The sequence below is a fragment of the Typopeltis vanoorti genome, chromosome 5 (assembly GCF_054136105.1).
Source record: "Typopeltis vanoorti isolate ZY-2024b chromosome 5, IOZ_Tvanoo_1.0, whole genome shotgun sequence".
NCBI lineage: Eukaryota > Metazoa > Arthropoda > Arachnida > Uropygi > Thelyphonidae > Typopeltis > Typopeltis vanoorti.
The window spans coordinates 11,428,944-12,450,320 of NC_143553.1; the positions used below are offsets into that span (position 1 = coordinate 11,428,944).

The 1,021,377-nt window shown below is 36.1% G+C and overlaps 1 protein-coding gene and 1 non-coding gene across 3 annotated transcripts; one reads left to right on the top strand and one right to left on the bottom strand.

The window, feature by feature from the left end:
* Positions 1 to 43,941: 43,941 nt before the first annotated feature.
* LOC150106226 (gamma-tubulin complex component 6-like) lies at positions 43,942 to 953,574 on the bottom strand. Of its 2 annotated transcripts, XM_090392252.1 has the most exons (30): positions 953,284 to 953,574; positions 950,185 to 950,368; positions 895,113 to 895,265; positions 840,244 to 840,353; positions 823,914 to 824,002; positions 806,989 to 807,046; positions 770,227 to 770,283; positions 724,376 to 724,512; positions 683,009 to 683,072; positions 643,075 to 643,217; positions 619,483 to 619,690; positions 597,735 to 597,894; positions 570,841 to 570,979; positions 524,623 to 524,689; positions 515,488 to 515,597; positions 481,403 to 481,494; positions 467,097 to 467,236; positions 436,469 to 436,700; positions 410,176 to 410,356; positions 370,896 to 372,079; positions 325,604 to 325,738; positions 295,072 to 295,213; positions 272,782 to 272,923; positions 242,710 to 242,866; positions 242,338 to 242,375; positions 210,733 to 210,865; positions 180,407 to 180,461; positions 159,512 to 159,673; positions 117,139 to 117,338; positions 43,942 to 44,132 (listed from the first exon to the last, which is right to left on the bottom strand). In XM_090392252.1, the coding sequence occupies exons 2-30, from the start codon at positions 950,348 to 950,350 to the stop codon at positions 44,029 to 44,031; spliced, it is 4,758 nt and encodes a 1,585-aa protein (XP_090248378.1). In that variant the 5' UTR covers positions 950,351 to 950,368; positions 953,284 to 953,574; the 3' UTR covers positions 43,942 to 44,028. The 2 variants fall into 2 exon arrangements, with proteins under 2 accessions (XP_090248378.1, XP_090248379.1); XM_090392253.1 differs by lacking the exon at positions 895,113 to 895,265.
* Positions 755,391 to 755,499, top strand: LOC150106227 (U6 spliceosomal RNA). Its single transcript, XR_016548400.1, has one exon. It is a non-coding gene; the product is annotated as a U6 spliceosomal RNA (small nuclear RNA).
* Positions 953,575 to 1,021,377: the final 67,803 nt, after the last annotated feature.

Below are 1,021,377 nucleotides of genomic sequence, written 5' to 3' on the forward strand. Positions count from 1 at the left end.
ATAATTTTACCAAACATTTGTATGCTTGTTGTATTCGGTTCTGCTTTACGTCTGGTGAAAAGTACTGCAGAGCTTTTGTTGGAATTAATTGCGATACGCCACTCGGTGTACCAATCCTCCAATTCATTGACTGCTCTCTGCAGCTTGATTGTGACCAGGTGTGGACGGCGCGATCTGGCTATAATGATTGTGTCATCGGCATATAGAGCGGTGATAGCTGGGGACAGTTTGTGGAGATGTGCCATATATATGGAGAAGAGTAGGAGAGATAGCAGAGAGCATTGAGGGACTCCGATCTGATACCGTTGAGTTTTGTTTTAAATTTTCTGTTATTTAGATATGATTTGATAAGTAGAACTAGTGGTAATGGAATACCAATTTCGTTTAGTTTAAAAATTAGTCCGTGATGCCACACTATCAAATGCCTGAGTGATGTCCAGGAAAACTGCGCCAGAGTGTTCGTGCCATTCATACCCTTGGGTTATATGTTCGATAACTCTATAAATTTGTAGCGTTGTGGAGTGATATTTCCTAAAGCCGAATTGTTCATCTTGAATGACATGGTTGATAACTGCTGTCTCTTGAACCCGTGTGAGAATAGCACTTGCGGCTATTTTACCTATGCATGAATAAAGGCTGATTGGTCTGTGATTTTCAGGAAACTGTGTATTTTTTCCAGGTTTGGGAATTAGGAAAACGTCGGCAATTTTACATCGCTCTGGGAAATAATTTAGCCGGAGGATGGCATTAATGATGGCTACCAGATGCATAACCCCTTTGCGGGAAAGTAACTTGAGTACCTTGTTTGTTGTTCCATCTGGACCAGGAGCCTTTTTGTTATTTAGTTTTTTTCCTTAAAATCTCATATATTTCTGTTGGTGACACGGATTTGTTATTGGATTGGAGTGAGGCATTCTGAGTTATTTTACGCGCTTGGGTGTTTTCTAAACTATCAGCAAATGCTTCAGCTTTTTCCTCGTCGTTGTAGACAACATTAGATTCACCTTGGATTGGAGAAAATGTAAAACGGTTTGAACGGAGTGATTTCATCATTTTCCATATTGATTGATCCTCTGTGTTTAATTGGTGAATTTTGTTATTCCAGAGTTGGTTACGGTGGTCCTTTAGGGCATATCGAACCCGGTCTGTTGTTGCTCTGTTGACTACTTGTTTATCCACTGGGTCCATTGTTCTCTGATATTGTCTTCTTAATCTGTTTTTCTCTTGGATAAGACATTTTATATCCTCTGGGAGTTTATTTGATGGTGCACATTTGGTTATTTTTTTTACCTGTGTTATAGCTGTCAGTAGTTGTTTTTCCAAGAGTTTTCACTGCTTTTGCTATATCTTCGGCAGATGTTATATGCGGTATTAGACCAAGGTTTTCCTGGAAGGCTGAGGGAAGTTATTTCCAATTTATAAATGCGGTGGTGTTTTCCATTAAATCTTGTATGGTGCCTAGTTGTAATATGATGGGGTTATGATCAGAACTTAAGTCGTTGATTGCTTGTATCTGATAGCTGTGCGCTATGTTTTTTAATATAGCTATATCTAGTACATCAGGACATCCGGTTGCTGCGTAATGTGTGGGTTCAGTGGGTACTATTACTGTTTCTATTATATTTCTTGAAGTGGTGTAAGAGTTGAGTATTCTTCCGTTAATATTTGAGTTTCTGCTGTTCCAGACTGAATGTTTGGCATTAAAATCTCTGGCAATAATCACTTTAGTATCACATCTAAGTCAGATTCAAGGAGTTTTTTATTTGGGGGTTGTAGACTGCATATATCGTAATGCTGCTTGTGTTTTCCATATGTATTTCTATTCCTGTAGTTTCCATGTGTTCTGTTTGTGGTTCGGCAACTGAATTATGGTTTATGTTTCTTTTCACAAAGATGGCAGTGCCTCCACCTCTAGCAAAGCATCTGTCTGTACGGTAAGTGTTATAAGCGTTGATTCTGATTTTGTCACTTGGACGAAGATGTGTTTCATTTATGAGGATGATGTCTGCTTGGGTTTCTGCTGCAAACTCCTGCAGCTCCTGTAATTTGATAGATAAACCATTTGCGTTCCATGAAACAATTTGTAACGATTTCGGTTTTCTTTTAGACTTATCCATTAAGAATTTCCATAAAGAGTGATTGTGTGTGCCTTAAGATGATATCCTTGGCTTCCTGAGTTCGGTTGGTTTGTCGGAGTTCAGCAAACATTTCACCTAAGTGGCTTGTTATGTTCAGTAGAATAGGTTTGCTGTGACTGATTAAGTTTTGGGTCTTTTTGGAAGGTTGATCTTGTAACTTCAGCATACGATCTTCCATCCGTTGTGGAGACTATGGTTTGATGGGAGGACGTGTGTCCTTGAAGAGGTTTACTGATTTTGAGTTGTACTTTTGGTTTGGGGAAAATGCTATACAGCCCTTATAGTTTGCAGGGTGTGGTCCTCCGCAGTTTGCACACTTTGCTGGAAGTGTGCGGGGTTTATGGCATTCATTTGATGCATGTTTGCCACCACATTGCACACAACTAAATTCAGCCTTGCAGCATCGTTGTGCATGCCCAATCTTCTGGCATCTATGACACTGGGTTGTAGTTGATTTATGTTTCAATGCCTCAACTTTTATGACTAGATCACAGATGGTTTGGAGATTGTATATATGTTTTTGGTCTTTGCTTATTTCCACCACAATTAAGGGATAGGGTGTTTTATCAGCTCTCCGCTTTCGGCTGACTTTACTTGGGCTAAATCCCTTAAATTGGAGGTCTGCAGTGAGGTCTTCTATTTGAAATGTTTCAGTAATTCCCCTTAATACTACTTTCAAATTTTTCTCACTGTTGAGTGCAAAAGTGTGGTATGGCAGGTTGTTGTTTTCTAGATGTTTGGTTATTTTTCTGTAGTCTGATGACGTTTTAGGCTTTATGCATATCCCTTCGTCTGTGTTTGTGGCTTTCATGAAGGTGATATCTGACGATTTCAATGCAGATGCAACGGACGTCCAGTGCTCCTTTGCCCTTAGGATGACTGGGGATACCCTTTCTTTAAGTTCATTATCTGGTTCTATCTCCACTGTTTTGGGTGTATCTGTAGTAGAGGAGATTTTCCTTTTCTTTTTGACCGTTTGGAATTCTGTGTTGGGTTCCAAAAACTGCGGAGTATTATCTAGCGATGCAACATCCTCTATATTCGTGGAACGTCTTAATTCTGGTTCAGTCAACATACTTCCATCATTTAAATCATCCATCCTATCCTCTGTTACTGTTGTAGGGGTGAGGTATCTAACAGCTTTACTTTCCCTGGCCAGTTGTCGCTCAATAGTTTTCCTAGTCTTAGAAATTCGCTGTAAACTGCTTCGAATATGCTTTCATTTAGGGTTTTGACATGTCTGATAGGAGGTAATAACTCTGTTAGAATAAAGTTTGAGAAATGGTTCCTAGAGCCCAATGTAAATATCCCGTAGATCAAATCGATCTACCAGGATAGGTAGCAAATTTTGCACTTAAAAGTTTTCTGAAAAAAATTACTTACCGAATCTTAACCAAAACTCAAGACATTATTCGTCAAACTAAACGATATTACATTCACTAGGCTTTATAAGACTCAGCTAATCCTAATATTAACTCTTAATCCGCGATAGCTACCTGGAATCAAAATTGAAATCGTCTTATCATAATCACAACACTAACAAGCGAGCCGCCATTTTTCACGCGCCTTGATTTAAAATGCGAGTTGGGTACGTTTAAAAGGCAGAGGGAATAGAGCGTAGCATGCGTCAAAGTATCTTATGTAATAGCTGAAAAAATTGCTAAAAAATCAAACGCTTTCTTGGACAGTAAGTTAGAGAAGAGTGTCTCATCGCTGCTGGGGATATTCTGTGCCCAAATAAAAAGAAGTGTTTAAAAAACCGAGTTTGTCTAGGGTAACTTAGCACGACGTGTCGAAGGACTTGCCAATGACATTGAAGGAACTTTATAAAAACGGTCGTGCGAATATACGTCATATTCACTTGCTTTAGATGAGAGCACAGATGTGAAGGATACAGCACAACTGGCTATCTTTGTCCGTGGTATTGATCAGCAATTCAATGTGACAGAAGAACTGCTAGCGCTTCTACCTATGAAGGGAACGACGAAAGGCACTGATATTCTTGAAGCCGCAAAGAACACGCTCCAGCGTTTCGACCTCAGCTTAACCAACCTTGAGGGTATGGTACCTGATGGTGCCCCTGCTATGGTGGGAGAGAACGACGGATTTTTGCGCTGATGCAGAAAGAACCGGAACTAGAAGGAAAACATTTCGTCCATTACCACTGTTTAATTTCCGGAGAATTTCTGCGCGAAAACTATTGGATTTTAGAATGTCATGAGAGTTGTTGTGACTGTCATCAACATATTAGGGCAAGAGGATTGAATCATCGTCATTTTCAAGAGTTTTTGACCAAAGAGTGCGAAGCGGATCACGGCAATGCGGTTTATTATAGTGATGTGCGTTGGTTGAGCAGAGAGAAGGTTCTTGAAAGAGTATTTAACGTAAGTAGCGAAATACAGCAGTTCATGCAAATAAGGGGAATCCGATTGCAGAATTTAACGATCAGAAGTGGATGACAAACTTTGCCTTTGTGACCGACATCTCGTTGCATATGAACAGTGCCGTAACGAGGGCGTGGCGAAAGAGGCGCCAGCCACAGGCGCAACTAGGTTTAGGGCGCATAACGTAAAAAATTTTAAATATAAAAATAAATAAATAGGTATAAATGTCCGCTATTTTGTATTGTATTTTTGAATTTCGACAATACGCCGCTTTAAACACAAATTCTGCAACACAATTCAACTCATTCTGATGGGGCTAATAGTAAGTATTTAACATATTTCATTTAGTGAAATTTAAATTATTACATTTAAATTTTTCAAATGTTTTGGGTGAGGGGCGCAAGTTAGACACTTGCAACAGGCGCTTCATACCTTCGTTAATGTACTGCATATGAATGACCTAAATACAGGGCTACAATCCAAAGATCAACTGTTGCACACTCCGTTTGATCACATCCAAGTTTTTGTGGCCAAGCTCAAACTTTGAGAGGCACAACTCGCAAAAAAAGACTTAACTCATTTTGATTTTCTCACTGAGTCCAACTGTTCGTCTCTTGATGAATAAGCTATAAAATTAGCCGTGTTGCAAAGTGAGTTCGAAGAGGTATTTTGTGATTTTCGTAACCAACAGTCTCCTTTAGATTTATTTTTAATGCCATTCAGTGTCAATGCTGCCGAAATGCCAGGTTCAGCTGCTTGAACTCCAAAACAACTCTTCTTTGAGAGAAAAATTATTTTATGTGCCCTTGCTCACATTTTACAAAAACTACATTTCTGAGGACACATTCCCTAATCTTCCCCGGCATGCTTTGAAGATGTGCACTTTGTTAGGAAGAACATACTTATGTGGGCAGTTCTTCTCCAGAATGAAGCATTTGAAATCCAAGTCAAGAACTCAGATTACGGACCATCATCTCGAGAATACTATGCCAACATTGATGCCAGCATCAGCAAGCTGATCAATGAAAAACCTTGCCAAGTTGCCCATTGACATAGTAAAAAATGAATGTTTTCTTCATTAACATGTTCATTGCCAATCAAGCGATATCGCGTGGACGTCGCTATCTAAATAAAAAATAAAAAAAAATTTGGCCACCATACGAAATTTCAATTTTCAGCTTGGCAGTGAAAGTGTTAAATTATCTTTTTTCAAGTACTGATTGTATTTACTTACCATTGACTGGACTCCTACCTACGCTCTTAAAGCATGTAAAGTATCAAATGCAGAGCGTTCGTTGTGAATCTGGAAAGCATCTTGCAATCTAAATACTGCAGTATAGTTTAGTGGCCCGCGGGCTCATTGAAATTTTTAATATGGGCCGCACTGTCTGAAAAGTTCTTTGAGGCTATAACTGTAACATTATCAGCTATGCTGTCAGGGTTATGGCTTGGTAAGAATGTTTAGGCGGGATGCCCTAAGCATCGTGCATATTATTCCCAAAAATGGCTTTATGGCAATTGTACAAAGAGGACCGGAAAGTGGACAGCCTTGATTAATATCTCTACTGTATGGTACAGATGTGGTGAGCCTCTTGTTTATTTTCATGTAAAAATGTGCTTTAGCATCTAACATCTCAATGGATTGAATGTTGCCTGAGCCAAAGCCAAAGGCTTTCAGGCAGTTGAATAGGTAGAGATGTTCAATGCGATCAAAAGCTTTTTCTTGGTCTAGTGCTAAAAGACCTATTGTTTTTCAGTTGTTGTTATGACAAGCTATGTATCTGACAAGTATCTGACAAGCTATGCTTATCCGATTCCTGAGGTGTAGGTTTTCATGGATAGTTCGTCCAGAGAGAGAATGGCTCTGGTGCTTATCAATTATTTTGTTCAAAGCGGGTTTAAGTTTGCTGGTAATGGTTTTTGATATTATTTTACAATCTGTGTTTATAATGGAGATGGGTGCCCAGTTTCCTAATTTTGTAGCGTCTCCGTTCTTTGTAATACGCTTAATAACAGATGTTGTTATGTTGAGTGGGAAACAATTGGTATTGACTACGACATATATTCTGTGGAGGATAGATTCAAGCTGTTCCAGAAGGACTGGTAATATTCAGTAGTGAGCCTACCTCTGCCAGATTTATCCTTTGTTAAAGAGGTGCAGGCAGTTGTCAAATCGTTTAGCATGATGGGAAGTTCTGTCTTATTACGCATCGCTGGTGAGAGTCTTTTCAAATGAGAGAATTATATCAGTGGTACCATGGATGTTGTGTTAGCTTGTATAAGTTTTTATAGTACTGCAAGGCATATAAGAGAATTTCATCATGATCTTCTATAATGTTTCCACTATCTGTCGTTATAGCAGAAAGAGTGGTACATTCTTGTTGGGTTTTTCCAGTGTAAAGAAGTACTTTGTGGGAGCGTGTGCAGAATTAATATGACTGCATCATGCTCTTATTAATGCTTCTCTTGCAGAGTGCGGTAGATGTGAGCATATGGTGGCTTTTAGGAATTTATATTCCTGAGTCTGGATTATGTAATTGTTGTTGTTGCAGATTATTTAAGACTGAATGTCTATTCAAGTTCCCTGGTGACTATACATTTGAGTAAATACCCTGATTTTAGCCTTACAGAATGACCACCAATCAGAAATTGTTTGAGAAGTAAGCTTTCATGTAGTAGGCTATTATTAAAGATCTAGTATGCACCTCCTTTGTGTCCAGGGATGCCTACGCTCAGAAGGATGGAATCATGGTTTGATGAATGAGATGGATATGTGACACTTCTTATAACGTGTATTGTGTGCATGGATGCATAGTATCTATTGAGCCGTGTCTGGTATCGGACTCTTGTAGGACCAACTTTGGTCCTCCAGGAGAACACTTTTCATGTGGGTGCAGGTGTCTGAAGAGATCAGTCAGCTGATAGTCATTGATTACATCATGGAGAAGCTGAACTAATGAGAGTAGATGTTCCCGGAATTCATGTCTTTCCATTGCAGAATCCAGAGTGCAGTTGAAATTCCCTGCCAGTATGAGGTGGTCCTCATTGTCTTTGCTGAGGGGTTTATCGATGAAATGTAGTACTTGCACTGCAAATTGTTCGTTTTGCAGTATGTATACATTAATTAGCTGTATCTTCTTTCCATTATGAATTCTAATAAGCATATATATTGCCCACCAAAGACGGGTATCGATGATCCCTAATTTTAGGGTGCTTTTTTGTGGATATCAATATTCCTGCCATACAACTCCTACAGTTGTATGGTAAGACAATGATGCATGGTATATGGCCAGTAATTCCAGTGCTGTTCTGAAATTTTGCTGATGGACTGGAAGTTAGTTTCCTGCAGCATAACTATTTCTCGCCGGTGGTTAAAGATATGCTGGGACAAGCCTTTTTCGCAGTGGTGTGGCACAACATGTAGCGTTTAACGAAAGTATGTTTACTGGGAGTGCTCATTATATCCTGATTTACTGTATGTTTTTGGCGAGTGATCCTCGTTTACTTTAGGGATAATTACACTGCACACGATTCAAGCCCTTTGATCAGGTAGTATATTTCCCTGAAATTGATTGTTTTACTTCCTTTTTTTCCTATTAGAACGATTCTTAGGTCTTCCAGACGAGTAATAAGGCCACTGATGTCGAGGGCGTAGTCTTATTCTATCAGCTGTTTTTGTGATGAGCCTCGAACTTTCTTAAGAAAGCTCTGAGCTTATCATTTGTTAGTGGACCTTCAGTGTGAGGAAAATCTGCATTCCCAGTTTCTTCTTCTTCATCTGAGGACTCAAGAAGCTTGATCTCCTGTCCACCCCCCCCCCCTCTCTCTTTAGGAGATGAGTTGCTGTGAGTTTATTATCTGTCTATTTCCTTTTCTCTAGAATGGCTTTTAGATGATGTAGACATAGGTTCTTCCAAAAGACGAGTTTCACAGCGGTAGTTGTTTTTGTATCCTCAGTGTTTGACTGCAAGTTTTTTACTTGAGATTTTTGTTATTTATTGCGGGTGCCCTGTTTTTTTTTGGGAGGGGGTTCGATGTTTCATGTTTCTGATCCCTTAGGGTTGATAGTATTGTTGGCTGGATTCTCGTTTTTGAGTATATATGGACATATTTTTCATACATGGCCTTCTTCATGGCAGTAGACGCGAGCAGGTAAAGGTGTTTGAGGTATAAAAGGTATAAGGTACTCCGTCTATTTTCGTATTTCTTATATTTGGTATGGTGACATGAAAACAGGAGAAAAAGATATCCTTGAAGTATGGAGTAATTACTTTGAAAAACTGCTAAATGAAACAAGCAGTGATGACAGCACAGTGATAAAAAACACTGACCAGGCATGCAGTCAGGAATACATATCCATACTTGAAGTAGAAAAAGCCATCAAAGGCTTGAAATGTGGAAAGGCAGCTGGAGTAGATGATATTCGACCAGAAATGCTGAAGTATGGTGGTATAAAAGTCTTACAGTGGCTGCACTGCATAGTTCAGAAAGCCTGGGCAGAGGGACGAATTCCCGACGATTGGAGTAGAGCTCTCATAGTACCCATATATAAAAAGGGAAATAAAACTGAATGTGAGAATTACAGAGGTATTTCCCTACTGAATGTTCCTGGAAAGATCTATGCAAGTATACTTGAGAAAGGGTTGAGAAGAATTGTGGAAGAAAAGCTTGGTGAAGAACAAGCTGGATTCAGGCCAAATAGAGGCTGTCAGGATCAGATCTTCACTTTAAGACAAATAGTCGAGAAAGCATGGGAATATAACAAAGAACTGTATTCAAGTTTTGTCGATTTGGAAAAGGCATATGACAAGGTGCCAAGAGAGAAGCTATTCAATACGCTGCAGTTATATGGTGTCATTGGGGCATTATATCAAGCAATACTTAGTCTTTATTTGAGTTGTAAGTCAGCAGTTAGAATTGAAGGAAGTACAGGAAGATGGTTTAATGTTAAATCTGGTGTGAGACAAGGATGTACATTATCCCCTCTGTTATTCATTATCTATATGGATCACATTATGAAGGAATGTGGTATTAAACCTGATATCAAAATTGGAGATGTTAATGTCAGCTCTTTGCTTTATGCGGATGATGTTATACATCTAAATAAATCCGCTACAAGTCTGCAAGATTCTCTGACTAAATTCAATAGCTGTTGTAACAGATATGGTATGAAGGTCAGCAATAAAAAGACAAAGACAATGAAAATAGGCAGAATCATTGAAAATGTCAACTGTGTTGTGAATGGCGAACCTGTGGAACAAGTAAAACATTTGCTACTTAGGCACGATTTTTACTGAAGACGGTAAATTAAATATAGAAATAGACAACAGAATCAGCAAAGCTGGTATGGTGGGAAGTCAACTGAATAAATTCATATGGAATAAGAAAGAAATTACTCGGAACACTAAATTAGCTGTATACAAGATAGTGTTCAAACCAGTTTTAACTTATGGATCTGAGAGCTGGGTCAGAAGTAAAACACTTGACCAAAGACTAGAGACCGCAGATATGAGAGTCCTGAGAAAGATTAGAGGCGTGAACAGATGGCATCAATGGCAATATCATATTAAAAACGAGGATATTAGGAAAGAACTTGACATTGTCAGCATCCAGGAATGCGTTAGCAGAGCTAATCTCAGGTGGTATGGTCACTTAAATAGAATGGGAGAGGAAAGATTAGCAAAACAAGTGTTCTCTGCCAGGTTGGCAGGAAAACGACCCAGAGGAAGACCAAGATATAGGTGGATTTATACGGTACAAAGTGCCTTAGACGATAGAAATATAAGATCTGATAATGTTGGAGTCTTGACAAGTAACAGACTGATTTGGAGGAAAATTGTAGATAGGAAGTTAGTAATGATGTAATTTTTTCATGTAGTACTGTCATATCCTGTACACTCCTTGAGGGTAAATGGCAGGAATTTGATGATGATTGGTATGGAGATGACTGTGTTGTCACCAAAGTGCATTAAAGCATGCCTTGTAAAACTTTTGATGTGGACGAACTCAGAGCTAGTGGACAAGGTTTCGTTCGGATTTTACCTGTCACCGATTTTGACAGTAATCCGCAAAGCATTTGGTGATTTATTTACAGTAGAACATTTGTCACTGTTACTTTCGTGAGTGCTAGGGCGATTGGTGAATATGGCATGCTCCGATGTTTACTGCATTTTCCGACCATGATGCATTATTAAAATATATTTGCAAGATTCCGGCAACACTTGAAATGCAGGTTATATATTTTGGTGGGACATGCTAAGCCGCTGCTGCTAGGTATTTCTCTAATAGGGTAATTTCAACTGCAAAGATGATTACTTTGTTGTCTTGGGAAACGCAGTTGGTAATTTGTACATTTGTACGAGCGGTAGTGGTCCCAACAGTAGGAATTCGTACAGAGGTATTAGCTACAATATTAGCATAAGACAGAGAAGAGAGAGAGAGAGAGAGAGAGAGAGAGAGAGAGAGAGAGAGAGAGAGAGAGAGAGAGCTGTTCTTTGTCCGTTGTTTTCGGAAGGGTTGAGACTGATCTTTCCTTTGACCATATCTGGGACTAAGACTCAGACTCTGCTAACGTCTTTTCCATGGGTGTCGGACTCCTCCGACGTTTGACCAACTCTTGCTGAGCTAAGTGGTGGCTGCTAGGGATGAAATATCAGTGCTGGTTGAAATTTTGCTGGCGATGGCTTCGGGTGAATTCACGGAATGCCTAAGCTATGAGACTATTTCCAGAAACTTGAAGGCAAACCGTTATAGCGATGACAAAGAGAACAAAGAAAAAATTCAAAATAAGTTTGTCTAACTTCGCAATTTTAAAAAACTAATTTTATAAGGCATTGATCAGGTGTTTACGATTATGCCGGTATTTAACGTGAAGATAACTGAAACATAAAACCGCACAATAACCAACTTAAAGCAGCAACGACCTTTGACATGTCCGCTGCCCTCTGCGATATGCAGACAGACAGATAGATAGAACAGAGAGAGAGAGAGAGAGAGAGAGAGAGAGAGGGATATTAAACAAGGTTCACGGCTCACACATTTAACGAAAATTATAAACACCGTTAGCTACATTCAAAATAAGAATCAAAATAATGAGTCATATATCTTGCATATATCAAGCGCCTTCGTAGCGCAATTGGAAGAACGACGGTACGTTACGCCTTTCGATTGGAAAAGGCCTAAGTTCGATTCTCGTCATGAAGGGAGGAATCTTTATATAGACTTTTTCAATCGAAGGTGAGTTACCTGATCTCATACGGAGGTAGCAGGGTTTTTTTTCTCCCGGAAACAACTCGGGTTTTTCATCCCGCATACAGACAAATCGGTCTATCAGCACACACGCAATTTACAGACAAAAAACACTTGTTATGGTGGTGGGCGGTGGATGGCACTGGTGTGGATGATTGGTAATGGAGGATCGGTGTAGCAGTAGTAAAGATGGAGAGCTGTACAATAGGTGTCCTCCCGCGATGAGTCTTCGGACTCCTTGTGGTGTCATGAATAAAATATATTAGCGGTCTCAGTCGATGCATGATATTACAATATCATACTTAACAAATAAAAATGTTATTATTAAGATTTTATAGTGATCACTTCCCAAAACTTGCACATTGGCGAACAGTCTGATCGATTCAGGTTCGGATGATTTCTTAGCGTTTCACACGTTTCAAGGAAGAGACGATCGAATTTCAACTTGTTGGAGTAAAGAAGTTTTATCTGGTTCCAAGGAGCTCTGTGCCTGGTGTATACAGCGTGATAAGCAAGGCCAAACTTGACAGAATCCAAAATGTAATATAGTCATGATGTTCTTCAATTCTAATAGGCAGAACGGTCAGTGTGTCCAAAAGACAGTTTCCAAGCTAGTTTTGAAGGAAGTATATTGGTTGAATTTACGAATAATTCTTGCTATTTGTTCCGAGGTTCCTTTAAGGTAGGGTATTAAACAAAATTTTTCACATCGGAATGTAATCTCGTAGAAGGATGATAATTACTAATTAGTAATAATTTTTGGAATGGTAGTTAAAAAAAAACAATAGAGAGCTAAATTTTTTATTTCATCTTACGTCTCCTTGTCTCTTGTTTACCTAATGTTTCGGAATGGATGATAACAAAAGTCACAAGCTGAGAGCAAAATTGCTACTGGTATCCAGGTGTTAGTTCTTTTGAAGCCTGACGTCTTGAAATGCTTTTGATGATTTACACCTTATGGATTAGGAAAAAAGATAGCGAACAGGCTATTATGAATACCTTATCTGGGAAGAAGTAGAGGAAATTTTATAATTCCATCGATGTGTTTAAATGAGTAGTTTACTCCAGTTTGTTTTGAAATTGGCGTCTCTTAAGATTTCCTTTTCAAGTTATAGAAAACATTAAACATGAAACCGAAAATTTGTAAAGGACAATGTTACATAGCCCGAAGTATATAAGATTGAATATTTCTGTTCGCATTTTTTTCTCACCTTACATATATATGATACTTTATTTCATTTATTATGAACATTACTATATTTTGTTTGTTGTTGTTTAGTGGTAAGGAGGGTATTGTAGAAATAAACTTACTCCTAAGTGAGGAGTAGGATGCTCGACACACTGTGCAACCGACTTCATATCTAAGAACCCTCTATGTAACAATAGAGTGGATGTCCGATGCTATAGAACTTCCATTTATTTTCAGTAAATGTCCAAATATGATTCTACGTGAATAACCTCCGAATTTCATTAAATTGCTAATCTGTATATCATGATTAGTTCCGAGATCTGGTAATTCAATATGAAAAAGTAAATTGTGCCCCCAGTTATTAACCGATGTGGATATTTGAGAAGATTCTACAAGTGAGATGCAACTAGCGTAGCCTTTGGCATAAATATTCTTGGCGAGCTCAAATTTGACACTTGTTCACTCTATGATTGCAAGCAATCGTTTGAAAGTAACACAGGTTTTTTTAGGTTTGTTTGTGGTATATTTTGTATTTCACAGACAGCAGTTCAATAATGGGGGCCATAATTTTAATATTGGGAGACTGAAGCTCACTTGCTTTGCTGGAAGTTATAGGAACTTCCCCGTATATGCAGACTCTCTCAATTTTAAAAGATTCCTTGTATAACAGATTTTCCACGATTTCGGTGATTTCAGTAATAATTATACAGTCGCATTTGAGGAATATCACTATATTTACGGTTTTGATTAATGTAGCCTTGATAGAAAAATGATAGTCATCCAAGTATGTAGACCTTCAGCTTTTTCAGCTTTCGCTGAATTATTTGTTCTACCTAAAGCACTGGATATTTTGTAAAAGTTTTTTTAATTTTTTTTTTATTTAAATTTTTTTTAAAGTGCGATATGAGAGTAGGTTCTTCTTTAGGGGTTCAGCTATGCGATGTTGAGAAAGTGATGTTACTTACACGTTATCCTATTGCTTTGGCAAATATTTCCACTGAAACGAAAATAACCAGAGTCATTGTTTCTAAATATACCAAAGATTTCACTGCCACAGAGAATGGAGGAAGTAGAATTCCTCTTATAGTAAAACACCCGTTATTATTTCGCAGAAGGAATTCCAGGATTCCAGGGCAACTGCAACTAAGTAGCTAGGAGTATGATCGTGTTTCCCTCATTTTTTCCATCTTAACTGGGTTTGATAAAAGAAATTATGCATTTATCACACGAGGAAAGGATGAATTAGAGTGACATCTTTTAATGAAGGGAAACAGATCTTTACTGGTCATGGTTGGTCTTAGAATGTATAAGAGAATGGGTGTTGGTCAATACGGTCAGGTCTATGAAGAGCAATAACTGAGTAATTTTTGGTAATCAATGGCACTGCAACTTTCAAATCCATAAGCAGTAGATATCTACAACCTGTGTATTGAATACGATACTATTGTAGTAGTAGTATAATATTCGATTTTTGCCATACCATTCGTTACTGATTACTTTAAAGTAATCAGTAACGAACCCTGATTACTTTAAAGGATACTTATGATACTTAGGCGAATTTTCACAGATAATAATTTTTTTCAGTAAGTTTGTTTTCCTCTTTAATTTGCCTCGATTGCCTTCCTGCAATAAGTCCTTTCAGGTGTTGCGCAATGATAAAAATAAAATTTTAAAAACAATCACCTAACGCTTTTTATTCTTGATAGGGAGTTAGTAGAGCTCCTTTTTCCCTAACTAACTATTGAACTATTAGTTTAATCTCCCATGCAACAATATTATAATAAAGATCATTCTAAATAGGATTGAGGCCTAAGCCAGCTACAGGAAGGGCAATGAGATAGATCATTGAAAAATATAGAGTTGTGATATCGCGGGAGTTAATGAAAATAATGGGTTTTTCTCGACATACAGGATGATTCAGAAGTCCGTGAAACATTTTAAACATTCACCACTAATAAACCACGCAATAGATGGTGGTAAGTTTTACGCCGAAAGAACGACAAACTCTCCAAGTTTGTTTGAGGAAACGGCCTGTAAGTAGTTGCAATGTTTTACCGCTAGGAGACAATAATTCTAAAGATAGAGTTAAGTAAGGGTGAAAAGTAATTTTGTGTGTATAGACTGAACCACATTTTGTGGTGGCATTTTTGCGGCGTTTCGAGCAGAATTCCAGAAGGAATTATCTGTGTACAATAGTACCAAGTAGCTGTATGAGAAATTCTGGAATGAATGCTGTGCCTCAGATGGAACGTCCAGAAAGAAATTGTGGATCATGCTAGAGAAACCTATGCGTGCAGCCCATGGAAGTGCACTACACGTGCAAGTTTAGAAGTTGATGTCTGGCAAACAACAGTGTGGCAAATTTTCAGTAAGAGACTTAAGGTTAAACCCTTCAAGCTTCAGCTACATCAGGCTTTCAGCGTTAAGGACAAAGAAGTGCATCTTCATTTCTGGAAGGACTTACAAGACAGGCAAAGACGCTCATCTTTAGCGACGAAGCAACTTTTCTTGTGTGCGGGAAAGTGAATCGGCACAATATGCGAATCTGGAGAACCGAAAATCCGAACGCAGTCATTGAACATGTACGATACTCGCCAAAGGTTGAATGTCTTTTTGTACAATTTCGAAGGTGTACGGCTCATTACCAAATTGAAGTGGGAAGGTACCTCAACGAAAATTTGACACGACGTTAGATGGGAAAAGCACGTAAGATGATGACGGATTAATGCGGTGGTGCCCCTGATCAACGAATTTAACCCCATGTGACTTTGTATTGTGGGGATTTGTGAAGGACGCCGTCTTTGTACCCCAATTCCCATCTAATCTCATGGAACTTCATCGCGGCTGTGACTCTAATCGACTGCGACATGTTCACATGAGTGTGGAAAGAAATGGATTATCGGCTCGATGTCTGATGAATCAGCAAAGTTGGAAAAATTGAGCATTTGTGAGTTATGTAAAAAATTCGACAGTATACCTTCATTTTAGTCCAATAAAATATAGTATCTGTTATGTAATTTATTAGTGGTAAATGTTTAAAATATTTTACAGACTTCTGAATAACCCTTTATTATAAGGTTGATAGCTAATTGGTGCAGTGAGCAAGAGCCACAATAAGGATGCCTACATTCCCCTCACCTGTTTAGTGTCTATGATGAGAATATAATGCTGTAGTATTGATGAGAATAAAACAGAGAAATTAGGATAGGTGGTAGATGGATCAGTAATTTGTGGTATGCTGATGATAAAGTATTCCTTGAAAATGATGGAAGAACTAGGATGAATCATTAACTGCTACTAAGGTCAGCCAAAGTAGAAGACTTGAAATTTAACCCTAGCAAGAGAAAGCTCTTGGAGGAAATATTGATAGGGATCCTAAGAAACGAGTGTCTCTTAACAGAGAAGTAATTAAAGCAGTCAGCGAATCTGAGTACATTGGATCCATAGCTAGTGTGAATAATTGCTGTTTAGAGCACATTCGAAGATTATTAATGGCTAGAACTATACCCTCCCCTAAAATTCGCAGTTTCCAGGGCAAGAGAATAAATGGAGACTCACATACCGCATGTCTAAATAAATAATATCAAAAAATCCGATAACGCCTTTTATTCCCGTATAATAAGTAGGCGAAGCCTACTCATTATACAGGAACAAAAGGCGTTTTAACCCTATCTAACATTTGGAGACAGAGTGGATAGGTCAATCTCCACTGGTTGCCAAACAGAGATAACTGACCGAAGGCTAAATGAATCGACATGCAGTGAAGAGACAGCTAACAAGTGCCGCCATCTTCGTGGTCTCTAACCCGAACATATTTTAATGTCTGAGAATAGTGTGGGTTGGATGGTCCATTATCTTAAGTTCACGGGACGATAAACCCGAGTTTCCCTGAGAAAAAAACTATCTTTCCCGCGCCAGAGATCTTGACAAGTATATTTATCATCAGGACAAAAATCGATAACAAATACACGTACACATAATTCCATCATTATACTTTTACTCCATAAAATTTATTTTCTTTTACAATGATGCTGAATATTGTGCGTTCATGTGTTTGTAAAATGCGGTCTTCAAAAGCACGGGGCACCTTCCCCGTGCTTTTGAAGACCTGGGTGCGATTCCCGTCCAAGACGTGAGGGACCTTTTTTTCAGAAAAAGGTCCCTCACGTTTTTTTTTTCTCCCGGAAACGCGAGTTTTTCGACTTCCAGAACAGAGAAATTGGCCCCGTGAACATACGCATCTATAGACACAGGACACACCGGAAGGCATAGGGCTAACCACCTTGTCCTCGAGGCAGTCGTGGTTTCAAATACGAACGTAACAGGCCACTAGGCCTAATATACGTATAAGGAGGAAGATGTTGTTAATTAGCTATGTGTTGTCCTCAAGTTTTTTGATTGCCGGCTGTGTTGTTTAAAGTACATTATTTTTTTTTCTTTTTTTTTTTTTTTCATTCATGAATGCCTTTAAGATCTGTGATAGATACTGAAAAGTTAAAAATATAAAATGAATTGGTAACCGGCCCAATCTGAACGTTAAGCAATTTTCGAATTTGCGTTGATATTAGCAGCGTATAGGGAACTCCCGAATACAAGCGTCAGTATTCTGTGAAGAAGCGACAAACAGTGCGCTTTTCTTTCTTTTTTTTTTTTTTTTTTTTGTGACAATAATACTGTAAGGAAAAGCGCGGTATATTTTGTTTGCGAGAATTCCAGAATAGCCCATCCACAATTATGTCACCGTCATTATCATCATTAAATTCCTGAACATATACTCTCAGGAAGGTATATGTCAGGATCTTATTAACACATGAAAAGTTGCAACATTACTAACTTCCTATGAACAATTTTCCTCCAGAATTAGCGTGTTGTTTTGCTAATCTTTCCTCTCCCGTTCTGTTTAAGTGACCATGCCAAATGAGATTAACTCTGCTAGCACATTCCTGAATACTAACAATGTTAAGTTCTTTCCTGATATCCTCATTTTTAATATGATACTTCAAATGATACCATTTGTTAGCTCCTGAGATCTTTTTTAGAAGTCTTATACATGTGGTTTCCACTCTGTGATCAAAAGTTTTATTTCTAATTCAGCTCTCAGAACAATAAGTTAAAATTAGTTTGAACACAGTGTTATATACAGCTCGTTTAGTAATATGACTAATTTCTCTTTATTCAATATATATTTATTCAGTTTACTTCCTATCAGACCATTTTTGCTAATTATAATATATAATGTTCTGTTCACCCGAAATTGTAGTTTTATGAAAAGCTTTCCTCTTGGTAGCTTGTCTTATGCCTTTTCCAGATCTACAAAACTTAAATATAGATCCTTGATAAATTCCCATGATTTCTCAACTATTTGTCTTAAAGTAAAAACCTCTTCCTGGGAATCTCTGTTTGCCTTGAACCTAACTTGTTATTTTTAAAGTTTCTCTACCACAATTTTTCTTAGCCGTTTCTCAACAATATTTGCACAAATCCTAGCATGGGCACTCAGTAGAGAATTCCTTTGTAATTCTCACATTCAGTTCTATTCCCTTTTTTATAGATTGGTACTATGAGAGCTCTACTCCAATCATCAGGAATATGACCTAACCAGGCCCTCAGAATCATGGAGTGTATCCACTGCAAAATTATACGAGTCCATTCTCCAGCTGCCTTTCCATCTTTCAAGTTTTTGGCGGATTTTTCTACCTAAGCATTGATATGTACTTCTCTTTACATTCCTCTTGAAAACTTTCTTGTAAGGTTCTGTCACTACTTGGTTCACTTAACAGTCCAGACATCTATGATATCCTTATCATAGATGTCTTATCAAAGACAAACTATCGTCTTTGATTCCTTTTACAGTCCCAATTTCTAAGCTTCTTCAATGGTCTCCAGAACATTTTCCAATCTTCCTCATATTTATTTCCATACCCTTACCAAATTCTTCTCACGGCATTTATTTAGCTGCTTTAATACAGAGCTTAGGTCTTTCATTTTTCTCTATATTCTTTTAGGGCATCTGCCGCCGACTTATTTGCTAGGAATCTGGATTCCACCCTCTGAACAGGCCTTCTGAATTATGCAGATTAGTCACTATAAAATATTTTATCATTATAAATATTTTAGCATTTCTAGTTGAATATTATCTTCTCCAGCTGCCTTTGTACAATTCACATTGTGACTGCTAAAGTACATATATATATTCCAGATTGAATTGCTGCTTTCCTACCACCATGCTGTAATGCTCGTCTTATTTATCACGTAGTGCTAAATAAGACGAGCATTACAGCAAAGTAATAATGTCTATATACCCTAAAAATATCTATATCCTATTTTCATGTTCCCTTCATTATTTATAATTTCTTTTACAGTACTCCATTTCTGAGCTTTTTCAAGTCTCCAGAATACTTTGAAATATTCTTGATAATTATTTTCTGTTCTTACCAAAGACTTTCTATGACTTTTGTTAATGCCATCAATTCTGTTTGTCTCTTCAGTCTAGAAAAGCCTTACAGCTCAATAAGGAATCTACTTTTAAGTAAAAACTTGATTTTATTCTTCTGAAAAATTCTGTTTATTCGAGATGTCATGTTCTGCTTGCCAGACTGCTGAGGTTAAAGATACTGGATATAAGATTTAAGTTCTTCACAGTGGGCTGCTACAGATCTGCCAGAGTGTTCAGAGAAAGATAAACTACAGAAGCTGGGGATCTAGTAGCTACATGTAGGTTGGGAGCTTGTTTTTAGCTGAAGAAACTAGGGTAGAAGTCTTCCTTACAGAATGAAAGGATACTGCAACATTGAAACTTTAGCTATACTTTCACAAATCCCTTTAATATATTTATAAGTTTATATTAATATTTCTAAATCCTTTTAATATTGAAGTGAAAAATATAATTCTTATGTTCCGTTTCTTAAACGTGAGCAGTCTAGCCTAGCAGAACACGCCATATCAACTAAACAGATTTTTTTTTGGAAGAAAACTAAACCTCTACATAGAAGCATATTCCATGCAGAGCAGGTATAAAAGATGAAATGTGAGGCCATTCTACACTGACCGATCTTAAACATCTGATGGCTTTTGGTTATTCCAATTATGGGAAATATTACTATATCATTTTTTTTGGATAATTTCTGATTATCGTTGTAATATTGTTAATAATTGGGAATTTACTGATCATCTACAGCAGTACTGATGGTGTAGGCCCTTTTTGAAATTGATTCTTTTATTATAATTTTATTTTGTCTTTCTTTGTTCTTATTGGATAGAGAATGCTTATGATACTTAGGCGAATATTTTACAGCTAATAAATTTATTTTCGTAAGTTTAAGTTTCTGCTTTAATTTTTTTCTCAGCATGTCAGCTTACGTACCTATATGAAACCAGAAAGGCACTCCATACAACGCAGTAGTCCATCTACAACAGGGGGGTCTTCAACCTTTCAGACAGTGCGGACCACATTAACAATTTCAATGAAGCCCGCGGGCCAACAAGCTATACTGCGGTATTTAGAATTGTAAGATGCTTTCCAGATTCACAACGAACGCTGCGCATTTGATACTTTACATAAAATCCTATAAAAATAAACAAACTCAGCTTTAAGAGCGTAGGTAGGTAGAAGTCGGGTTCATGATAAGTAAATACAATCAAATCTTGAAAAAGAAAAAATGTAATGAAGAAAACATTCATTTTTTACAATGTCAATGGGCAACTTGTCAATTTTTTCCTTAACACGTTCATTGCCAACCACGCGATATCGCGTGTTGCGAGTTCTCACCGAGTGGCCGATCACGCGTTATCGCGTAGACGTCGCTAACTAAATAAAAAAATTAAAAAAATTTGGCCACCACACGAAATTCCAATTTTCAGCTTGGCAATGAACGTGTTAACCAGCTTGTCGATGTTGGCATCAATGTTGGAAGTCGCTATGCGCAGAGTATTCTCGAGATGTTGGTCCGTAATCTAAGTTCTTATCTTGGACGTCACATGCTTCATTCTGGAGAACTGCTCACATAACTTTGCCTTTCCTAACAAAGCGTACATCTTCAAAGCATGCTAGTGAAAATTAGGGAATGCATCCTCAGAAATGTAGTCTTTGTAAAATCTAAGCAAGGGCACATAGAATAATTTATCTCTCAAAGAAGAGTTGTTTTGGAGTTCAAGCAGCTCCATTTGTACTGAGCTTGGCATTGAAAATGCCATTCAGTGTCAATAAAGAAATCTAAATAAGACTTGTTGGTTACGAAAATCACTAAACCTCTCATCGAACTCACTTCGCAACACGGCTAATTTTGTAGTGTATTCATCAAGAGACAACCAGTTGGACTCGGTGAAAAGCTGAAAATGACGTCTTTTTTGGCGAGTTGTGCCTCCCAAAGTTTGAGCTTGGCCACAAGAGCTTTGATGTGCTCCAGTTGATCATTGAATTGTAGCCGTGTATTTAGGTCATTCATATGCAACGAGATGTCGGTCACAAAGGCAAAGTCTGTCATCCACTTCGGATTGTTAAATTCCGCAATCGAATTCCCCTTGATTTGCATGAACTGCTATATTTCGCTACTTTAAGTCAAAAACTCTTTTAAGAACCACCCCTCTGCTAACCAACGCACATCACTATACTGTCTGATCACAGAAGCGAGAGCCGTCGTTGGCAGACTGCCAAGAAGAGTCAGTTAATGTTGAAGTGGAGAAAGAAATAAGGCGATGTACGAATTGGTCACCAACACGCGAAATCACGTGCTTTATACATAAAATATACCAACTGTTACACAAGCAAAATAGTTACCACTTTAAACCACAATGCTCATGAAAGAAACATTCATTTTCCTACCTGTGATAATAAACAACTGATTCCACAAGACGGATTGATTACCTTATTATTGGAATGGATTCTCCTACTGTTGACATGCGCAGACGTGTCAAAGGGTCTCGTATCTGTGGGCATCAGTAATAAACCAGGTCGCCCTGGTCCGGTTCGCACTCTTGGAATTGACGATGATTCAATCCACTTGCCCTAATAATGTCGAGGAGTCACAATAACTTTCATGACATTCTCAAATCCAATAGTTTTCGCACACAAATTGCCCTGGTGGACAAATTGCAGTGGTAATGGACGAAATCTTTTCCTTCTAGTTCCGGTTCTTTCCGTAACAGCGCAACAAACCCTTCGTTCTTTTCCACCATAGCAGGGGTACCATCAGTTTCCACACCCTCGAGATTGGTTAAGCTGAGGTCGAAACGATGGAGCGTGTTCTTGGTGGACTGAAGAATATCAGCGCCTTTCTTCGTTCCCTTCATAGGTACGAGTGCTAGCAGTTCTTTTGTCACACTGAATTGTTGATCAATGCCATGGACAAATATAGCAAGTTGTGCTCTATCCTTCAGATCTATGCTCTCATCTAAAGAAAGAGAATATGGCGTAAATTCGGACGACCGTTTTTTTAAAGTTCCTTCAATGTCATTGACATGTCGTGCTAAGTTATCCCAGACAAACTCGATTTTTTAAAAAACTTCCTTATTATTTGGGCACAGAATATCCCCAGCAGCGATGAGACACTCTTTCACAAACTCGACGTCTAAGATATCTTTTGATTTTATAGCAATTATTTCATATGAACACAAGATCCTCTTGTGTTCATGTGAAAATAACGAAGTACCGGTAAGGTATTACATACCTTACCGGTACTTTGAAGCACGCTTCGCTGTCATCCCTCTGCCTTTTAAACGTACCCTGCTCGCATTTTAAATCAATTTGGAGACGGTTCACTTCGTCCACACGAAGCCGCCCTTGAAGGTGATCGAAATTGGACGTATGCTTTGTCTCACAGTGTCGTTTTATATTGTATTCTTTTGATACTGCCACTGACTCACGACAAATTAAACACATTGGCTTATCGTTGATCGGCACAAAAAAGTACAAATTGATCCACTTTATATTAAAAACCAAACAAGAATCACTTGATTTACGCTTTTCACTCGTAGATGCCATAGTGATGGAAGGTAAACCCAAAAAGTGATCCAAAATGGCCGTGTAACGGTTATTATCCACTGAATATGTCTCATACTAATGAAAAAAGTCTGGCAATATAAAACGACAACAGGCTATGGCTGACACGACGAACCTGCGTACGCTCATACACGAATATCACACTCTTCACGACTGACTGACTGTGGATGAGATCCTCTTGTTTTCATATGAAAATAACGAAGTATCGAGTACCTTCAAGATGAACCTGAAGGCACTAGACAGCGCACTCGAACGAACTACTGATTCAGCGATCTACCTGCGACGTTAGTACTAGTATTTAAGTACCGATTGGCACTGGTAGATGGCTGAAGAAGCATGTCTATTTAATATTTATTTTTATAGGATTTTATGTAAAGTATCAAATGCCCAGCGTTACTTGTGAATCTGGAAAGCATCTTACAATTCTAAATACCGCAGTATAGCTTAATGGCTCGCTGGCTTCATTGAAATTATTTTTATTTATTCGCGTTTTAATGTTAAGTAGCTATTTTTTCAAAATGGCCGGCAGGCCACGGTAAAGAGCTCTGCGAGCCATGCGTTGAAGACCCCTGATCTGCACGATATGGCATCTACCTCCACTGCATAAAATCAGAGTATTTTTTTTTAGTGAGCATAAATATCTACAATGTTTAATTCCAATTTCAGTATCGTTTTTAGCAGAAATCTAGACAGTAACTCAAATAAAGGTAAGACATCTACACTACTACCATGATAGTAATTGCAATTTAAAAATACAGTGAGTTAAAAGATATCTGATCACCTTATTTGTGTAATGGAGAGTTGAATGTTTCAAATAACCAGATGTTCGGAGTATAGTGTGCGATGTACAACAAATTGATAATACTGAAAGTAATAGACAGTGTTATGATCGATTTCGAACATTTATGGAAGAAACTAATGATGAAATAAGGGGAAAAACTGAAAATTACGAAAAAGGGAATGCATTTTCAAACTTTTCTTATGTTATTTAGAATTTAATGCTTAGATAAATAACAAAACTGCAAATAATGGACATCAGCGTGACGATGTTTTTGAATATTGGTCGAAGTCTGAACTGCTCCAATACCATTTTCCAACGAAACTCTATCTGTACCTCCCATTGTCATTATCTTTATTAAACTGAACAAATTTGGTTACCAACGCAAACAGAAAAAAATAAGAAGAAAGCAATTTAAAGAAACAAGGGAATGTCCGCTATTCGCGCCTGAAACACAGTTGGAACTAAGATCGGTCGTTTATTCCCACTGAAAAACTGATTAAATGTTTAAAAAATAATCAAATTGTTAAAAATGTAAATAGTCAAGAGAATTTTAGTACTGCTGATATTGTTAAACTGTTTGACTACCTGACAATCTTCCAAAAAACGTTAAGGATGAAAGAGCCCTGTGGAAACAAATGTTTTGGAAACCAAAGACATTTAGAGAGTTTCGTTCTTATAATTTCATAAATCTGAATATTTTTTTTTACTTTAAATATATCTAAAGAGACTAAGTTCAAAAGTCTGCATGCTAATTTTAGAATTTTTCATTAACCCCTTGTACCAGTTAAAAATCAACCGTCGTTTTTCTGCCAATTTTTTGGGCGAGTTTTGGGTGAGGGTGATTTGTTGGATCAAATTCATCATTTGAAAAAAAAAAAAAAATATATATATATATAAATATATATATATATATACTGTATATAGGTCAACAAAAGAATGACCTAGGTTCGATTGTTGTTGCCATCTACAGGAAATTTATATAAGCCTTTCTTCGACCGAGAGCATGTGTAGCTCGTTTGAAGTGGCGTTTGCACTCTACGACGCTTGACCGCACGATGAAAGACTTCGGTTCGGATCTAGTCGCAGACTAGAGAAACATTTTCTAAGCCTTTTGTCCATCGATTCCCGAGGTATTCGATCTCTAGCACGGACAAGCAGTTTTTTCTACTCGGTATACTGAAACTAGGTATTTTCGACCCGTCAACTCAAGAAAATTGGCCCTCGAACCCACACTATTTTCAGATATTAAAAATATTGTGTTAGGGATCATGAGATGGCGGCCCTTGCTAGCCACCTTCTTCACTGCGTACCGATTAATCAGTGATAGCCTTGGGCCAGCTATCTCTGATTGGCTATAAGTGGAGATTGAACTGCCCACTCGGTCTCCAAAAAAGTTAGATAGGGCTAAAACGGCCTCGCCTACTCCTATACGGGAACAAAAAGGCGTTACCTGAATTTTTTCCCCTTTCTTCGACCGCTAATGAGTTAATCGATTTCTGGCTTTTTTTCCAGGAAACTTGGGTTTTCATCCAGTGAACTCAAGAATGAACTGTAGAACCGACACTATAGGAAAAAATAAGTGTTAAGTACTAAGAGATGGTGACGCTTGCCAGTTGTCTCTTCATAGCATGCTGCTTATAACTAGTGTTAGTCATGAGCCAGCTATCAGAGAAGACTGAACATCCTCCTCAATCTCCAAAGGACAGATAGCGGTTAAACGACTTCACCTACCCCTATACGGGAATAATACACATTGGTAATTTTTTGGAGTAAATAAATAAATATATATATATAAATAACAACTGGTTGGAAAGAAGTCAACAGACACCATAGTTTGAGAACAACCAGCCATGGTGTCCACCATAACAAGATGTAGGACCGACTTTCGAAGTTGTGATTGCAGCAATCATATGGGACATACTGCTGCAGTGCATTTAGTGTGAATGAATTTAAGGGAAGGTATGACAGCTGGTTTTCATGATTTATACTCTTCCCCAACGAGTCCTTAACTCCCTGGGGGTCTCAGATAATAATAGTACTTTCCATCTTGTGTATGAGAGGGATTAATGGGAATTTTGGACCATTCTTCCTATGCATGTAATGACATCCTGGACTGTTGTGGGAAAGACGTGACTTAACCCCACTCGGGGCTCCAGTTTACTGAACAGATGTTCAGTAGGGCTGAGATGAGGGCTCTATGGAGGCCAGTCAAGTATGGTGACATTATGTTCACAAACCATGTAGTTACAGGCTTATGACATGGTGTGCACTGTCTTGCTGAAAGAGACAATGGTCAATTCTGTAGGAACGCCACAAAGTAGGAAAATCTGCATTATCGACAATGTTCATATGCCTCGAATTCACTGTGCACAGCACCATGCCAAGAACTAGGGAAAAAAAGTTCATACCATCACTCAGCCACATCCGATTTTTATAGTTGGCGTTATGCACTATGGTAAGAGACGTCCCCGGGCATCTTCCCGACTCACACCTGCCCATCTACTCGGTAGAGGTCGTAGCATGATTCGTCACTCCATTAGACAGCTTTCCAATCTTTCAAGTCCCACTGTACAATCTCTTTGCACCACAGAGGTAGCCACTGAATGTAGGTTCTGGTAATGTGGAGGTTGCATATTATAAACCCATGTCGCAAGTCTCCGTTATGAATGCTTTTGTGCAGATTTTTGTTCCAATCAATGACAGAACTACATTCTACGTGCTGGCTGATGAATGACGTCTTTTACATAATATCCTACATAGCGCCCTATGGTCACGTTTGGTGAGAGTGGTGGGTCATACACTTGTAGTTGACGCCTTGCTCCTAAATCTCAGTATGGTGTTGCTGACTGTTAATCTGAGATGATCCAATTTATTCATAATTTGCCAAAGAGATTGGCCTGCAATATGGCATCCTATCACGTCAATTTCCTTCACAGCCATTTCATCTTGACAGTTGTACTGACTTGGGAGCATCATATTCCTCAGAATATACTGGCTACAACACGTGACTCACCACATGGCGCGATGCACCTTGCCCATGGGTGTGTCCATTGACCTCTTTCCAAGCAATATGTAGGAAGCGTATCATGGTTAATTATTGCTAACATGGGAGTAATCTCCATAAATTACCATGATACACTTTAATTTTCCGAAGTCTTGACCTTTATATGAAGGTAATCATCTGGAGTGTGTGTATGTATGTATGTATACATATAAATATATATACAAACACTATCCACCAATAATTATCTGGACACCCCTATTATTTCAAATTATAGAACATCCAGGTGTGTTAATAACATTAATACTGTCGTACAGATAGTAGGAAGCAGTATTTCATCGTACCAGTTTAATACATAGTATGGCAACACGACGTGAAGTATGATTTCGAGAGAGGTGACATCGTGGACTGTCACACTGGTGGCACGTCTATAAGTGCTATAGCCACTCAAATGGTGCCTCTAAAATCAACGGTTGGCGAAGTGATCAACAAATGAAGACGTTCTGGTATGATTAGTGCAGGAAAACACTTAGCGCGGCTGACGAAAATGACTGAAAGGTATTAAAACGAGTGACACGCAAAAGCTGGCTACAATCGGCACAGACCAAACGTAATGAGTTCCAGAGCTCCAGCAACATCATGGTGAGCACTAATACTGTATGAAAAGAACTTTATTTACTAGGTTTCCACGGAAGAGCAGCAGGACATAAAACGAACATCACAACAATGAAAGAGGCAGCTCGTCGCGTCTCGTGCAAAGAGTGAGTAAACTGGACAACTGACCAGTGCAAAATGGCACTCTAGAGCGATGAATCAAGATTCACCTGTTTCCAGTTTGATGGCAGGCAGCCTGGTGAATGCTTGTTACCACAGTTTGTTATACCCACAGTAAAGTTTGGTGGAGGAAAAGTAACTATGTTGGGGTGCATTAAGCTAGTCTGGAGCCGGACCACTGGCCGTTATCTGTGGTTGTTGAAGGCAGCTCAGTACCTTGATATTCTGGATAATCAGGTGCTACCTACATTGTGTAATTTTTATGAAATGGACCCGTGTTACTGTCGAGATGACAATGACCCATGCCACAAAACTGCAGCTTTTATGAAATGGTATGAAAAGATGGGTGTTAAATAACTGCCATGGCCTGTACAGTCATGATCTCAGCCCCTCTGAACACCTGTAGGATGAATTGGAGCGGAGATTGTGTTCCAGAGCAGCAAGTCCTCGATCTGTCGCTCAGTGCTGCTTTAATGGAGAAATTGAGACAAATGCTACCTAATATATGCCACATATTGGTGGAAAGCTTCCCTCAAAGGGAGCAGATGGTGATCAAAGCCAAAGGTGGACATACCCAATATTAGAGTTCACCTGTTGGTATTAATTGTAAATTGCTAGTGTACAGATAATATTGTTGGATAGTGTAAATATCTATATACTGTCTGGCTTAGTGCCAAAAAGAGTCAATTCATGCTGAAGGGAAGAAAGGAATAAAGCGTTTGATGAATTCGTCACCAACACGCGAAATCATATTTATATGTAATATTTTCCAACTGTTATACAAGCAAAATAGTTACTACTTTAAAAACTAGAATTTTCATAAAAGAAAAACTAATTTTCCGAAGTATAATAATAAAAAACACTCGATTACCCTATTATCGGAATGGATTCGCTTTCTTCTTCTGCCATTTGCAGAATTATCGACGTGGTTGAACAGCGTGTGTGTGTGCATGCATGTTAACAATGATTTGATCAACCAATATTCTGTTGGCCTGACCTCTAGTGAAAAAAAGAAACCTACATCCTATTAATAACATTGTCAGGGAAGAAATTCCTTTTAATAGTTTTAATGCAGGAATACTGGTGAGGTAATTAAGAATTTAACATAAGTGTTTGCCATATTAAAGTTAAGTACTACGGTTCTAATTATAAGTTGTATAGCACTCTTAGAACAAAAATTTCTATGGGTAGAATATATGCCGTTTATATTTTTGAGGTGTTATAGACAATTATTGTTAAGATTCGGAGCACTGGCTGGAATTTCACAGGCCTCTTTAAATGTGCATTAATTCACATTATTGTATACAGTAGCATCCTGTTAGGGTAAGGTATGTTTAATTAGTGATAGTTATCGGCCAGAGATTTCTGATCGGCTACCGGTAGAGATTCAACTGCCTACACACTGTCCGAAAGCTAGATTGGGATAAAAAAAAAAAAAAGGTGTCACCTATTTCCACATGAACGAAGACTTAAGTTCAAGTGAAGTCGCCGAATGGAGAAACTTTTTCTAAGCCTATCTTTAACCAGTTCCCGAGTTAGTCAATCAGTGGCATGGCAAGCGGGTTTTTCTCCCGGAAACTCGGGTTTGTCATCCCCTAAACTCAATAAAATCGACCGTAGGAACCCACATTACGAGTATTTCAGACAGTAACATATCATGATAGGGTTTGGTACCAAGAGATGGCAGCACTTAATTACCCGTCTCTTCATCTGTGGTGCCTATAATCAGTGATAGACATGGGACAGCTATTTCTGATTGGTTACCAGTGAAGACTGAACTGTGCATTGAGTCACCAAAAGTTATATACAGGGTTTAAAGGCCTCGCCTACTCCTTAAAATGAATAGGCGTAATCGCCTTATCTTCATATTACGATTAGGAAATCCAAGGACACTTGGAAGGCTATGGGTGCCTGTCCTTGTTATAGCCACTGATGGATGAAGGAATAAGGGAATAAAAGGTGTTAGAGATCTATTGGTAGAATTCTGTTTATGTTATAGCCCTTTAATGTATGAAATGATTAGTTGAATTGTAATCATTTATTTTTATTAATAGGTGCAATCTAGTGAAACATTTTCTCGCTAGTATTTTTCATGCACTAATTTATACGAAAATATTAGTGATAAGTTTTTGTTTGTGATTAAGTGGTTGTTGATTGGAGCAAATCTTTAAAACATGTTCTCTAATGTGTTAATGAAACTCAAGTTTTTGTGGTGATGGTGGTAGGAGTAAGGTTTTATGTTATGTATATATTGGCTATTATATGTAGGTTTGCGATAAATAGTGAAGGAAAGATTACCCAAAGACATACATGCGAAAAGGTTATCTAGAAATGGAAGTGCGTTCTGATTTTCAATTTTGAATTGTATGAGCTTTTGTTGTTTGTTTAGAAGGCTGAGGAAGATGTCTAAAGAATGTGGGACATGGGGGTAAACACAAAATATCTTCAACTTACCTAAGCAAGTCTTGGGTTTTATTATTATTATTATTATTACAAGCTACACTATGGAGTGCTTACACTCATTGAGGGGAGCCTTAACCATCATGTCAAACACTATGCAACATATTTTCAGTATCTATAATTCTTTTCTTTGAACTCATTCACAGTCATGATACAACAGAACCAGTCATTCGCCACTCTCCAACAGGAAACCTAGTTCTATTACCCTAGGCAACTACACTCTTACTCACTTTCCATGGATGGTCCCTAGACACCACCAGACCTATTCTGAAAAATTTCCTTTGTATTAATCTTGTCAAAACCCATCAGCAATTTGATGTCTTGATCATATTTCCCTACTTCTATCAACCAATTTCTGTAACAAACAAATCTTCAACCTGATCTCGTAAGGTTTATTCCTTAAGAGACCTGCAAACATCTTGGTCACTCGTTTTTGGATCTTTTCCACCTCTTCCCCATCACCAAGAAACCTAAGTGACAGTTCTGCACGCAGTAGTCAAAATGGAATCTTATCAAGGCTCGATAAAGAGGAATAATAACCTGCTTGTCTCTGCTCGTCCAAGCATTCTTCAGTAACCAAATAATCCAATGAGCTACTTTAGTTACTTTTGGTATGTGCCCTATAAACTTCAACTCCCTATCTACCAACACTGCCAAATCTCTGGCTTCGTCAATTGTCTGGATTACAATTCCATCAATGTGGTATACAGCTGGTAATGTTTTCACCCCAAAATCCGTAAACTTACACACTTTCACAATAAACTGACATCCATTCTCCTTTGCCTAGACTGCTAGTCTATCCAAATCATCCTGCAAAAGTTTATCGGTCTCGGTTGACTTTTTCTCTACCCAGTTTTGCATCGACAACAGCTGAACAGTTCCTCCAAGATCCTTTCCTGTATGATTAATATACAAATTACAGTAGCAACTGAAGAACACAGCACTGTGGCACACGACTAGTTGCATGCCTTCTTCTGGACTTATTCCTGAATAAACTACTCTCTGATATTTCCATCAACCAACTCCCTATCCATCTCGCCAACCTATATCCGTCTTCACATGCTGCAGTTTACTGTTGTTGTTGTTGTTGTCTTGTCCTTTGAAGAGTCAGATGTTTCCGTGTGCTCTTTGTACTGCTTTGGCTATGTCTGTGATTTTGTTTGTATAGAGCTGTTGTTCAGGATTAGGATCTATTTCTTGCAAGGCTGCTGTAATTGCTGGACAGGTAAAGATGTGTGGGTGTCAGTTCAGTATTGGGGCAGTTGTTGCAGTTTCTATATGTTCTCGTATCATCTGTATTGATCTTCATTCCTCTATAATGTCCTGTTCGTAGTCTTGCTATCGTGGTGGAGGTCCTTCTGTCAGCATTGATCTCGGGAATTTGATGTTGTATCACTGATTTCAATGGAATTAGTTTAGCTTTTGCTAGTGCATTGGCATCAGCAAGAGTTATCATATGAGTTTCTTGGTTGAGTTCTCTGGCCTCTTTTGCTAATTTATCAGCTGCTTCGTTGTGATCAATGCCTACATGAGCAGGAATCCATTGTAAAATGCAACTTTTACCTAAACACTTTAGATGATTTAAGAGTTTATGGATATCTTGTGTGAGCTTGGTATTGCCATTTTTGATTGCCTCCATAGCTGATCTTGAGTCACTGTAAATTATAATTCCTTCAGATTGTTGAGATGATGATAGATTTAAGTAGGCTTCTAGTGCTTTAATCATTGCGTAGAGTTCGCTGGTAAAATTGGAAGCGATTCTCCCAGATCCAACTTTTATTTAAAGTTTTTCACCTTTCGGGAGTAGAAGGAGAACACCAGCGCCTCCATTAATCATATTGGTGTCTGATGATCCATCGGTATAACAAATAACCTGTTTGGAGGATGAAAGAAGTTGATGGTATTTAGGCCTTTTTCTTTAAGCATTTCTTTTGGTTCTTTTTTTGTACAGAGTTTGGTAAGGTTTAGATTTACGGAGGTATTTGAAGGTAAAGGACTGGAAAATAGAGGTTCTTTGTTTATGTAGACATTTAGCTGATCAAGACCTATTTCTTTCCTGATAGTGTCATCATATTGTAAAGTCGATGATCTGTGAAGTCTGCAAATTTGGTTCCAATGTTCATAAGTTTTTAGGGAGATATGATCACTTTGGTAGCTTCTGATATTATTTATGAATTTTATGGTGGCAAATTTTCGTCAGTCCTCCAGCAGGTCAAGCCCACATTCCTGTTGGGCTCTGATGTTGTTAGTGGATGAGACTGCACCAATGATAATCTTGGATGCCTTTGCTTGTATTTTGTCTAGTTTTTTCTTTACCGATGAGGCCGAAGGTGACCAGATAGGTGCTGCATATTCCATTATTGGCCTTATTAGTGTAGTGTAAGTAGTTTTGAGGATTTTTGGCTTTGGCCCCAATTTGTTCCACAAAGCCTTTTCAGTATATTTAATTTTTTTTAGAGCTCTGTTGGAAGTGTTAGAGATGTGTTGTGCAAAACGTAATTCCTGATCAAGCGTAATACCAAGGTATTTTGGATTTGTGACTTTTTCAATTAGCTTGTTATTGATCATGACTTTGGGATTGTAGGAATGTCTATTTTTCCTGTCTGTACTAAATGTACTTAGTTTTGTTTTGTCTGGGTTGATTTTGAGTTTGAGTTCGTCTGACCATTTTTCTAATCCTCTCATGGATTTGTTTAGAATTTCCTCTGATTCTTTGATTTTAGCACTAGTGTGCCAGATGGCTATATCATCTGCTGTTGTTCAGGATTGAAAGTTTTTTTGTACAGAGTTCTAATCAGTTTACTGATCAGTTTCAGTAAATCTTACTAAATTTCAGTAAATTTCTTAATGAATTTCAGTAAATCTTACTGATCAGAATCAGTTTACTGATTTGTACAGAGTTCTAATCAGTTTACTGATTAGAACTCCATATGGTATCATGTCAAATGCCTTGCAACATCTAGCAGTATCTCTGTAAACCTATTATCTTTATTCAACTCAGCTGTCCCTGAATTATAAAACGTGAGCAATTTATTGAGACATGACATACACTTCACAAAAGCAAGCAGCCTACCATAGAGTATCACATTTCCATCTACCCATTCCTGTAGTTTGATCTTGGCCAACTCCTCCAATACTTGTTGACAATCTATGATATGCTGATAGTTAGGTATTTTGCTACATCAGTCGTGGAGCCTTCTTTATGCAATGGAGTTATTTTCCGCTCTTTACACCCCCTCGGGACTAACCCAGAGCTTAAACGATATGGTCAAGGGTGCTGACAATTCCCTCGCCACTTCACATAAAACACGACCTGGTATACCATCCAATCTCACAAATGTATTCACATTGAAGTTCTGTAATATGTCATGCACCTATATTTCATTTACCTCCATTCCCATATAAAATCTTTGTCTCTCATCACTGTAATATCTCAACTTGGATGATATACTCTTGCAAGGTAGTCACTCTGTAATTCTATTATTTCAACTTATTTGGTTGCCATCCTATCATTGGCATTCATTACAATCATCTGACATGAAACATTCTGTTTTTCTTGCAACATATCGAAAGAACTGTTTGGGATTATCTTTGGCTTGCACTGCTAAATTCCTTTCATAGCCTTCTTTTGCCTTTCTTACAATGCTAGTTATCTTTCTGGCCTGTAATGTGCATTGCTGATCATATTTCTCCTTGAATTCACTCCACAATTTTTTTCTTTCGTAGCTCCAGGTTAAAGATATTCATCCATTAACTCCCACTTGGTTTACTCTCCTGACACTGGGTATGAAGTCTGCCATAATTTCCACTTCCCACGGACTATTGTAAAATCTCTCATGATATGTAACTATATAACTTATCATATTCACTTTTACATATTTTTCTAAGGAACTGCACTTAAAGAAATGTAAATTTTGTCTGTAATAATCTTGTATTTGTAATAAATTAACCATCAGCCTTTGTTAAAACAATGTAGCACATGGCATTACCATGTAACACTGTTAGCTCATGTCTAATTAGTAAGTCAAGTTCTAAGAATTGTGAAGAATTCTAAAAGCCATATATGGCTATTTCAAAAGATGTGCGAAGTATGACGACATCAAGGTCTGATGCCAATACATGACCATATACGAAAGTTTCGAGAGAACACGCGCATGCGTACAATGGAGGTCCGGTCCTATATAATGCAAGAAGTCGAGGACTTTGTCTTAATCACCCAGTATTCTGCTTTTGACAAGGACAGACGTATTATTTTAGACTGAGCCTGAATAGATTGTATACAAGGTTTTTCAGGAATCTTACATTGCACTGCAGCTGACACAGTTTGATTCCTACTGTCTCCTCATCTGCATGAAACATGCAAGAGGTCTAATGGCCAGCAGGTTCCACCCACTATGAGGACAAGTAGTGGATTTAAGGTATTATAGGGAAGTAGGCTTTCAATGTATCAAGTGAGATATCGGCACTCCTTTCCCCATTTAGTAGGACGCTACAAGTCTAAATATTGCTAGTAGACCACCTTGATCTACAGGATTTTTTGCTGGCAGGCCCCTAGCCTGTGGGATTATATATACTGCTCTCAAACAATTTCAGCCAGCAGGAGATCCCCACTCCGATATGGAAAACATCAAGAAGCAGATCCGGATCCTTAATAAGGAGCAGTCCCTAGAGGTACTGAAGCTCATAACGGACAAGCTTGAATCTGACTGGCCGGGTTTTATAAAGCAGTACATTCAAACTAATGACCTGGATGGAGAGGAGATATCACAAGAAGAATTCATTACTGTTGTCACCAAAATCCCCCTGTCAAAACAACTCACAGGGGGAGCATTCTTACAAAAGACATAGAACTACAGAGGACTAGATGTCCCAAGGAACACTGAAAAGGTTCCACCTGTTATATTAAGGGACAAGGACAAATGGACCACTGTCTCATCAGCCCTTAGGGAACAAAAAATCTCATATTCCTGAGCTAAAAACCAAGATAGAGTCAAAATGCAGCCAGCCTGTCACTGACTACAGACAAATGACAAACCTAATGGATAACAAGTCTTCCTTATCACAGATTTGCTTTACCCAGTGAAAAGAATCTCAAGGTGGTACTTCGTCAGGTAACCGAAGATGTCACCTCGGAAGAAATCACTGCTGACCTTATGAGTCAGGGCCTGACCCCAGTCAAAGTGTGCAGGATGCTCAGGTCAGATATACGGCCAATGCCACTGGTGCTAGTAGAGATTGACAAGACACAGAAAAAAGATATATGAACTGACCGCTATCTGTGACCTCAGAATTTCTACTGAGCCGCTAAGGAAAAAGTTGTCAGCTGGGCAGTGCCATAGGTTTGGCCATGCCCAAAAACTTTGCACGGCAAATTTCAGGTGTTCAAAATGCAGCAAAGGCCACCCGACCATCATGTGCAAACCAAGAACCATGCCAGCTAAATGCACAAACTGCGGAGGACCTCACCCTGCCAACTACAAGGTGTGCATTAGACACCCAAAGAACCGTGGGTCAGCAAACACTGCCTTCCAACACTCTACAGTGACGCTCAAGGCAGCCGTACAGGTCGCACCCCGGTTCAAATAATCACCAGTTCGAGAACTCAGGAAAGAAACCAAACTGCAGCAATGACCAAAACTTATGCCGAGGCCGAACGAACAAAGGCTGTTCTATCCCATGAACAAATAAGCTCTAATCTAACATCAGTATTAACTGCCTCACTAGCTACCATGTTACAAGAAATTAGCATGACAAATCCTTTGCCATCCTCCATGAAAAGATTCCTCCAAGGTACCCACTCAATTTTGACAGCCCTCAATGAATAAAAGAAAATTCCAGCCCAACTCTCTCATGATCACTGCAGAAACGCGAATGGATTGAGTAACAAAATTCTGGAATTACAAGTTCACTCAGACAGAATCCTGATATATTAGTAAATGAAACACATCTCAGGCCAGCAAATCACCCCAAATTATGGAACTACATAATGTACAAAACAGACAGACTCACAAGCAGTGGAGGTACAGACATATACATTAAAAATACCAGTATCAGTTAGAAACATTAAATGAACTTTCTTCCAACCACAACCCCATTCTGCTTAAACTTGGTACACAAGAGCAATTCTCTCCTCCACACTCTTTCATATCTTTGGACAAGCTCTCCAGAATTCTCCCAGACCACATTGGCCCAGTCCCTGTTATTCACAATAAAGAGGAGATAGACCTTGTTGTAAACAATCTAACCAGTCAAATCAAAAAAGCAATAAAGTCAGTGACCCAAACTAGTCTTTTACCCTAGTGGTCGGATCCCCGAGGAAATCATGGATCTAATCAGATTGAAAAACAAAGCCAGAAAGAGGTACCATAACACAAGAGCCCCACAAGATAAAACAACTCTGAATAATCAATATAGACAAGTCCGTGAAGCTTTCCAAAAAGATAAAACAACTCTGAATAATCTAAATAGACAAGTCCGTGAAGCTCTCCAAAAACATCGAAACCAAGATTGGGATTCCAAGCTGACGAAGCTCAACCCAGAGGACAACTCCATCTGGAAATTCTTGAGAACCCTCCACACTAAAAGGCAACTTATACCCCCAATTCAGACCAAGAAGGGAATAGCCCATACTGACAAGGAAAAGGCAGAGACTCTGGTAGACAGCCTGGAAACTCAATGTAACCCTCTCATGAAAATGTGAACATCAATCTTATCTACAAGATTCACTGCCGAGTCAAGGAGGCCATAACACAACAAAAGGATGATCCAGAATCTATCACACCTACTTCTCCAGCAGAAGTTATATCATAATCCATTTGAACAACAATAAGGCTCCAGGTCCAGATGGAATCACAAACAAAATAAACTACTCCCCAGAAAAGCCATTGTGCATCTAGTCAATATAATCAATGCTATCCTCAGACTCAAGTATTTTCCTTAACATGGAAGATGGCAGATATCACACCAATCCAAAAGATTGGAAAGAACTCCCAGCTCCCCGAAAGCTACAGATCTATCAATCTTCTGTCCAGCCTGGGAAAGGTTGCAGAAAGAGTCATCCTTACAAAGCTTCAATCAGCAAGGTATAAATTAGGTATAATTCCTAATGAGCAGTTCTGATTCAGAAAAAACCATAGCACCGTACAACAGATACACCAACTGGTCGAATTCATCACCAAAGGCTTCAACTGGAAACTCCACACAGCTGCAGTCTTTATAGATGCTGCGAAGGCTTTCGATAAGGTGTCGCATCAGGGTCTTCTTTACAAGCTCATCACATTCAATATACCAACTAATCTAGTAAAAATAAATGAAACTGGGTCAACCAGATGCAAGATCCTGGCAGGTGTGCCGCAGGGATCACTCCTGCCCCCCTGCTATTTTCTATCTACATAGCTGATATCCCTCAAAACCCAAGTTCAACAATCACTGCATTATATGCAGATGATACTGCATTATTAGCAAGATCTCTCAGCCCCAAACTAGCTATCAGAAGACTCCAAAGCAGCATTCATACATTAGAGAAATGGTTGATGGACTGGAGGATCCAACAAACCCACAGAAGAGTTCAGCCATACTGTTCACTAGAAAGAAGTTTCAGACCAAGGAAGACATACATCTGCTAGGAGTTAAGATTCTATGGCAGATCGAAGTCAAATATCTCGGCGTGATGCTCGACAAAAAACTACAATTCACCAATCATATAAAACACGTAAGCTTGAAGACATCCAAAGTAATCGCACAGCTCTACCCCATGATCAACAGAAGAAGCAAACTGGATACTTGGAACAAACTACTCATATACAGGATGGTAATATGACAATCACTTATGCATCTGCATGGAGCCATACCGCGAATAAAAATATTCAAAAGCTGCAGAGAATACAGAATAAATGTCTGAGAATGAGTTTGGATGTCCCATGGTTTATCAGAAACTCCCAGATTCACAGAGAAGTCAACATTCCCTACATCACATCCCTCTTCCGAACCTGCTGATCAAGCACGCTTCAGACTACAATGAAGCAGAATTCTCAGCTGATCACAGCTAATCTCAATGCCCTTTCAGGGCGAGCTTAAAGCTCAATAATTCTCCATTCAAAGAACTTCCTTTCAGACAAAGGGGAATATGAAAAGCATACATGCTTCACCCATCAAATCAGTATCGTTCTGCATTCTGCTACTTTGTCTTAGGATTTTCACCTTCTCTTAACTGGGTCCGCTGCCGAAGATTCGCAATCGATAATCGAAAGAGAAGCATCGTAGGTTATGCGTCTTCTACCTGAGTCCGATGTCACGTGAGGGTCGGTGTCAACGAATTCGAAAAGAAAGAGCTGCACATTACCGTCATGTTAAGGGTCCTATAGGATTTGTCACAATCGACGACTCGGACAAACAAGAAATTCGGCGGGAAATCAAGAACGACCAGTAGAAGGAAAGAAAGATAAGGAGCACTTACATGTGAACAAAAGATTCATGTAAAAGGCAGTGCTGAACGAGAATAGTTAGTTATATATGTGATAATTCCGAACTGAATGAACATCAAGTGTGTCTGTTTATGGGTACAGTAAGATAATGTAAATTGATATTGAATTAAACCTATTCAAGGTATGCTTTATTGTCAGTTTGTTCATATATGACTGGCAGTTTATTGTATATTGTGAATTAACTTTAAAGAAAGAAAACTGAACTAAGTTTGAATTAGGAAGAATCGAAGATAACAAAGAATTGTGTATATATGTTAATATGAATCAAACTATAAATAAAAAAAAAAAAAATCAGCTAACGCCTTTTTATTCCCGTATATACGGGAGTAGGCGAGGCCATTTAGCCCTATCTAACTTTTGGAGACTGAGTGGGCAGTTCAATCTCCACTGGTACCCAATCAGAGACAGATGGCCCAAGGCTATCACTAATTAAGCGGTACGCAGTGAAGAGAGGCGGCTCAAATGTGCCGCCATCTCATGGTCTCTAACCCTAACACAATATATTTAATGTCTGAAATAATGTGGGTTCTACGGTCGATTTTCTTGAATTACAGGACGAAAAACCCGAGTTTCCGGGAGGAAAAACCTGCTTGCCCGTGCCAGAGATCGACTAACTCGGGAACCGGTCGAAAAAAGGCTTAGAAAAATTTCCTCTAGTCGCCGACTAGACTCGAAACCAAGACTTCCTTCGTGCGGCCTAGTGCGGTGGTGTGCAAACGCCACGTCCACTGAGCTACACAGGCTCTAAACTATAAATATTCCTTTTTAATTTAATTAAATGGTTCGTGAATAACACAGCGGATTGATTCTGTCAACGCACTATCCTGAAAATTTCGAACCTGAATAAGATTAAGTGATCGATATTCAAGCCATGACAAATTAAAGGTAAAAATTTACATAAAGAGGGAATGCTAACAATATCTGCTATGTCTTTAGTTTGGTGCAGTCAAAACAAATAAATTTGTCAGACTGTAGAGTGTGAGAACATAAGATCTAGTAGAAATCTCATGGCCTGCGGTTGGCCTCCTACTCTCTTTGGTTGCACTTCATCAGGTATTATCAATAGCACTCATCACCCTACTCTTATCCCTCTATCCCCTCCCCCGAACACACAATACCCTTCACATTCTATCCCACTAACTATATCATCTTCTGTCAGCCATGTTTCACTAATGCCAATAATGATTGGCTAGGATGCACTAACCAATACCTCAAACTCCTCCCTTGCATGTCCCTGGCATTAGTGTACATAAAGTGCGAAATTCCCTTAGTTCCGCCAATATCCTGGCGGTTTATACAATCCCATATCGGATTATGGTTTGTTGCCAGTGGTACTAAGGCATTTTATGCACATTCTTACACTCAACTGCCTCACTGATATCTGCATAATCTCTCAACAGCTTTTCCCTCTAAAATCTCTAGTCTTCCTGATTTTGCAAATTCACTTTAACTTAATATAAGGGGATAAAAGGCGTTAGCGGATTTATTTATTTTATTTTACTTTAACTAAATTTAATAACACTTTTCCCAGACTGAACACCAAATCCATTCAGATGCAAACCATCCTACTTGAATAAGTCCTTTCGGCCATCAAACTTACTCCACATTATTTCTCCTGCATATCCTATTCATTGAGTCATTCGCTATTTTGTTCCTCCTTCTCAGCTCTACTCTGTCATACCACGGCAACAGACTTGCTATCTTAACTCTTTCTTTTGCTACTTCCAGTAATTCTTTCACGTCTTCTCTCATGTCATACTTTTCTCCTTTCAATTCATTCGTTCCAGCCAATATAATCATCTCTTTCACTTTACCCTTTTGTGCTCATTAGAGCATGGAAGAGTAAAGCCTCACTGACATCATTAATTTTTACACTCAGGAAGCACGATTTTGTCTCTCTCTCGCAAATCACACTTCTTGTGATAGAATAGCTGTACAAGACTCGATCTTTGATTTTTTCCTTCTCTCTTAATCAAGCATTGATTTCTCTTTTCTCACACTTCTCATTGTTTCTGATATCAGCTGATCTACTCGCCAGACGTTTCTGCCTTCGTTGCAGTCCCTTCTTTATCTTGTGTATCAATCCGAGTAACCGAGCTATCTCCCTCACTACTGCCAACTCTTCATTCTTTACATCTGTTACATTATTATTCTTTCGATCAACACTTTTTTCTCTCTGTCAATCTTGGGACTTTTAAGCCTTGTTTCAATCTTACCTGCCAGGACCACGTCAGACATTTTCACTTGTATTATCTGTGTTCTATCTTTTGCTTCAATCTCACAACTGACCTGCACTACTGACACTCACTTTCGTAGCATTTTTGCCACGCTTTCCAACCACTATGGTGGGAAAGCATGCCAAAAACCACTTTCAAACCAAATTCTATTTGCCTTTGGTAATGTATACACAGTGCCAAATTAAGGGATGGGCAGACCAGGCACCAACAGTAGGGCCTTAGAACATGCGCTTCTTCCAAAAATAATTACCAGGCAATGGAAGCATTGTTATACTTTCTTCCACTCTGAAATTTTGTATTTAAATCCGAACATCAGCTGAACACAAGCTTTTTATTATGTATAATGACTCATGTTTATATAAAAGTACTTTCAGAAAGGAGAATATTATTTTCGTTTCTGTAAGTACTTTTCAGTATAATGATACTGCAACATGGCCAACACTGAGTCTGTCAGGGGGAGCAAAATTATCTGGTCCAACGCTGTATGTACATCTCGCAGACATTACACTATACGAAGTCCCTATGGTTGAAGTCTTTAAACAATAATGCCTTGGGGGCCACTGTTTGGCTTTGCATCGGTGCCATGTGCTACGCTAACCAATGCAACTTGCTGTGCAGAAAGTATTTTTTAAAACTAAGTAACAGCTTTCGGAGCTCTCTGAAAACAGGCCTACCACCATATGCCACCTATTGCATAAAATTTAAAGGAATGGAATCTATAGCACATTGCTCAAAAGCTTTCACATAAAAGTTAGGAATTGGCTGGGGAAAAGAATAGTGGCACCATCACGACAGACCTTTTTTTTACAGGCAAACGTATTTTACCACACAAATTAACAAGAACGTATTACATGGACAAAGAGCACAGTTATATTGGACTGGAATCAGCTAACGTCTTTTTATTCCCATATAGGGAGGAGGGGAGGCCGTTTTTTTTTAGCCCTATCTAACATTTGGAGACTGAGCCAGTGGGCAATTTCCACTGGTAGCCAATCAGAGATAGCTGGCCCAAGGCTATCACTAATTAAGCATCCTGAGGCGAAGACACAGCTCAACAAGTGCCACCATCTCGTGGTCCCTAATCCTAACACAATATTTAATGTCTGAAATAGTTTGGGTTCTACGGTCGATTTTGTTGAATTTATGGGAAGAAAAAAACCCGCCTGCCCGTGCCAGAGATCAACTAATTCGGGAACTGGTCGAAAACGGGGTTAGTAAAAGTTCTTCTAGTCAGTGACTAGATTTGTCTATCTAGTTGCTGTCTATCTGTCAGTACTAAACCGTCTGAAGTCTATCTTCGGACGGTTTAGTGCTGAGGAGTGCTTTTTTTTACACCACTTTTACTGTGCTAGAAAGGCTCTCTTGGACTGGAATTTGTTATTTACAGAAGAATGACAGTGATTGGGAAAAGGACACATACATCAAAACCGACTAATGAATCGCTTTTATCATATTATTTTTATCTGAGACTTACATGGGGTCAAGGATTCATCAAATGACGCCATACATCATCCAAACCAGCTGTCATATGATCCCTTAAATCCATTCACACTAATTGCACTCACTACCTCTAAGTGCAAAATATTCCACTCACTCACTCTCCGAGATAAAAACCTAGCTTTTACCTCATTGTTAAACAGAGTGACCAGATCCGAGCACAGAAATCCAGATGCAGTTGATCAAAGCTTTATACAATGAGACCAGCACACCTTTATCTCTCGTGGTCAATGTTCTCCTCAAAATTGCCACAATTCTCTGAAATCTCTTGAAAACCTTCGCAATATGTCCTCAGAACTTCAAATCTCTATCTACAATCACTCCAAGATACCTTGCTTCCTCCACTTCATTATGCATTTCATTGTCTACAATTCTCTGGAAGACTTTAAGTACTTCTAAATACATAATAAATACATAATGCAGCACATGGGTCTGGATGTCAGATTGGTCAACTGGATTCAGGATTGGCTTTCCAATAGGTATCAGAGAGCTGTGTATGGTGGAGCAATATCAAATAGGTAGAAGGTTACAAATGGGGTTCCACAGGGCTCAGTACTGGGACCTATATTGTTTAACCTTTATATCAATGACATTGTCTGTGGATTGCAAGGGGATATTTGGTTGTTTGCGGATGATGCGAAGCTGGGAAGGGTTATTAGTAATAGTGCAGATGTGGTAGCCCTGCAAGAGGATTTGAATAAGCTAGATAGATGGGCAAAATGAATGGGGTTTTCAGTTTAATGCAGCAAAAAGTAAGGTCTTGAGGTTTGGGAAACATCGATGGGATGCTGCATTCTCTATGGTAGGAGTTATACTGGAGGAAGTAGGGGAGAAAGATCTGGGGTTGATGATTGATAGAAACCTGAAATTTAGGGGAAATATTGCAAATGTGGTGAAGGTAACAGAGGATTGCTGCAATTATGAGAAGGACACTGACCTGCAGAGATAAAACAGTTGTCATTCCGTTGTATAAGTCTCTGATCAGACCACACTTAGACTATTGTTCTCAGATTTGGTGCCCAGGATTTGAAGGGGATAAATTAACAGTGGAAAGGATACAAAGACAGATGACAAAGATGATTTCAGGACTGTACAAGGATAGTTATGAGGATCGGCTGAGGGAATGTGGACTGCAGAGTTTAGTGGATAGAAGAAGGAGAGGTGATATGATTGAGACTTTTAAACTGTTGAGAGGTGGTTACAGGGTTGACACTGGGGAGTTCTTTCGCTTGGTTGAACAGCGGGAAGGAGTGATGACAAGAGGCCATCCCTGGACGTTACGAAAGGAAACTGTGAGCAAGAGGGTGAGGAGTGGTTTCTTTGCGTGGAGGGTGGTTGAACCGTGGAATGCATTGCTTGATGGAGTGGTGAGAGCGAGAATGGTCAATGAGTTTAATGAGTGGTATGATAGACTTTGTGTTTCTTGGGGGGGGGGGGAATACCTCCCCTTGATGAATCTTGACAGACTTTATGTTCTTAGGAGAGACCTCCCACGATGAGTCTTTTGGCTCCATGGAGGCCTGAATAATAATAACAATAATGTGTTTCTCTGTTTAGTATGTTTGGAGATATAATCAGGTTTAAAAAACTGTACTGATGTTCTCATATCTTGAATGGAATTCAATCCCAGGTCTTTCCAACCAAAGGTGTCACTATCGCTAAATGCATGGCAAGTAGGCAATAAAAATGAAAACAATTAAAATAAATTCATTGGATTAATTTCAATCAATTTCAAATGATGGATTCAGAATGTAATGTAATAAAAATATTTTAATAGCAATAATCCAAAGAATATAGATTTTTACATCACTGAACATTAAACATTTCTTATTTTAATAATTAGTTATCTTTCAGTACTTGCTGATAAAAGCCATTAAAGTCAAATATCCCTAAAAAGTCTTGCAAGTGTGGCTGGTATTGCTTTGATACTAGTTTCGTCAGCACTATATATACATATGTAAAAAAAAAAAAAGAAAAAAGTCATCTATCTTCAAATATGTTTGTGCATAACAGTCTGAATATCTGAGAATATTTTACATAATAGTTTGAGAAATTTTCAAATCATATATAGCAGACTCTATACATTATATATAACAGCAAAGCAGGAAAAAAAAATTCACTTGTTATTTCAAAATAAAGAAATTTTATTTCAGTGAAGTTTTTAACATTCACTGGAGCACTCATTCCCACATGGGTTATGATATCTCAAGCCTTTTTATATAAATTTAAAAGGACCAAACTACACTAGACAATTCACCCAACTCCACTCACTCCTCAAACACAATTTTTGTCTGTTAAATACATGTAATCTGCAACTTTTTTTTTGTTCTGATTTTTACTCTATTTTTTAGCACACTATATGGAATATGGAAAAGAACTATTTGACTTTGATTGCAAAGACACATCAGATATACAAAATATGGAGGGTGAACCAATCACGTATGAAGAAACAGAGTATGTTATAATTCAAATGAAAACAAGAAAATCACCAGACCCTGATCAGATTCCTATCGATTTGTTGAAGAAATTAAATGAAAACACAAATCGTAAAACATATGCCAACTCAACATCACCAGAGTTCAAGATCATTACTATCAACATAAGAAGCCTGAATGGCAAAGAAATGGAGCGAGCTGAGGAATTGGTTAAGTACCAGTCGACATAATAGGGGCGACTGAAACAAAAAAGACAAAAACTGGTGAGTTCCTTCTGAACAAAAAATACAAAATGTTATATTCAGGAAATGACAATCAAGGAAAAGAAGGAGTAGCCATAGTATTCAACACTAAATATGAGGCTAATCTTCTTGAATGGCAGGTAGTCTCAAGTAGAGTGATGTGGGCAAATATCAGAATGGGGAATTGGGCAATGAGACTTATTTGTGCTTATTTGCCCCACTAGTAAGGTAGAAGTGGAGGAATTTTTTGAAGTTTTAGAGAAAGCAACTGACACAAAGAAGAAGGAATGGTTGGTCCTTGTTGGGATCTAAATAGCAGAGTATGAAATGATTGTCAGACACAAAAATATTTTGGGAAAATTTGGAGAAAAGAGCAAAGCTAATAATAATGGACAATACCTGTTGGATTTCTGCTCAGCACATGGACTGGTTATTACTAACACCATGTTTCAACATAAAAATGTGCACAAATTCACATGGAGAGAAGAGGCAAGGAATAAGAAAAGGCTCATTGGCTATGTTATTATTGATAGTGACGTTTTCTCCCTGGTGCAGGACACCAGAGTGTACAGAAGATTTGAAATTGGAAGTGATCACCATTTAGTCGTGAGCAGAATAAAACTGAATTTCATATTGAAAAGAAGAACACGGAAGAAAGTTTTAAAGAATAAAAGTTGAGCAGATCTTAGATGTGAACTGTAGACTAAAATACACAAACATTATTCAAGAAAAAATGAAAGTTTGAGAACAGGAACCAAACCTTAAAGATTCAAGCCTTAAGAAGAAAACATTGATTGATTCAGTAAGAGAGGCATGTGGTGAGGTTGTCTGCAAAGATAGAAAAATCAGAACTCCATGGTGGACGCAGGAAGTTAAAGAGGCAGTGAAGGAAAAGAAGAAAGCATATCAAAAGTTCCTGGCAAATAAGTCACCTTGTGCTCTTAGAGAATACAGAGATAAATGTAAGAAAGCTAAACACTGTGTAAAACTAGCTAAACAAAAGTTATGGGAAGACTTTGGTAAGAACATAGAAAATAAATATCAAGAAGGTGGCAAGATATTCTGGAGGTCGTTAAAAAAGTTCAGAAATGGAGGAAAGAGTGCTGTGAAAGGAATCAGAGGTGATAAAGATGACATGAAAACTGGAGAAAAAGATATTCTTGAAGTATGAGGTAATTACTTCGAAAAATTGCTGAATGAAACAATCGGTGACAGCACAGTGGTAAAGAACACTCAATAGAGATGCAGTCAGGAATACATATCCATACTTTAAGTAGAAAAAGCCATCAAAGGCCTGAAATGTTGAAAAACAGCAGGAGTAAATGATATTCGATCAGAAATGCTCAAGTGTGGAGGTATAAAAGCCTCACAGTGGCTGCACTCATAAGTTCAGGTCTGGACAGAGGGATGAATTCCAGATGATTGGAGTAGAGCTCTCATAGTACCCATATATAAAAAGGGAGATAAAACTGAATGTGAGAATTACAGAGGTATTTCAAGAACATTTGAAGAATATAGACTAATAAGTTTAATAAGCCATGTTATGAAATTACTATTGAGAATAATTATAGAAAGAATAAAAGGCACTTTGTCAATAGAAATAGAAGACACTTAATCAGGTTTTCAAGACAAAGGTACAAGAGAATAAATTTTCAATTTGAAAACATTATGTGAAAGAAGCTTTGATAACCAGAAAAGCATACATCTGTTTTATTGATTACACCAAAGCATATGATTCAATAAATCACAAGAAATTAATACATATCCTACAAAAAATGGGTTAAAAGGAAAAGATCTATGTATAATTACAAATATATACTGGAATCAAATGACCTCAATAACATACAAAAATGCATATTCTGACAGCTTTGAAATCAAAAAAGGAGTAAGACAAGGATGTGTCTTATCACCCTTACTGTATAATATATATATATATAGTGAACAAATTTTTAAAGATATTGCAGAATTGAAGGGTGTAAAAATCGGGGATAGGAACATTTCAACTTCAGGAATGCAGATGACATAGTCCTTATTGCTGAATTTGAAGATGATCTTCAAAACTCAAGCACAGAAATTTACAACAGAAGCCTGAAGACAAACAATTTGCAACAAACAACAAATAAGATACATACTAAATATGACTTTTAAACAAAAGAAAACTGAATAGGTTCAATTTTTTATATATTTGGAACAATGGTTTACAGACAGAGGAAATTCCCATAAAGAAATTTAAAAAAAAAAAAAATAGAGATAACAAGAAAAGCCTTTATTGATATGAAAACTGTTCTGACATTCAGAGACATCCAACCTTCTTTGATGTCTGCCCCATTTTTCAATATTAGTTTTTGTGGCACCCCCCCCCCCAAATGTTTTGAGGGGGGGGGTCAAACTGAAACATTTCAGTTTTCTGCCAAACCGAAATGTTTTGGTAAGCAAAAATCTACCATTAAAAAAGCTTTGTCTGTAAATGAAAAATCTTACAAAGTTGCATATAAAATAGCTAGGCACAAATAGCCCCACACTATATATTATTTTATTTTCATAGTGTATTTTATGTTTTTGTGTCAATAAATAGTTTTATTAAATACTTTTGTTTCAATAAAGTAGTTTTTCAGTTTTGGCTTTAATTTCCACTATTTTTGAACCCCCAAAGGGGGTGCACCCATAGGTTGAGAAACACTGACATAGACACAAGAAAAAGATTAATAAAGTGCTATATCTGGTCAAGTCTTCTCTACAACAGTGAAACTTGGACTCTAAATAAAGAAGCAGAGAAAAAATTAGAAGCTTTCAAAATGTGGACCATCAGAAGAATGTCTAAAATATCATGAACAGAGCAAATGAAAGACAATGTTTTAAAAAACAAAAATGAATAGCACATTAATGAAAATCCATTCATTTCAGAAATTATGGACTTTACAACCGTGTTATAAATAACTATTTTAATTTCCCGATGTTTTGACCTTCATATTAAGGTCATCAATAATTTGATCCCAAGATCAAATCGTTTTCTTTAGCATACTGTGTGAAATGTAACATTCAGAAATTAATATTAGAAGGGAAACTGGATGGAAAAAGAGGGAGAGGTAGACCCAGGAGAATGTGGTTTGAAAACATTACGGACTGGACTGGCTTGAATAACCATATATGTTCCAGAGCAGCAAAATAAAAAAAACAGTTTCGTGACATGGTTGCTAACCTCCTTCTAGGCGATAACACTTGAAGAAGAAGATTAGCACCTAAGGCTATAATGTACTAGGGTGAAGGTTAAAATGTTAAAAAAAATTAGGATATATATGTATATATATATAAATACTGTATATAAAACATTTCTTTAAATGCATAAACAATAACATTAATATATATATATATATATATATTTAAAATACATTTGTACAGATTTACACCCTATGGAAATATGTATAAATTAATTTTCTGTAAAACTTGAAAAACACAGGATAAATTTGAAGGTTAGAATAAAATCCAGGTCAGAGGATGAGTCTCAATAGACTGCAGCATGATGTTGCTCTTCTAAGTACAATGCCCAGATTTTGATCTGGGCATTGTACTTAGGTGTAGCAAAAGGTGTAGCAAAGGTGCTACACCTTTTGGCAACTCGTATTGCTTCTGCCTTAGTATCACCACTTCTGGGTCTGGCTCCCACTGACGAGACCTCAATGAAGGTCGTAACTGGTCTGGGTAGTGGCCCTTCCCTTAATGCATAGCATTATACATGTCCACAAGGAGATGTGCTTTGCATTATGGGAGATACTAAGACAAGGGGTGATGAGAGCTTGGTCCACCTTTACCATGAGTTGCCTCAGTCCTGAAGATACTTCAGACACAAACTTTGTTTACACTTGGATAAAGGATTAAACTAAATTTATTATAGTCTAACCAAGTGAGAAAAAACTTCCAACATCTTTCTCTAAATCCAGAGTAATTTAATAATAAGGTGGTACACCTTTTGGCAACTCATATAGATAAATATGACTTCTCCATTGCTTCTGCCTTAGTATCACCACTTCTGGGTCTGGCTCCCATTGACGAGACCTCAATAAAGATCCCAGAGAGAATGCTGAATGCTATTCTTAGAAATGTGGGTACTTTTACATCCTACTCGACGTACCTTATGTCGAGTAGGGAATGGTGTCTTTAAGGTTACATTCAGAAAGTTGGCAAATGCTCTCTAGCAATGACTTTGTTAGAGACATGAGGAAGAGGTGTACTCTATATAAACTACACTCTTCCCCAGCACAGCAATTGTCGGGAATCCTTATTGTCTGACCCCTAATGATGGTGGACTGTTGGATTGGGTTGGTGGTCTTGATGGGATGACCCTGGTGATTATACTGATGACAAGTTGTGGGAATGGTGTCCTTAAGGTTACAGAGTAGTCCAGAGCATGCTTGACAGGAGTTAGGATAGGACTACAAGTTAGCTATGTATGTTAGGGTGGACATTCATGTGCTGGGTCAAATTAATATCAGATTAAGGTTGGCATGTCTGGCCAAATCTTGACCTGGCACCAGCAAGATGCCGGGTCAGACTCCATTGCTGCAAAACATATGGCTGATTCTCCTTAGACCACACTATAGTGACAAGATGCATGGCTTTTATATCCATGCTTCACTTGCACTGGGGGCTGAATGCTTTCACGTCAGAATCCCATCCAACCACTACAACAATACTGTTCAGTTCTAGCACATTAAAAGGCAGTGTTAGCTGGAATTGTTTTAGTACTGTTACTATGTGATCACTCTGGCGATGAGGCCACTAGAATGGAAGCATTAAGGTGGCTACTGAGACTATGCAGCAACGTTTTCCTTCACCACACCATTCAGGTGTAATGTGCAGGAACCATTTCACCTGCAGACGATTTAGTACCTAGCTAATTGTCTGGGTGTCATGCTTAGAAATGCAGCCACCATACTAAAAATTTATTGAGACTCATCCTCTGAGTGCATGCTTCACAGGAGTTAGGATAGTTAGGCTCAGTCAGATTGCTGAAAGCTGGCAAGTGTGGTAAAATAATGAAAGCACTCAAATGAAAAATTAAAATTAACATGATTAAAATAAATAATTTCTCTATAAGGATAATTCTCTATGGTTCCTGTGTAGTAGATTTGCAGAGGACTGCCGAAGTATCTGCAGTCTCCTGATCAAATGTGGCTTGGGATCCCACACAAACAAACATTTATATGAAACCTTCTCATTTGATATAGAAGATTTTGAATCTGAGAGGGCACTGAATGTGGGCAGTAGATTTCCTAATGACTATTGAACTTAGGTAATTAATATAAATAATGCACCTTTGGTAGCATTTCAGTTTTATAAAACTTAGTGCAAACATTATAGAAAGCAGCACAGTTGCTACATTGACAGTGGATCAATTAGATGTTATGCTATCTAAGAAGACAGCAGCAGATATTAGAAATTCTGATCTTGAATTATTAATGTAGACCAGTAAAAAATCACCATATTCTACTCTGTGTGTTTTTAAAGAGGGGGTGAAGTTTCTTCAGACTACACATAGAACTGCATGGTGGGTGCAGGATGCAATGTCGAAAGCTGTTTTGATGATGTGTGCAGTGGCATTTACTATGAGGTCCAGAGCTTCTAGTAATTCTGTAATATGCAGGCTGAAGGATATTGTAATAGATAAATAAGTTTTTTCAGTGTGGTCTAAAATACTCATTCATGTAGGATGGTCTGACAGGGATTTTATTTTGATGGTGTATTGTAGAGATATTACTAGTCCAAGCCACAGAGATGGTACATTTGCTGATGGTGGATAGGTCCAATCACTGAGGGAGCACTGTTTCTAGCAGAGGCATAGCACTGTGACCTATAATCTAGTTTATATTGGATAAATGATAAGCAAAACTATTGACAAATAAAGACAGAAAGAAACACTAGTCCATACCGTAAATATTCATTATTAATTTTATCAATGAAGAGTCTCAAGAACTTTGTCTCTATTGCAAATGAGATTATTGTCTTAGTCATAATTATGGTTTAGATATCTTAGTCATAATTATGGTTTAGATATCTTAGTCACAATTACGGTTTAGACTGAACACAAATGGCCTTCTGTGGTACAACCTTATGAAATGGAGTAGTTGGTCTATGGAAGATGGTGATGAATAGTTAACCATTTCAAAATGAATGTCATCCAATTCTGCAGCACTTGTTTCATTGCTGGAGAAAAGCAATTTTCAGTTTTTTTCTTGACTGGCCAGTTGTAGAGTTCCACACAGTGTAAGGATAACAGAACTGATGTTTTTCTGCTTTGCTTTTTAGGACTTTTTTAGAAATTCAAAAGTGTATGAAGAGAATGGTAACATTCTGGTCCCTAAAACTGCTTTTTTTCAATAATTATATATTGTGTTGAAGGATTGAAAGTAAGTTAATGGTATCTGCCTTTCATTTTCCATGTCTTATCCTAGGTTGCTTTAGTGTTGGTTGATCTGGTTATAGATGTAAATTGGATCCAGGGGTTCTTTTAGCTAAGACATCAATTGTCATGCTTGAACATCTGAAAGCAATTAAATTTCATGGGGTGAAGCAAATGTGGAAGATATCCCAAGGTGTAATTTGAACTTTCTTACTGCCATGCATTCTACATTTCACAACAGTTTGGGAAAAGGTGGAAACCGTCTCGGTGTTTTGAGTATTATAGTTGTAGCAGTAGCTTGTATTATACACTTTATAATGTGAATCGATGCTTCGTTGTCAGGAGGACATCTGATAGTTGCAGAATCAAATTCTCACTAAGGGTGAGAATATATTTCAGTCAGCTTGATCTATTTTCTATCATAATATTTATGATGGATTTCTTAGTTGCACATGTAAAAGGGTATATGTTGCAGGAACATGACTGCTTCCATGTATATCATCTGCTATAAGAGAAATAGAGAACAAATTGTTTCCACATCCCTAGTGAACCATTAGCTCCATTGGCAGCTAATGCTTCACTAGGGATGTGGAAGAAGGTGTTACTTTCTGTGTCTAAGAGGAGAGGTTTTTGCTGTGGAGCATTTACTTGACAATGCCCTCTCTCTCTCTGATGATGGTATGTGCATTTCAAAAGGAACTACAGCCATTTAGATCTTCTATAACTGAGGGATGATAGCTGCAACATGTGATCATCAAGGTTGTCCTAGAAATATCAGTACCAGGTGGTAGATATTGCAAAAGATTCTACTAAGAGGCAATGACAATTGCCTTTATGTCAGTGACATAAGGTGAAACAGGATACTCAAGTTTTAAATAAGTCACCTACAGGCAACTAAAACATATTCTGCCTTATGCTTCTGCAGAATGAGCCTTGATATCATTGATGTTTTGACAGAATCCATGACAGCTCCATTGTAGAAATGTTTTATTATTATCGTTTATTATTATTATTATTATTATTCAGGCCTCCATGGAGTCAAAAGACTCATCGTGGGCGGTCTCTCCTAAAAACATAAAGTCTGTCAAGATTCATCAAGGGGAGGTCCCCCCCGCCCTAAGAAACACAAAGTCTATCATACCACTCATTAAACTCATTGACTGTTCTCGCTCTCACCACTCCATCAGGCAATGCATTCCACGGTTCAACCACCCTCCACGCAAAGAAACCACTCCGTACACTCCTGCTCACAGTTTCCTTTTGTAACTTCCGGGGATGGCCTCTTGTCATCACTCCTTCGCGCTGTTCAACCAAGCGAAAGAACTCCCCAGTGTCAACCCTGTAACCGCCTCTCAACAGTTAAAAAGTCTCAATCATATCGCCTCTCCTTCTTCTATTCACCAAACTCTGCAGTCCACATTCCCTCAGCCGATCCTCATAACTATCCTTGTACAGTCCTGAAACCATCTTTGTCATCCGTCTTTGTATCCTTTCCACAGTTAATTTATCCCCTTCAAATCCTGGGGACCAAATCTGAGAACAATAGTCTAAGTGTGGTCTGATCAGAGACTTATACAATGGAATGATAACCCTTTTATCTCTGCAGGTCAGTGTCCTTCTCATAATTGCAGCAATCCTCTGTGTTACCTTTACCACCTTTGCAATATGTCCACTAAATTTCAGGTTTCTATCAATCATCAACCCCAGATCTTTCTCCCCTACTTCCTCCAGTATAACTCCTACCATAGAGAATGCAGCATCCCATCGATGTTTCCCAAACCTCAAGACCTTACATTTTGCTGCATTAAACTGAAAACCCTATTCATTTGCCCATCTATCTAGCTTATTCAAATCCTCATGCAGAGCTACCACATCTGCACTATTACTAATAATCCTTCCCAGCTTCGCATCATCCGCAAACAACTGAATATCCCCTTGCAATCCACTGGCAATGTCATTGATATAAAGGTTAAACAATATAGGTTGTCTGGTAGAGTCATGTAGTTTCCAGTTTTGATTTTGTAAGGTCTTGCTTTTATTAGTTTTGGATATTTTTACTTTTTTGGGAACTGTGAACACCCAGTGAGTGATCATATCTTAATCTCAGGTAAAACATCCAAGATATTGTTAAATTTCATCCAATCCATTAGTAATTTTAATAATTGCAGCAGCTTGTATTATACACTTTGTAATGTGAATCGATGCTTCATTGTCAGGAGGACATCTGATAGTTGCAGAATCAAATTCTCACGAAGGGTGAGAATATATTTCAGTCAGCTTGATCTATTTTCTATCTTGATATTTATGATGGATTTCTAGTTACCTATGTAAAAGGGTATATGTTGCAGGAAAATGACTGGTTCCATGTATGTCATCTGCTATAAGATGGATGGAGAATTTTTGCTGGCCTGGTTGGACAAGTGGTTAGCATATCCGCTCTTCAGCCAAAGGTTGTGGGTTCGATTCCGCCATGGACATGGATGTTTGTGATTGTCTCTGAAAATACCAGTGGTGGTGGTGGTATGCAGTAGATGGCATTAGTGTAGATGATGATAGTTGCAGTTTGTTGTAGTTGGTGGATTGAGTGGTGGAGACAGAGTTGTAGAGTAGGTGACCTTCCTCGATGAGTCCCTTGGACTCCCTGGAGATGTCACGTAATAATAATAATAAATAATATAATAATAATAATAACTGTGGATTCCTGTGTGGATAAAATATCTTTTTTCTTTTTCTTTTTGCCGAGATGTTTCAGAGGTTTTTCATTGTATAGTACATTCATCTGCATAAAGAATTTTTATGCAAATGAATCATTTCTGATTTCAAGAGTGAGACCATATTTGTTATGAAAATACTTTCTAAATGAGAAGTAGACTAAATCACAGCAATCAGTGATGATGTAACTGTGAGAAGGTGGAACAATTATTCATTATACAAATTATGGACACAACCACCATGTTAAAGTATAAACTTAAGTTTAATATAAAACAAAATAATCACTCGACGTTTCGACCTTCACATTAAGGTCATCATCATCTAGAGTATACACATATATACAAAGAAGCAAGCTACACTAAAATTTACATAGTATGCTAAGTTTTTGCCACCCTCTATAATTTTAGAGGGTGGCAAAAACTGGCTGAATTGTATCCCAACCATTCAAAAAAGTGATTTCTTTCTTACTTGTTTTAAAATATATTTTCTTGAATTTAAGGGATGGCAAAAAATAGTGTGTGCCTAGGGGTGGTATATACCTTAACAATGGGTCTGCTGTTGGCACTAGAAGAGTAAGAAGGGATCACTGTGAGGCTCCTAGCTGGCCATCCAGGAATGCCCATCTTGCCAAAGCAAGGGCTAATCTGTGCAACACCACCAGGCTTCCTTTTCCTAGTCATTCATGGATTTCATCACCACACAGGAAATGTGGTGGGTGGGCACTTGATTGCAGTGATGGTGGCCTGGAGAATAGGAAATTTAAAAAAAAGACTCAAGAGAAGTAGAGAAAAAAAGAAAAAAAAAGGAGGGAGAATGAACTAGCAACATCACTAGGAGGTGCACCCATATGGAGAGCTATATCTAGTTTGCCTGTTTCTGGAAAGAAGGCTCTGCTATCATATTAGAATGACTAACACATATTCAAATGATAAGTAAATAATTAATGATTTCTGAAGAAAAGATGAGAACTAAAACCCAAGTATTTTCCAACCAAAGGTATGATATTATATACAGTAACATTCTTATGACTGCATTATTATGGAAGCAAATGTCGAAAATATGAGACAGATTCAAACTCATTTTTGTATTAAATGACATCAAATGTAGGAGATGAACTGAAGTCTAGATGTCCTCAAAGACAGAAGTTTGAGGTCAGGAGCCAAATGCTTTCTCTTAATAAATTTGCTAGTTTATTCCCATTTGAATTCCTATATGAAAATTACAGAGGAATTTTTCTACTAAGTGTTCCAGGTTAGATTTATACAAGAATTCTTGAAAAGCGGTTCAGAAAGATTGTGGAAGAGAAACTTGGAGAAGAACTTAGGTTGATGCTAAATAGTGGTTGTCAAGATCAGATTTTTACTTTAAGACAAACAGTTGAGAAATTATTATTATTATTATTATTATTACGTGTATCTCCGTGGAGTCAGTAGACTCATCATGGGAGACCCAAACTATCAAAACAATATCTATCATACCTCTTCTTCAATTCATTTACAGACAAAGAACTCACAACTGAATCATTCACCACCCTCCAAGCAAAAAATCTCGTTTTAACACCCTTGTTAACCACACTTTTCCTTAATTTCCAGGGATGATCTCTTGTTCTTCCATCACTATCACACAGCTGAAATATTCCCCTGCATCACTCTTATAAAAACCCTTTAATAATTTAAATGTTTCTATAATATACCATCTTCTCTGTCTATCAACCAACCTCTGCAATCCCTAAGCTCTCAATCTATCAATGTAGGGAGCATTTTTTACATCACTCACCAACTTAGTGAGTGATGTAAAATCTCCAGGTTGTGATTTTACATCACAACCTGGAGATTTTACATCACTGATTTTACATTAACCTGGAGATTAACCTCCATGAGGAGGTTGTGGAGAGGGCTCCTCTGAGCCCTCTCCACAACCTCCTCATCTCCAGGTGACCAGACTTGAGCACAGTAATCCAAATGTGGAAGTGTCAACGTCTTATAAAGGGCATTGCCCTAGAAATATCAGTACCAGGTGGTAGATAGATGCAGGCACATTGCAAGAGGAAATAATAACCTCTCTATCTATGGATGTTAGTATGTTCTTCAATAACCAAGTAATCCTATGTGCAATCTTGAACACCTTAGCAATGTGCCCTCTGAACTTCATCTCCCTATCCACCAACACCCCAAGTCTCTAGTCTCATCAATCTCTTGGAGTACCATTCCATCAATGTGGTACACAGCTGGTAATCTTTTAATAGCAAAATGCATAACTTTATACACATTTTCACATTGAACTGACATCCATTACTTTTTGCCAGCTTATTTAAATCATCCTGCAAACTCTCAACATCAGCTTGATTTTTTATTACGCTACCCAACTGAATATCTCCCTTCAAGCCATTTCCTATATCATTTATGTACAAATTAAACAATAATGGCCTGAGGCACACTACTGGTCACCTGCCTCATCATGGACTCTGCTCCTCCATATACTACTTTCTGGTATCTCTCCATGAGCCATTCTCTTATCCATATCACCAGTTTAGTATCCATCCCCATCTGCTCTAATTTGAGCAACAGTATTCCATGGAGGTATCCTGTCAAAAGCCTTTGCAAAATCCAGAAGTACCACTGTGTAGCTATTTCCTTTGTCCAACTCAGATGTCATTCTATTATAAAAAGTTAATAAACTGCTAAGTCGACCTTTAACAAAACCATGTTCGCCCCCTACAGAGTATCATATCCTGATCCATCCATTCTTGAATTTTGTCTTTAACCAACTTTTCCAATACTTTTACCACCACTCCTGAGATGGTGATTAGTCTGTAATTAACAACCACAGTTTTAGAGCCACCTTTATGCAAAGGAACCACTTTTCCTTCCTTCCACTCCCTAGGGACCATACCAGAGATCAAACTTAAGTTAAATAACCAAGTAAGAGGCATTGACAATTGCTTTGCACATTCACGCAACACACGAGCTGATATTTCATCTAAACCTACAGCAGTGTTTGCATTTAAATTTTGCAATATACTAAGTATAGTTCGCCCACCGTTTGTAGATCTCTCCTTGGCATTTTGCCAAGAATAGTCGATTCATGCTGAAGGGGAGAAAGAAATGAAGAATGTACGAATTGGTCGCCAACATGCAAAATCACATGCTTTCTTGCCTGTCGCTGTACTAGTACTAGCTTGATTTTTGTTGTCGCTTTTTTGCATTATTTTTTATTATTAATTTGTATGATGAATCCAGTACAGTCAACAAGTTCTGTTGTTAAACATTTCAGTAGCTCTTGCAAAAGAATACTGAATAATGTGCTGACATTCTGCAAAAAAAGAATTGTCTCCTTGTTCCCCTTTCTCAAGTCATAAAACGTACAAGTGGAATTGCAGGCGTATCCGGGTCGACTGTTAAAAGAATTCGTAGGGAATCAAAAGGTGAATGTAAGCCAAAATTTAAATCTTCTAAAAAAAAAGCGCCAGAGTAAAGAAAACCATTGAAACCGTAGCTTTGAATGATTTTGATGTAGACGTTATAAGAAGTATTCATGAATTTTATGTGGTCGAGAAAAGAGTGCCAACTGTTCCGAAATTGATTCCTGTGCTTAAAGAAAAAATTAATTTTCCTTGGAAAAGAGAAACTTTAAGGAAAATAGTTCATGAAATCAGATTTTGTTTTAAAAAGTCCCAGAATAAATGGAAACTTATCATGGAGCGAAGTGACACTGTTTTATCTAGAACGCAGTATTTGAGAGCAATAAGACGTTTCAGGGAGGAGAAAAGACCGATTGTGTATCTAGATTAAACTTGGATTGATAGTCATTTAACTTATGGAAAATGCTGGCAGTCTAAAGAAGAATGTGGAGTGCTACAACCCGGAAATGCCTCGCGGTGCATAATAATTTTGTGCGCAGGTGGAGAAATGGGTTTTTTACTGAATTCAAACTTACTATACAAAGCCAATTACCATAGGCAAATGAATTCTACGATCTTCAAAAAGTGGGAAGAAGAAAAACTGATTCCAAACCCTCCTAAAAATGCTGTTGTTATAATTGATAATGCTTAATATCACACTATTCGATTAAACAAAGTTCCAAATTGGTCTAATAAGAAGCAAGTTCTTATGGATTAGCTCTCTGCAAATAACATTTCTCATTACCCAGATATGCGAAAAATTGAATTGCTTAATTTGGTCAAAAGAAACTCGCCCACAACTAAACTATTTAAATTTGACATGATGCTCAAATAGCATGGATTTCTAGCTTTGAGGCTACCACCATATCATTGCGATATTAATGCTATTGAGTATGTTTGGGCAGAAGTGAAACGTTTCATTCGCCATCGTAACTGGAGATATTGACATGTCGAAACTTTTTAAGCTTTCAGAACAGGCGATTGAAAGTATTACAGTTCAAAACTGGAGAAAATATTGCTTTCATGTCACCTCATTGGAAAACATGTATTGGGACAGTGACGGAATTATTGAAGAATTATGCGAACCTCTGGTGATCAGTTTAAGTGAAAGTGATGGCGATTCGGACACCGATTCAGATGACTATGAAGATTAAAAAGATTTGATAATGGTATTTTTTTCCAACCTTTTTTTGCATGGGTTTGTTAAAAGAGTCACAACAAGTCATAAATAATTAATTGGTTTAGGACATTAAAGTGTCTCAGTTCTCTCAAATGTAAGTTTAGAATATCTAAGTTCGTTTGAAAAAATTTCTGTTTTTCTGTATAATTATTTTTATTTTATAGAAAACTTTCTTACAAATAAACTTAGTTAAATTTTTGTTTTATGCAATACCTTTTTTCATTTTGTTAATACTCTACGTACATTTTTCCAACTGTTATACAAGCAAAATAGTTACACTTTAAAAACTACAATGATTGTAAAAGAAAAGCTAAATTTTCCGACCTGTAATAATAAACAAACACATCCCAGAAGACAGATTGATTACCCTATTATCAGAATGGATTCTCCTTTTTCTGATATGCGCAGAAGTGTCGAGGGACCTCTAATCGGTGGGCGAACTATACCTCTGATTTATTAACTCAATTCTCACATTAGTTATTGCTACAGGTACAGAGATATCCTCACTTGGGTGATAGACTTTTGAAAAGTGATCACTCAGTAACTCTACTATTGCATCTCAATTGGTCACCTCAATACCATCAGCACCCACTACAGTTATCCTTTCAAAGTCATTCTTCCTTTTACTTGCCACATAGCAGAAGAACTCTTTGGGATTATCCTTGATCTTCTTTGTTAATGTGTTCGCTGCCACGCTCCTCGTGCATAGTTTGTTACTACACACCAAGCACTTTCACTTCTTCAAGGTCAGTACGAGTTGACATACAAGTATATTCGTATCATGTTGGAGGCTTAATGGATTTTTTACAACACTCAACAAGAATTAAAATAGAATTTAATACTTCCTATATTTCGTCCTAGTCACTAGGACATCTACGGGGATTACAAAAACAGTTAATGTAACATTCACACAAATAATAAACAATACTGAGCCCAACCACGTGGGTGACACTAAAGTCCTATCTAGTTGGAGCGCCCTCTAAATATAGGAAGTATTAAATTCTATTTTAATTCTTTTTGAGTGATGTAAAAAATATCCATTAAGCCTCCAACATGATGTTCTCACAGCACTTAAGCCTCTACACACGAAGTATATTCGTAGTTGGCTTGTAAGGCTCATAGTTCGCTGCCATGCTCCTCGGGCATAGTTTGTTACCACACGCCAAGCACTTTCACTTCTTCAAGGTCAGTATGAGTCGACATACCAGTATATTCGTAGCTGGCTTGTGAGGCTCATATACCAACTACGAGTATACTCGTAGTTGGCAGCGAATGTGTTAAGGTCTTCTCATAATCTGATTTAGCTTTTCTTACTATGCTGGTAACCTTCCTAGCTTGAGCCACGTACTGCTCATGGGTGTACTGATCGCCTTTCTCCTTGTAAATTATCCATAACATTTTCTTTTTTTGCAGATCAAGCCTGATACTACTACTCATCCATCTAACGCCTACCTTGTTTGTCTTCCTGACCATGGGAATACATTCTGATACTGCTTACCTCAGATACCTGCTGATTTTATCCCATGCACTACTAACATCTTTCCACTGCAATATGTTCTGCCATGGGATGGCTGTAAGCTCACTCCAAAGCTTGTTATAATTATCTAACCTGTAGTTGCGTATATACCCCTTCTTAAGAGAGAAATCCACAAATTTTGCAACCCCCCAAGTCAACACCACATGATTGCTCTCACCAATTGGAAGTAACGAGGACACCTTACTTATGCATATGTCCTCTGAACCTATGACCAGATCCAACACTCTCACACCACGAGTGCCTTCAGTTATGTGCTGTTTCAAGTAATTATCTCTTAGAAGGTGTATGAATTCCATTTCCTTTCCATGAATTCCAAATCATAGGAATATGACAAGCATCTGTACTTACGTTTTGTAGATCTGGAAAAGCATGAAGATGCCCAGAAAAAAGCTTTTCAAAACACTACAATAATATGGAGTGAAGAGAACATTATACAGAGCAATACATAGCCTATATTTAAGTTGTCAGTCAGCAGTTAGAATTGAAGGAAATACAGAAAGTTGGTTTGATGTAAAATCAAGGGTAAGACAAGAATGAACATTATGAAAGAAAGTAGCATCAAGCTTGATAGTAAAATTGGAGATATCAAACTTAGTTCTTAGCTTTATGCAGACGATGCTGTACTCTGAAACACATCTAGTGCAAGTCTCCAGGATTCACTAACTAAATGGAATAACAGCTGACCAAAACTATGAAAATGGGCAGGAGCATAGAAAATGCTGTATTCTGAAATTCTGAATGGAGATCCTATAGAACAAGTAAAATATTTCAGGTATTTAGGCACAGTTTTTAGGAAGATGGCAGATTAAATTTATAAACAGACTACAGAATAAGCAAAACTGGTATGGCAGGTAGCCAGCTGAATAAATTTATATGGAATAAGAGACTAATTAGCCAAAAGATCAAACTAGCAGTATAGAAGACAGTGTTCAACCAGTTTTAAGTTATGGATCTGAGATTTGGGTTAGAAATAAAGCAGCTGATCAAAGACAGACTACAGATATAAGGGTTCTGAGCAAAATTACAGGGAGTAAACTGATGGCATCAATGGCAGAATTATATTAAAAATGAAGATATTAGAAAGGAATTTGACATTATTAGCATTCAAGAATGTGTAAGTAGAGCTAATCGAAGGTAGTGTGGTCACTTAAATATAACGGGTGAGGAAAGGTTAGCAAAACAGGTGTTTGATGCCAAAAAGGCATGAAAGAGATCCAGAGGAAGACCAAGATCTAGGTGGATTGATTCAGTCAGAAGTGCCTTAGAAGCACGAAATGTTAGATATGACAATATTGGAGTGCTGACAAATAATAGACTGATTTGGAGGCAAATTATAGATAGAAGATTAACAATAATGTAAACTTAATCATGTAGTATTGTCATAGTAACCTGAACATTCATTGAGGGTACATATCAAGAAACTGATGATGGATTTCTCTGTTGAGTTTTTGACCTCTTAGGCTTCAGTTTGATAAGAAAGGAGAAGGCATGAAAGATGAAAGGAAAAAAGCTTAATCATTAAAACAAATTCAGAAAAACTATGGGTCTGAATCACAGAGTTTAACTGATGAAATAAAAGTGATCAGCTGAACTGAAAAAAAAAAAAAAAAAGAATGTATGCATTAGATCTATATAAGAAAAGAGTGTACTTTGCAAATATGTGGAACTGCATTTGAATGAGTTTTGTATGAGATATCCGGAGTTGCTGTTAGAAGGAAGGGTGGGGGGGTGAGAGGGAGAGAGATGAATGTTTCATTCAGAGATCTGAGATAGTAAAAGGAAAGACTAAATAATAGTAGTAGTAGTGGTAATGAATGGACTGAGAAAGATGAGACTGAAAGAATGGATATTCATGATAGGGAAGGGGAGGAAGAGAGGATAGATAAGAGGATACACAGGGAGCATGGACACTGGAAGCAGCAGTGGATATGCAGGGAGAGTGGTCAACTTGTACAGGGAATAAGACAAGTTGCGAGAATTGCTACATTTCTGTCAGTTTATTAACTGCCTGTACTGAATTGGTGCTCCTCTCCCTCAGATCATTCATCAAGAATTCCACACATGAAAGGTGAAAGGAAAAAAGCTTAATCATTAAAACAAATTCAGAAAAACTATGGGTCTGAATCACAGAGTTTAACTGATGAAATAAAAGTGATCAGCTGAACTGAAAAAAAAAAAAAAAAAAAAAAGAATGTATGCATTAGATCTATATAAGAAAAGAGTGTACTTTGCAAATATGTGGAACTGCATTTGAATGAGTTTTGTATGAGATATCCGGAGTTGCTGTTAGAAGGAAGGGGGGGGGGTGAGAGGGAGAGAGATGAATGTTTCATTCAGAGATCTGAGATAGTAAAAGGAAAGACTAAATAATAGTAGTAGTAGTGGTAATGAATGGACTGAGAAAGATGAGACTGAAAGAATGGATATTCATGATAGGGAAGGGGAGGAAGAGAGGATAGATAAGAGGATACACAGGGAGCATGGACACTGGAAGCAGCAGTGGATATGCAGGGAGAGTGGTCAACTTGTACAGGGAATAAGACAAGTTGCGAGAATTGCTACATTTCTGTCAGTTTATTAACTGCCTGTACTGAATTGGTGCTCCTCTCCCTCAGATCATTCATCAAGAATTCCACACATTTTCTTGAGAAAATTAAGAATATTCAAATACAAGAGTTGGATTTGTTAGTCAGCTTTGACATTGTTTCTCTCTTTACCAACATTCCATTATCTGACACTGTTAATTTATTATATGTTGATTATCCTACTGATATTACGAGGAATTTTGAATTTGTTATAGAACCAGGATATTTCAGCTGGAAAAAGATATATAGACAAGTTGAAGGCAGTGGCATGGGTAGCCTTCTATCTCCACTGTTGGCAAACTATTTTTTGAACATCTGGAAGATACCTTGCTCTCATCCATTCATCCCCAACCCTCTCATTGGTTTCATTATGTTGATGATGTCTCTGCTGTTTGGCTTCATTCTGAAAATGAATTTACCACTTTCCTACAACGAATCAATAGCCTTCATCCACACATTCAATTCACCACGGAAAAAGAAAAGGCTGGTAGTTTACCATTCTTGGACATTCTTCTTAGGTGCACAGCCTCCGGTAATTTATCAACCAGTATTAATTGAAAACCTATATTTACTCGCAGATGCTTTCATCAAAAGTCTGCTCATCACACCTCTCAAAAAATTGGTGTTATCAAGTCTTTAATTAATAGAGCACATAATAGGTGCTCCTCTCCCTCAAGCTCACACAAGAAGAACTTCTCACTATCAAAACGTTAATGGAATTTAATAGTTACAACCCTAATCAAATCCAGCAGATAATTGACTCTTATATTCCAACACCTCAGGATTTTTCAAAGAGACTGCAGGGTTTCAATCCCTTATATTTCTGGTATCTCTGAATCAATTGGTAGAATTCTGAAGAAGTATCACCTTATTCCCACATATTTTCCTATCAACAAAATTTCTCATCTGTTGCAATCCAAAAGACAAACTGTCACCTTTATCATCAGCTGGCATTTACCAGATAGCTAGTGGCTGTAATCTGGAATACTTTGGGCAGACAGGCTCGTTCTGCGGGAAAAAAAAAATTAATGAACATCAGTATTATATTGAATACATGTGAAACCTCAAAAGTCTGGTCTGGCACAACATAGTATTGACACTAAACATAGTATCCAGTGGGATGAAGCTTGTCTTCTTCATAGAAGCAGGTTTAAATATGAATGCTGGTTCAAAGAAAGTTGCGAAGCTCTTTTACATCGGGCAAATTTGAATCAGAACGATTGTCTCTCTCTCTCTCTCCCCCAAAAGTTTGGGAGATTCATATTTTATGTAGCCATCAAAAACAGTTTTTAATTGGAAAACCACCTATACCTTGTATTCCTGTTTCTTTGATTTGCTTGTTTCTATGCACTGATGATATACTGTTATTTTCAGTATAAAATATCTCTATTTTCATTTCATTAAAATTAATTACTGTGGTTATCGTGTAATTTGTTGTTTTTAGTGTACTATATGGTTCTAAAAAATGACACTGCCTAATGAGAAGTGAAAGCAGAGTGAGAAACGGACAGCAATGGTAGGCCGGTAGAGATACCATTGCTGTCAACAACAAAGGCAAGCTGATGAATTGTTGAGTTGAAATGCTGATTCTCTTCAACTCAATTCCAAAATATCTGAAACTGCCATAACAACATTCATTATCTATTTCTTCAAGTTTAAACTTTTGTTTGTGTGCGAGGTATATGGGTAATGCTTTGAGTAATGGTTGTCAGTTTAAAGAAGAAAAAAATGTAATCCACATTCTGGATGAAAAGACCTTTTGCTGTATTATATAGGTAGAATGAGAATGCAAAAAACTGATGAGGCTAATTTTAGGATGATGGCAGACAGACATAACTGAACTTTAGAGGGCATTTGAAAAAAGTGAGCAGAAGAGTTCAAAAGATCACTTGTTTATTAAAAAACACCACCAGCAAATATGGATAAGAAAGTTATTATCTCTCTTAAAAAAGAGATAACTTCCTTATCCATATTTTTATCCCTACTTATGAAATCTGATAAACAAACAATTATTATTATTATTACTTGACACTTCCAGGGAGTCCAAAGACTCATCGAGGGAGGGCATCTACTCTACAGCTCTCTACCTCCACCACCTCCAATCCACCAACTACAATGAACCACAACTACACTTCTTCATTCTGTGGTTAGTCTATAAATGCTAAATAGAGAAGTATTTGATAATAAGTTTAGTTTAATCCTTTATCCAAGTGTGAGCAAACAAAGTTTGCACCTGAAAGTATCTTCAGGACTAGGGTAAGGTACAACACCAGGCAACTCGTTGCAAAGGTGGAGAAAGCTCTCATTACTCCTATCTCAGTACCCCCCATAATGCAAAGCACATCTCCTTGCGGATATGTGTGATGCTATGCATTAAGGCAAGAGCCACTACCCATACCGGTTTCGACCTTTATTGAGGTCTCGTCAGTGGGAGCCAGGCCCAGTAGTGGAGATACAAAGGCAGAAGCAATGAGAGGTCAGCCTAACCTATAGGAGTTGCCAAAGGGTGTGCAACCTTATTATTAAATTACTCCGGATTCAGATAAAGATGTTGAGAGTTTATTTTTCACTTGGTTAGACTATAATAAGTTTAGTTTAATCCTTTATCCAAGTGAGAGCAAACAAAGTTTGCACCTGAAAGTATCTTCAGGACTGGGGTAAGGTAGTGCAACACCAGGCAATTCGTTGCAAAGGTGGAGAATTGGAGAACTCATTGCTTCTGCCTTTGTATCTCCACTACTGGGCCTGGCTCCCACTGACGAGACCTCAATAAAGGTCGAAACCGGTATGGGTAGTGGTCCTTGCCTTAATGCATAGCATCACACATATCCGCAAGGAGATGTGCTTTGCATTATGGGAGATACTGAGATAGGAGTAATGAGAGCTTTCTCCACCTTTGCAACGAGTTGCCTGGTGTTGCACTACCTTACCCCAGTCCTGAAGATACTTTCAGGTGCAAACTTCGTTTGCTCACACTTAGATAAAGGATTAAACTAAACTTATTATAGTCTAACCAAGTGAAAAATAAACTCTCAACAGAAGTTTTTGATATTGTCTGTTTTTTCATGATTTGCCTCAGTGCATGCATATGGTCGATTGTACTATATCGTTTTTGGAATCCAACCTACTCTATTGGTTGTATTAAATCCAGAATAGGTGTTATTCTGTTAGCTATTGTTTTTTAAGTATTTTATACAGAACTGATAATAAGCTAATTGGTCTGTAATTTTTGGCTCCTTTATTTATAAATTAATGTTAATATTGCATTATTCCAGATTGTAGGTATCTTCCCTTTATCAATACATAAGTTGATAAGGTTTGTTAGATGTTTTATTAATTCTTCACCAGCAATCTTTATTAACTCAATTTGGATTTCATCTTCTTGAGTTTTTCCATTTTTCATTTGGTATATATAGCTTCATGTACTTCTTTATAGATTATTGGTAGTTCAAAATTGTTTTCAATATTGGAGTTACTTCTATTATATTGAATGGTTTTATCTGATTCATCTTTATAAAGTTCTTTGTAAAATTATTTCAGTCTTTTGATAATTCCTTTCAGATATATTGATACTGTACCATTCTTTTCTTTTATTGCTATTAAGCGTTTGTTTCCAATCGCTATTGTTTGTTTTTTTCCAATCATAATGCTTCTTAGAATTTTCATATTTTTGTTATTTTCTATTATTTGTTTGATTTTTCTAGAGTTATAAGTTCTGATTTCCGTATAGTCTTGCATAATTCTATTTTTTAAGTAGAGTTTTTATCTTGTTTCATATCTCATCATGTTTATGGTTTCATGTGAAAGTTTGTTTTCTTTATTCTTTGCTGATGTACTCTTAAAATTATTTGCAGATGTTACTATAATATCTGTTATTGCTTGATTTAGTTTATCAACATCATCTTCAAAAATGTTTATTTTATCTAATTTTTTATTTATTGTTTTTTGAATTATTATTATTGTTATGTGACACCTCCAAGAAGTCCAAAGACTCATCAAGGGTGGGCACTAATTCTACAACTGTCTCCACCAAATACAACAAACCGCAACTACCATCATCATCCACCACTAGTATTTTCACAGACAATCACAAACTTCCAAGCTCACAGCAGGGTTCGAGCCTGCAGCCTTTCGACTGGAGAGCAGATATGCTAACGTATTAGGGTCAAGTTTTTTGGTTGTTTTTACTCATTTCTTTCTTTCTGATTTGATGGGCTGCCCATGTATTATATATTTCCTGCTGTAGAGGATACAGTCTTTTTCATTTTTGACTTCTCCATGTCCATTTCTTTTTTGACCTTTTTAAAAGATTGTGTTCGTGACAGAGTCTTTTGGCTTCTGCAAATTCTATTGAGATATTTCCACTTTCATTACTCTCTCCTAATCCATGAGTTCTAGTCATTTCAATTTGGGAAGAGTTTTTATCCTATTTTTGCATTAAAGCCTCCCATTATGATCAAAACATGTTTTTTTTTTTTATTACTATATACTGTTTTTTGCATATCCTCATAAACTCATCTTTCTCCTCCTCTGAATAAGATTGTGTTGAGGCATAAACCTGTACTATTTTTAGCTTGTACCTATTGTTCATTTTCAATGCGAGTTCAGTAATTCTGTTCGATACATAATTTATTTCTTCTATATTTTCTTTTAAGTATTTTTTGATGATAAATCATACTCCTCCTATTTTTTTATTTGTTCCATAATGGTAAAACTAGTGGCTGCTTTTAAGTTGTATAAATTCCTCATCCTTCCTTTTTACCATGCATGCCATGATCCCTAATGATAGATGAATACCAGACAAAAACATTGCAAAGACTCTGAGGATATCCAGGGAATGAGTTTGGACCATTATCCACCAACATTTGGACATGCAGAAGCTCTCAGCAAAGTGGGCTCCTAAATGCTTGAATGTTGAACAAAAGAGAGAACATGTGCTGTCATCTCTAGGGATTTTAGGTCATTTTGAGAAATCAAGTGCACATTTTTTAGCATGTATTTTGACTGTTGATGAAACAGTCACTATGACCCAGAGACCAAACAACAGTCAACATCGTGAAGACATAAAGGTTCTCCACTGCCAAAGCAGTTCTGAACCCAAAAGTCAGTAGGGAAAGTTCTTGCCATTGTCTTTTAAGATATGGATCATGTAATCCTTACCAAGTACCTCAAAAAAGGTGAAACTGTTATAGCAGCAGTTTATTCAACAGCTCTGAAGGAATTGAAGGAGGTACTGAAGGAAAAACACCATGGGAAACTAGGCATGTTGCTTTTGCAGTACAATGCACTTGCTCACAGTGCTCAAGAAACCCAACAGACAATACACAACTTGGGCTTTCAATGTCTGCCTCGCTTACTCTATTTAACAGACCTGGCTCCATCTGACTATTTCCTATTCCAAAATTTAAAGAAACACTTGGAAGGAACAAAATTTACCACAGATGATGTCATATCTGCAGCTGTGGATTGGTTTGTGCAACAAGGTAAAGATGTTTTTGCAATCCTCTGAGAAAGACATTTTCTCAGAGTATAGCAAATGATGCAGCAGCATTGTAACAAGTGTTCTACTTCAATTCCTTCATGGTTATTATCACAACTTTTCAGCAAACCCTTATAATTATAATATAGAATTTTAAAGATTTCATTCATCTAAGTCATCAAGACATACCGCAAATAAAATATAACTGTTAAAATGAACATAAAGTGGAAGAGATTAGATCAAAAGCGTCAAGTTCTGAGAGGATCATGCCCTCTAAGGCACCCAAGACATGGTTTACTAGATATGACTGATCACAACTGTGGCAGATCATATAGTTTATTCATCATATAATGAGATGCAGGGACAAGAAGCATTGTACACTGGTGGAACTGAGAGGGAGGGGGGGGGGGGAGACTGGCCTTTAGAAGGAAAGCTGACTTACATGGGATTTGGAAGCAGTGTAGAGATTATATTTCTTTAAAGTTCTAGTTAATTTTTCTGAGACATCCCAGATATAGTGAGCAGTAATAACATTACTATAATCTGTATGTTAAGTGGAATATGCAAAGGAGGAAGGAACAATTTTAACTTTTTTGGCATTGTACCCATTGATGGAATGGAGGAGGAATGAGTAATGTATCTAATGTAGCCATCAAATCGAGAATACATCATCAATGTATTTTAGTCAGATAAAAGATTTATGATTGGTAGTATCAACAGCATGTTTTTCAAAATGTCATCATCATCAAATTCCTGACATGTACCCTCAAGAGGTGTACAGGATATGATAGCACTACATGAAAAATTTACATCATTACTAACTTCCTATCTACAATTTTACTCCAAATCAGTCTGTTACTTGTCAAGACTCCAACATTATCATTATCAGATCTTATATTTTTATCGTCTAAGGCACATTGTACCATATCAATTCACCTATATCTTGGTCTTCTTCTGGGTCGTTTTTCTGCCAACCTGGCAGAGAACACTTGTTTTGCTAATCTTTCCTCTCCCATTCTATTTAAGTGACCATACCACCTGAGATTAGCTCTGCTAACGCATTCCTGGATGCCGACAATGTCAAGTTCTTTCCTAATATCCTCGTTTTTAATATGATATTGCCATTGATGCCATCTGTTCACGCCTCTGATCTTTCTCAGGACTCTCATATCTGCGGTCTCAAGTCTTTGGTCAAGTGTTTTACTTCTGACCCAGCTCTCAGATCCATAAGTTAAAACTGGTTTGAACACTGTCTTGTATAATCTCTAATTTAGTCTTCTGACTAATTTCTCTCTTATTCCATATGAATTTATTCAATTGACTTCCTACCATACCAGCTTTGTTAATTATATTGTCTATTTCCATATTAAATTTACCATCTTCAGTAAAAATCATGCCAAGTAGCTGAAATGTTTTACTTGTTCCACAGGTTCCCTGTTTACAACACAGTTGACATTTTCAACAATTCTACCTAATTTCATTGTCTTTTTAATGCTCACCATCATACCATATCTATTACAACGGTTATTCAATTTAGTCATGGAATCTTGCAAATTTGTACTGGATTTATTTAGAAGTATAACATTTTCCGCATAAAGCAAAGAGCTGACATCAACGTCTCCAATTTTGATATCATGTTTAATACCACTTTCCTTCATAATGTGATCCATATAGATAATGAATAACAGAGGGGGATAATATACATCCTTGTCTCACACCATATTTAACATTAAACCATCTTCCTGTACTTCCTTCAATTCTAACTACTGACTTACAACTCAAATACAGACTAAGTATTGCTTGATATACTGCCCCATTGACACCATATACCTGTAGCGTATTGAATAGATTCTCTCTTGGCACCTTGTCATATGCCTTTTTCAGATCGACAAAACTTAAATACAGATCTTTGTTATATTCCCATGCTTTCTCAACCATTTGTCGTAAAGTGAAGATCTGATCCTGACAGCCTCTATTTGGCTTGAATCCAGCTTGTTCTTCGCCAAGCTTTTCCTCCACAATTCTTCTCAACCGTTTCTCAAGTATACTTGCATAGATTTTGCCAGGAACATTCAGTAGAGAAATACCTCTGTAATTCTCACATTCAGTTTTATTTCCCTTTTTATATATGGGTACTATGAGAGCTCTACTCCAATCATCGGGAATTCATCCCTCTGTCCAGGCTTTCAGAACTATGCAGTGCAGCAACTGTAAGACTTTTATACCACCATACTTCAGCATTTCTGGTTGAATATCATCTACTCCTGCTGCTTTTCCACATTTCAAGCCTTTGATGGCTTTTTCTACTTCAAGTATGGATATATATTCCTGACTGTATGCCTGTTGAGTGTTTTTTTATCACTGTGCTATCATTGCTTGTTTCATTTAGCAATTTTTCAAAGTAATTACTCCATACTTCTTTTTCTCCTGTTTTCATGTCACCTTTATCATCTCTAACTCCTTTTACAGCACTCTTTCCTTCATGCTTTTGTCAAAGTCCTCGCATGACTTTTGTTTAGCTAGTTTTACACAGTGTTTAGCTTTCTTATATTTGTTTCTGCATTCTCGAAGAGAACAAGCTGATTTATTTGCAAGGAACTTTTGATATTCTTTCTTCTTTTCCTTCACTGCCTCTTTAACTTCCTGTGTCCACCATGGAGTTCTGATTTTTCTATCCTTGCAGACAACCTCATCACATGACTCTCTGGCTGAATAAATCAGTGTTTTCTTCAAATCTTGCCACTGAATCTCATCTGTTCTCAAACTCTTTAATTTTTTTTTTCAATAATCTTTGTGTATTTTAGTCTACAGTTCACATCTGAGAGCTGCTCAACTTTTATTCTCTTTAAAACTTTCTTACATGTTATTCTTTTCAATATGAAATTCAATTTAATCCTACTCAAGACTAAATAGTGATTGCCTCCAATTTCAAATCCTGTAAACACCCTGGTGTACTGCACCAGGGAGAAAATATCACTATCAACAATAACATAGTCAATGAGACTTTTCTTTTTCCTTGCCTCTTCTCTCCATGTGAATTTGTGCACATTTTTATGTTGGAACATGGTGTTAGCAATAACCAGTCCATGTCCTGAGCAGAAATCCAACAGGTATTTGCCATTATTATTATTAGCTTTGCTCTTTTCTCCAAATTTTTCTAAAATATTTTTGTATGTCTGACAATCATTTCCTACTCTGCTATTAAATCCCCACAAGTACCAACTTTTCCTTTTTCATTATGTCAGTTGCTTTTTCTAAAGCATCAAAAAATTCCTCCACTTCTACCTTTGTAGAACCTTCTGTGGGACCATAGGCACAAATAATTCTCATTGTCCAATTCCCCATTCTGATATTTGCCCACATCACTCTACTTGAGACTGCTACTATTCAAGAAGATTAGCCTCGTATTTTGTGTTGAATACTATGGCTACCCCTTCTTTTCCTTAATTGTCATTTCCTGAATATAACATTTTGTATTTATTGTTCAGAAAGATCTCACCAGTTTTTGTCTTTTTTTGATTCAGTCACCCCTATTATTTCGGCTAGCTCCATTTCTTTGCCATTCAGGCTGCTTATGTTGATAGTACCGATCTTTAACTCTGGTGATGTTGAGTTGGGGTGTGCTTTCAGATTTGTTTCAGTAGCTGACTTTTCGCTGTTCGCCCTGGTGAAAACAACAGGGGCCTTGTTTAACCGGGCGACGCCCCAGCCAGCATGAAATTTTGTCATGTTGTACCATCATTTTCTATATTGGTTTAAGCCACTAAGAATACAATTTGGTTGGCTAAATCCTAAATTGCCAGCCCATCCTCGTTCATTCAGTATCCAGGTAGATACCCAACAGGGTGCACCACAAGAAGGTGAGGACTGGACATTAGGTCAAAAGCCCTGGTCGGTTCTCCGCATTCCTTTAAAGCCTATATGGAGGTCTCCTCAGTTATATAGCTTTGACCCTTATGCACCCCTTTTTGGTTTTTATGTGGAACATTTTGAAAAAATGTTCCACATAAAAATTAGCCATGGGAGAATAAAACAATGAACTAACAATGAAAAAATGCCTCCCCCCCCACGACAACATTACTGATCTCTTAATGTTATTGGGGAGAGGAGGACATTTTTGAGTGATGGAGAGCTAATGGTATGTAAAGAAGCTATGTCAAAACTAATGATGATATCAGTGCTGCTTAATTCATTTACAGATTAAAGATTTGAAATTGGATATAATCTTATATTATTAGACCAACATATCCTGGAGTTAGCAGGCTCATCATGGGAGGCCCCAAACATGTACCAAAATGCACCTGTCTTTGAACTCATTCACCACTATCAAAGTAAAATATATATAACCCTTGATAGCCTCATTCCTGTTCAATTTCCAGGGAAGTTCTCTAGTTCTCCTCATTAGCCATGTACTTAAAAGTTTCTTCTATATCAATCCTATAATAACCTCTAAATAACTTATGTGTCTCTATCACTTGACCCCCCTCTTTTTTATTAACCGATTTTTGTAATCCACACATCTTCAACCTATCTGCATAAGGAGCACACTGAACAGATCTACCACCATCTTCGATATCTGTCTCTGATTTGTCTCAACCTCTTCTTTATTCTCAAGAAACCTAGGTAACCAGATGTGTGGAGGACAATAATTTAGATGGTGCCATATCCATATCAAGACCTTACAAAGAGATATAATAACCTCATGATCTCTGCTTGTCAGTGTATTCCTCAATAGGCAGGTAACTCTACGACATACCATCTACACTTCCCCAAATTCCTAGCTTTAATGATTTCCTGAAGTACACAGTTTTGTCAATGCAGTACATAGTGTGTAATCTTTTCATGAAAAAATATGTACCTTCATGCTTTTTCCACATCATTAAACTGGCACCTATTATCCTTTGTCCATACTCTCAGACTATTTAAATCATTCTGCAAGCACTCTATACTGACTTGATTAACTATTATACTTGTTATGAATATTACACTATTCATTTCAGCATCTGAATCACTATTCATTTCAGCATTCATTTCTGAAAAAGCTTTTGACAAAATTAGTAGGCAAAAACTGTTTAAAATATTAACCAATTTAAATATACCAAACAACTTTTACAATTCATTCATACAGGAAATAAAATAGCAGTTAAATTAGAACACATCTCAGAATGCACCCTCGATTCTCTGCTTTTCAATGTATATATAAATAAAATTATAGCAATCTGGAAACAGTACAAACCACTTGGTATATAAATAACTCCATAAATGAAGATAGATACACTACTATTTGCAGATGATCAAATAGTATTAGTTACATCAGAGGATAATTTACAAAGATCATTAAATGATATCTCAAAACAATATAATATGAAAATATCTAAAGAAAAAACAAAGATAAAGCATTCAAAGGAGAAAACTCAATAAGAAGTAAAACAGTGATAGATAATAAAATATTAGAACAAGTAAATACTTTCAGATACTTGGGATGTGATTTATCATACAAAGAAGAAAAATACATAGACAATAAATATCAAACTCTGTCAAAGTAAATGGCATAATAAATAATATATTTAAGCCATCCCTAGTACAAAAACACACTAGAATCAGACTATATAATAATAATAATAATAATTATTATTATTATTATTCAGGCCTCCATGGAGTCAAAAGACTCATCGTGGGAGGTCCCCGCCCTAAGAAACACAAAGTCTATCATACCACTCCTTGAACTCATTGACCGTTCTCGCTCTCACCACTCCATCAGGCAATGTATTCCATGGTTCAAGCACCCTCCATGCAAAGAAACTCCTCACAGTTTCCTTTCGTAACTTCCAGGGATGGCCTCTTGTCATCACTCCTTCCTGCTGTTCAACCAAGAGAAAGAACTCCCTAGTGTCAACCCTGTAACCACCTCTCAACAGTTTAAAAGTCTCAATCATATCACCTCTCTTTCTTCTATCCACCAAACTCTGCAGTCCACATTCTCTCAGCCGATCCTCATAACTATCCTTGTACAGTCCTGAAACCATCTTTGTTATCTGCCTTTGTACCCTTTCCACAGTTAATTTATCCCCTTCAAACTCTGGGGACCAAATCTGAGAACAATAGTCCAAGTGTGGTCTGATCAGGGTCTTATACAACGGAATGATAAACTGTTTTATCTCTGCAGGTCAGTGTCATTCTCATTATTGCAGCAATCCTCTGTGTTACTTTCACCACCTTTGCAATATGTCCCCTAAACTTCAGGTTTCTATCAATCATCAACCCCAGATCTCTTGTCTCCCCTACTTCCTCCAGTATAACTCCCACCATAGAGAATGCAGCATCCCATCGATGTTTCCCAAACCTCAAGACCTTACTTTTTGCTGCATTAAACTGAAAACCCCATTCATTTGCCCATCTATCTAGCTTATTCAAATCCTCTTGAAGGGCTGTCACATCTGCACTATTACTAATAATCCTTCCCAGCTTCGCATCATCTGCAGACAACTGAATATCCCCTTGCAATCCACTGACAATGTCATTGATATAAAGGTTAAACAATATAGGTCCCAGTATTGAGCCCTGTGGGACCCCACTTGTAACCCTCTGCTTCCTCGAAACTGCCCCACCATACACAACTCTCTGATACCTATCAGACAGTCAATCCTGAATCCAGTTGACCAATCTGACATCCAGACCCATGTGCTGCAACTTAAATATCAGATAATCATGTGGCACCCTGTCAAATGCCTTTGCTAAGTCTAAGGGCAGTATATGCCTTTCCCTCATCTAATGCTCTTGTAACTTTATCCTAAAAGGCTAGCATACTGCTAAAACAAGAGCACCCCCTTCACAAATCCATGTTGACTCTCACAGATAACATTACCCTCATCTGTCCAATGCTGTAGTTTCACTACTTTCTCCAAGACCTTACTAACTACTGATGACACACAAACTGGTCTATAATTAGACACTTCCAGTCTGCTACCACCCTTATGCAATGGCACTATCTTAGCTTCCTTCCATTCCATGGGCACCTTTCCAGCAGCCAGACTTGCATTGAAAAGTCAGGCCAAAAGCACTGTCAGTTCCCTAGCACATTCTCTCAAAACTCGTGAAATACCATCCAGTCCCACAGCTTTACTGACATCCAGAGTACTCAGTATTTGAAACACACTCTCCTCCCGTACCTCTAAACCTTGAACCTGCCCTATCCCTCTAGCATTAAAACTGACTTATCCAGGATGAAATACTTCAATAAAGTGTTCATTGAACAATTCTACTATGTCCTCTGAATCAGTCACTTTATTCCCATTTTTATCCCACAATATCATTCTTCCACAGTCATTTCTCCTACTACTGGCCACATATCTAAAAAATTCCCTAGGATTTTCTTTGGATCTTAGAGCTAATCTCCTCTCATATTCCAGTTTCGTCTTTCTTGCCATACTAGTCACTCTTCTGGCATGTGTCTTATACTCTTCATGCATCTTCTCTTCTCCTGTCTCCTTATATCTCTTCCACAGCCTCTTTTTTGCATGCAATTCCTGTTTAATATTGTTTGTCATCCACTTTACTCCAAATTGTGTCCTCTTGTTCACTCGTGGTATACAACTTACCATTGCTGCTAACAAATATTCTTTCATAATTTCCCACGCACTAATGATATCCCGGCCTTCCAATTCCTCCCTCCATGAAACTTCCCCAAGTTGACGTCTTAGACCAGTGTTTCTCAAAGTGTGGTACGCGGACCCCTGAGGGTCCGCGAAAGGTCTTCAGGGGGTACGTGGCAATTTTCGGCTATGCATCATTAACGCATGAAATAAAATTTAAGTTTGTGATTGTAAAACGTTCCTATTGTATCACTGAATAAGGTACAGAGACACCTGCAGGCTGTGTAATATGTTTCTCAACAAATAGTGCAATTAGAGACAACTGGGTAAAAACGGAACTAATGAATCGCATGACCCCTTCCACATAAAATGCTGTATAGTAGACAATCAAAACCATATGGTGCACCAGCAACATATGGTTTTGTTTGAGTGAACGTGTTAAAACTAAGAAATATATAGTGAATGTGTTTCAGATATTATATAAGGAATTCGGTTGAAGACAATTAGCATTTCAACTGAACTGTCGGCTTGCTTTTGTCAATTAGCAGCGCGATCTTTTGTTAATACTGCACCAATCATATGGACATCTTCATAGCTGCTTTATCTCTACTGGCCTACCATTGCTGTCTGTTTCGAGTTCTGCTTTCACTAGCCATTTGTTGAAGGACTGTTCGTTAAATATGGTAATTTTTTTTTTAGCTTTCAAATTCTTAAGTATGGATCACTGGTTAAAGACTGCATTTTTAAAATGCGCAAAAGAGAGGAACATAGTAGATACAAGTAGCTGTCAGCAACAAGAAAATGTTGATATTGTATCTGGATCAAGTGAAATTGATAAGTGTGTGTCATCTGACATCTCTAAAGAACCAACTAGGAAGAAGATGAGAAAACTTCGTAAGTACGATATAAATTACTTGAAATGTGGATTTTCATGGACGGGAAACGAAGAGGAACCTATTCCACTATGTGTAATTTGCGGTGAAACTTTAAAAAATGAAAGCATGAAACCATGTAATTTAAATCGCCATTTTGAATCGAAACATAATGAATGCAAGGACAAACCTGTCGAATTTTTTCAAAATAAACTAAAAAATTTAAAAGAATCTTAAAAAGTGATGTCGATCGTGTCAGGAGGTGAAAACATGAAGGCTTTAGAAGCTTCATATCGTGTGTCGCTATTAATAGCAAAAAGTGGTGCAGCGGAAACAATTGGTGAAACTTTGGTCAAGCCTGCAGCAAAAATAATAGCAGAAATTATGATCAGAGATAATGCAAAAAGATCTTTTGATAGGATTTGTCTTTCAAATAGTACCGTTCATCGAAGAATCACTGAAATGGCTGTAAATATAAAACAAACATTGTTATCCGATATACGTAAGAGTCGTTATTATGCGTTGCAGGTAGATGAATCCACCGACATTACAAATTTCAAATCTTCTAGTGCTCGTTAGGTACGAAAAAAAAATCAAAAAATTCATGACGACCTTTTATATTGCCAACCCTTGCGAGAGCATACAACAGGAGAAGAAATATTCAACAGCATAAATACCTTTATGTATCAAAACAAGCTTGATTGGAAAAGTTGTGTTGGAATAAGCATGGACGGAGCAAAATCCCTGGTCGGATCTAAAAAAGGGCTTGTTTCAAGGATTCAAGCTGTTGCACCAAATGCAAAGTCGACACACTGCTGCATACACAGGGAGGCTTTGGCTACACATATGATGTCTACAGACCTAAGAAAAGTTCTTGATGAAGCTGTAAAAATCATAAATTATATTAAAGGCCGTCCTCTAAATGCCAGACTTTTCTCTCAACTTTGCAAAGAAATGGGAAGCAACTATACACAACTTCTTTTCCATACCGATGTTCGTTGGCTTTCTCGTGGAAAAGTTCTTACTCGTTTATTTGAGCTTTGGAATGAACTACAAGTTTTTCTTGATGAAAAGTTTGAATTGAAAAAGTATTTACATAATTGGATAACTGGATAATTGGATCAATTAGCATACCTGGCAGATATATTTACTGTATTAAACAGTCTTAATTTACCTTTACAAGGCAAGGAAATTTCTATATTTCATGTCCAAGATAAAGTGAATGCCATGTTGGCAAAAATGAAGTTATGGCAAAAGCGGGTTGGCAATGGAGAATTTGACGCGTTTCCATTGCTTCATGAATTGCTCGCAAGTTCAAATGAACAAATTGATGATGATGTGAAAATTACTATCATGCAGCATTTAAAAAGCTTACAAATGAATCTAGAAAAGTATTTCCCTGAATTGGACATTAATATTGAGTGGATAAGATACCCTTTCAATAAAAACAAATTTATACCAAAGGGTCTATCACCAACAGAAGAAGAACAACTTTTAGAACTAGCTTCTGATGGTTTCCTAAAAAATAAATACAGTGAGAATACGTTATCATCATTTTGGCTACAAATACAGAATGAATTTCCTGAATTAACAGGAAAAGCTCTAAGGTTCATTTTTCTATTTCCAAGTTCATATCTGTGTGAAGTTGGATTTTCGGCCCTTGTAGATATTAAGACGAAGAAGAGGAATCGCATTAGATGTCGAACTGCATCTGAGATTGAAATTAACAACTATAGAGCCAAATTTTGCTGAAATTTTATCTCACCATAAGCAATTTCACTCCTCTCATTGATGATAAATTATTTCAAGTAAGTAAAACTTTATAGTATCTTTATAAAGTTTGTTCTATTAAAAATAAATCATATTTTTTGTTTACATGAACATATAAATTCAAATAAAATAGATATTTAATTTTTTAATATTTTAAATTTATTAATTTTAATTAATTTATTTGTTTTAATTAATTAATTAGAGGTACTTGGTAATAATGAAAATTTAAGAAGGGGTCTGCGGATATCTGAAGTTTGAGAAACACTGTCTTAGACTATTGTAATCACCTTCCTTATAATTCCACATAAGTTCCAGTCTCTTTGATACTCCTGCATGTTTATTCATTTTCCAAGTCAAAACCATATGGTCACTCTCTCTCCAACTAGTGGGAGAGATGTCATCTCAGTTATTATCAACTCTTCTGATGCTATAACCAAATCCAAAACTCTTGAACCTCTTGTTCCCTCTATTACATGTTGCCTAAGACATTTGTCCCTCAAGAATTCTAGAAATTCCATTCCCTTATTGCTACATGCATCTTCCTCTCCCCAGTTTATACTACTGTAGTTAAAATCTCCCATAACAATCATTCTTCACCCTCTGTACTCCTGGATCTGTAGCAACACCCCACTAAATATCCTGTCTTGCCCACCTCTAACTCACACCATATGCTTTCAAAATCATTAGTGTCACTGTCTTCCAAAGTCTCCACTCTTAGAGGACATAGGTCGTCACTTATCATAAGCAGTCCACCACCACGCTTTCCTTCCTATCCCCGAAAAATGCTGTGCCAAGCGACTTCTATTCCTATTATTATATCCTCTTCTGTCAACCACGTCTCAGTGATCCCAATAATTTTTGGCCAGGCTGATGCTATCTGCACCAACAATTCCTCTCCCTTATTCCAGATACTCCTGGCATCAGTATATAGCATATAAATGCCACTGTTTCTATACCCAGCATTATCCCCCTCTACACTCCACTGGGCTCAGTGTTACCTGATGTAGTCCCCCTTCTCCCAAGTACCAATTCCCACAAGAGGCCACCCCTGCTACCATCCTCCCTGGGACACACTGACTTTTTCAGAACAGCAATCTCTCCAGATGCATACGTCCTTCTTCATTCAAATGTAAGTGGTCTCTTGCATACAATTCCTCTCTGTCCTCAAATGCACTCCAAGCATCCACATATTACAGTCCTCTCTTGTCACACATTCTAGCTATTATGTCATTCAATATTCCCGCTCTTCTGCTCAGTTCGTCATTATCATACCTAGGCAACAACACTATCTTTCCTCTCTGTGTCTTCTTTCGTACCACCTCAAGCAAGAATCTCATATCTCTCGCTGCCCTATTTACACCACCACTCAAGTCATTTGTTCCCACCATCACAATCATCTCATCCACCATTTCACCTCTTTTAACCGTCAAAGCCACCTTTGCTATCGTTCCTCCTGGCAAACACTCCTCACGCATCCTATCTTGAACACGGATCATTGAGTTCCCATACATTATACCTCTTACCATTCCCTCTCTCCTATTGTTTCCATTTTCTTCTCTCCTTTCATTCCCATACCCCTCTCTCATTCACTCTCTCCTGTCGTTTCCATTTTCTCCTCTTCTAGCACTCCCATACCTCTCTCTCATTCCGTCTCTCCTGTTCTAGCACTCCCATGCTTCTTTCTCATTCCGTCTCTCCTACTGTTTCCATTCTCTCCTCTTCTAGCATTCCCATACCTCTCTCTCATTCCATCTCCCCTACTGTTTCCATTCTCTCCTCTTCTAGCATTCCCATACCTCTCTCTCATTCCCTCTCTCCTACTGTTTCCATTTTCCCCTCTTCTAGCACTCCCATACCTCTCTCTCATTCCATTCTCTCCTCTTCTAGCACTGCCACACCTCTCTCTCATTCCATCTCTCCTACTGTTTCCATTCTCTCCTCTTTTATCATTCACAAATTTCTCTCCTCTCCTATCATTTCCAAAACTCTCTCTCTCTCCCCTACTCCGATTTGCCTTGCATTTATCTCTTCCATTCTTCTAATCTCATCTTTCATACTTATCATACTTCTCCCAAGACACCTCCTCTATCTCCCTCTGCATGATCAGGTCAGGTCAGTCACTCCAAATCAAAATTCACTCTCCCAAACAAAACCATCTAAACTTTCACAGTCACTCCCACCTTCTACACTATCAACTATTATTTTCTCATTCACATTTTTTTTTTCATTCTCTCCTATCACACTACTTGTCTTCCTGTATTCATTTCCCGTTCCTGGCCTAATGTCTTGTCAAAACCAACTCTACTATATTGAAGCGAAACATGGACCATAAAAAGGAAAGATGAAAAACAAATTCAAACAGCAGAAATGCAATTTTGCAGAAAAACAGCTGAATATACCAAGTGGGACCATAAAATAAATGAAGAAATTTTACAATCCCTGAATATAAAACCAATCAATTACTACATAAGACAATATAAGAAAAACTGGATAGAATATTTAAATCAAATGGACAACAGCAGACTACCAAAAATATTATATAGATATAAAATAAGTGGCAAAAGAAGAATCGGAAGACCAAGAAAGAGATGGCATGAGACTGGAACAGGCCACCTGGCCTAAAATCCATGTTAGGAAGACGACGACTTGTTATGAATATTACACGATTCATTTCAGCATCATCAGCAAACAACTGATTATTTCCTTCCGACCATTTCCTATATCATTAATGCGCATATTAAATAGCAGTGGCCCATGTACACAACCTCTGTGGCATGAATAAGATGATGTATGGCCAATAAAGGGGAATAATTAAAAATTTAGCTAGTACTTGGTTAATTTGGGTGGAGGGGAACTTAAAGCAATTTTTTTCTTCTTTTTTTTAAAGTAATCCTTTTATACTGTCCCCCCCCCAAGGAATTAGCGGAGAAGTAATTGTAAAGGTATATAAGTAGTGAGATATTTAAGTGAGATCCTCTTAGGCATATCTCTTAGGAATTTAGGCTTTAGGTCTAATGTCTTCCACTTATTTCGTGGTTTGTGTGCACTGTCATAATTTTTATATTCAATCTTCAATGACATCTCTGTCACAGTGACAAAATATTGCCATCATTAAACCTCTGTTATTTTAATTCGTAGTGATGTCTTAATTTCATTAAACCATAACAGGAGCACTAAAGCCTAAATACATTTTCTGTCTGATGGTTTAATGCCTGCTGACATGGCATTAAACAGTCCTCAAATGTGAAGGCATCTGCAAAGGATTTCACTGATGTGGAGTGACCATACTTCTTAGAAGTTTAACACACTTGGGGCACAGAACATCAGTTACATCATCGTTTTAGATTTCTGAGATGCAATCATGCAATCTTGAAAAGAATGCAAAAATTAGTAAATTTTTATTTTTAAGATGATAATTATTACATGGAAATATGCCTAGTAACATGATGTGCTCATATTAAAAAACTGTGATTCAGGCAGGACATCAACAGCAGCAGCATCAACTTACATTTGAAACAGGTAATAATAAAAAAAAAAAAATAGGATCAACAGAATTTTAACATCTGTAATTTAATACACAATCAGTCTGAAAAAACAAGTTCACATGATATTCAACTGACTGACATAAAGTAACCCATTTACTTTAAAGACTGAAAACTGTAGGGAGTGATTTTAAAAATATTTTTAGTAGATGATTTTTTTGTATAATCATATCAGGATAATGAGGCAACAGTCTGACTAAATACAAAAATTTAACTTTTAAAATCAGTAGTTTCTGAATAAAGACTGAAAACTGTAGGGAGTGATTTTAAAAATATTTTTAGTAGATGATTTTTTTGTACAATCATATCAGGATAATGAGCCAACAGTCTGACTAAATACAAAAATTTAACTTTTAAAATCAGTAGTTTCTGAAATGTATAATTTATGCTAATGTTTCATACATGCATGTTGCCATAAACACCTGCCGTATAATGTCAGAAGTAATACAGTACTTGAACAAGTGTTAATTTTTGAACAATAGTGCTTTCTATGAAAAACCAGCTTGAGACATTATAAATGTGGAAAAAAATATAACAATCAAGAAATAATCATCATGAAATTCTTAATATGTAACCTCAGGTTAGGTATTATTAATATTATTATTATGCATGGTATCTACATGGAGTCAAAGAACTCACAGAAGGAGACCCATGTTAATCATTATGCACACAATACTTATTATACCTCTCCTTAAAGTCATTCACAGTTGGGGCACTCACAACTACCTCTGGCGATGCACTCCACTAATTCACCACTTTCCGAGCAAAAAATAAAGTCCACACACCCTTACTAACTGCACTATTGAAAATTTTTTTGTGTTAATCTTATAGAATCCCTCCAGTAGGTTATAAGTTTCTATCAAGTCTCTTCTTATCCACCTGTCAACTAAACTCTGTAACCAGTTCTCTCCTCATGCAGATAATTCCACAGACCTATCATCAGCTTGGTCACTTGACTATGGATCCTCTCAACCACCGCATTATCCCCAAGAAACCTAGGTGACCAAATTCATGCAGTAATCAAGATGCAACCAAATCATAGCCTTATAAAGAGGGATAACAATCTTAACTTGATAGTGTGTTTTGCAACATCCAAGTAATCTATTGAGCTGTTTTGCCAACTTTTGCAGTATGTCCTCTAAACTTGAAACCTACCTCTTGCAATCTACTCAGAATCCTTTTATAAAGCCGTGCTATTCAGCATCACTTCCAGATCCCTAGTCTCATCAATTTCTTGCAATTCAGTAACATCAATATGATAAGAAGCATGTAATCTTTTCATTCCAAAGTGCATTACTTTACATTTTGGAATTTTAAACTGATGACCATTGTCCTTTGCCAACACTGCCAATATATTTAAATCACCCTGTAGGATTTCTTATATACCTCACATGCCTTAATTCTCCCCCAGCCCCCACTTCTGATATCTGCGTGCCTCTCAGCCATTCACTATCCAAGCCACTAGTCTCATATCCATTCCCATTTGCTCCAACTTATGTCATAGTGTAACCATTTCCTTTATCCAATTTCACTGTCGCTTTAACAATAAAATGTGAATAAATTACTAAGGCAAAACCAACCTTTTATAAACCTGTTTTACCCACCATAGTGCATCATACTCCTATTCCCACATACTGAATTTTACCTTTAACCAGCACTTCTGAGATACTAATTGGTCTGTAATTTGCTACTTCTGTCTTAGAGCTACCTTTATGTAATGGAACCATCTTACTCTCTTGGAACCTTGTCAGAGCTGACACTTAGAATAAACAACTTCATCAGAGGTGCTGCCATTTCTCTTGCATGTGGGCCAACATACCAACCAGTCCTACTGTTGTATTCATTACATTTTTCAATACACTTCCAGTTCATCTACTTTAATTCTCACATCAGCCTTGTTACATTGGTAACTTTAATAAGTCTCAAGCTGGATGATTCACTCTTGCAAAGCAAATGTTTAGTATCAATTTCTTCTGTTGCTGTCACAAGTAACAATAAGTGAAGGAATCCATCCATAATCACTCCTTCACTTACTTACTGTATAGTGAAAAAACTCTTTTGGATTTACTGTGGGCTGGTTAGCTAATTTTCTCTAAAAATGTGATTTAGCCTTTCTTACCATACAAGTCTTGCCTGCACTTTGTAGTGCTCATGAGTATGCTAATCACCCCCTCCTTTTTTTTTTTTTTTTAATATTCCCTCCACAATGTTTTCGTTTCTTGCAGCTCTTGTTTTATATCACTACTCAACCACTTACCCCCCCCCCCCTCATGGATTATCCCAAACCCTGAGTAGGCAGTATGATACTGCCTCTATCAAACAATCTCTGACCACTTCCCATGCACTACTGACATTTTTTCCTCGTAGCTTCTTATGTTAAGGTACTGTATCAAATTGTTTTCTAAGTATGTTATAATTACCAGCCTTATAATTCAATATAAACCTTTTCTTGGAGAGAATTTCCTATGTTTATCAATCACCCAGAACCAGGCCACTTTCTTCGACTGGAGGTAGAGCGTCTATCTTGGTTATGGATACATCTTCTCAGAATGGAATCTGTAAAATTTGTACAGTTGCTAAGGGATATTTACCTGAGAAGGTAAATATCCCTTAGCAACTGTACAAATTTTACTCCCATCTTGCCATGTTCCCTTTCCTCTCATAGTTGAAGTCCCCCACCATAACTACTAGTCCTGCACTCATTATGCTAATCTGCCAACACATGGCATCCACATCTTTCTGTGGACCCTGATCTATATCAGCAGCCAACAATATATTCTGTCCTATTGGCCTCTATCTCACAACATATAGCCCAAATGAACCATCTCCCTCAGACCTAAAACCCTTCTTAACTTCTCTTTTTGTTGGTGAAAGTTCTTCAGCTATCACCAGTAATATTTCTCCTACTCTTGTCCTTTTCCCTTTATCCTCTCTGAAAATATAACCTATCGCTGTAACTACATTTTCTGTCAACCAGGTCTCACTGAAGGCAATAATTTTGGAGCAAGTTCAGCTGACAATACCACAACTTCCTCTCCTTTATTTCTGATCCTTCTGACCTTTGTGTACATGCATTTCTACATCCCCTTCTGCCTACACTTATCCCTTATCCTACTCTTATCACCCCCAGATCTCTTAAAATAAGAGATCTGGGGGTGATAGTGGATAAGGATCTGAAATTTAAAGGATACACAGCCAAAATTGTGAAGACAACACAAAGGCTTCTGGGAATGATGCGGAGGACACTGACGTGTAGAAGTAGGAAGATTCTTGTTCTGTTGTATAAGGCTTTGATTAGGCCACACACATGGACTATTGTGCCCAGATTTGGTCATCTGCTTTTCAGAAGGATGAAGAGATGTTGGAAAGGGTCCAAAGGTGATTGACTAAGGTAGTTTCTGACCTCTGGAATGTCAGGTATGAGGCAAGATTGAGAAGATGTAATTTGCAGAGTTTGGTGACAGGAGGAAGAGGGGAGTATGATAGAGACCTGCAAGTTGGTAAGGGTTGTTATAGGATCAATGCTGGAGAAGTGCTACAGAAAATGGTGGGAGAACCAGAGGTCATCCCTGGAAGCTGTATAGAGAGGGTGTGAGTAGGGGAGTGAGGGGCAGGTTTTTTTCGTGCAGAGTTGTGAATGATTGGAATGCCTTGCCTGAGAGTGTGGTGTCTGCAAGGAGTTTGAATGTGTTCAAGGCATGGTATGATGAGCTGTGTATGCGATAAAGGGACCTCCCAGATGAGTCTTTGACTCCATGAGGTCTTGGGGTAATAATAATAATAATAATCTCTGCATAATGTGATTACCAACATATTCAGATTGAAAATCTGCACCCAGCTGTTCATAGTCATTTCTAAACTCATTTGTCACAGGAGTGGCTAGACACATGCTTGATTGCATCCATTTAATATCTCTAGGTTTGCTTATTTGATTTTGCACTTCCAACCTAACACTGGACAATAATTTCTCCAAACATTATTGAGAATATATCAAGAATATATAAATCCTTTTGTCCATCAAATTCAATCCATACATTTGTAAATTGCACATCATTCCGCCTACACAATTTTTTCATTAACATACATGGCTCTTCTTCTTTTCAATTCTGTCTTATCATGCTGAGATAGTATATGTACAATCTTTGCTTCACTTTTCATTTTCACTTCTCTCAACAAATGTTTCATAACCTCTCTCACTGCATATTTCCAATCTTACAAATTATTTGTCTCTGAAAACCAACTGTTTCACTTTCCCTTCTGCAAACTAACAGCTTCACTAACATCATTCAATCCTTCCTGCCCTACATCATTAATTAATATTTGTTACTTCATTCTCTCACTTTTTGTGTGCTTTGCATTTCTTGTACTTGCTCATGAAACATTCCAACACACTCTCTCTCCTTTCTTGCTTTTATGCCACAAACCATCATTCTTGTTAGTGAATACACTGAACACACACTACATCCCTCATATTGAAATAACTGAATGTTGAAGTCTTAGCCTCCATTTTTTCCTTATGCATCAGTGTCACAGAGAACCCTTTTTAAAGAATACCGCATAATCAGATTCATAATTAAACAAGCTCACTCAACTATACAATCAGAAATAAAGAAAATCCCACCAATAATGATTAGTGATATTGCGATTATTTAGTAAAAATAAAGGCTTATCTAACCAACACACGCACAACACTGCTGCTTCTATACGGTATACATGTATACAAGATATTACGATAACACTACATGAAAAATGCACATCATTACTAACATCTTATCAACAATTTTCTTCCAATATTGTCAAATCTTATATTTCAGTTTTCTAATGTGCTGTATCAATCTAACTATATTCTAACTGTATCAATCAACTTGCAACAGCAAACCTGTTTTGCTAAACTTTCCTCTCCCATTCTATTCAAGGTTCCATAACACCTGAGATTATTAGTTCTGTTTACACATTCCTAAATGCTACCAATGTCAAGTTCCTTCATAATATCCACATTTTTTAATATGATTCTGACATTGATGCCATCTGTTTACTGCTCTAATCTTTCTCGGAACTTTCATATCTGTAGTTTCCAGTCTTGATCATGTGTTTTATTTCCAATGCAGCTCTCAGATACATAAATTAAAATTAGTTAGAACATCGTTTTGCATACAGCTAATTTAGTGTTTTGACTAATTTCTTTCTTATTCCGTATAAATTTATTAAATTGATTCCCACCATATCAGCATTGGTGGGAGTTAAATGAATAAATAAATATTTAATTTTCCATATTAGTTTTAGTGCCTAAATAGTTGAAATGTTTTACTAGTTTTGTAGATTCTCCATTAAAGAGGCAGTTGATGTTTTCAATGTTCCTTCCTATTTTCATAGCTGTTGTTTTTTTACTGCTAATTTTCGTACCAAATTTATGACAGCAGTTTTACAATTTAATCTGGAAATCCTGCAGAATTGTATTGGATTTATTTCGAAGTATGACATCATCTGCATAAAGTAAAGAGCTGAGATCAATATCTCTGATTTTGATATCAGGTTAATGTCAGGTTCTTTCATAATGTGATCCATATAGACAGGGCTTGAAAAATTTTGTGCTGGCTCACAAACATAAGTTAGGAAAACATTTCACTTGTCAGATGTTAGCCTGGGCATAATGTAGCCAAGGTTGCCTAAATATATTATAGTCATGTTTTATTCTTGGATCTCCTCGATTTATAAGCTTATGTTGATGCTGTGGCATTTATTCCTGTATAACTACCAGTGTTGAAACAAATGTTAACTACTTATTAACATTTGTTTCAACACTGTAACTATGTATTAATGTATTTATCAGTCTGGAAAGAAAAAAATTATTTTATAAGTGATACAAAACCATTTATTATTATTATTATTTTTAATAATAATGCCATTTTTCAGTACACTTTTTTTCTAGCACTTATATGTCTTGAATCACTTTTATGGAAAAGAGTAAACAATTTCTTGTCTGCTTCATAAGCAAGCATTGAAAACATCCAGTGTCATAAAAACTCTCAATAAAATAAAACCACGAGGTCTGCACAAACCTTTCATTTACCATTCATACATATAATTACATTAGTGCATTTCTGAATTCTGATTGTCTCCGAAACATTGTCAGATGGATACAACCATTGTTCTCACAGAAAATTAAGGTTAGAATCAAATCAATATAATGAAATATTTTGGAAAAATAAATACTTTTTTCTAAAGTGTCCAAGTTTTAATATCCACTATTACCATTATTACCATTCGTATTCTGCATATTTCATCAGAGGGTAAGAAATAAGCTAATTACTGCTATCTGTTGCATATCTAATTTAGGTTGCTGTGTTGTGATTAACTAGTTAATTCATAGTATGACTGAATGCTCTCTGAAGATAAAATGATGACTGTGTATCCTACTCACAGGTCATATTCTATTATGACAAATTCGGTGATAATTGACAAAACAGTTATTTGTAATGATCAGCATTCTCCAATAGATGTAATAAGTAAGATTAACAAAAAAAATAAATAAATAAAAAATACATGCTACAAAATATACAGTAGAATACTTAATGAAAAACTGAAAATATACAGTGAAAAAATATTACTAGAATGTCAAGATGGATTTAGAAAAGGACGCTCTACAATGGATGCAACTTTCTGTTTAAAACTGCTCATAGAAAAAAGAAGAGAATTTAATTTAGAAACTAATCTTTTGTTACGAAAAAGCATTTGACAAAGTAAAAAGATATATACTGTTTGATATATTACAGAGAATAATATACCTAATATTTTACTCCATGCAATACTAAATATATACAAAGATAATGAAATAAAAATAAATGAAAAAATGTCTGAAAAACAATCTATAAACCAAGGAGTAAGACAGGGATGCCCTCTGTCTCCAACACTTTTCAATATTTACATTAATGAAATATTAATACAGTGGAACATCCAGGTATAGAAATTTTCTGGAATAACAAAATAAATACGTTATTATTTGCAGATGATCAGGTAATAATATCAGATGAGGAAGACCATTTGCAAAGAGCAATATATAATTTAAAAGTTATAGTAGAATAGTTCTGAATGAAAATTTCCATAGTTAAAACTAAAACAATAGCATTTTGTGGACAAACTCCAGTTGGAACTAAAATAGTTATTAATAATAAAATAATAGAACAGATAAATACTTTCAGTTATCTTGGATGTGAAATATCATATGAAGGAGAAAAAGACAAAATTAAAAGTTTTAATTTTTTTACAGATTATAGGCCTGATAAATAGAACACTCAATCCAAATATAGTGCAAAAAGAAACACGCTTGAAAATATACAATACTTCAGCAGTGCCCACATTATTATATGGCAATGAAATTTGGGCAATAAATAAACAAGATAAACAAAGAATAAAAACAAGTGAAATGAGATTTATGAGAAGAACTGCAAAATACACATTATCTGACAAAAAAAGGAACGAAGACATTTTAAAAGAACCATAAACAAATACGGATAGAACATGTAAACTGAATGGCAACAACCGATATTATTATTATTATTCAGGCCTCCATGGAGTCAAAAGACTCATCGTGGGAGATCCTTTCTAAGAAACACAAGTCCATCAAGACTCATCGATATCCTAAACAAATACTAAAATATAAGCCAATTGGAAAGAGAAGGCAGGGTAGATCTCAAAAAAGGATATTGGATGGATAATGAGACCGGAACAGACCAATCAGGGCCATATCCATAATTAGCGTTATGATGATGATGAGGGGAAAAAAATATATATTTACGAAGTAAAACATGAAACAGAATCATCATTATATACAAAAAAATTGATGATTAAACCAAAACTCTTCTGATTTTTGATGATTTTTTTTTACTCATTTGCTAAAAATTCTTGCTAATTACTGACAAGTAGACAAGAGCATTTTGAAAGATCTGCATATAGTGAAGATAATGTATACTTTTATCTCACACCTGATTCAACATCTTCTTGTACCTCCTTCAATTCTAACTGCTGACTTACAACTCACATATGACTTAGTGTTGATCAATATAATGTCCCATTTATATCATATAATTGTAGTATTTTGAAAAGCTTTCTTTCCTCTTAGCACCTTGTCATATGTCACTTCCAGATCTACAAAAAGTAAACAGATCCTTCCAAAAAGATAAGATTTGTAAACACATTTCACTTTACACTATTTTGAAATTGTCATAAAAATTACCTGAAGTCATATGTATAGAAATGAAGTCAAAGAAGCCAAGTAACAAGAAAATTAAACATTCACACGGTAGTAAAAATAAAAATAAATAAATTAAATTAAAATAAGAAATAAAAAGGAAATAAAGCAGTGTATTTTGTTGGTGTAATGGCAGAAATGAGAATGAAGCAAATTATAATACATCAGAATGGCTGATCATATATATTATTTAGTATCAGTTCATCATATTATTAACAGATATTTCAATATTCTGTGTATCCTCAGCATTACAAATGTTTGCTATACTGTGTTACACAGCAACATATTCTTCAGAAGGCTGAAATATGAGAAGCATATATAACTGTAGTTTACTCTGTGTGTGTGTGTGTGTGTGACAAGGAGGGAGGGAGAGACAAAACTTTCAGTATGACTATATTTGAAATATTAAACATTTTAAAAATGATGCATTAAAGCTAGAAGGCATGACATCAATACCTTGGCACCCCCACGGCCTTTGAGAGCCATGCTGTGGGTTCCACAATGTTGGGAGAGATAGACAGGATAAGGGGGAAAAAACATAAAAGAGGATGAGTTAATTTTTTTTTTACATAGGCAATGATTAATAGTTGCAACATGTATTTCATAATTCTTATTATTAACTGTTTGGAAAATATATCAATATTTATGCAACTAAGCATTAAGTTAAAACATTAATATAGTTAAAAGAAATAAAGTGATGTTACATGTACCATGCAAAACATACCACACAAATGGCAGAATCATGATCATCCAAGGAAAATGAGGACCAAAGGTTACATACAGGGAAAAACTACACCAAAATCTGAATAAAGTAGATACAAGTGCATTATGATGCTAAAGTGTGATTTTTTGGTTGTGCAGCAGTTCAGTGGTGGGAACAATGATTTTTAAATGCAAGAGATTGAAAATTAAAATTAAATATAAATTACAAGACTTAAAAGAAAGCAAGAAAATATTGTTTTTAAGATGCTTAAAAGCAAATGTGGCCAAATTTTAGAGGATGAATATTACTGTCACTTGTAGAGAGCAAACTGTGAAGGTGGGTTAAGTGTGCAAATGTGCAATCAAGTTCTAAAGAGAGACTTCATAAAACAGAACTCATTCCAGTATAAAAGTTCCAAGAAATTGGATTAATTTTGCAGTACAGAAATCTTTTTGTAGAAGGAAAAGACAGCAAATAAACCTCCACAGACAAACAGATATATGGGTGAAGTGTAGGACAAAATATTGTGTTAGTCCTGGAGGATGCACTGGTATATAACAAAAGAATTTTGCATAAAAAAAAATATCAGTTCAAAGAATTGTTCATAAGTTTAGAGTTTTCAGAAGTGAGTTACTTATGTGATTAATGAATGACACACAAAGAATTTTATTTGTGTTTGCTGTTTATGAAAAATAAAGTTTCCTTTGAATATCAGCATCATGATGACAAGATATGTAAACAAGCAGAGAACACTGTTTCTTGTGTTCCAGTAAGTGAGTAAAAAAAAGGTCATTGTCTCTAGTATTCCAATTCAGGCTGTAGCCTCAATGAACTTATTTTCTCCATTTCCAGTCTTCTTCATTTTATAAACCTTGCCTAGTGCTTCAAGATTCTGCCAAGATTTTACAAACCTTGCCAAGCTTCAAGATCTTCTATAATATTTTTATGTGACTTCCGCCCACAAAAGTTGTAAACCTACAGTACATTAGTATTCTGTGGGAGAGGCTAAGGATTCTTTTTTTCAGATTATACATACATACCATACATATATATATATATCTGTATTCATATTTTATTTAGTCCAGAAATCCTGCTCTATAAGCAAAACATAACTTTTTCAAGCTACTTCAGGCCTCCAATAAGTAGGGCAGTGGTCTCACACCAGGCAATGAAATTCATCTCATACATACAGTACGATCAATGTCTACCAAAACTTCACCATCTTATTTCTTATTTATTAATTCACTTTGGATACTTTTGATAACATTCAGATCTTCAGTCCAGATCAGATTTCTCTGGCAGAGTTTTCCAGAATAAACACACCATATCCATAGCCTCCTCAGCCTATAAACAACAACTAGATGTCTGGAAGTGAGAAATAATATCTTCAATTCCAATGAAGACATTATTTCTCACCTCTACAACTTTTCACACTATACAAAGCCAAATTACTAGCATATCCTTAGAACACTGTTCTCATATCTTAAGTGGTGCATCAAAATATCTCACTAAGCATGCTTGACTAACCAGAAAAGGGTAGTTTCCTAACAGGTGACTGCTTTTTCATAGACTCGCTCCAGTTGCTTTCCCACAGGCCGTTTATTTCTGTCTTGTTTATATATTTTTTCAATAGATAATATTCCAATGAATGGGCCACCATTATTTCTCCACTTTCCTTTATGTGAAGCAGCTGCTGGTTAGCATGCATGCACAATTCAGCTTCACATTTACAGAACCTAACTTCTCTATTATTCTATCCTTTATTCTTTGGAATAGTCTTCTTGAGATCATTTTCCCTAATACTATGATCCCAAATGTTCAAATAAACACATGGACAAGTTCTTTCTTACTCCTCAACCCTTTGGTCACATACAGCACTTGTATTATAGGCTTTGCAACCTGTCATATGTAAACTGATATTACAATTACAAAAATGTTTAGGTTGGGTAGCATGTTACAATAATTCAGCAACGATACAAACAGAAAATTACCTTTCCTGTGTTTAAGAGCTGAGACAATTGTTTTTGGGCTAAAAATTTGCCACTAGGTAAATAAACAACAATTCCAGCAAGACAATGCTAGAATAACTGCTTGGAAAACATTGCAGTTGTTCTAGCAATATTTTTGTGGCACTTTACCTCAAGAAGTACATAATATGTTCTCTCTGAATCTGCCAGATTTCATAACACCTGATAAATGTAGGCATAAAAAATGTAGAACATGTTGAAGTGTCAGTCCCTGGATCCAATACTTTAGAGAACTTTGCATATCACAAACATGCAAAAAATTTATTAAAGAAGAGATAAAAAAATAAAATATTCAAAATCAAATCACATAAAATAAGTATCTTTTCCTTCATGGTTACATGGCAATCAGCATTCATTATTAAAATGATCTAAACAACTATCGTGTTATAGTAAAACTTCAGTTTAATATAAACCAAAATAATCACTCAATGTTTCGACCTTCACATCAAGGTCATCATTTGAAGTATACACATATATACAAATACACAATTCTACATTACAGTCTACATGGCATGCTAAAGTTATATGAATTCAGTCAACTGGTAATACTGACCTGATCTCTGGTGAAAAAAAAAACACCTTACTACATCCAAGCAAGAGTCCTGTTATTATTATTATTATCAATTTGGTGACAAATCTATTTGTAACAAAATAGATAATAATAATAACAACATGACTCTAGCTTTAATGTAGTAAGGTGTTTTTTTTTTTTTTTTTCCACCATAGGTCAAGTCAGTAGTTTTAATAATTGATCAAATTACTGTAACTTTAGCACATCATGTAGACTGTAATGTAGCGTGTTTATTTGTATATATGTGTATACTCCAGATGATGACCTTGATATGAAGTCAAAATTTTGAGTGATTATTTTGGATTATATTAAACTGAAGTTTTATTATAACATGACAGTTGTTTTCATAATTTAAATAATGAAGGACATAAAATGAGTGTTAGGAATGCTTGTAAAATCACCTTATCTATAGAGGAATAACTAGAATTTCTGAATGCATCTAATTCTAAAGCCATGTGCTCACAGGTGCATTATGATATGAATGTTGAAAGTTTTTTCACTTGGTTATACTATAAATTAAAGACACCAAGAAATTATATTCTTGGTTAAATCCTTTATCCAAGTGTAAGTAAACAAAATCTGCACGTGAAGTAACTTCAAGACTGGGCAACTCATATATAGAGGCTAATGCCTTCACACCATTATGGGATACTTGCCTTGATATCCCATAATGCAAAACACATATCATTATGGGAAGGGTGTTTCGACCTTTCGACCTTTATTCAGGTGAAAAAGTAAAGGGGTGCTCATCATAGGCCTAGAGTAGTTAGTATAGAGGTGCAAGAGAGCCTGATAGTATTAAGAGAAAGAAAAGACAGAATAGATAGTATGAGAGAGAGAGAGAGAGAGAGAGAGAAAAAAGGCCTCAGATCTTTTACATCATCATATAGCCAAAGGCTATCAGTTTTTCTTTTTCACCAATCTCATATAGATGAAATGATCAAAAGACCAACTGAAACTAAATTGCAAAGATGACAGATACCCAGGGTTAGCCTTATCTGAGTTAACCAACTTGAGTTGGTCTTCTCTGCCCTGGATTGCTCTCCAGTCACCCCTGTAATTGATGTAACAACTGTAACAAAAACAGACAGAATTTTATCTCCTCCTGGTGAATACTGCATAATGTTGGTGGTCTACACTATTATTATTATTATTATTATTATTATTCCTGATACCTCCAAGGAGTCAGAGGACTCATCGTGGGAGGACATCTTCAACTATCTCTACACCTTACCTCTACTACGAATCAACGCCATCTACCGCCCACCTCCAACACCACAACTAGTAATTTTTGTCTGTAAATTGCGTGTGTTCTGAAGGGCCGATTTGTATGTATGCGGGATGAAAAATATCTATCTAGTCAAAAATTTCATATCTCCTAAAATGCCTCTTTCTAAATACAAAAAATCATCTGACTGAACAATAAAATTTCCACTATACAATATTATAAAGCATTTGGATGTCATATTGCTCATTTTCAAATACATGTTTCTTTCTAACCTTCCATAAATGTCATTTTAATTCATTAATTATAAAAATCAAAATTCTCTTGCCAGTGCTGACTGGTGGTGGGTACTGCAAAAAAAAATAACCTGTTCCGTTTTATAAGTAATGGAATACCCAACACATTACATAATCTGTTCCAAATATGTAGGGCAAGAGGGCAGCTGTAGAATGCATGTTCTACTGTTTCCAATTGGTAACAGATGTCACAGACTGGATCTCCAATGTTAATATACCTCCATTTGATGGTATTGACTAGAAGGCGGCATATACAATTCTCAAAGCAAGATCCCTCTTGTTAGGGTATTCTTGGAACTTCAATAAGTTATGAAACAAAGTATTGTTGTCAGTACCCAACTGCAGACATTCGTGCCAAAAGAGATTAAAGATTTCTTTATACCAATTTTCACTTTTTTTTTTAATGGAAAGAATGTCAACGTCAGAGTGTTGTAGTATTCAGGAACAATCGAAGATTTTGGACTTTTATAATCATTTACAGCTAATGCCTTTTTATTCCCGTATATACAGGTGTAGGCGAGGCCATTTAGCCCTATCTAACTTTTTGGAGACTGAGTGGGCAGTTCAATCTCCACTGGTACCCAATCAGAGACAGATGGCCCAAGGCTATCACTAATTAAGCGGTACGCAGTGAAGAGAGACGGCTCAAATGTGCCGCCATCTCGTGGTCTCTAACCCTAACACAATATATTTAATGTCTGAAATAATGTGGGTTCTACGGTCGATTTTCTTGAGTTTACAGGACGAAAAACCCGAGTTTCCGGGAGGAAAAACCTGCTTGCCCGTGCCAGAGATCGACTAACTCGGGAACCGGTCGAAAAAAGGCTTAGAAAAATTTCCTCTAGTCGCCGACTAGACTCGAAACCAAGACTTCCTTCGTGCGGCCTAGCGCGGTGGTGTGCAAACGGCACATCCACTGAGCTACACAGGCTCTTTTTTTTTTTTTTTTTTTTTATAATCATTTACTCCAAACAGGGGAAGATGATAATCCAGGTAGTACAGCAGAAGGTCTACACATGTGTGATTAGTCTGCAATATTTTATGGAATTTTGAAGCTGTATTGCTTAAAGAGCAGAATTTTAAGACTAGAAGCCCAAATCCCCCATGCTTCTTTGATAGTTGAAGAAATTTCTTTTTAACTTGTTGGTATCGGCTGGACTAAAAATATTGCACACGCTTACAATATGATTGCTTTTCTTCAGCTTCTGTGATGTCTGTAATATTCATTATGTATAACTGAGCAGAAAAGATGATGGTTTTGAGTACTGTGGCTTTAGAAGAAAAGGAAAGTGGCACTATTCTCCAGTCTTCTAAGCTTTCAAGGTTCTAGAACTGGTAATACTGGGTAAGTGGAGAAGGGAATTCCAAGTATAATGAAGGGTTCTCTTTTATGGGTTAGTCCAAAAGGAATGCTTCCAAGATCCCACTTTACAAAAACTTTTAATTTTATCATGTCTGCATTAGTAGTTGATCCACTGATTTTGCTGAATTTTTCCAATCAAAAAAAGATATATAGTTGACCCTTGAACAACACGGGGGTTAGGGATGCCGATACCAAGCATTGCTTGAAAAGCTGCATATAACTTTTGACTCCTCAAAAACCCAACTAGTAATAGCCTACTGTTAACTGGAAGCATTAACGATAACATAAACAGTTAATTGAGACATATTTTATATGTATGTATGCATGTATAGTAATATTCTTAAAATAAAGTAAGCTAGTAAAAAGAAAATGTTATTAAGGAAAATCATATGGAAGTGAAAATACATTTACATTACTGTATTTTTCAATAAAGAAGTTTACATTGTCTGTTTACAGATGAATCGTACGTCTGCTAGTACCTATAATATTGTCTTATATGATACAAAACACAGTAGAAGTTATACGTATTACTACTGCTAGACATCAAAAATGAAAAGATATCATGAAAAAGAATTTATTCATATTTATTTACAGGTATCACGATTCATGCATTGATGAGAAGAAACAGCACTATAATTGCATTATGGTAGCCTAGTGCAATCAATGCGATTTCGTCATGGATTCATTCACTAATGGATGAATTGTTATAATATAAACTTATTTTATTATAATTAATTGAATTGATTTTACTAATTAATAGCAGCTAATTAAACAGAAAGATTACCAAAACAAGCCTTAAAGTACAAGCCATTATGAAAAAGAAAACCAGGACGTCCTCTTAAACGGTTGTTATAATATAAACTTATTTTATTATAATTAATTGAATTGAATTTACTAATTAATAGCAGTTAATTAAACAGAAAGATTACCAAAACAAGCCTTAAAGTACAAGCCATTATGAAAAAGAAAACCAGGACGTCCTCTTAAACGATGACTTTGAAGGCTGGAACAGGCCATGCTAGGTCTAAATCCTTGATACGTATGATGATGATGATGAATAACAGTTAATTTTAGACGGTTCTGATTTAATACTATATCTTTACTTGTGTTTACAAGTAAACACAAGTAAAGATAATCCTCAACTGCGAATGGCACCATGTACAATCTGCAAGTGTTTATGTGCATAGGTTTTGATAAATTTTAACTTTTTATAAGATTTGTGTATGAGGAGGAGGAGGATGAGCTGAGAATGAAGTGGGATGCAGAATACAAGCAGGCTGGAGGAACTGGAGAGAGAGATGGCTGGAGTGTTATGCGATAAGAGGGTGCCAATCAATCTGAAAGGCAAAATCTATAGGACAGTAGTGAGGCCAGCTATGATGTATGCTATGGAAACTGTGACCCTGAGGAAAAATAACATCAGCAGGATGGAGGTAGCAGAGATGAGAATGCTTAGGTGGATGTGCGGTGAGACCAGAAAGGATCATCTGAGAAATGACTATGTGAGGGGAACAGTGAAAGTTACGAACTTAGGAGCGAAGATACAGGAGGCAAGGTTGAGATGGTTTAGTCATGTGATGAGGAGGGAGGACGAATATGTGGGAAGAAGGGTCATTCAGATGGATGTGCAAGGAAGGAGGAAGCGTGGGTGGCCAAAGAAGAGATGGAGGGAGCTGGTAGAAGAGGAGTTGAGGATGAAGAACTTGGATGTGGTGACAGCCCAAGACAGGAGGATGTGGAGGAGACTCATCATTAACAGTGACCCCACTTAAGTGGGAGAAGCTGCAGAAGAAGAAGAAGAAGATAACAGATTTGTGTATATTTTAATGTTAGTAAATAAAAGAGACTAGTATCTACATATATTTTATGCATTAATGACATACCTAACTTTTTCTTAATTTTTTCAATATTTTTAGGCTATGTGGTTCGTCTGCGAGTTTTTTCAAATCGTCGCAAATCTCCAAAAAATTTTCCAGCATATTTATTGAAAAAAATCTGCATATAAGTGGATCCGTGCAGTTCAAACTTACATTGTTCAAGGGTCAACTGTATATAGAATCATTATCCTTCAAAGTGCCCACTACCTCATCAGCATATGCTAATACCTTCTTTTCCTTCATAGTTGAAGGAACTGTTATTCCTTGCACAGCATGTGTATTGTCGACTTCCTCTAAGAAAGGTACAAGAACCAATGCAAAGAGGGCAACCTTGCTTGACTCCTTTTCAAATTTTAACCAGGTCTGACAGAAACCCACTAACTAGGAGTGGGTAGTTGAATTGGCATGGGCTCCTTTCATAAACAGATAGCAGCTTTTTACCTACACACCAATTTGCTGGAGGATGCAGAATAGAAAGAGATACTGGACATTATCAAATGCTTGTAATGTTCCAAGTGTTATAATTTCCACCAGTACTACTGTCATCAAACAGATTTTTGTGGTGTTTTTGAATGGAGTCAAGGATCTTGAGTGATGGGCATGTCTTCACCATCAATGCAGATATGAGTGATAGCCCTTTCTTTGCAGATTTTAGTGAACAGTCTATTCAAGAATGCAGCTGAAAGGCTATCTGCTAAGTGCTACTGTATTTTTTATCTTAAAATTTCTTTCTTCTAATTGTTTCTAATGCTGTACTACATTCTATACCACTGCATGGTTTGTTACGAACCAGCTTCTCTCTTTATACAGGTCTTTCAACTTTATTCTTTTGAGAAAAGTCTGTTACTTTCCCCATTTCATCATATCCTGTTTTACTGCTTGTTTGAATTTTAACTACATATCCCAAATCCAGGTAACATTATTCCAGTTTGAACAGAGGGGCAGGAATTTGGTTGAAAAGATCAATGGAAAAACTGATCTTTACTTGTTCCATGCAGTGAAAACTTAAGTAGAACTGGATGATGATCTGACATGTTGATGTCAAGATGTTTTATCTGAATTATGCTATTTATAAGGGAAGAAGAGATATAAATTTGATCAAGACGGGTACCAATACCTTAATTCATGTACGTGTAAGCCTGGAGATTGGAATTGCAAATCATGCATACGTCTACTAGTTGAGCATTATTGAGACATGTTTTTAACTGTGCATATCCCACTTTTTCCACTCTTAGGGTGTCCTCATATTTTGTCTAATGTGGGATTGTCAATATAATTCCAGTCTCCAGCTGCTATGATGTAGTGGGAACCATATAAATATGGCTCCAATTCCTGGAAGAATTTTCGTCTAACTGTTCCATAGGATGGAGCATAAACATTTATAAACCTTATTACACATCCACAGTATTTCCAGTCTACTGTTAAGATTCTCCCTTCTGCATCCCTTTAGATATTACAGAATGACCCAAGGAGGGGGGGGGGGCAAGAATAAGAACTCCTACTCCATCCCTGTTAAATCTTTCAAAGCTCCAATTTTATCTTTATATCTGCAGAAGTATGTTTCTCAGAGAAACAAAAACCTGATATTATGGTGTAGCATAAGTTTCCACATAGTTTCTTGTTTAATTTGTCTGTGGAATCCTCGTACATTTAATGAGGCAATGCTGTGATTAGTAAAGTGTGTCTGGTAAGTCTAACTAATAAATTTTGGATGAACCTGATGAGGTCTTCAATCTGTGAAGGAGCAATTATGTAGCCTGCTTCTTGTAAACTGTTTTCCAGTTTTTTCCATTATTTCAATTTCATGCCTGTCGTTCTTGATTTGAAAGCTAGTTTCTTTGTTTGTTTTTTTCATGTAGATGATAATTGTACTGAGAAAACCTTGAATTAGTAAACTTTATTATTTTTTTCTTTAATTGTATCTCTCAATTTCCCTTTATTAGCATGAGATAGTTCATCATAGTCCATAAACTCTTCTGAGCCTGAAGAGTTTTCATTTGATGATCCACAACCTTCTCCATCTTTACATTTTTTATTACTTCTTTTAGATGCAGTTCCTTTTTTTTTTAAATTTATCCTTTTTGATGATCTTGTCTGCATATTAAGTTCTTTCTTTAATTTAATTAAGTTCTTACGTTCTTTCAGTTGTCTTACTTGCTTTTCTGTTTCTTCTCCAGTTTCTCCTTGTAGAACAGTTTCATGTTTTTGCATTTCATCTTGTATCTGTTCAGTTGTTTTACTAGGTTCATTATTGGTAATTTCAACTGATGTTCCATCTATATTTCACTGAGAAAGTGGCTCCTGCAGATCTTAAATTTTGGGGCTAATTTCTAGCTGATTTGGTCACACACGTTTTGTGATTTTACCAAGAGTAGTTTGCTGAAAAGTGCCATCTTTACTAGATTGAACTGGAAGATCCAGGAACTCTTCTTTATGCCTCTCTGATACATATACAGTGTTCTTATTAGCTCTACCTGGGCTCCCAGTCTTTCAGCAAATGTTCTGAAAGGACAGGTGTTAACATGGTGTTCATGACTTTCGAATTTCTGACAGGGTTTGAGACACTGATTAGCAATATGTCTGATCTCCATGCAGTTGCAACATTTAGATTTTAGTGATCATATGAACCACAACGCAGGCACTGCCTTTGTACTCCAGGATAGTTTACCATAAATTTGGTATAATCTTCATATCCATTGTGAAGGTGACATCACCAGAAAACCAGTTTGGATCTTCACCTGATAAATCCTTTCGTATGTTACTAATCTTATCCCATTTCGAGAATGTCTGTATAAGAATTTCATTACTGTTCTCTATATATTCCATTGGAAATCTTTCAATTTTTACTGTTTTTACCTGGCTCCCGACCATTACAGGAATAACTGTGCTGCCTTCAAAAGTAAAACCCCTGTAACAGTTTGTCCCTTGTTTATATTTCCCTCCACTGTACAAGGTGAAAGAATAAATCTTATTAGAACCAACTATCTCTTTTCAAGGGTTTTAAAGGTTTTCTGTCCCTCACACAACAGGCAAACTGGTCTGTGAACACACACGGATCTAATCATAAAATACCTACATTATCACTCATTAGGAGGGCTCAACCAGTCCTAAGGGATGGTGGAGGTACAGGGAATCCTATACGAATAAAATAAAATCATTACAAATAACAAATTGATAGCCAATGCTGCTTTCTCTTTCTCTTTCACTCTCTTTCTTTCTATTAAGAAGTACTTGGTTAACAAGGGTATTAGCACTCAATTTTTTGCTTATAGGGTGGTGAATAGGTGGAATGGATTGCCAGAGGTAGTTGCAAGTGCTTCGTCAGTGAATGAGTTTAAGGCCTATATACAATGGCATACTCTGGTCAAATGACATGTTAAGTTCCAGAATACTCTATAGCAAATTTTGTCATATTGTAAACCATTGTTTTTATTTAACTTGTAGATACATGTAATAGTTTAATAACATTTTTAATCAGTCATATGCGGTATTTGCATAAAATGAAAACAAAATATAATAAATAAAAATAAAATAAAAACAAAAATTTAGAATGATTTTCACAATCAAATAAGTTAGAAATGGATAACTGTAATTACAGATAACTATAGTACATAAAAGCTACATTGAAGCACTGAAATATAACAGATATGCAGCAAACAATCATCATAAACAAATCAAATCCACAGAAAATGTGCACTGGTTGATTCATGGCAGTAGTATGTCACTAAAACTTTCTTATGAGCAAACGCAGCATTGTATAAATGGGCACTGGTCATAACTGTAAAATGTCATAAAGCGAAATGTTGCAAAGCAGTCTTACTATATATATTATTATTACTGTACAGGTATCTTCATAGAATCAAAAGACAAGATCAATTTTATTCATACATTAGCCATCATATCTCTCCTTAAACTCATTCACTGATGAAGCACCCACAACCCAGGCTTGCCAAAACCACATCTGGCAATCCATTCCATCCATTCACCACCCTCCAAGCAAAAACCCTAGTCTTAACACCCTTGCTAACCATACTCTTATACAACTTCCACTAGTGACTCCTTGTTGTCATATACTGAAAAAGTATTCAGTGTTAATCCTATAAAATCCTCTTAATAACTTAAATGCTTCTATCATGTCTCCTCTTTTTCATCTATCAGCTAATTTTTAAAGACTACACACTGTCAATCTTTTCTCATAGGGAGCATTCCACAGACCTGCCACAATTTTTGTCACTCACCTCCAGATCCTCTTCAGAACTTCATCAACATGGGGCCTCCATGGCGATGAAGATGCTGGTAGTCAAGATCTGTGTGCAGGAGCCCAGATGTTGTCTTACGAAAGCCTTATATAGGGAAACAATAACCTCTCTATCCCTGCTTGTTAGTGTGTTCTTCAACAACCATGTAATCTGATGTGCTGTTTTGGTTATCTTTGTAATATGCCTTATAAACTTCAACTCCTTGTCCATAATCACTCCCAAGTCCCTGGCCCCCATCAGTTTCTTGCAGTTCAGTTCATCAATATATAGTACACAGCTTCTGATCTCTTCCCAAAGTGCATTACTTTAAACTTGGACACATTAAATCAGCAGCCTTTGCCTATACTGCTAGTCTGTTTAAGTTTTCTTGTGAGATCTCTGCATCACCTTCATTTACCATTACCCTTTCCAGTTTAGCACTGTCAGCAAATAACTAAATATTTCCTGTGAAATTATTTCCTAAATCACTGATATACAAATTAAACAAGAGAGGACCAAGTACTGAGCCCAGTGGTACATCACTGGTCACTTGCCTTCTCTTGGATTCAACTCTTCCATAAACCGCTCTGATATCTGTCCATCAGCCATCCAATCACCAGATTTATATCCATCCCCATTTGCTCCAATTTATGCAATATAGAGCTCAATGTGGAATCTTGTCAAATGCTTTTGTAAAGTCTAGCAATATCACTGAGGAGTCATTTCTCTTATCTGATTTCCATTGTCACTTGATTATAAAAAGTATGCAAATTACTAAGGCAAGGCCTACCCTTCACAAAATTATGTTGTCCCTTATAGAGTATCACATTCCTATCTAACCAGTCCTGAATTATATCTTAAAATGACAGGTGTAAAAATGTTTACACGAATTTCTCCAATACCTTAACCACCAATCGAGGTATGCTGATTGGCCTATAATTTGCTACTTCTGTCTTGGAGCCTCCTATATGTAATGGAACCATTTTGCCATCTTTCCACTCCACTGGCATCTTCCCTTTACTAAGGCATAAATTAAACAGCTTGGTCAGAGGAGCTGATAATTCCCTTGCACATTCTCATAATACACAGGCTGATGTGCCATCTAATCCAATGGCTGTTTTCATATTGAGGTCCTGCAATATTTTAAGCACCTCCATTTCTTCAACACTTATTCTCCTATCAGTCAATGTCACCACCTAGATGGTACACCCCCCCTGCAAAATGTTGACTCAATAGTTCAACTATATGGTTTAATTCTGTTACCTCCCCACCATCAGCACTTTTTAAAGTCATCCTTCCATAGTCATTCTACCTTTTATTTGCCAAATAGTGAAAGAGCTCCTTAAGGTTTCTTTTGGCCTTGTCAGCTAGCTTTCTCTCATAATTAGCTTTGGCCTTCTTTAGAATACTAGTCACCCTTCTTGCCTGTGCCTTATTTTGCTCATGGGCATGCTGATCAGCTTTTTCTTTATAATCCCATCACAACCTTTTCTTTGTGTGTAACTCCAGCTTAATGAAATTCATCCACTTAACTCCTATCTGATTTATCCTTCTGACTCTAGTCATGTTTGTCGTGGATAACTCCAGCAGCATTAAAAAAAAAAAACAATGAGCACTGCCTTGACTTGTGATTTTTGCAACCTGACTTTCTTCAGACAAGGAGATGTTCCATGTCATTTCCTGATCAAACTGAAAACACAAATTTTCATCACCAGTGACAATTCTTTGGAACACATCACAATCCTGAACAACTGCATGGATGAAATTTTGACAACATGCAACCCAGTGCTCTCTTCGTGTGTGCCACAAACCTTGAACAAATCTCTTTCTAAGATTAATCTGGCCATTTTCTTACCGACACCAAATTGTACAGCGAGTAGCCTAGTGGTTATTCACCTGTCATGGGCAACAATTTCCCTAGCTTTTGACACATTTTCATTTGACCGTGCAGAAACTGGATGTCTGCAGTGTAGTTCATCCTCCAGGAACTCCCCTCCCCCTTTAAACCAGCAGAACACCTGAGCATGGCTCAGAGTCATCACTGTAACCTTTTTTTAGGTCTTGGTACACTTCTGTAGTAGTTTTCCTAATTTACAGTAAAATTTTATCACAGCTCTTTGCTCCATTATGCAACTTGTGACATGCTCCACTCACACACTCTTACTTCAATGGTTGCCATACAAAAACTATTTTAGATTTACAGTTGATCCAATATCCTAATTATATTGCAATTTTCTGTTAGGGATATTGTGAAATAAAAGTCAGGGTGCTCTTAATTGTGAAGGAAATCTGAAGCAAGGTCATTTGGTGCTTCATTACAAAGTTAGAAAGTAGACATTAAGATGGTAATTTGTTGAGTATATCTATCTTTTCTCAGACCTGATTAAATGCCATGGGAATGTTAAGAGTAACTCCAAAAGTTTCTCCAAAATATTCATGGTATACATCTAATATTTTGGATGTGTACCATGTGTAACATTTCTCCAATATTTTGGAGAAACTTGTGCAGTTACTCTTAACATTTCCATGACAATCAGGTCTGAAAAAGAGGTATACTCAACAAACTACCATCTTAATACTGCTTTCTAACTTTGCAACTGGGCACCAAGTGTCCTCCCTCCAGGGTTCTGACTATTCTTTCAGCATAGTTTTGAAGCCAATATTGAATTCCATTCCTTCTACCCATTTGACAAATTCTACAGTCAAATATTATATGCAAAGGTTGGTCAATTGGTAGAGCCACTGTAACTAATGGCTTGCAAAAAGTTAAGCAAGTTTGAGTGCAATTAGTAGTTGGAAGGGGAACAATCGTTCGATGCTGTTGCCACACTCTCCCTCGATGAGTATTTGGACTCCTTGAAGGTGTCACATAATAATATTTTCCATAATGCTTTGAAATGTCTTAAACACTGAAACAAAGTCCTATCTTTTTTTTTTTTTTTTTCTTGCAAAGAAGATCTCAATGAATTCATATTCCCTTAATTACAATGATTCCCAAATCCTTAGATAAATCAGATCTTAATTTCTTGGGATGATATTCAGCTGCGGACTTTGTTGCCATAAAGCAATATTCATAGCCTCTTCAGCCTCAAAGTAGTCTAGTGTTCTTTCTTAGCTGCTTTCTTATTTCTTACATGCCAGATGCTAATTCTGCACAATCCTAATTCTTTTAACTTTAAGATACTATTCTCACATTTGGAGTGGTAAATACCAAAATCTACTCAAACATTTTTGATGCTGTCCAGAAGAGGATAATTTAGTTGACTGATATCCTTCTTTCTCAAAGACTCACTCTAAATACTAGTTCAGCCTGTTTCCCTTTTTGACTAGTATTCCAAGGGAGCAATTTTACTGAACTGGCATCCATCATTTCTCAACTTTCCTCTTTGCCGATAAAAAATATTAACAGTAACTGGTCAATCCTTCTCTTTCATTCCAGCTATCTCTATTCGCTGGCTGGTAAGCATTACTCACTAAATTTCCCATAAACTTCATTTGTTCAAAAAGAGCAATAAGTTTCTTCTCTCTTCCTCCCATTCTTTCTCTCTCTTTTAATCCATGTACACAGACAACCACAATTGTGTTACAGCATTTGCAACTGCGTGTGTACATGTGAGATTGAAACAAACCTTTAGAACACAGAAAAACTGACAGGTATCAAGAACGGGAGACTTTTTTTTTGTGGTCGATATCAGACATGATTCCTGATAGTTTCTTGCAAAAAGAGAAAGGCAAACACTGAATGAGAAGAGAACATTTAACAAGGTCATGAACAAAAAAGATTCATCCAGAATGCAAAAAAGTGAAAACAGTGTTTGGAGAAAATCTACACTCAATAGCTTTGGCAAGGAACAAAGGATTACTTGACAGAAGCAAGCTTCTTGCTTTTGATAATTCAAAATCAGTTTCTGGGGGATTGAAAACCTCTTAACAACTGTTTTTGATGAAAATTTCTTGTTTGGAGATTTTGATGAAAACATTGATATGCAAGATTTTTCTAATGGACAGCGTTGGTCTGTATCTTGAAGGCTTAGATAAAGAAAATTACAGTAGAATGGGAGCTAGAGGTCTTTATATATAGAAGAAGTGTTTTAGTAATGCATCCAGTTCAAGATCTGGATAAGAAGACAGAATTAATGTACACAAAGAAATAAAGCACAAAAATCATGACTATTCCATTTATCATTTATAGTACAAGAAAATAGGAGGTTGATATCAGCTATTTGAGTAATCAGTAATAATATGAAAAATCAATCATCACATGGTGATCTGAAATGCCAGAAAATTAACAACATTGGTAGAATCTTTAGAAAGATCAATAAAAAGAAGAAATCAAGAGGATGTTTAGAATGATCAGGATTACATAATTTTCAGGTGGGTATTTGCAAACAATGTATGAAACTGCTGGTGAGAGCAAATGCATCTCCTCTCCCAAATCAATGTAGTTGCCAAAAGAAGTCAGCTGTAGTATGAACTTTGATCTCTCTTAAGAAGATAAGATGGCGTCAATAAAAGAAAAACAAATTGAGAAATCCAACATTTAAAAAAGAAATTCAAAAAAGCTTGAAAATGACATGACATAATTGCAACAACAAATGAATTTGATGAAATGAGGATTTTAGGATGACACATAATGTGTTACTTCAAAACAAAAGAGCCAAAAACATGTAACTGAGCAATCCAGGATGAATGGGACTGAAGAAGTGGAAAGTTGAGTTTCTGTTAGGAAAAGTAGATATCATTTTGTAGACTGAAGATAGAAATGGATATCATTAAAGTTGTTAGAGATTACATATATCTGTCATGCATATTTAGAAGGTTTTAGAGATTTGAAATTTTTTTCCTGCAGGTAATTATTCTTATATAGAAATTGGCTTGGGTTTTTATGGTGGTGGTAAGTATAAAGGGAAAAGAGTTCTTTGATAGGTCACAGATATGGAATTTCATCAAATCTACAAATCACGAGATAAACAACTTCTTTGTGTACATGTGTGTTATTATTTATTCAAGCATCTCTTTATATCAGATCCATGAATTTTGTTTGTTTCAGGCATTATTTTGGGTTTGACAACCCGAAACAGGTGAAGGCTCTTCTTGATATGTAGGAATTCAAAGATAATTTTCTGGATGGACTGTTACAGCTGTTTAGACAGTTGGCTTACAGAGGCTCATTCTATCAATTATTTTCATTCATATTATGTGGGCAATTTACGAGGGTTGTTTGAAAGGTTTGGCAAATTTCCAATAGACGGCAACACAATTTGTTCATTCATACCAGTGTTGGCACGTATCATCTTTTTCATGACCACTGGCAACATTTTAGTCACGTGCAATGCTTAGCTCTCGTTTGGCAAACATTTAAAATTATCTGATATTTGAAATTTTTTTCCTGCAAGTAATTATTCTTATATAGAAATTGGCTTGGGTTTTTATGGTGGTGGTAAGTATAAAGGGAAAAGAGTTCTTTGATAGGTCACAGATATCGAATTTCATCAAACCTACAAATCACGAGAAAAACAACTTCTTTGTGTATGTGTGTGTTATTATTTATTATTATTTGTTATTATTTTTTCTCCATTTAAAATGATCGTTTTTGCATTTTTCATAAAAATGGAGAAAAACGAGTTTCGTGTAGTGATAAAACACTTTTATTTGAAGAAGTGGATGGCTGTGCAGATAAAAGCTGAGTTAGATGCAGTTCATGGGGATTCTGCGGATTAAAGACTAATTATTTTTGGATAAATGAGTTTAAATGTGGTCGTAAGTCCATCGAAGATGAAGTGCGCTCCAGATGTCTGACTGAGGTCACTACGAAGGAAATGACTGACAAAATCCATGGTATCATTATGGAAGATCGTCGAGTGAAAGTGCGTGAGATTGCCGAGATTGTAGGCATCTCAACTGAATGGGTGCATAATATCCTGCACACGAAAAATTGGACGTGAAAAAGCTGTGTTCATGATGGGTGCCGCGATTGTTGACTGTCGATCAAAAACACATGCGGAAAGACATTTCAACACAGTGTTTGGCAATTAATCGCAATTCACAGGAATTTTTGTGTTGTCGATTCGTGACTGTAGACGAACTTGAATCCACCACTACACACCTGAGTCCAAGTAGCAGTCAAAACAGCAGACAATGCTTGGTGAAAGAACACCAAAGAAAGCGAAGACCGTTTTGTCAGCTGGGAAGGTGATGGGCACTCTTTTTTGGGATTCCAAAGGAATTAACATGATAGACTATTTGGGAAAGGGTAAGTCAATAACAGGAGTCTATTATGCATCATTATTGGACTGTTTAAAAGAAGAAATGAAGAAAAAATGGCCAAGACTGGCACACAAAAAAGTGCTCTTTTATCAAGACAATGCATGGTCCAACACATCGGCCATCGCAATGACAAAATTGCACGAATTGAAGTTCAAAATGGTTCCACATCCATTGTATTCTCTGGAATTGGCCCTGTGTGACTTCTTGTTTATAAACTTAAAAATTTGACTTGGTGGGAAAAAATTTTCATCAAATGAGGATGTCATCAAAGCTGTCAATGACTATTTTGCACAATTTGACGAATCCTAATTTTTAGATGGGATGAAAAAATTGGAGACTCGCTGGACCAAATGTGTAGACCTCGATGGAGACTATATTGAGAAATAAAGGTGATTTTTTTTCCAAAAAAATGTGTTTAACTTATTTTTTTTACCAAACTTTTCAAACAGCACTCGTACAAGCAGGATATAGCAATCATTTCCTCTTGCAATACTTCATGTAACAGGATTCTTCTTTGCAGGGGATGGTTCTGTTTTCATAGTTGGTTTTGCTAATTTTTAATTAGTGCTCATGCTTTTTTTGCAAGTTCATCTTCCTGAACAGAAGTTTTTGACTATTTTATCAGTTACTGCATTTGTAAATGGGATTTACAAATATTAGATAAAATTCTTAACATGCTATAGATTTTTAATGATGCTAGATATTCAAAACTCATGACAGATTTCTAGACATTCAATTTGTGAAATTGTCTGCTAGTATCCAGATTTGCAAGTTGCCTGTTTTATTATCATCTGAAATCCATCGAGTCAAAGGATTCATCGTGGGAGGTCTATACTCTCTCTCTCTCATGCCAAAAGATCATCGAACAGTGCATTGAACCCATTCACAGTTTCTGCACTTTCAGGCAATGCATTCCACTCAGCAATCACTCTCCATGCAAAGAACCCGCTCACATCCTCCTTATACAGCTTCTATGGATGGCTTCTAGTTCTACCCTTGCCACCTTCTACTCTATGAAACATCTTCTCTACATCAATCTGGTAGCAACTGCTCACCAACATGTCTCAATGATATCCCCTTCACTTCCACTTCTTCTATTCACAAGGCTCTGTCAAGTTGCATTCCCTCAATCTCTACTTGTATCTGACACTACCTTAGCAATCCTTCTCTGATGCATCTTCATCACCACGAAAACTAGGTGACCAAATCTGTGCACAGTAGTCCATATATAGTCTGATCAAAGCCTTATACACGGGAACCATAACCTCTATGACTATGCATGTCATTGTCCTTCTCATTATTGCTATAATCTGTTGGGACGTTCTTACAATTTTAGCAATGTGATCCCCAGAGTATGTCCAGCATCACTCCCAGATCTGTCATCTCCTTCAACCCCTTCAAAATTTTCATTAATTGTATACTCCGCATCCCAACCTTGCCTACCAAATTTTGAAGCCATGCACTTTGCAACATTAATATTGATAGCTCCAATTATTTGTCCACTGATACAGTCTATTCTGATCCTCCTGCAAGGCCACAATGTCTGCTCTACTTCTCATAGCCCTTCTTAACTGTGCATCATCGGTGAACAGCTGCACATCTCCAATTAAACCGGTCCCAATGTCATTAATGGAAAACTTAAACAATAATGGTCCCAAAACAGATTCCTGCACTCCACTAGTGACCTTCCACTTTTGGAATACTACTCCTCCGTATACAACCTGCTGATTTCTGTCCAAGAGCCTATCAGCTATCTGACTTACTAGTTTGTTATCTCATTCCATCTGCCTATAGTGTAGGGGATGGATAAATAATGGTAGCTTAAAAGGATGAATTAACCTAGTTGCAGTGCCTGAAGCCTTGTTTCCTTGATCCCAATGTGGCTTGAGATCCAACACAGGCAAATATCTCTGCAGTCTCCAGATTCCATGATAAGTCTTGGGACTTCGTAGATGTCTATGCAATAATAATTTCATTTAAGAGATGCTGGTTTCAAAACAGCAGAAGACATCAGTGGTACACCAGTCTTCTCCAAGTCTGCAGAGAAGTTAATGAGTTTGTGTAAATAATGCACCTTTTGTGGAGTTATATAATGTAATGTTAGCTGTATGACATGCAGCTTGGCAGCACAACTGCTACATTCCAATAGGGTCCAATTAGATATTATGCTATCTGGGAAGAAAACAACAATCCACTACAGATTCTGATTTTGAGCCATCTATGTTGACTGGAAGACATTTAGAGTATTCCACTGAGGGTATTTCAAATAGCTGCTGGTAGACAGATGGAGGGCTACAATATTTCCTTATCTTGCACAAAGAGAAACTGCATGATAAAATGCTACGGTGAAGTATGTTTGGAGGAATTTGTGTAATACTGTCTCTGGTGATGTCCACAGCCTGCATTAATTATTTCATGTGCAGCCCAAATGAGTGTGTGGCAGTGCAATGAGTGTTATATGTTTCTTCAACATGAACAAAAACTTATCCATGCAGAATGATGAAGCAGAGATTTTAGTTGCATATTGCAAGGCCAGTTGTCATCAAAAGAGAGCAGTAGTTCGGTTGTGATTCTAACTGCCAGATGGTGAAGAGGATCCAACCACTGAAGCAGAGACTCAAGAACTATAACTGAATCTTGACCAGAGAAGTGTTCAAAAGAAATACAGAAAAGAACATTGGTCTGCATCCAAGGAGCAGAAGACAGGATGTGAAGGATGTTCATTGCTTTCCAGTGCCTATTTCACAGTTGTCATATGTGAGGTAGGAATAGTTGTTTTATCAAATGTGAGTCCCAAGAATGTTACTGCTGTCACAAATGGGATTGATTGTCCTAGTTTTAGCTCTACGTGAGGAACAGAGACTAAATTTGTGGCAAAAGTGCATATAAACAATCTTATTAAATAAAAACTTGATCCATTTGCAAGAAGTTCACAGGTGAAAAGCTGGTCAATGGTTTCTTACAGGTGACAAAATGAAAGGAGTAACAAAACAGGGAGTCATCCACACATAGGGCAATGCTTTGGTGGAAAGAAATAGTTCAGTTCTCGAGTGTTTATAAATAAATTACAACGAAATAGGAAATAACTAATGAGAAACTTTATTTAGCATAGAATTTTTACCCTAGTGTCAGGAATATCTTCAGTATAATTTTCAAATTAAATAACTAGAAGAAGACTGAAAGATTCAACAATGATATAGTTTGACATGGTCTAAAATAAATTAATGTCAAAATGCACAAATTTAAATAAGAGACAAATTATTAATTAATTAATTTTAATAAACAAATGATTGACTATGGAATGTATGGAGAAGAACTATTTCCTATAATGAGAATAATTTAAAACAATAATTTCTGTTCAGATTCGGACAGTGAAGCAACATTTCACAACTCTCTTTACATACAGTAATGTCCCATCTTACGAATAACTTCTCATGAAAAACTTCTGCTGCGGATATCTCAGGATGAGATATCCGCAGCAGAAGTTTTTATTATTATTATTATATCTGATCCACACACAAAAGGCCACAAGACCTATAGCACATTAGTGTTGTGTGTGAACGAGAGGAATAGAAGACAGGAGGAGGAATCTGCTCACATTTTGCTTGAACAGCTGAGGGTTGTAATCTTTGAGGAAGGCAGAGAGGGAGACACTTTCAAAGGACAGAAGTAGATAGAATGAAAGAGGTGTTGGCTAACAGTGGCTCTTATTTTAATGATATTGGAGGAGAGTGGAGAAATAATAGTGGCCAATTCAGCAGAGCACTGTCTGTGAAAGTATCTGTAGAAGAGGCACAAGGCAGAAACTGAATGTCTGTGTGTGTGAGAGAGGGATTATTAATTAGCTGGACTGTGTTCTTCTGAATAGAATCGAGCAATCTTAGAGAGGATTTTGGTGCACCATCCCAAATATGGGAGCAATATTCCATGACTAGGTGGATTCGGGCTTTGTATAGAGTTAGCAGCTGTGAAGTAGTATCTTATGAGAAAAGTACACGAAGTTTGGTAGCTGCAGAAGCTATAGTTGAAATGTGGTTGAGCCAAGAAAGATTAGAGGTGTAGGTCAGTCCAAGAGGAGAAATCTGATTGTGTTTGGATATCTCAGTATTACTGAAGGTAGGGGGGGGGGTGTAAGCTGTTTCTTGCAAGAGATCAGGCAAAACTGAGTTTTAGTGGCACTGAAGTTTACAAGGTTGTCCTTACCCCACTGGGTTATAGCTAGATCTGAGTTCAGGTCCCTGGTCATGGTAGATCTTCAGGATTTTAATACTTGAGCGCTACAAGGTTTGTCGAATGAAAAGGAGGAATGGAATGCACTGTCATTAGCACAGCTATGGATAAGATTGGAAGTCTGTGAGAGTACTAGAGAAAGAGAGTAGGTGAAAGAACAGAGCTCTGGGGTACTCCTGCATTAGTAGGGAGATCTGTGGAGAGGAAACCATCCACCATGACACATAGTAAGTGACCAGTGAGAAAGTTGGCAATCCAGTTGCAGAGTGAGGAAGGCAGACCACAGGATGGCAGTTTGTTGAGTGGGCTCCTGTGTCAAACTTGATCAAATGCCTTTGAAATGTCAAGGGCAACCACGTGAGTTTCTCACATGGTTTCTCAAAAAGATACAGATACTCTTATAGGCATCTGTCTGAGAGTCTGATTGCAATAGCCTATATGTTTGTATTAAGTGAAATTTGTTGGAGAGGAGTATGGTTGTCCACAAGGATTGCCACTCTTTTATGGGAAGGTCCATCCCATATCCTATCCTCACAAATGATGGCTATATTTTGTAATGCTGGATCATCACTGAGCTTCAGGTATGTTTCCTGCAGGCAAAAGCACAAATGTTGTTGGTGTCTTGACAGTATCATCTGGTTTTTGACATGGTTTTTTTTTCATTGGCCTTGAATTTTTTCTGGTTGGAGACTTGTGAATGGCCAGTGTCCATCACTTCTTCTTTCTCAGGAAAAATATCAAGACAACTTCAAATTGGACTCCCTATACGGTACTAGATATATTAATTGTTTTATATCTTCTTTGGTGGGGATGAGGAGTAGAGATATCCATCTTATGAATTAATGGATCAGCAGACACGTTCTTGATTCTCTGGGCACGTTTCATTATTTTTCAATTAGCAATTAATGATTTTTTTTCTCTGATATGCACTGAAGAGACAGAGCATATCATACTGTTCAGGATGTTGTAACTGTGATAGACTGACATTAAAGCCTCTACTGACTTTCGTTACAGTTGCCCTCTCAGCATAAAATGGTTTACAACTAGATGTTACTACTTTTGTGGTATAGTGCCTCTTCTCCTTTGCTATGATACCAAGAAACGTCCATGTGCCAAAGTATACCTAATAAGCAGGTGTTTTCCTATACTACGATCTTGGTGTGTATATACACACACACACACACACACACACAATATGATAAAAATATCTAAAGATATTTATCTCAAGATTTTTATTTATTGGACATCCTTTTCGTCCTGCCACCTTTATCATGCTCAGGAATACTCTGGTTGTTAATCCCCCCCCCCCTTCCCTTAGGATTGGAGCAGTTTGGTATTTTGCACCTTTAATCTTTGTTCTTATGATCTTTACTGCCACACTGGGCACAGATGGCAGCACCATGACAGGCAATTTGAAAATGACCATACTTTGACATTTAGAGCAGCATAAAGAGTTTGGGATGTAAAACCTAATGGGGCAGCTGAGATACCTTGCTTTCACAGATGGCAGTTTAAGCATGTTGAAGGTAAGGATGATATTTCTTGTGGGAACCAAGTGACCATCCCTATGTATGAGGTCTTTCAATTCAGAGAAGATCTCTTCATGAGGAATGTCAAGGAGGTCTCACTTCAGTATCACTCCTTGAGTGTAGTGTTCAAAGTTTCGTGGAGGTGACTGTGATTGGCATATCTCCCAATAGATGTTCATAAAAGACATAATTTGATTGTGTCTGAGCTATTGTTTCTACCCACCATCCTTGCAGATAACCATGCTCCATCTGCCATGTTGGACTGATCATTCCCCTATCTGTTCTGAAGGATGACATTATGTGGGATCTTCATCAGACTTTAAGCACGTCTCCTGCAAGTGGGCCTTGAGATCATTGCTTTTTTCATTATTTACATTTGGTGGATCCATCTGGCATCCAATCTTGTTTTTATCTGTTCTCAATTTTTCTGTTTTAGGAAATTGTGAACAGCCAGTTTCATTCTCATCATCCTCAAGAAAAATATCTAAGATGTCATGAAATTTAACTCTATCAAGGAAAGTGAGCATTTTAATAGTTTTAGATTCTCTGTGGACACTGAGGTATTCATTTTATGTATAAATGGAGCTGGAGGCATATCCCTGATTCTTTGGAGTGTTTGGTCCATTATTTTTTCTTAATACAGGATTCTCACATAGTGGAACCATTTTTGTTCATGTTATCAGGAGTGAGGCCATATTCATTTCTTTCTTTGATTTACTCTAGACAGCTTGAGTAAATTATATCATTCAGGAATGATATCACTGTCAGAGGATGGACCAGTCATGAATGTTAATGTCCCTAAGAAACTTTTTTTTTTTTTTACTGTCACTTACTGTGCATAAGAGAATTTCCTACTAAATTTCACTGTGGTATATAATTTCCCTTGGCCTTGTGATATGGAATCCTTCCACCTTTACCATGCTTAGGAGTATGTTGTTCATCTGTAGAACATTTGGGTGTTTTGCACTTACAGTCTTCATTTTCATGTTTTTTACTGCTACACTGAGTATAGATGGCAGAGCTGTGACCATCAGCCTGAGCATGACATAACAACCACAACATCAAATCCATCACAGACAGTCGTATTTCTGGCATTTGGAGTAGTCTAAAAAATGCAGGGTGTATCATCTGACAGGACAGTAAGGATAGCCTGCTTTCACTGATATTAGAGGTTTAGGAATGTTAAATGGTGATAAGGATGGTATTTCTGAATGGTACCAGGCCACTATCCCTAAGTATGGGAATTCTGCCAACCCTTCTGGATAAAGAATGGTGATGTTTTCCTGATAGGATGCACACCCTTCAAATGCCTAATAAAGAAAGATAGGATATTAGAAGGTGTGCCAGATGTTTTCTTTCTTGCTGTCACTTAATATGGAAAAGGTTTCTAGACTTGGCAATAGCTTTTGATATATTGAGGATGATGATGAAACACTCTTGAGGATTTTTATTATTATTACGTGACATCTCCAGGGAGTCCAATGACTCATCGAGGGAGAGCACCTTCTCTACAATTCTGCCTCCACTACTCAATCCATCAACTGCAACGAACCGCAATTATACCAACACCATCTACCGCCCTCCACCACCACAAGTATTTTCACAGATGCTCACAAACATCCATGCCCATGGCAGGATTCGAATCCGCAGCCTTTTTGGCTGGAGAGAGATGCACCAACCACTCGGTCAATCAGGCCAGCCTATTTACCATCCATGGGGCCACACATGGATACCCACTACCCAGCAAGCAATGACTCTATTTGGAAGTGGAATGCCTCCAGGGCTACTCTAGATGCCATACTGGCACACCACAATACTGCAAGACAATTGATCCTTAGAGGATAACATATTAGTTAATGGATGCTGGACTGGATTATCAAGGACTAACTGCCATGCTGAAGAATGGGGCCAAAGCCATCAATGCAAACACTAGTAACCTCCTTTATGGATGTCCACAGGTTGCACTGTGAGCATATAATATGATTCTCCCACTAGGGAAAAAAAAAACAATAGAAAGAAATGGAAAATGAAAAGGGTCAGTATACCATCACTGGGAGGTAGCTTCTGCCTTGAACAAGGGCCACACACACACACATGGAGGAGTCAATTACTGTAATAGGCCTGGGTATACATAAAAGAAATTATAGATGAAATGAATTGACTAATTAGCACAATGAGCACAGGAAGCATCCTGCTTCCTGTGTTCATTGTGTGTGTGTGTGTGTGTGTGAAAAAATGCATGAGAAAAAGAAAATGGCATTTATACAGCTACCGAGAGTATCAGTAGATTTTCCTATAACTGAGGTAGACACTTCCTGAGATGGGAGAATAGTCATACAATCTTGACCTGGAAAGTAACATGATTATGTTTAAGGAAAGATATGACAGATGTTGTATGGATTAGCATAGATTTTCTGAGATGAGTGTTAGAATAATATCCATAATAATATTTTTGGCCTAGCTTCCAAGCAGAACTCTTTCCAATCAAAATAAATCAAGGAATAGGAAGTACTGACTTGAATACACACCAGAAAATATGAAGATGATAAATAAAAATAATAATATTCAGCATTTTTTAAAACATTTATCTATCTATATATATATATATATCTTAGACAAACTGTAACCTTACCTTTATAGAGAAATGCAGAGTATTTTTTGAAGATTTTATAAGATGCGACTAGTACACAAAAAAATGGATGTTCCAACTGTCCTGTAGCTTCATTCTTCTGCCATGATGACAATATTAATTTAGAATGAAATTTCAGAATAAGGTTAAAGATATCTTGGATTATTTTCATTACAGGCATTGACCTCTTTGAGAGCAGGCACCTGTAAATAATGTATGATTAAAAAAAATGTAACATAATAATAACAGGCACTTATCATTTAAAGAGTAGCTATAGTATTCAACACTAAATACAAGGATAATCTTGAATGTCAGGTAATATTAAATATGGTGATGCTGGCAAATATCAGAATGAAGAATTAGACAATGAGACTAATTTCAGCCTATGGTCCCACATAAAGCTCTTCTAGTGGAGCAATTTTTGACACATAAGAGAAGACAACTGGCACACACAAAAGAAAAACTGGTCTTTGTGAAGATCTAAACAGCAAAGTAGGAAATGATTACTAAACACACAGAAATGTTTTGAGAAAATATAGAGAAAAGAGCTATGCTAATAACAATAAGTACCTGCTGCATTTCTGTCAAGGATGTGGACCAGTAATTATTAGCACCACATTCCAAAATAAAGATGTACATAAATTAACATGGAGAGAAGACACAAGAAATAAGAAAAGCCTCAGTGACTATGTTTTATTCACAGAGATATCTTCATACTCATTCAGAACACAAGAGTATAAAGATAATTTGAAATTGAAAGTAATCACTATTTAGTTTTGAGCAGAATCAAACTGAATATGATATTGAAAAGAAAAGTGTGTAAGAAACTTTGAAAAAGAATAAGAGACACTTTCAGAGGTGAACTGTAGACTCATACACAAATTCAAGAAAAATTTAGAGAGTTTCAATATAGGAATTAAACTTTGGAGATTCAGTGGCAGACCATGAGGAAAACATTGACTGATTCAATCAGAGACATGCAGTGAGGTTTTCCACAAGAATAGAAAAATCAGAACTCCATGGTAGACTCAGCAAGATAAGGAGGCAGTCAAGGAAAATATTAAAGCATATTGGAAGTTTCTGGCAAAACATGGTATCTTATAGAATACAGAGCAAAATGTTAGAAAGTGAAGCAATGTGAACAACTAGATAAACAAAAGTCATGGGAAGACTTCAGTAAGATCAGAAAAGTTTAGAAATGGAGAAAAGGATAATATAAAAGGAATCAGAGATGATTCTAGATATCTGGAGTAATTACCTTGAAAGAATGCTGAATGAAACAAGCAGTGACAGCATAGTGACAGGAAACATTCTCAGGAAATGCAATAAAGAGTAGAGATCTTTGACATAGAAAAAGCCATCAAAACCGTCCCAAGCCAAAGATTAGAGAAGTACCCAAGGTAAACAGTAAAGAAAAAAATGAGTACATATCATGTTACATACAAAAGAAAATTGGTATCTACATATAAATAGAATATACACATACTGGCCACTGAATTAGAAACTTTTAATACCACGTTGGACCTTCTTTTGCCCAAATTACAGCACATATGTGGTTTGGCATTTATTCCACAAGATGTTGGACTGCATATACATCAATCAGGTGTTCACAAGACACTCTTAACTGGTTCCTCTCTACCTCCTCCTCATCAAGAAGAAACCCAGGGGCACAGTAGTCAAGATGGGATCTTAACAAGGCTTGATAAACAGAAACAACAACTTGCTTATCTCTGCCCGTCACAGTATTCTTCAGTAACCAAATGATCTGATGAGCTGATTTAGCCACTTTTGTTGTGTCCCCTAAACTTCAACTCCCTATTCACCAATGCACCCAAATCTCTGGTTTCGTTAACCTCCTGGAGTACAGTTCCACCAATGATATACTGCTGCTAATTTTTTCGCCCCAAAATGCATAACCTAACACTTTGCTACATTAAACTGACATCCATTCTCATTAACGCAGACTGCCAATATATCCAAATCATCCTGCAAAATTTTGACATCATGTGCATTCACTATTGCTCTACCCAACTTTGCATCATCAGCAAATAAATGAACAGTTCCTCTCAGTTCCTTTCCTACAGCCTCTGTCCAAAAAGAAACTGAACTTAGAAATAGAAACTAGTGGTGCCACCTGTTGTATCCTTTTGTTGTTGAAAGCAGCAACCTTCATTAGTGTTGTGTCAACTGTTTGTGACATTTGTTTCATTAGATGCCGAGTTATAGTGCCAAGAGTGACAGTGTAATTTGATGAACAGTCGGAAAATGAGTTTCAAACAGAGTTGCGATTGACTTTTGTGTTAAACTTGGTAAAAGTTTTACCGAAATGCATCAAACGCTTCAAAAAGCATACAATGATGAATGCTTATCCCATACTCAAGTTTACAAGTGGTTTAAGTGATTTCAAAGTGGTCATGAGACACTTGAGGACAACGAAAAGCCGGGCCATCCAAAAACTGGACTGAGTGAAGTTCACATGCAAAAAGTGCATGATTTCATCAAAGAAAACCCGAAATCTTCTGTGAGATTGATTGAAGATGAATTGGGATTCCAAAATCAACTGTGCACAACATTTTGACTGAGAGTTTGGGCCTTCGTAAATTGAATTCGCGATTTGTTCTGCACAAGTTGACCGACAACCAAAAAATGCATCAAATTGAACACTGCAAGGACCTCATTAAAACTGCTCGTAAGGACTCAAATTTCCGTGAAATGATCGTTACTGGTGACGAAACGTGATCTTTTGAGAATGAGCCCGAAACAAAGCACCAAAGTGCTGAGTGGAGACCACCAGAAGAGGGGCATCCAAAAAAAAAAGTCGCTTGGAGAAGTCAAAAGTAAAGACAATGCTGATTTGTTTCTACGATTCAGAGGGCATTATCCACAAAGAATTTGTTCCACCTGGCCAAAAGGTCAATGGTGAGTTTTATCTCAAAGTTTTTAAGTGATTGATGGCGAGAATTCGTCGTGTACGGCATGAATATCATGATGTAGGTAGCTGGTCACTTTTACACATTAATGCACCATCTCATCGTTCGAACATTCTCATCTCATCAGTCAAACCATTCTCTCACTCTGTACTTTTACTTTCATGATCTGTATCACTTTTTAAACTCACTCTGTATGCTATCTGGTGTTACATCACAATTTTCTATCGCATTCTGACTTTCATCCACTACATCAATCTCGCGACATGAGACACACTTCAGATTCTTGCTTTCATGACTTTCAGCAAACTTTCCCACTACTATCACTCTCAAACCAAACTGCAGCCGCTCTCAGCAAAGCATACATTCCACAGACCAAATATCAAAAAGTGGTATATGAGGGATGTGAGTTCGCAAGATTTAAGGGGAATTCGGATTTGCGAAGCCGAAGCTTTGTTGTCTTGGCTTGCTCATCCCCTGAGACACTTCACAAGTGCGGTAGTAGGAGGCCTCCTAGGGGTGATTCCTGGACACCTTTGGGTGACTGACCGGCCTGCTATGCTATTCCTCCCTTCCAGGGTTAAGTTTCCTCGCTTGCAATAACTCATCAGATGAAGGCTCCGACTCTTATAGGACAGAGCCAGGAAACTCGTCGAGTGCGATTCCAGATGTCTGTTTCTTCTTTGGAGGTGATCCTGCCACCCATCTCAGCAGCCTCTTCAGGAAGAAAATTAAAAGAAAGCTCTGCAAGTACTGTCATCAACCCATTTCTTCAAGTTCTCATCATGCTTGTTCCAGTGGTCAAGGAGTTCCAAATCTCAGACACTTTGTGTGTCAGGTCTATGATCGTGCATTCTCCACTGCAATTGGCCTTGGCATGCATCTCACCTCAAAACATCCAGTAGAAGCCAATGCTGTAATAAGAACTGAGCGTGTCAAAACATGCACTGCCGAAGAAGAAAAGATCCTCGCCACTCATGAGATCGAGTTGATGGCTCGAAAGATTAACATCAATGAGGCTTTATTTAGGGTGTTCCCATTAAGATCTTTGGATGCCATCAAATGGAAAGCCAGTAGCAAAGCTTTAGTTCAAGAATTGGCAGCCCATCCGCCACAAGTAGGGACAGGTAATATCTATTTATCTACTATCTCTACCTCTCCATCTTCCAGCCACCATCCTACTGTTGAAGAAGAGGCTTAGATTCTCAGACTGACATCATCTCTAGATGATCATCCTCTTCCAGAATATAACCAACAAATTTTTAAATCTCTCACCCAGACTCACCTTCTGGGAATGGATATCACAGATCAGTTAAATGACTACCTCCATGCTGAATTCTCCGAACACTTGATGCCTTGTCAACATCAACCTACGTCTCATTCTACAATGACTTTGTCAAATAGGAAGCAAAGGAAGAGGGCAATGTGCCAAAACCATCCTTGATGGTGCTTCCCCTCCACCTCTAGCAGACTTACATGATGATTTTGTTAAATTCTGGAGTGCAGTCTTTTCTACTCCACCTCCACACTTTTCTGATGACGACTAATCTACGATATTGAGGTCCATTCCTGCCCTTCAAATATACCAGCCTGTCTCTATCTAGGAGATCAAAGCAGCTCTTCCATCCAATTTCTCTGCCTCCAGACCTGATTGCTTTCCTGTGGCTAGGCTTCAGAAGGTGCCGTTGAAGATTCGTCAAGACTTATTGGACATTCTCCTTTCCAGTAAAGCAATACCACCATACCTACGTGCTTCAAGAACCATCTTCATTCTGAAGAAAAAACTTCAGGCCGTGCATCAGACTTTAGACCCAGCTTGTCCAACCTGTGGCCCGCATGCGGGCAAAGTATGGCTATGAATGTGGCCCAACAAAAAACCGTAAACTTACAAACTTTATGAGATTGCGTCTAAAAATACCATTAATACTACAAATACAATTTTAACATGCTATTAATTTATAAGTGATGAATTTTTGAATTTAACATGTTCTTTAGCAATGAGAGATTCATAAAATCATTCTCAAATTGTATTTATTCAAAATTGCTGCCCATGCGAGTAGTTACTTCTCGAAATAATAAATGGTGCGATAGCGCTCTTGCTTCCTACTTTTACCACACAATAGATGTCTCTCTATGTGCGCCATGGGTACGCTCGTACGGCTTTCAATTGTAAACAGATTCTATTTTTTTTTTTAAATTCCAGCATGGCTTCCACAGCGTTTCCAAAGAAAACCAAACCAAAAAATTATAGAAGAAGGAAGATTGTTCAACAAAAAGTGGACAGATGACTAATTTTTTGTCGAGGCAAATACTAAGACAATCTGCTTAATTTGTAGGGAATTTGTGCCAGTTTTCAAAGACTACAATTTGAAAAGGCATTACATGCTGTGAAATTTAGTGCATATCAAGGAATATGTCGTAAAGACAAAATAGCGGAACCGAATAAAAGTCTATCATCTCAACAAAGTTTTTTTAAAAAATAACAACTGAAACGGATTCTATTGTAAAAGCTAGTTATGTGGTTGCAAACCTGATAGCAAAATCAAAACCGTATGCTGATGGTGAGTTTATTAAGCAATGTATGGAAAGCATGGCAGATATAATTTGCCCTGATAAAAAAGGGAATTTTTCTAAAATCAGTTTGTTTCACCAGACTATAGCCAGGCAAATTGATGAAATAGGAAAATCTATCGAAAAAGGTTTGGAGAGTAGAGCTGCTAATTTTAAATTTTATGCTTTGGCGATAGACGAAAGTACTGATGCTACTAATACAGCTCAATTGGCAATTTTTATTAGAGGTATTGATGACGAATATAATATCACTGAAGAAATGGCTTCTTTAGTGCCATTAAAAGACACAACTAAATCAAGAGATTTATACGAAGCAGTGAAAAATACGTTAAAGCGATTTTCTTTGCCCATTGTGAACATATCTGGTATAGCTACTGATTGTGCCCCAGCAATGATAGGTAAAAGAGATGGACTTGTAAAATTAATAGAAGATGATGCAATTGCCTCCAAAAATTTATGTATGATGAAATATCACTGCATAGTACACCAAGAAAATTTATGCGCAAAAGCTTTAAAGATGGATAACGTCATACAGATTGTCATCAAGGCTGTAAATTTCATAAGGGCCAAGGGATTGAATCAATGCCAATTCCAGGAATTCCTTAAATTTATGGATGCTGACTATGGGACATCATTTAGTTTTCAGAAGTAAGATGGTTAAGTCGAGGTAACACGTTGAAAAGATTTTATGATTTGCGAAATGAAATCAAAAACAAAATTTGTGCCAGAACTTGATGATGAAAACTGGCTCACAGATTTGGCATTCTTAGTAGACTTGACCGCTCATTTAGATGAGTTAAACATGCGTCTTCAAGGTGAAAACCAACTGATCAATACAATGTTTCAAACTATAACAGCGTTCGAAATGAAACTGAAACTATAGCAATCTCAAATTAAGGCAAACAATTGCAGGCGTAGACTTCTGTGGCTAAGTGGTTCAAAAGATATATTTCGGTGATTACACCACATTTTTTATTATTCAGTTATACAAAATACTGAAATAATAGTTCCTGACAAGTTTCGTAAATCGTAGTACTTACATCTTCAGGGAGTAAATAGTAATATTTACTTAAAGTTTAAACAAGAGAATTAATAAATACAAATCATAACCGTCTGACTATTCATAAACTCAATTAACAGAATGCAGATATAAAACGTTAATGACGTTGAACAATACTGGACAATGTCATGTGTTTTTGTTCTCGTTCATACAGTCCGAGCTCAGATTGAGGTAGATTTTTTATTAGAGCTGACCACACTTGATGGAGAATTAAACCTTGATTTTTATTGCATTGGGTTGGGTTTTTCAGCATATTAGCAGCTTCTTTAAATTTTCTTATATAACTGTTGTTTTCTACATATGACATTGTTTTTTGCCAGAATACATCGTGTCCAGTGGAAGTGGTATGGAAAGCAAGACCCGTTTTTTGTTCTCTTTTGTATTGTAAGTCTTTTTGGTGTTCAGCCATGCGTATTTCTCCAGATCTTCCTGTCTGTCCTACGTAGCAAATCCTCCAAGAGCAATGGATTTTGTAGACTCCTGGTTTTTTAAGAGGATGATGAGGTGGTTTTGGTGGATGTAGGAATCTTGAGATTTTTTCCATAGGAAGGAAGGCTACTTTTATGTTGTGTTTGTTCATTAGTCTGGCTAGCTTATCTGTAACATTTTTGATATAAGGAAGCGAGATTGCGTTTTTGTAATCCTGTTTTATTGTGTTGTTAGTTGGAGGCATTTTAAGGATTCTCTTGATGGTTTTTGTTTCATACCCATTCTGTTGGAGGATTTGTGTTAAGTATTTTAGTTCTTCATTACATCTTTATTGTGTGCTGGAGATATCGTATGCTCTGTCTGGAAGAGTTTTAATTAAGCTTATTTTTTGTGAAGGATGGTGGTGTGAGGTTGCATTTAGAAATCTTCCAGTGTTTGTCGGCTTCCTATATACTGAGAAGGAGAGTTTACTTTCTTCATTAATTTCTAATAGAATATCCAGAAAAGGAAGTTTTCTATTTTTTTCTTGTTCTAAAGTGAATTTTATGGTGCTGTGCAAATTGTTGAGATAATCTTTGAAATTGATAAGTTCATCTGTTGTTCCATTGAATATGATGAAAATATCGTCCACATAGCATAGCCATGTTTTTGTTTTTTTATGGTAATTCTTAAGAGCATTGTTTTCAAATTTTTCCATAAATAGGTTTGCTAATACCGGTGATAATGATGAACCCATGGCCAGTCCTTCTTTTTGTTCCCAGATTCTGTCTTGATAGGTGAAAAAAGCATTGTTTATACAATGTTTAAAGAGATTTAAGATGTCCGGAGGGAAGAGGTCTTCTAGAAGATTCAAAATTTCTTGTCTCAGGACGTTTGTAAACAAGATAATAATGTCTAGACTTGCTAAGATGTCTGTTGGACCAATATGCATCTTTCACTTTTTCTATGAAATGTTTACTATTTTTTATGAAGGAAGATGTTTTTCCTATATGTTGTGAAATCATGTTGGTGGGGTATTTTGCCAAGTTGGAAGTCGGTGAATCTCTTCCATCTACTATTGGTCTTAAAGGTATATCTGTCTTATGGATATCTTTGGAACACCATATATTCTTGGTATCAAAGGATGTTTTGATTGTAAGAATTTTTTTAAGTTCTTCCGTCCAGAGAGGCATTTTTTTATTAGATTATTTGTTTTTTTGTGTGTCTGCCAAGTCGGGTCTCTGTCTAAGGGTTTGTATCTTCCAGGAGACTTTTCATTTTATTATCATATTCTGTAGCATTTAAAACGACAGTTGCGTTGCCTTTATCCGCTTTGATTATGACAATATTTTTGTCATCCTTTAACTTTTTAAGGCAAGCATATTCATTGTAAGGTAGGTTCCTACGAGGTAATCTGCTTTTTAATAGTAAAGCTGTACTTTCTATATGGATAAGATCTGCGGTGTTGTCCGGTAGATTTTTAATTCCTTTTTCTATTTGTGCTATGATATCAAATTTTGGTAGGAAACGTGGGGTTAAGGCAAAGTTAAAACCCTTAAGTAAAAGGTTATTCTCCTCTTTTGTTAGGACTCTCGAAGAAAGGTTAATAACTACTTTTGAATGATCTAGTTGTTTTTTATGTATTTCCTTCTTCTGAAGGAGTATGTTGAACTTATGAATAAATGTATGTTTCTTCTGTTCTGAGATCGCTATTGCTTTGTTGAATGTAATACTATCGATGTTGTTCCATAAACAGGATGGAAGAGATGTGGCCAGTTCATTATGAAGAGAAAAAGTGTCATTACTAATTAATGCTAATTCTGCTCTAGTGGCTGTAATTCTTTCTCTTAGAAAAGCTAGTTCTATTTTATGATAAATTCTGGAGGCCTTGTTTGTATGCATGGCTGAACACCAAAAAGACGTACAACAAAAAACGGGTCTTGCTTTCTATACCACTTCCACTGGAAACGATGTACTCTGGTGGCAAAAAAAGACGACGTCTTACATAGAAAACAACAATTATATAAGAAAATTTAAAGAAGCTGCTAATATGCTGAAAAACCCAACCTAATGCAATAAAAATCAAGGTTTAATTCTCCATCAAGTGTGGTCAGCTCTAATAAAATATCTACCTCAATCTGAGCTCGGACCGTATGAACGAGAACAAGAACATGTGACATCGTCCAGTATTGTTTAACGTCAATAACGTTTTGTATCTGCTATTTGAGTTTATGAATAGCCAGACAGTTATGATTTGTATTTATTAATTCTCTTGTTTAAACTTTAAGTTATACTATTTACTCCCTGATGATGTAAATCCTACGATTTACGAAACTTGTCGGGAACTATTATTTCAGTATTATGTATAACTGAATAATAAAAAATGTGGTGTAATCACTGAAATATATCTTTTGAAGGCAAACAATGTTATGCATTTCGACACGTTCACACGGTCCTGTGAACAATGAAAAATATGCAGCCTTGCTTTTCAATTTGATACAGGAATTTGAGAACAGGTTTCAAGATTTCCTGAAAAATCATCAATCTTTAGGTATATTTGCGACTCCATTTTCAGTTGACATAAACATATTACCTGCCAATTTTCAAATGGAATCATAGAGCTACAATCTGACATTCAACTTAAAGAAAAATTTGATCATGTCTCTTTACTGGACTTCTATAAGATATATCTTCCCAGAGAAAAATATCCCTCGCTTCACAATCATGCCTTATTCATGTCATCGCTATCTGGAAGCACCTACATTTGTGAGCAGCTATTTTCAAGGATGAAGCACACGAAGAATAAAACTAGAACCAAAATATCTGATGAGCGCCTTGAGAACTCACTGAGAATTGCAACTACTTCCATCGAACCAAATATCGAAGCATTAGTGTCTCAAAAACAATGTCAAACATCTCACTAATTTCATGTTGCTGTCTTGTCTTTTACTTTTATAATAAAAAATTCATGAATTAATGAAGTTTAAATAATTACTTAAATAATGTTAACTATATATTCTGTTTTTTTGCTCATCAGCTATCGTTAGTGTTAGTGTATTTTATGTGTGGCCCAAAACAACGTAGTCTTCTTCTAATGTGGCCCAGGGAAGCTAAAAGGTTGGACACCCCTGCATTAGACCTATTACCATCTCCCCTGTGATACTTACTCTATCATAAAATCTTAGTTAAACGACATCAGCAACATATACAGCATGATTATAGACAGAGAGCTTTTGTCCCTTTGGATGGCTGTGCCAAGAATATATATCTGCTTTCTTCTCTTCTCTCTGATTCTCTATGTCACCTTAAGCTCTCTATATGGCATCGCTGGACCTCCAAAAGGCTTTTGATAGCGTCTCCCATCCTGCTCTCCTTCGAGCGCCTGTCTATTGCTGAATGTCCAGATCCCTTTCTTTCCTATGTTATAGAACTACACTTGGGTAGCTCCATCACTATCACTACAGGATCCCATGTGACTTCTATTCCCACAGTGCGGATGTTTGCCAGGGTGATCCTCTATCTCCCCTTTTCTTTAACTGCGTCATAGATGAGATTCTTCATTCTCTTCCTAGACATATAGGCTACTCTCTAGGCGCTTTTTCCTTTAATGCTATGGCCTTCGAGGACGATCTTATTCTCGTAGCCTCTACTAAGGTAGACTTGCAGGAACTCCTTGACCAGGCAGTTGACTTTTCTCTATTCGAGGCCTTTTTATTAATGTAGAGAAGTCCTGCTCTTTAGCTCTCATCTCCTCTGGTCGTGACAAGAAGCTTAAGGTCGAGACTATAGAGTTTCCCCTGCACGGGAGACTGTTGCATTCTTTGACCATCCTGGAAGAGTGGAGATACCTCGTATCATGTTCACCACAAAGGGAAGGTCTTCTGTCCCTTCTATCCTAGAAGCTGGAATCGCTTCTTTGAGGAAGGCTCCTCTAAAGCCGCAGCAAAGACTGTTTCTCCTTTCCCATTATCTCCTACCTCGCTTTTACACCACAAGTTGGTGCTTGGTAGGATATATATCTCGGTACTGTCCCGAATGGACAGGGCTATCCATTCAGCCGTGAGATCATGGCTCCGACTGCCACCTGACACTCCTACTGCATACTTCCATGCAAGGATGAAGGATGGCAGGCTCGGGATTCCATCCCTTAGATGGCTGATCCCATGCCTGCAGCTGTCCAGAATCACGAAGTTAGAACTATCTTCTTCCCCTATCTGCAGAGAGGCTTTCTATAGCCCATTAATACAAGAAGACTTTAGGTGGGCTAAAGGCTTGTCCCATTATCAAGGTACCTTAATTGAGTCAGCACCCGCAGAACACAAGAGATGGGCAACTCAGCTGCACTGTTCTGTAGATGGTCCTCCTTTAAAAGAGTCATATTTGGTTCCTCCCCAGAATGATTGAGTAAAGGATGGCGCTAGTCCTCCCTGGGTTCGAGTATATTGACCTTATCAGGACGAGGATCAATGCCCTGCCCACTCAAACTGTAGGGCTGGTTGCCACTACAGTGAGACTCTGTCTAAACAAACACACGTAATAACCACAGTAATAAGTTTTAATAAGTAAATATTTCATCCTAAGTATCTTAGAACATCGTCAGTACAGTTAATGCAAACAATACTAGGAATAACACATACGTTCTTGCTATTCCTAAAGTATAGGAAATTGTCATACAAAATTGTGTAAAATAATTTCTTTATATATGTTATCTTATTTTAATGTAATTTTTTTTATTATTTTTTTTTTCAGTTATATTTTAATTTAATTCTATAACATGCTACTGCACGCATATTTGGATTCCATTGAAATCATGCGCTCTAACTATGTTATTCCTAGTATTGTTTGAATTAACTGTACTGACGATGTCCTAAGATACTTAGGATGAAATATTTACTTATTAAAACTTATTACTGTGGTTATTACGTGTGTTTGTTTAGTCATGAATTCTCCACAGGTTTCATTGTCTTATATAGCCCAATGTTGCTTCCGTACCTATGGGAGTCTGTGTGCAGTGGCATGATGCCGTGGTCTCCATTCTGAACAACCGCTTTAAGAACAAAAGTTGGAAGACCGCAGTGGAATCACATTATAGGACCTCAGCGGGTTTGCGTAAGCCAGACATAGTGATTAAAAGAGATGGTGACATTTGGGTAGTTGATGCCCAGGTGGTGGGAACAGGGGGCTCACTAGCCTATAGCCATAATAATAAGGTAAACTATTATAAAAATGGCCAAATCTAGATAGTAAGATATGGGAGGAGCATGGGGCAACTCTGAGGTTTACCAGTGCCACCATCTCTTTACATGGCATATGGAGAGCAGATAGCTATAAGGACTTAAAACAGCTTGGGCTTACGCAGAAGGGAATAAAAGTTCTTTCATTGAGGGCTCCACAAGGCACACTGGTGGCATGGCATTGCCACCAGAGAATGATTACAATGATAACTAGAACAGGCATTGGGTAAAACACTTGTAAACGCTTAGTCCTATATCGAGTCTGGACGAGATGTCTGGGTAGTACTGCCCATAACCAGTATAAAGATTAATACAGGGGATCCTTGAGTTACGTCGGAGATCCGTTCCTATGGACCGATGTAAGGCGATTTTCGATGCAAGTCGGAATTACCACAGCATAAGTTACTTACCTAACCTAAAACACCCTAAAGTCATACGTATATATCAAGAAACAGACCTAGGCCATAGGAAAATGAAAGGGAGAACATAATTACTGTATAGTACAGAAAAATGACAAAAATGAAACTGTAATAAAAAAACAAACATAAAAATGAGAACAATCCCCAAAATGACAAATGAAACTGTACATTCTGTACAGGTGATTAAAAAAAAACAAAAAACAAAAATGAAAACAATTCCTTCTTTTTATCCTGTGGTTGGCTTGCACACTGGAAGGGGCATTGCAAGGAGGGAGAGACTGACTTAATGGAAGGAGGCTGGAAAGGCAGGACAGGCTGCAGAAGGTGCAGGAGATACTGAAGAAGATGGAGAGGCTGGAAGAGGAACTGAAGAGACAGTTGAGGTACCAGCACCTGCTGCAGGCCTCTCTACCTTCGTGAAAAAACGTACCAGGCTAGCCTGGAATGATACCACCCTCTTCTCCTCGTATATCTCCCTATAACACTGCAGGCAATCCATAACCCCTCGGAAGACCTTTGTGTACCTAGCAGTGTTGGGATCCTCAGCCTCAAACTTGGCCAGCCCATCCTCAATGAGGGCAAAACCTTCTGCCAAGCCCTTGGTGGTGAATCTCCTGGGTTCAGGGGTTCGAACTGTTTCCTTCTCCTCCTCCTCAATCAGCTGCTTTTCTAACTGAATGAGGTCTTCTGCTGACAACTCCTCCCAATGAAACGCCAGAAGCTCTGTGACATCTTTGGCCTCCACTTTCAAATTCATCTGCTTCCCCAGGGCAACAACCTTCTCTGTGACAGCCTCAACTGTCTCCTCATAGCCATGGAAATCATTCACAAACTGGGGACACAGTTTTTTCCACACACCATTCAAATTTGTCTGCTTCACTTCATCCCAAGCATGCTCAATGTTTTGTATTGCATTATAAATGCTATCCGATTTCCAAAAGTCTTTGAGAATTAAGTTCTTGTCTTTTTCAGTGGTCCTGAAAGCCATAGCAAATGTCCTGCGGAGGTAGTAGGCCTTAAAGGAAGCAATAACACCCTGGTCCATAGGCTGCAAAAGGATTGTGGTGTCTGGTGGAAGGTAAATCACCTTAACATTAGGGTGAAAGTCATCCAAGTGCAGGGTGACCAGGGGCATTGTCTAACAATGCCTTAAAGGGCAGACCCTTGGCTGTACAGTACCTCTGAACTTGTGGCACAAAATGGTTGGTAAACCAGTCCTTGAAGATTTGAAGTGTCACCCATGCTTTCTTATTAAACCTCCAGATGACAGGCAGTTGACCCTTCCAAATACCCTTTAGTGCCCTTGGATTTTCAGCCTGATAGACCAATAAGGGCTTCAGTTTTAGGTCGCCAGCAGCATTAGCCCCAAGAAGCAAAGTTAGTCTCTCCTTATCAGCTTTATGGCATGGTGCTGCCTTCTTGTTGGTGATATAGGTACGATTAGACATACGTTTCCAAAATAGGCCTGTCTCGTCCACATTAAACACTTGTTGATCACTGTAGCCCCCCCTCCCTTATTATCTCAGCCAACCCCTCAAGAAACTCACCAGCTGCTTTATCATCACCACTAGCAGCTTCACCTTGCACCTTAAGGTTATGTATATTTCCCTGAGCCTTAAACCGCATAAACCAACCTTTATTAGCATTAAACTCTTCACCTGCACTCATTTTCCCCCTTTCACTTTTCAATGCCTAAAACAATCTTTTCGCCTTTTCTTGAATTAACATGAGGCTAACTGGGATAATACGGCGTTGATGCTGGTCTTCCAGCCAAAGAACAAGAAGCCTTTCCATCTCAATCATGAGCTTACTACGTTTTTTTGTAATCACAGTCTATTTCATGGGCACCAATCCCTTCATGTGTGCGAGGATGCGAACTTTATCCTTGATAATAGTCCCGACTGTGGTACGACTTAAGTTCAATGTGCGGCCGATGTGCGTTGGTGTTTCTTCCTTTTTTGCCCTTTTAATAATGTCTAATTTCACTTCTAATGTAATGGCTTTCCTTTTCTTCGACACACTGCCATTGGAAGAGTCTGCCTTATGTTTGGGAGCCATATTGAAGGGTAAAAAGTCACAAAAAAACACAAACACAAAAGTGAGAGCAGATGTAAACAAAGCACCCGGTACCCAAAGAGTGTATTGCTGGGACCCAAGCGATGCCACCTCTCCCAAACAAATACCGCATAACAGCTTATTCTTCCGCCACGCTCACAAACAACTTCGCCGCGACATTTGATTTTTTCATCATGCTGCTTCAAGTTGAAACGACGCATGTCGAGTATCCCCTGTACAGGGTGTTTCAAAAAGAATGTCCTGATTTGAAAATTGTATATCTCTGCAACCACAAACCACAAATGAATGCGACTTGTACCATGTGAATGGCCTTGGCCCAGAGTTTGATATGGCAACCTAGATGCCACTACTAGCGCTCAATAGCCGCTATGCTTAGTTAAGTTAATTATTTGAAATCGGGTCATTCTTTTTTGAAACACCCTGTAAAACAAAATAAAAATAAAAATAACCAGTGGTGTACCACAAGGATCAGGTGCTTGGTCTACTGTTATTCAATCTGTAAATTAATGATACTGGGAAGGATTTGCCATGCAACATATAGCCATTTGCTGATGATGCACAGATAGGTAATGTAATCAGGAATGCTGCTGATATGCAGTACTTGAAAAATGATTTGAATAGGCTGGAATTGTGGGCATGGGAAAATGTCAGTAAATATAAAGTCATGCACTTTGGCGTGATGAGATATCCATTCGTTATATTATATTGGTGGGATTATGCTAGAAGAAACTGATCAGGCTAGGGTTCTTGGAGTGTTAGTAGATAGCAAGTTGAAATTCAGGGCCCATGTAGCAAAGATTGCAAATAAACCCAAAAGATAATTGTAATGCTGAAATGAATTTTCACATGCAAAGATAAGGATGTCATTTTGCCTCTTTACAAGACCTTGATAAGACCTCACTTGGATTATTGCGCGCTGGTCAAGTCTCCTGGTTTCCGTTGCGATTCTGATACAGTGGAGACAGTGCAAAGAAGAGTGTTAAAAATGATAACCTGGATTGTGGAATACTGATTATGAAGACAGATTGAGAATTTGTAGACTTCAGACACTAGCTAACAGGAGAAAGATGAGTTGATATGCTTGAGACTTACAAACTTCTGAAATGGTCATACAGGATTTTATCATCATCATCATCAAGTCTTTCCATGCTACTGGTGCATAAGGATGCATATAGGATTTCAGTTAATGGAATTTTTCATTTTATGGAGGATGGGGAAAGAACAAGTTGGCATCATTGGAAGATGAGAATGAACGCTGCCAAGCAGGGGAAGGTGAGGACTAGATTTTTCTCTCATAGAGTGGTGTATGATTGGAATGGATTACCATTGGATACCGTGTGTGTATATAGTGTGAATGAATTCAGGAATAAGTATGCTAGCTGGTGAGTGTAGTATGTGGCTTTCCTTGATGAGTCCCTGATTCTCTGGAGGTCTCTCTTAATAATAATAATAACAATAATCCAGCAGTGAATATGCAAGCACAAGATAAAGAGAAATTGGTAAAGATTAATCCACACCTCATACAGTAGAGGAAAGAGTGCAAATGAGATTCACTGCTTTCATGCGCTTTTCTCTAAACTGATGAACGTGTGCAAGAGATTTAAGCTTTCTGTCAAAGATGAGTCCCAAGAACTTGGCTTCTGTTGCTACTGTAATATCAGTTTGTCCCATTCTTAACTCGGGATCTGGGTGAATAATGCATTTTCAACAGAAGCGTATACAGACACTTTTTTCCTGCTGAAAACGTGAACCCATTACTATGAGCCCATGGAGAAACATGATCGACTGCTTGCTGAAGTTGTCTTTCAAGTACCTACATGTTACAAGGTGATAATGAGTTAATTTAGAGAGCAAAGTGTGTCACACTAAAGATGGAGACTTGGGAACATTTACTTCTTGATGACATGGCTAAGAAAGTGCACTTCTCATTTGGACTTGGAAGACCCTGTTAGAAAGTTTCATTAAATATAGGAGGAAAATCTTCTGAGACCTAGGTAATAGAGGTCTTTTAATACATCATATGTGATTGTCTGTGAAAATACTAGTGGTGGTGGTGGGTTTAGTGGTGGAGACAGAGAGCTGTAGAGTAGGTGCCCTCCCTCACTGAGTCTTTGGACTCCCTAGAGGTGTCACATAATAATAATATCTCCAGGCAGCATCATAAGCTTTTTCCATGTCAAAGAACAATGAAACCAGATGTTCTCATTTCAGAAATGCATCCCTAATGTTTCTAAACAGACCAAGTAGTCCAACATTCAATGATGACTACAAAACTCACACTGTGTTTTGTAGAGAAGACTGCTGATTTCTAAACAGAAGAGCAGCCTGGCATTAACCATTTTCTCCAATATCTTGCAAAAACAGTTTGTCTTTTGGGATGGCAACAACAACTGTCTTATGACTCTGGAATACTTCATGGGTAAGTATTCTGTTGTATAGTAAGAGAAGAAAATCCATAGAGGAGGATGGAAGATATTTCCTCATTTTACAATGGATGTCATCAGGACTTACTGTATTTGGAAGTGAGATAGTAAGGGAGTTCCTACATAACGAATGGCTGATTGTATGGCCAGTGTCCACTGGCCACTGTTTTTCTGTTGCTATTTCAATATTAAAAATTCAGGCAGATATAATGCTGTTGCTGAGATTCTAGCAAAATTTTCTATCAAAACATCTGCAACAGCTTTCAGATTAGCAACAATACATCTATTATGGTCAAGGGTAGACAAACAGTGTTTTATATATGCGTTTAATTTTCCAGATTTTATTATTATTATTATCCTGAGATGATACATAATGGAGTCACAGTCTCACCTAGGAGGTTCCTTTTGTCAGACGTAGTTCATCATACTGTGCCTTTAACATTCAAACAAAATGGACACAACACTGTGTGGGATAGTCCATTTTGTTTGAATATAATTTTTGCACTGGTTGATTAATCTATGATGTAAATTGGATCTAAGACCACTTTTGACTCTGACTTTTTACATAGCGTGCTTTGAACTGAGCACATTTAAAGTTATTAGATTTGATGCAGTGGGATATCTATGAAATATATTTCATGCTCTGTCTTGATCCGTTTTGGTTACTTCACACCCAGGGTTCCACCAAGGCTTTGGATACAGTGGAAATGGATGTTGTTTTTGGAATTGTGGCTGTTGCTGCCTGGGCAGTATAATCTGTTACACACTTCACTGATGGGTATTGTGTTAGCATTACATTTTGCACAATGAGAAAAAGGACTTCAGTCAGCATGGCCCATTTTCCATATTAACATTTGTGTAGGAGAATATACAGGGTGTTCGGGATAAATTTGACAGTTTCGTAAGGAAAAAGAAAATCTTCTTTGTATCTATTAAATTTAATGAATTGACAAAAAAACATTACAGGCAGAGTTAATTACAATACTATCAACAAGATTTACTCAAAATAACCACCATTAGCATCGATCACAGCTTCAATTCTGCTTCGGAACCTCGAACAAGCTGATGCTACAGTCTCCCTGGGAAGGGCCGCAAAAACTGTTTTAATTTTATCCATTAACTGGGCTTTTGTATTACTGGAAGTGCGATTGGTGTCTTTTTCAACTGCGCCCCATACAAAATAATCCATGGGGTTAAGGTCTGGGGAGTTTGGAGGCCAAACATTTGGACTGGTGAAGTCGTAGAAATTTTCAGACAACCATTTTTGACTTTTCCCAGAGGTGTGGCAAGGGGCCGAATCCTGCTGCCATACATACGGCCTACCATTGGCTACCCTTGTTATCCAGGGCTTGACTACAGTTAGCAACTCCACGAACAAAGCCCGAATTCCAATGCCAGGGTTCTTCAACACCTGTTCCTGCAGATTTGCGAGGAATTCTGCTGTAAGAACGCAATCAGATCCTCTGCTAGGGATCTTTCTTCTTGCTACATCCTCGTAGTCACCATTGCAAGTCTCTAGTTCATGCCTGATTGTTTTTACTGTACTCAGGGAGCATTGGGCAGCAGTCGTAATATCCTTATTTTGATGGCGGGCACGAATCATCATGATACAAGTTATTCTCTTCCATGATTCAGGTGGGTTCCAGCTATCCATCCTTTCTGACATCTTGTATATGAATGAAGAAGGGTCCAAACTTTTAAATGAAGAGAAGTGTGTGTTAATACATGTAACTTACGGAAAAATATAATTAATTATAAATATGTCAAATTTATCCCGAACACCCTGTACTTCCTATGAAGGCAGTGCAAATAACAGTAAAATAAACGTTTCCATAGATGTTTTCTTTGACATTCCACACAAGCAGTGGAAAAATGTCAGGAGAGCAGATCAGAAGATCCATTGTAGAATATTAGTGGGTAGGTATATATGTCTGCGCGGTTAGCCTAGTGGCTATGGGCATCGCAACCAAATGCCTGGGGAAGGAGTGTCCTAGGTTCGAATCCCGTTGACGACGTGAGGAGCTCAAGGATCTTCCTTGGCCATAGCCAAGTTAGCCGGTCTTGGGCATGGGCAGCAAGGTTTTTCCCCGGTTTATCCTGGGATTTTTCATTCCGCAAGCAGGTAAACCGGTCCCGTGAATACACAGGCTACAGTCATAGGATACCTCCAGGAAAAAGGAGTAACCAACCTATTCCGTAGGATTTCAGTTCCAAATGCCTACACGGTAAAAAGTGTAGGTCAGCGAGTGAGCATAAATTAGGAAGGTATATATGGAAGAAGGTATTAACTCCATTATTAAGGGAGAGGTCATGATGGTTGAGCACTATATTAAGGGATGTTGGCACTATCCCCCAGTGTTGTGTACATCAAAGTCATTCATGAGAAGTACGGGCTGAGGCAGTTGCAATATAAGATTATCAAGCTCCATCTCATTTAACTCATAATCCTAGTTGTAAATATAATAAATATACTGTAATAAGAAATCCTAAGGATAAGCAAATTCATACTGCTTCCAGAGCACTATTAAGCTGGTTATGATGGAAAGGAGAATGAGTGCCCACTAGGAAAGCTACATCACCATGTATAGAACCATCTCTAGTTTTGTCATTATGAACAACAATGAAATTCTTTAAGGTAAGGTCCTCACTGGGATTTAAACATGCTTCCTGCAGATAGAAAGAGAAAAGACTTGTGTTCTGCAGCAAAATCTTGATATGTAAATCTGGCAAACCCCATAATAATTCCATGGTAATACTGTTTTGGCTTTGTAGACTTGTCCAAGTTCTGAGAGGCTGAGGGCTTACCTTTTTCATTCACATAATCAATTGATTTAAAAAAAAATAGAAGGCCAGAGTTCATATCTTCCTATAGAAAAATGACTATCATTCGATGTTTCAAGATCTTTCATAAGTTTAATTTACTTTCAGTTCATATAGAGTATCCATTATTCTGTGTGTGTGTGTGGAGGGGAGGTATATGGTGGTTTATCTTTTAAGTGATATTCTCAACATAATTTTTCTGACAAGTGGCATCTCATCGAGCATGACTAATTTTGGAATTATTTCTGGAGTAAGACCATACGTTGTATGACTGATGCACTCCACAGAGAAGCGCTAATGCCAGTGAAACCTTTATCAAATACACTAATAAAAGGCAATTATATGGATGCTTGGGCAGTACCATGTCTTTTAAGTAATGTAAGCTAAAGCAACTTAAGGATGCTAAAGTTTAGGTATAGTTAAATTTTCATGTGATGGAACAGACATACAAGTTTGTGTTGCCTTTGATATTTTCTCGACTGCCACCTTTTCAGCATAAGAGGATCTCAGGACAGGTGTGGTAATGGCTAACATTTTTTTTGCATCCTGATATGATATATTATGTTCCATTTTCCTTTTTGCTCTTTCAAAAAAAAAATTTTTTTTTTTTTGAAAGAGCAAAAAGCCTTTTTTTGAAAAGGTGACCTCTAGTTGTCTATCTGTTTGTGATGTATTGAAAATTACTTTTGTGTCAAACTTAGAGAACCCTTATCATATCTTATAAGTTTCCATCATGCCCCTCTTCTCTGTCTATTAACTAAACTTTGCAATGCCCACACCTTCAATCTATGCTAATATGAAACTTTCCACAGACAGGCCACTAGCTTGGTCACTTGTCTTTGAATCCTCTCCAAAACTCCCGATCTCTAAGAAACCCAGATAATCAATTTTGTGCATAGTAATAACCTGTGATTCACCCTCCTGTGATGCTAATAATAGCCTCCTGATTTTAACTTGCTAGCATGTTTTTTCAACATCCAAGTAATCAAGACCCACCTTTTACAAAGTCATGCTTCCCATAAGAGTATATTCCCACCCACTAACTGCTGGATTTTATGTTTAACTGACTTTTCCAATACTTTAACCACCACTCCTGAGATATTAATTGATCTGTAATTTGCAATTTCTGTCTTGGAGCCATCTTTATGTAATTAAACAATCTTAACCTCTTTTCCCTCCTTTGGAATCTCAACAGAGCTGAGAATGAAATTAAACAACTTTTGTCATAGGCACTGCTAATACTCTACAACATTCAAGCAGCAGATAGACCAACACTCTGCTTAGTCCCAATGCTGTATTCATGTTGATATTTTTCAATATTCAGAGCACCTCCTGCTCATCTAACTAAATTTTTTCACATAAGTCAATGTCACAATGGCAACTGCAAAATCTCCACCTGGATAATAAAACTTTACAAAGTGATTAGTAAGCAACTCAACCATTTCTTCTACTTCTGTCACCTTCCTACAATAGTTCATACCAGTTCATACTTTTCCTGTTCACTTTTTCTTTCATTCTTTCTCCGTCTGTACCAATCGCTTCTCCAATCATTCAAGCTCATGTTTTGTCCTGTGAGGGACTCCATGTAAGCCTGCTATTTCACTGTTCACTCTCACCTCATCATCCACACTTTCTGCCACTTCTTTCATACTCTCATTCATATTTTGTCCACTGTCATTCACTCCTTCCACATTTTCTATACCACTTTCAATATTCTACCTATTATTAATATTAGTTACTTCATTCTCCTGTTTTTCAAATTGCTCACATTTCTTGCACTCACACAGGAAACATTTCCAGCATATTATCTTTCCCCTTCATACCATACACCATTCCCTCTTGGAAATTAGAACACTGAACACACATTATATCATACGAAATCCCTCATGCTACACTCAGCAAACAAGGAACCACTGACATCATTTTCTTTGTACCCATCAGTACCATACAAAATACTTTGAATAATATCCTATTAAACTTCGTGATCCAACACACACACACACACACACACACACACACTTATACAAACTAAAGTAAGCAAAACACTATCAATAATGATTACGTAAATTACTATCACTGACTTAAAAAAAAGAAAGGCCTTATCTGCAAGACCCACACAAAGCAATGATGCTTCAGTTCAATTTTGTGGATCTAGCAAGAGCATGTGAAAAGGTGCCAAGAAAAAAAATTGTTTGAAATGCTATGGATTTTGTGGTGTAAATGGGACATTATGGTAATGGATTTACAGTGATACTGCTGAATTTGCAAAGACCTTTGACAGGATACCACATAGAATTCTAATCAGTAAGCTGCAGCACATGGCAATCGATATAGGGTTGGTTAGATGGCTAGGAGGGTGGTTGATGGAGAGATATCAGAGAGTAGTTTATTCAGGAGTAGACTCCAAAAGAAGGCCTGTGACCAGTGGTGTGCAGCAGGTTCTGTTCTTGGATCACTGCTATTTAATTTGTTCATTAATGATATAGGAAAGGATCTGAGAGGAGCTGTTCATTTATTTGCCGATGATGCAAAGTTGGGTAGAGCAATAGTAAATACACATAATGTCAAACTTTTTGTAGAATGATTTGGATAGATTGGCAGACTGGGCAAAAGAGAATGGATGTCAGTTTAATGTGGCAAAGTGTAAGGTTATTCATTTTGGGGAGAAAAGATTACTAGCTGTATACCACATTGGTGGAACTATACTCCAGGAAATTGACAAAGCAAGAGACTTGGGGGTATTAGTGGATATGGAGTTAAAGTTTAGGGGGCACATAGCAAAAGTGGCTAAAGCAGCTCATCAGATCACTTGTTTACTGAAGAATACTTCGACGAGCAGAGACAAGCAGGTTATTGTTCCTCTTTATGGAGCCTTGATAAGACCCCATCTTGAATACTGCGTATAGATCTGGGTGCCAAGGTTTCTTGATGATGAGGAGGAGCTGGAGAGGATCCAGAGGCAAGTGACCAAGATGGCAGCTGGTCTATGGAATGAACCTTATGAGAACAGATTGAAGATCTCTGGGTTACAGAAATTGGTTGATAGGTAGAAAAGGGGTGATATGATCGAGACATTCAAATTACTGAGGGGTTTTTACAAGACTAATTCAGTGGAAATTTTTCAGAACAGGTCTGGTGGTGGGAGAATTAGGGGCAATCCATGGAGACTGAGCAAGAGTGTAGTTAGCAAGGGTGTCAGAACTAGGTTTTTTTTTGTTTGGAGAGTAGTGAATGAGTGGAATAAGCTGCCAGAGTTTGTTGTGGGTGTCATGACTGTGAATGAGTTCAAAGCAAAGCATGACAGATACCATGCAAATGTTACATAGTTGTTGACATGATGTTTAAGGCCTCCCTCAATGAGTCTAAGGACTCCTTGGAGTTGCCAGTAATAATAATAATAATAAATATTATATTAACCAATACATAGTCTATATTTGAATGGAACTCAGAAGTTTGAACTCAAAGAGATACAGGATGATGGAAAATCAGGTGTGAGACAAGGGTCCACATTATCTCCACTATCCTTCATTACAGATCACAAAATGAAGGAAAGTGGCTTTAAACCTGATATCAAAATTGGGGATGTTAATCTCAGCTCTTTACTTAATGCACATGAAGTTATAGTCTTAAATAAATCCAGTAGAAGTCTGCAGGTTGTTTATTGATGGTTTATAGGTGCAAGAACAGCCAATGTTGTAATGACCAAATTAAAGGATAATGCAGTATCAAGGTAAAAATAAATAGTAATAAAGATATATATATTAGTAAATAAAATGTTATGTACAAAAAAACATTTTAAACAAAATTAGCTACAGAACAGAATTTATAATCAAATATGTGTGTGTGTGTGTGTGTGTGTGTGTGTGTAAATTAATGATCATCAGTTTCCTGATATGTACCATCAGGTCACTATGACAGCACTACTTGATTAAATTTACATCATTATTAATCTCCTACCAACAATTTTCCTCCAAATTAATATATTACTCAACAGAACTCCATCATTGTCAAATCCATTTCATTCTTCTAAGGCACTTCTGACTGAATCAATCCACCTAGATTTTGGTCTTCCTCTGGGTCTCTGTCCTGCCATCCTGGCATAAAAAACTTTTTTTCTAACCTTTCTTCTCCCATTCTAAGCGAATGGGAGAAGAAAGAAAGTTCTCAGATGATCCATGCTCACACATCTTTGAATGCTAACAATGTCAGGTTCCTGCCTAATATCTTCATTTTTAATTTGATTTTGTCATTGATACCTTAATTTTTCTCAACACTCTCATATCTATGGTCTCTAGTCTTTGACCTAGTGCTTTATTTGTAATCTAGCTCAGTTATACAGCTTTGACCCTTAAGCACCCCATAATCATTATAGTCAAATTCTCAGATGCAATTACTAGATTGAGCACACTTGAACCCTTAGTATATTCCATTACAAGCTGTCTCAGGTAGTTATCGCTTAGTAACTGCATAAAATCCATTTCCTTCCTCCCTTCCATCCTCTCCTCCTTCCAATCAATGTTACAAAAGTTGAAATCCCCCATAATAATTACTTGACCTCCACTCATTGAGTCTATTTGCCATTGCATACCATGTCCATCATCTATTCCATCCCCTAGTCTATAGCAGCACCCAACTGTATATTTTGTTCTGCTGGCCTCAATCTAACACCAGATAGCCTCAAATGTGCTATTTTCACTATCCTGCAGTTGCACTTCTATTCTCTTTGGCTGCAGTTCATCAGCTATCATCAAAAATATATCCTACACGTTTTTTTGAATTGCCTATAGTCTCAGCAATTTCATGCACCTTGACTTGCCAGTCATCCAATAGCATATCATGCACTTGATCAATGATTTCTTGTGTTGTTACACTTTTTGGACGTCCTTCACATGGATCATCTTCAAGACTGGTAAGGCCACGTTTAAACTCGGCAGCCCATTTCTTAATTGTCAAAAATGAAGGAGAGGAGTACCCATAAACTTTTATGAACTTCGAATGAATTTCTTTTGGCGTTAAACCTTCTTTTACAAAGAATTTTATAACCGCACGATACTCAATTTTATCCATTTCAAGGGATACAGACAACATTTTTCATACAGCCTCAGACAGCTGTGTGAAACAAACTACTTGATAAAATGACTTGCAATTTCACATGGATGCTTATGACAGATGTACCAACTTGGAAAAAAATAATCTTGCCAATAGTATTGCCATCTATGGTTGAGGCCAAGAACTTTTCAGACCACCATCGTACATATATATATAATAGACTTAATTCTATATATTAAGTAATTCTCCTTATCTCTCTAAAGAGATCTAATGTTCATATTCTCTGTAGAATTACAATTAGTAAATACTAATACTCTATATGCCAGCCTGGTTGGTCGAGTGGTTATTGTAACCACTCTCCAACCATGAGGCTGGGGATTGAAATCCTATCTAGGGCATGGATCTTTGTGATTGTCTTTCATCTTCATGCATTCATCCTAACAAATATGTATATATTTTCCCAAGATGGTGTTGGTCACCATTGGAGAAGTATATCCAACCCTCCCGCAATGGGAGAGGCATTCGAGTGGGGAAGTTATAGGCTGTTTTCATTCATTCATTCATTCATTCATTCAATACTCTATATATTTATCAAACTTCTTAATACATACAAAGAATAATAACAGAGTCATTCTAGGAAACGAAAGTCATATTGTGTGCTGGAGAGAAGTTTTTTGCTTACTAAGTACCAGAGAAGTCTAGCATTTACCATTTTATCCAATATCTTAACACAAACAACTGGTCAGGTTGATAACTGTTTTCTTGTATTGGATCCTTTAATGGTTTTGAGATAGCAATGACAATTGACTTATGCCAAACATCCAGAAACTCTTTCTCTGTACATGTTGTGTTGTATAGTTAGAGAAGGTGATGGAAGATGTATTGGAATCTTATCATGTATGTCATCAGGCCTTACTGTACTAGGATGAGAGAGAGAGTAGCAGTGATCTTTTATTTCATTTCAGACAAATTATGGAGACTACAATCATGTTAGAAATAATTATTTTAATTTCTCAATGTTTCGACCTTCATATTATTATTATTATTATTATTATGAAGCTGGCCTGGTTGGCCGAGTGGTTAGCGTATCCGCTCTCCAGCCAAAAGGCTGTGGGTTCGAATCCCACCGTGGGCATGGATGTTTGCGATTGTTTGAAAAAAGTGGTGGTGGTGGTGGGCGGTAGATGGTATTGGTGTAGATGATGGTAGTTGCTGTTTGTAGTAGTTGGTGGAATGAGTTGTGGAGACAGAGTTGTAAAATAGGCGCCCTCCCTCGATGAATCTTTGGACTCCTGGAGGTGTCAAGTAATAATAATAATAATAATAATAATAATAATAATATTAAGGTCATCATTGGAGTATACACATATATATACAGAGACAAGCTATATTACATTTCAAATAGTATGCCAAAGAGACAATGATTTGATCAATGGTTATTCTACTGGCCTAAACTCTAGTGGAAAAAAAAAAAAAAATGAAATAAAAAAATAACTACATCATTTTTAATAATTTATTTTTCACTAGAGGTCAGGCCAATAGAATAAACGTTGATCAAATCATTGTCTCTTTGGCATACTGTTTGAAATATAATATAGCTTGTCTCTGTATATATATGTGTGTATACTCCAGATGATGACCTTAATATGAAGGGCAAAACATCAGGAAATTAAAGTAATTATTTCTAACACGGTTATAGTCTCCATAATTTGTCTGAAATGAATGACGATCACTGTGTAACACTAAAGAAAAGTGATCTTTTAGTTCCTCCATAATGAATGTCTGACTGTACTGCTCTAGCCCATTTGTAAAAAAATTTAGCCATTGTTTCTCTTGTTCCTTCGGGAACAAGAGAAACAAAATTCAGGAGTATAAGAAGCTGATGCTAAGATTATAGTTAAATGTTCTGGCAAAATGTCAGCAATGGGTTTGGGTTTAGCAACAACACATCCATTATGATTCAAGGTAGAACAAATGATGGGTTCTATATTCACTTTTCTTTTTTTGGATGTTATCATACAATTTTTGAACTTGTTGCTTGATTAGAGATGAAGAAAATTGGATCCTACACTGCTTTTGACTCTTACATCTAATGTAACATGGTTTGGCCTGAGCACATTTGAAAGCTATGAGATTTGATGTGGTAGGGTATATATGAAATACACTCCACTCTCTGTCTCAATCTCTTTTTTTTTTTGGCCACTTAGTACTCAGGGTTCCACTAAGGTTTTGGATAGAGTGGAAATCAAAATGATGTTTTTGGAATTGCTATTTTTGCTGTCTGTATAATACAATCTGTTCGATATGTGACTGCTTCATTAATGTGTGTTTGGCTGGCTGCTTCAGCATTAAATTTTGCGAGATGGGAAAAGTATTTCGGTAAACTGCTCCATTCTCCACATGGACAGCCATGCATGACTGTCCATGTGGAGAATGCATGTGGAATCATGCTCTCTCTCTCATAACAAGAGAAAGCACAATTCCTGTGAGCACACAATGCAAAGTACAGCAGAATGATCGCTTATATAAGTAAGCCTCCCATAATGCAGAAGTTAGGTTCCATAGAAATGCTGCATTATGGGAGACTCAGATCACACAGAAAAAGTAGGGTTATGTTCAGAAATAATATTTTTTTTAAAATTATATAAACAACAATGACATACCAAACAAAAATATACTTTTATTTAATTCAGGTAATTTAAGAAAACATATATACTATGTTTATATGTTTTAATAAGGGAATACTGTGACCAGACATAAATACAAAATTAATAACGGAAAAATTCACGTAGAAAGATTATTTAATTTTCGGCTGCGTGTCACAGGCATCTAAAGTACATTTTAAGCTAAAATTAAAGCAATAACTGACAATTCCAAAAAGCGGCAACTAAGTAGCTAATGTAAGATAACTAACAATGTCAATAAATTTCCTAACTAAAAAAAAACAAAACAAAAACAAAACAAAATATTATTCTAAACAAAACAAAATTATTCTATATATATAGAATAAAAAGTTAGGAAAGATTAGTTGATTTATAAAGTACTATCTCCCATAAAGGGGATAGATGTAAACCACCGGATCTGTTTAAGTTAGGAGAGTGAAGTAAAGTTTCACATGTTTCTTTATAAAGCCGTTCCATGAGGAACTGACTTTTGTGAAGGAGACTCTTGACTTTTTCCAGTGAACTCTATGTCTAGTGATGAATGGCATGTTCTGCAAGTCCAGACTGTTCAGGTTCAGGGTATTGAATATAAGACAGGTGTTCTTCTAGCCAAATAGAGGTAGATCTTCTTGTTTGTCTGAAATAAGATAATCCACAAGAGCAAGGAATCTGGTAGACACCTGAATAATTAAGATGTGGAAGTTTGTCCTCAGGAGAAGTGAGAAAGGTGGAGATTTTTCTGAACGGTCGAAAGGCAACAAAAATATTCAGTGGTCTTAAAACTTTTGCTATACGTTCACTAATGCCTTGTATATAAGGGATAGGAATGTGCATTTTTTCTTCTGTATTTGAAGAAGACATTAAAATTACTCAAAGCTCTTTTGATGAAGGAATTCTTATATCCATTAGATAGAAAGGAAGAAATAATATATTGCAGTTCTTTCTGTAATAGATCGTCTGAAGAACAAAAGGAGTGGGCCCGATGAACCAGTGTTTTAATAGTTCCTGCCTTTTGACTGGGATGGTGATGAGATTCAGCATGGATATAATGGCCTGTATGAGTCTTCTTTCTATAGACTGAGAAATGTAGGTTAACATCTGGTTGGCGAATAATTAAAATATCTAAAAAGGCTAACTGCTTATTTGCTTCTACTTCTAGGGTAAACTGGATCCTTGGGCGAAGTGCATTCAACTTAGAGAGAAACTGTTCAAGTTCATCAGAAGAGCCATTCCATATAGCAAAAATGTCATTGACATATATGAACCAATGAGTAGGTCTGGGAGAAATGTTGTTCAAAGTGTTCCATAAAGAAGATGGCAATAGCAGGAGAAAGAGGATTGCCCATTGCTGTTCCTTCAATTTGTTGATACAACTTATTTTTAAAGGAAAAATAACTAGAATGTATTACAAAATCAAATATTTTTACGTCTGAAGGAAATTCCTGTTTAAGTAATTCAATGCTTTCAGATAAATGAACATTTGTAAATAAAGAAACAACATCTAAACTGATCATGATATCTGAAAGGTCCAAATGAAGATCTGAAACTTTATTTTTGAAATCCAAAGTATTTTTTATATAAGTATCAGTTCTTCTAGTTGAAGAAGTGAGTAAATTTGATAAAAATTTTGTAAGTGGGACAACCTATACAATCTACAACTGGCCTCAACGGATCGCCTGGTTTATGAACTTTTGGAAGACCATACAATCTAGGTGGACGACCGAAGAAGGTTTTAAGTTTTTTCTTTTGATCTTCATCCCATGTAGATACATTATCTATAAGATAATTAAGTCTTTTCAATTGACTCCTGGTAGGATCCGATGTAAGAGGCCTATAAGTTGAATAGTCACGGAGTGATAGAGACATTTTTCTGTCATATTCCTTCCAGTCTTGAATGACTACAGCCTTCCCTTTGTCAGTTTTCTTAATAATTAAATTATTATTATTATTCAGTGATTTCAGTGCTTTAAATTCAGAGTAAGATAGATTAGGACGAGGAGGCTTGGAATTAAAAAGATTTTTCGCACATTCAAAATGTACCCTGTTGGCTGTTTTTTGGGATAAGGATCAAATACCTCTGTCCATGCTATGAAACAAAAATCCATCAGCGATACCTATTCGGCGCAACGCCAAAATCATGTCCTCTTGATAAAACAAAAAGTTCATTGTCTGTTAGTGGACATCCAGAAACATTGATAACTACTTTATCTGTATCACTAACATTAGTACTGGATCTAGGCAGGCTGACCAGTGATTCAAACTTGCATTTTAACTTATCACGAGAATCATTAAAAACCTTTAGGTAAGAATTCAAAGATATGCGCAATATAGTGTTAAAAGTTTCAGCCATTAAAACAGATTCTAGAGCATTCTTAATGTCCATAATTTCTCTATTTAAGAGGGCTAGAGATTTTTTAGCTTCGTGTAGCTGATAATTTAAAAGAGACTTACTAGTTACTTTTATTTTACAACAGGTAGGAATAACCTGAGCCATCTTACAATGCTTTAGCAAAATTATTCTGTTAATTCTGCCTTCTTTACCAATACATTACCGTATCTAGCACATTGTTTGGAAGTAGACCCTCGGTAAAGTCTTGAAATAAGTTTTAATAAGGGAATACTGTGAGCAGACATATAAATACAAAATTAATAACAGAAAAACTCACGTAAAAAGATTGTCTAATTTTCGCCTGCGTGTCACAGGCATCTTCAGTACATTTTAAGCTAAAATTAAACAATAACTGACAATTCCGAAAAGTGCCACCTAAATTGCTAATGTAAGATAACCAAAAAGTCAATAAATTTCCTAAATAATAAATTTATTATCTGAAAGCATTGAATTACTGCAACAGGAATTTCCTTCAGATATTGTAAAAATATTTGATTATGTAATACATTCTGGTTATTTTTCCTTTAAAAATAAGTTGTATCAACAAATTGAAGGAACAGCAATGGGCAATCCTCTTTCTCCTGCTATCGCCACCTTCTTTATGGAACACTTTGAACAACATTTCTCCCAGACCTACTCATTGGTTCATATATGTCAATCACATTTTTGCTATATGGAATGGCTCTTCTGATGAACTTGAACAGTTTCTCTCTAAGTTGAATGCACTTCGCCCAAGGATCCAGTTTACCCTAGAAGTAGAAGCAAATAAGCAGTTAGCCTTTTTAGATATTTTAATTATTCGCCAACCAGATGTTAACCTACATTTCTCAGTCTATAGAAAGAAGACTCATACAGGCCATTATATCCATGCTGAATCTCATCACCATCCCAGTCAAAAGGCAGGAACTATTAAAACACTGGTTCATCGGGCCCACTCCTTTTGTTCTTCAGACGATCTATTACAGAAAGAACTGCAATATATATTATTTCTTCCTTTCTATCTAATATATATAAGAATTCCTTCATCAAAAGAGCTTTGAGTAGTTTTAATATGTCTTCCTCTTCAAATACAGAAGAAATAACGTACATCCTATCCCTTATGTAGAAGGCATTAGTGAATGTATAGCAAAGTTTTAAGACCACTGAATATTTTTGTTGCCTTTCGACCGTTCAGAAAAATCTCCACCTTTCTCACTTCTCCCAAGGACAAACTTCCGCATCTTAATTATCCAGTTGTCTACCAGATTCCTTGCTCTTGTGGATTATCTTAATTCGGACAAACAGGAAGATCTACCTCTATACGGCTAGAAGAACACCAGTCTTATATTCAATACCTTGAACCTCAACAGTCTGGAATTGCAGAAAATACCATTCATCACTAGACATAGAGTTCATTGGTAAAATACAAGTCATTCACAAAAATCAGTTCCTCATGAAATGGCTTTATAAAGAAACATGTGAAACTTTACTTCACTCTCCTAACTTAAACAGATCCGATGGTTTACATCTATCCCCTTTATGGGAGATAGAACTTTACAAACCAGCTAATGTTTCCTAACTTTTTATTGGATATATAATTTTTTTTTTTTTTTTTAAGTTAGGAAATTTATTGACTTTTTTTTAGTTATCTTATATTAGATACTTAGGTGGTGCTTTTTGGAATTGTCATTTATTATTATTTAATTTTAGATTAAATGTACTGAAGATGCCTGTGACAAGCAGGTGAAAATTAAATAATCTTTTTACGTGAGTTATTCCGTTATTAATTTTGTATTTAATATGTTTATACATAAACATATAAACTATGAAACAAATACACACTATAAAAATAACTTCCTAACTTTCTTGCTAAGTCCAATCCTTCTGCTAATTTCTTCAAACGGAATTTTTTTAACGGATTCATCACAATCAGAATCTTTGGCAGAACTTTCCTTTCCTCGCCATTTGATTCGATGTCATCTATTAATTTTACCAGTTCCTCCTCATTTAAATCTATTTCTCCATCAATTAATTTACTAAGTTTGTTTTCAACCATATCTCAAAATCCCTCTAAGTGGCCATTACTATAAAATTATTTTGGTGGTTGGAAGTTTATTTTGCACTTGGTTAGACTATAATAAATTTAGTTTAATCCTTTATCCAAGTGTAAGCAAATAAAGTTTGCACCTGAAAATATCTTCAGGACTGAGGTAAGGTGGTGAAACACCAGGCAACTCTGAGCAAAGGTGGGCCAAGCTATCATCACTCCTTGTCTCAGTATCTCCCATAATGCAAAGCACATCTCTGTGCAGACATGTATACTGCTATGAATTAAAGGAAGGCCCACTACCCAGACCGGTTTCAACCTTTATTGAGGTCTCGTCAGTGGGAGGCAGACCCAAACGTGGAGCTACTAAAGCAAAAGCAATAGGAGAGGTCATATTTACCTACACAAGTTGCCAACAGGTGTACCACCTTATTATTGAAATACTCTAGATTTAGAGAAAGATGTTGGAAGTTTATTTTGTACTTGGTTAGACTATAATAAATTTAGTTTAATTGTTTATCCAAGTGTAAGCAAACAAAGTTTGCACCTGAAAATATCTTCTGGACTGAGGTAAGGTGGTGCAACACCAGGCAACTCCAAGCAAAGGTGAACCAAGCTCTCATCACTCCTTGTCTCAGTATCTCCCATAATGCAAAGCACATCTCCTTGCAAACATGTATACTGCTATGCATTAAGGGAAGGGCCACTACCCAGACTGGTTTCAACCTTTATTGAGGTCTCGTCAGTGGGAGGCAGACAAGGGGTGATGAGAGCTTGGTCCACCTTTGCTCGGAGTTGCCTGGTGTTGCACAACCTTACCTCAGTCCTGAAGATATTTTCAGGTGCAAACTTTGTTTGCTTACACTTGGATAAATGATTAAACTAAATTTATTATAGTCTAACCAAGTGCAAAATAAACTTCCAATATCTTTCTCTAAATCCAGAGTATTTCAATAATAAGGGGGTACACCTGTTGGCAACTTGTATAGGTAAATATGACCTCTCCTATCTTCTGGCTTAGTATCTCCACATTTGGGTCTGCCTCCCACTGACGAGATCTCAATAAAGGTCGAAACCAGTCTGGGTAGTGGCTGTTCCCTTAATGCATAGCAGTATATATGTCTGCAAGGAGATGTGCTTTGCATTATGGGAGATACTGAGACAAGGAGTGATGAGAGCTTGGTCCACCTTTGCTCGGAGTTGCACCACCTTACCTTAGTCCTGAAGATATTTTCAGGTGCAAACTTTGTTTGCTTACACTTCGATAAAGGATTAAACTAAATCTATTCTACTATACAAATAAATTTTTTACATAAAGAAACGCATTACATATTGTATGTAACTCACCAAAAAATAAAGTGCTCCGCATGAGATTAACACACTTATGATTTTTAATGTGCTTTCTGGCAGAAAACAAAGACAATTTTCAATGAATATTATTTACTTATTTCCTTGTGTTTTCATGTGAATTAAAGAAATCTCATGGCACAAGTATCTCTTAAAGAACAAGTCTCCAAGTAGCGTAGCAGTTGACTGTGATTTTTGAGTTTATGGTAACACAACTGTTGCATACATGCATTCTAAAGGACATTTCCCTAAATATAAATTCGCTGCTTTTAACTACATGTGCCATATGGGCAGACATAAATTTTACGAAGATAAAATTTGATTTCTAAGTAGCGTGGTGAAAAATATATGAAAAGATAAAAGGTTGCTAAAATTTGTAGACCACGTTATATCAAAACCGCACTGAACAAGGGGTACTACAATTTGTAGACTGTATTATATCGAAACCGCGTTGTATAAGTACCGCATTATACGAGGGTTACCTGTGTTTATCTGTTCATTTAGGGAAGTATGGATGGCCAGTGTCCATATCTTCATCTGGAAAAATGTTCAGTATGTCATCTGATGTATCAGGATCATTTAGTAAGCTAAATATGCTTTCAGTGTATACAGAAGCATCAATTTTTTTCTATGATGAGTCTGGTGGTTTATCTTTCAGAAATTTCCTTTGATACCTCTGAAATATTCTGAGATATTCTTCTTTAGCTTTAATGTAGTCCCCCCTTCCTGCCACCATAGGTCAGGCCAGTAATGTTAATGGTTGGCCAAATTAGTGTGACTTTAGTATACTGTATGTGTGTACTCTAAATGGTGACCTTGATATGAAGGTCGAAATGTCAAAAAACTCAAGTTTATCACTCAACTTACACTACAGCTTGTAACATAACTATAAAAAAAAAAAAATCTAAAGCAAACTTTGTAAGGGTGAAATGCACTAAGCTTACCTCTTGCACAGATGACAGTTAAGCCTTCTGGCTACTCACAAAGGTTGTGGGATGCGACTTCTGTCCTTCCATATTATCACCGTTCTCATGCATCCTGATGGTATGGTAACATCTCCTAAAGATAAGGCAGACTTTTTGGCACCAGTCCTCTTCACCCCCCCCCTCTCTAATCAACTGTTGTATAGATGAATAAGGTAAATCTTCTCCAACTATTTTGTGAACTAAGCCTCCTCTGATCTTTCACTAGAAGAATATCAGAAAAATACTCAATAGCCTTGATACTAATCAGTCTCCTGAATCTCATGGTACTCTTCCAATTGTACTAAAAGTTTTTTCCAGAACTAACATAACTCTTGTATTTGCTTCTTCAAACTGTCACACACACATCCAACATCTAACCATCAGCTTGGAAGCAAGCTTTTATCCAGCCAGTTCCAAAAACAAAGAGATAAAAATAACCATCAAACTATCACTACTGGTGGGACTGCAAAACTCAAAAATCACAGTCAACTGCTACACTACTTGGAGACTTGTTCTTTAAGAGATACTTGTGCCATGAGATTTCTTTAATTCACATGAAAACACAAGGAAATAAGTAAATAATATTCATTCAAAGCCATATATTTCAGCCTAAATATTAGGCCATTATCAGTGGCAACAATAATTAATTACAAGGTAGAACATGAACACTGCAGACAATATGGCTTGTCACAGCATGAAATAGATACAGACAACAATATCCTATGGTCTGAAACACGTTTACTTCACTGTCCAAGCTTAAATTGGAATGACTGCCTCTCACTATCTAAGACATGGGAGAGGCTTATTCTAATCACACATCACTAAAGTTTATTTATTTATTTTTTATTAATTTTTTTAATACAGTTAATAATTAATAATATGTTTTCTCAATTATACTATTGAGTTGTTTTATGTATCACAGCATGCAGCTCTTACTGTTTCAAATCAATCCACTGTTCATGTCCTACTTTGTAATTAACTATCACTGCCACTAATGATGGCCTGTAATATTCAGGCTGAAATATATGGCTTTAAATGCTGGCTTGATTGGCCGAGTGGTTAGCGTATCTGCTCTCCAGCCAAAAGGCTGCAGGTTCGAATCCAAGCATGGGCATCGATGTTTGTGACTGTCGGTGAAAATACTAGTGGTGGTGGTAGGTGGTAGATGGCGTTGGTATAGATGATAATGGTAGTTGGAGATCACTGTAGTTGGTGGATTGAGTGGTGGAGACGGAGAGTTGTAGAGTAGGTGCCCTTCCTCAATGAGTCTTTGGACTCCCTGGAGGTATCACGCAATAATAATAATAATAAATAAATATTATTTACTTATTTCCTTGTGTTTTCATATGAATTAAAACTTGGAGACTCACCAATTACTTAATGATCACCAATATGGATTCTGTCATTCTTGCTCTACAGCAGACCCGGCCAACCTCACCCACCTTTAGACATAGGCCGTGAAAAAGTTTGGAGAAATTCAAGTGCTGTTGATATTTCCAAGGCACATGTTCATATCTGGCATGTTGTGTTTTTGTGTTTAATGTCACTAATGTGTGTATGTAAAATTAATATGCATATATAATTTATATAAGATAAACAATGATGCACTGTATTAACATACAGTGTCAACACACAGTATTAATAACACCAACAAACAAAAAAAAATTGAATTAATTCACTAAAACTTCCTAATATTTCACTGGATTTCTAACCAGCATTTTCAGAGTACAAAAAATAAACTGTGACAAGCAGAAGATACTCAAAGCATTGGAAACAATTCAAATGCAACTGAAATAAAAAAATGATTTAACAAGATGCCTTCTCTAGGTCAGATAACTATAAAGTTAACTATTTGGAGAAGTCCAATTATCTGGTCTAAGAATGACTTTCTCCCAGATCTTTGGTAAATTAATGCAACCATATTTGTTATATTAATCATTTCACTCATTGACAAAATGAGGATTCAATTAAAATATGACTGGTGGTTAGTTTGGCATTACAGAATTCCACACAGTCATGCCATCACCTCTCAATAAGAGGTGATGGCATGAGATCATTGACATGCCAAGCAAGAACAACTTCCTCTTCACAGATCCTGTGCAGAGTAGACTGCCACAATTTAATTTCAGGATTAATTCGATAGATCTTATTATCTGTGTGTGTATCTCTCTCTCTCTCTATTCCATAATGTCTACCACTGAGATAAAAGTTTGTGTCTGATAGTCTACAAGTAATCTGTGTATGGAACAGGAAGATAATGGATGCTTGAGAAAAAAGCTGACTAGGGAAACGATTAGAACCAAGGATTTACCTTGATCCATGTAGAGAATCTGAAGATATATTATGCACCTTTGATAGCAATGCAGTCTTATGTGGTTTAATGCTACCACTATACCATACAACTCGGCTTTTAACTTGTTGCATTCTAGTGAGATCGATCTCAGCAAATTATGGGAAGACAGAAGAAGATCCCACTACGTCTTCTGATTTTGAACCATCAGTGTAGGCAGACATAATATCAGAATATTCAATTCTATGAGCCTGAAAGATCTGTTTGCAGACCACATGAGGGATAGAGAATTTGAGTAGCAGGCAAAAGGAAAAGCTACATGGTAGTGCATTTGAATGACATAGTGGAAGTGTATTTCATGGCATCTGTGCTATGTGGTCTAATGCAATATCTAGAGTGTAAGAGAGCTTTTTTATTCACAAACCAAAGGGTTTGTGAATAAAATGGCAGTCTGATGGGCATTGTACAGATTCTCCAACTTCAACAGTTGGCAATGAGGGATGGTCTGGCTGGAATTTTATTTTTGTAGCATATAACAGCAAACAAATGAACTACCATTATCTCTTTGATGTCAACAGCTGTTGGCATCAAAGAGATAATGGTAGTTCATTTGCTTCAATGTACAGGCTAAAGATCAGCGAAGTTGAAAATGCTCCTCCAGCTGCTATTCTTATGGTTTGATGGTGAATAAGGTCTAGCCATTGCAGGGTTAGATCTTATTAACCATCTGGCAGAAGCATAGACTTGTGACTGATAATCAAGTTTTGATCTAATCAGCGCCATGTACAATCGAAGCAAAGAACATCTGTCAGCATCCAAAGAGGTAGACAATACAGTGCAAAGGATGTTTGTTGTTCTCCAGCAGTGAACTTATCTGGCAACTAATGTATAGAGGGAGGCAGGAATGTGAGTTTATAATCAAATATGAGCCCTAAGAACTTGGCCTCTAGTTCAAATGAGATTAAAGTTTGAACTGTCTAAGTTCTGGGACAGGAAGTAGACCACATCTGTGGCAAAAATGCACAAAAACTGGCTTCTGCTGGAAAGATCTCAACCCATTTTCAAGCATCCATTTTTAAAGATGGTCAATGATTTGCTGCAGTTATCTTTCTATGACAGCTTCTCTTACTCTCATATTACATGAATGACAGGAGATAGCAAAGTCATCCACATAAAGGGCATTACAATTGTAGGAAGGTGCTCAGTTATTGAATAACTCTTCCAAAAAGCATGACACGTAAAACTGAAACTTTTGGGACTTCCTCTTCTTTAGTACAGGGATGGGAGAAAGCAGTTCCCACTTGGACATACAAGATTCGGTTGGATAAAAAAGAAGATTCTCTCTGAGACTAAAATTGTGTGGGTCTTTCATTGTTCTGAATCTCCAAAGCAGTGTTGTATGTTTTTTTTTTTTTTTATATCAAAGAAAACTGGTACTAAATGCTCATATTCTAAAAAGCATCGCTAATGGATACTTCCAACCAGACTACAAAATCTTCTTCCTCTTCAGCTGAGTCTTTTCCACTGGTATCTATTGTAGAATGCATCTTTGTCCAGGTTTTTCACCTTCAGATCTTCCTCTACATTATCTTTGATCTTCCTCTTCCTACTTGTATTTCTATTATCATGATACTTCTTCCACCGTATATTTCATTTCGCTTCATTACATCTCCATACCATCATAATCGTGTTTCTTGTATTTTTTGTAATTGCAGTCACCTTTAGAGTACCTCTGATGTGTTCATTCCTCACCTGGTCTTTCCTTGTTACTCCACATAGCCATCGAAGAATAACCATTTCTGTAGTACTGATCTTGCTTTCATTGGACTTCTTCATAGGCAGTGTCTCCAATCTACATAACATTATAGGTCTCACTACCGTTCTGTATTTTTTCCTTTCAATTTCACTGGAACTTTTATATCACAAAATTCCTGAGATTTCTTTCCAATTCTTCCATCCTGCCTGAATTCTGTTATTGATTTCCCTTTCCACTTCACCTTTACTATCTACTATTAACCAGACTACATGATCAGTTGTAGAATATTTGCGGAAGCCAGATTGCATTCTGGAAAAAAAAGGTTGCATCTCTTCAGGAACCATAAAAGATAGAATTAAAAATTTTTTTCAAAATCTTCCAAAGGCAGCTGGTCAGAGCAATTAGACAATAGTTTGCTGGTAATTTTGGATACTTCCTTGGTTTCGGAAATCAATAACAATAGCATTTTACCAGGTATCCAGAAACCTGTCCTCACAGAAATTCCAATCAAAAGATGCAGCAATTGACCCATGTCTGATGGCAACAGATGTTTTACCATCTCATAATCGATGTTATCTAGTCCAACAACAGTTGGACAACATTTAAGCAAAGTAGCTTTCATTTCTTGTTTTCTGCGCAGCCTGTGAAATTCTTCAGTATCATTCAAAGAAAACAAAATTTGCTGTTTTTCTGATTTGCATTTCTGGGAATGAAACTTAGGGGGGGGGGGGTGATAATGATACTACTGCTGTTTCTGCAAATATCTCCACACGTGTGTTGGCAGTTGCTGTTGGGCTGGCAATTGTGCATCTATTATGTTCAGGGATAGAGTTATTGTTGGTGGTGGTGAGGATATACTGGTCTTTTATTTTCCAGATTTTATTCCATATTTCTCTGCTGTCGGTTGATCTTGTTATAGAGGATGTATATCAGATGCAGAATTACTTTTGGCTCACAATGGATGCATCTTGCTCAGGCTCAAGCATGCTTGAAAGCAATTAGGTTTGTTGTTGGGTATCTGTGGAAGATACTCCATGCTTTTTTCTGCGCATCCCTGGCTGCTGAGCAATCAGTATTCCACCATGGCTTAGGGAAATGTAAAAACTGACTATGTTTTAGGAATTGATCATTACTGGATTTCAAGTATGTTTTCTGAAGGTAGATGCATATTGGCATATACTTCTGCAAGAGAGATTTGTATCATCGATGTTTTTTCAGAATCCACAACACTTCCATTGCATGAATGTTTTCATTATTTATTTTTGGTGGTATCATATGGCTTCCTATGTTGAAAAGTTTTGTTTTCATTAGTCTTGGATTTTTTTTTCATTTTTGAGATTGTGGATGGCCAGTGTCCATCATTTCTTCTTCATCAGGAAAAATGTCCAAGATGTTGTCATATTGTACTCGGTCTAGGGTAGCAGAGGTATGCATGCTATCTGCTAATGGGCCATCAATTAGAGAATCCAAAGGCATATCTTGGATCCTCCAAAGTGCATATTCCATTATTTATTTATTTATTTTTTAACAAGAGGGTTTTCATGTAGTGAGACCATTTTTGGCATGTCATCTGCAGGAGAGAGAGAGTCCATATAGATTTCTTCTTTGCTTTGCTCTGAGGAGGGACTGACATGTGCATCAACAATCCTACTGACATTTTCTTTGCAGTTGAATGATCAGCATAAAAGGATTGTTTTACTAGATGGTGCTACTTTTGTAGTATATTACCTTTTGCCTCCTACCATGGGATGCTCTGCTTCATTATTATTTTTTGGATTTCCTTTTCATCCTTCCACTTTTATCATGCTCAGAAGTATGCTGGGTGATCTCCCTGAGAATTAGGGTATTTTGCTGTTTGGCTCTTACAATCCTTGTTCTTATGATCTTTACTTCCACACTGGTACTGATGCAGAGCCATGAGAAGAAGTATATGAATGACAATACTTCTGATATTTAAAGTAGCACAAAGGGTCTGGAGTGTAGAACCTAACTGGGCAGCTGAGATAACCTGCTTTGACAGATGTTAGTGGTTTTGGTGTGTTGAAGGTAAGGATAATGTTGCGGAGACGAGGTGCCCATCCCTATATATAAGGAATTTTCTTATGGCTGTCACTCTTGGTACTTGCGTTCAGAGCAGATCTTCTCATTGTGAACATCAAGAAAGTACGACTCTCATATTATGCCTCTAGTAACGTTTAAAGTTTTGTGGTAGATAACTGTAATTGGTACCCCCCCCCCCAACAGATGTTGCAATTCATTATTCTGAAAGTTATTGTAGTTGCTTCAATAAGGATATCACCTAAATGCAGTATCTTTACAGATTTTGGAGACGCTTCTAACCTTCTTCTGGATAAAGAAGATCGACATTTTCCCAAGTGGATGTTCCCCATAGAAAATCATAAAATCATGGATGATTCTATGGTTTTTGAACCATGATTGGGGTTTATTGAAAGACCCTGATAAACAAGAGGATGAATAATTATTCACTCACATGAGGAGTTTGATTCAGCACTAAAGTTCCCCACCCACCATACGGTCTCACTCTCCAGTGAGCAATGACTGTACTCGGGAGTGGAAAGGCAAGGCCACCACAGCAATCCATGAGTGCTGTCCCCAAACTATGGTTTTTGTCCCTGCACCATTAAAAAACCATAAATCATCATCACTAAACCATGGGAAAGGAGATTTACTGCAACAGCACTGACCCCTGCAAGTCCAGTAGACTGATTCTGACCAGGCCATCCAGGACTGTCTATCTTGCTGAAATAGAAGCCAGGATTCCTCTTTCTGGATGTCCATGGGTTGCACTGCACAGCAAACATGGTGGCAAGGTGTTGGATTCCAGTAATTGTTGCCTCGAAGACAGAATGGTAAAAAAAAAAGACTCAGAAGAAGCAAAGTCAAGAATATGGGGAGAAAAGCATATTAAAAGGATAAGAATGAAAACAGCCAGTACCATCACATCATTTGTGGTCCCCTCCATCACAAACAGGTGTCTCATATGGATGGGCTAACTACCTTATGGTATTCCTTTACTCTTAGTAAGCAGACAGCTAACCTCCTCTCTCATCATTCATTGTGGATCACAGTGGATAGTTTTCTTTCATCAGATTTTTCAATCAATGCTGGAGTATCTCAGGGCTTTGTACTTTCACCTACACTTTTCCTCCTATATGTTAATGATCTTCTCTCTCTCTCTCTGATACCCATCCTATTTGTAAGTTTGCTGATGACAATACTCCATTCCTCTATTTCATTCTCAAAATTTTGGATGCTCAGTTAATTCAGGCCTCAAGATCCTCTATAACTAATGCCTTAAACAACAATCTCCTTGCCATTTTCAAGTGGGATGAGAATAATGTGGTGAGCTTTAATGCCACTAGAATGCAATCCTGTCTCATTTCCACTTCACTCTTCCCTCATTTTTTACAATATTCTACTTGTCAACTATGATCAATTTTTTTCTTCTTTCACATCTAGCCTATCCATGCATCAGGTTCATAATCTCTTCAACCCCAAAAAACCTGGTATTCTAGTAGTCCATGTTCTGAAGAGAAATCCAGGAAGTACTTACTATCATTATTAGGTTTGCTATTTCTATCAAATTATGAGAAAGAATCTGTAAAGAAATGAAAATTAATTTCTCTAAATTCTCCAGCGCAGTTGTCTAAGTGGGTGGCATATGAACTCTCCAACCAACAGGCGGGAGATGAATTTCATCACTTGGTGAGACCAATGCCCTGCTAATTACTGGATGCATGAAGTGAAAAAGTTTCATGTTAGAGCAAGGTTCAAATATTATATAGAAAATAAATTACAATACAAAAAATATATAAATATTAACAAAAAAGAGAGAGAAAAAAAAAAGGCACCTTTTTTGTGGGTAGGAGTTACAAAAAAGAAACAATAGTAATAAATAAAAATATTGATGCCAATCAAATAATTTCTCTTACCTAAAGCAAGCTGTCTTAATGTACTGAGCATGTGCTTCTCTTAGATCATCTAAACTTTTTACTTTTTGCTTTAAAACAATCTGAAAGTCCTGCCATGTAACTTGCAGAACTTGACTTGAAATGTATGATTGCATAACTCGAGTAAAATGCTGCATCTCATGTCTACATAAAATGATATTATAAATTCAAAGTGAAATAAATAAATTTATTTGTAGCAAAGTATAGATCGATAAACAAAATCATGAAAACAAAATGCATATCATATTTTGTGACCACTTATATGTTGTGAGTGGTCACAAGCAGTATTGATTATAATTAAGTAAAGGGAAGGAAGAAATGGAATACAAGAGTAGCACAATATAATTAGTAAAAGTCTAATGAAGTGAGATAATTTTTTAAATATATAAAATTTTACAAAAAAAAAAAAGATAAATTCAAAATTGACATTTTATGTTGGTGTCTTATATACTTCGCCCAAATGAAACGATTAAACACAGAGGTACCTGTACTTAAATATGTTAGATGACAGAGCTAGCAAACTGTTAGTGGACAAATCAGTTTGAATGCAATAGTTTTCTTCTAATAACTGAACTTAAGCAAACTCGAGCCTGTTTATTACTTGAAAGAGTAACCGATTGAGAATACTGGGTTCTGCTGACAAGCAATTTTTTTGCACTATCCATTTAGCATGGTTGAGCCAATGGATAGTATCTCTACTCTCCAATCAATAAGTTGTGGGTTCAAATATGTGACCTTTTATGAATATCTTCAGGTGGCAGATAAATATCATCATCTGATGCAAGATAACCAGCTGTCAGCTGTGCAATGATTGTCTAGATATAAGAAAATGTAATAATCAAAAAGCAAATTATCTAGGGAATATAGGAATGGAACAGAATTTTCCAGACATAGCTGAAGAGATTGATGTGGGTCACATTCTGTGAGGTTTCATACATTATTCTGAAGAAGCACAATGTTGTTGTTATGTGCATTCCAGTCATTTTCGACTCTTGGTAATCCTGTAAACAAAGGTGCTCCATCCCACTTGGTCTCTTGTCCTTTCTCTCAGTAATTGTAAGTTCAAGTTAGCAAGTTCTTTTATGTTGTCCATCCAACTCTTTTGTGGTGTTCCTCTTCTCATTTTCTCAATCTTCCTCAACATAACTGCCTTTTTCAATGATTCATCAGCTTGCATAATATGTCCAAAGTACATTAATTTCTGTTTAGCAATCATCGCCTCCAAGGAGCATTCTGTCTTTACATTCTCTAAAACCTTCATATTGGTCATTCTTGCAGTGTTCATGGGATTCTTAATAATTTTCTCCACACCCATAATTCAAAAGAATCAATTCGCTTTCTGTCTTTCTTCTTAATAATCTAGCTTTCACATCGATACATCACAACTGGAAATACCATTGCTTTGATAATTCTAACTTATGTGGCTTTACTCACACCTCTATCTTTCATGATTTTTGCCAGGTTTAACATTGCCCCCCCCCCCCCATGACCATCCTTCTTTTAACTTCATCTTCACATTTACCGTTATTTCTGATTCTGGATCCCAGTAAATCATAACTTTAATGATTTCTATTTATCCCCCTCTATTAGAAATTCATTTAAATTGCCAGAAGCCATCGCTTTTGTTTTGCTGATGTTTAAATTAAGTCCAGCCCAGTTTTATTTTTTTCTGTCTTAACTAACCAAATCAACCACTCCAGATCATCCTTAGTTAGTGCTATGAGGGTTGTATCATCTGCATATCTTAAATTATTTATTTTTCTGCCACCAATCTTAATTCCAGCTGATTCTTTGTCTAAATCAGCCATTTTCATAATATATTTACTATAAATCACTTAAATATTAAAAAGGTAGGGCAACGGTACACAACCCTGCCACACCCCTTTTTCCACTTGAACACTGTCTCTTTCTCCAAAGACTGTTTTTACTGAAGCTTCTTGGTTGTGATACAGCTCTCTTATCAAGAGAATTATATGTTCAGGTATTCCAATTGATTTGATTATAATCCACAGTCTGTTGTGATTCACGCAATCAAAAGCTTTCTTATAATCAATAAAAGAGATGATTACTTTCTTCTGAAATTCTCTTGTTCTTTCCATAATCCAGCTCATGTTTGCTATTTGGTCTCTAGTTTCTCTATCTTTCCTAAAGCCTGCCTGTTCTTGTAAAATTTCTCTCAATTTGCATATGGCTCCAACAGCATTACTTTATTTGCATGTGAAATTAAAGTGATGGGTCTGTGATTCTCACAATCTCTGGGATTTGATTTTTTGGAAATGGGATGAATACTGATGTTTTCCAATCACTAGGCCAGTACATTTTCTTCCAAACTTTTTGACAAATTTCAGTCAATATATTCACTACTTTATCCCCACAGCTGCTCTCAATAATTTCACTGACACACCATCACTCGAGGAGCTTTTCCTTTTGATAGCTGTTTCATTGCTGATCACTTCGCATTTTATTATCATGGGTTCCTCAACAAATTCTCTCCTTTCAAATTCTTCAATATTATTATTTTTTTAATCTTTTTTTTCCACTGCTTCTTCTTCGATTAGGCATTTTCCCGAATTACTTTTTACAACACTTAATCTAGGGATAAACTTCCCTGTAAAATCATTTTTCTAAACACTTTCTTTTAAGGTTACACGGTGATCAGCATTCATATTTACGAATTTAGGGACACAAAACACACGTGTTGAAATAATTATTTTACTAATTATTAATAAAATAACACTTGACGTTTCGACCCCTGTATTGAGGTCATCATCAGAAAGATACACGTGTATAGGGAACCATTTGGTATCGGACCACAACACCAACCAAATGGTAAACTACAACCCCACGAAACATATCAAAAAGAAAACAACTGAATTAATTAAATCCATTAACACATGGCCAGAAGAAACAACAAAAAAAGTAATACCTCATTATGCCCACACGCCCAGAATTTATGGCCTGCCAAAAATACACAAAGCAGACACACCACTACGTCCAGTTGCTGAAGGAATCGACAGCCCAAATAACCACCTAGCCAAAAAAATTAGCAGCCACACTCAAGGCATTGGTAGGTCAGTCCCCTTCCTACATAAAAAATACACATTTCATAAACAAAATTAAAAATATTACCCTCAACGACCAAGATTTATTAGTCAGCTTTGACGTAACTTCCCTTTTCACCAATGTCCCGATCAATGATACTATCTTGCTCCTACAGAACATATTTCCACACGGCATCATGGCCCTCTTTGCCCACGTACTCAGTTCCGGATATTTTGTGTGGCAAAACAATTTTTACAATTCAAAAAGAGGGTACAGCCATGCGCTCACCTTCCTCCCCAATATCTAACTTTTATATGGAAGACTTTGAGCAACGAGTTCTAGAGTCAGCATGCCTAAAGCCCAAACTTTAGCTCAGATACATTGACAATATTTTCACCATTTGGCCCCATGGCCGCGAAGCACTAAATATATTCCTTAGATACCTTAACAAACAGCACAAACGTATCCAATTCACCATCAAAATAGAAAAACAACTCTCTTCCGTTCCTAGACACACTCGTCACAGGTCTTCCCTCAGGCTGTCTCTCATTCTCAGTCTACCACAAACCTACACACCCAGGCCAATACATACACAAAATTTCGTATCACCACCAAACACAAAAACTAGATGTCATAAGCACCCTTAAACACAGAGCTCAAACTATTTGTTCAAATGAACAAGCTCTAAACCAGGAATACAAGATCATCAACCATACATTTATAAAAAATGGATACAGTAAAAAAACTATTCACAAGATCCTCCACAGAGATACTAGCAAAAACAAAAAAGACTACAAGAATGCTATTGCCATACCTTATGATAGAGGCATTTCCGAAAAAATAGACAGAACACTACACAAATACAACATCAAAACCACCTTTAAACTCCCGACAAAATTAAGACACCTACTCAGTGCTTCCAAAGATCCTCTTCCATACCTAGCCCACCCAAGGGTATACAAAATGCAATGCACATGTAACCTACCATACATGGGGGAAACATGGCGAACCATCCCAATTAGGAAGGATGAACACAAACGACACATTAAAAACCTCCATTTTGGAAAAACCGGCCATTCTGACCATGCACTCCAAGCATACTACAGAATTGATTGGAAAAATACCAAGTCCCTACACTGCACCAAAACCTGGTTCGAGAGGAATTTAAAGAAGCATGTGAAATGCTCAAACATAATCCAAATCTGAACAAAAATGATGGCCTAACCATTCCAAGAATGTGGAGGACACATTTGCAACTATTATAGCAACCAGAACATGCCAAAGAAAAATCCCACTACAAGAAGACTTGGTGAAGTGTTCCCCCACCCCCCCCCCCAACATTCAACAGCAACTTGGACTGTACAAATCCAGAAGAATCTTAGTACATGAGGACTTTAGCAGAGTTAATTGTAGTTTTTTATTTATTTTATTTAAATTTTTTAAAATTAATTTTTATTTATTTATTTTATTTTATTTAATTATCACTTGAGGTCAGGCTAAGAAACAGATTAATTAACAACGTAGATTTAATTTACCTTTATAGAGTGCAAGAGAATGTAGCTTGGTTCCCTATACACATATATCCTTCTGATGATGACCTTAATACAGGGGTCGAAACGTCAGGTGTTATTTTATTAATAATTAGTAAAATAATCATTTCAACACGTGTGTTTTGTGTCCTTAAATTTGTAAATATGAATTTTTCTAAACAGATCTCTTGTTCTACCCATAATATTGCTTTCTTCAATTTCCTTTCATCTTTTGTTTAGATGTTTTTCTTTATCTTTCCTAGCCTATCTTTGGAAATCTGCAATCACTTCTCTAACCCTTTCTTTTTCTCTGAAGTTTCATTTTTCTTCTTTCCTCTGCTATTTGAATAGCTTCTTCTGACAACTATTTACAATCTTTCTTTCTTGTTGCTTTATTTAGTTTTCTTTGCTGCTTCTATGACTGTACAATTTGTTTACTCCCATAGTTCTTCTAATGCTCTTCCTGTTTTCTCCAAACTTTTTAATTTCTTTCTGATGTCTACTTTAAGAAACACAATACCTTTGCAATAAACCAATGCAGGATGTTTGGGAGATTGCAATGGGAAACTGGAGCAGCAGCTGTACTGAGAAGACATCACATTATGAATGTTTGGCCAAACACTTGACCTACATAACAGATAACAGCAGTGATATTCTAAACATTTTGGGAAAAGTTGTTTAAAAAAAATGGCAAAAAGGAGCAAGCTAGTAATAAGGGTAACTAACAAACTGCTGGATTTCTGTTCAGGAACTTGACTGCTCATTAATAATACCACGTAGATAAGTTCCATGAGAAAATGCAAGAAATAAGAAAAGTCTCAGTAACCACATTACTCTGATAGTGAAATTTTTACACTGCTAAGGATATAAGAATATTATTATTATGATTCAAGACTTCAATGGAGTCACAAGACTCATTGTGGGAGGCCTACATGACAAAACAGTATCATGTGCTCTCGCCACCTTATCAGGCATTGCTTTCTACAGTTAAATCACCCTTCATCTAAACAAACCACTCCTTACCTCTATTCCTCATGATCTATTTTTGTAAATTCAAGGCATGTCTCAAGTCTTACAACAGTTTAAATGTCTCAATCATATCATCTCTTCTGCTTCTATCTACCAAACTTTGTAGTCTATATTCTCTCAGTTTAGCCTCATAACTAACATTGTGCAGTCCTGATATCATTTTTGTTAGGTGCCTTTACACTCTTTTTAAGGTTAATTTATCTCCTACAAATCCTGGAGAACAAATTTGAGCACAATATCCAGGAATGGTCTGATCAGGGCTTTATACAATAGCATGACAGCTCTTTTCTCTCTGCTGGCCAGCATCCTTCTCAGTATTGCAGCAATCCTCTGAGTTACGTTCGCCACCTTTGCAATATGTTACCTGAATTTCAGGTTTCTATCAAACATCGCCCCGAGATCCCTTGCCTCCCCCAACTCCTCCAGTACAGTTACTCCACAATAGTATGCACAGCCTCCACTGACACATTCCAAACTTTAAGACTTTTACATAAAGGCTTGAAATGTGGAAAGGCAGGCAGGATTAGATGATATTCAAACAGAAATGCTGAAGAATGGTGGTATAAAAGTCTTACAGTTGCTGCATTGCATAGTTCAGAAAGCCTGGACAGAGGGACGAATTCCCGATGATTGGAGTAGAGCTCTCATAGTACCCATATATAAAAAGGGAAATAAAACTGAATGTGAGAATTACAGAGGTATTTCTCTACTGAATGTTCCTGGCAAGATCTATGCAAGTATACTTGAGAAACGGTTGAGAAGAATTGTGGAAGAAAAGCTGGGCGAAGAACAAGCTGGATTCAGGCCAAATAGAGGCTGTCAGGATCAGATCTTCACTTTATGACAAGTTGAGAAAGCATGGGAATATAACAAAGATCTGTATTTAAGTTTTGTCGATCTGGAAAAGGCATATGACAAGGTGCCAAGAGAGAGAAGCTATTCAATACGCTACAGTTATATGGTGTCAATGGGACATTATATCAATCAATATTTAGTCTTTATTTGAGCTGTAAGGCAGCAGATAGAATTGAAGGAAGTACAGGAAGATGGTTTAATGTTAAATCTGGGGTGAGACAAGGATGTACATTATCCCCTCTGTTATTCATTATCTATATGGATCACATTATGAAGGAAAGTGGTATTAAACATGATATCAGAATTGGAGATGTTAATGTCAGCTCTTTGCTTTATGTGGACGATGTTATACTTCTAAATAAATCCGCTACAAGTTTGCAAGATTCCCTGACTAAATTGAATAACTGTTGTAATAGATATGGTATGAAGGTCAGCAGTAAAAAGACAATGAAAACAGGCAGAATCATTGAAAATGTCAACTGTGTTGTGAACGGGGAACCTGTGAAACAAGTAAAACATTTCAGCTACTTAGGCATGATTTTTAGTGAAGATGGTAAATTAAATATAGAAATAGACAACAGAATCAACAAAGCTGGTATGGTGTGAAGTCAACTGAATACATTCATATGGAATAAGAGAGAAATTAGTCGGAACACTAAATTAGCTGTATAGAAGACAGTGTTCAAACCAGTTTTAACTTATGGATCTCAAAGCTGGGTCAGAAGTAAAACACTTGATCAAAGACTAGAGACCGCAGATATGAGAGTCCTGAAAAAGAATTAGAGGCGTGAACATGTGGCATCAATGGCAATATCATATTAAAAACGAGGATATTAGGAAAGAACTTGACATTGTCGGCATCCAGGAATGCGTTAGCAGAGCTAATCTCAGATGGTATGGTCACTTAAACAGAATGGGCGAGGAAAGATTAGCAAAACAAGTGTTCTTGTTTTGCTAATCTTTCCTTTGCTAATGTTTTGCAGGAAAACGACCCAGAGGAAGAGCAAGATATAGATCGATTGACACTGTACAAAGTGCCTTAGACGATAGAAAGATCTGATAATGTTTGAGTCTTGACAAGTAACAGACTGATTTGGAGGAAAATTGTAGATAGGAAGTTAGTAATTATTATTATTATTATTATTCAGGCCTCCATGGAGTCAAAAGACTCATCGTGGGAGGTCCTTCCTAAGAAACACAAAGTCTATCATACCACTCCTTGAACTCACTGACCGTTCTCGCTCAAACCACTACATTAGGCAATGCATTCTATGGTTCAACCACCCTCCATGGAAAGAAACCACTCCTCACCCTCTTGCTCACAGTTTCCTTTTGTAACTTCCAGGGATGGCCTCTTTTCATCCCTCCTTCCCGCTGTTCAACCAAGCGAAAGAACTCCCCAGTATCAACCCTTTAACCACTTCTCAACAGTTTAAAATGATGTAAATTTTTCATGTAGTACTATCATATCCTGTACACCCCTTGAGGGTACATGTCAGGAATTTGATGACGATGATGACATTTAGCTGAATAACACTGATATCCCATATATTTTCTCATCTGTCCAGTTTATTCAAATCCTCTTGAAGGGCAACCACATCTTTTTTTTTTTTTTTTTTATGTTGGGCCCATACACGAGAGGTTGATTGATCAACCTATAGTTTATTAGTACAGTATATGGGTAGTGGGTTGAGAAAGGAGAAACTTGTTTACATTTGATTTAAAAGCCTGTATTCCTATTGTATTCCTTGGAAAATACATCAGGGAGAAGACTTAATATTGAGTGGGAGAATTACTGATGTTATTTCATATGAACATTTATTATGGAAATATTTAGAGAATACACATAATGCAGAAACTAAACGGCTATGCGAAAGTGGGAGGAGTGAGTTGGGAAGAGATGGATCATTTATCAATCTAATTGCTCTTCTCTGTATTGACTCAAGCATTTTGAGGGAGCTTTTAGGGGGCCCACGGCAAATGTGAGAGCAGTATTCAATAACTGGGCAGATTTGTGATTTGTATAAGGTTAACAGCTGTTTAGAGGTGAAGTAACATCTTGAGCATAAGAGAAATCCTAGTTTTTTGGAAGTTGAGGATGCAATGGTTGTGATGTGTTTATGTTAGGAGAGGCCTAATGTTAAGGTAATTCCAAAAAGACAGTCTCATCTTTTCTGGAAATTTGAGTGTTATTAAAAATAATACTGGGTGAAAATGAGACTTTTTTGTGAGAAATAAGACATAACTGGGTTTTACTAGCATTGAAGTCGACGAGGTTATCTGAATTGGAGGAAATCTTGGAGATCAGAATTGAGGGCATTGGTGGTTGATGTTCTGTAGGTTGAAGTGAGTTGTATAGAGTAATGTTTGTCAAATGAAAGGGAGGAGTGCAATCTGCTGTCATCTGCAAAACTGTGTATCAGGTTGAAGGTCAATGAAGTAAGTCATTGATATACAGAAGGAAGAGGGTTGGTGAGAGAACAGAACCTTGTGGAACCCTGTTATTAGTCGCATAGTGAGAGGATAAGGAACTGTCTACCATCACACACACACAGTGTGCGTCCAGACAGAAATATGGCAATCCAACTGCAGAAGTCCTGAGACAGTTCAAACAATAGGAGTTCGCTTAGTATGCCTTTGTGCCAGACCTGGTCAAAAGTTTTAGAGATATCAAGTGCAACTTGATATCTTGAGATTTGCCATTGTCAGTTATGCATGCATTGGAGGCAAAGTGTGAAGCCAAGAGATTAGCTTTTTCTGTGGGTGATGATGCAATAGAGCCATCTAGGTATGATAGAGGTGGGAATAGTGTTGAGCAAAAGTCACGACAATACTTTAGCAAGAGACCAAAAGGCATGGCTGCCAGTTTCCTGTTTTTTGCCCATTCAAATTCTGTTTTGTAAGCATAGCATCAATTGTTTTCTTGCATTGATTTTGGGCTTTAGTATAAGCACTGAATGAGCCAGTTGTGGTATTCTTGATTTTTCATTTGTACTGCCTTGGCACATATTTTGGAGAACCAGGGCTTAGTTAGGAGATGGCAGTTCAGAGAAGTGTGGGGAATGCATGTTTCCATGCCAACAAGGATTACTTTGGTGATATATTCGGTGCATATGTTTGGATTGGAAGACTGGAAACAACAGTCCAAAATCTGTGCTATTACTAATAACTCTTCCCAGCTTCACATTATCTACAAACAACTGAATATCCCCCCTGTAATCCACTGACAATGTCATTGATATAAAGATTAAACAACTACTGCTTTCCCCACTTTTGCATAATCAGCAAACAACTGAATATCCCCTCTTAAATTTTCCCTTATGTCATTGATATACAAATTAAAGAGGTGGGCCCTAGTACCAAACTCTGAGGTACTCCACTAGTCACCATCATTCTCTTAGACTCCACTCCACCATATACTACTCTCTAGTGTCTGTCTGTCAACAACAAAGAGTACCTCGGGGTTCGCTAATAGGGCCACTACTCTTTCTATATATCAATGACATAGGGAAAGATTTAAGAGGGATATTCAGTTGTTTCCTGATGATGCAAAAAGCCATGGATAATGATTGTCAATTTAATGTTGCAAAATGTAAGGTTATGCACTTTGGGTTGAAAAGTTGCATATGGTGTATCATATGATGGTATTGATTTGCAGGAAATTGATAAGGCTAGAGACTTGGGGATAATAATGGTGGAGAAAGAGTTAAAGTTCAGAGGGCATATCGTAAAAGTTGATAAAATAGCTCAACAAATTACTTGGATGTTGAAAAATATGCTAACATGTAAAGATAAGGAAGTTATTATCCTTCTTTATAAGGTTATAATTCAGCCACATCTTGACTACTGTGCACAGATTTGGTTACCTGGGTTTCTTGGGGACCAGGAGGTGGTCGAAAAGATTCAGAGATGAGTGAATCAACACAACTCTGAGTGACCAAGATGGTGACAGGTCTGTGGAATACTCCCTACGAGGATAGGTTGAAGGTTTCTGGGTTACAAAGTTTAGTTGATAGGTTGAAAAGAGAGGACATGATAGAAACTTTTAAGATATTAAAGGTGTTTTATAAAATTGATGCAAGTGACATTTTTTAATATATGACAAATAGTCAGAGAACAAGGGGCCATCCATAGAAGTTGTGTAAGAGTATGGTTAGTCGGGGTGTGCGGACCTGAATTTTTGCACGGAGAGTGGTGAGTGAGTGGAATGAATTGCCAGAATTGGTTGTGAGTTCCCTGATGGTGAATGAATTCAAGGAGAGGTATGACAGGATTTGTGTGTATGATGATTGATTTGGGTCTTCCGCAACATGTCTACGGACTCCATGGAGATGCCGTAAATAATAATAATACAGGTTCCAATACTGAGCCCTGTGGGACCCCACTTGTAGCCTTCTACTTCCGTGATACTCCTTCCTCATACACAACTCTCTGATATCCATCAGAAAGCCCAATCCAATTCACTAACCTGACTTCTAAACACATAAATATCAGCTTATCATGTGCCATCCTGTGAAAAGCTTTTGTAAAATCCAAAAAGGCAGAATATGACTTTTCCTCATCTATCACTCTTGTTACTTTATTATAAAAGGCAATCAGATTACTAAAACAAGAGCGTTCCATAACAAAATCATGCTGACTCTCACAGATAACTACTGATGAAATACAAACTGGTCTAAGTTCGGCACCTCCATTCTATTACCACACTAATACAATGGCACTATCTTATCCTCCTTCCACTCCTTGGGCAACTTTCCCATGACCAGACTCTCATTGAGAAGCCAGGTCAATGGAGCTGTCAGTTCTTTAGCGCATTTTCTCAAAGCTCATGGCAAAATCCCATCCAGAGTATTCAGTATTTGAAACACTCTCTCTCATTGTAATTGTAAACCTGGAACCCCATCCCTCTAGTTAAACCTACTTCTCCAGAATGAAATACCCCAATAAAGTGTTCATTGAACAATTTCACTATGTACATCAGTCACTCTACTCCCATTTTTATCCAACAACCTCATTCTTTTTCCATAATCATTCCACCTTCTTCTGGCCACATAATGAAGGAATTCCTTAGGATTTTCTCTGGATCTCATGGCCAATCTCTTCTCATGTTCCAGTTTTGCTTTCCTTACCATACTAGTCACTCTCCTGGACTGAGTCATATTCTTCATGCATCTGCTCTCCACTTCTCTCCTTATATCTCTTCCATAACCTCTTTATCACCTGCAGTTCTTGTTTGATACTGTTTGTCATCTGCTTTATTGCGGATTTATTAATACACCATATTGCGTTCTATTTTCACTTGTGGTATACAACTTACCATTGATGCTAGAGGAGTGTGTGTGCATATATATATATATATATATATATATATATAGAGGAGTCTGAAACAGAATTGACCACTATTTAGTTTTGAACATGAGAAAAACAAATATCATATTAGCATATATATATATATATATATATATATATATATATATATATATATATATAAGAAAGTTTTAAAATGGATCAGCGTTGAGCAGTGTTCAGAGATGAACTCTCGACTTGAACATACAAATATTATCATAATTATCAAATTCCTGATATGTACCCTCAAGGGGAAGAAGAGTGTACAGGATATTATAATAGTGCTATATGATAAATTTACATGATTACTGACTTCCAATTAACAATTTTCATCTGAATGAGTCTGTTATCTGTCAGGCCTACAACAGTGTCAGATCTGATATTTCAGCATTTCTAAAGAACTTGTAACTTCATTACAATGTGACTTCAAATGCCTGCTTTACTATGCTTTCCTCTCTCATTCTGTTTAACTGATGACCTGAGATTAGCTCTGCACATGCATTTCTGATTACTAACATTAAGTTACTTCTTAACATCTTCATATTTAATATGATTCTGCCATTATTGATGTCATCTGTGATTTTTTTTGATGAACTATATTACTTCTAACCCATATCTCAGATGCATTAGTTAAAATCAGTCTGAATATCATCTTGTATACAGTTACTTTAGTTAAGTGTTTTCACTAATTTCTCTCTTACTACGTATAAATTTATTCATTAGACTTGTGACCATACAATCTTTGCTAATTTTATTGTCCATTTCCATATTTAATTTGCTTTTTCATGATTTATTTAGTGTATGGCATAATAAAGACACATGACATCAAAATATATATAAATACATATTTGTGCAGACAATAAAAATGAGACAAGTATTGCACATATGCAAATATCAGGTAAAAAAAAGTCACTAAAATTTTAAGTCTAGTTCAGATAGCCAATTAAGAGCTGAAGGATCTTTCTCAAAAAAGTCTCTCGGGTCACCAGGGTAGGCTCTTATGCTGCAGTCCTCCACAATGTGCCAGGTGGTTTGGTTTATGGCTCCACAGTTGCATTTGGGTGTAGGTGGTGATCTTCCTCACTTGTGTAAGCTGTCTGTGCAGATACCATTACTGTGCATATCCTATTTACGCTTTTCCATAGATGATGTGGAAGCTCAATCCCTTTCGGATTTTGTTGGGAAGGATATACTTGTTCAAGTCTGGTGGCAGTTTTTCTTTGCAAGTTTCTAGCCATTTTGAATTAACATTGAAATTTCTATTTACACCACCTAGAACATTGTGGAGGACTGCAGCATAAGAGCCTACCCTGGTGACCTGAGAGACTTTTTTGAGGCAGATCCTTCAGCTCTTGATTGGCTATCTGAACTAGACTTAAAATTTTAGTAACTTTTTTACCCGATATTTGTATATGTGCATTACTTGTCTAATTTTTATTGTCTGCACAAATATGTATTTATTCTGATGTCATGTGTCTTTATTATGCCATACACTAAATAAATAATGAAAATGGACAATAAAATTAGCAAAGATTATAGGGTCACAAGTCTAATGAATAAATTTATTCATTATGCATTATGCAGTAAGAGAGAAATTAGTGAAAACACTTAACTAAAGTAGTGGAGGCCTTCAGGTTTTAAGGCGATTCATATTTATATATGGGAGGTCTTCATGTATTGGCGACAGGGGATTGTTGTTTATTTTTTTGTACTCTTTTACTAGAGCATCTTGTCTGCGCAGGTTCGGTGGTGCAATATTGCTCAAAGTTGGAAGCCAGTAGAGGGGATTGGATTTGACACAACATGTTATTGTCCTCATCGTTGCATTTATTTGCGTGTCGATGTTCTTGATATGAGGAATGTTTAATAGTACTGGTGAACAATATTCTGCTGCAGAGTAGACAAAGGTCAATGTGAAGTATCGCAGTGCAATAGCAGAAGAACCACATGTAGAACCATAGAGTTTTTGTATGATGTTATTACAGGTTCTGATCTTTAAAGAGATTCTCCATTCTCTTTTAAAAGATAATGTTCTATCCAAGGTAACACCCAGATATTTAGGGAAATCTTGGTGCTGCAGCATTGTGTTGTTAAAGGTGACCTGAAGTTTCCTATTTGCCAATTTGGTGTTTAGGTGAAAAGAACTAACCTTGGTCTTATTGAGGTTTGGTGTTTGTCTCCATTTATGAAAGTATTCCACAATGGTTCTAAGATCATTTGTGAGAATATCTTCAGTTACTTCGATGCTCTTGTGTTGGATGGCGAGGGCTATATCATCAGCATAAGCAATTTTTTTTGACCCAGTTGGCGGTAGATCAGATGTATATAAGTTGAATAAGATTGGTGCTAATACTGAGCCCAGTGGGAGCACATTGTTCAGCTTTCTCAGTTTGCTCATTTTGTTTCCCAGTACAACATGGAAGAACCTGTCAGAAAGCATGTTACCAATAAGTCGTTGATGGATTGGCATGGTATCAGCTTGTATAGCATCCCCTCTTTCCATACTGTGTCGTATGCAGCAGTAAGGTCAACAGAGGTTTTAAACATCTGTGAAAGCCTGCTTCGATATGGGTAGTAAGGCTTAATACTTGGTCCGTACAATTACGTTGAGTCATAAAGCCTTGTAACGTATACTTCTTTTATACAAGGAGTTTCCAAAAAGTAAGGTAACATGTTTTTTTTTTCTTAATAATGGTAAAAGGGAATGAGATAAAACAGGGTGGACAGATAGATAAGTTAATAATATTCAAAGACTGCCATTGCAGTGTGGTGCTACTGTTATCTCACAGCTGATTCCACTCACAAGGTGGTGAGTGCAATCAGCTGTCCTTGAAGTTATTCATTTATTGCAAGCAAAAGGGGGCTTCACGAAGTGACATTCACTGTGAACTGGTTGCTCTGTATGGTGAAAATGTAATGTCAAAGATGCAGGTGTGTTTTTTGTGCAATGAATTCAAAGTGAGCTGTAGTGAAGATCGACATCAGGCAAGCAGGCCTTCATCGAGCAAGACAGAAGAAGATAACATTTTGCACGTTAAGGGCATCGTTCTTGAAGACTGTGAGTGAAATTGCTTTGAAATTGAACAAGTAATTGAACGTGAGTAAGTCCACTGTTTACGAAATTGTTCACAATATCCTTGGCTTTCAAAAGGTGTGCTCCTGCTGGATATGTGAGTTCATCACTTTACTCCAGAAAGCAAACAAGACTCCATGAACTCACAGGAGATTGTGGAAACATCCACAATCTCCTGTGAGCAAAAAATTAAAAACTGTTCCCACTGTCCAAGAAGTCATGGCCACAGTGTTATGGGATCAACAAGATATTCTGTTGGTGAACTTCTTGTCGAAGGGAGGAACAATGAATGCAGAGCTTTACTGTGCAACGTTGGACAAACTGAAAGCCAACATTTGATGCAAACAACCAGGACTCCTGATATGTGGCATGATTCTGGTGCATGACAGAAAGTGCTACTCCACACACCACTTGTGAGTGGTGGTACTGTGATAGTTGGAAAACTCTGGCACATCTCCCCTACAGCCCAGACTTAATGCCTTTGGACTTCCATTTGTTCAGCCTCCCCCACTCAAGAAATATCTTTCCAGAAGGTATACTACTGATGACGAAGTCCATCAGATGGTCTGATGTTGGTTACTGAGTGTGAGCATGGACTTCTTTGGTACTAATATTGATAAACTGATCAAGCGTTAGTACAAGGTATCAATAAATTTGGAGACTCTGTGGAGAAGTAGTGCCGTTCACTTATTTCTTGGTTTTTAATTTCAACTTCCTATTATTAAACATCCTCAAAAAAAAAGTGTTGCCTTACTTTTCAGAAACCGCTTGTATATGACAACTATGAGATAAATTGAAGTTGGCAGTCAGCATGTTAATGCTGCAAATTGTAGGGATGAGACAAAGGATTTGGGGATAATGGTGGACAAATGGTTGAAGTTCAGATAGCATATTGCAAAAGTTGGTAAAATAGTTCAAAGGATTACTTGGGCTTTGAAAAGCACACTAACAAGCATAGATAGGGAGGCTGTTATCCCTCTTTATAAGTTATGATTTGGCTGCATCTTGACTATTGCACAGATTTAGTTACCGGGATTTCTTTGGAATCAGGAGGTGGTAGCAAGCATCCACAGACAAGCAACAAAGCTGGTGACAGGTCTCTGTAATGTTTCTTATAAGGTTGAAGGTATGTGGGCAGCAAAGCTTAGATGACAGGTGGAAAACAGGGGACATGATAAAAAGTTATAAGTTATTAAAGGGGTTCTAAAAGATTGACACAAAAGAAAATTTTCAATACATGATGAATTGAGAGAGAACTAGAGGTTACTCGTGGAAGTTGTGTAAGAGTGTGGTTAGTAAGGATGTAAACCAGATTTTTTACTTGGAGAGTGATGAATCAGATGACCCATAATGAGTCATCTGCCTCCATGGAGATAAGATACTCTAATAATAATAATAATAATAATAATGAAATTAGCAATTGGTGGATATTTTTTTTTCCCATTTTATATCTGGGATATACAGTCCAACTTGGTTATAATGAGCACCATGGGACTGACAAACGTTCTTTGTTATAATAACCATTACTCATCAGTGATGAATTATATCTACCTTCTATTTTTTAAAATTCTCAATAATGTAATAAAAATATTAAAAAAACAAACAAAAGTTTTAGAGAGAAAAAAAATACAAAAAAAAAAAAAAGATATTATTTGTATGCTATACCTGTATTGTATAAACTATGATACACTTAACATTAAACAGAATTTATCTGTCCATAAATTTAAAACACTGAATTAGAAACTTTTATTTAATACCATTTTGGACATCCTTTAGCCCGAATTATAGCACATATGCAGTTTGACATGGATTCCACAAGGTGTTAGGTTGCATCCACATCATACCAGACATTCACCAGACACTCTTTTAACTGGCTCAAATTTGATGAAAGAGGACTTTCATCCTGAATCTGTTTTTCTAATGTCTCCTATACATTCTCACTGGAGTTCAGATCTGGGCTCAGTAGTGGCCAGGGAAGATGGTGGAAGTCACTGTCTTGCTTGTTGAAACAATTGTGATAATTTCTTGCACAACAGACAGTAGCACCGTTGTCCATGAAACAACAATGATCACCTGCTGAATAAAAAAAAAATCAACATTGAAGGATATACTTGAATAGCAACAATGTTCAGATACTTCTTGGAGGACACTCAACATTCCAATAGAACATGCCCCACAACATGAATACTTCATCAAGCCGAGTTCCTTGCTTCATAGGTCTCCTGCAAAACTCTCTGCCTGTTGTTGGTACAGAACAAAGTGTAGCATGACTAGTCCAACCATGACTTTTTTCCAGTCATGTTTCTGTATAGACATGCGACTGCCAATATCAATCCTCTTCAGTTCACTGTCTATAGTTTGGTGAGATATGGGTTGGGAACAGCTTTTATTATATGCTTTGGTCAACTGTTGCACACAGGAAGTTCTGCTTGTCCATACAAACCTTCTCAGATGAAGGCAATCTCATTCCTGACAGACTGTCTTAGGATCACAGTTACACTTCTTAGATAGGCAATGTGGATTAATTTTCCACTGATTAAACACCTGGTATATCTCACCTTTTGAGAAATCAGTCAGCTTTGCTGATTTCAAAATTGTGGCTACAGACAGACAGACAACCACAATAAGCCCTTTTCAAATTCTGAAAGATCCTTTGTTTTTTCCATTGTAATCAACACTAGTGATGATTACTGACTAGCAGCATTCTTAAATAATGCCTAGAACAAATGGTGATGCATATGACCAAGTATTTTACATATACACTGTGCAAGAAACATCTACCTACATCTGCATAAAGGTTTCTAATCAATAGCTGATATGTGTAATTAATAAATATGATTTCAATTAGTCTTTTGATTTATGGATCTTAAAGTTGTCATTATTGGATCTGCAGATTGAGATTCTCCTCTAAATTTTGCATAAATGATGCTATGTCGGTTTTTAAATCAATCCAACCAACCATTGCTACATACAAAATCATCATGTCTAATTGTTTAGAAAATTTTTTTACTTGAGCCTGCAAGATCAGACCACCTATTGAGAAACCCAGCACTTCTTTGTGTAGTGAACCATTGAAGCAATGATTCATCAAAGTTTGTATGCTCACGCTTTCCAAATTTCTTTTTTTTTTTTTTGTTTTGGTTATGCTGTTTTCCAGCACTGATATGTAAACATCTTTATTCTTCCACATTGTTAATACTGTTGAAGAAAACCTTTTACATCCTCCAACACACTACTGGCATCCAGTAGTGTGTGTGTTGCACTGGTATGATAATGCAGAGTGCAGGAGAAGAGCAGTGATGACGAATGAGATGATAGTGAGAATGTACAGGAAAAGGGATCTGGAGTATGTGGATGCGTGGAATACATTTGAGGACAGAAGGGTGCAGGCATTTGGAGAGACTGTTGTTTTCTGGGCAAGTGAGTGCGTCAGGAGAGGGAAATTAGAAATGCACAGGTGGAATGTTGCAGGGATGGTAGAAGTGAGAGAGTATACACTATATTACAGTGCTATATGGAATATGAGGGGAGTAATAATGGCTATAAGAATGCTGACAATACACTGGTTTTTCTGTATACAAATGATAGGAGGATTAGAAATAAAGGGAATGAGCTTATGGCATTGATTGACTCAGTCTCTCCAAAGGTTGTTGGCATTAGTGAAACTCAATTAACTGAGGAAGATGTTCTAACAAGGATAGAAATTGCTGAGTATAGCATATTTTGGCAGGATCACGAAGGTAATCATGGCTGTGGAGAATCTCAGTGGAAATAACACTAATGACTTTGAGAGTATATGGTGTGAGATGGATGTTTATAGGACAAGATATTTAGTGGGATGTTGCTACAGACCAGAAAATTCAGATGGTGATGAGCAGGAAATGTTTAGACAGAATTAATTTGGCAAGTGCAAAGCGAATGATCATTATGGAGGACTTCAACTATAGTGATATAAACTGGACAGAGGAAACAGCATGCAGTAATAAGGGAACTGAAATTTTGTATTTTTTTGAGGGACAACTACCTTAGGCAGCAAGGATCGAGCAAGAGTTTTGGATTTGGCCACAGCATCAGAGGATCTGATTGTGATTGAGATGTCATTCTTGCTACCTGTTAGAGTGCCCATGTAGTCCTGACTTGGAGGATGAAAAGGCATGGGAATTATTCAAACAGAAAGGAAGTTATGTGTTATAGGAATTATAAGGGAGGTGACTGATAGACTTAGAAACCACTTCCAGCAGTGCAATGGATGAAAGAATTTAAAGGAAGAGAGGTCGTTAGTGCATGAGAGATACTTAAGAAAAAATTTTTACAGCAATGACAGATTGTATACTTTGAGTGAAGAAGATAAAGGAATTTGGAGTCAAATGGAACAGTGGATGAAAGTAAGGCACATACTGGCATTTTTAAAAATTTTTCCAATGCATTTGACAGGATGTCACATGACAAGTTGATTTTTAAGTTGCATCATGTAGGTCTGGATATCAGAGAGTTGTATATGGGAAAGCAATATCTGGGAGTAGGAAAGTTAGAAGTGGAGTTCCACAGGGTTCAGTCCTGAGACCATTGCTGTTTATTCTTTATGTCAGTAATATTGTCACAGGACTACAGGGAGCTGTTCAGTTGTTTGCAGATGATGTAAAGCTTTGGAGGGTTATAAGCAATAGTGCTAATGTTTTGGTTCTTCAGGAGGTTCGAATAAGTTAGGGTGTGTAAAGGCAGGGAGGGGGTTTTCGGTTTAATGCAACTAAATGTAAAGGTTTAAAATTTGGGATCCACAGATGGGATGCTTCATACTCACTTGGCAGAGTTATACTGGAAGAAGTGCAGGAAGCAAGGAATCTTGGGGTGATTGTGGATAGAAATTTAAAGTTCTGAGAACATATTTCTGGTTGTCAAGACATCTCAGAGAAGTGTGGCAATGTTGAGGTAAACATTGACCATGAGAGATACAAGTGTGCTGGGCCCATTGTATAAAGCTTTGATCAGCCCACATCTGGATACTCAGATCTGGTCACTATGATTTGTAGGGGATGAAATAACTTTGGAGAGGGTACAGAGACAGATAACAAAAATGATGTCAAAACTGTACAAAATTGATTATGAAGATAAAATGAGGGCATGCAGAGTTTGGTGGATAGAATGCAAAGGAAGGGGATATGATCGAGACATTTAAGCTGTTGAAGGGTTATTATCATATTAACACTGAGGAGATTTTTCATATGGTAGAACAAGCAAAAGGAGCAAGGACAACTTCCATCCCTGGAAGTTACAAAAGGAGGTGGTGAGTAAACGGATAAGAAGTAAGTTTTCTGCATGGAGAGTGGTAGGAGAATGGAATGTGTTGTCTGAGAGGGTGGTGAAAGTGCAGACTGTGAATGATTTTAAAGAGTGGTATAATAGACTTTGTGTTTACTAGTATTGACTCCCCATGATGAGTCTTGTGACTCCAGAGGGGTCAGGAAAATAATAACAAATAGGGTCATTACAAATCTGGATGCTATTTTTAGTGTTAGCATAGCAACAAAGCACTATTTTCATTTAAACAAGTATGGCTGTGTTAATTTATCCCAAATCTGGGAGGTTGTTATTCTAAGATCATCTTCAAAATAGCCATAGATTACTTGTCATATCCTAGGGCCACTTGCCAGGACTTCAGGTCTCAATTTTTCCATTACAATTTTATATTTTTTTCACTAGTCATCTGACTATATTGTCTTATTTTTAACAAGTGTTTTTACATTCCAAAGGTATAATGTTTCAAATCTGACCAAATATGTGCAGCTTAATAAATAACATGGTGTTGTCTTTATACAGTGTTATGAATTAGTGCCATCAAAAATAGCATGCTATTTTTGGGAAATGATGAAAGCAATAGTGAATCAATGCCTTAATTTATTATCACAAATATATTTCAATATACATAAAGCATTAAAGATTAAAGTAATAGTGAATCAATTATCACAAATATATTTCAATATGCATAAAGCACTCACAACTTACCTATACAGCTGAAGCTGTCTGTACTGAAGATTGTTATTCAGATGATGGAATCTAGCTGTGAATATTATTATTATTATTATCATTATTATTATATGAGCAAAAAAAATCTGAAACACTACATAACATTAATAAGGAATTACTTCAACATCACATATCGAAACAACAGAGACACATATCGTATAACATGACCTACAACAACTCTCTACATCCCTACACCCTTCAACAACTCATACAGTTCTTTTGTGAGATCACATCAGATACCCACGCTACTCAACAACCTACCAAGAAATTTAAAACACATTGATAACTACAGAACATTAAAACACAAACTCTGGAAAAAATACCAACAAAGTTAATATACCATTAACACTAACATACACATCACAAATCACCAGCATTCAATGCCTACATCCCATCCATAAACAGTAACAACAACATAAATAGTGAAGGCTAGTCCCACTCTCTTCATAAAAGCTAACCAAGCTTCGAAGTAGGTGGGATTAATCCGCCTCATTCTTCTACACGCAATCCTCATAATCAAAGACTGCAGATTATGAAACAAAACAGTCAGTAAGGTGTATAACAATAATGAAGATACTGATAACATTATTCAGATAAGCTCTGCAAAAGCTTCGAAGAAGTCACCCAAAGAAACAAGTAAATATTATAAACAATTTAATAAAAAAACGAATCATTGTAAATATGAATGTGAAAAAAGATGTAAAACACATTGTTAACATCATCATTTATGCAATTTAAATAAGATATTTTCCTAGCATTCTGTACTGAATATATGTATGAAATTTATCTGAGACATTATCACATTATTATTATCCATTATTCAAAAATTCCGTGCAATCTTCATTGTTAATATTAGAAGAACACGTGCTGTAAATACAGATGTAAAAAAGTATTATTATCAAAATTTAATTCAAATGCAATGTAGAAAAAAAAAAATCACAAGTTGGAATGTCACTAAAGGTGACTATTGTAATTGTGTAAACATTTCAGAAATCATGTAGAAAGTATTTTACCTTGGGTATAATAAATGTTAAAGATACCAAGCTATTTTAAACCCGGTTTTAGTCCATTTCTCAAGTAAAGCAAACAGACAAACAAGTCGAGTTTGCGCCTGCAAGGTGCAAACTCGACTTGTTTGTCTGTTAGCTTTACTTGGGAAATGGAGTAAAACCAGGTTTAAAATAGCTTGGTATCGTTAACATTTTAGAAATCACCATATTTACTCTAAAAATATTTAATTATAAAAAAAATCTTTTTATTTATTGTAAATACATTAGTGGAATTGCAAAAAAAAAAAAAAAAACTGCTCCATTATTATAATTTATATTATTATTATTATTACCACCTCAAGACCTCATGGAATCAAAGACTCATCTGGGAGGTCCTTTTATCACACACACAGCTCATCATACCGTGTTTTAAACACATTCAAACTCTTTGCAGACACCACATTCTCAGGCAAGGCATTCCAATCATTCACAACTCTACACGAAAAAAACCTACCTCTCACTCCCCTACTCACACCCTCTTTATACGGGTACATGACAACTGGGCGACAGTGAATGGGCGATGGACAACTGGGTGACAGAATAAAAGATCAAATATGCAATTCTATTCTGTTCATCTATTACCAGGTAAATTTAAATAATTTTTTTTTTGATAAATGAGTTAAAAGAACGGTATAAACATAAAATTTGAAAAATCGCACTTATAATTAAGTTTATTTTTATTGTGCAGTATTACGAATTGTATAGAAGTTATATTGAAATTTCCCATACAAAAAAATGAGTAAGCTTGTTAATAAATATTTATATTATATATTTTCATTTATATCGTATATCAAAATTTGTAGGATCGTTTAAGAAAGAGATGGTTAAAAAGAGTGATCGGAAAATGATTTCAAAATGAAAAGGTATAATTGCACAGTATTAAAAATAAAGAAAAAAATATAGTTTTTTTTAAATTCATTTATTAATATTATTTTGTAATTAACAAACATATTTACAAATGTTACATATATACAATAAAACAAAAAAGTATATGCAATTCAAGACAATTTTTTTGAATTTATTAATTCATATTATAGTTATATGCAATACCACGTAAATATTCTATTATATTTTCCCTATCGTATTTAATAACTTTTTTCAAAATTCTTTGGTCAACTTCATTGTAATGTCTATGTTTGTGGTCATGTTGAAAACCTGCTACCGCTCTTTCATAATCAACACCATATGTTTTTTGAATTTTTTGTAGTCCATTTATAAAAATCCATAAATTTGGATGACTTGTGCTGCTGCCAAAGCTCAATTGCAGTTTTCGATGACAGGCTTCTGCAAAATTATTTGTCCTATCGCTTCCATTTATTGTTCTTTGGTACACAGACCAAACGTTTGAGAGAAAAATCGGTGGAGCCCTGGTTCTGTTATTCCTTAGACGACCTATGTATGTGTCTGTAAACCATTCTAAAATTGGTTCAAATTCATTGGATAAACGATTCTCAAGTTCAGAAATAGCGTAAATAATATCTTGTTCTGGAACGAAAGCAAGCAAAGTGATCATTTTTGAATTTAAGGCGAATTGCGCATCAGAATTATATCTGGTTAAAAGACTGCATGAAGCTAAATGCTTACAAAGATTTTGGCATGAATTGGCTTGATGAATGGCAATTTCAAAATCAACATTTATATTTTTGGGATCTAGTAATGGCCACATTTCATGTAGCATATAAAATAATTTTGTGTATGTTTCAAGAGTCTTATTAGGTAATAAATAATATAAAACAGGGAAAACAGGACCTCCATCCTATCTGGCCAAAATAACAAAAATTTGAGCAAAAAGAGGGGAAGAAAGTAAAAATGTGCCATCCATAAATAATTCATTCCTGCTTTGGCTCCACACTGCATGGCTTTCACGACCAAAAATTAATATTCTCATGAGGTCGACCTGTTCTATTCCAGAATCAGTCAATAAAAAACGTTCAAATTGTGATGGACTGAATTCATAATTTAAGTATTCTTCAGGAATAATTATTGTTTCCCTAGAATCAGGATTAATTGGGGATTTTTAATTTTTTAATCATCTTCTTTGAATATTTCTGCACAGACTGCTATGATTTGGAAGCATTCCTACTACCGCAGAAGAAACATTTTGTAGAACTTGAGTTCTGATTTGTGATGGGTTGCTCATTGTCGTATCCGCTAATTTTATAGAAATTAGTGATCCATCACTGACACTTGTCCAGATTCTACCTTTGCATCCTTTGTTTTTATTTTCACATCGTCAAAATTGAATTGAACCTTTCTTATCAATCTTGTCTTTAACATAAAGATACTCATTCCAAGCATATTTTTCCTTGTCTCTTTGACTTAATATTCTTGAATTATCCATTTCTGAAGAATAGAAACAAGAAATATAAATAAAAAAATAAAATTAAAAAAAAAGTTTTCACTATTGATATAATTAAGACTTTTTTCAGTACTATTTGAAAAATAGTACTGAAAAAATTCATATCAATAGTGAAATATTTCTATACTTCTATATAATTGTACTTTGTTTCATTTGAGAGATAATCAAGAGTTTGAAATTTATTACTGTTTATTAGAAGTCAAAATATCTTGCGAATGCGTATTAAACTAAATAACCTTACACAAAACGCCCAAATAACTTGTTCTTTGCACGTGGTAACTGTAACATTGACACAAATATCGGAAATGATGTAATAAACAAACAAAGAACAAGTCTTACTGTTTAACAGAAGTCAAAATATCTTGCAAATAAGTATTAAACTAAATAACCGCACACAAAACGCCCAAATGATAAATGGCCAAACAAGACACCTCACGAAGTGAAGCTCAGAAATACTTCATCAGACAATAAAAATAAACTTAATTATAAGCAAGATTTTTCAAATTTTATGCATATTTCATCTTTTATTCCGTCGCCCACTTGGCCATCGCCCAGTTGACCCTGTCCCCTTTATACAGTTTCCAGGAATGACCTCTGGTTCTCCCCTGATCTCCCACTATTCTCTGTAAAACTTCTCCAGCATTGATCCTATAACAACCCCTTACCAACTTGTAGGTCTCTATCATATCATATCATATTGTTGGATCCAACTTCTTCTAAATCTTTACCTTGGATCCGACATGTTAATCACTATGATGTTCTTAAACAACTGATAAGTTGTAAGTTGATTTCTAATACAAATATAGAGAAAATTTATATTTTAAGACTGCGCCACTCTATATCTGAATTAGTTCAAGAACTGAAGAAAAACCAGCTCACAACTATTTCTCCTTTTAGGTGTTAATATTGTATATACTGGCCGAGTATATTTAACTAACTTATTTTACCCGCTTTGGTTTGAATATTTTATGAATGGTGCAGTAAACGAGATTCAGGCAAAATACAACTTCAGATAAACAAAAACAAACATTTAATTTTAAAATCACAAATTTTACACTTAGGATCAAATCACTAATTAAGTTATTATAAACACTTCAGCCTTTCTGATAATACTGTCATACAAACTCAGACAATGGTAAACTTGTTATCTCTAATACAGTCTTCTCACAGTTCTTTAAGTTCCAAATACAATAAAATCGCAGTAATATCACTTTACAAGCAAACACTTTTAAATTTACACTTCAGCTAATCTTCACAATAGTTACTGTTAACATAAGGAAATTCTAGGATGAAACTCACGCACTTCTCTGTATAGGAATATTAAAGGTTGGAATAATCTTACCGATAATCTTCTATCTTCATCAACTTATACACAAATACTTTTTATAACCGTAAACACTTTTAACAATAATCGGCACTCGTTAAAATAAATCTTCAAAGCATTAACTGAATTAATTCACATTCACTATACACATAAACAAACGTTCTTGCATGAAGTACTACTGATCACTCATGAATTAAGGCAATACACAATAATTCCTTATCTTGAAGTTTTATATGCACAGTTGTTTACTCTTCCGGCATTCAATTAATTCTTTAGACACTACAATTCTAAGCACAGTTAACAGTAAACTTCAATTTTTACAGCCTACTATTTTCTAGTTACTTGATGCTTTATTTCAAGATTCTGTGTGTCCTTGACAGGTCGGCCCTGAAATTATATCTCAATTCAAGTATCGCTAGTCTAATTAGTAGTCACTCAGCTGTCTTCCGTAGCTATAATTGTTATTCTACAACTTATTAGCTAACTGCCTCTTGACTAGCAGACTTTATTTAGCTGCCAGAGTGACTTGCCAACTCGCTATTATCGCACTGTGATTCCCGAATGCTCCGATTCCAACCTAATGCTAATCCTCTCCTTTCTCTCTCTAATCTATCTCTTAATTAATTAATAATTTCAGCGTTCATCGCTTATATATCTGTTCTTCCTGCCTAAATTATTCTCGTGATTTCTTTCTAAAACTCTTTTCAATAAACCTCACGTGGTGTTCCAAAACGTGCTCGCTTACTTACATGCATCTCCATGACAACAAAACAAAACATAATAAAATTGAGGTATTGCATAACGCTAAACTTCTACAAATAGGAATAAATAAAGAATATTTACATTTCAATTAATGCGCAGTTAAATTATCAAATATAAATTCTATATTAACATAGAAATAAGCTAAATAGCTTGATAATATTTTAACACACAGTTTTTCTACTATTAATACATATATTCTTGATTAAATAATTAAATATTAGATAAAATTAAAGGTAGTTATATGAATATTAAATTATAAACAAGTGATTTACATTAAATAATATTTACAAATGTAGCCTTTGCCATGGTAGATTAAGTTGGATTCTGAGGAGAGTATTACTAATTTAAATTTCTCTTTATTCAAAATCCCACACTATAACAACTCCTTACGAACTTGTAGGTCTCTATCATATCTCCCCTCTTCCTCCTGTCCACCAGACTCTGCAAAGTACATCATCTTTCCTCATACTAGACATTCCAGAGGTCAGAAACTACCTTAGTCAGTCTCCTTTGGACCTTTTCCAACATCTCTTCATCCTTCTGAAACCCAGTGACCAAATCTGGGAACAATAGTCCATGTGTGGCCTAATCGAAGTCTTATACAACGGAACAAGAATCTCCCTACTTCTACACGTCAGTGTCCTCCGCATCATTCCGAGAAGCCTTTGTGTTGTCTTCCCTAAATTTTAGATTCTTATCCACCATCACCCCCAGATCTCTTATTTCCTCTACCTCCAACAACATATTCTCACCAAGCATAAATTCTGCATCCCATCTTTGTTTTCCAAATTTTAAAACTTTACATTTTGCAACAATGAATTCACATCCCCATTTCCATGCCCAATCACTCAATCTATTCAATTCTTCCTGTAAGGCCACAACATCTTCACTACACTTCATGGTTCATCCCTACTTTGCATCATCTGCAAACAACTGAATATCTCCATCCAAGTCTTCACCTATATCATTAATATACAAGTTAAACAGTAATGGACCTAAAACAGACCCCTGAGGCACTCCACTAGTGACTTTCTTTTCCTGGATATCGCTCCCCCATACAACTTGTTGATACCTATCAGATAGCCAGTCTCCAATCCAAGCACCAATCTAATATCCAACCCCATCTGCTCTAGTTTGACTGTCAACCTATCATGAGGTACTCTATCAAAAGCCTTTGTGAAATCTAAGTATATTTATTATTATTATTATTATTATTATTGTTCCGGGAAACTCCAAGGAGTCGACAGACTCATCGAGGGAGACCCTAACATCATATCTGGAATAACTATTCAGCATTCACACAGTATCTATCATATCTTGCCTTGAACTCATTCATGGTCGTAGCACCCACAACAGACTCTGGAAGCTTATTCCACTCATTCACCACTCTCCAAGTAAAAAACCTAGCTCTAACACCCTTGTCAACCATGCTCTTGCCCAGCTTCCATGCATGGCCCCTAGTCCTCCCACCACCAGTCATATTTTCAAAAATATCTTCTGGATCAATCTTATAAAAACCCTTCAGTAATTTGAATGTCTCAATCATAACACCCCTCCTTCGCCTATCGTCCAATTTCTGCAACCCACAAATCCTCAACCTATTCTCATAAGGTACATTCCACACCTGCTATCATCTTGGTCACTCGTCTCTGGATCCTCTCCACTTTCTCCCCATCACGAAGAAACTCTGGTGCCTATAACTGGGCACAGAAGTCCAGATGGGGTCTTATCAAGGCTCGATACAGAGGAACAACAACTTGTCTCTGCATGTTAAAGTATTTTTCATAAGTCAAGTGACTTGGTGAGCTGTTTTAGTCACTTTTGCAATGTGCCCCCTAAACTTCAACTCCCTATCCACCAGCACTCCCAAATCCCTGGCCTCATCAATCTCCTGGAGTATGGTTCCACCAATATGATATACTGCTGCTGTTCTTTTCACCCAAAAGTGCATAACCTTACACTTTGCCACATTAAACTGACATCCATTTTTTCCTAGCCCAGTCCTCCAAACTATCCAAATCAACCTGTAAAATTTTGACATCCTGTGCACTCACAATTGCTCTACCCAACTTTGCATCATCAGCAAACAAGTGAACACTTCCTCTCAAATCCTTTCCAATATCATTGATGAACAAATTGAAAAGCAGTGGTCCAAGAACAGAGCCCTGCGGCACTCCAGTTGTCACAAGCCGTCTTTTTTTGACTCCACTCCTGAATAAACCCCTCTCTGGTATCTGTCCTTCAACCACCCTCCTATCCATCTTACCAACCCTATATCTATCCCCATCTGCTGCAGTTTACTGATTAGGGTTCCATGTGGTATCCTGTCAAAGGCCTTGGCAAGGTCCAGTAGTATCACTGTAAACCCATTACCCCTATCCAGTTCAGCCGTCACTGTGTTATAAAACATGAGCAAGTTACTGAGGCATGATCTACCCTTCACAAAACCATGTTGTCCCCCATACAATATCCAATTTTCATCTATCCAATCCTATATTCTTTTCTTGACTAATTTCTCTAAGACCTTGACAATGATTCCTGATATGCTAATCGGTCGGTAATTTACAACAGCAGTCTTGGAACCACCTTTATGCAGTGGAACTATTTTTCCCTCCTTCCACCCACTCGGGATAAACCCAGACCCGAGACTCAAATTAAACAAAATGGTCAAGGGTACTGACAATTCTTTAGCTGCTTCTCGTACTACACGAGCTGGTATACCATCCAATCCCACAGATGTATTGACATTGAGTTTATGCAATAGACTACTCACCTCCACTTCATTCACCACAATTCCCGTATAATCTACTGGTTTATTCGTTTCTGCAATGTCACCACCTGGATGATATATTCTTGCAAAGTGCTCACTCAGCAACTCAGCTATCTCAACTGATTCAGTTACTTCCTACCATCGGCAGTCTTTAAAATCATTCTGCCATGTACATTTTTCCCTTTACTTGCTACATATCTAAAAAAACTGTTTAGGATTCTCTTTAGCCTGCATGGCCAATGTTCTTTCGTAATCCTTTTTTGCTTTTCTTACCACACTCGTCACCCTTCTGGCCTGCGCTTTATACCGTTCATGTGCCTGCCGGTCACCTTTCTCCTTAAATTCCCTCCATAGTTGTTTCTTTTTTTGCAGCTCAAGCTTGATGGTGTTATTCATCCATTTAACCCCTACTTGATTTATTATTCGTACTCTAGGTATACAGTCAGGCATTGCTTCATGCAAGCACTTCTTAACTACCTCCCATGCACTATCAACTTCTAGTCCTTGCAGTTGTACATGCCATGGCACTGAGCCAATCAAACTCCTAAGCTTGTCATACTTTCCAGCCCAATAATTCCACATGTACCCTGTCTTAATTGAAAATTCTACACCTTTAGCCACCTCCCAAGTCAAGACCCTGTGATCACTCTCACCGATTGGTGGCAATGTGGTCATATTTGTTACAGCCAAATCCTCAGATGTAATTACTAGGTCAAGCACTCTCTGACCCCTAGTATTTTCCATTACATGCTGTCGCAGATAGTTATCCCTTAATAACCGCATAAAATCCAATTCCTTCCTCCCGTGTGTCCTCTCCTCACTCCAATCAATGGTGACCATAGTTGAAATCTCCCATAATAATCACCCTCTTTCCACTCATTTCTTCTATTTGCTTGTGCATACTGTCACCACCATCTTTTCCATCACCTGGTCTATAGCAGCACCCAATTGTATATTTAGTTCTGCTGGCCACAATCTCACACCAAATGGCCTCAAATGTGCTCTTTTCTCTATCCTGCAATTCAACTTCTATTCTCCTTGGCTGTAGCTCATCAGCTATCATCAACAATACTCCTCCCCCCATTTTATTCTCTCTGTCATTCCTGAACACACTATACCCATCACATTCAATTCCACTAGCTATATCATCTACAGTCAGCCATGTTTCACTAATACCAATAACCTGTGGTCTGGAAGTGCAAACCATGGCCAAAAACTCTTCCTTCTTGTTCCTAATACACCTAGTATTAGTGTACATGAATTTAAGACCCCCATTAGCCCCAACCCTACCTTGATGCCTTATATTAACTATCCCACTCTGGTTTGTTGTCCTTATTTACTCTAGCATATTATATTTATTCTTACATTCAACTGCCTCCCTAAGGACTGTATATCTACTCCCCCCCACTAACAAATCTAGTTTCCCTGAATTTGCACATCCACTACATTCAGCAACACTTTCTCAAGTCTTCTTACACCATAACCATTCAAATGCAAGCCATCCATCTTATATAGATCCTTTCGCCCATTAAACTCACTCCACACATCCACAAATTCCACACCACTCATCATACATAACCCACGCATAAAGTCATTCGCAATTATGGCCCTCATTTTAAACATTTCACTGTCATACCGTGGCAAAAGACTAATCATCCTAACTCTCTCACTCTTTTCTTTTGCTACCTCAAACAATTCATTCAGGTCTTCTATCATTTCCATTTTATCTCCTTTCAAATCATTCGTACCTGCCACAACAATCATTTCTTTCACCCTTTCCTTTTGCTCTCTAATAGACTCAGTTATATCCTTTATGGTCGCACCAGGTTGGTACGATTTTGTCAAATCCTCTACTAACACACCTCGTACTAACGAGTCTCCACACAGCACTCTATCCTTCATTTTGTTCATGTTCACATTCATACGCCTATTTTTCCTGTCATACCTTTTATTATTGGTTGGTTCATTCAGCTTCTCTAGCTGCTGTTTTGCCCTTTTTATCGCACCATTCAACAACGCGATCTCACTCAATGCATCTATCTCATCTTTTTTATTCTCTGAGAAACCATTAATACTATCATTCACACTTTCTACATTCACACTCTCATAATTCTAATGTACAACCTTGCCGTTTCTTGTCATATCGCTATTTTCTTCATTCTGAAGTTTGACAAAAATATCACACTCACGATCCGAAATACCCTTCAATTCCTCATTCTCCCTACATTTTCTACACACATTCAATCCTTTATTATCATCTATCCACACTCCAACAGCACTCCGCAAAGCGTACATTTCACAGCTAGTACACTGACTCATTTCTTTTATACTACCGTTCTTTGCTAAAGACGGCGAACCATCATTACTTGTCGCCATTTTCCTTCATACAGGTGCCATAATTATTGCAACGTATTTTATCAAATAATAAGTTATAATACACCAAAAACACACAAATAGACGCACTAAAATACGCAAGGCAAACAAAACTACGCAATATTAAGTAATTTTATCAACGATAACTGAAAATAGTACTTATCTTATCAGGAGCTTGCACGAACACTACACACTACGATATAACTTCGAACCTTACTGTGTATCCTTTTCCTCTGTCCAAGGAAGCAGTCACTTTATTGTAATAAGTAAGTAGATTACTAAAACACGACCTCCCTTTACCAAATCCATGCTGTCTATCAAAGATAATACCATTGCTATCAACCCAACCGAAGTTCTCACAAGCTTCTCCAACAACTTAACCACAACATCTGACACACAGATAGGCCTATAGTTTGATGACTGAGTTCGATCACCTCCTTTATGAAGTGGCACAATCTTGCCCTCCTTCCACTCCTTAGGAACTTGACCAAATGCAAGACTCATATTAAAAAAATATGTCAAGGCAGGTGTCAACTCCCTGGCACGTTCTTTCAGAATACATGGTGATATATTATCAAGTCCAACAGCTTTATTAACATCTAGTTTACTCAACTCTCCATACACCTCTTGCTCACCTACAGTCAGTCTCTCCTCCCCATCATCAACTGCTCTCAATCCCTCCATGAAGTCACATTCACAAGATTGAAAGATATTTATGAATGTGACTTAAGTATCTCCACCATACATTCTGCATCAGCTGTCTTTATACCATTTGCTCCAATCAATGTCATCCTTCAATAATTATTCTTTCTTTTGCTGGCTACATAACAAAAGAATTCCTTAGGATTCTTTTTGGCTTCATTAGCCAACTGCTGTTCATACCTCTCTTTAGCTATCCTCACCCTCCTTGCTTGGTCTTTGCAGACCAAGCAAGGAGGGTGAGGATAGTTAAAGAGAGGTATGAACTTCTGTATGAGCATCTTCCTGTACTTTCAATTCTAACTGCTGACTTACAACTCAAATAAAGACTAAGTATTGCTTGATATAATGCCCCATTGACACCATATAACTGTAGTGTATTGAATAGCTTCTCTCTTGGCACCTTGTCATATGCCTCTTCCAGATCGACAAAACTTAAATATAGATCTTTGTTATATTCCCATGCTTTCTCGACTATTTGTCATAAAGTGAAGATCTGATCCTGACAGCCTCTATTTGGCCTGAATCCAACTTGTTCTTCCACAATTCTTCTCAACCGTTTCTCAAGTATACTTGCATAGATCTTGCCTGGAACACTCAGTAGGGAAATACCTCTGTAATTCTCACATTCAGTTTTATTTCCCTTTTTATATATGGGTACTATGAGAGCTCTACTCCAATCATAGGGAATTCATCCCTCTGTCCAGGCATTCTGAACTATGCAGTGCAGCCACTGTAAGACTTTTATACCACCATACTTCAGCATTTCTGGTCGAACATCATCTACTCCTGCTGACCTTTACTCATTTCAAGCCTCTGATGGCTTTTTCTACTTCAAGTATGGATATGTATTCCTGACTGCATGCCTGGTCAGTGTTATTTACCACTGTGCTGTCTTTACTGCTTGTTTCATTTAGCAGTTTTTCAAAGTAATTACTCCATACTTCAAGGATATCTTTTTCTCCCGTTTTCATGTCACCTTTGTCATCTCTAACTCCTTTTGCAGCACTCTTTCCTCCATTCCTAAGCTTCTTCAACAACGTCCAGAATATTTCGCCACCTTCTTGAATTATTTGAAAATAAAATCCATTTTTCTATTTTTGCCTTGAGAAAATTTTTCAATAACCTTTTCATTAAAATTTGTAATTTATGAAATCATGTTTTATTTCACCTTTATTGAGGTGTAAAGTAAAGGGGGTACTCATCATAGGCCTAGAGTAGTTGGTATAGGGGTGCAAGAAACCTGATAGTATGAGAGATAGAGAAAAGGCCTCAGCTCTTTTATATCATCACATAGCAAAAGGCTATCAGTTTTTCTTTTCACCAATAGGTGAACGACAAAAAGATCAATTAAAACTAAAGCGCAAAGATTATGAATACCCATGTCATTAGCTTTATCTGAATTAACCACCTTCAGTTGGCTTTCTCTGCGTGGGATTGCTCTGTAGTCATCCCTGCAATTGACCATGAGACCACATTGAACTAAGAGGATGGAACAATTTAAAAACACCTCAGAAAAAATAGACAGAATTTTATCTCTTCCTGATGAATATTGCATAATGTGGGTGTTCTACACAACCTCGTCATCGTATGTTACGCTTTCGTGCAGGCCTACACATTTTACCGCGTAAGCTTCCGTAACCAATAATCCCATGGAATAGGTTGGTTGCTCCTTATTCCCCTATACGACCTACACAAAAAAAAATTGATATCTCCTGGAATGCTTCTTTATAAATGCAAAAATTGTCTGACTGAATAATAATATTTCCACAATACAATATTATAAAACATTTGGATGTCATATTGCTGGTTTTCAAATCCATTTTCTTTCTAACTTTCCACAGAATTTTTATTCATTAATTATAAAAATAAAAATTCTCTTCCCACTGCTGACAGATAGTGGGTATTGCAAAAAAAAATAACCTGTTCTTTGTAAGTAATGGAAAGCCCAACACATTACATAATCTGTTCCAAATATGCAAGTCAAGAGGGCAGCTGTAATGCATGTTCTACCATTTCCAATCGGTAACAGATGTCATGGATTGGATCTGCGATGTTAAAGTATCCCCATTTGATGGTATTGACTGGAAGGCAACCATATGCAATTCAATAAGCAAGATCCCTCCTGTTAGAGTATCTTGAAACTTCAATAAGTAATGACAACAACACTTTGTTTCATAAAGAAATCTTTAATCTCTTTTGCTGCGAACTTCCACAGTTCGCAGCAAAAGAGATTAAAGATTTCTTTATACCAAAGCAAAGGAAAAATCTCAGCTTTTGGACCTTTATAATCATTTACTACAAATAGGGGCAGATGAAAACCCAGGTAGTACAGGAGAAGGTCTGCACATGTGTGACTAGTCTGAAATATTTTATGGATTTTTGAAGCTGTATTGCTTAAATAGCAGAATTTTAAGACTGGAAGTTTAAATCCTGTATGCTTCTTAGATAGTTGAAGAAATTTCTTTTTAACTTCTTGGTATTGGCTGGATCAATTTTCATGACTGGAGAGCAATCCGAGGAAGAGAAAGCCAACTCACAATGTGGTTAACTCAGATAAGGCTAAAGACATGTGTATCAGTCATCTTTGCGCATTCATTTCACCTGACCAAAAAAAATTGCACAGGCTTGCTATATAATTGCTTTTCTTCAACTTCTGTGATTTATGTATAACTGAACAGGGAAGATTATGGTTTTCAGATTATGGTAATATGGCTTTAAAAGAAAAGAGGCTCTATTTTCCTTCTAAGGTTTCAAAGTTCTTGAACTGGTAATACTGGATAAGTGGAGATGGGAATTCCAAATATAATGAAAGGTTCTATTGTAGGGGTTAGTACAAAAGGAATGCCTCCAAGATCCCACTTTCCCCAAACTTTTATTGAAGTCTCATCAGTGGGAGCCAGACCCAGAAGTGATACCAAGGTTGAAGTAATTGAGAAGTCATATTTCCATATACAAGTAGACCAAAGATGTTACACTTTATTACAAAAAAAAAAAAATATATACTCTGGATTAGAGATAGATGTTGAAATTTTTTTTTTACTTGGTTATACTACAAATTAAAGATGCCAAGAAATTATAATCTTGGTTTCATCCTTTATCCAAGTGTAAGCAAACAAAGTTCACAAGCAAACTTTGTTTACTCTAAGCAGCACACTTGGATAAACGATGAACTCAAGAATATAATTTCTTGGAGTCTTTAATTTATACTCGAGACCTTAGTGCTAAAACAGCAGAAGTCCTTCTCCCCATATACAAGTAAAAAAAATAGTGTATCACCATATTATTAAAATACTCTGGATGAAAGGTTCCTACAAGTTGCCCTACTATGGATTGACAGAAAAATCAGCTAATATCTGCATGGAAGAACACAAAAAATACATCTGCAATCATGATCAATCAGGCCTTGTGTGGGCCATGTTTTAGATATTATTATTATTATTATTCAGGCCTCCATGGAGTCAAAAGACTCATTGTGGGAGGTCCTTCCTAAGAACATAAAGTCTGTCAAGACTCATTGAGGGGAGGTCCCCCCCTAAGAAACACAAAGTCTATCATACCACTCCTTAAACTCATTTACCGTTCTCGCTCTCACCACTCCATATGGCTCATAGAATCAACTGGAAAAAGACTATCATGCTCGAGTACAGTAAATTTAGTAGAGAAAGACTATTTTTGGAATTTGCAGCTGCTCTGAGAAATCAGTCTAATTTGAATAAATATGGTTGCATTAAACTTCCCAAAATATGAGAAGCACTAATACTTTGAGTTACCAGTTTACATCCTAGGCTGCAACAGGTGGTCATAGAGAGTGCCCCACCTAGTTAGGATTCTAGTCTTTTGTTTACATGGTTGATTTAGTTTTGTGTTGCCTTTATGATTGTGTGTTATAAGTCTCATATTTTACTTCCTGACTATGCCTTTCAAAATAATGGAAGAATTAAATATCATTTTTAATCCTTTCTCAGTGCTGTTTAATTCCACTAAGCCTGTAACATGAATGTATCATATTACAGTATTGTCTGCATATAGGGCCATTGTGGTGCAGCTGTGCATGGGGCATCAGCCAAATGCATAGCAAAATGTAGAACTGATAACAGAGAGACCTGGGGCTGCCTGCTATAATTTTGCTTTTGGTGAGGTAGAATTTGGTAAGTTTAGCCAGTTCTAGTGGGAATTTGGCTACTGGGTTTGAAAAGACCCATTGTGCCATATTTTGTTGAATGATTTGGCAACAATCAGAAAGATAGTTACTGTGTGCTGCTTCAAGTTGTACCCTATGCTGATGTTTTTCCATCACTCCAAGAACTTGTTTGGTGGAGTGGTTCTCAAAGAATCCAAATTGCTCATCACAGATTCAGATTTAATTCTTCGGTGAAATGAGGGAGATAGCAATGGTTATACCAAATGCTATACAGGATGAAGCATGAGCTACAGTAAATGCAGAAACTTCTGGCAAGTTGTTCAGCTAAGAACAGAAAGAAAAAAAGAGGTACAAGAAAAAATAAAGGAATGCTTGACTAAGAGAAAGAAAAGGTATGGAGAGAATCTTGTACAGTGATTCTATTATAAGTGATATGCTTGATGAGAGAGAGAGAGAGAATGATGAAATTATGCTTCCCAGGTGCAATGATTAACAATGTTAAGAAGGATATTAGAATGCAAAAGGGTAAAATGAAACAGTTTTTTGGGTTGGAATAAATGATTTGAAAGGATGTATGGAATAAGGGAGGACATGAAAGAGTTATTGAAAGTAGCAAAAGAAAAGAGTGAGAGAGAGATAAGATAGTGAGTCCGATGCCTTGGCATGACAGAGTTGAGTTGATGACAGTGAATGAGTCGATGTGTAGATATGTGTAGAGAATGTCTGATGGACAAAAGGACTTATACAAAGGTTGATGGTTTATATTTGAAGAGTTTTGGTATTCAGAGGATGAAAAAAGTTGCTGAATGAAATGAGATTGTAGTAGCAAATTCAAGGAACTAGAGTTTTTTTTTTTTTTTTCTGGGGAAGAGGGATGGGAACTGTTGAGCAAGTACAGAGATACCAGCAAGGTTGATGAGTGAAAAAATGCCAAAGTTAGTACTGCTGGTAAAAAACTAGAATGGGATAGTTAGTATAAAGTGCAAGAACTGGGTGGGCATAACATGCTTTTGTGTTTTGTTGACTTTCAGAAAGCATTCAACGGTATAGATCAGAAAGTGGCAGGGATTGTAATACAGAGCTGCTGTGAGAAATTGTGGAGTAATTTGGACAAGAGGGAAGAGACCCAACATCTCTGAGCATTTTTATCATGCTTTTGAAAGGAACAATGGTTGTTATGAAGGAGAATATAAGGGAATTTCAATTCAAGGTACAAAATTCAATAGTTTACAATTTACAGATGATGTTATCATTATTCATCACTGAAGAACAGTGTTGAAGTTAGGTAATGAAGGAAAGAAATATGGGTTGATAATGAATACAGAAAAAACTAAAACAATGATATTCAGAGAGAGAAGAGGATGAAAAAGCAAATAAAGGTCAATGGACATGAGCTGGAAGATGTTAGAAACTTCATGAACTTAGGGTGCAACATGATATGTGATTCAATTTCAAAAGATAGATAAGATCTCAGATAACAAAAAGATGGATAAGATATAGAAAAGTAAATCACTAAGCATTGTCATAAAACTGAGGCTGCTGGCAACATGCATATTAAGAAGTGGTCATGAGATACATGTTCTTTTAAAAGAACATATTTATTATGTACGTATGTATCAGAAAGAAAGGGTTTTGAGTCACCTGACAGTGGATGAAGAGAAATGGAAATAAAGGAGGAAAAGTGCACTGGACCCATGGGGCACTGATGATGACGAATGTTAGGAGTTTGTGTGATCTTTATTACACATATATCAAAGGGATGAATGGTAATCTAATAGCTATCATAAACTTTCCAAGATGGAAAAAAATGTTGGTCCACACAGGATGGTTAGGCAAGGGTTTTATTTTTAGGGCCTAGTTAAGTGGCAACTGCTTCCATCAAAGTGAGTAGGTTCATTTGCTATATAAGCTTCTACACACGGGCTATAAAAGCCTGAAATGGATGGTGTGGGAATTGCACCAGAAGTTATTCATATTCTATGCATATATTTGTGGTCTATAATCAAGTTTATATATATATATATATATATATATATATTTTTTTTTTTTAATGATTCCATACATAAGTGGTTGGTCAACCTATATTAGCATAGTCGATGAGCAAGAAGGAACCTGTTTACATGCAAAGAGCTGTGGATTGTAATTCCTTGGGAAATACCTATGATGGGAATTCCTACAAGTGCTGCTCTAGAGGGCAGCACTTGTAGGAATGATCGAAATCTGTGAGTTTGGAGTTGGATTGTGAAGGAGCATTGAATATCTGATGCACACACTTTTTCCTCCCTTTCTTTTTTTTTTTTTTTTTTTTTTTTTTTTTGAGAGGGGGAGATAAGACAGAACTATGTGTTGCTAGGATTGAAAGCAACAAGTTAATCTGAATCCCATGTATTTAATAGAAGATAGAGTAATTACTGATGCTAACTGAGATGAACAGTGGCTGCAGAAATATTTGTAAATGATGCAGACAGAAAAAACTGAATGCCTGTGTGAAAGTGTAGTGACTGGTGTGAGATGGATCAATTATCAACATAACTGCTCTCTTTTGTATTGAGTCAAGTATTTTATAGGAGATCTTAGGGTGCACATCCCAATTCTGAGAATAGTATTCAATGGATAGGTGAATTTGTGATTTGCCAAGTTCGACTGCATACAAATTGGAAGAGAAGCAAGAAGCCATGAGGTTGGGTTTTTCTATAGGTGATTATGTAATAAAGTTATCCAAGCATAACAGGTGTGGGAATCAATATTGGACTGAACTTATGACTGCTAACTACTGCAAGAGACTAGAAAGTATAACTGCCATTTGGACAGGATGCAAGTTTCCTGTTTTTTTGCTCTTTTAAAACTTGCTTTGGAAGTATTGATAATTTCTTGCAGCTGTTCTGGGCTTTGGTTTGAGGAATAAAAGAACATGCAGTTTTGAATGAGCAATTTGTGCAACCCAAGCACACCACCTGGAAAATCGAGGAATAGATAAGGGCTGGAAATTAAGAGTCGAATAGGGAACAAATGTTTCCATATAAACAGGAATTACTTGGTGACACTTTCAGTACAAATGTTGGGTCAGAAGGATGGAAACTTTACTCCAGCCCAAAGAAGAGGGCATATAAGTTATGAAGATCATCATCCCACTTGGCATTCTTATAACTGTCATACACCATGTAGATGAGAGCGACTTTGTGCATGTTAGTATGTGGGTAAGACATCAGAACTACGCTGTGGTTGGTCAGAATTTCACGGAAGACAATGCTCACAGAATATTTAAAGGATCAGAAGTAAGGAAGAGATTCAAGAGTTTGGAGAGTGGTTAGGGTTATCTGATATCAAGATAAATGTGTGGACAATTTGTGCAAGATCACTGGTGATAAGAAATGTCTCAACATCTCTACCTACATTATCTGTTTGGAAGAAGAAAGCCTGTCATGAACATAAAATCCCCAAGAAAGACCACAATATTAAGAAATTTGGCCTTTTAAGGAAAAGAAACAAAAAACATACAAAAAACAATGTTTGGTGACATCAGGAGAGTGATACCATGCAGATGAGATAGAGAAAGCAAATGAATGTGACAGATTGTATATTGGATATTCTATGGCACATTGTCGATCAAACCGAACATATGCACAGATGCTACCTCTGAGACAAAATGAATCAGAGTGCAAAATTGGGAAAGGAGAGATGGGTAGTATTTGAAAAAAATAAAGCAATTTCGGGCTTCTGATAGGAAAACTACGAGTTTTGCAGACTGGAAATGGTAATGAACATTGACGAGGCTGGAAGTCAGACCATGTATATTTTTAAATGGATTTGAAAGGATCTGCGAGGTTTGTTGTTGAGTACAGGCTGTACACATTCTTATGCAGTGTCAGAGTTCTCGTTTTCATGGTGGCTATTAGTAGCACTTGATTTTTTAACAGTGTTTTACAGTCAATGGTCTATGCATCATTTTGAAAGTTTTCTTTCAGCTGATGACATATTCAACGCTTGTTCTTACTAGACAAATGTAAGGTCTGGATGGGCTTGTACATGTGATAGAGATGGAGTGCCTTCAAACTTACTATTCACAGCCATTATGAATTTGGATCTACTCATCAGCATATTACAGGTTTCATTTACCAGACAGGAGAATTTTTGTTCCCATTTTTTCAGAAGTTCATGGGTCTAAACTGATGGCACTTGATAATTTTTCTAGGGTGAAAATTACATTTTTAGTAAGCTTGATGGTCTCATCTAGTGTTTCTACATTCCAGACATTTTGGAACCTTCGGGAATCAAGAACGGGAAATCGTATTTCCTGAGAATTCCCGAAATAATCTTTTTTATTTAATTTTCGTTGATCATCTGTAATAATGGCTATAACAGTAAATGTCAATAAACAGAAAAGCCGTAGAAAAGGTGGGGCAACTGGGGTTTGTGGTCCCGGTGCAGTCTTTCAGAGGTTTCGAGACACTCCAATATGTAAAAGGTCAAAGCAGAAAATGAGTAAATGAAATTCCTAAATGGAGGTCGGGAATTTCATGACTAGTGCATCTCTTGCCCTGAGTGCTAAACAGGGGGTCACTATGGTATCATTTTGGCTAGGTTTCTGTTATATTTCAGGTTTTTCTCAAAATAAAAACAATGTAATTAATGCAAACTTTATTTAACCAAACTTTATAGTATACAGTGAGTTTTTACATATATCACACAATGTATTAACATTCGCAATCTCATTTAAATATTTTATTTATTAAATTAAACATTAATAGAAAACAAATGCAAATATTATTCGTTTGAAAATTAAAAAATACTTCAAATAGTTTTTATTTGTCATTTTTTAAATGAAACTTTAAGAAACATTTTATTTTATTTTATTTCCTTTAAAAGCATTTAGCTCATTGAAGAATTCTGTTTTTCTTAATTACTAAACTGGAACTTAAAACTTCCTTCACTTGTGAGAATATTAGCTTCTCTATTGCTTAAGGCTTCAACTGCTAATCTTACAGGTTGTAAGCAATTCAACATACCTCTCAATATTTCATAATACTCTTCTTTCGATAAGTGATCGAGTTTCAGCTCTCGTAAAACAGTCTTAATCGGATTTATGATCTTTAAAAATCTCTCTCTATCATTCTCTCCAGTGTGTTCCAGCGTGTTTTACAGTCCAAAATGACTTCTAGTTCCCTCTTTTCACTGGAGAATATTTCAATATTTTCATAATTCTTCATACACTGCTAATTGCCGAAGATAGATCATCTCACAAATCATACTGATCAGCTTGGGACACACCATCTAACTCAGAATCACTGTTATGATCTTTATCGTATTCAGAATCTGTATTGAATTCACTATCACTGCTATAAGTCACTGATGCTTCACCTTTCAACTTTTTAATATAAAATACTTTTGTTACAGCTAGATGTAGCGCATGGGTGTAGCAGTACTGTTGAATAATCGGTGATAATTTTCCGAATTTTTCCATAACAGCTGCACCGTCACTTGCAATTACAACCGCATCACTTTCAAGTTTCAACTGAAAGTTTTCGAATCTTTCCTGAAGCAAGGATAACACTTTTTTATGCAGGACAGTTCCCATGTATTCTTATTAAACCAAGGTTCATAGAGGTCTCACTGCAGTATACGTCAACATTCATGTATCTGCGATTCTTGCAACTGGTCCACTCATCTATTGAAATACTTAGTTTTTTATTAGCACATTTGAATACTTCCAATTTCTGGATGTACAGTTGTTTCACTTTACTATAATAATTATGTATTAGTGTCATAACTGAAGATGGACTTCTTGGCAACTGCATTCCTTTGCTTGTGAAACTTTCCGTAATAAACTCACTTTTTGTAATTGTATTGACTGATATTCCATCCAAGGCTGCTTAAGGTTTCTTGTAAATCCTGTCCCTTGACATAATGAAAAGTTGTCGTTTGTCTCATAGAAGATGAAGGTATTGGCTCATCATTATTCAATTCAGACTATTTTTTCCTTTTCATTCCATGAATGTATACTAGGTGCCTATGTTGACCACTGGTTGATGATGCTTTGCAAAGTTTTGGAGCATATCTGGCAACGAGCTGATTTGTTATCTTTATCTTTTCTAAAATATTCACAACATTCTTTATACTCTTTACTCATTGTGATAGCAATCTATAAAAAAATATTAAAATATGATTTATGATTTAATAAAAAATATTTATTAAAAATTTTCCCGATTTCCCGACCAAATTTTCTCGGGATTGGGGAACGGGAAAACGAAAAAAATTCTTCCTGAGATCGTACGGGAAGGAATTCCCATCCGGAAACCCTAGTCTCATCCTTTAGCATCATGTGTTTCTGGGAAGATGAGGATGAGTGCATTACATGTTTTAATTTTTTGCCTCCATCAAATCATGAACTATCCATACAAATGCAGCAACAAAGGTTGCTGTTGTTTTCACTAGTAGGTGCATTATGAGCTGCTGATCAGGAATCACAATGAGTTTTTCTGTTATTTTGCTAGTGAAAGTTACATCAAGAGAGATAAGGTGCTGTTCCAGACTATCAATGCATGTTCCAAGGTTTAAAAATCATTAATGGCAGGGAGGCATAGAGGAGAAAAGAATGGCTGGTTGAGATCAGTCAGAAGCAGATGAATCAGTACACTGATTCATCAATCTTTGACAACCTAGTGTCCAGAGTAACAGAAATTAAACCACTTTATTTCTTTTTCTTTTCTTCTATTCAACATAAAGAGCATTACATTTTTTCATGAATTTGTTCTGTTACTGAATTTACTTTTTTTTTTTTTTGAAATGCTCAGAGTATGTATGGATTTTTCTGGAATTCTTTAGATGCTTTAGGCCTATTACTATATTTTCATCTGGTGTGAGATTTGCAGGAAATTACTTTTAAATGAGAGAACACAAATTCAATGCAATATATTATGGTACAGATGATAAGGAACATCATCCAACACTCCAGGCTGTCGAGGAGAGATGGTATGAAGGCCGTTTCGTACTTTCTTGCATTTTTCTCTTACACCTCTGAATCAAAAAATTAGAATAATCAAAGAAAATGCATTGAATGATTTGCAATTCTAATTTATTGCATAGAAAATAATTATTATCAAATATGAATTAGCATTATCTAAATCTACACATCTTGTAGATTATATAACTATTTAAACACATAAAATGTAATATAAATTATAAGAAAAGTGTTATTTGAAAACATTTACAAAATTAGAATAGCTTTTAACATGGTTCAAAATATTAGAATATTCCAAATTTTTCCAATTGGTTTTGAAGAGAGCATAGAAATAGTATATATTTCAGTAGCTGCAGGAATGACTCGTGTGAGGACTCATTTATGCATGAATTTCAGTTAATCATTTGCTAAACATGGGTGAAACGAGTGATATATTGGAAGCTAAGAAGTTTCTTATGGTGTCTCTACACAAAAATGGCCAAACTCAACAGTTTATAGCTAAGGAATTGAAATGTTCTCAAGCAAGTGTGAGTAGATTATTGAGACAGTATTCTAATAACTAGAGTTTTCAAAATAATTGTTCCAATAGCAGTCACAAGGTAATAACTACATCAAACGATGAGAGGAGATTGAAGAATATCGTGAAGAAAACTGCTTCTGAAGTGTAAGGTATTTTCACAGGAGATGGAAAGAACTAGGTTTGATGTGTCAAAATCTATGACATTGAGAAAACTTCACAAATCGAGTTTTAAATCATGTGTGCCCAAGACGAAGTAGTTTATGACTTCCAAGCCAAAGGCAACTAGAGTGAAATGGTGTAAGCAAAGATTGTTGGGGATCAAGAGGACTGGAAAAAGGTACTTTTTAGCGATGAAAGTATGTTTTGTATGTCCCATGGTCATCAAGGGATACGTGTTTGGAATTCTAAGCAAGAAGCATTTGATAAAAATGCATGAATCTTCATTGAAATTTGCAACCTCTGTCATGGTATGGGCTTCTATGACTGCAGAGGGTCCAGTAGGCTGTGTATTGTGTACCAAGAAATTCTTGCGCACTTTATGTTACTGGCATCGGAAGATTTATGTGATGGCGATTTCCTTTTTCAGCAAGATTCAGCTTCTTGTCACACTTCCAAGATCACTACTAGATGGCTCAAAGAAAGACAAATCAATGTAATTCCTTGGCCAACAAACTCATGAGATTTAAACCCATTGAGAATTGTGGAGAATTAAGTTATGATGAAACGTCTTCAAGAAGTTGCCCCAAGAGACAACAATGAACTTGTTTCTAGTCTGCAGACCATATGGGCATGTTTTGATAAAGAGACATATACTGTGAATTGCTAGTAAATAACATGCCCAACAATTTATGAATGGTCATAAAAACTAAGGTTGGGATGCAACAAAGTATTAATTATCATGATGTTTCCCCTCTGACTGTAATTTTTGTGCATTTATTTTCACATTATTCCATTATTTTTAACCACGTTAAAAATTATTCTCATTTTGTGAATGTTTTCAAATAGCAGTTTTCTTATAATTTATATTAAATTTGTATGTGTTTATATGGTTATATAATCTACAAAATACATAGGTATAGATAATGCTAATTCATATTTGGTAATAATTATTTGCTATGCAATAAATTAGAATTGCAAATCATTCTGGTCAAAGAAGTAATCTATCTTCTGGTCAGCTCTCTGCTTTCAGAAAGTTATGGAAAGATAAAAGTGTTGTAATTACCACAGCGGATAAGGGTAACACCACAGTCATCCTTAAAGCCATGGAATTTAATCGAAAAATTGATATTATTCTCCGAGATTGCACTACCTACATCCCATTAGATCATGATACCACAAAAACGCAAGTTAAAAAAAAAAAAACTTACTTAAAAAAGTATCTTCCTGGAACTGGATGTCAATAATAAAAAAAAAAAAAAAACCTTCCGATTCTCGTCTCACCCAGATATATGGTTCACCTCAAATCCACAAACCTACCCCCCCCCCCCCCAAGACCTATAGTAGATACCACTGATGTTCCATGCTACAAATTCTCAAAACAGCTGGCAACCCCCCCCCCCCCCCCCACCACCACCACCGGACTTACCACATCCTATATAAAAAGTCCAACCATTTTAAAACCTTGATTGAAAATCTAACTTTAAATATTACAGATATACTGGTAAGCTTTGGCATCACACCTCACTGTTTACCAATATACTGTTAAATGACACCTTAAGATGCTTAATAAAATAAGTTTTTCTGAGATCTCTTTTCCTTTGCCATCAATTCTAGTTATTTATCTTGTAAGAACAAAATTTACAAACATATAGCAGGAACCGCCATGGTTCTCCCCATCTCACCCCTCTTGCCAATTTTTACATGGTACATTTTAATAATGATAATATTGATAGACTCAGTTCCTCTCAAACCTTCTATCTGGCTAAGATACGTAGATGATATGTTTTCTATTTGACTTCATGGCCCAGACACATTAGACTCCTTCCTCAGTCACCTCAATAGTCTACATCCAAGAATCCAGTACAGTTTACCCTTCCTAGACACCTTAGTAACATACCTTCTTAACAATATGGCATCATTAAAATTCTAACCAATAGAGCCTATAACTTTTGTTCCAGTGCAACCTCTATTTCAATTGAACTCAACCATATAAACAACACCTTCCTATCCAATGGCTACAGTGATTACAGAATTTAAAAAAAAAAAAAAATCAATTCCTCCCCCCATTCTTCGGTCATCACATCAGAAGGATTTCAGAAATGCCATCACCATCCCCAACATCCATGGCACATTGAAAAAATAGCCAGGTCTTTAATAAAAGTTACAACCTCTATGCAGCTTTTAAGCTCCACTGAAAACTTGCTACTCTTATCTATTCCCTCCTCTTTCAGTGCCTGGAGCATATAAAGTACCTTGTTCCTGCAAGTTGGCTTACTTTGGACAGACTAGTAGATCAGCCACTATCTGTTTAGAAGTACACAAATCATACATCTGCAATCACAACTATACAACTATGGTTAATCGGGCCTTGCAGACCATGTATTGGACACAACCCCCCAGGACCTTCTGGAAGAAAATCACCATGTCCCACCATAGTAACTTTAAGAAGGAAAGACTGTTTTTATAATCTACAGTGGCATTCAGAAATCAACCCAATTTAAACAAATATGGGGACATAAAACTTCCCAAAATTTGGGAAACAATAATTGTTAGAGGTTTCAGTTTACATCCTAGACCACCTACAAATGCCCAGAGAGGGCACACCATCTAGATAGGACTAGCGCCACCCATGTGTTTCATTAAGTATTGTGTTGTCTTTGTGTGTGTGTGTGTGTGTTACAAGCGTTATTTGTGCTCCCTCAAGATGCTTCCGAGAATGAGAAGAAATACTGGAAGCATTAATGTTAAAATTTTTTTTTAACATTAACATTAATTTTAATGAAGTCAATGAAGTCTGGGGAAAAGAAAGAAGTCACAGGGTGCTAAATCAGGTGAATACGGCGAGTGATCCAACACACAAACTTGGTTTTTGCTCAAAAACTGTCTCGCAATGTTCGAACAATGAGATGGTGCATTATCGTGCAAAAGTGACCAGCTGCCTGCATCACGATCATGCTGTATGCAATGAATTCTCTCTATCAACCACTTCAAAACTTTGAGATAAAACTCACCATTGACTGTCTGGCCAGGTGGAATGAATTCTTTGTGGATAATACCCTTGGAATCATAGAAACAAATCAGCATTGTTTTTACTTTTGACTTCTCCAAGCACCTTTTTTTTCCGGATGCCCCTCTTCTGGTGGTCTCCACTCAGCACTCTGGCGCTTTGTTTCGGGCTCATACTTAAAACACCAGTAACGATCGTTTCAAGGAAGTGTGAGTCCTTACGAGCGGTTTTAATGAGGTCCTTTCAGTGTTCAATTCGATACATTTTTTGGTCATCAGTCAACTTGTGGTGGAACAAATCGCGAATTCAATTTACGAAGGCCCAACTCTCAGTCAAAATGTTGTGCACAGTTGATTTTGGAATCCCTAATTCATCTTCAATCTCACAGACGATTTTGGGTTTTCTTTGATGAAATCATGCACTTTTTGGATGTTAACTTCATTGAGTCCAGTTTTTGGATGGCCTGGCTTTTTGTCATCCTCAAGTGGCTCACGACCACTTTGAAATCACTTAAACCACTCGTAAACTTGAGTACAGGATAAGCATTCATTACTGCATGCTTTTTGAAGCCTTTGATGCGTTTCAGTAAAACTTTTACCAAGTTTAACACAAAAGTCAATTGCAGCTCCCTATTTGAAACTCATTTTCCGAGTGTTCGTCAAAATACACTGTTATTACTCTTGGCACTATAACTCAGCTTCTAATGAAACAAATGTCACAAACAGTTGACACAACACTAATGAAGGTTGCCGCTTTCGACAACAAAAAGATACAACAGGTAGCGCCACTAGTTTCTTCTATTTTCTAAAAGTTTGGTTTCTTTTTTGGACAGAGGGTGTACAAGGAAAAAGGTGATCAGTAAGTTCACAAGCACTATAAAGCTCAGACAAGAAATGGAAAATCAGATTATGAGAAGAAATTAGCTGAGCAAGCCAAAGGAATCCCAATGAGTTTTTTTTTCTATGTAGCAAGTAAAAGGAAGAACAACCATGGAAGGATAACTTCAATGAGTGTCGATGGTAGGAAGGTGACAGAAGCAAACAAAATAGTTTTAACACTTTATAAGGTGTTTGTTTACAATACAACTGAGGATAATGCTGTGATAAAAACCAATGTGGGAACAGAGTTCAACGAAATGAAAGAACTACGGATTTGCAGAATAGCCATGCAAACATGGATGGGATTATATCAGTTGCTTTAGTATCATTTTTATTCTAGGTGTTTATCAGAACGTTTCAGCCTTCTCTCGTATATCCAATCAGTTGACATATTATGAGAACATGCAGAGGAATTAGTATTGTCACTGGCTAGGCCGTTAACTTAAGCCTCAGCTCTAGTTATATAGTCAGCTCAGCTGTAGTAATAAATTATAGACCAATCAGTAATTCAAGAGTAATGTTAAAATTATTGGAAAAGTTGGTCCAAGAGAGAATTCAGGAATAGGTGGATAAGCATATGATACTCTATGGAGAACAGCATGGCATTGTGAAGGGTAGTTCATACCTCAGCAATTCACTAACTTTTTTTTTTATAATAGAATGACGACTGAGTTGGATAAAGGGAATAGCTATATGTTCATGCTGCTAATGGATTTTGTACCAGTGTTTGAGAGGGTACTGCATGGATCTGTTGCATAAATTAGAACAAATAAGGATAGATATGAAACTGTTGATATGGATAAGAGGGTGGCTGATGGACAGATGCTGAAGAGTAGTATATGGAGAAGAATCCAGGATAAAGCAGGTGACTAGAAGTGTGCTGGCAGCCATCAAGCACCATCTATCTTGTCAAAGCAGAGGCCAAAGTAATGTGAGACTACCAGGATCACACTTTCCAGATGTCCATGGGTCACCCTGCATAGCAAACACAGCAGCAAGGCATTTGATAACAGAGATGGTGGTCTGGAAGATGGGATGGTATAAAAAAAAAAACTCAGAAAAATTATAGTGAATAATATAGGAATAAAGCATAGAAAAAGAATAAGGACAAATAGGTCCAATACCATCAATGACTTTCTCCCCACCACTACATATCACTTTTGGGATGGCATGCGCAAATGTGGAGTAAGCAGCAGTGGTGTATCTGCCAAACCACTTCACTGTACTACTGAATGGCAGAGGTTCATGATTTCCACTATCTAGTATGCCTTAAAGTTTTACTTCTTAAGGTAAAACTGCAAGAAAGAAGAGAATTACATAATTCTGGGTGTTCGAATAATTCTGTAACTCCTTCTTTCTCAAAATCAAAATTGGACCTCCAATTTCTAAATATTTCAAATGCAGATGCTCAGATCAGGCCTCCAGCAGCCAACAAGGCAATGTTTTACTGGACAACTAAGTTTATCTAAAACCTAGAATTAACTAACATTTCTTCACTAGGAATGATATGCATGAAAGGTGGGATTGGCAAATTACAGGATGCCTATATGCTTCAAATCACTAGCCCATTACTCCACTGTTTATAAAGCACTAATCAATATTTCATAATTCCTGCATTGTTTAAAAAGCATGTTTTTCAAGCAATAACTTATTTTTAGCTTCGATAAAGAGCCAAGAAAGCTAATTTATTTTTAGCTTGCATTTACCTTTGATGATTTACTTTATGTTCCTATTCTTTTATGATAGGGATGTTTAACAGAATTCACAGATGGTTTATTTGAAATTATTCTAAAACTCTTTTTAAGAAGAAATTCTGATGTTTATTTTTCGTTTTCAGGTGTTTAATTTGCTTCATATAATTGCAACTGATGTAAAATACAATTCTAGTGCCTCTTCAAAAATAGGCCTTTCCTTGAATCCAAATCAAGTTTTCTAGGATTAAATATTTTCTCAAAACTCATGTTGTCAGTACCGTCAATTCAAAATTTGCACACTGTGGAAACAAATATACCCAGCCATGAGAATGAGCTAGTTAAAGACAATATTTTCTGAAAAAAATCTCCATGCAAAGGTTGTCTTTCATCTCAGATATGCAAAAGATAAAGAACATTTTTGACATTTTTTGTAATGTCATTTAAAGAGAGATTAGTTTACATTAAAAAAAAAATTTTTTTAAAATTAACTTTAAAAAATTTATATCAATACATACTGCACATTCACATGCCACAGTTGGCTACTATGTCTGTATATTGTGAAGTATACATTGTAGCAGTATTTATCTTAACTAAAGAGGCTCTAGACATATATTTGAAGTATGTTAAATCGTTCAAATTGTGTCCCATATAGTTTGTATTTAAGTACGCTATACTTATTGTTTTCAGTGAAAGGTAAGTCATATGCAGTCAGAAGGTATTTTCCTACCAAAAAAACTAGGATTTTTCATCATGCAATAGGAAACCTGACTAAGAGCACTTGTGTATGCAAATATATTTCACAATATATTTATATACAAAATTATACATTTAAGCATAAGATCACCTTAAACTAAAAAAAAAAAAAAAAAGTTACAAAAGCCTGGAATTTTGTCATTCATATCATTTTCATTTAGTACATTGAGTTGATCTAATATAAGTGTTATTGTCAATAGTATTTTTTCCCCTTCAAATGCATTCCTAGATGCTGTCAATTGAGTGTGAGAAAAATACAGCGTGATTCAAAAAGACAGACTCCATTTTGTAAGTCTATAGAACTAGTGACAAATATGATGTAAAGTATATTTGATTATACTCACAATAAAGTTTATAGATGTTCAATGTGTCCCCTCACTCTACTGGTTGACTTGCTTGGGCTATGCTCAAAAGTCTGTTGAATTCGTCTCACGTTCTCCTCCAATACACGTGGTCTGCCCGAGCTTTTTCCCTTACACAGACAACCTGTTTACTCAAATTGATAATTCCAAAGACAAATGCTTTTCCTTGTTGAAGGTTTAATGTTTAAACAATGACAAAACGCACACTACAGCAGTCGCTGACTTGGTTTTAATGAGTTCAAGAACGCAAAAAATTTGTGCTGCATAGTAGCCATTTTGTTCACAACTGATGCTGCTGCATGGCTGTGCACTAAGCAATCACTCAGGCAGTAGTATTTCAAACTTTAGGACCTCCTCTTTCAAATGTTATGTATATCATTCACATATGATGTATAGTTCAGGAAATATAGCCGTACAAAATTGAGTCCATCTTTTTGAATCACCCTGTACTACTATATCAGTTGTAATACTAAATGCAAAACAATGTCACTTACCTATTCTTTTCAGATGAAACCATATGTCTGTAAGAGACCATAATGCTCTCTTTACTTGCAATAAGAGCTCCAGCACTTTGTTGTAAAATTCCATGTTATGTTTGGTTATTACAATATTATAAGGCCATTCAACCTATGGAAACAAAATAAACAACATACTCAGCAAAATTCAAATTGCCATTTACTGCCAGTAGTATTTTTGTATGTTAAGTGCATGTATCTGTGGCTGATTTATCAATGAGTTTTGAACCTTCCACAGAAAATTTCTTTTATAATTTATTGTTTTATATGTGCATATCAAATCTACACATGAATGGTCACAAAACCTATAGTACTTCAGCATTGTGCGTGAGCAAAAGTACACGGAGAAAGAATGAATCTGGACACATTTCTTGACAGGCTGAAGGTTGTTTTTGGGGAAGATGAAGTGATGAAAGCCGTTACCAAAGATTAGAGATATATGAAATGAAAGAAGAGGAAGAGAAGTTGGTTTGGTAAGTTTGAAACTGGACAGCACATGGATGTTGACTGAGAGCTAACTGCTTATGTTCTTACAAAAAAGTGGAGAAATCGTGGCAACAAGTTCAGCAGAAATTTGCTGGAATCATGGCCGAGAAATTAAAACTAAGACTATGAGGCCAGGATATTATCTCTATATGTGTTGCATGTTCTGAGTGGTTTGCTTGTTTTTCAGGATGAAAATCCCTTAAGTTTTTGTGGATTCTTAATAGGATTTTATTATTATTATTATTATTATTCCTGATACCTCCAAGGAGTCCGAAGACTCATCGCGGGAGGACATCTACAACTGTCTCTACACCTAACCGCTACTACGAATCATCTCCATCAACGCCATCTACCGCCCACCTCCAACACCACCACAACTAGTAATTTTTGTCTGTAAATTGCGTGTGTTCTGAAGGGCCGATTTGTATGTATGCGGGATGAAAAACCCGAGTTTCCGGGAGAAAAAACCCTGCTACCTCCGTATGAGATCGGCTAACTCACCTTCGAATTGAAATCGACCAGATAAAGATTCCTCCCGTCGCAACGAGAATCGAACTTAGGCCTATTCCAATCGAAGGGCGCAATGTACCGTCGTTCTTCCAATTGCGCTGCGGAGGCGCTGTATTCGGAGGATTTGAATTCCAAGTTTTTCCAAATGACAGGCATTACAAAGGCTACAGAAGAATTTCTGAAAATCTGTATTGCATCATCTGCGTATGCCCAAATACACAAAGTTCTCTTATACAGCTTATAACTGTTCAAAGTTTTTTTTTTGTTTGTTTGTTTTATTCATTTGCAATAATTAAATATTATAATGTTTCCATGAAAGAATTTGATAAATCTGAATACATCCATCAGTGGCTTTAACAGGCACTTAAGCACCCATAGCCTTCCAAGTACCCTTGATTTCTTAACCATAATACGAGGATAAGGTTGTTACCCATATGCCTCCAAGTATTATTTTCTGTAAATTGCTTGTATTCCACTGGTCATTTGCCTGTCCTGAGGTGAAAAACTCAAGTTTCCAGGAGAGAAAAAAAAACCCTATGCCTCTGTATGAGACCGGCTAACTCACCTTTAGTAGAAAGAGACCAGATCAAGGTTCTTCACATCATGGACGGGAATCAAAACCAGGAAGCCCTTTCTGATCAAAGGGCTTTGTCTATACTGACTGAGCTACGGAGGCTCTGATAAATCTGAATACTGCTCCTAAATGCAAAATGATTTCACTGTTTTTTTTTTTTTTAGCCAGTGCAGAACTTATTATTATAAGGTTGATTTGTTATGCAAATAAAACTGACTGATTGAAAACAAAACTGAACCACATGGATACGTATCTGGTATACATTTGAAATTTAAAATTTTATAAAATTCCACCTATAGAGAGCCAAGTTATTAAAGTATATAATTTTGACACAGTCCCTTTTTGTATGCTTGTAAATGACTGCAAAATGAAAACTAATACAATCCACAAGGTATGCAAGATGGCCTTGTGGGCCATCTCAGGATGGTAGCATGCAAGAAAATACAAGTAATGGTAGGCAGTAGATGCATTTAATTGATGCAAGAGTCGAAAGCTTATACAGCCAGAGACTGGATGACTCGTAAGTAGAAATGGTAAGGTTTGAAACAATCAAGTGAAAGACTAGTAGAATAAAGATATCTCTTCATTCTACTGGTTCAAATAATTCTTGAGTGGCACTGTATGGGGTAAGTCTATTATTAGAGATGAAATAAATAAGAAGGTGAACAAAGTTTCTTTTCCAGGAGGGAGGATGAACAGATTCATTGAGGGTTTGGATGTAAAGAGTATACAAGCAGTGGTATTGCTCATGGGAACAAATGATTGAGAAAGAGATACTGGGATAGAAAGAGAATGTAAGGCTGGATAGTAGAAGGTTACTGAGATGAGTGAAAGATAATAGTGCTGAGGCAAACTAATCAATCATCACTACCATATCTAAATATGATAGTGATGAGTGACCACTAAGCCTGTTAAAACATAAGAAACAGCTGTCTGACATCCTTTTACAGTCCAACTTCAAGCTCACTAAACCTGCTTCTCTTCTATAATCTGGGAAAACCTTTCTCATGAAATGTTCCCTCTCCTGTAAATTATTTAAATTTTGCTGTCTACATATGACAGTAAAATGCAATAGGTTCTGCAACTGCTTGTGTGTTATGAAACAAGAGCTATAGAAATGAAAGTGCAGGATGCATTTGAATGGATTTGGTGTTAGTCATCAAGAAAGGCTCTTATTAAGAGGAAGCATAATGAAAGATTTGAAGGTAAATGAGGAAATATCAACAAACAGGAAAGAAAGAAAGATGGGTGACAATGAAAGGTGGTTGTGAGTAGATGGAAAAGAGGAGTGATAAATACTAGCAGTTAGCGAGAGAAAACCATGGGGAGTGACAAATTAGAAAAGAGAAATAGCATGTAAGATAGGGAATGGAAAGTGTCTGGGTATATAAAAAAATACAGCATGGACACTGGAAGCAGTACTGAACAAGTAAATAGTTTCATTTTATTTTTATCCCAGCAACCAGAGACCAAACAAAGAACATTTTTGTCAAGCCACTGCCCTTGCTTGTTGGAGACCTGAAATGGCTTGAAAATGTTCCATGTTTGGTCTCAAGAAAAGAGTTTGTGAGGTATGTGAAAATAAACAAATCAAAATAAATAAATAAAATCAGCTAAGTCCTTTTTTTTGCATAGAGAGTAGGTGAGACCATTTCAGCCTTATCTAACTTTTTGGAGACTGAGTGGGCAGTTCAATCTCCACTGGTAGCCAATCAGAGATAGCTGACCCAACACTATCAGTAATTTAATTGGCACGCAGCAAAGAGACGGCTAACAAGTGCCCGATCTCGTGGTACCTTACCTCAACACAATATTTTTAATGTCTGAAAACAGCGTGGGTTCGATGGTCAATTTTCTTGAGTTTATAGGATAAAAAACCCGCTTGCCCATGCCAGAGATCGACTAACTCGAGAACTGGTCAAAAAAAGGCTTAGAAAATATTCGTCTAGTCAGCAACTAGTTTTGAACTCAAGTCTTTCTTCGTGTGGCCAAGCACCTTTGAGTGCAAACACCACTTCCACTGAATTACACAGGTTCTTAACTATATATATATATATATATATATATTATAAAATTCTTAGCCTACCCAACTTACTAATGTACAATTTGTTTATAGTCTTACATAGATGATAGCATGGAAATGCGGCATGATATAAGCATACTGAGAATTTGAACTGAGAAAGGAATGATTTGATGATACCATATGGCTGAACATCCCAATAATAAAGATACATTTCAGCTATCATAGATGAATGTAGTGACTGTCAGAAGTGTGAATGTGATCCCACAGCCCAACTGTCAAAAAGAGCCTGAAAAATGACCAACAGTAATTATTAAATCCTATTACAAGACTGTTGTAACAGTTTCTCCTACAGTGACCTCCTGTATATGGAGGTTACTGCAGGATCGACTAAGCTATCAGTTTTAAGGATCATTATTCCCAAGGGAAAGTTATTTACCGGAATGTATTGTTCTCATACAGAAGTTTGGCAGTGTTCTTTGGTGGTGAGAGATCTCTGTTAACCTCTATTTCACAACAAATTGCTTCAAACCTGCATTACTCGTATTACTATCACATTTGAGATTTCTACTTTGGTTTGATTTAATTCATGGAGAGGACCAGTCATAGACCTAAAGTAACTTACTGTGTTTATTTACAAATGCCAGGAGCATCAGAAATAAGGGAAATGGTTTCGTTGATTGAGTTTACTCACCCAAAAATTGTAGAAATAAGCAAAACATGGTTGGATAAGGATGTTACCTTTGAAAGAAATAGAAAAGGAAGAGTATGATGTTCTCTGTGTGGATAGAACAAGATGTGAGGAGGGGTGCTGTTGATGATAGAAGGCATATTATGTCTTTGCAAAGTTGAGATGCAAAATGTAAATAGTGGCAATGGTTTTGAGTGAGTATGATGTGAGGTGGAGGTTGACATGAAGAGATATTTAGTTGGATGCTGTTATAGGCAGGGAATGTGGAGGGTGGTGATGAAGAAATGTATAAGAAACTTGGGTTAGTGAACAAGAAAAGGGTGATTATTATGGGTGTTTTTAATTAGAAAGGAAAGATTGGAATGAAGAGATAGCATTTGGGAATAAGGAAAATGAATTTACTGAGTTTTGAGAGACAACTATGCTAGGCAGTATGTGAAGGAGGGCACACAAGGATTGAGAGTTTTAGATCTGATCATTCCATCGGAGGATGTGATTGTCGTTTCGCACTTCTCTCCAGTTGGAGTGATCTTGAAGTAATCCCCTGGATTGTGACTAGTCATAGGAAGACTTCTGTGAAGAAAGGATATACGTGGAATTAAAAGGTTGGTGATTATGAAAAGCTTCGAAGACAGCTTGGAGTGATAGCATGGAATGTGGTGTTAAGTGGGAGGGAGATAAATGCTGCATGGGAACTGACCAAAAGATATTTAACAACATCGACATGTGAATGCATTCTGAGGTCAAAAGACTGAATAAAGTAGATATCAAATGGATGAATAAATAGATTAAGCGCAAAATTTGGATGAAGAGGATACTGTGGAGGCAGGACAGATGAATAATGGTAGCAATCACTTGAATGAAGAGTATAAAGAGGAGGCCAGCCAGGAAGGCGACTCAGTTGGTAAGAACAGCAAAAGTACAATATGAGCAAAAATTAGCAAATCAGGAGAAGAAAAACCCTATAGTTTTTCACATATGTGGCAAGCAGAAGGAAAAATTATTATGATAAGATGATGTTAATGGTAGAATGGGAACTGCTGCAGAAGACATCATTGAGGTATTCAGTGAACAATTTATAAGGGTGTTTCATCCTTATCAGGGTGAAATCATGAAAAACTCAAGTGTAGAGGGCAGCTTAATTGTGTAGATGAGGAAATAAATAAACTTGATGTCAATAAGATGATAGGATTTGATGACATATTACCATGTGTCATAAGGGAATGTTCTAGGGAATTGGCAGTAGCATCGGCAAGCCTGTTTAATAATTATAGGTCAATCAGGAGGTTGAGAGCTTACCTTAGTCAGGTTTATATTTATCAACTGATTTTGGGAAGTATAGATGGCCAGTGTCCAATTCTTACTCTGGAAGAATATTCAATACATCATCTGATGTATCAGGATCAGTTAGCAAGTTTAATTAAGTTTCAGTGGATACTGAAGTATCGATTTTTTCTGTGGGGGGTGCCTGGTGGTTTATCTTTAAGTGATAGCCTTGGAATAATTTTTTTTTTGAAAAGTGGATTCTCATTGAAAGGAACCACTTTTGAAGTTTTTTCCTGGAGTGAGACTACGGGTCCTGCAATTGATGTGCTCAACACCGAAGCATTTGATCATAAAGTTCAGGTGTGGTGAAATTATCAGATGGTGGAATAGACATATGTTTGAGATGCTGTTGACATTTTGTTAGCTGCCACCTTCTCGGCACAACATGATTGTGCTTCTTCAAGAAATGCATGCTGAAAACGAAGACGACCTTAATAGAAGAGGAAAAATAACTGGTTACACTCTGATTGGTGCTACATACCACCGGAATTATGGCATTGCAACATATATCAAGGATGATATAGAAAATGCTTCAGTCCTGACAACGAGATCTGATAACGATACCCATCTTGTGAGTGTGAAAATTCACAATATAACAATAGTCAATGTCTATAAACCTCCTTTAACATCATGGTCTATAGATGTGATACCTACTTATCAACATCCAACAGTATGGATTGGTGATTTTAATAGCCATCATGAAGAATGGAAGTACCATGATAACAACGACTGCAGTACTACCCTCGTTCAATGGGCAGAAATAAATAATATACACCTTGCATTTGATGCCAAGGATAGAAACACCTTTAGATCATCAGCATGGCAAACATGGTTTACGGACTTATGTTTTGTTTCAATAAACACAGAAGGGCAACCATTACCAGCAAGACGATATGTACTTTCTAACTTCCCACACAGTAAACATCGACCGGTGTTACTGGAAATTGGTATGACACTACCTATAGCAAGATCCTTTCCACAACCACATTGGAATTTTAAAAACGCAAATTGGAGAAATTTTGCAAACGAATTGGATAAATGTGTTCGTTGGATACCTGCTAGAGTTGTGGAGTACAAGAGATTTGTAGGAGCAATCATATCAACTGCGAAAAAATATATCCCTAGAGGTTACAGAAAAGATTATGTCCCCAAATGGAATGAAGAGTGTGAACATCTCTACAGAGAGTCCCTGAAAAGTGAAGATCCTGAAATAGCAGATGAATTACTACATAGCCTGAACTCATCTCAAAAAACAAAATGGATTGATACGTTTGAAAACCCTGCCTTCAAATGATCAAGTAGAAAAGCTTGGAATCTTCTCCAACAACTAATCTACCTAAAAGAAAAAGCATAATTATCTTCCCTGAGAAAATGGCTAATCAAATCATTAATATGTCAAGGGCACCTAGGGACCGTGAACATAACAAGAAAGTTAAGAAAGAACTTAGAGTTTTAAAAACAAATGCCCCTGCTTTCTAACAATATGTCTCAATCTTCACTATAGATGAAGTAAAAGCCGTCATAAAAGATATCAAAGCAGGTAAGGCCCCAGGCTTTGACGGTGTCTATCCTGAATTTCTGATTAATAGCGGGTCAAACACTATAAAATGGCTCTGTGAATTCTTTTCTGATATATTATTGACTGGCCGACTACCTAGCCAGTTTAAGAAGTCAAAAATAGTTAAACCTGGAAAACCATTCCAGGAGGCAAAAAGTTACAGACCTATTGCTTTATTGAGTTACACCAATAAAATGTTAGAATGCCTTCTGTACAACAGATTGTCCATACCAATTATGCAGCATGTCCCGATTGAACAAGCTGGTTTTAGAGAAAAACATGGTTGCTGTGATCAAGTGCTCACTTTAACATCATACATAGAAGCTGGATTTCAGAAGCAAGAAAAAACATCAGCTGTCTTCTTGGACCTAACAGCAGCCTATGATACAGTATGGCGTGAAGGTCTTATATACAAATTTCTTAGCATTGTCCCATGTAAATGGACTGCACACTTAATTTCCCCCATGCTCACTGAACGTTTCTTTCAAGTTATATTAGGAAATAAAATGTCCTGACAACGAACACTTAATAATGGTCTTCCACAAGGGTCAGTATTGTCATCCTTACTTTATAACCTATACACATGACTTGCCTGCTACCATCTCACGCAGGTTCTGTTATGCTGATGACACCGTAATTGCCATTCGACACAAAAACATGAGTCAGGCTGAAGACGTACTTACAAAAGATCTGAAAACAATAGGTGAATATTACAAAAAATGGAGGCCCCAGCTGAATCCAGACAAAACAGACGTATCAAGCTTTCACCTTAATAATCACATGGCAGATATAACTGTACCTGTCTTCTTTGAAGGATGTTTACTATGACACAATAAGTTTCCAAAGTACTTGGGCGTGACCTTGGACCGCACGCTCTCTTACAAGCAACACCTAACAAACGTTTCTGCTAAGTAAGAACCTGTAACAACAAAATACAAAAACTAATAGGCATGACATGGAGAGCAACAGCTGAAATCTGCAGATTATAGCTCTTGGTCTAGTTCTCTCTGTTGCCGAATATTGCTCGCCAGTGTGGCTAAATAGCACACATGTTAAACTTGTTGATAGCCAACTAAATAATACAACGAGACTGATTTCTGGCACAATTAAATCAACGCCCACACACTGGCTTCCAGCTCTTAGCAACATTGTTCCACTGAATCTACACAGGACTAAGGTGCTTTTACAGGAGTATAAGAAAATCTTGGAGAACACAGCCCTACCAATACATTTAGATCTCCCAGACTTAAGTGTACGACGATTGAGATCAAGACATCCACCACTACAATTAGCCCAACTACTACTACAATCTAACTTTGACCTGAAGCAAAAAGTGGCAAGAACAGTGGGAGAGCCAGACAGATGACATCACAAAATTTTCTTTCAAAGAATTACAAGTAAGTTTTGATGCTTGCTCACATCTCCCACAAAAATCCTGGACTCAGCTTAATAGAATACGAACTGGTCATGGTGTATGTGCGGACATGCTTTTTAAATGGGGTAAACAACCATCCTTGCATTTTGATTGTGGAGCTCAAAGACAAACTGTGGCCCATATTGTGACTCAGTGTTATCTGAGAGCATATTCAGGAGACAAATTGGACTTTTAAAGTGCTACACCCGAAGCTATAACTATCTGACCAATATGGATGTAACCATTTAATTTTATTGGTTTTTAAAATGACTTTTGACTTTTAATTTTATATGTTTTTAAAGTGACCGTGTATTGTACTACACATTTCGTTATTCAGGCCATATGAATAAATAAATAAATACTGATTTTCATATCAAATTTATTAAAGTGGTTATAATCAGGCAATCCTTCAGATGTATGTTGGATTTATTTTGAAGCATAACATCATCTGCATAAAGTAAAAAGCTGAGATTAACATCTCCAGTAGACAAATGACCAAACCACAAGAGGAGAGATAATAAGAAAAATCTCTGTAAACAATCAAGGACTCAGAAAAATGGAAACTATTTTATCTGATTCCCACACCCATCATAAATGGATCATCTCTGATCTGCAAAATAATAACTACAATGAATGACTACTTCATGTTTTCGCAGAAGAACACTGTGCTTCAGAAACACCTGAAGAAGTCAAAAGAGCCTCCGTAGCTCAATTAGTGTAGACGAAGTCCTTTGGTCAGAAAGACTTGGGTTCGATTCCTGTCAATGACATGAGAAACCTTTATCTGGTCTCTTTTGACAAAAGGTGAGTTAGCCAGTCTCACAAGGAGGTAGAGGGTTTTTTCTTCCAGAAACTCGGGTGTTTTGTCCCTCAAAACGGACAAACCAGCCAGTAGAACATAGGTAACTTACAGACAAGAATACTTAGAGGCATAGGTGGAACCACCTTATCCTCGTATTACAGTTGGGAAGTCCAAGGATACTTCGAAGGCCATGAGTGCTTAAGTGCTTGTTAAAAGCCACTGATGGATGGATGATGGAAGAAATCAAAAACAGCCTTTAAAAGTTGCAAAACCAGAAAGGCTTTGGGCTTAATGGACTGCAAATAGATTTCTGCCATACAACTGGAATTTCTACTCTCAGTCCAGGTCACACTCTTCCACAACTTATTAAAAGAGAGAAACATTCCAAAGCAGTTTCATGAGAGTTACACCATACTCAGCTATAAACAAGACAGAGGTCGAACAAGCATACCATGTTGTATATTCATAACCCTGACTAACATACTTATAAAATCTTCATGAAGATCATTAATGCCAGAATAAAACATGACTTAAATGACCTCATCCAAAGCTTGAAAATTTATGGAGTTCCAGAGAGAATGACCAAATCTGATTTATTCTTATCAGAGGTATAATATACCTTGTTAATCAGTTACAGCTTCCATGCACACACCTGTACATCAACCTAAGCAAAGCCTATGCTTAATGGAATCTTGTTTAATCACATCCCAGTGCACATAGGAGTCAAATGAGTACGTTCTCTCAGATCCTCCTTTTTATACTCACAGCAGGACCTTTAATACAAAACATCCAAAAATGTTCTGCCATCAGAGAATTAATGTTGCTCTAGAGTCACAGCAGGTAAAAACCTTTATCTATGCTGAAAATATTATTTTAACCTTAAGCGATCCAAATTCCATCTACTGCTTCTTCAATCTAGCAGAAGAATTTAGCAATGTTGGTGGCTTGTATTGTCAATCCTAAAAAAGCTGAATTCAGGACTGGCATATGCGACCCTACATATATGCTGCTTGGACTGACACTCACTCTGGAAGCCCTCCCCCACTCCCATTACAATTTTAAGGATACTGAATACCCATTACAGAAAAAGATGAGTTTTAGGCATTTTTAACTATTCGAGAAGTAGTACTATATAAAAGAATTCTAAACTATTTCTGAAACTTCTGGAGATAGAAATAGACCAGGATAGCCCATTACTACCCACAACTCAAGGTGCTTTTGTCTTGCCAATGTTTAAGGTGAAAAACCTTCTCAACACATTCCAAGTCATCTGCAAAGCAATAGCATCCATTTGCATATTAATTAAATATTTCATTAGTAGACCAAAAAAAAACAAAAACAAATAAAAGGTTAATGATAAATAAACTGTTTTTTATTTATTTATTTGGGTTGACAGGAATTAAGAACTGCATATAAAATTAAAAGAAATAAACTAGTTTCACAACAGATTACTTGTGGATTCTTCAGGGTAATATATATAAATGTATGGCTGGCAAGAAACACTCCAATATAAATAATAATAATAATAAAGCATGTGGAGACAATGAATGATGGAATGAGTCATTAGTTTTACAGAACTATTTATAGACAATTAGCTGAAAAGTTGAATTCCGGTATTGAAGATAACTGATAAAATATTTACGAATGTCACTTAAGATCGGTCATTTTTCCATAGTTTGCTCAACAATCAAGGACTGATTATAAGTAATATTTGGAAATCTTTTATTACATTTTTTCATATGCTAAAATTCAATATTTCAGCTAATCATCTAAAAAGACTCACCATATTTTGATCAAATCTGTTAGCAATTTTGATAACAGATTTCATTTTCAAATTAACGTGTTAAATGAATATAAATTTATAATAATACTATCATCGTCATCATCAAATTCCTGACATGTAACCTCAAGGGGTGTATAGGATATGATAGTACTACATGAAAAATTTACATCATTACTAACTTCCTATCTACAATTTTCCTCCAAATCAGTCTGTTACTTGTCAAGACTCCAACATTATCAGATCTTATATTTCTATCGTCTAAGGCACTTTGTACAGTATCAATCCACCTATATCTTGGTCTTCCTCTGGGTCCTTTTCCTGCCAACCTGGCAGAGAACACTAGTTTTGCTAATCTTTCTTCGCCCATTCTGTTTAAGTGACCATACCACCTGAGATTAGCTCTGTTAATACATTCCTGGATGCTGACAATGTCAAGTTCTTTCCTAATATCCTCGTTTTTAATATGATATTGCCATTGATGCCACATGTTCACGCCATTAATCTTTCTCAGGACTCTCATATCTGCAGTCTCTAGTCTTTGGTCAAGTGTTTTACTTCTGACCCAGCTCTCAGATCCTTAAGTTAAAACTGGTTTGAACACTGTCTTGTATACAGCTAATTTAGTGTTCCGACTAATTTCTCTCTTATTCCATATGAATTTATTCAATTGACGTCCTATCATACCAGCTTTGTTGATTCTGTTGTCTATTTCCATATTTAATTTACCATCTTCACTAAAAATTGTGCCTAAGTATCTGGAATGTTTTATTTGTTCCACAAGTTCCCCTTTCAAAACACAGTTGACATTTTCGACAATTCTACCTATTTTCGTTGTCTTTGTCTTTCTAATTCTGATTTTCATACCGAATTTTATTACAAAAGTTATTATAAATTTAGTCAGAGAATCTTGCAGATTTGTAGCTGATTTATTTATAAGTAACATCGTCCACATAAAGCAAAGAGGTGACATTAACATCTCCAATTTTGATATCATGTTTAATACCACTTTCCTTCATAATCTGATCCATATAGATAATGAATAACAGAGGGGATAATGTACATCCTTGTCTCACACCAGATTTAACATTAAACCATCTTCCTGTACTTCCTTTAATTCTAACTGCTGTCTTACAACTCAAATAAAGACTGTATTGCTTGATATAATGCCCCATTGACACCACATAACTGTAGCATATTGAATAGCTTCTGTCTTGGCACCTTGTCATATGCCTTTTCCAAATCGACAAAACTTAAATACAGATCTTTGTTATATTCCCATGCTTTCTCGACTATTTGTCGTAAAGTGAAGATCTGATCCTGACAGCCTCTATTTGGCCTGAATCCAGCTTTTCTTCCACAATTCTTCTCAACCGTTTCTCAAGTATACTTGCATAGATCTTGCCAGGAACACTCAGTAGGGAAATACCTCTGTAAATCTCAGATTCAGTTTTATTTCCCTTTTTATATATGGGTACTATGAGAGCTCTACTCCAATCATCGGGAATTCGTCCCTCTGTCCAGGCTTTCTGAAGTATGCAGTGCAGCCACTGTAAAACTCTTATACTACTATACTTCAGCATTTCTGGTCGAATATCATCTACTCCTGCTGCCTTTCCACATTTCAAGTGGGTTTTTCTACTTCAAGTATGGATATGTATTCCTGACTGCATGTCTGGTCAGTGTTTTTTATCACTGTGCTGTCATCACTGCTTGTTTCATTTAGCAGTTTTCCAAAGTAATTACGTCCATATTTCAAGGATATCTTTTTCTCCTGTTTTCATGTCACCTTTATCATCTCTAACTCCTTTTACAGCACTCTTTCCTCCATTCCTAAGCTTCTTCAACAACATTTTGCCTCCAGAATATTTTGCCACCTTCTTGATATTTATTTTCTATATTCTTGCCAAAGTCCTCCCATGACTTTTGTTTAGCTAGAGAATACAGAGACAAATGTTTATTCTTGCATTTGTCTCTGTATTCTCTAAGAGCACAAGGTGACTTATTTGCCAGGAACTTTTGATATGCTTTCTTCTTTTCCTTCACTGCCTCTTTAACTTCCTGTGTCCACCATGGAGTTCTCATTTTTCTATCCCTGTAGACAACTTCACCAAATGCCTCTCTGGCTGAATCAATCAGGGCTTTCTTCATGGCTGGCCATTGAATCTCCAAGGTTTGATTCATGTTATCAAACTCTTTCATTTTTTCTTCAATAATCTTTGTGTATTTTAGTCTACAGTTCACATCTGAGAGCTGCTCAACTTTTATTCACTTTAAAACTTTCTTACATGTTATTCTTTTCAATATGAAATTCAATTTTATCTTGCTCAAGACTAAATAGTGATCACTTCCAATTTCAAATCCTCTGTACACTAGTATCCTGCACCAGGGAGAAATCATCACTATCCACAATAACATAATCAATGAGACTTTTCTTATTCCTTGCCTCTTCTCTCCATGTGAATTTGTGCACAATTTTATGTTGGAACATGGTGTTAGTAATAACCAGTCCATGTGCTGAGCAAAAATCCAACAGGTATTTGCCATTATTATTAGCTTTGCTCTTTTCTCCAAATTTTCCCAAAATATTTTTGTATGTCTCACAATCATTTCCTACTCTGCTATTTAGATCCCTAACAAGGACTAACTTTTCCTTTTTCATTGTGTCAGTTGCTTTTTCTAAAGCATCAAAAAATTCCTCCAATTCTACCTTCTGTGGGACCACAAATAAGTCTCATTGTCCAGTTCCCCATTCTCATTTGCCCACATCACTCTTCTTGATACTGCTTTCCATTCAAGAAGATTAGCCTCGTATTTAGTGTTGAATACTATGGCTACCTCTTCTTTTCCTTGATTGTCATTGCCTGAATATAACATTTTGTATTTATTGCTCAGAAAGATCTCAATAGTTTTTGTCTTTTTTGTTTCAGTCACCCCTGTTATGCCAATCTGGTTCCTCAGCTAGCTCCAATTCTTTGCCACTCAGGCTTCTTATGTTGATAGTACCAATCTTTAACTCTGGTGATGTTGAGTTGGGGTGTGTTTTCGAATTTGTTCCAGTAGCTGACTTTTCATTGTTCGCCCTTGTTCCCTGGCAAAAACAACGGGGGTCTTGTTTAAAAAAGGCGACGCCCCAGCCAGCATGAAATTTTGTCATGTTGTACCATCATTTTTTATTTGGTTTAACCAATAAGAATATAATTTGGTCGGCTAAATCCCAAACTGCCAGCCCATCCTTGTTCGTTCAGTATCAAAGTAGATACCCAAAAGGGTGCACTATAAGCAAACAGAAGGTGAGGATTGGACATTAGGTAAGAAGCTCTGGTCGGTTCTACGTATTCCTTTAAAGGCTATGTGGAGGTCTACTCCCACTTATACAGCTTTGACCCTTCAGCACCCCATAACACTATTAGTACTATTATACTATACATAATACTATTAGTCTACCATTAACAAGATTAAGATTTTCTCTCTGAATTTTTGTGTGTTTGTAGATAGCTTAGTTTATTTATAAGAAAGTAAAAGATCTCCTGCAAAGATGGTTGAGGTTAAATAGGGAAAAAGATAATGACAACACGATGATTTTCAAACTGATAATATGGTTTGGAAGAGGCCGATGATGTGTTTATCTTGAACCATTGAATGTCTCAACAGAAGTTAAAACTAGTATGCACAGTGATCCTTTTTATAATACATAGCATTATACATGTCCAAGAGGATGTTTCCTGTCCACTTTGGCATGCTGATATTAAGTCAACAGCTTCTATGTACAGGTATCCTAGTCACGTCAGATACAAACTTTGTTTGCTTATGGATGGGTAAAGGATTAAAAAAACATTTTTTTGTCTAGTATAACAGGTATACAGTCAGGAATACATATCCATACTTGAAGTAGAAAAAGCCATCAAAGGCTTGAAATGTGGAAAGGCGGCAGGAGTAGATGATATTAGACCAGAAATGCTGAAGTATGGTGGTATAAAAGTCTTATAGTGGCTGCACTGCATAGTTCAGAAAGCCTGAACAGAGGGACGAATTCCTGATGATTGGAGTAGAGCTCTCATAGTACCCATATAAAAAGGGAAACAGAGCTGAATGTGAGAAGTACAGAGGTATTTCCCTACTGAGTGTTCCTGCCAAGATTTATGCAAGTATACTTGAGAAATGGTTGAGAAGAATTGTGGAATAAAAGGCATACGACAAGGTGCCAAGAGAGAAGCTATTCAATACGCTACAGTTTTATGGTGTCAAAACCCAGCCATGCTTAGTGAAAACTTGACATGCCAGTCCCAAGCCCGGATAAATGGAGAAGGTTGAGCACAGTGCTAGCAACCCAGTCTCAGAAAAAAATCTTTGCTTTGCAAACTGAAACCTTCCAAAATGTGATACTGGATGAAGAAAATAGAACACGAACTGCCATGAACATGAGGCACCTCTGTGAAAGCCCTTCTGGGAAAGCAGAGGTGCAGAAGAAAGGGACAGACACCTTACCAAAAGACAAGCTTAGACTGGGATGTTGGAATGTTAGAACCATGTTCGAAACTGGGAAGACATACCAAGTCTCGAGAGTTCTAGAAAAATACAGACTAGAAATAATGGGATTAAGCGAAATGAGATGGATAGGAAATGGAAAAATCAAATTAAACTCTGGTCACTACTTAATCTACTCTGGGAACCAAAATATGAATGACCACACAAAGGGAGTTGCACTAATGATGAAAAAGAAAGCTCATGATGCACTAATGGAGTAGAACCCAATATCCGAAAGAATACTAAATGTTAGATTTAAAGCCGACAAGCAGAACATCACAATAACTGCTATACATGCACCAACAAATGATGCGATCCAGGAAGAAAAGGATAATTTTTATAACATGCTACAGAGAAGTATAGAAACAACAAATAAAAAAGGTATGCAACTTATAATTGGAGACTTTAATGCTAAGGTTGGAAATGATAATACTAATAAAGAAACTGTTATGGGAAAGTATGCAGAAGGAGAAATAAATGAATATGGAGAGTTACTTATAGACTTTTGTATGTTCAATCAGCTTGTAATAGGAGGGAGTCTCTTCCAACATAAAAAAATACACAAGTGGACATGGATAGCACTAGACAGGAAGAGAAAGAACCAAATAGACCATGTACTTATATCAAGGAATTGTAGGAAATCACTCCTGGATGTCAGAGTTAAAAGAATAGCCGAGGCATATTCAGATCACTTTCTCCTAACAGCTACATGAAAGTAAAAATATTTAAAAATAAACAAACAGTGCACAATAGGAAGAGGTTTAGAATTGAAAAACTGAAAAACAAAGAGATTAGAAATAAATTTATAACAACGCTACAGGATAAATGGGATAAACTCGAAAAAAGAGAAGGAGATAACATAGAGGGAAAATGGACTAAGATTAAAGACATACTAATGAGCACATCAGAAAAGATATTGGGATTTTGAACTAATACAGACAAGGATTGGATATCAGAAAACACCAAATTAAAATTAGAGGAGAGAGAGAGAGATAGAATAAAAGAGAAACTGTTACAGATTGGCAAAAATGTTGAACAAGAACAAGCAGAAAGATATAGAGCAATTAACAAAGAAATAAAAAGAAGTGCAAGAAATGATAAAAGAAAATACATAGAGAATCTAGCACAAGAGGCAGAGGATGCTGCATATATAAATGATACGAGAAAGTTGTATGATATTACAAGGAAATTAAGTTGAAAAAGAAACAAATGGATAGTTCTTATATACAATAAAGAAGGAAAACTATTATTAAATGAAAAAGAATAGATAAATAGATGGGTGGAATTCTTCTCAGAGAAATTTCAAGAAATGACTGATGGTGACCAGAGCTTAGAATTAAATGAACAAAATGCATCATTAGATATAAGTTACTTATAGACTTTTGTATGTTTTTTTGTAATTTCTATTTTTGTAAACAAAAATAGAAATTACAAAAGCAATAACTTAGATCAAAACAGGTAAAGCACTGAGCAGATAACATACCAGGCGATATACTAAAAGCAAATCCAAAACTTATAGCAGAGATATTATATCCCTTACTAAATGAGATATGACAGAAAGAAGAGTGGCTTAAGGAATGGAATACTGGAATAATGGATTACTGGTTAAATTACCCAAAAAAGGGAAATTATCTGAATGCAAAAATTGGAGAGGTATAACATTGCTGAGGGTTATAAGTAAAATACTAGTAAGGATAATACTAGAAAGAATCAAAATAGAAAACCAACTAAGACCAGAACAGGCAGGATTTAGAGCCAATAGATGATGCACTGACCATGTTGCTATTTTACGAATTATCATAGAACAATCACTGGAATGGCAGGCAAGCTTATATTTAAATTTTATCGATTTTGAACAAGCTTTCGACAGAATAAACAGATCTTCCTATGGAAATTACTTAGAAATTATGGACTCCCGGAAAAAATAATAAGAATAATTAAAAAAATGTATGAAGATTTTGAAATTAAAGTAATACATGGAAATACCCTCTCAAAGCCATTTAAAACAAAGATAGGAATAAGGCAAGGTTGTATACTCTCCCCTACTATGTTTTTAATTGTCGTAGACTGGGTGATGAGAAAAGTATCTCATGAAAATACAGGACTACAATGGTTACTTCAAAACCAACTCCACGATCTAGATTTTGCAGATGATATCTGCTTACTTTCACAGAAGCACCAACATATAGAACAAAAAACAATAACACTTGTAGAAACAGCCAAAAAAAGTTGGTCTTAGGATAAATAAAAATAAAACAATCTTGATGAAAATAAATGCAAAACAAAATAAACAAATAACACTACAAGAAATACCGCTTCAATGGTATCAATAAAAGGAGGAACTACTGAAGATACAAATACAAGGAAAGAGCTGGCTTATTCAACTTTCAACCAATTTAGAAATATTTAGAAAAACAAGAATTTGTCTATAAAAACTAAAATGAGAATATTTAACTCAAATGTAAAGGCAATATTAATGTATGGATCAGAAACTTGGATGTTAAACAAAAAGATGGTTAACAGTCTTCCTAAACAACTGTTTAAGAATGATACTGGGAATATATTATATTGGCTAAAACAAATATGAAACGAAGAACTATGGCAGAGAACAAACCAGAAATCCATGTTGCAACAGAAACATGAAAGCAAATGGAGATGGTTGGGGCATGTGCTGAGGAAAGAAGATAAAATAATAGTAAAATAGGCTCTAGATTCGAAACCACAAGGTAAAAGAAGATGAGGAAGGCCAAGAGAAACATGGAAAAGAACAATACTGAAAGAAATAACAAATATTAATAAAAACTGGAACCAAATAAAAGCAGAAGCAAAAAACAGAGTCTGGTAGAAAATGGTGGCGGAAGACCTATGCTCCCAGGTGGAGTGAAGAGGATTAAGTAAAGTAATATGCTGTCAATGGGGCAGTATATCAAGCAATATACTGCCCCATTGAGTACCCCATCTTCATTTGAGTTGTAAGTCAGCAGTTAGAATTGAAGGAATTACAGGAAGATGGTTTAATGTTAAATCTGCTGTGAGACAAGGATGTACATTATCCCCTCTGTTATTCATTATCTATATGGATTACATTATGAAGGAAAGTGGTATTAAACACGATATCAAAATTGGAGATGTTAATGTCAGCTCTTTGCTTTTTGCAGACAATGTTATACTTCTAAATAAATCCGCTACAAGTCTGAAAGATTCCCTGACTAAACTGAATAACTGTTGTAATAGATATGGTATGAAGGTCAGCAATAAAAAGACAAAGATAATGAAAATAGGCAGAATCTTTGAAAATATCAACTGCATTGCGAACGGAGAACCTGTGGAACAAGTAAAACATTTCAGCTACTTAGGCACAATTTTTAGTGAAGATGGTAAATTAAATGTCTATTTCCATATTTAATTTACCATCTTCATGATAGGAAGTCAACTGAATAAATTCATATGGAATAAGAGAGAAATTAGTCAGAACACTAAATTAGCTGTATACAAGACAGTGTTCAAACCAGTTTTAACTTATGGATCTGAGAGCCGGGTCAGAAGTAAAACACTTGACCAAAGACTAGAGACCGCAGATATGAGCGTTCTGAGAAAGATTAGAGGCGTGGACAGATGGCATTAATGGCAATATCATATTAAAAATGAGGATATTAGGAAAGAACTTGACATTGTCAGCATCCAGGAATGCGTTAGCAGAGCTAATCTCAGGTGGTATGGTCACTTAAATAGAATGGGTGAGGAAAGATTAGCAAAACAAGTGTTTTCTGTCAGGTTGGCAGGAAAATGACCCAGAGGAAGACCAAGATATAGATCGATTGACACTGTACAAAGTGTCTTAGACGATAGAAATATAAGATCTGATAATGTTGGAGTCTTGACAAGTAACAGACTGATTTGGAGGAAAATTATAGATAGGAAGTTAGTAATGACATAAATTTTTCATGTAGTACTATCATATCCTGTACACCCCTTGAGGTGTACAGGATATGATACATGGCAGGAATTTGATGATGAGTATAATTTACTTTGTTGCAAAAAAGTGTAAACTTTTTTGCAACTACTGCTGTAATTGTTGTTGCTCTTTATTGAGAATTTTTTCAACTATCTTCTTAATTATATGCCTTAATTATGTGTCTAAGTAACTTGCTCATGTTTTATAACACAGTGACAGCTGAGTTGAATAAAGGTAATGGGTTTACAGTGATACTGTTGGACTTCATAAAGGCTTTTGACAGGAGAGTGGAGGGAATTCTAATTAATTAATTGCAGCACATGGGGGACGGGTAGATAAGAGAGTGGTTGATGAAGAGATAGCAGACTCTAGTTTATTCAGGAGTAGAGTCCAGTAAAAGGCCAGTGATTAGTGGCATGCCACTGGGCTCTGTTCTTGGGCTACTAATATTTAACTCGTACATTAACAATATAGGAAAGGTCCTGAGAGGAACTATTCATTTTTTTTTTTTTTTTTTTCTGATGACACAAAACTGTGAGAACAATAGTTAATAAAGATAATATTAAATTTTTGTAGCATGATTTGGACAGACTGGCAATATGGGCAAAGGAAAATGGATATCAGTTTAATGTGGCAAAGTGTAAGGTTATGCATCTTGGGGTGAGTGAAAAGATTACCAGTTGTGTACCACATTGATGGAACTGTACTCCAGGAAATTGATGAAGTCAGTAATTTGGGGATGGGTGTTAGTGGATAAGGAGTTAAAGTTAGAGGGCATACTGCAAAAGTATCTAAAGGCACTTCATTGGATTACTTCATCACTGAAGAATCCCCATATGAGCAGAGAGACAAGGTTATTATACCTCTTTATACAGCCTTGGTAAGACCTCATCTTGACTACTGTGCATAGATCTAATCACCCGGGTTTCTTGGAAATGAGGTGGAGAAAATCCAGAGGCAAGTGAACAAGATGGTAGAAGGTCTGGTGGTAGAACTAGGGGTCATTCTTGTAAACTGAGTAAGAGTGAAGTTGGCAGGGGTCTCAGGACTAGATTTTTTGTTTGGAGAGTCGTGACTGAATGGAATAGGTTACCAGTCTGTAGTGTGTGCCATGACTGTGAATGAGTTCAAAGCAAAGTATAATAGATACCACACAATTGTCAGGTGATGTTTAGGACCTACCTTGATGAGTCTAAGGACTCCATAGAGTTGCCTATAATAATAACATATCTGTTATGATTATTATTGACTAGATTGAATTTAATAAATTCTGTTTTGTGAGGTTTCTCATTGGAGCAATTGTTACTGCTCTTTTTAAAGGTGATGATCGTTCTAGTTTCTGTGTTAGCTGGTGATAGAAGTGTATGCAAATATCTTACCCAGGGTGTGTGTGTTGGTTTGAGATACATACTAATTCACAGAATTTTCAATGGAAGGCAATTAGAAGTATATTCAGGAATGGTAAGAGTTTTATCTATTTCAATCATAAATGTTTTGCATTTGTGTTGATAGTTTAAATGGCCATGGAAAGAGTTACAGTCTTGATTGTTGTAAGGCCATATTATGAATATGTCAACTATGTACTGAAGCCAGACCTTTTATTTTAAACAACAAGTCTATCTGTTGAAGATAGAAGTTACTTTGCTAAATAAAGTAGTCTGAACAAAGCACATTGGCGAAGAGGCTATAAGACTGGGTAGAAATTTGTTCCGCTATGGGAGACTGTATTGCTGGCTGGGATTTATAGAGACCAAAAATGTCAATCCTGACTAAGATATCTTGGCTATCAAGAAGAACACTCTCATTAATTTTCCCTATAAAGTATCTGAGTATTTATAATGTAGGAATGAGAGACTTAACAATTTCTTGAGTGCTGCTGCTAACCTTTTGGTCAGATAATAAGTAGGGCTATCAGTACTTCCCACTGCTGTTCTAAGTGATATTTCTGTTGACTTTTTGATGGGAAATATTATAACTTTTTTTTTTTTTTTTTTTTTCAATACTTCATATGGTCTTTTTTGGAATAGGATGGATATGAGATTGCTTCCATGAAATGGAATAAGCACCAGATATGTATAATATCTGGAATGTTGATGGATTCTCACCAGAGTTAATTAAGTATTTGAGTACTTGGGATCCATTATTAATGTGAAGAACTGCTGTTCAGAAGAAGTCAGTAGAATATTAGGAATGGCTAAAACAACAATCAGAGACTTGTCTAAAATCTGACAGGATGGATCTCCCTCCATGGAAACAAAGTTGATGATTTTGGATGCAGTTGTTTTTCCAACAGCGACTTATGGATGTGAGATTTGGAACCTAAAGAAGTCAGATAAGAAAAGAATAGCTGCTTGTAAAATGTGGTGTTACAGAAGGCTGTTGAGGATATCATATATTAAAAGGCATACAAAGGGGTGTTAGAAAAGATCAGTAGAACTTCAATGCTCCTCAAGGATTGACAGAAGAAAGTTAAAATATTTTGAACACATTGAAAAGATGGAAGGAGGACTTCTCAGAACAGTAATAGAAGGTAAAGTTCCTGGAAAAAAACGGAAGGGGTAGACCATCAATTTTTTAATTTTATTTTATTCATATGGAGTTTCCTCCCTTTTCTTCCCTGTCCCTATTGAGGCAAGTTGAGCCCCCTCATGGGGGATTAAGTATTTATGGCTGTAGATCCGTGTGTTCACGGGGGTGGTTTGCCTGCTTGCAGGATGAAAAACCCCAGATAAACTGGGAGAAAAAACCCTGCTGTCCACACCCAAGACTGGCTAACTCGGCTATGGCTGAGGAAGATCCTTAAGCTCCTCACGGCAGCGAAGAAAATCAAACCCAGGACACTCCTTCCCCAGGCATATAGTTGCGAAGCGCAAAGCCACCAGGCTAACCACACGGACAGACCGTCAATGAGATGGATGGATGGAGTGATTGATCTTCAGAGAGTTAAAGCCTACAGAAAAGCACAGCAAGACTACATGGCGAGGCCTGGTGTGGCACATCAACGAACATCAGAGTGACATCTGTGGATGTCAAGTGAACATATGAATGAATGGATGCATAATAAATTATAGAGACGATGCAGGACAGGTATTAGCTCTGGATCACAGTATTTGAGAATAATTGGGGAGATACCATCAGGATCAGAAGACTTTTTTAGTATCCAAGTTATTTAGTAGTTTTCTGATGACTTTCTGTCGAAAAACTATAGGAGGCATGTGGTGCTTACTCTCATACCAGTGAGAATAATTTCTGTGACTTGTTCACAGGAAGTGTTAGGGTCAGGTGGGTGGAAGCAATAGTCAGACCAATTAAACGAGGAGTAGAAACCCTGTAGGCCCAATTGGCTCTTTTGTAGTGCCAGAGGATTTGAGTTCAGGAATGGTTGGAGGAAGGGCATTCTGTGAGAGAGAACACTTGTACAATATTGTGGTCTGAGTTAGAGAGGAGAAGTGACTTCTATGGTGTATCTGGAGGGAGAACTGGTCAAAAAGAGATCCGGAGAGTAAAAATGGTTATCAGGGATTCGAGTGGATAGATGTACAATTGTTTTAGGTCATTACTTATAGACTTCTGCTTCCCATTGCGTTTGGTCAGTGGTGTTGGAATAGAGAAGCCAGTTAGAATTCTGAACATTGAGGTCACCGAGATGACCTTGCTATTTGGATAGCTAGATTGCAGGTGGTCAAGTTTCATGGAAAGGAATGCAAAGATATCTGAGTGGTTGTTAATGTTTGGAGACTGGAAAATGCAACAAATGAAAATTACTAAATGGGGGAAAAGAAACCTTGAGCCAGAGAAGATCAAAAGCAGGAGATTTTAAATGAGCCATTCTCTGGCAGGCTATGTCAGATTTGACAAAGGCACAGAAGGTGTACAGTAGTAAATGTAGCTGTGATCTGGGTTTTTGTCAGAAATAGGATGTCTAGTCTGGAAGAATGCAAGTGATGGTAGATGTCATTTATGTTTTAGTAAATGACACAGATGTCAGTAAAGTGGATATGAAAATGAGTTTTTAGTGAAGAAATTCTGACATAGTTTTTATGTTGGGGCTGGTTGCAATATGATTTTTTTGATGGGATTAGTTTATGAAGGGATTTGCTTTTGTCAATGTTACTGTTTGTGAGAGTCTTCATAAGTTTGATTAGACAGATGGAAGGATATAGTGAGGACATGCAGTGAGAGAAGATAGCCACTTAGACATGACATCCATACAGTGAGAATCCAGTCTTCATGCCATGACAGTGCTCCCCACATACCATTAATCAGATTCCCTCTCCACCCATCACCTGACAGAGTATGTGGTAGTAGAATTCTGCACCACTTGATAAGGAAGCCTCCTGACTTGTTGGATTGTTTGGGCCCATGTACTAACTGGTGGCTGGCCTGTGGTACCAACATTTTAATTTATTTACCCTTGAAATGGAGGAGTTTATGGATCTCTAAGTATGTTTGTCATCGCCTTGAAGGGCATCACTCACACTGCACGGAGAACAGAAGGGGTAGGAGAAAACTGGAACCCATGCTCTAGAGACCAAACATAGCAATTGCCACTTTAGACCTGCAATAAGTTGAGCAGTGGTATTTTGCTGGTCAAAAAGAGAGACCCAAAATATTTGGAGAGTGAAGAGGGCTATCAGGGATTCAAATAGGTAGATGTACAATTTGTGTTAGTTCATATTACCTATAGCAAGGACTTCTGCTTCCTGTCTAGTTAGTATTTCCTCCAACTAGGAAGATATCCCCTTTGTAGTGAGAATACTCACTAGTTTTGTCAGAGGCTCTTTTGTGGAAACAGGCGATGCCAAGGGAAGGAGGGGCTGACTTGACAGGGAGAGACTGTAATCGCACATCACTGCCCATTAGTATTAAAATTCTTTAATAAATGTACCTACAGGCTTGCCAACATTTATGACATCTAACAAACATTTCATAAAAAGAGTGATAATTAGCCTTTGCAGAGTGTACTTTTCCTTTGTCTCAGAACCATATAAACATGTTTCTTACACAAGAGTTCAGCTCTGGGGTGAGCTGAACTTTTGTCCAGAATGAAAATAATTCAATGGTCTTCTGATAGGGCTACAGATGCAGTATGTTTGGGCTTCAGGCACAAAAAACAAACCATGCTAACATAGTCTTAGTGATAATCTAGCAATTTAATTTGCACAGTATGTTACGAAGTAAATTTTAATGCTTTTCAAGGCTCTTTGAAGCCATTCTTCACTAGAGACACACTCATGTTCTTATATAAGTTCTTCGCAAAATAAGTTAGCTTGTTCTATGCTAAATACACTCGTTCATGCTCAATATGCTTACCATTTATCCTAGTTTATTTTAAGATTTACTTGCTTCTTGGAATCTCTGAAAAGAATTTCGGTATTTTGTCCCTGTGTTTTTTATATAAGTTGGTCTGGTTGGCCGAATGGTTAGCGTATCTGCTCTCCAGCGAAAAGGCTGTGGGTTTGAATCCAGCGGTGGGCATGGATGTTTGCAATTGTCTGTGAAAATACTAGTGGTGGTAGTCGCGGTTGGTGGAGATGGAGAGTTTAGAGCAGGTGCCTTCCCTCAATGAGTCTTTGGACTCCTTGGAGTGTTACATAATAATATCATAATTAATTGAAGAACCAATATCATACAGTTTCTGCAAAAAAAACCCCATCACGATCAGTTGTTTTCATAATTCTGTCTTATCTTGTATTGATATGCACATGTGCTTACTTTCAGCACCACTATCACCACTGTGAACTGGCCCTAGCTAGCATTAAATGAAAGCAAGATAAACCAAGAGTCACTCAAAATGAAAGGATCCACCACCTTCAAAAGTAATTAACATGTTCGCTGCCAACTATGAGTATACTCATAGTTGGTATATGAGCCTCACAAGCCCACTACGAATATACTCGTATGTCGATTACCGACCTCTACGAGATTACTCGGACTGGCCTTGAAGAAGTGAAAGTGCTTGGCCTGCGGTAACAAACTATGCCCAAGGAGCATGGCAGTGAACGTGTTAAGACTGTGTGTAACCACACACAATGCCATCTGTAGTGGACCAGTGAACTAGTCAGGTGGTTGCTGGAATTTCAAGTGTACTCTCATAACAACCATTCTAACATAATCTTGGTGATAATCTAGCAATTTTAATATGTATGGTATGTTACGGAGTAAAATTTAATGCTTTTCTGGATTAAAGGAGGTACCAGGCCAAATGCGGGAAAAAAACTGGTGGTACACTACTAGTTTCCAGTGTTATACATTATCATATGGAAAAACACTATAATGCTCCATCACAGCAAGTTTGAATGCGAAATTTTTATTATTTTATTTTTATATATTTTAAACCTGCAATTGTCCTTAAAATCGCCCTAATCTAAATAAATATGGATGCGTTATACTATCCCCCACTAAAGGGGAAACATTAATTCTCAGAGATTCCATATTATAACCAAGGTCTCTGACAGGCACCCTACCAAGGTAGGACTCTATTCTTTTGTCTACAGAATTTCAGTTAGTTTTGCATTGCCTTTGTGTATGTGTGTTGCAATTTTTTACAGCACTCCATACAGATGAAACTCTGGTAGAATTAAACATTAGTTTTAACTCTTTTTCAGTGCTGTTTTATTCCATTAAACCTCAATCATTAGTGCTAACCAACAAATTATTTTTACTTCAATTTTGCACATAGATGATATAAAGACTTCTTGTAAAAAAAAAAAAAAAAGCTCTAAATACAGATGTATAAAGATTATATATAATATATAAAGACAGAGAAATGGACAATGAAACTGATTTGTGCCTAAAGTCAAGGTTCTACAGAAGAATCTCCTAAAAAAGAAGTGGAGAAATTTTACAAGTCACTAGAGTGGACAGCTGAAATAAAGAAGATGAAAAAAGTAATTGTTATTGGAGATTTAAACAGTAGAGTAGGAAGTGAATCACACCACCAAGCATATAGAAATATTTTGGGAAAATTTGCTGGATTTCTACTCAGGGTACAGACTAGTCATTACTAACACCATGTTCCAACATAAAGATGTGCACAAGTTCACTGGAAATAAGAAACACCTCATTGACTATGTTTATAGGTGATACTGATATCTTCATGCCGGTTCAGGATTCAATAATGTACAGAGAATTTGAAACCCAAAGTGACCTTCACATATTTTTAAGTAGGATAAAAATGAGCATCACATTGAAAAGAACGTTATGTAAAAAAAATTTTAAAAAGGAATTAAAGTTGAGTAGATTTTAAAAGTAAATTGTAGACTCAACTATACAAATGTTTTTGAAGAAAGAATGAAACAGTTCGAAAATAAGAACCAAACCTTTTAGTCTCCGTGGCAACTCTGAAGAAAACTTTAAATGATTCAGCTAGGAAGGTATGTGGTGGTGAAGTTGTCTGCAAGGATAGAAAAATAAGAACACCATGGTGGACACAATAAGTTAAAGAAGCAGTTTTCTGAAAAAGAAGAAAGCACACTGAAAGTTCCTAGCAAATAAGTCAACATATGCTCTAAAAGATGCAGAGAAAAATATAAAAGAGCTAAGCTATGTGTGTGAAAGTAGATAAGAAAGTCATGGGAAGACTTTGGTAAGAATATAGAAAGTAAATATTAGGAAGGGGGTAAAATATTTCAAGGCTATTAAAAAAAGCTTATAAATGAAGGAAAGAGTACTGTAAAAGGAACCAAAAGACTATTAAATAGAACAAGTGGTGACAGAACCTTAGTAGAAAATTTTCATGAGAAGTGAAAACAGGAGTAATCAATATTTGAGGTCGAAAACCCCATCAAAAACTTGAAATGTGGAAAGGCAGTTGGAGATGATATATGACCAGAAATGCTCAAATGTGGAAATATAAAAGTTTTGCAGTGGCTACACTGCATAATTCAGAGGATCTGGAAATTGCATATAAGATGCCAGGGGATATCTTGTTCAAAACACTACAGGTAGATGAGGTAAATGGAATGTTATTCAGGTACATAGTCTATATTTAAAGTAAGTCAGCAGTTAGAATTGAAGGGAATACAGGAAGATGGTTTAATGTAAAATCAGGTATGGGAACAAGGATGCACATTATCTCCACTCTTATTCATCATCTACATGAAAGAAATGAAAGAAAGTGGCAGTGAACCTGATATTAGAATTGGAGAATCAAACTCAGCTCTTTGCTTGATGCAGATCATACTGTACTCCAAAACACATCCATTGCAAGTCTTCAGGATTCTCTAATTAAATTGAATAACAGCTGTAACAATTTTGGCATGAAAATTAGCAATAAAAAAACAAACTATGAAAATATGTAGGAACACAGAAAATTTCAGCTGCATTCTATATTGGAGAGACTATAGAACAAATAAATATTTCAGCTATTTAGGCACAGTTTTTAGTGAGAATTGCAAGTTAAATGTGGAAAAAGACAACAGAATAAACAAAGCTGGTGTTATGGGGAGCCAGATGAATAAATTTATATGAATAAGAGAGAAATTAGACAAAAATACTAAACTAGCAGTATATATGACAATGTTTAAACTAGTTTTTAGTTATGGATCTGAGAATTGGGTTAGAAATAAAACCCTTGATCAAAGATTAGAGACCACAGATATGAGAGATCTTAGAAACATCAGGGATCCAAAGAGATGGCATCCATGACAGAATCATATTAAAAATGAAGACATTAGGAATGAAGTTGATATTGTTTGCATTCTTCAGGAATGCGTGAGCAGGTGACATGATCACCTGCATCAAACAAGTGTTTGTTGCCAAGATGGCAGAAAAGAGACCCAGTGGAAGGCTAAGATCTAGGTGGATCAATTCAATCCAGAAGTGCCTTAGAAGCATCAAATGTTACACGTGACAATATTAGAGTGCTGATAAGATGAGGACTACTAATTTGGAGGAAAATTGTTGACAGGAGACTGCTGATATGTAAACTTAATCATGTAGTGCTGTCATAGTAGCTTGAATATCCTTTCAGGATACATATCAGGAAAATGATGATTATCAGTGATTAATTATTTTTAATTATAATTAATGATATTACATTTTAAGTCCATTGATTATATAAAATAATGATCTACTGTTATTTGCAAAATTTTATGGTTAGGCACTAATGAAAGTCATGCATTTCATGTCTAAACAAATATCTTAAAAACTAAGTGTCCTAAAATTAGATCTTTTCACACACACATACAGAGAGAGAGAGTTTTAGTTTCACACATACTGTATATTTCAAATCCTTCCTATCTTGAAAAAAGTACAATGTACTGAGCAGAAGAGGAATCTGGAGTGTTCAACTCATAACGAACCCATGTTACTAAACATGTTTTTTTTTCCCTAATATTCATGGGTGGTATTAAAATAATGGCTACAATAACAGTGAGATTGGCCCACTGCACAAGTTTTGTGACTCCATAGAGAATTGCCACAGCTACTAATACATAACTAACATAAACAGGCAGCAATTGGTTTACGCTGCAGTTCTATTCCTGAAAAAACGGGCGTAAACTAAATTGGCGTAAAACGAACCCAATTTTAATAAGAGGCACAGTTATGTTCTGCGCAGTCAAAAAATGTGCACATGAAGTATGTGTAACATTACTATATTTAAAGCTTTGATAATACATACGTATATATTTGTTAAAATAAAATTATTAATAACGAAAACAAAACAAAATTATATACAAAAAACATGAACCTTCGAAAAGATATTACATATTTCTATGTTGAAGTTCCTGGTTTCGAATCACCTGCATTTTTTTAAAAAAAAGTATCTGGTGTTAACTGCCTAGATTTTCTTTTTCTTTCTTTAAGGAGTCAGTGTAAGGTCGAAAAGATGCAATTACACTCCTTTTTACATCTGCACTCCGTTCCCAATCCTGGTCCATTTCGCAGAGTTCATCAGTCAATGTCTCTATGCTTGCAAGGAACGCTGTAAATCAGCCGTTTTCATATCTCTCAGAGGACCTTCTTTGTTTTCTTTCTCCTCCTTTGGATGTTGACTTAATTGTTTGGTTAATTCTTTTAAGTCTTCATTGGAAAGCGGTTTATCATGGCTCTCTAAGACTTCTGTCACATCTGCAGCTGTAATATTGTACAATCCCACCTCTCGCGCAAGCTCGGTAACATCTTCAATAACATTCTCCTCTTGCTCTAATTCCTCAAAGTCGCGCATAAATGCTGGAAGAAGTTTTCGCCATGCTCCTTTTAAACACTTGGCTGACACGTCGTTCCAACTGCCTTGATGTTGTTAATGCCCTTCAAAATATCGAATGACAGCCAATACCTTTAATAGTTTTTCCTGAAGTGTCCAAGACTCTTACCATTTCCATAAATGTTATACAGAGGTAATAGGCTTTGAAGATTGATATAATCCCCTGATCCATCGGTTGTAAAGCAATGTTGTGTTTGGGGGCATGTAAACAACATTGACATCCAATGGTGTCTTACTTCAGCAAGGTTTTGAGGATGCCCAGGGACATTATCCAAGAGAAGCAATTCCTTGGCTGACAAATCATTTTCTTTACAGAAGCGAAGCACGGTAGGACAAAAATAATTTGTACCAATCTATAAAAACGTCTTGTGTAACCCAAGCTTTCTTGTTCCATTTCCAATAGACTGGCAGCATGGCTTTTAGACCCTTGAAGGTGCGTGGTGTCTGTGAATGGTACACCAACATTGGTTTAAGCTTCAAAGTTCTGGAGACATTTGCACCTAACAAAAACCTAAGTCTATCTTTTGCAGCTTTAAAACCTAGAGCGGAACGTTCTTTACAGGAAATGAAGGTGCGTGATAGCAATTGTTTCCAGTAGAGCACAGCCTCATCAACATTAAAAATGAGATCAGGAGGATAAGTTCCTTGTTCTACACAGTCTTGAAATTCTTTAGGAAAAGCAGCTGCTGCCACAACATCTGCACTTGCCGCCTCACCACATAATTTGCACTGTGGCACTTACTTCAAGACCTAAATCTCACGAACCAACCTTTGCTTCTTAAAAATAATTCCTCACCTCCATCTGTCTTTTTAAGATCCTGAAAAATTGTTTTTGCTTTCTCAGTTATAACAGCCTGCATCAGAGGAATGTTATTCTGATTCAAGTCATCCACCCATAATGATAATAATTTTTCCATTTTTTCATGAAGTTTACCCCTGCAGCCGTAGATTGTTGCACAGACTGTTTTATTCTATCTGCATTTTTCATAATTGTAGTAACAGTCAATGGAAGTAAGTTCATACTTCTACAGACATTAGTACATGTCTGCCCATCTTCCATTCTTCGAATCACCTCCATCTTCGTTTCAAGTGTGATTGATTTCCACGCCTTCTAACACCAAATTCTGCCAATTTTTCTGCACTTCTATTATCAGACATGGTATGTAATTACATACTTTATCAATTTAAATATGTATGTAAGTAAAAAAAGTTAAATAGAATAATTAGGTAGATTCAACATTAAAACTAGGTTTGATACCTATACGTTATAGTAGCTCGGTAAACACTCAAACACTAGAGTGCCTGCTAGCATCGTTTCTCAGTCAACCAGACTACAGTAAGAAAGCAAGTGCAGGCAACCGGCGTTATTATGAATCGCCATAAATTGAACCGGCGTAAACCGAGGGCTGACTGTACTCTAATTTATTGTCATATGAAATAAAATGAGTTAACTTGAAAAGTTAAAAAACTTACAAGGTTTTTGAAGCACAGTTGTCTTCAAATAGGTTCTCATGAGAAGCTCCACTCAACATACTTGATAGTCATTTCTCTCTCCCCCCACTACTGTATTTCACATATACAGAGACCAATCACACAAATTGTTAGCTTGTAGACTAGTCAAGGCCATTGGTTTTATACTTTTTATTTCTGCACAATACATTTTTATAGTATGCACTTACATTCTGTAAAATAGAAATAACCACTCTGAACTGGTTACTGAATACAGCTTACCCTATAATTTAATGCCAAGCAATTTAAGACAGCTGCCACTAGAATAATAAAAAGAGAAAAAAATAGTTATCAAATAATAATAATAATGATATAAAATTTGATATATTTAATCCTAATTATTACAAATATTCAGAAAATTTAGCCTTTTTTTTAACCTCTGTCTCTGTATGAGACAGAGTAACAGGATTTCACTGAAGGCTTGCATAACTTCAGTGAAAAAAAACCCTAATAAAGCATCATCATTTCTTTTTAGTTCTTTAGTTCAACGAAATTTGAACTAAAATCTTTTCAATCAGCATCACTAACTGAGTTACAGATGTGTGTAAATGCTAATAAACTAAATAAAATTTTAATTTCATTTCAAAAACTAACCATTATGAGGAAATGCTACTGGAAGACACTTTACCACAAAACTTAGGTTGTCTGCTAAAATGTTATCACCATATAAGGAAGAGGCCAGAGCTTCACTGAGAATGGAATTCAGAGTTTGGGAATTAAGCAATTCTGAAGGATGGTGGCACTGAGAAACCTGAAATAACAAGTTATATAATAATAAGAAAATGAAATGTGATTAAAACTGAAGTTCCTAATGCAATAAAATTTTAAAAAGTGAATATACAGTTTTCTATTCAGATATCTAAGAAGATATCTGAATAGAAAGAATATGTATTCACTTAATAAAAATAGAACATTGTATATGTAGTTTCTGACCTCTGGAATATCGAGTATGAGGAAAGATTGAGAAGATGTAATTTGCAGAGTCTGGTGGACAGGAGGAAGAGGGGAGATATGATAGAAACCTACAAGTTAGTAAGGGGTTGTTATAGGATCAATGCTGGAGAAGTTTTACAGAGAATAGTGGGAGATCAGGGGAGAGCCAGAGGTCATCCCTGGAAACTGTATAAAGAGGGTGTGAGTAGGGGAGTGAGAAGCAGGTTTTTTTCGTGCAGAGTTGTGAATGACTGGAATGCCTTGCCTGAGAATGTGGTGTCTGCAAAGAGTTTGAATGTGTTTAAAACACGGTATAATGAGCTGTGTGTGTGATAAAAGGCCCTCCCAGATGAGTCTTTGACTCCATGAGGTCTTGGGGTTGTAATAATAATAATAACTCTAGTTATATGTAAACAGATTTACAACAATTTTAAGTTAAATAGAGTACATAAACTTCATATGACTAGCATTGCACATATCTCATGTGGTTCAGTAACAGGAAAGTTTACTTTAGTCTCTTAGTGTGCATTCTAGCACAAGATTTTGCTAATTATAATTTTTTACATAAGCAAGTACTTCATCACATGAAACTAGTATTATTTGCATAAAACAATCTATTGAAGTACATTTGATGCAAAAAATGCAACTATCCACACTGTAAATGACCTAATCTTGACTTATAATGCAGTTTGAAAACTACCAAATTGCTTTGTTGAGTGAATCATAACTCTGATTGCTCACCAACTAACAGGTTGTGCTCAAATCTCACTATGGCATGGATATTTATGAATGCGGAATGAATTGCTGTGTAAGACTAATAAAACATGGCTTAAAAAAAGTACATTTGGTCTCTACAGCAGGATTTCCAGATTATCTAACCCTTAGCCTACCTATGGCACTAATATGGGACACATTTACAGCCTTTATTTAATGGGTGAGATTTACATTAAAATAAAGAGAAGACAATCTTGCTGAAGCTGCATATTTGAACTGATCTCTTCTGTCAACTAGCAATAATGTTAAAAACTGAGGTTCTTACCAAACAATCCATTATACAGGGTGTCCCAAAATTCACATAAGAAGTAATTTTGATAGAAAACACAGGTTTTTAATTAAAAATTGTAATTTCTTATTGATTCATAAAGTATACAGTATAGGGTTATGCATGGAATAGCATATCGGGTAAATGGCCTCCACGGCTTTGCTGGCACATACGCACTCTTTTGTCGAAATTTTCCATGACCGTTTTGCATAAATGTGGTTGAATTTCGTTGATACAGCGCTCAATTTCCTCCTTCAAGGCATGAGTGGTTGTGGGCTTGTTGGCATAAACCTTAGACTTCAAAAAACCCCAAAGAAAAAAGTCCAACGGCGTTAAGTCACATGATCTGGGCGGCCAATTCTGATCACCAAAACGGGAAATTACACGACCAGGAAATGACTCATGCAGTAATTGAACTGTTTCTCTGGCTGTATGGCATGTGGCACCGTATTGTTGAAACCACATGTTGTCCACATCCATATCTTGCAATTTAGGCACAAAAAACTGGATTATCATGTCGCAATAGCGAGCACCATTAACTGTTATTGCCTTACCAGCCGCATTTTCGAAGAAGAATGGACCAATGATGCCTCCAGCCAAAAATATGCACCAAACAGTGACACGTTGTGGATGCATTTGTTTCTCAACAATCACTCGTGGATTTTCTGAACCCCAAATGCGACAATTTTGTCGATTAACGAAGCCATCAAGATGAAAATGAGCCTCTTCGCTGAAGATGATTTTGTTCAAAAAATAAGCATCCACCTGTTGCTGTTCCATAATCCATTCAACGAACTCTTTTCGCTGTGTGTGGTCATTTTTAATAACCCTGAACTGTCAGCTATCACGCTGTCTTTTTTTCTCGTTGGCAACACTTTACCGCACAAATGGCACTAAATTTAAATCTTGCGTGAATTTTGGGACACCCTGTATATATATATATATATATATGTGTGTGTGTGTGTGTGTGTGTGTGTATGTAAAATTAACTATTTTTTCCTGATTCCTTCTGATGGGATATCCCACCAGAATTTGTCTTACATTGCAAGAACAACTGAACTGCACAATTTTCTCCATTTTATACAGCTCCTTTATAACAGATCCAATTATATAACGGACTTGTGATGCTCATTTAAATATCTTTGTATCTTAACTAGAAACATTTGAGCAGTAGTTTGTTTGAAATGTTTCTATACTTCCATAGGCTCAACTTTTCAATGATAAATATGTGATTCAATTAACTTGAACATTGTTTACTTAGGAAATTTACAAATTTAATTTTTTCTGCCAGATTAACAATTACACAATTTTATTAGATTCAGGATTTCCATGATGGAACCATGTTCTCAGTCTTGTTTTTTCCATGACTATAGGTCACCAAGCTGCCACCTTTCTTTATCCTTTCTCTACCCTATCTATTCTCAGCATTGTACATATGCTAAAAAATAGAGCCTCTCTCATTACGACAGATGATAAAGACTTCCAAGATGAACTTGGCCGGATATCAAATGACCTTACAAAGAATGGTTATCCTAAGAAATTGATCCACAAGATACTTTTCTCTGACCCCCAACAAAGACAACCTGAAGATATATATTATAATTCTACCATTGGGATTCCGTTTATGGGGACAATTTCTAATAAGATTGCCAGACTCCTCAAGCCACATAGTATACGAGTAGCTCTTAAACCTGCACAGACCATTCGCCAATTTTTACAATCTCCAAAAGACAGTCATCCATTTTTTAAATATGTCAGAGTTTACAACATACCCTGCTCGTGCGGCTTGAATTATATTGGCCAGACTTCAAGAAGTTTTGAAATCAGGAAGAAGGAGCACATAGGAGACGTCAATAATAATAGAGAAGACAAATCGGAGTTAGCCTTTCATTTTGCTAGGACTAATCACATTATAGAATGGGATAAAAGCTCAATGCCCTACTTAGAGGAGGAATTTCCGCTCCCAAATTATAAAACAAGCCACAACAGTTCTCCGCTCAGAACAAAACCTTAATAAAAACCAAGGACTGATTCTCCCCGAGATCTGGAAGACCCTTATTAGATCTTTCAACATGCCAGAACTGAATTCTGCCACCAACTACAAATCGTTCCTACACAACAACTAGCAGATCATACACGCACTATGCGTGTGATGTATGCGTTCTTCTGCTTTTATAAAAAATACAATTGTATTTGGTTTATTTTATGGTTTTAGTGTTAACAGTTTTTAGCATTTAAGTGTTCTTACTATTTTTATACATCTTTTACCCTGATGAAGCCAGCAGCCACAGTTGGTGAAACTAGTTGGTATAACTATGTTTTAAAATAAATTTGACCAAAAAAAACCCAAATAGTATTCGGTGATTTATTCTCCCGAATTATAAAAGAAGCCATATAATTCTCCGCTCAGAACAAAACCTTAATAGAAACCAAGGACTGATTCTGCCCGCAATTTCGTTTGGTTGAACAGTGGGAAGGAGTCATGACAAGGGACCATCCCTGGAAGTTACAAAAGGAAACTGTGAGAAAGAGGGTGAGGAGTGGTTTCTTTGCATGGAGGGTGGTTGAACCATGGAATGCATTGCCTGATGGAGTGGTGAGAGCAAGAATGGTCAATGAGTTTAAGGAGTGGTATGATAGACTTTGTGTTTCCTAGGAGGGACCTCAATATATGAGTCTTGACTTGTGTTTCTTAGAAAAGACCTCCTGCGATGAGACTTTTGACTCCATGGAGGCCTGAATAATAATAATAATGCCAGAACTGAATTTTGCCGCCAACTACAAATCCTATAGTTCGTGTGGTCAAAAATAACAGTATTACCATCATAAAGAAGGGCACTGTAAAACAACACCTCAGAAACTGATATATGCCACATAGAATGTGTTTACTACTTGAGACTTGGTCACAGCTATGTAAACAAGAGAACATACTGCTAGTGTTGAAGATGGGTAAATGAACAGTTATGTTGACAACTGATTGAGATTGGTTTGAGGATACATTGTGGTTGGTCGGTGAATTTAACACTGGTAAAATTGGTGAATTTTGTCTGTTTCATTGTGTTGTTTTCCTTAGAAAATTAGTGTTTTATAGTATATCAGTGCAGTTTAGTATTTCATAACATACTTTTATTAAAATATTTCAACAATAAGTATAAGTTTAAAATGGCATGAAAAACACACAGGAAAAGTAAAGCTAAAAAGAGCACTGTAGGCGAGAACAAGAAGGCTAGTCCTGCTAACGAGGTTATTGGAATTGTGAAGAAGGTTAATGAAAATGAATTAACCTCCAAAATAGCAAAATTAAAGCCGATCATCAGAGAGATGACATAGGAATTACAAAAAGTCAAGAGGTTTTTAAATGAGCAAATGGAGAAAATGAAAATTAAGCAGCAAAATAAGAAACAACAAAACACGGAAACAGGTAAGTCAGGAAGTAATGGAAATCAGGTAAGCGATGTTGTCAGTAAAAAGAAAGAAGTTATTGGTATGGTAACTCTATAATAAAACATGCTATTGATGAGTGAGTTATAACTTTGAGTTTTCCTGGAGCGAAAATTAAGAATATAAAGGAAACAATTCAAAAACAGAAAAGAAAAGTAAATGAAATCGTAACTGTAGTAGGTACTAATGATTTATACAAATACAATCTACCCTTAAACTCACTCCACACATTCAAAAACTTACATCAATTCCTTCTAAACAGCCTACGCATCGAATTGTTTGACATCATAGCCCTTCTTCTTAATTCATTGTTATCATATTGAAGTAAAATACTGATGATTTTCACTTTCTCACTCTTGCCTCTTCCAACATCCCTTTCATGTCCTCTCTCATACTGGACTTATCACTAGTTAAGTCATTAGTACCTACTACAGTTACAATTTCATTTACTTTTCTTTTCTGTTTTTATGCTTGTATGAGACCTAACACAGAGAGTTAGGGAAACTAAATTAAAAAGGGAAGAATGGTGAGAATGTGAGCGTAAGAACGACAATGTTATATAACTGTGTTAAAGATGGGAATGGGCTTTGTTGTGGAAATGTTGACGAGGAGAGAACGATTTCAACTATGTCTTCATCCAATTCGGACCCACCAAACATGTGCAAAGATGTCCACATGTATAAGGCAGTAGAGAGGAATAGAGAGCTGCAAGATGTCAAACTTGGTCATAGAGACTAAACACAAGAGTATACAAAAGAACATGTAGGTAGATTATTATGTTTGCATACGAATGCTAGGATTATCAGAAACAAAGGGGTAGGGCTTGTTGCCTTAGTCAATATGTTGGTACTTCGTATTATTATTTTTATTACGGGCAGCTCCAAGGAGTCCTTAGATTCATCGAGGGAGGAACAAAATCATGTCAAGAACAACTATTCAACATTCACACAGTATCTATCATACTTCACCTTGAACTCATTTACAGTCATGGCACCCACAACAGACTCTGGCAGCTTATTCCACTCATTTACCACTCTCCAAGTAAAAACCTAGCTCTAACACCCTTGCTAACCACACTCTTACCAAGCTTCCATGGATGGCCCCTAGTCCTCCAACTACCAGTCCTATTTTCAAAAATATCTTCTGAATTAATCTTATAGAAACAATTCAGTAATTTGAATGTCTCAATCATATCACCCCATTTCCACCTATCAACCAATTTCTGCACCCCACAAATCTTCAACCTGTTCTCATAAGGTTCATTCCGTAGTCCTGCTATCATCTTGGTCACTCGTCTCTGGATCCTCTCCACCTCCTCCCAATCGAGAAAAAACCCTGGTGCCCATAACTGGGCACAGTAGTCCAGATGGGGTCTTATCAAGGCTCGATACAGAGGACCAACAACTTGTTTGTGTCTGCATGTTAAAGTATTTTTCAGAAGAAAAGTGATTTGATGAGCTGATTTAGTCACTTTTGCAATGTGCCTCCTAAACTTCAATTCCCTATCCACCAACACTCCCAAATCCCTGGCCTCATCAATCTCCTGAAGTACGGTTCCACCAATGCGATATACTGCTGCTATTCTTTTCACCCCAAAGTGCATAACCTTACACTTTGCCACATTAAATTGACATCCATTTTTTCCTAGCCCAGTCCTCCAAACTATCCAAATCATCCTGTAAAATTTTGACATCCTGTGCACTCACAATTGCTCTACCCAACTTTGCATCATCAGCAAACAAGTGAACACTTCCTCTCAAATCCTTTCCAATATCATTAATGAACAAATTGAAAAGCAGTGGTCCAAGAACAGAGCCCTGCGGCACACCACTAGTCACAAGCCGTCTTTTAGACTCCACTCCTGCATAAACCACTCTCTGGTATCTCTCCTTCAACCACCCTCCTATCCATCTCACCAACCCTATATCTATCCCCATCTGCTCCAGTATACTGATTAGCAATCCATGTGGTATCCTGTCAAAGGCCTTGGCAAGGTCCAGTAGTATCACTGTAAACCCATTACCCCTATCCAGTTCAGCCGTCATTGTGTTATAAAATGTGAGCAAGTTACTGAGGCATGATCTACCCTTCACAAAACCATGTCGTCCCCCATACAATATCCAATTTACATCTATCCAATCCTGTATTCTTTTCTTGACTAATTTCTCTAAGACCTTGAAAATGATTCCTGATATGCTAATCGGTCGGTAATTTACAACAGCAATCTTGGAACCACCTTTATGCAGTGGAACTATTTTCCCCTCTTTCCACCTCCTCGGGACTAACCCAGACCCGAGACTCAAATTAAACAAAATGGTCAAGGGTACTGACAATTCTTTAGCTGCTTCTCGTACGACACGAGCTGGTATACCATTCAATCCTATGGATGTATTGACATTGAGGTTATGCAATAGACTACTCACCTCCACTTCATTCACCACAATTCCCATATAATCTACTGGTTTATTCGTTTCTGCAATGTCACCACCTGGATGATACATACTTGCAAAGTGCTCACTCAGTAACTCAACTATATCAACTGATTCAGTTACCTCCCTACCATTGGCATTCTTTAAAATCATTCTGCCATGTACATTTTTCCTTTTACTTGCTACATATCTGAAAAACTGTTTAGGATTCTCTTTAGCCTGCATGGCCAATGTTCTTTCGTAATCCTTTTTTGCTTTTCTTACCACACTCGTCACCCTTCTGGCCTGCGCTTTATACCGTTCATGTGCCTGCCGGTCACCCTTCTCCTTAAATTCCCCCCATAGTTGTTTCTTTTTTTGTAGCTCAAGCTTAATGGTGTTATTCATCCATTTAACCCCTACTTGATTTATTATTCGGACTCTAGGTATACCATCAGCCATTGCTTCATGCAAACACTTCTTAACTGCCTTCCATGCACTATCAACTTCTAGTCCTTGCAGTTGTACATGTCATGGCACTGAACCAATCAAACTCCTAAGCTTGTCATACTTTCCAGCCTGATAATTCCACATGTACCCTGTCTTAATTGAAAATTCCACACCTTTAGCCACCTCCCAAGTCAAGACCCTATGATCACTCTCACCAATTGGTGGCAATGTGGTCATTTGTTACAGCCAAATCCTCAGATGTAATTACTAGGTCAAGCAGTCTCTGACCTCTAGTATTTTCCGTTACATGCTGTCACAGATAGTTATCCCTTAATAACCACATAAAATCCAATTCCTTCCTCCCGTGTGTCCTCTCCTCACTCCAATCAATGCGACCATAGTTGAAATCTCCCATAATAATTACCCTCCTTCCACTCATTTCTTCTATTTGCTTGTGCATACTGTCGCCACCATCTTTTTCATCACCTGGTCTATAGCAGCACCCAATTGTATATTTAGTTCTGCTAGCCACAATCTCACACCAAATGGCCTCAAATGTGCTCTTTTCTCTATCCTGCAATTCAACTTCTATTCTTCTTGGCTGTAGCTCATCAGCTATCATCAACAATACTCCCCCCCCCCCATTTTATTCTCCCTGTCATTCCTGAACACACTATACCCATCACCTTCAATCCCACTAGCTATATGATCTATCATCTACAGTCAGCCATGATTCACTAATACCAATAACCTGTGGAATGGAAGTGCCAACCATGCCCAAAAACTCTTCCTTTTTGTTCCTAATACTCCTAGCATTAGTGTACATGAATTTAAGACCCCCTTTAGCCCCAACCCTACCTTGATGCCTTATATTAACTATCCCACTCTGATTTGTTGTCCTTATTCGCTCGGGCATATTATATTCATTCATACACTCAACTGCCTCCCTAAGGACTGTATATCTACCCCCCCCCCCCTAATAAATCTAGTTTCCCTGAATTAGCACATCCATTACATTCAGCAACACTTTCTCAAGTCTCCTTACACCGTAACCATTCAAATGCAAGCCATCCATCTTATATAGATCCTTTCCCCCATCGAACTCACTCCACACATCCACAAATTCCACAGCACTCGTCATAAATAACCCACGCATAAAGTCATTCGCAATTATGGCCCTCCTATTAAACATTTCACTGTCATACCGTGGCAACAGACTAATCATTCTAACTCACTCACTCTTTTCTTTTGCTACCTCAAACAATTCATTCAGATCTTCTATCATTTCCATTTTGTCTCCTTTCAAATCATTCGTACCTGCCACAACAATCTTTTCTTTCACCCTTTCCGTTTGCTCTCTAATAGACTCAGTTACATCCTTTATGGTCGCACCAGGTTGGTATGATTTTGTCAAATCCTCTACTAACACACCTCGTACTAACAAGTCTCCATACAGCACTCTATCCTTCATTTTGTTCATGTTCACACTCATACGCCTATTTTTCCTGTCATACTTTTTATTATTGGCTGGTTCATTCAGTCTACTTTTGCTCATACGCTCTAGCTGCTGTTTTGCCCTTTCTATCGCACCATTCAACAACGCAATCACATTCATTGCATCTATCTCATCTTTTTTATTCTCTGTAAAACCATTAATACTATCAATCACACTTTCTACATTCACACTCTCAGAATTCTCTGGTACAACCTCGCCGTTTCTTGTCATATCCCTATTTTCTTCATTCTGAAGTTTGACAAAAATATCACACTCACGATCCGAAATACACTTCAATTCCTCATTCTCGCTACATTTTCTACACACATTCACTCATTTATTATCATCTAACCACACTTTGACCACACTCCACAAAGCATACATTTCGCAGATAGTACACTGAATCATCTAGTTTACATTACCGTTCTTGAAAGAAGATGGCGAACCATCATTACTGGTTGCCATTTTCCTTCGTACTGGAGCCATACCTACTAGTAACGTATTTTATCAAATTATAATTTATAAACACCAAAAAACACACAAACAGACGCACTAAGATATGCAAGGCAAACAAAACTATGCAATATTAAAGTAAATTTATCAACGATAACTAAAAATAACGCTTATCTTATCAGGAGCTTTCACGAACATTACACACTACGAATCCCTCTAGCGGCGACTTCCCGACATAGATTATGTTATAAAACACTTTAGTACACTAACTACACTAATAAAACTACAATAATATACTAAAATTAAACAATTAAATCTAACAAAATATTAATAAATCAACAAAAATCACAAATCTTTCAGGAGCTCTCCGACAGTATGTCCTTTCACCAGCTAGCCTCGACACCAGTCCTCCAACTAATTTCTCTCTTATTGCATATGAATTTATTCAATTGACTTCATACCATACCAGCTTTGTTGATTCTGCTGTCTATTTCCATATTTAATTTAACATCTTCAGTAAAAATCGGAAGTAAGTAGCTGAAATGTTTTACTTCTTTCACAGGTTCCCCATTCACAACACAGTTGACATTTTCAACAATTCTACCTATTTTCATTGTCTCTGTCTTTTTAATGTTGACCTTCATACCATATCAATTACAACAGTTATTCAATTTAGTCAGGGGATCTTGCAAATTGTAGCGGATTTATTGAGAAATATAACATTGTCCACATAAAGCAAAGAGCTGACATTAACATCTCCAATTCTGATATCATGTTTAATACCACTTTCCTTCATAATGTGATCCATATAGATAATGAATAACAGAGGGGATAATGTACATCCTTGTCTCACAGCAGATTTAACATTAAACCATCTTCCTGTACTTCCTTCAATTCTAACTGCTGACTTACAACTCAAATAAAGACTAAGTATTGCATGATATAATGCCCCATTGACACCATATAATTGTAGCATATTGAATAGCTTCTCTCTTGGCACTTTGTCATATGCCTTTTCCAGATCGACAAAACTTAAATACAGATCTTTGTTATATTCCCATGCTTTCTCAACCATTTGTCGTAAAGTGAAAATCTGATCCTGACAGCCTCTATTTGGCCTGAATCCAGCTTATTCTTCACCAAGCTTTTGTTCCACAATTCTTCTCAACCGTTTCTCAAGTTTACTTGCATAGATCTTGCCAGGAACACTCAGTAGGGAAATACCTCTGTAATTCTCACATTCAGTTTTATTTCCCTTTTTATATATGTACTATGAGAGCTCTACTCCAATCATCGGGAATTCGTCCCTCTGTCCAGGATTTCTGAACTATGCAGTGCAGCAACTGTAAGACTTTTATACCACCATACTTCAACATTTCTGGTTGAATACTACTGGTATCATCTACTCCTGCTGCCTTTCCACATTTCAAGCCTTTAATGGTTTTTTCTACTTCTACTATGGATATGTATTCCTGCCTGTATGCCTGTTGAGTGTTTTTTTATCACTGTGCTCTCACTGCTTGTTTCATTTAGCAATTTTTCAAAGTAATTACTCCATACTTCAAGGATATCTTTTTCTCCTGTTTTCATGTCACCTTTATCATCTCTAACTCCTTTTACAGCACTCTTTCCTCCATTTCTAAGCTTCTTCAACAACCTCCGAATATCTTACCACCTTCTTGATATTTATTTTCTATGTTCTTACCAAAGTCCTCCCATGACTTTTGTTTAGCTAGTTTTACACAGTGCTTTCTTACATTTGTCTCTGTATTCTCGAAGAGCACAAGGTGACTTATTTGCCAGGAACTTTTGATTTGCTTTCTTCTTTTCTTTCGCTGCCTCTTTAACTTCCTGTGTCCACCATGGAGTTCTGATTTTTCAATCCTTGCAGACAACCTCTCCTTATGCCTCTCTGGTTGAATCAATCAGAGTTTTCTTCAAGGCTTGCCATTTAATCTCCAAGGTTTGGTTCCTGTTCTCAAACTCTTTCATTTTTTCTTCAACAATCTTTGTGTATTTTAGTCTACAGTTCACATCTGAGAGCTGCTCAACTTTTATTCGCTTTAAAACTGTCTTAAATGTTATTCTTTTCAATATTATCCAGGTCAAGACTAAATAGTGATCGCTCCGAATTTCAAATCCTCTGTACACTAGTATCCTGCACCAGGGAGAAATCATCACTATCCACAATAACAAAATCAATGAGACTTTTCTTATTCCTTGCCTCTTCTCTCCATGTGATTTGTGCACATTTTTATGTTGAAACATGGTGTTAGTAATAACCAGTCCATATCCTGAGCAGAAATGAGTCGCTTGGAGAGACTGCTGCTGGAAGGTAGAGAAGTGAATAGAGAGAATGAATCAGATCAAGAGGGGAGTGATGTGGAAGAGCAGGAGAGTAAGACAGGAGAGATTGAAGGAGTGGAAATGAATGTGGAAGTGAGTGGTATGAGTATAGAAAATGAGAGAATGGGTGTGCAAGAGGAGCAGGGAAACGGCGAGGCTCAGGGTGGACAGGGATACACAGCGTGAGAAAGGTGGATGCTCCAAGAGGAGGTGAGAGAATGTGTAGGCAGGAAAGTAATGGGATGATCAGGGATCAAAAGGAAACAGATGGAATTGCAAAGGGTTCTAAAATGAAGAAGCAGAAAGGGAAATGGCCCCAGTCCAGCATGGAGAGACCACATCGAGTGAGTGGTATCAGTGGAACTAGCTGTAGATCCAGAAATGAGTTGTTGTGTTTGTATACCAATGCTAGAAGTATAATAAACAAGGCGGATGAAATGGTTGCACTAATTGCGTCTGTGCACCCAGAGATTGTCGGAATAAGTGAGACATGGTTAGATGAGGATGACATCTGACAGGAATAGAGATGGAAAGGTATGATGTGTTTCGTGAGGATAGAAGGGGTAAAAAGGGAGGGGGAGTGCTATTGATGATAGAGAAAGAGTTATGTCCATACAAGGTAGAGATGCAAGAGGGAAATGGGGCCAGTGGTTTTGAGGCAGTATGGTGTGAGATAGAGGTGAATAGAATCAAATACTTGGTGGGATGTTGTTATAGACCTGGTAATGGTAATGTGGATGGTGGTGATAGTGAAATGTATAGTCAAATAAGCCAAGCAAATAAGAAAAGGGTGATCATTATGGGTGATTTTAATTATGGCAATATAGACTGGAATGAAGAGATAGCAACTGGAAGTAAAGAAAATGAGTTTCTTGAGTTTTTGAGGGATAACTACCTCAGACAGTATGTAACAGAGGGCACAAGAGGATTAAGGGTCTTGGATTTGGTCATCTCATCGGAGGATGTAATTATCAACGAGGTATCAAATCATCCACCAATTGGTGAAAGTGACCATGAGGTGATTACTTGGGTGGTTGCCAGCAGTGCAAGGACCCCAGTGAAAAAAGGGTATATGAGGAACTACAAGGGGGGGGGGGGATTATGAAGAGCTCAGGAGACAGCTTGCAGGTGTAGCATGGAATGAGGAGTTAGCTGGAAAAGAGATCAATGCAGCTTGGGGGATTTTAAAAAAATATTTAGTGGATGCAATGTCTAAATGTATACCACGGGTGAGAAGGTTAAATAAGTTAGGTGTGAGATGGATGAATAAAGAGATTAAGCATGCAATACAGAGAAAAAGGGCATTGTGGAGGCAGCATAAGAGAAGTGGAAGTAACCAATTTCATGAGTTCTACAAAGACCAGGCAAGGAGAGTGACTTGGTTGGTGAGAGTAGCTAAAGAGAGGTATGAATAGCAGTTAGCTAATGATGCTAAAAAGAATCCTAGGGAGTTCTTTCGATATGTAGCCAGCAAAAGAAAGAATGATTATGGAAGGATGACATTGATTGGAGGAAATGGTATAAAGACAGCTGTTGCAGAATGTGTGGTGGAGATACTTAATGAACAGTTCATAAAGATCTTTCAATCTTGTGAATGTGACTTCATGGAGAGATTAAGAGCAGTTGATGACGGGGAGGAGAGACTGACTGTAAGTGAGGAAGAGGTGTTTGGGGAGTTGAGTAAACTAGATGTAAATAAGGCTGTGGGACTTGATAATATATCACCGCGTATTCTGAAGGAATGTGCCAGAGAGTTGACACCTGCCTTGACATATTTTTTTAATACGAGTCTTGCACTTGGTCAAATCCCTAAAGAGTGGAAGGAGGGCAAGATTGTGCCACTTCATAAAGGAGGTGATCGAACTCAAGCATCAAACTATAGGCCTATCTGTGTGTCAGGTGTTGTGGTTAAGTTGTTGGAGAAGCTTGTGAGAACTAGGATCCAGAGTTGGGTTGACAACAATGGTATAATCTTTGATGGACAGCATGGATTTGCTAAAGGGAGGTCGTGTTTTAGTAATCTACTTACTTATTACAATAAAGTGACTGCTTCCTTGGACAGAGGAGAAGGATACACAGTAATATATTTGGATTTTGCAAAAGCTTTTGATAGAGTACCTCATGATAAGTTGACAGTCAAACTAGAGCAGATGGGGTTGGATATTAGATTAGTGCATTGGATTGGAGACTGGCTATCTGATAGGTATCAACAAGTTGTGTATGGGGGTGCAATATCCAGGAAAAGGAAAGTTACTAGTGGAGTGCCTCAGGGATCTGTTTTAGGGCCATTACTATTTAACTTGTATATTAATGATATTGGCAAAGATTTGGATGGAGATATTCAGTTGTTTGCAGATGATGCAAAGTTGGGACGAACCATAAAGAGTAGTGAAGATGTTGTGGTCTTGCAAGAAGACTTGAATAAATTGAGTGATTGGGCAAGCAAATGGGGATATGAATTCAATGCTGCAAAATGTAAGGTTTTAAAATTTGGAAAACAAAGATGGGATGCAGAATTTATGCTTGGTGAGAATATATTGTTGGAAGTAGAGGAAATAAGAGATCTGGGGGTGATAGTGGATAAGGATCTAAAATTTAGGGGACACATCGCCAAAATTGTGAAGACAACACAAAGACTTCTGGGAATGATGCGGAGGAGACTGACATGTAGAAGTAGGGAGATACTTGTTCCATTGTATAAGGCTTTGATTAGGCCACACATGGACTATTGTGCCCAGATTTGGTCACCTGGTTTTCAGAAGGATGAAGAGATGTTGGAAAGGGTCCAAAGGCGACTGACTAAGGTAGTTTCTGACCTCTGGAATGTCGAGTATGAGGAAAGATTGAAAAGATGTAATTTGCAGAGTCTAGTTGGGAGAAGGAAGAGGGGAGATATGATAGAGACCTACAAGTTGGTAAGGGGTTGTTATAGGATCAATGGTGGAGAAGTTCTACAGAGAATAGTGGGAGATCAGGGGAGAACCAGAGGTCATGCCTGGAAATTGTATAAAGAGGGTGTGAGTAGGGGAGTGAGAAGCAGGTTTTTTTCGTGCAGAGTTGTGAATGATTGGAATGCCTTGCCTGAGAGTGTGGTGTCTGCAAGGAGTTTGAATGTGTTTAAGACCCGGTATGATGAGATGTGTGTGAGATAAAAGGACCTCCTAGATGAGTCTTTGACTCCATGAGGTCTTGTTTGATAATAATAATAATAACTATTTGCCATTATTATTAGCTTTGCTCTTTTCTTCAAATTTTCCCAAAATATTTTTGTATGTCTGACAATCATTTCCTACTCAGCTATTTAGACCCCTAACATGACCAACTTTTCCTTTTTCATTGTGTCAGTTGCTTTTTCTAAAGCATCAAAAAATGCTTCCACTTATACCTTAGTAGAATCTTCTGTGGAACCATAGGCACAAATAAGTCTTATTGTTCAATTCTCCATTCTCATATTTGCCCAGATTACTGTACTTGAGACTGACTGCTATTCAAGAAGATTAGCCTTGTATTTTGTGTTGAATACTATGGCTACTCTTTCTTTTCCTTGATTTTCATTTCCTGAATATAACATTTTGTATTTATTGCTCAGAAAGATCTCACCAGTTTTTGTCTTTTCTGTTCAGTCACCCCTATTATGTTGATCTGGTACTTATCTAATTCTTCAGCTAGCTCCATTTCTTTGCCATTCTTTTCCACAAAATGATTAGTAGTAGTACCATGGTTAGAGTGTGTTTTTTTTTCATTTTAAATTAAATAGGAAATATTCTATTTTGTCCAGCTTGCAGGTTTTTGCCACGGGTGAGCAGGCAGTCATTTCTGTCAAGCCCTGATCATGATTACTTAGCAGAACTTGAAATATGCAAACAATCAGAGAGTGAGATTCAGATAGTGTCTTTCAGTTGACATATTTCCAGGAAGAGACTATTTAAATCTACCTGAATGGTGTAAGCGAGTTCGATTCTGGCTAGTGTCAATGGCATGGCAAATGAGGCAAGATATATCAGATTTCTAAGTATCTAAGTATTTGATGCAATTTTGACATTCTTGAATTCTAATTTTAGCAAAATATATACTATACAAAGAAAGGTATGGTAATTGATCTTTGGTGAATGGCAGAAAAGAGGACCATTTCTGAATAGCCTGAAAATAGTGTGTAGATTAAGTTTTTGAAGAATCGGTGCTATTCATTTTGGCATTTTTTAAAGGAGAGTTTATGGAAAACTATTTAAACACGTGATTGTAGTGAATAAAAAAAAATAAAAACATTAAATATCATTAAGATTGCTAGTTATCAAGGATTCTTTGAATGAAGGTTCAGTCATATCCATTAGCAACTACATTGATTTTTATTCTTCTGCTTAGTTCTTTTAACAAAAGGTAGTTGGCAATGAGCCTGCCTGCTAGTGAGCTGCTCGAGTCCACACCATTCATGAAGGAGTGCTGCAATTGCGAGGACAAGGTGCAATGCATAACATTACATTTTTGAAAGGACTATGTGAATGAGTGATGGAACTGAATGTGGCACTGGACAACATGAGACAGGGTCAGGAGGGAGTTGGGGTATTGTGGTGGCCTCGTTGGCATTCGACAAATATTTCCTCCATGATCTCCATTATGTTTTTGGGTAGTGTCTGTTGGTCTGCACAGCAATTCACATTGCTATGTTTGGTGCAAGCACTGGGCGAGCGTCTTCTGGTGTTCTATTTCGAATTAACGAGTTTGATGACCAAGCGCCAAGATTTTGATGAAGTTGAAGCCAATTCTTGTGCAGTTCATCTGCACAGGATGGAGATGAGGTGAAACGCTCCTCAGTATGAGGTCAGAATGATACTGGTACCTGCAGTGTAGCATACCGTTGGAGACGGAGCACTGCGATTGCAAAGCAGTCAAAACCAAGCAAACCATGGTGCCGCAGCATTGCATTCATTCATCTGAGTGCTACCAGGTTGTGCAGAAAGAATGATGTAGAGTTTGTAGACCTGTGGAATGGCTTGAGTGTGATAGGTGAAAGATCTGTGCAATACTGATGAACCACACTTAAATGCATTTGGAGTTATAGTAGGTGTAAAGAGAGTTTTGTTCACTGCAAGTGTGGAAGCACAAAGTCAGAAATTGGAATGAAGGAATAAAATGAGAAGTTGGTTTGACATCTATACACGGTTCAATTCCAAATATATCAAGCCAATTTCTCATTTTCTTCCTTCATTCCAACTTCCTCTATTCTTTGGAACAGCCTTTCCCATCCCATTCTTCCCATTGTGTATAACCCTAAGCTTAGCATATTTTTACGGCTGCTCATATATTTTCACGATTTGGGAAGACAAAGGAATGGTAGCAGCCAGTTCAGTGGCCCATGAAAGTAACTATAAAACAGAATGCCTATAAGAAAGTGAATGGAGGGAGTGTTCACTGACATGGGATTCCTGCAGGTTCTACAGAGTACAATTCCCCTGATTGTTTACAGATGGAAAGAAAGAGAAGCATGTTGAACGGGTTTACAATTAGATTGTAGACCGGATATGGTGCAGCTGTTACTGTGTTATGATAAGCTAACGGAGAAATTCAGGAATGATGAATGCTGCAGTTCTGTGAAAAAGTGTCCCCTATCTGTTGGGGGAGAAGGAGCAGAAACAGGTGGTCTGTAAGTTACTTGTTAATATAAATCTCTGAGTGTGAGAGAGATGTCATTTTCTTTTTTTATAATAAAAATTCCACCTACTAATGGTTATAAATCTATAGTATTTTAATATTTAAAGAAGGGATATTAAATACCTGTTCAAGTGACAGCTTATGAGAGTGCAATTTTAGGTATCAGAGTAGCGTTGCTCCATGTTTAGTACTACTTAGATGAATGGGCTTTGTGCAGAATCCTGTATATTCATCTTCCATTTATTTGTGCATTTGATTAAGGCTTCACTAATCTAACAGTGGAACCTCCATAGCTCAGTTAGTATAGACAAGCCCTTGGATTAGAAAGACCAGTATTTGAATCCTGTTGGTGACAAGAAGAACCTTTATCAAGTGTTTTTAATCAAATGGTGAGTTAGCTAGTTTTGTATGGAGATGGACAGTTTTTTTCTCCCAGAGACTTGGGTTTTTTGTCTCTCAAAATAGGCAAACCAGCTCCTATGAACACATATATCTATTGATATAGGATACTAAGTGGGAGATGGAAGAGATTAGAGGGTCACCATTTATTTTTCCACTGCACATTATGGATCCATAACATTCAACCTCCTGGATGGAGATGACACTTGAAAATACAGGAAACCAACGCATATTGGTAAATATATTAATGCTGCTTCTCATCATCGTCCATGGCAGAAATATGGTGTGATTAAAACCTTAGTTAACTGTGCACATTATCTATGTTCTACTGATTCTCTTTTAAATAATGAACTGTCATTTATCAAAACTACTTTCATCACTAATGGTTATAATACAAAAATAATTAATAATTATAGCCTTCAGCATATACTAATGATTTTCATCATCCATATATACTGAAGGCTATAATTATTATACTAGCTAACATACTCATGACTTTCATCATGAGTATATTAGCTAGAAATGATAACAGAATTAATTATAAGGGCTATGATAACAAGCAATTCAATGTGCAGGCTGTGTAGAAAGATTATTTGAAATATTATTGCACTTGAATGCAATTAGTATCAGGGGTCTGTAGAAATTATTTATTAAAGAGATAAATAATATGGAGAAAAACTATATTATAATGGGAGGAATGGTAAGAATCAGTGTGTAAGAGTGATTAAGTTATGAAACTATATTAATGATACAAATATGCTTAATAATGGTAACGATTATAATAAAAATATGACTGTGTGTTTCTTCGATTTGAACTCATTAAGTGTATGTAGTTTATATAAGTGAAGCATTAGATATGAAATATTAAAGTTCTCCAAATAGGCCATACATACTACAGAGTAGAGTATTAAAAAAAGCATGGAAGTAACTTATGTCTGTGCACAAATGGGAATATCTAGATTGCATATTATATGGCTTCAGATAACTGGCATAGTGAGATCTAGCTCTCAGAAGGAGAAGTACTAGCCAATACTGAGTGTAAAGAGTATAGTACACTATTTTTAGGAAGGATAGACAAGATAGGAGAAGAGGAAGTGTGTTGCTGATGACACTGGATGATTTGAGTGCAGTTAGGGTAGAAAGCAATGAATACAATATTAGTAACAGTTTTCCCTGTAATGAGTTTGAAGTGTGGTGGAGTGTTGCTATAGATCTAGTGGATTGGTTGCTAGATGAAATGCACTGCCAAATAAACCTACTAGATGAGTAATCAGCATGGATGATTTTAATCATCCAAACATCAATTTGGAAGCAATGAAATTTCACAAAAAGAATGAAGCCATATTTATTGAACTATTACATGAAAACCTCCTTAAGAAGGTTTGCATGTGATAGAAGGAACTCATGGTCAGAAAGTATCGAACTTAATTACAGTATCAGAGGAGGTTTCAGTAAAAGAAGACTTTTCTGCCTCTGGTTGAGGACAGTTAGTCCCTTTTTGGGATGGTGCACAGCAGTAAATTGTACCAGCATATTTATTAACAGTGACACATGATACGGATGTGGTATCATTTTAATTTTCAATTTTCCTGCTCGCAATGGATGCATGCCTGCACCTATTGTTTTACAAAAAAAGCATGGTGAGTGATTATGGTGTACTAACCTGAAAATTGTGACCAGCAGAAGAGAATATTAGGTTCGGTCACATGATATTGGTTTGCTAGATGAGAAGGATATAGGTCAGTGGTGTTCAACCCGTTGAACATGATCGACAGGTCGATCTCGGAGCGATTTTTGGTCAATCTCTTGTTTATTCCTCCTTAATTACAAATTTAATTAAAACTGAAAACATAATATTTTATTTATATTATTTTGAATTATTTTTTAATTGTCTTTAAGTGTATTGCTATTGTTTATTTATTTTTTGTTAAAATTGGCAAATCAGTAATTTCCTTATAAGTCCGGGTAAATGAATTAATTTGGATCAGTGGAAGTCAAACAGCGAGCAGAGTGAATACAATTATAAGCAAAGCACATCGTATGCATTTCGTTTATAATTGTGTTACTAGTAACTACATCACACACTTACCATTACCCACTGTTAGAATTTCAGTTGCTCTAAATTTATCGTTGGATTTACCATTATTTTGTTCGTTAGTTGATAAGTTGTAAACATTTTTTATTTTAATAAAATATTTAAAAGTTATTATTTTTTAATTTGAGGATAATCATGAGTGTATCAAAGAAATCGAAGACGTATCATTTTCACAAGGAATGGATTATTTCTTTACAATCTTCTTCTGCTTCTTTACAAATCAAACAACAACACTTTCCATTTACAATGGTAAATGGAAAGTGTTGTTGTTTGATTTGTAGCAATTTGTAGCATCTATAGCAATTCCAAAAAAAAGTAATATTGAGAGACATTTTTGATCACTACATGCAAAATATGATGAAATTTTCCCCAAAATTCTGAAATACGTGAATCAAAAATTATAAATTTAAAGGCAGCAACAAAATATGATTTCAAAAGTAATAAATAAACCAATATCAGTCACTATTGCATCTTTGAAAGCGTGTCATATATTAGCAAAAGCAAAAAATCCTTTTACTGATAATAAAGAATCATTTCTTGCAGCAGCAGAATCTTTATTTTCTGATTTTAAAAATAAAAATTAAATCATTTGGAATATTAAAGATTTACAACTTTCCAGAACAACGGTTATGAGAAGAGTTGAAATTTTAAGTGCCGATTTGAATACTCAATTAATGTCAGACATTCACCAGTGTGTTGCGTTTTCATTACAATTTGATGAATCAAACGACTTCACTGATACTGCTCAGTTAATGGTATTTCAAGATTATTCAAGTAACGAAGAACTTTGAAATTTGTACCATTATTGGGAAGGACTAGGGGAGAAGACATTTTTTCAGCATTTGATGAATTACAAACTTCCGCTTTTTAAACTTGCGTCTATTACTACTGATAGTTCTCCTGCAATGATAGGTAATAAATCAGGCTTCATTTCATTATGTAAAAACGATGACAAATATCCAGATATTTTAACGTAACACTGTATTATCCACCAACAAGTACTGTGTAGTAAAAGATTAAACACAAAAGATGTTTTGGATATTACATTTAAAATTGTAAATTCTGTTTCTTAGATGATGATAGGGAACTTCTGTTGTACAATAATGTTTGCTGGCTCAGCAAAGTCAACTTTTAGAAAGATTTCTTGTATTAATTAATGATATAAAAATTTTTCTTGATGAAAAGGGAGATATTTATCCACAATTGAGTGATAAAAGATGGTTGTTACACTTATTTTTAGTAGATTTCTGTGCAAAATTAAGCAATTTAAATTTAGAGTTACAAGGTAGAGATAAAAATTTAATTGACATGTTAAGTTCAATGAAAAGTTTCCAACAATACTTACTTTTATTAAAGAAATATATAAATGACTGTGAATTTAGACATCTCCCATATTTATTAAAATTTTTTGAACAAAATCAAGAAATGCTTCACTGTGATTTAAAAGAATTTATTTGTGAAATAGAATTAGTTGAGGAAGAAATAAATTCAGGATTTAAAGATTTTAATAAAACTGAAATGATTGTATCTTTTATCAATAATCCATTTCAAGAAAACTTGAACATCACAGAAATTTCAAATAAAATTAGTGGGTTGTTTGATATAAACCAAGCTGAGGTAGAACTTGAGATAATAAACATTCAGAATAGTTTGCATTTAAAATCAATAAACAATGAAGTCATTTGGAAGTATACACATGAAAAAATTTCCAATATTAACTGATATTGTGCGAAAAATTCTGTTGTGTTTCGGATCGACATACTTGCCAGATTCCGCTTTTTCAAATATGAACATCATAAAAAATAAATTAAGAAACCAAATTACAAATGATCACTTGGATGATTGTCTGCGATTGGCCACTTCTTCATATCAACTTGACTATGAAAATATTGCGAGGTCCAAACAATGCCAAGTTTCACATTAACTTTTTCTTTAAATCAAAAAACAACAGATTGATTACAAACTCACAAGTTACAGGAAATGCAACTTGTGAGTTTGTAATCAATCTGTTGTTTTTTCTAACTTTGGTTTTCCAAAATAGAGAAATAAATATTTTATTCCAATATATTTGTTTTATTTGTTGTATTAAAATAATTAAACGTGATAAATAAATTTTTAAATACAAAGTTTTTAGGTTGGGAGAGTGGGCACATTTAACTGCAAGTTGTGCATAATCAGATATCAGGTTGGGGGGAACGTGATCTATATAAGAGAGTAGATCGCCGAATAACTTAGTATAGAAAAGTAGCTTGCATAGTTAAAAAGGTTGAACACCACTGATATTAGGTAGTGAATGGGAATTACTTAAAATATACATGAATGTTGGAATATGTCCTTAGAGTTTGAATAATAAACAGGATGGCAATGAAATGGATGTACAACCTTATTAAGCAAGCGATTCTTATGAAAAATGATGTTGGGGAAGGAATGCATTGTGCATGAGGATGATATCAGTTATAGAAATTATAAGATGGCCAGAACAGTTAAAATTATTGTACAGAAAGCTAAGTATAAATATGAAAATAAACTAGTGCTCTGCAAGCTAAACACAAACTAAAAGAAATTCTATCATTAGGTTACAAGTAAAAGAAAGAATGAATGTGAAAGAATAACTCTCCTCAATACAGATAGTATGTGGGTGGCAGATGCAGAAGGGTTTGTTCACTAATCAGTGCCCATTTTGCTAAAAGCTATTGGCTTGGTGGGTCCAGCATTGACACCTTGACACTGGAGAAAGAAACTCAGATGTATGAGCAGGTGGTACAACAGCTGTTGCATAAACTGAATATGAATTTGACAATAGTGATGATGGGATATCCGTCGACACTAAAAGAGTGTTCAGCTGAACTGGCTGTATAATTTAAGTCTCAGCACAGGGAGGATTCCACAGGAATGGAAAGAATGCATGATAAACCCCTTGCATAAAAGTGGTGCAAAGACTGATGTGTCTAACTATCAACCTATCAGTATCTCTGGAGTGGTGGTGAAGATTTTGGTGGTAAGAGATCATATTCAGAAATGTGTTGACAGAGAACCCATATTTTGCGATGAACAGCATGGGTTTACTAAGGGAAGGTCATGTTTGAGTAACTTGCTGACATTTTATAATAATATCAAGGATGACTTAGAAAAGGAGCATGGATACACCATGACAGTTTGGGATTTTCTAAAGCTATTGACAGGATTCAGCATGGAAGTTGGGGGATATGGAAATGGATTATAAACTAGCACTTTAGATAAGAGAATGCCTGTGTGACAGATATCAAAAAGTGATGTATGAGGGATATGAGTCTGTAAAATTTAAAGTGACCAGTGGTTCTTCAGGAATCAGTCCTTAGACTGATTAGTCCAGCAATTTATTATTTACATTAATGACATTGGAAATGATTTAACAGGTGACAAACAGCTATTTGCTGATGATACAAAGATAGACAGGTAATCAGGAATGCAACTGGGATGGAGTATTTTGCAGAATGATTTGAATAAGCTAGAATTGTGGGCATGTGAAAATAGCTATCAGTTCATGGTTAGTAAATGTAAAGTTATTACATAATATATAGTTATATAGCTATATATTACATATATAGGCATATTAAAATAAAAGAAACTAGCTACATTATGGATTTTGGAGTTGTAGTAGATAGGAAGTTGAAGATCAGGAACCATATAATAAAGAATGGGAATCGACTAAGAGGATAACTGCAATGCTGAAATGAACACTAACATGCAAGAATAAGGAAGTGATTTTTTTTCTTCTTACAAGGCTTTGATATGACCTAATCTGGACTATTGTGCACATAATTGGTCTCCTGGTTTCTTTCCGAGGTGATGCACATACAGGGGAAAGGATGCAGGGTTAAAGATGATATCACGAATGTTGAATGTAGTTTATGAGGGGAGACTGAGATTTGGACTGCTGACCCACTAACAAACAGGAGAAAAAGGGTAATATGATAAAGACCCTAAACTTTTGAAAGGGTGTCTTACAAGATACCAGTAGATGGAATTTTTCATTTTATGGAAAGCAGGGAGAGGACTTCTCATCTTCTTTCTTCCCTCCAAGGAAGTTGAGAATGAATGCAGTGAGGAATGGGGGTGAGAGCTAGATTTTCTTCCATAGAGTGCTACATGACTGGAATGTCTTGCCTCTAGAGGACTGTGAGTGCAGATAGTGTGAATGAATTCAGGAGAAAGTATGACATGGTGCGAGTGATAAGTGACCTTCAATGATCCCTGGAGGTCTCATGTGATAATAATAATATGACTGAGACATTTAAGTTGATGAGAGATATTTACTGGATGGACATTGGAACCATTTTGAAATGGCATAGAAGAAGGAATGTGTAGTACTTAAAAGTTATGCGAGAGAATGGTGAATAAGATGGCGAGATGCAACTTTATTATATGGAGAGTGACAAGTGCATGGAAGTATTGCCTGAGAGGGTGGTATGAGTGCAGACAGAGCAAATGAGTTTAAGGAATGATATGCAAACTTTGTCTGAAGCAGATCTCCCATGATAAGTTTCACAATTCCATGGAGGTCCTGAATAATAACACTTCCAAGTCGAACATGTCGCCATTCCTTATGCCAGCCTGGTTGGCTGGGTAATTAATGTACCCAGTCTTCAACCAATGGGACTGCAAGTTTGAATCCTGCCATGGGCATGGATATTTGTGAATGTCTTAGATGAGGGATGAATTTCATTACCTGGTGTAAGACTACTGCTCTGCTTATAGGAGAGCAGAAGTGGCTTGGTAAAAATTCCATATGTGTTCACTAGAGCAGGGTTTCTGTATTACACAAAAAATAAATTAATCATAACTTATTTTAACAGTATTAACAACACCAAATGAACTATTTTATAAAAAAAGATGTTTATTAACTTGCTTATATTTTGCTGGTTTTCAAACCAGCATCTTCAGAGCACAAAGCAGTTATAATGTTATAGTTTACATGTGACAATAAGTTAGTGAAACAATTCAAATTATTTTCAATTCAATTAATATACTGTTATATAGCTGTAATACTATTTTTGTCACAACATTAGCAAGCACCAAAATAGGACTTTAAATCTTTTGCTAATTACAATGTTTCACTTACTCATTGTCGCATGTACACTATAACATGCTGCTTTGTGCCCTGAAGATGCTGGTTTGAAATCCAGCGAAATATAGGTCAGTTAATAAAAATCTCTTTTTTTTTTAATAAAATAGTTCATTTGGTGTTATTAATACTGTTTAAATAAGTTATATAAGAACAGATGGAAGTAGAAGAGCAAATGGGATTAAGAAATAGCAGAAGCACAATAGATGCAATTTTTAAATTAAACAGATTAGCAGATCTTATGAGAGACAAAAATAAAAAACACTACTGCTGTTTTATCAACCTCAAACAAGCTTTAGACTCAATTAACAGAAGCAAACTCATTAATATTCTAGAAAACAGAGGGATTGACAAATACCTATTAAATTGTATCAAGAATTATTATTCAGAAACACAAGCAATAGTGAATTACAAAAACATAGAAACAGATCAAATAGCATTTAAAAAAGGAGTTATGCAAGGCTGTCCATTGTCACCATATTTATTCAACTTGTACATAAAAGAAGTAACAGATGTGTGAAAGCATAACTGTAAATGGAAGAAATATAACACATTTAAAGTATGCTGATGCATAGTTATCACTACAGCCAGCCAAGAAAAATTAGAAAATATCCTGACCAAGCTGCATCAAACAAGTAACAAATATGATATGAAAATCAATTTTAGTAAAACAAAACTAATGGTAAAAGGAAGAAAAAAGGAAGCAATCCAAATGAAAATAGGAAACAATAATATAGAACAAGTAAAGCAGTTCAATTACCTAGGATCAATGATCACTGAAGATCTAGACTATTTCGAAACCATCAAACACAGAACCAATAATGAATGGATAACAATTTAAAGACTACAAGAAATATGGAACAATAAAAGATTAAGCAAAGAACTAAAATTAAAGATATATAAAACAATGATAATTCCCACAGTACTGTATGGCTCAGAATGCTGGATCTTAAGGAAAAAAGAATCGGATAAACTCAATGCTTTTGAAATGAAATGTCTAAGAAAAATCAACTGAACAAACTGGACAGAAAGAAGAAGTCAGAGAACTTAACTTTAAAGACAATAATTATAGCACTGAAAAAGAGTCAACTAAGCTGGTTTGGACATGTTTCTAGAATGAACTCAGAAAGAATACCAAACATATTATTAAATGGTAGAATTGAAGGACAGCCCAGCAGAGGAAGACCAAGAATGAAATGAATTGACAACATTAAAGAAAGCACCACTTAAACTCCATAATAGAACTTCATAAAAAGCAGACAGAAAGAAATGGCAAAAATTCATCTTTAAGGAACTCAACCCACCATGAGCGGAAGAGAAGAAGAAATAAGTTATGAATAATGTTCGTTGCCTGTCTTGTCTATTACATTAAATTAATTAATATTAAAAATAATCTTAGTCCTCCATTGGCACTAATGTACCACAAGTTTATAACCTTTTGTGGATGTGAGTCATATAAAAAATTTGCATATTTTTATGCAAAATATGACTTATACATCTGGATGTCACCAAGACATAAGGTAAGGAGATGCAATCTTCATATCTGACTCTGAAGGTTTTTTTTTAAATGAATATACTTTTTTTTATAATACTTAAATAATATATAACAATAAATAACTGAACTCTGTTATTAAAAAAACTTCTTTGACTTTTCTGTTAATTGAAAAACTAAATGAACGAAAACGCGTAATTCTTTAGGCAAAATTTATCATCTTTGATTATTCTTTAATGACAGTTTAAATAGTATCTGATTCCATTTATTGAAATAAATGATTTTATCATTAGTCAGTTTGTAGTTTATTTGTATTTAACATTCAACCTGGCCTGCTGAGCAGATTTGAATTACACCAAGATATGAATATAGCTTGTAAAGTATCATGATTGCCTCTCTAGGAAAATCATTTCTGATTTTCTAATGAATGGTATATTATCCAGTAATGTAGAAAGATTTTTCACTTAGTTACAAAGTAAATTATCCTGATAAGAAATTATATTCTTGTTTAATCCTTTATTTGAGTGTAAACAAACAAAGCATACACACAGAGTACCTTGATCACTAGTATGCTTGTATATAAAGACTGTTGACTTCACATCAATTGCTTCAGTTGAGCTTTTGTTCATATACTTCAGGCGCAAACTTTGCTTACACTTGGATAAAGGATTAAACCAAATATATAATTGGTAGCATAGCCAAGTGAAAAAAACTTCCATCAGAAAACAATGTTTTAAAAACTTTTTTTTGGGAAATAATTTTAAAGGAACTGTTTGAAGAGAATATTGAATTCATTTTTCTCTTTAGTCACAACATCTATTATGATACATAAACCTCTGCTTTTTATGGTAGCAATCATTATTATTACTATTACCATCAGATCTGCATGGAGTCTAAAAGAGATCATGGAGTTCCACATGCCCACACAAAAACATCATCGATCCACAACTTAAATGAGTTTAAAGTTTCCACATTCACCACAGTTTCAGGCAATGCACCCTCTCATACAACTACTAAGGATGACTTCTTGTTTCACCCTTCTCTCTTCCTACTCTATGAAAAATCTCCTCACCAACTTATGTTTTGATCATAATGCTCTGCAAACTGCATTCTTGAATCTATCTTCATATCTCACATTCCAAAGATCCAATACCAACTTAGTAAATTTCCTCTAAATCCATCTCTCTAAGATATCCTCATCACCCCCCCCCAAAAATCAGGTGACTAGATCTGCACACAGTGGTCCATATGCAGCCTGATTGATGCTTTATACCAGAGAACTATAACTGTTTGATTTTATATAATAAGGTCTCAGTCCTCTTCAACACTGTCATAATCTGTTGTGATGTTCTCATAATTTTAGCAGTGCTACCCCTAAAATTTATCTTTGACTACCACTCCAGAGCTCTTATCATCATCTCCTTCAAAATTTTTCCATTAACTGTGTACTCTGCATTCCATTTTTGCCTACCAAATTTTTCAAGACATGACACTTTTCAAAATTAAACTGGCAGCTCCACTCACACAGTCTATTCACATCCTCCTGTCAAGCCACAACATTTGTTCTACTCCTGATAGTTCTTCCCAACTCTGCATCATCTGCAATAACTTCGTATCTTGGCCCAATATCATAAAAGGTAAACAATAACGAACCCAAAACCAGTTCCAGTTTTCCAATTTAGTTATTATCTTATCTGGCAACAATCTATCAAAGGCCACTGAAAAATGCAAGTATAGCAATGTATAAGCATTTGCCTTATCCGTAACCTTCCTTAAAAAACCTATGCTGACCATCAGAAAGAATATTGCTATTATTATGTAACACCTCCAGGGAGTCCAAAGACTCATCGAGGGAGAGAACCCACTCAGCCATCTCACTCCACCAACTGCAACTACCTTCATCATTTACTCCAACGATCTACTGCAGACCACCACCACTAGTATTTTCACAGACAATCACAAACATCCATGCCAATGGCAGGATTCGAACCCGCAGCCTTTTTTTTGGCTGGAGATCGGATATGCTAACCACTCGGACAACCAGGCCGGCAACCCAATTTTATTATATTACATTATTATTATATTATTTAATATATATTATTATATTATATATATATAATAAATAATAATAATAATAAATATAATAAAACAGGATTACAACATCTGTTGAAAAGATTACTGGAATCCTGTATCAATTATGGAATGAAAATTAACATAAGAAAAACAAAAGTAATGAAAATATCAAGGAAAGAGACAAAAATGTATATCAGAATAAATGGGGAAAAAATGAATCAAAAAGACATTTAAATATATAGGAAGTGTGATTAGCAGTGATGGAAGATGTAAAAGTGACATAAAAGCAAGAATAGTGATGGGAAGAGCTGCCTTTAATAGAAAATGGAATTTATTCAGAAATAAAATAGACAGAAACCTAAAGAAAATACTAATAAAATGTTATGTGTGGAGTGTTATCCTCTATGCAGCTGAAACTTGAACATTGAAGAAAGAAAAAATTAAGATTTTGGAAATTTATGAGATGTGGATTTGGAGAAAGATGGACAAAATCAAATGGACAGATAAAATAACTAATGAAGAGGTCTTACAAAGAGTAGTAAAAGAAGAAAGAAGTCTATTAAATAAGATAAAAAAGAAGAAAGGGAAACTGGATCAGACATATGAGAGAAAATGGAATCATCGGAGATGCCATTGAAGGAAAAATAAATGAAAGGAAACTGTCAATGTACACCGATGTGGTGACGAATTAGAGAGAAGAATTTTAGAGTCTAAGGAGATAGTTATTAACCCCGTCCATATTAATAACAACCTAAGCTACAGCCTACCAGACTCTCCCATCTCCACCATTCAATATTGGCATTCTCGAGACCTTATACATGTGCATGTGCATAATGATACAGTCAGAATTCATTCTTTTATTTAAACTCTAGCCTTTATTCTTTTCAGTGTTAGATACGTTACTCTGTGTTTTTAAAAACCAATTCCTTTAGATTGGTTACTGGTATTTATATGTTTATCTCACACCCAATGAAGTCTTGGTTTAGACGAAACTAGTAGTGTAATTAAAGTTTTTTTATTTAAACCTCGGTTTTAGTCATTAAAATTTTTTTAAATATGTATATATTATTATTATTATTATCAACCCAATTCTAATTCCGAGTCTTCAATAATCACTCCCACTGTTTTTTTTTCAATACAACGAAAGGGTTTAATAACAAAAATTGATTAAAAATAACATATTTGTAACTTTGTTTAATAAATATGCACTTTTAATATTTCAGTGGTATTAATCATCAACTTTTTTTTGCATTTAAGCTAAAATAAAAACAACACACAAACATTACCTTCTCAAAGAGTAAATGACTCAGTGTTTGCCCAAATTCTCCATCTTGAAAAAAGAAGAAATTTCGTAGCATTGTAAAATGATCATTAATGTTTAAGTCTAAGAGAAAGTAATCCACAACACACTTATTGACCAAAGATGTTCTATAAAAGTAGACAAAAAAAATAAATAAGTAAATAAAAATAAGAAATATGAATAAAGTTGTAAAAGAATTTTACATTAGAATGCATTTGTAATTGAGAATGTGTGTAAATTAAAAAAAAAAAATACAGAGTATGTACCAGAAATATTCTTATTCTTTGCTGATGTATTAATTAAAAATAATTAATATACCTAAAACTATGTCATATAACACAATATAAATCCCAATAAATAAATATCTAGGGGAATTTATTTCAATTTTTATTTTTATATTTATGGTAACTGTATATATGAGAGGCTGTTCAGTCTTTACCATACTAGTGTGTGAAAGGGCAGAAAGCTGAAGAGAAAGAAGATGCTTGTTAAAACTGAACCAGTACCCCTTCAGATGTGACACTTTAGGATATACATAAGAGGGAAGACAATTTTTTCAGAAGATGGCAGCAGAATGAATGAAGAGAAGTTTGGTTTGGAGGTTTGGAGTTGAACAGTTTCTACACATGTTTTAGTACACTTATGCTAGGCTATGTCATTTGAATGTTATTGAATAGGAGAGTACTTCCTTCATCACTTCTGAAGTAGATGAGCTCATTTTTGAAAATTTATCAACATTTGCAGGACACCAATTTAGTTTTTTTAAGGTAGCATGCTTATAAAAAAGAGTTCCTGAACTATCTCGGAGATGTACTTTCATAAAAACTGTCAACTTGACAATTACTTTGTCAGGTTGACAAGGTAGGAAATATGCCAATAAATGGAATGATGCAAAGATTTAATGAAGAAACAATAATGGAAAAACATTGATACAATTCTGTGCAAAAATTAAGTTAAAAATAAAGAATACATTTTATCAGTATAAAAAAAACAGCATCAAATATCTTTTGGAAACACAAGAGAGCAGGAATCAATAATAGATCATATTATATGTAACAACATAATACATCCATCAGAAATAGAAGATGTTAGAGTGCCAGCATCAGCAGAAATTGGAAGTGATCATAATCTGTTAATATGTAAACTAAGACTTTACAAGAAATGAGTGAAAATAAAATCAAAAGAAAACCAACACAATACCGAAATAAAATTTAAAGTGGAATTATTAAAAGAAGAAAGTATAAAAACATTATACTATAATAGATTAAAGCAAAAGTTTCAAGATAACCCATTAAGAAGCGAACAACATGTATAAGTGGTAATTAGTAAACGGAATTAACAACGCATATAAAGTATATTAATTAAAGGTAACTTTAATAAATAACTTCTATATTTCAGCAACGTCACGTTGCCATCTTCAAAGAAACCCTAGAGCTCATCCAAGCCAAGTTTCCTCCCGATATCTTAGCCCTATTTCAGTTCACAATGAACTCAGGCTATTTTTTAGCAAGGAAAGTTCTACAAACAGATAGAGGGGACAGACATGGGTTCACCACTTTCCCCACCCTTGGCCAATTTCTTTATGGAGACTTTTGAAGAGAAAGCCTTAAACTCTGCCCCACAAAAACCCACTATTTGGCTTCGTTACGTGGATGATGTGTTCGCTATTTGGCCATATGGCTCAGACTCACTCCACTCCTTCCTAACACACTTAAACAACCAACACCCCAGAGTCCAGTTCACCTTAGAAAAAGAGGAAAACAATACCCTCCCCTTCCTAGACACTTTAATCACCTGCCAGCTTGATGGATCTTTGGTTTTCTCTGTTTACAGAAAATCCACCCATACTGGCAGATACATTCACCAGCAATTCCCCCCCCCCCCCCCCAATCACAACAATATGGGGTTATAAAAACACTATATAACAGGGCAAAATTAATCTGCTCAGATGACAAGGCCCTAACTACTGAACTAAACCACATCCACAACACTTTCCTAGCCAATGGCTATAACCCCAAAAAAATCCAAAAAATACTCAAACCAGTAAACCACAACCCCCCCCCCCCCCCTCCACAATAAAGATTACACCAAATCTATCACCATCCCCTACATCCAGGGCACCTCTGAGAAAATAACCAATATCCTCAGAAAATATGACCTTACTTCTTGTTACAGACCATATAAAAGTTGGCATCCCTTATCCGCTCTACCAAAGACCAACCACTTCCCCTAGACTTACCTGGTGTATACCAGGTCCCTTGCAGCTGCAAATTGTCCTACTTTGGCCAAACAGGCAGAACAACAAATATCAAGACTACATCCGGTTTCACCAGTACAGCCGCTCTGGGCTGGCAGACCATGCCTTAGATATCCACCATAGAATTCGTTGGAAGAAAACAAAAATAATACACCACAGCAAGTTTAAATACGAAAGATTATTCAAGGAATCTTCAGCAGCTCTAAAAATAGTTCCTAACCTCAACAAATTTGGGTGCATGAAACTACCCCAAATTTGGGAGACTTACATTTTGAGAACTTCAGCCCAACTGCCAAGCCAACCAAATTAGCTCACCAGAGGGCACCATTAGGACTTTAGGAACAATATTAGTTTCTTGCTTTCTTCCTCATTTGCTTTTGTTAGCGCCTGCGTGTACATACCATATCTTTATGTTCCTGAAGATGGCAACGTGACGTTGCCGAAATATAGAAGTTATTTATTAAAGTTACCTTTAATTAATATACTTTATATGCGTTGTTAATTCCGTAAACTAATTACCAGTTATGTATGACCAACATATAAGCCTTGCTACTAGAACATGCATAAGATAACTGGAAAATTTTTAAAACAAATTTAATTGAAATAGCAACAGAAGTATTAGGGGTAAAAAAAAAAAGAACAACAAAATCAAGAAGATGGACTCCATGGTTTAATGAAGAAATTAAAATATTAACAAAAGAAAAGAAAGAAAAAATATCAAAAATATCTACAAATGAAAACAAAATATAACTGGAACAAATATAAAGAAATAAGAAATAAAGTTAATCAAAAGAAAATAGAAAGCAAAAATCAATTTTGGGAATCACATACAAAAGAACTTGAACATGATTTCTATGGTATACAGAAACAAATGTGGAGATTTATTAATACACAAAAGAAGGAAGAAGCAGAATATATCCCAATATTAAAAGTAGAAATAGAGGAATTAGAAAATTATTTTAAAACCCTTTATAACCAAACAGTTGAAACAAAAGCAGAACTAGGTAAACAAAAAATCAAGAAGAAAAAATAAATACAACAGAAAAACAAAAATTGAAACAACAGAAATTGAAAATGCAATTAAAAAATTTAAAAATAGAAAATCACCAGGTCTAGATAAATTCAATACTGAATTATTAAAGAATGGTAAAGAAATTATAATTCAGAGTTTAAATATATTATACAACCAAATAATAAATACAAAAAAGATACCAGTTAATGGAAGAAAAGTATAACAATGCCAATATTTTAAAAAGGAGATAAAAAAAAAAAAACAGAAAATTATAGAGGGATAAATTTATTAAATACCTCATTAAAAGTACTAACAAGAATCCTAAATAATAAAATAATAAAGGAAATTAATCTATTAGATGAACAACAAGGTTTCAGAGAAGATAGATAAAGGAGAGATGCAATATTCATAATCAGAAAATTGATAGAGAAAAAAATAGAATACAATAAGAAAATCTATTATTTATATGCTTTATAGACCAGGAAAAAGCATTTGACAGTATATTAATTCAAGATGTAATAGTAATATGCCTGCGCGGTTAGCCTAGTGGCTGTGCGCTTTGCAACCATATGCCTGGAAAAGGAGTGTACTAGGTTTGATTTCCGTTGGAGACATGAGGAGCTTAAGGATCTTCCTCAGCCATAGTCAAGTTAGCCAGTTTTGGGCATGGACAGTAGGGTTTTCACTCCCAGTTTATACTGGGGTTTTTCATCCCACAAAGCAGGAAACTGGCCTTGAGAACTCAACACTATGGACATAGGATACACCCGGGTGTAGGGCTGACCTTATCCTGTGAATGGTTTGAGGTCCGATAATTAATAAATTATTATTATTATTTGACACCTCCAGGGAGTCCAAAGACTCATCGAGGGAGGGCACCTGTCTCCACCACTCAATCCTCTAACTGACCACTACCACACCAATGCCATCTACTACCGACCACCACCACTAGTATTTCCACAGACAATCACAAACATCCATGCCCACGGCAGGATTCGAACCCACAGTCTTCTGGCTAGAGAGCGGATTTGCTAACCACTCGGCCAACCAGGCTGAGTCTTAATAAATCCTCGACACCGCAAGGTAAAAGGAAGATGAGATGACATGAGATAGAAATATTGCAGAGAAGAAAAGTAGCAGAAAACATAATATAAATAATTAAAGAAATATATGATAATAATAGCTGTATAATAAAAACACAAGGAAATATAAGTAAAGAGATACAAATTACTAATGGCATTAGACAAGGAGACAGTCCAACAATATTCAATATAACAATGGATGAAATAATACATAAAGTTAATAAAAAAATGGGAATTGTGATGAATGATGTGGAGGTGAATAGTCTATTACAGAACCTTAATGTGAATACATCTGTGGGATTGGATGGTATACCGGCATGGGTCTCGCGTAAAGCGGCTAAGGAATTATCAGTGCCCTTGATCATGTTGTTTAATCTAAGTCTCGGGTCTGGTTTAGTCCTGAAGGTGTGGAAAGAGGGGAAAATAGTTTCACTGCATAAAGGAGGATCCAAAAATACAGTTGCAAATTACCGACCAATCAGCATATCAGGAGTTGTTGTCAAGGTCTGTCTTAGAGAAAGTAGTCAAGGGAAAAATACAGGAATGGATTGATGAAAATGAGATACTGTACGGGAGACAGCATGTTTATTGTATGTATAATATATATATATATATATATATATATATATAAAGACCAGCATATTACTACTACTATCACTAGTAATATCGCTGGTATTACTAATGATATTAATATGCTGGTATTACTACCAGCCCTTCTAAATTCTTCAACATAGAGAAGTTTAGTTCGTGAATGAATAACGATTAAATTATAATATGTATGTTGATGAATTAGAACAATAATGCTCACTTGTATGCCGATGGCAAAAATGAGACTGGAATCGAATACGTGTAAGTATAAGTAAATAAGCAACTGCGCACGTGTTGCCATCTCGCTCCTGCTGCGCCGGCCGAGCGGGAACCACAGACATCTGTTTATTGGTAAATACATCATTTTGGCCTACTTGATTGGCTTCCGTAACTATTTTCACCTTGCTCCATCTTACAGGTCTTATTCATGTCACTGTTCATACGATTCACTCTTAATTGCGTTGTCATTCAGGATGGAGGTAATCCAAGTTAACCGAATTAAATATTACTGGTACAACGATGTCTTATATTTTTCTATCGACCCCTAATCATCCCCTCAGCCCGAATCGACCCCTAAAAATGTTATATCGACCCTTGGGAGTCGATATCGACCACTTTGGCAACCACTGATTTAATGTGGCAAAATGTAAGGTTATGCATTTTGGGGTGAAAAGATTAGCAGCAGTATACCACATTGGTGGAACTGTTACTTCAGGAGATTGATGAGGCCAGGGACTTGGGAGTGTTGGTGGGTAGGGAGATGAAGTTTAGGGGGCACATTGCAAAAAGTAGCTAAATCAGCTCATCAACTCACTTGGTTGTTGAAAAATACCTTGACGAGCAGAGACAAGCAAGTTATTGTACCTCTGTACCAAGCCTTGATAAGACCTCACCTTGACTACTGTGCCCAGATTTGATCACCTAGATTCCTTCTTGATGGGGAGGAGGTTGAGTGGATCCAGAGGCGAGTCACCAAGATGATAGCGGGTCTATGGAATGAACCATATGAGAACAGGTTGAAGATTTGTGGGTTGCAGAAATTGGTTGATAGGCGGAAGAGGGGAGATATGATTGAGACATTCAAATTGCTAAAAAGTTTCTACAGGATTAATTCAGAGGATATTTTTGAGATCAGGACTGGTGGTGGGAGAACTAGGGTACACCTATGGAAGCTGGGCAAGAGTGTGGTTAGCAGGGGTGTTAGAGCTGGGTTCTTTACTTTTAGAGTGGTAAATGAGTGGAATAAGTTGCCAGAGACTGTTGTGGGTGCCATGACAGTGAGTGAGTTCAAGGCAAGGTATGATAGATACTGTGAGAATGTCGTATAGTTGTGTGGACATGATGTTTAGGGCCTCCCTCGAGGAGTCTAAGGACTCCCTGGAGTCATCCGTAATAATAATAATAACATACAAAATACAGGAGTGAAAATAAAACTCAGCTACAAATATTACTACATACACATTTAATAAAGCAGCCAAACTGTATAATACGAAGATATCAAAAACTAAAACAAAATGTATGACAATATCACAAGAACCACAAAGATGCAAATTAGAATTGGGAGGTACTATTATTGAACAAATAACGAATTACAACTATTTAGGTATACAACTGAACTGGGAAGGAAGGCCATATCTAGAAGTCAGAGAACAAGTTGCAAAAGCTGCAAGAATATCAGGATACTTGAACAATAATTAAATCATAATAGGCTTGGAAATATATACGCGTTTACACAAGAATAATGTTTAATTTGCCAAATATTTCGGTCTGAATATTACAGACCATTTTCAGTGGCTACATAGGAATACTTTTAAAAAACAAGGTGGAATACGAACAATTGATCATTCACACATAGAACGAGTCACGTGATGTCATCTCACTCACAGCATCTATCTCATCTTTTTATTTTCTGTTAAACCATTAATTTGTTCTGTATTAATACCATCATTCACACTTTCTACATTCACGCCCTCACAGTTCTCTGGTACAACCTCGCCATTTCTTGTCATATCACTATTTTCTTCATTCTGAAGTTTGACAAAAATATCACACTCACGACCTGAAATACACTTTAATTCCTCATTTTCTACACACATTCGCTCCTTTATTATCATCTAACCATACACCAACCGCACTCTGCAAAGCATACATTTTGCAGATAGTACACTGAATAATCTCCTTTATATTACAGTTATTTGAATAAAGATGGCAAACCATTATTACTAGCCACCATTTTCCTTCTTATGGGAGCCAAAACCGTCAACTGCCTCTTCATGTTTTATTTTTATTTTTTCTTCGAGTTCTTTATCATCATCGTCGTCTTCTTATTCATTCTGCAGCATCATATTTATAATTTCAGCTTCTGATTCGATTTCGAATTCACTTTTGGTTCTACCTGTAATCCATTCCGTAACATCTGTTTGTGAAATTTTGACATCTGGATTTATATTTCAATTAAATTATGCACGTTTTTAATTTCCTCTTTTTGTGTATCACTGTAGTTATCTTGGTAAATTCTAGAAGGCGACGTTTTTACCATGATGCTCGAATTGCTTCAGGTTCTAGGGCTTCCCAAGCAAATGTGAACACACAAATCAAAATAGGCTTACACTATAACCGTACAATCGACAGTATGAAAAAAAAAAATACTGCACTTTAATAATAATAAAATAAATAATAATAGTTAAAACAATAATTATTAAATAAAAATAATAGTACATATTTTTAATAAGTAATAAATAAAACTTTTTTTCTTTCAAACCACAGTTCGGATTAGCGAGATACCACTGTATATAAAAAGCACGTTCCTTGTTACAACAGAAATTTTTCTTCTGGCAACACTGCATCTGGCCAATGTAATATATGTGTTTAGGAGACATCATGCCATGTTGAACTAGAAACAATTTGGTTGCTAAGGCGTTGTCAAGTGGCTAAACAGATATTATCTGTCAGTTGTCTATTATCCGCTTTAACCTTATTTTTTGACATGTGTTTTTGCTTTGTTTAAGTCGATTTAAGTAGTTATTTAATTTAATTTATTTCAATAGTTCTATTTTAAGTGTAAGATTTTCATTTATTAATCATATTTTAGTTTTATTAGTTCGATAATTTTATTAATATATTTTCTCCTTGCTCGATTAATTTTTGATGGTCAATAAAATAATTAAATACTGCCTTCATCCTGAGGACATGTCTTAGAGCTGTACTTTAAAAAAAACTTAAATTCAATCACTGTCTTTTTTACTCTTTAGATGACATCACCTAGAAAAAGAATATACCAGGAAGAGTTCCTTAATTATGGGTTTACACAAATAGAAGACAAAGGAATAATGAAACCACAGTATGTTGTCTGTTTGAAAGTACTGACTGCAGAATCTTTCAAAAAGAGTCAATTGAAGAAACACTTGGATAATTTGCACTTACATTTGTCTTCCAAACCACAGGAATACTTTGTAAATTTGGAAATGTCTGTCAAAAGACAAAGACTGGAAAGCAACTTGAGAGGTACATTCGATCAACGTTCCAGATCAAAGGCTAGCTTTGAAGTGGCCTGGTTGATTGCCCGAAACAAGAAACCATATACTATTGGTGAGGAATTGGTTAAACCAGCAGCTTTGAAAATGGCAGAGAATATGTGTGGTCAGAAAGAAGCCATGAAACTAAATTCAGTGCCCTTGTTTGAAAAAGTTGTGAAAGAAAGAATTTCTATTTTAGCAGAAAATGTGAGGGAACAAGTTATTTCTTGAATAAAAGAGAGTAAATGGTTTGCTATTCAGCTTGATGAGACTACAGATGTCAGTAGTAATTCGCAGCTGATGGTGTATGTTCGCTACAAAGGCTTACATGCAATTGAAGAGGAATTGTTTTGTTCTCCTCTCGAGTTGCGATCTCATGGAATTGATGTCTTCAATAAAGTTAATGAATACTTTAATAACATTAATTTAAAGTGGGAAGATTGCATGTTGATGGAGCTCCAGCTATGTTGGGTCATGTAAGTGGTTTTTCGGCTTTGGCGAGAGAGAGTAATCCAAAAATTGAAGTTAACCACTGTATGACTATTGCCAGGCACTGCTTGTGAAACATTTGGAACCTGCACTGGAAGCCACCATGCATGATGTTATCAAGGTTGTCAAAGGACATGCACTAAACACGCGACTCTTTCGTGAATTGTGTAAAGATGGTGAGGCTGAATATACAGACCTACTTTATCATATAGAAGTGAGGTGGCTCTCAAAACTGAACTTGAAATTTTTACGGTTGATCAAGAACATTTTCTCGCAGATAAGTTTACAAACTCCTCGTGAGTTGCACATCTTCCATATTTAGCTGATATTTTTGAGTATGTGAATGCATTGAACAAAGAATTGCAAGGAAAAAACATCAATATAATTTCAGCCAGAGAAAAGATTTCAGCATTTGGATCAAAGCTCTAATATTGGAGACAGAAAGCAGAACAAAACAAGATAGCTGCCTTTTCAAAGTTAGCTTTGTTTTTGGAAGATTATGAAAATATTACTTTTGACGACATCAAGGATACAGTTATAAGGCATCTTATAACTGTATCCTTGATGTCAGAGAACCACTCAAAGAGCAGTTCTTTGATTACTTTCCAGATCTTGATTCATATACTGTCAGTTGGGTTGTAAATCTCTTTAAATGTGAAATTGCTGATGTACCAGAAGACCCTCAAGGGTTGGCAGAGGCACTTCTTGATCTTCGATCCAATAATGAAGCACGTACTGAATTTGAAAACAAAGCAGATCCGTCATATTTTTGGATGTCAATAGCTGCAAAGGCTTTCAAAATTGCACATGAGGAGGCAGTCAAAAAGTTGCTGCCTTTTGCAACAACCTACCTTTGTGAACAAGGATTTTCCACTCTAATGAACATGAAAACAAAGCAGAGAAATCGACTGGACCCCGGAGACAGTATCCAAATTGCTCTGACATCAAAATGCCCCAATTATGATGTTATTGTATCAAAAATGAAACAACATCATTTCTCTAAAACCTGAAGTGAAAAAGTTTTCAAAGAAATCCTTTTGTTTCATAATGAGGATATTAATTTATTTTATACTTTTTATATTTATAATTGTATTCTCCGTATAAATAGATTCAATAAACCTTTTGAATTTAAATAATCTGATTTTCTCTTTCAAATCAAGGGGGAACGTCGGCGTAAATAAATATATTTTGGGGTAATAGGTAAAAAAGTTCCACGATCCCTGTCTTAGAGTAAAGACGAAAACCAGAATTTATAAAGTAGTAATCAGGCCTATTATGACATATAATGCAGAAACAAGACCAGACACTAGGAAAACAAGGCAAATGTTAAACATAGGTGAAATGAATATATTAAGAAAAATAGTAAATAAAACTAGATTAGATAATATAAAAAATACAGATATAAGAAAACAGTGTGAAATACAAGCAATAAACAATTGGGTAGCAACTCGAAGAATAAAATGGATTGAACACATGGAAAGAAGAAGTGAAGATAGAATAATAAAAGAAGTCTATAGTTCGAAACCAAAGAATAAGAGAAGAACAGGAAGACCTAGAAAAAGATACTATTAAAGAAGATGAAGTCTTGGTCGCAACAGATACTACATCTAATGCATGAAGAATGTTGACAAGTAATTATCAAGTATGCAAGCTTGGCTGTCAACCAAATCCAGCAAAGCTGCAGTCGTGGCAACCACTGTGGGCAATATCTTAATCAATTTCAGCAAAGCCAACCCCCACCCAGGACTCCACAAAAGTTTGTGAGACACACATACAGAATCCTTACTGCACTAGTCAATGGTTAACAAGCACAGAAGGCAAAAAACTCTCTACAGATTGACTGTGTTCTGGAATGCCAAGGGACTAGGATATAAAATATAAAATGTGGGAACTACAAGAATTTGTAACACACTATAGTGCTGAAGTAATCCTTGTAAACGAAATGTACTTTCAACAGCATTGGGTGTATCATTATGGTATACACCCAATGCTATGGTATCATTGAGTTCTCGTCAGTGGGAGTTAGACCCAGATGTAAAATACTCAAGTTGAAGTGATGTAGAAGTCATTCTTTCCCATACAAGTTGCCAAAAGTAATTCAGTAATTCTTGGTACCTTTTAAAATGTGACACCTTTTGGCAACTCGTATGGGAAATATGCAGTTATATTAGTATTACCCTCTGCATCACTTCAACCTGAGTATTTTATATCTGGGTCTGGCTCCCACTCACGGGACCCCAACAAAGGTCAAAACCGGTCTGGGTAGTGACCCCTTCCCATAATGCATAGTATCATACATATCCACAAGGAGATGTGTTTTGCATTATGGAGAATACTAAGGAAAGTGATCAGAACTTACTTCGCCTTTGCCACGAGTTGTCCCTGTCCTGAAAGGTTGCTTACGCTTGGATCTGCCGAAACTTTTATAGTTTCTATATTCAGCACAAAACTCTTGTAGTTTCTATATATTCGACTTTGAAATAATGTTGGATACAATATCCACTTAAGTCAGTAAAGAATTAAATCTCAATCATAATAAGCAATCTTGAGTTTGTTTTTGGATTGTCTGTAGTTTGCTAACAATTGAATCTGCTGTGTGACCCAATGCCAGTGAGCCATACATCAGGACTGGCCTGATCATCATCATCTTGTTATAATAACAGTTCGAGTTCCGTGCTTAGATGGCTACGATGATTCAGTAATGGATGTAGTTGCCTTATTGCCCTATTTGTTTTTGAGTAGACATGATCGATGCGGGTTGTAAAGTAAAGCCCTTTATCTAGTTGTACTCGTAAGTATTTGGCTACTGGTTGCCATGGAATGGGGATGCCAAGCATGACGACTTTGCCCTCCGGAAGACATCTTCTTGTGAATAGCACTGAAGTGCTCTTGTCTGTATTAGCATCAATTCACCATTTTTCTAACCAGTGTTCTAGTAGTACTGAGACTGTGTTTTGCAATTTATTGGTTGCCAATCTAGGTTGCAAGGAGAAGACCATTATTGCAGTATCATCTACATCATGATAAAAGTTTAACGGAGTGATACAGCACTAGAAAAGGATTTAAACTAGTATTTAATGCTTCCGATATATCATCTCGGTTACAGAGACATCTTCAGGGAGTACAAAATGAGACTTGTAACACACACACACACACACACACACACACACACACACACACACACACACACACACACACACACACACACACACACACACACACACACACAAAGCAAACTGAAACATGCAGATGAAAGACTAGAGTCCTAACTAGGTGGGTCACCCTCTATAGACACCTATCGGTGGCCTAGGATGTAAACTGGGATCTCGAAGTATTGGTGTTTCCCATTTTTTGGGAAGTTTTATGCAATCATATTTACTTATATTAGGCTGATTTTTAAGTGCAGCAGCAGATTCTAAAAACAGTTTTTTTTTTCTTCTATATTTACTGTGATGGAGCATGATGATCTTTTTCCATTTGATTCTGTGAGCTGTATCCAAAGCATGGTCTGCAAGGCCAGCGGTAAAGAAAATGCTTCTTTACTTCTTCAGCAGAAACAGTTCATTATCCTGAAAACCATTTTTCTCTTACAAAAAAATTTTAAAATAACTATAGATTTCCTATTCATAGCAAGCAATAAGAAAGTTCAGATTGAACAGTAAAATCCTCAATTTTGAACACTGTTTAGTGTTCCTCCTTTACATGCCTCCTAGAAAAAGTACATAAAAACATTACTTTCTTTCTGATTCAAGATTCACATTTTTTTTCCCTCTTTCTACACCAAGGATTTCCAAGGAAAATAAATGAGCACTTAAAATTCTACCTGTTGTATATCTATTTTCCAAAACAGGCATTAATTCACCTGTTCTATTGGAACACTTAATATTTTATACGCATTTCTCTTTCTATATGACAAATTCATTTATCAAGTTCCAAATTTTCTTTAATTTCTTACACAACTGTTATTTCAATTACCTTTGTAATATAACACTTAAAAAATCATTTAAACTTCTTTCTTTCTTAGACTGATACTAGTGGAACTTTCCCCAAAACTTGTTCCAAAAATTCTTCCATATCTCCACATATCTGTATTTCTCTATCATGCTCTTTATCCTCTCTCCACAGCTGTTTACTAGTTATTGTATTCTTTTCACCCACACATGCTCTAGTGCACATAATACTTCCAGTTTCTGTTCAGTCATGAAGACAAGCCAATATCTTCATGGCACTGTGCTTGAAAGAGTAAAATCTTACACTTTCAGTGAGCTAAATAACTCATTTTTAACTTATGTTTTCAATTTCCAGTGTCCAATGCCCTTGCTCTCTGCACATCAACTAATGGGCACAAAGGAAGAAGGCCAAGAAAACAGTTTTGCAAAGAATAAGAATAATGAACCAACTGATATTTATCAGTTGTCACATAACAAAGCACCTGGCTAACCTTCATTTAAGATACTTTTATCTCCATGAGTCCTTATATGTATATAAATTTCCCTATCCATACTTAAATAAACTCTGATGATAATGATCAATGACACAGTTTATTTGTGGTAAGCATTTCACCCTTGTTGTAGAATTTAAGACTGTACTTCTTGAGTTTTTCTGTTGCAAGGCCTAGGCGTTGTATCATGCATGAATCAATCTGCTTGTGGAGAGGAAAAACCTAATATCACATCTTATCGAATAAGGCCATTCAATCTTAAATTTATGAAATGCTAAAATAATAGCCATCCTTCAGGGATGAACAGCAGCAAAAGATCCTTTCCAACAAACCATCACACCTCTCTCATCAAACTTCACACTTCAGGGATGATGCACTTGGGCATAATCTTTTTCCTTAGGCATTTGCTACACCACCCATACTTGCCTTTCCAATCAGAAAATGATGTAGCATGATTCACTCCATATCATCAACTTAGAATGCACTATGGAACAGTCACAGTGTAGACTTGCCATTGATTTCCACAGCTGATGTGCAGCTTCCCTTTAATAGGAAAAGAAACTGTGCAGGTCTTTATAGAGTTTCTTACTGGTAACTTGAACTCTGTGGCCTAGTGTAGAAAAGATAAAGTCACAGTAGATCATAGTTCCCCATTGGACTGCTGAGATTTCCATACCATTCTTTTGTACTTTGGTGCTGGTTTCCAACATCATCTTGTGAATTTCTTGAGTGAGATTGTATCCTTACATTTCTATAAGAAAATGTTACCCCCAGCTGATGTTTGTTAATATAGTCTATTACTTCATCCTTTGAGGACACCCTTTTCAAACCATGCAGATCAGCATTCCTAAAAGTACTCGCTATTGTAAATATCAGTGTTTCAGTTGAAAGCAGTCTAGCACAATATCATGATATTTATTTCAACACAGTGTATATATGGAAAAATGTGTGACATAAAAAAAAAAAAAAGACAGTGAACATATTCCAATAAAACAACTTTCAAGTAAGAAAAGTGAACCACATGCTTAAAAGGGGTGCATGGGTCTAAATGTGGTTTTAATTTGAAAGCCAAATTTATATCTTGCCATTTAAAATTTCAAATGTTTCACACTCTCTCAATGATTTCATCCTACACTTTGCTGATTCTGGAGTATAATGTATCCAATATTCCTGCAACCTTGGTATTCACAGCTGAACTACAACTGTCAAATTACAGGAATAAAGACTGCATTTATTATTATTATTATTATTATTATTACCACGGGCTACTCCAGGAGTCCTTAGACTCATCGAGGGAGGCCCTAAACATCATGTTCACACAGCTGTTCAACATTCTCACAGTATCTATCATACCTTGCCTTGAACTCGCTCACTGTCATAGCACCCACAACAGACTCTGGCAGCTTATTCCACTCATTTACCACTCTAAAAGTAAAGAACCCAGCTCTAACACCCCTGCTAACCACGCTCTTGCCCAGCTTCCATGGGTGTCCCCTAGTTCTCCCACCACCAGTCCTGATCTCAAAAATATCATCTGAATTAATCCTATAGAATCCTTTTAGCAATTTGAATGTCTCAATCATATCTCCCCTTTTTCGCCTATCAACTAGTTTCTGCAACCCACAAATCTTCAACCTGTTCTCATATGGTTCATTCCATAGACCTGCTATAGTGTATATATGGAAAAATGTGTGACATAAAAAAAAAAAAAAAACAGTGAACATTCTCCAGCTATGAACATATTCCAATAAAACAACTTTCAAGTAAGAAAAGTGAACCACATGCTTAAAAGGGGTGCATGGGTCTAAATGTGGTTTTAATTTGAAAGCCAAATTTATATCTTGCATTTTATATCAAATTTATATCAAATTTATATAAAACAACATATCAGAAATACTGATGAGACCTTCCTAACTAACTACAGAATATCTGGATCAGTACAAACAATTTTGCATTATCAAATACAGTCAACTCTCACAAAAGCAAGCATATATAAATCACTAAAATAGTCTATCATAATAGATTGTTTATTACTGGGAATTTTCTTAAATAACATTGTGCCTCTGGGACTTTTGAAGAGATTTTGGTTATAGAGAGTGAGTTTATTATAATGTGCTTGCTATAGTGAGCAATGTATGTACCAATTTGAAATTAATAAAAATATGCAGTCAAAGATATCAGGAATCAGCTAAAGAAATGACTGCATAAAATTTAGTCAGCACTTTAATGATTTGTTAAACTCTTAGGAATCTCATTCCATTAGAGCTCCTCAATTCAATGACATTTCTTCAAACTGTTTGCTCATCTGTCTGAAATTTCCAAATATCTGCAAGTGCTGCTTTTTCAGTATATCTTTGTCAGGACCACACAGTCACTCCTAACAAACAAAGAAATACAGGGGTGATTAGTAGCTAATTCATTATTACCTCATGTTATTATTATTATTGTATGGGCTCATTTATAGAGTCCTAAGACTCATTGTGGGATACCCAAACTATCCACAATATCTGATATACCTCTGCTTGAACCCACTAACATACAAAGTGCTCACAAATGACTCTGGCAATCTCTCACACCCCCCTACTAATCCCAATTTTTATCAACTTCCAGAGATGACTTCTTGTTCTACCCCCTCTAGCCAAGTGCTAAAACATTTCCCCCTACATCAATTATATAAACCCTTAAAGTAATCTAAATGGTTCTACATATCCCTTCCTTTTGCATATCGACCAACTTCTGCAATCAACACATCCCCAATATTGTCAAAGAGCACATTCCACAAAACATTTACCATCTTGCCTCTGAATCATCTTCTCTGCTTCTGCATCCCTAAGAAACGTAGGAGACCAGACCTGAGCACAGTAATCTAGATGAGGATGTATCAAAGCCTGATAAAGATGAAAATAACAACTTCCTTATCTCTGCTTGTTAGCGTGTTCTTCAATAGCCTAGTAATTTTATGAGCTACCCTGGTGCCCTTAGTGATATGCCTTCTAAATTCAAACTCTACCACCACCCACAAACTTCTAGCTTCATCTATTTCCCAGAGTATAATTCCATCAACGAGGTATGCAGCTTGTAGTCAATTTATCCCAATATGCATATCACTACATTAAACTGACATCCATTATCTTTTACCCACACTGACAGCCTACAGCCTATTTAAATTAATCTGCAAGCTTGCCACGTCACCTTGATTAACTATTACTCTACCCAGTTTTGCATCATCAGAAAACAATTGAATATTGCCTTTCAGATTATTTCCTATATCATTTATGTACAAATTGAAAAGTAATGGTCTCACCTGAATTCTGCTCCTTCTTATACAACTTTTTGGTATCTGTCCATCAGCCACCCTCTTACATACATAACCAGTGTCATATCCATCCCCATTATTTCTATGAGGGTTGTTTGAAAAGTTTGGTAAATTTCCAATAGATGGTGACACAATTCATTCATTCATACCAGCGTTGGCACGTATCATCTTTTTCATGACCCCTGGCAAAATTTTATCCACGTGCGACACATAGTTCTCGTTTCATTTTTAATTTGGCAAACATTAAAAATGGAGAAAAACGAGTTTCATGCAGTGATAAAACACTTTTATTTGACGAAGTGGACAGCCATGCAGATCAAAGCCGAGTTAGATGAAGTTCATGGGGACTCTGAACCAGCATTAAAGATTATTTATTTTTAGATAAATGAGTTTAAATATGATTGTAAGTCCATCGAAGATGAAGCTCGCTCCAGATGCTCGCCTGAGGTCACTATGAAGGAAATTATTGACAAAATCCATAGTATCGTTATGGAAGATCATCGAGTGAAAGTGTGTGAGATTGCTGAGATTGTAGGCATCTCCACTGAATGGGTGTATAATATCCTGCATGAAAAAAGTTGTGTGCACGATGGGTGCCATGATTGTTGACTGTCGATCAAAAATGCATGCAAAAAGACATTTCAACTCAGTGTCGCGATGTTTAATCGCAATTTGTAGGATTTTCTTCATTGATTTGTGACTGTAGATGAAACTTGGATCCACCACTACACACCTGAGTCAAAGCAGTAGTCAAAACAGTGAACAATGCCCAGTGAAAGAGCACCAAAAAGAGCAAAGACTATTTTGTCAGCTGGGAAGGTGATGGAAAATGTTTTTTGGGATTCCCAAGGAATTATCATGTTAGACCATTTGGAAAAGGGTAAGACAATAACAGGAGTCTATTATGCATCATTGTTGGACCATTTCAAAAGAAGAACTGAAGAAAAAAATGGCCAAGATTGGCACACAAAAAAGTGCCCTTTCATCAAGACAAAACGCCGTCTCACACATCGGCCGCTGCAATGGCAAAATTGCATTAACTGAGGTTTGAACTGGTTCCACATTATTATTATTTAGGCCTCCATGGAATCAAAAGACACATTGCGGGAGGTCCTTCCAAAGAAACACAAAGTCTATCAAGACAAATCGTGGGCGGTCCCTCCTAGGAAACACAAAGTCTATCATACCACTCCTTAAACTCATTGACCGTTCTCACTCTCACCACTCTATCAGGCAATGCATTCCATTGTTCAACCACCCTCCATGCAAAGAAACCACTCTGCAACCTCTTGCTCACAGTTTCCTTTCATAACTTCCAGGGATGGCCCCTTGTCCCCACTCCTTCCAACTGTTCAACCAAACAAAAGAACTCCCCAGTGTCAACCCTGTAACCACCTCTGAACAGTTTAAAAGTCTCAATCATATCACCTCTCCTTCTTCTATCCACCAAACTCTGCAGTCCACATTTCCTCGGCCGATCCTCATAATTAGCATTGTACAGTCCTGAAACTATTTTTGTTATCTTCCTTTGTACCCTTTCCACAGTTAATTTATCTCCTTCAAATCCTGGGGACCAAATCTGAGAACAATAGTCGAAGTGTGGTCTGATCAGTCTTATACAACGGAATGATAACTCTTATCTCTGCAGGTCAGTGTCCTTCTCATTATTGCAGCAATCCTCTGTGTTACCTTCACCACCTTTGCAATGTCCCCTAAATTTCAGGTTTCTATCAATCATCATTAACCCCAGATTGCTTGTCTCCCCTACTTCCTCCAGTATAGCTCCTCCCGCAGAGCATGCAGCCGTATTCTCCGGATTTGGCCCTATGCGACTTCTTCTTGTTCCCAAACTTAAAAATTTGGGTCGGTGGGAAAAAATTTTCTTTGAACGAGGATGTCATCAAGGCTGTCAATGACTAATTTGCACAATTTGACAAATCCTACTTTTTAGATAGGATGAAAAAATTAAAAACTCGGTGGACCAAATGTGAAGACCTCGATGGAGATTATGTTGAGAAATAAAGGGTGATTTTTTCCAAAAAAATGTGTTTGACTTATTTTTTTACGAAACTTCAAACAACCCTCATAATTTGTGTAATAGAGTGTGATATCAGAATTGCAAAATCCAGCAGAATCATGATGCAGCTATTTTCTTCATCCAACTCAGCTGTCACTCATTATACAAAAGTTAGTAAATTACTAAGGCATGAATAACCCTTCACAGAGCCCTGTTGTCCCTCATAGAGTATCATATTCTTATTCACCCATTCTTGTTTATCAACTCTCTTTTTTAACCAATTTTTCCAGTACTTATACCACCACTCCTGAGATGCTGACTGGTCTATCATTTGCTACTGCAGTCTAAGAACTTTCTTTATACAAAGGAATTATTTTGTCCCCTTTCCACTTCCTCAGAACTCTACCAGAGCTGAGACTTAAATTACTAGTTCCCTTACATATTTTCATAAAACACGAGATGATATCCCATCTAATCCCGCATTCAGTTTAAGACTGAGATTCTGTAATATCTTAAGAACCTCCATAAATTAAAGATACCAAGAAATTATATACTTGGTTTAATCCTTTTTCCAAATGTAAGCAAACAAAATTTGCACCTGAAATATAATCAGGACTAGGGCAACTTGTATATAGAAGCTAATGACTTCACATCACTTGCCTTAGTATCCCATTATGCAAAGCACATATCCTTATGGGTATGTGCTTTGCATATAATTTTTTCCAAAATTCTTAATACACTAACTGCCCGATCTTAGCTCAAAACCTACTCACTTTGATTCACCACACTCTTTGATTACACAAGTAAATCAAATCCTGTCGGCTGTGCCACTGTAATGTTACGGTGACTTATGTTTATTAGCTTTTAATTTTACTGTGTTTACCTATATTTGATCTCACTAAATCTCCAATTACTTCTTTGTCTGCTGCGCCTTTGTAAAGTTACTTTATTTGTTATATACCCTTTACCTATCTACCTTACTTAATCATTTATCTCTCTTAAGTCTCATTAATTCCTTACTCATACAAATCTTATTATTTCTCTAACTGTTGGCTGCCATAAGCGTATTGAATGATAGTGCACCGTACTGTAAACAAAGACACTGCCTCAGGCCAGAGCCAATCCCTTTGTTATATTTTTGGTATTAATCCCATTTCAAATTTTGGAAAAATTTAATTGTTAACGGTGCATCATCCAAAATTATTAGACTAGAGAAGCTTCGTTGTCTGGGAGAAAACACTCAGAATGGCACAATATTCATACAATTACTATTCCAAATTTCATCAAAAACTTATGTGTCTTAATTTTACTGCAGTCGTGGCTATCCCCAAAAATCTTGATTCGCACAGGTTCTACTTTATGAGTGGTGCATTGAGAACATAGATCATGCAAGTTATTAGGTTGACAAGAAAGGATTTATTCAAAAAAAAAATTACGGTACAATTACTGATAATTAGTTAACTAAACAAATTCAATCATGCAGGTGGGTGTAACTTGGGCATTCTTAATTCTTCTCAACATGAAGCAAAATCTATTACTAAACAAATTATGAATTCCCTCTAACTGCTTAACATTCTTGGGTAATCATTTACCAAATCTTTAGTCTTGGGAACTATTTGACTATAACAAAACTATATATTCAATCGCAACTTTTTACAAGTCCTCATATACAGAGCTACAACATTCTACTTGTGGATCAGATTCTAAAGTCCTATTATACTTCAAAAGTCCAATAATTTATCAGTTCCTATCTTCGTTACAATCTAACATTTCTGTATACACAAAAGATTGAAAGTTCTTACATTACTGGGGCATTAGGATCTCTCTGGCTTTCTCCTTTGATGATATGTTATATTCTTGCGGTTCGTTATTAAGTTGTTTCTTCCTTCGGTTTACTGCTTTCAGAAAAGACTGGCTAGCGAATATGTTTATGATTCACTTCCTTCGATGCAGGCGAAGCTGGTCTGGGGATCAGTCCACGTGGTTCCGCATTTCATCTCGGTCTATGCTGATTTTACCACTGTGCCGAGGCCAATGCTTTCTCTGAATCTTTATCTAACTCCATAGCTACCAATGGACATCGTCCTTCTCAACCGCACTCGAACTTCCTTCTCTGGGAACAAGATGAAAAAATCCCCAAGTTGGCGTTGCCGAGCTCTATATATTCACTGCTGTGATATTCTCCCTACTACGTCATTTTTTACCAGGCACCTAATTCTTCTGCACTCCATGCTGTTGCTCCTCCTTGCGTGTCCATAGGAAACTCCCTTACGCCTTTTTAGACTTTGCGTACATGACTGCCTCCGGACATGTTCTTAATCCGCTTATCTCTTCTGTAACTTTGATCTAAACTTTCGCATACTAATTTTTCACCTATTTTCAACCTCAGTTATATTTAGAAAGACACTTAATATTATAATGCATAAGAAGAATTTTAAATCCTGGACTTGATCGTTATTTTACAATCAATTTCACCTTTACCAATATACAAGTATTTCTCCAAGAATTTTGATACTTGCTAAATCTGAATGAAATGTAGTACAATAAATTTATCCTTCATTCAAGATTTAACACTACCATACACCATACATATTTTAAACCATTAATTACCATTATTAATTCTGCAGAGAAGTAAGGTTCAAGTTGAAACATCCAATTTATTCTCTTTACCAAAGGAATTCTTTCTTTTATAGAGACTAAACTAATGTTGCACTGTCTGAAGCCATCCTTCCATATACACAGTAATTCAATTCACAAAAATGATTCAAGTTAAACCAATTCAAATATAATCTCGTTCTCCTGGATCACTATCTTCTCCTAAAAACTCTCCTAATCATCCATACTGACTACAGGCTCATGCTGGAACTAGCTATCAGACACATCACTTCTTCTTTCACTACGCATTATTCCCGCTTCCCATCAGACACATCACTATTATTACTCAACTCTATCATGTGAGAAAATTACTTGCAAATTTTCCAATTACACTATTTTCTTTACTTGATCTAACAATCTTATGATATATATGGATATTCTTTTCACTGTCTTCCAAAGTTACTGCTGTTTATATATTTATTTTGCAATTTTCATCTTGCATATACTGTCCATTAATCCATTCTTTAGTTTTCACTTACACCAACAACTCACTTTTACAGTTACTTAATGCATCCCTATCTCAGCTCATTCTTTGATGTCATCAACTTGATTTTAAATTCTTGCATGATGCATTCATTTTCATTTCATCTTACTTCATATCAATATGCAAATTAACGCTTGTACCCTCCTCTTTGTAGTTATTCTTACTAGTACGTGTCTCTTATTTTTAATGCTCACTTTCTTTACTAGCTTTCTTATTGATTCTTTTATCTAGGTTCAGAAAGGTGAATTCATACTGACACATGACATTGAATAAATTTACTGTGATGCTATGTATTTAAAAGTAAATTCAATTTCACTAAAAAAATTCACAAGTTCATGACTCCATGTATCAATAACTGTCCATAAATAGCAAAACCAGCAGAACAAACATGCCAAGGAATTTATGTATATAAATACTTACTGAGCCTCCAATGGGGGTAGAAGAGATCTATTCATTAATGTTGGTAGCGGAACATATGAACAACTGGAAATGTCGTCCATGCGATTGTCAATGGAGCAAGAGTGTGGTATATTATTTGTTAAATCAGACAATGGTAGTTCACCTACAAGGGAAAAAAAAAAAAAAAAAAAAATATATATATATATATATATATATATGTAAATATATCCTTAAACATGCCAAAAACTGACTCGATTCTAATAATATGAATATGCAACACATACAGTTTTGTCAGTCATGCCTGTAATGGACAGGTGATGCACAACCCCACTTTCCTATGGTATGACTTGTTTCCATAAATGGACTCTGGCGAAACTAGAAGGTATTTCTGCTATAAAGGGATACCTTCCTAGTTGGAGGACATGCCAACTAAACTAAGTAGGTGATAGAACAACTTCGCTGCCCTATGAAATAGCACTATCTGATTTACTGGAGGCCTGAAGCATATGGAATGTTTGGTCTACAAGCAAGGATTCTGGGTTCTATTTCCCCCTCTCCTCCATGCAATGAGAATGATACTGTTCAAGATCATGCCAAACATGCTTAGAGCACCATAAACTTCTCCAGTTTAAGGGTGTGTCAGTTAAACAGTGGGCTAGAGGTCAGCTGCCAGTTAGTGCTTGAGCTAGAATCTCTCAGTAATGAGTCAGGAGTCTACTTGCTCAACTGACACACAATCCTGCTGCCACATTCTCTACGTTGTCAGGCACTACAAAGGTGTCAATTGGGACGACTCCAGAATTTTTAGTCCTCCTTTCCTTGGTCTGACTACTGCTTCCACTCATCTTACCCTAACACCTTCTTCAAATGAGTCAAGGAAATTATCCTCACTGGTATGAAGGCATCATCCCTCATTCTACCTAATATCCTTGTTCACTTTCCAATCCCTGATTCAACAGAAAGTGTATCAATGCATTCAAAGAAAAAATTCAGCTTATTTCACATTACTTGCATCAAGAACTCCAGCTTCATATTCCACCTATATCAAAGAATTAACAAATGCAACACAGTCATCAGCAGATCCACATCAGATTTTATAAAGGTCAAAAGCAGAAAACTTGCCTCCTGTCAAAATGGAAGCCATGCCTTCTGTTCCATAGCTACTGGAAGCACCTTATGCCTCCTATAGTTTTTCAACAAAAAAGACATCAGAAAAGTACTAGGGCACTAAAAAGTCTTTTGTCCTGATGGCATCTCTCCAATTGTTCTTAAACATTGTGCTCCAGAGCTAACAACTATCTTACTCTTGTTGAGAGGCTTATACGCTGGTTAGACATAATAACTAATATTTAAAGAATTGACAGCGTATACTGGAAATATAGATTAAATAAACTTTAATATACACTTTCCGATATTTCGGCGAACGTTACGTTGCCATCTTCTTGGGAACTTACTAAAAGGACACGTGCACACAAGTACTAATACAACAAATGAGACTGAGGCTAGGACGCTAGCGTTTTCCTAAAGTCCTGATGGTGCCCCCTGGCGGGCTATATTGGTAGTTCTTGGCCTTTGGGCTGACGTTCTTTTGATAAAAGTTTCCCAAATTTGGGGCAGTTTCATGCATCCAAATTTGTTGAGGTTTGGCATGTTCCTAAGGGCCGAGGCTGATTCCATGAATAGTCTTTCATACTTGAACTTGCTGCGGTGTATTACTGTGGCTTTCTTCCATCTTATTCTGTGGCGAGTATCCAGAGCGTGGTCTGCAAGCCCAGAGTGGCTGTACTGGTGGAATCGGATGTAATCCTTGTGTTCTGAGATTCTGATATTTGCTGTCCTGCCTGTTTGGCCAAAGTAGGACAGTTTACAGCTGCAAGGGACCTGGTATACACCAGGTAGGTCTAGGGGAAGTGGTTGGTCTTTGGTAGAGCGGATAAGGGATGCCAGTTTTCTATGTGGTCTGTAACAAGTGGTCAAGTCATGTTTTTTTAAGATTTTATTGATTTTTTCTGAGGTGCCTCTGATGTAGGGAATAGTGATGGATTTAGAGTAATCTTTTTTGTGAGGGGGAGGGGTTGGTGGGTTGTGGATAACTGGGTTAAGTATTTTTTGGATTTTTTGGAGGGGGTAGCCGTTGGCTGAGAAAGTGTCACGGATATGATTTAGTTCAGAGGTTAGGGCTTGATCATTAGAACAGATTATTTTTGCCCTGTTGAATAATGTTTTAATAACTCCATATTGTTGTGAGGGGGGGTGGTGGGATTGTTGGTGAATGTATCTGCCTGTATGGGTGGGTTTTCTATAAACTGAGAAAACCAAGGTTCCATCAGGTTGGCGGGTGACTAGTGTGTCTAGGAAGGGGAGGTTATTGTTTTCCTCTTTTTCCAGGGTGAATTTGATTCTAGGGTGTTGGTTGTTCAAGTGTATTAGGAAGGAGAGGAGTGAATCCGGGCCATGTGGCCAAATAGCGAAAACATCATCAACATAGCGAAGCCATATGGTAGGTTTTTGTGGGGCTGAGTTTAAGGCTTTCTCTTCAAACACCTCCATGAAAAAGTTGGCCAAGGGTGGGGAAAGTGGTGAACCCATGGCTGTCCCCTCTATCTGTTTGTAGAATTTTTCCTGCCAAACGAAATAGCCTGAGTTCATTGTAAACTGAAATAGGGCTGAGATATCGGGAGGAAATTTAGCTTGGATTAGCTCTAAGGTTTCTTTGAGAGGGACATTCGTGAATAGGGAGGAGACATCAAAACTGACCATTATGTCATTGTGTTGGAGTGTAAGGTTTTCTATACTGGCTTTGAAGTGGGCTGAGTTTTTTATGTGAGATGGTGTATTTACCGGCCGAGGAATTAATGATTCAAATTGAACGCGGGATCCGCCAACTTCCAACCCACATCGCCAACGACATTAGATTGGATGTAGCCTGTGTTCTCAATAAAGCAAAACCTCCAAAATCCAACATATCCATTAGTGAATACAAGGCACTACAAGAATTGAAGAGAAACAAAAAAATAGTGATCACCAAAGCGGATAAGGGGAACGCCACTGTGGTACTCAATCTTAAAGACTACACAGGTAAGCTCAAGGCTTTATTATTAGATCGCTCCACTTACCTCCCCATTGATTACAATCCCACCAGCTCACAAATTAGAAAACTCCATAGGCTCCTTAAGAAGGTCACTTCTTGGCCTGTGGAGATTACCAACAGACTAAAACCCTATAACTCTAGACCCCCCCGCATATATGGGCTCCCAAAAATACACAAAGAAAATGTGCCATTACGTCCCATAGTGGATGGCATTGATTCCCCCACTTACAAACTAGCCAAGCATTTAGCCAAAGCGCTCTCACACTATACTGGCAATACACCATCTCACATAAAAAACTCAGCCCACTTCAAAGCCAGTATAGAAAACCTTACACTCCAACACAATGACATAATGGTCAGTTTTGATGTCTCCTCCCTATTCACGAATGTCCCTCTCAAAGAAACCTTAGAGCTAATCCAAGCTAAATTTCCTCCCGATATCTCAGCCCTATTTCAGTTTACAATGAACTCAGGCTATTTCGTTTGGCAGGAAAAATTCTACAAACAGATAGAGGGGACAGCCATGGGTTCACCACTTTCCCCACCCTTGGCCAACTTTTTCATGGAGGTGTTTGAAGAGAAAGCCTTAAACTCAGCCCCACAAAAACCTACCATATGGCTTCGCTATGTTGATGATGTTTTCGCTATTTGGCCACATGGCCCGGATTCACTCCTCTCCTTCCTAATACACTTGAACAACCAACACCCTAGAATCAAATTCACCCTGGAAAAAGAGGAAAACAATAACCTCCCCTTCCTAGACACACTAGTCACCCGCCAACCTGATGGAACCTTGGTTTTCTCAGTTTATAGAAAACCCACCCATACAGGCAGATACATTCACCAACAATCCCACCACCCCCCTCACAACAATATGGAGTTATTAAAACATTATTCAACAGGGCAAAAATAATCTGTTCTAATGATCAAGCCCTAACCTCTGAACTAAATCACATCCGTGACACTTTCTCAGCCAACGGCTACCCCCTCCAAAAAATCCAAAAAATACTTAACCCAGATATCCACAACCCACCACCCCCTCCCCCTCACAAAAAAGATTACTCTAAATCCATCACTATTCCCTACATCAGAGGCACCTCAGAAAAAATCAATAAAATCTTAAAAAAACATGACTTGACCACTTGTTACAGACCACATAGAAAACTGGCATCCCTTATCCGCTCTACCAAAGACCAACCACTTCCCCTAGACCTACCTGGTGTATACCAGGTCCCTTGCAGCTGTAAACTGTCCTACTTTGGCCAAACAGGCAGGACAGCAAATATCAGAATCTCAGAACACAAGGATTACATCCGATTCCACCAGTACAGCCACTCTGGGCTTGCAGACCACGCTCTGGATACTCGCCACAGAATAAGATGGAAGAAAGCCACAGTAATACACCGCAGCAAGTTCAAGTATGAAAGACTATTCATGGAATCAGCCTCGGCCCTTAGGAACATGCCAAACCTCAACAAATTTGGATGCATGAAACTGCCCCAAATTTGGGAAACTTTTATCAAAAGAACGTCAGCCCAAAGGCCAAGAACTACCAATATAGCCAGCCAGGGGGCACCATCAGGACTTTAGGAAAACGCTAGCGTCCTAGCCTCAGTCTCATTTGTTGTATTAGTACTTGTGTGCACGTGTCCTTTTAGTAAGTTCCCAAGAAGATGGCAACGTAACGTTCGCCGAAATATCGGAAAGTGTATATTAAAGTTTATTTAATCTATATTTCCAGTATACGCTGTCAATTCCTTAAATATTAGTTATTATAACTATCTTACATTGTTTCTACCATCTATTATACATAGCTAGAACTTATCTCAATGCATGTAAGCAATCGCATATCAAGCCTATTATGAAAAAAAGGGAGATAGAAGTCTAATGTCAAACTACCGACAAAGTGGCAATTACTTCTGTCATCTCCAAATTAATGGATAAAGTTATCAATAGCCAACTTTTCCAGTACTTAGAGGCACACCAATTAATCAGAGATCACCACTATGGATTCTGCCATTCAAAATCCACAGCTGACCTCTTAGTTCCACAACTGGACATGGTCGATGTTGAGGTTTTGAGAAACATGTTGCCCTTAACACTTCAAGAACTTTTACCCATGTCTGGCACCGAGGAATGCTAAAAAAATTGCCAGTCTTGATCCCTTTGTCATCAACTGTAATTGGGTGGCTAGCTTTCTCTTTGGTCATGATAGATCTCTCCCTATCTATTTGATATTCACCACCTCAAGGTTCTGTCTTATCACATACTTTCTCTTGTACATAAATTACTTACAATCACCACTAATCCTATCCATAGCATTGCAGATGACAGTATTCTCCATTCATTCCTACTCATTGACAAACCATGCAGTACTCTGAGATTCCAAGCTACAAGATAATCCACAACTAGTGCCGTAAATATTGATCTATATACTATCCATGGCACGAGAACAATCTTGTCATGTTCAATGCCACCAAAGCAGTCTTACCTTTTCTCTTAAAAGAGATCTCTGTTCACCTACCTTTACCCTCAATAATACACAGATCACAAGATCAGATCTCTCTGCTTGGACTAACCTTTACCTCCAGCCTCTCATGGCATAAACACATCAAATCAATAGCTTCTTCAGCATACAAAAAAAACTAGGTATTCTCTTTGTTCAAGATGCTATTTTAACATGCAACCAACTCCTAACCATATACAAATCTCAAATCTGCCAATGCTTACGTACACCACCCCAAAAGGGTGATGTGCGTAAAACTTCCTTTAAAATCCTTGATGCTGTCCAGAGGCATGCAATTTGGTTCATAGATGATCCTTCTCTTATATATTCACTTTAACTTCTATCTCACAGACACAATGTTTCAACACTGTATCTATTCTATGGGTACTTCAGTGGTCATCACTCCAATGAACTCTCATTTTTCCTCTTTCTGTTGCACATGTTAGTACAAGAGAAGCAGCTGCCTGTCATCCCTTTCCTATGCAACAGTAAACATACTGAGCTTGCTTCTACTCTTCTTCTTCTTCTTTTATTCCACCCACCTCTATCCCCCTGGAACAGTTTTCCTCATGAAGTGTTTTCAAACAGCTACAACCAGCAACTCTTGTTGCTGGTTCCAGCTATTTGTTCTTTGAGCTCCTGTATATTGGATCAATATAAAAAAGTCATGTGGAAGAATATAATAAATTTTTCATGGTAATTTTTCATTACCATGAAAACTTTATTATATTCATAATTTTTTTTGTTACCTGCGAATATCTATCTATGGGGTGCTTAAGGGTCAAAGCTATATAACAGAGGGAACCTCCACTTAGCATTTAAAAAGGAATGCAGAGACCCAACCACGGCTTCTAATCTAATCATCAATCCTCACCTTCTCGTGGTTCACCCTGTTAGGTATCTATCTGGATACTGAACAAACGAGGATGGGCTTGCAAATTAGGATTTAGCCGACCAAACTGTATTCTTATTGGCTTAAGTCAAAACATAAAACAATGGTACAACATGACAGAATTTCATGCTGGCTGAGGAGTCGCCCAGTTAAACAAGGGCACTGTTGTTTTCGCCAGGGAACCAGGGCAACAGCAAAAAGTCAGCTACTGGAACAAATCCTAAAACCTACCCCAACTCAGCATCACCCGAGTTCAAGATCGGTACTATCAACATAAGAAACCTGAATGGCAAAGAAATGGAGCTAGCTGAGGAATCGGATAAGTACCAGATCGACATAATAGGGGTAACTGAAACAAAAAGGGCAAAAACCGGTGAAATATTACTGAGCAATAAATATTTCAGAATGGGGAACTGGACAATGAAACTTATTTGTGCCTATGGTCCCACAGAAGGTTCTACTAAGGTAGAAGGGGAAAAATGTTTTGAGACTTTAGAGAAAGCAAATGACACAATGAAAAAGGAAAAGTTGGTCCTTGTTGGGGATCTAAATAGCAGAGTAAGAAATGATTGTCAGACATACAAAAATCATTTGGGAAAATTTGGAGAAAAGAGCAAAGCTAATAATAATGGCAAATATCTGTTGGATTTTTGCTAGGACATGGACTGGAATGTTATTACTAACACAATGTACCAACATAAAAATGTGCAAAAATTCACATGGAGAGAAGAAGCAAGGAATAAGAAAAGTCTCATTAACTATGTTATTGTTGATATTGATGTTTTCTCCCTGGTGCAGGACACCAGAGTGTACAAAGGATTTGAAATTGGAAGGGATCACTATTTAGTCTTGAGCAGGATAAAATTGAATTTCATTTTGAAAAGAAAAATATGTAAGAAAGTTTTAAAGCGAATAAAAGTTGAGTAGCTCTCAGATGTGAACTGTAGACTAAAATACACAAAGATTATTGAAGAAAAAATGAAAGAGTTTGAGAACAGGAACTAAATCTTGGAGATTCAGTGGTAAGCCTTGAAGAAAACCCTGATTGATTCAGCCAGAGAGAAATGTGGTGAGGTTATCTGCAAGGATAGAAAAATCAGAACTCCATGGTGGACATAGGAAGTTAAAGAGGTACTGAAGGAAAAGAAGAAAGCATATCAATCTCACAGACACAAGTTCCTGGCAAATAAGTCAGCTTGTGCTCTTAGCGAATACAGAGACAAATGTAAGAAAGCTAAACACTGTGTAAAACTAGTCATGGGAAGACTTTGGTAAGAACACAGAAAATAAATATCAAGAAGATGGCAAGATATTCTGGAGGTTGTTGAAGAAGCTCAGAAATGGAGGAAAGAGTGCTATAAAAGGAATTAAGGATGATAAAAATGAAATAAAACTGGAGAAAAAGATATCTTTGAAGTATGAAGTAGTGATAGCAAAGTGGTAAAAAAAATACTCAACAGGCATACAGTCAGGAACACCTATCCATACTTGAAGTAGAAAAAGCCATCAAAAGCCTGAAATGTGGAAAGGCAGCAGGAGTAGATGATATTTGACAAAAAATGTTCAGATATGTAAGTATAAAAGTCATGCATAGTTCAGAAGGCCTGAACAGAGGGACGAATTCCAGATGACTGGAGTAAAGCTCTCTTAGTACCCATATATAGAAAGGGAAATAAAACTGAATGTGAGAATCACAGAGGTATTTCTCTACTGAGTGTTCCCGGTAAGATTTATGTAAGTATACTTGAGAAACGGTTGAGAAGAATTGTGAAAGAAAAGTTTGGTGAAGGACAAGCTGGATTCAGGCTAAATAGAGGCTGTCAGGATCAGATCTTCACTTTACGACAAGTTGAGAAAGCATGGGAATATAACAAAGATCTGTATTTAAGTTTTGTCGATCTGGAAAAGGCATATGACAAGGTGCCAAGAGAGAAGCTATTCAATACGCTACAGTTATATGGTGTCAATGGGATATTATATTAAGCAATACTTAGTCTTTATTTGATTTGTGAGTCAGCAGTTAGAATTGAAGAAGTACAGGAAGATGGTTTAATGTTAAATCTGGTGTGAGACAAGGATGTACATTATCCCCTCTGTTATTCATTATCTATATGGATCACATTATGAAGAAAAGTGGAATTAAACCTGATATCAAAATTGGAAATGTTAATGTCAGCTCTTTGCTTTATGTGGATGATGTTATACTTCTAAATAAATGCTAGAAGTCTTCAAGATTCTCTGACTAAAGTGAATAACTATTGTAATAGATATGGTACGAAGATCAGCAATAAAAAGACAAAGACAATGAAAACAGGCAGAAGCACTGAAAATATCAAATGCATTGTGAATGGAGAACCTATAGAACAAGTGAAACATTCCAGCTACTTAGGCATGGTTTTTAGTGAAGATGGTAAATTAAATATGGAAATAGACAACAGAATCAACAAAGATGGTACCGTAGGAAGTCAACTGAATAAATTTATATGGAATAAGAGAGAAATTATCCAAAACACAAAATTAGCTATATACAAGACAGTGTTCAAACCAATTTTAACTTATGCATCTGAGAGCTGGGTCAGAAGTAAAACACTTGACAAAAGACTAGAGACTGCAGATATGAGAGTCCTGAGAAAGATTAGGGGCATGAACAGATGGAATCAATGGGGAATGGGCGAAAACTCAGAAGGGGGAGGAACACCCCTTCGAATTTTCAAAATTTGAGTCCTCAGAATTCAAGGTGAACCGGCCTAACAGTCTGGAACTCGGAGGGGTTGGGCGCCAGAGGCACGGGGGGGGACCCTTTTGAGTCTTCAAAATTCAAGTCATCTGAATTCAAGGACAACCAGCCTACCAGTCTGGAACTTGGGAGGTTGGGTGCTGTATGCACCGGGGGGGGGGGGTCTTTTGAGTCTTCAAAATCCGAGTCATCAGGATTTAAGGAGAACTGGCCTACCAGTTCGGAACTCGTGGGGGGGGGAACCCCCTAGTACACTATAATATGTTTACTCTTCTCTTGGAAAATCTGCATATAACCTGATCCACATTCCTTTTATATAAATTGATCTATTGCAAGTCAATAACAGCCTTATACCCTAAGTCACTAACATGGTAGACAAAATGACCTCTGGGATTTCTATACCACTTTTTTCATGGTCTGATTAATGTTTCCACTCTTCTGATTCTAGCACCTTCTCTGATGAAATAATTGAACAATCCTTAGTGCAATTCAGGTCTTCATTCTCCGCTTCACTGAAAATCCTTGACACATACTCAAGTCATGGTTCTCTAAAAAATATGATTTTGCAGTCTATGATAAATATACTACACATACACAATGGATTAAATCAAAAATTCCAGCTTCACACTCAGACTACATAACAAAACAGTGTAATGAAATCAATAAATCCAAAGTAGACTTTGTAAGGCCAAAATGCAAAAAAGCTTGCCTCCAACTTCAGTGGCAACTGAACAGTGCCATCAGGATGCAAATGTTCAGCTGCCACTGAAGTTGGAGGTAATATCACTCAAAGAAAAAGCAGACCTCTTGGCATCAATCTTTTCTCTCAACTCTTGAAGAGATGACAAAGGCAAATCATCTCCCACTATACCACATACTCCTTTTAGATTCTTTGCCATAAGATCAGAAAAATCTTTAGTAGTCTTGATACTAATGTCTCTTTTTATTTATTATTCAGAATTAAAACTTACCCTATAAAGAATATATAAGCTGGCATGGAAGCAAGACTTAATATAACCTTTCCCTAAAAAGGGAAGATAAAAAAATCAGCCATCAAACTATCATTCCAATGATCTCACTGCATCAATCTACGAATAGATGGAAGTTATCAATAACCAGTGATTACTAGTATGGATTCCATTCTACAGAAGACCACTTTGCAAACTTTACACAACTCTGGACACTTCATGTGAAAAGTTTGAAGAAACTCATATGGTAGCTCTTAATATTTCCAAAGCATTAGATCATGTGCCACATCAAGACAGACCTGATTACAAAGCTACCATCTTATGGTTGGTCTCTCTCTCTTTCTATTGTCCTCAGTGAATGGATTGCTAGCTTCTCCCCCCTCATCAAATTTCTTTATCAATACTGGAGCACCAAAGAGTTCTGTGCTCTTACTTGTTCTTTTCCTCTCATACATAAATTATCATCTCCTTTTCTCTCTCTAAACTCAAATCCTATTCTGAGTTGCTTTTCATTCGAGAAACCTTGTAGCACTCACAATTAAAGAATTTTCCATAACCAATATCTTAAACACTGATCTCCTCATCATTCTTAAATGAGATGTAGATAATCTAATGAATTTCAATGCCATCAAAACAACACAATTCTGTCCTATTTCCTGGAAGAAAGATCTTATCTCACTAGAAGTAAGAAGCTCAGAGAAAAAAACCTTCAATGCTCTGTCCCCATTATCCCTTAATCTATAGCCTCATCAATTTTTTGTACTCCAGTTCCATCTATGTGATACACAGCCTGTAGTTGGTCTCTAAGTAAATAATCTTAAACTTCGAACCAGCATCCTGATTCTTTGCCTAAACTGCCGATCTAATCAGATCATCTGGTAGGATCTCAATATCATCTTTCTTAACTATTGCTTGCCCCCTGTTTAGCATCATTGCAAAGAACTGTTTAACCCACCCTTCCAAATCATTCCCAATACCATTAATATTCAAAGTGAACAGCAGTGGCTCAAGTACAGAGCCCTCTGCATGGCTCACCAATTCTTTATCTTTTATTCAACTCTTTCATATACTACCCTTCGGTGTCTGTAAATCAGCCACTCTGTTATATATGCCAGAAGCTTCATGTCCATTCCCATTTGCTTTAACTTGTGTAACAAAATTCCATGTGGTGTCCTATCAAATGTGTCTTCTAAATCCAGTAATATTACAGTGTAGCCATTTCCTTATCTAACTCAGCTGGGACTTTATTGCAAAAAATGAGTAAATTGCTAAAACAAGATCTCACCACAAAGCAGTGCTGTTTCCCCCATAGAGTATTACATTTCTGTCCATTTCTGAATGGATGAATTTGGCTAAACTTTGAATTTCATTTTACACTGGCTAACTACATAATTCAGAAAGCTTGGAAAGAGATTAATACAGATGAGAACTCTTCTGCTACAAGAAGAGTGGGGGGGGGGGAAACAAATGATATAACTACAAGAAAGAACATACTAGTAGCAGAGTTATGAAGGTAACTTATGTTAAATTCTAACGTAAGAATTTTCCAGCCCCCCCCCCCCCCCCCGCCCCTTATATTAGATGACTAGTTAAGACCTATCATCTAAATTAACAAAAGGGAAAAGAAGGCAGAATGCCAGAATTATAGAGGTATTTCCTTACTTTGCATTCCAATAAAAATACAGACATGTTTTATGAAAATTTGAACAAAACAGCATATCACAATGGAAATTAGGTGATCAAACATAAGCACAACAATCTTGTATGGTCTAAACAATACCTAGCTCAGTTAAACAACCACCTTATTTTTACACAGCAAACTGCTGCCAGCGTGCTCCTTAATACAGCACTATCGTATACCTTTCACAACACTTCAAACATGTCCTCTGAAATTCATGCCACTGTTAACCTGGTCAACTGCCACTCCAGATTCCAAATTTTGTTCACCTCATGAATCTGAGTTTTACCAATTCCAAAGTGTAACACCAACACCTGGGCATTTATTAACAATAAAACTGCAACCACACTCATTTGTCTGAGATAAAAGTCTTTTTTAGTGTCTCTGAAGAGAATTAACATGAGCATCACTCCTTGTAACTCTCCCCAGGTGTACATTCATCATCAGCATACAATTGAAGATCTCCTGTTGCTCCAAATAAAATATCATTCACAAATAAGTTAAGCAGCATGGCCCAAGAACAGAATCCTGTGATACACCACTGGTTATCTTTCTTTTCTGGACATTGCTAAACCATATACAATTTTCTAATGTCGTTCAGAGTACAATCTCTCATCAAACTTATCTTCCCCAATTTGTAACCAGAAAGTTTCAAAATGCCTTTGTGAAACACAAGAATATCATCATATATGAATCTCCTTTGTCCAATCCATTCATCACTTTATCATAAAATACATTGCTAAAGCAAGACCTGTACTTCAGAAATTCATGCTGAACCTCATTAAGAATCCTCTATCTTACTTCTAAGGCTTGTGTGAATGGGGAATATGTCAAACATTTAAGTCAGGTATAAATTCCACATGCAGGCTTTGTTGACCAATTATTTTATTGAGTTTAAACCTCTACTACTTTCATGTGCATCGTGGTACAATTCATGAGAATCAAACATTTTGGTATTCTTTTTCATTATCAACATTACTTCTCTTCAGATCAACTACTAACACTTTATAAATTTCAATGCTGCTCTAATATCTGGGGTGGTGCCTCAATGCTAGATTGTATCTAAAAGAGAGCTATTCACTTAAGAGATGAACTTTTTTTCAATGACTCCTTCTAATTGCTTTCCCAATGAATTCAGTGAGTTCCAGAACTAACTGAATCAACTTCTCTACCTTCAAAAATCTCATCTTCTCATCCTCTGTTCTTGGAAGAGTATTCCCCATACCATTTTCTCCAATGTGTAAAACAAAGAAAACACAATAACGATTCCATTCTTTTCTAATTACTAACACACACAGCACTTTAGTGTTACAAGCCTTCAGACCTCTGGTGTGTGTGTGGGGGGGGATTGCTATATATATATATATATATAACTTGGTAGCATATTGATAATTTTCAAGTATCACTCATTTCAAGAATTACAGATAATCAAATTTAATGAAAATTTATCACTAAACAAATCATTTGCACCTACTGCTACAGTTCTCTCTTTTGCCTGTTTCCCCTACATCCTCTTAGGCAGTGTTACACATCTTTAAATTTAGCATCTGGATAACATGCTTTCAAAATCTACCAATTACATCACCAACTGCTAAATCTCCTTCAATCATAATGTCTTTCTTTTTCCTATCTTTTTCTTTTCACCACCCTAAACTATTTTTATTTATTCAATTCATACTTCATTCTCTCTACTGTTTTCTTCCATTTTCATCATGATCATCATCTGAACAGATAATGATGAACATATCGTCATCTGTTCACTGGACATCCACAGATGCCATATGGTCACTCAGATTCTTAGTGATGTGCTACAGCAGTTCTGTTGTATGCCTTTTTTGGAGGCTTCTACTTTCTGCAGATCAGTCACTTTACACACACCATCCATCCATCTCATTGACAGTCTACCCCTTCTTCTTTTTCCAGAAACTTTACCTTCTATTATTGTTCTGAGAAGTCCTCCTTCCACCCTTTCAATGTGTCCAAAATATTTTAACTTTCTTCTGTCAATATCCTTAAGGAGACTTAAATTTCTACTCATTTTTCTAACACCCATTCATTTGTATGCCTTTCAGTATATGATATCCTCAACAGCCTTCTGTAACACCACATCTTGAAAGCAGCTATCCTTTTCTTATCTGACTTTTTTACGTTCCAAGTCTCACATTCATAAGTTGCTGCTGGAAAAACAACTGCATCGAAAATCCTCAACTTTGTTCCTATGGAGATAGATCCATCCTTTCAGATTTTAGACAAGTCTCTGACTGTTATTTTTAGCCATTCCTAATCTTCTTCTAATGTCTTCTGAACAGCAATTCTTCACATTATTAATGATGAATCAGGTACTCAAACTTACTGACTTCCTCCATTCTTTCTCCATTAAGGTACACTTGTTTCTCAAGAGCTTCCCTGTCTGAATTTCCTTTTAGAACCATAATCTTTGTCTTGCTAGGATTGAGCCAAAGTCCTATATTATTACTGATCTCATTAATATATCATATAAACACCTATTATACCCCCACCCAATTATGTTTATTATTTCAATAGAGATATTAATAAACCTACAAAATACATGTATCATTAAATTACATGCTGCTGATAACTCAATGGTAATAATTTTAATCTTATTAGCAGAAGATGCACCCATTTAGCATTTTCCCCTTTTATATATACAAATTTTGTCTTTTTTCAAGATCTTTGAAGCATTTTTTCTAAGTTCTATTCACATAAAGTATAATAAGTACAATGACAATTAATCCATTCAGTTATGGAGGAGGAGGGAGGGGAATAATCGATGTTGGGATTGGGGAGTGAGCAACTGAATAACTCACAAAACTGAATGCAATTAACAAATGCTGGAATGATTGTTTTTCAGAATTTTTCAAATTACTACGTACTAATTATGTAGTGTATGAATTTCTACTTGCCATCTGGTATGAAACTATATCTGCCTACAGGAGACTTTACGATACTTTAAAATGTTTTATGTTTGGCCCTAGAACAGGTTTCCAGATTATCTTCATTCACCAAGAATACTTAATTGTGCAAGAGGTTCCCTACACCTCATAGCTGAGATGCACATAAAATATTCACAAAAACATAACAAAATATATATATTTTTAATACTTTTAATGTGAATTTTATTTTTGGATATCGATTACTTATACAAAGAGAATTCAATAGTTATTTTAAATAGTACTGACTATTACATCAAGATCACCTCCATGTTATCAGACTCTTCTGCATATTTGGAAATGGACCATGATCCTACTTAAAAATGAATGATCTAATCTCCAGTTCTTTTGAATTTACAGAAGACTTTAAGCAAAACTGAAATCCAGAAACCTGATCACTCAGAGATTATAAGGCATGCATAAAGTTCATAAGACAGACATCCCTCTATGTTTAATAGTTGATGGCAGAAGCTCTTCAACATATCTTCTCTCTAAATACTTATTTAACCTCCTCAAGTCTCATATCAAGCATACAGATTTGAACTTAAAAAACTTAAGCATTTTGGAGATAAACTTTCAAACAAATTTCTCCACCAGGTATATCAGCCAGTTTGGATGTAGTTTCATTATTTATCAACATCTCTGTTGAAGAATCGATAGACATACTTGAAAACTTATTTCCTCCAGACATCACACATCTCTTCCAAATTTGCCTAAAATCTTCATATTTCGCTTGGAGAGGAAAGTTTTACTATCAAATATATGGTCTTGCAATGGGTTCAACTCTAACGCCTCTGATTGCAACTTATACATGGAAAAATTTGAAGAATCAGCTATATCTCAGGCAACCTTAAAATACATGTATGGTGGGGATATGTGAATCACATCTTATAAACACATCCACAAAGAACTGGAAGATTTTGTATATTTTATGAATAATCAACATCCAAAAATAAAGCTAAAAACTAAATAAGTTAAAATACTAATGTAAAATTTTAATTAATACTGAGGAATAATTTAAAAGAAACACATAGTTGTATATTTTAGGAAAGTGAGGATGACCAAAATATTTCAAGCCAAAATTCATTGTACTTAGAACATGTGGTAAGGGAATGATGTTGATAATAATACATAAATCAGACCAGTAAATAAGGAAAACTGAGTATATATTTTGAAAGGAAAGTTTTGTAAACTAAATTAAAAATAAAAAGACCAAAAACTAGTCAAATATACATTATTATGTATATTTGACTTTACAATTAATATATATTACAATTAATATATATTAATTGTAAATATCAGCTCTGGAAGATCAGCAGCATGATGGTAGTGATTGGTGTTTTGGGAGAATTGTTGTCAGATGATAAACAGTACAAAGCTGACTATGATCTGCTGAAAGGTTAACATCATATTAAGAGGAGTATGGTTGGTATGAGAGTAATTGTTTGTTTAATTGCCAAGATGGTGAAATTAGTCAGGATCTTTTAGTGTTCATAGTGTCTTGAATCCTGTACCCATTTCCTGTAACTATGAATATATAACTGAGGGTAATAATAAAAAGATAGGATGCTAAAGAGTCTCCCTGTAGTGGAAATAGGAATTCTTTCAGTCATCTCTCCGTTAACCATTATTCTTGATTGATAATTCTGGTACAGTTCTAATATTGCTTTGATTATTTTCAAGGATATGGCATAATAAATGAAAATTTTGAGTATCACTGGTCTTTTGATTGAATTGAAGGCTTTTAATAAATCTATGAAATTTAAGATTAAGGGAAGATTTTTATCTCTCGTTCCTTCTAGCAACCCTCTTAGGCAGTGGATGTGTTCAACAGTGCTTCTGTTTTTCTAGAAACCTGCTTGATTTAGTTTAGAAACATCCTGTTATAGATTTTCAGTGTGGTAGGAAGTAATGTGATTCCATGTAATTTTTTAGGTTGTAGAGATGGCCAAAGATTTGGTAGGACAATCCAACATAAGTAATGTCTGTTTTGCTGATAATAATGCACGGATGGATTAACATTCAGACTACCCAAAACCACTTAGAAAATCTATGTAAAAATGTTGCGCTGATTGGATTGGCAGTCAACAGCAGCAAAACTAAAGCCCTAAAGAACTGAAGAGTAGGAAATATTACGTTAAATTACCATGATCTTGAAGAAGAAAATGCTTTTCAGTTCCTACATTAATAATCTAACAGAGAAGAAAAGAAAGCACAAAACACTTTAGTTCCATAAAAGTCTAATATCTGGAAATCAAATCTCATCACCACAAATACCAAAATTCTTCTGGACCAAACCACTAGTCACGACATACTCACATATGGTGCCAAAACATGGAGCATCACTACTCAATGGGCAGTTAATATCATCAGTAGCTTTGGGACATCATGCCTTCGAACAATGCTAGAATATACATTGCAAGATCACATTCCAAATACTTTTTTAAATAACGAAACCTGTGGTGCGATCATAATTAAAAGAAACACACGTATTAACCACAGTGAAAATTATTTAATTGTAAATATTTCATCCTAAGTATCTTAGGACATCATCAGTACAGTAGTTTAAAACAATAATAGGAATAACATACAGTTAGGGTGCATGATTACAATAGAATCTCATTAAACGTGCGTAACGTGTTACAGAAAAAAAAAAGAAAAAGAAAAAAAAATTATTTAACACAATTTTGTATGACAATTTCCCATACTTTAGAAATAGTAAGAACGTCATTGCAGTTTAAGTTTGGTCTGTGTAGTAGGGCTTCAGAACTTTCTTTGTATAAACGTTCATGTTTATATAAAGATCTATGTAAAAGTTTAGACTTTTCCCAATGGATCCTATGGTTTGGATTTTCAATTCCGTGTTGAGAGAGGCCAGATTTCTGCGATTTAAAAAGACGAATGTGGTCTTGATGTTCCAAGATGTGTTTCTGATCCAAAGTAAGACAATTTGCATGAGCATGGAATTTCATAAACGCCAGGCAACATCAAAGGTGAGAGTTTGTCCTTAGGAGAAGGTAACAAGTTGTAAATTTGGTTGATAAGTTTGTAAGTAGTGGCAAAATTGTATTTCTTCATAATTTTAGAAAGACGTTCGGAGATGCCTTTGACATAAGGTATGGAACCGTTGGACTGCTAATACAGTCTACGACGGGTCTAAGTGGAACATTAGTTTTGTGTAGCTTAGGTAAGGCATAAATTCTAGGAGGTCTTGCATGGTATGTCTTAAGTTTTTTGATTGTTTCTTCATCTAATGAGGAAGTTTCATTAAGTAGCTTATTTAATTTTCTAAGTTGACGTTTTGTAGGATCATAAGCAAATTCATTTTTCGGTCATATGAGTTTGTATCAAGAACCACAGTGGTATTTCCTTTATCAGCTCTGGTAATGATTATGTTTTTATTACATTTTAAGGAAATAATAGCTTTCAATTCTGATGGTGGGATATTTAATTCTGGAGGTTTGGCATTGTAGATCACTTTAGCTACTTCAAATCGAAGTCTGTTGGCTTCAATACTGGAGAGATGGTTGATGTTTCTTTCTATATTATGTATGAAGTCTAAATATGGGAAACATTTTGGTGAAATCGCAAATTTATGGCCTCTTGCTAGAACATTTAATTCATCTTTTGTTAGTGGACGGTTAGATAAATTTACCACCCATTTTTCCGTTGGTAATTTGTTAATGATCTTTTTTGATCGATTTAATAGATTAAGGTATTTAATATGTAGAGCACTACTGCTTTTATCAAAGCTTTTTTTCCTGAATTCTTTGAGACAGTTATAATTAATTGTAGCAATTCTTGATTTAATGTATTTGACAAGTCTGTTTCTAGTTCTGTAATATTTAAATTGTTTGTTGCTAATTCATGCTTAGAAACTCGTAACTGTTTGAGTAGTAAGGAATGAGTTGCTTTTGGATAGATTTTATGGGCACCTGGAGATTTGATGGCTTCCTTCAGTTTTGCAAAGGTTGGAATAAGATTATCGTATCTACACTTTTTTAAAAAAGAGATTCTAGCTCATAGCTTACCCTGTTTTAATTGCAGTTTTCCTAGTAAGTTTGTCTTCTGAGCTGTCATTTCCCCGTGAAGGAATAAAACTTTTTTAAATAACAAAACCTGTGGTGCGATCATAATTAAAAGAAACAGACATGTGGTGAGATATTTAATTCTGAAGGTTTGGCATTGTAGATCACTTTAGCTACTTCAAATCGAAGTTTGTTGGCTTCAATGCTGGAGAGATGGTTGCCGTTTCTTTCTATATTATATATGAAGTCTAAATATGGGAAACATTTTGGTGAAATCGCAAATTTATGGCCTTTTATGGTATAAATTTGAAAAATAAGAAAAATCATTTTCTTCTTCAAGATCATGGTAATTTAACGTAATATTTCCTTCTCTTCAGTTCTTTAGGACTTTAGTTTTGCTGCTGTTGACTGCCAATCCAATCAGCGCAGCGATGGAGCCATCTTCTTTTCTTTAAAGGAGATACCCTGTGGAAATTCTTTTTCTGATGTAAAGATGATGAAGAAGGTTAATTTTATCTAGAAACAGTTGTAATTCATGTTCGGGATGAAATTTGGAATTGAAAATCCAAACCATAGGATCCATTGGGAAAAGTCTAAACTTTTACATAGATCTTTATATAAACATGAACGTTTATACAAAGAAAGTTCTGAAGCCCTACTACACAGACCAAACTTAAACCGCAACGATGTTCTTACTATTCCTAAAGTATGGAAAATGTGTCATACAAAATTGTGTTAAATAATTAATTTTTTTTTTTTTCTGTAACACGTTACGCATGTTTAATGAGATTCTATTGTAACCATGCGCCCTAACTGTATGTTATTCCTATTATTGTTTTAAACTACTGTACTGATGATGTCCTAAGATACATAGGATGAAATATTTACAATTAAATAATTTTCACTGTGGTTAATACATGTGTTTCTTTTAATTCCAAATACTGTCATTCTTGAAGAAAGAAAGTAAAGACCCCTAAGAGAAACAATTAAAAAAAAGTCAAATGAGTTGACTGGGACACCAACTTAGACGTCTACCTTCATCTGTCTTCAGCTCTGAACACAGATGTTCTTGCTCTCTACAGGCTTATTAATTGACACAGAGGAAGAACAAGAAAACAGTTTTGGCAATACATAAGCAAACTTCTTTTTGAAGATGAGGCTCATCTGACAGTTACCATTTGGTACAAAACAGAGCAACTTGGCTCACTTTCATCCAATTTATTTCCATGAGTTTTTATTATGTGAATATATCTGTATATATTTCCCTATTCATCTATGATGATAAGCATCTTGATTAGTTCTTATTGATAGAGTTTTGGAACAATGTAATTTACTTTCATTATCTTGGAAATCAATGATGGTAATTTTATCAATTACAGGGATGTGTTTAAATTGTATTGAGTGAAATGATATTTCAGTGGTGCGATTTTTGTTGATATTATTAGTGGGTTTTTGTTTGTGTTTCTTTTTAGTGGTGGAATGTAAGTATTCTGGTATTGGGATATTACAATCCTGATAATGTTCCATTAAGTGAGACATAAACAATGAATAGTGACACCAACATAGTAGATATTGCATCCTGATTGCTACTATCTTATAAACCACATTGTCACATAGTAAAACATTGGTCTGAGATATTGTGAGTTTACATTTCAGCAAGTTTTACAAGACTGCTTGTAGTGAAAGCAATTATGTAATTTGAATATGTATTTAATGTCTTTGTAAATTTATGGATATATGGTAATTTTGGAATATTGTAGGATCTGGATAAGCTGCTTTGGAAAGAAGGCATATGATTTTTGACTATTACCATTCTTGTACTGCATGTTCTGAGCACAATCAAGTGTACCTAAAATATTTTTCTTCTAAAACTATATAACAAAGTGTGTCTATCAAATTATTCTTCAGTATTAATTAAAAAATCATATTAGTTTTTAGATATAGCCTCTAGTTGGAGAGGAGATAAGAAATAGCTGAAAATCTATTAAGTTCTGCTATTTTTATATTAATTTATTTTCATTATCTGGTCACTAGAATAAGATTTCCAGATTTTTGATGGAAGCTTTTTCACTTGGCTATGCTACCAATTATATATTTGGTTTAATCCTTTATCCAAGTGTAAGCAAACAAAGGTTGTGCCTGAAGTATTTTCAGGACTGGGGCAACTCGTGGTAAAGGTGGAATAAATTCTGATCACATGCCTTAGTATCTCCCATAATGCAAAGCAGATGGGAGATACTAAGGATGGATGTATAATGTATGGATACAAGTATGGATGTATAATGCTATGCATTAAGGGAAGGGCCACTACCCAGACTGGTTTCGACCTTTATTGAGGTCTTATCAGTGGGAGCTAGACCCAGAGATGGTGATACTAATGTGGAAGTAATGCAGAAGTCATATCACCATATACCAGTTGCCAAAAGGTGTCAACACCTTATTATTAAAATTCTCTCGATTAGAGATAGTTGATGGAAGTTTTTTCACTTGATTTTTTCACTCAATAAAGATCAAAACCGGTCTGGGTAGTGGCTCCTCCCTTAATGCATAGCATTATACATGTCCGCAAGGAGATGTGCTTTGCATTATGGGAGATACTAAGGCAAGTGATCAGAACTTATTCCACCTCTACCACTAGTTGCCCCAGTCCTGAAAATACTTCAGTTGCAAACTTTGTTTGCCTACACTCGGATAAAAGATTAAACCAAATATATATTTCCTGATTTTCTTTGTCCACCAGCAGGACTTCGTGTACAATAGGCTTCCTATGTTTTGTAATGCACATGATATATATATATATATATATATATATATATATATATATATATATATATTAAAAAAGAAGCAATGAAATAATTGATATTAAGCCTCTCAAATAATCATTAAAAGTGCCAAATAACAGACAATGAAGCAACTGATTTAAACATGTCAATTTGGAGTGGATATAAGTTCATTCTCATGTAATGCACTTTATCAGCAAATGGCAATAATATAGATGCTTCAAATGATAACATACCATTTAATTTAACATCTGGTATTGTAAAGTTAGTAATAGGGCTTGATCGAGAGAGAAAGGAAAAATCAAGGAGCGAGTGTTATGTGACAATTCAATCATAAAAGGTGTGCTCAATGAGAGTTTGACAAAATCATGCTTTCCTGGTGCGAAAATTAATGATGTTAGTGAGGCTATTCGAGCATAAAATGGTATGGTTAAAGAAATGATCGTAGTGGCTGGAATGAATGATTTAAAAGAAAAAAGTATGGATGATAGAGGACATGAAAGGTGAGAGAGTTAAGATAGCGAGTCTGTTGCTACAGTATGACAAAGTAGAGCTAAGAAAGAGGGCCATAATAGCGAATGACTTGATGTATAGGTTATGCAGGAGTGGCAACGAGTTTGTGGATGTGTGGAGTGAGTTTGACAGGTGAAAGGACTTATACAAGAAGGATCGTTTGCATCTGAATGGATTTGGTGTTTGGAGATTGGAAAAGTGTGTTGAATGAAGTGAAAGTGGATGTGTAGAATCAGGAAAACTAGAGCTTTTGGGGAAGGAGAGTAAGCTGTTGAGTGGATATACAGATGTCAGTGAGGCAATTGAGTGTAAGAATGTGTATAATATGCCTAAGTTAGTACCACTGGTAATAAACCAGAATGAGATAGATAGTTTAAAGCATCAGGATAGGAGAGGGTCTCAGAAGCTTTTGCACTTTATGTACACTAATGTCAGGAGCATTAGTGTACATAAAGTGCAAAAGCCTCTGACGTTAGTGTACATAAAGTACACCTAATTATCCTGACATTAGTGTACATAAAGTGCAAAAGCCTCTGAGACCCTCTCCTATGTACACTAATGTCAGGAGCATTATGAAAAAGCAGAAGGAATTTTTGGCACGGGTTGGCTCATCCCAGCCAAAGGTTACTGGCATTAGTAAGACATGATGATATAGTTAGTGCGATAGAATGTGAAGGGTATATAATGTGTTCAGGGAGGATTGAGAGAAAAGAATGGGGAAGGAGTGTTATTGATGATAGGCGATGAGCTGCAATCAAAGGGAGTAGAAGTTCAACTGCAGGACAGTGAAAATAGAATTTTGAGGCTATTTTACTCTCCTGACTCTCCTAGAGCAGGAGAGTAAATCCAGTGGGAGTTAAATGGATGAATAACACCATCAAAGCTGGAGGTGCAAAAAAAGAAACAAATGTGGAGCGAATTTAAGGAGAAAGGTGACTTGCAGACACATGAACAGTACAAGGCACAGACCAGAAGGATAACTAGTGTGGTTGGTAAGAAAGGCAAAAGCAGATTATGAAAGGAAGTTACCAATGCAGACTAAAGAAAATCCCAAATAGTTCTTTCAATATGCCGCAAGTAAAAGAAAGAATGCATATGGCAGAATGATTTTAAGGAATGCCGATGGTAGGGGGGGTAACTGAATCAGTTGAAATAGTAGAATTACTAAACACTTTGCGAGAGTATATCGTCCAAACAGTGATATTGCAGGAATGATGGAACCGACTGCTTATATGGGAATTGAATGAAATGGAGGTAAATAGCATATTATAGAAGCTTAATGTGAATACCAGCTCAAGTCTTACGTGAAGCAACAAAGGAATTGTCAGTGCCCTTGACCATACAGTTTAATTTAAGTCTCAGCTCTGGGTTAGTCCCGTGCAAATTACCAACCAATCAGCATATCAGGAGTCATTGTCAAGGTACTGGAGAAATTATTCAAGAGCAAAATACAGGAATGGATAGATGGAAATGTGATACTGTATGGGTGGGGGGGGGGACAGCATGGATTTGTGAAGGGTAGATCATGCCTCAGTAACTTCACTAACACTAACCTCAGTGAAGGCTGAACTGGATAAGGGTAATGGGTTTACAGTGATACTACTAGACTTTGCTAAGGCTCTTGACAGGATACCATATAGAATTCTAATCAGTAAACTACAGCACATGGCGATGGATATAGGGTTGATTATAGATGGATAGGAAGGTGGTTGATGAAGAGATATCAGAGAGTAGTTTTTTGCAAGCTAAAGAGAATCCCAAACAGTTCTTTTGATATGCTGAAAGTAAAAGAAAAAATGTATAGGGCAGAATGATTTTAAGGAATGTCAATGGTAAGAAGGTAACTGAATCAGCTGAAATAGTAGAATTACTACATGAATACTTTGCAAGAGTATATCATGCAGGTGGTGATATTGCAGGAATGAGGGAACCAATGGCTTATTCAGGAACTAAGGTATATGAAATGGAGGTGAATAGCATATTACAGAACCTTAATGTGAATACATCTGTGGGATTGGATGGTATTTTAAGTGAAGCGGCAAAGGAATTGTACCCTGGACCACATTGTGTATTCTAAGCCTCAACTCTGGGTTAGTCCCACGGGAGGTGGAAAGAGGGGAAAATAGTTCCATTGCATAAAGGAAGCTCATATTGGAGAAGTTGGTCAAGAGCAAAATACAGAGATGGATAGATGGAAATGGGATACTATATGGGGGCAGTATGGTTTTCTGAAGGGTAGATCACGCCTCAGTAACTTGCTCACATTTTATAAAACAGTGACAGCTTAGTTGGATAAAGGTAATGGATTTACAGTGATACTGCTGGACAAAAGGTTGTTCCTGTCAACAAAAGGTTGTTGACAGGATACTATATGGAATTCTAATCAGTAAACTGCAACATATGGGGATACAGGGTTGGAAAGAAGGATAGGAGGAATTCTAATCAGTAAACTGCAACATATGGGGATACAGGGTTGGAAAGAAGGATAGGAGGATGGTTGATGGAGAGATATCAGAGAGTAGTTTATTCGGGAGAAGAATCCAAAAGAAGGCTGTGACTAGTGGAGTGCTGCAGAGTTCTGTTCTTGGACCAATGCTATTTAATTTGTTCATTAACAATATAGAAAAGGATCTGAGAGAAACTGCTCAGTTATTTGCCAATGATGCAAAGTTGGAAAGAGCAATAGTTAACACACAATGTCAAATTTTGCAGGAGGATGATTTGGAGAGATTGGCAGAGACTGGGTAAAGGAGAATGGAAGTCAGTTTAATGTAGCAAAGTGTAAGGTTATGCATTTTGGGGTGAAAAGATTATCAGTGATATACCACAGTGGTGGAAATGTACTCCAGGAAATTGACTAAGCCAGACTCTTGGGAGTGTTAGTGAATAGGGAGCAGGGGCAAATTCTCCATGCTTGCTGCACAAGCTCATTACTTGAGAAAGAAGTAATAATTATTTGTTAATAAATGCATGCTTTATGCGCATTCCATTTAGGCTTTTATTTTTATAGACTTAAGCTTGCACGGCAATAATCGAGCTTTGCATTGTGTATCAAAGGCCGATGCTTGCTCGGTTGTGGAAGCTTCCAGGTCCTCACTTCAGCACTGTGATTTCATGTGCTCGCATAGCCATTTCCGCTCCCTTCACATCGTCTTAAACATAGGCCATAAGCAGTAAAAGTAGCTCTAGCCAGTGAGCTTCAGCTAACCTTTAAAAGTGTGCCTGTTGCTTGGGAAAATTAAGTTACAACCAACTGTTTATGATGATGTTATTGACCAGTTCATAAAGAAGAACCGTAGGGTAGAATTTGTATTCAAGTAGCTAAATTGAAAAAGATAGAATATTTTGTAAAATAAATGTTGTATTTGTATGAGTAAATGTACATAAATTTCTAAATATGTAGTTTTAAATGGTCAGTAGTTCATTATTTCGCTAATCAGACTTCAATCACACCTCTTGCTCCCTGAATAATAACAAGAGCAAGCTTGAATTTCAAAATCAGCATTCGCTCCTGATAGGGAGTTAAAGTTTGGAGGTGGGGCACATAGCAAAAGTGGATAAAGCAACCAGATCATTTGGTTACTGTTACCAAGTGAGTGACCAAGATGGTATCAGGTATATGGAATGAACAATATGAGTAGAGGTTGAAGATTTCTGTTTACTGAAACTGGTTGATAGGGGGAAAAGGGGTGATATGATGGAGACATTCAAATTACTGAGGTGTTTTTACAAGATTAATTCAGAGGAAATATTTCAGAAGAGGCATGGTGGAGTGAGAACTAGGGGCCATCCATCAAAACTGAGTAAAAGTGTAGTTAGCAAGGGTGTTAGAACTAGGTCTTTTGCTTGGAGAGTGGTGAATAAGTGTAATAGGTTGCCAGAGTCTGTTATGGGTGCCATGACTGGAGTTCAAAGTATGATAGATACTGTGCAAATGCTGAATAGTTTTTGACATGATGTTTAGGTCCACCCTCGATGAGTCTAAGGACTGCTTGGAGTTATAATTATAATAATAATAAGGAGATTAGCATCTGATGGCTCAAATGGTGTAGTGAATGACAGACAAACTACCTTTACAAGGTGATTACTGATTGTTTTTTTTTTTTATTTTATGAATGTACATGCCTGTTCAATCACTAGAATTCTAGTTTCCTAATACAAGGAAGAAAAAACAGGGTTCACCCTTTCTTTTCTCCTAATGTGAATATTAATTTTGCATAATACTGTTAATCTTCACTGCTCTTAATAAACAGGTCTTTATATTGAACACTTCATAAGACAGAAAGAAGAATTTAGACCTCAGTTGCTTTTTTTTAACAAAGATAGTAGGATTTAATCCCATTAAGATCTTAGATTTGTACTTTACTGGTCACAGCGGTTAGTAAAATATATATTTTATTTAATAATAAAAATCTTTCTATTTTGCAAAAAAAAAAAAAAAAAAAAAAAAAAAAAAAAAAAAAAAAAAAAAACCATAATGAATCATCATTATCAAATTCCTGTCATGTACCCTCAAGGTACATGAAAAATTTACATCATTACTAACTTCCTATCTACAATTTTCCTCCAAATCAGTCTGTTACTTGTCAAGACTCCAACATTATCAGATCTTACATTTCTATTCTCTAAGACACTTTTCACCGTATCAACTCATCTATATCTTGGTCTCCCTCTGTGTCGTTTTCCTGCCAACCTGGCAGAACACCTGTTTTGCTCATCTTTCCTCGCCCATTCTGTTTAAATGACCATACCATCTGAGATTAGCTCTGCTAATGCATTCCTGGATGCTGACAATGTCAAGTTCTTTCCTAATATCCTCATTTTTAATATGATATTGCCATTGATGCCATCTGTTCATGCCCCTAATCTTTCTCAGGACTCTCATATCTGCAGTCTCTAGTCTTTGGTTAAGTGTTTTACTTCTGACCCAGCTCTCAGATCCATAAGTTAAAACTGGTTTGAACACTGTCTTGTATACAGCTAATTTAGTGTTTTGACTAATTTATTCCATATGAATTTAGTCAACTGCTTTCCTACCATACCAGCTTTGTCGATTCTGTTGTCTATTTCCATATTTAATTTACCATCTTCACTAAAAATCATGCATAATTAACTGAAATGTTTTACTTGTTCCACAGGTTCTCCATTCACAACACAGTTGACATTTTTAATGATTCTGCCTATTTTCATTGTCTTGTTATTGCTGACCTTCATACCATATCTATTACAACAGTTATTCAATTTAGTCAGGGAATTTTGCAGACTTGTAGCAGCTTTATTTAGAAGTATAACATCGTCCACATAAAGCAAAGACATCAGCATCTCCAATTTTGATATCAGCTTTAATACAACTTTCCTTCATAATGTGATCCATATAGATAATGAATAACAGAGAGGATAATGTACATCCTTGTCTCACACCAGATTTAACATTAAACTATCTTCCTGTACTTCCTTCAATTCTAACTGCTGACTCACAACTCAAATAAAGACTAAGTACTTCTTGATATAATGCCCCATTGACACCATATAACTGTAGCGTGTTGAATAGCTTCTCTCTTGGCACCTTGTCATACGTCTTTTCCAGATCTACAAAACTTAAAGATCTTTGTTATATTCCCATAATTTCTCAACTATTCTGTTCTCAAACTCATTCATTTTTTTCTTCAATAATCTTTGTGTATTTTAGTCTACAGTTCACATCTGAATGCTACTCAAATTTCATCCACTTTACAACTTTCTTACATATTTTTCTTTTCAAAATGAAATTCAATTTTATCCTGCTCAAGACTGAATAGTGATGACTTCCAATTTCAAATCCTCTGTACACTCTGGTGTCCTGCACCAGGGAGAAAACATCACTAACGACAATAACATAGTTAATGAGACTTTTCTTATTCCTTGCCTCTTCTCTCATGAAACTAAAACATGAAAATGTGAATTTGTACACATTTTCATGTTGGAACATTGTGTTATTAACAACATGCCAGTCCATGTCCTAGCAGAAATCCAACAGGTATTTGCCATTATTATTAGTTTTGTTCTTTTCTCCAAATTTTCCCAAAATATTTTTGTATGTCTCACAATCATTTCCTACTCTGCTATTTAGATCCCCAACAAAGACCAACCTTTCCTTTTTCATTGTGTCAGTTGCTTTTTCTAAAGCCCCCAAAAATTCCTCCAATTCTACCTTAGTAGAACCTTCTGTGAGACCATAGGCACAAATAAGTCTCATTGTCCAGTTCTTCATTCTCATATTTGTCCCATCACTCTACTTAAGAAAAAAAACAGTGAAATGATTATTATTTAATTTCTCCACTGAAATTATCTAACTTTATTTTGTCTTATGGAAGAAATGTTTTGTTTGTTAAACCATTTCAGAGAAGAATCTGTTAGGAATAAGTAGAGAATAAATATAAAATATCTGTTTATTAAGAGATAATACTTGTGCCATGAGAGACTTCTTCAATTAACACAAAAAAACGCAAGGGATAAGTAATGCTATTTACTTAAGGCCATATATATTTCAGCCAGAATATCACAGGCCATCATTGGTGCCCACAACAGTTAATTATAAGGGAGAACACGAACAATGGACTGATTTGAAAAAGTAAGAGCCACATGACAGACTGGTGTTCTTGTATTCTCTTTTCTACAGTGTCCAGTTGTCCAAAGTTAGAAAGATGATAATCACAAGGAACTTAGTAGATACCATGGACAGTTCTATGGTTTATCCAGGATACACAAGAAAGACATTCCTCTTCATCCAATTGTCGCCTGCAAAGATTCACCTACTTATCAAATAGCCAAATTTTTTAGCATGCCTATTGAAAGCCCAGATTGTCAACTCCTGGTTGCTTATAAAAAATTATTTTCCGATTTTCTAGATAAAATAAAAAATGTTTCTCTACAACCTTTGATATAGAATCTCTCTCTCTTCACAAATATTCTTCTTGAGGATATAATACATCTCCTTTCAGAAGCATTTCTACAGCATATAGTGAAACTATTAAACTCAGTTATCACTCTGGATATTTTATCTGTCAGAATAATTTTTACAGTCAAGTTGAAGGAACTGCAATAAGAAGTCCACTCTTTCCCCACACTTGCTAACTTTTATTTAGAAGACAGCCTTTTCTTGTCCACACACCCTCAGCCTTCATTTTTGGTTCTTTGTATAGATGATGTTTTTGCTATCTGGCCCCATAATGAAGACACATTATCTACTTTTTTTAACTAATATAAACAATCTATATCCATGAATTAAATTTACTATGGCAATGGAAAAAGACAACAAATTGTCCTTTTTAGATATTCTACTACTCTGCTCACCATCAAGTGAATTTATTAAAAGCCTACTTTCACTGGATACTACATTCAATGTGATCAGCTCACTATCCTCACAAAAAACTGGAACTATAAAACTTTATTTCAATGTGCTCATATTATTTGTTTTACACCTCAACTATTACAGCAGGAACTCTTAAGCATCAAACAATATATGAAACTCAATGGCGTCTCAGAAAGGACTATGCAACAGCTTTTTAATTCCCATAATCCTAGCTCAAATAATGAAGATACAGTATAGAGTTCCAATTCCTTACATTTCTGGCATCTCAGAACAAATTTCAAGTATTCTTAAGAAATACAATTTAGTGGCTACTTTCTTCCTATCAAAACATTAACTGCATTCTATCTTCAAAAGATAAATGGTCTCCTCTAGCTCTCCCTGGTGTCTACCAAGTTCCTTGCATTGTCATCATTCTTACTTTGGACAAACAGAACCCTCTAAGAAAGGAGGATACAAGAACACCAATTTTAAATTAGTAACAGTAAATGAGAAAAATCTGGCTTGGCACAGAATAGATACAGACCAAAACATCCTATGGTTGAAAACATGCTTACTTCAATTGATGTCAGTATAAATTTGAATGCTTGTTTAAAGAAAGCATTGAGCCCTTACTTCATGGTATGAACTTAAATTGGAATGACTGCTTTTCTCTATCTAAGTTATGGGAAAGTCTTATTTTAATCAGACATCAATATATTTTTTTTAAACAGCTACTGAATTATCAACATTGCAACCTCAGTTATATCACTGCATTGTTTTATGTATAACATCACATTACTTATTTTTTTAAATCAATCTATAGTCCACATTCGACTTTGTAATTAACCATTGTCACTGCTAACGATTGCCTGTAATATTCAGTCTGAAATATATGGACTTAAATAAATAGTATTACTTGTCCCTTGTGTTTTTTCTTGTTGTATAAAATACCTGAAAGGCTATGGCTATAAAATCTAATTTGTTAGATGCAAATGGTTAAATGGTTACCCCAAATTCATCCCTACTTTATAATCAGCTAATTGGAAAATTAATATAAAAGAGCAACAAACCAAACTTACCTAAATTATAATAAGTTTTCTTAAAATAGCATGCACAAGAAGAAGACAGTAAAGCAATGTCCTTTAGTATGATATCTTCCAATTTTTTATGTAAATTTCTGACTTCTTTCTTTTCCTGTTCTTCATCCGAATGGTCTAGTTCAAGAAAACACATGACACATTGTTAATCTTAAACAATAAACTGCTATGTATTACATGATTATTTATGAAAATAAGTCTGTTGACTGTTATTGCTTAACATATTATATTGTAGTTTATAATTTGCCGGCCTGGTTGGCCGAGTGGTTAGCATATCTGCTCTCCAGCCAAAAGGCTGTGGGTTTAAATCCTGCAGTCGGCATGGATATTTGTGATTGTCTGTGAAAATACCAGTGGTGATGGTAGGCATTAGATGGTGTAGATGATGATGATAGTTGTAGTTCGTTGTAGATGGTGGATTGAGTAGTGGAAACAGAAAGTTGTAGAGTAGGTGCCCTCTCTCTCAACGAGTCCCTTGGATTCCCTAGAGGTGTCACGTAATAATAATAATATTGGCAATCAATACTCAAGAGGGGTATATATATTTAGGGCATTACTGGTGAGTATAGAAGGCAAATAAGGTAGAATAAAAGAGGTGGAAAATTTGGTACATACCTTTTTTGATTCTACGATGTCTTCCACTTCCATGATCTCGCTGAAGGTTGTTTACAAATGGGGGGAAGAGGGAGGAAGCGTGGGGGTGTGTTTAGACGTGGGAAAATAAGTTTGGATAACCCTGGTTAATATTAATAATATATATATAAATGTATACATATATTATTTTGAATTAGGGTGCATTTTTGTGGGGGGAGGAGGAAGGGTAAATTTATGTGGCAACTGGGGCAGGGTTGAGTATTGATAGCCAATGTATTTAAATAAGGGACGCTCCTAAACAAAAACAGGCTATAATAGCCGTAATTATAATAATAGTGTTTAAGAGGAGTAACATGGGAATTTTTTCCAAAGACTATACTTAATAATAATAATAATTTCAGAAATGTTAATGCAATAAAGCATTAGTCTATCTTCATGGGCTAAGTCAGCAGAATATTATTTGCCTCTTGTTTCATATTGAATTATCAGAAATTCAAATTTGTTACACCTTGTTCCTTCTGCACATTGTATCTAGCTAGTATTGTGAGCAAATTGAAAGACTACTGCGTTCGATCTTCCTAATCTCAACACTTGCCCACAAGCCATTATTCAAATTATTTTACTCTGATCAGCACGAGTATCTTACATTCCTTACTCGCTGCATTATGAAATGTTCCAATTTTTATACTGCAAGTATTATGTGGCAGTTCACAATAAAACTGAACAGCACAACAGCTTTAAAGCAAATTTCTTATGAAAAGAAAGTCTGGGACTGGCCCAGTGGTTAGAGAATCTGCATTCCAACCAACAGGCTACAGGTCTGAATTGCAGAGTAAGCATGGATTTGTGGTCTTTTAAAGGTGGGAGAAAAAATTCATTGCCTGTTGTGACCACCACCTCACTTATTGGAGGCCTGAAGTTGCATGAAAAACTTCGATGTTTGGTCTCTGGAGCAGAGTATCTGGGTTATGTAAAAAATACATTGAAAAAGCATACAAAATTCACAAAAATTTTTAAAAATACTTAGCCCAACCATGGTAAAATGCACTACAGGTTTGCATCTAATCTTTCATGATGGGAAGCTATATAAAAAATAATTCATCATCAAATTCCTGCCATGTACCCTCAAGGGGTGGTGTACAGGATATGATAGTACTACATGAGAAATTTACATCATTACTAACTTCCTATCTACAATTTTCCTCCAAATCAGTCTGTTACTTGTCAAGACTCCAACATTATTAGATCTTATATTTTTATCGTCTAAGGCACTTTGTACCGTATCAATCCACCCATATCTTGGTCTTCCTCTGGGTCGTTTTGCTGCCAACCTGGCAGAGAACACTTGTTTTGCTAATCTTTCTTTGCCCATTCTGTTTAAGTGACCATACCACCTGAGATGAGCTCTGCTAAGGAATTCCTGGATGGATGTTGATAATGTCAAGTTCTTTCCTAATATCCTCGTTTTTAATATGATATTGCCATTGATGCCACTTCACACCTCTAATCTTTCTCAGGGCTCTCATATCTGCGGTCTAGTCTTTGGTCAAGTGTTTTACTTCTGATCCAGCTCTCAGATCCATAAGTTAAAACTGGTTGAGCACTGTCTCGTATACAGCTAATTTCTCTCTTATTCCATATGAATTTATTCAATTGACTTCCCACCATACCAGCTTTGCTAATTCTGTTGTCTATTTCTATATTTAATTTACCATTTTCACTAAAAATCGTGCCTGAGTAGCTGAAATGTTTTACTTGTTCCACAGGTTCTGCGTTCACAACGTAGTTGACATTTTCAACGATTCTGCCTATTTTAATTGTCTTTGTCTTTTTAATGCTGACCTGCATACCATATCTATTACAACAGTTATTCAATTTAGTCAGAGAATTCAGTTATTCAATTTAGTCTGCAAGATTCTCTGCTACAAGTCTGCAAGGACTTGTAGCAGAGAATCTTGCAGACTAAATTGAATAACTGAATTACAACAGTTATTTAATTTAGTCAGAGAATCTTGCAGACTTGTAGCGGATTTAATTAGAAGTATAACATCATCCGCATAAAGCAAAGAGCTGACATTAACATCTCCAATTTTGTTATCATGTTTAATACCACTTTCCTTCATAATGTGATCCATATAGATAATGAATAACAGAGGGGATAATGTACATCCTTGTCTCACACCAGATTTAACATTAAACCATCTTCCTGTACTTTCAATTCTAACTGCTGACTTACAACTCAAATAAAGACTAAGTATTGCTTGATATAATGCCCCATTGACACCATATAACTGTAGCATATTGAATAGCTTCTCTCTTGGCACCTTGTCATATGCTTTTTCCAAATTGACAAATCTTAAATACAGATCTCTGTTATATTCCCATGCTTTCTCGACTATTTGTCGTAAAGTGAAGATCTGATCCTGACATCCTCTATTTGGCCTGAAACCAGCTTGTTTTTCACCAAGCTTTTCTTCCACAATTCTTCTCAACCGTTTCTCAGGTATACTTGCATAGATCTTGCCAGGAACACTCAGTAGGAAAATACCTCTGTAATTCTCACATTCAGTTTTATTTCCCTTTTTATATATGGGTACTATGAGAGCTCTACTCCAATCATCGGGAATTCGTCCCTCTGTCCAGGCTTTCTGAACTATGCAGTGCGGCCAATGTAAGATTCTTATACCACCATACTTCAGCATTTCTGGTCGAATATCATCTACTTCTGCTGCCTTTCCACATTTCAAGCCCTTGATGGCTTTTTCTACTTCAAGATACGTTCACCAGTAATCCCCCCCCCCCCCCCCACAACAATATGGGGTTATAAAGACACTATATAACAGGGCAAAATTAATCTGCTCAGATGATAAGGCCCTAACTACTGAACTAAATCACATCCACAACACTTTCTTACCCAATGCTTATAACCCCAAAAAATACTCAAACCAGTAAACCACAACCCCCCTCCCCCTCCCCCACAATAAAGATTACACCAAATCTATCACCATCCCCTACATCCAGGGCACCTCTGAGAAAATAACCAATATCCTCAGAAAATATGACCTTCTTGTTACAGACCATATAAAAGTTGGCATCCCTTATCCGCTCTACCAAAGACCAACCACTTCCCCTAGACTTACCTGGTGTATACCAGGTCCCTTGCAGCTGCAAATTGTCCTACTTTGGCCAAACAGGCAGAACAACAAATATCAAGACTACATCCGGTTTCACCAGTACAGCCGCTCTGGGCTGGCAGACCATGCCTTAGATACCCACCATAGAATTCGTTGGAAGAAAACAAAAATAATACACCACAGCAAGTTTAAATATGAAAGATTATTCAAGGAATCTTCAGCAGCTCTAAAAATCGTTCCTAACCTCAACAAATTTGGGTGCATGAAACTACCCCAAATTTGGGAGACTTACATTTTGAGAACTTCAGCCCAACTGCCAAGTCAACCAAATTAGCCCACCAGAGGGCACCATTAGGACTTTAGGAACAATATTAGTTTCTTGCTTTCTTCCTCATTTGCTTTTGTTAGTGCCTGCGTGCACATACCATATCTTTATGTTCCTGAAGATGGCAACGTGACGTTGCCGAAATATAGAAGTTATTTATTAAAGTTACCTTTAATTAAAATACTTTATATGTGTTGTTAATTCCGTAAACTAATTACCAGTTAATATATTTCCAATATTTTGGCAACGTCACGTTGCAATCTTCAAAGGAACTTACAATAAAGACATGTGCATGCAGGCACTAAACACAGTAAATGAGGAACGAAGCAAGGAAGCTATGGTTTTCCTAAAAGTCCTGCTGGTGCCCCCTAGCGAGCTCTGTAGGTATTCTTGGCCGTTGGGCTGAAGGTCTCCTAATATAAGCCTCCCAAATTTGGGGCAGTCTCATGGAACCAAATTTGTTGAGGTTTGGCATGTTTCTTAGGGCTGAGGCTGATTCCATGAATAGTCTTTCAAATTTAAACTTGCTACGGTGTACTATTGTGGAATACACGTCACAGAATACGGTGTATTCCACCGTATTCTGTGGCATGTATCCAGAGCATGGTCTGCAAGACCAGAATGGCTGTACTGGTGAAACCGGATGTAGTCCTTGTGTTCTGAAATTCTGATATTCGTTATCCTGCCTGTTTGGCCAAAGTAGGACAACTTACAGCTGCAAGGGACCTGGTATATACCAGGTAGGTCTACAGGGAGTGGTTGGTCTTTAGTGAAGTGGATAAGGGATGCCAATTTTTTTATTTTATATGGTCTGTAACAAGAGGTCAAGTCATGTTTTTTTAGGATTTTTGTAATATTTTCTGAGGTGCCTCGGATGTAGGGAATGGTGATGGATTTAGAGTAATCCTTGTTGTGAGGGGGAAGGGGTTGTGGTTTACTGGTTTCAATATTTTTTGGATTTTTTTTGGGGGGTTAGCCATTGAGAAAGTGTTGAGGATGTGATTTAGTTCATTGGTTAAGGCATTGTTATTTGAACAGATTAGTTTAGCCCTGTTGTATAGTGTCTTAACAACTCCATATTTTTGTGAGGGGGGATGGTGGGATTGTTGGTGAATGTATCTGTCTGTATGGGTGGGTTAATTATAAAATGAGAAAACCAAGGTTCCAGCAGGTGACTAGTGTGTCTAGGAAAGGGAGACTATTGTTTTCCTCTTTTTCCAGGGAACTTAATTCTGGGGTGTTGGTTGTTTAAGTGCGTTAAGAAGGAGAGGAGTGTATCAGAGCCACATGGCCAAATAGCGAACACATCATCAACGTAGCGAAGCTATATGGTTGGTTTTTGTGGGGCAGAGTTTAAGACTTTCTCTTCAAAGGTCTCCATAAAGAAATTGGCCAGGGGTGGGGAGAGTGGTGAACCCATGGCTGTCCCCTCTATTTGTTTGTAGAATTTTCCCTGCCAAACAAAAGAGCCTGAGTTCATTGTGAACTGAAATAGGACTGAGATATCAGGAGGAAATTTAGCTTGGATTAGTTCTAAGGTTTCCTTGAGTTGGACATTTGTGAATAAGGAGGAGATGTCAAAACTGACCATTATGTCAATATGTTGGAGTGTAAGGTTTTCTATAAGGTTTTGACCTTATTAAATAATATCTCAGGATGAGATATAGATGTAGAAAGTTTTTTAACTTGGGAATATTATGTATTAAAGATACCAAGTAATTTTATATAAACTTGGTTTTAATCCTATTTCCCAAGTAAGCAAACAGACAAGTCAGTCAAGTTTGCACCTACACGTGGTGCAAGTCTGAGGCAACTCGTGGTACGTAGTGCCAGTCTGAGGCAACTTGTGGAGTAAGCTCCGATCACTTTCCTTAGAATTTTCCCCTAATGCAAAGCACATCCCCTTGCGGAGATGTATGATGCTCTGCATTAAAGGCAAGGGTCACTACCCAGACCGGTTTCGACCTTTATTGAGGTCTTAAGTCTGGCTCCCACTGACTGATGAGAAATTCAAATTTTTGACAACTTTTTCTACCTCAAGTATTGATATGTACTCCTCTCGAAAACTTTCCAGTACAGTTCTGTCACCACTTGGTTTGTTTAACAGTCATTCAAAGTAATTACTCCAGACATCTAAGATAACCTTATCTTCAGTTTTCATGACACATTTATTATTTTTGATTCCTTTTATAATACTGTTTCCTCCATTTCTAAGCTTCTTCAATAGTCTCCCCAGTTTTTTGCCACCTTCCTGATATTTTTTTTTCTATATTCTTACCAAAGTCTTCCGATGACTTTTGTTTAGCTATTTTTACACACAGCTTAGTTCTGTTTCATTTTTCTCCGTATTCTTTTAGGCATCTGCAGATTTCTTTGCTAGGAACTTTCGGAATGCTTTCTTCTTGTGTGCACCATGGTGTTATTTTTCTATACTTGCAGACAACTTCACAACATATCTCCCTGGCTGAATCAAAAAAGCTGCTCAACTTAAATTATTTTTAACACTTTTTTACAAGCTGTTCCTTTTTAATGTTATATCCATTGTTATCCTGCTTAGTACTAAGAAATGATCACTTCTAATTTCAAATCATCTATACACTCTTGTATCTTGAACCAGCATGATATCACTATCAACAACAACATAATCAATGAGGCTTTTCTCATTCTTGTCTCTTCTCTCCATGTGAACTTGTGCACATCTTTATGTTGAAACATGGTCTTAGTGATGACTAGTCCATGTCCTGAGCAGATGTCCAGTAAATACTTACCATTATTAGCTTTGAATTTTTCTCCAAATTTTCCAAAATATTTCTATATGTCTGATGGGATTAATTTCCTATTCTGCTGGTCAAATCTCCAACAAGGACAATTTTCCATTTCCTCTACGTCAGCTGTCTGTTCTAATGAGTCAACATATTCCTCTGCTTCTTCCTTAGAAGAACTTTCTGTGGGATTATAGGCACAAGTAAGTTTCATTTTCCATTTACCCAGTGGTGGGATTCAAATAATTTAACAACCGGTTCGCTGCCCTAATGACCGTTTTAAGTATAAAAAAATTATATACCGAAAGGTAGTTTATTATTTCATACAGTTAATACTTAAATAAGAACAATAAAAGAGGTACACAAAACTAGATTATGTTATAAGAGTTTTAAAATATTAATGAAAAAAATATTAAATAATGCCTGACAAAAAACAATAAAACTGTTATTTAAGATATTTCCATATTGCTTCTTGATTGGTGTCCTCGCTTGCAATTTTCTTCGCTTTTATCCGAGCATCATCGGCTGTGTGATTTATCTTTAACCATCTTTTCACTGTAGGAGTAGGATCCCATTCCTTTCAAGGTGGGCCGATTAGACTAATAGTCATTGTGTTCGATATATTAAAAACAGTTAGGCGACTTCTCTTCTCTGAACATATTATGTTATCTTTGAAAAACCCTTTCTGCTTCTGCTGAACTTACAGCAATTGTTTTGACAATATTTTTAGCTCTTTGAACATTTTCAGGAATTGCATAATCATTAAAATCCATAATCCATGAAATCTCAATAATCATTAATATTAATTTGGTAATTAAAAATGAATTAAATACGAGCAATTGTTCTTCAGCTGCTTTCCATGGAACTAGTACTTCTTCAATATTTAAGTAATCTGGCTCCAAAAAATTGAGAAATTGTAATTTATTCCTATCTTGAAATTGGCTACAACTTACTTTTAAATGTTCACAATCCATTACACCTTTTCAAATTCGTTACAATGTTTTCTAAAAGTCGTTCCTGAGGAAGCCTGAAAAATCGATGATTTTCTACAAATTTTATATTTCTGAAGGTTTCTGAAGTAATTAATTCACCAACTTTTTTTTCGTATGGACCCTTTTCCTTTCCGAGCATTTGAAATGCTTTAATAGATCTTATCACGAGTTTTTCAGCCTTTATTACATCTATATTTCTTGCTTGCAGTGTGTTTGAAAGAAGAGAAATTTCGTTTAAAATATCAATCTTCAATGCCAAATCAGTTATAAAATATATATTTTCAAGAAGGGCAGCCATACCTAAGTACTTTTTATTTGAATAAAAATAGTGATGTAGCGCTGGATAAGCACCCCCACACAGCTAGGGCTGACCTTAAACTACAGGCAGCCCATCTTGGTCCCAAAACTCTACCAATCTTTATAATTTCAATTCCAAGTTGTTCGGATATTTTGGAAAGTTCAATTTGGTTCTTATTGGATTGATGAAAAATAGTATATATCTTATCAATAAATATTTTAAAATGATTTTGCTTTATTTCCTTTATCGAATCATCTAAAACAAAATGGAGGTGATGGTTTAAACAGTGCCATATTATTACGTTTGGAAACTCTTTTGCAATCTTAGTACTCACTCCAGATTTTCTCCCAAGAATAACACCTGCACCATCGGAGCAAAATCATATTCAATTTTTTTTCTAGGTAGTTCTTAGTAAGACCAACATTATTTAAACTTTCCATAACTGAAGAACATATTGTCTCTGCATCTTGTTTTTCCAATTCAACTAGTTCGATGAAAATTGTTGGTGATGTAACTGAATCAAACCAGTTGTCATACTTTTAAGAAAAGTATGACAACTGGTTTGCAGGATATCGTTGAAGCTCCATCAATAATCAAACATATTTTCAGATTATTTTCAATAATTTCATTAAATATTTCTTTTTTAATTTCCTTTGCAATGAAATCAACTACTTTCATAACAGTTTTACGAGAATGTAATCCTATTCCCATATCTAATCCATTTTTAATTTGCACTTCTATCTCATCTTCTATGTCTGAAAACGGTTTACATCTTTTTGCCAGGCTGTAAACTGTATTAAATACTTTACAAGTAGTACTTAAATATTTTTCATTCATCGTATCTATTACTTTTGTTATTTAATCCTGCTCACATTGTTTTAAGTTCTCTTTACAAATGTTATGAACTTTTGATGAAAAATGTTCTTTCATTTTTTTCCTTAGAGAAGCTTGTTGTATCTCTTTATTTTTCCCTGATGAATTTGAAAACATTTTCATTCTTTTGACACATGAATACTTTTCTCTTTTATAAAGTCATATTTTGCACAATACTCGCAACCTAACTTTTTGTTTAGAAATTACCAGTCTGTCATATTTTTCTTTAAAATTGTGATATTGTTGCACTTTTCAGCATTCAGGAAGATTATTTTCAATTTTGGAGTTGTTGTCATTTTTTATTTCAATAATTGACGTGCTGCTTTCTTCAAGTTGGAGTGGTTGTGCTTGTGACTGTTTTGTACCATCCAAGGCCAATTCTGATACAATAGATTCTGATTTTGGTTTCTTATTGAAAAAATCTGTCAAACTTTGTTGCCTTTTCACCTTTTAAGGCTACTGCAAAAAAATTAAAAATTGTTTTATTTTAATATATTATAGAGCAGGAGCAGAGATGTGCTTATATATTTGAATATTTTTACTGTTTCTGTTCACGTGTGGTCATATCACAAACTTTTATAAACAAAGCACTGTTATCTGTGAGGTGTTAGCATGGATTTATTAAGAGACAATCTTGATTTAGTAATATGACTAGTTTTTATAATAAAATAACAAGAGCAGAGCAGCTAATGAGGAAAAGGCATATGATGCCTTTTCTTTCTTTCTTTTTTTTTTTTTTTTTACAAAGGCATTAGACAAGGTGCTCTTTGCTATACAAAGATGTGTTATATTACTAAATAAATCCATTGTAAGTCTTCAGTATTTATAGAAGATAATTGGTGTAAAAAATTTACATAACAATCAGCCATAACACAGACAAAAACTATGAAAACATACAGAAATAAAACATCCACTGCATTCTGAAAATCAAACTTGAAGAATAAGTAAAATCAGTTGTTTAGGGATAATTTTTAGTGAAGAGGGCAAATCAAATAGCGAAATAATCGTGACCTTGTGAAGGGTTGGTCATGTCTTAGTAATCTACTAACGTTTTATAATAGAGTGATAACTGAGTTGGATAAAGGGAATGGTTATATAATGATACTGCAATTTTGCAAAAGATAATTAGGTGGCTGATGGACATATACCAAAAGTAGCATATGGAGACCAGAATCCAGGAGAAGGCATGTGGCTAGTGGTGTGCTGCAGGGCTCTTCACCCAGACCACTGCTATTTATTTTGTACATAAATGAAATAGGAAATAACGTGAAGAGAGATATTCAGTTGTTTACTGATGATGTAAAGTTGGGTAGATTAACAGTATCAAGATGAAGTACAGAGCTTGTAGGATGATTTGAATAGGCTGACAGTTATGGGCAAAACACAATGCATGTCAATTTAATGTGGAAAAGTGAAAGAAAAAAAAAAAATTAAGCTGTGTATCACATTGAGGGAACTGTACTCCAGGAAATTGATGAAACCAAGAATTGGGGAGATAGTAGTAGTAGATAGATATCTGAAGTTTAGAGGACATATTGCTAATTGTGTGGGGGGGTGGGGGTTGTGGAATGCTCCCTATGAGGCTAGATCGAGGGTTTATGAATTACAAAAGTTGGTTGATAGGCAGAAAAGGAGATACATTTAAGTTGCTTGAAGGCTTTTATAGGCATGATGTAGGGGAAATGCTTCAGCACTTGGCTAGATGGGGCAGAACAAGAGGTCATCCCCGGAAGTTAGGTAAGAGTGTGGTTAGCAAAGGCCTACTAGATTTTTCACTTGGAGAGTAGAGAATGAATGGCGTAGGTTGCCTGATTCAGCTGTGAGTGCTTTGTCTGATGATGGTTTCAAGGAGAAGTATGAAAATATTGTGTTCATAGTTTGGACCTCCAACAATGAGTCTTAGGACTCCATGGAGGTGCCTGTACAACAACAACAACAATAATAATAATCCAAAGAATAGAAAAAGGTGGTGTGGTTAGAGTATTAACTGAATAAATTTACAAAGAATAACAGAGAAATTAAACAAAACACGAAACTCAGTATACAAGGCAGAGTTCAAATCAATTTTAATTTATGGATCTGAAAGCTGGGTTAGGAATAAAACAACTGATCAAAGACTAGAAATCACAAATGTTAGAGTTCCGAGAAAAAACAGGAGAGTGACCAGCTACTATCAATGGCAGAAGCATATGTAAAATGCAGATGTTAAGAATGAACTTAACATTAACAGCATTCAGGAATGTCCCAGAAGAGCTAATCTAAGGTAATAATATCACTTAAAATGGAATGGGAGAAGAAAAGGCTAGCAAAACAGTTTGATGCTAGAATGGCAGGAAGACACCTTGAGGAAAATCAAGATTTAGGGTGACTGCAGCAGTTAGAAGTGCTATTGTAAATTGAAATATAAGACCAGACAATAATGAGTCTTCAGAGATAGCAGACTAATTTGGAGGAAAATCACTGATAGAAAGCTAGCAAAATCTCCCTCCATAGAGTCAGCAGAATCATCGTGTGGGGCTCACTCAAACAACAACATATTTATCATATTTAACTGTAAAGTCCTTAACACTCCCTACATTCACAACATATTCTGGTAATGCATTCCATTCACCCATAATTCTCCATGTAAAAAATCTACTCCTCGCACTCCTCTTCAACACACTCTTACATAACTTCCAGGGATGGCCTATGGTTCTTCCCGTTTTGATCTTCTACTCTTTTTATAATCCCCTCTGGATCAATCCAATAAAATTCCCTCACAAACTTAAATGCTTCTATCATATCACCTCTTTTCTTTAAATCTGCTAAACTCTGTAATTTACATTTAATCCTTCCCCCTCTCTATTTCCATAGCCAACATTCCAGAGATCTGATATTATTTTTGTCATTCATGTTTAGACCTTCTACAATGTTTCCACAATACAATGAAAACTGGATGACAAAATCTGAGCACAATAGTCCAAGTGTGGTCTGACTAGTGCTTTATACAGTAGCATAACCACCTTCTAAACTTGGGACTGCTATCAAGATGAACTCATGTTTGTGAAGGTTACTCGTTGAGATAAATTTTTGACTTTTTACTTGTGGTTTTTGATGTGTTTATATATGATAACTATTGTAGAGGTTGTGTGCTCGTAGTGTATTTCAGTTTTCATTCTAAGGTATTTTTGGAAAAAGAGCGAGTGTACTGTTTGCCATGGGAAGCAAGATGGTAGTTGCTTTGTTTCTATCTGATATGTACTTCGATTTTAGTCTTTTTTTGGGGGGGGGGGGGTGCAGTGCACTGTATAAATCTGTTAGATTATGTGAATAAGATATGAGTTTTTAAAGTACATGGAAGAGAGTGTGAGTGTATGAAGTGCAACTTGAATGCAGAGATGATGTGTGGTACTTTATCAGTGACTGAGGGTTAATGAGGTGAGAATGCAAGTGCTCATCTAGCTAAAATGAGAAGAGGGTGAGTAGTAAGAAGGTTATTTGAAAGTAAGTGAATGAAGTCATCAATAGCAGTATGAATAATATAAGTGATGTAGATGAAGCAAAGGTGGGATAGAATGAGGTGGAATGGTAACAAAGTTGGTATGAAGTATTTGTACATGAGTCAGAAATGAAGTGAGAAGGTTAAAGAATTAATTAAGGTAGGTGCAGAGTGGGATAGAGCATTTAGAGGAGAGTGACTGGTTGCCGATGTAAGCTATCAGGAATGGTGTGAGATAAATGATAAAGATGCAGAGATAGTCTCAATGGGAGCAAAGTCAAAGGTCTTGTAAAAGCTAGTAAAACCCAGTTCTGTCTTATTTCTCACAAAAAAGAACCATTTTCCCCCAGCATTGTTTTCAATAACACTCAAATTCACAGACAAGACGAAATTTCTCTTCTCAGAATTACCTTGACATCAAGCCTCTCCTGGCATAAACACATCACAACCATTGCATCCTCAGTTTCCAAAAAACTAGGTTTTTTTCTTTCGCTCAAGACGCTACTTCACCTCTAAACAGCTGTTAACACTATACAAGTAACAAATCCGCCCAGCTCTCGAATACTGCTGTCACATCTGGAGTGGGGCTCCAAAGAGTTCCCTCAAAATGCTTGATTCAATACAGAGGAGAGCAATTAGACTAATAAATGACCCATCCCTCACCAACTCGCTCCCCCCACTTTCACATAGACGCTTAGTCTCTGCAATCTGTATACTCTATAAATACTTTCATGAGAAAGGTTCATCTGAAACAGCATCAATAATTCCCCCACCCTGTACTAAGTCCATTGGAACATGTGCAGCTGCCACCCAACATCCTTTTACAGTACACCTCGAAACCCACAGAACAAGTTTCTTCTCCTCCTCATTCATCCCTGCTACTGCAGTACTGTGGAACAGTCTTCCCCCTGATGTATTTCCCAAGGAATACAATATACAGGCATTCAAATCAAATGTAAACAGGTTTCTCCTTTCACAACCAATCACCCATATATGGTACTAACATACTATAGGTTGACCAGCCAACCTCCTGTATATGGGCCCATAATAATAATAATAAAAAAAATGACGGAGTGAAGAACTGTGGGAAGGAAAGGAACAAAAAGGGTAAGCTTCTATGCTTATACAAGAGTGTAAGGGGTATTATGTGTAAAGGGAAACGATTTAGTGTTGTTGATTGGAAACAAATAAAAAGGAAAATGTCAGTGGAAGAAGAATGAAAGATGAATAATGGTGATGGAAAGTTGGAAATAAGTAGTGTTGTGAAAACAGAGAAGGCATTGAGGGTCTGGGGGATGGGACAAAAGGAAGAGTGACTGAGGCCATGGAGAGGCTATGAAAACAAAACGGCTGTGCTGATAGGAACAAATGATTTGTGAAGATATGTGAATGAAGTAGTAATGGATTTAAGAGGTGCTGCGAGAGGCAGAATTGTGAGCGTGTTGCTAAGGTAATGGTAGAAGCTGAGAAAGAGATTATGAATGGCATGACAGCTAGAATGTGGGGGAAGAGAGTAAAAGTGTCCTTGAGTATAAAGATATTATTATTATCATGTGACAACTCAAAGCAGTTAAAGGACTCATTGCGGAAGAGCATTCTACTTCGCTCCACAGCACAAAATGAATATCTCACTGTCTCCCCTATTACTTAATTCTTCCACTACTCATAACTACTTTGATGAACAGCATGGATTTGCAAAAGGGAGGTCATGTTTTAGTAATCTGCTTACATATTACAATAAGGTGACTGCTTCCATGGATAGAGGAGAAGGATAATACATAGTAATATATAATACTTAGATTTTGCAAAGACTTTTAATAGATTACCGTATGATAAGTTGATAGTCAAACTGGAGTGGATGGGGTTGGATATCAGGTTGGTGCATTGGATTGGAGACTGGCTATCTGATAGGTATCAACAAGTTGTGTATGGGGGAGCGATATCCAGGAAAGGCAGTGTGTGCATCAGGGGTCTGTTTTTGGACCATTACTGTTTAACTTGTATATTAATGATATTGGCGAAGATTTAGATGGAGATATTCAGCTGTTTGCAGATGATGCAAAGTTGGGGACGAACCATGAAGAGTAGAGAGGATGTTGTGGCCTTACAAAAAAGACTTGAATAAATTGAACGATTGGGAATGGGGATATGAGTTCAATGTTGCAAAATGTAAGGTTTTAAAATTTGGAAAACAAAAATGGGATGCAGAATTTATGCTTGGTGAGGATATATTGTTGGAGGTGGAGAAATAAGAGAACTGGGGGTGATAGTGGATAAGGATCTGAAATTTAGGGGACACATAGCCAAAATTGTGAAGACAACACAAAGGCCTCTGGGAATGATGCGGAAGACACTGACTTGTAGAAGTAGGGAGATTCTTGTTCCATTGTATAAGGCTTTGATTAGGCCACACATAGACTATCGTGCCCAGATTTGGTCACCTGGTTTTCAGAAGGATGAAGAGATGTTGGAGAGGGTCCAGAGGTGACTGACTAAGATAGTTTCTGACCTCAGGAATGTCGAGTATGAGGAAAGATTGAGAAGATGCAACTTGCAGAGTCTGATGGACAGGAGGAAGAGGGGAGATATGATAGAGACCTACAAGTTATTAAGGGGAGATTGCTAAGGGGAGGACACTGACTTGTAGAAGTAGGGAGATTCTTGTTCCATTGGACAGGAGGATGAGGGGAGATATGATAGAGACCTACAAGTTATTAAGGGGTTGTTATAGGATCAATGCTGGAGAGGTTCTACAGAAAATAGTGGGAGATTGGGGGAGAACCAGAGATCATCCCTGGAAGCTGTATAAGGAGGGTGAGTAGGGGAGTGAGAAGCAGGTTTTTTTCATGCAGAGTTGTGAATGATTGGAATGCCTTGCCTGAGAGTGTGGTGTCTGCAGAGAATTTGAGTGTATTTAAAGCAAGGTATGATGTGCTGTGTGTTTGATAAAAGAACATCCTAGATGAGTCTTTGATTCCCTGGGTTCTTGAGTAATAATAATAATAATATACCATCTACTACCCATGACCACTACACCAACAACATTTTTTGTCTGTACACTGCTGTGTTCTGATGGCCGATTTTCCTGTATTTGGAGATGCAGGATTGATTTGAATGTAGGAGAGATCTGTTTTAGAGATGGTTTGGATTTAAGTGGGAATGACAGATAAAGTTGGGTAGAAATTGTTGTTGAGAGAAGAAGAGTGCATGTCTTGGCAGAGAAACAAAAATGAGAGAGTATGGCTGCGGAAGTAAGCTATCAGGAATGGTGTGAAGTATATGATAAAGGAATGAAAGATAGAGATGTAGAAAGAGTCTCAATGGGAGCAAAGTCAAAGGTCTTGTAAAATGATGGAGTCAGGAATTGTGGGAAGGAAGGAACAAAAAGGGCAACCTTCTATGCTTATACAACAATGCAAGGAGTATTATGTATACAGAGAGAAGAGTTAGTGTTGTTGATAAATGTTATCAGTATGCAAATCATTGATGTTAGCGAGATGTGGCTGTCAAAGGATGATGTACTGAGAGGAACAGAATATGATGGTTATAGCATTTCTTTTAACAGAAGAAAAAGGATAAAAGAGAAGATGGGGGTCAGAAGAGACTCAGCCAGTTCCATATGAAACCAGGAAGAAGTAGTGATAATGACTCTGAGGTCATTGAGTGTGAGACTGAGATAACTAGGTATTTTAGATATTAAGTGGGTATTGCTACAGACCAGGAAATGTAGAGGGAGATGATTTTGAAATAGTTGTATTAGTGCTGCACAGTATAAACAACACCAAGAAGGATTTATTTTTTACTTCTTGGTCTTTATTATACCATGAAGTGCTAATATGAATAATCAACAACATGTACGCCTTTCAATACATATACAAATTCTGAATTGTTCAGAAGATGAGACTGCTGAGTGACATGAAGTTGATGATAAAGGGCAACTTTAATTATGAAGGCACTGATTGGAAGCAGGAAACAATATATGTGGACAAGGAGAACAAATTCCTTGAGCTTTAGGAATACATACCTTATGCAAAATGTGAGACATAAGTGTTCGATTTAATAAGATCTCATACAGTGAAGACAGATGTTCACAATGATGACACTAACTGGTGAGAGTGACCAGGTAGTTTTGACTTGGACAAGGCAGGTGCAAGCATCACTTAATAAAGAGATGTACGAGACTGATGAACTAAGTAAACAAATTAGTTAGCTGACATGGCTTAATCAACTGAAGGGTGGAGGGGAGGGGGGGGAGAGAGAGAAAAATCATTAGTGTGGGGGACTTGGTTTGAAACCAGTTATTCATGACAGCATCAGATTTTATTTGTAAGGCTAGAATGATAAATGAAATTGCACTTAAATGGATGAATCAAGGAATAAGCCTCGGGCTAGGAAGGTGATAAGTGTAATGAGAATGGAGAAATTTGCATATGAAAGGGTGAAGGAGCAAAACAAAATCCTAGCAAATTCTTCAGTAGTATAGCTAAGAGACAGAGGGGTGAATATCGAAGACTGCCTTTAGTTGCTAAGATTGCCACATGAGTCACACTGCTGAAGTTATAGTGGAAATGTTTAATGTATTTCAAATTGAGAGGCTGAATAACAGTTTTGAAAGTAGAGGAAATACCAGCAAGTTTAAGAATGAGGTCTTAGAAATTAAGCTTGCTTTATGTTAAAGCTATAGGAACTGGATAAGATAAAACCATGCATGTTAAGGGAATATCCAAAAGATACAGCAATTTACTTGACTTGACTGTTCAACAAAAGTCCAGAAGAGTGAAAAATATTGCCACTGCATTTCGAAGATGATGATACACTGTGAAATGGGCCTTGTCTAATGGATCAAGATTTCTCACACAAGACACAACTGCTCTCTACGTAAACCTTGGATACAGCTACTTTTATGTTGTGAGAACATGCAGCCTTGTCATACTTGGTGCAGCAGGATGATAATTGTCCCTGGCTTAATTATGACAAGTTACTTTTGCTTCATATTTTTTAAAAAAAGGAAAGACTTAGAAAGCAGGTTGTGCCTTTTATGTAATGAACTTTTATATGTTAAGATTTTCATCATTGGTTTCTGGAAATCGCGATTGTACTTTTCACTTACCAGTTTTCATGTAGCCATAAGCATAAATAAATAAACTGCATTTGGAAGAATTCAAGTCAGTGCTGTCTAACTATAGGCCAAGTGAATATCAGATATAATGATGATGATGCTGTAAGAGTGATTTGGTACAGAACACAAAATTTTGATTGGTTGGAACAGGACTTTTACAAGAAGGGAGCAGGGGTTTGTGGGGTGGATCATATCTCAGTAACCTGTTGGAAGTTTTTTCACATGGTTATACTATAAACTAAAGATAACGAGAAATTATACACTTGGTTTATTCCTTTATCCAAGTCTAAGAAAAACAAGTTTGTGCCTTAACTCTTTTCAGGATTGGCACAACTCGCATAAAGAAGCTGATGACTTTACATCACTTGCCTTAGTATCCCATAATGCAAAGCACATATCCTTGCAGACATGTATAATGCTATGCATTATGGTAAGGGCCACTACCCAAACCAGTTTCAACCTTTATTGAGGTCTCATCAGTGGTACCAGACCCAAAGGTGATACTAGGGTTGAAGTAGTGCAGAAGTCATACTTTCATATACAAGTTTCCAAAAGGTGTCACACCTTATTATTAAAATGTTCTGGATTAGAGAAAGTTGTTGGAAGTTTTTTCACTTGGTTATTCTATAAATTAAAGAGACCAAGAGGCAAGTGATACTAAGCCACTAAATGAGTGATGGTAAAGATACCAAGGCAAGTGTTATGAAAAAACTTACAACTTTCTCTAATCCATTCATCAGCTTCTTTCTATGAGTTTCCCAAGTCCTGAAAATAGTTCGGACACAAACTTTTTTGCTTACACTTGGATAAAGGATTAAACCAAGTATATAATTTCTTGGTATCTTTAATCTTGGCTATTGAAGAAAACATTAACAAGTAGAGATGTGGGCATATCATGGCCATTATAAGGTCTTGATATGCCAACATCTGGATTACTGTGCTCAAGTCTGGTCCTCTGAGTTTCTTGGAGATGAGGAAGCGGTGGAGAGGATTCAGAGGTGAGTGGCCTGTGGAATGTTCCCTATGAAGAAAGATTGAGGGTATGCGGATTGCAGAAGTTGCTTGACAGGAGAAAAAGAAGGGATATTATAGAAACATTTAAGTTGCTTAAAGGGTTTTATAGGATAGATGCAGGGGAAATGTTTCAGTACTTGGCTAGAAGGACCAGAACAAGGGGTCATCATGGAAGTTAAATAAAGGTGTGGTGAGAGGACTAGATTTTTTGCTTCGAGAGTGGTAAATGAGTGGAATGGGTTGCCAGAGTCAGTTGCGAGTGTTCTGTCTGTTAATGGGTTCAAGGAGAGGTATGATAGATTGGGTCTCTAGCGATCAGTTTTCGGATTCCACGGAGGTACACGTATAATAATAATTATTATACGTGTACCTCTTTAATAATAAAATATTAAAGCTATTTTAAAATATTAAAATAGCTTTAATATTTTACCAAAGCACTTCTGAATATTTTACAAAATTATTCCTAAACTATTTTGGTTAAGAATTTAGTGGTGCAAGGACAGCTGGGGTCATACTACACCAATGCTGGTCACAGCTATATATACAGTAATAATTACTTAATAGATGAATAAAGAAACCACATAAAATATGTATAGAAATGAGTCTATAAAAAAGTGTATAGAAATGCGAAAAATAAATGCACGTGTAAAGAAGTTCAAAAAACAGAGACCTTTTATCTGTTTTTTTTATAAACTTCTTTACAGTTTACAACCAGGAATTAAAACTTATATATATATATATATATATATATATATATATACACAGTAAAACCCCTTTTCTACACTTTCCAGGAGACTAATGGAAAAAAAAAGTGCAAATAGCAGGAAATGGAAAAAACATTAAAAAAAGGCCACAAGATGACTTACTGCTAGTATGTGACTCTACATACTAGATTACAAAATTTAATAACTGAAAATAAATGAATTTACAATTACTTACATTTATCTGTTTAAAAAAAATCTTTAATTGTTGATTGTTTTTGCTTTTTCTGCACTCTTATAAGTTCCACCTGTCTCTCCACAGTGTATAAGGCATTAGGTGCCTCATCGTCTCCTGATGCACTTCAAATATACTGCCTGAAAAATGAGAGAGAGATAGCTTCCACTGCTTTTTTACTAGTAGGGATGGTAGGTTCTTGATCACAGTCTTCTTCAACCACTTCTTCTTCTTCATCTTCACCAAGGTGGTTGGAAAGGATGTCGTCTACACTTGGTACCATTGATGTGATCACACCAGCATCAATATCAACATAGTCTTGAAATGAAGAACACTCATCCATCACATACCAGTTGTTGGACTCTGACATTTCTTCTTCTTCCTCCTGTAGTTGTTCCTCCTCTTCCACAAATGTAGCTCCTGCCTGCTGGAAACAGTTTGATATGGTTCAGGAGTAACATGCAACCATGCTTTGGCCACATAATGCATGGTCTCAAGGATTGATATATGGTCATTTGTTTTGCGTCCATACCATAATCATGCATAAACACAGCTTTTCCACAAGCATTTTTCTATATTTCCATTTAAATGCATGGATGATACTCAGATCTAATGATTGAAGCTCACTTGTACAATTAGGGGGGAAAGAACGCTAATCTAATGTTTCTGAGCTGCCGGACATTTGCCTAGTAGTAGTAGTAATACTACTATTATAGCAATAGTAGTATTTTGCTATAATTTGTCCCCATTTTAGCATCCAGAGCATGCATGGTGGATGTAAAGATGCTGCTTGTCATCCATGCTGTGCTATTGGCATCATACTTAGTAGGCAGATTTTTCATGTTCTTAAAACACCTTGGCTTTTTAAATTTACCAATTACCAGTGGAGATAATTTTTCTGATCCATCAGCATTGACTATGAGCAAAACGGTTACCCTCTGCTTGCTGAGTTTTTCACCGTGATGCTTCTCTCCTTTAACACACAATGTTTTACTTTGCAGAATGTTATAAATTAGGCAAGTTTCATCAACACTGAAAATATTTTTTTGGTTCGTAGTCCTGAATAATAGCTTTAATTCATGTTTCCACTGGTTTACAGTTTCCCCTGCAACACTGTTACTTTCTCTACACACTTGATTATACACAATATTGTGACGAGTCTTGAAACAATCAATCCATCCATTTGACGCAGTAAAACTTTAATTCCCAACCTCACAGCAAATTCAAGGGCTTTCGCTCGGAGTATAGTACCATCGAATAGAATACCCGACACTCTCGTAGAAACAAACCACTCCACCACAAGTTTATCCAATCCATCATATGTCAATGTGCGGATATATTTTCATTTTTTTTTTTGACATAGCTCTAGATTGCTTTGCATTGAGTTCAATGCTTGACCTGTTTTTTTTTTTTTACTATCTTTATATTTTGCTAATTGCACACGTGTTCCAGCATGCCAATCTATGCGTTGCAGAATTGTCATCATTTCTTCTACCAAAATACATTTTCTGTCTTTTTTCTCCATGCTACTAACATGGATCATCCACCATCACAACTTGAAAGCAACTATCACATGCTAAATTACGTAGCAGAAATTCTGCAATATGCTACATATTTCTGAATTGTGACTACGAACACCAACACTGGAAGCTAGCGAAGATATTTCACGAACTGTGGTTTATTCACTGATATCTAATATTCACGAGTAACAACTGTTACTTGGTAGAAGTGTGAATGTGATTTCACAATTTGTTGTTCTTGTTCACGATTCACAATACAGCACTGTGAATGTGAAATCACATCACAACACGTTATGAGTGCCACGAGCTACTGACAGTTTAAAATTACTGATATGAAAACTTCATGGTATGAATTCGTACTGTGACTGAAAAATCATGGTATCGCTCATCACATCACTGCTGCAAGTGGCAGAAAGGAAACTACAGCCAAAAGCAACACCATCTGGGAACAGAAATGGGCAGATTTCCGTATAACTTGATTTGAATGAGAAGAAATTGCTTCGAAAATCAGTGTTGCCACCCAAGAAAAATCCGCAAATCACAGGAAATAATGTCCTCATCAAGTTGTTAATGGTGGAGAAACCAATACATCGTAAGAATAGGCTTTAAGATGGGACCAACGGAAAAAGATGTAAATTGCGGGAACGTAATAATGGGGTTTTACTGTATATACAATAACTGCATTTTAGAATAAAAGTAGTATAATACAATATGTGTGTGATCTATACACAGTGATAAATACTGATGTTTTGTAAATATTTAAAAATGAAAGAAACACTTAATGAAGTTGATAAAATCTGCCTAAGTATATAAGGCTCAGAGGGATTAAGAATATGACTGAAACTGTAAGTACATCCATTGACAAAATGAGGGCAATCAATTAAAATATGAATTATGGTTAGTCTGGTAGTGAAGAATGTGTAAAATGACTATGACTTATGTGGAGCCAAGTAAGACGGCCATGATCTCAGGCTGGATTTGGTGACTTATTCTCAGATAATTGTCAATGAAATCAAAATTCTGCCTTATGATCTGACTGTAACTGGTGGAGGGGGAAGGCAGTTGGTGATAGCTTGAGAAAGAGAAACGCGCTCATCTAACTGAAGCCTTGTTTCCCTTAATTCACTTGGAAACCAACAGAACTGCACGCCCAAATGTAACTTCTATAACTGAGGAAGGACAATTTGGATGCAAAAGAGCCCAGAATGTTTCTAACATTTATGACTTCTTATTGCTTTTAGAGCGCTTTGTGAATGTGTGTATAATGCACCTATGGTAGATTTGCAATCAAATCTAGTTTAAGACAAACTCAATTGCATACACTTCTGCAGTGAAACTGTTACATTTTAATGGGATCTGAGCAGATATTATGTGGTCTGAGAAGATAGTAGAAGATCAAACTAGACTATCTGATTTTGAACCATCTGTGTAACCGGGCACAAAATCAGAGTATTCCTTTCGATGGGATTGAAAGAGTGGCTAGTCAACAACAGGAGGAGTGAAGCATTTGGTTAGCCTGCAGAAAGAAAAGCTATGTGGTGGGATTAAGAATATGTGTGTGTGATGGCATCTGTGCAATATTATCTACCTTAAGACTAAGAGCTTCTAAGATTGCTTTTGTTTGCAATCAGAAGGTTTTATGGCAGTTGTGATGAGCATTGTACAGATGAGCTGGAATTTTATTTTCATAGTATATAACAGAGATAAACGATAACAGCTCAATGTTAAAGCAAGAAGAGTGGTTCATTCACCAAGGGATTGGTAATGTTCATAATGCTTCAATTGCAATTCTTATGGCTTGAAGATGGATGCAGTCTGACCATCACAGCATGCTCTCTCTGGAAGAAGCATAGACTTGGAACCCATGATAGAGCTATGATCAAATCATTGCATAGTACAAGCAGAGCAAAGAACATCTACCAGCATCACAAGAGGTGGAGGATAGGGTGTAAAAGACATTCATGAGTTTATGGCACAGTCGGCCTGGTTAGCTGAGTGGTTAGTGTCAATTCCCACCATATGAATGAATGGATGTTTGTGACTGTCTTTAGGTAACATGTATTTCATTGCTCAATGTGAGACTACTGCCCCACTTATTTGAGGCATGAATTGGCTTAAAAAAGTTACATGTTCTTGAGCAGGGTTTCAAGGCTGTAAAAAATAAATTAAAAATACAAAATATATATTGATAAAATACTGCAAAAAAATTAAAAAAAAAAACTTAGCTCATTCATGGTACAAAATGTACTATACATTTGCAAATAACCTTTTGCTGGTGGAAGCAACATAAAAAAAAAACAAAAAATACTCGTATTGTTCTTGAGGGTGGAAACTAAGTTTCTTGTCAAATATTAGTCTCCTAGAACTTGGCTTGTGTGCAACTACTATTAAAGTATATATCAGTCTGAGTTCTGGATTGGGATGAACACCATATATATGTGGCAAACATGCACACAAAATTGTCTTCTGTTGGGAAAATTTGAATCCATTTGCAAGCACCTGTTTCGAAACATGGTTAATAACTTCCTGCAGCTATCTTTTCTATGACCCTCATATTACATGAATGACAGAAGATGGTCAAAGTCATACACATGGAGGGCATTATTTATAGTCGAAGGAAGATGTTTGGTTATTAAGTTTACACTGACTGCAAAAACTGTGAACATTGTGAGGGATTCTTCCATCTCTCTCTGGTATAAGGTTGGGAGAGAATGGTTTTTGCTCAAACTTGGAAGTTGCATATAAAGTTGATAAAAAGAGGAAGGTTCCCTTTGCTTGGAGTATCGAAAGACCCCCAAATCTCCAAGAAGTGTTGTTGTATGATTTTCCCCATATCTGTATGCTAGAGACTGCTTACATTTGAATGACAAAGGATGAAGGCATCTGGAAAGATTGTTTTCTGAACAAGTCAGTGTTAATGCAGGGAAACTAGAATTCCCAGGGTGGATGGTAGCAGGGATGGCCTCTTGTGGGAATGGGTGCTTGGGGGAAGGGGGACGATGTCAGGAAACATTGAGCCCAGGGGGGGGTCGAGAGGGGACAATGATAGGTATAGAAGCAGTGACATTTTTATACTCTATACTAATGCCAGGAGTATCCAAATTACAGGAAATGAATTGGTGGTGCTGATAGCATCAACCTGGCCAAAGATTATTTGGATCTCTGAGACGTGGTTGAAGGAGGATGATATAATAACTGGAATTGAAGTGGCAGGGTACAGCATTTTCAGCAGGATAGGAAAGGAAAACATAGTGGTGGAGTACTCCTTATGACAAGTGATGACTTATGTCCTCTTAGAGTAGAGGCTTTGGAAGGCAGTGACACAAATGGTTTTGAAAGCATATGGTGTGAGGTAGAAGTGGCAAACATAGGATATTTATTGGGGTGTTGCTATAAACCAGGAAGCACAGAGGGTGGGGACCAGGAGATGTTTAGGCAGTTGAGGTTGGCAAGTGCAAGAAGAATGATTGTTATGGGAGATTTTAACTACAGCAGTATAAGTTGGGAAGAGGAAAATGCAAGTAGTAAGAAGGGGATAGAATTTCTGGAATTCTTGAAGGACAAATGTCTCCGGCAGCATGTGATGGAGGGAACAAGAGGTTCAAGAGTTTTGGATTTGGTCATAGCATCAGCAGAGCTGATAATAAGTGAGATGACATCTCTCCCACCAGTTGGAGAGAGTGACAATGTGGTTTTGACTTGGGAAGGTGTATCAAAGAAAAGGGAACATATGTGGAATTATAAGGTGGGTGATTATAGTAGTCTTAGGTATCAACTAGGGGCAGTTCCATGGAGGGCAGAATTGAAAGGCCAGGATATCAATTAGTGCTTGGGAAATTGTGAAAGAATATTTGTTAGCAGCAATAGTAAGCTGTATTCCACAGGTGAAGAAGCAGACATAATTTGGTGTAAAGTGGATGACAAAAGATATCAAACAGGAACTGTAGTTGAAAAAGAGATTATGGAAGATATACAAGGAGAGGGGTGGAGGACAGATACATGAAGAATATAAGAGCAAGGCCAGGAGAGTGACCAGAATGGTGAGGAAGGCAAAAATGGAATATGAGAAGAGATTGGCACTAAGATCCAAAGAAAATCCAAAGGAATTTTTTAGCTATGCGACCAGTAGACGGAGAAACAATTGTGGAAGAATGACATTGCGGGATAAAAATGGGAATAGAGTGACTGATGCAGAGGACATAGTGGAGTTGTTCAATGAGCACTTTATTGGAGTATTTCATCCTGGAGGAGGTTTTAATACTAGAGGGATAGGGCAGGATCAGGGTTTAGAGGCGCAAGAGGAGAGTGTGTTCCAAATACTGAGTACTCTGGATACCAATAAAGCTGTTGGACTGGATGGTATTTCACCATGGGTTTTGAGAGAATGTGCTAAAGAACTGACAGCTCCGGTGACCTGGCTTTTATTGAAAAGCCAGGTCACCAGAGCCAAGTACCCAGGTAATGGAAGGAAGGTAAGATAGTGCCACTACATAATGGCGGTAGCAGAATGGAAGTGTCTAATTATAGGGCTGTTTGGGTGTCATCAGTAGCTGTTAAGGTCTTGGAGAAATTAGTGAAGGACTATATACAGCATTGGGTAGATGAGGGTAATGCTATCTGTGAGAATCAACATGGATTTGTTAAGGGACACTCTTGCTTTAGTAATATGATTGTCTTTTATAATAAAGTGACAAGAGCAGTTGATGAGGGAAAGGCATATACTGCCATTTTTTTGGATTTTGCAAAGGCGTTTGACAGGGTGCCACATGATAAGCTGATATTTAAGTTGCAGCACATGGGTTTAAATGTCGGGTTAGTCAAATGGATACAGAATTGGCTGACTGATAGGTAACAGAGAGTTGTGTATGATGGGGCAATATCAAGGAAGCAGAAGGTTACAAGTGGGGTTCCAGAGGGTTCAGTACTGGGACCTGTATTGTTCAACCTTTATACCAATGACATTGATTGTCATTGGTATAAAGGTTGAACAATACAGGACAATTGTCAGTAGATTGCAAGGGGACATCCAGTTGTTTGCGGATGATGTCAAGTTGGGAAGGGTTATCAGATTAAGTGCAGATGTGGCAGCCCTGCAAAAGGATTTGAATAAACTAGACAGATGGGCAAATAAATGGGGTTATAGGTTCGACGCAGCAAAATGTAGTCTTAAGGTTTGGGATCCATCGATGGGAGGAGCTGTACTGGAGGAGGTAGGGGAGACAAGAGATCTGGGGGTGACGATTGACAGAAAACTTAAATTCAGGGAGCATATTGCAAAGGTGGTGAGGGTAACTCAGAGGACTGCTGCAATACTGAGAGGGATGCTGACCTGCATAGATAAAAGAGTTATCATTCCGTTGTATAAGGCCCTGATCAGACCACACCTAGACTATTGTTCTCAGATTTGGTCCCAGGATTTGAAGGCGATAAATTGAATGTGGAAAGGGTACAGAGGCAATAACAAAGATGGATTCAGGAGTGTACAATATGAGTTATGAGGATCGACTGAGGGAATGTGGACTGCAGAGTTTGATGGATAGAAGAAGGAGAGGTGATATGATCAAGCCTTAAACTGTTGAGAGGCAGTTGCAGGGTAGACACTGGAGAGTTCCTTCACTTGGTGGAACGGCAGGAAAGAGTGATGACAAGGGGTCATCCCTGGAAATTACGAAAGGAGGCTGCATGCAAGAGGGTGAGGATTGGTTTTTTTGGGTGGAGGATGATCGAACCTTGTAATGCATTGCCTGAGAGAGTGGTTGGAATGGAAACGGTCAATGGGTTCAAGGAGTGGTATGATAAACTTTGTATTTCCTAAAAACGACCTCCCACGATGAGTCTTTTGACTCCATGGAGACCTGGATAATAATAATAATAATAGAAAATCAATACAAAGTACTTCATGTTTTAGCAAGGTGTATTGAATGGATCTATCCAATCTAGATGATCAGTTGTTCAATGATATTTGCAGAAGCCAGATTGTGTTCTAGAAAAAAAATTCCAGAAACCATAAAAGAAATGATTTGGTGAGAGCAATCAGTCGATAGTTTACTGATTCTGTATCCTTTCCTGGTTTAGTAAAGGCAATAATAATTGCTTTTTTACCAGGTATCCAGAAACGCATTCTCATAGAAAATTTCTGTTAAATAGGTACAGTAGTTGATCCTTGGCGACAGATGACTGATTAGCTCATAATGAATGTTATCTGGTTAGCAGTTGGACAACATTTAAGCAAATCAGTTTCCATGCAGTATCTTGTGAATGGCCTGTTGTAGTATTTGTTGTTTTTCTGCTCGATGTTTTTGGGTAAGTAACTCCAGTGGACAAGGTGTTGATGTTTTGGCAAAAACCTCCAAGACTGTTGGCAATTGCTGTTAGGATGGCAATTGTATGTCCATAACATTCAAGGATGGAAAATGGGTGGATGATTTATCTGCCCTTCATTTGCAGATTTTATCCCAGCCTTCTTTGCAGTTGGATGTTCTTGTTATAGAAGATATGTACAGGTACATCTTGATTAGTGCAGATAATGAATCCCATGAAGTGGTTGTGTAATCTTCCTTGTTTTGTCTCTTATTCTTATTTTTTGTAGGCTTTGAGTTTCAAGAGATGACTGAAACCATTTGTTACATTCTACTATATCTTATTTGGTCGTCATGCATTGCATCTGGACATGACGACGTCACACTTCCCACATCTTTCGAAATTCCCATATACGGACATGCTTTAACACCGTTACATGATGACATCACACTTCATGCATCACATACATTTTTAACAAAGTTTTGCAATCAAATTATTACATACATATATGTATTATTACTTATAGTAATAATACATACAATGACAATTCTTTACAAATTTTTCTTTATAAAAAACTTGTAAAATGAACATGATAAATTATTTATCGTGAGATTTTACAGTTGCATTATTTGCATTCACACTAATCGAACTTATAAAGAGATGTAAAATATGGTAATTGATTCCAGCAAAGTAAAGGACAAAAAGATATACTTATAATATAAATTTATTGTTAATAAAGTTGCAGAGTAGTTATAGAGAGCAAAATAAAAACAAAAAAATTCTAAATATCATTCCTGAAGGTAAGCTTACAGTGACAAAAACATCTTTCTTGTCTTTTGAAATGTTTTAGCAGCATTGACTGAACTGTTTTTTTTTTTTTTTTCTTTCTTAGAAATGTAAGTTCTGGAAGGTATCCTTTCCAGAAAAAACCAGTTTAATTGAGATCAGATATTTGTTCATTAGTGTATCCACCATCTTCGATTATTATTATTTTTAAACATAAGATATTTAGAAGCTGCGTCCTCATTTGCACTGGCTGCCTCACTTGTAATTTTAACATTATGTAGCTGAACTCAATTTTTAAATCGATCAAACCAACACTCGCATTAAACATTTCTTCTTTTTTCTTTACTTTTTTTCTTTGGTTCTGTTAAACATATTTAAAGCTTTGTTTGAATGGCAGATCTGTTAAGTGGAATTTTTTTTATTTTTTTTTTTATTGCAATCCCAAATCCATACAATTAAAAGAAGCTCAATTTCTATCATTGTAACACAACTATTCCATGTGGATATTTGCAAACCATAAAAAAGTTGATGCAAACTTTATATCTTTTTCTTTTATTTCCCATGCATGTTTTAAAATATATTCCCTACTACAGATTCAGCCATTTTGATATCTGTTCCTATTTTAGAGTTGCTATGATCACATCAAGTTTTTGCTCTAACGTAATAACAAGACTTCTTTTTTGAACTCTTAGGGTTTTTATCTGAATGAATCTTCCATTTTTCCAATTTTTTAAGGATACTTCTTGAAAACAATTAAAACAAATCAGAAAAACTAATGTGCAATCTGAAGTACCAGCATCTGAAACCCTAATGATAACCTAAACTGCTAGCCTCGCATTAAACACAACCTGGCATCATTGCACAATTTGCAATGATGCCAGATTGAATATAGAATTATTTATTATTATTATTATTATAATTATTATTTGACACCTCCGGGGAGTCCAAAGACTCATCGAGAGAGAGTGTGTCAACAGCATCAAACGATTGGTCCCCTTCCAACTAATAACCGTGCTCAAACTTACTTAACTGAGCCATTAGTAGTAGAGGCTCTACCAATCGAACAACCTTTAACTCGCATTAATCATGATCTAGTTGTACTGGATTTGGAATTCCTTTTGGCCCTGATAATAGATGTGTCGTGATCAGGCTTGGAAATGTTTGAGAGCAATTGAGGTTTGTTTTTGTGGGTTATCTGTGGCAAATATTCCAAGCTTTCTTGGCTGCTGTGCAACTAGCATTCTACTATGTTTTCCATAAACTATTTCCATAAATAGTTTATGGAAAAGTGGAAACCATATTTTAGGAATTGTGGCAGCTTGTGTAATGCACTCTGTCAGGGGATTCACTGCATCTCAAATAGAAGAACTGATTATTGCAGAGTCAAATTTTTCTAAGCAAGAGAAAATGCGCCAATTGGCATGCTCGATTTTCCACCGTGATATAGTATATGGCTGCCCAAACAGAAACTTATTTGATGATCATTTCCCAAAAAATGATCACTCCCAAATAAGTTGTCATCAGTTTCACACTTAAACAGTGGGAAGATGTCCACCTTTGGCATGCTTGTGAGCACAATGAGTAATCTCCTTCACAGTTATGGCATTTTGTTCTTATGGTGTGTAATCCTTCCCTCTGTTCAAACAGAGGGAAGGATTACTGATGTAAAGCATATGCTCCATAACTCTTTTTCTAATGGTAGTTACACCACAGATTGTTGTCTGTTTAAATTTGCCATTAAAAGTGATGGGGATGGTAACTGCAATATGATGCCATCAAGGTCATCATGAGAACTATCAGCAGCAAGAGGTAAGTAGATACAGTACATTGTTATGAGATCCGACTTTCAGCAGATGCCAACTGCTTCTACATTTGTAATACATGAGACTTCTGGAAGGAGGCATGGTTACCAATAAGGATGACAATGTTTCCATGGGGAGGGCCATTCCCCCTGTTCTCTCCTTACAAATGATGCCAACATTTCGTAATGTCAAATTGTCACTGGACTTCAGATATGTGTCATTAAGGTAAAAGCATACTGGTTTATACTTCTACAAGAGAGTCATGATGTCATCAATGTTTCAGTAACATCCATGATGATTCCATTGTACAAATGTTTCCTTATTTATTTCTGGTAGTGTCATCTGGCTTCAATATTAGGATTTGTTTTCATTGGCCTTGGATTTTTTTTTTTTTGGAGAATTGTGGACAACCAGTATCCACTTCTTCCTCAAGAAAAATATCAAGATGTGGTCTTGATATTTTTCTTGAGGAAATTAGACTTCCTCTGAATTTATTTATTTTTCTTTTGTGTGTGTATGTGTGTGTGTGTGGAGGGAAGAGATCCATCGAAACTATTGATGGGTCTGGAGCATATCTTTAATCCTCTGTGGTGCACGTTCCATTATATTTTTTTCTAGTGGATTCTCATGTGATGGGATCATTTTTGAGATGAGTCAGCACACATCAATTTGTCTTTTTGATGTGATCTAAAAAGACAGCAAGCAAATCATAGAATTCAGGGATGTTATGACTGTGAGATGACATATGCATTAAGGTCTCTACTGACACGTTATAGCTGCCTTCTCAATGTAAGAGAATTTACCACCAGATACTTTTGGAGTATACTGCCTCTTTGCCTCCTGATAAGAAATGCTTTGCTTAGTTTTTATTTTTTGCATCCCCTTTTCATATGCCGACCTTTAGCATGCTTGTGAGCGCAATGAGTAGTAATCTCCCTCACAGATATGGCATTTTGTTCTTATGGTCTCTGATCTCACGATCTTTATTGAAACACTGAGCACAGATGGTGGAGCCATCAAAGGCAGGTTGAGAATGACCACACTTCTGACACTGAAAGCAGTGGAAAGGGTCCTAACTGGGTAGTTAAGATATTCTGTTTTCAGAGATGTTGGTTGTTTAGGTGTGTTAAAAGGGTGATACAGCTTTTGGGAATCAGGTTACATCCCTAGATATGAGGACTCTCCTTATAGCTGTTGTTCCTTGGTCTTTCAATTCTAAACAGATCTCTTCATCTGAAACACTGAGGAGGACCCACTCCAATATTATTTCTCAAGAACAGTTAAACATTTCATGGGGATAACTGTGATTAACAATCCTCTGATAAATGTTGCATGAAGGATTTGCTCTGGTTGAGTTACTGTTTCTATAATAAAGTCACCTGAATGGAGTTTCTGGACTGATTGTGGAAATCTGTCAACCTTCCAAACCCTTCTGGGTGAAGAAGGGTAACATTGCTAAAAGGGCATTTGTCAGCTGAAGGCAATATTAAGAATGCTGGTTTCTTTATTGTTGTGTGTGTGTGTGTGTGATGTTTTTGTTTCTTCATTTTTCTTTCTTGATGTTATAATGGTTTCCAGCAGGGGTGTGGAATCGGTACATAAAACCTTTGACTCAAAGTTTAGTAGCAATTTCTCCATTTAAGCCTAAAAAAAAGGATAGAGGTACATTATTCTTCACTACCATTTTAATGATGTGGTTTTTTAAAACTTTTCTGGCATCACTGTTATGATAACTTTGTCAGAATCTTAGTAGTTGTGTTTGGCCTCCAGTAGATTTCTGATTTTTCTTTAGCCCCAAAGTAGAGGGAATATTTTTATTGTTGTCTCTCTCATTCACAGTTTCTAACACTTTAGGATGAAAACGCTGCTATCTTTTTTAATTTGATGCTCTTGTAAGTGTTTTTTTATCAGAACCACAAAAACTGCTAATTTTTGCATCGCATACTTTTTCACAATCACCATTTTCTATAATCCATTGACACACAATATATTTCCCATCTGTTATTACTGTAAAGTGTTCAAAAACAGAGGACTCCGTTGACACTTTTTTTTTTGTCATTGTGAATTTTTTCATGGGATACCACTTTCACTAATATAATATATAAATTATCATAAAATATGCTCTATTTTGAAATTTGCGAAAAACTTGAAGTTAAAATATATACTGAAAATATAACATGAAAAAAAATAGGTCAATCAAATTATTATCTCAGTCTGAGTTGGTACATTTTTACTGACTCTGACTGCACTGCTCTGGTTTCCACACGATTGGAGTTAGAGGAAGGACTCAGTAAACTAGAGGATGAAAACTTATTCATACTCATAAACAGAATTCATCAGCACCAGAGCTACTTGGGCGACACACAGATACCTACTCTGAAGAATACTGTTTAATTTGGCTTCCTGCTGATTAATCAATTTCCACACAATCATATCACGTTATGATATTTGGATGATTTCCATATGATATTGAATCTTCTAAAAGTGTATTTGCTTTTGGTAAATTTTTAACAAACAGTGATCTTCAAAATCAGTTCTTATCTCTCAGATGTATAAATTATGAATTATTAGTCACTTTTATTCATTATTTTTTCTGGCATCAAGTGTATGAAATCGAATCTTGGGGGGGGGAGATTGACAGTGGACTGAAGTTTCGAGGACATACTGCCAGTGTTGCTTGCAGACTTTTTATCATAGTTAGTATACTAAGTATACTTCTTATACTCAGTATACTAAGTATAAGTATACAGTGGTATCTCGCTAATCCAAACCTCTTTAGTCTGAACCCTCCAGTAATCTGAACCGCGGATTGAAAGAAAATTTTTTTTATTTATGACGTATTATTATTTAGTGTACTATTTTTTTTAATAATTATTATTTTAACTATTATTATTTATTTTATTATTATTACAGTACAGTATAACTACGGTGATACACAAAAAGAGGAAATTAAAAATGTGCATAATTTGGTTAAAAATATAAATCCAGATATTGAAATTTCTCAAACAGATATTATGGAATGGATTAAAGGTAGCTAATCAGAGTCGGCAATTAGAGGCAGATGTATTGGGAATAGGATTCAGAGGACCGGATGTTACAGCGAGCCCACACCAGAGGAGAAAATTGGGAATGACAAGAGAACAGCCGATGTAAATACCCAAAGCAGTTTCACTTGGAAGTCCTTTTGCAGTGGAAGGTCAAACTTTTGCGGGAACTATTTGAGTTCCGCAAGTTGCAGTACACAACCCGCCAATTCCTGACAAGATACTGCTGGTGCAAGACACTCCTGAAGGAAGCCTAAGATCCGAGACGAAAGAAAGACCATAAAGACTTTAGTGCAAGACTTTTGATTGAATGTGCAATACAGAGCCTCTGTAAGTTTGTTCTATTTTTTGTACATTTCCTTTTATAATCTAGGAGATATACAGGGATAACCTTAAAGAAACAGACAGTTTAAACACTTTATAAATTGAACTTTGTTTGTTACATCATAAAGTATTTAGTACTGTTTTATAGAAAAGTCCTCAAGTTTATTACCTCCGCTTTTCATTTGTCTTCGTGACGTCAGCATCATGTGAGTACCCGTGATGTACGTCGAGTAGTATGGCCGCTAGCCAGGTGGAGAAGGCTTTCTGCATGATTGAATTTGTAAAATCAAATTCTGTTACTGTCGTGCAGTGTTGTTTTACAACACGGTATGGTAAAGAACCACCCACAAGGCAGTCAATCTACGATTTGAGCAAAAAATTTAAGGAAACTGGTTGTCTGTGCAAGGGGAAAAGTCCTGGTAAAGTCCATCTATATCTGAGGAAACAGTGACTCGTGTTTGTGTGACTTACATGTGCAGCCCGAAGAAGTCAACAACATGTGCAAGTTTAGAACTTCAAGTTCCACAAAAAACTGTGTGGAATATCTTGCGTAAACGTTTACGAATGTTCCCTTACTGGTTGCAATTATTGCAGAACCTCAGTGAAAACGACAAAATCCTCCATCACTGATTCTGTATGGACATGCAGCAACAGAGTGATGATTTTTTGACTGGCTAATTTTCGGTGATGAATCAACTTTCCACATTAGTGGTACAGTGGACAACGTTTGTATAGGGGGAACTGAAACCCTAGAGCAGTAGTGGAGCATGTGACGGATTCACCCAAAGTGAACATTTTTTGCACTGTATCCCGTAAAAAGGCGTATGGACCATTCTTTTTCCAGGAAAAAACAGTGCATGGAATAACTTACCTAGACATGTTACATGAGTGGCTGATGCCTCAACTACAAGACAATGACAATTTCATATTTGTCCAAGATGGCGCTCTGCCGCACCTTGAAGTTAGAAATTACCTGGACGAAAATTTGTCTCACCATTGGATTGGACGTTCAACCACCCAGAACATGGCTCTTACATGTTGGCCACCAAGAAGTCTGGATTTAGCACCCTGTGACTACTTCTTATGGGGGTACATAAAGGACAGAGTTTTTGTTCCTCCCCTCCGTACAAGTGTGGACGATTTTAAACAACGCATCACAGTAGCTGCTGCGACTGTTGACATGGACATGCTGAGAAGTGTTTGGGAGCTATCACATTGGACTATTTGTTGTGTTACAAAAGGGTCACACATAGAACACTTGTAACTTACCCATGTAAACTTCAGGATATACTCTTCAAACCATTTATTTCAGCCATGCTATTAAAACTCTTCTTTCTGTAAAACTTTGAAAGTGTCTATTTCTTTTAGGCTAACCCTGTATTATAGATGGACTGATAAGAATTAGTTTAATAGTAATAAGAAGTGTCCATAAGAGAGTCATTTGGAATGGTAATGATTGGCATAAGAATTGTGAAATAACTTGGCATAGCTAGCTAACCTCTTAATGAGTAAATCAGAGTTTTCAATAATTTGATTTAATAAGCAGAGAAGTAATTGAGCAATTGTATTGTACAATTAATTAGTATTGAAAAGTGAAAGTATAATGGATAGGCTGAGAGAGTAACCTCTCTATAGTTTAATTAATGTACTTTGATATTAATGTAAATAAATGTGTTTTATTTATATGTCAATAGAGTGCTGACTGATTCTTTAAATTACAATGCACTGTTCTAAATAAACCAGACTTCTGAGCGGGAAATAACTGAGGCATATCAAGCATAGTTTAAGTACTTGAGAAACCACGACTGTTTACATAAACTTTATTGAATGAATTTATGCCAGTGAGAGAGAGAGATCTACGGATGCATTACTGAATCATATGCCGAAATATAAATACTGGTGGAGCAGTCTTAACAAATAAATTTTCCAGTGTTCATAGGCATATGATTGGTAAATGCGAAAGGTGGATAAACATAGTACACAACAGAATAACTAAGATAGTAAAATAACGCATTACACATATATCGTTGCAACTGCTTGTTTCATTTAGCAATTTTTCAAAGTAATTACTCCATACTTCAAGGATATCTTTTTCTCCCATTTTCATGTCGCCTTTATCATTTCTAACTCCTTTTACAGTACTCTTTCCTCGATTTCAAAGCTTCTTCAACATCCTCCAGAATATTTTGCCACCTTCTTAATATTTATTTTCTATTTTGTTTAGCTAGTTTTACACATTCTTTAGCTTTCTTAGATTTGTCTCTGTAATCTCTAAGAGCACAAGCTGACTGATTTGCCAGGAACTTTTGATATGCTTTCTTCTTTTCCTTCTCTGACTCTTTAACTTTCTGTGTCCAACATGGAGTTCTGATTTTTCTATCCTTGTAGACAACCTCACCACATGTCTCTCTTGCTGACTCAATCAGGGTTTTCTTCAAGGCTTGCCACTGAATCTCCAAAGTTAGGTTCCTGTTCTCAAACTCTCATTTTATCTTCAATAATTTTTGTGTATTTTAGTCTACAGTTCACATCTGATAGCTGCTCAACTTTTATTCACTTTAAAACTTTCTGACATGTTATTCTTTTCAATACGAAATGCAATTTTATCCTGCTCAAGACTAAATAGTGATTGCTTCCAATTTCAAATCCTCTGTACACTCTGGTGTCCTGCACCAGGGATAAAACATCACTATCAACAATAACATAGTCAATTTGACTTATCTTATTTCTTGCCACTTCTCTCCATATGAATTTGTGCACATTTTTATGTTGGAACATGGTTAGTAATAACCAATCCATGTCCTGAGCAGAAATCCAACAGGTATTTGCCATTATTATTAGCTTTGCTCTTTTCTCCAAATTTTCCTAAAATATTTTTGTATGTCTGACAATCATTTCCTACTCTGCTAGTTAGATCCTCAACAAGGACCAACTTTTTTTTTTCATTGTGTCAGTTGCTTTCTGTAAAGCCTCAAAAAATTCCTCCACTTCTACCTTATTAGAACCTTCTGTGGGACCATAGGCACAAATAAGTCTCATTGTCCAGTTTCCCATTCTGATATTTGCCCACATCACTCTACTTGAGACTGCCTGCCATTCAAGAAGATTAGCCTCGTATTTAGTGTTGATTACTATGGCTACTGCTTCTTTTCCTTGATTGTCATTGTCTGAGTATAACATTTTGAATTTATTGCTCAGAAAGATCTCACCAGTTTTTGTCTTTTATGTTTCAGTCACCCCTATTATGTCGATCTGGTACTAATCTAATTTCTCAGCTGGCTGAATTTCTTTGCCATTCAGGCTTCTTATGTTGATAGTACTGATCTTGAACTTTGTTGATGTTGAGTTGGGGTGTATTTTAAGATTTGTTCCAGTAGCTAATTTTTCGCTGTTCACTCTGGTTCATTGGGGAAAACAACGGGGGCCTTGTTTAACGGTCAGCATGAAATTTTGTCATGTTGTACCATCATTTTGTATTTTTGTTTAAGCCAATAAGAATACAATTTGGTCACTAAATCCCAAATTGCCAGCCCATCCTCGTTCATTCAGTATACAGCTAGATACCAACAGGGTGCACCAGAAGAAGGTGAGGATTGGACATTAGGTCAGAAGCCCTGGTTGGTTCTCCGCATTCCTTTAAAGGCTATGTGGAGGTCTCCTCTCAGTTATACAGCTTTGACACTTAAGCACCCCTTGTATGTTTAAATTACTATTCCTTTACAGCTGAAAATTTTCATTCTAAAAAATTGCATGCATCCATTTCTCTATTCATCCTTCTCATTAACTAATTTACAATTTTGGTACTCAATTCACTGAAGTGATTACTCTTGTCTTTTTTTTTCACTTCTTTAATAATTCTTTTTCCTTTTGTTTGCATTTCTTACTTATCACCTTGTTAATCACTCATACTCACAAAAAAAACTTTTTTTTTTTCATTTATCCTCTTTGCATTGTAATGGCAGCACTGACATCTTTATCTTTGTAAAAAAGACACAGTTTCATCAAAATGGAATCACTTTATGATATTGGCTAGAAAAATAACTGCTATTTTTGTAATACTGGATGTATTTTACATATCTTTTAAATTTAACAATTATTGAATTTTTTTTTTATTACATAAAAAAAAAAGGAAAAATTGAGCCTGTTTCATATTCAAAAAAATAATTAAACGATTGTTTATAACCAACTTTTCTAGTAGTGCCTGTGTTTGGTGACCACACTGCAACTATTTGATTGAAACATTTATCAGGAAAGCTAAGAAAGGCTTATCTTCAAAATTTTATTATTTCGAGGAGTTGAAAATTGACAGCATAATAAATCATATAAAGTCACAATTTGTTTCGAAAATAGAGGAACCGTATTTTTTTCTTCATAACAAGCGGTCACTTTACTTTCATTTTCATTGCAATGTTGCTTGTAGTACCAAGCAGATGAGTGCTTGTGCCACGATATATATTTTTGAATGGGAAGATTGATAATGAAGAGAGTAAACAGTTATTGATTAAAAATAGAATATAGTCTAGAAGAAGCAGGAATTTTAGAGAAATATGGCGAAAAAAAAGGATGTTTATAAGTCAGAAAGGAGGGTAACTTACAGTTTTCCAATCTTGGAAATTAAAAGAATATTGAAAAACCTGGAGACCAAACCTGGTTTTGGTACTGATAGTATTCCATCACACTTGCTCCTGAATTAACTTCTTTATCCACTCTACACTACAGGTATCCCTCGATTAACGTGGTTAATTAATTCCTTGATTAAAATCGTGTTAATCAAATCTAATAATCAATGGTAAAAATTACAATTCGTCCATGATCAATTACTGTATTAATAATTAGTTTTATATGCTACTCTTTTAGGAAAGATAAAAAATGAATGCAAAGTAAATGTTTAATAAATACTTGTACCTACATTATTTACTGCAATTTTTTTATCAAAAGAAGTTATCAAGAGTCGTTTGAACAGTTTTAGTTTTTTTCTTATCGGCATAAATTCTACGATAAGAAGCAAAATGACTCCCCAGATCTCAGCAAACAAGCAATAAAGCATAAAGAAAAAACACTGCAAATATTTCATTTGCAGTGTTTTGTGCAGAGACTGGAAAAGGTGTTGCTGAATAAAGTGAAAATGGACGTGCAGAACCAGGGAAACTAGAACTACCAAGGAGGGGGGGGGGGGGGTGGAGTGGATATGCAGACACCAGTGAGACAGTTGAGTGTAAGAATTTATATAATGTACCCAAGCCAGTACTAAGGACAAGAAATCGGAATGGGATAGTTAGAATAATGCATCAAGATAGGGGTGGGACAAAGGGATCTCTGCATTTCATATATACTAATGCCAGGAGTATTAGGAACAAGAAGGAAGAATTTTTGGCCTTGATTGGCTCTTCCTGGCCACAGGTTATTGGCATTAGTGAAACATGGCTGACGGAAGATGGTATAGTTAGTGGGATAGAATGTGTAGATTATAGTGTATTTAGGAGTGACAGAGAGAATAAAATGGGGAGAGGAGTGTTATTGATGATAGCTGATGAAATGCAGCCAAGGAGAATTGAAGTTGTATCGCAGGATAGTGAAAAGAGCTCATTTGAGGCTATTTTGGTGTGAGATTGAGACTGGCAGAACAAAATATACAGTTGGGTGCTGCTATAGACCAGGTGATGGAATAGATGGTGGAGATAGTATGCATAAACAAATTGATGAAATGAGTGGAAGGAGGGTAATTATTATGGGGGATTTCAACTATGGTAACGTTGATTGGAAGGAGGAGAGGACACATGGGAGGAAGGAAATGGATTTTATTCAATTATTAAGGGATAACTATCTGAGACAGCATGTAACTGAAAATACTAGGGGCGTGAGAGTGCTTGACCTGGTAATAGCATCTGAGAATTTGGCTGTAATGAATATGACCATGTTGCCACCTATTGGTGAGAGTGATCATAAGGTGATCATAAAGAGTGACCTTTAGTCACCTGGGAGATGGCTAAAGGCGTGGAATTTTTGATTAAGACAGGGTATATGTGGAATTACCGTGCTGGCAAGTATGACAAGCTTAGGAGATTGCTTGGATCAGTGCCATGGCATGTACAACTGTAAGGGCATGGGAAGTGGTCAAGGAGAATTTACAGGAGGTTATGGCTGATTGAATACCTAGGGTCCGAATAGTAAAACAAGTAGGGGTTAAATGGATGAATAACACCATTAAGCTTGAGCTGCAAAAAAAGAAACAACTCTGGAGGGAATTTAAAGAAAGAGGTGACCTGCAGGCACACGAACGGTATAAAGTGCCGGCCAGAGGGTAACGAGTGTGGTAAAAAAAGCAAAAGCGGATTATGAAAGGAAACTAGCCATGCAAGCTAAAGAGAATCCCAAACAGTTCTTTCAATATGCTGCAAGCAAAAAAAAAAAAAAAACTGTACATGGCAAAATGATTTTAAGGAATGATGATGGTAAGGAGGTCACTGAATCAGTCGATATAGTGGAATTACTGAGTGAGCACTTTGCAAGAGTATATCATCCGGGTGGTGACATTGAAAAAATGAAGGAACCATTAGTTTATATGGGAATTGATGAATGAATTGGGGGTGAATAGTCTATTAGAACCTTAATGTGAATACATTTGTGGGATTGGATGGTATACTGGCACGGGTCTTATGTGAAGCAGCTAAAGAATTATCAGTGCCCTTGACCATGTTGTTTAATCTGAGTCTCAAGTCTGGTTTAGTCCTGAAGGTGTGGAAAGAGGGGAAAATAGTTCCACTGCATAAAGGATGATCCAAGACTACTGTTGCAAATTACCAACCGATAAGCATATCAGGATCGTTGTCAAGGTCTTGGAGAAAGTAGTCAAGGGAAAAATATAGGAATGGATTGATGAAAATGAAATACTGTATAGGGGACAACATGGCTTTGTGACGGGTAGATCATGCCTCAGTAACTTGCTAAAGTTTTATAACACAGTGACGACTGAAATGGATAAGGGTAATGGGTTTACAGTGATATTGCTGGACCTGGCTAAGGCATTTGACAGGATATCACATGGAATTCTAATCCGTAAACTACAACATATGGGAATGGATATAGGTTTGGTGAGATGGATAGGTGGGTGGTTGATGGAGAGATATCAGAGAATAGTTTATTCAGGAGTAGAGTCCAAATGACGGCCTGTTACTAGTGGTGTGCCGCAGGATTCTGTTCTTGGACCACTGCTGTTTAATTTGTTCATTAACGATATAGGGAAAGATCTAAGAGGAATAGTTCATTTGTTCGCTAATGATGCAAAGTTGGGTAGGGCAATAGTGAATGCAGAAAATGTCAAAATCTTGCAGGACGACTTGAATAGATTGGAGTTCTGGGCTAAGGAGAATGGATGTCAATTTAATGTGACAAAATGTAAGGTTACGCATTTTGGGGTGAAAAGATTAGCAGCAGCATACCACATTGGTGGAACTGTACTCCAGGAGATTGATGAGGCCAGGGACTTGAGAGTGTTGGTGGATATGGAGATGAAGTTTAGGGGGCACATTGCAAAAGTAGCTACTCATGAACTCATTTGGTTGTTGAAAAATACTTTGACGAGCAGAGACAAGCAAGTTATTGTACCTTTGTATTGTGCCTTAATAAGACCTGATCTCGACTACAGTGCCCAGATTTGGTCACCTAGGTTTCTTCTTGATGGGGAGGAGGTGGAGAGGATCCAGAGGCGAGTGACCAAGATGATAGCAGGTCTATGGAATGGATCTTATCAGAACAGGTTGAAGATTTGTGGGTTGCAGAAATTGGTTGATAGGCAGAAAAGGGGAGATATGATTGAGACATTCAAATTGCTAAAGGGTTTCTATAGGATTAATTCAGAGGATATTTTTGAGATCAGGACTGGTGGTGGGAGAACTAGGGGACACCTACGGAAGCTGGGCAAGAGTGTGGTTAGAAAGGGTTAGCTGGGTTCTTTACTTTTAGAGTGGTAAATGAGTGGAATAAGCTGCCAGAGTCAGTTGTGGGTGCTATGACAGTGAGTGAGTGAGTTCGAGGGAAGGTATACTGTGAGAATATCGTATAGTTGTGTGGACATGATGTTTGGGCCTCCCTCGATGAGCCTAAGGACTCCCTGGAGTCACCAATAATAATAATAAATACATGATGGTGCCAATTAAGTGGATATTGAATCCAACATTATTTCATAGCCAAATATAGAAACTACAAGAGTTTCGTGCCTAATATATAGAAACTAAAAGTTTTGGCAGATGCAAGCATAAGCAACCTTATGGGCAACTCGTAGTAAAAGTGGAGTAAGCTCCAAATCACTTTCCTTAGTATTTTCCATAATGTAAAGCACATGTCCTAGAGGACATGTATGATAAATAAGCGTTTGGTTCTCTATTTCAGTAATACATGATGATTTATTTATTTTCGGTTACAATCTAGAAATTATTGAACAAAGAATTAAAAAAAAAACCATACTACACTGACATCGAAGGTCGCGGTATCTCTCAGATACAATTTACTGTCAAATATCACAAACCAAACTGACAGCAAAAAACAGTGCGGAATATCAATCGTAACATATGAATGCACAGCTACTCACGACCTCCAAGCTATACACTGAATTGTGTAAGAATATTTATATTAAACATTTTGCATGCATCTGTCAGATCAGCTGCGAGCTCCACAGTGTTAAAGGCATGTTAATCAAAATTCTTGCCGCGTATATCAAGGGATTGCCGCAATTAATTTCGCCGCGTTAAGCAAGGGATACCTGTATATTATATTCTGCTCATATCCACTCTATAGCATGGATGCAAGTCAATATACAGTCAATTCCAAAACAAGTGAGTATCGACTATCAAACTATTGTCCTATTATTCTCACCTCAGTACTGTCTCAAATAATGGAGGTTATGAACATTCAACTTCTTTGAAACCTGGAGAACTGACAACTAATCATTGACTCTGAACATGGATGCTGCAAATCAAAATTCACAGCAGATTCCCTTACCTACATCACCCACCTGTGCAAACTTGCAATGGAAAGTTTTAAGAAACCGGTATTATTGCAAGTGACATTTTCAGGGCATTTGATAAAGTTTGCCACTGAGGACTTCTCAGCAAACTGCCATTCTCTCTCTTCAGATGGCTAACTAGTTTTCTCAGTTCATTTGCATGTAAATAGAGGGTGGTTCTCTTTAGATGATCTTACTCATACATGTGTTCATTGTGGTATTGTTGTTTTATTTGCTCTCTTCCTTATATATATATATAAATAAACTGCACTCACTGACCTCACCTTATCCATAGTTTTGATGATGATAGTACTCTCCACTTATATGACAAACCTTGCAGTACTCCAGCATCTCAAGCATCAAGATTATCAACAATAAGTGTCCTCAGTACCACCCTCTCCACACCATTTCTTAATGGGGCAACAACTACCTGATCATTTTCAATGCTTCCAAACACACTTTTGTCTTCTTCTAAAAATACACCTTAGTTGTTATTCCCTTACCTTACATAATGCTCAATTTAACAGTCAAGACCAGATTTCTCTTCTCAGACTGACTTATCACATCAATTTTCCTGACACAATCATATCACTTCTATAGCATCACTGTCACTTTTTGCCTGTCTAGCTACTTTTTCTGTACAAATCCAATCTGCCTGACCTTGGAGAGTATATACAGCAACACATGATAAGAGTAGGTTCTGTGCACAAGCCTTCAGGACAATTGGAGGAATGCCATCAGGGCCAGTAGACTTTTTCTGTGCGTGTCTAATTTAGACAATTTTCTGATCTCTTTCTGGTAAAAGGATATACGGGGCATTGTGGACATCTGGAATGGTTGGGAGGTATTTACGAAGGTCAGTTATGCATGCATTGAAAGCAAAGTGTGAATGAAGCAAGGAGAATGGCTTTTTCTGTGGGTGATGAAGCAATGTAGCCATCTGAGTATGATAGGGGTTGGAATAGTGTCGGGCAAAAGTTGCAACCAATTGCTTTGGCAAGAGACCAAAAGGGTTCGCTGCCATTTGGATAGGCTGTGAGTTTCCTGCTTTCTGCTCTTTCAAATTGTTTTGTAAGCAATGGTAGTTTTCTTGCAGTAATTTCGGACTTGAGTATAAACACGAAGGGAAGATTGGAGTTCTTGATGTAAACCATTGTGGTATGTTTGATTTTTTTTTTTTGTACATCCTCGGCACATCTTTGGAGAACCAGGAGTTAGGGGACGGCAGTTCAGAGTAGTGTGGGGAATGTATGTTTCCATGCCAGTAAGGATAAGTTTGGTGATACACTCAGTGCATATGTTTAGGTTGGAAGGCCAGAAACAATAGTCCAGCCATGGGAATGAGGCACAGAAGTCACGGAGGCTGTACCACTTGGCACTGTTATAATTCCAAACTATTCTTGTATGGGAGTGACTGCGTAAACATTGTTGCATAGGAAGGAGACTAGCACTTGATTGTGGTCAGAATTCCGTATCTACCTACCTAGGGTCACTACATTCACCATGTATTTGGAAGTATCACTGTGAGGAAGAGATCTAGGGTGTTAGGGGCATCTGGTATTTTAGTTGACATATGAACAATTTGTGTAAGGTCATTAGCGATGGCAAATGTTTCAGAATCTCTGCTTGCTAGATCTGTACAACTGGAGAAGGAAAATCCAGTTGGCGTTGTGGACATTAAAATCTCCTAAGAGGAGGATTTCACTGTTAGGGAAGTGGACTGGTGAAAATCAAGCTCAGAGTGGTTGGTGGCATTAGGGGTGCAACAGAGACAGCAAATGGATTTGACCGAGTGAAGGGAGATTTTCAACCAAAGAAGGTCAAAGTTGGGTGATATGCCCAGATGCCACCCTCAGATCAAAAGGAGTTAAAGATTTGTAGTTTGAAAAGTTGAGATGCATAGAGCTGGGGAAGATGAAATTTGAGTTTCTATCAAGAAGAGTTCGGTAGAATGCAGATGGTAGTGGAAACTACCAAAGTTGAGGTCATGGATGTCAGTGAAGTGGATATACAGGATTCTGTAGGGCAAATATATTTCACTGCATGAGTCTTGCATGTTTCCTATGCAGTGCTTGCATAGTGGTCTCCATGGTAGCTACTAGTGGTGTCACTTGATTTCTGCAGCAATTTTCCTTTTTTGTAGTCAATTTCTCCATTTTGATGTTTTTCAAGTTGTTTTGAAAGTTGATGTCCTTGTTCTCTCTGGTCGAAAGTGAGATCAGGTTGAGCACGTATGTATGAGAGGGGGGTCAAGTGAGCCCTATAGCTCAGCCAGTATAGACGAAGACCTTTGGTCAGAAAGACAAGAGTTACTTCCTGTCAGTGATGTGAGGAACCTTTATCTGGTCTCTTTTGACTAAAAAGTGAGTTAGCCGGTCTCACACGGAGGTGGTGGTGGGGGGGGGGGGGGGTTCTTCACCCGGAAACTCGGGTTTTTCATCTCCCAGAACAGGCAAACCGGCCTTGTGAACACACATGGGTTACAATCATGAATAGGTCCCAGCCATATGCCGGTGCCAAGTCTGGATAAAAGTGGGGGTTGGGGAAAGCAATGGTGAACTACCCTGTAAAAAATCTCACCAGGAATACTTTGTGGGCAACAATGCCTACAAAGTCATCTATGGTCGGAAATGACTGAAAAAGGGAAAACCAGGAAGAAGGGGGGGCAAGTACCTTTGAACCTGTTGCTTGTCGGTATGTCACAAGTCACTCTGTTTGTAATTCTGCCATTTATGTATATGTGTGAGCACAAATATAATACATTGAATTTATACTCCTTTCATTTGATACCTATTTCTGTTTTCCCAACAATAACACAGATTATATGATCACAATAGACAGTAAATTAAAAATAATATACTAATAAATAGACAGGAAAATTAAAGTTTGTTTTACTTTACAAACACACACACACACACACACACACACACACACACACACACACAAATAAACAAACAAAAATAAAATCTTACCAAATTTGGATTCATCCATCTGCTTATATATCAGTTTCTGGATGCTGGAATCTGAAGAATGACCATGTGCATTTCTTCCTCTGAATTTTAGTACTGTATTTGATATATTGTCCCTAAGAGCATTTTTCCAGTTCTCACTATTTTTCTGCACATATTTCCTGCTTTCACTACATTTCTTGCATTTCTGAGCACTCTCCTCAAGCATTACTTCTTCTAATTCTAAATTTAGAGAACAATGTTGTGATACACCTACAGTTGTTTCTAAGTTTGTATCACCTAAAACAATGTTCTCATCTAAGATACACTTATTTATGTCTTTGCATTTGGTTTCAATAATATCATTCAATTCTAATGTGTAATTACCATCTTTATGCGATGAAATTTCGACTGCTATTTCATCTTTATTATTAAAACTGGATTTTAAATTTAAATCCTGCAAGTGCATTTTAGCTCCACACACTCCATGGTATTCTACAGAATCAGAGATGTAATCGTAAGTATTACAGTCAGATTTCATATCTTGAGGTTCTTCACATATTGTTTGTAGCAAGAAACATGTATCTTTCATATTAATTTTATCTTCTTTCCAAATTTCTTTGCAAGTTTTTTCTTGCATTTCACTTGATAAATTGTTATCATCTAAACTTCTAGAATTATTTGCATTGTGTAGTTCAGAATTTTGGAGTTCGGATTTATACTTATTTTTCCTCATTGTACTAGACTGTGATGATGATATCTGATGATTTTTATCACTTTTTAAATGGACTTTATGTTCGATTTCTCTTGAACTTCTATCAAGATAATTAAAAGAAATATTCTCAAGAGGCAACTCAGATGATATAGAAGTCTTTCCTTCAGCTGTATTTACACTACTTATTTCAAAGGAAGGTGCACGCTTATCATTTTTTATATTAACAGAAAATACTTCCTCTGACTCCACAGGTAATTCACATAAATCTGAAACATTGGAATTCTCAACTTTCACAATACCCTTGCCCCGCACAGACTTCATAACAGCAGCCTTTTGTTCATAATGACTCTGTGATTTACTATTATTTGTTTCATTTTCCCAGAATTTCATTCTAGCCAAGTTATGTTTATATCTTTCCATACGCCACTCAGTTTTCATTCTGCGAACTTCAATATCTGCAATTTGTTTTTCAAATTTGTTTTCAATTTCTTTCCTGAAATAATATTAAAAAAATATAATGATTTTTTAAAACAATAGTACTCTGCTAATACTAACAAAAATAAATCAGTAAAACGTGAATAGCTCAAATGTCAAGATTTGGATTAATGCAATTTAGGCATATAACAATCATTAATTTTATGATCGCCTCTGAGCAACACATTATTCATATGAAATGAAATTTTCCAAAAATATATGCATGATTCAAGTAGGATACAGCAAAAGTAACATAACAAATAAAAACTAAGTACACAGATAAAAAGAAGTGATTCACAGTAGTAAACATAACAGGAATTTACGGAATATTATTCAGTGCAGTGTATGCAAAATGTATGCATTGAGAAATTTAAAGAACATGTGGAAGGAAATTGAAACTGGAGAGAGAATATGTATTAAGTGTTTTAAAAGTGAGTGTCTGTTAGGTGACTGGAATGCAACAAATACTGACAATAAGATGGAAAATGATATTAATAATGTTGAACATGCGACTGTGAAAATAGAGGAGAATGAAATGGATATCAATCGAGAAATAGTGAGCTTAAATGCTATCCTTCATAGGACAAAGCGTGAAATTGAAAAACTGCAGAAGTGGCAAGAGTTAAGCAGGGCTGAAGAAAGAAAGAAGCAGGTGATCCGAAACAATAATAAATACTGACAAACAAATAAGAAAAACAAGTTAAGGAGAAAATTATGTATGGCGATTCAGTAATCGGGGGGGGGGGGGGGGGGCACTTAAGGAAAGTATGACAAAATTGTGTTTCCTGGGAGCAAAAATTCATGATATTAGCCAAGTCATCTGGGCGCAAAAAGGTAAGTTGAAGGAAATGATTGTCTCGGTTGGTACCAATGATATGAGAGGTGAGAAGTATTCTATGAGGGAGGATGTAAACAAGTTGTTAGAAGAGGCAAAACTGACGAGTGAAGGCTGTAAGTCTTCTACCATGCTATGATAGAGGTGAACCGAGGAGGAGGAGGGAATTGATAGTCAATGAGTCTATATGTAGATTGTGCAAAAGGAATGATGTAGAATTTGTGGAATCAGTGGTCTCTGTTTGAGGGAAAGAAGGAGAAGGATTTGTACAATGCTGATGGACTGCATCTGAATGGTTTTAGGTGTTAGGTGTCTGGAGAGAGTTGTTCACTGAGCATGCTGACGTGCAAATTCAGGTAAACTTATGCAATTAGGGTGGAAGCAAGTAAGTTTGTGTGAAGGCACCCATGAAGCAAGTGAGTGTTAGATGTAACCTTTAAGGAATATGGAGAACTAACCAAACACATATGATGGTATAAAATAATAACATGTCATGCCAACTGTGATGCTGCCTGATTAAATAAGATTCAAAGTTGACAAAGGGCAAATAGTGAAAAGTCAGCTAATGGAACACTCAACATTAACAGAAATAAAGAAAGGCACAATCAGTGTAAGAAGTGGCACTGGAAAAGAAGTGGATTAGCAAAAGAATTAAAGAAGTATAATGTTAACATAATTAGTGTTACCAGGATGAAGAATACTAACATGGTGATATTCTGCTAAAAACAGCAGATCTCCTCACCTATGTCACTCACCACTGTGAACATACACGATGGAAAAGTTTGGAAAAAAAAAACTGTGCTGTTACATTTGATAATTCCAAGGCATCTATCTGATAAGGTTTTACACTAAGGACAGATCCTTTGAAACTGGATTGCTAGCTTTTGTTCATTCATTTCTTCACATTTTGTTGCACCTGTTAATAGAAAAGCAGCAGCTGCCCTGCAATCATTTATTGTACATCTGCAAACATACTGAACCTGCTTTTCTTCTTCCTCATTTATTCCATTCACTTCCATCCTCTGGAACAGCTTATAACAAGTATTTCCAATCAGCTGCAACTCTTAAAAAAAAAAAAAAAAAAAGTCAATAAACTTCTGACTTTGCCCACACCCCAGACACAGAAGTCATGTGCTTATAGGTCCTTCAACCTATTGTGTATGGGATCAATATAAAAAAAAAAAAAAAAAAAAAAAATCAGTATATGTAATGATGAAGGGTTTTCTTTCTTCAGATTGCCTTACTAATGCAGGTGTTTTTCAGGTTACAGCTATTTTCTTCCTCTTCCTTTTATACATAAACAACCTTCTTTCACAGGTCTCAAACCCTATGCAAAGTTTTGATGCTGATAGCACTTTCTACTCATCCTCTTCATATGACAAACTTTGTAGTGCTTCAGCATCTCATGAATCAAGATCATTTGCAATAAATACCCTAAATACTGATCAACAGATGGAATAGAAACTTAGTCACCTTCAATTCTTACAAAACACAGTTCTATCTTAAATAATATTAGACTAATATAGGAAATTTACATAAAAAAATAAAAAAATTAATGTGTTATCCTGATTAAACTTTCCCAATTTTTTTATATAGATATACAGTCATTACGATTCAAGTTAAGACGTTGAAGTAAGGCCTCCACACTTTCTTTAAATAAATGTTCAAATTTGTAGCGACATCTGCATAGGAGGAGAGTCTTGGACCAAAGGATGTTGTGGCTTGTTTCTAATCCATGTTGAGCTAATCCAGATTATTCGGGTTTGTTGTGTTGAATTGATGATTGATGCTCTTGAATTCTTTTTTCTATAGAACGTCAGGTTTTTCCAAAGTAGGAAAGATTACAGTCACAAGGAACTTGATACACCAGGTAGAGATAAGGTTGAGCGTTTATCTTTAGATGAAGGAAAATGGGTGGATAATTTGTTAATAGGTGTATAAGTGGCTGTTAAATCATATTTCTTCAGAATTCTTGAAATTGATTCTGAAATCCCGGAAATGTAAGGAATTGGAACTCAACGTATTGAATCTTTGCTGTTCTGTGTTGGATGGTAAGAATCAAAAAGATGTTGTGTACTCTTTTCAGAGAAGCCATTTAGTTTCATGTGATGTTTGATAGTTGAAAGTTCTTTCTGTAATAAATGAGAAGTTGAACAGTTAGTTTTGGCTTGTCGGATTAAACTTTTATGATTCCTGTTTTTTTGACAAGGATGATGAGCAGATTCTTTGAGAATATAATGACCTGTGAAAGTTGATTTTCTGTAAACTGTTGTTGTAAGAATACCTGAAGGTGAACGGATGAGAAGGACGCCAAAAAATGATAATAATAATAAAAATAATAATTATCATTTTTAGACATCCTTCTCATCCGTTCACCTTCAGGTATTCTTACAACAACAGTTTACAGAAAACCAACTTTCACAGGTTGTTATATTCTCAAAGAATCTGCTCATCATACTTGTCAAAAAACAGGAATCATAAAATGTTTAATCCGACGAGACAAAACTAATTGTTCAACTTCTCATTTATTACAGAAAGAACTTTCGACTATCAAACATCACATGAAACTAAATGGCCTCTCCGAAAAGAGTACACAACATCTTTTTGATTCTTACAATCCAACACAGAACAGCAGAGATTCAATACGTCGAGTTCCGATTCCTTACATTTCCGGGATTTCAGAATCAATTTCAAGAATTCTGAAGAAATATGATTTAACAGCCACTTATACACCTATTAACAAATTATCCACCCATTTTCCTTCATCTAAAGATAAACGCTTAACCTTATCTCTACCTGGTGTGTATCAAGTTCCTTGTGACTGTAATCTTTCCTACTTTGGAAAAACCTGACGTTCTGTAGAAAACAGAATTCGAGAGCATCAATCATCAATTCAACACAACAAACCCGAGAAATCTGGATTAGCTCAACATGGATTAGAAACAAGCCACAACATCCTTTGGTCCAAGACTCTCCTCCTACACAGATGTCGCTACAAATTTGAACATTTATTTAAAGAAAGTGTGGATAACACATTAAAATTTATTTTTTATTTTTTATGTAAATTTCCTATATTAGTCTAATGTTATTTAAGATTATTACGTGAATTTCTGAATTAATATCTTTAATTATGACTTTAAAAATGTTTACTCTTCTAATACTTTGCGAAATGACAACACACGGCTCGTTCTGTGTGTGAATGATCAATTGTTCATATTCCACCTTGTTTTTTTAAAACTATTCCTATGTAGCCATTGAAGATGGTCTGTAATATTCAAACCGAGATATTTGGCAAATGAAATATTATTCTTGTGTAAATGTGTATATATTTTATAATCATTATGTCACAGGTATCGTTAAAGAATCACAGTTCTATCTTTTTTATTGCAAAAAACATCTCGGTCTTTAATTTTCATAATTCTCAATTTAACAGTGAAGACCAGATCCTCCTTGTTGGAATGACTCGTACTCTTATCCTTTCTTGACACTAATACATCACTTCTATAGTAACATTATCATACAAAAACTCACCATTCACTTTTGTATTTCATTTTATTATATACATAAAAGGCAAAAGGGACTATATCAAACAGATGTAGTGTAATAGTGGGGTGAGGAATACAGTAACCTGTAAATATTCTTCTTGAACTGGTGAAGATTGTAGTCCTTTGGAAATGCTTCATGAGCGAGACTCTTACACAGAATTGAGGTGGAAGGAATGAAAGATGACTGGGAGTAGTAGGTGGCGAGTATGCAGCTTGACTATAAAAAGATACTGAGCAGCTGTAGTACGAGTTAATGTTCTAGAAATATGAGGCATAATAGCACAATGTGCAGTAGCTTGGTCAGTTTCTGTAGAACAATGGCCATGGAAATATCTGTAGAAGAGACACAATACAGAAACTGATCTTCTATTGGAAAGTGGCTGAAGATAGTCTGTAAATGAAGATCCATTATTTATCAACCAGACAACTCTTTGGATCTAGATTGTGAAATCCATACTAATCATCACTAATTAGATATCAGTTCTCAAGATGTTGAAGAAGCTGATTGTTGATAACCTTTTCCATTACTTTAGACAAAACTGATGTAAGAGAAATAGGCTGTTAACCTGATAGTAAACATTTATCTCCTTTTTTGGGGGGGAACCAGTTGTATATGAGTTTTCTTTCATGTTGAAGGATGGATGTCAGCTAAGTACAGTTTAGTGAATAGAGAAAAGAGAACAAATGTTAGTTCAAGAGCATATCTCCTGAGCACAATGGATGGAATTCCATCAGGATTGGCTGACTTTGTAGTATCCAAGTTATTCAAGAGTCTGCTGATGTCTTTTTGGCAAAGGTTAAAGGAATCATGAGACGCGATGTTCTAGGCAAGAAATGAGGTAATTTGCCATGGTCATCTATGTAAAAGTTGGAAAAGAAGAATGAAGATACGACATCAGCTTTGTCTTTAGGTGATGTTACAATGCTACTGTTAGGGTGAGATAGAGGAGGAAGCATAGATTGACAAAAGTTGCATCCGACAGTTTTCGGGTGGTGGAACAACTACTGGTGACACAAGCAATGAATTTTTTACATTTATCCTTGTTGAATTTGCCCTTTTAATGGTGGTTTTACAAGTGTTGTGGCAACTGTGTAGTCTGTGAGTGAAGCTGTGTTTTGGTCTCAAGCAACTTGTGAAAGGCTGTTTGCTTTTCTTGGATAGCCCTAGCACACTCCACGGAGTGTCATGGTTTAGATACGGTTGGGGAATTTGAACAGTGAGAGTTTGGAATTGAAATGAATTTCAATTTCAGTTTCCATTCCAGTACAGAGTATTTTTGTAACAACATCACAAGAGGTATCTGGATCCGAATAATGAAACCAGCAGTCTGACTGCTGTTTTCATTCTTTTACTCCTCTTTCATTCTAAAGAGGAGTAAAAGTCATGCAAGTCCTCCCACTTGGCAATGCTATAATCACAGAGTATGTGAGGTTGTGAATGGCTGACGGAAGGACTTTACACCAGAGATGAAACTTAGATAAGATTGTGGTGTGAATTGTCAAGAGGAGCATATCACTTGAACAGAGTATATGGAAGGAGAACTAGTTAAGAAAAGATCTAAAGTGTTGGATGAGTGAAGAGGACTGTCCAGAATTCATGTTGGGGAAAAATACCCAGAGGAAGATCAAGATATAGGTGGACCGATATGGTAAAAAGTGCCTTAGAAGACAGAAATATAAAATTTGACAATGTTGGAGTCTTAAGAGGTAACAGATTGATTCAGAGAAAATTTGTAGATAGGAAGTAAGTAATGATGTAAATTTTTCATGTAGTACTATCATATCCTGTACCCCCCCCCCCCTAGAGGGTACATGTCAGGAATTTGATGAAGAAGATGATAAAAAAGAGCTTTAATGATAGGAAGTCTTTAATGATTTTCAAAACTGGGAGAACGGTAGAGTCTGCCAATGAACAAAACAAAATGTGGAAAAGAAATTTTAAGCCAAAGGAAGTGAAAAAGTTGAGATTCTAGGTTAGACATCCTTTAATTTACTGTTGATGCCATGGTTGTTGGTGAAATGAATATGTCAGTTTTTTTTTGTATGATTTTTAAGCTTATTTTATTTTACTTTTTTTTTTTTAATTTTAGAGGAAGGTTTATTTTTTCGTTGAACTGCAGAAATTCCATACCTATTTAGACTTAGTTTTGTGTTTAATGTTACAAAAATTGAAGAGAAAAAGGGAAAGGAAACATACAAAAGGCAAAAATAGACTCTTAAACATATCACCGATAGAGAGAGTATCCAGTTTCCTATGACATCGTCTCGACAGTGTCCCCTGCGTACCATTACATGGACTCTCTCCAGGCATGAGAGAGAGTCCATTGAGCAGGAAGCTTCCTAAAAGATGCATTGCCACCTGGTTTGGTCCCATACAATAACTGGTGGCCAGGCTGCGGAATTGCTTTACTGCCTCGAAGATGGAGGAGGAACTGGACGTCTGCAGTATATTTGTCATGACCTTAAAGGGTATCACTCACACTGCATGCTGAAGGTTGGAGGGAACCAAACATGGCAGTATTTATCGGGCGATGAATGTCATTCACCACCTAGGAATAGTTGATATTTACTCCAACTAGGGAGGTTTCCCCTTTACAGCAGGAATACTTATTGTTGCCAGAGCCCTTCAGTAAAAACATGCCACGCCATGAGAAGGTAGAGATGACTTGACAAGGAGAGACTGTATAGATGCTGTATATTTTCACTCAAGACATTTTTAATGTTCTGGTTACTTTTCTGGTGCAAATCACGAATTTCCTCAACATTGGAATAGTGTTCTCAATGGAGTGGTGCAGCTAAAACATCTCTAAAAAGTCTTGTTGTTCAGAAGAGAGCAATTTGGTGGACTGAAACTCTCTTTTAATAGTCTCTCCTGCACTCTCATAGATAGTTAGTTTCTGCATTGTGCACATTCTACAGATATTTCCATAGATGGTGTTCAGCAGAATTGGCACTCATCTTGCCTTTTATTTCTGCTAACCTACAACAACCACAGAACATTCTTTTAGAGTTGACAACCAGAATTGTTGAACTTGATGCTACCATTTATTTCATTCCATGTACCTCAGTTCTGTTTGACAGTCTTCCCAATGAAGTATTCTATAAAGACTACAACTGCCAGATCTCTAAAAAGAATATCATAATATTACTATGCCCTTGAGCCCTGTTCACATATGGCATTTACTTGCTTTGGCCTCACTCACACACACTCTCTCTCTCTCTCTCTCTCACACACACACATGTGGAAATGGACAAAAAAAAACAATAGCAGTATCATAGGAAGTTAGCTAAATAAGTTTATATGGAATAAGAAAGAAATTAACCAGAACACTAAATTAGCAGTATTCAACACAATGAGTAAACTAATTTTAAGTTATCGGTGGGAAAATTCTTTTAGAAATAGTACAGCATATCAAAGATTTGAAACCAATGATATGAGAGTTGTAAAAAAAAGTATTAGAGAGTGAGCAGATGCCATGAATTGCATGTGATATGAAAAATGAAGATATTAGGATAGATCTAGATATTGTGAGTAGAGCTAATATAAAGCGGTATGATCACATAAACAGAATGGGGAAAGAGTAAAGATTAACAAAAACAAGTGTTTGATGCCAGAATAGCAAGGAAAAAAATCCAGATAGAAATCTACCAAAGATCTAGGTAGGTAGATTGATCCAGTTAGAAGTGCTTTAAATATGAAATATATAAGTCTAAACTATAAGTCTATAACATTGTAGACTTGACAAATAACAGACTAAACTGAAAGGAAACTGTTCACAGGATAATTAACCCTTTATTTTATACCTTCTGATTGTATATATCAGGAATTTTAATTATGATGATGAACTGAGCACCAACAACTTGTCCAAGCAGAGAGACCAACAATCAAGTACTAGTGGAAACAATTCAAAATTGTAATGGGATATTAGAAAAATAACTAATGTTCTGCAATTAATTCTGTAATCAAACAAAGTTTATAGCTGGTAAGTTGAAGTTGGTTCTAAAATGATTGAGAAATATTTGATAAATTAAAACAACCAAACTGATGAGGTTTTTCAGTGCAGTTGTCAAAGAGTTCTCTCTGACATCTAGTGAAATCTACACATTCTTTCATGTAAGTGTTGTATGAGAAGCATCCAAAGCATGATTTTCAAGTGCTGATTTGTTAAAATCATGATAGTATATGTATTTATTATGATCTCCAAGGATGATGCTAATAGATTTTCCATGCTGTTTTAAGGCCAATTGTAAACAGAGAGCACACTTTATACATTTTTGGATCATAAAAGTTGAGATTAGGTTATATTTACAGGAAACAGGAATAATTTTGATTTATCTGGTGTGCCTGAAGGAGAAAAGAGGCACATATATTTTATCTATTTTACAAAAGTTGTAGATATTGACTAAAACTGTGTGGCAAAAAGTAGTTGAGTTCTATTGCAAGAGATTAATGGTAATACTAAAGCAAAAATACTGGTGATACATGAGTAAAATTTAATGGTACCTAAACAATTAAAGCAGCAAATGCTCTATTATGAAGTCTGACATTTTAAATTTGGAACTGTGATCTGTCCTTTAGAACATTTTAGCAGCTATAGCAAGTGAAGAACATTATAAAATAAATAAATAAATCATCCAAAAACACATATCAACAACAACCACATTATGATGAAATTATTATTACTCTACTTAACAGAAGAAGCCACAACACCATCATTCAAGGTCATAACTTTCATAAGTTTTCTATTACACTTAGACAAGTTCGTAAATTAGGATTAAAGATGAATATAAGGTGGGATTATAATGGTGGTAGTGAACGTATTTATTATTTCTCCAAGAAAATGTTAACAGATTTTCCAGGCTGTTTCTAGACCAACTCTAAGCAGAGAGCACTTTATACATATCTTGATCATAAAAGTTGGAGCTAACCCTTTGATGAATGGATGACAATTACTAGTTTGATATGAATATAGTGTACAGATTATATTTTTGAAAAATTATGGAAACAACTATTGTGTTATAGAGTAAAACTTTAGTTTAATATAAACCAAAATCAACACTCGACATTTCGACCTTCATATCAAGGTCATCCTCTGGAGCATACACAATATATATACAGAGAAACAAACTGCACTACAATCTACATGGTTTGCTAAAGTTACTGACCAACTGTTACTACAATTATTGGCCTGACCTCTGGTGAAAAAAAAAAAAAAACTTTTAGGAAACTTGAAGAAACTATTCCAATTCCATACCAATTGGTTGATATTTATATGTATAATCACATTTTTTATTATTATTATTTAAAAAAAAAAAAAAAAAATATATATACAGGGTGTTCGGGATAAATTTGACATATTTATAATTAATTATATTTTTCCGTAAGTTACATGTATTAACACACACTTCTCTTCATTTAAAAGTTTGGACCCTTCTTCATTCATATACAAGATGTCAGAAAGGATGGATAGCTGGAACCCACCTGAATCATGGAAGAGAATAACTTGTATCATGATGATTCGTGCCCGCCATCAAAATAAGGATATTACGACTGCTGCCCAATGCTCCCTGAATACAGTAAAAACAATCAGGCATGAACTAGAGACTTGCAATGGTGACTACGAGGATGTAGCAAGAAGAAAGATCCCTAGCAGACGATCTGATTGCGTTCGTACAGCAGAATTCCTCGCAAATCTGCAGGAACAGGTGTTGAAGAACCCTGGCATTGGAATTCGGGCTTTGTTCGTGGAGTTGCTAACTGTAGTCAAGCCCTGGATAACAAGGGTAGCCAATGGTAGGCCGTATGTATGGCAGCAGAATTCGGCCCCTTGCCACACCTCTGGGAAAAGTCAAAAATGGTTGTCTGAAAATTTCTACGACTTCACCAGTCCAAATGTTTGGCCTCCAAACTCCCCAGACCTTAACCCCATGGATTATTTTGTATGGGGCGCAGTTGAAAAAGACACCAATCGCACTTCCAGTAATACAAAAGCCCAGTTAATGGATAAAATTAAAACAGTTTTTGCGGCCCTTCCCAGGGAGACTGTAGCATCAGCTTGTTCGAGGTTCCGAAGCAGAATTGAAGCTGTGATCGATGCTAATGGTGGTTATTTTGAGTAAATCTTGTTGATAGTATTGTAATTAACTCTGCCTGTAATGTTTTTTTGTCAATTCATTAAATTTAATAGATACAAAGAAGATTTTCTTTTTCCTTACGAAACTGTCAAATTTATCCCGAGCACCCTGTATATATATATATATATATATATACTAGGGGGCTCTGCCTCCCCTGGCACCCTCTTCGCCCCCAAGTTCAGGGCTGGTAACCCGGAGACAAAAAAAATGTGACAAAAAACGTTTCAAATTTTGGCTTATCTTTTTATATGTATAGAGTATATATATATATATAAACTTGTTGCTCTCCAGCCCAACTCTTAGTTTTGTAACCTAATAGATAATAATAATAAGACTAGCTTTGATGTAGTAAAGGTTTTTTTTTTTAAATTTTTTTTTTCACCAGAGGTCAGGCCAATAATTGTAGTAACGATTGGTCAGTAACTTTAGCAAACCATGTAGATTGTAATGCAGCTTGTTTCTCCGTATATATTGTGTATGCTCCAGAGGATGACCTTGATATGGAGGTCGAAACGTCGAGTGTTGATTTTGGTTTATATTAAACTAAAGTTATACTCTATAACACAGTAGTTGTCTCCATAATTTTTCAAAATGTATTCTGATCACCATGTAAGCATGAAAGAAAGTGTACAGATTATATTTATTTAGCACTTCGGCTATCTTTTTTGATTATGCTATATACAGGAGACAGGAAAAATTATGATTTATCTGACATGCCTGTCTGATTGGCAGAGAGCTTAGCATAACTGCTCTCCAACCAACAAGTTGTGGGATCGAATCCTGCAGTGGGCATGGATGTTTATGATTGTCTTTAGGCACGAGATGAATTTCATTGCCTACTGTGAGACCACTGCCTCACTTATTGGAGGCCTGAAAAAGTTCCACGTATGGTCTCTAGAGCAGGGTTTTCAGAATGTGCAAGAAAATAGATTACAAATACAAAATAAATAAATAAAAATAAATTAATAAAATAAAAATATATATATATCTACACACACATAGAAAATTGATAAAATAAAAAAATCCTTAGCCCACTCACAGTACCAAATGCTATTATAGGTATGCCTTTTGTGGGTGAATAAACTGCCAACAATATTTTCTGGAAGTAGTGACCAACATCAAAAACAAATCCAAACTCCACAAAAAAAAAAGAAATAAATTATATATATATATATTTATTTATTTATATTTTTTTTTCAAAAGGGGGGGCTGTGCATAGGCGGGCACAGCCACCCTTTTGAAGACTAGACACTCAGGGTATCCCCTTAGTGTCGAGTCTTCAAAATTTGAGTCATCAGAATTAAAGGAGAACCGGCATACCAGTCCGGAACACAGGGGGTTGGGTGCTGCAGGCATTAGGGAGCAGAGCCCCCTAGTATGTATACATATACATATATATATATACAGGTAGTCCTCGACTTACGACGGAGACGTTGGTACGGAATACCGTCGTAAGTCGATTCTGATGTAAGTTGAGGACTTTTTAATTCTTGATTTGTTTGATTTCTGTTATATTTTCATAAATTAGGTTTCTATTTAACTTAAAATGGTTAAAATATATAAACTTACATAAACATTTATAAATTATTTATTAGCACATATACATATAACACAAATACAAAATTAAAAAAGAAAAAAATACATAAGCACATATCAAAACTGGCGCACTTACTTTAATTTGAAATTCCTTTAAATATTAGTTAACATAAACATAAACAAAAAACTTATTAACGGTGTCTTTAATTAAACAGGTGAGTAACTGTCACTCATTTGGACAGTACGGTTATTTTTCCCGATCGGAAGTAGTTTTTTAATCAGAAAATTGGTTAATGTTGTCTGTTGGGTTTTTGTTTTCTTTTCTTCTTCATATATTTCCCGATAACATCTGACTGCTTCTCGAATTTGCTTTTCGACTTTGGAGAAGCGATAGTGTCTTGATCCATATTTTTGAGTAGCTGAAGTCTTCGATTTAGTTTGGAAAATACTTCAGCTAATCCTTTTACAATAAATTTTTTAACGATCTCCCTTCTTCATCTTCCTCATTATTCCTTTCTTCTTCTACGACTCTTTCATTTTGGAAAATCAAGTCTTGATCGGTCAGTTCACCTTCTTCATGATCTGCTAATTCTTTTATATCGGTAAAATTGATTTCTAGATCCAGTTTTCTTGCATTTTCAACGATTTCTGCAACAATTTGTTTTAACATACTATGCTCATTGTACTCTTCGAATGTCTTCTGCAGTAGTAACTTCTTCCAAATTCCTCGCATACATTGTTCCGATACTTCCTTCCATGAAGTTCCAATGTTCTGGATACATTGGTTAATATCGTAATTTTTCCAAAAATTGAATAATGTTATAGCATCATTGTCCATTGCTGTTATTGCTTGAGAAAATGTAGTTTTCAGATATATCTTGAATAATATGTCTTGAATGTAGTAATCGAACCTTGATCCACAGGTTGAATCACAGCCGATGTGAAGAGGTATCCTGGAGCATTGTCAAGCAGCAATAGAATTTTAAAAGGCACATACTTTTACAATAAAACAATTTAAGAACCAGATTTTGAATAAAATAATTGTCATCCAAGCCTTAGGATTACTCCTGTAGTAAACCAGCAATGTATTCTTCTCAATGTTTTTCAAACCTCTGGGGTTTTGTGAATGGCAAACAAGAAATGGTTTTAATTTTAAACCTGAGGCATTTTATCCAAGAAGAAGCATAATCCTATCTTTAAATGCCTTAAAACCAGGCACCGATGTAGCTTCTCTGTGAACGTAAGTTCGTTCTGGCATTCTTCTCGAGAACAGTCCGGTTTCATCTACATTAAAACTCTGCTCTAGTAAATAGCCTTCATCTTTTATCATCTCTTTCAGATTTTTCTTGAAAATTTCGGCAGTTTCAAAATCAGAACTAGCAGCTTCTCCCGTTATTCGTATGTAATGTAAGTTAAATTGGCTTTTGAATCGATAGCGTTAAATGTATGCTCGCCGTATTTATCTTCTTGCTGTTTCCTAAAATTGTCAAATACCGTGATGCATATACAAAAGCAATGTGATATATGTATGTATATGCTGGTGGCAAAGTTATATTAGAGAATTTTTAATAATAATTTTGGCCGTCGTAAGTGGAGGACTACCTGTATATATATTCTACTAAAAAAAAAACAGCTTTTAAAAAGTTATACAGATAAAAATATCAAAAGTTAAATAAGGGTGATGCTGTAGTCATAAAAAATCAAATGGAATAGAATAGAAAAATGCATAAGTTTCTAAAAGATCATTCTACTTACTGCAATATAAGATCCTAGTAATATACAAAAGTAAAATATCATTACTAAGCTGAAACCTTATCATTTTAAGCCACCCTGAATTTAAGGAGTCCCTAAAATTAAAAAGCCCAGTATCCCATGTCTCTCCACATGTAACCTCCACAACTTCATAAAAAAGTTCTATTCATTTCAAAATTTATATTAAAAACCAAATCTTTAATAATTCAGACATGATTTGCTTTGATATTCCATTAATGGGGATGTCCCAGACATATTTGAATTATTGAAATTTATCAAATGTGCAGGTTGTTTTAAAAAGCAAGGAAAAATATACAAATCGGATAGAATGTAATGGGTTCCCCAATCTTTCCCTTGTAGTAAATTTCTGCATAGAACACTTAGAGAACTCAACATAGCTACAAGAAAACCTGTAGACTATTTGATTCCCAGATATATTAATATGCATTTTTAGTACATCTAAACAGCCAACATTCTAAATATACTTCACAACGGAAAAATAAAAGTATTTCAAATGGGTCGTTACGTGATTCTATTTAAACACACACAAAAAAGTGTACTATTATTCAGGGTAAACAATACAGTATTCTTAAAACATGAGCTCATAAGGCTACAGTTATCTGATCTAATAAATAACACAACTCTTGTCACAGATATCTTTGCTATACAGTTTTAAGAAATGTACATCATTATACAATATTACTATTATTATTATTATTATCATCTAATAAGACCTGATAGAGCCACAGACTCATCTAGGAGGTACCTTTTGTCATAAACACAGCTCATCATACTGTTCTTAAACCCATTCTCTGCAGACATCAAGCTAATCAGGCTATGCATTCCAGTCATTCAAAACTCATCAAATTCCTGATATGACATCCCAAGGGGATGTCCAGGTAACTATGACAGCACTACATGACTAAGTTTACATAATTATTAATTTCTTATCAACAATTTTCGACCAAATCAATCTATAACTTGTGATCATTCTAATATTGTCATATCTAACATTTCCTGCTTCTAAGGCAGTTCTGACTGAATCAATTCACTTAGACCTTGGTCTTCCTCTGAGTCTCTTTCCTGCCATCTTTGAATTAAACACTTGTTTTAGTAATATTTCTTCACCCATTCTATTTAACTGGCAATACCACTTTAGATTAGCTCTGCTGACACTTTCTTGAATGCTAATAATGTCAAGTTTCATTCTAATATCGTCATTTTTAATATGATTCTGCCATTGATGTCATCTGTTCACTCCCCTAATTTTTTTCAGAACCCTGATATCTGTGGTCTCTAGTCTTTGATCAAGTTCTTATTTCTAACTCACCTTTCAGATTCACAACTTAAAAATTGTTTTAAACACTGCGTTGTATACTGCTGGTTTGTTGTTTTGGCTAACTTCCTTCTTATTCCATAAAAATTTATTCAGCTAGCTACTCACCATACCAGGTTTGCTAATTTTGTTGTCTATTTCCAGATTTACCCTACCATCTTCACTAAAAACGATACCTAAACAGCCGAAATATTTTACTTGCTCTATAGGATCTCCATTAATAATGATCTAAAGTTTCTATGCTCCTGCCTATTTACATAGTTTTGGTCTTTTTGTGGCTGATTTTCATGCAAAATTTGTTACATCTGTTATTCAATTTAGTTAGAGAATCCTGGAGACAAACCAGATGTGTTTAGAAGTACAACATTATCTGCATAAAACAAAGAGCTAAATTTGACATATCCAATTCTAATATCAGGATTGAATGATGTAATCCATATAGATGATGAATAAGCGTACACAGCGTGAGAAAGGTGGATGCTCCGAGAGGAGGTGGAGCATGTGTAGATAGGAAAGAAATGGGATGACCTGGGATCAAGAGCAAAGAGTTGGAATTGAAAAGGGTTTTAAAAAGAAAGGGAAATGGCCCCAGTCGAGCATTGAGAGATCACATCGAGAGAGTGGTACCAGTGGAACTAGCTGTAGATCCAGAAATGAGCTGTTGTGTTTATATACAATGCTAGAAGTATAAGAAACAAGGCAGATGAAATGGTTATATTAATTGGGTCTGTTCAGCCAAAGATTGTCGGAATAAGTGAGACATGGTTGGAAGAACACGACATGCTGACAGGAATAGAGATGTAAGGGTATGATGTGTTTTGTGAGGATAGAAGGGCTAAAAAGGGAGGGGGGGAGTGCTATTCATGATAGAGAAAGAGTTATGTCCATACAAAGTAGAGATGCAAGAAGGAAATAGTGCCAGTGGTTTTGAGGCAGTATGGTGTGAGATAGAGGTGAATGGAATCAAATACTTGGCTGGATGTTGTTATAGATCAGGTAATGTGGATGGTGGTCATAATGAAATGTATAATTAAATTATTCAAGCAAATAAGAAAAGGATGATCATTATGGGCGATTTTAATTATGGCAATATAGACTGGAATGATGAGATAGCAACTGGAAGTAAAGAAAATGAGTTTCTTGAGTTTTTGAGGGATAACCATCACAGACAGTATGTAACAGAGGGCACAAGAGGATTCAGGGTCTTGGATTTGGTCATCTCATCAGAGGATGTAATTATAAATGAGGTGTCAAATCAACCACCAATTGGTGAGAGTGACCATGAGGTGATTATCTGGGTGGTTGCCAGCAGTGTGAGGACCTCTGTGAGAAAAGGATATATGTGGAACTACAAGGGAGGCGATTATGAAGAGCTCAGGAGACAGCTTGCAGGTGTAGCATGGAATGAGGAGTTAGCTGGAAAAGAGATCAATGCAGCTTGGGGGATTTTCAAAAACTATCTAGTAGATGCAATGTCTAAATGTATTTCAAGGGTGAGAAGGTTAAATAAGGTAGGTGTGAGATGGATGAATAAAGAGATTAAGCATGCGATACAGAGAAAGAGGGCATTGTGGAGGTAGCATAAGAGAAGTGGAAATAACCAATTCCATGAGGTCTACAAAGACCAGGCATGGAGGGTAACTTGGTTGGTGAGGGTAGCTAAAGAGAGGTATGAACAGCAGTTAGCTAATGAAGCCAAAAACAATCCTAAGGAGTTCTTTTGATATGTAGCCGCCAGCAAAAGAAAGAATGATTATGGAAGGATGACACTGATAGTAAAAAATGGTATAAAGACAGCTGTTGCAGAATGTGTGGTGGAGATACTTAATGAGCAATTCATAGAGGTCTTTCAATCTTGTGAATGTGACTTCATGGAGAGATTGAGAGCAGTAGATGATGGGGAAGAGAGACTGACTCCAAGTGAGCAAGAAGTGTATAGAAAGTTGAGTAAACTAGATGTTGATAAAACTGTGGGACTTGGTAATATATCACCATGTATTCTGAAGGAATTTGCCAGGGAGTTGACTCTTGTCTTGACATATTTTTTTAATACGAGTCTTGCACTCGGTCAAGTCCCTAAGGAGTGGAAGGAGGGCAAGATTGTGCCACTTCATAAAGGAACTGATCGAACTCAAGCTTCAAACTATAGGCCTCACTGTTGGAGAAGCTTGTGAGAACTAGGATCCAGAGTTGGGTTGACAACAATGGTATTATCTTTGATGGGCAGCATGGATTTGCTAAAGGGAGGTCATGTTTTAGAAATCTACTTATTACAATAAAGTGACTGCTTCCTTGGACAGAGGAGAAGGATACACAGTAATATATTTGGATTTTGCAAAAGCTTTTGATAGAGTACCTCATGATAAGTTGACAGTCAAACTAGAGCAGATGGGGTTGGATATTAGATTAGTGCATTGGATTGGAGACTGGCTATCTGATAGGTATCAACAAGTTGTGTATGTGGGTGCGATATCCAGGAAAAGGAAAGTCACTAGTGGAGTGCCTCAGGGGTCTGTTTTAGAGCCATTACTATTTAACTTGTATTATTATTATTATTATTATTGTTCCGGGAAACTCCAAGGAGTCGACAGACTCATCGAGGGAGGCCCTAACATCATGTCAAGAACAACTATTCAACATTCACACAGTATCTATCATACCTTGCCTTGAACTCATTCACGGTCGTAGCACCCACAACAGACTCTGGAAGCTTATTCCACTCATTTACCACTCTCCAAGTAAAGAACCTAGCTCTAACACCCTTGTCAACCACGCTCTTGCCCAGCTTCCATGCATGGCCCCTAGTCCTCCCACCACCAGTCATATTTTCAAAAATATCTTCTGGATCTATCTTATAAAAACCCTTCAGTAATTTGAATGTCTCAATCATATCACCCCTCCTTCGCCTATCGTCCAATTTCTGCAACCCACAAATCTTCAACCTATTCTCATAAGGTTCATTCCACAGACCTGCTATCATCTTGGTCACTCGTCTCTGGACCCTCTCCATTTCCTCCCCATCACGAAGAAACCCTGGTGCCCATAGCTGGGCACAGAAGTCCAGATGGGGTCTTATCAAGGCTCGATACAGAGGAACAACAACTTGTTCGTCTCTGCATGTTAAAGTATTTTTCAGAAGCCAAGTGATTTGGTGAGCTGTTTTAGTTACTTTTGCAATGTGCCCCCTAAACTTCAACTCCCTATCCACCAACACTCCCAAATCCCTGGCCTAATCAATCTCCTGGAGTATGGTTCCACCAATGCGATATACTGCTGCTATTCTTTTCACCCCAAAGTGCATAACCTTACACTTTGCCACATTAAATTGACATCCATTTTTCCTAGCCCAGTCCTCCAAACTATCCAAATCATCATGTAAAATTTTGACATCCTGTGCACTCACAATTGCTCTACCCAACTTTGCATCATCAGCAAACAAGTGAACATTTCCTCTCAGATCCTTTCCAATATCATTGATGAACAAATTGAAAAGCAGTGGTCCAAGAACAGAGCCCTGCGGCACTCCACTAGTCACAAGACGTCTTTTAGACTCCACTCCTGAATAAACCACTCTTTGATATCTCTCCTTCAACCACCGTCCTATCCATCTCACCAACCCTATATCTATACCCATCTGCTCCAGTTTACTGATTAGGGTTCCATGTGGTATCCTATCAAAGGCCTTGGCAAGGTCCAGTAGTATCACTGTAAACCCATTACCCGTATCCAGTTCAGCCATCACTGTGTTATAAAAGGTGAGCAAGTTACTGAGGCATGATCTACCCTTCACAAAACCATGTTGTACCCCATACAATATCCCATTTTCATCTATCCAATCCTGTATTCTTTTCTTGACTAATTTCTCTAAGACCTTGACAATGATTCCTGATATGCTAATCGGTCGGTAATTTACAACAGCAGTCTTGGAACCACCTTTATGCAGTGGAACTATTTTCCCCTCTTTCCACCCGCTCGAGACTAACCCAGACCCGAGACTCAAATTAAACAAATTGGTCAAGGGTACTGACAATTCTTTAGCTGCTTCTCGTACAACACGAGCTGGTATACCATCCAATCCCACAGATGTATTGACATTGAGGTTATGCAATAGACTACTCACCTCCACTTCATTAACCACAATTCCCGTATAATCTACTGGTTTATTCGTTTCTGCAATGTCACCACCTGGATGATATACTTTTGCAAAGTGCTCACTCAGTAACTCAACTATCTCAACTGATTCAGTTACCTCCCTACCATCGGCATTCTTTAAAATCAATCTGCCATGTACATTTTTCCTTTTACTTGCTACATATCTAAAAAACTGTTTAGGATTCTCTTTAGCCTGCATGGCCAATGTTCTTTCGTAATCCTTTTTTGCTTTTCTTACCACACTCGTCACCCTTCTGGCCTGCGCTTTATACCGTTCATGTGCCTGCCGGTCACCCTTCTCCTTAAATTCCCTCCATAGTTGTTTCTTTTTTTGCAGCTCGAGCTTAATGGTGTTATTCATCCATTTAACCCCTACTTGATTTATTATTCAGACTCTAGGTATACAGTCAGCCATTGCTTCATGCAAGCACTTCTTAACTACCTACCATGCACTATCAACTTCTAGTCCTTGCAGTTGTACATGCCATGGCACTGAACCAATTAAACTCCTAAGCTTGTCATACTTTCCAGCCCTATAATTCCACATGTACCCTGTCTTAATTGAAAATTCTACACCTTTAGCCACCTCCCAAGTTAAGACCCTATGATCACTCTCACCGATTGGTGGCAATGTGGTCATATTTGTTACAGCCAAATCCTCAAATGTAATTACTAGGTCAAGCACTCTCTGACCCCTAGTATTTTTCATTACATGCTGTCGCAGATAGTTATCCCTTAATAACCGCATAAAATTCAGTTCCTTCCTCCCGTGTGTCCTCTCCTCACTCCAATCAATGCGACCATAGTTGAAATCTCCCATAATAATCACTCTCCTTCCACCCATTTCTTCTATTTGCTTGTGCATACTGTCACCACCATCTTTTCCATCACCTGGTCTATAGCAGCACCCAATTGTATATTTAGTTCTGCTAGCCACAATCTCACACCAAATGGCCTCAAATGTGCTCTTTTCTCTATCCTGCAATTCAACTTCTATTCTCCTTGGCTGTAGCTCATCAGCTATCATCAACAATACTCCTCCCCCCATTTTATTCTCTCTGTCATTCCTGAACACACTATACCCATCACATTCAATCCCACTAGTTATATCATCTACAGTCAGCCATGTTTCACTAATACCTATAACCTGTGGTCTGGAAGTGCCAACCATGGCCAAAAACTCTTCCTTCTTGTTCCTAATACTCCTAGTATTAGTGTACATGAATTTAAGACCCCCATTAGCCCCAACCCTACCTTGATGCCTTATATTAACTATCCCACTCTGATTTGTTGTCCTTATTTGCTCGGGCATATTATATTCATTCTTACATTCAACTGCCTCCCTAAGGACTGTATATCTACTCCCCCCCCCCCCTTAATAAATCTAGTTTCCCTGAATTTGCACATCCACTACATTCAGCAACACTTTCTCAAGTCTTCTTATACCGTAACCATTCAAATGCAAGCCATCCATCTTATATAGATCCTTTCGCCCATCAAACTCACTCCACACATCCACAAATTACACACCACTCGTCATACATAACCCACGCATAAAGTCATTCGCAATTATGGCCCTCCTTTTAAACATTTCACTGTCATACCGTGGCAACAGACTAATCATTCTAACTCTCTCACTCTTTTCTTTTGCTACCTCAAACAATTCATTCAGGTCTTCTATCATTTCCATTTTATCTCCTTTCAAATCATTCGTACCTGCCACAACAATCATTTCTTTCACCCTTTCCTTTTGCTCTCTAATAGACTCAGTTACGTCCTTTATGGTCGCACCAGGTTGGTACGATTTTGTCAAATCCTCTACTAACACACCTCGTACTAACGAGTCTCCATACAGCACTCTATCCTTCATTTTGTTCATGTTCACATTCATACGTCTATTTTTCCTGTCATACCTTTTATTATTGGTTGGTTCATTCAGTCTACTTTTGTTCATGCACTCTAGCTGCTGTTTTGCTCTTTCTATCGCACTATTCAACAACTCGATCTCACTCAATGCATCTATCTCATCTTTTTTATTCTCTGAGAAACCATTTATACTATCATTCACACTTTCTACATTCACATTCTCACAATTTTCATGTACAACTTTGCCGTTTCTTGTCATATCCCTATCTCCTTCATTCTGAAGGTTGACAAAAATATCACACTCACAATCCGAAATACACTTCAATTCCTCAATCTCCCTACATTTTCTACACACATACAATCCTTTATTATCATCTAACCACACTCCGACCGCACTCCGCAAAGCGTACATTTCACAGCTAGTACACTGACTCATTTCTTTTATGCTACCGTTCTTTGATAACGATGGCGAACCATCATTACTGGCCGCCATTTTCCTTCGCACAGGTGCCATACTTATTTGCAACGTGTTTTGTCAAATTATACGTTATAACACACCAAAAACGGACGCACTAAAATACGCAAGGCAAACAAAACAAAACTACACAATATTAAGTAATTTGTATCGATAACTGAAAATGATACTTATCTTATCTGGAGCTTGCACGAACACTACACATTACGAATTCATCTAGCGGCGACTTCCCGACATAGATTATGTTATAAAACACTTTAGTAACACTAACCACGCTAATAAAGCTCCAATAATATACCAAAATTACACACTTAAGTCCATTAAATTGAATCCAAAACATCAATAAATCAACAAAAAACAGAAATCTCTCAGGAGCTCTCCGATAGCATGTCCGTTCACCAGCTAGCCTCGACACCAATCAATGATGATATTGGCAAAGATTTGGATGGAGATATTCAGTTGTTTGCAGATGATGCAAAGTTGGGATGAACCATAAAGAGTAGTGAAGATGTTGTGGCCTTGCAAGAAGACTTGAATAAATTGAGTGATTGGGCATGGAAATGGGGATGTGAGTTCAAGTTAAGGCGAATTATATGTAGTAGCTCAGATGTTATCGCCTTACAAGAAAACTTGAATGGACTAAGTGAATAGGTTTGGGAGTGGAATATGGCAGTTCAGTATTGCAAAATGTAAGGTTTTAAAATTTGGAAAACAAAGATAGGATGCAGAATTTATGCTTGGTGAGAATATATTGTTGGAGGTAGAGGAAATAAGAGATCTGGGGGTGATAATGGATAAGGATCAAAAATTTAGTGGACACATCGCCAAAATTGTGAAGACAACACAAAGGCTTCTGGGAATGATGCAGAGGACACTGATGTGTAGGAGTAGGGAGATTCTTGTTCTGTTGTATAAGTCTTTGATTAGGCCACACGTGGACTATTGTGTCCAGATTTGGTCACCTGGTTTTCAAAAGGATAAAGAGATGCTGGAAAGGGTCCAAAGGCGATTGACTAATGTAGTTTCTGACCTCTGGAGTGTCGAGTATGAGGAAAGATTGAGAAGATATAATTTGCATAGTCTGGTGGAGAAGAGGAAGAGGGGAGATATGATAGAGACCTACAAGTTGGTAAGGGGTTGTTATAGAATCAATGCTGGAGAAGTTCTACAGAAAATATTGGGAGATCAGGGAAGAACCAGAGGTCATCCCTGGAAACTGTATAAAGAGGATGTGGGAGACAGGTTTTTTTTGTGCAGAGTTGTAAATGATTGGAATGCCTTGCCTGAGAGTGTGGTGTCTGCAAGGAGTTTGAATGTGTTCAAGGCACAGTATGATGAGCTGTGTGTGTGATAAAAGGACCTCCCAGTTGAGGTCTTGGGGTAGGAATAATAAGAGTGGAGATAACGTGCATCCTTGTCTTATGCATGATTTTACATGAAACCATCTTATTTCCTTCAATTCTAACTGCTGACTGACAACTTAAATATATACTATGCAGCAATCCTTCGAGTAATGTGCTCTTTAAAATGGGCTTATTAATTGAAAATGCACTAGTCATATATAATAACCTACGGGAAAAAGTATAATTTGTTCCTCAAGTTTCTCTTTCGATCCTTAATTTTCTTTCTTTTTTTTTTTTTATTATAAAAGGATTAGGGTATGTCTCTGGGCCTAGTTAAAGGAAAACCATGAAGCTGAAAGACAATAAAACATTTAGAATATGACTTTATTATTCTACTTCTTAACAAAGAATTGAGCTAATATAGTTTGGCAGGCACTCTGTTTCTTTGTCTTCATACAACTGACCGTATAGAAATTTCACTGCTTCTCTCTTCATCAGGGTCAGCCTCTGAGCAATGCTGCTTGAAAACTTTGATTGCATGAAAACTTATTCAAATTGTTCCTGTGAAATCTCTTTTGGTTGACTGTCAGGGGTTAATTTTTTTTCATATTTTTCATATTTTCCCACTGATTTTAATTAACTCTTGGACGTTATCATTGACAATCTCATAAAAACCCAGTTCACTCCTGATGTTGGCAATTTCCTCAACAACATTTTCCATTTCATTTGAAAAGCCTCTAAAATCATTTGCACAATGCAGAAGAATGTGCTTCCAAACAGCTCACATATTGCTAGCAATAATTTCATTCCAAGATTGCTGAATATTTGATATCTTTAATTTCTAGTATAACCAAGTGAAAAAACTTCCCACAACCTTTCTCTAATCCGGAGTAATTTAATAATAAGATGTGACACCTTTTGGAAACTGATATATGCATTACTTCAACCTTAGTATCACTTCTGGGTCTGGCGCTCCCACCGAAGAGACCTCAATAAAGGTCGAAACCGCTCTGGGTAGTTACCCTTACCATAATGCGCAGCATTATACATGTCTGCAAGGAGATGTGCTTTGCATTACAAGATACTAAGGCAAATGATGTCAAGTCATACCACGAGTTGCCCCAGTCCTGAAAATACTTCAGGTGCAAACTTTGTTTGCTGACACTTGGATAAAGGATTAAACCAAGTATATAATTTATTGGTATCTTTAATTTATAATACTTTGATTTCAAGTGGTATACACACATGATGAACTTGAAGGAGCCTTACCTTTCTCTTTATATTCAGTAACTTTTCTTAAAATTATTCTTATAGTTGATTCACCTATTTTGTGTTCTTGTCCTATCTTTGCTCTGTGCATTTGCCTTGTTCATTTTTTTTTATTATTTCAAGTTTTTCTACCAATGAGATTACTTTTTGAATCTTTTTCACACTTCCAATTTTTTGCCCACTAATTCTTTTACTCATGATTGAAGGTTGGGAAAATACTTTAAAATTAAAAAGTAAGGAAAACAATTGCAAAGGAGGCATGAGATATGATTAGAAAAATGCTATGTAATTAGCAGGCGACATAAATTTTGGCAGTAAATTTGGAACACAGTGTGCATGGAAATAGTGTAGTACTGCATATGCCATTAAAAAATAGCGTTATGAAATGTTTTAAATCAGCAACTAAATTATTTCATCCTGGTGAGTGATTTTTTAAAAATAGTTAGCCATAAAAAATGTATAGATAGGAAACTTTTTTAAATCTGTAATATTTATTTTTAAGATGTATATAGGTGCACTAATCGAATTTTAGAGGTGCATTAATTGCATTTGGGTATAGAAAAAAAAGATGCACTATTTGAAAACGCACTAATCAGAGATGCATTAATCGAGGGATTGCTATATGTTGCTCTTTGTAATATGCCATTCACCCCCATATAATTGTGGTGTTTTTGAGAAGTTTTTCTTGGAGAACTTTGTCATATGCCTTTTCCAGATCTACAAAACTTAAGTACAGATCCTTGTCATATTCCCATGATTTCTCAACTATTTATCATAAAGTGAAAATCTGATCTTAACAATCTCTGTTCAGCATGAACCCAGCTAGTTCTTCTCCAAGTTTCTCTTCCACAATCATTCTCAACCTCTTTTCAAGTATATCCTCGAATAAATATTACCTGGAACATTTAGTAGAAAAATTATTCTGTAATTCACTCATTCAGTTTTATTCCCTTTTTTTTATAGATGGGTATTATGAGAGTTCTACTCCAATCAGTGGGAATTTGACCTTCTGACCAGATTCAGGTCAAATACCTCCACCTCCTCTTTGCATTCCTTTTGAAAATTTTCTAGTATGGTTCTGTCACTGCTTGTTTCATTTAACAGAATCTCCTTATTTCTTCAAGTCGGTGTCCTCTACATCACTGCCAGAATTCATTGTGTTCTCCTCACAATTTTGGCAAGATGTCCTCTAAATTTTAGATCCTTATCCACCATCACCCCTAGATCTCTTATTTCTTCTTTCTATTGTTGGACATTATTTCATATAATGTCCAACAATATATCCTCATCCAGAGTAAATTCTACATCCATTTTCTGTTTTCAAATTTTAAAACCTTACATTTTGCAATACTGAACTGCCATATCCCACTCCCAAGCCTATTCACTCAGTCCATTCAAGTTTTCTTGTAAGGCGATAACATCTGAGCTACTACATATAATTCGCCCTAACTTTGCATAAACTGCAAATAACTGTATATCCCCATTCAAATCTTCCCAAATATTATCAGCATACAGGTTAACACAGCTATGGCCCTAAAATAGACCATCTGAGGCACACCACTAATGACTTTCCTCTTCTGGAATATTGCTTCCCTCATACACAACTTGATAATACCTATCAGACAGTTAATATCCAATCCAATACATTAGTTTAATATCTACTCTCCAACTCAACCCAATACTGGATCCTGATTCTCACCAGCATTTCCAACATTTTAACCACAACATCTGATACAGAGAATGTATCAGGTGTTGTATGAATCTTGAATCTACAATTTGATGCTTCAATTCTATCACCTCCTATACGAAGCAGTGTCCCTTTGTGTATAATCGTGCTTTCCTTCCACTCCTTTGAAACATGATCAATGTAAGACTCATATTATACAAATATGTCAAAGCAGATGTCAACTCTCTGGGACATTCCTTCAAAATAAGAAGCTATATATCATCAAGTCACACAGCTAATTAATATCAAGTTGTTTAAATCCTCATTATATCTCCTTCTCACTCACAGTCAGTCGCTCCTCACATTCACAAGGATGAAAGATCTTTATGAACTGCTCCTTAAATATCTCAACTACATCATCTACAGCTGTGGCATCATCAGCTAACTGCTGCTGACATTGAACTTTTGTTACCCTTACTTAGTCACCCTCCTTGCCTGTTCCTTGTATTCGTCATGGAATTGATTATTACCACTTCTCTTATGGAGCCTCCATAATGTCTTTTTTCTCAGTATTGCATGCTTAATCTCTACATTCATCAATTTCACACCTCCGTTATTTAACCTTGTGACCTTTGGAATACTTCAGACATTACGTCTACTAGACAGTTCTTGAATATCACCTAAGCAGCACTGATTTCCTTTCTACCCAAATCCTTATTCCATGCTACAGCTGCAAGCTGTCTCCTGAGCTTCTCATAATCACCAAACTCGTAGTTATCCATTTTTCATTTTAGAAATTATGGACTTTACAACCACGTTATAAAAATCTATTTTAATTTTCCGACGTTTTGGCTTCATATTAAGGTCATCATCTGGAGTATATACAAATATACAAGGACAAGCTGAGTTACATTTCACAAAGTATATTAAAGAGACAATGATTTGATCAACGGTTATTCTACTGGCATGACCTCTACTGAAAATATCATATATATATTTAAAAAAAATAAAAAATCAAATAATATAAAAAATAAAAATAAAAAATCAAATAAAATTAAAAAAAGTAATTAATTATTTAGAAACTACATCAAAGCTATATTCTATTTAAGATAACATCAGAGAAACATTCATTCATACAGTAACAATAGTTTTCTTAGAGTAAACATGATGTCCTAATTTAACATGACAATTGTTATATTAGATTTAAGATTCTGGATTATCTACAGTCCTGTTTATAGTTGACTCTTAGGGAGAAAGGTTCCATGAGTAGAATATGTGTCTTCCATATGCTTGGGATTTTTAGACCATCATTATTGTTAAGATTAGAGTGGTTGATAAGAATCTCAAAAGCTTCCTTAACACGTTCACTGCCAACTATGAGTATACTTGTAGTTGATATATGAGCCTCACAAGCCAACTATGAATATACTCGTAGGTCGATTACCGACCTCCTATGCCAAGCACGAGTTAACTCGTACTATAAGCACCTTAATTTGGACCCTTGGCTTGTGAGTAAAGCAGAGAGCATGTCTAGGAGCTTGGTAGCAGGGAAATAATTTCAGAAAAAGTATAGTATATTATATGAGCCTCACAAGCCAGCTACGAATATACTCGTTTGTCAATTACAGACCTCCTATCCCAAGCACAAGTTAACCCGTAGTATAACCCGTAATTTGTAAATCAAATTACGAATGGTACACTTTAAAACAATTTTCCACGCACAATGGTGGTTTTTCCTGGCACACAGGACAATAATAACGTGTTTCCTGTCGTTGTTTGTTTCGTGTACATACTCAGTATTGCTTTGTCAGGTGATTCTTTTTTTCTGTAGGTGGTAAAATTTCCAAATAATGTAGATCCCAAATCCTGCTGATATTCTGTGATGTTGTAAACTCATCCATTCCAACAAAAACTGAGATAAATTTATCTCTAAATTTTAATGCAGTCATACCATTTCCAGTAACTATAATATAAAATTTATGTGCATTTCGAATGTATATATCAAAAATGCGTAATGCCAATTTCTTTGGGCATCTAATTGTCTTTCGTAATGCGGAATAGTATGATCAAATCATACAATGCTTTCTTACTAGAAAGCATTTGATCAGAAAGATCGATGCCTGACATACCCAAATTATAGTCCCTAAAAATATTTGGTTTTAACTAAATTTTCCCATTCAGATTTTTCGCTTCAAACATTTCAAATTTGTGCATATTTGAAATGGAAAGAACTTCCTTCTTATCCTTCCATTTGCTGACTAAAACAGGACCTGTTCTTTGCCAGACAAATTCCCCCTTCTTTAGTTTCTTCTGTATAACATCTGGTGGATTGTTTTTCCTATTATTTCGCAGTGTTCCACACACATAAGTTTTTCTGTCAGTAAGAGATTCAGTCAGAGCTACAGAATTATAAAAATTGTTCCATATGCAATACATAACCTCGGTCTAAATATTCTTCCATCAAGTGAAATACAATATCACATGCGTGACCCATTTTCGCTAAAGAGGATTCAGATTTACCTGTATAAATTTTTATTTTTATCACCAATCCATTCGATTTGCATAGTTCATAGAATTTCAAGCCATATTTATGTTTTTTGTTTTTTATGTATTGCCGAAACGACTGTCTACCATGCCACAACACCATTGACTCATCAATACATAAGTTTCTCTTTGGTGTGTAGCTTTGCATTACACTATTAACATGATCTAGGACTGGTCTTAGTTTTTGGGCAATTTATCGTTAGATGCTTGGGAATTATCTGTGAAATGCAAATAATGCAATTACATTGGAAATCTATTTTGGCCCGTTTTATAGCGCCAAAATGGAAAATTGCAAAGATGATTTGTACTCCAATAATGCTCAACAGATGGTAAATTACAAGGACCCATGTCTGTTGCTTTCCAGTATGAAATTCTTTGACTTCTTTTGATCTGTGCATATTTAGATAATCCAGAATCTTAAATCTAATATAATAATGGTCATGTTAAATTAGGACATCATTGTTACTGTAAGAAAACTATTGTTACTGTATGAAAGAATGTTTCTCTGATGTTATCTTAAATAGAATATAGCTTTGCTCAATATTTTGAAAAGCATATAAATTCGTTTGTTCAACTAAAATTGTGAGAAAATCTTCAGAAAAAAAAAAGTTCAACCAACTTTTCGATACTGAAATTTACTGTGTACATTTTAAACCCATAGTTTCAACAAAGTGAAATTGTGAGGAGCCTTGTTCTGAATTTTCCCAATTAGTAAATGTTGATGCATTTGGCTGGATGCAAACTTCATCTTCAGAATTTTCTTCATCATCTGAGTCACCGCTAGAGTTGTCTGTATGATTATAATCATCTTCGAAATCGGAACCAAATAATTCTTTCCATTCATCATCGCTCACATTAGCATAAATTTCTAATTCTTCATCAGTAAGCTTTCTTTTACTGGCCATGGCGTAACTGAAGATTTTTAGAGACTAGATGCAATAAACCTTACTGCACTGAATGCTGAACTGAAGTTACACAGTCTTCAGCGCATGTAATAGATAGGTGGGGTGATACGAGATTACTCGTACTGACCTCGAAGAAGTGAAAGTGCTTGGCGTGCGGTAACATACTATGCCCGAGGAGAGTGGCAGTGAACGTGTTAAATTTATGTTTTCAAGTCATAGAACTGACTTGAAAAGCACCAGTTGCTTACATCACACAAAAACATGGTATGAACGTAAATTTAAGAAAGCCTGTGAGATTCTTATCAACCACCCTAATCTTAACAATAATGATGGTCTAAAAATCCCAAGTATATGGAAGACACATATTCTACCCACGGAATCTTTCTCCCTGAGAGTTAACTATAAACAGGACTGTAGATAATCCAGAATCTTAAATCTAATATAATAATGGTCATGTTAAATTAGGACATCATTGTTACTGTAAGAAAACTATTGTTACTGTATGAAAGACTGTTTCTCTGATGTTATCTTAAATAGAATATAGCTTTGATGTAGTTTCTAAATAATTAATTACTGAAAAAGAGAGCCAAAAGGCTTCACTTCTGCTATGCAAAAGCATTCAAATTAAGTGGATATTGAATCCAACATTATTTCAAAGCCGAATAGAGAAACTACAAGAGTTTCAGGCCGAATATAGAATAGAAACTATAAAAGTTTCGGCAGATCCAAGCGTAAGCAAACCTTTCATGACAGGGGCAACTCATAGTAAAGATGGAGTAAGCTCCAATCACTATCCTTAGTATGGCCCATAATGTAAAACACATCTCCTAGCGGATATGTATGATGTTATATGTTATAGGGGGGGGGGTCACTACCCAGACCGGTTTCGACCTTTTTTGAGGTCTCGTCAGTGAAGCCAGACCAAGAATACTCAGGTTGCAGTGATGTAGAACTTATGCTTTACCATACGAGTTGCTAAAAAAGGTGTCACATCACAAAAGACACCGAGAATTACTGAAAAAGAGAGCCAAAAGGCTTCACTTCAGCGATGCAAAATTATACAAATTAAGTGGATATTGAATCCAACACATTATTTCAAAGCCGAATGGAGAAACTACAAGAGTTTCTATATTGTAGAGAATCTATTTTGCCGTAATTAATTAATTTTTTAATTTTATTTACATTTTTTATCATTTTTAAATATATATATATTATATTTTCAGTAAAGGTCATGCCAGTAGAATAACCGTTGATCAAATCATTGTCTCTTTAGCATACTTTGTGAAATGTAACTCAGCTTGTCCTTTTATATACTCCAGACGATGACCTTAATATGAAGGTCGAAACGTCGGGAAATTAAAATAGTTTTTTATAACACGGTTTGAAGTCCATAATTTCTAAAATGAATGCTGATCACCGTGTAACACTACAAAAAAGGAGACTTGTAGTTACACATATACCCTTTACTCATGGAAGTTATCACATGGTTGGCAACCACCCAGGTAATCACTTTAGAGTCACTCTCACCAACTGGAGAGAGAGAGAGAGAGAGCAAGATTTAACATCTCATTTATAATAACATCCTCTGATGAGATAAACAAATCCAAGACCCTCAATCCTCCTGTGCCCTTTATTACATACTGCCTGAGGGGTTATTCCTCAGAAACTCATTTTCTTTATTTCTGGTTGCTTTCTCATCATCCCAATCTATATTGCTATAATTAAAATCACCCATAATGATTTTCCCATTTGCTTATACATTTTTCCTGATCACTATTCTCCACACTACCAAGTTTGTAATAACATCCAAAGAAGTATTTCATTCTATTCACCTCTATCTCACACCATGTTGTAAAACATGAGGAATATTGTAGCCAGAAGGGGTAATTGTGGAACTACAAGGCAGGTAATTATGTGATGCTTAGGAGGAAGCTTAAATTTGTACCATGGTATAAAACACTGCAGGTTAAGGATGTTAGTAGTACATGTGATATAGTTAAGGGTCATCTAGAGGAAATAGTATTAAATTGTACACCTAGGGTAAGGAGGATTAACAAGATAGGAGTTAGATGAATGAGTAATATCATTAAGCATGAGCTGAAAAAGAAGAAAATGCTGTGGAGGGTATATAAAGAGAAAGGTGACCAACCAACTCATGAACAGTACAAGGCTCAGGCAAGAAAGCTGATTAGCATGGCAAGGAAGGCAAAATAAGATTATGAGAAGAATCTAGCCGAGGAGACCAAAGGAAATCCCAAAGAATTCTTACGCTATGTGGCAAGTAAGAAGAGAATGACTATGGAAGATTAACCTTAATGAGTGATTATGATCACAAGAAGACAGAAGCAGATAAAATAGTTGTGTTACTGCTTTAACTTATGTGACAGACACAAATGTGGGAACAGAGGTGGATGAATTGGAGGTTTTCAGGATATTGCAGAATCTCAATGTAAATATAGCTGTGGGATTAGATGGGATATTGATAATGTGGAAGGGAACTGGGAATGCCTTTGACTAAGCTGCTTAATTTAAGTCTCGGCTCTGGTAGAGTTCCAATGTAGTGGAAAGAGGGCAAAATTATTCCTTTGATTAAGGGAACTTCTAAGATTGAAGTAGCAAATTATAGACCAGTCAGTATCTCAGGAATAGTGGTAAAAGTACTAGGAAAATTTATAAAAAAAGAAAATTCAAAATGCATAGATAGAAATGTGATACTGTATGAGGGTCAACATGGCTTTGTGAATGGTTGGTCATGCCTTAGTAATTTATTAACTTTTTATAATAGAGTAACAGCTGAGTTGGATAAAGGAAATGGCTACAAGATGATTTTGCAAAGGCATTTGACAGAATACCACATCGAACTCTGTTACACAAATTAGAACAAATGGGGATGGGTATGACACTGGTTAAGTAGATAAGAGAGTGGCTGCAGGACAGATATCAAAAAGTGGTATATGGAGGGGCAGAATCGAGGTGAAAACAAGTGACTAATAGTGTGGCAAACGATTCAGTGCTGGGACCATTGCTGTTTAATTTGTATATAAACGATACAGAAAATAACCTGAAAGGAAATATTCAGTTGTTTGCTGATGATACAAAATTAGGTAGAGTAATAATTAATCAAGGTGATGTGGAGATCTTGCAAGAAGATTTAAATAAGCTGCCAGTATGAGCAAAAGTTAATGGGTGTCAATTTAATGTAGAGAAATGTCAAGTTATGTGTTTTGGGATAATTAGATTACAAGTTATGTACAACATTGATGGAATTGTTCTCCAGGAAATAGATGAAAGTAGAGATTTAGTGGCAGTGGTAAACAGAGAATTAAAGTTTAGAGGACATATTGTTAAGGTAGCCCATAATAATAGTTGGCTATTGAAGAACACATTAACAAGTAGAGATAACGAAGTTGTTATTCTTCTTCATAAGGCCTTAATAATGCACACATCTGGATAACTGTGCTCAAGTCTGTCTCCAGGGGAGACAGACTTGAGCACAGTTATCCAGATGTGGATTTTTTCAGAATGAGGAAGCAGTGGAGAGGATTCAGAGGTGAGTGACCAAGATGGTGAGTGGTCTGTATAATGTTCCCTATGAGGCTAGATTGAAGGTGTGTGTGGATTGCAGAAGTTGCTTGATAGGAGAAAATGAGGGGATATGATAGAAACATTTGTTGCTTAAATGGTTTTATAGGATAGATGCAAGGGAAATGTTTCAGCACTTGGTTAGAGGGATCAGAACAAGGGGTCATCCTTGGAAGTTAAATAAAGGTGCAATTAGTAGGGGTGAGAGGACTAGATTTTTTGCTTGGAGAGTGGTAAATGAGTGGAATGGGTTGTGAGAGTCAGTTAATGGGTTAAAGGAGAGGTATGATAGATTGTGTGGATAGATTGGATCTCCTGCGATGAGTCTTCGAACTCCATGGAGGTGCCTGTATTATAATAAGATTAATAATAATAATAAAACCATTACCACTATTTTCTCCTTGCATCTCTGCATTGTATGTACATAACTCTTTTTCCATTATCAATAGCACTCCAACTCCCTTTTTATTCTTTCTATCTTCACTAAATACATCATATCCTTCTATCTCTATTCCAGTCATGATGTCATCCTCATCCAACCATGTCTCCCTTATTCCAACAATTTTTGGGTGAACAAACTCAATCAATACAACAATTTCATTTCCCTTGTTTCTGATACTTCCAGCATTTGTATACAAGCATAACAGCTCATTCCTGGATCTATAACAAGTTTCTCTGATACCACTTATTAGATGTGAGTTGTCCATACTCCATCCATTTCTTTTTCTCCTTACTCATCCCAGAACCTTCTTCAAATCCAACTGATTTCCCTACATCCAGGTTATTCCCTTTTTGTCTACAAATGCATTCACATCCTCTTAGAGCATCAACCTTTCTCATGTGTTCCCCTGTCCAACTGAGTCATCCAATTTCCCTGTTTGTCTTGCACACTTATTCTCTCATTGTCTACACTCATGCTACCCACTTCTTCATTCATAAGCACCACTTCAATCTCTCTTTCCTTACTACCCTGCTCTTTCACATTGCTTGTTTCTTGCTTACTCTCACTTACACACACTCTTAACATTTGCATAATTTCCAACTGCTGTGTCAATTATGCCACCATATTTCCTCATATTTAAACTACTAAACTCATAATAAATTTAGTTTAATCCTTTATCCAAGTGTGAGTAAACAAAGTTTGCGCCTGAAGGTATCTTCAGGACTGGGGTAAGGTGGTACAACACCGGGCAACTCGTTGTAAAGGTGGAGCAAGCTAACATCACTCCTATCTCAGTATCTCCCATAATACAAAACACATCTCCTTGCGGATATGTATAATGTTATGCATTAAGGGAAGGGCCACTACCCAGACTAGTTTCAACCTTTATTGAGGTCTCTTCAGTGGGAGCCAGGCCCAAGTGGAGATACCAAACAGTGTGCCACCTTTTTATTAAATTACTCTGGATTTAGAGAAAGATGTTGAAAGTTTATTTTTCACTTGGTTAGACTATAATAAATTTAGTTTAATCCTTTATCCAAGTGTGAGCAAACAAAGTTTGCGCCTGAAGGTATCTTCAGGACTGGGGTAAGGTGGTACAACACCAGGCAACTTGTTGCAAAGGTGGAGCAAGCTAACATCACTCCTATCTCAGTATCTCCCATAATGCAAAACACATCTCCTTGCGGATATGTATAATGTTATGCATTAAGGGAAGGGCCACTACCCAGACTAGTTTCGACCTTTATTGAGGTCTCTTCAAACGGTGTGCCACCTTTTGGCAACGCCTATAGGTAGAGATGACCTTGTTAATGCTTCTGCTTGGTATCTCCACTTGGGCCTGGCTCCTATTGAAAAGACCTCAATAAAGGTTGAAACTAGTCTGGGTAGTGGCCCTTTCCTTAATGCATAACATTATACATATCCGCAAGGAGATGTGTTTTGCATTATGGGAGATACTGAGATAGGAATGATGTTAGCTTGCTCCACCTTTGCAACGCGTTGTCTGGTGTTGTACCACCTTACCTCAGTCCTGAAGATACTTTCAGGCGCAAACTTTGTTTGCTCACACTTGGATAAAGGATTAAACTAAATTTATTATAGTCTAACCAAGTGAAAAATAAACTTTCTACTAAACTCATATTTAACAAGCCTCATGGTCCATGTGAATATAGCATTTCTTCCATCATCTGGTTCTTTTCTCTTATTCAGGCTCTGTACATAAATATCTGTGACATCTTCCCACACATACATGCTCATTTACAACACATACCATTTATGAAAAAAACACATCATTTACTTTACTTGTCTTCCTTGCAGACCTATACAATGATTTGCCTTTTACTGCCATTGTGTATCAGTGTGCTAACAAAAATAATGAATTTATCATAATATCACCTACAAAATTTATTCAAACACCACATTCACACTCAAATATCTCACATCAATACTTAAAGGCAATATGAGAAAAAGTCAGAAGGTAAGTTACAAACAAAAGCAAAACAAATGAAATGGAAGTGGATGGTTTTCAGTGTGCATTACTAGGTAGTAGCACAGTTTAGATGAGGACAGTACATGTAACATGCATCCATGCACATATTTTGTAGCTGTTTTCAGCAGTCTAAATTAACTTCACTCAAGGAGTGTACAAATGTCAGTGATCCAAAAGAAATACATAACAGCAGCAGCAGCATTTCTTGTGGGTTACAAGACTTCTTGCAAAGGGTATTCATATAGAAATATGTATCATTTTTATTGCAGGAAGCATTTGTCATGTGCAGTAATTCACAGCTGGGTCCAAAAATTTTTGCAGGGATGCATGACATTTCAAGACGAAGACCAATTTTGTTAACCTGTTGAGAGTGCATCAAACACCACTATGAGATGGGTGGAATAGATCACCTGAGATGACAGGTAGATAATGATAGACAGTGTAGTGAGTACAACAGGTTATTTTCATGGTCTAACCTACAGGATAATGCATGATCATTTAAACTTTTGGAAAGTGTGAGTGTGTGCATGATAGGTGCCCAGAGAACTGAGCCCTCAGCACAAAATGTACTGACTGGGTCTAGCCTTGTAACTTTTCTTCTGCATAGCAGAAGAAAAGTTACAAGGGATACATCATGTTATAGGGGATAAATCATTGGTTCATCACTACTATCCTGAATCCAAAGCATGTTTCAATGCAATGGAAACATCCCTCTTCATTAGCAAGCAATAAGGTCAGAGTAATTAGGGAAATAACTCTCATTAGGGAAAGCTTATGGTCTTTTGGGATTCTTAGGGAGTACTACCGGCCCATTTTCAGAAGCATGGTGTAAATGCTAATGCCATATTGTACTGTGAAATTTTATTGACACTTTGGGATGTAATTCACACAAAGCGTCCAAGGCCTACTGACAAGAAGAATACTGCTCCTGCATAGCAATGCAAGACCTCATTCAGCTACAAGAACCCTGAAGAAGATTCGAGAAGTTTAGTAGGAACCCCTTCAACATCCATCTTACAGCCCCAACTGACTTTCACCTGTTTTTGACATGGTGAAGAAGCATTCTGGTAGCAAACATTTTGCTGATAATCAGCAGGTTGAAAATGAAGTGTAGAGTTGGATGAGACAACAAAAACAAAATAATTCCATACTTCTGGTTTTGAAGGATTGATAAAACAATGGGACAAGTGCATAAATGTTGAAAAGTATTATGCAGAGAAATAAATGCTTTTCAGAGATCAATATGGACAGTAGTGACCAAGAAATGTATAAGCAAATTACCAAAAATAAATAAAAAAACGATGATCATTATGGGTGATTTTAAACATTAGTATCGATTGGGATAGCAACCGGAAGTAAAGGAAACGAATTTCTCAAGTTTATGATGGATAACTACTTCAGAGTATGTAACAGAGGGCACACAAGGATTGGATTTGATCATCTCATCAGGGGATGTCATTATAAATGAGATGTCAAATACCCTCCAGTTGGTGAGAGTGACCATGTTACCTGAGTAGTTGCTAGCCATGTGAGGACTTTTGCGAGAAGAGAGTATACGTGGAACTACAAGGATGATAATTATGAGAGGCTCAGGAGACAGTTTGCATCTGTATCATAGACTGAGGAGTTGAGTGAAAAGGAGATCAATGCTGCTTGGGAGATATTACAGAACTGTCTAGTAGAAGCAATTTCTAAATATATTCCAAGGGTCACCAGGGTAATAAGATAGGTGTGAAATGGATGAATGAAGAGATTAAGTATGTGATACAGAGGAAAAAGGCATATTGGAAGCAACACAAAATGACTGGTAATAATCAGTTTCATGAGAAGTATAAAGAACAGGTAAGGAAAGCAAAAGTGCAGTATAAGTAGTAATTAAGAATAAAAAAATTAAGGGGTGACGGTTGATAAGGATTTAAAATTTATAGGACACATTGTCAAAACTGTGAGGACAGCAGAACAAATTCTGTCAATGATGCAGAGGACACTGATTTGTAGTAGTAAGAAAGAGATTCTGGTTCCATTGTATAAAGTATTGATTAGGACACATATGGACTACCATGCACAAATTTGGTCACCTGGTTTTCAAAAGAATTAAGAGATACTGGAAAGTGCCCAGAGGCAATTGACTAAGGTAGTTTCTGGTCTCTAGAATGCTAAGGATGAAGAAAGGTTGAGAAGATGGAATCTGCAGAGTTTAGTGGATAAGAAGAAGAGGACTGGTATGAAAAATGTACAAGTTGGTAAGGAGTTGTTACAGAATTAACATTGAAGAGGTTTTTCATACAATGGTTAGAAATGGGGGAGAACAAGAGGTGATCCCTAGATGCTATATAAGGAAGATGCAAGCAAGGGACTTAGGAGCAGGTTTCTTGCAAGGAGAGTTGTACCTGATTGGAATGCCTTACCTGAAAGTGTGGTATCTGCAGAGAATTTGAATATATTTAAGGTATAGTATGATGAGTTGTGTGTTTGACAAAGGAATCTCCCCAATGGGGCTTTGACTCCATGGAGGTCTTGGGATAATGATAATAATAATGATAATAATAAAATAATACGAATAATTATGTTCTATATAATCATGCCCACAATTTTTCTTCTAAACAAACATCTATGTATCTCCAATTGTATAACAAACTTCAGTAAAATAAATAATAATAATAATAATGAAATTATAAAATAAATCTGCAAAATGTATTCTTTTCAATGTTCACAGATTTATATTAAATGAGATATTATTACCTTATACTTTCTTTAATCTCCAAATTTTTGAATTCTTCATGAAGTATTTTTGCATTTTCAGCATGCTGCTGCTCTTTTTGTTTCTTACGACGTATTTCATTTTCTTCTATTTGTGCTTTCAAATCTTGTAAATGTTGCTTTTTTTGAGTCTCAAATTCTTTTTTAACATCATGGCTTATTTCTAACAACAGAAAGAAAATCTCTAAATATAACAGAAAAAGATAGCATAAAAACAGGTAAGCTATTTATTTGATATCACTGTAATTATTATGTACTGAAAATTAATTATTTATATTTAAAAAACAACAGGGGATAACATTTCTGTACCATCTTTCACTCAACTTGCTCTCCTCTTGTTCTCTCTCTCTCTCTCGAAGCTACTGCAATGACCATTTGTGTCTCTCAATTGAAAGACAGTAATATCTTGAGTTGCTTTCATATCGTTATGCGTAATCACACCATACTGTTATGGTGTGTTCACTCTGGCAAAGAAATCAGTAGAAAGAAGGCTGCGATTGAGAATATATGGCACTTCTTTCTATGTTTCACTATTAAGGTATGTCACGCTATCTACTGAGACTCGTTCTCTGACCCTTAAGAGAAGATGAAATGAGGTTGCTTGAATTTGAAGTCAGTTGCTATAAATATTTCCAAAAAATATCACGCACGTATCATATTAAAAATGCAAATAGAGGTAAAGAATTAGTTCTTTTTCTAATAACAACTTCTTTGGCTTGGACACATGAGTGATCTAAATGACTCCCAACACAGGCACTTGAGAAAGTTATTCCAGGAACTTGCAAAAGAGGAAGCCCTGTAAAAAATTGAATAGACAACATAAAAAAAATGAACGAAAACTTAATTTACAAAGCTAAAAGAAAAGTGTAAATCAAGAACTAATTGAAGGTTTTTGTTGTTGTTTTTTCCAAAAACTATCCTCCTGGTAATTGCCCCATTATGGATTATGGGAAGAGGAATAAGAAGATGAAAAAGATCTTCTGGTAGAATTTTTATTACTTTTATGTTTCATTTTTAGTATTGATTTAGGGACTTTTTTTTTTTCCTGTACTATTACTATAATTATTTGTGTTGCTTTTCATGCTTGGTAATGGACAGAAGATTGCTGCAATGCAGTATGAAAAATCTGTAAACATTTTCACATAATATGAGCACTCATCTCCTTATCATATAGGCCTCAAAAATACTCATTCATATGGGCACAAAATGGTTGAATACCTTCTTAACCACTTCTACAGTATATGTAGAAGTGGTTAAGAAGCTCTCATTCAGCTGATCTGATCTCATATCACCTCTTGCACTGGCGATTTCTCAAACACAGGGTTTATTGGATCATTCAACAAGTTCTGAAAGACAGCACGTGTGCAACATCTGTCGTGACCAGCTGCATTCTGCTCGATGGTCACGAATGTGCTACCCTTCCCAGTATGCTGCATTCATAGCATACTGGGAAGGGTAGCACATTGAACAGTACAGTCTGTGAATTCATCATCGAAGTGAATAAAAATGTGTTATATACACTTGTGTTGCTTATCTTCTTCTTACACACACAGAAAAATTACTACATCTACATTTGGTACATTATAGTGCTCTTGGTGCTGAATTTTGGAACTACTTCCTTTTTCTCAGATGTCACTTCTGCCTGATGCATAATGTATTCCTTCAAAGTTTTGAAGCATTTAGGTTACTGGATGATGCTCCACATGACCTTAAACAGGAAAACTTTCATTTTGATCACCCTGTACATAACTTTACACTTAATAATATTAAACTGGTAGCCATTATCATTTGCCCACTATTCCATCCTGTTTAAGTCATTCTGTCAGTGCTGCACATCATTTGCATCTCTGATTACCTCGCTTATTTTTGCATTATAAGCAAACAATTGAACAACAATGGCCAGATTCCTGGGAAAACCATTGGTCAAGATAAATCTGGAAGACTTACATACAATCCATATATTACTACTACTCTCTCAACCTGTCTGTTAGCTACCCTCTTATCTAAGGCAGTAGTTCATACTACAATCCTATATCACCTGATTTATGCAACAGCCTTTCATGTGGTATTCTGGCAGATACTTTAGCAACAGTTCAACATATTAGCTTATGCATTCCATTTATCTAACTCAGCATAAGTTTATTATAAAATATGAGCAAATTACTTAGGCATGACTTCCCTTAAAGAAACCCAAGCTGTTCCTTGCAGAATAATTAACCTGGCTTTTCAATGAAAGTCTGGCTGCAGGAAAGGTGCCCAGGGAATGGAATGAAGGTAAGATAGTGCCATTGCATAAGGGTGGTAACAGACTGGAAGTGTCTAATTATAGGCCAGTTTGTGTGTCATCAGTAGTTGGTAAGATCTTGGAGAAAGTAGTGAGGGACCGCATACAGCATTGGGCAGATGAGGGTAATGTTATCTGTGAGAGTCAACATGGATTTGTGAAGGGGTGCTCTTGTTTTAGCAATATGCTAGCCTTTTATAATAAAGTTACAAGAACATTAGATGAGGGAAAGGCATATACTGCAATTTTCTTAGACTTAATGAAGGCATTTGACAGGGTGCCACATGATAAGCTGATATTTAAGTTGCGGCACATGGGTCTGGATGTCAGATTGGTCAACTGGATTATTCAGGATTGGCTGTCTGATAGGTATCAGAGAGTTGTGTATGGTGGAGCAGTTTCAAGGAGGCAGAGGGTTACAAGTGGGGTCCCACAGGGGTCAGTACTAGGACCTATATTGTTTAACCTTTATATCAATGACATTGCCAGTGGATTGCAAGGGGATATTCAGTTGTTTGTGGATGATGCAAAGCTGGGAAGGATTATTAGTAATAGTGCAGATGTGGTAGCCCTGCAAGAGGATTTGAATAAGCTAGATAGATGGGCAAATGAATGGGAGTATCAGTTTAATGCAGTAAAATGTAAGGTCTTGAGGTTTGGGAAACATCGATGGGATGCTGCATACTCTATGGAAGGAGTTACACTGGAGGAGAAAGTAGGGGAGACAAAAGATCTGGGATTGATGATTGATAGAAACCTGAAATTTAGGGGACATATTGCAAAGGTGGTGAAGATAACACAGAGGATTGTTGCAATTATGAGAAGGACACTGACTGCAGAGATAAAACAGTTATCATTCCGTTGTATAAGTCTCTGAACAGACCACACTTAGACTATTGTTCTCAGATTTGGTCCCCAGGATTTGAAGGGGATAAATTAACTGTGGAAAGGGTACAGAGACGGATGACAAAGATGGTTTCAGGACTGTACAATTTTGGTTATGAGGATCGGCTGAGGGAATGTGGACTGCAGAGTTTGGTGGATAGAAGAAGAAGGAGAAGTGATATGATTGAGACTTTTAAACTGTTGAGAGGTGGTTACAGGGTTGACACTGGGGAGTTCTTTCGCTTGGTTGAACAGCGGGAGGGAGTGATGACAAGAGGCCATCCCTGAAAGTTACGAAAGGAAACTGTTAAGTGCTACAAGGTACTTTTAAACACCAGGGATTATGAAGATAAAATTAGCAACTTACTATCAGATACATCCGTTTACCGTGTCCTAGTCACATATCCAACATTAAAGAATCACAATGATACCAACGATTTATTGCGTCGCATGGTGAACTGGTCTACAGATTTAAAACGAAGACTGAAGTCTATGCATCCACTAAAACCAAGACTATATGGCGCTCCAAAAGTACACAAAGATGGAATACCATTATGCATTATTGTAGGCGGTATCAACTTGCCCATCTATCTGTTATCTAAATACCTTGCAAGTCTCCTCAAACAACACATCCATAATTTGGATGCTTACATTTGAAATTTCCAACATTTTGTTGAGAAATTGAACAACATCTCCATCTCCAATACGGACCTACTCGCAAACCTGGATGTTACATCTCTATTCACTAACATTCCTGTGGAAGAAGTTATCAACATTTTAGGAAGTTTATTTCTGCAAGATATCACTTCCCTGTTCCGTCATTGTTTAACATCAAATTTTTTCTTATGGAATAAAACCATATATTAGCAACTGACTGGCCTTGCAATGGGTAGCCCTCTCTCACCATCTTGTGCTGATCTTTTTAATCAACAAGATCTCCAAGATGAATAATCACTGATATCGAACAACCTCACCATGAATGGCTGCCCTCGGAGACTCGTCCACAAGATACTTTTCTCTGACCCCCCCACAAAGGCAACGAGACGACACACAGTATATTTCTACAATCGTCATTCCATACATGGGAACAGTTTCTAATAAGGTTGCAAGATTCCTCAAATCCCATAGAATAAGAGTGACTTTTAAACCTACAGAAACGATTAGGAAGCTCTTAAGATCTCCAAAAGATAGCCATCCTTTCTTCAAATATGATGGAGTTTACAACATACCCTGCTCGTGCGGTTTAAATTACATCGGCCAGACTTCAAGATGCCTTGCGATTAGACAAAGGGAGCACATTGGAGACGTTGATATCAATAGAGAAGAAAAATCGGGTATATCCTTTCATTTCTCAAGAACTAACCATATCATAGACTGGGATAAAAGCTCCATTCCTTACATAGACGAGGATTTTCGCTCCCGAATACTTTAAAGAAGCCACAACAGTTGCCTGGCAGAAATACACCTATTGGAATATAGCTACCTGAAATGTGAAAAGTATCCACTACAAAATCATAGAACTGAACCAAGCATTAGGAGAAAGAAATGTAAAAATAGCAGTAATTACAGAATCTAAAATGAAAAAAAAAAAAAAAAAAAAAAGGCAGAGAAGAACAGACGAAACTGAAAATTACATCTATATATATAGTGGGGTAAAAGCAGAAGAGAGAGCTAAATCTGGTGTAATGATCTATTTACATAAATCTCTTAGAAACAATATAATCCATTACAACTTTTGGAGGGATAGAATAATAGAAATGAGAATTAAAACAGATAGAGGCTATATGATAGTAATTGGAACTTATGGACCTGAAGAAGGAAAAAAGGAGGACTCAGAAAACTTTTACACACAACTGCAGAACATTTTAAATAAGACTAATTCTAAGGATCACATCTTGGTAATAGGTGATCCAAATGCAAGAATTCGCAGTAAACCATATAATCCAAACATAGGACCTATAGGAGAACTTAACTGTAATAGGAATGGAAATAGATTATTGAATAGAATGGAAATATTGCTTATAGTAAGAGATTTTACTATAAGCAATAACCTTAAAATAATGAACACTTCTTCAAACATAAAGACAGATACAGCTGAGTAGCAAGAGACACGAGAAGTATTATTGATTACATAATCAGCAATATCAAAATGTCAGAAATGATAATAGATACAAGCGTATGCAGACAATCTAAAATGGAATGAGATCATTAACTCTTAATTACAAAAATAAAATGGGAATCAAGATGGAAAACAACAAAAAAGTATAAAGAAATAGAAATTTTGAATCCTTCAAAGTTGGAGTTCTAGACTACAATAGCATTAAAGATTTGTATCAAAAAAATAATAAAGAATTGGATGATAAATATAAAAGAAAATCAGAACATAGAAGAATGGGCAAACCTAAAAATCAAAATGAAAGAAAGCTGCAAAAGAAAGTTTAGGAACAATGAAAAAGTGGAAACGAAAAAGAGGCCTTAGGGACTGGGATGAAGAAATTAAATGCATTATTGAAGAAAAGGAAAAAAGCATATAAAAACTGCCCAACCTGAAGACAATAGAATCAAAAATCAAACACAGTAGAAAAAGAGCAACAGCAAAAGCAGCTAGCAGGAGAATAAAGAGAAATAGATGGGACAATTTTGTAAAAAAATTAGAGAGACTGTATGCTTAAAAGACCAAAAAGCACATATAAAATCCTTAAAGAGTGAAATAATGAAACTAGAGAAAAAGCAGATATTAATAATTAAAATGGAAACATGGCAAAATTACTACCAAGATCTGTGGTATGATTAAAACATTCAAAATAAAAAATCACCCTTTGCAAACAACTCGAACGACTTGGAAAACATCACTCTAGAACAGCGATTTTCAACCAGTGTGCCGCGGCACATTGGTGTGCTGTGAGAGGTGTTCAGGTGTACCACAAGATTTATGAAAAAAAATTAATTGAAAGAAATAATGTCGAATTTGCACATTTATTTGTTAGTATCTGGTCTTCCGTCTTCTTGTATGTGTAAATTAATCAAAATTATGTCTATTTTTTGCCAGATCATCAAAAAAATTAAAAGAATATATTTTTAGTGTGCCGCAGAATTTTAATAATTAGTCTAGGTGTGCCGTATTATGGAAAAGGTTGCAAATCACTGCTCTAGAATAATTAACAGAAACATTAACCCAAAGCAAAACAGGAAAAGCTCCAGGAAAAGACAATATCAACTTGGAACTTAGCAAATATGCAGGACTTGAATTCTCACTCAGGTTACTAAACTTGTATAATATGATTTGGAAAGAAGGAAAATGCCCTCAAGATTGGACAAAAGCAATAGTTATCCCCATCTACAAAAAGGACACAAATATAACTGAGACAATTATCGTGGCATCAGCTTACTTAGTACCTGTTATAAAGTATATGCAAAAATTTTAGTATATAAACATAAACGTATAGTAGACCCAAAATTAATAGAAGAACAAAATGGATTCAGAAAAGGCAGGTCTTGCAGACTCTGCATTTTCATTAAAATTAAAATTACTAATTGAAAAACACACAGAAACGAACATAGAAACACACAGCTTTTATAGATTACACCAAAGCATTTGATAAAATTATCAAAGAAAAACTATGGGAAATCCTGGAAGAATATGAAATACCAAACCAACTCTTTAGAACCTTATTTAACCTCCCTACTGGCCAAGGTGGATGAAAGAGTGAGACTAAATTGCACTTCTAATCCATGTTATTCAGTAAGTGTTACAGAATCGTATTCAGATTTAGCTTGAAGGCTATAGATGCCCCGGCCAGTTGGGGGATTAATATATATCAAGATAATAAAATATGCTTGGGGGAGACCACACTCCTACTAGGCGCATCCCCAGGGTGGCGGAAACCCAAATGGGTTGCTCTGAATAAAGAATAAAGAGCCGTGGACCAAAAGATGTAGCAGAGGCATGGCAAGCTGGCTACATTATTATGCCAGTAACTTTCATGAGCAGGGGAAAGTCTACAAACCGAGATAGTGCTAATGCGTACAGGACAGCCGACGCGCCTACTCGAAGACCACATAGATTAGGTGAGAAATCAGCAATGTGGTCAGCCAAGGACGTGAAACATGTAGCCACCATCAACATAAGATCACTATACTGACCTAAAAAACTGCAATTAGTCCAGGAAAATTTAAAAAGACTGAAATGGAGTATTTTAGGTTCATCAGAGACACATTGGTGCGGAGATGGATTCATGGATTTACCAGAAGGAAGACTATACTTCTCAGGAAGAAGAGATAACATACACAGAGAAGGAGTTGCATTATTAATTGCAAAGAAACTTACACACTCAGTAATTGAAATAAACCCAGTGTCTCCTAGAATAATCACAGCCAAACTTCAAGCAAAAGAAAAAGGTCAAACAATTAAAATAATCCAAATATATGCACCAGACAGTAACCATTCAGAGGAATTCTATGAACAACTACAACAGGAAATAGATAATCCCAAAAATAGAGAACTCATGATAGTGATGGAAAATTTTAATGCTAAAATAGGACAGTTCACAGCAGACAAAAAAGATGTGATGGGGAAATTTAGATACAGAGAGCTTAACAACAGAGGAGAACAATTACCCCACTTCTGTAAAGCAAACGATCAAATGATTACAAACACATTGTTCTATCAATGCCCTAATAATGAATATACATGGACATCCCCAAATGGTAATATAAAGAACTGCATAGACTATATCATTATAAACAAACAATGGAAAAGATCAATAAATAATGTATGAACATTAAGAAGTTTTGATTTCGACACTGACCACGAAATATTAACAGCCAATGTGAAGATAAAATTCAACAGGAAAAACAATATCAGAAAAGAAGAAAACATCAACCTATCAAAACTAAAAGATAGCTCAAGCAGAAGTCGATTTTTAGAACAGATGTGCTTGAAATTAAAACCCTCCATCTTCCAGAACAGCAGAAAATACTGGGAAGAAGGAAAAGAAACAGTGTTATAAATTTTATCAATTACAAAAGACACTCTAGGTACCAAACCCAAAATAAACAAACAGTGGAGAACCCAAGAAATCCTAGCTACAAGAGAAAAAAAAAAGAGAAGCCAAGATACTTGTAAACCAACAAGAAGAGAATAGAGAAAAATACAGAGCACTAAAAAATAAAGTTGATAATATATGCAAAAAAGCGAAAGAAAAATGGTTAGAAGAAAAAGCTAAGAAATGCCAAGAAGCATACCAACAAAACAACCTAAAAGTCTTCCATGATACTGTAAGAGAAATTACAAAGGAATTCTCAGCAAAAGCAGTAACAATGATAAACAACAAGATGAACTGAAACCGGGAATATTGAATATATAAGAAAAATCTGGTCATTTTAAGACTATCTTCCACCAAGAAAACAAAACTACAATGCCAACAATAGAAGAAAATTATTAACAACCCAAAAATTTTACAAGAAGTTAGATATGCAATAAAACAGATGAAAAACAATAAAGCACCAGGCATTGATACTATCGCTACTGAACTGTGGTTATATGGAGGCAGCATATCAATAGAATATTTAACAACCCTATTCAATAAAATACTACAAACAGGAGAGATCCCAGATGACTGGAAAACTGGAAAGATCATCCCGATATACAAGAAAGGAGAAAAAAAGAGACTGCAGAAATTACAGACCAATCAATTTACTCTCCCACACCTATAAAATATTCGTAAGAATTATACAAAATAGATTAAAAAACACATATGAAGAAATGATAGGCATAGAACAGGCTGGTTTCCGAGGAAACTATTCAATAATAGACCAAATTTTCACATTACACCAACTAGCACAGAGTTCAGTTGAGAAGACCATAAAGAACTATATTGTTGTTTTGTGGAAAAATTTGTGGAAAAATATTTTACTAGAAAAAGCAATAGACAAATATATAATACAGTTTCTGATAAAATATAACTCTAAGACAAATGCAATAATTAAAAAGGACACATTCACAACAGAACCCATAGAGATCCAAAAAGGAGTAATGCAAGGATGCCCATTATCCCCATGCCTATTCAACATATATCTCGAAGAAGTTGTAAAGAAGCCAATAGACAATGAGCCTGGAATCAATGTCAATGGTTAAAACATAAATAATACCAAATATGCATATGATCTCGTCCTTCTTGCAAGAACCCCAAACGAACTACAAAAGTTGATCAACAAGCTAAACGAAACCTGTAAAACATATGACATGACAATAAATATACAAAAGACAAAAGTGATGAAAATAGGGAGGAACAGAACTACCATCTCAGCCACCCTAAATGGAGAACAATTAGAACAAGTAGACAACTTCATATACCTTGGATCAACACTAACAGAAACAATAGATGAACTCAAAACAATCAAACACAGAATAGCGATAGGATGGACCACCATGGGAAAATTACAGAAAATCTGGAAAACAAACAAGATATCTAAGCAAGCCAAAATCAAATTATATGAAGCAATAATTATACCAACAGTCATCTATGGAGCAGAAGCGTAGACTGTTAAAAAAAGAGAGGAGAAAAAACTGCTGGCATTTGAAATGAAACGCTTAAGAAAAATAAATAGAACAAGTTGGATAGAAAAGAAAACAAACATCACAGTCAGACAAGAATTATTGAATAAAAAGACAATAATAGAAAAAATTAGAAAACGACAACTGAGATGGTTTGGCCACACTGTATGCATACAGACTTCCTAACGTCCTAATCAATACTTTTCCAACTGAAAAAAGAAGACCCGGATGACCAAGAATTACCTGGCTGAAATTAATAAAGAACATCTCGGGATGCAGAACATATAAGGAACTTTGTCGAACAGCAAGGAATAGAGAAGACTGGAAGATCCTGTTCAAGAGAAGAAGAGAATAAAATATGTGTGAAGTAAAATAATTTAACATCAAGCTAGAAACCAATAAATAGAGGAGTACATCAGGGTTGCCCTCTCTCACAGGTTTTATTTAATGTATACATAGATAAAATCATAAAAGAATAGAAGGTAACTAATGAGGGAGGATTCAAGTTAACTGTAACAACAGATTAGCTACTCTACTTTTTGCTGATGACCAAATAATCCTTGGAAACAATGAAGATGAACTACAAAAATCATTATGCAGTCTAAATAATCTAATAAAAACATATGGTATGGAAATATCAACAGACAAAACAAAAATCATGGCCTTCAAATGTGATAATCCAATAAAAAAGCAAAACAGTAATAAACAACAAAATAATAGATCAAGTAAATACATTCAAATATTTAGGATGCACAATGTCATGAAAATGAAGCTGATATAGAATCGAAGCTATCAAACTTTTTAAAAGTAACAGGCATTATAAATAAAATTTTTAAACCCAATTATGTACAAAAGCACATTCAAATAAGAATGTACAATAAAGAAAGCAGATGAAAGAAGAATTGAATCATCCTAAATGAAAAGCAGCGAAATCAGAAATAAACGTGATTTATAAACTCCCTTTATGAAACAGTTATTTGCTATAAAGAAAAATGGAAAGAACATTGAGAATGAATAGAAGCAGAATACCTAAACAAACTCTAAATTACTACCCAACTTGGCCTATATATAAGCCTGGAAAGGAAGAAGATGAGAGAAAAAAAATGAAAAAAATACCTTTTTTGCAGCTGGTCATGAAGAAAGAAATTATTCAACAAAGAAAAGTACTAAACTTATACATGCACGTGATGAAATCACATCATGCTGATGGACTCTGGCTCTTAAATGTTTATATATGATACAGGTTGAATATTTTTACACTCTCAATATTTCTGTTTTTATTGGATGGATGTCAGTGGCACTACTTATGTAATATAATCAGCACATCAAAATGTATAGGGATAGTACAAGAACTTTTTTGTACAAAATCTGAATCAGCTTAGCAGAAATTGCAGAATAACTTGCTTGTATGTTTATGAATGTTTTTACGTAACAGACGAATTTTACCAGTAGAACATATGCCCAATATGGGTTACTAAACCCAGAGTTTGCTACACAGGGTCAACTCTCACTAATGCAAAATCAATGGGACTGCAGAGATTGTTTGTTACAGTTAGCAGTTCATCATTATCAAATTCCTGATATGTGAAATTAAGGGATATACTGGATAACAGGATAGTACTAGGATAACTAAGGAAATACAACTTTAATACCACCTTTAAACCTCTTGCCAATTTAAAGAGCTTATTCAACTCCTTTAAGGATCCACTTCCTCCACTAGCCCATCCTGGAATATATCGTATTCAGTGTACTTGTAATTTGACTTTATATAGGTGAAACCGGATGCACTATTCCTATTCGAAAAAAGGAACATAAATGACATTAATTTACTTTTTAAAAGCAAATTAACTCCATATAATTTATCTAGTACTGAAGCCCATGTGCTGTTTCCATTGAGACAAAAGGGCAATATATCTATTTCGAAAGCAGATAAAGGAAAAGCTGTAGTGGTAATGGATAAGGCTGACTATGAGAGGGAGATAGACTGCTTTTTACAGGATACCTCCACCTATCAAGAAATTAATTATAATCCTACAAAAACACAAAATAAACAATTAAATAAGCTGCTTGATGAAGCTGTTAGTTGGGATGAAAATACTTTGGACAAGCGCACACTCATTTTGGAAGAACTTGTTTATATGGCCTCCCAAAATTTCATAAAGAAGATTATCCAGGAAGACCCATCGTGAATTGTATTGACTCTCCCACCTATAGAAGTGCTAAATTTCGGTCACATTTATTAACTGCCAACACTGGACAATCCAGATCATTCATCAAGAATTCCACACATTTTCTTGACAAAATCAAGGATATTCAAATACAAGAGTCGAATTTGTTAGTCAGCTTTTGACATTGTTTCTCTCTTTACCACATTCCATTATTGACACTGTTAATTTACTATATGATGATTATTCTCCTGATATTGCAAAGATCTTTAAGAGGTATTCACATTTTGCTCTACATGTACCCTCGATGTTAATTTGGCAAATTCAGACAACAGGTCCAATATTTCTGGTCATCTTGCCCTTAAGAGCAGACAACAGGTCCAATATTTCTGGTCATCTTGCCTTTAAGAGAGCTAATTCATGTGTTTGAGTTCATGTGTGCAATAACCAGGAGATTGAAAAGATAGTCTCGTTGCCAAGTCGCTCTAGCTCTTTCACGTTATCCAGAGTGCACCACAAGGAGGTGAGCTAGAATTGCATTCCCCACACACCCTGGTGTAACACTTCAACAGGGGACTTCTATGAATTAGTGGACCCAACGTAGAGCCTTCGGGCTTTGACCTACATCGGAAAACTTGGTCTACCCTTAACAGATTCTGCACTAATCATGGCAGATGTACAGACCAACTTTACAAATGGGGCATGATTGCCTCACTCAGGCATGACTGTGGATCACCCCACCAGACAATTAGTCATACTACAGCAGAATGTGCCCAATGTGTACACAATGAAAACTTGTCAGACTTATCCACAGTACACCAAGTGCAGTCGATTGGATAATCAACTTAGACATACAGTTGTAGTCTATTTTTGACTGTCTCTTTTATGACTATATTATGTATTATTATGTTATATATGTATATTAAGTATTATGTTTATATATACTAAAGATTATTGTAATGTAACTTTCCATGTGTGAGCCATACACTAAATAAATAAATTGCAAAGATTTTTTAATTTGTTATAGAATCAGGATATTTCAGCTGGGTAGCCCATGGGTAGCACTCTATCTCCACCTTTGGCATACTAATTTTTGAACCATCTGGAAGATACCTTGTTCTCATCCATCCATCCCCAACCCTCTCATTAGTTTCGTTATGTTGATGTTTTTGCTGTTTGGACTCATTCTGAAAATGAACTTACCACTTTCCTACAACAGACCAATAGCCTTCATCCATGCATTCAATTCACATGGAAAATGAAAAGTCTGGTAGTTTACCATTCTCAGACATCCTTCTTATGTGCACAATCTCTGGTAATTTATCAACCAGTGTTTATCTAAAACCTACCTTTACTGGCAGATACATTCATCAAAAGTCTGCTCATCACACCTCTCAAAAAATTGATGTTATCAAGTTTTTAGTTAATAGAGCACATAATGTGTGCTCCTCTCCCTGAAGCTTAGAACAAGAACTTCTCACTATCAAAACATCAATGGAATTTAATGGTTACTACTATAATCAAATCCAGCAGATAATTGACCTCAGGATTTCTAGCATCTCTGAACTGATTGGTAAAATGTTGAAGAAGTATCATCTCATTCCCACATATTTTCCTATCAACAAAATTTCTCATCTGTCTCCATCTACAAAAGACAAACTGCCACCTCTATCATTAGCTGGTGCTTACCAGATACTTTGTGAATGTAATCTAACATACTTTGGGCAGACAGGCCATTCTGCAGAAAAAATAATTAATGAACATGAATATTATATTGAATACATGAGGTTTTTTAAATAGTTCCATTTTCTTAATTCAATGTGGTCTTATAGTCAATTGCAGGGATGACTGCAAAGCAATGCCAGGAAAAATAAGAGAAGGCCAACTCAAGGCAGTTAACCCAGATGGGACTAACCACCTAGGTATCGGTGATCTTTATGCTTCAGTTTCAATTGGTCTTTTGGTTGTTCATCTATATGAGAGTGGTGAAAAAGGAAAACTGATAGCCTTTGGCTATATGATGATATAAAAGAGCTGAGGCCTTTTCTCTCTCTCTCTCATGCTATATATCTGTCTTTCTTTCACCTAATACTATCAGGCTCTCTTGCACCCCGATACTAACTACTCTAGGCCTATAATGAACAACCCTTTACTTTTTCACCTCAATAAAGGTTGAAACCGGTCTAGACAGTGGCCCTTCCCATAATGCATAATGACTACTAGCGCGTCATTGGCTAAGAACGGGGAGTCCCTATTCAAGTTTCATAATATCTTATCCGAGTAATCGGTTAACGATGTTTATCAGTATTGAGTTGACATGTTGAGATATTTTGTGTTCAGTTTGATATTATCCCGTAGATTTTAGTGATGGAAAAAAACAGGCGACATTCATATACTTCAAGTTACAAATTGCAGGTTGTAAAATATGTGGAAGAACACGGGAATAGGGAAGCTGGAAGACATTTTGGACCTCCGCCTACAGAAAAAGTTTTTTTTAGGTTTTTTCCAGAAAATTGTATTAAATTTCTTGGGTGCTTCATATACACTGGAAAATATGGTATGCATTGCATTATGGGATACTAAGGCAATTGATATGAAGTCATTTGACAACTGGGCCACTAGTATAAAGGATGAAATCAAGAGTATAATTTCTTGGCATCTTTAATTTATAGTATAACTAAGTGAAAAAACTTTCAACAGATATCAAATAGATTTCTTTTTCTTCTAAAGCAATAGTACTTAAAACTATCATCTTCTCTGCGCTCAGCTGTACATAAATATTATAGACATTACAGAAACTAAGAAAAACAATTATATAGTAAACTAAGTTGGTCAGCCACTACCAGGAATTTAAAAAAAGAGTTTCTTAACTATAAAAGAAGCATGGAGGCTTCCAGTATTAAAATCTGCTACTTAAGCAATACAGCCTCTTCATAAATTATTGCAGACTACTGTAATTACAGATGTGCAGACTTCTTCTGTACTATGGTTTTTATCTCTTCACTATTGGAAATGATTACTGTAGTACAGAAGAAAGTCTGCACATCTGTAATTACAGTAGTCTGGAATAATTTATGAATATTTGAATATTCTGTCCTTGAATATTCTAAATTCACAACAGTCAACCTTGATATAATAAACCATTTCTATAGTTCCTAGGGTTTTCACCATTCAGCACATCCTATAACATATTTGAACTATATTTAGAATGGGTCACTTATGGATCAAAAGATATGGATAACTGAAAGAAAACTTTCACATATCATGTAAGAAATGCACAAAATTGACCACAACTTCCTTCTGATTCAATGCCCAATCCTCATCTTCTTATAGTGTGTTTTTGGTATCCATGAATTCTGAATTAATGAGAATAGGTTGGCAATTTGGAACTTTCAAATGCCAGATTTAATGGCATTGCAAATCCACAAATATGGTGGTATAATATGATGAAATCTTATGCCAGCTGAGACATCACCCTATTAAACAAAGTCCATTTTTTATGGTCAGAAACGAGTATAACCAGTGAAAGTCAGTTTCTAAAACAATCTTAAAATTCAAAAGAACTACAACAACACAACATGAACATAAACAGTAAAATGTGAAGTTAGCTGAAGATATGGCATTTAAAAGTGGTGTGAAGGTTTAATTTATTTACGCTTTAATACTTTTACATTTTAAACAAACAAAGAGCAAAAAGTGGTATACGGTAGGTGTGAATCTGCCAGATTTAAGGTTACCAGTGGTGTACCCCTCCCAGGATTCAGTCCTTGGGCTAGTGTTGTCCATACATTAATGACATTAGTAAGGGTCTAACAGGAGATGTGCAATTGTTTGCTGATGATGTGATGATAGGCTGAACAATCAGGGGATGCTATTTGTATCCAGCACCTACAGAATGATTTGAATAGGCTGGAAATTTCGGCAAACAAAAATGGCTGTCAGTTTAATATTAGTAAGTGTAAAGTTATACACTTTGGCATGATGAGATTTCCAATGGCATATTAGTGAGGTAGTGTTACAAAAAACTGATAAGGCTAGAGATCTTAGTGGAATGGTGGATGGGAATTTGGAATTCACAGTCACATAGCAAAAATTGCAAATACAACTCAGAGGATAATTGGGATGTTAAAGTGAACTTGATGTGTAAGGATAAGGAAGTCATTTTGTCTCTTTAATAAGATCTTGATAAGATCGCATCTGGACTACTGTGGGCAGATTTCAACTCTTGGGTTCTAAGGGATTAAAAAAGCTGTGGAAAGGATGCAAATAAGAGTTACAAAGGTTATATCAAGATTATGGAATTCAGATTATGATGAAAGATTTTAAATATGTGGACTAAAGACTATGATTAACAGGAGAAAGAGCAGAGATGTGATAGAAATCTACAAACTTCTGAATGGTTGTCATAGAATATCATCTGATGAAACTTTGTTATATGGAAGGTGGGAAAGAATATGGGGGTATCCATATGGTTAAGTTTATTTGCAGTTAAGAAATGGGAAAGAGTTACATATTTCTCTCACAGAGCAGTAAGTGAGTGGAATAGTTTGCCCTTAGAGGTAGATGAGGGCATCTAGTATAAATGAATTTAAGGAAAGGTATGAGAGCTGGTTTGGATGATGTATAGCCTTCCTTGATTAGTCCTTGACTCCCTGAAGGTCTAAGATAGAAAATGATAATCACACCTCAACTCAATATCACCATAGTTCAAGATCAGTACCAACAATATAAGAAACCCGAATGGCAAAGAAATGGAGCTAGTTAAGGAATTGGATAAGTACCAGATCGACATAATAGCGGTGACTGAAACAAAAAAGACAAAAACTGATGAGATCTTTCTGAGCAATAAATACAAAATGTTATACTCAGGCAATGACAATCACAGAAAAGAAGGAGTAGCCATAGTATTCAACATTAAATACAAGACTAATCTTCTTGAATGACAGCAGATATCAAGTAGAGTGATGTGGACAAATATCAGAATGGGGAACAGGAAAATGAGACTTATTTGTGACTATGGTCCAACAAAAGGTTCTACTAAGGTAGAAGTGGAGGAATTTTTTGATGCTTTAGAAAAATCAACTGACACAATGAAAAAAGAAAGTTGGTCCTTGTTGAAGATCTAAACAACAGAGTAGGAAATGATTGTAAGACATACAAAAATGTTTTGGGAAAATTTGGTGAAAAGAGCAAAGCTAATAATAATGGCAAATACCTGTTAAATTTCTGCTCAGGACATGGTTTGGTTATTACTAACACCATGTTCCAACATAAAAATGTGCACAAATTCATATGGAGAGAAGAGGCAAGAAATAAGAAAAGTCAAATAGACTATGTTATTGTTGATAGTGATGTTTTATCCCTGGTGCAGGACACCAGAGTGTACAGAGGATTTGAAATTGGAAGCAATCACTATTTAGTCTTGAGCAGGATAAAATTGAATTTCATATTGAAAAGAATAACACATAAGAAAGTTTTCAAACGAATAAAAGTTGAGCAGCTCTCAGATGAACTGTAGACTAAAATACACAAAGATTATTGAACAAAGAATGAAAAAGTTTCAGAACAGGAACCAAACCTTGGAGATTCAGTGGCAAGCCTTGAAGAAAACCCTGATTGATTCAGACAGAAAAGCATGTGGTGAGGTTGTTTGCAAGGATAGAAAAATCCTGTGTCCACCATGGACACATGGTGGACACAGGAAGTTAAAGAGGCAGTGAAGGAAAAGAAGAAAGCACATCAAACGTTCCTGGCAAATAAGTCAGCTAAACTCTGTGTAAAACCAGCTAAACAAAAGTCATGAGAGGACTTTAGTAAGCAAATAGAGAATAAATATCAAGAAGGTGACAAGATATTCTGGAGGTTGTTGAAGAAGCTTAGAATGGAGGAGAGAGTGCTGTAAAAGGAATTAGAGATGATAGAGGTGATGAAAAAGTGGAGAAAAAGATATCCTTGAAGTAATTACTTCAAAAAATTGCTATATGAAACAAGCAGTGGCAACACAGTGGTAAAAAACACTGACCAGGCATGCAATCAGGAATACATATCCATACTTGAAGTAGAAAAGGCCATCAAAAGCCTGAAATGTGGAAAGGAAGAAGGAGTAGATGATATTCGACCAGAAATGCTGAAGTATGGAGGTATAAAAGTCTTCCAGTTGCTGCAGTGAACAGTTCAGAAAGCCCGAACAGAGGGACGAATTCCAGAAGCCTGGAGTAGAGCTCTCTTAGTATCCATATATAAAAAGAGAAATAAAACTGAATGTGAGCATTACAGAGGTATTTCTCTACTGAGTGTTTCTGGTAAGATTTATGCAAGTATACTTGAGAAATGGTCGAGAAGGATTGTGGAAGAGAAGCTCGGTGAAGAACCAGCTGGATTCAGGTAAAATAGAGGCTGTCAAGATCAGATTTTCACTTTACGACAGATAGTTGAGAAGTCATGGGAATATAATAAAGATCTGTATTAAAGTTTTGTAGATCTGGAAAAGGCATATGACAAGGTGCCAAGAGAGAAGGTATTCAAAAAGCTATAGTTATAAGGTATCAATGGGATATTATATTAAGCAATCCTTACTTAGTCTTTAACTGAGTTGTAAATCAGCAATTAGAATTGAAGCACAGGGAGATAGTTTAATTTTAAATCTTGCATCTGATAAGGATGTACATTATCCCCTCTGTTATTCATTATTTATATGGATCACATTATGAAAAAAATTGGTATTAAACCTGATATCAAAATTGGAAATGTTAATATCAGCTCTTTGCTTTATGTGGATGATGTTATACTTCTAAATAAATGCTACAAGTCTGCAAGATTCCCTGACTAAATTGAATAACTGTTGTAACAGATATGGTATGAAGGTCAGCAATAACAAGACAAAAACAATGAAAATAAGCAGAAACATTGAAAATATCAAACTGTATTGTGAATGGAGAACCTATAGAACAAGGAAAACATTTCAGCTACTTAGGCACGATTTTTAGTGAAGATAGTAAATTAAATATGGAAATAGACAACAGAATCAACAAAGGCTGGTATGGTAGGAAGTCAACTGAATATATTTATATGGAATAAGAGAGAAATTAGAGAAAACACTAAATTAGCTGTATACAAGACAGTGTTCAAACCAATTTTAACTTATGGATCCGAAAGCTGGGTTAGAATAAGACACTTGACCAAACACCAGAGAACACAGATATGGAAGTCCTGAGAAAGATTAGGGGCATGAACAGATTGCATCCATGGCAATATCATATTAAAAATGAGTATATTAGAAAATAACTTGATATTGTTAGCATCCAGTAATGTGTTAGCAGAGCTAATCTCAGGTGATCACTTAAACAGAATGTGAGAGGAAAGATTAGCAAAACAGGTGTTCTCTGCCAGGTTGGCAGAAAAAACCCACAGGAAGACCAAGATATAGGTGGATTGATACGATATAATGTGCCTTAGAAGATAGAAATATAAGATCTGATATTGTTAGAGTCTTGACAGGTAACAGATTGATTTGGAGGAAAATTGTAGATAGGAAGTTAGTAATGATGTAAATTTTTCATGTAGTACTATCACATCCTGTGCACCCCTTGAGGGTACATGTCAGGAATTTGATGCTGATATCTTTCCTGAGTACTCCAGTTATAAACGATAGGAATGGGTTTTATTATATTCTTCTATGTTGGGGAAGCATAATATATATTGGTTGCTTGGGAATTATAACCATTAGCTAAAAATGTATGAATGTAAAGTCAGCAAAAAATTACTGTATACTGCCATACTTGGCACTTTGTATTAAAGTTTTAAAAATAAGGATCAAAGCTGTATAACTGGGAGAAGACCTCCACATTGCCTTTAAAGGAATGCGGAGAACCGACCAGGGCTTCTGACCCAATGTCTAATCCTCTCCTTCTCGTGGTGCACCCTGTTGGGTATCTACCTGGATACCGAACGAATGAGAATGGGCTGGCAGTTTGGGATTTAGCCGACCAAATTATATTCTTATTGGTTAAATCAATATAGAAAATGATGGTACAACATGAGAAAATTTCAGGCCAGCTGGGGCATCGCCCGGTTAAACAAGTCCCCGTTGTTTTCACCAGGGAACCAGGGCGAACAGCGAAAAGTCAGGTACTGGAACAAATCTGAAAGCACACACCAACTCAACATCACCAGAGTTAAAGATCGGTACTATCAAAATAAGAAGCCTGAATGGCAAAGAAATGGAGCTAGCTGAAGAATTAGATAAGTACCAGATCGACATTATAGGGGAGGTGAAAAAACAAAAAAGACAAAAAATGGTGAGAACTTTCTGTGCAATAAATACAAACTGTTATATTCAGGAAATGACAATCAAGGAAAAGAAGGAGTAGCCATAGTATTTAACACAAAATACAAGGCTAATCTTCTTGAATGACAGGAGATATCAAGCGGAGTGATGTGGACAAATATCAGAATGGGGAATTGGACAATCAGACTTAATTTTTGCCTATGGTCCCATAGAAGGTTCTACTAAGGTAGTAGTGGAGGACTTTTTTGATGCTTTAGAAAAAGCAAATGACACAATGAAAAAAGAAAGTTGGTCCTTGTAGGGGATCTAAATAGCAGAGTAGGAAATGATTGTCAGACATACAAAAATATTTTAGGAAAATTTGGAGAAAAGAGCAAAGCTAATAATAATGGCAAATACCTGTTGGATTTCTGTTCAGGACATGGATTGGTTATTACTAACACCATGTTCCAACATAAAAATGTGCACAAATTCATATGGAGAGAAGATGCAAGAAATAAGAAAAGTCAAATCGACTATGTTATTGTTGATAGTGATGTTTTATCCCTGGTGCAGGACACCAGAGTGTATAGAGGATTTGAAATTGGAAGCAATCACTATTTAGTCTTGAGCAAGATAAAATTGAATTTCATATTGAAAAGAATAACACGTAAGAAAGTTTTAAAGCGAATAAAAGTTGAGCAGCTCTCAGATGTGAACTATAGACTAAAATACACAAAGATTATTGAACAAAAAATGAAAGAGTTTGAGAACAGGAACCAAACCTTGGAGATTCAGTGGCAAGCCTTGAAGAAAACCCTGATTGATTCAGCCAGAGAGGCATGTGGTGAGGTTGTTTGCAAGGATAGAAAAATCAGAACTCCATGGTGGACACGGGAAGTTATAGAGGCAGTGAAGGAAAAGAAGAAAGCACATCAAACGTCCCTGGCATATAAGTCAGCTTTTGCTCTTAGAGAATACAGAGACAAATGTAAGAAAGCGAAAGACTGTGTAAAACTAGCTATACAAAAGTCATGGGAGGACTTTGAGAAGAACATAGAAAATAAATATCAAGAAGTGGTAAGATATTCTGGAGGTTGTTGTAGAAGTTTAGAAATGGAGGAAAGAGTGCTGTAAAAGGTTTTTGAAGAAATTTAAAAATGGAGGAAAGAGTGCTGTAAGAGGAGTCAGAGATGATAAAGGTGACATGAAAACAGGAGAAAAAGATATCCTTGAAGTATGGAGTAATTACTTCGAAAAATTGCTAAATGAAACAAGCAGTGATAGCACAGTTGTAAAAAACACTCAACAGGCATACAGTCAGGAATACATATCCATACTTGAAATAGAAAAAGCCATCAAAGGCTTGAAATGTGGAAAGGCAGCAGGAGTAGATGATATTCGACCAGAAATGCTGAAGTATGGTGGTATAAAAGTCTTACAGTGGCTGCACTGCATAGTTCAGAAAGCCTGGAGAGAGGGACGAATTCCCGATTATTGGAGTAGAGCTCTAATAGTACCCATATATAAAAAGGGAAATAAAACTGAATGTGAGAATTACAGAGGTATTTTATTTCTCTACGGAGTGAGATTTTATTCCTGATAAGATCTATGCAAGTATACTTGAGAAACAGTTGAGAAGAATTGTGGAAGGAAAACTTGGTGAAGAACACGCAGGATTCAGGCCAAATAGAGACTGTCTGGATCAGATCTTCACTTTACGACAAATAGTTGAGAAATCATGGGAATATAACAAAGATCTGTATTTAAGTTTTGTGGATGTGAAAAAGGCATATGACAAGGTGCCAAGAGAGAAACTATTCAATACGCTAGAGTTATGTGGTGTCAATGGGGCATTATATCAAGCAATGCTTAGTCTTTATTTGAGTTGTAAGTCAGCAGTTAGGATTGAAGAAAGTACAGGAAGATGGTTTAATGTTAAATCTGGTGTGAGACAAGGAAGTAACATTATCCCCTCTGTTATTCATTATCTATATGAATCACATTATGAAGAAAAGTGGAATTAAACCTGATATCAAAATTGGAAATGTTAATGTCAGTTGTATTAAAGTGGTATTAAACATGTTAATGCTAGCTCTTTGCTTTATGCGGACAATGTTATACTTCTAAATAAATCAGCTACAAGTCTGCAAGATTCCTTGACTAAATTGAATAACTGTTGTAATAGATATGATATGAAAGTCAGCATTAAAAAGACAAAGACAATGAAAATAGGTACAATTGTTGAAAATGTAACTGTGTTGTGAACTTCGAACCAGTGGAACAAGAAAACATTCCAGATACTTAGGCACAATTTTTAGTGAAGATGGTAAATTAAATATGGAAATAGACAACAGAATCAACAAAGCTGGTATGATAGGACGTCAATTGAATAAATTCATATGGAATAACAGAGAAATTAGTCAGAACACTAAATTAACTGTATACAAGACAGTGTTCAAACCAGTTTTAACTTATGGATCTGAGAGCTGGGTCAGAAGTAAAACACTTGACCAAAGACTAGAGACCACAGATATGAAAGTCCTGAGAAAGATTAGAAGCGTAAACAGATGGCATCAATGGCAATATCATATTAAAAACGAGGATATTAGGAAAGAACTTGACATTGTCAGCATCCAGGAATGCGTTTGCAGAGCTAATCTCAGGTGGTATGGTCACTTAACAGAATGGGAGAGGAAAGATTAGCAAAACATATGTTCTCTGCCAGGTTGGCAGGAAAACGACCCAGAGGAAGACCAAGATATAGGTGGATTGATACGGTACAAAGTGCCTTAGACGATAGAAATATAAGATCTGATAATGTTGGAGTCTTGACAAGTAATAACAGACTGATTTGAAGGAAAATTGTAGATAGGAAGTTAGTAATGATGTAAATTTTTCATGTAGTACTATCATATCCTGTAAACTCCTTGAGGGTACATGTCAGGAATTTGATGATGATAATGATGATATTGCTGGTCTAGGTAATCACTGCTCACATAGATATCTACTAGTAATGTGTGTATTTCTTACAAACACAAAATAACTATCAATCATTAGGCAGCAACGAGGGGAAATTGGGATTTTTTTTTTACATAGAGAAGTACACTTTTGGATGCTGGCAGTTTAGAATATATTTAATGTTGAAAGATTTTTTCACTTTGTTACACCTAAATTATGGATGCCAATAAATTATATTCTTGTTTTAATGCTTTACCCCAGTGTAAAGAAACAATGTTTGTATATGAAGTATATTCATAACTGGGTAAATTGTATATAGAGTCTAATGACTTCACATCAGTTGCCTTAGTAAAGCAGATATTATTTTCTAACACTTGGATAAAGGATTAAACCAGAATATAATTTCTTGGTATCTTTAATTTATAGTGTAACCAAATCAAAAAAGCCTTCAACATCTATCTCTAATTCACACCATTTTAATAATAAGGTGTGTCACCTTTTAACTACTTGTATATGTGAAATATATGAATTCTTCATCATTTCCTTAGTATTTCTGAAAAGGAATACCCTTGGAGGGTAATGGATGGCAATGCTGTAACCAATGAAGTTCTAACTGAGGCTCAGCTATTGCTGTTACCCTCCTGCCATGATCAGAGCTTTAATAGCTCAATAACACCTTATCCCTACACAGTCCTCTACAGATAATGGGGAAGATGAAAAGCATTCTTATTTCGTCCCTTTAAGCCAGTCCTTATAAGGACTATAAGGACTTAGTATCTCTTCTGGGTTTGGTTCCCACTGATGACATTTGATGATGTTCGTCTTTATGTGTGATGCCTGCTTCCTGGAAAGTAGAGAGGCTCTGCACAGTGGTGGGTATTTGCCTGTCATTGAGTGGAGCCATCATTGACCTTCCTATCTTGGAGTCATCCAGGCTGGGAGTGATGAGTTTGGTGGTGATCCTTTGGGATCACTCAATTGAGATTTAGTTATCTTGTAGATCACTCAGAGTTTTTAGAGAGGTATTCGTGCTAATATGCATCAATAAAGGTCAAAACCAGTCTGGGTGGTCCTTTCTATAATGTATCAAAATTATACGCATCTGTAAAGATGTGTGCATTGCATTATGGGATACTATGGCAATTGTTGTGAAGTCACTGGCCTCTATATACAAGTAGCATATTCATGAAGATACTTCACGCCCAAACTTTGCTTGTTTACACTTGGAAAAAGGATTAAACCATGAATATAATTTCTTGGCACCTTTAATTTATGTATCTAATGCATCTGGGTAATGAGAGCATGCATACACCCATAAACATTAATGTTGTACTAAGGCAAGTGATGTGAAGTCATTAGCCTCTAAAAACGAGTTGCCCAGTCCCAAAGTTACTTCAGGCACAAACTTTGTTTGCTTGCACTTGGATAAAGGATTAAACCAAGAATAAAATTTCTTGGCATCTTTAATGTATTAATGCAGCACAGCAAAATTAGAGATAAATTTGTAGTTTTAGTGACTTCATTAAGGGTTTTGGTTTTTATGTATTTGATGTAAAAATGAACTAATTTTAAGACCATATTCAATCAGTCATCCATGCCATTTTTATCTCTAGTCCTGGAGGAAACTTACTAAGAAGATGCTTATTTGAATCAGGCAAAATATTAACAGATTTCATCAGCTGTCTTAACAAATTAAATTTATTATAGCATTGTGAGTTAATTTCATTAAAAAATAATGAGCATCACAACCAATTACCTAACTTTCTACATACTTACAGATAATAGCCTTATGTAAGTATTTTTCTCTCCCCCAGGTCAGTCTACTGCTGGATGACAGTTTGTCCAAATTTTCTTCATTCCTTTCTCTTTTCAGCTTTCCTCATCCAGCAACCTTAACAACTTGATCTTGCCATCTCTTTCTTTGGTCAAACACTTTATCTAATGTCATCTACAGATCTAAATTCTGTTAATAATTCAGGCTATCTTGCATCCTTATATCTTACAATGTGTCCAGCCCATCTCCATTTGGAATGCATGATACATTTGATGTCATGTACACTTGTTCTTTATCTTATCAAAGGAGAATACTGTTCTATTTGTCATGCTAAACATATTCCTTCCATTCATCTCTCTTTGAATAAATAAACTATATCTTCTGGTAAATTACTGTCTTGTATAATGAGAGGAAATCTTCCAACCAATGTTTGTAAGGCATAGTGATTGAAAGTATTCCTCTACAAATGAACTGGAATATTACCTATGAAGATATCATTTATATTCCCAAAAGCAATCTAATCTAGTTTATCTTTCTTTTCAGAAAGATAAACTTTTCCTTTTCTTTTCCCAGAAAACATATGAATCTGTTTTCTGTTCATTTGCTTGTTCGTACGAATGTATATATATATGTGTGTGTGTGTGTGTGTGTGTGTATTGACATTCAATTTGTCATTCATCATTACTTTTTGATTGGTTTAAATTTATCTTCAACTCAATTTTACTAGATGCTTAAGTTACTTTTCTTAATTTTATTTCTAGATCTTCTGCCAAAAGAACTATATCATGAGAAAAAAAGAGATAAGTCAAAATATTTTCAATAATTTTAAGTCCTATGTTTTTCCAGGAATTCAATTCATAAAATACTTTCTCCAGAGTAAGGCAGATGCAAAGTAAATAGTTTTGGTAATATTGTATTGTATTCCCTTGTCTTATTTTTCTAATCAACAATTTTTTTTCACTGTTGTTATGCAGTTCAATCACAGAGGCTGCATGATTTTATGTTTCTATTTACTTTGCATCTACGTTACTTCTGTTTACTTTACAATTTTTATGTGCATTTCTTCAATACGTTATTATACCTGTGATTCTATGATGGCCTGTTTTTATGAGATCAAATACTTTTTCAATACATTAATAATATCAAATTTTATTGCAAATAAATTTGATCTTTATCAAAACCAATCTAATGAACTGAAAGTATTTACAGAACAATGGCATCTTATAACTGATGTGATTTTTAGGGAGAGCTATAATTCAACAATGTAAACTATTTATTGAGAAGATTTTAGAAATTATTACTGTACATACATTCAATGCAAAAAGAAGAACAATATCATTTGTGCACAAAATTCAGTTAAGGAATTCAAAAGCATTGTACTTACTTTGCATTTTTGCTAAAACTTCTTTTCTGTCTAAGATATCTTGAATATATGACGTGTGACACTTTTCTAAATTTTGAATTTTTCTATCTTCCATCGATTTTTTCTCTATAACTGCTAATTCAGCCATAGTTTCCATGTAATTTTTGCTTTCTTCTTTTATAGATGCCACCACATCATCTGAGAAACTTAACACTAAGGGAGGATGTTTCCGTTTGCCACAACACAAATAGTGCTTAAAAAAATAAATAAAAAAAAAGATTAAACAAAAAAAAAATTAACAACAGTTTTATAAAAAAAAAAGAATTTATTTTTTATGAACATAAAAAATATTTAAATATTATAGGAAAATGAATTTAAACAAAAGCTTGCATAATACCATTATAGAACCAATGCTTTCAACAGAATAAATCTCAAACATGTAAAAGCAACTGGTAGTGGTAGTATTAAGTAATGTTATTATTTAATTATAACCATGTGCATGAATGGATAATTTCTTTAAGGCCTTTAAGGAAAATCAGTAAGTAATGAAAAATATAAATGCACAGGCACAGCTAAATTACTTAATTTCTGTTAGCCTTTATAAAACAATGGAACAAATTTAAGTCACTCTCAACTTTTGAAAATTGCATGTGCTAAATCTCAGAATAATCTGATTGGTCTATGTAACTCTGACTACACTTTCATGCAAGTAATGATCGAATATTATCACAGTATTATCTTTGTATGGCTTATTCAGTCAGGCTCATAGAATTTAATACAGCCTCACACCATGCAGCCTATCAAGTCAGTTCACTGAAACCATCTAGCTACAAAGTGACAGAAGCAGGAGATGAGGGATAATGTTTATGCCCTTACCCAATAGGTGAATCAAAGCCAATGTGGTATTAGTTAACATACAATTCTGAGTAAACAGCAGATTGTCATCACCCTACTTAATGAAGATCTGAATAGTGAACAAAAGTATGTTGGAACTCAGGAGTCTGGGTATCTTTTTCATAATTTTCTTGTATCAGAAAACTTGGCAGATTAGAGAGGAGCATTAAAATTAATCTTGAACAGGAATCAGCAATTAATTAGATATTTAGTTAACAGACTGGATTGATTCTTAACCCATAATTAAGTATACATAAGCAGGGTTCCCAGAAATACATCTATTGGATAGAAGAAAAGTTTACTTGCCAGATTGTCATCACCCTACTTAATGAAGATCTGAATAGTGACAAAAGTATGTTGGAACTCAGGAGTCTGGGAATCTTTTTCATAATTTTCTTGTATCAGAAAACTTGGGAGATTAGAGAGGAGTATTAAAATTAATCTTGAACACGAATCAGCAATTAATTACATATTTAGTTAACAAACTGGATTGATTCTTAACCTGTAATTAAGTATACATAAGCAGGGTTCCCAGAAATACAACTTACATCTACTGGACAGAAGAAAAGTTTACTTGCCAAAGATATCAAGTCTACTTTATATAAATATTGTTGTAGGTGATGTTATGTTAAAAAAAAAATATATATATATATATATATATATATATATATATATATTATGTTGATAAAACCAAGTAATACAATCTTTAATTCTCATTATACATTACACATAATTATACAGAAACAATCTTTCCTTTAAGGTGGGTTTAAAATGCATGGCACGACACAACACAGCTCCTGTATTTTCTTAGATTTATAGTTCGTAATGAAGGATCAATTTATATAAATTATCCATGAATAATAATTTAACATAAAGACAAATAATAAAATTCACAAAATCAAGAAAGTAGATAGCACTGGAAGCCACTGTGATGCCAGACTCACTTTTCTCAATGCACTCAGTCACATGATCCAGTCTTCAATTTGTCTTTGCAAGATAATATTTTTTTAAATAACAGAATTATATGTTATTTTATATGTTATATAAATTTTTGATGCATTTAATTATACTAAGCTAATTCATGTTGTGTGCTGCAATAAAAAGGTTAGGACAATACCATATTACAAGAGCGCACCTATTTAAGGAATAAAGATGTTCAAAGAATAACATATATAGATGTCTTTCAGGGCTTAATTAGTTTGTGTCAATTTTAATTTTTGTTTATAATTATTGGTTTATTTATTTTATTGATGAAATTATATTGTAAGAAAAGTACAATTAATTTTTTTAAAAAGAATAGAATATTATGTATGTCATGATTGTGTATATATGTGTAAGTTTAATATTGAACTAAATGAATGCATTGATTTTCAATTTATTTATTGGAAATGATTAACTGCAATTTAATTCAAATGCATATATGATGTGAAAAATTTGGATATTTTCTCAGACACTAGATTTATAGTACATGAGATTTATGGTTTTCAAGTAAAGCACCATAATTATAACACGTAATGGAAGCTCACCTTTATTGCTTCCTGAATGAAATGAAAACTATGAGTGTCTTGCATCCATGGAGTGAAAAGAACCCTGTAATGTTGTTGTGAGAGAAATGAGGAGATTTTTGGAACGCGAAAGTGGATATTTATGAAGGTTTTCAAGTAGAAAGAAAAATGTTCTAAAAGTTATCAATTGTTATGTAACAATGACAACCGAACAACTGTTGTGGGAGGGGAGGATGAGTTACTGCAGGTTGAGTTTTTTTAGCTAATACGAAAAAACAAAGTTTTTCATATAGAAAGAAAAACAAAGTTCTAAACCTTAATTGGCAACTAATTTGCCAATTCTTTAAAAGAGAAAGTTGTAGTATTCAAATTAAGGATTTCAGATTATGATTATTATTGATATTACTTCCCTGTTTAGTAATGCACACTAAAAGGAATTTGTGATCTTAATAAATCTTCCTCCTCAACAATTCTGAATAATTCAACTTCATTGTTTGTGGTGTTTATGTTTATATGGAGTGTAAAATTATTCAACTCAATGGTAATGAAATGAATTTCTGCCTTTTCTCCTTTAGACAATTTCTTTATTTAGATACTAAAAAAAAATTTAGAGACAAACCATCCCTGCAACATTCCACAGGTGGAATGTTGCAGGGATGGCATACCTCTAAATATTTTTAAATAAGGATAGTGGCTTGAGAAATGAGGGGCGTACACTATATTACAGAGCCAGGTGGAGTATGAGTAATAGCGCTATAAGAAGGCTGGCAACACACTGATTTTTCTGTATACAAATGCTAGGAGCATTAAGAATAAAGGGAATTAGTTTGTGGCATTGATTGACCGAGTCTTGCCAAAAGTTGATAGCATCAGTGAAACTTTGTTAACTAAGGAGGATGTTCTAACAGGGATAGAAATCAAAGGGTATAACATCTTTCTACAGGATTGGGAAGGTAAATGTAGTGGTGGAGTATTATTCATGATAAGAGTTGAATTGTGTGCTCTCTGGGCAGAGAATCTCAGTGGGAATAACACTAATAGCTTTGAGAGTATATGGTATGAGATGGATGTCTATAGGACAAGATATTTAGTTGGATGTTGGTACAGACAAGGGAATATAGATGGTGATGAGCAGGAAATGTTTAGGCAAATTAGCTTAGCATGTGCAAAGTGAGGGACGTACTTTCACTTTAACGTAAATGATAAGGGAATTGAATTTATGGAGGGACAACTATCTTAGGCAGCACGTAGTAGAGGGAACATGAGGATTCAGAGGATCTGATTATGTTTGAGATGACATACTTGTCCCCTGTTGGTGAGAATGACCATGAAGTCTTGACTTGGAGGATGAATAGGCATGGGAATGTATCAAAACAGAATGGAAGTTATGTGTTATGCAGAATTATAAGACAGGTGACTCATAGACTTAAAAATCAGCTTGCAGCATTTGGGGGGGAGATGATGTTAGGTAATTCTTAGAAAAGAAATTTCATCTTGTCAAGAGATTTGAGTACTGACAATGTAATACTCATGGAATTTTTTTGTGTGTGGAAAAAAAATGCAAAGCTGTGTTTGATAGCACTAAAATTGACAATATTATCTATTAAGGGTACTGGAGGTTGATGCACTGTATGGTGATTTGTGTAGTGCAATCTTTGTCAAATGAGGAGGAGTAAAGTGTCCTGCCATCAGTGAAATTGTTTATTGGACTTGTGAACAATGACAGCAGGAAGTTAATATACAGAAGTAAGATGGAGGGCGAGAGAACAGAATCTAGTGGAGCGTCTAGTTTAATGTGCAACCTAGTTGTACATTAAACTACAACACAAGTGTTAATCAACACCCAAGGATACATATCAGATTAGGGATAACACGGAAGCAAATAGCATGGTGCATTGGTCAGATTAATGACTCAACTTGCATACCTCATTTGTCATGACTCAGCCCTTATCCCAACTTGCATTAAAATCAAGTCCAAGTGTGACTCTTCAAAAGCAACTCAATATCTACCATTGTACAAGCTTCACTCTTTTGAGGAAGCAAATCAACACATGTAATAACCATGTCATTACATGTGGTGTTGACAAGCATTACAGGAGCTGTGCTACATGCTGAAAACCAAGCTTGTGACTTCTTTCAAATGTCTCCAAAGCTTCAGACTAAAAAGAATTTTAAAAAGTGAAGGCATGCAAAATACAAAAATTCAACTATCTCACCAATAAAATAAAGAATTCTCATTTGTGAACAGATTGTGATTAACCTATCATCCATTCGATTCAAGAAAGAAGCTATAAGTGCCCTCAGAATTGGCCAAATAAATAATAGCAAAACTAGAGGGGGGGGCATCTTCTAAAGCCACCCCTCCTATACTGCCAATAATATTCTGCTACATGCAGTCAATATTCAAAAACTAGCAAAGCCTCTGAAAAGGAATCTATATCATGACATAGATTACCACAATGAAAAAGCTACACCATTACCAGGATATCATTGTCAACAGTGAGGATAAGGATAATGCTGTGGTATACAATCATTTTGAGCATGATCGAAAAATGTCAATTTTACTCAAAGATCAATCTACTTCCTGCTTAACTGATGCTGATCATACACAAACACAAAAAAGCACTCCAAAAATTATTAGACCAAGTTATAGCTTTACTTCCTGAAACAATTCAAAAAACTAAACTTTATAAACTCAGGGATCCCCACATTTATAGACTACCAAAAATACAAAAACATAACCTTGAGACTCATAGTGAACAGTTTTGGTTTCCCTATATATAAAGTGACCAAACACTTAATACAAGGACTCTCTCTCATTACAGGCCACACTACCTCCCACATTAAAAACTCGGTGCACTTCAAATCTTACACTGACATCATGATCAGTTTTGAAATAGTCCACCTATTCATGAATGTACCTTTAAAAGAAACCTCAGAACTAATTCAGACACTCTCCCCCCCCAATTAGTAGCCTTATTCAGTTTTACTATAAACTGAATCTATTTTAAGTGGCAAGGAAAATTCTGCAGTTAGATCGAAGGTCCAATCATTGGCTCCCCCCCCCCCAAAAAATCTTTATATATGCATTGTTTTGAAAACACGCCCATAAATTTGGTACCTCACAAACCGACAATATGGTTATGCTATAAGGACAATGCATTTCTCCATTTGGCCACAGGATTTGGATACATTGGAAATGTTTATAACACACCCCAATAGCCAACCTCCAAGGAACAATTTCACCATAGAAAAGGAAAACAATAATTACTGCACACTTCCTTGGCACTTTGCTAATCTGACTATTCAACAGATTCTTATCCATTTTTGTCTACAGAAAACCTATCTGCATTTGAAAGTATATACATCAACTATCACATCACCACTCCTCCCAGCAATATGCTGTTATCAAAACCTTAGCTATTTGAGCTAAAACCATTTGCTTAGACCCTACCAGTCTATCCACAAAAAGCAATCACATCCACAACACTGTTTTTAGCCAATGGCTTTCCCCTTCAAAAAATATATTCCCCCAAAACCCAGAACACAAAAAAAGTCAATTGCTATTCATTACAGTTGGGACAACTCAGAAAAAAATCTCATGAATTTAAAAAAAAAAACTATGACATATGAACTGTCTTCAAGTTATACCAGAAATTAAGTACCCTTCTCCACTCATGAAAAGATCTTCATCATCTAGGCCATCAGTTCCCAACCGGTGGTACGCGTAACCCCGAGGGTACATGCTGGGCCATTCAGGGGTACATAAAAAATAATCAGTAATGGCAGAAAAACAAGTCAAGCAAACAATTTTACATTAAGATAGGCACTGAACAAAAGTGTCAGTATTTAAAAGCAGCTATTTTAAAAAGGAGTACACAAGTGGAGAAAGATTGGGAACCACTGATCTAGACCATCATGGGGAAGGGGGGAAAGGGCATCCCATACTCCTGCAAGCATTCCCATTTTGAACAAACAGCAAGAACCGTCAATATCCATATGGAATTTAAAAATAAACTAAAAAAAAAATGCACTGAATATGAATCATCGGATCCAATAGAAAAAACATTTTTTCACCTACAATTTTTATACAAGAACAGATAAAAATTGTAGACATTATTTCTACAATCTGCAACAACATTACAGAATTCACTATCTGAACAAATTCAGATGTTTTATTTTACCTAAAATATGGGACACTGTTTACTAAAATAAAGAGCCAAAAGGCTTCATTTCAGCAATGCAAAATTATATTATTCAAGTGGATATTAAATCCAGCATTATTTCAAAGCTGAATACAGAAACTATGAAAGTTTCGTATGAAATTTGACTAGAGAGCTTATGGGATAGCACTCACCAGCATTTAAGTTCTGCCCTAACGTAGGGCATGTTTTCTGTACACCTTATAGAAAACATAATAGCTTGCCCAAGCGACCATACATTCACCTTCTATTGGTCCATTTTGATAAGGTTTCACTGGCCTGATGGCTGTTTGAAACTGGTTACTGTTATTTTGAAACCTTCAGTAAGTTTCCATCACCACACTCATAGAGGGCACCAGCCATAGCAGTAGAATCCTGCTATTTATATCTGTGTGTTTTTACCTGCCTATTAGTCAGGTAGCCCACATGCATGTGCTTAATTTTATTCCCTATATTAATGAAGATGCTTTGGTAACCAAGGCAAAATATTGGCACAGTAATTTATTAGTTAAATAAATTTAGTTAGTAATTATTATCTCCAGGCATGTTTCTCCAATAAACTTTGACATGACTGATAATTAATGTCTGAGATCCATACCAGATGTTTTTGTTATCTGGCCACACACCTTTAAACACCTTTCAAAACCACCTGAAATTTAATCAAGAAAGTAAATTGAATACATACAATTTACTACTGAAGTTGAAAACCAAAGCTCCCTAAAACTCACTTCCATTTCTGAATATACTTGTTACAGCTTCCCTTATGCAGTTTATCATTCACTGTCTATTGCAAGCGCATGTGGGCTTGTGGTAGAGAGTGAAGGATAGACCAAAGGATTTCACAACATGGGCTCTTACTGCAACCATTTACAAATAATTTGTAGTCATTACCACCCAGAACAACCTCAATTTGCTCTAATGAACAAGCTCTTCAACATGAATTGCAAAATGTTAACTATGCATTTATAAACAATGGCTATTGCAAAAATACCATCAATAAAACTCTTCAGTGGTGCTCAATGGTCAAAACTGTATAACTGAGAAGAGGCTTCCACATAGCCTTTAAAGGAATGCACAGAACCAGCGAGAGATTCTGACCTAATGTCAAATCCTCACCTTCTCATGGTGGACCCTGTTATGTATCTGCCTGGATACTGAACGAATGAGGTTCGGCTGACAATTTGAGATTTAGATGACCAAATTGTATTCTTATTAGCTTAAGCCACAGTGTAAAATGATGGTGCAACGTAAAAATTTCATGCCTGGCTGGGAGTGCCAAGGTTAACAATGCCCCTGTTGTTTTTACCAGGGAACCAGGGCAAACACAGAAAAGTCAGCTACTGTAACAAATCCTGAAACACATCCCAATTCAACATCACCATAATTCAAGATCAGTACTATCAATATAAGAAGCTTGAATGGCAAAGAAATGGAACTAGCAGACGAACTGGATAAGTACCAGATCGACATAATATGGGTGACCGAAACAAAAAAGACAAAAAATGGTGAGATCTTTTTAAGCAATAAATACGAATTATTATATTCAGGAAATACTGATTCACCAAGAGACGCATGTGGTGAGGTTGTCTGCAAAGATAGAAAAATCAGAAATCCACGGTGGACACAGGAAGTTAAAGAGGCAGTGAAGGAAAACAAGAAAGCATATCAAAAGTTCCTGGCAAGTAAGTCAGCTTGTGCTGTTAAGAGAATGCAGAGACAAAGGTAATAAAGCTAAGCACCGAGTAAAACTAGCTAAACAAAAGTCTTGGGAAGACTTTGATAAGAGCATAGAAAATAAATATTAGGAAGGTAGCAAGAAATTCTGGAGGCTGTTGAAAAAGCTCAGAAATTGAGGAAAGAGTGCTATAAAAGGAATTAGAAATTATACAGGAGGCATGATGGAGAAAACGATATTTGATGTATGGAGTATCACTTTGAAAAAAGGCTAAATGTGTATATTCCAGATGATGACCTTGATATGAAGGTCAAAACATTGAGATTGAATAATTATTTTAGTTTATATTAAACTGAAGTTATTACTGTAACATGGTACTTATCTCTATAATTTTATTATAATGAAAGTAGATTACTTGTTGATAGGTTATACCAAAATCCATGCTGGCAGTCATTTATTAGCTGGGTGCCTTCAAGAGAGCACAGGAGTTGATGGACTCTGATGCTCAATGGTAGGCTGCCATGCTTCTTAGGAATGGGGTTGAACATAGACTAATTTGCAGGATGTACAGTAGATATCAGTGAAATAAGACTATATAAAAATGCAACATAGAATTGAAATCAACTTTGGAGTGCAGACATTCAGGTCAATCAGAGAAATGACTTCAAGATCAGGAAATGTTTTTGCTATGTAATTTGGACAAGATTTGTCTGATCACTTTATAGGAGAAGGTCAGAGAGGATGTTACGTACAACCAAGATCAACAATGTGTGAATTTGAAGAAAGTAATATGAAGCTAGAAGATTGATTTTTTTCCTTTGGGTAATGATGCAATAGAGCCATCTAAATACAAGAAGGCAGAAGAGTGTAGAACAAAAGTTATGGAAAAAAGGCTTGACTGCCATTCAGACATTATGAAAGTTTCCTACTTATTGTTCTTTCAAAATCAGTTTTGGATACATTGACAGTTTTCTTGAAGTTGTTTTGGGATTTTGAATAAGTAGTAAAGGAAAATTCATTTGTTGATGATCAGGTTCTAATTGAAGATAACAAAGATTCACCACAGTGAGTATCCTTTTCATTAAAGGAAATAGCAAAAACATACAATATGGAAATAACCACTTCTAAAACCAAAGTCATGGCATTTAAATGCAGAGACCTACTTAGAAGCAAAATTTGCACCAACGATGATGTTAGAACAGGTTAATACATTCAAATATTTGAATGTATAAGCTACCACTAATCTTATGAAAGAAAGAAAGACATGCAACATAAAATAACTAATTATATAGGAATAACAAAAACTATTAATCAGATGTTCAATCCAAATTTAATAAGCAAGAAAACAAGAATAAAAATCCATAACTCAATGGCAAGACCTATCCTAACATATGATTCAGAAGCCTAGACCATAACTCAAGCAGATAGGGAAAGATTGATAAGCTTTGAAATGAGATTCATGCACAAAACAGTTGGATATAATAGACCAGACTTCAAAAGAAATAGTGATATCTTAAAGGAACTTGAGGTCATATCTGTTTTAGACTACATCAGTCTTTAGAGAGAGAGAGGTGGAAACAACATACAGAAAGAATGAGTGAAAAAAGACTGCCTCAGAGAGAAACAGAGGTTTGACCTCAAGGGAGAAGGAATAGAGGACAGTCTTTGAAAAGGTGAGGAGTGAGAGTCCGTGCAGTTAGCCTAGTGGCTTTGCACTTCGCAACCATATGCCTGGGGAAGAAGTGTCCTATGTTCGATTCCCGTCGGAGACATGAGGAGCTGAAGGATCTTCCTCAGCCATAGCCAAGTTAGCCGGTCTTGGGCACGGGCAGTAGGGTTTTTTCCCACCAGTTTATCTGGCGTTTTTCATCCTGCAAGCAGGCAAACCAGCCCCGTGAACACAAAGGGATACAGCCAAGAATACCTTGAGGCATAGGAGTGACCATTCTATCCTCGTATTTCGGTTACGAAATCCAAGCATGCTTGGAAGGTTGTGGGCCTTAAAGGCGTGTTAAAGCCATTGGGATAGATAGATAGTCTTTATAGAGAGAGAGATGGAAATAACATACAGAAAGAATGAGTGAAGGAAGACTCCTCAGAGAGAGATATCAACCTCAAGGGAGAAGGAATAGAGGACGGCCTTTGAAATGATGAGAAGAGACCATAACCCACTTCCCAATAATAGGCCTAACAGCCTATTATTGAGAAGGAAGAAGAAGAGGAGTAAAGCAAAATGGAGTTCTTGATGAAAGCCAGTTGCAGTATGCTCAATTATACACTTGCAGTGCCTTGGTACACCTCTGAGAGATGACAGTTTAGAGTGGAATTGGAAATATGTGATGAAATGTGGGATGAAAATCTTTCTGCCTTACTTGGTCGAAGTTATTTGCTGTCTGTATCACTCTCCTTAATGGCACCAACCATTCTGAATCCTTCAAATTTCTCTCCTTAAATGTTGATTTTCTCTAGTTTAACTTTTCTACTGTGGGAATTATCATTGTTTTATATATCTTTAATTTCAGTTCTTTGGTTAATCTTTTATTGCTCCATATTTTTTTTTTTTAGTATGCCCATTGTTATCCATCCATTATTGATTCTGTGTTTGATGGTTTCAAAATAGTCTAGAGCTTCAGTGATCATTGATCCTAGGTACTTGATACCTAGGATCAATGATTCTAGGTATCAAGTATATTGTTTGATGCAGCTTGGTCAGAATATTTTCTAATTTTTCTTGGCTGTCTATAGTGATAACTATGTAATCAGGCTACTTTAAATGTGTTATATTTATTCCATTTACAGTTATGCCTTCACACATCTGTAGTCCATCTACTACTTCTTTTAGGTACAGGTTGAATAAATATGGTGACAATGGACAGTCTTGCATAACTTCTTTTTTAAATGCTATTTGATCTGTTTCTATATTTTTGTAATTCACTATTGCTTGTGTTTCTGAATAGTAATTCTTGATACAATTTAATAGGTATTTGTCAAACCCTCTGTTTTCTAGAATTTTAATGAGTTTGCTTCTGTTAATTGAGTCTAAAGCTTGTTTGAGGTTGATAAAACAGCAGTAGTGTTTTTATTCTTGTCTCTCATAAGATCTGCTAATCTGTTTAATCTGAAAATTGCATCTATTGTGCTTCTGCTTTTTCTAAATCCCATTTGCTCTTCTTCTTCTTCCATCTTTTCTTATATAACTTATTTAAACAGTATTAATAACGCCAAATGAACTATTAAAAAAAAAAAAGGTGTTTATTAACTGTCCTATATTTCGCTGGATTTCAAACCACACCTTCAAAGCACAAAGCAGCATGTTATAGTGTACATGTGACAATGAGTAAGTGAAACAATTCAAATTTAATTAACAAAAGATTTAAAGTCCTATTTTGGTACCCATTAATGTTGTGACAAAAGAAATATTACAGCTATATAAGAGTATTTGAATTGAATTGAAAATAATTTGAACTGTTTCACTAACTTATTGTTGCTTTGCTGCTATTTGATCTGTTTCTATGTTTTTGCAATTCATATTGCTTGTGTTTCTGAATAGTAATTCTTGATAGAAATAAATAGGTATTTGTCGAACCCTGTTTTCCAGAATTTTAATGAGTTTGCTTCTGTTTGTTCAGTCAAAAGCTTGTTTGAAGTTGATAAAACAGAGTAGAGTTTGTTTTTTTTTCTCTCATAAGATCTGCTAATCTGTTTAATGTGAAAATTGCATCTATTGTGCTTCTGCTATTTCTAAATCCCATTTGCACTTCTTCCATCTTTTCTTTATATTATCGGTTCTAGGTTGCATGTAAGAGTGAAAATTCACACAGATACCACCCATGAGCTGAAAGGAATTAAAGGGCGTGTAACTGGGAAAGCTGAGATGACTAGGGTCTGAGGAAGTTGAAATTTGAGTTTTGCCTTGAAAAAGTTTGCAAACTAGAGATGGAAGTGAATACTGCTGAGCTTGGAAATGAGATCACATCTATTTGTGAAGTGGATTGGTAAGGCTATTATATGAGGTTTGTTGTTGACTGCAGAGGCCACACTTATTTCTTATGCAGTGATTGTATTCTAGTGGTGATTATTACTAAAGCTTGATTTCTGCAGTAGCATTCCTTTTTTTATAGTCAATAATTAATGGCACACCACAACTTTGGTATTTTCCTGCAAGTTGTTCCTGCTCACTAAGGGTAAGCTTGGGCTGGACTTGTATGCATGATTAGGTAGAAGAACCTGTGAGTCTGTCATCCAGTACTGCTATTAAATCTGATGTGCTCATCAGTGTGTCTCAGATTGCTTTTATAAGAAAGGAGAAAATTGTTCTATCTTTTCTTTTGTTCCTGGGATCCAAATCAGTGGCATCTGATGATTTTTATGGGGTCAAAATTACATTTTCCAGCTAGTTTAATGATGTCATAGTTTAGCATGCACTACATCATTCTCTGTGCAAAATTTAGAACAATGGCACCAAAATTTTTTATTTTTGCCAATGATTGTGTCACATGCTGTTGAAACAATGAGATTAAAGAGATTGTTGGTGTTATCTGTGAAGGGTGCATTTATTTTTAAGCATTGATCATAAAGGATTTCAAGCTTAGCTTCAATTGATTTAATTTTTATTATTATAATAATAATTATTATTACATGAGACAATCAATAGTCTTCGGAATCATTTTTAATCTTGCTAAATACCATACTAACTTTCACTCAATTTTCGCACAGATGACTCCAAGTTCTTCCTCGATTAGACCTACACTAAAAATTTTTCTCTGTATTAATCCTATGAAAACTTAATTTGTTTATTCTCTAACATATCACCCTCTTCCATCATCAAGCAATTTTCAGCATATCTTCAAAAGAAGCATTCCATTTACTTGCCACAATACTGATGACTCATGTCTAGATCCACTTGACTTCTTCTGCAGAATAGTCCAGATGGAGTTTTATCAAGACCTATAAAGAGGTATAACTATATAGGATTAAGGTTATCTAAAATATTTAGCCAGTTCTGCAATATATACTCTCTGATCAATTCCTTGTCTATCAATACCATCAAATCCCTAGGTTCATCAATTTTCTGGAGTACAGTTCTCTTTCCACAATGCATGCCACATAACTGACAGCCATTCCTCCTTAGCTCATACTGTCAGTCTCTTTAAATCATTCTGCAATTTTCTACATCATCGTTATTATCTACAGTTCTACCCAATTTTGTATCATCAGCAAACAACTGAATGTTTTCTCCTCAGATCATTTTCTACATAATTAGTATACACAGAGAATAGTAGTGGCTAAAATACAGAGCTCTGGGACATACCACTAGTCACATGCTTTTGCTTGGACTCTAATCTTTAATGAACTACTGTCTAATATCTCTCCATCAGCCTCCCCTCCCTCTTATTCACATTACCAACTTCACATCCATCTCTGCCGTTTTTTTACAATTTATGAAACAACATTTCATGTGGAATCTTGTCAAATAGTTTTGTAAAGTTCGACGGTATCACCAAGTGGCCATCACCTTTATCCACATCAGCTGTCACTTTATTATAAAAAATGAGTAAGTTACTGAGGCATGACCTACTTTTCACATATTATTCCAATCATATCCATCCATTCCTGGATTTTCCCCTTAAGCAACTTCTTTAGTAATCTGATCACCACTCTCGAGATGCTGACTGGTTGATAATTTGCTATCTTAGTCTTGGAGACACTTTTTTTTGCAATGGATCTATTTTTCCCTCTTTCCCTCAAGACTCATCCAGAGCTGACACTTAAACAATTTTGTCAATCTTAATTTGAATATCCAATATTCACATCAAGGTTCTGTAATATCCTATGCACCTCCAGTTCATCTAACTCTATTTTTGTATCGGTCCTTACTTCACAAAGCTGGCATTAATCAAAAATTATTGTACTGTAATCAATCTTGTTTTTACTTGCTTTGGCAGCTAATTTCCTCTTGTACTCTGATTTTACCTTCCTTATCATACTAGTCACATTTCTAGAGTGAGAGATACCACTCAGATGCCTGCTAATCTTTAAATTCATTACACAAACTTATCTGTTTTTTATTGTTGCTCCTGCTTAATAATGCTAATCATCCACTTAACCCCCACTTGATTTAACTTCATGACTCTAGGTATACAAGTCTGTAATTACTTCTCTCAAGCATTACCTTTTACCATGAACTATAAACATATAATCTTTGCAGTTTTTCATGGCATGGCACTGCTCCAAGTAGTCTCCTGAGTTTGTAATTACTAGCTCTGTAATACCACATATACCCCTTCTTAACTGAATATTGCACACATATCACTACCTCCAAAAGTCAAGACTGCATTGATCACTCTCACCGATTGTGGTCTTGGTTACAGGCAAGTCATCTGATACAATTACTAGATCTAGCACTCTCAATTCCCTCTCATGCCTTTCATAACACGTAGCCTCAGGTAATTATTCCTTAGTACAGAAAAATTTATAGGAGAAAGTCTCATCATTGATGAGGAAGTACTCTAGGCTGTCAATGAGCTTACCCAAGTTCAGGAGATGTTTTACTGAAGGGAGGTATATACAACACACAGAAGAAAAGCTGTGTGAGGTTGATAAAAAATTTCTGTGCCGATTTGTCAATGTTTGTATAGCAAGAATGTGATGAGTAACATAAATCACATAAAACTTTTGTTTTGTGTCAGAGATATACAGTCTGCCATAACAGTGTGACATGAAGAGCTCTGTCATCTTTGTTGCTACTACCATCTTTGCTTCATGCAAAGATAGCAGCAACAGTTCTCTCACTTAACTATCAGTCTTATTTGGCTGATAGGGCTTGTAGTAAAGTGAGTTTTTAACTGATTATTAATGGATTACGCAGAAGTATTCAGTCCCTCTAGATCTGCTGCTGTGATTTTGTACTCTAGGCTGTCAATGAGCTTACCCAAGTTCAGGAGATGTTTTACTGAAGGGAGGTATATACAACACACAGAAGAAAAGCTGTGTGAGGTTGATAAAAAATTTATGTGCCGATTTGTCAATGTTTGTATAGCAAGAATGTGATGAGTAACATAAATCACATAAAACTTTTGTTTTGTGTCAGAGATATACAGTCTGCCATAACAGTGTGACATGAAGAGCTCTGTCATCTTTGTTGCTACTACCATCTTTGCTTCATGCAAAGATAGCAGCAACAGTTCTCTCACTTAACTATCAGTCTTATTTGGCTGATAGGGCTTGTAGTAAAGTGAGTTTTTAACTGATTATTAATGGATTACGCAGAAGTATTCAGTCCCTCTAGATCTGCTGCTGTGATTTTGCTTGGCAGAAATTTTGGAAGAAAACATTTCTTATCATAAATTATTATACAAGTTTAGTGCAACTTATTCAAAAGTGCCAATTCTTGGAACAGTCAAGATCAACAGCGAAATGAATATGCTGCTCTTGTCCTTCTATATGATACTCAACTCTCAAAGATCTTCAATTACACTTTTATTAGGATAGGGTGCTGTCTATATACTATGGTCCAATGCATTATCATACTGAATATCAACCAGGTCATTTCCACCAGAGCATAGATAAGAGAATTGCTCAGTATATATTATTATAATATATTTGGCATTCATTTTTCCAGCCTCTATAACAAGAACAAGATGTTACAGTGTGGTAATTTCTCCTTATCAAATCATAAGAGGAATTCCCACAATGTAACAAAGCATTTAACAAATGAAGCAATGAAATCTGATAAATAACTTTCTTTGTCAGCTGTTACACCCAAACATGCTCATCTGATAAGCGTGGATCAAAAATGTTTTTTTGTCACTTCCTGGGGAATGACAAGAGCACTTCATGATAAACTCTGAATCACACAAGGGAAACTTAAGCATGATTTGGCTGGTATTTAGCATGTATAAAGCAGTCCTTCCATGAAAAAAAAAGTCTACAGAGTTCAATATGTAATGCTCTGGTATCAACTACAGCGATAGATGCTATGAACTCCTGGCTGACAGAAACCACTCATGCTGAATGAGAAATTACCAATCCATTTTAACCACCTTACCTGCCATTATGGATCAAATATGCATCCTCATACGCTTCGTATCCATCATATATTTCAATGTAATATCAATGGTATTACAATTTTAACATGCACTTCACACATATGATAATCCTTTCTTTTAGGGTTACACGGTGATCAGTATATATTATTATAATATATTTGGCATTCATTTTTCCAGCCTCTATAACAAGAACAAGATGTTACAGTGTGGTAATTTCTCCTTATCAAATCATAAGAGGAATTCCCACAATGTAACAAAGCATTTAACAAATGAAGCAATGAAATCTGATAAATAACTTTCTTTGTCAGCTGTTACACCCAAACATGCTCATCTGATAAGCGTGGATCAAAAATGTTTTTTTGTCACTTCCTGGGGAATGACAAGAGCACTTCATGATAAACTCTGAATCACACAAGGGAAACTTAAGCATGATTTGGCTGGTATTTAGCATGTATAAAGCAGTCCTTCCATGAAAAAAAAAGTCTACAGAGTTCAATATGTAATGCTCTGGTATCAACTACAGCGATAGATGCTATGAACTCCTGGCTGACAGAAACCACTCATGCTGAATGAGAAATTACCAATCCATTTTAACCACCTTACCTGCCATTATGGATCAAATATGCATCCTCATACGCTTCGTATCCATCATATATTTCAATGTAATATCAATGGTATTACAATTTTAATATGCACTTCACACATATGATAATCCTTTCTTTTAGGGTTACACGGTGATCAGCATTCATTTTAAAAATTTTATGGAATTTACAGACATTTTTATGGAAGTTTGTTTATAGAATAAACAAACAACACAAACGCATACAGTTCACAATTGAAATTGAAAAACACAACACACTTCCGTTTCTAGATACACTTGTCACATGTCTTCCCTCGGGCAATCTTTCCTTCACTGTTTACCAAAAACCGACACATACGGGACAACATATACACATAAACTCCTACCACCACCCAACACAAAAACTAGGTGTCATCAACACGCTAAAAAACAGAGCTCAGACGATTTGTTCCAGTGAACAGGCACTGAAAAACGAATTTAAAATTATCAGTAATAACTTACAAAAAAATGGATACAGGCAAAACACTATAAACAAAATTCTCTACAAAACCACAATAAAAAACAAAGACAAACCAGACTACAGTAAAACTATAACCATTCCCTACATTAAAAGAATATCAGACAAAATAAATAGAGTACTACAAAAGTACAACCTCAAAGCCACCTTTAAACCTCCTGCAAAATTAAAAAACTTACTCAACTCATCCAAAGACCCACTCTCTCCACTAGCTCACCCTGGAGTATAACGGATTTATTGTACTTGTAACATACCATATATAGGAGAAACAGGACGCACTATTCCTATTAGACAAAAAGAACATAAACGACCCATTAAATATAATAATTATGGTGAAGCTGGCCTTTCTGATCATGCCCTGAATACCTTACACAGAATTGACTGTAAAACCATCAGCTGTCTACATCACACTAGAACATGGTATGAATGGAAATTCAAGGAAGCCTGTGAGATTATCAGCAACCACCCCAATCTGAACAACAATGATGGTTAAAAAATCCCAAACATATGGAAGGTATATATTCGACCTTCCTCACCAAGAACAACTATAAACAGGACTGTAGAAAATCCAGTATTGTAAATCAAAAATAAGAATTGTAATACTAAAAATAGGACAGCAATTGTTTCTGAAAGAAAACCATCTAAAAGAATGTTTATTCCTGTCATTGTAAAAATAGAATTTAGCTTGATGTAAAAATTTATTTTTTATTTTATTTTATTTTTTATTTTTTTATATATATATTTTTTTCCACCAGAGGTCACACCAGAAGAATAACATGTGATCAAATCATTGTTTCTCTAGCTTACAGTTAATGATGTAATTCAGCTTGTCCTGTATATTTATGTATGCTCCAGATGATGATCTTGATGTGAAGATCGAAACGTCGGAATAATAAAAAAAAGTTTTTTTAACACGGTTGTAAATTCCATAAAAACTTTTAAAATGCACACATATGGTAACCTTGACGTCTATAGACGTCTTGGCCAGTAGTGTGGTTAATGCTGCATGATTCCTTTCTGTCAGTTTATGTGGTCTGCTTAATAATTTCCTTTGGTTTCTATCTTTAATAACATCAGCCATATTGCCTATTTGGTCTTAGATTCTCTACATGCACTAAGTTGCATAAACTTACTGATAAGTAATTATTATTATTACTATTATAAACAGACCTCCATGTGAGAGTCGGATCTCCCGATGAGTGTTAACTCCAGATGGAGTTAACACTCATCGGGAGGTCCGACTCTCACATGCACAGTTCATCATACCTCAACTTAAATGTTCACTGCCCCTGAACTCACCACACACTCTCAGGCAATGCATTCCAGTCACCCACCTCTCCATGCATAAAATCTACTCGTCACCCCCCCCCCCCCATACAGTTTCCAGGAATAGCCTCACATTCTCTCCCGTCCCTGGATATTCTATGAAAAATCTCACCAAGTTAACATGATAATTACCCCTTACCAACTTATATGTCTCAATCACGTCTCTCCTTTTCCTTCTATACATTAGGCTCTGTAATTTGCATTCTCTCAATCTGACCTCATATTACACATTCCAGAGAGCAGAAACCAACTTAGTCAATCATCTCTGGACCCTCTCCAACATCAAATCATCCTTTTGACCTAGCAACTAAATCTGTGCACAGTAAGCCACATGCAGCCTGATCAAAGTCTGATACAATGGAATCAAAACAAACTCACTTCTACATGTCAGTGTTCTCCACATCATTCTCATAATCTAGAGAAGTCCTCACAATTTTAGCAAATTATCTACAAAATTTCAAGTCTCTATTCACCACAACCCCCAATTCCTTCATCTCATCTGTAATCACGTTCTGTAACTGTAATCACAGCGCAAAGAGTGCCATGATTACAGTTACAGAACAAATTCCCTCCAGATATCACGGCGCTCTTTGTGCATGTATAACGTTCTGGTTATTTTGTATGGCAAAACACTTTCTACCTACAAAAAGAAGGCACAGCCATGGGCTCGCCATTATCCCTCCCCCCCAACTTTTATATGGAACATTTTGAGCAACATGCTTTAGATTCCTCTCCTTTAAAACCCAAAGTCTGGCTTAGATACATTGAAGATGTTTTTGCGATCTGGTCCCATGGCCACCAGACACTAGACACATTCCTTCGCAACCTAAACAAACAACACAAATGCATACAGTTCACAATTGAGATTGAAAAACAGAACACACTTCCGTTTCTAGATACACTTGTCACACGTCTTCCTTCTGGCAATCTTTCCTTCACTGTTTACTGGAAAATGACACACTGGCCAATATATATACATAAACTCCGCCACCCAACACAAAAACTAGGTGTCATTAATACTCTAAAAACAGGGCTCTGAAGATCTGCTCCAGTGAACATGCACTGAAAGACGAATTTAAAGTAATCAGCAATACTTTAAAAAAAAAAAAAAATGGTCACAGCCAAAACACTATTAACAAAATCCTCTACAAGACCTCAATAAAAAACCAAGACAAACCAGACTACAATAAAACTATAACCATTCCTTACATTAAAGGGAATTCAGATAAAATAAACAGAATACTACAAACATACAACCTCAAAGCTGCCTTTAAACCTCCTTAAAAATTAAAATGCTTACACAACTCATCCAAAGACCCACTCCCTTCGCTGGCCCACCCTGGAGTATACTGTATTTACTGCACCTGTAACATACCATTTATAGGAGAAACAGGATGCACAATTCCTATCAGACAAAAAGAGCATAAACGACACATTAAATATAATAATTATGGTGAAGCTGGCCTTTCTGATCATGTCCTGCCTTATATAGAATTGACTGGGAAAAGTACTAGTTGTCTACATCACACCAAAACATGGTATGAACACAAATTTAAGGAAGCCTGTGAGATTATTATCAACCACCTCCAATCTGAACAATAATGATGGTCTAAAAATCCCAAACATATGGAAGGCACATATTCGACCCAAACTTCCTCTCTAAGAGTAACTATAAACAGGAGTGTAGATAATCCAGGATTCTAAATCAAAAATAACAATTGTAATGCTAAAAATAGGACATCATTGTTACTGAAAGAAAACTATTTATTAGAAAGAATATTTATTCATTTTATAATAAATAGAATTTAGTTGATGTAGTTTCTAAATAATTTACTTTTTTTTCCCCACTAGAGGTCATGCCTGTAGAATAACCTGTGATCAAATAATTGTTTCTCTAGCTTACTGTATGTAATGTAACTCAGCTTGTCCTGCATATTTGTATATGCTCCAGATGATGATCTTAATATGAAGATCGAAACGTCGGGAAATTAAAAGTTTTTTAAAACATGGTTGTAAAGTCAATAATTTATAAAATGAATGCTGATCACTGTGCAACACTAAAAGAAAGGAAAGTACCTAGGATTTCTTTTGACATCATTTGCTAACTGCTGCTCATATTGCACTTTTGCTACCCTTACTGAGTCACCTTCCTTGCTTGTTCTTTGTACTCTTCATAAAACTGATTATCTCCACTCATCTTGTGCTGCCAGCACAATGCCCTTTTCTTCCAGATTGCATGCTTCACCTCTTCAGTTATCCATTTTATACCTACCTTATTTAATCTCCTGACATTTTGAATACTCTCAGTCGTTGTCTCTGCCAGATAATTCCTGAGTAGAGATCAAGCAGTGCTGATTTCCATACTATGCAACATCTTATTCCATTATATTGCTGCAAGTTGCCTCCTGAGTTTGCCAAAATCACCTGCCACGTAGTTTCACACGTAACTCTTTCTCACAAAAGTCCTGATATGGCTGGCCACTACCCAAGTGATCACTTTATGGTCACTCTCACCAACTGGAGGATGATGTGATATTTCATTTACAATGATATCTTTTGATGAGATAATCAAATCCAAGACCCTTGATTCACGTGTGGTCTCTGCTACGTACTGCTTAAGGAAGTTATCCCTTAAAAACTCAAAAAATTTATTCTCTTTGGTTCCCAATGCTGTCTCTTCATTCTAGTCTATAATTGATTGACAATTTTATTAGCCAGACCAATTTGTCTAAATATTTCCTCCTCACTGCCTTCCACATACCAGATCTACGAAACATTTCATCCTCCACTTCATACCATCGTTCTTCAAAACCACCTGTCAGTATTTTCTCCTGTCATCGCTATCCTAGAGGGGAACAACTCCTCTGCCATCACCAATAGCACTCCTCCTCCCTATTTGCTTTGTCTTCGCAAAAAACTACATATTTCTCACTTATCCCACATGTCTCACTTATACCAACAATTTTGGGGCAAATGAACTCTATCAATGCTACAATTTCATTCCCCTTGTTTCGAATACTTCTAGCATTTGTACACATACAAACTAGCTCATTTTTGTTTCTATAACAAGTTCCACTACCCCCACTTCTCAGACAACTAATCTACACTCTCCGCTATTCATTTGTGTTTATCAGTGATGATAAATAGGAATGGATAGGGGACTAAATATCACCCAAACATCCTTGACTGTCTTAATCCTTTCTTGCACACTCACACATCTACTCATCATCATCATCTGAAACCATCATCTACACTATTCCTGCAGTGTCTCCCTGTCCACTGTGTTCCTTCTCTCTTATTCTCTCCACAGAGTCCACTAACCTCTCCATTCATAAACTTGCCTACCTTACTCTCCTGCTCTTCCCCAACACCTCTTGCTTTCTCAGGTCTTATGTTCACTTCAGTCATTCTCTCCAAATGACTTACACCAAATCTATTCAAATGTAGCCCATCTCTTTTACAGATCTCTATCTGCCCGTCTAACTCATCCCACACATTCACAAAATAAACATACCATCAGGGTAGCATGCTAACTACCTTACCTGCCATTATCTTTCACTCTCCTTAACAGCCTTATGACATCCCTCCTAACATTCTTCTTGTTACCAGTCAGATCATTCGTGCCGACTACCAACTCTTTTTCTCTCGTACTCTTCTTATCGAATGTTTCAACCACCTCGCTCAATCTAGCACCCAGAAAATAGATTTTGTGCACCTCTTCATTCGCCACACCTCTTATCACTAATCTCCATACGTTGCCACTCTCAAATCATTTGATGTTTCTTTTAAATCTTTCAACCCATTCTTTCTTACATTCCCATGAAATCCGTTATTTTCCTCAGTTCATTCCTCATAATCTCTTGCCTCATCTTTGCCAACTCAGCTTTTATATCTTGAATTAGTTTTTCAGTGCCATTTACGCAAACTTTCACTACCTTGCATGTCCACTGTCTTACAGCTCAGTACTGCTAATTCGCCATCTACTCTCATACCGCTTACCACCACTAACCTGCAGTCATCTATGCATGCTGTCTTACTAATCAACACCGCTAACTCATCGCCACTTTCCCCCCCATTGTCATACTATTACCGCTCAAGAACTCAGCCATATCAACTCTGCTTACTCTCTCGTAGCTATATCCACAATCTATTACCCACTACCGCTTATATTCAACAATATCTCATAATACCTAAGTATGCTGCACTTCTTACATGCCCAAACTCGCTTATCTCTCTTATTTTTTCCTCTTGACATAAATATATTTATGCATACATATCACATTCACGGCATCTCACCATTTTCAAAAATTCATGCCACCTGCATTTGTCTTTCTCTACATCTTATGTTTCACCGCCATTTCACTCATGCTCAAAGCTGCACACAAGAAACACAAAAAATATAATAAATACAGAATAATATGGGAGTCTATATGATAACATAATAATGGAAGTGTAAAAGTTTAATTCCAAACATCCTGTTTCTGGTTACCACATAGGTATAGGAGGTCAGTACAACAATATGTAAGTCAGTATAACAATAATTATACTGACTTTTCGCAGGATCATTTCTTGTTAACACGGAAGTGTCAAATCCGAGTACTTCTATTATATTATTATATTACATCTATTATATTATCTACAGACTGGTCCCTCTTCTTCTTTCGGTGTCCTTACTTTTTTATCTTACTATTTCCTACCAATGCTATTAGAATATTGGCATACTGCATTTATGACCTCCCAACAATTGCCACTGTTATACCTTGATTGGCAATACTTAGTACACATTGTTTAAAAATGATGACACAATCCCATATGTTAAAATTGCTTAAAAAACAGCAGGAACCCTTCCCAAGAAAATATCTAATATTATCAAAATATTCAAGAATCAAATTCTCTCTGTTTCTCAACCAGGGGTATGCTTAATTGAGTGCCCTCATGCTTTAGCATATATACAAACACCTGATGGTCTATAAGATTCATGCATAATAATAAATTAAGACTATCAAATCATGCATTGTATGCAAACCACAGGAACAAAATAGTTTTTCATACAACTAAATATTGGTACCAAAGAAGGCTAAGTAGCAGAAATCAAAACACATCACCACATCAGTAAAAGAGTTGGTGAAATTATTTAGAAAACAGGCATCATACCATGGCAAAACAAATAAAAGATTTGTAAATTCATCAATCTCAGAAAGAATCTAACAACTAAGACTAGTTGTAGATACGAGGGTAGTCTGAAAAGATCTCAGCCTAAGAATGAAAAAACGAATTCATAATTTCAAAATTATTTTTATTTTTCAGCATAATCTCCCTTAAGCCTAATACATTTATTCCAGTGATGCTCCAGGGCCATTATCCCATCCCTGTAGTGGTTCTCAGTAATCTGCAAAATACTCCTCTATAGCTGCAATCACCAGCGAGGAAGAGTTTTAGTTTTTGGAAGACATAGAAGTCAGAGGGAACCAAATCTGGGGAACAGGGTGGATGTTCCAACAATTCATAGTGCAGATCCCTTAATTTTCCCATTGCCAAAACACTTTTGTGGGCCGGTGCATTGTCCTTATGAAAGATGATTTTTTTCTTCTGCAAAACTGGGTCTTTTCTCATGAATTTTTTCATCTAGTCTGGTTAGAAGATCGGGATAATATTCCCCGGTTATTGTTTTACTCTTTTCAAGATAATTAATAAACAAAATGACTTTAGCATCCCAAAACACTGATGCCATGACCATTCCTGCTGATGGAACTGACTTTGTCTTCTTTGGTGCTGAACAACCGGCTTCTATCCACTGTTTTGACTGCTGTTTGGATTCTGGTGTGTAATGGTGAATCCAAGTCTCATCCATAGTAATAAATCAATGCACAAAATCAGTTTTATTCTTGTTAAAATGCTCCAAGCACACTGTTCAGAGATTTTCATGCAAGTGCATTTTTGATCTGCTGTGCACGCACGGCAGCCATCTTGCACCAAGCTTTTTCATATACAATTTTTCATGCAAAATATATCCTACACGTTCTTTTGAAATGCCTATAGTCTCAGCAATTTCACGCACTTTGACTCGCCGGTCATCCAATACCATATCATGCACTTGATCAATGATTTCTGGTGTTGTTAAATGTTTTGGACATCCTTCACATGGATCATCTCCAAGGCAGGTACGGCCACATTTAAACTAAACTCGGCAGCCCATTTCTTAATTGTTGAAAAAGGAAGGAGAAGAGTGTCCATAATCTTTTATGAACTTCGAATGAATTCCTTTTGCCGTTAACCCTTCTTTTACAAAGAATAACCGCACGATACCCAATTTTATCCATTTCAAGGGATATATACAGGGTGTTCGGGATAAATTTGACATATTTATAATTAATTATATTTTTCCGTAAGTTACATGTATTAACACACACTTCTCTTCATTTAAAAGTTTGGACCCTTCTTCATTCATATACAAGATGTCAGAAAGGATGGATAGCTGGAACCCACCTGAATCATGGAAGAGAATAACTTGTATCATGATGATTCGTGCCCGCCATCAAAATAAGGATATTACGACTGCTGCCCAATGCTCCCTGAATACAGTAAAAACAATCATTTAAAAACAAAAATTATTTGCTTTTATTGAAAAACTAAAAATTTGGATATGTAGATTTGAAAATGGCAATTTTGCAAACTTTCCCTTGCTTGATGAAATTGTTCTGGAAAACGAAAACAACACAATTTTACCTAAAATTGTAATACATTTGCAATAATTAATTGATTCATTATGTTGAATTTTTTCTTGACAATTATTCATAAGACTATTACACTTTTTTTATATATAATCTTTGTCAAGTAGCTTTATTTTATCCTCCTACATGTTTCGCCAATTTTTCTATTGGCATCCTCAGGGAATAAAAACTAGTAAGCTAAAATGAAGGTTACAGACTAGGTTATAACTGATGGTTCTAATTCATACAAAAAATTGGTATTGTGCGTGACAATGTGCGTGTCTCGTTAACGTGATTTATTCGTTATAGCTCATGACGTAATTTTATGAAGGTTAATTTCTTTGATGTTTAATGATCTGATAAAAGTTTTCAAAATTTCTGGTAAAATTAGACCTTGATTCTTGTTTAGGTTTTCAGTTTTACGGGCGACTGTAGCTGCTTCTTTAAAGGTTCTTGAATGGTAGTTATCTTCTATGTATGGCATAAGGCTTTTATCCCACTCAATATATATAAAAAAAGTGTAATAGTCTTAATTGATTCTTTTCATGGATATTTTTCCACAGGAGATATTGGCAAAGAGACGAAGTGGATACTGAATCCATTTCTTTTTGATCTTAATTCTATAAAAAATGGTAATTTAATAAAAGACCTGTGCACATATTCAAATGGAATTTGAAAAATTGGATTTAGAACAATTCTGGTGTATTCAGTTAGAACCATTTCCACAACTGGTGAAGGCAGCATTGCAGAGACTTCTACCATTTGCTGCCACCCATCTTTTGATAAATGAGATTTTCATTACTTGTGCACATAAAAACAAAAACCCAAAATCGCTTAAATGCAAGTGATGATATGTGCATAGCCCTTTCGAAAGAGGAACCTCACTTTCAAAACATTATGAAAAAGCAACAACAAACTAAAAATTGATATGTTATTTTGATTTTATGTTGATACATATATGATTATTTCAATAAATTTTCTTTTCTACGAAATAAAAAACACATTTTTCAAGGGGGGGGGATGTAAATTGAAGTTCACTGGAATGCGGGCCAGTAAAAAGGTTAAGAACCACTGCTCTAAGAGTTACAAGCTGACTTACTTGCCAGGAGCTATTGATATGCTTTCTTCTTTTCCTCCACTGCCTGTTTAACTTCCTGTGTCCACCATGGAGTTCTGATTTTTCTATCCTAGCAGACAGCTTCACAAAATGCCTCCCTGGCTGAATAAATTATTTGTTGAGGGCTTTTCATGTTTTTCTACAGTTTTAGTATTTCAGTATTCTAGTATTTTAGTCTACAGTTCACATCTGAGAACTGCTCATCTTTTATTTGCTTTAAAACTTTCTTACATGTTCTTCTTTTCAGTATAAATTCAATTTTATCCTGCTCAACACTAAATGTTGATCACTTCCAATTTCAAATCCTCTGTACACTCTAGTGTCCTGCATGAGAAAACACCACTATCAACAATAACATAGTCAATGAGACTTTTCTTCTTCCTTGCTTCTTCTCTCCATGTGAATTTGTGCACATTTTTATGTTGGAACATTGTGTTATTAATAACCAGTCCATGTTCTGAGCAGAAATCCAATGAGTATTAGCTATTATTGTTAGCTTTGCTCTTCTCTCCAAATTTTCCCAAAATATTTCTGTTTGTCTGACAATTGTTCCCTACTCTACTATTTAGATCTCTAACAATGACCAACTTTTCCTTTTTCATTTTGTCAGCTGCTTTCTCTAGAACCTCAAAAAATTCCTCCACTTCTACCTTAGTAGAACTTTTTGTGGGACCACATGCAAAAATAATTCTCATTGTCCAGTTCCTCAATTCTGATATTTTCCCACATACTTACTCTACTTGAAATTGCCTGCTATTCAAGTAGAGTAGCCTTATTTAGTGTTGAATACTATAGCTTCTCCTTTTCCCTGATTGTTATTGCCTTTTTTTTTCGAAATATTCAAGATATCAATCATATCCGATGACACCTGCTGTATTCCATCACAATCTCAGTGCAAAATGAAAAGTTAACTTTGCCTCCTGTTTCAGAAGGAACAAACTGTACTGAAAATAAGAAAATATCATCAAAAAAAAAACAAAAAAACTTTCACGAATAGAACTTCATGAACAACAACTATTAAGCAGCTTAGAAAAAACACTGTGTGAAGACTTCCTCAAGTCAGAACTTCATTTATGAAAAGGGTATAATCTCTAATTGTGAGGCTAAAATAATTTAAGGATATGCAATAAATGTCACCTTTAAGCGAAACAGGAAATAAGCCTCTTCATCTCTAAAAGACATCTAGAAAGCATACAGAATATCTATTTTGAAAAAGCAGACGTTAAAAACATGTGCATCGAGAGAACAAAATGATCATGCTACACAATAATTTGAAAGTCTTAATTAAAGTTGCATACCAACATAGTCTATTGAAAACATTATTATTATAACCTTGTGAGGAGTCAGAGGACTCATCACAAGAGAGCCTACACTGCGCTAACCATTATTCGCACAACATCTATCATACTTCTCCTTAAACTGATTCACAGATGAAGTACTCACAACCATCTCTGGAAACACATTCTATATTCATCACCTTTCAACCGAAAAATCTAGTCCTAGCAACCCTTGTTAACCACATTCTTACACAATTTCCAGGGATAACCCCTTGTTCTCTCCCTTCCTGTACTGTACAGAAAAAAGTTATCAGTATCAAAACTCCTTTAATAGCTAATATGCTTTTATCACATCTCCTCTCCTATACCAATCAGCTAGTTTTTGGAACCCACAGCCTTCAATCTTTTCTCACAGGAAACATTCCACAGACCTGCAACAGTCTTTGTCACTCGCCTCTGTATCCTCTCCACCACTTCTTCATCACAAAGGAATCTAAGTGACCAGATCTGTGTGCAATAGTTCATATGTGACCTTATTAATGCCTTATAAAGTGGAATAACTTCCCTATTACAGCTTTTCCACATGTTCTTCAACAACCATGTAATTTGATGTGCTGTTTTGGCTGCCTTTGTAATAGGCCCTCTAAACTAAGTTCTGTCTCCACAATAACTCCAAGTCTCTAGCCTCGTCAACGTCTTGCAGTTCAATTCTCATAATATAGTACCCAGCATGTGATCTCATCCTCCTAAAGTGCATCACCTTACACTAAGCCACGTTAAACTGACAGCCATTTACCTTTGCCCATACCACCAGCATATTTAAGTCATCCTGCAAGATATCTACATAACCTTCAATGACTATCGTTCTTCCCAATTTTGCATCAATAGCAAACAAGGGATATTTCCTGTCAAATTATTTCCAATATCATTAATGTACAAATGAAATAACATAGGTCCAAGTACTGAGCCCCAAGGTACACTACTAGTCACCTGCCATCTCCTCCACAATCACCAGAATTGGATCCATTCCCATTTGCTCCAACTTATGCAAACAGAGTTCCATTTGGAATCCTGTCAAATTGCTCTGCAAACTCCAGCAGTATAAGTATCATATTTATGTTCACCCAGTCCTGAATTGTGATTTTTATCAATTTCTCCAAAACTTTAACCACTGTTCCTGATATACTGATTAGTCTATAATTTGCCATGGGGCTTCTCTTATGCAGTGGAATTATTATTTCCTCTTTCCACTCTATTGGAATTTTTTCAGAAGTGAGGCTTAAATTAAGCAGCTTGGTCAGAGAAGGTGCAAATTCTCTTGCACATTCTTCTAATGTATAGGCCAAAATTCCATCTAGCCCTATGTCAACGTTAGCATAAAGGTTGTTCTGTAATATACTAAGCACCTCTATTTCTTCTGTCTCTAGCTTCTCATCAGTCAGTGACATATTCGGTATTGCAATATCACAACCAAGATAGTATGGTGCACTTTGCAAAATGATCAGTAACTCAATTATTTGATTTGCTTCTGTTACTTCACTTATATCAACACTTTTTAAAGTCATCCTTCCACAGATATTCCTTCTTTTGCTTGCTACATAGTGCAAGAATTCCTTAGGATTTCTTTTGGACTTCAGCTAGCTTCTGCTCATGATCAGTTTTGGCCTTCTTTATCATACAGGTCACTCCCCCCCCCCCCACTCCCTGCCCATACCTTGTGCTGCTCATGGGTATGCTGATCACCTTTTTCTTTATACATTCTCCACAACCTTTATTTTATCTGCAACTCCTGCTTAATAATACTCTTCATCCAGATTACTTCTACTTGATTTCTCCTCCTAACTCTGGGTATACAGTCTGATACTGCTTTCCTTAAAAACCCTTTGACAATCTCCCATGCACTATCGACATATCTTTCCCCCTTCCAATTTTCATGCCATAGCACTGCTGAAAGCTGACTTCTCAGCTTGTCATAACCACCAAACTGGTAACTCCACATATACTCCCCCTTCTTAACAAAAATTCAGCACCTCTTACAATCTCCCAGGTGTAGACCACATGATCACTTTCCCCGAGTGGAGACAGCAGTGTGACTAAATTGCTTATTGGTAGGTTCTCTGATGTCATGACCAAATCCAATGCTCTTGAACCTCTCGTCCTTTCCATTATATGATGACTCAGGTAATTATGTCTTAACAACTGTAAAACATCCATTTTTTTCCTTCCTTCCTTATGACCATTCCTTCTCCTAATCTATGTTCTCAGAGTGAAAATCCCCCATAATAATTACTCGATCTTCACTCATCATGCACATTTTCCAATGCACACCATCAACATTCTCCCTTATACTCCCCCGGATTATAGCAGCAATCAATTACATAATTCATCCTGTTGATCTCTATCTCACACCAAATAGCCAAAAATTATATGAGGCTCATGCAAGTGATATGCCAAATCACACTATAGCAGACTTATAGGAACCATATGAATGGTTTGTTATAATAAAAGGTTCGTTACAGTAAATTTCTTTTAAAATAACTTCGTACCCGTAGAGCTTCGATTAGAACTTTTTCAGTACTTTGTCATATTAAGCATGTTTGTTATAATGAGAATCAACTGTATTTAACATAAGAAAAGTGTGGCTTTTATTACAACAGTTTGAAAAACACTGATACAAAATCAGAAAAAAAAATATACTGGTGTGTTGTTTTTTTGTTATACAGTATATACTTTTATGAGACACTGTCTTTTTAATATTGGAAGGATTATGAATATATATATATGTAAAAGCAACTTACTTTGGGACAACATAGCTTTAAAAGATTAAGAGATTTGCCACATAAAAAAATTGCTGATGCCATGTTACTCAAAAATGGGGGTACAAATTTGTTAATTCCTTCTGCTATTAAAGTGTATCCATGAGACCAATAACTTTCATCTATTAAAAGACAAAAAATTTACTGTAAATTAGTCTACAAATGTACAAAATATTTGTCATCAAATTACATGATTACTGGAACATTATTATAGTTTTCTAGCATTTGTAACAAAGATTAAATTTTCTTTATTTTGATTTTGATAATATTATGGAGATTACTATTGTGTCAAGAGTAATAACTTTAATTTTAAGACATTTTGACATTTATATTAAAGTTACCTGGGTATACACACACACACATACAGAGAAATAAATGCTAGTTTCTTAGATAGATGATAACTGGGCTATTGATACCTTCAACTATCAGCTAACGTGGTACGTTACATTTGTGTATCTTAGAAAAACTGTAAATTCTTGGGGAGTGAGTGCATATAGTCAGGAAGTAGCTTTTTAATCGTGTCTAAGTGACTGACATAGATACGAGATTCTTATACAAGAGATACTATTTTTTTTTGTTCAATCCAATCAGTTAGGTTACATTTGACAAGTTCATAAGTATTGTTGTTAAAGGCTAATTGATTCAATTTTGAAGGTCAGTTTGTTTGGTTTAACATAACAGTAGAATTTCCTTTATTAGCTTTAGTAATCACAATAATCTGATTGGTTTTTAATGAATTCATAACTGTTAATTCTATTTTGTTAAGGCTGCTAGTCATTGCTTTCATATCAGATGCTCAAGAAAGTTGAAGCCTTTACTAAGTAGTAAGGATTATCACTGTACAGGGTGTCATGACAGGTTAATGACATGACTGTTCAATGAAGGCAGGCAGTTGCTCCTGTCATTACTTAAATGGGGCTAGTTGCAACAGTCATCACTTGTTTGTAGTTGGCTGCTCCTATTTTGACTTGTATGTGATTAGCTGCTAATATCGTTTCTTTGTGCTTGGCAGTTCTTAACGCCATTCACTGATGAAGATGAGATATTTAAATTGCTTGAATTTATACATCATCATCATAGTGAAATTCCTCACATGAACCCTCAAGGAGTGTACAGGATATTAGGATAGTACTATCCTGTACACCCCTTGAGGTGTATAGGATAGTACTACATGAAGAACTTACATTAATTTCTAAATGAAGAACTTACATCATTACTAACTGCCTATTAACAATTTCCCTCCAAATCAATCTGTTATCTGTCAAGACTCATACATTATCAGACCTTATATTTCTATCTTCAAAGGCACTTTTTACTGTATCAATCCAGCTATATTTTGACCTTCCTCTGGCAGAGAACATTTGTTTTGTTAATCTTTCCTCTCCCATTCTGTGACCATACCACCTGAGAATAAAACTACTAACACATTCCTGGATGTTAACAATATCAAGTTCTTTCCTAATATCCTCGTCTTTAATACGATATTCCCATTATTGCCATCGGTTCATGCCCCCTAATCTTTCTCAGGACTCTCATATCTGTGGTCTCTAGTCTTTGGTGAAATGTATTATTCCTAATCGAGATCTCAGACACATAAGTTAAAATAGGTTTGAAAACTGTCTTGTATACAGCTAATTTAGTGTTTTGACTAATTTGTCTCTTATTCCATATAAATTTATTCTGTTAACTTCCTACCATATCAGTTTTGTTGATTCTGTTGTCTATTTCCAGATTTAATTTACCATCTTCGCTAAAAATTGTGCCTAAGTAGCTGAAATGTTTTAATTGTTCTAATTAAAACATTTCTCCATTCACGATGCAGTTAATATTTTCAATATGTTTTTGCCTATTTTGATTGTCTTTGTCTTATCTGATTTTCATACCAAATTTAATACAACAGTTATTCAATTTAGTCAGGAATCTTGCAGACTTGTACCATATTTATTTAGGATAACATCATCCGCATAAAGTAAAGAGCTGACATTAACATCTCCAATTTTGATATTCATTATCTATATATGACACATATAGATAATGAATAACAGAGGGGATAATGTACATCCTTGTCTGATCAGACTTAACATCAAACCAACTTCCTGTACTTCCATCAATTGTAACAACTGACTTACAACTCAAATAAAGACTAAGTATTGCTTGATATAATTCTCCATTGACAATATAACTGTAGCATTTTGAATACCTTTTCTCTTGGCACTTTGTCATATGCCTTTTGTAGGTCTACAAAACTTAAATACAGATTTTTTTGTTATATATTCCCATATTTCTCAACTATTTGTCGTAAAGTGAAAATCTGATTCTGAAAGCCAGTATTTGCCCTGAATCAAGCTTGTTCCTCACCAAGCTTCCCTTTCACAATCCTTCTCAACCATTTATCAAATATATTTGCATAAATCTTACCAGGAACATTCAGTAGGGAAATACCTCTGTAATTCTCACATACAGTTTTATTTCCCTTTTTATATATTGGTAATATGAGAGCTCTACTCCAAACATCTGGATTTCGTCCCTCTGTCCAGAGCTTCTGAATTGTGCACTGCAGCAACTGTAAGACTTTTTATACCTCCATACTTCAGCATTTCTGGTCGAATATCATCTACTCCTGCTGCCTTTCCACATTCAGGTTTTTGATGGCTTTTTCTACTTCAAGTGTGGATAAGTATTCCTCATTGCATGCATGTGGAGCGTTTTTACCACTGTGCTGCCACTGCTTGTTTCATTTAGCAATTTTCTGAATTATTTACTCCATACATCAAGAATATCTCTTTTCTCCAGTTTTCATGTTACCTTTATCATTTCTAATTCCTTTTACAGCACTCTTTCCTCAATTCCTTAGCTTTTTCAGTAGCCTCCAGAATATTTTGCCACCTTACTGATATTCATTTTCTATGTTTTTACCAAAGTTTTCCATGACTTTTGTTTAGAAAGTTTTACACAGTGTTTAGCTTTCTTATGTTTGTCTCTGCATTCTCTAAGAGCACAAGCTGACTTATTTGTCAGGAACTTTTGATATGCTTTATTCTTTTCCTTCACTGCCTCTTTATCTTCCTGTGTCCACGATGGAGTTCTGATTTTTCTATTCTTGCAGACAACCTCACCACATGCCTCTCTGGTTTAATCAATCAATGTTTTCTTCAAGGCTTTTCACTGAATCTGCAAGGTTTGGTTCCTGTTCTCAAACTCTTTAATTTTTTCTTGAATAATGTTTGTGCATTTTAGTCTACATTCACATCTGAGAGCTGCTCAACTTTCATTCATTTTAAAACCTTCTTACAAGTTATTCTTTTCAACATGAAATTTAATTTATCCTGCTCAAGTCGGAAATGCTGATGTTAGATCCTGAATAAAGGAATCTTGCAAAGAAATCATTCATTCAAAATCTAACATACTAAACTACACAGACAAAGAGAAATACCTGCACATCAGCTGACATTAAAGTGAAACCTCTTCACATATGTATAAAATTGCATTGATTTATGTACCATGTAATTTAATCTATTGTGATTATTCTAAGATCGAATTAGAAAATGTTTTAAAAGATTAAAATATAGTACAAAATATTTGTCATCAAATTACATGATTACTGGAACATTATTATAGTTTTCTAGCATTTGTAACAAAGATTAAATTTTCTTTATTTTGATTTTGATAATATTATGGAGATTACTATTGTGTCAAGAGTAATAACTTTAATTTTAAGACATTTTGACATTTATATTAAAGTTACCTGGGTATACACACACACACATACAGAGAAATAAATGCTAGTTTCTTAGATAGATGATAGCCTCACTTTAGCTGAATAGAGTGATTGTGAGTCACCAGACAGAGATTAAATAACAATTCTCAGAAGGTATACTACTACACGTGTCCAGCGTAACGCCGGCTGCAGTAGCTTACACAGAACGTATGTCGACGCGAATTCCGTTAATACCAGAGCATAACAGCAAAGGGGAGAGCATGGGTTGAACCTCAAGGGGAGAAAGGGTAAGTCGTGTGCAAAGGGGACTGAAAAAAAAGAGGGCACTCGAACGAAAAATATAAGGGGACGAGCGCCGTATCGCAGCTCTCTCTTGTCTATTCGTGTTTCCCGGTTCCTGGTTCGGAAGTTAGCCAGTGGTTCGAGTAAGGGGGGATGAAGCATCTGTGCTAAGATGTAGGACAGCGAGGTTTCCCGAGAATGGAGTAGGATTCTATGCAGAGCTGAAGGTAAAATTTCCAGCCCTAGCAGAACCGAGACGTCACTGAAAAGTCCCATCGAAAGGAATAGAGATGTTTCCTGAGATGCAAAGATTCGAGTCCGTGTTCGGCAGAAATTATGAAAATAGCATAACCCCTATGTTGGCGTAAGGACAGCCAATAAACAAGAGGTAACCAGATGTACAAGTGGTGCTGAAAGATGCAGGAAAAAGTTCGGTAAAGTAAAATTACTCTATTTTGTGTTTAGAAATCCCTAGAAGAGAGAAGATTATATGCAAATGTAAATTATGAACATTATCCTAAAGAACTTTGTGGACAGACTCTAATTAGATAGTTAACCTCCTTCTGGGAATAAGAAGAATTGTTTGGAAGAAGTCTTTTGTGTTGTATGTGATTGAGTTAACTTAATGAGATTAGGATTTGGATTTTAGTAACTGAGTAACATTAGAATGTTTGTTTATAATATCTTATGAATAGCTTCCAGAAGGGAATTTTAGCTTAACATCATATCATTTGCAATCTATTCCAATATTCAATCACTGTGTCTTACTATGTTTAATAATCTTTGATTTAATTTAGAGTATGTTAAATCTCTTAACTCGAGTTTCCTTATTTAGTATCGAGTCAAATTGAATGTAGGAATTTTTAGTGTATTTTGTTTTGATATTCCAATAAACATGTCATATTTACCTAAACCTGAGTCATGCCTGATTCCGATTTACCACTTATAAAAATAAAACCACTTTTGATGGAAAGGAATTAGAAAGTGTATATAATTATAGATTTAGGTCACGACTGCAGTCTGAATCTATATGGTGTGTTAAAACAAGATATTGTGTAAAAACGCCTAAGAATCTAGTATTGTCTTCCTGAGCAAGGATCTTTTCTGCTATAGGATACTGGCTGGCGCAGCATAATATAAATTTGCCAGTATTCAAAAAGGAAACAATCCTAGATGTAAGTATATTAGGCCCGATAACTGAAGAAGTAAATGAGCGATTGAAAGATAGAATAGGAAGATATAAATCAGTAAAATATAGAGAAGGCAACGACGTAACAATGCCGCAGCTGACAGGATGTGATTAGGGACCCTAAAAGTTAAGGTTAATAGGGAATAATCACTATAAGTTGTTCTTGGATTTGTATAAGGCAGTTAGGCATTTGTTGGAATAACAGAGAGTGTGAAAAAGGGTAAATTATTAAGCTTGTAAGATGAATGCAGGTATGTCTCAACCATCAAGCTCAGATTTAGATGATTCTGAATTCTTTAGGACGATAAATTTTCAACAGGTTTTTCCTCAGTTTTCAGGGAGGAATCTGATGACATTCTGGCGTTTTTTGAGTGCATAGAGGAACTAAGAAGAATTGGTAGATGGAGTGAGTTATAATTGATAATTCTGCTCCACAGCAAGCTTATTGGGAAGGCAAAGACTTACTCTTACTCCTCGGCTGTCTTAAAAGAAACTCAAGATTACTATAAATTTAAATAGGTCCTACATTCCTTACTTTAGAAAACTGGGATATTAGGACCTCTTTAAATTTATAGTAATCTTGAGTTTCTTTTAAGACAGGTGAGGAGTAAAAGTAAGTCTTTGCCTTTCCAATAAGCTTGCTGCAGCAGAATTAGCAATTGTAACTCACTCCATCTACCAATTCTTCTAAGTTCCTCTCTGTACTCAAAAAAGCCAGAACGTCATCAGATTCCCCCCCCCCCCCCCCCCGAAAAACTGAGGAAAAACCTGTTGAGGATTTATCATCCTAAAGAATTCAGAGTCATCTAAATCTGAACTCGATGACTGAGACATAACTGCATTCATCTTATAAACTTAATAATTTACCCTTTTTCACACTCTCTGTTATTCCAACAAATGCCTGACTACCTTATACGAATCCAAGACCAACTTATAGTGATTATTCCCTATTAACCTTAAATTTTAGGGTCCCAATTCACATCCTGTCGGCTGCACCAAAGTTACATCATTGCTTTCTCTATGTTATACTGATTTATATCTTCCTATTCTATCTTTCAATCGCTCATTTACTTCTTCAGATATCAGGCCTAATATACTTACATCTAGGATTGTTTCCTTTTTGAATACTGGCAAATTTATATTATGCTGCACAAGCCAGTATCCTATAGCAGAAAAGATCCATGCTCAGGGAGACAATACTAGATTCTGAGGGGTTCTTACACAATATCTTACTTTAACACGGCCATATAGATTCAGACTGCAGTCGTGACCTAAATCTATAATTATATACACTTTCTAATTCCTTCCCACCAAAGGAGGTTCTATTTTTATAAGTGGTAGTTTGGAATTGTAATCAGACATGACTCAGGTTTAGATAAATATGACATATTTATTGGAATATCAAAACAAAATACACTTAAAAAATTCATACATTCAATTTTTGCTCAATACTAAATAAGGAAAATCGAGTTAAGAAATCATTCGTTCAGAATCTAACATACTACTAAACTACACAGACAAAGAGAAATACCTGCACATCAGCTGAGATTAAAGTGAAACCTCTTCACATATGTATAAAATTGAATTGATTTATGTACCATGTAATTTAATCTATTGTGATTATTCTAAGATCGACATCATATTCTAAGCTTAACATCATATCATTTGCAATCTATCCCAATTTTCAGTTACTGTGTTTTACGATGTTTTATAACCTTGATTTAATCTAGAGTATTTAATTATACTTACCTGAGTTTAACGTGTGTTTGGCAGGAGTTATTGGTCCTCCCTAGGACATCTCGCCCACACGTTCAGATTTTAGGAACTTTCTAGAGAGGTACAAGTTCTCTTGCAACTTCTCTAGAAATGAGATAATCCTAATGGTAAATAAACGGTTTAGTAAAAGGAATGAAAAATATAAAGGTAGAAATAGAAATGAGAGACCTCGTGAAGAAGGAATGCACAGAAAAGGGAATGTCATGCCAACTGATAGAGTTAATGAAGTGTCTCAAGATAACCAGATTGATTCTGAATTAGCTTCAACTTCATAAGTGAACAGTCAATCTGAAACTTACCAAATATCAAGCATAAAATTAGCAAATGACCAAGGTATTACAGAAGAAAATTTAGCAGAGGATTGTCCGAGAACAATCGGAGTAAACTACATGGAGATAATTAAGAGATCTAGAAGCTCCTATAACAGACCGAGATGGAACAAGTACAGAAAACATGAAGTTAGTATACAACCTCAGCGGCAGTTTGATTATGCCAACTTCCTCTGTTTTCTTTTTATGCTTAGAAAAGCTATAAGTGGTTTATTGTGTTGAAATTTAGCAATTGCTACAAAGGGTGCACACTTACTGATTGTGCAAGCTTTATGAATAAAAATAATGGAGAATTAAGTAGGTCCAAATTGTTAAAAGCACCGAATATACATAATGGGAATGGGCAAACTCAGTCATTTCATGAGGAAACAATAGTCACCTGAGCCGAGATATGCACTGAGACCCAAAAAGAATGGAAGGTTCATCCCCAGAGGATTGAGATAAAAGCAAAAAGAGTTTTCCTAGAAAATGAGAAAAACTTTTTTATAAAAAGGGGGGGTGGCCTTTGTTAGATCCGGAATGAAGGAATCTTGCAAAGAAATCATTCATTCAAAATCTAACATACTAAACTATACAGACAAAGAGAAATACCTGCACATCAGCTGACATTAAAGTGAAACCTCTTCACATATGTATAAAATTGCATTGATTTATGTACCATGTAATTTAATCTATTGTGATTATTCTAACATTGAATTAGAGAATGTTTTAAAAGACGAATTTGTTAATATTAATTTACGCCTCACTTTAGCTGAATAGAGTGATTGTGAGTCACCAGACAGAGATTAAATAACAATTCTTAGAAGGTATACTACTACACGTGCCCAGCGTAACGTATGTCGACGCGAATTCCGTGAATACAAGAGCATAACAGCAAAGGGGAGAGCATCGTTTGACCCAAAGGGGAGAAAGGATAAGTTGTGTGCAAAGGGGACTGAAAAAAAAGAAGCCACTCGAACAAAAAATATAAGGGGACGAGCGCCGTATCGCAGCTCTCTCTTGTCTATTCGTGTTTCCTGGTTCGGAAGTTAGCCGGTGGTTCGAGTAAGGGGGGATGAAGCGTCTGTGCTAAGATGTAGGACAGCGAGGTTTCCTGAGAATAGAGTAGGATTCTACGCAGAGCTGAAGGTAAAATTTCCAGCCCTGGCAGAATCGAGACGTCGCTGAAAAGTCCTATCGAAAGGAATAGAGATGTTTCCTGAGATGCAAAGATTCAAGTCCGTGTTTGGCAGAAATTATGAAGATAGAGTAACCCCTATGTTGGTGTAAGGACAGCCAATAAACAAGAGGTAACCAGATGTACACATAGTGCTGAAAGACGCGGAAAAAAATTCGGTAAAGTAAAATTACTCTATTTTGTGTTTAGAATTCCTTAGAAGAGAGAAGATTATATGTGAATGTAAATTATGAAAATTATCCTAAAGAACTTTGTGGACCGACTCTAGTTAGATAGTTAACCTCCTTCTGGGAATAAGAAGAATTGTTTGGAAGAGGTCTTTTGTGTTGCATGTGATTGAGTTAACTTAACGAGATTAGGATTTTAGTAACTGAGTAACATTAGAATGTTTGTTTATAATATCTTATGAATAGCTTCCAGAAGGGAATTTCAGCTTAACATCATATCATATGCAATCTATCCCAATATTCAATCACTGTGTTTTACGATGTTTTATAACCTTTGATTTAATTTAGAGTATGTTAATCTCTTAACTCGAGTTTCCTTATTTAATATCGAGTCAAATTGAATGTAGGAATTTTTAGTGTATTTTGTTTTGATATTCCAATAAACATGTCATAGTTACCTAAACCTGAGTCATGCCTGATTCTGATTTACCACTTATAAAAATAGAACCTATTTTGGTGGGAAGGAATTAGAAGGTGTATATAATTATAGATTTAGGTCACGACTGCAGTCTGAATCTATACGGCCGTGTTAAAGTAAGATATTGTGTAAGAACACCTCAGAATCTAGTATTGTCTCCCTGAGCATGGATCTTTTCTGCTATAGGTTACTGGCTGGCACAGCATAATATAAATTTGCCAGTATGCGAAGAGGAAACAATCCTAGATGTAAGCATATTAGGCCCGATATCTGACAAAGTAAGTAAAATAGCAACTGAAAGATAGAATATGAATATATAAATCAGTAAAATATAGCAAAAGCAATGACATAACACTGATCACTTCCAGTATGCGAAGAGGAAACAATCCTAGATGTAAGCATATTAGGCCCGATATCTGACGAAGTAAGTAAAATAGTGATTGAAAGATAGAATAGGAAGATATAAATCAGTAAAATATAGCAAAAGCAATGACATAACACTGATCACTTCCAGTATGCGAAGAGGAAACAATCCTAGATGTAAGCATATTAGGCCTGATATCTGACGAAGTAAGTAAAATAGCGATTGAAAGATAGAATAGGAAGATATAAATCAGTAAAATATAGCAAAAGCAATGACATAACACTGATCACTTCCAACTTCAAATCCTCTGCACACTCTAGTGTCCTGTGCTAGCGAGAAAACATCACTATCAACAATAACATAGTCAATGAGACGCCTTCTTATTCCTTGCCTCTTCTCTCCCTGTGAATTTATGCACATTTTTGTGTTTGAACATTGCATTAGTAACAACCAATTCATGTGCTGAGCAGAAACCCAACCATTTGCCATTATTATTAGCTTTTCTCTTTTCTCATTTTCCCAAAATATTTCTATATGTCTGACAATGATTTTCTACTCTGCCATTTACATCGCCAAGAAGGATCAGCTTTTCTTTTTTTTCATTGTGTCATTTGCTTTCGCTAAAGCCTAAAAAAATTCTTCCATTTGTACTTTAGTAGATCCTTTTTTTGGGATTTTTTAGAGTGATATTGCCTGCCATTCACAAAGATTAGCTTCGTATTTAGTGCTGAATACATAGCTGCTCCTTCTTTTCCAAGGTTTTTATTGTCTGAATATAACATTTTGTATTTATTGCTTGGAAAGAACTTACTAGGTTTTGTGTTTTTTACTATGCTCCTTATGTTGATGGTACTGATCTTGAGCTCATGTGATGTTGAGTTAGGGCATGTTTCAAGATTTGTTTCAATTTGTCCATTGGCTATTTAAATCTTGCTGCTGTTTCAACCTGAGCAATGTGTTTGGCTGAGGTGTAATTCTCTCAAGAACATATGCTCAGGAGAGGAATGCCAGCTCTACCCTGAATGCTACACTGAAACCACAATAAGCATTGGGCCTTGACACTGGACAATGGGGTGGGAGACTTACTGCAACACCACCGACTCTTGCAGGCAAGCCCACTAGCCAGTTGTTCCTTGCAAGGACTGCCTGCCTTGCTGAAAAGAGATCAACATAGTGAAAGAATACCAGTATCCCCCCTTTCTAAATGGCCATGGATCACACCACACAGCAAACATGGTGGCATGGTGTTTGATCCCAGTGATGGTGGTCTGGAAGACAGGACAGCATAAAAGATTCGGTAGAAGTAGAATTTAAAGAAAAATGGGTGAGAATGAAAAGGGCTAGTACCATCACAGAGAGGTCCTCCTCCACCATGTGTAACTTCAATGACTTAACAAATTTTAATAGTAATTCTAAATACCATTTCTTTTACTCATAAAATATGGTGCAATATACTGAAAAAAAAAAAATCATAAATTTTGTTAATAAAAATGAAATTATAACAGGGAAAAGAAAATTTTTAATTTCACTGAATACTCTTAATCATAACACTATGAATAGAGTAATGACGGAAATGAGTGGACTTAAACATAAACACTTACCTGACATGGAAGTCTTATAACTGTTTACAGCAAATATGTGTTGAAATTGTTAAGAGTTGAATTTTTGATTGCTAGAATTTCTATTCCATTTGTGAGAATTATGATCACTGTAACAAAGAAGTTACAATGTAAACTTTCAACAAACATCAAGGAGTTTACGATATTCCATGTTCTTGTGGGCTTAATTACATAGGACAAATATCGAGAAGTTTAGAAATAAGACAAGAGGAGCATATTGGAGACATTAATAACAACAGAGAAGAGAGATCAGGTCTGGCATTCCATTACTTCTGCACTCACCACAACACTGAGTGGGACAAGAGCTCTATGCCATACATAGAAGACAACTTCAGCACCCGCAACATCAAAGAGGCTACAATGGTAATCCACTCACAAGGCACTCTGAACAAAAATCAAGGAATGATTTTGTTTGACATTTTGAAGTCACTTATCAGATCTTTAAACACATAAGACTTTAATTTTTCTGCAAACCATTGGGCACACCTACTGAACAATGACTGACCATGTGCCAGTTTCCATTCTCCACGTGTTTCTGTTTACTTGTATTTTTGTGTAACGGTTCCTACACATTCAGTGTTTTTAGTTATGTAATGATTAATATTTAACGCTTGTTATATATTTGTGTGTTCATCCTAACCCAGATGAAGCCACTAGCTTAAGTGGCGAAACTAGTAGGTTTTGTTAAATAATTATTACAACCTATAAACCCAGTATTAGTTATTTTTTATACATATCTAAAACACTTTCTTGATAATACAGTCCATTGAACTACATACCAAGTTTAACACTGCAGAATTTAGATATGTAAGTTATAACTTCTGAGTCATTAATTAAAAAATATTTGAAATTATGTTAAAATTGCCGTTCTGAATGTTTAATTATACTTAAATCATTCTACATTAGAGTGTAAGAGAATTGTAATAATTATAATTATTAATAATATTATTTTTTAATAAAACATGTAAACTATATATAATATAGTATCTCTTAAACGACAATATATAATATATATTTTATTTTTTTAGTAATGCATATATGCTTAAAAAGTTATAAACAATTCTGATGAAATAAAGCTGAATAGCTGTGCAGTATGTGTGCGTGATACATACACATACTGCACAGCTACATATACAGAGTAAACAAAATTAAAGTATTCCTTTAAGGCATTATGAAGCAACACACAGTGATCTAAATGCTGTGAAATTTTTTAGGAATACAAAATCGACACAAGCATAAATTACACATTTTTGTTCATTTCCATTATGCATTCACGGGTTGTACTGTTCAATCTGCTGCTATTCCCAGCATTCTATAAACTGCATCCTTTGTACAGCGAGTTCAATGGCAGAATGCAGCTGGTCAGAACAGATATTGCACACATGCTGTGTGAAATATCTGTGAAATTATGTCTTTCAGTACTGGCAAGTTATCAGGATGATTCCAATAAATCCTGTCTTTGAGAAATCCCAAGAGCCAGAAGTCACAGGGGGGGGGGGGGTCAAGATCAGGTCAACGAAGAGGCCATGCAGTGGGAAACACATTGCTGATCACTCTAGCTTCCATGAAATATTCTCAAAAAACCTCCTATACTGATCAACCGATGTGTGGAGGGGCACTATCCTGCAAGAAAATGACTGAATCCATGCAGAGACACTGCTTTAGCTGTGGCCCAACAACATTGTTTATCATATCGTGATAATCGGCAGTAACTGAGCAGATCACAGGAACTGACTGATGAATGTCCTCAAAGAAAGATTGGCCCAATGATAAATGAAGACTTAAACCCACATCAGACAATAACTGTGGGTGAATGCGAAGGAATTTGTTGGATTGCATGTGGGTTTTGCATAGTCAACCATTTCTTCAAAAAACTAAACATTGATTACAGAGTATATGGAGATAGTGGACCTTGTCGACATTTATTCAGGCAAAAGAGTTCACCAATTGTTTAGATAATGCAGGTTCACGAGCAAGGCATGCTGGGGCAAGGTTAGTGCCATCACTATGGATGGTATTAACAACCAGAATGAACAGAAAAATCCTGTATCCATCATTTTAAACGCTCGTGGCACCTTCCGAGGCGTGTTATATGCAAATTGCATCCATTACTTGTTCCCAATGCCCCTGGCAGTGAATTTTGGAACTAATTTCCCCCCATCCTCCCTCTTAGATATTTGTTCTCCATGACACATGACACATTCCAGCAAAGGTTTGCTACAGGTGTATCACTGGATGGCACTCCACAAGCCCTTAAACAGGGATACTTTAATTATGATCACCCTGTATATATATATAAATAACTTAAGAAAATAATGTCCTGGTTTATGAAAATAATGTCGGCCACACTAGTATAGACTGATCAATATTTGAATTATTTTGCCAAATCTTTCTAATAAAAATGCATTGACTATTGAGTAAAATTAAAATATGAACTATACTAACATCATATACATAATTCATACCTCAGTTCATATTTCATTAAATTCTATCTAGCAGAGCAGAGATACTTGAATAACATGATTCAAGGATCAAAATTTTCTGTATGAATTCCATATGCCATATTACCTAAAATTTGTTTAGCCAGTGCCATGGAAGAAGTTGTGCACAGATGAGTGGATGGATGGATGGATGAACAAAAAACTTACAGCTGCTAAGCATTTCATGTTTCATTGGTAGGATCATCATTAATTATTTATTTTTTAAATACAGAGTAATAAGAAGGAATTATGAATAATATCAAAAAATATTATGAAAAATGTAAAGTATGTGCATACCCTGTAAATGGGAACTGATCTATCCTGAACATAGAAACAATGATTTTATATTATTTCGCTTCATTCTTATTTTCACATAATTCACAAAATATGCTACATTTGTTCCCTTGTTTAACAAAAATGCACCCTTCAAATACAGTGGACACTGTCAATAATAATATGCACACACAAACATATACAAGAATGTGGATATATGTTTTCTTCATAACTTAAAAGATAATGTTCAGCATTGTCATGAAAAAACCTCATCTTAAATTTTGATCAATTATTAAGTACTCTATGGATCATTCAAAACAAAACAAAAAAAAAGGATAATGGGAAAAAAAGTGGGAAAAAAAGGTAAAATTTTAATATTTTTCTTTTATCAAATGTTCAAAGAGTTCTACCAAGAGTTCCACCAAGGTCATCTTACCTTTAGCAGAAAGATAAGTGCAATTAACTTGTACATAAAACTCATTGTATAAGTCATTACACACCCCTTCAAACACCCACTCTTTAAGGAACCTGAAATAAACATAAAAATAATTTGATAACAAAACTTTCTAGAATAAATAATTTTATATTAAAACAATTATTTAGCAGTTCTTACAAATTTATTTCTTTAGTTGTATATTTAGTATTATTATTATTATTGTTATTATTATTGTTCCGGGAAACTCCAAGGAGTCGACAGACTCATCGAGGGAGGCCCTAACATCATGTCAAGAACAACTATTCAACATTCACACAGTATCTATCATACCTTGCCTTGAACTCATTCACAGTCGTAGCACCCACAACAGACTCTGGAAGCTTATTCCACTCATTTACCACTCTCCAAGTAAAGAACCTAGCTCTAACACCCTTGTCAACCATGCTCTTGCCCAGCTTCCATGCATGGCCCCTAGTCCTCCCACCACCAGTCATATTTTCAAAAATATCTTCTGGATCAATCTTATAAAAACCCTTCAGTAATTTGAATGTCTCAATCATATCACCCCTCCTTCACCTATCGTCCAATTTCTGCAACCCACAAATCTTCAACCTATTCTCATAAGGTTCATTCCACAGACCTGCTATCATCTTGGTCACTCGTCTCTGGACCCTCTCCACTTCCTCCCCATCACGAAGAAACCCTGGTGCCCATAGCTGGGCACAGAAGTCCAGATGGGGTCTTATCAAGGCTCGATACAGAGGAACAACAACTTGTTCGTCTCTGCATGTTAAAGTATTTTTCAGAACCCAAGTGATTTGGTGAGCTGTTTTAATTACTTTTGCAATGTGCCCCCTAAACTTTAACTCCCTATCCACCAACACTCCCAAATCCCTGGCCTCATCAATCTCCTGGAGTATGATTCCACCAATGCGATATACTGCTGCTATTCTTTTCACCCCAAAGTGCATAACCTTACACTTTGGCACATTAAATTCACATCCATTTTTCCTAGCCCAGTCCTCCAAACTATCCAAATCATCCTGTAAAATTTTGACATCTTGTGCACTCACAATTGCTCTACCCAACTTTGCATCATCAGCAAACAAGTGAACACTTCCTCTCAGATTCTTTCCAATATCATTGATGAACAAATTGAAAAGCAGTCGTCCAAGAACAGAGCCCTGTGGCACTCCACTAGTCACAAGACGTCTTTTAGACTCCACTCCTGAATAAACCACTCTTTGATATCTCTCCTTCAACCACCCTCTTATCCATCTCACCAACTCTATATCTATACCCATCTGCTCCAGTTTACTGATTAGGGTTCCATGTGGTATCCTATCAAAGGCCTTGGCAAGGTCCAGTAGTATCACTGTAAACCCATTACCCCTATCCAGTTCAGCCGTCACTGTGTTATAAAACGTGAGCAAGTTACTGAGGCATGATCTACCCTTCACAAAACCATGTTGTCCCTCATACAATATCCCATTTTCATCTATCCAATCCTGTATTCTTTTCTTGACTAATTTCTCTAAGACCTTGATAATGATTCCTGATATGCTAATCGGTCGGTAATTTACAACAGCAGTCTTGGAACCACCTTTATGCAGTGGAACTATTTTCCCCTCTTTCCACCCGCTCGAGACTAACCCAGACCCGAGACTCAAATTAAACAAAATGGTCAAGGGTATTGACAATTCTTTAGCTGCTTCTCGTACAACACGAGCTGGTATACCATCCAATCCCACAGATGTATTGACATTGAGGTTATGCAATAGACTACTCACCTCCACTTCATTAACCACAATTCCCGTATAATCTACTGGTTTATTCGTTTCTGCAATGTCACCACCTGGATGATATACTTTTGCAAAGTGCTCACTCAGTAACTCAACTATCTCAACTGATTCAGTTACCTCCCTACCATCAGCATTCTTTAAAATCAATCTGCCATGTACATTTTTCCTTTTACTTGCTACATATCTAAAAAACTGTTTAGGATTCTCTTTAGCCTGCATGGCCAATGTTCTTTCGTAATCCTTTTTTGCTTTTCTTACCACACTCGTCACCCTTCTGGCCTGCGCTTTATACCGTTCATGTGCCTGCCAGTCACCCTTCTCCTTAAATTCCCTCCATAGTTGTTTCTTTTTTTGCAACTTAATGGTGTCAAGCTTAATGGTGTTATTCATCCATTTAACCCCTACTTGATTTATTATTCGGACTCTAGGTATACAGTCAGCCATTGCTTCATGCAAGCACTTCTTAACTACCTCCCATGCACCATCAACTTCTAGTCCTTGCAGTTGTACATGCCATGGCACTGAACCAATCAAACTCCTAAGCATGTCATACTTTCCAGCCCGATAATTCCACATGTACCCTGTCTTAATTGAAAATTCTACACCTTTAGCCACCTCCCAAGTTAAGACCCTATGATCACTCTCACCGATTGGTGGCAATGTGGTCATATTTGTTACAGCCAAATCCTCAGATGTAATTACTAGGTCAAGCACTCTCTGACCCCTAGTATTTTCCATTACATGCTGTCGCAGATAGTTATCCCTTAATAACCGCATAAAATCCAGTTCCTTCCTCCCGTGTGTCCTCTCCTCACTCCAATCAATGCGACCATAATATATATGCTAATATGTTCATAAAGATTACCACCATCACCACTCTTCAAGTGCCTTTGCCAACAAGGGTTATTTTCTGGTTTTGTCTTATTTCGCAAATCTACCAATTCAAGATGATATAGTTATCATGCCTCCGTAGTGCAATTGGAAGAATGACAGTACATTGCGCCCTTCGATTGGAATAGGCCTAAGTTCAATTCTCGTCTTGACGGGAGGAATCTTTATGCGGACTTTTTCAATTGAAGGTGAGTTAGCCAATCTCATACGGAGGCAACAGGGTTTTTTCTCCCGGAAACTCGGGTTTTTCATCCTGCATACAGAAAAATCGGCTGTTCAGAACACACGCAATTTACAGACAAAAAAATACTAGTTGTGGTGGTGGGTGGTAGATGGCGTTGATTGGTAGTAGTGGTGGAGATAGTTGTATAGTTGGTGTCCTCTTGCGATGAATCTTCGGACTCCTTGGGGGTGTCACAAATAATAATAATAATAATATTTCAGGATACCTGTTATATTTGACCAGCTCTCTTCAAAGTATACATTCCCATAACTCCCCTTTAAATAAGTCAGAAAGATCACTGCATTGTTGATCCTGTAAAGGCTAACACCCACATTCATTTTAGTTCATCAAGGATGGCATGGTTGCTTAAAGAAATTAGAGAGGGAGAAGTTAGTGAAACATACTTTGAAACCAGGTCATAGGTAAAGGAATGAGGAAGACTAAGATTTAAGCGGATTGATGCAGTTATTATTTCTTTAAAACAGCGTTTCCCAGATTCTTCCTACGGCGGAATACTTCCCAACTTCTGAAATTTTCACGGAACACCTTGGTTATTGTGTCATGTATTAATAATTACTTATGGAATAATCATAAGGAGTATTAGTACAGTTATGTAAGTTATGTATATGGTGTGACATGTTGGCAAATATAAAATTACATTTAAATAAGTTATCAATCACTGGACTAATGAAATTTTGAAGCATAGTGTCGTTTCCTCAGGCCAACATCATTAAATTAATTTGTACTGATTTTCATTGACATATCCCATTCCGATCACCAAAAATTTATATTATTATTATAGGTACTTACGAGTGAATGCAGACTTTTTCTCCTGTGTGCTAGTAGTTTTCCCTCTCCTTTTGTAGATCTTGGAGATCGCTTTGTAGGCTGGAGGTGGATGAATCACTATCTGTTGCATCACAAACACCTTGTCTAAGAGATTTCTTAACACCAAAATTAAACAAAGTCTCTTGTCTCTTATTCATATTAAAATTTAAATCTGTAGATCTATTACTTTTAAAAAATCATGGCACTATGGTTTCGAAACAAGCACTTTCACTCATTCAAACATATATCTACTTCATGCCTTTTTACATTTCAGGCTTCTGATAGCTTTTTCTACTTACTGATATGTACTCCTATCTGCATTCCTCTTGAATATTTTCTACTACTGTTCTGTCACTGCTTGTTTTATTTAACACCCTTTGAAAGTATCTACTCCAGACATCTAACATATCCTTATCTTCAATTTTCATATTACTTTTATCATTTTTTTTTCATTCATAGCATCTTTTGTCCATTTCTAAACTTTTTCAATAGCCTCCAAAACAGTTTGGCATCTTCCTATTATATATCTGAGATATATTATATATATTTCATGTTTTCTTGCTGAAGTATTCCCATGAATTTTGTTGTTAATTTTAATATAGTTTAGATGCCTCAGATGTTTCTTTCCATTCTTCTAGGGAATCTAATGACTTATTTGCTAGGAACTTTCAGTATGCTTTGTTCTTTTACAAGACTGCTTCTTTAATTTCTCATATCTACTATGGCATTCTTATTTTTCTATCCTTGCAGACAACTTTACCAGATGCTTCCCTAGCTGAATCAATCAATGTTTTCATCTGAGTTTCCACACTGAAACTCCGAGGTTTAGTTTCTTGTTTTTGAATTGTTTCATTTTTGCTTCAATAATATTTATATACTTATGTCTACACTTTACTATAAAACCTGCTTAACTTGACTTCCTTTTACAACTTTCTTACATATGCCAGCAAAGGTTGGTCGACTGGTAGAGCCTCTGCTACTAATGGCTCATGAAAAAAGTTAAGCAAGTTTGAGCACGGTTAGTAGTTTAAAGGGGTTTAATCGTTCGATGCTGTTGGCACACTCTCCCTTGAAGAGTCCTTGGACTCCCTGGAGGTGTCACATAATACTACTACTACTACTAATAATAATAATAATGGTTCTTTTCAATGTGAAATTCATTTTTATTCCACTTAAAACTAAGTGATGATCACTCCCAATTGCAAATCCTCTATATAGTCTGCTATCCTGAAGATATATAATAATAACATAATCAAGGAAGCTTTTCTTATTTCTTGTGTGTTCTCTCCATGTGAACTTGTGCACATCCCTATGTTGGAACATAATGTTCAATAAGTAATCCATATTCTGAGCAGAAATCCAGCAGGTACTTACCAGTATTATTAGCCTTGCTCTTTTCTCCAAAATTTTTTTTTCAAAACTTTTCTATATGGCAGGTGGGATTCATTACCTACTCTGCTGTTTAGATATATAACAAGGGCCACTTTTTCCTTTTCTTTATGCACGCTGCTTGCTCCAATGACTCAAATATTTCCTTTCCTTTAGTGTTACACAGTGATCAGCATTCATTTTACACAAATTATGGACTCTATAACCATGTTATAAATAATTATTTTAATTTCCTGATGTTTTGACCTTCAGTATGAAGATCATCATCTGGAGTACACACACACACATATATATATATACAGAAACAAGCTACATTACATTTCACATAATATGCTGAAGAGACAATGATTTGATCAACGGTTATTCTACTGGCCTGACCTCTAGTGAAAATAAAAATATAAATTTTTTAAAAAAACAATAAATAAATGAAATAAAATAAATTTTAACTACATTAAAGCTATATTCTATTTAAGACAACATCAGAGAAACATTCTTTCATATAGATAGTTTTGTTACAGTAAACGTGATGTCCTAATTTAACATGATAATTGTTATCTTAGATTTAAGGATCCTGGATTACTTATGGTCTTATTTATAATTAACTCTTAGGGAGAAAGGTTAAGTGGGGATAGAATATGTGCTTTCCATATGCTTGGGATTATTAGACCATCATTATTGTTAAGATTAGGGTCATTGATAAGAATCTCACAGGCTCCTTAAATTTACGTTCATACCATGTTTCGGTGTGATGTAAACAGGTGCTTTTCCAGTCAATTCTATGTAAGGTGTTCAAAGGCATGATCAGAAATACCAGCTTGACCATAGTTATTATATTTAATGTGTTGTTTGTGTTCCTTTTTACTGATAGGAATTGTGCATCCTGTTTACTTTTCTTGAGCAGTGTTGCCAAAATAAGCCATTCTATACTTATTCAGTGGGTTCTAACCTGTTTGTGTCGTCTTTGGGTCAGTAATGCCAATCATATTCGTGTGGCACTTTTCTTGTACAAGTTAGATTTCCTTTTGGTTAATATTCTTTTCGCAAATATAGTTCCTATCTTCAACAATTCTTCTAATATTAAGTTTGTACTTCTAGATATTGAGTTGGACTCTGTTCAATAAAATCTTGAGAGACTGATTCAATCCTCACCAAATTGATGATGGATCGGAAGTATACCAAATTATATCAAATAAGTGTGCTAAAAATTCATGGGATTATTAAACTGATGGAGGAAGGGGGGGGGGAGAAGAAAAGGATAGCAGTTTCTACATATGGAAAGAGTTAGGTGTTGTTGATTATTAATAATGCTTAATGGTATAAACAACATCAAGAGAGAGAAAAAAAATACATTTAATAAACTTACAAATATTTCACTGGGTTTCTACCAGCATTATCAGAGCACAAAGCACTGAACTAAGTAATTGTGGAAATCAATTCAAATTTTAACCAAAAACAGAGCTAAAGTCCTTATACGGTGCCTTCTATGGGATGGATAACCATTAGGCTAATTTAGAGAAGTTTTGTTGAGCTAGTGCTTCGTGGTTGATGCTGATTCTAAAATAGTCTCTCAGAGTTATAATGATTTTTATAACTCTGATATGTAATACAGACATTTTCCTCAATCAGTATCCAGAGCACGGTTTGCCAATCTAGATTTGCTGGACAGATGATTACTGATGTAATTCTCATGTTCTTCAAGGGAGATGTTAACTGATATACCAGTCTATCCAAAATTAGGTGCAGGGAACTTTATACATTCTGGAAAGTTCAAGAGGATGCAGTTCAATTTTAAGAGAATGTATGACAGTAGCTTTCTGAATGAAATGTTTGAAAGTGACGTGGAAATCATATTTGAAGAACACTTTGCTATTTTTTTTTCGATGTATTCTTAACATATGTGATGGCAATGGTTTCGCTGTGATCCTGTGTGTAGGAGGGATGGGAGATGCATGCAGTATTTTATCTATATGGGCTGTCATTGGCTAAAAAGGCCTGCGAACTCATCAAGGGCTGTGTTATTAGAACAAATATCACTGGCTTAGTGAGTATATTTTGAGGATGCCATTACTGATGACAAGGGTGGTGGTGTGACTTTTTATGTAAATACCTTCTTTATGAGTGGGTTTTACTGTAAATGGAAAAGGATGAGCTATTATGAAGTCGTGTCACTAGTGTATCTAGAAAGGAGATACAATTGTTACTTTCTTTTTCTATGATGAAGTTTATTTTAGGATGTCAACTGTTGGAAGGTTTAAGCTGTTTGGTAATTTCTTTGGGCCAAGCTGCAACTGTTTTTAAATAATTTATACACTTTTTTCCTTTTGGGATTTTGTAGAATCCTAATCTATAATCTGAACAGTCGATGAGTCTTTAAGATGATTATTTTTTTTTTTGAAGTAATCTAATTAGTTTATAATTACAGTTACATTTCCTTTTTCTGCTTTGTTACAATAATATGTTTATTGCTATAGTTTTAAGTTTATTCTACTACTGATATTTCTTTAGGTGGAATGTTAATCTTGGGAGGTTAGTCTTTCATTAGAATACTACATACATCTATATACTACCTAAATTCACATCATTATTAGCCACTGTGGGTGAAAGCTCATAGATAATTCTTCCACCTCCTTCAAGATTTTGCCACTAATTGTATACTTTGCATATCTGCAGATTGCTAAAGAATGAACCCCCCCCCTAACAAACCCATGCTGACCATAAAGAATACTGCTATTATCAACTCATTTCTGAATCCTAGTTCTAACAATCTTTCTAACACACCTTAACAACGATTCCAGACACAAATTGGCTTATAATTTGTAGTTGCAGTCCTATAATCTCTCCACTTCCCACTTGTGAAGGGAAAGAATTTTCTCCATCTTCCACTCCATTTGAAAGATCAATGTTAAATAGGTGTGACAAAGGTGCTGTTAATTCCATAGAACATTCCTTCAAGACACGTGGTGATATATTGTCAAGTCTTGCTGCCTCATTATCATCAAGTTTCCTTCATTCCTTGTATCATTAATCCCCTCCTCCAACAAACCCTCTACACTCCAATTTCTCTTATAACCTTCATGAGGATGAAATACCCTGATAAACTGCTCGCTGAATGCTTCAACTATATACTCCGCATCAGTTACTGATCTGCCATTCTTTCTTCTACTCGCTTATTTTATTACCAAAGTTCACATTATTCTGTCAACAAAGTGCCTTCTTCTTCTTCCGAAAAGTGGAGGAAGTAGGGGAGACAAGAGATCTGGGGTTGATGACTGATAGAAACCTGAAATTTAGGGGATATGTTGCAAAGGTAGTGAAGGTAACACAGAGGATTGCTGCAAAAATGAGAAGGACACTGACCTGCAGAGATAAAATGGTTATCATTCCAATGAATAAGACTCTGATCAGACCACACTTAGACTACTGTTCTCAGATCTGGACCCCATGATTTGAAGGGGATAAATTAGATGGTTTCAGGACTGTACAATGTTAGTTATGAAGATTGGCTGAGGGAGTGTGGACTGCAGAGTTTGGTGGATAGAAGGAGAGGTTATATAACTGAGACTTTTAAAATGTTGAGAGGTGATTACAGGGTTGACACTGGGAGTTCTTTTGCTTGGTTGAACAGCTGGAAGGAGTCATGACAAGGGGCCATCCCTGGAAATTATGAAAGGAAACTTTGAGAAAGAGGGTGAGGAGTGGTTTCTTTGCATGGAGGGTGGTTGAACCATGCAATGCATTGCCTGATAGAGTGGTGAGAGAGCGAGAATGGTCAATGCAAGGAGTGGTATGATAGACTGTGTTTCCTAGGAGGGACCTCCCTCAATGAGTCTTTTGACTCCATGGAGGCCTGAATAATAATAATAATAATAATAATAATAATAATAACAGTCCTACCTTATTTAGCCTTTTCACCTTTGGAATGCACTCAGACATTGCTGCTGTTAAATAGCTCTTGATTAATGCCCAAGCAGTATCTCTCTCTCTCCCCCCTTTTCACTCAACTGCTCTTTCCATACTATAGCTCGCAGATGTTCCCTAAGCTTTTCATAATCACTTGCTTTTTAGTTCTTTACACATCCCTTCGTCACAAAAGTTATACCATGACTGGATACAACCCAAGTGAAGCCATCATTGTCACTCTCACCAACTGGGAGAAGATTAGATGCTACATTCACAATCACATCCTTTGATGATATAACCAGATTTAAGAGTGTTGAAAGTTCTTCAACTTGGTTATACTTTAAATTAAAGATGTCAAGAAATTATGTTTCGTCCTTTATCCAAATGCAAGCAAACAAAGTTTCCAAATAAAGTCACTTCGTGACTGGGCTACTTGTATACAGACGCTAATGAATTCACATCAAATTGCTTTAATATCCCATAATGCAATGCACATACATTATCGACACGTATGATGCTATGCATTATGAGAACGACCACTACCCAGACTGGTTTCGACCTTCATTGAGATTTCATCAGTGGGCACCAGACCCAGAAGCAATACCAAGGTTGAAGTAATGCAGAAGTTATATTTTATATTTCCATATACATATTTCTGGGTCTGGCTCTCACCGATGAGGCCTCAATAAAAATCGAAACCATTCTGGGCAGTGGTCCTTCCCATAATGCATAGCACTGCAAATGTCCGTAGGGATATGTCGTTGCTTTACGGGATACTAAGGCAACTGATGTGAAGTCATTAGCCTCTATATACAAGTAGCCCAGTTGTGAAGTGACTTCGTGTACTTCCTTATACGAGTTGCCCCAGTCCTGAAAATACTTCAGGCCAAACTTTGTTTGCTTACACTTGGATAAAGGATGAAACCAAGAATATAATTTCTTGGCATCTTTAATTTACAGATCTAAGACTCCTAACCCTAATTGTGCCCTCTGTTACATATTGTCTAAGTTGTTGTCCCTTAAGAACTCTGAGAAATTCAATGCCATTACTCCCTGATGCTATCTCTTAAACCGATCAATACTACCGTAATGGAAATTGCCCATAATGATATTGCTCTTCACTTGCTCACAAAGCCAATTCAAGTTGTCTATACATTTTTTCTCTCCACCTTTTCCCCCCTTGTATCTCATCCTTGTGTGTGGGCATTATTTCTCCACTATCATCAGGAGCACCCCCTTTTCACTTCTTGCCATTCCTATCCTCATGAAAAAAAAAAAATCATACCTTTCCATTTGTATTGCTGTAAAGATATCATTCTTATCCATCTAATTAGAAGAAACACACGTATAAACCACAGTGAAAATTATTTAATTGTAAATATTTCGTGTGTAAATATTATACGTGTGTTTCTTCTAATTATGAACGCACCACAGGTTTCGTTATTTAAAAAAAAAATTATCCATCTAGGTTTCACTTATTCCAACTGTTTTTGGGGAAATAAACCCAACCTATACAATAATTTTATCTTCTTTATTTCTGATACTCCTGGCATTCATAAATAAGCATAACAGTTAATTTCTTGGTTTATAAGCAATAATCCCAAACAAGGACACTCCTTACCTATGATTTCTCCACACTTGCTCCTGTTTGTTCATCCTTTCCCTTTGTCCCATATATTCTCCCAGACGCAACTGCAGGTCATTTCATTCATATGCTGATCATCCACATTCATCAATGCTTTCAGAATCTATTCTCCTTACACCATATCTCCCTGACCCACCCAACATCTCTGTTCAACTTGATTCCTGTTCTCACATTCTCATCTACATTCACATTGCTCTCATGCAGTCCATTCTGTTGTTCATTCACATCATTACACTTTCTTCCAGCAGTAGCCTTTCCAGATGGCTCACTCCAAAAAAATTCAGATGCAATTCATCACTTTTATACAGTTCCATTCGTCCCTCAAACTCATCCCATACATTCACAAAACTGCACTCTTTTTCTTCAGATAATTCTGCTAACATTTGATTTAAGATAGTGGTTCTCCACCACAACTCATCATTGTCATAACGAGGAAACAGAAACTACTCTTCCTATGATGCTGTTGTCTTTGTCTTTCACTTTTATCAATAATCTCCTATATCCATCCTCACATTCTCCCTATGCCCAACTAAATCATTCATTCCAACCATAACCACTAACTCCCTCACACACTTACTTCACATATCTAGCATCAAATCATCCTGTTCGTCCTCATTCCTGGAAAAAAAAACCTGTGCATCCTCTCATCCACTAGACCTTGGGTCATATACTACTTCTTTTGCTTCATTATCTTTCATTTTATACTTTTGCACTCTTCCATTAGTATCCACTAGATGTCTAATTTCATTTTGTCTAGGTCTCATCTCATTTCTCATCATATCATTCTGAAATTCTTGCATTCCAGCAATCATTCCATCAGCCAGATTTTCTTTCATTCTATCTACTAGAGAAGATGAGGTGTTGAACACTATTCATAACTTATTTTAACAGTATTAACAACACCAAATGAACTATTTTATAAAATAGTTCATTTAGTGTTCATGCTCTCCTATGAATGAACTCCATCCTCTAGTATATCCTGGAATGTATGAAGTTCCTTGTGACTGTGACTTGGCCTACTATGGTTGACAGGAAGATAAATTAACACCCACATTGGAGAACATAAAAAATACATTTGATACCATTACTATGAAAAGTCAGGACTGGCAGACCATGGTTGGACAACCCTTCATGCAGGATAAGATGGAAGAAAACCAATGTCCTATTTAGAAGTGATTACTATTATTATTATTACGGGTATCTCCATGGAGTCAGTAGACTCATTGTGGGAGACCCAAACTACCAAAACAATATCTATCATATCTCTTCTTGAATTCATTTACAGATGAAGAACTCACAACTGAGTCAGGCAATGCATTCCACTCATTCACCACCCTCCAGGTGAAAAACCTCGTTCTCACACCCTTGTTAACCACACTTTTCCTTAATTTCCAGGGATGACCTCTTGTTCTTTCATCACTATTACACAGCTGAAACATTTCCCCTGCATCAATCTTATAAAACTCTTTTAGTAATTTAAATGTTTCTATCATATCCCCTCTTCTCCGCCTATCAACCAACCTCTGCAATCCACAAACTCTCAATCTATCAATGTAGGGAGCATTTTTTACATCACTCACCAACTTGGTCACTCTTCTCTGAACCCTCTCCACAGCCTCCTCATCTCCAAGGAATCCAGGTGACCAGACCTGAGCACAGTAATCCAAATGTGGAAGTATCAATGCCTTATAAAAGGGAATAATAACCTCTTTATCTCTGGACGTTAGTGTGTTCCTCAATAACCAAGTAATCCTATGTGCAATCTTGGACACCTTAGCAATGTGTCTCCTGAACTTCATCTCCCTATCCACCAACAATCTTAAGTCCCTAGACTCATCATCTCTTGGAGTACTTCCATCAATGTAGTAATCTTCTAATCCCAAAATGCATAACTTTACATTTTCCCACATTCAACTGACATCCATTACCTTTTGCTTGTTTTGCTAGCTTATTTAAATCATCCTGTAAACTCTCAACATCGGCTTAATTTTTTATTGTGCTACCCAACTTTGCATCATCAGCAAACAACTGAATATCTCCCTTTAAGCCATTTCCTATATCATTTATGTACAAATTAAACAATAACAGCCCAAGCACAGAGCCCTGAGGCACACCACTGGTCACCTGCCTCATCCTGGACTTCGCTCCTCCATATACTACTTTCTGGTATCTCTCCATGAGCCATTCTCTTATCCATATCACCAGTTTAGTATCCATCCCCATCTGCTCTAATTTGAGCAAGAGTATTCCATGGGGGTATCCTGTCAAAAGCCTTAGCAAATTCCAGAAGTACCAACTGTGTAGCCATTTCCTTTGTCCAACTCAGATGTCATTCTATTATAAAAACTTAATAAATTGCTAAAGAAGGATTGACCTTTAACAAAACTATGTTGGCCCCTATAGAGTATCATATCCTGATCCACCCATTCTTGAATTTTGTCATTAACCAACTTTTCCAATACTTTTAACCACCACGCCCGAGATGGTGATTGGTCTGTAATTAACTACTACAGTTTTAGAGCCACCTTTATGCAAACTAACTATTTTGCCTTCCTTCCACTCCCTAGGGACTATACCAGAGTTCAAAGTTAAGTTAAATAACCAAGTAAGAGGCATTGACAATTCCTTTGTACATTCAAGCAACACCCGAACTGATATTCCATTTAAACCTACAGCAGTGTTTGCTTGTAAATTTTGCAATATACTAAGTACCTCTGATTTCTCAACTTCAATTCTCACATTAGTTATTGTTACAGGTACAGAGATATCCTCACTTGGATGATAGACTTTTGAAAAGTGATCACTCAGTAACTCTACTATTAGTCACTACACCTGAATTTGTTACCTCAATACCATCAGCAACAACTAAAGTCATCCTTCCGAAGTCATTCTTCCTTTTACTTGCCACATAGCGGAAGAACTCTTTGGAATTATCCTTGATCTCTTTCGCTAAGGTCTTCTCATAATCTGATTTAGCTTTTCTTACTATGCTGGTAACCTTCCTAGCTTGAGCCTTGTACTGCTCATGGGTGTACTGATCACCTTTCTCCTTGTAAATTCTCCATAACATTTTTTTTTTGCAGATCAAGCTTGATACTACTCATCCATCAAAAGCCTACCTTGGTTATCTTTCTGACCATGGGGACACATTCTGATATTGCCTTCCTCAGATACCTGCTGATTTTATCCCATGCACTGCTAACATCTTTCCCCCTGCAATATGTTCTGCCATGGGACAGCTGTAAGCTCACTCCAAAGCTTGTTATAATTGCCTAATAGTTCCGTATATACTCCTTCTAAAGAGAGAAATCCACAAATTTTGCAACCTCCCAAGTCAATACCACATGATGACTCTCACCAATTGGAGGTAACGAGGACTTATGCATATATCCTCTGAACCAATGACCAGGTCCAACACTCGCACATCACGTGTCGCTTCAGTTATGCACTGTTTCAAGTAATTATCTCGTAGATGTATGAATTCCATTTCCTGTTTGCCATGTGATATTTCCTCCTTCCAATTGATATCACCATAATTAAAATCCCCAATAATAATCACTAACCCTGCACTCATTGCACTAATTTGCTGATGCATGAATTCAACATCAACCCCCGTACCCCCTGGCCTATAGCAGCAACCAATTGTATATTTGGTTGCGTTGGTCACTATTTCACACCAGACCCCCTCAAATGAACTATCATTCACATGTCTACCATCTTGATATACTACTTTATTTGGCTGCAACTCATCAACAGTACTCTCCCCCCCATTCTATCTTCTCTATTCTCCCTGAAAAATACTGTACCCATCACACTCAATTCCAGTAACCACCTCTGCTGACAGCCAAGTTTCACTAATGCCTACAACTTTTGGTGAGATTGCACTGACTAATGCCAAAATTTCTTCCCTCTTATTTCGAATGCTTCTTGCATTAGTATACAAAAATTGCAGATTCCCTTTAGTTCCTGTACCAGCTTTCGAACTGATATACATGTCACTAATTTCAGTAGTCCCATGCCGATTTTTATCCACTCTATTCTGCAATTTATTCCATGAATAAGGATTAACAAATATACAATCACTGCTTAAGTTTCTCCCTCTTACACCCAACCTTTTCAATTTTAGTTTCCCTGCCCAATTACTTGTTCAGAAAACAGTAACTTCTTCAATAGCTTATGACCTTCCATGTTCAGATGCAACCCATCTCTTGTATACAGCTGTCTTTTTGCGTTCAAACACACTCCAGATCAACAAATTCCAGACCTCTTTTTTGCACATTCTTGCAATCATATCATTCATTATCATCGCTTGTCTACTTAACTCATAATTGTCAAAACGAGGCAGCACACACACACACACACACAATCCTCCCTTTGACACTTTTCTTCTTCACGATATCTAACAATGTTCTTAAATATTTTTCTACCCGTTTATGCTACTGCTCAAGTCATTTGTACCCACTATAGCTATCATCTTTTCTGCATCATGCCCTCTTTTTATTGCTAAAACCACTCTCTCTCTACTGTTCCACCATCCAAGCACTCCTCCAGCATTCTGCTCTCCATACCCTTAATCACAGAATCACCATATATTGTACCACTCATAACTTCATTCAAGTCCAAACAAGCATCACTCACAGCCTCATTTTCTATGCTATTTATCATGACTTTATCAGTTTCAATTACGCAATGCTCTTTTACTTACTCCCTCACTCTCATGACATCTAATTTCTTTTAGACCTCTTGTGCATTCATTCTGTTGACTCCCAATCACTCCCATACTATTTATTACTTCATCAAACACTCTCCCATACTTAATCCTGTTCTAGTTACTTCAGCTAAAGTAATCTCCATGGTCCTAATTTCTCTATTCAACACATTTAACTCAGTTTTAATTTCCAAAACCTCCTTACTGAGCAATTCCAATTCCTCTTGCAGAAGATGAAGGTCACTTTTCATTTTCACGAACTCCTGTCGAAGTTCTTCTGCTACGGTCCCGATGTCTGCTTCCATTTCGAACTACTCCAGCCTATCCGAACACTTCTCACATACGTTGATGTTTTCATTCTTCTCATTTAGCCAAACAGACCACAGATCCTTCACATTCTTCGGCGCATACATATAGCAGTTTCCGTAACACATCCATTGCAAAAAATCCAATACAGACCCAGACTTTCATATAAAAGTCCTCTGAGCCGCTGATGTACTTCTCTTGTGAGATGCCATCTTTAAACGCTGAATTAGTGAAACAAACAGCAGCAAAAACACAATATATACGACAGAGTTTGAAACAATAACACCACTGAAGGACACTTATATCCAATCAAAGAACTGCAGCACAATTTGAGGCAAAAAGCCACACTATTGTTACACCTGATATCCTGAGAATATAACATTCTCAGTTATCATGGTGTAACATGAAAAATAAATAACATAAATTAAAAAACCCTGCATAAAAAGAATGATTTAATTAATAAAATATTCTTGCATCCAGTATAAATTGAGTGAAATGTAAAGGTCTATTGTTTAGTTAAGATAACAAAAGAAAAGAATGTATTAAGATGTATTATGACTAAACAAGGAATTTGTATTAAATAAGTAGCTAACTAAGAATTAATATAGTAATGCGATTAAGAATGAAAGAGTTAAGTACATAAGTGGAAAAGAATGAGTCATGGAATACGCTATGTGAGAGGCTACAGATTAAGCATTAAGTAGAATTCTGAGAAAGGTATTTGAAAGGGGTTAAGATAGAGAAATAAACGCTAACAAGAGAAATAACGGAATATCGCTTAGGGCCTATACCCGGATAGAAACTTTGTTACGAGATGCCGATCAAAATGACGTATGGCGGCCAAATGCTACCCAATTGGTAGACAGACGGAAAACTAGTAGGAGGTGGGAAAAGGAAGTAAGAAAGAGCGCCGTTAGGGAAGCAGCTATAAAATGGTTGGTAACCCCCCCCCCCTCGTGGCTTTTTTCAAGGAGTAGGCTCTTGTGGGTTTAGGAGAAGACGTTTAGATAGTCAAGGAGGCTTTAGGCCTTTCTGCCTTTTGGCAGAGGAGAAGAAACGTTTGGATAGTCACGGTGGTTTTAGTTTGGTTTTCTAGTGGATTTCACGGTGTTCCTGAGTGGAGAGATATGGCTTATATCCTCATGCCACAACAAGGAATCGAAGGTGAGCGGGAAAGCTATTCCGGTATTCCTATGTAGAAAGCGAAATATACCATGGAGTCATAGGAAACTGTGAAGATGTCGATGTCCTCGTTTCGGACAGTACAGCCGACCGCGCAGATGTTTATATAGCACTGAATTGCAAGAAGATATGCAAGCAAGTTCGTTCAGTAGAAGGTAAAGGCCCGTAAGTGAAGCTATAGAAAGGTATTGTGAAATTTGTCTTATGTTAACTAGAAGTTGTTTGTGATAGGTACCATTGTCATAATACGGAACTATTAAAGTAATTAGGAAGAAATGATAATAGGACTTTAGAATTTGATAGAGAGTGTTAAAAATAAGTTAGCTAGAGTTGATAATTTGTGAATAATTAATTGTCCTAAGAATCTTGAGTGCCTACTATATTGTAAAAGGAAAGTTAATGACATAGTTGTGTGTTAATGAAATGGTTTTGTTAATGTTGAGTTTGATTAGTGTGAATTGAGTAATCAAGTAGCCTGAGGAATTTGAATGCCTAGTGTGATGTGTAGAGAATCGGAATTGTCATAAGTATGTGCTAGAGTAGTTAATGATTTTGTTAGTGTACTTGAAGTTGAATAATCTAATAGTGTGTGGTAATCTAATTTGTCCATGTTAAGTGAATTCATGTTTTTGTATGAAATTTTTTGGCGGCATGATCGTAGTAACTTTTGTCGAATCATAGCCCAACTACTTGTATTAACACGTTCGCTGCCACGTAACTTTGGCATGGTCTGTTCCCCTACGCCGAGCAGTTTTACTTCTTCAAGGTCAGTACGATAATCTCGTTACCAGAGGTAAACGACCTACGAGTATACTCGTAGTTGGCTTGTAAAGAGCATATACGGTCTATGAGAATACACAGTTTTGAAGCTAGCCCCACAAGCCAAGCATTTTCACTTCTTCAAGGTCACTACAATAATCTCGTTCCCGGCGGTAAGCGTCCTACGAGTATACTCGTAGCTGGCTTGTGAAGCAGGTTTACCCACTACGAGTATACTCGTAGTTGGCAGCGAACGTCTTAAGCTAATTTTAGTGTGTAAGTAATTTAGTTGAGTATTTTGATATGTACCATGTTTAGAGAAATAATAAACCTTTTGTTTAATGATAAAAAAGTTGTCTGATATCGCTAATCCAATGCACCGCTTAGAAACATTCGAGCCTAATCATGCGGGGAATTAATGTTAAGAAACGGGAAGTTTAAGGAATTAATGTTGAGTAACAAGAAATAGTGTCACGACTGCAATAGTTACACTTTCAGATATTTGAGTTCTTTTTCTCTGTTTATGTGTAAAATATCCTAAACTAAATATCCCAAAGGGCACAGTTAAAATACAAATACTAGGGATACTACGGGGAACAATAGCTCAGATATTAGTAGAAACTTTAGTGATGTTTTGAAAGTAGAAGTTAGGAGAATATAGACGAAGGCAGTTTGTAAGAAAAACAAACAAAAATCGTAAGATAGGGACGTAACACTATACTTTAATTGAAAAACACGTTTTCTAACATAACTCAACATGACCACCACGTTACCCTCCTCAAGAATTCTCCTAACCTGAACAAGTATGCATTAATTTGCCAGAAATTTGGGAGACTGTTATCTTAAGATCAACTTAATCCTACACAGCATTAATACTTCTTTTTTTTTTTTACAATGTTAGAGGGTGCCAAAATACTTTAGATCTTTTGTCTGTTACAATCTTAATTGTTTCACTTACTAATTGTCATGTGTAAACTAAAACATGCTATTTTGAGTGAAATATAAGCCAGTTAATAAACATCTTTTTTTAATAAAAGTTCATTTGGTGTTGTTTCTTCTATTCTTGCAGTCAGACTAGCTTTTGCTCTGTCAATAAGGTTCACTTCTCTTTACACATGTGTGCTTGCTTTTGCTTTCTCAGTTCATTTCCATATTCACAATCCCATTCTCTGTATTAATATTTTCACACTCACTCTTCTGGTTATGATTCTTAGTTTTACATCAATCACTGCCTTTTGCCTGATATTCTTCACTTCCCATTCCCAAATTTCATTCAACTCATAGTGCATTAAAATAGCACACTTTCTGCAGGTCTTCCTCTCCCATTTCTGTTGTTTAATCTCTCAAAAAACACATCTTCCACATTTGCCAATGCATACATATTACATTACCAACAGTGAACCACCTCACAAAATCTACACTGCTTATGTAGAAATTAAACAGTATTGGACCTAGCATTGAACTTTGTAACACACCACTAGTCACTTGCTTTTACCTGGATTCTGCTCCTCCATATATCACTTTTTGATATCTATCCAGCAGTCACCCTCTTATCCACACAACTAGTGTCATATCCGTCCAATAATTTGCATAACAGAATTCCATGTGATATTCTGTCAAATGCCTTTGCAAAATCCAGCAGGCACTGTGTAGCCATTTCCTTTATCCAACTCAGCTGTCGCTGTATTATGAAAAAATTAGAAAATTACTAAGGCATGACTAACCCTTCACTAAGCCAGGTTGCCCTTCATAGAACATCACATGCTTATCCATCCATTCTCGAATTCTCTTTTTGATCAATTTTTCCAGTACTTTGTTTCACCACTCCTGAAATTCTCATTGGTCTATAGTTAGCTACTGCAGTCTTAGAACCTCCCTTATGTCAAGGAATTATTTTGCTCTCTTTCCACTCTCTTGGAACTTTACTAGAACCAAGACTTAAAGAGTTTAGTTGGTGGCATTGCTAGTTCTCTTGCACATACCCACAAACACAAGCCGATATCCTACAGCTGTATTATACTAAGATTCTGCAATATCTTTAACCTCTAATTCATTCACCTCTGTCACAGCATTAATCTCACTTGGATGATATACCCTCGCAAAGTAGTCACTCAGTAACACAACTATTTTATCTGTTTCTGTCACCTTGTGACCATCAGCACTTATTAAGGTTATTCTTCCATAGTCGTTCTACCTCTTACTTGCTACATAATGAAAGTAACTCTTTGAGATTGTCTTTGGCCTAACTAGCTAGTTTCTTCTTGTAATCTGATTTTGCCTTCCTTACCATGCTGATCACCTTTTTTGCTTGGCACCTGTACTGTTCATCAGTTTGCTGGTCACCTTTCTCCTTATATACCATCCACAGTATTTTCTTCTTTTGTAGCTCATGCTTCATGATATTACTTATCCATCTATCTCCTGACTGATTAACCCTCCTTACCTTAGGTACATAATTTAATATTGCTTCCTCTAAATGACCCTTAACTATCTCCCATGCACTACTAACATCCTTCCTTTGCAGTGTTTTATGTCATGGCAGAGATTTAAGCTTCCTCCTAAGTTTTATATAAATTAAAGATACCAATAAATTATATACTTGGTTTAATTCTTTATCCAAGTGTGAACAAACAAAGTTTGTGTCTGAAGTATTTTCAGAACTGGGGCAACTCGTATAAAGAAGCTAATGACTTCACATCACTTGCTTTAGAATCCCATAATGCAAAGCACATATCTTTGTGGACATGTATAATGCTATACATTATGGGAAGGGTCACTACCCAGACCAGTTTCGACCTTTATTGAGGTATGATAAGTGGGAGCCAGACCCAGAGGTGATAGTAAGGTTGAAGTAATGCAGAAGTCATATTTTCATATACAAGTAGCCAAAAGGTGGCACACCTTATTATTAAAATACTCTGTAGATAGAAATACAATTTTATTAATACAGACCAGTATTTTACAATAAAAACATTTATCCAAACCTACCAGTTTCGCCAACAAACTGTCTGGCTTTTTCAAGGCATTACAGAGATATGAAAGTTAGTAAATGCAAATTAAAAGGAACATAAAAAACGTTGTAAACCAAACTAGTATCTATGGTTACACGTTTCACGTGACAGAGATGACTTATTGTTCTTATTCATTATCACACATGCGTGTTTGTTGTAGACTTGTAATGTGATTACTGGCTAGCTGTAGTTCAGATTGATTGAGAGAGAGGATCAAGTTTTTCCATGAACTGTTTAGAATTACACCCTGATTTTGGTTTCTGCCGGTTATTAGTACTGTTGTGGCTTCCTTAAATACACGATGCCTGTAGTCGTCATCGAGATATGGCATGGAGCTGTTTTGCCAATCTACTGTGTGGTTAGACGTGCAGAAATGATGTGCTAAGCCAGAAGAGATGCTTCTGTTGTAGTTTACATCACCAACATGTTCTTTTTGTCTAATTTCTAAACTTCGTGAAGTTTGTCTGATGTAGGCAAGACCACAGGAGCAGGGAATGTAATATACTCCTGGATATTTGTAGAATGGAACTTTATCTTTCGGAGATCCTAAAACTTGTCTGATGTTGGTTTGAAGACCACTCTGATGTTGTGGGCTCTTAGTATTCTTGCTATTTGATAAGAAATTGACTTGATGAAAGGTATCACTACAGTAGAAATGTGCTGACGGTGGGATTCTTCTTGTCTGGGGTTGTCATTGTACAGATATTTTTTGATGATGTTTTGAAGATATCCATTTTGTGATAATGTGTTGGCTATTAGTGAGAGTTCATTCTGTGTATCCTCCTCTTCTGATATAAACTTTATGGCTCTATGTTTCAACATGTGGATAATGCTCAGTTTGTGTGACTTGTGATGGTTTGAAGTATAGTGAAGATATCTTCCAATATCTGTGGGCTTTCTGTAAATGGATAATTTGACACTGTTAGGTTGTTTTTTTATCAAGATATCTAAAAAATGCAGTTGGTTGTTGTTTTCTACTTCCAGAGTGAATTTTATCTTGCTATGTATTGAGTTGATTTTATCCACAAACGATTTTAGATTGTCTAAGCTGTCTTGCCATATGAATATATCATCCACATATCTCCACCATGTAGATGGTCTCGGAGAGATTGCAGAGAGAATTTCTTTTTCAAGTTTTTCCATGAAAAGGTCTGCACAAGATGGTGATAGTGGCTTCTCATTGCTAGGCCTTCTAATTGTTGGTATATGGTGTTGTTAACCTTGAAGAAATTAGATTGACGGCAGTGTCTAAACATCTGTGTGATGTCTAGAGGAAAGAGGAACAATAGCAACAACATGAGAGTTAGACATTTGAGTTTAATAGTTTTCTTTTCTCCCACCTCCCCATATGTCACATTCAGCAACACAAGCATGATTTCTCTTTTTTCCTTCCCCTCTCACTGTTCGCTAACTTCCTCTTCCCCCCTGATCCCATACTCACAGAATTCGACTGGCATTAACCAATGAAAATATATTCTTCGCAATTCAAACACGTGCGTTATAAGATCATTACAACAATGAAAAGTGAAATTTTTTTTTTTCATATTTGTCGTACATGTGTTAAATTAGTGGTTTTACATTGAGTTCATCTATGATAATAAAGTAGTGATATCGTAAAATGTCCTAAATAGAGTGAAACAGAAGCAAATAAAAATGTCGTACTTTTTTTTTTCAGATTTAGTACCTTTTTCCTGCATAAGCTGGTACAAAATATTTTTGCTGGGTGGGCACCCTGCCTATCATATATGTTTGTGTCTGGATAGAGATGTCAATAGTAGATTTTTTCTTGATCAGAATTTTTATTTTGAATTCATTTATATTTAATGTGTCTGGATGGAAATGTCAATAGTAAAAATATTTATTTCTCAGAGTTTTTCTTTTTAATTAATTTATATGATTTATAAAGCTGTATTAAAGAAAGGATGTCTGAAACGATTCAGTATCAACTCGAAAACGATGAGGATTGAGAGAGAGGATCAACTTGATCCTCTCTCTCAATCAATCTGAACTACAGCTAGCCAGTAGTTCTTGTAATATAATCACATTACAAGTCTACAACAAACACGTATGCTTGATAATGAATAAGAACAATAAGTCATCTCTGTCATGCGAAACGTGTAACCATAGATACTAGTTTGGTTTACAACGTTTTTTATGTTCCTTTTAATTTGCATTTACTAACTTTCATATCTCCTTAATGCCTTCAAAAAGCCAGACAGTTTGCTGGCGAAACTGGTAGGTTTGAATAAATGTTTTTATTGTAAAATACTGGTCTATATTAATAAAATTGTATTTCTATTATAAAACGACCAAAAATGTATAATTTAAATTTACTCTGTAGATAGTTGGAAGTTTTTCCACTTGGTTATATAATAAATTAAAGATACCAAGAAATTATATACTTGGTTTACTCCTTTATCTAAGTGTAAGCAAACAAAGTTTGCCCCTGGAGTATTTTCAGGACTGGAGCAACTCGTATATAGAAGCTAATGACTTCACATCACTTGCCTTAGCAACATCCTTCCAACATCCTCCTAAGCTTGTCAAAATTAATATAGTTTCATATACCATATATATCCTTTCTTGACAGAATATTTCTCATATTTTACAATCTCCTAAGTCAAGACTGCATTCTCACTTTTGCCAACCAGAGGAAATGCAGCCACCCTGGTTATGAATAACTCTTCTGATCCTATGACAAGGTTAAATACTCTTGCACTTCGATGTTTTTTCCCATTAAAGGTTCTAGCATAATAAATTTAGTTTAATCCTTTATCCAAGTGTAAGCATGAGTTTATTATCCTAAAAATATGATGTGTGTGTGGGGATCAAATGATTAATAAATTTTGTAAAGAAATGATATTGCATATCGTCAAAAGAAAAACACTGCCTAATTACATAACCACCTAGCAATTTCTAGGCAACCTTAGGAGTATTAAGGATTCCACTGTTAAAGAAAGAATAGCTAGAGTAATAATCTGCACAATTATAAAGACAAAGAAACATGGGTCAAGATGCCAACTGATAATTATTACAATCTGATCAGAGGATATACAGTATCCTGTGACTGGGTTGTAATAAATATAATATCCTGAAAAGAAATTATTAATACTATGCATCATAAATTTCTCAATGAAGCATGGAAAAAATCCATTTGGGATTTGTGAACATGGTTTGCTTACATGTTAACATTTGTGATCAAAGAATTTATGTAAGCAGTGCAGAGAAAAACTGCATTCACATATCATCTCTTGTAATTACAAGGACAGTGATTAGCATACATTCGAATAATAACTGTTGCTTTGAAAGTTGCTTGAAGTGCATAAATTCAACTTGAAAGCAGGGTTTTAATGATTTGTTTCTCAGCTAATTTCAGTGAGGTTTACTCGCAAATGTTTATTTACCGTTTGAGAAGTGAAATACACCTTCCTCTAAATATTCCGCACATTCAAAAATAACAAGATTATTTATTACAAAGTTAAAAGAATAGATGGTCCTTACTTATTTTATAAGAATGAACATTTCTGTAATGACCAGATGCCAACTGAATTATTAAATATTAAACTGATGGAACCATATGCAAGGGGAAAATACCAACATATTTACCAAAAAAAAAAAGAGATATAAATGATGGCAATAATTTTAAAGAGTTCATTCTCGCAACTCTAATTTGGCAAAGCAAAACTAGTGGGAGAACTAAACATTTTTTGAAATATGAAAATAAATTAATACAAATGATAAAACGATAAATGAATACAAATAATAAAAATAATAATATAGATATGAATAATACCTATAATATATACATATATATATATATTGATCTCATATTGATTTTAAATATTTAGAACTAATAACTCACCTAAAGATTTTGTGCAATGTATCTAAATTGCCAGTCTGATTGTCTTCCTAAGAGACTTTAAAGTCCGTAACACAACCTGGCTCCTGTTGTCTAACTTCATAGATCAAGCCAGAAGGGAAGCTGAATCATCTGCCATCAGTCTTGAGCTATCTCAAGCAGTTAATCTATCAGCTAGAATACCAAATAACCATCATCATTCTTCCAACAATCTGGACCTTTTCTTAACTCCCTTTATTTCCAAATACACTGTTGGATGTCTGCTCACATTCCATTTTCTACAGATTATTCTCCTTCAGCCAATTATGGCAGTATATAATGGTGCCACCAAGGATGACATCCACAATTTTTATGCCTCTATTCTAATGTTATATTATTTTTCTTGCTCTCCTGATCCAAATGTCTTCACTGAATTAATAACTGAAATAATCCTCAGTGGAATGACAGCACTCCACTGCCAAATCCAGATCTTTATTCAAGTCCTGATTCTCTAAAAAATGTGATGATGCAGTCCAGGATAACAATTCAGCATATGTTCAATGGTTTAAATCAAAAATTAACTTCCAGTTCAACTTACACAACAGCCCAAAACATGTCCAAAAAGTTTTTAACAATTACAAAGTAGAATTCATAAGAATGAAATTGAACAAATTCCCTTCCTAGTCAACTTGCAGACAAGCCTTCTGGTCCGTAATTTATTCTATTGGACATAACTTCTCTCTCTCTCTCTTTCCTTGTTTCTACATCTCTCACATTCCAATGATACCATGGTAACTTCTTCCAAGGATAAGGTAGACTTCTTGGCATTAGTCTTTTCTTCCAATTCGGGGCTACAGGACGAAGGCAAGTTACCTCCTGCCCTACCATAAATTGCTGGTTGCATGCCTTTTCTGATCTTTTGCCAGAAGGGCGTTGGAAAAATTCTGATTAACCCTGAAATAATCCTCAGTGGAATGATAGCACTCCACTGCCAAATCCAGATCTTTATTCAAGTCCTGATTCTCTAAAAAATGTGATGATGCAGTCCAGGATAACAATTCAGCATATGTTCAATGGTTTAAATCAAAAATTAAGCCTCTAGCTATGCTTAAAACTTGGGCTTGAAAACTGATATCTATCTTAGATCATCTATACTAGCTATCATATCCACTTGGTAAAAGTAAGCCCATATCCATCATGTGCCTAAGAGAGAGAGAACATTCAGTCATCAAATTATCATCCATTTCTCATTTGTGAATATTCTCAAAACTGATGGAGAAGACAACAAATATGGATTCTGCCATTCTCGTTTTACGGAATAACTCTACTAACTTTACATACCTTTGCATATAGAGCATAGAAAGATTTGGAGAAACCCACATAGTGGCTCTTGATATTTCAAAGGAATTGTATTCTATCATCAAGGTCTTCTGAACAAGCTCCCACCCCATGATCTCCCTCCTGCACTTCATGACTTCCATTCTGGATGCTCACTGCATGAGACTTCTGTGCTTTTCCTCCTTCAATGACCTTCTCTATCTCTCTCTCTATAACATCAAATTGTATTCATAGTTTGCTGATGAAGTAGTCTCCTTAACTCTTTTCCATTTGATAGACTCTGTACTCAAATAATTGCAGCCTCCAGAGTTTCTCCAAATTAATTGACTAATTATTAAGTACCTAGGTAGGTTTTTATGATTAATAACATAGTTTATGTTGCCATTTCCTAAAAAATTAGAAGTATTCTCAAGTAGGCTGAAGACATCTTAATGAATTTCAATGTTATTAAAACTAAATCTTGTCTTATTACCCACAAGACAGATTCTAATTCACTCATACTTACTTTTGATAATGTTCCGTAACCTTTCAAGATTAGTATCCCCTTTCTTCAGCTGATTGTCATCTTCAGCTTATCCTGACACAAACATCTTAAATCAACAGACTGGTCAGTCTCTAAAAACTTAATTTTTGTTCAAAACATACCTTCTCTCCTGTTCAACTCCTTAACACTTTAAAAGTCTCAGATCTGACCAACACGAGAATGTCAGATTTAGGGTGTTTTCATCTTTCTGAGAATTCTTGATGGCATACAGAAGACAGTGAACTGTTTAACAGGTGACCTTCTCTCTCATACACAGACTCCCTTCAGTCATTTTCCCATAGGTGCTCTGCTTCTGCATTATGCCACTTCTGTAGTACTTTCATGGCATCACTCTAATGAACTTGCCACTACCATTCCTCCACTTTCTTCATTAGAGTAATTTCATAAAAAAAAAATGTTGGGGATCGTACTCATTCAAAAAAACATTATGAGGAAGATTGTTCCAAGAACAGGAGTGGATGGAATAAAGGATAATTATGGGAAGTTTGTTTGATATGTTTGGAGTTGCAAACATATCAAACAAACTTCCCATAATTATCCTTTATTCCATCCACCCTGCTCTTTGGAACAATCTTCCCCATAATGTTTTTTTGAATGAGTACGATCCCCCAACATTTTTTTACGCAACATATTAACAGATTATTTCTTTCTCCTTAATCACCTTCCCAGAAATTGTGGTAAATGTTTCATACATAAACAGTATATATATAAATTCCCTGGAAACTGGGAGGATAGCTCATCAACAGTGCAATCTTCCAGAAGATATATGTAATGATAAAAAAAAAAAAATAGTAATAAATTCTTTTTCCTAATCATTCAGAATTTGATGGGAAATTCATCATCCAGCATACACCAGTGAATCATATATTACAGATGCAAAGACACAACAGAAAAATCTCATTTTTGATTAAAAAAAAAAGTGTTTATAATAGTTTTGCACAGCTCACTGGAAAAACGTCCTCACTGAGAGAAAGGCACTATCTGATGCGATTAGTATTTCAAATAAAACCACATTTCTCATACTGTCATTGCATAGGCTGTGACAAGATAAGTAAATTTTATATTTAATGTATGGTGATATTATCAAGTTTGTGGATATTGAATGTTACTGTGATATATTTGAGTGAGGAATACAGTGTTTGGTTAAATTTCTAAGATGGTATTACATTAATAAATTTAGTTTAATCCTTTATCCAAGTGTAAGCAAACAAAGTTTGCACCTGCAAATATCTTCAGGACAGGGGTAAGGTAGTGCAACACCAGGCAACTCCTAGCAAAGGTGGACCAAGCTCTCATTACTCCTTGTCTCAGTATCTCCCATAATGTAAAGCACATCTCCTTGCGGACATGTATACTGTATGCACTAAGGGAAGGGCGACTACCCAGACTGGTTTCAACCTTTATTGAGGTCTCGTCAGTGAGAGGCAGACCCAAACATGGAGATACTAAGGCAGAAGCAAAAGGAGAGGTCATATTTACCTACAGGAGTTGCCAAGTGTAAGCAAACTTTGTTTGCTTACACTTGGATAAAGGATTAAACTAAATTTATTTTATACTCTAACCAAGTGAAAAATAAACTTCCAACATCTTTCTCTAAATCCAGAGTAATTCAATAATAAGGTGGTACACCTGTTGGCAACTCCTATAGGTAAATATGACCTCTCCTATTGCTTCTGCCTTAGTATCTCCATGTTTGGGTCTGCCTTCCACTGATGAGACCTCAATAAAGGTTGAAACCGGTCTGGGTATTGGCCCTTCCCTTAATGCATAGCAGTATACATGTCCACAAGGATATGTGCTTTACATTATGGGATATACTGAGACAAGGAGTAATGAGAGCTTGGTACACCTTTGCTAGGAGTTGCACTACCTTACCCCAGTCCTGAAGATATTTCCAGGTCCAAACTCTGTTTGCTTACACTTGGATAAAGGATTAAACTAAATTTATTATATAGTCTAACCAAGTGAAAAATAAACTTCCAATGTATTACATTAAATTCATTGTTTCCTGTTAGTGCATTAATATAACATGACAGTGAAAGGAGGATGGTTGTGTAAGTTAGCATGAAAGGTATGTAAAGTGAATAGTGTGGATTTTTCAATAATGGTACAGTGAAATGAATGTAGTATGTATGAAATGAAAGCTGTTGTGGATGTTTATGTGGTCAGGCTGAGTAAGAGAAAGGAGTGATTGTGGGTATGTAGGAAGTGCAATATTGTGATGAACTACGAGGCTTGTTTAAATATAAGTAAGGATAATGGCATCATAACTGAAACGGTAGTTGAGTAAGATTGTGCAAATGTTTTCCAACATTTGCAAAATCTTTCAGCATCAACATTAAAATGTTGATGTTGAAAAACCGAGTGCAATTAATGGTAAGATAGTGAGGGGTTGGTGGCAAACAAGCTTATGTGACTTATGATAAGATAGTGAGAGTGAAAGAAAAAACAAAACAATATTTGAAAGGGGTGTTTAAGGGTCAAAGCTGTATAACTGAGAGGAGACCTCCACATAGCTTTTAAAGGAATGCGGAGAACCGACCAGGGCTTCTGACCTAATGGATACTTGGATACTGAACGAACGAAGAAAAGCTTGGTGAAGAACAAGCTGGATTCAGGTCAAATAGAGGCTGTCAGGATCAGATCTTCACTTTACAACAAATAGTCGAGAAAGCATGGGAATATAATAATGATCTGTATTTAAGTTTTGTCGATTTCGAAAAGACATATGACAAGGTGCCAAGAGAGAAGCTATTCAATATGCTACAGTTATATGGTGTCACTGGGGCATTATATCAAGCAATACTTAGTCTTTATTTGAGTTGTAAGTCAGCAGTTAGAATTGAAGGAAGTACAGGAAGATGGTTTAATGTTAAATCTGGTGTCAAACAAGGATGTACATTATCCCCTCTGTTATTCGTTATCTATATGGATCACATTATGAAGGAAAGTGGTATTAAACATGATATCAGAATTGGAGATGTTAATGTCAGCTCTTTGCTTTATGCGGAAGATGTTATACTTCTAAATAAATCTGCTACAAGTCTGCAAGATTCTCTGACTAAATTGAATAACTGTTGTAATAGATATGGTATGAAGGTCAGCAATAAAAAGACAAAGACAATGAAAATAGGCAGAATCATTGAAAATGTGAACTGTGTTGTGAATGGAGAACCTGTGGAACAAGTAAAACATTTCAGCTACTTAGGCACGATTTTTACTGAAGATGGTAAATTAAATATAGAAATAGACAACAGAATCAGCAAAGCTGGTATGGTGGGAAGTCAATTGAATAAATTCATATGGAATAAGAGAGAAATTAGTCGGAACACTAAATTAGCTGTATACAAGACAGTGTTCAAACCAGTTTTAACTTATAGATCTGAGAGCTGTGTCAGAAGTAAAACACTTGACCAAAGACTAGAGACCACAGATATGAGAGTCCTGAGAAAGATCATAGGCATGAACAGATGGCATCAATGGCAATATCATATTAAAAACGAGGATATTAGGAAAGAACTTGACATTGTCAGCATCCAGGAATGCGTTAGCAGAGCTAATCTCAGGTGGTATGGTCACTTAAACAGACAGAATGGGTGAAGAAAGATTAGCAAAACAAGTGTTCTCTGCCAGGTTGGCAGCAAAACGACCCAGAGGAAGACCAAGATATAGGTAGATTGATACGGTACAAAGTGCCTTAGATGATAGAAATATAAGATCTGATAATGTTTGAGTCTTGACAAGTAACAGACTGATTTGGAGGAAAATTGTAGATAGGAAGTTGGTAATGATGTAATTCTTTTCATATAGTACTATCATATCCTGTACACCCCTTAAGGGTAAATGGCAGGAATTTGATGATGATATTTGAAACCTGAGTTGGTGAAGATAAGGCAAGAGACGAAGTGGATATACAGAGTGAAATGAAGAGAACTGTAGATATATATATATAGAAGAGTGAAGAAAATGGAAATGAATGATGTTAGTAAGAAAAAATGACAAAAGACTCATGATTTGCATTGTATGAGTATTCAATTATTAGAGGTATGTTAAACAAAAAGATGCATACAGTTTGTTTTCCAGGAGATAAAATGAATAGAGTGATTGAGGGGTTAGATATGAGGAGTAGGTAAGCAAAAGAGTTGGTGGTAGTAGTAGGAACCATTGACTGGGAACAAGGAGAATGTAAGACTGGATATAAGGAGGTTGTTGAGAATGATTACAGATAATAGTGTGACAGGAAATGTACTCAGGTCGTTGCCCAGGTGTGACATTGATGAGATAAGGCAGAGAGCAAGGATTATAAATAATATGCTAGTGAAAATGTGTGAACAAAAAGGAGTGCAGTTAGTTAATGTGTGGAATGAGTTTGAAAAATGAAATGAACTGCATAAGAGTGATGGACATTTTAATGGTTTTGGTACAAGTGATTTGGAGAGGCTGCTGCTGGAAGAGAGAGTAATGACTGCAGGGAATGAATTTGAGCAAGTAAGAAGTGATGTGAAAGGATGGGAGAGTAAGGAAAAAGAGACTGAAGTGGTGCTTATGAATGGAGCAGCGAGTAGCATGAGTGTAGAGAATGAGAGAACAGGTGTGCAAGACAAACAGGGATATGGGAAGACTCAGGATGGACAGGGAACATAGCAGAAGAAAGGTTGATGTGAAAGAAGAAGTGAATGAGCATGTATAGACAAAAAAGCAAGGAGATAACCTGGATGACATTGCAAAACAGTTGGATTTGCCAATCCAACCATTTTGCAATGATGTTTGTCATCAACAAGCAAAGATATAGAGCTTATTATCTCTCTTTATATGGCGATAATTCAGCCACATGCTGACACCTGTGCACAGATTTGATCACCTGCATTTCTGGGGATCAGGAGGTGGTCGAGAGGATTCAGAAACGAGTAACCAAGCTGGTAACAGGTCTGTGGAATGTTCCCTATGAGGACAATCTGACGGTGTGTGAGTTGCACAGTTTAGCTGACAGGTGAAGGAGACGGGACATGATAGAAACTTATGTTATTAGAGGGATACTATAAGACTAACACAGAAAAAATTTCTGAAAACATGGGCAGTAGGTGGAAAACAAGGGGATCAACTGGGAAGCTGTCTAAGAGTGTGGTTAGTACAAGTGTGCATACTAGGTTCTTTTCTTGGAGAGCGTTGAATGACTGGTTGGATTACCAGCGGCGGTTGTGTACAGCCCAACAGTGAATAGGTTTAAGGAGATGTATGATAGGTATTGTGTTCATGGATAGAGCGGATCTCCCCGTGATGAGTCTTTTGACTACATGGAGTGCCCACATAAATAATAATGATTTTAAGTCTATTTTTTATATCTTAGCCATTCTTCTAATCATCATCATCAAATTCCTGACATGTACATCAAGGTGTGAACAGGATATGAGAACCACATGAAAAACTTACATCACCACTAGCTTCCTGTCTACAATTTTTCTCCAAATCAATCTGTTATCTGTAAACTCCAACATTATCATATCTTATATTTCTATCTTCTAAGGCACTTTTTACTGCATCAATCCAACTATATCTTGGCCTTCCTATGGGTCTTTTCCCTCCCAACCTGGCACAGAACACCTGCTTTGCGATTCTTTCCTCTCCCATTCTGTTTAAAGTGACCATACTGTCCGAGATTAGCTCTGCTAACACATTCCTGGATGCTAACAATGTCAAGTTCTTTCCTAATATCCTCATTTTTAATATGATATTGCCATTGATGCCATCTGTTCAGGCGCCTAATCTTTCTCAGGACTCTCATATCTGTGGTCTCTGGAGTTTGGTCAAGTGTCTTATTTCTAACCGAGCTCTTAGATCCATAAGTTAAAATTGGTTTCAACACTGTCTTGTATACAGATAATTTAGTGTTTTGACTGATCTCTCTCTTATTCCATATAATTTTATTCAGTTGACTTTCTACCATACAGCTTTATTGATTCTGTTGTCTATTTCTTTATATTTAATTTACCATCTTCACTAAAAATCGTGCCTAAGCAGGTGAAATGTTTTACTTGTTCCACAGGTTCTCCGTTCACAAAGCAGTTGACATTTTCAACGATTCTGCCTATTTTCATTGTCTTTGTCTTTTTATTGCTGACCTTCATACCATATCTATTACAACAGTTATTAGATTTAGTCAGGGAATCTTGCAGACTTGTAGCAGATTTATTGATAAGTATAACATCATCTGCTAAAGTAAAGAGCAGAGATTAATATCTCCAATTTTCATATCAGGTTTAATCCTGCTTTCTTTCATAATGTGATCCATATAGATAATGAATAACAGAGGGGATAACGTACATCACTGTCTGACATCATATTTAACATTAAACAACCTTTCTGTACTTCCTTCAATTCTAACTGCTGACTTACGACTTAAAATGAAGACTAAGTATTGATTGATAAATTCCCCATTGACACCATACAACTATAGCGTTTTGAATAGCTTTTCTGTCGGCTCCTTGTCATATGCCTTTTCCAGATCTACAAAACTTAAATACAGATCTTTGTTGTTTTTCCACAATTTTTTGAACTATTTGTTGTAAAGTGAAAATTTGATCCTGAAAGCCTCTAAGTGGCCTGAATCCAGCTTGTTCTGCACCAAGCTTCCCTTCCACAATCCTTCTCAACAATTCCTGATGTACACTTGCATAAATCTTACCAGGAACATTCAGCAAGGAAATACCACTGTAATTCCCACATGCAGGTTTATTTTTTTTTTTATATATATATATGGGTACTATGAGAGCTCTACTCCAATCATATGGAATTCGTCCCCTCTGTCCAGACCTTCTGAGGTCTGGACAGAGAGGACGAATTCCATATGATTGAAGTATGAGGTATAAGAGCCTTGCAGCCACTGCAAGGCTTTTATACCTCATACTTGAGCATTTCTAGTCATATATCATCTACTCCAGCTGCCTTTCCACACTTCAGGGTTTTGATGGCTTTTTGTACTTCAAACATGGATATGTATTCCTGCTTGTATGCCTGTTGAGGGTTTTTTACCATTGTGCTGTTAATGATTGTTTCATTTAGCAATTTTTTGAAGCAATTATTTCAAGGATATCTTTTTCTCCAGTTCTCATGTCACCTTTATCATCTCTAATTCCTTTTACAGCACTCTTTCCTCCGTTTCTGAGCTTTTTCAACAACCTCCAGAATATCTTGCCACCTTCTTGATATTTATTTTCTATGTTCTTACCAAAGTCTTCCCATCACTTTTGTTTAGCTAGTTTTACACAGTTTTAGCTTTCTTACATTTGTCTCTGTATTCTCAAAGTGCACAAGCTGACTTATTTGTCAGGAACTTTTGATATGCTTTCTTCTTTTCCTTCACTGCCTCTTTAACTTCCTGTGTCCATCATGGAGTTCTGATTTTTCTATCCTTGCAGACAACCTCACCACATGCCTCTCTGGCTGAATCCATCAATGTTTTCTTCAGGATTTGCTACAGAACCTCCAAGGTTTGTTCATTCTAATCTTTACTGCAATAATTAAAATCACCCATAACAATTATCCTTCCTTGAATACTATAGCTACTCCTCCTTTTCCTAATTTTCAATTTCTATTCATAATCATTGCCCCCCCCCCCTCCATTTTCTATATTTATGATCAACCTATTATCAACCTATTATAAGAAACTAATAAAACTGAATTATCATTAAAAAAACGGTATGGAATTCTTATTAAACAATTACCTGAGATAAGGTAATGTAGCAGCTTTAAGCAGAAAAATTAATATAAGATAATTTTCTTGTCCCCAATGATCAACAGCACACTGGTACAAATATGACAGCAACTCAACACCCTAAGAACAAAAAAGGTTGTTAATATAATATTTATATTTTTTCACTTATGTTTATAATTTCATTTATAATGTTTCAATCACAAAGAGACATCAATCAAAACCCTTAACAACAGACCACCACTACAATTAACACATTAATTTCTAATACCTTCAATCTCATAAATATGTGTGTTGAATTAATTTACTATAAAAATAGAAACACTCAACAAAGTTTTGGAAACATTACAGAAATATATTTCCATTAATACTGACTGATATGATCTTTACTAACTGTACACCCACAGATGCGAGACCCTTCGACACTTGTGCATATGTCAGAAGAAGGAGAATCCATTCTGATAATAGCGTAATCAATCTGTCTTGTGGGATGAGTTGTTTATTATTACACATCAGAAAATTAACTTTTCTTTTATGAACATTTTAGTTCATAAAGTGGTAACTATTTTGCTTATATAACAGTTGGAAAATTTTACGTATATAAAGCATGTGATTTCACATGTTGGTGACCAATTTATACATCCTTTATTTCTTTTTCCCCTTCAGCATGAATTAACTATTCTTGGCAATCTACCAGACCAGTTCTATGATCTGTGGGCAGACAATACTTATCTTACTTGCTTCATGCATGGCACAAAAGGCCAAGTTCGGTGTCTTCCAAAGACCACTGCCTTGAGCCACCAGTTCAGAATCTCTCTCCAATTCTCCCAGCCAGCCATTCTTCTTTTCTGTCATTCTCTGCAAAGTTAATTTAGGCCTTCTTTTCCTTTTTTCTTCTGGTATCTATGTCAAAGCCACTTTAGGAATCACTTTGCTGTCCATTCTCATTATGTGTCCACTCCATTTCCACCAGCACTTTTTTATTTCATAAGTGATACTTTTGCTCGGTCAATTTATATAGGCCATTGTTTGTTAATATGATGAAGCCAAAATATTTTAAATATTTTATTCGAGAGCTATTTATTTTAGCTTGCTTCTTTGGTCTTTGGCTTTTTGATCTTATGAATCTGTTTTCATGTCTCTGATCCATATATATATATAATCATACACCCTTAACATTGCTACTGAAGATCTTTATTTTAGTTTTATTGTGATATTTGGATGATTTCCATAATTAGTTTTCTGAAAACAGTATTAGCTTTTGTCAATCTTGACATTATATCCCAGTCAGTTACACCTTCAATATCTATATTTGCTCCCAAGTTTGTAAAATTCTTAACTTCTGAACTTAATATATGCTCTTTACATAACAACTCAATAAAATGAAGTTATTACTTAATAAAATTTTGACGCAATGCAAAATTGCATTATGTCACATTTCTAAGTAAAACGTTTATTTGCATTTCTCATAATTCCTTGTAAAAATATCACTGATCACTAAATATTCAGACAAAGTAAAACAACTGAATGCAGACATGAATGTTGTTCTTTTCTTCTTGAATAATGAACAGCTGATTTACTTCTATGGAAATCCTAACCTAATCTGTATTTTATGAAGAAAGTATTTCTCTGCATGGGAAAAAAAATCCTTTTGCCCATAGCTTACTTATTTCTTAACAGATTGAAATTTTCAAACATATCTCTTCTTTACAAGTAATAACATGCAAAAACTGTTGTTACCTCTATTTAAGAACAATATCAGTGAAGTATACCTCTCAATTTATTCACTTATGAACAGTGCTGTTAAGTCATTTCAAAGTATTTTTAATTCGGATTAGTTCAAAGGAACCTAGGTACAATAAATGTTAATCAAAAAGAAACACTGATTCTTCTTCTCTGTCTAGTCAGAGAAGAATTAATTAATGTATCTGAATTTATTCTGTATGCAATGCCATATCTAAGGGTGACAGTATATAGAGAGTTGAATGTTAAGGACTGCATCAGGATAAGTGTGTTCAGATATGGTCACCAGAGTCCTTGGGGATGAAAAGGCAGTTTAAAAGATCCAGCAGAGGGTAAGCAATAGTCAGAATTGTCAGGAACAGGAGAAGAGATATAATAGAATCATATAAATTTGTAATAGGAATTACAGGTCAGCAGGTGAGATGAATTCATGGGTGAAGTAATCCCTGAAACATCAGTATATCAGTGTGGTTATGAAACATGTGAGGTCTACTTCATCTCATGGCATGTTAAGAATGTGTTCCAGGTACAATATAAGAAAATCCTTCGCTTTACATGATTAATGTATCCAATGAAAATGCAATAATCGAATATAATACATAATGAAAAAAAATTGTAACTTATCTGTGGGCTTTCGAAATCTTTACCACTTTTTTTTTTAAATACATTTGCCATTACCATTTTTACTGCCAATATAACTATAAAGGATAACAAAATGTCTTTGAAAATTTAGGAAAGACATAGGAATGAATTAGAAGCATAAAAATAGAAGATGATTGATGTTATACAAATTTCTGTCTATGTCCAACTATATATATATATATATATATATATTTTTTTTTTTTATGGCAAGGAAACAAAAGAAGCAATTACACATCCTAGATATTTCAAATACAGGTGTCTCCTTCCCATTAATCTAATCAGGTACAGCATTATATATTTCTTAATTAATATTAATCTAAGAATCTAACAGCATCTTATGCTCTAATTGTGTTATCACAATAAGGTTATAGTCAATGGGACGGACCATGTAAGGGTGTATCTTAATATAACACTGTTATAGTTATTCATATTTGAACTTAAATTGGAGATAGATGAAATTTTAATTTCAGAACATTTAAAATAGCCATTTTTCTAATCTCTGAACAGCTATACTTCCATAACTGCCAGTCTGGTTGGCCGAGTGGTGAGCATATTTACTCTCCAGCCAAATGGCTGCAGGTTTGAATCCTGACATAGATATGGATATTTTGATTGTCTATGAAAATACTAGTGGTGGTGGGCAGTAGATGGCATTGGTGTAGATGATGCAGTTCGCTATAGTTGGTAGATTGAGTGGTGGAGATGGAGAGTTGTAGAGTAGGCACCCTCCCTCGATGAGTCTTTGGACTCCCTGGAAGTGTCACATAATAATAACTGTTTAACTATCAAATTCAAATTCACAAAAAGTAGGACAGAATAACATGGGCAAGTGTTACATAGAATAGAAAATAATGAAGAAGATATAAGATAATGAAGATAATACAGAAGATGATGAAAGTGACAAAAATGTTTTGAAAGATACTATGAGAGCGTAGAAATGGAAAAAAAAGTAACCCAGAAGAAATCGAAATCATAAAGAGGATATACAATTCCGCAATATTTTGGGTGTCTGAAGCAAGTGGTGGGTGGTATTCTGATTGAGGTTCCTCAATCAGAAACCTCAAGTACTTAAACAGCTTTCTTTAACCAGAAGTTGAGACCAATTGCTTGACTAGAGACCAGAATGCATGGCTGCCACTTGGACAGAATGCAAGTTTCTTGCTTTTACATTACGAAAAATTACCGTGTTAGAGTAAAACTTTAGTTTAATATAAACCAAAATATATACACTCAACGTTTCGACCTTCACATTAAGATCATCTTCTGGAGTATATGTATAAATACAAAGAAACAAACTGCACTACTATCTACATGGCATGCTGAAGTTACTGATCAACTATTTACCTGACATCTGGTGACATCTTGTCTGGTATTCTGGTAGGCATGTGTAATATTTGTATAAGGTCATTGGTGATGCAAATGACTCAGCCTCTCTACATGCTTGATCTCTAGAACTGGATTAGGAGTGACAGAAAATTGAAACTGGAGATAGGGTATGTGTTAAGTGTTGCAAAAGTGTATGTTAGGTGACAAGAACACAGCAAATACTGACAGAAAGATGGACAATGATGTCATTAATATCAAACATGCGGCGGTGGAAACAGAGAAGAACAAAATGAATATTAATAAAGAAACAGCATGCTTTAATATTATCATTCACAGGACAAAGGATGAAACTGAAAACTGGCAAGATTTAAGCAGGGCTGAAAATAGAAAGCAAGTGATCCGAAGGAATAATAAAGACCAAACAAACAAACAAGAAAAACAAGTTAAGGAGAAAATTATGTATGAAGACGCGATGATCACAGGAGTGCGTAACAAAAGTATGACAAAATCGTGTTTCACAGGTGCAAAAATTCACAATATTGGCCATGCTAACCGGATGCAAAAAGGAAATGATTGTCTTTGGTTGCTACAAATGATTTGAGAGGCAAGAATAGAAGTATTCTATGAGGGAGGATGTAAAAGAGTTGTCAGAAGAGACAAAACTGAAGAGCAAGAAGGTGAAGATTGTAAGTCTCATACCATACTATGATACAAGTGAACTGAGGAGGAGGGCATTGATAGCCAATAAGTCTATAAGTAGAGCATACAAAAGGAATGATGTAGAATTTGTGGATCTGTGGTCTCTGATTGAGGGAAAGGAGGATTGTACAATGCTGATGGACTGCATCTAAATGGTTTTGGTGTTAGGTGTCTGGATAGTGTTCACTGAGCATACAAAAATGCAAATTCAGGGAAACTTAAGCAATTGGGGTGATTTTTGTGAAGGTACCCATGAAGTGAGTGTGAGAATGATCAAGTGAGGAATCTAGTCTCTCAAGCAAAAATATGGAATAGGGTGGTCAATTGAAAAAGTAAAGGTGGGTGGGGGACTAAAGGGATGCTGCAGTTTCTATAAAATAATGCCAGAGGTATCAGGAACAATAGGAAAGAGTTTTTGGCATTGGTTAGTACAACCTTTCCAATTACAGACATCAGTGAGACTTGGCTAGCAGCAAATGATGTAGTTACAGGGATCAAATATGAAGGGTTTAGTGTTTTCAGGGAAGTCAGAAAAGAATGGATGGGGGGGGGGGGGTGTACTGCTGATGATAGCAGATGAATTCAACCAAGAAGAATAGAAGGCAGGCGGGAGGACGGCTGATCATTTGAAGCAAATTGGTGTGAGATTAAGGCCAGTAAAACAAAATATACTGTTGGTTGTTGATATAGGCCATGGAGATCTGGAAGACATGCATCACCAAATTAGTACAATCAGTACAAGTCAAGTGATTATTATGTGGGACTTCAACTATGGAGATATAGATTGGAAAGAAGAAAAATCGCATGGCAGGAAGGATATAGAATATATTCACCTGCTGAGAGATAATTACTTAAGGCAGCATGTGAAGAAGGGGATTAGGATCAGGAGAGTATTGGAATTAGTCATAAAATGAGAAGAGCTATCCATTCTCAAGGTGACAACATTGCCTCGAATTGGTGAAAGTGACCACGTGGTCTTAACTTGGGAGATTGTAAAACATGAGGAATATCCAAACATGAGAAATCCCAAAGAGTTCTTTCATTATGTAGCAAGTAAAAGGAAAAATAACTATGGAAGATCAACCTTAATAACTGATGATGGTCACGAGGAGAGAAGTGGATAAAATAATTGAGCCACTGAGTGACCGCTTTGCAAGGATATACATCATCCTAGTGAGGTTACTGCATTAACCTATTTGACATGCACTAATGTGGGAACAGAAGTGGATGAAATGGAGATTCTCAGGGTATTGCAGAATCTCAATGTAATAAAGCTGTGGGATTAGTTGGATATCAGCTAGGGTTTTGCAAGAATGTGCAAGGGAACTGGTAGTGCCTTTGACTAAGCTCTTTAATTTAAGTCTAAGCTCTGGTATAGAGTTCAAAGGGAGTGGAAAGATAGCAAAATAATTCCTTTGCATAAAGAATGTTCTAAGACTGCAGTAGCAAATTATAGACCAGTCAGTAACTCAGGCATAGTGGTAAAAGTACTAGGAAAATTTATAAAAAAGAGAATTCAAAATGCATAGATAGAAATGTGAGACTGTATGAGGGTCAACATGGCTTTGTGAATGGTTGGTCATGCCTTAGTAATTTATTAACATTTTATAATAGAGTAACAGCTGAGTTGGATAAAGAAAATGGCTACACAATGATTTTGCTGGATTTTGCAAAGGCATTTGACAGAATACCACATGGAACTCTGTTACACAAATTAGAACAAATGGGGATGGGTATGACACTGGTTAAGTGGATAAGAGGGTGGCTGCTGTTCAGATATCAAAAAATGGCATATGGAGGGGTAGAATCGAGGCAAAAACAGGTGACTAGTGGTGTGCCACACAGTTCAGTGCTGGGACCATTGCTGTTTATTTTGTACATACATGATATAGGAAATAACCTGAAAAGAAGAATTCAGTTGTTTGCCAATGATGCGATATTAAGTAGAGTAATAGTTAATCAAGACAATGTGGAAAGCTTGCAGGATGATTTTAATAGGCTGTCAGTATAGGCAGTAATCAGTGTCAGTTTAATGCCAAGAAATGTCAAGTTATGCATTTTGGGATAGACAGATTACAAGCCATGTATCACATTGATGACACTGTACTCCAGAAATAAATGACGCTAGAGATTTAGGAGTGATGGTAGACAGACAGTTAAAGTTTCAAGGACATATTGCTAAGGTAGCCCATAATATTACTTAGCTATTGAAGAATAGAGTAACAAATAGAGATAAGTGGTTTATTCCTCTTTATAAGGCCTTGGTATGCCCACATCTAGATTACTGTGATCAGGTTTTTTGGGGATGAGGAAGCAGTGAAGAGGATTCAGAGGCAAGTGACCAAGTGAGTTGCCTGTGGAATGAAACTCAGCTTTGTTGTCATCTTTGCTTCATGCTGCAGGCATATCTATATGTAGTGCACTAGCTCTTGCTTTGGATGATGTTAAGATAGAATTCCTTTTGTTGAAAAGTATTTACTTACAGGTGGTTTTGAGTTTTTCAGTTCCTTTATATATATATTGTTGTACTGTCATTTGTGATTGAAAATTGGATAAAAATCACTTTGAATAAGGTAAAATTAGACAGCACAAAATCTTACCAACACAATCCAGAGCATCACACAGCGGCTTCGATACAGCTGGTCAAATGAAAGAACAAAGTACTTACGCATCTCTCTCAGAGACAACCAATTCAAATACCTACTAGACCAGACATAGCTGCATCAAATATGTACTAGGCAATCAGAATAATATGTGAACAACTTCTTCACTCAGTGGCTGACTGAGTGAAAACATCAGTCAGTGTCAGACTCTCAACCATATGGCTGAGAGTCTGACAAATGGCATCAACCAGATGGCACTCTTTCAAAGTAATGACATACCCCCCCCCCTTCCACCAGAAGAATACTCCCATCTCTAACCCACTCCTCAAACTACCTTTATTCTACCGAGATGTTCAGCACTACTGGAAAGGTAGAGAAGCTCATCATCAGCTCAAGCAGCTGTGTTCATCTCTGTTTTCAAACAGAACATCATAATAGATTTAGTTTAATCCTTTATCCCAGTGAGAGCAAACAAAGTTTGCGCCTGAAAATATCTTCAGGACTAAATATAGTGTTGTACTATCTTATCCAGTAAGTAGTGCAACACCAAGGCAACTTGTGGCAAAGGTGGAGCAAGCTACCAGGCACTTCTAACCCAGTATCTCCCATAATGCAAAACACATTTCCTATGTGGATATGTATACTGTTATGCATTAAAGGGATTGGCCATCTACCCAGACTAGTTTCGACCTTTATTGAGGTCTCTTCAGTGGGAGCCAAGCCCAGAGCTGGAGATACCAGGCAGAAGCAGTAGCAAGTCATCTGTGCCTATGGGAGTTGCCAAAAGGTTTATCACCTTTTTTAAAAATTACTCTGGATTTAGAGAAAGATGTTGAAAATTTATTTATCACTAGGTTAGACTATAATAGATTTAGTTTAATCCTTTATCCCAGTGAGAGCAAACAAAGTTTGCGCCTGAAAATATCTTCAGGACTAAATATAGTGTTGTACTATCTTATCCAGTAAGTAGTGCAACACCAAGGCAACTTGTGGCAAAGGTGGAGCAAGCTACCAGGCACTTCTAACCCAGTATCTCCCATAATGCAAAACACATTTCCTATGTGGATATGTATACTGTTATGCATTAAAGGGATTGGCCATCTACCCAGACTAGTTTCGACCTTTATTGAGGTCTCTTCAGTGGGAGCCAAGCCCAGAGCTGGAGATACCAGGCAGAAGCAGTAGCAAGTCATCTGTGCCTATGGGAGTTGCCAAAAGGTTTATCACCTTTTTTAAAAATTACTCTGGATTTAGAGAAAGATGTTGAAAATTTATTTATCACTAGGTTAGACTATAATAGATTTAGTTTAATCCTTTATCCCAGTGAGAGCAAACAAAGTTTGCGCCTGAAAATATCTTCAGGACTAAATATAGTGTTGTACTATCTTATCCAGTAAGTAGTGCAACACCAAGGCAACTTGTGGCAAAGGTGGAGCAAGCTACCAGGCACTTCTAACCCAGTATCTCCCATAATGCAAAACACATTTCCTATGTGGATATGTATACTGTTATGCATTAAAGGGATTGGCCATCTACCCAGACTAGTTTCGACCTTTATTGAGGTCTCTTCAGTGGGAGCCAAGCCCAGAGCTGGAGATACCAGGCAGAAGCAGTAGCAAGTCATCTGTGCCTATGGGAGTTGCCAAAAGGTTTATCACCTTTTTTAAAAATTACTCTGGATTTAGAGAAAGATGTTGAAAATTTATTTATCACTAGGTTAGACTATAATAGATTTATATAGTTTTATTTATTCTAATATAGTTAGACTATAATAGAACATCATAAGTCAAGAACTGGCCAAACCTTTCTGTTTTCTGGCATTGTGCAGGAATAAGAACCACAGAAGCCCTTCTAACCCAGAAAACCTGAAGTGTAAAAACATTCAACAGCCTGCTGATGAAAATCCTAAAAATAAAATGATAACACAGACAAGTCAAACAGCCATTATAAAAGACTTTGCACATATCATGGCACTTCAAGAAATCCAAATTACCACTGAAACTCCCATCAATCCACATATTAGTCGTATCAACTGAATCCTCTGTAGCAGTACAACACCAACTTCGAAGACAGATAGATGAATTAGCTAATTATATATATATTCTGTAATTCTTTAATATTTACAAAATTCTAACCTTGGGAATACCACCACTTGAGGTTATATGGTCTTTAATGGAACACTTGCACAGCTGCGTAAGGAACCTAAAATTAAATTAAAATACAAGATGAGAAACAAAATAATGTAATATAAATCAGTGAATTATAAAAAAATATCTTTAATAAATAAAACTGGCAATATGAAAGCCAAACTAAATAACATTTGATATAATTTACAATCAATGTTCTAAGCAGTATAGGCATGTTGCCATGCAGTTACTAAAATGCTTCTAAACACGCTGAATTGTTGTGGTGCAGATGCCAGCAGACTAAGTCATTTGGGTTCTCTGTTTTTACAAAAAAACTTTTACAGTGCTACAATATCAGGCCATGTAAATAGTTTTCCACACAGAGCAGCAGCAGGTCTGCATAGCAGTAAAAACAAACAAACAAAAAAAAAATTAGAGGAAGTGTTGCTTATAATACAGTAATTTCTTGCTCCAAAGGATGGCATGACAAAAGCAAAAGATACCACAGAGTAAATTATGATAAGCAAAATACATGGTGTATATTAATGAAGCTGATCAGCATATATAATGAATTATTTTGTTTCCTGTTTCATCTCAGTGGGGAAGCAGAGTTAGAGAGTAGTATAATTAGTATATATCAGGGGTGGGCAAACTGCAGCTAGCAAAGCTATCTGTGCAATTTAATTAATACTGGTTTTCACTGCCATTTTTTCTCAATTTTTATATTAGTAATCTAGAGTATGTACCAATATTAGAATATTTTATTTCATAAATGCTTTAAAGATAAGTAAAAAACATATTTTGAAACTTGACATTTTTAGCTTTTAAATGGTACCAGCCAAAAGGGTTGTTAATGTGGATTTTATTATCGTATTTAGTTAGTAAAAAGTGTTTTGACATTTTATGGCCTGTGTCGCTCCAGCCAAAATTAGTTCCAAAAGTGAATACTATGATCGCTGCATTACCCACCAGCTCTGTTGCCTGGACTTTGCTTCATCACCCTTCATGCAGTACACACAAGTTACGTGCTTGTGGTGGTAGCGGAACATAACTAGTGAATTTTAGTGTAGATAAGTACTTTTCTGATTAATAAATAATTAAGATTGATTTGAAAGTTATAAAACCCTTGTTTAAAATGACTGAACAACAGAAGAGTATAAATTGGAAATACAAACAAGAAATGAGAATGTTTAACCAACAAAGTGAGGACAATTTTAACTGAAACAATACGAAGGAAACTTGGAAACACTTTATAATGATTTTGAGAATAGGTTTGAGAAACTAAAAAAGTTAAGGCCATGTTTTGAATTTCTTGCGAATCATTTTTTGATTGATGTCATCAGTGATGGATGTCCTGTTGTTGCATCTTTTACCGCAAATGTTGATTTAATAGAGACAGAGTTTATTGAGCAGTAGGAAGATGTGGGTTTGAAGCTAGTACATAAAAGCTCATCTGTAAATGACTTTTGGAAACAAATCCCAGAAGCAAAGTATTCCAATCTTCAGAAAATTGGCTTCCAACTACTCTATGTTTTGGGGACAACTTACTGCTGTCAATCTCTCTTCTCTGTAATGAAATTTGTCAAGTCAAAACATACTATCCTCACTAACAGCCACCTCATTGAGCATCTTAAAACAGCTTTGACATCCTACCAGCCAGATTTTAAACTATTAACTGCACAAATGAAGAATCAAACAAAGCCTACAACGTGTAGAAAATAAACATATTCTTTTTTGGCGAGAGTCAAACTAGTATATAGGTGTATTTTTTATTATTTATAAATACAATTTTAAAATAATATTTTCTGCGGCTCTTGAACATTCAAAAATGTATTATATGCAGCTCTTATTACCAAAGAACTTGCCCACCCCTGGTATATATCAAATAAATTACTTCTGCTATTACAGAGGAATTTTCCCATTCTTGATATGATTACAGTAAGCATGCTTACATTCGTGAGTGTGCTTACTGTGAATTCTGTGTGTTTGTGTTGCTTGTTTAGGTTTACCTAAAGAAACAACACAAATAATTCACAATTGAGATTGAAAAGCAGAACAGACTTCCATTTTTAGATACATTTGTCACACATCTTCCTTCTGGCAGTCTCTTCTTCACTGTTTATCGGAAACCAACACATACTGGCCAATATATACACATAAACTTCTATCACCACCCAACACAAAAACTAGGGGGCATTAAAACACTAAAAAACAGGACTTTGAAGATTAGTTCCAATAAACAAGCACTTAAAGATGAATTAAAAGTTATCAGCAATACCTTCCTAAAAACAATTACAGCCAAAATACTATACAAGACCTCACTTAAAAACAAAAATAAACTAGAATACAGTAAAACCCCGACGTTACACGGTAGGTGGGACCAACAAAAAGTGCATAAGTCGAATTTGCATAACATGGGGTATAATTTTGCATGTAATTTATATATACAAACATACAATTGGGACCAAAGGTTTACAAAAACACCTATATTTTTTAAAAAATATAATCATAATTTTAGGTTTTCGTACATAAAAAAAAGAAAGTTATTTCGATGTCGATAGTTTCATAAAATCTAATAGATTCATTTGAAGGCATAATGTCTTTTTCTTGTCACGCAAAATTTCTTCATAGCAAGCTAATGATTTTTTTATTCCTTGCCTTGTGGCTACAATTCGTTCCTCGTTAGAATCTATGTCCTCCAAAATCTGTAAACCTTTCTTTTATGATTGTTCTTACTGTGGATTCCTGTAGATCGAACTTCTTTGCTAGCTCACAAATTTTTATTCTGCCTTCAAAATCCTTAATAATGTTGAGTTTTGTTTCCAAAGTCAATGTTTTTCATTTCTTGTTAGTGGTAGAAGAATCGGACTTGCTTCTTTTGGATGACATTATTTTTTATGTGATAAAATTTTTATCAAGAACCTAACATTAAACAATCGCAAGGTTTGTAGACTAAAAATCGTGTATGAATGGAGACTGCGCGAAACACGTCAGTACTTGTTCACAGCATGTGCGACACTGGCGAATGTGGTTGGCACCTGAAAGATACGACTAGTGGTTAGGCGTGAACCGGGACGGGAATACGTATATATAAAAAACTGCGTAACTCCGGATTCGCGTAAGTCGGGGTATGACTGTACAATAAAACTGTAACCATTCCATACATTAAAGATATATCAGACAAAATAAACAGAATACTACAGAAATGCGAGCTTTAAACCTCCTGCAAAATTAAAGCACTCACTCAACGCATCCAAGGATCCATTCTCTCCGCTGGCCCACCCTGGAGTATACTATATTCATTGCACCTGTAATTTGCCCTATAAAGGGGAAACAGGATACACAATTCCTATCAGAAAAAAGGAACATAAATGACACATTAAATATAATAACTATGGTCAAGCTGGTCTTTCTGATCATGTTCTGAACACTTTACATAGAACTGACTGGAAAAGTGCCTGTTGTTTACATCACATCAAAACATGGTATGAAAGTAAATTTAAGGATTGTGAGATTCTTATTAACCACCCTAATATTAACAATAATGATTTTCTTAAAATCCTGAGAATATGGAAGGCACATATTCTACCCACTTAACCTTTCTCCCTAAGACTTAATTATAAATAGGACCATAGGCAATCCAGTATCTTATATCTAATATAATAATTATCATGTTAAATTACATCATCATTTTTACTGTAACAAAACATCTATATGAAAGAACGTTTCTCTGATGTTGTCTTAATAGAATATAGCTTTGATGTAGTTATTTCATTTTATTTCATTTATTTATTGTAATTTTATTTTAATTTAACTAGAGGACAGGCCAGTAAAATAACCGTTGATCAAATCATTGTCTCTTCAGCATACTGTGTGAAATGTAATTTAGCTTGTCTCTGTATATACGTGCGCATATGCCAGATGATGACTTTAATATAAAGGTCAAAACGTCAGGAAATTAAAATAATTATTTATAACACAGTTGTAGAGTCCATAATTTGTGTAAAATGAATGGCTTTCAGGAATGCAGAGAACTGGAGCTTCTGACCTAATGTCCAATCCTCACTTTCATGTAGTTCACCCTGTTAGTAGGTATCTAGTGGGTACTGAATGAATGAGAATGTGCTGGCAACCTGGGACTTACCCAACCTAACTGTATTTTCAATTGGCTTAAACCACAAATGCATTTGTGGTTTAATCCAATAGAAAGTATCACATATGAGAATACAACATGATGAGATTTCATGTGAGCTGCAGCACTACCTGCTTAAACAAGGCTCCCACTGTTTTTGTAAGGGAACCAGGGTGAACAGTGAAAAGTCATCTACTGGAATAAGCTCCATCTCAACAACTAGAAGAAGAAGAATAAACCCAACATTAAAAGAAATGAAAATAGAAACCATCAATGTAAGGAGTATTAATGGAGTATTAACTTGCAGAAGAACTGGAAAAGTACCACGTGGACATAATTGGCATTACTGAGACAAAGAAGAACAAGTGAGATCTTACTGAATAATAAGTACAGGACATTATTTTCAGGCAATAATGATCAAGTAAAGGAAGGTGTAATGATTGCAATCAACAACAAACATGAAGATAAACTTATTGATTAGAAGAAAGTTTTAAGTAAAGTTATGTGGGCAGTCTTCGAAATGGAGAAACGACAATGAAATTTATTTGTGCTATGATCTCACAAAATGTTCTTCTAAGAAAGAAGTGGAGGAATTTTTTGAGTCAATAAAACAGGCAGCTGCCATAACGAAAATGGAAAAGTTGGTCCTTGTTGGAGATCTGAACAAAAGCGTAGGAAATGATGCCCAAATAGGAACATTTTGGGAAAATTTGGAGAAAAGGGCAAAGCTAATAATAATGGTAAGCGTTTACTCAACTTCTGATCAGCACATGGACTAGCCATTACTAACACCATGTTTCTACATAAAGATATGCAGAAGTTCTCATGGAGAGGACACAAATATAAGAAAAATAACAAAAATAAGAAAAACCTCATTGACTACATCATGATAGTGATATCTTCATGCTCGTTCAGGATAGAAGAGCATATAGAGGATTTGAAATTGGAAGTGACTATTACTTAGTACTAAGCAAGATACAAATGGTTATCACATTGAAAAGAACACTATGTAAGAAAGTTTTAAAAGAATAAAGTTCAGCAGCTTTTAGAAGTAAATTTTAGACTAGACTATAAACACTATTGTAGAAAAAATGAAATAAACTGAACACAAGAACCAAACCTTGAAGTCTCAGTGGCAAACTCAGAGGACATGGATTGATTCAGTTATGCAGGTTGTCTAGTTGTGCAGTTGTCTGCAAGGATAGAAAAATAAGAACACGGTGATGGACACAAGGATATCCTAGTCTGGAGTAATTATTGCCAGCAAAGATTGGTCAATTGGTAGAGTCTCTGCTACTAATGGCTCGCAAAACAGTTCAGCAAGTTTGAGCGTGGTTAGTAGTTGGAAGGGGAAATCGTTCGATGCTGTCGGCACACTCTCCCTCGACGAGTCTTTGGACTCCCTGGAGGTGTTTAATAATAATAATAATAATTACTCTGAAAGACTGTTAAATGAAATATGCAGTGACAGAACCATACTAGAAAATTTTCAGAAGGAATGCAAAGAGGAGCAGATCAATACTTGAGGTAGAAAAAGCCATCAAAAACTTAAAATGTGGAAAGGCAGTTGGAGTATATAATATTATACCAGAAATGCTCAAGTAGGAGATATAAAAGTTCTGCAGTGGCTAACTGCATAATTCAGAGGGAATGGTCAGAAGGTTGAATTCCCAATGATTGGAGTAGAGCTCTCATAGTACCCATCTATAAAAAAAGGGAATAAAACTGAATGTGAGAATTACAGAAGAATCTCTGTCCTTAAGTGCCCAGGTAAGATATAGGCAAGCATACTTGAAAAGAGGTTGAGAAAGACTATGGAAGAGAAACTGCAGAAGAACAAAATGGGTTCTTGCCAAATAGATGGTTGTCAAGATCAGATTTTCACTTTAAGACAAATAGTTGAGAAACTGTGGGAATATGACAAGGATCTATACTTAAATTTTGTAGATCTAGAAAAGTGCCCAGAGAAAAACTTTCAAAATTTAACTGAAAAGCCTTTCGGTTATATGGGGTGAGTAACATTATACAGATCAATACATGCGATGGTGATCTCAAAAGTTCTCAGCCTAACAATGAAAAAATGAATTTATAATTTCAAAATTTATTTTTATTTTTCAACATATTCTCCTTAAGACATCCATTTATTCCAATGATGCTCCAGGGCCATTATCCCATTCCTGTAGTGGTTCTGAGTAAGATCTGCAAAATACCCCTCTACAGCTGTAATCACTTCTTGATTCGAAGAAAAACACTGACCAGCGAGGAAGAGTTTTAGTTAACACACTTTGACTCGCTGGTCATCCAATACCATATCGTACACTTGATCAATGATTTCAGGTGTTGTTACACGTTTTGGACATCCTTCATGCGGATCATCTTCAAGGCTGCTACGACCACGTTTAAACTTGGCAGCCCATTTCTTATTTGTCAAAAACAAAGGAAAAGCGTGCCCATAAACTTTTATGAACTTCAAATGAATTTCTTTTGATGTTAAACCTTCTTTTACAAAGGATTTTATAACTGCACGAAATTAATTTTTCCATTTCAAGGGATATACACACACAACACTTTTGCTTCAGACAGCTGTATAAAACAAATTACTTGATAGAATGACTTGCAATTTGACATGGATGCTTATGACAGATGTAGCAACTTAGAAAAAAAAAAATCTTGCCGATAGTGTTGTCATCTATGGTTGAGGCCAAGAACTTTTCAGACCACCCTCATAGTCTATATTTAAGTTCTCAGTGAGCAGTTAGAATTAATACAAGAAGATGGTTTGATGTAAAATCAAGGGTAAGACAAGGATGCACATTATCTCCACTCTTATTCATCATCTATATGGATCAGAAGTTTTAAAAGAGGTATACTGTGAGTAGACATATTGATACAAAATTAATAGCGGAAAACTGACGTACAAAGATTATTTAATAGTATAATTTTCGCCTGTGTCAAAATGCCTGTGACACACAGGCGAAAATTATACTATTAAATAATCTTTGTACGTGAATTTTCCGTTATTAATTTTGTATCGATATGGATCATATTATGAAAGAAAGTAGCATCTAGCCTGATATTATAATTGGAGATGTGAAACTTAGTTCTTAGCTTTAAGTAGATGATGCTATACTCTTAAACACATCTAGTGCAAGTCTCCAGGATTTACTAACTAAATTGAATAACAGCTGTAACAAATTTAGCATGAAAATCAGCAATAAAAAGACCAAAACAATGAAAATAAGGAAGGAGCAGAGAAAACTTCACCTGCATTCTGCATGGAGATCCTATAGAACAAGTAAAATATTTCAGCTATTTAGACACAGTTTTTAGTGAAGATGGCAGATTAAATCTGGAAATAGACAGCAGAATAAGAAAAGATAGTATGGTGGGTAGCCAGCTGAATAAATTTATCAGGAATAAGAGAGAAATTAGCCAAAACACCAAACTATCAGTATACAAGACAGTGTTTAAACCAGTTTTAAGTTATGGATCTGAGAGTTGGGTTAGAAATAAAGCACTTGATAAAAGACTAGAGACCACAGATATTAGGGTTTTGAGAAATTTTAGGAGTGAACAGATGACATCAATGGCAGAATCGTATTAAAAATGAAGATATTAGAAAAGAACTTGACATTATTAGTATTCAAGAATGTGTCAATAGAGCTAATCTAAGGTGGTCTGGTTAAATAGAATGGGTGAAGAAAGGTTAGCAAAACAGGTGTTTAATTCAAAGATGGCAGGAAAGAGACTCAGAGGAAGATCAAGATCTAGCATATCTAACATTTTGTGTTAGATATGCAGCATGAAATGTTAGATATGGCAATATTGGAGTACCAGCAGTATTACTCACAAGAAATAGATTTATTTGGAGGAAAATTGTTTAAAGGAGATTAATAATAATGTAAACTGAACACCCCTTGAGGGTACATATTAGGAAGTTGATGATGTTAAAAGCACACTACATTTACATATACCATTCTATTATTTTTATTACCCTTAAAATATTCACACAATGTCATAATGACACAGGAGGGAATATGTTCAGCAACTGAAGAACATTCAATATGACATAGAAACAACAAAACCTCAAAAGCAATGAAAACAGTTTGAAAGAATAGGTTCTACATTTGTAAAATGAATTGGAAGTCACAATTTATTAGTCCATGCAATTAAATATGAGTTGTATCTTGAAAGTGCATAAGTGCCAATAACCTATTGGCACCAGTGGCATTAATATTAAGCCAATGGCAATCAATGTGTTAAATTTATATGGAATAAGAGAGAAATCAGCCATCTCCCCGCACAAAACTAGCAGTATTCAGATTTTAACTCATGGATATGACAGTTCAGTTAGAATAAATCACTGATCAATGATTAGAGACCACAGGAGTGAATAGATGACATCCATGACAATCATATTAAAGATAAGAAGCAATATTACACTGTTAGCATTCAAGGAATGTTTGAGCAGAGTTAATCTCAGTTGATATGGTTATGGTCACTTAAACAGATTGGGGGAAGAGATATTTCATGCAGGGGGGAAGACTTTGTAAAAGACCACAACAAAACCCCAAAAGAAATTTTATGTCAGAGCGCATAAAAACAGAATCAACCAAGAAGCTTCTAAAAGAAATGAATACAGAATTAGCTGTCATTCCTGGAGTCCTTACAAGTCAATTACAACCCTTGGATGGATCTATTAATAAACCATTCAAAACTTTTATGCGGGAAGAGTGAAACAAATGGATGGCAAAGCCAAATCACGATGTTACAGCAACAGGACGTATGAAACGGCCAACAATTTCAGATGGATTGATGCAGTAAGAAGTATTCTAATAGACTGAAATACAAGACTAACAATAGTGGAATACTGACAAGTAAACTTATTTGGAAGAAATTTTTTGATATGAAGCATGTAATAATATCAGCTGAATTATGTAATACCATTCTTACTAGCCTGTAGATACACTCTTGAGAATATACATCAGAAATGTCAAGATGATGAAAACATATATACCGTATTTTTCGGACCATAAGAGAGACCTTTTTACATAGAAAAATCGACTTAAAATTGGGGTGCGTCTTATGGTCCGAAGGTAACATTAAAATACGAATCTTTACACTATACTGAAGCTGTTAACAAAGTTCAATTACTGGCGCAATATGTTAATAAAATTAGTAAGTACGCCACTGAAGGTAGGTACCTAAGTTATCTCGCTGCATGTAGGTGAATCACCGATTTAGAGCGTCAATAGTCATTAGTGTGTGAACATATGCTCTTTTGTAAGGTACATTTGAATTATTTTTTATAAGTCGTTAAAATTTTTATCTTAAAATTAGAAAAAATGAGTGAAAAACACTTTCATATAAATTGAGTTATAAATTAAATGTGATAAATTATGAAAAACAATATGGAAACAGAGCAGCAGAAAGACATATTGGTCCACCACCAACAGAAAAAATGGTTCGTGAGTGGAGAAAACAAGCGGAACAATTAAAACTGCTATGTAAACACAAGAAAACATTCCATTCGCACTTAGAAAATTGGCCAGAAGTAGAAGTACAAATGAAAAATTGGCTAATAAATCATCGAAACATGGGAATATCTGTTTCTACGAAAATGATAATTTTTGAAGTGAAACAATGGGCAACTGCTAATGGAATTTTAGATTTTACCGGATCACCGTCTTGGTGCTTTAGATTTATGAAAAGACATAGGTTATGCATGCATACAAAGCCACTTTAGCCCAAAAAATGCCGGCTGACTTTGAAGCTAAAATTATAGAATTCCATAGATTTGTCATATCAACGAGAAGAAAATTTAACTTTGAGCTTAATCAAATTGCGAACATGGATGAAGTGCCTCTAACTTTTGATGTTCCTTCAAATCGGACAGTAGATTCAAAAGGCACCAAATCAATAGAGATCAAAACAACAGGTCACGAAAAAAAACTCACTACACTGTAGTTTTAGCTTGGTGCGCAGACGGAACAAAACTACCCCTCCCCTCCCCCATTTTAATCTTCAAGAGAAAGATGTTACCCAGAGATGAAATTCCTCATGGCATTATTATTCACATTCAAGATAAAGGCTGGATGGATGAAACAGGGATGAAATTATGAATACAAAAGACATGGGCAAAATGTCCAGGTGCGTTGTTCAAAAAGCCTGTGATGTTAGTGTGTATGTGTGTGCGTCAGAGTGCATAAAAACAGAATCAACCAAGACGCTTCTAAAAGAAATGAATACAGAATTAGCTGTCATTCCTGGAGACCTTACAAGTCAATTACAACCCTTGGATGGATCTATTAATAAACCATTCAAAACTTTTATGCGGGAAGAGTGAAACAAATGGACGGCAAAACCAAATCACGATGTTACAGCAAGAGGACGTATGAAATGGCCAACAATTTCAGAAGTATGTACCTGGGTGAAAAATTCATGGGAAGCTGTGAAAGAAGAGAAGATTATAGTCATTTAAGAAATGCTGGATAAGTAACGCGATGGATGGTACCGAAGACGACACAGTATTCTTCGGTACCATCCATTGTTGTCGAGAACTATTGTTCAGACGAGAGTAATACAAACGGTGACATTAACGAGACAAGTGATAGTACCGAGAGTGAAGATGAACTGAATATTGCTAATACAACTGATTGTAACAATAAATAAAAATTAAGTAAGAATTTATAAATATCTTTATATAATAAAATATTTTTTTCTAAAAATCGTCTCATAAATTTGGGGTGCGTCTTATTGTCCGAAAAATACGGTAATATAATATACCAAGCAATATACTCAGGGCTCCCACTGGCTACCAAGCACATCCCCTAGGTGACGGATGGGGAGAAACCCTGACTACCATCCGTTGGATAAAAGGACAGCTCTGAATATATTGAATAAAGAGATGTGGACCAGTGGTTTTGGGACTGGCGATCCCATGTGAAAATATTGCCATTCACCAACCTGCAGTGGGCTAGTGTGGTGAATTTATGGCCTAATCTTCCAAGATGAATCAAACAGAAATAAAATGGCCCTCATTCCCCGGAGGCCAAATTGCTACTGCCTATGGCAGCAGGCAGTTAAACATGAAGGCAGAGGGTGCTAAGAATCCCTGGGTAACCAGATCATGCTGCCATTGGAAAATAAACCTTGGTACTTTAAACTGTAGGACTCTGAGCAGTGAAGCACAGCTAACTGAAGAGCTAAAGCAACTAAAATTGGACATTCTCAGACTGTGTGAAGTTAGACATAATGGTGAAGAAATTCTTCAATTAAAAAACAGAGACATACTGTACTATAGAGGCCAAGATAAGGAAAGAATCTGTAGAATTGGATTCAGGATTAACAAAAAATTGAAGAACAACATAATAGAATTTCACAGTATATCAGATCAAATAGCAAGCATTGTTGTTCAAATCTCAAAAAGATACACTCTTAAGATCATCCAAGTCTATGCACCAACAATAAGTCATATTGATGAAGAAATTGAAGCCTTCTATCATGTATCCCAACTTTACAATGAAGGAAAACATCATTTCAGAATTTAATGGGAGACTCCAATGCTACAATTGGTATACAACAATCAGATGAAAGCTCAATGGGAAATTTTGGATATGGCATGAGAGATGATACAGGAGCAAGGTTAACAGAATTTGCAGAAGAAGAAATCCTGTACAACATGAATTCTTTTTTCAAGAATAAAACACATAGGAAGTGGACACAGAAAAGTCTGAATGGCAAAACTAGTGAAAATGACTTTATCCTCAGCAATAAGGAAAACATCTTTCAAGACTGCTCTGTTATAAACACCTTCAACACTGGAAGTAACCATCGTTACTTTTAATGTTGAAGGCTACAATGATTCTGCTACATAAAAAAAAAAAAAAAAAAAAAAGGTGAGGTAGAATACTTGGCGAACTACCGACCCATCAGTCTATTATCAGTGGTTTACAAAGTGTTTACAAAAGTCTTAGCCTCATAGACTTTGTACAACTCTGGACCTAGCAGAACCAAAAGAAGGCAGGCTTTCGAAGTGGCTTTAGTGCAATGGACCATATTCAAGTAGCACAACAGATTATTAAACAGTGTGTAATGAATATCAGTTACCATTAATGTCTTGGTTTTATTGATTATGAGAAAGCCTTATGAAACCAACAAGTGGAAGAGCCAGATGCCAGGACCATCAAATCAGCATACAACAATGACATAGTAGCAATTCATTTCAATGGAAACATCTCTACTGTGGAAATACAGAGATATATAAGACTTGTTGACACAATATCTCCGAAATTATTCACAGTGTGCCTAGAAGAAATATTCAAACTTCTTGATTGGGAAAAGAAAGGTCTGAAGATAAATGGAAGATATTTAAGCCATTTATGCTTTGCAGATGCAATAGTTATCTTTACTTCAACTGCATATGCATTACAGACTCATATCCAAGAACTCCAAATTGCTAGCAAAAAACTGGATTAAAGATAAACCTAAAGAAGACCCAATTTATGTTCAATAGCTATGTCCAACCAGACATACTAAAAATCAATAATGATGAAATAAGAACTGATGGACTAAAAAGAAAATATTAATCTTTAGAGGTACCTGTGGCATAGTATATTTAATAATAAAACACATAAAAACCACAGTAATAACTTTTAATTAATAAATGTACAAATATTTCGTACTGAAATTAACAGTACATCTTCAGTGTCATACATACAGGTAAAAGAATGGAATACAAAGTAAAGAACAGTCGGTGGATCACCAATTAACATAGTTACTGAATGCTAGGAGATTAATTACTAAATATTATTAATTAATCCTTTAAAGACAATTAATTTTTATTGATGGTTGCATAAAATAAAAGTCTTCCAGATTTTTGAGATTTCGATTTAGATTCGGCCGATGTAAAATAGCTTCACAACTTTCTTTAAAAAGGCGTTCATATTTGAACCTGCATCTATAGAGGAGAAGAACTTTATCCCACTGGATATTATCAGTAGTGTCAATGCTGTGTTGTGTTAGACCAGACTTATGAGGTTTCATGTATTCAATATAATATTGATGTTCCTTAATTCTTTTTTCCACAGAATGGCCTGTTTGTCCAAAATAAGACACACTGCATTCACATGGTATTTGGTAAACACCCGCCAAAGATAGAGGTGACAGTTTATCTTTTGTAGAAGGCAATAAATAAGAAATTTTGTTGATAGGAATATACGTGGGAATCAGACAATACTTCTTCATAATTCTGCCTATTGGTTCTGAGATGCCTGGAATGTAAGGGATTGTAACTCTGAGGTATTGGATCATAGGACTCAATTATTTGCTGGATTTGATTGGGGTTGTAACCATGCTGAAGAAAAACTCTCCACATTTCTACAACAGATAAATAGCCTTCACCCATGTATTCAATTCGCCATCGAAAAAGAAAATTCTGGTATTTTACCATTCTTGGATATCCTCCTTACAGGTACATATTCTGGCTTTGTCTACAAGTGTCTATCGAAAACCTACATTCACTGGCAGATACATTCAGCAAAAGTCTGCTCATCATACATCTCAAAAAGTTGGCATTATCAAATCCTTAATTAATAGAGCACATAAAGTGTGCTCCTCTCCAGTAATCTTACAACAAGAATATTTTACATCGGCCGAATCTAAATCGAAATGACTGTCTCACTCTCTCAAAAATCTGGAAGACTTTTATTTTATGCAACCATCAATAAAAATATATTATCCTTAAAGGATTAATTAATAATATTTAGTAATTAATCTCCTAGCATGTGGCAACTATACGAGTATACCCGTAGTTGGTATATGAGCCTCACAAGCTAACTACGAATATCCTCGTATGTCGACTATCAACCTCCTATGCCAAGCACAAGTTAATCCGTAGTATAAGCACCTTAATTTGGAGCCTTGACTTGTGAGTAAAGCATAGAGCATGTCTGGGGGCTTGATAAAAGGAAAATAATTTCAGCAAAAGTATAGTATATTATATATGAGCCTCACAAGCCAACTACGATTATACTCGTATGTCGATTACCGACCTCCTATGCCAAGCACAAGTTAACCCGTAATTTATAAAACAATTAATATTGTTTTAATTGTTTTACAATTTTTGTTTTACTTTAAAACAATTAAAATTATTAAAATTTTACTTTAAAACAATTTTACACACACAATGGTGGTTTTTCCTGGCACACAGGACAATAATAACGTGTTTCCCATTGTTTATTTATTTTTATTTAATTTATGCGCTACGAAGTTACTCGTAGTTGCCGTATAAAACAAAATTCTGTCTGATAAGCTGGCTACGAGATTACTCGTACTGAACTTGAAGAAGTGAAAGTGCTTGGCGTGCGGAAACAAACTATGCCCAAAGAGCATGGGAGCGAACGTGTTAATAGAAGTCTGGAGGAGGATAGAATACCTAAAGACTTAGTTAGATCTATTTTAATTCCTATTCCCAAGACTACAGAAATGATGGATAGCAATATGCACAGAGGATTGGCTTGATTAGCCATATTGCAAAAGTCCTAATCAATATAACATATAGAAGAATGGAACAGATGATAGAGAGAGAATTAAATGAATCACAATTTGGTTTCAGGAGAAACAGGAAAACTAGGGAAGCTATTACAACACTACGGATATTGGGAGAAAGAATGAATGAGTGCAATAAAGATTTATATCTATGCTTTGTGGATTACGAAAAGGCCTTTGATAATAATCACTTAATTTTATTTTGCATAAAATAGGAATAGATGAAAAAATTATCAGACTGTTGTTCAGAATATATAAAACTCAAGAAGCTAGGGTTAGATTTGAAGGAGAGGATACTGAATAGATCCCATAAGAAAGGGTGTGAGCCAAGGGTGTGGGGTGTCCCCACTCCTTTTTAATGTCTATTGTGAATGGATGATGAGGGAGCCCTTGGAAGATACGAAGGATGGAATAAAGTTAAATGGACATCTGATAAATAATATAAGATATGCAGATGATATTGTACTTATGAGTGAAATAGAGGGAGTTTGCAAAGAATTTTGAATAGACTAAACAGGGTTGGAAATGAGAGATATAAAATGATATAAAATATACATTCAAAAGACAAAAGTGATGAAGAAATTGTTGAAGAAAATGAAGTGATCAAGGAAAGGAAATGATGGAATGGAAATCATTTTGAACTGACAAAGAATAGAGAATGTAAAAAGTTTTGAATACCTTGGGAGTTGGATAACAGATGACAATAAATCTAATTATGAAATTAAGAACAGAATTAAAAAAGCAAAAAAGCATTTTCCCAAATATATCACATGTTAGGAAACAGAAATCTGAACAAACAGTTAAAAGTAATAATCCTCCAGACAATGATCTGGAGCATGGGTATATATGGATGTGAGTCCTGGACAATCACTAAGGAGATGAGTGACCGACTGAATACGTTTGAAATGTGGTGCTTGAGAAAAATGGATCTTATCAGCTGACCTGAAAGAGTGAGCAATGAAGAGGTTCTTAAAAGGTTGAATAATGAAACGAGACTATATGGCTAGTATCTAAAGAAGAAAAATAGCATTTGCAGGACATTTGATGAGGGGGGGGGGTTCTTCTGAAGAGCTCCCCAGAATTGTATTAGAGGGGATGGTGGAGGGAAGGAAAGGAAGACCCCCCCCCAAATGCAATGCAAAGACAACATCAAAGATTTGACGGGCAAGAGTCAGAGATACATGGAAGCAGACTGTTCATCAGCTGCAAACCTCTTAATAGAGGAGGACACAGGATTAGATTAGAATGAGGAGTGATGACAAGAGGCCATCCCTGGAAGTTACGAAAGGAAACTGTGAGCAAGAGGGTGAGGAGTGGTTTCTTTGCATGGAGGGTGGTTGAACCATGGAATGCACTGCCTGATGGAGTGGTGGGAGCGAGAACGATCAATGAGTTTAAGGAGTGGTATGATAGACTTTGTTTCTTGGGGGGGGGGGGGGCTCCCCTCGATGAGTCTTGATAGACTTTGTGCTTCTTAGGAAGGACCTCCCGCGATGAGTCTTTTGACTCCATGAAGGCCTAAATAATAATAATAATAAATTAAACAAGTAGATCATTACATATACTTAGGACAACAAATATCATGAACTTAAAAGATGCATGATGCTTGGGTGGAAAGCATCTGGAAAATTCAAAAGCCAACTAATATTATGCCTGAAGAGAAAGGTTTTTAACCAATGTATTCTCCCTATACTGACATATGGCTGTGAAACATGGACACTAAATGCCAAGGAAATTCAAAAATTAAGAATAATGCAACTGAATATGGAAAGAAGTGTGCTTAGTATCACAAGACTGGATCACAAAAGGAATATGTAAATTGATACAATAATAAATATAGTTTAATCTTTTATCCAAGTGTAAGCAAACAAAGTTTGCACCTGAAAATATCTTCAGGACTGATTTAAGGTGGTACATCCCTTGGCAACTTGTAGCAAAGGTGGACCAAGCTCTCATCACTCCTTGTCATAGCGCAGAGCAGTATACGTGTCCGCAAGGAGATGTGCTTTGCATTATGGGAGATACTAAGACAAGGAGTGATGAGATCTTGGTCCACCTTTGCTACAAGTTGCCAAGGGATGTACCACCTTACCTCAGTCTTAAAGATATTTTCAGGTGCAAACTTTATTTGCTTACACTTAGATAAAGGATTAAACTAAATTTATCATAGTCTAACCAAGTGCAAAATAAACTTAAAACATGTAAATGGATACCTTTCTAATGGAGAAATGCCAACTAGGCCTATTTGGTGGTAGATAACTTTCATTGCCTGGTAGAGCTCCAAAAACATATTTACTGACCTGAAGTGGTTGATATCATATTTGGTCTCAGAAACAGGGGTGGAAGTTTCTATGCCCAGTTCCTTTTCCATACATTATGAGTAATACCATTTATGCACATGCCAAAATCACTGCCAATTTGAGGATATATCACTAAAGTGACTTCACTGGCCAGTCACCAGAATTAAATAATCTTGGATCGCCAATGGCTAAGATGAATGGGAACGTAAAACAAAAAACACAGCAATCCCTATCAAACCTCAACCCTGCTTTTCTTGTGGACTCTCTTCACAAAAGGAGCTCCAATAAACTCTGGGTATTCACACTGTAAATGGATACCTTTCTAATGGAGAAATGCCAACTAGGCCTATTTGGTGGTAGATAACTTTCATTGCCTGGTATAGCTCCAAAAACATATTTACTGACCTGAAGTGTGGATAAAAAATCAAAGCAAAGTCTCTGATCATAGGAAGAGTGAAACACCTGAGGTGACAATCTGCTGGACCTGATGCTAAAAGACAAGATCAACGATGGATAAAAGAAGTGCTGGATTGGATTACATGAGAGCAAAAAACGACCATGATGCCGACTTAAATCATGGTGGACTGATGATATCATCAGATTTGCAGAAGTTACATGGGAAAGGAGAGTCATGGACAGACAGTTTCAGAGTAATCTTGGATTGCCAATGGCTTTGATGAATGGGAATGTAAAACAAAAAAACACAGCAATCCCTATCAAACCTCAACCCTGCTTTTCTTATGGACTCTCTTCACAAAAGGGGCTCCAATGAACTCTGAGTATTCACACTGTAAATGGATACCTTTCTAATGGAGAAATGCCAACTAGGACTATTTGGTGAAAGTTATCTACCACCAAATACATATATAGCTCCAAAAACATATTTACTGACCTGAAGTGGTTGATATCATATTTGGTCTCAGAAACAGGGGCGGAAGTTTCTATATCCAGTTCCTTTTCCATACCTTATGAGTGATACCATTTATGCACATGCCAAAATCACTGCCGATTCGAGGATACATCAGTAAAGTGGCTCCACTGGCCAGTCACCAGAATAGTACATATGATGAACCTGATAGTAACACATCAGGAGACATGAAAGCCAACTTAATAACACTGTACATCGCAATCATCCAAACTACAATCTGTACAATTTCTTCTGCTCAAAGGGTTGCTTGTGAATTTTGGCACGACATAATGTCAGCATAGAGAATATCAAATCCAGAATATCGTTTTTGGCCTTCTTTAAGGTTTCCTTTCTCCAATCCGTAACATTGGTGTACTGTCTTTACTGTTCTCTAAATACTGAAAATCATTCTGACTTTTTTTGAACTATTTATCCCTGAGGCCAGATTTTGTGCAGTCCAATTGCCCATAAGTTGAACTTATCTTGGACAGCAGTTATGACTTCATTTGGATCTATATCCTGTGTCAGATAATACCAAATCTAGAATCTTCTCCTTTGGCCTCTCACATTCATGGTTTCCTTACCTTGTTCATTTGCTGTCTTTACTACAATCAAATTCCAAAAATTAACTCTGGTCTCTTTGACTTCCTATCCCTACAATAATTCTGCTGATCAAGCTAGAAGAGAAGCAGAAACATTTACTGTGAACAATGATTTAACACATATTGTCCATCTATCTCTCTCTCTCCACTCTTTCAATACCTTTGATTTTTCTTAATCAGTCAGTGTTAATATAGGTTGCCTCTTCTCTTGGTATCTTATACCATTATCTTCTTATATTTTCTCCTCAACAGAACATTCTTCATTGAGCTTTCTGAATCTTCTGTCCAGCAATCATCCAACTTGGTATTGTATGAGCTATGAGACTTCTACATTCTAATTCTCTGTACCAATTTCCAACCCACCCAATCCTGAAATACTGTTCTCATATTTGAAACTGTGCACCATGAACCTCCCTAAAAATCTTGACGGTGCAGTGAGGAGGGAAGTCTAGTTAATGAAAAAACCCTCTGTCAAAGATTCCCTTCTCAAAAATAGTTCAGATCAGCCTTATGTTCCTTCTGCAAATGCATCCATAGGTCCTGCACACTGATTTAGCATTCATCATTCCTCTGCTTTGTTACTATGTGTGTTAAACAATGAACAGTACCAATGCTCAACATCCTTTTTATAGTTCAACTTCAGATCAGATCTCATTTCACCTGCTTCTCCTGTTCCTCTTTCATTTCACTACCTCTGAAAAAGCCTTCCCTATGACATGTTCTCCAACAACTACAATTTTCAGCTCTTCAAAAAATAAAAAATAAAATAAATAAATATAAAAAAACATTAACAGTTCCTTCTCCTTTAGCTTCTGCCTATGCATGGAAGCAGTAGGAGCTTCCATAGCTTATTCGGTATTAAAAATGTTCTTTGGCAGGAAAGACCTGATTTTGAATTCTATAATACAAATAACCTTCATCAGAGCATTTCAGCTGAAGTTGAGTCAACTGGTCTTGTACAGAAGTGGCAGGAATTTTTCTCCTTGAAAACTGAATTGATTATTATTATTATTATTATTTGACACCTCTGTCAGGGAGTGAAAAAACTCATCGAGGGAGGTCACCTGCTCTACAACTCTGTCTCAACCACACAAGCCACCAACTGATCGCAACTACACCAATGCCATCAACCGCCACTAGCATTTCCACAGACAACACAAACATCCATGCCCACGGCGGGATTCGAACCCGCAGCCTTTTGGCTGGAGAGCAGATATGCTAACAACTCAGCTAGCATATCTGCTAAGCCTTGCAACGTTAGATGATTCAGATGTAAATTCAAAAACACAGAATCAGTGTTTTTGAATTTACTAAAAGTTCTGCAACATCTTGTTGTCAGTGGATTATATATAAAAGAAAAGAAAAAGAAGAAAGTAAAAAAAAAAAAAAAAAAGAAAACAGTACACATTATACACAATCATGTTGGAGAAGACTAAAAATAAAATGACACAGATACAGACTGAGGTATGATGCCTCATGTTCAATGTACAGCCTCGCTTCTGAAGTAACAGGAAGCATAAGGAGATCAAAGAATTTTGTCAAGTGATTAATCACCACATTACCATTTTTGTTGGGTGCTCAATATTTCTAAAACCATGTCCATGCCTGGACTTCAGAGAAACATTCAAGTTTTCATTCCCTCCCCCCTCTATTCCTTCTATGATGTAATATCATAGTACATCCTTCAGGAGACAGGACAAGTCTGTATTTTCTTACAGGGTATCCTTTCTGGTTATTCTGCCAGAAGTGTCAGGAGAACAAACTGCTGAAGAGTAATATATATATATATATATATATATATATATATATATATATATATATATATATATATATATATATATATGTGTGTGTGTGTGTGTATGTATATATATATATTTAAATGACTCTATACCGAGAAAGAAAAGTTTAATGTTAAGATACGACTAGTTTCGTTGAAATTCAAATTCTTCAGGTATCACATGCAAAGAAATAAATAAAAAATAACAGAGACATGATAAAATACATTAACAGATCTAGTATAAAACACACAAGTACATTTAAAAACAGGAATGCATGCTTGAGTTCCAACAGAAGTTGACTACGTGCGTAAGCTGACACAAGTGCACCAGTATTGGACAGTGGCAATATGTGCATCAGAAATATTGTAGCTAAGGCTGCTATTAATATGAGATGAATGAAGCGATATTTCTCGAGATTCAATTTGTAGCCAGTCTATGAGGTGTTGGCGACTTTCATCCGAGTTGATAGAGAAGAGAATGTGGCTAGAGAGAGCGCTGGCCTTGGTTCTGTTGTAGGAAATGTCGCTTTGGTGTTCTTCCATTCAAAAAAGGATGGAGATTTAGCTGTCTGGCCGTAGTATGGTTTGCCACAATCATATATATATATATATACTCTCAGGGGACCCTGTAACCCCTAGAAAGCACATCCCTTGGGTGGCGGATATGGGAGCCCACCATGTGTGTGTGTGTGCGCGCGCGTGCATATATGGTGGAATGGAACAAATATACTGAATAAGGACTCGTGGACCAACAGGGCCATAAGGGGCAATCATCTTGATTGTAAGGGAAGCAGCACTCGCATGGACCCCTAGCTGGATCTATTCTCTCCTTCTACTACTTTGAGGAAGACCCACTTACTTTAATCTTTCCTATAAGGCCTTATCACCCAACTCTTCTTATTTTATGATCCCTATGCTATTAGAGTACTCGAGGGCCATGGGGTCGTTTCATTTCTGGCCTTAAAACTATGCCCTCTATATAAATCTTACTATAATTCCTCTATAATCTACTCTTTCCCCCTTCAATATACCCTATTCCTCCTATGGGTTTAAATTCGGAAGAAGGCGAGTTCAGAAGCCTTAAGGTAGCAGCCGTACCACTGAACTATTCCATCATCAGGCTAGTCCGCTGACATGGAGAACATAATTCTACTAGTAAGCTGACAGAAAAAGATAATCAGATTGAATCTATAGGAAATGACCATGGAATAGAAAAGGCAAAACAAAAATGGAAACGACAAAATATAATACACATAGCAAACTGGAATGTAAGAGGAATAGCATATAAAGAAATAGAATTAGACCAATTATTAAATGAAAGAAATTATAAAATAGCAGTAATCAGTGAAACAAAAAAGAAATTAAAAGGAACCATGAGAACTGAAAATTTTAATGTGATATACAGTGGAGTTGACAGAGACCAAAGAGCACAAGCAGTCATGATATGGATTCAAAACTCCCTTTCAAAACAGTTAAAACATTATAAATTATGGAATGAAAGAATAATAGAAGCTAGAATAAAAATAGATAGAGGCTATTTAACAATAATTGGTTTATATGTCCCAGAAGAGGGAAGAGAACAAGATAATAGTGATTTTTATAATCAGCTACAAAACATATATAATAACATAAATAAAAATGATTACATAATTTTAGTAGGAGACTTAAATGCAAGAATTGAAAACACGAAAATTAATAATAATATAGGAATACATGGAGAACATACTCTAAACAGGAATGGTAAAAAATTGATTGACTTTGTAGTTTATAATAACCTAAAAATAATGAATTCCTTCTATAAACATAAAGACATACATAAATATACTTGGGCAGCAAGAGGATGGAAATCAATATTAGATTACTTTATACTAAATGAAAAGACATCAAAATTTTAACTAGATGTTACAGTTCACAGAGGATATGAAATAAGCAGTGACCACTTCCTTGTTAAAATAAAATTAAGATTACCACCTAAATGGCTACAAGTAAAAAGAACAGAAAGAAAAATTGAAACATTTGTTTATAAAACTAGACTATTGAATGACACAAATGTACAATGGCTATATGAACAAAGAATTAACCAATATCTAGACAAAATAAAACAAAATGAAGAAATAGAAATAGAATGGCTTAATATAAAAACGATACTAAATGCAGCAGCAAAAGAAAGCTTAGGAAAGACCAAAGAATTCAATAAAAGGAAAAAACTGAAGATCTGGAATGATACAATGAAAGAAATAATCAAAAAGAAAAAAGAAGCCTATCACAAATGGTTAGGTAGTAAAAGATTAGAAGATGAAATAGAATATAAAAGAATAAGAGCCATAGCTAAAAGAGAAGTCAGAAAAAGACAGTGAATAATGGAACAAATTTGTTTCTAATTTAGAACATGATTTATATAAAATAAGACCCAAGGTACATAAAATTTTGAAACACTTAAATGCAAATACCAAAGAAAACATAAAATTAAACACTGAATTGAAATTAGAAGAATTTCTATATTACTACACAGAATTGTGGACAGACAAATATTTTAAAAAAGACAATTGGCAAACAATCAACGAAAATGAAAAGGAAATAACTAAAGAAGAATTAGAAATCAACCTGAAAGAAACAAGAAACAGAAAATCACCTGGAGAAGATAAACTAGGTTCAGAACTATATAAATATGCAGGAACTAGATTCAAAGAAAGACTCTTATTATTTTTAAATAAAATTTATTCAACTAGTATTCCCCCAATAGAATGGAAAAAAGCAATTGTGATTCCTATCTTTAAAAAAGGTAATAGAGATGACCCTAAAAAACTATAGAGGTATCAGTATACTAAATTCCTGTTACAAAATATATATAGCAGAATCTTAAATAGCAAACTAATGAAATATTCCGAAAACTTTATTTTAGAAGTACAGAATGGATTTAGAAAAGGACGATCATGAACAGACCCAGCCTTTTACCTAAAATTAATAATAGAGAAAAGAAGAGAATACAATTTAGAAACACATATTGCATTTATTGACTTTGAAAAAGCATTTGACAAAGTTAAAAGAAACATATTATTTAACATATTAAAAGAAAGACAAATACCAACTAATATCTTAAAAGCTATCACAAGTATATATGAAAATAATCAAAAACAAATAAGATTAAATCACGAGCTATCATATACGAGAGAGATAAACCAAGGGGTCCGACAGGGATGTCCCCTCTCAGCAACTCTTTTTAATATCTACTTAAATGAAATAATAATAAAATGGAATAAAAATTTACATCAAGGAATTAAACTTTCTCCTACAGTAAACTTAAACACTCTCCTCTTTGCCGATGACCAAATAATAATTACAAATTCTGAAGATAAACTACAGAAAGCTATTTTAGATCTAAATGAGATATCCAAAGATTATGGTATGATAATATCAACAGAAAAATCAAAAACTATGGTCTTTAAAGGACAAGATCCAGCAAGAACAAAAAAAAAATAGTAATAGATAACAAGATCTTAGAACAGGTGAATTCATTTAACTACCTATGATGTACGATCACGTATGAAAATGAAAAAGATATAAACGTAAAAATTGCACAATATTTAAAAATAACAGGTGTAATTAACTCTATATTTAAACCAAACCTAGTTCAAAAACAAACCAGATGAAAAGTATACAATACATTAGCCCTACCAGTCTTAATGTATGTAAGTGAAATCTGGACAATAAAACAAAAAGACAAACAAAGATTAACAACAGCAGAAATGAAGTTTATGAGAAAAACTGCAAAGTATACCCTATTTGATCACAAAAGAAATGAAGAAATTATGAAAGAATTAAACCAAGAACCAGTAATAGAAAAAATAAAAAAATAAAAACATAAACGGATGGAACACGTTCAAAGAATGAAAACAGAAAGATTACCAAAACAAGCCTTAAAGTACAAGCCATTAGGAAAAGAAAACAAGGACGTCCTCTTAAACGATGACTTCTAAGGCCGGAACAGGCCATGCTAGGCCTAATTCCTTGATATGCATGATGATGATGATGATATATATATATATATGTGTGTGTGTGTGTGTGCGCACGCGCGTGTGTGTGCAGGAGAGGAAAGAAATATCAAGGCTACCATTTGAAAAGGACATTATTAATATGCTCCGTATATAGAAATTATCAAAAAATTGATCACAAAATATTTTCATCTAACACAGTATTAAATATACTCATGAAAACTAAAAACCAAGAGAAGTAAATGCAATTGCCCAAAACCTGTGTGAACTATATCAAAAATACCCCCCGCTCCCCAAACACACAGATCTTCATTCTGGCTTCTGCACAAACAGCTACAAACCTATCCAGGATCTGCTGGAGGTCATCTGTGGAAGAGCGTAACAGAATGGGCTAAATAATAGCATAATTAAATTTGTTACTATTTAGCTCCTTATCACTTTTTTTTCAAAATAAACATTTTATATCTTGGTGTTCTGATGTAATATGCTTATATAATGGTCTTCTAATGTACTACAATCTATATCTATCCATCAAATTCTTCATTTCATCTTAGTCTTCATAATTTTTCCTACCATCCAATATCTGTTTTCTAACTTTTCTGCTCCTGTTCTATTCTGTTTAGGTGACCATGGCACCTTAGATTAGTTCTGATCAAACATTCTTGAATGTCTGATCAGAACATTCAAGATCTTCCTCTGGGTCGTTTTCCTGTCAACCTGGCAGAGAACACTTGTTTGGCTATTCTTTCCTTGCACATTCTGTTTAACTGACCATACCACCTGAGGTTAGCTCTGCTAACAAATTCCTGGATGCTGATAATGTCAAGTTCTTTCCTAATATCATCGTTTTTAATATGATATTGCCATTGATGCCATCTGTTCACGGCTGTAATCTTTCTCAGGACTCTCATATCTGCAGTCTCTAGTCTTTGGTTTAGTGTTTTACTTCTGACTTAGCTCTCAGATCCATAAGTTAAAACTGGTTTGAACACTGTCTTGTATACAGCTAATTTAGTGTTCCGACTAATTTCTCTCTTATTCCATATGAATTTATTCAATTGACTGCCTACCATATCAGCTTTGTTGATTCTGTGGTCTATTTTCATATTTAATTTACCATCTTCACTAAAAATCGTGCCTAAGTAGCTGAAATGTTTTACTTGTTCCATAGGTTCTCCGTTCACAACGTAGTTGACATTTTCAACGATTCTGCCTATTTTCATTGTCTTTGTCTTTTTATTGCTGATCTTCATACCATATCTATTACAACAGTTATTCAATTTAGTCAAGGAATCTTGCAAACTTGTAGCGGATTTATTTAGAAGTATAACATCGTCCGCATAAAGCAAACAGCTGACATTAACATCTCCAATTCTGATATCAGCTTTAATACCCTTACATCATAATGTGATCCATATAGATAATGAATAACAGAGGGGATAATGTACATCCTTGTCTGACACCAGATTTAACATTAAACCATCTTCCTGTACTTCGTTTAATTCTAACTGCTGACTTACAATTCAAATAAAGACTAAGTATTGCTTGATATAATGCTCTATTGACACCATATAACTGTAGCGTATCGAATAGCTTCTCCCTTGGCACCTTGTCATATGCCTTTTCTAGATCGACAAAACTTAAATACAAATCTTTATTATATTTAAATGATTTTTCAACTATTTGTCGTAAAATGAAGATCTGATCGTGACAGCCTCTATTTGGCCTGAATCCAGCTTTTCTTCCACAATTCTTCTCAACTGTTTCTCAAGTATGCTTGCATAATTCTTACCAGGCACACTCAGTAGGGAAATACCTCTGAAATTCTCACATTCAGTTTTATTTCCCTCTTAATATATGGGTACTATGAGAGCTCTACTCCAATCATCAGGAATTCGTCACTCCGTCCAGGATCTGAACTATGCAGTGCAGCCACTGTAAGACTTTTATACCACCATACTTCAGCATTTCTGGTCGAATATCATCTACTCCTACTGCCTTTCCACATTTCAAGCCTTTGATAGCTTTTTCTACTTCAAGCATGGATACGTATTTCTGACTGTATGCCTGTTGAGTGTTTTTTTTTTTTATCCCTGCTTGTTTCATTTAGCAATTTTTTGAAGTAATTACTCCATACTTCAAGGACATCTTTTTCTCCCATTTTCATGCCACCTTCATCATCTCTAAGTCCTTTTACAGCGTGTCAGAACAAAATTACAGGAAAAAATTACACGGGATAAAATTGCACTGCAAAAATTACACGAGGACGAAATTACACAGGGAAGAAATTACACAAAGAAAAAATTACATAGATAACAATACACTAAGAAAAAAATTAAAAGGAAAAATACACAAGTAAGAAATTACGAAATTAAGAAATTAAACAAAAAATTACACAGAGATAAAAATAAACAAAGAAAAAAATTAAAAGGAAAGAAATATTTACACAAGTAATTTTGAAATTACGAATTAAGAAATTACACAGGGAAGAAAAAAACAAGGAAAAAATTACACATAGATAAAAATACACTAAGAAAAAAATTAAAAGGAAAAAATACACAAGTAAGAAATTACACCTAAAATAAAATTTACCAAAAATTGTACAAAATTTATAACCAGCAAGGGGTAAATCACTAGTGCAGATTTGGGCAATGGGATTAGGGAGGTGGTTGAGTTGGAAAGTCAAAATGATGTAGTGATTAGCTACCCTAATTAGTACTTACCTCAGATTTACAAGGAATAATTTCCTAAGGTAAAACCAATCGACAATTGTTAATCACCATGAACTGCTCAAGAATTTCTAAGAATTGTTTGGGTAAAGGTATATAAGTAAATTTTTTGTCTAACATTCTTCAGTTCTAGTTTAGTGACTCTTAATACAAATAGTGTATAATGTGCAAGTTAATAAATTTCGTGATTAATTTTTTTAATTAATTTTTAATTTACCCATGGTTGATTTTGAGTAAGGCGTTAGTAATAAAGGTGGTCAAATTATAATTTACAAAGGATTCGAGTTTGTTCGTCACTGTGAAACTGCTACCGGAACTATTCATTGGCATTGTGCGAAGTTTAGAACTTTACATTGTTGATCGCTGCTCCATACCAGAGACAACAAGATTATCCGTGAGTCTTCAGAACACTGTCATGTTAATAGAACTTTTGAATCTCATCAACTTGCAAATCAAATGAAAAGAAAAATGTCAAATCCAGGCGCAACAGCTCGTGCAATTATAGCTAACAGTTTAGTGACTGTATCTGATGGATTAAAAATGTGCCTACCAAAACAGCTTTCCATAACGAGGCGATTAAATAGATCCAAAGCTAAAACAATCAGAAACGTTCCGTCAAATCCAGATAACAAAAACTTTGAAATACCAGAGAAATACTCTAAATGGATTATTCATGATTCCGGGGCAGAAGATCCAGAAAATGTAATACTAATTGGTCACAAGACTCTTCTAGATCAACTTGTAGTTAACGATTTTTGGTTAGCAGATGGTACATTTAAAGTGATTCCAGATATATATTATCAGTTATACAGTATCTGTGTCCAATATGATTCAGGCGTTGCTTTTCCTTGTCTATTGGCTCTTCTACCAGGGAAACAGGATGAAATATACGTGAAGATGCTGAACATGTTACTGGAGAAACTTCCTCACGCTCGACCACGAAAAATTTTGACCAATTTTGAAACAGCAGCAATGAATGCTTTCCGTGCCATGTTTGAAAACATCGAAATTGGTGGCTGTTTTTTCCACTTATCACAATTTATTATACGCAAAGTAAATGAATGTGGACTAAAATCTCTATATGAATCCAATCTGTCATTTGCAGTACACATTCAAGTGTTACAATCACTTGCACGTTTGCCAGAAGAAGAAGTGTTAGAAGCATTTTTAGAATTTGCTGATCTATTCTCTAATTTAGACGAATATAATGAACAAATCGAGCAAGTTCTCCTTTACTTCAAATGTACATATATTCGAGGTCGACAGCTCAGTAATGGCACTTATAGACAACCTCTATTCAATATTTCTACTTGGAACCATAGACACCCTGCAGCCAACCGTATAGCCTCCAATTTGTAGAACTACAAATTGTATCGAAGGATGGCACTATGGACTTTTAGTCTCTCTTTCAGTGTTTTCATCCAACTGTTCGGAAATTTTTGGATAACATTGTTAAAGAATTATCATTACAACATACAAACTATTTGCAGCATTTAACTGGTCAACGAAATCCAGGACGTCGTAGTTATATTTCGTTAAAATATATTTCAAATATTGTACAAAATTACGACTCTAATAGACGACTGGATTTTTTACATTGTATAGCTTATATGACTTAGTGTTTGTTTTTTATTATTTTTTAAAATAAAAGTAATTTTTGCAATATTAAGAAAGTTTATGTGTTTAATTTGACAACAAAATACCAATAATATTTTAATCGAATTAAAGTCAACAGGTAGGTCTTATAAAGTATTACAAAATTAACGGAACTCTTATCTGAGAAATAAATATAAAATTCATTATAAAAATTTAAAAACTCTAAAGTAAAAAACTTCGGTGTGAATATTCAAATTCGTGTAATTTTTTCTTAGTGTATTTTTATTTATATGTAATTTCATCCTTGTGTAATTTCTTTCTTGTGTAATTTTATCCCATGTAACCCTTTTATAGCACTCTTTCCTCCATTTCTAAGCTTCTTCAACAACCTCCAGAATATCTTACCATTTTCTTGATATTTATTTTCTATGTTCTTGCCAAAGTCCTCCCATGATTTTTGTTTAGCCAGTTTTATACAGTGTTTAGCTTTCTTACATTTGTCTCTGTATTCTCTAAGAGCACAAGCTGACTTATTTGCCAGGAACTTTTGATATGCTTTCTTCTTTTCCTTCACTGCCTATTTGACTTCCTGTTTCCACCATGGAGTTCTGATTTTTCTATCCTTGCAGACAACCTCACCACATGCCTCTCTGGCTGAATCAATCAGGGTTTTCTTCAAGGCTTGCCACTGAATCTCCAAGGATTGGTTCTTGTTTTCAAACTCTTTCATTTTTTCTTCAATAATCTTTGTGTGTTTAAGTCTACAGTTCACATCTGAGAGCTGCTCAACTTTTATTCCCTTTAAAACTTTCTTACATGTTATTGAGCAAAGTCCTGATCTGCTAATTATATTATTGATTTTCCAATTTAATTTCCCACCTGCACTAAAAAAATCTTTGTTCAACATGTCTCAATTCATAATTCATGATGTAGTTGCTGGTTTCCGAACACACATACACACTCTCTCTCTCTCCATGGAAAGAAGTCAACAGACACCCCCCATGGGAAATGTCATGCCATGTAATGTATCACATGTTTGCAGCCAGTATAAATTGGAGGAATATGATGCTCCAAAGTGAGTGCAACTATATCCAGGTAAAGTGGCTGTGAGAAGGGAACTGACAGAAAGATGCACTGTATAAGATGACATGTTGCAGGCCCATTTGTTCTTCAAATTGTTGTGAAATTGGGCAATAGCAGATCAAAAGTCAGTGATACCACACTGAGATGGAACCATAGGGAGTCATCTGTGAGTGCTACCTGCAGTGGACGACCAAGCACACTCAACAAGTGCGATTGTAGGATGCTATGAAGGATAATAAATGAAAACTGCCATTCGTTGGCTGGCATATTGAATGTAGAGTTCTGGGTATTGACTGGAACACGAATCTGCACAAAAACATTCAGAACTGAGGCTCACAACATGGGTTTCTGTGGTAGGAGCACAATATACAAGCCCCGCATTACCTGAACCAACATCTTTAGTGGTGCAAAGAGTGTGTAGAATGGGATGTGGAAGTGCAGAAAGATGTGTTATGTAGCCAAACGAACTGCTGTGCACCCTAAGAAGCGAGAGACATCGCTTGCAGATTGCCAAGAAGAATTCATGTTGCAGGGAAGAAAGGAATGTATGAATTCGGCACCAGAAAGGCTATGTACGAATTAGGCACCAACATGTGAAATCATGTACTTTATATGTAAAATTTTCCAACTGTTACACAAGCAAAATAGTTACCACTTTAAAAACTAGAATTTTCACGTTAACCCTTTAACATATAAATTATTTTTAAAGTTCGAACAGATAAAACTACTATTTATTTAATTCATGAGATTTATTTCGTTAATTGTTACTTTATTATAAAGAATATTAATAATTTTGCAAGGTATGATGCTTTTCGAAGCACTTAGCTAAATGTAATGGTATCAAACATTTTTTACATTGCCATGTAGTCTCACTTCTTACATTATGCTTGACACATACATGGCATCTCTTTGCTGGATGTTGCTTTTAATCAGTAGAGGTATATGTTCAGGGAAGTGTGCCCAATTTTTTGCCTGCAGTCTAATTGAGCAGTCCTTTTGTGATGGACATCCACAGGTACTATAATTAGCTAAAGATATTGCAGGCATAGACTTCTGTGGCTAATTGTTTCAAAAGATATATTTCAGCGATTACACCACATTTTTTATTCAGTTATATAAAACACTGAAATAATAATTCCCGACATGTTTCGTAAATCGTAGGATTTACATCTTCAGGGGGTATTCGGTGATTACACCACATTTTTTATTCAGTTATTCAGTTATATAAAACACTGAAATAATAGTTCCGACAAGTTTCGTAAATCGTAGGATTTACGAAAAATTTACAATTTACATCTTCACGGGTTAAATTTACGATTTACCCCCTGAAGATGTAAATCCTACGATTTACGAAACTTGTTGGGAACTATTATTTCAGTGTTTTATATAACTGAATAAAAAATGTGGTGTAGTCGCCGAAATACCCCCTGAAGATGTAAATCCTACGATTTACAAAACTTGTCGGGAACTATCATTTCAGTGTTTTATATAACTGAATAACTGAATAAAAAATGTGGTGTAATCGCCGAAATATATATTTTGTAGCTAAACATATATTTGACAACATATCTTCTGCTACGTTCAAACGGAAATTGACTATTGTTAGTTTTGATGTATTGGGTAGTTTGGAATATAAAACATGAGCATTGTAAATAGCAATATCCATCAAATAGAAAAATATTTTCTTGTAACCTTTGATGCATTTTCGCATAATTGGAAAACAAGCAAGTAGTTGGTCTTGCCTATCGACGCCGCCCATTCCGCAATTGTATTCAAGAACACATTTAGGTTTTATTACTTTTTCTTCATCGCCCCTCTTACTTCTCCTTACTTTTCCTGTATCTACCATTTCTTCTTTTGAATGATTTGTGCTTATCATGTAAACATCCTTCTTATCGCGCCAACGTAATGACATATAGATAACGTATTTGATTCATTATCTATATGTCATTACGACAAGATAAAGTTTTTGATTCGCTTTTTTTATTTTATATGTCGTCAATTTCTTAGGCATATTCTTGCGATTTTTTCTAACTGTCCCCACAACATTTGTACTATTTTTTCTCAAAAAATAAAATAATTCTGGTGACGAATACCAATTATCTAAAAATAACGTATATCATTTTCCTAAAATAGGTTCAGCCAACTCCATGACGACATTTTGAGATGCAAGTGTATCGCTTCCAGGAATTTTATCCTTTCCTGTATAAATTTTGAACTTTGAACAATATCCAGAGTCTGATTCACATAGCTTGTAAAATTTTATCCCAAATCGTGCTCGTTTGCTAGCAATGAAGTGTACATAATTTAGTCGACATCTATATTTCATAAGGGATTCGTCAATTACTACATCTTTATCTTGTGTATATAATTGCAGAAAATTATTATGCAGGTAGTCGACTATATTTTGCACTTTACATATTTTGTCATCTTTCTTTATTGTTTCATTATCCACGAAATGGAGAAAATGAGATATAGCCAAGAAGCGTTTATGAGGCATAATTTTTAATATATGGGTGTCTCGACTACAGCCCTCTTTGACCAAAACGTCTATATTAGATTTTTTTTACTTGTGACATAATTATACATAATGCAAAATATGCCTGCAATTCGTCACTTGTTATTGGATACCATTCTTCAATCTTTTTAGTAATTTCCTTGTTTATTGTTTGAGACGCATATCTATTAGTTTCTCTAACTCTCATGTCAAAGAAATCATCACAAAGTATTTGTTTCAAAACAGAAAGAGGTGTCGGATTTGCACCAAATCTTAGCAAAGCAATTGCATTGACACTGGGAATTTCCATAAATGGTTTTATAATAGGAATATTTTCCTTTTTTTGCCAATTCCATTCATTTTCTGTTACATCGGAATCATCGCTACAAGATGATATCGGTCTCAAACGTTTATGAACATTGCCTCAAACCAAACTTCCACAGCTACTGTTGCTATTGTCACTTGACAAGTCAAAAATGGCAACACTTTGATCATATAAATTTGTCTCGCTGTTTTTATCCAAACTGTCCTCTCTGCTTTTAATATCACTTTGGGCTAACATATTATAGATATTTGCAGACATATTAGGGATGATGATAAATTGCAACATAAACAAACTAACTAGTGAATAGAGTTTATATGCATATATATTCACTGCCTAACACCCTAAATTCGTTTGAAATTAACGCAAACTTCATAATGTCTGCGATACATCAAAATCAATTTTGGTGCAATAAACAAAATACGTGTCACAGACGTCTTTGTATGTTAACTCTAAATTCATTTGAAATTGACACAAACTTCGTAACATCTGTGATACGTCAAAATCATTTTTGGTGCAATAAACAAAATAAGTGTCACAAACGTCTTTGTATGTTAATGGGTTAAAAAACGTTTAATTTTCTTGACCACAAAAGCTGTGGAATGACTTCTAATGGGACTATATTGATCAAGTACATATAAGAAACAACTATGTTATACCAACTAGTTTCACCAACTAAGGCTGTCAGCATCTTCAGGGTACATAACTGATGTAAGGCACTAAAAAGTTAAAAACTGTTACAAACTATAATCAACCGATTCCAATTATATTAGACAAAAATAGTGCACATACAATACATGCATAGAGCATGCATGATCTCGCTTGTTGTTATTTAGGAACGTTCTATAGTTGGCATTGTAATTCTGGTGAGTTAAGAGATCTAATAAGGGTCTTCCAGATCATGGGCAAAATTAGTCCTTGGTTCCTGTTAAAGTTTTGTATACAGTGGGCAACTGCTGTGGCTTCTTTAATAATTCGGAAGCGGAAGTCCTCCTCTATGTAAGGAATTGTGCTTCTATCCCACTATATGATATGGTTTGTTCTTGAGAAATGAAAAGCTAACCCAGACTTTTCTTCTCTGTTATTATTGACGTCACCAATGTGTTCTTTTTGCCTAATTTCAAGGCTCCTTGAAGTCTGGCTGATGTAATTCAAGCCGCACAAGCAGGGTATGTTGTAAACTCAAGCATATTTGAAGAAAGGATGGCTAATCTTTTGGAGATCTTAAGAATTGCCTAATCGTTTCTGTAGGTTTAAAAAAGGCCACTCTTATTTTATGTGGTCTAAGGAGTCTTGCAATCTTATTCGAAACTGTCCCTAAGTATGGAATGACGATAGTAGAAATATAACGTATGTTATCTCGTTGTCTTTGTGGGGGTCATAGAAAAGTATCTTGTGGACGAGTCTTCGAGGAAATCCATTCATGGTAAGGTTGTTAGATATCAGGGATAGTTCTCCCTGGAGGTCTTTTTGATCTGTTGTAAGGAGAGAGGCTCGGTTCTTCAGCATGTGTACAATGCTAAGTTTCTGAGAAATGTGGTGGGAGGAAGTGACAAAAAAACATTACAGGCAGAGTTAATTACAATACTATCAACAAGATTTACTCAAAATAACCACCATTAGCATCGATCACAGCTTCAATTCTGCTTCGGAACCTCGAACAAGCTGATGCTACAGTCTCCCTGGGAAGGGCCGCAAAAACTGTTTTAATTTTATCCATTAACTGGGCTTTTGTATTACTGGAAGTGCGATTGGTGTCTTTTTCAACTGCGCCCCATACAAAATAATCCATGGGGTTAAGGTCTGGGGAGTTTGGAGGCCAAACATTTGGACTGGTGAAGTCGTAGAAATTTTCAGACAACCATTTTTGACTTTTCCCAGAGGTGTGGCAAGGGGCCGAATCCTGCTGCCATACATACGGCCTACCATTGGCTACCCTTGTTATCCAGGGCTTGACTACAGTTAGCAACTCCACGAACAAAGCCTGAATTCCAATGCCAGGGTTCTTCAACACCTGTTCCTGCAGATTTGCGAGGAATTCTGCTGTACGAACGCAATCAGATCGTCTGCTAGGGATCTTTCTTCTTGCTACATCCTCGTAGTCACCATTGCAAGTCTCTAGTTCATGCCTGATTGTTTTTACTGTATTCAGGGAGCATTGGGCAGCAGTCGTAATATCCTTATTTTGATGGCGGGCACGAATCATCATGATACAAGTTATTCTCTTCCATGATTCAGGTGGGTTCCAGCTATCCATCCTTTCTGACATCTTGTATATGAATGAAGAAGGGTCCAAACTTTTAAATGAAGAGAAGTGTGTGTTAATACATGTAACTTACGGAAAAATATAATTAATTATAAATATGTCAAATTTATCCCGAACACCCTGTATTTATAACACGGTTGCAAACTCCATAATTTCTAAAATGAATGCTGATCACTGTGTAACACTAAAAGAAAGAATCCTCCTACTGAGTTGTTCTGAGTCCAGATAACCATCACTTTGGACATATGATCCAAGGTATGTGAACCTGGACACCTGTGCCCTGCAATGTTATACTTTCTGCTGCTTCACTACAACATATGTACTCTGTCTTATTTCTACCGATCCTCAAAACCACTGTCTTCCAAATCTTTCCTCCAAGAGGAGGGAATGATTTGGTGGTTCCTACTCTACATCTCTCCCTTGTTTTACCACCATCATACCTGTGTTGTACAAGATATATACAATTCTCTGGAATCAGTGAAGATATATATCCTCTGCAACATTTTGTCACTTTCCTGACATTTATCTTCCATATCCTTACTGAACTCTTCCCATGAATTTTGTTTGTGAATCAATCAGCGTTTTCTTAAGAATTTGCCACTATGACTCTAAGGTTTAGTTCTTGTTTTCAAACTGTTTCATATTTTCCTCAACAATGTTTGTATAGCTGAAGCAAAATCAGCAGAGATAAATAGTGGTTCATGTATTTTCTGAATATCAAGTAACCAAGTACCTTGTATAACCAAATTTCACATTTTGAAAACCTGATACTGAGTGTGACAACATTTGTGTGTGTGTGTGTGTGTGTGTGTGTGTGTGTGTGTGTGTGTGTGTGTGTGTGTGTGTGTGTGTGTGTGTGTGTGTGTGTGTGTGTGTGTGTGTGTGTGTGTGTGTGAGAGTGCACATGGACATGCATGTCACTGTTCAGGGAAAAACTTGTTAAACTAAATTTATTATATTGAATAACTTCAGCTTTTCAATTATACATATATATATATATATATATGTAAAATCTCTCATGATAACTAACTTATCATGTTCATTTTAGATGTTTTATTTGGGAGATTGTCAAATGTCAAATTTTGTCCGTAATAAATTTTGTACTTGTAATAAATTAACCACGAGCCTTTGTTAAAATAATGTGGCACATGATGTCCTTATGTAATCCTGTTAACCCATGTCCATATACGGCAATTTCAAAAGACACGCAAAGTATGACATCATCATGTTCGGATGTCAATATGGAAGTTTTGAGAGATGCTCGCATGTGTACAATGAAAGTCTGGGCCTTTATAAGCCGAAAAGTCAAGAAGGATTTTGTTTTAGATTACTCAACATTCTCTCACCTGGGTATGCCAAGTGATGTTCGTGGAGCTGCACATCCATGTTAGGTTTGCTGTCTCTATTTTTTCTTAAATTTTTTAGTAATTTTTATTTAATCTTTAGAGGTACCTGTGGCATAATAAATTAATCACTTAACATGTATAACATCAACAGTAATAACTTTAATGAATTAAAAGTACAAATATTTCATACTGAAAGTAACAGTACATCATCAGGGTAGAACAAACAAGTAAAGGAATCGAATACAAATTTACAGAACAGTTGGTGGATCACCAATTAAATTGTTGCCATGTGCCAGATGATTAATTAAAATAATATTAAATAATTCTTTAAAGATAATCATTTCATTAATGGTTGCATAAGATAAGAATCTCCCAAACTTTTGGGAGAGAGAGACAGTCATTTCAATTCATTTGTACTTTTAATTCATTCAAGTTATTACTGTTGGTGTTATACGTGTTAAGTGATTAACTAATTTTTATTTGTTACTAACTTGCTGGCTCTAGTGGGGATATTTTTTTTATTTTCCTTCCACTAGAGAAGGATTTTTGGCATATAGGCTGATTAATTAGATTTAGTAACGTTACTCTAAGTCAGCCAACTTAGACTATTTTTTGTTTTTTCCTTTTTTTTTTTAATGCAGGATTTAAAATGAGTAAAATGATTCCAGATAATTATTCAGGGAATCATTTATCCCTATCCCTGTCTATCCCTAGCATTCTAGTCCCTCCTAGGACTAGAATGCTAGGGATAGACAGGCCACGATGTGAGGAACCTAGTCTTAACAAAGGTATTAAAAGAGATCACCGAACACAGAACATCTAATCCTTCACTCCATATGGGGTTGGAAAGTTCCACATCGTTGTCAAGAATATGGATTCGAGTGATAAACTTCTAGAGAGAAGTGTCTCTGTGCAAGGGAATCATATAACACACTTGGCTTTCTACCAATCATGGTAGAAAGCTCTGAGTGTTCACACTTGGCTTTCTACCAGTCATGGTAGAAAGCCAAGTGTGAACACTCAAAGCAGACAGGGTTCCCTTTGGAATACATCCAAGCTGGTACGACATTTTAATACAAGCCTTTGCAAGTGAGGAAAAGTGAGCAACATAAAACGTAGCATTTCCAAAAAGATACCACTTGGTTCTCTGGGGAGTAACCTTTACTATGGACATGAGGTTACCTGTGCCCAACTTAGTAAACATCAGAACAGCACAGGTAACGATAAACTACCCCAGAGTACAGCAACAATGTTTATGCTGTGTCTCGGTAAAACATCTGGGCAGAGAATGTCCCCAAGCCAACTGCTTCAATTGTGTTAGTGTCTGGCACATCTCCAGCCAGTGCCCTAATCCCTGCTGAAAATGCAGCAATCAGAATGTTGGATTACTAGCTTCCCACTATGCACTTTTGTGGAAAGAGCAGGGACACCAATTGAGCCATTGTCACAATACCTTACCATGACCACAGATCAAGGTGATTTTCCACAACTCCCTAAGACCACCGGGGAGAAGGCCTTCACACAGATGGTCCTCAGGAAAGTAAAGAAAGTAACTATGACTGAAACCCCAGTACCTATATTTACCATAGCAACATCAGCGACTACAATGGCACTGGCATCGACAACCAGCCAGATTAACCAACACCTGAAGTTGAGCCAGTAACAACAGCTTATTTTAAGCTTAACTAGAATAAGTAAGCTTATTTTAAGCTTACTTTAAGCTTAACCAGAAACCTCCTACAGAAGCCGTCGTATTACCGGCAATAACAACAACCGGTAAAACCGAGGACAAGACTCTTCCATCTGAAGCCAGTGACCCCTCCCCTGCAGAAGACATGCAACTTGAAAAGGGGGAAAATATCACCCCCCCCCCACACACACACACCACCAGAAACATCAAAGGCAGCAAAATGCAAATAGGAATCAGCTCCAAAGAAAGAAAAGAAACAAAAATCCAGGACCAGAAAAACAACAGAAACATCAGAATAAGAAATGGAACTGGATTACCCCCCCCCCTTCAAGAGAAGACAACATTAATGATAAAATAAAGAGGTACATGGGGTCATAGTTTAGCACCTATTCGTACAAGACCTCTGAAGATAGATCAGTCAGCGTCAAGATAAATGTCAATTTTTTTTTTCCATGAAAAACTTTACTTTCCAAAAATCCCGTAATATATCTCAAACCACAATTTTTTAACTTTAATTTTAAGGAAAAACATGCAAATTATATTAGAGTAGGTATGGTACCATGGGATAACATCATCCATGAAATCAACATTAAAATAGACAGAAAAGCAAAGGCAAGTGGAGAAAAGAAATTTCAAGATCAGAACACATTTGCGCTCAGAAGACAGTCTGTTGGCCAGCTTTTACATCAGGCGCTTTACAAAGTTCAGAGAGGAGAGAACCATACTTAAAATCATGGAAGGTGGTAACATCATCAACACCACTTCTGACATCCTGCAAGTCTTCCAGAGGCACTACAATGAACTTTATGCAGATGACAGTGCCTGTCCAGACTACTCCTCCTGGAACATCACTACCTCCCTGTGCACATCCAAGCAGGCTTGGATCATTCTTTTATGTTAGCCGAAATTACAACAGCCTTTAAGCAATGTCGAGCTAAAAAAGTGCCTGGCCCAGAGTGACTGGGGACAGAGTTCTATTGTGAAGCATGGGACTTACACTCCTGGCACTTTACAACATCTTCCTTACCACCAGAAACGTGTCAGACGTGTTCGTGGAGTGACATACGGTTTTCATCCCCAAGTTCTTGAACAGGGATCCCTCCCTGATCAAGAACTTGTGGCTGATTAATCTCTCCAAACTACAAGCCATCAACAACAGACTCAAAGTGGGGATGAAATACATCAAAAGCAGTCACTGTATCGTATCCCAGGCAGATCAAAAGAATTTGATCTGTATATCATGAAAATTATAGAAACAACTATCATGCTAGAGTAAAACTTTAGTTTAATATAAACCAAAATAAACACTAAATGTTTCAACCTTCACATTAAGATCATCTGGAGTATACAAAGAAACAAGCTGCACTACAATCTGCATGGTATGCTAAAGTTACTGATCAACTGTTGAAACCTATTGGCCTGACCTCTGGCGAAAAAAAAAAAACTTTACCACATTAAAGCTAGAGTCCTGTTATTATTATTATTCGTATTTTTCAATAGATAATGAGCACCCCCAACATTTTCATCACTCCTTTTGAAGTATAGATAATGCACATGTGCCGACTAGTGGTAGAGTTAGGAAGTACAGACAGAGGAAGTCTTTAAAGGCAAGTGCATTGCTAGTAGCAGTGGTCAATTATTCTGTACATCCTGTTTTAAAATATTTCATAAAGTAAATCATTATTTGTTTATATTTTGTTATTAGATCTGAATTACCCATGGAAGACAGAAGTACTTCTCGGAGAAAATCCTACACAGTGCAGTTCAAGCTTGAAGTGGTAGAAATAGCAAAGGAAAAAGGGAATCCTGAAGCTGGTAGATTGTTCAATGTTGGAGAAAGTAGTGTTCGTGAATGGCGAAAGGCTGAAACGTTTACATATCAGGAAACGTGCTATGAATTTTGGAAGGTGCTTGTGGCCAACCATGTCCGTGTGTTGCAGGAATCGAAAAGAATTGTGCAAAACGATAATATAAAGGATTTCAAGGCCTACTCACCTTGGGTTTTTGGATTTATGAAGAGAAACAATTTAAGTGTGTGCTCCTGCACTAGTGTTGGACAAAATTTGCCGTGCAACTGGGAAGCAAAAGTAGCTAAATTTCGTTTGTTTCTGAGAGAAAACTTGTGTGGGGTTGATGCTTGTCACTCTGGGAATATGGATGAGGTTCCCATAAGTTTTGACATGCCTAGTTCTAGGCGTGTGAATCTCAAGGGAGCAAAAGAGGTTTCAGTTGCTACAACAGGGCATGAAAGATCTAACTTTACTGTGGTTCTCTGCGTAACTGCAGATGGTTCCAAATTGCCACCGATGGTGATTTTCAAAAGAAAGACTGTTCCAAAAGTTTATGATTCCAAAGATATTATTGTTACTGCTAATGATAAAGGTTGGATAAATTCGGAGATTAAAAAATTTGGTTAAAGAATGTGTGGCGAAAGAGAAAAATGGCATTTTTCAATCCAAAATCTTTGTTAGTGTTGGATTTGTGTAGGGTACACACGACAGCAGAAGTTAAAACAACTGTAAGTAAGTATTCCAAATTGGCCATCATTCCAGGTGGTTTAACAAAAAAACTTCAACCCCTTGATCTTGCAGTAAATAAACTGTTGTTTATTTACTGCAAGATCAAGGGGTTGAACGATTATGAATGATTATGAGGCTGAAGAAATACCAAACAAAATTTTTAACGCAATTGATTCATTCAAGATTGAGTCTGATGAAGAATGTTTTGGATTTGAATAGTGTAATGTTCAATAAATATTAAGTAATACTTCTAGCTTAGTTTTGTTATCACATTTGATTTACCTCTCATACCTTTCAAATGTATACTGCACATGTTAATTTTTAACAAATTTAGACTTTTTTTGTATAGATAATGCATGCGTTATCTATCGAAAAATACGGTATCTAGTAGGTTACAAAATTAAATTAAGCTGGAGAGCAAAATGTTCACAAAAACTTATATAAATATACATAAAAATTACAACAAACTGGTATGAATAGTGGCCAAGAAAAGAAGAAATTGCTTAGAGTCCTAAAGTCAGGATTTGCTAGAAAACTAAGTGGGCTGAATGTCTGCCATCCAAATTCTTGGGATTTTTATGCCACCATTATTGTTAAGATTAGGGTGGTTAATCAAAATATCACAGGCTTCTTTAAATTTCTGTACATACCAGGTTTTTTTATGATGAAGAACGAGTACTTTTCCAATGAATTTGGTGTAAGCTGTTAACAGCGTGATCTAAGAGGCCTGCTTCACCAAAATTGTTAAATTTAATGTGTCGTTTATGTTCTTTTTTATGGATAGGGAATTGTACGTCCAGTTTTCCCAATATAAGGTAAGTTATAGGTGCAATAGATGCAATAAACTCCAGGGTGTGCCAATGGGGAGAGAGGATCCTCAGAGGAGTTGAATATGTTTTTTAACTTTAAAGGTGGTTTAAAAGTGGAATTAAGATTATAATGGTGTAGGATACTATTAATGTTTTCTGGGATAGCTATGGTTTTATTGTAATCTATATTATTTTTTGATGAAGTTTTATGAACTTTATTACTAATATTTTTGCTATAGCCATTATTTATAAATGTATTGCTAATAATTTTAAATTCTTGCTTAAGAGCTTGTTCATTAGAGCAAATTGTTATAAGCCTGATTTTTTGGGTGTTAATGACTCAAAATTTCTGCGAAGGGTGGTGATATGAGTTAGCATGTATATATTGGCTGGTATGTGTAGGCTTGTGATAAACAGTGGACAGACTGCCTGGGGGAAGACGTGCGACCAGTGTATGCAGAAATGGGAGCGAGTTCTGATTTTCAATTTCAATAGTAAATTATATGCGCTCGTGTTGTTTGTTCAGGTGGCTAAAGAAAGTGTTTGATTTGGCGGCCATGTGGCCAGATAACGAAAACATCATCAACGTATCTAAGCCAAACTGTAGGTTTTAGAGTAAAGGAATCAAGAACACATTGCTCAAAAGCTTCCATATAAAAGTTAGCAATTGGAGGAGATAATACTGGCGAGCCAATGGCAATACTTTCTTTTCGTAGGTATATTTTGTAGGTTTTATATTAAACTAAAATTTTAATCTAACATTGTAGTTGTTTCCATAATTTTCATGATGTATTCTGATCACTGTGCAAGCATGATGGAAAGGAATTCAATCTTTACCTCATCTGCTATCTGGTACCAAGAAACTCTCAATGACATTGCTTTCAATTGATCTCAACAGAGCGTTTGACAGTGTTAAACATTCATCTCTGTTCCATATTCTCTAGAAAGCAAGGGTTCACCGAGGCCTCTTTTCCATTCTCCAGGAGCCTATAACAACAGCTCCACTTGCCTCCAATTAATGGTTACTTATATGATCCCAATTACCATCCAAAAAGAGATCAAAGCAGGATGACCTCTCAGCACTCTTCTTTTTTCATTGGTACTTAAGCCATTTCTATAGGCAGTTAACAACTCTCGTGCTGGTAGAAGAATAGCACTCTGCTCACTATGGAGGAATCCAAAATAACAGCCTATGTGGATGACATGGTGGGCACCCTTAACGACAATGACTTCATCAGGAATTTCCTTAATATCCTAGAAAGATTCAAAGTGACAGGGCTACACACAAATTCCAACAAAACAGAGCTCAAGAGATGGAGTTTGGGACCAGTTAACATCCCACTGGGCCTATTCCCCAAGAAGACCCATTACCAACATAGGGGTACCCACTATGGTGCAGCCTGAAGTTGACGAAGATCTTATCGCCAAGACCATCAACAGCTTCAAAGGCTGGAAAATCGGGCTGCTATCACTATTCTCCCAGGCCACAGTAATAAAGATCATTGTGTGCTCAGCTTACCAATATGTCATAAACATAATAGATATCTCAGAACATCTAGATAATGGCTATACAGGAAACTCTTAGTTTTTCTGAGACAACTTACGTCGGAAAGTTGATGCTAAGATCCTTCAACTTCCATGGAAGCAGGGGGTGTTAGCCTTCCAGTCCTCAAAATACAATACCTGAATAATACTACTTTCAATTTGAACATGATACTGCGATTCAACCATCTCAGCAGTTATCTTGTTCAGTATTACTTGGGTTTCAAGATTCCCCTCTTAGGAATCACAGCTCACCAAGCATCTAATGCAGAAACTGTCCTAGAATGCTACAACCAACTTTGCCAGATTTTACAGCAACTGTGGTCTGGGCATAGACATCAGCAACATCCAGAACAGCACAAAATGGTACAATGTCATCTTTAACCACCTACTATGGATGTTCTGGATCTAGGGACTGACAACAACATCCTGTGTGGTCACCCAGCAAGACATTTATTCTGACTTCTATGTCTGGCCCTAAGAGAGTGCCTTGATCTGTTTTTGATAGGCACAGTAAAAACAATCAAATAATTGGATACTGTGTATTTTTCAAGAGGTGTAATTTATGCTATGAAGACAATAGTTTAAATTCCAGAGAAATATTTGTAGCTCAATAAATTATTTTGTTCCACTGCTGCTGTTTATAATGTGAAACACTGCAATGAATAATTTTAAGATGTTATTCATTTATATATATATTTATATATATATATATATATAGGCCTGTAGTTCAGTAGAAGTGGCGCTTGCATCCTCTGTGCTAGGCTACCTGAAGATAAACCTTAGTTCGGGTCTAGCTGCTAGCAGGAGGAACTTTTTCTAAGCATATCTTCAACTGGTTCCTGGATTAGTCAATCTTTGGAATGGGAAAGTGAGTTTTCTGTCCCGTAAATTCAAGAAAATTGAATACAGAACTCACATTATTTTAGACAGTAACATATTTTATTAGGATTAGGTGCCAAGATGTGACAGGACTTGTTTGCCCACCTGTTCATCGTTGCCGCACATAATTAGTCACAGTCATAGGGCAGCTATCTCTGATTGACTACAAGTGGAGACTGAATTGTCCACTCAGTCTTCAAAAGCTAGATAGGGCTTAAAGACCTCCCTACTCCCTATAAGGGAATAAAAGCTATTAACCTCATATATCACCTTATATATATATATATATATATAATGTGAATTATCCTTTTTATCATTCTAGTGCTGCTGTTTTTTAATGCAGGATAAATACATATTTGTCAAAGGTGTAGAAAGGATAATGTGTTCGTCGCACATGTTGTTTAATTTTCACGGTATATATCAGAACACTGTAGACTAAACTACACAAAGATTATTGAAAAAAAAATGAAAAACTTTGAGAATAGGAACCAAACCTTGGAGATTCAGTGGCAAGCTTTGAAGAAAAAAACCTGATTGATTCAACCAGAGAGGAATGTGAGGAATGAGGTTGTCTGTAAGGACAGAAAAATCAGAACTCCATGGTGGACACAGGAAGTTAAAGAGGCAGTGAAAGAAAAGAAGAAAGCATATCAAAAGTTCCTGGCAAATAAGTCCGCTTGTGCTCTTAGAGAATACATAGACAAATGTAAGAAAGCTAAACAATGTGTAAAACTGGCTAAACAAAAGTCATGGGAGGACTTTGGCAAGAACATAGAAAATAAATATCAAGAAGGTGGCAAAATATTCTGGAGGTTGCTAAAGAAGCTTAGAAATGGAGAAAAGAGTGCTGTAAAAGGACTTAGAGATGATAAAGGTGACATGAAAACGGAAGAAAAAGATATCCTTCAAGTATGGAGTAATTACTTCGAAAAATTGTTAAATGAAACAAGCAGTGATAGCACGGTGGTAAAAAGCACTCAACACGCATACAGTCAGGAATACATATCCATACTTGAAGTAGAAAAAGCTATCAAAAGCTTGAAATGTGGAAAGGCAGAAGGAGTATATGATATTCGACCAGAAATGCTCAAGTATGGTGGTATAAAAGTCTTACAGTGGATGCACAGCATAGTTCAGAAGTCCTGGACAGAGGTACAAATTCTCGATGATTGGAATACAGCTCTCATAGTACCCATATATAAAAAGGGAAATAAAACCGAATGTGAGAATTACAGAGGTATTTCCCTACTGAATGTTCCTGGTAAGATTTATGCAAGTATACTTGAGAAACGGTTGAGAAGAATTGTGAAAGAAAAGTTTGGTGAAGGACAAGCTGGATTCAGGCTAAATAGAGGCTGTCAGGATCAGATCTTTACTTTACGACAAGTTGAGAAAACATGGGAATATAACAAAGATCAGTATTTAAGTTTTGTCGATCTGGAAAAGGCATATGACAAGGTGCCAAAAGAGAAGATATTCAATGCGCTACAGTTATATGGTGTCAATGGGGGACATTATTTCAAACAATACTTAGTCTTTATTTGAGTTGTAAGTCAGCAGTTAGAATTGAAGTACAGGAAGATGGTTTAATGTTAAATCTGGTATCAGACAAGGATGTATATTATCCCCTCTGTTATTCATTATCTATATGGATCACATTATGAAGGAAAGTAGTATTAAACATGATATCAAAATTGGAGATGTTAATGTCAGCTCTTTGCTTTATGTGGATGATGTTATACTTCTAAATAAATCTGCTACAAGTCTGCAAGATTCCCTGACTAAATTGAATAACTGTTGTAATAGATATGGTATGAAGGTCAGCAATAAAAAGACAAAGACAATGAACATAGGCAGAATCGTTGAAAATGCCAACTGCATTGTAAATTGAGAACCCGTAGAACAAGTAAAACATTTCAGCTAGTTAGGCACGATTTTTAAAGAAGAAGCTAAATTAAATATGGAAATAGACAACAGATTCAACAAAGCTGGTATGGTAGGAAGTCAATTGAATAAATTCATATGAAATAAGAGAGAAATTAGAGGAATAAGAATGAACACGTGACATCGTCCAGTATTGTTCAACGTCAATAACGTTTTATATCTGCATTCTATTATTTGAGTTTATGAATAGCCAGACGGTTATGATTTGTATTTATTAATTTCTCTTGTTTAAACTTTAAGTTATACTATTTACCCCCTGAAGATGTAAATCCCACGATTTACGAAACTTGTCGGGAACTATTATTTCAGTATTTTGTATAACTGAATAATAAAAAATGTGGTGTAATCACCAAAATATATCTTTTGAAGAATAAGTTTATTTTTATAGTTACATTTTCCATAGAGAGAGTCTTCTCTATATTTCCAAATGACAGCCAGTTAATTACAATGGTAAAATTAAAAATCACATTTAAGCAAATACAGGTTAAGAGGTGTCAATTATAACAAAAATTACTTAGTGCAACAAACTATCAAAAGGGTCCCAACCGCAATTCTACCCTGAAAGGAAATTCACTATAGCAAACTATCTATGACACACTATTTCTGTAGTCCCTAGATGTTTGTTATAGCAAGAAATTACTAAGAAACATAGCACCAAAATTAAACTTCAAATATACATGATTATTTAAATATTCAAAAATAAATACCAATACAAGTAGGTTATTAAAATTGGAATTGTTTTACCTCATCTGTTGAAGTAAGCGTCGACAAGAATTATGAAGATGAAGAATGGTGAAATCTTGTTGCAATAGTGATAATACTGCTGCACGATAGAAATGAAGGTACAGACGTAATCCTCCTTTAAAAGCTTGTAAGATCAAACCTGCAATGATATGATATACTATTATTATTATCCAAGCCTTACAGGGAGTCAAGGACTCATAAAGAGAGTCAGTAGATAAACCACACCAGTTGTTAATACCTTGTCTTAAACTCATTCACATTGGATGCACTCACTACTTCAACAGGTAGCAAACTGTTCCACTCAGACACTGCTCTATGAGAGAAAAATCTAGTTCTTACCCTTTCTTAACCATCCAGAAACTTAACTTCAATGGATATCCATTGTCCTCTCTCCACAATCCATATAACAAAAAATTCCATCAGTATATAACTTACTTTAGTTGATAACCCTTTCAGAAGTTTATAGGCCTCTATCATAACACTTCTCTTTCTCTTGTTTGCCAGTATCTGAGTCCAGATACTCTCATCTGTCCTTGCAATTTACATTCCATAATCGTGATATTATTAGTATTATTATCTGAGACTTTCAGAGAGTCGAGGACACATTGAGGGAGGCCATAAATCACTCATACCAGATGTCATTGGCACAAATATACCTTCTCTTAAACTCACTAACACAAGGTGCACTTGCTACTCCAACAGGCAAATTGTTCCACTCACTCACTGCTTTACAAGAGAAAAAGCTAGCTCCTATCCCCTTCTTAACTGTGAACAAACTTCCATAGGTGCCTCCAAGTTCTTTCCCCACCTTTCCATATAAAGAAAAATTTCATCAGATGATATTCTATAACATCCATTCAGACACATATAGACCTCTATCATATCTCTCCTCTTTCTCCTGTTAACCACATATGAGGTAGGTTCCAAACGTTTCCAGCCTGACATACAAAATTCGTGCCAATTTTAAAACACTGTGTGAATAGCACCATCTACGGGGAGGTTAGTGTACTAGTTTCAACTCTCTACCTGTGTCATTCAGTTGGACGCACTTATTTAACTAACACATGGCATACTAAGTCGCTGTAATTTTAAAAATTGAGTATTGTGTTGCGATAGTTTTTCACCAAAGAAGAGCTTTCTCCAATTGCTATCGAACAGTGACTGGATGGTGTTTATGGGAAAGCTTCTCCTTAATATTCGCCTGTGAAGGAATGAGCTAAACATTTTGCCTAGGAAGAGAGAGAATCAAAGATGATCCTCATGATGGTTCGCTCGTGGAAGTGATGACTGAGGAAAATGTTTCTCTTGTTGAGTAGGAACTGCTCAATGATAGACGGCTGAAGCTCAAACAAATCTCAGCAAGGTTGGGGCTTTCTATAACAACCATCTATCATCTCATCCACAAGAAGCTTCATATGATGGTCAGTGTAAGGTGGGTGCCCCGACTACTCTCTTCAATTCAGGAGCATCATTTGACCTGTTCCCACAAGTTTTTAGAGCTCTGTCAAGGGAATCGGAGAGAAGTGCTGGAATCCATTGTCACTGGGAATAAAACCATAGTCCTTTATTATGATTCTCTTTCCAAAAGGGAATCCACAGAGTGGGGCAAAGCACTGCTGAGAGAGGCCAAGGTCACTCAGTTCACCAAGAAGATCATGGCAACACTCTCTTGGGATTGCCTTGAAGTCAATCAAGAGAATTCTCTTCACTGACTTCAAGGAAAGGAATACCACCGTGAATGTAGAATATTATGCTTCACTCCTGTACAAATTGCTTGACACCATAAAGGAGAAGAGACAAGGAATGATGAGTCATGGTGTTTGCCTGCTTCACAACAATGATCCAGTCCATACAGCCATTGTTAATCTTCGAGGAAGAAAATTTGCAGATGACAATCAGGTGAAATATGCAGCTTTAGGCCATTTTGCAGACAAAAATACAGATTATTTTTTCAGGCATAGGAATGTTAATTCAAAGATGTGAAAAGTGTATTGAAGTAAATGTAGATTATGTGGAAAAGAGAGACAGTTGTTTTCTTTCTATCACCTCTAAAAGTTATTCAGGTCAGAAACTTATGGAACCATAGAATCTGTTGTCCACATACTCGAAAACTGTCCTCATAATCTCCATTCTATAGTCCCTGCATAATCTTTATAAGTCTTTTTTTATCCCCTTGGAATTCAAAATACCAAATCTGCTGTAGTCCACGTGCAGTCTTATCAAGGCCTTATAAAGAGGCAAAATGACTTCCTTAACCTTACATGTCAAGGTTCACTTCAACATTACAATTATCCTCAGAGTTGTATTTGCAATTCTTGCTATGTGACCTTTGAACTTCAAATTCCTATTCACCATCATGCCATGATCCCTAACCTCATCCCTTTCTTGTAGAATAACCCTACTAATATCCAGTTGAAAATCTCATCATGCCAAAGTGCATAACTTTACATTTACTAACATTAAACTGACAGCCATTTTAGTTTGCCCAATTTTACAGCATAGTGAAATCATTCTGTAAGTACTGGATATCAGTAGCATCCCTGATTGCCTGCCACTCTTCATATTGTCAGCAAACAATTGCATTTCTCCTGTTAGACCCTTTCTAATTTCATTAATGTATAGACTGGATAGAAATGGCCCAAGAACCAACCCCTGAGATAAACCACTGGTCATCTTAAATCTAATGGATTCACACCTGACATATGCTACTCTTGATACCTCTCTGTCAACGATCCACTTATCCCAGTCAAGATTTTATATTCAAAACCCATATTCTCCAGTTTATGCAACAGTTTTTCATGTAGTATCCTATCAAGTGCCTTAGCAAAATTCAACAATATCATAGTGTGTGTGTGTGTGTATATATATGTGTGTGTGTGTGTCTGCGCGGTTAGCTTAGTGGCTGTGTGCTTCGCAACCATATGCCCGGGGAAGGAATGTCCTAGGTTCGATTTTCCTGTCGGAGACGTGAGGAGCTGAAGGATCTTCCTCAGCCATCGGCGGCACAGTAGAGTTTTTTCCACAGCTTATCCTGGGGGTTTTTCATCCCGCAAAGCAGACAAATTGGCCTTGATAACTCCACACTACAGACATAGGATACACTGGGGGCATAGGCTGACCACCTTATCCTGTGAACGGTTTGGGTCTGATGATTAATAAACCCGCACCACCGCAAGGTAAAAGAGGGTAAAAGGAAAATGAGATGAGATCATAGTGTATCCATCTCCATTATCTAACACAGCCATAACAATGTTATAAAATATAAGCAAAGTGCTAAAACATGACTTCTCTTGACCAAACCCATCCTGTTCCTTCAAAGTATAGCTTGTCTATCAACCCATTTTTGTATGAGAGTTCTTACCAACTTCTCTAAAATCTCTGTCACCACTCCAATGATACTGATAGGTTGAGAGTTAGACACATCAGTTTTTGCACCACATTCGTATAACACGAATGTTAGCTTCCATAGAAATGCCGTATTATATAAATCGTGTTATGCGAGACTCAGATCACATAGAAAAAGTAGGGTTAGGTTCTGAAATCGTTTTTTTTTAAGATTATATAAACAATGACATATCCAACAAAAAAATATTTTTATTTAATTCATATAAACTATGAAACAAATACAGGTAACTCTCGTATAACGTGGATGTTAGGTTCAATAGAAATGCCAGGTTATATAAATCGTGTTATACTATGAAACAAATACAGGTAACCCTCGTATAACGTGGATGTTAGGTTCAATAGAAATGCCGGGTTATATAAATCGCGTTATACGAGAGTTAGATTACATAGAAAAAGTAGGGTTATGTTCCGAAATCGTTTTTTTTTTAAATTATATAAACAACGACATATCCAACAAAAACAATATTTTTATTTAATTCAGGTAATTCATATAAGTTAAGAAAACATAAACTATGAGACAAATACGTAGTATAAAATTATAAAAATTACAAATTGTACATAAATTTCATTGCACATAATACATAAATGTTTTAGACACAATAAAATAAAGCGCATATTTTAATCGTCATCACTGTCTTCAGAAATAACATTTCGTAGATGTTCTTTAAGTGGCTGGAGGTCGTCACCACTTGAAATCTCTTGGACATCAATTATATAATTCTCATTGCATACTTTGGCTGGTTTAGTCATCAAGAAGTCATAAGACTTTGCTTTCCACTATGCCGCAATTTTTTACTAAGTTCATAATGTGGCGCTAAACAAATATCCAATTGTCTCGTGAATTTTCCTGAGCGCTCCATTGAGGGATCATTATCCGTAAAATAACTTCCTATCTTTCTTGCCAAGTCCAATCCTTCTGCTAATTTCTTTAAACTGAATTCTTTAACGGATTCATCACAATCAGAATCTTCGGCAGAACTTTCCCATCATTTGATTCGACGTCATCTATTAATTGTACCAGTTCCTCATCATTTAGATCTGTTTCCCCATCAGTAAATTCACTAATTTCGTTTTCAACCATATCGCAAAAGCCCTCTCCACCAAAAATGTGTGCGACATTTATTATACGACTTTGCTCGGCATCCACTGGAGGTACGAAATTTTGTTCCAGAACGGCTTCAGGCCATATTTTTTTCCAGCAAGCATTCAGCGTAGAGGGTTGTAATTCCTTAACGGACAGAGAAATAATTTTTACACAATTCAATATTGAAAACTCTTTCCATGCTTGAGGCAGTGTCATGTTTGGATTAGATTCCATTTTTTCAAAATTAATTAAAATATTTGCTGAATATAATATGACTTAAATGTTGATATTATTCCTTGGTCGAGTGGTTGAATAAGTGAAGTAGTATTAATCAGCAAAGAAGTTATTTTAATATTTGGATGGCTTAAATTTGTTGGCCTGGTGCGTTATCTAAAATTAGTAGAATTTTGAAGTATATATTCTTTTTCTTTGTGTAACTTCTTTCTACATCGGGTACAAAACACTTGAAAAACCAATTTTCAAACATGCTAGCTGTAGCCCGTGCTTTTTTGTTGGCCTGCCAATAAACAGTAGGGTGGACTTGTCGAGCCCTTTCATCGCATGAGGATTTGTGGATCGGTTAATAAACATTGGTTTTGTCATGTAATCACCTGATGCAATACTACAAAACAGTAGAGCAATTCTATCTTTGGAAACTTTGAATCCAGGAGCTGATCTTTCATTTTTCGAAATATAGGTGTGTTTTGGCATTTTTTCCCAATATAACCCAGATTCATCCGAATTGAACACCTGGTCTGCACTTTTTTAATGATTTTTAAAAGTTCTGCTGGGTATTTCCGGGCAGCTTCAACGTCTGCTGATGCTGATTCTTCCTGGATTTTAAGATTATACAAAGAAAACCTTGGCACTTGGTACAAAATCTATGCTGAGAGATTTCTTCTGAAGTATCTTGATCAAGTTCTTTTAAATGTTTATAAACTTTGAGAGCTTTCTGCTCAATAAGGTGTCCAACCAAAGGAATTTTCTTTTGCGTGCAATCTTCTATCCAAATTATTAGAGATTTCTCCATTTATTCTATTAGAATATCACAAAAATGAGCAACGCATTTTGCACTTACCTTTGACCCACCAATAACACTTTCTCGGATTTTATGTTCATTTTGTTGGATTGCTCAAACTGTTGATTCATTTAAATTCAGAGTCCTTGCAACAACTCCTGGTTTTTCTCCAATTTTCAACTGATCCAAGATTTTAATTTTTTCTTCGAGAGAAATGAATTTCCTCTTCAATGTTAGTTTTTTTCCCTTTCATTGCAGTTTTAGTGGCTATTACAATAAAAATACACTTTTACATAAAAAAAAAAAGCATTACATATGTATGTAACTCACCAGAAAATAAGCTGCTCAGTTTGAGAATAACACACTTATGATTTTAAATGGGCTTTTCTGGCAGAAAATGAAGACAATTTTCACCAATAAACACTTTATACAGTAAACCCTAGATGGCGAACCTGTGGCACGTCTGAGAATTTTGCTGGCATGTCAATGATTTTCAGGTAATATCCTTTTACATGCTTATAAATGATTCAAGTTTTTTTTTAATTGTTACAATACGTACAAGCTGAATTTTGTTTTACACAAGACAGCAGCTATAAAGATATGCATATGATTGGTGCGGTATTAACAAAAGATCGCGCAAGCCAAAGACAAAAGCAACCGAAAAGTGTTGAGTTGAAATGCTAATTCTCTTCAATCAAATTCCATAACATCTGAAACTGTCATAACAACATTCACTATTAGTTTTAACACATTCACAACAGAGTGTCAGTTATCGTTCCAATGGAACTTCTCATTACTGACTTGCTCAACTCACACAAACGTGATTGAATTTTATGGCTTCTTGGTAGGCGAACTCATACATTCATTATATGGCATGTTTCAATTCTTGGTAGTCTTTTATTTTAAGTTAGCTTTTGTGATCTGTCATAATGACATCGAGAATTTCAAATGCAATAAAACAAACACTTATTTCATAATTGAAAAATTGGACAATAGTTTTTAGTTAGTTACTATGTTTCGGTGCAACATATGGTTGTGCTTAAGTCTATACAGCATGGTTTCTGTGAGAGGGGACACGTGATTTATTAGTTAGCACCGTTTTTATTCCATCTGTCTCTAATTGCACTATTTGTTGAGAATGACACAGACTGCAAAAGCCTCTGTACAGTACCTTATTCAGTGATACAATAAAACTAAATTCGATACTTATAACTACTTGCGCAATACGGGCAGAAACAAATTTAACGAAGATAAAATTTGATTTTGAAGTCCCGCGATGAAACACATGAAAAAAATAAATAAATAAAGGGTTACTAGAAATTGTAGTCCGCGTTATATCGAAACTGCGTTGAACAAAGGATACAACAATTTGTAGACCCCGTTATATCAAAACCGTGTTGTATAAGTACTGCGTTATACGATGATTACCTGTACATAGTATAAAATCATCAGCTAAACATACATCCAATTGTCTTGTGAATTTTCCGGAGCGCTCCATTGAGAGATCATTATCCATAAAATAACTTTCTTGCCAAGTTCAATCCTTCTGCTAATTTCTTTAAACTGAATTCTTTAACAGATTCATTGTAATAAGAATCTTCGGCAGAACTTTCCCCACCATTTGGTTCGACGTCATCTATTAATCGTACCAGTTCCTCCTCATTTAAATCTATTTCCCCATCAATTAATTCACTAATTTCATTTTTAACCTTATCGAAAAACCTCTAAGTAGCTATTACTATAAAAATAAATTTTTTACATAAAAAAAGCATTATTACATATTGTATATAACTCATCAAAAAATAAAGTGCTCAGCTTGAGATTAACACACTTATGATTTTTTAATGCGCTTTCCTGGCAGAAAATGAAGACAATTTTCAACAATAAACACTTTATATGGTAAGCAATTGACATACATGCATGCTAAAGGGTATTTTTTCTAATATAAATTCGTAACATAACTACATGAGCAATACGCGCAGACACATATTCGAAGAAGATAAAATTTGATTTTTAAGTTGCGCGGTGAAAAATATATGAAAACATAAAGGGTTAATACAGTTTGCAGACCATCTTATATTGAAACTGTGTTGTATAAGTACCGCATTCAACAAGGAATACTACAATTTGTAGACTGTGTTATATCAAAACCGTGTTGTATAAGTACAACGTTATACGAGGGTTACCTGTACTATGGACCTATCATACATTTTTTCCATTCCTGTGGTATGTTTTCTGAGCTGAGACTCTAAGTTATACAAACGTGTCAAATTGTTCCTATTGTCAAATTCTTATTCAGGTTATGCAACAGCTCTTCATCCTTCTCACACACCTCTATCTCTTCATCCAATGTAGTATTAGCAGTATGCATAATGTTACACACAAACACACACACATCAGGCTGATGTATCTTAGCAAAGTGAGTACTCCTTAACTGAATAATCTTATAATCTTTTTTGACACAACTTCTGCATTCTGTAAAAATTATTCTTCCACATTCATTCATTCTTTCTTTTACTCGTGGCATAATGATAAAATTCTAAGAATTAGCCTGTGCAGACTGCCTTTAGCCTGCACAGGCTAATTCTTTTCATACCCTGATTTAGCTCTCAGCATGATACTCATAACTTTTCTCACCTGCACTTTATATATTTCATAACTCCTCTCACTCTTATTCTCATGATAGTCCTTCCACACCACATTCTTACAGATCTCTTGCTTAATAATGTTAAGTCTTTGAACTCTGGGGATACATTCAGATACTGCCTCACTTATCAATATAAGCACTTTTTCGAAGATTCCCATACACTGGTGATATCTTTCTCATTCAGTAAGTAATATCATGGGACCGAAGATAATATTTACCTGAGTTTGTCACAATTTTTTGGTTTGTAGTTCAGCATGTAATCTCTCCTAAGTGAGAAAACCCACATAGTTATCTACTTCAAATTAAAGTATATCATGATTACTCTCACAACTGGTGTTCATTTCAACCTTGGAATTATTTTCTGAGTTGTATTTGCAATTTTTACAATGTAATGAACTTTAATTTCCTACCCACCATAATTCCAGGATTCCTAGACTCAACAGTATTGGCATAATAAAAAAGACCACTGGAAATATTATCACGCCAAAGTGCATAACTTTACACCTAACACTGTATAAACAGCTGTTATTTACCAACTGTTTCAGCTTATTTAAATCATTATTCTGTAAGCACCATATATCAGTATAGCAGAAAAATTTCTGAATACCCTAACTATCTTCAAATCATCAGCAATCAAATTGAACATTTCTTGTCAGGTCCTTCTCAATTATTAATGTACAGATTAAACAACAATGATAAAAAAAAAAAAATCCCTGAGGATACACCACTGGTCACCTTAAAACTGGTGGATTCACATCCCCTATATATCACTTTATCAATCAACTACCTGCCCACTTATTAGAGTCAATAGTTTTTATTCCAATCCATCATTCTCCAGTTTATGCAACAGCAAAGTTATGTGAATAATAGATATTTGGTATGAAACAGATAATAGATAACAAATAACTATCCAGTTTCAGTTTTTTTTTCAAGCTTGGATTTTGAAGATGTGGTATACTCACAGGAATTTTCCCCCATAATATTCTATAGGCTGAACAATATCTCAAATGTGGGATTACTATTTTTTTTTCTCCAATACATTGCCAAAAAAATTAAGAAAGAAATCATATTTAACTTTCACATAACAGCATGATTTCAATGAAGCACACTAAAATAATATTAAACCAATTCTGTGGCAATAATATTCCTTAGTCATCAGTACTGAGGGTAATCAGCAAGTATTATGCAAGCTCTCTAATTATGGACTAATTAAGATAGGATCCTTGCTTCTATGTAACTCAATGCTTTATCATATCTCACCTTGGACACATTTCCTGATGAAACACTCACAACATCGATTAGTAGCTCAGTCTGTACACACCCACTATGTGCCATGTGAGGTTAAAAGGGTCTTGATCTCATCTATCCTAATCATCCTTACTCAGGAATACCAGTGTTGACTCCAAATTCTCCCTCTGCCAGGTACTGAACTGAAAAATCTTACTTGTATCTGAAAGATCCCCTAAAAACTTAATGACTATATCTCTTTTCATATGTCTATTTCTAAAACTAGGAAGATAACATTTCTGCCATTTGTCTTCATATGCACAAATCCGCAGGATAGATATCATCTTGTTTGCTCACCACTGGATGTTCTTGATTATTTCTCTGATACTATGGGGGCCCAGGTGAAAACATCTCACCAAAGAATCCTCTACCATGAAAAAATAACTCTTCACTGTTCTCATCAACACTGTAGTTACTTGATGGGATGACTTAATTACCTTAGTAATGTAGTCCTTAAACTTCGACTCTCTTTCCACCATCATTCTCAGCTATTTGTTTCATTAACAAGTTGAAGGAAATTCCAATTAATATAATCTTTTCTTGCACTGTCTGTAGTCCAAAATACAAAACCTTACACTTAGCAACTAGACCACCTCTCCCATGTTTGGACAACTTTCTTCTATGCATTCCATAGAATATCGGTTCCCAACCGGTGGTATGCATATCCAGGGAATACGAGTGCGCGTTTGTACTTTTAGTGTAGTAATTTTCCTTTTCCAACTCACTTCATTTCAACTATTTTACATTAAGATAGGTACTGGACAAAAGGGTCAGTATTTAAAAACAGCTATTTTAAAAATAAGGAGTACAATTTATAGAAATGAGTTTAAAAGGGGTACACAAGTGGAAAAAGGTTGGGAACCACTGCCGTAGAAGATTCTCCATATATATATATTAAAAAGTTACTTAAATATAAAGAGCCAATAGGCTTCATTTCGGCGATATAAACATCATTTAAATTAAGGGGATATTAAATCCCACACTGTTTTAAAACAGAATACGAAACTCAAAGATTGGAATCAGAGAGTTTCATGCCGAATATAGTAAACTATAAAAGTATCAGTGATTACTAGCGTGAGCTAATGCAAGTAGTCCTAGTACGTAGTACAATACCAGGCAACTCGCAGCAAAGGTGGTAAAGTTCTGATCGCTATTCTTGGTATTTTCCATAATGTAAAAACACATTTCCTAGGAAATGTATGCTGTTATTACATTATGGCGGGAGGTCACTACCCAGACCGGTTTCAGCCTTTTTTGAGGCTTCATCAGTGAGTAGCTAGGCCAAATTAATACCAAAGGGTATAGCAAAAAGAACTTATATACTCTGCTATATGAGTTATCAAACAGGTGCACCCATTAAGTTACTTAAATATAAAGAGCCAATAGGCTTCAATAGGCTTCATTTCGGCGATATAAACATCATTAAATTAAGGGGATATTAAATCCCACGTTTTAAAACCGAATACAAAACTCAAAGATTGGAATGAGAGAGTTTCATGCCGAATATAGTAAACTATAAAAGTATCGGCGATTACTAGCGTGAGCTAATGCAAGTATTCCTAGTACGTAGTACAATACCAGGACTTTTTAATTTATCTCTAATCCGTAACCAACTTAAAGCTGCTAAACGTGACCTTGCTATTCACAGTCATCATATTTCTGATCTGCGCACTTATATTTCCACAAATTTGGATCCATATCTTTCTCACATAGTTCTAAATGTGGCTAAATTTAGAAAAAGTCCAAATGTTCTAAATAAAAGTTGGCAGGAGAAAGAGGACTTCCCATGGCCGTTCCTTCTACTTTGCTGTAAAATTTATTTTGACATACGAAATATCCAGAATGTATTACGAAATCGAAAAGTTTTATAATGTCTTCAGGAAAGATGTCAGCAAGTAATTTTAAAGTTTCCTTGAGAGGTACATTGGTATATAAAGATTCTATATCAAAGCTAACCATAAAATCTGTAGGTTGAAATGAGACATTTTTTATGTTAAAAAACGTTTAATTTTCTTGACCAAAAAGCTCTGGAAATACTTTTATTGGGATTATATTGGTCAAGTGCATATATGCACTTGATCAATATAATCCCAATAAAAGTATTTCCAGAGACATTTTTTAATTTTTCTAAGAAATCTGAGGAGTTCTTTAAAAAAGAATTAGAGTTGCCAATGTAAGATTTCAATAATTTTCCCTCAAACATCCTTTTGGGTAAGATATATAGATGACATCTTTACTATTTGGCCACACAGCAAAAACTCTTTACCTTCTTTTTTTAAACAGTATCAATTCCTTGTATCATCGTATAAAGTTTACTATGGAAATAGAAGAAAACAACCAATTATCTTTTTTGGACGTTCTCCTCATCCGGTCACAATACTCTGACATCTATATACAGGAAACCAATGTTCACAGGTCGTTATATTCTTAAAGAATCAGCCCATCATCCATGTTAAAAAACAGGAATTATAAAATGCCTCATCAGAAGAGCCAAAACTAATTGTTCTACTTTTGATTATCTACAGAAAGAACTTTCTACTATCCAACAACACATGAAACTCAATGGCTTTTCTGAAAAAAGTACTCAATATCTTCTCAATTCTTATAATCCTCCACAAAACAACATAGTTGCAATACGTCGAGTGCCAATTCCTTATATCTCCGGTATTTCAGAACCTATCGCAAGAATTTTAAAAAAATATGATTTAACAGCTACGTATTCACCTATTAATAAATTGTCTTCTCATTTTCCTTCTCCTAAAGACAAACGCTCAACTTTATCTCTTCCTGGAGTTTATCAAATTCCGTGCAACTGTGATCTCTCCTATTTTGGACAGACTGGACGTTCTCTAGAAAAAAGAATCCAAGAACATCAATCCTCCATTCTTCACAACAAACCTGAAAAGTCTGGATTGGCTCAGCATGGGATTGAAACTGACTACAGCATCCATTGGTCCAGGACATTGGTCCAGCATCCATAGATCCCATTATAGGTTTGAACATTTGTTCAAGGAAAGCGTGGAAGCCTTGCTCCATCGTCCCAACCTGAATCGTAATGACTGTATATCTATATCAAAATTCTGGGAAAGTCTAATCAAGATTACTCTTTTTTTTTTTTTTTCCCCAATCATGTCTCTACTTCAAAATATTCCGTTTCATACTTTGTGATATAACATCACGTGGCGTGTTCTATTTTAAATGATCTATTGTTAGTATTCTAGCTTGTATTTATTATTATTTTTTTTTAAACTGTTCTTGTAATACCACTAAGGATGGTCTGCTATTTCCAGACCAAAATATTTGCTCCTGTGGCTAGTTTTTGTTCATAACCATTTTGCTATATATTGAGTGAGGTTGAGAATTTGTGATGTACAGGATTTGCCTAGTCTAAAACCAGCCTACTCAGCAATAAGATGGTGTTCGATTAGGGGTTGTAGCCTATTTAAAATTAATCATTCATAGAATTTAAAGAGGTTGCTGAGAAGTGATATAGGCCAGTAATTTTTTGCTTCGGTTGGAGTTTTCCCTGGTTTCAAAAAGGCACACACCTTGGCATGCCTCCAGATAGTTGGTATCCTTAGGGTTCTGAGGCAAGTGTTATATAGGTTTAATAAAAAAAACTCTTTAGTCCTAGTTCTGAAATGCTTAATTTGTTCATTACAGATATCATCAAGGCTTGCAGATTTTCTAGGTTTTAATAGGTTTGTGGCAGCACTGAGTTCAGTGATGGTGAAATCTGAATTATAATCATATTTTTGTTCCTCACTTGGGGTTTTAAGTATCTTATTTTTTAGGTGCTTTTTAGGGACTTTTCCATTTAGCAGCAGCTGGTGAGCAATGTGATTAGCTTTTACCTGCAGATGATCATATGGCTTAGTGAAATCCTTCCTAATTCTGTTGATAAAGTTTCATGCCTTTCTGCTACTATGGGTCATATCAAGGGATTCTATTTCTTTTTTCCATGAGGAATGCCTTTCTTCTACCATGATGGATGATAATTTTTCTTCTGCATGGATAGTCTCCTCTGAGAAGGAGTTGGTGTCGTAAAGTTGTAAGTAATTAGCATACTGGGCTTGTATGTCACAGGAAAGACCTGGAATGTAGTTTATGCTGCATCCTCGGGGGATGTGTTTGGTGGAGATTTTCCTCAGTATTTTTATGAATTGAGGATACTCTCAAGGGTTTGGAGGGACTGGTTGTATGGAGCGGTCAAGATCTTCCATGAAACCCTTCCAATTAGTTTTTTTGAAATTAAATCGTCATCCGTAAGGGATTGTGTTAGGCATAATAGCTGGGTTGAATTGAAGCATTATAGATCTATGTTGTGTATGGGAAATGGGATTTAAAACCCATTTTTTGGTGGACATTTGATGGAGGTCAGGGTTAGCCTTGCTTCCATCTGCCACTGTTGAAAGATGCAGAGAGTTTCGGATTATCTATGAGGGTTAGACAAAGGTTTTCAAGTCCATTTTTCAACAAGTTCTCCATCTTTGTTTAAGTCACCTAATACAACATTAGTCGTGTATGCAATATTATTGAGGAGGGTGTCGGGGAAGGAGAAAGATTCTTCTGGCAGTTTATAAAGTGAGGTGATTGAGATTTTAAATGCGATTGTAATAATCTTATAATTTCTGTTATTTGTTGAGTCAGTGGACGATGGAATTAAGTTTTCTTTCGTAAATATTGCACTTTCATATTTATCATGGGTACCTCTTTGAAGTTTTATGCGATGGATGTAAGATCTTGCAGCATCTGCCCCTCTGTGAGTTTCTTGCAGGCAGAGCACATTGCAGTCATTATCTCTGCAAATATGTGCAATGAGATCTTGCTTGACAATGGAGGAACCTTGAATATTAAATGATATTATTTCTAGGCCTGGCCCCAAGTGGGATCCTTTAGGTCAAGAATTTGGGAGCATTTTATTTCGATCACTTGTATTTGGTTGATAGCAGCTTTATCTTCCCCTAATGGGTACTAACAGGGGCAGGAAAGAGAATCTAGCTGCTGCACACACCCTAATGTTTGCTAGTGTCTGCAGACTACAAATTCTCAGTCTGTCTTCATAATCAGTATTGCACAATCCTGATGTCATTTTAACACTCCTTTGCATCCTTCGCTATATCAGAATCGCAACAGAAACTAGCAGACCAGACCCGTGTCCAAGTGAGGTCTTATCAAGGATTGTAAAGAGGCAAAATTATATCCTTCTCTTTACATGTAAAAGTTCATTTCAGCATTACAATTATCTTTTGAATTGCATTTGCAATCTTTGTTACATGGCATCTGAACTTCAACCTGTTATATACTAACACTCCAAGATCCCTAGCCTAATCCGTGTCTTCTAGCATAATCCCACCAATGTAATATGACATTGAAGTGACATCCATTTTCACATGTTCACAATTCCAGCATATTCAAATCATTCAAGTATGGCATATCAGCAGCATTCCTGATTACCCTAACTATCTTTGCATCATCATTACCAGCAAATAGTTGTTTGTGGCCTGTTTCCTGTATTGGGAAATCCATCCCGATACAGGAAAACCTTGCTTAACACGAATAAGATATGCACAATAATCAGATAGTGTGATTAAGTGAAATGATAATATTTCCTACTTTAAGTGAGTGATTAATCAGTCAACTCAATTTTTTTGCATTATGTGATATTTTACGTTATGCAAAATTTTTTGTCGCCAATCTGCAGGGAGCAAAAAAGCTGGAATTCATTAAGAGACATGAAATTAGCGCTAGCAATATAGTGATTGTGAAAGACCTAGAATACAGCGGGTCTACACTTTGGACTATATTAAATAAGTGCAAAGAATAGAAAGAACAAGGAAAAGTTGCAGCTGCTTCTTTAAGAAAGCACACACGAAATAGAAGCCATTTAATGATCGAGATGGAGCGTCTTCTATCACTCTGGATTTAGGATTATAACCAAAAAAGTATACCTCTTAGTACAGAGAATTTTCAAGCAAAAGCTCTCTATATATTTACATCACAGAAAGAGACCATCATTGAATGAAAACAGAAATATTACCAAAACAAGCCATTAGGAAAAAGAAAAACAGGACGTCCTCTTAAACGATTCAACAATGACTTCTAAGGTCGGAACAGGTCATGCTAGGCCTAAATCCTAGATACGCATGATGATGATGATGACTGAAAGAGACCAAATTTCAAGAGGAATGTGAAAGCTTTAAGGCGAGTTTAGGATGGTTTTAAAAATCAAACTGGACTGCATAATGTAAGAATAACTAAGGAATCTGCAAGCGCTGATAAAGATTCTACTGCCAAGTTTCCTGAAGAACTGCAAAGGATAATTTGAGAGGATGATTATAATGATCAGCAAATATTCAACATCAACGAAACTGGTCTCTTTTGTAAGTGTATGCCAACAAAAACTTTCCTAGCTAAAACTGAAGTATCTCAACCAGGATACAAAGTATCTAAAGATCGTCGTACGCTTTTATTAGGAGGCAATGCAGAAGGCGACTATAAACTCAAGCCTATGTTAGTTTAATCCAAGATCTAACATTACTGAAAAGAAATCAGCACAATTGGAAAAGAACTTGGATTTAATGAACTGGATAATGAAGATGTGAGAAACCCTCGATTCTCATTCACAACAGTTAAGCAAGAATGATCTCCTTCAACTAGAACAACAGCATGCATATGAACAAGAAGATAAAGAGTGCAAACAACAAGGGAATGTTACAACTAAGAAGCTAACTGCAAAAAAACTTGAACTAGTTTTCAATCAAATTGAGTATGCTAAGGAAATTTTGTTTGATGCTGATCCTGATATGGAACGAAGCTTCAAAGTCTGCCGAAATCTTGATAAAGCGATCGCCAGCAATCGCAAATTGCATGACAAGATGAAAACTTTGAGCACGATTCAAACACCATTACTTAATTTTTTTGTAAAGAAGTTAGACATTAAATAAAAATTTAAGCAATTGATTTTTATTAACTTTGATGACTATCCTCTAATATAACTTATGCTGTAGTTTTTTTTTTCCAAATTTATGCTAACTGATGGTTGAATTATAATTATTCCTATTGTTTTTGCATTTTCTTAATTAAATTAAATTAAACTTAATTAAAGTTTCCCATTATGATTACTCTTTTCGCAATCTTTGTTTCTATTTGGCGATGCATTTCTTCATCACTAGCAACCGATCCACCAGGTCTGTAACAACATGCCAATATGTAACTGATCTTGTTAGTTTCCACCTCTCAATAGATGGCTTCAAATTCACTGGAAAATGAAATACCGTTACTAGTATTGCAATCATAGATCTCAATGCTAACTGGATTTTGCTTAGCGTGCATTAACTGATGGATTAATTAATCGTGTTAAGTGAGGTTTTCCTGTGTCATTACTGTACAGATTGAACAACAGTGGACCAAGGACTCACCCTTTTGGTACACCACTGGTTACCTTAAAACTTGTAGACTGACATCCTCTGTATACCACTTTTTGATATCTTTCATTCAGCCACCGTCTTATCCAAACTAATATCTTATAATCCAAACCTATTATTCTCCAATTTATGCAAGAGTCTTCCATGCTGTATTCTGTCCAAAGTCTTAGCAAAATCCAAAAGTATAACAATGTATCCATTCACCTTGTCTAGTTAATTAGTAACACTATTATAGAATGTGAGCAAGTTCCTAAAACATGACCTCCCTTAGTAAACCCATGTCGTTCACTGCAAAGTAGAGATTCACTGTCATCCCATTTCAGAATGCAAGCCCTAACCAATTTTTACAACATCTTCACCACCACTCCTGAAATACTGACTGGTCGATGGTTGGATACATCAGTCTTTCCACCATCATTCTGCAAAGAATTTACCATACATTCTTTCCATTCTTCCAGAATCCCTGTTCTGAGACTCAAATTATATAGCCTGGACAAAGGAATAGCCAATTCAGCTGAACACGCTCAGCACCCGTGACTGATGGATATCAGTCACGAGTGCTGAATTCTTATTCAGTTTGTGCAACTACTCTAATACCTCCTCTCCATACACCTGAGTTTCTTCATTCAGTGAACTCAATGTTGCATACACTAGGTTGATGGCTTTTAGCAAAATGGGCACTCATTAGTTGAACAACCTCTTCTGCATCTGTTATCCTCACACCATCTACATTCAGAAGAGTTATTCTTTCATAGGCATTCTTTCTTTTACTTCCAGAATACGAATAGAATTCTTGTGGGTTATCTTTAGCTTGCAGAGCAAGTTTCTTTACATATTCAGACTTGGCTTTCTGTACAACACTTGTGACTATTCTAGCCTACTGCTTACAATTTTTGTAAGAACATGATCGTTATGCACAAGGTATTCCTTCCCCATCATCCATTTCTTATGAATCTCTTGCTTAATAAGATTACACATCCATTTGACTCCTACCCTATTCATTCTTCACACTCTCAGGGCACATTCTGATATTGCATAATTTAAGTATTTTTTTAAATGCTTCCCATGCAATGTCATATTCTTCCCATTCAGCAATAGTTACCATTCTGCTGAACTCAGTATACTCCTCTGTTGTTCATAACTTCCTTCTTTGCAGTTCAGCATGTAACTTTTTCTGAATGGAACATTCATAAATTTAGTCACTTCCCAGTGGTTATTAGGGATCACTGTCATTCGATTTCTGAATGCAAGCCCTAACCAATTTTTCCTTTCACTCTTTGATCCTGAGTTCCTTCTGTCACATGCTGCTTGAATAAGCTGTCTCTCAACATCTCAATAAATTCAGTTTCATTCTTCTCATGATATTTTACTGATACCTAATCAATATCTGGATAATTAAAGTATCCCATTATGATTACTCTTTTCGCAATCTTTGTCTCTATTTGACGATGCATTTCTTCATCACTAGCAACCAATCCACCAAGTCTGTAACAACATGCCAATATGTAACTGATCTTGTTAGTTTCCACCTCACAATAGATGGCTTCAAATTCACTGGAAAATGAAATACCATTACTAGTATTGCAATCATAGATCTCAATGCTAACCGGATTCAAGTCATCTGATATCATCGGCAGCACACACCCTGTCCTCTTTTCTCCTATCTATCCTTCCTAAAAATACTTTACCCTTTACACTCAATTCCAGTTAGTATTGTCTGATTCTCATAGTGAGGTCTCACTAATGCCTACAATCTGAGGTCCCACTGTATTGTTGGGACCTCATATGAACATCGATAAGTCGGTTTTGATCTTCATATTAGAGATATGAAGTAGTGCTCAAGTTACTATGAGAGCACTATATGATTAAAGTTTACATTATTATTGATCTCCGATCAACAATTTTCCTCCAAATCAATCTATTTCATGTGACCACTCCAATACTGTCATATCTACATTTTATGCTTCTAAAGGACTTCTGACAATCCACCTAGACCTTGGTCTTCCTCTGGATCTCTTTCCGGCCATCTTGGAAATAAACACCTGTTTTGCTAAGCTCTCTTCACCCATTCTATGTAAGTAGCCATACCGCCTTAGATTAGCTCTGTTGAAACATTCTTGAATTTTAATGATATCAAGTTCCTTTCTAATATCTTCATTTTTAATATGATTCTACCATTGATGCCATCAGTTCACTCCCCTAATTTTTCTCAGAACCATCATATCTGTCATCTCTAGTCTTTGATCAACTGCTTTACTTCTAACCCAACTCTCAGATCCATAACTTAAAGCAGGTTTAAACACAGTCTTGAATACTGCTAGTTTGGTACTGTGGAGAATTTCTCTCTTATTCCATACAACTTTATTCAGCTGGCTACCCACCATTGTTTATTCTGTTATCTATTTCCAGATTTAACTTGCCATCTTCACTTAAAAACTGTGCCTAAAGAGTTGAAATATTTACTTCTTTTATAGAGTTTCCATTCAGAATGCAGTTGAAGTTTTCTATGTTCCTGCTTATTTTCATATTTTTGGTCTTTACAATGCTCATTTTCAAACTAATTTTGTTATAACTGTTATTCAATTATTTAAAGAATCCTGGAGACTTACAGTAGATGTGTGTTTAGGAGTACATCATCAATATAAAGCAAAGAGCTAAGTGTGGCATCTCCAATTCTAATGTTGTTGTTGTCTTGTCCTTTGAAGAGTCTTAGATGTTTCCGTGCGCTCTTTGTACTGCTTTGGCTATGTCTGTGATTTTGTTTGTATAGAGCTGTTGTTCAGGATTAGGATCTATTTCTTGCAAGGCTGCTGTAATTGCTGGACAGGTAAAGATGTGAGTGGGTGTCAGTTCCGTATTGGGGCAGTTGTTGCAGTTTCTATATGTTCTCGTATCATCTGTATTGATCTTCATTCCTCTATAATGTCCTGTTCGTAGTCTTGCTATCGTAGTGGAGGTCCTTCTGTCAGCATTGATCTCGGGAATTTGATGTTGTATCACTGATTTCAATGGAATTAGTTTAGCTTTTGCTAGTGCATTGGCATCAGCAAGAGTTATCATATGAGTTTCTTGGTTGAGTTCTCTGGCCTCTTTTGCTAATTTATCAGCTGCTTCGTTGTAATCAATGCCTACATGAGCAGGAATCCATTGTAGAATGCAACTTTTACCTAAACACTTTAGATGATTTAAGATTTTTTTATGGATGTCTTGTGTGAGCTTGGTATTGCCATTTTTGATTGCCTCCATAGCTGATCTTGAGTCACTGTAAATTATAATTCCTTCAGATTGTTGAGATGATGATAGATTTAAGTAGGCTTCTAGTGCTTTAATTATTGCGTAGAGTTCGCTGGTAAAATTGGAAGCGATTCTCCCAGATCCAACTTTTATTGAAAGTTTTTCACCTTTCGGGAGTAGAAGGAGAACACCAGCGCCTCCATTAATCATATTGGTGTCTGATGATCCATCGGTATAACAAATAACCTGTTTGGAGGATGAAAGAAGGTTGATGGTATTTAGGCCTTTTTCTTTAAGCATTTCTTTTGGTTCTTTTTTTGTACAGAGTTTGGTAAGGTTTAGATTTATGAAGGTATTTGAAGGTAAAGGACTGGAAAATAGAGGTTCTTTGTTTATGTGGACATTTAGCTGATCAAGACCTATTTCTTTCCTGATAGTGTCATCATATTGTAAAGTCGATGATCTGTGAAGTCTGCAAATTTGGTTCCAATGTTCATAGGTTTTTAGGGAGACATGATCACTTTGGTAGCTTCTGATATTATTTATGAATTTTATGGTGGCAAATTTTCGTCTGTCCTCCAGCAGGTCAAGCCCACATTCCTGTTGGGCTCTGATGTTGTTAGTGGATGAGACTGCACCAATGATAATCTTGGATGCTTTTGCTTGTATTTTGTCTAGGTTTTTCTTTACCGATGAAGCCGAAGGTGACCAGATAGGTGCTGCATATTCCATTATTGGCCTTATTAGTGTAGTGTAAGTAGTTTTGAGGATTTTTGGCTTTGCACCCCAATTTGTTCCACAAAGCCTTTTCAGTATATTTAATTTTTTTAGAGCTCTGTTGGAAGTGTTAGAGATGTGTTGTGCAAAACGTAATTCCTGATCAAGCGTAATACCAAGGTATTTTGGATTTGTGACTTTTTCAATTAGCTTGTTATTGATCATGACTTTGGGATTGTAGGAATGTCTATTTTTCCTGTCTGTACTAAATGTACTTAGTTTTGTTTTGTCTGGGTTGATTTTAAGTTTGAGTTCGTTTGACCATTTTTCTAATCCTCTCATGGATTTGTTTAGAATTTCCTCTGATTCTTTGATTTTAGCACTAGTGTGCCAGATGGCTATATCATCTGCATAGCAAGTTACTTTTGTGTCTTCTGTAAGGTAGGGATGAATATTATTGACATATAGAAGGAATAGTAAGGGACTGAGTACTGAGCCCTGGGGAACACCAGCCCAGGTTCTCCGCTCTTTTGATATTGCTGTATTGATTCTGACTTTGATCTTTCTTCCTCTGATGAAATCAGCAATCCAGATTAAAGCGTTTCCTCTAATTCCAATATCATGTATTGTTTGTATTAATTTTTTGATCCAAACACGATCAAAAGCAGCAGTCATATCAAGGAATATGGCAGTTGTCTTTTTTGTTGGTTTTTCCTGAAATGAGTCTATTATTGTTTGGCAGAAATGGAATAATTGATCTGTTGTCGAATGACGAGTTCTATAAGCAGTTTGGTAGTAGTTGATTTTCTTATTTTTTGTCAGCCAGTGCATAAGCCTGGAGTGTATGATTCTTTCAGTAATTTTACAAAGTATGCTAGTTAATGCGATAGGTCTGTAACTTTGACATTCTGCAGCATTTTTGTCAGGTTTCAGGATGGGTACAATAACTGATTTTTTCCATTCTTTTGGAAGTTTGCCCGTTCGCCAAGAGGTATTGAGAATGTCCAGAAGTTGTTCTTTGGCATTTTTGCCAAGGTGTTTGACCATATGACCAAAGATAAGATCATTACCAGGGGATTTATTAGGTGCAGTTTTCTCGATTGATGAATTTAGTTCACTTAGTGTAAATTCTTCGGAGAAGATGTCATTAGTTTGGTATGTTCTTGCTTGTTTTAGCATTTGACTTGTGAGTTTATTGAGGGGCTTGTCCTCTCTGTTATACTGAAGTTTGGAGTTGTTTGAATAGGTTTTTGCCAGTGTGTTTGCAATTTCTTGATCTGTAATAGCTTGTTTGCCAGCATTTATGATGAAGTTTGTTTTCTGTTGGTTCTCTTTTTTGATATTGTCTAGGATTCTAATAATATTCCAGTGTTGGCTGTCTTTTCTTGGATCCAGGTTACTGCAAAGTTCCGCCCATTTCTCTTGTTTGCACTTCCAAATTTCCTGCTCTATTTTGTGTGTTATGTCCATTAATTTCTTTCTGTAATCATCAGTTTTATTAATTCTGAATTGTTCATTGATATTGTCTCTTTCTGTAATCATTGAATCAATATTGTGATCTTTCCAGTATGGTATCCAGGTGTTTTTCCGCTGGCCTCTTGGTATTGTTGCTTTGGCAGTTTTGCTGATGTGTGAAGGATTTGTAATTTTCTGTCGAGGTTTCCAGAGACAGGTTCATCTTGACAGAGGCTCTCCAAGGTTTGAGTAAACCTTGTCCAGTCAGCTTTTCTGAAGTTCCACGTCCTTTTGGTTTGCTGTTCTTGTTCAATCTTGAAGTTTAGTGTTGTTATTACGGGTCTGTGGTCACTGATGGCATTTCCCAGAATTTTCCATTGTGCACTTGATGCAATACTATAATTAATGGCTGTGATGTCAATAGCAGATTCAGTTCCCGTAGTTTTAGAAAGATAGGTGCTCTGTCCATTGTTAATTGTTGTGAGTTCCAAATCTGTAAAGAGGTCTTCCAATTGTTGACCTTTATGGTCTAAATTGGGGGAGCCCCACGTTGGGCTTTTTGCATTTAGGTCACCAAGTATAATGGTTGCATCAGTTAGAGAATCGCTTAGCTTTTCAATGATGTCTGTATCAATATTTGTATTATCAGGATGATAGACGTTTGTGATTGAAATAGAATGGTTTGGTAGATGTATTTCAACAGCTTGAGCTTCCGTTGAACTGTCATTATTTAAATATTGATTTAGGGTGATTTCTTTGAATTTGATTTCTGGGGTCTTCAAAAGGATAGCAAGCCCGCCACCTGTTCTTTCTTCTCTATCCTTCCTAAGAACCGTGTATCCTTTGATGTTGAAGTTCAAATTTTTATTTAGTTTTGTTTCTTGTAGACAAGCTATATGGATATTATTTTTATATAGCATGTATTTGAGTTCATCCATTTTTCTCTGAGTACCGTTGATATTGAGTTGCAAAATGTTAATATGAGTCCTCGTAGCATATTTATCATCAGGAGCCCGGACTGCAGCCCCAGACGCGTCGGCTTCCCCGGACGCAGTAGCATTGGTTGAAAACTTTTTATGACTCTTCATTAGAAAATGGGTGCCGTTGCCACGTTAGTCACCTTGAAATCGGACCATAAGAAATTTGGTCAAGAGCTTCAAGGGTCCAGGGGGGGCCGCGAGGAGGTGTGGTCGGACTTCTCCCCCCCTCCAATTCTAATATCAGGCCTAATGTGACTTTCTTTCGTATTCTGACCAATATAGATGATGAATAAGAGTGGAGATCCTTGACTTATCCATGATCGTACATCAAATCATCTTCCTGTATTTCTTTCAATTCTCAATGCTGACAGAAAACTTAAATATAGACTATGTATTGCTCTGTATAATGTTCATTTATCCAATATAATTGTGGTAGAAAAGGATAATGTAAATAGTATAATAGCATATATATTATACAGTAGCATGTAGGTAACAAAATTGTCTTTAATACATCATCATCATCCTTACATACACTAAAGGGGATTACAGGATATGACAGTATTACATGAAAAATTACATCATTACTAACTTCCTATCTACAATTTTCCTCCAAATCAGTCTGTCACCTGTCAAGACTTAAACATTATCAGATCTTATATTTCAATTTTCTAAGGCACTTTTTACCAAATCAATCCACCTATATCTTGGTCTTCCTCTGGGTCTTTTTCCTGCCAACCTAGCAGAGAACACTTGTTTTGCTAATCTTTCCTCTCCCATTCTGTTTAAGTGACCATACCACCTGAGATTAGCTCTGCTAATGCATTCCTGGATGCTGACAATGTCAAGTTCTTTCCTAATATCCTCGTTTTAAATATGATATTGCCATTGATGCCATATGTTCGTGCCCCTAATCTTTCTCAGGACTCTCATATCTGCGGTCTCCAGTCTTTGGTCAAGTGTTTTATTTCTGACCCAGCACTCAGATCCACAAGTTAAAATTGGCTTGAATACTGGCTTGTATATAGCTAATTTAGTGTTTTGGCTAATTTCTCTCTTATTCCACATGCATTTATTCAGTTGACTTCCTACCATACCAGCTTTGTTGATTCTGTTGTCTATTTCCATATTTAATTTACCATCTTCACTAAAAATTGTGCCTAAGTAGCTGAAATGTTTTACTTCTTTTGTAGGTTCTCCACTCACAATGCATTTGATCCTGTCAATGTTTCTGCCTATTTTCATTGTCTTTGTCTTTCGAATGCTGACCTTCATGCCATATCTATAATAACAGTTATTCACTTTACTTAGGGGAATCTTGCAGACTCCAAGCAGATTTATTTAGAAGTATAACATCACCAATATAAAGCAAATAGCTGAGATTAACATCTCCAACTTTAGTATCATGTTTAATACCACTTTCCTTCATAATGTGATCCATATCGATAATGAATAACAGAGGGGATAATGTACATCCTTGTCTGAAACCAGATTTAACATTAAACCATCTTCCTGAACTTCCTTCAATTCTAATTGTTGACTTACAACTTAAATAAAGACTAAGTACTGCCTGATATAATTCTCCATTGACAACATTACAACTGTAGTGTTTCGAATAGCCCGAAGCTCTTTTGATGGACTTTTTCATATGCCTTTTCCAGATCTACAAAACATAAACACAGATCTTCATTATATTCCCAAGATTTCTCAACTATCTGTCATAAAGTGAAAATCTGATCCTGACAGTCTCAATCTGGCCTGAATCCAGCTTGTTCTGCACCAAGCTTCTCTTTCACGATCATTCTCAACCGTTTCTCAAGTATACTTGCATATATCTTATCAGGAACTAAGTACAAAAATACCCCTGTAAATCTCACATTCAGTTTTATTTCCCTTTTAATTTATGGGTACTACTCTACTCCAATCATCAGGAATTCATCTCCTCTGTCCAGGCCTTCTAAACTATGCAGTGCAGTGAGTGCAAGACTTTTATACTTCATACTCGAGAATTTCTTGTATGAGGTATAAAAGATGATTTCTCGAATAGCACTCCACCTGCCTTTCCACATTTCAGGGTTTTGATGGCTTTTTGTACTTCAAATATGGATATGTATTCCTGCTTGCATGCCTCCGTTGAGGGTTTTTTACCACTGTACTGCTAATAATTGTTTAAGTTAGCAATTTTTTGAAATAATTACTTAAAGGATGTCTTTTTTCGTGTTTTCATGTCACCTTTTTCATCTTTAATTCCTTTTACAGCACTCTTAGTTCCATTTCTGAGCTTTTTCAAGAACCTCCAGAATATCTTCCCGCCTCCTTGATATTTATTTTCTATGTTCTTACCAAAGTCTTCCCATGACTTTTGTTTAACTAGTTTTACACAGTGTTTAGCTTTCTTACATTTGTCTCTGTATTCTCTAAGAGCAAAAGCTGACTTATTTGCCAGGAACCTTTGATATGCTTTCTTCTTTTCCTTCACTGCCTCTTTAATGTCCTGTGTCTACCATGGAGTTCTGATTTTTCTATCTTTGCAGACAACCTCACCACATGCCTCTCTGGCTGAATCAGGCAGGGTTTTTCTTCGAGGCTTGCCACTGAATCTCCAAGGTTTGGTTACTGATCTCAAAGTCTTTCATTTTTTCTTCAAATATATTTGTGTATTTTAGTCTACTCACATCTGAGAGCTGCTCAACTTTTATTTGCTTTAAAACTTTCTTACATGTTCTTCTTTTCAATATGAAATTCAATTTTATCCTGCTCAAGACTAAATGATGATCACTTCCAATTTCAAATACTCTGTACACTCAGGTGTCCTGCACCAGGGAGAAAACACCACTATCAACAATAACATACTCAATGAGACTTTTCTTATTCCTTCTCAAATTCCTCTTCTTTCTGGTATGGTGGGGATAGGGGTGAAAGGGATTCAAATATAAAACAGTACCAGAAAGGTGATTAATTAATGACAGATTCAATAATATTTAATAGCTGAATGGTAACTACATTTGGCCCCGGTGCAATTAGGATCATTATGATGATGATATATCTTAAATGTATATGCTCTTGGATTAGTCTGTAACTTTTTTTGTATGAGAACTTTTCAACTATAACTGAAATAACTGACTTCATCGTCATCCTTTTATGCATTAGGGCCAATGGCCTGTTATGGCCAAGTAACTGAGCTTCTTACAATCATGATACTGCTAATGATAGGGATGTTAGTCCTATCTGCTATGGCTGTAAATGAAATGTGTTCTCTTCTGGCTGGTTTGCCTGCTTGGTAGGAGAAAAAATCCTGAGTTTCTGGAACTAAAAACCCTGCCACCTGAGTATGAGACCAGCTAACTCACTTAGTTGAAAATCATTTTTAAAGGTTTTCATATACTAGACAGGTTTCAAACTCAGGTTTTTTCTAACCAAAGGGCATCATCTATACCGAATGAGCTAGGGAAACCTTTGTTCACTCACTTTTAAGTGAAAAGTCTATCAATAGCTTTAGACAGAGCAAAGGACAGACACCATTCTTCCAATTACATGGCCAAAGGAAATATAAAGAATTTGTTGTATTTGTTATCTTATTATAAAGTGAAATATTATGAAACTGAAGATGTATAATTCAACCATACATGAAGAAGAAACTTACCACCAGTATAACGTGAACCTGAAAAAGATTCAATAGAAAACTGTTCCAGCCTTCGATAATCTGTTCCAGCATCAATAAAATTTATGAGTATTTCCTTCATACAGTTGGGGCTAAGACCTTTTAAATGAATCCCAGGCCTGGACTTAAAGCACCATTTATCCTATAAATAATTAAAGAAAACTTAAAAAGAAATATCATGCATGTTTTAAATTGAATTTCAGTGAAAATTTTAAGTAAATAACTTTTGTCAGTAAAAAGGGAATTAATCCTATACAATAACGTAAAGTAAACCTGGTCTGCAGCTGATCTCATTGTTTAGATCATCTACCACTGGATGCATGCCATGGAAAGGCTCAGAGAAATTTATGCTGTTGCCCTCAACATTTCCAAAGCTTTGGACCATGTGGGAGATCCTGACCTGCTTAACAAATTGCCATCCTTTGGTCTCTATGCCAACCTCTGTAATTGGGTGGCTAGCTAGATTTCTCTCTGGTTGTTCTCTGCAAATTATGATAGATGACTCTCTCTTCGAGATTCACCGCTAATGCTGGAGTGGCTCAAGGCTCTGTCCTATCATCTACTCCCTTTCTCTTGTTCAGAAATGACCTATTCACAATCACCATTAATCCTATCCACAGCTTTGCACATGATATGACAACACTCATATGACAAACAAAGCAGTACTCTGACATCCCATAATACAAGATCATCTACAACCACTGCCTTAAACATTAATTTTAATATTATCCTTAAATGAGGTAAGGACAACGTTGTCATGTTCAATGCAACCAAAACACAGTCTTGCATTTTCTTTAGCAAAAGAGATTTCAGCTCACCTAGTAGTACACACTGAAATACACAAATCATCAGACAAGATTAGATCTCTCTGCTTGGGCGAAAGTTTATCTCCAATCACTCTTGATATAAACACATCACATCAATAGCCTTATCCGCATTCAAAAAACTAGGCATTCTGTTTCATTCTAGTGGCTATTTTACACCTAACCAACTCGTAACTACATAAAATCCCAAATCCATCCGTGCTTAGTATTGCTTACATGTTTGGGGTGGTGCACCTAAAACTTCCCTTAAAATCCTTGACGTTGTCCAGATGCAAGAAATTAGGCTCATTGATGATCCAACACTTACAGATTCACTTCAGCCTTTATCTCACAGATGCAGTGCCTATTCATCACAGCTGAAGCACAGATGCAGTGCTTCAGCTGTGCCTATTCTACTGGTACCTCGATGGTCACTGCTCCAGTGAATTGGCTACTTCATTCCTTCACTTTCTGTTGCACCTGTTAACATAAAGGCAGCAGCTGTCTAGCATCCTTTTACTGGGAAAACACACCAAATCTGCTTCTCCCCTTCCTCTTTTATTCCATCCACTTCTGCCCTCTGAAATAGCCTTCCTCATGAAGTATTCCCAAATTACAACCTGCAGCTCTTCAAAAAAACATTAGTAAGCTTTAATCTCAGTCCCTGATCTGCACATCACACACAACACTGATGTATTTATTGGTCTCTCAACCTCTTATGTATGGATTAATATTTAAAAAAAAAAATTTTTTTTAAATAAATCGATCCCAAGTCATTATTTTACACAATATCTATCATATTTCTACTTAAACTCATTTACTGACCAAGTACCCACAACAACCTCTGGTAACCCATTCACCAACCACAAAACAAAAAATCTAATCATAACACTCTTGCTAACCACACTCTAACACAATTAACATGGGCGATCCCTTGTACTCTCCATTCTTGCCATATACCATAGCCCCCCCCCCCCCCCCATTATATGTAGGTTCGTTTCCATGGTTTCAGTTACCTGCAGTAAACCCCAGTCCAAATTCTTGCGATGTCCCACCCAGGACATGAATTATTCCTTTGTCCAGCACATCCACACTGGACTGTATACGCTACATGCCCATTTGTCACTTAGTAGCCGTCTCGGTTATTAGATTGACTGACACTGTATCGCAGTGCTTGTGTTCAAGTAACCCTTATTTTACTTAATAATGGCCCCAAAGCACAAGAGTAGTGATGTTGGTAATTCGGATATGTCAAAGAGAAGCTGTAAAGTGTTATCTTTAAGTGAAAAGGAGAAAGTTTTTGACTTCATAAAGAAAGAAAAAAAAAGTATATGCTGATGTTACATTGACATTCACATAACTTTTATTATGGTATATTGTTATAATTGTTCTATTTTATTATTAGTTATTGTTAATCTCTTACTGTGCCTAATTTATAAATTAAACTTTATCATAGGTATGTATGTACGCATAGGAAAAAACATAGCATATATAAAGGGTGTCCCAAAATTCATGCAAGATTTAAACTTAGCGCCATATGTGCGGTAAAGTGTTGCCAACAAGAAAAAAAACACAGCGTGACAGCTGACAGTTCAGGATTATTAAAAATGGAGCGATACACGAAAGAACAACGCATTTTCATTGTTGAGCAATATTTTAAAAATAATGAAGGTTTGGCAGCTACAGTTCACAATTTTCGTACAAAATACGGTCGGAATAGTGATTTAACATCATCAACTGTGAAAAGATTGATTAAAAAATTCAAGGAAACTGGATCAATTAGTGATTTTATACACTCTGGCCGTCCTTCAACAAGTCGTTCAACAGAAAACATCGAAGCAGTTCGTGAGAGTGTTGCCGAGAGTCCAGGAACATCAATTCGGCACCGTGGTCTTGAATTAGGCATTTCGAGAAGCTCTCTACAGTGTATTCTCACGAAAGATTTGCATCTTTATGCTTACAAAGTTCAATTGACTCAAGAACTGAAGCCTACTGACCACACACACAGCGAAGAGAGTAGTTCGTTGAATGGATTATGGATGCTTATTTTTCGAACAAAATCATCTTCAGCAATGAGGCTCATTTTCATCTTGATGGCTTCGTTAATCGACAAAATTGTCGCATTTGGGGTTCAGAAAATCCACGAGTAATTGTTGAGAAACAAATGCATCCACAACGTGTCACTGTTTGGTGCGGATTTTGGGCTGGAGGCATCATCAGTCCATTCTTCTTCGAAAATGCAGCTGGCAAGGCAATAACAGTTAATGGTGCTCGCTATCGCTACATGATAATCCAGTTTTTTGTGCCTAAATTGCAAGATATGGATGTGGACAACATGTGGTTTCAACAAGACGGTGACATGCCATACAGCCCGAGAAACAATTCCATTACTCCATGAGTCATTTCCTGGTCGTGTAATTTCCCATTTTGGTGATCAGAATTGGCCGCCCAGATCATGTGACTTAACGGCGTTGGACTTTTTTCTTTGGGGTTTTTTGAAGTCTAAGTTTTATGCCAAAAAGCCCACGACCACCCATGCCTTGAAGGAGGAAATTGAGCACTGCATCAACGAAATTCAGCCACATTTATGCAAAACGGTCATGGAAAATTTCGACAAAAGAGTGCATATGTGCCAGCAAAGCCGTGGAGGCCATTTATCCGACATGCTATTCTATGCATAACCCTATACTGTATACTTTATGAATCAATAAGAAATTACAATTTTTAATTAAAAACCTGTGTTTTCTATCAAAATTACTTCTTGCGTGAATTTTGGGACACCCTGTATGTATATATATATATATATACACACAACAGTGGTGAGCTATGGAAATTTTAACAAAGGGCTCGCATCGTCGAGCAAAAAAAAAAGCTGTATTTCACACAAAAACTTTTATTAATACAGCTTGTGTACAAATGCAAATCAAAAAGTACGAGGGGACAATCAATCTGTAAAGGTTATCATTTATAAACAAATATTTCATGATCTAAACATGAAATATTTGCACACAATCATCTGTGTTAATTTATCTTACATAAGAAAAACATTTTTTTTAACTATCGAAATATAATAAGAATAAAACCTTTTATAATCACACATATGCAATAATCCGCATTTTTTATATACAAAATAATTTTGTTTTGTTTGTGATAGAAGTTTTTATGACAAACAATCTATAAATAATAAATAAATATTATCTAAACACAATAATTTTGAAATACGCTATATTTCTCTTTTGTTTTTATACTATAAGTGATAATCAACGGTACTAATCAAGGGGCATTCTTTTTCCAGTCCTATTGATTTATATGTGATTACCAAAAGTGAATTGTTATTTGTAAAATGGTAGTAACAGTAACTATAATATTTTATTTAATAAAATCACTTTGTTAGGTTACTGTATGAGTTTGTCGCTTAATATATCTCAAAAAAATATATTTTTTTTAAATAAAAAAGTAAACAAGAATAACAAGGGGCTCGCAAATTTGAGAAAAATTTAACAAAGGGCTCACACGAGCCCCCACAAGCCCCTTATAGCTTACCACTGTATATATAATTATAGGGTTCGGTACTATCCGAGGTTTCAGGTATCCACTGAACATCTTGAAATGTATCCTCAGCATATAAGGGAGGAGGGACTACTGTACTAAAAACGTCTTCAGTGTCAACCTTATAAAACCCCCTTAACAACTTATATGCTTTTATCATGTCTCCTCTTTTTCACCTACAGCTAGTTTTTGAGCACACATACCTTCAATTTATTTGCATAAGGAGAATACATACACATTTCACAATCTTTATCATTTGTCTCTGGATCTGCTAGCCAATTCATCACAACAAAATCCAGATGACGAGATCTGCATGCAGTAGTGCAGATGAGGGCTTATTCAAGCCTTATAAAATGGAACAATAACATCTCTATCCCTGCTTGTAAGTGTGTTCTTCAACAATCACATAATCTGATATATTGTTTTGGCTACCTTTGCCATATGTCTTATAACCTTCAATTTTCTGTCCACAAACCCCCATCTCCAAGTCCCTGGCCTTATCAGTTTCCGGCAGTTCAGTTCCATCAATGTAGTACACAGCTTGTGATTTCTTCTTCCCACAGTGTATCAACTTAACACCTATCCACATTAAACTAGCAGCTATTTATCTTTGACCATACAGCTATTCTATTTATGTCATCCTGCAGTATCTCTACAACACTTTCATTTACTATTGCTCTTTCCAGTTTTGCTTCATCAGTAAACAACTGAACATTTCCTATCAAATCATTTTCAATATCATTGATATGTAAATTTAACAGAGGACAGAGTACTGAGTCTTGTGTTACACCCCTAGTTACTTGACTTCCCTGGATCCAATTCCTCAACATCAACCACCCTTTTATGCAAATTACCAGATTTAAATCCATCCCCATTTGCTCCAAATTATGCAACAGAGTTTGATGTGGAATCCTGTTGAATTCCTTTGTAAAGTTTAGCAGTATCAATGAGTAGCCATTTCTCTTATCCAACTCCATTGTCACTTTATTACAAAAATAAGCAAATTATTTTATAAGGCAAGATTTACACTTCACATAATCATTTTTCCCCTTATAAAGTACAATACTCCTAGCCACCTGGTCTTATATTCTGTCTTTTGCTAATTTCTCCAGTCCCTAATCCACTACTGCTGAAATGCTAATTGGCCTATAAATTGCTACTTCTGTCTTGCAACCTCATTTATGCAATCAGACAATTCTGTCCTCTTTCCACTCCAATGGCACCTTCCAAGTTTCCCAGTACTGAGTCTTAAATTAAACAGCTTGGTCAGAGGAGATGATAATTTCCTTGTACATTCTCATAACGAACATGCTGATATGAATCTAATCCCATGGCTGTGTTTACAGTGAGGTTCTGCAATATTCTAAGTGCTTCTATTCTTCCATTAGTCAATGTTACATTAAGCAATGCAACATCACTACTTAGATGGTACATCCTTGCAAATCATCACTCAGTAATTCAACTGTGTGGTTTGCTTTAGTTATCTCCCTACCATAGTGAAAGAATTTTTAGGATTTCTTTTGGCCTCATCAGCTAGCTTTGGCCTTCCTTACCATACAGGCAGGGCCGGATTAAGATCCATAGAGGCCATAAGCACTTAAAAGATTTTGGTGCCCCATATATATGTAATTTAAAATATAAACAATAATAAACCATAAAATAAATTTTTATTTTTCAAAATGAAACAAAACTTATAGTAAGATGGAAAATAAAGTTTATTTTTGTATACTTCAACTTTATTTAGATTTGAAAAGTTTTTCTCCTACTTTTTTTAATTGCAAAGTCTTTGATCAGATCCTCAAAATTAATCTTACGTAACACATCTGCTTCTATACTTAGTAGAGATAAGGCATTCAACCTGCCTTGTTGCATAGTTGTTCTGATGGGATTTTTAATATACTTCAATTGAGAAAATGAACGCTCAGCTGAGCAATTTGTGACCATTAATGTTAAAAATATACGAAAAGCAATGTCTACACTCATGACTTATTTTTCACGGTATTAACAACACCACAAACACTTTTAACAACAAAGATGTTTTATTAACGCTTATATTTCACTGATTTTCAACTCAGCATCATCAGAGCACAACACACATGTAAACGCGACAGTGAGTGGGTGAAACAATATAATTGCAAAAGACCTAAAGTCCTATTTTTTGGCGCCCTCTAACAAAAAAAAAAAAAAAAAAAAAAAAAAAAAAAAACAGTTATCCAGGAGTTTTTCTTAGGATAACCGTCTCCCAAATTTTTGGCAGCAACCATATTTGTTAAGGTTGGGAGAATTCTTCAAAGCCATTGCCGACTCAAAAAATAATCTTTCAGATCTATAACGACTCCTAAATAGCACATTCGTTTTCCTCCATCTAATCCTGTGTGAAGGAGTGTCCAAAGCGTGGTCTGCCAGTCCCGACTTACCATAGTAATAGTAGCGAATGTATCTTTCATATTCTTCCAGGCGGATGTTCACTGATCTTCCTCTTTGCCCATAATAGGCCAAATCACAGTCACATGGAACTTCATACACTCCTGGGTGTGCTAAAGGGTGAAGTTATCCTTAGCGAGCGGATCAGAGTTGCCAGCTTGACATGAGGTTTGAAAGTGGTGCGAAGGCCATGTCTCAACAATACCTTGGCTATCTTTTCCGATGTACCTCTGATATAGGGAATAGAAATGGTCATGTTGTATTCTTGTGTATTAGGGGAGGGCAGAGTAATGGGCCTATTTAGTATTTTATCTATTTTGTAGGGATTGTAGCCGTTGGCTAAGAACGTATGGTGCAGGTACTGGAGTTCAGTGGTCAGAGCTGTATTGTTAGAGCAAATGGCTCTGGCTCTGTGCGTAAGTGTTTTTAAAATGCCGTACTGTTGGACTGGATGATGATGTGATTGTTTATGTCGATATCTTCCTGTGTGTGTAGGCTTTCTGTAAATATGATTGTTTATGTAGGTATCTTCCTGTGTATGTAGGCTTTCTGTAAATAAACTCTCTACATAAACAATCACATCATCATCCAGTCCAACAGTACGGCATTTTAAAAACACTTACGCACAGAGCTAGAGCCATTTGTTCTAACGATACAGCTCTGACCACTGAACTCTAATACCTGCACCATATGTTCTTAGCCAATGGCTACAATCCCTACAAAATAGATAAAATACTACATAGGCCCATTACTCTGCCCTCCACTAATACACAAGAATACAACATGACCATTTCTATTCCCTATATCAGAGGTACATCGGAAAAGATAGCCAAGGTATTGTTGAAACATGGCCTTCGCACCACTTTCAAACCTCATGTCAAGCTGGCAACTCTGATCCGCTCGCTAAGGATAAATTTCACCCTTTAGCACACCCAGGAGTGTATGAAGTTCCATGTGACTGTGATTTGGCCTATTATAGGCAAACAGGAAGATCAGTGACCATCCGCCTGGAAGAACATGAAAGATACATTCACTACTATTACTATGGCAAGTCGGGACTGGCAGACCATGCTTTGGACACTCCTTCACAAGGATTAGATGGAGGAAAACGAATGTGCTATTTAGGAGTCATTATAGATCTGAAAGATTATTTTTTGAGTCAGCAATAGCTCTGAAGAATTCTCCCAACCTTAACAAATATGGTTGCATTAATTTGCCAAAAATTTGGGAGACAGTTATCCTAAGAAAAACTCCTGGATAACTGCTGATTTTTATTTTTTTTCCCCTCGTTAGAGGGCGCCAAAAAATAGGACTTGAGATCTTTTGTAATTATATTGTTTCACTCACTCACTGTCGCGTTTACATGTGTGTTGTGCTCTGATGATGCCGAGTTGAAAATCAGCGAAATATAAGTGTTAATAAAACATCTTTGTTGTTAAAAGTGTTTGTGGTGTTGTTAATACAGTGAAAAATAAGTCATGAATAACTATCAACACCTAAGCTTATCTGTTAGATAGAGGGCAACGTCTACATTTGGAAAGGCACACTCAATATTGTCTTCTACAATTATTTTATAAAATTCAGCATGACTGAATCTTGTTTTTACATTTTTTATTGCACTGAACTTATGGAGCACATATGAGTGAAACTGCTGAAGCTTGGCTGAGAAATTAGTGTTCACGTCCTCTGGGTAAGCATCAATCAGCTTTTGACAACACTGATAATACCTTTCAATTTCAGTAGATGATGAAGTCACTGAAGTAGCATTATGTGGCACATCAATTAGAAAAGAAAATCTCTCTGATATTTCTTTGTATATCTCTCCTCTTCTTCTCATCTCAGTTTCAAGTTTGTCAACAATTGTGTAAAAGGTGGTGATACGAAATTTATCTTGGGCATTCAGATATACTTCTGGAGCATCTCCGTCATTGGGTATCCTCTTTCTGATACATTTGCGAGTTTGAGCTGCCTTTTAATCAAAATCTGGTAGCAATTCCTTTGTAGCTGCTTCATATCTTTCAAATTCATGTTGTGAAGTGCACAACTGGTCAGCTAATGATCCATACAGATCTGCATATGTTTTTAAGTTGACATCCTCATTCTGTAGAACTTGGCTTACTCTATGAAAATTTTGCAAAATCTCATTCCAAAAATTCAACATAAAAACGAATGATAGCTCTTGCATCTTATTTGCAATATTATCTGCTTCTCTTCTAGTGTCTTCCTTTTGTGACTGGTCTTCGGCTATTACAGTCTAAAGCTTCTAAAATTTGAAGGAAAGATTTCAAAATTGCTGCTGTTGCCATAGCATGTGTCTCCCATCTGGTATCAGAGAGGGATTTTAAGACATTTTCATTTCCAATACAACCTTTAAAGAATTGTCCACCGGCTGGTTGAGGCTGCTTAACCACCTCTTGACAGCAGTCAACAGCACTTCGGCCTACCGAAGTGCTGAATTTGGTGAATGAGCTGCACAGGGCACATATATAGCAAACTTGTTTGTTTCTAAAATTTTTTGCTGCATCCCCTTTTAATGCCCAGACATGTTAGTAGTGTTGTCATAAGACTGACTGACCCCTACATTTTGAAAAGTTTAGCTGACAAACTTTACATAAGTACTGCAACACCTGATTTGCCATTTCCTCACCGGTATGGTTTTTCATTTCCAGAAAGGTTAAAAAGCGTTCAATAGGCTGTCCGTCTTTTAAGTACAACACTTAACTGGTTGATATGTGACAGATCTGGTGTTGAATCAACTGACAAACTAAAATAACCAGAAGATTTTACTTCATCGACAATAAGCACGTGGACCTATTGGGCCATCAGTAGAATGAGTTCCTCACAGGTGGCTTTGGGCAGATAAGGATTTCTTTTGCCACAATTTCCATATTTCGCAATGTGACCTGCTAAAAATGGATCAAACTGACTTATGAGCTCAAGCAGCCCTAAAAAGTTCCCATTTTGCAATGATTCAAATCTTTCTTGTGTTCCTCGAAAAGCCAAGCCACGTTCAGCTAACATACGAACAACAGCTATGACATGCCTCAGGACATGTTCCCAGTAATCACACTCTTCCTGAATTTGTTTTTCCAACTGTTGTCCCAATCCTACACCTTGTATGTGAGTTAAGTATGTTAGCATAGAGTCTCGGTGAGTAGTGCTTTTTTCATGTTGATCAATTACAATGGTATTTCGCCAGTCAACCCTTCTCTTGTAACAAAATGTGAGAAATTTTTAGGAGCAAACAGTTTACAAACAAAACAATAAACTGATCCCGTTGATGGTGAATACAATAACCACTCTCTCTTGTATTCCTCACCATTGGCTTTTGTCCCAATAAAAAGTTTCTGCGAACAGTATCTTACTGGTTTGCCACTACTGAAATGTCGGTAAGACTTGTCAAATGGCCCATTGTGGTGTTGACAGTCACTGGGTCCACAAGCAGTCCAATAAGCCACATCATCAGCAGAGAAATCAAGCCACAATGTTTGGATCTTTTGCTATATTTACTTCATCTTTTGCAGACTGAATCACTTCACCACCATCACCATGGCCCACTAAACTTTCATTTTCAGCCATTATTTCAACCTCAGGATGTTTTGTAAAGCAACTTGCATCAACATTTGCAGTAGAGATATCAAGAGAATTTACAGACAAAGTGAGGTCAGCAGTGAGACGTGCTAGATGAACCTGCTTGTGACACCGTGATGATTCCAACATCATCATATTTTGATTTTGAAGTGATCAAAGTGGTATTTGTGTCCACTTCTGATGATGGAGATTGGCTCTGATCAGGAATTGGTATATAATGTTGTGGAACTTATGTGAAGAAATCAGTCAGCTTTGCAGTCTTGGAATCTAATTCCAAAGTCTCCTCTTGTTTCTTTTTTGATATTTACGCCTCGATATGGTCCTTAACCGACTACAGTCAGGCTCCATAAAGAACACAGAAAGCTCCCACTCCCAGGATGAAAGGACCACCATCCTGATTAAAAAGGAATTCGAAAAGATGCAAGAACCACTGCTTAAAAGAATGGACTCTATAATGGAAAGACTATCGGAATTATCTGCCAAGTGCAACAGCAAACCTCCTATGTCCTCGGATGGAGAGAATGCTAGGGGTTATCTTCGTGAAACCCCAAGATGTTACAAATGCAGTAAACTGGGGCATATTGCCAGTAACTGTTTCAGCAGACAAGGCAAGAATAATGGAAACTTCGCTGAAGCTGAATCTCATGTTTGCAGTAAGCAAGAAAGGGGGAGAAAGAAGGGGTTAAAAACAACCTTGAATTGACGGTTGAAGGAAGGGTATGTGGAAGAAAACTTAGAGCTCTAATTGATATTGGCTCACAGGCCTCAATCATATCAGGATCTTGCTTCAGGAACTTAGAACCTTATATGGAATGGAGGATAAAAATTTTAAACAAACCCATCAAACTACTGGGAATATCCTCCTCAGTCACCCGAGCTACGAGGTCTATGAGACTAAAGATCAATTTACCAGCATTTAGCATGTCAGGAAACGAAAATACAGAATCGGCTGAGCCATTGTAATGTCTTTGTATTTTCGTTTCCTTATTAGAGTACATATTTAAGTATGATCCAAATTGATCCAGTCTTCTCTGTATCCTTCTACCTAAATTTTATATCTTTCTCCTTAATATATAACCCGGGTTGACCCCTAGGGATATTTCCTCTTCAGCAAGTGGCAAATTTATATTTTAACTGTGCCAGCCAGCTTCCTATAATAAGAATATAATTCAGGCTCAGGGAAATATCCCTAGGTTTTAGGCATATACGTAAATCTAAATTCACATGCGAGTATATAGATCTCAGTTCCTTGCAGTCGTGACCTAAGATCTAATCTCTATTATATAATTTTCTAAACTCTTTCCCGCTATTTGGTTCGAATTTTATAAGTGGTAGGTTGACACCTTGAATTCAGGCAAGACTCAGATTCAAATAACAAAACATGTTTATTAATACTAAAAGACAGGTACATTAAATCTTGTATCAAGTTATCAAAACTTCTGAATTTCTAGCTAAGTTAATGTCTTATGCTTATCTATACAAACTGTTCAATATTAATCTGACTTTCTCACATAAACTGTCATGTAATACAATAGATAATTTAAACAATGTTACACTCAAGTCAAGTTCCTTCATTCACATTTACTTAAAATAGATATTTCTCAAATCATTTCTCTCTTAGTTAAGTTTACTCAATTAACAAAGGGTTTTCACTATTTCAATCATATACACGTTAGAGATTTATGATATACAATTCTTTGTCAAATAAAATTGGCTGTATTAATTGGCTCAGTCTTGCTTTATCAAGACACAAATTCTACCTTCAAACAATCTCAAGATAAAAAACAAAGGAATCTTTACTTTACCAAGTCCCTCCGAAAGTCTATTAGCTGCCACGTGTTGCTCGAGTCATCCTTCGTCTTGTGACTGAGTTGTTCTGTTCTCTGCTACCAAATCAAGAAATGGCTGTTGCTACGAGCTTTTTCGCTTGCTCGGGTGGGTCGTTCAGCGTTTGGCACCATTCTGCATGAGATGTTGATTCTTGTACGGATCTCTGCGGAATACCTCTCAGCGCAAGTCATGAATACGGCTGACTGTCGTCGACATAGCACCATCGGCTTGTCCTCTCTCCGATCACTCGTCAAGAGGCCTCGATCTCCAAAATCCCCAAAGAAAACAGGAAAAAAGCCTTGAGCTTGGAACATATTGCCTTAAATACTTTTTCTCAGCACCCTCTTTTCTGTATAGTTTTTTGAACGATCCATAGCTTACATTGCCCTTAGGTTGATCCCCTTGCTTTCCCTCCTTGCTATTAGGTGTTGTTTTCGAGGAAAAGCGCTTACGTCAGCCTTCGGTGTTACAACAGGTACTTGCGGCTTAGACGTGACCGTTGATCCTATTAGTCATTTCTTACCTAGCGACTTACGATTTTATGATAGTTGGTTAATACATAAATAAAGCCATTATTCCTTTACATGAAATGCTAATCTGACATTATTCTTGATTTTTAGCTTTCTGTTTTACAATAAATAAATTCCAATATATTACTCATACTGATACATACTTTCATATACAACAACTTAGGTGTTTCTCACCTTCCTCTGGTAAGCAGGTATTATGCAAATTTCTTTGTAATTTTGTAAAGTTTACATGTTAGATCCTGAATGAATAACTTGTCAAGAAGTTCTCCATTCAGTATCTAACATTCGCTTGTTGAGGGGAAGTGATTTTGCTAGTTATATAGGAAATTTGAATGTGGGTTGATTCTACTGTCAATTATTGAATGAAAGGGGGATACTAGGTTTGCGAATTTTTCGGACCTCACATATATCTAAAGGAAGTTTCATTTTTTATAGATTTGCTAGGATCCTGATCTGTAATCCAGTATGTAGAGAAGCCTTTAAGAAGACCGTCATTTCTCTTATCGTCTGTGGCTATAATGAATTTTTGTTGTACTTCCTTAGGATATGTTTCTCTTAGAAGGTTTCTTTGGAAGGTTTCTGTCTTCCACTATGTAAGACAGAATGTAGATACCATTTTCCATGCTGGTCATAATTTCTAGAACAGATACTTATAGGAACAATGCTAAAATGGCTTTGATTGAAGGTATTGATAGTGTTCCTTTAAGTGGCTGCAATAGTATATTCACTGCTATGTGATCTTGACATAGTTGCAACTTGGCTCTGTCTAGCTGTTGTAGAGCTCCAAATTTTTTTCAAGCTAGAATGGTATTGGTGTCCCAGCATCTTTTAAGGAAGGTAAGACTATTGAGTTATCATGCCAGTTTTAGTTTCCACTTACCTAATTGATGTATTTATGTGGGATAGCTCTTTTGCATAGAATTTGAATACCTATAGATAGGCTTAGGTACTTATGTAAGCTTTTGTTGTTTTGCAGTTCTGTAGAAAATTTTAAGTATTGAAACTACATGTTTATAGACATCTAATAAGTTTATTAAAATAAACAGTATAGCCCTTCAAGTTGTCAAGAAGTTCTCCATTCAGTATCTAACACTACTAACCTTCCTTTATCCAAAATTCTAACCAATTAATATTATTTATTATTATTTCATGACATCTCCAAGGAGTCCAGGAGAGCACTTACGCTACAATTCTCAATCCATTCCTATCATCTACACCAACACCATCTACTGCCAATCACCACCACAAATATTTTTTGTCAGTAAATTGTATATCCTGAAAGCCAATTTATCTGTATGCGGAATGAAAAACCCGAGTTTCCGGGATATAAAAAACCCTGCTATCTCAATTTGAGATTGGCAAACTCACCTTCAATTGAAAAAAACCCATATAAAGATTCCTCCTGTCATGACGAGAAGCAAACTTATGCCTTTTCCAATCGACGGTTGTGCCTTTCGATTGGAATTGGAAAATTTAAAACTTTAATTAAAACTTTCAGCCCAAAAGATTTGATATGACTTCACTGTTTACCACTGGCAGAGACACTTGACTTTTTCAAGCAACATTTACCCTCAGCATAATTGAATTATTTCAATTCATCATTTATTCACATTATTTCACATGGAATGGAAAAATATACACTAGATGGGACTTTTTCTCCCCCTTTAGCCAATGTGGCACTTTAGAAAATGTGGCACTCAACACATACACATATGAATTAACAGTTTAGCTATGCTATGCAAATGTTTGCAATTTACCTTCAGATCAGACACATTAGATATGTTTTTAGTGCAACTGAATAAACTAATTACCTCATTTACCAAATAGTTATTATTATTATTCAGGCCTCCATGGAGTCAAAAGACTCATCGTGAGAGGTCGTTTTTAGGAAACATAAAGTTTATCATACCACTCCTTGAACTCATTGACCGTTCTTGCTCTAACCACTCTATCAGGCAATGCATTCCGCAGTTCAACTATCCTCCATACAAAGAAACCACTCCTCACGCTTGCTCACAGCTTCCTTCCGTAACTTCCAGAGATGGCCCCTTGTCATCACTCCTTCCCGAAGTTCCACCAAGTGAAAGAACTCCCCAATATCTATTCTGAAACTGCCTCTCAACAGTTTAATAGTCTCGATCATATCACCTCTCCTTCTTCTATTCACCACACTCTGCAGTCCACATTCCCTCAGTTGATCCTCGTAACTGACATTGCACAGTCCTGAAACCATCTTTGTTATCTGCCTCTGTACCCTTTCCACAGTTAATTTATCCCCTTCAAATCCTGGGGACCAAATCTGAGAACAATAGTCTAAGTGAGGTCATTAATCAGTGTCTTATACAACAGAATGATAATTCTTTTATCTCTGCAGGTAAGCGTCCTTCTCAGTATTGCAGCAATCGTCTGGGCTACCTTCACCACCTTTGCAATATGCTCCCTGAATTTCAGTTTTCTATCAATCACTACCCCCACATCTCTTGTCTCCCCTACTTCCACCAGTATAGCCCCTCCAATCGAGTATGCATCCTCCCATCGATGGATCCCAAACTCCAAGACTTTATATTTTCCTGCATTAAATTGACACCCCAATTCATTTGCCCATCTATCTAGTTTATTCAAATCTTCTTGCAGGGCTGCCATATCTGCACTAATAGTGTTAACCTTTCCCAGCCACATCATCCACAAACAACTCAACATCCCCTTGCAATCTACTGACAATGTCATTGGTATAAAGGTTGAACAACACAGGTCCCAGTACTGAGCCTTCTGGAACTCCACTTGTAACCTTCTACTTCCTTGATACTGCCCCACTATACACAACTCTTTGATACCTATCAGACAGCCAATCCTGAATCCATTTGCCTAAACCGACATTAAAACCCATGTGATGCAACTTACATATCAGCTTATCATGTGGCCCACTCCTAAACGCCTTTGCAAAATCCAAAAAAAAAAAAAAAAAAAATGGCAGTATATGCCTTTCCCTCATCAACTGCTCTTGTCACTTTATTACAAAAGGCAATCATAATACTAAAGCAAGAGCACCTACTTAACAAATCCATGTGGATTCTCACAGATAAAATTACCCTCATCTGCCCAACACTGCATATAGTCCCTCACAAATTTCTCCAAGACCTTAACAACTACTATAATTAGACACTTCCAGTCTGCTACGCCCTTGTGAAGTGGCAATATCTTACCTTCCTTCCATAGGTACCTTTCCCACAGCCAGACTTTTATTGAAGAGCCAGGTCAATGGAGCTGTCAGTTCTTTAGTACATTCTTTCAAAACCCGTGGTGAAATACCATCCAGTCCCACAGCTTTAGTGGTATCCAGAGTACACAGTATTTGGAACACACTCTCTTCTTGCACCTCTAAACCCTGAACCTGCCCTATCCCTCTAGTATTAAAACCTTCTTCTCCAGGATAAAATACTCCGATAAAGTGCTCATTGAACAACTCCAGTATGTCCTCTGCAGCAGTCACTCTATTCCCATTTTTATCCCGCATGTCATACTTCCATAATCATTTCTGCTCCTACTGGTCACATAGCTAAAAAATTCCCTAGGATTTTCTTTGGATCTTAGTGTCATTCTCTTCTCATATTCCAGTTTTGCCTTCCTCACCATACTGGTCACTCTCCTGGCCTGCATCTTACATTCTTCATGTATCTGCCCTCCACCCTTCTCCTTATATCTCTTCCATAATCTCTTCTTAAACTGCAGTTCCTGTATGATTTTGTTTGTCATCCACTTTAAACCAAATTGTTTCCACTTCTTCACTCATGGAATACAGCTTGCTATCGCTGCTAACAAATATTCCTTCACAATTTCCCCAGCACTAATGATATCCTGGCCTTCCAATTCTGCCCTTCATGGAACTGCCCCCAGTTGATACCTAAGACTATTATAATCACCTGCCTTACAATTCCACATAAATTCCCTTTTCTTTTGTACACCTGCATGTCTATTCATCTTCCAAGTCAAAACCACACGTTCACTCCCTCTCCAATTGGTGGGAGAGATGTTATCTCACTTATTATCAGCTCTTCTGATGCTATGACCAAATCCAATGCTCTTGTACCTCTTGTTCCCCCTATTACATGTTGCCTAAGACATTTGTCCCTCAAGAATTCTAGAAATTCCTTATTACTAAATAGTTTAGGGAAATAACAATGCAGACTAGGACATACATTAAAATAACTTTTTAATACAAATCCAATATTTCGTCAATGTCACGTTGCCATTTTCAACAGGAACTTGTGAGCAAGACACGTGCAAGCAGGCACAGCTAACAGTAAATGAGGACAAAGCAGGAAGCTATACTTTCTCCTAAAGTTCTACGGGTGTCCCCAGGAGGGTATTCTTGGGTGATTGGGCTGAGTTCTTCTGATGTAGGTTTCCAAAATTTGAAGCAGTCTCATGCAGCCAAATTTGTTGAGGTTTGGATTGTTTCTTACGGCTGAGGCTGATTCCGTGAAAAGCCTTTTGTACTTGTATTTACTACGGTGAATGATCGTGGCTTTCTTCCACCGTATTCTATGGCAATTATCCAGAGCATGGTCTGCAAGACCAGAGTGGCTGTATTGGTGGAACCGGATGTAGTCCTTGTGTTCTGTAATTCTGATATTGGCTGTCCTGTCTGTTTGGCCAAAGTAGGACAGCTTACAGCTACAAGGGACCTGGCATACACCAGGTAGGTCTGGGGAGGGGGGGGGGGGATGGTCTTTAGTGGAGCGGATAAGGGATGCCAATTTCTTATATGGTCTGTAACAAGAAGTTAAGCCGTGTTTTTTTAGGATTTTTGTGATTTTTTCCGAGGTGCCTCTGATATACGGTATGGTGATGGATTTAGAGTAATCCTTGTTGTGAAGGGGGGGGGGGGGGTTGTGGTTTATTGGTTTCAATATTTTTTGGATTGTTTTGGGAGGGTAGCCATTGGCTGAGAAAGTGTTGAGAATGTGGTTTAGTTCTGTGGTTAGGGCAATGTCATTTGAACAGATAGGTTTAGCCCTGTTGTGTAGTGTCTTAATGACACCATACTGTTGTGAGGAAGGGTGGTGGGATTGTTGGTGAATGTATCTGCCTGTATGGGTGGGTTTTCTATAGCCTGAGAAAACCAAGGTTCCATCATGCTGGCAGGTGACTAGTGTGTCTAAGAAAGGAAGGCAGTTGTTTTTTTCTTCTTCCAAGGTGAATTTGATTCTGGGGTGTTGGTTGTTTAAGTGGGTTAGGAAGGAGAAGAGTGCATCGGAGCCATGTGGCCAAATAGCGAACACATCATCTACGTATCGAAGCCAAATGGTTGGTTTTTGTGGGGCAGAGTTTAAGGCTTTCTCTTCAAAAGTCTCCATATAAAAGGGTGGGGAGAGTGAAGAACCCATGGCTGTCTCCTCTATTTGTTTGTAGAATTTTCCTTGCCAAACAAAATAGCCCGAGTTCATTGTGAACTAAAATAGGGCTATGATATCGGGAGGAAATTCAAATGACAATGCCCTAACCACAGAACTAAACCATATTCTCAACACTTTCTCAGCCAATGGCTACCTTCCGAAAACAATCCAAAAAATATTGAAACCAATAAACCACAATCCCCGTCTCACAACAAGGATTACTCTAAATCCATCACCATACCCTATATCAGAGGCACCTCGGAAAAAATTACAAAAATCCTAAAAGAAACACGGCTTAACTTCTTGTTACAGACCATATAAGAAATTAAGAAATTGGTATCCCTTATCTGCTCCACTAAAGACCCCCCCCCCAGACCCACCTGATGTATACCAGGTCCCTTGCAGCTGTAAGCTGTCCTACTTTGGCCAAACAGGCAGGACAGCCAATATCAGAATTACAGAACACAAGGACTACATCCGGTTCCACCAATACAACCACTCTGGTTTTGCAGACCATGCTCTGGATAACCCATAGAATACAGTGGAAGAAAGCCAGGATCATTCACCGTAGTAAACACAAGTACGAAAGGCTTTTCATGGAATCAACCTCAGCCCTAAGAAACAATCCAAACCTCAACAAATTTGGCTGCATAAGACTGCCTCAAATTTGGGAAACCTAAATCAGAAGACCTCAGCCCAATCGCCCAAGAATACCAACATTGCCCACTAGGGGGCACCAGTAGGACTTTAGGAGAAAGTATAGCTTTCTGCTTCATCCTCATTTACTGTTTGCTGTGCCTGCGTGCACGTGTCTTGCTCACAAGTTCCTGTTGAAAATGGCAACGTGACGTTGACGAAATATTGGATTTGTATTAAAAAGTTATTTTAATGTATATCCTAGTCTACATTGTTATTTCCCTAAACTATTTAGTAATAATGCATAACCAACGTCTAAGCCTTTCCTCCAGAAATTCCATCCCCTTATTACTACATGCATTTTCCTCTTCCCAGCTTATACTGCTGTAGATCTCCCATAGCAATCCTTCTTGCACTTGCCAAGCTCAACTGCTAAACATCTCCTGTCCCCCACCCTCTGTGCTTCCTGGTTTTAAGCAAACCCCACTAAATATCCTGTCTTGGCCACTTCTACCTCACACCATATGCTTTCAAAACCATTAGTATCACTGCCTTCCAAAGCCTCCACTCTTAGAGGACATTAAATCATCATTAATCATAAGCAGTACTCCACCACCATATTTTCCTTTCTTATCCTGCCACTTCGATTCCTGTTATTATAATCATCCTCCATCAGTCACGTGCCAGAGATCCCAATAATCTTTGGACAAGCTGATGCTATCAGCGCCACCAATTCATCTCCTTTATTTCGGATACTCCTGGCATTAGTATAGAGCATAAAAATGTCACTGCTTCTATGCCTATTACTGTTCCCTATCGATCCCACTGGACTCAGTGTTACCTGATATTTTTACCCTTTCCCCAAGCACCCATTCCCACAAGAAGTCACCCCTGCTACCATCCACCCTGGGAATTCTAGTTTCCTTGCATTGACACACTGACTCGTTCAGAAAACAACAATCTCTCCAGATGCTTTTGTCCTTCCTCATTCAAATAAAAGTGGTCTCTCACATACAGTTCCCTTCTGTCCTCAAATGCCCTCCAAGCACCAATATATTCGAATCCTCTCTTCTGACACTTTCTGAATATTATGCTATTCAGTATTACTGCTCTTCTGCTCAGCTCGTCACTATCATACTTGGGCAACACAGACACAGTCTTTCCTCTCTACATTTCTTTTGCATAACCTCAAGCAAGAATTGCAGATCTCTTGTGCCCAATTTACATTGCCTCTCAAGTCATTCATGCCCACCATCACAATCATTTCATCCATCCTTTTACCCCTCTTAATTGCCATAGCCACATTTTCTATCGTCCCTCCAGGTAAAGACACCTCTGGCATCCTATCTTGCACACCAAAGGTCATCGATCAACAGAGGATGGGGAGCAGGAGATGTTTAGGCAGTTGAGCTTGGCAAGTGCAAAAAGAATGATTGTTATGGGAGATTTTAACTACAGCAGTATAAGCTGGGAAGAAGGCGAGATCACCGTTTATTATTTTTTTTCTGATTATAGGAAAACCACCCACACTAGAAGGTACTTAATGAGCAATTACACCATCACCCATCTCAACAGTATACCATCTTCAAAACACACAGTCAAGAATATTTGTTAAACCACTATAGCCCTGGCTGCTGAACTTCAGCATCTTCACAACACTTTTTTAGCGATGGCTACAAATGCTGTATAAGAGATAAAAGACTGAATGCCTCCCCCCCCCCCTGCAGCTAACACTCAGGATCACAACAAAACTTTCCTATTCCTTACATTCAGGGTGCATATAGCAAAGATAGCTAAAATTCTCCATGAAATGGAAAAGACAGCTAAATTTTTCAAATATCAAAAAAGCAAGCTAAAATTCTTCACAAATACAATCTCCATATAACTTTCAAAGAACAGACGAACTACATCCATAATCATTTGCATAGCATGTCAGTACTGAGAGACAATACTTTGAACATTCATACAAGATTAAATTGAAGGCAACTGTGCTGAATAGAAGTCGCTACAGATCTGAGAGACTGTTCAGAATCAGCATTAGCTATGAAGTGCTTCCTCAACTTCAATGTCTAAGACCACATTTAACCTGACATTTCTGAATGAGGTCTGGTTTTATCTGGTCCCTGGAGGGAGAATGGGGGGAGTTGTTAGGCTATTAGTTCCTTTCCAGTTACAATATGAATTGTTTCTATAACCATCTAATTAGGTGCTTGTGTGCACATTTGCCATACTGCAATTTTTTTACTTGATGATGCTTGTTTGAAAGCCAGCAAAATATTTGTATGTTCAATAAATTACTTATTTTTCACTAGTGTTGCTTATACTGTGAGGCACTCTTATGAAAGACTACAGCATATTCAGAAGAAGTGGTTAAGAAAAGATCCAGAATGTTTAAAGAGTGGAGATGTTTATCTGGCATTCTTGACTGATGATTTGCATTAGATCACTGTTGACCGCAAATTCTTTGGCATCTCTTCCAGATTAATTGACTGAACTGGAAAAGGAAAGCCATTTACAAGCATGCTATAGTCAACTCTCACTATAGAAAACGGCAATATAACAAATTCTCTCATTATAACAAATTACTAAACTCCCCAACCAAAATTCCAAAAGTACAATGCTATGTTACACAAAATTCATTATGGCAAACTAGAAACTGTAACAACTAACTTTGTGGTCCTTCAAATTTTGCTTTAATAAGAGTATACTATATTAAGTCACCTAAGAAGATGATTTCACTGTTTAGGTGACAGCAGAGGTGAAAAATTTTTAAATCACTGTTTGGCAATTGTTGTTATTTTCAAAAAGTACTCATTCATTCGATCTGAAGCTTTAAAGTTTGGCAAATGGTGACCTTTAATTTTTTTATGTGAATCCCACCCATCAAAGCTTATACTATTAGTATTAGTGGTTCAGTATTGATATGGATAACTATATTCAACAGAAGAGAGCAAAATATTATTTTACTTACCTCCACATAGTAAAAAATATCTGAAGGAATTCCCATTAATAAATTTAAAATTGCATGTATTAAGTGTGACTCAGTGATGCAAACTGGAATGCTAGTCAAGAAAGCTGGATCTATAAGACAGAATTCGTTTAATTGGTTCTGATGTAAAACAGTAACTATTTCTGGATCACTTTCTGTGAGATAAGACTTTCCTTTATAGTTGGAATAGCTGTAATGAATTATAATCAGCATTACTAAGTGAACTGTCATAAAGAAAATCTTACTGTACAGAAGATTCAATTTAATTTTTCATGCAAATACCTTACTAATGAAATTATTTCAAACAGGATAATATTTCTATTCTACTAGCACTCTTTCAGTTTATGAAATATCATTCTCATTAATAATAACATAATAATGACTTTTCATGGAGGTATCTCCTGTAGTTCATTTGAACAGCTAAGTTTCTTTTGTTTGGAGACTTCAAGAAAAGTGTCTAAAAAGAAAGGAGTCTGCTTTTTTTTTTTTTTTTTAATTTAATAGTTAACTTAATATGGGAATGAATGCTATTATGATGGACATCACTCATAGTTATTTTGCAGAACCAGGCCATATTATGAACACATCATCTACAATTATAACCAGAGCAGATTCATTTTTTTCTAAATATGTGGTTCACTTTAGAATAATGGTAGCATTGCCTTTACAGCTCTAGTTATTACATGTCCGGATTTGATTTTAGTGATTTTATAACACGGTTGTAAAGTCCATAATTTCTAAAATGAATGCTGATCACCATGTAACACTAAAAGAAATGATTCTTTTACAGAACTCTTTTCTCCATTTCTGAGCGCTTTTTTTTTTTTTTTTATCAATTTCACCTTCCTGATAATTTATTTTATATGGTCTTACCAAAGTCTTCCCATGACTTCTGTTTAGCTAATTATTCATAATTCTTCAGGGTTCTGTTTTATAAAACTTCTATAAACAGCTTAACTAAAATCAGGGAGAGTAGCTAGCCCACTGCTAGGTTTTCTTTTTGTTTGTGGAATTGTCTTGGAAGTGGAAGAAAGTGTTAATGATATACACTGGTTCAGATAATGTCACACCATGAAAATAGTTTTTGCAGTAGTAGTATGGTTACTATTTGCAGTAAGTGGCAAACAGGCTGAAAATGATGTTCAGATTTGCTAATATTTCGATAATTCTATTGCAAAATCTGTCATTTTTTCAATGAAGTGTGCTGTGTTTCTTAATGGTGTTCAACTTGCTTGAAAGAGAAGAGAAGTGGACAGTATGTGGCATCCACTATGGACCATAGCCGTATATCTTGATAGTGTATAATTGGAGCTTCTTAAATTCTGGGAACTAGAGGATGTTTAGATGTACAACATTTCTTGGTATCCTCAAACCAATTAAAAAGGTTTGAAAAGTCATTAAAAGTTGTTGTTCATGTTGTGTGTTTACTGAGTGGGGTCAGTAGAATATGAGTGTCATTGAAATCTCCATGCAGAGTCCCACCATCATCTGTCACAAACAATTGGTATTATAGACTTTTGAGATGCAGCATATAACATTTCGGGCAGTAGGGAGAGGAGAAGACAAGTACTCTAACATCTCATTCTTATCTTTCCAAGAGATGTTATAATATAAAAAGAAATGATTGAAAACATTCTAAAGATGCCACCTAAATAAACAGATGGACAAAAAAGATAGAGGAATGGTATCACTCTCTTACATAGAATCTGTCATGGACAAGAAATCAAATATATTGCATCAACAAGGAATAAAAGTTAATTTTTCCCAGCTAAACAAGGTCTCAAGTCTCCTTCAATGTCCAACACTTCTCCATTGACCACAAAAAAAAAATAAAACCTAGGGGTATAAAGCCACTTGTTCATGTGAAATTCGCATGTGGGAAAAACAGGTCAGGAAAGATATATATGTTCAGAGACATGGAGAAACGTGCACACACACACACACACACACACACACACACACACACACACACACACATAGGGCTCACAGCACATAAAACATAATGTACTTTTGACAGCATAATGACTACAATTTCAACATCAAAGTATTCAGAGTCAACAGAAATGTTAAAAAAAAACTTAAATTACTGTAACAAGGTATGATCCTGCATCAGGTTTGTTCAACTTTGAATAAAAATCTGATACAAGTACATCTCAGATACTCTTTTCTCACATTTTTAGCCATTGTAATAGAATGTGAATTACACCTTCCCCATAGTTAATCTTTGTCAAATATTTTATGCTACTGTTACCACTATTCATAACAGGACTATATAATAAATTTAGTTTAATCCTTTATCCAAGTGTAAGCAAACAAATCCTGAATTATCTTCAGGACTGAGGCAACTCATTATAAAGGTGGAGCAAGCTCTCATCACTCCTTGTCTTAGTATCTCCCATAATGCAAAGCACATCTCCTAGCTGAGAGCTTGCTCCACACCTTTACCACGAGTTGCCTCAGTCCTGAAGATACTTCAGGAGCAAACTTTGTTTGCTTACACTTGGATAAAGGATTAAACTAAATTTATTATAGTCTAACCAAGTGGAAAAAACTTCCAACATCTTTCTCTAAATCCAGAGTAATTTAATAATAAGGTGAGACACCTTTTGGCAACTAGTATAGGTAAATATGACTTTTCCATTGCTTCCACCTTGGTATCATCACCTCTGGGTCTGGCTCCCACTGATGAGACCTCAATAAAGGTCGAAACCAGTCTGGGTAGTGGCCCTTCCCTTAATGCATAGCATTATACATGTCTGCAAGGAGATGTGCTTTGCATTATGGGAGATACTAAGACAAGGAGTGATGAGATCTTGGTCCACCTTTACTACGAGTTGTCCCAGTCCTGAAGATACTTCAGGAGCAAGCTTTGTTTGCTTACACTTGGATAAAGAATTAAACTAAATTTATTATAGTCTAACCAAGTGGGAAAAAACTTCCAACAACTTTATAAACAACACCAAGAAAGGAAAAAAACAATTAATTTATTGAACTTACTAATAGTTTGTTGGTTTTCTAAAGAGGATCTTCAGAGCGCAAATTACAACTGCAACAAACACACAGCACTAAACTAGATCATTGTATACAAACAATTCAAATTATAACAGAAAGAATTAATGAATTACCAAAAATAATTAATGTCCCGCAATGACATCTAGGGGCTGGAAAAAAATAAAATTAATTTTGAGAAGTTAGGCTATCTGGTATCAGAATGACTTGCTCCCAGATTTTTGGCAAATTAATGCAGCCATATTTCTTGAGGCTCAGAAAGCACTTCAGAGCAGTTGCTGATTCTAAAATTCATCTCTCAGACCAGCAATAACTTCTGTGTAGTAAGATGCTATCTTCCATGTAATCTTGTGTGAAGGAACCAGAACATGGTCTGCTAGTCCCCACTTGGCATAGAGATGAGTCACAGATGCAACTGTTTTTCAAGGTAGATCCTTATTCACAAGAATAAAGAATAACAATGTTTATTATTGCAAATATTTCAACCAGAAATTGATGAGCTATCATCACTGCATCACCACAAATCACAAGGCAAAGATGGAATAAAGAACATTAATCCTATTTACAGAGCTGAACAATGTGCTGGTGTACCACCATTCAGGTGGTTACCAAATAAAATAAGATAGCAATTAAAGCTAAAAATAAAATTAAAATAATTTTGAAAAATGAGGAACGATAAAATTACCACATTTAAAATAACTGAATGACAGAATTTAAAAAAAAAATTTTTTTTAATTTAAAAAAAAAAAGGAGAGGGAAAGAGAGAAATGGGAAGCATGCTATTTCTTGCCATTTAAAGATGAACTTCTGCTAAATCTTGGCAATGAATAGACAGTCATTCTGATTTAAGTTTGGGCAGTGTAGAAGTGCTTTAGCAATTTCTTTAAATAAATAATTGCTCAAACCTAAACTGATACTAATGTAAAAAGCCAGTATTGGCCCAGAGGACTTAAGTTTTCTTAGTCTTTTTGACTAAACATTCTGCTTATTCAAAGTATGAGTAGAAGCACCCACAATGAACCTGGTAAACACTGGAAGTAGTGAGGGGCTGTTTATCTTTTGTGGATGGTAATCAGCAGGAGATCTAGAACGAGAAGAATGTAGAGACTGAACTATTTTTTCAAGATCTTTCATGATCACGATGTCTGCAGGCTAAAGGTTTTTCTAAATCTTCCTACAGACATCATGATCAGTTTTGATATCCAGCCTTTATTTACCAGTGTACTTCAAGCCAACACTCTCCAACTGTTATCAGAGGAGTTCCCTCCAGACAGAGTCATTTTGCCTTTGTCATGCACTAAGGTTATTTCATCTGCAGAAACCAACTCTTTGAACATATCAAAAGAACAGCTATGGGAAGACACTTCCAATTTCTACTTAGAGCATCTTAACTCCCTGTTCTTCTCAATACAACCCCAACTTTCTCCTAAGTATGCTGCATGGATGATGTATGCTGCATGTGTTTGCCAACTGGCCAGACTCAGAAGCATCTCTGTTGACCTTCTTAACCAAAATCAATACTTGTTACTTAAATATAAAGAGCCAATAGGCCTCATTTCGGCGATTAAGGGAATATTAATCCCACATTGTTTTAAAACCGAATAAGAAACTCAAAGATTGGAATCAGAGAGTTTCATACCGAATATAGTAAACTATAAAAGTATCGGCAATTACTAGCATGAGCTAATGCAAGTAGTCCTAGTACGTAGTACAATCTCAGGCAACTCGTTGCAAAGGTGGGTAAAGTTACCCTTTGGTATCTATTTGGTCTAGCTACACACTGATGAAGCCTCAAAAAAGGCTGAAACTGGGCTGGGTAGTGACCTCCCACCATAATATAATAACAGCATATATTTCTTAGGAAATGTGTTTTTATATTATGGAAAATACCAAGAATAGCGATCAGAACTTTACCCACCTTTGCAACAAGTTGCCCGAGATTGTACTACGTACTAGGACTACTTGCATTAGCTCACGCTAGTAATCGGCGATAGTTTTATAGTTTACTATATTCAGTATGAAACTCTCTGATTCCAATCTTTGAGTTTCTTATTCGGTTTTAAAACAATGTGGGATTAATATCCTCTTAATTTAAATAAAATCAATACTTGTGTTAATTTTTTACAGTATTTTTATATATACTGAGTGAAAATTTCATCGATGAGTAATACATTTTCATTATATGATATGATAATCTAAAAATATGTGTTCACATTTACTAATGCAACTGTATCATTAGTATTAGTGGAACCACAAAGGGAGACTTAAACGTAGTTATAAGTAGTAAAATTGCTTATCGTATGTTTTAATCCTTATTCACATAGAAATAATGCTGTATGTATATTATTGTACATTGTTCATAGTGGTGTTCTTATGCCATATGCTATTATGAAGTGCAAGCTCTGTAGTGGTGACAGCAATTTTGTCACAAATTTCACATTAAATCTTGGTAATGTACATGACCATTATTTATTTTCAGAACAGACGTCACTGTTGCTAGCATTGCATAACTGGAATGCTAGCAAGCAGGTAAACAGAGCTGAAAAGGTGTAACATGCTATTGAGTTAAGTTCTCTCTGATCTTGAAAAATATTTTATATGCATCTTTAACTACTCTCCAAGGAGAAACTATGAATTTAATTATTGAAGGACAGTATAATGTATCAAGCATTCATGTATTCATGAGAATATTTTATGTTTAATGAGAAACAAGTAGTATATGTTCCAAGAAGCAAGATGAAATCTGTAGTAAAGTTCTTTTGATTGGAAGCACATTTGGTACTGCTTATTTAATGCACCCCTATTGTTTGTAATTATTCTTCATGCCCACATCAGAAAATGAAAGAAAGATTGATTAAGGAAACCTGCTTGAGGAAACTAGAAGACATATTTAAGAATATTGGTCAAGTGAGATCTTTCGCTATTGTAAATAAGGAATATAATATAAAATAGATGGTGAAAAGGAAATTTCGATATGGTCAAGTGAAACTATAAAACTTTTAGATGAATGCTATGATTGGTTTACTTTGAATGGCATTTAGTGTTATTTTGTATGAGAATGAAAGAATTTTCTTGTTCTTCTTCCTTTCCAGTAATAGGCCTAGTAGCCTGTTATGGTCTCTTCTCACCTTTTCAAAGACTGTCCTCTATTCCTTCTCCCTTTGAGGTCAATACCTCTGTTTCTCTCTGAGGCAGTCTTTTTTCACTCATTCTTTCTGTATGTTGTTTCCACCTTTCTCTCTCTCTCTCTCTAAAGACCAATGTAGTCTACAACAGATATTACTTCAAGTTCCTTTAAGATATTGCTATTTCTGTTGAAGTCTAGTTTATTATATCCAGCTGTTTTGCACATGAATTTCATTTCAGAGCTTATCAGTCTTTTTCTAACTGCTTAAGTTATGGTCCAGGTTTCTGAATCATATATTAGGATAGGTCTTGCTATTCAATCTTGTTTTCTTGCTTATTAAATCTGGATTGAATATCTGATTAATAGTTTTTGCTATTCCTATCTTCTTCTTCTTCTTCTGCAGCTTCTCCCACTTAAGTGGGGTCACTGTTTGTAATGAGTCTCCTCCACACCTTCCTGCCTTGGGCTGTCACCACATCCAAGTTCTTCATCTTCAAGTCCTCTTCTACCAGCTCCATCCATCTCTTCTTTGGCCACCCACGCTTCCACCTTCCTTGCACATCCATCTGCATGACCCTTCTTCCCACATATTCATCCTGCCTCCTCATCACATGACCAAACCATCTCAACCTTGCCTCCTGTATTTTCGCTCCTAAGTTCGTAACTTGCACTGTTCCCCTGACATAGTCATTTCTCAGACGATCCTTTCTGGTCACACCGCACATCCACCGAAGCATTCTCATCTCTGCTACTTCCATCCTGCTGATGTTATTTTTCCTCAGGGCGACAGTTTCTATAGCATATGTTATAGCTGGCCTCAATACTGTCCTATAAATTTTGCCTTTCAGATTGATCAGCACCCTGTTATTGCATAACACTCCAGCCATCTCCCTCCAGTTCCTCCAACCCACTTGTATCCTGCATCCCACTTCCTTCTCAGCTCCTCCAGATCTGTCTCCTGGCCGCCACCACCCACTGTGCAACACATATACTCTGGCTTACTTCTGCTCAGTCTCATACCGCTCTCTTCCAGTACTTTTCTCCATCTTTCCAGTTTAGTTCCCGCTTCTTCTCTTGAATCTACACACAGCAAGATGTCATCTGCATACAACATTGTCCAAGGTGCATCTTCTCTCACCTCCTCTGTTACCACCTCCATCACAATATTAAATAGAAATGGACTTAATGCTGACCCTTGATGCAAGCCAACTGTTACTTGAAAACTTTCTGTCTGCCACAAACAGGTCCGAACACTTGTCTTCACATTTCTGTACATTTCCCGCACCAACCTGACATATTTCTCCGGCAGCTTCTTCTCCCTCAGACACCTCCAGGCTTCTTGCCTTGGCACTCTATGGTATGCTTTCTCCAGATCAATAAATACCAGATGTAGCTCCCTTTGTTTCTCTCGATATTTTTCCATCATCTGTTGTAACCCAAAGATAGCATCTGTTGTTGATCTACCAGGCATGAAGCTAAATTGTTCCTTTGCAATCTCCACCTCCTTCCTCAATCTACCATCAAGAACCCTTTCTAGGATCTTCATTGTGTGGGACATCAACTTTATTCCTCTGTAATTTTTACAGTCTTGTGCATCCCCTTTACCCTTGTAGATGGGAACAAGAGTATTCTCCCTCCACTCCCCGGGTATATTTTCCTGTTGGCAAACTTTCATGAACAGGTCCCACAACAGGTCAATTCCCTCTTCCCCCAGAGCCTTCCATGCCTCCACTGGAATTCTGTTGGGGCCCCACCGATTTTCCATTCCTCATCCTCTTCATGGCCTCCGTCACTTCCATTCTACTGATGTTCTGCACCATCCCCTCAGAAGGCTGCCCATCTCCTCTGTGAGTCCTTGCATTTTCCTCATTCAAAAGTCCCTCAAAGTATATTTTCCATCTGTTTCTTATGTCCACATCCCTCCATAATACTCTTCCTTCAGCATCTTTGATCTGCCTCACATGTAAGATGTCCTTTGCTGCTTTATTTCTACATTTGGTTAGTTGGTAAATTTTTCTCTGTCCCTCCTTTGTTTCTAATTGATCATACAGATCTTGATATGCCATGGCCTTCGCCTGTGCCACAACTCTCTTAGCTTCTTGCTTTCTCTCTTTGTACACCTCTCTGTTCTCTTCCACTCTTGACTCATCCCACTTCTGCTTTGCTTTCCTCTTAGCTGTCACTGCCACATTTACATCATTATTCCACCACCAACCCTCCATCTGCTCTCTAATCTTTCCAGATGTCTCACCAAGCACCTCAATTGCACAGCTCAGGATTACTTTTGAATTATGTTTGCACCAATCTTATACTTTCCAGTCCATCTGAAATCCTCTCTAACACCCTCTCCCTAAAACGATTCTTCACACTCTCCTCTTTTAAGCGAAACCACTTAATTGTCTTCATCCCATTGCATCCAGAAGTTCTTATCTTCGATCTTATTTTAAAGTCTGTGCACAGCAGTCGGTGTTGTTGTGCTACTTAATCTGTTGGAATTACTTTACAATTTGTCACAACCTTAAGATGTTTTCTTCTAGTCAAAATGTAGTCAATTTGTGAGCTGTTGTTACCACTCCTAAATGTTATCAAATGTTCTTCCCTCTTGAAGAAAAACGAGTTCACAATTGCCAGATCAAACGCTACTGCAAAGTCCACAACCCTCTCTCCTTCTTGGTTCATCATTCCCACTCCGTGGCCACCATGCACCCTTTCACAGTCTCTATTCTGTCTTCCTATGTGCCCGTTCAAGTCTCCTCCGACAATCACATCTCATTTTCTTCCAATTCCCTCATTTCTTCATCTAACACGTTCCAGAACTCATCTTTTTCCTCTGCTGTACAACCAACTTGCGGGACATATACACATAATACGACCACCCGCTCTTCTCCAAGACCCAATTTCATTCGCATGATCCTGTCATTCCTTCTACCCACGTCCAGTACTTCACCCTTCATTCTGCCACACACCACAATTCCTACACCATTTCTTCCCTCGTTATTCGCTCCAGAGTAGAACAATTTATATTCATCTCCCAGTTCCTTTGCCTTTCCCCCTTTCCACCTCGTCTCCTGCACACATAAAATGTCCAACTTCCTCTTCCTCATCATGTTTGCCACCTCTCTTTCCCTTCCAGTCATGCTTTCAACATTCAGTGTTCCCACTCGCAACATCCTCTCCACCTGCTGGGCTCGCTTCTTTAACCGCACCCGCCCTTGATGCGGTAGCCCTCGTCCACTTCTCGCAGCTGTAGGGCGATGTGGCTGCGCGTCGCTTAAGGGGTATGCCCCGGCCCTTATATCATTTTCTCTTTGACTCATAATCATAGTTTGAGTTGGCACTGAAGTTTTCCGACCGGATGCCCTTCCTGACATCAACCCTCGCATTTATCCGGGCTTGGGACCTGCACCTATTGAGGCTAGCTTGCCTTCTTCGGTGGCTGCATAAGACGAAATGACTTAGCAAGATAGGAAAGACTCACCCCTAGCCCTCGAATACTCTAACAGCATCAGGGGGAAGGAGCAAGGAGAGGAGAAAGAAGCAAAGAAAGAAAAGGAGGGACCAGTCTACAGAATAATATAACAGATATATATATACATGAAGTAAGGCATGGTCCAGCATCAGGTACCTCGGGTTTGCCATGCCCGTACTCACTAAAGTGAGCCCTTGAGTTTTTGCTATTCCTATGTAACTGGTTATTTTATGTTGCATATCTTTCATAAGATAAGTGGTAGCCTAGATATTTGAATGTATTAATGTATTCTATAATATCATCGTTGATGAAAATTTTGCTTCTAACTGTGTATTGACCTTTAAATGCCATGAGTGGAGATATCTATATTGTATTTTTTGCTATTTCATTTAATAAAAAGGCTGCTTGCTGTAGCAAATCTTTATCTTCAATTAGAACCTGATCGCCAGCAAATAAAATTGTATTATTTGTAAAATTGTAAAATTATATAAGGCACAATTGCATTTATGTTCTATGAATCAGATTTTTGTGCAGCTATCTTTATTTTATTTATATATATATATTTAAAATTGTTTTAATTAACTGGTTAGGAATGTTGTTGTCTCTCTTAAAATTTCCAGCAGCTTATTACAATTGACTTTTTCAAAATCCTTTTTTAATCGATGAATGATATATGGGTCTCAAAGTTGAATTCTCTTCTTTTTTCTATCAGGAGCTTGAGAGTGAAAAAAGGCTTTGGGAGTGCTGGTGGATAGGGAGTTGAAGTTTAGGGGGTACATTGCAAAAGTAACTAAAACAGCTCACCAAACCACTTGGCTTATGAAAAATACTTTAACATGCAGAGAGAAGCAAGTTGTTGTTCCTCTGTATCGAGCCTTGATAAGACCCTATCTGGACTTCTGTGCCCAGCTATGGGCACCAGGGTTTCTTCGTGATGGGGAGGAAGTGGAGAGGGTCCAGAGACAAGTGACCAAGATGATAGCAGGTCTGTGGAATGAACCTTATGAGAATAGGTTGAGGATTTGTGGGTTGCAGAAATTGGACGATAGGCGAAGGAGGGGTGATATGATTGAGACATTCAAATTACTGAAGGGTTTTTATAAGATAGATCCAGAAGATATTTTTGAAAATATGACTGGTGGTGGGAGGACTAGGGGCCATGCATGGAAGCTGGGCAAAAGCGTGGTTGACAAGGGTGTTAGAGCTAGGTTTCTCACTTGGAGAGTGGGGAATGAGTGGAATAAGCTTCCAGAGTCTGTTGTGGGTGCTACGACCGTGAATGAGTTCAAGGCAAGATATGATAGATACTGTGTGAATGTTGAATAGTTGTTCCAGACATGATGTTAGGGCCTCCCTCGATGAGTCTGTCGACTCCTTGGAGTTTCCCGGAACAATAATAATAACAATAATAATAATAATATTATTATTATTAATGTTGGTGTAATAATTAATGTGAATGCCAAAACTGGTTGTTTCCCAACACTCTTATAATATTATAATATAGATATTAAAGAGGAGTGGCAACATACTACATCCTTGTAAGGCACAATTGCATTTATGTTCTATGAATCAGATTTTTGTGCAGCTATCTTTATTTTAATTTGGTTATTGTTATATATATATATATATATATATATATATATATTTAAAATTGTTTTAATTAACTGGTTAGGAATGTTGTTGTCTCTCTTACAATTTCCAGCAGCTTATTACAATTGACTTTATCAAAATCTTTTTTTAATCGATGAATGATATATGGGTCTCAAAGTTGAATTCTCTTCTTTTTTCTATCAGGAGCTTGAGAGTGAAAAAAGGCATTACTACAGGATCTGCCTTTAGAGAAACCATTTTTTCCTCTTCAAAAATATTTTCATAATATTCGGTTAATTTAGCCTTTAAGAGACTTGAATATATGTTATTCAATTCATATTGAATAATTCTTAGAGAATGATCATCTAATTATTTGTATGTATTAAGTTAGAATTTAATTTACTACTTTTCATTGTATAAAGAAGTCAGATCTCCTTAAAGAGCTAAACTGAATTACTTAGTATACAAATTTGTATCTATTGCACATAATTATATGTTTAGAGTAAACAGTTTAGTATTTTTATAATTGAGCTTCATGCTTTAGAATACACAACTTGCTGATCTTTGAAGTAAATGAACAATCACAGATATGAATCTGAAACATTCTAATCAACTAAAATAAAAGTATATATAATACATTGTTATCTTACTCCACAAATGCCTTTAACATAGGCAGGATATAGGTTGGATATATGCAGAGAAATAACATAGTTGAATCAATCAAGTTTCAAATATACCTATAAGGATAAGGCACCTTTACAATCCTTTCCATTTCCAGCTGTAGCTATTGATATAATGGGAGTTTATCCACAACAAAGCAAGGAAATAAGTATACCCTTGTAGTTCTTGATATGTTATCAGGCTTTCCAGAAGAAGTATCTATGAAGGATCAGACTACTAAAACTATAGCTAATAAGTTTATGAAGTTGATAATTTCAAAGTATGGTACACTTCAAACATATTATACGTGTGTTTCTTCTAATTAAAAAAAAAATAATAATCTAATGCAAACTTCAAGCAGAACTTATGCTTCAATTATAAAAGCTATTTAAGTATAAAGAGCTAATAAGCTTCATTTCGGCAATGAAAACATTACTTAAATTAAGGGGATATTAAATCCCACATAGTTTTAAAACCGAATGAGAAACTCAAAGATTGGAATCAGAGAGTTTCTTGCCGAATATAGTAAACTATAAAGTATCGGCAACACTAGCGTTAGCAAATGCAAGTGATCCTAGTACGTAGTACAATACCGGTTTGCTAACACTAGTGTCGCCGATACTTTATAGTTTACTATATTCGGCAAGAAACTCTCTGATTCCAATCTTTGAGTTTCTCATTCGGTTTTAAAACTATGTGGGATTTAATATCCCCTTAATTTAAGTAATAAAAGCTATTAAATATAAAGAAGCTTTTTACTACACCCTATCATTCTCAAAGTAAAGCAATGTGCAAAAGGTTACACAAGTTAAAACAGATACTTTCTAAGCTAGCTAATGCTCAAATGTATGACTGGGACAATTACTTGACAAAGGCTTTATCTGCTTGTAGGACAGCTATTCATTCTGCTATTAACCACCTTACCAGCCATTAAAAATCAAATACGCACCCTCAAAAGCTTCATATCCATCATAAATTTCAATGTGATAGCAATGGTATTACAATTTTAATATGCACTTCGCATCCATGGAAATGTGGACGTATATAAACGTCCTGGCTGGTAGCGTGATTAAAGAAAAACTTCCTTTGTACTATTTGGTTTTGATCTTGTTGCCAAGTGTAAGGTTCTGAAACTTGGTAGGCAACAATGAGATGCAAAGTATACACCTGGCAGGGAAATTCTGGAGGAAGAGTTAAGGAGATAAGAGACATTGGAGTGGTGATGAACATGGATTTGATATTCAGAGGTCACATTACACAAGTTATAAAGACATCACATCAGATTATGGCAATAATGCTAACAAGAACAGCAAAGTCAAGAACAAGTGATTAATGAAAATCAGGTAAGCAACATTGATTGCAAAAAGAAGGATATTATTTGGTATGGTGAACCTAGTCATGCTATTGATGAGTGGGTTATAACTTCAAGTTTTCCTGAAGCAAAAATTAAAGATATAGCACATGCAATTGAAAAACAGAAAAGAAAAGCAAAAAAATCATAATTCTAGTAAATATGAATGACTTGAGATGACAAACTTTGAAAAACTATTAACTGATGTGAGACCTAAGTTCAGTATGAGTAAGGATACGAAAGCGTTGTTGGAAAAAGTGAGAATGAAGATTGAGAAAGTAAAAATTGTAAGCATATAACCTAGCCATGATAGAAATGAATTAGAAGGGCTATGATGGCAAATGACTTGATGTGTAGGCTGTGTAGAAGGAATGAATGGAGTTGTTAGATGTGTGGAGTGAGTTTGGGGGAAGAATGGATTTGTATAAGAGGGATTACCTATATTTGAATGCACTTGAGATGACAAACCTTGAAAAACTATTAACTGATATGAGCCATTTGGTTTGAGATGGAATCTAACAAGATCAAATACGTAGTTGAATTTTGTTACAGACCCAATGGATCAGTTGCTAGTGACAAAGAAATGAATCACCAAATAATGATGATGGGTGAGAAAAGAGAAACCATAATGAGGAACTTTAATTATTCAAACACTCATTGGGTAAGAGTAAAATCTCATAATTAGAATAAACTGAATTTTTTGAGCTGTTGCAAGGCAACTACCTCAAGTAGCATGTGACAGAAGTAACTCAAGGTTAAAGAGTGTTAGATTTGATTATAGTGTCAGAAGGAGTTTCAGTCAAAGATGTAACTATTCTGCTTCCATTTGGTGACAGTGATCATGCAATACTTACTTGGGAAGTGACTAAATTCATGAATGTTCTATTCAGAAAAGGTTTCATGCTGAACTACAAAGCAGGAAATTAAGACTAACTGAGTAAAATGCTGGGTTCTGCACCACAGTATCAGTTATTGGATGAATAAAAATATCGACAGCACATGGGAAGGATTTAAAAAATAGGTAACTGAGGCAACATCAGAATGTATTGCTAGAGGTCAAAGAATAACTAGGGAAGGAATGAAGTGGACATGTAATTTATTTAAGGAAACAATTTGTAAAAAAATAATGATGTCGAAGGAATACCATGTGCATAAGGGCAGTATCAGTTATGAAAATTAGAAACAGCAGGACAGAATAGTCAGTTGTTGTATGAAAAACAAGTCCGGGTATGAAAAGAAACTGGTTCTGTAAGCTGAAGACAATCACAAAGAAATTTATTGTTATGCTACCAGTAAAACAAAGAATTAATGCGAAAGAATAATTCTGATGAATGCAGATGATGTACAAGTGAACAGATGCAGAAAAGGTTATTCAATTACTGCTTATGATAAGTGATGACCTATGTCCTCTAAGAGTGGAGAATTTGGAAGGAAGTGAGACAAATGATTTTGAGAGCGTATGGTGTGAGGTAGAGGTAGGCAAGACAGGATATTTAGTGGGGTGTTGCTACAGACCCAGGAGCACAGAGGATGGGGACCAGGAGATGTTTAGACAGCTAAGTTTGGCAAGTGCAAGAAGAATGATTGTTATGGGAGATGTTAACTTCAGTAGTATAAATTGGAGAGAGGAAGATGCATGTAGCAATAGGGGAATGGAATTTCTAGAATTCTTGAGGGACAAATGTCTTAGGCAACATGTAACAGAGGGAACAAGAGGTTCAAAAATTTTGGATTTGGTTATAGCATCAGAAGAGTTGATAATAACTGAGTTGACGTCTCTCCCACCCGTTGGAGAGAGTGACCATATGGTGTTGACTTGGAAAATGAATAGACATGCAGGAGTATCAAAGAGACGGGAACTTATGTGGAATTATAAGGCAGGTGATTATAATAGTCTTAGACGTCAACTTCGGGAAGTTTCATGGAGGGAGGAATTGGAAGGCCGGGATATCACCAGTGCGTGGGAAATTGTGAAAGAATATTTGTTATCAGCAATGGTAAGTTGTATACCACGAGTGAAGAAGAGGACGCAATTTGGAGTAAAGTGGATGACAAACAATATTAAACAGGAATTGCATGCGTAAAAGAGGCTATGGAAGAGATATAAGGAGATAGGTGAAGAGATGCATGAGGAATATAAGACACAGGCCAGAAGAGTGACTAGTGTGGTAAGGAAAGCGAAACTGGAATATGAGAGGAGATTGGCCATAAGATCCAAAGAAAATCCTAGGGAATTTTTTAGCTATGTGGCCAGTAGGAGGAGAAATGACTGTGGAAGAATGATATTGTGGGATAAAAATGGGAATAGAGTGACTGATGCAGAGGACATAGTGGAATTGTTCAATGAACACTTTATTGGAGTATTTCATCCTAGAGGAGTCAGTTTTAATGCTAGAGGGATAGGACTGGTACGAGGTCTGGAGGTACAGGAGGAGAGTGTGTTTCAGATACTGAGTACTCTGGATGTCAGTAAAGCTGTGGGACTGGATGGTATTTCGCCACGAGTTTTGAGAGAATGTGCTAGGGAATTGACAGTACCTTTAACGTGGCTTTTCAATGAAAGTCTGGCTTTGGCAAAGGTGCCCAGGGAATGGAAGGAAGGTAAGATAGTGCCATTGCTTAAGGGTGGTAACAGACTGGAAGTGTCTAATTATAGGCCAGTCTGTGTGCCATCAGTAGTTGTTAAGATCTTGGAGAAAGTAGTGAGGGACCGTGTACAGCATTGGGCAGATGAGGGTAATGTTATCTGTGAGAATCAACATGGATTTGTGAAAGGACGCTCTTGTTTTAGCAATATGCTAGCCTTTTATAATAAAGTTACAAGAACATTAGATGAGGGAAAGGCATATAGTGCAATTTTCTTAGACTTGGCGAAGGCATTTGACAGGGTGCCACATGATAAGCTGATATTTAAGTTGCAGCACATGGATCTGGATGTCAGATTGGTCAACTGGATTCAGGATTGGCTGTCTGATAGGTATCAGAGAGTTGTGTATGGTGGAGCAGTTTCCAGGAGGCAGAGGGTTACAAGTGGGGTCCCACAGGGCTCAGTACTAGGACCTATATTGTTTAACCTTTATATCAATGACATAGCCAGTGGATTGCAGGGGGATATTCAGTTGTTTGCAGATGATGCGAAGCTGGGAAGGATTATTAGTAATAGTGCAGATGTGGTAGCCCTGCAAGAGGATTTAAATAAGCTGGATAGATGGGCAAATGAATGGGGTTGTCAGTTTAATGCAGCAAAATGTAAGGTCTTGAGGTTTGGGAAACATTGATGGGATGCTGCATACTCTATGGGAGGAGTTATACTGGAGGAAGTAGGGGAGACAAGAGATATGGGGTTGATGATTGATAGAAACCTGAAGTTTAGGGGACATATTGCGTATGGACATATAGAGATAAGAGGGTTATCATTCCGTTGTATAAGTCTCTGATCAGACCACACTTAGACTATTGTTCTCAGATTTGGTCCCCAGGATTTGAAGGGGATAAATTAACTGTGGAAAGGATACAAAGACGGATGACAAAGATGGTTTCAGGACTGTACAAGGATAGTTATGAGGATCGGCTGAGAGAATGTGGACTGCAGAGTTTGGTGGATAGAAGAAGAAAAGGCAATAAAAAAGTATTTACATGCTTTGTAGACTTTCACAAAGCCTTCAATAGCATTGAACAAAACATCATCTGGGCTATACTGGTATCATAATAGATAAGCTTAGTTGCTGACAGTTATTCATTACTTATTTTTAACGACATTAACATCACCAAACAATTTTATCAAAAGATGGTTTATTAACTGAATTTCAAATCAGCATTATCAGAGCACAACACAGCCAGTATAAGCGATAGTGAGTAAGTGAAACAATACAACTGTAATGGACAAAAGATCTAGTCCTATTTTGGTGCCCTCTAATTTTTTTTACAACCTGTAATGTTGTAAAAAAAACATTACAGCTATGTGGAATTGCTCTTACAATAACAGTCTCCCAAATTTTTGGAAAATTAATGCACCCATATTTGTTTAGGTTAGGAGAATTCTTCAAAACCATGGCTGACTCAAAAAAATAATCTTTCAGATCTATAATGGCTTCTAAATAGCACATTTGTTTTCTTCCATCTAATCCTGTGTGAAAGGGTATCCAACACGTGGGCTGCTAGTCCTGATGTTTTTGTTTTCTGAGTTTTGTCTATTTTCTTTGCATGTGTGCAGTATGAACTGAAAGAAGGTAGGCAAGTTTTTATATATAATATAGACAAGTTTTTAATATATATAATTTTCGATAAATTTATAACTTTTTTGTCCATATTTACAATGGGATAACACTATTATCATTGAAGGAATTAAGCCTCATCTTCCTCTTCCAAATTTCACACACCTGACTAATTCAAATATACCAACCAAATATAGCATAAAGCAAATACATTGTCCCCCACTCTGCACTGCACAGATTTGGTTACAATTCATTGATAAATTAAAGTATTCAGAGTTATCCTACAATTAATTGCATTAGACCAATAATGATGAGCACTGATGTGCTGTACACTCTTAAAACTTTCATACATCGATAAAAATGCAATCGTATGGTCAAACTGACGTGAATTTTGTAGAGCGGGTTGCATAAGTCATGACAGCACACCCAACTGAAATGGGCATGCGACACTACTGATCAGCAGTTAGTAATATCCAAGAAATTTGCAAAACTAATGCTCACCAAAAGACAGAGATAAAATGTCTATTACTCATTGATTTACAATGTGTCACGTTTAGTCAACATGGATACTTATAGGATTTGATTTTTTCTATTAGATTTTTCATGAACTATTTCAAAAAATTAAAAGCATTTTACAATCTATGAAAGAAGACAATATTCCTTTTTCAGAAAATATTGTGGTGTCTATAAAATGAACTGTTTTGGGGACAAGATTTACATAAGAGATTGAGAGAAGCATTATCAGAGCACAACACAGCTAGTATATGCGATAGTGAGTAAGTGAAACAATACAATTGTAATGGACAAAAGATCTAGTCCTATTTTGGTGCCCTCTAATGTTGTAAAAAAAAAACATTACAGCTATGTGGAATTGCTCTTACAATAACAGTCTCCCAAATTTTTTGCAAATTGATGCGCCCATATTTGTTTAGTTAGGTGAATTTTTCAAAGTCATGGCTTTGAAGAATTCTCCTAAGAATGCCATATTTTGAGATATGTCATCAGTAATTCTGATGCTATATCTCAAAAATGAACTCCTGTCATGTCACTTCAAGGAGTGTAGTGAGGTGGCATGCTCAGGCAGCAAATCTGAACAGCAATCATAGTCTTCTTTTATATATTATTTGGAAATAACTTGTCTGGTTGTGCAGAATACTGAACATTTTCTATGTCAAAATCAGTTATTCAAAAATAGTAAACTATTAATGTAACATTCTTTCTTTTAAGATTACATGGTGATCAGATTATTTTATTAATTACTAATAAAATAAAACTTGACATTTCGACCCCTATATCGAGGTCATCATCGGAAGAATACAACTGTATAAGCAACCAAGCTACATGCTCATGGCCTGTATACCGGTAAAGTAAATCTACGTAGTTAATAAATCCTTTTTCCTAGCCTGACCTCCAGTGATAAAAAAATAAAATAAAAATTAAATAAAATAAAATAAATTTAAAAAAAAAAAAATATATATATATATATATATATATATTATAAATAAATAAATACAACTACAATAAACTGCTAAAGCCCTCATGTATTAATATTCTTCTGGATAGTTCTGATTGTTATAAAATGATTTCTTTCAATTGCTGTTGAATGTTCCAAACACTTCACCAGGTTGTCTTCTTGCAGTGGGATTTTTCTAAGGCTAGTTTAGGTTGTTATACAGGTTGTAGATGGGTCCTCCACATTCTTGAAATGGTTAGGCCATCATTTTTGTTGAGATTTGGGTTGTGTTTGAGCATTTCACGACTCTTTAAATTTTCTCTCAAACAAGGTTTTGGTGCGGTGTAGGGACTTGGTATTTTTCCAGTCAATTCTGTGGTATGTTTGGAGTGCGTGGTCAGAAAGGCTGGTTTTACCAAAATGGAGGTATTTAATGTGTCGTTTGTGTTCGTCATGTCTGATTGGGATAGTTCTCCCTGTTTCCCCTATGTATGGTATGTTACATGTGCATTGTATTTTGTATACCCCTGGGTGTGCTAGGTGTGGAAGAGGATCTTTAGAAGAACTGAGTAGGTGTCTTAACTTATTTGGGGGTTTAAAGGTGGTTTTAATGTTGTATTTGCGAAGTGTTCTGTCTATTTTTTCTGAAATGCCTCTAACATAAGGAATGGAAATAGCATTCTTGAAATCTTTTTTGTTCTTACTGGTATCTTTATGGAGGATCTTGTGAATAGTTTTTTTACTGTATCCATTTTTGATAAATGTTTGGTTGATGATCTTGTATTCCTGGTTTAGAGCCTGTTCATTAGAACAAATAGTTAGGGCTCTGTGTTTAAGGGTGCTTACAGTTTTTGTGTTGGGTGGTGGTGGTAAGAATTTTTGTGTATGTATTGGCCTGTGTGTGTAGGTTTGCGGTAAACTGAGAAGGAGAGATAGCCAGAGGGAAGACGTGTGACAAGTGTGTCTAGGAAAGGAAGAGAGTTGGTTTTTTTTTTTCCATTTCAATGGTGAATTGGATACGTTTGTGTTGTTTGTTTAGGTGGCTAAGGAATATATTTAGAGCTTCGCGGCCGTGGGGCCAAATGGCGAAAATATCATCGACGTATCTGAGCGAAATTTTGGGCTTTAGACATGCTGTCTCTAGAGCACGTTGCTCAAAGTCTTCCATATAAAAGTTAGCTATTGGGGGAGAAAGTGGTGAGCCCATTTTGAAGGTAAAAATTGTTTTGCCACACGAAATATCCGGAGCGGAGTACATGGGCAAAGAGGGCCACGATGTCATGTGGAAATATGGTCTGTAGGAGCAACATCGTGTCATTGATCGGGACATTAGTGAAAAGGGAAGTTATGTCAAAGCTGACTAATAAATCTTGGTTGTTGAGTGTAATGTTTTTAATTTTATTAATGAAATGTTGTGTATTTTTTATGTAGGAAGGGGACTGACCTACCAATTCCTTGAGTGAGGCAGCTAATTTTTTGGCTAAGTGATAATTTGGGCTGTCAATTCCTTCAACAATCGGATGAAGTGGTGTGCCTGGTTTGTGTATTTTTGGCAGGCCATAAATTCTGGGCGCACGGGCATATTGAGGTATTAATTATTTTGTTGTTTCTTCGGGCCATGTGTGGACGGATTTGATTAATTCAGTTGTTTTCTTTTTGTTATGTTTTGTGGGGTTGTAGTTTACCATTTGGTAGGTGTTGTGGTCCAATATTAAATGGTTAATTTTTTCAATGTATGGTATACGGTCTAAAAGGACAGTGGCATTGCCTTTATCTACTTTCGTGATTATAATGTGTTGGTTATTTTTTAAGGATTTAAGGGCTAGATTTTCGGTTTTGTTTAAGTTGGTGCTAAGTTTTTTGTTTGAATTTAGTTTCCATTCCTCCCCACCATTCTGGCTGATAAAATACGAATGGAAACATTGTGTATACTAAATTCAAACAAAAAACTAAGCACCAACTTAAACAAATCCGAAAATCTAGCCTTTAAATCATTTTACAACAATCAGAACTATCCAGAAGAATATTAATACATGAGGGCTTTAGCAGTTTATTGTAGTCGTATTTATTTATTTATAATATATATATATATATATATATATATATTTTTTTTTAATTTATTTTATTTTATTTTATTTTTTATCACTAGAGGTCAGGTTAGGAAAGAGGATTTATTAACTACGTAGATTTAGTTTACCGGTATACAGGCCATGAGCATGTAGCTTGGTTCCTTATGCAGTTGTATTCTTCCAATGATGACCTCGATATAGGGGTCGAAACGTCAAGTTTTATTTTATTAGTAATTAATAAAATAATCTGTTCAACACGTGTTTTTGTGTCCCTAAATTTACAAATATGAGTATTAATGTAACAGATGAGTCACACACATAATCTGCACTCAATTCTAAAATGTTACTTATTTAATAAAAAAATAAATAAATACATAAATAAAAACATGCAACTGTTACGGTCTTCAGCAAGTCATAAACTTTTACATTTAGTACTTTCTAGCTATCATATATATTCATCATGATAAACCTGCTAAAAGAAAGAGGGAACAAAATATATACATAAGATAAGTGTAATATATAAAATAAATAAATATCACTGCTTTACTTTAAATAAAAATGAAATGAGATATACAGGGTGGCCATAAAATAACTTTCCCTCTTTGGAGGCATCTGTAGCTAAAACCAATAAACGGAATGAGACCAAATTTTATATTGAGACTTTTGAAGGCATGGGGAGATGATTTCTGCAAAAAAAAATTTAGTACCGAAAGTCGCCGATATGGGAAATTTTGGCGCTGCCAGAACCAAAAACAAGCGGATAATTACATTAAAGGTAGATAAAATGGAATAACATTTCGACATCGTAAGTGACAGTCATGCCACTCATTCCAGCTGGATATGTGCCACGTTATAATGATAATAATAATAAACTAAAACAACAACTAGCAAGAGACACAGAAATTAATGTTTTATTCATCAGAATCACGGTCCCCTGGACCACATACACGATTTTCAATGTGCTGACCGTTCTTGTGTACAACAAATTGCATCCGGTGTGCGACATGCTCTACAACTGAGCGAAAGCAGTGCTTCCTGCACTGCTTTCTGTCCTCTGTCAGGTCTAACTCCTAGTGATTCAGTTTCTTCAAACTTCTTAATCATAGCTCTCAATGCTACAGCTGACGTAGGACCTATACGCAGGTTATGAAGCCTTCTAAATTCCCGAAAGGCCGCTACGGAATTGCACTGTTTAAGGTAAAACATCTTAACAAGTAAAGCACACTGAGGCAAGGTAGGATGCATATTGAGCACAATGTCAGTCATTCAAATAACTGCCTGAACGTTCCCAATCCCGTTTTAAGTGGAATTGGTGGTGCTGCTGTCACGTACGCACAGTAAAATTTGCATAATTCTTTTTACCTGTGTTTACTGCAAATATCTGACTGCTTTCGGCTCCACCAGTACCAAAATTTCCCCTATCGGCAACTTTTGTTAGTAAATCTTTTTTTTTTGCGGAATTCATCTCCCCATGCCTTTGAAAGTCTCAATATAAAATGTGGTCTCGTTCCGTGTATTAGTTTTAGTTACAGATACCTCCAAAGAGGGAAAGTTAATTTATGGCCACCCAGTATATATATATATATATACAGGGTGTTCGGGATAAATTTGACATATTTATAATTAATTATATTTTTCCGTAAGTTACATGTATTAACACACACTTCTCTTCATTTAAAAGTTTGGACCCTTCTTCATTCATATACAAGATGTCAGAAAGGATGGATAGCTGGAACCCACCTGAATCATGGAAGAGAATAACTTGTATCATGATGATTCGTGCCCGCCATCAAAATAAGGATATTACGACTGCTGCCCAATGCTCCCTGAATACAGTAAAAACAATCAGGCATGAACTAGAGACTTGCAATGGTGACTACGAGGATGTAGCAAGAAGAAAGATCCCTAGCAGACGATCTGATTGCGTTCGTACAGCAGAATTCCTCGCAAATCTGCAGGAACAGGTGTTGAAGAACCCTGGCATTGGAATTCAGGCTTTGTTCGTGGAGTTGCTAACTGTAGTCAAGCCCTGGATAACAAGGGTAGCCAATGGTAGGCCGTATGTATGGCAGCAGGATTCGGCCCCTTGCCACACCTCTGGGAAAAGTCAAAAATGGTTGTCTGAAAATTTCTACGACTTCACCAGTCCAAATGTTTGGCCTCCAAACTCCCCAGACCTTAACCCCATGGATTATTTTGTATGGGGCGCAGTTGAAAAAGACACCAATCGCACTTCCAGTAATACAAAAGCCCAGTTAATGGATAAAATTAAAACAGTTTTTGCGGCCCTTCCCAGGGAGACTGTAGCATCAGCTTGTTCGAGGTTCCGAAGCAGAATTGAAGCTGTGATCGATGCTAATGGTGGTTATTTTGAGTAAATCTTGTTGATAGTATTGTAATTAACTCTGCCTGTAATGTTTTTTTGTCAATTCATTAAATTTAATAGATACAAAGAAGATTTTCTTTTTCCTTACGAAACTGTCAAATTTATCCCGAACACCCTGTATATATATATATATATATATATATGGACACAAACACTTTTTTAACTGATTTCTGTCTGTTGCAATCTTTAGAAAAAACAGGATCAAAGTAGCTATGCTAATGAAACATGGCAAACAAAAATGCCTACCAGCCAATGGTTTCCCAAGAAATCGATGTGGTTAATTTTGTTTTCATTGCACTATCCCAGATATCTTCTGAAGTTCCTCCTCCAAATGTTGAACTGAGAGGTGATTCAATAAAGCCTTCATCTTCAGAACTATTTTCTGTTGCCTAGAAAAGAAATTTTTATGGCTTGGAAATATCTGAAATACCTAATTTCTTTATGGTAGAAAGATTTATCCATGATACAGCTAACTAGCAAAGAATCAGCAAATATTTTTATTCAATTTACAACTTTTCATAAATTTCACTGATAAATTCAGTGCACAGCAGGAAATTATTATATATGGATTAGCAAAGAGCATAAAGCGAAATATATAATTTCTCCAGTGAGTCAAAATACTATGATTTCACACTTATAAACATTTAACTTATAAACTTAAAAGAAATAATAGGATATCCCCAGATAAACTTATTTTTGAACATGAATATTTATGTGTAATTAATTTATGAATAAAATTAATTACACAAAGCAGATGTCAGAACTTCAAAACTAGTACATATAAACAAAGTGGCCAGAAAAAACAATTGTATTAACTAATATGACAGCAAATAGTTGTTGCTGTCACATTCTGTGGCATAACATGTGTACACCAACTTTGTTGAGGCTTCTTTAGATTTTCTTATAAAAGAGTTATCATCAATATGAGGAATGTCTGTTTCTTGACGAACTATTTGGCGGCATATGTTTGTTGTATAGAAAGCTAATCACGATTTGTGCTTTCTTTATTTTTCAACATATTTTACATGTTCCGGTGTGAGTATCTCCAGACTATCTCATCTGGAGAGATTAGAATCCTCATCCACATCCTTCCATGAAAAACAGAAGTATACAAAATTCATTGCTCTTGTGATATTTGTTATGTAGGACAAATATGATGGTATGGACATATACTCATGTCTGAACATGAAACGATGCTGAGAAAAAATGAAAGTGCAGATCAGGATGTCCAAGAATGGTAAACTACCAGTCTGGTACATTATGAATACATTATGAAAAATTATGATGTTAGAGCAAAACTTTAGTTTAATATAAACCAAAACGAACATGCGAAGTTTCGACCTTCATATCAAAGTCATTATCTGGAGTATACACATATATATAAAGAAACAAGCTGCACTACAATCTACAAGGTTTGCTAAAGTTACTGACCAAACGTTACAACCATTGGCCTGACCTCTGGTGAAAAAAAACTTCACTACATCAAAGCTAGAGTCCTATTATTATTATTATTATCTATTAGGTTACAAAATTAAATTTAGCTGGAAAGCAACATGTTTATATATATATATGTAGAAAGTTTTTTTACCTTGGGTATATACTATGTTTAAGATACCAAGCAATTTTATAAGCTAGGTTTTAATCCTTTTTTCCCAAGTAAGTCAAGTATGTGTCTGCACATAGTGAAATTCTGAGGCCACTCTTGGTAAAGGTGGAGTTAGCTCCGATCACTTTCCTTAGTATTTTCCCCTAATGCCAAGGTACTTCAACCTTGGCATTTTTAGGTCTGGCTCCCACTGACGAGACCTCAATAAAGGTTGAAACCGGTCTAGGTATTGACGCATAGTAGGTAGGTACTAGGTAGTAGGCGCATACTTGACTTACTTGTCTGTTTGCTTACTTGGGAAAAAGGATTAAAACCTAGCTTATAAAATTGCTTGGTATCTTAAACATATATATATATATATTAAATATTTGGTGTAGATTTTGGTAAAAAATATATTAAATCAAGTTGGTGTAGGGTGTTGTGATAGCGTGATCTGAGAGGCCTGCTTCACCAAAATTGTTATACTTAATGTACCTTTTTTTTTTTTTTTTATGTAATAGGGATTGTACATCCAGTTTCACCAATATAAGGCAAGTTACAGGTGCAGTAGATGCAATAAACTCCCGGATGTGCCAATGGAAAGAGAGGATCCTTAGAGGAGTTCAATATGTTTTTTAATTTTATAGGTGGTTTAAAAGTGGCATTAAGATTAAATGGTGTAGAATTCTATTAATTTTTTCTGATAACCCTTTAATGCATGGGATAGCTATGGTTTTACTGCAATCTATATTCTTTTTTGATGAAGTTTTATGAAGAACTTAATAGTATTTTTGTTATAGCCATTATTTCTAAATGTAATGCTAATAATTTTTAATTCTTGTTTAAAAGCTTGTTCATTAGTGCAAATTGTTATAGATCTGTTTTTAAGGATGTTAGTGACTCCAAATTTTTGCAAAGGGTGGTGATATGAGTTAGCATGTATGTATTGGTCAGTATGTGTCAGTTTGTGGTAAACCGTGAAGGATACACTGCTGGAGGGAAGACGTGTGACCAGTGTATCCGGGAATGGGAGCAAGTTCTGATTTTTAATTTTAATAGTAAATTGTATGTGTTCGTGTTGTTTGTTTGAGTGGCTAAGGAACGTGTTTAAAGCTTGTCGACCGTGTGGCCAGATAACGAAAACATCGTCAACATATCTAAGCCACACTGCAGGTTTTCGAGTAAAGGTGAGCCCATGGCCGTACCTTCTTTTTGTGGGTAAAATTTATTTTGCCACACGAAGTAACCAGAACGTAGTACATGGACAAAGAGGGCCATAATGTCGGGTGGAAATTTGTTCTGTAGGAGAAGAATTGTGTCACTGATTGGGACATTTGTGAAAAGGGCGGAAACGTCAAAACTGACTAATAAATCATCTTTGCCTAATGTTATGTTTTTAATTTTGTTTAGTGTTGGGTGTTCTTTATATAGGAGGACGAATGACCTACCAACTCCATGAGTGTTGACACTAATTTCTTGGCTAGGTAATAATTAAGGCTGTCTATTCCTTCAACTATCGGCCGAAGCGGAACATTTTGTTTGTGTACTTTAGGAACACCATATATTCTGGAAGAACAAGCATAATGGGATATAAGTTTTTTAATAGTGTCTGATAGCCAAGAAGTGACAGAGTTAAGTAATTTCTCAGTTTTTTTCTTTATTCTGTTAGTTGGATTATAGTTTACAAGCTGATAGGTGCTGTTATCGGAGACTAGTTTGATTCACATGATGGATGTAAGTTGATATGTCAAGGACGACCATGGCATTACCTTTGTCCGATTTTGTAATAAACTACCAGCCTGGTAGTTTACCAATCTTGGACATCCTTCTTATGCGCACAACCTCTGGTAATTTATCAACCAGTGTTTATCTAAAACCTACCTTTACTGGCAGATAATACATTCATCAAAAGTCTGCTCATCACACTTCTCAAAAAATTGATGTTATCAAGTTTTTAGTTAATAGAGCACATAATGTGTGCTCCTCTCCCTGAAGCTTACAACAAGAACTTCTCACTATCAAAACTTTAATGGAATTTAATGGTTATAACCCTAATGAAATCCAGCAGATAATTGACTCCTATGTTCCAATACCTCAGGATTCTTCAACAGTTTCAATCCCTTATATTTCTGATATCTCTGAACCGATTGGTAGAAATTTTGAAGAAGTCTCACCTTATTCCAACATATTTCCTATCAACAAAATTTGTCATCTGTTGCCATCTACAAAAGACAAACTGTCACCTCTATCATTAGCTGGCGTTCTTCAAATATATTACAAATATGGAATCTGACATATTTTGGGCAGAAAGGCCGTTATGTGAAAAAAATAATTAATGAACATCAATATTATATTGAATACATTGTTGAATTTTGAATGAAAATATTTTTACTAAGAAATATCTCATTCAGAATTTAACAAGGAAAAAAAAACTTTTGTTTAAAGAATTGTACTAACACAAACTTTGTAATATTAATTAAAGGTGAAAGATGTCATTTTTTTGTAAAAAGATTATAATGTAAGAAGTTTCTCTATAAAGATATATGTTAGAGCATAATAACGAAGGATCAAAATCCATTAATGACAACCTCGGATAAATTGTGTAGCCGACGGCAATTTGCTTACGTGCGAACAGCAAGCGCACAATGTTTGTTCTGGGAAACCATACGGAAGATTCCAGGAAAGATAGGAATGAAGTAGGAGTCGGGCACAAAAAAAAAAAAAAAAAAAAAAAAAGGAAGTTTTGGGTGAAAGAGGGCGTTAGAGATACGGGTATTAAAGTTGGTTTGTCCCCCCCCCCCCATATGGAGCATTGCATTATATGGTTGTGAGACCTGGACACAAAGAAAACAAGACAGCAAAAAGTTAGAGGCATTTGAACTTTTCCTGGAGAAAAATGATGAAAATTAGTTGGACAGAAAGAAAAAGTAATGAAGTTCTGAATATCGTTCATGAAGAGCAGCCACTAAAACCACATCAATAACAGAAGAAGCAGCCTAATTGGATAGATACCATCTGAGGTATGGGGGACTGACTACAGAAATAATGGAAGGAACTGTAAAAGGAAAGAGGCCATGAGGCAGACCAAGAATTTCATATATAAATAACATAATGATGCTAACCGGTGCAAAGAGTTATGAAGAAATAAAAAGGAGGTCACAAGACATAATGTTATGATGTGCTGCTATAACTAACCAATCTTCGGATAGATGCACCAAAGCAGAAGAATAAGAAGTTATAACCACATGCACTATATGGGCAGAAGCAAATTTCACAAACATAAAATTTGATTTTAAGTTGCGTGGTGAAAAATATATGAAAAGATAAAGGGTTACTACAATTTGTAGACTGTGTTATAATCGAAATCGCGTTGTATAAGTACCACGTTGAACAAGGGTTACTACAATTTATAAACCGTGTTATATCGAAACCACGTTGTAAAAGTACCACATTATACAAGGATTACCTGTATTACAAACAGAAGCAGGCAACAAAGATAGAAAGTGCATAATGCCACAACCACTTCCAAGTACATTTCTGTTCAATAAGTTTCTTAATTTAGTAAGACCTCTGTTTTTACAGTGACACTGCACTCCACCAGAATTTGTATTCATATTATCAATGCAAAAACAAATAATTTTATCTTCAATGGTGAAGTTGCTTTAAATGAATGTAAAATAGCATTCACAATAATCTCAGATGTTTCACTTGGAACAGAATAAAGTTCCCAAAGCCTTACTTTGATCCCATGAATTGGATTAAATAAGCCAAACCATTATTCAAATTAACCTAACTGATTTTCTATTGGCACATTAGTAAGAGATAGCAACTTTCCAGCAGATCAGCACATCAAATACTTCTCCAAACACCCTTACTTAAAGGAGTTAGCTGTCCCATTCTAATATTGCGAAACTTATGGAGTATTCATAATTACAGAATAACATATAAGCCATAGTAAATAACTATTTTGTTATGTAAATATTTCATCTTATGTATCAGACATCATCAGTACAATTATCGAACAACAATAGGAATTGAATTAAAGAACAGTAGCACACATGTTTAAATTGGAATCCCTCAATGTATACAGTTGCATGCTTATGAATTAAAACTAATGGGCTGAACTTAAACCTAATTAAATTAAATAAAAATATAACAGATAAATGTATTTAATACTATTGAGGAATGACAATTTCCAACAAACTTTTGGAATAATGAGACAATCGCTCTGATTAAGATTAGGTCTATGAAGCAAGGCTTCAGCAATTTTTAATATGAACGTTCATGTTTATATATGGATCAATGCAACAGCTTAGTGTTTTGCCACTGGATCCTGTCATTAGCATTTTCAATTTCATGTTGTGCAAAGACAGATTTGTGAAGTTTCATAAGACAGATGTGGTCTTGATGTTCAGAGATATGTTTATTTATAGATCTTCCTGTTTGCCCATAGTAAGACAAATTGCAAGTTAATTTGTGATCCCACATTTGTAAGCTTTTCACTAGAATTATAACAATAGATTAGAAACAAGACTAGATTCAATACAATCCTCTGAACAGGCTGATTTCAGAAAGAACTTCAATAAATTTAGTTTAATCCTTTATTCAAGTGTAGGCAAACAAAGCTTGCGCCTGAAAATATCTTCAGGACTGAGGCAAAGTGTTACATCTGTTGGCAACTCAGAGCAAATGTCTCATCTCTCCTTGTCTTAGTATCTCCCATAATGCAAAGCACATCTCCTTGCAGACATGTATAATGCTATGCATTAAGGGAAGGGCCACTACCCAGACCGGTTTCGAACTTTATTGAGGTCTTTTCAGTGGTAGGCAGACCCAGAAGTGGTGATACCAAGGCAGAAACAATGGAGAGGTCAAATTTACCTATAAGAGTTGCCAGAGGGTGTACCACCTTATTATTAAATTACTCTGGATTTAGAGAAAGGTATTGGAGGTTTATTTTGCACTTGGTTAGAATACAATAAATTTAGTTTAATCCTTTATTGCATAGCATTATATACATGTCTGCAAGGAGATGTGCTTTGCATTATGGGAGATACTAAGACAAGGAGAGATGAGAGCTTGGTCTACCTTTGCTACGAGTTGCCAACAGATGTACCACCTTGCCTCAGTCCTGAAGATATTCAGGTGAAAACTTCGTTTGCCTACACTTGGATAAAGGATTAAACTAAATTTATTATTGTCTAACCAAGTGCAAAATAAACTTCCAACAGAAAGAACTTCAGTACAATAGATAATATTCAATCAATAAGCCTGCTTACTGAAAAATGCAATGAACACAACCTTCCTCTTCACATGGCCTTCATAGATTTTAAAAAAAAAAGCTTTTGATTGCATAAAAACATCTTCAATAATAGAAGCTCTCTGAGAGAGATGAAATAAGAGATGAGATATGAAATAAGCGAAAAATTTCACATAAATCAAGGAATAAGGCAAGGAGATGTCATTTCTCCTAAACTCTTCACATTAACATTAACACTGGAACATCATCAAATTCCTAATATGTACCCTCAAGGGGTGTACAGGATTGATAGTACTGCATGAAAAACTAACGCCATTACTAACTTCCCATCTACAATTTTCCTCCAAATAAATCTGTTACCTGTCAAGACTCCAACATTGTCAGATCTTATATTTCTGTCTTCTAAGGAACATTTTACTGTATCAATCCACCTATATCTTGGTCTTCCTCTGGGTCGTTTTCCTGCCAACCTGGCAAAGAATACTTGTTCTGCTAATCTTTCCTCTCCCATTCTGTTTAAGTGACCATACCATCTGAGATTAGCTCTGCTAACACATTTCTGGATGCTAACAATATTAAGTTCTTTCCTAATATCTTCGTTTTTAATATGATATTGCCACATATGCCATCTGTTCACCCCTCTAATCTTTCTCAGGACTGTCATATCTGTGGTCTCTAGTCTTTGGTGTAGTGTTTTATTTCTAACCCATCTCTCAGATCGATAAGTTCAAATTGGTTTGAACACTGTTTTGTATACAGCTAATTTAGTGTTTTGACTAATTTCTCTCTTATTCCATATTTAATTTACCATCTTCACTAAAAATTGTGCCTAAGTAGCTGAAATGTTTTATTTGTTCTATAGGTTCTCCATTCACAATGCAGTTCATATTTTTAATGCTTCTGCCTATTTTCTTTGTCTTGTTATTGCTGACCTTCATACCAAATCTATTACAAGAGTTATTCAATTTAGTCAGGGAATCTTGCAGAATTGTAGATTTATTTAGAAGTATAACATCATCTGCATAGAGTAAAGAGCTGAGATTAACATCTCCAATTTTGATATCACGTTTAATACCACTTTTCTTCATAATGTGATCCATATAGATAAAAATAATAGAGGGGATAATGTTCATCTTTGTCTGACACCAGATTTAACATAAAACCATCTTCCTGTACTTCCTTCAATTCTAATTGCTGACTTAGAACTCAAATAAAGACTAAGTATTGCTTGATATGACAATGGAACATATGATGTAATTTAGAATGGTCCAATAAAGGAGTCAGTATTCATGGAATTAAATTAAATAATCTAAGATTTGCTGATGATATTCTTATTATTGCAAAGTATAAGAAATATTTAAAAGAAATGATAGAAGATCTAACAACTAAATCACTAGAAATTGGATTAGACATTAATTCTGAGAAAACCAAAATAATGACAAACCGAAAAGGATACAATGAAAGATGCAATGTTAAGATAAACAATAAATAAATTGAAATAGTAGATTATTAAGTATTCTTAGGAAAATTGTTAACAATGAAGAAACAAGGAGTCATGCAAGAAGTGGAAGGAAGAACAGGGATAGGATGGGCAGCTTTTGGAAAACTGAAGAGATTTTTAAACAGCAAAATAAAACCTGAGAACAGAGCAAGACTGGTCAGCCAATGTGTACTGCCTGTTATGACATACAGAGCAGAAACCTGGCTCAAAAAAGGAAACAATAGATAAAATGCAAAAAACAGAAAGAAGAATGGAAAGATGTCCGCTAACCATAAGACTCAGAGATAAAATCAAAAATGAAGAAATAAGAGCTAAAACAAAATTTTTAGATATTGGAGAAAACATACTTTGAAAGAAATGGAAATTGAGGGGGGGGGGCCACATTGCAAGACTGAAGAACAATAGATGGATAAAAGTTTTACTGGAGTGGGCCATATGAAGGTGAAAGATCAGCTGGAAGACCTGAAAGAAGATGGTCAGATGATATAAGAAAAACAATTGCACCTCTTTAGCACCAACAAGCTGCTGACAATGTTTCTAGTATAGAAACAGATGGAGAGAATTGGAAGACACCTATAGCCAGAAGTAGCTATAAAAAGGGTTAAAAGAAGAAGACGAGTTACACAGACATGGTATTTCATATTCTCCAGGTAGCATCATTGGTGAGAGTTTGTCTTTTGGATAAGGTAGCAAGTTGTGTATTCGGTTGATGGGTTTACAGGTAGCAATGAGTTGATATTTTTTCATAATTTTTGACACATGTTCAGAGATGCCTTTAATATATGGTATAGGAGTCCTGTGGGCTACTTCTTGTCTAGGTTGATTTATAGGAGAGTGGTTGATTATGGATATAATCAACCACTGTATATCAACCACCTTACTAAACAGATATAATCCAAGAATAACACAAGAAATAATCAAGATGCCCGAAATACTAACTAATTGAAATTCTCCAGTTGTTATTCTTATTGTTTGATGATGAATAATGTCTAGCCATTGCAGGGTAGTTTCTCTAGCAGAATCATAAACTTATGACCCAACATCAAGTTTTGATCTAATCAGTGCCTTGTACAATCAAAGTAAAGAATAACAGTCAGCATCCCAAGAGGTGCTAGATAGGACATAAAAGATGTTCATTGCTTTTCAGCACTTGTCTTGCAAATGACGTACATGAGGGATGAAAGTGGTTTCTTGTCAAAAATAGCCCAAGAACTTGGCTTCTGGTGCAACTGGGATCAAAGTTTGTCCGAGTCTGAATTCTGTACCGGGCTGAAGACCATGTTTGCATAAAAATGCACACAAACTGTCTTCTGCTGGGAAGATCTGAACCCATTTGCAAGCGCCCATTTTGAAAGATAGCCAATGGCTTACTACTGCTGCTGTCTTTATATAACCCTTACATGACGAATGATGTAAATTCATTCACATAGAGATCACTTACAGATGCACAAAACTGTTCAGTTATCGAGCGAACCTTGGCTGAAAAAGTGTGATACTTAAAACTGAACTCTTTTAGACTACCTCTTCTTAGGTGTATGGTAAGGACAGAGAAGTTCCTGCTTGGACTTGTAAGATTCAGTTGAATAAAAAGTTCTTGATAAAAAGAGGGAGATTCCTTCTTAGAGCAAAACTGTGTAGGTCTTTCAATATTCCATATCTCCAAGCAGTGTCATAAGCTTTTTCCATATTAAAAAAAAAAAAAAAAAAAAAACAATACTAAGTGCATCATTTTAGAAAGGCATCCCTAATGGATGCTTCCAGCCAGACAAGATGATCAGTTATGGAATGATATTTGTGAAAGGCAGATTGTGTTCCAGAAAAAAAAAAAAAAAAAAGGTTTCTCTCCAAAAGCCATAATAGATGATAGTTAACCATTTTTTCCAGGATATTGCAAATGCAACTGGTCAGAGAAATGGACAGTAGTTTACTAAGGAATTCGAATCATTCCCTGACTTGGGCATGGAATAATAGCCTTTTCCCAGGTATCCAGAAACCTGTTCTCACAAAAACTTCTGTTGAAAAAAATGTGCACTAGTTGATCCATAGCAGATGGTAACAGATGTTTTACCATCTCATAATGGATGATGGTACGTGGTCTAACAGCAGTTAATGACATTTACATAAAACAGCTTCTTCTTGTCAATAGCTTTTCTGCTTTTATTTTTTGGCAAGGAACTTGAGGGGGGGGGGGGGTAAGAAGATACTGCTGATATATATACATTTTTTTTTGTCAGCAATTGTGCATCCATTACTGTTTATTTTTATTTATTTATTTTTTTTATTTTTGGATTCAGATGGTCCAAGGACAGTTGTGGTGATACTGCATCAGTAAATTATTGTAGCAGGATACAAGTTAAAAAATAGTAAATATGGCATAAATAATATAGATATAAATGTATTTCTAAAAGAAACATGCATAAAAGCAATTACATAAAAAATAGATAAAAATCAAGTATAAAAAGAAATGAAAAAGCATAAAAAGTGGAAAAGTTCATAAAGCATAAATGATCTATAAATGGCCAAATATTTTGATTTGTCTATAAAAATTTAAAAGCAAACGAAACATCTGGTGAGCCTGATACAATCTATCTGAGTGTATAGTACTAAGACAGATTATGAATATGGCTAAAATAATAACTACACTCATTGGTGAAATGAGGACAGTCAATTAAAAGATGATGAATAATGAATGCAGCACTACAAAACTTGTAAACAGACACATTATCACTCTATCAACAGAAAGGACTGTGTGAGCTGAGTATGATTATGTGGAACTAAGCAAGTACAATTTCCTCTGTTTGAACAAAGCACAGGCTAGACTGTTATAATTTATTTAAATTAAGGGGATATTAAATCCCACATTGTTTTAAAACAAGATTAATTTGGTCTAGCTACTCACTGATGAAGCCTCAATAAAGGCTGAAATGATTCCAATCTTTGAGTTTTGTATTCGGTTTTAAAACAATGTGGGATTTAATATCCCCTTAATTTAAATAATGTTTATATCGCCAAAATGAAGCCTATTGGCTCTTTATATTTAAAGAGACTGTTATAATTTAATTTCAGGCTTAATTTGGTAGAGCTTACTGTTAGTGTCTTTATTCCAAGATGTCTGCCATTGGGACAGAAGTCTGTGTCCGATAATCTACTAGTAATCCGTGTATAGTACAGGCAGATGGTGGATGTATGAGAAATGAACTGACCAAGCCACAGCCTCAGTTCCCTTGATATCAACATGGCTTGCAATCCAACAGAACCATACGTGTAAGTGTAGCCTCCATAACTGAAAGAGGAAGTGTTGGATTCAAGAGAGCACTGGATGTTTTTGTAGATCTAGACTTTTTTACTGCCTGAAGAGAACTTCGTGAGACTGAATATATTAGGCAACTTTGGTAGCAATGCAATTTTATGTATTTTAGTGCAAGCTCTATCACATACAGCTCAACTGTCAAGTTGATACACTTCAGTGTGATTTGTGCAGATATAATGTTGTTTGGAAAAATGGCAGAAGATCCCATTAGGTGCTCCAATTTTGAACCAACCATGTTCAAAAGGCACAAAATCAGAGTATTCAATTCAATGAGGTTTAAAGAGCTGCTTAAAGAGGGCTGGAAATTTTCAACAAGATGTTAAAAAAAGTTATGTGCTAGTACATACGAGTGCCATGGTGGGAGTATGTTTAGTGAAGTAAGGACTATGTTGTCTTCTGCAATCTCTAGAGTAGGAGTGTGCAACTTATTTTTCATAATGGCCACAACTGTGCCAAGTAAAAGCATTGTTGGCCACATTATGCAAAAAAAAAAAAAAAAAAGGAAAAAGGGAAAAAAAACGTTAGTTTAATCAAAATAATTGCATTTCTACTTACTTTCAATGTGAAAATTGATGTGGTTTTTTATCTACAAGTTTTATGGAATTTGGCTTAATATCTATGCTCAATGAAATCTGTATCTAAGCTTTAGGAAATTTAGCAAGGAAAATGTTACTGCAGATAAACACAGAAATTAATTCTGAAATTGCTATCTTTAAAACTGGAAGGCTGATTTGTCAGAATAGTGAGCCACATCTTTTTGATAGAACATTTTTGTTTACCTTTTATGTGTTCTACACTTTGCAGGGTAAGCATCTCATCTTCAAATACATGCTTATGCAAAGACAAAACACTTGTAATTTCCTTATTGGAATTTGCTAAGTCAAACTGAAATGGACCATGTAAAAAAATCAAATATCAATTTCAAATTCAGAGAAATGAGATTCAAATGTTTGAGACAGATTTTTGATCCCATTTACATAGAGATAATCTTTAGCATCAGAGAAATCATAGTTCTTATTATTTTCTAGAAAATTATAACTTTGCAAAATGTGTCACATCATTCTTTTGGAATTGTTCCATATGGAGGTTTAGCTTTAATTAAAATTCACGAATAGACTGCAATTTCTCATTTATCATCAAAACTTATTCAAATTATTCAAATGAGCAATCATGTTGCACAGAAAGTGCATATCACATTTCAAAAGTGCAGTCACCACTTTTTTCTTCCAATACTCAAAAACCTGCTGATGAATGAGAGAGCTTCTACTTCTAACATAATTCACAATTTTTACAACAGTGTCCATCACATTTTTCAACTCATCACTTTTAGACATCTGAGCACATATTTTCCTGATGCAAAAATGCAATGGAAAGATGGCAGTGTGGACTTTACAATGTTTTTAGTTAAATGCTGCTTCAAATGAAAAACAAATCCTAATTTCACTTTAATCAGGTAGGAGCACCATGTTATGACAGAAACCATTTCTTTCTTTTTTTTTTTAAATCCAGGTTAAATTTTTTTAACATTTCAAGAAAGTTTTCAAACATGTCTTTTCCACAAGTCTGATCTTGCAATCCATAAACACCAAGCATTTCTTCCCTAACTTGAAGAGATGAAGTCACATATAGAAGTGAAAATGTCAGCTGCACAGTGTCACTAACATCTGACTCATCTACTGCTAAAGAAAAATACAAACAGTCTTTTAGTTGTTCAAGCAATTGATTTTCTATGTCTTTCGCTAACTCTGCAGACAATTGTTCTTAAACTTAATTGTAAATTATTTACCTTCTGAAAAATATATTATCTTTTATTTTTGAATCATAATTCTCCAACAGAGTTTCAATGACTACATTCATTATTTCTTTTACTAGTTCAGCATTGGAAAATGGTTTCTTTTCTTTTTTTCTTTTTTATTGAATTAAAATCCAAACTACTTTATAGCTAGCTAAAGTTACTAGTTCCACTGATGATAAAAATCTTTTCAATGCTCTCATTTGTTCATGAAGTTGTGCTTTGAGGCTGCTAATTTCATTAAACCAATTTTGACTATCAACTTTAAATTTGACACCAAATTCATTGTGAAAATTGTTGAAATGTTGCTTAAAATTGTATAGTTTATATCACTAAAAACTTTGTTACAGAAAAGTTACACAATGGCTTATTATTTACTTCGATCACTGTATTTGTATATATATATATATACAAAACTATAAGTTTATAATACAAATAAAATGAAACAATCAATTACTTTTAGCTTTTTCCAAAAACACTATTCTGTGTTGTCCACGTGGCCAATGGCCATGTGATTGCTTACCCCTGCTCTAAAGCTTGTAGGAGAGCTTCTACTCACAAGCCAAATAGTTTGTGAGTAAAAGTTACCATTGTTGACAAAAAAATAGTTGCCTTGTGGAATGTGGTGTCAACAATTTCATTTTCGTTACATATAAAAGAGACAGCTGTTGATGTCGACGAAACAAAGACGGCTCATTTACGTTGATGTACAGAATAGGGATAGGTAATGTTAGAAATGGTCCAGCTGTAATTCTGATGGCTTGATGGTAAATAGGGTCTAGCCACTGCAGATGCTGTCTCTTTGCCAGAAGTATAGACTTGGGAACCATAATCAAGTTTTGATCTTATGGATTATCAATGACTTGCTGCAACTGCCTTTTGACCTTCACATAATATGAGGGTGAAGATGGTGATGTCATCTGCACATAGAGGGCAGTACTTACTGTTGGAGGTAATTATTCTGTTATTGAAATGAACTAGATTGCAAACAAAAATTGCTAAAACTGAGCTTTGTGGGACTCTCTCATTTTGGGTACGCAGTCAGGAGAGAGTGATTCTCACTCTGGCATGAAAGATTCAGTTAGAAAATAAGTTATTGGTAAAAAGAGGGAGATTCCCTTTAGACCAAAATTTGTAGGTCTTTCACATTATAAATATCCAAGCAGTGTCATATCACTTTATCCGTATCAAAGAAAATCACAATTAGATGCTTACATTTAGGAAAGCATCTCTATAAATTAAAGATGCCAAGAAATTATATTCTTTGTTTCATCCTTTATCCAAGTATAAGCAAACACAGTTTGTACATGAAGTCACTTCATGACTGGACTACTAAAGCAACTGATGTGAAGTCATTAGCCTCTATATACAAGTAGCCCAGCTGCGAAGTAACTTCATACACAAACTGTGTTTGCTTACACTTGGATAAAGGAAAAAACCAAGAATATAATTTCTTGCATCTTTAATTTGTGGGGATACCTCAATAAAAGTCGAAACTGGTCTGGGTAGTGGCCCTTTCTATAATGTATAGCATTATACCTGTCTGTAAGGATATGTGCTTTGCATTATGGGATACTAAGGTAAATGATGTGACGTCATTAGCTTCCATATACAAGTAGCCCAGTTGTGAAGTGATTTTATGCACAAACTGTGTTTGCTTACACTTGAATAAAGGATTAAACCAAGAATTCTTGGCATCTTTAATTTATAGTATAACCTAATGAAAAAAAATTTTCAAGAAAGCATCTCTACTGGATGCCTCCAGCCAGACTAGATCATAGTAGTAGAATGATATTTTCAGAAGCCAAATTGTGTTCTGAAAAAGATTTTTTCTTTCCAGAAACCATAAAACATGAGAATTAACAATTTTTTCCAAAATCTTGCAAAAGGTTTCTTTTATGGTAGTTGATTGATTGACTTTATCACCTTTCTTTGGGATGAACTGGATATGGACCTGTTTCCATGTTGTATAGTAGATGCTAGTTGAACAAGATAGATTGAAGAGGCGATACAGGATATATGTTAGTTCTGGGGCAGAAGTTTTAACACAACAGAATGGGATAGGATCAGGGCAAGATGTCTTGTTTGTGTTCAGGTTATTAAGGATTTTTTCATATTTCTTTTTAGTGGAAGACTGTGGGCGACATATGAAGGGAGGCATTCTTAGTAGAGTGGAGGAACTTTGCCCAGCTAATCAATGCTGGAATTGGAAGAGAAGCACGATGCCAATCAGTTGGTTTTGTCTTTAGGTGAGGTAACTACAGTACCATCCGGATGTGAAAGTGGTGGAAACCTAAGCCTGCAGAAGTTGCACCCAACTTCCTTGGCAAGGGACCAGAAGGAGCGACTGCCATTTGGGAAGTAGGCGAGTTTGAAAACCAAGGCTTGGAATGGGCTGAGAATTTGGAGCGGAATAAGGGGTGAAAGCCTTTATTCCTGTGAGGATGATTTCTGTTATTCAGTCTGAGCAGGTGATCATCAGAAGAACTGAAGCAGTAGTTGGACCAGGGGAAGGAGGAATAGAAGTAATGGAGATCATCCCATTTGGCACCCTTATAGTGCCAAAGGAACATGAGGCTGTGAACTGGTGGGTGAAGATTATTTTGTGGCAATGAGTTACAAAGAGGAGAACTGATACATGGAAGGAGAGCTTGTTAGGAGGAGGTCAAGTGTGTTGGCAAATTGAAGAGCGTTGTCAGGTGTTTTGTTAGGATGCCAAACTGTAAAACTGAGCCTTGTGGGACTCAAAATACTAAACAGCAAAAAAAAAAGTAAATTTTAACTTTGAATGTTAGTAAAACTATGCACTTGAACTAAATTTTGATACTGGTATTTGTTTTTCCAGTGAAAATATCACTCTCCACTCCATTTTGAAATATTTGCACATTTTTCAAGTTTGTTGTCATTTCCTAATTATGTCGCATCTTGTACTAAAAAAAACAGCCAAATATTAATCAAAAATAAAAATGTTAAATTACCTTCTTCATTATTTGTGATAATTATTGTATTATCTCTTTTCAAATAGGCATTCAAATTTAATTACCAATAAATAAATTAATAAAAAATGGAACAATGCAAAGTAATCAAACAGAAATTTCAGTGCAATAATCTTAGAAAGAGTAGACATTAAGTTGCATTAAAAGAGATTCTACAAATAAAATCAGAGTAAAGTGGGGAAAGAAGACCTAAATGAGATTAATCAAAAATGAAAAAAATACTATAACTGACAGCTCTCAATGAAATATGAATGGTTTCGAGTGCAAGAAATAAACTTTCAAAAGAAATTTCAGATTTATTAAGAAAACATGGAGAAATAAAGAAATCCAAAGAGAAATAAAGAAATTCAATAAAATACTCAGAATTAAACCAATCAGGAAAGAAAAAAAAAAGAAAGAAACAAATGACACATTAAAATAAAAAATATAAAAGTTATAAGAGCTTTGGGAATAGGGAAAAAAGAAATTGTTCCTCTAAAAGAAAAGGATAATAAAATAATCAGAGATATAAAAATAAAATTTTAATAATAATATAGGGCACTTAGCATATCACTAACAGTGCACAAAACATTTACAACAGTAATTAATAACAGAATAATACACTATTACAACTCGAAAGCAATAAGGCTGGCTGGGTTAATATGTAATTACAGTACATCGATCATATTTGCACTCTTAAGTATATTTATATATGTATAGTAACAGAAACAAAGAAAAAATAAAAAGGTACAAAAGAAACAAACAACCATATACAAATCTACAGTGGGGTAAAAAAAGAAGAAAGAGCAAAAGCAGGTATAATGATTATGGTACATAAATCCCTAAAGAACAATATTGTATATTACAACTATTTGAATGAAAGACTAATAGAAATTAGACTCAAGACATTAAGAGGCCACATAGCAATAATTGGTGCATATGCACTAGAAGAGGGAAAAGAAGAAAACAGTAATATATTTTATAAAGAATTACAGAATGCCATATATATTTTATAAAGAATTACAGAATGCCATAGATAAAACAAACAAAACTGACTATTTACTGCTAGCAGGAGATTTAAATGACAGAATAGGAAACAAAAAATACAAAACAAACATAGGTAAATTTAGCGAAGATACATGTAATCAAAATGGTTGCAGATTGCGCGATTTTGTAATTTATAATAATATGAGAATAATGAATTCAATGTTTAAACACAAGGAAATACATAAACATACTTGGTCAGCCAGAGGATACAAATCAGTAATTGACTACGTTATCACAAATTTTAAATTAGCAGAGTTAATTTTAGACGTAAGAGCATATCGAGGCTTTGAATTAAACTCTGATCATTATATGGTATCAGCAAAAATTCGTTTTAAACCAAAGTGGCTAAAAACACATAGAATTGAAAATTCTTACCAGCCAAGCTACAAAATTTCTTTATTACAGGATCCTCAAGTTAGACAACAATATCAAAAATGCACAAACTTAAAAACAGAAACCACACATGAATGGGAAAATCTGAAATAAATTCTCACAAAAGCAGTAACAGAAACCTTAGGAATAAAGCACAAATGGATTAGAAAAAGAGGACTATGAGACTGGAACAAATAAATAGAAAATATAATAAAAACCAAAAAGGACAGTTACCAGAAATGGCTAAATTCCAAAACAATAGAAGCAGAAATAGAGTATAAAGGAAAGTGCAATTGCAAAACGAGAAGTAAGGAAAAAAACATAGAAAAAGATGGAACAATTTCGTAACAGAACTAAAAGAGGATTTATTTAAGCCACAACCCAAAACCTATAAAGTAATAAAATACATGAATAAAGACATAAAAGAAAAGATAAATATACAAACAATAGATTTAGAAAAATGGGTGGCCTATTTCCAAAATATCACAATGTTAGAAAACTGAAAAATATAATAAAGATGATGAAAAATAGGAAAACACCAAGAGAAGACAATATAAATATAGAACTATACAAAAATGCAGGTGAAAAATTTAATGAAAGACTTCTGAAATTTTTTAATATGGTTTGGATGTCCAGAAAAACCCCTAACTCTTGGAAAAAAGCACTGGTTATCCCAATCTATAAAAAAGGAAATAAAGACAATTGCAATAATTATAGGGGAATTAGCCTGCTGAATACAGGACATAAAATATATGCAGGAATATTAAAAGAGAAACTAAGCAGCATTGTAGAAGACAAATTACTAGAAGAACAAAATGGTTTCCGAAAAGGCCGATCCTGCATAGATCCAATTTTTACTTTAAAATTATTAATAGAAAAGAGAAGAGAATTTCAAAAAGAAACACACGTGGCCTTTATTGGTTATGAAAAAGCCTTTGACAAAATTAGTAGACAAAAATTGTTTAAAATATTAACCAATTTAAACATACCAAACCAACTTTTACAATCTATTCAAGAAATATATACAGGAAGTAAAATAGCAGTTAAATTAGAACACATCTCAGATTGGAAAGATATATCGAGAGGAGTACGACAAGGATGTACCCTCTCACCTCTGCTTTTCAATATATATATATAAATGAAATATTAACAATCTGGAAACAGCATAACCCATTTGGTATACAAATGACCCTGCAAATGAAGATAGATACACTACTGATGATCAAATAGTATTAGCTACATCAGAAGATGACTTACAAAGATCATTAAAATCATTAAATGATATCTCAAAGCAATATAATATGACAATATCCAAAGAAAAAACAAAAATAATGGCATTCAAAGGAGAAAATCCAATAAGAAGCAAAATAGTGATAGATAATAAAATACTAGAACAAGTAAACACTTTCAGATACCTGGGATGTGATCTATCATATAAAGAAGAAAAAGACAGACACTAAAATATCAAACTTTGTCAAAGTAAATGGCATAATAAATAATATATTTAAGCCATCCCTAGTACAAAAACACACTAGAATCAGACTATATAATGTCTTGTCAAAACCAACTCTACTATACAGATGTTGAAAGTTTATTTTCCACTTGGTTAGAGTATAATAAATTTAGTTTAATCCTTTATCCAAGTGTGAGCAAACAAAGTTTGCGCCTGAAAGTATCTTCAGGACTGGGTTAAGGTGGTACACACTACAATGGTGTGTACCACCTTAACCCAGTCCTGAAGATACTTTCAGGCGCAAACTTTGTTTGCTCACACTTGGATAAAGGATTAAACTAAATTTATTATTCTACTATACAGAAGCGAAACATGGACCACGAAAAGGAAAGATGAAAAACGAATTCAAACAGTAGAAATGAAGTTCCTCAGAAAAACAGCTAGATATACCAAGTGGGACCACAAAACAAATGAAGAAATCTTACAATCCCTGAAAATAAAACCAATTAATTACTACATAAGACAGTATAAACAAAAATGGCTAGAATATTTAAATTGAATGGACAACAGCAGACTACCAAAAATATTATACAGATACAAAATAAGTGGAAAAAGAAGAATCGGAAGACCAAGAAAGAGATAGCATGAGACCAGAACAGGCCACTTGGCCTAAATTCCATGTTAGGAAGAAGAAGAAGTATATTTATAGAAATGAAAAACAAATATAATAAACTAAGTTAAGGGGATAATAAATCCCTCATTATTTTAAAGCCGGATACGAAACTATGAGATCGAAATCTATCAAAATCTAAGCGTTTCATGCAGAAGATCTATCGGTGAGTCCAAGCGTAAGTCAACACCTGGGTGGTACAACACAGCAGGTGTTGACTTACGTTTGAACTCGCCGATAGTTCTTCGGCATGAAATGAAACTCTTAGATTTCGATCTCCGAGTTTCGTATCCGGCTTTAAAATAATGAGAGATTTATCCTCCTCCCCCTTAACTTAATTTATGCTGCTGGAAAAATAGCCTCTTAGTTCTTTATCGTAAATATAATAAACTTCTCTGTTTCGCTTTTGCAGACATTGAAGCAACATTCAACTCCATCAAAACCTTGACCATCTTAGAATCACTGTTAAAACATGTAAGAGAAGAAACATACATAGAAACTTTGAAAGAAAAAGAAAAAATAATAAAATATTTTTCTTTTTTTTTTCAAAGTTTCTATGTTTCAACAGTGATTCTAAGATGGTCAAGGTTTTAATGGAGTTGAATATATATGTTACCGCTAAAGTGCGAAAACCGTTAATGTGTACATTACCTAGCTAATCTGCAGATTAACTGATTTGCTCCGTTAACGTGCGGAATCAAGAGTTTTCCGCATTTTACCTAGGTAATGGGCACATTAACGGCTTCCATATCGTTAAAGTTCAAAAGTTTGTTTCTCTCATTTCCTTTCCCTACTCCTTCCCCCCCCTCTCCCTCCACTTTTAGTTTGGTTTTTTAATAAGTAAACATAATTTTATCATATGTTTTTTTCCTTAATTGTAATAATATTTTAAACCGTTTGATTCCTTGTATTATATTAATTGATTGATGATTGATTCTATCAACTAATTTTTTGATTGTTTGATTGTATTAACTTGATTCTTTAGATATCAAAAAATAAATAAATAACATTATCTTAATTTAAACATACAGAAACGTTGCTGTTGTTCCAGCAAAGATCTTATTTTCACTTTAACGAGTGCCTAGTAGGTAATGTGCAGATTACCTAGGTAATTTGCAGATTACCTAGGTAATTTGAGAAATGAAACAATTTTCCGCACATTAACGGATCACCGTAGTTAATCTGCACAATACCTAGATAATCTGCAGAATAACTGATTTCTGCACTTTAGCAGTAACATATATATTTGAATAAAGTTTATAAGGCAGAACACCGGAATAAGTTGATAATATTTATTTACTTAGTAACACAATGTTTCATTCCAATTGCACAGGATTTCTTCAGGTTTAAATAAACTAGTAGACAAAACAGTTAGGACTAACAAAGGTAACAACTGTTATGCAGCTATATAAAAGAGACTGATCTTATTTTTAAAAAAATTATTACTAATTGTTCCGAACATTCTGTGTGTTTATGCATACACGTGAACGTTCTTGACTAATGAAGGCTTGGATGTATTATTCAGACAAGTTAATACTTTGGTTAATATATAAATGTTTAGGAGCTAATGCTATTTCCAAATATTCCCATATTTTTTCTTTCTGTTATATTATAGCAATGGTGTAATAGTTCTGATTTATCCCATAAAACTTGATGTCTCATTCGAGAAGCGTCTTGTGGGTCAGCTGAAGAGAGCACATGTGATGACAAAGCACAGGCTTCATTTGTATTGTATTCAATAGGTTGAATGTGTTCTTCAATGCGATGTTTGACTGACTTTTCTGTCTGGTCATTTACTATGGAAACACAGACAGAAAAATCAATGACTGGCAATCGCACCATAGCCAATAAACAACTGGATAGTGAAGTGAGCTATATCGAGGTTTTGTAGATCTTGGTAGTGATCTCATCTTGATAAAGGAGATAAATACTACTTTGATTTTATATTTCTTAAGTATTTTTGCTAGATTTATGGATACAGAGATGATATATGGAAGCATGATAAATCCTCTGTTTTCTTCTTCATTATAAATTTCTCTGGTCTCATGTCGGTTGAGGTCTGGAGATGGTGTGCTCACTATAGCCATTTTGAAAGAAAGTGTTTCTTAAATATTGAGGTTCTTTGGAAATGATGCCCAAATTTTGAGGTCTATAATGATGTGATGAGGCATGTAGATTTATGTTAGTATGTGTAGGCTTTCTAAACAAACTTTTAATTTACCTGATTCCTTAGTTAGTAGAAGGTCCAGAAAGGGGAATGAACCAATAGATTCTAATTCATAGGTGACTTTTATGTTAGGGTGTTGATAATTCAGGTACTCATGAAAAAGCAGAAGTGAAGAGTCCATGGTTCCAGACTAAGATATATAGAGAGTGGTGTGGTGCCTCTTAATTCGTATTTAATTCGTTCCAGAAATCCATTCGAACTATGAATCGTTTGAAGTCTGAATCAAGATTTTACATAAGAAATAATGGAAAGCGAAATAATCCCTTCCCATATCCAAAAAATTTCAATAATTTTTTTTTAATCTATTTTAGGTTTTTTAATGTTAATAACTTAGAAAAAATGAAACAAAATAATCGTATATTTATTTTATTAATTTTAATTATTACAACCCCATAAAAATAACAGTGAAGAATATTTTTTTAATATAAAAATCACAAAGACGAAAATAATGCTCCCATTGTTAAGCGTCTTCTTTGTACTCCTTAGCTGGAGTTGGGAATGCTGATTCATGTTCTCTTTTTTCTGCAGAGAAGAATCTATCTAATGTTGTTTGGCACTGACGATTTTCTTTGATATTTTTAAAATAACCCATCACGTTATCATCAAATAAGTTGATATTCCTGGTCACTACTGTCTTATTAGGGTGCCATTTTTCCACAATAGCTTGTGTTCTAACCCAAACAGAGAACAATTCTTGAAGGTCGGCATTGGATATGCATCCTTTGGCATCCTTCTCTTCCATAAAAATTTCTTTTTCCACTTCTTTTTGTTGTTGATCATGAAGATGTTGAAGTTCTTCTGTGCTGAGTTCAGTTTTATGATCATCTATTAACTCCTTCTGCATCCTCATCACTCACCTCTAATCCCATAGCTTTACCCAAAGACACAATTTCATTCACAACAGCCTCTTCTTCACAGCTTACTACTTCACTGGCTGAAATACAATCTGGCCAGAGTTTTTTCCAAGCAGAAATCATTGTTTTAATAGAAACTTCTTTCCATGCCTTATCGACGATCCTTAAGCAATGAGGAATGTTGTAATGCTCTTTCCAAAATTCTTTAAGAGTCAGTTCTGTGGCATTGGTTATTTCAAAGCACTTTTGAAACATAGCCTTAATATACAGTTCTTTGAAGTTTAAAATCACTTGCTGGTCCGTGGGTTGTACGATAGAAGTGGTATTGGGTGTCAAAAACTTTATCTTGTTGAAACTGAATTCACCAACTAAATCCTCCTCTAAATTTGTGGGGTGAGCAGGAGCACTGTCCATCACTAGAAGATCTTTTAAAGGTAGATTTTTTTCAGTAAGTTAAGCTTTTACAGTGGGAGCAAATTCTTGATAAATCCACTCAGTGAAAAACTCTCTGGTAACCCACGTTTTTGTGTTGGCCCTCCACATAACACCGAATTTGCTCTTTATGACATTGTTCTTTTTAAAAACACGTGGATTTTCAGAATGGTAAACGAGCAAAGGCTTTATCTTACAGTCTCCACTAGCATTACCATAAAGCAGAAAAGTACATTCTATCCTTCTTAGGTTTATATCCCGGTGCCTTATTTTCTTCTTTTGTGATATAGGTCCTTTTGGGCATTTTTTTTCAAAAAAGACCTGTTTCATCGCAATTAAAATCCTGTTGAGATACAAATCCCTCACTATCCACGTACTCCTTAAAGGTTGTTACAAATTTGTCTGCTTCTTCTACATCGGCACTCGCAGCCTCTCAGTGCATGACAACACTATGGATCCCAGTTCGTTTTTTGAATTTATCAAACTAGCCTCCACTTCCTTTAAACTTCCCATTTTCAGTACTGGTCTCAGGTGTGCGTTTCTTAAGTTCACTATGCAGATGTTTGGCTTTCTCACAAATAATTCTCTCAGTAATAATGTCACCACGTAATCGCTTCTTGTTTATCCACACTAAAAGGAGTTTTTCCATCTCTTCAATAACATGTGATCTCCAGGAGGTCAATGTTGTCACACCCTTAGCTACATTTGCTGCTTTTATTGCTTCCTTATTCTTAAGAATGCTACTTATCGTTGACTTTGACATTTTAAACATCGTCGCCAGATCCGTCAAACATGTATCGCTTTCGTGTTTCATGATAATTTCTTTTTTCATCTCAATTGTCGATACTACAACTTTTCTTTTAGGTTTTGTTTTTTTTATATTCTTGGATGCCATGGGCAATAAAAAAAAAGCCAAAATCAATCAAAAATTCTCTACAGAAATGTATCGTGCATTGACTATGCTGTGTAAAGTAAGGGACAACGCACAGCGGACTGAGACAGACACACACTGAGCAGGCATGGGGAAGTGAGTGAGGGAAATTAGTAGGGGAAAAGCATGCCCAATGGCATGCCGAAACTGTCTAATGCTATATGACTCCGAGTTCCTGGACTATAGTTCGAACTGCAAATCAAATTTCTTGCATTCGTAAGTGTTTGAACTCTGGAACATTCGAAGTATGAGGCACCACTGTGTGTGTGTGTGTGTGTGTGTGTGTGTGTGTGTGTGTGTGTGTGTGTGTGTGTGTAAATACACACAGACACGGTTATTCAGAAGTCCATGCAACATTTTTAAACATTCACCACTAATAAATTACACAACAGATACTATAATTTTTTACACTGAAATAAAAGTAAAGTGTCCATTTTTTTTTTTTTTTTTACATGCCTCACAAATGCTCAATGTGTCCACCTTTCCTGATGAGAAAGACATCAAGCTGATAATCCATTTTATCCCAACTGTGTGGGAGCATGTCACGGTTGATCAGTGTAACAGCTGCGGCAATACAGTTGCAAAATTCCATGAGATTAGCAGGGAGTGGGGGCACAATGTCCTTCATTAATCTCCACAAGAAAAAGTCGCATGTGGTTAAATCCAGTGACTAGGGTAGCCACCATATCAACATGTCATCATCTTGATGTGTGCATCCTATCCAGTGTTGTGGCAAGTTTTTGTTGAGGTACCCTCACAGTTCAGTGTTGTAATGAGCTGGACAGCCATCTTGTTGACAAATGTAATCATCACTGTATTCATTAAGCTGTGGCATCAGCCAGTTCTCCAACATGTCCATGTATGTCATCCCGATCACAGTTGGCTCTGCAAAGAAAAATGGCCCATACACCTTCACCTTTGAAATTGTGCAAAAGACATTCACCTTTGGCAAGTCTCAAACATGCTCAATAACGGCACAGGGTTTTCAGTTCTTCAGATTCACACATTGTGCTGATTCACCTTCCTATAGACATGAAAAGTTGCTTTGTCACTAAAGATGAACAACAACTTTGCGAACCCGTCAACTTCAAACCTCTCCTGTAAGTCCTTGCAGAAATTACGTTGCACATCTTTGTAATTAATACTGAAAGTCTGTGTTAATGACAAAGATTTGGCAGCTGAAGCTTGAAGGATTTAACCTTGAGTATCTTATGGAGAATTCACCACACTGTTGGTTGTGAGGCACCAACTTCCAAAACTTGCAGGTATAGGTGGGCTGTGAGCATAGGCTTCTCTAACATGATCCACACTTTCTTCGTTTGGTCCTGGACATCCTAGCCGAGGAGTGGTGAACAGGCAGCATTGACCCCTGAATTTCTCATACCACCTCTTGATAGTGTTGTGCATAGGTGGATCCTTCTGGAATTCTGCTCAAAATCGTCGTGGCACTGTCACAATGGATGTGGTCCTTGCATTGTAAAATACAAATGACTTCTCATACTTACTCAGCACCAACTCCAAAACTATTGCCTCCTAGCAGGAAACCACAGCAACTATACATGGGCAGTTTCCTCAAACGAATTTGGAGAGTCTATTGTTCTTTTGGAGTAAAACTCACAACTATCTGTTGCATGGTTTATTAGTGGTGAATGTTTAAAATGTTTTGCAGACTTCTGATTAACCCTGCACACACACACAAACATGCCACATCTGTTAAATTGCATATGAAAAGTGAGAAATTTCCAGTAAACAGGGGAATAAAAAGGGGAGATGACATCTTCAAAACTCTCTACATCTGCCTTAGAGGAAGTTTTTCATGAACTAAAATGGAAAAATTGAAGAGTAAAAATTCAAACAAAGGTTCTGATTCAACTGTATTTTGCTAATGATATAGTTCTCTTGGCAGAAAATCTAGAAATAATATTATACGAAATAACTCATGTGTCCAGTCAAATTGGACTGGAGATAAATTTAAACAAAACAAAAATAGTGACGAATGATATTTTAACACCAAAAAGGAATTATACTGGAAAATGGACAAGTGGAAAGAGTAGATTTATATGTTTATGAATGAAAAATAATAATGAAAATTAACGATGGACAAAAAGAAGAACCAAAGAGAATATAACTATATTGGATGGTTTTGGGAAGGATGAAAGATATCTTTAGAGGTGATATTTTCATTAGTTTGAAGACGAAAACTTTTGACTAGTATCTCGTACCTGTATTACAGATGGAATCAAATCTGGAAAGGAGTATGCTCAGTGAATGTCAGTGTAACTCTTAGACAGGATATCTGTGCATTTCATAAGATTAATAATAGGTGAACAGGACATCGTTAGTTAAGATGATTTCAGATGGTATGGTCACTTACACAGAATGGGAAAGGAATGATTAGCAAAACAAGTGTTCTTTTCCAGGTTGGAAGGACCCAGAAGAAGACTAAGATGTAGGTGGATCGATAGAAAGTGCCTTAGAAGACAGAAATATAAGATTTGATAATGTTGGAATTTTGAAAGATAGCAGATCAATTTGGAGGAAAGTTGTTGACTGGAAATTAGTAATGTAACTTTTTCATTTAGTACCATCATAACATCCTATAGATCACCTGAGGTTAGATATCACGAATTTGATGATGATGATCAGATAATTTATTAGCGATATATCTTTAATAAATATCTATTCCTTTATATATTTATAAAGGAATAGATATTTATTAAAGATATATCGCTACCCCCCCCCCCTCCACATATGCTATTTCTTAAAACATCTTCAGAATAGGTTACTTTATCATCATCATCATCATCAAATTCCTGCCATGTACCCTCAAGGGGTGTACAGGATATGATAGTACTACATGAAAAAAATTACATCATTAATTTCCTATCTACAATTTTCCTCCAAATCAGTCTGTTACTTGTCAAGACTCCAACATTATCAGATCTTATATTTCTATCGTCTAAGGCACTTTGTACCGTATCAATCCACCTATATCTTGGTCTTCCTCTGGGTCGTTTTGCTTCCAACCTGGCAGAGAACACTTGTTTCGCTAATCTTTCCTCACCCATTCTGTTTAAGTGACCATACCACCTGAGATTAGCTCTGCTAATGCATTCCTGGATGCTGACAATGTCAAGTTCTTTCCTAATATCCTCGTTTTTAGTATGATATTGCTATTGATGCCATCTGTTCACGCCTATAATCTTTCTCAGGACTCTCATATCTGTGGCCTCTAGTCTTCGGTCAAGTGTTTTATTTCTGACCCAGCTCTCAGATCAATAAGTTAAAACTGATTTGAACACTGTCTTGTATACAGCTAATTTAGTATATCGACTAATTTCTCTCTTATTCCATATGAATTTATTCAATTGACTTCCCACCATACCAGCTTTGCTGATTCTGTTGTCTATTTCTATATTTAATTTACCATCTTCAGTAAAAATCGTGCCTAAATGGCTGAAATGTTTTACATGTTCCATAGGTTCTCCATTCACAACACAGTTGACATTTTCAATAATTCTGCCTATTTTCATTGTCTTTTTATTGCTGACCTTCATACCATATCTGTTACAACAGTTATTCAATTTAGTCAGAGAATCTTGCAGACTTGTAGCGGATTTATTTAGAAGTATAACATCATCCGCATAAAGCAAAGAGCTGACATTAACATCTCCAATTTTGATATCATGTTTAATACCACTTTCCTTCATAATGTGATCCATATAGATAATGAATAACAGAGGGGATAATATACATCCTTGTCTCACACCAGATTTAACATTAAACCATCTTCCTGTACTTTCAATTCTAACTGCTGACTTACAACTCAAATAAAGACTAAGTATTGCTTGATATAATGCCCCATTGACACCATATAATTGCAGTGTACTGAATAGCTTCTCTCTTGGCACCTTGTCATATGCCTTTCCAAATCGACAAAACTTAAATACAGATCTTTGTTATATTCCCATGCTTTCTCAACTATTTGTCGTAAAGTGAAGATCTGATCCTGACAGCCTCTATTTGGCCTGAATCCAGCTTGTTCTTCACCAAGCTTTTCTTCCACAATTCTTCTCAACCGTCCCATAGTGGATGGCATTGATTCCCCCACTTACAAACTAGCCAAGCATTTAGCCAAAGAGCTCTCACACTATACTGGCAACACACCATCACACATAAAAAACTCAGCAACTTCAAAGCCAGTATAGAAAACCTTACACTGCAACACAATGACATAATGGTCAGTTTTGATATCTCCTCCCTATTCACGAATGTACTCCTCAAAGAAACCCTAGAACTAATCCAAGCTAAATTTCCTCCCGATATCTCAGCCCTATTTCAGTTTACAATAAACTCAGGCTATTTCGTTTGGCAGGAAAAATTCTACAAACAGATAGAGGGGACAGCCATGGGTTCACCACTTTCCCCACCCTTGGCCAACTTCTTTATGGAGACTTTTGAAGAGAAAGCCTTAAACTCAGCCCCACAAAAACCTACCATATGGCTTCGCTACATTGATGATGTGTTTGCTATTTGGCCACATGGCCTGGATTCACTCCTCTCCTTCCTAACACACTTAAACAACCAACACCCTAGAATCAAGTTCACCCTAGAAAAAGGGGAAAACAATAACCTCCCCTTCCTAGACACACTAGTCACCCGCCAACCTGATGGAACCTTGGTTTTCTCAGTTTATAGAAAACCCACCCATACAGGCAGATACATTCACCAACAATCCCATCACCCCCCTCTCGCATCAATATGGAGTTATTAAGACACTATTCAACAGGACAAAAATAATCTCTTCAAATGATCAAGCCCTAACCACTGAACTAAATCACATCCATGACACTTTCTCAGCCAATGGCTACTCCCCCCCCCCCCAAAAAAAAATCCAGAGAATACTTAACCCAGTTATCCACAACCCACCACCCCCTCCCCTTCACAAAAAAGATTACTCTAAATCCATCACCATTCCCTACATCCGAGGCACCTCTGAAAAAATCAACAAAATCTTAAGAAAACACGACTTAACCACTTGTTATAGACCACATAGAAAATTGGCATCCCTTATCCGCTCCATTAAAGACCAACCACTTCCCCTAGACCTACCTGGTGTGTACCAGGTCCCTTGCAGCTGTAAACTGTCTCACTTTGGCCAAACAGGCAGGACAGCAAATATCAGAATCTCAGAACACAAGGATTACATCCGATTTCACCAGTACAGCCACTCTGGGCTTGCAGACCACGCTCTGGATACTCGCCACAGAATAAGATGGAAGAAAGCCACAGTCATAAACCGCAGCAAGTTCAAGTATGAAAGACTATTCATGGAATCAGCCTCAGCCCTTAGGAACTTGCCAAACCTCAACAAATTTGGATGCATGAGACTGCCCCAAATTTGGGAAACAATTATCAGAAGAACTTCAGCCCAAAGGCCAAGAACCACCAATATAGCCCCCGCCAGGGGGCACCACCAGGACTTTAGGAAAACGTTAGCTTCCTAGCTTCAGTTCTCATTTGCTGTTATGTAGTACTTGAGTGCATTTGCCTTTGTATTAAGTTCCCAAGAAGATGGCAATGTGACGTTTGCCGAAATATCGGAAAGTATACATTAAAGTTTATTTAATTTATATTTCTAGTATACGCTGTCAATTCCTTAAATATTAGTTATCATGTTTAACCAGCGTATAAGCCTGTCAACAAGAATATATAAACTGGTAATTTAAAAGAAAATATTCCACGGTGTCATTCAAAGAACAAACTTTCCATGCCTCGTAAAAGTGACTTGCGACACGCCGACAACCACATCAAAACTAATAACAGTGATCAACAAGAAGTTCAAAGACACCTGTGCCCAATCGTGCATTCGTGCTCTACCAGATTTAACATTTGCACAAACAAAACAAGGATGACAGCTTCGAAAACAACTTGCAGAAAAACATCAAAATGGTGACTACAGTTGGAACATTGACTACAGACAAGCTAAATTGGTGCATAAACCAAGTGATGCCACTAGCAGCCACCATGAAGACCAGTATGCAGACACTGCATAGGAAATATGCAAGACCCCTGTGGTCAAACATGACTCACAAAACCTTACATATCCACTTCACCAACATCCGTGGCCTAAACTCCAACCTTAATAGTGTCCACTACCACCTTCAGTTTACTAAACCCTACCTGCTCTTTCTGGCAGAAACTCAAATCTCACCCCCGCCCCCCCAGCACTATTCATCTCAATCTTCCAAGCTACACACTCTTTAACACCTTTTGACCCAAGGTTAGCATCTGTGCATACATCCGGTCCGACATACCTTGCCAGAGAGAAGCCAACCTAGAATCGTCTAACTTTGACTTTCTTCAGATGAAAATATCTCTCCCCAATTCAGTCAAATTCATATGCTGTCTCTATCACTCCCCTAATGCCAACAACCACAGCTCTTTAATTTCCTCTCCTTGAAAATAGACTTTCTTCAGTCCCACTATCCCAACAGTGAAATTATCATCTTAGGAGATTTTAATGTCCACAACACCAAATGGCTTTCCTCCTCCAGCTATACAGATCTTGCAGGCAAGATGCTGAAACATTTGCCATCACTAATGACCTTACACAACTTGTTCAGATGCCAAGAAGAATACCTGATAACCTGAACCACTCTCCAAATACCCTAGATCTCTTCCTGACCAATGACCCTACCAAATACACAGAGAATGTAGAGGGTCCACTAAGCAATTCTGACCACAAAATAGTGCCTCATCTCCTCCCCCATACAACACATACACAGCCACTCCCAAACAAGAGTAGTTTGGCATTATAACAGTGCCAAGTGGGACAGCCTCTGCAACTTCTATGCCTCATTCACATGGTTGGACTATTGCTACCGATCTTCCGACCCAAACACATGCACCGAACTTATAACCAAAGTAATCCTCACTGGCATGGAAACATACATTCCCCACAGTACTCTGACCTGCCATTCCCTAACTAAACCCTAGTTTTCCAAAAGATGTACCAAGGCTGTACAAATAAAACCAAACATACCATTACTGGCTCAAATCAAGAACCCCATCCTCCTTAAGAGCTTATACCCATTACTTGTATTGGTGATTTTTTTCCCATTACTTGTAAAGTAATGGGAAAAATCATCAATTCCCGCTCCTACACTACCTTGAAGCTATCCGTCTAATAAATGACCACCAGTATGGATTCCCTGCTGCCAATAAACAGGAGATCTGCTCACATATGTCATCCATCTCTGGACGAATGGCATGGAGAAGTTTGGCGAATCTCAAGTGGTTTCACTTGATATCTCAAAAGGCGTTTGACCGGTCTGGCACAAGGGCTTACTAAGCAAGCTGCCATCGTTTGGTCTATCTCAAGACCTTTGTAGTTGGATTGTCGGCTTTCTGTCTGGATGCGCACCATGTGTGGTGGTAGATGGTTCCTTATCCTCTCACCATTCAACTAATGCCAGGGTTCCACAAGGTTCAATCCTCTCACCAACGCTCTTCCTGCTATACATCAATGACCTACTTCAGCTAACCTCCAGCCCAATACACAATTTTGCAGACAGCGCACTGCACACCTCCCTTTCTTTTGATAAACCTTACTCCACATAACTCACCTCAACCTACAGAATATCAACCACCACTGCCCTCAATTCTGATCTCCAAGCCATCCTTCAATGGGGTTCAGATAACCTAGTCAATTTCAATGCTAATAAAACCAAGTATTGCCTTATATCTCATAAAAAAGAATAATTTTCTCCCAGTATTATTTTTGACAACACCCAAATTTCCAGACAATTTGAAATTTCTCTTCTTGGAATTACCCTGACATGACATCAAACCTCTCCTGGCATAAACACATAACATCCATTGCATCCTCAAGTTCTAAAAAACTAGGATTTCTCTTTCGTTCAAGACGTTACTTCACCCCTGAACAGCGGTTAACCTTATACAAATCACAAATCCGCCTAACCATTAAATACTGTTGTCACATATGGGGTAGGACCCCCAAAAGCTCCTTCAAAATGCTTGACTCAATACAGAGGAGAGCAATCAGACCTATTAATGACCCATCTCTTACCAACTCACTCCCCTCACTTCACACAGACGATCGGTCTCCACATTCTGTGTATTCTACAAATATTTCCATGAAAAATGTTCATCTGAAATAGCACCAATAATTCCTCCACTTAGTGCTAAGCTCGTTGGAACACGTGTAGCTGTTGCTCAACATCCCTTCACAGTGCACCTTGAAACCCACAGAACAAGTTTCTTCTCCTCCTCCTTCATCCCTGCAACTGCTGTACTATGGAACAGTCTTCCCCTTGCTGTGTCCCCCAAGGAGTACAATATGTCATTCAAATCAAATGTGACAAGTACCTTCTTTCCCAACCCATCACCCATATATGGTACTAATGTACTATAGGTTGACCAACCAACCTCCCGTGTAGGTTCAACATTAAAAAAAAAAAAAAATTTCTCTTGCATAGGTGAGAGTCAAGAATTAATGCTGCCAGTAATATTTTTTATTATTTTTCAGTTTATAGCTAACATATCAGCTAATACTTTCTATTCCTTTATAGGGAGTAGGCAAGGCTGTTTTAGCTCAATCTAGCTATTGGAGACAGTTCAATCTAAACCAGCAGCCAATCAGAGATAGCTGGCCAAGATTATCACTAATTATAAGCAGTATCCAATTAAGAGATGACTGACACGTGCTGCCATCTTGTGGTCCATAACCCTAACACAACATGTTATTGTCTGAAATAGCGTGGGTACCATGGTCAATTTCCTTGATTTTAAATTACAAAGGGCGTTTAATTCAGAAATTGGAATACTGAGCTTAGAAATTTTTCTGTATGATAGCTAATCATGGACTTTCAAAGTGTAATTTAATTTTACTCATCACTGGAAAGATGTGAAATGTTACAATTGATATTGTTTACAAAATCTAGCTACCAAGGAAGACACATGTTATTAGTTTTGATACCAACTTGCTCGCTCATCATGAATGTCACTTGAATTACAATCTTGAATACAGAAATACCTTGATTATCGCGGTTATTGTTGCCGCGAAAAATACCGCAATAATCGAATCCACGATAATTGAGATAAATAATGCGTGTGAAATGGGTGATCACTGCAAAGGATTTTTCAAATCTATTAATTAAATTTTATATATGAAGTAAAAAAGAAACGTGTTAAACGTGTTAAGTAAAAAATGAAGGTTCATTTAGAAAAACAAGATTATTCTTTAATCTTTATTTATATATGAGGAGTACATACAGTACATACAATTATTCTTTCTTGGATAAAAATTGATGTAGAGTCATTTGGTGGAATTTTTTCTTTCTTTTTTCTTCATATAAAACTTGGTAGCAACGAATGGAATTTTCAATTTCCTGACGAACTTTCATTGATCGCTCGAGATTAGGATCGCCGTTCAAGATTTTTTCCTTTAAAATTTTCTAAACATTTCATCCATTTCTTTGAGGGTAGATTCCTTCGGTGCCAAATCAATTTGTTCATCATTATCATCGATTTGAGCATCGTAAGCACGTTCTCTCTCGAGGTTAATCAGGTCTTCATCATCCAGCTTCTTATCATGTGACTGAAGCAGGTCCTGAACATCACCTTTTTCAATTTCTTTTGGTCCTAGATCAAAGCCAAGTATAGTTATGTCATTGATAACACGGGCTACTTCATTTTCAAATCCTTTAAAATCATTTGTACAATGAGGAATAATCTTTTGCCATGCCGCTGTCAGGTTGCTAGACGTTACTTCACTAAATGCTTCCTTGACATTCTCAATGCAATTTTTGATATTGAATGCCTTCCAGAATTCTGTCAAAGTCATAGTTTCATCTCCTGTAGTCTTTTCTATTGCTTGTGAAAAAGTTCTTCGTAGATAATATGCCTTTAAAGGATGTGATTACACCTTGATCCATTGGCTGGATGATGGAAGTGGTATTGGGTGGTAAATAAATAACTTTGACATTTTAGCACAAATCAATCAGTGCTGTTGGATGACTAGGTGCATTATCTAATATCAACAAGATTTTAAAATCAAGATTTAATGACTTGCAGTACCTTTCAGCTTCAAGACAAAAACAGTTTTTAAACTAATTCTCAAAAACAGTTTTTGTCATCCAAGCCTTGCTATTGAATCTCCCATGAATAGGGAGAAAATTTTTATCTAAACCTTCTAAGCAGGTGAGGATTTTGTGAACGATAAATAAAGAGAGGCTTCATCGTGTAATCTCCAGAAGCATTGCCATATAGTAAAAGTGTTACACGCTCCTTCAAAACCATTGTAGCCAGGCTGTGATTTTTCATTTTTTGCTAAAAATGTTTTAGTGGCATTTTTTTTTTCATAATAAGCCTGTTTCATCAGCATTAAATATCTGATCATCGGTATAATTTCCTTCTTCAATGATCTGTTGCAATTCACCAAGAAAACTAGCTGCTGCTTTTTCATCGGCACTCGCAATTTCACCTTGTACACGAACACTATGAATGCTCAATCACTTTTTGAACCGATCAAACCACGATGAACTTGAAGAGAAAGTTTCTTCCACTACTGATGCCAAATCATTTTCGCTTTCTAATTGTTTTCTTTTTAAAGATTAAAACAAATTCAATGCTTTTGTTTTTATAGTCATTTGACTAAGAGGAATTCTCTTTTGGTAACAATCTTCTATCCACACTGACAATAGCGTTCCCATTTCAATCATAAGATGGATTCTGTCTCTCGTAGTTTGGGACCCAGACGAGGTCAATGCACTTTGTCCTAGTTGCTTACAGTTTGCAGCATGGTCTAAAATATGGCGAACAGCTGATTCATTTAGACCGTACTCTCTTGCAATTTTGGCTTTGGTTATGCCTGCTTCATACTTATTTATCATATGCAACTTATCTTATAAGCTGAGCACTCTACGTTTCTTCTTGATAGCTGTAGACTCGATATCATCCTTGTTTCTTTTAGCATTCATTGTAGGGGTAAATAAGAAGAGAAATAAATATCCACATTTACTTCAGGCAAAGGCGGATCGTTATTGGGGAGCAGGCGGCGTCGGATAAAAACGAACCGCTACAAGAAAGTGATACCTGGAGAGTCGTGACTCGAACTGGTTGCATATGTAGCGGGCTACATCTCACAGCCGCGATAATTCGAATTTGGAGCGCAATAATTGGAATTTTGGTATCAAATTATAAACTGCGATAAATCGAGAATCGCAATAATCGAGGTATTCCTGTATTTATTTCCAGAATTTCCAGCTAATATTGTTCACCATTTGAAATTTATTTATTCACTTGTAATGGCAAATTACAAAAACAAATAGAGGGAACTACAGCCATGAGTTCATTGTTGCCCCCAAAATTCTCTCTGCAATCTCTCCAAGACCATCTACATGGTGGGGATATGTGGATGATATATTCATCATATGGCAAGACAGCTTAGACAACCTAAAATCGTTTGTGGATAAAATCAACTCAATACATAGCAAGATAAAATTCACTCTGGAAGTAGAAAACAACAACCAACTGCATTTTTTAGATATCTTGATAAAAATACAACCTAACAGTGTCAAATTATCCATTTACAGAAAGCCCACAGATACTGGAAGATATTTTCATTATACTTCAAACCATCACAAGACACACAAACTGAGTATTATCCACATGTTGAAACATAGAGCCAAAAAGTTTATATCAGAAGAGGAGGATACACAGAATGAACTCTCACTAATAGCCAACACATTATCACAAAATGGATATCTTCAAAACATCATCAAAAAATATCTGTACAATGACAACCCCAGACAAGAAGAATCCCACCGTCAGCACATTTCTACTGTAGTGATACCTTTCATCAAGTCAATTTCTTATCAAATAGCAAGAATACTAAGAGCCCACAACATCAGAGTGGTCTTCAAACCAACATCAGACAAGTTTTAGGATCTCCAAAAAATAAAGTTCCATTCTACAAATATCCAGGAGTATATTACATTCCCTGCTCCTGTGGTCTTGCCTACATCAGACAAACTTCACGAAGTTTAGAAATTAGACAAAAAGAACATGTTGGTGATGTAAACCACAACAGAAGCATCTCTTCCGGCTTAGCACATCATTTCTGCACGTCTAACCACACGATAGATTGGCAAAACAGCTCCATGCCATATCTCGATGACGACTACAGGCATCGTGTATTTAAGGAAGCCACAACAGTACTAATAACCGGCAGAAACCAAAATCAGGGTGTAATTCTAAACAGTTCGTGGAAAAACTTGATCCTCTCTCTCAATCAATCTGAACTACAGCTAGCCAGTAATCACATTACACGTCTACAACAAACACGCATGCGTGATAATGAATAAGAACAATACGTCATCTCTGTCACGCGAAACGTGTAACCATAGCTACTAGTTGGTTTACAACGTTTTTTATGTTCCTTTTAATTTGCATGTACTAGCTTTCATATCTCTGTAATGCCTTGAAAAAGCCAGACAGTTTGCTGGCGAAATGGTAGGTTTTTAATAAATGTTTTATTGTAAACTGGTCTGTATTAATAAAATTGTATTTCTATTATAAAACGACCAAATATGTATAGTTTAAATAATTATCAAAGCTTCCTACAAAAATTATTAACTTACATTTCAGAATATAAAATTTAGTCTAAAAAAGAATCACATGGAATGTCAACCTTCTTTTAGACATTCTAATATCAAGTGAGAAACTACTTTTTTTAGGACATTGCATACCAACATCTATCCATAATCTTTGCCAAAAATACAGAATAATCAAATTAAGAGCAAACATCTGTTCATCACAAATATCTCTTCAGCAAGAAATATCAACTACAGTGCAAACTTCCACTCTCACCACTACAGCCAAGCATCACAAATCACTAACAATCTCTGCAAATTCTATAAGAATAGATGATTTCCACCAAATTCCAATCCCATATATTAAGAAAATTTTCATTACACCCTTAATGGAGTCAGCAGATTCATCATGCAAGGTTCATTCAATTGACAGCATTTTCAACAAATGACAACATATTGACATCACACTAAATCTTAAAATTCTTAACACTCCCTGCATGAGTAGCGTAATTCCAGTAATGCATTCCATTCATCCACAATTCTCCATGTAAAAAATCTACTACTCGCACTCCTCTTCACCACACTCTTACATACTTCAAGGGATGGCCTCTGGTTCTTCCCTTCTTGACCTTCTACTCTTTTTATAATCTCCTCTGGATTAATCTAATAAAAATCTCTTTACTAACTTAAATGTCTCTATCATATCATCTTTCCTCCTGTCAACAAAACTCTGCAATCCACATTCCTTTAACTTCTCTCCATAGCCAACATTTCAGAATCTTGATATTAGTTGCTTGTCTCTGGGCCCTCTCCAATATCCACATCACAACCAGGTGACCAAATCTGAGCACAGTAGTCCAATGTGGTCTGACCAGTGCTTTATAGAGTGGCACAACTACCTCATTATCCCTAATGATAATGAACGTCTTATCATTGCACCATTAAAATGTGCAGCCTTTGCAACACTTTCAATATACCATCTAAACATCCGTCTACTGTCAACCATCTCTTACAAATCTTGACTCTTGTCCACTTCCTGCAGTGCAGCATGATTGATACAGTACACAGCCTTATATTTATGCAGTCCAAAATGCACTTATTAATATTAAAACTACAAACCCACTCCTTTGTCCAAGTCAAAAATCTATTCAAATCTGTCTGAAGAGAATTAACATTAGAAGTCTTACTTATAATTCTTCCCAACTTTGCATTATCAGTAAACATAAAGATAACCAGTCAAGTAAACATGATATATCATTTACAAACAAGTTAAACAGAAGGGGGCCCAAGAACAGAACCCTAGAGCAGACACTGCTCCATCATACACCACTTGCTGGTATCGTCCAGAAAAGGGATTCTCAACCTGTGGTACGCATACCACTGGTGGTACTTGAATTAAATATAGTGGTATGCCACTGGAATAGGTTGAGAACCCTGCTCCAGAGAACTAATCACCAAGCCATCCAACTGATATATACTATTTATTCACAATCTGAACATGTACTATCAGCTTCCACACTGTGGACACAACTCCTCTGCAATCATTAACAGCACTTTCCCCCTTCCATTTTCACCTTCCTATCCTTCCAGAAAATTGTATATCCTTCCATTTCTACTCCTGACAGCATCATCATCCTCATACAACCAAGTTTCACTTATCCTCTTTTCACCTTCCTATCCTTCCAGAAAATTGTATATCCTTCCATTTCTAATCCTGACAGCACATCATCCTCATACAACCAAGTTTCACTTATATCAATTATCTTTAGGAAAACTGACTCAATCAATGCAACAAACTCAGGACTCTTATTTTGAATACCCTCTTACATTTGTAGACAAACACAATAATTCTCATGGCTTTGAGGCCATTCTACCAACATCTCTACTCTAGCTGCTATACCATACCTCTCTCTTTGGTCTGACCACTCTCATTTCCCTGGTCCTGACTGATTGCCATTCATACCTTTCTCACCCTCATCTTTATACATTCTGTCACCTTGCCCTGCTGCAATCACACCTTCAACCTCATACAACCCATTTGGCTGTGCTATCCTGCTTCACAATTATCCTTTGATCATTAGTTAAATTCTTGATTCTGTGATTTCTTAGCAAGCAATAGCCTTTCTAAATGCCCAATGCCTTACCCATTCAAATGCAATCCATCAATTTTTAAACCATTCCAACTTCCGTTCAAATTCACTCCACAGATTTACAAACTGAACTCAAAAATATATTTCATCCAATTCAGCCTACTCTAGTTATCTTCTAAAGACAAATATTTCCACCATTGCTACCTGGTATCTATCATATGTCATGCACCTACAACTTATCCTTTTTTGAGCAAATGGATCAATCAGTTGAAAAATGTATCTCAGAATACTAATCATATATTCAATTGATTAGTCTATTAAATTTAAAAATATTCAATTAAATGTCAAAGTCAGGCCTAGGAGAACATGGAATTAGCAACGCTAACCTTGGGATACTTTGGAATGATGAAAACTTACTACACAAAAGAGTATAAATTCAAATATCTCTCTTTAAAAAGAGTTCTGCGGTTCTTCTACATCACCTAAACTTAAATCTCAAATCCTAAACTCCAACCGAAATCTCAAAAATCTGAGAAACTGTTATTAGTAAATGAATGTTAATTATTTTATTTATTTTTTTAAAGATCCAATTAGTGTAATAGTTTACAACCTGGTTCACTCTTATGACTGCACGATGTAATAACCATTGTTTATATCACATAATTTCAAATGTGTTTTATTTGAATTTTTCACTGCATTCTACACTGAAATGGTTTCTAATACACAAACAAAAATTGATTTTATTAATATTAAATTGGTTTGATTTTATTAATATTAAAATATCTTTACTGTGGTTACATGTGTCTTCCTTTTTACATCGATTTTCCACAGGAGTTCCTCCACTAAAAAATACGCATTCACTAGTAATCGTTTTCATAGTGCAACTCATTGACATTAATGCAATTTAATGATTTCAAAATGAACAGATTACCAGAAATTTAAAATTAAATAAAATGAAAATTATATATATATAAACGTTAGATCTAGCGACCTCTTACCGAAGTTGTTAACTTGGGTGAGAGGTCATTTTTGATATTAATATTAAGTTGTATTAACAAACTTACAGTTTTTTTCATGGAATTCCCAAAAGAGCTTGAACAAGTGGATGAAAACTTGAAATCCAAGGGTCTATAAATAAAACAGAATAGTTTCATATAATGACAAAAACAATACATGCTTATAAAATACAGTTAACTGTCACTATGGCGAGAAGGTTCTTGTAGATAGGCTTATACGTGGGTAACACATGACTATTAAATTATTTAAAGAATTTACAACATATACTGGAATATTAAGGCAGACGGTTCACTACAATAATTTCTTTTAATGATAGAAATGGTATTATTACCTTTCATTAGTGTATTATACTGGGTAAGTCTGCTATATGAGAACTGACTGTAGTGAATTCACATAATTAATAAATGATATCTCCATGAAGAAATATTCAAATAAAGTATTTTTCAGTATTTTATTATTATTATCAACACCCGACTTCCATGGAGTCAGAGACTCATCGTGGGAGGTACTCACTATTGCATACAATGCTCATCCAACCTCGTCTTAAACTGATTCAATGTGTCCACATCCACAACACACTGAGGCAATGCATTCCACTCACCAACCACCCTCCATGCAAAGACCCTGCTTCTCACTCCTTTACTCACACCCTCCTTATACAGTTTCCAGCAATGGCCTCTTGTTCTACTTCCCTCTCCAATTCTATGAAAAATACCTACCTGATAACAACTCCCTGATCAGTTTATGTCTCAATCATATCCCCCCCTTCCTCCTATTCACAAGGCTCTGCAACTTACATTCCCTCAATCTTTCCTTGTACTCGACATTCCAAAGACCACTGACTACGTTTGTGAATCTTCTTTGTACCCTTTCCAACATATCCTCGTCACCATGAAAACCTGGTGACCAAATCTGTGCACAATAATCCATATGAGGCCTGATCAAGGCCTTATACAATGGAATCATAACCTCTCTATTTCTGCATGTCAGGGTTCTCCGCATCATTGCCATTATTCGATGTGATGTCTTCACAACTTGTGTAATGTGGCCCCTGAATTTCAGTTCCTTGTCAACCATCAACACCTAGATCTCTCATCTCCTCTACTTCTGTTAAAGTTTCCCCACCAAGTGTATACTTGGTATCCCATTGTTGCTAACCAAATCTCAAAACCTTACACTTGGCAACATTGAACTGACAGTTCCACTTACCTGCCCATTCATGCAATCTATTCAAGTCCTCTTGTATGGCATTAACATCAGCCTGACTGTGCATTACTCTCCCCAGTTTTGCATCATCTGCAAACAGCTGGATATCACTAGTTAAATCCAATCCAATATCATTAACATACAAATTAAACAACAATGGCCCCAAAACTAACCATTGTGGGGTCAGTTTTGGGGCCATTGTGACCTTTCTCTTTTGAGATATAAGACACTTCTGGCTGAAAGTCATTTAAAAAATTATAAAAATTTACTTTGTCACAAATAACAAACTGCTTTGCTTTCATTCTGAGATAATAAAAAAAAAAAACTATGAAGGCTACTAGATGTGAGTAATGGCTTTAAAAAAATAACAAAATAAAAATGGAATTTGCCAAAAGTGGGCACTTACTGACAATGGCAGAGTTAATACCAGAAATCGCTATTTGAAATGAGGCTTCAAGGTATCATAGAAACTGGTGGTTAAGAGGCTTCTCCTTTAATTATTTAAGGATCAATGAGAGACTGGATAGCATTTTAATGTTAAAGATTTGTAACTATTATTATAATTATTTCGGGCAAACTCCAAGGAGTCCACAGACTCATCGAGGGAGACCCTAACATCATGTCAAGAACAACTATTCGACATTCACACAGTATCTATCATACCTCGCCTTGAACTCATTCATGGTCATAGTACCCACAACAGACTCTGCCAGCTTATTCCACTCATTTACCACTCTCCAAGTAAAAAACCTAGCTCTAACACCCCTGCTAACCATATTCTTGCCCAGCTTCCATGTATGGCTCCTAGTTCTCCCACCACCAGTCCTATTCTTAAAAATATCTTCTGGATTAATTTATAGAAACCCTTCAGTAATTTGAATGTCTCAATCATATCACCCCTTTTCCGCCTATCGACCAATTTTTGCAACCCACAAATCTTCAACCTGTTTTCATAAGGTTCATTCCACAGACCTGCTATCATCTTGGTCACTCGTCTCTGTATCCTCTCCACCTCCTCCCCATCAAGAAGAAACCCTGGCGCCCATATCTGGGCACAGTAGTCTAGATGGGGTCTTATCAAGGCTCGATATAGAGGAACAATAACTTGTTTGTCTCTGCTTGTTAAAGTATTTTTCAGCAACCAAGTGATTTGATGACCTGATTAAGCCACTTTTGCAATGTGCCCCCTAAACTTCAACTCCCTATCTACCAACACTCCCAAATTATTATGAACTGGATGGATATAGGCTAATTTCCAAGCTGCAAGATAGATACCAGTGGAACATGAAGGGAAGTATTCTAGCATTGACAGTACTCAATGCTGGAGTACAAACCTTCCGAAAAATTAATAAATGTCCTAAGGACTAGGAGTCCTTTTTTTTTTTTTTTTTTGGTATCAAAATGGAGAAGATTATTCTGAATCCCTTTCTGGTTAAAAAACAAAGGGGCACTGAGGGGAACAAAGGGGGTACCAATTCAAGTGAAGCATTGGAAGTGAGCAACGATGTGCAGGGTACAAGTGATAACAAGAAAAGAGTGGGAAACGAGAAGAATAACCAGATGGTAATGAAAAAGATAGCATACTTATATGAAGTCCTTCACAGAACAAATTGTGAGATAGAATGGTTGGAGAAATGCCTCGTGAATAGCATGGTAGAGAAGTGAAAGAAGGGAGAATGCAAGGGGAGAGAAAATAGAATATGGTGGAGCAAAACATGGAGATTTTGTATGGAAATTCCATGATAGTGCTTAAGGAGACTGACAACATTGTGTTTCCCTGGAGCCAAAATTAAGAGGTGTTAGCAATGTAAGGATGGAGAAAGGAAAAGGTACTAATGATCTGGCAGGTGACAAGTGTGAGAAGATATTAAATAGTACCTTGTAAAATCAAACAAGAGCGAAGAAGTGAAGATTATGAGTCTACTGCTACGGAGTGATTGAGATGAACTCAAAAACAGAGTTATGATTGCAAAAGAGTCGGTGCACAGGTTCTGCAGGAGGAATGGTGTAGGGTTTATGGATTTGTGGAGCGAGTTTGAATGAAGGACTTATATAATGAGGATAGTTTCTATTTGAATGGATTCAGAGTAAGGTATCTTGAGGAAGTATTGTTCAGTGATAGCCTGGAAGTGCAGAGTCAGGTTGGTTGGTTTATAGATTATTTGGCACAAAATCTACAAAGGTCATACTGTGCCATACTAAAGGTTACAACATTAGCATTTACAGAAAATTTTAAACAATATGTCTGTACAAGAATCTAGTTTCACACAGCAGCATCTATAGATAAACAGAACTGCTGCAGAGGGCACAGCAACACACAAGGTCAGAGGTTATTACAGTAGTGCAAAAATAGTTAACAATATAAGTTAATACACAAAATACGAAACACTAAGCCAAGGAATGCAGAATCTACATATATATAAAATTATAACAGATGCTTTTATAGCAGTACAAAAATATGCAAAAACGGATTATTATATAACATACATGGATGAAAATTAAATTTAGCAATGTAGTATAAACTGAATTTAGCAATACACATATACAGAATTACAAGAAGGTACACAAATAGACAAGGTGTCCAACAGCACTACATGATTATTCGAAAAATAAAGCAGTAAATAAGACGCATACACAAAATTTATGTTAAGCAATGCGGTATCTACATATAAACAAAATTACTGCAGAGGTTTCAACAGTACAGGTTAACATATGTATATACAAAACAAGTCAAGGAAAGCGGTATCTACATATAGTAAGATTATAACAAACATTATACTAATACTTAAAGAGTCAGAAAGGAATTATTATACAGCATATATGCATAAAATTTAAGTTTAGCATTATGGTATTTACATATTAAAAAATTACAGCAGGGTGATACAAATATACAAGATCAAGGCCTACGGTAATACATGATTGGTCAGATTTAACCTAATGAATAATATGTGTGTATAAAAGTTAAGTTAAGCAGAACAGTATTTACATATAAACAAATTTATAGTCAAATGTGTTTGAACAAATTAATTCTTTCTAAAAAATTAAAAACATCATGCAATTTGCCTGAGTCTGCTATCATTTCCCTGAGTACATATGGCTTAGTTAGATAGGTGAAAATTTCATTCCTCACTCGTGTAAATTTTTGACAATCTACCAGAATATGATGAATAGTGAGCTATGTTGCATTTTTTACATATGGGAGGATTATCAGCTCTCAGTAAATGAGAATGTGTATGGTGACTGTGACCTATGCGGAGCCTAGCAAGAACAACCTCCTTCCTTCTCTTTGTACGTTGACTAGAATGCCAGCGTTTAATTTCAGGTTTAATGTAATATAGTTTGTTTGTTAATGCTTCTTGCCATGCTGACTCCCACTGAGCAATTAGCTTTGATCTTATTAGCTGTCTGTAGTCTGAATATGGAACAGTCAAACAGTATGTCGAGAAGGTATGAGCTGATTTAGCAGCTGCATCTGCAGCCTCATTTCCTTTAATTTCGATGTGGCGGGGAATCCAGCAGAACTGAACATCAAAATTAAAGATTTTCATTTTGTGAAACAGGTGTAGCACCTCAAAGTACTGGATGTGGATTATACATAGGAGAGGAGATAGCCTATAAAGAGTTCAATGAGTCTGTATAAATTATACACTTTTGGTAGCAGTTTCCTTTTATATGCACAAGTGCAAGCTGAATGCATGTAACCCTGCTGTATAATTACTGCAGTCTGGTGGGGTCAGATTTGAGATAATAATGTCAGGAAACACAGCAGCACAGGCAACAGAGGTATTAGTTTTTGAACCATCAGTATAGATAGGTAAGAAATCAACGTGTGCTGCTCTGTATGCATTAAACGATTGCAGGTAAATGGTTGATAGGGTATAAGATTTCTGTAGCTGACAAAGTGAGAGGTTGCAGGACTGTGTGCAAACCTGCCATGGAGGAATGCTGTTATGTTTAGTGTGGTTAATGTTGTCAACATTTATATTAACAGCTTGCACGGTTTCTTTAACACACATACCAAAAGGATATATAGCAGTTTGATGTGTGTGATATTGAGCTTCCCAATGCAGAGAGAAGATACTATTCCATGTAGGGTGATCTGGGAGAGATTTTATTTTTAGGGCATGATTAAGAGACAACTGTTTCCGTCGGAGTGATAGAGCCAGTTCATTTGCTTTAACATAGAGATGTTGAGTGGGTGAGGTGCGAAAGGCACCAGTAGCTATCCGTATACCCTGATGATGAATGGAATCCAACCATCATAGGTTACTCGGTCTTGCAGAACCATAGACCTAGGACCCACAATCCAGCTTTAAACGTATAAGTGCACAATAAAGATGGAGCAATGAAGCACGATCAGCACCCCACTCAGTAGAGGATAGAGTGCGAAGGAGGTTCAAAGTTCTTTTGCACTTTTCTCTTAGTTGATGAATGTGTGCTAGAAATGTAAGTTTTCTGTCAAAGATGAGTCCCAAGAACTTGGTTTCTGTTGCTACTGAAATAACTGTATGTCCCATTCTTAGTTCAGGATCTGGGTGATGAGTGCATTTTTGACAGAAGTGTACACAGACACTTTTTTCTGTTGAAATAAATCCATTATTAAGAGACCACAGAGAGACATGATCAATTGCTTGCTGAAGTTGTCTTTCAATTACCCTCATGTTATGTGAGCGACAGTAAATTGTGACGTCATCAACGTATAGAGCATTGTTTACATTGGAAGGAAGCTGTTCAATGATCGAGTTAATTTTAATAGCAAAAAGGGTCACACTTAAGACAGAGCCTTGGGGAATACCCTGTTCTTGACGATATGGTCGAGATAGCGTATTTCCCACTGTGACTTGGAAAGTTCACCTGGACAGAAAGTTTTTAATAAACATAGGGGGTGTCCTTTGAGGTCTACGTTATAGAGATCTTTAATATGCCATATCTCCAGGCTGTGTCATACGCTTTTTCCATGTCAAAAAAAACCGAGACAAGATGTTCTTGCTTCAGAAATGCATCTCTTATACAAGTTTCTAAATGAACCAAATGGTCTAAAGTTGATCGATGTCTACGGAAACCACACTGTGTACTGGAGAGATGATTGTTGCTTTTTAAATACCAGAGAAGTCTGGCATTAACCATTTTCTCTAGTATCTTACAAAGACAGCTGGTCAGATGCAATGGGTCAGTAATTATTTGCTTGTGTTGGATCTTTTCCTGGTTTTGGGATAGCAATGACAACTGACTTATGCCAAGAATTTGGAAACTCTTCCTCTGCAAGTATTCTATTGTATAATAAGAGAAGATCCATAGAGGATGATGGCAGATTTTTTTATCATTTCATAATGGATGTCATCAGGTCCTACTGAACTAGGGTGAGATTGAAGGAGAGCCCTTTATAGTTCTTCCTGATTACATGGCTGAAGAATGTTGGTAGAAAAATTAAGCCTTTGTTTCTCTTGCTGATCTTTCAGTATTAAAAATTCAGGAGAATATGAAGCTGTTACTGAGATTCTAGCAAAAGTTTCTCCCAAAGTATCTGCAATAGCTATGGGATCAGCAATAACACTTCCATTATGGTCTAAGGTACACAAACAATGTATTCTATATCTGCCTTTCATTTTCCAGATTTTATCCCATGCAATTTTTGGACTGGTCGTTTGATTAAATGATGTAGTAAATTGGATCCATGATTGTTTTTGACTCTGATGTCTTACATAAAGTGCTTTGGCTCGAGCACGCTTGAAAGTTATTAAATTTGATGTGGTGGGTAGCTACGAAATATGCCCCAAGCTCTGTGTTGATCTTTTTGGGCTGTCTGATATTATGGGTTCCACCAAGGCTTTGGATAGATTGGAAACCGAGATGATGTTTTTGGGATGGTGACTGTTGCTGCCTGGACAATGCATTCTGTTATATATTTTACCTCTTCATTGATAGATGATTGATTGATGGTATCAGCATTAAATTTTGCAAGATGAGAGAAGGTGTTCCAGTCAGCCTGGTCAATTTTCCATATAGGTATCCATGTGGGTGAACATGGTTCCTGTGAAGACATTGTGCAGAGAACAGGAAAGTGATCACTTTCAAATATGTTCTTTTCAACATCCCACGTGAGTAGTGGAAGAATGGAAGGGGAACAGATTTTAAGATCAACTGCAGAATATGAACGGGTAGGCATATGGAAGAAAGTATTGAGCTTATTATTTAAAAGGGAGAGGTTATTATTATCAAGAATTCTTTTAATGATTCGACCTCGTTTATTAGTATTGGTACTACCCCATAGATTATTGTGACCATTAAAGTCACCCATCAAAAGTATCGGTTCAGGCAGTTGCGAGATAAGGTTATCAAGATCAATTTCATTTAACTCGGCATTTGGTTGTAAATAAATTGAGCATACTGTAATAAGAAATCCCACAGAGAAGCGAATCGCTACTGTTTTCAGAGAACAATTAAGTTGGACCTGATGGAAAGGAATGTGACTGCCCACTAGAATGGCTACTCCTCCATGAGCAGGACCACCTCCAGTTCTGTCCTTACGTACAACAGTGAAATTCCTAAAGGTACGGTCTTCATTGGGTCTTAAGTACGTTTCCTATAGACAGAAAGGTTTGTGTTTCTGCAACGACATCATGACATCATCAATATTCTGACGAATCCCACGACAGTTCCATTGTAAAAATTTTCCTATTGTCTTGATTTTATTGACTTGTCTGGTTTTTGGGAGGTAGAGGGCTTACCTTTGTCAGATTTATATTTATCCACTGTTTTAGAGAAGTATGGATGGCCAGTGTCCATCTCTTCCTTTGGTAGAGTGTTCAAAACATCAAATGTGTTAGGGTCAGTTGGTATGTTTAGTTTGCTTTCAGCGGGTACTGAGGTATCCATTTATTCTGTGCGAGTGTCTGGTAGTTTATATTTGAGTGATGTCTCCGCCATAATTTTTTTGACAGGTGAATTTTCATCGAATGGGGCCAGTTTTGAAGTTGTCTCTGGAGCAAGGCCATAGGTCTTCTGATTAATGCACTCAACAGAGAAGCACTTGTGATCGTAAAGTTTGGTTATGGTTAAATTATCAGACTGTGGAATAGACATACATGTTTGAGTTGCTGTTGGCACTTTTTTAATTGTTATTTTTTCAGCATAAGAGGATCATAGAACAGGTGTAATGGTGGCCAGCTTTCTTTTTGCATCCTGATATGTTTTGTTCTGTTTTAATTTTTTTATCACTTTTTCATCTTTCTATTTTTGACATGCATGAGAGTAACCTGGATGATCTCCCTGACAGTTGACACATTTAGCTTTTTTTTCACAGCAAGATTTATTATCATGTTCTTTACTACCACATCGGGCACAGGTAGTAGAACCACGACAGGTAGTTTAAGCATGTCCATATCTTTGACATTTAGAGCATCTCAGCATATTAGGGATGTACATTCTAACAGGACAACTGAGATACCCTGCTTTTACAGATGCCAGAGGCTTAGGTGTATCAAAAGTAAGGATGATTTTATTGGTTGAGACCAGGCGACCATCCCTACATATCAGGATGCGCCTCACACCAGTCACTCCTTGATCTTTAAGCTCTGAACCTATCTCCTCATCAGGAACATCAAGGAGATCCCATTCTGATATCACTCCTCTACTGGAATTGAGTGTTCTGTGAGGTGTTACTGCAATTTGTATTCCACCCATTGTCGTTGCTCTCAATAGTTTCTCGGGATGTTGTTTACACACTGTTTCCATGAGGATATCACCAGAACGCAATTTCTTGACAGTTTTGGGAGGTCCTGCCAGTCCTTCTAAACCTTTTTGGATAAGGAAGGGCAACATTTTCCCAATTGGTTTTTCACCTGTTGCATGAATGATTAAAAAGGTTGGTACATTTAGGTTAGTATCCGATATCTTTTGTTTCTTGCTTCTGTTTCCATATGCTGTATCTATAGTATCAGTACTTGGTTGGGACTTTGTTAGGGTCCCTGAAACATTTGAGGATGATGGATTCATATTTAAGGGGTTTTTAATTCAGCAGTAGTGCAAGACTACTAGGATCCCCCCTTTCCGGATGTCCACGGGTCGCACCGCTTGACAAACACAGCAGCAGGGCATTGAATCCCAGTGATGGTGGTCTGGAAAAACGATAGTAAAAAAAGACTCAGGAGAAGTAGAGCAAAGAATACGGGAAGAAAAGCAAAGAAAAAGAGGAAGAATGAAAAGTGCCAGTACCATCACTGGGAGGTCCTCCGAACAGGTGCCCCACATGGAGGTGGCAGAGTCAGGAAAACTAGTGTTTGGGGAATGCAAGTATGTGTGGGTGTAGACAATCCAGAGATCAGTGAGTGGGAGAGAGAGATCACATGACATCTGCAAAGCTATATGAATGCAGCTCCTCAGGTCATTAGTGGGATAATCACTGCAAGATGTAAGAGAGGTTGTGGAGAAGTAGATATTGCAGTTTGTGTATGCTAATGCCAGAAGTATATGGAATACGGAAGAGGAGTTGATGGCACTGATTAGTTCATCTTAGCCTAAAGTAATAGTCATCCGTGAAAAGGGAGCTTGATAAAAAGCCTTCTCGACAAAGTATAATTGGCTAAATTATAAAAATAAAAGACTTGGATGTGCATTATGTAAATGAACCAGAACTCTTGCAGTGTTAAGCATTAGCATGAAGAGGACTTCTGTCTTTAAGAAAGAAATATCATAAACAGCAGGACATAAAGCTGCTTGCAGAAACTGACAAAGAGCCCTTGAAAATCTGTGTTTAAAAAGTTCATCATGTGCAAAATTAATAACAAAGAATTTACAAACAACATATAGCTTGGCCACAGAAAATTAGTCTTTCATCAGTTTTAATTTGAGATTGATCTACAAGAATTAAATGGGATCAATATGGATCATATTCTTCATTCAACTAAGGCTTGTATTAATATCTCAAACCGTACTAGTAATGAAATGAGAAAAAATATGGCTAAATAAGAAATAAAAGTGTGAGACTGAACAGTAAAATTTCATTCATGATTGATAACCACATATCTGCTATAATGTATACATTTCAATTTGTACATTGATCAGTCCAGCCATAAATTTGTTCTTAGACTTCACTGAACACCATTGGTACTGCAAAAGCGATGTTTACTTCTATGCTCAATTGTCTTAAGAAATCTCAGTTTGTGTTACATGCAGTGGTATAGAACTGTTATGAGTAAAATTGGGGTTACAAAACCAACAGCACTGAGTTTCTAGTCTGCTTTGGCTGTATGGAATAATTTTCAAGTTCATAATTTTCAAGAAGCAAAGAATGATTCAAATTGAGACCAAAAAGAAAGATGTATATACTGAAGGACTACAGAAAAAATTGCAACTATAAACTTTATATAAGACTTAGGTATAATGCTCTTCATTTGGATTTACAGAACATAATATAGATATGTATATGACAAATAAAAAATAATAATAATAATAAATAAATAAATAAATAAATAAATAATAAAAAATAGAATTTGTATACATTTCATGGAAGATAAATAGTGTCAGGACAATTTCACAAAGATGATGATAAAGCTGCTGATAATCTGGGATTTCAAGGAGTTATTCCCCAACTCAATCCAAAAGTTTTCTGCAGAACTTTGAACAATCAATAGAAAGCAGGCTGCTTGATAGTAAAAATGCTAATTAAGGGTGTCAGTTCAAGTACTTGATAACAAATGGCCTAAAGATATTAACTTTCAAGTGAAATTTAGTGAAAATGGAGACAAAAAATTGTCAATTGGGCTTCAATTAAGTTAAAAAGATACAATTTGTGGATTTTGGAAATACTTAATTGTAAAGCTAGTTTTAAAAAATTTAAGAATTTAAAGAACATTCTCAGTATGATACCAATTTCAACAAATAAACATGAATGAGGATTTTCACAAACGAATCTGATTATCAGTCCAAGAGCTCTGTTGATGTCAGGAACAATTTCTTTGCTACAATTTTTTGAAATTGCAGGTACACTGCTGACAGTCTTTGATTTATCAAAATGAAGACAATGCAGAAGAGAAGCTTTGTGGCTGCTTAAGACGTCATTTAGCAACAGACACATACAGTAATGGAAGAAGTCAGCATACTGTGTAGAATGAGAACGTAATAAAAATTTGGAATAAATTTATGCTTAATAAACTGTGGATTTTATAATTAGTATGTGTTTCTTATTCCACAAATATTCTTGCACTATGAAATAACAATATCAGCAAATAATTCTTTAAAGTACTGAGTTACTGAGTAATAATTTTGCATGGGTGTACTATCCAAGTGGAGATATGACATCTGACATTGCCACATGTGACAGTGACTGATACGAGAATAGAGGAAGATGAATGGGAAGTGCTTATGATATTGCAGAACCTTAATGCAAACACAGCCATGGGATTACATGCATAAAGATGTAAGCCATGTATTTGCAAGGGAATTGATAGTTCCTCTAATCAAGCTGTTTGACTTATGCCAGGGAGCAGAAATATGGCAAAATAGTTCCAATGAATAAAAGGGGGCTTTAAGACACAAGTAATTACAGACCAATTGGATTCTCAGGAGTGGTGATTAAGGTATTAGAGAAGTTAGTAAAAAGATAAATTAAGGACTATGTGGATAAGAATATGATACTTTATAGGGGGTCAGGCCTTGGACCATTGTTGTTCAGTCTATACATTAATGATAGTAGGAAGGAATGGACAGGAGATGTTCCACTGTTTGCCAATAATGCAAGTATAGGCAGGACAATAAGAGATGCTAATAATATTCAACACTTACAGAATGATTTAAATAGGTTGGAAATGTGGGCAAATAATAATAGCTATCAATTCAATGTTAGTAAGTGCAAAGTTATACACTTTGGCATGATGAGATTTCCACCAGCTCACACTGGTGAGATTGTGTTTGGAGAAACTTACAAGGCTAGGAATCTTGGAGTTATAGTGGATAAGAAACAGAGTTTCAAAGGTCATATTGCCAAAAACTGCATATTCAACTCAGAGGATAATTGCAATGTTGAAACAACACTGACATAAGATTATAGAAGTCATTTTGCCTCCTTACAAAGCCTTGATACAACCACACCTTGCTATACTGTGCACAGATTTGATCTTCTGGGTTCAGAGAGGATAAAGAAGTTATGGAAAGGATACAAAGAATAGTTAAAAATATGATATCATGATTATGGAACATAAATTATAAGGACAGATTGAATGTATGCAGATTATTATCATCATCATCATTATCTGACTTCCATGGAGTCAAGAGACTCATCGTGGGAGGTACACAATATAGCACACAATGCTCATTTAACCGTGCCTTTAACTGATTCAATGTGTCTGTCTAGATGCACAATACATTCAGGAAATGCATTCCACTCACCAACCACTCTCCATGCAAAGAACCTTCTCTTCACTCCTCTGTTCACACCCTCCTTATACAGTTTCAAGCGATGGCTTCTTGTTCTACTCTCCCCCCCCCTCCCTCTCCCATTCTATGAAAAATCTCTTCCATGTCAACCTAATAACAGTCCCTGACTAGCCTATATGTCTCAATCATATCCCCCCCATTGCTCCTATTTATGAGGCTTTGTAACTTGCATTCTCTCAATCTGTACTCACACTTCACATTCCAAAGACCACCTTTGTGAATCTTCTCTGGATCCTTTCTAACATATCCTCATCACCATGAAAATCTTGTAACCAAATCTGTGCACAATAATCCATATGAGGCCTGATCAAGGTTTATACAATGGCATCACAACCTCTCTATTTCTGCATGTCTGGGTCCTCCGTATCATTGCCATTTATCCAATGTGACGTCTTCACAACTTGTGCAGTGTGGCCCCTGAATTTCAGACCCTTGTCTACAACCACTTGCAGATCTCCCATCTCCTCTACCTCCTTTAAAGTTTCCTCACCAGGTGTGTACATCCCATCGTTGCTTACCAAATCTCAAAACCTTACACTTTGCAACATTACTTGCCCATTCTTGCATTACATTCAAGTTCTCCTGTAAGGCCATAATATCCACTTGACTCTGCATTGCTCTCCCCAATTTTGCATCATCTGCAAACAGCTGCAGATCATTTGTTAAGCCAATCCCAATATCATTAACATACAAATTGAACAACAATGGTCCCAAAACTGACTCCTGCTGTACACTCTTAGTGACCTTTCTCTTTCAGGATACTGCATTCCATATACATATTCAACTCAGAGGATAATTGCAATGTTGAAACGAACACTGACATAAGAATATAGAAGTCATTATGCCTCCTTCGTACCTACTTTCTGATACCTATCTGACAGCCAATCACTAATCCAACTCAGAAGTTTGTAATCCAATTCCATCTGTTTCAATTTATTTAACAGCTTGTCATGTGGCAGTCTATCAAAAGCCTTTGCAAAATCCAAGTACACCACTGCGTATGCATCTTCCCTGTCCAAGGTACTTATCACCTTGTTATACTACATAAGTAATAAATTATACGAGTTGCCGAAAGGTGTCTCATCTTTAATAATAAGATGAGACATCTTTTGACAATAGGTAAAGATGACTTCTCCATTGCTTCCCCCTTGGTATCACCACGTATGGATCTGGCTCCCACTGACGAGACCTCAATAAAGGTCGAAATTTATAGGCCTCCCACCGACCACTACCGGTCTGGGTAGTGGCCCTTCCCTTAATGCATGGCATTATACATGTCTGCAAGGAGATCTGCTTTACATTATGGGAGATACTAAGACAAGGAGTGATGAGAGCTTGGTCCACCTTTACTACGAGTTGTCTCAGTCATGAAGATACTTCAGGTGCAAACTTCGTTTGCTTACACTTGGATAAAGGATTAAACTAAATTTATTATAGTCTAACCAAGTGGGAAAAAACTTCCTACATAAGTTAGTAAAATATGATCTTCCTTTAACAAACCGACTGATAACTACAGAGAATACTGCTGTTATCAACCTATTTCTTCATCCTACTTCCCACCAATCTCTCCAGTACCTTCACCACAACTCCAGATATACAGATTGGCCTATAATGTGATGCTACAGCCTTATCATCACCTTGTAGTGGAACAATTTTACCCTCCTTCCACTCCCTTGGAACCTGTGCTGTTGTAAGACTTTTATTAAACAGGCATGCCAATGCTACAGCCAGTTCCCTGGAACATTCCCTTAAGATGCGTGGTGATATGTCGTCAAATTCTATCGCCTTATTGACATCAAGGTTATTTATTTCCTCAAATACCTCCTGATCACTCTACACTTAAGTTCCTCATGATTCTACCCTGATCAGTCTGAATGCATATAATGTAAAGAAGTTCATTCGAAGGTATAACAGCTGTTACAAGTGAGAATCTTCGACTCCCTGGATGCAGACACTGGTAAACAGGGGAAAGGAGGCTGATATAATGGAGGCCTATAAATCCCAGTTGAATAGGAAACAAAAAATAAATCATTAAAATATCACACTGTCAGTACACTGTTCAAACCAATTTAAAATATATATGAACAAGTGGGTTTGGACAGAAATAATCAGAGTAAAAATCTCAGGAGTGAGTTTTAAGAAAAAATAAGGGCAGTGAACAGTATTAGTGTTGCTTAACAACTGGGAGGATTTTCACATAGCATGAGGAATGATAAGAACCAAACACAGCATCTGACCAAATGTTTAATTCTTATCTTAATGTAGTGTAGCCAATTATTAGGTATCCAACAGGTAAAACAAAAGATGGGCTGTCAATTTTGGACTTATCTGACCAAACTGTATTCCATACTGGCTAAAACCACAAACAAATATGATGTTACAACCTGAATTAAAAGTACACTGGAGGAGGTGTAGAACAGTTATACAAGTCCCCTGCAGTTTTGTCAAGGATGTAAGGTGAACAGTCAAAAGTCAGGAAACCCCATTAACATTAGAATCATTAATGAAAAAGAAGTAAAGCTAGAAGAGGATTTACAGAAATACCATTCGATATAATAAATTAATGAAACAAAGAAAACTAAAAGAGGTAACATATTTCAAAATGCTAATTACAAGAGCTGTATTCAGACATGATCAAGAAAATAAAAAAAAAGTGGCTATAGCATTTAAAAACTAAACATAATGATAAAATGAATGGAAAATAATTTCATGGAGGGTGATATGGTCTAATTTCAACACAGGCAGTGAACAATAAAACTTGTTTATATCTAGTTGACAGAGTAGTTAAATTACATGCTCCCAACAAGCAAACAGACTGCCAGTTCGAATCCCACAATCAGCACAGATGTGACCGGCTTTGGGTGGGAGGTGAATTTCATTGCCTGATGTAAGAATAATGTCCCTTTTGCCTAAAGTAGCTTGAAAAAGTGTCATGTTTGTTCTCCAGAGAAGAATTTCTAGACAGTGTAAAATAAATTTTAAAATTAAAAAAATCAAAAAATTAAATGACTTAAAAAAAAACTTAGCCCACTCACAGGACTAACATACTAAATGTTTAAACAAGCTTAATGGGCAGGATTCACACACACACACACACACATATATATATATAATAAAATAAAATCAAAACAAAGTTGTCAATAGAAGATTTTAATTGGAAGTATTAAGGATTTTTTTTGAATCATTAGCGATGCTCTGAGAAAATTGGAAGAAAACGGGAAATCTAATAATAGCGTTGAGTATCTAACTGCATTTCTGTTCACAAAATAGATATACCAACACTGTGTTCTTCCAATATTATTGTTATTACAGGCAACTCCAAGAAGTCATAGACTCACCCATGAAGGCCCTAAACACTTGCCAAGCACTAACCAACATTTACACAATATCTGTCATACTTCGCTTTGAATTCATTCAATGACCTAGCATCAACAACAGAATCTAGAAAAAATTCTACTGAAAAGTAGAAAAATTTCCTTTGTATCAATCCTATAAAAATCTTGAAGTAGTTTAAGTATTTTCCATGTCTGTGTCATATAGCCTCTCTTCTATCTATGAAATGATTTCTGTAATCCACAAATATTCAACCTATCCACATAAGCTGCATTCAACAGACCTGCCACTATCTTGGTCACTTGCTTTTGGATCCTCTCCATCTCTTCCTCATCCCCAAGAAACCCAGCTGACATTGTACAGATGGGGTTCCTCATTAAGGTCTTATAAAGAGGTATAATAACTTATCTCTGCTCGCCTGGGTGTCTTTAATAATCAGACAATCCTATGAACTATTTAGCCACTTCTGCAATATTTCCTCTGAACTTAAATTCCCTATCAACCAATATTCCCAAAAACCCTCTGGCTTCATCAATTTCCTGGAGTACAGCTCCATCAGTGTAGTACATAGTTGGTAATCTTTTCACCACAAAATGCATAACTCTGCCAGATTAAACTGACAATCATTCTTCTTTGACCTCCTTCCTCTCCAGTCTATTTAAATCATCTTGCCAGATTTTAACACATCTTTATTGACTATTACTCTACCCAATTTGACATCATCATCAGCAAACAACTAAATATTTCCTCTCAGATAATTTTCTAATTAAAAGAAACACGTATTAACCACAGTGAAAATTATTTAATTGTAAATATTTCATCCTTAGTATCTTAGGACATCATCAATATAATAGTTTAAACAATAATAGGAATAACATACAGTTAGGGCGCATGATTACAATAGAATCTCATTAAATGTGCGTAACGTGTTACAGAAGTAAAAAAAAAATAAATAAATAAATAAAATAATAATAATAATCATTTTACACAATTTTGTATGACAATTTCCCATACTTGAGGAATAGTAAGAACGTCATTGCGGATGTTGAGAGAGGCCAGATTTCTGCGGTTTAAAAAGACGAATGTGGTCTTGATGTTCTGAGATGTGTTTCTGAACAGACCTACCTGTCTGTCCAAAGTAAGACAATTTGCATGAGCATGGAATCTCATAAATGCCAGGCAACATCAAAGATGAGAGTTTGGCCTTAGGAGAAGGTAACAAGTTGTAAATTTGGTTGATAGGTGTGTAAGTATTGCAAAATTGTATTTCTTCATAATTTTAGATAGACGTTTGGAGATGCCTTTGACGTAAGTCAAAGTACAGTAGTTTAAACAATAATAGGAATAACATAGAGTTAGGGCACATGATTACAATAGAATCTCATTAAACGTGCGTAATGTTAAACAAGCTGAAGCCCTACTACATAGACCAAATTTAAACCACAACGACGTTCTTACTATTCCTAAAGTATGGGAAATTGTCATACAAAATTGTGTAAAACAATCATTAGTTGTTTTTTTTTTACTTCTGTTTATGCACGTTTAATGAGATTTTATTGTAATCATGCGCCCTAACTGCATGTTATTCCTATTATTGTTTAAACTACTGTACTGATGATATTCTAAGATACTTAGGATGAAATATTTACAATTAAATAATTTTCACTGTGGTTAATACGTGTGTTTCTTTTAATTATGATCTCACCACAGGTTTCGTTATTTAAAAAAATAAAAGATAATTTTCTATATCATTAATGTAAAAATTAAATAGCAGTACCCCATAACCATCCCCATTTGATGCCATTTATGTAATTAACATTAGAATTATCCTTTGCAAAGTCCAGCAGTATCATTATGTAGCCATTACCTTTATCCAGCAACTCAAAAGTGAGTAAAGCTACTGAGGCATGACCGACCCTTAACAAAGCCATGCTGTCCTCCATATGGTATCTAATTCCTATCCATCCCTTCCACGATTTTTCCCTAAACCAACTTTTCCAATACCCTAACCACCACTCTTGAGATGATGATTGGTTGATGATTTGCTACCACTCTTGAGATGATGATTGGTTGATGATTTGCTACCACAGTCTTCTTGGGGGTCATGTCGTGATCCCTGTTGGCTTGTTTACAAACCGTGAATTCTGCTGCCAGCAATCTACAGTACAGTATAGTATAATACAGTAATTCTATAGTGCTACTAGCATCCTCTTTATCACAGACACAATGACTAAAACTCAATGACCTTTATAGGAACCAGCCCTGACAATCATCTCACACAATATAGAGGGCCTCTCCTCTTTAAAAGAAGATCTTATTGCTCAAATGTGTCAAGAACAAAAATGTGATATTTTATGTCTACAGGAGACACATAAAGGACCTCAAGAAGCCAGACCAAAAATTGCTGGAATGAAGCTCATTAAAGAAATACCACATGAAAAATATGGAAGTGCTATTTTCACTCGGCAGGAGATTCAGGTTACAGGATGCCTAACCACAAGCCAAAAAAACATACAAATCCTTGGAATAGATCTGGATAACATCAGTATTTTCTCAGTATATAAACCACCTAGTATAACCTTTGCTTTTGAAATTTCCCAGTATTTGACACAAAGGAAACTTGCTATTATTATGGGCGACTTTAATAGTCATAGCACACAGTGGGGTTACAGTGAAACAAATCAGGATGGAGAGTTAGTCAAACATTGGGCTGAAAGTAATCAGAAGAGTCTTATACACGATCCAAAACAGCCATCATCATTTATCAGTGGAAGATGGAAAAGAGAATATAACCCAGATCTTGGATTTGTTAGTAATAAAATAGTTAATCTGTGCACTAAACAGGTACTTGCACCCATCCCAAGTTCACAACACAGACCAATACTGCTGCAAGTTTTCCCACCAGTCCGACTTAAGGAGATCCCACTTAGAAGACGCTTTAATTTTTAAAAAGGTAACTGGGAACAGTTCTCCAGAGAATTAGACATAAACTTGTCTGGCATTTCACCCACACCACAAAATTAAGGAAAGTCCATCCAAGCTATTAGACGGTCTGCTACCAGGCGCATCCCAAGAGGTTGTAGAACAGTTATATACCAGGTTTTACAGAACACAATGTGGAAATATATGAAAGATATTGTGACCTATATGATAAAGATCCATTTTCATCAGAAATAATTGATGCAGGAGAGGAACTTATAGCAGCACTGTCTGAAAAAAGAAGTCAACAATGGGCAGAGAAAATTAAAAGCTTAGATATGAAACACAGTAGTAGGAAAGCTAGGCTTTTACTCAAAATTATCTGGTGACCCCACAACTGGAGTTAATATAAATGCAAACCAAATTGCAACTCAGCTATCTCTGAATGGTAAACCGAGCACCAAAGTTAAAGTACCTAAAGATTACAATAAAAAAGTTAGGGATTCAGAAAATAATTTCTTCGAAGAACCATTTACTAGAAAATGCCCTAAAAGTCTTAAAACCAGGAATAGCTGCCAATATAGATGATATTAGAAATGAGATAATAAGAAACCTGGGAGAAAAGGCAAAGGAGTGGTTGTTTTCAACTTTTGCTGGAAATTTTCTAAAATACCCAGCATATGGAGCCAAATGAAAGCAATACCTATCCTGAAACAGGGTAAACCTGCTTAGGATCCAAAGAGCTACAGGCCTATAGCTCTTCTATGCTCAACGCTGAAGCAGTATGCGAGGTTAATCTTGAACAGACTAATCCCAGAAATAGAGAAAGTGCTGATAAAAGAACAGGCAGGATTTAGACCAGGAAGATCATGCACTGGTATTAAACTTAACACAGTTTATTGAGGATGGCTTTGAAAGGAGGTTAGCAACAGGAGCTGTATGTATAGATTTGACAGCAGCATATGACATACTAAATCTTAGCAAGCTTATAGTTAAAATTTACAGCATGACAAACACTTATCGGTAAGTGGAGGTATTCAGATTGCTGCTATTCAGCAGGAGATTCTTTGTTGATTTTCAAGGAAAAAAGAGTGGATGGCATATCCAGAAAAATGGTCTACCTCAGGGAAGTGTACTCTCTCTGCAGATGACCGGGCAATAGCTTATCAAGCAAAATCCTTTGATAACATTGAGAAGCAGCTCACACAAGAACTAGAAACCCTTACAGTTTACTATAAGGAAAACCAACTGAAACCAAATCCCAGTAAAACTCAAATGTGTCTTTTCCATCTCAATAATAGGGAGGCAAGGAGAGAGCTGAATATAGAATGGAATGGCATGAAATTGGTCAATTATTGAAATCCAACTTACCTAGGTGTCATGCTAGATAGGAGACCTTAAATTATAAGCAACACATAGAAAAGACAGCACTTAAAATTCAAACACGTAATAATATCCTGCACCGATTAACATCATCTTGGTGGAGTGCAAGTCCAACAAGTACTGCACACCTCTGCACTGGCACTTTGCTTTTCGATAGCCGAGTATGCTAGCCCTGTTTGGGAAAGTTCATCACATGTCAAAATTATTGACAGGGTTCTTAATGAAACATGTTGGCACGTTACCGGCTGTCTTAAGCCTACAAAAATTGACCATCTATACTCGCTGTCTGGTATTGCACCTCCTCATAATATCAGAAGAACAACACAAAGTAGATATGACAACAACAGAAACAACAACTAAAGATGAACAGCATCATTTGTATGGACATGTTGCAGGTAAATAGGAGGGTAAACTCAAGGAAAAGTTTTATTCACTCAGTAGAACCATTAGTTGATTCCATAAAAGCCACATGGTCAACAATGTGGCAAGAACAATCTCCAGAGGCTCTGAACTTAAACGAATCTCTTCCATCCGGCTTACATCTAGACTGGCAAAGATGGAAGACATTGAATAGACTTCATTCTGGAATGGGCAGATCAAAGCAGAATATGGCTAGATGGGGCTACACAGACAATGACAGCTGCTGCTCATGTGGTGAAACACAAACCATGGATCATCTTCTGCAATTCTGCCTAATAGATATTAATAATATATGTACCCGAGAAGATTTAATGCAGTGTAATGCAACAGCTTTAAAGTATATTAATCACTGGATGAGTGAAATTTGTCATTTTATGTTTTTGTGTAACATTTTATGCAAGTGGCATTTTTGTCTCTTAATGTATGCTTTTAATGTCTATTTCTTTAAATGTATGCTTTTAATCATTTATATGTATCATCTTACATTTTCTGTAGTTTGCGCACGAAATAAATAAATAAATAACCACAGTTTTCAAGCCTCCTTTATTTTTATTTTTATTTTTTTATGTGGTTACCATCCATGAAAGGTTATTACTCAACCTATAGTGCATTTGTACCAATGGTGGGCTAAGGATTTTTTTTTTTTCATTTTTGTCAATTTTTATATATTTTTTTGGTATTTTTTTATTTATTTTTACATGGTCTGGAAGCCCTGCTCTAGAAACCAAATGGAACTTTTTCATCCACTTCAGGATTCCAATAAGTGAGGCAGTGGTCTCATACTGGATGATGAGATTTATCTTCCACCTAAAGGCAATCATAGATGTTTATCCATGCCCACAGTGGGATTCGAACCCACAACCTGTTGGCTGGAAAGCAGGCATGCTAACCACTTGGCCAACCAGGCTGGCCTTTAAGCAATAAAACTACTTTCTCTGCTTTCCATCCTTTGGGAGCATCCCAGAGCTAGACATAATTAAACATGTGGTCAAGGCATTGTCAATTTCCTAGTGCCTTCTCATCATACTTGAGCTGATATACCATCTAAACCCATAGCTGTATTCCCATCAGGGTTATATAATATCCTATACACCTGCAGTTCATCTATCTTTCTGTCCACATCAGCCCTTGTCTCTCTTGTTACTGCAATATCTCTACCTAGATGATATACCCTTGCAAAGCTAAATCACTTCATAATTTAACTATTTCATCTGCTTCAGTTATCCCCCACCATTCACATTTGTCAAAATTATTCTACCATAATCATTCTTCCTTTTACTTACCAGATACCAAAAAAACTCTTTGGGATTACCTTTGGCATGCACAGCTAATTTCCTCTCCGCTCCTGATTTTGCTTCCTTACCTGAGTCACCTTCTGACCAATATTTGTACTTCTCATGTGCCTCCATTGAACTCCCAACTGATTCATACTCCTTACTCTAGGAGTGAAGCAGTGTTCTGTTATTACTTTCTTTAAACATTCCTTTACCATGTATATTATTTCTGGGAAAACTCCAATGTTACTCCTCTTTATAAACTATTATAATTACAGCTATTTTGCCTGCTTCAGTTTAGGAGTACCCCTGTTTAAATGTCATTGGTTATTTACTCATGGATTCTTAGGGCATTATGAGTGTAGATGTACTAAAAAGTATATGTAGCCTAAGGAATAGAAAATTGCACATACCTTTTTCTGGGTGTTGTGGCTTTTCCTCAGTCTGCGATGTCGAAAACTGCAGAGTGGGGGGGGGGGGGGGGGCAGTTCCAAGCAATGTTCTGAGTTTGTGATAATTAACAGCTCTGCAGTTCCACACACACACCCCTTCTTATATGAAAATTCCATATCTCAATCCACTTCCCAGATGAAGTCACAGGATCACTCTCACCGAACTGCCTACCCCCCCCCCACACACACACTCTGCAGTTTTCGACATCGCAGACTGAGGAAAAGCCACAACACCCAGAAAAAGGTATGTGCAATTTTCTATTCCTTAGGCTACATATACTTTTTAGTACATCTACACTCATAATGCCCTAAGAATCCATGAGTAAATAGCCAATGACATTTAAACAGGGGTACTCCTAAACTGAAGCAGGCAAAATAGCTGTAATTATAATAATTCCTTTACCACTTTCTATGCACTATCAACAGTCAATCTTTGCAGTTTCTCAAGCCACTGCAATGTTCCAAGCAATGTTCTGAATTTGTGATAATTAACAGCTCTGCAGTTCCACACACACACCCCTTCTTATATGAAAATTCCATATCTCAATCCACTTCCCAGATGAAGTCACAGGATCACTCTCACCGAATGGCAGCAATGTAGTCAATGTTATAAACAAAGAAATCATATGATGTAATTGCTAGATCTAGAACTTTGTTTATAACATTGACCTCTAGCACCTTCTATCCCATACTTTCTCAAGGTAATTATTCCTCAGTAACTGCACAAATTTCATTCCCTTCCACCCATGTGTCCTTTTCTCCTTTTGACCTATGTTCCCATAATTAAATTCTCCTAAAACACTTACTTGCCCTCCACTCATTGAACCCTTCCAATGCATACCATCCACATCATCCTTTGCATTTCATGGTGTATATATACAATTGGTTGCTGGTCTCATCTCTTCTTCTTGTTCTCAGTTGTATCACTTACAAGACATTTCTGCAGTCATTCAAGCTCTCGCTTCATCGTATGAAGGACTGCACAACTGCATCATTTCTCTCAGTTGACTATATACATGGTCAATTCTTCATTATTCACATCATCAATGCTGTTATATTTATAATCTTCACTTTTACTCTCTCTCATTCTCTCTCTCTCTCTGGATCTTATCCTGTAGCCCTCCATTCCTCACATTTTCACACCTATTCCCTGTTACATCCACTGCTTCACTCTTTCTTGACCCAACCAGCAATTCCAGCACTCGCTTTCGAAACACTTCATACACACTCACTCACCACTCTCTTTCAAATTAAAGTCCACTCACTTTTGGTAAAGAATACATTTCACAGAGTACACAACATGAAGTCCACTGGGTTGAATTCATTTAATAACTTCTTGGTAATGCTGTTGTTGTTTGCATCAGTGCTATGTGCCATGCTATGGAATGTACTGTTACAAAAAATAAAATAAAATAAATAAAAATAAATAAAGATGAGTGTAAGTTAACATGGCAGTTTGCACAAGATATAAGAAAAATCTTACTGACTATGCCACTGCTGATATAGATGTACCCACAGCAGCTCATGATACTCTTATATCCTGAATTGCAATAACTACACACATACTTCAAACGTCTGAGTTGTAGAAATTTTTTACTTGGTACGGTAACCAGCCAAGGTCGGCTCAATGCAATAAGCAGGTGATGTGTTGCATCAGGGCATCTTCTTCAAGGGGTGCTGAAGCGAGTAGAAAAATATAAAATATAAACTCATTTTATTATTATTATGTGACAACTACAGGGAATCCAAAGACTCATTGAGGGAGGGCACCTATTCTACAGCTGTCGGTCTCTACCACTCAATTCACCAAACACAATGAACCGCAATTACACCAACGCCATCTGCCACCCACAACTCCCCCACCCCCACTAGTATTTTCACAGACAATCACAAGCATACATGCCCATGGCAGGACTTGAACCCGCAGCCTTTTGGATGGAGAGCAGATATGCTCTCCATCCAAAAGTCCATCTCCATCACTTGGCCAACCAGACAGACAAAAATCAGAGAGTGCTCGGAATTGAACTGAGGACCTCTTGATCTGCTGTCGAATGCTCTAGCTGAGCTACATCCCCACTCACTAACATTTTAATATTATCGTTTATTAAATGTGGATGTGCACTAAATATATTGTAATAAATACTGCGCCTTTTAGTAACATTTAGCAAAAACTGAAAGTTGTTTTTGGCCTATGCATAGTATAGAGTTGGCAGAAGCAATAGATGCACCGGGTGCTCATTCGGGGCACTGCGTTTCAGAGGGTGCCCTTACGCTACTGACACTTTCTTTTTTATCCCGTTTTAGCTTCTATTAGGAAGTGACATTTGGGCATTGTTTGTAAAGCATTGAATTGTTGATTGCTAAACACACAGTGAATGTGTAGTTAATTCACACTGACATATGTAAATTCAAAATTTAACCTTTATAAATCAAAGAAAAATTTATGTACTTCTTTAAGTATTTATTTTTATTTTTTATTTACATTTATTTTTAATGTCTTACCAATTTTTTTGTTAAATCGATTTTTTTTTAAAATTTCAGAATGGAACTCCTGGAACAGAATTATAAATCTAATTTTCTACTGGTTTAAAGGTTTTCACAGATAGTATTCAATATCTATTACTTCATTTTACCGCTGGATAAAAGAAGTAAGCCAATAATATTGCTGCAACTGCTACTTCTAATTTCAGGACTATTTCTTTTCAATCTACAATCATTTGTTCAACTGTCTGCTGACATTATTCTAAGTTTTAGAAATTCTATTCTCTATTTTCACCATATAAAAATTTTTTTTTTTTGTTGCATATATGCAACAAAAAAAAAAAAAAAAGTTCATCGGTGTTAGTTTTTTTTTTCTTAAACATTTCGAAATATGAGACCTTTTACTGCTGCTGGAAATAACTTATGTCTTAGAAATACTAGACAATAATCTTCTCAGCTGGAGGTAAAGGCTAAAAGCTTAGGTTACTCTTAGTGCTATTGAGAAAGAAAGACCACTTCTTCAGAAGTCACACTAAAGAGCCTCAAGCAGTAATGCATAATACATCAGCAATGTCTTGTTTTGTTTTTAATTATATCCTAAATAGAAATATGCGATATTTCTTTTACAGTCTACATAATTATATCTTTTATAATTTTATAAATCTTTTATCTTTACAGTCACAATATTTATGTCAAAATAATTTCTTAATTTATAATAATCACAAGTTCACTTTTATTATCGAAAACTTATAAATTATTTGATGCAGTTATTTAAGAAAGAAAGAAATATTTGAATTGAAAAAAGGTGCATATGTGCTTCATAAGCCTTCAGCTTTTTTTTGTGTGTGTGTGTTCGGGGGGGGGAGGCTCACCTATTCATACTGCTGATGTTTGAAATAATTTATTTTCAAGACAGTTCACAAGACAATTGTTACAAATGTAATCACTTGGGGAGCATACTCATACATTTTAATGTAAAGCTGCAGTAAAAGTATAGCTACTTCAAAGTATAGCTATTTTTTTTGCCACCTAGATAAACTAGCAGTAAATGTCTTTTCCAAATATGCAGAGACAACTCTATGCTAAATTGAAAAGTTACCATGACAAATTTGGTATGACAAAAAAGGGTGGTGATCAAAAACTGAAGAAAAATCATCTACCATCTAAAGAGTTTAGTAATTAGAATTTTATGTGATGTAGTCATTATTATATATTATATATAATATTATATATGATGTCCTTGTAATCGTTAAATAACGATTACAAGGACATCAGAGAGAGAATAAGAGATAGGTTGCAATATTCAAAATTGATATGTGTCATGTAGCAAACACTTGCTACATGACACATGCCTAGTTTACAGTTTTAGTTTTACATTATAGTTCTCAAACTTGGATTGGAAATAAAAGAGTTATTCAAAGATCAGCTATTGCTCATATTAGAATTCTGAGGAAATTAGATGAGCCAACAGATGACATCAGTGACAGAATTATATTAAAATTAAGATATTAGAAAGCATCATGGCATCATTAGCAAGACTGTGTTAGCAAATATGTAATCTATGGTGTATGGTCAACTTAAAGAGAATACTAGAGGATAGGTCAGTAAAAGAGGTGTTTAATGTCACGATGGCTTTTAGGAAAGTGATATATAAAAGATTAATTTTGTATAGCATGTCACATGGCACCAATGGACAACTGAACAATGGCAACTAAGAAATGAAATGTATTGATTACTGAGAGTAAAAGATCTGTTGCTGGTCATGTTGAGAAAAAGTAATAGTAGTAGACATCAGAATAATGGATAGGAACAGGAGAATGAGCTAAAGAAGGGGTACATGTGGATGATAGGTCAGAGCAATGCCATGACATAAGACATTGCAAGGGAAGGATGTAGGCAGTGCATGTGGAAATGATGATGGTGTATTATAAAGAAGTAGTGCTGGAATATATACATAGCATCACGAGGATAAATTAGGTAGTGGTGTTGTGTCGTGAATAAACCAAGAAAAATAATTACCATTTAATTATTCAGGAACAACTCTCTTTGAAAATAGGCAGAGAATGTGGTGTGTTGGCCATAAACTGGAAATATATATATATGTATATAACACTAAGATAGGAGTAAGAAATTATATAACAAATGAAAGAAAATTGTAAGACCTAACCTGTTATGTATAAGGGTCTGATAGAGAAATTATTCAATGTATTGAATTAATTTAAGAACTCCATTTTATGTGTCATAAGATAGCAAAATCTGTAAGCCAGAGTCCAAGGGTCACCTATTGATGGTCCGGTGTTACGTGTGCCGGGGGGGAGAGATTATGAGAAGGAGAAACTAGAGCGCTTTCTAAGAAAACACGCCAAAAGCATGTGCAATGTAGTGGAAGGAGCTGGACGCCGTGACGAAAACCCACGTAACCACGTTGGCGGGCATCGCGATATACGAGAAACGCCGGGAAGGGCATGAAAACAAAAAGGTCAAGCAACCCCCACTCAAGGCTTTTTTGTTCCTGTTTCCTGACCTCTCGGATGTTGGTCCAGTCCGCAACTACAGAGAAGTTCCAGGCTGGTAGTGGAGGATATGAGTCGTCTGCCACAGCATATGGGATAGGGCTAGCTATTTCCTTGGACTAGGATAGCTATGCTATATTGTGCAAGGGAAAAACCAAGTAGATGCCGTCTGTTCTGGCTAAGCTCCTGAGCCATATCGCCCTTCCAGCTGAGAATCCGGCCGTACAGTTATCAAAGGTGATCAGACGAGCAGCAGACTAAAAAGAAGCCTTGATGCCCAGACAAGGCAGAAGAAAGGAACGAGTATCATTTCAGAGACGGTAATGTAGACTCTTGTATTATATATTCACGGTTAAGGAATTGTGTGTTTTCCAAAGAACATTTGTGTAGTGGACTCATAATATGGAACTTTAGGAACTGTCTCAAACTTGGCATAGACCCATCTTTGTTTGAGAACTGTCTGCCTAGAAGGGCTCTATTTAATTTGTATGAATTAATTGTGTTGTGTTAAGTGATATAACTGGTAACCACGTAAGTGTAGAATGTGTTATAACTTGTGATGAGATAATGTTAGGTTACATATAGAGGTGGTCCAAGCAAATTTGTTCGTGTATTTCATTAGTAGTAATGAACCAGAGATCTTACTAAAATTTGATTCAGATTATCTAGAAATAAGACTTTCATGTATCATTTCTTTAATTAATAAATATGTTTCTTAGTACCTGCCTGATCTGGTTTAGTATATGAATTTAAACAGCCACTCAAAATTATTATCGAACTAAGCAGGAAGAACCCACGTGTATAATTTAACAAAGCGGACCACGACTGCATGCAAGAATATAGTGAACAGAAGTTAGATATTTACTGTAGTTTAGTTACTGTGATACGGTACAAAGTGCCTTAGATGATAGAAATATAAGATCTGACAATGTTGGAGTCTTGACAAGTAACAGACTGATTTGGAGGAAAATTGTAGATAGGAAGTTAGTAATGATATAATTTTTTCATGTAGTACTATCATATCCTGTACACCCCTTGTGGGTACATGGCAGGAATTTGATGATGATGATGATAGTTAATGTGTATCACTCTGAGAGAACCATCCTGGATAAGAGTCTCATCTATCCTCGGTATTGGCTGGCACAGTTAAAAAATAAATTTGTCAATGCTTATCAGGTGGACTGTCTCAGAAGATATGGTTAATGGCTGCATCTCATTCTAGGACAAAGCCCTAATCATTAAGTATCCTACATGTGATTAAACTTAAGAGTGGCCAAAGATTTTGTTTGTTAAAAATGGGAAAGATTTAAGAGAACAACAATTTAAGTATACACTAACCTTAAAAGCTAAAAGGGACAAATTATAGAAAAAAAGAGTATATAACAGTAGTTTAATAGATGAGTACATCATTATTAAGCAAGTGCTGCATAAAATCAAAATACATTGGGAGAAATATAAAGAGAGAGATGATCCACAAGCTCACAAGCAGCACAAAGCAAAGGAAGAAGAGGTCATCATCATGGTAAGGAAGACGAAATATGTTGGGATAGCATGAATAATTGCTGATGGCAAGAGAGGTGAAAAGAAGTAGGAATAGTCGAATTACTGAGTAATCACATAGAAAGGTGTGGCATCCAGGTGGGATAATGCAATAACATATGTGACAGGAGTGATGTGAAAATAGAGGTAAATAAATTGAAGATGCTCAAAGAGATATTACAAAATCCAAAAGTTAACACCACTATGCAACTGGATGGAATATCACTAAATTCTCTGAGTTTCAGCTAGTTTTCTGTTCCCAGGAATCGACACATTTTTTTTAAGGAATTCCTGGGCCTATTCAATTTAATTTAGCTCATGAAAATTATTTTTCAAATATATTTATTATATACCAATATAACTTTATTTTTCAGGAAATTACAATGTATAATGAATATTAATTATAATAACATCAATTAATCCTTCCAATATTTTGACAAAGTCAAATTGCAATCATCAGGGATCACAGAACAGTGATATGTGTATGCAGGTACTTACTGGGTCAATGAGTCTGAAGTAAGGCAATCAAAGTTAGGCCTAGAGTCCTAAACAGTGCCCCCCCCCCCCCCCAAGTGGACTAAATTGGGTGGTTTTGGACATTGGGCTGAAGATCAGAGGATGAATACTTCCCAAATTTGGGACATTTTCATGCACCCAAATTTACTGAGGTTTTGAAGTTTCTCAGAGCTGAGGCAGATTCCAAGAATAGCCTCTCATATTTGTATTTGCTGTGGTGAAGAAGAGTGGCCTTTTTCCAACATATCTCATTTGGGGGGGGGGGGGGGGTATTCAAAGCATGGTCAGCAAGTCCACAGTGCCTGCAATGGTGGAACCAGATGTAGTCCATGTGTACAGAAATTCTGACATTGACTGTCCTGTCTATTTGGCTGTAGTAGGACAGTTTGCAAATGCAAGAGGGACCAGCTAAAACATGAAAGGTCTAGATAATGTGGTGGATCTTTGGCAGCGAGGATAAGGAATGCCAATTTTTTATGTGGTCTGTAAGTGGATGTATGGTTGCATTTCTTCAGGAATTTTGTGCTCTAGATAATGGAATGGTGATAGATTTTGTGTAGTCTCTGTTGTGAAATGGATGAGAATAGTTGTGGTTAAGAGGTTTTAAAATTTTTGGGATTTTGTGGGAACTGTAGCCATTGGCTAAGAAAGTTGAGAATGTGGTTACATTCAGTAGTTAAGGCGCTCATCAATCAGAAATTATTAAATTTCTGATTGATGAGTGCCTTATTTTCCAACAGTCACCAACAGTCAGCCACCCCCCCCCCATCTGATTGATGGGGGGGGGGGGGTTGGCTGACTGTTGGTGAATATGCTTACCAGTATGTGTGGGTTTTTTGTAAACAGAGAATGCAAGGGATCAAGGTTGGCATGTAATCAGAATGTCTAGGAAGGGGAGAATGTTGTTAAACAACAGTCTCCCTGCATATACTGGTAGATACTTTCAGCAATCTTCCAACAATATGGGATTATAAAAACCCTATAATATAGCAAAATTAACTACTGCACTAACTACTGAACTTGACCACATTCTCAACACTTTCTTAGCTAATGGTTGCAATCCCAACAAAATCCCAAAAATATTAAACTCTTAACTGCAAATCCCCTCTCCCACTTCAGAACAGAGACTACACAAAATCTATCACCATTCCATATATCTGGATCACATCTGAAAAAATTAATAAAATTCCTAAAGAAATAGAACTTTACAACCACTTACAGACCACATAAAAAATTGGCATATCTTATCTGCTCTGCCGAAGACCAGTCAACATTCCCTAAACCTGCCAAATGTTTCCCAGGTTTCTTGTAGTTGCAAACTGTCCTATTACGGCCAAACAGGCAGGACAGCTACTATCAGAATTTCTGAACATGCATTATATATATATATATGTTCAGAAATTAAACACGCTGACCAGACTTTGAACACTGACTACAGGATGGAAGAAGGCCACTCTACTCCACCACAGCAAATACAAATATAACAGGCTCTTCATGGAATCTGCATAAGCCCTGAGAAACTTTCCAAACCTCAACAATTTGGGTGCATGAAAGTGCCCCAAATTTGGGAAGTACTCATGCTCAAATCTTAAGTCCCAACAACCAAAACTACCCAATTTAGTCCACTAGTGAGGCCACCATTTAGGACTCTAGGCCTAACTTTGGTTGTCTTTCTTCAGCCTCATTTACCCCTCCCACCAAATGTTAGTGGCTGTGTGCACACACACATACATATCATTTTGTGATTGTTCATAGTTCTGTGATCTCTGATGGTGGCAATTTGACTTTGCCAAAACAATGGAAATGTTAATTAGAGTTATTATAATTAATATTCAGTACCCATTGTAATTTCCTGATAAATAATAGTTATGAATAGCCAAGGTATAAGCCTTTCTACCAGTATATTCCAATATACTGTATTTCACTGTTATTTTTTGCAATGATTCTTCACGTGATATTTTGTCAATTCTATCTTCATTTTTATAAAATGCATCTACAACTATTAAGTGAATAACATGATTAAAGCAGAGTGAATTTTCAACTCAGTTTTCACATCAAATTTCTGCATCATCACCCTCACTTCATAGACACAATTTAATTTTTTTCAAAATTAAAATTATTCCAGATTCTTGAAATTCGTAAGTTTATAATATTATGAATATCAGTTGAGACCATTTCCTGGATATATGAACTAATCCTAAATTTAAAAATGTTTATACAATCTAAATGAATAACAATATAATAAAACTAAAAATTTTAGTTTTACTAAAACTAAAAACTTTTAGTTTTTAGTTTTAGTAAAACTAAAATTTTTAGTTTTATTATATTTTTATTTATAATTCTGTTAATTCTTTAATTTTTTAATATTTGCCCTTTATTATTATTGTTACACAGGTTTCTCCATGGAGTGGAGATACCTGTGTATCTTCCAATAATGTACCTTCCCAAACTGCCCACAATGTTTCCAAACTCTTACTATATGTGGCACACAATACTATTTTTGGGGGGAAGAGGAAAGATTGATGGGAAAAGGTTAGGGTGGGAGTAACGGGGCATGAGCCATTTTGACTGTGCATCGTCTTCAGAACTCGGGTGGGAAGTGGAGGCTATATCATGTCGGCTTGGTATTTCTGTCTTTGGTTTGCTTGTGTTATTGTCTATTGGTTGAAGTCAAACCCTAATTTTTATGTTATGAAGTTTCCAACTCTCAGAGATTATGTAAGGTTAGTAGACGTTTACTGAGTTTTCACCACATTTTATGGCTATCGTTTCTGATATTCTAAGCATTGTTTCATTATCTTCTATGTCTAATATTATGGCCTTGTCGATTTGCAGGGTATGTTTCTGTCCTTAGCAGCTTAACAGCAGATAAATGCATATCGCTAGGATAAGAAGAAGCCAACAACATCCAAAAACGGTATGTCTGAATTTTCCTCCTATATTATTCTTCATATATCGGTTTTTATAACACATCAGTAATGCCCTAAGATTTGAGTAAAAAGCCAATGACATTGTGAAAAAGGGGCACTCCTAAACAAAAGTAGGCTATATAGCCATAAAAATAATAACAATGATCTGTATTTAAGTTTTGCAGATCTGGAAAAGGCATATGACAAGGTGCCAAGAGAAACGCTATTCAAAACGCTCAGTTATATGGTGTCAACGAGGCATTATATTAAGTAATACTTAGTTGTCGTTTGAGTTGTAAGTCAGCAGTTAGAATTGAAGGAAGTACAGGAAGATGGTTTAATGTTAAATTGGGTGTCAGACAAGGATGTACATTATCTCCTACAGAATTGAAGGAAGTACAGGAAGATAGTTTAATATTAAATCTGGTGTCAGACAAGTACATTATATCCTACATGATAATGGTTTGAAGTTATCTGGTGTCAAACAAGGATGTACACTTTTTAAGCTGTCATACTTATCTGGTTTCTAAGTGTAAGGAGGCTAGCTTTGATCCAGCCCTGTTCTAAGAATGGAGGTAAATAAATTATTGAACTCTCACCTTATTGCTTTCACCTCAATACCTTTGAAAATAATGGAAGATACCCATCAATTAATTACTCATCTTTATGGATTTGGTTACTCTAGCTCCACAGCAGATCTGATGTCCTTATTCATAACCATATTCACTTTTGGACTCAAGCCATAGAAAGATTGGAAGAACTCCCACAGTTACTTTGGATATTTCCTATCAAGAGTGACCATGTGATTTTATCTACACTTCTCCTGCTAATATCTAATTCTATGTATAGCTTTGCTGATGATAGTTTATTCTATTCCATTCTTCTTCTTCTTCATTCACAAAACTGTGTAGCATTCAAATGATTGAAACTTTGATCACTGCAATTCATCAATCTCCATGCTATTCTCAAGTGGAATGAGATAAATCTAGTGAATTTTAATACTACCAAAACAGATCAGTTTTTTTGATTCAGATAACCATGGAGTGCTCAAATGACTGAAACACCCATCTCCTTGCTATTCTCAAGTGGATGAAGATAATCAAATGAATTTTAATGCTGCCAAAATGCACTCCTGTCTTATTTCCTAGAAGAAAGGCCATCCTATACTCCCTCTCACTTTTGATAATAATCTGTTTGCCAACCAAATCAGTTTCTCTTTGGAGTGACTTCTGCATTAAGCCCATCTTGGTACAAAATCACAACAAATACTTTTAGCTTAAAAAAAAAAAACCTTGGTATTTTTGTTCTAAACTATTTATTTATTTAATGAATTTTAAAGTGATAAGAGAATAAACAGGAACTATTACATAAAACAGAACGGCATCATAGTTTATCAGTGAGATTATGAATCCAAAATAAAGCCTTAGGTTTATCATGAAAAAAGTGCAAATAAGTTCCATGATAAAAGAGCACAGAACAGTCGCTAAAATGTGGTTAATGGTCTGGGCCATAATCACAGAATGGAGAGCCAGTCCATTTCCATTTGTGGAACATAATGTTTGCATCTCCCATGTCTTGTCCTGATCTGGCTAAGTGTAGGCCACAGATGTCTTGGAAGGTTAAAACCCTTTACTCTAGAAGATGGATCAGGAATAATGATATGTAAGTTGGAGGTGTTTCTACTGGTATAGTTTCCAGGCTGATGTGATATCAAAAGGTTCATGCAACATTTGCATAGCAGCTCTCCATTCAGACTATCAAGATTTCTGTCTGATAAGTTGTGTAGGAGATATCATTTTGTATGGACAAGTCACTGTTCAATAATTTTAATTCACAGGTTACCTAAAGCCCTTTACTTCCATAATGGAGGAGTAGCAATGTTACTAAGTGTTGGAAGCTACTAAGTTGGTATTGATCTTATTGTTCCAGAGATAAATCTCACAGCATGGTTGAGATGGACTTCCATCAGTGAGGGGTGAGAACTGTTAAACCACATGAAGAACAATATTGAAATGCAAATGCTAAAGCTGTAGTTTGCAATATGCTACCATCTGCATCCCATAAAGTGTATATAAGTTTCTGCAAGATATTAATGCAAGTTTTTAATTTGTCACAATCTTCATCGAGTGATATTTGATTCTGCCGGTCTGGTTGGCAAGTATTAGTGTATCTGCTCCCCAGCCAAAAGGCTGCAGGTTCAAATCCTGCCATAGGCATGGATGTTTGTGATTGTCTGTGAAAATACTGGTAGTGGTGGGCGATAGATGGCACTGGTGTAGTTGCAGTTCATTGTGGTTGGTGAATTGAGTGGTGGAGACAGAGAGCTGTAGAGTAGGTGTCCTCCCTCGATGAGTCCTTGGACTTCCTGGAGGTGTCACATAATAATAATAATAATAATAATATTTGAAAGTCAGAGATCTGTCAAGAGTCACTCCAAGATACTTTGGAATTCTAGTGTATTTTACCATGCTATTTCTAAGGTAGACTTCAAGAGTTATTTTAATTGGAGAACCAGGAGAGACAGATTACACAGTCCAACACAATTTTTGCTGACTTTTATATGAGACTTGTTTTTTGACTAATTTGGGTGCGCTGATTTCAAATATCAAACCCATTTTTCTCTATCACGTCAGGTTTTTCCTCTATGGCATTTTCTTTTTGCTAATTTGCAAGTTTTTGATAGTTTTAAGGAGGCAGTATTATTTAGAGGATTAAAAAAATTGATTTTTTAATATTATTTTCTGAAAGTATGTACTTTTAAAAATCTGTTCCTAACTTTTTATCAAGAAATTCAAAAAATTCCCGAAGATATAGCCTATTATTCAAAGCGGTGCGCAGATCAAAATCGGAGTGCTCACCGCTCTTGCTTGTTAGTAAACGAATAAATGCGTAAGAACCTGCAACGGTACGTACTGGCGATTTGAATGCGAGAGAGGCCGATAATTAGATACATAACTACTTAGCAATATTCATTAAAAATTACAAGAATATTTATAAAAAATTAACAATTTTACTTACACATGAGTTTCAGGGAATAAATTTTTGTTTGTAGCAATTTCTGCTGTGTGTTCTGTTTTGGCAATCCCTTTGAATACTTCAACAGTAGTCAGTCATCATGTGAGAATCCCATCTTCCTTGGTACCGATCTTCCATAGTTTTTAAGTCTTGATGAAATCTTTCGCCTTGTTCATCGCTTACAGTACCTAAATTCTCGGGAAATCTATCAAGATGACTGTATAGGAAATGAAGCTTTATGCTCATGTTGCAACCTAGACGCTGGAAATTTTCAAGCATTGTTTCCACTAGATCTTTGTAATTGCACACTTTTTTGTTTCCAAGAAAATTATTCGCAACCATTGTAAATGAAGTCCAGGCCTCTTTCTCAATTTCATTCATAGAGTTGATGAAATTTGGGTCTCTCATTAAAGTTCTAATTTGCGGTCCATCAAATACACTGGCTTTAATTTTTTCATAACTAAGTCGTGGAAATTTTTCACATATGTATTGGAAACAGTCACCTTATAAATCTAAAGCTTAAACATACTGCTTCATAAGACCTAGTTTGATGTGTAGAGGTGGAAAAATGATTTTTTCTCAGTCGATTAAAGGTTGATTTATAACATTCTGTTCTCCAACATTTAAGGATATTCTAAGAGGCCAATGTTTCTGACTCCAGTGTTGGTTTCTAGCTCGACTATCCCAGAAGCCTAGAAAACACAGAAACTTTGTATATCCTCTTTGAAAGCCAAGTAAAAAGTTCACCATTTTAAGATCCACACAGAAGATCCAGTTATGTTCTGTATATTTTAATAACTTCAGAACCTTTTTAATGTCCTCATATGTTTCCTTTAAGTGGACTGAATAGCCAATAGGAATTGAGCCATATACATTCCCATTGTGTAGTAAGACACACTTGAGACTTCTGCTTGAACTGTCAATAAATAAACGTCACTCATTTGGATGATATTGTACAACACTCATTTCAGTTAGTAAACCTGACACATTGTTACAGTAAAGAAACCCACACTCGTTTTTAAAATATTGTACAAGATTACTTTCCCTGCTACGATAAAAAGTTATCTTCGCATCTTGCTCCAGTAAGTTTTTTTCATTTAATCTTGAAGCTAACAATTCTGATGATTCCTTTGATAGGCCCAAATCTCTTACTAAGTCATTCAATTCTGCTTGAGTAAAACGTTGCAGTCCAGAACTAGAAATTAAATTTTCATTGCCTAAATCAACATCCGGGTCTTGCTCCTCAAGAACATCTGGCATATCCCGATCATGCTCTTTCTCAAGTAAAGGAAGTCCTTTATAAATTGGCATGGCTATTTCATTGGAATGAGCAACTGGCCGAAGTGCTGAGTCGAGATTTGGATACACAATTTTTTTCTTATTCTTCTTATTATAACCAGAAGTCTGAACTAAACAAAAATAGCAATCATCTACGTGATTTTTTGGTTCATGCCAAATCATTGGAATGCCAAAAGCTAATTTTTGGCGTTTTCCCTTGCTCCACTGTCGTAAATTTTCTACACATGACTTACACACTTTATTTGGAGCCCATAAATTGTCCTGATCTGCAAGTTTTACGTCAAAGTATGCAAAGTACACTTTCTTAATGAAATCAGTGATATTTGTCCTTTGACTGGGAACAGTAAAGCTGCCACAAATGTAGCAGAAGGAATCTACACTACTGACACATTTTCGAGTAGTAGACATGATGTATTTTCTTCACTGCCGACTAACATGCAATTAAGAAGACAAAAAAAAAACAGACTTTATTGAAACGTTATAAGCGCTCATCATACTTTCACAATCGATTAACGATTGACTGATTTTGATCATTCTTTGTCCGCTATGATGCATATAGCATTCATTTGTTTTAGGCAGTTGTCATAGCCTACTTTTCATCACCTAAATGTATTAGGTCGGTTATCGGCCTCTCTCGCATTCAAAGCGCCAGTACGTGCCATTGCAGGTTCTTACGCATTTATTCGTTTACTAACAAGCGAGAGCGGTGAGTGCTCCGATTCTGATCTGCGCACCGCTTTGAATAATAGGCTATATCTTCGGGAATTTTTCGAATTTCTTAATAAAAAGTTAGGAACAGATTTTTAAAAGTACATACTTTCAGAAAATAATATTAAAAAATCGATTTTTTTGATCCTCTAAATAGTATTGCCTCCTTAAAACTATCAAAAACTTACAAATTAGCAAAAAGAAAATGCCATAGAGGAAAAACCTGACGTGATAGAGAAAAATTGGTTTGATATTTGAAATCGGTGCACCCAAATTAGTAAAAAACAAGTGTCAGATCATAATCAGCAGAAAAAAAAATTTTTTTTTGTTGGCCAGTGTTATTCTTCGAAGATGAATTTTCAGTGAAGGAACATGCCACATGCGACTAGATACACGGCACCTACAGTAGATCCAGAACTGATGGTGAGCTATGCCACAATTCCCAGAAGAGGACTACAGCAGGACGACTGCCAAAAGCCGTTCAGTGAAGGCTAGTGTATAGAATGGAGGAAAGCAGTCAGTAGGACTGCCACAAATCTTCAAAGCTGGTAGGACTCTGCATGTTTCTGCAAATTTGTGAATAGATTCAATCGTATTAATGCTGAGATAATGATTAAGAATTGTATGTCCACTGAATGTAGCTTTGTTAAAGTAATTGTATAGTCGCTATAAGAGATAATTGAGGCTGAAATTAAGTATATTAGGAAGAATGTTAGTCAACGATGTAAATTGTAACAGACAGTAAATGCATAGTTTTGTAAAGCAAGTTATTTAAGCATTGTGAATAGCAGATCTAAATTGTAAAGTTATGATTTTAGTTTAAATAGGCATCAGAGAAAAATTGTTCAATTGTATATTACATTGTATAGTTGCTTAAGGTAAAATAAACATGTTTTGTTTGTTTAAAACTATCACCTGATCTTTGACCAATGCACTGTCTCATAAAAATAACCGAACCTATGTGCTTAAATTAGAGAAATTGCCACGACTGACTAATCAGGAATTATTTTTGAAAGTGATCTATTAGTTAGTTATAACACTAAACGTGTTATAACTAATTTTCATGTGCTATAAAATTAATTCCAGATGGCATAGTCGACAAACAATATAAATTTTTCCTGAGTTACATAGCGTGGGAGATAGTTAACTGTAACCGTGAATTGCCTATTTTAGAGGCTCTTTCACTAACAGCACTAACACTTGTAGGAGTATAAAGGATAGTAAGCGGGGATAAAATAAATCAGGTTAGATTAGAATAAGGTAAAGAGTACTTAACAGAGAGTTTGAAGTTAAGGTGGGCATAGTAAGGATAAAGACAAAAGAGTAAAAATAATACAAAGGCACAGCCAACATAGATATTGAAGAAAATAATTAACATAAATAACATGGTCATCATCGTCCGGTAGCATCCTCTAGCAAGAGAGTTGCAGCAGATGAGCAGCTCTTCTCCATTTCTCTGTCTGTCGCTTCCATCATTCTTAAACCAGTCCATTCCACGATGTCATTAAACCACTCTCTAGTTGGTCTTCCACGTCTTCTCTTCCCATGAACTTTCCCTTGTAATATAGTTCTTGTCAGGTGTCCCGAAGAACCTCTCAGAATATGCCTGCAAATCTAGTCTTTCTTTGCATAATATTCTTTAACAGTGTTCTTTCCATCCCAACTCGTCTTAAAACTTCTTGATTTGATATTCTTTCTGTATAGCTAATCTTTTCCATCTTTCTATAACACCACATTTCCAATGCATTAATTCTTTCCATATCTCTCTTTCTTAGTGTCCATGACTCACTTCCATAACTTGCAATACTCCAAACTGTTGCTTTAACTATTCCAATTCTAACTCCTATTTTAGTGTTCTTGTTTATTAAAATTTTCTTCATTTCCATAAATGCCACTTTAGCTTTGCCTATTCTATTTCTGATGTCCAACTCTGAAGTTCCTTTCTCTGAGATCCAGCTACCTAAATATTGAAATCTTTCCACTTCTTCTAAAATCTTTCCTCCACATCTTATTTTTACATTATCTCCTATTTTTCTACCCATTATCATTATCCTGGTCTTTTCTGTGTTAATTCTTAGTCCATACTCTTTACAAGAGTTTTCAATTCTTTGAATAATTTGTTGTAACCCATTTTCACTTTCTGCCATCACTACTACATCATCCGCATATCTTAAGTTATTAATGATTCTTCCGTTTATTTTTATTCCTTCTTCTACATCCTCAAGTGCCTCTCTAAACATTTGTTCACTATAAAAGTTAAACAATAATGGTGATAACTTGCATCCTTGTCTGACTCCTCTCTCCACCAGGAATTCTCCTGTTTCCTCTCCATTAACACACACTGACACTATTTGTGACCAATATAATCTCTTTAAAATTTCCAAATCATAAGAGTCAATATCAGTATTTTCTAGAATGTCAAAAAGCCTTTCATGTTTCACTGTATCAAATGCCTTTCAAAATCTAGAAATCCCCAAAACAACTTTCCATCATGGTTTAGTGTTTTCTCCCCAATAATTCTTAGACAAGTTATAGCCTCTCTTGTTCCTCTGTTGGTTCTGAATCCAAACTATTCCTCGTTCATTTCTTTTTCTATTTTATTCCTAATTCTCTCTAAAATTATTTGCACCAGAATTTTTGCTGTGTGAGTTATAAGACTTATCGTTCTAAAATTGTTACAGTCTAAAGCTCCCATCTTTTTTTGGAATGGGGATAAAAATTGATCTACTAAACTCCTCTGGTAATTCTTGTCCTTCATAAATTCCGTTAATAATTTGTCATAACACTTACATACCTTTTTCAGCTATATTCCTTATAAGTTCTATCTGTATACCATCTATTCCAGGGGATTTTCCTTCCTTCATCTTTTGAATTGCTAGATTCAATTCCTCCCTCATGATGCACAGTCTCTGCCCACTATGTTCTTTCCTTTGATTTTCTCCTCTTTCCCTGTCTTCATAAAGTTTACTTACATATTCTTCCCATCTCTGTAATATCTTCTCTTTTTCTATCAGAATTTCACCTCTTTCATTCTTGATTGCTCCAGTCCTTAGCATCTTTCTCCTTCCTGTCATCATATTAATGTTTTTATAAACACCTTTTATGTCCTTTCTTTGTGCCTTTGCTGTTGTATCTTTACTTATTTCATCGAACCACTCTTCCTTTTTCCTTCTTATCTCTCTTTGTATCTCCCTACTCAAGTCTTTATACTGCTTTTTTTTCTCCTCTGTTTAAATATTAACTAACGTTCTTCTTTGTGTTATTTTCCTCAAAATATTTTCCGTCATCCATGGTTTCTTTCTTTTCTCTCTTTCCTCTTCTTTTTTAGCTAAATGTAATGCTGTAGCAGTAATTATGCTTTCCTTCAGAATTTTCCATTTTTCACTTGCATCATCATTTTCTTGTAGGTTTCACTCGTTCATTTCTTCCTCTACTTTCTTTGAGAATTCATTTGCCGTAAATAACAACTAACCCAAAATATTATAATGGCACAACCAACATTATTTTACAATGCCATCCAGGTCAAATGCTTTCCCAGTTTTCAGAGATTCAACAGTTCCAAACAATAATTCTTTCTACTCAATTCATAACACTTTAGAAATCCAACATCTGTCCGGACTTTGAATAATATTTGTACATTTGGGGTAGCATACTAAAGCCTCACTCAGAATGCTCAGTCATATCCAAAAGAGAACAGTTCACTTAATAAATGATTACTTTCTAATAGACACCCTCTAATTACTTTCATGTAGGCACTGTTCGTGCATCATGTTTTTTTCTATAGATATTATACAGACACCACTGAACTGACTCCAGTTTTCTCTAATCATTTAGAAACATAAACAGCTACTGATCAGTATGCATCAAGTTGAGCTCAAAACTTATCAAACTTCTTGCTCTCTTCCTTCACCGCCTTCCTGATGTAGTCAGATAAATGACAGATTACTATACTACTGGTATGGTCCCCACAGATCCATTACATTAAAGTCAACTATAATAATAAACCATACATACCTTAAAAAATCCTCTGTAATTTGAGGAATCTCCAATTTCACACTAAGCAAATCTTTGTTATTTTTAGTTCTTGGTTGATGGAACAATGCTCCTAACATTGGCTTGCTACAAGAAATTTCCATTTCACCTCTGCAAATCTATGGAAAATACATTAGTTAAATAATGAAAGTATGACAATGTCAAATGACATTTCATCCTGTATCTGTGTCATTCCATTAAAGTTATTACAAATAACTTAAAGCATACAAGAATATTTATTCTAAAACAGCACCCATGATATATTTAATATTTAATTAGCAGAATGTGAATGGAACATGAGGTGCCTCCAATATTACCTACCCACAGAGCTAATAAATTAATTATCAATTAATTTTAAAGGTGTAATATCTATATGGAGATATATCCAGACGTCCTGGTTTAAAAGGAATAGATGTATCATCAATTCATTGTTTAAAAGGAACTGATGATCTTTCAGAGAACAGGAAAAACACAAACGCAATAAGTTCTCTGAATGGAAAAGAGCTTGGTATGTGGTGAGAGGAATCTTCATATGGACTTTTCTCCATCTCATATGAAGTTAACAGAGGTTTTTCTCCTAGAAACTCATGTTTTTCATCCTGCATACAGACCACTAGCTAGAGAATGAACACAATTTACAGACAAAAAAAAGAATAATATTGGTAGGCAGTGGCAAATAGTGCTATTCTATGTAGATGGAGGATTAAGTAGTAGGTTGTGTGGAGTGAGTATCATTTCATGATGAGTCCTCAGACTCCTTGGAAATATCACATAATAATAACAACATAAAAGAACTTTTTTTATATTTCATTTTACTATAGTTAGACAGCAAACTAAGCATAAGAAGTGATAAAATAGATTATTATACGCACCATCATGGAGTTAGAACATGGCAGGCCCACACTAACCATTATTCACATAATACCTATGATTTTTCTTCTTCATTATCTTCCTATGGCTACAGCCCAAATCAAGCCTTACCCTCCTGGATTTGTTACATCCAACCCTGACCATGTCTGTCCAAAACTTACTTCTCCAGGTTGGACATTGCAATATTATTATTATTACATAACACCTTCAGAGAGTCCAAGGACTCATCGAGGAAGGGTACCTGCTCTATAACTCTCCGTCTCCACCAACCGCTACTACCTTCATCATCTACACCAACACCATCTACCGCCGACCACCAGCACTAGTATCGTCACAGACAATCACAGACATCCATGCCCACAGCGGGATTCGAACCTACTGCCGGATATGCTAATCATTCGGCCAACCAGGCCAGCTGATGTTGATATCTTGACTAACTGGCAATCCATTCTAGTAGTTAGGTATTCTTATGGCAGAGTTCAGCTATAGTTCAATGCCCAACATTGAAAGCCATGCTAGAGCCTCCCTTTGACACCTTGTATCTCCTTCACATCACTGAGGAAACAGCAAAGATGGCAGTCACTGATGATATGTTTGACAGTCTGTAGGATATGTGTGCAGTCACAGTAAGGGTAATTTGCAATATTTCATTTATGCAGGAGGTAGTCACATCTGCCCTGGTTTTTATCCTGATTCTGTTGATAGTTGTCCATAGTCCTAAGAAAGATGAAGCTGTGCTGGCAGATGCAGGGGTCTTTCACAAGAGAGCCATTTGTTGGCAAGTTCATAGCCCATTGTTGGTTCCACATGTCATGAGTTGAAGGTGCTGGGCCAGAAAAGGCTCTGGTCATGTTTCAAAATAGGTATCTTGAATTCAGTGTGGTTCTGGGGGGGGGGGGGGGGGAGAGATTTATCTCAGAGCTGCAGAGCTGAGTGGAGAGGCAGTATGGAGTTATTTGTGATTTTCTCCAGTTCTTTTAGTGAAGCCTGTCTTCTTCGTATATTTGGAGGGGCTATGTTGGAAAGCACTGGTAGCCATGGGGGGGTAGATTTCAAGATCCCATTAATCGTGTACATGGTTATGTTCAGTTAGTAGTCAATAATGTTTGTGTGAGCACTTCTTTCCCAGACTGGTGCAGAATACTCGGCAGCAGAGTAAACAAGGGCCAGGCCTAAGATCCTAAGTACCTTGGATCTGCCATCCCAGCTAGTTCAGTTCCACTTAGTCTTGAGATGATGTTGTTTCTCATTTTTATTTTGTTTCTTTACTTTACAAATGTGATTACTGTAGCTCAGACTTCTATCCAAGTTCACTTCTAGGTATTGTGGATGAGGATCATAACTGACTGGGCTGACAGAGAAAATTAGATCGAGTTGGCGGTTTGCCTCCTTGTTGTTAAGATGGAAAGGTGTGGACTGTTTTGTTAGGGTTTGGCCTTAAGTGCCACTGTTTGAAATATTTCTCGAGAATCTCCAAATCTGTGTTCAAAGCATCCTCCAGAGAGTCAAAAAAAGGCAAGCAGTGAAGCATCGCCATGTCATTAGCATAGCATACATATATTTGCTTGATCATGTTGAGAGAATGTCCAAAATATAGATGTTAAAAATAGTTGGAGTCAAAACAGAGCCCAGCCCTGAGGCAAGCCATTCTGAAGGAATCTGGGTCTGCTTTTCCTTCCTCCAATATGGACCGGAATTTTTCTGCTTGTGAGCATGGATTCTAGGAAGTGTAAGGGTGTTTTACATTTTATGTTGAAACTGAGCTTTGACAGCAAGCCTCTGATCCAGACTGTATCATAGGTCAACGTCAAGTCAACGAAAGCAGCTCCAGATTTTAATTTCTTTTGGAAGCCAGCTTCAATTTAAGCTGTTAAAGTCAAGACTTGATCACAACAGTTTCTTCCAGGCCTAAAGCCAGCTTGCTTCATAGGAAGAGCTGTCTCGATGAGTGGGGAAATCCTTTTCAGTATGATTCTTTCCAGGAGCTTAGATTGAGCATAGGAGGGCAATTGGGTGAAGGTTTCCAATGGAGCTGGGGTCTTTCTGCTTGGGAACTGCAATTATCTTAGATTCTTGCCAGAAAGCTGGCAGTTCTCCAGCAGAGATGATGATGGAGAACAAGACTGACAGCCATGCATTTCCCTGCTGGCCAAGGTGTTTAAAGAACTCAGGGAGGAGGAGGCCATCAGCTCCAGCAGCCTTGCCATCCATTCCAGTCATTCACCTATCCAAGCTAAACATCTAGTCCTCACACTCTTACATAACTTAAAGGATGATCCACAATTCTTTCCCTACTCATCATGTATTGAAAAGAAAATTTCTATCTTGTCTTCTCTTTTCCACTAAACTTTTCAACCCTTCATGGCTTCAAGCATTCCATGGATGTGATACCTATATCTGGATCACCATCTCTTCATCCTCAAAAAACTCATCATCATCATCATCATCATCAAATTCTCGACATGTACCCTCAAGGGGTGTGTACGATATTATGATAGTACTACATGAAAAACTTACATCATTAGTAACTTCCTATCAACAATTTTCCTCCAAATCAATCTGTTATCTGTCAAGACTCCAACATTATCAAATCTTATAATTCTGTCTTCTAAGGCTCTGTTTACTGTGTCAATCCACCTATATCTTCATAGTCCTCTGGGTCTTTTCCCTGCCAGTTGACGCAGTCACCTAGCACTTTCAAAAGTTGACTGTGTCAACTTAAAAATAAAAAATAAAAAAACATTAAATTTCAGCTACAGAAGCTTTGAAGAACAAAAAAAAAAAAAATAATAATAATAAAAATATAAAAATCAGCTAACGCCGTTTTATTTACATATAGGAAGTAGACGAGGCCATCTTTATCCCTATCTAACTTTTGGAGACTGAGTTGGCAGTTCAATCTCCACTGGTACCCAATCAGAGATAGATGGCCCAAGGCTATCACTAATTAAGCGGCGCACAGTGAAGAGAGACGGCTCAACAAGTGCCACCATCTCGTGGTCCCTAACACTCGTATTTAATGTCTGAAAATAATGTGGGTTCTACAGTCGATGAAAATAAAATTAATAGCCAGAAGAGCCAATAATAGCCACAAGTTCATCCCCACAGCTTTGCAAGCAAAAGCTGTCTCTGCATACCAATGAAGGAGACGTAAATAATTAAGATTTTGAAAATCCAAAAAAGCAGTTGTTGAAATGGACAAAATTTTTGATGAGGTTTCAAATGAGAATTTTCCCACAAATAATACCTATAACACTCAATATTTAAAAAGTAAAACTGAGAAAAACAAGCAATCAGATGGAAAAAATATAGAAGTATATCAGAAGGCCACATCGAGTGTTGTTAATTTATGGGTTGGGGTATTCAAAATGATGATAACAAAATGGGAGTGAATGTCAAAACTTTGAAAAGCTGATGGAGTTCATCTTATGCTTGCTGGGATCAACAGTACCAGTTGCAAGTTTTTTTCTCTGATGAACAATGTTTGGTCTAAACAGACTTTTAACTGGAAATCCTAACATCTCCTTCAAATAAAAGTGAATTCAAGTAAACATTTCATTTTTCTTCACAATTTTTTTTTTTTTGGCGACATTGATGTCGTATTTTGCTTTCAAGAAATATGGTAACCCTACTTTCAGACACTTGTTAAGTTAAAAGTTGTGAAAATAGACCACTCTATGATGAATCCTACTGATTAAACAGTTGCAATAATGTCGACATATTAGCCCTTGTGTCAGAATATTAATTCTGACAAATTAACCCATGATTAGAATTATGCTTACAATATCATATTAGCAATGGTCTGTTAATACATAATAAAAGATTATTGGAAACAAAGATTTCTGCTTAATTATGCAGACAAAAAATATTTATGATTGCAAATTATGAAATCGTAGTGTCATCAGTTCACACTACAGTGGGAAATTAACAGAACATCGCAAACAACAATAACAGTGTCTTTACCAACAAGAATACGCAAACGCAAAGAAGAGTCCAATCTCGTTTGACTCATTTCTTTTAGTCAATACTTACTAATGCATAAGATAAGATACGGTAGTCTAATTATAATCTTTGGAAGTTGTACCAAAGGATTTAACATGAAAATTATAGTACCAGACCTAATATTTTGTTGAAATGATAAAAATAAATAATTACTTTGTGTTGTAAAAAATTAATTAAATGATTACAGGCTCATCACATCATCAATGTTCTGTCTCTTGACAGGTCCAATGGTATAACTCAGCAGATTCTCTTCCTCCAATTTCCCCTGTCTCTTGCTTCCTCCTTCATTTCCTGATATCTTCTTGTTCCCATTATATCATCAAGCATCATTAGTCATCATCTTCCTCTTGGTCGCTTTCCTTCAATTTTCCCTTCTATCATTCTTTTCAGTAGGCTGTCTCCTCTTAATACATCTTATCCAGTCATGCTTTCTTCTTCTTATGGTCTTTAATAAATTCCTTTCTTCTTCAACTCTTTGTAATACTTCTTATTGATGATTTTTTCAGTCCACTTTATTTTCTCCATTCTTCTCCATAACCACATTTCAAATGCCTCCAACATTTTAGCTTCTTTCTTCCCAATTGTCCATGTTTCTGATCCATATAAGGTCATACTCCAAATATAGCACTTAATAAGCCTTTTCTTTAAATTTTTATTCATTTTATTAATAAACAAATTTTTCTTGCTATAAAAAGCATATTTTCCTTTCTTAATTGTTTCTTTTATTTCCATGTCACATTTTCCATTTTCTTGTATTATACTACCAAGGTATTTGTATTGTCTCACTTGCTCTACACTTTCTCCATTCATCATCACCTTGATACTTCCTGGTTTCCTGGAGACTCTCATCACTTTTGTTTTCTTTGCGTTAATTTTCATACCATATTTCTTGCATATATTTTCAAATTTTTGCATTAGGTGCTGTCGTTCATCTTCGGTATTAGCTAATATTGCTTGATCATCTGCAAATCTAATATTTTGTATTGTTCTTCCTCCAATAGTGATTCCTCTTTTCTCTTGATCAAATGTTTCTTTTAACATTTCTTCTGCGAATATATTGAAGAGCATATATCGTTGACAGGCAGCATCCTTGTCTTACACCTCTGCCAATCGCACATTTTTCAGTTTTTCCTACTTTTGTCTTTATTATGGCTGTCTGGTTCATATATAATTCAGATATTAACCTTCAGTCTCTCCAATCTAAACCTATTTTGTGTAATATTTCCATCAGATTTTCCCATTTCACTGTGTCAAATGCTTTTTCAAGGTCGATGAAACATATATAAACTTCTATATTCCTTTCACATATGGTCTTCATTACTCCAATTGCATCTCTGGTTCCACTGTCTTTTCTAAATCTAAATTGATCATCCCCCAGAAAATACTCCACTCTATTAAACAATCATTGATTTAATATTCTTAGCAGTACTTTGGAGGCATGCGAGAGTATGCTTATAATAAGTTTAGTTTAATCCTTTATCCACGTGTGAGCAAACAAAGTTTGCACCTGAAAGTATCTTCAGGACTGGGGGTAAGGTAGTGCAACACCAGGCAACTCGTTGCAAAGGTAGAGAAAGCTCTCATCATTCCTATCTCAGTATCTCCCATAATGCAAAGCACATCTCCTTGCGGATATGTGTAATGCTATGCATTAAGGCAAGGGCCACTACCCATGCCGGTTTCGACCTTTATTGAGGTCTCGTCAGTGGGAGCAAGGCCCAGTAGTGGAGATACAAAGGCAGAAGCAATGAGAGGTCATCCTAACCTATAGGAGTTGCCAAAGAATGTGCAACCTTATTATTAAATTACTCCGGATTCAGAGAAAGATGTTGAGAGTTTATTTTTCACTTGGTTAGACTATAATAAGTTTAGTTTAATCCTTTATCCACGTGTGAGCAAACAAAGTTTGCACCTGAAAGTATCTTCAGGACTGGGGGTAAGGTAGTGCAACACCAGGAAACTCGTTGTAAAGGTGGAGAAAGCTCTCATCCCTTTCATTGCTTCTGCCTTTGGATCTCCACTACTGAGCCTGGCTCCCACTGATGAGAGCTCAATAAAGGTCAAAACTGGTATGGGTAGTGGCCCTTGCCTTAATGCATAGCATTACACATATCCGCAAGGAGATGTGCTTTGCATTATGGGACAACGAGTTGCCTGGTGTTGCACTACCTTACCCCAGTCCTGAAGATACTTTCAGGTGCAAACTTTGTTTGCTCACACTTGGATAAAGGATTAAACTAAACTTATTATAGTCTAACCAAGTGAAAAATAAACTCTCAGTATGCTTATAGTTCTGTAGTCAAGTCTGTAGTATAAAAGAAAAGCGGGATTGCTTTTCTTTTCAACTGGTATAAGAATACTCTCTGTGAAATCTTTAAGCCATACTCCTGTTTTGTAAATGAGGTTGCAGAGTTTCCATGTTTCTGTTATACCTTTGTTCTCCAGTTGTTTTAGGATTTCACTAGGTATTCCATCCACTCCTTCCATCTTTCCACTTTTTAATTCCTTAATTGCTGTTTCTACTTCTCTCTTTAATATTTCAGGACCTCTTTCTTCTGCTGAGATTTCATTTTGCTCTTCCAATTCAATTTTTGTTGGTCTTTCATTTTTTGCATAAAGTTCTTCGATGTATTCCTTCCATCATTCACCCAGTATTTCAATATCATAAATCAGTTTTCCTTGCTTATCTTCTAATGGCAGATTTCTTATGCTTTTTTTAATATTTGTAATTTCTTTTGCTTTTTCAAACATTTTATCATATCGCACCCTTTTTTCCATTTCTTCAATTTCTTTACATTCTGTTTTTAACCATTCCTCTCTTGCTTTATCAGCTTCTCTTCTCAGTTCATTATTTAATACTTTGTATTTTCTTCTTCCCTCTTCAGTGTTTACATTTTTCCATCTCATGTCTACCACTAATGCTAAAAGTCTGTAATGGTGCTGAATGGCAGTGAAAGAAGCATAAAAATAATGTAAGAAAAGGTGAATCCTTTCTTTTATGCTTACACAGTGATCCGAATATATTTTGGAAAATTATGGAGACAACTACCATGTTTGAGTAAAACTTTAGTTTAATATAAACTAAAATCCACTTTCTTAAAAATAAACTAAAGTTTTGCTCAAACACAGTGTAGTTGTCTCCAAAATTTTCCAAAATGTAAGAAAAGGTGAATATGCCAACCTTGTAGACATCACATAGATCACAACTATACATTATGACATAAGCAGTATCTACAAAGTTGGTGAACTAATATCACAAATTTTGCTTTATTCTTTGTTTAAGAATGGAAATATAAATAGACATGAATAAAATTAAATTAATAGGGATAACTTACAAAAAAACTGGCTATTTATTGGCATAAAAATTTTGCAACTGGCATAAAAAATTTTACATTTCAACGTATGTCATGGAAATAGAACATTTCCATGACATACATGGAAAAAAAATTCAACAATATGACACTAATCATTTACTAAGGTAACAACAGTCAATTATTCCTAAAGTCAAAAAAAACAAAAACAAAATAAGAGAAGAGCTAAGGAGTTGAAGTGTTTATCTCCATACAGGAGAAAAACAAACCATCAGAACTGTTCAGAGTAGGATGATTTAATACTAGTAGGGGAATTAGTATGGGGTACATACAGATGAAAATCCATAAGGAATCTTTAACATTCACCAGAGCTTTGTTAGCTCTGGTGAAGCTGCAACAGACCCAATATGCAAGCAATTAATTTATTTAAGCTAAAATGAAACAAAGGAATCAAAGGTGGACAGATATAAATGGCAAACAACTTGGACCAGGAAGGAAACTTAGAATAGAGCAGTAAACATACTGACAATTACGAGTAAAGATGCAAATCAGTAGATGTTATGATGGAAAGAAAATTAGATGTTTTGGATTTGAGTGAGGCAAAAGGGGGGAAAAAATAAGATAGAGGAATTTAAGAGGAGACTGTTTCATTTTGGAAAAAAGCAAATGACCCATCAAAAAATGGTGTTGGTTTTATCATCAGTAAAGAAGTAAATGATAAACTTATAAACTGTGATGAAATTAGTGATAGAATAATGAGGCTTATATCTGAATGTAATGGAAAACAAATATCACATGTCCAGGTATATGCATCACAACAAGGTTTGGATATAGAGGAAAAGACATTATTTGAAGAGCAGTTGGTAATATTCAAACCAGGAGTATAATCATCTTAGAAAGAAATCTTAACTGCCCAGACTGGAGAAGACAGGAGCAGAAAAAATGTGGGGACCATTTATTTTGGTGAAAGAAATGATGAAGGACAGAGATTGTTAGACTTTTGTATCAGAAATTATCTCAAAATTGGAGACATCTGGTTTGAGAAAAGACAAAGGCACAGAATTACAAGATATAGTCAGGATGATGAGCAAAACTCAATAATAGATTATTTCATCCTTGATAAAGAATTAAGGAGAGAAGTCATTGTCTTTAAAGTTTCATCTGTTGCCTTCCTCTGAGACAGTTCATAGGAGTTCACAGGCTCCTGATGATCATCATCTGTTCATTAGGCATCCACAGATGCCATATGGTAATCCCAATGCTCGGTGATGTGCCACACCATTCCTCACCATGTGGTCCTGTTGTATGCTTTTCTGGAGGCTTCAACTCTCTGAAGATCAGTCACTCCACACACACACACCATCCATCCATCCATCTCACTAACGTTCTACCTCTTCCTCTTTTTCCAGGAACTTTACCTTCTATTTCTGAAAAGTCCTCCTTCCATTCTTTCAATGTGTCCAAAGTATTCTAACTTTCTTCTGTCAATATCTTTAAGGAGCCTTAAAGTTGTAATGAGTATTAGAAAAGTTGTACTGTTCTAACACCATTCATCTCTATACCTTTCAGTATATGATATCATCAACAGCATTCTGTAACAACACATCTTAAAAGCACCTATCCTTTTCTTATATGACTTCTTTGGGTTCCAAGGTCTCACATCCATAAGTCGCTGTTGGAAAAAGAACTGCATCCAAAATCCTGTCTCTCATTGCTGTTTTAGCCATTCCTAATCTTCTTCTGAACAGCAATTCTTCGCATTAATTATGGATCCCAGGTACTTTAACTTGCTGACTTCCTCAATTCTTTCTCCATTAAGGTACATTTGTTTCTCAGGAGCTTCCCTGTCCGTATTTCCTTTGAGAATCATAATCTTTGTCTTGCTAGTACTGCACTGAAGTCCTCTGTTAACTTTTTCAAGAATTTTTCCTAGTTCTTCCTTATCATTACTGAGGAATATGGCATCATCAGCATACTTCAGATTACTGATCAATCTACCACCTATCCTAATTCCTGTCTTGAGATCATCCAATGCTTCATGCATGATGTCCTCAGCATAGATATTAAACAAGTGTGGAAAACGTAATCATCCTTGCCTAACTCCCTTTCCAACCTGAAGCCAATCAGTTAATCCAACACCTGTTCTTACCATGGTTTCTTGCTACCTGTACAAGTTAGTCATCAACGTGATAGTGTGCTGAGGAAAACCTATTATTTTCATTACGTAACTCAGTTTCACATGCAGAACACAGTCAGAAAATGGATCATTTGCCTCTGTCTAAGGCAAAGGATCGGATCTTTTGTATCCTTACCTTTCCTACAAACTGCTTGTTCCTCGGGTCTTGGCCTCAATTCTATTTAGAATAATCTTCAGTAAAATCTTGGTTGCATGAGATATTAATCTAATACTTCTATAGTTCTTGCAATCTTTCACATCTCCCTTCTTATGCAGTGGAATGAAAATCTATGAAACACTCTTATCTCTCCATCCCCTGTGGCCTTAATTACCTCTGGTAGGATTTCATCTGCAGCTGAGGCCTGATTGCTGTCAAATTGCTTAAATGCTCTTTCAACTTCATGTCTAAGTGGAGGAGGCTCCAAATCTAAATTTTCCTGGTGAGAGGGCTCCAATTCACTCTATTGTATAGTTCCTCACTGTCATCTGTTTTTGATTTCCAATTCTTCTGTTAGTAGTGCTCCATTATTGTATTTGATAACATTCAATTTGAGCTTAAACTTGTGCTTTAGGTCACGAACTAAATAAAACATCCTTTTATAATTGTGCCTCCTCATCTGGAACTCTATCTCTTCATATTTATTAGTATAAAACTTTTCCTTGTCCTGCTTGGTCTTTTAACTTCTCTGTAATCTTGTATGCTCTTCAATCCCCCCCCCCTCCCTCTCTCTCTCTGTCTGTTTTTCCAGCCACCTTCTTTCGATTAGTTCCCATGTTGAATCTGATATTCATGGGGCTTTTGGTCTTCTTATTCGGCTGAGATACTTCTTAGCTGTATCTACTCATTAATTATTGCAGAGAAAAAGGGCTGAAGATTGTAGGCATAGGTTTCTGTGGTTTAGCAGTTCAAAAGAAAGATTTCGGCATTGTGACCACATGTTTATTAAGATAAATAAAGAAAAACAAACCTGACAAGTTTCGTATGTCATTTGACTTACATCTTCAGGGGTTACAAGAAACTAAAAGTTTAAACACAAGAAATGAGAAATTACTCAAAATAGTCCATTAGATGTTGTTATGGCAGTCTAACTGTTCATCAAATTAAAAAAAATCTGAATCCAGAATCTTTTTGTTGCATTGCGTTGGGATTCTAAGCATATTTGCAGCTTCCTTGAATTTTCTTGTGAAACATTTTTTTTCAATATAAGATATGTTTGTTTTATGCCAAAGAACATTATGGCCAGTGGAAGTTGTGTGGGATGCTAGACCTGATTTGTGTTCTCTCCTTTTTTGTACATCTTTTTGATGTTCGTTCATAGGAATTTCACCTGATCTTCTTGTCTGGCCTACGTAACAGATGATGCCACATAAACAATAAATTTTATAGACACTTGGTTTTTTTAAAGGGTGATGTAGAAGTTAAGGCGAAGTTGAAACCTTTCAGAAATAGATTTTTTTCCGTTCTTGATAGGACTCCTGAAGAAAATCAAGGGTCAATTCATTCAACCAAAGCTAACAGAATTTGCCGAAGAATGGAACTAGCTATTTTGAGAGAATATATTTCAAGATATATTTACTCTTCACAATGAGTTAGCCACATTGCATCCGTCTGACCTTTGGAATAACATTGACAATATTACACACAACAAAGCTATATTCCTGACCAAAAGAAACATAATATAATTTAAAAATTTAATTTACTTCTTCAAGAAAAAGAAAAACAAAGAAAACATCCAGATCACTCCAAAGTAGTAATTAACCTTTCTTGAAGAGTCCTATCAAGAACTGAAAAAAATCTACTTCTGAAAGGTTTCAACTTCGCTTTAATGCCACGCAACATTCCAAAAATTGATACCATAGCTCAAATTGAGAAAGGAATATGAAATCTACCTGGAGATGCATCAGATCTCATCCGCATACAAAGCACAGCATTACTATTACAAAGCAAATTACCATCCAGGAACTTACTATACACGGAATCCACAGCCCTCAAAGAACTAAAAATCAGACAAAAACATCGTTATAATTAAGGCGGATAAAGGGAATGCGACGGTAGTCATGAACTCAGTGGACTATAACAAAAAAATGAAACTTCTTCTTGAAGATTTCAATACCTATACACCTTTAGGCAGAGATCCCACTTGGTAAGCTCACATTAAAACCAATTGGGTATAATGAAAAATATACCCAATTGACTGAAGAACAAAAAATTACTCTACAATCAAAACATCCAATAGTTCCTAGAACATTATGGAGTACCAAAAATACATAAGAAAGATACTCCTTTAAGACTGATAGTAGATGGAAGAGACTCTCCGACCTCAAATCTGGCAAAATACCTCACTAACATGATTTTACCACACATAGGAAAAACAACATCATTCATTAAGAACAGTGTACATTTCACTGAGAAGGTAAAGGATATATACATAGAACTTTCAGACATCTTGGCAAGTTTGGATGTAGTCAGCCTTTTTACAAATATTTCCAGAAATGAAACAGTGAATCTCCTTGAAGATCTTTTTCCACCACACTTTGTAGAACTATATAAACATTGCATAATAATTTGTTTTTCATGTATCAAGACAAATTTTGGGAACAAAAAGAAGGACTGGCAATGGGCTCCCCCCCCCCCCTCTCCACAGCTTTAGCAAACCTATATATGGAAAATTTTGAAAATAATGCATTAAACAACTATCATAAAAAACTGAAAATTTGGCTTCGTTATGTACACGATATTTTCATCACATGGCCAGGAACAACAAAGGAACTCACTGCTTTTAAAGATTATCTTAATAATCTGCACAACAACATACGAAACTACGAAAGAAAAACTACAACAACTACGAAAGGAAACTGTGAGCAAGAGGGTAAGGAGTGGTTTCTTTGTGTGGAGGGTGGTTGAGCCGTGGAATGCATTGCCTGATGGAGTGGTGGGAGCGAGAACGGTCAGTGACTTTAAAGAGTGGTATGATAAACTTCGTGTTTCTCAGGGGGGGACCTCCCCTCGATGAGACTTGACAGACTTTATGTCTTAGGAAGGACCTCCCTCGATGAGTCTTTTGACTCCTTGGAGGCCTGAATAATAATAATAATAATAATAATAATAACATAAAATTCACTTTAGAACAGGAAGAACATAAAAAACTATCTTTCCTTGATATCCTAATAGAAATCAATGAAAAAGAAAACAGATTATCTTTCTCCATTTATAGAAAACCCACCAACAGATGAAGATTTCTTAATGCTGATCACACCACCACCCTATACAAAACATAGGTATAATAAAAACATTGAGGGATAGAGCTTACAATATTTCCAGCACAGAAGAAAAGCGGAATGAAGAATTACATTATTTAACACAGATCATCAAAAAAAAAATGATTTTGAATCTAAGATAATCAAGAAAATCCTCAACACACCTACAAGCATCTCACAAAAGCAAGTTTTCAATAGCACAATTACGCTACCATACATCAAGAATGTCACAGCAAATTGGCCAAATTACTATACAAGCATAACATTAAAGTAGCTTTTCTATCGCTAGAAATAAATATCAAGATTTCTAATCCCTCAAAACCTCCACATCACCCTTTAAAAAAATCAGGTGTCTATAAAATTTATTGTTCCTGTGGCATCTCTTACGTAGGCCAGGCGGGAAGGTCAGGGGAAATTTGTATGAACGAACACCAAAAAGACATACAAAAAAGAAGAGAACACAAATCAGGCCTAGCATCCCACACAACTTCCACCGGCCATAATGTACTTTGGCATAAAATGAACATGTCTTATATTGAAAAAAACTGTTTCATAAGGGCCTAATTCTACACTACACTTATGCCCAGGGCCTAATTCTACACTAAGTTTGATCAGCATTCATAAAAAATATACCTAAGTCAGACCTCGGACAGAGTGAACGTGACAACATCCAGCATTGTTCAAACATAGCATGCATTAACGTATGTATAGATTCCGCATTTGGATTTTTTTTTAATTTGATGAAAAGTTAGATTGCCATAACAACATCTATTTTGAGTAATTTCTCATTTCTTGTGTTTAAACTTTTAGTTACCTGTAACCCCTGAAGATGTAAGTCAAACAACATACGAAACTTGTCGGGTTTGTTTGTCTTTATTTACCTTAATAAACATGTGGTCACAATACCAAAATCTTTCTTTTGAGAGTTGAAGATGTTGAAATAGACTAATTTAAAACAAGAATCTGAGTCTTCAGTCACTTTTGAGGCCCATGGGCTAATTAAAGATAATGCAGATGAAGATTCCTAACATTTCAAGTTATAATGTTAGGAACAGCAGGAGGTGTGTGTGTGGAAGATCATGTGGAAGCACAAAAAGAAAAGAAATTATAGAAAGAGAGAGTTAAAGAAACAATTACTTAAAAAATAATAATAATGCTTTTCAGATGGGTCATAAGACTAGATCAAATGCTGATTATAATCAGAGAAAGAGCCAAACAGTACATAAATAAATAATTAAAGAATAAAAAGTAAAAAGCTGGGTTGAATTTAACAGGGATGGAAAATCAAATCCAATTTAAATCGATAAACCAATGAAATCGACGTTTGGACTTAAACTGAAAAAAAAAAAATCAAAAATATCAGTGTAAATTGAAATAAGACTATAATTACAATGCAAAAAAACGTTATTCCTCCTTTCCTTAGGTAAGATCATTCAAGACCCCATGAGAATCAGCAAGTCACTGATACTATCATGGGGACCCTATTTTTTTTTTTTTAATGATACATTTTAGTCCCCCTTCTTTCCATTATAAATTTTATTTATTTCTTTAATATTAATTTTTTTTCATTCAATAACACTTTTTAATTTATATCAGTTTTTCTTGAGAAATTCATTAGTTAATAATTATATATATATATATATATTCATTTTTCTAAATTAACTGACTTAAAACCGGAGAATTATAACACAATGACATTTATTTGAAAAAAACGCAACATGTTTCGTCAAGAATGACTTCATCAGGCGATAAGAACATAGAAAGATATTAAAAGACACGAAATTAACATTGACACACTCTAAAGCTATACAATTATAAAGCCATAATATTCGACTGTAAATTACAGTTATTATGAGCTTGAACTACAGTCCGAGTTAAAGTTCTATTGTTGTACACCTGTGCGTGTGTGGAATCACGCGATCTCCAGTATCTAATAGTAGAGTTGAAAGAGTCAGCCAAATTATAGCTAAGATTGTTATTCATGTGAAAAGGGTCCGAGGTGATTTCTTTTGACTCGACAATGCGGCGCTCTACTTCATCATGGGAGATGTGTAGGTTTGAAGTTGATGGCCAGTTTATTTCATGTTGGTGGCTTTCGTTGTTCGTGTTTATTGAAAACAGGACATGGCTTGACAGAGCAGTTGCTCTGGTTCTCTTATAAGCAATGTCACGCTGGTGCTCTTCGAGACGTAGTAAGATAGATTTCTCTGTCTGCCCATAATAAGGCTTTCCGCATTCACAAGTGACCTTGTATACACCTGGGAATTGTAGAAGGTTGTGAGGTTGTTTATAGTTGTTGAAGCGTGATCTTATTTTTGGCATAGTCGAGAAGCACGTTTTTATGTTAAACTTCTTTAGAATTCTACTCAGCTTTTTGGATAGTGTTCTGATATATGGCAAGACGATATGACCTTTGGAGTCGTCCTGTGTCTCTACGTTGACAGTGGGATAATTGGTTGTTAATATTTTTTAGAGAGTAGCCATTGTTTTTAAAGGTCCATTTAAGATGTTGTAGTTCCTTTTTCAGTTCTTCTTCATCTGAGAGTACAGATCTTGCACGATTCGCTAGAGTTGATATAATACCCCTATCATTAATATCACTAATATCATTAATATTCTAATATCACTAAGACGCCTGAATCAATTAAAGTCTCTATATTTAGAAAGCCAACTCATACAGACAGATATTTGCATGCATCATCCCATCACCATCCAGCACAAAAGTTGGGTATTATATCAACTCTGGCGAATCGTGCAAGATCTGTACTCTCAGATGAAGAAGAACTGAAAAAGGAACAACAACATCTTAAATGGACCTTTAAAAACAATGGCTACTCTCTAAAAAATATTAACAACCAATTATCCCACAGTCAACGTAGCAACGTAGAGACACAGGATGACTCCAAAGGTCATATCGTCTTGCCATATATCAGAACACTATCCAAAAAGCTGAGTAGAATTCTAAAGAAGTTTAACATAAAAACGTGCTTCTCGACTATGCCAAAAATAAGATCACGCTTCAACAACTATAAACAACCTCACAACCTTCTACAATTCCCAGGTGTATACAAGGTCACTTGTGAATGCGGAAAGCCTTACTATGGGCAGACAGAGAAATCTATCTTACTACGTCTCGAAGAGCACCAGCGTGACATTGCTTATAAGAGAACCAGAGCAACTGCTCTGTCAAGCCATGTCCTGTTTTCAATAAACATGAACAACGAAAGCTACCAACATGAAATAAACTGGCCATCAACTTCAAACCTACACATCTCCCATGATGAAGTAGAGCGCCGCATTGTCGAGTCAAAAGAAATCACCTCGGACCCTTTTCACATGAATAACAATCTTAGCTATAATTTGGCTGACTCTTTCAACTCTACTATTAGATACTGGAGATCGCGTGATTCCACACACGCACAGGTGTACAACAATAGAACTTTAACTCGGACTGTAGTTCAAGCTCATAATAACTGTAATTTACAGTCGAATATTATGGCTTTATAATTGTATAGCTTTAGAGTGTGTCAATGTTAATTTCGTGTCTTTTAATATCTTTCTATGTTCTTATCGCCTGATGAAGTCATTCTTGACGAAACATGTTGCGTTTTTTTCAAATAAATGTCATTGTGTTATAATTCTCGGGTTTTAAGTCAGTTAATTTAGAAAAATGAACATATCCCAACCCCGAGTTAATAGTACTAATCATATATATATATATATATATATAAATTGGGGGAGTGAGATCTTTAACCCATCTAGGGTAAAAAAATATTGTAGGTTTACTAATAATCTTCCATGGGTGGGAACCATATAAAAATCAGCCTAGGAACTGAACTTTTGCAGCATGAAAATGAAGAATAAACTATATTTTATTTCTAAAATTTCTTCCTTTATTATTTCTAGTAATATTCTTTGGTTCCTAAGTCTTAGCAAATCAATAGTGTATGATTATAGGCCTACAATCTTCATTTTTTTAATAAATGTAATTAATATTTACTTCAGTGCAGCTTCAAAGCATAAGTCTGTTGAGAAATCTGCTGAATGTTGATATTTAAAGTGCAAACCCCATTTATCAAATAAATGGTGTAAACTTCAAGCAAATGAATTTAATTATTATTATTATTATTAAGAGAGGCCTCCAGGGAGTCAGAGACTCATTGAGGGAGGCCACATACTACACACATCAGCTATCATACTTATTCTTGAATTCATTCAGACTGCTTGCACTCACAACATCCAATGGCCATCCATTTTAATCATGGACCACGCTCTGAGAGAAAAATCTAGCCCTCACACCCTTCTTGGTGACCTTCATTCTCAGCTTCCAAGGATGCTCTCTCGTCCTTTCCCCACCCTCCATAAATTGAAAAATTCCATCAATTGAAATCCTGTATGATCTTTTCAGAAGTTTGTAAGACTTACAAACTTCTTACAAAGGAATGGAACTCAAATAGAGACTAAAACAGAATTGCTTAACCTTTTTTTTTCCACTGAGAAAATACCCAAACGTAAAAAATTTGGAATTAAAAATTATTTCAATATTTGAAAGTAATTATATGTGTAAAAATATCCTTTTGCATATATAATTAACATGAAATGCATAAAGACAAAAACACAAGAACAGTATGAATGGTTGCTCTTGAACAATTACTTCACCTTTCAATTATAAACATCAAGAGCACATGCAACACCTTTTAGTGGAGTTTAATTATTCAAAGTGCTGTCATTAAATGTAATTTTTTTTTTACATTAGCCTGCATATAGATGTTGGACAACACTGCAGGCTATCAGTATATGAATAATGCTGACAAAATGGCATTTTTGAAGTGAGATTGTCATGGTCATTCAGGGTTCACAGTCACCAAAGTCTGCAACTAATCACTTAGCAAACAGAGAAACAAAAAACTAGCCATAACAATGCTTTGTTTGGGTTTTAAACCAGGGAGGTTATTACTATCCAAAATCTGCCACCCTAACCAACAGCAGTACAATGAGGGGGAATTTTTGAGTTATTGGTGAAATAATGTAAAAAATTTATATATTTAAAAGGAGAAAGTGAAGAATCTTAAAGATATCTCTTAGCCAACAGTCACTTCTGGTTGGATTTTAATAAACAGATTTAGTAGCAATAAGCATTTTATTTAAAATGAGAATGGAGAATTAATTCACAATACATATCAAATGATATATAAATAATAAAACAAATTACAGAAATCTGAAAGAAAAAAAAAAAAAAAAAATAGAAGTGAAACCAAAACTTAAATCAAAACCAATATGTATAAAATTGAAATCAATAAATAAAACTTGAACTGGAAAATAAAACATGATAAACCTGAAATCAAAACTTATTTTCTAAAATCCTTGAACTAGAATCAAAACTCAAATGATTATTTTATTTCAGTTGCCCATCCCTTAGATTTACACATAAGTTGGAAGAAGATATTAACAAAAACAAGAAAATGTTATGTGGATTAATGAAAAACAGAAGCAGCAGCAATGACAAACTTGTGACTACTGAAAGAGAGATTTGGATTATATGGCAACATTATTTTAGAAATCTGTTGAACAAGTCATAATAAATTTAGTTTAATCCTTTATCCAAGTGTAAGCAAACAAAGTTCACGCCTGAAAATATCTTCAGGACTGCGGTAAGGTGTGATGAAAGCTTGGTCCACCTTTGCTCAGAGTTGCCTGGTGTTGCACCACCTTACCGCAGTCCTGATGTTATTTTCAGTTGCAAACTTTGTTTGCTTACACTTGGATAAAGGATTAAACTAAATTTATTATAGTCTAACCAAGTACAAAATAAACTTCCAACATCTGTTAAACAAGGATGAAAGCCACAGTGAAATAAACTGGAATGAATATGGATATGAGAAAGATAATAAGTAAATAGGTTTGGTAAAGGTTGAAGAAGCATTAAGGAAGATGAAGAATGTAAAACCTTCTGGGTTTGGTAATTTCTTATTGAAATGTTCAGAGCTTCTGGCCATTCAGGATTGAAATAGTTGTGTGACATCTTTTGACTGATCTGGAGAAAGAAGGATATCTGATTACTAGAGCAAGGGGATAATTGTTCCAATACAATAAAGGAGGCTCAAGAACTGAGTGTAGTAACTATAGAAGAATAACACTACTGTGTCACTGTGCAAACATTTATGAAAGAATAATGGCAACAAGGGATAAAATAGAAGATCTAACAAAAAGGGCAGTTTGGTTTAAGAAAAATGGAGATCAACTGCAGATCTTATTTTTGCTATAAAAGAAATGATACAGAGATACTGAAAATTTCATAAAAGCCTATGTATGGTATTTCTTTGATTTGGTGAAAGTTTATCATTGGTTCAATAAGAATTCTTGATAAGTTTGGAAAAAATATGCATAGGAAAGATGAAAGTTATGCATAATTAAATGTTATATATAAGAACTGTATGAAGACTAAATTTGACAATAAGTGTGAAAAGTGGTTTACACTTAATAGAAGCCATTGCTGTTCATTGTCATGAAAAGTGTTAACTAGAAAGGAGAAACAGCTGTTCTGCGAATAATGTGGCCCTTTAAGTTGAAGAGTTACAAAAGAAACAGGACAAATGAACAGTGTGACATACAGAACTATGTGTTACATATTAATAGCAAGAGCATGGTATTACATTGTATAGAAAATGTACAAGTTAATACACTCAAGTCTAGAAGTGTAGTAAAATGGTAAGTCTAGAAGAGTAGTGAAAACTTTAAATATTTGGGAAGTGTACTTTCTAATGATGGAAGGTTAGATCAGGAGATATCGAAAAGAATTTCACTGAGCCATTTTTTTTTTAACATTCCAAGTATTCCAAGTGGGAATACTTGGAATGTTAAAAAGTATACATTCCAAGTGGGAACTATCTGCCCAAAGGACAGATAGTTCCCACTAAAGCATAAAATTCTTATTAACAAAAGTTACTCTTTGCCCATTTTGTCACATTTTCAGGGGAAGAATCAGATGATGTACTATATTTTTTTTCCTCATTGAAAAATTTAGAGAATTAGCGGAAAGTACCAAAACAGGACCTAAGCAGAATACAACAACAGAAATGCAGTTTAGAGATCAATGTCAGCAAAAATAAGGAAAAATAAAATCAGAAATGTGGATATGTCAGAATGTTTTGGACTAGAAAATGTTGAAGAAATACTGGCAACATATTGCTTGAAGTGACTAGGATATACAAAAAGAATTTTTTTTTTTAAATAACGAAACCTGTGGTGCGATCATAATTAAAAGAAACACATGCATTAACCACAGTGAAAATTATTTAATTGTAAATATTTGATCCTAAGTATCTTAGGACATCATAAGTACAGTAGTTTAAAACAATAATAGGAATAACATACAGTTAGGGCGCATGATTACAATAGAATCTGATTAAACGTGCGTAACGTGTTACCAAAAAAAAAAAAAAATTAATTATTTAAAAAATTTTCTATGAAAATTTCCCATACTTCAGGAATAGTAAGAATGTCGTTGCGGTTTAAGTTTGGTCTGTGTAATAGGGCTTCAGAACTTTCTTTGTATAAACGTTCATGTTTATATAAAGATCTATGTAAAAGTTTAGACTTTTCCCAATGGATCCTATGGTTTGGATTTTCAACATCAACACCTTTGATGTTGCCTGGCGTTTATGAAATTCCATGCTCGTGCAAATTGTCTTACTTTGAACAGACAGGTAGGTCTGTTCAGAAACACATCTCGGAACATCAAGACCACATTCGTCTTTTTTTAAACTGCAGAAATCTGGCCTCTCTCAACACGGAATTGAAAATCCAAACCATAGGATCCATTGGGAAAAGTCTAAATTTTTACATAGATCTTTATATAAACATGAACGTTTATACAAAGAAAGTTCTGAAGCCCTACTGCACAGACCAAACTTAAACCGCAACAACGTTCTTACAATTCCTAAAGTATGGGAAATCGTCATACAAAATTGTGTTAAATAATTATTTTTTTTTTTTTTTTTTTTTTTTTTGTAACACGTTACACACGTTTAATGAGATTCTATTGTAATCATGAGCCCTAACTGTATGTTATTCCTATTATTGTTTTAAACTACTGTACTGATGATGCCCTAAGATACTTAGGATGAAATATTTACAATTAAATAATTTTCACTGTGGTTAATACGTGTGTTTCTTTTAATTATACAAAAAGAATGAAATTAAAAAGAACACCAAGAAAATAAATGAAATGAAAATTGAGGAGGAAAAGAACAAGAGTAAAACCGAAAGGTGAAAAGGTTAGATAATAAGACAAGATTTAGAGAGGGTGGAGGGTGTCTTGAATTGGAACAGTTTTCAGGAAGAAAGAACTGGAAAGTTCGCTCTATCTGAATTGACATTTTCTCTTAGAGCAGTTGTTGATAATCTGTCTATCCAATAATGTTTACAGCTTTCTTTGTAAATAATTTCTATATAAAAAAAAACCCTACTTTTATTAAGATGAGTTTTCTTTTAAACATTTGTTTAGAGGAGATAGCATATTCCACAAAGTCAGAGTGTTCAAGTTCATGAAATCTAATGTACTTTTTATGTTCTTAATGATCACACTTACTGGAATGACCAAAATAGATTAACCAAACAGCAAAGAATCTGTCAGACACCTAGTAAGTCTAAAGGGGGAAGTTTGTCTTTAGATGAAGAAAGAAAAGGAGAAATTTTGTGGACAGGACAAAGCACTATTTGAATATTAATAATAAATGGGCTGCAAAATTTTAGAGATACCTCTTTTCAAATCTTGTCTTGTCAAGTGTCATCTCCTTCCAGGAGGTTGACTACCATGAGCTTCCACCATGTACGGTTTTGTGCTTCTTGCTTACATTCTTCATAAGACAAAAAGGACCAGTCCTTAATATATCCCATCCAATCTGGTCTTTGTCTTCCTCTTCTTCTTTTTCCTTGTATCATTCCTTCTAAAAGTGTGTTTTGTAAGGATTCATGCCTTAATATGTGACCTACCTTGGTCACATACCTTAATGGTTTTCAACAGAGTCCTATCTTCTCCAATCATCTCTAATATCTCTAAATTAGATTTTTTTCAGTCCATGAGACTCTAAGGATTCTTCTCAGGATCTACGTTTCACAAATGGGATTGAAATGCACATTTCTTCTTGAGTGGAAGAAGGGAAAAAAGTCCCTTATTCATCATGAAGAACATGAAAAGTGCATCAAATTGCATGAAACTGAACAGTCTGGCCTTATGGAATATGCCATTTCCTCTAAACACAGGATACTTTGCAAGAAAACTGGTCTAACACAAAAAAAATTTCATATAGAAAACCTTGACAAAAAAAGCTGTGAAGCATTATTAAATCTTCCTAATCTGAACAAGTCCATATAATCATGTTTTAATCCTTTGCACAAGCATAAGCAAAATTTGTGCATAAAGTACAACTAGTCTACTTGCATGTAGAGGCTGTTGACTTCACATCAACTGCCTCAGTATCCCAAACTGCAAAGCACACTTCCTTTCAGACTGTATTGTGCAAAAGGGTCATTACACAAACTAGAACATAATTTCATTGCTTCTGTTCTTCTTAAGAGATAAAAGAGCTTTTTTTTCTGAAATGGAAATGTTAGGTTTTTGTAATGATGCACAAAGGAAAAGAGAAGCAGCTTTCAGTCTGAAAACATTGACAAAATCATGTGGAAGGTGACAAATGCCTTTTTCTACATTGCATTAAAAATAAATAAATAAATAAACTTTTGGAATACCATAATTACTTGAATATAACTTGCTCTTTATTCCCCAATCTTAAAGTTAAAAATCATGGTGCGAGATATATGCGAGGATTTTTGGAAACTAAAGTTTTTCAGGAAAAAACTAAATTGACATTTATAATTAAATCCTCAGTATTTGTTATAATTTATAATTGCTCACATTACTTATAAAATGAATGCATTTAAATTTTAATTATCAATGCTATTTCTGTGATTGGCCACTCACCTTCATCATGCAATATATTTGAATCTTTTAGTGACCATGGTTCTGTAATTAAATTAATTATTTTCGGCAAAATCATGTCTTGAGTGCTCAAAATCCAACTGCACACAGTTCTAATGATGATCTCTTAATCCACCCCTGCACAATCCAACATCGAGTAGAAATCAATGCTCTAACTCCCAAATTTCCTCTACTGGTTGCTTCTATATCTATGCAAATGATTGGTGTGGTATTAACAAAAGATCACACAACTCAACAACAAAGGCAAGGCAACGATTACTGAGTTCAAATGCTGATTCTCTTCAACCAAATTCTTAAATATCTGAAACTGCCATAACCACGTTCAATGTCTATTTCTTAAAGTTTTAAGCTTTTTTTCATGTGCAAACTATATGCAAAACGTTTTAATTTATTTTTCCGTAAAGTAAAATCAGGGGTGCAAGTTATATGCAAGGGCAAGTTATATTCAAGTAAATACAGTGTGTTCAAGAGTCACAGCAAAGTTAAAACCTTTCTTTAGAATATATTCTTCTGCACCTGAAGAGCAGAGATCGGAAAGGTTAATAACCACTTTATTCAAAGATAAGTAAACCTCTCTGTTTGATTGAAAACAGAATAATAAATCTCTTCAATTGAATTTCCTCTTCAATCACTTATTTTGAGATCAGACAAAGGAAATGCCATAATATAATTTCTTGTCAAGTATAACATACTTAGTAACCAAGCAAAAAACTTTTTTAGTGGTTTATGTTGATATCTACCTATATGAAATAGTACTCCCCAACTATCATCATCCAGGAATAATACAGCATTGTTAGTTTCCTAAGGCATTAGTGTCAGATTCTTTAATTTTTTCTGTTATATGTGTGTGTATGTATACATTCCTTTCTATTTTTGTAATGAGGATGCCTATGAAATATGAAAGTTTTATGCCAATAAATAGTTCATTTTTATGTAAGTAATTCCATTAGAGAAAGTAGGTGACAGAAATAAAAATGGAAAAGTTGGTCCTTGTTGGGGATCTAACAGTATAGTAAAAAATTAATCCCAGGTTTATAAAAAAAAGTTATGGAAAAATTTGGAGAAAAGGCAAAGCTAATAATAATGGTATGTGCCTGCTGGAATGTGGACTAGTCATCACAAACTCCTTGTTTCATGATAAAAATGTGAAAAAATTCACATAGAGAGAAGAAATATGAAAAAAAGAAAAAAAAAAGAGAGAGGTCTTATTGATGTTTATTATTGACAGTGATATTTTCATGCCAGTTTGAGATAAAAGAGTATGCAGTGGATTCAAAATAAGAAAGTTCATTAATTACTCTTAAGCAGGATTAAAACCAAATATTATACTGAAAAACAAATGTGTAAGAAAATTTTATAAAAAATTCACATCAAGCAGCTGACTTTCAGAGGTGAATTGCAGACTCAACTATACAAATATTATTCAATAAAAATAAAATCTTAGTGTCTCAGCAGTAAACTGAAGTGTCATGTGGTGAAGTTGTCTTCTGCAAGGGTAGAAAAATTCAAACTTCATGGCAGATTTAAGGATGTCATAGAAAAAGAAGAAAACATACAAAAACTTTATAGTATCTATCTAAAGTATCTACATTTAATTTTTAAAGATCTGAAATGTACATGGTACCAGGGGAAAGGCTGTTCAAAAAGATAGTTATATAAGGTAAACCAGGACACTGTACAGTAGAACACGTAGTCAATGTTCAAGTTGTTAATTCAGCAGTAAGAACTGAAAGAAGTAGAGGAAGATGGTCTGATGTGAAATTAGGTGTAAGACAAGGGTTGTCTACACTATCCCTACTCTTATTCATTACTCATATGTTTCACATTATGAAAAATGTGGCATTAAACCTCTATTAAAATCGCAGATATCACATTTATCTTGCTACTTTATGCAGATGATGTTATACTCGTAAATAAATCCAGGGCAAATCTCCAGGATTCTTTAAGTAAAGGATTCTTTTAAGTATTATGTTTCTTTAGACCACAATACAAGGCTTTTTTTTTTTTTTTAATCAAGTGGCTTTTCTTGGCTCTTCTGCGAAATGTAACCTCACTCAGAAGATGTTGATGGAGCTTTCATGTGCAGTGCTTCTCTTTTTCTTCATCCTCTTTATCTCATATAGTAACTTCCTCCTCATGAGGTGGATAAACAGGAAAGATCTTTGTGCAGTGTTTTAATCAAATGGAATGATTGCATATCCAATATTATTATTGCTTTCCTCTCATCCTGTCTTGTAACAGGAACTAAAAGCTTTAATGTGCAACTCATCCTGTTAGTACAAACGAAACTTGCAAAGATATTTCCCTAAAATACAGGTGTAACAAACTGAAGTCATCACAAATTCTTGGATTATAAGTGATTTCACAAGTACAGCTGTTTCCTTTGCTCATGTGACAGATGAGCAAAAGACAAACACTATACTGTAAAGGGTAGCACAAAAAAAAAAAAAAAAAAGAGAAGATTCCTGGAAAACAATGTTAGATGTATGCTTTATTGAATCCTGAGTTTATTCTTTTATCAGATACAGCTATGCTAATGAAGTATTCTGTACCAACCTTGAAGAAAAAAAAATGATGGTTTTTACTTACCAAAAAACAAAGTTTCCAGAAATGAGTGGCATAGAACTATCACATAAGCATCTTTCTTTGGTTCACAAAGTAGATAGCATTTGTGTAATTTTTGAAAGCAAATTAAACTTTCCTGAATTAGCTGCATAGAATTCCTTTAAATCCATATGATGTCGATGATAACAAAAAATAAAATTACCAGCGATTCTGTTGCTTGTTCACATAGATAGTATCTCCATCCAGAGCCAACTCCAGTCAAGGTTGTATGTTTGAATGCCACTTCAGCATAGATATTTGTGAAAGTTTAGGCAGAAAGATGATTTTCATTACCCAGTGTGAAACCAATAATCTGCTTATTGAAGTCCTCAAGTGAATTGACTCTTAATTCAACCATAGTATTCATCACAACTTCCCAACAGGTATTCTCAGGGAGGTGTAAGAACCCACAGTACATTAACATCCTAAATCCTTTTCATAACTGTAAATATATAAATAATGACTCTGTGTAATGATTGAACAAATATTCAGCCAAAATTACATGCTTTTTTTTCCACATTTTTAAAAAAATATTTCTGTGCATTTTACTTTAATGTTTTGGTTCACTTGTGTTGATGTTTAAAGGAAGGAAACATTTTGGGATAATAATTAACCAATTAAACTTATTTAGCTATTAAATTATTAAGCCATTTCACCTTGATCTGAAAAACATCTTCATGGGCACAGAGATATACACTAAGCACACACATGCAGACACACCAGAAAGAAAGCCAACACAGGCAGTGTAAAAGGGATGGGATCCTACAGCCCTAATTGGCACACTCTATAGGTGCAGTGAAGGGATCTGATAAAGGGCTCGAAATGATCATCTTCTAGATTTTTGGTAACATCAGACATCTGATATTGTTTAGATTTGGAAAATACTATAGTGCTGCAGCAGATTCTAAAAAGTAGTCTCTCAGATTTATATCTGCTTCTGTATAAAAGGAGAGGACCCACTGGATTTAGTAATCAATATCCATGGTGATCTACTTCCTCAAAACAGCATGCAGTAGATTATACATGTAGTTTCTGTGTTCTTCCAGTTTGTCCAAAGCATGTTAGTTTGCAGGAACAAGGGATACTGTAGACATCTGAATGATCTGTAGACAACTAGATGGCAGAAGGATCTTTTGGTGAGCAGATAAGCGTGACCAAGGTCATCTTAGTAACTAAGACAAAATATATTGGTGAAATTATAATTTAATAGGTAATTATTAATTAATTATTAGTTAATTATTATCCCTATATGTTTCCATCTAAAATCAACATGACTGATAATAAACATTTAAGCATCTATAGTGGATTAATGTTTTGGTTGCATCTGCAACTGTGATATATGTCTAACAGTGATTCCCAGGCCATCTTTGAAAGCAGATTTTGAAGACAAAAATTAGGAAATAAAAAAAAAAAAAAAGAGACATGTTAAAAATTTTTGATCAGCATATCCAATTTAGTTAAAAAAAGTTAATTTTACTTCTATTATCATATAAAAACTAGGAATTTGTGGTCTGAAATTACTTAATTCCATCTCTAACAATAAGATATACACTAGTTGACACACACACTGAGGCAACCTTGCTCTTGGTTTCGAATTCAAAATTAAGAGAAATGCTATTTTAATGTCTTGGGTCATGCATGAATTGATGATAATTACTAATCCCCTGCAATTAAGTAGTATGTTATAATTAATAAATACTGTAACTACCACTCAGCACTGTGGTAAATGGGGGGGGGGAAGAAATAGTTATTTTGCTGGAAAATCAGTATGAATTGATTTATTCAAGCACTAGAGATCACAGAAAGAAGGCAGTATAGTCACAGCATTCAGCATATAAAGATGAACTTCTTATATGCTAGCCAATTTCAAACAGGGTGATGCAGATAAATTTTCAGAAGGGAAAACTGGCCAACAAGAGTTATATGTGCCAATGGTCCCATGAAAATGCTGGTTCATGTCAGAGACAAACAGTAGAAAAGAAATTGAATCTCAAACACACAGAAATGTTTTGGGATGAAAAAGATCAAAGCTAATAATAAATGTAAGGATCTGTGGGATTTTTATTCAGGACATGGGCCATTACTGACTATGTTACTGTTGACAGTGATAACTTAAATCTTTTTTCTTTTTTTTTTCTTTTTTTTTTTTGAAAAATATACAAATAAAAATCACTGACGAGTATCACTGGTACTCATTTTTATATTTCATATAATTTTTTGTATTGTTATATTTTATATAGGAATGAATATTACAGAAAAGAAAAGCAGATACAAAAAAGAACCGAAGTCGAGCAGTTTTCAGATATGAACTAGAATCAAACACACAAACATTATTGGAGAAAAAGTGAGTTTGTGCAAATAAGAACCAAACTGATTGATTCAAACATGTAACAATGTGGTGAAGTTGTCTACAAGAATATAAAAATCAGAAGATGAAATCATATCAAAGTTCATTGTAACTGTGGTCTTAGAATGCAAACAAAATGTAAGAAAAATAAGATATATGCAAAAGAAGCTAATCAAAAGTCATTGAAATATCCTAGGAAAAGCATAAAAGATAAATATCAAGAACATGGCAAGACACTCTAGCATTGAAAACATTTAAAAATGGAGGAAAGAATACTAGGAATTCAATCAGATGGGACAGGAAACAAAAACAGATGATAAGGGCATTCTGGATATCTGGAGGGATTACTCTGAAAAATAATAACATGAGATAATATGCAACAAAAGTAAGGGAGAATTATATCCAGAAGAAGTCCAATCCTAAGTACAACTCAGTACTGGAAATAGAAAAAAAAAAAAAAAAGAAATTTAAAATGCAGAAATGTAGCTAGAGCACATGACATTAAGTTGCTATACTGCATAATTGATAAGTAAAAGAACAAATTTTTGATGCTTGAAGTAGCTCTCATTGTATCCGCCTATAAAAATTGAAAACAATGCCAGAATTATAGAGGAATTTCCTTATTGAATGTTCCAAGTGACTGATAAAAGCATTTTCTAGAAAAAAGCTAAGAAACACTAATAAAGAGAAACCTACAGATGAATGAGATTTGTTCAAGACAAATATTGTTATTAACAGCTAACTTCCATGGAGTCAGAGACTCATCATGGGAGGTACACACCATCACACATAAAGCTCATTCAACTGTGCCATAAACTGATTCAATGTGTCTATATTTACAACACACTCACGCAATGTATTCCATTCACCAACCACTCTCCATACAAAGAACCTTCTCCTCACTCTTCTGCTTACACCTTCCACAGTTTCCAGGGATGGTCTCTTGTTCTATCCTCCTTTCCCATTCTATGAAAAAGTTCTTCCATGTCACCTGATAACAACCCCTGGCCAATAAAATAAATTAAAGATGACAGGAAATTATATTCTTGGTTTTATCCTTTATCCAAGTGTAAGCAAAGTTTGCACTTGAAGTATTTTCAGGACTGCGCAACTCATATATAGAAGCTAATGACTTCACATCACTTGCCTTAGTATCCCATAATGCAAAGCACATATCCTTATGAACATCCCACTGATGAGACCTCCTTTATGGAGGTCTCATCAGCGGGAGCCAGACTCAGAAGTCATATTTTCATATATGAGTTACATATTGGATACACTTTATCCAAATGTGTACACTTGGATAAAGGATAAAAACCAGGAATAAAATTTCTTAAAATCTTTAACCCCCTCACTGGCCATTATGGATCAAATACGCATCCTCGTATGCTTTGTATCCATCATATATTTCAATGTAATATCAATGGTAATGTAATTTTAATATGCACTTCGCATCCATGATAACTTTGACATCAATAGACATTTTGGCCGGTAGCATGGTTAATTTATAGTATAACCAAGTGAAAAAAAATTCCAATAACTATCTCTAATCCAGAGTATTTTAATAATAAGGCGTGACACCTTTTGGCTACTCGTATATGAAATTATGACTTCTACATTACTTCAACCTTGGTATTACCTTTGGGTCTGGCTCCCACTGATGAGACCTCCATAAAGGTTGAAACTGGTCTGGGTAGTAACCCTTCCCATAATGCATAGCATTATAAATGTATGTAGGGATATGTGCTTTGCATTATGGGATACTAAGGAAAGTGATGTGAAGTCATTAGCTTCGATATACGAGTTGCTCAGTCCTGAAAATACTTTAGGCGCAAACTTTGTTTGCTTACACTTGGATAAAGGATAAAACCAAGAATGAAGTTTCTTGGCAACTTTAATTTATAGTATAACCAAGTGAAAAAACTTCCAACCCCTGACTAACTTATGTCTCAATCATATCCCCTCCCCTCCTCCTCATATTCATGAGGCTTTGCAATTTACATTCTTCCAATGTCTTCATACTCCACATTCCAAAGACCACCTTTGTGAATCTTCTCTATACCCTTTCTAACATATCTTAGTCACCATGAAAACCCAGTGACCAAATCTGTCCACAATAAATCCATATGAGGCCTTATACAATGGAATCATAACCTCTTTATTTCTGCACATCAGTGCCCTTCACATCATTACCATTATCCAATGTGACAACTTCAGAACTTGTGCAATGTGACCTTTGAATTTCAGGTCCTTGTCCACCACCACTCCCAGATCTCTCATCTCCTCTACCTCCTTTAAAGTTCCCTCCACCAAGTATATACTTTGCATCCGATTACTGCTTATGGGAATATAATTAAAATAAAATAGGACATCACCAGATTCAGTAAAGTACCATTTTACTCAAGCCAGCAATAATACGTGTGCTAGCTGTACATGTTTCAACAGTATATGTACTAAAAATTGGAAACCTATAGAGAAGATTGGAATAGCCTCTGTGCAAGTATAACACACAAAACTGTTAAGTGTTTCCACATTTTTGATGGCCGATTGGATAACATACCTACTCTCTACCCTGCAGGCTGTGGGTTTGAATCTTACCATGTGCATAAATGTTTGTGAGAGATGAATTTCATCGTGCAGTGTGAGACCATCAACTCCCCCCCCCCCCCCCATTGGAGGCTTGAATTAGTTTGATGAGAGATGTGAATACTGAAATATGTGAAAATGCAGCCACTAGAAAATAAGTATTCTGCTAGAAAAATGAAAATGGGGAAAAACTGATAGAGTTTGCACAAGCAGAAAACTCCACATAATGAATACCTTCTTCAAAAAAAAAGGAAGAATTAGAAATGGACATAAAGAAAAGATGGGCTGTTTAATGAATATTTTTTTTAAACCGATAGAAAATATACAAGAAAATAACAAACCATTTTAATACAGGCAGTGACTAGAGACTAGAGAGATTAAAAATTATAACAAAAGATGGGAAAGACAAACTATTTTAAAGTAAAATATACCCTCTATTAAATTACTAAATCTGAGGGAAAAATAAAAAAAAAAAAAAAAAAGTTTAGCTTCTAGTTTGTTAACATTAATAAAAATGAACACTTGTTTAAAAATTACCAACTAATAACAGCAATTCTACTAAATAATGCAAGAGAGATAGACTGGTGGAATTAATCAAAGAAAATATGATAAAAAACTATCCAAAGACCTACTAAACCTTCTCAGATGATATATGACAAGAAAGAAATCTTGACAAGACAAGAAGAGAATTCTCAGGACTATGCAAAAAAAAAAAAAAAAAAAAAAAATTAGAAATTTTAGAACGAGGAAAATGAGACTAACAATAGAAAATAATGGACTCTAAGATGACACTGAGGGGGGGGAGGGGGTTAACTATAGGATTAAATAAATTAATTGGTTGAAGACCAATCTTCAAAATAATCTTCAACCAATATTCTTATTGGTTGAAGATTAAAGCAGGACTATGATTAAAGACAAAAGAAAAAGAACAGATCTTGAGAACAACTGAAATTTTCCATGGCAAATTATATGATAACTCCCAAAACCTACACCAATATGAAAGCAAACATGTAATACTCAAAATGGAGGAGGAGGAAGAAATATGCCTTGATATTTTAGAAAAAAGAAATTCAGATTGCAATGATAAGCATTAATAGTGGAAAGGCACAGGTGATAACGATAAATGTTTTTAAAGCAGGAGATGAACCATTCATGATGAAATTGCAACTGCAGTAAAACTTCAAAGAAAAAAATTATTATTATTATTATTATTATTATGTGACACCTCCAAAGAGTCCAAGGACTCGTCGAGGGAGGACACCTACTCTACAACTCTCCATCTCCATCATTCATTCACCAATTACATCAAACCTTAACATTAACTGTTGAATTAGAAAAACACTAACATACCTGTTATATATATAATATACCAGGTATATTATTATAATAATATACCTGTAATATTAATATTCGGATATATTATTATAATAATATATCCGAAGACGCGATGAGTCTTTGGACTCCTTGGAGGTATCAGGAATAATAATAATTAATATATATATATATATGAAAAAGCTTGAATGACCGATACTGAGAGATAAAAAGATGACATGATATATTTGAAAAGATACTACTAGTATACACTAGTTTCATTGAATTGATCAACATCTTCAGGTATCACAATCAAAGAAGTATATAAAGAATTACAGAGACTTAAAATTGTAATAACAGAACAAGTACAAAAAGACCAGTAGCGTGTTTGAAAACAAAATGTGAGCTTGAGTTCCAAACAAACGTATACTACGCACTGTCGTGAATGTGCCTGTACTGAACAGAGGCAACATGTGCATCAGAGAGATTGAAACTTGGGCTGTTGTTGATATGAGAGGAATCTAGAGAAATTTCCCTAGATTTGACAATCTTTCTCTCGAGTTCATCATAGCACACGTAGATGTTAGAAGTTTGAGTCCAGTTCGCAATGTGTTGGCGGCCTTTGTCTGAGTTAGCTGAAAAGAGAACGTGGCTAGAGAGAGCGCTAGCTCTAGTCCTGTTATAGGAGGTATCTCTACGGTGTTCTTCCAAATGTAGAAGGATGGATTTAGCAGTCTGGCCATAGTACGGCTTTCCACAATTACATAAAATCTTGTACACTCCTGGAAACTGAGTTGGAAGATGTTTTTCTTTAGGTTTGCTAAGTATTGAACGAAGTTTTGGAAGCGTAGTGAAGCAAGTTTTGAAGTTAAACTTCTTGAGAATCTTTGCCAGTTTAATGAAATAGAGCTGATGTAAGGCAAAGAGATGAAGGCTCTTGGGGAAGAGGGATCTTCAGAAGTAGTTGAACAATATCGAAACTGGCCATTAAATCTGTTTTTTTAAGTTTGATATCCTTGATTTTAGAAACAAAATCTGCAAAATTTTTAATATGTGAAGAGGAAATTCCAGAAAAATTTCTCAGAAACCTCGCAAGATATTTGGAGAGATTATAAGTAGGAGAGTGTATGCCCTCAACTATAGGTCTGAGTGGGAAGTTTGTTTTGTCAATCTTGGGGAGACCATACAGTCGTGGGATTAAGGGATGAAGTGACCTAAGAGAAAGACGAATGTTTCTTTGTAACTCCAAAGTGGTTTTTAATAAATTATTAGTTCTATTGTGTAGTTCAATCGTAGGGTCACTATTAATTTCTGAGTAAGTATCACTGTTTGGGGTGCTTAAGGGTCAAAGCTGTATAACTGAGAGGAGACCTCCACATTGCCTTTAAAGGAATGTGGAGAACCGACCAGGGCTTCTGACTTAATGTCCAATCCTCACCTTCTCGTGGTGCACCCTGTTGGGTATCCACATGAATACTGAACGAACGAGGATGGGCTGGCAATTTGGGATTTAGCCGACCAAATTGTATTCTTATTGGTTAAACCAAAATAAAAAAATGATGGAACAACATGACAAAATTTCATGCCAGCTGGGGCGTCGCCCGGTTAAACAAGGCCCCCATTGTTTTCACCAGGGAACCAGGGATAACAGTGAAAAGTCAGCTACTGGAACAAATCTGAAAACAAACCCCAACTCAACATCACCAGAGTTAAAGATCTGTGCTATCAACGTAAGAAGACTGAATGGCAAAGAAATGGAGCTAGCTGAGGAATTAGATAAGTACCAGATCGACATAATAGGGGTGACTGAAACAAAAAAGACCAAAACTGGTGTGATCTTTCTGAGCAACAAATACAAAATGTTATATTCAGGCAATGACAATCAAGGAAAAGAAGGAGTAGCCATAGTATTCAACACAAAAAACGAGGCTAATCTTCTTGAATGGCAGTCAGTCTCAAGTAGAGTAATGTGGCCAAATATGAGAATGGGGAACTGGACAATGAGACTTATTTGTGCCTATGGTCCCACAGAAGGTTCTACTAAGGTAGAAGTGGAGGAATTTTTTGAGACTTTAGAAAAAGCAACTGACACAATGAAAAAGGAAAAGTTGGTCCTTGTTGGGGATCTAAATAGCAGAGTAGGAAATGATTGTGAGACATACAAATATATTTTGGGAAAATTTGGAGAAAAGAGCAAAGCTAATAATAATGGCAAATATCTGTTGGATTTCTGCTCAGGACATGGACTGGTTATTACTAACACCATGTTCCAACATAAAAATGTGCACAAATTCACATGGAGAGAAGAGGCTAGGAATAAGAAAAGTCTCATTGACTATGTTATTGTTGACAGTGGTGTTTTCTCCCTGGTGCAGGACACCAGAGTGTACAGAGGATTTGAAATTGGAAGCAATCACTATTAATTTTGAGCAGGATAAAATTGAATTTCATATTGAAAAGAGTAACACGTAAGAAAGTTTTAAAGCGAATAAAAGTGGAGCAGCTCTCAGATGTGAACTGTAGACTAAAATACACTAAGATTATTGAAGAAAAAATGAAAGAGTTTGAAAACAGGAATCAAACCTTGGAGATTCAGTGGCAAACTCTGAAGAAAACATTGATTGATTCTGCCAGAGAGGCATGGGGTGAGGTTGTCTTTAAGGATAAAAAAATCAGAACTCCCTGGTGGACACAGGAAGTTAAAGAGGCAGTGAAGGAAAAGAAGAAAGCATATCAAAAGTTCCTGGCAAATAAGTCAGCTTGTGCTCTTAGAGAATATAGAGACAAATGCAAGAATGCTAAACACTGTGTAAAACTAGCTAAACAAAAGTCATGGGAGGACTTTGGCAAGAATATAGAAAATAAATATCAAGAAGGTGGCAAAATATCCTGGAGGTTGTTGAATAAGCCTAGGAATGGAGGAAAGAGTGCTGTAAAAGGAGTTAGAGATGATAAAGGTGACATGAAAACTGCAGAAAAAGATAACCTTGAAGTATGGAGTAATTACTTTGAAAAACTGCTAAATGAAACAAGCAGTGATGACAGCACAGTGGTAAAAAAACATTGACCAGGCATGCAGGCAGGAATACATATCCATACTTGAAGTAGAAAAAGCCATGAAAGGCTTGAAATGTGGAAAGGCAGCTGGAGTAGATGATATTAGACCAGAAATGCTGAAGTATGATGGTATAAGAGTCTTATAGCAGCTGCACTGCATAGTTCAGAAAGCCTGGACAGAGGGACAAATTCCCAATAATTGGAGTAGAGCTCTCATAGTACACATATATAAAAAGGGAAAAAAACTGTGAGAATTACAGAGGTATTTCCCTACTAAGTGTTCCTGGCAAAATCTATGCAAGTATACTTGAGAAACGGTTGAGAAGAATTGTGGAAGAAAAGCTTGGTGAAGAACAAGCTGGATTCAAGCCAAACAGAGGCTGTCAGGATCAGATCTTCACTTTACGACAAATAATCGAGAAAGCACGGGAATATAACAAAGATCTGTATTTAAGTTTTGTCAATTTGGAAAAGGCATATGACAAGGTGCCAAGAGAGAGAAGCTATTCAATACGCTGCAGTTATATGGTGTCAATGGGGCATTATATCAAGCAATACTTAGTCTTTATTTGAGTTGTAAGTCAGCAGTTAGAATTGAAGTACAGGAAGATGGTTTAATGTTAAATCTGGTGTGAGACAAGGATGTACATTATCCCCTCTGTTATTCATTATCTATATGGATCACATTATGAAGGAAAGTGGTATTAAACATGATATCAAAATTGGAGATGTTAATGTCAGCTCTTATTATGCGGATGATGTTATACTTCTGAATAAATCCGCTACAAGTCTGCAGGATTCTCTGACTAAATTGAATAGCTGTTGTAATAGATATGGTATGAAGGTCAGCAATAAAAAGACAAAGACAATGAAAATAGGCAGAATCATTGAAAATGTCAACTGTGTTGTGAATGGAGAACCTGTGGAACAAGTAAAACATTTCATCTTAGGCATGATTTTTACTGAAGATGGTAAATTAAATATAGAAATAGACAACAGAATCAGCAAAGCTGGTATCGTGGGAAGTCAATTGAATAAATTCATATGGAATAAGAGAGAAATTAGTCGGAACACTAAATTAGCTGTATACAAGACAGTGTTCAAACCAGCTTTAACTTATGTATCTGAGAGCTGGGTCAGAAGTAAAATACTTGACCAAAGACTAGAGACCGCAGATATGAGAGTCCTGAGAAAGATTATAGGCGTGAACAGATGGCATCAATGGCAATATCATATTAAAAAAGAGGATATTAGGAAAGAACTTGACATTGTCTGCATCCAGGAATGCGTTAGCAGATCTAATCTCAGGTGGTATAGTCACCTAAACAGAATGGGCAAGGAAAGATTAGCAAAACAAGTGTTCTCTGCCAGGTTTGCAGCAAAACGACCCAGAGGAAGACCAAGATATAGGTGGATTGATACGGTACAAAGTGCCTTAGACGATAGAAATATAAGATCTGATAATGTTGGAGTCTTGACAAGTAACAGACTGATTTGGAGGAAAATTGTAGATAGGAAGTTAGTAAGGATATAATTTTTTCATGTGGTACTATCATATTCTGTACACCTCTTGTGGGTACATGGCAGGAATTTGATGATGATGATGATGTATCACTGTTTAAAATTTCCAAGATTTTATTATGGTAATCAGACTTGTCTAAGATGACAGTCGCATTCCCTTTGTCTGCTGGAAGAATAACTATGTTACTATTATCTTTTAAAAACTTGATAGCTGTTCATTCAGTGTAAGAAATGTTGTCTGGTGGAGGACTAGCTTTATTTATGGTGAAAATTGCTTCCATACGGAGGAGGTTAGCTTCTTTGTTTGTTAATAAAGAAGCTGCCTTTTCTATCTTTGTTAAGAGATGTTCTTTAGGGGAATGTAGGAGCAGTGACAAAGTTGAGACCTTTAGCAAGTATGCTTTCTTCTGCCAAAGATAGTTGATGAGAAGACTTATTGATAACAACTTTTTTATTGTAAATAGGTACAGTCAAAATGAGAAATTTTGCTATCCTGTATATATTTAAGAGAATCATATTTTCTAATGATTTTGATTTTATTTAAATTCTGTATTTTAGAAGCTTTAAGAGTGCTAATTTCTTTTAAATAGTTCCAAGATGAACTGTTTAGAGAATGAGAGAAACTTGTTTCATGATAGGTCTTCTTAGAGAAATAAGCGGCAAGACAACGTTTGGTATCACAAATGCGTCCCAATAAAAGATCTAGTTTTGTTTTCCTGTAAATCCTTTCAGTTCTAGTGGTTTGTATCGATTCTTTAAAATTAAGGAGGCATGGAATAATAGAATTGCACTTGCATCTTTTGAGAAATACAAGAAAAAAAAACAAAACTTTTATTAATAATGGTTTCTCTGCTAAGAAAATTGACAAATTTCTTTCCCCCAGTCACTCAACTACTTCTGAAGATCGCTCTTCCCCAAAAGCCTTCATCTCTTTGCCTTACATCAGCTCTATTTCATTAAACTGGCAAAGATTCTCAAGAGGTTTAACTTCAAAACTTGCTTCACTACGCTTCCAAAACTTCGTTCAATACTTAGTAAACCTAAAGAGAAACATCTTCCAACTCAGTTTCCAGGAGTGTACAAGATTTTATGTGATTGTGGAAAGCCGTACTATGGCCAGACTGCTAAATCCATCCTTCTACATTTGGAAGAACACCGTAGAGATACCTCCTATAACAGGACTAGAGCTAGCGCTCTCTCTAGCCACGTTCTCTTTTCAGCTAACTCAGACAAAGGCCGCCAACACATTGCGAACTGGACTCAAACTTCTAACATCCATGTGTGGTATGATGAACTCGAGAGAAAGATTGTCGAATCTAGGGAAATTTCTCTAGATTCCTCTCATATCAACAACAGCCCAAGTTTCAATCTCTCTGATGCACATGTTGCCTCTGTTCAGTACTGGCTCACTCGCGACAGTGCCTAGTATACGTTTGTTTGGAACTCAAGCTCGCATTTTGTTTTCAAACATGCTACTGGTCTTCTTGTACTTGTTCTGTCTTTACAATTTTAAGTCTCTGTAATTCTTTATATACTTCTTTGATTGTGATATCTGAAGATGTTGATCAATTCAACAAAACTAGTGTACCAGTAGTATCTTTTCAAATATATCATGTCATCTTTTTATCTCTCGGTATCAGTCATTAAAGCTTTTTCATAATATTCCAACTGAGTAAAAATGAATTCTGAAAAAAAAAAAAAAATATATATATATATATACATGTATATATATATAAATTCAACTGAATCTATAAAAATCAAAACCAAATATGAAATGAAATGAAAAAGAAAGTTAAACAAGGAGACTACCATTTCACATAAACCATTTACAGCAGTTCTGCAATATTTAAAAATCTGGAATGGAAAAAATAGAGTGGAAAAGAGCTAAACCAACTTTGCTGATACATTTTTCTTTTAGACAACTGCAGTAAAACTTCAATGAAAAAAAAAAAATTATTATTATTATTATTATTATGTGACATCTCCATGGAGTCCAAGGACTCATTGAGGGAGGGTTCCTACTCTACAACTCTCTGTCTACATCATTCAATCCACCAACTACATCGAACCGTATCATCTACCCCAACAGCATCAACTACCGACCACCACCAGTATTATTTTCACATACAATCACAAACATGCATGCCCATGGCAGGATTCAAACCCGCAGTTTTTTGGCTGGAGAGTGGATGTGCTAACCACTCGGCCAACCAGGCCTTGAACACACACACACACAAAAAAAGAAATTATTAAATACTTGGAAAGGAAAACAAAAATTACATATAATAAATACATAACAACAACACCAGGAAGGACATAGAAACAGTAACACTCAATGTTTACTTAAGATAAAATTAGAATAGAGGGGAGGCTGTGAAAAAAGAGTTATAAGGAGAATACAACTTGGTTGGGTTAGCCTTTGGAAAACATCAAGAAAAATTAAAAGGGAACTTTCCAATCTGCCTTAAAAGAAAAAACAATTAACAGTTGTATACTTCCAATCATAACATATGAATTCTGTCAAAAACTTTTTACTGACAAGGCAACATTCATAAACTTAGCCACTTCTCTATTCTTAAGTGAGTACTGCATGATTACTGTCACCAACCAGAGGGAGAATAGTTACATCTGATTCTAACATTCAATTATTAAAAACTACCAATGCCTTTCAAGCATGGGGATTGAATGGCATAGATGAGATGACTAAGTATTTTATTTTACAGCCAATATGCGAAACTCTGAGATCGAAACTAATCTAAGATTTTCATGCTGAAGAACTATCAGCGAAACCAAGCGTAAGTGAACACCTGGTAGTACAACACCAAGGCAACTCGAAGCAAAGGTGGAGCAAGTTCCTCACTATCCTTGATATTTTCTCATAATGTAAAGCACAACTCCTAGGAGATGGAATAGTGACCTATCATCATTACTTTATGATGATAGGTCACTATCCAGACCGGTTTCAACCTTTTTTGAGGTCTCATCAGTGAGTAGGTAGACCTGGATGATATCAACGTTTAAGTGAAAAGAACTTGCATACCTTCACTATATGAATGCCAGAAAGGTGTGCTCATATATTATAACTAAGATAAAAAGCCAAACGGCAATTTTTTCTGGCGAAGTTAATCCCTTAATTTAATTAACTTCACCATGACTAAGTATTATATAATAAAATATACTTAATTAATAATCCAGGGAAAGGAAACCTTGAGCCTGAGACCGTCAAAAGTAGGAGATTCTAAATTAGCCATTCTCTGGCAGGTAATGTCAGATTTCACAAAGCACAAGTACCCTTGTGTTGAAAAGAATTGTGAAGGGTTACAAGGGGAATGGATACACCATGATACTTTTTGGATTTTGCTAAGGCTTTTGACAGAATACAGCATGGTAGACTGTTGCATAAATTGGAGAATATGGGTTTGGATTATATTAAATTGCAAATACACAGAACACTGAATTAACTGATCTGGTGGGCAACTGATAGCATCTCCACTAGACAACCTATAGAGTGTGGTTTGTGTTTGAATCCTGCTCTTGCATGGATTTCTGTGAAAGCTGGTAATTTTGGCAATGGTCTCACCTGGCATGTGACCACTGCCCCACTTAACAGACTGAAGTAGCATGAAAAAGACCATGTTCACAATGCACCAGGATCTAAATATGCCTACTCGTGAAGCAAAGATAGTGGTAATGAAGCCCTGGAAAGAAGAGTGCTTTGTGTCTCGCTACTACAGACAGATAGATGATTAAATCATTAAACAGACAGATCATCATATTAGTGCTGCTGTAGCTGAAAGATGGGGAATCAGAAAACAAAAAAAAAAAAAAAAAAAAATCATGTGTGATTTCTACTGCCAGAAGAATGCATGCTATCTATGCAATCAATCACAGCATAAACTTCTTAACAACCTCAACCAGCCATGTTATGTCATCTGTGATCCCTCCATTAAACAGTTCTTAAATCTTGGAAAGCGCACTGACTGTGTGGAACACCATACTATTCTTGATGACGTTTTCTAACAAAAGTGAAACAACAAAAAGAAAAAAAGTTCCAATTGATTCAAGATCAGTATTTAGATGATAACATACTATCAATGAAAATACAAGTGCATTTCATCATCTGATTGTGATGACAGTTAATAATGGAAGCAGAAAATAAGAAATACATTGCTGTGATCCTCAAATTCCCAGAAACAGAAATAATGCTAAAGCCTAGCTTTGCAAGGTTGTCAATAAATGAAACTTTTTGACCAAAAAAAAAAAAAAAACACTGCCAAGTGCTATTGCTTCCAACTCACAAACACAAATGCAAATGAACTTCTTGCACCTTAAAAAAAGTGACCTGTGATATGCTGAAATTGCACAATCAAATTCATGAAGACTGTGAACAATAATTTTGAAGGACTCCATCCTGATGTTCTTTTAGAGTTACTTGTGCCATAAGATTTCTTAAATTCACACCATAACACTGGGAAAGGGGTGAATAATAATTATTCAAGTAATAATTATTTTGTGAATAATATTTATTTTATTTTGATTGAAAAATTACAGGTCCTCATCAGTGGCAACATGCTGAACACAAAGTAGAACTTGAACAATGGATTAATTTTAAGCAGTAAGAGCCACATGGTGTTATACATAAAACAATGCACAGGAATTATAGAGGAAACATTATATTATTAGATATTAATTAATTGTATATTAATTAATATCTAATTAAAATTTTTTAAAAAATCTTTATGATATGTGATTAGAATAAGACTCTTCCATATCTTCATAGTTCCAATTCAGTTTGGACAATGGGGTAATGCTTTGCCACTTTCTTTAAATAAACAATTGAACTTATAGTGACAACAATGGAGTGAGTTTCAGACCACAGGATACTGTAGAATGTGTCTATTCCACATGGTGCAAAGCCAGATTTTTCAGATTTCCTACTGATGATATAAGACTGACGTTGTTGTATTCTTGTTTCCACTGAACATCCAATGTCATAAGAAAGGGGAGAGCCATAGGGTACCTGGTAGATGCAGGGAAGAGTGAGAGGCAGAGCAGGTGTGAATTTTATTTTTAGAAGATGGGAACCATGGTGATAGTTTGTTGACTGGTGTAGCCACTAGATTAAGAATCCAAGAGATTGGTTCCGAGATGTCAGAAATTATTATTATTAAAAGCAGACAATCTTAAACAGGAATTGAGAATATTGTCAAACTCCCACTGGTTCTCATCCATCATCTTCCTTTACTGTTCACACCAAATCCCAGTTGCAAGAAAACTACGGACACATTCAAAAATGGCATATGAACTAGCATGTAAAAGATCCAAAAGCAGGAAATTTTCCATGTATGCCTTATGGTCTCCTGCCAAAGCTATTGGGCCATACCTTATGTTCAACATTGCTACCACCCAACTTACACTCTGAAATTTATTCTATCATCACTTACAAAAGATAACCTCGTTGCATGTAAAGTCAACGGCATTTCTTGCATTGACATGACAAATGTCTCCAGACACACAATACTCATTACTTACCTTTTGCCAGAAAGAGATCAGAAGAATCTTATCAAAATTGGATACCAAAAAGGCTCCTGATTGTATATTTCCAATTGTTCTGAAGGTTTGTGCTCAGCATTGATTCTCATTATATGTTACCTTTTTATGCTTTCATGATCCACTGAAATATATCCTGACTGTCAGTAAGGATTCTGCAATTGTCTATCAACAGTCTCTCCAAAGATCTGCTCACTTAAGTTACCCATCTCTGTACAAATACAAAGAAAAATTTGACAAATTTCAGGTGGTTGTTCTTGATATCTCCAAGGCTTTTAACTGGATTTGACACACAAGGATCTATCACATTGGATCTGTCTTGTGATTTTTTGTAACTTGGTTGTCAGCTTTTCAACTGGATGAAACTAGGTTCTACAAAGCTCTGTTCACTCATCTGCTCTTTTCATTCTACCTATCATTGACCTACTCCAGTTGACTACCAACAAATACACGGTTTTGCTGATAACAGTACATTACATTTCCTATTTGAGAAACTGTGCCTACATGAATCACATCCTACAGAACCTCAACCTCTAATACCCTAAATTTTGATCTCAAAACCACTCTTCAAGGAGTTTCCAGATCAGAATTATCAAATCCCCATTGAAGATTCCAATCTCAAGTTCTCTTCCATTCTTTCTTTCTTTGGACAACACCCAAATCTCTAGAGAAGATGATATTGCTTTTCCTGGGATTACTCTAATATTAAATCTCTCTCTCTCTCTCTCTCTCTCTCTCTCAGTATAAACACATTATGACTATCTCAGCATAAGAAAAATTAGGATATTCCAAAAAATGTAATTTTATTCAAGGAATTTTATACAAATCATAAATCCACCCATTTGAAAGTGTTCTTCCATTTCAGATGAAATCCCTAAATACTGCACTCGACATAAAAGATGGCAATTAGGTTGAGTAATGACCCATCTCTTGCTAATTTGTTTCACTCACTCACACAGACATTCAGTTCTGCTGCTTACATCTCCCACAAATACCTACATAGTCACACTGTTCATCTGAACTACCATCAAATTCCTTCACTCTCTGTTAACATGTTCGCTGTCAACTACGAGTATACTCGTAGTTGGTATATGAGCCTCACAAGCCAACTACGAATATACTCATATGTCGACTCATACTGACCTTGAAGAAGTGAAATTGCTTGGCCTGCAGTACCAAACTATGCCCGAGGAGCATGGCAGCGAACTATGAGCCTTACAAGCCAACTACGAATATACTCATTATAGCGACTCATACTGACCTTGAAGAAGTGAAAGTGCTTGGCGTATGGTAACAAACTATGTGCGAGGAAGTTGGCAGTGAACGTGTTAAAATCCATTGAAACATGCAATTAATCAAACTCCTTCACTATGCAAATCGAAAAACCCAGAGAACAAATTTTTCCTCATCTTCATTCATCCTTGCTGCTCCTGCCCTCTGGAACAGTCTTCATCTTATGTATTTCTCAAAGAATGCAATCTTCAGCCCTTCAAATCAAATGCAAAGAGGTTCCCTCATGGTCATCCACAGTACTAATATGCTTTCGGCTAACCAAACTTCTCCTATTATCATAAAAATTTAATATTTAGTTAATTTACAGCAGTAATTGTATAATATCTCAATGTCTTGTGGTTTTGCTCCACATGAACATAAAAATAATGACTACCTGTATAATATCATGTCATGTTAGACCTTGTCACACACAGATAACATCTGTAAATGCCAAAGCAATGATTCCTCCAGATGTCTATGTGGATCTGTGGTCACACTGTCTACAGATCCAGACTATCCTTCTCCTTTCAGGAGAAGGGGTGTGTGTGTGTGTATTTATTGGAGTGCCATCCAGATGAATTTTCCAGAGGCTATGAAATGTGCATAATGTATTAATGCATGTTGCATGAGCCAATTCCTTATAGGAATTGGCCAATTCCGTCTGAGAAAAAGTCCATGCAGGGTGAATCTAAATCAATCATGAGATGCTAGAATTCTAAAATTATCATAAGTTAGTCAATGCATTACAGAAATCCTAATTCCAGCTAGTAAACTACCCAGACCTTGATACTGCCTCTGCCAGTCTGGATAACACAGAAACATCCATCACTGCATATAGTTTGCATTACACATATAGTCATCAATCTGCCTAATGTGGCAGCAACTATGAGTTACTGGACCAGCATACCTTTAACCATTCCTCTATAGTCCAATGGTCCAAGCTGCTTTGACAATGGCATTTGAAAAGGAGGATGTCTCATGAGCCTTCAACTGTATAGTCCTATATGCATGCAAGTGTGACACATCATTATCTGCAGTGCTGTTCCTACACTTCCTATACTATTTGTTTTGCAGTATATATTTATCATCATCATCAACAATGCAATGCTAACAATACCAATGTCACCTGTTAATTATCCCATATGAGGTTACACTCTCTTTTGCTCACCAGCAACATCTATTTTTTGTTCTCCTTTACACCTTCATGGACAGATGGTCTGTGCCTGTTCAGCATCATTCTTTGGACCATTTAGGAACTAATATGGCATGCAATATCCAAGATAGGGAGGATGCCTGTTGCTCAATCCCCCAGTGTTTGCATGCTTTTCAGATTTTGCAATATCATCACTTTTTCCCATGCCTACCTGAAAGTGTACTTTTTTAAATACACACACAATCAAACACAGACAATTTGCATGCTATTGTACTGAATGAATTACTGCATGAATTCAGTTGCAATAAAATTACTAACTAGATGAGAAAACAAAATCAAAACTAAGTATCACGTTTATAAAACCTGCACAACATATACACAATATATACAAATTTCTTTACACCTTCATGGACAGATGGTCTGTGGACCATTTAGGAACTAATATGGCATGCAATATCCAAGATAGGGAGGATGCCTGTTGCTCAATCCCCCAGTGTTTGCATGCTTTTCAGATTTTGCAATATCATCACTTTTTCCCATGCCTACCTGAAAGTGTACTTTTTTAAATACACACACAATCAAACACAGACAATTTGCATGCTATTGTACTGAATGAATTACTGCATGAATTCAGTTGCAATAAAATTACTAACTAGATGAGAAAACAAAATCAAAACTAAGTATCACGTTTATAAAACCTGCACAACATATACACAATATATACAAATTTCTACATCTAATAACATTCTGAACAAAAAAAAAAAAAAAAAAAAAAAAAAAAAAAAAAAAATTGATTGAAATGGTGTAACACTTACCTTAGAACTAAATAAATGATTTCCATTCACATCAGTGCCTGGGGACATCTCAAACAGCTGAAAATAAAATAAGCATCAGATTTCTGATGATATAATACTAAGCAGGCCTAACAGACCAAAAACAAACACTGCCTAGAGTACTTGGCTATCTGTAAAGTACTGTTAATGTACAGCACTTTAATCTGATAAACATGTGCAGAAATGATCGGGCAATCATCAAAAAACAGTTGAAATTTCTTCTTTGCACAGTACCATCATTTATTATTATTATTATTATTATCACAATAAATGAACATGCAGGGATGAGTGGATAGCACTCTTCCACTTGCAAATAGTACCTTGTGAGTTCAAATCTCACTAAAAGCATAGATGTTTGTGAATGTCTTCAAGTGGTAATTGAATTCAACTGCCACTGTGCTTAGCAGAGGAGCAAAGTAGCATGAAAAAAAAATTAAAGTTTGGTCTCCAGTGTAGAGTTTCCAAATTATCTAACTCTTATCCACCACTCCAAAAATACTCATTATAAATGTATTATACGTTTATTTAATGCAGGATTTGCATTAAAAACTCTAGAGCCATTATATTTTTGGCTTATATACTGTAGGCAATTTTATTATATTTAATTCTCACACTAAAATGGTCGGATTAAAACCAAAATTGTAATGATTCAACAAACCTGGAAAACAGAAAGCACATTACACATAGAGGATCACCCACAGCAGAGTAACCAGCATTCTATGGAATTTCACAGAGAGCTGTTGTGTATCTCTCTCTCTCTCTAATTCTGTTTAACATGTACACACAATAATAACCAACTCCCATTAAAAAGTAAGCTCTTCCAATACACAGACAACACAGTCATGGTGTCCATTCATAACAATGCAAATATAGCCTACACAAACATGCAGCATGACATTAACCTAGTCACCAGCTGGCTGACCAAAAACAGCATACAAAAACTTGGAAGAAACAAAATTAATTATATTCAAAAACCCACAGAAACAAAAATATTTCACTATCAGACATCTGCCCTCCTATGTTCAAATCACCAACTGCACTAAACCCATGTTATTATACAAAATCTCAGACTTCACTTCAACACTGATCTAACTTGGAATAGTTATATAAACTATCTTCAAATCAAACACTGGATAATAGCTAACAAATTATATTAATTAAAAGACAAGGCTCCCACATACATAAAAACACTAATCTATAAAGTATTAGGTGAAAACATCCTAAGGTACACATTCTGCATAGAGCACAAAGTAAAAGGTTACAATCACTGCAATATAAAATGGTAAAACTGATATTCTCAGAACAAAGAATAGATGCCACACTCATATAAACTACAACGACAGAACAAAGTTAAACACCTATGTCTACAGTGTCATGGTGGTTTAATATACCTGACGTGATCAACCAACTGCTACTTAAAAAGAGAAACCATGGGAAATATAGAGTGAAACTGCACTATGTACATAATGTATAACAACACTGAAAATTAAATGGAAATTACTCCAAATAAGAATAAAGTTCACTCAAGTACCAACAAAAACACAAACATGCCATATTCAATGCCTAGTATCCACTTCATATTGCAAAACATGAGATGAAAATGTTACAGGCACATCTGTGTGTGTGTGTGTGTGTGTGTGTGTGTGTGTGTGTGTGTGTGTGTGTGTGTGTGTGTGTGTGTGTGTGTGTGTGTGAGAGAGATTCAGATTTAAATCTAACCTATATGTTTCTGTAAGATTAATCAGAAATATAAATACATATAAACAGATACTTCCCATAATGTACATACTAAATCAAAACCACAAAATGTTTGCTCTCCAAAACCATCCTCAGGGATAAGCTTAAACACATGCTTCAAGGATGTCAGTAGAAGCAGAAGAAAAGAGGGCGAAAAAAGTGCAAATGCAAAAATGGGAAAATAAAAATAGATAAACAGACAGGTAAATATATTATGAATATTTATTTCAGAAGTTTTGTACTTAACCTTAGTAATGCAGAGTAGTGAACAAAATTATTATTATTAATACTACTATCATTATAACTGTGTCATTCCTGCTTATCCGTGTTTAAACTTCAATGTTTAATTATTAAACACTGAAGTTTGAACAATTAATAATTAAGAAAACTTGCTTAAGTTTTCTTAATTACTAACTTAATTAAATAAAAAATAAATTAGAATTAATAAGTAGATAAAAATTACAATCATTGTGAAATATGGAAAATATATGCAGCACTTTGCTGCAGATATTGTAAAAGAATATGTTTCAATACAACTTAAGATGTTTATTATGCATATGCAAAAATATTTCTGCTACAAATAAAAAATAATAATGATAATGATAATAAAATGTTTTTACAAAAAAAAAAAAAAGTTCAATTATAAACAAAAAGTGAACATATTTTAGCAAACGTTCCAAGTATAAACATTTCTTTTAGGGTTACACGGTGATCAGCATTCATTTTAAAAATTTTTTATGGAATTTACAACCATGCTAAAAAAACTTTTTTTATTATCCCAACGTTTCGATCTTCACATCAAGATCATCATCTGGAGCGTACATAAATATACAGGACAAGCTGAGTTACATCATTAACTGTAAGCTAGAGAAACAATGATTTGATCACATGTTATTCTAATGGCGTGACCTCTGGTGAAAAAATAAATAAATCAAAAAAAAAAAAAAGTTAATGATGTAACTCAGCTTGTCCTGTATATTTATGTACGCTCCAGATGATGATCTTGATGTGAAGATCGAAACGGCGAGATAATAAAAAAAGTTTTTTTTAACACGGTTGTAAATTCCATAAAATTTTTAAAATGAGTTCCAAGTATAAAATTTTACTTAATTCCATCTGCAATTAAAATTGCTTTGAAAAATTTCAAAACACATGGAAAGAAAAACAACTTTATTTACATATATCTATAAATCAATACACAGACAAAATTTCATGAACTAGTAGCAGTTTCATGTCAGTTAACCATTTGATTTTATATTTATCATCCCCAAATTCTTAATATGTAATGTCACGAGGTGACAGTACATATTAAGTTGTATTGAGTTGCGTAAAGCACCATGTTAATAATGCATGAATAAATTTGCATTAGTACCCATCTCTATCTGATAATTCTTCTTTAAATTGGTCTGTTATTGGCATAAAATGTGCATCTAAGTAGAGAGTGTAAAATGATGGTCATTGTATAGGTTGCAGAAAGATAAGTTAATTTTATGTGTGTTGTGTGATGATATAGTGTAATTTTTGGATTGAGTATTGTTGTGTGATATTTGTAATTAGAAAGCAGTGATTGGTTAAACAGTTCAGACAGTATTATTTTGAATACTTTGCTTCTTGTTTCCTGTTCTGGAACAAAATGGTAATGAGGGTTTTTTTTTTTTTTTTGCATAGGTTGGCATGAAGCACAAAGTGAATGGCATGGATTTTTCAAGTAACAAGTATGCATGGGGGGGGGGGGAATATAACATGTTTATGTGGAGAGGCTGAATAAGAGAAAGGAGCGAAAGTGGGTATATAGTGTGCCCGTTAAGTAATGAGAGAACAATTATTATATCAAAATAAAGAACTATATTTGGAATTGTCGATTACACAGATTCAAAATAATAACTCTCCAACTCCACACAACATTCACATCTGTCATACAGATGTCCGGTGGCATGGTTGAAGTCCTAAACAGGAAACTCATTCAGTGTCCACACTGTGCTAGATATCCTCGATGTTGCTGAAGTGCTCCCCTTTCAAGGCACACTTCATCTTTGGGAAGAGAAAAAAAGTCTGTGGGAACCAAATATGGTAAATGGGGGGAGGGGGGAATGTCTTTGATTTTGATCACACAGATATCAACTTCTAAGTCAAAAGCTGCTTAACAGGAAGCGCACAGTGCAAGGTCGCATTGTTGTCCAACAGAAATCAATTGTTGTTGTGGAACAGTTCTTTCCTGGCATGTTGAATACTGACCGTTCACAGTGGTGCCCTCAGGAAAAAATATGTAGTAGATAATTCCAGTAATGGTGAAAAAACAATGACCATTGTATTGACAAGATTTTTTCAACTTGACATTCTTCTGCCAGGAAGAAGACATTCCATGCTCTGGCATTTCATTTCCAGATCAAATTGAAACTCCAACTTTCATCACCAGTGACAATTCTTTGCAATACATCATGATCTTAATCAACTGCATGGATAAAATTTTGAAAACACGCAACCCAGTGCTATTTCTGTTCATGTGTCAATGAGTGCAGCACAAACCTCGAACAAATCTGCCTCTTGTGTAAATCTCTTTGTAAGATTAATCTGGCCATTTCCTTACTAACACCAAGCTGTACAGCGAGTAGAATAGTGGTTATTCGCCTGTCATGGGCAACAATTTCCCTAGCTTTCACCACATTTCCATTTGTCTGTGCAGAAACTGGCCATCCACAGCGTGGTTCATCCTACAGGGACTCCCTTCCCTCTTTAAACATTGAAAACCAGTGGAATTCCTATGAACAGCTGTCAATCATTGACATAAACTTTTTTTTAGGTCTTGGTATACTTCTGTAGCAGTTTTTCCTAGTTTACAGTACAATTTTATCACAGCTCTTTGCTCCATGAAGCAACTTCTGACACTCTCCACTCATACACTCTTACTTCAATGGTTGCCACACAAAAACTGCTGCATCACCTGACTTGAAAGTTGTACTTGCAATTACCACACACTCTAGTGGTCAAACCTATAAACATGTTTGTTACCTTTATTCAAAGGGTTGTCCTGTAAAAATCAGTCTCATTACTTAATGAGAATACTGTATATATGCAGGAAGTACAATATGCTTGTATGAATTGGAGTAAGGAACTTGCCCATCATAAGTGAAGCAGATGTGGAGGATAATGTGTGAATGTTCAGAAAGTTTGGGAAACTGATGGTGAAGAGAACAGTGTGACTGATGATAAAAAGAGTGTGAGAACAATGGTAAAAATCAAAGTGTAATTAACAGTTAGATGATGAGTGGGACTGTTGACAAAAAACCATGTGACTGATGGTAAGATAGTGAGAGTAAATGATAGCAAAAAAATGATGCGAGATTTCAAAGCAGAGCTGGTCAAGATGAGACATGCCCATCATAAGTGAAGCAGATGTGGGGGATGATGATGTGTGAATGTTCAGAAAGTGTAAGTTCAAAAAGTGTGGGAAACTGATGGTAAAGAAAGAGTGTGACTGATGATAAAAAGAGTGTGAGAATGATGGTAAAAAACAAAGTGTAATTAACAGTAAGATGATGAGTGGAACTGTTGGCAAAAAAACATGTGACTGATGGTAAGATAGTGAGAATGAATAATAGCAAAAAAATGATGCGAGATTTGAAAGTAGAGTTGGTGAAGATGAGACAAGTGATGAAATAGAACTGTAAAAGTGTATGGAAGAGTGAAGAAAACTAAAATGAATCATATCCAAATTAAAAGGTAATGAAAGGCTAAAAGGTGGCATTGTATGGGGATTCCATTATTAGAGGTACAGTGAACAAGAAGAGGTACAAAGTTCATTTTCTGGGAAATAGAATAAGCAGAGTGACTGAGATGTTGGGCATGAGGAGTGAGCGAGCAAGAGAGTTGGCAGTGGTATTAGGAACAGCTGACTTTATTGAGAACAAGGAGAATGTAAGAATGGATATCAAAAGTTTGTTAAGAAAAATAAAAGATAATAGTGAGATAGGAAAGGTAGTCAGTGTGTTGCCAGATATGACAGTGATGAGATGAGGCAGGGAGCACAGATCATGAACAATATGTTAGCAGAAATGTTCAGAAAAAAAGAACTACAGTTTATGAATACATGCTGGATGATCTGAATGACAAATCAAACTGCATAAGAGTGACAGACTGCATTTGAATGGTTTTTGTGTGAGTCATTTGGAGACTCTGCTGATCGTAGAGAGAATAATATCAAAAGGTTGTTAAGAAAAATAAAAGATAATAGTGAGATAGGAAAGGTAGTCAGTGTGCTGCCAGATGATTAGCCAGCCTGGTTAGCCCAGTGGTTAGCGTATCCGCTCTCCAGCCAAAAGACTGCAGGTTCGAATCCCACTGTGGGCATGGATGTTTGTGATTGTCTGTGAAAATACTAGTGATGATGGTAGGCTGTAGATGAAGGTAGTTGCAGTTGGTGGAGATGGAGAATGGTTGAGTAGGTGCCATCCCTCGATGAGTCTTTGGACTCCCTGGAGGTGTTATATAATAATCAGTGCAAAGAATCAATCTGAGCAAGTTAGTAGCTATGTAGAAGAGCAGAAAAGTAAGGAAGGAGGGATTGAAGTGCTTATGAATGGAGAGCTAGTAGCACAAGTGTAGAGAATGAGAGAACAGGATGGACAGGAAAACATGGCATGAGAAAAGTCAATGCCCAAAGAGGAAGCACATGTGTGAGTAAAGAAGAAAGGAATGGGATGACCTGAGATATAGGAGAAACAGTTCAGTCTTAAGAGGATACTTGGATGGGCAATGAGAGAGACAGAGGAATGACTTGAGGACATCAAAAAGTCACATCAGTGAACCTTGTTATAGATGTCAGTATACCATGGTAGAAATAGCAGAAATAAGGGGAATTAAATTGTTGCATTGAATGAGTTTGTTCACCCAAAAATTGTTGGAACAGGTGAGAAGTGGTTGGATGAGGATGACATCCTGACAGGAATAAAGATGGAAGGGTATAATATTTTTCATGAAGATAGAAAAAGTAAGAAAGGTGAAGTGCTGTTGACAATAGCAACAAAGTTGTGCCTATGCAAGGGGGAAAACAATGGCAGTGGTTTTGAGGCAGCATGATTGAGAGGTGAATAGAATGAAATACTTAGTTGGATGTTGCTATAGACCTAGTAATGTGAAGAGTAGTGACAATGAAATGTGCCAAGCAAATAGGAAAAGGGTGGTCACATTATGGGTGATTTTAATCATGGCAATATAGATAGGGATGAAAAGATAGCATCTTGTCATCAATATCTATACTGCCATCCCTATCTATATTTTATTAAAATAAATAAAATTAATTTCAAATGTTTCAGGGACAACCATCTCAGGCAGTATGTAACAGAGGGCACATGGGAATTGAGGGTCTTGAATTTCATCATCATATCAAAGGATGTTGTTATAAATAAGGTGTCAAATCTCTCTCTCCAGTTGGTGAGAATGACCATGAAGCGATTACCTAGGTGGTTGCCAATTATGTGAAGATTTCTGTGAAAAAAAAGAATCATGTGGAACTAAAAGGCTAGTAATTATGAAAAGCTCAGGATACAGCTTGCAGATGTAGCAGAGAAAGAAGGGTTGGGTAGAAAGGAGATCAATATTGCTTGGATTCTATTCAAGAACTATCTAGTAGAAGCAATGACTAAATGTATTCTGAGGGCCAGAAGTTCAAACAGTGTGGGTATGAAATGAATGCATGCAGAGATTAAGCATACAATTCAGAGGAAGAAGGCATTATGGAGGCAACATAGGATGAGAGTGGTAATAATCAGTTTCATGAGGAGCACAAAGAACAGGAAAGAAGGGTGACTCGAGTGGCAAGGGTAGCAGGCTAACTGTTGTGAAGATTATAGTTGAGATATTAAATGAGCGACACCTGTTTTAATTCATGAATGTATTTTATCCTTGTGAATGTGACATCACATATAATTTGAGAGCAGTGAAAGGGAGACTGACTATGAGTGAACAAGGAATATATGAGAAAATTAGTATCTTAAACGTTAATTACGGCTGTGAGACTTGATGATATATCACTGAGTGTTTTGAGGGATTGTGCAGAGAGTTGATATCTGCCCTCAGCATACTTGTTTAACATGAGTCTTACATCAGGTCAAGTTCCAAAGAAGTGAAAGGAAGGCAAGATTGTACTGCTTCATAAAGGAGGTGACACAATAAGTTTCAAATGATAGGCCAATCTGTGTGTCAGGGTTGTAGTTAAAGTGTTAGGGAGGTTAGTGAGAACCAGAATCCAGAAATGGAATCCATGTGTTGAGGCTTAAGTTCCTGTGAAGACATCATGTTGGATGTTTAATGAAATATTTTCAGCACTGGGAAAGGATTTAAATTACTTAAATTAAGGGGATATTAAATCCCACATAGTTTTAAAACCGAATAAGAAACTCAAAGATTGGAATCAGAGAGATTGCGAGAATCAGCGATCTGAACTTCCCCCACCTTTGCAACGAGTTGCCCTGGTATTGTACTACGTACTAGGATCACTTGCATTAGCTAACGCTAGTGTCGCCGATACTTTATAGTTTACTATATTCGGCAAGAAACTCTCTGATTCCAATCTTTGAGTTTCTTATTCGGTTTTAAAACTATGTGGGATTTAATATCCCCTTAATTTAAGTAATGTTTTCATTGCCGAAATGAAGCTTATTAGCTCTTTATACTTAAGGATTTAAATTAATTTTAATGCTTTCAGTATTTCAACTCAGTCACAGAGACATCTTCAGCAATTACAAATAACTTTTGTAACACACTCAAATAACAACACACTCCAATACAATACAATACTAAGTGAAACATATGGGTGCCTCTTAAAGTCCTATCTAGATGGTGTGCCCTCTATGGGCATATGCAGGTGACCTATGATATATGATTCTAGTAGCAAGACTTATACGTTGGTTAGACATAACTGGTAATCAGTTTACGGAATTAACAACGCATATAAAGTATATTAATTAAAGGTAACTTTAATGAATAACTTCTATATTTCGGCAATGTCACATTGCCATCTTCAGGAACATAAAGATATGGTATGTGCACTCAGGAACTAACACAAAGCAAATGAGGAAGAAAGCAAGAAACTAATATTGTTCCTAAAGTCCTAATGGTGCCCTCTTGCGGGCTAATTTGGTAGTCTTGGCAGTTGGGCTGAAGTTCTCATAATGAAAGTCTCCCAAATTTGGGGCAGTTTCATGCACCCAAATTTGTTGAGGTTAAGAACGTTTTTTAGAGCTGCTGAAGATTCTTTGAATAATCTTTCGTATTTAAACTCGGATTTTTAAACACGGTATTTAAATACGAAAGATTATTCAAAGAATCTTCAGCAGCTCTAAAAAACGTTCCTAACCTCAACAAATTTGGGTGCATGAAACTGCCCCAAATTTGGGAGACTTTCATTATGAGAATTTCAGCCCAACTGCCAAGACTACCAAATTAGCCCGCAAGAGGGCACCATTAGGACTTTAGGAACAATATTAGTTTCTTGCTTTCTTCCTCATTTGCTTTGTGTTAGTTCCTGAGTGCACATACCATATCTTTATGTTCCTGAAGATGGCAATGTGACATTGCCGAAATATAGAAGTTATTCATTAAAGTTACCTTTAATTAATATACTTTATATGCGTTGTTAATTCCGTAAACTAATTACTAGTTAGACCTATGATATAATGTGGGATCTCTGATAATTAATGTTTCCCAAATTTTGGGAAGTTTTATGCAACCATATTTATTTAGATTCGGTTGATTTCTGAGTGCCGCTGCAGATTCTAAAAACAGTCTTTCTTGATTTAATTTACTATTGTTTCCAGGACTGCATTTACCATAAGGTGCATTCGATGCAAGCTGGGACCTCACTCTCTATGGGGGGCCAAATTTTAAAACCTTACTCCTCACAAACGACAATATAAAAAAACAGCCTACTTATAGTTGCAAAATGAAATACTTATTTTTAAATATTGAATTCATAATATAAAAACTAGAAGCCGTTGAAAAATTTGTGAGGCCTCCCACCTCCATTTGAAATACATTGTTCTTTCCTTAGAATATAAAACTAACAGGAACTGCTGTATTGCATAAAATTCATGTATGTGAGTGTTCCATTTCTTTGCTTTTCATTTCTTTGGACATATTTCTGTGTCCAGCAAAAACCTGGATAAGATTCTGTCCACCTGTTGAAAGCACATGGATAAGATGTGCATTTGACCGGTCATGTCAATTAGAAAGTGTGATAATCCTTCATGCTGAAAAGACACTTAATTAGATTACCTGGCATAAGTAGCTACATTCACTGCCAATAGCAAGAAATGCAGTTGCTTGTCATTGCTCGGTAACCAAAACTAAGTTATATTAGACTAAATACCTACGAGTTATATTTATTTTTACTACTTGTTTTATCGTATAATTATAGTTTTTAAAGCCAGTACGAAATAAGAAATCTTTTCATACTCTCTTCACTTCATATTGTATCACTTTAAAAGATCAATGTCACTATCAATTTTTTTGCTAATTATTTTAATCGCCAATAAATTTTATTCTCCCAGAACTTGATTCGTGATAATTATTTTTGTCAAACAATTATTTTATAAATTCATGAAAATCCGAATCTTAAAATAAATACAGCCTTCATCTGCCGAAATTAAGTTTTCTTTATTTTTTATTCATAATCTTAGTTCAAAGGTTACTTTACAGATTGTGCCAAAGTGTGCACTTTTACGATTTTGCTTTATAGAGTATCACACATAAATCTTGAATCATATCACGTATGCATATTTTTTATAATGTAATCTGTAGGTATATGCACTTCAAATTTCTTAGTTTCCTCTAATCACTCACTACAAATCGAAATAAATGATGGTTATGAAGTCAACTGTTATGTACATATTTTCGGCAAATTTCGATATTATGCGGTGCCGTTTAAGTAGCGGTACTTTCCCCTACTGTTTATCATTCAAAACATGTACGGGTGCATGCATCAAAATGAAATTTTATTTTCAAAATTTTCATAATAGAATAAACATTGTATTTTGCCTTTGATGGCCAACTCCCCTCCCAAAATTATCACCACACACACGCAAATACTGCTAGGTAACATATGTGTACTTTTTTTTGTTTCAATTTGTTATTTTTCCAAAGTAATTGTACCAGAGAACGTTTAATATTCCAATACGAAATTAAATTGTGATTATTATAAATTAGCAAATTTTGTATATTTTCTCATTTATATTATTTCCTGATAATTATAAATCATTAAATTATGTGATACTGGGGAAACTGATGTTTAAAAAAGATTTTCATCCTACAAAAGCAATATCAGAATAAAATATTTCGAACATCTGTAAATCAACCATATAGGTGTAAAAGAAAATAATAAAATGAAATAAATTTCTGTGTGTGTATTTGGCTATTGTTAGGCACTTTTTAGTGTGTCTACTGGACTTGTTCCTTCCTCACTTTCTCAGTAATTTTCGTTGGCTTACGGACTGTTACTCGAATAGAAAGGAATAGGTCTATAGCCCTCCCACTCCAAAAAAATAAATGTTTATGTAATACATATGCGCCTTTTCTTTTAAATAATTCAAATCCTTTTTTTCAAGATAACTGTATCAAATTATTTATAATGTTTCGATAATAAAAGTGAAACCGATCACTATAAATTAAGAAATCATTTTGGCATAAATTCTGTATCAGCCTGCAAAAGAAATGTCAGTTTTTCTGTGTTTGCATGTCTGCTAATCAACAAATGAAATCAAAACATGGCATTCTTGATGTATTCTGCACTACAGCTTGAAATATTTTATATCATTCTGGAGAAACGTTTTCTCGTGTCTTTCTCAATAGCAGTGAGAGTAATATATGGGTTGAGCTTTTCCTCCAGCAAAGAGGATTATTATCACGTATTTCTAAGACATAGTAATATTTAGAATTAAAAAAATAATAATAACTACTGAATTTTCTTTTGTGTGGTATGCATCAAGTTTTAAATATTGAAATTATAGCATAGTATTGCTAAAACTGGATAATTTCAGCAGACTGCTGAACAACGAATTTCAGATTGTAAAGAAATAGTACAGAATTAGAAGCTTTGACGGTACAACAATATTATTGCTTTATTTCTTTTGTCAAAAGGGTAAACTGAAGTAAAAAATGAAATAATTTTGAATACTGTCTGAACGCTTTCAAACCAGTAGAAATTTAAAGTAGTTATGTAACTGAGTTCCAGGAGAGAAGGGAGGGAGATACAGTAGAAAATCTTCAAAATGAACATAAATTTTGAATCATTCCGTATAGGATACCCTTCATATTATATTTTCAACATATCGCCAGTGGTTACGCACTGGATATTATAGTATTGTGGATCCTACAAAAAAAAATCTGTTGCAATTTTAAGCAAAATACAAAGGCAAAGAGTCCCTGCTAAAATATCATTGGATATAAATTTTTGATATTAAAAAAAAAAAAAAAGACACAATTGGAAACCATGAGTAATGCAGTTGAACATCATTTATTGTTCATAAAAAAAAAATTGTTCCTAAAATTGGAATGTGACAATCCATAATGGTTTTGCAAGGAAAGAAAGCAAAATATCATATTTATTTCAATAAACGTTATTTAAAAAATACAAATATTTCACATAATATTTTAAATGAAACAAACATCTGAAAATTCACGAAAAAATTTCGTGAATTTGAAGAATAAAAGGCAGCAAATTTACTATTACTAAATAGATTCATCGATTATTTTTGCACATGTGAAATTTGTTTTTATTTTTGGAAAGAGACACAATAATTGTGCAGGGGGGGAAAATGATCAAATATCGTAAGACAGTAAAGGAAATTCCAAGTAACACAGTACACATAAAGTCAAGTGACCAAAAGTTGTTTCACCACAGTTAATTCATTAACGGCTCTAAAATTGCCATTCAGGGATTAACATTGGGGGGGGGGGGGGGTAATTGAATGATAAAAAGTAGACTGCGGATGATGTTTTGATCCATTAAAATTTAATTGGCAACTATGCCGCATAATCTTGTCTGGAAGCAGTGCAATATTTTTGTTTTATTCAAAACGTATATAATTACTTTTCATCATCAACAAGAAGATGGGGTATACTCCTTAAACATTTAGAAAAAAATCTTTAACAGTTAAAAGACTAAATGAAACGTGGTGGTCTGTAAGAGCTGGCGCTATGTTGCTTTGAAACGTGGATATAGACAAATTAAAGAGCCATTAATTGAACGATCCATTTCTTCTCATGAAAAACCTATTTCTAAATTAGAAAGTCCATCATTGGCTGATCATTTTGACAATTATGAAACAGCAATTTTAACAGCTGTGTGGGACAAAATTTTACAACAAATAAATGCTACTAGTAAATCTCTACAAGATCCTAATATGGATTTGTTTTTAGCTAATAATTTGTTACAGTCTTTAGTTGGTTTTATTTTAGATATAAGAAATAGTTTTGCTGCTTTTTATTATTATTATCTGAGACCTCCAGGGAGTCAAGGACTCATCGAGGGAGGCTGTAAATTACCCAACCCAGCTATCATACCCTCCCTTAAATTCATTTACACTAGATGCACTCACTACCTGTAAGGGCAAATTATTCCACTCACTCACTGCTCTCTGGAAGAAAAACTTAGCTCTTAACCCTTTCTTGACTGAGAACAACCTTAACTTAACAACCTCAACCTTAACACAGGAGCATCCATGGAAGCCCCGTGTTCACTCCCCACCTTCCATATAATGAAAAATTTCATCATTTGAAATGCTATAACACCCATTCAAAAGTTTATAGACCTCTATCATATCACCCCTCTTTCTCCTGTTAACCAGGGTCTGTAATCCACATACTCGCAATCTGTCCTAATAATCTAAATCCCATAATCCGGATATAATCTTTGTAGCTCTTCTTTGCACCCTTTTCACAGCTTCTTTATCCCCTTGGAAAATGAGAGACCAAATTTGGTCTCCCAGTAATCTAAGTGTGGTCTTATCAATGCCTTATAAAGAGGCAAAATTACTACCTAATCCTTACATGTCAAGGTTCACTTCAACATAGCAATTATCCTCTGAGTTGTATTTGCAACTTTTGCTATGTGACCTTTGAACTTTAAATTCCTATCCACCAATACACCAAGATCCCTTGCTCTTCAGTTTCTTGTAGCATAACCTTGCTAATATAATATGCCACTGGAACTCTAATCACGCTAAAGTGCATAACTTTACACTTACTACCATTAAACTGACAGCCATTTTCATTTACCTAGATTTCCAGTCTATTCAAATAATTTGTAATTGCTGAATATCAGTAGCATCCCTGATTGCCCTGTCTATTTTTGCATCATCAGCAAACAATTGCAAATCTGATGATAGACCCAGCTTGATGTTATTAATGCATAGATTGAACAATAATGATCCAAGGACTGAACCCTGAGGTACACCACTGGTTACCTTAAATCTGGCAGATTCACACCCACTGTATGCCACTTTTTGATATCTGTCTGTCAACCATCCCCTGATCCAAGTCAATAGATTATGTTCCAATCCCATATTCTCCAGTTTACACAACAGCCTATCATGTGGTATCCTATCAAATGCCTTAGAAAAATCCAACATTATCATAGTGTATCCATTCCATTTATCCAACTTTAAATGAAGAAGCGAATTTATTAACAGATGAGACAAAATTTAAATATGAGAAGAAAAGAGTGAAAAAATGAAAAAAAATGTGTGACGAAATTTCACAATCTAAAGATGTGATTATAGTACATGGGAAAGAAAATTTCACTGTCAATACTTTTAATGTTTTCACGATAAGCTAATTTTGGAAATTAATGAAAGAGCAAAAAGCTTTTAGAGAGATATGTTTGTCATTTTTTTGAAGAAAGATATAGTTCAAGCCAAGTACAAGACTAGTATTAACAACAAGGCCACATTTATACTTTTGGGAGGCCCTAGGCACAACATCATTATGAGGCCTCAAAAGAACAAGTCTATTTCAGTTAATCAAATTCATATGCATGTTTTTTTTAGTTTATTGAAAATAAAAGTCAGCATTTCCATAATAACTCATTATAATAAAATAAAAATAACACAACATTGGTATACATATATTTGCATTTTAAAAAAAGTATAAAAATAAATCAATTCAAATTAAAATTTTTTAAAAAATTAATAACTAAAAGTTTTTTTTTATGACTTTGGTTTTAGCAAATATATCTGAAATGTTCATAATTAATCAAGTACATTACATCTGATTCAATGCATAATAATGACAGGTCACTTGTTTTATTTTGGTGCAAGTTGCTTCTTAAATAATTTTTTATTCGTTTCAACACTGAAAATGAGTGTTCAGCACTTGCATTTGAAATAGGCATTGTCAAAAATATTTTTAGAATTCTTTCTACGTTCAGAAAAATAGACCTTAACCCATCATTTATAAATTTGTACATATTTTTAATTGAAGAATTTTCTTCCTTTATCATTATTAAAAATTGCTTAACTTCACCTTCCTTTGCCATCAGTTCTGGTTATTTTTCTTGGAAGGACAAAATCTACAAACAGATAGATGGAACCACTATGGGTTTCCCTCTTGTCAATTTTTACATGTAAAATTTTGAAAAACAAGCCATAGACCCATCCCCTCTCAAACCTTCTATCTGGCTAAGATATGTAGATGATGTGTTCTCTATTTGGCCATATAACCAAGAAACATTTTAGACTCCTTTCTGTCACCTCAATAGCCCACATCCAAGAATCCAGTTTACCCTTCCTAGACACCTTAGTAACACTCCTTCCTAATGGTAACCTTTCCTTCTCTGAATATAGAAAACTTACTCACACAAGCAGATACATTCACAAACTCTCTCACCACTATCCCTCTCAACAATATGGCATTTTTTAAAACTAACCAATAGAGCCCACAAGCTTTGTTCCAGTGGAACCTCCCTTTCAACCGAACTCAACCACATGCACAACACCTTCCTTCAGTGGCTACAGCGATTACAGAATTAAAAAAAGAATCAGTTCCTCCCCCATTTCCTGACCTTCTCTTCAGAAGGACTTCAGAAATGCCATCACCTTACCCTATATCTGTGGCACATCAGAAAAAATAGGCAAGTCCTTAAAAAAAGTGCAACCTCCACACAGCATTTAAGCCTCACTATAAACTTACTACCCTTATCTGTTACACCAAAGATCAGCTCCCTCCTCTCTTAGTGTCTGGAGTATATAGAATACCCTGTTTCTGCAAGCTTGCTTACTTCAAACAGACAGACAGATCAGCAACCATCCATTAAGAAGAACACAAATCATTCATCTGCAATCATGACTATAGTCAATCCAACCTTGCAGACCATGTTTTGGATACAACCCACAGGATCTCTGGAGAAAAACCACCAGGGCCGCATTTATACTTTTGGGAGGCCCTAGGCACAATATCATTATGAGGCCTCAAAAGAACAAGTCTATTTCAGTTAATCAAATTCATATGCTCATAATATCTACTTAAATGAAATAATAATAAAATGGAGTAAAAATTTACATCAAGGAATTAAACTTTCACCTACAGTTAACTTAAACACTCTCCTCTTTGCAGACGACCAAATAATAATTACAAATTCTGAAGATAACTTACAGAAAGCAATTTTAAATCTAAATGAGATATCCAAAGATTATGGTATGATAATATGTATGGTGACTCGTTATTAAGAGGAGTAATAGATGGGAGTGTAACTAAATCGTACTTACCGGGTGCGAAATTTAAGGATGTAAGTGAGAGTATTAGAGTGCAAAAACAGAGGGTGAAAGAATTAATAATTGTGGCGGGTATGAATGAATTGAAAGGTGATAAATATTTTATGAGAGAGGACTTGAAAGTATTGTTAAAGGTAGCGAAAGAAAAGAGTGACAGAGTTAGAATGGTGAGTCTGTTACCGCGGTATGACAGAGAGGAGTTTAGAAGGAGGGCCATAATCGCAAATGACATTAGGCGCAGGTTATGCGGACGGTGTGGTGTGGAATTCGTGGACGTGTGGAATGAGTTTGATGGGCGAAAGGACTTATACAAGATGGATGGCCTGCATTTGAATGGACTTGGTGTGTGGAGACTGGAAAAGGTGTTGCTGAATGAAGTGAAAATGGATGTGCAGAACAAGGGAAACTAGAACTACCAAGGAGGGGGGGAAGTGGATATCCAGACATCAGTGAGACAGTTGAGTGTAAAAATGTATATAATGTACCTGAGCCAGCACTAAGGACAAAAAATGGGAATGGGACATTTAGAATAACGCATCAAGATAGAGGTGAGACAAAGGGATCACTGCAATTCATGTATACTAATGCCAGGAGTATTAGGAACAAGAAGGAAGAATTTTTGGCCTTGATTGGCTCTTCCTGGCCACAGGTTATTGGCATTAGTGAAACATGGCTGACGGAAGATGATATAGTTAGTGGGATAGAATGTGTAGGTTATAGTATGTTTAGGAGGGACAGAGAGAATAAAATTGGGGGAGGGGTGTTATTGATGATAGCTGATGAACTGCAGCCAAGGAGAATTGAAGTATTGCAGGATAGTGAAAGGAGCTCATTTGAGGCTATTTGGTGTGAGATTGACACTGGCAGAATAAAATATATAGTTGGGTGCTGCTATAGACCAGGTGATGGAATAGATGGTGGAGATGGTATGCATAAACAAATTGATGAAATGAGTGGAAGGAGGGTAATTATTATGGGGGATTTCAACTATGGTAACATTGATTGGAAGGAGGAGAGGACACATGTGAGGAAGGAAATGGATTTTATTCAATTATTAAGGGATAACTATCTGAAACAGCATGTAATTGAAAATACTAGGGGTGTGAGAGTGCTTGACCTGGTAATAGTACCTGAGAATTTGACTGTAATGAATATGACCATGTTGCCACCTATTGGTGAAAGTGATCATAAGGTCTTGACCTGGGAGGTGGCTAAAGGTGTGCAATTTGTGATTAAGACAGGGTATATGTGGAATTACCGTGCTGGCAAGTATGACAAGCTTAGGAGATTGCTTGGATCAGTGCCATGGCATGTACAACTGCAAGGGCTGGACGTCGATAGAGCATGGGAAGTGGTCAAAGAGCATTTACAGGAGGTTATGGCTGATTGTATACCTAAGGTCCGAATAGTGAAACAAGTAGGGGTTAAATGGATGAATAACACCATTAAGGTTGAGCTGCAAAAAAAGAAACAACTATGGAGGAAATTTAAAGAAAGTGGTGACCTGCAGGCACACGAACGGTATAAAGTGCAGGCCAGAAAGGTAACGAGTGTGGTAAAAGCCGATTATGAAAGGAAACTAGCTATGCAAGCAAAAGAGAATCCCAAACAGTACTTTTAATATGCTGCAAGCAAGGAAAAAACTGTACATGGCAAAATGATTTTAAGGAATGACGATGGTAAAGAGTTCACTGAACCAGTCGATATAGTGGAGTTACTGAGCGCACAGTTTGCAAAAGTATATCATCCAGGTGGTGACATTGAAAAAATGAAGGAACCATTAGTTTATACGGGAATTGTGATGAATGAAGTGGAGGTGAATAGTCTATTACAGAACCTTAATGTGAATACATCTGTGGGATTGGATGGTATACGGCACGGGTCTTGCATGAAGCGGCTAAGGAATTATCAGTGCCCTTGACCATGTTGTTTAATCTGAGTCTCGGGTCTGGTTTAGTCCCGAAGGCTTGAAACGAGGGGAAAACGAGGAAGGAGGATCCAAGACTATGGTTGCAAATTACCAACAGATCAGCATATCAGGAGTCGTTGTCAAGGTCTTGGAGAAAGTAGTCAAGGGAAAAATACAGGAATGGATTGATGAAAATGAGATACTGTACAGAGGACAGCATGGCTTTGTGAAGGGTAGATCATGCCTCAGTAACTTGCTCAAGTTTTATAACAAGGTGACGGCTGAACTGGATAAGGGAAATGGGTTTACAGTGATACTGCTGGACCTGGCAAAGGCGTATGACAGGATACCATATGGAATTCTAATCCGTAAACTACAACATATGGGAATGGATATAGGGTTGGTGAGATGGATAGCTGGGTGGTTGATGGAGAGATATCAAAGAGTAGTTTATTCAGGAGTAGAGTCCAAAAGACGGCCTGTGACTAGTGTTGTGCCACAGAGTTCTGTTCTTGGACCACTGCTGTTTAATCTGTTCATTAACGATATAGGGAAGGGTCTAAGTGGGACAGTTCATTTGTTCGCTGATGATGCAAAGTTGGGTAGGGCGATAGTGAACGCAGAAGATGTCAAAGTCTTGCAAGATGACTTAGATAGATTGGAGTTCTGGACTAAGGAGAATGGATGTCAATTTAATGTGACAAAATGTAAGGTTATGCATTTCGGAGTGAAAAGATTAGCAGCAGTGTACCACATTGGTGGAACTGTACTCCAAGAGATTGATGAGGCCAGGGACTTGGGAGTGTTGGTGGATAGGGAGATGAAGTTTAGGGGGCACATTGCGAAAGTAGCTAAATCAGCTCATCAACTCACTTGGTTGTTGAAAAATACCTTGATGAGCAGAGACAAGCAAGTTATTGTACCTCTGTACCGAGCCCTGATAAGACCTCATCTAGACTACTGTGCCCAGATTTGGTCACCTCGGTTCCTTCTTGATGGGGAGGAGGTGGAGAGTATCCAGAGGCGAGTGACTAAGATGATAGCAGGTCTATGGAATGAACCATATAAGAACAGGTTGAAGATTTGTGGGTTGCATTAACTAGTTGATAGGCGGAAAAGGGGAGATATGATTGAGACATTCAAATTGCTAAAAGGATTCTATAGGATTAATTCAGATGATATTTTTGAGATCAGGACTGGTGGTGGGAGAACTAGGGGACACCCATGGAAGCTGGGCAAGAGCGTGGTTAGCAGGGGTGTTAGAGCTGGGTTCTTTACTTTTAGAGTGGTAAATGAGTGGAATAAGCTGCCAGAGTCTGTTGTGGGTGCTATGACAGTGAGCAAGTTCAAAGCAAGGTATGATAGATACTGTGAGAATGTTGAACAGTTGTGTGAACATGATGTTTAGGGCCTCCCTCGATGAGTCTAAGGACTCCTGGAGTAGCCCGTAGTAGTAATAATAATAATAATACTATCAACGGAAAAATCAAAAACTATGGCCTTTAAAGGACAAGATCCAGCAAGAACTAAAATAGTAATAGATAACAAGATCTTAGAACAGGTGAATTCATTTAACTACCTAGGATGTATGATCACATATGAAAATGAAAAAGATATAAATGTAAAAATTGCAAAATATTTAAAAATAACAGGTGTAATTAACTCTATATTTAAACCAAACCTAGTTCAAAAACAAACCAGGCTAAAAGTATACAATACATTAGCCTTGCCGGTCTTAATGTATGGAAGCGAAATCTGGACAATAAAACAAAAAGACAAACAAAGATTAACAACAGCAGAAATGAAGTTTATGAGAAAAACTGCAAAGTATACCCTATTTGATCACAAAAGAAACGAAGATATTATGAAAGAATTAAACCAAGAACCAGTAATAGAAAAAATTAAAAAATATAAACATAAATGGATGGAACACGTTCAAAGAATGAAAACAGAAAGATTATCAAAACAAGCCTTAAAGTACAAGCTATTAGGAAAAAGAAAACCTGGAAGTCCTCTTAAACGATTCAACGATGACTTCTAAGGCCAGAACAGGCCATGCTAGGCCTAAATCCTTGATACGTATGATGATGAAATTCATATGCATGTTTTTTTAGTTTATTGAAAATAAAAGTCAACATTTCCATAATAACTCATTATAATAAAATAAAAATAACACAACATTGGTATACATATATTTGCATTTTAAAAAAAGTATAAAAATAAATCAATTCAAATTTAAATTTAAAAAAAAAATTAATATCTAGAAGTTTTTTTTTATGACTTTGGTTTTAGCAAATATATCTGAAATGTCATAATTAATTGAGTATATTACATCTGATTCAATGCATAATAATGACAGGTCACTTGTTTTATTTCGGTGCAAGTTGCTTCTTAAATAATTTTTTATTCGTTTCAACACTGAAAATGAATGTTCAGCACTTGCATTTGAAATAGACATCGTCAAAAATATTTTTAGAATTCTTTCTACGTTCAGAAAAGTAGACTTCGTTTCTAAATTTCTTTTATAAATTTGTTTATAAATATATAAATTTATATTTATAAATATATAAATTTATATTTATAAATATATAATAAATATATATATATAATAAATATAAAATATATATATAATAAATATATATATTTATAAAAAAAAACTTCGTTTATAAATTTGTACATATTTTTAATCGAAGAATTTTCTTCATTTATCGTTATTAAAAATTGCTTAACTTCACCTCCCCATAAGATTGCATCTTCAGGGATTACAACTAACATTTTTAATAACACACTCAAATACATTTAAAAAGTGTTTAAGCCCCACCATAAACTTACTACCCATATCCGTTCCACCAAAGATCAGCTCCCTCCTCTCTCAGTGCCTGAAGTATATAGAGTACCCTGTTCCTGCATGCTGGCTTACTTCGGATAGACAGGCAGATCAGCAACCATCCATTTAGAAGAATACAAATCATACATCTGCAATCACGACTACAGTCAATCCGGCTTTGCAGACCATGTTTTGGATAAAACCCAAAGGATCTCTGGAGAAAAACTACCATGCTCCTCCATAGTAAATTCAAAAAAGAAAGACTGTTTTTAGAATCTGCAGCGGCACTCAGAAATCAACCAAATCTAAATATGGTTGCATAAAACTTCCCAAAATTTGGGAAACGTTAATTATCAGAGATCCCACGTTATATCCTAGGCCACTTGCAAATGCCTATAGAGGGCCCACCAGCTAGATAGGAAATTAGAGTCACCCATGTGTTTCACTTAGTATTGTATTGTATTGGAGTGTGTTGTTACAAAAGTTATTTGTAATCCCTGAAGATGTCTCAGTGACTGAGGCAAAATATTAAAGCAATAAAATTAGTTTTAATCCTTTCCTGGTGCTGAAAATTTTTCGTTAAACCTCCAACGTGAAATCCAGAATTGGGTTGACAACAGTGGTGTTATCTTTGATGGAAGCACAGACTTGCTAACAGAAAGTCAAGTTTTATTATCTGCTTACTTATTAGATGGAACACGGTAGAACACTTAGATTTTACAAAAACTTTTGAAAGATTACCATATGATATGTTGATAGTTAAACTAAAATGGATGAGGATGGATATTAGTTTACTGTATTGGATGAGAGTTGGCTGTCTGATAAGTATTAGCAAGTTGTGTATGGTGGAGCAAAATATCCCAACAGAAAACTTTAATTAGAGCCATTTGAATGGGAAGGTCTGAATGGGGATATTCAATTGTTTGTAAATGATGTAAAGTTGGGAAGAAGAACTATGAGGAGTAGAGCAGATGTGCTTTACAAGATGACTTGAATAGACTGAGTGAATGTACATAGGAGAGAAGTTACCAATTCAATGATGCAAAGAGCAAAGGTTTTAAATTTTTGAAAACAAACAAAAGATCCCTCTGACTAACAGCACCAGCAGGAAGATCATATACCAGTGACTGTTTATTAGCTGACAGGTTTGCAAGTAGCACAAAAATTGACTGTTGAAGAATTTCACCATTACTCATGGAAAAAATGGAAGGAAGAAGAACAGGATATAATTTGTGGTAAATATTTATCATCTCTATGGAATAAATTAGATATGGACTAATTTACAAAAAACTGCAGGAATAACTGTAGGATAAATAGTATTGAATAAGGAAGTATAAACAAGTGGCACAAAATGGCACTCAATTCTAGAGTGCAGTCTTTAAAATAATCTGAGAAATAATACTAAGCCTAAGAAATTTTTGTATTTAAGAATTTAAATATTTTTTTATTATGACAAGACTGATAATCTCTTTCTTGCAAAAAATCAGAACATTGAATACTGTGAATATGGAATAACTGTAGGATATGAATCTTAATCATTAATGTAAGAAATGTAAGTAGAAAGAAGAAAGACATTGTCTTGTATGGAAAATAGGGTATTATTAAAATTTAGAATTTTTTTCTGGCTTCAATTCTGATCAATCTGGGTCAGAATGTTGGTGATAGCAAATGCACAGCAACTCTGAGTGTTGGATCAAAATGAAAGTAGTCAGATGGAGTTTCAACATTCAAGTATAAACAACAAATTACACGATAACCACAGTATTTAACTTTAATGAAATGAAAATACAGATATTTCGTTATCTATTCATTATCCATTATCTGACACTGTCCATTTACTATATGATGATTACCCTCCTGATATTGCGAAGATTTTTGAATCTGTTATAGAATCAGAATATTTCAGCTGGAAAAACAAGATATATAGACAAGTTGAGCCGTTTGTCTCCACCTTTGGCAAACTATTTTTTGAACCATTTGGAAGATATCTTGTTCTCATCCATTCATCCCCAACCGTCTCATTGGTTTCGTTATGTTGATGATGTCTTTGTTGTTTGGCCTCATTATGAAAATGAACTTATCACTTTCCTACAATGAATCAATAACCTTCATCCATGCATTCAATTCACCATCGTCTACTTGGTTAGCCTAGTGGCTTTGCGCTTCGCAACCATATGCCTGGGGAAGGAGTGTCCTCAGTTCGATTCCCGTGAATGACGTGAGGAGCTCAAGGATCTTCTTCAGCCATAGCCAAGTTAGCCGGTCTTGGGCGTGGACAGCAGGGTTTTTTCCACCAGTTTATCTGGTGTTTTTTCATCCCGCAAGCAGGCAAACTGGTCCGAGGACACACACATGGATTACAGTCAGGAATACTGACCCAGCCATAGGTCTGATTCGTCAGCCTATGCCGGTTCCGGAGCCCGGATAAAATTTGGGATGGTACCGTGAACACCTGTAAAAAGGGGGAACGCTGTATCATCACACAAAATTTATTTATTTATTTTAATTCACCAAGGAAAAAGAAAAGGCTGGAAGTTTACCATTTTTGGACATCCTTATGCACACAGCCTCTGGAAATTTATCAACCAGTGCTTATTGAAACTCTACATTTACTGGCAGAATACAGACATCAAAAGTCTGCTCATCACACATCATAACATCAAAAAATTGATTATCAAGTCTTTAATTAATAGAGCACATAACGTGTGCTCCTCTCCCTCAAGCTTACAACAAGAACTTCTATCAAAACTTTAATGGAATTTAATGGTTACAACCCCAATCAAATCCAGCAGATAATTGTCTCCTATGTTCCAACACCTCAGGATTCTTCAACAGACCGCAGGGTTCCAAATCCCTTATATTTCTGGTATCTCTGAACCAACTGGTAGAATTCTGAAGAAGTATCACCTTATTCCCACATATTTTCCTATCAACAAAATTTCTCATCTGTTGCAATCAACAAAAGACAAACTGTCACCTCTATCATAAGCTGGCGGTTACCAGATACATTGTGAAGATAATCTGGCATACAATGGGAAGACAGGCCATTCTGTGAAATAAGAATTGATGAACATAAATATTATACTGAATACATGAAACCTCAAAAGTCTGGTCTGGCACAACATAGTATTCACACTAAACACAGTATCCAGTGTGCAATGAAGCTCATCTTCTCCATACAAGCAGGTTTAAATATGTACACCTGTTCAAAGAAAGTTGCGAAGCCCTATTGCATCAGCCAAATCTGAATTGGAATGATTGTCTTTCTCTCTCCCAAAGGTTTGGGAAATTCTTATGTTATGTAACCATCAAAAATAGTTTTTATAACTAAAAATTCACACATATACAACAGTAATTAAATTTTAATAATATGATGATATTTCATCTAAAATATCTTAAGACATCATCAGTACAGTTATTACAAACAATACTAAGAATTACATTCAAAGGAACAGTTAGTAGGGATGCTTACATTGGAATCACTGTGCATACAGTATCATGTTTGAGGAATTTAAAAAAAAAAAAAAACAGCTGTAATTTAAAATTAAATTAAAATACATCTGATGAATTTATTTTATATAATTGAGGATAATAATTTCCCAGGCATAGGATAGTGAAACGGTCATTACTGTTTTCAGATTGGGTCTGTGACATAAGTCTTCAGCACTTTCTTTATATAAATGGCATGTTTATATAAGGATCTATGTAGCAGCTTGGTGTTTTTCATTGAATCCTATGGTTACAGTTTTCAACTAAATGTTGTGCGAGGCCAGATTTGTGGACTTTGATAAGATGGATGTGGTCTTGATGTTCAGAGATGTGTTTACTTATACATCTTCATGTTTGTCTGTAGTAAGACATTTTACAAGAACATGGAACTTCGTATAAGGCAGGTAGCATCAGAGGTGAGAGTTTGTCTTTTGGAGAAGGTAGCAAATTGTGGATCAGGTTGATAGGTAGCGGTGAGTTTCTTCATAATTTTTGACAGACGTTCCGAGATTGATATATGGTATAGGAGTCCTACAAGCTTCTTCTTGAATGGGTTGAAGTTGAGTTGTTTTCTGGATTGTATCTAATAAGGCTGTATCTTTAATAATTTCCAATTCTTGTTTTAAATATTCTTCAGAGGAAAAAAATTTGTGCGCTCTGGATACCAAAGATTTTATGATGCCATAATTTTGAGATGGATGGTGAGCCAATGAATTGTGGATGTAACAACCTGAAAAAAGGAGATACCTTGTGATGATTCTTTTTCTAGTGTGAATTTGATGCGAGGATGAAGGTTGTTAATCTTATCTAGAAATGAGTATACTTCTTGTTCAGAGTGACTGTAAACATGTCATCAACATATCATAGCCATATTTTTGCTTTTGGTTCAAGAGCAAAAATTCTATCTTCTAGGTGTTCCAGAAAAAGATTGGCTAAGTTTGGTGATAAATGAGATCCCATTACTGTTCCTTCCTCTTGTTTATAAATTTTATATTTCCATGTGAAGTATCCAGATGTGATAGCAAATCTGAACAATTCCACAATATTGAATGGAAATTTTTGAGATTACAATTCTATTGTTTCCTTGTAAGGAATATCAGCGAAGAGAGAGAAACAATGTCGAAGCTTATTAGCATGTCTGTTTCTGACAGTTGAATGTCTTTTATTTTTATGTGAAATTCTGTGAAATTTTTAATTGATGAAGCTAAGTGGCCCATCAGAGGATGGAGAAGGACCAAATGGAGAAGGAGAAGACCAAAATCTTGATATTTTGAAAGTGCTGCTTATAAAATCCACAATAGGTCTAAGTGGACAGTTGTTTTTGTGTAATTTAGGTGAACCATATATTCTAGGAGGCCTAGCATGGTATGTTCTGAATCTTTTGATGGTTTCCTGATGTACAGATGTTGTTTCATCCAGTAACTCATTGAGTTTCTTGAGCTATCTCAGAACATCTGTCAAAAATTATTATGAAATACAAACACCCTACCTCTAAACCAATCAACCAGATTCACAATTTGCTACCTTCTCCAAAAGACAAACTTATGATGCTACCTGGCATATATGAAGTACCATGTTCTCATAAGATCTCTTACTACAGACAAACAATAAGATCTATAAGTAAACGCATCTCTGAACATCAAGACCACATCCATCTTATCAAACCGCACAAATCTGGCTTCGCACAACACAGAGTTGAAAACTTTAACCATAGGATCCAATGGAAAAACATCAAGCTGCTACATAGATCCTTATATAAACATGAGCGTTTATATAAAGAAAGTGATGAAGCCTTACTTCACAGACCCAATCTGAACCATAATGACTATCTCACTATCCCAAAAGTCTGGGAAATTATTATCGTCAATTGTATAAAATAAATTTATCAGATATATTTTAATTTAATTTTAAATTACAGGTGATTTTTTTTTTTAAATTCCTCAAACATGATACTGTATGCACAGAGGGATTCCAATGTAAGTATGCAAACTAACTGTTGGTATGTTTACCATTGCCAATAGCCTACATTTTGAAATAGACAAAGTAATCTATGATGCCAAACCTTCAGACTTGAATATTCCACCATCAGAATTAAAAGCCCTGAACTCCTTAAAACAAAATAAAAACATGGTAATCACCAATGTTTTTATTTTATTGTTTCTGATCATATTTCATACAATCGGAAAATGAATCTATTGCTTCGAGATTGAAATACATACTCCCAGCTAGATTCTTCTTCTTTTTAAGTATTCTGCAATTGAGCAGGTTCTTCTCTTAGTAACAAAAACTTTCCTCCTACTCTCTTCTGCTCTGAGCCTTCTCTTTCAAGGTTGTGTACCTGTCTCCATTCAGGATGTCATCTAGCATTGTTTTCCTTACTCTTCCTCTGGGTCTTTTTCCATCTATTTTTCCTTTGATGGCATCCAGGATGATTCCGTTTCCTCTCCGAATATGTCCGATCCAGTTTCCCTTTCTTCTTTTTATCCTCATTAACAGACTTCTTTCTTCTTCCTACTCTTTTTAAGACCTCTTCATTAGTTACTTTATCTGTCCATTTGATTTTTTCCATCCTTCTCCAAATCCACATCTCAAAGCTTTCTAAAATCTTAATTTCTTCTTTTTTCAATGTCCAAGTTTCAGCTGCACAGAAGGCAACACTCCACACATAACATTCTATTAGTCTTTTCTTTAGGTTTCTGTCCATTTTACTTCTGAATAAATTCCATTTTCTATTAAAGGCATCTCTTCCCATCACTATTCTTGCTTTTATGTCACTTTTACATGTTGATTATGATCCTACAAAAAGACAGTTCAAGAAACTCAACAAGTTACTGGATGAAACAACATCAGCAGATCAGGAAACCATCAAAAGACTCAGAGCATACCATGCTAGGCATCTTAGAATATATGGTTCACGTAAATTACACAAAAATGACTGTCCACTCAGACCTACTGTAGATTTCATAAGCAGCCCAACTTACAAAATATCAAGATTTTTGTCTAACTTTCTCTGTCCTCTCATAGACCACTCAGCTTCATCAATTAAAAATTCCACAGAATTCACAGAAAAATAAAAGACATTCAACTGTCAGAAACAGACATGTTAATAAGCTTCGACATTGTCTCTCTCTTTGCTGGTATTACTCACAGGGAGACAATAGAATTGACTCAAAAATTTCCATCTGACATTATGGTATTATTCAAATATGCATCACATTTGGATACTTCACATGTAAAGATAAAATTTATAAACAAGAGGAAGGGACAGCAATGGGCTCTATCTTATCACCAAACTTAGCCAACCTCTTTCTGGAACACCAAGAAGATAGAATTTTCACTCTTGAATCAAAACCAAAAATACGGCTACGATATGCTGATAACATCTTTGCAGCCTGGAGTCACTCTGAACAAGAACTATACTCATTTCTAGTTAAGATCAACAACCTTCATCCTCACATTAAATTTACACTAGAAAAAGAATCATCATAAGGTATTTCCTTTCTTGATATACACATCCAATGAAAACAAGATGATTTCATTTCAACTTTTTACATCCACAATTCATCGGCTCACCACCCACTTCAAAAATATGGTATCATAAAATCTTTGGTATCCAGAGCACACAAATTTTGTTTCTCTGAAGAATCTTTAAAACAAGAATTGGAAATTATTAAAGATACAGCCTTATTGGATACAATCCAAAAACAACTCAAAAAATAATCAGCCACTTCCCTACACATCAACCCATTCAAGAAGAAGCCTGTAGGACTCTTATACCATATATCAAAGGTATCTCGGAATGTCTGTCAAAAATTATGAAGAAACTTGCCACTACCTATAAACCAATCAACCTGATCCACAATTTGATACCTTCTCCAAAAGACAAACTCTCACCTATGATGCTACCTGGCATATATGAAGTTCCATGTTCTTGTAAGATCTCTTACTACAGACAAACAATAAGATCTATAAGTAAACGCATCTCTGAACATCAAGACCACATCCATCTTATCAAACCGCACAAATCTGGCCTCGCACAACACAGAGAGTTGAAAACCCTAACCATAGGATCCAATGGAAAAACACCAAGTTGCTGCATAGATGCTTACATAAACATAAATTTGTTTATAAACATAAATGTTATATAAATATGCTTACATAAATTTATATAACACATATAGTGCAACTGGAAGAAGGACAGTACGTTGCACCCTTAGGTTGGAAAAGGCCTAAGTTTGATTCTCGTCGTGACAAGAGGAATTTAGCCGGCTTGGTTGGCCGAGTGGTTAGTGTATCTGTTCTCCAGCCAAAAGGCTTTGGGTTCGAATCCCACCATAGACATGGATCTAGGTTATTGTTTGTGAAAATACTAGTGGTGGTGGTTGGTGGTAGATGGCGTTGGTGTAGATGATGAAGGTAGTTGCCACTGGTGATTTGGTGGAGTGTGGAGATGGAAGTTGTAGAGTAGGTGCCTTCCCTCGATGAGTCATTGGACTCATCGAGGGAAGGCATCCTCCCTGGAGGTGTTACATAATAATAATAATAAACATGGGGTTTTTTTACTTCACAAACCCAATCTGAAGAGTAATGATCGTCTCACTATCCCAAAAGTATGAGAAATTATTATCCTCAATTGTATAAAATAAATTTATCAGATATATTTTAATTTTAAATTACAGTAGATTTTTTTTTACTTAAGTATAAAGAGCTAATAAGCTTCATTTCAGCAATGAAAACATTACTTAAATTAAGGGGATATTAAATCCCACATAGTTTTAAAACCGAATAAGAAACTCAAAGATTGGAATCAGAGAGTTTCTTGCCGAATATAGTAAACTATAAAGTATCGGCGACACTAGCGTTAGCCAATGCAAGTGATCCTAGTACATAGTACAATACCGGGCAACTCGTTGCAAAGGTGGGGGAAGTTCAGATCCCTATTCTTAGGTATTTTCCATAATGTAAAAACACATTTCCTAGGAAATGTATGCTGTTATTACATTATGGAGGGAGGTCACTACCCAGACCGGTTTCAGCCTTTTTTGAGGCTTCATCAGTAAGTAGCTAGACCTAATACCAAAGTGTATAGCGAAAAGAACTTATGAACTCTGCGAACGAGTTTTCCAAACAGGTGCAACCATTAAGTTACTTAAGTATAAAGAGCTAATAAGCTTCATTTCGGCAATGAAAACATTACTTAAATTAAGAGGATATTAAATCCCACATAGTTTTAAAACCGAATAAGAAACTCAAAGATTGGAATCAGAGAGTTTCTTGCCAAATATAGTAACCTATAAAGTATCGGCGACACTAGCGTTAGCCAATGCAAGTGATCCTAGTACGTAGTACAATACCGGTCAACTCGTTGCAAAGGTGGTGGAAGTTCAGATCGCTATTCTTAGGTATTTTCCATAATGTAAAAACACATTTCCTAGGAAATGTATGCTGTTATTACATTATGGAGGGAGGTCACTACCCAGACCGTTTCAGCCTTTGTTGAGGCTTCATCAGTGAGTAGCTAGACCTAATACCAAAGTGTATAGCGAAAAGAACTTATGACCTGTTTGGAAAACTCGTTCGCAGAGTACATAAGTTCTTTTCTGATGCACTGATGATGTACTGTTATTTTCAGTACGAAACATCTGTATACCAGGCAATGACGATCAACGAAAAGAAGGAGTAGCCATAGTATTCAACACAAAATACGAGGCTAAACTTCTTGAATGGCAGTCAGTCTCAAGTAGAGTAATGTGGGCAAATATGAGAATGGGGAACTGGACAATGAGACTTATTTGTGCCTATGGTCCCACAGAAGGTTCTACTAAGGTAGAAGTGGAGGATTTTTTGAGACTTTAGAAAAAGCAACTGACACAATGAAAAAGGAAAAGTTGGTCCTTGTTGGGGATCTAAATAGCAGAGTAGGAAATGATTGTGAGACATACAAAAATATTTTGGGAAAATTTGGAGAAAAGAGCAATGCTAATAATAATGGCAAATATCTGTTGGATTTCTGCTCAGGACATGGACTGGTTATTACTAACACCATGTTCCAACATAAAAATGTGCACAAATTCACATGGAGAGAAGAGGCTAGGAATAAGAAAAGTCTCGTTGACTATGTTATTGTTGATAGTGATGTTTTCTCCCTGGTGCAGGACACAAGAGTGTACAGAGGATTTGAAATTGGAAGTGATCACTATTTAGTCTTGAGCAGGATAAAATTGAATTTCATATTGAAAAGAGTAACACGTAAGAAAGTTTTAAAGCGAATAAAAGTTGAGCAGCTCTCAGATGTGAACTGTAGACTAAAATACACAAAGATTATTGAAGAAAAAATGAAAGAGTTTGAGAACAGGAATCAAACCTTGGAGATTCAGTGGCAAACTCTGAAGAAAACATTGATTGATTCTGCCAGAGAGGCATGTGGTGAGGATGTCTGTAAGGATAAAAAAATCAGAACTCCCTGGTGGACACAGGAAGTTAAAGAGGCAGTGAAGGAAAAGAAGAAAGCATATCAAAAGTTCCTGTCAAATAAGTCAGCTTGTGCTCTTAGAGAATATAGAGACAAATGCAAGAATGCTAAACACTGTGTAAAACTAGCAAAACAAAAGTCATGGGAGGACTTTGGCAAGAATATAGAAAATAAATATCAAGAAAGTGGCAAAATATTCTGGAGGTTGTTGAAGAAGCTTAAGAATGGAGGAAAGAGTGCTGTAAAAGGAGTTAGAGATGATAAAGGTGACATGAAAACAGGAGAAAAAGATATCCTTGAAGTATGGAGTAATTACTTTGAAAAACTGCTAAATGAAACAAGCAGTGATGACAGCACAGTGGTAAAAAAACACTGACCAGGCATGCAGTCAGGAATACATATCCATGCCTGAAGTAGAAAAAGCCATCAAAGGCTTGAAATTTGGAAAGGCAGCAGGAATAGATGATATTCGACCAGAAATGCTGAAATATGGTGGTATAAGAGTCTTACAGTGGCTGCACTGCATAGTTCAGAAAGCCTGGACAGAGGTACGAATTCCCGATGATTGGAGAAGAGCTCTCATAACACCCATATATAAAAAGGGAAATAAAACTGCATGTGAGAATTACAGAGGTATTCCCTACTGAGTGTTCCTGGCAAGATCTATGCAAGTATACTTGAGAAACGGTTGAGAAGAATTGTGGAAGAAAAGCTTGGTGAAGAACAAGCTGGATTCAGGCCAAACAGAGGCTGTCAGGATCAGATCTTCACTTTACGACAAATAGTCGAGAAAGCATGGGAATATAACAAAGATCTGTATTTAAGTTTTGTCAATTTGGAAAAGGCATATGACAAGGTGCCAAGAGAGAAGCTATTCAATACGCTGCAGTTATATGGTGTCAATGGGGCATTAGTCTTTATTTGAGTTGTAAGTCAGCAGTTAGAATTGAAGGAAGTACAGGAAGATGGTTTAATGTTAAATCTGGTGTGAGACAAGGATGTACATTATCCCCTCTGTTATTCATTATCTATATGGATCACATTATGAAGGAAAGTGGTATTAAATATGATATCCAAATTGGAGATGTTAATGTCAGCTCTTTGCTTTATGCAGAAGATGTTATACTTCTAAATAAATCCACTACAAGTCTGCAAGATTCTCTGACTAAATTGAATAGCTGTTGTATTAGATATGGTATGAAGGTCAGCAATAAAAAGACAAAGACAATGAAAATAGGCAGAATCATTGAAAATGTCAACTGTGTTGTGAATGGAGAACCTGTGGAACAAGTAAATCATTTCAGCTATTTAGGCACGATTTTTACTGAAGATGGTAAATTAAATATAGAAATAGACAACAGAATCAGCAAAGCTGGTATGGTGACAAGTCAATTGAATAAATTCATATGGAATAAGAGAAAAATTAGTCGGAACACTAAATTAGCTGGTTTGAACACTATACAAGACGGTGTTGAAAAAACCAGTTTTAACTTATGGATCTGAGAGCTGGGTCAGAAGTAAAACACTTGACCAAAGACTAGAGACCACAGATATGAGAGTCCTGAGAAAGATTATAGGCGTGAACAGATGGCATCAATAGCAATATCATACTAAAAACGAGGATATTAGGAAAGAACTTGACATTGTCAGCATCCAGGAATGCGTTAGCAGAGCTAATCTCAGGTGGTATGGTCACTTAAAAAACAGAATGGGTGAGGAAAGATTAGCAAAACAAGTGTTCTCTGCCAGGTTGGAAGCAAAACGACCCAGAGGAAGACCAAGATATAGGTGGATTGATACGGTACAAAGTGCCTTAGACGATAGAAGTATAAGATCTGATAATGTTGGAGTCTTGACAAGTAACAGACTGATTTGGAGGAAAATTGTAGATAGGAAATTAATGATGTAAATTTTTTTCATGTAGTACTATCATATCCTGTACACCCCTTGAGGGTACATGGCAGGAATTTGATGATGATGATGAACATCTGTATACTTTCATTTCATTAAAATTATTTACTGTGGTTATCGAGTAATTTGTATAATGTTTATAGTCATGCCACAGGTACTTTTAAAGATTAAACATTCAAGTATATCAGAAATAGATGTCGTTATTTCTCACATGAACTCTTCACCATTAGAAATTGATTTTTTTTTTTTTTTTTTTGTCTCTTGCTCTCTTAATGCTGCCAACTATTTGAAACTCGACAGAAGTGATAAACAGAGATTTTTAGTTAAAGAAGATCAAAGGATGGAAATTCTGAATTTTACATTCTCGGATACAGAATATCAGGGACGTAAAAAGCATATTTTTTAATGTTCACTGGGAGGAAGTTTTGTATAAGGAACAACAGATTTATATTGTTTATGTCCTTCTGAACAGTTTGCCTGTTTTTCCTGAAGTTTTCAAGAATAAAACACTGCCACCTCAGTATAAGACTGGGTTTTCAGCTTGTTTTCAGCTAAAATGAAATTTAGTATGTGGATGCTAAATTTTATGACAGACATCAAAAAATAAGACATCTTTATTTTATTTTATTTTTGTTGTTGATAAGATATATGAGCTTTTGGTAATCCATACATGCACCCTTTTAAAACATAAGAGGATATGGCCTTTTTTTTTTTTTTTTTTTTTTTTTTTTTTTTAAATTCTTGTGGCCCATTTTCTTCACTTTCTCAAAATGTATGATCAAAAAATGGAATTTTCAATGGAACTGGAAAGGAATAAGTAACCTTGTTTTTCCCCATTACCGCAATATCGAAGACACTATTTAAATGTTATAATCAACAACAACCCAAAAGGTGGTATATTTCTGGAAGTCTATCATAAACATCATATGTTGCTATTTTCACACTAAATATCTAGGCTACATTACACAAAAATTTGGCATCATGAACAGTCTGAAAAACAGGGTGCTTTTATCTTATCAGATGAATGAAAAAGAAGGAAAATCTAGGTCTCTTTATATAATCCATTTTTCCTTGACAGTTATACTAATGACACAGTTTATGAAGTATTAGATACTGAGAAGCATCTGGGCTCAAATATAGGTTGATATACAGATTTATCCTCCTACCACATCTCAGATGAATTTTTACTCCCACTGCCTGTTTACTAAAATACAGTCATCCCTCAACTTACGTCCATTCGAGTTACATCCTTTCGAAGATACGTCCGTGATCCCATACGGAAATAAATAACATTTTTGGCTATACTTTTGAACAAGATGCAAGCAAGCATAAGGTAAAGCATGTACATTGGCTACAGCGTTTTCAGCGGCAAACTCCCTCGGCAGTTGGAATGTGTCTTCATCAGTTCGTCTATTGATTTCTATTTGAGAAATAGGTTATCTGTGTATTTATCGTTAAATATTTCTGGATGTTTTGTGAAACATAGCCCCTACACGCGCAATCAAAAAACCTAGTGAAGAATCACAGAAAAAGAGGCGAGCAGTTGATTTTGAAATGAAGTTGAAAAATGTGGAAAAGCCACTTGCATCATGGATAGAGGACCTGAACCAAAAGCACATACACTTTAGCACTATGACCATAACCACTAAGCCGATAAGTCTCTTCAACATGCTGAAGGAGAAAGCAGGGACCGATTGCGACTTCGAATTCAATGCTTCTTCCAGTTGATTCATGAGATTCAAAAAGAGTTTTGCACTGCACAATGTGAAAATGGATGGTGAATCTGCAAGTGCCGATGAGAAGCCTGCCAAAGAGTTTGTGGAGAAATATGATAAAATTATTACGAAGGAAAATTATTTGCCATAGCAAATATTTAATATGAATGAGACCCCCTTCCTTTTTTCGGAAAAAAAAATGCCCGAGCAGACATTCATTCAGAAAAAGCTAAAATCTATGCCTGGTTTCAAAGCTCTTAAAGCCCGTATTACGATTCTGTTAGGAGATAATGTGGCTGGATATAAACTGAAACCATTTGTGATATGGCACAGTGAGAATCCATGAGCCTTCAAAAACGTTAGGAAGCATATTCTTCCAGTTAATTATCAGAGCAATAAGAAGTCGTGGATGACTCAAATTGTTTGAGGATGCCTTAATCAACTGTCATGCGAGTGAAATGGAAAGCTATTGTATGAAAGAAAATGTAGAATTTTAAATTTTATTAATTCTAGATAATGTTCCAGGTCATCCATCTTATACGTCTTATAGCGGTGATATTCATCAAGTTGAAAGTCATGTTCCTCCTTCCAAACACTACTTCACTGATTCGACCGATGAATCAGGGAGTTCTTGCAGTGTTTAAGGCTTATTATCTATGGGGAACTTTTTCACAAGCCATTTCTGCTACTGAAGGAAATGATCAGACTTTCATGCAATTCTGGAAAACATTCAATATTTATCATGCTATTAAAAATATTATTGTGGTTTGGTACGAAGTGACTTCATACGAAAAATACATTAAAATGGTTTGTGCACGATTTTGGAAGTTTGTAATTGTGATCCAAGCAAACAATCTGAATGTCGGAGTTATGACGAATAATTCAACTCATAGAAATTGCCCCTGAAGAGTTGACCAACGAAGAATTGGTCGAATTGGAAGAACAACCTGTTGCAGAAGAGGAAAAATGAGAAAATGAAGAGGGAAAAGAGAAACAAGAAGAGGTAGTTAAACAATTCACAGTGAAGGGTCTTGCAAAAATGTTCTCTGCAGTTACCGATGTTCTCAAAATGGTTGAAGACATGGACCCCAATATTGAACGCTACTTATTAGTAGAAAGAAAGTACATGATGCATTTCCTTGCTATAAACAAATTTATGATGAAAAGATGAAGAGGAATAAGCAAAGCACATTGGACATTTTCATCAAAAAACAAAAGTTACACCAGAAGACCCACAGTCTGATCGTTCAAATAGGGAAGGTAATGAAGATGTGATTGTGGAGGAAGATTTGGGTGATTATTCTCCTGTTTTATAGTGGTAGTAACACACAGTACGGTTTTATAATAAGGTTTAAAAATTAAAATGACAGCATACTTATTACTGTTAAGTCCCTAACCCCTATAACTCTGTTGATTTAATATATCGACTTACGATTTATGTTGACTTAATATATCGACTTGACTTACATCTTGGTTCCGTTCCATCCAGCAGGATGGAACGGAACCATGTAAGTCAAGGGATGACTGTATTGAAATGTTAGGGTTGCCTACGAACTAGTCCAAAAGTTATATAGCTTCCTAATCTCTATGAGGTGAGTGAGAGAGAGATATGATTAACTTAATAAAATTTAAATATAAAATTAAAAATTTTTTTTTTTATATTAAATGTTTTAAATTAAATGTTTTCTCAGCAGAAATGACTTTTGGAATTAAGGAGAAAAAATAAAAATAAATAAAAAATAAACAAACAACTAAATTTAAAAAATTTCTGACTTCAGGTCACAGAATAACATCTGAACAATTTTTACCTAGATATAATTTTATATGGTTTTGTTGCTATTATTATTCAGTTATGTTACTAACTATTCAAGTAAATATCATATACATTTATTACATATGCAGAGTAAAAAAAGGCTACTTACTGCAACATTTTCAGAAGACTGCAAACATGAAACTGGAACTACATGCTCAAACACTTCCCTATATACAAATAACCAATTTTTAAGTTTTAAATCACATACGTGTGCATGCACACACATACACACAGATATACATACATTCTAGTAGCAAGACTTATAAGTTGGTCATACATAACTGGTAATTAGTTTACGGAATTAACAACGCATATAAAATATATTAATTAAAGGTAACTTTAATGAATAACTTCTATATTTCGGCAACGTCACGTTGCCATCTTCAGGAACATAAAGATATGGTATGTGCACGCAGGCACTAACAAAAGCAAATGAGGAAGAAAGCAAGAAACTAATATTGTTCCTAAAGTCCAAATGGTGCCCTCTGGCGGGCTAATTTGGTTGTCTTGGCAGTTGGGCTGAAGTTCTCATAATGTAAGTCTCCCAAATTTGGGGTAGTTTCATGCGCCCAAATTTGTTGAGGTTAGGAACGTTTTTTAGAGCTGCTGATGATTCCTTGAATAATCTTTCGTATTTAAACTTGCTGCGGTGTATTATTTTTGTTTTCTTACAACGAATTCTATGGTGGGTATCTAAGGCATGGTCTGCCAGCCCAGAGTGCCTGTACTGGTGAAACCGGATGTAGTCTTGGTGTTCTGAAATCCTGATATTTGTTGTTCTGCCTGTTTGGCCAAAGTAGGACAATTTGCAGCTGCAAGGGACCTGGTATACACCAGGTAGGTCTAGGGGAAGTGGTTGGTCTTTGGTAGAGCGGATAAGGGATGCCAACTTTTTATATGGTCTGTAACAGGAAATAAGGTCATATTTTTTTGAGGATATTGGTTATTTTCTCAGAGGTGCTCTGGATGTAGGGGATGGTGATAGATTTGGTGTAATCTTTCTTGTGGAGGGGGGGGGGTGTGGTTTACTGGTTTTAGTATTTTTTGGATTTTTTCCTCATTTGCTTTTGTTAGTGCCTGCGTGCACATATCATATCTTTATGTTCCTGAAGATGGCAACGTGACGTTGCTGAAATATAGAAGTTATTCATTAAAGTTACCTTTAATTAATATACTTTATATGCGTTGTTAATTCCGTAAACTAATTACCAATTAGATATACATACAGTAATCTACCATCTATCTGACTATAGTAGGAAAGCAATCTGCAGTTCAGATAATTGAATGGATAAGTGAAGGTACAATTACAAAGTGCTGCATCAAAAGCTGACATACAAAGGTTGGTTAATTGAAGGACTGTTTTAAAGGACAGATAAATGATCAACTACTGTGTGTGTGTACATTAAATGAGTACCTTAAATAAGTAAGTACACGATAACAAGATACATACTGAGAATAAAGATTTAAAAAATAAAATAATCATTACTTTCTTTGAGAGGGTGTGAGGAAGCAAGGTTCATTATGAGGCATTTGTGTTTTCTATAATTCTAAAGTAACCAATTTATTATATGGTTCCAAGAATTATCGTGGCAACTGAAAACACAAAATAATGTGATTGAAAAACAGAGAATTGACCTGGTACTACTTTTTTATATTTATATCTGATCCACACAAGAAAGGCTGCAAGATCTATAGCACTTTAGTACTGTAGAGCAACAGGTTAAGAAAAAAGGGGGTACCTGTTGACATGTTGCAGGGGGATATTCAGGTGGTTGCAGATGATGTGAGGCTGGGAAGGGTTATTAGTAATAGTGCAGATGTGGTAGTCCTGCAAGAGGATTTGAATAAGCTAGACATATGGGCAAATGAATGGGGGTATTAGTTTAATATAGCAAAATGTAAGGTCTTGAAATTTGGGTCACATCGATGGGATGGCATGGAAGGCGCATCCGTGAAAACATGGATGCACCTTCCATGTTCTCACCTCTCATATATTTATATATGAGAGGTGAGAACTGCATGTATATATATGTGTGTGTATATATATATATCATTATCAAATCTGTGATATGTATCTTTTGAGGATATAATGATAGTACCACATGAAAAGTTTAGATCATTAGTAACATCCTAAGAGAATTTTCCTCAAAATTATTTTGTTATCTGTCAGGACTTAAATACTGTCAGATCTTATACTTTAGTCTTCTAAGGTATTTCTTAGTGTATCAATCTACTTAGATCTTGGTCTTCCTCTGGGTCTTTTTCCTGACAACAAGCAATTTTTGCTAATCTGCTTAAGTAACCATGGACCACAGATTAGCTCTGCTGAATTAACAATGTGCAATTTAATTCCTAATATTTTTTATATGATTCTGCCATTGATGCCATCTGTTCACTCACCTAATTTTTCTCAGAACTCTCATATCTGAGGTCTGCAGTCTTTAATCAAGTGTTTTATTACTCCAGCTCTCAGATTCAAAAGTTAAAATTGGTTTGGATGCTGGCTGGTATATGGTTTACTGAATGGACCAATTTCTCTCTTATTGTATATCAATTTATTCAGTTGACTCCCTACAACAAAAGTTTTTTTTTTTTTTTTTTTTTTTTGTATGGAGTAAACTTTGTCATCTGCACTCTAAAAATTGTACCTAAATAGCTGAAATGTCTTACTTGTTGTATAGGTTTTTTTTTTTATTTTTTATTCAGAATGCAGGTTATGTTTTTAATATTATTATTTATGTAGGTACTCCATGGACTCAAAAGACTCACTGTGAGAGACCCACACTATTCATTAATACAATACCTATCATACATTTCTGACAAATATTTTCTCCATTCTTGCTCTCACACCACAAACCATTTGCTTTCAGCAATGAATATATTAAACATACACTGCATTGCACTAAATTCTACATGTTGATATCAGTCAATATCAATATACACAACACTCTTAGACAACTTCCTAGTGTAACATCTTGTTTTTCCCCTACTTCCCAAGTATTGAAACATATTCATGCTTATTTTCATAGCCTTTTTTTAAATTGCTGATTTTCATATTACAGCAGTTATTCAATTTAGTTAGGGTATCATCCAGACTTGTTCTAGATTAATTTAACAGTATAATATCATCTGCATAAAGTAAAGAGCTCAAAATGTTATGAGCTGATTATCTCCTATTTTGATATCAGGCACAATGCAACTTTCCTTCATTATGCGATCCATTATGAAGGAAATATCTATCATCCATGCAGGTGATGAATAACAGTAAAGATTGTGTGCACCCTTGTCTCACCACTAATTTAACATTCAATCATCTTCCTGTAATTCCTTCTATTCTAAAACCATGTTATAAATAAATCTTTTAATATTCCGACGTTTCGATCTTTATATTAAGATCATCATCTGGAGCATATACAAATATACAGGACAAGCTAAGTTACATTACATACAGTAAGCTAGAGAAACAATGAATTGATCACAAGTTATTCTACTGGCATGACCTCTAGTGGAAAAAAAAATTATTTATAAACTACATCAAGCTAAATTTCTGATAACATGAATAAACATTCTTTCTTACAGTAAGAAAGAATGTTTATTCATGTTATCAGAAATTTAGCTTGATGTAGTTTAGAAATAATTTTTTTTTTCCACTAGAGGTCATAAGAATGTTTATTCATGTTATCAGAAATTTAGCTTGATGTAGTTTATAAATAATTTTTTTTTTCCACTAGAGGTCATGCCAGTAGAATAACTTGTGATCAATTCATTGTTTCTCTAGCTTACTGTATGTAATGTAACTTAGCTTGTCCTGTATGTATATGCTCCAGATGATCTTAATATGAAGATCGAAACATCAGGATATTAAAAGAGTTATTTATAACACGGTTGTAAAGTCCATAATTTCTAAAATGAATGCTGATCACCATGTAACACTAAAAGAAAGGACTTCAATTCTAAATGAGGACTTACAACTCAAATATAGACTATGTATTGCTTGATGCCATATAATTAACATTTTGAGCAAATTTTCTCTAAGCATCTTGTCATGTGTCTTTTAAAGATCTACAAAACTTAAATACATATCCTTTTTATAGTCCCATGATTTCTCAACTGTCTTGAAGTGAAAAACCAGTCTTTACCTACTTTGCAAACACAGTTTTTTCTCAACCAAATTTCCTTCCACAATTTTTTTTTTTTTTTTGCCTTTTCTTAAGTATGCTTACATAATAATATATATTTTTGTTCTGGCACAATGCATACAAGAAAAACGGCAACCAAGACATCGATATTGACTGATATCAACATGCAGAATTTAGTGCAATGTAGGTGTATGTTTAATATATTCATTGCTGAAAGCGAATGGTTTGTGGTGTGAGAGCAAGAATGGAGAAAATATTTGTCAGAAATGTTTTGTAAGCAAGTATAAGAAATGCAAGACGTGGCAGTGGCAAAGAAATGAAGTGACTGATATGAGTATAGGGCAGGATTGTCAAAGTATTGTGGAGAGAATGTAGCAGCAGTGAATGATAGTGCATGAAATATGAATGAGAGTTTGAAGGAAGTGGTTGAAAGTAATAATGTGGATGCGAGCGTGGAAGAAACAGCACGCTTAAACGAAATCCTTCACAGGAGAAAATGTGAGCTTGAACAACTGGAGAAATGATTGGTATAATGGTATAAAAGGATAGAGAATGAAAGAAAGAGTGAAAATGGGAAAAGAATAAAAGTGAAAGAAACTGGGAGAAGAGAGATAGTATTGTAGGAGGTTTGATGATATGAGATATACTTAATGAGAAGGTGACAAAAGCATGGTTTCCAGGTGCAAAGATAAAGGATATTAGTGAAACTTTAAGTGTGCAGAAGAAAGAAGCAAATGACCTAATTGTTTTGGCATGCACAAATTTTTTGAAAGGTGAGAAATATGCAATGAAAGAGTTTTTAGAAGCAAAAATGAAGAGTGAGAAAGTAAAAATTGTGAGACTGCTTCCTTGGTATGATAGGATAGAATTGAGAAGGTCCATGATTACCAATGCGTCAATGAGAAGATTGTGCAGGAGGAATGGTGTGCAGTTTATAGATGTGTGGAGTGAATTCAATGGATGTAATGACCTGTATATGCCTGATGGACTGCACTTAAATGGTTTTGGAGGAAGCAATCAAGTATGTGTCTAGCCACCCCTAAGATAGATAAGTATGAGTGCAGGAATGATTATGAACAGCTGAGTGCAGTTTCCAAGGTTTCTAATCTGAATGGGCAGGTAATGACATTATGTTACAATAACTGTGGGTCGAAGGGAATGTTGAAATGCATGAACATGAATGCACAAAGTATCAGAAATAAAGGAGAGGAGATTTTAGCATTGTTTAGCTGAACTTGGGCAAAAATTATTGGCATCGGCAAGACCTGGTTGTCAGAGAATGATGTAATTACAGGGATAGGATGTAATGGATATTGTATTTTCAGGGAAGAGAGAAGAAATAGGGCAGGAAGAAGGATATTATTAATGAGAGCTGAAACACTTCAACTAACAAAAATGGAAGATAAGAAAGCTTGTATATCATGGAAATGGTTTGTTTGAGGCTGTCTGGTGTGAGATGGCAGCCAATAGGATAAAATATATTGTTGGTTACTGCTATAGACCTGGGAACCCAGAAGAAAATGTGGATGACATGCAGATTAGAACAATGATTGCAGGCTGAGCAATTATCATGAGAGACTTTGGTGATATAAGATTGAAAGGAGGAAAGGGCCCAGGTAATAGCATCAGAACATCTATCTATAACTGCAGTAGTAACTCCACCTCCGATCAGGAAAAGTGACCATGGTGCCTTGTTCTGGGACATTGCTCAACATGTGGAAATTTCAATCAAGAAAGGGTATATGTGGAACTACAAAGCTGGCGATTATGATTGGAATGTGGTGTGTCAGTGTGAATACAGCAGTGAGCAGTACCATCGCACAAGAAATTACATGGAATGTATATCATTAGTGCCCACTGCTGTATTCACATTGATAATTTTCAATATATTTAGTATCTTCAGTTCATCTACCTCAATGCTCACATCAGTCTCTATCTTCAGTAACTGCAAAGTCACTACCTGGATTCCAGGTGATGACTTTGGTGATCAGATTCGGATTAAGTGGATGATGAGCAATATAAAGCAGGACTGTAAAAAAGGAAGCATGGTGCAAGGACGAATATAAACAACAAGGTGATCAGCATGCCCATGAGCAGTATAAAGCACAAGCAAGAAGGGTAAAACTAGTATGGCAAAGAAGGCTAAATCAAATTTCAAGAGAAAATTAGCAAACAGGCCCAAGTAAATCCAAAATAGTTTTTATGCTATGTAGTAAGTAAGAAAAATAATGATTATGGAAAGATAACTTTACTCAGTGCTGTTGGTAAGACATGACAGAAGCAGAAGAAATAGTTCAGTTACTATGTGATCACTTTGCAAGGGTATATCATGCTAGTGGTAACTTTGCAGTTACTGAGTGACAGAGGCTGATGTGAGAATTGAGGTAGATGAACTGAAGATACTCAAGTATATTGAAAAATATCAATTTGGATACATCAGTAGGCCTGGATAGAATGTCTGCTCGTGTGCTACAAGAATGTGCAAGTGAAATGACAGTGCCTCTGACGAAGTTGTTTAATCTAAGTCTCAGCTCTTGGAAAGGTTCCAAGAGAGTGGAAAGATGGCAAGATAGTTCCACTACATAAAAGTGACTCCAAGACAGAAGCAGCAAATTAGAGACCAATTAGTATCTCTGAGTGGTGGTTAAAGTATTGGAAAAGTTGGTTATAAGTAAAATTCTTTTAACCAACTTTTAACTAACCTTAAACTAATGGCAATTCCTGTAAATGAGTGGATAGGAAGATGATACTTTATGGGGGGGGGGGGGGGGAGCATGGCTTCATAAAAGGTAGGTTTTGTCTAAGTAATTTCTTCACATTTTATAATAATGTGACAGCAGAATTGAATAAAGGAAATAGCAACACCCTGATATTACTGGATTTTGCAAAGGCATTTGACGGAATACAACATGAAAAACTATTACATAAGTTGGAGCAGATGAGAATGGATATAAGGCTGGTTGCACAAATAAGGGGTCGCTCATAGACATGAAAAGGCAGAAGGTGGTGTTATATTTTATTTGTTTTATTTTTATTATTATCTTGCATACATGTGTCTCTATATTTCTTGAATTAACTACCTTAAAAAACTTCTTCAATCTTAAATCATATGCAAAGTCTTCAAACAAGGGGAATTTTCCCTGATCTATAAATTCTGGGGTCAAGTCCTTTTCGGATTCAAGAAAATTTATTTGTTTAGCTGCACCATCTTGATTCCTATACAAGAGAGAACTTCTTGTCAGTGATTTGACCTACAGATTATCACGATTCCAAAAAAATTATCAAAGTTAAACAAGCCCTTACTATTATTTCTAAACAGCAGTCATGACCGTTTCCTGCATTTTTACTTATACAGGTTCGATATTTTTAGCAGGTGGTGCAGTGGCTTGGAAAATCATACATGTATCTTAGGTTAAGAAACAAAGAAATTTATTCATTCTAAAATACAATACATGTTAATCAAAACTAAGCTAAATGCAGGTCCCTAAAATTAATTATGCAAAAATTAACAAACAAGAACTAGTTCACAATTGGTATCTCTCATCAGGTGATATTAACAAATCCAAACTGTCCTTAACCCGATTACTTAACACAAATATGTGGATGAATGCCCTACTTTTTCTTCAATTAATGCACATACAAAACATCGATCTCAAACTAACCTTAAACTAATGGCAATTCCTGTAATTCTACATTTCTATAACTATAAAGATCCTTGTTAGAGGAATAGGTACTAAAGTCCTAAAATACTGTCTTGACAAGTCCGATCCACAGAAAATTTTACACTGTAGCTCACTCTGGCCTAAGAATTACACAATACAATAAAAAATAAAGCTTTAAGTTATCAACCAGACGAATTCATTATGAGATACTTTTCATCGTGTCTTCTTGTAGATTTCTTTCAGGTCATCACCCTATTCATCGAGCTGTTGTTTCTTGCCTTGACTTCTTGGTGATTTCAATCATGGATCACTTCTTTACCTAATGTCCAAGAATCTGTCTGGCAGAAGGGTACAGCTGGAGCTATATGAAGTTTCGGCGTACGCTGTTTGTCCCGTCGCATGGATGACTATGCCCGGACAAGCCCGCAAAATTACCGCCGCTGAACAACTCCCGCTCGCCTCTGTCACCTCGAAGCTACGACCCACCACACGGAAAACCGCAGTGGGGGGGGGGGGGGGGGGGAGACACCAAAACCTTAACTAGGAATGAAAAAGGCAAAAAGACCGCAAACTCGTGGCGCTAAGACTTTTATATGCTCCATGTCTGTTCTCCCTAATACATCATTGATTTGCAGACGCCACCTAATTCTCCTTGCACACCTCACCTTCTTCTCTCATTGCGTTTCCACGTGGGCAGCTTGCATGTGCCTTGGGTTCATACAGCAACTGCCTGTGGTTATGTTTATAATCAGATTACAATAGCTTACTCTAAACTCTGACCTTGTTGTTACAAAGTCACCTCTACATTACCTTATTTCTTGTCAGTTGTTTAAGGACCATTTACTAAATATTTACATAGAAAAATTACATGAATGGACTATTATTGCTATATATACAAGGATTTCTATTATTATCTATTTACAATTAATTCTTTTTAGGAGATTTCTTTGCACTTCAGTTAAATCCTGAATGAAATACTCAAAGACAATTTAAGTGTTCATTCCAGATTTAACAGTGGTGTATGGTGGAGTGGAGTGGAATCAAGGCAAATGAGGGTGACTAGTGGAGTGCCCCAGGGCTCTGTACTAGGACCACCATTATTTAATTTGTATATTAATGATACAGCAGAAGATTTGAAGGTTGGACATTCAGTTGTTTTCCGATGATGCAAAACTAGAGACGGCATTAGTTGATAAAGGTGATGTAGATATCTTACAAGATGATTTAAATAAATTGAGAGTGTAGGCAAAGGACAATGGTTGTCAATTCAATGTTGTAAAATGTAAGGTAATGCACTTCAGGATGAAAAGATTACACACTTAATATCATACTGATGAAGGTAGGAATCTGGAGATGACAAGGGACACAAATTTGAAATTCAGAGGACATATTGCAACAGTTGGCAAAATAGCTCAAAGGTTTACTTGGATGCTGAAGAGAATATTGACAAATAAAGAAATGGAATTATTATCCCTCTTTATAATGCTATGATTCGGTCACATTGACTAGCGAGCACAAATTTGGTCACCTGTGTTTCCTGGGGGTAGGGAAGAGGAGAAGATTCAGAGACAAGTCATCAAGCTGATTGTGGAATGTTCCCTATGAGAACAGATTCTTCAAAAGAATGCAGGTTTCCAATCACTTATAATTCTGATATCACTGAACCTCTTGACAGAATTTTAAAGTATCAGCTTATTTCTACCTATTTTCCTATCTACAAATTTCTCATATGTTACTACCTACAAAAGATAAACTGTCACCTCTATCATTAGCTGATGTTTACCAGATTCCTTGTGAATATAATTCGACATAACATAATATGGGCAGATACACCATTCTGTAGGGGGAAAAAAAGAATTTATGAAAATCAGTATTACAATGGATATGTGAAACCTCGAAAGTCTGGTCTGGCACAGCATAGCATTGACACTAAACACAGCATCCAGTGGAATGAAGCTCATCTGCTCTATAGAAGCAGGTTTAAATATGAATGCCTTTTCAAAAAAGCTGCTAAGCCCTTTTACATCAGACTAACCTGAATCAGAATGATTGTCTCTAAAAGTCTGGGAGATTCTTATTTTATGTAAACATTGAAAATCATTTTAATATTATATATGAATATATTATTTTCTAACTCATGGCAACCATTTTTAATTGGTAAAATGATTGTTGTATGTACCTTGTATTCCTGTTCTTTGATTTGCTTGTTTCTAGATACTGATGATGCACTGTTATTTTCAATATGAAATATATGTACTTTCATTAAAGTAATTATTGTGGTTGGCGTGTAATTTGTTGTTTATAATTAGTTACAGAATTCTGTGCTTGTAGAATCAAACTAACAGATATTAACAATTTTCACACAAATATGGAAAAAACTGTTATTCGATATTAAATTTATTAAGAAAATAACCTTAATTGCATCCAAACTGGACTGTAGCATGTTAAAAAACATTCTGCAAACGATATAAAAAATGAACTTGAGGGCAATATTGCAAATTGGTTGCAAACCACAGGCCTATATTATTGATTTTAGTTTTATATGTCTTTTACTAGGTTTTGTTGTTTTGTGTATTTCACATCTCTCTGTTAGTCCAAATAATTCAACATTTATACATACAATGAATTAAATGACATCTGACCACCTTCAGACTAGACTAGGCTAGGCTAGGCTAAAAGCCCATAATAATCAGATGATAGGATGGTGTGAGAGAAAGAGAAGAAGAAATAACATCAAGTCAGCTAGGTTGAAAGGCAATACTCTCAATACATGCTACTTGATTTGTGTGTAGAAACTGCAGCATAATTAAAATGTTATAATTTATTAATCTTTACATTTTATAATTAATATTTAGTTATTTGCCAATCGCACAAATGGCACAATTTTGCCTCAGTGTCCAATCATGATATTAATAATTTTTGGGGATTGATAAAGTAACTGTGAGGTAAGGTATGCTTGTCATGGCTCCATTAAAAATAAATAAATAAATAATTACTAGTTACATACCAAAAATACTGGTTGTTGCCGGCAATTATATATATATATATATATATTTTTTATGTGAATCCCATTCATGAAAGGCTATCATACGTTACTAAGCAGACTAAAGATTAGCTACTCTGGTAAAATAAATAAATTCCGTGTGATGATACAGTGTTTCCCCCTTTTTACAGGAGTTCACGGTACCGTCTAGTCCCCCCCCCCCAAATTTTATCCAGGCTCCGGAACCGGCAGAGGCTGACAAATCAGACCTATGGCTGGGTCAGTATTCCTGACTGTAATCCATGTATGTCCTCGGACTGGTTTGCCTGCTTGCAGGATGAAAAACACCAGATAGACTGGCGGAAAAAAAACCTGCTATCCACACCTAAGACCGGCTAACTTGGCTATAGCTGAGGAAGATCCTTGAGCTCCTCACATCGTTGACGGAAATCGAACCTAGGACACTCCTTCCCCAGGCATATGGCTGCGAACGCAAAGCCACTAGGCTAACCGTGGACAGCTACTATGGTGACCAAACACGGAACCTGTTTAAGCCTCCAATAAGCAGAGTGGTGGTAGTCTTTATTTTGGATAATGAAATTCATCTCCCACCTAAAAATGTTCATCCATGTCCTTTCACAAGCATCCATCTCCTTTCCTACACATTAGAAAAGGAGAGATACTATGGCATGGGTAATAATTTGCCCCACAAATGTTTCTTTAAAATAGTAATGCCATAAAAAAATCAAATGAATCAGAAAGAACAAAAAGTGAAATTCTAGTAACAACAAGATCACTAAAATATTGAAGGAAAATATCAACTTACTGGAAGCGTTTATTTTATTCATCATCATCATGCATATCAAGGATTTAGGCCTAGCATGGCCTGTTCTGGCCTTAGAAGTCATCGTTGAATCGTTTAGGAGGACGTCCAGGTTTTCTTTTTCCTAATGGCTTGTACTTTAAGGCTTGTTTTGGTAATCTTTCTGTTTTCATTCTTTGAACGTGTTCCATCCATTTATGTTTTTATTTTTTAATTTTTTCTATTACTGGTTCTTGGTTTAATTCTTTCATAATTTCTTCATTTCTTTTGTGATCAAATAGGGTATACTCTGCAGTTTTTCTCATAAACTTCATCTCTGCTGTTGTTAATCTTTGTTTGTCTTTTTGTTTTATTGTCCAGATTTCGCTTCTATACATTAAGACTGGTAGGGCTAATGTATTGTATACTTTTAGTCTGGTTTGTTATTGAACTAGGTTTGGTTTAAATATCGAGTTAATTATACCTGGTATTTTTAAATATTTTACAATTTTTATGTTTATATCTTTTTCATTTTCATATGTGATCATACATCCTAAATAGTTAAATGAATTCACCTGTTCTAAGATCTAATTATCTATTACTATTTTAGTTCTTGCTGGATCTTGTGCTTTGAAGGCCATAGTTTTTGATTTTTCTGTTGATATTATCATATCATAATCTTTGGATATCTCATTTAGATCTAAAATAGCTTTCTGTAAGTTATCTTCAGAATTTGTAATTATTATTTGGTCATCGGCAAAGAGGAGAGTGTTTAAGTTTACTGTAGGAGAAAGTTTAATTCCTCGATGTAAATTTTTATTCCATTTTATTATTATTTCATTTAAGTAGATATTAAAAAGAGTTGCTGAGAGTGGACATCCCTGTCGGACCCCTTGGTTTATCTCTCTCGTATATGATAGCTCGTGATTTAATCTTATTTGTATTTGATTATTTTCATATATACTTGTGATAACTTTTAGAATATTATTTGGTATTTGTCTTTCTTTCAATATGTTAAATAATATATTTCTTTTAACTTTGTCAAATGTTTTTTCAAAGTCAATAAATGCAATATGTTAATTACAAAGATAATAAGCCAAAAGCCTATTTTACTGGCAAATTTGTTAATTATCTTTGTAATTAACAATATTTAACAATATATAGTACACCACTTCGGCAATTTGATAGTAGAGGTATGTAAGTTTCTGTTCACTTAAAACCTTGATATTCCAGGTCTACCTACTCACTGATGAGACCTCGAAAAAAGGTTAAAACCGGTCTGGGTAGTGACCTCTTCTCATAATGTAAAACAGTATTTATACATCTCTTAGGAGCTGGGTTTTACATTATGAGAGAATATTAAAGTTAGTGATGGACCTTGCTCCACCTTTGCATGGAGTTGCCCTGGTGTTGCACTACCCAAGTGATCATTTACACTTGGTTCCGCCGATAGTTTTTTCGGCATTGAAACTCTATGGATGTCGATGGATTTCGACCCGAGTTTCGTACCCGGCTATAAAATAAAACGGGATTTAACATCTCCATCTTAATTAAATACAATACTTGTTTCTAAATTGTATTCTCTTCTTTTCTCTATTATTAATTTTAGGCAAAAGGCAGGGTCTATACATGATCGTCCTTTTCTAAATCCATTCTGTACTTCTAAGATAAAGTTTTCAAAATATTTCATTAGTTTGCTACTTAAGATTCTGCTATATATTTTGTAACAGTAATTTAGTATGCTGACACCTCTATAGATTTAGAGTCATCTCCATTACCTTTTTTAAAGATAGGAATCACAATTGCTTTTTTCCATTCTATTGGGGGGGGATACTAGTTGAATAAATTTTATTTAAAAATAATAAGTGTCTTTCTTTGAATCTTGTTCATGCGTATTTATATAGTTCTGAACCTAGCTTATCTTCTCCAGGTGATTTTCCATTTCTTGTTTCTTTTAGGCTGATTTCTTTTTTTCAGGTTGGTTTATTTTACTGATTCATTCAAAGTCATTAAGCAACGAGGTGTTCATGGAACATCCTTAAAATAGTGCTTCACTTTATTTTATTATTTGGAAACAAATCACATTATCAAAATGCCAAACTATTCAGTAAATGTTTTTACAGTAAGCATTTGCCATGCAATCTCTGGATGGCTACCACTGTAAGTCACAGGTTATATTTCATGGGCTAACAGCTCTGCACAAGTGAGTAACCCAAATATTTATAGAAGAGTAGTCATTGCAGCCGTTTCTATCCATGAGTATGAAATAGTAGTGTACTGTGCTTTTTCATATAATATTAAACCGTTTTCTTGGATTTCTGTGCAGGCAGTACAACAAATATATTTGTGCTTAAAATTAAAATTTACTACTACTACTATAGTAATAAATATTAACTTACTGGAATTATTTTACTGATTGATTCAAAGTCATTAAGCTGCAAGATTTTCATAGCATTTTGCATTAAATTAATATTTTCTATGTTCTGCATGAAATGTAGCTAAATCAGATGTGGAAGGTGATTGATGATTTTAATATAACTGTGTTAGAAATCCAGTCTTACTGTCCCTTTCTGACAAAAAAGAAGAAAAATGAGAATTAAAGATAGAGGAGTATTTACAATAATGTGGTGAAGGATGGAAGAAGAAAATATGCTTCGCTTAGTCATGATACATAGTGCTACTTCAAATCCTCAGAAACAATTCAACTTTGCCCATGACTGCATTGGAAATTGTTCAAAAGTGTGTATTTTAATATTCTAGAGTTAAAGCTGAAACTCTATGAAATGTTTATGTAAAACAGGTAGAAAAACTTATGTGCTGGCAGTTCATGTTGAGTTTATTTAATGCTTTTAATTCACAACACTGTTTACATTATTATTTTATCTCGTATCAACAATTTTCCTCCAAATCAATCTATTACTTGTGAGCACTCCAGTATTGTCATATCTTGTTTATAAGGCACTTCTGACCGAATCAATCCACCTAGACCTTTCTCTTCCTCTGGGTCTCTTTCCTACCACCCGAGACTAGCTCTGCTGACACATTCTTGAATGCTAGTAATGTCAAGTTCCTTTCTAATATCTTCGTTTTTAATATAATTCTGTCATTGATGCCATCGGTTCACTCCCCTAATTTTTTCTCTGAACCCTCATATCTGTGGTCTCTAGTCTTACTGGTTTGAACACTGTCTTGTACATTTATATAAATTATCTTGTACATGTATATACATTTATTCAGCTGGATTTCCAGAGATTTAACTTGCCATCTTCACTAAAAACACCTCCCCATCACCAAAAAACCCTGGTGCCTAGATTTGCATGCAGTAGTCAAGATGGGGTCTTATCAAGGCAATTTTATAAAATCCTTTTAACATCTTAAAAGTTGCTATCATGTCCCCTCTTTTCTGCCTATCAACTAAGGTTTGTAACCCACACATTTTCAACCTATCTTCATAAAGAGCATTCCAGACCTGTCACCAGCTTGGTCACTCGTCTCTGAATCCTCTCTACCACTTCCCCATCACCAAGAAATCCTGGTGCCCAGATTTGCATGCAGTAGTCAAGATGGGATCTTATCAAGGCTCGATAAAGAGGGACAATAACCTGCTTGTCTCTGCTCATCAAAGTATTCTTCAGTAACCAAGTGATCTGATGAACTGCTTTAGCTACTTTTGCTATGTGCCCCCCCCCCCCTAAACTTTAACTCCAGTCCACTAACACTCCAAAGTCTCTGGCTTTGTCAATTTCCTGGAGTACAGTTCCACCAATGTGGTATACAGCAGGTAATCTTTTCACCCCAAAATGCATAACCTTACACTTTGCCACATTAAACTGACATCGATTCTCCTTTGTCTAGTCTTCCAATCTATTCAAATCATCCTGCAAAATTTTGACATCATCTGTATTAACTATTGCTCTACCCAACTTTACATCACTGGCAAATAACTGAACAGTTCCTCTCAGATCCTTTCCTATATCATTAATGAAGAAATTAAACAGTATTGGTCCAAGAACAGTATCCTGTGGCATGCCACTAGTCACAGGCCATCTTTTGGACTCTACTCCTGAATAAACTATTCTCTGATATCTCTCCATCAACCATCCTCCTATCCATCTCACCAACCCTATATCCATTCCCCATGTGCTGCAGTTGGCTGATTAGAATTCCATGTGGTATCCTGTCAAAGGCTTTAGCAAAGTCCAGTAGTATCACTATAAATCCATTATCCTTATCCAATTCAGCTGTCACTGTATTATAAAACATGAGAAAGTTACTGAGGCATGATCTACCCTTCACAAAACCATGCTGCCCCCATACAGTATCCTATTTCCATCTATCCATTCTTGTATTTTGCTGTTGACCAACTTCTCCAATACTTTGACAATGACTCCTGATATGCTGATTGGTCAGTAATTTGCTACAGCAGTCTTGGAGCCTCCTTTATGCAATGGAACTATTTTCCCCTCTTTCCACCCCCTTGAGACTAAATGAGAGCTGAGACTTAGATTAAGCAATATGGTCATCGGCACCGATAATTCCTTTGCTGCTTCACGTACGACTCGAGCTGGTATACCATCCAATCCCACAGATGTATTCAGATTAAGGTTCTGTAACATGCTATTCATCTCCATTTCGTTCACCTCAGATCCCGTGTAAGCCATCGGTTCTCTCATTCCTGCAACACCACCATCTTAGTAATTCACTTAGTAATTCTACTATTTCGACTGATTCAGTTATCTCCCTACCATCGGCATTCCTTAAAATCATTCTGCTGAATACATTTTTTCTTTGCTTGCAGCATATCCAAAGAACGGTTTGGGATTCTCTTTAGCTTGCATTGTTGACTAATCTGAAGAGTAGTGAGATAACAGGAAGGGAAAAAATGTATTAAACTGAATGTAATATAAATGAAAGTCATTTGTAATTAACATATGATAAATATTACTGTGTTTTTCTTAATAAAAGAACGATTTCTTGGATTTTAATGCGTATGTTATGATTACGAATTTTAACATACGACTTCCAACTTGGCTGGCAAAGTAATTAGCACTACTCTCCAACCAACAGAGTGGTGAGTGATAATCTGCCCCACCCCATAGTCATGGTTGTTTTTTTAAATGTCTTTAGGTGTGAATTTCATTTCAAAGCGTAAGACCACAACACTACTTATCAAAGGCTTGGAGTGCCTTGAAAGTGTTCCTTGTTGGGTCTCTAGAGTAGATTTCTGGATGATCTGACCCTTAGTACCAATACTAATATATTATGGGCTAACATCCTTTCATGGGCGAGATTTGCATAGAAAAAATAAATTAAAAATGTTATTTACCTGCTGTTACCTTCACATATAACAATATAAATCTGTTTTATATATATAAGTAAAAAATTTTCTTTGCCATAAATAAAATACTGAGAAATAATTTTTGCTTTAAAATATAGGTTGCCACTTGCCTTGAATAGTGCATGAAATGATAGCTACTTGCCATGATTCTCGAGTCTCCAAAGACAAGAGGTCCAGAAGGTAAAACACAGCAATTTCCCTAAAAGTGTTAAATTAATTTTTTTAAATCCTTTTTTTTTAATTGTGAATAATGACAAAAGTACTTAATAAACAAAGATAAATACATTCATCTTCTTTGTATTTTTACACTGACTATTAAACAGACAAATTGATATGGATAGCGAGCAACTTAACATTTAAGAGAATATAGCTTTAAAGTAAACATTGTACTGACATCTTCAGGAATACATATGCTGTATCACTAAGAAATAATTCTTATTGGTATGGAACTATTAACACCATTCTACTTTAAATTCTCATCTCTTGTCTAAGACTTGGGTCTCTACCAAGTGCCAAGACTGCACAACAGTAGAATTTAAAAGTATATGGCTTTCATAAAAACACCCATCTTCCTTTTCTGTTTATAAATAAACTTTACCTAAGCAATTCATGAAATGATTTGCTTAGGTGAAGCAAATCATTTTTGCAGAATCAGCAGATTCTAGAAAGAAACAAATCTTAAGAAACCAACATAATCTAAATAAATATGGTTGTGTTAAACATCCCAAAGATTTGGGAAACATTAATACTCAGACCATCCACCTAACAGCTAAGACTAGCTACAGTACCCACAGAACCCACTCCTCTTAGGACTAGGCTTCTGGTATAACACCTTCTGCTTATTTTATGTGTGTTTTTTGTGTAATATATCCCATTGTCTCTGTTACAGGCATGAAATATCAGAACTATTAAACCCATATTTAATTATGTTACTATGCTGCAATTATTCCATTAAACCTTATTATGAGCATAAACAGCATCTAGGTCTTAATACTTTCCTGTCAAATGCCTTAGCAAAATTCATACCATGGTGTATATCAATTCCATGTCACAAGCCTGTTTTGTAACAACCTGCATGTGAAATCCTGTCAAATGCCTTTGCAAAATTCAAAAGTTACTTATCCAACTTTGATACTAAAACAACTGAGCAAATTGCTAAAGCAACAACTACCTTTAACAAAGCCAATCTAAAAAGGCTCAAAGTGGATGCAAATTCTAATTAGGATCTCCAACACCTTAATGACCACTCCAAAGATATAATTGGTCTATAAACTGGTTTCTTCGGTCCTAGCTCATTCCTTGTACAAGGCATTCAAGCACTTCCATTTATTATAAACCATGTTCACGTTCATAATCTTAGTGAATAACCAAGTCAAAGGCAATGCTAATTCACTTACACATTCCATTGGTACCTTTCCCACTGCTGTGTTCAAATATTTTTTGGATACATGCCAATGAATTATTTTGGCCACTTGATCATGGTGGTATTTATAGTCAGTTTGAGCTACCTTGCTGCAGGCACTGATTAGAAGTTCTAAAGTCTCATCTTTCTGATCGCATAATCGCAATTTGCTGTTATTATTGATGTTCAAAATATTTGATTTCATTGCATTAGTTCGTAATGCCGAGCTCTTGCAAAAGCTTTAATATGTTGTTTGGTTGGTTGGTTGTTGGCTGTGTACACACTTGATGTATCCTTTCAGATATATCAAACTGTGTTCACACTGAGTGCTAAGGACATGCCTCCATGGAGTCAAAAGACTCATCATGGGAGGTCCTTCTTAAGAAATACAAAGTCTATTGGTGCAATAACTTAACTCTATTCCTTTTAGAATCCAGGAAATTCTGACTCAAGGCCAAATTAAAAAAGTATATATTTAATAAAACTAAACATAATATATACAAGGTTAGTATTTATAGCTTGCTATAAAACTAATTGGATCCAAGACCATCTAAATAAACTATATTTTTTGAGACTCTTTTATCTTTGGGATATTCACTTTACTGACTTTGTCCTAATACTGATTTGTTCAACAAGTACTTCCACTAGACTTCCATCAGTCCACCAGACTGAGCAATTTGCTTTTTACAATAAATTCCTAAATAAATAAATTTCACAATAAATGTTCATCAGAGGGTCCTTTTTTCCCTTAACTTCTATGGGACTATGCAATGTTTCCTTATTTAACATATATAGTTCCATTCATCCTCCATGAGCATAAATATTCTTGCCTCTGGCAATTTAATTATAACAAACACAAATCCTTTACTAGAAAAAAAGTTTCTTTTACTATTTTACAAACAAGCAAGTGTCAAAATACAGTTCTTAGTTGATTCCACTTCACAGTTTTAGACTTGTCTAATTCCATTACTTGTTTTTGAGAAAATAATGTCACGTGTGCTTGAGACATGAGAATTTTCCATTTCAGTGTTTCTTCAAATGCTGAAATGGAACACTGTTATAAAAGAATACCTATGTAATATTTCCTTCTTTACTATTAACTTCTTTACATTATCAATTCATCAGTGAGATGATTCACTTTGCTAAAAATTCCTTTTTGGAGATACCCGTTTAATGCATTGAAACTGCCAAGTTTTTCAAAAATTTCATCGTCATCATCAAATTCCTAACAGGTAATCTTAGAGGAGGGGGTGTACAGGATATTATGAAGTTACTACATGAAAGACTTACATCATTATTAACTTCCTATTGATAATTTTCCTTCAGATTAATCTTTTTTTTAAAGATTTATAGCTTGCTGTTGTCTGTCAAGACTCCAATATTATCAGATCTTATATTTCTGTCTTCTAAAGTACTTTTTTTACAGTTTCAATTCACCGAGATCTTCATCTTCCTATGGATCTTTTTCCCACCATCCTGGCAAGAAGTAGTTGTTTTGCTAACATTTCCTCTCGCATTCATTCTATTTAAGGAGCCATATCACTTGAGAATAGCTATGTTAACAATGTCAAGTTATTTCCTAATATCCTCATTTTTAATATGATACTGCCATCAAAGCAATCTGCACACAACGAATCTTTCTCAGAATTCTCATATTTGTGGTCTCCAGTCTTAAAAAAAAAAAAAGTGCTTGATTTCTAACCAAGTTCTCAGACCCATAAGTTAAAATTGGTTTGAACATTGTGTTACATGTATTTCTTATGTATTCTTTGGTATTATCTTGTGTACATGTGCATGTGAGATATCTGAATTCTTGTTCTGTAATTATCCTTAAATTGTACTTCCTTAGTTGTAATGGAAACACTGCTTATACCTCTCTTTGTGTGCCTACTCAGTATTTAATCTCCTTTGTGCACTGTGGCCGTCACTTAGATTGATCATGTGTGCGAATTAGATTAACAAGGGGGGATTGCCTTTCCCTAGAGCCAATTCCCTTGTTACAAATATCTGGAGTTACCTCCTTGTTAAGTTCTGGAAAATTTATTTGTTATTGCTGCACCATCCAGAACCCTTAGATTAGAAAAGCTTCTCAATCAAGGAGTTAACTATCAGACAGACACACGGTTAATCGTTCTATTAAAATACTTAGTTTAAATTAGCTAAATTTCCTGTACCAACTCTAGTTTGCAGTCATGGTCTCCGTTAAACAATTAAATTCCACTCAGGTTCTAATTAACAAGTGGTGCATTGGATTCATTTATCAGGCAACTAGTTAGGTAAAAAGTACAAAGGTTCATTAATTAAAACTTATGCAATACACTTTCACCAAATATACACTCAGCTAAGATAATCACTTTCTTAAGTTACAGAACTTAATATAACAAACTATAATTTATATAGCTGAATCTTGTCATAAGACACTGCTATTAAATCAATTAATTGTCCCTTTGTATTCTTTGATCTACAATTCCTTTCAGGCATTAATTCAATTAACTTTGCGTAGAATTATACTATAACATACTAAACATAATCGACATTCACAATACATTAGACTATGTTCCTGGAGCTGTAGCACTTTGCTATTAGACTAAATACTAAAGTCCTGCCTCTTACATAATATGAGCTCTACTAATAAATGTTCCTGTTCACTATTATACAATAATTCTTTCTTCCACAACAAAAGAGACTAAGGTTTGTACATTACCAGATCTTTAAGACTTCTTCAGGTCTGTCCCTCATCTTCAATTACCTTTACAGCTTACTTATTCTTTATCCTGAGAGTCATCTCAGCTGGGCCTGGTTTGGAGCTTGCTATCGTGATTTATCCTCTCCGATGTGGACGAGAAACAGCTCTGCTTAATTTGGTCCACGTGGTCTAGCATGACGGTCAGCTTGCGAAGATTTTCTCTGTATGCTGACAAAATGCCCACACCTCGCTCATTACTTGGCTGCTTATCTCCTCCGAGACATCTTTCCGTTGGCCAGGTTCACCTACACATCTCCAGGAACAACTTGCGCTGGGCCCTCGAGTGACGGGCGCCGATTCTAAACAGGAGAGCACGAGAAAGAACTGGAATCCAAGAGAAAAAGTCGCTCGAACTGGGGGAGCCAAGCCCTTTTATACTGCTCCTTTAGCGGCACCCCTTTTGCGTCACACCGTTTCACCCGTCACCATTCTTCTGCACGCAGTTCCGTTCTTCTCTCTTAGCGTCTTCCGGAAAGCTCGCGCGCGCACCATGTGTATGTGACTGCCATAGGCTCTGCTGCTAATCCGAGTATCTAGCTCGCGTACCTGGACCTCTTAATTTTACATGCTAACATACATTTCACAAATTATTCTTCCTTTGTTAAACATACAAAGATAGGTAATATTCCTTTACATAGAATCATACAATGTCAAGATACAATATCTTTAAGGCTTTCCAGTAATTTACAATTCTACTTATATACAAGTACAGTCATACCCTGACTTACGCAAATCCGGAGTTACGGGTTTCTTATATGTACATATTCCTGTCCCGCTTCACCACTAGTCTTATCTTTCAGGCACTGGCCACATTCGCCAGTGTCGCACATGCTGTGAACAAGCACCTGACGTGTTTTGCACGGTCTCCATTCATACACGATTTTTATAATCTACAAACCTTGCGATTGTTTAATGTTATGTTCTTGATAAAAATTTTATCACATAAAAATAATAATGTCATCCAAAAGAAGCAAGTCCGATTCTTCTACAGCTAGCAAGAAAAGAAAAACATTGACTTTGGAAACAAAACTCAACATTATTAAGGATTTTGAAGGCAGAATGAAAATTTGTGAGCTAGCAAAGAAGTTCGATCTACAGGAATCCACAGTAAGAACAATCATAAAAGAAAGGTTTTCAGATTTGGAGGACATAGATTCTAATGAGGAATGAATTGTAGCCACAAGGCAAGGAATAAAAAAATCATTAGCTTGCTATGAAGAAATTTTGCATGACAAGAAAAAGACATTATGCCGTCAGACGAATCTATTAGATTTTATGAAACCATCGACTGCAAACCAGAATTTACTTAGCCACAGTAAAGCGTTTGATTTATTAGTATAAGCACTAAATTTATTCACCTATGTGCACCAAGAGTCTGGAAAAGTCTCCCTGAATAAGAGTCCCCCTCTATTCTAAGATATTCGCTGGCGCAGCTTTAAAAAATAAATTTATCAATATCTGAAGAGGAGACGGCCTCAGAAAGAAATTAGAGGATTCATTTCTTTTAGCAAGGAATAACCTTTAACAGTCAGGGTAAGCACATGAGTAAAATTAGGAATTGGCTAGAGATATAGAATTTACTTTCCTTATAGAATGAACGGGGAAATTTTGTAAGTCTTGTAGTTATTGTATAAAGGAAAATTCATAAAGGAAATAAATTATTTTTAGGAAAAGTAACAACAACGTAACAATGGTGAAGACACTATGTTTACCACTAACTCTATCATGAAGTTCTAAAAGAGTTCTGGATGAATCAGTCAATGTTTTCTTCAAGGTTCTATGCTGAATTCTTGTTTTCAAACTCTGATTTTTTTCTTGAATAATGTTTGTGCATTTCAGTCTACAGTTCACCTCTGAAAGCTGCTCAACTTTGATTCATTTTAAAACTTTCTTACAGGCACTCTTCTTTTCAATATAAAATTTAATTTTATCCTGCTTAAAACCAAAGTAATCACAATTAAGAAAAGTCAATGAGACTTTTCTTATTTCTTGTATCTTCTCTCAGCAAGAATTTGCCCACATTTTTATGTTGGAACACTATGTCAGTAATAAACAGTCCATGTCCTGAATAGGAATCCAGCAGGTACTATTATTAGCTCTGATGTTTTCTCCAAATTTTCCCAAAATATTTCTATGTCTGGTAATCATTTCCTACTCTACTGTTTAGTTCTCCAACCAGAATCATCTTTTCTTCTTTTGTTGTGCCAGATGCCTTCTCTAACTCCTCAAAAAATTCCTCTACTTCTTCTTTAGTAGAACCATCCCTGGGACCAAAGGCACAAATAAGTCTCATTGTTCAGTTATCCACTCTGATATTTGCCCACTTGAATGGTAAGCAATTGATATTGCTTACCATTCAAGATTATCCTCATATTTAATGCTGAATACTATAGCTACTACTTCTTTTTGCTGATTGTTATTGCCTGAATATACCATCTTGCATTTGTTGCTTAGAAAGAAATCTCCTATTTTTGTCTTCGCTGTTTTGGTAACACCTATTATATCAATCTGGTATTTATCCAATTCTTATGCTTGCTCTGTTTGCTCTGTTTCTTTTCCGTTGATGCTTCTTATGTTGCTGGTGCCAATCTTGAACTCTGATGATGTTGAGTTGGGATTTGTTCCAGTAGATGACTTTTCAAAAACTTCTTAAAACAAAATTATCAAGGCGTTCAATCTGAAACTTTCATTCTCTTTTGTTTTTCTCACTATCCCAATACCGAACACTCTCTCTGTCAGCAGTGATCTCCAAAGTGAGAAAGTAATGGCTGCTACAATATTGTTAAGGAAATGAAAATGACTTTAAAACAAACCACAGATATCACTGTACACATAATAATTGTGAAACAGAATCAAGAACGATTGAAATTAGTACAATTATCAGAATCTAGTAAGCACATGTTATCTCAAATTCTACTTTTTTTTGTTTTTTTAGATAAATATCAATTTCTTATCAGGCACATGGAAAGTGCTGATCATACATGGTTACAAAACAGAAATTAAAAAAATTCTAATGTACAGAAGCAATTTAAAACAATTCATAATTGTAAATTATGATATTTCCAACATCCAAATTATTCACTTCTATCCTTTCATTTAGATCCACATAAGAATCGAGACAGCTAACAGGTCTGTCTGGGAAATGCATATTACTAACGTGATCACCTAACAAGTCAGCTATTGCTAAAGTTTCCTGCAGTTTTCTACCTTCAGCATTCACTCAAGTTGTTTTTCAATTATCACTATTGCTTTTACTACCCACATAGTGAAAAAAATTCCTCGGATTTTTTTTGTATGTTTGGCTATGTAATACTTCTTGCATGTGGTTGTCATTCTCCTAGCATTTTTTATACTTCTCCTTATGCTAAGTCATCATCTTTCTCCCAGTACTGGAAATACGAGTCTGTGGAATTTATTCTCCTAACTCTGGATATGAAATCAAGTACAGTTGCCTTCACGTATCCTCTCACCATTTCCCATGCAATGCTGATTCCTCTACCATGCAGTTTTCATACTGAAGAAGTACTACATCAAGCTGCTTCTCAGTCATCGTAGTCACTATCCTTAGAATTCCACTAATATCCTTTTTATTCAACGCTCAAACATTTGCCAAACAGTAAGTGAAAAGCATGATTATTCTTTCTAAAACCATAGGCAAAATGGCTACTTTATTTATATAGAGATTCTCATATAGTAGTACTTCTTTCCATCACATGCTCATTTGGGTAGTTATCCCTTGATAACTTTATAAATTCTCCTTTGCTCATCTTGTATGCTTTCTCTTCCCTCCTGTAATGACAGTCAGCATTATATTCATAAGGATTATCTGCCCATGCAGTTTGGTTTTCTTCATATGATAGTGGACAAAATACATGAATATGCATTTTGTCCTATAACTCCTACTCACACTGTATCACTTAGAATTTCTTCTCTTGTAGAATTTAATTCCTCTGCAGTTATTAGCAATATACTGCCACCATTACAATTCACAAAACGGAAGATGTTTTCTTTGAACACACTGTACCCATCACTTTCATTACTACTAGTCAAAAACTAGTAGTAATTTTTGTTTCAATTTATTTACCAGTGCATATATATTAAAGTGTGAATGTACTAAATTTATGAACATTATACAATAAAATCTGTTGTAACTGCCACCCAATTAACCAGCAATACCAAAACAATGACACTTTCGAAGATCTAAATATAACCCAAAATTTAAGCCTAAGAGATAAGAAAAATATGCAATGGACTTGCATTCTGGCAACACTGTCGTATGTACAGCTGAGTCGCGTGGGGCACGCGACTCCTGAACATATGCTTCACACAATACTCCCAGTGGCTCACTGGTTAAGAGAGATCACGTGGGTTTTTTTGTATATTCCGCAGCCAGAACTCGCAAACTGCATTCATATATGTACACTCCTAGCCTACATAGTATCGCTATGGCTACTCCCACAAAACACAAGAGAAATGTTCTCACTCTTTCACATAAGTAGTAATGGTGAAAGTGTCTTCCCATTTTCTCCAGCATTCAAGTTAAAACTTGAATTGCTGGAGAAAATGGAGAGAGGTGTCAGCAGTACAAAATTAACAGAGGAATATAAAGTTGGAAGTTCAACTTTCTACAATATAAAGAAACAAGGTGGTCAACTCCAGAGATTCATGATGCAAACAGAATCTACAAAAGCTGCAGAAAATCGGAAACTGTACACCAATCCCAGTGTGATGAATTAGATTGTGTGTTATATGAGTGGTTTGCCCTAAAAAGATCTGACGGAGCTTGCATTTCTGGACTGATGCTGCAAAAAAAAGTGAAATAATTGCAAGGGAAAATGAAGATGCAAGGCGAGTGTGGATTTTCTGTTGGGTGGCTTAACCAATTCAAAGAAAGGCATGGAATCTGTAAGTTAGATGTGTCTGTTGAACAGAGGAGTGCTGATGAAGTGTCCACAAACAAGTTTATTGAGCAGCTTCAGAGAATTGTGGACGAAAATAATATGACTGCGGAACAAATATATAATGCCAATGAGACTGGATTGTTATGGAAGTGTCTTCCCAAGTCGACTTTGGCTTGTGCGACAGAACCCTCGGCAAAGGGCTTTAAGCAGAACAAGGATTGCATAACTGTGGTGGTATGTGCAAATGCTGCAGGTAAGCACAAAGTAAGACTGTCAGTGGTAGGCAAGTACCGCAATCCACAGTGCTTTAAAAATGTGAAAAATCTGCCTATCCATTATCAGGCACAAAAGAACACCTGAATGGATTGTGACATATTCAAAGAATGGTTTCATAGTGTATTCGTGCCCAGTGTGAAGGAGAATTTAAAGGAAAAGGGTTTACCACCAGGCAGAAAAGTAATTCTTTTGTTGGACAATTGCCACACCCATCCCCCAGCTGAAGAATTAAATGTGGGAAAACATTTGTGTTATGTTTCTGCAAACCCAATGTAACAAACTTTATCCAACCAATAGATCAAGGAGTCATCAAGAATATAAAGATGAACTACTGCTCCCTTTTTTATACATCAATGTGTGAACTTTGAAAGTAGCGTCAAAGATTTTCAGACACAGTTCACATTGAATGACGCTATATTTACTTTGTCTCTTGCGTGGAAGAATGTAATGAACATTACTTTATGTCATTGTTGGCATAAATTGTTGCCAACGATCATGTTTGAAGATGACGAATGAAGTGATGAAGATTTTCATGATTTTAAAAAAAGTCCTGTGTCCGATATCTTGGATTTAGTAACACATTCAGAGAAGGTTGGTGTTAGCGAAGAGGAGGTGCAAGCTTGGATGGATGTAGACAATTCTGTTCCCATCACTCTCTCTCTCCCTTGATCACAATGAAATAATTGAACATGTACTTGATGACGGCATGCAGACCAAGAAAGTTACGTGGAAGGAAGTTGATGAAGGAATACAGACTTTCATAAGATTTGCAAGCAATTTTCATCTATGTCAGCACATGATATTATGAAATTTCATTGTATACACACAGTGAATTTTTAAAGCTCCGGCTACAATCTTTTGTAAGCAGGCAGACATTCGAAGTTATATTATGTCGTCATACTAAGAAATTCACAACAACAACTTTCATGTCATAATACATACCGTAATTTTTAAATGTTGTTTAAATTTGATTTTGTGAAATATAAAGTGTGTTTTAAATTTTAAAAAATCCACACGATTTTTGATGTTATTTATTTAATTATTGCCGGCAGATTGAAAATCACGACCAACGAACTTCACATGCTGCAATTTCTACAGATGGCATCACAATTATCCAGCAAAATCTCATATCTGCAATCATCGAAGTACCATTGTTGGCAGTTAAGAGATGTTCTACTGTATATAAATATTTTATACAAGAATGGGAGATATTTTTGGTGAACTGCATTTAGACAAATGGCACAGATGGAACATTTTGTCCATAATTTCTCCATCATGATTAATACTTTACCTAATATTTTACTACATGCAATATTGAATATATACAAAGATAATGAAATAAAAAAAATGAAAAAAAAAGTCTGAAAAACAATCTATAAACCAAGGAGTAAGACAGGGATGCCATCTGTCTCCAACACTTTTCAATATTCATATTTATTTATTTATTTATTTATTCATATGGAGTTTCCTCCCTTTTTCTCCCCCGTCCCTATTGGGGTGAGTTGAGCCCCCCTCATGGGGGGTTAAGTATTTATGGCTGTAGATCCAAGTGTGTTCATGGGGCCGGTTTGCCTGCTTGCGGGATGAAAAACACCATATAAACTGGCAGAAAAAACCCTACTGCCTGCACCCAAGACCGGCTAACTTGGCTATGGCTGAGGAAGATCCTCAAATTCCTTACGTCTTCGACGGGAATCGAACCTGGGACACTCCTTCCCCAGTCATATGGTTGCGAAGCACACAGCCACTAGGCTAACCGTGCGAATATTCATATTAATAACATATTATTACAATGGAACATCTTAAATAATCTAAGTATAGAAATTTACAGAATAACAAAATAAATATGCTATTATTTGCAGATGATCAGGTAATAACATCAGATAAGGAAGACAATTTACAAAGAGCAAGATATAACTTAAATGTTATAGTAGAATAGTTTGGAATGAAAATATCCATAGATAAAACAATGGCATTTTGTGGACAAACTATTGTTAGAAGTAAAATAGTTATTAATAATAAAATAATAGAACATATAAATACTTTCAGTTATCTTGGATGTGAAATATCATACGAAGGAGAAAAAACATAAAATTAAAAATTTCAAAATTTTTACAGATTATTGGCCTGATAAATAGAACAATTAATCCAAATATAGTACAAATATAGGACGAGGGCTACTGCATCAAGGGTGGGTGTGGTTAAAGAAGCGAGCCCAGCAGGTGGAGAGGATGTTGCGAGTGGGAACACTGAATGTTGGAAGCATGACTGGAAGGGGAAGAGAGGTGGCAGACATGATGAGGAAGAGGAAGTTGGACATTTTATGTGTGCAGGAAACAAGGTGGAAGGGGAGAAAGGCAAAGGAACTGGGAGAAGGATATAAATTGTTCTATTCTGGAGTGAATAACGAGGGAAGAAATGGTGTAGGAATTGTGGTGTGTGGCAGAATGAAGGGTGAAGTACTGGAAGTGGGTAGAAGGAACGACAGGATCATGTGAATGAAATTGGGTCTTGGAGAAGAGCAGGTGGTCATATTATGTGTATATGACCCTCTGCTGTACAACCTGCAAGTTGGTTGTACAGCAGAGGGGAAAGATGAGTTCTGGAACGTGTTAGATGAAGAAATGAGGGAATTGGAAGAAAATGAGATGGTGATTGTTGGAGGAGACTCGAACGGACACATAGGAAGACAGAATAGAGACTGTGAAAAGGGGGCTCAGTGGCCACGGAGTGGGAATGATGAACCAGGAAGGAGAGAGGGTTGTGGACTTTGCAATAGCGTTTGATCTGGCAATTGTGAACTCGTTTTTCTACAAGAGGGAAGACCATTTGATAACATTTAGGAATGGTAACAACAGTTAACAAATTGACTACATTTTGACTAGAAGAAAACATCTTAAGGTTGTGACAAATTGTAAAGTAATTCCAACAGATCAAGTAGCACAGCAACACCGACTGCTGTGCACAGACTTTAAAATAAGATCGAAGATAAGAACCTCTGGATGCCATGGGATGAAGACAATTAAGTGGTTTCACTTAAAAGAGGAGAGTGTGAGGAATCGTTTTAGGGAGAGGGTGTTAGAGAGGATTTCGGATGGACTGGAAAGTGTACAAGATTGGTGGAAACATAATTCAAAAGTAATCCTGAGCTGTGCAATCGAGGTGCTTGGTGACGCATCTTGAAAGATTAGAGAGCAGAAGGAGAGTTGGTGCTGGAATAATAATGTACATGTGGCAGTGACAGCTAAGAGGAAGGCAAAGCAGAAGTGGGATGAGTCAAGAGTGGAAGAGGACAGAGAGGTGTAGAGAGAGAGAGAAAGCAAGAATCTAACAGTTGTTGTGCAGGCGAAGACCATGGCATATCAAGATCTTTATGATCAATTAGAAACAAAGGAAGGACAGAGAAAAATTTACCAACTAGCGAAATGTAGAAATAAAGCAGCAAAGGACATCTTACATGTGAGGCAGATCAAAGACACTGAAGGAAGAGTATTATAGAGGGATGTGGACATAAGAAACAGATGGAAAATATACTTTGAGGGACTTTTGAATGAGGAAAATGCAAGGACACACAGAGGAGATGGGCAGCCTTCTGAGGGGATGGTGCAGAACATCAGTAGAGTGGAAGTGACGGAGGCCAAGAAGAGGATGAGGAATGGAAAATCGGTGGGCCCCGACAGAATTCCAGTGGAGGCATGGAAGGCACTGGGGGAACAGGGAATTGACCTGCAGTGGGACCTGTTCATGAAAGTTTGCCAACAGGAAAATATACCCGAGGAATGGAGGGAGAGAGTATTCTTGTCCCCATCTACAAGGGTAAAGGGGATGCACAAAACTGTAAAAATTACAGAGGAATAAAGTTGATGTCCCACACAATGAAAATCCTAGAAACGGTTCTTGATGGTAGATTGAGGAAGGAGGTGGAGATTGCAAAGGAACAATTTGGCTTCATGCCTGGTAGATCAACAACAGATGCTATCTTTGGGTTACGGCAGATGATGGAAAAGTATCAAGAGAAACAAAGGGAGCTACATCTGGCATTTATTGATCTAGAGAAAGCATACGATAGAGTGCCAAGGCAAGAAGTCTGGAGGTGTCTGAAGGAGAAGAAGGTGCCAGAGAAATATGTCAGGTTGTTGCGGGAAATGTACAGAAATGTGAAGACAAGTGTTCGGACCTGTCTGGGACAGACAAAAAGTTTTCAAGTAACAGTTGGCTTGCATCAAGGGTCAGCATTAAGTCCGTTTCTGTTTAATATTGTGATGGAGGTGGTAACAGAGGAGGTGAGAGAAGATGCGCCTTGGACAATGTTGTATACAGATGACATCTTGCTGTGTGGAGATTCAAGAGAAGCAGCAGGAACTAAAGTGGAAAGATGGAGAAAAGTACTGGAAGAGAGAGGTATGAGACTGAAGAGACTGAAGAACAACACATATACTCTGGCAGAAGTAAGCCAGAGTATATGTGTTGCGCAGTGGGTGGCGGCAGCCAGGAGACAGATCTGGAGCTGGAAGGAAATGTCATCAGGAAGGTGAGAGACTTTAGATACTTAGGTTCAACAGTGGAAGAAGATGGAGGAGCTGAGAAGGAAGTGGGATGCAGGATACAAGTGGGTTGGAGGAACTGGAGGGAGATGGCTGGAGTGTTATGCGATAAGAGGGTGTTGATCAATCTGAAAGGCAAAATCTATAGGAGAGTAGTGAGGCCAGCTATGACATATGCTATAGAAACTGTGGCCCTGAGGAAAAATAACATCAGCAGGATGGAAGTAGAAGAGATGAGAATGCTTAGGTGGATGTTCGGTATGACCAGAAAGGATCGTCTGAGAAATGACTATGTCAGGGGAACAGTGAAAGTTACGAACTTAGGAGCGAAAATACAGGAGGCAAGGTTGAGATGGTTTGGTCATGTGATGAGGAGGGAGGACGAACATGTGGGAAGAAGGGTCATGCAGATGGATGTGCAAAGAAGGAGGAAGCATTGGCAGCCAAAGAAGAGATGGAGGGCTTGAGGATGAAGAACTTGGATGTGGTGACATCCCAAGACAGGAAGGTGTGGAGGAGACTCATTATCAACAGAGACCCCACTTAAGTGGGAGAAGCTGCAGAAGAAGAAGAAAAATTCAAATATAGTACAAAAAGAAACACGCTTGAAAATATACAATACTTTAGCAGTGCCCACATTATTATATGGCAGTGAAATTTGGGCAATAAACAAACAAGATAAACAAAGAATAAAAATAAGCAAAATGAGATTTACAAGAAGAAATGCAAAATACACATTATTAGATCAAAAAATGAACAAAGATATTTTAAAAGAACTAAAAACAAAATCAATAGAAGAAAACTAAACAATTATAAACAAAAATGGATAGAACATAAACCGAATGGCCAACACCCGATATCCTAAATAAATAATAAAATATAACCAGTTGGAAAGAGAAGGCCGGATAGACCTCAAGAAAGGATATTTGATGGATAATGAAACCGGAACAGACCAATATAGCCTATATCCATAATTAGCATTATGATGATGATGATTAATACTTAGTTAAACAACTTTAAAAATATGATCGTATTATAATTTTGGTTCTAGGGTTGGAGCAAAAGCAAAATATCACAGCATTTATTCCAGGTACAGTAAGACAGCAATTATTTATTAAGTATTAAGTATTGTCCCAATGCTTTGATATATGGAATGAATCATCACAGAAATTTTTTAAAAACTGCATTAATGATTAATAATAATGATCTCTGTATGTACTCCATTATATGGATGACATGGAAAATAATGAAAAGAGACAATAATAACAAAGTATTAAAAAAAAAAAAGGAGTAAAACTCAGGTTAAAATGTATTTAGTTACAGTGGTGTGGTTTCTTTCCAAAATAAATGCACTTTCTGAGGTGAATTGGATCCTACGATGATCCAATTCACCTCAGAAAAAAAGAAATGGATAAACAAATAGCTTTTTTAGATCTACTAATTCTTTCAACCAAATAACAGCTAACAATTTGCAGTTTTTAGGAAGAAGACTCACATAGGCCATAATATCTCACCACCATCCTAGTTAAAAGGCTGGGACTATTAAGACCTTATTATGTCATGCTCATTCTTTATGTACTTCTGATGAACTTTTACAGAAAGAATTCCAACATATTAAATCTACATTCTTATTAAATGGTTTTAATGATTCCTCCCTCAAAAAAAGCATTTAACAGTTATGGAATCTCTGCCTCTTCTAATCCACAAGAAATAACTTGCATTCCTATCCTTTATGTGCAAGGTATCTCTGAACAGACAGTGAAACTTTTAAAACCAGTGAACATTTTTCTTGCTTTTTTCCCCATCAGAAAAATCTCTACCTTTCTTGCATTTCCTAAGGATAAGCTTACACCTATTAGTTTTCTATGCATCTACCAGACTCCTTGCTCTTGCAACTAATCCTATTTTGGACACACTAGAAGAACTGGTTGTATTTGTTTTGAAGAACATAAGTTTTATATTAAATATGATGAGCCTGAACAGGCTGGACTTGCTGAACATGTTATCTCCACTAAATACAGTTCACTGGAACAAGACAAGAATCCATCATAAAAGTCGATTCTCATAGAACATCTTTATATAAAGAAAGGTATGAAAAGCATTACTCCACTGTCCTGACTTGAAGAGATTCAATGGTATACATCTATTCTCTTTATGGGAAGTACTTTTTAAATCTGCTAATCTTTCCTAACTTTATATATATTTATTGATTTTCAGTTATGAAATTATTGACTGCTTTAGTTGTCTTACGTTAGCTACTAAGGTACCACTTTACTGAATTTTCTGTTATTGTTTGATTGCCATTCTGTAATTCTGTACTGAAGATTGTTATGAACTTACGCAAAAATTCTACAAATAAATAAGTTTTAACATGACTTTTCCTCCATTTTTATGGTTTGTTATTATTATGCCAACTCACAGTATACTGAAACAAATCAGAAAGGGACAATTCTCTCTCTCTCTCTCTCTCTCTGACGCTTTAGAAAGGAACTGTTTAAGTGCTCCAGTAGGAAAAAAAAAAAAAGAATAGGAGAATTACATATCTGAATTTCAATAGTATTTAAAACTTACTTTTTCCATGAGAATCTTAGGCAATAACTTATCCTGCCCTAAGGATGACTGAGAAATTTCTCCAGTACCTACTAAACACATCAGGAACTGCAAACATACTTGAATATCTCCTACAATACAGCAAAAATAAAATTTAGAATCTTAGAACTTAAATTTCTTAGAACAAATTTAAATAAATTCTATAGTTGTAATTGCATCTTTAATTATCACAAATTCTTGGCACTCTCCCAAAAGGGATAAAAGAAATATTCCAGTAACCAAAAAAGTGAGAATTCAGTACTAGCTTCCTGCCAATAACCATTTTCCATTATCTGTCAGGTCATTAATTTGATCAACTGTTACTTCTGTCTTCTCATGCAGTCCTATCGACATCAATCCATCTATAAGTCTTCAATACATTTTAATATCTTTCCTTGGCATTAGCTTTGAATAAATTAAATATTCTGCTCTGTTTACATATACAGTTGACCCTTGAATGACGAGAGGTTAGAAGTACCAACCCCCCCGTATCATTCAAAAGTTCCGCGTATAACTTGTGACTCCCCAAAAAACTTAACTACTAATAGCCTACTTTTTTAAATAACGAAACCTGTGGTGTGATCATAATTAAAAGAAACACACGTATTAACCACATTGAAAATTATTTAATTGTAAATATTTCATCCTAAGTATCTTAAGACATCATCCGTACAGTAGTTTAAAACAATAATAGGAATAACATACAGTTAGGGCACATGATTACAATAGAATCTCATTAAACATGCGTAACGTGTTACAAAAAAAATTTTTTTTTAAAAAATTAATTATTTAACGCAATTTTGTATGACAATTTCCCATACTTTAGGAATAGTAAGAACGCCGTTGCAGTTTAAGTTTGGTCTGTGTAGTAGGGCTTCAGAACTTTCTTTGTATAAACGTTCATGTTTATATAAAGATCTACATAAAAGTTTAGACTTTTCCCCAATGGATCCTATGGTTTGGATTTTCAATTCCGTGTTGAGAGAGGCCAGATTTTTGCGGTTTAAAAAGACGAATGTGGTCTTGATGTTCCGAGATGCGTTTCTGAACAGACCTACCCGTCTGTCCAAAGTAAGACAATTTGCATGAGCATGGAATTTCATAAATGCCAAGCGACATCAAAGGTGAGAGTTTGTCATTAAGAGAAGGTAACAAGTTGTAAATTTGGTTGATAGGTTTGTAAGATGTGGCAAAATTGTATTTCTTCATAATTTTAGAAAGATGTTTGGAGATGCCTTTGACATAAGGTATGGGAATCCTATGGACTTCTTCCTATCTGGTTTAATGTGTGGAGAAGTGACTGATGATTTTTTGAGTTGTTTTCGGATTATATCCATTTAGGATGTCGTCTGTTTACATGATGAATCATCTGTTGTCAGTACCCACATCAATATTGTCATATATGATACAAAACACTGTAGATGTTATATATATTATTAACACTAGACATCAAAAATGAAAAGATAACTAGAAAAAGAAATCATTCATATTTATTTACAGGTATAACGATTCATGCACTGATAACGAAGAAGCAGCAATATGATTGCTTTATGGTAGCCTAGTGCAATCGATATGATTGCTTTGCAGTAGCCTAGCCTATACACTAATGAATGAATCGTTATAAAATTTTTATTTTATGCTAATTAATAACAGTTCATTTTAATACATCTTTATGTTTGTTTACATTTCTCTAGACTGCAAATGGCCATGTACAGTCTGTAAGTGTGTGCGAGTTTGATAAATTTTAATTTGTTATAATAGATTTATGTATACTATGTCAATTGGTAGAGCCTCTCTACTAATGGCTCGCAAAAAGTTAAGCAAGTTCGAGTGCGGTTAGTAGTTGAAGGGAATCAATCGTTCGATGCTGTTGGCACACTCTCCCTCGATGAGTCTTTGGCCTCCCTGGAAGTGTCACATAATAATATTAATAATATACGTAGGCTGTTCAATAAGTAATAAGACTATATTTATAAGAAAACAGATTACCATTAATCGTCATCATTGACATGGTCTTTTTTGAAGTAACTACTGTGAGATGCGATGCATTTGTCCCAACGTTGCGTCCACTTCTTAAACACATGTGAGAGTCTGTTTTTTGAGAGTTCTTTCAAAACAGCCTCCACAGCTTTTACACATGCTTTGTTGCTTTCGAAATGGCGGCCTCTTAGTGGTTTCTTGAGCTGAGGAAACAGCCAGAAATCGCACGGTGCGAGATCAGGACTGTATGAAGGGTGTGGTAGGATATATGTGTTGTTCTTCTGCAAAACGTCCACTACAATATGTGGCCTTGCATTATCGTGGTGCAATAGGAAGCCATTCTTCAGCAATGGCTTTCTTTTGACTTGCTTGATGATAATTGCTACTGTGTTGATCATTGTCTCTGTGATGGAGATTGAAGGTCTTCCCTCACGTTCAAGATCTTCCACATTTTGCCTTCCTTCCTTAAAAGATTTATGCAAGCGAAAAACACTTGCCCTCGACACTGCTTCATCGTGGAAAGCTTCACGTATCATGTTAAAAGTGTCTGATGCCAATTTTTTGCAAACGCACACAAAATTTAATCGCATAACACTGTTCCAAGGACGCTTCCATTTCGTAGACTGGTTGCACCTCATAGGTGTGCCGATGAGCACCTGCGTTTAGTCACGTGACACTCTGGCACATCAGCTCGTGTACGCCATCTATTAACCTCTTTTGTTAATACATACAGCAACATTTCTTCATTCCACAGAAATTAATATTGTGATGAGTGGTTTCGCCACAGTAAAATTAGTCTTATTACTTATTGAACAGCCCACACATTTTATGCATTCATGACATACCTAACCTTTTCTTAATTTTTTCGATATTTTTAAGCTATGTGGTTCATCATTTGCAAGTTTTTCAAACTTTTGCAAGTCCCCAAAAAATTTTCTGCATATAAGTGGATCTGTCTAGTTCAAGCCCGCGTTCTTCAAGGGTCAACTGTACCTGAATGCTAACATTTTCAAGTTAGTTTCTGATATTTTCATTTATAATATTAATGTGCCTAATGCTATCTGCTCACCTCTTTAATTGCCCTATCTATGATGTCAAATTTTTAAGTAATCAGATATCATTACCAGCTTCTCATAATTACTTGTTGAAACGGGTGTAAATACCATTTTTTTAAACCAGAGCCTGGAGTTCCATTTGATATTAACACATTCAACTAGTTTCTCACCAAACCAGCTTGGTTTATAGCATCCAGGTCAATTTTGCTGGCTGTTCTATAATTTTGCTACTACAAACACTATCGACAGTTTCTATTATCCAGAAATTTTCATAGTTATGGTCTGTTTTTATTAATATAACAGAGATGCAAAAAATACTAGGGCATACTCCCAAAGTGTGAATCAGTGAATCAGGCCCACCAACACATAATGAAATCACAGATAGCAACCTGGAATATTGGCACAATGACAAGACACAGTGCTGAATTAGGTGAAGTTTTAAACTGAAGGTGCATCAACAGCTGTTGTATTCAAGAGGCAAAACAGAAGGGGCCTAAATCAAGGAATATTGGAAATGGATATGAATTCATCTACCACAGCAAGGTAGCAAATCGTAATAGTGATCAACAATGAATGCCAGGAATGTATTGTGGAAGTTACTCAAATAAGTGATTGCATAATCACCATTAAACTAGCATTCCACTAGCAACCATTGCATGAACATTCTCTCTGCTTATGTCTGCAAACTGGCTGCAGTAATCTAGAAAAGCAGCAGTTCTGGAAGGATCTTGACTGTCTGCAGTCTATACCAACAAATGAGATAAAATATATGGGGGGAGAGGGATGATTTCAACAGCCCTGTAGGAAGGGCGAGTGAAATCTACGAAACAGTTTATGGTAACCAAGGTTATGGGTTTACATATAAATCCACAGGGTGAAGATATACCAATTTTTGTCAATGTATAATTTAGTAAATATTAATACCTTATTCATGAAAGCTACATAACTTATTACATATATAAGTAACAATGTATATACTCAAATCGATTATAATATGCCAATCCCTCAAGACCTATAAAGACTACAAGGTAATACCACACCTGATCACCACACAACACAGATTGCTGCTAACAGAGCCTCGATGTTGAACTCAATGATGGCTTATAGAGAAAAGATGTTTAAAATCCGATGGCATAAACTTGACCAGCAAGAGAGACAAAATCTGTACGAAAATATCTTGGATAAAAGCATCAAGAGGGACTTAGAGGCCTCGTGAATAAAATATGAGATGAGTTCCCATGATATTGCACTAAACAGTCTGAACACCATTTAGACATATCGAAGAGGCCTATAAACAACAAGGAAACCAGATGGTGGAAGGAAGAAGTAAAGGACAAGCTTCATAATAAGAAACTCCTTTTCGAACAATGGCAGTGAACTAAAACTGAAGAAGACTGCATTGGATATCAGGGAGCAAAGAAGGATGAGAGAAGATCCGTTGCACAAGCAAAAGCTAGTGGTGCAGATGATTTTTATGCACAACTTGAAATGACCAAGAACAATACGGAAATCTTCAAGATCACAAAACAAAAACATTATAGTTCAAAATACATTAAGGCAGTGAAAAACAAAGAATAAGCAACAGGTGTTACTGACAAAAACAAGGACATAAGACAGAGATGAAAAGAATATTACCATCATCTGCTAAATGAAACCTACACTAGCAAAGGTTTGCCTAACTTACCAACAACAATTTTATAAAATCCTTTTAACACCTTAGAAGTTTCTATCATGTCCCCCTCTTTTCTGCCTATCAAGTAAGGTTTGTAACCCACACATCTTCAACCTACCTTCATAAAGAGCATTCCACAGACCTGTCACTAGCTTGGTCACTCGTCTCTGAATCCTCTCTACTACCTCCCCATCACCAAGAAACCAGATCTGCATGCAATAGTCAAGATGGGATCTTATCAAGGCTCAATAAAGAGGAACAATAACCTGCTTGTCAAAGTATTCTTCAATAACCAAGTGATCTGATGAACTGCTTTAGCCACTTTTGCTATGTGCCCTCCCCCCCTAAATTTTAACTCCCAGTCCAGTAACACTCCCAAGTCTCTGGCTTTGTCAATTTCCTGGAGTACAGTTCCACCAATGCAGTATACAGCTGTAATCTTTTCGCTCCGAAATGCATAACCTTACACTTTGCCACATTGAACATTATTCATGTGGTATTCTGTCAAATGCCTTTGCAGAGTCCAGCAGTATCATGGTGTAGTAATTTCCTTTTTCCAATTCCACTGCCACTTTATTATAAAGTGTGAATAAATTTCTAAGACACACTGTATTATTTACAAAGCCATGCAGCCCACTATAAAGTATTACATCCCTATCCATCCATTGTTAAATTTCACCTTTGAATGATTGATTTCAAAAGATTGATTTTGATTTGAAAGATTGATTTCATCTTTTCCAATACTTTAACAACCACTTCTGATATATTAATTGGTCTGTAGTTTGCAATCTCTGTTTTGGAACCACCTTTATGCACTGGAACCATCGCACCCTCTTTCCATTCTCCTCGAATCCTGCCAGAGCTGAGACTTAGATTGAACAACTTCATCAGAGATAATGCCATTTCTCTTGCACATTAATATAGTACAAGGGCTGGCATGCCATCCAGTCTCACTATTGTATTCCCATTGATATTTTTCAATGCTGAACACCTGTCCTGTTCATCAAACTTAATTTTGACATGCATCTCTGTCACAGGGGTCACTTACAGGTCAAAGCCAAATAAGTAGGAGGAGACCTCCATATTGCCTTCCAGGAATGCAGAGAACCAACTACAGATTCCAACCTAATGTCCAATCCTTACCTTCACACAGTGCACCTCATTAGTAGGTATCAATAAAGTACTGAATAAATGAAGATGGGCTGGCAATTGGGACTTAGCAGACCAAATTGTACTCTCTATTGGCTTAAACTACATATAATGGTACAACATGAGTCTTCATATGATGGGCATTGCCCTGTTAAACAAGTCCCCCCCCCCACACACACATGGGCTATTTTCCCCAAAGAACCAGGTCAAACAGTGGAAACCAGCAACTGGTACAAGCACCAACTAAACATCTAGAATAAAAAGAATAAACCTAACATCAGAAGAATTGAAAATAGGAAATCATCAATATAAGAAATATTAACAGAAAAGAAATTGAACTTGCAGAAGAAATAGAAAAGTACCATGTGGACATAATTGGTATTGAAATAAACACAGGTTAGACCTTACTAAATAATAAGTATAGGACGTTATATTCAGGCAATAATGATTAAGGAAAGCAAGGATAGCATTCAACACCAAACATGAAGATAAACTTCTTGATTGGAAAGCAATTTCAAGCAGAGTGATGTGTGGGCACACTTCAAAAGGGGAAATGTGCCTACAGTCCCAAAGAAGGTTCTTCTAAGGAAGAAGTGGAAGAATTTTCCAAATGATTAGAACAGGCAGCTGACATAAAGCAAATGAAAGAAGTGGTCCTTGTTGGAGATGTGCACAGCAGAGCCGGAAATGAATCCCACCAAGCATACAGGAATGTTTTGGGAAAATATGGAGAAAAGGACAAAACTAATAATAATGGTAAGTATTTGTTGCATTTCTGCTAAGGACACAGACCAGTCATTACTAACACCATGTTTCAACATAGATGTGCATAAATTCACATGGAGACAAAGACACAAGAAATAAGAATAGCCTCATTGACTACATCAGCGTTGATAGTGATATGCCAGCAAAGGTTGGTCAATTGGTAGAGCCTCTGCTACTAATGGCTCATGCAAAAAGTTAAGCAAGTTTGAGCACGGTTAGTAGTTGGACGGGGTTCCAGTCGTTCAATGTTGTTGCCACACTCTCCCTCGATGAGTCTTTGGACTCCCTGGAGGTGTCACATAATAATAATAATAATGCTGGTTCAGGATACAAGAGCGTAATGGATATCATATTGTAAAGAACAGTACGTAAGAAAGTTTTAAAAAGAATCAAAGGTGAGTAGCTTTTACAGGTAAACTGTAAACTTAACTATACAAACATTATTGAAAAAAATTTGAAGCAGTTTGAAAACAAGAACAAAACCTTGGAGTCTCCATGGCAAACTCTGAAGAAGACAATGATTGATTCAGCCAGGGAGGTATGTGGTGACATTGTCTGCAAGGATAGAAAAATAAAAACTCCATGTTGGATGCAAGAAGTTAAAGAAGCAATTCTGGAAAAGTACAAAGCCAACCAGAAGTCCCTAGAAAATAAATCAGCAGATGCGTAAAAGTAGCTGAACAAAAGTCATAGAAAAACTTCAGTAAGAATATAGAAAACAAATATCAGGAAGATGGCAAAATGTTCTGGAGACTATTGAAAAAGCTTACAAATGAAGGAAAGTGTATTGTAAAAGGAATCGAAGATGATAAAGGTGACATGATAAGGATATCCTGGATGTCTGGAGTAATTACTATGAAGGACTGTTAAACTAAACAAGCAGTGGCAGAATCATACTAGCACATTATCAAGAGGAATGCAAAGAGGAGTGCATATATCAGTACTTAAGTAGAAAAAGCCATCAAACACTTGAAATGCAGAAAAGCAGCTGGAGTAACATATATTTGACCAGAAATTCTTAAGAGCATTTCTGATGAAATATCAATACATAGAGCAATACAGAGTCTATATTTAAGTTGTAAGTCAGCAGTTAGAATTGAAGGAAATACTGGAAGATGGTTTGAATGTAAAATCAGCGGTAAGACAAGGATGCACATTATCTCCATTCTTATTCATCATCTATATGGATCACATGATGAAAGCAGCATACATGATGTTAGAACTGAAGATATCAAACTTATCTCTATGCTTTATGCATATGATGTACTCCTAAACACATCTAGGGCAAGTCTCAGGAATTCTCTAACAAAATTAAAAAGCACTTCTAACAAATTTGGCATGAAATCAGCAATAAAAGTACCAAAAGTATGAAAACAGGTAGGGGCATAAAAAACTTCAACTGAATTCAGAATGTATATCCTACAGAAAAATTAAAATATTTCAGCTATTTAGGCACAGTTTTCAGTGAAGATGGCAAATTAATTTTGGAAATAGACAACAGAATAAGCAAAGCCAGTATAGTGGGTAGCCGGCTGAATAAATTTAAATGGAATAAGAAAGAAATTAGTCAAAAACACCAAGCTAGCAATATACAAGACAGGGTTTAAACCAGTTTCAAGTTATGGATCTGAGAGTTGGGTTAGAAATAAAGCACTTGATCATAAATTAGAAATAACAAATATGAGGGTTCTGAGAAAATTATTTTCCTCACATTTGGGATAGGTGCACTACCCCCAATGTGAGAACAGTTTGCTTGATTGTATTCAGAAGTGAGCAATTTGCCTAACTAATGACACTACCCTTTCCTCATTAACTCTCTCCAGTTACTTTCCCATAGAATGAACAGATGCATCAATGACAGAATCATATTAAACATGATTTAATATGATTGATTTAATTGATAATTTCTTCTATGTTTAGTACTGATATGTACTCCTGATCGCATTCCTCTTGAATCTTTTCTACCACTGTAAAAGTACTGTAAAATCAATTAGAGATGATAAGGGTAGCATGAAAATTGAAGAAGAAAAAAAATCTAGATGTATGATTCATTTTACACTACTCTTTCCTCAATTTATCAATAGACTCATGAACATTTTGCCAACTTCCATGTTTATCTCCCATGTTCTTACCAAAGTTTTCCCATTACTTTGACTTTATTCAGCTAGTTTTATGCTTTCTTTCTTATATTTCTCTTTGCATTCTCTTAGAGCATATGATACTTACATGCCAGGAATTTTCAATACACTTTCTTCTTTTTCTTGACTACCTCTTTAACTTCCTGAGTCAACCATGGGGTTCTGATTTATCTATTTTTGACAATTCTGCATGCCTCTTTGGCTGAATCAATCAATGTTTACTTCAGGGTATCTGCCAATGAATCTTCAAGGACTGATTCTTGTTTAAAAACTCATTTTTTCTTGAATATTTATAGTTCACTGCTGAAATATGCTCTGCTTTGATTCTTTCTTTCTTTTTTTTTAACATTTTTCTTTTCAATTTTAACCTGCTCAAAACTAAATGGTGATCATTTTCTATTTCAAATCCTCTGTATGTCCTTGAATGTATGACTTGAAGTGGCATTACGTCATTGTTATCAACAATAATACAATCAATGAGCCTTTTCTTATTTATTGTGTCATATCCTTAACTGAAATCCAGCAGGTTTTTATCAGCTTTTATCCAGCCTGTTCCCGAAAAAGAAATAAAAGAAAACCTTCAAACTATTTATTATCTGTTGAAAGTTTATTTTTCACTTGGTTAGACTATAATAAATTTAGTTTAATCCTTTATCCAAGTGTGAGCAAACAAAGCTTGTGCCTGAAAATATCTTCAGTACTGAAAATGGTGTTGTACTACCTTACTGGGGTAAGGCAATAACAACACTGGGCAACAAAAGGTGGCACACCTTTTGGCAACTCCTATAGGTAAAGATGACTTCGCTATTGCTTCTGCCTGGTATCTCCACCTCTGGGCCTGTCTCCCACTGAAGAGACCTCAATAAAGGTTGAAACTAGTCTGGGTAGTGGCCAATCCCTTAATGCATAACATTATACATATCCGCAAGGAGATGTGTTTTGCATTATGGGAGATACTGGGATAGGAGTGTTGTTAGCTTGGTCCACCTTTACAACGAGTTTCCCGGTGTTGTACTGCCTTACCCCAGTAAGGCAGTACAACACCATATTCAGTCCTGAAGATATTTTCAGGTGAAAACTTTGTTTGCTCACACACTTGGATAAAGGATTAAACTAAATTTATTATATTTATTATCTGACCTCAATGCTCTCAGAAATAATGGAAAGGGTCAGCAATAGCAGCTGCTTCTCTACTGAGATGCACCAATTACTCAGTGATCATCAATATGGTTTCTGCTATTCTTGTTCCACATCTGATCTCCTAGCCAACCTCCTTTGGATGCAGGTCATGGAAAAGTATAGAGAAGCTCAAGTGGTAACTCCTGATATTTTCAAAGAATACAATCAAGTCTCGGATTATGGCCTTCTTACCATGCTACCATAAGATAGCATGGTAAGAAGTGAATGTATTGTCAGCTTCCTCTCAAGTCATTCATTGTGGATCACAGTGGATGAAAAAAAACTGATAAAAGGATGGTTTCCTTTCATCAGATTTTTCAATTAATGCTGATATTCCGGGGCTCAATACTGTTCCCTACACTCTTCCTTCTACATATCAATAATCTCTCTCTCTCTCTCTCTGACATCCAATCCTATTCACAGCTTCGCTGATAACAATACTCTCCACTTCTATTTTTCATTCTCAAAATCTTGTAGCACTCAGGTGATTCAGGCTTCCCGATCTATAACTAATGTTTGCCACAAATACTGATCTCCTTATCATTCTTCAGCGAGTTGAGGACAACTTGGTGAATTTCAGTTAAGCTAAAATGCAATCCTGTCTATTCCCAAAAAAGAAAGCCCATGCCACTCTCTCTCCTTTGCTTTTGACAATATTCTTCCTGCCAACCAGTAGAGTTTTTCTCTTCCTGGGTTAACTCTCAAATCAAATCTATCCTGGCATAGGCATCAGATCCACAGTTTCTTCAAGCTCCAAAATTTGGTATTTATTATTTTTCAATCCAAGCAATACTTCTCTCCTGCTCCTTAGAACAGTATTCTAAGGTTAGACAGATTTGAGCTTTATAAAGCTCAAATCTATCCAACTTTAGAATAATACTGTTCTCACATTTGGGGTAGTGCACCTACCCCGAATGAGATGCTTGATTGCATTCAGAAGTGAGCAAATTGTCTAACTGATGACCCCCACCATTTCCTCATTAATTCCCTGCACTCACGTTCCCATAGATATTCTATTGCATTATATCACTTTTCCAGGTATTTCCATGGACACTGTTCCATTGAACTGGCCATCATCATCCCTCCACTTTCCTTTAATCAATTAAACTGTACATGAACATAAACAGCTGCTTGTGTTCATGTACAGTTTAACTGCAAACTCATCAAACCAACTTCTCATCCACTGCCTTCATTCACTACACTTGTGCTCTCTGGAACAGGTCTTTCCCATACTTTTTCCCCAATGATTGCCCAACAAATTCCTTTCTGCATTCTGTCATAGGTCTCAGGACCTTTTGTGTGTGTGTTTGATACACACACACACACATTAAAAAAAAGAAAAGAAAAAGTATTGTAATCAAATTCATTTTTTTTTTTTTTTTTACTACCTACACACACTACTAATGTAGTATAGGCTGATTAACCAACCTCTTATGAAAATAGGCTCAACATAAAAATTAACTCTGCTCTTTTCTCCAAATTCTTACAAAATATTGCTATGTCTGGTAATCATTTCCTACCTTGCTGTTTAGATCTATAACAAGGATAACTTTTCCTTTGTGTCAGCTGCCTTACCTAATATCTGAAAAAATTCCCCTGCTTCTTAAGGAGACCTAATCCTTAACCAATTCCACCATTCTCATGTTTGCCCACATCACTCTACCAGATATTGTTTCAATTAAGATTATTCTCATATATACTGTTGAATACTACAGATACTCTTTCCTTTCTAATTATTATTGTCTTAATATAATATTTTGCATTTATTATTTAGAAGACTCTCTTGTTTTTGTCTTCTTTGCTTTGGTTACCTTTGGTTTAGTTACTTTGTTTTGGTTATCTATTACATCAATCTGGTACTTCAATCCTTTTGCTAGTTTCACTCCTTTCCTGGTGTTTTGATGGTGCCAATGAGTGCTTGAATCCTGCTGATGTTAAGTTGGAATTTGTTGAAATAGCTGACTTTTCACTGTTCACCCAGATTCGCTGACAAAAACAGCCTTGTTTAACTAGGCAATGCCCTAACTATAATGAAATTTCATTGTTTTGATCAGCTAAATCCCAAATTTCCATCTTATTCTTTTGTTCTGGATGCAGAACAAAATACTGAGTTCTTCATAATCCTTAAAAGATTATGTGGAAGTCTCCTTCCAGTTATCTATATTTGACATGAAGTAATCCTTCTTCCAAAACCAATATCTTAAATACTGATCTCCTTACCATTTCTCTAGTGCAGTGGTCTCCAAAGTGTGGTAATCGTACCCCAGGGGGGGGGGGGTATGCGAGTGGAGTATGTCAAAAAAAAGTTTTATATTGATAGGAAAAAAATTAAGTAATTAATTAAAAATAAAGAATATTACTTTCTTTCATCAATTAAACATATATCTAATATAGACAAAGACGTTATAAAGATCCCGTAAACTTAAATTTGCGAGTAGCGCACATTGGGCGACTTTGCACAACTAATCGTCCGTGGCAAAGCTGTCATGTTTTTTAAAACCAGGGAGTAAACTCTTACTTCTTATCATTGCCATTGTTTGTAGAGCATCCTAGTGTTGACAAGCCCAACTAGAGAAGGAAAATTGCTTAGTTATCCAGCTATCTACAGATGACACCACAGTTGTATTAATTATTTGACTATTAGTAGTGAGTTTAACAATTTTTTGGTATATATTGTTTCTGTGCAATTCCAACGCCTTTATGTGCTTACTTTTACATTTACACTAGAAATAGTGAATTAATATTATCAAAATTGCTTATATTTTTTAAGTGTTTGATATTATCAATAGTAAATGAATTATATTTAAATTTTACAAATTAACCCTCACAAAATGGTTAAAAAAATTTCCTCCAAAGAAACCGCGAATTGAAGATAATTATAATAGTACTTCTACATCAGACAAACAACAAGGAATAGATAGGATTGATTCCTCTATTCAAACAAGTTCATTATCAGTCAAATTAAGTGATAAAAACATTAATCTGAAACTTAACAAAGCCTTGCCCAAGAAAGTTCGAAATTATCAAGAAGACTACTTGAAATGGGGATTTACATCGACGATAGTCAACAATGAACCTCGTCCTACATGTGTATTGTGTCATGAGATGCTATGTAATGGAAGTATGAAACCATCATTATTAGTAAGACACTTAAAAGCTAAACATCCTGAACATGAACACAAATCTTTACAATTCCTTGAACGATGTTTGAAGACATGTAATTCTCAATCCAACAACTTAAAAAAATTCACTAAAATTAACGATAAATATTTGGAGGCATCTCTTGAGGTTGCATTCTTAATTGCAAAAGACCAAAAGCCACACACCATTGGGGAAACACTTGTACTCCAAACTGCCATAAAAATGGTAGAAATAATCCATGGCAAAGAATATGCAGATAAACTAAAATGTATTCCCTTATCGGGAAATACTATTGGTAGACGTATAGAAATCATTGCTGATAATTTAAAGAAGCAACGTATCACAGTATCAGAAGCCATCAAACCAGAATTTCAAGAAATTATGAAAGAAATGCAAAGCCATTGTTCACATTAAATATTGTAATAAATATGTTTGTAAGCTGTTAATAATAAAAATAATGTAAAAATATCTAGCATTTTTAATTATTATATAATGACACAAGGCATATTTCCTCTTTATAATACTTATTACAATAGATTTTTGCTCAATCAATAGGGGGTACACGCTATTTATTTTTATCTATCTTGGGGGTACGCGATCAAAAAAGTTTGGAGACCACTGCTCTAGTGGGATGAAAATAATCTAGTGAATTTCAATGCTATGAAAATACAATTCTGTCTTTATGATCCAGAAGATCCTACTTCAATCTCTTTTATTTTTGATAATGATCTGATTTCCAATGAAGATCATTTTTCTCTTCTTTGACTGACTTTCACATCCAGCTTATCATGGCATAAATAAATATGCAGTGATATCTCAATTATTTGACCTTCAAATGAATAAACTTTCAATTAACCAATCCTTGATTGTGATAGCATGTGAACCAACTTCTCATACACTACCGTGTAATTGTACTTCCAGTTATCTAACTCTTCCATTATTTGACCAACAAACTGCTCTCCTGCTAGGGTTGGATAATTGAAGGATTACTGTATTACATCCATAACCTCCTCCATCTCTAAAAAATCAAGTATCATTTTTCATCCAAAACACCCTTCTTTCCTACTGAACTACTAATAGTTTTTAATCTCCAATCCACTTGTCCTTAGAATGCTATTCTCACATTCAGAGTGGTACACCTCTTGATTTTATACAGAAATGGTCAATCTGCCTATTAGGTGACCTCTCTCTCTCTCTCTTGCTTGATCACACACACACACATATCCCTACAGTCACTTTCTCATAGACCCTGTGTCTGCATTGAATTTTTTTTTTTACAGATACGTTCATTGGTGTTGTTCCACCAAACTTACCACTACCATTCTTTTGCTTTTCTCTAATCACATAAGAACGTGAGCAGCCACTAATCAACATATCAACATCCATATACAAGTCCAACTCCAAACATATCAAACCTTCCCCCCATACTATTTATACTACTGAATAAAACCCCTAGAATTTTTAGAAACCTGTTAATAGGCTCCTCCTTTCTCCTTAACCACATGTCTGTAAACAACACAGTTGTATTATAGGTCTTGCGATCAAGGCCGTATTCATGGGTGTGTGAACTGTGCAGTGGCACAGGGCCCTGCAAAGCGCAAAAAATTGAAAACAGAAAATCAATTTTTTTTAATTATTATATAAATTAATACTGTAATTATTATATAAAAAAAATATTATATAGAAAAATATATGAATATAATTTTACAACCAATTATTGTTGTTATAGTAAGCGAAATAAGATCATAGGCTAGATAGGTAGTTTCAAATACTAATGCTAGAGCGGTAGTATTTGAAACTACTCTAAAATATATAACAATATCATACAACATAGTGTTAAATAGGGAAAAGTGCATTTTAAAACAGGTGTTTTTAATAATTTTAAGGAGTTTTTTGATTTTAGTTTATGATTTTATGAACAAGTAAGTATATACATGTACTGTCATGGCAATTTTTTTTATGTGACATTACTTGCAAAACATCTTAAAAAATATATTTTGTAAACTGGTTTTAGGTTATCCGACATCAGAATTTTTCTTCAATAGCAGTTTTCAATCTATATTAGATTTATTTATTTTCTAATATTATGTATTTTAGATTGTTAAATTGTGATTGATTGAAAATATAGAAATTCCAATCTATTCATAATTTAACAATCAGAACTAGTGAAATTGAGTAGATATATGTTTGTCCCTGAGTACACAGTAGTGTAACCTTGCTAATTATGTTAACACATAACTGAATGAGTGTATCAGACATTGTTTAATTCACGTTATATTATGATATCAGCAAGCTATCTATAACTGAGTAAATGTCCGAAAATTGTATGATTTGCATTGTATTTTGTTATAATTAAGTTATCTATGTGAAATGCCTTGTCAGACCAATACCAGTATCAATCAAGGTCAGGGTCCTGTCATCTTTGTTCACAATGAGTTACATATGGCAATTTTGTCACTCCCTTCTGCTTGGGTGGGATCGGTCAAGCTTTCAGACCGTTACAGCATAACTTGCGTGGAATTCAAAAGGGAGTGTCACCCAATGTCCGGGAGTAGTAATATGAGAAGGACAGTTCACCCCAGCGATCACACACCAATGGTGCAGGAAAGGGGGTAAGAAGAGAAGGTGGCCGTAATGACGTTTGACCCATGTGAGTAAGGATTCGAATGTTATGTGAATATCGTGGAGTATGGGAATCCCCGTGACCAGCAGGAAATAAAAAGATCAGGAGCACCCCGCTCGCTCTCTTATTCCTGGATCGAGTCGCATTGAGTTTCCCGAGGTCGTAGGTTAGACGAAGTGGCAGAGCCTCCACTCCAGAGCTGTTTGAATGATGCATAAGCAGAGACAGTAGACCCGAAGTCCTGTAGATCTGCAGCCGAGTCAGGCATCCATAAAAGGAGGAGCCGTGCACTTGTCGTACGAAGACTTAGAACTGTCAACAGCCAGAAGAGCCAATTTCCACTGTTCTCCTCTGAGGAAAAGAAAAGGGACATCCCATTGAGGAGGGCCATTTTTCAACAAGACGACAACGGAGATACATAAGTAGAAAATTTTCATTGCTAGCTGTGGATGAAGGGAACGTGGTTAAGTGATTAAGTTAAAGAGAAAGAATTAATGATATCTTAAGACAGGACTATAGCGATTAGAAGATAAGGACCCTGAAAGATAAAATGTTGTAGTTTCTTAGCAGTGCTGCGTTGTTGTAATGATTAGGGGAATGTTGAGATAACTAAGATATGGTTTCAAAGATTAGCCTAGAGAATTAAATGATATTGCTACTGAGAATGTGTAATAATTTAATGATAATGCTGATGCACAAGATAGTATGTTAGCATTTAGCATAGAACTGGGCATTACCATATGTAATTAGCTGTGTGGCAAGGATTTAATTGATTAATGTTATTGATAATGATAATGCTGAAGATAGTGCTGATGCACAAGATAATATGATAGCATTCAGCATAGAACTGGGCATTGCCATATGTATTTAGCTGTCTAGCAGGGAATTATTGATTAATTTTATTGATAATGATAATACTGATGATAGTGCTGATGCACAAGATAGTCTGTTAGCTTTCAGTGCAGAACTGAGCATTACCATATGTATCTAGCTGTGTAGAAGGATTTATTGATTAATGTTATTGATAATGCTGATAATAGTGCGGATGCACAAGATAGTCTGTTAGCATTCAATGTTGAACTTGGCATTACCATATGTATTTAGCTGTGTAGCAGGTAATTATTGATTAATGTTATTGATAATGCTGATGCACAAGATAGCCTGTTAGCTCTCAGTACAGAACTGGGCATTACCAAATGTATCTAGCTATGCAGAAGGAATTGTTTGATTAATGTCATTGTTAATGTTTAGTAGGGAATGATTGGGCCCAGTTAGAGTTTAATATCCTAATTTGTATGTATAATATTTATCATCATCATCATCATCAAATTCCTGCCATGTACCCTCAAGGGGTGTACAGGATATTACAGTACTACATGAAAAAATTACATCATTACTAACTTCCTATCTACAATTTTCCTCCAAATCAGTCTGTTACTTGTCAAGACTCCAACATTATCAGATCTTATATTTCTATCGTCTAAGGCACTTTGTACCGTATCAATCCACCTATATCTTGGTCTTCCTCTGGGTCGTTTTCCTGCCAATCTGGCAGAGAATACTTGTTTTGCTAATCTTTCCTCTCCCATTCTATTTAAGTGACCATACCATCTGAGATTAGCTCTGCTAACGCATTCCTGGATGCTGACAATGTCAAGTTCTTTCCTAATATCCTCATTTTTAATATGATATTGCCATTAATGCCATCTGTTCACGCCTCTAATCTTTCTCAGGACTCTCATATCTGCAGTCTCTAGTCTTTGGTCAAGTGTTTTACTTCTGACCCAGCTCTCAGATCCATAAGTTAAAATTGGTTTGAACACAGTCTTGTATACAGCTAATTTAGTGTTCCGACTAATTTCTTTCTTATTCCATATGAATTTATTCAATTGACTTCCCACGATACCAGCTTTGCTGATTCTGTTGTCTATTTCTATATTTAGTTTACCATCTTCAGTAAAAATTGTGCCTAAGTAGCTGAAATGTTTTACTTGTTCCACAGGTTCTCCATTCACAACACAGTTGACATTTTCAATGATTCTGCCTATTTTCATTGTCTTTGTCTTTTTATTGCTGACCTTCATACCATATCTATTACAACAGCTATTCAATTTAGTCAGAGAATCTTGCAGACTTGTAGCGGATTTATTTAGAAGTATAACATCATCCGCATAAAGCAAAGAGCTGACATTAACATCTCCAATTTTGATATCAGGTTTAATACCACATTCCTTCATAATGTGATCCATATAGATAATGAATAACAGAGGGGATAATGTACATCCTTGTCTCACACCAGATTTAACATTAAACCATCTTCCTGTACTTCCTTCAATTCTAACTGCTGACTCACAACTCAAATAAAGACTAAGTATTGCTTGATACAATGCCCCATTGACACCATATAACTGCAGCGTATTGAATAGCTTCTCTCTTGGCACCTTGTCATATGCCTTTTCCAAATCGACAAAACTTAAATACAGATCTTTGTTATATTCCCATGCTTTCTCGACTATTTGTCGTAAAGTGAAGATCTGATCCTGACAGCCTCTATTTGGCCTGAATCCAGCTTGTTCTTCACCAAGCTTTTCTTCCACAATTCTTCTCAACCGTTTCTCAAGTATACTTGCATAGATCTTGCCAGGAACACTCAGTAGGGAAATACCTCTGTAATTCTCACATTCACTTTTATTTCCCTTTTTATATATGGGTACTATGAGAGCTCTACTTCAATCATCGGGAATTCGTCCCTCTGTCCAGGCTTTCTGAACTATGCAGTGCAGCCACTGTAAGACTCTTATACCACCATACTTCAGCATTTCTGGTCGAATATCATCTACTCCTGCTGCCTTTCCACATTTCAAGCCTTTGATGGCTTTTTCTACTTCAAGTATGGATATGTATTCCTGACTGCATGCCTGGTCAGTGTTTTTTTATCACTGTGCTGTCATCACTGCTTGTTTCATTTAGCAGTTTTTCAAAGTAATTACTCCATACTTCAAGGATATCTTTTTCTCCTGTTTTCATTTCACCTTTATCATCTCTAACTCCTTTTACAGCACTCTTTCCTCCATTTCTAAGCTTCTTCAACAACCTCCAGGATATTTTGCCACCTTCTTGATATTTATTTTCTATATTCTTGCCAAAGTCCTCCCATGACTTTTGTTTAGCTAGTTTTACACAGTGTTCAGCATTCTTGCATTTGTCTCTATATTCTCTAAGAGCACAAGCTGACTTATTTGACAGGAACTTTTGATATGCTTTCTTCTTTTCCTTCACTGCCTCTTTAACTTCCTGTGTCCACCAGGGAGTTCTGATTTTTCTATCCTTGCACACAACCTCACCACATTCCTCTCTGGCAGAATCAATCAATGTTTCCTTCAGAGTTTGCCACTGAATCTCCAAGGTTTGATTCCTGTTCTCAAACTCTTTCATTTTCTTTTCAATAATATTTCTGTATTTTAGTCTACAGTTCACATCTGAGAGCTGCTCAACTTTTATTCGCTTTAAAACTTTCTTACATGTTATTCTTTTCAATATGAAATTCAATTTTATCCTGATCAAGACTAAATAGTGATCACTTCCAATTTCAAATCCTCTGTACACTCTGGTGTCCTGCACCAGGGAGAAAACATCACTATCAACAATAACATAGTCAATGAGACTTTTCTTATTCCTAGCCTCTTCTCTCCATGTGAATTTGTGCACATGTATAATATTTATTGTTTATTAAATCATTGTTTTTTTTAATCTAATCAAGTTGTCTGTGTGTTGGAATTTGATGCACCGCTTATAAAAAGATTAATAAGAACCTCAGCGGGAAGTTAGGGAATAAGACCTTGGCCATGTCTGCAAATTTAGGATAACACAGGTATTCTTTCCTGAGATCATCTCTCTCTCTCTCTTAATGTAACTTACAAAACTTATTAGTCCTAGGAGGCACAGTTTCAAAAATAAATATCTTAGAACTTCTTAAGAAGCTGATCTCAGATCCCTGAGACATCGGGATTGACTCCTCCCAGAAGAGCTAATTCTGTTGTAACCTAGGGCCGTCACGTGTTATCAAAGAAGGTCTTATCTATATCGTTACATGAGAAACACGAGAGTGAATTAAAGTAAAAATTCACGTAGTAACAAGATATATTTTATTTATCAGGTAAGTAATTTTGTTTTAATTTATTAACTTATTTTATAATTAAATCTATCATATTTAATTCTAGAGTATGACTAATCATGAGAGAGATTATTATGGAAGAAAATACCCAAGTGGGCATTAAAAAACGAAAGTGAAAACAAGAAAAAGAAGTGGCTGAGGAACGTCAAAAAAATTCACTGTTTAAATTTATGAAGTTGAACTCATATATTTGTTCAGATATATCAGTTGATAACGGGAGTTCTGAAATAACTACAAACAGTTCTTCTGCTTCAACATTAATTAATAATGAGAGTTCTGAAATACTCAGAGGAAGAGGAGAACATGACACATTTGGTCAAACAATGAGTATTGAAGATCCTAAAACTGAGACACCAGAGGAAGGTGAACTATTTATGATTGATGATCCAGCAACATGGCCCAAAATTTTGAACAACACAACACTAATACAAATTGTACAACATGACCCACCGTCTCCTCCGACTGAAAATGATTTTCCAACAGATGACAACAAGAGGTGTTTTTCCACAGCTCACTATGTTAGGACAATTGCAAACGGAGAGAAGCAAAACAGAAGATGGCTTGTGTATTCAAACTCTTCCAACTCTATTTTTCGTTTTTGTTGCAAATTATTTTCTACTGATGATAATTTTTTATCTAATAATGGCTTTTCTGACTGGCGACAAGTAAGTGAAAGATTAAAATCGCACGAACAAAATCCAGTGCACATGAAATGCATGTATTCATGGACACAAATGGAATGTAATTTAAAAAATCACAATACAATTGATCAGGCAAATCAAAATGTCATAAAATTTGAAACAGAACGGTTAAGAAATGTTTTAAGACGAATAGTAGCAGCAATTCCTTATTTATCCGAACATAATTTAGCTTTTAGAGGTAATTTTGATACTTTGTACACAGCCCATAATGGTAATTTTTTTGGAGTCATAGAATTAATTGCAGAATTTGATCCACTTTGAAAAGATCATTAATGCGATGTTCGGGGGAAAAAAATTATAGGTAAGAAACAAAATTCGTATCTATCACTTATTGTGCAAAACGAATTAATTGTTGATGTGGGAACCAAAATTCAACAAAATATTGTAAATATGATATGACAGGCAAAGTACAATCGAGAATTATCAGGAGCAAATTTCAGTAATTTTTAGATTTTTACATATATTTGAAGCAGATATTGAAATTCGTGAACACTTCTTGACGTTTTTAACAACTAATGACACTAGTGGTAAAGGTATATCTGAAAATTAAAATCACTTTTGAATAAATTAAATCTTAAATTGTCAGATTGTGGAGGGCAAGGGTAGAACAGAGCAAATATGAAAGGAGCATACTTACATTTTAAATGAAAAGGCATTTTATACTCCTTGCGCCTATCATAATTTAAATTTGATTTTAGGGGATATTACAAAATCATCAATTATAGCAATAAATTTTTTTAATGTTATACAAAAAATATATACATTATTTGCTGCCTCAACTTCATGTTGGGACATACTAAAGAAATCTGTTAAACAATTAACTCCAAAACCGTTATGTGATACAAGATGGAAATGTAGAATTGAATCAGTTAGAGCTGTACATTATCAAATTCCAGAATTTTTAAATGCACTAAAAGAATTATTTAAAACTGCATCAGATAATACTATCAAAGTAGCAGTGACTTCAATATATGAACAAATAGATTCGTTTGAGTTTATACTAAGCCTTGAAATTTGGTATGAGCTTTTGTCAAAAGTTAATTTAGTAAGTAAAGTATTACAAAATGCAAAAATTCCCATAGACGTAGAAACTAAGCATATTAAAGAGTTAGGCAGTACTTTGAAGAGCAGAGAATATCAGGATTTTATAGCTGTTTTGAGATTGCTAAAGAACTGTCAAATCTATTAGAAATAGAAATTAAATTTAAAGAAAGTCGAGTATGTCTAAGAAAAGTATTTTTTGATTATGAAATGCCTGATGAATCACACATAGGTGATAACAAAGATAATTTTAGGATAAATTTCTTTTTTGGAATTTTAGATACTGCTCTACAATCTGTCAAAAAACGATTTGAATTGTATGAAATTCACGAAAAATCATTTGGATTTCTTTATGACATGAAATTAATAAGAAAAATTACAGAAAATGAATTAAAATTTTGCTGCAAACAGCTGTATCAAAAATTAAATACAGATATCGATGAATCTGCATTTTACAATGAATTAATTATTTTTAGAAATACTGTTCCAGAAGATGCACCCATTAATATTTTAAAATTCATAATCAAATAATTTGTCGGATATTTATCCAAATATTACCATGACATTTAAAATATTATTGACCAGTCCAGTTATGGTTGCATCAGTAGAAAGGTCATTTTCCAAATTAAAATTAATAAAAACCTATCTGTAACCTTCTGTCTCAAGAACGTTTGTTGTCCCTGGCAATAATATCTATAGAGCATGAAATTGAAAAAAATTTGAATTTTGATAGCGTTATAAATGATTTTATTGATAAGCGCATTAGGTTAAATAAATTTAATATATTAAGATTTCTTTTAAATCTCATAAGTTGTTATACATATATTTCATTCTTTATAGTAAAAAGGGATTTTTTTTCATATTTTTATATTATTAATAAATCAATCATTGTTCTGGCATATTTATATGATAATGTGTACTTACATAATAAAATAATATATCATGTACATACAAATCTACGTATTCTGAAAGAATGTGCCAGGGAGCTGACACCTGCCTTGACATATTTTTTTAATATGAGTCTTGCATTCGGTCAAGTTCCTAAGGAGTGGAAGGAGGGCAAGATTGTGCCACTTCATAAAGGAGGTGATTGAACTCAAGCATCAAACTATAGGCCTATCTGTGTGTCAGGTCTTGTGGTTAAGTTGTTGGAGAAGCTTATGAGAACTAGGATCCAGAGTTGGGTTGATAACAATGGTATTATCTTTGATGGACAGCATGGATTTGCTAAAGGGAGTTCATGTTTTAGATACTTATTATTTACTTATTACAATAAAGTGACTGCTTCCTTGGACAGAGGAAAAGGATACAAAGTAATATACTTGGATTTCGCAAAGGCTTTTGATAAAGTACCTCATGACAGGTTGACAGTCAAACTAGAGCAGATGGGGTTGGATATTAGATTGGTGCATTGGATTGGAGACTGGCTATCTGATAGGTATCAACAAGTTGTGTATGGGGGAGCGATATCCAGGAAAAGGAAAGTCACTAGTGAAGTGCCTCAGGGGTCTGTTTTAGGTCCATTGCTGTTTAACTTGTATATTAATGATATAGGTGAAGATTTGGATGGAGATATTCAGCTGTTTGCAGATAATGTGAAGTTGGGATGAACCATGGAGTGTAGTGGAGATGTCGTGTCCTTACAGGAAGACTTGAATAGATTGAGTGATTGCGCACGGAAATGGCGATGTGAGTTCAATGTTGCAAAATGTAAGGTTTTAAAATTTGGAAAACAAAGATAGGATGCAGAATTTATGCTTGGTGAAAATATATTGTTGGAGGTAGAGGAAATAAGAGATCTGGGGGTGATAATGGATAAGGATCAAAAATTTAGAGGACACATCGCCAAAATTGTGAAGACAACACAAAGGCTTCTGGGAATCATGCAGAGAACATTGACGTGTAGAAGTAGGGAGATTCTTGTTCCGTTGTATAAGGCTTTGATTAGGCCACACATCGACTATTGTGCCCAGATTTGGTCACCGGGTTTTCAGAAGGAAGGAGAGATGTTGGAAAGGGTCCAAAGGAGACTGACTAAGGTAGTTTCTGACCTCTGGAATGTCGAGTATAAGGAAAGATTGAGAAGATGTAATTTGCAGAGTCTGGTGGACAGGAGGAAGAGGGGAGATATGATAGAGACAAGTTGGTAAGCGGTTGTTATAGGATCAATGTTGGAGAAGTTTTACAGAAAATAGTGGGAGATCAGGGGAGAACCAGAGGTCATCCCTGGAAACTGTATAAAGAGGGTTTGAGTAGGGGAGTGGGAGGCAGGTTTTTTTCGTGCAGAGTTGTGAATGATTGGAATGCCTTGCCTGAGAATGTGGTGTCTGCAAAGAGACTGAATGTGTTTAAAACATGGTATGATGAGCTGTGCGTGTGATAAAAGGACCTCCCAGATGAGTCTTTGACTCCATGAGGTCTTGGGGTGGTAATAATAATAATAATACACATTTATTTTTGAACTAATTTTTTCCCTTCACTTAAATTGATGCTAAAGAGCATACTTGTTTATTTATGTGCATAAATATTTTTCATATTTGAATTAATTAATTAATTAATTAACAAGATATTCTTCCATGATGGTACAACAAGACAATATTTCATGCCGGCTTGGGTGTTGCCCGGTTAAACATGGCCAAAATTGTTTTCGCCAGGGAACCAGGGCGAACAGCAAAAAGTCAGCTACTGGAACAAATCTGAAAACACACCCCAACTCAACATCACCAGAGTTAAAGATCGGTACTATCAACATAAGAAGCCTGAATGGCAAAGAAATGGAGCTAGCTGAGGAATTAGATAAGTACCAGATCGACTTAATAGGGGTGACTGAAACAAAAAAGACAAAAACTTGTGAGATCTTTCTGAACAATAAATAATAACAATCAAGAAAAAGAAGGCGTAGCCATAGTATTCAACACAAAATATGAGGCTAATCTTCTTGAATGGTAGGCAGTCTCAAGTAGAGTGATGTGGGCAAATATCAGAATGCGGAATTGGACAATGAGACTTATTTGTGCCTATGGTCCCACAGAAGGTTCTACTAAGGTAGAAGTGGAGGAATTTTTTGATGCTTTAGAAAAAGCAACTGACACAATGAAAAAGGAAAAGTTGGTCCTTGTTGGGTATCTAAATAGCAGAGTAGGAAATGATTATCAGACATACAAAAATATTTTGGGAAAATTTGGAGAAAAGAGCAAAGTCAATAATAATGACAAATACCTATTGGATTTCTGCTCAGGACATGGACTGGTTATTATTAACACCATATTCCAACGTAAAAATGTGCACAAATTCACATGGAGAGAAGAGGCAAGGAATAAGAAAAGTCTCATTGACTATGTTATAGTTGATAGTGATGTTTTCTCCCTAGTGCAGGACACCAGAGTGTACAGAGGATTTGAAATTGGAAGCGATAACTATTTAGTCTTGAGCAGGATAAAATTGAATTTCATATTGAAAAGAAGAACATGTAAGAAAGTTTTAAAGCAAGTAAAAGTTGAGCAGCTCATACTCATATTTTAGTCTACAGATGTGAACTGTAGACTAAAATATGTGTAAAACTAGCTAAACAAAATCATAAAAAACACTCCACAGACATGCAGTCAGGAATACATATCCATACTTGAAGTAGAAAAAACCATTAAAAGCCTGAAATGTGGAAAGGCAGCTGGAGTAGATGATATTTGATCAGAAATGCTGAAGTATGGTGGTATAAAAGTCTTACGGTGGCTGCACTGCACAGTTCAGGAAGCCTGAACAGAGGGATGAATTCCTGATGATTGGAGTAGAGCTCTAATAGTACCCATATATAAAAAGGAAAATAAAACTGAATGTGAGAATTACAGAGGTATTTCCCTACTGAGTGTTCCTGGCAAGATCTATACAAGTATACTTGAGAAACAGTTGAGAAGAATTGTGGAAGAAAAACTTGAAGAACAAGCTGGATTCAAGCCAAATAGAGGCTGTCAGGATCAGATCTTCACTTTACGACAAATAGTTCAAAAAGAATGGGAATATAACAAAGATCTGTATTTAAGTTTTGTCGATCTGGAAAAGGCGTATGACAAGGTGCCAAGAGAGAAACTATTCAACATGCTACAGTTAAATGGTGTCAATGGGGCATTATATCAAGCAATACCTAGTCTGTATTTGAGTTGTAAGTCGGCAGTTAGAATTGAAGGAAGTACAGGAAGATGGTTTAATGTTAAATCTGGTGTGAGACAAGGATGTACATTATCCCCTCTGTTATTCATTATCTATATGGATCACATTATGAAGGAAAGTGGTATTAAACATGATATCAGAATTGGAGATGTTAAGGTCAGCTCTTTGCTTTATGAGGACGATGTTATACTTCTAAATAAATCCACTACAAGTTTGCAAGATTCCCTGACTAAATTGAATAACTGTTGTAATAGATATGGCATCTAGGTCAGCAATAAAAAGATAAAGACAATGAAAATAGGCAGAATCGTTGAAAATGTCAACTACGTTGTGAACGGAGAATGTAGCTGAAATGTTTTACTTGTTCCACAGGTGGAACAAGTAAAACATTGCAGCTACTTAGGAACGATTTTTAGTGAAGATGGTAAATTAAATATGGAAATAGACAACAGAGTCAACAAAGTTGGTATGGTAGGAAGTAAATTGAATAAATTCATATGGAATAAGAGAGAAATTAGTCGGAACACTAAATTAGCTGTATACAAGACAGTGTTCAAACCAGTTTTAACTTATATATCTGAGAGCAGGTTCAGAAGTAAAACACTTGACCAAAGACTAGAGATAGCAGATATGAGAGTCCTTAGAAAGATTAGAGGCATGAACAGATGTCATCAATGGCAATATCATATTAAAAACGAGGATGTTAGAAAAGAACTTGACATTGTCAGCATCCAGGAATGCGTTAGCAGAGCTAATCTCAGGTGGTATGGTCACTTAAACAGAATGGGTGAGGAAAGATTAGCAAAACAAATGTTCTCTCCCAGGTTGGCAGGAAAATGACCCAGAAGAAGACCAAGATATAGCTGGATTGATATGGTAAAAGGTGCCTTAGACGATAGAAATATAAGATCTGATAATGTTGGAGTCTTGACAAGTAACAGACTGATTTGGAGGAAAATTGTAGATAGGAAGTTAGTAATGATGTAAATTTTTCATGTAGTACTATCATATCCTGTACACCCCTTGAAGGTACATGTCAGGAATTTGATGATGATGATATCCTTCCATTTAAAATTTCCATAAATGTTACTAACTTTCAAGGGGCCTGCTTTTCCATTTCGCACAGGACCCTGCAAAATGTAGAAATGGGCCTGCTTGTGATATAAAAGAAAAGAGAAAAGATTTATCTCATACAGATGGGTTAGTTTAGTTCTTAGATGATCAAAATCAAAAAAATAAGAGCTGATGAAATCAGAGATCAGGCAAGTAGACCAATTTAGAAGAAAATTGTTGACAGGAAACTAGCCATGACATACTAATTGTAATGCAATAAAAATCTAACACCAACTGAGGATATATATGATTAAATGATGGAAAGTTCTATTACACACCAAAACATAGAATGAATATTAGCATAATGCAAAGTAAAACAAAGAGAAATATGATGTGTGGTGATGATTATGATAATAAAAAGCAAACTTGATGGAACTTAAAACTTCAAGTAGAACAAGAAAGTAACTATTTTGTATAACTTAGAAGTGAAAGAGATTCAAAAAGATGTCTGCCTTCGATCCCACCTTTTGCTCTACATGCAGTGTGCACGAGGGCCTCCCTGTTGATACTCTGCACATCAAAATTTTTTAACTAGGAAACGAGTACCTTCTCCATTCAAGGATAAAACAGTAAAGCGGATTATGTAGGCTAGCCACCACTAGTACAGTAATACACCACATTAAAATGCTTCACTTTTTTATGATTACCCAAGCAATGCTTTTCGATTATAATCAGTGCCCATTCATATGATGCTGCATTCACTAATATGTTGGTTTCAGTGACATGACCCTCCTGTGAATCAGCATGCAATTTTCATGAATTATTTGTTAATGAAGTCATTGCATGCTACATCTGTGTTTTGGCATTTCGCTGTGAATTATAAACTGTTTATAACTATTATTTCATTTTATTATTGTTAATAATGGCAAATTGGATGTCATCAAAGACAGGAATGGAGTTGGAAATCAAAAACAGATGGAAGGAACACTGTGAGGAACTGTACAGTACAGTTCCAGGAAAATTTTGTTTTGGAACCTCCTCCACTTAGGCATGAAGTTTAAAGAACAGTTAAGTAGCTTAACAGCAATAAGACCCCAGAGGATGGATGGATGAGGGTGTTTCATAGATTGATTACAAGGATATGGGAGACAGGTTCATGACCTAGAGACTGGAAGAAGTCGGTTTTCACTACATAAGAAAGTGATATGAAGGCGTGCAAGAACCATAGAACTATTAGTTTAATATCTCATACAAGCAAAATTTTATTGAAGATAATGATAAATAGGATTGAGGCCTCAGTTGAGGCAGAGATGCCCAAGGAACAAGCAGGTTTCAGGAAAGGTAAGGGCACCAGATATCAGATCCTATGCCTTAGACAGATCATAGAAAAGTATAAAGAATTCAGACTCCCTCTGGTAATGTGTTTCTTAGACTACTCTAAAGTGTTTGACTGCATTGAGCATGTGAAACTGTGGGAAGTAATGAAAAGAATGGGTTTTCCCCAACACGCTATCAACTTGTACACAGGTGTTGAGAAACAGGTGTTGGATTGAATTGATTTGCTTCAAGTTGGAAAAGGAGTTAGGCAGGGATGTTTACTTTCTCCTCATTTGTTTAGTATCTATGCTGAGGACATCATGCGTCAAGCATTGGATGAGCTCAAGACAGGAATTAGGATAGGTGGTAGATTGATCAGTAATCTGAGGTATACTGATGATGCCATACTCTTCTATAATGACAAGGAAGAACTAGGACAAATTCTTGAAAAAGTTAATGAGATCAGTAATAACAGAGAACCTCAGTGCAGTACTAGCAAGCCAAAGATTATGGTTTTCAAAGGAAATACAGACAGGGAAGCTCCTGAGAAACAAGTGTACCTTAATGGAGAAAGAATTGAGGAAGTCAGCAAGTTTGAGTACCTAGGATTCATTATTAATGTGAAGAATTGCATTTCAGAAGACATCAGAAAAAGGTAAGGAATAGCTAAAACAACAGTCAGAGACTTGTCTAAAATCTGGAAGGATAGGTCTATCTCCATAGGAACAAAGTTGAGGATTTTGGATGCTTGTTTTTCCGACTTATGGAACCTAAATGTGAGACTTGGAACCTAAAAAAAGTCAGATAAGAAACGGATATCTGCTTTTGAGATGTGGTGTTACAGAAGGCTGCTGAGGATATCATATACTGAAAGGCAGACAAATGAATGGGTGTTAGAAAAGCTCAGTAGAACTTTAAGGCTCCTTAAGAATATTATTATTATTAGTGACACCTCCAAGAAGTCCGTAGACTCATCGCAGGAGGACATTACTGTACCTCTCCGTCTTCACACTACACCAAACCTCTACTACCAGTCATCTACATCAACCCCATCCACCACCACAACTAGTATTTTTTTTGTCTGTAAATTGTGTGTGTTTTGAAGGGCCGATTTGCTCTGCATGCGGGATGAAAAACCCAAGTTTCCAGGGAAAAAACCCTGCTACCCCTATGAAATCGGCTAACTCACCTTCGATTGAAAAGTCCATATAAAAATTCTTCCCCTCATGATGAGAATCGAACTTAGGCCTTTTCTAACTGAAGGGCGCAATGTACCATCATTCTTCCAATTGCGCTACAGAGGCAAATATTGACAGAAGAAAGTTAAAATATTTTGGACACATTGAAAGGATGGAAGAGGGACTTCTCAGAACAGTAATAGAAGGTAAAGTTCCTGGAAAAAGAGGAAGGGATAATCCATCAATGAGACGGATGGTGTGTGTGGAGTGATGATCTTCAGAGAGTTGAGGTCTCCAGAAAAGCAAACAACAGGACTACATGGCAAGGCCTGGTGTGTTACATCAACGAGCATCAGAGTGACTATAAGGCATCTGTGGATGCCCAGTGAACATATAGATAGATAGAATAGTGTCAGATAAAATTCAAAGTAAGGGTACCATTACTTCCAGTGAAAAGAAGAAGACACATAAACCTATTACATTTTAAGAGTAGTATTACCTATTACCTATTAAGAGTAGTATTATGAAATTTAGTGGCAATGGTGTATCAAACACTGAGAGAGGCCATAGGCTCAACTGCTTGCACAATTACTGTTGTTACAGTCATTTAAAACAGTAAAAGTATTAGTGAAATGAAAAGTGCTACAATAGTTAATACTACAGTTATCAATAAATGCGACAATCTCACTGATGAAGTGGAAAAACTTTCAATGGCGTAGTTCGATGACCAAACTGGTTGGCATGTTCCCTTATGCAATGATATTTAGAATAACTTTTTCATTTGCAGAAATTATTCTAAATTTTTTGTTTGCATATCTGACATAAATGCATGCTTTATTTAGGTCATTAATGTAGGTGTGGCTGCTTAAAAATGTTATTAAATCATTACATGCATCTGTAATTTAAAAAAAAAAAAGACAGGCTGTGATTCACAATACAACAAAATTCGCTGCATGTCAGTGATCTTGAACTTAACATATCATATGATTGGGATATGTCTACATATGTGACAAAACCTGTTGCTAACTCTTCAAGAGACTCTCCAATCTACTGGTGAATAATAATCCTACTGCTGCTTACTTTGCCAGGTTGTGTCTGGAGGGAGTCTGAGTACAGCAGCTTGCAAGGACACTGTGCAAGCTCCTTACACTGTGTTGAAGTTGAAGCACTCTTTGTGTGCAAGCAGTGACACCAGTGTCCTTCATTCATGCACTTTAAATTTCAAATATTTTACTTGTAACCATGATAAACAGTAAGAAAAATCTCACACAAAAACTATCAAAAAATTCTTTAAAAATATCAAAAAGGTTCATAAAAATCAACAAAATCCCATGCAATTGAAAAAACTTTCAGAATGACTTTATATCATCATCATCATCATCATCAAATTCCTGCCATGTACCCTCAAGGGGTGTACAGGATATGACAGTACTACATGAAAAAAATTACATCATTACTAACTTCCTATCTACAATTTTCCTCCAAATCAGTCTGTTACTTGTCAAGACTCCAACATTATCAGATCTTATATTTCTATCGTCTAAGGCACTTTGTACCGTATCAATCCACCTATATCTTGGTCTTCCTCTGGGTCGTTTTCCTGCCAACCTGGCAGAGAACACTTGTTTTGCTAATCTTTCCTCTCCCATTCTATTTAAGTGACCATACCATCTGAGATTAGCTCTGCTAACGCATTCCTGGATGCTGACAATGTCAAGTTCTTTCCTAATATCCTCATTTTTAATATGATATTGCCATTGATGCCATCTGTTCACGCCTCTAATCTTTCTCAGGACTCTCATATCTGCGGTCTCTAGTCTTTGGTCAAGTGTTTTACTTCTGACCCAGCTCTCAGATCCATAAGTTAAAATTGGTTTGAACACAGTCTTGTATACAGCTAATTTAGTGTTCCGACTAATTTCTTTCTTATTCCATATGAATTTATTCAATTGACTTCCCACGATACCAGCTTTGCTGATTCTGTTGTCTATTTCTACATTTAGTTTACCATCTTCAGTAAAAATTGTGCCTAAGTAGCTGAAATGTTTTACTTGTTCCACAGGTTCTCCATTCACAACACAGTTGACATTTTCAATGATTCTGCCTATTTTCATTGTCTTTGTCTTTTTATTGCTGACCTTCATACCATATCTATTACAACAGCTATTCAATTTAGTCAGAGAATCCTGCAGACTTGTAGTGGATTTATTTAGAAGTATAACATCATCCGCATAAAGCAAAGAGCTGACATTAACATCTCCAATTTTGATATCAGGTTTAATACCACATTCCTTCATAATGTGATCCATATAGATAATGAATAACAGAGGGGATAATGTACATCCTTGTCTCACACCAGATTTAACATTAAACCATCTTTCTGTACTTCAATTCTAACTGCTGACTCACAACTCAAATAAAGACTAAGTATTGCTTGATATAATGCCCCATTGACACCATATAACTGCAGCGTATTGAATAGCTTCTCTCTTGGCACCTTGTCATATGCCTTTTCCAGATCGACAAAACTTAAATACAGATCTTTGTTATATTCCCATGCTTTCTCAACTTCTTCTTCTTCTTCCACTCTGCCTTATCCCATGTTAAACGGGATCGGTGCACGAATCTTTAACCTTCCTCTTCCAAGTTCTGCAGTCCAGGGCATCCTTCGGACTCCATCCTATCTCCCTAAGATCCTCTGTCATCTTATCCCTCCACCTGAGCTTGGGCCTGCCTCTTTTCCTCCTTCCCTCCAACTCCATATACTCCACTCATTTACCAACATACTCCTTATCCTTCCTCTCAACATGTCCAAACCACCTCAGCCTACTTTCTTGTATCTTCTTGCCAATTGGTCCCACCTTAACCGTCCCTCTGATGTAGTCATTCCTTATCCTGTCCTCCTTTGTCACACCACTCATCCATCTCAACATCCGCATCACCGTTACCTCCGTCTTCCTCTCCTGTGTACCTTGGTTATAGGCCATGTCTCCGTACCATGGAGCATCGCCAGCCTCACCACCATCTTACAGAGCTTTCCTTTCCTCTTACAACTCACTCTCTTATCACACAGGACCCCGCTCATCTTCCTCCAATTCATCCAACCGCATGTTATTCGGTGCTGTATTTCCTCATCCAGGTCACCATTCCTCTCGACAACCAACCCAAAGTACTTGAATTTCTTCCCTGAAATTAGCCTTTCACCCTGGAGTCGTATGACGATATCCTCGTCACTCCCTGTTGACATATATTCAGTCTTCACCCGGTTAATTTTCATGCCGCTCTCCTCCAATGCCTTTCTCCACTCTTCCAGGGTATTTTCAAGCTTCTCTCGGGATGATTCGCATAGAACAATGTCATCGGCAAACAGCATGCTCCATGGTGCCTCCTTCTTGACATCCTCCACTAGTACATCCATGACCAGGTCAAAGAGGTAGGGGCTCAGAGCTGACCCTTGGTGTAGCCCTACGACAATAGGGAACCCTTCTGTCATGCCGACACTAGACCTGACCTGAGTTTCTGTTCCCTCATACATCTCCTTCAACAACTTCACATACTTCTCCGACACCCCCTTCTTCCTCATACACCTCCATACCTCCTGCCTGGCCACTCTGTCGTATGCCTTTTCCAGATCTATAAACACCATGTGCAGATCCACTTGCATCTCTCTATATTTCTCCATCAATCGCCTTAGTGCAAATATTGCATTCGTTGTCCCTCTTCCTGGCATCAATCCAAACTGCTCCTCACCAATTTTCGTTTCCTGCCGTAACCTTGCTTCAATTACTCTTTCCCATATTTTTAATGTGTGTGACATCAGCTTGATTCCTCTATAGTTGCCACAGTCTTGAACATCTCCTCTTCCTTTGTAGATTGGGACGAGAATACTTTTCCTCCATTCCTCTGGTATATTTTCCTGTTGGGCTATTTTACACATCAGATCCCATAACATATCCACGCCCTCACTGCCCAAACTTTTCCATACTTCCCCAGGTATCTGGTCTGCTCCCACAGCCTTTCCATTCTTCATTTTTCTCAGTACCCAAACCACTTCCTCTCTACTTATGTCTTGCACTGGTCTCTCATTTACCTCTCCATCCTCGCACCGTTCCCTTGGATTCTCCTCATTTAGTAGTTTTCGGAAATATTCTTTCCATCTTCCTCTGATTTTGTCCTCGTCTTGTAATACTACTCCTAAGGCATCCTTTATCTGCTTGACTGATGTTATGTCTTTCGAGGACTTATCTCTGGCTTTCGCTATTCTCAACAACTGAGCTTCGCCACCGTCTCTCTCTCCAGTTCTTCATAAACCTCATCAACTGCCCTCGCTTTCGCCTTTGCCACAGCTCTCTTTGCATTTTTCTTTGCTAATCTATATGCCTCCTTGTCGGCTCTAGTTCCAGTCATGTCCCATTTTTTCTTTGCCTCTTTCTTTTCCTTGATCTCCAACTGCACCTCCTCATTCCACCACCATGCCTCCTTATCCTCAGGTGGTCCCTTTCCTGATGTTATACCAAGCACCTCTTCTCCAATTTTTCTAATATTCCGACTATTAACGTCCCACCATTCTTCCACATCCTCTGGTAACTTCATTTCTTTCAATACCTCTTCTTTAAACTTATTCCTTGGTCCTTCCTCTTCCAATTTCCACCACTTTATTCTCCTCTGTACCCACCACTTCCGTCTATTCTTCTTTTCCCCTTTTATATCACAGTCTACCACAACCAACCTGTGCTGTGCTGCTACACTTTCTCCATTAATCATTTTACAGTTTTTCACCTCCTTCAGATGTTTCCTACGGCACATAATATAGTCAATCTGACTCATTCTATCCTCGCTCTTAAAGGTTATCAGATGCCCAACTCTCTTCTTGAACCACGTGTTAGCTATAGCCAGATCGAAGGCCACAGCATATTCTATGATTTTTTTACCTTCTTCATTTCTTTCACCACTACTCCAACCTCCATGTACCCTTTCTTCACCACTTCGTCACCTTCCTACATGCCCGTTCAGATCTGCTCCGACGATCACTCTCTCACCATCAGGGATTCCCATTACTACTTGGTCAAGTTCTCTCCAGAATGTCTCTTTCTCCTCATCATCACAACCTACTTGCAGGGCGTAGCCACACACTATAGTAGCCACACTTCCTCCCATCTCAAGCTTAACGCTCATAATCCGATCATTCTTCCGGCACACCTCGCAGACTCCACTCTTTAGCTCCTTATCGATGATAATTCCAACTCCGTTTCTTCCCTTCTCATCCACACCGCTATAAAACAGTTTATATCCCTCCGCCAGCTCCTTTGCTTTATTGCCTTTCCACCTTTTCTCCTGCATGCACAAGATCTTCAGCTTCCTTCTTCTCATCATGTCTACTATCTCCCTACTCTTCCCATTCATCGTACCCACATTCAGCGACCTGATTCTTACTTTACACACACCCTCTTTCTGTTGGACTCGCTTCTTTAGCTGAACCCATCCTTGGTTCAGTAGCCCTAGCCCACTTCTCACAGTCCTCGGGCGACAGAACTGCGCGTCGCTTACGGGGGACACCCTAGCCGTGATCCTTTCTCTTTTTTTTTAACATTTCATCCTGGGTTTTGGCATGGTTTCTCAACTATTTGTCGTAAAGTGAAGATCTGATCCTCACAGCCTCTATTTGGCCTGAATCCAGCTTGTTCTTCCATAATTTTTCTCAACCGTTTCTCAAGTATACTGGCATAAATCTTGCCAGGAACACTCAGTAGGGAAATACCTCTGTAATTCTCACATTCAGTTTTATTTCCCTTTTTATTTAAGGGTACTATTAGAGCTCTACTCCAATCATCGGGAATTCGTCCCTCTGTCCAGGCTCTCTGAACTATGATGCAGTGCAGCCACTGTAAGACTTTTATACAATCATACTTCAGCATTTCTGGTCGAATATCATCTATTCCTGCTGCTCCATATTTCAAGCCTTTGATGGCTTTTTCTACTTGAAGTATGGATATGTATTCCTGACTGTATGTCTGTTGAGTGTTTTTTACCACTGCGCTATCACTGCTTGTTTCATTTAGCAATTTTTCGAAGTAATTACTCCATACTTAAAGGATATCTTTTTCTCCTGTTTTCATGTCACCTTTATCATCTCTAACTCCTTTTACAGCACTCTGTCCTCCATTTCTAAGCTTCTTCAACAACCGCCAGAATATCTTACCACCTTCTTGATATTTATTTTCTATGTTCTTGCAAAAGTCCTCTGATGACTTTTGTTTAGCTAGTTTTACAAAGTGTTTAGCTTTCTTACATTTGTCTCTGTATTCTCTAAGAGCAAAAGCTGAATTATTTGCCAGGAACTTTTAATATGCTTTCTTCTTTTCCTTCGCTGCCTCTTTAAACTTCCTGTGTCCACCATGGAATTCTGAGTTTTCTATCCTTGCAGACAACCTCACCACATGCCTCTCTGGTTGAATCAATCTGGGTTTTCTTCAAGGTTTGGTTCCTGTTCTCAAACTCTTTCATTTTTTCTTCAATAATCTTTGTGTATTTTAGTCTACAGTTCACATCTCAGAGCTGCTCAACTTTTATTTGCTTTAAAACTTTGTTACATGTTATTGTTTTCAGTATGAAATTCAATTTTATCCTGCTCAAGACTAAATACTGATCGCTTCCAATTTCAAATCCTGTGTATACTCTGGTGTCCTGCACCAGGGAGAAAACATCATTATCAACAATAACACAGTAATGAGACTTTTCTTATTCCTTGCCTCTTCTCTCCATGCGAATTTGTGCATATTTTTATGTTGGAACATGGTGTTAGTAATAACCAGTCCATGTCCTGAGCAGAAATCGAACAGGTATTTGCCATTATTATTAGCTTTGCTCTTTTCTCCAAATTTTCCCAAAATATTTTTGTATGTCTCACAATCATTTCCTACTCTGCTATTTAGATCCCCAACAAGGACCAATTTTTCCTTTTTCATTGTGTCAGTTGCTTTTTCTAAAGCATCACAAAATTCCTCCGCTTGTACCTTAGTAGAACCTTCTGTGGGACCATAGGCACAAATAAGTCTCATTGTCCAGTACCCCACTCTCATATTTGCCCACATCACTCTACTAGAGACTGCCTGCCATTCAAGAAAATTAGCCTCATATTTTGTGTTGAATACTATGGCTACTCCTTCTTTTCCTTGATTGTCATTTCCTGAATATAACATTTTGTATTTATTACTCAGAAAGATCTCACCAGTTTTTGTCTTTTTCGTTTCAGTCACCCCTATTATGTCAATCTGGTAGCTATCTAATTCTTCAGCTAGCTCCATTTCTTTCCATTCAGGTTTCTTATGTTGATAGTACCGATCTTTAACTCTGGTGATGTTGAGTTGGGGTGTGTTTTCAGATTTGTTCCAGTAGCTGACTTTTCGCTGTTCGCCCTGGTTCCCTGGAGAAAACAACGGAGGCCTTGTTTAACCGGGCGACGCCCCAGCCGGCATGAAATTTTGTCATGTTGTACCATCATTTTCTATATTGGTTTAAGCCAATAAGAAAACAATTTGGTCTGCTAAATCCCAAATTGGCAGCCCATCCTCGTTCGTTTAGTATCTAGGTAGATACCCAACAGGGTGTACCACAAGAAAATGAGGATTGGACATTAGGTCAGAAAGCCCTGGTCAGTTCTCCGCATTCCTTTAAAGGTATGTGGAGGTCTCCTCTCAGTTATACAGCTTTGTTGACCCTTAAGCACCTCCAATTAGCGTTACCTCCAATATTTCCGTTTTATTTATCAATACTTATTCCACTTTAAACTTCGTAGTTCACGATTTCTTTTTTCGGAATACACTATTAATTTTCCTCCCACTGTCAAAAAAAATAAAACTCAATTTCCTCCGAATCTAAATATGTGCCGGCTTGTGTTCTAATTTCTTTCCAAACATTCTTCTTGTTTATTTCTCCGTTACTCTGATACCGAACGCTGTTCTATCAGCTGTCAATCACACATCACCCGTTTCAACGAGCATGCGCACTCCATGAAAATGGCAAGCAAGAAAATAAATATAATGACTGACACAGTGTCTCTGTTTGCGACAAGAGAATGTCTTCATAAAACACAAAATTTAATATTTTAAACTACAATAAATTTGTTTAAAGTAACACAACTATTCAAATCCGGTAAGTACATAAATTTTTAACTTCTTTGCATATCATTTTTCACAAAACAATTTCAATAGCAGGCACATCACAAGTGCTGACAATGCGTGTTATGAAACCAAAACTAATAAACATACTAACATAAACAATTCGTAAAAAATATTCAGAATTTTAAATTATGATTATTTTTTTACAGTGGTATTAAAAGTCTTACAGTGGCTTCGCTGCATAGTTCGGAAGGCCTGGACAGAGGGACAAATTCCTGATGATTGGAGTATAGCTCTCATAGTACCCATATATAAAACGGGAAATAAAACTGAATGTGAGAATTACAGAGGTATTTCCCTACTGAGTGTTCCTCGTAAGATTTATGCAAGCATACTTAAGAAAAGGTTGAGAAGAATTGTGAAAGAAAATCTTGATAAAGAACAGGCTGGATTCAGGCCAAATAGAGGCTGTCAGGATCACATCTTCACTTTATAACAAATAGTTCAGAAAGCATGGGAATATAACAAAGATCTGTATTTAAGTTTTGTCGATCTGGAAAACCATATGACAAGGTGCCAAGAGAGAAGCTATTCAATACGCAACAGGTATATGGTGTCAATGGGGCATTATATCAAGGAATACTTTGTCTTTATTTGAGTTGTAAGTCAGCAGTTAGAATTGAAGGAAGTACAGGAAGATGGTTTAATGTTAAATCTTGTGTAAGACAAGGATGTGCATTTTTCCCCTCTGTCATTAATTATCTACATGGATCACATTATGAAGGAAAGTGGTATTAAACATGATATCAAAATTGGAGATGTTAATGTCAGCTCTTTGCTTTATGCAAATGATGTTATACTTCTAAATAAATCTGCTAGAAGTCTGCAAGATTCCCTGACTTAAATGAATAAATGTTGTAATAGATATGGAATGAAGGTTAGCAATAACAAGACAAAGACAATGAAAATAGGCAGAAGCATTGAAAACATCAACTGCACTGTGAACAGAGAACCTATAGAACAAGTAAAACACTTCAGCTACTTAGACACTATTTTTAGTGAAGATGGTAAATTAAATATGGAAATAGACAACAGAATCAGTAAAGCTGGTATGGTAGGAAGTTAATTGAATAATTCCTATGGAATAAGGGAGAAATTAATCGGAACACTAAATTAGCTGTATACAAGACAGTGTTCAAACCAGTTTTAACTTATGGATCTGAGAGCTGGGTCAGAAGAAAAACACTTGACGAAAGAGACCACATATATGAGAGTCCTGAGAAAGATAAGAGGCGTGAACAGATGGCATCAATGGCAATATCATATTAAAAATGAGGATATTAGGAAAGAACTTGACATTGTAATAAATTTAGTTTAATCCTTTATCCAAGTGTCAGCAAACACAGTTTGCACCTGAAAGTATCTTCAGGACTGGGGTAAGGTAGTACAACACGGATGTTAGCTTGATCCACCTTTGCAACGAGTTGCCCAGTCCTGAAGATACTTTCAGGTGCAAACTTTGTTTGCTCACACTTGGATAAAGGATTAAACTAAATTTATTATAGTCTAACCAAGGGAAAAATAAACTTTCAACAACTTGGCATTGTCAACATCCAGGAATGCATTAGCAGAGCTAATCTCAGGTGGTATGGTCACTTAAACAGAATGGGCAAGGAAAGATTAGCAAAACAAGTGTTCTCTGCCAGGTTGGCAGGAAAACGACCCAGAGGAAGACCAAGATATAGGTTAATTGATACGGTAAAAAGTGCCTTAGATGATAGAAATATAAGATCTGATAATGTTGGAGTCTTGACAAGTAACAGACTGATTTGGAGGAAAATTTTAGATAGGAAGTTAGTAATGATGTAAATTTTTCATGTAGTACTATCATATCCTGTACACCCCTTGAGGGTACATGGCAGGAATTTGATGCTGCTAATGATGATTATGTTATATATCATCCTAGAAAGAAATAGACATAAAATCAAAATGGAAATTAATGAAGCACAATCTGGTTTCTAGGAAAATAAAGGAACTAGAGAAGGAGTCTTCAACGTTAGAACTATTATAGAAAGATATGTGGAGAAGCAGAAAGAAGTTTACTTATGTTTTATTGACTACACAAATGCCTTTGACAATATATAACATGAACAACTCATCAAATCCATCAGAAATTTAGGAGTAGATGGAAGAGGGAGAAATCTCGGAGGAATTCCCGGTAAAGAAGTGTGTCAGACAAGGCTGTGTTCTTTCTCCTATATTGTTTAACCTCTATACTGAAAATATCTTCCAGCAATTAGAAGAATTTAAAGAAGTCAGCATAGGAGACAGGAATATAAACAACTTAAGATATGCAGATGATACAGCACTGCTAGCTGAAAATAAAAAAGATCTTCAAAACCTACTAGAAGAGATGCTGATGCTAAGTGAAAAATATGGACTTAATTTCAACTTGAAAAAAACTAAAACCATGCTGGTAACAAGAGAAAAAGGGAAAATACCTGATATAAATATTAAGAACAGAAGAAATACTTTAGATCAAGTAGAGAGTTATATATATATTTGGGTGTCATTTAATTACAGAGAATGGAAAGTGTGATAAGGAAATATTAAGAAGAATAGAAATTGCTAGATCAACTGTCATTAGCATGAAAAACATTCTGACCTCATGGGAAATGCCTACAAAAACAAGAATTAGGCTGTCCAAATGCTATGTATGGTCAACACTGCTATATGGAGTAGAAACCTGGCCAATATCAAAACATTATGAAAATAAACTAAAAGCCTTTGAGAGATGTGGATCCTCAGAAGAATTCTTAGAGTGGTTAGAGTCCCGTGCACTGCCAAAAAAAAACTAATTTAGAAATATTAGAGTTGATTGGAGAAGATAGGAATCTGTTGAAAACCGTTAAGAAAAGGAAAGCAACCTACCTTGGTCACATAATAAGGCATAAATCCCTACAAAAAACACTTCCAGAATGATACAAGGAAAAAGAAGAGGAGGAAAAAAAGAACAGATTGGATGGGAAATATTAAGGACTGGACCTTTTTGTCCTATGGAGAATGCAAAAGAGAAGCACAAAACCATACATGGTGAAAGCTCATGGTAGTCAACCTCCTGGAAGGAGATAACATCTGACAAGACATGCTCTATAATAAAGTAACAACAGAGATAAGGAGAATGGATATACCATGATGCCTCTGCATTTTGCATTTGATATTGTTATACTAATTCAAATGGATAGGTCTGCAAAATAAACTTGTGCACTGATTGGAAGGTGTTTTTGCTTTGATATAAATTAATTAAAAATGCCAAGAAATTATACACACTATATTTCACATTATATAGGAAATAATATGACTTCTGCATTACTTCAACCTTCATATCTCTTCTGGATCTGGCTCCAATTGATGAGACCTCAATAAAGGTCAAAACCAGTCTGGGTAGTTGCATCTGAAGAAGGTTCGAAGATGAATAAGGAGAAATCCCATAATGCATAGCATGATACACATCTGAAAGGATGTATACTTTGCATTAGAAATACTAAGTCAATTAACATGAAGTCATTAGCCTCTATATACAAATAATCTTATCTAGAAGACACCTCACATGCAAACTTTGTTTGCTTACACCTGGATAAAGGATTAAAACAATAATATAATTTCATGGAATTTTTAATTTAATTCATCACATCAGAACTGAACTGTTGAAAAGAAGAAATTTTTCTCCTACTTTACAAGACTTGATAAGAACCTGGGGTCAAAGCAATGACAAGATGGCTAAAACAATTCAGTGACAAGTAACCAAGATGATGTGTATCACGAGAAGTAGTGGTATGTAAAGAGGGTTCCCATTTCAGATAAGTTTTTTTAAATAATTAGTAGTACAGTATATGTGTTCATGAGTAAGAGTTGCTATAAAAGTTGTGCGCTTGCAGTGTTATTATAGGTTGGGTTTTTTGTATAGGTTTATTTACTAATTCTTTGAAATTAAGCTTAGCACACTAGCTGGCGAAGGCAAGATGGAAGCGGCTTTGTCCATGCAGGAATTCAATTTCGATTTCAGTCATTTTGCAAAATATGAGGTGTACTATAGCACACCTCATATATACTTGTTTGATTATATAGAAAAATTGTGGATATTTAAGGTAGAGAGAAGGAGGATGTGTACAAAGTGTGAGTTGAATGAGGACCTGATGAGCGCAAATATGTTTATAACCGAGAGTGCTGGTAGCAAGAATGCCACAAGGAGGATGAGTGCTCGTCTGTTATAAATGGCCAGTGTAGATGAGCAGCAAAAAAATGTTAAGAAAGTTTTGAAAAAGAGAACAAAGGATGGTAAGAAAGACGAAAGTGATGTGAATGTGGAAGGAATTAAAAAACAAGTGCAGTTCAAGAGAAAGTGGACAGCGGTGTTGACTGCAAACAAGCGTATATGATGCAAGGTTCGAAAGTTTGAAAATTCGAAAGAATGGATGAGAGCGATAGTGTGGCGCAAGGTTCGAAAACTGAGTTGGCTAAGATGAGGAAAGAGATGAAATGGATGCAGAATGAAGTTAAGAGAATTCGAGATATGTATGGAAGAGTGAAAATGACGAAAAGAAATAATGAGGTAACAAAAGACTCATGAGTGGCATTGTATGGTGATTCAATTACTAAAGGTGTGCTGGATGAGAGGATGCATAAAGTATATTTTAATGGAGGTAGAAATAAGCAAGCAAAAGAGTTGGTAGTTTGTAATATGTACAAATGACTTGATTGCAAACCATCGGATTGGATATCAGGAGGTTGTTCAGATGGATAAAAGAGAATAGTGTGATAGGAAAGGTAGTAAGTGTGTTGCACAGGTATGACAGTGGTGAAATGAGGCAGACAGCAAGGATTATGAATGATATGTTAGTGGAAAAGTGTGAGGAGAAAGGAGTGGGGCTGGTTAATGTGTGGAATGAGTTTAAAGGATGAAGTAAACTCTAAAGTAGCGATGGACTACATTTGAGTGGTTTTGGTGTAAGTCACTTGGAGAGACTGCTGCAAGATAGAGAAGTGAGTGCAGAGAATGAATCTGATAAGGTGGTAAGCAATGTGGAAGAATGGGAGAGTAAGACAGGAAACATTGAAGAGGTGAATGTGAATGAAGAAGTGAGTGGCATGAGTATAAATAATGAGAGAACAGATGTGCAAGACAGACATGGAAACAGAGAGGCTCGAAGTGGACAGAGGAACACAGCGTGAGAAAGGTAGATGCTCCAAGAGGATGTGAATGCATGTGTAGACAAAAAAGGGAAGGGATCAATAGAAAACAGTTGGATCTGAAGAAGGTTCGAAGATGAATAAGGAGAAAAAGAAATGGCTCGAGATAAGCATGGAGAAGTCGCATCAAATAAGCGGTGTCAGTGGAACCAGCTATAGATCCAGGAATAAGCTACTCTGTTTGTATACAAATGCTAGAAGTGTAAGAAACAAGACAAATGAAATGGTTGCATTAGTTGAGTCTGTTAACCCAAAAATTGTTGGAATAAGTGAGACATACTTGGATGAGGAAGACATCCTGAGAGAAATAGAGATGGAAGGTTACGATGTGTTTCGTGAGGATAGAAAGGGTAAAAAGGGAGGGGAAGGTGCTATTGATGATAGAGAAAGAGTTAAGTCCATACAAAGTAGAGATGCAAGAGGGAAATAGTGCCAGTGGTTTTGAGGCAGTATGGTGTGAGATAGAGGTGAATAGAATGAAATACTTAGTTGGATGTTGTTATAGACCTGGTAATGCAGATGGTAGTGACTATGAAATGTATAACCAAATTAGTCAAGCAAATAAGAAAAGGGTAATTATTATGGGTGATTTTAACTATGGCAATAGTATCTAAAAGTAAAGAAAATGAGTTCGAGTTTTTGAAGGACAACTACCTCAGACAGTATGTAACATAGGACACACAATGATTTTTAGTCTTGGATGTAATTATAAATGAGGTGTCGAATCACCCTCCAGTTGGTGAGAGTGAACATGAAGTGATTACCTGGACAGTTGCCAGCAGTGTGAAGACCTCTGTGAGAAAAGGGTATATGTGGAACTATAAGGCTGATGATTATGAAGAGCTCAGGAGACAGCTTGCAGGTGTAGCATGGAATGAGGAGTTAGCTGGAAAAGAGATCAATGCAGCTTGGAGGATATTCAAGAACTATCTAGTAGAAGCAATGTCTAAATGTATTCTAAGGGTCAGACGGTTAAATAAGATATGTGGGAAATGGATGAATGAAGAGATTAAGCATGCAATACAGAGAAAAAAAGGCATTATGGAAGTAGCATAAGAGAAGTGGTAATAACCAGTTTCATGAGGATTACAAAGACCAGGAAAGGAGGTGACTTGGTTGGTAAGGGTAGCAAAAGTGCAGTATGAGCAGCAGTTAGCTAATGAAGTCTAAAAGAATCCTAAGAAGTTATTTCAATATGTAGCAAGCAAAAAAAGAATGAAGAATCTGATATAAGGACATGGTATAAAGTATAAGGAATCTGGTATAAGGAATAGAGAATCTGGTATAAGGACAACTACTGTGGAATATATAGTGGAGATACTCAATGAACAGTTCATAAAAGTCTTTCATTCTTGTGAATGTGACATCATGGAGAGATTGAGAGCAGCTGATGATGGGAAGGAGAGACTGACTGTAAGTGAGCAAGAGGTGTATGGGGAATTGGGCAAACTTGATGTCAATAAGGCTGTGGGACTTGATAATATATCACCATGTATTCTGAAAAAATGTGTCAGGGAGATGGCATCTGCTTGGACATACTTTTTTAATATGAGTTTTGCATTAGGTTGAGTTCCAAAGGAGTGGAAGGAGGGCAAGATTGTGCCATTTCATAAGGGAGGTGACAGAACTCAGGCATCAAATTATAGGCCTGTGTGTGTGTGTCAGGTGTTGTGGTTAAGTTGTTGGAGAAGCTGGTGAGAACTAGGATCCAGATTTGGATCCTAGTTCTCACCAGATAATACCATTGATAACAATGGTATTATCTTTGATAGACAGCATGGATAAGCTAAAGGGAGGTCATACTTATTACAATAAGGTGACAGCTTCCTTCAACAGAGGAGAGGGATACACAGCAGTATACACCTGGTCGTCGACTTACGACCTATGCGACTTACGACCGTCTGCACTTATGACCACAAAAAAAAAAATAATAATGAATAAATGAATAATAAATCAGGCAGCTGCGCGTACGATAACTATGGGATACGATAGTTATCGTACGATAACTATCTCTCACATACACTCAGTCGCTTTCAAGCATCTGTTGCGTGTGGTGTATTAATTAAAATTCCACTGAAATACTACCCCATAAAATGTCTAGTAAAAGGAAAATGCCTTCATCTACAGATATGCCAGCTAAGAAGTCAAGGAAAACTATTGATTTAGTGTGTAAAATGAAAGTTATCCAGAAGTATGAGGGTGGAAAGAAAGTGAATACGATAGCACGTGACTTGAAGTTATCACATTCCACGGTATCGACGATACTTAAGGACAAAGAAAGAATTCAGGAAATTGTGAAAGGTTCCACACCTATGAAGTCTACAATTGTAACCAAATAACGACAGGAACCCATCCATGAAATGGAGAAATTGTTGTTTATGTGGACGGAAGATTTAATACAGAAAAATTCACCCATGAGCCTTTGCACAGTGCAAGCGAAGGCTAGAAGTCTGTTTCAGAGTTTAAAATCAAGAGCCGAAGATGATTACGCAGAAGATTTTCAGGCTAGTACTGGATGGTTTAAGCATTTAAAAAAAAAGATTTGCTTTTGCATAATGTACGTGTCACAGGAGAAGCAGGAAGTGCAGATGAAGCCCAAAAATTCGTTGATAGTTTCGACTCTTTAATCAAAGAAGAAGGTTATCTACCGGAACAAATATTTAACGTAGATGAAAATGGCTTGCAATGGAAACGCATGCCTAATCATACGTACATACACCAAGAAGCAAAAAGGATGCCAGGATTCAAAGCTTTTAAGGATCGGTTGACTTTGTTGCTTGGTGGGAATGCCACGGGTTTTAAGCTGAAGCCTTTTCTCATTTATCGTTCAGAAAACCTTCGTGCATTTAAGCACATCAACAAGCACACACTGCCCATTTACTACTGTTCAAACCCTAAAGCTTGGATGACTCAAGCACTGTTCGAAGACTGGTTCATGAACTGCTTTATTCCCCAGGCTCGTGAATATTGTGCAGAGAGAGGTATCCCTTTCAAGATTTCATTGATTATGGACAATGCCCCTGGCCACCCTTGTCATCTGGAGGAGGGTGGCCAGGGGCACTGTCTCTTTAACATGATGTTAGAGTGGTTTTTATGCCACCTAACACAACCGCTCTCATTAACCCATGGATCAGGGTGCTATTTCAGCATTCAAGGCTCACTACCTCAAAACGACATTCGCACAAGCCATCGAAGCGATAGATTCTGATGCTGATTTATCTTTGCAAGACTTTTGGAAGCAGTACAACATTCTTCAGTGTATCAAGAATATTTCGACTGCATGGGAATGTGTAACAAAGAACTGTATGTCGGGAATTTGGAAAAAGTGTCTAAAATGTTATGCGAATACATTTGAAGGATTTGAAAAAGGAGAGGAACTGGAAGTGATTACAGAAAAAATAGTTAAACTTGCAAAAAATCTTAAATTAGAATGTGAAATAGAAGACGTAGAGGAGTTGCTAGATTGTGAAATAAAAGAACTTTTGGATGAAGAGTTGATTGAATTGGAAACACAGAGAGTGTCAGAAGAAAAAGTGAGAGAGGAAGAAGAGAAAGAAGAAGAGGAGCCAGAAAAGAAATTCACTGTAAAGAGTTTACAGGTTCTTTTTCGCAAGTGAATAAAGCTCTCACCAGTTTCGAAGCAATGGACCCTAATGTCGAACGATTCACAAAGGTTGAACGTATCATTCAAGATGCTGTGCGTTGTTATCGTGAGATATATGAAGAAAAAAGAAACAAACTGTTCAAACAAAGCTCAGCATGTTAAAGATACCAAGCTATTTTAAACCTGGTTTTACTCCATTTCCCAAGTAAGCAAACAGACAAATAAGTCAAGTTTGTGCCTGCACGTAATGCAAGTCTAGCTGACCCTGCAGGTAGTGCAAGACCAAGGTAACTCATGGTAAAAGCAAGCTAGACTTATTTGTCTGTTTGCTTACTTGGGAAATGGAGTAAAACCAGGTTTAAAATAGCTTGGTATCTTTAACATTTATTACCGAAGGTAAAATACTTTCTACAAAGCTCAGCATGTTCCTCATCAAGAGAACATCTCCTACCTCAACCCAAGAACATGACCCTGACGATCCACAACCCAGCACAAGCAAAGATTAAAAATTGATTTTGTAAATTTCATTTGTATTAATTTTTACATTAATTTTAGATTGTATTTTTGTGTTTACAGTATAGTATGTACAGTATTATTTTTCACATTATGTACAATATACATAATTATAAATTTAAAAGATTATAAAAATAAATTATAAACATGATAAAAAGATTACTGTTAATAAATATATGGCTGACATACGACCAGATCGACTTACGACCTGTCAGCCAGAACGGAAGTCGGTCATAAGTCGACGACCAAGTGCACTTAGATTTCGCAAAGCTTTTTGATAGATTATCACATAAGTTGATAGCAAAACTAGAGTGGATGGGGTTGGATATAAGATTAGTGCATTGGATCAGAGACTGGCTATCTGATAGGTATCAGCAGGTTGCATATAGGGAAGCAATATCCTCTTCCTGGATATTGCTTCCCCATAAAGTCACTAGTGGTGTGCCTAAGGTATCTGTTTTAGAGCCATTGCTGTTTAACCTGTATATTAATGATATTGGCAAAGATTTAAATGGGGATATTCAGCTGTTTGCAGATGATGCAAAGTTGGGACGAACTATGAAGAATAGAGAAGATTCTGTGGCCTTACAAGAAGACTTGAATAAATTGAGTGAATCGGCATAGAAATGGGGATGCGAGTTCAATGTTGCAAAATGTAAGTTTTTAAAATTTGGGAAACAAAGATGGGATGTAGAATTTATGCTTGGTGGGGATATATTGTTGGAGGTGGAAGAAATAAGTGATCTTGGGGTGATAATGGATAAGGATCTGAAATTTAGGTGGGACACTGCCAAAATTGTGAGGACAACACAAAGAATTCTGGGAATGATGCAGAGAACACGTAGAAGTAAGGAAATTCTTGTTCTATTGTATAAGGCTTTGATTAGGCCACATATGGACTACTGTGCAAAAATTTGGTCACCTAGTTTTCAAAAGGACGAAGAGATGTTGGAAAGGGTCCAGAGGTGATTTACTAAGGTGGTTTCTGATCTCTGGAAGGTCGAATATGAGGAAAGGTTGAGAAGATGCAATTTACAGTCTAGTGGATAGGAGGAAGGGGAGGGATATGATAGAGACCTACAAGTTAGTAAGGAGTTGTTATAGGATCAATGTTGGGAAGATTTTACAGCAAACGGTGGGAGATCACGGAGTGAGAAATAGGTTTTTTGCATGCAGAGTTGTGAATGATGGGAATGCCTTGCCTGAGAGTATAATGTCTGCAGAGAATTTGAGTGTGTTTAAGGCATGGAATGATGAGCTGTGTATATGACAAAAGGACCTCCTAGATGAGTCTTTGACTCTATGGAGTCTTGGGATATTAATAATAACTGGCCTATGAAATATAAGAAAAGACTAAGGGAATGTGGTCTTCAAAGTTTGAGAAATAAACAAATATGTTAGAAACATACAATGAATAAAGGTCTTTTACAATATATACACGCAAGTAAAATTTTGCAGCTTAAAGAATAGTGATGGTAGAACTTGGGGGTCATCCCTAGATGATGCATAGGGTATTGTTAGGGTGTTTTTAGTGCAAATGGACTATCCTTAGATGCAATGAGCGCATCTTTGGTCAAATATGTTTAAAGAGAGATGGATGGACCCATCCTTAATGACTCCTTGAACTTCCTGGAGGTGAATTCATAGGAATGATAAGAATTTTGGATGAACAGAACAGTCTCTTACAAATCAACTATTACCCCTGCATTTTTGTGTTATGACCTTTTGTCATAAGAGAAGCTCTTTCAATTAGGTGCTGGAAGTTTTTGCACATCTTTAGCTATAGGAAAGGAAGCTATATATCCTATTTCTCTTATAGATTTAAGTTTGGATTGAGGCAAGTTCATAGGCATTAAAGTAGCAACTTGCTACTTTAAGGCCCATAGAATGCAACTTAAAGTAGCAAGTGGATTCTTTGGAAAATAACCAAATGAAATGCAATGTAATGAAATTGATAAAATGAAATTTGTATTTAAAACTGAAATAACAGAAGCAAAGAAGAAATTGAAAGGAAACAGAATTTTGATATAATATATTAATGGAATCCACTGAGACTAAAGGGCACAAGAATTTGATTTCATAAATCTATTTCAAAAGATACAAATTATTACAAATATTGAAATGAAAAAATAATATAAAATTTAAAATAAACAAAGGTTACTTAACAATAACTGGAGTATATACTCCAGAAGGCAAAGATGATAGTAATGAATTCTATTAAACAATTACAAAACATACAAGATAAACAAAAATGATCATGCGATTTACCCAGATATAAATGCATATAATAGAAAAAAAAAAATTATTAATATTTGAATCTCTGAAAATTGGCTGAGTGGTTAGTGTGCCTGCTCTCCAACCATTAGGCCACAGGATCAAATCCCACTGCCAGCATGAATGTTTGTGATTGAGTTAGGTGGGAGATGAATTTCATTGTCCCGCTTATGGGAAGGCCTGAAAGAGTTCCATGTTTGGTCTCTCAAAGCACAGTCCTGGACTATATAAAATATAAATACAAAATTAAAAAACATGTTTAAAATTGATAAAAAGAATGGGGAAAAAAAATCCTTAGTCCACCTATGGTACAAATGTCCTATAGGTTTACTAATAACCTTTTGTGGGTGGGAACCACATAAAAAAGAGCCAAAACTTAACCGATTATTTTGTAGTATATAATAATCTTAAAGTAATGAATTCCTTCTACACTAGTGCTCAAAACTTTAGGACAAACACTATTTCTGAATATTACAACTGCAGATTTGGACAAATTAGATTGTGGCAATTTGTATAACTGATCATTTCGAATGGAAAGCAGGTACACATTCAAATTTTCAAATCACATGCAAAGGGGATCACATGGTAGCACTCAACAGGATAAAAGGCAAAAGGCTGAACTAAGCAATCTTCAAAGGAAGATCTTCTTGTGAAGGAATAAAGTTGCAAACATGGATGTCTTGTAATGTCTCAAAGACATCATCTAGATCAGGGCTGTCCAACTTAGGTAATCCGAGGGCCGCATTAAAAAAAAAATTTAGCCGAGGACCGCATCACAATGTGCATCTAGTAATTTGGTGAGCAGCAGCGACACAGCCTCAATATCTGAACAAACAAACAACACTAATCGTCAGTTCACATTCATGCAAGGGCCCAGAGCATGTGCATTGGAACAAAACAGTGTAAGAACATTTCCATGACACTTCTAATATTTGAAAAACATGTAGGTACATAGTGATGTAAAAACACCAAATAAAATTACCAACATCAAGATTATCGATTAGTGATGGAATTAAAATATCTAATATGCATTCCATTCAGATTATCTTATTTTTTCGCTTGTGAAAATCAAAATCCACAGGCGGGTCGCACAAAATCGCACTGCAGGCCACATCCGGCCTGCGGGCAGTGCTTTGGACAATTCTGATCTAGATGATTTCATGCAGGGAAGAATTATGCAGCCTTCTTCATGGAAAGCATGAAGAAGGCTGCAGAATTACTGATATTGCTAAAGAGTGGAATCTCTAGGCAGCGTTTCAAACCAATGGAATGTGTTCCAGACATTTGATAAGAAGTCATCCACCACAGAGCATGAAGACAGATTTTTGGTTATAACAGCGCTGATTTGTAAGCTGACCACAGCAGGTCAGCTTACAAATCAGCACCTGTAGTCTGTATCCCTTTATTCACAGCTCATCATGGAGCATGTTTTCAGTGGTGCTGTATTCATTAAAATTGGACAAGACACTAATGGGTTAATGTACTCTACAGATGAGAGCCATTTTAATCTCCCCTCCAATTCTAGACAACTCCCCTCCAATTCTAGTGTGAACATGGTACTGCTTACCATAGCAAGTATGTTCTTGAAAGGGAGAGAAGCTGGGGTCATGCTGTGGATTGGCACTGTGCTTAATGGATGCACTGAACTACAAGAGCTGGAAAAATAGACTATGGTTGCTGAGCAATATTGCAACAAAATTATTCCGCATCATGTTCGACTGTTCCTTAGTGCTGTAGGCAAAGAATTCATTTTTACACAAATGTCACATGACATCGTACACAATCAGTGGAAATACTTCTGGAGACCGAGGATATTAATCAAATCAAGTGGCCAACACGCTCCCCAGATCTCAACCTCATAGAACACATTTGGACTGCAATAGGGAGACACGATGCTACTTGAAATTCCCTTCCAGAAAACAAATAATGCCTTATCCTTGCTCTGAAGGAGTGGACCAGTTTGCCTCAAGAACTCATGAATCACTTGGTGCTAGGAATGGCACAACATAGTTCAGGGTGGATATATCCCATAGTGAAATGTCTCTCCGCAGAGTTTTCTGTGAGCACTTTATGTTAATTCCTTAACTAAGTTTTTAGGAAATTTGTTAACTTTTAGTTCACATTTTTTGTGAACTATAATTTATTAGTATGCTGGCAATAAATTTAGTCTACATTTGGCTGTAGTCATTAAATTTTTCACACACAGGTAAAAATGTGGTTTGTCCTAAATAACATAAATATATAATGATATATATAAATTTTAGATGGAAAAACCTTGAAATTTTCTTTAGATTAATTAGAGAATATTAAGGCTATGAAACAGGCATTGATCACTACCTTATTAAGATAAAATTAAGATTTCCAACTAAATGATTGTAGTTAATGAAGAAGAAATATGAATTCATCATCAGCAGCCATTTTCTGTCCACTACTGAATGAAGGCATCCTCTATCTTGATCCTTTCCATGCCACTGAGGTTCATGCCATCTCTTTAATCTCATTCTCCCACTGTCTCCTGGTCTTTATGTAACTCTCATTCTACCTCTAGGATACAATGGCTATAATGTCTCTCACCCTAGATTATCTAACATTTGAGGAGGTTCTGGTCCAATTCCTCCTTGTTGACCAGGCTTCATAAAAGGGCAGCCTACTTAGGGAAAGGAAATACCTGAAAAAGAAGGCAGTCTCCCACTGCTGTGAAGAAGAAGAAAGTTCAGGAAGACAGGAAAGATACACCCCTAGCCCTCGAATACGCTAATAGCATTGGGGAGAGGGAGCAAGATAAAAAAGAGGAGGGGACCAGTCTACAGATAATATAACAGATGTACATTATGTGAAGTAAGACTTGGTTCAGCATCAGGTACCTTGGGTTTGACACTTCCGTGCTCACTAGGAATGAGCCCGAGTTTGAAATAGCCCATTATAAAATTATACAAAATATACAGAAGCTATATGAAGTAGGAAAATAACAAATGCATAAAAAGCAAAGAAGTAAAAACAGTATAATATAAAAAAAATTCTAAACATAACAATAAATGAAACTCCAGGATAAACCAAAAAATGTAACGAAAAGTTGAAAATATGGGATGAAGAAATTAAAGAAATAATCAAAAAAAAAAAAAAAAAAGTACAATACCAAAGGTAGTTAAGCAGTAAAAGATGCAATAGAATGCAAAAGAATGAGAACTATCTATGTATGAGAGACAACATAAAAAGACAGACTACATTCTAATTTAGAACACAATATTACATAAAACAAGATCCAGTGCATATGTTACCGCTAAAGTGCAGAAATCAGTTATTCTGCAGATTATCTAGGTATTGTGTAGATTAACTACGGTGATCCGTTAATGTGCGGAAAATTGTTTCATTTCTCAAATTACCTAGGTAATCTGCACATTACCTACTAGGCACTCGTTAAAGTGAAAATAAGATCTTTGCTGGAACAACAGCAACGTTTCTTATGTTTAAATTAAGATAATGTTATTTATTTATTTTTTGATATCTAAAGAATCAAGTTAATACAATCAAACAATCAACAAATTAGTTGATAGAATCAATCATCAATCAATTAATATAATACAAGGAATCAAACGGTTTAAAATATTATTACAATTAAGAAAAAAAACATATGATAAAATTATGTTTACTTATTAAAAAACCAAACTAAAAGTGGAGGGAGAGGGGGGAAGGCGTAGGGAAAGGAAATGAGAGAAACAAACTTTTGAACTTTAACGATACGGAAGCCGTTAATGTGCACATTACCTAGGTAAAATGCGGAAAACTCTTGATTCCGCACGTTAACGGAGCAAATCAGTTAATCTGCAGATTAGCTAGGTAATGTGCACATTAACAGTTTTCGCACTTTAGCGGTAACACATATAAAACTATGAGGCATCAAAGTACAGATAATAGTGAAATAAAAATGCAAGCAGTGAACTTAAAACAGCAGATTTTCTGAAATTTTATTCACAACTATGGAATGAAAATAATTATAAAACATCTAGCAAACAAATAAAGTTATAACAATCAACTTCATTCTAATTTAGAATACAATATTACATAAAACATGATCTAGTATACATAAACTGGCCTGGTTGGCCATGTGGTTAGCGTGTCCACTCTCCAGTCAAGAGGCTGCAGATTCAAATCCCACCATGAGCATGGATGTTTGTGATTGTCCTACAAAAACTCTATATAGAAAGGGAATCTGCAACCCTACCACTTATTCTAGCAGAAGACTTCACTTCCAAATAAACCCAGTGAAGTACGGGAGTGACCATACGGTGTCTACAGAAATCAAATGTGAAATGCTGTTAAACATCGTTTTAAGTTAACTTAAAACAGCAGATTTTCTAAAATTTTATTCAGAACTATGGAATGATAATAATTAAAAACATACAAACAGATAAAGTTATAACAATGAAAGAATTAGAAATTATACTGAAAGAAAATACAAAAAATGGAAAATCAGCATGAGAAGAGAACTTAAGATCAGAATTAAATAAACATGCAAGATAATGATTTAAAGCAAGACCTGTTATTTTTATAGTCTATTTCAACAGTACTCCTTCAAAAAAAAAAAAAAAAAAAAAAGAGCAATAATGATTCCAGTTTATAAAAATGACCCCTAAAAGATGAAAGCTGTGTAACTAGATAAAGACCTTCATAACTTTTTAAGGAATGCAGAGAACTAACCTGAGCTTCTGACCTTATGTCAAATCCTCACCTTCTAATGGGGCATCCTGCTACGAAGCAGCCACCTGGATAATGAAAGAATGGGCTGGGAATTGGCTTACACCAAAATATAATAAATCTACAACATGACAGACTTTCATGCTAACCCAGTTAAACAAGCCCCCTACCAGTGTTTTCATCAGAGAACCAGGCCAAGCAAAGAAAAGTCAAAAATTGGAACAGATTAATAAATGAAATAAAATAACTACATCAAAGTTATATTCTATTTAAGACAACATCAGAGAAACATTCTTTCATATAGATAGTTTTATTACAGTAAATTTAATATGTTATATTAGATTTAAGATACTGGATTATCTATGATCTTATTTATAATTACTCTTAGGGAGAAAGGTTAAGTGGATAGAATATGTGCCCTCCATAAGGAACGCATACATTCTACCCACTTAACCTTTCTCCCTAAGAGTTAATTATATTATGGAAGGCACATATTCTACCCACTTAACCTTTTTCCCTAAGAGTTAATTATAAATAGGACTATAGGTAATCCAAGATCTTAAATCTAATATAACAATTCTCATGTTAAATTAGGACATCATTTTTGCTGCAATAAAACTATCTGTATGAAAAAATTTTTCTCTGATGTTGTCTTTAATAGAATATAGCTTTGATGTGGTTATTTTATTTCATTTATTTATTTTAATTTTATTTTATTTTCACTAGCGGTCAGGCCAGTAGAATAACCATCGATCAAATCATTGTTTCTATAGAATACTGTGTGAAATGTAATTTAGCTCGTCTCTGTATACACATGTGTATACTCCAGAAGATGACCTTAATATAAGGTCGAAACGTCGGGAAATTAAAAATTATTATTTATAACACAGTTGTAGAGTCCATACTTTGTCTAAAATGAATGCTGATCACCGTGTAACACTAAAGGAAAGGGGAAAAAATAATCCTACTAATTTATGAAATTTATTAAAAGTTATGAAATTTTAAACATTAGATTTTTTTTTCTTACTCAGCCTTTATCTTAAGCAGTTAAGTATTATTAAGTATTACCTGATATTAAACCTCTTTCATCCTTTAGTTCATTAAGTAAGGTTTCTAAGGAATTTGCATCATCATAATGCCTACACATTCTTAGGTGATAAATATGTGCAATAAGAGAATCTATTACAGAAAATCCTGGTACTACTTCTTTAAACAAGTGTTCTGCAAGAGAGTTTGCATTAAATTAATAAAAAGAGTAAATATGTATATATATATATATATATATTGGATGCAAGAAAAGGTGAAATAATATGAAAGTGCATCATATCAGTTTTGTTTCAATAAAAGCTTTTTTTAATTTAAAAAAAAATATATTTCATATACAACTGCCTAAAAAGAAAAAGAAAGATCTACAACAAGTATGTACTTCCAACAATGAACTATGTAGTGAAACTTGGTGTCTGACAAAAAAAAAAAAAAAGCACCTAGAGAAAATGAAATCAATACAAAGAAACACAAAAAGAGGACATTTTGGGAACAATCCAGTTAGATAAAAAGAATAATACTTGGATAAGGAAGCAAACAAAGGTAATGGACATTGAATTAATAATAAAAGGCAACAAATGGTGCTGGCCAGGACATGAGAATGTATGGCAACAGAATGGACACCAAGAACTTGTTATCAGAAACTAAGTAAACCAATGGTAAGAAGGATGAGAAAACAAGATGTTACAGACATTTATGGTGGAGAGATGCATAAGATCAGCCAAAATGAAAGAAGCATGGAGAGGCATTCATCCAGCAGCAGACTGAAAAAAGCTGTTGATGATGATAACTTACAATTGAAATAGAATATAATACTTTAATAATCTATAAAGAAAGATAAACATCCATACTTCTTAACCTAAATTAACATCTACAGCGAAAAAAACTTTTAATTGCATTTCTAATAGCATATAAGTAGAAGCCATAAAAGTGTAAGTGGAAGACAAAGTAAATGCTGTGGATTTCTCAAAAAAAATATGGTGTCATGTATGTACTTATGTACAAGGCTTGCTTAAATATATGAGTTAAACAGCTTAAATATGAGTAGGGAACATGCCGTCGTAACTGACACAGCAGATGAAGATTGTGCGAATGTTCAGAGAGTGTGTGGAAGTGATAGCCAGGAAAAATGTTTGAATAACAATAAAGTGGGTGATAATGAGGTTAGCGAAGTTGACAGCAAACAATTGTTTGTGACTGGCGATAAAATAGTGAGAGTAAATGGTAGTGAAAAAAGATGCAAGATTTGAAAGCTGAGTGGTGAAGATGAAGCAAGAGATGAGGCGGATGCAGAGTGAAAATAAAAAGAGAATTGAAGACGTATGGAGTGAGGAAGACGAAAACAATGATGTCAGTATGAAAAGGGTAACAAAAGACCAGCAAGTGGATTTGTATGGCAATTTGATTATTAGAGGTGTGGTAAATGAGAAGATGCACAAGGTTTGTTTTCTAGGAGGTAAAATTAATAGAGTGACTGAGGCGTTGGATATGAGGAGTAAGCAGGAAAAGGAGTTGGTATTTGTAAGGGATTACAAATACCAACTTACAAAATTTTTGTTCATATGGAGTTGGTAGAGCAAATGGTCCAAGCCTACAATGTGCCTGTGAGCAGTTTGTTCATCATTTCTATAAGTGTGCCCCAAGCAATAGTGTCATCATTGCCTTAATCAAGAGGTTACGACATACCGGGTGTGTTTTGCTACAATGCAAAGGGAATTCGGGAAGATCATGAACTGTTAACACAAATGAAAATCAAGGGTATATGCTGGAGCAAGTGTTGCAGTCTCCAAAATGCAGTCACTATAGAGAATCATCATCATCAAATTCCTGCCATGTACCCTCAAGGGGTGAACAGGATATGATATAGAGAATCCTTAAGGAGCTTGATGCCTTTTCGTACATCATTCAGGTGGATCAGTGTTCAACAACATTAGATTATGCTGCATGGCCAATTTCTATTAAGATCTGTCTTTCCTCCATAATGTCTGGTTCTTACACAAAGTGCATTTTCATCTAAGCGGTCAGGTAAACAGATAAAGAACATCGAAGACAATTATGATGAAAAGTGGCATTAAATCTGATATTAAAATTGGACATATTAATCACAGCTCAACTTTATGCAGATAATGTTATACTCCTAAATAAATCCAGCACAAGTCTGTGCGAGAAAATGGAATAACTACTGTAATAAATTTGGTATGAAAATTAGCAATAAAAAGACAAAAACAATGAAAATAGGCGAAATACTGAAAACATCAATTGCATCCTAAATCTATAGATCATGTAAAATATTTAAGTTATTTAGACATATTTTTAGTGAAAATATCAAATGAATATAGAAACAGACAATAGAATTAGCAAAGCTGGTATTGTAGGACATCAACCAATTAAATTTATATATAGAATAAGAAAGAAATTAGTCAAAACACTTATCTAGCTGTATACATGTTCAAACTAATTTTAACTTATGGATCTGAGAGCAGGGTTAGAAATGAAACACTTGAATGGTCTCCAGTCTTAAATTTATATATAGAATAAGAAAGAAATTAGTCAAAACACTTATCTAGCTGTATACATGTTCAAACTAATTTTAACTTGTGGATCTGAGAGCAGGGTTAGAAATGAAACACTTGAATGGTCTCCAGTCTAAAGACTGGAGACCATAGATATTCAGAGAATGATAAGGGGAGTGAAAGGTGACACCAATGGCAGTATCATATTAAAAACAGGGATATTATGAAAGAATTTGACATTGCTAGCATTCAGGATGTGTGAGTAGAGCTAATCAAAAGTAGTATAGTTATTTAAAAAGAATGGGAAGGGAAAAGTTAGATAAACAAAGTGTTTTTTGCAGGATGGTAGGAAAAAGATCCAGAGGGAGCAAAAGGTCTAGGTCAGTGATGGCAAACCTATGACACGTGTGTCAGCACTGACACACTTGAGGGTTTCAGGTGACACACCTTGGATGTTGAAAAATATTGGTATTCTGATGAAAAAAACTGCGATAAATCGTGTAAGATTGCTCTCAGTTAAGGCGAAGGTAAGTTTCGGTTCATTGAACGAATTATATTTTATAGTTAGCCTATTTCTATTTTATTTTGTAGTTAGAGCAAAAGCTCTTCTAACAATTTTCTCTTCTACATACTCTTGTGAAACTCTATTTTCTGCCTTAAATAATATCAAATCGAAAGGGAGAAATAGATTAAGCAATGATTTGAGCGCTGCCTGTCTATACCCCTTCTATAAAGCAACTTTCTACCAGTAGTCAGCAACAGAAAAGTCATTAAATGTAATGTAAGTTTGTAATTTCACTTTATCACTTTATTAAATTAATTGTATAATATGAATTCATAGATTTTATATCAATGTCCTATTAAATAAATAGCCTAATATGATATAAGTCACCATCTATGATTATGTAGTTAAATTTATAATGCATGTATGCAAGTGGCACATCAACAATGTCAGTATTTAAAAAAAAAAAGATGTTTGACACATCTGGGTAAAAAGGTTCACCATCACTGGTCTAGGTGAATTAATAAGTAAGAAAGAAGTACCTTAGAAACATCATCCTCAAATTCCTGATATATACCCAGAAGGGGTATACAGGATAGGATAGCATTACATGAAAAATTACATCATTACTAACTTCCTACCTACAATTTCCCTCCAAATCAGTCTGTTACCTCCAACATTATCAGATCTTATTTCTATCTTCTAAGCACTTTTTACTGTATCAATCCACCTATATCTTGGTCTTCCTCTGGGTCTTTTTCCTGCCAACCTGGCAGAGAACACTTGTTTTACTAATCTTTCCTCTCTCATTCTGTTTAAGTGACCATACCACCTGAGATTAGCTCTGCTAACATATTCCTGGATGCTGACAATGTCAAGTTCTTTCTAAATATCCTCGTTTTTAATATGATATTGCCATTGATGCCATCTGTTCAGGCCCCTAATCTTTCTCAGAACTCTCATATCTGTGGTCAAATGTTTTATTTCTAACCCAACTGTCAGACCCATAAGCAAAAATTTTTTTCCTGCTAATATACACTGTCTTATATACAGCTAATTTAGTGTTTTGACTAATTTCTCTCATATTCTATATAAATTTATTCAGTTGACTTACTACCATACCAGCTTTGTTGATTCTGTTGTCTATTTCCATATTTAATTTATCAACTTCACCAAACATTGCACCTGAGTAGATGAAATGTTTTACTTGTTCTATAACTTCTCCATTCACAATGCAGTTGATATTTTCAATGTTTCTGCCTATTTTCATTGTCTTTGTGTTTTTAATGCTGACCTTCATACCATATCTATTACAACAGTTATTCACTTTAGTCAGGAATCTTGTAGACTTGTAGTGGATTTATTTAGAAGTATAACATCATCTGCATAGAGGAAAGAGCTGAGATTAACATCCCCAATTTCGATATCAGGTTTAATATACCACTTTCCTTTATAATGTGACCAATATAGATAATAACAGATGGGATAATGTACATAATATCTGACACCAGATTTAACATTAAGCCAATTAAACCTTCCTGTACTTTCTTCAATTCTAACTGCTAACTTATACCTCAAATAAAGACAAAGTATTGCTTGATTAATGCCCCATTGACACCATATAACTGTAGCATTTCGAATAGCTTCTCTCTTGGCACCATGTCATATGCCTTTTGTGCCGTCATCACTGCTTGTTTCATTTAGCAATTTTTCAAAGTAATTACTCCATAATTCAAGGATATCTTTTTCTCCTGTTTTCATGTCATCTTTATCATCTCTAATTCCTTTTACAGCACTCTATCCTCCATTTCTGAGCTTCTTCAACAACCTCCAGAATATATTGCTACCTTCTTGATATTTATTCTCTATGTTCTTACCGAAGTCCTCTCATGACTTTTGTTTAGCTAGTTTTACACAGTGTTTAGCTTACTTACATTTGTCTCTGTATTCTGTATGAGCACAAGCTGACTTATTTGCCAGGAACTTTTGATATGCTTTATTCTTTTTTTTCACTGCCTCTTTAATTTCCTGTGTCGAAAAGTTCCTGGCAAATAAGTCAGCTTGTGCTCTTACAGAATACAGAGACAAATGTTATTGTCAATATCCTTACAGACAACTTCACCACATGCTTCTCTGGCTGAATCAATCAGTGTTTTCTTCAGGGCTTGCCACTGAATCTTCAAGGTTTGGTTCCTGTTCTCAAACTCTTTCATTTTTTTGAATAATGTTTGTGTATTTTAGTCTACAGTTTACATCTGAGAGCTGCTCAACTTTTATTCGCTTTAAAACTTTTTTACATGTTCTTCTTTTCAATATGAAATTCAATTTTATCCTGCTCAAGACTAAATGGTCACTTCCAATTTCAAATCCTCTGTATGCTCTGGTGTCCTGCACCAGTAGGGAAACATCACTATAAACAATAACATAGTCAATGAGACTTTTCTTATTCCTTGCCTCTTCTCTCCATGTGTATTTGTGCACAATTTTATTTTGGAACATTGTGTTAGTAATAGCCAGTCCATGTCTTGAGCAGAAATCCAATAGGTATTTGCCATTATTACTAGATTTGCTCTTTTCTCCAAATTTTCCCAAAATAATTTTGCATGTCTAACAATCATTTCCTACTGTGCTATTTAGATCCCCAACAAGGACCAACTTTTCCATTTACATTGTGTCAGTTGCTTTCTCTAAAGCCCCAAAAAATTCCTCCACTTCTACTTTAGTAGAGCCTTCTGTGGGACCATAAACACAAATACGTTTCATTGTCCAATTCCCCATTCTCATTTTTGCCCACATCACTCTACTTGAGACTGCTTGCCATTTAAGATTAGCCTCGTATATGGTGTTTAATACGATGGCTACTCCTTTTCCTTGATTTCATTGCTTGAATATAACATTTTGTATTTATTGCTGAGAAAGATTTCACCGGTTTTTGCCTTTTTTTTTCAGTCACCCCTATTATGTCGATCTGGTACTTATCTAATTCCTCAGCTAGCTCCATTTCTTTGCCATTCAGGCTTCTTATGTTGACAGTACCGATCTTGAACTCCAGTGATGTTGAGTTGTGGTGGGTTTTAGGATTTGATACAGTAGCTGACTTTTCACTCTTTGCCCTGGTTCCCTAGGAAGTTAATAATGATGTAAGTTTTCCATGTAGTACTATCATAATATCCTGTACACCCTCTGAGGTACATGTCTGAAATTTGATGATAACAATGATATATATACACTGCTTGCAAAGAATTTTACGGACAACACCCATGGGCAAGGTCCATGATGCCATGTAATAAGTCAAGAAATATAAACACGTTAAGACAAGAATATTTTAATATATGCCAAATATTTCAGTCTGAAATTAACAGACTATTCTCAGTGGCTTGATAGGAACAGTTTTTACAAGGTGGAATACAAACAATTGATCATTCAAAAGTAGATCGAGCCATGTGATGTTACATTTCTAAGCACTAAGGAGAGGTAAATTTCATCTGAGTGATGAATAAATTATAAGTATTAATTCAAAATTTCATATAGTAATCTTAATTTATAAATTCAATTAGAGATAATATTAGACTAATGTAGGAATTAGAAGGTCTCAATTAAAAACCTAGTGTGTTATCCGGATTAAACTTTCTGATATTTTTGACAAGGATAGGCAAACATTTAGATTCAAGTTAGGGAGTTAAAGTAAGGCCTCAGCACTCTCTTTGAATAGGCATTCAAATTTATAGCGACATCTGTGTAGAAGGAGAGTCTTGGACCAGAGAATGTTGTGGCTTGTCTCTAGCAAACTTTTATTTGAAACATCTAGAAGGCATCCTTTTTTCATCTATATACTCTCAACCATCCTTTTGGGTTAGAGATACAGACAACATTTTTTCAATGTGGCCTCACAACAGAGATTCCTTACCTTCCTTTTTAGCCAAAATCAATTCTCTACACCCTTGTATTAGTTTACCATGGAGATTGAAAAAGACAAGTTTTTTTTTAGACATCCTTCTTGTCCGCTCACCTTCAGGAATTCTGACAAAAACAGTTTACAGAAAACCCACTTTTACTGTACGTTACATTCTCAAACAATCCGCCCATCATCCTTATCAAAAAACAGGATTTATAAAATGTTTAATTCGATGAGCTAGAACTAATTGCTCAACTCCCCACGAATTACAGAAAGAACTTTCAACTATCAAACGTCACATGAAATTAAATAGCTTCTCCGAAAAGACTACACAACATCTGTTCGATTCCTGCAATCCTATCCAGAACAACAAAGAATAAAATACGTCGAGTTCCAATTCCATATATTTCCTGAATCTCAGAACCAATTTCAAGAATTCTGAAGAAATATGATTTAACAGCCACTTATATCCCTATTAACAAAATATCCACATATTTCCCATCTTCTAAAGATAAACGCTCAACTATGTCACTGCCTGGTGTATATCAAGTTCCTTGTAACTGCAATCTGTTGTACTTTGGACAAACCGGATGCTCTATAGAAAAAAGAATACAAGAACATCAATCGTACATTCTTCACAACAAATCCAATAAGTCTGGATTGGTGCAGGATGGGATAGAGGACAAGCCAATCCAGAATAGAGACTGCAATATGCAAACTCCACATTACCTGAGCCAACATGCTCAGGTAATGTGCAGCATTGTCTTCAGTAGTGCAGAGCATGTACAGTGCAATGTGGAAGCTTGGAAAGATGTATTATGGAGCAGCAAATTATTCTACACCCTCTACCAAGCAGATTGACAGGTGTGGCAGATGCCTAGTGAACGTCTCTTACCAGAGTGCGTAACCCCAACTATGAAATTTGTAGTTGGCAGTGTGATGCTATTTTTCCAGGTTTGCATTAATACCTCTGTTTTTGGTGCCACAAACAGTGAAATCCGAGAGGTATCTGAACATTCTGGACAATGTAATGCTTCTTACACAAATAATGAGAATTGAACTTAGGCCTTTTCCAATCAAAGGATGCAGTACACTGCCATTCTTCCAATTGCGCTACTGGGATGCTTAACAACAAGAAATGTTCAAATAGGAGATAAAAAAGTTTTAGGTGGCCACATTGATTAATAATTCAGAAGGCCTAGTCAAAAGATTTTATTGCAGATAATTGAAGAAAAGTTTATAGTACCTATAAATAAGTAAGGGGTGCTTAAGGGTCAAAGCTGTATAACTGAGAGGAGACCTCCACATAGCCTTTAAAGGAATGCAGAGAACCGACCAGGGCTTCTGACCTAATGTCCAATCCTCACCTTCTCGTGGTGCACCCTGTTGGGTATCTACTTTGATACTGAACGAACGAGGATGGGCTGGCAATTTGGGATTTAGCCGACCAAATTGTATTCTTATTGGTTAAACCAAAATAAAAAATGATGGTACAACATGACAAAATTTCATGCCGGCTGGGGCGTCGCCCGGTTAAACAAGGCCCCCGTTGTTTTCGCCAGGGAACCAGGGCGAACAGCGAAAAGTCAGCTACTGGAACAAATCTGAAAACAAACCCCAACTCAACATCACCAGAGTTAAAGATCGGTACTATCAATGTAAGAAGCCTGAATGGCAAAGAAAGGGAGCTAGCTGAGGAATTAGATAAGTACCAGATCGACATAATAGGGTTGACTGAAACAAAAAAGACCAAAACTGGTGAGATCTTTCTGAGCAATAAATACAAAATGTTATATTCAGGCAATAACAATCAAGGAAAAGAAGGAGTAGCCATAGTATTCAACACAAAATACGAGGCTAATCTTCTTGAATGGCAGTCAGTCTCAAGTAGAGTAATGTGGGCAAATATGAGAATGGGGAACTGGACAATGAGACTTATTTGTGCCTATGGTCCCACAGAAGGTTCTACTAAGGTAGAAGTGGAGGAATTTTTTGAGGCTTTAGAAAAAGCAACTGACACAATGAAAAAGGAAAAGTTGGTCCTTGTTGGGGATCTAAATAGTAGAGTAGGAAATGATTGTGAGACATACAAAAATATTTTGGGAAAATTTGGAGAAAAGAGCAAAGCTAATAATAATGGCAAATATCTGTTGGATTTCTGCTCAGGACATGGACTGGTTATTACTAACACCATGTTCCAACATAAAAATGTGCACAAATTCACATGGAGAGAAGAGGCTAGGAATAAGAAAAGTCTCATTGACTATGTTATTGTTGATAGTGATGTTTTCTCCCTGGTGCAGGACACCAGAGTGTACAGAGGATTTGAAATTGGAAGTGATCACTATTTAGTCTTGAGCAGGATAAAATTGAATTTCATATTGAAAAGAATAACATGTAAGAAAGTTTTAAAGCGAATAAAAGTTGAGCAGCTTTCAGATGTAAACTGTAGACTAAAATACAGAAATATTATTGAAAAGAAAATGAAAGAGTTTGAAAACAGGAATCAAACCTTGGAGATTCAGTGGCAAACTCTGAAGGAAACATTGATTGATTCTGCCAGAGAGGCATGTGGTGAGGTTGTGTGCAAAGATAAAAAAATCAGAACTCCCTGGTGGACACAGGAAGTTAAAGAGGCAGTGAAGGAAAAGAAGAAAGCATATCAAAAGTTCCTGGCAAATAAGTCAGCTTTTACTCTTACAGAATACAGAGACAAATGTAAGAAAGCTAAACAGTGTGTAAAACTAGCTAAACAAAAGTCATGGGAGGACTTTGGCAAGAATATAGAAAATAAATATCAAGAAGGTGGCAAAATATTCTGGAGGTTGTTGAAGAAGCTTAGGAATGGAGGAAAGAGTGCTGTAAAAGGAATTAGAGATGATAAAGGTGAAATGAAAACAGGAGAAAAAGATATCCTTGAAGTATGGAGTAATTACTTTGAAAAACTGCTAAATGAAACAAGCAGTGATGACAGCACAGTGATAAAAAACACTGACCAGGCATGCAGTCAGGAATACATATCCATACTTGAAGTAGAAAAAGCCATCAAAGGCTTGAAATATGGAAAGGCAGCAGGAGTAGATGATATTCGACCAGAAATGCTGAAGTATGGTGGTATAAGAGTCTTACAGTGGCTGCACTGCATAGTTCAGAAAGCCTGGACAGAGGGACGAATTCCCGATGATTGGAGTAGAGCTCTCATAGTACCCATATATAAAAAGGGAAATAAAACTGAATGTGAGAATTACAGAGGTATTTCCCTACTGAGTGTTCCTGGCAAGATCTATGCAAGTATACTTGAGAAACGGTTGAGAAGAATTGTGGAAGAAAAGCTTGGTGAAGAACAAGCTGGATTCAGGCCAAACAGAGGCTGTCATGATCAGATCTTCACTTTACGACAAATAGTCGAGAAAGCATGGGAATATAACAAAGATCTGTATTTAAGTTTTGTCGATTTGGAAAAGGCATATGACAAGGTGCCAAGAGAGAAGCTATTCAATACGCTGCAGTTATATGGTGTCAATGGGGCATTATATCAAGCAATACTTAGTCTTTATTTGAGTTGTGAGTCAGCAGTTAGAATTGAAGGAAGTACAGGAAGATGGTTTAATGTTAAATCTGGTGTGAGACAAGGATGTACATTATCCCCTCTGTTATTCATTATCTATATGGATCACATTATGAAGGAATGTGGTATTAAACCTGATATCAAAATTGGAGATGTTAATGTCAGCTCTTTGCTTTATGCGGATGATGTTATACTTCTAAGCAAATCCGCTACAAGTCTGCAAGATTCTCTGACTAAATTGAAAAGCTGTTGTAATAGATATGGTATGAAGGTCAGCAATAAAAAGACAAAGACAATGAAAATAGGCAGAATCATTGAAAATGTCAACTGTGTTGTGAATGGAGAACCTGTGGAACAAGTAAAACATTTCAGCTACTTAGGCACAATTTTTACTGAAGATGGTAAACTAAATATAGAAATAGACAACAGAATCAGCAAAGCTGGTATCGTGGGAAGTCAATTGAATAAATTCATATGGAATAAGAAAGAAATTAGTCGGAACACTAAATTAGCTGTATACAAGACTGTGTTCAAACCAATTTTAACTTATGGATCTGAGAGCTGGGTCAGAAGTAAAACACTTGACCAAAGACTAGAGACCGCAGATATGAGAGTCCTGAGAAAGATTAGAGGCGTGAACAGATGGCATCAATGGCAATATCATATTAAAAATGAGGATATTAGGAAAGAACTTGACATTGTCAGCATCCAGGAATGCGTTAGCAGAGCTAATCTCAGATGGTATGGTCACTTAAATAGAATGGGAGAGGAAAGATTAGCAAAACAAGTGTTCTCTGCCAGGTTGGCAGGAAAACGACCCAGAGGAAGACCAAGATATAGGTGGATTGATACGGTACAAAGTGCCTTAGACGATAGAAATATAAGATCTGATAATGTTGGAGTCTTGACAAGTAACAGACTGATTTGGAGGAAAATTGTAGATAGGAAGTTAGTAATGATGTAATTTTTTCATGTAGTACTGTCATATCCTGTACACCCCTTGAGGGTACATGGCAGGAATTTGATGATGATGATGATGATAAATAAGTAAGGAAATAAAACTGAATGAAAAAATTGAAAAAAAAAAAGTCCATAATGAGTGTTTCAGGTGAAATTCTCGCAAGCATAATTTCTACTTGGAATAATTTGCAAAGAGGCTATGAAACATTGTGAAACAGAAACATAGAAGAACAAATGAGAGTTGTCAGGATGCATTTTTACATTAATACAGTCAAGAATTATAAAAACATGACAAAGTTCTCAACTTAATTTTTGTTAAACTGAACTAGGCATAACATAAGATGTCAACAGAAATGCTCCTCAAAACACTAAATTATATGATTTTGGTTTAACTAGACATTGTATACAGAGCAATGAATAACTTATATTTAAGTCAGTTTTTCTGTGGGCTTGCATAAAAAATGAAAACAAACAACATAATTTCTTGTCAAAAATAATATATTCACTCAGAAATTAAAGATATTCATGAACATGGTTTCAAGCAAAATCTATAATGATGAATAATTTTTTTCTTATTCATCATAATGGGTAACAATATGAAGGAAATTGGAATTAAAAATAATATCAAAATCAGGGATAATCAACTCATATCTTGTTTGATGGTGGTGATACTGCTAAATAAATTCACTTCAGGTATTCAGCACTGATGAATTTTTACACCTGAATAACTAATGTGATAAATTCTGTATGAAAACTCAGAGAAATATGAAAAACATCAGTAGCATTCTCAACAGATTGTTATCTGTTGAGATTGCCAATGATAAATTATTATTACGTGACACCTCCAGGGACTCCGAAGACTCATCAAGTGAGGACATCCACTCTACAACTCTCTGTCTCCAACACTCAATCCAACAACCACAACTACACCAACGGCATCTACTGCCCGTCACCAATAGTATTTTCAGACAATTACAAACATCCATGCCCATAGTGGGATTTGAACCCGCAGACTTTTGAGTGGAGAGCAAATATGCTAACTATTCGGCCAACCAGGCCGGCATTTTTCAACTGTTTTAAAAAAAAGCATTTCAACTCTTTAGGTGCAACTTTTAGTTAGGAAAATAATATGGAAATAATTAACACAAAAAGCACAACTGATATGCATGGAGACCAGCTTAATAAAGTTGAGTATTAGAGAAATTAGCCAAAGCAACAAACTAGCAGTATACAATACAGTATTAAACCCAATAGAAAAAAAGCACTCTCACACCCACACATGTATATATATACAAATTCGCACTCATGTTCATAAACACTATAGCACCTGCTGTACTCACGTTTTTTTTTTTATAATCATCATCAATTTCCTGATATGAAATCCCACAAGTCACTATGACAGCACTACATGATTAAGTTTACATTATTATTAATCTCTTATGAACAATTTTCCTCCAAATCAATCTATTACTGTGAGTACTCAATATTATCATATCTAACATTCCATGCTTCTAAGGCACTTCTGACCGAATCAGTCCAACTAGACCAGTGTTTCTCAAAGTGTGGTACGCGTATCCCCGAGGGTACGTGAAAGGTCTTCAGGGGATCCGTGGCAATTTTCGGCTATGCATCATTAACGCATGGAATAAAATTTAATGTATACATGAAGTTCGAGATCGTAAAACGTTCCTATTGTATCACTGAATAAGGTACAGAGACATCTGCAGGCTGTGTAATATGTTTCTCAACAAACAGCAATTAGAGAGAACTGGGATAAAAACAGCACTAACTAATGAATCACATGTCCCCTCCCACAAGACTCAAGCAAAACCATATGTTGCACCAGCAACATATGGTTTTGTTTGAGTGAACGTGTTAAAACTAAGATATATATAGTGAATGTGTTTGAGATATTATATAAGGGATTCGGTTGAAGAGCATTAGCATTTCAACTCAACTGTCGGCTTGCCTTTGTCATTTAGTAGCGTGATCTTTTGTTAATACCGCACCAATCATATGAACGTCTTCACAGCTGCTTTATCTCTACTGGCCTACCATTGCTGTCTGTTTCAAGCTCTGCTTTCACTAGCCATTTGTTGAAGGACTGTTCGTTAAATACGGTAATTTTTTTAGCTTTCAAATTCTTAAGTATGGATCATTGGTTAAAGACTGGATTTTTAAAATGCACAAAAGAGAGAAACATAGCAGATACAAGTAGCTGTCAGCAACAAGAAAACGTTGATATTGTATCTGGATCAAGTGAAATTGATAAGGGTGTGTCGTCTGACATCTATAAAGAACCAACTAGGAAGAAGATGAGAAAACTTTGTAAGTACTATATAAATTACTTGAAATGTGGATTTTCATGGATGGGAAATGAAGAGGAACCTATTCCATTATGTGTAATTTGCAGTGAAACTTTAAAAAATGAAAGCATGAAACCATCTAATTTAAATCACCATTTTGAATCGAAACATAATGAATACAAGGACAAACCTGTCTAATTTTTTCAAAATAAACTAAAAAATTTAAAAGAATCTCAAAAAGTGATGTCGTGTCAGGAGGTGAAATTATGAAGGCGTTAGAAGCTTCATATCATGCGTTGCTATTAATAGTAAAAAGTGGTGCAGCGGAAATAATTGGTGAAACTTTGGTCAAGCCTGCAGCAAAATTAATAGCAGAAATTATGATCGGAGATAATGCAAAAAGATCTTTTGATCGGATTTGCCTTTCAAATAATACTGTTCATCGAAGAATCATTGAAATGGCTGAAAATATAAAACAAACATTGTTATCTGATATACGTAAGAGTTATTATGCATTGCAGGTAGATGAATCCACTGACATTGCAAATCTTCTAGGTATGAAAAAAATCAAAAAATTCATGACGACCTTTTATATCGCCAAACCTTGCCAGAACAGCAGGAGAAGAAATATTCAACAGTATAAATACCTTTATGCATCAAAACAAGTTTGATAAGAAAATTTGTGTTGGAATAAGCACAGACGGAGTGAAATCCATGGTCAGATCTAAAAAAAGGGCTTGTTTCAAGGATTCAAGCTGTTGCATCAGATGCAAATTGACAAACTGCTGCATACACAGGGAGGCTTTGGCTAAACGTATGATGTCTACAGACCTAAGAAAAGTTCTTGATGAAGCTGTAAAAATTATAAATTATATTAAACGCCATCCTCTAAACGCCAGACTTTTCTCTTAACTTTGCAAAGAAATGGTAAGCAACTATACATAACTGCTTTTCCATACTGATGTTCGTTGGCTTTCTCGTGAAAAAGTTCTTACTTGTTTATTTCAACTTCGGAATGAACTGCAAGTTTTTCTTGATGAAAAGTTTAAATTGAAAAAACATTTACATAACTGGAAATGGTTCAGTCAATTAGCATACCTGGCAGATATATTTACTGTATTTAAATAGTCTTAATTTATCTTTACAAGGCAAGGAAATTTCTATATTTGTTGTCTGAGATAAAGTGAACGCCACGTTGGCAAAAATGAAGTTATGGCAAAAGCGGGTTGGTAATGGAGAATTTGATGCGTTTCCATCTCTTCATGAATTGCTCGCAAGTTCAAATGAACAAATTGATGATGTGAAAATTACTATCATGCAGCATTTACAAAGCTTACAAATGAATCTAGAAAAGTATTTCCGTGAATTGGACATTAATATTTAGATACCCTTTCAATATCAACAAATCTATGCCAAAGGGTCTATCGTCAATAGAAGAACAACAACTTTTAGAACTAGCTTCTGATGGTTTCCTAAAAAATAAATACAATGAGAATACGTTATCACCATTTTGGCTACAAATACAGAATGAATTTCCTGAATTAACAGATAAAGCTCTAAGGTTCATTTTTCTATTTCCAAGTTCATATCTGTGCAAAGTTGGATTTTCAGCCCTTGTAGATATTAAAACGAAGAAGAGGAATCGCATTATAGATGTCGAACCACATCTGAGATTGAAATTAACAACTATAGAGCCAAATTTTGCTGAAATTTTATCTCACCATAAGCAATTTCACTCCTCTCATTGATGATAAATTATTTCGAGTAAGTAAAAATTTATAGTATCTTTATAAAGTTTGTTCTATTAAAAATAAATCATATTTTTTGTTTACATGTACATCTAAATTCAAATAAAATAGACATTTACTACGAAATATATTTTATTTATTTATTATTTTGATAAGGGGGTACTTGGTAATAATGAAAATTTAAGAAGGGGTACGCGGATGTCTGAAGTTTGAGAAACACTGACCTAGACCTTGGTCTTCTTTTGGGTCTCTTATCTGCCCTCTTGGCATCAAACACCTGTTGTGCTAACCTTTCTTCACCCATTCTATTTAATTGGTCGTACCACCTTAGATCTACTGACACATTCTTGAATGCTAACAATATCAAGTTCCTTTCTAATATCTTCATTTTTAATATGATTCTGCCATTGATATCATCTGTTCACTCCCCTAATTTCTCTCAAAACCCTCATATCTGTGGTCTCTAGTCTTTGATCAAGTGCTTTATTTCCAACCCAACTCTCAGATCCATAACTTAAAATTGGTTTGAACACTGACTTGTATACTGCTAGTTTGGTGTTCTGGCTAATTTCTCTCTTATTCCATGTAAATTTATTCAGCTGGCTACCCACCATACCAGCTTTGCTTATTCTGATGTCTATTTCCAGATTTAACTTGTCATTCTTACTAAAACCTGTTCCTATTAAATAGCTGAAATATTTGACTTGCTCTATAGGATCTCCATTCAGAATGCAGCTGAGGGTTTTCTATACTTCAGCCTATTTTCACAGTTTTGGTCTTTTTATTGCTGATTTTCATGCCAAATTTGTTACAGCTATTATTCAATTTAGTTAATGAATCCTGGAGACTAGCATTAGATGTGTTTAGGAGTACATCTACATAAAGCAAAGAGTTAAGTTTGACATCTCCAATTCTAATATCAGACTTGATGCCACTTTGATGAATAAGAGTAGAGATAATTTGCATCCTTGTACTGTACCCCCTGATTTCACATCACACTGTCTTCCTGTATTACCTTTGAAAAGCTTTTCTCTGGGAACCTTGTTATATGCCTTTTCCAGATCTACAAAACTTAAATACAGATCCTTGTCATATTCCCATAATTTCTCAACTATTTGTCTTAAAGTGAAAATCTGATCGCAGCCTGAACCTAGCTTGTTCTTCAAGTTTTTCTTCCACAATCTTTCTCAACCTCTTTTCAAGTATGCGTGTAGAAATCTTACCCAGACCACTTTCTCATATTCAGTTTTATTCCCTTTTTTCATTGATGGGTACTATGAGAGCTCTACTCCAATCATTGGGAATTCGACTGTCTGACCAGGCCCTCTGAATTATGCAGTGCAGCCACTGCAAAACATTTATACCTCCATAATTCATTCAGCATTTCTGGCCAAATATCATCTTCTTCAGTTGCCTCTTGTTAGAACATAGTTCTTATTTAAATTATCTGTTTTTTATTATCTTAATTAATTGTTGGTTGATTACTAATCCAAATATAGAGAAATTTATATTATCCTGTGCCACCCTATATTCAGATTAGTCTATATAATATAGTGGAATCAATCATCAACTAACTTTAGCAATCTCACTTTTCTACAGGCCGAGTTTAAAATTAATATTTAAGGCTTCCACAAGGTCCGATAAACTTTATGAGCGGTGCAATGAAGAAAAATCAGGCAAACAACAAATTGAATCCAATAAAACAAACATTTAATACAGGGTTACAGAACATGTACATTTAAGTAGAACTTTAAAAACAAGATAATGCAAATCAGCTTAGTCCAAATACTCATAACAAACAAAACATTAGGCATTGCACATTCAGCTGTCAATACTATATTCATCCGAATAATTGAAGATGGTCCACACAGTTCAATGTTACAGAATCTCACAGTAATTATTCTTGAAGTAGAATTCTCTAATTCTCTCTTAGTCAACTAACACTTAATTTAATTATGAGGCAGTTATCACTTCAAGGGGGAAACACTTTAAAGCTCCATACTTCGGCTATTTTTAGTAGAACAGCACAGTTAATGTTAAGATATATCGGGCGGAGCTAACTCTTATTTCTTCACGCTGAAATACAAAAAAATGGACTGCTCTTACCGGGTTACATCCTTTGCACATTGGATTCACTATAGGCACACTTAAAATTGAAGTTAACTATCACTTTGAAGTAACACTATTCAAAAGGAATCTTCACTATATAACTGAAATATTAAACAGAGCTTCACAAGTCTTGACGCACTCATTTCAGGTAATCTACTTATTCCTTATTTTCTTCTACGCATTAATTTCAGCTTTGCACTATTCTTCCTCAAAACAATTGGAATTCGTCATAATTTTAGAATTCCGTAGAAATATTCCTAATTGCCTATTAATTTTCCGGTCCTCTTAATTTATTTATGGTATTTCCAAATTCCCTTTACTGCCACCAGTTACTCACTCCGTGCTGTCCTGAATGCTTCTCTTCTGTTTACTTTCGTTTTCCAATAAAATACCTTCATTCTTCCAGCCAAAATCCAGTTCTAGCTAGTTCAGCTTATGTCAACTTCTTCTCCCTTCGAATACCGTAGCTCACGCTCCACGCTCTATCTAAAATTAACTCCGTTTCCTTGACAACAGCCAATCAAATCCAATCAAAAGAATTACATAAAATTACTTTCTCTTTCAGTAATGATAAATAAAAAAAAATATCATAGTTCACATAGGGTACATTAAACTTACATATATGCATTCTCTTTCAGAAATACAAATAAAGAAATAATCCATAATTCATATAAATCACATTCAATCATAATAAACACAAATTCTATAACATACATGCACAGCTTCTTATATTATTATATAATAAAATAAATTAAAAGAATAATATTTTTATACAGAGCCTTTTTATTACCATTACATTATTTGTTTATTAAATAATAATAAACAAAATTCAAGGCAATTATATGAATAACACACTATAAGCAAGAGACAAACAATAAATAATATTTACAAGTCTTGCCTTTGACATGGAGGATTATGTTGGATTCTGAAAGAAGTATTAACAATTTTCATTTCTCTTCATTTAGAATCCAACAGTTTCTATCTTCAGTTCTTCTGATGTTAGGTTTATTCTTCCTCTTCCAGATGTTGAGTTGGAGCTTGTTCCAGTAGCTGACTTTTCGCTGTTCACCCTGATTCCCTGATGAAAACAGCAGGGGTCTTGTTTGACCAGGCAATGCCTCAATCAGCATAAAATCTCATCATGTTGTGCCATCATATGCATTTGCTGTTTAAGCCATAGATAGTACAATTTGTTCGCCTAAGTCCCAAATTGCCAACCTATCCTCATTTGTTCAATACCCAGTAGATACTTACTAAAAGGGCACACCAAGTGAAGGCGAGGATTGGACATATAAGTCAGAAGCCCCAGTTGGTCCTCCACATTCTTGAAAGGTGATGTGACGGTCTCATCCCAGTTATTTGGCTTTGATCCTTTAGCAACCCTTCCATGATACCATGTGTCATTCACGGTACCATACATCAGGTATCATGTAGGAACAATACCATGTATCATTTCCACTCAAATGTGTGCTCACTGTTATGTAATATAGCTCAGGAAAATCTTTATCACACTTCAATGATTTTTATGACTGGTTTCTGGTTTCCTGGTTCCAAGTATTGTCTTAATCATTGTATTTCTTGTACAATTTCCTTTTAGTTGCACATTTTCTGAGGCACATAGCTTACTGGGTTTCTGGCTTTGGAGAACGATTCTGATTTCTCAATTCATATTGCAGGAATGGTCTCCATTATGAAGAGGAGAGCAAATTCATGGATTTTTTTCAATTGTAGTAACTGAATTACTATTATTGCTAGATACCAATTTTCATTTCAGCAATTACTAGATTAGGGATGACATGTTTAACTGCGCAACATTAACTTCTTGTTTTTGAGTTAGATACAACTGTTAGTTTACAATTCCTTCCTTCACTGAATAATTTTGGAAATTCACTTTAAGGGTCAAAGCTGTATAACTGAGAGGCGACCTCAACATAGCCTTTAAAGGAATGCGGAGAACCGACCAGGGCTTCTGACCTAATGTCCAATCCTCACCTTCTCGTGGTGCACCCTGTTGGGTATCTACTTTGATACTGAACGAACGAGGATGGGCTGGCAATTTGGGATTTAGCCGACCAATTGTATTCTTATTGGTTAAACCAAAATAACAAATGATGGTACAACATGACAAAATTTCACGCCGGTTGGGGCATCGCCCGGTTAAACAAGGCCCCCGTTGTTTTCGCCAGGGAACCAGGGCAAACAGCGAAAAGTCAGCTACTGGAACAAATCTGAAAACAAACCCCAACCCAACATCACCAGAGTTAAAGATCGGTACTATCAACGTAAGAAGCCTGAATGGCAAAGAAATGGAGCTAGCTGAGGAATTAGATAAGTACCAGATCGACATAATAGGGGTGACTGAAACAAAAAAGACCAAAACTGGTGAGATCTTTCTGAGCAATAAATACAAAATGTTATATTCAGGCAATGACAATCAAGGAAAAGAAGGAGTAGCCATAGTATTCAACACAAAATACGAGGCTAATCTTCTTGAATGGCAGTCAGTCTCAAGTAGAGTAATGTGGGCAAATATGAGAAAGGGGAACTGGACAATGAGACTTATTTGTGCCTATGGTCCCACAGAAGGTTCTACTAAGGTAGAAGTGGAGGAATTTTTTCACGCTTTAGAAAAAGCAACTGACACAATGAAAAAGGAAAAGTTGGTCCTTGTTGAGGATCTAAATAGCAGAGTAGGAAATGATTGTGAGACATACAAAAATATTTTGGGAAAATTTGGTGAAAAGAGCAAAGCTAATAATAATGGCAAATATCTGTTGGATTTCTGCTCAGGACATGGACTGGTTATTACTAACACCATGTTCCAACATAAAAATGTGCACAAATTCACATGGAGAGAAGAGGCTAGGAATAAGAAAAGTCTCATTGACTATGTTATTGTTGACAGTGATATTTTCACCCTAGTGCAGGACACCAGAGTGTACAGAGGATTTGAAATTGGAAGTGATCACTATTTAGACTTGAGCAGGATAAATGCTCAAGAAAGTTTTAAAGCGAATAAAAGTTGAGCAGCTCTCAGATGTGAACAGTAGACTAAAATACACAAAGATTATTGAAAAGAAAATGAAAGAGTTTGAGAACAGGAATCAAACCTTGGAGATTCAGTGGCAAACTCTGAAGAAAACATTGATTGATACTGCCAGAGAGGCATGTGGTGAGGTTGTGTGCAAGGATAAAAAAATCAGAACTCCCTGGTGGACACAGGAAGTTAAAGAGGCAGTGAAGGAAAAGAAGAAAGCATATCAAAAGTTCCTGGCAAATAAGTCAGCTTTTACTCTTACAGAATACAGAGACAAATGTAAGAGAGCTAAACAGTGTGAAAAACTAGCTAAACAAAAGTCATGGGAGGACTTTGGCAAGAATATAGAAAATAAATATCAAGAAGGTGGCAAAATATTCTGGAGGTTGTTGAAGAAGCTTAGGAATGGAGGAAAGAGTGCTGTGAAAGGAGTTAGAGATGATAAAGGTGACATGAAAACAGGAGAAAAAGATATCCTTGAAGTATGGAGTAATTACTTTGAAAAACTGCTAAATGAAACAAGCAGTGATAACAGCACAGTGATAAAAAACACTGACCAGGCATGCAGTCAGGAATACATATCCATACTTGAAGTAGAAAAAGACATCAAAGGCTTGAAATGTGGAAAGGCAGCAGGAGTAGATGATATTCGACCAGAAATGCTCAAGTATGGAGGTATAAAAGTCTTACAGTGGCTGCACTGCATAGTTCAGAAAGCCCAGACAGAGGGACGAATTCCCGATGATTGGAGTAGAGCTCTCATCGTACCCATATATAAAAAGGGAAATAAAACTGAATGTGAGAATTACAGAGGTATTTCCCTACTGAGTGTTCCTGGCAAGATCTATGCAAGGATACTTGAGAAACGGTTGAGAAGAATTGTGAAAGAAAAGCTTGGTGAAGAACAAGCTGGATTCTGGCCAAATAGAGGCTGTCAGGATAAGATCTTCACTTTACGACAAATAGTCTAGAAATCATGGGAATATAACAAAGATCTGTATTTAAGTTTTGTCGATTTGGAAAAGGCATATGACAAGGTGCCAAGAGAGAAGCTATTCAATCCGCTGCAGTTATATGGTGTCAATTTGGCATTATATCTAGCAACACTTAGTCTTTATTTGAGTTGTAAGTCAGCAGTTAGAATTGAAGGAAGTACAGGAAGATGGTTTAATGTTAAATCTGGTGTGAGACAAGGATGTACATTATCCCCTCTGTTATTCATTATCTATATGGATCACATTATGAAGGAAAGTGGTATTAAACCTGATATCAAAATTGGAGATGTTAATGTCAGCTCTTTGCTTTATGCAGATGATGTTATACTTCTAAATAAATCTGCTATAAGTCTGCAAGATTCTCTGACTAAATTGAATAGCTGTTGTAATAGATATGGTATGAAGGTCAGCAATAAAAAGACAAATACAATGAAAATAGGCAGAATCATTGAAAATGTCAACTGTGTTGTGAATGGAGAACCTGTGGAACAAGTAAAACATTTCAGCTACTTAGGCACGTTTTTTTACTGAAGATGGTAAATTAAATATAGAAATAGACAACAGAATCAGCAAAGCTGGTATGGTGGGAAGTCAATTGAATAAATTCATATGGAATAAGAGAGAAATTAGTCGGAACACTAAATTAGCTGTATACAAGACAGTGTTCAAACCAGTTTTAACTTATGGATCTGAGAGCTGGGTCAGAAGTAAAACACTTGACCAAAGACTAGAGAGGGCAGATATGAGAGTCCTGAGAAAGATTATAGGAGTGAACAGATGGCATCAATGGCAATATCATATTAAAAATGAGGATATTAGGAAAGAACTTGACATTGTCAGCATCCAGGAATGCGTTAGCAGAGCTAATCTCAGGTGGTATGGTCACTTAAATAGAATGGGAGAGATTAGCAAAACAAGTGTTCTTTGCCAGGTTGGCAGGAAAACGACCCAGAGGAAGACCAAGATATAGGTGGATTGATACGGTACAAAGTGCCTTAGACGATAGAAATATAAGATCTGATAATGTTGGAGTCTTGACAAGTAACAGACTGATTTGGAGGAAAATTGTAGATAGGAAGTTAGTAATGATGTAATTTTTTCATGTAGTACTGTCATATCCTGTACACCCCTTGAGGGTACATGGCAGGAATTTGATGATGATGATGATGATGACTTTAATTCTTTCTCAGAACTCTTTTCAATTCAAAATCTTTTTTTTTTTTAACTGCAATATCCCTGTCTTTGTAAGACTTAAACACACTTTTGTTTCTCACAAGACTGCCTTTTTTTTTTTTGAATCCTGTCAGTGAATTATAAGGGAAAGTGTTATAGTAAACCTACTAGTCTCTTTTTTTTCTTATTGTTAACTTGACTGTGATCTCATTTTAACCTGCTTTTTTTCTTTCTCTCACCAACCTACAAGGAGTTTCAGAAACAGCATCTTTTCAAAAGGAGAATGGACTGCTGGAAAATGGACACGTCGCAGGTAATTATAGTTAATAAATATTTTAAATGGTGAATAACATTAAACTATAATTTTAGAATGTTTGATGAAAGAATGTATCTTGTTGAATAAATCTACAGGTAATTATCCCCTTGTTTCATGATTTTCAAAGTATCAACCTTTACCTGATTGTGAACATTCCAGTGCAACATCCAAATTTTTGCTCTTCTTACAGAATACTGTAATTATAGTAACATTTTTGTGTTCATTTATCCACAACCTGAACACACTACTTGGAAAGAAGTCAACAGACACCTCATAAGCAAGGTGCATCGTGCCATGAATTTGCACAAAAATATTTAGAACTAAGGATTACAACATGGGTTTACATTGCAGGAGCACAATATGCAAGCTCCACATTACTGGATCTAACATTTAGCATCATCTTTAGTGGTGCAAAGAGCATGTACAGTGGAACTAGAAAGCTTGGAAAGCTGTCTTATGGAGCAACGAGTCATACTACACCCTCTAAAGCAGATGGATGGCTTTGAATATGGAGGATGCCGAGTGAATGTCTCTTACCAGAGTGCATAACTCAACTATAAAATTTGGAGGTAGCGATGGGATGGGATGGTATGGTCCTGTTTTTCCTCAGACCTCTGTTCGTTGTAGCACGAACACTGAACACTAGTATTTTTACAGAACTGACCCTTGTCTCTTTCAGCAAGACAATGCACCATGTCATAAGGTTGCTGCTGTAACTGCGATGTTCGTAGACATTAACCTCATCACACTTGACTGGCCTCCAGAACCCTGATCCCAACCCTGTTGAATATCTGTGGGATGAACTGGAGCATCAGGTGAGGTCATGAGACATTCTCCCCACAACAGTCCAGGACCTTATTACACACCTACAGGAAGATTGGTCCAAGATTCCCATTGATTGCTATCACATGCTTGTTGAAAATATGCCACCAAGGACTGCTGCAATCATCACAGCAAAAGGAGGTCCTACATCTTATTAAGGTTTGCATCATGGCCATTTGTTTCTCACATTATAGGTGTCTGTTGATTTCTTTCCAAACAGTGTAATTCCTATTCCTTTTGGTTCTGCATTTTTCTATGGTTTCGGTGTTTTTAGATCTTTCAGTATGTCTTCATTTCTCTTTTTATCTATTGTTATATAACCTGTTTTTCTCATTTCATTTCTGCTGCAATGATTCTTTTCTTTTATTTTCCATGGTTCACTCCCATATGATACTGTTGGTTTCAATAAAATACACATTCTTAGTCTGCTTTTCTTGTTAACTATTGCTGGCCTTCTGTATTCCATTTACTCTGAAGAATTTAGTTACTTCCAGAAATGTCTTTCTTTAACTTAATTTCTAGCCCAAATAATTAAAATTGTTCACTTGTAAGATTATTTTATTGTCTATTACTATTTTAGTTTGGATGGACATTTATCCTTTGAATGCAACAGTCTTAAAGTAAAACTTATAAGGGTGAATGCTTTGCATTATTAAAAAGTATTATTGAGAGGAGGTAAGCAATGATAATTAAGATAATAATCAGTGACTACTGAAGGAAAATAATTCGATGGATTATTCCTTCAGATCCTGTTAAATCTGAATTCAGTAGTGTGAACAGAAAGTTCAGTTATACATAGCTGCAAAATACTCATTTTTAAATTTTGTCAAATCAGATATGTAATCATATGTTCCTTAACACGCTTCTTTCTTAGGCCAACTGGTCTTCACATAAATATCTCACGTGACTGATGAACCTCCGTAGTTCAGTCAGTATAGACGAAGCCCTTTGATCAGAAAGACCTGGGGCTTTGTCTATACTTCATCTGGTCTATTCGTCTATACTTTATCTGGTCTATTTCAACTAAAGGTGAGCTGGTCACATACAGAAGTAGGGGGTTTCTTCACCCAGAAACTCAGGTTTTTCATTCCCCAGAACAGGCAAACTGGCCTGTGATCACGTGCATCTACAGACATAGGACACACCAGGAGGAATTGGGCTAACCACCTTATCCTCAATAAGTAGCAGTTAAATGAATAGAAAATCCTCGAGAGCACAAGGCAAAAGAGGAGCGAAGGAATAAGAAGAACAAAATAAACTAAAAATATACATTACTGATAAGGTTTTTAGTAACTGGGCTTCAGTGTTCTTGGAAGCTCAGATGAAATAGGAAAGAAAAGCTAGTTCTGCTCCTTCCCAGCTGGCACTGCTCTCAAATTTTCTCAGTACAAGTATCAAATCTGACCTTAATTTTTCATTCTGACGAAAGCACTTAGTTTAATTCTGAGAGTCACAAAAGGGAAATGGAAGTCTTTTTTTTAACAATTTCAAATTGATATATTTGTGACTGTGATGCATAATGTTTTGCTTTGAGTGGGGAGGGGTCTAGAAAGTTTTGATAACACCTAGAACAAAAATTATATATGAAAGCAACTGATATAACCACAAAAAAGAACATACTAGTAGCAGAGTTATGAAGGTAACTTATATTCTTATATCCTCCTATGTTCTTTCTTTGTGGTTATATCAGTTGCTTTCATATAATTTTTGTTCTAGGTGTTATCAGAACTTTCCAGATCACCCCCCCCCCTTATATGAGTTCACGTTTTGCGTGTATAATCTGTTTCCTGGGAATAAAAACAGACATCCAAGTCCAATATGAATCTTTCTGCTTCTTTTCAACTTTCAGTTCATCTCTGGAATGTAACTCTATAGTCCAATAACATTTCATCTTTGAGATTACCATCAGAATAGGTTATTTAAGCAATTAAATTAATTATACAGTATCAACTAAGTTGGAATGTTATGATGTCACTTACAAAGCCAGTTACTGGAATGTCTGCTTTTGGTCTGATTCCGTCTCTGTTGGGAATTTTCAGGATTAGACCTTAGCAAGAATGGAAGTGATGGGCATGGCTGTAGGATGGGAGGGTGCAACAACAACTGTGTTCAAAATAATTACAACATAAGTCAGATACTGTATATATCTGAACTACAAAGGTAGTATTCTAGTTGAATAATTAATTGGTGGGTTCAATTTTTGTTCAAAGTGGTAGTTTAATAACTTTTTTTTTCCTCATGTTTAAGGTTCCATGGCTGTTTAATATATTATTGAAATTCTGGTGCTAGTTGATAACATATTGCTAATATGTATAAATTAAAAGTTAGAACTATGTAGCAAAAGTACTCCCAAGAAAAATCCTGCTCATTTTCAGCCTCCAAAATAGTTCATCTGCTTAAAAATGTTCTGATTTATAACCTGTTATCAGATTTGATATCGGGATGAACTAAAAATAGAAACTGTTTTTTGCTTGGGCAAAATCTTACACAGAAGTCTTCCATCTAATACAACACAGGAAGCAGCAATTGTTCTTGGCCTTGAAGGAAACTCAGACTATCAGAATTTTAGTGATTGGTCACATGGGAGTTGTTTGGAACACTTTTCAACTGTGCAGTTGCAGAACAGCATCATAGGGGATTAAGGGAACAATAATACAGCATATCAATAGTGCTCTCATGGTTTGGTAATTAAATTTCAATGCCTATTTGAAAAGGAATAATAACAATAACTGTTATTAATTCTTCGCAAATAACGAAGAAGGTAATATAACATTTTTATTTTTGATTAATATTTGACTCTTTTCAGTACAAAATGTGACATAATTAGGAAATGACAACAAACTTGACAAATTTACAAATACTGTATTTCAAAATGGAGTGGACAGTGATATTTTCACTGGAAAAACAAATACTGGTATCAAAATTTAGTTCAACAACACAGTTTTACTGACATTCAAAGCTAAAAATTCACTTTTTACTGTTTAGTGCTTCATGGGTCCTCTGAATGTCTTTATTACAGCTTGAAATCAGCAGAGCAATGACAAAATCAATTTCCTGATGGATGCATATTCATCATTCCATACCCTTATAATGGTTTCTTTGAGCTCTTGAAGTTTGCTTTCATCTTGTGTATTTCAATCTCATTTGGTACCACAAATTCTCAATGGGGTTGAGATCTGGACTGTTTCCTAGCCATGGCAGTCACTGAATTGAGTATTCATTGAACCAGTTATTAACCTGCAACAAAAAGTAAAACATTTTTAAGTACTAAACTCAATTTGTAGTGTATATTTTAGAGTTATAATAGCATTACTTACACTTTTTGCCCTATGACAAGAGGCAGAATCATTCTGAAAGATGCAGTTTGTCATTACAGTAAAGTGGTCTCTGATAGTAGGCAGCAATTCTAAAAATTTTCTGTTCAACTTGTGTGAAATGCAAGTGACCATCACCATGATACGACATGCAGTTCAGATTGTTTGAGTGGCTGAGAATTTCACTATTGACACCAGACAGTTCAGGATTGAACCTGTCCCCGAAAATCTTCTGTCTATCTGCCATCAGTACTGTGCACATTAAATTTTTTTCCTTGTCAAAAAAATTACTCTATTCCACTGATCAGAGGTACATTTGGCATGCTCTCTGCACCGATTTAACTGGGCCAATCTCATTTTTTGGTTAACAAGGGCTTCTTTTTAGGGTGCCTGGCTATAAGTCCATGTCGAATGAGTCTTCTCCTGACAGTTACAGAGCTGCCAAAACTCCCGTTTGTTCTTCCCAGTCCCGTTTCATTTCTCCAGACAACACACAGTGATTTTTGAGGCAGAGCTGCTTTAGAACTCGGTCTTGGCATGGTGTAGACAGTGGCTTTCTTCCTGTACCCCCCCTTCTTCCTTTCAGAGACCAGTTTTCTTCAATTTCGACAGCAGCCAATCACAGTAGACTGACTACAGCACATCCTTTAAGCTATTTCATGAGAGGAATAGCCTTCTCTATGTAAAGCTTGAATCACACTTTTCTGGGATGTGTTAACCGCATAAAATACTAGCTCTAGCTGTCTATTTATAGCATAAAAAAAAATTCTGATGCAATAGCAGCAACTATTACATTATACAGAAACCCGTAGGAATGATAGATGAGGCAACAATGAAATATCTAATGATAAACCAACGAAAATGACGATGTCAACTAATAAAAACTATATTTATGTAAGGTGAAACAGTTTCTATGAATATTAGTGTGTATGTATGTGTGTGTGAGTAAAAGTTTAAATGACTAAAGCTGTAATAAAGCAACAGAATTTACTGTAATATGTAAATACAACCAGCTTCATTCCAAGTAAAGACCTTTACCCCTAAAAGAAGGAGTCTTAATAGTTATGTTGAGTATCAACTATTTAGACTTATGTAGTGGTTTGAAATCATTTTAAGGTTTAATATAATAAACACAGCAGCACATATAGAAATAATTGCATAGCATGCTTAATTGCTCCTATATTTCATCTCAGTCACTGAGACATCATCAGGGAAACAATATTAAAATTGCAAAACACATACAAATTTGCACAAAACACTAAGTGGAAAAGATTAGACTGAAAGACTAAAGTACTGATGGGTACCCTTTATGGGTGCTGTTGGCCAGCCTTAGCTGACCATGCGGTTAGCCTAGTGGCTTTGCGCTTCACAACCATATGCCTTGGGAAAGAATGTCCCAGGTTCGATTCCCGTCGAAGACGTGAGGAACTTGAGGATCTTCCTCAGGCATAGCCAAGTTAGCCGGTCTTGGGCGCAGCCAGTAGGGTTCCCCCCCCCCATTTTATCTGGCATTTTTCATCTCACAAGCAGGCAAACCGGCCCCGTGAACATATGCTTCTACAGCCAAAAATATATCCCCCAGAGGCAGACTAGGCGACAGGTCAGTTGGGAGTGGTACTAACAAGTAGTCGCATCTAAGTAATATGCTGACCATGCATAGGAAGCGGGAATAACGCGTAAAGAAGAAGTTGGTGAGCCTTAGCTGTGTTGGGTGAGAAGCCTAAGTTTTCCAATTAAAGTTTCCCAAATCTTAAAAGGAATTAGAGATGATAAAGGTGACATGAAAACAGGAGAAAAAGATATGCTTGAAGTATGGAGTAATTATTTCAAAAAATTGCTAAATGAAACAATGAAGCAGTGATGACAGCACAGTTGTAAAAAACACTCAACAGGCATGCAGTCAGGAATGCATATCCAAACTTGAAGTAGAAAAAGCCATCAAAAGCCTAAAATGTGGAAAGGCAGCAGGAGTAGATGATATTCGACCAGAAATGCTCAAGTATGGAGGTATAAAAGTCTTACAGTGGCTGCACTGCGGAGTTCAGAAGGCCTGGATAGAGGGATAAATTCCAGATGATTGAAGTAGAGCTCTCATAGTACCCATATATAAAAAGGGAAATAAAACTGAATGTGAAAATTACAGAGGTATTTCTCTACTGAGTGTTCCTGGTAAGATATATGCAAGTATACTTGAGAAAAGGTTGAGATGGATTGTGGAAGAGAAGCTTGGTGAAGAACAAGCTGAATTCAGGCCAAATAGAGGCTGGCAGGATCAGATTTTCACTTTACGACAGATAGTTGAGAAATCATGGGAATATAACAAAGATGTGTTTAAGTTTCGTAGATCTGGAAATTGGGGTGTATGGGATGTCGAGGAGAGATAGTACCTCTCCACTTGGAAAGTCGCACATAATTGTGGCTCAGATGGATTGGTTCTCACTGGATACCCAACTCTCACTTATGGCTCCAAGAAGCTACTGTAAACTGGTAGCAGCCACACCCCAGTAAACTGTGTCAACCCATAGGCTACATACATACACTAAGTGAGGGTAGCCAGATATGGCGATCTCAAGCAGCGACTGTATTCAGTGAATCGGCTGCAAATAGCATCTGTACCCCATGTTAGGAACGGCTTAATTCAGATTGAGGAGTGGTAATTGACACTTGACGAAACTTAAACACTGAAACCGAATGAACTCTAACCATCCTAAAGATACAAGCCGGCTTGACCGTCGCCCAGTCAAACAAGGGTCACGACCACTATTAGGGAACCAAGATAGTGAAGGCAAAAAATATGCTATTGGAACAAAACATCACCTAGTAGACAGGAAAAACATAAGCATAAGAACATGGAATGTAAGAACTCTTCATCAAGAAGGAGAGTATTATAAATACTTTAAGTATTATAAATTATTAATTTATAATACTTCATCAAGTATTATAAATACTACTGCATGAATTAGACAACTACCAGTGGGAAGCGATTGGATTCTGTGAAACCAGATGGACTGGAAAAGGAGAATTCCACCATGGACAGTACAAAATCTTAACTTCAGGTAGAGAGGAAAACAAACACCAAGAGGGAGTAGCACTTATATTAAGAAATGCTCAAAACTCTCTATTATCTTACAATCCTATCTCACCTAGGATAATTAAAGTAAGATTTAAAACATCAATTGGATCACTTACTATTATTCAAGTATAATCACCAACTTCGACATCATCACGAGAAGACACTGAGGAGTTCTATATAGATTTGCAAAATGCAGTACAGCAGTCATCAAGTCAAGATCTCCTAATTGTCCTGTCAGGTGTCTAGTCTCTCCAGGAGATTGACTAACATGTGTCTCCACCATGTCCTATTGTGTGCCTCTCTGCTGCATTCCTCATATGAGAGATAGGTCCAGTCTTCTATATTTTTCATCCACTCCAATCTTTGTCTTCCTCTCTTTCTCTTTCCCTCAACAGTTCCTTCAAGGTGTCCTTTGTAGGCAGTTATGTCTCAGAATATATCCAAAATAGCTGACTTTTCTCTTTTTAATTTCTTTCATCAGGCTCCTGTTTACGCCTACCATCTCTAGTACCTCTTCATTTGTCTTTTCATGATATCCTCATAATTCTTCGCAGCATCCACATTTCAAAGGCCTCCAGTTTTTTCACACTCAGATCGGAGAGTGTCCATGTCTCTATTCCGTATAATAATGTGGACCATATGTAGCATTTGGAGATTCTTAGTCGTTTTCAGATTTAATTCTCTAGATGTCAGTAGATTTTTCATACGGTTGAAAGCTGACCTTGCAATTTCAATCCTTTTTCTAATTTCATCTTCTGTCCTGCCATTCTCTGTGATCAAGAGTCCAAAGGTATGTGTATGTTTGCACCTGTTCTAATTTATTTCCTTTTATATTGATGCATATTTTTGGTATTTCCTTTTCTCTTGAAATTATGATTTTTGTCTTTTTAAAGTTGAAACCGAGGCCATACTATTTGTTGTACTTGAGGGTTTCATCTATAAGAGTCTTGAGGTCATATTAGTTTTCAGCTAGAAGAATCATGCCATCTGCATATCTTAGGTTATTAATATTTCTGCTCCCTACAGTGATTCCTCAAAGGAATCACTGTAGGGAGCAGGTTACTAATTTTATTAAATATTTCTTCTGTGTACAGGTTAAAGAGAATCAGAGAAAAGACACAGCCTTGTCTCACACCTTCCTGAACTGGGAATTCTTCTGAAGTCTCTCTATTTATTCTCAAAGATGCAGTCTGTTCCCAGTAAAGATTAGTTATTAGCCTAATGTCTTTTCCATCCGTGCCTATTTTTGAAAGGATTTCAATTAATTGTTCATGTTGAACATTGTCGAATGCCTTTTTGTAATCTATGAAGCAGAGGTACACATCTTTTTGTTTTTCTAGATATCTTTCTATGATGGTTCCGACGTTGAAAATACCTTCTCTTGTACCTACATTTTCCTTGAAGCCACTTTGCGTATCATTTATTTCTGTTTATTTTTCTTTTATTTCTTTCAAGAATAACATACAGGAGGACTTTTGATACTTGCCTGATGAGGCTTGTCCTGAACTCTTCACATCTTGTAGCTTTTGTTTTTTTGGGAATTGGAATGACAATTGAGTGATTAATATCTTTGAGTAGAAATCCAGTTTCGTATTTTTTTTGCATAATTTTGTTAGAAATTTCAGTCCTTCATCGAGAGTCGTCAACCATTCTGCCAAGATATTATCTATTCCTGCGGCTTTGTGTGATTTTAGTTTTCTGACAGCGTTTTCAACTTCACAGAGTAAAATGGGTGGTCCTACTAAATCAGCCTGTTCAGGAATATTATTTCTTTGTTATTTGTATAATTTCATTGTGTATTCAACCCATCTTTCCATGATTTCTATTTTATCCATTAGAATATGGTCTCTTGAGTCTCTAACTTTCATGATTTACTGTATTTGTCCTGCTTGTCATTTCTCTGATCTTTTCATACATTTCTCTGCTTCTATGTTTTCTATCAATCTATACATTTATTCTTAATCCATTCCTCGTTGGCTTTCCTGAATTCTTTTTTTTTATTTCTTTATTCATGCTTTTATATTCAGGTTTGTTCTTTAACTGTTTTCTTTATTCCATCAACTTTAGTATTTTTTCATTTATCCAAGGTTTATTCCATTCCGAATCGCCATCACTTTCACTTAAACTGATCACCAAAGGTTCGCATAATTCTTCGATAATTCCATCTCTGTCCCGATACATATTTTCCAATGAGGTGACATGAGAGCAATCTTTTTCCCAGTTTTGAACTGTTATACTTTCAATCGCCTGTTCTGAAAGCTTAAAAAGTTTCGACAAGTCAATATCTCCAATTACGTTGCGATGGCAAATGAAACTTTTCACTTCTGCTCAAACATACTCAATAGTATTAATATCGCAATGATATGGTGGTAGCCTCAAAGCTAGAAATCCATGCTCTTTGAGCATCGTGTTGAATTTAAATAGTTTAGTTGTGGGCGAGTTTCTTTTCACGAAATTAAGCAATTCAATTTTTCGCATATCTAGGGAATGAGAAATGTTATTTGCAGAGAGCCAATCCATAAGAACTTGCTTCTTATTAGACCAATTTGGAACTTTGTTTAATCGAATAGTGATATGAAGCGTTATCAATTATAACATCAGCATTTTTAGGAAGGTTTGGAATCAGTTTTTCTTCTGCCCACTTTTAGAAGATCGTAAAATTCATTTGCCCATGGTAATTGGCTTTGTATAGTATGTTTGAATTCGGTAAAAAACCCATTTCTCCACCAGCACACAAAATTATTACGCGCTGCGAGGCATTTCCGGTTTTTGTAGCACTCCACATTCCTCTTTAGACTGCCAACATTTTCTATAAGTTAAATTAGTATCAATCCAAGTTTCATCTAGATACACAATCGGTCTTTTCTCCTCCCTGAAATGTCTTATTGCTCTCAAATACTGCATTCTAGATAAAACAATGTCACTTCGCTACATGATAAGTATCCTTTTTAAAAACAAAAATCCGATTTCATGAAGTATTTTCCTTAAAGTTTCTCTTTTCCAAGGAAAATTAATTTTTTCTTTAAGCACAGGAATCAATTTCGAAACAGTTGGCACTCTTTTCTTGACCACGTAAAATTCGTGAATAGTTCTTCTTATAACGTCAAAATCATTCAAAGCTACGGTTTCGATGGTTTTTTTTACTCTGGCGCTTTTTTTAGGAGATTTAAATTTTGGCTTACCTTCACCTTTTGATTCCCTATGAATTCTTTTAACAGTCGACCCCAATACGCCCGCACTGCACTTGCACGTTTTATGACTTGAGAAAGGGGAACACAAGGAGACGATTCTTTTTCGCAGAATGTCAGCATATTATTCAATATTCTTCTGCAAGAGCTACTGAAACGTTTAACAACAGAACTTGTTGACTGTACTGGATCCATCATACAAATTAATAATAAAAAAAAATGCAAAAAAGCGACAACAAAAAATCAAGCTAGTACTAGTACAGTGACAGACAAGAAAGCACGTATGATTTTGCATGTTGGCAACCAATTCGTACATCCTTCATTTCTTTCTCCCCCTTCAGCATGAATCGACTATTCTTGGCAAAATGCCAAGGAGGGATCTACAAACGGTGGGCGAACTATAAGTGAGTATGAATTTTAAGTTTCTCTTATGAATGGTTGGCTTGGTATCTTAAGTTTTATTTTGATTTTTGCAATCACTGGGTTGTGGTCCGATCCTATGTCTGCTCCAGGATATGTTTTTGATTGTGTTATTGCATTTCGAAATCTTTTGCTTATTATTATATAGTCAATTTGATTTCTATAGATGTCCCCAGGGCTTTTTCATGCATATAGTCTTCTGGGAGGATGTTTAAATAGTGTGTTGGCAATCATTAGGTCATTGGTTTCACAGAATTGAATTAATCTTTCACCTCTTTCATTTCTGATTCCAAGCCCTTGGTTTCCCATGCAAAATGAGATTTTTTCTGAACCCACTTTTGCATTTAGGTTGCCCATCTTTATAATAATAATGATGGGCAACCTAATCCTAACTGTAATGGGGGACTTAAAGGCAAAAGTAGGCAAAGACTGGGATACCTGGCCAAAAGTAATCGGAAAGTTCGGGTATGGAGAAAGCAATGAACGTGGCAAAAGACTGCTAAACTTCTACTCAAATAATAGACTAACAGTAACCAACACTCTCTTTAAACAACCAAAACTCCAAAGAAAATGGACATGGATATCACGAGACAGACAAACCAAGAATATGATAGACTATATTATTGTAAACCAAAGATGGAAATCAAGTATCCAAAATTGCAGATCCTTTTCTGCAGAATGTGGATCAGACCATAAGCTAGTATTAGCAAACCTAAGAATAAAGTTAAAATCTGAAAGCACTTTTAGAGTCAAAAGGAGACTGAATGTCTCCTTTTGTTGTCTTGTAGTTTTTAAAAAAAACTACAAGACAACAATATTCTAAGCGAATATCAACTAGAACTAGATAAAAACCTTAAGGAACTACCAAAACAGAATATAAACATCGAAGAGCATTGGTGCAAATTAAAGGAAATAATATTAAAAATCGACAGAAAATACAATAGGTTACACAGAAAGAGAAAGTAAAACGGATTGGATCTCAAATGAAGTAAAAAAGGTTAAGCGATCAGAGGAAAACCATGAAACTAAAACAGAACTATAACAAAAATGAATATAATAGATTAACTATAAATTTAAGATAAATTAGAAAACTAGTTAAAAGAGACAAGAATAACTGGTTAGAAGAAAAATGTAAAAGGGCAGAGAAGCTATCAAAAGAAAATAACCTCCATGGATTATATAAACAAATAGACCAAATTAGTAAGACATGGACAACAAAAATGATAATGATCAAAAACAAAAAGAATGGCCAGATGGGAAGAATACTTTAGGGACTTATATAATAAAAGAAGATCCCAGGAGAATACTTTTCCAGCCACTGAAATGGAAGAGGAAACAAATATCTTTACCAAAGAAATAATAGCACACAGCATAAAAAAACTTAAAACTAGGAAAGCACCTGGTATTGATCAAATGCACACAGAATTCTTAAAAGCAGGAAAGGAACAACTTTTGGAACCATTAAAAACATTATTTGACAGGATCTACAAATATGAAGCAGTGCCTATTGATTGGACCAAATCAGTTATAACTCCTATATACAAAAAAGGAGATAAAACAGAATGCAATAATTACAGAGGTATTAGCCTCCTCAGTATTCCAAGTAAGGTTGTTACAAAAGCACTCCAAAAACAAATTAAGCCATATAAAGAACTAGCAGGTTTCATAGCAGGATGAAGCACAAATGATCAACTATTCACCTTAAGACAGCTAATAGAAAGACACTAGAGTACAACCAAAGATGCTACATAAATTTCATAGACTTTCGTCAGGCATTTGATTCAATTCGTAGAAGAGAACTATGGAAAACTATGGAAGAATTTGGAATTCCCAACAAAACTATAAGAATAATAAAGAATCTATATGAGAAATCTGAAAGTGCAGTACAAATAGAGGACACCTTAACCAATTGGTTCCTCACAGAGAGCGGAGCAAGACATGGATGCAATCTGTCACCAGACCTGTTCAATCTTGCACTGGAAGAAGCAACCAATAAGGCCTTAAAAAATGAAGACTCCGGAATCAAAATATATGGAAAAATGTACCACATTTAAAATTTGCAGATGACATTACATTACTTGCAAGCACAGAAGAAAATCTACAGCGAATTTCTGATAAAATAAAGGAAGAATGTAAAAAATTTGGATTAAATATAAATATAGACAAAACCAAGATTACGCAAATAGGAAAAGAAGCATCAATCTGAAAATTGAAATTGATAGTAAGAATCTAGAGCAGGTAGAAAATTTCACCTACGTTGGAGGAGTTATTGAGTACAATGGTGAAATTGCAAAAGATATAAACAGACAAATCAGTCAAGCGACCCAAACTTTTGGATGACTTAATAAAATATGGAAGTCAAGAGACATCAAACAAGTAACACAAGTAAGAATCTATGAAACAATGGTCCTCCCAATATGGATGTGAATGCTGGAATCTCAAAAAGGCTGAAGAGAAAAAATTATTAACTACTGAAATGGGTTGGCTAAGAAGATTACTTGGAGTATCTCTGCTGGATAGACTAAGAAACTAATAAGACATAAGAAAATGCCTAAAACAAGAAATAACAATAATAGACAAAATCCAACAAAGAAGACTGCGATGGTTTGGCCATGTGACCAGATTGGGAATAGAAAGGCTACCAGCTAAATCCCTGAATACAACGATGGAAGGTAAAAGATCCAAAGGGTGGCCCAGAATTAGATGGATAGACAAAATAAAAGAGGACCTGAAAACCAAATCACAAAAAGAGACACCAAACTGGACAGAATTGTTCAGACTCTCCAGGGACAGACAGAAGTGGAAAGAGTTCATTCGGCCTCATCATCATCCACATAGATGATGGAAGAGAAAAGGAGGAGAAGATCTGGAAAAGGCATATGACAAGATGCCAAGAGAGAACTATTCAAAACGCTACAGTTATAAGGTGTTAATGGGGCATTATATCAAGCAATACTTAGTCTTTATTTGAGTTGTAAGTCAGCAGTTAGAATTGAAGGAAGTACAGGAAGGTGGTTTAATGTTAAATCTGGTATCAGACAATGATGTACATTATCCCTCTGTTATTCATTATCTATATGGATCACATTATGAAGGAAAGTGGTATTAAACCTGATATCAAAATTGGAGATGTTAATCTCAATTCTTTGCTTTATGTGGATGATGTTATACTTCAAAATCAGTGGTTCCCAACCTTTTGTCACTTGTGTATCCCTTTTAAACCCATTTCTTTAAATTGACCACCTCGTTTTTAAAATAGCTGTTTTTAACTACTGACACTTTTGTTCAGTGCCTATCTTAATGTAAAATAGTGGAAATGAGGTAATGAGTTGGGAAATGAAAATAACTACACTATAGGGCTATGGATATACGCGTACCCCCTGGGGGTGCACAAACCACCGTTTGGGAACCGATGTTCTAAATAAGTCGGCAAGATTCCCTGACTAAATTGAATATCTGTTGTAATAGATATGGTAGGAGTCTCAGCATTAAAAAGACAAAGACAATGAAAATAGGCAGAAACGTGGAAAATATCAACTGTATTGTGAACCTATAGAACAAGTAAAACATTTCAGCTACTTGGGCACGATTTTTAGTGAAGTTGGTAAATTAAATATGGAAATAGACAACAGAATCAACAAAGCTGGTATCGTAGGAAGACAACTGAATAAATTTATAAAGAATAAGAGAGAAATTAGCCAAAGAACTAAATTAGCTGTATATAAGACAGTGTTCAAACCAATTTTAACTTATGGATCTGAGAACTGGGTCAGAAATAAAACACTTGACCAAAGACTAGAGACAGCAGATATGAGAGTACTGAGAAAGATTAGGGCATGAACAGATGGCATCAATGGCAATATCATATTAAAAACGAGGATATTAGGAAAGAACTTGATATTGTTAGCATCCAGGAATGTGTTAGCAGAGCTATTCACAGGTGGTATGGTCACTTAAACAGAATGGGAGAGGAAAGATTAGCAAAAACAAGGACCAAAGACTAGAGACCGCAGATATGAGAGTCCTGAGAAAGATTAGGGCATGAACAGATGGCATCAATGGCAATATCATATTAAAAACGAGAATATTAGGAAAGAACTTGAGCATCCAGGAATGTGTTAGCAGAGCTATTCTCAGGTAGTATGGTCACTTAAACAGAATGGGAGAGGAAAGATTAGCAAAAACTAGTGTTCTCTACCAGGTTGGCAGGAAAAAGACCCAGAGGAAGACCAAGATATAAGTGGATTGATATGGTAAAAAATGCCTTAGAAGACAGAAATAACGAATAATAATACTAATAATAATAGTAATATCTGATAATAATGGAGTCTTGACAAGTAACAGACTGATTTGGAGGAAAATTTTAGATAGGAAGTTAGTAATGATGTAAATTTTTCATGTAGTACTATCATATACTGTACACCCCTTGAGGGTATATATCAGGAATATGAGGATGAAATCTTAAGAAGTTTACTACAACCATGGAAAGACTTTTATTGGGATTATATTGATAAGTGCATATAATAAACAACTAAGTTATACCAACTAGTTTCACCAACTAAGTCTGTTGGCATCTTCAGGGTACATAACTGATGTACGGCACTAAAAAGTAAAAAACTGTTACAAACTATAATCAACCGTTTCCAATTATATTAAACAAATTTTGAAAGTTTATTTTTCACTTGGTTAGAGTATAATAAAATTAGTTTAATCCTTTATCCAAGTGTGATAGGGGTGCTTAAGGGTCAAAGCTGTATAACTGAGAGGAGACCTCCACATAGCCTTTAAAGGAATGCGGAGAACCGACCAGGGCTTCTGACCTAATGTCCAATCCTCACCTTCTCGTGGTGCACCCTGTTGGGTATCTACTTTGATACTGAACGAACGAGGATGGGCTGGCAATTTGGGATTTAGCCGACCAAATTGTATTCTTATTGGTTAAACCAAAATAAAAAATGATGGTACAACATGACAAAATTTCATGCCGGCTGGGGCGTCGCCCGGTTAAACAAGGCCCCCGTTGTTTTCGCCAGGGAACCAGGGCGAATAGCAAAAAGTCAGCTACTGGAACAAATCTGAAAACAAACCCCAACTCAACATCACCAGAGTTAAAGATCGGTACTATCAATGTAAGAAGCCTGAATGGCAAAGAAATGGAGCTAGCTGAGGAATTAGATAAGTACCAGATCGACATAATAGGGGTGACTGAAACAAAAAAGACCAAAACTGGTGAGATCTTTCTGAGCAATAAATACAAAATGTTATATTCAGGCAATGACAATCAAGGAAAAGAAGGAGTAGCCATAGTATTCAACACAAAATACGAGGCTAATCTTCTTGAATGGCAGTCAGTCTCAAGTAGAGTAATGTGGGTCAAGTAGAGAATGGGGAACTGGACAATGAGACTTATTTGTGCCTATGGTCCCACAGAAGGTTCTACTAAGGTAGAAGTGGAGGAATTTTTTCACGCTTTAGAAAAAGCAACTGACACAATGAAAAAGGAAAAGTTGGTCCTTGTTGAGGATCTAAATAGTAGAGTAGGAAATGATTGTGTGACATACAAAAATATTTTGGGAAAATTTGGAGAAAAGAGCAAAGCTAATAATAATGGCAAATATCTGTTGGATTTCTGCTCAGGACATGGACTGGTTATTACTAACACCATGTTCCAACATAAAAATGTGCACAAATTCACATGGAGAGAAGAGGCTAGGAATAAGAAAAGTCTCATTGACTATGTTATTGTTGATAGTGATGTTTTCTCCCTGGTGCAGGACACCAGAGTGTACAGAGGATTTGAAATTGGAAGTGATCACTATTTAGTCTTGAGCAGGATAAAATTGAATTTCATATTGAAAAGAATAACATGTAAGAAAGTTTTAAAGCGAATAAAAGTTGAGCAGCTCTCAGATGTGAACTGTAGACTAAAATACAGAAATATTATTGAAAAGAAAATGAAAGAGTTTGAGAACAGGAATGAAACCTTGGAGATTCAGTGGCAAACTCTGAAGAAAACATTGATTGATTCTGCCAGAGAGGCATGTGGTGAGGTTGTGTGCAAGGATAAAAAAAATCAGAACTCCCTGGTGGACACAGGAAGTTAAAGAGCCAGTGAAGGAAAAGAAGAAAGCATATCAAAAGTTCCTGGCAAATAAGTCAGCTTTTACTCTTACAGAATACAGAGACAAATGTAAGAAAGCTAAACAGTGTGTAAAACTAGCTAAACAAAAGTCATGGGAGGACTTTGGCAAGAATATAGAAAATAAATATCAAGAAGGTGGCAAAATATTCTGGAGGTTGTTGAAGAAGCTTAGGAATGGAGGAAAGAGTGCTGTAAAAGGAATTAGAGATGATAAAGGTGAAATGAAAACAGGAGAAAAAGATATCCTTGAAGTATGGAGTAATTACTTTGAAAAACTGCTAAATGAAACAAGCAGTGATGACAGCACAGTGATAAAAAACACTGACCAGGCATGCAGTCAGGAATACATATCCATACTTGAAGTAGAAAAAGCCATCAAAGGCTTGAAATGTGGAAAGGCAGCAGGAGTAGATGATATTCGACCAGAAATGCTGAAGTATGGTGGTATAAGAGTCTTACAGTGGCTGCACTGCATAGTTCAGAAAGCCTGGACAGAGGGATGAATTCCCGATGATTGGAGTAGAGTTCTCATAGTACCCATATATAAAAAGGGAAATAAAAGTGAATGTGAAAATTACAGAGGTATTTCCGTACTGAGTGTTCCTGGCAAGATCTATGCAAATATACTTGAGAAACGGTTGAGAAGAATTGTGGAAGAAAAGCTTGGTGAAGAACAAGCTGGATTCAGGCCAAATAGAGGCTGTCAGGATCAGATCTTCACTTTACGACAAATAGTCGAGAAAGCATGGGAATATAACAAAGATCTGTATTTAAGTTTTGTCGATTTGGAAAAGGCATATGACAAGGTGCCAAGAGAGAAGCTATTCAATACGCTGCAGTTATATGGTGTCAATGGGGCATTATATCAAGCAATACTTAGTCTTTATTTGAGTTGTGAGTCAGCAGTTAGAATTGAAGGAAGTACAGGAAGATGGTTTAATGTTAAATCTGGTGTGAGACAAGGATGTACATTATCCCCTCTGTTATTCATTATCTATATGGATCACATTATGAAGGAATGTGGTATTAAACCTGACATCAAAATTGGAGATGTTAATGTCAGCTCTTTGATTTATGCGGATGATGTTATACTTCTAAATAAATCCGCTACAAGTCTGCAAGATTCTCTGACTAAATTGAATAGCTGTTTTAATAGATATGGTATGAAGGTCAGCAATAAAAAGACAAAGACAATGAAAATAGGCAGAATCATTGAAAATGTCAACTGTGTTGTGAATGGAGAACCTGTGGAACAAGTAAAACATTTCAGCTACTTAGGCACAATTTTTACTGAAGATGGTAAACTAAATATAGAAATAGACAACAGAATCAGCAAAGCTGGTATCGTGGGAAGTCAATTGAATAAATTCATATGGAATAAGAAAGAAATTAGTCGGAACACTAAATTAGCTGTATACAAGACTGTGTTCAAACCAATTTTAACTTATGGATCTAAGACCTGGGTCAGAAGTAAAACACCTGACCAAAGACTAGAGACCGCAGATATGAGAGTCCTGAGAAAGATTAGAGGCGTGAACAGATGGCATCAATGGCAATATCATATTAAAAATGAGGATATTAGGAAAGAACTTGACATTGTCAGCATCCAGGAATGCGTTAGCAGAGCTAATCTCAGATGGTATGGTCACTTAAATAGAATGGGAGAGGAAAGATTAGCAAAACAAGTGTTCTCTGCCAGGTTGGCAGGAAAACGACCCAGAGGAAGACCAAGATATAGGTGGATTGATACGGTACAAAGTGCCTTAGACGATAGAAATATAAGATCTGATAATGTTGGAGTCTTGACAAGTAACAGACTGATTTGGAGGAAAATTGTAGATAGGAAGTTAGTAATGATGTAATTTTTTCATGTAGTACTGTCATATCCTGTACATCCCTTGAGGGTACATGGCAGGAATTTGATGATGATGATGATGATAGGTAGAGATGTCCTGCTAATGCCTCTGCCTGGTATCTCTACTTGGGCCTGGCTCCCACTGAAGAGACCTCAATAAAGGTCGAAACTAGTCTGGGTAGTGGCCCTTCCCTTAATGCATAATATTAGACATATCTGCAAGGAGATGTGTTTTGCATTATAGGAGATACTGAGTTAGGAGTGTTGGTAGCTTGCTCCACCTTTGCAACGAGTTGCCCTGGTGTTGTACCACCTTAACCCAGTCCTGGAGATACTTTCAGGCACAAACTTTGTTTGATCACACTTGGATAAAGGATTAAACTAATTTTATTATATATTAAACAAAGAACAGAGTGCGTACAATACATTCATAGAGCGTGGATGATATCACTTGTTGTTATTTAGGAACGTTCTATAGTTGGCACTATAATTCAGTTCTGGTGAGTTGAAGGATCTGATAAGGGTCTTCCAGATCACGGGCAAGATTAGTCCTTGGTTCCTGTTAAGGTTTTGTATACAGCGGGCAAACTGTTTTGGCCTCCTTAAAAATTCGGGAGCGGAAGTCCTCCTCCTCCATGTAAGGAATTGTGCTTCTATCCTACTCTATGGTATGGTTCGTTCTTGCGAAATGAAAAGCTAACCCCGATTTTTCTTCTCTGTTATTATTGACGTCACCTATGTGTTCTTTTTGCCTAATTTCAAGGCTCCTTGAAGTTTGGCCGATGTAATTCAAGCCGCACGAGCATGGTATGTTATAAACTCCAGCATATTTGCAGAAAGGATGGCTATCTTTTGGAGATCCTAAGAATTGTCTAATCGTTTCTGTGGGTTTAAAGGCCACTCTTATTTTATGTGGTCTAAGGAGTCTAGCAATCTTATTGGAAACTGTTCCCTAAGTACAGAATAACGATGGTAGAAATATAACGCACATCATCTTGTTGTCTTTGTCGGGGTTCAGAGAAAAGTATCTTGTGGACGAGTCTTCGAGGAAATCCATTCATGGTAAGGTTGGTGGATATCAGGGATAGTTCTTCCTGGAGATCTTGTTGATCTGTTGTAAGGAGAGAGGCACGGTTCTTCAACATGTGTACAATACTAAGTTTCTGAGAAATGTGGTGTGAGGAAGTGAAATGTAAATAACGTCCTGTATTGGTAGGTTTGCGGTAAACTGAGAGGTTGATACCACCATTCGGAAGCTTCTTAATTAAAGTGTCCAGAAATGATAACTGGCTATCTTCTTCAAGTTCTAGAGTGAATTTGACAACAAAGTGAATTATTTTTAACATTAATACAACCATATTATTAAGTTTAGGTTGATTTTTTTAATTTTGGTGCTAATTATTAAAGAAAATCTTTCAAATATGTATTTTTTGTAGTGAAGCATAGTAGATTTTTCCATTTGATTCTGTGCAAGTTATCCAATACATGGTCAGAAAGGCCTGATTGTTCCTATTCCTACTTACAGCAACATGTATTTTATATGTTCTAGGCAGATGTGAGCAGATCTCCCAGTTTGACTATCATATAAGTTGCAGAAGTAAAGAACTTTATAGACACCTGGAACAAAGAGAGGAGGTCGATGATTCTTGGGAGAGAATGAGGATGGCCAGCTTCAAATAAGGTTAGAATGAAGTGTAGAGATTGTATTTTTTTTAGAGTTATTCTGGCTATTTTCACTGAGGTGCTCAGGATATAAGGAATAAATGACAGCATTGTCAGCATGGTGAAAGGGATGTCAGGAACAATTAATTCATTGATCTTTTAGGCATTGTAGCCATTGGACAGGAAAGTCTGGGGAATAAATGAGGTCAGCCTTGGAAGAACATAGTTTGGAGGCTCTATTAACAAGGGTTTTCTTATAACATCATATTGTTGAAAGGGAGGAGGAGGATGGAAAAGTTTGTGTATGTATCTAAATAGAAATAAATAAATGGTAGCAGTCGACCATTCTCGACAGTTCACGATGTTTTAAGTAAAAGAAAAACAAAGACAAAGCAGGGTTGAGAAATACGCAACTGAAAATATAACAATGTCAAACAGACCTTTTTTTAAAGAAAGATCTGATTTATGTAATCTAGTTACATTTTATAATAAGAGTACAGGGCTGGATGAAAGCACTTCATTTCAAGTACTGTGATATTTCTGGATTTTGCAGAGACACTTAATGAACTGTCATGTCATAGAGTGATATATAATCATCCTAATCAATTTCCCAGTATGTACCCTCAATGGGTGTACAGGCTACTATAATAATGCTACATGATTAAATTAACGTTACTAATCTCCTATCAACAATTTTCCTCCAAATTAGTCTATTATTTGTCAACACTCCAATAATGGAGTGTTGATAAATTTACAAATTGAGTGATTGAGATTGGATCGAAACGTGGGATACAGAAAGGAAACAAACTAGCAGAACTACTATCACTAGGAATATGGAATGTACGGACACTTTGGATGTCAGGAAAACTAGAACTACTTCGTGAGGAAATGAAGAGATATCGGTGTGATATACTAGAAATGGTGGAGATGCGATGGACATCATCAGAAGAGATAAGTGGATGTGAAGTCATATGGTCAGGGCATAACACCAAGCACAAAACAGGAGTTGACTTCCTTCTTAACAAAATAGCTAGAGGCACTGTTGGGCTACAAACTAATCAGTGAATGAATCATAGTAGCAAGATTTCAAGCAAAACCATTTAATATATCAATAGTCCAGATATATGCACCCACATCTGATAGCACAGATGAGGATATTGACTTATTTTACAAAGATCTGATAGAGACAATACCAAAGCAAAATGTACTAATTATTGAAGGAGATTAAAATGCCAAAGTCGGAATAGATAATGATGGTTTCGAAAGTGTCGTAGGAAAATATGGTATCAGAGAAAGAAATAAACGAGATGAAAAAATGTTAGAATTTGATGTGGAACACAAGATGATAATCTGTAACACAAGATTCCAACAAAAGGACTGTAGAAAATGGACGTGGTGATCAAATGATGGGAAAAACCAAGAACATGATCGATATGATTACGATTAAAAGAAGATAGATAACATCAGTACAGTATTGTCAAACTTTTCAAGGAGAGGATATAGACCCGGATCATAGTTTAGTGATGGCAAACATTAAGTTGAAATTTTTAAAAATATATAAACCCCATAATCAGAAACGAAGAGATACAGCAAGAATAAATGAAGCAGAAATAGGAAGAAGGTACAGAACAGTGTTAGAAGAGAAACTTAAAAGTGCGGACAAAGAAAAAAATTTGAATCTATGAGTGAAAGGAGTAATGAAGGCGATAGAAGATGAGGTTGAAGAAGCAGTACCAGAAGAAGAGAAGATCAAGAAGGTGTGGATTAGACAAGAAACACTGAAGTTAGTACAGGAGAAAAAAGAAGGGATACATCTGAACAAACAGAGGAACAATATAGAAGAAATAATGAGGTGAAAAAAGCAGTCAGAATGGATAAGATGGAATGGTAGAATCCCAATGCAATAATATAGAACAGCACTAAGGAGAGCATAAAACTAGGGAGGTGTGCAAAATTATTAAAACCATTAATAGAAGGTGGCAACCAAAACAGACCACAATTAAAGATAAAAAAAGGCAATGTATTGATGAGTAATGATAAAATTGTACAGCGGTGAAGAAGATACTGCAGTGAGTTATATGAAGGAAAACTAGATTTAGATAACGTTGGGAAACTGACTGAAGAATTGAAGCAGATATCAACACCAAGTAACGAGTATGATATGGACATTTTAAGAGGAGAGGTAAAAAAAGCAATATGATGGCTAAAACACAACATGAATCCTGGTAATGATAACATCACTGGAGAAATTATTAAATATGGTGGCGAAAGTATGGTTACAGAAATGCACCAACTATGTAATATGATATGGAAAGAAGGGAAAGTGTCAGAAGAGGGGCGAAATCGATATTAGTGACATTATACAAGAAAGGAAATAAATAAGCTAAAATGTAAAAATTATAGAACAATTGCCTTGACAAGTCATCTTGATAAGATGATGATATTGAAAGAAAGATTGAGAACATAATTGGAAGCATACCTTACAGACGAGCAAGCAGGATTTAGGAAAGATAGAATTACAATTCAACAAATGTTGACAATGCAGTTAATAGCAGAGAAGGCTAGGAGAAAAAAACATAAACATATAATCTTGCTTTGTTGATTTTCAGAAAGCATTTGCAGTATCGACCAGAAAGTGACATTAACAGTGTTAGAATCCTATAGAATTGACAGAAAACTAATAGCTATATTAAAATATGTTTATAAGAATGCAGTTACAGCAGTAAGAATAGGTGATGATTTGGGGAAATGGTTTAAAACAAGCAGAGGGGGGACCCAATATCACCAAGCATTTTCATCACACATTTAGAAAGAGCAATGGATAAAATGAAGGAAGATGCAAAAGGAATATCAGTGCATGGGATTAGGATTAACAATTTGAGATTTGCAGATGACATTGTTATTATGGAAGAAGAAGAAAGAGAACTACAAAAAACATTGAAACTGTTAAGTGAGGAAGAGAAAGGATTTGGACTTGTTATGAACTTGGTAAAAATAAACATATTCGATGAGATGAACATGAAACAAAAGATACAGTGAATGTATAGAAAATGTACAACAATTCACATATTTAGAAGTAAATGACATATGATTTGGACTGTAAAAAAGAAATAAAGATCAGGATTGCAAAGGGAAGAACAAATCTGAAGGCTATGGATACTATCTGAAAAAGTAAAGTGATCAGCCTGCAAACAAAACTAAGAGTACTGGAAACATGCATCTTTAGTGATATACTGTATGGATCTGAAACGTGGGTAATAAATAAGGAATCAAGAAAAAGAATTTTGGCATTTGAAATAACTTGTTATAGGAAAATTCTAAGAATAAGGTGGGTACAGAAAGTCACAAATGAAGAGCTCTGTCAGAAGATACAACCAAAGGAGAATCTAATGCAGATTATAAAACGGAAGCTGCAATTATTTGGACACATCTGCAGATTGAGTGAGGATCAGAAGATAAAAACATTCATGTTTGATATTACGGATGGTGTAAACAAAAGAGGTAGACCATACAGAGAATGGATAGATGACATAAAGGACTGGTGTGGAATGGGTGTACAGAAACTGCGATACTGTGCACTGGACAAAGAAAGGTGGAAGATAGTGAAGGAGACATTGGACACCAATGGGCAGTGAGCCCATGGTTCGTGATGATGACTCCACTAATGTCATGTCTAACATTTCAGTCTTCCAGGGCACTTATGCCAGCCTAGTTGGCCAAGTGGTTAGCATTTCTGTTTTTCAGAAAGAAGAGGCTGCAGGTTTGAATCCAGCCATGGGCATGGATATTTGTGATTGTCCTACTAACTCTGTGTGCATAGAGCATCTGCAACATTAGCATTTCTTCTAGCAGGAGGCATTACTCCCAAATTTGGCATCCCTGGATGAATATGGTCACTTTATGGAAGTGACCATATAGTATCCAGAGATGCCAAATGTGACTAAACTAAACACTTCTGACTGAAAATCAATTTCCCCCTAGAGCTTGGTCTTCCTCTAGGTCTTATTCCTGCCATCATGGCATCAAACACCTGTTTTGCTAACTTTCCTCTAACATTTAATGGAGCCATGCCACCCTTAGATTACCTCTGCACAAACATTCTTGAATGCTAACAATGTCAAGTTCCTTGCTAATATTTCCTTTTTAATATGATTCTGCCATTGATGCCATCGGTTCACTCCTCTAATATTTCTCAGAACCCTCATATCTGTGGTTCTAACACCAACTCTCAGATCCATAACTTAAAACTGGTTTGAACACTGTCTTGTATCCTGTAAGTTTAATGTTTCAGCTAATTTCACTCTTATATATTTATCCATGTGGCTCCTCAATCACACCAGTCTTGCTTATTCTGTCTATTTACATATTTAATTTGCCATATTCATTAAAAACTGTGCCCAAATAGCTGAAATATTTTACTTATTCTATATAGAATATAGATAAAGTTTTCTATGTTACTATCTATTTTCATAATTTTGGTCTTTTTATTGCTGATTTCATGCCAAATTAGTTATTATTATTTGACAAATCCAGGGAGTCCAAGGCTCATTGAGGGAGAGCACCTACTCTACAACTCTCTGTCTCCACCACTGAACACCTCATCCATCAACCACATCCGCTACACCAGTGGTCGCCAAAGTGGTCGACATAACATTGTTAGGGGTCGATTCGGGCTCAGGGGTCAATAGAAAAATATAAGACATCAATCTACGGGTAATATTTAATTTGGTTAACTTGGATTACTTCCATCCAGAATGACAACGCAATTAAGAGAGAATCGTGGGAACAGTGACATGAATAGGACCTGTAAGATGGAGCAAGGTCATGAAAATAGTTACAGAAGCCAATCAAGTAGGCCAAAATAACATATTTGCCAATAAACGGATGTTGGTGGTTCCCGCCGGGCAACGAAGCACACCCTTCACATTGACAATGTTAGTAAATTGTATACTAAGTTAATAAAAGTCTTATTTTCATATATATAAGGAAGATTGTATTATTGTTATTTTGTTATCTAAATTAAATTTTATATTTTATATATTATTTATCCCTCCTATCAAATATGTAATGTTAAGAAGGACGTCAAAAACCAAAACATATCCCTTTGACGTTAAGCCAGTATAATAATATATACTATATTATACATACAATAAACACTAACTATAAAATAAACAATCTAAAAATTCACATAAGCGTCTTTTTTGCTTGTCCTATTATAATTATGTAATAGTAAAATAGAAGGGGTCGATAAAAAGTCAAGAAACTCTTGAAGGGGTCGACGGTCAAAGAAGTTTAGCAACCCCTGCTCTACACCAACACCATCTACTGTCCACCATCACCACTAATATTTTCACAGACAATCACAAACATCCATGCCCAGGGTGGGATTCGAACCTGCAGCCTTTTGGCTGGAGAGTGGAGACTTGCATTGGATATGTTTAAGAATACATCATAATCTGCATAGAGCAAAGAGCTAAGTATAATATCTCCAATTCTAATACCAGATTTAATGCTACTTTCTTTCATAATGTGATCCACATAGATGATGAATGAGTGGAAATAGTAAACACTCTTATCTTACATCTTATTTTATATTTTAGATTTCATCTTCCTGTATTTCCTTCAATTCTAACCATTGACAAATATAGACTATGTACTGCTCTGTATAATGTTCTATTAACCCCATATAACTGTAGCATTTTGAAAATATTTTCTCTAAGCTCCCTTTTTGCCCTTTCTAGATCTACAAAAAACTTAAGTATAAATCCTTGTTATAGTCACACAGTTCTCAACAAATAGTTTCTCAACTATTTGTCATGAAGCAAAAATCTGATCTTGAACATCCTCTATTTGGTGGTCGCAGCTTTAATGCAGATTGTTCTTTTCCAAATTTCTTTTCCACAATTTTCCTCATCTCTTCTCATGTATGTTTACATAAATCTTACCGTGAACATTTAGTTGAGAAATTTCTCTGTAATTCTCACATACCGCTTAATTTCCCTTTTTAAAGATGGAACTATGAGAGCTCTTCTCTGATCATTCGGAATGTGATCTTCAGACCAGACTTTCAGTATTATGCAACATAGCACTATTACATCACTTCACTTCTTATTTCATTTAACAGCCTTTCAAAATAATCACTCCAGACATCTAAATTATTCTTATCTTCAGTTTTCATGTCACCTTTATCATCCTTGAGTCCTTTTACATTACTCTATATATAGGAAGAAAAATCGGACATCCCATAAAGGTATGTCCAGTTTTTCTTCCTATATATTTTTCATATATCTGTCCATATAAAACATCAGTTATGCCCAAAAATTTGAGTAAAAAGTCGATGACATTATAAAAAAAGGGGTACTCCTAAACAAAATAGGCTAAATAGACATAAAAATAATAGTAGCTAAACAAGTCATGAAACTTTTGTTTAGCTACTTTTACCATAACTCAGCTCTCTTACATTTTTCTCTGTATTCTGTTAGGACATCTGCAGACTTATTTGCAAAGGGCTTTCAGTATGTGTTCTTCTTTTCCAGGACTCCTGCTTTAACTTATTGTGTCCAACAAGGTGTTCTTATTTTTCTATCTTTGCAAACAAGTTCACCACAATCAATGCCTTCTGGATTAATCAATCAATCATTTTATTCCAGTGTCTGTCAGTGAAATTCCAAAGTCAGGTGGTTGTTTTTTTTTTTAACTGTTATTTTTTTCTTGAATAATGTTTGTATAGTTGAGTTTGCAGTTTACTTGTAAAAGCTGCTCACCTTGAATACTTTTTAAAACTTTCTTATATATTGTCCTTTTCAGTGCAATATTTATTTTTATCCTACTTAAAACTAAGTGATGATCACTTCCAATTTCAAATCCTCTGAATACAATACCAAACCAGCATGAAGATATCGCTGTCAATAATAACAATCAATAAGGCTCTTCTTATTTCTTGTGTCTTCTTTCCATGTGAACTTTTTCACGTTTATATTGGAACATGCTGTTAGTAATCACTAGTCCATATCTTCAAGAGAAATCCAGAAGATTGGTATATAAGTAGGATAAAAATAAATATTGCAACATAGCACTCATTACTGATTGAACAGAAGAATAGTTTTCTAACAGAGATTAACAGCATTGTATGCAGTTGAGCTGTATCTCTCAGGAAGAGAATTAGTAATGAAGCCCCACACGGTTCTGTACTTGGACCAATGCTGTTAGTCTGAATGCTAATGATAATGTGAGTGGTGTGCATTGGAATATTGAAGTCTTTGTAGCTAAATTAGAAAGAATGATTGTTCTGAAGTGCCTGTGCTCCTTGAACCAAGATCACAATAATCTGAAAAGACTGGATATGTGTTTAAAAGCATGGGTATGTCAGTTAGAGTGATAAATGCAAGGTTTTGCATATTGGAAACTCTTCATCTTCTCTACCTTCTACAGTCCATCACTGTCAATGATGCACTATAGAACATAGAGGAGATGAAAAGATCTCGGTTCAAGGAACATTTCATTTCCATTACGATGAGACTAAGATAAGTGAATGTAATGAATGAGGTTTGTTTAAGATTTTGGGAACACTATTAGAAATAAATAAATTTAGAATAGTAGAAAGAAACCAATACTTGTGGTACAAACCTTTTAGCTCTAGTAAAGAGAGAAGTCTGTGTAATAACAGCCTATTGAATGAAGAGAAGCTATCCACTTGGCCACATACATCTGCATGATTAGATATCCAGACTACTATGCATAGATTTTGTTGAAGCATTTCTCAGAGATGAGCTACTCTTCAAGAAATTCAGAGGTGGGGAAGCAAAGACAACAGCAGATCTGCAGAATTTGCAGGGCTTATAAAGAGAAAGAGGTGATATGACCGAGAAGTATTAAGCTCGCTACTGGCCGTGGTGGATGAAATAGTGAGACCAAATTGCACTTCTTATCCATGTTATTCAATAGGTGTTACAGAATTATCCAGATTTTGATGGACGTCTATAGACGTCATGGCCGACTGGGGTGTTAATTGTTAACAGAAGCTTACCCAATGATACTTTTCAAAAGTTGAGGAAGGAGAAGGGAGAGAAATAAGCAACCATCCATGAAAGCTGTTTGTGTCAACCTCACGCATGAAAAGTCACAAAACCTAGACCAAAATAGTTAATGTGGACAAGCAATTAGGGAGAAAGAAGAAATCTGCTAATGAGTACTTTAAGAGCTGGAGGTTGTATTCATTATGGAGAAGATTGTTCAAAAGAAAATAGGTAGAAGGTGGAATGAAAGAAGAGAACAGGAACTTGGTGTAATAAGTTTGAAGTTAAACCATATGGATGGTATACGGAGAAATGGTAGTAGCCAGTTCAGAGGAGCAGTGTCCATAGAAACACCTAAAAGAGAAAAAAAAATGAAGTTTGTGACTGTCTTTAGATGAGAGATGAATTTCATTGCCTGGTGTGAAACCACATCCTGCTTAGTGGAGGCCTGAAGTGTCTTAAAAAATTCCATGTTTCATCTCTACAGCACAGCTTCCAGACTATGTAAAAAATAAATAAAAATACAAAAAATTATACACATTAATAAAAAATATAGAATAAAAAATCGTTAGCTCACTCACAGTGCTAATGTACTATAGGCTTACAACCTTTTATGAGTGGGAACCACTCATCAAAAAAAAAAATTAAAATTAAGAGAATATTTTGGAATTATTCCAGAATAAAAATTCTGGAATATTTTGGCAATCTATTTAAGATTACCAAAAGGTGGCAATCTTAAATAGATTGCCACCTTTTGCAAAGAATCAGATAACCAAGAGAGGTTTTCTGGCATGATATCCCAACTGTGAGAACAGTATTTTAGGTTATTTAAGTTATTTAAGGGTGGACAGATTTGGATTTATAAAGTACTAAAACTTTGGACAAAAAGTAGTGTTTGAACAAACAGTGAATAAAATTTGAATGCTGAAGAGGCTATGAATGCAATGAGCTTTTGCCAGGATGGGACAGACAAAAATCAGCCCAAGAGAAACGGATTGTGACTAAAGATTGGAATATTATCAAAAGTAAAAGGGAGAGAAGTAAGATCTTTTTGCCATGAAATAAGATAGGACTGACTATTAAATTATTTCAGGAATTTACAACATATACTGGAATGTTAATTAAAAGCAACTTTAATAAATACTTCCTATATTTTGGCAATGTCACATCGCCATCTTCATGTGAACATCAAACTATGGCACTGCATGCAGGCACTACAAATAGCAAATGAGGCAGAAGAGAGAAAACTAACATTGTTCATAGAGTCCTAAAGGTGCTCCCTAGTGGGCTATATTGGGTTGTCTTGGCTGTTGGGCTGAAGTTCTCAAGATGCAAGCTTCCCAAATTTAGGGCAGTGTCATGCACCCAAATTTGTTGAGGTTTGGAAAGTTTTTTAGAGCTGAGGCTGATTCCATGAACAATCTTTCATATTTAAATTTGCTGTGGTGTAATAACGTGGCTTTCTTCCAACGTATTCTGTGGCGGGTATCCAGAGCATGCTCTGCAAGCCCAGAGTGGCTGTACTGGTAAAACCAGATGTAGTCTTTGTGTTCCGATATCCTGACATTTGCTATTCTGCCTGTTTGGCCAAAATAGGACAGTTTACAGCTGCAAGGGTAGGGGAAGTGGCTGGTCTTTGGTGGAGTGGATAAGGGATGCCAATTTCTTATATTCTTATATAAGGATATAAGAAATTGTTCATGGAATCAGCCTCAGCTCTAAAAAACTTTCCAAACCTCAACAAATTTGGGTGCACGAGACTGCCCCAAATTTGGGAAGCTTGCATCTTGAGAACTACAGCCCAACAGCCAAAACAACCCAATATAGCCTGCTAGGGGCACCTTTAGGACTCTAGGAACAAAGTTAGTTTTCTCTCTTCTGCTCTTTGTAGTGCCTGCATGCACGTCATAGTTATATATTCCCATGAAGATGGCGATATGACATGACAAAATATAGGAAATGTTTATTAATTAATATTTCAGTATACGTTGTAAATTCCTGAAATAATTTAATAGTCGTGTGTTACTAATGTATAAGCCTATTTACAAGAAGACATGACTGAGTTATGGTACTGAAATTCATTAAATCTTCACACTCAGTTGAGAATGACGTTTAACACATTAGTTATGGAATATCTTGAAGTTTCAATCATTAGAGTATGATAAGGTTATTGTCTATGGATAGGATCTGAGACTTATAAAAAATAAATAAATAAATCAGCTAAAGCCATTTTATTCCCATATATAGGGAGTACACGAGGCCATTTTTAGCCCTATCTAACTTTTGGAGACTGAGGCAGTTCAATCTCCACTGGTATCCAATCAGAGATAGCTGGCCCAAGGCTATCACTAATTAAGCGGCACGCAGTGAAGAGAGACGGCTCAACAAGTGCCATCATCTCGTGGTCCCTAACCCTAATACTCATATTTAATGTCTGAAATAATGTAGGCTCTACGGTGGATTTTCTTGAGTTTACGGGGCGAAAAAACCAAGTTTCTGGGAGAAAAAAACCCGCTTGCCCATGCCAGAGATCGACTAACTCGAGAACCGGTTGAAAAAGGGCTAAGAAAAATATCTTCTAGTCACCAACTAAATTCAAAACCAAGAAGCCTTCCTTCGTGTGGTTAAGACCCATGGTGTGCAAATGCCACATCCACTGAGCTATGAGTGAATATACAGTCCTTGGTCCCCTGACACAGAGAAATCAGATGAAACACACCGTTATTTATTTATTTCGTATCCAAACACAAGTAGTACAGTAGTAAGTAAGTGGTACAACATGATTTACAACAAATTAGGATACATTACAATGAGATTAGCTTAGATTTGGTAGGTGAATTATACAGGGAATAATAATTAAATATGAAAAAAAGGAAACTATACATAACTTATATACAATAAACATGGTCAGATGTTCCTCCAGTATCTTGCACAATCAACTGCTCTTTCTGTGCAGGATATAAGGTCCTCTTTTGCACAAGACAATGGAAGAAAGGGACAAGAAAGAAGGTGTTCCATGGACTGGGTTGTCCCACACACAATTGTCTGAGCCAGTGAGGTAGCCCCATTTGATGAGGTTTTGTTTGCAGCGTCCTGTCGTACGGAGTCTGTTTAGGCTTTTCCAAGTATTCCAGTCCAAGTGGGCACCACGTGGAAGATGTTCAGCTGTTGGAATTCCAGTATTATTTTCAGGATATAGTGCAAGCCATTGTTGAAGTCTTGTCTCTGGGAGGTTTTTAGGTAGTTCAACAGTTGTCAGGAAGCTATGCTCCAAAATTTTCAATGGTTAAAAAATATATATAAAAAGGTAGTGTAAATGAGAGAGGAGGCATAAATTATCAGCATAAATCTGGTAACTGCTGCTTACTCAAAAGGCAAGTAATGAATGCCACTGTGCCAGTTAAATGGCTTCCTTTTATTTTGGAAATGACATTAAAGATAATTTTCAATATTTTAAAAAGTACATATATAAAGGCAGAATACCTTGTACATGAAATTTGAGAAGTATCCCAAACATCTTGCTTTTTAATTTCTTCAGCAAATTCTTCTGATTTTCAGTCCGTATGAAAATATCACTATGTGCTTTTCTATATAGAAAAAGTTCACAGAGTTGGGTTAATAGGCCATTAAAACTTTCAGTGCACTCCATCTCAAAATGAAAATGAACCTATTGGAAAGAATATGAATGCACAGTGAATATATTGCATAATACTAATTAATATCAAGATTACAACAAATTAAAACAAATTTAAGATGGCAGTAGCTTACAGTTTTATTTCAGATTATGAAGAAATGTTTAAACAATAAGTATTCTACTGATTGCTAAGCCGAGGCTAGTGTATTGTTATTATCTGACTTTTGCGACTGATGCTAACTGACTGTAGTCAGTCAGTATCAGCATGTTGGATAGATGAGCTGGACATGAAAGATGTAGACACTGCATGGAAACTCACAAGGCAGTATCAGACAAAAGCAACGTATAACTGCATACCAAGAGTTAAGCAAGTAAATAGAGTAAGAGTGAAATGGATGAACAGTGAAATGAAGCAAACTGTGCTGGAAAAGAAAATTCTATGGAGAAGGTACAAAACAGTTGGTGGTGATTGGATCCATGAAGAGTATAAAGTGAAAGCTAGAAAGGTGACGAGCACGGTAAAGAAAGAAAAGATGCAGTATGAGTGGAGACTGGCTAGTGAGGCCGAGGTTAACTCAAGAGAATTTTTCCGCTTTGTAGTAAGCAAGAAAAAGAATAATTATGGCAGGTCGACATTAGTGGATAGTTGTGACAGCAGAATAACAGTTGCAAAGGATATAGTGGAGTTATTGAATGAGCACTTTACCAGCATATATCATACTGCTGTAAATGATGCAGTGCAATAAATAGATGGGAAGCAAGTGTTAGGAGAATTTGAAGTGAAAGAATCAGGTGTGTCCAGTGTTGGTTGGATTAGATGTTAATAAGGTTGTGGGAATGGATGATATATCACATGCATTCTTAAGTAATGTGCTCCACAGTTGGCTATACCCTTGACCTGGTTATTTAATGAAAGTCTTGCAGTGGGTAGCGTTCCTAAGGAGTGGAAAGAAGGCAAAACAGTACTACTCCACAAGCATGGTTCTAGGACAGAAGTCTCCAACTATAGACCAGTCTGTCTAACTGCAGTTGTGGTCAAGGTATTGGAGAGACAGGTTAGGAATAGAATAATACAGGATTGGGTTAATGGACATAGCATTCTTTATGATGGTCAGCATAGATTTGTAAAGGGCAGGTACTGTTTTAGCAATTTACTTGCATTTTATGATAAGGTAACAAGTATGTTAGATAAGGGAGAATCATATACAATCTCTGAATGATACCAGCAGGTGGTGTATGATGGAGCTGTGCCTCAAAAAAAGGAGAGTAACCAGTGGTGTACCCCAGGATTCTGTTCTTGGGCCACTGCTGTTTAACTTATATGTAAACAATATATCATGCAGACTGACTGGGGATCTTCAGTTGTTTGCTGATTATGCAAAATTGGGAAGAAATATAAGTAGCACACTGCTGATGTTAATTCCCTTCAGAAAGATTTGAATAGACTTTTTACTTGACAAAGGAGTGGGGGTTGTAGCTTCAATATCAATAAGTGCAAGGTGTTGCATTTTGGAGTGCAGAAATATAAGGCTGTGTACTATATCAATGGTGCTGTACTGCAGGAAGTGGATGAGATTAGAGATTTGGGAGTGATGGTTGAGAAAAGACTGACGTTTAGACGGCATATTGCTAATACTGCAAAGGTTGCACATCATAGTGCTACTATGATAAGAAGTACTCTAACATGTAGGAATAAGAAAGTGGTTGTGCCACTGTATAAAGCACTGGTCAGACTACACTTTGACTGTTGTGCTCAAATCAGGTCGCCTGGTTTTCAGTGTAATGTGAAGACATTGGAGAGAGTCCAGAGGCAAGTGACTAAGACAATATCAGGACTTTGGACTGCTGGCTATGGCGAGAGATTGAAAAAATATGGATTGCAGAGTTTGGTGGATAAGAGGAAAGGAGATGATATCATAGAAGCATTTAAGTCAGTGAGAGGATTTTATCAGATTAATCCAGATGAGATGATAAAAAGAGTAGAAGGTGAGGGGGAAAATAACAGAGATCATCCTTGTAAGTTATGTAAGAGTGTGAGGAGTTGATTTTTATATGGAAAGCTATCAGTGAATGGAATGCATTCCAGAATGTGTTGTTAATGCAAGGAGTGTTAAGGATTTTAAGATTCGGTATGATAAATATGTTGTCAGTTGAATGACCCTCCCACGATGAGTCTGTCATCTCCATGGACGGTGCAATAATGATAATAATAATAAGGTCCATTAGTTGTAATAAAAGGTTTTCAGGAAAAATAACTTCTTGGATTTCATATGTCCATATGAAACTGCAAACTATGTTTTAGATGAGAAGGGCTTATAAAGATTTCAAACATCCTAAATACAATTTCAACCTGGGTCTCTGAAATCAAAGATGAAATGTTGCCACATCCTTACAACTGCACTATGAAGTTCCCAAATAAGAAGAATACAAAACCCTTGAGGTGGATTTATCACAAATGCATATTTCAATACAATCTCAACTAAGATTACTGTAATCTTGATTTCTGTGCTTTTTAATGACAAATTCTGTAGTAATTCCGTTTTTAACGCTTTCATCCATTATTAATCACAGACACTCTACTCTGATAGCATGTGGAAATATGTACATTCATTGCGTTAGGCCACGTGAAGCAAGGCTAGTATAGCTTCAATTCTAGTGTAGATCATCAGTATAACCATACAGATGTTCTACAAAATTTTGTTTGTATAAATTAACATAAACTTAAATATCCTCTTTCAAATTAACATTTTCGGTTGTTTGTACATTTATATTGTGGAAATGCCCGAATAAATGGTTGTTTTTATGTGTATATACTTATGCATTGTTTACATGTAGCGTTAACATTTTATGAAGTGTAGTCAGATTTGCTTGTAGTTTACTGTATCCAAGATTAACAGTATAGTTTAATGTTTAGCTATGTTTAAAATGCATAAGTTAAAAAGACTTACTTAGTTGAACTGACTGATGTATTACTGCTTTCAAGCTAAGCGCCGTGAAGACAACGCGTAATAACGAAGGTTCCCCCACTTCATAATTGAAGCGGAACCGGAAGTTTTAACGAAAGCTAGGTGCATACAAAAGTGAAGAGAACACAGTAACTAATCTAAGAGCCACGAGGCTATTTTTCCGGCGGCGTAAATTAAGTTCAGGGGATGATAATATATCCCTCATAATTTTAAAGCCGGATACGAAACTCGGAGATCGAAATCTAAGAGTTTCATGCCGAAGAACTAGCGGCGAGATCAAGCGTAAGCCATCTCCGTGTTTCGTATCCAGCTTTAAAATAATGCGTGATTTATTATCCCCTTAACTTAATTTACGCCGCCTGAAAAATAGCCTCTTGTCTCTTTATCGTAGTATTAATAATATATGGGTATACCGGTCTGGCAATTCGTTACTAGGGGTATTTATGTAAGTTCGGTTCACTTAAGCCTTGGTATTCCAGGTCTATCTACTCACTGATAAGACCTCAATAAAGGTCGAAACCGGTCTGGGTAGTGACCTCTCCTCATGATGTAAAACAGTAATACATCTCCTAGGAGCTGCGTTCTACATCATGAGAAAATATTAAGGATAGTGACGGATCTTGCTCCACCTTTGACACGAGTTGCCATAGTGTTGTACTACCCAAGTGACGACTTACGCTTGGACTCGCCGATAGTTCTTCAGCATGAAACTCTTAGATTTCGATCTCCGAGTTTCATATCCGGCTTTAAAATAATGAGGGATTTATTATCCCCTTAACTTAACAGTAACTAATTGTTGTTGTCGAGTCCTTAGAAGACTTACTAGATACGACCATGAGATTATATTCTGTAGAGCAGCAGCAATTGCTGGACAAGAATAGATATGGGCAGGTGTTCGACTCCTGGACAGTTCTTGCATATTTTATATAGGGATCCCAGATACATTGGAAAAAAATACGGGACATTTATGACTGAGGGTGAAAGTTTAGTATGCGCATCCATCACATATGGCAGTCTTACAAAATGATTCTAAATTTCCAAGTGTGTGCGTGGTAAGGTTTACTATGCGCACACACTTTACTAAGTATAAGTAAACAAATAGTAAATTAAATTGTTAGGCTGCATATTTTCATTAAGACACTTTAAGTTGCCTTCAAATGGTTTTTCACTTACTATTATAGATACAAAATGGATTGTTAATACAGTAATGCTCTTCTCACCTGACAATATTCTTATTAATCAATCAGTCTTGCTCATCTTGCAATACTTTTCTGAAGAATGAATTTCACTTAACAATTGTTTGTTTTTAAAAGCTACACAATCCTCACTGAAGAATGATTTTACAATAAGCATTGATTTTACAGTTTTTACAGACAATTGTTTTTCTCATCAGTCTACACTGCGTTCATGTGAGAAAATAATCTTCCGATACACGCATTTGTTCCAGAGATACACATAACGAACTCCACTACTTTCTTTAAATTTGATAGTTCTCCTTCAACATTTTTAAGAGATCCACCCAGACTTCATCTAAATGTTTGGATTTCAACATGTCCTTCACTTCACTATCCTCTTTGGACTTCAGAGCTGATTTCACTATCATTACTTCATCAAACAAATCAGATTCAACGATGTTTGATATGGCAGCGGCCTGATTAATAGCTTGGACTGTTTGAAGAACATTTTCCCAACATAATGCTGTTCTCAGTTTCACCCAAGACATACTGTCTAATTTCAGCATATACTGTGACCATTCTTTTATATATGACACACATGTGTTGTAGAAATCAATTTTATGAGATTGGAATGCATTTTCACTAATCAATCCTTCCTCTTGCAACTCACGAAGTAGCTTCTTTTCGGTGATGGTTGTCATATTTTCATCTCTTCTCATTTCAGTTTTCCAACCAGTGACTGTATAATTGACTGTGCTTCAACGAAAGATACTTTCTCCTTCTATGCTCCTGATAGTAGTATGGAACATTACACATTGCAATTTCAGAAAAGTAGAAAACAACTTCGACACTGGGTTCTGTAAAAATCTTCAACATTGTCGGAGATTTATCTATTGAAAGAAAATAGGCTTTAAGTCCTTCATACATTTCATTCAACCTTTTGATAGCTGGATGCAACGACAGCCACCTTGTCTTCGAGTGTCCTAAAACTCTTTTATATTCATTGTCCACAAATTAAAAAAATTCTTTTAGGGACTGGATTCTTACAGAGTATATATAAAAGAGTTGAAATATTTTAGCTATAACAGCCTCAATGTCTCTACAAGTAATGGATCAGCTGCAGTTTGCACAGCATTGTTTAAAATATGAGCTGAGTAACCAACTCCAATCAATCCGGGACCAAACCTAGTTCTCAATTTGTGGTACACGTTGTTTCTTTCCTTTCTTGAGCATCCACCGAAGTTAGTATTAGTATTGTCTTCTAACAAGGCTATTACTTTATCTTTCATCTTCCAAGATTTTAACAAATCCCATATGTAAGCAGTAAGTTGTTCTGCACTTTCACTAAGAAGGTCTGTAAATTCTAGAATCATGGTTTTAACATCTTTTTCTGGAACGAAATATCGAACTATCAATGGCACTAATTTGGAAGCACCATGGTTTGAAGCGTCAACCAGGATAGATATATATAATTTGCTTTCTCCATTTCCAGTTTGAACTGTTTGACTGCAAATGGAGCCAAAACATTTACAATTAACGCTTGTGTTTTTGTTTGCCCACACGTAAATTTTCTGTCATATAACTTACGTATTATTTTAGATGTACTCTCTCTCATTGCCTTCAATATTTACATGGACTGGTATCCATTGCAGTGTACAGTTCTTATTTTTCAAATTTGAAGTTGTTAACTAACCAGGCCGGCACATACATAGACTTTTCCGCCAGCCACCTTCTCAACAATGGGGTCATCAAACCCTTCTCAACAATGGGATCATCAAACCCTTCCCAACAGAGCATCCAACCTATATTCTACCCAAACTTCCTTTACAGGAGAACTTGCATTTCTTCTGAAAAGGTTTTTCCTTGGTCAGAAAAGGCAAAACCTTTCTGTCCAATGGTTACAATGCCAAAAAAAATCTTCAAATTATCTATCCCTTCCACCCCCTCACATTCCTATCAACATAAAGACTACAGTAATGCTAATACTATTTTCTATGTCTGGGACATTTCAGAAAAAATAGCCAGAACTTTTTTTGAAGAAATATAATCTCTGCACTGCTTTCAAACCTCATTTGAAGGTGGATTCTCTTCTGTGCTCTCCTAAGGATCCGCTTCTTCTTCTCTCTATTTCTGGCGCTTACAAGGTTCCTTGTTCTTCCAATTATCAAATTATGGTCGGACTGGAGATCTGCTAACATATGCCTGGATGAATATAAAAAAATACATCTGCTGCTACAACAACGGTCAGTCAGGTCTAGCAGATCATGCCTTGGATACCTTACACAAAATCATATGGAAAAAACCACCAAGCTCCATCTTCTGCGCTCTCCTAAGGATCCGCTTCTTCTTCTTTCTATTTCTGGCGTTTACAAGGTTCCTTGTTCTTCCCATTATCAAATTATGGTCGGACTGGAGTTCTGCTAACATATGCCTGGATGAACATAAAAAATACATCGGGTGCTACAACAATGGCCAATCAGGTCTAGCAGATCATGCCTTGGATACCTTATACAAAATCATATGGAAAAAACCACCAAGCTCCATCTCAACAAATACTGTACAAACCTGAAAGACTTGTTTCGAATCTGCAGCAGTGTTAAAAAACCAGCCTAATCTTAAACTTTCCAAAATTTGGGTAACTTTACTTCTTAGTCCTCTCACCCAACATCTAAGGCTAGCCACCAGCACCCATAGTGGGCGCCTTTCATAAGAATTCAGTCTTTATTAATTCTATCTCATTTCTTCTGCTTATAGTTTCTAGTGTTTTTGTGTATGTGATTACATTTTAACATTATATTCCCGATGATGTTTCTAAGACGAAATATTGAGATTGATAAAACCTGTTCTTTAATTATTTCTCTTTGTCCTGTAAATTATTACATTAAAGTGCAACACGTAGTGTAAACAAACACCTAAGCCTAAATACTCGTTTCATGCCATAATTTTTCTACTTGGTATTTAAAACAGGAACGCTAAAGATGCCGAAATTACAAATTTTTTATCCAAGTATGAATTTTTGTATCTCTTACTATGGATAAGAAATCGGCAATTAGTTTCAAGATTTTCGTAAGAGAGAAGTGTTTTTTTTTTCAAGATAAAGAACTGTTTCTACCAAAAGGATAGACAAACTGTTTTGTTTCATCATTTAATTTGAAGAGCAGCTGAGCTGAATGTCGGAGAAGCAGGTGTTCTTTTTAGCTGATATATTTTGGGGACCCAAAAAAACCAGATAAGATGTGATTTAGCTAATTATCTTTTTACATTTTAAGATGAAATGCCTGTGAATTTCGCGCGCAACTTCAGAGAATGGAAACGTGTCTGTCTATCAGTGCTCTGTGAAATCAATAGTCAGAGGGTAATGACGTTTCGCTCGACCGCAAAGCAGATCTGTGGCGATGCAAGTACACAACGACAAATTTATTTGCTTTCGACAGCGAAGGTGTCGAAATCAAATAAATTTTAGATCCTGTTAGGGTTAGTAACCAAGAGATGGCAGAACTTGTTTGCTGGTCTCTTTATCAGTAGCCGCCTATAATTAGTGATAGACATGGGCCAGCTATCTCTGATTGGCTATCCGTGGAAATTGAACTGCCCACTCAATCTCCAAAAGCTAGATAGGGTATAAAGGCCTCGTCTACTCCTTATTAGGGAATAAAAGGTCTCAGCTGATTAATTTATCATAAAAAATCATCAGCTAACACATTTTTGTTCCCATATTTAGGGAGTAGGCGAGACCGTTTAGCCCTATCTAACTTTTGGAGACTGAGTGGGCAGTTCAATCTCCACTGGTAGCCAAGATAGCTGGCCCAAGGCTACAACTAATTAATCGGTATGCAGTGAAGAAGGCGGCTAGCAAGTGCTGCCATCTCGTGGTGCCTAACCTTAAAAAAATATTTTTAATGTCTGAAAATAATGTGGGGTCGACTGCCGATTTTCTTGAGTTAACAGGACGAAAAACCCGAGTTTCCGGGAGAAAGCACCCGCTAGCCCATGCCAGAGATCGACTAACTCGGGAACCGGTGGAGTAAAGGCTTAGAAAAAGTTCCTTTAATCGGCAACTAGATTCGAACGCCTTTCGTCGTGCGGTCAAGCGCCGTAGAGTGCAAACGCCACTTCTACTGAACTCCACGGGCCCTCTATTCGTTTATTTATTTAATTATAATAAATTATGTTACTATTATATTTAATATATTACAAAAATATGTTATAAATGTCATACAGATTAAATTGCAATATGTTTATGGCAAAAGTTACAATTTTCCTACGGACATAGCTAAGCAATTAATGTATCGTGCTTTCAGAAAACTATGTGGAGAGACCTTTCAGTATGGAATATGTTCACCCCAAACTGAGATGCAGATCTCACAAGTCGTTCTATAACTAGCATTAGATGATTCAGGAGTTCTTCAGAGCAAGTTCTTCACTGCAGCTCTCCTCCTTGAGAGAAAGGAAGAGTATTTGTTTGTTTTCTGGAGGGGAATTTCTTGTAGCAGAGCCTCTCCCTATTGCATCTCAAAAGTGTTTTTTGGGGTTAATATCTGGGTAGCCTGCTGGCCAATAGATTCAACTAATGTCCTCCGTCTGCAGAAGTATCTCCACTGCTCGTGTACAATCGAACATTATAGTGAAGAACTTCGTTGCGATATCGTTCACCAGTCCTACTCTTTTTTCCAGCACCTGTAGCTCAGTGCGTCCATTAAGCATAATGCCTCCCCACACCATGACCTCAGCACTGCGGTATCTATCCCTTTCAAGAACATTCTCTCGACGGTAAGCAGTATTACTTTCACTCCAGATGCATTACAAGACATCTGAGTTTGCAACTTTATTCCTTCACGAAAAAAGCTTCCATCAATCACAGTTCGCTTAGCCAGTCTTTTGTCTTTTGATTGCTACTACGGACCCCCTTTGTGCGCGATTCGCAAATTTTAATGAGTACCTGCTTTCTACTCAAAATCGTCACTTAAACAAATTGCTTCAAGCTAATTCCTGGATAAATTTGTAGTTGTAATCTTTAGAAATAGTGTTTGTCCAATAAGTTTTGAACACCAGTGTATTATCCGTGTAAAGAGAATAGTAAGAATTTTGCTGATACCCGGAAGACCGGCTTCATGTTTCCAGGGTAAGAAAATCGGTCACCTGAGAAGGCAATGTGTTGAACCCAAAATTGTGAATTGCCTCTCCATCGGACCTCTGGCTGATAATTGTACTGGATGTATATATGCCTCTCTAATAAGGAGAAAAGTGGAAGCTAACGAAGATGAAATGAAAAAACTGGAAGAAGATGTGCAAGATTAGGAAGCAGAAATGTCACAAACAAAAGACGAAATATTTAAGATAATGAAGTCATGCCATAGAAAACTAATCGGATAGATTGTACTCCTTTGAGAGAATGTACTTGGAAAACTGATGGGGAATTCGAAGCACAAGATGCTGAAAAGTATCCGGGTACACTGAAAGACGACTACAGAAATCAAGAATTTAAATTGAAAAAAGAAACAGCCTATACATTGCCAGTGATAGCAAGTGGCGTTTGTAATTCAAAACAGAGAAGGATGAAAATAAAAATCACTCCAAATATCACATGGTCAAGAACATAAAAGGCAGTGAAAAAATCCGCATAGAAAATAATATAAATAACATATAACATAAAATTTGAGCCCAAATGTTAAGGTATAAATCATATGGTTACTCAAAACTATTAGAAAATCAAATATTTAAATATTTTCCATCTATTATAATGCTACAATAAATAAAAGTCTGTTCTATAGAACCCATACAACAATTAGAAAAAAGAATAACTCCGCATTATATCCTAATATACGAATTTAAAAAAAAAAGTAATAAAGGGTGAATTAATAACATTAGTAAAATGTGAAGGTTTCGCCTACTCCCTATAAAGGCGTTAACTGATTTTTTTCCACAGAAAAGGAGAGCGATATCATAAAAAATGAACTGATGTTATTTTTAAACAAGCTAACTCAGATGGAGGCAGAAGAAATTGACGCCCAAATTACAATGGCCAAATGCAAGAATAAAGCATCGCGTCTCTCAACAGGAAAATCTCTCGGAGCAGATGGTCTGACCAGTGAATTTTATAAATGGTATTTTCAATATGTTAAAAAATGTTAATTTTCTTGACCATAACAGTTATAAAAAGACTTCTAATGGGACTGTATTGATCAAGTACATATAATAAACAACTATTTTCAACAGTAGGTATTTTCGACAGTTTGAAAACTTTTACCGAAAGGTTAGGAGCACAGGCAGAATCAGAAAATGTACACACTGGATTCACCAACTTAATATCAAAATATTTTGATCCAGAAAAACTGAGGGATAGAAAAAATGGAGAGATATAACATTGCTAAATACAAATTATAAAATAATTTCAAAAAATGCTCACAAAGAGAATATAGACATTTCTACATAATCCTGTATCACTTGCCCAAATATGCACATTAAGAGGAAGAAATATAACCGATACCATAACACATTTGAGATGTGTATATAAGCACTATATGTTATAAGTTCGCCCACAGTTTGTAGATCTCTCCTTGGCGTTTTGCCAAGAATAGTCGATTCGTGTTGAAGGGAAGAAAGAAATGAAGGACATATGAATTGGTTCGCCAACACTCAAAATCATGTGCTATAGGTAAAATTCTCCAAATGTTATACAAGCAACATAGTTAACTACAATGATCATAAAAGAGAAGTTAATTTTCCGACGTGTAATAATAAACAACTCATCCCACAATATGGACTGATTACCTGAATGGATTCTCCTCCTGTTGACATGCGCAGAAGTGTCGAAGGGTCTTGAATCTCTGGGTGTACTTTTTATACTTAAGGAAATTGGTTTGGGGGGGGGGGAGAAACTTTAAGAGCTCATTCATAGTTGTTGTTGTTTTTTAATGAGAATGCAGAAAGTCTTGTAATAATAAATAAAAACTCTCTGCACTTTTACAAATCAAATGTTCTGTACAACAATGTGACACTCTTCTTATTAGCACTTGAATATTTAAGTTGGGCAATAAACACAATAACTCAATTCAAGGAACTAATATTCATGAAGAAAGTGATGCAAAACTGTTAGCTTAAGCCTATGATATAACACTTGCCTTAGAAAGTGAAAAATCCATGAAGGAAACCATGACAATGTTGGATTCCTCCCGAAAGGCCTCAGCTCTTAAATTAAACCTGATAAAAAAATCTTATTATAAGATAATCGGCAGCTAAAAAAAATAATGTAAATACTGACAGGAATGTAGAGAAAAAATTAGTTACCAGTGTTAGGAAACAAAATTGGAGACCTGGATATATGAGACTGTATGCACATTAGTCGAAGGAGTTGTATGAGGCAATATCCAAAAAAAATAAATAAATAAAATAAATAATATGATGTAGAATAGAATAATATAAAATAGAATACCGAGCTTTTTGGAAGCTCAAAAGTTGATAGACAAGATGTGTGCAGAGTTTGCAAATGGCACCAACCGAACATGATAATGTACAAAATTCTTTTGCGATGTCCAAATAATATCACTCTATATGAATCTCACTTATCTAAACACATTCGTCTCCTCATAAAATGGAAGTAGATTGATAAAACAAGACCTGTTTTGGCCATCATAAATGGCGCCATAAGATGGTAATATATCTGCTCATAGGTACTCAGTGGCCCTTCTATAATCATATGCTAACTGACCGATTGACTTTCGGGAATCAATCAATCAATCAACCATATCAAGTGTTGATTCTTCTATCTTCCAGTTACTGACGACACATTTCCTTAATCTGTCCTCATGTTACTCAACATTTCTGATTCATGAGTTAGTCTTACTCACTCATCTCTGACTAAGATTTCCTTATTGCCCAGAAATGTAACTACTGCTTAGAAATTCAAATGTGGCCTAATGAGGGTTATGCAGTGCAACTATCTCCTCCTAATCGACTTGTCTCTTGAACTTCAGTTCCAGATCAGTTCTGTCTTTTCTATTTTGGGAAATTCATCAAGTCCTGCATGAACAACTTGATGGCTTCTCTCAGTCAACCATCCTTGCAAGCAGGCTACCAACTGCTATCCCTTCTGCATTCTGCTCAGTTTCAAGAGTAGTTCAGGTATATATAATTCTATAAAAAATAGACAAATACAGAAACCATATAAACATCTCTTCTCTTTCCAATATCAACCAAGTTAATGAAGAAATCCATGTTGTTCACTTGAACGATTTGTATTCTCGTTAAAAAGGTTTCATTCTTTCTCTCACCAGCCTATTTACTACCAACGATTCTACACCTAATGTACACTGTGCCCTGTAGTTCAACACCAACAACGTGGATTGTCACCTGTGCCCTACTGCTATTGTTCCCTTTTCCACATTTATAGGACTATTTCCATTGTGAAATCCATGCTAAACAAACAAACCTACAACAGCGTCATATCCTTGCATATTCTTTTAATATATGCGGTAATCCTGAAGTCGGTGTCATGTCCTCCTCGCTAGTGTTGTTCAACCCTACACTCAATCACCAATATAAAATACACTAACAAAATACTCATTGAATATTTCCATATCCTGCGTGAATGTGATCCGTATGCCATCTTTTTGCACGTTCACTATTTCCTCTACTGTCCATTTAACTATATTTTTCTTAATGAATTTGCTTTGTTGCCTGAGCCAATTACTTGCATATGCCATTTTCTCCTACCTAACTACGTCCGTCAACTTCCTAGCCGATCCCTTATTGCCTTCTTTACTAATGCCAAGAAGTCCCATGTTCTTTATATGTAACATGCTCTCTCTTAGCAGCTCCTGCATAATTTCATGTTTAATCTGCACTTTATTTATTTCCTTAAACTTAAGATCACACTCTTTCAATGTGATACGTAACTGATACCGCACCAAGTGCAAATAGCCAACGGTTTCTCTTCCATTTCGCTGTAATTCCGAATATCTATTTTTATTAGTGAATCTACCACTAGTCTTGCAACTTCCCACAAACTTCCCATATGAAAACTATAATTGCTCTTACCAAATGATGGCATCATGTAAAATCTTCTGTTATCACTGCATGAACCGATATTGTTAAATCCGACACTCACGTCCTTTGTGTTGCTTCCAGTATATACTCTGTAAGGGATTTATCTCCAAGCAACTAAAGTAATTGATATATTATTATTAATTCATATTATTATTACTTACTGTTTTAATTCAATGCTTCAGTACTAAAAGTTATCGATTATTATCTGTACACACCAGTCTCATTTCTTAAACATTTTAGAACTTGCTTCTTCTTCTATGATTATTGCCCGGTAGCAACATACCTATAAATATCTATCTCAAATTTTGCCTCCGTAGCTCAATTGGAAGAACAACGGGACTTTGCTCCCTTCCAGTCTCGTCGTAACGAGAGGAAAAGAATCTTTGCATAGGCTTTTTCAATTGTAGAGATGAGTTAGCCAATTTACTGGAAAAAAACTATTTTTCCTGGTTAAAAATCTTTCCCTGAAACTCGAATTTTTCAATAGCAATTTACAGACAATATATATATATATATTACTGTTGATGGCAGATAGCATTGTGTGTTGATGGCAGTTGCTTAGTTGGAGGATTAACTAGTAGGATGTAGGATATAGTGCAGTATAGTATTCTCCAGCGATGAATCCTATGTGTCCTTGGAGAAGACACATGATAATAATATTTTTTTTCAATGATTTTATTATATACAGCCTGTGTAGCTCAGAGGACGTTTGTACACCACAGCGCTTGACTGCACGAAGGAAGACTTCTTGGTTTCTAATCTAGTCGGCGACTAGAAGAAATTTTTCTAAGCCTTTTTTCGACCCGGTTCCCTATTTAGTCCATCTCTGGGATAAAAAACGGGCAAACGGGTTTTTTCTCCCGGACAGTCGGGTTTTTCGTCCCGTAAACTCAAGAAAATCGACCATAGACTCCACATTATTTCAGACATTAAATATGAGTGTTAGGATTAGGGACCACAAGATGGCGGCACTTATTGAGTCATCTCTCTTTACTGCATGCCACTTAATTAGTGATAGCCTTGGAACAGCTATCTCTGATTGGCTGCCGGTGGAGATTAAACTGCTTACTCAGTCTCCAAAAGTTAGATAGGACTAAACGGCCTCGCCTACTCCCCTATACGGGAATAAAAAGGCGTTAGCTGATTTTTTTTATTTTATTATTAAAATTATGATTGCATATTATGTATTTACAAAACATATTGTTCTAGTTTTTTTTTCTTTTTTTAACAACGAATTTCATACAAATTTTTATTTTTTTTGTATAATGTGTTAATAAAGTTACTATAGTAATTTATAGTTTGCAATTGAATTTTTTTTTTCAAATGTCAAATAATATTTTATTATTTGTCAATTAAATTACATACGATTTATATACTACATATAATACACTTATTTATATAATACATGCAATTAAATATAATTGCATAGATTTTTCACAATTGGTTCAATTCAGATTACACTCATACTTGTACAGTGCGCAAGTCATATAGTACAACAATGTGTGTCTTATTTGTAGTAATAATGATTTTTGTAATAGTTTACAATCAATTATAGTCAGTTACACAGAATAGATTACATGACTATCTATCGATCTATATATATACATATATCTATATACGTATATACATAGATATATTATTATTATTATTATTCCTGATACTTCCAAGGAGTCCGAAGACTCATCGCGGGAGGACACTTACAACTGTCTCAACCACTACACTGAACCTCTACTACGAATCATCTCCATCAACGCCTTCTACCGCCCACCTCCACCACCACTACAACTAGTATTTTTTGTCGGTAAATTGCATGTGTTCTGTTCATATATATATATATATATATATATACACACACATACATATATATATATACACACACATACATATATATATATGTATATTTTAAAAACATAGATTTAATGACTAAAGACCGAGATAACTTATAAAGATTTTAATAAGAATAATACGACTAGTTTCGGCTATAACAGCCTTCCTCAGATATTCTTAAAGGAAAAGAATAGTAATAAACATTGAAGTATCTAAACAAACTGGAAATTACAGGTAAAAATTGTCACACATAATTGATACATAAAAAACGTTGTATTTTTTCAAGTTGTTCTAACAGGCGTGCCATTGTTTATTGCAAGTGTGCGTGCAGGCTCACTTGAACACCAATATTGAATAACTGCAGCATGGCTATCTGGGATGTTATAACTCAAATTGTTGTTTAAGTGGACAGGGTTCAGCAGGATTTCCCTTGATTCTACAATTTTCCTCTCAAACTCATTATCACACCAAAGGATATTTTCTGACCCAGCAAATGGAGTGGCTTTGTTGATCATCATTAGAATTATTTGAAAAAAGAACATGACTGGATAACGCAGTTGCATGAGATCTTTTGTAAGAGATGTCTCTCTTACACTCTTCTATACGTTGTTCAATAGATTTGTTAGTTTGTCCAAAATAAGGGATATTGCAATCGCACCATAATTTATATACACCAGGCTTTTTAGGTTGTGATGAGTAGGCTTTGGATGGCTGATTAGAGAACGGATTTTAGGAAGTGTGGTGAAGAACGTCCTGATATTATATTTTTAAGGACTTTAGCTAATTTTTTAGAGACGGTGCTAATGTGTTGAATGGAGATGCTACCTTTAAAATTGATAGTTTCTGTTGTGCATGTCTAGGAGGATCCAGAAGAAATTTCTTAATCGTTTTTTCAGCGTATCCATTTTGTTTAAAGATAAGAGTGGGGTGATTTATTTCTTTTTGTAGTTCATCTGGTTCATTCAAGAGAGAGCGTGCTCTGTGTCCTAAGGTAGATATAGTTCCAAGTTTTTGTGGTGGAAAATGATGAGAAAGATTATGCAGATATCTATTAGTATGAATAGGTTTTCTGTACATAGAGATTTTTAATCTTTCAGAGCATCGTGTAAACATGACATGCAGGAAAGCTAAGGAGTTATTACTTTCTAGATCAGCAGTAAATTTTATATTAGGATGTTGGATGTTTAGATGATGAAGAAAATCTGTGAGAGATGTGTGCCTGTGATTCCAAATAATGAATATATCATCAACATATCGTTCGTTTCCAAACTTTTGGTTTAAATGAGAAGGAAGATATGGCTTTCGTTTCAAAATCTTCAAGGAAGATGTTAGCTAGAACTGGGGACAAATGATTGCCCATAGCCAGGCCTTGTTTTTGTTGGTAAACGGAGCCCTGATATCTGAAGTAACCAGAATGGATGCAATGTTTTAATAAAGTAAACTGGATAATTTGTCCTTTAGTAATGTAAGTACCTCGTCCGTAGGAACGTTAGTAAATAAAGATATAATGTCAAAACTTGCTAGAATGTAATTTTCATTGATGGGAATATCTTTTATATGCGAAACAAAATCTGTGGTGTTTTGATGAAAGATGAAGATTTATTGGAGAAACACTTGAGGTACTTTGCTAGATATTTTGAAAGTTTATATGTAGGTGAGTCAATTCCTTCTACAATTGGGCGAAGAGGGATGTTTTCTTTATGTATTTTGGGAACTCCATAGATGCGTGGGATAAGAGGATGTAGAGAGCGTAAAGAGAGGCGAACATTATGAGGAAGTTCACTCGCAGTCTTTAACAAGTTGTTTGTACGGTTTTGTAATTCTCTTGTAGGATCTTCCTGAAGAATTGAATATGTCGAACTATCTCCAAGTAATTGAAGCATTTTGTTGTGATAATCTTCGGAGTTGAGAATGACCGTGGAATTGCCTTTATCTGCAGGTAAAATAATAATGTTACTGTTCTGTTTTAGATTTTTTGGGGCTTGTCTTTCAGCCAGAGAAATATTATCTGTTGGAGGTTTAGCATTATTTATAATGAAAATCGATTCAATACGAAGAAGTTTCGCCAAATGATTAGGAATGAGTGAACTTGCCTTCTCTATTTTTGTAAGGAGAGATTCTTTAGGGATAAATTTTGGTGAGGAAATCAAATTGAGACCTTTACAATTTTTACCTGTAATTTCCAGTTTGTTTAGATACTTCAATGTTTATTACTATTCTTTTCCTTTAAGAATACCTGAGGAAGGCTGTTATAAGCCGAAACTAGTCGTATTATTCTTATTAAAATCTTTATAAGTTATCTCGGTCTTTAGTCATTAAATCTATGTTTTTAAAATGTATCACAACAACCGAGTAAAAGCCGATTATCACACACACACACACACACACACACACACACACACACACACACACACACACACACACACACACACACACACACACACACACACACACACACACACACACACACACACACACACACACACACACACACACACACACACACACACACACACACACACACACACACACACACACACACACACACACACACACACACACACACACACACACACACACACATAAATGAAATTAAATGACTCTATACCGAGAATCCGAGAATGACAGGTTTAATGTTAAGATACAACTAGTTTCGTTGAATACATCAACTTCTTCAGGTATCACAGGCAAAGAATTAAATAAAAAATAACAGAGATATGATAAAATACATTAACAGATCTAGTATAAAAACACAGTTACATTTACATTTAAAAGAGAGGAATGCGTGCTTGAGTTGCAACTGACATTGACTATGTGTGAGAGCTGGCGTGAGTGCGCCAGTATTGGACAGTGGCAACGTGTGCATCAGATATATTATAGCTAAGGCTATTGTTAATATGAGATGAATCAAGCGATATTTCTCTAGATTCAATTATTTTTCTTTCAAGTTCATCATAGCACACATGGATATTATATATACAGTATATATTTTTTTTCTTTTTTTTTCAGTACAGAATGCTAGGAAATATCTTATTTAAATTGCATAAATAATGATACTAACAACGTGTTTTACATCTTTTTTCCCATATATATTTACAATTATTCATTTAAATTTATAATGATTCACATTTTATTAAATCGATTTTAATATTTACTTGTTTCTTTAGGTGGCATTTCTGATTTCTTCCTCGAAGCTTCGCAGAGCTTATCTGAAGAAGATAATACACAGTGGCACAGTGGTTTCATGGTTTTGTTTTTTATACGGTCGCAAGCCAGGTGTTGATCTTACTCTTTGTAGGTATGTGCTTGGAAGACTACAACTGCTTTTGCACAGGTTAACGTTTTTGCAAGTGGGGTTGGATTTGAATATGATGTGTTTGTGTCCTTGTAATGGTGTTTTTTGAGAGGGGTTTATCATAGTTTTTGTGCGTGCGTGCGTGCGTGCGTGCGTGCGTGCGTGCGTGTGTGTGTGTGTGTGTGTGTGTGTGAGAGAGAGAGGGAGAGAGAAAGAGGAATTTCTCTAATTTTCGGACGGCAGTAATAATGCCAATAATAATAATGTTTATTGTAGGTGTGTAGAAGTTTCAGGTGGCTTTTCCGTAGTGATTGTTGTACTTATATGTTATGTAGTTTGTTGACTCTTGTTATTTGATTCGTTGTTCTGGTTACGCTATAGGTTATGCTGAAATAATGTTTTAACATGACTGTGTAGTGTCATAAGTGTTTCACCTTAAATATTTTGTGTTCTGTCCATGCTGCCTACATAAGTGTGGGTTGTTCCCAGAATATCAGTTTTACCATTTTATTTTGCAACCATTGTAACCTGTAAAGTTTGTAGTCTGTGCAGAATGTGTATGATGTGATTGTGTATCTTAAAATGTTTTCACATAATGCTTTATAGATTAGTATTTTTGTGTGTGTCGTGACAATGTCTTTGAATCGATATAGTTTGCTTGCTATTATCCTTAGTTTGTTGTGTAGGTAGTTTATATGGCTATTCCAACTTTGATCAGCAATGAAGTGAAGTCCTAGATAGCGTGTTGTTTTCACCTGTGTGATGGTTGTGGTTTTAGGATCAGCGCTTTGTGTATAAGAGGATGGATGTCGGATAGTGAGATATTTAGTTTCTATGGGTAAGGTTTTGGAGTTTTTTCAATGTTATTAGCTTTGTTTTTTCCAGGGTTTATATATATGCTGTTTTCGTTTAACCAGTTAGTGATTTGATTGATGTCGTGTTGCATATTTGTGTAAACGGTATTTGCATTGTTCTGAATGGATACTATGGCTGTCGTCTGCGTATTGGAAGATTTTACTTTTTGTTTAAATTAAGGGGATATTTAATCCAACATTATTTCAAAGCCGAATAAGAAACTGTAAGATGGAAATCAAAGAGTTTCATGTCGAATATAGCAAGCTACAAAAGTACTGCGAATCCAAGTGTATGCAAACACCTGGGTAGTACAATACCGGGAAACTCGTAGTAAAGGTGGATAAAGCTAGGCTCGCCGTACTTTTGTAGCTTGCTATATTCGGCATGAAATTCTTTGATTTCTATTTTAGAGTTTCTTATTCGGCTTTGAAATAATGTGGGATTAAATATCCCCTTAATTTAAATAATTTTTACATCACCGATGTGAAGCCTTTTGGCTCTTTATTTCATTAATTTTACTTTTTGAATTATTTGAAGATTATTGAATGAGAAAGAAAGAGTTTTAGAAAGAGTGATTATACATACAAATTTCTGCATTTGCTTATAAGGATTACTTGTAGATGAGTGAGCCAAGTTAATCCCACCTACTTCGAAGCTTGGGTTAGCTTTTACTAAGTAATTCCTTGTTAATGTCATGTAGTGTTTCAGGTTTTTAATGCTCAGAATTCTGTGTATCGCCATGTGCTTGTCGGATATATCCCTTGGATTATAACAACAACCCATTACATATTTCGCCCTGTTGATCTAGACTCACACCAAACAGCCTGATATGAACTGCCCTCAACATACCTGTCGAAGACGAAGCATTAAAGCCAAAAAAAGATAGAAGTGCCTCGAGGCTTCGTCTTTCATTAGTAAAACACGATTTTCCTGTGTAGTGTTTCTAATTTTGTTAGGTGGCTGTTTGATGTATTTGCAGACTGTTATTCCGTATCTGAGCTGGGATTCGCAGATACCGTGATATAGGAGTTTTTTTATGTTGGGTGGAATAATGTTTTTAACTTGGAAGAGTTTTGCTGCGATGAGCCGGAGTTTGGTGTGCAGGTATTCTATATGATTTGTCCATTTAAGGTGGGAATCTATATAGAGACCGAGGTATTTTGCGTGTGTTACAGGTTTGATTTCGGAACACTGGCAGGTATTTTTGTTGTTAATGCAGCGGTATGTGTGACAGTGTATCGATAGTGATGCGGGCCGTATGATTCTTGGGTTGTGTATTATCAACATCTGTGTTTTGGTGCCGTTGATTAGAATTGCGTTTTGGTGGAAGTATGTTGTGATTTCGTTTAGGTCTTCTTGTGCTTTTTAGAGAGCTGTGTTAATGTCTGTGTGGATTGCTAGTAGTGCAGTGTCATCTGCGTATTGAAATATTTGACTTGTTATGGATATGTTATGATGTTATGTTATGGATAATAATAATAATAATAATAATAATAATAATAATATTTTTTAATTGATTTCTAAAATATTTACACATATACAATAATCATGTTGAGTGACATTTCAACTTATAATTTTTACAAAATTCAGTGTAAAAATTGAATCAGTAAAAATCCAGTGTAAAAATTGAACCATATATGCAGCACTCGTAAGTGATGCATATGTGGTTCATTATCTACACTGGATTTAAATTAAATTTTTAATAATACATCTTTGCCTCTATATTATGTATTTAAAAAACATTTCTTCTTATATTCACAATGAAGATTATATACAGAATTTTTTGTATAATGAATAATTAATAGTTTTTTTTGACGAAGTTTATTATCATCTTCACATACACAGATTATTTACAAATATACAACTGGAGTGTTACTATTACATTTTTGTTCATTCCAAATGTTCAGTACTTAATGTTAAGTGAATATCTTATTTAAAGGTATATACAATAATAATGCTACCAATGTATTTTACATTTATATAATAATAATAATAATTTTTTATGATATAGTTATAGGGATTGAATGTATGGGCTCAGTGGCGCACCCAGAGGGGGGGGAAAGGGGACCGGGCACCCCCCCCAAAGAAAAGGAAAATACATTAGAAAAATTTCCAAAAATCTTTTCCTAATTAAAATTCATTTTTTTTATTTATGTTGTGTGCTACTTATGAATTAGCGATCACTGCAGATGCTCAGTTATAGGTCGTATGCGATGTGTAGTGTGTATTCGCAAAACGTCTACTCAACTCGCCCCCCCCCAAAGGTTAAATCCTGAGCGCTCGGCCCCCTCCAAGATTAAAACCTGAGTGCGCCACTTTATGGGGTACAGTATTTTCAGGCAGGACAGAGATGACGGAATGTGAGGTGAAAGACGAAGCCTCGAGGCACTTCTACCTTTTTTTGGCTTTAATGCTTCGTCTTCGACAGGTATGTTGAGGGCAGTTCATTTCAGGCTGTTTGGTGTGAGTCTAGATCAACAGGGCGAAATATGTAATGGGTTGTTGTTATAATCCAAGGGATATAAGGGAGAATATAGATAGCATGTATTGGCAAATTAGCATAATGAATGAAGGTCGAGTAATTATTATGGGGGATTTTAACTTTGAGGACATAGATTAGAAGAAGGAATGGTCACAAGGAACAAAGGAAATGAAGATTATGCACTTATTGAGAGATGACTAGCTGAGAGACAGCATGTAATGGAAGGGACAAGAGATTCCAGGTGTTAGATCTGGTCATAGCATCGGAGAACATGTCAATAAGTAATTTAGTTACACTGTCTCCACTTGGGGAAAACGATCATGAGGTCTTGACTGGGAGATTGTAAGATGTGCTGAATATTCTGTTAAGAAGGGGTAGTATATGTGGAATTATAAGGCTAGTGATTATGACGAGCTGAGAAGTCAGCTTTCAACAGTGCTATGGCATGAGAATTTGAAGGGGATGGATGTTGATGGTGTATAGGAGATTGCCAAGGCGTATTTAAGGAAAGCTGTATCAGACTGTATTCCCAGAGTCAGGAGGAGAAATCAAGTAGGAGTAAGATGGATGAATACTATTATTAAGCAGGAGTTGCAGATAAAGAAAAGGTTGTGGTGGAAGTATAAAGTAAAAGGAGATGAGCGTTTCCATGAGCAGTACAAGGTACAGGCGAAGAGTATGTATGGTATGTACCTGTATGGTATGGAAAGCCAAAGCTAATTATGAGAGGAAGCTAGCTGATGAGTCCAAAAGAAATCCTAAGGAGTTCTTTCACTATGAGGCAAGTAAAAGGAAGAATAACCATGGAAGGATGACTTTAAAAAGTTTTGATGGTAGCGAAATTGCAGAAACAAATCAAATAGTTAAGTTACTTAGTGATCATTTTGCAAAAGTGTACCATCTTGGTTGTAATATTGCAGTTCCGAATGTGTCATTGATTGATGCTAACACTGACATTGGGTTAGATGGCATATCGGCCCATGTGTTACGAGAATGTGCAAGAGAATTAGCACCTCCTCTAACCACGCTGTTTAATTTAAGCCTCAGTTCTGGTAAAGTTCGAATAGAGTGGAAAGAGGGGGAAATAATTCCACTGCATAAGGGAGGCTCCAAGACAGAGATTGCAAATTATAGACCAATCAATATATCTGGAGTGGTGGTTAAGGTTTAGGAGAAATTGGTACAAATTAGAATTCAGGACTGGATTGATATAATAATAATTTTAAAAAAAAATTATTTATCATCATACAGAGTATTTACATATATACTATTACATTTTCTGTTCAATACAAAATGTACTTCGCAACCATATGCCACGGGAAGGAGTGTCCTAGCTTCCATTCCCATCGGTGACGTGAGAAGGTGAAGGATCTTCCTCAGCCATAGCCAAGTTAGCCGGTCTTGGGATTGGGCAGTAGGGTTTTTCCCTCATTTTATCCTGGGGTTTTTCATCCCGCAAAACAGGCAAACCGGCCTTGAGAACTAAACATGCAGACATAGGATACGCCGGGGCACAGGGCTGATCACCTTATTCCGTGAACGGTTTGAGGTCCGATGATCAATAAACCCTCGCCACCACAAGATACATGAGGGAAAAGAGGAAGATGAGATCAGATAACATTTACATATACACTCTTAAGAGCATTGTCAATCCATTTTTCTTACTACAAAAAGTAAGTATACAAATTACTGAGTACATTCATTTTTGATAAATATTATCATGAGCCTTTTGACTCCATGGAGGTTTTTTTAAAAACATTTTATTATTTCTCAGATAAATTACATACATTAGATCAACGCAATTGTGCACAACAGATAGTTGAACGCACAAAATATTTTTTAAATAATAATAATAATAATAATAATAATAATAATAATAATAATAATAATAATAATAATAATAATAATAATAATAATAATAATAATTGTTTACAACATATATTATTATAATATTAAAAATTATTATTTGTACATATGTTTTTTGCATTTTTACACTCTCTATATATAATAACAATGGATATAATTACTGTATATAATAATATATGAGAAAAAAGACAAACTACCAACGATGAACAAAAAACTACCGACACAAAGTCAACAACAAACGATGTATTTTCCACCCATAACAAAACAGGAACTGAAAAAAAGCAAAACCAAAACCAAAGTCCACTCCAGGAATAGACAAAATAAGACTCAAAGACCTTATAACACACTTTGAACAAATAAATCCAATACTTTTGAGACTCGTGAACATAATATTCGACACTGGCATTATTCCACAACAACTAAAAACTGTAATAATTACTTAAATTATTTAAAATAAAGAGCCAATAGGCTTCATTTCGGCGATGTAAAACATTATTTAAATTAAGGGGATATTAAATCGCATATTGTTTTATAACCGAATAAGAAACTCAAAGATCGGAACCAAAGAGTTTCATGCCGAAAATACCAAGAATAGCGATCAGAACTTTCTCCACCTTTGCAACGAGTTGCCCTAGCTTGTACTACGTACTTGAACTACGTGCTTTAGCTTACGCTAGTAGTCGCCGATACGTTCATAGCTACTATATTCGGCATGAAACGCTTTGGTTCCGATCTTTGAGTTTCTTATTCGGTTTTAAAACAATGTGGGATTTAATATCCCCTTAATTACAATAATGTAATAATTAATCATCTGAGAAATAACTATGTCAGGGGAACAGTGAAAGTTACCAACTTAGGAGCGAAAATACAGGAGGCAAGGTTGAGATGGTTTGGTCATGTGATGAGGAGGGAGGACGAATATGTGAGAAGAAGGGCCATGCAGATGGATGTGCAAGGAAGGCGGAAGCGTGGGCGGCCAAAGAAGAGATGGAGGGAGCTGGTGGAAGAGAACTTGAAGACGAAGAACTTCGATGTGGTGACAGCCCAAGACAGGAAGGTGTGGAGGAGACTCATTACAAACAGTGACCCCCACTTAAGTGGGAGAAGCTGCAGAAGATGAAGAAGAAGAAGAATTACGCCAATTTTCAAAGTGGTAAAAGAAACGATACTCAGAACTACAGTTCAATAACTATTCTACCAGTGATTTCAAAAATTCTAAAAACAATAACACAGACCGGACTACGGAACTATTTACAGAAGTACAACATCATCTTACAAAACCAATACGGCTTTTAGAAAACAAAAAGCACATCACTTTCTTAGAAGACATCGCGCGATGCTATAAACGAAGCTCTCGATAGAAACAAGTACGTTATACTGCTTGACTTACCAAAGCATTTCATACACTTGAACATGGCATACTACTCACCAAACTATACTCAATAGATATAAGAGGAACACTGCATACGTGGTTCAGGAACTACCTCTCAAACAGAACACAAGTAAAAAAATAGGTACATGTCACAGCCGGGATATACAAATAAAACACGGTGTACCTCAAGTTGCCATATTATCACCCACTCTATTCAACATATACATTAACGATGTTCATAACATGGCCATAAGAAGTCAAGTATTTCAGTACGCAGATGACACCGCACTACTAACAATCCACACAGACATCAACACGGCTCTCTGCAAAGCACAACAAGACTTAAATGAAATCACAACATACTTCTACCAAAACGCAATTCTAATCAACGGCACCAAAACACAGATGCTGATAATACACAACCCAAGAATCATGTGCCCCGCACCACTATCGATACACTGTCACACATACCGCTGCATTAACAACAAAAATACCTGCCAATGTCCCGAAATCAAACCTGTAACACATGCAAAATACCTTGGTCTCTATATAGATTGCCACCTTAAATGGACAACACATATAGAATACCTACATACCAAACTCCGGATCATCATAGCAAAACTCTTCCAAGTAAAAGACATTATTCCATCCAACATAAAAAAAAAACTCCTATATCACGGTATCTGCGAATACCTACTCAGATGCGATGTAACAGTCTATGCAAACACATCAAACAGCCACCTAACAAAATTAGAAACATTACAAGGAAAATTGTGTCAACAGTAATTTGGACACCTTACACACACAACAACCAATATCAGATCAGCACATGGCGACACACACAGAATCCTGAGCATTAAAAACCTGAAACACTACATAACATTAATAAGGAATTACTTCAACATGACCTATCGAAACAACAGAGACACATATCGTATAACATGACCTGCAACAACTCATACGGTTTTGTGAGATCACATCAGATACCAACTCAACTGAACGACCTACCAAGAAATTTAAAACACATACTGTAGTTTTAAATTTCTTGGTAAAAACATTAAAAAACGAACTCTGGAAAATATACCAACAAAGTTAATATACCAGTAACACTAATACTGTGCACTATACACATCACAGCTCACCAGCATCCAATGCCTACAACCCATGCATAAACAGTAACAACAACATAAATAGTGATGTCTAAATCCCACTCTCTTCATAAAAGCTAACCCAAGCTTCGAAGTAGGGGAGATTAACTAGCCTCACTCATCTACACGTAATCCTTATAATCAAATGTAGAAATGTAACAAAACAGTCAGTAAAGTATAAAAAACAATAAAGAAGATACTGATTATTATGTGATAATATCATTAATATAATATGCTATGTAACATGAAAAAAATAATGTAATAAACTATTCTTATTATTAAAAAAAATGTAAATAATGAGTTTACATTGTATGTTTGTGGAAAATAGGAAATATAATATTTTAATTACATATGTGTAAATACTGTTGTATAATCACTCTTTCTCAAACTTTGGAAGAAAAAAAAAGTATACTACATGTAATATTATATAACTTGTGTAACTCTGAACTATATAATTGTAAATTATATTGTAACAATCACATTAAATTGTAAATGTGATTGTTATTTTAAAATATAGCAATGAAAACTATGTTATCATCATTATTATTGAAATTTCATTATATGCAGCACTTAGTGCTGAACCATATAAAATAATATACTGAATGTTACTCAAAATGAAAATTGTATACAGTATACGTAAATATTTGAGAGATCAATAAAAAAAATATGTATATATATATATATATATTTTTTTTTTCATAATAATAATTTTTTCTGTTATCATCATACAGAGTATTTACATATGTACAATTAAGACATATTACATTTTCTGCTCTGTACAAAATTCTAAACGCAGTTTAAAGTGTCTTATTCCTATTTAATATTTTTTTATATATAAATACACGTAATTTTTTTTTATATCAGTATCATTATTTATTATTATACACAGGATTGACATATACATTACAATAATTTGCAATATATGATGATGAGAATTAGTTGCATGAGGCAGACTAATCTCCACTACTTCGAAGCCAGAGTTAGCTTTTATAAAGAGAGTAGGATTAGCTTTCGCTATTTATGGTGTTTGGTACTGTATATGGATGGAATGTAGGCGCTGGATGCTGTTGATTTGTCATGTGTACATACGTGTTAATGTTATATTAACTGTTGGTATACTTTCCAGAGTTCGTGTTTTAATGTTCTGTAGTTGTCTATGTGTTTTTAATTTCTTGGTAGGTTATTGAGTAGCGTGGGTATCAGATGCGATCTAACAAAAGAACCTTATGAGTTGGTGGGGGACTAGGGATGTAAAGTGTTGTTGTAGGCCGTATTATCAGAAATGTGTCTCTGTTGTTACGATACGCGATGTTGAAGTAATTTCTTAGTAACATTATGTAATGTTTCATATTTTTAATGCTCAGGATTCTGTGTGTCGCCATAAGCGTTTCGGATATTGGCTGTTGTGTATAAGGTCTCCAAGTCACTGTTGACACGATTTTCCTGTGTAATATTTATAATTTTGTTAGGTGGCTGTTTGATGTGTTTGCACAGACCGTTATATCGTACCTGAGTAGAGATTCACAGATACCGTGGTATGTGAGGTTTTTTATGTTAGATGGAATTATATCTTTTACATTACATTACATTAGCCAGGCGCTATCAGCCCGGGGGGACTTTTGGCCTCGAGCACCACATGTCGCCACTGGGCACGGTCCTCTGCGACTGTCCGCCACGTTCTGGTCTCCAGTCCGACAGCCTGCAGGTCTTCCTTCTCCTGATTAGCCCATCTCCTTTTCGGTCTCCCTTATCGGGGTCGGGCCACCAATACTTGTCTCACAGTCTTTTCGGGGATCATACGGTACAGGTGGCCCAGCCACTGAAGACGCCGGGCTCTCAGCTCCATCAAGACGTCTGCTGAGTTGTATAAAGCGTGTATGGCAACATTGCACCGCCTCCTCCATAGATACGTCGTAGCATCTTTTTCTCAAATACTCTCAGGTGATCGGCTTGTCTTGCCGTGAGAGTCCACGCTTCAGCACCGTAGAGGAGAACAGGCCTAATGAAAGTCTTGTATGGTCCCACCTTTGTAGTCCAAGACAGCAAGCGCGAGGCGAAAAGGGGACGCACCTGATAATAGGCCACATTCGCAGCATTTACCCGACTCTGGACATCAGCCTCAACTTTGTTGTCTTCAGTCACGAAAGAACCCAAGAACCTAAATACCTTCACCCTCTAAAACTGTGTAGCTCCCTCTGGATCCTGAGCAGCATGACGACTCATAAAAAGATATTTTGTCTTCTCAGCGTTTATCTTCAGGCCAACTTCTTCTGCAGCTTCTTCAATAGCAGTAACCAATCCCACTGTGTCGTCCCATTGATGCGCCATGACGTTCAGGTCGTCCACGTAGCCAAGAATCCTAACCTGCACCCCGATGTTGACTCCACCTGCCACTTGCTGTGTGTTTCTAATTATTTTTCCAACACTAGATTGAAGAGAATCGGACAAAGCCCATCAGCCTGCTTCACACCGGTCTGTACTTGAAAAGGGTCTGACAGGTCACCTTCTGCTTTCACTCTTGCTCTCGAACCAGCTACGCACACCTGCACCATTCCTCGGAGTTTTCGAGGAATTCCCAGTTCTTCTAATACCTGCCATATTTTGGGCGTATTATTGGGCTTCAGAAAAGTCTATGAAAATATCATGAACTTCCCGGTTATATTCCCAGCACTTTTCAAAAACTTGGCGCAGAGTGAAGAGTGAAGGTCTATTGTAGAACGGTTCCTCCTGACGCCCATCTGGTAGCCACCAAGGCACTTTTCTGCATTTGGTGCGAGGCGCATTAGCATGATGTTAGATAGCACCTTGTAGCTAGTCGACAGCAGTGAGATGCCCCTACAGTTGCCGCAGTGAGCCTTATCTCCTTTCTTATATACTAGGATGATCAGCGACTCGTTCTACTCGTCTGGAAGCCATTATTCTCGCCACATCATCAAGATGAGCCGGTGCAGCTGCTCCAGCAGGACGTCCCCCACCATTCTTCAGGAGTTCCGCTGGTATGCAGTCCACTCCTGGAGCCTTATTATTTTTCAGCATGTGGATAGCAGGAGTAATCTCATTAAATATCGGCTCTTCAATAAATGGTTCAGCAGTTTGATAAGGGGTATAATCCTCTGATATTGACATTCAGCAAGTTCGCGAAATAGCTACACCACCGACCGAGAGCATCTTTTGAGTTTGTTAATAGATTTCCACTCTCATCTCTTATGGTTGCTGCTTGTGTCTGGGCACTTCGCATGGCTTTGATCGTCCGGTACATCTGCCGTCCATTATTCGTCACCCTCTTTCTCTCTATACTAGCCACTTTCTCATTAAGATACTGTCGCTTTTCCCTGCATAGACATGTATTCACCCTCTCATATGCTTTCTTCCTGCTATCCGCTAGGTAGTTCAATAGTGCTTCCCTTCGTTTCGCTACAGCTTCTTCACACTCTCTATTAAACCATGCTTTTCTCCTCCTCTTTCTCTTTCCCACAGTTCTCGAGGCAGCTAACGCGACCATATTTTTGATGGTGTCCCAAATCCCATCCGGATCATCCTCTTCCTCCTGTAACTCCCCCAAAACGATTCTGCAACTCTAACTGGAAAGCCCGCTCGCCTTCCGCTGTTTTTAACTTGTCCAGGATGGAGATGGCGCCCTTTACCAGATAGTGGTCTCCATTTGCTCCTCTGAAACTTCTCACATCCGAGATGGAGCTGTGGTGACGTCGATACACTAGTACATGGTCTATTTGGTTAGCTGTTCTACCGTCCGGCGATCTCCAGGGCTGCTTGTGGACGTCTTTATGCGCAAACATAGTGCTCTTTACAAAGCATCTCGTAGCGGCGGCAAAACTCGCAAGTCGGATCCAGTTATCATTGCACTCCTCATGTAGGTTCTCACTACCCACTAAAGGGCGCCACACACGCTTTCTCCCCAGCTTCGCGTTGATGAAATCTCTCACTACTTGCTTGACGTCATAGGACGGTAGATTAGCACAAGTACGCTCAAGCACTTCGTGGAAATAATCTTTTGCTTCTTCCGAGCTCTCTTCAGTAGGCGCATAGCAGTTCATAATAGACACATTTTGAAAACGTCCCTTAACTCTAGTAGTACACAGCCGATTGTTCACAGGTTTAAAATCTAAAATATTACAAAAAAATTTATCACTAATTAAAAACGCAGTTCCGACTACTTTTCGTCCTCTGTCGTCACCACTATAGTATAGCGTGTACCCCTGATTATGGGTCGAACCATGTCCCTGCCATCGCGCCTCTTGTACAGTACAAAGTCCAATTTTATTCTGTCGTAAGACATTCATCACATTAAAAAGAGCTCCTTCTTTTACCAAACTTCGTATATTACAGGTCCCAAAACGATTAATAATCATCGTCGCACAGGCGTCCGAATTCCGAAGGCTTCTGTGGTGCTTGTTTCGTAACCAATAGGGTTTTTACAGGAGGGGTGGTTGGCCCCTCGCTAACCCTCCCCTTATATTAGGATTCCTTAACTAAATTGAGCAGCATAGTACTAGCGACAGAAATCATTAAGCAGGTGCATACAACAAAGTACTATGTCTTTTACTCGGAAGAATTTTGCTGCGATGATACGAAGTTTAGTGTTTAGGTAATCTATATATGTTTTGTCCATTTAAGGTGGCAATCCATGCAAAGGCCAAGGTATTTTGCATGTGTTAAGGGTTTGATTTCGTGACATTGGCAGGTATTTTTGTTGTTAATACAGTGATATGTGCGCCAGTGTACCGCGCTAGTGGCGCGGGGCGCGAGATTATCTCATTGTGTATTATTAACATCTGTGTCTTGCTGCCGTTGATTACAATTGAGTTTTGGTAGAAGTATGTTGTGATTTCATTCAGGTCTTGTTGTACTTTGACTAGAGCCGTGCTGATGTCAGTGTGAATTGCTAGTAGCGCGGTGTCATCTGCGTACTGAAATATTTGATTTCGTGTGTTCTGGTTATGAGCATCTTTAATGTACAGTATATGTTGAATAGAATAGGTGATAATATGCACAGTGTTTTAATTGTATATCCCGGTTGTAACATGAGCCTATTTTTGTTACTTGTGTTCTGTTTAAGAGATAGTTGCTGAACCAAGCATGCAGTGTTCCTCTTATCCCGATTGAATATAGTTTACACAGTAGTATGTCATGTTCCAGTGTATCAAAAGCTTTGGTTAAGTCAAGCAGTAATAGGAGAGCGTACTTGTTTTTATCGAGCGCTTTGTTTATGGCGTCTGCGATGTCTTCTAATAAACTGATGATACTTTTTGTTTTCTGAAAGCCGTATTGGTTTTGTGAGATAATGTTGTACTTCTGTAAATAGTTCTGTAGTCTCTGTGTGTGTTATTTTTCTAGAATTTTTAAAATGACAGGAGGTTTAGCTATTGGTAGGTAATTCTGTGTGTCATTTCTTTTGCCATGTTTGTAAATTGGTTTTTAGTTGTTGGGGAATAATGCCAGTGTCGAATATTATGTTCACCAGTCTCAAAAGTATTGGATCTATTTGTTCCAAGTGTGAGAAAAGGTCTGTGCATCTTATTTTGTCTATTCCTGGAGTCGTCTTTGGTTTTATTTCTAAGAATGCTTCTTTCAGTTCCTCTTTTGTTACAGGTGGAAAAGACATGGTTTGCTGTTCACTTTGTGTTGATAATTTTTTGTTTATAGTTAGTATATTGTAGCAATTTGCTGTCTCTTGCGTTATTTATCATCTTTACTATTTTACACGTTTTTTCTATATATGTATTTTCCTTTCTTACTCTACTTCCTCTATCTTACTATTGTTTATCCACCTTCCGTATTTATTAGTCGTATGCCTATGAACAGTGAAAAAATTTTTTGTCAGACTGGGTCATCAGTATATCAAATATTTGGCATAAGACTCAATAAAACTTCAATAAAACTCTCTCTCTCTCTCTCTCTCTCTCTCTCTCTCTCTCTCTCTCTCTCTCTCTCTCTCTCTCTCTCTCTCTCTCTCTCTCTCTTTCTCTCTCTTACTAGCGTAACTTCCTTCAACAAAGTTTACATAAACAGTCGTGGTTCTTAAGTAATAAAACTGCGCTTTTAATGCCTTAGTTGTTCCCGCTCACAAGTTCGTTTTATTTAGGAACAGTGCAGTTGTAAAATAAAACATCAGGCAGCACTCTTTTAACAAATAATTAAAACACATTTATTCATATTAATATGAAATATACAGGAATCAAACGACAGGGAGATTGCTTTCTCTACCTATCTATAAAATCTTTACAATAAAATTAGAACCCTTTCACTTCAATACTAAATAATCTCTTTAACTCTAAAACTTATTTACTCTCTGTTTACAAATTCAACTTATTAAACTTCTAGGTTTTTTTTATTTTTTTTAATTTTTATGTTGAGCCCATACACAGGAGGTTGGTTGGTCAACCTATGGTACATTAGTACCGTGTATGGGTGGTGGGCTGGGAAAGGAGGAATTTTATACATTTGATTTGATTCACTCTAAATTGTATTCCTTGGGAAACACAGCAGGTGGGAGACTTTTTCACAGTGCAGCAGTTGCAGGGATGAAGGAAGAGGAAAAGAAACTTTTTCTGTTTGTTTCTAGGTGAACTGTGAAGGGATGTTGTGCAGTAACTGTACGTGTTCCAATGAGTTTAGTACTGAGCAGAGGAATTATTGATGATATTTCAGATGAGCATTTCCCATGGAAATATTTATAGAATATACATACTGCAGAGACCAAACGTCTGTGTGAAAGAGGGGGAAGGGAGATGGTAAGGGATGGATCATTGATAAGTCTAATTGCTCTCCTCTGTATTGAGTCAAGCATTTTGAGAGAGCTTTTTGGGGATCCACCCCATATGTGAGAGCAGTATTCAATAGTTGGGCAGATTTGTAACTTGTATAATGTTAATAGCTGTTTGGGGGATGAACTAACGTCTTGACCGAAAGAAAAATCCTAGTTTCTTTGAGGCTGCGGATGCAATGTTTGAGCTATGTTTATGCCAGGAGAGGTTTGATGTGAGGGTGATTCCATGGAGTGAGATCTCAAACTGTCTGGAAATTTCGGTATCATTCCCAATATATTGAAAGAATATTGGGAAAAAAATGGTTCTTTTTTATGGGAAATTGTACAGAACTGAGTTTTATTGGAATTGAAATTTATGAGGTTATCTGAACCCCATTGGAGGATGACTTGGAGATCGGAGTTGAGGGTCGCGGTGGTTGATGTTCTGTAGGTTGAGGTGAGTTGTGTAGGGTAAGGCTTATCAAATGCAAGCGAAGAGTGTAGTGTGCTGTCGTCTGCAAAACTGTGTATTGGGTTGAAGGTCAATTGCAGTAGGTCATTGATATATAGCAGGAAGAGGGTTGGTGAGAGGACAGAACCTTCTGGAACCCCAGCATTTATTGAGTGGTGAGAGGATAGGGAGCCGTCCACCATCACACAGAGTGTGCGTCCAGACAGAAAACTGGCGATTCACCTACAGAAGCCCTGAGTCAGACCGAATGATGGTAGTTTTCCTAATAGGCCTTTGTGCCAGACCAGGTCAAAGGCTTTGGAGATATCTATGCAACCACTTGAGATTCGCCAAACCTCTTCATAGCTTTCGTCCAGAGATGGGTGATGTACGTTAGTAGATCTCCTGTTGATCAGCAGTGGTGGAATTCATACTGGCTGTCATTTATTTGGTGATTGTCTTCAAGATAGTGTAGGAGTTGGGAATTGATGATTTTTTTCCATTACCTTCGACAGGACTGAGGAGAGTTAGATAGGACAGTAATTGGATGGCAGTGACTTGTCACCCTTCTTGGGGATGGGCTGAATATAAGCCAATTTCCAGTTTGTGGGATAGATTCCAGTGGAGTAGGAGAGTATATATAGCTAAGTCAGTTCTGGAGTGCAAACTTTCAGAACAATTGGAGGAATGTCATCGGGGCCAGGAGACTTTTTTGTGTCTAATTTGGACAGTATTTTTCGGATCTCATCCTGGCATAAGGATATGGGGGGGGAATTGTATGTTGGGTGTCTGGAATGGTTGGGGGACGCCTACCATTATCTGTTATGCATGCATTTGAAGCAAAGTATGAGGCCAGAAGATTGGCTTTTTCTGTGGGTGATGATGCAATAGAGCCATCGATGTGTGATAGAGGTTGGAACAGTGTTGGGCAGAAATTACGGCCAATTGCTTTGGCGAGAGACCAAAAGGCTTAGCTGCCGTTTGTACAGGCTGCTAGTTTCCTGATTTTTGCTCTTTCGAACTCTGTTTTGGAAGTGTTGATTTTTTTTTTTTTTGCATTTATTATGGGCTTCGGTGTAAGCTTTGAAGGAGGATGGGGTTCTTGATTTCAGCCAGTTGTGGTATGTCTGGTGTTTCATCTCTACAGCCTTGGCACATCTTTTGGAGAACCAGGATTCCGTTAGGAAATGGCAGTTTAGGGTGCTGTGTGGGATGTATGTATTCATGCTGGTGAGGATTAATTTGGTAAGAAGCTCGGTGCATATGTTTGGGTTGGAAGGCCGGAAGAAATAGTCCAACCATGGGAATGCGGCAAAAAGTTGCAAAGGCTGTCCCACTTGGCACTCTTATAGTGCCAAACTACTCTTGTGCGGGAGTTTCTGTGTAAACTGGGGAGGAGATGAGCACCAGGTTGTGGTCAGGATTTCCCAGGGGTTCACTACTTTCACTGTGTATTTGGAGGGGTCATTGGTGAGGAAGAGATCTAGGATGTTTGGGGAGTGGTTTGGGTTATCTGGTATTCTGGTTGGCATCTGGACTAGTTGTGTAAGGTCGTTAGTAAGGGCAAATGTTTCGGCATCTCTGCCTGCAAGATCTGTACAGCTCTAGGAGAAAAGCCAGCTAGTGTTGTGGACGTTAAAATCTCCTAGGAGGATGATTTTGCTGTTGGGAAAGTGGGATTGGAGAAAGTCGATTTTTAGGGAGAGGAAATTAAAGAACTCAACGTGGTTGGTTGTGTTGGGGGAGCGATAGAGACAGCAGATGAATTGGACTGAGTGGGGAAAGGATATTTTCAACCAAAGGAGGTCAAAGTTTGGTGATTCTAGGTTGGGTGCTCTCTGGCAAGGTATGTCAGAGCGGATGTATGCGCAGACACCACCCTTGGAACGAAAGTTGTTGAAGAGTGAGTAGTTGGGAATGTTGAGATACGTGGTGTTGCTGGGAGGTGAGATTAGTGTTTCTGCCAGGAAGAGTAGGTAGAGTTTGGTAGACTGTAGGTGGTAGTGGACACTATTCAGGTCGGAATTTAGGCCACGGATGTTGGTGTAGGGTTTTGTGTGTCGTATGTTGGACCGCATGGGTCTTGCACATTTCCTATGTGGTGCCTGTATACTGGTCTCCTTGGTGGCATCACTTGGTTTTTTCACCAGTTTATCTTGTCTGTAGTCAATGGTCCAGTTCTTGTCACCGTTTTGACGTTTTTCTTCGATTTGTCTTCGAAGCTGGCGTCTTTGTTCCCTTTGTGCAAATGATAGTTCTGGTTTGGCACGTATGCGCGATTAGGGGCGCTTTGAACTTGATCGCTGTTATTATTTTTGATGAGGTTGTCGGCGTGTCGCAAGTCACTTTTACTAGGCACGGGAAGTTCATACTGTCCTTACTTTTATTTATATGCCCGAAACGGTAGCACCTGGTGATATTCCTACGATCGATGTCGCATTCTTCATCGAGTTTGCTGATGTGCTCTTGTAATGATTTTCCGTCGGGAAATTCAAAATGATGACGTTGAGTTTTTTTGTTTAGCCTCCATCAAGTCGTTTACGGTTGCTGCGATTAGATCGCAAAGTTCTTTCGCTGGCCGAGTGGAGCTTGCATTGCGCTGGTTTTCAATTTGTTCCAGCTTAGTTTCGACTGCCCGTATTTTGGTGGTAAAAGTTTCATTTAAAGCATTGATGTGCTGTTCGAGGTTTTCGACACGTTTACCTATGTTCAGTAGTTGTTTCACCGAAGGGAGGCACAGCGAACAGAATAACGGCTGGTTAAATTCAATCAGTAGCTTCTGCGGAGTTTCGTCAATTTTCGCGCAGGAAGCGTGTAACCAGTGGCAACAGAAGTCGTAGAATATGCCCTTTTTTCTGTCTGTGACACCAGTTTTGCAGATGCGGCACGTAGTAGGTATGTCGGTGGCAGTCAAAGCCACTGAGCTGGCGAGATTCGTGGTGCTCGTTCTCTGTTGGCTTTTGATGCCGCCATCTTTGCTGCGTACGGCAGGCATCGTGTGCGCTTACACGTGGCTGGTTTAGAATTGGAAGAATAGTTGGATTAATACACTATAGGTACTTACAGTTTGTACTGAAGTATTCAGATGTTCGGTTTCCGTTTGATGGTTAATTTCGATGGAAAAACACTCGCAATAATGGTAAATTGGAGAGCACAAATTTGAAGTAGCTTATTCACCGACGGCCTGGCGTACTGACGAGTTTACTCCAAAGAGGTTATTTTTACAAATTAGATATCAACTTGTAACATGCCAATTGACTCTCTTATGGACACTTCTTATTACTATTAAACTAATTCTTAACAGTGCATATACAACATATCTTCTAGATTATAAGAGAAAATATACAAAGGGAAATAACTTACAGAGGCTCTCTATCGAAATTCAGTCAAGAATCTCTTACTAAAGTCTTTATGGCTTTTCTTTCATCTCGAGTTTTAGGCTTCCTTCACGAGTATCTTGCTACAGCGGTATCACTTCGGGATGTTAGCCGGCTTTTTGACAGCAATCTCCAGTACTCGAATAGCACATATACAAGAGGTTTCAGCATACGGAAAAATTCTCCTCTGAATCCTTACTTCGAGAACTTCTGCTACTAATCGCCGATGACTGTAACTGCCTACCGCCGATGACTGATCTGGCTCTCTTTGGTGACAGTGCTTCGCCTTTTGCTCTCGGTACCTGGATCATGGCTCTCCTCTTCAGTAACTGGGATCTTGCCTCACCACTTTTCTCTGCCGCCACTGCTCTGGTTCGGACTCCGCTTATAGTCTGCAGTTTGCCTCCTCTCTGGTTCCGACTTCTGATGACTCTCTGCTGATGATTGGAAGCCCCTCTTCTCGGCTCTGTCGCTTTTTATTACGGCTTCTCTGAGCCCTCTCACGAAGGATTGTAGACCCCTAAGAATTCGGCATGACGCTTTCATCTTCTTTTAAGTTCAACCCGCTCTTTGTTCTCGTCCGTGCACCCCTTTTGATCGTAAGTTGCCAGCCAGCAGAAAGTTGTTTGAACCTTTTAGACTGACTTAATTTATGTGCAGAGCTTGTAAGCACTTTCTCATACACGAAAGTCATAAACAACCCTTCTTACGCTCATAGAGAGCTATTACACAACGTTCCAGCGGCAAAACATTGCCTCTGTTTTTAACACTCTAAAATTTTCTTGTTAAAGGAGTATATACAGTTAATTTCCAAAGGGGTATTTACAATAATATTTAACATAAAATATACAGAGATACAGAGACAAACAAGGTTATTTTTACAATGTTCTCATGGGACTTGACCTCTGTAAAAATCGAAGTAAAGCCCTTTGTTATTTTTAAGCTACATCGAGTTATTACAACATTATCTTTTCTGAGTTGTGTGATATGGTTTGTGAATGGGTGGCTAAATGAGTCTTCTAGTTCCTCCTGGTTTATATCCTGACCGAAACTTTTTGCAATAAAATCTTGTGCTGAGGTTTCCTTTTTTCGAGTTACTAATTCGTTCAGTATAGCCCATGCTTGCTTCATATTGTGATTAATCTATATTCTCTAAATTTTTGGAAGTAGTAGCAGTGTCTTTTTGACCTACGAATTTTCGTTGTTGGTTGATTTCTTGTGTTTTTATAAAATCTTTATAATTGAGTGTTACTGGGTGACTTTAGTTTTTTTCCATAGATTTTCCTTTAAAGTAATACTATTATCGCCATTTACAGTGGATTATTGTCAGTTTGTCGCCTCGTTTGTGTAGAGTTTGTTGCTTTTTTTTGTATATTTCTGTGAACGTTAGTTGGAAATTCTCTATTGAAACGCACAGGCAATTCTAATGTTACAGGTTCATTTATTTTAAGTAGGCAATTCCAGTCTGCATTTTTTTAAAAGGTTGACGACAATGCTCTTTAATATGATCGAGATTTGTTGACTTTTGTGCTGGTGAGAGGGGAGGGTAGGTAATTGACTTACTATATCAAGATATATGTTAGTGGTTGAAGAAGCCTAGTCAAGAGTATTTATATTAAGGTCTCCTATTAGGATGAGCCTGTGTGTTGTACAGGGTTTGATGCCGCTTAGCCATACTTCTAACTCATGAAGAAAGCTGAGCGAATTATTATCTAGGGGCCTGTATATTGTGTTTATTGTGTAATTGATACTGTTGTGGTTATTTGTGCTTTCCAAAATGAGTGTTTCCGCATGTTCGAAATGAGGTTGTTTTTCTGTCACATTGTATTTTTCTTTGATAAATGCCACAATGCCACCTCCTCTTATGTTTGGTCACCATAAGTTGTAGGTTTGGTAATTATATATGTTGTATGCGTAAATTTCTGTGTCGTTAATTGCAGCTTCGGTCAGTATTAGCGCTTCTATGTTTATCACGGTATAATTGAGTTGTGTTATCAATGGAAGCCAGTGTTTATTTTATTCTTCTTTTGTTTGTGTGTACGATAGTGAAGTCGGTATTCGTGGAAATGTTGTCTGACCATTTCTTCAAAGAGTTAACAACCTTGAAGTTTATATTGCATGACTGGATATATTCGCGTATATATGAGATCTCCATTATATAGTTTTTAAATAATTTCTAATCTTGTTGTTAAGGAAGTGAAGAGTTAGTGTTTTATATTGGTAGGCTGAGTAGGTTGGATTCCCTTGCAATTATATAAACTCCAGTGATTTCATTCCTTCTCATAAATATCTGTGCATCCTTAGTTCACAGGAATTTGTAGTTTTTCTCTGTTTTTGTCTCCTAACTTGGAATAAAAGATTTTTAAGTATGAAGTCCAGTGTTCGGTTATATAGATTGGTGTTGGGAGTTTCTTGTCAGTTAAGATCGATGTTGTTGGCCTTGTTTTCTTGCTTGCTGCAGTGTCTCAGACTTCTGCTGGTAAAACGAGCAATGATTAGTGGTGGTCTCTCCTTGTTTTTTTCTGGGCCTCGGTTAATAGAGGCGATGTCTTAGGTTGCGACTTGAATGCCAATTTTGATGCCGATCAGTTACATTATGTTGGCCTAGTTTTCTTGCTTGCTGCAGGAATGGAGTCTCTCAGACTTCTGCTGGTAAAACGAGCGATGATTAGTGGTGGTTTCTCCTTGTTTTTTTCTGGGCCTCGGTTAATAGAGGCGATGTCTGAGGTTGCGACTTGAATGCCAATTTTGATGCCGATCAGTTACATTATGTTGCTTAAATCTTCTGTCTTTTCTTTTGTAATTCCATCAATTTGAAGTTTTGTTTTGATTTTTGTAACATGTGCTCCATTTGACACTTGAGTGAGTTTACCTCTTTCTGTTATTCTTCGTTTTTGCGCATGAGTGTTTCTTGTATTTCTATCGCTGCCGTTAATTTTGTCTTTATTTCTCGCACGGTTCCTAACGTTTCTTCGACGATCATGTTATTGTATTGTGTGTACTTTTCATATTCCTCGAATTTTTTGTTGATTTGTTCCATGCATGTATTTTGCAAGTCTTTAACAATGAGTTTGAATGAATCAAATTTGTCTGTAATTTTAGTCTCAGGAATCGACTTACCTTATGTTCTTTGTTACTTTTCTTTGGTGTCTGTTCTTTGTTCTTCATTTTCTCGCGGTATTGCTGACAGCGCCGTTCGGTCCGTTTCGTGGCTGCTTTTGCTTTCCACATGCTTTATGAGATTCCAGAGCATTGGTAGTGTTGTCTTTTGCCACATCCAGAACAATGCTGCCCCTCCTCTTCTTCTTTTAATGGTTTATTGCACTTGTTACAGCTCATAGTGCTGTTTGACCTTTGCTGTCTCGGTGACCTTTAGACTTTCTTCCCGTTAGCGACCATAGTGCGACTTTTAAAATGGCGACGTCCTCTGATTTTTGTTGGTTGCTGACAGCAGTTCACGCTATGCCTTTCAGCACTAAAAATTTTGATATTACTTAGCTGATTTTGATGATATAAACGTCCCTGCCTTCAACATGACTCAAAGAATTAAATAGCAGCGCCTTAAAATTAAAACCATCAGTAAAAACCACTTTAAACCTTTAAAAATGGGAGCAGCGATAACAGCATCAAAAAATAATTGTTGACACGATTTTCCTATGTAATATTTCTAATTTTGCTAGGTGGCTGTTTGATGTGGTTGCACAGACCATTACACCGTAATGGTCATTGGAAGTGTTTTGCTGCGATGATGCGGAGTTTAGTATATAGGTAATCTATATGTTTTGTCCTTTTAAGGTGGCAGTCTATGTAAAGGACCAGGTATTTTGTATGTGTTACGGGTTTGATTTCGGGACATTGGCAGGTATTTTTGTTGTTAATGCAGTGGTATGTGTGACAGTGTAGCAATAGTGGTGCGTGGCCCGTGATTCTCAGATTATGTATTATTAACATCTGCGTTTTGGAGCTATTCATTATAATGGAGTTTTGATAGAAGAAATTTGTGATTTCATTTAGTTCTTGTTGTAATTTGGAAAGAATGTTGATGTCTTTGTGGATTACCAGTAGCGTGGGGTTGTCTGCATATTAATATATTTTACTTCGTGTGGTAAAATTATGAATGTCATTAATGTATATGTTGAACAGGGTAGGTGAAAATATAGCACCTTTTGTGACTCCCTATTTTTTCTGTATATCCTGGCTGTAATGTTTGCCTATTTTTTTACTTGTGTCATTGTGGCTAGCGCATTAAGTACATTTTGCAGACTCTTTGCTTTTCATGTGGTTTCCATGATCCCACAGCATTGGTAGGGACAGAATCCAGAGCAATGCGGCCCAACTCCTTCTTCGTTTAACGGCTTGGTACACTTGTTACAGGACGTTTTGATTAGCTAACTTCGTTGCCTCGGTGATCTTTGGACTTTCTTCCCTTGAGCAACGGTAGAGTGTGTGTTAAAATTGCAACATCCTTTGTTCTTCGCTCATTGGTGATCACAGTCCTCTTTGTCTAAGATTTTCAGCATACAAAATTTGGATTCTACTTAGCCGATTTTAATGAATTATACATCTCTCTCTCTCTCTTCAGCGAGACGTGTAGATTTACCTTTCAATACTTATAAATTAAAACCTGAATGAAAAGCAATTGAAAACTATAAAAACTGGAGTAGCGATATCAGCGTGCATACTCTCGGCTACTTACACAGCGCCCTCTAGTAATAATAATAATAATAATAATAACTTGCACCTATTCATGCCATACTATTATTCTTTGACATCCCAATCACAGTTCTGCTTATCATAATCTTGTGATCATTGTCGCTAGGAATACTCTCGAATTCCATGGAACCCTATTTGTACTTCGTTATCCTAAAAGCGCAGCCGTTTGCACATACTGTCCTCTTCAAAAGCTTAGCCATTCTTCTTGTTATCCCTTGTCCTAAATGCTTCATCTTTCGCCATAGCAGAAACTCTACAGAACACGATACTATTTTCCAAACAAATTTCATTGCCACCGTTCATCTTCGTCTAGATGGCATCTTACTTTTTACACTTTCAACAACCTGTCTCATCATAAATGCCCTGTCTCACCTGCACCCCTCCTCCTTAATTTGATCCTTAATTTCTTCAATTCATTTCTAATGTCTGCATTTTCATGTTCATCTCATTTATATAATATGAATTCAGAATTATTCCATGTTCCTATATAACTACTGTTATATAATCATTATAATCGATTTTTGGTTCAAGGATACATTGTGGTTGGCCAGTGAATTTAGAGCTGATGTGAAATTGGTGATTTCTTGTCTGCCTTATTGTGTTTTTTACTTAGAAAGTTAGTGTTCTATATTATATTATTGTAAATTTTAATGTACTTAGTATTTTATAACATATTTTTATTAAGATAACGAGGTGATTGGAGTTGTGGGGGAAGTTACTGAAAATGAATTAACCCCCATAATAGCAAAATTGAAGCAGATCATCAGAGAAACGATGAGGGAATTACAAAAAGTCGAGGGGTGTATAAATGAGCATAGGGAGAAAATGAAAATTAAGCAGCAAAATGGGAGCCTGTGTGGCTCAGTGGATGTGGCGTTTGCCAACCACGGCGCTTGGCCGCACGAAGGAAGACTTGGTTTCGAGTCTAGTCGGCGACTAGAAGAAATTTTTCTAAGCCTTTTTTCGACCGGTTCCCGAGTTAGTTGATCTCTGGCACGGGCAAGCAGGTTTTTTCTCCCGGAAACTCGGGTTTTTCGTCTTGTAAACTCAAGAAAATCGACCGCAGAACCCACATTATTTCAGACATTAAATATATTGTGTTAGGGTTAGGGACCACGAGATGGCGGCACATTGGAGCCGTCTCTCTTCACTGAGTACCGCTTAATTAGTGATAGCCTTGGGCCATCTATCTCTGATTGGTACCAGTGGAGATTGAACTGCCCACTCAGTCTCCAAAAGTTAGATAGGGCTAAATGGCCTCGCCTACTCCCCGTATACGGGAATAAAAAGGCGTTAGCTGAATAAGAAACAAGAAAGCACGCAAACAGGTAAATCAGGAAGTTATGGAAATCAGGTAAGTGACTTGAGTAAAAAGAAAGAAGTTATTTGGAATGGTGATCTATAATAAAATATGCTTTTGATGAGCGAATTATAACTTCCAGTTCTCCCGGAGCAAAAATTAAAAATATAAAGGAAGAAATAAAAAAAAGAGAAGAAAAGAAAATGAGATCGTAATTGTAGTAGGTACTAACGACTTAACTAGATAAATTCAGTATGAGAGAGGACATGCATGGGCTGTTGGAAGAGACGAGAGTGAAGAGTGAGAAAGTGAAAATCGTCAGTATTTTACTTCAATATGATAAAAATGAATTAAGAAGAAGGGCTATGATGGCAAACGATTCGATGCGTCAGAATCAAACATATTAACTGCCATCGAGTGTAAAGGGAGGGCTTGCTACTAATGATATCAGGTGACTTGAATCCGGTTAGAGTTGAGACCTATGATTGTAGTACTACTGCTACTACTACTACTAACAGCATTTCATGTGGCAGTGAGTCTGAAGCCATCTGGTGTGAGGTGGAATCTAACAGATCAATTACATGGCGGAGTGTTGTTACAGACCTGGTAGATCGGTTGCTAGTGATGAAGAAATTCATCAAATAGACAAGATGAGTGCGAAAAGCGTAATCATAATGGGAGACTAATTATCCAAATATTGATTGGATAACAGCAGAATACCATGAGAAGAATGAAAATGCATTTATTGAGCTGTAGCAGGACTACTTCCTGAAGCAGCATGTTACAGAAAGATATCGACGTCAAGGAGTGTTAGATTTGATTATAGTGTCAGAGGATGTTTCAGTTAAATTTGCAACTATTCTGCCTCAAGTTGGTGACAGTGATAATGCAGTACTCACTTGGGAGGTGACTAAGTTTATGAATGTTCCATGCCGAAAAGATTACATGCTGAATAACAAGCAGGAAATTATGACAGGATTATACTGACAGGATCATTCAACAGAAGCATACTAAGTTCAGTGGAATGGGGTCGGTTGATGGATGGGAAGAATATCGACAGTGCATTGGAAGCATTTAAATACTTAAATGATGCATTATCAGAGTTCGTCCCGAGAGTTCGAAGAATAAATAGGATAGGAGTCAAATAGATGTGTGATGTTATTAAGCATGAGATTTATAAGAAAAGGATGATGTGGAAGGAATATCATGTGCATAAGGATGTGCATTATGAAAATTATCCAGTCAGCGATTAGACTTGAACTTGTAAGTTTATCTATTGCGCTAAGCCGCACGAAGATATACTTACAAGTTCGAGTATAATCGCCGACTAGAGGAACTTTTTCTAAACCTTTCTTCGACCAGTTCCCGAGTTAATCGATCTCTGAAATGGCAAGCGAGTTTTTTCTCCCGGAAAGCAACTCGGGTTTTTCATCCCGTGAATTCAAGAAAATCGATCGTAGGACCCATATTATTTCAGATCAAAACATATCCTGTTATAGTTAGGTACCAAGAGATGGCAGCACCTGTTTGTCAGTATCTTCATCGGTGGCTGAATAGAATTAGTGATAGACATGGGCAGCTATCTCTGATTGGCTACCAGTGGAGATTGAACTGCCCACTCAGTCTCAGAAAGCTAGATAGGCTTTAAAGGCCTCGCCTGCTCCATAAGGGAATAAAAAGAGGTTAGCTTATTATTATTATTATTATTATTATTATTATTAATATTAATAGGGCCCCTCCAAACAGCCACACAGCAGCCGTCATAACATGCAAACTAGCAGACCATTATTTCACAGCATTGCAGTTACACACTGAACCAGAACCCATAAAAATCACTGAGACTACAAAACAGTATCATAGCATTGTAAACGAAGCAATAGTGAACGATGAAATCAGAAAAACAGACTGGATGCAGATAGCATCTTTAGACTCTGCTGAAGCTGTATATAATAATCTTAAACTTGCATTTAACAAAATATACAACAAAGCATTAACAAAAATAAAAATACGCCCCCAAACGAAACAAAATCCATGGATAACAGACAACATACTAACAGACATACAAAGAAAAGATGCCCTATGGAAACAACTTAAGAAGTCACTGAACAATATCGCTTTAAAAGCTGAATACAAAAGAAAACGGAATCTCCTAACAATCCAGATTCGAACGGCAAAAAGAAACTATTACAGCAACAAATTAACAACAGCACAGAACGACAAAAAGGAAACCTGGCACCTGATTAATGAAATGCTGGACAATATACACAGAACCACTGCCACAGAAACAATAAAACACAGCTTTGCCTGCGACCCCAAATCCCTCAAACAGTTGGCAAACAACTTTAATCAGCACTTCGTGAACTCTGTCCAAAAGCTACAAGAAACAACCTTTCCTCACACATACGAACATTCTCCACTAGGTCCACGAGCAACCCAGTCGATGTGGTTCCCCACAGTAACAAAAGAAGAACTATCACTGGCAATTCAACAAATTAATCCTAACAAAGGACCGGGGATAGACGGAATCAGACCAAAAGACATCAAGAAACACTCAACCGACCTACTTCCAGTTATACAAAAACTGTTAAATAAAATCTTCGAAACGGGACACATACCTGAAACACTGAAGACTGCATTAATCACACCCTTACACAAACAGGGAAAAAGAAACATAATAAGTAATTACAGACCTATCGCCATGCTGCCTGTAATCAACCAAATCATGGAGCGCATTGTACATCAGAAACTCTCCACATACGTTGAAAAATTTCAAATCATACCCAAAACACAATATGGCTTTCAAAAAAATAAAGGAACAGCAACACTCCTGGAAGATTTCACAGATCTAATAAACGCTGCATTGGACAAAAACAGAATAACATTAGTGGTATTCATTGACCTAACAAAAGCATTTGACACACTAACACATAAAACCTTGTTAACGAAACTTACCCATATCGGAATTGGAGGTCGTCTACTCCAGTGGTTTAAAACATACACGAAAAACAGAAAGCACATCACACGTATAGGATCAGCACACAGCAAAGAGGTACATGTAACCTGTGGAGTACCGCAAGGAGCTGTCCTATCTCCCATTATATTTAACATATACACACACGACATAAGCCAACTCCCCCTAAAAAGTAAAATCTTCCAGTATGCAGACGACACTGCCATTGTATCCATTCACAACACTGCAAAAATCGCTTACAAAAATATGCAACACGACATCAATCAAATCACTAACTGGTTAACCAAAAATGGCATATATATAAACCCTGGAAAAACAAAGCTAATGATATTCAAAAACCCCCAAACCCTGCCCATAGAAACTAAATATCTCACTATCAAACATTCATCCTCCTATACACAAAGTGCAGAACTTAAAATCACAACCATCACACAGGTGAAAACAACCCGCTACCTTGGACTTCACTTCGATGCAGATCAAAGTTGGAATAGCCATACAAACTACCTACATACCAAGCTTAGGATAATAGCAAGCAAACTATACAGATTAAAAGACATTGCCCCAACCCACATAAAAATACTAATCTATAAAGCATTATGTGAAAACATTTTAAGATATGCAATCACATCATACGCATTCTGCGCAGACTACAGACTTAACAGGCTACAATGGTTGCAAGATAAAATGATAAAACTGATATTCTGGGAACAACCCACTCTTATGCAGGAAGCATGGACAAAACACAAAATATTTAAGGTGAAACACTTACGCCACTACACAGTCATGTTAAAACACTACTACAGCCCAACATATAGAGTAACCAGAACAACATATCAAATAACAAGACCACAGTCAACAAACTACATAACATATAAGTACAACAATCAGCACGGCAAAGCCACCTGAAACTTCTACGTACCTGACATGATAAACAAACTGCCGTTCGACAACAGAAACCTAGGAACATACAGAGAGCTGAAACAGGCACTATATAAATATTATAGCGAGAATGAAAATTAGAGCAATTCCTGTTTCTCTCTCCCCCACCACACATACACACACACAAACCTACGACAACCCCCCCTCTCAAAAAACTACCACTACAAGAACACAAAGAAACAAACACACCATGTCTAAATCCAACCCTATTTGCACAAAAAAAAAAAAAGTTAAACTGTAATAGCAGTCGAAGTCTTTCAAGCACGTACCAACAAACAGTAAAATCAACACCTGGCTTGTGACCACTATAGGAACACAACCATGAAACCACCACCCTCTGTCATCTATTATCTTCCTGAGATAAGCTCTGCTAAGCTTCGAGGAAGAAAATTACTAACTTGCAAGTATCTGTTATACACACTTGTAATGCGTTATAAATATTATATACATATAATTACTACTGCAACTATGTATGCAATTCATCTGAGACATAAAAAAAAAAATAATAATAATAATTCTGTATAATCCTTATTGTAAATACTGTAAATATTATTATTGTATGTAACTTATACTGAGACATAATGAAATGTAAAAGAAAAAAAATTATTATTATTATTATTGAATTGTGTGTGTATGCTGCATTACTGCATTGTATCGTGAATTGTGTGCACATTGGTGCCAATCCATATTTAGCTAGTTTAAAAAAAATGTATATTCATATTTATAAAATGTACTCTGCATTTTGTATATCGAATTTTCGTACTGTACAGAAAAGATAATATGTTTTTCATTGTGTGTGTGCAGATACTCTGTGTGATAGTAAACCTTATCATTTTCATTGTAAAAACAAATCAGTCGTTTATAAAAAATAAAAAAAATAAAAAAAAATTATTATTATTATTATTATTATTATTATTATATTCTAAATTCAAAAATTCTGTATAAACCTTATTGTAAATATTGTAAATATTATTATTGTATGTAATTTATACTGGAACATAATAAAATGTTTAAAAAAAATAATAATAAATTTTTTAAAAAATTATAAAAAAATAAAAAATTATGTTATCATCATCATTATTATTGAAATCTCATCATTGTAGAAAATGAAGTATATATGCAGCGCTTAGTGCTGAACCTTGTTAAATAATATATTGAATGTTACTCAAGATGATTATTTTAAATATGTAAATATTTGAGAGATCAATAAAAAAAAATATTATTATTATTATTATTATTATTATTATTATTATTATTATTATATGCTGTGAAGAAACTCACAGCATATACAGAGACCTTTCATATTATCCACAAAACAAAATATGGTTTTCAGAAAAGTAACGGAACAACATCGCTCTTGGAAGACTTTACAGACGTAATTAATTCAGCCTTAGACAATAACAAAATTGCCATGGTAGTCTTTATTGATCTAACGAAAGAATTTGATACACTCACACATTAAACCTTGATAGAAAAGCTGAGGCATTTTGGAATATGGGCCTCTGCACACGGGGTATACAAACTACCTCTAAAATAGAAAGCATATCACATGTATCATGTCAAACCGAAGTAGAGATCTAGCAGTAATCTGTGGAGTGCCACAGGGAGCTGCACTCTCCCCAACTCTATTCAATATTTACACTCACGATATTAATCAGCTACCTCTCAAAGGTAAGATATTCCAATATGCAGACAATACAGCGATAATATCCATCCATCATAACACAAACATAGCCCAAACAAATATGCAACATGACATAAATCTGATCACAGACTGGTTTTATGAAAAACTCCATATACCTAAACTCAGAAAAGACAAAATTAATGATATTCAGAAATCCACTGACTCGACCAGCTGAAAACAAATATATAACCATCCAACATCCACTCTCCAACATAAAAAACAAACATAACAGCAAAGCCACTATAATCACTCAGATTGAAACAATACGATATCTTGGAATTTACTTCGATGCAGATATGAATTGGAATAGCCACATAAGCCATCTAAACAACAAAATCCGAACAATAACTGGCTCTACAGGTTAAAAGACAGTTCCCACACGACTAAAAACACTAATATACAAAGCACTATTCCAAAATATACTAAGATACGTTATAACAACGTTGCTTTTGGTGCACCATACAAACTAAATAGATTAATCTCGTTACAGTACAAAATCATAAAACTGATCTTTTGGGAACAAAGAGACAATAACGACTTTATATACACTGCAATCTCAGAACACAAAATACTGACAGCAAAACATTTATGTTACTATGCAGCTTTGCTAAAACATTATTTCGATGCCAACTACAGGACAGTCAGAAACACATATCGCATAACAAGACCTCAGACAACTAATTATATCACATATAAATACAATAATCACCATAGAAAAGCCACAGGAAACTTCTATATCCCAGAAATCATAAACAAATTACCTTTTGAATACAGAAACCTTACAAACTACAATAGCCTGAAAAGAGCTCTAAGGAAATATTATGAACAAGAAACACACATCCAAAATACCATACAAACTTAATGAAACACAATATATTCGTTCAGGCTTCCAATTCAGCGATGTATCAAATACATTCCAAGTTATTGTATGTGTGTGTGTGTGTGTGTGTGTGCGCGCGCGAATTTCCCAATCATAGATTTTGTAGCTTCCCAACACAGCCAAAAAAAAACCAATAAATAATAACCAACTGGTGTCATCCTCAGATAAGCTTACATATAAGCTTCGAGGATGAAAGCAGAGAAATTACTTCTCATCCAAGATGTATCATATGTAACCAAATGCATGTAATGTACGTATCACATGTAAACCAATATATGTAATGTATGTATTATATGTAAACAAATATACGTAATGTAAGTATCATATGTAAACAAATGTATATAATGTAAGTATCATATGTAAACAAATGTAAGTAATGTATCATATGTAATCAAATCTATGTAATAACTGTAACAAATGTATGCAATGTAATAAAAAAAATAAATAAAATAAAAAAATGTAAATTATGAGTTTACACTGCATGTTTGTGAGAATTAGGAAATATAATATATTATTGCATATGTGTAAATACTGTTGTATAATCACACCTTTTCAAACTTGAAAAAAAAAGTTAACTACGACATGTAATATTATACAACTTATGCAACTCTGAACAATATAATTGAAAATTATTACTGTGATTATTATTTAAAGAAAAAAAAACTATGTCATCATCATTATTATTTAAATCTCATTATATGTAACACAAAGTGCTGATCCTTGTAAAATAATATACTGAATAGATGATCATTGTATACATATGTAAATATTTGAAAGAACAAAAAAAATTATTATTATTATTATTATGATTTAACTCATGTTTCTAACTTGAAAGTGCTAATATTTAATTCTACTAGTTACGCTGAAGACAGGGACGTGCGAATTACCAAAATCGGATAAGTAAGATTCAAATTTTCAGTGTTCGAAGTTCATAGAGTGTACTGCAGTCACCAGCCAACGATGAACAAAGGACGTCGCCATTTTAAAAGTCGCACTATAGTCGCTAACGGGAAGAAAGGCTAAAGGTCACCGAGACAGAGAATTTCAAGCAAAATGAGTTGTAACAAATGCAATAAGCAATTAAGCGATGAAGGGGACGGGCCGCATTGTTCCGGATGTAACAAAAAATAACACTTCCACTGTTCAGGGATCTCAGAAAGCACGTGGAAAGCAAAAGGAGCCGTGAAACGGACCAAATGGCGATGTCAACAGTGCCGTGAGAAAACGAAGAACAAAGACCAAACACCAAAGAAAAGTAACGACGCACATCAAGGTAAGCCTCTTCCGGATCCTAAAATTACAGATAACTTTGATCCATTTAAACTCATGGTGAAAGACTTATTAAATGCACACATGGAAGAAATTAACAAAAAATTCGAGGAGTATGAACATTACATACAGTTCAATAACGATACCTCTGAAAAAATGTTAGGAACCGTGCGAGAAATAAAGACGAAATTAAAGGTAGCGATAGAAACGCAAGAAATACTCCAACGCGAAAATCAAGAATTGCGGAAAGACGTTAACACACTCAAGTGTCAAATGGAACACATGCTACAAAAAGAAAGAAAAAAAAGAACTTCAAATTGAGGGAATAACGAAAGAAAGAAAATACAGAAGACTTAAACAACATAATGCAACTGATCGGCAGCAAAATTGGAATTCAAATCGCAACCACAGATATCACCTATATCAACCGAGGCCCACAAAAAAATTAAGAGAGACCGCCACCAATCATCGCTCGTTTTACTAACAGAAATCTGAGAGACTCCATTCTTACAGTAAGCAAGAAAACAAGGCTGACAACAACGATCCTAACTGATAAGAAACTCCCAACACCAATCTATATAACGGAACACTGGAATCCATACTTCAAAAATCTTCTATACCAAGCAAGGAAGACAAAAACAGAGAAAAACTACAAGATCCTGTGGACAAAGAATTCCCAGATATTTTTGAGAAAGAATGAAAACACTCGAGTATACATAATTACAAGTGAATCTGACTTACACAGCCTACCAACATAAAACACTAACTTTTCACATCCTTAAGAATAAGATTAGAACTCATTTAAAAACTATATAATGGAGCTCTCAAACATAGGCGAACATATCCAGTCAGACAACATAAACTTCAAGGTCTTTGACTCTTTGAAAAAATGGTCAGACAACATTTCCACCAACACCAACTTCACTATCATACACACAAACATAAGAAGTAGAAAAAAACACTGGCTTACATTGATAACACAGCTCAATTATACCATGATAAACATAGACGCGCTAATACTGACCGAAGTTGCAATAAACGACACAGAAATTTACGCATACAACATAAATAATTATCAAGCCTACAACTTATGTAGACCAAACAAAAGAGGAGGTGGCATTGTGGGATTTATCAAAGAAAAATACAATGTGACAGAAAAACAAACTCACTTCGAACATGCGGAAACACTAATTTTGGAAATCACAAATAGCCACAATAGTATCAAATACACAATAAACACAATATACAGACCCCCAGATAATAATAAACTGAAGAAAATTGAACTGTCGACCATACACTTTTGCCAGACATTAAAAATATTGTGTTAGCGCTAGGGACCACGAGGTGGTGGCACTGATTAGCCGTCTCTTCACTGCGTGCCGATTAAATTCGCGATAGCCTTCGGCCAGCAATCTCTGATAGGCTGCAAGTGTAGATTAAACAGCCAACTCAGTCTCCGAAAGTTAGATGCGGCTAAAACTGCCTAGCCTACTCCCTGTACGGGAATAAAAGGGAATAAAACATCAGCAAACAACTGAATATCTCCCTTAAAATTAATTTTCATATTATGTACAATTAAATAGCAGTGGTCCAACGCAGATCCCTGCAGTACATCACTAGTCACATGTCTTCTCCTAGGTTCAGCTCCCCCATATGTTACTTTTGGTATCTGTTCATTAGCCACCCTATGTCACCAGTCTCCTATCTATTGTAGCGCAATTGGAAGAACGACGGTACATTGCGCCCTTCGATTGGAATAGGCCTAAGTTCGATTCTCGTCGCGACGGGAGGAATCTTTATCTGGTCGATTTCAATCGATGGTGAGTTAGCCGATCTCATACGGAGGTAGCAGGGTTTTTTCTCCCGGAAACTCGGGTTTTTCATCCCGCATACATACAAATCGGCCCTTCAGAACACACGCAATTTACAGACAAAAATTACTAGTTGTGGTAGTGTTGGAGGTGGGCGGTAGATGGCGTTGATTCGTAGTAGAGGTAAGATGTAGAGACAGTTGAAGATGTCCTCCCGCGATGAGTCTTCGGACTCCTTGGAGGTATCAGGAATAATAATAATAATAATAATACCTATTTGTTGTAGTTTTCATAAAAGAGTTCCATGCGGTTTTCTGCAGTAAATTCTTGTGTTATTAATGTTTATCCTTGTATCAATTCTTACACACTCACCCACCCATCCACACACCATCCACACACACACACACACACACACACACACACACACACACACACACACACACACACACACACACACACACACACACACACACACACACACACACACACACACACGCGCGCGCGCGAGCGAGGTATTGCCCAATTTGGGGAATTTGACCAGAATCCAGAAATTAGAAAAATACATGCCAAAGGGGATCACTGAGATGTATACCATTCGATCATGTATACCGCTAGCGATCGCAGTGGTTTCTACATTATTTCATGCATCCATGGAGTCCTCAAGTGTAACTTTATTGAGCATTTCTTTCAATTCTGAATGAATCTCCTCAATTGTGTCAAAACGACAACCTCGGGTACAGAAAAAGTTACAGGGGTGAGGGAAGATGGTAACAATGACTGTTTACGAAACTTGGAATTGTTGAACAATGAGTGATGTGTGGCTAGGCGCGTTGTCATAGTGAAAACCTAATCGTTCTTGCATTTCTCTGGAGGACTGTGTCAAATACTCTTCCTAAGACGCTTTGCTTGGTTACGGTGAATTTGGTGAAGCATTCTGTGGGTTTATACAGCACTTTTAATAACGTTGAGCAAAATTTGATGCAGATTCTATATTCCTTAAAACCGGCTATTTATGTTTGGGAAAAAAAAAATCTCCAAACCACAAAAACATGACGTTAGCATAAAAGCGGCAGAAGGCGTACTACAACCGGTTCACATTCGCTATTCAAATTCCCCCAACGTTTGGGTAGCATTTTATGTATCTATCTATCTATCTATCTATCTATCTATCTATATATATATATATATATATATATATATATATATATATATATATATATATATATATATATATATATATATATATATATATATATATATATATATATATATATATATATATATATATATATATATATATATATATATATATATATGTAGTTACTAATATATTATATTAGTAACTATTAGAAAATAGTTGCCGTTCACCATCTGGTGAAGAGGCAGCAGACAGTGCTGCCATTTCACGATCCCTAACTCTAACACAATATATTTATTGTCTGAAATACTATGCATTCTGTGGTCGATTTTCTTGCCTTTATGGGAAGGATAAACCGAGTTTCTGGGAGAAAAAGCCAGACCGCTCCTTGGCAGAGATCAAATCACTCGGTAATCCGGGCAAAGAAAAGGGCAGAAAAGTTCCAGTAGTCTGTGACTGATTATAGTAATAATTATTATTACATAACATGTCGAAAGTCCAAGAATTCATCGCGAGAGGGCACTATATTCCACTCTGCCACACACACACACACACACACACACACACACACACACACACACACACACACACACACACACACACACACACACACACACACACAATATAACCAACTCCCATTTTACATGACCCCAATTCCAGCCTATTGAAATTAGTATGAAAAATACAACATACATACTAATTTCAATAGGCTGGAATTGGGGTCATGTAAAAACGATTGTTATTCAATATTAATAAATGTAATGTCATACATTTTGGTGTGATTAGATATCCAATGTCGTATTATAATGGTGAGATAACGCTAGAAGAACTTGATCAGGCTAGGAATTTTGGAGGAATCATGCCCTTTTAACTTTAACAGGAAGTTGAAGTTAAAGGGGCATATAAAAAAATTGTAAACACAACTCAGAGAATAATTGCAATGCTGAAACGAACCTTGACATGTAAATATAAGGAAGCCATTTTGCCTCTTTGCAAGGCCTTGTAAAGAAGCAAAAATCCAATAAAGCGCAATAATCCAAGTGAGGCCTTATAAAGGCCTCACTTGGATTATTGCGCACAGGTCTGGTTATGTTATCCATGGTGATTTTGATACAGTGGAGAGAGAGAGAGAGAGAGAGAGCGTCTAAAATGATGTCAGGATAGTGGAATACTGATTATGAAGACATAATAAGAATTTATAGGATAGGCCATAAACCCTCGCAAACAGGATAAAGAGGGGTGATATAAAAAAAATCTTTTGAAAGGGTTATACAGCATTTCAGGAAAAATTTCAATTTTTCATTTTATGGAGTGTGGGGAAAGGACATGAGGACATTTTATTAAGCACCCACACTTTTCCCACTATTCTGTATAACTACAAACCATTTAATGCAGCATGTTCTGAAGCCAATGAATACACCTGTCAATTGATTGATTTAGGCAAAAAGTTTGTCTATAATATTAACTTCAATTGATTCTACGTGATTGGTTAATAGGAGGCCATATCAGTTATCTTGCAGTTTATATGACTACAAAATAATTAGTGAACTCGAAGTATCCTATGACTTAAAAAAAAAAAAAGAAGAAACTAAAAGGTGAAAAATAATTCGAGACCTGTTAATTTCGTTCCATAATATATAAACGTGTAACGGAAAGTTTTGTCTTAGGTGTACATGTTTGAATTATCGACTTTCGTAAACACTTGTTAATGTCTATGTCCATGATACTGATAAAACAACCAAACAAAAAAGCACTAAGTAAGGTGTGAACAGTTACCGATTACAGAGTGTTTTTTTCATCTCAGTAGGGCAGTCGAAAATAACCATAGAATAACACATGGGTTCGATTGTGATCAAATCATGAGAAATCTTTACTTGGGCTTATCGATCTATAACACTATCTCGTGTCAGCATAGATTTTTCTCCCTTTTGTTTAGAAATTTAGATTATATTCCGTTCATAAACGAGCCCAGACAGAAATACTATGTAGCTGGTAGTAAACAGCATAATGCATACAGCAGGGAACTCCATGAATGTGTTATGCAATCATTATACAAAAATCCGCTAGCACCTTTTATTCCCTTACAGCAGTGATTCTCAAACTATGGGGCGCGAAATACTTAAAGGGGGGTTGAAGAAAAAAAGCGAAGAAAGTGGAAATCAATGGAAAAACTGAAAAACTACTTTTTTTGAAACAAAAGCATTTAATGAAACTATTTATTGACACAAAAACAATGTAAAAACAAAACATGAAATACACTCTGATAATAAAATAATAAAATGTATAAAATCCACTGTATTGAATAAACTAGTTACGCTTACGGGAACATATCAATATTGCAAAATATACTGAGCAACTAATTAAAACTAAGTAATAACGATGAATCTAAAAATTAATGGCTTCCTTTGGCCTGTGTTGCGGAAAAGCTTTTCATATGCTGATGATACATTGGAAATTGACACTCTTATTTCTCTTTCTATATTTAACTGAGATATATATTTTGTTTTTAAGGCAACCACTGCAGAAAATCCGATTTCACAAAGATAAGATGTTGGAAATGGCAAAAGTGCACGAAAAGCTCTCGACTTTAGTGGAGAAAATTCATCATCAACACCGGCCCAAAATTCAAATAGCGATTTAGATGCAAATTGTATTTTGACTTCGCGGCTTGAAGTGAAGTCTATAAACTGTTCCTCTTCTTCAATTGAGAAACTTTCAGGGGAATTTTGAAATGGGTTTCTAACCATTCTTGCATTGCTATTATGTTGACGTCGGTTATAAAATAGCTTCTAAAATTCTTCGTCAACTTTTTAAATGATTTTCAATAGTTACAAATAAAACTTTCATCTATTGCTCTTCTGCCTTCAAGGTTTTGATAAATTCATCCACATTTGCAAACATTTCTAAATTTTGTTGCTTCACCTTTTTGTTCCATAACTCCCTTTTTTTTCGTTTTTTTTTTGAAAAAAACATTAATATTCTCACTCATCTCTAAGATATGTGTATTTTTTCCCATGAAGTTGCAGGTTTAATATATTTAGTTTCTTGAATATGTCCACCAAGTAGCTAAATTTCATCACAAATAGGTAGTCTCTAAATTTCTCTGCTTCTTCGTGATTTTCCTCTTCCAAAGTTTTTCTCTTTTCTCTTAATTCGTAAACACGTTGTAAACATTTCCCTGTGATAAGCATCTTGTCTTGCAGTAAAATAGTCACGCTGAATATTTCACTCCAGCCATGATTTTGCAAAGTTCAGAAAACCGTCTTGATTTTAAGAGTCTCATTTTTATATAATTCACCACGGTTATAACTGTTGTTAACACAATGTTTAGACCAGGACTCATTTCCTTTGCAGCAAGAGCTTCTCTATGAATCATGCGATGTGTCGAAATACATTGTATAAACGATTTTTACCTCCCGGACATAACTCGAACACCATCAATGAATGCATATTCCAACACAATGTTTCTACTGTATGTTTTTCCTGCATATAAAATCGTACAATATTTTGAACAATTCAGGTGTTGTAGCTCTTCTTTCTATTGGTTTACAAAACAATAACTCTTCAACTGCTGATAATTCATCGCAAAATCGAACATAAGCAATTAAATGACAATCCTAGTTACTATCTGTTGCCTCGTCAAGCTGAATTGAGAATTATTGGTCACAAAACTTCGACAAAAGTTGTTGCTGCATATCTTCACATATCTCACCAATTCACCGAGCGCAGTATCATTTGATAGAGGTATTCACTGTAGTTGTTTAGTAAAAAAACTTTCTCCAAGCATAGTTTCCACAACATGAATCGAAGCTGGCAGAATTAGGTCTTCTCCGATAGTGTGTGGAATTTTGCACCTAGTTATTTTATATACAACTTTGTAAGAAGCTAGTAAAGCTTTTTCATTTACAAAGGATTTTTTTAATGCTAGATTTTTGCTTTTCAAAATATTTCAGTTTGGCAGCAAAGACCTCTCGAGGTTTGTTACGCTACTCCTTATGAAGTGTTTCCAAATGTCTTTTAAGTTTATTCGGTTTCATGGTTTCATGCCATCAGCTGCCAAAATTTTCGAACAAATAACATACGGTGGTCTTTCGTCATCATTTACTTCAGTCTTTGTGAAACCGAAATCTGAATATTCTGCTGCATACGTTCTTGATTTTACTTTCAGAGTGGTATTCTGTGAACCTGAATTTGTTGGCCTCGACGCACTACAGTTATCAAATGCCCGCTTATGTCCAACTAAAAATTTATCCATTTTTCTACACTAGAAAAGATTGTTTTTATTCCGTGTATCACATTCGTTGCGAATAGGAGGAGTCAAATAACGCCGACCATCGACTTCTCACTGTTGGTCACTGTTGCAGTGTTACTGCCGGCTTGCCATTTCACGCCTTATTATTATTATTATTATTATTATTATTATTATTATTATTATTATTATTCTTGACACTTCCAATGAGTCCGAAGATTCATCGCGGGAGAACACCTATTGTACAACTCTCCCTCTCCACTACTACACAGAACCTCCTACCAATTATCTATAACAACGCCATCTACATTATACTCGCAGAAACATTTCCAGAATATTTGAGATTTCACGTGATGTAATCGCGAATGTTTCCAAAAGGTAGGTACAATTCAACGGACTGTGCAGTGATGCCAGATCTATACAATTTTCGAAAGATTTGATGACGTATTTAAATATTTATTAAATTTGTAATTTTTTTTTGTTGTTGTTTTGCTAAATTACTTATGGGTTTTGTCAGTGTTTCGACACAAGAACTGCAAGGGGAAGGTGAGGGCACTACAAAAACTAATATTAAAGAATGGGGAATACACGAAAGAATGTTCTTCCTACTCCCTATAGGGAGTAGGCAAGACCATTTTAGTTGTCTAATGGGGATTTTAACTTTAACTTTTTTACTACTTCTACTTTAAATGCTTCATTAATAGGATCTAAATCAAATCTGATACTTTCCTTTTGTTTCTTGTTAGCCCTTAATTTCAATTTAACTTCAGCTTTCAATGATTCATGATCTGTGTCACAGTCTGAGCCAGGTAGTGTTTTTTGCTGGTTCGACAGCACTCCTCCACCTTTTGCTAGGAAAACTATAATCTATCTGAATCCTGTATTCTCCATTAGGTGACGTCCATGTGTACCATGTTCTTTTATGTTGTTGGAAGCAAATGTTTGCAATAAAACTGTTCTCAACATAAAACTCCAACATCCTTTCTCCTGTTTCGTTACTCAGTCCTAAACCAAAATTTCGTAATCCCTCATTTTTCTTTTTCACCCACTTTTCATTTCATTCCACTTTTTCATTCCACTCACCTAATATGAAAAGAAAGTCTGTTTTATCAGTACTGTATACAACTTGTTGTAGGCTGTTATAAAATTTTTCTACCTCACCTTTACTTGAATCTATAGTGGATGCATGCACCTGTACGAGTGTAACATTCCATGGGTATGCCTTTATTCTGATTAGAATTATTCTATCAGACACTGGGTTGTAACCCAAAATGTATTTTCTGTATTCTCTTCTAAATTTGATTGCTTCTTCATTTTTTTTGAAGGTTTTCATTCCCAGAGGAATACATCATGAAATCATCTGTATAAAAGTGACCCATTCCTATCAGTCTCAGTTCACTGATTACTAACATCTTAATTCGAGTTCTTCTCATTTCCTTCTTCACTAGTTCCAGTTTTCCTTGATACATACTTCTTACATTTCATGTTCCCATTATATGTAAATCAATAAAGCGGAGGCGTCTTTTTCTGAGATTAACTGTATCAGAAGTTGAACCTTGAACCTTGAAAAACTTAATTTTTCTTTCGTAAGTAAACTCAAGAAAATTGACCCTATAACCTACATTATTTCAAAAACAATAAATATATTGTTATGATTAAGGACTATTAGATGGGGCACTTGTTAGCCGCTTTTTTTTCACCAGATGCCGTGTATAATTAATCAAGTATTGGGCTTGGTGGAGATTGAACTGCCTTCTCCTTCTTCCAAAGTTAGATAGGCCTAAAATGGCCTCGTCTACTCCCTATAATGTAATAAAAGGCGTTGGCTCTTTATTTATATAAAAATATATAATGCCTATGGAGCTCAGTGGAAGTGGTGTTTTGCTTTCTCAGCTCTCGGCAGCCTGAAGAAAGACTCTGGTTAAATTGTATTCGCTGAGTAGAGACACTTTTTCTTTGCGTTTATATATTATTTTCGCTATCTTTCTGAAAATTTCCGTGATGCTCCTCTAAAATGAAAATCAATGCAATATAGCGAATTTGGTATACTGTATTCTTAATGGGCACTCCTGGTGCTGAAACCAGGTGTAGCAAGTGTTTGCACATCAGCAGTGACTCTAAAGAATATAGGCCAATTTGCTATATGGTATCGATTTACATTTTAGAGGGGCAACATGAAACGTTTTCAGAAAGGTAGCATGTAAAGTAATTGTTTTGTCATTCAACAGCTCTGACTGTTCATCATTGGTACCTCCTGTCAATACCCCCCCCCCCTGCTTCCTTTACGTACATAAACATCGCACTCCTCTCAGATTATAATTTTATTAATGTCTGTCTATATCATGATTTTGCAGCGTGAACTAAATGATTGCATGCAATTTAGAAATGAATCGTATGTAAAGTCCATCTTAAAATATTTTGTCCCAAAACCACACATCAAGTTTCTAAAGAACGGACTAAGTTACAACTTTTTTTTTCAAAATCTGCAAGAGAAAGCGGCAATAAATCGGTTACGGGAAATAGAAATATTGCTATCATTCATATACAGCACTCACAAAACAGGCTTTAAAATAGCGATTTAAAAGAAAAAAAGACATATTCATACGTTCATCAGGCAAAATATAGACTGAAGACGTTATTAGGTTCGAATGTCTGGACACAATTCTCCGAAAAATCCAATACGAAATTATCGATTACACCAAGTCAATCGAGACTGCCTTATGAAAAACATGGAAAGCCTTGATTTATCTTCATAAAAGAATGTGCCTTCCAATTCTTCTGAAAATACTAAAAAAGAATATACGCCAGAGAATCTGATTATAAATTTATCAAACTGTAGCCCCACAACAGATGAAATCACCATTCTAAACAAAGGCCATAATTTTTTAATGTTCCCAAGATAATTATCCAACAAAGAATTATCATGGTAACCCTGGTAAAACTAAAAACGATCCCCAGCAAAGAAGCCTAATTTCATAAAATAAATGAACTCATTAATAATAAAATAAAAATATAGCCTAACCTTATCCTAATTCTGCAGGCAGCTTTGTTATCACTAAAAAATAGCACAGATATTAATGATTGCTAAAGCAGATAACACGGACGTCGTTATAAATAAAATCAATTATCACAATAAATGCCTTGCAAAATATACAAACGACCCTAATCTCAATCTCATTAAAAAAAACTGATAACGTATTGTTCGAATTAAAAAATCAAAACAAGATAGATAAAACAATATTGAAGAAAAAAAAAAAGACTTTGTGTACCCAAGTCTGATGAAGATGGTGAACTTGTTGAAAATAGGGCTCGAACTCTTGTCTAAACCTGATATTAATCCATAACTCCCTGCATCTTTCAACAGTGGCAGATGGAAGTGGGAATATCACCCCAACTTCATATTTGTTAGGTCAAAAAATCCAACACTTGTGTTAAAAAGGTTTTAAATCCCATTCCACATACTAAACACAGACTTATAATCTTCAACCCAGCAATTATGCCTAAATCGGTCCTTTACAGACGACGCTTTAATTAAAAAAAAAAAGCTAATTGGAAGGGCTTCATGGAAGTTCTTGACCGCTCCATAGGGCCAGTCACTTCAAACCCTCAAAAGTGTCCCCAGTTCATAAATATACTGAGGAAAACTCCACCAAACACATCTCCTGAAAATGCTGCACAAACTACGTTCCAGGCTTTCAAGTGATATACAAGCCTAGTATGCTAATACTTTACAACACCAACCCCCTACTCAGAGGAGACTCTCCCTGCAGGGGAAAAATTATGCTCCGAGATGGCAGAGGAAAGGCGTTCCTCATGAAAAAAAGAAATAAGCACGTGTAGTTCATGTCAGAGGTTTAATGGAATATTAACAACACTGAGAAAGGATTAAAACTAATTTTGATACTTTCAGTATTTCGTCTCCATCACAGAGACATCTTCTGGAATTACAAAAAACTTTAATACAATACAAAGTGAAACCAATGTCCTATCTAGGTAGTATGCCCTCTATGGGCATTTGCAGGTGACCATTTCCCATATTTTGGGAAGTTTTAAACTTCCCAAAATATGGGAAAGTTATTCCCACAAAAACAGCCACCCCAAGGGAAGTGTGTTATTACCATTACTTTTCAACATCTACATCAATGATCTCCCCATCTTTCCAGGAACTAGAATTTTATCTGTGCTGATGACCTTACCATAGCCACTCAATCAAAAAATTTCAAGTCCATTGAAACTACTCTATCACTTGCATTAAATAGTCTAACCACATAATACAACAGTAATCAATTAAAACCAGATCCCTTGAAAACCCAGAATGGACTTTTCCACCTTAACAATAAAGAAGCCAACAGGAAGCTACAGATATCTCGAGAAAGCTCAAATATATAACAATCCTGGAACCTAATCTACCTCCCTGTGAATCTCGATTACACTCTTTTATGCAAAACATATCTAGGAAAAAACAAAGGCAAATGATGCAAGAAACAATAACTTTTGCCTTTGTTTTTTTCTTATTTTTTGCTTATTTCCTCCAAATGGGATGCAGGCCCTAGCACACTGAGATCTTTGGCCTTGACCCTTTGCTATTCTGCTAAATATGCCTGCCCTATATGGTCCAGAACCTGCCATGCTGAAAAACGTGACCTAGTCTTGAATGAAAGCTGCTGCTTAATTTCAGGGTCGCTGAAACCAACACCACTAAGAGTCCTCTATACTTTGGCTGCATCCCCCCTTCAATTCGAAAATCTGCATTCTCAGCTGACGAAAGAACCAGACAAATGAATTATGAACGCCACCCACTATTTGGTCAGACTACAGTGTCCCAAAGGCTAAAATCCCGATATAGCTTCCTAGCAACCGTTGAACCAGCTAAAAACCCTCCAGAGACAAGACTTAAACAATGGTTTGCACTATACCTTGAGAATAATACTAGTCTTCCAATAGCCTAACATCTTCCACTTGGTGCCCACTTGGACTGGAATAGATTCAAGAACCTCAACAGACTACGCACGACTGGACGCAGGAAACAAAACCTTACCAATTGGGGCTCCCTCACTGGACCAGGTAATTGTGGGTGTGAGACAACCCAGTCCCTGGAATACCTACTTTCTTGCGTCCCTTCTTCAATCACCTTGCACTGGAGGAACATCTGACATATTTATTGTCTATAACTTATATATAGTTTCTTTTTCCTTCATATTTTACTTATTTCCTGTATAATTTACCTACTAAAATTAAGCTGTTCTCATTTGTAATGTATCTTAATTTGTTGTAAATAATGGTGTACTGATTATTTACTGTTGTTCTACTTGTGGTTGGATACGAAATAAATAATTAAATACGGATTATACTCCAATAACCTACAATGGATATTTAGAAGCACTCGTATTCGCTAATACTACTATACAGCAAATTCATATTATTCAGTGAAGAACTGAGTTTTCTTTCCTGACTTCGGTTGACTTTGTATGAGGATAACTCAAGATATTTGTGAGGCTTAAAAACCTATTCTGACTATAGCAAGTTCGCTCAATTCTTTCAAACATCATAACTCTTCTACAAACATCCTGCTACAGATTATTAGGTGCTTATGACCTTTCACATATTAAGCCACACATTGAGGTGTTTGGAGATTATAGAGAAACAAAACAGCGGAAACGTTAGCAACAACTAAAGACAACTCGGACTTATCTGATCAGGTTTCCCTCACACACATACCATGACATTAGTGTGTTTGCCAACGTTTCCGCTGTGGATCAAGAGCTCTAATCCTTGTATAGAAGAGAATCTCATTTGAAAATAAAAGTATCTAGTACGTTAATCGTTCATGCGGCATACTTAATAGGAACCAAGGAAGGATCCTTTGTTGCATTTCGAAATAGATTATGAAATCCCTTCACGCGCCTAACTTCAAAATTTTACCCAGTCATCTGCAAACAATTCTAAACAACAGCAGAGACATTCCAACCCCACGTTCCACGTGCTGCTGTCTTTTATTCTGAATGGGTTATATAATAATGAACATAACTTTACAAAGTAATGTTTATTATAACACATGCACGATTTATATTGCTTACTTACTTTCCATTTATTTTTATTTTTAAACTATTCACCCAGAGGACAATATTTAGTAGTAGCAAAACTAGTATGTTAATCACTGTATTCATTTACTACCATTAAAAATTCGATTATTCTAATAATATAGGGTTTTAGGGTAAGGATCCAGGAGATGGCGACCGTTGCCTGCAATAATTTCCTACTCGGGATTAAAATCACAGATAGTCGTAGGCCAGCTATTCTATGATAATAACGATAGATTCTAGCTGCCTGCTAATTTTCAAAAGGTTCAAAATAACTTCGTCCACTATCTTTTCGGAATCAAAGTTACCTTTTATTCCGCAAAATATGTATCGGAATGAAAATTATATATTATTATTATTATTATTATTCGTGACACCTCCAAGGAGTCCGAAGACTCATCGCGGGAGAACACCTACAACTGTCTCAACTACTACACCGAACCACTACTACGAATCATCTGCATCAACGCCATCTACCGCCCACCTCCACCACTACCACAACTAGTATTTTTTTGTCTGTAAATTGCGTGTGTTCTGAAGGGCCGATTTGTCTGTATACGGGATGAAAAACCCGAGTTTCCGGGAGAAAAAACCCTGCTACCCCCGTATGAGATCGGCTAACTCACCTTCAATTGAAATCGTCCAGATAAAGATTACTCCGTCGCGACGAGAATCGAACTTAGGCCTATTCCAGTCGGAGGGCGCAATGTACCGTCGTTCTTCCAATTGCGCTATGGAGGCGCGCAATTGGAATATATTTGGATATATTGGATTATATAACAGCATCCACCTCACCATTCTGGCAATGCATTCAAGTAGTCTTCGAAAGACACAGCATCTTATCTACTCCTCATGGTTTTCCCAGCTTTGCATCAACTGAAAATAACTGCATATCACCATTCCAACTTTCCGAATATAATTGACTTCATGTTAAACAGTAACAGACCCTATTCAGATCCTGTCTTCTCATTACTAATGACCTTCCTCATCATTCTTCCATGCACAAATTACTGATATCTATCAGACATCGAAACATCAATCCAGTGCAGTAGCTTACTGTCCATGCGTCTAATTTAGTTACCAGTTTGCCATATGGCAGTCTATCAAAGGCTTTTGCTTCTAAATATACCACTCTTTCCATGCATCTTTCTTGACCAAATAATTTGTTACCTTATAATAATAAGTAAGCATATTGTTGAAATACAATTTTATATTTGGAAACTCATGCTCACTATGAAAGAGAATGCTGCTGTTGTCAATACGGTTCTGAATCTTAGTCGTGACTAATCCTCTCTAACACTTTAACAACCATTTCCAATGCATAGATTGATATATAATTCGAAGCCGTAGTCGTATCAACTCCTATATGAAGTAGAACAATTTTGCTCTCTTTCCACTAGTTTGGGAGTTGGCCCAGTGCAAGACTCATATCAAAAAGGTATGGGAAACCTGTTGTTAAATCTTTGGAACATTTCCTGAAAACATTTAATAATCGGTCATCAAGCCTTATGGCCTTATGCCAATTCCACCTCTTCTTCCACATTGCAGGCATTATTCATTCATTCATCTATTTAAGTTTGCCTATTTAATCTCCTGATCTTTGGAATATATTCTGAGATTGCCACAACCAAATAGTTCTTGAATAGACGGTAAGCAGCGTCCATTCCCATCTAAGTAAAAAAAAAACTACTTTCAACAAAAACCATTCTCACCTTCTTTCTATCCTGTAGTTCTTGAACCATGTATGCAGTGTTCCTCTTGTAGCTATTGAGTATAGTTTGGTGAGTAGTATGTCATGTTCAAGTGTGTCAAATGCTTTGGTTAGGTCCAGCAGTATGAGGACGGCGTACTTGTTTTTGTCGAGAGCTTTGTTTATTGTGTTGGCGATGTCTTCTGATAAAGTAATGGTGCTTTTTTTTTTCTGAAAGCCGTATTAGTTTTGTGAGATGATGTTGTACTTCTGTAAATAGTTCTGTAGTCCGGTGTGTGTTATTTTTTCTAGATATAATAATAATAATAATGTGTAGCTCAGTGGATGTGGCGTTTGCCAACCACGGCGCTTGGCCGCACGAAGGAAGACTTGATTTCGAGTCTAGTCGGCGACTAGAGGAAATTTTTCTAAGCCTTTTTTCGACCGGTTCCCGAGTTAGTCGATCTCTGGCACGGGCAAGCTGGTTTTTCCTCCCGGAAACTCGGGTTTTTCGTCTTGTAAACTCAAGAAAATCGACCGTAGAACCCACATTATTTCAGACATTAAATATATTGTGTTACGGTTAGGGACCACGAGATCGCGGCACATTTGAGCCGTCTCTCTTCACTGAGTACCGCTTAATTAGTGATAGCCTTGGGCCATCTATCTCTGATTGGTACCAGTGGAGATTGAACTGCCCACTCAGTCTCCAAAAGTTAGATAGGGCTAAATGGCCTCGCCTACTCCCAGTATACGGGAATAAAAAGGCATTAGCTGATTTTTTTTTTTTTTGGATGTCTACAAATACACTTTGGAACCACTGCTAGTTTGATGTGAAGGATTGACAAAAGGTGAAGCTGAAGTCCTTTTAAAGAAAAACCAGGTTAAATATCTTGTTTTGTACTTTGAGCAACTTGAATGGGTGGATAACGTAGGTAATATAGAAAGAGGAACAAATACTTGACTTTCCCCACATCGCCCTGATTCTGTGATATGAGGTTAAGTTTCCACTAATCCAACAGTAGTATGAACTGCTTGTTATTTTTAACTGGAATTCACATAGCATCTTGGTGCAGATTGTCGAAGGAAAGAAATACACTATTTTTTTTTGTCAGTGGTTTATCACTATTTACCACACTATTTATCAGCCAATGGTGCATGCACCATTGGCTCTTATACTTCGATTTGAATTACTGCATCTTCACAATCCTACTCCCAACACTGAACTCCACACAGGTAAGTTCTGAGTTGGACTAGGATGAAGAACAGAAACTTGAGTTGGTAGAAGTTTTGAACTGAGAGTTCTGACCTTCTTTTACTTGTGATCAACTTTACTCCTCACTCATATCCTCTGGTGTGTGTAGTTTATTTATTCTTGATGAAATTTTTTTCTTTATGCCTCTATTGCTAGATCTTCCTGCTAAAAATCTAATCCGAGGTCTTCCTCTTTTCTTCTTGTTTAACGGTGGTAATCATGTCCCTTTTTATTACCTCATTAAGAAACAAGGCTTGAGTATTCAAGTTAGTCACGATCTCCTTCTGCAGATTAATACTAGAATCATCCCACTGCACACACACAGTCTCTATAAATCTATTTATATTTTGACTTTCACAGTACTAAGGCGTGCATAAGTTATAGTTAAATCAATTATTTTTAATTCTCGGGCCCGTTCCATGTTTAATCTCCAGAACAGTGTTCATGGAGATGAACTATATAACACTTCATGAAATTCAAGAGGTTGATGCTGACGATGCTCAGCTTCTTGAACTGCTTCAGGGCGGCGCTGCTGAGGAATCAGCGGCGGCTGATGATCATTCCCGCACTGACCATGCTGATGCTGATTTTCAGGAGGTTCGCGCAAGCAAAAAGCGAAAAACCGCGACCTCTGAATCACCAATAATGGATGTTGTAGTAGAAGATGGCTCTGCTGCAGACTCTCCTACCTCCGCAAGGGAAAAGATCCCCCCGATTATTCTGCGTGAGAAGAAAAAATGGATGACAATAAAGAACATGATGTACAACCTAAAGATTTCGTACAACAATGCAAAGAATATCACAGATGGTGTCAAAATCCACCCCAACACTGTCTCAGATTACCGTAGGTTGACAGCAGAACTGAATTCTAGAGGGGTCCAGTACCATACTTATTCGCTCGGCTCCGAAAAAAATCTTAAGATCGTAATTAGAGGCGTACCTGAGGATGTCTCCATAGATGAAATCATTGCGGATCTGCACTCGAATGATTTACCACCAATCAAGGTCAGCAGAATGACCAGGAGGGACAAGACTCCAATGCCACTGGTGCTGATCGAAATCAGTCAAGCCCACAAACACATATATGACTTGACAACCATCTGTGGATTGAAAATCTCGGTAGAACCGCTAAGGAAGAGAGCTTCTACTGGGCAATGCCACAGATGTCAAAAATTTGGGCATGCCCAGAAAATGTGCAGGGCAGAGTTCAAGTGTCTGAAGTGTGGGGTTGGTCACCCAACGAACACCTGCTCTAAACGAAAATCTACCCCGGCTAAATGTGCCAATTGCGGCGGCCCTCACACATCCAACTACAAAGGATGTTTACATAATCCACGTAATAGGAGGTCAGAAGAGGGAACATTCTCTCCTTCCATTAGCTCACCTACATCTGCAGCTACTTCACAGTCTCCTAAAGTTCAGAATAAAGATTCAGAAGCCCATCTGCCGAAAACTGAGTTCCCTCAAAAAACAACTCTAAAAAGGCAGTCCAGGTCATATGCGGATGTAACCCGCCCTAAACAGACATCCCTAGAACAGCCAGCTTCACGCCCAAATTTGACAGCTATCATCACCGCGTCCCTGGCAAATATGCTATTAGATTTCAGCAGATCTAATCCTTCACAAAGTTCTACTAACAGATTCCTCAAAGACACCCAAGTCATCATTTCAGCGCTCACTAATGAACAGTAAAAAATTAAAACCAGAATCCTTAGAGATAATAGCCTGGAATGCCAACGGCTTAAGAAATAAGATCCTAGAACTTAAAAATTTTGTCCATAGACATCGGCCAGATGTTCTATTACTAAACGAAACACATCTAAGACCAGCAGACAATCCCAAAATCTACGGATATCAATCATATAGAACTGACAGATCAACCCACAGAGGTGGAGGCACAGCAATTTTCATCAAGAACTTTATCTCACATCACTCCATAAACCTTCCTCCTACCTCCACTCTTGAGGTCACTGGCATTGAGATTCTCACGAGCTCAGTAGGCAAATTAAAAATTTTTGCAGCATACCATCCACCACAAAAATCATTACTATCTTCTGACTTGAATGCCATATTTGATACTGGAGAGCCTACCATTGTGGCAGGGGATCTAAATGCCAAACATCCTACCTGGAATAGCCACTCCACTAACAAAAATGGACAGATACTACAGAACTATGCTGATTTCAACAACCTTCACGTAATAGGCCCTGCTGATCCCACCCATCACAACACTTATGGTAGGGCTGATGTATTGGACATTGCCATACTGCAGCACATTAGACTCCAATACAATTTAATGACAATCAATGATTTATCATCAGATCATAACCCAATACGATTAAAATTAGGAAATCTTGAAAAATTATCTCCACCCCCTCACTCATTTATTCCCTGGGAAAGGCTCTCCAAGATGCTTCCAAAATATATTGGTCCTGTTCCCATCATTAAATCAAAAGAGGAAATTGAGATAGCTGTCAAAAATCTAACAGAACAGATCACAGCAGCCTGTGCAGCAGTTACTACCCCTGTAACTACCCACAAACCCAACCATCTGCCCGAAGATATTATGAATCTGATTAGGGAAAAAAACAGGGCTAGGAAAAGATACCACAACACTAGGGCACCACAAGACAAGCGGATCTTAAATAGGTTAAATTCTGCAGTGAGAGATGCACTCGCAACTCATAGATCTCAACTCTGGGAAGAAAAACTGACCTCCATCTCCACTGATAACCACTCTGTATGGAATCTTATCCGTAAGATCAAGAACAAAAACAAACCTCTTCCCCCTCTACAAACAGATTTAGGCCTCATCCACACTGATGCTGAAAAAGCCGAGGCAATAGCGAATCATCTTGAAAAACAGTGCAAACCTGCCTACGACCACCTTGACATTAGTCATATTTACAAGATACACCGTAATGTCAGATATTCGCTCAATTCTGCTCCCACACAATCCACTCAAATCACACCCACCTCGCCTGCTGAAATATATGCTATTGTTCAGAAATTCAAAAATAAAAAGGCTCCTGGACCCGATGGTATCTCCAACAAAGTTATAAAACTTCTACCTCGCAAAGCTATTGTTCATTTAGCAAACATAATCAACTCCATACTTCACTACAAGTATTTCCCTTCCTACTGGAAACTGGCGTACATAATACCAATTCATAAATCTGGAAAGGATCCCACTCTGCCACAAAATTACAGACCAATCAGTCTCATCTCTAATCTCGGAAAAATTGCTGAGAAGGTGATTCTTACTAGGCTTCAAGATTCAGTACTCCACTTAAACATCCTGCCTGAGGAGCAGTTTGGCTTCAGACAGTTGCATAGTACCACTCAACAAATACACAGATTGGTGGAACATATCATTACAGGTTTTAACTGGCGTCAATGCACTGGGGCTGTTTTCCTAGACTTAGCCAGTGCATTTGACAAGGTTTGGCATTATGGTTTGCTATACAAGCTTATATCATCCGGTGTTCCAATCGGAATCATTCAACTCATCAAGACATACCTCTGCGATAGGCGCATGCAAGTGAGATTAAGTGGAGTAGTGTCTGCACAGAAACACATCTTGGCTGGAGTTCCACAAGGATCCTTATTAGCACCGATCTTATTCTCCTTATACTTGCATGATATCCCACACAACCCATTATCTTCAATTAAAGCTCTTTACGCTGATGACACGGCGATATTGGCCAGATCATTAAAGCCTCATTTAGCCATCAAGAAACTGCAAGAAAACCTACTACAAATAGAACAATATTTTGCCAAATGGCGACTCCAGGTGAACCCTCAGAAGAGCGTAGCCGTCTTATTCTCTAGAAGATCAGTGCTTCCTAATGAAGATATTCTCCTGTTTAACACAAAAATTCAGTGGAAAACAGAGATCAAATATCTTGGTGTAGTAATGGACAGAAAACTGACTTTCAACTCCCATATCAAGACTCTCTGTGTAAACACGTCAAAAACCATAGCCCAGCTCTATCCGCTAATAAACAGAAACAGTAAGCTGAGCACCAGAATCAAACTTCTCATATATAAACTGATGGTTCGTCCAATACTCACCTATGCCTCACCGGCCTGGAGCCATACCTCAAACTCAAATATCATTAAATTACAACGCATTCAGAACAAGTGTCTCAGAATGATCCTGGGCGCTCCATGGTTCGTCCGAACTGTCCGACTGCACCGGGACACGGAGGTCCCCTATATCTACACCTTCATGCAGACTATAGCAACCAAATTCTTTTCAAAGGCAACTGTGCACCCTAACAGACTGATCCAACTGGCTGCTGACTATGATGCTATGGACTACTCGAAGCACAAAAGACCTAAAGCCATCCTCAAACCCCTCACTGAGGATTAATCTCCTAGCCTGCTGAGGGCGAGCAATTAGCTCATAAACTCTTTCTACTCACAGTCTCTATTA

Excerpts from the sequence above, each read along its gene's own strand:
- LOC150106226 (XM_090392252.1), bottom strand. The coding sequence starts at position 950,350 with ATGGAGTGCACTGAAAGTTTTAATGGCCTATTAACCCAACTCTGTGAA. Across the intron at positions 242,867-272,781 it reads GTCATTTACTCTTTGAGAAG|GTTTCTCAGTGCCACCATCC; the intron begins GTAATGTTTGTG and ends TTGTTATTTCAG. Across the intron at positions 44,133-117,138 it reads CTCTGCATTTCTCTATAAAG|TGCTGACGAAACTAGTATCA; the intron begins GTAAGGTTACAG and ends ATGTATATATAG.